The sequence below is a fragment of the Triturus cristatus genome, chromosome 6 (assembly GCF_964204655.1).
Source record: "Triturus cristatus chromosome 6, aTriCri1.1, whole genome shotgun sequence".
Lineage (NCBI taxonomy): Eukaryota > Metazoa > Chordata > Amphibia > Caudata > Salamandridae > Triturus > Triturus cristatus.
Genome location: NC_140589.1, coordinates 1231200844 through 1232354276, shown reverse-complemented (window position 1 = coordinate 1232354276; position 1153433 = coordinate 1231200844). Strand labels below are relative to the sequence as shown.

Sequence of the window (1153433 nt, the reverse complement as noted above, 5' to 3'; positions counted from 1 at the left end):
AAGAATATGCGTTAAGGTTCCCTGAGCCGCACACCCCCGCCAGCAGAGTGGGTCTCATGCGGGGTTCCCACTGTTTAATCTAGATGGTGGAACATACCAATAGGTAGTTATTTATGTGGCTGTCTCTATACCTGCTACATTTCTAGCTGTATGCCTGGCTCTATACTATATGGCCTCCCACTCGCGCATTGTAAGTTCTCGACCCAATTCTTATTCCAATCGCCGCTGCCCATCAGATTTAGTAGGTGGGAGGGGGGTCTCAGATGAATATGTAATTCCGAAATAAGGAGTGAGTCACACGAGTTGGACAACAGCCATTTCTCAAATGTTTTCAGGTGGTGTTGTGCTAGGGGGCGGATCTTTGGATGCATCACTCAATGTCTAATTTGCTGGTATCAATATCTCTCGGTTTCGGTTGAGTCCAACTGTTGACGAAAGTCCTCGAATGTCAAAGGACCAGACTTGTCAAAAAAATGCCTGATGCATCAACTGCCCTGACGTGTCCACCAGTGGTGAAAATATTTTTTAAGAGCAGACAGTGGTCCCAGGGACTACTGCCTGCCCTTAAAAAATGAAACTGAAAAGTTTCATTTTTTGTTTTTAAATGCATCCCATTTTCCTCTAAGGAAAATGGACTTCATTTAAAAGATTTAAAAAAAACTGCTTTATCTAAAAAGCAGTCCCAAACATGGTTGTCTGCTGGCCCCAGCAGGCCACCATCCCTGGGAGTGCTAGTCATTCCCAATGGGGTCGCAAAGTGCTCTTGCCCCATGAATATTGATGAGGCATGCAATTTGCGACCCCATTGGGACTCGATAACAGTGTCTGTGACACTGTTGGACATTGCATTTTGCAAGTCGCAAATTGCGAGTGCCAAAGCAATACAATTTGCGACTCTCAAAATTTAAGAGTCGTACATCTGGCCCCTAATGGTTTCAGTATTCTTTTATTTTCAGAAATCCATATATGTGAGCATATATTTATATGTGTGGACACAGCTTGTCCTAATGATAATTTTCAATGGAGGTCAAAGGGCGTTGTTATGTAGATGTTTAGTCTGTCCAAGAGAAATTTAACTCCGGTCTTCCTCAGGACTAGGTCAAAGCCATTTTGAGAGTAGCAGGCTTGGTCGAGATAAATCAAATAAAGAAAAGTGATTTTAGTAATAAAGGAAATTAGTTTGGAGGATAATTAGGGACCTCGGGAGAGGGTTTACCTTAAGGTAGCAGAAAATATTGCTTATGTATCAAAACCTGGGAAAACAATTGAGCAGGATCAATCAATACTGACATAGCTCTATAAACGCATAAACATTTTTGCGGTATAATTGCATTTACAGGCATACCCAATAAAAAAATCGAAAGCGAGCTGCCTCAATATGCAAAGCGGTACAAAAGGGGGTGGTGATGGACGGAGCATCAGAACCAATCAAACACTCACACCCAGTCAACAGATCTGGGTTTGATCCATCACCGTTCTTTAGCCCACTCTGCCCGAACTTCCAAGCCATGCCTTCCCTGGACCGGAAACAAGCTTCCTAGGACCGGTTTCTGGCATTTCAGCCATCTTCAGCCAGGCTTGCTTGAATCCTGTGGCAAAGTGAGCAAGGGACTCACGTCTGAGCATACCCTGCCAACTTATGGCGAACAAAGCGGTACAAAAGGGGGTGGTGATGGACGGAGCATCAGAACCAATCAAACACTCACACCCAGTAAACAGATCTGGGTTTGATCCATCACCGTTCTTTAGCCCACTCTGCCACCCCAGTTCAGACATGGCCATATGCAAATCAGTCTGACCCTGTGCCTCATGGGAACAGTCCAGCCTGAACTGCCAAGCCATGCCTTCCCTGGACCGGAAACAAGCTTCCTAGGACCGGTTTCTGGCATTTCAGCCGTCTTCAGCCAGGCTTGCTTGAATCCAGTGGCAAAGTGAGCAAGGGACTCACCTCTGAGCATACCCTGCCAACTTATGGCGAACAAAGCGGTACAAAAGGGGGTGGTGATGGACGGAGCATCAGAACCAATCAAACACTCACACCCAGTAAACAGATCTGGGTTTGATCCATCACCGTTCTTTAGCCCACTCTGCCACCCCAGTTCAGACATGGCCATATGCAAATCAGTCTGACCCTGTGCCTCATGGGAACAGTCCTGCCCGAACTGCCAAGCCATGCCTTCCATCAATATGCAAAGCACGATGGGAAACTGAGCAAAGAAACCTGAAAGCAAAATTAAGTGGGTTGGAATGATTTTTTTTACTCCACAACAATAGTAATACTCTATGGGTCCAAGGCATGTTGGAGCAGGTAGGACACTATACAACAGTGAAAGTGTACTAAGCCATGAGACAGAAGATACACTGCAGAGAAGACTCAAGAGAGTGGGCACAGGCTGCAATGCTGCTTTATAGCGCACAACTGACGATTTCTGTGCACGTCAGGACAAAGGCGGACAGCGGCCTTGGGTACAGTGAGAGGCAGAAATGAGGGAGGTATTGAGGAAAGAATGCATTCTGACTTGTTAGACTGTAAGATAATAAATACAAAACAGTCGGAGTAATTAATCAAAACACACAGAGGAAAAATCAATTGCATGCATTGTGTTAACCTTTTCTGTGCCAAGGACATAAAGGTTACATCCTGCGCCACAGTGGCCGTGTGCAGAGGACGTAACTGTTATGTCCTCTGTCGTCCAGGAAATTCCTCTGTGATATACAGCAGTGGGATTTCTTTTTTGGGTTTTTTTCAGTCTCAGGAGCAGGGGAAGTGCTTTGCCTGCTGTTTGTATCGGGACACCTGGGGGAATGCCGGGTGGAACGAAGTTTGTGGCTCTCTTCGGATTCCAGAACCTTCCTTCACATAAATGTGAGGAAAATGTATTTTTTATAGTCAAAGTCTGAGGTTTTCAAGGCATTCTGGGTAATAAAACATGGTGAGAGCAACACAAGTCAGCCCACCCTGGATAGCCCTAGATTGGCTAGGTTCCCCTGGGTGCTAGGGTTCAAAATCTAAGGGAACAAAATGGTAGAACAAGTGTTATTATCCTTTTTCGGGGCTCAGAGAGCCTTCACCTGCTTGGCCAAGTCTAGGAGGAGCTCCAACTGGGCTCAAGGGCCTCTGGGCTCTGGCCTGCCGCACCGCCAAAGGCCCGGACGGGGTTCCATTAGGTCCAGGGGAGGCCTCTTCTGCTTTGCCTGCGTGATAAGGTGTATGCGGGGGGACCTGGGTCGGAGCTCCGTCAGGTCCCTCCTTGCAGCTCTGTGCCTGAGGCCCAACTGGGGCTCTGAGAACCCGGGCCACAGGGTTTCCTGAGCCCGGCCATTTGGTCACATACCATGCTTTCCACTAGGGGGCTACCAGATGACCGGGCTGCCCTGAAGTTTACGATCAGGGATCATTTGCTTCCTTAAGCCTAGCCAGGGCTCCAGGAAGCCTGGTGTGTGCACGCCTTCACTCCACTCTGTCACACGGTGAGCAAGCATTATAAGATAGGTAGTTAGCCTTCCGCTGGATTATTTGAGACAGGGTAACCAGGGCCCACTTATGGTATGGCAGATCTCAGCCAGCGACCAGATGGCCTACGACAGAGCCCCGGAGGTCCCTGGGGTGGAGCCCCCCTATCCTGATCGCTGTCCTCAGGCCTGCTGCATGGCAGAGTGCATGGAATGGGGCCCCCGGTCTTGGGAAGCCTCCCCTGTGCGGGCAGGTCCAGGGGGAGGCTTTCCCTGCTTGGCCTGGTTCAGAAGCTCTAACCAGGGCCCTGGCCCGCTGCATAGCCAATCCCCAGGGAAGGGCTCCCCAGCTTGGTCGGGTTCAGGAGCTCCTGCCCTTGACTCCGCCCACCTGCCTGCTGCATTTGCAAGGGCCCAGGACGTAGGTCCATCAGGACCGGGGAGTCTTCCCTGCTTGGTTGGGTTCAGAAGCTCTTCCTGGGGCCCTCCATCCTGGGCTCCGGTCTCAGGCCTGTCGCATGGCAAAGTGACCGTGACTGGGTCCTGCGGGCCCGGGGAGGCCTCCCCTGCTCGGCTTGGATCAGTAGCTCCCAACAGGCCCCTGGGCAGGTGCTCCCACCCTGGACTCCGTCCACCGGCCTGCCTCACTCCAAGGGCCTGGGATGGGGGTCCATCACACCCAGGAAGACCTCTCCTGCTTCGTCTGCATGTTAAGGTGCCTGTGGCCCCCGGGTCGGTGCTCCATCAGGGGCCCCCATGCTGCTCGTGCATGAGGCCCAGCTGGGATTCCAAGCTCCCAGGCCGCAGAGTCCCTGTCTCCTCCAGAAACAAGTAAAAGCCCTTTTGTTGAGACATATCGCTACCAGGTTGAGTGCATTTGTGCTGGTGGTTCCCTCGGTGCACATGGAATACTAGTAAGGGTCAAAGCCTTCCTCTGGATTATTAGGGACAGGTTACTCCAGACCCTCATGGGGTCCAGGAATATATGATGTTACAACGCAAACAATTACAACACGTTTTTACAACGCGGATTTTACATCCAACTACCATTACATCGCATGATTTTACAACATATGCCATTACAACGCATTTTTAAAAAACTACCATTAAAACGCATTCCTTTACAGTGCATACCTTTACAACGCATACCGTTACAATGCATAATACTTTAAGGGCTACAGTAGGGTAAGTGTTGGATAGTGTAGGGGTAAAAATTACTATTCCCACTCCAGTGAGTGCAACAGTAGGGTAAGTGTTGGATAGTGTAGGGGTAAAAATTACTATTCCCACTCCAGTGAGTGCAACAGAAGGGAAAGTGTTGAATAGTGAAGGGGTAAAAATTCCTATTACCATCTACTCCAAAACCCTTACGCAGCCTAAAACTAAAACATCTCAATTAGTTACCTTATAATGCGTTGTAATGGCTTGCGTTGTAATGGTATGCTTTGTGATGGCATGCATTGTAGTGACATGCGTTGTAATGGCATGCGTTGTAATGGCATGCGATGTAAAGGCAGTTGCGTTGTGACAGTTACGTTTTAAAAGCAGTGCGATGTAATGACTGCGTTGTAATGGATGTTTCCGGTGGTCCAGAGATTTCCAGGGGCCCGAGTGGATGCCTACCTCCCAGACCTGCCCGATAGGCCTTTCCACTGAGCCTGCCTTTCCCGAGAGCAGGCAGGGACATGAAGCTGCCATACCAGCTGCCCTGGAAGTCCCAATAAGGGATCATTGGATTCCTTAAGCCCAGACAGACTTCTAGGAGGTTGGGTGTATTTGTGTCAGTGTTCCCCCCTTGTCCCTAAATGTGCATGGATTACGAGAAAGGTGGGTACTACAGATTACTTGGGACAGGGTACTCTGAATCACCTTGGGGTCTGGCGATTCTCAGCCAGTGACCAGCTGGCTCAGACCCAGCCAACCTTCTTCTCCGTCCTCGGACCTCCTGCGTGCCAGAGCACCCGGGACAGGGTTCTGCGGGCCCAAGGAGGCTTCCCTTGCTTGGCCCGGTCCAGGAGCTCCGACTGGGGCCCCGGCGGGCCCCGTGTGGATGAGCCCCCATCCTGGGCTTTGTCCTTGGGCCCACCAAGTGACAAAGCGTCCGCAACGGCTTCCCACTGCCTTTCCTGCGCATTCAGGCCCAGGAGCTCTGACTGGCCACCGTGGCTCCAGAAGGTCCTGGGGTGGGTGCTCCCGCATAGGGCTTCACCTTCTGGCCCACCCCACTGACAAGATCGGGGGTCCATCAGGCCTCGGGAGCCTCCCTCCTGCTCCGCCTGCGTGGTAAGGTGCCTTTGGACCCCAGGGTGGAGGTCCATAGGGGCCCTACTAGTAGCCCCCCTCGCAGCACATGCCTGAGGCCCAGGTAGGACTCCGAGCCCCTGGGCTGCTGAGCCCCGTCCCCTCCAAGGACAAGCAGAAGCCCTGTTTGTTAAGGCACAGCGCGACCAAATGGCAGTTCTTCGAGTCTTGACATCTGGTCATGTGCAATGCTTTCCAATGGCACTAGCAGATGGCCGAGCCACCCTGGAAGTCCCCATGGGGGTTCATTTGCTTCCTCAAGCCCATCCAGGGCTTCAGGATCTGGGAGCATTTGCACCTTCGGTCCCATCCTACACTCGGTGCTCATGGATGACAAGAAAGGGGGGGACCTTCCTATTGATTACTACGGACAGGGTACTCCGGACCCCCGTGGGTCTGGCCGTTCTCAGCCAGTGACCAGCTCCGTCCAGGGCTCCATCTTCAGGCCTCCTGCATGCCAGAGCACCCGGGACAGAGTTCCCCAGGCCCGGGGAGGTTTCCCCTGCTTGGCCAGGTCCAACAGCTCCCACCGTGGCCCCGGGGTCGGTGCTATCCCATCCTGGGCTCCGTCCTCTGGTCCACTATGTGGCAAAGCACCCAGGAAGGGTCCCATGGGCCCAGGAAGGCCTTCCCTGTGCCTCTGGGCCCAGTTGCTCCGACTGGGCCCTGGGGCCCCGCCGAGCACTGAGATAGGTGCTACCGCACAGGGCTCCATCCTCCAGCCTGCCCCATGGACAAGGCCTCAAGTCAGGGTCCACTGGACCTGTGGAGGCCTGACCCCCTTCGCCTGCTTGTTAAGGTGTCTTTGGCATCTGGGTCGGAGGCCCATTGGGGTCCCCCCCCACAGCCCCGTGCCTGAGGCCCAGGTGGGGCTCCAAACACCCGGGCCGCAGAGTCCGTGTCCCTTCCAAGCACAAGCTGAAGCCCTGTTCGTTAGGGCACAGTGCGACCAGATGGCCGTACTTCGAGCCCAGCCATCTGGTCACGTTAATGCTTTCCAACGGCGCTACCAGATGGCTGGGGCACCCTCAAAATCCCGCTGAGGGTTAATTTGCCTCCCTGATCCCAGCCAGGGCTCAAGGAGGTGGGGCATGATCGCACCTACGATCCCATCTGTCATTCGATGAGCAATGATTTTCTCGTCTGGATTACTAGAGAGAGAGTACCTCGGGCCCCTTGAGGTCTGGTGATTCTGAGACAGGGGAAGCAAGAGCCTAGGTAGTCTGCCTGGGCCTGGGTCTGCACCTTTCTCCAAGCCCTTCCTGATGGGCCTTTCTTACGAGCCTGTCTGCCCCAGGTGCAGGCAGGGACATGAAGCCGGTATCCCCGAGCAGGGTGGCCTGCCAGGGAGGGTCCAGCCGGTGCTGTGTATGCCGATTGGGCATGCTTAGTCCATTTAGGGATGGACTGCTTGGCTAGCCTCGGCTATTTTTTCAAGCAAAGAGCTTCCAACCCACCGGGGACTGTCTGACTCGAGGACCTGCTGCCTGGTGGAGGCCCTTCCCCTACCCAGCAGAGCAAAAGCAGAGCAGCCTCAGCAGCTTGTGCCCCCCTCCCCCAGTGGTCTGACCGAAGCGGAAGGGGGTCGGGTGGTGCCAGGTCCCAGACACTGCCGCCTGGCAGTCTGGGCTCCCGTGCACCACCACATCGTTCCACTCCTCCCAGCACATTTCTGAAGCAGCTCAGAACGACTGTTTCATGGGGTGTCACTGAACCCGGTGTCTCACGCAGGCTGTACCTTGGCCCGCCTTTCCCTTCCACAGAGACGGCTGGGCTTGCCAGTGCCCGTGTCACCACACCGGTCTCCTCAGGAAGCCCCCAAGGTGGATGTGCTTCCCTAGCAGGCTCCCGAGGGTTGTGAAGGTCAGTCGGGTGATGGCCATGCGGCTCCCAACAACCCTATCAGCAGGTGTGGCTTCCCATTTAATCCTGCCAGCAGCATATGCTTGTCTCCAACATTAAGCCATGCACGTGTAAGTATACACGGCTGATACAGTGAAACTGCGAATGGCTCATTAAATCAGTTATGGTTCCTTTGAGCACTCCATCTGTTACTTCGATAACTGTGGTAATTCTTTGGAGCTAGTACATGCCAATGAGCACTGATCAGCTGGGATGCATGCATTTATCAGACCAAGACCAATGAGGGCTCGCCTGGCCGCTTTGGTGATAACCTCGGGCCAATTGCATGTCCAGTGACGACGATGATACATTCGTATGTCTGCCCTAACAACTTTTGATGGTACTTTCTGTGCCTACCATGTTGACCACGGGTAATGGGGAATCAGGGTTCGATTCGGGAGAGGGAGACTGAGAAACGGCTACCACATCCAAAGAAGGTAACAGGCGCGCAAATGACCCACTCCGACTCAGGGAGACAGTGACCAAAAATAACAATACAGGACTCTTTCTAGGCCCTGTAATTGGAATGAGTGCACTTCAAATCCTTTAACAAGGATCCATTGAAGGGCAAGTCTGGTGCCAGCAACCACGGCAATTCCAGCTCCAATAGCTTATATTAAAGTTGCTGCCGTTAAAAAAGCTCGTAGTTGAATCTTGGGATTGAGCTGCGGTTCGTCACGAGGAAAGCTACTGCCTGTCCCAAACCGTGCCTCTCGGTGCCCCCTTGATGCTGTTGACTGAGTATCCTGGGGGTCCGAAGCGCTTACTTTGATCAAATTAGAGTGTTCAAAGCAGGCTGGTCGCCTGACTACTTCAGCTAGGAATAATGGACTAGGACTCCAGTTCTATTTTGTTGGCTTTCTTAACTGGGGCGATGATTAAGAAGGACGGCCGGGGGCATTCGTAGTGTGCCACTAGAGGTGAAATTCTTGTACTGGTGCAAGACGAACCAAAGCGAAAGCATTTGTCAAGAATGTTTTCATTAATCAAGAATGAAATTCGAAGGTTCCAAGACGATCAGATACTGTCGTAGTTCTGACCATAAACAATGTAGGCCATTAGTCCCATGACCCGCCGAACAGCTTCTGGGAAACCAAAGTCTTTGGGTTCCAGGGTGAGTATGACTGCAAAGCTGAAACTTAAAGGAATTGATGGAAGGGCACCACTAGGACGTGGAGCATGTGGCATATTTTGACTCAAATGGGAAGCCTCACATGGCCCTGACACAGAAAAGATTGACATATTGATAACTCTTTCTCGATTCTGTGGGTGGTGGTACATGTCCTTTATTAGTTAGTGGATGGATTTGTCTGGTTAATTCTGATTATAAACTAGACTCCTCCATGCTAACTAGTTACGCGACCCCCAGCGGTCACATTCACCTTCTTAGAAAGACGTGGTGTTCAGCCACATGAGATCGAGTTAAAACAGGTCTGTGATGCCCTTAGATGTCTAGGGCTGCGTGTGCGCTACTGTTGGACTTGGCCCTTTTGCACGGTTATCCTTGAACTTTTTGCCTTCATCCTAGTATTTTTCTGACCTGGTGTTTGTGGTTTTAGGACTCTGGGCACTTTTTCACTGCTGTCCAGTGTAAAGTGCATGTGATCTGTATGGTAAAACATGGTAAGATTGGTCTACACCTGTTTGGCTAATTTAATTTACCTATCAGTCCCCAGTAATGTGGTACCTCATTTACTCTGGGCCAGTAAATTAAATGCTACTGGTGGGCTGGCAGTGCTGAGTGTGCCACCCACCAAAGTAGCCTTTCAAACCTGTCTCAGGCCTCTGCCATTTCAGGGCCTGCGTGCGCAGTTTACTGCCGCTATACCGTGGCACATAAAGTGGGTGCCACGTCTGTGACTCCTCTTTTCCTACATATCAGTCACCTCTAAGGTAGGCCCTAGCTAGCCCTATGGGCAGGGTACAATGTAGGTAAAAGGTAGGAAATGTGCCTTAATTGTATGGCATGTCCTGGTAGTGACAAACAGCCATTTTGGTATCTCACTACTGTGAGGCTGCCCTCTCATAGGAATGCATTGGGGATTCCCTGATATGTTCTTCAGTGGTAATTCCTGATCTGAGAGGAGTAGAGAGGTCAACTTTGGTATGTTTGGACTAGTGGTAATAGATGCTGCGCAACGGTGTTCACAGATTTATTATCACTATTTTAGAAATACCACTTTTAGAAGTGGGCATTTCTGTGTGCTATGTGTCTTTGTGCCTGCCTGATGTGTATTGCATGTCTGGCTCTGGAGTGACAGGGACTGGGGAGGTGCAGTGGCTCCAGAGGGGCTGGGTGAGTCAGCGCTAAGCTGAATAGGCTGATCTGCATTTTGAGAAGTGGGAGGAGTAGCACCTGGGTCTGAATGGGACTGGGCCTGCACTACACAAAGCTGGCTCCGCCCCTCTGTGATGTGTCTGGGGCCAGGGCCTACACTGACAAAGGAAGATGTTGTGTACATTTGTAGGTGCCCCCAGAACTGGTTTGAACCGGGCGCAGAGCCCTGTGCAGGGGGAGAACAAATACCCTTGCAGTATAAGTATTGGGGCTGTGACCCCATGTTGGTTGTACCTACTTGGAGCTGGGGAGGGCTGCGTACTGCTTGGGAACTGAAACACTGCATGGACTGCAGTGTACCAGGAGGAACCGCCGCTGGGTAACGGCCTGCTGTCTGCTGGGGGGGAACCTAAAAGGACTTCCCCTCTGCTGAGGGACCTGGTGTGCTGGCCGGATGTATGACGTTACAACGCATACTTTTACAACGCATGCACTTACAACGCAATTTTTACAACGCAACATCCACTACAACGCATTCCATTACATCGCATGACACTACAACGCATTTTTAAAAACTACCTTTACAACGCATTCCATTACATCACATACTACCTTTACAACGCATACCATTACAACGCATAATGTTAAATTGCATTTAAGGTAAGTATTGGATAGTATAGGGGTAAAAATTACTATTCTTACTCCAGGGGGTGCAACAGTAGGGTAAGTGTTGGATAGTATGGGGGTAAAATACTATTCTAACTCCAGGGGGTGCAACAGTATGGTAAGTGTTGGATAGTATAGGGGTAAAAATTACTATTCTAACTCCAGGGGGTGCAACAGTAGGGTAAGTGTTGGATAGTATAGGGGTAAAAATTACTATTCTAACTCCAGGGGGTGCAACAGTAGGGTAAGTGTTGGATAGTATAGGGGTAAAAATTACTATTCTAACTCCAGGGGGTGCAACAGTAGGGTAAGTGTTGGATCATATAGGGGTAAAAATTACCGTTCTAACTCCAGGGGGTGCAACAGTAGGGTAAGTGTTGGATACTATAGGGGTAAAAATTACTATTCTAACTCCAGGGGGTGCAACAGTAGGGTAAGTGTTGGATAGTGTAGGGGTTAAAAATTACTATTCTAACTCCATTGGTATGCATTGTAATGGTATGCGTTGTAATGGTATGCGTTGTAATGCCTGCGTTGTAGTGACATGCGATGTAGTGGCTGCGTTGTAATGGTATGCGTTGTAATGGTATGCGTTGTAGTGTCATGCGTTGTAAAGGATGTTGCGTTGTAATGCCTGCGTTGTAAGTGTAGTGCGATGTAATAGTTGCGTTGTAAAGGTTGTTTCCCGTGCTGGCCTGTCTGTGCCTTGCTTCCTGCCTCCCCTGGAAGGGAGAGATATAGGGGGAGCGATTTCCCTGGCCATAGAGAGAAGAACGTTTTTCTGGCTCTCCTATTTGAGACCTGCGTGGTGGGTATTTTTTCTGGCCCTGGAGAGAAGAGCGCATGCTGGCTCTCCTATATGAGCAGACACGAGGTGGGGGCTGAAATTGGTACCAGAGCCCGAGGCGTGGGCTCACCGGTTGCTGGACTGCCAGGAGACGCCCCGGATAAAATCATATGGGGGGAGACTACCCTGCACTGTGGTGGAAGTCGCAGCTCGTTGCTGCTGGAACCAAAAGTCAGGCAAAGCTAGCCTGACTTTGGGCGGGGCTCCCTAAGGAGAGGGAAAGCCCTGTGTTGTTTCTACGCCTAACTGTGGGCTGGGCAGGTGGCGAGCTAGAGCCGCAGCCTTGCGGTCTCCATTCTGCCACTTTCCGCCTCCCCCCGCTGGGTAGAAGGAGAGGTGGGTCACCAGCGGAAAACAGGAAACCAGACGCCAGGCTGAGGCCGAGCCTGGTGGTGGGCGGGGCCCACAAAAGGAGATCGCGCTGGAGCCTCGCAGGCTCCGAGGATCGGGAAGAAAGAAGTCTCCCCACCCATTGGGGAAGCACGGAGCCCTGGTTGAAGTCCCTTTCAACGACACAGTGGCACCGCATGGTCACGGGCCGCTGCATCCAGTGCTTTACCATCGGGAGCCCTACGGAAGGAAAGAAGCCCTGGTGAGTGGCGCTTGCAAGGCACACTGTCAGTGCCCACTTGTTCACATTTGCCTATGTGCAGAGCAGCTGCCCCGGGTGGCAGTGGGCAACTGCCCCCCTATGAGTGTCATAGCATTAAGGACATTCGTTTGAGGAGACGAAGGTGAGTTGCATCGCTTCCCCCCTCACATTACCGGCATTGTTCTTGCTGCAACTGCACCCAAGGGGCTAGCAGAAGACATGTGAAGGGGCACGGAGTTGGAGAAGCCCTCACTTGGAAAGGGGCATTGCGGGGCGAGCCCAGGATAGGGCCTCTGCTTGAGAGTTTCCTGATTTGGGGACGACAACACTAGGTGGTAATACACCTATTGAGGGGCTGAGGCTCCCAATGGGTGCGCAGAAATGATGAGACCCTGATGTATTTATTATTTGTAGTACCTGTGTCCTACTGTAATGTGTTTGCCTAGTGTGTGCCCTTTGGGAGCGGGTACTTTGGTGCACTATGCTAATGATGAAATGCATAACGCATTATGCTGAGTACCCATGTGTTCCATGATAGTGATGCGCTGCACTACTGCTGATTATGTTCCACCTAATAAGCGGTACAGGGTGATGTTAGGATGTATGCCCAATGTGTTCATGCTAAATGCAATATTGCCAGTAGTTACTGGCTGTTCTCACTAATTGTGGTATATTGGTTATGACAGTGGCCCAATTGGCCCTGTAGTGTATATAATCCCCTGTAAAAGTGATACCTAGTGTACCGAGTGTACATGTGTGATTATGATCTGATGTGTTTTATAAATAATATAAAGGCTATTTTTGATATAACCTTATGTGGAGTTTCTTTTGTGGTGTGCCTAGTGTGTCGTTGCTGTGTGAGCGTGTTGCGCAAACGCTTTACACATTGCCTCTGGGATAAGCTTGACTGCTCGTGCCAAGCTATCAAGTGAGCAGGGGTTATCTTCAGTGTGTAACTCCCTTGCCCTGACCAGAGTGGTGGTTTCTGCCTGGCTTAGGCGCTCGCCCTAGCCAACCAGAAATCCAATTTCTAACAGCTACACTAAACGGATCAGCGTGTGTCTATCCTTCGCCAACAGATGCAAGTAACCTGCTTAAGCCTGTTTGTGATAGGAATTGGGGATTGTGATTATTTCCCATGAACAAGGAAGTCCCAGAAAGTGCAGGTGATAATCTTGTGTTAATTAAGTCCCTGCCCTTTGCACACACCGCTTGTCGCTACTACCGATTGGATGGTTTAGTGAGGTCCTCGGATGGGCCCGCTGCCATCGGCAACAGCCCTGGCGGAGCACCGAGAGGACAATCAAACTTGACTTTATAGAGGAATTAAAAGTCATAGCAAGGTTTCCGTAGGTGAACCTGCAGAAAGATCATTAATGGCAGATCCGCCAGAGTGATGGACGGTGTCAGCCTAAAACCCTTGGCCGCCTCCCAGATGGGATACACAAATTGTAGGCACAGGGTCTGGCCCTGCCCTCGCATGGTCTGGGCGGTGGAGCAGTCCACAGTCGCTGGGGGGCTTGGGTGCTGACTGGGTGAGGGGCGGGCTCCTCCGTTAGGGAGGAACTGACGGATGAACGTGCGAGGCTCTGGGGACGGGGGTGGCCCCTGCTCTTCTGGGAGGGGCACATCAGCAGGCCCTCCGAGACGAAACCCACACTCATCCAGCACGACCCTGCCATGGGGAAACTGAATGGCAGTGTGTCCCCGGGCTGGGACCACCCCTGAATGCCCTGCTGCCCCTGGCCCTCCCGTGCCCGATCCTGGCCTGACCGAGCTTTGGGTGATTGAGGAGTGGCCCTTCTCGAGTGGCAGGGCAACCTGAAAGAGAAGGAGCTGGGGCCTGTGAGGGGACCCTTGGCTCCTCTCGGTGGGAGGTGTGTGGGATGGGGAACCACCAGGCTCTTCCCTTCTGGTGGTATATATATATAATATATATATATATATATATATATATATATATATATATATATATATATATATATATATATATATATATATATGCGCTTTAGTATAAAAATGTAAGTATTTTACAGGGAAATATAAACCTATATTATATATAGAGTTTATACTTACTTGTAAAATACTTTGAATTTCAAAGAACTTTAATCACGCATATGCCTTTACCAATCATGCTATTACAACGAAATTCGTTGTAAAGACACGCGTTGTAAAGGCATGTGCGCTGTAAAAGTTTGCGTTGTAATGGTAACGCTTTGTAACAGCACTTGCATTGTTACAACTGCGTTGTGATGGCATGCGTTGTGCTGTCATATATTTGCACGAAGATTGTGCCCATAATAACTCTTTTCACTTTATAATAAAAATCATTATTGAAACAAAAGATGGTTTGGATAACACAATGTCAAGAAGAGTGCGTATTGGAGCAGGGCAAGTGTTACATTCCTGATGATAGAGAGCTTCTTTTATGTGATGTCAGTAAACAGTGACTGAATATCTGCTGTCACCAACAACTGTAATCAATGTTAAATGGAAAATCTTCAAGTAGTAGTGATGAACTCTGTGATGCTACATATGTAAATAGCAGTTAGGCGTACAATGGGATTCAGAACAATATATTGGCACAGACGCTTTAAAACAGATCCAGTATAACAGTATGTCCAGGGGTTATCTCCTGCTTTCGTGTATAGTTTTATTAAAATAAAAGTGGCAAATTAAAAAATGTATGTTCTAATTTGCTTACCAATCCTACTTGTAGTTCTAAGTCAGGGATTTATTTAATATAGTGAATGATTTCACCTGCCAGATCTTTCAGTAATTTAATTTTGTGAAATGGTACATGCTCATTAATTGTCTCAGTACTTACTGACAGCATCTATTATGACAATTCCACCTCCTTTGTCGGCAGGTTTGAAAGTGATGTCATCAAATAGTAATCAGTCTGAAGAACTATTTAATTTCTTTCAGGATCCATAAGCTCAGAAAAACAGCAGATTATTTTAGTCACACGCTATGGCAAGGTCAGAGGCAGAGCAGCGCTGTGGTTACTCAAACCAACCAGGGGAGTGGTATACCAGCCACCAAGTCTGCCACTGGTAGAGAATGGTACACCAGAGACACCGACCATGATCTCTGTTTTTAAATAACAAAATCCATCCCAATCCCTGATTTCAGTTTTAAAGATGGGGTTATTATTCGTACCCAGAATGAGACCAGACTTTTTCTCAACAATAAACTTGATTGGCAACAATTATTTCACAATGGACATTTACATTTCATTTTAAGAACATTTGAGATCTATTTCGGTGTGACACCACGGGTCTACGCCCCCAAATACTTACAGTTCCTCAGGACAAGGAGCCCCTGCAGAGATCTGGGCGTTTGAAAGGGTGATTTATTTTGCAAAGAACCAGAGATGACTTGCAAGGCACACCACTAAATAAAACGTCTGTAACATGGAAAAAGAAGCTCTTACTTGTCTTAAAAATGATGCTGAGATCATCAAATCTGCTGACAAAGGTGTTGATGCTGTCATAATACTTTCAAATATATTCAGGAATTACTCAGGGAATTAACAACCACTGCCCACAGTAAGTATATTTGGTGAAAGGGTTTGGCAGATATACATGCACTTCGAGGAGAGAAGAATGTTCCAACGCATAGGTGCATTACATCAGGTCAGTGAAAGAGAAGGGGCCATGATGCATGTCCCAGGGCCCAGATCAAGACTGTGTGGAGGTCCCAAGTTACTTTCACCTCAACAGTGACAGGCCTGCTCCACTCAGGCACCAACACACCCTTCAGTACTTTTAGCCAGCACTCCACTTTGACCAGATGGAAAGCTTCAATCCCAGTTGTGCAACGAGCGCCACCACTAATCTTCGCTTTACTGGCCTCCAATGATGCTACTCTGGAGCACGCCACTACACCCTGTAGAAAGGCCAGCCACTTGCCACCTTTCATGGAATATGATTCAACACCACAGGCCTGGATTCAAACAATTCACAAATGAGCCTTCACACCTCCTCTACACTGTCAACATCAATCTTAGCCCACATGAGGGCACAGCCAGACAGCATCTACCCCGGCCTAGGCCTTTGAGCTCCAGCCTTCTCTGCACGCTGCCTGAAGTCACGGGCACCACAAACGATGTCAGGCATCTCTCTAGGCGAAGGCAGGTTCCTCTTCGATCAAGATGACTATGTGCTGCTCACCATGCAGAGAGGCACTTGAGATGGTGCTACGGGTGTACAGCCTTCAGCGCAGATATCCTCATCCACACTGCAGCTTAGTTGGCTGCAGTCGTATGCCACAAACAACAGTGTTAAAGCAGACACAGCATCCTGCGACAGTAGCATGCAGTAGCTGCTGCTACCTGTAGGGAGTGGTGGGATGGTGCAGGCTGCGTTGGGTGGGGCAGTGCGGGCGGAATAAAATCAAATTTGTAAAAACGACTTACCTAGGCTGTCAGGCCACCACCTCTTCTCGTCCTCTTCTTCCGTCTCCGCCAGCTGCAGGAAGGAGCAGGAAGCACCCGGGCTCCCATGGTCCCCATAGCCAATCACAACGCTGCAATGCAGCGTTGTGTTTGGTCAGAGTGCTGAACCACGATGCTCAGACGGGGACTTGGAGGCTGTGCATGTTACTCACCAGGCTGTGTAAAGCAAACCTGGTGGGGAAGATGCAAAGTGCGCAGGAATCTCGAGCCGGCCACGCAGTCATGCGCACTTAAGGAGTGCAAACCACGCCTCTCCCTGCCCTCGCCAGCCCCACCCCAAGAGCCACTGACTTCAATAGGATAACTAAAATGATAATAACGATACGTCATTATCATGTTATTTTTCTTATTGAAGTCAGTGGGGCGACACTACTCCGCCTTAGCAGAGGAGCCGCCCCTGGTAGCATGATCATAAGGATTCAGGCCAGATCAGGAGCAGCCACAGAAGCACAGTCTTCACTTCTGAACGTCCGACTTCACCCCTGTAACGGGTTGGGTATTTGTTATTATGCAATCGAGGTTGTAGACTCACACCTTGTTACTTTGATTTTTGGTCACAGCAATTGACAGGGGATAGAGAATGCAAGACCTAATACCAGTGCCTTCTTCTCTGCCTCTATCCAAAGTTAGTATAGAAAACAGCTGGTCCAACTGACCAATATTTTTAAGGTATCTTTGTATGACACCCACATTCAACAAGTTAATTAAACAATGACAAGTTTTTTTGCATTTATCAAGGATTTTATAATTTAGATTCATCCATAATTTACAGTATCAATGGTTGCTCCAATAAACGTGAAGTGCAACAAGTGCTCAAGGAAGTGCTTGTGATGGGGTGGGAATGGAGGGGTATAAGTGCTGATAATTACAATATTTACAATGATGAAAAGACCTGTCTAACAATGTTTAAATGGCTAACTAGTCAAAGCCCAAGTAGCAAGACGCTGTGAATATGTTTTCCATCATCCGCATCTGGGCATAAAATAAGCGTGTAAGTCAAGGTAAGAGGAAAGTCGATGAATATGTCATACAAAGATACCTTAAAAATATTGGTCAGTTGGACCACCTGTTTTCTACTATTATTGGCCCAGGTGCGACTGAATGCTGGGTTTCCCTATTGTTGTGTAACAATCTATCCAAAGTTATGTTTGCTGGCATAGAGATTGCTAACATGTCTGAGAAGGGTCCTCTAAAACTGTTTTATTTCTTTTTACTACCTACGAATGGACAGACCAGGTCCAATGTGGTCAGTTCTGAGCGGGCCTCTGTGATTTCACCATTATCTGATGCTGAAACATACATAATCACAAATGGGCATGATAAATCTTTAGAGAGGAATTCCTTAGACTGGGTTCCATCGCAGATGGTTGAGAAACTTTTGGTACAAGAGCACATATATGGCATTAATTTGGAGCATCTGTCTGTGGTTGTCACGCAGTGGTGTTCCACTGCAACATCCACTTTGAAGCCCACTAGGCCTTCGGTTGGGGAATGGTACGCATAGCAGTTGTTGATGAACAACAGCTGATTCTTCCCAGCTTTGTACAAAGTGCTTTGTCTTCTTGGTCTAGTGGATTCATATTTATCGTGTGATGCCTCAGGCCTGGGAAGTGGGGGAGTAACAACCTTGCGCCCATTTAACAGATTTCACAGGGAAGGGCCTTGAGCCGGAGAAGCACCACTTTGTCTTTACTCGCCCCACTGACCATTTGCACACCAGGATCATACCCAACTTTGATGAGGCAGCTCCAATATTGCCGTGGGAGCCCTGCAGCATCTCTTGGTTGCTGGTGACGTACTTGCTCATCTTCTCCCCTATCCACTACTGGCTGTTCCTGATGTCTCTCGCTGACCTCTGTTTCCATAGAGCTGCCCCACAATGGTGACAGCCAGAGGCGCAACTAGAGCCAAATTTAGGGGGGTGGGGTACTAAAAATTTCAGGAGGAGGGGTAATTCTTCCAGCAATAGGCAGAGTGGAGATGCATGGGCTCTAAGAAGGGGTGAAAACAACAAAGCTTTGTTAACAAGTAAATGGTCTTTTAAAGACCTGTGAAGAACTCAGGTGCGGCTGCAATAAGACGGACACCAGACCAGCCAGCCTACAGCAGCTCAAAAACGCTGTGTGTGCCTGGGAAGCTGTCTCAGCTCTGGCTGACACACACGACGGGGGTGGGAGGGGCTGAAGCCCTATGAGCCCAATGGGCGTTGCGCACCTGGACTGAGAGCTTCTGTGCAGTGATGCCGTGCTTCGGTGTTCTCAATGTGGGTAACAGATTTTGCAGCGTGATGTGTAGCTGTCGAGCCTTTACATACTTTAACCTGACTACAGCGCTGTGTAATTACGCAGACCCTATGCATGCAGCAGCAGTGGAGAGGCTCTGCTCAGATTAAGGGAGCACCACAGTTTCTGTTAAATACTTTTCTGTGTGCCTTAAAACATGTATAACTATCTAATACTGCTTCTTGCTCAGATTACTGAAATGGAAGGGTGTGGTGGGTCTGCAGATGGCAAGGGACGATGGCTTGCCGCTCATGAGACTCCTCAAAAGTACAAAGTTAAGTAGTATGCGCGTTATAGGCACCATCCGTAAATGGTGCAATATTTGACATGTAAATGCGCTGGAATTCTGGCGTACTTTTTATGAACATGCGGGGACGTGGGTTTTATACCTCCGCATACAAATGAGCAATAAAAAAAGACCTATTAAACATTGCACACAAAAATGTTCCGTGCTCTGCTTTGCCCCAGACCTGTAAACCATGCGCCATGCGAAGTCTCATCCGTTAAGTACAAGCTAGGTGCTCACTGGTGTGATGTCGCTGGTCTGGAGTCTGGCCTAGCACTGTGGAGCAAATGAATGGACAAAGACACGAACTTCACAGTCCTGGGTCGCAAGTCACGAGCAACCTCTGCCCGTTTATTTATACTCTCTCTGGCCACTCCTGGCCAGAGAGTGAAACAATGTGTAGGTGCTCTTCCAGGCTAAGGGTCCCTGAAATATGTATGAGCGGCAATTAGACGCTACATCCCATCCCAAGTCAGTGTTTAAATTAAACATGATGGTCAACACATGAAGTCTGTCAGCCTTCGACTTGGTCTGGATTGGGTCTCAGTTTGTACCATTGGTGACGGCCTCCACGAGTCGCCTAAAGGCTGTCAGGTGACGAAGTGGTGCCGGTGGTCGCGGTGGTCTCGGTCTCTGCGGCCATGGGTGAAGGTGGGTCCACTGCGACTTGTTCTTCATTCGGACCTGGTAGCCGGCCCTCCGCTGCAGCTTCTCCACTTTCCACATAGCCTGGAGATGCTCGATCTGCAATAGTTTCCTGACTTTGCTTGAACCAGGATATGTTACGGGTGATGATCTTGTCCCCTCTCTGAGCTGTGATGACATTCCCGTTGGTCTTCAGCGCAGTCCACACTCTGGGATCATATACCGTGCGGAACTTACCTCCGCAGCGGCGGGTCCTTACTAGGACTATGCATCCGGGCATGATGACCCTGGTCTTTGCTCGCCTCTGCTTGCCGGCTCGTTCGTTGGTTGTCGTTCTTCGTGCTTGGCGGGGTCATACGGTTCTGGGGCCGAACCATCTGAGCCAGGGATGGTATCTCGCAGGAGGCCCAGCGAGCATCAGAGACCAGGGTGACCTCTGTGTCGTGCAGTGTGGAGTACTGCGGTACTCCCGTAGGAATCTGTGCATCGCCACTTCGGGGTCGGCCTGCTCATAAACTGCAACCCGCAGGACTTTGTTGAGGGTCCGCATGAAATGTTCAGCTTCTCCATTAGCTTGTGGCCACTGGGGAGTGATGCGGTGTTGATGGACTCCCAGCAACGTCAACATGTTCTTGAACTCCGCTCCCTGGAAAGGGGGCCCATTGTCGGTCTTGACTTTGTGAGGTAGCCCGAATAGTGAGAACACCTTCTCCAAGACCGGTTGCAGGTGGGCAAGTGACGTGGATTCAATTACTTCAACTATGGGGTATTTTGAGTAGCTGTTGATGAGCACTGCAGTTACTCGGCCGGCCGGAAAACTCCCGAAGTCCAGACTAACCCTTGCTCATGGGGCTGTCGCAGGATCTTCTGTTATTACTGGAGCGGGATGTTCTTGGCTACTTATGAGCCAACACGGCCTGCAGTTTCTTATCAGCGTGTCCACGGCCGCTTCGGGTCCCGGGAACCACACCTTCTCCCTCATGTGAGACTTCATCCGCATTGTCCCTTGGTGACCTTCATGAGCTAGGGCAGTGGCTTGTTCCTGTATGCTCGCAGGGATGACTATTCGAGAGCCCCTCAGTATCACTCCACCTGCCGCAGCGCTCAGCTTGTCTTGCACTTTCCAGAGCTTGCCTAGCCGGTCTTTATCAGCCTCGCTCATCCGTTTGCTCCATGCAGAAAGTCTTCCCAGGATCCACTTTGAAGTGATTGCAGCACTCTTATCAGGACGGCGTCTATGCTGGTCTCAGTCTTGATCTCGTCCAGGGTGAGGACTCGGGGACAGGTCCACTTAGACACCATGTCCACTTACTCCTCCGACTTGAGCTCCTGGTAGCCTCCGTCTCCAGCTGCCTCTGGGGGCTGTTGTGACAAGAAATCCGCCGGATTCTGTGCCCCGGGTCGATACACCAGCTCCATTTGATAATGCTGTAGATGTATTGCCAGGCGTTCAATTCTCAGTGGAGGATTTGGAGCCATGCCCCGGAACAATGGGATTAGTGGCTGGTGGTCGGTCACCACTCAAAATGGATGCCCACTGACATATGAGTGGAAGTGGTTACAGGCCCACTTGATGGCCGACGCCTCCCTCTCGATCTGGGAATACCGAGACTCTGTTGGCGTGAGGTCCTTGCTTGCAAATGCTAGCGGAGTCCATTTCCCAGGTTTGATTTCCTGGGTCAGGAGAGCTCCTTGCCTGAAGAGGCTGGCATCCACCAAGAGTTCCGTCGTCCATGTGGTATCAAAGTATGCCATGGTGGTTTTTCCCAACGGCGCCTCTTTAATCTTCTGGAATACGTCTTCCTCTCCTTGGTCCCACTTCCAAACCGCATCTTTTTTTTGTCATGGCGCACAGAGGTTCTGCTAGCGTGGCCAGGTTCGGTATGAACCGCCCACAGTAGGTGGCCATCCCAAAGAAACTCCTGACTTCTGATGCCGTCGTCGGGGTGGGGACTCGCTGTATGGCCTGTGACTTCCTTGGATCTACTCTGACTCTATCCTAGCTGAACACATAGTCGAAAAACTCAATGGACTTCTGGAAGAACTATCACTTGTCCCGGTGAAGGGTGACTCTGTGTTCAGCAAGGCGTTTAAGCGTAGCCCGGAGATGGGGATGGTGTTCTTCCATGGTTGCGGAGTGTATCAGGAAGTCGTCGCTGACATTCAGCACTCTCTGGAGTCCTGATAGCACTTCTCGGATGGAGTTCTGGAAGATTTCTGCCTCTGACGAAATGCCGAAATTCAGACTTTTGTAGCGGTGTAGACCTATGTGGGTCGAGAATGTCGTGATGTACCGGCTCTCTTCGGCTAGCCTCAGTTGGTGGTATCCTGCGTTGAGGTCAAGCTTGGAGAACCAGCGGGACCCCTTTAGATCAGCCAGGTTGTCGTCTATGGTAGGCGTCAGGTGCCTCTTGCATTTGATTGCTTTGTTGGGTAGGCGCAGATCGATGCATAGCTGGATCTTGCCGGGCTGTTTCAGCTTCCCCTCTATCACCATGGTGGAGACCCAGGGTGTTAGTCCGGTGGCTTTATCGATGACCCCCTGCTGTTCTAGGACTTAGAGTTCTTTTTTAACGAGTGGTCTGAGGTGGAATGGTATTCGCCTATGTCTCAAGGCCATGGGTCTCACGGCTTTGTCTATGTGCAGTTTGATTGGGGCTTTCTTTAGGAATCAGAGCCCTTTGAACAGTTGCGGGAATAGTTCTAGTACATCCTCGGTTTGGAGGGTCTTGACGGCGTTAGTGAACGTGACCAGGCCAACGTCCTTGGCTGTGTGACTCCCTACGAGGATGTCGGTTTCCCTGTCGACTACATGGAAGGTGGTGGTGTTTTCATGTTCTTCCGCTTTCACTTGGACGGTCATCTTCCCCTTGAGTGGAAGAGGTGTTTGACTGCCGTATGTGAGGATCCTGACATGCGACGGGAATAACACGGGTCTCGGGTTGAGTAGCTTGTAGTGTTGACACCCCATCACATTAACGGATGCTCCTGTGTCGATCAGCGCAGTGACCTGGGACCCACTAATTTCTATGGCGCAGGTAGGCTGTGGCCGCCTCTTCCGTTTGACGTCACTCACGAACGATATGAAGTAGCACTCGCCTTCTTCGTCAGAGGATAAATCCTCAAGGTAGTGCCTTTGTCGTGTGGGTGTTCGGGCAGACTTTCGGTTTTAAGACTCATCGAGTGACAGGTGTTTGACTGCCTTTGATGGCGGCCATCGTCCTCGGGCTCCTCGATTCCGCAGGCCTCCTCTGCACACTATTGCGAAGCGGTTGGGGGTGCCACACTTCGAACATGTCCGTCCTTGCACCGGACATTCCTCCTGTGGGTGCTCATCTCTTCCTCAGTGTCCACAGCGCGATCCTTGGGTGCTTCTACCTGGCCACCTTCCACAGGCACTTCTGTTCTAGGTGCAAACTACATCCGCCCTTTCCGTTTTGACTGCGTCAGGTTTCTCTGCCTGTTGGGGTATGGCGATGTCCATTGCCGTCGCCCTGGCATCAGATAGGTCATGGGACCTGGCCATGATGAGGATATCTTCTAGGGTAATGCCTCGTTGGCGTAGGATGAGCTTACGGAGGTTCTTGTTCTGGCAACCTTGAATCACTTGGGCCCTCACCTCTTTGTTCTGGTCGTCTTCTTTAAACATGCTCGCCAGCTCTCGCAGTCGAGCATGGAATGCAGTCATCGATTCACCTTTCCTTTGGTGTGCCTGGCGCAGTTTAAATCTTTCATAATCCGGGTTCGGTTGGGGATCGAAATGCGCGTTTAGAACCCTGACCGCTGCATTGTAGTCGTTGGGTGCCCCGGTGTGGGGTAGGTGAGCAAACAGCTTATAGATTTCTTCACCCGCTAAGTGCAACAGTAAGGATCTCTTCACCGCACCATCAGTTTCCCGCGTCGCAGCAAAATAGTTGTCCAGCCTGCTGATCCAGATTGTCCATCTGGTTGATTCTGTGGCCGGGTCAATGAGCTCGCTCAACGGGGGCAATTCGTTGATCTGGGAGTGTTGCGATGCCAGTTGCACAAGTAGTGGCCCAGCTTGTTGGGGGCTGGCAGGAACTGCGGTGCCGCTTGTGCCACCTGGTCTGTCATCCCTCCTGCATGTGTTGTGTACTTTGCGCTGTGTTTCTCTTGGGCGGCGCTGGAGTGCTGCTTTAATGCCGCTTAAAGTGTGCCTCACATATCCTGTGCTGTGTCAGCCTTTGTGCCCTTGGGCTATGGCGTCAGCACTCCTCCTCTGACAGGTGCCTGAGTGTTGGGCAGCTACTGACACACAGTCTGCCTCTGTGTCTACCTCTCTGTGACTTGATGCTGGGACAGACAGCATGTGACTGAGACGGTTTTTGCCGCCACTTGGCTTGATGCCGGGGGCAGAGAGCGCAGTTGGAAGCGGCGGTGGAGCTTGGGCCACATGCACGCTGTTCCAGGTAACGCGCCAGCGGCTGGGGATCCAGAGGGCAGCCGGACGATCTGCGCATGTGCGTGTCTCCGCCCTGTAACGCAGGCTTCAACCGGGAATTTGCCGGGAGCACGCTGCTTTACCCAGAGCTTCTGCAGGTGTACGGGGCCCAGGTAGGATGGCAGGCAAACGCGAACCTTGTGCCATCGCGGCGCCGCATGACTTGAGCAGGCAGGCTTGGTATCGCTGGTGCAGAGGTGTCCTCAATGCGGTGGTGGTGCCCTTCGGCGTCTCGACACCCATTACGAGCAGCAGGGTGTCTGAGGCACGAGGTCTCACTCTGAAGCTGCGAAGGCGTCAATCCACACACCCCTGGGGCGACGGGCTGGGAGTAGACGCTCGATGGTTAGCGGGTTGTGGGTGGCTGTATGTAGAAAAGGAGGGGCCGGCATCGTACACGCCAAGAATATGGCGGTCCTGCTGGCCCCGGACGACCTGGGAGGCGGGCCTGTTGCACACAACAGTGATGCGACAGGCGTGCCTCCACCATAATTGGTCGGTGGTCATGGGTCGTAACCAGGAAGTGAAGTGAATCACTTCCGGGTCACTCAAGTGGCCAGCACCAGGCCGGCTAGAACCGGTCTGGTGTAAAGTGGCCATAAAAGGCTGGGGAGCAGAGGAATCTTCCTCTTTGCCTTCTGTGCTCCACAGCTTGTAGACCAGCCTCGCTAGGAGGCTGCTATTTAATTTTCCACACCCACCATCCCCTAAAGCAGAGGTTGTGTAGTGTATGATTTCTTTCCGTTTTAGGTTGTGTTATGTTCCAGTAACATGTTTTCCCCTTTTTAAGGTAATATATTGTCGTATTTTTAGTGTGATTCCTTGGTCAGGCGGTAAGGTGGTGATTGGTGAGCAGTAAATTTAAGGTTCGTATAGAGTGGCAACGCCATCCTTGAATGCGGTCGCCCAAGGGGGAGGGACAAGTCGTCCCTCCTAGAACTCCAGGGGCAATTACAGCCTTTTTGGCTGGATGGGTGCGGGGGAGGGGGGAGTTACGCTTTTCCTAGGCTGGTTGGCCACCCCGCACGTGCACAATGGCGCCAGTAAAGGGCGCAGAACTGCAAGGGCCCCTTATGGAGATAGTATACAGAGCGTACAGGGGTAACCGGGGGGAAGGGGGTACCCGCACGGTGAATGGGCTCTCTGCGCATGCACACTCCCGTGGGAGGGCGGGCTTAATTGATAAGGATCTGACACCAGTTATTGACCTTGCCGTAGGCTCAAATATGGATACGCAGAAAATAATTGCCATTATGATTATTGATGATGCTATGTTTAGATTCGGATAGGAATAACTTGTATTAGAGTTATGTTAAGGATAGCCATCTGACATCTGTACATATCAAATGTAATCAATGTCAATTGTATGTTTTTCTGTGTAATTTTGAAAATATTGTTATTATTAATTGTTTGTTAATAAATACGGCGGGGGGGGGGGATATCTACGTCCCCCTTTTCCAAAGAATCTCTTGTTCTTGATATTATGTGGGTATTGGTAGGACCAGGCCATTTGGACAATGGAAACGCCCACCCTCATCGCCAGTGTGATGTCGCTGGTCTGGAGTGACTGAGTCTAGCACTGTAGGGCAAATGAATAGACACAGACATGCAATTGAGTTCACAGGTCTGGTTGGAAGTCACGAGCAACCTCTGCCCGTTTAGTTATACTCTCTATGGCCACGCCTGGCCAGAGAGTGAAACAATGTGTAGGTGGTCTTCCGGGCTAAGGGTCCCTGAATATGTATGACCTGCAACTAGACCGCTACAACTGGCGCACTTTACACAGGGGTCTCGGCCACTGGTGAGCTTCGCTTACTAAATCTGACTCTAGGCAGCAACGAGGCTGTTTATACTGCTAAGGAAATACTTGATTTTCAGAAAGTAGTCAAAGAAATACAACAAAAAAAGCATAACGCTAGAAGAAAGTTTGGAAAATATGAAAACAGAAGAAGGTCCGGCAAGTTCTGTACAAGGTGAGGTGGGCTGAGAAAGTCTCAACACATTTGAACGTTCATTGCCTTACTAGAGTGGAATCTGCAGAAAGGTGTGGTCGGATAATTAAACTAGGAACCAGCAATGTACAAAATGACAAACCCTCTCCTCACACAGATGACAAAAACTGAAACCACACTTATAGACTTTGGGGGCGCGCCTGTAGAACTTCCTCTTGTGCGGTTTAAGTCACGATGGTAACAGAGACTGAAGTTGCGCCGATCTCACGTCATCCTATAATATCAAAGCCGACTCACAGGTCGCGTGCCAGTCCTTGGAGCCCGCGTGCAGCTCAGAAGGGAGGCGAGTGCAAGGGCCACGCGCGCGAAGGTGATGGAGAACTTCCAGGCAGTCGTGGGGTTGGGCGTCAAACACAAGACAGCGCTGGGCTACGGGGCCCTATCGCTCCTATCGGCCGGCGGGGGGGAGCTCTTCTCGCAGGTGGTCTTCCAGTGCCCCTGCAACGCCTGGAGCTTCAGCTACAGCCTGGTCTCCATGCTGGTGCCCGCCCTGGTGCTGCTGCTGCTCGGCTTCCTGCTCAACTCGCGCACCTGGCGGCTGCTCACCGGCTGCCGCGCCACTTTCCCGGGGCGGCGCCGCTGCAGGCTGCGGGTCCTCGTGCTGCTGACGGTCGGCGCCTCGGTGGCCCCATTCACCTGGATCGCCGTGGCCTTGCTGAACGGTGCCTACTACGAGTGTTTGGGTACCGGGGAGCCGCCGCTGGCACCCCTCTGGCTGCGGACGAGGCTGTGCCCGGACAAGAGTGAGAAATGCCTGGGTGACCTGCACCGCATGCCTTGCGAGACTTCGGGGGCGGCTAAGGAGGTGATTCGCTATCTGCGGTCCGAGTCTCAGGTAATCCGTATTTTAGTTCTTCTGTTGAGAAAGTTTGAAGTGACCACTTTTCCCACAAACAGGTGACGCTGACAGTGGCTCTGTATGTGTGGCATTTTTTCTGTCAGCTCTGGCTTTTTAGCCCCAAAACCTTTGCATTGTGAGGTTTTCATACATGCTCAAAAAACAAACTTACAAACGAAACTATAAGAAATAGAAAACAGCTATTTGTTGGTTGGAAATGCACACTTTGAAGTTATGGAGGAAGATGCCGCCCATGCGATGGGCCCACTTTGCAGTCATACTGTTGTGAGTCCTAAATCCCAACGCCTTCCCAGTGTGGCATTACTTCCACCCGCTTTCCCCAATGGGATGCCTAGCAGTGTTTTAAATGGAAATCTAGAAGTGCGGGTACTCCCTATTTAGAGTACCTGCTTGTTCCCTGGAAGTGCTAGGACCCTCCTATTATATGAATAGCAGCAGTGCTGAGAAGTGCCGGTACTCTCCCTCTCAGATCAAAGAAGTGCTATTTAAGCGGACCCCCGAGGCCCCCCTCCGTTGGGCTGATAAAATCGACAGGGCTGATTTATGTTCTCAGTCTGGCCCTGCTTCCAACATCCATCCAAACACCTACAGTCTGTGGGACTCCTAGTCGCACACATCCCACGCATACACAGAAACCGATTTGAAGGTCGGGCCTTCTCGTTCATCGCTCCTAACGCGTGGCACGACCCCCGCTCCACAACAGAGCCCCCGCCTTTCTTCTTGAGCTTGAAAATAAGCTCAAGTCCCGGCTCTTCTAAAAATCACCTCCTCCAGACTCTGCTATACTGACACACTTGGTCATTGCCAGGGTACCCTCTCAGGTGATGGCCCGCTATACAAATAAACATAACTTTTATAAAGAGAGCTTTGTTTGCATTTGTGCTTTCCCAAGTTCAGATGTATCTGCCTAGCTCCCTTGGATAATTATCTCTTTGCTTTTGGAGGGTTATATATTGGTCAGCTCCACAATCACATTAATGTGGGTAACTTTTCTGCTACAGAGTGTAAATGCAGTCACTCTGGCTGATTGATCTATTTGCAATATTGTTGAACTTGTTCACTGAGAAAGTGACAAGAATGTGCTTTTTGGGGTTTCAAAAGCGAAATTACCTTAAGGACTGACATCTTCTATCAGATGAACTATGTACAAATGGAGTGTATATCAATGAAAGTGAAATTGAAAAATCTCATTATGGTATAGTTAATTAAAACCAGGACAATATTCCAATACATAAAATTCCTTATACCGTCATGTTAAAACTTGTAAATATCCCTGTTTCTTTAAACGTAAAAAATAAAAAAGTTAAATGATAACAGCTGATACACCACCTTTTTTGGACGGTACATTAGAATTTGATTCATTGTTTCTGTTTACAATATTATGATTATTAACCCCTTCAGTGCCCATGACGAGATAGTCTCGTCATGGAGCGCGGTTGCGCTGTGCCCATGACGAGACTATCTCGTCATGAACCCCGCCCGCTAATGAAACGCCCGGCACAGGGCGTGGAAAGGGCGGGGCACAGAAGGGGTTAAAAGGCAGTGGAGGTCTGCTGGAAGACATTGTAACCATTTTTGATTGTGGCATAGATTTCTTATAACAGATGAAAAATGTTATCAAATGACAGATTAGTTGCGGGTTGTTTGCGTCCAGGATTTTTAATATAGCCGATCTACAGGTGCGGATGCCTCTTTCATTAAACTGTCTCCTCAACAGATGATGGCGGTAATAACCTAAGGCTGGGTATATACATATTAGATGTACAAAGTCCTGTGTTGATGACCCACATAGGCTGCATGCTTTCGAACCCTGGTACTTCCAGCTGGGACGGTCTGCAGTTGAGGGCAGCTTCCCCATACGTAGCTGTAAAACTTGTTTGTTAGGTAGAGGGCAAAGGCAAGACACAGATATCCTGCAGGCTCAGACCTAGTGTCGGAGTGTTATACCATCCATGCGTGGGCTCGCCGGCTTAACATTGTTTTATCGTCTTGCAGCAAGTGCATTTTTGCCGCCTTTTTTTGTGATTAGCTGGAATGATGCCAGGGGTAATTTCCGCTGCCTGAGGTCAGCCGTTCTTGCTATTTGTAGTGAAGCTTCTAAATACTTTGCATAGGCGGACTGAGGGTCACTTTGCAAGGCGTCCCAGAGTGCCTTGTTGATCTCGATACCACGATTAAGCTAAATTTTGTACCAGGTTTTGATTACCTCACACTTTCTGTATAGTTGTTGTTGTTGCAAACCAAACTCTAATCGAACCTGGGCTGGCGAGGAGTCACATGGCAGAGAGAATACCCTTTTGTACACTCGTGTTTGAATGTTGTCCAGGATTACTTGTGTATATCAATGTTCTTGTAAGGTCCTGAAATGGAAGGTGTATTGTATGGCTCTGTGCAATTGAAAAAAGATACTAGTTTAAAAATGTTTTAAATGAAGAAATATATTTGTCACCCAGTACATGGGCAGGTTAGACCAATTCTCTGAACTACTTACTTTTGTGGTTCTGGTGACCCTTATATGATAATGAACCTGAAAATAGTGATGTGCAAGGTCGAGGCACTCATGAGTATGAACTAACAATGTGTATGGTGTCATACATAATAGTAAACACTGTCATGTTGTATGTTAGGTTCTCTAGTTGTTCGTTTTCACTCTTTGATACAACCTCAGGTCAGTTTGAGAGAGAGCTAGACAGTTGCTTTTGTATACTGCACAGCATCACTTTTGGAAAGGTGTTTAGTAATTACACTCACACAGTGCTAAAAAGGCTATATCATGTGCAAAGGCTGCTGGTTGCATGAAGGGCAGACTAGCACTCATTTTTGGGGACCGACACATACTATTTCTAAACCAGCTGGCTGCTCCTCCATTAGGGTGGAGGAGTGCCGCCCCACTGCTTTCTCGCAGTGCGAGAAGCAGAAAATAAAATGGTATTTTAAATACCATTTTATTTTCTGCTTCTCGCGCTGCGAGAAAGCAGAAGGCAGGGGTATGCCTGATTGGGGGCGGGAGGGAGGATATGCTTGGTTGGGGGCGGGCGAGTGGGCGGGTCGGGGAGGAGTGGCTTGCACCACTCTGAAAACCCTGACTGCTGGTCGGCTCAGGGGCCGACCAAAGCAGTCATGCGCACTCTACATTTTCTCTATGTAGGCTGCTTGCAGCCTACATAGAGAAAATGGCCTTCCTACAGGTGCCCGGCTGGGGGCGTCATTGCAGTGTTGTGATGGGCTTACAGGAGGAGAGGGAGCATGCCTGTTCCTGTTAAGGAGCAGGAAAACGCGGACCCAACCCAGGAGCAGAGGCGGCGCGTGACTGGTCAGGTAAATTTTATTTTTATTTTAGCCCCAGACCCCTCCCCCCTCACGGTAACCCCCACGCAATAACCCCCGCGTGACCCCACCTCACCCCCGTGAGAATTGCGAGCCGCGGCTGTTCATTAGCCCTCAGCTTTTCCGTGACGACCCGCCCGTGTTTAAAAATGAAATATTCAGGCACCCCCTCCCCAGCCCGACCTACTAAGCGCATCTTTTCCGTTAATTCCTTAATCCTTTTAAAAATGTATGGGAATCTACGGTCTTCTGCTGTGGTTGACGAGGCACCCCCATGTTAAAACAAAGACTCTATGCCCCTAATTTAGACTGCATTGACCAGGTTAACACGGTGTTCCTCTGTGTTACGATATTTCCAGATTCATGCAGTGTGTTATGTTGACACATTAGCCGTGTTTTGAGTGCCGTCCCCTCTTGCCCTGGTGAATCCATTGACTGTCTCCCACATGGCGCAGTATTTCCCATTTGCTAATGTCCCTTGTTGGCCCACTGCTCCCAGCTCTTACTGCTCATACAGTCGCTTACAAGCTGTTTAATCCTATGTGTGTTGTGTGAATCCACGGGCCTCCGCTGGGCGCTGGTGTGCCTCAGAAACTGAGCGCCAGTCGAAATGTGTGTTTGTTTGTGATGCAGAAGAGCCTGGGCCGCTTCACAAACAAACACACATTGAGACAAGGCAAACTGCAGCAGGGCCTATGAAGGAGCAATAGGCAGACTGGGCATGTGTCCTTTCTTTGGGCCCAGGGCCTCTTTGGCGATGGTAGGTGTTCACTGGCGATGCGTCCTCCTCTGTCTGAATCTGAAAGCTTGGACCTCAAGTGTGAGCAAGCCAAAAGGCTCCGGAAACAACCGCTTTCCATAAACTGAGGTGTGCTGACCTCCAGATTTGAGGGCTTCTGTAAAGCCCCCTTATATTTTTATTCCATGCTCCAGCAGTGGCGCAATCAACCAAGAACACAATCATATTCCTGATCAATATACTACAGCGGCATAATCACTCCATCACCACAGCAAGTCTCCGCTCTCGCCATCATTACGTGTCATTAAGTGCAACCTCCTGAACAGAACTGCCTTGTGATCCCTCTCGTAGTTTATATGGCCTTCTTTTTCTCCAAAAGTTTGTTGTTATTATTCGCACTTGCTGTCGTCAATGTCTTAAATATTCTGTTGTTGCTGTAATGTTGTTTATATCCTGCCATTGCGTATATTAACCCCTTCTGTGCCATGCCCTTTCCCCCTCCTGTGCCGGGTGTTACATTAGTGGGTGGGGTTCATGACGAGATAGTCTCGTCATGGGCACAGCGCGACCGTGCTCCATGACGAGACTATCTCGTCATGGGCACTGAAGAGGTTAATATAGCATAAATCATTGTTTGTGCGGATGAATAAGTATGTTAATGTATAGACTGTGTTTTATAAGATTCCTTAGAAAGAAATTGCTGTACGCTGCCTTCTGGTGTGTGGTCAGATGCAAGAAATTTGGTTACTGGTTGAGGGGGTGAAACACTACTCAAGCAGGAGCCACAATCCTTGGCAGGGTGAAGTCACAGGCAAACACAAAGGAATCTGTGCTCAACCTTCTGGTTGCTTGGCATAGAGCAGTCAGGTTTAGCTTAGAGGCAATGTGTAAAGTATTTGTACAACTTTATAAACAGTACTAAAATGAAACACTACACAAAAAGGATCCCATACCAATTTGGAAAAATAGTGTAAATTGTAATCAATAAAACAAGACTAAAATAACAAAAATCCAATCAGTGGACCGGAGATGTGCAATTTTAAAGGTATACGCAAAAGTCGTGACAAAAATCCCAAAGTGGCAATCACGGCTATCTGGTCGTGCGACTCTGGGACACAGTCACAAGTTCAGGCTGACTGCGATGGAACGCGGGTCTGATACAGGGTCCAGGTTAGTACCGCTGAAAAGTTACCCTCTCAGTCCAGTGCAAAAAGTCCAGTTGGCAGTGGAGGGGGCCACGAGGAGCAGGGAAGGGCGGCGGGCAGACATTGATGTAGCGCAAAGAGGATGCAGGGAATTTTGGATAGTCGTCACTGTAGTGTGAAGATCCTGTTGTTATCACGAGCAGGCAGACCGGAGCTTCGCGTTGTTACTCCCTGCAATCAGTCGATGCTGTAGCGTTGGGTTGGCGGGCTGAGCGAGCGGCAAGGTTTTGGCTCCAACAGGCCTGTTCATGGTCACAAAGAACCCAAAAACTTCAGTTCAGTGTCTCTGAGACCACACCAAGGGTCCAGGACGTGAGGGACCCCACTTGGGTGTCAGGGGCTTACTCCAGCTGGATCTGGGTGCTGGCTCAGGTGGTTGTGAGCATGTTATATCCCTGTGACTCAGAACAGGGGGCCAGCAGACCAGCCCTTGGAGTCACTCTGGGAGTCCTGGGTTCAGGTGCAGTCCAATCCCTCAGATTCCTGCAAGAGGGCAGCAGGGCAGCAAGACCGTAGTCCATCTGGGCAGCAGTCCAGCAAAGCGGCAGTCCTTTCAGCAACACAGAAGTCCTTCTTTCTGGCAGAGTATCCAGAGGTCCAGAAGTGTACTGAAGAGTTTGTGTCTGAGTTCCAATATTTGTACCCAATTCTTCCTTTAAAGTGGGAGAAGCTTCTAGAGGTTTCCCTATGAAGGCCACACACAGGCTTCCTGCCTTCCCTGCCCTAGCTCCAGACTAACTACAGGGGATATTCAGGACCCGGCCTATTCAAGTGTAAGTAGGGCTATGCCCAGCTCCGCCCTCCCACCCTTCCAGTGATGGCCCATCCAGGCACACCTAAGCTCTCTATTGTGTGTGGCTGTCTGGGAGGAATACACAAAACCCAACTGTTGGCTACACCCAGTCATGTGACCCAGAGAGAGGCTGCAGGCAACAAGTGGCTAAGGCAGGAAAATGCCAGCAAATGCCAGCTTTCTGAAAGTGGCATTTGAAAAATTGTTATTCATGTTCCGACTTTACAATAATGGTAATGTCCTTATCCAAGCATCAGACCTGAACCTCAAGCGTTTCAATTATGCCTTTTTGAGGTTCAAGAACTCTCTGACTCCAACACCTCCACCAACAGTCAAAATTTGCCACTCACTGGCTCTGATGCCGAAGCGATTGACGGCCCCTCCTCCTCACTGCCCACACTCACTTCTGTTAACACGATACCCACAGCTCAACCCAAGTTAACAGATGCTATCCCAACCCCCCACACCACGAACTTGGAAAACCCATGTCTGTCTCGTGCCGATGAAGGTTTAACAGATCAGAGTACCTCCCACCTTGTTGCTAGCCGTACCAATGCTCCTCCTCTACCTTGCCTCACCTCCTATCCTCAATCCCTGGTCTCACACACTATTCGTTCCAATAACGGGAGTGATGACCACCCTACCAACCCTAACAATCAGACAGGATTGGATACTCACCCCTTAGGCCTTGGATCTTCCAATCTCATGGCCAGGAATCTTGTTGATGTTTCCTATACATTGAACAATAACAGCTACTCACCCTCACTATCACTACACGCTTCACCACCCTCTACTCCTCCTAAACCCACTCCGCCGCTCCCTATTCCCACTCCAAAGTCTGATCCCTAGCTCGAGTATGACCCTATCTCCCTATGTAACTGCCAATGGTCCTACCCAACCCTCTACTAACCCCACCACAGCAGAACCTATCCTACCTGCGTGAGCTACTCCTGCGAATACGTGCTTGAACAGCCAAGGTCTTGAGAAGAAGATTGATGACCTCAAACATGATATATCGGCAGTCAAAGAGTTGGTGCAAAGCATACTGCAGTTTTCCTTGAAGATGGAGAAATGTAGGGTTTCACCCCCGCGCAGAGGTATGATATCTACAATTCACAGAAGCTGTACTCTACCAAAGACATTACCTCATTCTGCTCCTATCTTAGCCCCAGCTGGAGCTCAAGGCATCTGCCTAACCACCACTCTCGGCCCCACAGACCCCTACCTCAGTTATCTGATGAAGACATTCTCGCCCTGCTTGGGACCTACACTGAATCAAAGATGGTCTCCCAACCCAACTTTACTCTCAACATCCCCTCAATCATTGCTAACACTGACAGGGAACCAAGCCTTAATCTCAGAAAGTTGAACATAGAGAACCTACTTCACATAAACACCTTGCCTCAAGAAGTGGTCACTTCCAACCGGCACATCAACGCGATGCTACTCAATTGTAAATCAGCTGTGAAAAACACAGCTGATCTTTCTGATCTCATCATTGCACATAATTTGGACCTTCTGATCATCACTGAAACCTGGCTCAAAGATACTTCCTCCCCAATTCTTGACATCTTAATCCCTCCCGACTACTCTATTCTCAGAAGTGATCGCCTGGATAAAACAGGTGGGGGCATTGCTGCATTCATCTCTCCAACCTCACAGTAAAACAATCCTCTTGCACTGTCTTATCCACTTGTGAACAGCTAGTCTCTGATATCTGGAACAAAGGCAAGACGATTTGTGTGCTGCACTCGATATATCACCCTCCTGGTGACAATCTAGTCTTCACAGAGCAAATCATGGAGGTCATCAGCTTGAGCTCGGACCAACTCAGCCACATATTCCTCGGAGACTTCAACCTTCATTGGAATGACACAAGTGATCCAATTGTCCAATCCTTTAAGACCTTACTCTCTGACCTCAATTTCTCACAGCTCTGTAAAGGCCCTACTCACAACAATGACGCCACTCTAGACCTCATCATTGCCGAAGACAACTTCATACAAATAGGAGTCCTACCCTGTGGCTGGTCTGATCACTTTCAAATTCCCTTCCTTATCTTAGACATGGGACTAGGTCGACAAGGGCAACCCCTTAGAGCGAAAGAAATGACTCGCAATATGAGGGACCTCGACATTAACATGATAACCTCAATCACCAAAACTAGACTACAGCCCCCCTCTAATTTGACCAACCTTGACGATCTTTCTGAGCACTACTTTAACACTTTTTCTAAAATTCTTTACTCTGTTGCTCCGAAACAGCTCAAAAGGATCCCAGTCAAACTCTCAAAACCATGGTTTAATGGTGCCCTAAATGATGAACGGCGCAATCTAAGACTCTCTGAGAGACTCTGGAGAAACTCGCATTCTACCACAAAGCTCTCTCAATTGAGGAAGGTGAGAAGCGTTTACAACAAACACTTTCGCTTGGCAAAAATCGAACACTTCAGATCTCAACTGGATGGAGCCACAAATAGACCAAAAAAACTCTTCAAAATCATTAAGGAACAATGTAACCAATCGAAAATAGAGCGGGAGCTATTACCCACCACCCCAACTTTGTTGTCCAAAATACCACCCGCAGGATTAGGGGAGGGGGCAGAATCCATGACAATATACCACCGGCCTTTGAGCAACTCTCTCAAAAACAGCACCTCTTGGAGCAGTTTTCTCCTACCAGACTGCACTGAGATATTTTGCAACATGGCATCCATCAAACCCTCCAACCACTTTGGTGATCCTCTACTCGCCAAGCTCTATAAAGACTTAATCTCAGCCGTTCTCCCTCTTTGGTCCAAGATCATTCATGAATCCCTCTTACAAGGAAAGATTCCGGACTGCCTAAAAGTTGGGCAAGTTACTCCCATACCTAAAAAAGCCCAATGCGGACCTATCAGATCCTAACAACTTCCGACCTATCACCAGCAGCATGACTCTAGCGAAATTGCTTGAAAAATGCGATCATTCGCAGATCTGCAAACATATTGAGAAATATCAACTCCTGGATCCACACCAGTCAGGATTCAGAGCAGGACACAGCCCTGAAACGGCACTAGCTCACATCGTTGATGACTCTGTGAGAGCCCTTGACCAAAATGTCCCTTGTCTCCTGATCCTTCTAGACCTGTCCTCAGCCTTCGATACCATCAAACATGAAAACTTGATTGATCTCCTACAACATAGGATGGGATTGTCAAGCCCGGTCCTCATTTGGTTTGCCTCCTTCCTTCACAACCGCACGCAAAGGATCAAAGTTAATCATGCCATAGCTTCCAGTACCCCTGTCCTGATTGGAGTCCCCCAAGGTTCTACGCTCTCGCCCACTCTCTTCAATCTATTTATGGAGCCTCTTGCAGTCATTCTGAACAGAGCCAATATTCAATACCACATGTATGCGGATGACACGCAATTGTACCTGAAGATCTCATTGCAGGAGGAAATAAAAACTTTAAATGCTGCACTTGTACAAACTCAGCAATGGCTAGCCCAGAACCATCTCTTACTAAATACTCTCAAAATGGAATTTATTTTGATCATCCCACCTAATCACTCATCTCCTACCCTTGACTGGATTAAACACCTAACTGCTCTGAACTGCACACCTCTCATTGTAGACTCTGTTAAATCTTTAGGTGTCACCTTGGATAAACACCTAAATATGCAAGCACATATCAGCGCTACTATTAGGGGAGCCAATTTCCAACTCAAGACACTGAAGAAAATCAAGCAATTCCTCCCCCCCGAAGACCTTAGGCCGGCGGTACAATCCCTGATTATTCCTAGATTGGAATATGGATTAGTGACCCTCGCAGGACTTCCCAAAGCCAGCTTGGCTCCACTCAGAGCTAACTTGAATGCTTCAGCCAGGCTTTTAACAGGCTCTAGGAAATTTTATCACATTTCTCCCAACCTTTTGCAGCTAAACTGGTTATCTATTGAAGCTAGAATCTGACTCAAGATAGTTTATCTGACTCATAAAGCCATACACCACAATACCCCATACTACCTAGCAAATAAACTTGAGCTATCGGGCTCTAGCCAGAACCTCAGAAGTACGTTCACCCTTCTCTTGAAACCGCCAAGATTCAAAAAGAAAAGATCGTACAACCGTGCGTTCACCGGTCTTGCTCCGAGAATCTGGAACACCTTGCCATCCGAGATCAGATCAAATCCTTCCACTACTTCCTTTAAAAAACTGGTCAACAGAATACTAATGAACAAACGTTAATCGCACTGATCATGCTCGTGTGTTTTGTTTATAACCAAAATCTTGACGTATTCTCACTGATGTTCCATATGTTTTTACCTTCTTTTTGCATTCTTTTTGTTCCAGTCCTCGATAGCTCCTTTAACTGCATCAACTGTTGATTTTTGCTCGACCCCCTTTTGTTAATATTCCCTGATGCTTATCGCACATCTTGGATCTTTCTATTGTATGATGTTTTACTCGGAGCGCTCTATGGTGCCTCTGATATACCCTACTCTTTACTCTTGAATGTTTTCCCACAGGTTGTACTTTCATTTACCTCCTTTATGTTTTGTATAATGGCTGAAGACAACTCTGTACAGCGCTCTGATACCCCTTTGGGTCTTGTTCGCGCTCTATAAAACTTTTCAAATAAAAATTAAAAGAAAACATAAGATGGAATTTTTGATTCCAGTTCCAAAGATACCAAACATGTTCTGGTTACCTTCTCCCATTTGGAAATGACAGCTTATTAAATATAATAAGGTAATCCCAACATTATTCTATGGAAGAGGTAGGCCTTACAGTAGTGAAAATGAATTCAATGGTTTTACTCTACCAGGTCATGTAAAATTTAAAGGTGCATGTCCAGCATTTTAAATGCCCTGCCCTCTGAGCTACCCTAAGGGTGACACATGTATTAAAAAGGAAGGTTTGAGCCTGGCAAAAGGTTTAATTTGCCAGGTTTGCCAGGTCGAAGTGGCAGTTTAAGACTGCACATACAGGCTGCAGTGGCATGTTTGAAGGGACGCTGCAGCCAGTGGGTAGCACAGTCAGTGCTGCAGGCCCTCTTGTGGCATTTAATTTACAGCCCTGAAACCGGTCCCAGGATGCTTGTTTCCGGTCCAGGGAGTACCTGGCTTGGCAGCTTGGATTGGACTGTTCCCATGAGGAACAGGTTCAAGACTGATTTGCATATGGCTGGGTCCAAACTGGGGTGGTGTGGTGAGCACAAGAACGATGGATTATACCCAGATCATTGTGACTGGGGGTGAATGTTTGCATTATTCAGCATTCCGTCCATCATTTGTTCCGGTAGCATTTCTGGACCAATTTGTGGCATTTAATTTATAGCCCCTGGGTATTCATAGTACTACTTTACTAGGGACTTATAAGTACATTAAATATGCCAATTGGGTATACGCCAATGTTACCAAGTTTTATTGAGTGAGCACATGAACTTTAGCACTGGTTAGCGGTGGTAAAGTGCAGAGTCCCAAGGCCACCGAAAAGGAGGTCTGCAAAAATGGAGGAGGAAGGCAAACAGTTGGGGGGAATTATAAATTAATTTTAATTAATTTTTGCGTTTAAGTTCTGTAGCGGGTTGTGGGTTTATAGGGGAATAGGGTGGGAAGTAATTTAATTATATGGAATTAATTATACATTTTTAGGAATTATAAATTGATTTTAATAAATGTTTGTGTTTAAGTTCTGTAGCGGGTTGTGGGTTTATAGGGGAATAGGGTGGGAAGTAATTTAATTGTAATTAATTAATAATTTATTTTCATTTCTTGGTATTGATAATTATATTATTGTTAATTAAGTATTAATTGGTAATTAATGTTTATTAATTGGCAATTAGTTTTAATTAGTTGATTAATTGATAATTATGTTAAGTGTATTATTTTATTAGTGGAGTGTGTGGTGCGTTTATAGGGGAATAGTGTTGGAAGTAATTGAAATCTAATTAAGTAATTATTAAATTAGTTGTTGGGTATTGATAATTAATTAATTGGACAATAATTATTAATTGGTAAATATTTTAAATTATAATATTTTGGTTATGAAAAATAATTAATTGTTGATTAATCATTAATTGTGAATTAAATATAATTAAATATTATGCATTGATATTTCTAATTAATATATTAATAAGTAATTATTAATTGGTAATTAATGTGTAATATTTATTATTTTGGCGTATGAAAAATATTTAATTGTTCAATATTTTTTAATTGGTAATTAATGTTTCATAATTATTATTTTGTGGTATATATTTTTTTAAATGGTTAAATATATTTTAATTGGTATTTACTTTTCAATAATTCATATGTTTTTGGTTATGAAAAATATTTTATTGTTTAATATTTATTATTTGTTTATTAATATTTATTAATTATTATTTATTGGTATTTATTATTAATGTATTGTTAATTAATTATTCTTTGGTAGTTATGTTTGTAATAATTATTTATTGGTATTTGTAAATAATTTTGAGTTATTTAATAATTAAATCACTAATTATTTTAAATAATTATTTTATTTATAACTATGTTATTTTTAACTTCTACGCTATCCAACACTTTCCCTACTGTTGCACCCTCTGGAGTTGGAATAGTAATTTTTACCCCTTCGCTATCCAACACTTTCCCTACTGTTGCACTCTGTGGAGTTGGAATAGTAATTTTTACCCCTACACTATCCAACACTTTCCCTACTGTTGCACTCTCTGGAGTGGGAATAGTAATTTTTACCCCTACGCTATCCAACACTTTCCCTACTGTTGCACTCTCTGGAGCTGGAATAGTAATTTTTACCCTTACGCTATCCAACACTTTCCCTACTGTTGCACTCTCTGGAGTTGGAATAGTAATTTGTACCCCTACGCTATCCAACACTTTCCCTACTGTTGCACTCTCTGGAGTTGGAATAGTAATTTGTACCCCTACGCTATCCAACACTTTCCCTACTGTTGCACTCTCTGGAGTGGGAATAGTAATTTTTTCCCCTTCGCTATCCAACATTTTCCCTACTGTTGCACTCTCTGGAGTTGGAATAGTAATTTTTACCCCTACACTATCCAACACTTTCCCTACTGTTGCACTCTCTGGAGTGGGAATAGTAATTTTTACCCCTACGCTATCCAACACTTTCCCTACTGTTGCACTCTGTGGAGTTGGAATAGTAATTTTTACCCCTACGCTATCCAACACTTTCCCTACTGTTGCACTCTCTGGAGTGGGAATAGTAATTTTTACCCCTACGCTATCCAACACTTTCCCTACTGTTGCACTCTCTGGAGTGGGAATAGTAATTTTTACCCCTACGCTATCCAACACTTTCCCTACTGTTGCATTCTGTGGAGTTGGAATAGTAATTTTTACCCCTACGCTATCCAACACTTTCCCTACTGTTGCACTCTCTGGAGTTGGAATAGTAATTTTTACCCCTCCGCTATCCAACACTTTCCCTACTGTTGCACTCTCTGGAGTGGGAATAGTAATTTTTACCCCTACGCTATCCAACACTTTCCCTATTGTTACACTCCCTGGAGTGGAAATAGTAATTTTTAGCTCTACGCTATCCAACATTTTCTTTACTGTTTTTTTTTGGAGCTGGAGTAGTAGTTTTATTGTCGGTGCTATTTAATATTTTTTGTATTATTTTAGCTAATGTAATATATAATTAATTTTAACAATATTCAAATTAAATGTAATTTTTTAAATGTGTTATATATAATTATTTAATTTTTATTCATGTTATTGTTTTATGTGTATGATGTATTTGTAATTTATAATAATTTTTAACAAGTTATAAGTTATTAAAATAATTATTAAAATGTATTATTAAGTAAGTATATATATTATATATTATATGTATATGTTTAATTAATATTTTATTACATTATATATATTAATTATTAATTTTAAACATTATAACATATATTTAATTATGTTTATTTTATTTATAAGTATTATTTGGTTTATTTTACATATTTTTTTTAAACTAAAAAATACCTTATATTCTTAATAACGATATTTTTGACATTCTATATTTTATTTTCGATATTTTTGTACTTACCATGTTGTAGATAGGATCTCGATATTCTTGTTATCGATCTTTTTGTGTCGATATTTTTGTAGGTCGATTTTCTGTCTGTCGATATTCTGTCAGACATTCGTATTTTAGATAGATTTGATGGGCCAAAGCTAAAGAGCAAGTATGAAAGAACAACAAGGTCAATAAACTGAAAGAAATAATTACAAACAGGAGACATTGGGTTAACTCACCCCCACTTTGCAGTGATGCTGCAACATGCAGGCCCAGCAAGAACTTCCTCTGGTGACTTATCATTTGGGTGCCCATCTACACATGTCAGGCACCACCTGTACTCACATATAACTTAAGGATATCACATCACTTAGTGGCCTTATTGCTGTGTACAGATCTGGAAGGGAAAATTGACACATATGCTTGGTACAGATGGGGTGGTATAGAGCTAAGTATACTATTAATGTTCATTTAAGTGGGTAAACACAAGGTAAGAAACTATATTGCATGAGCTAGAAACCCCAGATGAGGGACTAGAAATCTGCGACACCTGAGGCAATGCTTTTAAAGAGGGTTTGGTACTGCAAATACTTTGGACATACCTTATTTATGCAAACTTCATAGTTATGCATGACCACAATCCTCTCAAATGGATACAGTTAGTCAGACGTATGTTGTGGTGAGGATGAGTACTATTGAAGTAGCCTGCATTGTAGAGAGCTGATTTGAGGAGGCAGTGACATTATACCTATTAAAGGCTATTTTGGAACTAGCAAGCTGGTGTGGGCAATGTGAGGGCCCATTAATCTTCATTTGTTTTGTATGAGGGAGGTCCTGGGGTATTCTATATAGGTTTCTGGACTTCTAGAGCATTTAAAGGGGTTCTATAGCATGCAATAGGTGTTGTTTTCACTCTTGAGACAAATTCCAATGACATTAATAAAACACCATGTGCTCAAATCGGTATGCCCCGGAAAGGTCATAGATGAATAAGCATGTCCATCTGATGGTAGGTGAACCAGGGAGCATGCTTGAGGTTTCATGACCAATGAAATTGCTCAAGTAAACTATGTGACTAGGTATATTTAGTTTCACAGCAGTCTCTATATCTTTTTTCTTTTCTAGACTGGAAGGAGGTGGAAAGCACCCCTGGATAACACGTGGCTTTTCAAACATTGGCATTTCAGTTAACTCTCTCACGAGTGTGCTTGGTCTAGCCGACACTGCTATATGTTCTTCACTCCTTACAGAATGGGGTACTGGGCAAAGTTCAAGTCAGACTTCTGAGGACCTTAAATCAAATTCTGTTCTGATTAGTTACGGGCAAAATATATTTTTTGTGATAGCAGCATCAACAAGATGCATTACTTCTAAAGTATCAAGGGTATGTGAAGGTGTCACTGTGGGTGCTCTGGGAATGGGTAAAAGCATCAGCATTCTTATATTTTTTGATTTCTTAGTCATGGAGTTCCTGCTTATGTACGCACATCATAGAATGGGACCCAGGTGCTGTAGAGGCGTTTTTTCAGAGCGTCCACCCAATAAAAAGTGCATATAATTTAGAGTCAAAGAGTAGGTGCTACTCTACATGGGGCCACTTATAGGATAGCTGATCCTGGAGAAACTGAAGTCCTGCACAGACAGCCGGAACTGTCCCTCGTGCCATGTCTTAGCTAGAGTGTTCTCCAATTGCATCCTTGCTACAAATTCCGTTGAATCTCATCTTGAAGATGGTCCTCTTTATGGTCCGATTCAAGGGACCACTGAGCATTATCAGCGGGAGCACCCTCAGATGAGGTGTCATTGGTTTAGGATCCACACTTTATAAGGTGAGTGTTCATTGTCACTCCTCCAGTGTGTGCACAGGGAATCACCCACCGGTGTGGCTCTGCCCTGCTGATACTTAGCACTAGGAATTTATGAAAAGGAAGTCATCTGGTCTTCGGCACTGTAGACTTTCTGCATCTCCTCCGCTTAGTTTGGTCCAGTTCGCTATTAATGTATTTCATGTTTGAGATATATGCAAAGGAATTTACAATTTAATATTTGAATATGGGGAGTCTGCTCGTATATATGCATAAGAGTAAGTTTCTATGACAGCTGGTATGCGCTAGTTGCTTGTGAGTCATACTGTTACCTTCTACCGTACATGAAGCTTGTATTTTGAGGCGCGCACGGCGAGAGGTAAACTGCCATGTTGGTGAAACATAACTTCTTTGAAAGGTTTGTATTTGCGTTCGGCTAAGAATCTCTAAGTTCCTTTAAGTGTGTCGTTCTGCCCTGTCGAAATTCTGCACTTCTGTTTTTTTGTTGTGTTTATTATAAGCTCTGTTCGAAAAAAGCAAGGATGAGCAAGAGGGAATGACATTGTTTGTAGGTTTTCTTCACTAGGGTACTTTTATGTGAAAGTGTTCTGTTTTATAAGTGCAGAGTTTTGGATGTTTAATGATGCTCGATTTTTCTTTATGTGTCCGTGCTTTGGGTGTAGGCAGTTGTCTTGGTTAAATATTTTACTGGGAATGTACACTAGAGATGCTACGATGGTTCATTCAATAGTAAACCTCAATAGAGGGGTGCAGCAAGGACATCTCACTGCACACGGTTATAGTCAATTACATAAACAAGGATTTGCACTGCAATAGGTCTCGCATTTATAAGAGTTTATGCTATTGGCATTGTAAATGACAATGCCCTTTATTTATGTTTTAAAAACCAAAACATGAATAAAAGGCATTGTCATTTACAATGCCAATAGCTCATACTTGTGTAAATGTGAGACCTATTGCATTGCAAATGCTTGTTTATTAGGCATCAGGGATTAAGTAATTTGACCAGAATCATAGGATGCTGAGCCGACCCCGAGACTCGAACCTGGTTCCCCAGATTCAAAGTCTGCAGCTGTAGCCGTTACAACATCGGTAGCACTTGATGATGGTGGAAGCCATGCATCAGCCTTGCCCTTCTTAATACTCTGAAGACAGTTTCCCTCCACGTAACTGCATATTTTGTACTTCAGCTCGCTAAGCCATTGCCCACAAGTGTCCCTTGTCAGCACAGTTTATTTAGCAGAAGACACGCGTTCCTGTGTTCACCACTCTGCCTACTCGGAAGGCCACAAAGAATACAGAGTTCACCAGCCATCAAACGTTTCACCTACACCTGTATCACATCTTTCATTACAGCTCCCTAAGCACTTCACTGGCTCCTGGTGACTAAGTGCTCATCCTCTAAAGTACTATGCATTGTTCATAGGGATATTCATGAGCCTGGACCACAAAAGTTCCGTGATACATAAAAAATAGAACCCCTACTTAATGCCTCCCCTTTAAAAGGGGGCGCAGTGGTGGAACTTTGTACTCCGTCCAGAGAGGAAATTCTGTAACGTTTTCCTTACAATAATAAGACACACTGAAGACCATCTGTAATTCATGATGGCAGTAAGGATTTGGCTGTTCCCTAATAGAGGACCTCACTCGAAGCACAGTCATTCACTCCCGTATGAGGATACAGAAATAAGTCTCTCACTCATTTTTTCCTGACTCCATGGTGAAGCACACCAACAACATTGCAACACAATTAGTGCACCCTCTGTTCAACATACATGAAAATAAAACCCCGCCTTCTACTGTAAAACATACATTCTACAAACCAAACTCATCAATGGTATGTATATAAGCATCTCTATCTCAGTCTTTTTCATATCATTATACTATTCAGTGTTGCTGCACATATATCACATCAGAACAGGAGCACCTGACACCAATGTTCTTTCCGCATAGTCAAACAATGGATAGAAAGCAAGGAAATTAATAAATGCAGCCTCGGTGTGATGAGCCGGTGCGGTGGCCACAACAATAGCTGCAACTTTTACAGGAAAAATGATTTTATCTAAAGGAACAGAGCAACCTTTGCCCTAAATATAAGATACAGCGAAGTGAGCAAACTAATAATAAGCCGATCTTGAGAAGGCTGTGGGATGAATGTGCTTTGCATACTTTGGAACGTATGTGCCTGAATGCGCCTTACCTCAACAAGGAGCTTTTTGCTTACATGTGTATATATATGCTAAATATGCAGGGCACACTTTTTTTTTTTTATGTTTGAAAGCTTTATTAGAGAAAAATAAGTATTACAATAAGGTGACATCAGCAAATATGAGAAAAAAGGTATAAGATGGGACAAAGAAAATAGAAGCAGCCAATATCACAATGAAAAACAAAGCATTTTAAGTTATGGGGAGGGAAGGAGGGGGGGGAAGGGAGGAGAGAAGAAAACAAAAACATGGTATTTATCGTAGAAGATGGGTAAGCAATAATAGGAAATACAGTAAATGGCAATCAAAAAGTACAGTAAAAAACCATCATATGAGTAATTGCATGAATGAAAAAGAAGTATGAAGAAGGTCAATATAAAGCTAAATAATTACCATATTGAGACTGAAAAATATCATGAAAAACTGCAGGCAAGAGTACATGTGTTCAGGGGGGCTTGAAATTATCTGAAGATAGTGGAGAGTAACTCTTTTTGGCGGATTGATCAAGGTATAGAGTAAGAGGTAGCCAGTAAAATTCAACATTTCGGGAGGGTTTACAGGAGGAAGCAAAGGCAACATCAAGTCTGTGTGAGTGACATACAAGATTCCACCAACAATTGAGAGACAATTTGTTCAGAGATTTCCAATTAGAGACAATATGCTGTAATGCCAGAGCCAGCATAAGGTCGAAAAGACCGCGAGAATGTGGGGGGAGGTCTAAATCCTCTGAAAGGCTACCAAGAAATACTAAAGAAGGAGAAAATTGAATAGAGAGGTTGAAAATGCGAGAAAGGCGAGAGAATAGCTGAGACCAGAAAATACGAGTTGAAGGACAGAAGAAGAAGAGGTGGATAAGATCCGCAGAAGGGGCATTACAGGTCCAACAATTAGATACAGCATCAGGTTGAAAGCGAGAGATAGAAAGAGGAGAAAGGTATAGTCTGTGGTAAAAGAAAAATAGGGATTGAGTGAGAGAGGCAGTACGGGAAATCTTCAAGGATCGAGCCCATATTTTGTCCCAGAGAGAAGTCGGCCATGAAGAATGTAAGTCTGTCTCCCAGGACAATTCTAATTTTGATTTGAGACGATCTGGATTGGGGGCTGAAAAGTACCGGTAAATGATGGAAGCTTTAGGAGTTGTAGAAAGGACAGTGAGTAGAGAGGAAGATGAGGTAGGTAGATCTTCAGAGGAGAGAGAGTAATAACGATCTAGAATGGTTTCCATAAGGATAGGGAATTTCTTTGCAAAAGAAGGAGGGCAGTGGAATTGAGACCGAAATGCAGGAAATGAGCAAGGGGATGACCCATCAAAAAGATGACGTATCCAAATGATACCTTTCGCTCTCCATGAGGGCCATGCAATAGGTCGGTTGTTAATTAATAGAAGTGAATTGTACCATATAGGCAATAGTAGGAAGGATTCCTGCGTTACTGAGGAAGGTGAAACTAAAGGGCGCAGAAGAGAAGAAGTATGCTTGAATAAAAGGGGATTAAGGCATGGGGCTTTAGAGGTAAAACGAATTACTTCTTGGAAAGAGTACGGAAGCAGTAGTTCCTGTTCAACAGAAAGCCAGAGGGGAGAAAAAGGGGAGGGTTCCTGAGATAACCAGCGGGAAGCCTGTCGAAGGGAAAAGGACTTATGATAGAGGCGAAAGTCTGGAAAATTGGTACCACCATTAAGTTTAGATTTACGTAAGTTGAAAAGCGATATGCGGGCTTTTTTCTGCTTCCAAAGAAATTTGGACAACGCAGAATCAATGCGACGGAAATAGGAGTTTGGAATACGAAGTGGGAGCATGGATAATAAGTAAATCAAAATAGGGGCAATCATCATTCTGATGGAGTCAAGACGGCCCCACCAGGAAAGAAATAGTGGATTCCAAGAGGTGAGTAATGAGTCTATCCTAGATATGACTGCATTCATGTTGAGTTGAATGGAGGAGGATATAGAGCTAGAAAAAAGAACACCGAGATATTTAATTTTTGTAGAATTCCAAGCAAAGCCAGTAGCCGTGAAAAAGTGGGGGAGACAAAGTTTGGTTAAAGGAAGAATCTCTGTTTTGTCCGAGTTTATTTTGTAACCGGAGACCAAGGAGAATTTCTGAAATTCGTCTAGTAATGCGGGGACTGAGGTAGGCGGGTTAGAAATAAATAAAAGAATATCGTCAGCATATGCAGACAATTTAAGATGACGTTTACCGTACGGGAAGCCAGAGATGGATGGATTATTGCGTATGGAGGTAAGAAAAGGTTCAAGCGCTAAAATAAATAAAAGAGGTGATAAGGGACAGCCCTGACGAACACCACGTTGGAGTGTGAATGGGGAAGTGAGTTGACCATTAACGAGAACAGATGCTTTGGGCATAGAATATATCAAAGAAATATAAGATATGAATTTGGGGTTAAAGCCGTGCCATTTTAAGGAGGCCAGAAGAAAAGACCAGTCGACCCGGTCAAAGGCTTTCTCAGCATCTACTGAAATGGCTGCAAGGGGAATCGATAGTGAAGGGGCTTTACTTAAAACATTAAGGAAGAGTCTAGAATTATCCGAGGTCAAGCGGCCTTTAACAAAGCCGCATTGTTCTTTCCCTATAAGATGTGGTAGGAGCGGGTCAAGGCGAAGAGCTAATAGTTTCGCAAAAATGTTATAGTCAACATTAACTAGAGATATAGGTCGATAATTTTTACAGAACTTAGGGTCTCTACCATCTTTAGGGATAAGGCATATGGTAGCGTCCTGAAAAGAGCCTTGGGCTGATCCAGTAGAACAAAAAGACTGAAATAGAGATAGAAGGTGGGGTAAAAGAAGGTCTGAGAAATGTAGGTAAAATTCAACTGGGAAGCCGTCAGGTCCTGGGGTTTTCCCCTTAGTGAGGGAGGATAGAGCAGAGGACAGTTCCGAAATCGTAAGATCAGAATCAACGGCCGAAATATTAAGGTGGGAAGTATCTGGTTGAGGTATGTTGTCAAAGTAGGATTGAATAAGCTCTGGGGTGGGAGGGTTTTCCGGAGTATATAAAGTCTCATAAAAAGAGTGGAATTGTTCCAAAATTTCTGCATTGGTATGAAGAAGTACATTAGAGGGGGAATAAATAGAATCAATATTAGTACGTTCTTTACGAGATTTTAAATAGTTAGCTAACAGTTTACCTGATTTATTTCGACCTCCATAAAATCGCGCGCTGCTCCGGAGAAGAAAAGAGGAGGCAGAGTCTGTGGTAAGTTTGTTAAAGGCAATCTTAGCCTTAAGCAATTCAGGAGACATAATCTTATCAGAGGAAGTATAGAATTGATGTTCCAGAGATTTAATATGAGCAAGGGTGACTTTACGTTTTTTAAGGAATTTTTTCTTCTTTTTAGAGACAAAATCAATAATAAAACCTCGGGCTGTGGCCTTGAAGGAATCCCAAAGAATATGAGGTAGGGTATCAGGCGTAGAGTTAAGATGAAAAAATTCAGAAGCAAAAGCACGAAAAGAGGAGGAAAAAAGAGGATCAGTAAGAAGAGAAGGGTTGAAGCGCCAGCGAGAAGATTTAGGAGTAGGAGGAAGAAGGTCAAAAACAGTAATAATAGGAGCATGGTCAGAGATAACAATCGGTTCAATAGAAGAAGAAATAAGGTGTTGAGAAAGAGATGAAGAGAGAAAGATATAGTCTAAGCGGGAGAAGGAAGCATGAGGAGGAGAGAAGAAGGAGAAATCCATAACGTCTGGGTGAGTGAGTCTCCATGAGTCTACAAGATGAGCTTGGGTAATAGTGTCAAGGAATTGTTTATGTGGTTTATGAGGGGAGAAACGAACAGAGGATCTTCGGTCTAAAAATGGGTCAATGATCTGGTTACAATCTCCACCCAATAGAAAAGCATCATCTTTATGTTGAATACATTTTGCTGTAATGGAGGGCCAAAAAGAGGAGTCAAAACATGTGGGACCGTAAACATTGAATATCGTAAGTGGGATATTGTTAATTAGTAGTTTAGCTAAGACCCAGCGTCCCTCGTCATCCTTTTCTTCTAGAACTACTTTACACTGGAGTCGCTTATGAATCAAAATGGCTACTCCATTCTTTTTTTGAGAAGCAGGAGAAAATAAAACAGTTCCAACCCATAGTCGCTTTAGCTTTAAAGATTCGATGTCAGATAGGTGAGTTTCTTGGATAAGGACGATATCTGGATTGTAAGAGGAAAGGTGGGAGAGTACTCTTTGCCTTTTGATAGGGTGATTAAATCCTTTCACATTCCATGAAACAACTTTGAAGGTGAAAGCTTACTAAACTGATCTAAATCAAGAATTGCAAAAGCATACTGTACATGTAATAATAATTCAAACTGCATAGAAGTATTAACCATAAAACTCTTCAAAAAGGAAGAAGGAAGAACAGGTAGAAAAGGAAGAAGAAAAAGGAAAAGGGAGGAGGAGAGGGATGGGAAAAGGGAAGGGAGATCAGTGGGGAAGGAAGAAGGAAGAAAAGAGAGAATGCATAGAAGACAGTACAAATCCAGAAGGATGACTGTATTAAACATACCTGAAAGAGAAAAAATACACATAGGGAAGGTGGGGAGGTGGTGATGCTTTACAAGACGTACGGACCAGGATCAGGAGGAGAACCACATCGAGACCGCACAAAAGGAACATGGAATGGGACAAGGTGTTGAGAGGAGTAACCGATACATATCCGTCTGGGGAGGAAAAAAGGGAAAAAATGTTAACATACATAACATGTAGACGTAAAAACAAAAGTCCAGAAAGTAGAAAAAGAAAATAGAGGGATATATAGGAGATGCCAGAAACAGATAAAGGAGAGAAAAGATACGAAAAGAGAGTGTAAGAACTGAGATGAGAAGTAAGGAGAATACATGAAGTCAAAGACAAGCCATTAGGAAGACAAACAAGTTAAACAATAAAAATCCAATTTCAGCCACTGGTCGAAGCAGAAGAGGAGGCGTCCATCCCTTCTTCACTGTGTAGAAGAAGAAAGTTCCTTAATTCTCCAGGTTCCTGAAATGACCAAGTCTTTTCTCGATAGGTGACTCTGAGAGTACAAGGATGAAACAAGCCATATCTTGCTCCCAAGGCGCGCAGAGAGGGACGCATAGCCAGAAATTCTTTACGTCTGGAGGCAGTGACGTTAGAGACATCCTGAGATAGATATACTCGTTGACCTTGCCAAGACACTTGTTTTTTACTCCTCGCAGCTGAGAGAATCAATAAAAGATCTGTGTATTTCAGAAATAAAATGATGACTCCACGAGGTTTTGAGGAGGAGCCCGTTCTGGCACCTAGTCTATGGGCTCTTTGTATACTAATGGAGGTGGAAGGTGGTAGGTCCAGAAGTTTCGACAAGAAAGTGGTGAAGAAAGTTACTGGATTATCCCCCTCAAGATTTTCCGGCAGATTGTAAATACGGAGGTTATTCCTCCTATTTCGATTTTCCAAATCCTCTGTATGCTTTTGGAGTGAGAGGACCGTTTTTTCTAAAGAGTCTATACGTTGTGTGTTGGACTGAACTTCAGGAAGGTGCTGTTCAACAGTAGAAAGACGGGCATCCATATTTTCCCATTTATCCTTTAAAAGCTGCATATCTGTACTCGTTTTTTCAATAAATGGGCGCAGCGTCGTGTAGTGACAGCTCCTGTCAGCAGAGGCTCCGATGTTCGGAAGAGCTTCAAAATGGCGGCTCCGTGAGGGGCAGGGAATTCATCGCGGAGAGGGGCGAAAACGGCTCCACAAGCGGTGAAAAGCTGCTCCGCTGATTCCGTTAATGTTCCGCCAGCCAAATCCGGCGACGGTGCTCAATAGCGGTCCCGTTTACATCGGGAAAAATACGCCGTGAGGTGATCGATGCGGCGGAGCTCCGTACCTAGCCGGCCATCTTGCGCGGCATCCTAGCCACGCCCCCGCAGGGCACACTTTTAATTGCATGCATCTCTACGGAGCAAAGAAACGGTGTATGGTTTCACTAGAGGGATTAATACATATTGTTTTGCTTCTAGGCGCTATCTGAATAGAAACGTGAGTTTGGGTGGCTATCAAAACATCAGGGAATCTCAAGCATGTCAAGAGAAAAAGCCCTTTCAGGCACAATCACGATCCGGCCAGCGTGATCGATGTACGTGCATTGAATAACACATTGACAAAATAGGCATTTTACTTTTAAGAAAATATTTGCAGAGTTCATCCGATTCAGCCCTTATTACATAAACACACAACTTGCCACAAATTTCTGTAAGTATGCTCCTCAAAATGGCCCTATCATTATAACTTTGGTTAGAACATGTCGTAACAAGCCCGCGAGCAAAAGAGACGCTGTGCGGTGCGCATGCACATCTGCTGTCCGGCGCGCACATGTCCTGTCCCACTTCGCGCACTAAACCGACAACAATAGTCTCGCCAAAGCGAGCAACGCGCATGCGATGCGTCGCTAGGCGAGACCTAAAAAGGCCTTTGTTAAGCTGTTTACACACACACGTGCATGCGCACACACGTGCACGCACACACACCACCCAGATAGTTTTCCTATTATAATAATTGAGCGGATTACTTTTACAACCTCTTCATTGACTCCTTTTCACTGTTCTGGCATTCATTGAGCGCTCGGAAGCACCATAATGTAACTGCCAAATAAAAGCTTCCTCAGCGTAAGTACAGAATCCAGCTTTGATTGGTGCTAGAGGGAGACAGGAGAAGTGGGGATCACTATGGTGGGAAATGTACTTATGAAAAGTCTGAGATGCTGGAAAAGGCGTGTGACCCCAAGTCTTTCAGTGTCCTGGAATTTAGTCTGTGAGGAACTCGCTAACAGTTAATGGGTGGTATATCCTGAAGAAGAGGGGAAGTGAAATTGCCCGACTCATCAGTTCACTTCCTGATAAAGCAAGGAAACACCTGCTAAGTAAGCAATGTGGCAGAAGAAAAGTGTAATATTCTAAGTCCCGTGGCTAGGTGAATTAACATTATGCTTTAGCGAAACTAGAGACACCACTTGCTAGGAGCATATCCAATTCACCATGTCATGTTCTGCTCGTCTCATTTGTCGAGTGGATTGTCGGGATTACTTCCTCATTCGTCTGCCTCGTCACAGTCCTAGATTTATGAGGTGAATTCTTATTCAGTAGACAAGCAACTCCTTTGTTTCTCTCCAAAAAAGCCCTTCATTTAGATTGTTAAAGGATCTTTTTTTATATAAGTTTTGTCTCTGGCCCATCGTCTATTAGGATCCCTCGTTTCCTGGTTTGCCTGTCCCCACTTGGAGACAGGAATCTCACTCAAAAAAAACTGACATGTCAAGCAAGTAATAATGTCGGTTCTTAAAGGTGACATTCTGTAAGACAAGGAAAGCAGTGTGAACCCACAAAGGAGGCAGAGGCAGACAGGTGCGGCCTGTGCCAGGTCCAGTTGGACATCATGTAAGTTACTGTGCGCTACAAGGGTGCCTGCAGGAGGAGGGGGTGAGAAGCTAGAACTGAATCCTTCTGGAGAAAGGAGAGCTGGGTTTATTCCAACCAGTCTGCTCAACAGTGACACAGCTTCATAAGACCCCTTAACTCCTATCCAGATGTACTTTCAGTAACTGGTTCTAGAGCACTTTGCAAGCTTGTCCAATAGGTGTAGGCTAGGCAACGCGGAATGTTAACTGTTTAAAGGTTAATAGGGACCCTCTATTGTAATTTGTATCTTTTGAACCATATATGTGCAGTACTATGCCATGTGGGATTTACAGTAAAGTACTTTAAATAAAAAAGACTAACCAAAGCTGGGATGGTCTGATATAGACTTAATTTAGTTTGAGTTCTGACTCTAAAACCTCACACCACTTCCCTGACTAAGCCGTGGACGGCTCACCTTCGCTACCCTGAGGGTCATGTCCTAAAGGGCTGTACCTGCTCAGGTTTTGGTCCAACAGTAAGATTACATCCTAAGACGCCAGTGGTAAATGACCTCTGTTTGATACACACAACTTCCGGTGATCCCTGAGTGCCCTTGAGCTCTTGAAAAAGCTCCAACATTAGTTTTCTCAGATATTTGTTGTGTTGAATCCACATCAAGGCAGTCAGACTTGTTCTTTGTGTTTCTCAGAACTACCATAATTCGGGACACCTCCTCAAGCTGTAGTGGTGCCCTCTGCATAAGAAAATAATCTTTGCATTTATTTGCGTCAGTCACTGTGCATGCCCCTGAATGACGATGTGGCACATCAAGTTGTTATAACTTCTTGATTCTTTATTTTGATAATCACACACAAAGGGTGGTTTAAGAAAAGAAATAACATCTCTTGTTTTAATTCACACATTTTTTATCAGGCATCAGGGTTTGCAAGCAAGTATTATATTACACATCAATTCTTGATCATGTTTATGCGTCGGGTAATTGTTACAGTATAGGAGCATAATCAACTAGTAAGCATTCGCTAAAATATACGTTCTAACAGACAATGACAACTCTTGTACTTGCAAACGATCTTCTGTCCATTCATTTGTCAGCATTATATTTTTAAAGCAACTTTTGGTCCAACCCTCCTAAATTCCTCCCACATTAGTCCCCTCTCCAAAACCACTCCCTTAACTTGGCCGCTATGAACTAATCTGTCCTGTTCCACAATCTTTCCAGCCAGGGCAAGAGTCCCAACAAAAGGGGGGGGGAGGGGAAGGGGGGGGGAGAAGGAAAAGAGGGGAAGGGGAACAGGCACACAGATGTGCTCCGTGGTATAGTTAGGAATCTAGCATTTCCTGTGGAATCATGTGGTGTATCCAAACAGTCGTCGGCCTCCCCATCCATCTCAGATCTAAACTGTTCTATCAGATGAGCCCAGTCCAAGGAGATCGGCTTTCTCCTCAATCCTCTGTGGAAATAACATCTCTTGTTGAATGTCCTAATTCCCTTTTCTCACTACCCAAATAGCTTTTTCAAATGTAGTCCTGACATAGTCACTTGTCTATGTATTACATTTTTCCCACTTCCCAGAATATATTCCATCATATCATCCCCGGGCTATGATTATCCATCTAGGATCAGCTGCCCGATACTCAGGGCTTTTGTACAAGGTTCAAGATCCCTTCACATTCCTGCATTACTCTTCCTCCAGACAGTCCTTTCATTCCTGAGAGAAAATAGAACGAATAGGTTATTCCCCATGCTTTGCTGGAAGGATTCTTCAACGCCTTCCTCTTCACCCACGTTTTTTAGCCTGGTCTAGGGGTGTCGGTACCAAAGGAGTATTCTCTTCCTTGTGCTTAATCTCTTTTTCCTGTTGGGAAGGGTTGGCCTCTCCCTGGTCTTTTCCTATCAGTGCCCTTCTCTGGGTTGCTTCCTTTGACTCCACATCCCTTTGAGTTTGCCCACTTCTCTTCCAGTTGAGAGCTGGTAGCATGGCTGACAAGGGTGGTTGTATCCTTCAAGTCTGCCGGCATGAGCCGAGTTCTTTTTGGGGGAATTTTTCCTGTGGTGGTAGCAGTTGGCACACTATCTCCCCAAGTGACTCAGCACTGGGCCACCCACGAGTGATTCGGGTAGGAGCATCCTACCACACAGATTTCCCCACTGCAGGGGCGGTCCACGTAGGAGCATTCTACCACACAGATTCCCCCACTGCAGGGGCGGTCCACTATCCAGTATCGCTTATTTATTTGGTAAGAGGTTCGTATGCACCTTTCCCAGGGACTGATTTTTAGATGACTCGATCCTTTTATTCATTATTATGAGCAAAATAGGAAATCCCTTTACAGTCGCATCAGCCATCAATCTTGCTGGCCCTGCCTCCCTCCAGTCTTGCTTTATTAGAGAGGTTCACCCTTTCAACTGGACTCCGCACTTCTGAAGGTTCCTCGTGCTTGCTGTGTCCTCTGCTCCTCGCACTTCATTGTTTTCCCTTCCTCTCATAGACCATAGAGGTGATTTTATTTGTATGCAGTTTTTTTTACACAGCCCAAACTCAACCCGAAGGTATTGATGCGCTTTACATGAGCACCAGTTAAATTACCCAAGGTTTTTGTTTTAGGCACGGGGATTAATTGATTTGCCTACAATCACAGGATGTTAGAGTAGACGCTGAGACTTGAATCTGGCTTCTGCGTTCCAAAGTCGGCAGCTCTGGCCGTTACAATGCAATGTAGAGTGGCCTCCTTACCATCATCACTTGCAGGACACTTTACACTTCCAGAGACACTTTAAACATGAGGAGACACTTCACAATTCCAGAGACACTTTAAACATGAGGAGACACTTCGCATGTTGAGCCAGTAGAAAATGTTTATTTTGGGTATTGGAGAGACTTATAGTAGTTAGGGGCATTTCTGGGCTTTGATTTCACCCCCCTCTTTTACACCAGTCCTCTAGTCACTTTAGAAGCTAAAGATCTGACCAGACATTCAATTTATCGAGTGTTATTGCTGTGTGATACTGCATTAGAGAACTGCTGGTTGTGGCTACACTTCGAGAGTGAAATGTACAATCGGAAGCATAATAATTATTTTAGAATTAAATAGAATCATAGGCCCTGGGATATCAATAGTAAATGCAGTATCCACCATCAATACTGACAGTAAGTGTGTAATAAGAAAACTGATCTGGAACTCCATAAATATAGAATATTACCCCTGCGGGGCTGAGGGTTTAGTCTCACGGTCTACTCACTAAAATGTGGCCTAGTGGGAAAGTTACAGACCTTGAAACAAACAGTCCTGTGTTGCAATTTTTGTTCTACTTGGAAAAATTGTTTGACCTTGGACAAATCGTGTTCTCCTTATTCCTATACCCCATCTGCAGTTTTACTTCAAAACAAAACAGGCTGGATACAGGAAATGAGCACCACGGACATGTCACCTGGGAAGGCCACGGTGCAGTTTTCATTTATACACGATTATGATTTCATCCTATTTTCATGGTTGAATGGTTTTTAATTGATGGGTTATGACCAAGGGGACTACTACAAACTGATTAATAAAATGCAATTTAGTATCAAGTTCACTCTTCTCTTACATTAAGGTTACGATAGACATGCGGAAATATTAAACTTCCAATTGATCCCAGAGTTGTGGAAATTAGATCCAAAATATTCCTGAGGTCACCAAGGTCTATTTTCCATTTTTGGTGACAGTAAATTGTCAGTGCCTTACTCTGTTTAACAAGGGGTATTGGGATATTTATTCTCTATGGGGCTGACTGGCCATAAACTAAATCTGCCTAATATTATTCAGGTCAGTCGCTCCCCTGCTGATTCAGGGCCTCTTCTTTGAAAATCCCCCATTACTCTGTATTAGCATCTCGAAGGTAAACCTGTTGCACAAGCAGCATTGTCCAAGACATGCTCTGGCTGTAGCTCATCCCGGCCATTTACCATTTAAAGTCCTGGCCCTTCACCTGCTCCTCTGTACAGATCTTGCTCACAGTGTCGGGGCTGGAACATCCCTCTGAGCTTCTCTAGTCTGACCAGCCTGCACGTATGCTTCACATCTCCCTCATCGATGAGTCACCTTAACAGATTTCTTTGTCTTTTCTTCTTAAGACCCCCAACCTTCATCGTCCACTATAATGAGCATGGCTGGACTAGGCATTTTTGTCCACTGGGCATTTCCCCTGTGGGCTGAAGCTTTTGGAGGCCGGTTTTGAAAGCTCAATGCTGCTCCTATTTTTAGTTATTTATTTTGTGATTTATAGAGCACGAACGTGACCCATTATGGTATCGGAGCGCTTTACAGGTATAACAAGTTGTTTACAAGATTTGGAATAGGTGATATAACAAGCTATTACAAAGAGTAGGGATAAGCGATCATGAGTACACTTGGGGGGGATAAGTTATTTACTAGATTCGGAACAGGCGATCATGAGAACACTTTGCAGAGATAATAAGCTATTTACAAAGAGTAGGAATAGGCGATCATGGGTATCCTAGAGGGAGATAAAACAGACGTTAGAGGGTGCAGAGGAGGACTGTACAACACCAGCCTCTGCCCAATAAAGTCACAGTGAAATACGAATGATGCAAAATGATGCGCAAACAACCATGGTACAAGAAACGCACAGTTACAGGAATTATATCAAGACCGGCTTACATGGGTAGAGTTCAAGTAAGAAGCAAAAGCATATTACTAGGCCGCTGATCTGTATATGCACTGCGAGTGTTTATGGAAGGAATTTGCCCATTTGGAGATTCTTAGCTTCCTTTTTGAATCTTGACAAAGAAGGTATTCTTCTGATGTTAGGCGGCAATGAGTTCCAGATTCTAGGGAGCTGCCCCAGAGGAAGCTCTATTGTATGTTTTCTTTTGCCATAGAAGGGTGGTTTCAGCACAAAGTCCCTGGCAGACCGGGAGTGCCTGCCTCCTCCATATACCACGATTTTCTGGGCAAGATACGCAGGAGAATTCAAGTGTAACGCTTTGTGTGTGAAACAGGCCAATTTGAGTTGGCTTCGTATGGAAGCCAGTTCAGTGCCTTCAGTTGCGGGGAGATGTGGTTGAAGTTTTTTGAGCCTGTTAAGAGTCTAGCAGCCGCATTGAGACAAGCTTTTAGGGGGGCACGTTGAGATCTTTGGTAGGCCAGAGACAGTTGAGCATCCATATTCAATCCTTGAGATAACTAATGCCTGTACTGCCATTTTAAGTCTGATGTATCTAGGAATGGTTTTAGTTTTCTCAGGTAGCTCAGGTGAAACCTGGCATTTTTGGCCAGTGAGTTGATGTGTGCTCGCATGTTCAGGTTGGTGTCCAATGTGATTCCTAGTGTAACTTTGCTGAGTCCACTATGGTCGGAGTGCAGTTCAGCGCAGTGATCAAATAGGTCCATTCCAGTATGTCAGTGGAACTTTTAATCAATCAGGGAATTGTATGCGCCCTACTCACCCGTGAGGGTCTCAAGGCGCAGATCTGTATCACCGAAGAGCCAGTTCTTGAGGGTCTTCCTGAAGGTGTTCAGTGAGCGGGCACGTCTGATGTCAGCCGGTATCTCGTTCCAGGTCTTGGCTGCAATGTGAGAGAAGGATCTTCCGCCTGCTCTGGCTCTGTGGATGCACAGGATTTCAGCCAGTGCGAGGTTGGGTATGTGGAAGTTGATTCTGTCATTGAGGTATTTGGGTCTGTTGTTGTGTAGGTATTTGTTTTTCTCCACGAGGAGCCAGTGGATTCTTCGTAGGTGTTGGCTGATGTGTTCGTGTCAGGGGATGCTGAGGACGAGTATGGCATCGGTGTTCTGTATTGTTTGGAGTTTGCTGAGTAGGGACTTGTTGATGCCGGTGTAGAGTGCGTTTCCATAGTCCAGTCTGCTGGTGATGAGTGTGTGGGTGACTGTCTTCCTTGACTCAGGGGGGATCCACTTGAAGGTCTTGCGGAGGATGCAGAGGGTTTTGAAGCAGCTGGAGGTGACGGCGTTGACCTGTTGGTTTATGGTGAGTGATGAGTCGAGTACGATGCCGAGGTTCTTCGCGTGGTCTGTGGGGGTAGGTGGGCTTCCGAGGGCGGTCGGCCACCAGGTGCTGTCCCATGCAGAAGGGGTGGTACCGAGGACGAGGGCTTCTGTCCTCTCAGCATTGAACTTCAGGCAGCTGTTGGTCATCCAGACTGCGACGTCTTGCATTCCTTTCTGGAAGTTGAGTTTGGCAGTGGTGGGGTCTTTGGTGAGGGAGAGGATGAGCTGGCTGTCATCAGCGTATGATATGATGTTGAGGCCGTGTTGTCGGACTATGGCTTCGAGGGGAGCCATGTAGATGTTGAAGAGGGTGGGGCTCAGGGATGAACCCTGTGGGACTCCTCAGGTGATTTTCGTGGGGTCGGAGAAGAAGAGTGGGAGTCTGATCCTTTGGCTGCTTCCGGTGAGGAATGATCGGATCCAGTCCAGGGCTGTTCCTTGTATGTATGCCTGCGGCGTGTAGACTGGTGACTAGTGTGTGGTGGGAGACGGTGTCGAAGGCTGCTGATAGGTCGAGTAGGATGAGGGCTGTGGAGTGGCCTTGGTCCTGGAGGGTGCAGATGTCTGTGCCGGCGAGTAGGGCGTGCTCTGTGCGGTGGTTGCTTCGGAATCCAGATTGGGACTGGCCGAGAACGGCGTTCTTTTCAATAAATCGTGTCAGTTTCCTGTTGACTGTTGTCTCTGCAACTTTGGCTGTGAAGGAGAGGAGCGAGATGGGGCAATAATTCTTGAGGTCGGTGGGGTCAGCTGTGGGCTTCTTGAGCAGGGGTCTGACTTCTGCGCGCTTCCAGTCATCTGGGAAGGTGCCTGTTTTGAAGGTGGTGTTGATGGTGCGTTGTAGTTCAGGTGCGATGGCGGCCGCGGCTCTGTGGTAGATGTGAGGGGGGCAGGGGTCGGTGGGGGCCCCCGAGTGGATGCTTTTCATAGTTGAGGCGGTGTCTTCGGCCATGATCGGTGTCCAGTTGGAGATGGAGGGCTGGCTGGTGATTCTGGGGGACGAGGGGCCGTCTGTGGTGCCTGGTGGATGGTCGATTAAGTTGTCGTAGAGGTTTATGATCTTGAGGTGGAAATAGGTTCCAAGCTTGTCGCAGAGGTCTTGGGGTGGGGTGATGTGTGTGGCTTCGATGCGTGGGTTGGTGAGTTCTTCAATGACACTGAAAAGTTCCTTGGAGTTGTTGGAGTTGGCCAGGATTTTGTTGTGGATGAAGTTCCTCTTGGTGGCTCTGATCTGGTTGTGGTAGTCCGTCATGGCGTCCTTGTAGGTGGTGTCTTGGTGATTCTCCAGTTCTTCTCCAGGCGTCTGCCTGGAGCGGTGGTGAACCAGGCGGCTTTCCTGAGGCGTTGTGTGTCGGGGTTGCGTAGCGGGCGAGCTCATCTGTGCAGTTGGAGATCCTGGTGTGGAGTTCTCTGGCTGCGTCGTTTGCATCTGGTGCCCAGGTGTGGTTGTCTCGGTGAGGGTGGAGTTAAGTTGCTTGTCGGTAACCTTGCTCCAGTTCCTTCGAGGCGGGCGTGGGGCTGGTTTGGGTGCCTTGGGTTTGTTGATGGCGAAGTGTATGCAGTGGTGGTCGATCCATGGCGGCTGTGTTGTGTGGCTGAATTGTATGCTGTTTCCTGCTGCGAAGATGGGGTCGAGGGTGTGTCCTGCTCTGTGGGTCGAAGGGGAATTTAGTAAGAATTCAGCTTTTGCGCATTTAGTTTGAGCTGGTAGCTGGCGAGCCATTGTACAATCAGCTTTAGAGCCTAGTTCATTGATTTGATATCCTCTAGGGATGAAATTTTGATATAGATCTGTGTGTCATCAGCATACATGTGGAAAGAGATGTTGGAGATACACATTATTTCAGCTAACGGTTCCAGATAGAGGTTAAAAAGAGTTGGGGAGAGAGTTGAACCTTGGGGGATTCCGATCGTTATCGGAGAAGGAGAGGATAGATTTCAATTGACTAAGAATCTATGGGAGGGGTCCCATAGGAAGGATCTAAACCATTCGAGAAAGTCTACGCCTAATCCCATCATAGTTTGAAGCTGTTCTAGTAACTTCTCTTGGTTAACTGTTTCAAATGTCGATGATAGGTCCAAAAGAATTAAACACGTTTTGCCTTGGTCTAAAGCTTGAAGGGCGTCATCTCCTATATGGAGAATAGTTGTAGCAGTGCTATGATCTGGCCTGAAACCAGTTTGGTATTCGTCTAGCAGGTTGAATTGTGTTGGCTAAGCTGTTGTTGCACACATTTCCAAGTACTTTTGCTAGTAGAGGAATATTAGATATTGGTCTGAAACTGTCTAGTTCAGCAGGATTCCGTGTGTTTTTTTTTAAGATGGGTTTGACTGCACCAGCTTTTAGAGAGTCCGGTATGGACCCTTGCATTAGGGAAGTGTTGATTTATTGTAGTCCAGATGGGTATGATAAATTGGTTGGTTGCGACCAAGCAGTTGGAGGGGAGCGGGGCATTGAAGTGGTTGTTCGGTTTTATGGAGGATAGAATTTTCGAGATGGTATGGTCATCCTATAAATTGAAGGTAGTCCAGTGCGCTTGTGTTTTTGGGTACTGCCTGGTGGGAATGTGTAGAGAGATGTGTTGCCCAAAGAGGAGAACGGACGCTAGTGGCAGAATTCAGCTTGTTTCCCAAATAGTTGATTTGGGCTGTAAAGAAGGAGAACTCATCACAGGTTATTAGGGATTTTGTTGCTCCTTCAGTGGTGTTTTCAGTTGGTTTGATTGATGTTCTACCATTTCAAAGAGCTTATGAGGTCTGTTCTTAGCGTTCTCCAGTTCCAATCTAAAGAATTATTTTTTTAATTTGAGTATGCTCTTGTTGTACGCATTTCTGATCTCTCTGAGAAGTTTTAGTTGGGAGGCAGAGGGGTGTTGTCTCCAATTCCTTTCTGTTAGCCGAAGATTTCTCCTTTAATTGTTTATGGACCCATTAAACCAGTGATTTTTGTCTTTAACCTGAATTCTTTTTAGTTTTAGCCAGGCTAGAGAGTCAATTATATCAGACATTGTGGAGTTGCTCAGTAAATTCGCTAACATTTGATAGCTTGGGGGAGGCGGGAGATCCTTCTCGCATCGTGCTGCCAGCTTCTCAAAGTCTAGGCTTTTTGTGTCCCTGAGCCAGAGTCCTGGTTTCACTAATTGTGCAGATCTTTTCTTATGTCCGCACGGTATTAGGAAGGTAATAGCGTGGTGGTCTGACCAGTCGCAAGGAGCAATTGAGGTTAGCCTGACCGCCTCTGCCTTTAAGATGATCCAATCCAATGTGGAGCCTTTCATGTGAGTTGGTAGAGTGCAGGCTTGAGTAAGTGATTGGTCAGAGAGTGCAGGCTTGAGTAAGTGATCGTTCAGCTAGGAAATCTTTAAGGATGTTGACCTGACTGTCATTAAGGTCGTTCCATTGAAGATTAAAGTCTACTAGGAATATATCATTGGAGTGGGTGGGGGTGGGGGTAGGGATTTGCTGTAATGATTTCCACGAGGTGGTCGATGAATGGGTCATTGTTACTCGGGGTTGGTAGAAGGTGTGCAGTTTGCACAATTGGTTAGAGTCATTATTTATGAAGAGTGTGAGATATTCGCAGGAGTCAGGAGGATACGAGCGAAGTTCGGTAACAGAGAGGTCGGAGCGGAGATGCTAGCAATATTTTCCCCTTTTTTTACTTGCCTTTCAAGCCTTACGAGGTTGTAGTCTGGAAGAACCAATAAATCCAGGCAGGGCGATGATGCTTCATTGAGCCATGATTCGGTAAAGATTGCCACGTCGATTTCTTGACTCAGGATGAATGCGGCGATGTCGGAAGCATGCTTCACTGCTGATCGGCGATTAAGTAGGAGACCAGAGAGCTGTGAGGCTGAGTTCCCAGGGGTTATGTAGTGATTTGGGGTGGATAAGGGTTCCTCGCGTTAAGTTGTTACTGTTTACCCCTCTGTTTCTGAATGTGGACATTCTATTTGTGTTGATTTAGACTGTATGAATGTTGTCATTGTCTTTCTTTTCAGGGGGACTGGAAGCAGCAGTTGTTGCCTCGTAAGATAATAGAAGAGCTAGTGTTTCATCCACCGATAGATAGTTAAGTTGTTTCCAAGGGCGATAGTGTCTATTGGCCAGTGACATGGGTTGATGGAAATGCTTGATTTGGGGATAGAGTACTGATTTTTGAGTGAGCTTGATTTTAGAGAGAGAGTGTTCCGTAAGGTGTAGCATTTCAAGAATAGTGTTATGGATGCTCTGAGCTATGCTGCCTGTTCGGAGGTTCAGAGCTTCTGATGATCCTGGTGCATCTTTAACTATCCCCAGCTCCCCACGGTTTATTGCAGATGGCGCGGGGAGGCTTCAAGAGAGGGAACATAGAGAGAAAGCGACCAGAGAGGGAGTGGAGTAGAGAGAAAAATAGATGGATGGAAAGACAGATTGCAGGAGGAGACAAAGGGAGCGGGCTGGTCTGAGCATTTTTTCCAGGTTTGCTTTTGGTTCTCCAGTCTGGCCCTGATAACGAGCAAAAGGTCATTTAGCATCCCGATATAGCTCTGTGAGCAACCCAGGACAGAAGCCTCAAATACAAGAAAATCCCTTAAACTGGCACCATTTGCCACCGTAACTATAACAATACTGATGCTTTTGTACTCCTACACTTTCAAAGACTTCTGAGAGGAACCATCATGAGTAAAGTGCTTTCACATTTTAGTAGACCACGGTGGATATTGCAAAATATTTACAATGCTGCAAAAATAGCAGTGCAGTGCATTTGCTTCATTTGTGCTGCATATGCTTCTGGTATTTTCACCTGGTCAAGCATGGCACCAACTAATTTGACATTATGTTTGCTGTATTTACATACTCAGTATACAAAATATCATTACCCAGTTTTTAGGTTTAAAGTGTATAGCCTTTGCTCTATTATTGACAGGTGTATTGTATTCTATACTAGCTAGAGATAGATGATGGGAACTTAAGTCCTCTTCCCTGGCTTCGCATTTTAAAGAAGGTTTTAGCAGGAAACCAGTAATGTCACTTCCTGGGCAGATGTATGATAGGAAAATGAAGTCCTCTAGCCTGACTTCTTCCTCCACAGATGATTTAGTCAGGAAAACAATTATATAACTTCAGTGCAGAGGGATGATGGGAAAGGAAGTCCCTATGCTTGGCTTCTCATAAAGATGGTTTTAGCGGGTAACTCTGCCTGTGCTGACATGTAAGCTTGTCCTGTGCTAATGGATGATGTGAAATAAAGTCTACTTGCCTAGTTTATTCTTTCAAAGATTATTTTGCGTCAGATGGGTCATGGGTAATGAAGTCCTCTAGTTAGCTACATTTAAAGATGGTTTTGGCAGGAAATCAGTGATGTCACTGTGTGCAGTTGGGTGATGGGAAATTAAGTCCTCTTACGTGCTTCTTCTTTTATGATGTTTTGTTGGGAATCCAGCGTGTCACTTCCTATGCCGATGGATGATGTCAACTGCAGTGTTGACCGCTCTGGTGCTGATGGATGATGGAAAAGGAAGAGCTTGTCTGATTGTCTTTCAAAGTTTGTTTTGGCTGGAAGGCAGTGGTGTCACTTTCTCTTCAGATTAGGTCTGTCCCCTGGCTGGTTTTATACTGGGATCACTGGCATTTTAATGTCCCTGCTGGTACAAAAATTTTAAAAATCACCTAAAACACAGTTAACGCCATTCCTGATAAAGCAGACGGCTAAATCTAATGTAAATGGCCAACTACAGGCTATTTCACTACTCCCTTTTCCTGGAAAGTTATAGTAAGTATTCTGAAATGTCAACATTTTAAGTTCATAGAATCCTCCAGTTTATTAGATATTTATCAATGTGTCTTTCATTCTTCCATTAGAAGTGCCTCTGGGTGCAGCTCTGATCGTAAATCTTCAACATTTATCTCACTCCCTTGGCCAACCCTACACGCTCCTTTGGGATGAACTTCTATTGCTACGCCCTTGAATCACATCTCATAGTACACTTAGACGTCAGGAGAAACTCTTTCAAATCAAATTTTTAAGACTACATGTGTGCAGTAACCAGGTGGATGAACTCTTTCAGACTGAACCCTGAGAAGACTGAAAATGGGGTTTTCGGTTACCACTCTGCTTGGCTAAGGAATTGTTGGCCACTCGATGTAGATCTTCTCCCCTCCACCCACCCGGTCCTTCTTCCGATCATTTTTCTGTGGTTTGCAATCTTGGGATTATTTTTCATGCACAGCCATTTCTCAAAAAGATATGCTTTCCATTACTTGTTTTGTATTCTTTACATCATCAGAAAAAAACATTTAATTGTTCCTAATTATCACTGAAAGAGAGTTGCCCAATCATTTATTATTTTGCAATTGGACTACAGCAATTTTCCCTAATTTAGTTTAGCCGTCTATTTTACCAACAGACTACAATGTCTATAAAAAACTGCTTCCTAGTTAATCCTCAGTTTGAAACAAAAAGCCCGCATCACAGCCTATTTGTCCTCTTTACATTGCCTGCAGATCTGCAAAAGATGTCTTTTCAAGACACTATGCATCTGCCACATGGTGCTTTACGGGACTTCACTAGCCTACTTGTGCAAGATCTTCTGTCACTATATATCTGAAAAGTCTCTTAGTTCTATAGAGACTAACATTTTGGTCGTCCCTCGCATTTGCAGCATTCACACTTGGTACTCATGGCTGATGCCTGGAATTCTCTCCTTCTATTTTCACATGCCAACACTGATCTTCAGAGTATCTGGAAGCAGTTGAAAACCCATTTATTTAGACAGGTTTCTCTCTAATTGCTGTGTTGCAATGCGAGTGATTGTTGTAGACGTAGCTAGCGCCAGGTTACTCTTTCCTTTTGGTAACTGCACATTTTAAAATAGATACAATAAAAAATAAAATCTTGGCTTAATCCACGTGTGTTTTAGTCTCACAGTTTTTCTATATTCTGTTTGTGTGTGTCCTTCCACCACCGTTGGAGAACATGAGGGACTATATTGCATCATAAATCAGTCAACAAGTGGCACAAGTAAGTGAGTTCCAACAAAAGCATCCAAAAAGTGAACGAAACAGTAAGGGTTGCATTATTTTGTATAGCATCCACTTTTAGATGCTTTTTTCTGTGCTGTACTCGGTTTGACATTTGTACATCATGCACATTCTTGATCGGCACACCTTAAAAAAACATGAAACCTATTTGGCTTTGCCAGTGCTTGTTGATTAAATGGGGCTAGGTGAGGCAATATCAAGTTGTCCCTTTTTTAATCAAGTGGCAAAACGAGTAAAAAACCAGTTTGTGTGGTTTTCTTTCTATAAAGGGTTGGCCATATACTAGGTGGGGGTCTCCAACCTTTTCATGTAGTGAGAGCTACTTCTGATCGCTGAAAATCATTGCGTGCTACTAAAGGCCGTGCAACTTGTGCATTACTCCTAGAGACCCCTCCAAATCCAATTCACTGACTTTAAACCCAAGGTCTATGGATCCAAAACTGTGGTTTGAACAAAATACATTGAGTGCCCTAGAAACACTTATAAGGATGACAATGATTTGTGTTGTCACCATACTTTATAGTATGGAGAGAGAGGAGTGAGCTTGCAATTAAAGTAGCGCTGTTATGTACTCAATTGAAACTGATGAGATATAAAGGTTTTTATTTATTGAAATGCCTACATAAAACATTCATTATTCTGTGCTGTGCCATGAACAGCTCTTTTCAAACCCAATTGAAATAGATAGTATGAACAAAAAAGACGTTCTGATGGCCCCATATGCATATTATAGTAAAGCAAGACACGAAAGAGAGGTCAAGGGAACAACTGTGGTAACCTATATGTCTATTGAGGATGTTTCACATATGCCATCTAATTATCTCCTAAAACCAATAGGCCGCTGGGAGAGGGGACTCGTTTTTCGCTCAAGGGCAGACACAGTAAAATTCTTACTCAGTTTCCCCCTTGGGTACAAAGCTAATTTAGACCATCTCTGATGCCCGCGCGACGGACGGAGAGGGCAAACGATACTCCACTTTTTATTTTTCTGTAAATTCTATATAAAATATGCAAAATGGCTCTGGATACCGTTTTAAAAAAAAAAATCTTGCCTGTTCATCTTGAAGCTGCTTACATGAAAATTCTTACACAGGAAGATGATGAATTACTCCTCCGTGTAGGCTCCTTTTTGAAAGTCGCAGTACGTGCTTGTAATACGATGCGTACTTTATGAAAGGTGTTCTTATCAAATTAATATTTATACTGTTACTACGATTAACAGAAACTAATGGACACTCTCTGTAGACTTGCATTAAATCTTTTATAATGATCATGAATGGCATACACAAAGTGGGCATTAACCAGAAAACTGTTGTATCCGTTAATAATATGATGCATCTTTATGTAATGCTTTCATTGAATTTGTTTTTATATTGTTCTTATGACTAACAATAACTTGTGTATTCTCATGCTGCTATGTGCTTGTGCATGTGCTTTTATGGATATATTTTTATTGAATTGAATTGAATTAAAGGAGTGCTGTTTTGCACTCAATTGAAACTGATGAGAGAGAAACGTTTTTATTTATTGAAATGCCCACATGAAACTTCATTCTTCTGTGCTGTGCATGTCTAAGAGCTTGTAATATAATTGACAGTTGTATTGAAGTTGCCCCCAACGGGCTGGCTTTCTTTCTTGATCCAGTTTACACTTCCAGCGTGGAAAAAAGGTGAGTCAAGAAAGACAAGTCAGACCATCAAGGCAACTTCAATACAACTGTCAATTATATTACAAGCTCTTAAGATGAACAGATAGTTCACTCTTAAACATGCACGGAGAAGAAGAAGTTTCATGTTGGCATTTCAATAAATAAAAACCTTCCTATCTCATCAGCTTCTGGTGAGTTAAAAACGGAAGTACTTTTATTTGCAAACTCACTCTACTCTCTCCTTTATAGAGCAAAAGTTATTACATGCCAGAAATAAGTACATATACATTTACACTTCCTGGGAAAAAAAGCGGAAAGAAAAGAGAAAAGTCAATCTGTTCAACTAGGTCTGGTAACATCAATGAAATTCATTCACAGTTTCCCATTTAAAAAAACAAAAAACGAAAGTACCTTTTTCGCCCTAAATTGGCAGGGTATGCCCATACGTGGGTCCCTTGCTCACTTTGCCACTGAATTCAAGATAGCCTGGCTGATTAGGGTTATGAACCCTCAACCGGTCCCAGGATGCTTGTTTCCAGTCCAGGGAAGACATGGCTTGGCAGTTCGGGCTGGACTGTTCCCATGAGGCACAGGGTCAGACTGATTTGCATATGGCCATGTCTGAACTGGGGTGGTGGAGTGAGCTAAATAATGATGATGGATTAAACCCAGATTAGTTGACTGGGGGTGAGTGTTTGAATTGCTCAAACGCTCCGCCCATCATCCCCTTTGGTATCGCTTTGTTCACCCTAAATTGGCAGGGTATGCCCAGACGTGGGTCCCTTGCTCACTTTAGTAGAAACACGAGGGAGCCTCATTACGATTCCCATTAAGCTGCACTACCTATTAGAATGAATCCAATGCATTGAATCCGTAATCGACTGTATTTATTCTTCCACTTTTTAATCGGGTATAATTATCCTTTGTTTCTCTTTCATTTTCGTCAATCCATTATACTCATTCACTTTTCTTTAGCTGCTCAATAAAACGCAGGAACATCAATGTTTCCACATGTCACTCTTTTATTCAAATCACCCAATGCATTTCGGGAACAATCCCTTCTTCGGGGGTTTCTAAGATACAAGAAATAATAATAATCAGTGCCATAATGATACTCGTGATTCAATAAACAAAATGCACCGCGACCAAATTTAACATGTGTTCAAGCTGTACTAAAACCTCTTGCAAAACGAACTAAGACAGTGGTCATAACTTGTGTGTTAATACCAGCAATGTTCACACTAAATAAATCACATCGCATAACTCCACTAATACTGAGCAATTCCTCACCTACTCTAATCACTGGGGTCTTGTTTGTAACATTAAATAATACGTTGCGCGCTTACCGTGACACATGCTGTTAAGAACGCTTAAATGGGTCTCCTGTTTCATTTGATAAAATGCCTCGCATTGAAGCAACAGTGCGCTGTTCCCTTCCCCTCGGCCGTGAGGACTGCAAATGCCTAAAAGCAGCGAAGAACTCATTATTAACTGCTAACTGCAACCAGCTGAAAGATCACATGTACTGAAACTGGTACTAAAATGCGCAATGGATTGCAAAGGTATTCACTGCAAGCCATGCTGATGCAATCAGCAAACCAAACCACCTCACCCACAATGCCCCTGTGAATGTATAATTAAAACCTGACATCTGAATTACGCTCTACCGCGAATGTCCAGTGTGAATATTACAAAGAATCTTTAAATGTTTTTAAAAAAGTTCTTTCATTGTTGCAAATATTTAAGTATTAACACATATTTTCAAACTGAATCAACTCGGTCATATAGAAAAACAGTTCCATTATAAACACGATCTTGGATGACAGGGAAACATGATTCCTGGATATGCAATGTTGTTGAACGCTATTCAATGTTCTTTAGTCCTTTATTCACTCAAAAATGAATTCTGGGTGCAATCTCAACGAAGGGCAGAAAGTTCATTCAATAACACAGACATGGTGTTGAGATGCACACCGCTGTAATCTTGCTTAATTCCATTGTTAATTTCCTCCACAATTTCAACTTTGTCGGTGTGCTCGCTTATTCCGCACTCTGCCCACTTGCGCTGCAAAATAGTAGAAACACGAGGGAGCCTCATTACGATTCCCATTAAGCTGCACTACCTATTAGAATGAATCCAATGCATTGAATCCGTAATCGACTGTATTTATTCTTCCACTTTTTAATCAGGTATAATTATCCTTTGTTTCTCTTTCATTTTCGTCAATCCATTATACACATTCACTTTTCTTTAGCTGCTCAATAAAACGCAGGAACATCAATGTTTCCACATGTCACTCTTTTATTCAAATCACCCAATGCATTTCGGGAACAATCCCTTCTTCGGGGGTTTCTAAGATACAAGAAATAATAATAATCAGTGCCATAATGATACTCGTGATTCAATAAACAAAATGCACCGCGACCAAATTTAACATGTGTTCAAGCTGTACTAAAACCTCTTGCAAAACGAACTAAGGCAGTGGTCATAACTTGTGTGTTAATACCAGCAATGTTCACACTAAATAAATCACATCGCATAACTCCACTAATACTGAGCAATTCCTCACCTACTCTAATCACTGGGGTCTTGTTTGTAACATTAAATAATACGTTGCGCGCTTACCGTGACACATGCTGTTAAGAACACTTAAATGGGTCTCCTGTTTCATTTGATAAAATGCCTCGCATTGAAGCAACAGTGCGCTGTTCCCTTCCCCTCGGCCGTGAGGACTGCAAATGCCTAAAAGCAGCGAAGAACTCATTATTAACCGCTAACTGCAACCAGCTGAAAGATCACATGTACTGAAACTGGTACTAAAATGCGCAATGGATTGCAAAGGTATTCACTGCAAGCCATGCTGATGCAATCAGCAAACCAAACCACCTCACCCACAATGCCCCTGTGAATGTATAATTAAAACCTGACATCTGAATTACGCTCTACCGCGAATGTCCAGTGTGAATATTACAAAGAATCTTTAAATGTTTTTAAAAAAGTTCTTTCATTGTTGCAAATATTTAAGTATTAACACATATTTTCAAACTGAATCAACTCGGTCATATAGAAAAACAGTTCCATTATAAACACGATCTTGGATGACAGGGAAACATGATTCCTGGATATGCAATGTTGTTGAACGCTATTCAATGTTCTTTAGACCTTTATTCACTCAAAAATGAATTCTGGGTGCAATCTCAACGAAGGGCAGAAAGTTCATTCAATAACACAGACATGGTGTTGAGATGCACACCGCTGTAATCTTGCTTAATTCCATTGTTAATTTCCTCCACAATTTCAACTTTGTCGGTGTGCTCGCTTATTCCGCACTCTGCCCACTTGCGCTGCAAAATAGTAGAAACACGAGGGAGCCTCATTACGATTCCCATTAAGCTGCACTACCTATTAGAATGAATCCAATGCATTGAATCCGTAATCGACTGTATTTATTCTTCCACTTTTTAATCAGGTATAATTATCCTTTGTTTCTCTTTCATTTTCGTCAATCCATTATACTCATTCACTTTTCTTTAGCTGCTCAATAAAACGCAGGAACATCAATGTTTCCACATGTCACTCTTTTATTCAAATCACCCAATGCATTTCGGGAACAATCCCTTCTTCGGGGGTTTCTAAGATACAAGAAATAATAATAATCAGTGCCATAATGATACTCGTGATTCAATAAACAAAATGCACTGCGACCAAATTTAACATGTGTTCAAGCTGTACTAAAACCTCTTGCAAAACGAACTAAGGCAGTGGTCATAACTTGTGTGTTAATACCAGCAATGTTCACACTAAATAAATCACATCGCATAACTCCACTAATACTGAGCAATTCCTCACCTACTCTAATCACTGGGGTCTTGTTTGTAACATTAAATAATACGTTGCGCGCTTACCGTGACACATGCTGTTATGAACGCTTAAATGGGTCTCCTGTTTCATTTGATAAAATGCATCGCATTGAAGCAACAGTGCGCTGTTCCCTTCCCCTCGGCCGTGAGGACTGCAAATGCCTAAAAGCAGCGAAGAACTCATTATTAACCGCTAACTGCAACCAGCTGAAAGATCACATGTACTGAAACTGGTACTAAAATGCGCAATGGATTGCAAAGGTATTCACTGCAAGCCATGCTGATGCAATCAGCAAACCAAACCACCTCACCCACAATGCCCCTGTGAATGTATAACTAAAACCTGACATCTGAATTACGCTCTACCGCGAATGTCCAGTGTGAATATTACAAAGAATCTTTAAATGTTTTTAAAAAAGTTCTTTCATTGTTGCAAATATTTAAGTATTAACACATATTTTCAAACTGAATCAACTCGGTTATATAGAAAAACAGTTCCATTATAAACACGATCTTGGATGACAGGGAAACATGATTCCTGGATATGCAATGTTGTTGAACGCTATTCAATGTTCTTTAGTCCTTTATTCACTCAAAAATGAATTCTGGGTGCAATCTCAACGAAGGGCAGAAAGTTCATTCAATAACACAGACATGGTGTTGAGATGCACACCGCTGTAATCTTGCTTAATTCCATTGTTAATTTCCTCCACAATTTCAACTTTGTCGGTGTGCTCGCTTATTCCGCACTCTGCCCACTTGCGCTGCAAAATAGTAGAAACACGAGGGAGCCTCATTACGATTCCCATTAAGCTGCACTACCTATTAGAATGAATCCAATGCATTGAATCCGTAATCGACTGTATTTATTCTTCCACTTTTTAATCAGGTATAATTATCCTTTGTTTCTCTTTCATTTTCGTCAATCCATTATACTCATTCACTTTTCTTTAGCTGCTCAATAAAACGCAGGAACATCAATGTTTCCACATGTCACTCTTTTATTCAAATCACCCAATGCATTTCGGGAACAATCCCTTCTTCGGGGGTTTCTAAGATACAAGAAATAATAATAATCAGTGCCATAATGATACTCGTGATTCAATAAACAAAATGCACCGCGACCAAATTTAACATGTGTTCAAGCTGTACTAAAACCTCTTGCAAAACGAACTAAGGCAGTGGTCATAACTTGTGTGTTAATACCAGCAATGTTCACACTAAATAAATCACATCGCATAACTCCACTAATACTGAGCAATTCCTCACCTACTCTAATCACTGGGGTCTTGTTTGTAACATTAAATAATACGTTGCGCGCTTACCGTGACACATGCTGTTAAGAACGCGTAAATGGGTCTCCTGTTTCATTTGATAAAATGCCTCGCATTGAAGCAACAGTGCGCTGTTCCCTTCCCCTCGGCCGTGAGGACTGCAAATGCCTAAAAGCAGCGAAGAACTCATTATTAACCGCTAACTGCAACCAGCTGAAAGATCACATGTACTGAAACTGGTACTAAAATGCGCAATGGATTGCAAAGGTATTCACTGCAAGCCATGCTGATGCAATCAGCAAACCAAACCACCTCTTGCTCACTTTGCCACTGGATTTAAGATAGCCTGGCTGATGAGGGTTGTGAACCCGAAACCGGTCCCAGGATGCTTGTTTCCAGTCCAGGGAAGACATGGCTTGGCAGTTCGGGCTGGACTGTTCCCTTGAGGCACAGGGTCAGACTGATTTGCATATGGCCATGTCTAAACTGTGGTGGTGGAGTGAGCTAAAGAACGACGATGGATTAAACCCAGATCAGTTGACTGGGGGTGAGTGTTTGATTTACTCAAATGCTCCGTCCATCATCCCCTTTTATAGCAGAATTTCACTGAGTGCACTCCTGCGTCACACCACTTGCACATTATCCACCCAGAAATCCTGGGCCTTATAATAAAGCTCCAGTGTCAAGGCTGCTGCTTCGCCACACTAGCCACACAGGTGTGCACCGTGGAATCGCAGTGCCCGGCTGCAGAAGGGAGGTGCGCGATTCTAAAACTGCTCGTGCTGGGTGTCAGGCTTTCAGCAATGACGTCACATGCTTCTGCCAGCCCCGCCCCAACTAAGCTCAATTAAGAAAATCAGAGCTGCTGGTTTGAGGACGGGCAAAGGCTGCTATGAGGCCTGAAATTAAACAAAATAATAGAGACTGGCTATACGAGGGTGAAAGAAAATACAGGGTGTCTACGAGGAATAGGACATTTTACCCTGCATTTTTACTCCGAATGCCATTACCTCACATTTTTTGCTCCACAAAAAACTTTTATGACGCAGGGCTTTACAATGCAATCCATTACAACGCATTCCCCATTCCAACGCAATTACTATTCTAACTCCAGGGGGGGGCGTTACTTTGGGGAATGGGTTTTAACAGTTTTGCAGTGAAAAGCCATGCGTTGTAAAAGTTTTTGTGGAGTAAAAACAGCGGGGTAAGGGCATGTGGAGTAAAGCATGCGGGGTAAAGGATGTTTCCCGTCCGAGCTACTGGCAGATCACAATCGACCGGTAGGAGATCCCTCTTTGGGTATATATATATTTTTTAACTTTTGCACTCTCTCAATTTACATCCCTGTTTTAAAAAACGTTCTGTTATTTTGTTAACCAAATTCCGAGGTGCAAAGTAACGACAATTAGGCAAAGTTTTTTGCCATGCTTTTTTTGCCACAGTACAAACTTCTGTAATATTGTCCTTGGGTTCTTGGAGTAGGAATACACACATTTTTTTAACAATTGTATGTCTCTCACGAAATTCAAGGAAGTTCCTACTTACAATTTGATGAGCAAGTTTGATGACTAGAGATAAATGTCTATTTTAATCAAGGGTAGGGAAATAGAAGAAGCTGTGATCCATTCGGCTTCCAGCTAGTTATTGATAATCAAGGGTAATGGATCACTTGTACCTGGCACCAGGGTTCGGGTAGTTGTTTCCGATATTTGGTAAAAAACCCTCATTCACGTAAGGCAGTTCTTGGGCGGTATATCTTGATTCTCCGCCTTGATATTAAATACGTGACAGCATCTTCATAGGGTTTTTCCCATGCTTCCTCCGTCCCGGAGGCAACCACTGGGTGTTCCAGTAGTGATCAGGGAAAAAAATAAAATAAAAAAGTGAGAAGTGCTCAAGTGGTGTGACTAGTTATTTTAAAAAATTCCTCATGCTACCTGTATTCAATTTTTATTCCGTTAGGTGCAGGGGAAAAAAATGTAAAAAACAGCTAGTTGCAGAAAGGACGTTTTAGGAATCCGCTGCAGTTTTAGTCTGAGTGGTCGGTCGACATGTTTCAGCCCCTAGTTTGCCCTTGTGGGTCAGGGGGCTTTCTTCAGGACCTCAGGTGGAAGTAAAGTGTGAGAGATATGGATGGTATCCAAAATCAGGTTGTAAGTTCAAATACTACTCGTATGAACTTCATAAAGGATAATACCTTCGAGGTTCCAGTTTAGAACTCCTTGAGGGCAAACAGGATTGCGATAATACGCGGTTCCGTTGCAGCCACGACTTGTGCTGACGCTGTTTTCCTGCTCAGGAAAACAGCGTCAGCACAAGTGGCTGAAACATGTCGACCGACCACTCAGACTAAAACTGCAGCGGATTCCTAAAACGTCCTTTCTGCAACTAGCTGCTTTTTACATTTTTTTCCCCTGCACCTAACGGAATAAAAATTGAATACAGGTAGCATGAGGAATTTTTTAACATAACTAGTCACACCACTTGAGCACTTCTCACTTTTTTATTTTATTTTTTTCCCTGATCACTACTGGAACACCCAGTGGTTGCCTCAGGGATGGAGGAAGCATGGGAAAAACCCTTTGATGATGCTGTCACGTCTTTAATATCAAGGCGGAGAATCAAGATATACCGCCCAAGAACTGCCTTACGTGAATGAGGGTTTTTTACCAAATATCGGAAACAACTACCCGAACCCTGGTGCAAGGTACAAGTGATCCATTCCCCTTGATTATCAATAGAGATAAATGTCACTAGTTATCGAAGGGCGCAAGGATGGCGGAGTTACAAAGGGGATAAAGGAACATCTGAACACCGTGAAACGGATTATATTATGGGAGAGCTTTGAAAAGACCTGTCCTGCTCAATACACATTTAAAGGGTTCAGTCACTTTTAAAAAGAATTTTCTAGTCACTATTTGTCCACTGATTTTCTTTTTACTGTTGCTTTATATGTTCATTTTCTAATTTGGATGTCTTTTATTTTTTCTTAATCCTCTTTGAACCAAGGATGCCCCATCATCTATTGTTATTATGCTACCCCCCTTACTCCGGCACTCATGTTAACAAGCACATCTTACATTGCCAGGATATATATATATATTCCTTTATTCTGCTGGCCTTTGCTAGAGGCCCATATTCTTCTGCTAGCCATTGGCTGTGCAGCCCGAATCTGTGTTTCTGCTGCCTCTGTTGGGCCACACCTGAAATTGCAGATGGAGGCTCTGTGGCTCTGCTCCATTCTGCCTTGGAACACAGACTGCCGCAGCTGTGCTTGTTTGGTTAATAGAGATACAGTGGCATTTTTTTGGTGTACTGAAAGTCCATGCTAAATATGTTTTACAGAACACCAGTTCCCAGATTGAGGCATAAGGTTGCACATCCAAGGTGTAGTAATGCTTCACTGTATTCAAGAGAAGGGCTATAAAGTCCAAGCGGCATATTTATGAGGAGTTTGCGCCATGTTTGCACCATGCAAAGTGGTACATGAAAAATACAAACCTCTCAGTCATATTTATGAAGCCATGCAAAGCCACTTTGTGTGTGGCTTTGAATGGCTTCACAAATATGGAGTAACGCAACGTAGTGCATATCGCTGCGTTGCCTTATTTTGCTCAAGGGAGGCGTTCCATGGGGGTTGCGGTGGGTATTCTCACAGAACTGCCATGCTGTTTGATGCAGTCCCAGATTTGCAAGGACTTGTAATCCTACCCAGGTGAGGCGTAACGAGGAGAAATATCTTTTTTTCTCCTCGACTTTTCCCCTTTCTATTTGTGCTGCAGAATGCAGCACATATAGAAAGAGGAAAACACCTAAATTGATTGTTTTTGTGCTGAAATGTGCCCCTTCCTGCACAAGACCAATCCTGCCTGTAACGCAGACACCCGTGGACCATGGTGCAAGGGTGCCTGCGTTAACGCTAGGCTGACGAAATGGCACCAGCGCAGGGAGGAAGAACTGGAATGCATCGGATTGGATAAATACGGTGAATTCCTCCCCTTTTCCTGTGACAGAGGGCAGTGCAGCAAGGTAGCTTGTGGCGCTGCCCTGCGCCACTGTTCTGGTAAATATGCCCCCAAGATTCTAGAAGGCATGATACAATACCAGAAATAAAACACTTTAGTGCGTAACAAGATGCGAAATCAGAATAAGGAAAACTAGAGGCAAGGCTTCCACCAAGTAGCTGGTGATGCTAGCATCAGCCAGTGACATTTGAAAATAGTGGGGTACAATACTTAATGCAAACGCCAGTGAATACGCCAGGCACACACATTCCCACACACACATTTAACTTAAGAGCAATTTTACTTGCCCTCAGCTGCCTGCACATGTTCCTCCTCAGCTGCTGGTGCTCCATCTGGAGTTAACACCGAAAACAGAAAGCTGAGAGCTGTAGCTTGCACTGTATATCAGCATGGGGCTGGTATCACAAGGTCCATGCTGATGTACTGTGCAGGCTACTGTTTTCAACCTCTTGCTTTGTCACACCGCCGTTTCCTAACTCTGTGTTGGGACAGGGTGTTGTGACCTGCTGATTTATGTGTAGCCCCCGGCACTGCAGGGCTAAAGCCTAAATCACCTGATGGCCAAGGCTGGGACTTCACCAGGTCTGGATAGTCTGTCTGATGGCCGGTGCATGCACTTTCAGGGACCTGCCATAGCCAGGCACAAATGACCGTGCCTGCCTCAGACTGCTGCTTGCCTGGGTCAGCATTTTTTCTACTATTCTAATAGTAACAAATTGCTCATTATTATCTGCTTGTATAGTAGAAAAGAGAGGCAGAAATTAAGGCGAGTGGAACCCACAGTGCCCATATTAGCGAGATGCCCCAGGATGAAGCATTTTTAGGTTGGAGAAAAAAAACTGTGAAGAAACCTTTTGGGGTGCTTTGTTCAATTGACCGGTTCAAGTGGTTTATTCCATATAGGTGTGAGAGTTTCCAATAGGGTGTGTGTGAAATGAAAATTCTCCACCTTCCTTTTCTCTATAGCCTTGGGCCTGGTAGCTAGCTGCAGGTATAGATGTATTCCATGAGTCCTAAGCTGCATGCTTATATTGGCCTCCCCACATTCCATACGCTCACTCTGTTTGACAGTCTTGGTCCTAATTATTGCTGTCCTTCAGTCTAATGTCTTCATTTTGAAGGAGCCATGGCTGCTTGACAGGGAGTCACCAGCAGATTGTCCAATGACTACAATATACTCCTGGGCTGTGTATGGAACTGCAGAGTAAAACCAGCTGCTGGAAGGCTGCCTGGGAAGGGATAAAACCAAGGTGTTGGGAGGCAAGTTTAGATGCACGCGACAAGGTGTTGTTAAAATTCCAAGTGAGGGTGAGCACAGCATCTCGGCTGTGAGAAGCCAAATTGGCAAACTGAAATCCTTGCACCACAAGTCCATTCTAAAGATGGGGAGACCAGCGAGATCAAACAATAGTAGTACTGGTAAGACGTATATGTCTGTTCTGGAGAATTGGAGCTCCATGTCTGTCCACTCTTTTAGCTTGTAGTGCTATTTTGAAGCGAACTCAAAGCTTTGGGACTAGCGTGAATCTTTTGGGTAGTCTAACATTTGCCTGAAAGATTAAATCTCAGAACTGTGAATGTGTGTTGGCAAAGCCCAATATAAATATTAATTGTCTCAATGCGGCAGTGCCTAGTAAAAACAAAATGCGGCTGTCTTGGAAGTACATGATAATGTAAGTTCAATAACCTATTGATCTATCCTACAGGTGTTGGGCTGGATCCTGATCGCCAGCGTCATGTCATTTACTCTACTATGCACATGCATCAGCCATTGTCGTTCCCCAGTCAGTTTTCTGCAACTCAAGTTCTGGAAGATCTACATGGAGAAGGAGAAGGAGATATTCGAGGCCAAGGCCAAGGAACATGCTGCCAAACTGGCAGAGAGGAATGTGCAAAGTTTCTTTGAGTGCACCAAACCGGAGCCTTTCCTGACTCCAGGAAATCGGGAATGGAATCAGATCTCGTCTCTCTATGCTTATAACACCAAGGGACAATTCTACAGTACCATACACAAATATGTTGAGAGCGCTGATAAGACTGCTAGCATTAGATCCATAGAGGGAGATGTATTACCCCCAGTTCTAGTATTTGTGGATGATCTTGCAATGGGTGAGGCTGCTATTTAACCCCTTCGATGCTCATGACGGAACGGTTCCGTCATGAGCATCGGTTGAGCTGTGCTCATGACGGAACCGTTCCGTCATGACCACGCCCGCGCTAGAACCCTTCAGCACCGCGGGGGAATCCGCGCAGCGCTGAAGGGGTTAACACAAGGCTAGTTCAAGGTTAGGAGCATGAACAATAAATGAATTGATCAACACACTGCCTCAGGACTCAACATTATCTTTATGCTGTAGTAGGTCATTTAGGTATGTTGAAACATTTGGACGTGACTCATACGTGAACGGTACACTAGCAAACTTTGTTCAACTTGACTGGAAGATTCCCCAACCTGATTGCTATCTGCTTCCTTTTGTGTGCAGATCCTGTGTCAGGAATGTTTGTGCCTTTTGTTACACCCAAACCATGACAATTCTCCCTACCGATTCTTCGTTATGGGCCTCATATGTGCCTTTTATACATTACTTATTTTATAAATTGCTTATTTTAGATTGTTCTTTCATTTAGATTGTTTGGGGAATGTGTTATCATGTCCTTTAGGATAGTCCGACCGTGGACATACAAGCCACATACAGTTTGTCCCATCCACACGATAAATCACTTCTATATAGGTGACCTTTTACCTAGTAGCTCCTTCTGTCTTTTCGACAACGGGCTCTTGGCAGCCTATCTTAATCCCTGTACCTGGCGTACATGAACATGTCCTCCGGCACAGCAGATTTATTCTGTACAACGGTCACCATTTTTTCCATCCATGGCTATCAGCCAGCTGTGAATGAGTGTTTTGTTGAACCCATTCCATACGTCGGACGGCCCCTGGCCGTCCGAAGTCGCAGTGGGCGTGTGCGGAGGATGGCCGGGGGCCGTCCGAACCCTGCCCACTCAATAAATCACGAGCACCGCGGCTGAATTCACGCCGCAGTCAAGGTGTTAAGAAAAGGATTAACAAGGGATTAGTGAATGTTTTCAAAATACAGGAGAGGAGTTGGCTTAACGGCTAGGGCGCTCAACCTTGGACCTGGGGAACTGGGTTTGAGTCTCAGTAATGACGCTGAACTTCCTGTGATTCTGGGCAAATCACTTAATCTCCCCGTGCCTAACAAACAAAAAAATGAATGTGTGTCCCCATGTAACGTAACTGGTGCTATGTAAAGCGCTCTGATACCTGATTGGATTCGGGTCAAGTTCGCGCTATATAAAACTCTGCAAAAAAAAAAAATATTGATTCTCGAAAAACCATGAGTGGTCACTTTAGTATAAAAGACCCTCACTCCCCCATAGAAAGGGCAGAGGAGAATTCCTTCCAGGTTGGACCGAGACTCTGCAGGCTCATCCTCCGGACAAGCAGAGACCTCACATCCCTTGCAGGGTGCCATCCTCGACGCATAGACGGGGTCCTTTATTAAGAACCAACAGGTGAGGGGTTAGCACTTCCCCAGGGAATTCTTGGCTCCATTAGGACATAAACCTAGCATTTAAATACACATGCTTCACCAACATATCTAGGCTAGGTACATGTAGGCAGGCTACGCATCATAGGAGTACGTAAATGCTATTGTTTTATGTAATCTGGTTTTATTCATATTATTAGCAATATGATAGAAATGTATCTGCTATTTACAATATTGGTACTAGCGATCACATTCGTATGCTCCCATCTTTTGATTGTTGCAGCTAATATGTTTCACACTAGACTGACACTTAACCAGTAAAAAATGTATTGTAACCTTTCCAGTCATCATTCTATGTGTGTTCTGAGGAAAAGCAAACACGAGTGACTGTGCAAAAAGATACTGTATTGTTTCCACGATACTTGAGGAATTTAGGGTTGTCATGTTCGGTGGTTGCCAGAAACTACACACACTACTGTAGAATACAGGGGGATGGTAGTGGCACCGTAGAGCTAGCTGTTCTAATAGCTGACCCATCCTTTGGGGGTGTCCAGAGTCTGTCTGCATACCAAGCCCTCAGTTTAAGTCATCCAAAACGCCCAGGTCCTTGGGGAAACCTAGGAACTACAAAGCAGTGTGGCCTTTTAGGTGAACTAAGTGCCTTAGACTGGATCAGGCAACCTCATCTCAACTTTTAATCAATAGTTTAGACTTTCAGCTTTTTATGTTTTATATATGTTTGATTTTTAAAGTCTTTTACATTTGATACTGAACACCTTTTTGAATTTCTGATTACTTTGGTTTTATATATTTTTCTCTCTCCACATTGTTAACCACCTATTCACTGGTAATGTTAAGGCACTGATAAAATTGTTCTAGTGTAGTGAAAGTAGCGGTCAGATGTACAGAGGGTTTTTGCGGGTGCTAACCATCTGATTTAGTAAAGTACAGGGTTTGTGATCACTAGAACTCTTTTTAAATATGTACTAATCCCATATTGCGATTTCAGAATTTTCCACCGAATCGTAAACTGGTTTTAGAAATCATTACTGAATCTCAATCTGAAAAGTATGTGTAAGGGGCGCCCCTTTCAAATTGCGATTCTGTAACCTATGTCTCAATGGTTTGCGACTGTAATCCAGGTGACAAACAATTGATTCATTCCAGACTCCCAAGTTTGGGGTGATAGCTCATTTGCAGATGAGAAGAAGTCACTTTTGGACACCTTCGCCTTACCACTGCCTGCTCTCATTTGAGATTTCCAAAACAGAAAACATTTTTTTTTAAAAGCAATTGCAAATCCTTTTAGGATCTTGGACTGCCTTCAAGAAAATGTTTGGTTTTTAGCATACAATCATAGTGCTGATGGTTTGCCGCCCCTTGCAGAACACCATTCCTGTGACGGTAGCCAGTCACAGGGGGTAGCAAATTGTGACTTGCCTAATGAATATTCATTAGGAAGAAGGTTGTTATACAACCCACAGTGATTAGTTGTTTTGTGAACTAACCTAATACACCCTAGTACATAGGTTGGTTCTAAAATATAATAGTCACTCAAAGGTAGTACACATCGAATTACCTTATTATAGTACTTCTATATGCACCATTTTAGCTGCTACCACATCGCCATATTGCTGCATCGAAAAAACCTAAATACCACGATAAACATAACCTGGACTAGCCTTAACCTTTAGCATGGTTCTAGCACAAGGATTACTAACATTGGGGTTAGAAGAGTAAGTAAGTGAGGTTGCAATCATGGTCTTGTCTATTTTGTAATCAGATTTATTTAGGTTGTATACACTGTAGCACGTCAGCACAGCGGAGCCATACAGGTCGACTCCATAGTCATTTCACTATACATACATAAGATCAAGACATGAAGTGACACAAAATCGAGCTGAGAACTGGTCCCTTCACCCCCCCCCCCATCCATGAGTCAGTACCATGCAGCATGAGCGAGCCTATTTGTGGTGTTATCAGCATATTTCTCTCATATTTGAAAAGGGTTGAGCAGCCATAGACAAACGTATCTGCAGCGGGTGCCTTAAAAGAGTTAAGTATCGGGTCTAGCAAGTGAGGGAGTACGCTCTCTAGGGGGCATTCGCGGAGACCCCGGATGCGACCCCTCAGGCATGTCCTGTTCAGGCCCTCCACCGGTACCTCCCAGGCTTGGGCCACCTTTATGTTCCCCTATCCCCTCTTAGCCTCCTGCAGCACTATTCGCTCCTCATAGCCGGTCCACTTCAACAGTTCCCTCCTCCATACATGTAGGTGGGGACACCCCCCAGGGACTTCCAATTCCTCACTATCTCACGTTTTGCAAGGAAAACGCAAGGTCTTGGATTTGCTTGTGACTTTAGTCTTCAATTTATGGGGAAACCATCCCAGTAAACAGTGCTCCGGGGTATTAGGATCTCCCTCTCGATAGTCCCCTTGACTGCATTTAAGACTCCTTCCCAGAACTCATGAAGTCTCCGGCAAGCCCAAAACATATGGAGCAAGAGCACCCCTATCTCTCCGCAGAAGGGGCAGGCCGCATCAGCTATCAGAAAATATCTGCCTATGTGCTCAGGGGTCAGATAGGACCCATAGGACCCATGCAGGACGTAATAGTTAATGAGCATGAAGCGCGCATTTCTGTAAACCTTAGGAACTCAAGCTAGTATGTTGTCCCAGTCCTTTATTGTGATCGGGGTGTCCGGATCCGCCTCCCACTGACAGCGTAGCTTCTCCAATGGGTGTTGCTGGTCTGCATTCAGTGCCCTATACAGGCAAGATACTGCTTTTATGGTGCCCGCAGAGAGAGCTATGCAATGCAGCTCTGTGATGGGGGTTCAGTAGTTCCCATACACCAGTGCTTGCGTATTGCTTTCGTGAGTGCTCTATGTAGTAAGAAGTGACCTTGAGGTAGAACAAACTCCTCATTACATTTCTCAAAGGAGAGTAATTCTGTATTTCTGTAAAGATCCCTCATCTTCGTCGCCCCCAACACAACCCAAAAATCTGGATCTCTCTAAGAACCCCCATGTGGAAGTGCTCTCAACATGTCCATCAGCAAGTCAGGGGAATAAGGAGTTCTATCTCGCATTTTCTGTAACCCTCAGCACCAGCAACTAGCCTGTACTTTCAAGTCACTCAAATCCCTTCCAGTCGGTCTGCGCATCCCAAGCAAAACCTGCAAGAGATCAGGCAGCGGCGGCATGAGTGGGCCCGGGGACCCGTCTGGTTTCCGTCCCTGCGCCATCCCTCAGACCATCCACTGCAACTGGACCGTGATATAATAGGACTCAAAGTCGGGAACTGCCAGGCCACCTGCGGAGACCAGTCACTGCAAAACTGTCAGCGCTACTCTGCACCGTCCCAACTCCCATAACAATTTCCGGATCAGAGAGTCTAAAGCCCTAAAAAACGCCTTCGGAACCCACAGTTGGAGCATGCCAAAATAATACAAAAGCAGAGTGAGTGCCAACATTTTAAGGAGTGCTATCCTGCCAGCTACAGAGGGCAATAAGAACAAACCACCTGCCAATACTGATAATTTTGTCCTAAATCTTTTCCTAAATCTTCAATTTTGTAATATTGTTGTGGTGTTTTGGACATTTTTTGTACATAAAGCATTGTTTTGACAAAAAGATAAAAGTGAACTAAATGATGTTGCATAAATAAACACTATTGATTAGTGACGGTATGCATTGATTCATTGTTCTTGCGCTGGTATAATTTGGATTTATAATTAATTATCAGTATTGGCAGGTGGTTTGTTCTTATTGCTAAAAGGGATCAGCCTTACTGATTAGAGCCACACCCATTACTGTTCTATCAGCTACAGAGAGCGGCAGGGTCTGCCAGAAGGCAACGGATGCTCTCATTGATCGGAAAGCTCGCCCCAAATTTCCCTTGAAGAGGTCAGTCCAGTCGTGATCTATTCAGACCCCCAGATAGGGTAAGCACCTTGGTTCCCATTGTAATTGAGCCAGGCCACTCGGAGAAGCCCAGTTCTCATCACGGGGAAGAGCCTGGACTTCTGCCAGTTTACCTTCAATCAAGAAAAGGAACCTAACTCCTCTAGCAGGGAGCAGGCTCCTCTTGGATTCTCCTCACCATCGTTCAGGAAAAGTAGCAAATCATCAGTGTAAAGCGCAATTCGATGCCTAACATGACCGAAGCTCAGTCCCCTGTAGGATTGTCCTGAACTGGCTGCAGTCGCCAATGGCTCCATAGCAATAGCAAAGAGCAGGGGAGAGAGAGGGCATCCCTGTCTGGTTCCTTGTTCCACCACCTATCTCCCCGAGATAGCTCTCTCTGTGCGCACTCTAGAAGTAGGTCAAGCATAGAGTAACGAGGTCCATTCGATGAATTCTCCGCCCAGTCCCATACGCACCATAACTTCAAATAAATGGCCACACTCCTGGCTATCAAAGGCTTTTTCTGTGTCTACCGCAAAGACTGCTGCATCCCCCTGATCAGCCTGTCCCGCCTCCATGATGTCAAGTAATGCCAGATATTTCCCGCTGTGTTGCAGCTCAGGATAAATCCCGCCTGGTCTATGTGTATCAGTTTAGTCATGAAGAGCAAGAGGCAAGTGGCCAAACTCTTACTCAGAATTTTGTAGTCGATATTAAGCATCAACAACGGGCACTAGGCCGATCTGTCATGTGCAGGTTTACCCGATTTCAAAATGGGGACTATTACAGCCTCTCTGCTACTGTCTGGCAAAAGGCTGGCCCCCTTGGACGCTGCATGTAGGGCCACTAGCCAGGGCGTCAGCTCCGCAGTGTACGTTGCATAGAACTCTACCGGACACCCGTCCGTGCCTGGGGTTTTATTGCGCGCCATATGTTTCCTGCCTCTTTGGCTGTAATTTGCGGCAATTGCAATGTCTCTAGATATGCCCGCATCGCATGTGGGGGAGCTAGTACATAATGGTGATTTGTAACCCGCGAATATGTTATTTATCACCTCCTGCGGGTATATTCTTGTGCCCTACCCATATTCTAGTTCCACTATTGTCAAGCCATGTTTATCTGGATTAGCTAGCCACGCCAATATGGAGCCGGATTTATCCCGCTCACCATGTGTCTTGTCAGTGTACTGCTTGTAATCAAAGCATCGTAATCATTCTACCTGTGTCACCACAGCTTCTCGGACTGCCAAAAGGTCAGGCTAGAGCTCCAGGTGGCCCGGACGTCTGGTCTCAACATCTCTCAGCAGTCCCTCAGCAGCCTCAACAGTGAGTGTCAAACCCCTTTCAATTCCGCTGTACAGTATCCACGCGTCACCGCCTTAAAGGTGTCCCATTCCACCTGGGGGAGGATGCTGTGCCTGTGTTGTCAGTAAAATATTGGGTTATCTTAGTTCTAATTGTCTCACGGAAGACCTGGTCTTCCAGCGATTCCACTCATGGCCTTGTCGATGTAAAGGTCATGTTAATATAGCTCAGTTTAGGGAATAACATACAAAGGTTTTATATATTTTGATTTGGGCCTAATAGAAACTAAACTGTCTCAAACCATTGTAGCAGTCTACAAATGGGACCACTGAACATTACTTAAGAGAAACCAAATCAGTGTCAGTCAGTGTCAGTGTACTAGGAACTATATTAATAAAAGAAAGAGGAGCAAAACAAAAAAATGTATTGAACATTAAATATGAAGTACTCACTTGAATTTATTGTAGATGTATAAGGTGCTTACGTCGCATGGAATCCGCTTCACATTGCTAACTGGTATGGTAGAAGGGCGGGAGAGGGGACTGATTAAGATGGGATAGGTAAGTTGACTGAAGAAAATAAGGGAAGGGTAAGGGAAAGAAAATAAAATTATTGAAAACGGTGATAAGCAAATGAAGTCACCATAGAAAATTGTAACTTTATTCAGAACATAAATTTGAAGAGGTGGGTTTTGATGTTGACAGTTTACTAAGCTGTAAAAGTCAACAAATAAACAAGGGGAACCGAGCCAAGGGCTAGCTCAGGCTGCACGAGCCGAGCTCTGAAAATATTTGAAACGTAAATTATGCATCATACATCACGTTAGACTATGATAAGTTCTCTTCAAATCTCAAGTAAGTATCTTTCTTTAACATGAGGTAGCGTTTCACCATCAGATTATTTGAAAAGTATTTGTTAAAAGTGGGAATTTTTCAACATGAGCAGAGAATCCTTCCTTCTTCCGCCCTGATGGAAATGCTATTAGTGAGCTATGAGGGAAGCCAGTTGCCATGTATACAGTATATGTGGCCTAGATTCTTATTCTAGATGGAACAACTTTATAAGCTATTAAAAAAAACACAACATTTTTATTTTCTACAGCACACATCCTGAACTCAAGTATTTGAAGATGCTCTCTTATGTGATAGTGAACAAAAAGGATGCTGGATGAAATAAAGTATTTGACTAGGATCAGTCAATTTGGTCAAGCAGGGAACCTGAGATTGATTCCGAATTTTCCAGTTTCACACTGTGCAATTCAGTCACAAGATTGGTCTTTCTTTAAGGAATCAAAGGTTAATTGTTGGCATATGAAATTAGAGTGTGGGTGACATACTTCATTTTGGGCGGTTCTGCATAGTACAAACATTGCCCAAGGACATAACAGAGCTTCATAACAGATAAAGTCTATGTTACATGTTCCTTTTTTTTCCGGCACATGCACATTTCTTTTTTTTTTAAGGAGGTTCAAGTCAAGTTTATTTTGCAGATGGAGCTGAACAGTAACAAAAACAAACAAATTACAGCTCATGCAGTGCAGCACTACATGCTCCACATTTCCATTCAACAGTATCCCAGCTGGACATGACCAACCACTATCTTTTTTACCGAATGTGTTTCTATACATCGTAGTTGCCCATCACCAAACATTGCGCAGTGTCAGAGACTATGTTAGATCTGGATGTTCTAAAAGGTAGATTGTCAGCGGTGCCCAAATATCTTTGGGTCTGGAGGCCAGAGGCAGTTCCTCCGCAAAGATGTCCAACTATTCTTTGCAATATACAAGCTTCTTAACCCATTTTTGCCACCATGTGGACCGATCTACCACCCCAATGTTGTGCCACCATACGTTTTGCCAATAGTGTCATGACAGCCACTATCCACTTGTTACAAGATCTCCTGGGTGCATTCCACATTTTCCATTACCCTTAGTGTTAATTATCTGGGTTACACGGACCCAGAAGTCATGAACAGGCCAGATGGCAAAAATCCGCCATGTCCTCCTCACAGCGCACACATCCAACATTCTCTCGCAACCCATATTTTGAGGAAATATGAATTTTTATGGTCAATTGTGTCCCCTATCTTGACCCCAACGGCTCCATGTACATGCTACAAGTGCATGTATGTTCCCTCCACTTCAAGCTATGAAGACGCAAATACAATTGTGTCCAACGTTAATATGTCCTCTTTCAGATCTGCCATGAATGGGTCAGATATTCCGTTCCTAAGTATGCCTTGCCACCGTCTTTATATGGTATACTTTTCACGTTTTCCAGCTCTGGCAAGGTAGGCCCTGAATTCTGCCATCGAGCTTTTCCTGCTTCTGCCTCTGAATGCTCCAGCCTGGACCTGCATCTGTATCCATGAACTTTGTCTTACTTCCTGCACGGCTAACGGTGCCTAGCCCGGCCTGTTGCCTGCCAAAACTGTATTCAGCCTTCAAGTTATCTGCTCCGCTCCTCAAGAAATGCATTCCTGTCTAGTAGCTTAGGTAAACATCCCTCCAGCTGCAGAGCAAAGGGCCCGGCCTTACTGTCTCCGTGCAAGTAATTCATGACTTTCGTTACCATGGTAGGCCCATGCCCCCTCGCATCTCATGTAGACACTTAGACGCTTGTACACGCACTAGCAGTCAGTATAGAATAGACTCTGTCCGAAAAGACCTTTCCTTCCAGATAATATAGTTCCTTAAACACAAGATATTAGATATGATTTAGGATTAGGTTGTCCTGACATCCCAGACTTCTGTCTCCTCATGTAGGGCTAAATGTCAAGTTCCCTTCACCCTCTAGTTACACGTCAATCACACGTCATGCGGCTGCGCGCGCATCTCTGCCATGTATTTTTGCTGACTTTGCAGGATTCTCTTATGGATCCACCCACTTGTGTCATCATCATAATGACGTTTTTAGTATACGCCTCTATGCACGCCTATTGTAACGCCTTTTTCATTACGTATGTGTATTCTTATCAGCTGTTACGCCTCCTGCATCTGTCTTTACTGTAATGCATTTACTATATATATTATAACCTGTCAATAATGTATTGCTGATCCCTTCCTGAACCTTCGTGGTGACGGAACTCGATTGCCTGGTTCGAACCATCATCATTCCTTTGTAAGGAATAAATTCCCTATTATACCCTCGAATACCACGGATTCTGCCTCTTATTTTTACTGAGTTATTCGTATTGTATTTTACCGCATAAATTAAGTCTAGGTAATTTAAATTTACCACATAATTGGCGCCCGAATAGGGACACCTCTCACACCCCACGCGCCGGAGGTGCGTTGCAGACCCGGTCTCCTGCCACAGCCGGACGGACAATTACGCGTACCCGCAGGATTTCCTGTATCTCCCTCAGGCCAACGGGGGCGACTGAGGCTGCGATCAACACCCAGACGAGGCGGTGAGGAGTGCGGAGAATCCCGACCAGAGCCTAGCTGAGAGAGCAAGATCCGAGGTATACAGAGGCCCACCAGATTCCGAAGTTCCGAAGTATCTAAGTCACGAGCCGAGTCCAGTCCAGTTTGGTCTAGTCCAGTCCAGACTTCCGAGGCCTTCCGTTCCGTGCTTCCCGGTGAGTACCGTTGCTGGGGACGCATCTAGACGTGCACATTAGTTTGTGCCGGTCAAGACGGGTTTGGGTACACAGACCTGGTCTGCACTGTTTTAGCAGTGTATCTGTACTGTTTAGCAGTACATACAGTATATCTAGCATTATGCAGTTAACTAGTTTTATTCTAATTATTATTGTTCGTTCTTAAATGTTTTGATGTGTTTTAAATGTCGTGGTATGAGTGATTGTTTGATCTTCATTATTGTGTTTATTGTAATTATTGTGTTCAAGACCGAGTAAGAATTAAGTAGCAAGGTTCAAGATGCCGTTATTTTCAAAATTAAGACAGATAAAAACTAGAAAAGGGATACTCGAGGAAGCTGTTCCCATTCCACCTAGGGACACTCCGGGGTACTTTATGTACCATAAACATGGCCTAGATGCCATATTATATCTTGACCTATGGGTGGACTACACCAAGGATTTAGCAGAGAGTCAGAGATGGCCCGCTACTGGAACATGGGATGCAGATTGCATCATGAGAGTAGAAGAAGCACTATGGAAAAAGAAAGCCAGACAGTCACAGAAAGATGCCATTGAACTATGGCGTAAAGAATCGCATAGACGCACAGAGAAAGCGCTCAGAAAGGAAGAGAAAAGTAGGGAAGATTCAGAAAAGGCCCGAGAAAACATATTAATTGACGAAGGTACCCGAGTAAAAACAGAACAAGTAGACCGACAACGAAACACTCTTATGAATGGTATGTATCCTCTTCTGGCCGAGGGTTTGCCTAAGGCCACTTTGGAGGTACCAAAAGATCTGCCACCTCCATTACTCCCGATTAAAGTACATCCCAAGACCGCAAAGGACATTTTCCTCTCTTCCTATTTAGATGATGCAGCCCCCGAATATGCTAATGGTGCGCAGCCACGCACACCACCTGTTAATGACGCTCAACCCCAAGATCAGCTGCACCCACCTCCGCAGCAACAAAGTCCTCCTCACGTTCTAAACATTCCATCTGTTTCTACAGTCCTTTCTGCACCCACACTCTCTACCCTACACCCCACAAATCCTTTTGGACTTGGCACCTCAGGAGGTGCGACAGGAGGTTTTTCCACGCCACCACCAGCAACTAGATTGACTTATAGGGATTTAGCACACCAACGTACACCCCAAAGAGCTAATGACAATATATTAAATGAGCCTCTTACAGATTGTAGATATGATCCAGTGCCAGGTAAACACGACAGAATGTTGCTATCTTCAGTACGTTTACGACGAGCTGCAAACTATTTAATGACGTTACCAGGAATGGTTGAACATCTAGACAAAATATATCGCTTTGTCCAAACAGGGCAAGGTCCTGAAAGTATTGGCGAGGCCATGGAATACCAGAAAGTAGACATGCAAAAATTATTGTTACGCTTTTTCATAAACTGCTTGATCAGAAACAGAGATAGGCCTGAGGTAGATTCGGAGGAAATGCAAGTACTTACCAGATGGGGTCAGAATATAACAGACGGGAAACATGATAAACAGAAGTGTATAGAAGTCATGTGCCGAAGGATCAGAAAATAAGTAGAACGAATACATGAAAGAAGATTAGAAGCAGATAAAACTGAATCAGAGGAAGAGGAGGAGGAACAGTCAGAAATGAACACAGGACAATTAGAATTACCAGCTAGACAAACGATAGCTTATGTAGGAAAAGGAAGATCTTTTAATAAAACAACACGTCCGATACGTCCAGAATGTAACAGAATTTTTCAAACCGCTATATCGAATCCAAGGACTCCTGAACACTTATTCCAGGCTACTGATAAATTACTTCGAGAACGAAGGGGGTACCATGTGCTCGATTCTATGGATGAACAAGAATTAGCCAGGTCAGCAGTACAATGGGCTGACAGTCCTGAAAAATACAGTGATGATGCGCTAGCACACACGTTTCTGAATCTCGCCCCAGATGAACAGCGTTTAGCTAGTATATACATGATACAACATCTCCTTATATTATATAAAAGCCAACACTCCGATCCTGGTCCCCTACCTGATATATTGATAGAACTACTCATGAATAAATGGAGAGGTCTAGGTACCGATCTAATTAAAGTAATTCTAGAATACCGACATAGATATAGTGCCTTTTTGTGTCCAGAACATGATTCAGCTCCTTCCATGGAGAGAAAAACGTATTACATAGACAGACAGAATCCCTTACGCGAAGTGCACCCAGTCAGAAATGATGACAATACGTTTAGACGCGTGTTCGTGTACACGCCCATAACTAAAATAGAACTATTGGAAATTAAAAAATTAGTGCCCAGCCATGACAAAGATCCAGCAGGTTTTCACCGTGAACTAAAGGACATGTTACTCATGGGTGATTATACCTATCCTGACATTATGAAAATATTGAAAGTATTATTGCCTGCCGGTATTTATGAGAAACTCAAAGAAAAAGAATGGGAAGTGGGAGACCAAAAGATTGATTGGACCGCATTAGAAAACGAAGAAAATGCCCGAACTGCAGGCGTAGGGCTTGGGGACAAAACTAAAGCATTACCAGGATTATTAGTACAAGTATTGCCACGTTTGTTAACTACGAAAAAGGAAGACTGGGGAGCAATCTCAGCTTGTAAACAGAAACCCGATGAAGACACTAGTGATTTTTATTCCCGATTTGAAAAATGTTTTGGTATTAATAGCGGCCTGAAAGCAAGTAGCGAGTCATATCCACACCTTTTTGTAACAAAACTAGTCGAGAATTCCCTGCCACAGGTTAAAAACAGAGTATTGAAAGTTGAGAGCACTTGGCAAGCTAACACTCCTTCGCAAATGTTACAAATGTTACAGTATCACCAGAATAGAATTAGAGAAGAACAAGAACACGAACAAAGACGTATGAAAGACACGAAAATGAAAATGCTCGTCGCTCAGTCAGTTCCAGCTGACGGTCATAAAAAGGGTGCGACACAGTCCAATAATTCAGCGGTTCCCGTTAAAGGGACATGCAACTATTGTAAACAGCCAGGTCATTATATAAACGATTGTGCAGTTCTGAAACATAATATCTCTACGGGTAAAACCAAGGAGAGACCACGTCCGCCTAGACAGGATCAGATCCAACAACAAGCACCTCAACATGTACAGCCTATGCCGGTTCCACAACAGACCGTAGTGGTATCACAACCACAACCACAACCTATTGCCGCAACACAAAACACGACACAACAGATGTACCAGTATGCACAAAATGACTATCCAGATTATCAGCGCTACACCTGAAATAGCCTAGAGAGGGAAGTTGGCTTACCCCTTATTGAGGTTCCTGTAGATCAAGAGGGTCCTTATGTACAGAGTCAAGTATTAGGGAAAGACAGAAAGTTTTTACTTGATACAGGGGCAAGCAGAACAACTATAAGTCACGACGAAGTCCCAGGGGCACCCCTCTCAGGCTCACAAAATATTTCCCTTGGTTTCTCAGGAAAGCCTACTATTAACGAAGTATCGCAACCACTTGCATTTACAGTTGGTCCATTGACACGGACTACAGATCTATTGCTTACAAAATCATGCCCAGAAAACTTGTTAGGTATAAAAACATTGAAAGCTCTAGGAGCTATAATATGTTGTTCTCCGGACGGAGTACGACTATTTTTGCGTGACTTTAAAGGTCACTACGTGTCAAGAGACATGGATCACCGGTTACAGAATCTACCTGCACATTTATGGGCACAAGGCCCCACTGATGTAGGTTGTATGCACATTACACCATATCGAGTCACACTCAAAACAGGAGTGGTATTACCACGAATGCGACAATACAAATTACCTCCAGATGCTGTAGTGGCTTTACTGCAAATCATTGACGAGCTCATTGCACAAGGAGTGGTTGTAGAAACGGACTCCAATGTATGTAATTCTCCGATCATTCCGATTCTTAAACGAACTGATCCAAAAGCACCCCCGTATATCGATTAGTTATTGATCTGCGTGAATTGAATAAATGCATTGTACCACAATATCCCGTGGTCCCAGATATCTCTTCATTACTGACAGCTATTGATTCAGAGGCAACGTTCTTTACTGTAATTGACCTCAAGAACGCCTTCTTTAGCGTCCCAATCGATCCGGAAAGTCAATATTTGTTCGGATTTAGTTTAAATGGACGAAGTTTTAAATTCGCACGCGCACCTCAAGGATTTACAGAAAGTCCTAGCATCTACAGCCAAGCACTGAAAAGACAACTTGACAGTATCCACATGCCAGTTAACACTGCACTGCTTCAGTATGTCGATGATCTGCTGATCACCGCCCGAAGCGAACCCGAATGTGAAAAAGCATCACTGACGGTTTTACATTTTCTAGCCGACAAGGGGCACAAGGTGTCCCCTTCGAAGCTGCAATTCTGTGCCCAGCAAGTTGTGTACCTAGGGCACTTGCTGTCCAAATGGGGGAGACAGCTCACACCTGACCGCATCCAGTTAATTGTAAACATGCCACCACCCAAGACACAAAAGGAGGTACGGGCCTTCATAGGCCTCACTTCGTACTGTAGGCAGTGGATCCCCCAATATGCATTTTTAGCAAAACCACTCATTCAGTTGACAACCCAGGAGGCAGCGACATCGACTGTCCTCCCTTGGACTCCAGAACATACACAAGCTTTTGAAGACTTAAAGAAAGCTTTGTGCCAAGCACCTGTTTTAGCGACACCATGTTACAGTAAGCCTTTTACACTCTTTGTTACAGAACGTGAAGGTACTGCCTTGTCAGTACTCACTCAGGAACAAGCAGGATCACACAAGCCATGTGCTTACTTTTCTAGCACATTAGATCCCGTAGCTCAAGCTCTTCCTGCGTGTCTGAAATCAGTTGCAGCGACAGCTCTAGCGATTAGACAAAGCGATTCCATAGTATTAGGACATCAATTGACAGTACAAGTACCACACGCAGTAGAGGTTCTCTTGAACCGGACACAAACACAACACTTGACTATAGCACGACTGACAGGTTACGAACTCACATTGTTTCAGCCACACATAGAAATCAGACGTTGTAGTACATTAAATCCTGCCACACTTTTGCCATTAAGTGGAACAGACCCACTGGCACATGATTGTATTGAAGTCATTACTATTACGACGAAACCCAGACAAGACTTGACAGACGTCCCATTACCAGACCCAGACCTGACACTTTATGTGGATGGTTCATGTATGAGAACAAGTACAGGAGAGTTAGTGGCCGCTTATGCAGTCACGACAGACACCGAAGTCATTGAAACAAATTGTATTGACACATTATCAGCTCAAGCAGCAGAGCTTATTGCTCTGACACAAGCCTGCATTCAAGCCAAGAATAGAAAAGTTAACATATACACAGATTCACGTTATGCATTCGGAGTTGTACACGACTTCGGAGTCCTTTGGCGAGAGAGAGGTTATTTGACTTCTCACGGTGCCAACATTCAACACGGTCCCCTCATTCAAGCTCTGTTAGATGCAATACATCTGCCTACTTCAATATCTATCATGAAGTGTAAAGCCCATACAAAAGTCACCGATATTATTTCCCAGGGTAACGACCTAGCAGACCGAACAGCTAAGCAAACAGCACAAAATAGGACTCATGCAACTGACTTGACAAAGACAATAGTTCCGACACCGACACACTGCATGACAGTTAGGGATCCCGCCCTTGATGTAATTGACATACAGACACATGCTACACCAGAGGAAATAAAGAAATGGACGGAATTAGGAGGGATCCAAACAGATCAGGGATGGATGACGAAGGGAAAATCTATATGGTTTCTCCCCGACTCAATGGTCCAAGTTATCATTAACACAATACATAGTCCAGCACATCTAGGAGAAAAAGCTATGTTAGACAGTATTCAACACATTTGGTTTAACAAACACTTACGAGCTGCAGCCAAACAGAAAGTCCGAACTTGTATGATTTGTTGTCAGTTCAATCCAGGTAAAGGCCTACCTGTAGAGCAGGGTGGATTTCAACCTCCCGATCATCCTTTTGAAGTCCTCCAGATGGATTATATCCAGATGGAATGATGTCGAGGATTCAAATATGTCCTCGTAGTTGTATGCGCTCTTTCCCGTTGGACAGAGGCATATCCCGTCTCAGATTACACTGCCCCGACTACTGCCAAACAATTAGTTCGTGAATTCTTCCCACGGTATGGTTTGCCCCGTATCGTGTACTCAGATAATGGCCAGCCGTTCTCATCCGAGCTAATGAAACACATTTCACTCTTGTTAGGCTATCAATGGAAATTCCACTGTGTCCGACATCCCGAGGCAGCAGGTCTTGTGGAAAGTCATAATCAGACCCTGAAAATTCGACTTTCAAAAATCTGTAGAGAGAAAGGCGTCGACTGGATAGTAGCCTTACCAGTTGCACTATTTTACATGAGAATGGTAGCACATTCTCGCACAGGGCTATCCCCGTACGAGGTGGTCTTCGGTAGGCCACCAAATATGTGGGGGACGCCTATACCTCGTAAAATAACTGATGTTGATTGTAATATGCTGACAGATTACCTTGCTTCCTTGATGTCTGCACTACAATCTTGCCGTTCACAGGTAGCTGCAGCCTTTCCCGACAACACCGAGGTAAAGCCCCATGAAGTGGTTCCTGGAGACCTAGTTTTCATACGAAACTTCGACAGGAGGAGCCCGTTGGAGCCTCGCTGGCATACACCAAAACTGGTACTTCTAACGACGAGGACAGCAGTAAAGGTCGAGGGTTGCAAGGGTTGGTTACACTCGAGCCATATCAAGAAATTTCATGGACTACCGTCTGATCTGAACTCTCAGCCCTGCCCCCTTCTAGAGACTGATTCAAAACTCCCCCTGGTTGAAAAGACCGAATCTCAAAACTATAAACTGAAACTAAGGTCTAGCAAGTCAGACAATTCGATTGTTTAAGTCCTCTCCAAGGTGAATCGGTTGAATTTAGTCTTTGACATGTATCCTCTAGACCGAATTAGAGAGAGAAATAGACAGAAACAGCTCAAGAAACATGCATACTGTAAATCACTGCATAGTCACTGTATAGTGACACTGTTGATTATGTTTTTTCTAAGTCTTTTTATTATTGCTGCAAGTATACTGTTGCACATGTACTATCCTATTTTCAAGCGTGCTTATTCTGCTTACAATGTTACAGCCGAACATTCTTTTAGTGAACTACCTCCACATGAGTTGTCCTATAGATTTGCGCTGCGCAACAACACATTCATTAGTATGTTCCCATCAGACCAGCAATGCTACAAATTGTTGGATATGTGGCCGACTCCCTCCCTATCAGAAGTACAAAGGAGTTCTGCCTCTCTTTCCGTACCCGTTCACACACAATGGTTCCTGTGGAGCATGGTTTAGTTTGATTAACTCTTTAGATTCAAACACTGTAGTTTACCAGAGCAACTGGGTATGGGGAAACCTGAACTTAGTTTTGCTTAAAGCCTGTTATCCTAACAAGGAGGGATTTCCCAAAAGAACAGGAACTGATCTAGAAAATGAAGTATATGGATTAGGTAATTTTACACTTAACCTCATGATTCTGAATGTTGAATCCGAAGCTGCACTAGTCTTGCCTGCCATGTCCGTATTACCAGTCAAAGGTGAATTCTGTGTAAGAAAGAATGGTTCAGTACACCTGGGTCATAGTAAATGTACTACTGTGATCGAATTCAGTGATAAAGGCAAGTCTACATTTAGAGATTCCCGTCATTCCTACTTCATATGTGGTCACACCGCATATATACGCCTACCTCTAGATTGGGATGGTACCTGTTACATTGCATTCCTTCTGCCACCTGTTTTCCTAGCCCCTCCTGATTATCATAGAAATACCAATCTAGTACACCATAGACCCCAGAGAGATATCCCGATTGTTGACTACACTGAAACAGCATGGGAACAATATACAGACTTCAATAAAGGTCTCTTTCCTTACATAGGTGTTGTCTCAAACAGTAAACTGATACGTAGATTAACCAGAACCCTTGAAGCAGTAGTGAATGCAACTACCTCTGCCCTAGGCAACTTAACAGAGGAGCAGTCTGCGATGCGGATTGTTGTTCTCCAAAATCGTCTTGTCCTTGACGTCATCCTAGCCGATAGGGGCGGAGCTTGTAGGGTCATCGGATCAAGTTGCTGTGTTTTCATCCCAGAAAACGCGCCATCCGTATATAAAGCCATAACTCGTCTTCACAAGATTGCAAACCAGATACATCAGAATCCAGGCACCTGGACATGGTCCGGTTTGTTCTGGAGCGTGTTGTCAGCCTGGGGATGGAAAGTCCTATCCTTCCTAGGTATTGGCCTTCTCATAGTATTCAGTTGCTGCCTATGTCTACAATGTGGACCAGCGATTTGCGGCCTGTGTGCCACATCGTGTATTCCACGTTCAAGTTTTCATTCAAGATCCCGGAAGAAGAAAGAAGAGCAAATGATGTTACATGAACAGATTGATGGATTCCTGAAGATCGATATTTCATGAAGGGTCCGTATGGGACAAGGAGGGAATGAGGAAATATGAATTTTTATGGTCAATTGTGTCCCCTATCTTGACCCCAACGGCTCCATGTACATGCTACAAGTACATGTATGTTCCCTCCACTTCAAGCTATGAAGACGCAAATACAATTGTGTCCAACGTTAATATGTCCTCTTTCAGATCTGCCATGAATGGGTCAGATATTCCGTTCCTAAGTATGCCTTGCCACCGTCTTTATATGGTATACTTTTCACGTTTTCCAGCTCTGGCAAGGTAGGCCCTGAATTCTGCCATCGAGCTTTTCCTGCTTCTGCCTCTGAATGCTCCAGCCTGGACCTGCATCTGTATCCATGAACTTTGTCTTACTTCCTGCGCGGCTAACGGTGCCTAGCCCGGCCTGTTGCCTGCCAAAACTGTATTCAGCCTTCAAGTTATCTGCTCCGCTCCTCAAGAAATGCATTCCTGTCTAGTAGCTTAGGTAAACATCCCTCCAGCTGCAGAGCAAAGGGCCCGGCCTTACTGTCTCCGTGCAAGTAATTCATGACTTTCGTTACCATGGTAGGCCCATGCCCCCTCGCATCTCATGTAGACACTTAGACGCTTGTACACGCACTAGCAGTCAGTATAGAATAGACTCTGTCCGAAAAGACCTTTCCTTCCAGATAATATAGTTCCTTAAACACAAGATATTAGATATGATTTAGGATTAGGTTGTCCTGACATCCCAGACTTCTGTCTCCTCATGTAGGGCTAAATGTCAAGTTCCCTTCACCCTCTAGTTACACGTCAATCACACGTCATGCGGCTGCGCGCGCATCTCTGCCATGTATTTTTGCTGACTTTGCAGGATTCTCTTATGGATCCACCCACTTGTGTCATCATCATAATGACGTTTTTAGTATACGCCTCTATGCACGCCTATTGTAACGCCTTTTTCATTACGTATGTGTATTCTTATCAGCTGTTACGCCTCCTGCATCTGTCTTTACTGTAATGCATTTACTATATATATTATAACCTGTCAATAATGTATTGCTGATCCCTTCCTGAACCTTCGTGGTGACGGAACTCGATTGCCTGGTTCGAACCATCATCATTCCTTTGTAAGGAATAAATTCCCTATTATACCCTCGAATACCACGGATTCTGCCTCTTATTTTTACTGAGTTATTCGTATTGTATTTTACCGCATAAATTAAGTCTAGGTAATTTAAATTTACCACAATTTCTGCAAACAAACTGGTGTATGGTACACCTGGGTGCAGATTCCGATCTGTTAAAAAAAATACCGTACGACTCGTATCCGTATTTTTTTACGTACGAGTCGTACAAGTCCCGTACAAACGGCGAAGTACAATTCGTACCGTAAAAATACATACGAATTGCTTCGGGAAAAGTCTACGAGACGTCCCCGGACAGATTTACGTATGAGTCATAAAACTGAAGTCCGAGCGCACAAGTCCGATCCGTACCGGCGTCCCGAATACACAAGCGTATGGAAAACGTCCCGTACGGAGCGAACTTTGTACGACCACTACCTCGGGTACACTTGGGCCTGGGGTACGAGTCGTACGGACCCCCACCCGCACATGTACGCGCCGTACCCCAGCACCCGCGTATGTACGCGCCGGACCCCCCCACCCCAGCACCCGCGCATGTACGTGCCGTAGCCCAGCACCCACGTATGTAAGCGCTGTAACCCCCACCACAGCACCCGCGTATGTACGCGCCATATCCCCCCACCCCAGCACTCGTGCATGTATGTGCCGTACCCCCCCACCCCAGCACCCACGTATGTACGCGCCGTACCCCAGCACCCGTGTATGTCCGCGCCGTACCCCCCACCCCAGCACCCGCGTATGTTGTGCAGATCGGAGCTTCCGAATCCCCTCTACTTCCACGGACGGAGTGATCTCACAGTCACACACGCACACACACATCACACGCTGGTGGGGCCCATTACACCAACATTCATCCTAACACTCTATCCGTGCCATGTATAAGGGGAGACACTTTCGATACCTAACCAATCTGCATGTACCCTGAGGTCAATGGCATCAACTAGTTGCTATAGATCTGGTGAAACATTTTACAATAAGCAAATAAATTCAATAAACATGACAATAAAATAACCACCCCACACAGTGATTCAAACAGAATATTTGTTTATCTAAAATTGTATGAAAAGCCAATTAAATGCAAATTCATTTCTCTCATATTTACCTATTCTGGCTAAAAGTCAGATCCTAAGTCAGAACCGGTCCTCAGCAAAATAATCAAAGTTTCTAGCCGTCATGTAGAGTCACCGTCCTCTCCGTCAGCATCGGGACCTCGGATCATCAGTTCGGGAAGAAGTGGCGCTAGACCTCTCTAGTATTTATACTAAAATTACATTCCAAAATGTTGCAATCATATCGTACAAAACGGATGAATGGCGGAAATTATGTCATCTTGGTACATTGAGATACATCCGAACATTTTCACACACATTGATCGTCTCAAATAATGAATAGAAAATAAGGGGTCCATAACTAATTCGTTACTTCTAGGGATGTCTCTTTTGGATAATTTGTATCCCATTCGTGGGATCATTACAAGTTCATAAAGTCAGTATTTTGTTTAGCAACAAATATCATGTTCAGGGGCACTTGGCATCACTCCTGGATTTGTCGTCATGATCATGGCTTTTCAGTTCGTCAAGAGGGCAAGGTCACAGGCAGCGCGAAGCCTCCTTGCAAAATTTCCATCAACTCGAATGCAGGCTGCGGGTGGTAGCCATATTGTGGTAGGCCACATTGGTCAACTTAAGTAAAAGGAAACACAAAACAAAATTACTGCACGGAAATGATTATACAGTGTTATTCCCCTACTAATACCCTTATGTGTATGTATTTATCTAGCCATTTGCGACATCAAAAGTCATTAATGCATATTAATTATAAGCGCAGAACACAATAACATTACATAAGCAACATTTATTTCTGTCAGTTTGCTCACCAACTTAGTTCACTTATTATTTTAGCCATGCAATAGCATTCCCACGTGTAATTCTTCTGTTAATAAGATTGATTAGACAAGACTTGACAAATCTTTAGTAGCTATTAATTAATCAGTAGTACTTTTAATTATAACATGCGAAAATGAAACAGGTATTTGGTTTTAAAGTAAAAACCCTGCTCCATCAATCCCCCCTTTGGTGATATCTTATCACCACAAAAAATCAAAAACCCAAAAAATCAATTTAATTTCCCCTTTTGAAGAAATTCAAAATATCTTCTTGTTCATTTTTCAAACCCTTGTTTCCATCTCATCTTCTTTCTTAGTTTCTATATACATGCTTTCTCTTAGCTCTTCTAATTCTATTTCTTGTGGATCTCTTTCTGGTTTCTTTTGTCTCCTTTTAACATTTTCTTTTGTAATTTTCTTTTTATTTCTTCTATATCTACAACACATACACCCTAATCTAAGAATCAATAATGCAACAATTACACGTTAATGGAAATAATATCCTACCAAAAATGGTACCACCTATTTTAGCTACAAAATTCTTAATAGCAATCATCTTATTAGCCATTTTAGTCCAGATACTTTCAGCTTCCAGTGGTACTAATTCTTCATGCAAATCAGTAATATTTTTGATATAAACTTTTAGATCTTTGCTTTCGTCAGGAATGTAAGCGCAACAATGTTGAACTTTCAGCATTCCACAGACTCCACCCTCTTTTGCCAAAAGAATGTCAAGGGCAAGTCGATTTTGCATCGCCATAGCACGCAAAGCAACCATCTCAGTATTAACCAAAAGAAAGCCTCCAGCGGTGCTTGTTGACAAACGATCCACCACTGTTGACAGCTTCCGAATGCCAAAGGCATTTAAAGAAATTCCCACTGCTGGAATTAAAGCTCCAAAAATATCTCCTACAATTTCTGTCCATGTTTCTCTTCTATAGCGTGTTAATGGATTAGTTTGTTCAGCATCGTCTACTCTATCCATGTGAAAAATCTTTGGAAAGACCAGGCCAACATAACATGTGCCAAACCAATGGTCGGGCAAACGGTAATAAGCCTTGTTCCCACAAATATAATACACTCCCGGAAAAACTGGATCTTCTCCTCCTCTAAATCCCCATCCGGTTGCAATAAAGTATGTATCATGGCACTCACTAGTCCCTATGAAATGATAATCATACTGGGATCTCTTCCTGGTAATGCATAGTTTGCCTTTCTGTGGTGCATCTATAGCCATAGTAGGACTGGCTCCATTTTTCAAATCTTTTTCTTTCTCAATATCCCACATTGTTTCACTCATTTTATGCCCTTCTGCTTTCTTGTGCATGTTCAACCTTCTTCTCTCAACCATGTCTAGAAAATTCTTCTCTTCTCCATTCAAACTGCAAGTTAAATTGTTCCTAAAAACATATTCTAAGGTTAATTCTTTAGTTTCTAAAAAAATCTCACCTAAAGTGTTAGCTTCTTTTGCAGGATTCAGTTCTTTATTCATAGGCAATTACCCAAGAATATTATCTACATTAGACATATTATAATCTAATTTCCCTAACTGATAAAATATACTAATCAACACACTACATGAAATTCCATACGTAGCCGGAAGATGATGATGAGTCACTCCTTCCGAAACAGAGGCAGGTAATTGCATGCAAACGTAGCAATCCCTTACTTCCATTGTCTTTACATATTCATACAACAATTTAGAAAAAACATTGCTAGAAAAATCATTAATTGACCTATCCTTATGTATATGTACATTGCTAGTTCTAGTTGGTACTATCTTCTTTGAACTCTTCCCTATATTAGTCCTGTTCTCAGTATGTCCTTCTAAAGTGTCTATAGTGACTCTAAAAGAAATCAGTAGAGCAAGCACGCTCCAAAGCAGCATTAATAATCCTGTACAGCAGCAGCACATCTTGCACCATCTTTTCAGAAAGGTACATCTACTTTGATTATTCTCAGTGTTAGCCATTTTGTTAATTTGACCGTGTCTTTTGACTTAGCCTCTTCTACTCCACTACCGAACTTTTTAGGGCAGCAAGTACCCACCAGATTATTACAATCTATTAGTTCTTAATTTTACTTCCTCACTTTCTTCTTCAAGTGACTTCCTTGGATTTACTCAATTTGGATTTTCATCACTTTTCACTGTTTCTTCATCATCATCAAACTGTATCAGGTCCTGAACATCCGTCTCTTCTCCAATGTCGGACAAGATAACTCTCAGGATTCCCACAGCTTCTTCTTCAGCAACCACTTTCAGTAAAGCCTCCTCTGGACTTCCTTGACTGTCTGCCTCTTCTCCTTGTTCAGGCAGTGCCACATACGTCCATTCTGGTGACTTATACCTCTGGTTTGGTTTTCTTATTCTTTTAGTTCTCTCAGGTATCTTTGTTTCTTCTTCTTTAGTTGGATTTTGACTTGACACTTCGTTCACTTGTTCAGCTTTCGAAGAGTTAACTTGTGTCAGTCTATACCTCAGTCTCTTTATCTTATTGGGCCAAAGATCTCCTTTAGCATTTCTCTTTTGTCTTCCCTCTTTATTGTTTCTTTCTCCAAGCCAAGTTCTCTTTCTCAGAACTCGTCCTCCATGTATCTCATTGTCACTTTCATCAGACTCTGTCTCAGTTGCCTCTTGTTCATCAACAGTTTTCTTTTCTCCAACAACCTCCTTTCCTCCAACAGTCTCTTTTTCCACCAATTGAGTTTTCCCTACTTCTGTCCCTCCTCGGGTCTCCGACACGCAATCTTCTTGCTGTCTACTTGTCCCTTCACCTAGCTTGTTGTCGATGTTCCCTACACCTCCTCGGGGTTTTTCCGCAATCTGTCCCTCTCTGTCTTTTCCTGTCCCTTCTTCTTCAGGATTTATCTCAGGTGGAACTTGTTCAATTTCCTCATTTGATTCTGGTGTCACTTCTGTTGGAATGTTCTTTTATTTTCTTTCTTTCTTTTTGTATTGGTCACTGTTAGTTGAAACCTCAGGTATTTCTTCAGAATCTGAACTCGCCTCTGCGGTTTGCACTGTTCTTTTCAAAACCTCTTCTGGTGGGATGAAAATTTCCCTTGACTCACTTTCCCCACTTTCAGGATTCTTTCCCCTTCTTACTGCCTCACTGTCTGCATCATCACTGGAATCTGATTCTTCAAAGTATTCTTTTCCAGTGCAGTCTCTTGGATTTGGAACTCTCAATGTGTGACTTGCATGTATCCAATTTTTCACTCCAGCATACTTCTCAGCAGTCGTTGTGGTCAGAATCACTTGTCTTGGCCTTCCCCACCTTGGAACCAGGCAATTCCTTCTTCTGTGGACTTTTATCCTTACCCAGTCCCATGGGCTCAGATCATGGGCTGGTTTCTTTTCAAGTGTAGTGGCGTCTTCTCCAACCTGGTGAAACACAGAATGAACTGCGTCAGCCAGGCCTTTACAGTAATCCAAAATCATGTCATCAGTTATAGTCATCAGCTTGTTGACTGGTACAAATGCATGTCTCATAGCACGTCCCATGATAATTTCATGTGGACTCAAACCTGTTGTTCTGTCTGGAGTAGACCTAATGGTCATCAGGACTAGAGGCAAGACATCGGGCCTTTTCATTCCTGTGGCTAGGCACATTTTGCCAATTCTGTTTTTGATGGTACCATTCATTTGTTCAACCACACCAGAAGCCTCTGGTCGGTAAGCACAATGTAGCTTCTGCCGTACACTCAATGCTTCACAGATCAGACCCATGATTTCATTATAAAAATGTCCTCCTCTGTCTGATTCAATGGTTACTGGGCACCCGTACCTTGGGATGAACTCGCTTAACAGTAGCTTGGCCTCTGTTATCCCATCATTTCTTCTTGTTGGATATGCCTCCACCCACCTGGAGAACAAACAGACCACCACCAGGACATACCTCAATCTGTTGACTTGGGGCATTTCAATGAAATCTATCTGCATTCTTGTGAAGGGTCCTCCCTCTCTGCCTATTGTTCCTAGGCTCACCACTGTTTTCTTTCCAGGATTGAATTGCTGACATATCAGACATCTCTGACAGAGACTCTCTGCTATCAGCCTGAATTTTGGACTATACCAGGTCTGCTTAAAGGCCCTTATCATAGCATCCCTCCCCAGGTGTCCTTGGCCATGATACATCCTTGCCATTGTTGATAGCATGCTATTTGGCATGACTGGTCTTCCATCCCTATAGACCCACACATGATCTTTTTCCCTAGGTGCACAACCTGCTTTCACCCAATCTTTCATTTCCTCATCTCCTGCCTCATCCTGCAGCTGTTTCACTTCCTCCCATGTTCCCACCTCATTAGTAAACATTAAGGAACAAGAAGACATTTCTCTTTCTTTACTCCGATTAATGGAATGATTATTTCTTGCACAGTATTGTGCTATGTCATTTGCAAATTTGTTCCCAACGGTGACAAAATCATCACCTTGAGCATGAGCAGCACATTTTACAACTGCTAGTTCTTTAGGCAGCTGTATCGCCTCTAGCAATTTTACAACCACTTCAGCATTCTTTATGGGAGTTCCACTTGAGGTCAGGAAACCTCTTTGTAGCCATATCTGGCCAAAATCATGGACAACTCCGAAGCCATACTGGCTGTCAGTCATCACAGTCACTCTCACATTCCTTCCAATCTTGCAGGCTTTTGTTAGTGCCACCAATTCTGCCACCTGAGTGGATTTAACTCCTTTCAAAGGTGATGCTTCCACAACTCCTGAAACTGTACACACAGCATATGCAGCACTCAGTGTTCCTTCATCCGTTCTCAGGCAAGATCCATCCACAAACAACACATGATCACTCTCAGGCAGTGGCAGATCTCTTATGTCTGGTCTTGGTTTTGTACAGTAATCAAGCACATCCAGGCAGTCATGATCAACTTCATTTCTCACTCCCACACATTCAGCATCAGGCAACAGTGTCGCTGGATTCACATTCACACATCTCTCCAGGCTCACATTGGTTGCACCAAGAATGACTTTCTCATATTTAGTCAGCCGACTATGGGACATGAACTGTGTCCGGCTCCTTGTTAAAAGGATTGCCACATCATGAGGTACGAATAACCGTACAGGATATCCCATTATGATTCCCTCACTTTGTTCCAGACTTCTACATGTAGCAGCTACTGCTTTCAGGCAACCTGGTAAACCCACAGCTACTGGGTCAAGTGTTGATGAGAAGTATGCAATTGACCTTCTCAGACGTCCATGTTTCTGGATTAACACTGAAAGTGCACATCCATTTCTCTCACTACAGTACAGCTCAAATTCTTTTTCGTAATCTGGCATTCCTAGGGCAGGAGCTTCACATAGTCTGTTCTTTAACTCTTTAAATGCAGCCATTTCTTCTGGGTTTAGTTCCAATAGGTCTTTCACCTCACTTTTGGTCAATTTAATCAATGGCCTGGCAATCAAGGAAAAGTTACTTATCCACTGACGACAGTAACCCACCATTCCCAGGAACATTCTCACCTCTCTTTGTGTCATTGGGGCTCTCATCCCTCTAATGATTTTAATCCTGTCAATGGTCACTTTCCTCAGGCCTTTCTCAATGTTATGTCCCAAATACTGGACTTCTTTCTTGCAGAATTGCAATTTGGCTGGAGATACTTTTAATCCTCCATCTGCCAAGTGATTCAGTAGAGCAATGGTGTCTACTTCACAAGCTTCACGTGTTTTTGATGCCACAAGCAGGTCATCAATGTATTGGGCCAAAACTGAATTTTCAGGCATTGTTAGACTCTCCAGAGATTTCTTCAGCAATTGATTAAATATCGAAGGGCTCTCTGTATACCCCTGTGGAATTCGGCACCATGCCAAAATCCGCTCTCCAAATCTAAAAGAAAATATTGGCTGGCTGTCATGATGCAATGGGATTGAAAAGAAAGCATGACACAAATCGATTACGGTATACCATTCTGCATCATGGGGAATCTGATACAAAATCACTGATGGATTTGGCACAATGGGACAGCATGACACAACAATCTTGTTAATTTTTCTCAAATCCTGTACTATTCTGAACTTTCCATTAGGTTTCTTCAGTCCCATTATTGGTGAATTACATGGGCTGCTCAATATTTCTCTTAACACCCCCTGCTGAATCATTTTCTCTATTATGGGTGTTATTCCTTCAATTATTTCAGGTGTCAGTCTGTATTGTGGAATGTTTGGGTAAACCACTCCCTCTTTTACAGTAATCTTTACTGGATCTACATTTCTCATCAGGCCCACATCTTCTCCAGTAAAATCCCAAACTGCTGCTTTCACTGTTTGTTTCAATTCTGGGGGTAATGCATCTGGATTAAATACAGCATATGTCCCCAAAGCCTCACATTCCCTGTTATCCATGGTCATTCTGTATAGGACATCCTCAGCTGGTGTTTCAAAGGTTATTCCATCTGGAGTACAGAAAATAGTGCAATTCATCTTGCACAGCAGGTCCCTGCCTAGCAAGTTCGCAGGACTAGTGTCACACACCACAAATCGGTGCATGTCTGAGAATTTCCCTATACTAACCCTTACTGGTTCAGTAAGATAAGTTTTATTCTGTGTGTTGGACACACCAACTACTTGAATTGCTTCATCCGAGAGAGGAAGATTCTTTATATCAGCTGACCTGACAGTTGATCTCGTAGCTCCTGTGTCAACTAGAAAAGTAACACTTTCACCATTGATTTTTCCATCTACAAAAGGTCCTGCCTGGTCTATTTCTAGAGTTGCGCCAAGTACGCACTCCTCCTCCTCTCTTCGGCACCGTCAGAAGTCTCCCTCAGAATCACTTCCCTCATTTTTCAGCCAATATTGAGATACAGCGCTTGCGCGTTTTGGCTTGATTACCTGCTCTTCATCGTAGAACCCCGACTCTTGACTGTACTTCTGGGATCCTCTTCTCTGTGGCAAGGGTGGTTTTGGCACCTGATTCTGCTGCTTAACAGCCTTCTGCTGTTGCTGATGCTGACCACACCCCTCACTCTGCACCTGTGAATTCAATGATGGATTGTCATCATTAGTAGACGGTGGATTCTTACACTCGGATTTCCAGTGCCCTAATTTTCCACAGTTGTGGCAAGGGAATTTCTTCTTTGCCTCCTCAATATTTCCTTTCCCTTATCCTGGACCAAACCTGGGTTCATTTCCTGGGTTATTTGCTTGTTCAACCAACTGAGCTTCCTGTCTTTCTGCAACTTTCACTTGTGCCCACATTGCCTTTTCTTTCAGTTTCCTTTGCTTTGCCTCAATCTCATCACTGAAGTATTTTGCATGTCTCAGGATCTCATCAATCTTTTTGCTCTGCCAGTCTACGGTATGCTGCCTTATCATTTCACTGATTTCAGGTCGCAAGCCATACACAAATCTATATACAAAATGGCTCAGGTCCTTGTCACCCAGATGTTCATCTCCACTGAACTGTTTGAAAGCCAGTATTAGTCTTTCATAATATGCATGGACTGATTCTTTCAATTCTTGATGTGTTCGATCTATTTTAACCCAGTCTGTTTCCTTGGGGGGTACTTTATTTTTCAAGAAGGCCCTAACCTGTTCATACTTTTTCATGACCTCCGGATCTGGAGCTCCTGTCTTTGGATCTCTTGGGTATTCCTTAGTGGGCCAGTCTATGACTATTTTACATTCTGCCCACAGGTCTGCTGGTACAATTATATCAAACAGACTATTTAGGTCGATCCACAGCACTTTTGACAACTTCACAAATCTGTCGACCTGTCTATACCACTTGACGGGTTTCTCCCTTAGTCGAGGGAAATCATTTGTAAATGATAAAATATCCTGTCTGGTCCATGGGACATGTACGTACCCACCTCCTGGAATCTCCCTCATGGGGTAAGCTGTTACTGCTTTCTCCTTTTCTTTCAGGGGGAATGTTGAGTAAGTTCTGTCTACTGCATCCTCTCGTTTTCTATACCATCTGTCTTTCCATCTCTCCACATCTCCCCATTTTCTCAGCAAAGCAATCATCTCCTTAATCTGTCCTGTTCGGCCTGCATTGTTCAGATTCTCAATGTCCTTATCTGTGAAATCCACTCGGTAAGGCTTTTGTAAAGCTTTTACCTTATCCATGTCAACCCCCATTTCACTGGCTATTCCTTTCAATCTGTCATGTATGTTCTTTGCTCTCCATGTGATACTTTTACATAAAAACAGAATCGCCCCTTCCTGATAATTTTTCAGCGTTTCTGTAGGGATTGTTCCTACAATCAGCTCCTCCATTTCCATACGTAGTCTAGCTACATCAAGTCCCTGGGATTCTTTTTCTTTCCTCTGCAAAGCCTTCAGCCAATCATTCAAATCTTCAGCAGTTATTCCCACAGATTTTTCTACGCCCCCTGGTTCTGACACTCTTTGTGGTTCTAGGATTGATCCTCTGTTCCCTTCCACACATCCAGAATTCAAACTTGAGTTAGTCTGCACACTCAATTCTCCTCCACATATGGTATGTCTCCACTGATTTTCTCCCGTTCTCCACTGTGTTTCTCCTGCTCTCATTTCTGCCTGCTCTGGAGGAACAATCAATCTATTGCCCACATATGGAACTGTCAAACCACTTTCACCAGTCCTCTACTTGTCGAAAATCGGCATAACCGGACCTATTGTCACAGGCACTGTAATTGCCTCAAGATTTTTAGTCAGTTCCCTGATTTTCTCTGTCAATTCAAATGTAGTCCTTGCTAGTTCTCTGGGGCCCGATTCACAGAACTAACTTAAGACAAAATCCTAAACTTACTACCATTTTGGTATTCACAGAAGGCACTTACTCATTTTGGTATTCACAGAAGGCACTTACTCATTTCGGTATTCACAGAAGTTAGGAGTCCTAACTTTAGGACTCCTAAATCCCTTCTGTGAATACCGAAAGTCTTAAAATTAGGATTTTTCGCAGTTTAGTAGTAGTATAGTTAGGACTCCTAACTTTAGGACTCCTAAATGCCTTCTGTGAATACCGAAATTCTTTAAATTAGGATTTTTCTCAATTAAGTAGTCCTAAGTCTAAACTTAGGACTACTAAATTGAGAAAAATCCTAATTTTAAGACTTTCGGTATTCACAGAAGGCATTTAGGAGTCCTAAAGTTAGGAGTCCTAACTATACTACTACTAAACTGAGAAAAATCCTAATTTTAAGGCTTTCGGTAGTCACAGAAGGCATTTAGGAGTCCTAAAGTTAGGAGTCCTAAATTTAGGACTACTAAATTGAGAAAAATCCTAATTTTAAGAATTTCGGTATTCACAGAAGGCATTTAGGAGTCCTAAAGTTAGGAGTCCTAACTATACTACTACTAAACTGCGAAAAATCCTAATTTTAAGACTTTCGGTATTCACAGAAGGCATTTAGGAGTCCTAAAGTTAGGACTCCTAACTTCTGTGAATACCGAAATGAGTAAGTGCGTTCTGTGAATACCAAAATGAGTAAGTGCCTTCTGTGAATACCAAAATGGTAGTAAGTTTAGGATTTTGTCTTAAGTTAGTTCTGTGAATCGGGCCCCTGGTCTTTTCATCCTCAACTTCATTCTACCTTTCTCTCTCTCTTTCTATTTCTCTCTCTCTTTCTCTCTCTCTTTCTCTTTCTCTCTCTCTCTTTCTCTCTCTCTTTCTCTCTCTCTCTCTCTTTCTGCCAGAGAACTACAGCTTTTCAATTCAGGGGTCATAACCTCTGTCTTTATGATCCGCAGGGTGTCTCTCATTGGGGTAACTGCTGTTCCTACCTCTGGTTCTCGTCTATACGGGGGTGGTCTTTTGTAGAGCATGTCCTCTAGGACATCGTCATCAGACTCATTCGCCCCATACCTCCTTGTTTCTACATTATGTTCTTTCTCTGTACACTTTCTCCCTTCCGTCTCCTCTGCTGTTCTTACAGGATATAATCCCTCGGTCATACTGGCATCACGCCATCGTCTCATCCGGTCATGATGGGTTACGCGATCATACTTTCGCCCGAACATATACCGGTAATTCCCTCCACTCCTCTGCTTTTCTCGCTCATGCATTTCATCTTCCCATTCAGTTAATGCCTCAAATTGCGTCGGCCTAGGCTGAGGCTCTAGACACATCATCCGCTCCTGTAAGTTTCTCAGTATGGCCAGATTAAATGAGCCATGTTCCGGGAAAGCTAGAACCCCATACTCTTTTGTATACTTCACCCAGTTATCTAACCAAATACAGGTATGATACCCATACTTTGCAACCATGAAGGATGCGGGGGTTCTTATCGGGGGAAGTAACTGTCCTTCCCTAGTCACAATATCCTTATCCTTGTCAAACCAGTTCTTAACCTTACTAAACAAGGATTTCTTTTTCTTTTCCTCAGCGTGGTAATACATTTTCTTATTTTCCGCAACCCTTTTGTCTCTCTACAACTGTACGATCTCCTGTCCAATTGCAGCGCGATTCACACTAACGCACCAATCCTGGAACGTCTACGTCACTAACTCAGTTCACGAATCCCAGCGCGACTCACACCAACGCACCATTCCTGGAGCGTCTACGTCACCTTGTATGTCTCTCAATCCTTGTGCGGCGTACACTAGCGCACCAATCACCGTGCTTCCACTGTTCCAACCCACTGTCCAATCACAGCGCGGTTTCCCTGACGTCAGCAGTCGCTGCAGCAGCTTCTGCTCCTGTCTCCTGTCTCTCTCGTCTACCCCTCCTTTACAAAACTACTCGGTAGACTTTGTTTCAACTTCTACGAGTCTGTTAGTTACAACATACAAACATCTCCATTGTCTGCTTCGCTAGCCACAGAACAGCAAAAGACCTTTCCCACGAGAATTCCGCCTTTCCCGAGAGCAGCGCTTACCTCTGCCCTACTACGGAATCGTTACTTCCGTTGATAAAGTAGCACATCCCTCTACTCTACCCTTCTAACAAGCACCAATTAACTGTCTTCTCCGGAATGCTCCTAAGAGTTTCACAATTAACCAGAATGCCTTCTCATTCACGCACTTTCACACCAGAAATTGTAGTACATTCATACAGAATTCTGCCTTTCCCGAGAACAGCGAACAGTCTGTCCTACTACAGAATTATATCACACGTTAAAAAAGCAGCGCTTACCTCTGCCCCGTCCTTCTAACAAGCTCAGAGAATACCAATTACCTTTCTAGTGATAAGCGTTAACGGAATACCATAAGGATCCCTGATACCTAAGACCAGAACTTCACAGATAACCTTCGCTATCATATACACTTCTCTCACACAGAAAATACGTTTCTAATGGCAACACACGGCGATGCTACCTCATCGAACCCAGACAATGCGACGCGCAACTTCAATTGTCACACCTTTTCCCCTGTCTACATACAGGGCCAACAATCCCGCCTTTTTACGAGAGCAGCACTCCTTCTGCCCTACTACGGAACTGTCACCGACTCCCTACATCCCAGAAGCCGTTCACAATACATAAAACTCAATACAACTTCGACATACAGTGTTAGTACAAATATCAATCAATAATCAACAAGCCTATATACACGCAAATTCGCCAGATCAAGACAACAGTTAACCATCATTCTGCTACCAAGAAACTGGTGCAGATCGGTGCTTCCGAATCCCCTCTACTTCCACAGACGGAGTGATCTCACAGTCACACACGCACACACACATCACACGCTGGTGGGGCCCATTACACCAACATTCATCCTACCACTCTATCCGTGCCATGTATAAGGGGAGACACTTTCGATACCTAACCAATCTGCATGTACCCTGAGGTCAATGGCATCAACTAGTTGCTATAGATCTGGTGAAACATTTTACAATAAGCAAATAAATTCAATAAACATGACAATAAAATAACCACCCAACACAGTGATTCAAACAGAATATTTCTTTATCTAAAATTGTATGAAAAGCCAATTAAATGCAAATTCATTTCTCTCATATTTACCTATTCTGGCTAAAAGTCAGATCCTAAGTCAGAACCGGTCCTCAGCAAAATAATCAAAGTTTCTAGCCGTCATGTAGAGTCACCGTCCTCTCCGTCAGCATCGGGACCTCGGATCATCAGTTCGGGAAGAAGTGGCGCTAGACCTCTCTAGTCTACTAATATTTATACTAAAATTACATTCCAAAATGTTGCAATCATATCGTACAAAACGGATGAATGGCGGAAATTATGTCGTCTTGGTACATTGAGATACATCCGAACATTTTCACACACATTGATCGTCTCAAATAATGAATAGAAAATAAGGGGTCCATAACTAATTCGTTACTTCTACGGATGTCTCTTTTGGATAATTTGTATCCCATTCGTGGGATCATTACAAGTTCATAAAGTCAGTATTTTGTTTAGCAACAAATATCATGTTCAGGGGCACTTGGCATCACTCCTGGATTTGTCGTCATGATCATGGCTTTTCAGTTCGTCAAGAGGGCAAGGTAACAGGCAGCGCGAAGCCTCCTTGCAAAATTTCCATCAACTCGAATGCAGGCTGCGGGTGGTAGCCATTTTGTGGTAGGCCACATTGGTCAACTTAAGTAAAATGAAACACAAAACAAAATTACTGCACGGAAATGATTATACAGTGTTATTCCCCTACTAATACCCTTATGTGTATGTATTTATCTAGCCATTTGCGACATCAAAAGCCATTAATGCATATTAATTAAAAGCGCAGAACACAATAACATTACATAAGCAACATTTATTTCTGTCAGTTTGCTCACCAACTTAGTTCACTTATTATTTTAGCCATGCAATAGCATTCCCACGTGTAATTCTTCTGTTAATAAGATTGATTAGACAAGACTTGACAAATCTTTAGTAGTTATTAATGAATCAGTAGTACTTTTAATTATAACATGCGAAAATGAAACAGGTATTTGGTTTTAAAGTAAAAACCCTGCTCCATCATATGTACGCGCCATACCCCAGCACATGAGTATGTCTGCGCCGTACCCCCCACCACAGCACCAGCGCATGTATGCGCCATACCCCAGCACACGCGTATGTAAGCGCCGTACCCCCCATCACAGCACCCGCGTATGTACACCCCGTACCCCCCACCCCAGCCCCGTACTTGGACGCACCGTACCCCAACATCGTACCCCAGCATCGCGTATGTACGAGTCGTACAACACCATTGCACATGTGATCACTGTACAACAACATAGCCATGGACGCACCTTACCTACGCGAAAAAGACTCATACTGAACCAGGACACTGTAAAACAGCACAAGGACCGTCAATTCGACTCGCACAACAACACAAAACACGTCTACAGGACAAAAAACAACTTAAAGACTGACCTGGCACATCCAAACAGTCAAACAGAGGCCCAAACTCACAGCCACCTCTTATAACACACCCATCAAAAGTTCAAACACAGCCACACCCACAAATGGACCAATAAAAAGGGCCCACAATCACAAACCATGAGCCTTTGCAACAGACCCACTGCTGATAGACATCACACACAAACAACTGCACCCATACACCTTAACTTACACACCTTCACACAACCTCCTTCACACAGACCCCCTCTACACATACACACACACCTACACATTCACACCCACAACCATCCACACCCACACCCCACACCATGCCCACAGACAAGAATCCAAAGTTCACAAGGGAGGAGCTGGACATCTTTGTCAACGAAATCACAGCTCTTTGGAACATTGGTCAGACAGACCAGCATATCCCAAAAAACTAGCCTGTGGCAGAGGATCGCCGATCGGGTGAATGCTGTTGCGCCCATCAGAAGGACCAGGAATGAATGTCAAACCAGGTGGTACGATCTGCGGAGGGCAGTCAAGCGCAAAATGAACGAGGAATACACCCAAAGTAACATCACAGGAGGTGGGCTGCCCCGCAGACTGGTACATTACCATCCCTGGGAGGAGAAGGTGATGGCCCTGCTTCCGCCGGTGGGAGTACACAGAGTCGAAGGAGTTTGAGAGCCTGGTGAGTACACAAACAACTCACGTAACATGGGGGAATGGCATCCACACCCCAACTACAACAAATGCATTCACCTACCCCCAAGCCCTCACCTGACACAACCACACTATAAACAACGCTCAGGCCACTAACATGAGTATGCCCCATTCACAAAGCAAGGCCATGCCATGTCCCAGCCTACACAAACCACAAACCCAAGACAGGATGTCCGGGATGCTGGGAGGGTGGGTATCACTAAACTTATTGTACAACTCAGAAACAGACACCATTGCCCTCAGCCCATATGGCCCAGGTACATACCCATGCACCATGTGCAATGCACAGGGACTGGCAAAGTACTGACAAGGTAGCTGACACTTGGCCCTGCTGTAGGCAGCACAAGGCCCTCCTGTGACAACTGCAAACTCGAACACAAACACAACAAGCTCAGAAATCTAGGGCAGGAACTCACACACACTGACATGGCAGCATGCGCCATGGTGGGACAGATCCTTCACCTGGGAAACCCACAGCCAAATCATACCACACCCACCAGCAGGCAGCGTCAATCAATCAACAATCGATCAGGGTACTTGTAAGGCGCGCAATTTACCTGTCAGGGTCTCAAGGCGCAGAGGGTGGGGGGTTCCACCAATGCCCGAAGAGGCAGGTCTTGAGGAGTCTCCTGAAGGCAAGTAGGTCTTGGTCAGTCGTAGGTGGGTTGGGAGGGTCTTCCAGGTCTTGGCGGCGAGGTAGGAGAAGGATCTGCTGCAGGCGGGCGTACGTTGGATGCGGGGGACAGCTGCGAGGGCGAGGATGCCGGCGCAGAGCTGGCAGGTGGGGGTGTAGAAGCTGAGTCTGATGTGCAGGTAGGCTTGTCCGGCGGTGTGGAGTGCCTTGTGTGCATGGCTGAGGAGCCTACAGGTGATCCTCTTGTCGATGTGGACCCAGTGCAGGTCTCTCAGGAGGGGGGTGATGTGGCAGTGGCGGGGGGCGTTGACGATCAGTTGTGCCGAGGCATTTCAGAAGCGTAGCCGCCGTTGGTGTGTGGATGGGAGTCTTGCGTAGAGTGCAGTGGCGTAGTCCAGTCAGCTGCTGACGAGGGCCTGTGCCACTGTTCTACTTGTTTAAGTCGGGATCCACCAGTAGATCCGGCGGAACGTGCGTAGGGTGTCGTAGCAGGAGGAGGAGACACCGTTGACCTGCTTGGACATGCTAGGGAGGATGCAAGGATCAATCCTAGGTTGCGTGCGTGAATGGTGGGTGTCGGTGATGTCCCCAGAGCGATCGGCCACCAGGAGTCGTCCCAGGGTGAGGGTGTGGGTCCCAGGATGAGGACCTCCGTCTTGTCCGAGTTCAGTATCAGCTGGCCGCTCCGCATCCAGTCGGCGATGGCCCTCAGACCCTCGTGGATGTTTGTCTTGGCGGTGTGAGGGTCCTTCGTGAGGGAGAGGATGAGCTGGGTGTCGTCGGTGTAGGAGTTGTCTTAGAGGTGGTGGCGGGCCACTTGTGTGAGGGGGGCCAAATGGATGTTGAACAGCGTTGGGCTGAGTGATGATCACTCACCCTTCACACAAGCACACACCCCCGGGGCAGCCAATGAAGTCACACACTCTCACAATGGACATGTGACACAACAAGATCAAGCCACAGCCAAAAAAGCATCCAAGGCCAAATGCGACATGTCAAAGACCCCGGATAACATTTCAATCAGTCCCCTGCAACATACCCATCCACAAGTGAACATTGATGTGAATGCTAGGCACATACAACTACCTGGAGGAACTGTGGCAACCAGAACATGTATGAAACATGGATGTCGCATGAAACAGCATTAACATTGTCTCTCTCTCACACACAGGGCAACGTCATGGATCTCCCCCCAACACTGGGGTGGAACAATCACAGGCCCAGGCTCGGCAGGAAGATGATCCCACCGGCAGCGACGACTCTCAGCACTCTGTGGATGACCTAAACCAACCTGGACCCTCTGGTGCCCCAGCCCCTGCAGCACCTGCGTCAGGTACATCTGTGCCAACCACCACCCCCATTCTTGCCACATCCCAGGAGATACCCAGGAGCCCTGCCCACACAGAACAACTGAGCCAGTCTGACCTGGAGGGACAAGGTTCTCCGGCCACCCAGGAGGAGGCAGACAACCCTGCAAATGCCATCCCTCAGGGGTCCCGTAGACCCGATGTGCCCACAACGGCAGGCCAGGCGAACCTGACCAGCCAGCTGAGGGAACTGGTATGTCACACATACGCCACATCTTGGAGACATACCGGCGTGACACCAGGGGCATCAGCCAGGTAGTGGGGACCCTCAACGAGATTAAGAACCAGCAGGCCGAGCAACACGCCAGTCAACAACAACACCAAGGATGGATGGAGGCAAGACTGGCTGAGCTCCTTGCGGTGCAAATGGACATAAGCCGTTCACTCCGTCGGATCGCCAACAACATGGCCAACCCTCCCTGTGCCACCAGGCGAAGACCAGCACCAGCCACAGGGAGGGAGGAGGAGGAGGATTCGTCCGACGGAGCGTCCCAAGCATCATCAAGACCTGCATCTGAGGGTCCCGCAAGGAACGTGGGTCGTCCATGGAAAAGACCGTGAGAGGCAGCGGACCATCCACATCTTCCAGGTCACCTGGCTTGGCACCTGGCCCTCATGCGCAACAGCAGCACCTCATCCAATGACATTCTCTGCCACATGGACTTGCTGGTCACAGTCTGACCAATGATGACCAACACTGTGGTCTGGACTCTGATGACTCCAACTGACAAGGATGCCATCTCCCCTGTGAACTTTGGATTCCATGCACACTGTATAGCACCTATTTGTCCACACTAAACAGGCACCCCACTGAGAATAAATCTCATTTTCTACAATTACATGTTGCATTCATTTTGCATGAGTACACAACCTACGTGTGGGTAAATGTCAAACTATGCATGAGTGTTGAACTAACTCCAGCCATCCATACCCTGGAATCTGAGTCTGGGACAGGACACACATGGGTCACAATGTATCATACTATACACACATGGAGCACAATACTCAGCCGTGATGGCCTCAAGCTGCTGAGGGGGTGCATGCATTACTGTGCGGACAGACCAATTGGGAAGAGTATCCTGAAGGCGTAGAGGTCATGGCTCATGTGCATGTTGCCGGGGAGGGAGTAGCAGGTATGTCTTGCCAGGTGGGAGAACTATGTCCTGCATGCTGGAGTACGGTGGATGTGAAGAATGGTGGACAGGGCAAGGTTGGATGCACGGAGTTGGCACAACGGGGTCTCGGATGACAGATGGCCAAGGTTGGTGTGGGGTCTGGGGTTGTGGCCTGCCTCCTGAGTGTGGGTGAGGAGTCTCAAGGTCATCCTGAAGCACACAGTGATCCATTGCAGCTATCTCTGGTGGACGGTGATGTGGCTGGGGCGCAGGATGTTGAAGCTGAGGTGTGCACATGCAGCTTGGATGTGGACTGGTTTCCCGGGAGTTAGGAAGTAGTTGCTCCGTAGAGGGCGGGGCAGTAGTTGACACTGCTGGTGTCGTGGGCCTGGGGCATGGTCTGTCTTTCCCTGGAGTGGATCTATCTGTGGATCATGTGCATCATGCAGAGGGTGTTGCACCCTGAGGTACAAATGCTGGTGATTAGCATGGCAAATGTGAGTGACAAATCCATGATGCATACCATCTTGTGTGTGTGGCCACTGGGTGCATGTGCAGGGCTCTTGCGGGTGGGACACAAGCAGTTGACCCACCTGTAAGGGGACAATCCTCAGATGATTACCTCAGCCCTGTACAAGTCCAGCCTCAGGTGGCTGATGTTTAGCCATTCATCAATGGATCTCATGCCTTCTTGAATGTTGGAACTGCCAATGGCTGCGTCTTTGGTGAGGGTGAGGAGCACCTGGCTGTCAATGGCATACGAGCTGATGATGAGGTGCTGTGTGCATGTGATGCCGGTGAGGGGAACCTGGACACATTGAAGATTGACACGCTGAGAGATGATACCTGGGCCATGTGCCAGATGATGCCACTATACTACATGCTGAAGGCTTGAGTCCCACTCCCATGGCCTTGCTGGTGTACGGAGCCGGTGGGGAGTAGGAGGGACATTACCTGGTTGGTGTGACGGCCTGGAAGGTGGGGCAGCGCAGTGTAGGCAGTTGGAGTTGCACACTCATCATGCAAAGGTGTCGTGTGTGCGCCTAGGGTATGCCTGAGAGCAGGCGGTAGCTCCTTGTATGGACAATGCTTGGAGGGTGGCTGCAAGATCAGACTGTAGTGTGATGTGGGTCATGTAAGGACATGAGGGTCGTGCAATGTGCACGTTGCATGCGCTGACGGCCCAGCCTTTGGCACCGCGTGGGCGCAACAGTGGCACAGACAAGCCGATGCCAGCCAAATGAATGGGTGGAGGGAGGAAGGGAGGAGCATCTTTGAGGTGTGTGTGTTGCAGAATCTGTAAACTTTCTGTGCCCTTGCTGCAGGGGCCGCAGCAGCAGACGGCATGTCCTGGAAACTATGCCACTAGTTGCACACAAAGACAAGGATGTCAGAAAGGACTACTGCAACAGGCGTATGTAAAGGAAGGAGTGTCCGGTTCCCCATGGCACACCCAGAGACAATGGATGCACAATCACCAAAGATGACTGACACCGGATCATGAAACTGAAGGACGAGCTGCGCACAGAATACACACCCTCAGCAGGTGTTGACGGTCTGTTGTGGTCACCAACATGCCCAAATACATACACAACCATGGACATCATGCACAATGGATATTCAAATCCCTGAAGAACTGCATGCATGTTGCTAAACTACACATAGACTCATATGCACAATCTTTGACAACTATGCCAGAGATGCCGCATGCAAAGTGGCAAGAGACCAGCATTGACAGAGATGAGGCACCTTGGAGGGTGAGGAACACCTTTATTACTCAGGTTCACACCTAGGGAAATGCATCAATATGAACAGACTCACAGGTCATTTGGCAGAACATGTGGGACCTACACTGGACACCCCCTTCACAACACAGATGCTGTAAATCCATAGAACTGGCACACAAGTGAAGGGTGTGAGCCAAACACCCCCTGCTGCACACGGAGGGGCTGCAATTCCCCATTTATCCTCTCATGGGGAAGTCCCACACTATGTCCACCCGTAGCATCCCGTATGTTTCAGAGGGAAGTTGTACACACATTGATGCCTTCATCAGAATCCACAGTCCCATCACAGATGACTGTTACGAAGGGTGACTATCAATACATGGGAGTCATGGACCATGTCATGTGCCCCATGGTGAGTCAACATGTATGTATAGTAACACAACATGCACAGGAGCAGTGCCCACACATTCCAAACACCTACCAACACCAAAATGCCATGCAGCAATCCTTAACCAAAAAGACTTTTCACCATGTCCGTGCATGGGACGCTGATTCAGCACACGTTGCAATACTCATGAGGAATAGCAGGAGGCCAACGATGACACGAGCAGACAGTATGCAAAACTACCTGGGGATGACAGACACACAAGAAGTCAGGGAAATGATTGTCATCCGCATGCATGGTCATTTACTCTACAGGAATAAGTGCGTCACCATGCAATATTAAAATTGAGTGTCTAAGCTAAAATGTGTGGAAGGACATCATCACTCGAGTGACACATCTGAACACACATCTAAGTCACTTAGCATACAGTCAGCTGGACACACACATTGCAACACATGCCACACAAGGCTCCAGGCGTGCACACTCAGACCCATGGACTCACCATTATGAGAAGAAGTTGCGTATGAGCTGACTCCGGATGTCGTCCTTCTCCTCATCCTCACTTGCCTCGTGACCAAGCCCTTCATCCTCCACGGGTGGATGTTCCTGCTCATCCGGATCCAGGATGAGTGGCACAGCCTTCTCCACTGCCATGTTGTGCAGCATGCAGCACATGAGGAAGATCTTGCAGGCCTTCACCGGTGCATATGGGAGGGACCCGCCTGTCTTGTGAAGGCACCGGAATCTGCTCTTCAGGAGGCCAACGTCCTCTCAATCACTCGCCTGGTCTTCCCATGTACGTTGTTGTAACGGTGATCTGCAGCTGTTCTGGGGTTGCGGTGGGGCGTCATCAGCCATGGCATGTTGGGATAGCCAGAGTCCCCTACATGGAAACATCATGTAAAGAAGTGGGTCAGGAGATGCCCTAAGATACAAAAATTGCGCTAAACAAAGGACAAACAGAGTATACCCACCAACAAGACATGCTCGTTCGTTGTGCAGCCCTAGCATCATTTCTGGCACCCTGCTACGCCTCATGATGTAGGCATCGTGTGCTGACCCTGGAAAACGTGCACAGACATGGGAAATCAGCATGTTAGCAAGACACACCACAAGGGCATTTATAGAGTGGTAATGTTTACGGTTGCGATAGGCCACCTCCTGTGCCTGTGGTGGTACCAAAGCCACATGTGTCCCATCAATAGACCCAATTACATGGAGCATCCCTCCCAGGGCATAGAACTCACCCTTGACACCTGTCAACTGCTCACAAGTTGGAAAATGGATGAATTCATCCAGGTGCTCCAACATGGCTTCTAAAAAATCATGCAGGACATGGCTGAACATGGTCTGTGACATGCCACCCACTATGGTGAATTGAAACGTACCGGTGGCAAAAAAATGTAGGGCTGCCATCACCTTCATCTTGGGGGTCAGCGCAGTAGGATACCTGTGTCGCGGTTGGAGGTGTTGTTCAAGCTTTGCGGTCAAGTTCTCAATCAACTGTTGCGAGAAGCGGTAACGTCTTATGCAGCCACGTTCCCTCATGGCACCCAAGTCTGGCATTGGTCGGGGGAGAGGCGGTGTCCTGCAGAAAATTGGAAGGAATAACGAAGAGATAGTACATAACAACATCAATGTCAATGAACTGAGCACATGCTCAACTGCTACTACACATCTGCTAAATACAGAGTCAGGTCTGGGTAATACATCCAGGACACGTATGCCAGCCAGGTGATACTCCTACGACAAGCCAGCTACACCCGTTGATAGTCCAGTTCTACATGACATGGCCCGAAACTAGCTGTGGGCCAGTGTAAGTGAACAGCCAGAGACATCACAGGAGTGACATACATCCACATATCTGCATTTGAAGGATGTCATCTCATACAGACTACTGGTGGCAAGCTAGATGCACAGATCACATGTCATTGGAAATGTACAGATCATACACATAGCGATGAAGGGGTACACGTGAAAAACGAAAACACAGACATGGATATGGCGCAGATATGTCCTCATGTCATAAAATCATCTTTGAAGCATCCAGACACACGTAACGTGTGAATCCACATGTGGCATGGTGTGCGTATATGTGTGCCATGCCCATCTACACACAGACACATGTTGGATGCAGCAACAGCAGATGCAGTTGACGGAACACCAACAGCAAGCTCATGGGAACACATGACACACACAGGACATAGTCACATCGGGGCACGCTGGTACTTAGATGTCAGGTGTAAGTGTCCCTGTCCCTGGCATCAGTGGACATTTGCGGGTGTTGGTGACTGTGCCATACCAGTGATGCAGTGCTTGACAAGTTTGTACTACATGCACACATGTGCAAAGTGGGAAGGGGAAGTGTGCCACATACTGCCCCATCACACATGACATGTGTACACAGGTCATCACACTTCTATTGTGCTAAAACATGAGGAGACATGTGCCATATCACTGCCTGAAACACCTAGGCCCTGCACATGAAGGACTGCAATGACTATGACTTGATGTACAGCCGTGCACGAGTCTGACACCTCCATTCCATTTGTGTGCGCCTCCTATCACCTGTGTAAGCTGTGAAACGCACCGTACACACGCTCTGAGGGCGTGTGAACGGTCCGTATCATTACATTGGTGTTCCCGCCGGAGTACGGGTGTGTGTACGGACCGTACACACGTACGTGTACTACCAGTGTGTACACGTACGTGTACTACTAGTGTGTACACGTACGTGTACGACCAGTGTGTACACGTACGTGTACTATGGTCGTACATGTACGTGTACGATAAGTGTGTACACCTACATGTACTACGGCAGTGTACACACTGGTTGTACATGTACGTGTCCACACTGGTCGTACACGTACGTGTACACACTGGTCGTACACGTACATGTACAAGCAGTGTGTACACGTACGTGTACGAGCTGTGTGTACATGTACGTGTACTACCAGTGTGTACACGTACGTGTACGACCAGTGTGTACACTGCCGTAGTACACGTAGGTGTACACACTGCTCGTACACGTATGTGTACACACTGGCCGTACATGTATGTGTACACACTGGTAGTACACGTACATGTACACACTGCTCGTACACGTACGTGTACACACTGCTCGTACACGTACACGACCAGTGATGCAGTGCTTGACACGTTTGTACTACATGCACACATGTGCAAAGTGGGAAAGGGAAGTGTGCCACATACTGCCCCATCACACATGACATGTGTACACAGGTCATCACACATCTATTGTGCTAAAACATAAGGAGACATGTGCCATATCACTGCCTGAAACACCTAGGCCCTGCACATGAAGGACTGCAATAACTATGACTTGATGTACAGCCGTGCACGAGTCTGACACCTCCATTCCATTCATGTGCGCCTCCTATCACCTGTGTAAGCTGTGAAACACACCGTACACACGCTCTGAGGGCGTGTGAACGGTCTGTATCATTACATTGGTGTTCTCGCCGGAGTACGGGTGTGTGTACGGACCGTACACATGTACGTGTACTACCAGTGTGTACACGTACATGTACTACCAGTGTGTACACGTACATGTACGACCAGTGTGTACACGTACGTGTACTACGGTCGTACATGTACGTGTACGACAAGTGTGCACACCTACGTGTACTACGGCAGTGTACACACTGGTCGCACATGTACGTGTTCACACTGGTCGTACACGTACGTGTACACACTAGGGGCGGGCGGAATTTGCGTAATCGCGTTACGCAAATCTCCGCGAAACGGTAAAAAATCTCCGCGAACACGCAGAAATTCCGCGAACACGCGGAATTGCTTGTTCGCGATACTTTTTTCCTGTTCGCGATCGCTGTTTGCGTGCTCGGGGTGAAATATCTCGCAAACACGCATATTGAGAACGCGAACAAGCAACAAATTTCGCGAAGTCGCGGAATACAGATTTTTGGGCAATTTCGCGTTCTCCGTGGAACGCGAAATTACCCAAATTCCGCAAATTCCGCGAACGGAACGGAATTTACCGCCCAGGCCTAGTACACACTGGTCATACACGTACGTGTACAAGCAGTGTGTACACGTACGTGTACTACCAGTGTGTACACGTACGTGTACGACCAGTGTGTACACTGCCGTAGTAGATGTAGGTGTACACACTGCTCGTACACGTACGTGTACACACTGGTCGCACACGTACGTGTACACACTGGTAGTACACGTACATGTACACACTGCTCGTACACATACGTGTACACACTGCTCGTACACGTACATGTACACACTGCTCGTACACGTACGTGTACGACCAGTGTGTACACCTACGTGTACTACGGCAGTGTACACACTGGTCGTACACGTACGTGTACACACTGGTTGTACACGTACGTGTACGAGCAGTGTGTACACGTAACTGTACGAGCAGTGTGTACACGTACGTGTACGAGCAGTGTGTACACATACGTGTACGACCAGTGTGGACACGTACGTGTACGACCAGTGTGTACACTGCCGTAGTACATGTAGGTGTACACACTGCTCGTACACGTATGTGTACACACTGCTCGTACACGTACGTGTACACACTGCTCGTACACGTACGTGTACACACTGCTCGTACACGTACGTGTACATTGGTCATGCACGTACGTGTCCACACTGGTCGTACATGTACGTGTACACACTGCTCGTACACGTACGGGTATGAGTAGTGTGTACACGTACGTGTACGACCAGCATGGACACGTACGTGTACGACCAGTGTGTACACTGCCGTAGTACACGTACGTGTCCACACTGGTCATACACGTACGTGTACACACTGCTCGTACACATACGTGTCAAACGCACTGTGCAACTGGTGCGGAAGGGGTACGTGTGAAACACACCGTACCTGTGTGTGGATGGCTAAATTATATAGGGACACATGAGGGACAAGTATTAGGGCCTAAATGCATGCTGGTTGTCATGGATACCGATTTTCAAGTTCAAATTTTCAATCATGTGGCCTGGAAAAGGCAGTTGGCAACTATATACAATGTTGCAAAGTGGTTGTTGACTTCACATTATGCTCAAATTTTGAACCATGCAAAGGCACTCACTGGTGTATGTTTAAAGGGATTGGAGGAAACGTAGGATGCAAATGAGACTGACCAATCACTCTGTACTCCTGTAAATGAAACAGCCCAGCAAGGCAGATATAAGTCAGCCAGAACCCATGAGAGGGCACTTGCCTGCACTACCTTTCACTCGACACCACTGCTGCTGCTTGTGCTTCCTCTGGCACCATGTCAAGGTCTGTGGAGAGGGCCCAGCCTTTCCCCCATGAGGAGAATGAGGCATTGCTTGATGTCATCCTCCCACAGTACCCCAGCCTGTTTGGGAGACCAGGGGAGCAGGTGAGTGCTGACTCCACTAGCTTTGACTGTGCACCTTTTTTGTGAGTGTCACTTCTGGCATTGTGTCCAGGTGTGACAGACATGCAATGTTGTTTAGAGTGGGTCCCAGGGGGGGAATGGCTTATGTCTCATATGCAGAGCATGATGTAGTTCCTGTGTGCACTCCTCACTTGCATTGTGCTTACTGTGACATTCACTGCATAGTGCATGGCACATTCAGCCTGCCCATTCCTTTGGGCAATTTTTGTCCTATAGTCCTGAGGTGATTCCCTGGCCACACCCGGTGTGACAGGTGACTGTACCCACAGATGTGTGTGAGTTGAATGGAGCTGTGGTGAGAGTGTCCAAATGATGTGTACGCCCCCTGGACATTGATGTGTGTGAATGTTCCTTGTCATGTGGGTGAGTGTCTTTGTGGAGTGTTGCACCACAGCTGCATGGAGGAGGCAACAGCTCCACCCATCTGATGTGAGAAGTAAACCGTGCGGAGTGTCTGACTTGCTGAGCTAGCACCACACCTGTGACACCCCACAGGCAAGTGGCACATGTGCAGAGTGAGGTTTGTATCCGCTGTTGCCAATGGCAGGTGATTGATCTGTGCCTGTGTGTGTCTGTGTACTCTGCTGAGGTTGCGTCAGTGGCCTGGGGCATGTGACTGCTTGGAGGTGCTGTCCATCAGCCTGGTGTTGCATGTGATGCACAGCGTGTGCTATGATCCGGGAGTGTGTTGCACCCCTCATGCCACCTGTGTACTTTCAATGCCATGTTGTGCATTGGGGCTTCCACAGAGGCTAATGTCCCTATGACAAAGGTGCTATTTGTTGCCAGCATACTATGCCCTGTTAAACATATCAAAGTTGTTCAAATGTGTGTCTCTGTGACATGGAGCAGGTGTAGTGATGTTGTCTCACTTTGTCATCCTCACAGGTAACTGCCTACGCCAAGGGGGAGATATGGAAGAGGGCCGTGAGTTCGGTGGAGGGTCGCAGTCGGCGCCTAGCCCAGGTGAGGAAATGCTGGCAGGACATCCGGTGCTGGACCCGGAGGATCGCCCGGTGGCAGCTGAAGGACTCACCTCTACGCAAGCATGGCGGGGGCCGACGCCTGACCCACCAGATGAAGCGTGTCCTGGCGGTGGTCTTCCCTGACTTGGATAGGCGGTTACAGGAGTTGCAGCAGCAGGAAGTGCTCAGTCGCCTGGATACACTGCGAGGGTTAATTTGTGCAGTGCATATCCTGTTCCCCAAAGTCAAACGGTGCTGTTCTTCCTCCCTTCTCCTCCTTGACATGTGTTCCCTGGTCTGTGTGTAATCACTATTGCAAATGGTCATCTAGGCTGTTAGTTAATCCAAGTGCACATTGCTTTCTGCATCATGTGGGGGGGGGTCTGAGACATGTGTTGTTAACTTGCCTGTGCCCTGTCCTGTTCAGTCATTTGGGGGTCCATATTAGTTGGCACTGATGCTGAGTCTCAACATAGGAGTGCGAGTTTTCAAATGAACAGACTTGCAGCATGCATGACCGATGTTGTGGCCTCAGACATGATGTGCATGAGTGGGAGATATGCATAGTGCCGGGACCATGGAGCAGTGTTCCCACTACAGTTCCCTAAGACACCTTTGCCTCGGAATCATGTGTGTCATCCAACACTGTGCCCATTCTCTGTGTGTTCAGCATAGTTTGGCCTCTGTGGCATTGTTCCCTGCCCTCATTTGTATTTATCTAAAGAGTGCTACATGTGCCCATTGTACAGGCTGACCCCATTTTGCTTGTGCATCCTCACACTGGGCAGTGCCTGTGTGTCTATGTACAACTATCTGTTGATGGTTGTTTGTCACAAATATGTGTTGGCAGCCTCACAAGGTGATGTGGAGTACATTTAGGAATTCTTGATGCACATTTGAGTAAACCCAGATTAAGAGGTGTAACTTCTTGATCTGTCTCAATAACCTTGTCTCAGGTATGGGGGGTTTGTGCGAGCAAGGCCTACATGTCCAAACCTTATGTCTGACCTGTGTGTGATAATTGTCTGGACAGACACTCAACATGCAGTGAGCCAGTCATGAGCCAGTCATGTTGTGCTGGGTTTAATGTTTGTGCTTTGCAGCATGTGTCAAAAATGCAAATACATGGCTCATGCTCATCCATTTTTGCCACCAGTGTGTGGTCGAGATGCTACGTAGTTTGGTCTGTGTGTTCTGACATCTGTGTGGACATTCTTGCTTGCCATGAGGGTGTCTCCTCAGTGCAGGTGCTCCTTATCCCGACACATTGCAGGCCCATTAGCTAATGCATTGTCCTGTGTTGGGACATGTGTGCCACTCCACATGACAGGCAGTGGGTCAGATGTGTTGCCAACTGTGTCATCATGGTACGGATGGCCATGTGACAGGTGGCATGATTCAAGTTTTTAGTCAAGAAGTATTGTACCTTAGCACTCACTACACTTGTCAACGTGTCTCAATTTTTTATATGCTTCATTTTGCTAGTTGGTTGTGAAGAACAATAATGTGCCTGCATGACAGATGTCTCCCAGGGAAGTGCAAAAGAAAGTACTTTTACACTTTCCGTGGACACGCTGGCACATTTTACTGAAAGGCACAGTTTGATTACCACTTGTTTTCTGATTATACATATCCATGTTAACACAGTGTGTTTGCATGTGTGTAAGTCCTTGGTTGTTGCTGATACCAACTTACGAGTGTCAAGTCATCCAGACCACCGTGGTGCCATGAATATGTACTTACTGATACCCCATTTCTTCTTTACAGTGGCTTATTAGAATTCGGCTGGCAGCTCATACAATGACTGTGTAAATGTATTTTTGTGTGCACCTCATTGTGTGACTTCTGTCATACAGGCAGATGTGTCTTCTGTTTACAAAGTGGTACATTCACACATTCTAAACATGTACATTGTGTAAAGTGTTGTGAGTCCCAAGGGATCGCAATGTTTTTGGCTATGGTTTCCAAAGTACTCACAGGTCTCAGAGTGTGGGGACACCTTCAGCATTGAGATGTGTTATTTGGCCTTGGGTGCACCAATACTGTTTCGTTCACAGTGAACAAGAGGTGGCATGCCTTCATAGTCTTGCGGTGCTCAACTGTCCCCAGACACTAGCTTCTCAGTATAATTCGAAATCAAGTTATTTGCTGTTGTGTCATAATCTCCATTGTTTCCAAGTGGCACGGTGGGTCAACCAACTGGGGAGTGCAGGGTTACATATGTGCGGACTATTCTAGATGTTACTCATGATGCATTTCCTGATATGCACTGTGACTTTTTTGTTTGGACTCATGTGTCTGTTTTATACAGGTGACTGATTATTTTCTGTCTCTTCACCTTGCCCACAGCATCATCGGAGGACACCGAGGGAGACACCTACACGGACGTGGAGGAGGGATCCAGCACCGCTGCCACCACTGCTGTCGAGTCTGCGGGAGCAAGTGGCACGGAGGGCGAGGGGAGTCACGCGGAGGACCTGTCTAGTGACAACACTGACTACGACGCTGGCAGGTCCGAGGCTGAACTCCTCGAGGGGGCGGAGGCTGCTACGACACCTAGCAGCAGCACTACATCTGTCACTGCCCCCTCCATTCCCATCACCGCCCTCCCAGTTGCTCCGGTCCCTTCTGTCCGTGCTAGGCAACACCGTGTCTCCTTCGTGCCAGGCACCGCACCCCCTGCCCCTGTCCCCCCTGCTGCTCTTACTGCAGAGTCTGTGGACATTCTGCGGCAGTTGCAGGTTGGGCAGACATCAATGCTGAATGTCCTCCATGGCCACACCCGAATGATGACACAGATGGTGTCGTACATGGAGGGCATGTCATCAGCGATGTCTGACCAACGGATGTTGCTGAGGTCCATGGACTCTTCACTGACGGCATCAGTGAGTCTCCTGCAGCTCTTCGTCCCCCCCTACTCCTGCACCATCCACACTTCCCACTCCCATACCTGTCCCAAGCACACACAGACATTCCCAAGCACGCACCCCACCAGACACAGGCAGCACACCACCACGTAAGGGCAAGCGCACTCCTCCTGGCACGCACACTCAGGGGGATGAAGGCACACCCACTGGGTCTGGGGCACACAGACATACACGCAGCCACAGTCCGAGGCCGCATGCCTCACTACCCAGTTCCTCTAAAGGCACTCCCCTCGGCTCCCCTACCACACAACCTGACAAGGAGGCCTACTTGGCTGTGCTGGGCTGGGCTGGGCTGTTTGTGCCGCAAACGGGAACGGCACTCCACAGGTAGGGGAGTTGAGTCCCCCCCTCCCCCAGTAGCGATGCACCCCATCACCCGACCCCCCCCTCCTTTGAGCCTGTGTTTTCTTCGGGTGAAAGGGAGACGCTGGACGACCTGGCAGCAGTGTGCAGTGCCGAGCTGACCTCCACCTTTGGCGCTGCCCCACCCCCTGTGGTGGAGCCGTCCGTCCCTGCACCCACCACACCTACCCTTACACCTCCTGTCCCTGCGGTGCCTGGTCCTTCCCCACATGATGCCCCCCCCAGTCGACGAACCTGAGGGTTCTAATGTGCAGGCAAGCTAGGGGAGACGCGTGGCCATGTGTCCCCCCCAAGGACTTCTGATCTGGACTGGCCATGTGCCTTTGTAAATAGTGTCCTTTTATACATTTTCATTTAATGCTGAATAAAGCATTTTCTTTTCACTTTGAACACAATTGCATTTCAGGTATTGATGTGGGTGCTGATGGTCCCGGAGTTGGGGTTGTGGTAATGTGTTATGTTTCAGGAAGAAGTTGTAGTCGGATGCTCATGGGGTGGACCATGATATCTGCGTGCCATCACAATGTCTATGCAAAGTATCTTTGCTCATGTGTGCTATTTGTGTTTGGAGACATTGTCCCAAGGCGTGTTCCTTCCTCTGTGGCACCTGACATCTACCCTGCAGGGAGTAGCACTTTTGTTGTGCTGACCTGGGTCTACATTTCCTTTGTTGGTGACGGATCCCTTCAACTATGGCCATGCCTGCTCAGCAATGTCTCCGGCTGCATCGTCTGTGCCATCCTTGCTAGTCACTGTACTTGTGTATTGAGTAACCCTGGGCGTAGTTCGCGAAGTAGCACTTTGCGAAGCTACGCAAAGTGCAGTTCGCACTACGCGAGCTACGCGTAGCACTTCGCAAACTGCGTAGTACCTTGTTCGCACTGTGCCAGATGTCGTTTTCAATGATTGCACAGTGCGGACAAGCAACCGGCACTGTGCAATCATTGAAAATGGCATCTTGCACAGTGCGAGCTGTAGTTTTCTGCTGCTCGAGTAGATTTTAACTCGAGCGGCAGCTTTCTCAACGCGAACTGGTAGTTTCACATCGCGAGCGGTCACGAGCATACGCGACCACTCGCAATGAGAAACCTGACCTCCTCGCGTTGGGAATCTCGCCGGGAGGTTTATTTTCCATGAGGGCGTGGGTACGGCCCGTACCACCATTGTAGTGGTGATGTAGGGGTACGTGTGGTACCGCCCGTACCCACGCCCTGAGGGCGTAGGTACGGCCTGTACCACCATTGGAGTGGTGATGTAGGGGTACGCGTGGTATGGGCCGTACCCACGCTCTGAGGGCGTGGGTACGGCGCGTACTCCTACTTCACCACTACAATGGTGGTGCGGGCTGTACCCACGCTCTGAGGGCATGGGTACGGCCCGTACCACCATTGTAGTGGTGATGTAGGAGTACGTGCCGTACCCACACCCTCCGAGCGTGGGTACGGCCCGTACCTCCATTGTAGTGGTGATGTAGGGGTACGTGTGGTACGGCCCGTACCACCATTGTAGTGGTGATGTAGGAGTACGTGCCGTACCCACGCCCTCCGAGCGTGGGTACGGCCCGTACCTCCATTGTAGTGGTGATGTACGGGTACGCGTGGTACGGGCCGTACCCACGCTCTGAGGGCGTGGGTACGGCCCGTACCACCATTGTAGTGGTGATGTAGGAGTATGCGCTGTACCCACGCCCTCCGAGCGTGGGTACGGCCCGTACCACCATTGTAATGGTTATGTAGGGGTACGCGTGGTACGGGCCGTACCCACGCCCTGAGGGCGTGGGTACGGCCCGTACCACCATTGTAGTGGTGATGTAGGGGTACGCGTGGTACGGGCCGTACCCACGCTCTGAGGTCGTGGGTATGGTGCCTACTCCTACATCACCACTACAATCGTGGTACGGGCCGTACCCACACCCTCAGAGCGTGGGTACGGCCCGTACCACGCGTACCCCTACATCACCACTACAATGGTGGTACGGGCCATACCCACGCTCGGAGGGCGTGGTTACGGGCCGTACCACCATTGTAGTGGTGACGGGTACGCGTACGCAGGGATTGGTGGACACGCCCCCCGAAGTGACCAGACCCTGGGGGTAACGTATGGGCATTATATGGTATTTTTAGTTCTCGCCTGGCTATCGCGTAAGCGATCACCCAGCGAGACTTATGTAGGGGCTTCCGAAAATGCTCCCAAAGGCTTCCCAGGCGGATCGGGTGGCGGTTACGTGCACAACCACACCATTCCATTTGCCACCAGCTACTTCCTGCGCGTGCGCCGCCTCACACATTCAGAGAGATTTAGTAAGGGGCACAAGACCTTAGGAATGCAGTTTATGGCCAGAGCATGTGAGGCATTCAAGCGCAAAGCTGGCATCTGGTATCGGACTTGAAAGCAGCAGACTGCTTTCGCCAGAACTTTCGTTATAACACACACCCCATATGCTCGTTCCCTCCCACCCTTCCTTTGATGTCCGCTTTTCTTGTTGTTTACAAACCACGCCACACACTGCTGCACGCCACACACTGCTGTACGCCACACACTGCTGCACACCACACACTGCTGCACGCCGCACACTACCGCATGCCACACACTGCTGCATTACACACTGCTGCATTACACACTGCTGCACGCCGCACACTGCTGCACGCCTCACACTGCTACACGAAACACTGCTACATGAAACACTGCTGCACGCCTCACACTGCTGCACGCCTCACACTGCTGCACGCCACACACTGCTGCACGCCACACACTGCTTCACGCCACACACTGCTGCATGACTCATACTGCTGCATGCCTCACACTGCTGCACGCCGCACACTGCTGCACGCCTCACACTGCTGCACGCTGCACACTGCTGCAAACTGCACACTGCAGCACGCCGCACACTGCTGCACGCCACTCACTGCTGCACGCCACACACTGCTGCATGCCGGCGCATGCCACACAGTGCTGCATGCCTCACACTGCTACACGAAACACTGCTACAAGCCACACACTGCTGCATGCCGCACACTGCTGCATGCCACACACTGCTGCACGCCGCACACTGCTGCAAGCCGCACACTGCTGCAGCCTCACACTGCTGCACGCCTCACACTGCTGCACGCCGCAAGCTACCGCACGCCACACACTGCTGCGCACACTGCTGCATTACACACTGCTGCATGCCGCACACTGCTGCATGCCGCACACTGCTGCACACCTCACACTGTTACACGAAACACTGCTGCACGCCTCACACTGTTGCACGCCACACACTGCTGCACGCCACACACTGCTGCATGCCACACACTGCTGCACGCCTCACACTGCTGCACGCCGCACACTGCTGCATGCCGCACACTGCAGCACACCGCACACTGCTGCACGCCACACACTGCTACACAAAACACTGCTGCACACCACACACTGCAGCACGCCGCACACTGCTGCACGCCACTCACTGCTGCACGCCACACACTGCTGCACGCCACACACTGCTGCATGCCGCACACTGCTGCATGCCGCACACTGCTACACGAAACACTGCTGCACACCACACACTGCTGCATTACTCACTGCTGCATGCTGCACGACACTGCTGCACACAGCACACTGCTGCACGCCGCACACTGCTGCACGCCATACAGTGCTGCAAGCCTCACACTGCTGCACGCCGCAGACTGCTGCACGCCGCACACTACTGCACGCCACACACTGCTGCGCACACTGCTGCATTACACACTGCTGCATTACACACTGCTGTATGCCACACACTGCTGCATGCCACACACTGCTGCATGCCGCTGCACGCCACACACTGCTGCATGCCACACACTGCTGCACGCCACACACTGCTGCACGCCACACACTGCTGCACGCCGCACACTGCTGCACGCCACACACTGCTGCGCACACTGCTGCATTACACACTGCTGCATGCCGCACACTGCTGCATGCCGCACACTGCTGCACACCTCACACTGTTACACGAAACACTGCTGCACGCCACACACTGCTGCATGCCACACACTGCTGCACGCCTCACACTGCTGCACGCCGCACACTGCTGCATGCCGCACACTGCAGCACACCGCACACTGCTGCACGCCACACACTGCTACACAAAACACTGCTGCACGCCACACACTGCAGCACGCCGCACACTGCTGCACGCCACTCACTGCTGCACGCCACACACTGCTGCACGCCACACACTGCTGCATGCCGCACACTGCTGCATGCCGCACACTGCTACACGAAACACTGCTGCACACCACACACTGCTGCATTACTCACTGCTGCATGCTGCACGACACTGCTGCACACAGCACACTGCTGCACGCCGCACACTGCTGCACGCCACACAGTGCTGCAAGCCTCACACTGCTGCACGCCGCACACTGCTGCACGCCGCACACTACTGCACGCCACACACTGCTGCGCACACTGCTGCATTACACACTGCTGCATTACACACTGCTGTATGCCACACACTGCTGCATGCCACACACTGCTGCATGCCGCTGCACGCCACACACTGCTGCATGCCACACACTGCTGCACGCCACACACTGCTGCACGCCACACACTGCTGCACGCCGCACACTGCTGCATGCCACACACTGCTGCACGCCGCACACTGCTACACTCTGCACAATGCTACACGAAACACTGCTGCACGCCACACACTGCTGCACGGCACACACTGCTGCACACCGCACACTGCTGCACACCACACACTGCTGCACACTGCTGCATTACTCACTGCTGCATGCTGCACGACACTGCTGCTCGCAGCACACTGCTGCACGCCGCTCACTGCTGCATGCCGGCGCATGCCACACAGTGCTGCATGCCTCACACTGCTACACGAAACACTGCTACAAGCCACACACTGCTGCATACCGCACACTGCTGCATGCCACACACTGCTGCATGCCGCACACTGCTGCAAGCCACACAATGCTGCAGCCTCACACTGCTGCACGCCTCACACTGCTGCACGCTGCAAGCTACCGCACGCCACACACTGCTGCGCACACTGCTGCATTACACACTGCTGCATGCCGCACACTGCTGCACGCCGCACACTGCTGCACACCTCACACTGTTACACGAAACACTGCTGCACGCCTCACACTGCTGCACGCCACACACTGCTGCACGCCACACACTGCTGCACGCCTCACACTGCTGCACGCCACACACTGCTGCATGCCGCACACTGCAGCACACCGCACACTGCTGCACGCCGCACACTGCTACACAAAACACTGCTGCACGCCACACACTGCTGCACGCCACACACTGCTGCACGCCACACGCTGCTGCACACCACACACTGCTGCACGCCACACACTGCTGCATGCCGCACAATGCTACACAAAACACTGCTGCATGCCACACACTGCTGCACGGCACACACTACTGCACGCCGCACACTGCTGCACGCCACACACTGCTGCACACTGCTGCATTACTCACTGCTGCATGCTGCACGACACTGCTGCACGCAGCACACTGCTGCACGCCGCACACTGCTGCACGCCACAGTGCTGCATGTCTCACACTGCTACACGAAACACTGCTGCACGCCACACACTGCTGCACGCCGCACACTGCTGCACGCCACACACTGCTGTATGCCGCACACTGCTGCACACCGCACACTGCTGCACGCCTCACACTGCTACACGAAACACTGCTGCATGCCTCACACTGCTGCACGCCTCACACTGCTGCACACCACACACTGCTGCACACCACACACTGCTGCACGCCTCACACTGCTGCATGCCTCACACTGCTGCATGCCGCACACTGCTGCACGCCGCACACTGCTGCACGCCACACACTGCTACACGCCACACACTGCTGCACGCCACACACTGCTGCATGCCACACACTGCTGCATGCCACACACTGCTGCACGCCTCACACTGCAGCACGCCTCACACTTCTGCATGCCTCACACTGCTGCATGCCGCACACTGCTGCATGCCACACACTGCTGCACGCCGCACACTGCTGCACGCCGCACACTGCTGCACGCCACACACTACTGCATGCCGCTGCACGCCGCACACTGCTGCACACCACACACTGCTGCATGCCACACACTGCTGCATGCCGCACACTGCTGCACGCCGCACACTGCTGCACGCCACACACTGCTGCATGCCACACACTGCTGCACAGCGCACACTGCTGCACGCCACACACTGCTGCACGCCACACACTGCTGCACACTGCTGCATTACTCACTGCTGCATGCCACACACTGCTGCAGTGTAAACTCACTGCTGCATGCCACACACTGCTGCACGCCACACACTGCTGCACGCCACACACTGCTGCACGGCGCACACTGCTGCACGCCACACACTGCTGCACGCCACACACTGCTGCACACTGCTGCGTTACTCACTGCTGCATGCTGCACGACACTGCTGCACGCAGCACACTGCTGCATGCCGCACACTGCTGCACACCGCACACTGCTGCACGCTACACAGTGCTGCATGCCTCACACTGCTACACGAAACACTGCTGCACACCACACACTGCTGCACACCGCACACTGCTGCATGCCACACACTGCTGCACGCAACACACTGCTGCATGCCGCACACTGCTGCACGCCGCACACTGCTGCATGCCTCACACTGCTGGACACCTCACACTGCTGCATGCCGCACACTGCTTCATGCCGCACACTGCTGCACTCCACACACTGCTTTTATGCGAGTTTATGCTACTGACATTGTAAATGACAATGCCTTTTATTTGTTTTAAAACCAAAACATAAATAAAAGGCATTGTAATTTTACAATGCCAATAGCTCAAACTCTTATAAATGCGAGACCTATTGCATTGCAAATGCTTGTTTAAAATTAGGTAGAGGTTATGTTTCCGGCCCCTCGCCCCCCCCTTTGCCCCTGGGAGTTGTGCTGAACTTCTGCGGCGTGCGCGGCGGTTTCGGTGCACCAGGTCGTAGGCTAGGAGGGCCGGGATGACACGTAGGATGGGGTCCATGGCTGTCCGTCGCATACGGCTGCTCCTTCTTCGCGTCATCCTCAATTTCCCGGGAGTTTTTTGCTGCCGTAAAAAATGGTCCGTGCGGAGTGACTTAGGCACGAATCGTACTTGCTGGTCTGTAGAACGCTGCCTGACTCCGTCCGGACGTCATGTACGCTATGTCCCGGATCGGAATTGTGGGTATTTTTTCGGCGCACGTAGTTTTTTAAGATTCATACTGAAATGGTATTTCTGTATGAATCGTACCTGCTGGTTTGTAAGGTGCATTTCCTGGGTACAAGTCGTACGGAGAATACGCTCCGTACGACCATTCGTACCCGGGTTTTACAGGATCGGAACCGGCACCTTGGAGTAGAAAATTAAAATGTATTATTCGAAGGTTACATTTGGCAGTGAGGCGCCCAGTCAGTGCACAGCATGCTTCCCAGTCCTCCCAAGCTAGCGGCGCCCCAAGTTTACTGTTCCATTTATCTAGGGAAGCAGAGTTTGTCAATGAGTTTTCTTTTAGGTATGTGTTATATACCCTGGTGATTAACACTTTACTTTCCTCTACTGTTAATACTATCTGCAGTGCTTTTAGCATCCTTGGCTCATAGAGAAACTCTGGATAAAACGTTCTAGCGGCACAACGTAAGCTGGTATAGATGGACCCTTGCATCGCCGTGTAGGGTTGCCCAGGGGTGCATGCATCTAGAGACAGAAACTGTCCGTTCATGTACAGATCCCTTAATTTGGTGACCCCTGCAGTAGATAGGATTTCCATCACCCTGTGCTCATGTGCTACAGAGATTCCTGGATGCCCAGCAAGTGGCATAGCCGGTGCATATAGACAATCCCTTCCTACACTGGCGCCAAGGACCCTCCAGGCTTTATTAGTGCTTTTAACCTTATTAATCTCTTTCCTGTTCGTCTCTGACCTGTAGTATAACACCATAGCAGTCAGTGGAACTGGGTGTGCATTATCAGTCTCCGTTGCCAAGTGTGGAAGCTAACACTGGGGGAGGTGCCAATAGTGTACAAATTGGGCTTGCGCACAAAGGTAATACAGTGTTAGATTCGGGGCTTCAAAGCCATACCTTTCATATGCTTGTGTAAGGGTCTCCCAGTTGCATCTCGGTTGTTTGTCTGCTAACACCAGAGACAGCAAACACATTTTGGGGGCCGTTAATAGAACTGTATTAAATACTATTGGAATGTTCACAAATAGATGAAGAAGTTTGGGGAGAATTGTCATCTTTGCTATTCTGTCCACTAGGGACAATGGGAGGCATATCCATCTGGCTACTTGATCATTTAATTTAGCAATCACACGCCTGTAATTCATGTTGATCACTATTCCGGGACTCTATCTGTGCACCCAGACACCCAGGTAATGTACAGGCTCACTTGTCCAGGCCAGTGGAACTCTCGTTCATTCCTAAGGGTACACTGTGTGAGGGGACAGACAGTGGATTTATTCCAGTTTATGCAGAGTCCCTAATATCCCTCGAACCAAACATATTCCTGCAGCAGGGATGCCAAGTGTGTCGCAGGCTCTCTAACATATGATAACATATCATCTGCGTATAGTGATATGGCCAAAGGTCGTTGTCTGAATCCCAGCACGGCGCTGTTGTGGCCCTGTCTGATCTTACATGCCAAAGGTTCCAGCACCAAGGACAACAACATCGGGGAGAGAGGGCACCCCTGCCTAGTTCCTCTACAGATCTCTATTGTGGCCGAGACCTCTTTTTATTAATACGTATCCTGGCCACCGGATTCATGCAGAGGAGACACACCCACTTCAAAGAAACAGGTGTTATCCCCATGTGCTGCAGGACCACAAACATATATCCCAATTTTATTGAATCAAATGCTTTGGCCGCATCGTACTGCCGCGGCTTGAAGCTCAGGGTTTAACTGATGCAGCACAGAAAATGTAGTGCGGAGGTTATGTGTGGTAGATCTTTGAGGTACAAATCCTGATTGATCCAGTAAGTCCAGGCTTGGGATCAGGGGTTGCAATCTGTTCGCAATGATTTTCACCAGTATTTTAGTATCTATGTTTATCAACCAGAGCGGCATATATGATTCACACCTGTTTGCCTCCTTATCTGGCTTCTGCAACGTTACTATGAGCGCTTGACGCAGGGTAGGAGGCAGGGCACCTTTAGCATATGCCTCAGTGAACACCTCCAATAGTCTTGGGGCAAGAGTGTCAGCAAAAGCTTTGTAGCACTCCACTGGCAGGCCATCCAACCCTGCTGCTCTGCCATTTGGGAGTGACAGTATAGTTTCCTTCACATCTTCTATTGTCCAGGGCTGAGTTAGGTTCTCTTGCTGGCCAGGGTAAACCAGCACAGCGCAACATCCTCAAGACACCTTGAAAACCCACTATAATTAGCAGCAGGCCTATACCCATACAAGCTGGAGAAGAACTTTACAAACACTTGACTTATCTCTGGCATGGTGTAATACGTTTCGGAATCGTTGTCGACTATTTCTACAATGTGTTCCTGTTCCCTTGGCATTGCCAGTTTGTTTTCCACAGATCGACCCGGTCTGCCCCTCTCCCCATACGCTTGTGCTCGTCACCTCCTGGACCTGTGGCGTACCTCCTGCTCAGGAATGTCAGTATGCTCTGATATTAAGTCTCTCACTTGGGCCAGCAGTGCATGCATGGGGCTCTGTTCATATATGCGTTCCAGTGCGTGTATCCTAACTTCAATGTCCTGCAGCCATTTCCTAAGCGATTTTAAGATATCTGCCTGCAGCCCCATACATTCTCCTCGGATGGTGATCTTGAAGGCCTCATCTACTGTGCCTTTATTTTCTAAGAAAATTTTTTTCACGGCGGCCCAATTTTAGTGCGAAATACTTGATCCAGCAGAGACGACGGTTGCAATCTCCACTGGAATGGTGGCTTGGGGCATTGAGGTATTGCTAATGCCAAAAGCACCGGAGCATGGTCCGACAGAGTTTTGGCAAGGTGCTTTAATTCCACAGTCCATGTGCTCACTTCCTTCGTGACTAACCAGTAGTCCAGCCTGGACCATGAGCCATGTGCTGACGACACATGTGTTCCCTCCCTAAATGTAGGGTTGCAGCCTCTGCATACATCTACAAGTCCCTCTGCCTCAATTATTTCCCCTATCACTGACGCTGTCTGTTTCCCATGCCATGTCGTGTTGGCTGAGCAATGCAGCTGTGGATCCAGATATACATTCAGAACTCCACCCCATATCACTGCAGACAAGGGCAGTGCAGTCATACGCCTCCAACTATCACTATATAAGGCAGGATTGTCTAAATTGGGATCATATGTGTTTACAAATAATATCTTTGTGCCACCCAAGCATCCCTGTATCGACAACACCCTACCCTGTTCGTCTCCTTCAGAACGGATTAGTGTGAAAGCAGTTCCCCTTTTCACCATCACTAGTACACCCCTAGAGTATGCGGAATACGAAACTGACACTCTGACAGAAGCCCAGCGTGTCCCCACATTGTGCTCTGTGTGCTTTGTAAGATGTGTCTCTTGCATTCTGTCTATCTAAGTATGCCAAAACATGTCAGTTTTTTCGGAGGATGCTAAGGCCTCGCATGTTCCATGTTAGCAATTTAATTGAACCACCTGAACACTTCGTTAACTACTCCTGAATTTTCAGATCCACTGCTGCGTGTGAATCCCACCATTTAACAGCGCTTGACTCTTTACTACATGTATTCTGCACTGCATCTGCAACAGAAAGCAAACACCCATCCCACACTTCACCCATTTCAGCACCCCCAACTTGCTAAAGCCATCCCCATAGAACTCTAACTTGCCTACCCTTGAAAAGATTTCCCATATGTGTTGCCGGGGTAAACCCATAGGGGAGCACTAGTGCACAAACATCCACCCCAATGAACAGGGAGGTGGCGGAACATGTATCTTGAGTTGGCATGCCACACATACATTTTACCTGGTAGTTTCTAGTCCGCTTAAGTTCTCAGTTTCCACCTGCATTGAGGCGATACTCACAAACTATTGTTCAATCGTCTTTGTGCTATCCGTCCTGAAGCTGTCCTGTAATTGGTCCGCTTCCGACCTCAGGTCGCCACCAACACCCTCCATCTGCTGCTACTACCAGGATGCCTCAGCGAGGAACTAGATATTACAGGGTCTGCCATATTACAATGTTCTCTATTGCTCCTCTTCATCTGGGTCATCTGCTTTGTCTCACCGGCTTTTCTTCATGGATTTCACATATACCAAGGCTGACTAGGGGTTGGTGAATATTTTAGTTTTTCCTTCTATTCCGATGCGAGTATGGGCAGGGTATAACATTGCGTATGGAATGCTCACCGCCAGCAACTGTTTCTGACTGGTTGGAATTCCCAGCTCACTGCCTGGACCGAGGCAGTGAAGTCTGGATAGAATGTCAGATCATTTCCTTGATAGTTGACGTTTCTCCCGTGCCAGGCGCAGAACTGCGTCACGATCCCTATAATTAAGCAGTCGTGCTATAATCGGCCGTGGCGGGGCACCTGGGACTGGGCGTACTGCTAGTGACCAATGAGCCCTTTCTACAATTAGCATCCAAAGATGTCTTAAAGCATTCCTTCCACATAGAGCTTGAGCTTGCCTGTATTGGTTGATTCCGGTAGACTTGCCATTCTAAGGTTATTACATCTTGACCTAGCTTCTAGATCCTCGTTCTTAGCCTGAATTACTGCTAGGGCCTTCTCTATGTTTAGGCACTTTGTTGAGACACTTTGTAGGCAATCCTCCGCGTCAGAAATGCGTCTTTCTGCTTCGCCTAGACTGGCGCCCTGTTTATCTAGCTTCGCTGACATGTGATCCATCCGTAGATTCAGAGCGTTGATTTTCCCATTGATGAATTGCAGACTGTTCTGCATTGCGAGGAGCGTTGTTTCCAGCAATGAGGCCCCTTCCACCTGGGTGTCCTGCTTGGAGTCTGAGAGCGCCCGCTGCTGAGACCTGCCAGGTTTCTGCATTTCAAATGTGAGGCGGGTTTGGTTCTTGTCCGTCTTTCCCATGTTGGTCAACCGGCTGTTTGTGCCTTAGGTAATCCCCTGATCACCCAGCCGCTGATATGATCATTCGCTTTCTGGACCTGGGAGAGTTGACTCTGCGCCTGGGGCTTCTTATTTGGTACAGAGCTTCGATCTGCCACCTATTGTAACTCCCCGGGCCGTCTGCGCCAACATATCCCAGTGCAGCAGCTTCTTCAGCAAACGTTCTGGCCCTGTCCACCCGTAATAGTACAGCCGGGCCCGTTCTGTTCCTCTTGCAATGCCTTTTCTGGTGTCCGGCTACTCAGCACCACTTCAATCACATATGGGATCTGTGGTTATGTAAATCTGTGCTGCCTTTCCGCACATTTCCTCCCAAGCAGGCAGCACCCAACCTCAGGCCTCACCAGTCTGTCAGCGCTCCTAGGCCTACAGTTCTCCCGGCGCCACCACTGAAGCATTCTCTGCCTCACCGCACAGAAAATTAAAATATATTATTCGAATGTTACATTTGGCAGTGAGGCGCCCAGTCAGTGCACAGCATGCTTCCCAGTCCTCCCAAGCCAGCGGCGCCCCAAGTTTACTGTTCCATTTATCTAGGGAAGCAGAGTTTGTCAATGAGTTTTCTTTTAGGTATGTGTTATATACCCTGGTGATTAACACTTTACTTTCCTCTACTGTTAATACTATCTGCAGTGCTTTTAGCATCCTTGGCTCATAGAGAAACTCTGGATAAAACGTTCTGGCGGCACAACGTAAGCTGGTATAGATGGACCCTTGCATCGCCGTGTATGGTTGCCCAGGGGTGAATGCATCTAGAGACAGAAACTGTCCGTTCATGTACAGATCCCTTAATTTGGTGACCCCTGCAGTAGATAGGATTTCCATCACCCTGTGCTCATGTGCTACAGAGATTCCAGGATGCCCAGCAAGTGGCATAGCCGGTGCATATAGACAATCCCTTCCTACACTGGCGCCAAGGACCCTCCAGGATTTATTAGTGCTTTTAACCTTATTAATCTCTTTCCTGTTCGTCTCTGACCTGTAGTATAACACCATAGCAGTCAGTGGAACTGGGTGTGCATTATCAGTCTCCGTTGCCAAGTGTGGAAGCTAACGCTGGGGGAGGTGCCAATAGTGTGCAAATTGGGCTTGCGCACAAAGGTAATACAGTGTTAGATTCAGGGCTTCAAAGCCATACCTTTCATATGCTTGTGTAAGGGTCTCCCAGTTGCATCTCGGTTGTTTGCCTGCTCACACCAGAGACAGCAAACACATTTTGGGGGCCGTGAATAGAAGTGTATTTAATACTATTGGAATGTTCACAAATAGATGAAGAAGTTTGGGGAGAATTGTCATCTTTGCTATTCTGTCCACTAGGGACAATGGGAGGCATATCCATCTGGCTACTTGATCATTTAATTTAGCAATCACACGCCTGTAATTCATGTTGATCACTATTCCGGGACTCTATCTGTGCACCCAGACACCCAGGTAATGTACAGGCTCACTTGTCCAGGCCAGTGGAACTCTCGTTCATTCCTAAGGGTACACTGTGTGAGCGGACAGACAGTGGATTTATTCCAGTTTATGCAGAGTCCCTAATATCCCTCGAACCAAACATATTCCTGCAGCAGGGATGCCAAGTGTGTCGCAGGCTCTCTAACATATGATAACATATCATCTGCGTATAGTGATATGGCCAAAGGTCGTTGTCTGAATCCCAGCACGGCGCTGTTGTGGCCCTGTCTGATCTTACATGCCAAAGGTTCCAGCACCAAGGACAACAACATCGGGGAGAGAGGGCACCCCTGCCTAGTTCCTCTACAGATCTCTATTGTGGCCGAGACCTCTTTTTATTAATACGTATCCTGGCCACCGGATTCATGCAGAGGAGACACACCCACTTCAAAGAAACAGGTGTTATCCCCATGTGCTGCAGGACCACAAACATATATCCCAATTGTATTGAATCAAATGCTTTGGCCGCATCGTACTGCTGCGGCTTGAAGCTCAGGGTTTAACTGATGCAGCACAGAAAATGTAGTGCGGAGGTTATGTTTGGTAGATCTTTGAGGTACAAATCCTGATTGATCCAGTAAGTCCAGGCTTGGGATCAGGGGTTGCAATCTGTTAGCAATGATTTTCACCAGTATTTTAGTATCTATGTTTATCAACCAGAGCGGCATATATGATTCACACCTGTTTGCCTCCTTATCTGGCTTCTGCAACGTTACTATGAGCGCTTGACGCAGGGTAGGAGGCAGGGCACCTTTAGCATATGCCTCAGTGAACACCTCCAATAGTCTTGGGGCAAGAGTGTCAGCAAAAGCTTTGTAGCACTCCACTGGCAGGCCATCCAACCCTGCTGCTCTGCCATTTGGGAGTGACAGTATAGTTTCCTTCACATCTTCTATTGTCCAGGGCTGAGTTAGGTTCTCTTGCTGGCCAGGGTAAACCAGCACAGCGCAACATCCTCAAGACACCTTGAAAACCCACTATAATTAGCAGCAGGCCTATACCCATACAAGCTGGAGAAGAACTTTACAAACACTTGACTAATCTCTGGCATGGTGTAATACGTTTCGGAATCTTTGTCGACTATTTCTACAATGTGTTCCTGTTCCCTTGGCATTGCCAGTTTGTTTTCCACAGATCGACCCGGTCTGCCCCTCTCCCCATACGCTCGTGCTCTCCACCTCCTGGACCTGTGGCGTACCTCCTGCTCAGCAATGTCAGTATGCTCTGATATTAAGTCTCTCACTTGGGCCAGCAGTGCATGCATGGGGGTCTGTTCATATATGCGTTCCGGTGCGTGTATCCTAACTTCAATGTCCTGCAGCCATTTCCTAAGCGATTTTAAGATATCTGCCTGCAGCCCCATACATTCTCCTCGGATGGTGATCTTGAAGGCCTCCCATAATGTTCCAGCCTCATCTACTGTGCCTTTATTTTCTAAGAACATTTTTTTCACGGCGGCCCAATTGTAGTGCGAAATACTTGATCCAGCAGAGACGACGGTTGCAATCTCCACTGGAATGGTGGCTTGGTGTAGTGAGGTATTGCTAACGCCAAAAGCATCGGAGCATGGTCCGACAGAGTTTTGGCAAGGTGCTTTAATTCCACAGTCCATGTGCTCACTTCCTTCGAGACTAACCAGTAGTCCAGCCTGGACCATGAGCCATGTGCTGACGACACATGTGTTCCCTCCCTAAATGTAGGGTTGTAGCCTCTGCATACATCTACAAGTCCCTCTGCCTCAATTATTTCCCCTATCACTGACGCTGTCTGTTTCCCATGCCATGTCGTGTTGGCTGAGCAATGCAGCTGTGGATCCAGATATACATTCAGAACTCCACCCCATATCACTGCAGACAAGGGCAGTGCAGTCATACGCCTCCAACTATCACTATATAAGGCAGGATTGTCTAAGTTGGGATCATATGTGTTTACAAATAATATCTAATACCCAAGCATCCCTGTATCGACAACACCCTACCCTGTTCGTCTGCTTCAGAACGGATTAGTGTGAAAGCAGTTCCCCTTTTCACCAGCACTAGTACACCCCTAGAGTATGCGGAATACGAAACTGACACTCTGACAGAAGCCTAGCGTGTCCCCACATTGTGCTCTGTGTGCTTTGTAAGATGTGTCTCTTGCATTCTGTCTATCTAAGTATGCCAAAACATGTCAGTTTTTTCAGAGGATGCTAAGGCCTCGCATGTTCCATGTTAGCAATTTAATTGAACCACCGGAACACTTCGTTAACTACTCCTGAATTTTCAGATCCACTGCTGCGTGTGAATCCCTCCATTTAACAGCGCTTGACTCTTTACTACATGTATTCTGCACTGCATCCGCAACAGAAAGCAAACACCCATCCCGCACTTCACCCATTTCAGCACCCCCAACTTGCTAAAGCCATCCCCATAGAACTCTAACTTGCCTACCCTTGAAAAGATTTCCCATATGTGTTGCTGGGGTACACCCATAGGGGAGCACTAGTGCACAAACATCCACCCCAATGAACAGGGAGGTGGCGGAACATGTATCTTGAGTTGGCATGCCACACATACATTTTACCTGGTAGTTTCTAGTCCGCTTAAGTTCTCAGTTTCCACCTGCATTGAGGCGATACTCACAAACTATTGTTCAATCGTCTTTGTGCTATCCGTCCTGAAGCTGTCCTGTAATTGGTCCGCTTCCGACCTCAGGTCGCCACCAACACCCTCCATCTGCTGCTACTACCAGGATGCCTCAGCGAGGAACTAGATATTACAGGGTCTGCCATATTACAATGTTCTCTATTGCTCCTCTTCATCTGGGTCATCTGCTTTGTCTCACCGGCTTTTCTTCATGGATTTCACATATACCAAGGCTGACTTGGGGTTGGTGAATATTTTAGTTTTTCCTTCTATTCCGATGCGAGTATGGGCAGGGTATAACATTGCGTATGGAATGCTCACCGCCAGCAACTGTTTCTGACTGGTTGGAATTCCCAGCTCACTGCCTGGACCGAGGCAGTGAAGTCTGGATAGAATGTCAGATCATTTCCTTGATAGTTGACGTTTCTCCCGTGCCAGGCGCAGAACTGCGTCACGATCCCTATAATTAAGCAGTCGTGCTATAATCGGCCATGGCGGGGCACCTGGGACTGGGCGTACTGCTAGTGACCAATGAGCCCTTTCTACAATTAGCATCCAAAGATGTCTTAAAGCATTCCTTCCACATAGAGCTTGAGCTTGCCTGTATTGGTTGATTCCGGTAGACTCGCCATTCTAAGGTTATTACATCTTGACCTAGCTTCTAGATCCTCGTTCTTAGCCTGAATTACTGCTAGGGCCTTCTCTATGTTTAGGCACTTTGTTGAGACACTTTGTAGGCAATCCTCCGCGTCAGAAATGCGTCTTTCTGCTTCGCCCAGACTGGCGCCCTGTTTATCTAGCTTCGCTGACATGTGATCCATCCGTAGATTCAGAGTGTTGATTTTCCCATTGATGAATTGCAGACTGTTCTGCATTGTGAGGAGCGTTGTTTCCAGCAATGAGGCCCCTTCCACCTGGGTGTCCTGCTCGGAGTCCGAGAGCGCCCGCTGCTGAGACCTGCCAGGTTTCTGCATTTCAAATGTGAGGCGGGTTTGGTTCTTGTCCGTCTTTCCCATGTTGGTCAACCGGCTGTTTGTGCCTTAGGTAATCCCCTGATCACCCAGCCGCTGATATGATCATTCGCTTTCTGGACCTGGGAGAGTTGACTCTGCGCCTGGGGGTTCTTATTTGATACAGAGCTTCGATCTGCCACCTATTGTAACTCCCCGGGTCGTCTGCGCCAACATATCCCAGTGCAGCAGCTTCTTCAGCAAACGTTCTGGCCCTGTCCACCCGTAATAGTACAGCCGGGCCCGTTCTGTTCCTCTTGCAATGCCTTTTCCGGTGTCCGGCTACACAGCACCACTTCAATCACACATGGGATCTGTGGTTATGTAAATCTGTGCTGCCTTTCCGCACATTTCCTCCCAAGAAGGCAGCACCCAACATCAGGCCTCACCAGTCTGTCAGCGCTCCTAGCCCTACAGTTCTCCCGGCGCCACCACTGAAGCATTCTCTGCCTCACCGCACTTCACCCTGTTGACTGTCACAGTTCCTCAGCACATTCCCATGTTAGTCCAACATGCCACTGGGCTAGCTTATAGGTTACCTGCGCTTGTAGCTCCCGGTCCAGAGCCCTCCGCCTTTGACTTCTTACACGTATGTGCCGGTCCGCCATGCTGTCCCAACTGTTTGCGCCGGCCACCCAAGGATGTTCTCTTCTCGTCGCATGCGCCACTGCTCCACCACTCGCTCTTGTAACAGCGGGCTTTTCCCGGCTCACGGCAGCGTTAGGCAACGCGGCACAATCATTTCCGTTGGATTGCAGCACAGCTCTGCCCCATCTCAGCAGGCACCTCGGCCCAGCACCAGCGTATATGTTGCTTCTCACCTCTGTCTGGAGCTCTCGGACCAACTACTGTGATCCTGACCTGGCATTTTTATTGCCTGCAGGGCAGCTCCTTGTGTCTCCGGCCCTCGGTCATCCACTCCTGAGCACTGGTCAGCAGCAGCATTGCAGCAGCATGTCTCGACTCTGCCCGTCACTGTCCAAACGCCACAGACGCTGCCGCTTCACCGCAGTCCAGCTGCTGAATTTCAGATGCAGACGGCGGTCACCACTTTTTTCCCTTGGGTACCTCAGCCGCGCCGGGGCGCTGTCTCTGCGTTGCTCACCCTCTGCACCAATTCTGTGCCACGATATTTCACCACCGCATCTGCAGTACTAGTAGGCAGCTACTTGGTGAGCGGGATGTCATGCCTTAACCTGGATTATGCATTAGACCGGAAAAGGTACACCAAGGTGCAGCCATCTTGCTATGCGCCCTCTAGTGCCGCCTGGCATATGGAGATTTGCCAGGATTCACAGGATGCTGAGCTAAGGTCAAAATTTTAACCCAGCTTCTGCCGACACATTGTCAGCAGCTGTATCCATCAGGCCGCATCACTGGCAGAAGCTTGGCTTGTTTTGGGCTCGAGGTTCCCAAGGTGAGCCAGGCATTTGGTTTGAGCTTTCAGTGGCTCTCCCATCCCCACAGTTTACTGACGTGTAAGCCAAAAGAACGTTGCCAGAACTTAGCATTACTGAGTTTGAAGGCTGTTATAATTAATTTCTTTTTCTATTGTTTAGGGTGGAAGATGTAATTCATGTATATTTGTTCTTTATGTACATAATGCTTTATTTCGTATGCTCCTGTTCCCTTCCCCCTCCTGTCTTGCCTACTTGTATCTCCCTTCTGTCTCAGGGAGGCTACCTTAGAATGTTCATTGTGTGGCAGTTGCTGTATTCTTGGTGGAGAGAGGAGAACGGTAATAAAGAGTTCCAACTTACCTTGCTTATGATTCATCACTGGCAACGATCTGTGGAAGGGGACAGACAACTCTGGCTCCTCCCCTTTTGATGTCCACTCCACCAGCTCTTCTGCAAGTTTATTATTCCACAATTTCCTCATTGTGGACCAAAGTACTGTTTAATTTTTCTTTATTGAATTCCTGTGGGCACCATTTGGACCTCATCATCGGATACTTGTTGTGCCTTGTCGACATTGACTGCCTTTGCCTTTTGAGCCATCGTTCAGCCCGCCTCACTGGTGAACGACCAAAATATAGAATCCAAAATATAGACAGGACAGAATATCGACTCTAAAATATAGATAGGACAGAATTTCGAATTATCAAAATATAGATAGGTCAGAATATCGAAATTGGGGTATGAAATATCGATTCCCATAATATCGAATTTAAAAATATAGATTAGCATAATATCGAATTTAAAAATATAGATTTCCATAATATCGTTTTTTTTTTAGTGTTATGTATGGTAGTATATGTGTTAAAATTAAGGGTGGGCGTAGTGGGCGTAGTGGGGCTACGTGAAGCAGCACGTAGTGTGCCCAAATCTACGCACACTACACGCTTCGCGTAGCCCCACTACGTGCCACCCACCTCCCGCCCGCCCTTCTTTTAAATAATATCAGCAATATAAAATAAATTAAAGTAAAGCGACTTACCGTAAGCGCTGCGTCTCCGGGGCTCCCTCTTCTTCGTTTCTAATTTCTTCTGACAAATGCGCATGCGCGGACGCCCGCGCATGCGCATTTCTCGCGAGAAATGCGCATGCGCGGGTGTCCGCGCATGCGCATTTGCCAGAAGAAATTAGAAACAGAAAGAGGGAGCCCCGGAGACGCCGCGCTTACGGTAAGTCGACTTACTTTAATTTATTTTTCATTGCTTATATTATTAAAAGGAGGGCAGGCGGGAGGTGGGTGGCGGGTGGCAAGCAGCTACGCTTCGCCCTCGGCGTGTGCGTAGCGCTGCCCTGCTTCGCCTACTTCGGAAAGTGCGAAGCAGGCAGCACTACGTACACTACGTGGGCGAAGCGTAGTGCTACGCCCGGGGTTAGTTAAAATTATGTATTATTTGTGTAATGTATGTTTAATTTTTTTAAACTAATGAATGTTATGTAATTTAATTTTTGCGTAATTTAATTCCGTAACAGGTTGTGGGTTTATAGGGGAATAGGGTGGGAAGTAATTTAATTATGGTAAATTAAATATTAATTATATTTATATGTTTTGATAATTAATTGATTGATAATTAATTATTAATTGGTAATTAATTTTTATTAATTGGTAATTAATTTGTATTCATTGATTATTGATAATTATGTTAATTGTATTTTTTATTATTAGGAGAGGGTTGTGGGCTTATAGGGGAATTGGGTGTGAAGTAATTTAATTGTAATAAAGTCAATATATATTTTTTAATTTATGTGTATTGATAATTAATTGATAATTAATTATTAATTGGTAATTAATTTGTATTAATTGGTAATTAATTTGTATGAATTGCTAATTAATTTTTATTAATTAGTAAATAATTTTTATTAATTGATTAATTGATAATGTTAATTGAATTTTTTATTATTGGGAGTGGGTTGTGGGTTTATAGGGGAATTGGGTGGGATGTAAATTAATTGTAATAAAGAAAATAATTTTTTTATTTATGTGTATTGATAATTAATTGATGATTAATTATTAATTGGTAATTAATTTGTATGAATTGCTAATTAATTTGTATTAATTGCTAAATAATTTGTATTAATTGATAATAATGTTAATTGTATTTTTTATTATTGGGAATGGGTTGTGGGTTTATAGGGGAATTGGGTGGGAAGTAAATTAATTGCAATAAAGTAAATATAAATTTTTATTTATATGTATTGATAATTAATTGATAATTATTTTTAATTGGTAATTAATTTGTATTAATTGGTAATTAATTTTTTTCAATGGTAATTATTTTTTATTATTTGGTAATAATTTTTAATTAACTTTTATTGGTATTGATAATTAATGTAATCTTATTTTAATATTAAATCATTACTTTCCCTACTGTTGCACTCTCAGGAGTGGGAATAGTATTTTTTACCCTCCCGCTATCCAACTCTTTCCCTACTGTTGCACTCACTGGAGTGGGAATAGTAATTTTTACCCTCCCGCTATCCAACTCTTTCCCTACTGTTGTACTCACTGGAGTGAGAATAGTAATTGTTACCTTCCCGCTATCCAATGCTTTCCCTACTGTTGCACTCTCTGGAGTGGGAATAGTAACTTTTACCCTCCCGCTATCCAACACTTTCCCTACTGTTACACTCTTTGGAGTGGGAATAGTAATTTTTACCCCTACACTATCCAACGTTTTCCCTACTGTTGCACTCACTGGAGTGGGAATAGTAATTTTTACCCTCCCGCTATCCAACTCTTTCCCTACTGTTGCACTCACTGGAGTGAGAATAGTAATTTTTACCTTCCCGCTATCCAATGCTTTCCCTACTGTTGCACTCTCTGGAGTGGGAATAGTAATTTTTACCCCTATGCTATCCAATGCTTTCCTACTGTTGGAGTCACTGGAGTGGGTATAGTAATTTTTCCCTTCCCGCTATCCAATGCTTTCCCTACTGTTGCACTCTCTGGAGTGGGAATAGTAATTTTTACTCTCCCGCTATCGAATCCTTTCCCTACTGTTGCACTCTTTGGATTGGGAATAGTAATTTTTACCCCTACGCTATCCAACGTTTTCCCTACTGTTGCACTCACTGGAGTGGGAATAGTAATTTTTACACCTACGCTATCCAACGCTTTCCCTACTGTTGCACTCACTGGAGTGGGAATAGTAATTTTTCCCTTCCCGCTATCCAACGCTTTCCCTACTGTTGCAGTCTCTGGAGTGGGAATAGTAATTTTTACCTTCCCGCTATCCAACGTTTTCCCTACTGTTGCACTCACTGGAGTGGGAATAGTAATTTTTACGCTCTCACTATTCAACAAAATCTCTACTTTTTTTACATTACTTTTATTATTTTTACATTTTAAGCTTTTTTATATTATATTATGAATGTTTTATTTAATTGTTTTTAATATTTAATTACTTTTATATTATTTTTAACCCCTTCGATGCTCATGACGGAACGGTTCCGTCATGAGCATCGGTTGAGCTGTGCTCATGACGGAACCGCTCCGTCATGAGCACAGCCCCTGGGGGAAGCGCTGGCGCTCCCCCCCTGGGGCATCGATCGTGCCCCCACAGAGGGGGATGGCAGCGGAAGAGTTTCCGCTGCCACCCCCGAGCCCCCCCACGCTTCCTGATGACGTCAGCGCGCACAGCGCGCGCCGGCGTCATCAGGAAGCGTTGGACGCGCTGGAATTCATTTCTTCCAGCGCGTCCAACGGGGAGGGTAAGTGTTTTGGTGCTGTGTTGCGGGGGGGGGGGCGGAATTCCAGGGCCTTGAGGCATCGGGGGAGAGGATAGAGTATTTCCTCTCCCCTGATGTCTCAATGCTGGGCATTCCTGTCCCACGATCGCGCACAGCGTCGCGATCGTGGGACAGGAATTCCCCCACTAGACCCCAGGGATGTTGTTTTTGGCCATTTTGGAAGCGACCCCTTGGGCAAGGGTCGCTTCCCTGGGGGAGAATTTGTGGAAGACTTTTCTGTCCCCCCTGGGGGCAGATCGGTCCACTTTCGGTCCGTTTCTGCCCCCAGGGGGGGCAGAAAAGCCCACTAGACACCAGGGAATTTTGTTATATCGTTATGGGAAGCGACCCCTTGGGCAAGGGTCGCTTCCCTGGGGGAGAATTTGAGCACAGACTTTTCTGCCCCCCCCTGGGGGCAGATCGGTCCACTTTTGGTCCGTTTCTGCCCCCGGGGGGGCAGAAAAGCCCACTAGACACCAGGGAATTTTGTTATATCGTTATGGGAAGCGACCCCTTGGGCAAGGGTCGCTTCCCTGGGGGAGAATTTGAGCACAGACTTTTCTGCCCCCCCTGGGGGCAGATCGGTCCACTTTCGGTCCGTTTCTGCTCCCAGGGGGGCAGAAAAGCCCACTAGACACCAGGGAATTTTGTAATATCGTTATGGGAAGCGACCCCTTGGGCAAGGGTCGCTTCCCTGGGGGAGAATTTGAGCACAGACTTTTCTGCCCCCCCTGGGGGCAGATCGGTCCACTTTTGGTCCGTTTCTGCCCCCAGGGGGGGCAAAAAAGCCCACTAGACACCAGGGAATTTTGTCATTTTGTTATGGGAAGCGACCCCTTGGGCAAGGGTCGCTTCCCTGGGGGAGAATTTGTGCACAGACTTTTCTGCCCCCCCTGGGGGCAGATCGGTCCACTTCGGGCCGTTTCTGCCCCCAGGGGGGGCAGAAAAGCCCACTAGACACCAGGGAATTTCTTAATATTGTTATGGGAAGCGACCACTTGGGCAAGGGTCGCTTCCCTGGGGGATAATTACTGCACAGACTTTTCTGCCCCCCCCTGGGGGCAGATCGGTCCACTTTCGCTCCGTGTCTGGCCCCAGGGGGGGGGCAGAAAAGCCCACTAGACACCAGGGAATTAGTGTAAATAAAAACGGAAGTGACCCCTTTGGCAAGTGTCGCTTCCAGGGGGCAATTTTTATAATATGTATTTGGCCCACCCGCCCCGGGACAGAGTAGCCTTTTTTTTCCCTGCTGTTTTCTGCCCCACCTGGAACATAACCCGATTGACCATTTGGGTAGTAATATAGCATGTTGTAATGTTTATTGTTTTATTTTTTGTGAATCGCAATAGTAATGTTTTTTTTTTTTACTTTTTTGTTCTAGGTGAAGGCTTTTGCTCTTTTCAGTTTGCCGTGTTGTTTCTGGCGGTTCTGCTGTTTGTGTAGTTTGATAAGAGACTCTTTTTTGTACAATGTAAATGTGTTTGATTTCTCTGCATGAATTTGTTTTGCAAATGGTGTAATAATAGCAGTATGTTTGTTTTTTGAGTGTCAAAAACTTTTTGAATTGGTGCTCGATGTGTATTTTGTTGTCTTGTGAGTATTTTTTTTTTTTCTTCTTTCTAGTTTGATATCGTTGGTTTTTGCTGTGTCACAGCAGAGTTGGTTTCTGGTGAGTGCAGCTGTCTCTTGTAATTGGATTGTATAGTTTTTGAGTACATTGATCTTTGTGATAAAGGTACACATTTCTTTACTTACTTGGTTTGCACATTGTTGGTTGTTGTTGACTTGTTTGTGCCGTCTTCTATCTTAGTAAGTATAATGGCTAGCCGCAGGATGACTGCTCAGCAGGTTGTTGGTTTGCTGTTTGAGTCTTCCTCTGATATTGGTTCAGAGACTGACTCTGCATCTGAGGGAGAGGAGGCAGGGGACGATTCTGGCAGTGAGTTGTCTCTCCGTATGGAGTCATCGGATGATGAAGATACTCTTAGTGCGGATGAAGTGCCTGTGTTAGAGGCGGAGACTGATGTGCCGATAGTGCGGCAAGAGGCATCTGGGCTGCAGCCTGGGTCTGCAAGGTTTCCCGTTGGTGTAGTGCGGCAAGAGGCATCTGGGTTGCAGGCTGGGGCTGCAAGGCTTCCCGTTGGTGTAGTGCGGCAAGAGGCTTCTGGGCTGCAGGCTGGGGCTGCAAGGCTTCCCTTTGAAAGTGATGACCTCTGGGTTGCCCCTGGCATGGTGCAGCCGGCATTGCCAGAGTTTACTGGTGTTCCAGGGTCTAGAGTGAATACTGAAAACTTTTTGCCGGTCAATTTTTTTCAGTTGTTTATGGACGATGTGTTTTTTGCAGAGATTGTTGAGCAGACTAATTTGTATGCCGAACAGTTTTTGAGGGACAACTGTGCCAGTCTTAAGCCACACTCTAGAGCTACCCGGTGGACTCCTACAAATGTTGAAGAGATGAAGAAGTTCTTGGGTTTAACTTTTTTGATGGGCTTGCTAAGGAAGCCATCAATGTCTTCATATTGGTCTAGCAGTCCCTTGATGGCAACGTCTATTTTTCCGGCAGTCATGAGTCGTGACAGGTATTTGCTACTGCTTCGGATGATGCATTTTGTTGATAATGGTTTGGCGTTGCCACGAGATCACCCTGACTGTGACCGTCTTTTTAAGATTAGGCCTGTCCTTGATCACTTTGTTGATCGATTTCCTGAGATCTATGCTCCTGGGAAACAAATTGCAGTGGATGAGTCTTTGGTGTTGTTCAAGGGCCGCTTGGTTTTTAGGCAATACATTCCTAGTAAGAGGGCACGCTATGGAATAAAGCTGTATATGCTGTGTGACAGTAGGACTGGATATGTCTCTAATTTCAGGGTGTACACCGGTAAGGAATCTAGGTTTAACCTCCCTGGTTGTCCGTCCACTTTTGGAGTGACTGAGAAAATTGTTTGGGAACTTGGAAGAGGATTCTTTAACAAAGGCCACCATTTATATGTAGATAACTTCTACACTGGTGTGCGGTTGTTCAGGGAATTGGCCAAAGTGGACACTCTTGCTTGTGGCACAATCCGCTCTATGTGGCACAATCCGCTCTAACCGTAAAGGTTTCCCGAAAGAACTTGTTTGTCAAAAGCTTGTGCGGGGACAGTGCAGTGCGTTGCGTTGCCAGGAGCTTCTTGCTGTGAAGTTTACAGACAGGAGAGATGTCTACATGCTGACTACCATCCATGATGAAAGCACTGCACCTGTGACTGTTTAGGGTCAGGTCGCTGAAGCGCGCAAACCTGTGTGCATTTTAGACTATAATAGGCACATGGGTGGTGTTGACAGAGTAGATCAGAGGTTGGAACCTTACACTGCTCTTCGTAAGGCTTACATTTGGTACAAGAAGTTGGCTATCCATCTTTTCCACTTGGCAATGTTTAATGCTTTTGTTGTGTTCCAGGATTCTTGCCCTGAGTCAAAGATGACTTTTGCTAAGTTTCAGGAGTCTGTAATAGGCAGCCTTGTTGTAGTGGAACAGGCAAGTGTTCCTAGAGTTGGACTGGTGGAGGATGTTGCTAGATTGAAAGAACGCCACTTTCCAGATCACATTCCTCCCACACCCGCAAAAGATTTTCCCAGTAGGAGATGTAGAGTCTGTTGGCGAAAAGGTTTGCGGAAGGGGAGTCGTATGTACTGCCCCAACTGTCCTTCTCATCCTGCACTGTGTCTCTCTGCTTGTTTTAGAGCGTACCACACACGAAATAATTTTTGGGAGGATTCTTGAGTGGTAAAGTGACCTGCCTGGTCTGTATTCTTTGGATAATTTGATTCTGTTTCAAGGTTGGTGTTAGTGCAATGTATTTAGTTGCTGATTTTCTGTTAGAAGATTTGTATCTATTTGCAATTTGTTTGTGTTTTTATATTTTTCTAAAAAAAATCCTAAATGTGATGGCGGTGTGTGTAGGCTTGCGCTTGGCTGTTGGTGTGTGTGGACTGGCACTTGGTTGGTGGTGTGCGTGGAATGGTGCTTGGCTGGCAGTGTGCATGGACTGGCGGAGTGCGTGGACTGGTGCGTGGCTGGTGGTGTGCGTGGACTGGAGCTTGGCTGGCAGTGTGCGTGGAATGGTGGTTGGCAGGCGGTGTGCGTGGACTGGTACTTGGCTGGCGGTGTGCGTGGACTGGTGGTGTGTGCGGACTGGTGCTTGGCTGGTGGTGTCCGTGGACTGGCGCTTGGCTAGCGGTGTGCGTGGACTGGTGTTTGGCTAGCGGTGTGTGTGGACTGGTGCTCTGCTGGCTGTGTGTGAGTAGTGACTTTCTGCTGGTCACTACACACACTGCTAGCTGAGTGCCACTCCACGCAATCCATCAGCCTGTGTAGTTGCTGTGTCTGGATTGTGGGCGTGTGAAAGTGATGGGCCCTTGAATGGCGCTGTTTGCTGGTGTGAGTTTTGTTATGTGATGGGCCCGCGGCTGGCGGTGTGAATGGTTTTGTATGTCTCACACGTATGAAAGGTGTATGAATGGCCTGTAAAGAGGTTGGTGCCTTGTCGTGGCTTTACAGCTCACGAGCTGTGAGTCAATGGTTCAGTTTCTCGCCCTTTCAATTATTACCAGTGCATTTCATTTCTGTGAAATCACTTGCTAATACAATTGTATCTACTGAACCATCACTCACCCTCGTGCCAAATCCAACCAGTATGTGTGTGTGCTTGCGGATTAGATGGCTGTGCAGTAATATTTGTCTTTCTGAAGCAGGGTGTACCTTGTCCCTTTTTGGTGAATTTTGTAATGTGTTGCTTTTGTGCCTGGTGGTGCGAATGGTCTTGTTTGTATCACGTATGAAAGGTGTGTGAATGGCCTGTAAAGTGGTTGGTGCCTTGACGTGGCTTTACAGCTCACGAGCTGTGAGTCATTGGTTTGGTTTTTTGTGAATTTAATTATTGACAGTGCATTTCATTTTTGTGAAATCTCTTGTTAATAAAATTTAATACACTGAACCATGACTCGCCCTCGTGCCAAATCCAACCAGTATGTGTGTGTGTTTGAGGAATAGATGGTTGTGCAGGAATCTTTGTCTTTAGTTTCTCTGCCAAGGTACACTTTCCATGCAAGAATAACCCACCAACTGTAGATATTGTCGGAAACCCATGGGAATTCATGGTGATGTCTCTCTTGTGAATTCAAAAAACTTTTTTTATCCCCAATGTCCTGCAAACCTCAAAATGTCTGCCACATTTTCTTTGCAATATTATTCCAAAATTCTCACGCTGTAGGAACAATAGATAATCTGGTTTTGCAAGGGGGGTCACTTTGGTTTTTGGCCCGCTGCTCGGCGGCCATCTAGGGAAACCTACCAAACCCACACATTTCTGAAAACTAGACACCTGGCGGCTTCCAAGGAAGTATGGCTTGCGTGGATCCCCCAACGTTTCCTTACCCAGAATCCCCTGCAAACCTCAATTTTTGCTGAAAAAATCACTTTTTTCACACATTTTGGGGTGGGAAAGTAGTGGCATCACCGGGCTCACACAAATTTACCACCACCCAGCGTTCCCCCAGGTCTCCCGGTAAAAATGGTGCCTCACTTGTGTGGGAGGCCCAAGTACCCGCGGCAGGCAAGGGCCCAAAACGTAGTGAGGCGACATCTAAATGGCCTATCGCAAAACCACCTGGTTTTGCAAGGGGGGTCACTTTGGTTTTTGGCCCGGTGCTCGGCGGCCATCTAGGGAAACCTACCAAACCCATGCATTTCTGAAAACTAGACACCCAGCGGCTTCCAGGGAGGTATGGCTTGCGTGGATCCCCCAACGTTTCCTTACCCAGAATCCCCTGCAAACCTCAATTTTTGCTGAAACAATCACTTTTTTCACACATTTCGGGGTGGGAAAGTAGTGGCATCACCGGGCTCACACAAATTTACCACCACCCAGCGTTCCCCCAGGTCTCCCGGTAAAAATGGTGCCTCACTTGTGTGGGAGGCCCAAGTACCCGCAGCAGGCAAGGGCCCAAAACGTAGTGAGGCGACATCAAAATGGACTATGGCAAAACCACCTGGTTTTGCAAGGGGGGTCACTTTGGTTTTTGGCCCGGTGCTCGGCGGCCATCTAGGGAAACCTACCAAACCCATGCATTTCTGAAAACTAGACACCCGGCGGCTTCCAGGGAGGTATGGCTTGTGTGGATCCCCCAACGTTTACTTACCCAGAATCCCCTGCAAACCTCAATTTTTGCTGAAAAAATCACTTTTTTCACACATTTTGGGGTGGGAAAGTAATGGCATCACCGGGCTCACACAAATTTACCACCACCCAGCGTTCCCCCAGGTCTCCCGGTAAAAATGGTGCCTCACTTGTGTGGGAGGCCCAAGTACCCGCGGCAGGCAAGGGCCCAAAACGTAGTGATGGGACATTTGGGATAGGCAATGTTGATGTCGCCTCACTACGTTTTGGGCCCTTGCCTGCCGCCGGTACTTGGGCCTCCCACACAAGTGAGGCACCATTTTTACCGTGAGACCTGGGGGAACGCTGGGTGGTGGTAAATTTGTGTGAGCCCGGTGATGCCACTACTTTCCCACCCCAAAATGTGTGAAAAAAGTGATTTTTTCAGCAAAAATTGAGGTTTGCAGGGAATTCTGGGTAAGGAAACGTTGGAGGATCCACGCAAGCCATACCTCCCTGGAAGCCGCCGGGTGTCTAGTTTTCAGAAATGTGTGGGTTTGGTAGGTTTCCCTAGATGGCCGCCGAGCACCGGGCCAAAAACCAAAGTGACCCCCCTTGCAAAACCAAGTGGTTTTGCGATAGGCCATTTTGATGTCGCCTCACTACGTTTTGGGCCCTTGCCTGCCGCGGGTACTTGGGCCTCCCACACAAGTGAGGCACCATTTTTACCGGGAGACCTGGGGGAACGCTGGGTGGTGGTAAATTTGTGTGAGCCCGGTGATGCCACTACTTTCCCACCCCAAAATGTGTGAAAAAAGTGATTTTTTCAGCAAAAATTGAGGTTTGCAGGGGATTCTGGGTAAGGAAACGTTGGGGGATCCACGCAAGCCATACCTCCCTGGAAGCCGCCGGGTGTCTAGTTTTCAGAAATGCGTGGGTTTGGTAGGTTTCCCTAGATGGCCGCCGAGCACCGGGCCAAAAACCAAAGTGACCCCCCTTGCAAAACCAGGTGGTTTTGCCATAGGCCATTTTGATGTCGCCTCACTACGTTTTGGGCCCTTGCCTGCCGCGGGTACTTGGGCCTCCCACACAAGTGAGGCACCATTTTTACCGGGAGACCTGGGGGAACGCTGGGTGGTGGTAAATTTGTGTGAGCCCGGTGATGCCACTACTTTCCCACCCCAAAATGTGTGAAAAAAGTGATTTTTTCAGCAAAAATTGAGGTTTGCATGGGATTCTGGGTAAGGAAACGTTGGGGGATCCACGCAAGCCATACCTCCCTGGAAGCCGCCGGGTGTCTAGTTTTCAGAAATGTGTGGGTTTGGTAGGTTTCCCTAGATTGCCGCCGAGCACCGGGCCAAAAACCAAAGTGACCCCCCTTGCAAAACCAGGTGGTTTTGCGATAGGCCATTTTGATGTCGCCTCACTACGTTTTGGGCCCTTGCCTGCCGCGGGTACTTGGGCCTCCCACACAAGTGAGGCACCATTTTTACCGGGAGACCTGGGGGAACGCTGGGTGGTGGTAAATTTGTGTGAGCCCGGTGATGCCACTACTTTCCCACACCAAAATGTGTGAAAAAAGTGATTTTTTCAGCAAAAATTGAGGTTTGCAGGGGATTCTGGGTAAGGAAACGTTGGGGGATCCACGCAAGCCATACCTCCCTGGAAGCCGCCGGGTGTCAAGTTTTCAGAAATGCGTGGGTTTGGTAGGTTTCCCTAGATGGCCGCCGAGCACCGGGCCAAAAACCAAAGTGACCCCCCTTGCAAAACCAGGTGGTTTTGCGATAGGCCATTTTGATGTCGCCTCACAACGTTTTGGGCCCTTGCCTGCCGCGGGTGCTTGGGCCTCCCACACAAGTGAGGCACCATTTTTACCGGGAGACCTGGGGGAACGCTGGGTGGTGGTAAATTTGTGTGAGCCCGGTGATGCCACTACTTTCCCACCCCAAAATGTGTGAAAAAAGTGATTTTTTCAGCAAAAATTGAGGTTTGCAGGGAATACTGGGTAAGGAAACGTTGGGGGATCCACGCAAGCCATACTTCCTTGGAAGCCGCCGGGTGTCTAGTTTTCAGAAATGTCTGGGTTTGGTAGGTTTCCCTAGGTGCCGGCAGGGCTAGAGTTCAAAAACTACAGCTAGTCACTTAGCCAAAAAAGGGTCATTTTTCACTGCAAAATTGAGGTGTGACCACCTTGCGTTTTGCGCCGTTTCCTGTCGCAGGCACCAGGCCGACCCACACAAGTGAGGTACCATTTTTCTCGTATGACTTTGGGGAATGTGGGGTGGGTGGAAATTTGTGGATCCACGCAGATTCTAGAACTTTCCATCCCAGAAATGTGGGGAAAATGTGTTTTTTTTGTCATTTTTTTACGTTTGCAAGGGATTCTGGGTAACAGACCATGGTGGGAGGCAGTCAAGTCACCCCATCCTGGATTCCCCTGGGTGTCTAGTTTTCAAAAATGTATAGGTTTGCTAGGTTTCCCTAAGTGCCGGCAGGGCTAGGGTTCAAAAACTACAGCTAGTCACTTTGCCAAAAAAGGGTCATTTTTCACTGCAAAATTGAGGTGTGACCACGTTGCGTTTTGCGCCGTTTCCTGTCGCGGGCACTAGGCCGACCCGCACAAGTGAGGTACCATTTTTCTCGTAGGACTTTGGGGAACGCGGGGTGGGTGGAAATTTGTGTATCCACGCAGATTCCAGAACTTTCCATCCCAGAAATGTGGGGAAAATGTGTTTTTTTGTCATTCTTTTACGTTTGCAAGGGATTCTGGGTAACAGACCATGGTGGGAGGCAGTCAAGTCACCCCATACTGGATTCCCCTGGGTGTCTAGTTTTCAAAAATGTATAGGTTTGCTAGGTTTCCCTAGGTGCCGGCAGGGCTAGGGTTCAAAAACTACAGCTAGTCACTTTGCCAAAAAGGGTCATTTTTCACTGCAAAATTGAGGTGTGACCACGTTGCGTTTTGCGCCGTTTCCTGTCGCGGGCACTAGGCCGACCCGCACAAGTGAGGTACCATTTTTCTCGTATGACTTTGGGGAACGCGGGGTGGGTGGAAATTTGTGGATCCACGCAGATTCCAGAACTTTCCATCCCAGAAATGTGGGGAAAATGTGTTTTTTTTGTCATTTTTTTACGTTTGCAAGGGATTCTGGGTAACAGACCATGGTGGGAGGCAGTCAAGTCACCCCATCCTGGATTCCCCTGGGTGTCTAGTTTTCAGAAATGTATAGGTTTGCTAGGTTTCCCTAGGTGCCGGCAGGGCTAGGGTTAAAAAACTACAGCTAGTCACTTTGCCAAAAAAGGGTCATTTTTCACTGCAAAATTGAGGTGTGACCACGTTGCGTTTTGCGCCGTTTCCTGTCGCGGGCACTAGGCCGACCCGCACAAGTGAGGTACCATTTTTCTCGTAGGACTTAGGGGAACGCGGGGTGGGTGGAAATTTGTGGATCCACGCAGATTCCAGAACTTTCCATCCCAGAAATGTGGGGAAAATGTGTTTTTTTGTCTTTTTTTTACGTTTGCAAGGGATTCTGGGTAACAGACCATGGTGGGAGGCAGTCAAGTCACCCCATCCTGGATTCCCCTGGGTGTCTAGTTTTCAAAAATGTATAGGTTTGCTAGGTTTCCCTAAGTGCCGGCAGGGCTAGGGTTAAAAAACTACAGCTAGTCACTTTGCCAAAAAAGGGTCATTTTTCACTGCAAAATTGAGGTGTGACCACGTTGCGTTTTGCGCCGTTTCCTGTCGCGGGCACTAGGCCGACCCGCACAAGTGAGGTACCATTTTTCTCGTAGGACTTTGGGGAACGCGGGGTGGGTGGAAATTTGTGGATCCACGCAGATTCCAGAACTTTCCATCTCAGAAATATGGGGAAAATGTGTTTGTTTTGTCATTTTTTTACGTTTGCAAGGGATTCTGGGTAACAGACCATGGTGGGAGGCAGTCAAATCACCCCATCCTGGATTCTCCTGGGTGTCTAGTTTTCAAAAATGTAAAGGTTTGCTAGGTTTCCCTAGGTGCCGGCAGGGCTAGGGTTCAAAAAGTACAGCTAGTCACTTTGCCAAAAAAGGGTCATTTTTCACTGCAAAATTGAGGTGTGACCACGTTGCGTTTTGCACCATTTCCTGTCGCGGGCACTAGGCCGACCCGCACAAGTGAGGTACCATTTTTCTCGTAGGACTTTGGGGAACGCGGGGTGGGTGGAAATTTGTGGATCCACGCAGATTCCAGAACTTTCCATCCCAGAAATGTGGGGAAAATGTGTTTTTTTGTCATTTTTTTATGTTTGCAAGGGGTTCTGGGTAACAGACCATGGTGGGAGGCAGTCAAGTCACCCCATCCTGGATTCCCCTGGGTGTCTAGTTTTCAAAAATGTATAGGTTTGCTAGGTTTCCCTAAGTGCCGGCAGGGCTAGGGTTCAAAAACTACAGCTAGTCACTTTGCCAAAAAAGGGTCATTTTTCACTGCAAAATTGAGGTGTGACCATGTTGCATTTTGCGCCGTTTCCTGTCGCGGGCACTAGGCCGACCCACACAAGTGAGGTACCATTTTTCTCGTAGGACTTTGGGGAACGCGGGGTGGGTGGAAATTTGTGAATCCACGCAGATTACAGAACTTTCCATCCCAGAAATGTGGGGAAAATGTGTTTTTTTTGTCATTTTTTTACGTTTGCAAGGGATTCTGGGTAACAGACCATGGTGGGAGGCAGTCAAGTCACCCCATCCTGGATTCCCCTGGGTGTCTAGTTTTCAAAAATTTATAGGTTTGCTAGGTTTCCCTAGGTGCCGGCAGGGCTAGGGTTAAAAAACTACAGCTAGTCACTTTGCCAAAAAAGGGTCATTTTTCACTGCAAAATTGAGGTGTGACCACGTTGCGTTTTGCACCATTTCCTGTCGCGGGCACTAGGCCGACCCGCACAAGTGAGGTACCATTTTTCTCGTAGGACTTTGGGGAACGCGGGGTGGGTGGAAATTTGTGGATCCACGCAGATTCCAGAACTTTCCATCCCAGAAATATGGGGAAAATGTGTTTTTTTGTCATTTTTTTATGTTTGCAAGGGGTTCTGGGTAACAGACCATGGTGGGAGGCAGTCAAGTCACCCCATCCTGGATTCCCCTGGGTGTCTAGTTTTCAAAAATGTATAGGTTTTCTAGGTTTCCCTAAGTGCCGGCAGGGCTAGGGTTCAAAAACTACAGCTAGTCACTTTGCCAAAAAAGGGTCATTTTTCACTGCAAAATTGAGGTGTGACCATGTTGCATTTTGCGCCGTTTCCTGTCGCGGGCACTAGGCCGACCCACACAAGTGAGGTACCATTTTTCACGTAGGATTTTGGGGAACGCGGGGTGGGTGGAAATTTGTGAATCCACGCAGATTACACAACTTTCCATCCCAGAAATGTGGGGAAAATGTGTTTTTTTTGTCATTTTTTTACGTTTGCAAGGGATTCTGGGTAACAGACCATGGTGGGAGGCAGTCAAGTCACCCCATCCTGGATTCCCCTGGGTGTCTAGTTTTCAAAAATTTATAGGTTTGCTAGGTTTCCCTAGGTGCCGGCAGGGCTAGGGTTAAAAAACTACAGCTAGTCACTTTGCCAAAAAAGGGTAATTTTTCACTGCAAAATTGAGGTGTGACCACGTTGCGTTTTGCGCCATTTCCTGTCGCGGGCACTAGGCCGACCCGCATAAGTGAGGTACCATTTTTCTCGTAGGACTTTGGGGAACGCGGGGTGGGTGGAAATTTGTGGATCCACGCAGATTCCAGAACTTTCCATCCCAGAAATGTGGGGAAAATGTGTTTTTTTTGTCATTTTTGTTAAGTTTGCAAGGGATTCTGGGTAACAGACCATAGTGGGAGGCAGTCAAGTCACCCCAACCTGGATTCCCCTGGGTGTCTACTTTTCAAAAATGTATAGGTTTGCTAAGTTTCCCTAGGTGCCGGCAGGGCTAGGGTTCAAAAACTACAGCTAGTCACTTTGCCAAAAAGGGGTCATTTTTCACTGCAAAATTGAGGTGTGACCACCTTGCGTTTTGCACCGTTTCCTGTCGCGGGCACTAGGCCGACCTGCACAAGTGAGGTACCATTTTTCTCGTAGGACTTTGGGGAACGCGGGGTGGGTGGAAATGTGTGGATCCACGCAGATTCCAGAACTTTCCATCCCAGAAATGTGGGGAAAATGTGTTTTTTTTAGGGTTCAAAAACTACAGCTAGACTCTTCGCAAAAAAAGTGTAAATTTTCAGTGTGAAAATGTGGTGTGTTCAGCTTAGGTTTTGAGCCACTTCCTGTCGTGGGCACTATGCCTACCCACACAAGTGAGGTACCATTTTTATCGGGAGACTTAGGGTAGTTCAGATTTGTAAAGCAACTGTTATTACCTATTGATTTTGGATGCATTTCTCCCTTCCAAATGAAAGACATTGTGTAAAAAAAAAGTCACTTTGAAAAATGACCAATAATTGTCATGCAAGTATGAGTATTCCCAATTTCGAAAATGTGCAAATATGCACTGTTTCTAAACTCTGTAGTTTGTTCCCATTTCAGAAATACATAGGTGTCTTTCATACCGATTTTTCCATGTATACATTTTCCCACAATAATTGCTATAGACCCGGAACAAAAAAAAAAAACAATTCCAAAATACTGCTCAGTTTTTTACTCTGGGTTCGTTGGGCTCTTGGTGAACCTACAAGTCCTATATATCCCCACAACCAGGAAGGTCCAGTGGATGTAACGGTACATTGCTTTCTAAGAGATGTGATAATTAGAAGAAGTTACAGGTGAAAACGTTGACTCAAAAGGCTGCTTTTTTCAACTAATTTTTAATTTTTTCTATATTTAACTGTTAGTTTCTATAAAGAAACCTTGATGGATCTACACAAATGACCCCTTGCTGAATTCAGAATTTTGTCTACTTTTCAAAAACGTATAGCTTTCCAGGGTCCATTATTGTTTTTGTACCCATTTCTACCATTAACTGGAAGGAGGTTGAAAGCACAAAAAATAGCAAAAAGAGGGTATGTCCCAGAAAAATGCCAAAACTGTGTAAGAAATGTTGGTTTTCTGACAAAATTCTGTCATTCCCTAAAAGCTGGAGAAATGGTGATTTCAGCCCCACAAACCCTTTTTTGATACCATTTGCAGAGAAAAACCCAGAAGCTTTCATTTGCAGCCCGGTTTTCCCATTTTTCACAAAAAAACCAAAATTTTGCTGTATTTTGACTAATTTCTGGGAACCCTCTAGGAGAATCCATAAACCCTGGGTACCTTTAGAATCCCCATGATATTGGAAGAAAAGGACGCAAATTTGGCGTGGATACCTAATGTGGTCAAAAAGTTACAGGGGCCTAAGCGCGCACTACCCCAAATAGCCCAAAAAATGCTTAGCACAGGAGGGGAAAAGGCCTAGCAGCGAAGGGGTTAATACATTTAAAAAATTCGATATTTTAGTTAACTATATCTTAACATTCTATATTTTGGAATCGATATTTTAGTACTTACCTGTTTGTAGATAGGGAGTCTATATTCTGTCCTTCTATAGTTTGGAGTCGATATTTTGGGCATTCTATATTATGTCCCTCGATATTTAGTCACTGAACCCGCCTCACTGAGCTATATCCGATTAACGTTGGATCGCTCAGCTGCTCACTTTTCCCTCAGTGTTTCCGTCAGCCACTGTGTCACTTCTGGGAAACGTCCTCAGGGTGGTGTATTTCGATCCTGTAAAACCCGGGTACAAATGGAGCGTTTTCTCCGTCCGACTCGTGCCCGGGAAAAACACCTTACAAACTCGCAAGTACGATTCGCACAGAAATACCATTTCCGTACGAGTCGTACAAAAGACCGACCGTCAAAAAAATACATGGAAATCTGAATCTGGACGGCGCATACCCGACGTCCGGACGGAGTCAGGCAGCGTTTTACGGACCAGCAAGTAAGATTCATGCCTATGTCACTCCGCACGTAGCATTTTTTACGGGAGCCAAAAACTGCCGGGAAATTGAGGACGACGCGAAGAAGGAGCACCGGTACGCGACGGACAGCTTCATCCCAGCGTGTTCAGAAACCGACGCAGACGCCGTAGAAGGTCAGAACAACTCCCAGGGGCAAAGGGGGGTGGGGTGCAAGGGGCAGGAAACATAACCCACACCCCACAAAAAACAAATATATCCTGCACATTAATTACCTCCATGGTCTGGTCACTTCGGGGGGCGTGTCCACCAATCCCGCGTCCCGCCACAACGGAAGTGGACGTGGACGCGTACCCGTCACCACCACAATGGTGGTACGGGACGTACCCACGCCCCTCAGAGCGTGGGTACGGTCCGTACCACCATTGCAGTGGTGATGTAGGGTTACGCGTGTACAGACCGTACCCACGCCCCCAGAGCGTGGGTACGGTCCGTACACGTGTACCCCTACATCACCACTTCAATGGTGGTAAGGACCGTACCCACGCCCCCCAGAGCGTGGGTACGGGCCGTACCACGCATACCCCTATGTCACCGCCACAATGGTGGTACGGCCCGTACCCACGCCCCCCAGAGCGTGGGTACGGGCCGTACCACACGAACCCCTACATCACCGCCACAATGGTGGTACGGCCCGTACCCACGCTCTGGGGGGCGTGGGTATGGGCCATTCCACGCGTACCCCTACGTCACCACCACAATGGTGGTACAGCCCGTACCCACGCCCCCCAGAGCGTGGGTACGGGCCGTACCACGTGTACCCCTACGTCACTGCCACAATGGTGGTACGGCCCGTACCCACACTCCCCAGAGCGTGGGTACGGGCCATACCAGGCGTACCCCTACGTCACCACCACAATGGTGGTACTGCCCGTACCCACGCTCTGGGGGGCGTGGGTATGGGCCGTACCATGCTTACCCCTACGTCACCGCCACAATGGTGGTACAGCCCGTACCCACGCCCCCAGAGCATGGGTAAGGGCCGTACCACGCGTACCCCTACGGCACCGCCACAATGGTGGTACGGCCCGTACCCACGCCCCCAGAGCATGTGTACGGGCTGTACCACCCGTACCCCTACAGCCCCATTACATGATGGATACAAGGCGTACACACGCCACGGATGTAGGTGTACGGCTTGGTGCAGCACATCATCTGTAAATTAGGGGTGGTGTATGCCCAGGACAGCAGTGTACCACAGCAAGGGCGCAAGTGGGTGGGTGGGTGGGTGCAGAGGAATACCAGCAGTGGACAGGGACATGGGGGTGGGTGCAGAGGACTCCCAGCAGTGGACAAAGACATGGGGGTGGGTGCAGAGGACACCCAGCAGTGGACAGAGACATGGGGGTGGGTGCAGAGTAATACCAGCAGTGGACAGGGACATGTGAGGGGTGGGTGCCCATCACTCCCAGCAGTGGACAGAGACATGGGGGTGGGTGCAGAGGAATACCAGCAGTGGACAGGGACATGTGAGGGGTGGGTGCCCATCACTCCTAGCAGTGGACAGAGACATGGGGGTGGGTGCAGAGGAATACCAGCAGTGGACAGGGACATGTGAGGGGTGGGTGCCCATCACTCCCAGCAGTGGACAGAAACATGGGGGTGGGTGCAGAGGACTCCCAGCAGTGGACAGAGACATGGGGGTGGGTGCAGAGGACTCCCAGCAGTGGACAGAGACATGGGGGTAGGTGCAGAGGACTCCCAGCAGTGGACAGAGACATGGGGGTGGGTGCATATCAACTCCAGCAGTGGACAGAGACATGGGGGTGGGTGCAGAGGAATACCAGCAGTGGACAGGGACATGTGAGGGGCGGGTGCCCATCACTCCCAGCAGTGGACAGAGACATGGGGGTGGGTGCAGAGCAATACCAGCAGTGGACACAGACATGGGGGTGGGTGCAGAGGACTCCCAGCAGTGGACAGAGACATGGGGGTGGGTGCATATCAACTCCAGCAGTGGACAGAGACATGGGGGTGGGTGCAGAGGACTCCCACCAGTGGACAGAGACATGGGGGTGGGTGCAGAGGAATACCAGCAGTGGACAGGGACATGTGAGGGGTTGGTCCCTATCACTCCCAGCAGTAGACAGAGACATGGGGGTGGGTGCAGAGGAATACCAGCAGTGGACACAGACATGGGGGTGGGTGCAGAGGAATACCAGCAGTGGACAGAGACATGGGGGTGGGTGCAGAGGAATACCAGCAGTGGACAGAGACATGGAGGTGGGTGCAGAGGACTCCCAGCAGTGGAAAGAGACATGGGGTGGGTGCAGAGGACTCCCAGCAGTGGACAGAGACATGGGGGTGGGTGCAGAGGACTCCCAGCAGTGGACAGAGACATGGGTGGGTGGGTGCAGAGGACTCCCAGCAGTGGACAGAGACATGGGGGGTGTACATCATTATCAGATGACCACAACTCTATGGGTGTATGTACGCATCCCTAACTTTGGACAATGATGATAGTGCCATAACAACACATCACTGACAGCAGTGTCCCTCTCCCAGAAGGATGGATGTCTTTCCCCCACTGCATGACACACCACATGTGGGTGTGAGGACAAATAACAAATGCATATCCACCCCTGGCAGATGCAGCACAATACACACACTGAGATCATGCCACAAGACTGTATAGTCATGTCACTGCCTAATAAACTAAGAGAGCCAAAGAGAACACACACTGTCACGCACATCCCAGGACTGATAGGAATGTTCAGGTGCTGGGCCAGCCACCAAGATGTTGTCTGTCATGGAAGGAATAGGGTGGAGTTCCCACAGATACAATGGCCACAATTGTGAGTCAGGTGTTCAAATACCCAGCAGAACAAGTACCATATGTGTACTAGGCTGGGATTACACACATGCATTGTGCGGAAAAGGGACAGTTTCTCCATGAAGGCATGGCAAAATACTCTATACACAAGTACAGTGAGTACCAAGGATGGCACAGACGATGCAGCCGGAGACATTGCTGAGCAGGCATGGCCAGAGTTGAAGGGATCCATCACCAACAAAGGAAATGTAGACACAGGGCAACACAACAATTGTGCAACCCTCTGCAGGGGAGATGTCAGGTGCCACAGAGGAAGGAACACTCCTAGGGACAATGTCTCCAAACACAAAGAGCAGACACGACCAAAGATTCTTTGCAGAGACCTTGTGAGGGCACGCAGATACCAGGTTCCACCCCATGAGATGCAGACTACAACATGTCCATGAAACATAACACATTCCCACAACCCCAACTCCTGGAGCCTCAGCATCAACATCAATACATGAAATGCAAGACTTTTCAAAACGGAAAACAAAATGCTTTATTCAGCATGAAATAATAAGATGTAGTTCAGCGACTGGGGGGGGGGGCATCATGTGGGGAAGGACCAGGCACCGTAGGGACAGAAGGGGGAAGGGTAGGTGTGGTGGGTGCAGGGACGGACGACTCCACCACAGGGGGTGGGGCAGCGCCAAAGGCGGAGGTGAGCTCGGCGCTGCACACTTCTGCCAGTTCTTCAAGCGTCTCCCCTGCACCTGGAGAAACAACAGGCCCCAAGGAGGGGGGGGGGGGTCGGAGGGATGGGTTGCAGCGCTACTGGGGGAGGTGGTGGACAGGCTGGGGGACTTAACTCCTCTACCCGTGGAGTGCCTTGACCGTTTCCGGTCAGGTGAACTAGTGGGGCTGAGGCCCAGCCCAGCAAAGTAGGCCTCCTTCTCCGAATCTGGGGCAGGGGAGCCAAGGGGAGTGACATCGGAGGGACTGGGGAGTGAGTCATGTGGACGAGGATTGTGGCTGCATGCCTGCCTGTGTGCCCCAGACCCAGTGCGTGTGCCTGCTTCCCCCTGAGTGTGCGTGTCAGGAGGTGTGCGTTTGCCCTTACGTGGTGGTGTGCTGCTTGTGTCTGGTGGGGTGCGTGTGTGTGGATGTCTTGGTGTGCTTGGGACAGGCATGGGTGTGGGACTTGTGGATGGGGCAGGGGTGGGGGGGACGCAGCGCTGCAGGTGACTCACTACTGCCGTCAGTGACGAGTCCAGGGATCTCAGCAACATCCGTTGGTCAGACATCGCTGATGACATGCCCTCCATGTACGACACCATCTGGGTCAGCAGTCTGGTGCGGCCATGGAGGACAGTCAGGATCGATGTCTATCCAACTTGCAACTGCCGCTGAATGTCCACAGACTCGGTAGTGAGGGCAGCAGGGGGGACAGGTGCAGGGGGTGCGGTGCCTGGCACGAAGGAGACACGGTGTGGCCTAGCACGGACAGAAGGGACCCGAGCAAGTGGGAGGGTGGTGATGGGAATGGAGGGGGCGGCGAGAGATGTACAGCTGCTTTCAGCTGTGGGAGCAGCCTCCGCCCCCTCTGGGAGCTCAGCCTCGGACCCGTCTGCCTCGTAGTCAGTGTTGGTACTGGGCAGGTCCTCTGCCTCACTTCCCTCGCCCTCCGTGCCACTAGATTCCACCGACTCCTCAGCAGTGGTGGCACCACTGCTCGATCCCTCCTCCACGTCCGTGCCGGTGTCTCCCTCGGTGTCCTCCGATGATGCTGTGGGTAAGGTGAAGAGACAGGAAAAAAATCAGTCACCTGTATACATCTGACACATGAGTCCAAACTAAATAGGCAACAGTGCATATCAGGAAATGCATCATGAGTAACATCTAGGATACTCCCCACATATGTAAGCCCTGCACTCCCAAGTTGGTTGACCCACCATGCCACTTGGAAACAATGAAAATTAGGACACAACAGCAAATAACTTGAAATCACAAGATCATGAGAAGCTAGTGTCTGGGATCAGTTGAGCACAGCAAGACTATGAAGGCATGCCACCTCTTGTTCACTGTGAACCAAACAGTATTGTCGCACCCAAGGCCAAATACCACATGCCAATGCAGAAGGTGTCCCCACACTCAGAGATCTGTGAGTACTTTCGACACCCCAAAGAAATACATTGTGACTCCTGGAGAATCACAACCCTTTACACAATGGACATGTCTAGAATGTGTGAATGTGGCATTCTGTGAACACAACACACATGTGTCTGTATAGCAGAAGTCACACAAGGAGGTGCACACCAAACTACATGTACACAGTCATTGTCTGAGCTGCCAGACTCATTCAAATCAGCCACTGTTAGGCTGAAATGGCGTATCAGTAAGTGCATATACATGGCACCATGGTGGTCTGGATGACTTGAAACTTGTAAGTTGGTATCAGCAACAACCAAGGACTAACCCAAATGCTACCACACTGTGGGAACATGTATATGTGTGAACTCCAAACAAGTTTTGTTCAAACTGTGCCTTACTTTAAAATGTGCCAGCGTGTCCCTGGAAAGTGGGTGGTGTCTTGTGCACTTCCTTGGGAGACATCTGCCATGCAGGCACATCATTGTCCTTCACAACAAAACAACAAGGTCAAGCATATGAAACATTGAGACATGTTGACAGGTGTAGTGAGTGCCAATGGACATTTTCTCTGAGTACCAACTTGAATAATGTAATTTGTTGCATGGCTATCTGTCACCTGATCACACAGTTGGCTACACATATGACCTACTGACTGTCATCTGGAGTGGCACACATGTCCACACCCAGGACAATGCATAAGCTAATGGGCCTGCAATTGTTTAGCAAAAAAGCCTAGCTGTACTGTGGGTTCCCCCTCATGGCAAGCCAGAATGTACCCACAGATGTCAGCACACAAAGTCACAACTGTGTAGCATCTGAACCACACACAGGTGCAAAAAATGTACAAGCAGGATACATGATTGTCAAAAACTGACACAAGCTATGAAGCACGAACATTAAGCACTGGCCAACATCACGGGGGCACTGCACGATAACTTTCTGTACTGCGAATCATCACACACAAGTCAGAACTGGCAATGAAACATCAGGGTTGAACATGTACGCCCCTCTCGCACACACCCACCCATACCTGAGTCAATGTGACTGATACCTATCAAGAAGTGACACCTCTTATTCAGGGTTACAATAACTGTGCTTGAAAACTAGCTTCATTAACACGACATCACCTTGGAGGGCTGCCAAAACATATTGCTCACAAACAAACATCAACAGATTGTTGTGAATAGCCACACAGGCATTGGCCAGTGTGAGTATGCACAAGCAAACTGGTGTATCCCTGTCCAGTGGACAAATGTATCACACATGTGAAAAATACTACCTAGGGCAGGGAAAAATGCCAGAGGCAGAGCCATGCTGAACCCACAGTGAATGTGCACAGTGTTGGATGACACACATGAGTAGGAGGGCAGGCTGTGTCAGGGGACTGTAGTGGGCACACTGCTCCATGGTCCTGGAATGAGCTGACTGTTACAGGAGCAACCGTCCCGGCACTATGCATATATCCCTTATGCACATCATGTCTGAGGCCACAACATTGGTAATGCATGCTGCAAGTCTGTTCATTTGAACCCTCACACTCCTATGTTGAGACTCAGCATCAGTGCCAACAATTATACACCCCCAAATGACTGAACAGGACAGGGCACAGGCAGACCACCCCCACACATGATTCTGAAAGCAGTGTGCACCTTGATAAACTGGCAGCCTAGATGACCATGTGCAATAGTGATAACACACAGACCAGGTAACACATGTCAAGGAAGGGAGGAAGAACAGCACAGGTTGACTTGGGGGAACAGGATATGCACTGCACATATATAGCCTGGCAGTGTATCCAGGCGACTGAGCAGCAACAAAAGCTGGCGACACACAACAAACACACATGTACCTACCTTCCTGCTGCTGTAACTCCTGTATCCGCATATCCAGGTCAGGGAAGACCACCGCCAGGACACGCTTCATCTGGTGGGTCAGGCGCCGGCACCCGCCATGCTTGCGAGGAGCCTCCTCCTTCAGCATGACCCGGGTGATCCTCCGGGTCCAGCACCGGATGTCCTGCCATCACTTCCTCACTTGTGGCAGGCGCCGACTGCGACCCTCCACCGATTGCACGGCCTTAACGGCATCCTTCCAGATCTTCCCCTTGTGGTAGGCGGTTACCTGTGTGGATGACAAAGTGGGACAACATCACTACACCTGCACCATGTACAGAGACACACATTTGAACATCTTTGATTTGTTGAACAGGGCATAGTATGCTGGCAAGTAATAGCACCTTAGTCATAGGGACTTTTTCCACTGGGGACGCACCAATGCACTACATGGCATAGTAAGTACACAGGTGGCATGAGGGGTGCGAAACAATCCCTGATCATGGCACACACTGTGTATCCCAAGCAACACAAGGCTGATGGGCAGCACCGCAAAGCAGTCACATGCCCCAGGCCACTGACGAAACCTCAGCAGAGTACACAGACACACACAGGCACACAACAATCACCTGCCATTGGCAACAGCGGATGCAAACCTCACTCTGCACATGTGCCACTTGCCAGGGGGGGGGTTACAGGTGTGGGGCTAGCTCAGCAAGTCAGACACACAGCACGGCTTACTTCACACATCAGATGGATTGAGCAGTTGCCTCCTCCATGCAGCTGTGGTGCAACACTCCACATAGACACTCACCCACATGACAAGAAACATTCACACACATCAATGTCCAGGGGGCGTACACATCATTTGGACACTCTCACCACTCTCACCACAGCTCCACTCAACTCTCACACACATCTGTGGGTGCAGTCACCTGTCACATCGGGGTGACCACTGAATCACCGCAGGACAATAGAACAAGAATGCCCAAGAGGATTAGGCTGGCTGAATGTGCCATGCACTATGCAGTGAATGTCACAGTAAGCACAATGCAAGTGAGGAGTGCACACATGAACTACATCAAGCCCTGCATGAGAGACATAAGCCATCCACCCCCCCCCCCGGGACCCACTCCAACCAACATTGCATGTCTGTCACACCTGGACACAATGCCAGAAGTGACAGACACAATAAAGGTGCACAGGCAAAGGTAGTGGAGTCAGCACTCACCTGCTCCCCTGGTCGACCATACAGCACGGGGTACCGTGGGAGGATCACATCCAGCAAGGCCTCGTTCTCCTCCTGGGTGAAAGGCTGGGCCCTCTCCACAGTCCTTGACATGGTGCCAGAGGGAGACAATACAGCAGCAGTGGTATCGACTGACATGTTGTGCAGGCAAGTGCCCTCTCATGGGTTCTGCCTGCCTTATATCTGCCTTGCTGCCTATTTCAGGAGTACAGAGTGATTGGTCAGACTCATTTGCATCCTACGTTTCCTCCAATCCCTTTAAACATACACCAGTGACAGCCTTAGCATATTTCGATTTTGCAGCATCATGTCAAGTCAACAACCACTTTGCAACAATGTATAATGTGGCCAATTGCTTTTTCCAGACCACATGATGTTACATTTTGAACTTGAAACTCGGTATCCATGACAACCAGCATGCATTTAGGCCCTAATACTTGTCCCTCATGTGTCCCCATTGTAATTCTTAAATCCCCACACAGGTACGGCGCGTTTCACACGTACCCCTAGGGCACCATCACTACAGTGATACGGGCCGTACTCACGCGTGTACGGCCCGTACACGCGTGCGTACGTGCCTATCACTATAGTTGGGGGTACCGTAGGCCCTAGTGATACGGCACGTACTCACGCGTGTACGGCTCGTACACGCGTGAGTATGTGCCTATCACTATAGTTGGGGGTACCGTAGGCCCTATTACGTGCCTATCACTCCGACCTACAGTAACACAACTATAGTGATAGGCACGTACTCACGCGTGTACGGCAGGTACTCACGCGTGAGTACGGCCCGTACACACGCCCTCAGAGCGTGTGCACTGCGTTTCACAGCTTACACTAGTGATAGGAGGCGCACACGAAAGGAATGGAGGTGTCAGACTCGCACAAGGCTGGACATCAAGTCATTGTCAGTGCAGTCCTTCATGTGCAGGGCCTACGTGTGTCAGGCAGTGATGTGGCACATGTCTCCTCATGTTGTGGCACAATAGATGTGTGATGAGCTGTTTACACATGTCATGTGTGATGGGGCACTACGTGGCACACTTCCCCTTCACACTTTGCACATGTGTGCATGTAGGACACACGTGTCAAGCACTGCATCACTGGTATGGCACAGTCAGCAACACCCGCAACTGTCCCCTGATGCCAGGTACACGGATAATTACACCTGACATGTGACTACCAGTGTGCCACGATGTGACTATGTCATGTGTGTGTCATGTGTTACCATGAGCTTGCCGTTGGTGTTCCGTCAACTCCATCTGCTGTTGCAGCATCCAACATGTGTCTGTGTGCATATGTGCATGACACACATATACGCACACCATGCCACATGTGGACTCACACGTTACATGTGTCATGATGGTTCGAAGATGACTTCCTGACATGAGGCAATATCTGCGTTCTCTCAATGTCTGTGTCATCAGTTTTTGACATGTACCCCTTCATGGACATGTGTGTTATCTGTCCTTTTTCAGATGACATGTGACCTGTGCATCTAGACTCCCGCCAGCTGTCTGTATGAGATGACAGCCTTCAAATGCTGATATGTGGATGTCTGTCACTCATGTAATGTGTCTGGCTTGTCACTTACACTGGCCCACAGCTATTTTAATGGCATGTCACGTCAACATTGCCATGCAACTATTGTGGCTGGTTCTTCGTAGGAGTATCACCTGGCTGGCCTACGTGTCCTGGATGTATTGCACAGCCCAGACTCTGTATTAAGCAGATGTGTATTAGCTGTTGAACATGTGCTCACCTCAGTGACATTGGTGTGGTAATGTACTCACTCTTTGTTATTCCTTCCAAATCTCTACAGGGCACCGCCTCTCCCCAGACGAATGCCAGACCTGGATGCCATGCGTGAATATGACTGCATACACAGATACCGCTTCTCGCAAGAGTTGATAGAGGACTTGACCCGCCGGCTTGCACCACACCTCCAACCACAACACAGGTATCCTACAGCTCTGACCCCCAAGATGAAGGTGATGGCAGCCCTACATTTTTTTCCCACCGGCACTTTTCAATTGACCATAGCTGATGTTGGTGGCATGTCCCAGACTATGTTCAGCCGTGTCCTGCATGATGTTTTAGAAGCCATGTTGGTGCACCTGGATGAATTCATCCATTTTCCCACTCGTGAGCAGTTGACAGGTGTCAAGGGTGAGTTCTATGCCCTGGGAGGGATGCCTCATGTAATTGGGGCAATTGATGGGACACATGTGGCTTTGGTACCACCACAGGCACAGGAGGTAGCCTGTAGAAACAGAAAACATTATCACTCCATTAATGCCCTTGTGGTGTGTCTTGCTAACATGCTGATTTCCCATGTCTGTTCCCGTTTTCTAGGGTCCGCACACGATGCATACATCATGAGACGTAACAGGGTGCCAGAAATGATGCTGCAGCTGCACGCGGAACGAGCATGTCTTGTTGGTGGGTATACTCTGTTAGTCCTGTGTTTAGTGCTATCTTTGTATCTTACGGCATCTCCTGACCCACTTCTTCACATGATGTTTCCATGTAGGGGACTCTGGCTATCCCAACATGCCATGGCTGATGACGCCTCTCCGCAACCCCAGAACAGCCGCAGAACACCGGTACAACGACACCCATGGGCAGACGAGGCGCGTGACTGAGAGGACGTTTGGACTCCTGAAGAGCAGATTCCGGTGCCTCCACAAGACCGGCGGTGCCCTCCCATATGCCCCGGTGAAGGTCTGTAAAATCTTCATTGTGTGCTGCATGCTGCACAACATGGCAGTGGAGAAGGCCGTGCCACTCATCCTTGATCCGGATGAGCAGGATCATTGTTGGAAGGGGCGATCTCAGGGGGGGTTACAGAACACGTTCCTGACCACTCCGTGAGCCACCTCTCCCAGAACCAGGCTGAGCACCGGCGGGGAGGCCCTTCCAGAAAGGGGTCTCGTACTTTAGGATCGCACTCGCTGAGCTTGCACTACTTAACAAAGGGACACCACACAGTAGGATTCAATAAACGGAGATCTTTATCTGAGATTCTTTGGATCTTTATGATCCGCAAGGTAGTCGTTGGTCAATACCACACGCTTGGTAATTCCTTGACAAAGGAGATTGGGGTAGCGGGACAATTCTAGTTCAGAGTCAATGCTGAGTATCCTTCGCACAGCTCTCAATCCTCGAGCTTGGGGACACGGTACAGTCTTGGGTCCAGCCGGACCAGTGTATTCTCAAGCCGCGACCACGTCCGCAGGACTCCGGTAGGAAGGAACTGTCAATCGGGAGATCTTCGGGGAGCCGCGATTCACTCGGCAGGCTCAGCTGCTCTTTAGAGTTGGGGGGAGCCGCGAGTCTCTCAGCGGGCTCCGATGGTCTTAGAGTCAGGAGGAGCCGCGAGACTCTCAGCAGGCCCCGATAGTCTTAGGGTCAGGGGGAGCCGCGAGTCTCTCAGTAGGCCCCGGGGTTCGTAGTGTTCTCGGGAGCCGCAACGACGTCAGCAGGGCTCAGATGGTTTCCAAGGATCAGGTAGCGTCCTTCTTTGCAGTTTCGTCGAGCTGTGACCAGGTCCGCAGGGCGCTTCTTAGTTCCAGGTCTCTCTGCCCCAGTCCCCTCGGCACCCCCTGTTATACGCCTCATTCTCTTTGAAGTCCGGCGTCCACATAGAGAGGGGTCTTGCCTTCTGGGGGCGGTGTTGGGATTTCCTGCCGCTTGGCTCTTTGATGCTTTCAGGTTGGCCTGGGAGGGACTCCAGACACCCAGCATGCGGGGAGCCAGCTCCCTGGGGGTCCGGAGGGCGATCGAAACCCTCTGTTGAGAGTTGGTCAGAGGTGTGACAGAGACTACTCCTCCCTGTCTTGCTTGGGGGGGGTTCCCCCTCCCTTGGCCGGGCATGGCGCGTTCAGGGTCTAGGTTTCGCTGTGGCCCCGGGCCGGCCATCGGGACAGGGTGGCAAGGATGGGCGGCTACAACCAGGGACCCGGGGTGGTGTATGGGTTGGGTCGGGGGCTAGTGGTCAAGGAGGCCCACACCACGAGGCCGGGCCCCACAATCATCAACCCATGGAGGATGAAGGGCTTGGGCACGGGGCAAGTGAGGATGAGGATGAGGATGAGGACATCCGGAGTCAGCTTATCCGCAACTTCTTCTCATGATGGTGAGTCCCTGTGTCTGAGTGTGCACACTTTGAGCCTTGTGTGGCATGTGTTGCAATGTGTGTGTCCAGCTGACTGTGTGCTAAGTGAATTGGAGGTGTGTTCTGATGTGTCATTCAAGTGATGATGTCATTCCACACATTTTAGCTGGGACACTAAATTTATTAAGAGCATGGTGACAACATCATTCCTGTAGAGTACATGTACATGTCTGCGGATTACTAGCTCTTCGCTGACTTGTTGTGTGTCTGTCCTCCCCAGGATCTTGCGGCTGTCGTCTGCTCATGTCATTATTGCCCTCCTGCTATTCCTCATGAGTATTGCAACGTGTGCTGGATCAGAGTTACATGCACAGACATGGTGAAAAGTCATTTTGGGTAAGGAGTGCAGCAAGGCATTTTGTGGGTGGTACGTGTTTGTGATATGTGGGGACTGCTCCTGTGCATTTTGTGTTACCATGCATACATGTCGAATCACCATGGGCCACATGTCGTGTTGCATGGCTCCCATGAATTGATAGTCACCCTTCCTGACAGTCATCTGTAATGGTTTGTGGATTCTGATGAAGGCATCAATGTGTGTATAACGTCCCTCAGGAACATACGGGATGCTAATGATGGACATAGTGTGGGACATCCCCATATGAGGCTCAATGGGGAATTGCAGACTCTCCGTGTGCAGCAAGGGGTGTTAGGCTCAACCCCTTCACTTGTGTGCCAGCTCAGTAGGATTTACCACATCTGTGTGTTGAAGGGGGTGTCCAGTGTAGGTCACACATGGTCAGCCAAATGACCTGTGAGTCTGTTCCAATTGATGCATTTCCTTTAGTGTGAGGATGAGTAATAAAGGTGTTTGTCACACTCCAAGGTGCCTCATCTCTGTCAATGCAGGTCTCTTGCCACTTTGCATGCGGCATATCTGGCATAGTTGTGGAAGATTATGCATAGGAGTCCATGTGTAGTTTAGCAACATGCATGCAGTTGCTCATGGATTAGGCTCCCTATTGGGCATGAAGTACATGGTCGTGTATGTTTTTTGGCATGTTGGTCCACACAATGGGCCATCAACAGCTGCTGAGGGTGTGTCTCCTGTGCGCAGGTCGGCCTTCAGTTTCCTGATCCGGTGTCATGCTTCTTTGGTGATTGTGCATGCATTGTCTCTGGGTGTGCCATGTGACACTGGACACTCCTTACTGTACACACACACCTGTTGCAGTTGTTCTTCTGACATCCTAGTCTTTGTGTGCAAATTCTGGCATTTTGCAAGGAGATGCCGCCTGCTGCTCCGGCCCCTGCAGCAAGGGCCCACAGAGTATCCAGATTTGGCAACACACACGCCTCCAAGATGCTCCTCACTTCCTCCCTCCACCCATTCATTTGGCTGTCCTCAGCTTGTCTATGCCACTGTTGCCACCACGCGGTGCCAAAGGCTGGACCATCAGCACATGCAAGGTGCACATTGCACCACCATCCTGTCCTTGCATAACCCACATCACCCTACAGTCTGATGTAGCAGCCACACTCCGAGCTATGTCCATCCGCACATCTAACGCCTGCTGTCAGACATACCCTGGGCACACACACGACATCTTTGCATGCTGAGTGTGCAACTCCAACTGCCTACACTGCGCTGCCCCGCCTTCCAGGCCCTGTCACACCAACCAGGTCACGTCCCTAATACTCCCCACCAGCTCTGTAGCCCAGCAAGGGCATGGGAGGGGGACTCATGGCTTCAGCATGTAGTTTGGTGTCATCGTCTGGGACATGGCACAGGTATCATCTCTCAGCATGTCAATCTACAGAGTGTCCAGGACCCCCCTCTCCACCATCACATGCGCACAGCACCTCATCATCAGCTCGTATGCCATTGACAGCCAGGTGCTCTTCACCCTCAACAAAGACACAGACATTGGCAGTTCCATCATTCAAGTATGCATGAGATCCATTGATGAATGGCTGAACACGAGCCACCTGAGGCTGGACTTGTACAGGACTGAGGTGATCATCTGAGGATTGTCCCCTTCCAGCTGGGTCAAGTTCTTGTGTCCCACCCGCAAGAGCCCTGCACAAGCACCCAGTGGCCACGCACACAAGATGGTGTGCATCATGTTTGGCTCGCTCACATTTTCCATGCTAGTCCACAGCATCTGTACCTCATGCTGCAACGCCCTCTGCATTATTTTATTTATTTATTTATTTTAGCAACTTGTAGAGCGCCTGGTGACCCGAGGGCATCCCCGCGCTGTGAAGATTAAAACCTGCTGAGGGGGATAAGGGCGAAGGGTTTATTTAGGAAACAGGAGGGTTTTAAGTTTTTTCCTGAACGTCAGGTAGTTGGGCTCCAGTCTGAGGGAGCGTGGGAGGGAGTTCCAACCAGTGGACGCTTTTACAGAGAAACGTCAGCCTCCGGTACGTGTTCTCTTGAATTTGGGGATGTTGGCCAGGTGCTCGTTCTCAGACCGTAGAGCTCTCGGTGCTATGTAGGGGGTGACCAAGCCGCTGAGAATCGCAGGTCCCGATCCATTGATTAGTTTATGGGCCGTGCACATGGCTTTAAATTCCACCCTTTGGCGGACTGGGAGCCAGTGCAGAGCCTTAATAGCGGGTTTGGCGGATACTCTGGGAGGTACGCTCATGATTAGGCGAGCTGCTGCGTTCTGGGCTCTTTGCAGTCTCGCTAAGGTAGCTTCCGGCGCACCTAGGTAGACCATATTGCTGTAGTCTAACCGCGACATTATGAGGCCCTGACCTAGTAGTTTCCTGGACACGGGCGGTAGGAGGGGGAAGATTTTGCGGATAGTCCGCAGAAGCCCAAGACAGGTCCCGGCCGTTTTGGCCGCTTGGGTCTTCATTGAAAGGTCGGGTTCTAGCCAGACTCCGAGGGTCTTGATTTCGTGTTTCGGGGAGGGGATTTCCCCGAACACGTCTGGCCAGATCGCCGGGGGGATGGTCGCCCATTGTTTGCCCATGAGCATCACTTCGGTTTTGGAACCGTTGAGTTTCAATGACGATTCGCACATCCACCCGTGAATTTCGGTGAGACAGTTTGGTAATTTGTCTGGGTGGTCGTCTAGTTGGGATAGGGAGACGACCAATTGTGTGTCGTCAGCGTAGCTCACGATTTTTATCCCGAATGGTGATACCACATCTTCCAAAGGGGCCATATACACATTAAAAAGTGTGGGGCTCAGGGAGGAGCCCTGAGGAACCCCGCTGGTAAGTGGAAGTGTGGACGAGTGGAATTCCCCGTCCCAGACCTGGAACGTGCGTCCAGTAAGAAAGGACTCTATCCAGCTGAGTGCCATCCCGGTGAGCCCTGCTGTCGCCAATCGATGAAGAAGGACACGGTGGTTGACCGTGTCGAAGGCGGCACTCAGATCCAGAAGGATCACTGCCACTGATCCTCCTGAGTCTAGAATGCGCCTTGCTTCCTCGATGACGGCAAGCAGGGCGGTGTCTGTACCGTGTCCCGGACGGAACCCGGTTTGGGATTGCCGTAGGATGTTATTTGTCTCGAGAAATCGGGAGAGTTGACTATTCACCAGTTTCTCGGTGATCTTGCTAATCCCCGGGAGGAGGGATATGGGTCGGTAGTTTGCCATATCAGTTGGATCGAGCTGGGGTTTTTTAAGGAGTGCCTTCACCACTGCACTTTTCCAGCTGTCGGGAACTGATCCTTGTGCAAGTGAGCAGTTGATAAGCTCCGTGAGTGTAGGGGTGATAGCGGGGGCCACGTTTTTGAGAAATCTCAAGGGTGCAGGGTCTAAAGGAGATCCGCTTTTTATTTTATTCAGGGTAGCGTCCACCTCGTTATGCGTTACTGGCCTGAATGTCTCGAGTTGGGGACGTATTCCCGTCTGATCGGGGGGCTGAGTAATGTTTCTGCGGGTGGGGAGGCTAGGGGGAGGGAGGGATGTGAGGATACGGGCGATTTTATTGTTGAAATATGCGGCTAGGTCATTGCTTCTGTCTACCTGGGGGGTGGTGGGCAAGGGAGAGATGGGAACTTTTAATAGCTCCTTCACGATGAGGTAGGATTCCCTAGAGGAATTTGAGGCTTCCTTTATCCGGGTGTCATAGTGGGAGGCTTTGGAGAGCTTAATTGCAGTTTTATAGATTTTGACTGAGGAGTGGTAGGCCTCTTTGCTGGCATTATGCCAGTCTTTTCTCCAAAGCCGTTCGGCTCTTTTACAGTTTTTGCGGAGCTGACGAAGTTCTGGGGTGTACCACGGTGCAGAGCCCGTGTTGTTGGTTTTGTCTTCGCGCATTCTGAGTGGGAGCACAGAGTCAAGGGAGGTCGTGATCCAATTTCTGAAGTTGCTATCGGCGTTGTCCGGGATATCTTCATGAGTCGGGGTAGTAGATATCAGGGTATTGGCCCATTCTTCAATGGGGAGTTTGGACCAAGTCCTGCCTCTAGTGAAGGTGGGCAGTTTCTGAGGTTTCCTAAGGGATCCTGGAAGTTGGAATAGGACCAAGAAGTGGTCCGTCCAAGGAAGGGGGATGGAGTCTATTGCTTGCATCGCGGGGGTGCTGGTGAACACTGGGTCTAGCAGGTGGCCTTTGATGTGAGTGGCTCCTGAGTCAAGGAGACGGAGGTCCGAGGTCGCTAGTTCAGTGATCAGGTCGACTATTCCAGAATCTGAAGTGTCTTCGAAGTGGAAGTTCAAGTCTCCCACTAAGATAAAATTCGTGACGGAGTGAGCCTGTGTTGCTACAGTGTCTAGGAGGGCATTGGGAAAGGAGCCGGGGTGGCCGGGGGGACGGTAGACTAGAATCCCTGCACATGATCCACAGATAGATCCACTCCAAGAAAATACAGACCATCCCCCAGGTCCATGACAACATCCATGTCAAATACTGCCCTGCCCTGTACGGAGCAAGTACATCCAAACACCCAGGTAACTTGTCCACATCCAGGGTGCATCTGCACACCTCAGCTTCAACACCCTGCGCCCCAGCCACCTCACCGTCCACCATAGATAGCTGCAATGGATCACTGTCTGCTGCAGGATGACCTCCACACTCCCCACCCACACTCAGGAGGCAGTCCACAACCCCAACCGCAAACCAACCTTGTACATCTGTCATCCTAGATCCCGTTGGGCCATCTCCGTGCATCCAACCTTGCCCTGGCCGCCGTTCTTCACATCCACCGTACTCCAGCATACAGGACATTGTTCTCCCACCTGGCCACACATACCTGGGACTCCCTCCCCGGGAACCTCCACATGAGCCATGACCTCTACGCCTTGATGATAATCTCCCAAATAGGTCTGTCCGCACAGTTTAGCAAGCACCCCCTCAGCAGCCAGAGGCCATCACAGGTGAGTGTTGTGCTCCATGCCTACATTGAATGATACCTTGTGACCCATGTGTGTCCTGTACCAGACTCTGATCCCAGGGTATGGATGGCTGGAGTTAGTTCAACACTCAGGCATAGTTTGACAGTTCCACACACATATGTCGTTGAATAATGCAAAATGACAGGAACGTCTCCTGACCAAAGTAATATATTTATTTGCGGTGGGGTACGTGTTTTGGTAGATGAAATTAGGTGCTCTACCGGGGGAATAGAATCCAAAGTTCACAGGGGGAGATGGTATCCTTGGCATTGGAAGTCATCAGAGTCCAGGGCACAGTGTTGGTCATCATTGGTCAGACTGTGACCAGCAAGTCCATGTGGCAGAGAATGTCATTGGATGAGGTGCTGCTGTTGCGTCAGAGGGCCAGGTGCCAGGCCAGGTGACCTGGGAGATGTGGATGGTCCGCTGACTCTCACGGTCTTTTCCGTGGACGACCCACCTTCCTCCGGAGACCCTCAGATGCAGGCCTTGACGATGCTTGGGACGCTCTGTCAGACGAATCCTCCTCCTCCCACCCTGTGTCTGGTGCTGGTCTACGCCTGGTGGCACAGGGAGGGTTGCCCATGCTTTGGGCGATCTGACGGAGTGATTAGCTCATGTCCCTGTGCACCGCCAGGAGCTCAGCCAGTCTTGCCTCCATCCGTCCTTGGTGTTGTTGATGACTTGCATGATGCTCGACCTGCAGGTTCTTTATCTCATCCAGGGTCCCCTGCATCTCTGAGAGTCTCGACACGACCTGGTTGATGCCTCTGGTGTCACGCCGGTATGAGTCCAGGATGTTGCGTATGTGTGACATACCAGTGTCCTGAGTTGGCTGGTCAGGTTCGCGCCTCCGCCTGCCTCCACTCCCACCACCCCTGCCCACTTGAGCCTGGCCTGCCCTTGTGGGCACATCGGGTCTACAGGACCCCTGAGGAATGGCATTTGCAGGGTTGCCTGCCTCCTCCTGGGTGCCCGGAGAACCTTGTCCCTCCTGGTCAGACTGGCTCTGTTGTTCAGTGCGAGCAGGGCTCCTGGGTGTGTCCTGGGATGTGGCAGGAATGGGGGGGGGGGTGGTTGGCACAGATGTACCTGACGCAGATGCTGCAGGGGCTTGGGCACCAGAGGGTCCATGTTGGTCGGGGTCATCCACGGAGTGGTGAGAGTCGTCGCTGCCGGTGGGATCATCTTCACGCGGAGCCTGGGACTGTGATTCTTCCCCCCCCAGTGTTGGGGGGAGATCAATGACGTTGCCCTGTGTGTGAGAGAGAGACAATGTTAATGGTGTTTCATGCGACATCTATGTTTCATACATATTCAAGTTGACACAGTTCCTCCAGGTAGTTGGTTGTGCCTAGCATTCCTCTCAATGTCCACTTGGGGATGGGTATGTTGCAGGGGACAGATTGGGATGTTCTCCTGAGTGTTTGACCTGTAGATTGTTGGCTCTGATGCTTATTTGGCTATGGATTGGTCTTGTTGTGTCACATGTCCATTGTGGGAGTGTGTAAATCCGTTGCCTGCCCCGGGGGTGTGTGCTTGTGTTAGGGGGGGGGGGTTGTGACCGGGCCTGCTATTGTGTGTAGTGTGAGTTGTCAGTGGGTCTCCCAGGTGATGTGTCTGTCCCCTCATGGTGCATGCTGGCATGACAGTGAGTGTGAGTTCCTGTGCTAGATACCTGTGCTTGTGGAGTTGGTGTTTGAGTGTACAGTGGTCCCAGGAGGGCCTTGTGCTGCATACAGCAGGACCAAGTGTCAGCTACCTTGTCAGTACTTTGCCAGTCCCTGTGCATTGTGCATGGGTATGTACCTATGCCATATGGGCTGAGGGCATTGGTGTCTGCATCTCATTTTCACAATGTGTTGTGTGGGGCCCACCCTCCGAGCCCCCCGGACATCCAGTCTTGTGTTTGTGGTTGTTGTAGCCTTGAACATGGCCTTGCCTTGATTTGTGAAGGGTACATGGAGACGTTAGTGGCATGAGCGTGGTTTTTGAGTGTGGTTGTGTGCGGTGAGTGCTTGGGGGAAGTTGCATGCATTTGGTGTATATGTGGTGTGGACCCCATTACCCCCATGTCACGTAAGTTGTTTGTGTACTCACCAGGCTCTGCGACTCCTTCGACTCCGTGTACTCCCAGCGGCGGTAGCAGGGCCATCACCTTCTCCTCCCAGGGATGGTAGTGTACGGGTCTGCGGGCGACCCACCTCCAGTGATGTTTCTCTGGGCATATTCTTCGTTCATTTTCCTCTCGACCGCCCTGCGCAGATCGTACCACCTGGCTTGGCATTCATGCCTGGTCCTTCGGATGGGTGCAACAGCATTCACCTTATCGACGACAATCCTCTGCCACATGGCAGATTTTTCAGCTATGCTGGTCTGTCTGACCAATGTTCCAAACAGCTGTGGCTCGACTCTGATGACTTCGTTGACAAGGAGGTCCAGCTCTGCCGTTGTGAACTTTGGATTCTTGTCTGTGGGCATGGTGTGGGGTGTGGGTGTGGGTGTGGATGGTTGTGGGTGTGAATGTGACGGTGTGTGTGTGAATGTGAAGAGGGGGATGTTTGTGAAGGAGGTTGTGTGAAGGTGTGTGAGTGAAGGTGTAGTGAAGGTATGAGTAATATAGAGTTGTTTCTCTGTGGGGTCTGGCAGCAGTGGGTCTGTTGCAAAGGCTCATGGGTTGTGTGTGTGGGCCCTTTTTATTGGTCCATTTTTGGGTGTGGCTGTGTTTGAATTTTGGTGGGTGTGTTATAAGAGGTGGTTGTGATTTAGGGCCTCTGTTTGACTGTTTGGATGTGCCAGGTCAGTCATTGAGATGTATTTTGTCATGTAGACGTGTTTTGTGGTGTTGTGGGAGTCGAATTGAACCTCCTTGTGCTGTTTTACAGTGTCCTGGTTCTGTAAGAGTCTTTTTCGCGTAGGTACGATCCATACCTACGCGATGCTGGGTGAGGGTGCTGGGGTACGGTGTTGGAGTGCGGCGCGTACATGCGTTGGGGGTACGGTGCGTACATGTACGGCCCTGGGGTACGGCGCGTACATGCGGAGGTACGGTGCGTACATGGGGGGTAAGGCACGTACATGTGGTGGAGGTACGGTGCGTACACGTGCGGGCCTGGGGTACGGCGCGTACATGCGGAGGTACGGCGCATACATGCGGGGGGTGTAAGGCGCGTATATGGGGGGTACGGCGCGTACAGGTGCAGGCCTAGGGTACGGCACGTACATGCGGGGGTACGGCACGTACATGGGGGTAAGGCACGTACATGGGGGGTACAGCGCGTACAGGTGCGGGGCTGTGGTACAGTGCGGACAGGGGGGTAAGGTGCGTATATGGGGGGTACGGTGCGTACATGGGGGGTACGGCGCGTACAGTTGCGGGGCTGGGGTACAGTGCGGACAGGGTGGTGTACGGTGCTGACATATTTGGGGTGGGGGGGCTGTACGGCTCGTACACAGGCATAAGTTTACCTGTGTACATGTGTGCTACTGCGTTGGCTCTGTACGGGCCATTTTACGTGCGATTGTGTATTCGGACGGACGGTCGGGATCGTACTTGCGCGCTCGGACTTGTGTTTTACGATTTGCACATAAAAATGTCCGGCTCACTCTCGTACACTTTTCCCGACGATATTTGGACGTAAAAACTTTCCGACGCACTCTCGTACACTTTTCCTGATGCTATTTGTAGTTATTTTTCACGTACGAATCGTACTTGCCCATTTGTACGGTACTTGTACGACTCGTACGTAAAAAAATACGGATACGGGTCGTACGCAAATTATTTTTGACAGATCGGAATCGGCACCAGAGTGTTGCGCACACTTTGAGGCATTTATTTTTTCCTCGTGTCTTATCAGTGATATGCACACCTTGGGCAAACTTACTAGGTAGGCAACATCAAAGAGAATTGGGCATCAAACTCGATCCTAACAATCCAGAACAGGTTTTAGCCATTAGTCAATCAGGCAATAGTGAGCACATTACTGACAAATTTGCAACATTTTTTTCTGAAAAATTGGGCATTCTTAAAGATTTCCAGCAAAAATTCAATTGAAATCTGATGCCAAACCAGTAATACACATAACTAGACCTATACCCCACCTTATGTGGGAACCATTAAGGAAAGAGTTGTCTAGATTAGAAAAGTTAGGTATTGATTGCTCAGACTGGGTTGCTCCCATTGTCATCACAAAGAAAAACCACAGTGAAGACATTAGGCTATGCATTGACCTACGAGACTTGAACAATAACATCTCTGCCTCCCATCCATGAGATATTAAGCATGATGGGTGAATCTACATGTTCAGCATCCTCAATCTCTCCATGGATTATCACCAGGTCAAATTACACCCAGATTCCAGACGTCTTACTGTATTCACTACTCTCATGGGCACGTTTATGTTCCGTCGCATTCCTTTTGGGCTGGCCTCTGCGCCAGCAGTTTTTCAAAAGATTATGCAACATATTTTAAAAGATGCCCCTAAGACATTATGCTTCCATAATGATGTATTAATTTACGGGGCCTCCATTGAGGAACACTATAAGATTTTGAGGGACGTCCTTTCCAAATTCAAGAATGCTAGACTCACTCTCAGAGAAACACACAGAACAAACGGTGGGGACGTTTTCAATAAGCATTTATTGAACCAGTGTCATTCTAGTGTAAAAGGTGTTTGCTGCGACAATCATTAGACAGACACCAATGTAAAAGATTATAAGCACCAACAGAGTAAATGAAAGGTAGAGTTCTACCATGGTGCTAAAACAGTGAATATATGCAGGCATATAAAGATGACAGTAATCAGGCGTAATCCTAAAATGCTAACCCTACCTAAGCTTACTTAGCATGTATATGGATGTAAGCCAAGAATCCTCTAGGACAGAGCCAACCCCATTACCTGATGGGAGAAAATGAAGGACCCTGTCTTGGTCTCAAGTTGGACAACCCGGAAGGAATATACCAATAACCGAGAGGTGCACCACATGAAAGGCTTGAGAACAAAGGAATGCTTTGTAATTATAAAATTTCTTCAAAGATCATTCCTTATATTCATTTTATTTTCATTTATATAATAATTCCAAAAGACATAAAAATCAGTTCATGTAACTCTACAAATAGACCAACCGACGCGTTTCATCCTGAAACAGGACTTCTTCAGGGCTGTCAAACAGTAAACAGAAAAGTACATATAAATAACACACATATAAAAATACATATACATACATAAAAACACTTATACATAGATATAAGCACCATAAAACACCAAAAAGACAGAACGACATTGTGTACTGGGAGAAAGAAGAGATAATTCCCAGTTCTGGAATGCATTTACACCTAATAGTAATTTTATTCCTATGTTGAGAGTTCACACTAAACATTCCAAGCAGTGCATTGTATTTAATACAATTCCAAAATCCTTTTAGGGGCCAAACAAAAGAAAAACGACTTACATTAATTGTTAATTGAGAAGATAAGAACAGATAAGATTTATGAAAAAGAGACAAAAAGGGAAGTGAAATGAAATAACAGGAAAAACAAAGGAGGAGAAACCTAACCTACCACTAAATCGTAGCGGAGATCATAGAGGGAAGTATCCTCATGAGTGTTCCCCAATCTTTTAAATGTTCATATTGAAAGGCAGAGTTCCATCCAATCAGCTCTAAAATAAAGACACAGATAAAAGGGCACCTAGAGTCAATAGTGAGCCTAAGGTTACAGAAGTAGTAGAGGAAAGTGCTGACGCAACAACGTATATGCACCAGACATCTTATCTTCTCAATTAACAATTAATGTAAGTCGTTTTTCTTTTGTTTGGTCCCTAAAAGGATTTTGGATTTGTATTAAATACAATGCACTGCTTGGAATGTTGAGTGTAAACTCTCAACATAGGAATACAATTACTATTAGGTGTAAATGCATTCCAGAACTGGGAATTATCTCTTCTTTCTCCCAGTACACAATGTCGTTCTGTCTTTTTGGTGTTTTTATGGTGCTTATATCTATGTATAAGTGTTTTTATATATGTATATGTATTTTTATATGTGTGTTATTTATATGTACTTTTCTGTTTACTGTTTGACAGCCCTGAAGAAGTCCTGTTTCAGGACGAAACGCGTCGGCTGGTCTATTTGTAGAGTTACATGAACTGATTTTTATGTCTTTTGGAATTATTATATAAATGAAAATAAAATGAATATAAGGAATGATCTTTGAAGAAATTTTATAATTACAAAGGATTCCTTTGTTCTCAAGCCTTTCATGTGGTGCACCTCTCGGTTATTGGTATATACTCTGATTCCTAAGGGAATAGGCATTGTAACAGTGGGTGCCACTGAGTGTGCACACAATTTTCCCTCATACAAAGGGTTATTACAGGGAGAGCTACACAAGGTTAGGTGCTGGCCAAGTGAAGGTTCCACTGCTAGTGTTTTTTTCTTTAAACCCGGAAGGAATGTCAGACCACTGTGTGCTGGAACTACGTGCAGGACCTCAGCGTCTAGTGTCAGCATGGAAGCTTTTCTCCTCTGCCTATCTAGTCTTGATATGATTCTTTTATACCAAAAAGATGGCCTCAGGTTACCTTACATAATCGATGTATTGTGAATATGATTATGCAAATCAGCCTAGAACAATAACTGCAATTAAGCAAAGCTGTTCTTTCGCCCTAGGATGAAGACGACTTTGACATTTAAACAGAGTATGTTCATGCTGTTGTGTGTGTTATGTGCAGGGACTTTTTCCAAGAAAGCTCATGAACAATAAATGAGGATTATTTCCAAAAATCTGATCAAATTTTATTCAGCATAGAACTGGGTGAAAGGTCACTGTTAGAACCGTTATGCAGAGCAAGGTAGGGTAATGTGGGTTTTAGGCAGTATAGCTACCTAGGCCTAGATTGGGGTACATTGGGGTTTATAACAAAAGTAACGTAAGCATTAGGTTGCATAAAGATAAGACTTTGAGGGATTCAAAGTATGTTTTTTTCTTTTGGGTTTACCTTGATTTGTTGGTAGGACTCTGAGACGTGGATGGTGAAGAGGTCTGTCCAGGAGCATAGGGGGTTTGCATTAGATTATAGGTGAGAAGACAAGGTTGAGGATGTGGCTTTTGGGTGGGTTGGTGATGTGGCATTTTTAATTTATTTATTTATCAAAAGTTTTATATAGCGCTAGCTAGACCCGGGGGTATCAGAGTGCTTTACATAATCAGGAGCCAGGTAATAATCAGGACACTTAGGTGCCGATTCCGATCCTGTAAAATCCGGGTACGAATGGTCGTACAGAGCGTATTCTCCGTCCGACTCGTACCCGGGAAAACCACCTTACAAACCCGCAAGTACGATTCGTACAGAAATACCATTTCCGTATGAGTCGTACAAAACACCGACCTGCTAAAAAATACCCACAATTCCGATCCGGGACATCGCGTACGTGACGTCCGGACGGAGTCAGGCAGCGTTTTACGGACCAGCAAGTACGATCCGTGCCCACGTCACTCCGCACTGCTCATTTTTTACGGCAGCCAAAAACTCCCAGGAAATTGAGGACGACGCGAAGAAGGAGCACCGGTACGCGACGGACAGCCATGGACCCCATCCTACGTGTCATCCCGGCCCTCCTAGCCTACGACCTGGTGCACAGAAACCGACGCAGACGCCGCAGTAGGTCAGAACAACACCCAGGGGCAAAGGGGGGGGGGGGCGAGGGGCAGGAAACATAACCCCCACCCAATGTAAAACACATATATCCTGCACATAAATTACCTCCATGATCTGGTCACTTCGGGGAGCGTGTCCACCAATCCCACGTACCGCCACAACGGAAGTGGACGTGGACGCATACACGTCACCACGACAATGGTGGTACGGACCGTACCCATGCTCAGGGGGTGTGGGTATGGTCCGTACCACCATTGGAGTGGTGACGTAGGGGTACGCGTGGCACGGACCGTACCCACGCCCCCCAGAGCGTGGGTACGGTCCGTACCACCATTGTTGTGGTGAGGTAGGGGTACGCGTGGTACGGCACATACCCATGCCCTCAGAGCGTGGATACGGCCGTACCACACGTACCCCTACCTCACCACGACAATGGTGGTACGGACCGTACCCACGCTCTGACGGCATGGGTACGGGCCGTACCACGCGTACCCCTACCTCACCATGACAATGGTGGTATGGACCATACCCACGCTCTGAGGGCATGGGTACGGACCGTACCACGCGTACCCCTACCTCACCACGACAATGGTGGTACGGATCGTACCCACGCTCTGAGGGCATGGGTACGGACCGTACCACGCGTACCCCTACCTCACCACTCCAATGGTGGTACGGACCGTACCCACGCCCCCCAGAGTGTGGGTACGGTCCGTACCACCATTGGAGTGGTGAGGTAGGGGTACGCGTGGTACGGCCCGTACCCATGCCCTCAGAACGTGGGTACGGTCTGTACCACGCGTACCCCTACGTCAACACTCCAATGGTGGTACGGACCGTACCCACACCACCCAGAGCGTGGGTACGGTCCGTACCACCATTGGAGTGGTGACATAGGGGTACGCGTGGCATGGACCGTACCCACGCCCCCAGAGCGTGGGTACGATCCGTACCACCATTGTCGTGGAGATGTAGGGGCACCGTGGTACGGACCGTACACATCCTATGAATGCAGGGGTATGGTCCATCTCACCCGTACCCCTACGGCACCAGTACATTATGGATACACGGCATACACATGCCACAAATGTCAGACTACGGCCTGGTGCAGCATATGAGCAGTAAATTTGGGGGGGGTGTATGGCCAGGACAGCAGTGTACTGCACCAAGGGGGTGGGTGGGTGGGTGGGTGGCTGCAGAGGACTCCCAGCAGTGTCCAGAGGTATGAGGGGTGGGTGCATATCACTCCCAGCAGTGCCCAGACATATGAGGGGTGGGTGCATATCACTCCCAGCAGTGCCCAGACATATGAGGGGAGGGTGCATATCACTCCCAGCAGTGCCCAGACATATGAGGGGTGGGTGCATATCACTACCAGCAGTGCCCAGACATATGAGGGGGGGTGCAGAGGACTCCCATCAGTGTCCAGACATATGAGGGGTGGGTGCATATCACTCCCAGCAGTGCCCAGACATATGAGGGGTGGGTGCAGAGGACTACCAGCAGTGTCCAGACATATGAGGGGTGGGTGCAGAGAACTCCCAGCAGTGTCCAGACATATGAGGGGTGGGTGCAGAGAACTACCAGCAGTGTCCAGACATATAAGTGGTGGGTGCATATCACTACCAGCAGTGGACAGAGACATAGGGGTGTGTACATCATCCTCAGATGACCACAACTCCATGGGTGCATGAACGCATCCCCAATGTGCGACAATGTTGAGAGTGCCATAACAACACATCACTGACAGCAGTGTCCCACTTCCATGAGGATGGATGTCTTCCCCCCACTGCATGACACACCACATGTGGGTGTGAGGACAAATTACACATGCATACCCACCCCTGGCGGATGCAGCACAATACACACACTGAGATCATGTCACTAGACTGTATAGTCATGTTAAAGCCTACTAAACTAAGAGAGCCAAAGGGAACACACACTGTCACGCACATTCCAGGACTGATAGGACTGTACAGGTGCTGGGACAGCCACCAAGTTGTTGTCTCCCATGGAAGGAATAGGGAGGACTTCCCACAGATACAATGCCCACAATTGTGAGTCAGGTGAACAAATACCCTGCTGAACAAGTACCATATGTGTGCCAGGCTGGGAGTACAGACATGCATAGTGCGACAAAGGGACAATTGCTACATGAAGGCATGGCAACATACTCCATACACAAGTACAGTGACTACCAAGGATGGCACAGACGATGCAGCAGGAGACATTGATGAGCAGGCATGGCCATAGTTGAAGGGATCCGTCACTCACAAAGGAAATGTAGACACAGGTTCAGCACAACAATTGTGCAACTCCCTGCAGGGAAGATGTCAGGTGCCACAGAGGAAGGAACACTCCTTGGGACAATGTCTCCAACTACAAAGAGCAGACACAACCAAATATTATTTTCTGATACCTTGTGACACCCAACACATGATCACCACCCCAACTCATGGAGCATCAGCACCAACATCAATACCTGAAAACCAATCCTGGTCAAAGGAAAAACAAAATGCTTTATTCAGCATTAAATGAAAAGGTATAAAAGGAAAATATTTACAAAGGCCATAGGCCAGTCCAGATGCGAAGTCCTGGGGGGGGGGGGACACATGTCCACACGTCTCCCCGAGCTTGCCTGCACATACTAAACCTGTGGTTCAGCGACTGGGGGGGCATCATGTGGGGAAGGACCAGGCACCGCAGGGACAGGAGGGGAAAGGGTAGGTGTTGTGGGTGCAGGGACGGACAACTCCACCACAGGGGGTGGGTCAGCGCCAAAGGTGGCGGTTAGCATGGCGCTGCACACGTCCGCAAGCTCGGCCAGCGTCTCCCCTGCACTCGAAGGAACCACAGGCCCCAAGGAGGGGGGGGTCGGAGGGATGGGTTGCAGCGCTACTGGTGGAGGTGGTGGACGGGGGGGGACTCAACTCTCCTACCCGTGGAGTGCCTTGCCCGTTTGCGTGATGGTGAACCAGTGGAGCTGAGGCCCAGCACAGCCAAGTATGTCTCCTTCTCAGACTGTGGGGCAGGGGAGCCGAGGGGAGTGACATTGGAGGGACTGGGGAGTGAGGCATGCAGACTTGGACTGTGGCTGCGTGTCTGCCTGTGTGCCCTAGACCCAGTGGGTGTGCCTTCTTCCCCCTGAGTGTGGGTGACAGGAGGTGTGCGCTTGCCCTTCCTTGTTGGTGTGCTGCCTGTGTCTGGTGGGGTGCGTGGCTGGGAATGTCTGGGTGTGCTTGGGACAGGCATGGGAGTGGGATGTGTGGATGGTGCAGGGGTAGGGGGGGATGAAGCGCTGCAGGAGACTCCCTGCTGCCGTCTGTGACGAGTCCATGGACCTTAGCAACATCCGTTGGTCAGACATCGCTGATGACATGCCCTCCATGTACGACACCATCTGTGTCAGCAGCCTGGTGTGGCCATGGAGGACAGTCAGGATCGATGTCTGCCTAACCTGCAACTGCCGCTGAATGTCCACAGACTCGGCAGTGAGGGCAGCACGGGAGACAGGGGCAGGGGGTGCGTTGCCTGGCACGAAGGAGACACGTTGTTGCCCTACACGGACAGAAGGGACCCGAGCAAGTGGGAGGGCGGTGATGGGAATGGAGGGGGCGGTGACAGTTGTAGTGCTGCTGCCAGCTGTTGGAGCAGCCTCCGCCCCCTCAGGGTGCTCAGCCTTGGACCCGTCAGCGTCGTAGTCGGTGTTGGTACTAGACAGGTCCTCCGCCTGACTCCCCTCGCCATCCGTGCCACTTGATTCTGCCGACTCCCCAGCAGTGGTGGCACCGGTGCTCGATCCCTCCTCCTGGTCAGTGCAGGTGTCTCCCTCGGTGTCCCCCGATGATGCTGTGTGCAAGGTGAAGAGATATGAAATAATCAGTCACCTGTGTACATCTGACACATGAGTCCAAACAAAATAGGTCACAGTGCATATCAGGAAATGCATCATGAGTAACATCTAGAATACTCCGCACATATGTAAGCCATGCGCTCCCCAGTTGGTTCAGCCACCATGCCACCTGATAAAATGAACATCAGTACACAACTGCAAATAACTCGATATCCAATTATATAGAGAAGCTAGTGTCTGTGAACAGTGGAGCACAGCCATACTATGAAGGCATGCCACCTCTTGTTCACTGTGAAAGAAACAGTATTGGTGCACCCAAGGCCAAATAACAGACGCCAATGCTGAAGGTGTCCCCACACTCAGAGACCTGTGAGTACTTTGTAAATCCTAAAGAAATACATTGTGATCCTTTGGAAATCACAACACTTTACACAATCGACATGTTTGGAATGTGTGAATGTGCCATTTTTGGAACAGAACACACATGTGCCTGGATAACAGAAGTCACACAAGGAGGTGCACTCAAAGCTACTTTTACACAGTCATTGTATGAGCTGCCAGCCTAATGCAAATAAGCCACTGTTAAGAAGAAATGTGGTTTCAGGAAGTACATATACATGGCACCACGGCGGTCTGGATGACTTGACACCCGTAAGTTGGTATCAGCAATAACCGAGGACTAACCCAAATGCAACCACACTGTGGGAACATTTATATGGATAATCTCTAATCAATTTCATTACAGAACTGTACCTTTGTTTTAAATGTGCCAGCGTGTCCCCTAAAAATATAAAGGTGGTTTCTTGTGCACTTCCTTGGGAGACATCTGTCATGCAGGCACATGATTGCCCTTCACAACAAAATATCAAAGTCAACCATATAAACTATTGGGACATGTTGACAAGTGTAGTCAGTGCCAAGGTACAAGACATCTTGACTAACAACTTGAATCATGCCACCTGTCACATGGCCATCCGTACCATGATGACACAGTTGGCAACACATCTGACCCAGTACCTGTCATGTGGAGTGGCACACATGTCCAGAGACAGGACAATGCATTAGCTAATGGCCCTGCAATTGTGTCGGAATAAGGAGCACCTGCACTGAGGAGACACCCTCATGGGAACCAAGAATGTCCACACAGATGTCAGCACACACATACCAAACTATGTAGCATCTGGAGCACACACCGGTGCCAAAAATGGATGAGCAGGAAACATGTCTTTTAACTTTTGACACATGCTGCAAAGCCCATACATTACCCCCTGCACAACATGCCTGGGTCACTGCACGTAGAGTGTCTGTCCAGACAATTATCACACACAGGTCAGACCTGGCAAGGAGACATAAGGTTTGGACATGTAGGCCTTGCCTGCACAAACCCCCCTTACCTAAGACAATGTGATTGAGACAGAGCACGTACTTACACCTCTTAATCTGGGATTAACAAAATGTGCATCAAGAACTCCTATATGTACTCAACATCACCTCGTGAGGCTGACCACACATACTTGTGACAAACAACCATCAACAGATAGTTTTACATAGACACACAGGCACTGCCCAGTGTGAGGATGCACAAGCCTAATGGGGTCAGCATGGACAGTGGAGACATGTAGCACACTTCACGTAAATACAAAGGAGGCCATGGAACAATGCCACAGAGGCCAACCTATGCTGAACACACAGTGAATGGGCACAGTGTTTGATGCCACACATGATTCCTAGGAAAAGGTGTCTCAGGGGACTGGAGTGGACACACTGCTCCAGGGTCCTGGAATGATCTGACTGTAACAGGAGCAACTGTCCCGGCACTATGCATATCTCCCACTCATGCACATAATGTCTGAGGCCACTACATCGGTCGTGCATGCTGCAAGTCTGTTTATTTGAAACCTCACAATCCTATGTTGAGACTCAGGACAGTGCCAACAATTATGGACCCCCAAATGAGTGAACAGGACAGGGCACAGGCAAGGTACCAACACATGTCACAGACCACCCCCACCCATGATGCTGAAAGCAGTGTGCACCTTGAATAACTTGCAGCCTAGATGACCATGTGCAATAGTGATTACACACAGACCAGGGAACACATGTCAAGGAGGGGAAGGGAGGAAGAACAGCACCGATTGACTTGGGGGAACAGGATATGCACTGCACAGATAAACCCTGGCACTGTATCCAGGCGAATGAGCACTTCCAAAAGCTGGTGACACACAACAAACACACATGTACCTACCCCCTTCCTGCTGCTGTCTCTCCTGTAACCGCCTATCCATCTCAGGGAAGACCACCGCCAGGACACGCTTCATTTGGTGGGTCAGGCGCCGGCGCCCGCCATGTGGGCGTGGTGGTGAGTCCCCCAGCAGGACCCGGGCGATCCTCCTGGTCCAGCACCGGATGTCCTGCCAGCGTTTCCTCACTTGGGGCAGGCGCCGACTGCGACCCTCCACCGTATTCACAGCCCTGACGGCCCTCTTCCAAATTCTCCCCTTCTGGTAGGCGGTTACCTGTGAGGATGACAAAGTGAGACTACATCACTACACCTGCTCCATGTCACAGAGACTCACATTTTAACATCATTGATTTGTTGAACAGGGCATAGTATGCTGCCAACTAATAGCACCTTTGTCATAGGGACATTCGCCTCTGTGTAAGCGCCAATGCACTACATGGCATTGAAAGTACACAGGTGGCATGAGGGGTTCGACACACTCCCTGATCATGGCACACACTGTGCATCACAAGCAACACAAGGCTGATGGACAGCACTGCAAAGCAGTCACATGCCCCAGGCCACTGACGAAACCTCAGCAGAGTACACAGACACACACAGGCACAGATCTTTCACCTGCCATTGGCAACAGCGGATACAAACCTCACTCTGCACATGTGCCACTTTCCTGGGGGGTGTCACAGGTGTGGGGCTAGCCCAGCAAGTCAGACACACAGCACGGCTTCCTTCTCACATCAGATGGGTAGAGCATATGCCTCCTCCATGCAGCTGTGGTGCAACACTCCACATAGACATTCACCCACATGACAAGGAACATTCACACACATCAATGTCCAGGGGGCGTACACATCATTTGGACACTCTCACCACACCTCCACTCAACTCACACACATCTGTGGGTGCATTCACCTGTCACACCCGGGGGACCACAGAATCACATCAGGACAATAGAACAAAAATGCACAAAAGGATTAGCCAGGCTGAATGTGCCATGCACCATGCAGTGATTGTCACAGTAAGCACAATGCAAGTGAGGAGTGCAGACATGAACTACATCATGCTCTGCATGGGAGAGATAAGGCATTCCGCCCCCCTGGGACCCACTCTAAACAACATTGCATGTCTGTCACACCTGGACACAATGCCAGAAGTGACAGTCACAAAAAAGGGGCACAGTGAAAGCTAGTGGAGTCAGCACTCATCTGCTCCCCTGGTCTCCCATACAGGCTGGGGTACTGTGGGAGGATGACGTCCAGCAACGCCTCCTTCTCCTCCTGGGTGAATGGCTGGGCCCTCTCAAACTGCTTTTTCCAGCCCACGTGATGGAAAATTTTGATCTTGGAACTCAGTATCCATGACAACCAGCATGCATTGAGGCCCTAATACTTGTCCCTTATGTGTCCCCATTGTAATTTTTAAATCCCCACACAGGTACGGTGCGTTTCACACGTACCCCTAAAGCACCACTACTATAGTGATACGGCCCGTACATGTGTGTGTACGTGTCGTATCCCTATAGTAGTGTTGCCGTAGGTGTACGCCATAGTGATACGACCCGTACACACGCGTGTACAGGTCGTATCACTATGTCGTACACCTACCCCAACACTACTCTAGGGATACGACCAGTGTGTACACGTACGTGTACTACGGTAGTACACGTACGTGTACGACCAGTGTGTACACCTAGGTGTACACACTGGTCGTACACGTACGTGTACACACTGGTCGTATCCCTAGAGTAGTGTTGGCGTAGGTGTACGCCATAGTGATAAGACCCGTACACGCGCGTGTACGGGTCGTATCACTAAGCCGTACACCTACCCCAACACTACTCTAGGGATACGACCAGTGTGTACACGTACGTGTACTACGGTAGTACACGTACGTGTACACACTGGTCGTATCCCTAGAGTAGTGTTGGCGTAGGTGTACGCCATAGTGATATGACCCGTACACGCGCGTGTATGGGTCGTATCACTATGGCGTACACCTACCCCAACACTACACTAGGGATACGAGCAGTGTGTACACGTACGTGTACTACTGTAGTACACATACGTGTGCGACCAGTGTGTACACCTAGGTGTACACACTGGTCATACACGCGCGTGTACGGGCTGTATCACTATGGCGTACACCTACGGCAACACTACTATAGGGATACGACCATTGTGTACACGTACGTGAACGACCAGTGTGTACACCTAGGTGTACACACTGGTCGTACACATACGTGTCCTACGTAGCACACGTACGTGTACACACTGGTCGTACACGTACGTGTGTACGGTCCGTACACACACCGTACTCCTACCCAAACCCAATATAGTGATACGACCCTACACACGCCCTCAGAGCGTGTGTACGGTGCGTTTCACAGCTTACACTGGTGATAGGAGGCGCACAGGGAAGGAATGGAGGTGTCAGACTCACACAAGGCTGTACATCAAGTCATTGTCAGTGCAGTCCTTCATGTGCAGGGCCTAGGTGTGTCAGGCAGTGATGTGGCACATGTCTCCTCATGATTTTGCACAATAGATGTGTGGTGACCTGTGTACACATGCCATGTGTGATGGGGCACTATGTTGCACACTTCCCCTTCACACTTTTCACATGTCTGCAAGTAGTACAAACATGTCAAGCAGTGTATCACTGGTATGGCACAGTCCCCAACACCCGCAACTGTCCCCTGATGCCAGGTACACGGATAATTACACCTGACATCTAACTACCATCGTGCCACTATGTGACTATGTCATGTGTGTGTCATGTGTTCCCATGAGCTTGCTGTTGGTGTTCCGTCAACTGCATCTGCTGTTGCTGCATCCAACATGTGTCTGTGTGTAGATGGGCATGGCACACAATCACGCTCACCATACCACATGTGGAATCCCACGTAACGTGTGTCTGTATGCATCGAACATGGTATTTCGACCTGAGGACATATCTGCGTTGTCTCAATGTCTGTGTTATGAGTTTTGACATGTACCCCTTCATGGCAATGTGTGTGATCTGTACTTTTTAAATGACATGTGACCTGTGCGTCTAGCTTGCCGCAAGCTGTCTGAATGAGATAACATCCTTCTAATGCAGATATGTGGATGTATGTCACTCCTGTAATGTGGCTGGCTGTTCACTTGCACTGTGCCACAGCTAGTTTAATGGCATGTCATGTAGACCTTGACAATCAATGTTTGCAGCTGCCTCTTAGTAGGAGTATCACCTGGCTGGCATATGTGTCCTGGATGTATTGCACAGACCAGTATTTAGCAGATGTGTATTCGCTGTTTAACATGTGCTCAGTTCATTGACATTGGTGTTGTAATGTACTCAATCTTCGTGATTCCTTCCAAATTTCTGCAGGGCACCGCCTCTCCCCCGACCAATGCCAGACTTGGGTGCCATGAGGGAACGTGGCTGCATACGCCGTTACAGATTCACCCAACAGTTAATTGAGACCTGACAAACAGGCTGGCACCACACCTCCAACCGCGACACAGTTATCCTACTGCGCTGACCCCCAAGATGAAGGTGATGGCAGCCCTACATTTTTTTGCCACCGGTACGTTTCAATTCACCATAGCTGATGTGGGTTGCATGTCCCCGACCATGTTCAGCCGTGTCCTGCATGATGTTTTAGAAGCCATGTTGGAGCACCTGGAAGAATCCATCCATTTTCCAACTCGTGAGCAGTTGACAGGTATCAAGGGTGAGTTCTATGCCCTGGGAGGGATGCCCCATGTAATTAGGTCCATTGATGGGACACATGTGGCTTTGGTACCACCACAGGCACAGGAGGTAGCCTATCGAAACCGAAAACATTATCACTCCATCAATGCCCTTGTGATGTGTCTTGCTAACATGCTGATTTCCCATGTCTGTGCACGTTTTCCAGGGTCAGCACACAATGCCTACATCATGAGGCGCAGCAGGGTGCCAGAAATTATGCTGCGGCTGCACAACGAACGAGCATGTCTTGTTGGTGGGTATACTCTGTTTGTCCTGTATTTAGCGGTATCTTTGTATGTTACGGCATCTCCTGACCCACTTCTTTACATGATGTTTCCATGTGGGGGACTCTGGTTATTCCAACATGCCATGGCTGGTGACGCCTCTCCGCAACCCCAGAACAGCTGCAGATCTCCGTTACAACAACGCCCATGGGCAGACCAGGCGAGTGATTGAGAGGACGTTTGGCCTCCTGAAGAGCCGATTCCGGTGCCTCCACAAGACAGGCGGGTCCCTCCCATATGCACCGGTGAAGGTCTGCAAAATCTTCCTCGTGTGCTGCATGCTGCACAACATGGCAGTGGAGAAAGCTCTGCCACTCATCCTGGATCCCGATGAGCAGGAACATCCACCCGTGGAGGATGAAGGCCTTGGTCACGAGGCAAGTGAGGAGGAGGAGGAGGAGGAGGACATCCGGAGTCAGCTCATACACAACTTTTTCTCATAATGGTGAGTCCCTGGGTCTGAGTGTGCACGCTTGGAGCCTTGTGTGGCATGTGTTGCAATGTGTGTGTCCAGCTGACTGTATGCTAAGTGACTTAGAGGTGTGTTCTGATGTGTCACTCGAGTGATGATGTCATTCCACACATTTTAGCTGACACACTCAGTTTCAACTAGCATGGTGTCAACCTTATTCATGTAGAGTACATGACCATGCATGCGGATGACTATCTTTTTCCTGACTTCTTGTGTGTCTGTCATCCCCAGGTAGTTGCGCATGCTGTCTGCTCGTGGCATCATAGTGCTCCTGCTATTCCACATGAGTATTGCAACGTGTGCTGAATCAGCGTTACATGCACGGACATGTTGAGATGTCTCCTTTGGGTAAGGATTGCAGCAAGCCATTGTGGGTGTGGTAGTTGTTTGGAATGTGTGGGCACTGCTTTGTTACTATGCATACATGTCGACTCACCATGGGGCACATGACATGTAGCATGACTCACATGAATTGATAGTCACACTTCGTGACAGTCATCTGTAATGGGATTGTGGATTGTGATGAAGCCATCAATGTGTGTAAAACTTCCCTTTGAAACATACGGGATGCTACGGGTGGACATAGTGTGGGACATCCCCATAAGAGGCTCAATGGGGAATTGCAGCCTCTCCGTGTGCAGCAGGGGATGTTTGGCTCACCCCCTTCACTTGTGTGCCAGTCCAATGGATTTACAGCATCTGTGGTGCGAAGGGGGTGTCCAGTGTAGGTCCCACATGTTCATCCAAAAGACCTGTGTGTCTGTTCATATTGATGCATTTCCATAGGTGTGAGCCTGAGTAATAAAGGTGTTCCTCACCCTCCAAGGTGCCTCATCTCTGTCAATGCAGGTCTCTTGCCACTGTGCATGCGGCATCTCTGGCATAGTTGTCAAAGATTGTGCAGATGAGTCTATGTGTAGATTAGCAACCTGCATGCTGTTCTTCATGTATTTGATTCTCTATTGTGCATGGAGTCCATGGCTGTGTATGTGTTTTGGCATGGTGGTCCCCACAACGGGCCGTCAACACCTGCTGAGGGTGTGTTTCCTGTGCGCAGCTCGGCTTTCAGTTTCATGATCCGGTGTCAGTCATCTTTGGTGATTGTGCATCCTTTGTCTCTGGGTGTGCCATGGAAAACCGGACACTCCTTCCTTTACATACACCTGTTGCAGTAGTCCTTTCTGACATCCTAGTCTTTGGGTGGAACTTGTGGCATAGTTTCCAGGACATGCCGCCTGCTGTTGCTGCCCCTGCAGCAAGGGCACACGAAGTTTCTGGATTTGGCAACACACATACATCTAAGATGCTCCTCCCTTCCTCCCCCAACCCATTCTTTTGGCTGTCATCAGCTTGTCTGTGCCACAGTTGCGGCCACGCGGTGCCAAAGGCTGGACCGTCTGCACATGCAACGTGCACATTGCACGACCCTCAGGTCCTTGCATGACCCACATCACACTACAGTCTGATGTTGCAGACACCCTCCAAGCAATGTCCATCCACAAATCTCCCGCCTGCTCTCAGGCATACACTAAGCGCACACACAACACCTTTGCATGATGAGTGTGCAACTCCGACTGCCTACACAGCGCTGCCACGCCTTCCAGTCCCTGTCACACCAACCAGGTCATGTCCCTCCTATTCCCCACCGGCTCTGTACCCCAGCAAGGCCATGGGAGTGGGACTCAAGGCTTCTGCATGTAGTATGGTGTCGTTGTCAGGCACATGGCACAGGTATCATCTCTCAGTGTGCCAATCTACAATTTGTCCAGGACGCCCCTCTCCACCATCACATGCGCACGGCACCTCATCATCAACTCGTATGCCATTCACAGCCAGGTGCTCCTCACCCTCACTAAGGACGCAGACATTGCCAGTTCCAATATTCAAGATTGCATGACATCCATTGATGAATGGCTGAACATCAGCCACCTGAGGCAGGACTTGTACAGGACTGAGGTCAACATCTGAGGATTGTCCCCTTACAGCTGGGTCAACTGCTTGTGTCCCACCCGCAAGAGCCCTGCACAAGCACCCAGTGTCCACGCTCACAAGATGGTGTGCATCATGGATTGCTTGCTCACATTTGCCATGGTAATCACCAGCATCTGTGCCTCAGACTGCAACACCCTCTGCATTATGCACATGATCCCCAGATAGATCCACTCCAAGGAAAGACGGACCATCCCCCAGGTCCACGACAACATCCGTGTCAAATACTGCCCTGCCCTCTACGGAGCAGCCACATCCAAACTCCTGGGAAACTTGTCCACATCCAGGGTGCATCTGCACACCTCAGCTTCAACATCCCGCGCCCCAGCCACATCACCGTCCAGCAGAGATAGCTGCAATGGATCACTGTGTGCTGCAGGATGACCTTCAGACTCCCCACCCACACTCAGGAGGCAGACCACAATCCCGACCCAAAACCAACCTTGTACCACTGTCATCCGTGACCCCGTAGTGCCATCTCCGTGCATCCAACCTTGACCTGGCCAACATTCTTCACATCCACCGTACTCCAGCATGCAGGACATAGTTCTTCCACCTGGGAACACATACCTGGGACTCCCTCCCCGGGAACCTCCGAATGAGGCATGACCTCTACACCTTAATGATACTCTTCCAAATAGGTCTGTCCGCACAGTATTGCAAGCCCCCCCTCAGCAGCTTGAGGCCATCACAGGTGAGTATTGTGCTCCATGTCTGCATTGAATGATACATTGTGACCCATGTGTGTCCTGTACCAGACTCAGATCCCAGGGTATGGATGGGTGGAGTTAGTTCAACACTCAGGCATAGTTTGACATTTACACCCACATATGTTGTGGACTAATGCAAAATGACAGCAACATCTCATGACAAAATAAAGTTTTTATTTATGGTGGGGTACGTGTTTTGGTAGATGAACTAAGGTGCTCTACCGGGTGCATAGAATCCAAAGTTCACAGGGGGAGATGGTATCCTTTGCTTTGGAAGTCATCAGAGTCCAGAACACAGTGTTGGTCATCATTGGTCAGACTGTGACCAGCAAGTCCATGTGGCAGAGAATGTCATTGGATGAGGTGCTGCTGTTGCGCCAGAGGGCCAGGTGACCTGGGAGATGTGGATGGTCCGCTGACTCTCACGGTCTTTTCCGTGGACGACCCACCTTCCTGGGGGGACCCTCAGATGCAGGCCTTGACGATGTCTGTGATGCTCCGTCGGACGAATCCTCCTCCTCCTCCCTCCCTGTGGCTGGTGGTGGTCTTCGCCTAGTGGCAAGGGAGGGTTGCCCATGTTGTCGGCGATCCGATGGAGTGAACAGCTCATATCCGTTTGCACCGCCAGGAGATCAGCCAGTCTTGCCTCCATCCGTCCTTGGTGTTGTTGTTGACTGGCATGTTGCTCGGCCTGCAGGTTCTTCATCTCGTCAAGGGTCCCCTTCATCTCTGTGAGGCTCGACACTACCTGGCTGATACCCCTGGTGTCTCGCCGGTATGTGTCCAGGATGTGGCGTATGTGTGACATACCGGCTCCCTCAGCTGGCTGGTCAGGTTCGCGCCTCCGCCTGCCTCCACTCCCACCACCCCTGCCCACACGAGCCTGGCCTGCCGTTGTGGGCACATCGGGTCTACAGGACCCCTGAGGGATGGCATTTGCGGGGTTGTCTGCCTCCTCCTGGGTGCCTGGAGAACCATGTCCCTCCTGGTCAGACTGGCTGTGTTGTTCAGTGCGAGCAGGGCTCCTGGGTGTCTCCTGGGATGTGGCAGGAATGGGGGTTTGGGTTGGCACAGATGTACCGGACGCAGGTGCTGCAGGGGCTTGGGCACAAGAGGGGCCAGGTTGGTCGGGGTCAACCACGGAGTGGTGAGAGTCGTCGCTGACGGTGGGATCATCTTCACGCTGAGCCTGGGACTGTGATTGTTTCCCCCCATTGTTAGGGGGAGGTCCATGACATTGCCCTGTGTGTGAGTGGGAGACAATGTTAATGCTGTTTCATGCCACAACCATGTTTTATACATACTCAAGTTGTCACAGTTCCTCCTCCAGGTAGTTGGATGTGCCTAGCAGTCCTCTCAATGCCCACTTGGGGATGGGTATGTTGCGGGGGACAGATTGATATGTTCTCCTGAGTGTTTGACCTGTTGAATTTTGGCCAGGATGCTTATTGATTGAGTGTTGTGTCACATGTCCATTGTGAGTGTGGGTAAATCCGTTGCCTGCCCCGGGGGTGTGTGCTTGTGTAAGGGGGGGTGTGTGACCGGGCCTGCTGTTGGGTGTAGTGTGATTTGTCATTGGGTCTCCCAGGTGATGTGTCTGTCCCCTCATAGTGCATGCTATGTCAGTGAGAGTGAGTTCCTGTGCTAGATATCTGAGCTTGTGGAGTTGGTGTTTGAGTGTACAGTGGTCACAGGAGGGCCTTGTGCTGCATACAGCAGGGCCAAGTGTCAGCTACCTTGTCAGTACTTTGCCAGTCCCTGTGCATTGGGCATGGTGCATGGGTATGTACCTAGGCCATATGGGCTGAGGGCATTGATGTCTGCTTCTGAGTTGCACAATGTGTTGTGTGAGCCCCACCCTCCCAGCATCCCGGACATCCAGTGGGGCTGGGGTACATGCCTGGGGTGCGGTGTGTACAGGTACGGGGCTGGGGTACGGCCATGGGGTGCGGTGCATACAGGTACGGGGCGTACAGGTCCTGGGGTGCGGCACGTACAGATGCGGGGCTGGGGTACGGGCCTGGGGTACAGTGCGTACAGGTGCGTGGCTGGGGTACGGCCATGGGGTGCGGTTCGTACAGGTACGGGGCTGGGGTACGGGCCTGGGGTATGGTGCGTACAGGTATGGGGCTAGGGTACAGTGCGGACGGGGGGTACGGTGCTGACATACGGGGGTACGGTGCTGACATATGCAGGGGAGGGGGGGGCTGTACGACTCGTATCCGCCCACAAGTTTACCCGTGTACATGTGTGCTACTGCGTTTGCTCCGTACGGGGCCTTTTACATGCGGTTATGTATTCGGTCGGGCGGTACGGATCGTACTTGCGCGCTCGGACTTCTGTTTTACGATTTGCACGTAAAAATGCCCGGCTCCCTATCGTACACTTTTCCCGACACTATTCGGACGTCAAAATTTCCGTCTCCCTCTCGTACCCTTTTCCCGACGCAATTCATATGTATTTTTCACGTACGAATCGTACTTCGCAGTTTGTACGGTACTTGTACGATTCCTACGTGAAAATATACAGATACGAGTTGTACGCAAATTTATTTTGCCGGATCGGAATCGGCACCCAAGTAACTGACATACAAATAATCTTAAGCTAATGTACAAACAGCAATAAATACACGTGGAAAAATTAGGCAATGCGGGTTGAATACACTATGTACACAGACAGCTGCCAGGCCCTGAAGGCGGTTAATGGTTAATGGCAAGTCGCCACTTAAGAGTCCAGTAAAAGAACGAACATTGAAGGTAAAAAGGCGCAAACAGAAGTAAACAGTCATCTGTTCAACGTGTCAGATAGAGAGACTGATAGGACCAAGGTTAAGAATTGTTCAAGTGTTCCGGTATTTCTTGAGGAGCAGGCGTTTAAGGTCTCTTTTGAAGCCAGAGAAGGAAGGCATGCTGTAGGTCGAGTGTGACAATCAGACTGAGGGGCAGTCTCTGGTGTTTTTCAGCTTCAGTTGTCTGGGAGGTTGCAGTCAATCATCAGGGTGATATGGGTATGTCGGATGGATGAGGCAGTGAGGAGATCTGAGAATTCATCAGGTAAGTGTTTGTTCTGCCTGGGAGGCCTGAAGATGAGATGGATGGTGATGATCAGGGACATAGCTACTACCATTGGTACAGCCGGTGCAATGCACTGATCCCAGTCTTCCTTGAACACAGTGCTTACAATGCAAAATGCACTCTTCTTTGTGGCTCAGGTTTACCCTGTTACATGAGGCCAGTGTCCCGACATAAACCCTTCTACAGTAAATAAATGCACAATATACTATAATCGCAGATTAACCATGGCCTCACTTATAGCACTTCAGAAGATTATTAAACATGGCCTAGTCTCAGGTAATCCTGCATGTTCCCATGGAAGAGGGGTGAACCCAGAGATTAGAGGGAGCAACCCATTGGCATTGTGCAGCACACACAATGCACTGCACAGAAGCAGGCCGGCACGCCTTCACCTGTCTGTTTAAATAAATAGTAATATATCAAGACACCATGCGTCCTGCTTGGGCTGCTGTTGCAGGACAGCTCTGCAAACAGTCACAAGTCACCTCATTCCCTCAATAGGCTGGCTTGACAGGTTCATTTTTTCCCACTTTTGCTGTCTTTGGAGATGTTTTGGGTATGCGTGAAATCACGTTGACAAAACTGTCTTATTGTGTTTAACAAAATCATGGTGATGGTGCCTCACTTTTCGTTTCTCTACTGCTTTCACAGGGTTCAGGTATTTGAGGACGTGTTGACGAGGGTCTCTCCATGTTTTGTTGCTCCTTTTAGAAAAAAAAAATACTACTACGTTAATATGTTTATAGAAATACACAACATGTAGCTTTTCCTGCCCAAGCACAGTGAGCTTTCGTGCCGTATTTTCAGAACCAAGAGAGCTTCAGAGGGTGACCAACTGATGTTATTTCAGAGGCTACCTGTTGTGCATCATGCTAGGGGCTTGGCTACATTTACGTTTCAGGAGGAGGGGAACAGTGGGAGTAGAGGATAAGAGAACATAAAGAAGAGAAAGAAAAAGGATAAAGAAAAGGAGAGGGTGAAAAACGGGAAGGAGGGCAGGAAAAGGAACAGAATAGAAGGAGGAAATAGGGTTGAAAGCGAAACGAGATAAGGATGAGAAATTGAGCGAGGAAGAGAAGTGAACCAGAATTACGGGAAGAAGGGAGGAAGGAATGAGGATGAACGAGATAGAAGAGGGGGGAAGAGATGGAGGAAGGGAACAGTGTTTACTGCTATCCATATGCAGTGCTGATCTGCATGGAGGTAGAGAAATTCTCTGCTGCTGATGGCAAGATTCAAAACAACCCCCCATCTCTGGGTCAAAACCGGCTTTGTGTCTGAGCTTTCCCTGTACATAGAACGTCAAGGGCTCTATATTCAATGCAAACAGCAAGGTAGACAATGACCAGCCCTTCCATGTGCCCTGTTGAACCTGCTGGCCAGAACAGTTATCTAACCATGGAGCAGCCTAATCCGTTGTCACAGAGGCCCAGGTGGCATAGCTCAGAGGAGGGCATAGAGAGAAAGAGAGAATCCCAGTCTAAAATATCAAAGGCCTTTTCAATGTCGATTGATGCCATCACTGACACACTAGTTCCTCAAGAAAGGCCATTCATAATATGGAACAATCTCCTGAGTTACAAAATGTGCTACATTTAAAAAAAAAAAAATGTCTGTGTTGGGAATACAACCACCATACAAGCTGCTAGAATCCTAGCCAATATCTCATAGCCTAAGTTCATCATTGTTAGGGGGCGGAAGGATGAATTGTCCACCAGATTCCACCGAGCTTGGGAACCACTGCAATTAACGCTTCCCTGGTCGATGGAAGTAATCTACCCAAAGTCAATGAGGAACTATTCAATTCTAATAAGCCTGAAGCTTGCAAGAACTCAAACAATGAAGATAATTCCATGATTTAGCTATCAGTGCCCAGGTCCCTTAGCCAGGCCACATCCTTATGACATTATCTACATCCGCTTGAGTGAGTGATATATCAAATTCTTCCCTCAACTCGGAAGTAAGGACCGGTAAGGGCTCTGCCCCCAGATAGGTGGCCAGAGCCGGTGGTGTCTGATGCAAGTATAGATAGGAATATTAACCCCCAATAATTGAATTAATGTCATACTCCCATACAGATGTCATCAATAATGTGGACAGCAATTGCCCATCACCTTCCACGCTTGTCAATTGTGCCAACATATGGCTGGATCTGTCTGCATCATTATGCATCCTAGCAACATATTCCAAACAAGCATTTACAATGCAACGGTCTCGGCATTGTTAAAGTTAGAGCTATTAACATTGCTCATGACAATGCCGTTTCTTTAAATGTTTTAAAAACAAAAACATAAACAAAAATAATGTCATGAGCAATGCCAATAGCTCTAACTTTACCAATGCCGAGACCATTGCATTGTAAATGCTTGTTTTCTTCTCCTTTGGTGCTATCAATATTTTCAACAGCTTGGTACCTCCTGAACACGCTTTATTATTGAATCCTAATTACAATTGACACATGTACGATTTTAATCTGCGTGCTCTGCACAGAGGCCACGAATTGGATGGGCATGTAGTCCAAACATATTCATGAGCCACTAACAAGAACTCTGAGAAACTCGCACAGCCTTGAGCTTCAACTCCAAATCTGTCAATCATACCCCATTGGGAGCAGCTACCCCTAACTGGTGCACGCCCAAGCACCTAAGGGCACTGCGTTCACAGTAGGCGCTTCACAAAAGCCACACGAGGCCAGAAAAAAGAACTACAGAAAGATCTGGTAAAAGAAAATGCTCTTGGGAGACAGGGACACATACACCATGCAGCAGGAAGTAATCCCTGTGGAATCTAACTAGGAATGCATCACTGAATTAGATTCAGAAGGAATTCTGCACACATTGTCTAGAAAGAGTCACTCTTTCAGTTATGAATATAAATCCAGGGCCCAATCGGGTCCGGTTTCAATGTCCGTGTCTAGTTACTGTCGGTGCTGAGCACTGGCAGGACCCGCCCCAATTAAAGCCCCAGGCCATACCTTCCTATTTTTGAAAGAAGCGGTGTATGAACTGAACGGGGTTTAACCCCACGTGAACACTCTCTTTCAGCCGTTTAACCCCTTCGATGCTGCGCAGATTCCGCCGCTGTGCTGACGGAATCTTGCGCGGGTGTGCTCATGACGGAATGGTTCCGTCATGAGCACAGCTCAACCGTGGGTCATGACGGAACCATTCCGTCATGAGCACCGAAGGGGTTAAAGAAATATATACCGCAGGAACACGAAGACAGAAACGTCACTCGCACTAACTGTCTACCAGAGAACTGAAAAATCCCATTTTGGGCAAGCAAGTTTTCTGTCTCCGAGTGAGGTATGCAGAATTTGTTGACATCCATCACCACTGACTGACCCTAGGCGCAGGTCTTCCGAGATTGTTGTAACATTCGGTGGGGGGTGGAGGGGGGGTTGCTTATTCGGTCTTCAACTGACAAAGACACATTAAAAAAAGACACTGTTTTTATTTTGGGCTTTTCGTTTCTCTGCTTTGTCCCCGTTCTTACAGCCGCCATTTTGTGCCAGACTCTGACAGAAGGGGGCCCACAGGGGACCAGGTTGCGTATTTTGTGTGTGTGTGTCTGTGTGCGCAGAGAGAGAGAAAATCCGCATCCACAATAAAATACATCTGCCCGAGCCGCCTCCCCCTCTCTCCAGATAAAAGCCTGTCAGCGTTATTTTCCAATTCCGAGGCAGTTTGATTAATGGTGAAAAGCCACCGCGAGATGGACTTCTGGGTTTTACAAGTGCCGTCAGATGGCCCAGGGTTATACGAAATACACTCATACAAAAAAAGACACAATGAGGAAAGGTTGGGCAAAGAGAGGGGGCGAGAAACCGCGAGAGGAGGGAGGGAGTTGTGTGTATTCAGATCTCACGAGGCTCATGACTAAAAGCACACCACCGCCTTTCTCCGAGGCAGAGCAGAAATGCCTCGGAGAAACGCAGCGTCCTTTTCGGATTCGGGGGCGTGTTTTGCTGTTATCTCCTCCTTGAGACTTCTTGCAATAAACACGCCCCCCGATCCGAAAAGGACGGGGCCTAATCTGAATGACTGACCTCTTCTCCAGTGGCTGGCCAGCATTCAAGAGGCCAGCCAATGGAGAACAGGGGAGAAGAGGGGCGGGTTCAAGCCCCTCTTCTCCAAGTCATTAAATCTCTCGACTTCCGGTTCTGCCTTCGGCAGACCGGATGGTCCCGAGACCTAAAAAGGGAGGGAGCACACTGCAAATCAGCACACATTTCACCTAGATGCATTGTGGTAAATGAAGTGCATAATGACAATTTTAGTTGAAAATCTTTAGTATTCTCCATTTTTAAAACATTTTTATGAGGCATTTCTGTTACAAGCTTTATAATCAATATCCATGCAGTTTTTAAAGCGTCTTACACAGTGAATAAGCATCAATTGCAGAGACACTGAAAATGAACACATCACTGTATGCAGAGAACATTAGTAATGTTTTACTATATAAAATAACCTTAGGAAACAAAATCAGAGGTGAAATAAACTAGGGTGAACAAATTGGCTTGACATAGGCACTAGAAGACGGGCAAGTAGAAGGCTACTGCTAATGGGGGCGTTAGGGGGCGACATGGGAACGGAGGAGCAGTACGTGCAGTGCAGTATGGTCTGAGCGAATTAGAAGATCTGAGGGCAAATGCTGGTTGGGAGCCAGAGTGTGGCACCAGGGTGCTGGAGACCAGTATGGGGTTGCCAGGAGAACCCACCAGGGCTGTGTCAAGTTCCAAGAGAAGGTTCCAAGTTCCAAGAGAAGGTGCAAAGAATCTATAACGATTTCCCAAGTACTCCTAGACCTCAGGACATGACAGTGTCCGTGATACGCCCCCAATACTGGCTGACTTGTTTTTAGCCAATGAACAATGGGGAGGTCCACAAACTTCTACACTCTATAAAATCTGGTGCACCTATTGATCCCTGTACCCCTTTCATCATGCATCAAGCAGCACATAAGATCTGCAAAAATCTTACCCCTATCCTGAACCAAGTCTTAGCCTCTGGTTGCTATCCTAAAACCTGGAAAATGGCATCAATTACACCTCTTCTAAAGAAACCAAGCTTAGACCCTAGCGATCCCAAGGACTATCACCCCATTGCTGATCGCCCAATTGCGGCCAAAGTTCTAGGGAATCAACTAACTAGAGTGCTGACCGATTATCTCGATGTAAACAACTTGCTGGACACCTCTCAACATGGCTTTCGCCCACGCCACTCTACTGAGTCTGCTTTAATCCTTGCAGCTGAAGAGATCCGCAGGATAGTGGATGATGTGGGGAAGGCGGTCCTCGTGCTCCTTGACCTATCAGCCGCATTTGACACCGTAAACCACACTGTTTTGGTGTAGCGGCTGAGGGATATACGGGTAGGGGGGACCACCCTGATCCTGTTGTCCTCCTTTTTGGAGGCAAGGGAGCAGAAGCTGTTTTGGGACGGCATGAAGTCGGACTGTTTTCATCTTCCCTGTGGAGTTCCAAAGGGGTCCGCCCTATCCCCGACCCTGTTTAATCTGTACGTCACCCCGTTGGCCAATCTCGTTAGAAGACATGGCTTTGCTCTGGTCTCGTACGCTGATGACTCTCAACTTGTCATTTCCATCACTAATCAGCCAGAGACCACAGCAGCCAGGTTCCATGTCTGTCTCACCGAGATTATGGCCTGGATGTGTCAGAGCTATCTGAAAATAAATGCAGATAAGACAGAGGTGATGGAGTTTGGGCCAGGCCAGCCCCTGTGGAACCGGTCTTGGTGGCCGACCGAGGCCGGAGAGTGTCCACGCCCAGTGGAGAAGGTCAGAAATTTAGGGATAATTTTTTATAACAAACTAAATTTTGGTGCCCAGGTGAACAGCCTCATTTCATCATGTTTTTTTCTCTTAAAAATCTTGAGAAAATGTTTTTCTTGTATACCTCAAGAGCTACAAAAAACAGTGATGGACTATTCCAATGCATTGTTCCTGGGAATTGACAAATTCCAATTGCAAAAACTGCAGTCCCTACAAAACGCTGCAGCTAGACTTCTACTGGGCTTACATAGAGGACAGCCAACCTCAGCTGGAATTAGATCACGTCACTGGCTGCCCATCAAACAGCGTATAGAAATCAAATCTTTAACTCTGGTGCATAAGGTAATCTATGGGGGCGGTACTGAGGACCTTCAAAAAAATTTCATACCGAATGTTCCTTCGCACGTTCTTAGATCGGCCAGTCAAGGTCTCATTGAAACCACGAAGATAAGACGGGCAAGATGGGGGTGAGCAATAACACACTGTGCGGCCAAGCTTTGAATCAACCTGCCTCTCCCCATGAGGCTTCAACCCAATCTCCAGCTCTTCAGGAAGAGTTAGAAAACCCGGCTTTTTACAGCCACATAGGCCTTCCTTTATATATGTATCTTTCTGCCCTTACACCCTAGCGCCAATACGCCTCGGCATTCGAGTGCTATACAAGCACTAAACATACACATAAGTTGTTGGGCATCATCCTTGATAATGCTTTGAAGCAAGATTATCCTTTCATTGATATAGGATGTTTGTGGAGGCCTCTTGCCTTCTCTCATCGGATTTCTGTGCCTTTGGCTGCTTCCATCCAACAGCCCAGCGCATTCCACCACAAGGACACCAGAAGGAGCAGCTGTGCACACCATTTCATGGTTATTTCTCTTTTAGCTAAAAGGAGCACCAGGTCAGCGAACCAAGATGGCACTCTATTGATCTTAGGATGCTTGTATATGCTAAGGGCACCATCCTCCCAGCGATCCAATCCTTTGCAGTGGATAACTTCAATTCTAGTGTCTGGGATTGCTTGCCCATATTGAGCTAAGGTTTAGCAGGACCATGGGAGGAGGTGAAGATCTGCATTGTTAGTATTCACCATTGTTGGTTGTGCCAATGCTGCGAATCTCTAGACGTGTTTCAGGCTATTTGTCCTTCTTCAGTAGAGAGTAACACCTTACATTTGGGATGCTAGCAATGCTTCTCACAGTCTTGTCAGGTTTCTGTACCATTCCCAGAGCACAGGTGCATATCAATGAGCTTGTCAGATCGAAGCAACATATTCAGTATAATCTAAACAAAGCCCTACTCCAGCAATATGGCATGTTTTTCTTTGAGATAACAGGGCAGGCATATTGGTGCGGTCACTACACACATCTTGCCTAATTGCCACATCTGGTTACAGCTTTAAAGATCTCCCACTCCACTCCAATCTCACCCACTAATCCACTAATATTATATGAGGTTATTTGTAAAGCACAAGCGTACACTCATTAGAGTTTTGGCGCTACAGGAAGACATAACAAGAAACTAAAGTGCAGAGGAGTTAAACATGACTATCCTGATTAACATAGATGGGTTCGAAATGTTTCCATCAGAAATAACTATGTTTCAGTTGTTTTCTAAATCTCAACAGATTCAGTTATTTCCTTAATTCAAAGAGGATGGAATTTCAAATCATTGCTCTTTGAATTTCGATGCTTTGAGACCTCCTCTATTTTGCTTGACTTTTCGGACACAGAACTTTAGTGAGTCTGAAGAGCGCAAACTCAGATCAGTGGCATATTTTCAAAAGGTGGTGGTAATTTACTTTATTCGATAAAAAAATCATCATAAAAGTATACAGTTTTTACAGTACAGTGAACTAAAAACGAAAACCCACCAATCCTTATTACAACGTCAAAACATGTTCATTTTTCCGCTTACTAATTTATACATTTAAAACATTGTCACATATTTGGGGGAGCGTCTACAGGGTACCTGGAGCAATTAAGTGGGATAGGACAGTGCCTTGGTACTCCTCATACGTGTCGACCAAGCACTGGCCAGGTATTTGGCTACCCCACAAACCATGGCGGTAGAGGACGTATCAGTGCAAAGAACCCGCAGGGCCATTTTATGACATCTAAGGCCCAACCCCCTACATAAAGGCTTTAACCAAGTGCTCCTAGCTACCCTGTATGCGGGACAGGCAAAGAAGAAATGCGCCAGAGACTCGTTAGGAGCTACACATCCCGGGCAAGATTTCGTCAATCCACCCTGGTTATTCCACCTAGAGATAAAATCATTCACCGGGAGAATCCCAAACCTAACCTTTAGATAAAGCGCTCTATCCAGGGGTTTTTCTATAAAGTCCAAAAATGGTTCGAATTTCCTTGACCATTTGAACGTCAAGAACCGCTCGGTTAGGGATCCCCCTGTATCTCTACAAAAAATCTCCTGCTGAACCCAATCCCAATACAACTTCTTAATCATTTGCTTGGGGGGCGGAGATTGGCTCAGCCACGATTCGTTCAGACCGAGTAAAACAACCAGGTGCTTCAAATTACTCAGCCACTTAATCTTATTGCCTGTATTAAGCAAAATCAGTTCGTCTAAGACTGCTGCATAGTTGTGAAGCTCCTTGGTCCTTCGCAGGCGGACCCAAAAAAGTAATGGGCGCAAGCGCGCTAGATCTTTAAGGGAACGCCTGCCCAAGTCTAACCGTAATGGGGTTAACGGAGTGAAAGGAGGAAGGGCTACCAAATCTCTAAAAAATTATTTTCAGATATACCCAACTCCGTTAAGTTCTCAAACCCCCATAATTCAGAGCCGTATAGGGCGGATGGTAATGCTTGACCCTCATAAATTGCAAGAACTGGTGCTACAGGTTTACTCGTGGACTCCCGGTGTTCTCTCAGAACCGCCCCAGAAACTCTTTTATGATTCAACAACATTTTGGCCAAATGATCTTTCCAGCTCATCCGACTATTAACCCTAACACCCAAATAATCAAAGGAGTCTACCAGCTCCAGAGGCTCACCATTGAGCAAGAGATTGTTCCTAAATCTATTCAAGGGTGATAAGGCCATGAGCTTTGTTTTAGAGGTATTGATGGTAAGACCTCTATTGGTACAAAATGCACTAAAACGATTCAGGAGCATTTGGAGACCTGCGGGGGTTTTTGAGATCAAAATGGTATCATCCGCGAAGAGTAGGGTAGGTGTTTTTTCCCCTGCCAGTGATGGCGCATCTGCCGAGTCCTCTCTCAGATGATCCACCACTCCATTCACAAAGAGAGAGAACAGGGTTGGTGCCATCACACATCCCTGGCGTACACCCCTCTTCACGGGTATCCTCTCTGTCAGTTGACCTTGGGTACCCCATCTGATCCTCGCATAATTCCCCTCATGGAGTTTCACAATGAAACCCAAAAGCAGTCCTGGGACACCCATCTTCTCTAGGATTTCCCACAGCCTTGCACGAGGGACCAGGTCGAACGCCATCCTGAGGTCTATGAAAGCCAGGTATAAACTACCTTTATTGATGGTAACCGTCTTCCAATAGATCGCAAAGAAGCGAAACACCTGGTCCATCGTGCCCACCTTTTGGCGAAATCCAGCTTGAAAATGCGAGAGAACACGCTCCTCTTCCATCCAGACACCTACCCTCATGATGATGACCCTACCAACTACCTTCTGGATCACATCAATCAGACTGATCGGTCTGTAGTTGGCAGGGTCATCTCTGGCACCCTTTTTGAACACGGTTATCACCTCTGCTCCCTTCCATGAGTCTGGCACGGGGTATCCCCTAGAAATCAAGTTCATTAATATGGCAATAAATTTAGCCCAAGCTTCGGGTTCTTCCAGAAGAAGGTCCCCTGGAATCCCATCAGCGCCAGCGGCCTTCTTCGGGGTCAGGTGTCTAATAGCCAATACCACCTCTGAAGCCAAAAATGGATCTTCAAACATCATACTAGGGGGGACCCTACACACCGGGTCAGAAGGGGGGGAGGAAGTCCCTTCCAAACCACCAAACAGAGCAGAAAAATGGCTGTACCATTGTTGGCTTGTAATATGATTAACTATTGAGGGCATGGTACGCTGCCTAGCCTTATTAATCATTTCCCAAAACAACGAAGAGTTCTTCATTTTGGAGGAACATTTGAGATCCTGCCAAAATTTTTCCTCCCATTCGCGTTTGGCCAGCATCAAAGCTCTTGCATAGTCCTTCCTGGCTACTCTAACTAAGGGTTGACTCTTTTTACGTAGGGCCAGAGTTAACTCTTTCCTTTTTTCCTTACACATGTCTGAATACCAGGGGTTAGTGGTTTTTGGCGTTTTTTTCCCCTTGCTGGCATTCTTACCCTGGATTACAAAGTACTTCCCTACTTCCTCAACTGTGTGTTTATAGGCCAGTGCAAAAAATGACCCCTGGGCACTATCTGTTGCCAATTCAAGATCCATCAGCTCCCTGGTCAGGTCTGCTACATACGCCCGAATCCTTGCCAGATTTTCAACCTGAAGTTGAACCTTGTCCCATTTCAACCTACGATTACCATTGAATGGGACAACCTCATTGGTTGACCTCAGGGGGGGGTTCTTCCCACGACCTTTTTGTTTGCCCCACCTCAACTTCATACACAGGGGGTTATGATCGCTATCCTGTGAGGGTACCACCACCATATCTATTAGATCACACCACAAGGTGACATCCAATAGAATATAATCAATTCTGGACGGGCCACTAAGCCTATTAAAAGTCATTGCTCCCGCACGGTCAGAGAGTGTCCTACCATTTACTGCTCTTAGATTGTATTCCGCTGTGAGGGCGTTGATCTGAATTGCCTTTGATGACCATTTTTTAATTGGGGCGAGTGTCAGTGCCGGGATGGACCATCTAGAGTCCTCTTCCTCAATGCCCAAGGGGTCATCCCCACCGAGGGGTTCAAATGTGCAATTAAAATCCCCACCCACAATGGTTTTAGAGCCTGAGGGACAGCTAGCTAGTGCCTGGTCCAAAATTGTTACTGTGCTTGAGGTTGTATTCCCACAGGTCCCTCTGGAATAGATGTTAAATAGATCTATCCTACTACCTTTTTTTGGTTCTACAAGTGAAAGGTGTTGAATGTCCATACTCGCTAAATCATAGGTAGAAACATCCCAGTTCAGTTCTATTTTAACCCAGACATGTAAACCCCCTGCTGGTCTGCCCTTCCCACAACTTTGAGCAGGCAGAAAAAAGGTTGTATAACCAAGTTTGTGTACAGGAAGCAAGCTCCATGTCTCTTGGAACATGCATACATCGAACTTCTCGATGAAGATGTTCCATTCTGGGAGAAGCAACTTTTTTTGTAATCCCGCCACGTTCCAAGATACAATATGGATAGCCTCACTGCCTGTTACAAACGGGTCAATAACAACCCCCTGTTTCCCACCCAGCACCCCTGGAATAGAATCATTCGTAATTTCTAATGGGCATATTAGTTTTGGCAATGGGCAGCCATCAGCACTGCACACCGACGACTGGGGATAAGTAGTGGTTACAATCCCTCCAGTAGCAGATCTATTAGCCACTGTTGATGCCTTAATCCCAATGACAGATCTGATGGACTCGCTATGGATCTCACAATCACTACCCGATGGACTGGTGGCGCCTGGGCTGCCCTCCCTGCCCGGCGTTGACTGTAATCTTCAATCACATTCTTCCATACCAGAGAACACATCAAATCTGTTCTCTACCTCCAAGGGAGTGAAGGGTCTCAGGTGGTCCAGTCTCATGTTGACGTTTCTGTTACCTCTCGAAGGTACAGTATTCCACCCTGTAATGTCAACAGCAGGGGCTGAGTGTAGACCATATGCCACGTACCTACTGGTGGGTACTCTAGGTATATTTGTAGAACTTAGTGGCTGTTTACTTATATAGGATAGAGGGAACACCAGAGATCTAGGGTAGAAATAGGACAAAGCATGTGGGGTAATGCAGTTGTTACCATTTCCCCTAGGCCAGTTCAGTATGTAATCAACTGCACATGGGTCTCTAAAGTTAACTACCACTATGTCTCCCTCAATGTCTTTACATCTACCACCCAACCAAGGGAGACGTCTAATATGCAATATCTCACCATTAATGTTCTTGGTGAGTGGTCTGTGTAAACTGAGCCAATGCATAGTTTTGTTTTTCAACTGGGTGAACCCTTCTCTATTGTTATCAACCAGAGGAGGCACCCCCGTTAGGACAACCACTAAGGGCTCAGCTTCTGGTGGTAGATTGACCTGTGGCCCGTTGTTGACCAGAGCCCTATAATCATTATCGATTCCCCATTTTCCTCCCATATTCCCAGGGAGTTCCGATGTTCTTCCCCCGGGGGGGATTTTAGCTAATTTCTCAACCAAGGTATTTACAATCTTAGGGGGCGATGAACCTTGGTGGTTTAGAGCTGTCTGGTTAGTAGGTTGGGGTATAGCATTAATACAATGGGGTGTGACATTAGGTGCAATAAAAGTAGGTAATGGGTCTATGAGGGTAGAGGTAAGGGGCACATTCACCTGGCCTTTGACCAAATCTACCTTCCTGCTTAAAATAGATTCTATATCTGTAAGTCGTTTCTCCACCCTCTTCAAACTCTCAATGATGGGGAGAATAAGAGACCTAATCAGATGGTCGAGATTATCATGTAGAACAACAGAGGGGGCTGACAACAACAGTGGATCAATGGCAACAGAGGGTGCCATCGATAATGATTCAACGGGAGTAGAGAATAATTCGGAACTGTTTGCATCCAGATCATGGCCTTCAGTGGGAGTAAAGGGAGCCAAGATAGGCGTAGTTAATGATTCAACCACTTTCCCCGGTGTGGTTCTGACAGTCAATTTTATTTGCTTCCCAAACTCAGAGTGGCTAATCTTAGGCATGACCGGCCCCGCACCCTTCCTGCGTCTTATTTTACTTGGAGGGGGGCCATGAGGCTTAACCAGTTCAGCTTTCTTAGCGTTCTTCCTAACCGGTTTGCCACAACTAGGAGTGAGTGTTTTTAAGGTGACGGATAAACCATTCAAACTGTGGAGGGGAGTGCCACTAACATCCGGGTCGGTAGGGGTACACTGAATAAGGGAACAGTCCCGAAACAAATATGGGACACTATCCTGCGGGGATGGATCATTATCATTGTTACAACCACCTCCATCCAGAGAGGGAGACTGGGATGAGAGAGTTTCTTGGGCCCTAAGTTTTACACTTTCGACAGAGCGACGACGCTCCAACCTACGCTCAGCCAATGGTTTTTCCCTACCCTCGTCCAACAGAACCCTAGAAAAATATTTGTCTATGGAACCATTTATCACACCCCCCGGTTTTTCCGAAGTAAATTTATCCGTCACCTGGGCCATTGCAACAATGACGATCTAAGGGACAGGGCCCGGCCCGGCCTCCCTCGGCCTCTGAGGGCCTTAGAGGGCCCGCCCTTTGCCCGGGCTTCGCCCCGGCCTGCGTCCCGCTGTCGCGGGATTTGGAGAGACTTAAATAAGTAGGGGAGGGATCAGGAAGAGGTCGCCAGGTGTAGGTGATAGTGTTCGCGCTATGCGCCCTGGGCCTCGCAGTCCTGAGTAATGGAAACCCAAAGTCCGTAGCACACGATTGTGCGGTAAAATCCCAACTGATCCACAGCCTGGTCACAAGAACAACTTAACTCCAGCAGCAAAGATCAGAGCCTGCGAGCGGCTCCCGCGAAGCGGGGGCCGCGAGGCGTGAAGATCCTTGGGGGGGAGGAGTCAGGAAGAGGTCGCCAGGTGTAGGTGGTAGTGTTCGCGCTATGCGCCCTGGGCCTCGCAGTCCTGAGTAATGAAACCCCAGAGTCCGTAGCACACGATTGTGCGATAAAATCCCAACTGATCCACAGCCTGGTCACAAGAACAACTTAACTCCAGCAGCAAAGATCAAAGCCTGCGAGCGGCTCCCGCGAAGCGGGTGTCGCGAGGCGTGAAGATCCTTGGGGGGGAGGAGTCAGGAAGAGGTCGCCAGGTGTAGGTGATAGTGTTCGCGCTATGCGCCCTGGGCCTCGCAGTCTTTAGTAATGAAACCCCAAAGTCCGTAGCACACGATTGTGCGGTAAAATCCCAACTGATCCACAGCCTGGTCTCAAGAACAACTTAACTCCAGCAGCAAAGATCAAAGCCTGCGATGGGATATTTTAAACTACACAACCCAGAATGCATAGCGCCACTCAAAAGGCAATTAAGGCTGAACTCGTCCCAAATCATGAGATAAGAGGTGACTTGACAGTCATGGACGGCGTAAATTAAAGCAAGGATAAGACATATCGACAGTACATTTGAGAATGAAAAAAACAGTCTTCAAAACTGTGGAAACCTCAGAGTCGAGTAGAGAACGTGTTTTGGCGCTTTTCTGACTGAACTCACGCCCCCTTCGCTATGGCAATGCGCTCGGCGCTCCAACTCTTACTCCAACTCTTACAACTCTTACAAGCAGCGAGAGACGTGAAAAGATTAAACAGGAAAGTTTCCTCGCTTTACCCACACAGTGGCGCCATTCATCTCTTCTTGGATTTCTTCCAGGCGGGAAGAAAGGATGCGGTCCCTTTCCCAGATGACAAGAGGAGTGCTTCCGAGGGCGGAGGGGTGCCGGGCTGTTCCTGCGGGTCTGGGTGCACCACGAGGGCTCCGCGCACTTCCCACCGCGGGCAGCTCCTCCCAACGAGAAACGGCCTCTCCAGAATACAATTTTAGAACTCCTCTCCGCTGGAGGGGCCGATAGAAGGCGCTCTGCTAGCAATCAAGAGGATCCACGGGGGCTGTGCCGTCCAAAGGTAAGGTGAGTAAGTCCGATAGCGATCTTTTCTTTTCAAAAGGTAAAGACATAAAGGTCTGTTATAATAATAAACTTTACACATATCAAATGCTGATTTGTTATCAAGGTGTTATGTTACAGCATATCGATCCCAAATTTGAAAATCTGGTCTTGAAAAGTGGTAGCTTGGAGAATCTAGTAAGGTGCACAAGTCTGTAGCTGACCTCGCGCTGTACGCTGCTAACAAGGGGCAACTCAGTATCCATAAGAACCTGGGCACATACAAATATTCAAAACCAGTGCTTCCCTCTGGGTATTTAACCCCTTGCATGCTTCTGACGGAACCACGCCACGGAGTGGTTCCGTCATGCTGCGGCCGTTGCCGGCCGCTCCGCCCACGCGGCGCTGATTCCCCGCCTGTGCGGGCGATTAGCGCAAGTGGGTGGAGTCATGACAGAACCACGCAGTCATGAGCACAGCTCGCCCGTGACTCATGACGGCGTGGTTCCGTCATGAGCATAGCGGCGCCGCAAACCCCCCAAACCCTCCCAGCGCTGCGGCGGAATTCGCGCCGCAGCGAATATTTTCACGATGCAGTAGCAAATAATTCTCTAAGTGGACTTGTCAATGGACGTAATTTAAAGCTAAATGCACTCTAGAAATAGTTGTGAACGTTAAAACAGAGGACCCAACAATGAAGTGTTATAATGGATCATGCAACAATTTTGAACGCGGTGCAAAAAAAACACTAGTGAACAGAGTCAGTGCTCAAGTGGGCAACTGTGCAATTTGTGCGAAGCCAAAGAGGAAGACGCAAGATAAGACACCCAATGGTTTCAGTATTCCTTTATTTCCAGAAATCCATATACGAATATATATGAGCATACATATATATATGTGTGGACATATCATGGTCTAATTATAATTATTTTTTATTTTTTCGTACTTTTATTTATTGATTTTCTATTAACTAAATTTGACAAGGAAATAATAACGGTACAGTTGTGCAATGACTATGATTGATAATGCTTTCAGATCCATGTACACACATACATTAGTCAAAAAGGAAGAAGAACAAAAAAAGAAAACAATCGTTGATGACGATAATCCTGGATGTCAGGGTGAAACGAAGACGCAAAACCCATCGCTATCATATCAATGTCCACCCAACGATGGTTGTGTTCCCTCGTGTGCCCAAGAACTGTGAGGGGAGTGCTGCTGCTGGGGCTGCATGTCTCTTGAATTCCGTACAGCTAACAAATAGGAATGAAATGGCTGCCATATATTGAGCGGCCTGGATGCAGGCGTTTGCATCAGTGCCTATGTATCGCTATTTGTGTTGCAGTATGTCATACCACGTAGCCATGTTTTTATTGTGGGTGAGATTTTGCTAACCCAGTTAACAGCCACTTCCCTTTTGGCAATGACGTGTGCAATTGTGAAAAAACGTCTCTTAGATTTAGGGAGGTCATGTGTATGCCCCATCAGGGCCTGTAGCCGCGTCGGTGTGAGCTCCATATCAAACATATGGGAGAGCTCAGTAAAGACTGCCTTCCTTTATCTAATGATCCTGTCACAGGTCCATGCCATGTGTGCAAAGTCTGCCTCTGAGGAGTGACATCTAGGACGTGTGTGTGGGCAAGAAGGGTCCTTACAGTGTAACTTGAAGTGTAACAACTTGTGCCTATGATTAGGAGATACTCGCCGTATTTGTACACAGCAGTGACGCCACTGTGAGTCAGAGATGGGATGGCCCAAGTCCCGCTTCCAGGTTGCCCGCACCCCAGCCTCCCGACTTGGGAGTAGGGAAATGGCGGCTTTATGCAGTTTGGACGTGAGATGAAGTCCACTTGTTTTTTTTATTTTAATTTTATTTTCTAAGAGTTTTATATAGCGTGAACTTGACCCGAAGATATCAGGTATCAGAGCGCTTTACATGAGCACCAGTTTTGTTAGAGATGGACACATTAATTTTTGTTGGGCACGGGGAGATTAAGCGATTTGCCCACAATCAAAGGATGTTGAGCGCCGTTGCCGAGACTTGAACCCGGTTCCCCAGCTTAGAAGTCTACCGCTCCAGCCACAAGGATACATCCTCTCCCCTGTCCTTGATAACACCTGTCAGTAGGGAAAATTCAGGGGGCTCGAGCAGGTAACTAAGAATTTTGACCCTCAGTGCCCCCTGCAGCCATCCCAATATAAATGGTCCATGACTTTGGTATCACCAAAACGGGGGTCTTCCATGCGTGAGAATATGTGACATTGGGAAACAAGTCACCGAATGCTGCCAAATGGAACTTTGTCAACGTGAGCCTCACCAGTGTCGCCTGCAAGATGGGGACCCAGCCATTGCCCACCAGTGGCAATGAGGGGGAATAGAGGAGACGTGACCCAGTCACTCTGATCAAGCATCTCCAGGCCCAGCTCATTGTGGATAGCGTCTGAATGTCCTGTGGGCCGAGTGGTACACCCGCCGGCAGGAGTGTATTCAAGGATGCAAGATGTACAAGGTCCGCTTCTGGCCTAAGGGGATCCTGGCATCAGCATGGTACCAATGCTGCGCAAAGCTGGCCTGCGTGACCAGGTACTATATGCGGAAATCTGGAACCTCGAAATCTCCCCGCTCATACGGCAAGGTCAGGGTATCCCAGCCAATCCTGGGTTGTCTGCCTCCCACACTAGCCAAAGAAGGTGCAATCGAACGCTGGCAAACAAACTGTTATATAATGGAATGGAAATGTTTTGAAATAAATACAGAATATGAGGTAGGATGACCATTTTAATAATAGCAATCCGCCCACCATCGTCAGGGGTAACTTTAGCCAGCGCTCCACGTTGCGTCCCAGCTTCTCAACCACAGGACCGCAGTTGAGCTGCAGGATACGGTTAGTATCCCTATGAATGTGGATACCGAGATACTTGACGGAGTCTTCACACCACGCCAGGGGATATTCCACGGATCTGTCACAGGGCGCATCAGTAAGCGGGAAGACCTTCGGCTTACCCCAGTTGATATGGAGGCCCGAGAGCGCACCTTACCTTGTAATTTCGCGAACAATCGGCACAAGATTGTCGTTGGGGTGCCGCACATAAAGTATAATATTATCGGCATACAGAGTGAAGAGCAGAGGGCCCGTTTCAAACTGTAAACCACAGTGTAGATGTTTCTCCTGCAGGTGCCGTACCAAGGGGTCCAACGCCATTACAAACAAGACAGGCGAGAGCGGGCAGCCCTGTCGTGTTCCACTCGTAAGCGGGAATGAGGACATTAATGTGCCGTTCAGGCGGATTTGCACTGTCGGCTGCGTATATAACAGCTTAATTACTGCCATGAACTGTTCCAGGATCCCAAATTGATCCAGCGTGGCTATTCTCTGCAGGGTGGCAAATAAGGTACAGAGGTTTAAGGCCGTCGACTTGTGCGGGATAAACCCAGGCTGTGCGGGAGAGATCATTTGATCAATAATTAGCGCGAGCCGAGTGGCCAATATCTTGGCTAAAATCTTGTTTTCGAAGTTCAACAGGGAGAGTGGTCTATAGGACCCACTTTTCAAAGGGTCTTTTCCAGGCTTGGGAATGAGTATTATAATCACCTCCCGTGGCGTGGGGGGTGCTCTCCCGATTCCACCGCTTCCTGATATACATCTATGAGGTGTGGTGCCAAAATAATCTTATACTTTTTATAAAATTGCCAGTAAACCCATCAAGCCCCGGAGCCTTGGAACAGTCCAGTGCAAATATAGCCTCTGTAACTTCGTGTGCTGTGAAAGGTTCTGCCAAAAAGTCATGATGCGCCCTGTCAAGCCAGACCAATGCGATCTCATCCAGATATTCCCTATGGACCGTCGTGTCCACTGTGGTTCTGGATGTATATAAGTCTGTGTAATAAGTGAGGACCTGCTTGAGTAAGCCTACATTGCGAGTTATGCCCGAGCCATCCTGCCCCTATAACTCAGCAATATTAGTCTGCTTACGAGTTTGTTGCATTAACCTAGCGAGAGTCCTGCCCGGCCTCCCCCCCTCCTCATATCACTTGGCTACCGCATACTTTCCCAAATATTGTGCCTCACGCTCTGCAGCCTCACGAAATTCCGCCATTAAGGCGGCGCGCAGTTGTAGGTTAAGCAGCCGTTGTGTAGTCGCATCGCTGCTATCAATCTCTGCCAGCTGTGCTTTCAACTGTGATAATGTACGCTGTAGAACTCTAAGCACCCCAGCGCTCTTTGAAATGCATACCCCCTGGTGTAGGTTTTGAAAGCCTCCCATATTGTAGCCTTGGTGGCCACAGTGCCATTGTTGAGTGCAAAGTATTCTATGATTGCATCCCGCAGCTCTGCCTCAAACAGTGTGTCACGCCGTGCCATGTCAGGGAATCTCCATTGCCGTTCCTCCTCCCTGGCCCGAGGGAGCCGCAGCAGAACCGGGGAATGGTCGGATAGTGTACGTGGAAGGTGTCAAAACCAAACTGCCCACAATGTCACTCCCAGGATCAGGGGCCAGCACTCTAATCGGGCCCAGGTGTTGTGCGGGGTGGAGTAATAGGTTTACTCAGTCTGGCTGGGGCTGTGGTGAACCCATGCGTCTAGCAGACTATATGCTTCTATTAGATCAAACAATGAGCGCCTAGCCCTGGCTTTGTGTCCACGGTGGATGCAGTACTGTCCCTATCAAGGTCGAGAAGTATGTTAAGATCACCGCCCAAGCAAATCTGGTGCACCCCCATGCACTGCCCATGCACTCCCTGCCCCCATGATTTGTGTAAAAATGTCACCATAGAAGCCGGGATCGTCAATATTTGGTGCCTACACATTAACTAGGAGTACCGATTGCTCCAACAGAAACCCCTCAACCACCAAAAAGCGCCCGCAGCATCCCTGTAGACCACCTCCTCACGAAAGGGAATTCGCCTTTGAATCAATAGGACGAACCTCTAGCGTATCAACTGTAACCTTCATAATATCTGTGTGTTCCCCAACTAGTAGCCAGGTTGGATTTGACAGAGGATGACAAATGTGTCTCCTGCAGGAAAGTGATGTCTACCTGGTGCCGTTGCAAATAATGAATTACTTGCTTATATCAATGTTTGTTATTAAGGCCACAAACATTCCAAGACATCAATGTAATATTCGATTGTATCCTATTAACCATTATCTATGCGGAAGGTGAGTAAAGCACAAGGACCCAAACGGAGTTTGCTGTACCGTAATAAACAAAATTGAATGCACAATATTCCCAAAACCCGTAGACCCCCCCACCCCCCAAAACCCCACTGCAAACTTCGGGTGAAAAGCCCAATACCCCAACTGTGAGAATCTCACATGAGAGAGTAATAATCAGTATACAATGCAATGTAAAAACGAAAAGTGTGAAAACACACTGGGGAGGTGGTTCTATCGGATCAGTGTTACTTGTGAAAGTTAGATGCAAACAGCCACAGGTGTCAAAAATCCCTGGAAAGGCATGGGAGAAGGGGAGATAAAAGCAATGAGATCAACAGAGTTGTCAATAGGACACAAGCCAGCAAACTATTGGAATGGCAATGATGTTCTTGTAGCTGGCCGAGAAAAGGTCAGCGCTAGCACCAGAGTCCGGGACATTCGGAGAGCAATGTGGAGAGGGGGGTCCCCTCTGTCTTCCGACTTGGAGAAAATAAGGCAGAACTCTTGAGCGGCATGTGGAGAGTCAAATATGCGTGAGCTTCCATCAACATTCATCTTTAAGCGGGCAGGGTAGAGCATCCTATAGAGTAGTCCTAATTTGCAAATGTTCGCCTTGACTCCCACGTATTTCCGTCTGGCCTCCTGTACCATTGCAGTGAAATCCCGGTAGAGATAAATGGATGACCCCTGCCTTTCTCAAGAGCCATTCGGCAGCAGGCTCTCTCGGGTCAGAAGTACTGACGGATAGAGCGGTGCTCCCTTCCTGAGCGGTTACCAGGTAGAGGTGAGGTCCTGTACCCAGCTGTAGCAGGTATCAGCACATTGTGATAGTGACGGACCTAAGATTTTGTACTGGTCTGATATCCTTTTTAGGTCTCGGCTAGCGATGGCTGCGCTTGCGCAGTCTCGCTCGCGAGACATAATGACTTGGGTGAAGAGGGGCTTGAACCCGCCCCTCTTCTTCCCTGTTCTCCATTGGCTGGCCTAGTAAATGCTGGCCAGCCATTGGAGAAGAGGTCCCGTCACTCTAATCCTGCCCCGTCCTTTTCGGATCGGGGGGCGTGTTTTTTGCGAGAAGTCTCAGGGAGGAGACAACAGCAAAACACGCCCCCCAATCCGAAAAGGACACTCCCTTTCTCCGAGGCATTTTCTGCTGTGCCTCGGAGAAAGGCGGTGGTGTCCCGGCGTTGCTCCCTCACCTGATCTCCTTGTTTTAAGTATATAAATCGTTCATGGTCTTCGTTCGCCACAATTTGTAACCCGTTCATTTCGTTTCACGTCATTGGTTTGACTAACGCATTATTTTGCATTGTTTATTCCCTTGTATTCAACGATTGTGTTTCACTGGACGGCGCCGTCTAATTCTCATCTCTCTTTCGTTTGCCCGTCTTGAACTAGCGATGCTCTTTCCGCAGCTTTATATTTTTTCTCCCGGCATCCTTTGCCCTCTTCTACCAGCATCGTCCAACATGGTGGGTCTTATACTGATACCTCTCCGGTCTATAATCCGCTTCCATCCAACGCGGGCGAACGAGGCTGTGGCCCGAGAAGCGGCGAAGAGTCTAGTCTACGGTGCTAACGATTTACTGCCTCGGTTTGGGCTGGATAGTCAGCGGAGGATGGGTCGATGTGTGGTTGGGAAAAGACCCGAGCTGGAGGCCGCTCTTGTTACATTTCTGGTGCCTGCCTGAATTACAGCGAGGTTGCTGGCATTTCTTTTATTTGCCCTGTCAAGATTACAAACTGTGTTTTTTTTCTTTTTGTGAGCTTTTTTTTTTCTTTTAGAGCTATAATCTTAGCTCCCCTCCCTAAAATGAGTCGACTGCGCTCCGATGTGTTATTTGTACATTAGTTTGCAGACGCCTTTTCTTCTTTTACTGCGCACGTTTCGCCGTCTCCTTTCAGTGCCCCGGTGCACTGCTGGGAAATGCCCGGCACAGGCTCGGCCCTCCGAGGGGGAAGAGCCCTTTTCATTGCTCCGTAATTGCAAAGCAGGAAATATTAGGGAGGCACAGATAGAAAGAAGAGAATAGATTCTGATCTCATATGCTGGGGCGAGAAAGCGTCCTTTGTGCGCAGGTTGGAAGCCACAAGGGGACGCATTATGTGCCTGCATTCTATTTACAGTGCAAAAAGCTGCGCATATATATATAAATATATATGTAGGACAAAAAAGCTTATCAGCTGTGCAAATATGTGTTCACTTCGTGCATTGTGTTTTCGGTTATGGATTACATCAAATAACAAAATGGTCAGCAAATACCTTCCGCCAGTGGCTGGAATTATTCAGGGGAAGCCAGAAAATAAACTATTGTGAAACGTGACTAGTAACATCCTAGAACGGAAGGTTTGAGGCCATATTAATGGCGTTGTCAGGCCTGGACCACAAGACTGCACACACTGTGACCGTGTGTGCATACCCCAGTGAGTAGCTTTGCCCATACATGCGTGGGTGGACATGCTCATATGTGGCCTTGTATGTGTGCGCGTATACCAGAGTGTGTGTGCACACCTTAGCAGGTGTGTGCTTACCTCTGTGTGTGTTTGTGTACCATGGAGTGTGCGTGTGAGCCTCTGTGTCCATACTCCAATAAGAGTCCATGCCCGAGTGGTTTTTTGATCGTATTTCTTTGAATGTCGGTGTGTGTATGTAATATTTTTTTCTGTACAGTAAATTGGAGTTGAAGTAATGTTTGACATTATCTTACATTTGCAATTAATATATAAGACATTTATATTGCTACTATATGTAGCGCAAATACACACACACATATATCACATAAAACAATAGAGGCCCAATAAATCATGTCATTTGGTGCCACTGTGCAATGCATATGACAAATCGGGATGGCATAGACAGACCATACATATACGCCCACTCCCACATGCTATGTATTACCTCTGTTGAGGGAGAGATCTCGAGGCTTGCCTCTCACAGGCCACGGACCTCCACAACCAGCAAGGGCAGTACATTACTATGTTTTTTCCACTCTGTGCATCTTTTACTTATGTGTTCGTGTGTGTAAAGCCTGTGTACATCTACAGTACACAGGCTGCAGCCCGAAACATAAGTACTTTTATGTACATATACATATGAAATCAATATACCCCTAAACGCTGTCATCTTTGGTTCTATAAAATAACGCTGTATGTGTATTATTTTCATAAACCTAGACAAGGTGACTTTTGTGCGCAGATATTAGCAGTAAGGCCGGGCCTTGCACGCACTCACACACAAGCACGTGCCATGGAAAGTTTCCGTACCAGTCGGATATGAAAGTGAAAAGTGAACCCGAGAACAATAACCCCAGAAAATGAATCTAAGGAGTCTGCTAAGAGACATTTGCAGAACGAACCATTTTTTATAAGTTCAATTTCTAAAAAGGAAAATTAGAAGCGACACTATGCCGGCAAGTGAACACGTCTGTCGTCATTTATAGAAATGAAAACACATTCTAGAGGACTCTTTACATGAAAGTAATCTCGAGCTGTAACATATTGCAGCAGTAACTGTACTTTATATGTATTTGAGGATATGTTGTGTGGTTCGCACGTGAGTGCACAGACGTCCAGTAAAGTTCGTGCGTGTGTGTAAGAGAGATGTAAGCGTGCTTATACGAGCAAACACGCAATCACTGAGATTGTCCTGCAAGGAAAGTCTTGCGCTCTGTATGCTCTGTATTGATATGTGTATATGTGTGTGTTTGTGTATATATATATATATATATATATATATATATATATATATATATATATATATATATATATATATATATATAGCGAACTGGAGCGCTTTACATGAGCACGTTGTACAAGGACACATTGGCATGGACATGTCTGCGGTATGTTTAGGTCTGCTCATGAGTGTGTGCACACGTCCTTACTGTGTTCCCTTCACAGGCAATGAGGAGCGTGTGGTTGCAGGGCTCCCCCCCCCCTTCAGTGAGCGGCCTCTGAAGTGCTATGAAGCCCTTGGCCTGCTCGGGACGCCGTGCAAACCCTCTGCTCCCTAGATTATTTTCGGGAGCAGACTTTTTTGGCTTAAACTTCCACGTCCTGGGCTGCAGCCAGCATCCCTGTGTTTCGAGGGGGGTGGGGGGACAGGAAGTGCCCCACACAAGTGCTTGTGTTTGGGGCACATGGCGCACAGAACTCAAGCCGTCATCTTCACAGCTCAGACATGAGGCTGGGGTGTCGCCAGTGAAACAATTAGAGGGCCAGTGTGAATACCCCGCCTCCCGCAGCCCTGGGCTCCCCTGATGGGCAGGGACTGCAGGGGGTCTCCCCAGACCCCCTCTCCTTTGCTAACAGGTCTGTTGTGGATTTGTGTGGTGTGAGGAGGCCAGCCTGGTGGTGCTCGGTCCTGAGTTGTGGCACTTTACTAACAAGCACAGAACATTCATGAATAAGCGCCATGATGGAGGCTCCGCCCCTTCCTTATCTACCCAGAGCTCTGTCCTGGGGAGTGGAAAGGGGGGGCTGTCCGAGGTAGGGGGAGGGGAAAGTGCATCAACTGACCAAGTTTAACAGGGCTTATGGAGAGCATTCGTCGGCCTTTAGCGAGATCTTTTTTCAACAAAATATGCGCGTCTAGTTCATCGCCAGCCCTGAATAAATAATTACAGAAATGTAATTTTACAGCTTAAATTTACAACCTCAGTCCTCCAAATTTGGAGTATTCTGTAAATTCAAGAAGTGTTTAGCAAATATTGACAACTGAACCACGATTTCTCTGAAAACACTGCTGTTGTTATTGTTGTCTAAACACACGGGTGTTTTTATGTTACGAGCTCACCCTGCAGAAAAAAAGGTCACTTAAAAAAAAAAAACAGCCACCAGCCTTAATTGAGGAAGTCTCTGATTAGTGTATAATTATTTCTGCAAAAAAAAAAAATCTCTGACATCGGTGCAGCAGACGCTTGCCCTGGTGTGTGCATGAATATTGGTAACAGTTCGACCACGTTATGTTTTATTTAGTTTCAAGGCACAAAGAGAGCGCGTGTAGAGGTGCTTATGCAAGATTTCACATTTTCGCGCAATTTGAATAAGAAAATAAGCTCCTTTGAGTTCCTTTAATGAGTTCCTTTATTTTTACCAAAACAGAAGTGTGTGTATCAGTTGGATGACTGCAGTCGGTGTTTCGGCTCGAGGGTATACAGCGAACGGAACGGTGTGTGTGTTTATGAGTAAGGGGGACCCACCGGCTAATTTAAGATAGTCACGTTACAATCGATACGGTGCAAGAATGGATGGCTTTACCCCCACGCCCACATTGCTTGAAGGGGGAGGGCTGGACGACAGACGTCGTGTGCACGGCGCTTTTCGGTTGCCTCTGCGGATGCAACAGCTCATCTGTGAACATTTCACACCAGAACACCACACACACGTGTGCACGGTTGTAATGTCGCGATACCAGGCCCTGACGTGACACGCGATGGTGTGCGCGTCAGGGCACGTTGCAGGACGTAATAGAATAAATGTGACGTCACGCGGACGCGGCGGCAGTCAAGCCCCGTGCTGCGGAGACGGCAGCATAACCAGCACCAGTGTCCCCGAGTCTTTGTGCGCCACGCGCGTTGCAGACCCCGCGCGCCTCGCCCGACGCGGGCACAGGGACACTACAATTTGGCGACGAGGGTGCGATCGTGCCCCTGCTCAGCCTCGGCGCGCCCGGTTGGAGTGGCGGCCGCTAACGGTCCTCGTTGCGGTGCTCGTGCCCCGCCGGAGCGCGCTGGAGGCCCCCTATACTGTGAGCCCACACAGAAAGCGTCTCGGTGTGCCTGCCTGCTCGCGCTGGGGCCGGCTCTGTAATCGGCACCCAGCGCGCCTCAACAACGTCGCGTGCCCTGACCTCCTGACCTCCTGACCCGGAGAGCACGCCGCAGCCTCGGTGCCCCGCCTCTCTGCCACGCGGCCACCCAAGGAAAGCACACGGTGTCATCGGGACCACCGGAGGCCTGTGAAGGTAGGGTCAAGCACCCCTGGAATCCCATAGACTCTCCAAAATCAGACGGCAAAAGGGAGGGGCTGGCCCACTCACACACACGGATCCCTGGGGACCCTGGGAACAAAGGACAGGCCAAGGGAGAAGAGGTCTCGCCTAAAGTTAGCCACACACAGGCCAAAAGGTCTCGCCCAGGGGAGCCTGAACGGCCCAAAGGAAGCAAGGTCTCGCATCGCGCCGCACACACACGCGCGTCAGAAGGTCTCGCCCAGCGGGCCGGCGCCTGAAAGAAGGAGGTTCAAGCCCGCGCAAGCCACGTGCACGCACCATGGCGACAATCCCGCCAATAGAGCCGTTCTCCATCGAGGGGGCCCCATCGACGGTAGCGGCCCGGTGGAGAGACTGGGAGGACCGAGTGCGCATCTTCTTCGAGGCCACGAAGGTCCACAGAGATCAAAAGCGCGCCATGATAATTCACCTTGGCGGGAAAGAAATTCATAACATAGTGAAGACTCTCACGGAGGCCACTCCCAAGACGCACACGACGCTCATAGCCGCTCTCAATGAGCACTTTGAACCGATGGCAAATCGCGACTATGAACGTTTCATATTTCGCCAGGCGCGCCAGGCGCCGGAGGAGTCGCTCGACAAGTTCCACGCTCGTCTCAAGAACTTAGCGGCCACCTGTGGGTTTCGAGACGAGGCGGAAGAGATACGAGGCCAGATAATTCAAGGATGTGCGTCCGCCAAGCTAAGGGAGAGGATCTTGGAGGAATCCGGGAAATCTCTAGCGGACATCCTGACGATGGGCCGAACGAAAGAGCTATCCAAGGCGCGCGCCGCGCACATGGAAGCGGCGCTGCAAGTGCCAGTGAAGGCCGAGCCGGTCAATGCCGTGGCGGTCAAGCCGAAACAGCGGTGGCCCCGACGAAAGCAAGCCCCGGCTGCTCAAGAACAACAGAAGTCCTGTGGGTACTGTGGCGGCTCACCCCATGCCCCGGCAGAGTGCCCAGCGAGAGGGACCAAATGCAGAGGGTGTGGACGCTTCAATCACTTTGAGAAAGTGTGCCGTTCGAAGGGTTTTCGGAAGCCCCGCCAGGCTGTGCACACGGTCGAGGAAGGAGGCCCAGGGGCCAGTGACATGGACGACGACGAAGAGGAGGAAAAGGTCATACACCGGGTGCACATGATAGGCACGGCAGCCCGCCGAACCAGGAGACTGCCGCAGTGCAGCATCCGGATAGGGTCAGAAGAAGTCACAACAGTGGTAGACACAGGAGCCAGCATCAACATCATGGCCGCTGCCATGCACAAGTCCATGTGCCCTCAGCCCCCATTACAGCCCTCGACCATCACAGTATTCGCCTATGGACAGGAAGAACCATTGAAGGTGCGAGGAAAGTTTAGAACGGTAATATCCCATGGGACCCGATCTATCACATCGAACGTCTATGTCACCGAAGACGGACAAGGCATGCTCCTGGGCTGTCGAGCGGCGGAAGACCTGGGAGTGGTGACCTTCGCGTTTGGGGTACACCAGGAGTCAGTACAGCGCACGCTGGAGGAATTCGAGGACATCTTTCAGGGAATAGGCAAGTTCCGGGGGAAAGAAGTCCACCTACACATCGATCCCACAGTCCAGCCGATAGCCCTCCGACATCGCCGCATAGCCTTCCACCTCAGGCCACTCGTGGAAGCGGAACTGAAGAAGCTAGAGGCGGCGGGGATCATCGAGAAGGTGTCCGGACCGACCCCGTGGGTGTCACCGATCGTTGTGGCGAAGAAACCCAAGCAGCCAGGCGCTGTCCGGATATGTGTGGACATGAGACTCCCGAACGTGGCCATCAAAAGGGAGCGACACATCACCCCCACTATCGATGATATCGTTGGTGAAATGGCAGGCGCCAAGTGGTTCTCAAAGTTGGACCTCCGCTCAGGGTATCATCAACTGGTCCTGGATGAGGCGTCCCGGAACATAACGACATTCTCCACGCACGTCGGTCTGAGGCGATACACGAGGTTGAGCTTCGGAGTCTCAAGCGCTGCGGAGGTGTTCCAAAATGTGATCCAGGAACTGATCGCGGGGATCCCAGGGGCGCTCAATGTCAGCGATGACATCATGATACATGCCACGACGGTAGCGGAACACAACGAGAGACTGGTGCAAGTGCTACGACGCATACGAGACGCAGGCCTCACGCTGCACCGGGAGAAGTGTGAGTTCTTATGCCGAAAGATCCAGTTCTTCGGCTACACATTCTCAGCTGATGGGGTAAACCCCGACCCGGACAAGGTCAGAGACATCAAGGAAGCAGCTGCTCCCGCCAATGTCACAGAGGTGAGAAGCTTTCTAGGCATGGTGAATTACTGTGGCAGGTTCATCAAGGATCTAGCAAACCTCACAGCGCCGCTGAGAGAGCTCACAAAAGACTCAACCCCGTGGACGTGGAACACGGACCAGAGCAGAGCATTTGAGGAAGTCAAACATGCACTCTCAGAAGCTACGACGCTGGCCTTCTTCGACCCGGCCAAGCTGACACAAATTGCCGTTGATGCTGGTCCGGTCGGGCTAGGAGCAGTCCTGCTGCAGCGGAAGACGGACGCTGAGGAGTGGGCCCCGGTGGCCTTCGCAAGCCGATCACTCACTGAGACGGAGCAGAGGTATTCTCAAATAGAAAAGGAGGCGATCGCCATTCACTGGGGGTGTCGTCACTTCCACTTGTATGTCTATGGCAAACCGTTCGTCGTGACCACCGACCATAAGCCACTGGTATCCCTGTTTGCAGGCACATCAACGAAGCCGCCGCCACGCATAGAAAAGTGGATGTTGCAACTGCAGGACTACAACTGCAAGATTGAGTACCAACCGGGTGCGCGCAACCCGGCAGACTACCTATCTCGTCACCCCCGAACAGCCACTCCAAGAGAAGCACAAGAGGCGGCAGAAACGGAGGAGTACGTCCGGTGCGTCACGGCGCGGTCGTGCCCCCGGCCAGTGTCCATGACCAGCCTGTCCCAGGCCACCCGCGAAGACGAGTGCTTGCAGAGGGCGAGAATGGCGGTCCGGGACAACAGCTGGACCCGCGCCCGAGAGGAGTGGAAGAGTCTGACGCCTCAGGCCAAGCAGATCATGGAAAGCCTATACCACGTGAGGACAGAATTAACGGAAGACGAGACTGGTTGCCTGCTGAGAGGCCACCGGCTGGTAATCCCGACGTCCCTCACTCAGAGAGTGGTGGATCTCGCCCACATCGGTCACCAGGGCATGGTCAAGACCAAGTCACGGCTCCGAACCAAAGTATGGTTCCCTCTCATGGACGACCTCGTGGAGGCGACAGTTCGCGAGTGCCAGGCGTGTCAACTGTCTGGTGAAGTGCCACGGCCTGCCCCGGTAGTGATGGAGCCTCGCCCAAGGAGGCCCTGGTCGAAGATAAGCGTTGATTTCGGCAGCCTGCCTGACGGAAAGCACACCTTGGTGGCCATAGACGATCACTCCAAGTACCCCGAGGTTGAGATACTGACCGCTCTGAGTGCCCAGGAAGTAATCCCGAAGCTCGAAAAGATCATGGCCACACATGGCATTGTCAAGGAAATCAGGACCGACAATGGGTCACCATTTCAGAGTCAAGACTTCGCGGCATACCTCCAGGCTCTCGGAATTCACCATCGGCGGATCACTCCACGATGGCCTCAAGCGAATGGAGAAGCAGAACGCTTCATGAGGACTCTCAACAAAGTCATTCGAATAGCCCACGAAAAGAGCCAGTCTGTAGAGCTGGCCATTTTCACGTTCCTCCGGAGCTATCGTCAAACGCCCCACTCCATCACGGGAGTGGCTCCCGCGCATTTGCTTATGGGGCGGGTTGTCACCGATTCTATACCCCATCACCCAGATTGGCAGCCCGAAACCCCCAATGACAGTGCCATTGATGCGCATCGACGCGGAGCGTTTGCCCAAACCGACGCCCGGAGGAGGGCTGTGTCCTCACCAATAGCCCCAGGTGACTATGTACTGATCCGAAACAGGGTGCCAGGGGGCAAGTTTCGTTTGAACTTTGAACGTCAGCCCTGGAGGGTGGAGAAAGTGAGAGGCACTTGTGTGACGGCCCGGAAGGGCGCTGAAAGGATAACGCGGAACGTCTCCTTCTTCAAGCGGATTCCTGTACCCTCCGGAGGTGAGGAACAACGACAGGACAGGGAGGTGCAGCGACAAGGCAGAGGCCTAAGAGACATGCCGCGAGAAGAAGGGTTTTCAGGACCCGAGAGCCCCGTGAGTGAGAGGGTAGAGCTCACCAGTCAAGGGCATGTCACCATGCCGCCCAGGCCAGAGACCCTGCCGCCTGGAGTCGCAGGCGTACCTGAGGCCGGAGAGACCGGAGCCGAGGGTGACTTTGTGAGCGGAGACCAAGACGCTGCCGGTGAGCGTGGTGGAATGCGATACGACCTGAGGCCGCACCCAGCGCCTTCCTGCCGGCTGCGAGACTACGTAAAGTAAGACTGTTCATGTTTGTGTATGAGCCTGTTGAACTGCTAAGAAGTGGACAAGGCGTGACCTGCCGTCCATGTTGAAGAGTATAATTACGGACTGTTTCGGGGAATACTGTAATTTTGTTTTGTGTGTTGGGGAGGAATGTAATGTCGCGATACCAGGCCCTGACGTGACACGCGATGGTGTGCGCGTCAGGGCACGTTGCAGGACGTAATAGAATAAATGTGACGTCACGCGGACGCGGCGGCAGTCAAGCCCCGTGCTGCGGAGACGGCAGCATAACCAGCACCAGTGTCCCCGAGTCTTTGTGCGCCACGCGCGTTGCAGACCCCGCGCGCCTCGCCCGACGCGGGCACAGGGACACTACACACGGTTACAACACATGGTCTAACCAGTGTCCCTGTTTTGCTCTCCACTGCACTTAGTAATCCAGCGTCTGGGTTAGTTCTGACATCTCTAATTATTCATCCACGGGTGACCCTTGTTCGCGTGACCACCAAACAGACTTAAGCGTACGGCGACCCGGCCTGGAAAACATCTCCGTGTTGTGGGCACACGGGGGAGGCGAAGCGACTGTAACATGATCCAGAGGTGTTCCGATAATCATGTAACAATGCAAAGAATGACACGGGCCGACTCGGAGGAGGGTGCCCTCGAGTTGCAGGGACACCGGTGAACCCTGTATCTGTGTGCATGGAGTGAGGGTGCTCCCGGGGGCACAGCCGCAGCAGGACATCGAGGGTGACATGCTATATATCATACATAGAATAATTGCTCGGTACATATATAAATGAGCGCATGGTCATGACCATTGGTACCTAGGTAGGTACTTAGATAGATTGACACTTCTCTATCATGTCTAATGTTACCGCTGTGTCTTTTATCGAGTTACATATTGAGTTGATGTAATGCAGGTGTCACTGACATGTACGGACTTTTATTATTCACACACTTAGTGTTGTGTTCGCCTAAATGAGATGCACACATTGTCTAAACGCAACATTGAGGTATACGTATTTTTCCCGTTTAGGCTTTGAGTGTCTATGAGGCATTACATTCCACTCAAATATTTTCCAGTGTAACCTTTACATGCGTTTGTCAAACATTCATACCAACCCCAGGCACTCTTGTATGTCACGGCACGCATGCATCTGAGGGAGACATTTTAACACATACATTGCAGATTGCCCCGCCCTCTCTTTATATGTAGAAGCTAACACATGCACGTATACAGACGTAGAGGCATTCATATACACTGACGCAAACACGTGAATGTATTAATACACTCGCCAACACACACATATATACACTCTCACACATGTCCCTTTGTTTATACATTCGCGCAGACATGTGTGTGTAAACACGCACACAAATTTATGTATACAAACACTGACGTGTATACATATATATATAAATATAAACTCGCCCGCACACTTGTATGTATATATTGGTCATGCACAAGGAGGGGCCGGTCGCAGAGGTCTCGCGCCCCCCACGTAGCGCAGGCCTCGGTGTACGGCCGCTGCGTCACTCCGCAGACGCACGCGCGTGTGAAATAGCCGCACATGTATTTATTTAGCCGTTCACAGAGCGGCGCTGCGCAGCGCGCGGGGACGGCAGCTGAGGGCACGCATTCTGATACACGATACAAATCAGGGATAATGCGATGTTAACAGTGCAGATTATCAGCGAGATTAGAGCGGGGGCTGCTTTTAGCACACACGGTGTGGTGAAGCGCTCTCTCCCGGCGCCCACCGCCTCTAGCCGCTGTGCCTGTCTGTGTGACCGTCAGCACCCTATGTCAAGGCCTCTCTCTGTGGGGGGGGGGCTCTGCTTGTACTTGTGCCTTTCTGTGTTCGCCCATTGGTCTCCTGCTTTCTATGACTTTAGCTGTTTATCTGTCTCGCGCAATGCCCCCCCCCCCCCCCAAAAACAAGCATTTACAATGCAACGGTCTCGGCATTCTTAAAGTTAGAGCTATTGGCATTGCTCATGACAATGCCGTTTCTTTAACCCCTTCAGTGCCCGCCCCTTTCCCCGCCCTGTGCCGGCCGTTTCATTAGCGGGCGGGGTTTGTGACGAGCTGGTCTCGTCATGGGCACAGCGCAACCGCGGCCCATGACGAGACCAGCTCGTCACGGGCATTGAAGAGGTTAAATGTTTTAAAAACAAAAACATAAACAAAAATAATGTCATGAGCAATGCCAATAGCTCTAACTTTACCAATGCCGAGACCATTGCATTGTAAATGCTTGTTTGTTTATTCCACTGTATTATAGCAGCAGCATCTATTTTTAAGGTCCTGACGAAAGCATGGTCCGAATATGGACCCTTAGGGCTGAAACATGTTGACCACTAATCATCACACCATAGCGGTTTAAATCCATACTGCTGGTGCACTGCTTTTTTAATCCTGACAGTAATCATATCTTTATTAAATTGTTGTTCTATGCCTTCTAGCCAGTTTTAGATTTCACACATTTCTCACATTTGTTCTTCACAATTCTCTTTTTTTATGCTGCTACCTCACTCATGCGTTTTGGCTCATCATATGTGGGTTTAGAAAACCCTTTATACTCCAACAAAACATCCCTGAGCTCCTCCCTCTCAGTGAGGGGGTTGAAGCCCTCAAAGGAACTAGGCATTTCCTTTGGGAGGAGAATCCCTATGATGAAGCATGCCACCTTTGGTGAGTGAGGGATTACATCCTAAAAAGGGATCTACCCTTGAAAGATTTCACAAATATTAATTAAGAGATCTATGTCTATCTCATTCACTCTCTGAAATTCTTTTGAGGTAGTGTTATCCTTTCACGGTTACTTTTGTTACATGTTTAGACCCTAGGATTTCTATGTTTGGTAATAGTTATTTGGGGATACAATCCTTAGTGGTCTTCAAACTTTTTCCCTTGGACCCTCCTCTTTGAACTGTATTGTTTTTCACTTAAAGTTAAGAAGACAGGCAAATATCGGTTATGGGGGCAGCCAGGGTTGGGGCGCGGCCCAAGCGTGCTATGTGCACGTTCCACTACAAAGGTGGGGGTGAAGAAAAACCACCCGAGCAGATCAGTTAACAATGACTCCATGAACCCGTCCAGCCACCCAGTGTTGGTGGATTTGGGGATAACCAATACATGGATATTATTGCGCCGCCCCCGCGCCTCCCAATCCTCATTCTTGATGGCATTTACTTTAAGTAGTTTCTCCGTGCGTTCAACCTTTTTAGTAGTTTGGGCGGCGCCATCCTCCAATTCGGAAATCCTGCCCTCTGCAGTTGTCAAGTGCCTCTCCTGTTGGTCAAGCCCGATGCCCATGGTGTCCAGGCGTTTGTCCAGGGAGTCAAAGCGAGTATCCAGGGCTTTGAAGCTCGCCCTGAGTTCCACCATCATGGTCTCTGTCCCTGCCGCAGCGGTTGCAGGCACTCTGTCTCCTTCCGCCATGCTGGGTCCCGGGGGGTCTGCGCCGTGGCCGGGCTTCTTAAATGTAAGCTTCTGTTGTTTCATGTCACCCCGGACCACGCCTAGGCCCGTGGAGCCGGGTCACGACCCAGGAGTGATGTGTCAGCGGCACACAGTGCAATGCCAGTAAGAGTGAGCTGATTCGCGTGCCAGTGTCTAACAGTAGCCCAGCCTGACTATTGTGGGGGGCAATGAAGGTGCCTTTGTTCTTATGGCAGTTTCATGGAGGTCCACTTAAGGAGTGGGGGAGGTGGAGGAGAACACCAGCTGTGTAATAGCTAGCCCCCTGCCCGGGGCCGCTGCAGCATAGGAATCAGGAGGCGCCAAAGATGACCGTGGCAGCCAGGCCCGAAGGCTGGCCCCCAGGCTCACCCGTGGACCCTGCCTCCACAAGGCCTCTGGGAGAGTCCCAGCGGGTCTCACAAGATCCAAGTGGGGAGGTAAGAAGACTCCTCTGCCGCCGCTCACTCCCTCGACACCGCGTCCCCTTCCTTACTTGGTTATCCGGCTTTTCAGTTCCTCCTCCATTACATTGTGCGCTGGAGCCAGACTATGCAAGCTCCCGGCTCCATGTGCGCCAGCAGGCCTTGTTGCGTCTTTGCCCGCAGGACATAAAATCCGTCCCCAACGGCAAATCTCCAGGGGGAAAAACGGTGCTGGTCGATTCCGTCACCATCCCTGCAACTCCGCTGTGATCTCTGCTGCCAGAACTGCCGCCCGGGCGGGAGGATCTCAGAGATATTGGCGGAGATCCAGGCTCACACGGTCATCACGATCGGCAGCTCGGCCACGCCCCGTCTAATTATAATTTTCAATGTGGGTAAAAAGGCATCGTTATGTTGATGTTTTGTCTGGCCGGCAGAAATTTAACTGGGGACTTAATCAGGACTAGTTCAAAGCTATTTTGAAAGTAGCAATCCTGATCGAGACAAATCAAAAAAAGGAACATGATTTTAGTAATAAAGGAAATGAGATTGGAGGATAATTACGGATTGTTGGACTTGGCCTTTTTTGCAGGGTCATCCCAGAACTTCTTGCCTTACTCCTAGTCTGTTTTCTGACCTGGTGTTTGTAATTTTAGGACTCTTGGCACTTTAGCACTGCTGTTCAGTGTAAAGTGTGTGTGCTCTTTGTGGTAAACATGGTAAGATTGGTCTACACCTGTTTTGCGTATTTAATTTACCTGTCAGTCTCTTGTAAAGTGGTATCTCAGATACCCAGGGCCAGTAAACTAAATGCTACTGGTGGGCTTGCAGCGCTGCTTGCGCCACCCACCAAAGTAGCCTTTCAAACCTGCCATTGCAGGGCCTGTGCACACAGTTTACTGCCGCTGTGACATGGCACATAAAGTGGGTGCCATGTCTGTGACTCCCCTCTTACTACATATCAGTCACCCCTAAGGTAGGCCCTAGCTAGCCCTATGGGCAGGGTGCAATGTAGGTAAAAGGTAGGACATGTACCTTAACTGTGTGGCATGTCCTGGTAGTGACAAACAGCCATTTTGGTTTCTCACTACTATGAGGCTGCCCTCTCATGCATTTGGGACTCCCTGATAAATGCGTCAGTGGTAATTCCTGATTTGAGAGGAGTAGCAGGATCAAGTTTGGTATGTTTGGAATCGTGGTAATAAATGCTGCATAATGGTGTGCACAGATTTATTATCACTATTTTAGAAATGCCACTATTGGAAGTGGGCATTTCTGTGTGCTGTGTGTCTTTGTGCCTGCCTGAAGTGTATTGCATGTCCGGCTCTAGAGTGACAGGGACTGAGGAGGTGCTGTGGCTCCAGAGGGGCTGGGTGAGTAAGCGCTAGGGTGAATAGGCAGATCTGTATTTGGAGTACTGGGAGGAGTAACCCCTGACCCTGAATAGGTCTGTGCCAGACTTATACAATGCTGGCTCTGCCCCCCTGTGGTGTGTCGGGCCAGGACCTGCAATGTCAAAGGGGACTGTTTTGCACTGTAAATAGAGTATTGAGTGCCCCCCAGAACTGGTCTTGACTAGATCCCCAAGCCCTGTTCCAGGGCAGAACAAAGACCTGGCTGATATAAATATTAGGACTGTGACCCCATGTGGGTGTGCTGCTTTTTGGTGCTGACTTGGTTGCTGCAGGACTGCCCGGCAAGGAGAAACTGCTGTGGGACCCAGCTGCTGTCACCTGAGGGTCCCTATGTGCTGGCCTACCTATGACCAGCTCTGCCTTCTGAACTTTGGTGGATACTGCCCTGCAGGCTTAGCGCTAAGAGAGTGCTGGATTCATTAGGGGGTGCCTCCTCTCTGATGAACTTGGTGGCGAAGAGCACTGTCCTCAGGAGGGAGACAGGCTGCACCCTCATGGATTATGCCCTCTGAGATTAAGGGTGAGAGGAGAGCTTTTGGCTTCACCATTTTTAATACGCGTGCTAAGAGAACGCTGAAAAATCTCCCGCTCACAGGAGCTAGCCCCCGCTGCGGTGGAGTGCATGGGGCACCTCAGGATTCCTTTAGTGCCCCCCTAGAATGTGAGCCTCTGGCGGGGCTCGTGTTGCTGCACCGCCGCAACGTGAAGCGGAAGCCAGGCAGAAGTCTGTGCCTGGTTGCGGGCAGAGCTTGCGGCGAGGGGAGGACTGCAAAACAGAGGTCAGGCAAAGTCAGCCTGTCTGGTGGGTGGAGCTGCCCCCACAGGCCGAAGTTGTGCCGGAGGTAGGCGGGGGCAAGCAAAGGAGATCGCCCCGGAGCCTTGCGGGCTCCGAGGATCGGGGAGAAAGAAGTCACCCCCATAAGTGAGGAAACACGGAGCCGTCTTCAATGAGGTAGCAGAGCCGCATGGTCATGGACCGCTGCATCCAATGCTTCACCATCGGGAGCCACAGGGAGTTCCAGAACCCGGCCCGGTTGGCCTGGCAAGGAGGAGAAGGCCCGGTGAGTGGGGCTCCCCAAGCCATGCTGTTGGTGCAGATGGCACACAAGAAGCCCCAGTGAGTGGGGCTTGGGAGGCAACCTGTGGGCTCCTATCTTGTGACTAAATGCACCACCAGATCGCGGGCACCTGCGACGTGATGGCCATGATTAGGGAGGACCAGGGTGAGTTGCACCCCCTCCCCTCCTGTGAGGATTTTGCCCAGGAGTAAGGGCCACATTAGCAGCTCGGAGAGCCCTGACTCTTGGGGACAAAGGGTATCTGAGACAGCCCCAGACAGGCCCCTGAGGAAGGCTAGTCGGCTTGGGGTCCACCCACGGTTTTGGTGAGGCGTAAGGATCTAACGTGAATTGTGGTAATGTGTTCATGCACAGTATTTTGGCATAATGTGTTTATGCCCAGGGTTTAGGCCTAATGTGTTTATGCCTAAATGTGATTAATGCATGATATGGGTGATGCCCAATTTGACTGAGGCATAATGTATTTATGCTAAGTGCCACTGAAGTGCACTGCTACTGTAGGATATATGCCTGTGGTGGTTTATAACTAATGAGTTTTATGCATAATGTGTTTATGCCTAATGTGAATGCCTAAGGTGCTTAATGCCAAATGCTAATACCAGTAGTTACTGGTTGTTTCATTTTTCACTATTTGTGATTGTCATGGTGCTGACAGTGGCCCGATTGGCCCTGTCATGTATATAATCCCCTGTAAAGTAATGCCTAGTGACAGATGGCACAGTGTACATTTGTGATTGTGTTCTAAAGTGTTTGTGGATAATACAAAGGCTATTTTTAATATAACCTTATGTGGAGTTTCTTTTGTGGTGTGCCTAGTGTGTCACTGCTGTGTGAGCGTGTTACGCAAACGCTTTACACATTGCCTCTGGGATAAGCCTGATTGCTCGTGCCAAGCTACCAAGGGGGTGAGAAGGGGTTATCTTCGGTGTGTAACTCTCTTACCCTGACTAGAGTGGTGGTTTCTGCCTGGCTTAGGTGCTTGTCCTAGCCAACCAGAAATCCCATTTCTAACAGGGACCTTGGTAGAAGGTTTACTTAAAGGTATCAGAGGTTATGGCCTATGTATCAAAACCTGGGGAAACAATTGAGCAGGATTAATCATTACCGACACAGCACTATAAACACATAAAAAAGTTATGCGGTGTAATTGCATTTACAGGCATACCAAATACGAAAATCGAAAGGGAGCTGCCTCAATATGCAAGGCACGATGGGAATCTGAGGAAAGAACCCTGAACGCATAATAAAGTGGGTTGGACTGATTTTTACCCCCAAAACAATAGTAATACTATCTGGGTCTAAGGTACCTACTAACAACATGTTGGAGCAGGGAGCACACTGTACTAGAGTGAAAGTGTACCAAGCCACGAGACAGAAGACACACTGCAGAGCAGACTCAAGAGGGTGAGCACAGGCGACTCCAAATAACACAGATGTTTATGTTGAATACAAAGAGTAAGCAACCTTATCGTTATTGTGCCATTGCACTAACCAGAATGGTCATTTCTTCTAATTATTTTAGGCCATGTTCCACAGAACATTCACCTGCATGCATGAAGTGGCAGCGCTCAGGTAAAGACTCCACTCCTAGGGCCCTGTAGAACATTTGCCACAGGTTGCCATCTTAGAGCTCCATCGGTACAGCCTTGTGCCAAAAAAACGTTGTGCAAAGGGAGCATTCCATATAGCAGGGTATACATCTCTTGTGCTGTAGAATTCTCAATTTGATCTTCTCGGTTGTCTGCCCAAGATAGTTCAGCTGGCAAGGACACCATCCCACATGCACCGCAGTTGCTTTGTTGAAATTTGAACAGATTTTTTGTGTGAAGGTCATGTTGCAAATGTACAATGATTTTGGTGTTAAAAGTGTTTGCATATGTACGACGGGAGCTGCATTTGAAGTAGGCAACAACCCCATAGTGGAAGAATGGAGGCAGGATTCATAGATTTAGCTTGGGCTTTTACGATGTCCTCCTTAATATTTCCTCTGAAAGGAAAAATAAGCTTCTTTAGGGAGCTATCAAGATTAGACAGTATATCTCAACGTTTCATGAGAGTAAAACCCCAGTCCTTTCTGGTCCTTTTTAAGTCTCTCTCTAACCCTGTCAATCAGGGTAGCAGATTCATTAAAATATCCTCAGTAAGAGAAACTTGCGTCTAAGATGCAAAAACTAAAGTGAAGGTAAACTGTCTCAAACTACATGGATGAAAATCGCATTAAGAGAGTGCAGGGTTCGTATCTGTAGGTTTCCCATTTAAGGAAGTACATAAATATTCAGAAGTACACTTAAAAGTCAAGTCCATGAAATTGATGGATTTTGTATCATACATCATGGTGTTTTCTATTCATGGGCTACAACTATTCAGTGATGTAAGAAAGTCTTGTAGTGTCCTAAGGGTCTCCCGATCAAATCATGAAACATCCTCAATGTAACAATGCCAGAGGGTAATGTGTTGTTTCAAAGAGACATGGATGGCGAAGATGTGTTGGTTTTCCTAATGGTCCAAATACAAATTCACTAGGTTGGGCATGAAGATCCGGCCCATTGTAACTCTTTTCACTTGATAATAAAAATCATTATTGAAACAAAAGATATTTTGAACAACGCAATGTCAAGATGTGTGCGATAAAGTAAGTAAGTACCCGTATTGGAGCAGGACAAGTGTTACATTACTGATGTCAGTAAATTGTGACGGAAGATCTGTTGTCACCAATAGGGGTGGGCGGGATTTGCGAAAGTGACTTTCGCAAATTATCGCAAAAATGTTAAAAATCTCCGCAAACACGCAGAAATATCGCGAAGATGCGGAAGTTTTTTTCCCGCCCGTTCGCGGTATTTTCTGCGTGGTCGCGGCTCGCCAACTTACCCATGCGTTTGCTCGCGGGCGCGGCCATCTTTTTTTCACTCTTCTCGCGTTGCATGATCGCGAGAAGAAAGACGTGATCGCACGACCAATGACATTACTGCGGGCGCGAACTGTCGCGACACAGCGCAAATAGCTACCAACAATCCAACATCTCGTGGAGAACGCGACCGGATCGGGAAAACTTGTCGGCGAACGTGGGGATTCAGGCAAGGCGATCGCGCGCGCGCAAGAATGTATTATTTTACAGCGCGAGCAAGAAACAAGTTATCGCTAAGCTGCGGAATGCGGAAATTTTGACATTTTCGCGCTCTCCGCGGACCGCGAAAATGTCAAATTATCGCAATTTCCGCGAGCGGAACGGAATTTTCACCCAGGCCTAGTCACCAACAACTGGAATCAATAGTGAATGGAAAATCTTCAATTAGTAGTGATGAAATCCGTGATGCTACATATGTAAGTAGCAGTTAGGTGTACAATGGGCTTCAGGATAATATATTGACATAGAGGCTTTAAAACAAATCCAAACCCAGGAATAACAGTTTGTCCAGGGGATATCTTCTGCTTTCTTGTAAAGTTTTGATTATATAAAGCTGGCAGGAATGTGGTCAATTCAAAGATTGATGTTCTAGTTTGCTTACAAACCCTGCTTGTAATTCTAAATCAGTGGTTTGTTTAATATGTTGAATGATTTCACCTGTTAGATCTTTCAGTAATTTATTTTTGTGAAATGGTGCATGTATGTTAATTGTCTCAGTACTTACTGGTTGTATTTGCAAGCATCTATTATGACAATTCCACCTCCTTTATGAGCAGGTTTGAAAGTGATGTCCTCAAATAGTAAGCAGTCTCAAGAACTTTTTTTATTTCCAGCAGGATCCATAAGCTCAGAAAAACAGTGGAAGTTTTTAGTCGAATGCTGTAGGAGGCTGGCTTAGTATATGGTGCTCACTTATGTAAGTGTAGAACCCTGCACTAATCCAGACAACTTTTATACTTTTATTGGGATTTTAGTGGTCTTAGACAACATTAGAAAGCTCTCTAAGTGATAGCTGTGGAGAGCAGCATTCAGGCATAGTCCAGAAGGAGTGAAAAGCAGCTTGTTTTACCAGAACTTAATCTTATTGGTATGGGTTAAGTGAAAAAGAACCACACAGTGCATTTATAAAAATAGGTATTTATTATAAAACTCTCACTAACACATAAATATATCTCTTACACAGAGATATAACACAATGCACATAATACTTTGCAAATAAAACAGGTAAGTAGCACAAATACACAATGGACTCCAGGGGGAGACCAAACCATACACTAAAATATTGGAATGCGAACCAGGAATCAAGACCAGGGTGGACCCAGGAGACATAGAAGAGCTGGGTACCCAAGGAACCACCCAAGGTGAGTATCTAGGAACCCCACGGAGGTCGTGTGCAGAGTGGGAACATGACCACGTACTCAATTCAAGTCAATGGGTAAATCACGGTTGCAATTTTAAAGAAGAAGTACCCTTCCCAGCGGACCCCCAAAAAAACCATGGGAGACAGAGGGTTTGAGAGTCACCCCATCAGTGATACCCTAGGAACCAGGATACCTACACCAGGGAAGCCTGGTGCATACGTGTGAAATGACGTCGGAAACCGCTGTCAAACCCAACGGAGGACTTCAGGAAGATGCCGCTGGCGAAGAAGGTGAAAGTGTACGGTGGAACTCAAAGGTGGATTCAAGATGAGAAGTACATGCAAGCAGAGAGGACTGAGTCTATGCCACTCAGGAGTGACCAGGAGGCATAGAAGACGAATGCCCACCGATGTCGGGAGATGCAGGAGAGTTGACATTGTCCTTGTAGCTGTAGCTGTGTGGACCAGGCGACACTGAGGAAGACCAGGAGCCATTCACGAGCTGTCCCACATCAGATGATGAGAGCTGAGGTATCGATGTCCGTCGGGAGCACCAACAAGCCTTGGCAACTGCAAACAAAGTGGAAGGCGAAAAATGTGCAGTGTTGGGACCAGCAAAGTCCAAGTGACTTACCACGAACAGGGGAGTTGTAGTAAGCCCTGAGCAATAAGGGGAGCCCACTGGAGTCAAGAAGGACCCTCAAGAGGACCCACAGGACGGAGGCACAGGAGTCGCAAAAGGACCTTGAGCAGCTCACCAACGATGCAGGCCCATGGTGTAAAGGATGCAGTGATGATAAAGATCTTGGCTTCAGGAGATGTTGGAAACTGGAGATTCTTAGAGCCCGACGATCTCTGGTGAAGACAGTCAGCAAGCCTTGAAAATGGCAAGTCAATGCATTGCACAGGGGTTCGGTTCCTGCGGTCCCGACGAAGGATACTGGCCTCAAACTCAGTGAGAAGACAGTGCAGGCCTCAAGGGAGTTGTAGAGCTAACATCTGTGTTGCTGAGACTTTCGGAGTTTGTGGGAGCCCAGGATCAGCAGACCGGTCAGCTGTGTGTGGTGCCTGCAGATGCAAAGAAGTGACTCCCTCACTTCAAGGGAGGTTCCTTCAGGTGTCTTGGATGTCCACAGGCCCGAGGAGGATCCTGTATGGACCACGGGCACAGACGTTGCAGCAAACTTGCAGGACGCCAGGAGCAGCAGGAGTCTTCCCAGTTCCAGTCTCAGTGTCCAATGTGAATTACAGCGAAATCCAGAGTGCCCAGATTGTTGAAGATGAAGTGATTTCAGATCTGAATCTTGTCCCACGACGAATCTAGGGACCCATCCACAGGTAAGCCCTTAAGTACCCTAAAGAAAGAGCCAAAGGCACCCTGAACTCATTTGAACTGCAGTATGCAAGGAGGGCACCAAACGTGCCCTTCAAGCAGTCTCAGTGGCGCTGGCAAGCGCCCCAAAACACTAAACCCTGTTTGGGAGGTGGTCACACCTCCCTGTGACTGGATATCTATTGTTCTGCCTTACCCTGCATGAGCTTGGCTTAGCAGCAGAAGGGCAGAAACATGTCTCTGGTCGGCAGCAGCCCTAGCTTGCTGTCTGGCTCTGGAAGACTGGTACTGGGAGCACTGAAGACCTCCAGGAGGAGTTTTACAGTGCATGGAATCATACCTCCCACACAGATTCCAACATGTTTGATAGCAAACATGGCAGGGTTTGTTACAACAGGTTTAGATATGGTCATCGCGTAATGAAGCATGGCCACTCCTTATGTCATGATGCCTGATGCACTTACAACCCAGGAGAATGGATTCAGAAGGTTGTAGGGGTGCTACACTCATGCAGGGGCACCCTCACACTTAGAACCAAGCACCCTGCCTCAGAATTGAAAGGCCTGCCTTAGGGGTGACATAGGTTTTAAGTGCAGTGACCTCAAATATGAGGAATTGATATCTGTTGTAAATGTAAATGGGGCTGGCGCCAGCTTACACAGGCTGCTTTGGCAGCCTGTAGTCACAATTCGAGTGGTCTCTCATGGGCGGCATGATACATGCTTCAGACCATGGGAGACCCCTGGAGTACCTATGCCCTGGGTACCTGGGTACCATATACTAGGGACTTAGAAGGATAGACCAGTAGCCAACCTTGAGTGTACCTAAGTACTCACCATGTCCAATTTAGGGGAGAAAGTGCAGAGGCTGGGGTCCTGGTTAGCAGGGAAAAAGAGGGGGTAACCATAAAAGTAGATCCTACTTTCCTACAAACACTATGGCAAGGTAAGAGGCAGAGGTTGAGCTGTGGTCACTTAAACCAACCAGGGGAATGGTAAACCAGCCACCAAGTCTACCAGTGGTAGAGCATAACTCTACAGCAGAGTCACCGACCATGATCTCTGTTTTTAAATAACAAAATACAAACGCCATCCCTGATTCCTGTTTTAAGGATGGGGTTAATATTTGTACCCACAATGAGACCGGACATTTTTTCAACAATAAACTTGATTGGCAAAAATTATTTTACAATGTATATTTCCATTTCGGTTTAAGAACAATTGAGATCTATTTCGGCGTGACTCCACTGGTCTACGTCCCCAAATACTTCGAGTTCTCCAGCACAAGGAGCCCCTGCAGAGATCTGGGCCTTTGAAAGGGTTATTTGCAAAGAACCAGACATGACTTGCAAGGCATACCACTAAATAAAACATCTGTAACATGGAAAAAAAAGCTCTTACTAGTCTTAAAAACAATGCTGACATCATCAAATCTCCCAACAAAGATGTTGATACTGTCATATTTCTTTCAAATACAATCAGGAAGTACTCAGAGAATTAACAACCACAGCCCACAGCAAGTATAGTTGGTGACAGGGTTTGGCAGATGTACATGCACTCCGAGGAGAGAAAAGTACAAACATGCACTATGTTCCAATGCATGGGTGCTTTACGTCAGGTCAGTTAAAGAGAAGGAGACATGATGCATGTCCCTGAGCCGAGATAAAGACTCTATGCGGAGGTCCCCAAGTTACTTTCACCTCAACAGTGACAGGCCTGCTCCACTCAGGCACCAACACACCCTTCAGTACTTTCGGACAGCACTCACCTTTGACCAGATGCAAAGCTTCAATCCCAGTTGTGCAACTAGTGCCACCACTAATCTTCAGGGGCTCTGTTGCATGGTTTCAAGTATATGGCGTAGGTGTCCACCTAGTTCCGTGCCAGAGATCCCATGTGCCCCCAGCTCCACGTCTGTATCTTCCTCTCTGAGCCTGGAGGATTTGCGCTGGTTGAACTGCAGTTTCGACTGTGTCTTGTCTGGCTTCCCCATGCTGGTGTCATAGGCGCACCACAGCAGTCACTAGAATGCCCGGGGTGTGCGATACTGAAAGTTATGTCTAAATCCTGAATTCCCACCGAACGAGCATAAGAGTACTAGGGGAGCAGCAAGCCCTTGGAAATGCAGATATTGGTGCTCCACACGTGTTACTCTCCGAGCAGCCAACCTTAGAGCCGTTATATATGGCACAACCTACTCGGTGCACACCTGCACCGGAGGCCCCCTGCGGTGCCGTGCCATGTTGTCTTCACAGCTGCACTTTAGTGTCCCCATAGCCACCGTTAGACCCCCTGAAAGACAGGGTGTTCCGGAGCACCTGAGGTCGTCTGCAGCAAGGCATGGGATAGCCTCAGGCTCGCAATTGTCTCAGACAAACTGACCAGGCAAGCCTCAGGCCACAGCAATCACTTATCAGTCGGCGGGGAAAACCACATCATCACTTGTCCCTGGCATTCAGTCTATGTGTTGTGGAACCCCCGGCAGGCAGGCTCTCCCACGCCCATTCAGTGCACACCAACCTTATGTGCAGGCCTCAGGCCCAACGAGGTCAGTCCCTGGAGTCACCGCGCTGTCGCCGCATGCCCGCTGGCCCACGCGCACCAGGTCATCACTCAAATATGGGGGCCCTCTTGCAGATCAAGTCAAACTTCCCGCAACCCAGCACCTGGGAGCACCCAGGATCCCAGTGGGCGTCCATGACCTCCGAATGCCGCGCCTGCCTAGTGATGCAAGCCGGAGCCGAGGAGGCACGCCAGGCCGCGCGGCCGCTCCCGCGCCAAAGCGAAAATTTCTGCCTCTCGTGTGCTCACGGCGGGCTGCACGGTATGAATTTGTAGCACTTGTCTGGAGCTCTTCATTACGGCAATTTGGACCTTCCTATGGCCATGGACTGTGCAGATTTCTGCAGAATAGCTGCAATGTTATCGGGAGCCTGATTACAGTGCGGCCATTTTGAGGCCTGGCAACCTCTGCCCTCAACCTCCTTAAAGTTAGAGGTACAAATGGGTGTGAAAGCAATAATGGATCCCGGAAAGCTATACATTTCTAAAAAGTATAAAAAAATCTTAATTTAGCAAGGGGTCATTTGTGTAGATCCTTTAAGGTTTTTTTATAGAAACTAAAAGTTGAAAATAAGAAATATTGAAAATGTTTTGAAATAAACAGCCATTTGTGTCCACGTTTTCACCTGTAACTTCTTCTAAGTATGACAAATTTTCTAAAGCAATATACGGTTACATCCGCTGGTCCCTTCTGGTTGTGGGGATATATAGTAATTGTAGGTTCCCCAAGAACCCGAGGAACCCAGAGCCAATAACTGAGCTGCATCTTGCAATGGTTTTTCATTGTGTACTTGGTATATAGCAATTCGTTTGGTAAAATAGAACGAGTGGAAAATAGGTCTCAAGGACACCTATGTACTTCCGAAATGGGAACAAAATATAGAGTTTTGAAGCAGTAGTTATTTGCACATCTCCGAAATTGTGGGTACCCATACTAGCATGTGAATTATAGGACATTTTTCAAACTTCTTTTTTACACATTGTCTCACATTTAGAAGGCAGACATGAATAGAAAGTCAATAGGTAATAACAGTTGCTCTATGATTCTGTGTTCCCTTAAGTCTCCCAATAAAAATGGTATCTCACTTGTGTGGATAGGCCTAGTGCCCGCGACAGGAAACGGCCCAAAACGCAACGTGGACACACCACATTTTTACATTGAAAAAAGACCCTTTTTTTTCGAAGTGCTTAGCTGTGGATTTTGAACCCTAGCTCAACCAGCCCCTAGGGAAACCTAGCAAACCTATACATTTTTTAAAACAAGATACCCAGGAGAATCCAGGATGGGGTGACTTGTGTGTCTCTCACCAGGTTCTGTTACCCAGAATCCCTTGCAAACCTCAAACTTTTTTAAACAAAAAACACATTTTCCTCACATTTCTGTGATGGAAAGATCTGGAATCTGCGTGAATCCACTAAATTCCACACACCCCGCTTTCCCCAAAGTCTACCGATAAAAATGGTACCTCACTTGTGTGCCTGGTGCCTGTGACAGGAAACGGGCCAAAACCCAATGTGGGCACACCACATTTTTTCAGTGAAACCTGACCGTTTTTTTGCAAATTGCCTAGCTGTAGCTTTTGAACCCTATCTCTGTCGACACCTAGGAAAACCTAGAACACCTGTACATTTTTGAAAAGTAGACAGCCAGGGGAATCCAGCATGGGGTGACTTGTGTGGCTTTCACCAGGTACTGTTACCCAGAATCGCTTGTAAACCTCAAACTTTGTCAAAAGAATAAATTACTTCAAATTTCTGTGATGGAAACTTCTGGAATCTGTATGGATCCACACAATTCCACCCACCTTGCATTCCCCAAAGTCTCCTGATAAAAATGATACCTCACTTGTGTGGGTAGTATTAGTGCCCGCGACAGGAAACAGGCCAAAACGCAATGTGGACACACCACATTTTTACAGTGAAAACTGGCCCTGTTTTGGCAAAGTGCCTAGCTGTGGATTTTGAACGCTAGCTCAGCTGGCACCTAGGGAAAGCTAGCAAACCTATATATGTTTTAAAACTAGACACCCAGGGGAATCCAGGATGGGGTGACTTGTGTGGCTGTCACTAGGTCCAGTTACCCAGAATCCCTTGCAAACCTGGAACTTTGTCAAAAAAACACATTTTCCTCACATTTCTGTGATGAAAAGTTCTGGAATCCACGTGGATCTACAAAATTCCACCCACCCTGCATTCCCCAAAGTCTTCTGATGAAAATAGTACCTCACTTGTGTGGGTAGGCCTAATGCTCACGACAGGAAACGGGCTAAAACGCAACATGACCACACCACAATTTTTACAGTGAAAACTGACTCTTTTTTGGCAAAGTGCCTAGCTGTAGAGTTTGAACCCTAGCTCAGCCGGGACCTAGGGAAAACTAGCAAACCTATACATATTTGAAAACAAGACACCCAGGGGAATCCAGGAGGGGGTGACTTGTGTGGCTTTCACCAGGTTCTATTACCCAGAATCCCTTGCAAACCTCAACCTTTGTCCAAAAAAACATTTTCCTCGCATTTCTGTGATGGAAAGTGCTGGAATCTGTGTGGATCTACGAAATTCTACCCACCCCGCATTCCCCAAAGTCTTCTGATAAAAATGGTACCTCACTTGTGTGGGTAGGCCTAATGCTCGCGACAGGAAACTGGCCAAACCACAATGTGGACACACCACATTTTTACAGTGAAACTGACCCTTTTTTGGCAAAGTGCCTAGCTGTGGATTTTGAACCCTAGCTCTGCAGGCACCTAGAGAAACCTAGCAAACCTATAACTTTTTGAAGACTAGACACCCAGGGTAATCGGGGATGGGGTGACTTGTGTGGCTCTCACCAGGTTCTGTTACTCACAATCCCCTGCAAACTTCAAACTTTCTAAAAATAAAACACATTTTCCTCACATTTCTGTGATGGGAAGTTCTGGAATCTGCATGGATCCAAAAGCTTCCACCTAGCCCGCATTTCCGAAAGTTTCCCGATAAAAATGGTACCTCACGTGTGTGAATAGGCCTAGTGCCCGTGACAGGAAACAGCCCACAACACAATGTGGACACATCACATTTTTTACCTTGAAAACTGACCCTTTTTTTGCAAAGTGCCTAGCTGTGGATGTTGAACCCTATCTCTGCTGACACCCAGGGAAACCTAGCAAACCTATACATTTTTGAAAAGTAGACACCCAGGGGAATCCAGGATGGGGTGACTTGTGTGGCTTTCACCAGGTACAACTACCCAGAATCCCTTGCAAACCTCAAACTTTGTCACAAAAAAATGAATCTGCGTGGATCTATAAAATTCCACCAACCCCGCATTCCCCAAAGTCTTCTGATAAAAATAGTACCTCACTTGTGTGGGTAGGCTTAGTGCCCGCGACAGGAAACAGGCCAAACGCAACATGGACACATTTTTACAGTGAAAACTGACCCTATTTTGGCAAAGTGCCTAGCTGTGGATTTTGAACCCTAGCTCAGCCGGCACCTAGGGAAACGTAGAAAACCTATAAATGTTTGAAAACTAGACACCCAGGGGAATCTAGGATGGGGTGACTTGTGTGGCTCTCACCAGGTTCAGTTTCCCAGAATCCCTTGCAAACTTCAAACTTTCTAAAATAAAACACATTTTCCTACCAATCCCACATGTCTGAAAAGTAGACACCATGGGGAGTCCAGGGAGGTTTTCCTGCCCAGAATCCCCTGCAAACTGCACATTTAGCTGAAAAAAATCAATTTTTTCTCACATTTATGTGTGGGAACGTTATGGGATCACTGTGAGAAAATAAATTTCCTACCCCCCAGCGTTCCCCCAGGTCTCCTGTTAAAAATGGTACCTCACTTGTGTGGGTGGGCTAAGTGCCCACAACAGGCAAAGGCCCAATACGTATTGTGGAGAACATCAAAATTACTTATCACAAAACAACCTGGATTTGCATGGGGGGGCACCTGGATTTTTGGCCCCGGGCTTGACGGCTATCTAGGGAAACCTACCAAACCCACACATTTCCAAAAATGAGACACCCTGGTGAGTCCAGGGAGGTATGGGTTGCGTAAATACCCGAATGTTTTCCTACACAGAATGCCATGCAAACCTCAAATTTAGCTGAAAAAATCATTTTTTTTAAAATTTCTGTGTGGGAAAGTTGTGGGATCACCGAGCTGACACAAGTTTCCTTTCACCCAGCGTTCCCCAGGTCTCCCTATAAAAATGGTGCCTCACTTGTGTGGGTTGGTCAAGTACCGGCGACAACCAAGGGCCCAAAACGTTTTGTGGAAACAACGAAATTACCTATTACAAAACGACCTGGTTTTGCAAGGGGGGGCACCTGTTTTTTTTGCCACGGTGGCCATCTAGGGAAACCTACCAATCCCAAACACTTCAGAAAACTAGATACCCTGGGGGAGTCCAGGGAGATATGATTTGCGTGGATCCCCCAGCCTGTTCCTACCCAGAATTCCCTGCAAACCTCAAATTTAGCTGAAAAAAGTCACATTTTCCGCACATTTCTGTGTGGGATCCATGCCGGCACAAATTTCCTACCACACAGCGTTCCCCTCAGTCTACCGAGTTATGCCCCCATCTGCCTCCCAGGGGAAGCAGATAGGCTGTGGAAATCTTTTTTGGGAGGTGGGGGCATTGGCATGGCCATTCTTGGCAGCCCCCACCCCTACGTATAAATAGGAAACAAATTCCGTTGTCCCTAGTAGGCTTTCTGCCACCCCGGGGCAGATCAGTGCTATTGCCCCCATCTGCCTCCTGGGGGGGGCAGAAAGACTGTAGAATTAGGCAGGGTGGGGGCATTGGCATGCCCATCTCAAGAATGGGAACATTTTCGCGGGTTTCCACCGTGAAATGGAATCAAATAGAGTGAAAAACAAGTGGATACAATTTATTTAAAATGTTTCGCTCGGGGACTTCTCAATACATGTCACGGTAAGTATGTTGCAGAGAATATTAATATTGAAGATTTAACACAGGGTGTAGGTTTGAATTAGGCGCCTTAAAATAGTTAGAATAAACTCCATGCTTAGATTCTAAAAGTGTGAGTTGGCCATTAGGGGCATCAAAATACCGAGTAATAATCATTCTGATGGTAGTTAATACGATATACAGCATGAATGAAGAATTTCCTAGCTAACGTAACGGAAAGTTTCAATTCTTTTAAGGACTCGGAGGCGACGATTATGCCAATCTTTCTCCACTTTATTGGCAATAGCAGCCTTAGGATTAAAAAAGAGACTACCTTTCCCATGAACCAAAGGGAAAGTAGTCAAGAAAAACAACACATAGTAACATCCAATCTGTGACAGGGAGACCGTGACCAATCATGGCATCTCAGTCCAATACATAGTCCATTGTTAGTGTCCCCTCTTCCTCTTTCGGAGCGCGAAGGCAGCCCATTCCATGTCTTCATGCATCCTGCTTGTGAGTGTCGGACCCTGCAAATGATATGAGCAACATTACCAGAGAAATTGGCCTGACAAAGCCTGCAAAGAAAACTCGTAAAATCAAATGTCCTGAAGCAAACAGAACAACCATATGAACTGAAGGAACTACTTACTGCAGTACGCGGAGGGTCGTTCTCCTTGAATATCGGGCGGGATAATCCTCGCCTCCGAGTCCTTAATAGAATTGAAACTTTCCGTTACGTTAGCTAGGATATGTTTCATTCTATGTCAGGACTGGAGGCGAGGATTATGCTTGTTTAAAGCTTGCCCACAAACAACTGAGCCATATTAAGCACATGCTTGAAGTAGAACCACTTAAAGGTGGAGTCCGAAGACTAGTCCGCCGCATTGAGAATATCTTCCAAATTGGCACCCAAACCAAATGCTTTTGAAGCCATGGCACCCCTCGCAGATTGGGCTCCAAACTGTCTGAGGTTGATACCTGCCTCCTGCATCACCCAACGAACCCATCTAGCGATGGTAGGGGAGGAAACTGCCATAAAGGGCCTCCTAAGGGAAATGAGCAGTTGAAGTTCCCCAGGCGGGTGAAACTCCTCAGTCATCTGCTCATAAGCTTTGAGGCAACGAACCACACAGAGTTTGGGAGAGTCAGGAAACTCAGGGTAGGAAATCACCCTGGTGTGACACTTAGTACGCCTGAGCAAGGTAAAAGTTACTCCATCCGATGTAAATTTCCGTTCCATAATATCAAGGGCCCTCACATTGGAGACTCTCCTGCAGGAAACCAGGCATAGAAGCATAGCCAGCTTTGCCAACAGTTGCTTCCGAGAGAGGTACATATTAGGTTGCCAAGATAAGAAAAGGTTAAGGACCTGGTTAACGTCCCATAACGCCGAATATCGCGGTTCCGGGGGAAGTGAAAGCCGGATACCACGCAACAGCCTGCAAACTATGGGATGTTCGCCAACCGGCGCCCCTTCCACCTGGATGTGACCAGAAGAGATGGCTGACCGAAAGGTGTTGACAGAACAGTAGACCAAACTATCAGCGGCCAGTTGCGCCAAGAAATTCACCACGTGGATCACCCCCGCAACCAAGGGATCGAAACCCCATTGCAAACACCAATGGGACCATTTGCCCCACGCGGATCGGTAACTCTTGACTGTACTGTTCGCCCCAAGCCTTGGAGATGAACATCTCAGCTGCTCGGGAAAGGCCTGGGGTTTCCCATCTGCTCCTGAAATCCGCCACGCCATGAGCTGCAGTGAGTTTGTTACCACGAGAAGATGCGGAGTCCCATCCGGACTCGTGAGAAGAGACTGAAACCGGGGGAGTATGATTTGAAAATCCCAAGAGTGTTCCAGAAGAACTGGAAAGCAAACTTGAGACCTCCAAAGAGGGGTAATCATGGCCAGATCCGCCCTCTGCCTGCGGATTTGCGCCAATGACCTCGTGATAATCGCGAACGGAGGGAACGCGTAACCCTGTTCCGCTCTCCAGTCCTGGAGAAAAGCATCCGTGGCCACAGCCAAGGGGTCGGGCCTCCAACTGAAAAACCTCTGAACTTGATGGTCCAATCGAGAGGCAAAGAGGTCCACGAGAAGGGGCCCCAGTGGTTTTGGAGCATCGCAAAGACCGTCGGGTCCAACTTCCAGAGGCTGGAATCCCTGAAGTGGCGAGAATGGAAGTCCGCCTCCAAGTTGCCGCGACCCGGAAGATACTCCGCGGTCACCGAGACATGGCTGTCTAGGCAATACTGCCAAAAGCTTGCCGCCAAATCCGATAGAGCTTTCGACCTGGTGCCCCCCAAATGGTTCCCGAACCGCCGAGACATTGTCCATTTTCAGGAGCACGCAAGACTGCACTGAGTCTCTCATCCAGCACCTCACTGCGAAGGACCCCGCCAGAAGTTCCAGGCAATTGATATGTAACTTCTGTTCTCCGGGTGACCACAACCCTCCTGTAAAGAGATCTCCGCATCTGGCTCCCCAGCCGAGACGGCTGGCGTCGGACTCAATCACACGATCCAAGGCTGACCTGAAAATTGCCCTACCGTTCCAGGCCTCCATATGATTTAGCCACCAGTGGATTTCCTCCCTTGCTTCTATTGACAAGGAGACCCTGTGGGAGTACGGGAAACCCTTGCGGAGGAAGTAAGCCTTGAGGCGTTGGAGAGCTCTGCAGTGAAGTGGGCCCAGGAAGATGGATTGTATTGAAGCAGAGAGAAGGCCTACTAGCTGGGCCAGCTGCCAGAGACACTTGCTGTTTGGCCAGAACCCAGCGCAACTCGTGACAAACTTTTGTGATCTTTCTGGCCGAAAGGCTGAGAGAAGACGTGGTGGAGTCGATGACGAACCCCAAGAACGTAACGGCACGGGCTGGCTGTAACTTCTGCTTGTTTATTTTGAAGCCGAGACCCTGAAGCAGAGTCACCTTCATCCGAAGATGTTCTGTCAGTTGACGGGGACAGGCGGCCATCAGGAGAAGGTCGTTGAGATAGACAATCATCCTGACTCCCCGGGCCCGCAGAAACTCCACCACTGGCTTCAAGACCTTGGTAAAGCACCAGGGAGCCGAGGAGAGCCCGAAAGGGAGGGCTGTGAACTCGTAGACGTGGTGACATCAGACAAACTGCAGGAACCGCCGATGGGGGGGGGGAAATGGGAACCACCAAATAGGCGTCATTGAGATCCAAGCGGACCATCCAGTCGAGGGGGCGAAGCACATCCCGCAGGAGGTGTGTTCCTCAATTTTGAAATGGCGGTAAACCAGCCATTCGTTGAACTTGCTCAGGTTTATGTCCGGGCGTTTGCCCCCGTCGGTTTTGTCGACCAAGAAAACGTTGCTCAAGAACCCTCTGGGATGAAGAGTAGTAAGGGAGATGGCGCCTTTGTGGAGGAGGGACGCGACCTCCTCGTCCACCAAGGCCACATCTTGAGCTGAAAACTGGATAGGACGGGGAGGGGCCCTTTGCACTGGGTTTCCCACGAACTCTATATGAAACCCCCTCACAGTCTGAAGCACCCAGGCATCCTGCGTGATGGCCAACCAAGCTTGGTAAAAGTTTGCCAACCACCCCCCTATATCTTGTAGGGAAAAAGGGGTAACATTCACCAGGACTAGCGGTGGACGCTCCTCCTCTATAGCCTCTGCCTTTCCCATGGCGTCCTCGTGTGGGATAGAAGTTCCCAAACTTGGCAGGATCCTGGTACTGTCCGGAGCCTCTTTGGTTGGTCTGGGTTTGGCGACCGGCCGAGCGGCCCCTGCCTCGGCCGGCCCCTCGAAAAACACGGGGAAAAACCTTTTTAATCATGGATTGGGCCCTGTCCAACGAAGTAAAACTATTTACAAATTTCCCGAGCTCTTTTATAAAAGGCTCGCAAAACAGGCCTCCCTGAGCGACGGCACCTGCCTCTGAGTCCGCCAGGTCCCCTATCTTTGGGTCGATCTTAATAAGGAGGGACCGGCGACGTTCAGTGGAAAGGGCGCAATTGGCATTGCCCAAGAAAATAACCGTTCGTTGCGCCCAACCAGACAAAACTTCAGGGGAAATGATGAAGCCCGATTCCTTGGCCTCCTCGGCCATATCCAGAATCTTCGTGACAGGGCCCTGAACGTCCAGGAACTTGTCCTGGCACGCACTCCAGGAACAATCGATCCCTTTTTAGGATCCCGGATAAACTTCTGGAGGAAAGTAGACATACGGGCATCAATCTCCGGCGTCAGAGCTACCTTCCCCTCCAAAGATGGGCGGGGCACTCTGCCCGAAGGCAATTAGGGGCCTCTTTTTCGAGAGGGCGCCGTATGTGTCCTGCTACATAGGAGGCTACCTTGTCGGCCGGAGTCCACTCCGAAGAGCGTGGGTGCACAGTCATTGGGGTCCAGCATGTCCGTGGGGGGAAGGGGGACTTGCGAAGGGTGGGCAGGGAGCCAGGGTCTCGATGGGCCGGGGTCAGAGTCGGGGTCACCCTGGGCATCAGGGTCAGCAGGTTGTGGGGACGGGTAAGGGGGAGTGGAGTTCCCCACGGGTAACACAGGTTGGCTATCGATAAATGCCTGCTTCAGGCGCTCGAAAGCGTCCATGTCAACACCAGGCTCCCGGGGACGTTTAGGTGGCGGAGGGCCAAGGGAATCTGGAGATCTGCAGATTTGGTGCCACGTGATGTTCTAGGCACGCAAACGCCTGCTCTATTTGTCGGGAGAGGCGATCATCCAAGGGCGAGATAGCCTGATCCACCGCCTTGTAAATAGAGGTATCAACTGCCTCGTAAAAGGCATCCCCCCACGGGACGTCGGCAAGAGGGTCTTCCTCCTCCTGGTATTCCTCATATTACTCCATGGCTGGGAAGCAAAGAGGTACGCAAGGAATAAAAGTGTTGTACAATATATACTTGCAATAGTGGGTGGGAACCACCGGGCCCTAGATATGGCCTCAAACCAGGCTGGGCAATCTTATAGGGTGGCAAGGAGACCACAATTTATTGGGGTTTGAGCCCCAGGGGACAACTGCTGGCCAAACGATATTAGAAGCACAGGCACCCCAACAAGGGGCAGCAGAACTAGTCTGGGACGAGTCCCCAGCAAGACCAGATGGCCGGTACAAGACCTCGCAGAGGTGCTCAAAATTAGGGATACTGACTCGGATTCCCGTCAGGATCAGGCAGGGAACCGAACTGATGAGAAGCGGAAAAACTAGGTCCGCTGCCGTCTACAGACCAACAAAGGCGTTCTCCTCAGACCAGAAGGCTCCGGCGAATGGCGCACGTCAGTTGAAATTCCTGAGGAGGATTTTCAAGAACGCGACGCTCTAAACACCGCCTCCCACGCCCTCTAGTAATGGGAGGAATGCAGAGCGCCATGTAGGGACGGACGAACCGTCCCCGCGGCTCGAAGAAACAGGCAAAGTAAGCACAGCCCACGCGCACAAGCAAATGAAAGAAACACCACAGCGTGCATACGGTAGAGCATTTACAGAGTAAAATCAAGAACAAACATTTCAAATTGAAAGCGCAACAATGCAACAACATTGAAAGTTATTTCGAAATGCAGCACAGTCATGCTATGAAATGCCTAAACATGAGATCAAATACAACAATCTAAGCACTTAACATTTAAAAGTAAACTGAAGAGCAGTTATCTGGGTGCGTAGCAGCAGGGAAAGAGGAAGAGGGGACACTAACAATGGACTATGTATTGGACTGAGATGCCATGATTGGTCACTGTCTCCCTGTCACTGATTGGATGTTACTATGTGTTGCTTTTCTTGACTACTTTCCCTTTGGTTCATGGGCAAGGTAGTCTCTTTGTTAATCCTAAGGCTGCTATTGCCAATAAAGTGGAGAAAAATTGGCATAATCCTCTCCTCGAGTCCTGACATAGGATAAAATTCATTAGTGTTCTCTTTAAAAAAATTCAAATGGCATGGTAGAAATTGAGCGCATTTTAGCATGTTTATTGTAATTGTTGTATTATTATTGAATTGATGGTGATGAAAATATTTCTTTTTACTACAGATTCCCCTGAGGAAGGGTTTTTCCCGAAATGCATTGGGTGTTTGTTCAATAAAGCGTGACGTGGAAACATTCTACACTCCTGTGTTTATATGAATACACTTGAACTGAGATGATAGTGAGTAAAATGAATTGAAGAAAACGGAAGAAACAGGTTGATTAAAAATGGAAAAAGTTGAAGAGTTTATCATGAATTTAATTCATTGGACTCGTTGTGAGACTGGCTGTGCAGCTTCATGGGGATCGAAAGGTTGTTCCCTTGTGTTCCTACTATATTGCGGCTCAATTGGACGGAGCGCAAAGTAAGCTAGCACACCCATCAGGTTTAAATTACTAAGTACATGAAAAGAGTAAAGCGATGAGAAAATGGTGTGCATCTCACCACCTTATCTGAATGAACTTTCCGTCCAAAACTGGAGAGATCGCACCCAAGGAGAAGAGGAAGGTTGAATTTGTTTAAAATTTACGGGACATCAACATCAACATAGTGTTAAAGACTTCACCTACGCAGGAGTGTTGTTTCTGTGTCATGCACAAATTTCACCACGAAATAGAATCTATACAGCAATGGACTTTTCGCACTGATAATTTGGCAATGTGGATGTACTCACAAATATTTGATTCACTGTAAAACATCGCTGCTTTCAGTATTGTCAGTTTTATCCTGTTACTGCCTTGGTCAGCATGTCATGAGTATGTAGTTTATAGGGGGGACTGTGAGTTTGAGTTTGGGGTTTTGTGGGTAATTGAGTTAAATTCACTAGCAACATCAGAACGCGTGCGTGAGTTAGTTTGATCCGGCGCTGAGTTTAGCGCGTACGGGCAGGCACGTGACTAGTCACCTGAGGGGAGTTGGGGTGATAAATGAGAGGTTAAGTTGGCGACAGCTCAAGCTACTTTATTGATAAGAAGAATGGGAACATTTGTGCTGGTTTCCACCGCGAAATGGAATGGAATAGATTGAAACGTGAGTGGATACAATTTATTTAAAATGTTTCGCTTTGGGACTACTCGATACATGTCACGGTAAGCATGTTGTAGAGAATATTAATATTGAAGATTTAACACAGGGTGGAGGTTTGAATTAGGCGCCTTGAATAAACTCCATGCTTAGATTCTAAAAGTGTGAGTTGGCCATTAGGAACATCAAAATACAGAGTAATAATCATTCTGATGGTAGTTAATACGATATAAAGCATGAATTGAATTCATTAGTGTTTTCTTTAAAAAAAAAATCAAATGGCGTGGTAGAAATTGAGTGCATTTTATCATGTTTATTGTAATTGTTGTATTATTATTGAATTGATGGTGATGAAAATATTTCTTTGTACTACAGATACCTCTGAGGAAGGGTTTTTTTCCGAAATGCATTGGGTGTTTGTTAAATAAAGCGTGACTTGGAAGCATTCTACACTCCTGTGTTTATATGAATACACTTGAACTGAGATGATAATGAGTAAAATTAATTGAAGAAAACGGAAGAAACAGGTTGATTAAAAATGGAAAAAGTTGAAGAGTTTATCATGAGTTTAATTCATTGGACTCGTTGTGAGACTGGCTGTGCAGCTTCATGGGGATCGAAAGGTTGTTCCCTTGTGTTCCTACAACATCTCAGGCAGCCCCCACCCCAGAATGTACTGAAAAAAAATACCTGGTGGCTAGTGCGCTTTCAGATCAGAGGCTGTTGCCCCCATCTGCCTCCCAGGAATGGCAGAAAGACTGTGGAATTAGGCGGGGTGGGGGCATTACCATGCCCATCTCTGGCAACCCCCACCACTAAGTATAAATAAAAAACAATCTCAGGTGCCTAGAGCAGTGTTTCCCAAACTGTGGTCCGCGGACCCCCAGGGGTCCGTGACACATTCCCAGGGGGTCCGCAGAGAGCAGTTTTAAAAGCACTGTAAAGTATCTTGTATAATTAGCAGTTTTCAAACAACAATAAAAGTGTCAAGATAACACCAGTGATTAATGCACCTGCTGGAGAGAGATAAGAGTTTTGTCCAGTGGCAGCTTTGAATGATCAAATGTAGCACAGAGGGTTAATATGCCTACTGCAAAGAACATGTATAAAAGATTTTAAAAAACAGATTATTTTGTTACTGTGCAGTTCATAAGTGACAATCGTAATCTAGCACAGTGACCTATAAACTGTCATCAATGAGCTGCTTGCAAACTGCAAGGTACAAGTTAGTGACATGTTTTTCCAAGTCTTTCATTATCCTGATGCTGCTAAAAAAGTTTATTTGGGTGGAAATACATTTTTATTGTTAAAGTCAATGCTAACCACTGTGCTATGTTCTGAATCCTGAGTTTGTGCTTTTTCAGACCAAGCACTATTTAAAAATGCCTACCAGTATGAATGACGTGAATTCTACACCTTGAAGTCCCCTTTGCCTTATGTGACATTTTCTATACACTGATTTAAATGTATGATTCACTGTCTCTATATGTGTGTGATGTAAAGTGCTCTGACATCCTACAATGGTATGAGAGATGCTATAAAAATGTAATAAATGTGACAGAGGGGCTATGGAAAGATGAGAGGCACTGTTGGAGGGTGATAGTGGGGAAATCATTTAAGAACCCCAAAAAAGGTTGTCGTATTCTGGTGCATAGTAAGGACTTAATTTACTATTCTTTAAAAGCTAATACAATTCAATATGTAATGATAACTGTGTTGTAGACTGCACCATTGTTTCCTAAATGTTTTAGGGGGGAGCATCCCAAAGCCCCCTTTGTAGTGGTCAGGCTCACTCACTGCACTTGGTGTGCACCGTATGGGGACTGGTCTGAAAACATTTGCCAGGGCTGCTTTGGGTTTCTAATCTGGCCCTGGCAGGAGCAGGAGCCTCATACTGCGAAATAAAACCAACCATTTAAAAGCTAGTCACGGAGATGCAGCACCAACCTTCCCATTAATTTTCTTCATTTTTTGCAAATTCTTTCAATATAAAATACAACAGAAGTGGCAGAGAGTGTTGTTAGCCTCCTTGGCTTAACGACACGCTCCGCCACTTCAGAAACGCAGGGCTGCACCTATATTTACAAGAATATGATGCAGCCCTGCGTTTCCCCTGCGCTCGCGCTACACTTAACTTTGTGGCGCCAATGCAGTCACCCTTGCACCATGGTGCAAGGGTGTCTGCATGCAGGGGAAGATTGTTTATGTACAGTAAGGTCCCCCTTCCTGCATATAAACAATTTTGAAATGCCGTTTTGTCACTTCTATATGTGCTGCTTAATGCAGCACACATGGAAGTTACAAAATGTCATTCTTTTAAAAGATTGTTAATGTGCAGGAAGGGTCACCTTCCTGAACATAAACAATAAAAGGCGTTTCGCAAAACGAGGAGAATTAAAGCATTTCTCCTTGTTTCGCCAAGTTTAGACCAGGTTTTCCCTGGTCTTAATTTTGGTAATGCCTCCCATTTACGCTGCCCTTGTTAATAGGGTGCAGTGTCAAAATCAATGGGTGTTGCAGTGGAACGCCCACCGCAACACCCACTGCCCACCCCTTTCACGCTAAGCATTGGGTAAAAGGGGGTGTTATTTACAAGCCAGCGTTAAGCCATGTTAAGTGGCTTAACGCTGCCTTCTAAATAAAGCAAAGCCCCTCTCGCCATGAGAACATCGCAAAAAGTGACGTTCTCATGGTGATAGGGGCTTGTAAATATGCCCCTAAAATACTTACTAATTTGAGTATTTGTTTTGTATGCACGCGTGTGTTTATTTTTTTCGAATTACTGTTATAATGTTTGAATTATAAATCCTACAAATTGCTTGGGGGTCCCCGGCTTCCAGTGGTGACTCAATGGGGGTCCGCAGTAGTCAAAAGTTTGGGAACCACTGGCCTAGAGGACTATCTGTCCCCCGGGGGTCAGATCGGGGGCTATTGTCCCCAGCTGCCTCCCAGGTGGGGCAGAAAGACTGTGGAATTAGGCAGGGTGGGGGCATTGGCACGCCCATCTTGGTCAGCCCCCACCCCAAAATTCCCAACAAAAAAATCCCTGGTGGCTGGTGTGCTTTCCTCCCCCGGGGAGCAGATGGGGGGCTATCACCCCCATCTGCCTCCTAGGGGAGGCAGGAAGTCTGTGGGAATCTTTTTTGAGGGGTGGGGGCATTGGCATGCCCATTTTTGGCATCCCCCACCCCTACGTATAAATAAAAAACAATCCCTGGTGCCTAGAGGGCTTTCTGCCCGCCTGGGGGCAGATCGGTGGCTATTGTCCCCATCTGCCTCTCAGGGGGCAGATAGACAGTGGAATTAGGTGGGGGTTAGGGGCATTAGCATGCCCATCTCGGGCAGCCACCACCCCAAAATTCACACAATTTGGTGGCTAGTGCGCTTTCTTGCCCCTATCTGCCCCCCCAGTGGGATCAGAAAGACTGTGGAATTAGGCGGGGCTTGGCATGCCCGTCTTGGGCAGCCCCCACCCCAAAATATGATAAAAACAAAAAATCCCTGGTGGCTAGTGCTCTTTCTCCCCCCCCTCCCATGAGGGTCAAAAAGTTTAAATATACCAAAAAAATTTGGGCAGAGCAAAGGCCTTTTCCCAAGGGACCGCTCCTCCCTCCCTGGCGACCAATGGGTGGATCCCTGCTTGGGGATCGCCCTCTTGGGGTGATCTCCAAGCAGGGATCCACTAGTGAGGGATAACAATAGAAAGGGGAGATTCTCCCCTTTTCAACAATGCATCTCCTGACTTTCAACATGAAATAGCCCCCTGAGCATGTAGAAAGTGAAAATTAAATGAGCCTATCTGTTTCTCTGAAATGACTTCAGCGCGACATGTGCGCTGATCGTCATTTCAGAGAAACCAAAGATACAGCCTTTCCCCAGCTCATGAGGCTGTTGGGGTTGGGAGGAAATGTCTCTGGTGCCCGCACCAGAGGGATTTACACTGCAATGTGCGCAGACGACCGGGAGCCGTCTGACGCACATGAGCACTGGTGCGTCGGATGGCTCCCGACCGTCTGATGCACCGAAGGGGTTACAGCAGACACAGCATACTGCGGCAGCAGCATGACCATAAGGATTAAGGCCAGATCAGGAGACCACAGAAGCACATTCTTCACTTCTGAATGGCTGATTTAACCCCTCTAACGGGTCTGTAATCAATGGCGGCTGCTACTGGGCAGTAGTAGTAAGGCAGGAAGAGTGGTTAAAAAAAAAAGAAAAGAATAAAAGAAAATATCACTTACCTGCTGGCCGGCCACCGCCTCTCCTCCGTCCTCTTCTGTCAACCGAAAGCACCCAGGCTCCCAGACTCCCCTTGCCAATCATGACGCTGATGTCACAAGCATGACAGCAGCGTCTTAATTGGTCTGAGTGGCCTGGTTCGGCAATAAGACAGGGAGTGGGAGCCTCTGTATGTTCTCCACTCAAGGTGTGCAATACAGCCGGGTGGAGAACATGCTAAGCGTGCATGACTGTTTGGCCAGTCCAAGATGACCGGCCAAACAATCATGCATACTTAATTGCACCAACCAATCCTTCTCGTGCTGGCTGTGACGACAGCAAAGCCCCGCCACACCCCAAGACTGGCTTCCGCATGGAAAAATAAAATAACATAGTGTTACTATCATTTTATTTTTCCTTTTTTTCACTGCTGAAAAGCAGAAGGGCGATGCTGCTCCGCCTTAGCGAAGGAGCCGCCGATGGGTCTTTTATTTGTTATTATGCAATCAAGGTTGTAGATTCTCACCTCATTATTTGAGTTTTGGTCACAGCAGTTGACAGGTGATAGAGAATGCACGACCAAATGTCAATGCCTTCTTCTCTGCCTCTATTCAAATTTATGCTTGCTGGCACAGGGTGTGCAAGCATGCCTGAGATCGGTCCTCTAAAACAGTTTTATCTCTTTTCACTACCTACGAATGGGCAGACCAGGTCCAATGTGGCCAGTTCTTAGTGAGCTTCTATGATTTCACAGTTATCTGAATCTGAAACATACATACATCACAAACGGGCATGAAACATCTTTAGAGAGGAATTCCTTAGAATAGGTTCCATCACAGATTGCTAAACCACTTCTGGTACAAGAGCACATATATACCAATAATTTGGGGTACTATCTGGGGTTGCCATGTGGTGGTGTTCCACTGGAACGTTCACTTTAGGGCCCATTGGGCCTTTTTTTGTTAATGGTACTCCTAGCAATTGTTGATGAACACAGGATTTTTGGCAACTGCTTCTGCTCCCGATCTTCACTGGCTTCAAAGAGGAGTTGTTCTGATGTCGTGATGAGCCCAGTCTGTTCACCAGTGACTGTGAGCAATTGTGATTGCAGTTATATAGCGCTTCCTATCCCTGACGAGGCGTCGAAAGGCTTTTCGGTGAGTAGCACGCTACTCCCTCACCTAAATAGGATTAGTGGTGAATTAGTGAGGGAGATATGCAAATTGATTTGAGCCGTGGACAAATTAGTTTGTTATTTGGTTTGAAAAAGGATAGTGGAAGGATAGAAGAGGAACGGGCTTGCATTTATAAAGCGCTTGCTACCCCTGCTGAGGTGTTGAAGTGCTTTTCAGCGAGTAGCACTCTACTCCGGAACCCAAACAGGATTAGTGGGGAATTAGTATATGGAAATATAAAAACAATTTGAGCAGTGGACATGCGAGTCTGTTAGTTGGGTTCAAAGCTACTTCCCCACACTTTAAATTAAAGTGGAGCACTCTCATCTACCTAAGCACAATATTTTAGTGGCTTTTGTCTGCTAAACCCTAGGTTACCTTTGAATCTCTCATGGCCATGTGTGGACGGCACTTTCTCTTGGTGTCCGGGGTTAAGAAGAGGGGACACTCTTTAGAGCATCCATGAGCTGCTGATGCTTCCCAGCCCTGTAAGAAGTGCTTTGTCCTCTTGGTCTAGTGCAGTGTTTCCCAAACTGTGGTCCGCGGACCCCCAGGGGTCCGTGACACATTCCCAGGGGGTCCGCAGAGAGCAGTTTTAAAAGCACTGTAAAGTATCTTGTATAATTAGCAGTTTTCAAACAACAATAAAAGTGTCAAGATAACACCAGTGATTAATGCACCTGCTGGAGAGAGATAAGAGTTTTGTCCAGTGGCAGCTTTGAATGATCAAATGTAGCACAGAGGGTTAATATGCCTACTGCAAAGAACATGTATAAAAGATTTTAAAAAACAGATTATTTTGTTACTGTGCAGTTCATAAGTGACAATCGTAATCTAGCACAGTGACCTATAAACTGTCATCAATGAGCTGCTTGCAAACTGCAAGGTACAAGTTAGTGACATGTTTTTCCAAGTCTTTCATTATCCTGATGCTGCTAAAAAAGTTTATTTGGGTGGAAATACATTTTTATTGTTAAAGTCAATGCTAACCACTGTGCTATGTTCTGAATCCTGAGTTTGTGCTTTTTCAGACCAAGCACTATTTAAAAATGCCTACCAGTATGAATGACGTGAATTCTACACCTTGAAGTCCCCTTTGCCTTATGTGACATTTTCTATACACTGATTTAAATGTATGATTCACTGTCTCTATATGTGTGTGATGTAAAGTGCTCTGACATCCTACAATGGTATGAGAGATGCTATAAAAAATGTAATAAATGTGACAGAGGGGCTATGGAAAGATGAGAGGCACTGTTGGAGGGTGATAGTGGGGAAATCATTTAAGAACCCCAAAAAAGGTTGTCGTATTCTGGTGCATAGTAAGGACTTAATTTACTATTCTTTAAAAGCTAATACAATTCAATATGTAATGATAACTGTGTTGTAGACTGCACCATTGTTTCCTAAATGTTTTTGGGGGGAGCATCCCAAAGCCCCCTTTGTAGTGGTCAGGCTCACTCACTGCACTTGGTGTGCACCGTATGGGGACTGGTCTGAAAACATTTGCCAGGGCTGCTTTGGGTTTCTAATCTGGCCCTGGCAGGAGCAGGAGCCTCATACTGCGAAATAAAACCAACCATTTAAAAGCTAGTCACGGAGATGCAGCACCAACCTTCCCATTAATTTTCTTCATTTTTTGCAAATTCTTTCAATATAAAATACAACAGAAGTGGCAGAGAGTGTTGTTAGCCTCCTTGGCTTAACGACACGCTCCGCCACTTCAGAAACGCAGGGCTGCACCTATATTTACAAGAATATGATGCAGCCCTGCGTTTCCCCTGCGCTCGCGCTACACTTAACTTTGTGGCGCCAATGCAGGCACCCTTGCACCATGGTGCAAGGGTGTCTGCATGCAGGGGAAGATTGTTTATGTACAGTAAGGTCCCCCTTCCTGCATATAAACAATTTTGAAATGCCGTTTTGTCACTTCTATATGTGCTGCTTAATGCAGCACACATGGAAGTTACAAAATGTCATTCTTTTAAAAGATTGTTAATGTGCAGGAAGGGTCACCTTCCTGAACATAAACAATAAAAGGCGTTTCGCAAAACGAGGAGAATTAAAGCATTTCTCCTTGTTTCGCCAAGTTTAGACCAGGTTTTCCCTGGTCTTAATTTTGGTAATGCCTCCCATTTACGCTGCCCTTGTTAATAGGGTGCAGTGTCAAAATCAATGGGTGTTGCAGTGGAACGCCCACCGCAACACCCACTGCCCACCCCTTTCACGCTAAGCATTGGGTAAAAGGGGGTGTTATTTACAAGCCAGCGTTAAGCCATGTTAAGTGGCTTAACGCTGCCTTCTAAATAAAGCAAAGCCCCTCTCGCCATGAGAACATCGCAAAAAGTGACGTTCTCATGGTGATAGGGGCTTGTAAATATGCCCCTAAAATACTTACTAATTTGAGTATTTGTTTTGTATGCACGCGTGTGTTTATTTTTTTCGAATTACTGTTATAATGTTTGAATTATAAATCCTACAAATTGCTTGGGGGTCCCCGGCTTCCAGTGGTGACTCAATGGGGGTCCGCAGTAGTCAAAAGTTTGGGAACCACTGGTCTAGTGGATTCATATTCATTGTGTGATGTCTCAGGCCGTGGAAGTAGGCAGTGTAACAAGCCTGCGCCCATTTACCAGATTTCAGAGGCAAGGACCTTGAGCCGAAGAAGCACCACTTGGCCTTTAAGCGCCCCACTGACCACTTGCACCACGTGGATCATACCCAACTTTGATGAGGCAGTTCCATTATTGCCGTGGGAGCACTGCAGCATGACTTGGTTGCTGGTGACATACTTGGCCATCTCCCCTGCTGGATCTTCATGTCTCTTGCTGACCTTCTGCTCCCATAGAGCTGTCCCAGAATGGTGAGAGCTTCTGTGCAGTGGTGTCTTGGTCGAGCCTTTACATCCTTTAATCTGACTGCAGCGCTGTGGACCTACGCAGGCACCATGCAGCAGCAGTGGAGTGGCACTGCTCAGATAAAGAGAGCACCACAATTTATGTTAAATACTTTACTGTGCGCCTTGAAACATGTATTACGGTGTAATACTGCTTCTTGCTAAGAGTACGGGAATGGGAATACGGGGTCTGTAGATGTCGAAGAACGATGGCTTGCGGCTCCCGAGACTCCTCAAAAGTACAAAGATAAGTAAAGATTAGAAGTTTGTACCTCTGCACGCTATTTATAAATGTTGCAACATTTGAGATTTCAATGCCCTGGAATTCTGGCATACTTTTTATGAACATGCGGGACATGGGTTTCGTACCTCTATATACAAATGAGCAAGAAAAAACGACATATTAAACACTGCACGCAAAAATATTTTGTGCTCTGCCGTGCCACAGACCTGCGGACCATGCAAAGTCTTCCTCCGTTAAGTACAAGCTAGGTTCTCACTGGTGCACTTTAGACACACGGGTCTCGGCCACCAGTGAGCTTTGCTTATTAAATCTGACTCTAAGCCAGGGGCTTTAAGTGGGATGGAAAACTGGGGGTTCTTTTAAAGGGGCGTGGTTAAATTAGGTCATGGTTTAAAAAGTAAGGTAGAATGCGGCCCCCGGGGGAAGAAAGGTCGGCAGACTAGTCTTCCCCCGGGGATTTCGCGCAAGGGAGGGACCGGGAAGGAAGGGGTGGGATAAGGGGTGGGGTTAGTTAGGTGAGGATAAAGGGGGCTGGAAGAGGAAGTCCTTCCTCTTCCTTTCCCCAGCGCCTCAGGGTGGGAGTTAGCTTTGTTTGGCCGCCCACCCACCCTACATTTCGTAGGACTCGATTGAGGAAACTAAATGTTCCTATAAAGCGTGCCAGTTTAGGACGGGTTGTGAGTGAGTGGGGCGGATTTGGGAGGGGGAGGAGTCCATGACGGGCATACTCACCCTTCCGGGGAGGGGGATACTGGTGAAAGGTGGGGGTGCGTCATACCAGGTTACGATGGATGGAAATGATGGAGGAGGTTGGAAGAGAAGTGAGGAAGCGAATGGGATAAGCAAGGAGGTTGCTGTGTGAAGTGGGATGGAATAGTTGGAGTATGGGAGAGAATGGAAGGATGAGAGTTATGTGGTTGGGGGGTTTGTTTGATGTTTGGTTATGGTTGTCCAACTCTGTCCTAATAAATGGCCTTTTACGCTAATACCTTGCGTGGAGTGATTATTGCGCGAAATCTGTGCTTAGCACAGTGTGTCGCACGACCGGTAATTTGCTGCTTTTATCATTGCATGCAGATATATAATACAACAAGGAAAATTACACCTACAACAAGCCAGGACTATTGGCTTTGCCAATGGTTGTTAATTGCATAAGATAAATAAGCAACAACTATGGCTTCGTTGTATAGAATATTGAAAATGCTTCAGTTCTGGAATGATGAGACTGAAAGAACTATACCGAGTCTCTTTGAAGTAACATCAAAAAAAGTGAAGGGTGGGACCGCTGCAGAGTTTAGATTTATTATTCGCCTGAGGGCAAAAACGGACAGCCCCAACGGGACGTCTCGGCACCTGCTTTTTAGAACGGCCGGTGATGGGCACCGGCAGGGCACGGACCACTTAAAGCCCTGCTCTAAGCATCAACGAGCTTATCATTCAGCCAGTGGGGTTGCTAAGGTATTACATTGGATTTTCAGAAAGTAGTCGAAGAAATACCAAAAAAAAGCATTACGCTAGAAAGAAGTTCAGAGAACTATGAAAACAGGAAGGTCAGGCAAGTTCTGTAAACTAAAGGTGAGGTAGCAGTAGCACGAGAAATTCTCGATACATGTGAATGTTCATTGCCTTATGAGGGTGGAACTTGGAGAAAGGTGTGGTCAAATAATTAAACTATGAACCAGCAAGGCACACAATAACAAACGCTCTCTTCACACAGATGACAAAAACTGAAACCACACTTCTACACTTAGCAGGCGCGCCTGTAGAACTTCCTCTTGCGCGGTTTCAGTCACGGAGGTAAACAGAGTCTGACGTTGCGCCGATCTCACATCATCCTACTGAAGAAAATCAAAGCCGACGCACAGGTCGTGTGCCAGTCTTTGGGAACCCGCGTGCAGCAAAGAAGGGTGGAACGTGGAAGGGCCAAGCACGCGAAGGTGATGAAGAACTTCCAGGCAGTCGTGGGGTTGTGTGTCAACCACAAGACAGCGCTGGGCTACGGGGCCCTATCGCTCCTGTCGGCCGGCGGGGAACAACTCTTCTCGCAGGTGGTCTTCCAGTGTCCCTGCAACGCCTGGAGCTTCAGCTACAGCCTGGTCTCCATGCTGGTGCCCGCCCTGGTGCTGCTGCTGCTCGGCTTCCTGCTCAACTCGCGCACCTGGCGGCTGCTCACCGGCTGCCGCGCCCCATTCCCGGGGCGGCGCTCGCGCCGCTGCAGGCTGCGGGTCCTCGTGCTGCTGACGGTCGGCGCCTCGGTGGCCCCATTCACCTGGATCGCCGTGGCCTTGCTGAACGGTGCCTACTACGAGTGTTTGGTTACCGGGGAGCCGCCGCTGCCCCCACCCTGGCTGCGGACCCGGCTGTGCCTGGACAGGGGTGTAGACTGCCTGGGGGACCTGCACCGTATGCCTTGCGAGACTTCGGGGGAAGCGGCTGAGGAGGTGATTCGCTATCTGCGGGCGGAGTCTCAGGTAATCCGAACTTTAGTTCCGGCCACCAAGGAGGCTGCGGTAGACTGTAGAGCATGTTTGAAGTGACAAGTTTTCCCACAGACAAGTGAGTCTGCCAGTGGCTCTGTATGTGCGGCATTTTTAGCCACATAAACTTTGCATTGTGAGTTTTTCAGACATGCTTAAAAACGAAACGAAACTACAAGCCCTTGAAAATAGCTATTTGTTGCCTGGAAAGCCCCTTCTGGATGAAGATGTCGCACACTTTGCAGTTATGGAGAAAGATGCCGCCCATGCGATTGGCCCGCTTTGCAGTCACGCTGCTGTGAGTCCTAACTCCCAACGCTTTCCCAGCCCGGCATTACTTCCACCCGCTTTCCCCAATGCGGTGTCTAGCAGTGTTTTAAATAGAAATCTAGAAGTGCAGGTACTCCCTACTTAGAGTACCTGCTTGCTCCTGAGAAGTGCCAGTACCCTCCTATTAAATGAATAGCAGCAGTGCTGGCACTCTCCCTCTCAGTTCAAAGAAGTGCAAATGTATCATACACCCTCTCCTCCCCGCCGGTCTGATAAAATCGACAGGGCTGATTTATGTTCTCAGTGTGGCCCTTCTTCCAACATCCATCCAAGCACCTCCCGTGAGACTCCTACTCGCACACTTCCCACGCATACACAGAAACCAATTTGAAGGCCGGGCCTTCTCGTTCATCGCTCCTAACGCGTGGCACGACCCCCACTCCACAACAGAGCCCCCTCCTTTCTTCTTGAGGACCTCCTCCAGACTCTGCTATACTGACACACTTGGTCATTGCCAGGGTACCCTCTCAGGTGATGGCCCGCTATACAAATAAACATAACTTTTATAAAGAGAGCTTTGTTGACATTTGTGCTTTCCCAAGTTCAGCTGTATCTGCCTAGCTCCCTAGGATAATTATGTGTTTGCTTTTGGAGGATTATGTATTGGTCAACTCCACAATCGCATTAATGTGGGTAACTTTTCTGCTATAGAGTGTAAATGCAGTCACTCTGGCCGATTGAACTATTTGCAGTATTGTTGAACTTGTTCACTGAGAAAGTGACAAAAATGTGCTTTTTGGGGTTTCAAAAGACAAATTACCTTAAGGATCGACATTCTTCTATCCGATGAACTATGTTCAAATGGAGTTTATATTAATTTGCTTGTAAGGCCCCAAAATGGAGGGTGTATTGTATTGCTCTTTGCAATTGAAAAAAGATACTAGTTTAAAAATGTTTTAAATCAAGAAATATATTTGGCACCCAGTACATGGGTGGGTAAGATCAATTCTCTGAACTACTTACTTTTGTGGTTCTCCGGTCACCCTTATATGACCCTGAAAATAGTGATGTGCACGGTCGAGGCACACATGAGTATGAACTAAGGATGTGCGTGGTGTCCTACATAATAGTAAACACTGTCATGGTGTATATTATTTTCCCTAGTTGGTTGTTTTCTCTCTTTGATACAACCTCAGGTCAGTTTGTGAGAGAGCTGGACAGTTGTATTTGTATACTATACAGCATCACGTTTGGAAAAGTGTTTAGTAATTACACTCCCATAGTGCAAAAAAGCTTTATCATGTGCAAAGGCTGTTGGTTGCACGTGGGGCTGACTGGTACTCATTTTTGGGGACCAACACATTGTATTTCTAAACGAGCTTTGACCTAGAGCAAGAGAGGGAAAAACACAAAAGGAGGTGGAAGAGAAAGATAAAAAAAAATTGATAAAGGAAGAAAACCTGAATAAAAGCGATCCTGCAGGAGGAAAATAAAGGGACAGGGAGTGTATGGTGTTGGAAGAAAGAGGCATGAAGTGGAATCAAGACTGTTCAGCCTTGGTATTTGATATTCGTCAGCACCAGCTGCTGTACTTCCGAGAAAATCTTTGGGCACCGGCGTAAGTTAGAACTGTCCTCTGAAAGTCTACAGGTGCCACCTATTTAGTTGTGTGGGCTAAGCTTGGCTAGAGGTTTACTTGAAGTGAGTTTAGTTATGGGCCAGGTAGTGGCTAGCTACCTAGGTAAGCTTGGTTGCTGCACCCTGTGATACTGGATGGGAAATGGAAGGAAAGAACAAGAAACAGTGGTGTCTTGAGTGTGTGGCAGGGCTGGCCAGCTCTGGGCGATCAGATTTTGTATCATACCATACCAGTCACATTCAAAGTAATCCCACTTTTATATTAATACTGTAGGCCACACATGAGGGCTAACATCTGAAGAAATCTGCTCCAGCATATTAATTCTTTGCATTCGTCACCCATATATTTTCTTACATTGCTGCAATATTGAGTTTACTGCCTCCTTTGCTGTATCAAATTCTTTTATCAATATCCCTAAAAGCTGGCATGAAAAACGGAGTCTTACTTTAAACTTTGAATGGTCGCCTCTTTTTTTTTTTTAATCTTTCAAATGGCCCCCTCTCTCCTTACATCCTCTGCATTTCTCCTTTCTTTGAGCACACCCCACTCTGTCACTTGCTTGTTTGCCTTAATGTCTATTATTCTATTCATGCAAACTGCCAACAACTCATTTACAAGATCACACCCTCTCCTCTGAAAGTTGGACCCATGTAGCGTAACAATACACAACCTCCTCCAGCTCATCTATTATTCCCGCCAATCATGTGCATGTGTCACAACCACCCCCCACTAATGATCACTATTACTTTAATGGACACAAAGAAACAGGAGTGAATGCATAGAAATATTTGCTTGGACACAGAAAACAAATTCCAGTGGCCAACAATAACAAATTACAGTGGGTTACCCACCAACCTTGGTTTCTGGAGCAGCATGCTGCTCAGCGTAGATCGCTTCAATGCCTCGCCAGGGGTTTGCAAGTGGTATATAAATGCAATTAATATTACAATATGTTATTTTAGAAATTAAGGACTGAAGGAAAGGGATGCTAAATGTGTTCTTCAGAAGAGGTTGACATGGAGGGCTGGTGTCTCAAGAGCGGGTAATGAGTCTCTTTCAGAGACAGAAAGACAGCTATACACTTGTTGGAAGAGAAAGAAAGACTCAATGCCCTGTAATCCCTAGCAGCTCTGGAGCAGCTAGGGATTACATTCAAGAATTGGGCAGAGATGGTGAGGTTTTGGCCCATCTTTGAGCTGTTTACTGCCTAATTCTCACTCCCTTACCTCAAGCTGCTGTCCCTGAGGTCTGAGTGTAAGGGGGATATTATATCCAGTGGTGAGCAGTACCTAACTTTGCCAGACTGCATTGGGAAGAAGCCATCGGGTTTCATTTCCATCACTCCATTGCTCACTTGTTGTTTTCTTCTTATAGAGCGAGGAAGGGGGCCGTTTGGACTTTCTAAATCAGAAGAGCCCCATCTGGATTTGCCTTGAACTGTGAGACGTAAAATAAATAATACCATATTACAACCTCAACTCTGAAGAAAAGAGTTTGCATATTGTATGGGTGTTTACCCAAGAGTTGGCCACCTCCCCTACCCCCTCATGTGGGTTTAGGCCATGATATAGTTAAACCTGGCCATATGCTGACTTTTAGAGAGAGAAAAGGAGTGGCTCGTGGGAAAACAAGTACGACTGAAAAACAATTATGATGGATATAGTTATTATACACACATGGACATCCTTGCTTATTTTTGACTACATCAAAGCTTTATAAGATGTTCATCCTTGTGGTCCCAAGGGCATTGAAGTATATATTATAGCATAAATCACTGTTAATGTATAGACTGTGTTTATTATTCTTTTTGTGTCATAACTCTTTATTGGGTATTGAAAAAGGAACGTAGCAGTACGACAGGCACACATCATAGTACATAAATAAGATCATATGTTGGATACATCCGTACCGCACTGAGTGGGGGGGGGGAGTTCAGGGAAGGAAAAAGAGTCAGAGGGGTGGGGGGAGAGAGGCGGGAACATAACAATATAATATACAGGAAAATATCAAATATATCAGCATCATAAACATTGCAAGCAATCAGACATCTTAGTATGAAGTACTCTGACTCAGTGCAGTGGACAGCAGTGATGGTGCCCCAGTCTTTACCCTCATTGCTAGCTATTCAATGGCCGCTAATAACTGATCCTCTGAACGGGGGAGGGTATGGAGGCCACGAGGTGGTAAGGGCCTCCGAACTGAGGTGGAAATGAGAGCGAGAGAGAGGAGGGCGGAAGGAGAGGGGGGAGTGGGCACCCCCTTGGCAGATCTGGATTGAAGGAGTACTATAGGTCACAGACATTGATGACAGGTAATGGGGGGCGGGGGTGGTTCTGGGGGTCGTTGTAATCTAAAGCTGGGTACTGCAGAGGGGGTGGAGCGGGGTTACGTCCCTAAGGAGAGGGTTGGTTAATTGTGTGTCTGGTTGCATTGTGGAGACAGCCTGTGTCGGATGGGGGAAGGAGCAGGTGCTTGCCAATACGTCCTGTGGTGGAATAAAGGAAGGGGTGGGGGGCAAGGATTGGAGGGGAGGGGGGAAAGGGAGGGGTGGAGGGGTGAGGGCAGGGTGGGCGGTAGGAATGGTGGAGGGAGGGGTTGGACAGAGGGGAGGAAAGGGATGGGCATGGGAAAATATGCATGAAGGGAATGGCAGAGAGAGGGATGTATGGGAGAATAACGGAGGGTAGTTAGGAATATCAGTGGGGTATGAGGAGGAAGAGGGAAGGGGTATGGGGATCATGTGTAACCATGTTGACCGGCCATTGTCGCCATCGGTCAGATGATCCGGCGGAGTCTGGATAGAAAGTTAGCGTTTGGTCTCCCGAAGAAAGGGGACCCACGTTGGCATGAACACATCCGCCTGGTCCTGCATGCCGTAGATAACTCGTTCATGGGATGCTCTTTGGACTATCGCCACCACCCAGTCCTCTTGCAAGGGGGGAGTGGGTGACCTCCATTGTCGAAGGATGCAGAGCTTAGCTGTGGACAGTACCATGTGTAATAGGTTGGTTTGCGGCCTGGTAATATCAGGGGCAAAGAGGTACCCCCAGTCGATGCGATGAAATGCCTTTTCTGCATCTAAGGAGAGGGCCACCGCATCTTCTGGTAGGTTTTTGGCTGTCAAAAGAGTGTGGGCCAGGGTACGAAGATGGTTTCTGGAGGATTTGCCCAGGACAAAGCCATCCTGTGTATGATGGATAAGGGATGGTATGACCTTACTCAGTCGTACAGCTAGAATGCTGGCTAATATTTTAATGTCCCTATTTAGGAGAGTGGGTCTCTTCCCGGTTTGGGAAGGACCGCCATCACCACTCTGTTAGTGAGAGGACCTATGAAGGCAGTTTTCAGCCTCTTGTAAGGCGGCATGTAGAGTATCAATTGCCTTCTCCCCGGACCATTTTTAATATTCGGCAGGGAATCTGTACTCATCTGGGGACTTATGGTAGGGCAATTTGGCAATGGCTGCTGCTATTTCCTCTCTACTGATATCTCCTTCTAGTAGCTCTCAACCTTCATCCATCAAATGCTGATGATCAACTCCTCATTTTCGCGGATTGCCCCCCTCCGCTATGGTCAACACCGTCACGCTGCTATGGATCACTCTACACACCCAGTCGTGGTGCAGTTTATCGCACTCCAAGGCTTCCAGATGTGTCTCCTGTAGGAGAGCACTTTCTTTTGTATAATATAGTGCATGAGTTCGTTAACATTCCACAAAAGGATGTGCAGTGCCTGGGAAGGGTAGGGGGCGGGCCCTGCCATGAGCGATCCGGGGGACTCTGAAGGTATATGGTCACTTGTGAGGAGGAGGAGGGAGAAGGGTGAATACTTGAGTGCACTAGGAGGTGAGGTTGGGAGGGCACGCAATATGAGATGAGCTGGTCAGGCAGGTGCACAGTATAGGCAAGCACAGAGAGGGGCAAGGGTAGGGCTGGTGAAAGGATGGGTGGGGAGAGGTGGATGTGGATAAATGTGGGGCGGAGTGAAGGGCTGGGAGCAGGTAAGGGGTGTGTAGGAGCAAAGGAGAGGAAGGAAAGAAGGGGAGATATGAGTGGTGCGTGAGTAGGGGGAGGCAGGAGGAAAGGATGGACGAGAGGGGAACAGGGAGCGAGCGGGTCAGGAGAATGGTCACATGGGTAGAGCGACCACCAAATGGCACCTGATTATACGAGGAATTGGGTGGTCATGAATCACCAAGCACTCGTTAAAGGGGAAGGGTAGGATTATAAGGAGGGGGGAGAGGGGTAGGTTGCGCATAAGGGATGTGCCTCTGAGGATGTAGGAATGTTTGCTGCGGGTCCAAGCTTGTGGGATGTAGCGTGCCGGGGGGGGGCCTTTGTGCGGCAGGGCTGGCTAGAGAATATTCCAATGTGGCAGTGCAGTATTTGCCGAGGTAGTGTACCGTCGGGCGTGCGGAGGAGGGAGAAGTCGGGCTCCAGGGTCCTGTGCAGTAAATGGTGGTGAGGTACCACCGGTTGTACGGCTGGAAAGGATGGGAGGGGAGGGGGAATAGGTCAGTCTTGCGGGTAGCCAGAGACCCTGGGTGTCTCCTATGGGGTCCTGAATCCCTCATTTGTTGTAACAGGCACCCATGCCAGTGTAATGCAGTTGACAGAGGAGGGCTAAAGAGGGAATTGTGGAAGGTAGGGGAAGTCCTTCACCCAGGAGGCAAGGCGTAGGGGCAAGTGGCCCATAGCTGTGTCCCAGTAAGCCCTCTGTTGGAGGGTAGCTATTGACATAACTGTTCACAGAGGGCAAGGGTGGGCCCGGGGCTCGGACCTGAGAAAGCGAGGAGGTGGCGTGGTTTCTCTGTGATCGATCACAAATTGGGTCAGGGAAGGAGAGAAGAGAGATGCACTACCCGGATCTACTATGTCTGGAGAATGTGTTATCAGTGGGGTGCAGTGTCGAGGCCGCTGTCAATGCTCTGGAGGTGGGGTGGGATGGTTGGCGCAGGACCGTGAAGGGCACTGATGTGTACAGCAATGGAGTGGTGGTAGCGCAGGGCAGCTCTGATCGCTTAGTTCCTAATGCTGCACACTAGTGTCGGGCAGGTACCAGGGGCATCACATGAGAGGTGGGCTGGGCAAGGGGGACTCACAAGATTAGTCTTGCCTATAGTACAGAAAGCACAAAGCAGATATGATGAATGCAAATAACATTCAAACTTTGAGGAAAGAAACATAAAAGTATGCAAAGAAACAGTCTATAATAAAGTAATCTGGTACTCCGCCCCCTTCGTCGGGCCTCAATGCGGCGATCCTTGCCCCTCTGACAGGTCATGGGGGACACAGTTCACCAGTTCTCAGGATGCACCCTCCTTGGCGAAAGCGGGCTTTAGAGGAGAGCACAACTTGTCTCTGTTGTGCTCCTGCGTGTGTACCACCATCGCTTGTAGACCCTGTGATCTGTCTCTTAAGGAGTGAGCAACTCTATTGGGGTATTCATCACAAAAGAGCTGCTCCTAGTGTGATAACCCAAACGAGTTACAAGAACGTCGTAAGTGTGGGCATCTCACAAAAAGATACGGACTGGTCTCACACACCACCTGGTGTCATGCTTCATCATTGACCAGTCCTCGCCCTCCAAAACCTTCGTTTGATGGAGGGCGGGCATACACTTGACGACAAGGATGCACTTCTAAGTGATTGAGTGGGGGCCCGTGACTATGTGAGTGAGGTTAAAAATCATTATAGTAATCAGTAGCAATTCTTTAATGTGAAATGAAAACTATATGATATTAAAAACAAGTGTGACGGTGATTGGGACGGTTATTGTTCCCAACCGTCTAGTGAATGGTCTAGTGGATGGTCGACATGTTTCTGCCTGGATGGCCCCGAAGGGTCCGTGGCATTCATCAGGACCTAGAAAAGAAGAATAAAGGGCTCCGTTCTTACCAAATTTGGTAATGTGTAACCACTGCGGGAGTGTGGCAAAAGTCACACTTCACCGTCTTAGAACTGCTTCCAATAGTGAAGCCCTAGTAATTTGGACAACTTGTCCCACATTCGGGAGGACCGGGAGCGGACGTATAGGTTTCGGGATGCAGTGACCACAAGTTACAAGGAAACACAACTGTGGTTTCTCCCCCGCCCCTTCCCCCATGGGACAAGTTGTCCAAATTACTAGGGCTTCACTATTGGAAGCAGTTCTAAGACGGTGAAGTGTGACTTTTGCCACACTCCCGCAGTGGTTACACATTACCAAATTTGGTAAGAACGGAGCCCTTTATTCTTCTTTTCTAGGTCCTGATGAATGCCACGGACCCTTCGGGGCCATCCAGGCAGAAACATGTCGACCATCCACTAGACCATTCACTAGACGGTTGGGAACAATAACCGTCCCAATCACCGTCACACTTGTTTTTAATATCATATAGTTTTCATTTCACATTAAAGAATTGCTACTGATTACTATAATGATTTTTAACCTCACTCACATAGTCACGGGCCCCCACTCAATCACTTAGAAGTGCATCCTTGTCGTCAAGTGTATGCCCGCCCTCCATCAAACGAAGGTTTTGGAGGGCGAGGACTGGTCAATGATGAAGCATGACACCAGGTGGTGTGTGAGACCAGTCCGTATCTTTTTGTGAGATGCCCACACTTACGACGTTCTTGTAACTCGTTTGGGTTATCACACTAGGAGCAGCTCTTTTGTGATGAATATTTAGTATTGGAGGCTGCTGCTCCTAGAACCCCATGCCTCTTGTTCCCTCCTCCACACATCCAGTGGAGTTCTTTTGTGATTCAACTCTATTGGGGTCCCTGCCTCTGTAACGGGAGCCTCCCAAGTTTTGCTGGAGCCTGTTGGAGGGTGCAGGAAGAGTTGCCGATGGCAAAGTGGAGCTGGCTTCAGGGGCATAGGCAACAGTGTCCATTTCCTGAGGGTAAGATCGTCCAACAAATGATGGAGGCCTTCTGGTTTGAAGAATTCCTTTGAGATGCCGTTCCTAGTGATCCTCGCTGTGCGGGTTCGAAGAGGCCATATTTAATGCCCAGTTGCATCTCGGTGGCTAGGGAGGAGATGGATGTCTCCATAGCCTCCAGCCACCGGCCCACGGCTGAGATTTCCATAGTGGGAGGAGTTGGTCATGATTCTGAGGAGGTGACAGTATGAGTGGTGGAGCGGCCCTGATTTAGTGCTTTTGGAAAGAGTGTTGCTCAGGCTTCCCCGTTGTCTTGCTCGGAGACATCCATAGACCACACACATGATCCGCAGTGTGGGTAGGCAAGCCTCCGTTGCCTCTGTTGCTGTCCTGGCCCTGGGGGTCAGTGGAGGGGTGTAACCTATCCTAAGGAGTGATAGGCGTGTGAATTTGGCCGGTCCACATGTATCATATGTTATTTAGGAGTACCCAACGCCATGCAGGTTGTGAGGAGCAGGAGCGGTGCCTATGACAGGCTTGCACATGTAGAATGGGAGGTTTTGGGGAATACGGTTGTCTGTGCCGTCAGGCAGGCTGCCGGGGTGCAGTGCGATTACAGTCAAACTGGATAGAGTCCTCTGTCTGAGGGCCTCAGTTGCCCTGAGGTCCGTGCATAGGCCCTGGTGGGTGTTCAAGCTTTCAACATACAGCTTGCCGGTTCACAGCTGTTGGAGTCTGTATCTGGATCCTGCGGCAAGTGGTGATAAGTGTAATGGGCAGGGCCCGTGCCACCTCCGGTAATAAAGGGCAGTGTGGAAGGGGTACCTTCTGGTATGTCGTCCCGGTGGGGTCATGTTCCGCTTAGTGTGCTCCGTTCCGCCTGGGACTGTATCTCATCAATTGCAGTAATTATAGGGTCCATCCGGGCTCGTGGGAATTGGCACCATAGTAGGTAAGGTAGTAATAATGGAGGGCTTAGTCGGAGGACACCCTGCGTTGATGGAGCTGGCTCGTGTAGTGCGTACTATAAGTAAAAATGGTGCCAAAAGTCCCAAAGTAGCAGTCACTGCTATCTGGTTGTGCAAGATGGGGAGAAAGTCACAATTTCAGGCCGACCGCGATGGAGTGCCAGTCTGATACAGGGACCAGGTTAGTACAGTTGAACAGTTACTCCAGCCAAGTGCAAAAGGTGCTGTTGGCGGTGGACGGGGTGCCACGAAGAGAAGGGAAGGGTGGCACGTGGTAGTTGATGTAGCCAAAGAGCACGCCTGGCCTTGCAGTCAGTCGTTGCTGTTGCAGGAAGATCCTATTGTCATCACGAACAGGCAGACTGGTGTTTTGCTGTGGCGCTCCCTGCGAGCGGTCGATGCTGTTGCGCGACAAAGTTTTGGCTCCAACAGCCCGCTCATGGTCATGAGGAACTGAAAAACCTCAGTTCAGGCTTTCTGAGGCCACACCAAGGGGCCAAGACCTGAGGGCACCACTTGAGGGTGGGGGGTCAGGGGCTTATTCAAGCTGGATCTGGGTGCTGGCTCATGTGGTTGTGAGCCTGTTATATCCCTGTGGCTCTGAACAGGAGGCCAGCCGACTAGCCCTTGGAGTCACTCTGGGAGTCCTGGGATCAGGTGCAGGTCTGATCTCTCTGACTCCGGCAGGAGAGCAGCAATCCAGCCGGGCATCAGTCCAGCAAAGTGGCAGTCCTTTCAGCAACACAGGAGTCCTTCTTTCTGGCAGAGTATCCAGAGATCAAGAAGTGTACTTAAGAGTTGATGCCTGAGGTCCAATACTTATACCTGGTTCTTTCTTTGAAGTGGGATAAGCTTCTAGAGGTTTCTCTTTAAAGGCCACGGGCTTCCTGTGTTCCCTGCCCTAGCTCCAGACTAACTACAGGTGGTATGCAGGACCCAGACTATCCAAGTGTAATTAGGGCTATGCCCAACTCTTCACTCCCATCCTACCAGTGAAGGCCCAGCCAGGCACACCTAAGCTCTCTGTTGTGTGTGGCTGTCTGAGAGGAATACACACAACCCAACTGTCAGCTACACACAGTCATGTGACCCAGAGACACCCTGCAGGCACCAAGTGGCTAAGGCAGAAAAATGGCAACTTTCTAACAGTCGAAAATAGAGAACAAGGGGATCCTACTCACTAAGGAACCAGGGTGATTGATCAATATAAGAAACAGCGGTTCCTGTGGAATGGTATAGTCCTATATTGGTGCTATAATGCGCGATCGCGATAAAAGGGTTAAAGGGATGTCAGAAGGAAGGAACCATACACACCAATGGTCTCATTAAACACATATGTATGTATCACTCAAATAATATACTGAAATAAACAATAGCGCGAAGTGTCCCAAGTGAAACAAGAACCTAAAATATACGTGACACAATGTGACAATATTTACAAGGTTTCAACATTTCTTTGTACAGAAAGCGACCATTTGTAAGTATATGAAAAATGTACAGCAACTATATACAATAATAAGTGCTGAATTAGTGGTTTGCTTTCATCTTTACTGTCGACGGCGTTTCGACTCTTTATAGAGTGTAGGGTCTCATCAGGACCAATGAATGTAGGGACATCGGGGAAAGGAAGAATAAAAAAAAAGTCAGCATATGGCCCATTTACTGGCACAAATGCGACAGAATGGAACATGTGGGCAAAAAGGATATTATAAGGGGTACCTGAATTTTCGATTGCGCAGCTGAATAAAGAGTGTGTGCCAACAGCGGGTGATAGTTATAGAAGAGAATACTCACAGGGAAACCCAGCCGGGCTCTGGTAATGTGAGAAATAGGAAGAGAAACGAAGAAAAGTAAGGTTAAAAGATATTTGAGCGTGATGTTCCACGTCAGACGGTTCATGATTAGAAACAATGCGGATCTTGCCCAATTTAGAGACTTACCCCTGGTGAGGGTGTAGGCTTGCAATCGATGGATAGTGCAGCGCTGATGCAGGTGATACACCTGGGCCTGTATAGGCTGGTGTGGGGGTTGGAACTCTGGGGAAAATGGTAAAAAGTCAGGACCCGTGTGGCAGGGGGTGCAGGTGATAATGCAGAAATAAATGATAATCCCTTGCAGTTAGGCGCATAAGGGAAAACAGGTTGGGCGATAAATCAAAATGTGGCTTCTGGTCCGCAAACGTGGTATTTGTGCTAACGGATCTGCGACAGGCTGTCCGCTTCCGTTTAGGCTGATACGAAGATTCCTGTATAATAAGGAATCGGATTGTTAGCTTAGAGCTTGAATGTGACGTTCAAGGTATGTGGGTTCTCCATGCGCAAGGCAGGTTCCTTACCTTAATGTAGATAAAGTTCCACGGGGCATGTGACAGTGCTACGTGCTCACAGCAAGACTGCATCTGTCTGCTTGCTGTAGGTCAGTGACCTTCCTTCTGACATCCCTTTAACCCTTTTATCGCGATTGCGCATTATAGCACCAATATATGACTATACCATTCCACAGGAACCGCTGTTTCTTATATTGAACGTTCTAAAAGTGGCATTTGAAAAATTGTAATTCAAATTCCGACTTTACCATAAGATGGGATTTTTTTATTCCAGTTCCGAAGATACCAACCATGATCTGGTTGCCTGCTTCCATTTGGAAATGACAGCTTATTAAAGTTAATAAGGTAATCCCAATATTATTATATGGGAAAGGTAGGCCTTACAGTAGTGAAAAACAAATTCAAGGGTTATACTTTACCCTGTCATGTAAAACGTAAAGGTACAGGTCCAGCTTTTTAAATACCCTGCCCTCTGAGCTTTCCTTGGCCTACCCTAAGGGTTACCTATGTATTAAAAAGCTAGGTTTGAGCCTGGCAAAAGGTTTAATGTGCCAGGTCGAAGGGACAGTTTAAGACTGCACACACAGGCTGCAGTGACATGTATAAAGGGTTTCTTAATTGGATGACACAATCAGTGTTGCAGGCTCACTTGTGGCATTTAAGTTACAGCCACTGGGTACAAGTAGCACTACTTTACTAGGGATGTATACGTAAATTAAATATGCAAATTGGGTATAAGCCAATACTACCATGTTTTAACGAGTGAGCGCATGCACTTTAGCATTGGTTAGAAGTGGTAAAGTACAGAGTTCCAAGGCCAGCGAAAAGATGGTCTGCAAAAATGGAGGAGGAAGGAAAACAGTTGCGGCAAAACCACCCTAAGGCTGACAGGTCTAATATCCAATATTTTATTTTAGATGGCTTTGATGGCCCAAAGATAAAGAGCAAGTATGAACAGTGGATACACTGAAATAAATAATTAAAAATATGAGACATTGGGTTAAACCACCCCCCACTTTGCAGTGATGCTGCAACATGCAGACCCAGCAAGAACTTACTCTGGTCACTTATCATTTGGGTACACATCTGCACATGTCAGCCACTGCTCTCACTCACATATAAATTATGGCTATCACATCACTAAGCAGCCTTTGTGCCGTGTACAGTTCTGGAAATGGACACATCTGCTTGGTGCAGATGGAGGTATAGAGCTAAGTATACTATCAGTGTGTGTTCATTTAAATGGGTAAAGACAAGGTACAATACCATGCATGAGTTAGAAACCCTGGATGAGAGAACAGAAATCTACGACACCTGAGACAATGCTTTTACAGAGGGTTTGGTACTGCAGATACTTTGCACATACCTTATGTATGCAAACTTCATTGTTGAACATGACCACAAGCCTCTCAAATGGCTACAGTTAGGCATATGTTGTGGTGGGGATGAGTAACATTGAAGTAGCTTGCATTGTAGAGAGTGGATTTGAGGAGGCAGTGGCATTATACCTACTTAAGGCTATTTTAAAACTAGCAAGCTGGTGTGGGCATTGTGAGGGTCCATTTATCAGTGGCAGCTGGTAGGGCGGGGGAGGGTGAAGGTGGGGTTTAGGAAATACAAAAAAAAACCATACCTGTTACTAGCGATTGCCGTTGCCGCCGTCAGACGCCTCCTCTCCTCGCAGTAACGGGAAGCACCCAGGCTTCGATACTCCCCTGACCAATCACCACGTTGCTGATAGCAGCGTTGGGATTGGTCTGAGTGCCATGGTTAGGTGCTCGGAGAGGGAAAGGGATCCTGGGCATGTTCTCCACCCAGGCTGTAATGCACCCTGGGTGGAGAACATGCAAAGTGTGCATGACTGTTTGGCCGGTCTGAGACGGCCGGCCGAACAGTCATATGCACTTTAGGTGCAGCACCAGTCCTTCCTCCCCAACATCACGGGACCACAGCCACATCCCGCCCTAACCTGGGGAAACTGGAATACAAAAAATAAAATGATAATAACAGAAGTTATTACCATTGACATTTTTTGCATTGCTTTAAAGCAGTGCCGCGACCTTCCTCCGCCTTAGCGGAGCAGCTGCCACTGCCATTAATCTTCATTCTTTTTGTGTGAGGGAGGTCAAGGGGTATCCTTTAAAGGTTTCTGGGCTTCTAGAGCATTTAGAGGGGTTCTATAGCATGCAATATCTATTGTTTTCCTTCTTAAGACAAACTCCAATGGTGTTCATCAGACACCATGTGCTTAACACGGTATGCCTGGAAAGGTAGTAGCTAAATAAGCATGTACGTCTGATGGTAAGTGAACCAGGGAACATGCTTCAGGTTTCATAACCAATGAATTTGCTCAAGTAAACAACGTAACTAGGTGTACTTAGTCTCACAGCAGTCTTCACGTCTCTTTACTTTGCCAAACTATAAGGAGTTGGAAGGCACCCTTGGATAAGACTTCCGCTTTTCGAACATTAACAGTTTAGTTAACTCGCTCACGTGTGCTTGGTCTAACCAACACTATTTTATGTCCTTCACTCCTTACAGAGTGGGGAACCTGGCATGGATCTAGTCTGTCTTCTGAGGACCTTAGATCAATTTCTGTTCTGATAAGTTACGGACAAAATATAGTTTTTGCGATAGTAGCATCAAAAAGATGCCCTACTTCTAAAATATCAAGGGCATGTGAAGGTGGCACCGTGGGTGCTCTGGGAGAGGGTAAAAGCATCATCATTCTCAAATTTTTTGATTTCTTAGTCATGGAGTTCCTGCATAGGTATGCGCATAATAGTTTAGAAGGTGTTGTAGAGGCGTTTTGTCAGCGCATTCCCCCAATATAAAGTACATAATTTAGAGTGTCAAAGAGTAGGTGCTACTCTACATGCCACTTATAGGATAGCTGATCCTGAGAGAAACTGAAGTCCTGCACAGACAGCCGGAACTATCCCTAGTGCCATGTCTTAGCAAGAGTGTTCTCCAATTGCATCCTTGCTACAAGTTCAGTTGAATCTCATCTTGAAGATTGACCTCTTTATGATGAGATTCAAGGGACCACTGAGCATGATCAGCGGGAGCACGCTCAGATGAGGTGTCATTGGTTTAGGATCCACACTTTAGAAGGCGAGTGTTCATCGTCACTCCTCCAGTGTGAGCACCGGGAATCACCTTATGGTGTGGCTGAGGCCTGCTGATACTTAGCACCAGGACTATATTATCTACTGGCGGTCGCCAGTAGATAGTTATAGTTAGGACCGAGTTCCCATAGGAAATCTGAAAATTCTATTTTGAATAACTTTAACGCCGGTTGACGAATCCTCGCGAAATTTTCAAAACTAATGGGGCGCTCTGCTCAGCTCCTACCCTGAAAGTCTCGGGGTGATTCGTCAAGCGTGGGCTGAAAATAAAAGGGGGGTCCCAAAACGCGTTTTCCCCATGCATTTTCCCATAGGACCTTTAGTCGAAGGTACAGCCCGAACGGCTGAACAGAATTACTTGAAATTTGGCAAAGAGGTAGTCCTGAGGTCAGGAATGTGCCTTTTGCATATATGGTGTCAATCTGTTCAGTAGTTTCTGAGAAAATTGCAGTTAAAAGTACATAAATATCTATAGGCGCGCACCGTGCGCGCACCGTGCCGTGCACGAGCGTAATTCTGATTGGTGGTTACATGTCAGTCAACATTCGAATCGGTCGAAATCAGGAAGTGTCGGCGCCATTTTGTGTGTGGCAGTGAAAAACAAAGGTGGAGAATGTGAAAAGGGGGCAGGGTAGAGAGTTCCTGACCCCCTAGCCTTTGTCAGGGGGTCCCTGAAGGACCCCGAAGGGTGAAAAAAACATTTTTTTTTTTTCAAAAAATCGCGGGGTGCGCATGGTGAAAAACCCTTAAAAAAAAAAAAACATTTTAAACGAGCCATTCCATATTACAGGATACAGTCAATCTATAACTATATACATAGGTAGTTTATTGTAAAATAAATGTATAAAAAATATAATAATACATACATAAATTATCATTTAAAAAACCTTACAAATTCACTAAAAAAACCATAGGTTTCACACACGTTATAGTTAGAAATTAGCATTTAAAAAACCTTGCAAATTCACTGAAAAAACCATAGGTTTTACACATGTTATAGTTAGCTGACCATTTCACTCGTAAAAAACCATTGAAATTCCCCCGTTATAGTTAGTTCAGCTAAATATAACTCGCGCGACCGCAATCCACTGCTGATGTCACATATTACATCACTGTATTCACTAAGATAATGTTAATAAGTCAGTTATACAATTAATTTTACAAAAAAAACATCCATTTAGACACTTATTTACCCATTTATTCTTCCATTAACCTTTAGATGTACATATATAAAAAATATTTATTTTTCAGAAAGACACATATTCACTGGATGATGGCATCAGTGATGTCATCAGTGATGTCATTTGAGATGTCATCAGTGATGTCACTGACCATGTCATGAGTGATGTAATATGTGACGTCATCAGCAGTGGATTGCGGTCGCGCGAGTTATATTTAGCTGAACTAACTATAACGGGGGAATTTCAATGGTTTTTTACGAGTGAAATGCCCAGCTAACTATAACATGTGTGACACCTATGGTTTTTTCAGTCAATTTGCAAGGTTTTTAAAATGCTAATTCCTAACTATAACGTGTGTGAAACCTATGGTTTTTTAAGTGAATATAGATATATATATATATATATATATAGTCATCTGGTCTTCGGCACTGTAGACGCTCTGCATCTCCTCCGCTTAGTTGGTCCTGTTCGCAATTAATGTATTTCATGTTTGAGATTTATGCAAATGAATTTACAATTTACTGCACAATTTAATATTTGAATGTGGGGAGTCTGATCGTATGTATGCATAAGAGTTAGTTTCTATGACTGCTGGCAAGTGTTAGTTGCTTGTACCTTCTACTATACATGAAGCTTATATCTTGAGGTGTGTAACGCGAGAGGTAAACAACTGGGTTGGTGAAACATAACTTTCTTGAAAGGTTTGTAATTGGGTTTAGCAAAGAATCCCCAAGTTCTTTCTTAAATACGTAGTTCTGCCCTGTTGAAATTTCTGCACTTATGGTTTTTTTTTGTTACCCTCATTATAAGCGCTGTTCGACCAAAAGAAGACTGTGAAAGGGTGAATGACATTGTTTGAAGGTTTTCTTTACTAGGGTGCATTTCTGTGAAAGTTTTCAGTTGTAGAAAAGCAGAGTTTGGGATGTTTAATAATGCTCGATTTTTCTTGGGTGTGTAATGTGTTTGTGCTTTGGGTTTAGGCAGTTGTCTTGGTTAGATATTTTCTGGTAGTGAGGCCTAGAAATGCTACGGTGGTTCATTAAAAAGAGGGGTGCAGTAAGGACAACTCACTGCACACAGTTATAGTCAAGTACATAAAAATGGCCCTGTGCTAAGCTCTGTACACACACACACTCACTCACTCCCCACTACACCCAGTTGATCTCCCTATTATAATAATCCTGCAGATTACTTTTACAACCTTTTTATTGACTATTTTTCACTGTCTGGTATTGAGCGCTCGGAAGCACCATAGAGTAGCTGAAAAATAAAAGCTTCTTCAGCGTAAGTACAGAATCCAGCTTTGGTTGGGGCTGGAGGGAGACAAAGGAGAAGTGGTTATCACCATGGTGGGAAAGGTCTGAGACGCTGGAAAAGGCCAGTGACCCCAAGTCTTTCAGTGTACTGGAATTTAGTCTGTGAGGGACTCGCTTATGGTTAATGGGTGGTGTATCCTGAAGTAGAGTGGAAGGGAAATTGCCAGACTCATCAGTTCACTTTGTGATAAAGCAAGAAAACCTCTGCTTAGCAAGCCAGGTGGCAGAAAAAAAGTGTGATATTCAGCATCCCGTGGCTAGGTGAACTAACATTATGCTTTAAAGAAACTAGAGACGCATGAAAAGCTAGTTTCCAAATGCAAGGTCCAAGTCTCTCCCCCTGGCAACCAATGCCCCTTTTGTTTTTTGTAGGAGGAACGCTACTCGAGGTTTGGACCTTCCATGCCCCAATGTTTAAGGGATTGTGAAAAAAATTAGTGCGTCCTCTTGTGCATTTGAGATTTTATCTTGTTCCTTTGTTCAAGAATTTCTGTTATAAAGATTATGAGTGATGCTTCTTGTATATTAACTCGCTTTTTATTATTCGCCATTGGAGATGTTCATAATTTGCGACATGTATGGAATGTTTCACAGAATATCAAATGCAGACACAGCCAACATGTTTTTCACCCCCTTATTGGCCAGTTAGCCCGGGGCTTTTATATTTAAATGAACATCATGATCAGAACAGTCCTTGTGATCAATATCCCATCAGACACATATGTAGCGATGTGCTTGGGTCGAGAATATATCAGGCTCTGATATAACCTATTCCAATTTGTTGTTTTATGTCTTTTATCTCTGTATTTCTCCATGGTGCTTGTTTTCTTTTGTTCTGTTGTGAGTTGTATTAGGATATCAAAAGATTCCTGTAGTCACTCCTATAGTTTTTTAACAGAATTTATTGTTTCCAGATCTGTACTGGATGTTAGTTGTGTTTCTAAGTGTTTCAAATTGAGTTTGTTCCTTGTTCGATAGCTGGATGTACGTAAGGTGGTTTTAGGTGAGTTGCTTAGTGTTGTTTAATGTTGGAAAGCAAGCAAATGGTGGTCTGACCATGTGACTGGAGTTATAGTTTGAAAGGTAAGTAGTTCAGTATTAGCAAAAATGACATCTAGGATGTGTCCAGCAATGTGAATGGGTTTGTGGACAATCTGATGCGGGTTCAGTGTGTCTAGGCCAGCGATGATTGTTTTCGATGGGGCATATTTGGTTTGTCAAACCAAATGTTGAGGTCACCCAGAACACATAGGTTGGAGTGTATGGTTATCAGGTTTGAAACTGTGTCTAGAAGTGTGTATGGGAATGTCCCCTTGATAGGTGGAGGTCTGTAAAGGAGCAGGAAGTTACAGGAGGAAGACTATGTAGGATTGCATCTGGTGAGAAGAGCATCACAATTCTTTATGGACATGTCGTCAACTTTAGTGAAATGTAATGTTTGCTTGAACATAACAGCTAGGCCACCTCCTTTTTTTGCCTAAACGATTTTGGGTGATGGTTTGATAGCCTGGAGTAACAGCTTCATGCAGGACTAGAGCCATATCCACTCCCAACCATGATTCAGTAATGAATAGTATGCCTGGTTTTGTGTCAGTGAGAAGGTTGTAGATATGATGTTTTTGTTTTTAGAGAGCCATTGAGCATTTATTAGTAGACACTTTAGAGAATGTGCTTTGGCGACAGTGAGACTTTGTTTTGTAGGACAGTGATCAATATTGTGTGGGTTTGCAGCAGGTGTATTCTTAGTGCAAGTATTAGCTGTATTAGGATAGCAATCGTGTAGCTGTTCTGTAACGTGTTCCTAGTCCAGCAGGCTAAGAAGGCATTTTGATTGGTCTGCATGTGTTGGTGGTGGAGATGGTGTTTAAGAGTGAGTTGGTGTGCTGTGTATTTGTGGTGTAACCATGTTGTGCAGTATACATGGAGAAACAAAGTTGTGATGTGTGGCACGTTGCTTTTATTGTTTGCGTGTGTTTAGGGCAGGAGGTGTATAAGTTTAAGGTGGTGGTGCAGCATGTGGGTCATGTAGTAAGGTTCTAAACTGTCCAATGGATGAGAGGCGGTTAGAAGGGTTGCTGTGTTGCTGTATGTGTGTTAGGTGTGGTGAAAGAGAGCAAGCTTGGCATTGTAGTTTGTTCATTTGTGAAGTTTGATAGGTGGATGTATGATTGTATTTTGTGACTGTGAGTATTATGAGGTGTTGCACTTGAGAGATTTTGCTGTGCTGGTGTGCGTGAAATCTTTTGTTTTGAGGAATAGTGAAAAGAGGTGCTGACGTATTTGTTTTATGAGATGGATATGTTTGTATAGTTTTGTTTGCGAGTGTATGTTGTGTGTAGGAGGTGAGGAACTAGTGTTAAGAGTCTTTGTCTTTGAATTGTTTTCTGCAAGAGTTAAAATGTGTGGTGGTGTGGAGTGTAAGTATTGTGTTATTGGGGTAGAAAGAAGAGGAGGGTGTTGGTTGGACAAATGATGGAAGGCTGAGTATAGGTTTGTTAGTGATGAAAGTGGGTCTCTTAGGAGTAATTAGAGTGGGGAGTGTGTGTCTGGATGGGTTGTAGTTAAGTATGGTATGGATTCTGGTTGTGTTAGTGATGAGTGGATTGGTAAGTGGTATAGGATAGAGTTGTGTACTATATGTAGCTGATGGCGGACATGTTTGGTAGCTGGGATAGAAGGGTATACAGGTGTGGTTTGTGTGGTTTTTTAGTGTGTTCTCGTACATAGATTTGTGCTTAGGGTTGGTGTGTAGTAAATATGTGGAGTACACTTGGTGTGATTGTGTTACTCTGTTTGTGGATGGTGTAGGGTGGGTATTAGTGTGTGAGAAATGGGCAGCATTTCTGGCCCTGGTCCCGACTAGTCTTGAACAGGCTCAAACAGGCACCCTTGTCCTCTCCTCCCTTATCCTCTAAGCCCGGGCTGAGACAACCTAAACCTTGGCCTTTTATAGCTCTAGTAATCAGGTGACCCCTTCAGCAAATGGGAACCCTAGCCCTAACCAATCACAGCTAAACTTTAGAAACCAATAGGAGACCAAGACCTTACAGCCAATCAAAGCGCTAGTCCAAGCACTCAATCGGGCACAAAACCCTAATCCCTACGTCCAATAGAAGGCCCAACCCTAGTCCCAGAAACCAATCGTACAGGAAACCCTAATGCCTACTTCCAATAGAAAGCCTAACCCTAGCCCTAGTCTCAACCCCAGTCCTGCAACCAATCACACAGAAAACCCTAATCCCTACTTCCAATAGAAAGACTAATCCTAGTCCCAACCCTACATAAATTGAATCACTGACCCAGGAATCTAAGCAGAACCCTCAAAAACCCAACCAATGAGAACACTAACCCCAATCCAATAGAAACACCAGATACAACCACCAATCAGTGCACACATGTACCATCCAATAGCAGATTATATAAGGTCCCAGAGACTTCGGGCAAGTTTTGCTGGCCAGGGAGTTGGAAGCTGCTACTCTATTCAGAATCTTCTAGAAGACAAAAAGGCTCAATCCACACTTTGGATTTCTGTAGGTAAGGGCCTAACAAACTTTGTCCTCTAACAATACTGTCTGTATGAAACTGTATTCACTCTCTCAGCCAGACAATGAGTGCACAATCCCTATAAAACACATCTTAAACACCTCACAGCAGATTACTGCTCTCTCAGAGCACCCTCTGTTCACTCTCAGATGTAGAATATCCCTGTTCCTGTGTGGGGGGAAGGGAGGCTACAACTATTCAGCTAAGATCAGCTGCCCGGAACTCAGGACTTCTGTATAAGGTTGAAGATTCCCTCACGTTCCTGCATTACATATCCTCCAGACGGCTCTTCCGTTCCTGAGAGACTAGAGAACAAATGGGTTATTCCCAGTCCTTTGCTGAAAAGATTCTTCAAAGTCTTCCTCTTCACCCACTGTTATTTAGCCTGGTCTAGGGGCGTGGGTACCAACAGACTCTCCTCTTCCTGGTGCATAGTCTCTTTTTAGGTCTTGCGCTGCATGCCTTGGTGAGACTATTGTTGTTGGTTTGGTGCGCGAAGTGGGACAGGACATGTGCGCGCCCGGACAGGCGATGTGCACGTGCATGGCGTCTCCTCTCTGCCTCACACGCTCCCACCGCGCGCTTGATTTAGCTTTCAGTTCCTGTGCGCGCCCAGACAGGCGATGTGCACGCGTAAGGCGCGTGATCATCAGCCGCGTCAGTTTACTCTTCGAATTCGCTACTCCCCACAGGCTGCGGCGTCTCTCCGTGCTGGCATGGGAGGCGGGAGAGCATGCACCGGGGTTTCCCGGTGAGGATGAGCTCCACCCTCAAGCTGAGAACGGGACGGAACCCACAAAATCTCTTCCACCCCCCTTCTAGTTGAGTCGTGGAACTGGGGCATCAGCGCTGGCTCTGATGGGGTAAGTAGGGCGCTACCTGCAGAAGCTGTGCGTGAATCTGTGAGTTACGCCAAACACGCGCCTCAATAGCTGCAGGCTGGGACCCGTTCAGAGAACACACACCCCCATTTCTCACAACCCTTACTTTATACTTCAAGCCCCTCTCTAAAATCTACCCATGGCATTTTGAGAAACATAAATAAAGAAAACTGCTGCAAAGTGAAACTTTTCTTTGCGACACTGCAAGTCTTACCCTGCCTTTCCCTTGGCATGCGGAGTGTCGATTTAAGGCATCAGGGTAGGGGTGAGTGAGGTGCGTCCTGGTTGGTAATTTTGTGTCCATCACACGACATTGCTACCTGTGGCTGGCAGCCTTTCTCGCCACCTTGTATCTAGGGAGTCTCTCTACAAACACCCAGTCACAAGGAGTGAGTGCTCCAAGGCACAGAACGGCTGTGTACACGGTCAGCCTACACCCTGCTGTATTTATTAATCTCATCATCGGCCTCGTCATCATTATTAATACTATTATAGATATATCGTGGTTGTATTTGGAATTTACATTAGGGCAAAATATTAAATAATGATCATATTTGTGGGTATTTGTTTCCAATGTCTATCTAGTTCCTTGGGTCACGCTGAGAGATAAAAACACACTTCCCGTTTTTGTAAATCAAGGGGTCTTTTGCAATCCGTTTCACCCATTTAGGACACTACCCATCCCCGCATAACCTAATTCTGTGCTTCAGAGGGACGGTCCAGACTCCTGCTGGAACTGAACATCCTACTGTAAACCCCCGGGGAGTCACGGATCGGTAATTGCCCCAACCGCGCCCTTCCACCCCAAGCATTTTCCACCCAAGCTTTTTTTAAACTATAGTGTGGGTGTGTATATGCATGATCGTGTGCGTGCTTAGTCAGTGCACCATGGGCGCTAGTGCAAGAAAGGAAGTGGGCCTTGTGGCTGATGTTTACAGCAATATTCAGGATTTGGTGGGCCGCTTAAGCCTCTGGGCCCCGGTGCTACTGCACCTGCTGCACCAATTGAAGCTTTGCGCACGCGTGTGTGTATGTGTGTGCAGGATACCCGGTTTCACTAGTTTTCACGGAGAGATGTGTGTTTGTTTCGCTCCGTAAATGAACCTTCTAAATATGAGATTAATGAGGCTACCGGGTATGTTTGTGTGCACGTGCTGTGCGTCCAAATTGAACGTCCCAGGTTCAGATTCTCTCTGCGGAAGACCCGGCCTTTCACATTTTGGGGTCGACGGGATGAGTACCATTGAGGGGGGTAACCTGTTCAGCCGGTATTTTCAACAACAGATCATAATGCAGCAAATACAATGTGTGAGTTTTGATACATTTATTTCTTTGATCACGAATCCATGTTGTCACCTTAAAATGAAGCAGTGCCAGGGAGACGAGCGCCTTATGAGGCTGGGCTGCCTGGCAAGGGCAAACTCCCCTCTGCAATTAACTCGTCAGCAGGGCCTGGGCAACCCTCGTTGCTGTAGCAGGTGCAGTGGCACCGAGGCCCATGGGGTGAGTGGCCTACCCTTATTATGACTCTTATTTGACTAGGGGGCAGAGAAGCCCGTTATCCTCGGCAGTGGTGTTGCCTGTGACACCATTGCTGCCTCATTGCCCCTCTGCTACAAATAAACAAAGTAAGAAACATCAGCCAGTGAATCCTCACGGAAACCCTAAGATAAGAGAGCAGGGCGCCCCCCCCCCCCCCCCCCCCCCCAGCACACGCTACACCCTGCATCTGGCCCCAGAAGCAAGCAGCGAAGTAATCGTGGATGGGTAACACAGCGTCTGCTGCTAGCCGCGCGGCTTCGAAGCACTATAAAACAAGCATTTACAATGCAATGGTCTCGGCATTGGTAAAGTTAGAGCTATTGGCATTGCTCATGACATTATTTTTGTTTATGTTTTTAAGACATTTAAAAAAACGCCATTGTTATTTGCAATGTCAATAGCTTAATCACTCTCAAATGCGAGACCTATTTCATTTGCACCCACACACAGAGCCACCTACACACACACTGATTAAGCTATTGACATTGTAAATAACAATGACGTTTCTCTACATGTTTTAATAACAAAAACATAAACAAAATCAATGTCATGAGCAATGCCAATAGCTCTAACTTTAACAATCCCGAGACCGTTGCATTGTAAATGCTTGTTCTTTTTAAGGTAGGTTACTGCCTAGTGCTGAACAAATGCAGCCTATTACCAAGGAAGTGGAAAAGCTTGCGCCTGAGCAGTAACTAAGGGATTTTGCAACGTCCCAGATTCCACCTATTCTGCAGGGTTGAGGAAAGTAGAATTTTGAACGGGGGTTCATGTCCCACGTCCCAGTCTGGTTATGGCTCGGACCCAAGCCAGTCTGCCACCTTCCATATGCGAGGGCGAGCGTAAAGCACTTGGTAGTTGGTGCCCTGACAGTGCAAGAGTGAATCAGTCTGCCTCGTGTTTCCCTTATGTTCTCACACCTCCATGTCAGCCCAAAACTTTCTTTTAGATACCAGGGACCCTTTTGTTTTTTTGCTCAGTTTTTTTTTATAGCGCGAACTTGACCCGAATCCAATCAGGTATCAGAGCGCCTTACATAGCACCTGTTACGTTACATTAGGACACACAATCATTCTTTGTTAGGCACGGGGAAGATTAAGTGAACGTACACATCTAATTATTACAACTCAAGAAAAAGGACAAAGCAATACATATTATATACAAAATGCATATATATTCTAAGCTACGCTTTATCACGTTCATTTAATTGCCTTGTGATGAAGAGGATGTCAGAAACTAGAGCCTCCCAATACTCATCTATGAGAGTCAATGACACGTAACCCAGTCTGCTGGTGCACCCCTCTTCTCCTGCCATGCACCCCCTGGCACGGCCAGCACTCACCCCCGCAGCAGACCCTGCTTCAGCCTTTCCTCCCCGATTCAAGAAGCTTCACATGGCTCCCTGGAAGGCGGGGCTACAGCTGCTTCCCCCGGGCTGCTCGCTCTGCTGCCGGTTGCCGGTGATACCGTTGTGCCTGGCGGCGGCGGCGGCGCTTGCTCGCCCCCACCGCTGGAAGAACCGGGCTAACGGCAACCCAGCACTGCGCATGCGCCCAGACCTTCGCCGCTCAGTACCAGGAGTAGGGGGCGTGGCAAGACTGCCCGACCGGGGTTGGGGGGAGGCGGGGTGAATAACTGTCTCTGTTTCTAAAGATAAATAAATCAGCGTTTAAAAATCTGCGCTCTGAGGCGGACGTGTTGCTGTTCTCTTGGCGCCGCTTCTATTTTGAGCATCCCCAGTTTATGAAATTTCGTGTTTGATGACGGTAAAGTCGTTGTTCCTTCGCCTTCTATGAATAATTACTTGCACCCCTCCACCCGCCACTGGTATATAAGCGCGCGCCTCACGTTAGGGAGCGGCATTCAGCAGTAGGGTGTCGCCTGGGCTTGGAGGCCACAGAGCATGCTAGAAGAGAGCCAAAACGTTTTCACCGCCAGGCCTGCTTCGAAACTCCGCTGCTCGTTCTGCTTCTCGCAGGCACCACTGATGTAACGTCTTGGGTTGCTGATCACATGATGGTTCAAGTTCTCAACAAGCCAAAGTTGCAGAAGGTCCACGGATACGGACACCGAAATGCACTCCCAGAGCGAACTAGTAATTGGAATGCCCCAGCTTGGATTCATTTTCTTTAAACCGGAAGACACCACCGCCTTTCTCCGTGGCAGAGAAAAAATGCCTCGGAGAAACGCCACGTCGTTTTCGGATTCGGGGGCGTGTTTTGCTGTTGTCTCCTCCCTGAGACTTCTCGCAAAAAACACGCCCCCCGATCCGAAAAGGACGGGGCATAATCGGAGTGACTGGACCTCTTCTCCAGTGGCTGGCCAGCATTTAAGAGGCCAGCCAATGGAGAACAGGAGAGAAGAGGGGCGGGTGCAAGCCCCTCTTCTCAATGTCATTAAATCTCGCGAGCGAGACTGCGCAAGCGCAGCCATCGCTAGCCGAGACCTAAAAACAGGTGGATTTTAGCTTCTTTTATCGATATCCTAACCATGAAAGCTGTCTACCCCACCCACAGAGATGTAGCCGTGACTCGTAGTTCACACACACATCTTTGCAGCAAGTGCCTTCACACACCGAGTTATCTTTGATTTCCAGTAGTTACTTGGAGTTAGCTATGGAAATGTTTTACATTTCGCGCCCCCCACCCCCTCAAAAAAAGAATCTTCGCCTAGATAATTATTCTGATGACGTCAGGAAAATATAGGTTGCAAGAAGAGCCAGTAAGACGGGGACCTCCCACATTGTTCATGTATTTTGCGGTCACTCGGTGGATATCGGCCTCTTTAGTAGGTAGCGTTTGCTGCCACCCCCATAGGATTCATGTTATCGACCCTGAAAGGATAAAAACCCCGAGCCACAGGAGCGTTGATGCTGCGGTCTACAGGCTGCGCACACATCTCTGCAGTAAAAACCACCGACAAAGCCCACTGAGCTGTCTCCGGGAGCTGTCATTCTGGTTAACTCAAAGTAAAGTGTACATGATCATTTCTATGGTAGGGAAACAGCTTGTTGACTCTGGGAAATCGTGTGTGTGCTGCGATGAATTATGAGTATTATTATTATTATTATTTTGGCACTGATAACATGGATAATAAGGATACTACAACTACTAATAATAATCATAATAATTATAGTAATAATAATACTTACAACAATGATACTGCCACTAAAACTAACATGAATAAGACTATCTATTATTATGTTGTTGCTGATGAAGTATGGTCAGGATGGTTTTTACTTTAATGTGGTAGTGTCTCCTCTCATGCGGTTTAGCCACGAGTGTCATTTCCACCAATCACACCCGCGTTCTAAAACCGGGCCACTTTAACTCACTGCCGGCTTCTTCATCAGCCTCTGACATCTGTGCCTAGGCTGCCCACAGCAGGCGGAGAGGACACTTATATGTAAATGGAGAGACTTTCCTCTCGACTGGATTTCCTCTGATTTATTGGCGTGAGGCGGGAACTCGAAAGTGCGGCATGGGAGTTTTGACAACAAGAAGAAATATGTGCAATGCAACAGGTCTCGCATTTGTGAAAGTTTGAGCTATTGGCATTAACAGAGTCATTAGCTCAAACTCTCCTAAATGCGAGACCTATTGCATTGCAAATGCTTGTTCCTGTCGGGATGGGTTGACTTCTCCCTGGTATGTTCCTATTGGTGCCCTTCTCTGGGTTGCGCCCTTGACTCCACACCCCTTTTAAGCTTGCCCACCTCTTTCAGTTCAGAGCTGGTAGCATGGCTGATGGGAGCGGCTTTATCCTTCAAGTTTGCTGACATGGTCCGAGTCCTTCTTTGGGGAATTGTTCCTGTGGTGGTAGCAGTTTGTACCGTATCTCCCCAAGTGAATCAGCACTGGGCCACCCACAAGTGGTTCGGATAGGCGCATCCTACCACACAGATTCCCCCACTGCACGGGCGGTCTACTATCCAGTCTCTTTATTTCTTTGGTAGGAGGTTTGTATACACCTTTTACACTGATTGAGATGACTTGATCCTTTTGTTTAATATTATGAGTAAAATAGGAAATCTCTTGACAGTCAAAGCCATTTATCTTGCTGGCCCTGCCTCCCTCCAGTCTTGGTTTATTCGAGGTTCACCCTTACTAGAAATTTTCACTTGGACTCCACACTTCTTCTGAAGGTTCCTCGTGCTTGCTGTTTCCTCTGTTCCGTTCCTTGCACTTCGTTGTTTTCTCTTCTTCTCATAGGCCATAGAGGTTTTTTTATTTGTATGCAGTTTTTTTTTTATTTTTTAAACACAGCGCAAACTCGACCCTAAGGTTTTGATGCGCTTTACATGAGCACCAGTTAAATTATCCAAGGATTTTTGTAAAAAAAAAAAAATGTAAGGCACGTGGAGTTTGTGATTTGCCTACAATCGCAGGATGTTTGTCGATGCTGAGACTTGAATCTGGCATCCCAGTTCCAAAGTCGGCAGCTCTGGCATTGAAGTACAATGTAACTAGAGTGGCCTCCTGCCCATCATCACTTTGCATAGCACTTTACACTTCCGTAGACACTTTAAACACGACGAGACACTTTGCATATTAAGTCAGCAGAAAATGTTTATTTTAGGTATTAAAGAGACTTTTAGTAGTTGGGGCATTTTTGGGCTTTGTTCATACCCCCCCCCCCCCCCCTCCTCTAAACCAGTCCCCTAGACACTCAAAAAGATTTAGATCTGACCAGACATTCAGTTTAGCGGGTGTCATTACTGTGTAATACTGCATTAGAGCTGTAATCGGTCCACCATCTCCTGTTGGTCCTAACTGCTCGCCGTCGCTAGACTTAGAGATTGAAATGTACATAGGCCTAGGGACTCCAATAGTAAATGCAGTATCCACCATCAATACTGGCCAGTAACCAACGACTGTATGGCCCCCAGGACCCAGAGAAAAGGCCTAACAATCTCTTCATTTCCTCATCCCATTAACTGCAAACATCCGGGCCTTCCTAAACACGCAAAGTGTGTGCTCTTGGGCATCCACAGTTTGAATACATTCCTTTGCTCCCCTTTTTTTGCCAAGTGGGGAGGTTCGTGAAATCAGGCTGAATACTGAAAGTAAGTGTGTGATAAAACTGATGTGGAACCCCATAAATATAGAATATTACCCCTCGGGGCTGAGGGTTTAGTCTCACAGTCTACTCACTAAAATGTGGCCTAGTGGGAAAGTTACAGACCTTGAAACAAACAGTCCTGTGTTGCAATTTTTGTTCTACTTGACAAAATTGTTTGATCTTGGACAAATCGTGTTCTTCTTATTCCTATACCCCCCATCTGCAGTTTTACTTCAAAACAAAACTGTCGCGATACAAGAAATGAGCACCGGGGACCTGTCCCCCCAGGAAGGCCACGGTGCAGTTTATATTTATACAGGATTATAATTTCATCATATTTTCGTGGTTGAATGGTTTTTAATTTTTGGGTTATGACCAACACGACCACCACGCCCGAAAATAATCAAATGCAATGTAGTATCAAGTGCACTCTTTTCTTTTGCATTATGGTAACGATAGAGACATGCGGAAATATTAAACTTCCAACTGATCCCAGAGTGGTGGAAATTAGATCCAAAATATACCTGTGGTCTCCAAGTTCTGTTTTCAATTTGTGGGGACAGTAACTTGCAAATGCCGTACTCAATTTAACAAGGCGTCTTGGGATATTTATTCTCCAAGGGGCTGACTGGCCATAAACTAAAACTGCCTAATATTATTTAGGTCCGCCTCTCCCCTTCTGGTTCATGGCCTCTTTGAAAATCCCACCATTACTCTGTATTAGCATCTTAGAAGAAAACCTGTTGCACAAGCAGCATTGTCCAAGACATGCCCGGGCTGTAGCTCATCCATTTAGGGTCCTGGCCCTTCACATGCTTCTCTGTACAGCTCTTGCTGACCGTGTCAGCGCTGGAATATCCATCTGAGCTTCTCTAGTCTTCCCAGCCTGCACGTATGATTCTCATCTCCCTTGTCGATGAGGCACCTCAACAGACTTCTCTGGCTTGTCTTGTCATCTAAAGACCCTCAACCTTCATCGTCCACTATAATGAGCAGGGCCGGACAAGGCATTTAATCCAGAGGGCATTTCCCAGGTGGGCTGAAGCTTTTGGAGACCGGTTTTGAAAGCTCAGGGCCACTCCTGGTGCATTTTTCACTATTCCCCAGCTCCCCACGGTTATTTACAGAAGGCGCGGGGAGGCTTCAAGAGGGTGTGCAAGAAAGGGGACATAGAGAGAAAGCGATCAGAGAGGGAGTGGCGGAGAGAGGAAAATAGATGGATGAAAAGACAGGCTGCAGGAGGAGACAAAGGGAGCGGGGTTGGTCAGATCATTTTTTCCAGGGCTGCTATTGGTTCCCCAGTCTGGCCCTAATAACGAGCAAAAGGTCATTTAGCATCCTGATTTTACTCATTGAGGAACCCAGGACAGAAGCCTCAAATACAAGAAAATTATTCAAACTGGAACCCTTTGCCACTGTGACTATAACAATACTGATGCTTTTGTACTCCTACTCTTTTCAGACTTCTTAGAGGAACTGTCATGAGTACTGCTTTAACATTTTAGGAGACCAGGGTCGGTACTACAAAATATTTACAATGTTGAAAAATAGCAGTGCAGGTGACTCGCTTCATTTGTGCTGCTTACACTTCTGGTATTTGCACCAGGTCAAGCATGGCACCAACTAAATTGACATTATGCTTGCTGTATTTACATACTCAGTAGACAAAATACCTTTACTCCACTTTTTAGGTTTGAAGTGTATGGCCTTTGCTCTATTATTGACAGGTGTGTTGTATTCTATACTAGCTTGAGGAGTTTTGGCTCCGTCTCCTAAAGCTAGTGTTTAATTTTACATTTCAGACCTCTCCAGCTATTTGTTTGAGACTTTATTGCTCGCCTCTTGTGCTGGAGTGCTACTTATTTTAGTTACCTTTTTGTTTATTGCTTTTAATGTTTGTATGTATGTGATATTTCTATACCAGGGGCCTAGCTGTACAGGGTCATAGACCAGCATAAAGTCAACAAGTGATGGGAGAGGTTGCTGGTTTGTAAAATATGCATTCACTATCGCCTTGTGATGTAGTGTTCTTTAAAGAAGTGCATCTTCAGCTATTTCCTAAGTTAGAGCAGCCTCAGTGTAGGCCTGATGGACACAAGGTTATTGTTCCAGACCCTGTGTGCATGGACAGAAATGGCCTGCAGCCTTTTTTTTTTTCTTTTTTACTCTTCTTAGTCTTCAGTCTGATGGTGTACTTAGAACCACTACAGATGGCGAGCTTGCCTGCCAGATAAGCAGGGGTGCTGGTCATGACGAATTTGTAAATTATGCAGCTGTTTTTGAAGATGTGGGCTGGCAGAGGGAGCCAGTGGATTTTCATAAGGATGGTGGTGGTCTGATTATATTTATTCAGGCTCTAGATGAGATGTGATGGCGTGTGTAGGGTGCCATTACGAGGTACAGGTTTGGAGTCTGTGGTAGACCATTGACCAGGGCATCGCCACATTCCAGATGCAAGAGTATGCGGATTTTAACAGCATTTCGGGAGTTGCTTTGTGGAAGAAATATTTTTTTCTTTCTTTAGAAGAGAGAGCTAGTACCACGTTTTTGCCTATATATTCCATAAGGGTGAGTTTGGTGTCCACGGTGAGTCCAAGGGATTTGGCATTCAGTGCAAGTTGGGATTTGAAGCTGTCAGGGTACATGTCATTGAGCCAGGTTTGTACTTTTTCTTGTTTGTTTGTTCTTGGCAAATAAGAGAAATTCAGTCTTGATTGGTTGAGTTACATGCAGGCACTGGTCATCCAGGTCCTTTAGATATGCAGGCAGTGTGTGAGGTGCTGAATTTATGAAGCATAAGAGCCTTTCAGGTAGGGCTGGATAACATCAACATATTGATTAACCTTGATGCTGTTTTCTGTGAGTAGAGAACCAAGCAGCTCAATGTAGAGTTTGAAGTTGACATGGAAAAGTATGGAATTCTAGGGACTTCGTAAATTATAGGGATCTTTTGTGACCCTGGGTTGCCTATGTGAACAAACTGGTGTTGATTGGAAAGGTAGGAGAAGAACCAATTAAGGACATTGCCTGTGAGTCCCATTGATACGCAAGATGGAGGAATGATTGATTATGTCAAAGGCAACTGAGAGGTCCAACAATATCAGAAGGCAGGACTTATATTCATCTATGGTCAGGAGGGCATTGTATGTGATGTGTGAGGGAGGGTTCTCCATGCTGCAGCATGATATGAAGCCAGACTGATTGATTTTGTGGAGGCAATGGTTAGCATTAATATGATTTTTCAATGATCTTGCTGATGAATGGTATGTTCAGGATGGGCCAGGAGTTATCTAGGTCATCAGGGTCCAGGGGGTGTGGGTGGTTTGCATTGTTTGCTGGTGATGTTAAGAAATCAAGGTTGAGGATGTGGCCTATGGATTGTGTTAGTTGTGTGAATGCTGTACTACGCTGAGTATGTCAGTGAAGTTTTTAGGCCTCGCGACCTGCTTTGCACTGCGTAGCAGTGCTCGCGCAGGCGAGAGTCCTTTTGACCTGGGTTCAGAAATAGACCCTGGAATCGCACACGCTCGTGCGTGTGTTTTCTGTTTTGGGGTCTGTAATTGGGCTTTGAGTGCGTGTTTTGTTTCAACAGAGCACGCAATAGGCCAAAGGCGGGCGCATTGCTCCGCCCACGGCCTATTGGTATCTGTTACGCGCACCAAAGCCCATATGTTTTCAATTATCGAGCCCAGACACGGGCGCGATAATTGAAAACATATGCCTCGCAGTGGCGCGCGCGCACCACTCGCGGGCGTGTGTTTTTTTACAATAGCGATCGCTCAGTGCCGCTTGTTATTTGCTTGTATTAGTGTAGGCTTCTATAAAAAAAGAAAGTGAAAACAGACCGTGTTCACTCATTTATATCGTGCAGGCATTCCTACACTGCAAACTTACAATTGGACGTAAATTTCAAGAACACACTCAAGTGGAACACATACAAGATGGACAGTTATAACCATCTCTGGGTCCCCAAACTAATTCAAAACAGGCTTACAATTTCTTCCAAAATGTCTAGTTTACAGACTCGCACTATAATTATTGTGTGTGTAAATTCACATAGACTGTAAAGTTTCAAGTTGAGGAAAAGAAGAGATGGTGAGCTGGGAGATGCAGGATCTGTGTACCTGCACCCCTCCCTCTTGAAAGAGCCCTCTATGCATAAGGGTCCACATGACCAGGGCCTGGGTTAGCAACATCTGTTCTGTACAACAGGGGTGTGGGCTACAGGGTGTGTGGGTTCCTTAGTTCCCACAGCACTCTAGTTACCTGTGGCACATTATTGATGTCTGTACTTTATGTGGGACTTAAAGCGTAAGGCACAGACGCAGACATTTTCCAACAAAACACTGAAATGTAAACAGACCTTTGTGCTCTTGGCCTGGCTCACATTTGCTGTTCAGAAGCGCAGTTCCTCTGTGGTAGGAGCGAGTCTTGTGAAAGCAGGGCTGGACGGATGGCAAACCAAAACAAACTCGTCAAGCTCAAGGAATTGGGTCCCTCATGACGCAAGTTTAATGCAAACACGTCTCTCCACGCGCAACACCGATATGAAAAAAAATCACACCAAGGGCCTACCATTGTGCGTTCTATTGTCCCTAGCATTAGCAGTAACTACGCAGTTAGGGTTATCGTTCAGAGACTGGAGCGCAGAAAGATATAACCTAAAAATGACACACTCTGAAATTCGAGCATAAAATAGTGTTTCACTGCAACAAAGCAGGCTCGACGTATGAGTGTGTGAACTTTAAGCCGTTACAAAACGGCGCATGTGCAGCCTGCCCTACAAAACTCTGGTCTGAAAGGAGGCTGGGCATCAAACTAGTCTCTGTCTCTCCCTCATCCCGATGCCATGGCTTCCAATCTGTGCAAATCAATGAGGGCAGCACCAGAAGGCGGCTTTTGCAAGCGAGTGGCTGTGCAAATATTTCATAGCCAGCTATCGTTTCGGACAGAAACGTTTTAAGTAACTGGCAATTGCCAAGTGCCACCACCTTCCAAGGGCCCCCCTGGAAAGCGAACTTTCCTCTTGCTCACTTCTGTGTATTTTTTTTTTATTAAACTTTAACGGATCATTTATTTTGTTAGGCAACATAGAGCTTGAATTGGCAACAAATGGGAAATGAAATTCAAAATAGTTCTAAACAGGAGCCCCCTAAACATTTCTTGTACTGGGCCCCTAAAATCTTTAGGGTGACACTGGTTTCGGTAAAATCTTGTAATATGATGCTTACCTTAGTCCTCCCTTTCCTGCCAAAAACTAGCAGTGGCAGGTTTAAGGCAAATAGCCTCATAGGCAATATTGCATTCTCTTTTGTGATTGCTCTATTTTTCTTTACTTCCTGGGCCTGGTTATGAGTATTGCATTCTCTGTCTCCTTTCATGTGGCGAGGTTAGTGTGCTTCTATTTCTTTTCTTGTCACTTCTTTGTAATAGCTCCTGTTTTTTTCTGCACTTTATTTTATTTCTTTTCCTTCACTATTCTTTTATCTCAGTCTTTGCTTGCTTGCTCTTTCACTTATCTCCTTTGCTGTCCCTTTTCACCGTGGCCCTTTTAACAACCCTTTTCATTTCCTTTCTCCTCTCCTCCTTGCATGCCAAAAGTACTGCTGAAGGGATCGTGTGGATGTGCCTTCTTCATGTGCATGAGTGGCTGCATCAGCTCTTGAGGTGCCCAGGAATAAGCAATGAGTCGCAGGGTCAGCCGGGAAGCCTGTGCAGATGTTATCCAATTGAAAGTCCACCACTGAACTTTAGAAAACATGGCTTCATATAAGAGGTGCAGTGGGTTGGAACCTCCTAAACTCTATGATCAGAGGGTAGTCTTGAGTGGACAACCCATCCACGTCTGAAACAAGGATGTTTGCAGCTCCAGGAAAAGTGATAGCTTGCTTTTTTCCTACGTCTCTCTTGACACATACATAACATCTGCAGCTCAGAAACACAAGCTGGCCCAACCATCTAATGCCACCATTGCCATACCAAAGTCCAGTTTGAATTTTGTTTGGCAAAGCTGGGGAACCAGGTTCGAGCCTCGGCTCAGCTTCCTGTGATTCTGGGAAAATCACTTAATCTCCCCGTGACTTCCCCAAAAATAATGTGTCCTTGTGTAATGTAACTTGTGCTCATGTAAAGCGCTCCAATACCTTCGGGTCGAGTTTGCGCTATATAAATCTGTAAAAAAAAAAAAAAAAAAAAGAGTACGAACTGGACACAGAACAGACAAAGCCTCACAGAGACTTCAGGATAACAAGAATTTGGCAAGGCCAGTAGGTCTCACCTTAGGGAACTATGGGCTTTGTTAACGGTTTTAGTCAGTATCCTGGATGCTGAGCCCCATATCTAAAGAATTGAAAAAAGAAAAGTTTTTGAGGCAGGCACTTTTTCCCTTTTTCGGTAGCAATCCAAGTTGGATCGGTAATAAAAAGAAAACAGTGTGGCTGGAAACAACATGGGGTGGTGTGAGTGGGGGCAAAGGCAACAGGGGATGTGGGCAGAAGCAACACACGGGGCACTGTTTTTAAAGCAGGTGGTGGAAGCAACACAGGGCTGAAGTGACACAGGGTATGCAGGTGTGGAGCAAAAGCAACACGCTGGGCATGAAACAAGTGGGGGAGAATGTACACGGATGAGAAGTCAACATGGGAGGAATGGTGCTCTCAAGTGCATGTACAGGGTCTAGGTCTGGGCTCTGCCTGGACAGAAACCTTGTTTTGGATGGCCAACGACTTCCACCTGCAAATCCTCAGCACACTAGCATATCAGTTTTCAAGCAATCCTGTGCACACATATAAGTAAAAGTCAGTAAAGACAACAGTAGGAACAACAAAATATACACAATTATTAGGATGAAACAGATTTTCTTTAATCCTTAGAGAAGCGTAACCAGCCGACACGTGTTTCGTCGGGGAAAGATGAACCCACGACTCTTCAGGGCTGGGAATGATACAAATATAATGTATAAACATGAATAGTGGAGTAACACTAACCAGAGGGAACACCCCTCTCTGTTATCAACTTATAATTGAAGAGACACCAACGTGGAAACACCAACACCAGATCACCAAAAAGAAGAAGATGTGAACGGTTCAAACAATTCAAGTGAATACATACAAGGTGAAGATTAGAGATGAACACAATATAGGAATTGAAAAGGCATAGAATGTATACACCTCAGTCGTAAGGAAAATTCAGGGTGAGAACATAACCGCATCGTATATGATCAAAAGAATCACACAAATAGAAAGTGATATTCCCACTTGAAGCAGTGCTTAATTTGAGCCGGTGCTTTCCGGTGCTCAGCACCGGCACCTAATCCTCGGCACCGGAGCTTATACACCAATTAAGGGCAAACTCATTTGGAATGCAGGGAATATTCCCCATAATTACAGAATGTTGAGCTATGCCGAGACTCGAACCCTGTTCCCCAGCTTCGGAATCGGCAGCTCTAGACATCAGGCCAAGTCCTCTCCAGACTAATGAGTGCTGGGGCTCTAGTCATGAGGCAGTTTGTACCAGCACATTTCTCCTGTAAGCGCTGCCTCCTAAGGACAGCCCGGCACTTTTTATATTACAAATTAACCACTGACTTGAAGTGAAAAAATGAACAGAAGGAAGCATAAGAGAGAGTGAAAGAGGAGAGAGCCTAGAGAGAGATGAAGAAAGCATATAAAGGATTAGTGATAAGAGATTAATATGGTCTTTGAAATACCTGACAGAAGTTGCATGAACGTAGTGGTTGCTACACAGAAAGTGGTAAAAAGAGGGGAAAAGGAACGGAAAGATAAGTCATATGAAAAAATCGGATAGAATATAGTAAAAAAATGTTTTAAGAGATCAAACCACTCTTACCCCACAGCCGGTGATAATTCCAACCCGGCTGGGTACACGAATCACAAGTGGAAAAGAAAGGAGGGATGAATCAGTCAAGGTTTACGATATGAAAGATAATCTGCAAGATTATATTTGCAGGGTATTGGGTTTCTCTGGTTTATGTGTTTACTCACGTTATAATATCAATATTATCTCTTATCACTAATCCTTTATATGCTTTCTTCATCTCTCTCTAGGCTCTCTCCTCTTTCACTCTCTCTTATGCTTCCTTCTGTTCATTTTTTTACTTCAAGTGGGAATATCACTTTCTATTTTTGTGATTCTTTTGATCATATACAATGCTGTTATGTTCTCACCCTGAATTTTCCTTACGACTAAGGTGTATACATTCTATGCCTTTTCAATTCCTATATTGTGTTCATCTCTAATCTTCACCTTGTATGTATTCACTTGAATTGTTTGAACCGTTCACATCTTCTTTTTGGTGATCTGGTGTTGGTGTTTCCACGTTGGTGTCTCTTCAATTATAAGTTGATAACAGAGAGGGGTGTTCCCTCTGGTTAGTGTTACTCCACTATTCATGTTTATACATTATATTTGTATCATTCCCAGCCCTGAAGAGTCGTGGGTTCATCTTTCCCCGACGAAACACGTGTCGGCTGGTTACGCTTCTCTAAGGATTAAAGAAAATCTGTTTCATCCTAATAATTGTGTATATTTTGTTGTTCCAACTGTTGTCTTTACTGACTTTTACTTATATGTGTGCACAGGATTGCTTGAAAATTGTTTTGTTGTAGGGTCTTCCCTACACACATTAAGGGGTTATAAGGGTTTCCCCTTCCTGTTTAGCACCGTATTCACTTGTACATTCACATACTCTATACGCGAATTTGCGGAGCGCCATTTCTTCCTATATACCAATACCCTTTTCCAGTACTTTGTTATCACTAGCATATCAGTGTTTGTTTTGTCCTTTTAACATCCCAAACATTAAGCTTCCAGAATAAGAAGGAAGCCGTTCGGCCTCACCTGAAAGGACATAGTCAAGCGTTCACCAATAATGTAACCAGTATACATGGTGCAAGTTAATTATCAAATACAATGTGTGTGTTTTTGTGTATACATTGGGCTACTTGTTCTTGATGTTCCTGTTACTGAAGGGTCCTAGGATGTCTGACTCAGCCTTGAAGTAGTCACAAGGATTTCTATTAGAACTAAGAAATAACAAGCATTGAAAATGCAATAGGTCACGCCTTTGATTAAGTTAAAGCAATTTGCTTTGCTAATGGTATTGTATAGCAAAGCAAATGGCTTTAACTTAATGAAAGGCGAGACCTATTGCATTTTTACTGCTTGTTTAGTTTGTGTTGGCCCGGAGGCTAAAGTCACCCTTTACCCTACAAAACCCCAAACAGGTGATGCACTTGTCTCTGTCCGCCCTTCGCTGGGGCTGGGAGTCCCTGAATATTTGATTGAAGTAGGGATGAAGCAGGAAGTGATATCACTTCCTCTGCAAATGGATAATGGAAAATTGAGTCCTCTTGCCTCCTTTCTCCTTTTAAAGAGGCTGTGATGTCTCTTCTTATGCAGACGGATGATCGGAAATGAATTTCCCTTGCCTGGCTTCTTCATTTAAAAGACTGGGTTGGCAGGAAACCAGTGATGCCCCTTCCTGTGCAGATGGATCATGGGTAAAACAGTGATGTCAGTTCCTGTAGATGTGGATGATAGGAATGTAAGACCTCTTCCCTGGATTCTTATTTTAAAGATAGTTTTAGCAGGAAACCAGTACAACCACGTAGTGAGCAGATGGATGATAGGAAAAGGAAGTCCTCTTGCCTGACCTCCTCCTCCACAGATGATCTTGTCAGGAAAACAATGATATAACTTCAGTGCAGAGGGATGATAGGAAAGGAAGTCCTTATGCCTGGCTTCTTATAAAGATGGTTTTAGTGAGTACCTCTGCATGTGTTGATGTTATGTCTTGTCCTTTTCTAATGGATGATGTGAAACAAAGTCTACTTGCCTAGTTTCTTCTTTTTAAGATGATTTGGCATCAGATTGGTAATGAAGTCCTCTAGTTAGCTTCATGTAAAGATGGGTTTGGCAGGAAACCAGTGATGTTACTTTGTGTGCAGTTGGGTTATGGGAAATTAAGTCTTCTTACATGCTTCTTCTTTTAATGAAGTTTTGTTAGGAATCCAGTGTGTTACTTCCTATGCGGTTTGGTGATGTCAACTGCAGCGATGACAGCTCCGGTGCAGATGGATAATGGAAAATGAAGAGCTTCTCTGATTCTTCTTTTAAAGTTGGTTTTGGCTGGAAGGAAGTGGTGTCGCTCTTTGTGCAGATTAGGGTTGCCACCTGGCTGGTTTTATACTAGCATCACCAGTATTTCAATGTCCATGCCGGTACAAACATTTGAAAATCTCCTAAAACACAGTTAATACCATTCCTGATAATACCGCTGAATCTAATATCAATGGCCAACTACAGGCTATTTCACTACTCCCTTTTCCTGGGAAGTTATAGTAAGTATTGTAGAATTTCAAAGTTCATAGAATCCTCCAGTTTGTTAGATATTCATCAATGTGACTTTCATCCATCCTACAGTACTGAAACAGTGTTAGTCTCAGCCACTAATGGCATCAGTACAATTCTAAATAAAGGATGCCAAGCCTCAGTGGTGTCCTTGGATCTTTCGTCAACATTTGACATGGTATCACACTCAATCCTATTAAACTATCTTGCTTTCATTGGAGAGAGAGATACAGTGCTCAGCTGGTTGTTTTTTTTCTAGGAAGATGGTATGCAATCAGTTGCTCTAGTTCCCTGCTAATCTGACTTCAGACATGCTTTCTATGAGTGCCTTCACCCTTTATCTTACTCCCTTGGCCAACACTATACGCTCCTTTGGGATGAACTTCTATTGCTACGCCCATGAATCACATCTCATAATACACTTAGAAGTCAGGAGAAACTCTTTCAAATTAAACTTTAAAGACTACATGTTTGCAGCAGCCAGTTGGATGAACTCTTTCAGACTAAACCCTGATGAGTCTGAAAATGGGGTTTTCGGAAACCACTTGGCTTGTTTAACCAGTTGATTTTGACCTTCTCTCCACCATTCCACCCGGTCCTTCTTCCGATCATTCTTCCATGGTCTACAATCTTGGGATTAGGTTTTTATGTACAGCTGTTTCTCAAATAGATACGCTTTCCATGGCTCGATTTTTATGCTTCACATCATCAGAAACAAACATTCCATAGTTCCCAGTTATCATGGAAAGACAGTTGCACAATCGCCTATTTTGCTATTGAACTACAGCAATTCTCCCTATTTCAGTTTAGGTGTCTATTTTACCAACAGACTACAGTGTCTAGAGAAAGCTGCTGCCTGCTTAATCCTCAGTTTGAAACAAAAGGCCTGCATCACAGACTGTTTGTGCTCTTTACAGTGACTGCTAATCTGCAAAATATGTCTTTTCAAGACACTATACATCTGCCACATGGTGCATTATGGGACTTCACAAGCCTACCTGTGCAATATCTTCTGTCACTATATGTCTGAAAAAGTCTCTTAGTTCTGTGCAGGCTAACATTTTGGTCGTCCCTCGCTTTTGTAGCATTTACACTTGGTACTCACAGCTGAAGCCTGGAATTTCCTTCTATTTTTACAAGCCAACACTGATCCTCTGAGCTTTTGGAAACATTTGAAAACGTATTTATTGGGACAGGTTTTTAGGTCTCGCCTAGCTATTGCGTTTACACAATCGCTATGCGAGACTCTAGTAAGTGGGGCATTTCAAAGTGCTCCCAAAAGTGGATTGCATGGCGAGCACACGCACAATCACGTGCATCATGCCGCCATGCAATCCGTTTGGGGAAGCGCTTCAGCCCACTGACGCGTGCACGTGTAGGCACAGCCTCGGCATCATACTTCAAAGGGTCCGGTCCCCCGCCAGGAATGCGCTCCCCAGCCCCCGCCACAGCATGCCGAGAGATGGTTTCCTCATGGCGCCTCTCACAACTGTCCCTCCCCCACCACAGGGCTAGTCTCACGGACGCATTGCAGTACCTTACTTTTTATTAAATGCATTTTAAGCCCTTTCACTGCCCTCCATAATTTCTAATGCACTAGCTAATACATCTTTAGCTAACTACAAACTTCTATATAGCAGACTTATGCCCTGCAGCACTGTTTACTGTCTGCGAGAAACATTCCTTTTCCTAATCTATCACATCATCTATTGTGTGTTCTCAATTAGCCACTAAAACAAGCTTGCTCGAGTTCGTATACCTCAAGCTGCGCCTTTACCCCTCCCCGTAAAAGCTTCCTATACAATTACAAACAACCAGGCTGAAAGGCGCCTTTGGCGCATCTGCCAGTTACATTTTTTTTGGTAGGCACAGGGGAGATCAAGTGATTTTCCCAGAATCGAGCCAAAGCTGGAACCTGGTGACTCAGCTCTGGCCGTTAGCCCACATCCTCTTTACCATCTGCCTTTGGACATTATCTCTAGCGTTGCAGTACAAATCAAGGGCTGATTTTAAATCAGATTTAGAGACAATAAACCATAGCATATTTCATTGGATTAATACTGTTGTGGTGGCGATGTGTATAATCTATCGATCTCAAGTCCGAATCTTGGTACACAAAGGCAACTCCTTATTTGTTTTAAACTGTTTGCACCCTGACTGATTTCTACGAATCACCCCTTACATAATAATGTTAATCGTTTTATAAAGCGCTTTACACTTCACATCTGCCATTTCTAAGCGCCGTACCTCTAAAAGATGCTATTATTATTCAACTTAATAGCCGTCACTGGTCTTAAATATGCACACTCTCGAAGGCAGTTTATAATGAAAAATGTATGTGCACTATCTGCTTCGGTGATTGCATTTTATTTTTTATTTTCATATAGCGGTGTCCTCATCCCGTGTCTACTTCATGGTGTTTACTTTTTATTTTTGTATAGTGCCAACCCTCACTCTCCATTACTCCGTCACCCTCCTCTCCAGCACACACGGCGCTGCCTCTCCTCCTGGTCTAGTCAGTGCTCCTCTGCTGCCCAAGAGCCACCTTCTTCCACTCTGAGCCAGTTGCAGGCAGAGGCAGAACCCGCAAACTTCCTCCCTCGCAGGCAGGCCATAGACGAGGCAGAGGCAGGACCCGTGAGCTTCCCCCCTCGCAGGCAGGCCATGGACGAGGCAGAGGCAGGACCCGTGAGCTTCCCCCCTCGCAGGCAGGCCATGGACGAGGCAGAGGCAGGACCCGTGAGCTTCCACCCTCGCAGGCAGGCTATGGACGAGGCCGAGGCAGGAACCGTGAACTCCCCCGGGACGCAGGTAAGGAAAGCAGCAAGTTAGTGGGCATATTGAACCAGATTTGGGTAGAAAGCAGTTTTTAAACAACCATGTGTCTTTTCATCCGATCCTAGTGTACTTTGCAAGCGCTTGTGTTTTCAGCTGATCCTCGTTAGTCGCTTGCAAACAAACTAGGATCAGCTGAAAACACAAGCACTTGTTTAATTAAGCCGCTGCCCTTGCAGGGTCTCCTCTCTGTATTGTGACGTCATTTCTTTCTCTTCCGCCTTCTCTCTTAGCGTGTGCACTTGTGAACCTCACACACATCACTTTATCTACTGCCCTCTACTGTTGTCATTGCTGCACATCTCGGCCTGATCCCTCCACTGCCAAGGACTCTGCTTTCCCGCAGCTCACGGGATGTCTGATTATATACACCTAATCTCCCTGCACACAACAGAAAGGCTCACGCATCTGACCCCCATTCCCTTGTGAGGGACATATGTTCCCTCCCTTTGCTCTCCCTGCTGCCCCACGAGCTCCCAGGTTTCTGCCCCTGTCTCTTATTCTTCTCACCTCTCCCTTTTTCCTACCCCTTCTGCCTCCACTCCCTAATGTCTCCTTTAGCCCATGCTGCAACGCCCGTTCCCTGTCTCAGCTGTCTCTCCTAGATACTCGTGGTCTTTTGTGTTTTTCCTAATCTTTCTCGCCTTCCTCCTTTTTTTCTGTCACTTTTACCTCCCACTTCTCTAACCTCCTCTCCCTCTTTCTCTACTCTCTCTTACCCCCTCGTTCTTACCGTCTCAAACACCCCTCTGCGTTTTGCTGTCTCTTAGCTCTGCCTCTTTTACCCCCTCTGTCTATGCTGTTTGTGCTAACTCCCTGTCCCTTACCACTTCCTCCATCCCAACCCCCCCAACATGCACGGGTTTAAAATATCTTAAAAGTTTACATAGATTCCGTCTAGGATATTTCCAAAGCAATAGGTCTCACATTTTCAAAACTTTGACCTGTTGGTATTATAAATGACAATTCCTTTTATTATTGAAGGTTTTTTGAAACACATAATTAGAAGGTATTGTCATTTACAATGCCAATAGCTCAAAATCTCCCAAAGGCGAGACCTATTGCATTGGAAATGCTTGTTCTAGAGTAAATGTTGTGGACTTAGCGCCCGGTTACTCGTTCCTTCCGATAATTACACCTTTTGAAAATAAATACATAAAAAAAAAACATTTCTTGGATCAACCCACGTGTGTTTTAGTCTCACAGTTATTCCATATCCTGTTTGTGTGTGTCTTTCCACCTCCATTGGAGAACATGAGGGACTATTTTGCATCCTTAATCAGCCAGCAAGCGGTACAGTGGCACTTGTGAGTGAGTTCTAACTAAAGCACCCAAAAAGTGAACGAAACAGAAAGGGTTGCATTATTTTCTGTAGCTTCTGTGGTGTTGCAGTCTAGTCGTCAGGCACCCTGCGTGGTGCCCGACAGGATAGCGCACTGTGACGCGCCATTAGGAATTCGGCATAGCGGAGATTGGACGTGCCTCCTGCTCCTTGAATAAAGAAGTACTTCACCTGCCACAAACGTTGTCCCTGTGGTTTATGTGGCAGGGGACATACATTACAAAGTGGCGACAAGCGGAAATTGATCCCGCTGCTGCCCGACGTGCCACATCGTCACTATCTGCATTCACGGCGAGAGGTATTCTTTGGGCACGGCGCTCAGGAGAGGGAGAGGGGCGTCCTTGCACCTACAGTCCCGTGTGCAACCGGCCACACCCCTGGCCTCCACCAGCAGCCTACAGGCCAGCAAAAGCGAGGTGAGAAACCTGCGCCAAGGCCCCAGCAGGCTCCTGCAGCCACTTCCCGAAGCCTGCACCTCCTTGGTTGGGACTCCAGAGATCCTGATGAGTGCCCTTCCCGTACCCGCTAAAGAGCCTCACCACGCGTCCTGCTCACGTACGTGGGCCATGCAGCAGCACTGACAATCCAACACAGCACTAAGTTCAGCTGCCCGCTGCCCAATCCTGAAACTGACCTCCCTTACTGAGTGTGCAGCGCACATGCTCATAATCACACACTCAGTGGCCCCTGCATGTGATCACCCTCCGCGCATTGCTACATTGCGAGTATCCTCGCCCAGCGACCCAAGGACGCTAATTGTAGCAGGTCTGAGGAACTCCGCACCAGACTCGGACGCTGCGCCACAGGCACTGCCATTCTGTCTGCAGCAGACACCGAGCTGGTTTTGGTTGCGGATACCTTCCAGCAGGTGAGACCCTCATACCACGATGTGTGCCCAGACCTTCTCCCTCACAAATTCAGTGCCCGTCCTCCCAAAACCAGGTGAACAGGCCATGAAGTGGGCCGATTGGAAGGGGTACTTCCTCAACTGTCTGCCCTGGAAGATGAAGGGGAAGAAGTGTTCTCCAGCAAGCACAGAAAGAAAATACTGCTGCACTACCTAGGGCCTGAAGGGTTAAGGGTCTACGAAAATATAGTTAAGAAACCGAGAGCCGCGACGGATGAAGACGTGTTCCAGCACGTATTGGTAGACTTAGACAGCCACTAACAGCCAATCATTTGTACGGCCATAGATAGGTTTATGTGGCAGGGACATACATTACAGCATCCACTTTCATATACTTTTTTCTGTGCTATGCTCGGTTTGACGTTTGTGCAGTATGTACATTCCCGATTGGCACAGCTTAAAAAATATGAAACCGGCTGGCTTTGCCAGCGCTTGTTGAGTAAATGGGGCTAGGTGAGGCAATACCAATGTGTCCCTTTTTTTAAATCAAGTAAGTGGCAAAAAGGAGTAAAAAAACACAGTTTGTGTTTTTTCTTTATATATATAGGGTTGTCCATAGGGGTCTCCAACCTTTTCTGTAATAAGAGCTACTTCTGAGCGCTGAAAATCATTGCATGCTGCTAAAGGCCGAGCAACTTGTGCATTGTTCTTAGAGACCACCCCCACCACATCCAGCATCGCCTACTTAAACCAAAATTCTATGGAGCCAGTACTGTGGTTTGAACAAAATGTATTGAGTGCCCCAGAAACACTGATAAGAATGGCTTCGGATGTGTGTTGTCACCGTACTTTATAATATGGAGAGAGAGGAGTGAGTTTGTAATAAAAGTAGTGCTGTTTTGAATTCTATTAAAGCTGATGAAATAGAAGTTTTTATTTATTGAAATGCCCACATGAACCTTAGTTCTTTTGTGCTGTGCATGTTTAAGAGTGAACTCCCTGTTTAACTTCAGAGCTTCTAATATAATTCACAGTTGTATTGAAGTCTCCTTGAACGGGCTGACTTCTTGAAATAGCTTATACTTCCAGCGTGGAAAAAAGGTGAGTCAAGAAAGAAAAGTCAGGCCCCTCAAGTCAACTTCAATACAACTGTGAATTATTTTACAAGCTCTGAAGTTGAACAGGGAGTTCTCTTAAACATGCACCGAAAAGAAGAATTAAGTTTCATGTTGGCATTTTAATAAATAAAAACGTTCCTATCTCATCAGCTTCCGGTGAGTTAAAAACAGAAGTACTTTTATTTGCAAACTCACTCCTCTCTCTCCTTTAGAGAGCAAAAATTAACACATGCCAGAAATAAACACATATCCATTTACACTTCCTGCATGGGGACAAAAAGCGGAAACAAAAGAGAAAAGTCAGTCTGTTCAACTGGGTCTGGTAACGTATGAAATTAATTAACAGTTTCGCATTCTTTTTAAACTAAAGTACCTTTTGATTTGTCCAACAGCCTACCTTTAAAGTTGTCAATTATAACAGCCGTGGGCATTTCACTACACAGTATCCAACCAGTAAAACCTGGGCCTCAGGGCTTTAAGTGGGATGAAAAAACTAGGGGGGGGGTTCTCTCAGAGGGGTGTGGCCAATGCAATTTGGGCATGGCTTAAAAACACTTGAGCTAAAATAGTGTGCCGCCCGACTTGGATTGTGCTGTTTCTGTCATTGCATCCAGATGTATGATACAACAAGTAACATCATACCTACAACAAATCACAACTATTGCCTTTGTCAATGGATGTTAGTTGCATTAGATAAATAAGCAGCAACTATGGCTTGGATATAATATTGAAAAAGCTTCGACTTAAAGCCCTGGTGACACCACAACAATGTTGCTGCTCCTGAGTTTCAAAAAGAGAAGGGAAATCCAGACAGAAAATGACTCTCTTTAAAATGTGAAGGATTTTGCTTCCCCTACAGCACTCACCGGGCATGACATCATGTCGTAACTTCTCCACTGGTGTGAAGTGATCAGTGTCAGCACGCTCATATTGATGTGCCTGCTGTCACTGCAGTCTGGGAAACAATGGACCGCTTGTGCTAGGGCACTATAACACTTCTAGTTCAATGTAAAATCTTCACACGTTGTTCTGAAAAGTTCATATTCTTTATTTCAAATTATTCTGGTAGTATCTCCACAGCTCATCGTAGTCTAGTACTTCACAAAATTGGCCCTGTAGTACAATTCTTCACACAAAGCAGCCAACACGTGTTTCGTCATGTGCAAATATGCACCATTGACTTCTTCAGGGCTGCAAACCCCCCAAAAAAGGTATAACATGATTAATATATATTTTTTACCATGTCTTACAAACTACGTGAAGCCATCATCAGTAGTAAGGATTTACAGACTCAATCACCAAGTGAATGAATCGAGTTAGTACATGAAAGAGATAGCAGAAACACTGTATGCCCAAAAAGAAAATGAAGGTCAATAGCTGTGTGACCAAGAACTAGAATTAGTGAACTGAACTAAAGTAAAAATAGGTTAATCACCAAAACTTCCTACAGTGAATAGAATTAACGTCACCTGATAGAAAATTATAGAGCTTCACGAGTAATGCTCCATAGAAGATAATCGTTCATCAGTACCTGAGGGCAAAAGCATAACCCGTTATCTTTAACTGAAATTATTAGTGACAAATCCTGAACTACATAAAAGTTATTTATTATATACCCTCACACTTGCTAAGTCAATCTTTGCAAGTGAAGACTTGCCTAATTGAATCAGACTCCGTAATCCACTTCCAAAACTGTAATAAAATACACACAGAGAGTTGCAAAGAATAATTATACTACAATCTCTTAAAACAACTGTGCATGAACTATAAGAGTTCCCATGATAATGTAAATAAATACCTTCACACTTGCTGATTCAAGCTTTGTAAGTGAAGATATATTAAATTAAATCAGGCTCCTTAATCCACTTCCAAAACTGAAATAAAATACACATAGAGAGTTTAAAAAGAGAATAGTATTTATTACGATCTCTAAAACTACCGTAAATAAACTGTCGAAGTTCACCTGATGACGTAGAGTAACGTTTTCGGGTCGATCCACCTCTATTTCTATTATAGAGTAACCAGTATGTATGAATAGTCATCAAGTCACAAGTTCATCACCTAAAAGAAAATGCATGGGGTTGCTATAACAGTATAATAGGGCAACCAACCGCACATTTGTATCTAGATTCCCGCACCCAGCATTATAAGGGGAAGTTCACCCACAACCGGATATACTGTTTACTAACGGTAAATAAACTAAACCCATAACAGAAAAAGGGGGAGGAGAGTGGGAGAGGGGGAGGACTCGTTGCCCAGTTACGGATGTCTCCTATGTTTACCCATTCTCAATTATACCATACGTGATCGGTAAAATAACTGCTAGTGTATAAAACCGAAGAGTCTGGTAACTAATGATTCCTAAGTAATAAATATCCCTGTGATTAGGATTAAAATCACAGCATATGGCCCACTTCCCCAAGCAATTCCTTACCACAAAATACGGAGTACTCCGTCCGAGACTCCGCGAAGTTGGCGTTCACCGTAAGTGCCATTTTGTGAACAACCTATATCGTGTTGCCCCATGTCACATGGTTCACGTCACATGACAAGTACCCATAACATACTCCGCCATCTTAGAGAGGTGAAATTAAATGTATTACCTGTGGATGTAATATTTAATAGCTATTACAGCCAGTAGAGTAACTGCATGTATAATAAACAAAGAAACTCCCCACTGCACTCAACGGAGTACTCAAGCCGAGACTCCTAAACATTGGCGTACATCGTAGTCGCCAAATAGTAAACAAACTAGGTTTTGTATGACCCTTGTCACATGATTCGGTTCCTGGTCACATGACAGGTACCAAGATATGTTCCTCCATCTTGAAGGGGTAAATATTTGATGGCTGTTACAGCCAGTAAGTAACTGCGCGTATAATAAACTGAGAAACTCCCTACGGCACTCAACCCGAAACTCCTAAACGTTGGCGAGCATCGTAGTCGCCATATAGTAAACAACCCTAGTTCTAATGACCCGTGTCACATGTTTTGGTTCCTGCTCACATGACAAGTACCAAAAATGTGTTCTGCCATCTTGGAAGGATCTCTTATATCCATAATTGTATCTAGGTTGCAAAGCGCCCATTTATTATCATGTTAGCTTATGATTATGAAAGAAACTGAAGAAGAGTAAGCGATAACAATTATTGGTGCTATTGGAATTCAACATTGACCCTACCGATGTTGGACCGATGAAATCGTCACTGTGAATATTGCAGTTCGCTATCAATATTCAAACCAAGTTCAACCGCTTTCAAATTCATGATCCAAAGGGCTTCCCTACGTCACATTCATAATTACCTATTGCCTCCTCGTGGCTCACATTTGACATGATCAATTCCATGAAACTGGAAGACGTTGGGATGTAGGAAGACAAGGAGAGGAGCAAGGGGAAAAGGAACAAATAAACGAAAAACGGGGAATGAGGACCCGTTCTTGGAAGAACCAATAAACCAGAGCAGTCCCAGTGAATCTAATGAAATCAGTGTTATCAATTTGTCAAATATTGTACCAACAGAAGATATGATTACAGTTCTGAAAAAAAAGGATTAGGATTTTGTCCAGTGACGTCTGTTTAAATTTGTAAGAATGCTTAAATAAAAAATAAAAAAATTGCAACTAATCCTATTCCTACTAGTTGTTGTGAGAATATACCAGAACTAAGTAACTTAACGATACAGGATGTTTATGATACACAGACCTTGTTGTCGCTGACAGAAAATGAGGATGATCCTTTGACAATGACCAGATTACTTAAGGATTTGGAATTGAATACTGATCTAAGTTCTGAGAGTGGCTCAAAATTGAAGTCAAAATGGACACCCCAATTGATACCAGGCAATAGTGTTGATGTTTTCTATAAAGCCGTAAACTTTGAAATAGATTAGATTGATACTAAGAATAGAACAAAGGGGATTTATCAAGGATTCGATATTCTGGCAAAAGGAGAAAGAAAGGCTCTTAACGAACTCAAAAACAATAAAGACATAATCGTATGCATGGCTGATAAAGGCAGAAATATTGTTTTTATGAATAGGAAAGATTACAATGACAAGATTTATTCTCAATTAAATGATGGACATTACTATGAAAAACTAGAGAATAATCCAATTCAAGAACTGATGATGAAGATTAACCGGGGATCTTAAAATATGGTATCATAGAGGTTTAATCAGCCACAATGAATATATTTTCTTGTTAGTGGACCACCCAAGGTACCCATGTATGTATTCTTTACCTAAGATTCACAAGAATCCTACTAGACCACCAGAGAGACCGATAATCTCGGGCATTAGGGGCCCAACGGAGAAATTATCACAATTTGACACATTCCTTAGACCATATGTGACAAATTTACCATCGTACATACAAGATACAAAGCAAGTTTTAAATGTGATGAATGACATTACCTAGGAACCAGGGATGATTATGGCAACCCTTGACGTTGTATCTTTGTATACAAATATCAATCATGACCTAGGAATTAAGGCTTTAGGAACATTCCTTAATAAAAGACCGTGGAATATTTTGAGCATACTGAAATGCTGTTGGTATCGACAGTTACTCGGGACAGCCATGGGCTCTGGATTTGCTCCATCCTTTGCCAATCTGTTCATGGGTTGGTTTGAGGTGGAGCAGATCTGGGGCTTGATGGGTAAACACTGGATTGATAAGATCTGGTACTGGGGCAGGTTCATTGATGACTGCTTACTGTTAAGGACTGGTACAGTAGCTGAGTTGGAAGACTTTTTTTATGTACTTGAATAACAATGATTTCAATTTAAAGTTTACTACCCACTATGACCTACATCATATTGTGTTTCTGGATGTTGACATCTATACTTTTGGGGACAAGATCTGCAGCAAAATGTATCGTAAAAAAAACAGCTGCAATGCGTTACTACATGCAGACTGTTGTCACCCGAAATGCCAAATAAATTCTATCCCATACGGTGAGATGGTTAGAGCCCGTAGGAACTGCTCTGAACAAAAGGAATTTTTAGATACTGTCAATGATATGAAGAACAGATTTCTAGCTAGAGGCTACAATTATAATGTAGTAGATCAAGCAGCAAGAAAAGTGTGTAAACTTGGGAGAACGAAAACACTGCATTCAAAACTTAAAATGAATACCTCCCTTGAGGAGACTAAGATCAGATTGGTTACCAATTATAGTACTGAGAGTAACAAACTATATAAGGCACTAAATAGACATTGGTATATACTAATAGCGGACACAAGTCTTCAACCCTACATCACAGACAAGCCAAGTTTGACATTTAGAAAAGACTTGACACTTGCCAATATTGTTAGTCCTAGTTATCCGAGACCAGATACAAGGACATGGCTGAGTGAGCATTTAAAGGGCTTTCACAAATGTGGACGATGCAGCACATGTAGATGGGCTGTGGATAAGACCACCAAGTTTAATTACAATAATACTGGTGATCATACAATAAGAATGTTTATTAATTGTGAAACCAGGTTTGTTGTTTGTTATCAGATGTACTTGTAAAAAAAACTATATTGGCAGCACAATTCGAAGATTGCGTGAAATAATGGTGGAACACTTTCGGGCACTGAAAAATGGCGATACGAGAGATCCAATTGTATCACATATAACTCAAAATGAAAATCAACCACAGGAACATAAATTCCAGTTTCATTGAATTGATCATGTCAAATGTGAGCCATGAGATGGCAATAGCGAATTATGCTTGAGACGTAGGGAAGCCCTTTGGATCATGAAATTGAAAGCAGTTGAACTTGGTTTTAATATTGATAATGAACTGCAATATTTCTTGGGTAGGTGAATCATTCATATAACACTGTATGAGGCAGCAGTTTACTAACGCGAGAATGGTATATATAATGGTTCTTGTGAATATAGAACGACTGTAGCTATCATGAGGTGTACATTATGCCTAGTGGATTGGGATTTTGTATTTCCATATGATTGATTGAAATATATAAGAATTATTGAAATTGTATATACACATTGCGTTCATTTAATGCAAACTATTTATTTTTTCTTTTGGAGAATGTATCCCGTCAATTATATGTCAATTATAATGAGCTACATGTAGGTGCACTGACTTTTAGATTACATTGATTTGGTGTGTTCTCCATCTATTACTTTCTTTTTTCTTCTGCTTGTTAGATATTGAGTAAAGCCTATACTCCACATCTTTTTAATTGGTTTCTGGGGTTATATAACCCCACCCCCCCACCACCCCTCCTCCTTCTCCTTTTTTAGCACGTTCTTGAAATTATTACTTTCGTTTTTAGAGTTCTTTGACTACCAGGTCAAATTTATATCATTGTGCAAATAGTTACCTAGCACAGTGATGTTTTAATCCACGGGTACTCATAGTACGGCCCGAGGGCCGCCAGTGGCCCGGCAAGCCTTTCTTGGCGGCCCGCGGACCTTGCAGACATCGTTTTTTGTAAAAAAAAATTTACAGTGTCAGCAAACACAGACTCTGCTCTGTGGGGGCCGGGCGATTCAAGTGATAGTCCAAGTGGAGCTGCAGGGGCGCTAAGAAGAGGTGAAAAACAACAGTCTCGTTATCATGCAAATGGTCTCTTAAAGACCTGTGAAGTACTGGGGTGGGGCTGTGTGTGTGCACGGGAAGGGAAGCTGCCTCAGCTGCCACACAAATGGGGGGTGAGGTGACAAAGAATGACAGAGGACAGCAGGGTGTGAGAGTCAGGTGAGGTGACAGAGGGTGACAGAGGGCAGTAGGGAGAGACAGAAACAGACAGACAGATAGAGAAAGACAGGGACAGACTGACAGATAAAGACAGAAACAGATAGATGCAGAGACAGATAGAGACAGAGACAGATAGAGACAGAGCCAGATAGAGGCAGAAAGAGACAGATAGAGGTGAAGACAGGGACGGGGCAGACAGATAGAGACTTAGACAGACAGAGACAGAAAGGGAGACAGAGGGAGGGAGACAGGGACAGACCGAGACCGAGACAGATAGAGGCAGAGACAGGGACAGACAGATAGAGGCAGAGACAGACAGAGAGGCAGAGAGACAGAGATGGAGAGGGAGACAGAGGGAGGGAGAGGGTGGGAGGGAGACAGACAGAGGGAGACAGAGAGGGAGGGACAGAGAGGGAGGGACAGAGAGGGAGGGACAGAGAGGGAGGGACACAGAGGGAGGGACACAGAGGGAGGGACACAGAGGGAGGGACGCAGAGGGAGGGAGGCAGAGGGAGAGAGTCAGGGGGAGACAGAGGGAGACAGACAGGCAAGGAGACAGAGGGAGACAGAGAGGGAAGAAGACAGAGGGAGACAGAGAGGGAGGAAGACCGAGAGAGAGGGAGACGGAGAGAGAGGAAGACAGAGGGAGGAAGACAGAGAGAGGAAGACAGAGGGAGAGACAGAGGGAGAAACAGAGGGAGGGAGACAGAGACAGAGAGAGGGAGACAGAGAGAGGGAGACAGAGAGAGGGAGACAGACGGAGGGAGACAGAGGGAGAAAGACAGAGGGAGAAAGACAGAGGGAGAAAGACAGAGGGAGAAAGACAGAGGGAGAAAGACAGAGGGAGAAAGACAGAGGGAGAAAGACGGGGGGAGATAGAGAGAGACAGAGGGAGGGAGACAGGGGGAGAAAGACAGGGGGAGAAAGACAGGGGGAGAAAGACAGGGGGAGGGAGACAGGGGGAGGGAGACAGAGGGAGGGAGACAGAGGGAGGGAGACAGAGGGAGGGAGACAGACAGAGGGAGAGAGAGGGAGGGAGAGGGAGAGGGAGAGAGAGAGATGTTGAATCCCAATAGCACCAATAATTGTTATCGCTTACTCTTCTTCGGTTTCTTTCATAATCATAAGCTAACATGATAATAAATAGGCGCTTTGCAACCTAGATACAAATATGGATATAAGAGATCCTGCCAAGATGGTGGAACACATTTTTTGGTACTTGTCATGTGACCATTAACCGAAACATGTGACACGGGTCATTAGAACTAGGTTTGTTTACTATATGGCGACTACGATGCACGCCAACGTTTAGGAGTCTCGGGTTGAGTGCCGTAGGGAGTTTCTCAGTTTATTATACGCGCAGTTACTTACTGGCTGTAACAGCCATAAAATATTTACCCCTCCAAGATGGCGGAACACATTTTGGTACCTATCATGTGACCAGGAGCCGAATCATGTGACAAGGGTCATACAAAACCTAGTTTGTTTACTATTTGGCGACTACGATGTACGCCAATGTTTAGGAGTCTCGGGTTGAGTACTCCGTTGAGTGCGGTGGGGAGTTTCTTTGTTTATTATACATGCAGTTACTTACTGGCTGTATTAGCTATTACATATTACATCCAAGGGTAATACATTTAATTTCACCTCTTTAAGATGGCGGAGTATGTTATGGGTACTCGTCATGTGACGTGAACCATGTGACATTGGGCAACAGGATATAGGTTGTTCACAAAATACTGCTTACGGTGAACGCCAACTTTGCGGAGTCTCGGACGGAGTACTCCGTATTTTGCGGTAAGGAATTGCTTGGGGAAGTGGGCCGTATGTTGTGATTTTAATCCTAATCACAGGGATATTTATTACTTATGAATCATTAGTTACCAGACTCTCCGGTGTTATACATTAGCAGTTATTTTACCGATCATGTATGGTATAATTGAGAGTGGGTAAACATAGGAGACATTCGTAACTGGGCAGCGAGCCCTCCCCCTCTCCCCTCTTCTATTATGCGTTTAGTTTATTTACCGTTAGTATACAGTATATCCGATTGTGGGTGAACTTCCCCTTATAATGCTGGATGCGGGAATCTAGATACAAATGTGTGGTTGGTTGCCCTATTATACTGTTATAGCAACCCCATGCATTTTCTTTTAGGTCATGAACTCGTAACTTGATGACTATTCATACATACTGGTTACTCTATAATAGAAATAGAGGAGGATCGACCCGAAAACGTTACTCTACGTCATCAGGTGAACTTCGACAGTTTATTTACGCTAGTTTTAGTGATCGTAATAAATACTATTCTCTTTTTTAACTCTCTACGTGTATTTTATTTCAGTTTTGGAAGTGGATTACGGAGCCTGATTTAATTTAATATATCTTCACTTGCAAAGCTTGAATCCGCAAGTGTGAAGGTATTTAAGTTATCATGTGAACTCTTATAGTTCATGCACAGTAGTTTTAAGAGATCGTAGTATAATTATTCTTTGCAACTCTGTGTGTATTTTATTACAGTTTTGGAAGTGGATTACGGAGTCTGATTCAATTAGACAAGTCTTCACTTGCAAAGATTGACTTAGCAAGTGTGAAGGTATATAATAATTACTTTTACGTAGTTCACGATTTGTCACTAATAATTTCAGTTAAAGATAACGGGTTATGCTTTTGCCCCCTGGTACTGATGAACGATTTATCTTTTATGGAGCATTACTCATGAAGCTCTATAATCTTCTATCAGGTGACGTTAATTATATTCACTATAGGAAATTTTGGTGATTAACCTATTTTTACTTCAGTTCAGTTCAGTTCACTAATTCTAGTTCTTGGTCACACAGCTATTGACCTTCATTTTCTTTTTGGGCATACAGTGTTTCTGCAATCTCTTTCATGTACTAACTCGATTCCTTCACTTGGTGATTGAGTCTGTGAATCCTTACTACTGGTGATGGCTTCACGTAGTTTGTAAGACATGGTAAAAATATATATTAATCATGTTATACCTTTTTTTGGGGTTTTGCAGCCCTGAAGAAGTCAATGGTGCGTATTTGCACATGACGAAACACATGTTGGCTTCTTTGTGTGAAGAATTGTACTACCGGGCCAATTTTGTGAAGCACTATACTACGATGAGCTGTGGAGATACTACCAGAATAATTTGAAATAAAGAATATGAACTTTTCAGAACAACGTGTGAAGATTTTACATTGAACTACAAGTGTTAGAGTGTGCTCAGGGTAGACCCTTTTTAGGTCTCGCTGAGACAGCAAAAGCTGTCTCTTTGAGATATTTTGTAAGTGGGTTTTCAAAAGTGCTACCTACATGGTTTTGCTGGTCTAGAGCTTGCGTGCACGATGGTATGCACGTGCACAGCTGCTCCTCTGCTTCTTGCATTCCCCCCTCCCTTCTCACCCAGCCCTTTGATGCTCTGCTTGCATCTCCCTTCTCCTCCTCTTTTTTCGTCACTTGTATTCAGGCTCCTCGCATTCCCCCCTCCCTTCTAGCCCAGCCCTTCTTGTTTTTACTGCACTTCGACCTCTGGGTAAACATCACAAATCATTTAACGCAGTGTGTGAGGCGGCAGGAGTGGCTCGCTGCACTGACCAAGGTAACTCCTTCACAGGTTTATAAAATGCCATGTATATGTTAACAAGGCTGAATTGTGGCTGTTAACTACAAGGCTTGCTTTTCAGCTGTGTTTCTCCATTGCTTTTTTTTTAATAGAGCGAAACCTTGTAAATGGATGTGTAGTTAAAATGTGCATTATAGCCATTTTATCGCGAAGAATTACTTTGTGTCGCCGTTTTTGTCACCGAGACATTGCCTAACACTTGCGCCCGCGGGTGTTGTGCTCAGTTTTTCCATGCCATTAAAAGCACTGACTGGGTAAGAGCTGAAGGCACTGCGGAGCCTCTCCTCTTGCAGGCCCTGGCTGCTGTGCCCACCCCCCGTTGGGCCGGAGCTCTGCGTATCCTGATGCCCGCATTGGCACTGCCTCCTCCGGCCCATCTTATTTTTCACCAGCGCTGCCTTTGGGACCGGAAGCGTGTCATTTTTGACACAGTATCGGGTGGAATCTTCACAGTCCAGCGATTAAATGTAATGACCTCAGTTTCTTTGCCACGGGGCCTGTTGGCTGAAGCAGCAGACAGGCAGCCCACGCGCTACGCCCCTTCTCACTCCCCCTTAAACCTTTTAAGAGTTTTTCACGATTATACCTCATTACTTTTGCAATGAACAGCACAGTCAGTGCGTTTTTCGCTGAGACTCCTGCTACCTTTTCAACTGGCCACACATCCCACGGGCTCGGAAGTTAAAGGTTAATAGGGCTTGGATCTTTCTGAACATAATTTGACCTACAAAGGCTCTGAAGAACCCTTCCCAAGCAGAAGAATACATAACAATGCAGGCATTCCCGATATCTATGCCCTCGCACAAAGAGGACCCATTGGGACGGGTGTGAAGGGTCATACTGTCACGTTTGCTTCCTTCATCCAATGTCTGGACGCACAAACGACTTATTTTCCCTTTTACTTTTTTAAAGTTATTTTTTATTTAATTAGTGTGAAAGACTTTAAACTGATGTATGATCACCAATGCATGTCACCTCAAACAGTGTAAGTATCTCACAGAACGAACTGTTCACAGAAGTACAAAAGAGAGAAAAAGAATGACCCACCTATCCATCCACCCACCCTACCCTCAAACCGGCACAATGCCACCCACCCTCGTGCAGCACCAGTCCAGTAATAATTACGACTCGCACAACTGTGCTTCATCCAACAAGGCTCAAGATTATTATGCGAACCCCACTTTGCTTTCATGCAGTGCGCCATGTGTAGTGGGACGGAGGACACGGAGCAGTGTAATCAAACCGAGCTGACGCTTGTAGACTAACGGCTTGCCAGACTATCCAACATACAGGCCATCACTGGCTTCCAGGTGGTGTTCCATTTCCAATGTTCGCTCTCCACACTCTCAAGGAGATTTTCTAATGCCTTGGTGTTCCAGATACTTGCATGCCATGTTGACATAGGTGGCCCTTCTTTCTTTTTCCACCTTGCTGCAGTGTAAGTGTTTATGTAGTCCTTTGTAAGTCTTCTGGTCTTAAGTGTAGCTTATAGAAGGGATGCCTCCTAAAGGGACCCATAAACCTAGTGGTCTTAGCCAAAGCAGCCTCTCACGTTTTTGCTTCTCTGCCCTTAAGTACCTCAGAGTTACCACATGGGCTGCTCCATGCACGTTCTGTGAGCTTTTTGCTTTCTACTTTACTTTAGTCTACAATTAAACAAACCTTTCTTGGGTTACTTTCAGCTGCTTGCTTACTCTTTGACAACCAGATGAAGGTGTGCCTGAGATGTGCAGAGAGCGTTCTGTTTTTGCAAGAGATTACCGTCACTTCAGCAGTTCCACATATGTGTGAAAGTGCACATGGTCCTGTCTTCGTTGTTTTGTAGAGCCTGCTCTCAGCCGTGCGAGTCGTTTTCCACTGTTTGAAAGTGCTGTAGGAATGATGTCCTTCTGGTCTGTCAGGAGGAGGAAGAGCCTGATGGTGCCTATCCATTTTAGCAAACAGAGACTTACCGGTTGTAGTGTGCTCTGGAAGTGTAAATAATGAATACATTTGAAGCATTTCATGTCTCACCACACTCATCTGTATTTTCTTTTGTAAGCAAGTGTTCACGTTGCTTTGGTAAGCCTACTTTTCTCTGCTGGAGCTCAGTCCCCTGCATTAAGGAAGAGTACGATTGTCCTCATTATACATCGAAATAGGATGCTTACACCTTACTTTTGCCAGGAAGTTTTAATGCAGTGCAGACGGAGTTGTCCGTTTCGATGGCAAATAGCTGCCCATCCGGAAAGCACATGTACCACCAGATTGTCTCATAAACCTCAATAAAGACCACTCTGAAGGTCTCTAATGGCAAATGCAAAGGTTGCAATAAAACAATATAAACTATTGTACTTGCTAATTAAGTTTCCATTTAAATTTTAATCTAGGTCATGGCGCATTATGGACAGATGCTGCACATTGACACTGTGTGGTCATTGGGTTATGGGCAATGCAGTAACAACTTTGATTTCTGCAAAATAAATGTTTTCACCCCAAGTGTTTCCTGCGTTTCACCAAGGATTGTGTTAATAGATTCCATTCTGTTGGACATGATTGCCAGGAATGCATTAAAGGCTCACTTAAATTTATATATGGGAGGAAAACCCAAAAGGTGACGCCATCTCTAAACAGCGTAGAATTCCCCGTGGAGCTAAATAAGTCTTTTGCTTAATATGCTAGTTGTTGCCAAACCAAGCCCACATTGTTATGGGTGCTCAGTCAAAAAGCTTGCTTAATATCCTTGAAGATTCCCAGACTTTTCTCTTCAAGACCCTGCTGATTTATAGGTTTGTATGAATGCAACATGGTCCGTGACTGGCTACCCTCCCCTCCCAGCTTCCCACACCACCTTGAAGGATTGACATAGGCAAGTTGTCTTTGGAAGGCGGGGGGTCAGGGACCCCCCGGCCGTATTTATTATACAAAACAATAAAGGATGAATATCAACATTACCTCAATTATGTTAAGAAACGCAAAATTCATGACATTAGATCTACAGTATTGAAGACAAATATCAAAGTCTAACCTTAACAAAAGTCTAATACAGCGTGTTTCCTATCCGAATCTACCATCCTGCCTGAATTTTGCATTCTAACATTTCTGGCCCGACGGCAAGGTCGCTAACCGGTGTCAAGTCCTACTAACCACGCCCTTACTCACAGGTGCGCCTGCGTGACAGGGGATCGCCTACCCCGTCGGCATCGTGAACTCCATTTAACCAACAAGGAGGCCCCTTACACTCTGCGTCATTTGCTGACGTCATGATGTATGTGCGGGGGGCTACCAGCCTAAGGAAAGCGTGACTCCCTTCCCCCTCATCTTTAGCAGCTAGCGGATATTCCTGCCCCTGAAGTTCTAGGAGGGACCAGTGGCCCCTCCCCCTGGGCCGCCCCCTCCGTGGATGGTGACACCCCCTAGAACCTTAAATTGCTGCTCACCAATCATGACCTTACCGCCACAGGCCAGCATTGTTTCCCGACGATCTGGCCCCCCCCCACAACTCCCGCCTGAAGGTCATCCCTACCTCACAAAGCCCTTCAACCAAGCTAGGATATTATCACACCATATTGTATTCCCTGCCTCAGTCAAATGGACCCCATCCTGTAAGTACAATTCATCCCCCCAAATAGTCCCATGTGGGATGGTCTGTAAGTGCGTGGTTCGGAAAAGTTTTTCTAACTTGGTATTGATCCTCTTTACCGAGTGATTCAATGCCCTGACGGAATCACCCCCACTCCACTGCAGCCGCGGTATCAGCTGGGACCATACTACAGTGCAGTCAGGGCACACCCTCCTTACCCAACCCGCTGCTGAGATGATCTCTTCCAGGAGGACCCTCCTACCCAGTCTAGCAAGGTCATTCCCCCCCAGATGAAGAATCACCACCGCCGGTGGTGCTGCATGTTGGGCGACCAACCCTGCAAAGAATCCCCGAAACTGACTGAGGCAGAGACCCCCCCTCCCAAAGAAGGAGATGGACAAACCTTTGTGCTCTAGCTCCCTTCTACCCTTGCCTGTAAAAAAGACATGTTTAGCACGATTAACATATAAATGACCAACAATCCAAATCCTGCCTGACCGCGTCCTGTGTTCGTGACTGTTCACGCCGCGATGAGTCGCCGATAAATCTTGATGATGACCCGACACGAGTTCTCCGCCTGCGTCACAGAGCGAAGAAACTGCAAAACCAGAAGAAACAACCCAACGTCAGAAAACTGTAGGTACTTTACAACATGTGTACCTGCACATACCGTTTGTAGCAATTGGAATTGGGTGACCATCTCCCAATTCTTTTAACACTGTTCACATGCAGACCCCTTGTGATTGCCTCAGTGGCTGCGCCTATCCTAAAGGAGTGTGTGCCAAATTCCTTAGGGTCAAGGCCCACCCTGGTAATAGTCAACTCCATGACTCTTCTGAACTGGTATTTGGTTAAAGGGGTGCCGTCAGCGTGTAATAAGAGCGACCCACCCAACAATCCACCTCTCTGCCTGATAAGTCTCCACATGGTGTACCGGGCAGCAAGGATTGGCCCTCACCCTGTGCAGTACCACAGTCTCCCCCGCGCCTCCTGATCCGTTTTTGATCTCAAAATTGTCACCCACAATGTGTCTCCCTGTATTGTTGTGTTCAGGAATTGGATACCTCCCTGCCTATCTTCCTTGGAGGCTGCAACCAACTCGCTCAGCCTCAAAGCTCCGTAAAAGGCTAATGTGAAAGCTGCTTTAAACAATTATATCTCCCAGTCTGAACTACAGACGTCATGCAATGCAGGCAATAATGCCGTCAGCCTCCCCAAGCCTATTGGTTTCCTAGTGTCAGCCGTGCTGCCCTGTAAGCGGCGCCAACCCCTCAGACCCTTCCGCACCACAAAGCTGTTAGTTGGGTCTTTTACTCCCTTTGCCTGTGCGTAGAAGGAGACAGCTGCCCTATGCCTCTTAGCTGTTGCCACTGAGCGACCCTCCTGATGCAATTTACCCAGATAATCTGTAAAACTATTCTCTAGAGCCCATTTGGATTCCCAGTCTCGCCCCAAGAAAGTGCAATATGAACCAAACGCCCCTTCATACGCTGTCCTTGTCTTGGGGGCTAAGCTAGCAGCCACGAGGTCCTGTAATTTGGGGCACCAATCTGCCAGAGCGCTGACGGGAAGTGTGTCAGTGTAGGCTCTGCTGATGGAAGATGTTCCCTGAATACCTGCATTTTTTGGCGAGAGAGTGCCTCAGCTGCATTATTAAGGACACCTGGTACATGTTTTGCCCTGAATATAACATTCAATTTCAAGCATCTCAACACAATCTCCTTCAAGAGGCGGAGTATGAACCTACAGCGTGCCGCTTGCTGATTGATGCACTCCACCACCGTCATGTTGTCTGACCAGAATATCACTGATTTGTTACGCAGAAGTTCTGGCCAGACCATTAATGCAACCCATATGGGGAACAGCTCCAGAAAACCAATGTTGGTTGTCAACTCACTGTACACCCATTCGTCCGGCCACCTGTGGGTGACCCACTTGTTTCCAAGGATGGCACCAAACCCAACACTCCCAGCAGCGTCAGTCCATAAACCTAACTCTGCTGAAGTAGTGGGGGGGCCGGACCACACAACCCTGCCATTGAAGTCCTCCAGGAATGCCATCCATATCTGCATGTCCTGGCGTACCTCAAGCGACAGTCTAGTGCGGTGGTGTTTTTCTCGCAGACCCTTCATAGCCTGCGCAATTGAGCGAGAAAAGGGGCGAGCCATTGGTATCACCCTCAACGCGAAATTCAACTGGCCCACTGTTTCCTGAAGCTGTTGTAAAGAGACCTTCTCTTTGGCCAGGCACGCGCGTAGTGCCGCCTTGAATTTAGACACCTTCTCCTTTGGGAGCCTGAAACAACCCTCCACAGAGTCTATTTCAAGGCCCAGAAATTCTAAGCAAGTAGCTGGCCCCACTGTCTTCCCCTGCGCCAGCGGGACCCCAAGAGCCCGCATGAGCACGCAAAATTCCTGCAATGCCCGCGCACACTTCTGAGACCCAGCCGCGCCCAGGAAGAGAAAGTCATCCAGGTAGTGCATGACCTGCTGATGCCCGGTTGCCTGCCTCATTACCCATTCCAAGAAGGAACTGAACGTCTCGAAATAGGCACAGGAGATCGAACAACCCATGGGCATTCATTTGTCCATGTAATACTTCCCATCAAACTTGAACCCCAAAAGGTGGTGATCCCCCTGATGCACAGGGAGAAGACGAAATGCAGACTCTATGTCAGACTTGGCCATCAATACCCCTGAACCCAGGCCCCTAAGCAACACCACCGCTTGGTCAAAAGAGGCATATTTTACACTGCAGACATTCTCATCTATAGCATCATTCAAGGATGCCCCCCTTGGGGCTGAGAGATTATGAATGAGTCTATATTCGCCTCTCTCTTTTTTAGGGACAACACCAAGTGGGGAACAAACAAAGTTGGGCACTGGCACCTCTTCAAATGGTCCTGCTATCCTACCCAGGCGTAATTCTTTTTTAATTTTTGCAGCCACTACCCCTGGGTTATGCTTTACAGACAGTTGGTTCCTGCACTCAGTCTTACCTGTGTATCCTCCTGCCGGTATCCTGAAACCCCAAGAAAATCACTCCTGAAGTAATTTAGCCGCTGCGTGATCTGGGTATCTGTTCAGCCAGGGAATCATTGCCATGACATCAATGGGAGTGTGTGATACTAAACCCTCCTCTTGTCTATTCAGGTTTCCTTCTCCCCCTGGAGCCCTGGTTGCCACCCTTAAATCTGCAGGAGGTCTCTGGGTGTGAGGGGTGCCCACACAGGGAACAGGCGTGTTTGAACTTACATGTGACCGCTGCCCTAGTGCAGGACCGTTTGTTGAAATCCCAACATACGCCCTTTTTATCCCCCCAACCCTTACCCTTTCCTGGTACCTCACTTCCTTGCGCATGCCGAAAGGGCTGTTGGGGCTTGGCCGGGTATATTTTCTGTGCACAAGTTGCCCCCATCGCTGCTGCCCCCCCAGTTATCTGATTGTACCATGACAGGGAATCCACCATATCCCATGCTAAAGAGGGATTGAATTCTTTAGCTTTCCTGAATGAAATGTCATATTCCTTCCACCCGTTCCCCACTTGTGTCTCGCTCCACATGGCAATCCTGCTCTGGTAGCAGGCCATTTCTGCTTGTAAATTGGGCGACCTTTCAGCTGTAATGGCACTGAACACGGAAAAGGCCCTCATCCAGTTAACAAATGTCTCCTCAACTCTGAACTTAACCAACTCTATTCTCCATTCACTGGGCAACATCCATTCCTTTTGTGACTTGGCATATTCAAGTTCCCTATTATCAATCAGCAAGGAGAATATGTTGATATATTTGCCCGCCCAGATCATCTCTTTCACAGCCTGAGACACATGTTGCCCCAAATTCTCCTTCCTGGAGGGCATAGCACCATCTTTAAGTAAAGGCAAAGCCACCTCCTTACCACTGTCAATGCCTTGCGACGTCGCCCCATCCTTCTTTGCCGTCTGCTCGCTGGCGGAACCTGTTAGGGGAGTAATTGGTGCCAATGGTGCCCCTTCCCCCACCCTGGCCAACTTAATCATCTCAACCAGTTTCAAGGCTTCTGCTGAATGATCTTGAGAAGATGGCAATACCCCCCCTAACTGTAACCAGGGTAAAACGGCGGCTATCTGGGATGCCAATTCCACCGGGACAACGTTATTCGGGGGGGTTAGGACCCCGACGGGGGCAATGTTCACGGGGGCAATGACCCAGAGTGGGGCAACCGGCAATGCTGGCGTAGGAGGAGCTGGCCCAGCCGGTGCCATTGGGGGCATCACGGGAGTATCCTTAGGCACTCCCACTGGCATTCCCTCCCCCTCAGCTGTATTCTTAGGCGTTGCGCTTGCAGTTTTCTTGGACTTGCCCCTCTTAGGAGGGGTGACAAAATCACCTCTAGGCTGTGGTGGGTAGATTATCCTTCTTGGCCTGCCTTGTGGTCCAGGAGGCCCATCCAACCTCTGATTAATTTCTGCCACACTCCTACCTAACTCATCCACCTTACCCAAGTGCCTATCAATTGCGGTCATCCTGCGCATCATAGTCTGCATCATTTGTTCCATGCGGGCACTCTTATTAACTCGTGCCCCCGGCATTCTCCACAATACTCAATGCAAACTAATCCTAGCCAACCCAAGCAATTGTACCTTCTTTCAGATGGAGGATGTGAAGATGGCCGTAAGCACCATGCAACTGTGACTGCAAAAACACACCAAGCTAGTCTTAGCGTGTGGGCGAGCGCCAACCCCTTGTAGGAAGGTCTCAAGCCCGGTGGCCCCCCAGAAGCAATGAAGTGCAGGCCCGCCTCACTCCCCTTACCACCGATGACCCGTGTGTCCTCAGCCCGTTGCTGTGCTCTGCGCCCGTGATCTGTTGTCTGCCACTGGAAAAAACACCTGTGGGTAAACAACTTCAACGTGAAGCCTCAATGTGCCAGCTGCCCTCTTAGTTCCCAACCTCACCGAAGGAAATACCACTGCCCCCACTTTAACTTGATAACCAACAGTGCCTACAGACTGCTGTGCAAACATGAGGCGCAAACTCACGACCTACTGATTAAAAGTCTGAAGCTGTACCAACCGAACTATCACAGGCACTAAAACAAACACTGTTCAAAGTTCCATTGAAAATGACCGAGAGCCCAAGGAGATAGGACTTTCTATTTGTATACCCAAATCTTCATGCATGTAGCTTTTTTATAGCTTGCGCTCGACCCGAAGGTTCACTTGCCATAGGAGCGCTTCCCACGCGCACCTGTTATGCTGCACAATATCCGAAGCACTAAGGAGACCGCCCGTCAACACTTACAACCGAGTCTGGCTCATCCCCGTGCCCTGCGAACCCAACAGGAATTGAGCCGCCACGAAAGCCCAGCCGGTTAGCCGCGCCCACGAACGCTTTAAATCCCCAACCGCCTCACCGCTTACCGCACTCTTACGGGGGGGGGGGGGTCAGCCAGCGATCCCGGGCGAGCTTGGAAATCCGCCTGTGGCCCGCGCAAAAACCACGCCGGTACCGTTGCCTCGTCCCTCACGATTCCCGGCAGTGGCGGCTTGCCAAACAGGAAGATTGAACCGGCGGCGCTCCTTCGTGGTCCCGCTGTACAGGCGTCTTCTCTCCTCCGCTTCCCTCGACGATTCCCACCTGGAGAAAAGAAAAAAGAAAATTACACGCACCAAGCGTGGGGCACACGAGGTATGCAGGGAGCGAGCCAGGGGCAAGAGGGTGCCCAGCTCGCTCCCCGGGCCTTTTAAGGGCGTTGTTACACCAGGGGGTCGCCGGCCCAGACGGCCCGCCCCCCGCCCGACCCGCCCCCCTGCCCCGGAAGCTGTACTGCTGCTACCGGTTCACGGGGGAGGCATCAGCCTATCGGCGGTGGGGGCGCGCCGCGCGCGTCATTGACCCGCGACGCACCCCCACCACCGAGAGGCCGGGGGAGGGGGGGGCGCCGCACCGCCATGTGGGCAGAAGGGCCGAGCGGCCCCCCCTTTACAAGAAACAGGGTCTTCTGGGTGCACCCTTGTGATGGCCAACACTAAGCGCAATCCTGCTCTTGACACACTTTGGTTGGATGCACTTGGAGTAACCAAAGTCAACATGTGTAGGGTCCATGCCACAGTTTCAGTATGGCCACTGACTGTAGGGCTATCTATTCCATTTGCAATAACTGTAGGTAAGTATTTTATGTGGCTATCTTGAAAAACGGGCATGGATCCGCCCTTCTCATTCCACTCAAAGCTTTCCCTGGTGTCATTGTATGTGCTCAGTATATTTGGGTATGATCTGAATTGAGTATCTTGTAATGCATAGCATGGTAACTTCAAAAGTTAATAAATTCGTTGTCATTATGATAAACTTGGGAATTGATTGATCTTCACTGCGTATCCGCAGGGTCATTAGTAGTAATGGCCTAGGGTTCAGGTAGCCATGTTTGTTCTCTAGTGTTGGCAATATTGTGTGAAAAGCGTTATTCCTGCACCTGTAAATTGGGCGCATGGATACTTCTTGAAGATCACTCATGCACGTACGTATTCATTTCCCATTTGTCTATTAATGTTTGATGCTTTGCCACTTTACAGTAATAAATGATTATACTGTGTATTTCATGTCCTGTTTGGTGTAAGTCAGAACTTTTTTTTAATCTTTCACTCAACAAAAAGTCTGTTTCAACTGTTAGAGGTTTAATATTTTTAGACCCCAGTACTAGTGGTGCGCGAAATGCAGTGCAACTTGGAAATAATGTCAGGTTAATTTGATTACCTGGTCTGTGCACAAACGATAAAAATGTATTTCCAGTTTCATTACCAGGTGATTACGACTTCATAAGGATTTTTTTTTTAAAGTTCTATTGTCCACACTATTGCTCCTGTATTTTTAAGCCAAGATGCACATTTTTCCTTTGTAGTCTTTTTCGGGGTTTAGTTCCTGGTCTTAATTCTTTGCAAAGATTTCTTGAAACACCATCCTTTCATCGCAGCTGAGAGTCTCTAAACTGTAATCTTTGCATGTGAAGTCCAGTATTTCTGTTGGGAGGCAACCACGAGGGTTATTTGTCGGACATTCTTTTTATATCTGTATGTAGCACGTGCTACAATGACTGCATGTTTTTGTAACGCATAAATAACTAATACAACTGTTGCTCTTCTCAGTAGTACTTAAGTTAGCAACCCTGTAAGGATGAACCTGTAATTCGACCTTGCTCAGTGTGTGATCTGTAGTTTACATACAGTTCTCAGCCAGTCTCCACAACTAACTGGGCTATCAAATTAAGGACTTTGTGTTTAAGTTAAGTTACTCTACTGTAATTTAAAAAACTTTTTTTTTGTGGTTTTTTTGTTGTTAGTTGTCTAGACGTTTTTAGGTCTCGCCTGAGCCAGCGCATGCGCTGCACTGGCGAGACATTTAGTAAGGGATTTTTGAAGTGCCACCTGTCTTGAGCGGAAGGGGTGAAGGTCACCTACTTCACTGCTCTTAGCAGCTCGAGTTCCAAGGAAATGAGAAAGGGGCTGAGACAGTAAACACAATACCAGTGCTACCAATGTCCTTCCACTCGTGTATATTCGGTTTATCTGTGCCAGACAGATCTCAGCTGGTGGCAGTGGAGTCTGGCGCACATATGCTTTCATCTACAAGCTGGTTTCAGTCAGCAACATTCCTTCCAGCCTACACTTCCGGTCTCTTTACCTCATTCTCGCACGTTACCTTTCATCGCTGCGGTCTGTCTCCCTTTGTCACTGTCTTCTTGCCACTTCTTTTCTCTCTTGTCGTCATTTCTCTCTTTTTGACCCTCTGTAGGAGTTGTTTTATATACTTATTATGCTTCAAATGGAAAAATAGAAGTGCAGGTACTCTGTACCAGAGTGCCTACTTGTTTCTGGGAAGTGCCGGTACTCTCCAATTGAAAGTATTACATTTCTTTTGAGAAGTGCCAGTACGCGCACTCCGAAAAAAAAAAAAGCATTGGCATTTGCTTTTGGGACCTTATAAGTATTTCGTTATGCAGCACAATATGCTTGGTGCAACAACATCAACTGTTGGATGGCTAAACACTTATAAGGTCCCAAAGGCGAGACCTATTGGCTATGCCAATGCTTGCTGGCCTAGAGCTTGCGTGCACGATGGCGTGCACGTGCACAGCTGCTCCTCTGCTCCTTGCATTCCCCCCTCCCTTCTCACCCAGCCCTTTGATGCTCTGCTCGCATCTCCCTTCTCCTCCTCTTTTTTTCGTCACTTGTATTCAGGCTCCTCGCATTCCCCCCTCCTCCCCCCCTCCTTTCTCGCCCAGCCCTTCTTGTTTTTACTGCACTTCGACCTCTGGGTAAACATCACAAATCATTTAACGCGGTGTGTGAGGCGGCAGGAGTGGCTCGCTGCACCGACCAAGGTAACTCCTTCACAGGTTTATAAAATGCCACGTATATGTTAACAAGGCTGAATTGTGGCTGTTAACTACAAGGCTTGCTTTTCCGCTGTGTTTCTCCCTTGCCAATTATGTGCCTACAAGGCACAAATTTATGTCAAATGCGCGAACAACCGTCATTTTAAATTTTAGTTTATTTGACAGGTTGACCACTAGTACTGCTCCCCCTATCTCCTCCTTTACAGTGCTATAAGCCGTGCGGTCTCTGCGTAAGCAAACGCAGCATTTCCATCACTTGGTGCGCTTAACAGAAAAGGCAAAGAGTTAATATGCAAATAGTCAGAACCCCTTTACAGTCCGGATTACTTCATACGCTCAGCAAGGAGGCAAAAAGTTTACTGTTTTAACATTAAACACGTGATGCTTATTAAGTGACAAACGTTTTAGCCAGTGACGATTGTGTGCCTTTGAGTACAATATTCGTTATTTAAAATGTTGGCAACACTAATACTGCGCCCCCTCTCCCTATAAATGCTATATTTAGCCCGGTCTTAGCGTAAGCTAAGAGTCCTCATCTTTTCGTGTGCTCAGCACAAAGGCCAATATGTTCATGAGCAAATATTTTGAACACCTACACTCCGCATCACTTGGTGCACTCAGCAAAGAGGCCAAAGTGTTAGGGAGCAGGTATTCTAATCAGCTATATGGATATCCCACGGCGCCCCTCTTTACAGTGTTGTACTCAATCTGTTGTCACTGTCAGCAAACAAAACAGTCTGCATCACTTGGTGCACTCAGCAGAGAGGCCAAAGAGTTAATAAGCAAGTAGTAATTGCCCATGTACAGTCCAGCTCATTGCGTACATTGAGCAAATATGCCAAGGAGTACATAAGCTGGTATTTTTAACACTGACCGCAACAACCTATAGGCACTGCTTCACCAATGCACCATAACAATGTACACACTTTATGCTGCTAAATTGTTTATAAAGTGTAAAATGTTTCACCATTGCCGTTTGTGTGTCTCCAAGGCACAAATTTATGTCAAATGCGCTATCAACGGTTATTTAAAATTTTTAATTAATTGGACAGTTTGGTTATTAGTACTGCCTCCCCCCCAACCCTCTCCCCCTATACACTGGTATATGCAGTATGGTCTCTGCGTGAGCAAACCGAGCATTTTGCATCACTTGGTGCGATCAGCAGAGAGGCCAAAGAGTGAATGAGCAGGTATTGTAACCAGCTATATGGACATGTGACTGCACCCCCTTTTACAGTGTTATACTCAATTTGGTGTCAGCGCAATAAAAAAAAAACAGGCCGCATTACTTGGTTCGCTCAGCAGAGAGACAACAAAGTTAACGAGCAAATAGTCTGAACATCTTTACAGTCTGGATTACTTGGTACACTCAGCAAAAAGGCCAAACAATTAATGAGCAGTATTGTACACATGTATGTCACCATCCAATAGGCACTACTTCACCTATGCAGCATAACAATGTACATACTTTATGCTGCTAACTTGTTTATAAAGTGGCAAACGTTTAAGCTTTAGTTAATTGTATGGCTACAAGGCATTCATTTATAACAAATTAACGTGTTCTTTGCCAAATGTATACACATATTAAACTAGAGCCAGGCAAATACCCTAAACTGCAGCTTCTAAACACTTTAATTTACAGCATGCTAAAACACGTTGGTTTTATTTTTGTGCTAAGTTAGTGCCTGCCTTAGCGTCCTTCTTTAAAATATTATCACTGATTACATTTTTTTTTCTAACAAGATTTTTAGTTCAACGTTTGATGTTTATAAAATGTACAAGGTTACAGCCCCTGCTGATCGTATGCCTTCTAGACAGAAACACACGTCTTTATTAGCAGCTGCTTACAGTATTTCTGTGTTTTTTGAGATTACATTTTATTGTACTCTGGTGTTGTTTTATGGCTTAGCGTGTGAAGTTGATAAAGTACAAAGGTTTCAGCCTTTGATCATTATCTTCCTTCCAGGCACAGACACGGGTATTTTTTTAGCTGGCGTGATTTTTATACAGTTCAAAGGTTACAACCCCTGCTGATCCTGTGCCTTTTAAGCACAAACATACAGTTGTTCAATAGCAGCTGATTGGTGTTTGTCAATGTTTTTTAAGGTTCCATTTTAGCGTACTGAGTTGTTGTTTTTTAAGCCAAACAACTCATTTTAATAAAGTAAAAACGGTTTCAGCCTTTGATCATTGTGTGCTTCCTAGGTACATACATATATAGTTTTGAACTAAATTCCTAATTATTGTTCTACTGTGTACCTTTTGAGCCAAGCACAAAATGTAAGAAAAAGTACAAAACCTTTCGGCTTCTGCCCAATGTGTGCTTCCCAGGCACACAAAAACACGTTTTTTTACTAATTTGTTACTGCATAGCCTGCCAATCATATGCCTCTAATGTCCATACATACATTTTTTGTAGGTGCTGCTTCATTTAGGTCCGTGCTGCATAAATACATATAGTTTTGCAGCATGTAACTACATTTATAAATAAGTCTTGTTAATATTCGACTCCTTCTAAGTATTGCTTTCTGCTATTTTCATTTTTACCCCTTCCAACAGTATAAAAACACTACCCTTCCACACCATTCTCCCCCCCCCTTACAGTATTATACTCAGCCCGGTCTTGGTGGAAGCAGCCAGAATCAATAAAACTGTCGGCTAACCATAAAAAAATGCATCTTTCTTTTATTTTCGCCATTACTCTAATTATCCTGCTTATAGGCTGCACACTTATACCACCACTTTGTTACTCAAGGGAAAGTCCAAGGAGGTAACGAACACGTTTGCAGTCCCCTAAGTTCTGTTCTCGTAGCAAAAACGCCAAACAATTTACGTGCAAATTGTCTAAATACTTTAACATCTGCATCATGTGGTGCACTCAGCAGAGACACCAAGCAGCTAATAAACAGGTATTTAAAACACCTATATAGACATGCAATGGCCACTGCCTCACCGATTTAGCACAGCAGTGTACACAGTTTATACTGTTTAATTTTTAATAGGGAGACATAATATTACAAACAAATCAAACACCGTGGATGAGAAATTTGGAGGCAAAAAAGGGGGGAAAAGCAGATCACGTAAGCCATACCACACAGCAGCGTTACAATGCAAAAGCATATACACTTGTGCTCTCTTTGTCAGCTATGGTGCTTTCAGTCCCAAAAAAACTTTAGGGAATAATTCCCCTAACTTTCACAAAGGTTAGGTGTTTTAAAGTGTCTGCTGTTTGCTAACTTCCAGCAAAAGCTGTAGTGTCTTCTGAGCGTCTAGTGAGTAAAGATAAAAGCCAAAACAACCTGAAGTAGGTCGTTTAGGATATACTTTATACACCGGCAACTGATTAATAGTAAACAAGCAACTGCATAGCTCCCCAGCCAATATTAGCACACATAGGTACATCTTATTAACTTTAATGATTAGCACATTTGCTCTTATGTACTTGGTGTGGCATCTATGTTTGCATTATTGCTATAAATTGCACTTTTGTTATTACTGTGCTGTTTTAATAGGAAGCGTGATGTTATGGAAATACAAAATGTCTCATACACAGCTAATTGTATATCTCTATAGTAGAAACGCTTACATTTTTTAGCTACTGCGTACTTTGGGTCTACATTAGCCAACTACATATAGTTTTGTAGCATGTGCCTAGAAATCTGGAGCAGTGTTGGTCTGATTAGTATCCCTGTAAGTACAACATCCGCGAGTTTTTACTTCTGTCCTATTGAACAATATTCACACCAGTACTGCTTCCTCTCTCCTGCCCCCCCCCCCCACTGCCCCTTTTAAATTATTTTACTCAGCCCCGTTTTAACACAAACAGCCGGAATCAGTAGCAGTCTTAAGGAACCATAATAAATGCATCTTCCTTCCATCGACACCGTTACTCCAAATATCCTGCTTATTTGCTGCACACACCTCCACTATCACTCTGTATACTTAAAACAAAGGCTAGAGATACAAGGAAAAGATAATATTACAAACTAATTTAAAAAAAAAAACACAGACGATAAATTTAAAGGCACAATATGAGCTCAAGCATTTGCGGTGAGGCACAGCAGCGTCACTATGCACAAGCATATCCACATATACTCTTTTTATAAGCTGTGGTGCTTTGGGTCAAAAATAAACTTTAAGGAATAATTTTGATAGCTTTCATTAAGTAAAGGTATTTTAAAGAGTCTGCTGTTTAGTAACCTCAAACAAAAGCTGTAGTGTTGTGTTTGGAGCGCCTAACAAGTAGCTTAGGCATGCAACGGTTGATATTGTTGCACCAAGGATATTGTGCTGCAGAACTAAATACTTATAAGGTCCCAAAAGCGAGACCTATTGGCTATGCCAATGCTTGTTCTCATTACTGGTGAGACCCAGCCCACTTAAATTTCTGCCGGGCCTTATAATAAAGCTCCAGTGTCAAAGCTGTTGCTTTGCCCCAGTGGCCACACAGGTTGTGCAGCGGAGAAGCGCAGGTCCCAGCTGCAGAAGGCAGGTGTGCCATTCCCGTTGGGCAGTCTAATACTGCTCATGCCGGGAGTCTGGCTTTCAGCAATGTCGTCACATGCTTGTACGAGTCCAGTCCCAGCTAAGCTTAATTAAGAAAATCAGACCTCCTGGTTTGAGGATGTGCAAAGGCCACTAAGAGGCCTTAAATTAAACAAAATAATTGAGACTGGGTATACTAGGGTGAATAAAGATACAGGGTGTGTACGAGTTACCGGCAGCTCGCTATCGACAGGTTAGAGACCACTATTTGGTTATTTTTTTATTTTTTTATTTTGTTTTGTCAATTTACATCCCTGTTTTAAAAATCTTTCTGTAATTTTGTTTGACAAATTCCGAGGTGCAAATCATCAACAATTGGGCAAATTGTTTTGCCATGCTTTTTAACAATTTTATGGCTCTCACGAAGCTCGAGGAAGTTCCTAATATAATTTGATGTGCAAGTTTGATGACTAGAGATAAATGTCACTAGTAATTGAAGGGCCCAAAGATGGCGGAGTTACAAAGGGGACACATGAACAGCGGGACACCGTGAAACGTATTTTATTATGGGAGGGCTTTGAAAGGACCTGTCCTGCTCAATACACATTTAAAGGATTCAGTTACTTTTTAAAACAATTTTCTAGTCACCATTTGTCCACTGATTTTCTTCTTACTGTTGCTTTATATGTCAATTTTTTAATTTTGATGTCTTTTGTTTTTTCACATTCCTCTTTGAATCAAGGGATGCCACATCACCTATATTATTGTGCTACTTCCCCTTACTCTGGAACGCATGTAAACAAACAAATCTTACATTGCCAGGATATACATATATTCCTTTATTCTGCTAGCCTTTGCTAGAGGCCCATATTCTTCTGCTAGCCATTGGCTGTGCAGCCCGAATCTGTTTCTGCTGCCTCTGTTGGGCCACACCTGAAATTGAGGCTGGAGGCTCTGTGGCTCTGCCCCATTCTGCCTTGGAACATTGACTGCCGCAGCTGTGCTTGTTTGTTTAATAGCGATGGAGTGACATTATTATGGTGTACTGAAAGTCAATGCTAAATATGTTTTACAGAACACCACTTCCCAGATTGAGGCATTAGGTTGCACGCCCAATGTGTAGTAATGCTTCACTGTATTCAAGAGAAGGCCTATAAAGTCCAGGTGGCATATTTATGAGGAGTTTTCGTAATGCTTGCGCCACCCAAAGTTGGTCATGAACAACACAAACCTCTCCGTCATATTTATAAAGCCATGCAAATCCACTAGCTTTGAATGGCTTCACAAATATGGAGTGATGCAACGCTTCACAAATCGCTACGTTGCCGTACTTTGTGCAAAGGAGGCGTTCCATGGGGGTTGCGGTGGGTGTTACAACGCAACTCCCATGGTGTTTGATGCATTCCCACATTTGCAAGGACTTGTAAACCTGGGAATGCATCAGAATCGTACGCCTCCCCCAAAACAATCCTGCCTGTAACGCAGGTACCCTTGCACCATGGTGCAAGGGTGCCTGCGTAAGCGCTAGGCTGACGAAAACGCAGCAGCGCAGGGGGAAAGGACAGGAATGCATCATATTGGGTAAATACGGTGCATTCCGGCCCTTTCCATGTGACAGATGGCAGTGCAGCAAGGTAGCTTGCTGCGCTGGCCTGCGCGTCTATTCTGGCAAATATGCCCCCAAAATTCTAGAAGGCATGATACAATACCAAAAATAAAACACTTTAGTAAGAGACAAAATGCTAAATCAGAATGAGAAACTAGAGGCAAGGCTTCCACTAAGTAGCTGGTGATGCTGGCATCAGCCAGTGGTATTTTAAAATAGTGGAGTGGAATACTTGATGCAAACGCCAATGATTAAGCCAGACACACACATTCCCACACACCCATTTAACTTGAGAGCAATTTTGCTTACCCTCAGCTACCTGCACATGTCCCTCCTCGGCTGCTGGAACTCCATCTGGAGTTCTTGCCCAAAACAGAAAGCTGAGAGCTGTAGCTTACACTGTGTATCAGCATGGGGCTGTTATCACAAGGTCCATGCTGATGTACTCTGCAGGTTCCTGTTTTCAGCCTCTTACTTTGTCATGCCACCCTTGCCTAACTCTGTGTGAGCTGTGTTAGGGGGTTGTGACCTGCTGATTTATGTGTAGACCCCGGCACTGGAGCGCTAAAGCCTAAATCACCTGATGGCCAAGGCTGGGACTTCACCAGGTCTGGACAGTCTGTCTGCTGACCGTTGCATGCACTTTCAGGGACCTGCCATAGCCAGGCACAAATGACCGTGCCTGCCTCAGACTGCTGCTCGACTCCCTCAGCTTTTTTCTACTATACTAATAGCGACACATTGCTCATTAATATATGCTTGTATTGTAGAAAAGAGAGGCAGGAAATATAGGAGGGTGGAACTGCCAATGCCTATATGAGCGAGATGCCCCAGGATGAAGCTTTTGTAGGTGGGAGAAACATAAATTGTGAAGACACCTTTCAGGGGTCTTTGGTCATTTGACAGGTTCAAGTGGGTTATGCCATACATGTGAGAGTCTTCAATAGGTTGTGTGTAAAAAGAAAATTCTCTACCTTCCTTTTCTCTGTAGCCTTGGGCCTGGTGCTGTGGTATAGGTTGAGATGTATACCATGAACCCTACAATGCATGTCTAACTTGGCCTCCCCTCCTTCCATCCACTCACTCTGTTTGACTGTCTTGGTCCTAAACGCAGCTGTCCTTCAGTCTAACGTCTTCATTTTGGAGGAGCCATGGCAGCTAGGCGGGGAGTCACTGGCAGATTGTGTAAAGACCACAATATACTTCTGGGCTGTGGGTGGAAGTACAGAGGAAAACCAGCTAATCAAATGCTGCCTGCGAAGGGATAAAACCAAGGTGTTGGGAGACAAGTTTAGATACACGTGACAAGGTGTTAAGATCCAAGTGAGGCTGAGCACAGCATCTCAGCTGTGAGAAGCCGAGTTTGCAAACCGAAATCCTTGCACCACAAGTCCATTCTAAAGATGGGGAGACCAGCGAGATTAAACAATAGTGGTACTGGTAAAGGCGTATGTCTGTTCTGGAGAATTGTAGCTCCATGTCTGCTCCACTCTTTTAGCTTGTAGTGCTATTTTGAAGCGAACTCGAAGATTTGGGACTAGCGTGAATCTTTTGGGTAGTCTAACATTTGCCTGAAAGATGAAATCTCAGAACTGTGAATGTGTGTTGGCAAAGCCCGGTATAAGTATTTATTGTGGCAGTGCCTAGTAAAAAAAAATGCTGCTGTCTTGGAAGTACATGATAATGTAAGTTCAATAATCTATTGATCTATCCTACAGGTGTTGGGCTGGATCCTGATCGCCAGCGTCATGTCATTTACTCTAGTATGCACATGCATCAGCCATTGCCGTTCCCCAGTCAGTTTTCTGCAACTCAAGTTCTGGAAAATCTACATGGAGAAGGAGAGGGAGATATTCGAGGCCAAGGCCAAGGAACATGCTGCCAAACTGGCAGAGAGGAATGTGCAAAGTTTCTTTGAGTGCACCAAACCGGAGCCTTTCCTGACTCCAGGAAATCGGGAATGGCATCAGATCTCGTCTCTCTATGCTTATAACACCAAGGGACAATTCTACAGTACCATACACAAATATGTTGAGAGCGCTGATAAGACTGCTAGCATCAGGTCCATAGAGGGAGATGTATTACCCCCAGTTCTAGTATTTGTGGATGATCTTGCAATGGGTGAGGCTGCTATTTAACACAAGGCGAGTTCAAGGTTAGGAGCATGAACAAGACATGAATGGATCAACACACTGCCTCAGGACTCAACATTATCTTTTTGCTGTAGTAATTCATTGAGGTATGTTGAAACATTTGGATGTGCCACCTACATGAACAATACACGGGCAAGCTATCCCATGAACCTTCTTCATCTTGACTGGACGATTCTCCAACTTGATTGCTACCTGCTTTCTTTTTGTGTGCAGATCCTCTGTCAGGAATGTTGTTGCCTTTTGTCACACTCAAACCATGACAAGTCCCCTTACGGATTCTTCGTTATGGACCTCATATGTGCCTTTTATACATCGCTTATTTGATAAATTGCTTATTTTAGATTGCTCTATCATTTAGATTGTATGGGGAATGTGCGGCCTTTTAGGTGCACAATGGCCAATAAGTGCCGTAGCCTGGACCAGGCAAACTCATCTTAACTTTTATTCACCAGTTTAGACTTACGGGTGCTAAGTCTCAGACTCAGGAAAAATAGTGTTAGGATTTAGCCTTTCGGCTTTTTATGTTTTTATTTATTTTTGATTTGTAAAGTCTGTAACATTTGATACCAAACACATTTTTAGGTCTCACCTGAGCCAGCACTTATAGCGCTGCTCTGGCGAGAGTTTTAGAAAGCGGGCTTTGGAAGTGCTAACCTAGTGGCTTTTTTTAGGCCTCCAGCTTGCGTTCGTGATGTCGTGCACGCGCACAGCTGCTAACCTGGTTTCTAGCATTCCTTTCCTCGCATGGCCGGCTTTCCTCCCCCTCTCTCACCCGCTCCTCCCCCTCCCTTACTGCATGGAAGATCGGTTGTGTTTCTAATCTTAGACCGCTTTCATTCTCTGCCTCTGCTAATTACTTCCACTTTCGCGGTGCCGCAGTGTAATGCTGCTCTGGTCTGTCTCATTCTCTCACGCTATCTCGTTCTGCCTCAGATCAGACTCTTCTCTTTGAGGTCTGTCCCGTGAAGTCCCTGGTGTAACTCGCTCACATCTGTCTCACTTGTTTATTTAATTGCGCGCCACACAACTCCCGGCCGGGTCGCGCTTGTTTTTTTTTTATCCAAAGTGTCGCGCTATCAGTTCTAAATGCGCTCCCTTCCCCACCACTCCATCCCACGCTTCACTGACGTGAGTCGGGCGCTGTCTTAATTGAAGGAATCCGGTCTCATATAGTTAACGGCAGCCGCGCAGCTCAACCATCTCATTTTTTAAATCACTTACATATATTACAGTTCCTCCTTTGTTCCCCCCAAGTCCCCCATCCATGCCCTGTGTGTGGCTTTGTATTAATCGGAGCGTCGCACTATCACTTTTAAATGCGCTCTGTATCTCTCCTTCCCCCACTGCAGGGACGCCCGCAAGGCAGGCGCTGTCTTAATTAAAGTCATATGGTCACATGCCCGCCCTCCCCACCGCCTTCTGTAGAGTATCAAGCCCACTATCAGAGGGACTCTGAACATTTACAACCTGTGCTGTTAACATTTCCTCTCTAAATCGAAGGGCAAACATGAACCTGTTTACCAGACGCATGGGAGGGTCGAGCAGCACTTTAGTGCTGGTATATTACAATGTGAAGTGAAGGAACAAACACCTCCGTTGTCACTTGTGTGAAGGCTGCATTGAAGCTGTCTGCAAACAAAAAGTGATGTGTGCTTTCCCTGCAGCCACTGACTAGGCTAGACGTGATTGTTGAAAGGTCAATGTAAAGTTGTGCACACACCCGGTAAAGTTAACCCCGCCAACTCTTAAAGTAAATCTTGTAGGGCAGAACAGCCTAAAGTAGGCACTTTAGCCTGTACAGTGGGCGGTTCGACTAGAATTCCCAGATATAGTCCACAGTACTTTCCTTTTCAAACCGAGGGTAGGGCCAAAAGATCGAAGCTGTGAGTAGAAGTAGTTCGACCTTCCTTAGCTCCCCTTTTAAGCCTCCCTCACCATTCTCTAATCTCCAGTGCCAGCTTATGTGCCTTTAAAAATGTATTTTGTTGATTCGGAATTGTGGCATCCTCACAGCCCGCAAAACCTCATTCTGCCCGCCCTCCCCACCTTTAGAGACAGAAATTGCAGTCCGATTAAGGTCTGAACACTTTCAGTATGCAAAGCGGGAGATGCTCACTTCGTTCTATGCGTGCAAAACTTTTCACATGGAAGGAAAAGCTGCTTATTTTTGCCTTGATTTTTGTCATTTCCTGATTTAGCAAGGGTTCTGCTAAGTAGAGTTGCAGATCACCATTCCGTTGTACAGCTCATCTACTGCCCCGTGACTTCAGGTTACACTGTAGTTGGTCAACCCACTTTATTCACTGGCTATCCGCCCTATGAGTGAGAGCATTTTGTTTGATCGCATGTGCACAGGAGCATGAGAAGGAGTACACTTCAGTGCATGTGCTGGCATGTTGTAGCTCTGGCCTGCTCCTTTATTTTGTATATGTTCCCACTCTTTTTCCACATTGCAGGTTTGCAAAATAAGCAAACACAAGCATTGGCATAGCCAATAGGTCTCGCCTTTGTGACCTTATAAGTGTTTAGACATGCAACAGTTGATGTTGTTGCACCAAGCAGATTGTACTGCATAACTAATATTTATAAGGTTCCAAAGGTGAGACCTATTGGCTATGCCAATGCTTGTTGAATTTCTGATTACTTTGGCCTTGTTCTTTTTTTTCCCCACACATTGTTGCTCACCTCTTTGCTGATAATGTTCAGGCACTGATACAATTTGTTCTAGTGGAGTGAAAGTAAGGGTCAGATGTACAAAGGGTTTTTTCGGGCACTAACCATCTGTTTAAGTAAAATACAGGGTTTGTGACCATTAGAACTCTTATATGTACTTATCTCATATTGCAATTTCAGAATTTTCTACTGAACTGCTAACTAGTTTTAAAAAACATTACTGAATCTCAATTTGAAAAGGATGTGTTAGGGGCCCCCCTTTCAAACTGCGATTCACTAACCTATATCTTAATGGTTTGCGACTGTAATCCTGGTGGCAAACCATAGATAAATCCATTCTAGACTCCCTAGTTGGGGTGATGGCTCATTTGCAGAGGGGAAGGAGTCACTTTTGGACGCCTTCACCTTACCACTGCCACCTCTCATTGAAATTTTCCGAAACTGAAAACTATTTTTTTTAAGCAACCACAATTCTATTTAGGATCCAGGCCTGCTTTCAAGAAAGTGTTCATTTCGGAATACAATCATCGGGCTGGGGGTTTGCTGTCCCTTGCAGACCACCATTCTTGTGATTGTAGCCAGTCACAGGGGATACCAAATTGGGACTAGCCTAATGAATATTCGTTAGGGAGGTTGTTCTACAACCCACAGTGATTAGTTCTTTTGTGAACTAACCGAGCACAAAGGTTGGTTCTAAACTAGAATAGTCACACAAAGGTGTTACACAGCTTACAACCATTAGTACACTACTCCAATATGCACCTTTTTAGCTGCTACTACATCGCCATATGGCTGCATCGAGAAAACCTTAATAGCACCATAAATATAGCCTGGACTAGCCTTTATCTTAGTAGGGCTCTAACACCCAGATTACTAGCATTGGAGTTAGAATAGTAAGTGAGGTTGCACTCCGGGCCTTTTCCATGTAAAGGTCATGTTAATGTAGCTCAGTTTAGGGAACAATATTATATATTTTGATTTGGGCCTAATGCAAACTAAACTGTCTCAAACCACTGCAGACAGTCTACAAACGGGACCGCTGAACATTACTTCAGAACAACAAAATCAGGGTCAGTGTACTAGGAACTATATTTGTAAAAAAGAGATGAGCAAAACTACCATTTTTATTGAACAATAAATATGAAGCACTCACTTTAATTTATTGTAGATGTATAAGGTGCTTACTGTCGCATGGAGTCTGCTTTACATTGCTAACTGGTGTGGGAAAGGGTAGTTTTTAGGATGGGAGAGGAAAGTTAACTGAAGCAAATAAGGGGAGGGTCAAGCAAAGAAAATAAAAGTACTGAAAACGGTGATAAGCAAGAGAAGTCACCATATAACATTAAAATTTTATTCATAACATAAACTTTAAGAGATGAGTTATTATGTTGACAATTTATTAAGGTGGACAAGTAAACAAGGAGAACCGAGCCAGTGCTGAGCCAACGGTCGGCTCAGGCTGCACGAGCCGAGCTCTGAAACGATTTGACATGTAAATTATGCATCTTACGTCACGTTAGACTATAAGTTTTCTTCAAAACTCAAAGTGCATTTCTTTCACATGAGGTAGCATTTCACCTTAGTACATCAGATTATTTGACAAGTATTTGTTAAAAGTGGGAGTTTTTAAACATGAGCAGAGAATCCTTCCTTCCTCCGCCCTGATGGAAATGCTATTAGTTAGCCAAGGGGCTAGCCAGTTGTCATGTATACTGTATATGTGGCCTAGATTCTTATTATAGATGGCTACTAAAACGCACACAACAGGTTTTTGTCTACAGCACACATCCTGAACTCAAGTATTTGAAGATTCTCTCTTATCTGATAGTGAACAAAAAGGATGCTCAATGAAATAAAGCATTTGCGTAGGATCATACAGTTTGGTCAAGCAGGGCGCCTGGGATTGATCCCTAATTTTCAAGTTTCACACTGTGCAATTTAGCTACAAGATTGGCCTTTCTTTCTTGCATCACAGGTTAATGCGCTATGGTTAATTGTTGGCATTTCAAATTAGAGAGTGGGTAACTGGTAGAATCCATACTTTATTTTGGGCAGTTCAGCATAGTGCAAACATTGCCCAAGGACATAACGGAGCTTCATAACAGATAAATACTATGTTACTAGTTCTTTTTTTTTCGGCACAGATATTTGCCGGGATTCACAGGATGCTGAGCAAAGGCCAGCATTTGAAGCCGGCTCATGCTGATACATGGTCAGCAGCTGTATCCACCAGGCAACATCGACTGCAGAAGCTTGGCTTGTTTTGGTCTCTGCGTTCCTAGGGACCTCGAGGTAAGCCAGACATTTGGCTCAAGCTTGGCTCGAGATTTCAGTGGCTCTCCCACCACTACAGTTTACAGACGTGCAATGCTTAATTTTAGCTGGTGGTTTCTGGTGCTCAGCACAAGCACTTAACTCAGCACCGGCACTTGTGACAGTCTGCCACAAGGTGGTGCTGTCTGGCTAATTGAGAGGTGACCAAAACAACAGTTAATTATTAACTCAATGTATATTAAAAATTACTATTACCTGCCGCCCAAGTCCATCTTATACCTTTGGGGACCTGGAATAGTCCAAATTGTCACACTTGTAGGAGTGTGATGGTTAGTAGGTGTGTTGTTACTATCATTAGCAGCATGGTAGGGGCAATCTGTGGTGCAAGCTGCAGTGGCAAGAGCTCTGGCACTAATTGTTTTACAAATTAAGCACTGCAGCCATGTGAGCCAAAAGAACGTTGGCAGAACTTTGCATTATTGAGTTTGAAGGCGTTGCTTGACAATTCTTGAAATGAGTTGCAAGGAATTCACTGAAGGATTATGCTTTCATAGGTTTTTTGTTTTTTTTTGTCATCTTACCTTATTTTAAATAAACATATGGACACCCCTGGTCCGGTCCATCCATGCCCCAAGTGTGTGGTGTCCTTAGTTTTTTTCTTCCTTGGGGACTCCCATATTAACCAAGATTTCAGGATTTGTTTTTTACTCCTGCATTTTTAAACTGTCCAGTTCACCTTTATATCTTTTATTGCACTTTGTCATGTGAATGTTGGTCGTTGTTAGAGTGGGTGTTTCTGCAACAGTTTGATCAGGAACCCCAGTTAAATTTGTGAGTTACCTCAAGAAGTCTAGCGTAAACTGTGAGACATTACATTTGTGAAGTGGAGGATTACGGCTTAAAGGACAATAGCCGGGGGCTGGCCTATAAAGTGGAGTAAGTTGGGTAGCTGTGGGCACCTGAAAGGACTGGCACTGTGTGCAGAATAGATGGGAAGAGTGTAGCTGTTAAACCTGAGTGGTTTGGATAGGAAACTGTAGTGAAAAGAAAGGTAGACAACAAAAGGCACTGTTTGAGAAGGGAAATAAACGGGGAGTGGGTTAAACATTGCGTAGAAACAAATGTTTTTTTATTATTTTTTTGAGTTTTATATAGCGCAAACTAAACCCCGAGACATCTGGTATCAGAGCGCTTTACACTAGCACCAGTGACATTACAGAAGGACACATTCATTTATTGTTAGGCACTGGGCAATTACGTGATTTGTCCAGAATCACAGGATGTTAAGTGTCGTTGCTGCGACTCGAACCTGGTTCCCCAGCTTCCAAGTCGACCGCTCTAACCGTAAGGCTACATCCTCTCTCCTTAAATGTTAACATTGCTTTGTAAGAAGAATATTTTCTGACCAATAACGCCAATGATTGAGTGTGCAGATGTAACCCTCCAAAGCTTAAAGGGCTAGATATTTGTTTAATTATCACTGTATGGATGAGGTGAAATCTTTACACCATACCCTGTATTCTTACTTTTAATTAGTTCTGTTTATGTATTATGATCGGCTTTGAATGTTCACCTATGGAGAGTGCTTTTAACCAGAGGTTTATTTTTTCTGAATGACAGCATGTGTAAATGTAAATCCTTTGTCAGAATGTTCTTTTGACAGTCATAGCTCGAGCATCATGCACTGTCTCAGTAGAATGTGGGAGCCTAGTGCTGACTGCAAGAAAAGCGTATCAGCTGCGAGGCCAGAGTTAGAATATTTATTACCACAGAGGTATAGAGGCCACATGCAAATTTTCTTCAGTTCACCCAAACATGCCGTGTTCTGGATATTCTCTCTGGTGCTTTTAGGTCGAGCCTAGCGCAGCGCGCATGCGCTACTCTGCGAGACTTTATGTAAGGGCTTCAAAAATCTGACCACACTCTTGTGCGTGTGGTTTTGTTTTTGTCACAGGCTATTGGCCTTTGGGTGCGTCTTTCTAAGAAAGACAGCGCGCAATTAGGCAATAGCCGATGCATGTCCCACCTTTCTCAAAAATGTAACCGCCCATGGCCTATTGCTTGCGGTTACCCGCATGGGCGCCATCTGTTTTGAATTATCGTGCCCAGACACGATAATTCAAAACAGATGGGCTGCTGCTTGCTCTCGTGCGCCCTCTTTGGTTTCCCTCTCGCATGCGCACACCACTCGCGGGCTTGGTTAATTTTCGTTCTCCTGCTGGCTTCCCTAGGCTGGAGCTGCCTCCTCCTCCCTCCTGCTTTTTTTTAGGTCGAGGTATCGAGAGGGTCTCGAGCTGAGCCAGGAATATAGTTATGAGCTCGCTCTCCCACTTCTAAATGTGAAACTGCGTGCCAGATCTCACATAGTGTGCTGTGTGAGCTCCGCATATTCGCACATAGTTCTGAACATGTTCACCTCCTAAACAAAATGCCCTGTATGTCTGGCAACAAGCTGCAGCGTGTGACCCTGTGTAAACTTTCACAGTTCACGGGCTGGTGATGGGTTTCACTATGCATGATCTTGCATGCGCTTGATAAAACACAAAAGGTTTCTTATTGTGTATGCACTAATTTTCTCAATCAGTCTGCCGCGGAGCCAGATCAGAGGTCTGTCTCTCCGCTCCCGTTGGGTGGTGTGAACGAAGCAGTTTCTCTTCCCTTGCTCGCAGAGCAGCCTCTACCCCTGACATTCACAGCGTGTTCGCACAGTGTTTGCCGGCAGCAGAGAACCAACAGGAGGGCCGCCCCCTCCCCCCGTCCCTCCTCCCGTGGCATCCGTTTCAGTGACGCACTGCCCTGTCATGGATACAGGCGCTCTCTGCCAGGGGCGCGCTCCTAACGCTGTGAATTACTGTCAACAAATTGTGTCGCTTCTTTCCCAACGGACAACTTCCTAGTGGACTAGTCACATTGAAACCATTTTCAGCTACATATCTGTGATCGGCAAACGTACATCCCCGCTGCCTAAGCCTGGGGTTGTGGACATGGTCGTCATACACAAGGGTTTTTAGGAAAAGCACTTTAGATATGACAGCACTTCACCCAAATCAAACGGAGGCCCAGTCAAGCCAAGCGGAATTTGTGATTGTCGAGCGTGTGTGAGATGCAGATCCGACTGCCTGTCCTCGTCTCCTGCTTATGTTTAAACTTGCCTCGCATGTTGTACTGCGTGCTTTATGGAGTCACTGAAATGCCACAGGGGCCGACTTTGAAGCTGGGGAACCAGGTTCAAATCTTGCGGGAGGCTCGAGCACCCTGTGGTTCTTGACACATCACTTAATTTCCCCGTGCCCCAAAATGAATGTGTCCATCTGTAATGCAACTGGTGCTCATGTAAAGCGCTCTGATACCTTCGGGTCGAGTTTGCGCTATCCACTTCCGAAGCCTTTCTCGCAAGGGGTGAATAACTCACACACCACGTTGGTGCCTCTGAGAGGCCCGGAGAGCACGTGCAGTCGGTTATTTGTGTGGCAGTGTCTATGAAATGCCAGGAGGGCACCTGTCAGGCTGCAGCATCTGTAAGGTCAGTAGGACAATCAGTCACCTTGTCAGGCCAGTAGATTTAGGTGGGCAGGGTCCGTCGGTGTTTAGCCTCAGTAGTAATTAAAAACGCACATTGAAATGGATTCTCCTTCTGACAAATGAACTGATCAACTTCTGCACAAGGAGCATTGAAAACGGTATATTACTAATCAGTTCCAGTTTTAAACTACACCTTTTTTTTGCATTCCTTTAGAGTGTTGTGTTTCTGTATTTTTTCACACAGCTCATCATTCTTGTATAGCACATACCTTGAATTGAGTCGCCTCTAGGCGTTTCTCACAGTGCCTGTCGGTGGGACAAAAAAGACGTTCAGACTACATAGCCATCCAATCCTTGGCCTCTCTGCAGAGCGCACAGAGCAATGGCCATCTGTTTCAGTCGCAATTGTGATTCAGTGTAAATGTGTGTGATGGAGGTACACAGTTGTCAACATATTGACAAGGTGAATGTAAAAGACCGGCAAGTGGGCGTGTTGCAGGTAAGGAAGCGATAAATATCATGGCTGAACAATGGTTGCCCAGGGTGCTCGGTGACAGTTCTACAACAAGAGTCCAAGAGAAGATGGCTTGCCGTAACCGGAGCAGGCGCTGTGACTCCCCTTGTGCTGGATTGCACATGTAGCGCTTGAGCAGTGGTGGCAAAAGAGCGCTGTAACCTGCTTATCTGGATACCCTTACTGGTGACAGCGGAGCAAACTCATCCTCAAGGTAAGATGGCAGCAGTACGCGCCATGAAAGTTCTAAGCGCTTTAAATGATGTTTGTGAATTGCTCCAGGGTGTACACTGGAGGAGACTGAACTTGGCCTCCTTCTGCTGTGTTTACGCAAAAGTAAAGAGAGCTATGGCAGTCTGTGGCAGAATCAGTTTGCTCTATGTCTTGTTACCAGGCAACATTAACGGTGCAAGATGAGTTTGTTTATTGCTTATTGCTTCATTCTTTTTAAGTCTTGTTGTGAATAGTACTTAGGGTCTTGCCTATACTTTGAAAAATAAAAAACCCTGTGCTACTCAGATTAGCCAGGAGAGGTTGACCGAGGAGGAACTGAACCACAACATACGTTTCTTTCTGCTTTACTCAGTATAACCACAGAGCTCCTGATAAAATTCAGAGGGGGGCCCCTCCATGCACCTTGCAGGGGGCCCCCCTCTCAAATTTCGTTACGCCACTGAGAGGAATACAACAATTTGTACATCGTCCACCACCCTTGCTTCCTCTTGCGCTCCTCACAGCCTGCCACCACTGCACAAGAGCTCTACGGTGGCCGGGAAGTAACAGACAGACAGGACAGGAGAAGGGGCTGCAAGATGACCTCATTCATTGTCCAAAGAGAAGTATGTTGGTGTGGAAGTGTGTCTGCAGACTTGTGTACAGCACAGCTTAAAGACATAGGCAAAGTTAATATCTCTGGCTAAACACTTATAAAGTCCCAAAAGCGAGACCTATTGGCTATGCCAATGCTTGTTTTTTATCTGAGCACTAACCACGGAATCTCGATCTTGTACAGAGAGACATCCTAATCTCCAGAACAAATGGTTTGTGGAAGCCGCGGACTCTGTGGTTATTAGCACCAGCTGAACAATCAGGATTTTAGTGGCAGTGTGGTATGGTTGTGATCCCTAGACTTGACTGAACAAGAGAATGAAGGGCTCAAATGAGTGAGTGTGTGTGTGTGTGTGTGTGTGTGTGTGAGAGAGAGAGAGAGAGAGAGAGAGAGACACACACAAGATTACGTGTGTGTCACTAAATAGATGGTGAGGAAGGGTTCTGATCACTGGTGAAATGTTGAAGTCGATAGTCCTTGTGTGTTTCAAACACAATTACAGTTCGCCAAAGTCCAACTGGGATTTAAAATAAGTTTCCTATGGGGTATCTGAGAGAGCCGTGCTTAGACCAGGGGTCTCCATCCAGTTCTGTAATAAAAGCTAGTTATGGTCGATGAACAACACCCCGAACTACTAATAGTACTAGTGTTGTAATAGTCTCCAGATCGGACAAGATTGCAGTAGTAGCCATCCCATTCGAGATTGCTAGCCATGATCATCCCAATGCATCCCGCAGACTAGCAGGCAGTAATGGAAAAAGGCTTTGTCATTTTGGAATGCCTTTCCATAAGTAATGCGTAATGGCTATAGCTTGAATGCCCCTGACACCAAGGTAATATTATTAGTACGCTTTAAATGTAATTTGGGAACTCAATTAATTTTCTCCAAGGTTTGTGGAAGCCGCGGACTCTGTGGTTATGAGCACCAGCTGAACAATCAGGATTTTAGTGGCAGTGTGGTATGGTTGTGATCCCTAGACTTGACTGAACAAGAGAATGAAGGGCTCAAATGAGTGAGTGTGTGTGTGTGTGTGTGTGTGTGAGAGAGAGAGAGAGAGAGAGACAAACACACAAGATTACGTGTGTGTCACTAAATAGATGGTGAGGAAGGGTTCTGATCACTGGTGAAATGTTGAAGTCGATAGTCCTTGTGTGTTTCAAACACAATTACAGTTCGCCAAAGTCCAACTGGGATTTAAAATAAGTTTCCTATGGGGTATCTGAGAGAGCCGTGCTTAGACCAGGGGTCTCCATCCAGTTCTGTAATAAAAGCTAGTTATGGTCGAGGAACAACACCCCGAACTACTAATAGTACTAGTGTTGTAATAGTCTCCAGATCGGACAAGATTGCAGTAGTAGCCATCCCATTCGAGATTGCTAGCCATGATCATCCCAATGCATCCCGCAGACTAGCAGGCAGTAATGGAAAAAGGCTTTGTCATTTTGGAATGCCTTTCCATAAGTAATGCGTAATGGCTATAGCTTGAATGCCCCTGGCACCAAGGTAATATTATTAGTACGCTTTAAATGTAATTTGGGAACTCAATTAATTTTCTCCAAACATCAGCTTATGAGTTCAGGAAATACATTTTGGTTTAGAATGCACAATTTTCAATTTTGGTGTACATATATTAATTCAGTTGAGCAAACGTTTCTGATTTAGTAGGCTAGGCTGGACGTAGGAAAGCTACTTTCAGGTAGCTGGATAGCTACCAGCAGCTCACGAGCTACGTGTTGGAGAAGCCTGGCTTAGACGGTGTACTCATAGCTTCTTTATTAACACTTTAGTTGACCAAGACACATTGAATGCCCAAAAGGGGATCTCAACTTATTTAAAGCTTAAGGTCAAAAAACGATTCAAATTGTCTACAAGGCTGTCAGCCATATATTCCAATCTTTAGTAAAGAGATTATTCTAGGAGTGGTGCCTGGGCCTTGTTGAGATTTTTTGAGTCTTCCATTGGACCCTGCCAATTACAGAGTGCTGCTGTTTCCTGAATGTAAGTTAGTATCAAGTGGTCCTTGATGGGGCTGATCAGGAGGACCCTTTTCTATTACTTAAAGGCATTTAATAAGGATGATAAAAGGCAACACTAACAAAAACATGTAAATCTGTGTAGAATATGCAGAAAATGGAACCGTGCACAATCTCCAGAAACAGAGATGTCATGTTGGCCCATAATGACATTTAAAGGATATGTTGTCACCATAAACCAGGAAGCCAAATGCTGAGTTGCTTGGCAATATTACCAGAACCCCACTATGACAATATAGGGTCATATTACATGTTACACATTTCATATTTTGATGTGTTCATTTTAGAATAGTTTGATTGAAAGAAAAGGAAGCTACAACATACTGCATTATGCTGTCTGGTTATCTGCCAAATATCAGATGAAAAAAATTGTAATTTTGTCATTAAGAGGGTTGAGATTGACGAAAAAAGTGCACTTCGTTAAAAACATTCTGTAAGCAGCAGATACAGATTATTGAAGCTGTTCTCTGCAAGGTACAGCTAACCAAGAGAATTGGCTGGAATTAGAATATTCAGGCTTTCGCCAATAGATGCTGATTTAATAATGGATGTTGGCAAAGCTTTGTGTTTGAGCTGTCATAATGATGATGTAAAAATCCCTATTTAGGAGGGACCCATTAACCATTTTCCTTATTTCACAGGGACAAGTGAAATAATTTTGATATTTCACAAGAGTGTGAAATATGTATTTATTCCCCTGCATTCTGTGCAATTAAAGCACCCAAATGTGTAGTCTATCATATGATGCACATCAAAACTTTTAGCAAATGAATTAGATCGAATCCTAAACACCCAATATGTAAAAAGTATTTGATGCTGTTTACTCTGTAAATTACATTAGGGAGTGGTGATGTCTTCACCCACCATTATTTTCTCAAGTTTTTATCCGTTTGTAAGACTCTGCTAGCTAGATGTACTAAGGCTGTTTGTGGTTTCAAAAGGTACGATTCGCAAAATCAGACCGTTTGCAACTGCAAAATGGCCTTTTGGTATGGACCAAACACAAATTATGATTCGGTAACATGTTTGAAGGCGCTTGTTTAGGGCGTCCCTTTCAAATAGTGATTCAGAATAGGAGGTAGTAATGTTTTGCTTCTAAAATCCGGTTGCAAAATATTAATACCTTACCAACTACATAAATAAAGCGATAACCCATTTGCAAACAGGGAGGAACCCCCAAGGGACCCCTTCCCCTTTGTTAATGTCGAGAAATACATATTTTAAGAGTAGGCAGTGGTCTTAGGGACCATTGCCTACTCTTAAAAAATGTTTGTAAAACTTTTCATTTTTGTTTTTTAAACAAATTCGGTTTTCCTTTAAGGAAAACAGGATGTTTGGAAGAAAAAAAAGATTGCTTTATTTAAAAGCAAACACACATATGGTAGCCTGCTGACCCCAGCAGGCCACCATCCCTGTGATGGCAGCAAAGCATACTGGGTTGCAATTGCGGTCTATGTCATTAATATTCATGAGGTAAGTCAAATTGTGAGCCACTACGATTTAGTATTTTGTGATCCCACCTATTATTACATAGGTCAGGTTGCAAAATACCACACTAGTCACAAATTGTGACCAGTGTTTAGTACATCTGGTCCTATGTTAATTAAATGTAAGTGTAAAAAACTAAAAGTATACCCTTATTAAAAATTACAGACACTGATATTAGTTTTACTTAAAGGTATTCCAATGGGAGCCCAGTAATGCTTGGCCTTAGGGCTCTGAGTGCTTCTCCCTTCTCTATTTTACTAGACCGCATTTTTTCGAGTGAAATTAGAAATCTAGGCACACTTGCTGAGCTTCACTCACTGGCAACCTGGGTGTTGCACAGAGCTCTAAATTTAAAGGTAGTCACCAAAAAGATAAGAATAGTTCACTTGCAGTTTATTGGCCATTTTTATTGAATTCGGTGCAGCGTGCTGGTGCTTTGATAAAGCAGCCTCCTAGCATAACCTAGTGGCGCTGGTGTCAAAATACTACAAAATAGCTCAACTTAAGTAGATAAAATGTTTTTGGGCTTCGGATGCTGAAAATGCTTGCTCTGTTTTTGTGGCATGTGCATGCTACTTGTCTCCAACTATATTACACCTGTATTTATCACGCCCCAATGCAAAAAGGGGACTCCGGACATATCCCTGCACTACGTGGCAGGCACTGCATGGTGCCTGCCACGTAGTGCAGGGATCTGTCCGGAGCCCCCAACACCTAAAACTAAGGGCCAGGGGAGAAGGGGGGCCTGCTATGGGTCCCCAATGTCCCTTTCAACCAGCCTTTTCATGACAGGTAAACCGCCATGAAACGGCTGGCAGAGAGGGACATCATAATCCCTACGGCAGTGCCTGGTAGGCATCATCACCGTTGTAGAGATAAGATTCCCCTCCGACGCACCGGTGGGCTCAAGGAGCTCATCTGATTCATGTGGCGGTCGGTCTTTCCGACCGCCAACTATCCGCCCGTCATGGTAATGTGGTGGGCGGATAACATGGTCTCGATTGCAGTGGGACCGCCACCAACTGGCTGTTGGTGGCGGTGCCATCGTCATCATAATCGGTCCCTAAGGTTCTGAACAGAAAATGCACTGTCAGATCTGGAAGTGGATTCGTCAATTTTCCTTAGATTAGAATGACGCTGTATCTTTGAACTGAGCAAAGCTGATGCGGGGTTCCCCATTTCATACTTTGTATTATACCTTAAATGCTGCTTGTTCTGTATTTCATGTACTTCACATATCACTGTTTTACTGTGATTTTTTTATTTTTATTGTCTTTTAGACTAAAAGGCTTGTGTCAAAAGCTGATAAATCTGTTCTTTAAAAAAGCATCGGCGGAAAGAAACCCCACAAAACCTAAATCACTTTCCTGGATTAGAGTACGTCTCTCTAGACCATTGAGTTTCGAATGAGCATGTGTGAAGTTACAATCTGAATTGTTGCACCTGAGCAAAACTTTATCTGCAGTTGAAATGTCCAACAATAAACGTATTTAATGGGATTTGTTTTGTGAAAACCAGCAACTGTGGTCAATTACATGAAGAAAGGGTAGCAAGAGACTTCACAACTATCATTAACATTTGCAGTAGTAGGTGTTAGCTTACTTGCTGAGCATGTCAGAAAGGTTCCCTTCATAGAGGTTACATTAAACACCATGGGCCATATTTATGACCCAGTTTGCGTTGCCCTTGCACCACGCAACGTACTGCAAGAGCGACGCAAACCTTAAGTCAGATTTTTTAAGCCACTTTGCTTTGCCTTGAGTGGCTCCAAAAATCTATAGTAACGCAGCTCAAATTGCTGCGTTGTATTACTTTGCCCTGGGAAGGCATTCCATAAACATTGTATGGGTGTTCCCACGCAACTCTCATGGAGTTTGATGCATTCTCAGATTTACAAAACCTTATAAACTTGGTAATGCGCCAAAACATAAGCCTCCCCTGCAGAGGCGTAACAAGAAGAAATATCTTTATTTCTCTTTGTTACTTCCTCTTTCTATGTGTGCTGCAGAAGATAGAGGAATATGTCTCTCAGGATTGTTTTTGACTTACGCTGTGCCACTTTTGATAAATATACACCCAGTATGTCGATTGACTTACACCCCTCTACAGCTTGCTGACCAAGAACCATTCACAACCTTACCATTGGAGAGACACACTCATTGATGAACTAGATGCGGTCTGTTTCATATACAATCCATTCTTTTAAAGAGTAACAATTCTAGCTGAAATATAGATTACAGGGAAACTTCCCTAGCCCCTTCAGACCATACAGCCAACCATATACCTCCACTCCGGCCAATTAGGTAGTGATTACAATTTTGTGTCACATATACATTGATCTTCCAGATAAAATATGCTGTATACTTAAGGCAATATTTGGAAAACGACTCCTTCAATACTCATTCAGCAGTGTTGTCTCTTGCCGTAGTGCCGGTACACTCGCTGAGTAGCTGTTTGCTGTACAGAACCAGTCATTCATTCACTCATTTTTTCCTTTTTTTCAAAAAGTTTTCTCGAGTAAAATATGTTTGCTGGGACATCTCCAAATGGTGAAACTGCAACTGTATTGTTTTCAAATTCACATATAAATTGCCAAAGCTTTGTAGCCCCCTGAAGACCCTAAATTGGGAAGAACCCCAAAATTTGACTGATTTAAACATAGAAGTATCATAATTCTATAATTACGGCTAGCCTTTATGCATGCTCTCTCGAACTCTAGTTTTGTGAGGTGCACAGATTTTATAAAGAGCAAACGTAAACCAGGAAAACAAAGTTTCAGATTTTTCTTAGAAATGCATAGTGAATCAGACTTATTGTTTTTCTTTCCTTTAGCCTATTTTCATTGTCCTGTTGACTGTGGGAATAACACTTTGGAGTGATGCTCTCTCACCACAGTACCTAACTGCTTACTATTGCATTTGAAGGAACTTAGGAATTATCTAGAGTTTGGCGAATAAATACTGCATCACAAACATGACGCATCTCCTGCCTGCCTTATTACAGGTGCATTATAACCTAATGCACTTATAATACGGCGGACAAAATATCTGTCACGTTTGTGATGCAGTACCCCGCCGCCCCCACCCCCCACACACACACTAAATCAGGCCTTTAGCTTTCTGCACCACAGTGAGAAAGTGAATCAAGTTAAAATATTGGGTGGCCTAAATGATAATTATGTACCGGGTGACTTGAATTGTGTGGCACTGGATGGCAAAGTTATACAGTAGGGTTGAATACATTATACATTATATGTAGCTTAATGCAACGCATTCTGTAGCAGTATTTAAATATTTTATGGACACATATTTCATCCCTTATTACCAGTGTCATACCTGAATACAGCAATCAGTAATTGAAAGGTAACCATTCAACATTTGCAAAGTGAGTCGTGTGGCACTAAATAAGGGCTATTGTTTGGTGTTTTGTTCGTTTCTGTTTTTTAGTAACATTTGATCTATATAAGCTAGTAAACAACAAACTATTTGTTGTAAAAACTACAAATTTTGCTGCAGATTGTGGATGTAGCAAATTCATAATTAAGAGGATAACGCAGCAGCTGCAGGCTTGCATTGTTCCAGTGACGCCGATTAATTAGGCCGAATGAACTCGATGCAGAAAGTGTTGTCTTTCTGTGACAGCCAGCTATGATCAAATGAAAGTGTGTCGAAGCTCGTTGCGCCGCTGTTACACCATCTTTGTTTGCTTTCTCCTTGTGCCCTTCGCCTGAGCTTGCTGATACTATGATGGAACATAAATTCCACCCTGAGCATAGATGGCAAGTAAATTATGATGTTGCTAAAACCACACACACATGAATGTTATACGAATAAACATCATAATCTTGATTGTCTGCTAACTTTCACATTAAAAATGGCTTCCTATAAACCCAATTATTTATCACATTACTTTACTGTAAGTTCAAACCAGGAGAAATTATGTTTTTGAAAATGTACTATTTACTAGGTCAACTGTAGTTCTCTTCAATCTGGAATCTAATACCGGGCCTGAGCAGTGAACACTGTACATAAATTATTATTAATAATACATTGATCTATTAATTCCATCTGCTGTACTATCAAAACAGCGAGCGCATTCCAAAGGTTCTGAATTTGGTTCCTTCTGTCCCTGTGTTAGTTATTTCCCGACTTCATTTGTTTTTTTTGGGCTTTTTGTCTTCAATCTTTCGCAGGAAGAGTATTCCGATTTCTGTCACTTCGTCACCTTTCAGTCTGTCTTGGATGAACCTTACATCAGCTGGCAAATGAATCTGGAAAAGAAAAAGGGACAATCAATACATTGTCAGTTTATGAGTTGAAGTTTTGTTGTAAATCCTCATTGATGCATTTTTTTTGTACATTGGCCACCCTTCACACCATGTAAGATAATATTACTACTGGACTCCCTCTATGAACGTTTATGAACAGTACATGAATGTTTTGATTTGTTACCAATCATCTGAACTGTGTTTACCCTCTAGGTGTAGAGGAGCAATCTAAAATAAAAATGCACGTTTATTTCAGAACAGCCTTTAAGATGGTGTTTAATTAAATGATAAAATAATCAAAAGTGGTCCACATAGTATTAAACAAAGGCCCCAAAAGTTCAGTCGTAACAGATATTACCATACCGTCACTTTCCGCCGCCAGACCTACAGCCCCATACACTGGAGGAGGTCCTGACTGACCTGAAAGCCGATAAAACATATAGGGCCAGATGTATCAAAGGGTTTTACCCATTCTGTGTCTATGGGAAAATGTGTTCATACATATGGCACCTAGTCCGGGCGGTTTTCCCACTGAATACTCTCGCAAGTTCAGAGAAACACTCATTCCTTGCTTATGGGACTTACACGGAAAAGCTGAAGCTAAGGGAAGGTTCCCTGCAGCGCTTGATCTTGCTATGATCGTCGTCATTCATAAAACAGGACGCCCACTGGATCAATGCTCCTCAAACTGACCCATTTCTCTGCTTAACGCAGAACTCAAGATCTACGCTAAAGCACTGGCCCATTGGCTTCTTAAAGTGCTTCTCTCTCTAATCCACACTTATCAATGTGGCTTTATACTTCTCTGCAGCACTAGTCACTGCATCAGACGTCTTTAGGTCACTTATCAACGTGGCTTTATCCCTGACTGCTGCATGAGCCGCTGCATTCAACAGTTCCAGGTGGCCCTAGTTCATCTGAGAGACATGAGGGGCCTGTGTGCCCTTCTCCGTGTAGACTTTGAAAAGGTATTTGATGCCATGGACTGGTCATACTTGGATAAAGTCATGTAACAGATGGGTTTTGGTCCCTGTTTACGATAAGTGGGTCTACAGTATTTGTCCACAACTGCCCGGGTGCGTGTCAATAGGACACACTCTGACCCAATTTGCAGAGGCACCAGGCAAGGATGCCCTCTTTCACTTCTTCTATTTGTGTGGCCATAATACTCTTGCGCGGCTGATCAAATTTGACGCGCAGATACAAGGCTGGTGTTGGGGGAAGGGGAGGAAAAGATAGAATAGCGCTGTATGCTGATGATGAAATGTTTTACTTAACTGACCTCCAAGTCACACGGCTGCGTGTATTGCATGTCCTGGACCTATATGAAGAAGCGTAAGGCCTCTACATCAACTGGTCTGAATCCTTATTGATACCCCTGAAAGCTGACTTGGACAATTACACCAGATAAAAAGTCCATCCCAATCCCAAGGCTCAGCTTTAAATGGGAAACAGCAATTACAACGCCCCCACTCCAACGCACTACCTTTACAACGTGACCATTACAGTCGCTAACGCCTTTACCACACGTGTTTATTTACCACACATATCCCTTTACTGCGCATGCCTCCATGCCTTTACAATGAAAATGGAAGTATAACACAGGTGTGTGTGTACATGTGTCTATATAGACATATATATTAGGGTAAAGGCATTTCTTAAGGTTTGGGGTGGGTGAGGGTATTGGGTGGATTAGGTATTTTTAGGGTTTAGGGTGGGTAAGGGTATTTGGGTGACTAGGGTATTTTTAGGGTGGTTGCAGGTATTTGGGTGGCAAGGCTTACTTTTAGGGTTTAGGGTGGATAGGGTTTTTGAGTGGCAAGGGTATTTTTAAGGTGGGTTAGGGTATTTGTTTGGCAAGGGTATTTTTAGGGTTTAGGGATGGTTGAGTTTAGGGGTGATAAAGTAACATATAATGTGCGTGTGTGTATATTTTTGTTTGACGAATTTTCGCGAAATTTTCAAAACTAATGGGCACTCACTTCAACTGCTGTGTTGAAAGTTTCGGAGAGATTCGTCAAGCACGGGCAGAGAAAAAGGAGAGGGAGTCCCAAAACGCTTTTTCTCCATGTTAATTTCCATAGGAAACTTTAAATACGACTCCAGCCCGATCTGCTGAATGGAATGACACCAAATTTGGCAAAAAGGTAGCTCTTGGTCCAGAAAGCACTCTTTTTGTTAAATGGTGTAAATCTGTTCAGTATTAGTTCCTGAGACATTTAAAGAATTCTAAGATCTGCAATTGTGGCCGCGGTGGATCCGCAAACCTTCCCAATCTCATGCCTGAGATCTGTTTGGCTGGCAACACTTTAAACCATGAAGTGTTGGCAGCCATCTTGTGCCTTGGTTAAACAGGGTCACAAGCAAAAACAAGAAAAGAAAAGGGGGAAGGGTAGAAACACCCTGAGCCTGTTCAGGGGGTCCCACAGGGCCAAAAAAATGCATTTAAAAAAAAAAAACTTTCAGCAGGATTTGCGGTGGATCCGCGAATCCTGCCGCAAGTTTTTAGAAAACAAAACGGGCTCCCACACTTCGTTTACTTTAGGCCCCCGGGTGGGCCAGGTCCTAGGGGCAATAACTAATAAAGATTCAGGGGCCCGCACGTGCCCCAATAGTACCGGGGACCACCTACTCCTCCTCAAGGATAATACTTTGAAGTGCGGGGGGCCTCACAGACCCCCCCGTGGACCACCACCTTCCAGGGGCTCTTTTGAATTAGAATGAAGCCCCCCCACGCAGCCCTGGGGCCCGCCACCTCCCTAGGTCTAATTATTTGGAATGAAGGGGGCCCACGAGACCCCCCCCTGCAGCCCCAGGGACCGCCACCTCCCCATGGATATATTTACATCGATGCATGTGGGGTTCCAGCCCCCCATGCACACCTGGGGACCGCCATCTCCCCTGGGCTAATTATCTGAAATGCGGGGGGCCATGCGCCCCAGCCCCGGGGACTGCCCCCTCCGGAAAGCTATACTGAAATAAGGAGCGTAGAGGGGCTCCTGCCCCGTCATGTAGCCCGGGGGCTGCCACCTCCCTAGGATTAGTATTCAAAAAGGCAGGGGCGCCACACGCCCCCGCTGCCCCAGGGACCACTACCACACTGGAGCGATTTCAAAAATGGAAGGGGGGGCCACCAGGCCCCCCTTGAGCCGTAAATGGGTTTGGGGACCACCACCCCTTAGGGCTGGCTCCACCAATGTCCCGGGGTGCCCATCCCTGAGACATTGCACTGTGCTATGGCTTGGCGGGAGCACTGCTCCCGACAAGCCTTTGCAAACACTGCTACGCTTCATGGAAGCGAGAGCATTGCAAAATGCTCTTGCTTCCGTGAAGCAGAGCAGAATTGCTTTTGGGCAGAGGGAGCTGTATGTCTGCAGCCCCTTCTGCCCAAAAGCAATGCCGTCTCCCGGAGCCAGCAGGGACTGCGGGCCTTGAGGCTCTCCAGTGGTCCCCAACGACGTGGCCATGTTCGGGGGATGGGCTCCCCATGGCAATATCAGCCCAGGTAGGACCCCTTTTTTTGTGTAAATAAAGGTTCAGGCCTGGCGCTGAGAGATGGGGTCCCCGGGGCCAGAACTGGCCCAGGGAAGGGGAGCTACGTGATCAAGACTCTTTAGTCAAAACGCATTGGTGGTGTGAATAAATAAACTTGGATACTAAACTCATGAAGTGTGGCATATATCTTTTGGTGATGTAAATATTTTATATATGTAGATTGATCGTTTCTGAAGGGGAAGGATTTTGGTGTCTAATGTTTGGTGCGGCCACAAGCACTGAAGCCCCCATCCTCAAGAAGTTTGGCGGTAGAAGTAGCAAATATTGGATCTCTCAAGGCTCTTGGGAAATGCCGAATCGCCGTATCCCACAACGGTACTGCGCTGATATTCAGGACTGTGACTACAAGGTATATGTGTATACTTACTAAAGGATTGTGTTTTCCGGGACCGGAGGGGACATTAACGGCTGGATGAGGGTCCAGGAAACCCGCATTTTCCCCCACAGTGAAACATCCAGGCATTAAAGGTGGCGCTGCAGGCACCGCCCTCTGGGGCAGTACTTACGATGGTATGCCTGCCGTAGTCGAACACGAAGCACCGAGTTTGAAACATCCTCCCCCTTTTTTTACATATTAGAGTGTCTCCACCAGTAAGAAGGGAGGCGTTCTGAATTTAAATGTGGACGCTGAGAAACAAAGATGGTAGAGGCATTTGAAAAAGGAATTTAATCCGAAACGCGTCCTGCCAGAATCGCCAGGCTGGAATAAAGAGTTTTCCTATGAACCCATGTGGGCTTTGATCTTTTCTCAAGAGGAAGGATTTTGGTGTCTGATATAGATATATATTTACTGAACAACCAAAGGTTACAGGGACATTATAGTTAGGCTCTGATTTCACTCGTACAACACCGTAGAAGTCCTGCAGTCATAGTTACCTGAGCTAACAATAAATTACGCCCCTGCAATGCACTTCTTATGACCTCACATATTACATCACTCATGAAACAGTAGGTGACATCACTGATGACATCTCAAATCACATAACAGATGACATCTTCTAGTGAGTGTAAGTAATTTCTCACTCTTTTTCTAACGGCTCAATCAAACCCTCCATAATAAACTCATAACATAGGTTTCAACTTCAGCAACATGATGTGCTTCATTAAACTCATCAGAGTTTGTGTCACTTCAGCCCTTGTCAACCTACTCAACATCAAGTGCCCTACCATTCTGCAAAAATGATCACTGCACTGTTGATCAGAAGGCATGACTGTGTGGCTATCTAGTCCTGGACTTGTTTACATCTTGCTTCCACTTGACAAAGTCCTCAGTTCAAACTTCTGCACCCTTTCCTATCTCCTTCGGTCCTTGCCTACCTCTGCCAAATGCGAGCAGACCATTGGCATACTACCAGCCTCACTAGAGCTTTCTCAACCTAGTGTTCATATCCATTTATAATCTTGCCCCCATACAATATCTAACAGGAACCATCTGTCTCACTCTCCTTGTACCCCATGGCACTTCTTCAATGCCATTCCAAATACCATCTCGCAATCCCCAAGACCCTTTCCTACTCACCCTGATCCTGCCCATTCAATCACCAAAGCTAGTCCTGATAAATTCTGCCTTGCTCTTTCAAATTCAATGTTGGCATTGGTCCCTGGAACTAATCCAGTCCTTGTTTTGGACATCATTTCTGTAGGCATGCCCATCTTGCTGCTAAAACCTTTTTTTTTAATTATTAAAATAAATGAAGGCAAATCTGCACAATAACATAACATTGTGCTCGAGTGCGGCAAAAGCAGTGTTTTTGCTTTTCATTATGTTAGAATGCAGAAACGTAATTCGTTTTTGTATGGGACGTATTGTAGACATGTAATAGTTGATTATACAGTGGCTCGATTGCTTATATTATAGTGACTTTCTCCTTTCACAAGCGCTTGGAAAATCACCATTTATCACGAAGTAGACTAATGATTCAACAAGCAATGCATTCAAGCAAGTCTCTCCTGCACAGAGATAATCTGTCTGAAGCACCATTGAGGACGGGCACTCTCAAGGTCAATAGGTATTGCTTTGGCAAGTTAGTATGTTGGTTAAGTTTCTTTTCGGCATACACCATAAAACATGTAAAATAAATAAAACATGTCACCTCCTAAATGTGGTGGCTATATGCTTGAAATAAAACTGTTACATAAAAAATACAGTGAATATAATTTTTTAATGACAGTATGGATGTTCCCAAGTGAGCTTAGAACCGGTATATAAACCATGTTGGCCTTAATTCACATAATTGGATAATATGAGTCGCCTTGACACAAAGAAAATATACTGTTGGATTTGATTTCTTGTAACCCAAACCCAGAGTTTAAACACAAAGGAATGATTCTTAAACATATATACTAACCTACTACAAAAGTATACTAGGTGCACTACTCAGTGATGCTATTTCTAACATATATTCTGTGAGTGGCTGTGTGACTGTATCAGTGTCTGAGTGGGTGGCTGTATGGGTGTTTGAGTGGCTGGATGGGTATATAAGTGGGTGCATGGGTGTATAAGTGGGTGCATGAGTAGCTGGGTGAGTGAGTGGCTGTATTGGCGAGTGGGTGTATTAGTGGCTATATGAGTAGCTCTATGGGTGGTTAGGTGGTTGTATGGGTGAGTGATTGGGTGTCTGAATGTATGTATGTATGAGTGAGTGACTGGGTATATAAGTGGCTGTATGGGTGAGTGGGTGGCTGTTTCAGTAGGTGTTGTAAGTGAGTTGGTGTGTGAGTGGCTGTATTGGAGAGTGAGTGTCTGTGAATGGCTGTATGGGTGAGTGAGCGGATATGTGAGTGCTTGTAAGGATGTGTGAATGGATATGTAAGTAGGTGTGCGAGTGCTTGTATGGGTGAGTGGCTGTTGAGAGGCTGTATGGGTGGGTGAGTGAGTGGCTGTATAAGTAAATAAGTGGGTGTGTAAGTAGCTGTATCAGTGGGTGTGTGGCCATGTGACTGGCTGTACGGGTGAGTGACTGGTTGTATGAGTAGTTGTATTGGTGATTGAGGGGTTATGTGAGTGGCTGTATGAGTGAGTGGGTGTAGGAGTGAATTTATGGATGAGAGAGTTGTGACAGTACTTGTATGGGTATTTGGGTGGTTGTGGGTAATGAGTGGATGTATGAAGTTGAATATGGGTGTGAGTGGTTCTGTGGATGATGCCATCAGCGATGACACTGACCATTTCATGAGTGATGTAGTAAGTGAGGTTATAAGCAGTGCATTGTGGGGGCATAAGTTATAGTTAGATCAGGTATCTATAACTGCTGAATTTCTCTGGTTTTGTATGAGTGAAATCTGTGCCCAACTATAATGCCCCTGTAACCTTTGGTTTGTTTCAGTGAATTTCTATGATTTTTTAAAATTGTATTTCCTAACTATACCATCCCTGTTACCTTTGTTTTTATCCAGTGAATTTCTAAGGGTTTTAAAAATGCTTATTTCCTAATTGTAAACTGTGAACTTTGAGAGAGGGTGTGTGAGTTGCTGTACAGGTCGCTGCCTGGGTGTGTACGTTCACTGTATGGGTCTGTGAGTTGTTGTATGGGTCTGTGTGGGTGTGTGAGTGGCTATATGGTATTGAGTGGGTGTGTGAGTGGCTGTATGGATGTGTGAGTGGATGTATGAGTCTGAGTGGGTGTGTGAGTGCCTGTGTGGGTCTGCTCGTACCTGTGTGGGTCTGCAACTGGGTGTGTGAGTGGCTGTATGGGTCTCTAACTGGGTGTGTGGTTATGTGAATGCCTCGAGTGGGCATGTGAGTGGGTTTGTGAGTAGCTGTACAGGCTGTGGATGGGTTTGTGAGTAGCTGTGTGAGTGGGTTTGTGAGTGTCATTGTGGGCCTGTCAGTGGGTGTGTAAGTGGCTATATGAGCCTATACAGGTGGTGAATAAAGGGTGCAGGGCCCTTCGATGAACTCTCAGCAATCCAGCTGTGTGGGGCTTACTGGTGGAAACAGGAGGGATTCTTGGCCCCAGTGATTCTCAGCATCCGCAGGAACTTCATCCCCCTACTAGTAGTGCACCAGGAGGCGTGTTTGCAGAGTGCTGTACAAAGAGGGCGAGGCCTCTGGCAAGCTCTCAGCAATTATGCTGTGTGGAACTTACTGGAGGAAACAGGAGGGATTCTTGGCCCCCAAGGATCCTAAGCATCAATGGACTTTATCCTCAAACCATTAGTGCACCAGGAGGTGCGTTTGCAGAGTGGTGGAGAAAGGAGGAAGGCTTCCGACAAGCTTTCAGCAATCCTGCTGTTTGGAACTTACTGGAGGTACAGGAGGTGTTCTGGTTTCCCAAGGACCCTCAGCATCCAAGGGAACTTCATCTCCCAACCAGTAGTGCACCAGAAGAGGTGTTTGCATAGTGCTGGACAAGGAGGGCAGGGCTTCCAACAACCTCTCAGCAATCCCGCTGTGTGGGACTTACTGGTGGTAACTAGGGGCATCCCACACGTTTTTTGTTATTTGTCTCTGGGGACATGGTGGTTTCCGGTGGGGAGGGGAGGGTCAGTTTGGCCCCCTCGCACTTTTTTGGTGTAAAGCCCTGGGAAGGTGTTGATCCCCAGGGCTCTAAAAGCCCATGGAGGGAGGTTTGCGCAGCCCCCCTCCACTATTGTAACAAAAGTCCAAGGGAAGTGGTGGTCCACGGGGCTCAAAACAGCTCATAAAGGGGGGTCCACACAGCCCCCATGCAATATGTAAATTAAGCCCCATGGTGGCAGTCCCTAGGGCTCAAATAGCCTTCGGAGCCATAAGCCCCACATCTTTTTTTTATAAATGGCCCCGGGACCTGGCCCACCAGGGAGCAGTTTTAAAATAAGCGCAGGCGTCTGCACTTTTTTTTTAAACTTTATTTTGCATTTTACAATTAAATCAAAACATCATGAGTACAGCATATAGTATGACATCTTCCTTTTTTTAAGCTTAGGTTGCGGCATTGAAGGTCGAACGAGAACAGCAGGGGTACAGAATCATTCTTACATATGGCACATTATGGAACGGAGCATGGTTTAGGTCATATAAGCATTAGTCCTACACTTAGCATTTATTCTCCTTGGCCTGCGCTTCCTCGTCTGTTTTCCTCCTCTGTCCCGCCCTCCCCAGTTTCTGATGCACTGTGTTCGGACTCACTCCCCATTGTTAGCCCAGTATTCCACAATTCCCGCCATTTCATCAAATTTGCTTGTAATTTTTCATCTTTACGTGTGAGCTTTATGTGTGCCTCCTCTGCTAATGCCCATTTCCGAAAGTCCTTGAGCCAGACTGATACCTCCGGGCCCCTCTGCCCTATCCATGTAATGGCCACTCTACGTCTGGCAAGTACTAGCATTAATTGCAGTAATTTGTAGGGTAATTTGTGTTTTTTGGGCTTCCGTACGTGGGCTAGTAGGCATTGCAATGGTTCTTTCCTAAGCGGAAGGCCTGTAACCTCTCTTACCCGATGAACCACTCCTGTTGTGGTAAATAATTTAATTACCGGGACTTAATTTGATACAGAAACATAATAAAAATAGCTCAGTAAATAAGAGGCAGAATCCGTGGTATTAGAGGTTCGGAATGGGCTTTATTCCAATGGACGATTCGAATCGGTGACTCCAAGTTCCATCACCACGGAGGTTCAGGAAGTGAAGTACATACTTTATTGATAAGTAATTACTTTTATACAATAGGCATTACAATGAAGCGAATGCAGGAGGCGTAACAATTCATAATGTAGATAAAACATGCATGCGTAGCAAAAAGTAGGCGTAACTGGGTGTGACTAAAGAACGTCATCAGGTGTGATGTCATAATAGGGTGGTTCCATGAAAGAATTTCGCAATGTCAGCAGAAATACTTGGCAGAAATGCGCGCGCAGCAGCATGACGTGTGATTGACGTGCAACTAGGGGGTGAAGGGGACTTGACATTTAGCTCTACATGTGGCGACAGAAGTCTGGAGGGTCAAGTCAACCTAATCCCAAATCATATCTAACATCCTATGTTTAAAGAACTATGTTATCCAAAAGAGAGGTCTCTTAGAGTAGAATCTTATTCTATACTGACTATACTGACTGTTAGTGCGTGTACAAGCGTCTAAGTGTCTACACTAGATGCGAGGGCAGAAGTCTTCCATAATAATAGGGCTATGAATTACTTGCATAAAGACAGAGGAGCCGGGCCTTTGCTCGGTAACTGGAAGAATGTTTACTTAAACTACTAGACAGGAATGCATTGGGCAGGGAGCGGAGCAGATAATTTCGAAGGTGAAATACAGTTTTTGGCAGGCAGCAGGCTGATGTCAGGCTTCGTGAGCCGCGCAGGGAATGAGACAAAGTTCATGGTCACAGATGCAGGCTCAGACTGGAGCTCTCAGAGGCAGAAGGCAAGAAAAGCTTGATGACAGAATCAGGGCCTACTTGCCTGGACTGTAAAATGGCATAAGTGAACCATATAAAGCCGGTGGCCTTTCATACTTAGGAATGGAATATCCGGCCTATTCATGGCGGATCTGAAAGAGGACATGTTGACGGTGGACGCACATGTGTTTGCGTCTTCATAACTGGAACTGGAGGGAACATACATGTACTTGTGATTCATACATGAAACCGTTGGGGTCCAAGATAGGGGACATAACTGATCGGAAAAATCCATATTTCCACATTCCCTCCTTGTCCCCTACTTGCCCGTTAAGAGATATCAATCTTCATCAATCCGTTGATCTGTTCATATAGCATCATTTGTTCTTCTTTTTTCTTCTGGGATGAATGAAATCTTGGTGGTGGAATACACGATGTGGCACACAGACCACAGATCGCTGGTCCACATTGTAGACATAGACAGCAACTGAATAGTATGAGAAGGCCAATACCTAGGAAAGATAGGACCTTCCATCCAAAGGTAGATAATACACTCCAAAACCAACCGGACCAAGTCCAGGTGCCTGGATTCTGGTGTATCTGGCTTACAATCTTATGAAGGCGAGTTATGGCTTTATATACAGATGGCGAATTTTCTGGTATGAAAATGCAACAACTTGATCCGTTGACCCTACAAGCTCCGCCCCTATCGGCAAGGATGACGTCAAGGACAAGACGATTTTGAAGCACAACAATCCGCATAGCAGACTGCTCTTCTGTTAAATTGCCTAAGGCGGAAATAGTTTCGTTCACTACTGCTTCAAGGGTTCTAGTTAATCTACGTATCAGCTTACTATTAGTAACGGTACCTATATAGGGAAAGAGACCTTTATTGAAATCTGTGTATTTTTCCCATGCTGTTTCAGTGTAGTCGACTATTGGGAGATCTCTCCTTTCTCTATTGTGTACTAAATGAGTATTTCTGTGATAATCAGGAGGAGCTAGGAAAACAGGTGGCAAAAGGAATCCAATGTAGCAGGTACCATCCCAATCTAGAGGCAAACGTACATATGCCGTCTGACCACATATGAAATAGGAATGGCGGGAAGCTCTAAATGTAGACTTGCCTTGATCACTAAATTCTACTACAGTGGTGCATCTACTATGGCCCATATGTATGGAACCATTCTTTCTTACACATAATTCACCTTTTACTGGAAATATTGACATAGCGGGCAAAATTGGAGTAGCTTCGGATTCGACATTTAGGATCATAAGATTAAGCGTAAAATTACCTAATCCATACACTTCATTTTTTAGATCAGTTCCTGTTCTCTTGGGAAGTCCCTCCTTGTTAGGGTAGCAGACTTTAAGTAAAACTAAGTTCAAATTTCCCCATACCCAGTTATCTTGATAAACTGCAGAATTCGAATCTAGGGAATTAATTAAACTAAACCATGCTCCACAGGAGCCGTTGTGTGTGAACGGGTATGGAAAAAGAGGTAGAATTCCTTTATAATTCTGATAGGGAGGGAGTCGGCCACATATCCAACAATTTGTAGCATTGCTAACCTGAAGGGAAGGATGTAACATACTAATAAACGTGTTATTGCGCAGCGCAAATCTATAAGACAACTCATGCGGAGGTAATTCACTAAAAGAATGTTCAGCAGTAACATTATAAACATGTCTAGAAATAGGATAATATATGTGCAACAATATACTTGCAGTAATTATTAAAAGACTTAAGAAAAACAAAATTAATAACGTCACTGTGCAATGACTACGCAGTGATTTACAGTACGCATGTCGTTTCAACATTTTTCGGGTGTTTTCTCTATTCAGGTCTAAGGGATACATGTCAGAGACAAATTCAACCGCTTCACCTTGGAGAGGACTTAAACAATCAAATTGCCTGACTGGTTAGACCTGAGTTTTAGTTTATATTGTTCGTGATTACTCATTTCAACCAAAGGAAGTTTTGAGTCAATGGGTGGAGACACACGAGGTGTGGTATTTACATCCGATGGTAGTCCATGAAATTTCTTGATATGACTTGAATGTATCCAGCCTTTCCTGCCTTCGATCTTCACGGCTGTCCTTGTGGTGAGCAAGACCAGTTGCGGCGACTTCCACCTAGGATCCAGCTGAGTTTTCCGATCAAAGTTCCTCACTAAGACCAGGTCCCCCGGGACTACGTCATGGGGTTTCACCTCAGTGTTGTCAGGAAAAGCTGCAGCTACCTGTGAACGACAAGATTGTAGTGCAGACATCAAGGAAGCCAAGTAATCTGTCAGCATATTACAGTCAATATCAGTTATTTTGCGTGGTATAGGCGTCCCCCACATATTCGGTGGTCTGCCAAAGATCACCTCATACGGGGATAGCCCTGTTCGAGAGTGTGCTACCATTCTCATGTAAAAGAGTGCAACTGGTAACGCTACTACCCAGTCGACACCTTTCTCTCTGCATATTTTGGACAATCTAATTTTCAGGGTCTGATTATGTCTTTCCACGAGACCTGCTGCCTCGGGGTGTCGGACACAGTGGAATTTCCACTGATAGCCTAACAAAAGTGAAACGTGTTTCATTAGTTCGGATGAAAACGGCTGGCCGTTATCTGAGTAGACAACACGTGGTAAACCGTATCGTGGGAAGAATTCTCGAACCAACTGTTTGGCAGTAGTCGGGGCAGTGTAATCTGAAACCGGGTATGCCTCTGTCCAACGGGAAAGGGCACAGACAACTACGAGAACATATTTGAATCCTCGACATCGTTCCATCTGGATATAATCCATCTGGAGGACTTCAAAAGGGTGATCAGGAGGCTGAAATCCACCCTGTTCTACGGGAATGCTTTTTCCTGGGTTGAACTGACAACAGATCATACAGGTACGAACTTTTTGTTTGGCTGCTGCTCGTAAATGTTTGTTGAACCAAATGTGTTGAATGCTGTCTAGCATAGCTTTTTCTCCTAGATGCGCTGGACTATGTATAGTGTTAATAATGACTTGGACCATTGAATCAGGAAGGAACCACACAGATTTGTCCTTCGTCATCCATCCTTGATCCGTTTGAATCCCTCCTAATTCAGTCCATTTCCTTATTTCGTCTGGTGTAGCATGTGTCTGTATGTCAATTACGTCAAGAGTGGGATCTTTAACAGTCATACAATGTGTTGGTGTCGGGACTATTGTCTTTGTCATGTCGGATGTTTGAGTTTGAGCAGTCTGTTTAGCTGTTCTGTCAGCTAGATCATTGCCTTGAGAAATGATATCAGTAACTTTCGTATGAGCTTTACATTTCATAATTGATATTGCAGTGGGTAGATGTATTGCATCTAATAAGGCATGAATGAGGGGTCCGTGCTGAATGTGGGCACCGTGAGAAGTTAAATAACCTCTCTCTCGCCACAGCACGCCGAAGTCATGTACAACTCCGAATGCATAACGTGAATCAGTATATATGTTGACTTTTTTATTTGTGGCTTGAATACAGGCTTGTGTCAGAGCGATGAGCTCTGCGGCTTGAGCTGACAAGGTATTTATGCAATTTGTTTCGATGACTTCAGTGTCTGTTGTGACTGCGTAAGCGGCCACTAACTCTCCTGTACTTGTTCTCATACATGAACCATCTACATACAACGTCAGGTCTGGGTCTGACAATGGGACATCTGTCAAGTCTTGTCTGGGTTTCGTCGTGATTCTAATAACTTCAATACAATCATGAGCTAGTGGGTCTGTTCCGATTACAGGTAAAAGTGTGGCAGGATTCAATGTGTTACAACGTCTGATTTCTATATGTGGTTGGAACAATGTTAATTCATACCCTGTAAGTCGCGCTATAGTCAAGTGTTGTGTTTGCGTTCGATTCACAAGAACCTCTACTGCATGTGGTACTTGAACTGTCAATGGATGTCCTAACACTATGGCATCGCTTTGTCTGATTGCTAAAGCTGTTGCTGCCACTGATTTTAGGCATGCAGGCAAAGCCTGAGCTACGGGATCTAATGTACTAGAAAAATAAGCACATGGTTTGCGTGATCCTGCTTGTTCCTGTGTGAGTACTGACAAGGCAGTACCTTCGCGTTCTGTAACAAAGAGTGTAAACTGTTTATTGTAACATGGTGTTGCTAAAACAGGTGCTTGGCATAAGGCTTTCTTTAGGCTTTCAAAAGCTTGTGTATGTTCCTGAATCCAAGGTAGAACAGTCGATGTGGCTGCCTCCTGTGTTGTCAATTGAATGAGTGGTTTTGCTAGAAATGCATACTGAGGGATCCACTGCCTACAATATGAAGTGAGACCTATGAAAGCCCGCACCTCCTTTTGTGTCTTGGGTATTGGCATGTTAGCTATTAACTGAATGCGGTCGGGTGTAAGCTGCCTTCCCTCCTTGGACAGCGAGTGTCCAAGATAAACAACTCGCTGGACACAGAATTGCAGCTTAGAAGGGGACACCTTGTGCCCCTTTTCGGCTAGAAATTGTAAAACTGTCAGTGATGCTTTCTCACATTCAGGTTCGCTTCTAGCGGTGATCAGCAGATCATCGACATATTGAAGCAGGGCAGTGTTAACTGGCATGTGGATACTGTCGAGTTCTCGTTTCAGTGCTTGACTATAGATGCTGGGGCTTTCTGTAAATCCTTGAGGTGCGCGTGTGAATTTAAAGCTACGTCCATTTAAACTAAATCCGAACAAGTATTGGCTTTCCGGATCTATTGGGACGCTGAAAAAGGCATTCTTGAGATCAATTACAGTAAAGAATGTTGCTTCGGAATCAATAGCTGTCAGTAATGACGAGATATCTGGGACCACAGGGAATTGTGGCACAATGCATTTGTTCAATTCGCGCAGATCAATAACCAATCGATATACTGGCGGGGCCTTTGGATCTGTTCGTTTAAGAATCGGAATTATCGGTGAATTACATACATTGGAGTCTGTTTCCACAACCACTCCTTGGGCAATGAGCTCGTCAATGATTTGCAGTAACGCCACTACAGCATCTGGTGGTAACTTGTATTGTCGCATTCGTGGTAGTACCACTCCTGCCTTTAGTGTAACTCGATATGGTGTAATATTCATGCAACCAACATCAGTAGGGCCTTGTGCCCATAAAGGTGTAGGTAAAGTCTGCAATCGGGGATCCATGTCTCTAGACACATAGTGACCTTTAAAATCACGTAAAAACAATCTTACTCCTTCCGGAGAACAACATATTATAGCTCCTAGAGCTTTCAGTGTTTTTATACCTAACAAGTTTTCTGGACATGATTTAGTAAGCAATAAATCTGTAGTTCGGGTCAAAGGTCCTATCGTAAGCGGAAGAGGCTGTGATACTTCATTAACAATAGGTTTTCCTGAAAAACCAAGGGAAATATTCTGTGAGCCTGAGAGGGGTGCCCCTGGAACTTCACTACGTTTTATGGTTGTTCGACTTGCCCCTGTATCAAGTAAAAATTTTCTATCTTGGCCTAATAATTCACTATGTACATAAGGTCCTTCTTGGTCTACAGGGACCTCGATAAGGGGTAAGTCAACTTCCCTCTCTAGGCTAGTTCATGCGTATCGTTGATAATCAGGATAGTCGTACTGTGCGGTCTGGTACAGCTGTCGTGTCGTGGTTTGTGTGGCAGCAACAGGCAGCGCTGGTGCAGCTGGCACAAACTGTATAGACTGTTGTGGAGCTGGCATGGACTGTGCATGCTGCGGGGCTCCTTGTTCATTCTGATCCTGTCTAGGTGGCCGTGGTCTTTCCTGTGTTTTACCTGTGGCGATATTACGCTTCAGGACTGGACAATCGTGTATGTAATGTCCTGGCTGTTTACAATAGTTGCATGTCCCTTTTACAGGTCCTGCTGAATCACCGGAATGTGTCGTACCCTTTTTATGTCCTTCAGCTGGAACTGTCTGAGAGACTAGCATTTTCATTTTCGTGTCTTTCATGCGTCTTTGTTCATGTTCTTGTTCCTCTCTAATTCTATTGTGATGATACTGTAACATTTGTAACATTTGTGATGGGGTGTTACCTTGCCAGGTACTCTCGAATTTTAATACTCTATTCTTCACTTGGGGCAAGGAATTTTCAACTAATTTTGTCACAAACAGATGTGGGTATGATTCGCTACTTGCTTTTATGCCACTATTTATACCAAAACATTTTTCAAATCGGGCATAGAAATCACTAGTGTCTTCATCTTGCTTTTGTTTACAGGCTGAGATTGCACCCCAGTCTTCTTTTTTCGTAGTTAATAAACGTGGCAGTACCTGTACTATTAAACCTGGTAGTGCTTAGTTTTATCCCCAAGCCCTGCTCCTGCAGTTCGGGCCTTTTCTTCTGCTTCTAATGCTGTCCAGTCTATCTTTTGGTCTCCCACCTCCCACTCTTTTTCCTTGAGTTTTTCATAAATGCCAGCAGGCATTAATACCTTTAATATAGTCATAATGTCGGGATAAGTATACTCTCCCATGAGTAACATGTCTTTAATTTCTCGGTGGAAACCCGCTGGGTCTTTATCATGACTGGGTACCACTTTCTTCATTTGTAACAATTCTATTTTCGATATGGGCGTATATACAAATACACGTTTAAACTGATCGTCCTCGCCTTTTATTGGGTGTACTTCTCGTAAGGGATTCTGTCTGTCCATGTAATACGTCGTTCTTTCCTTGATGGGCAGTGAGACACGTTCTGGGCATACAAAAAGAATGTACTGCTTTCTTGATTCTAGTATTTCTCTAATTAACTTAGTACCTGAACCTCTCCATCTATTCGTGAGTAGTTCAGTCAATATATCAGGTAAGGGACCAGGATCTGAATGCTGACTTTTATATAGTATAAGGAGTTGTTGAATCATATAAATCCCAGCTAAACGCTGTTCATCTGGGGTGAGGTTCAAAAATGTGTGTGCTACTGTATCATCACCATACTTTCCGGGACTGTCAACCCAATGAACGGCTGACCTGGCTAATTCTTGTTCATCCATAGAATCGAGTAAATTGTGGAAATGTGGATTTTCCTGGTCAGTTATGTCCCCTATCTTGGACCCCAACGGTTCTATATGCATGTTACAAGTACATGTATGTTCCCTCCAGTTCCAGTTTCTAAGACGCAAACATATGTGTGTCTACCGTCAACATGTTCTCTGTCAGATCCGCCATCAATGGGCTGGATATTCGATTCCTAAGTATGAAAGGCCACCGACTTTATATGGCTAAGTTACTCCATTTTTACAGTTCAGGCGAGTAGGCCCGATTCTGTCCTCAAAGCCTTTCCCTGCTCTCTGTCTCTGACAGCTTCAGCTTGAGCTCGCATCTGTATCCATGAACTTTGTCCTACTCCCTGTGCAGCTAACGGTGCCTGCCTCGGCTAGTTTTCGCCTGTCTGCCAAGAAGTTGTATTTCACCTTCGAATTATCTATTTTGCTCTTCAGCCGATGCATTCCTGCCTAGTGATTTAGGTAAACATTTCCTTTAGCTCACAAGCAAAGGACTCAGCCTTTCCGTCCTCCTGCAAGTGATTCATAGCCCTGTTGCCATGGAAAGTTTTCTGCCCCTCGCATCTCATATAGACACTTAGACGCTTGTACACGCACACAGTCAGTATAGAATAGATTCTGTCCGAGAGTCTCTTCCTTGTGGATAACATAGTTCTTTAAACATAGGATGTTAGATATGATTTGGGATTAGGATGACTTGACCCCAGACTTCTCGTCTCCACATGTAGAGCTAAATGTCAAGTCCCCTTCACCCCCTAGTTACACGTCAATTACACGTCATGCTGCCGCGCGCGCATCTATGCCAAGTATTATCTTATAGATCCACCTATGTCTGATAATTCTAACCAATCATGTTTCTTTTATTCTTTATTACGCCTAGTTTCGATTATGTCACTGTCACGTCATTTTTCTTATCAAATGTTACGCCTTCTACATTCGTTTCATTGTAATGTACTTATTATAAAAATACATGTCTGTTAATAAATTATTGTACTTCACTTCCTGAACCTTCGTGGTGACGGAACCTGAGGGCCGCGACTCGAGTCGGCCATTTTGAATGGAATAAAGCCCATTAGAAACCTCTTATACCACGGATTCTGCCTCTTGTTATTTTGAGCTATTTACTTTAATTTAAGATTCCGCATGAAATTCAGTCCGGTAATATTTATTTTATTTACCACATAATGGCGCCCGAATAGGGACACTTTCTCATCTCACGCGCCGGCGGTGCGTTGCAGGCCCGGTCTCCTGCCACAGCTGGACGGACCATAAACGCGTACCAGCAGGATTTCCTGTAAGCTCCCTCCGGTCAAGCGGGGGCGACTGAGGCTGCGATCAACCCAGACGAGGCGGTGAGAAGTGCGAAGTATCCCGACCAGAGCCTAGCTGAGAGAGCAAGATCCGAGGTATACAGAGGCCCACCAGGTTTTCCGAAATTCCGACGTCCAGAGGGTCCGATGTCCGCAGTTATCGAGTCCTGTCCATTCTCTGAGGCCTTCCGTTTCAAGGAGCTACTCGGTGAGTACCATCGCCGGGGAGGCGTGTTGACGCGCACATAGGTTGTGCCGGTCAAGACGGATTTGGGTACACAAATCCGGTCTGCACTGTTTAGCAGTGTATATGTACTGTTTAGCAGTATATCAAGTATTCCGAAGTATTCAGTTATTGTCAAGAATTCAGCGTGGTGATTAGTTAGGCAGACTGTCATCATTGTCGATCATTGTTATAATGTTTAATGTTTAATGTTTAAAGTATTCAGAAAATGTCTTGCATATTGTGGTATGAATGACTGTTCATTGTTCACTGTTCATTATTGTGTTTCTCGTATTAAGTAAGTTCAAGAGTAAGTATCAGATCAGTTGTTAATATGCCGCTCTTCTCGAAGTTAAGACAGATTACTACCAGAAAAGGGGTGCTTGAAGAAGCAGTTCCTATTCCTCCTAGAGACACTCCAGGACATTTCATGTACCATAAACATGGCTTAGATGCCATATTGTTTCTTGATCTATGGGTAGATTATACCAAGGGATTACCGGAAAGTCAAAGGTGGCCCGCAACGGGAACCTGGGATGCAGAGTGCATCATGAAAGTGGAGGAAGAGTTATGGAAAAGAAAGGTCAGACAGTCACAGAAAGACGCTATCGAGTTATGGCGTAAAGAATCTCATAGACGAACAGAAAAAGCACGTAGACAAGAAGAGAGGAGTAAAGAAAGTTCAAATAAAGTTCAAGAAAATCTATTAACTGAGGAAGGTATCCGAGTGAAATCAGAACAAGTAAATAGACAAAGAAATGCTCTTATGAATGGTATGTATCCCTTGCTAGCCGAAGGATTACCTAAGGCTGCTCCAGAGATACCAAAAGACTTGCCACCCCCATTATTTCCAATTAAGGTACATCCAAAAGGGCATCCCAGAACCGCAGAAGATGTTTTCCTTTCCTCATATCTAGATGATGCAGCCCCCGAGTATGCTAACGCCACACCACATAGACCGCCTGGCGGAGGGGTTCAACGTCAGGATCAGGTATCTGTCCCCGTGCAACAGCAAGTCCCGATACAAGCATCGGCAAGCACATCTGTTTCCGCATCTGTTTCCGCAGTCGACTCTACAGGGGTATCGACACCCATAGTTGCTGTATCACGTTCGACGAACCCTTTCACACCCGACGCCCCAGATGGGGCCACGGGAGGTGCTAGCAGTATTTTTACACCACCTAGAATAAATAAACTTGTTTTTCAAGAGTCAGCACATTCACGTACACCTAAGTTCGTAAATGAACGTACGCTTAAGGAACTTCTTGTAAATTGTAGATATGACCCGGTGGTTGGTAAAGAGGACGAAATGGTCCTGGCATCATTACGTATCAGACGAGCCGCAGAGTATTTAGCAAGGTTACCAGGGATGGCTACGCATCTAGATAACATATATCATTTTGTTCAAACAGGACGAGATCCAGGATGTATTAACAGAGCTATGGAATTCCAGAAAGTAGAGATACAGGGGGAACTGTTGCGTTTTCTCATAAACTGTGTGATCAGAAATCAAGATCGTCCGGGGGTAGACCCGAATGCAATGCTTACTCTTACAAGATGGAGTCAGAATATATCAGAAGGGAGACACGATAAGCAAAATTGTATAATAGCCATGTGCCGAAAAATACGTAAAGAAATAGAGCGTATTCATGAAGAGAGATTGGGAACAGACGAGTTTGAGCAAGATGAAGTGTCCGAATCAGGGGACTCTGCAAGACAGTCAGAGACCATAGCCTATGTAGGCAGAGGAAGATCTTGTGAAAATACTAGATGTTTTTCTGATCCAATACACTCTGTATGTCCAAATAATAGCAGAACGTATCCGACGCCTGTAATGAATCTGAAGTCTCCTGAACATTCGTTTCAAGCCGCAGATAAAATACTACGAGAACGAAGAGGTTACCACCTCCTCGATTCCATGGATGAGCAAGAATTAGCCAGATCAGCCGTTCACTGGATTGTTAGTCCTGAAAAATACGGTGATGAGACCGTAGCACACACGTTTCTCAACCTCAGTACAGATGAACAACGTTTAGCTGGAATCTATATGATTCAGCAACTCCTCATATTATATAAGAGCCAACATGCTGACCCTGGTCCTTTACCTGATATATTAACGGAACTACTTACGTACAGATGGAGAGGTTCTAGTAACAAGCTAATTAAAGAGATATTAGTGTCACGTAAGCAGTACGTCCTTTTTGTAAATCCAGATTCTCTCTCCCTGCCCCCCAGAGAAAGAGCACCGTACTACATGGATAGACAAAATCCTCTACGAGAAGTGCACCCAATAAAAGGCGAAGACAATGAGTTTCACCGTGTATTTGTTTACACACCCATATCAAAAATGGAATTATTAGAAATGAAAAAAGTAGTACCTAGTCATGACAAAGACCCAGCGGGTTTCCACCGAGAAATTAAAGACATGTTACTGATGGGAGAGTACACCTTTCCTGATATTATGACGATTTTAAAAGTGCTTTTGCCTGCTGGCATATATGAAAAACTGAAAGAAAAAGAGTGGGAAGTGGGAGACCAAAAGATAGACTGGACAGCATTAGCAGAGGAAGAAAGGGGCCGAGCCGCAGGTTCAGGGCTCGGGGATAAAGTTAAACTATTACCAGGTTTACTAGTACAGGTACTGCCACGTTTATTAACTACAAAAAAGGAAGATTGGGGTGCAATCACAGCCTGCAAACAAAAGCAAGATGAAGACACAAGCGATTATTATGCTCGATTTGAAAAATGTTTTGGTATAAATAGTGGTATAAAAGCAAGTAGTGACTCATATCCACATTTATTTGTGACAAAATTAGTGGAAAATGCATTGCCTCCAGTGAAGAATAGAATATTGAAATTCGAGAGTACCTGGCAAAGTAACACTCCGTCGCAAATGCTACAAATGTTACAGTATCATCACAATAGAATTAGGGATGAACAAGAACACGAGCATAGACGCATGAAGGATACAAAAATGAAAATGCTAGTTTCTCAGACAGTACCAGCAGATGGTCACAAAAAGGGTGTGACACATTCTGGTGATTCTGCAGTTCCTGTAAAGGGAACCTGCAATTACTGTAAACAACTAGGCCATTATGTACATGATTGTCAAGTCCTGAAACGAAATATAGCTACAGGCATTACAAAGGAGAGACCACGATTAGTTAGACAAGATCAGAATGAACAAGGAGCTATGCAGCATGGACAGTCCGTGCCAGTTCAGCAACAGTCTATGCCAGCCTCACAGCAACCCATACAGTTTGTGCCAGCTGCACCACCGTTGCCTACTACTGCCACACAAACCACAACACAACAAATGTATCAGACTGCACAGTATGAATACCCTGAGTATCAGCGTTACGCATGAAGCAGCCTAGAGAGGGAAGTTGACTTACCACATAATGGCGCCCGAAGAGGGAAGTTGACTTACCACTTATCGAGATTCCTGTAGATCAAGAAGGACCTTATGTACATAGTGAATTATTAGGTCATGACAGAAAATTTTTACTCGATACAGGGGCAAGTCGAACAACCATAAAAAGTAGTGAAGTTCCAGGGGCACCCCTCTCAGGCTCTAAAAATGTTTCCCTTGGTTTTTCAGGAAAGCCTATTGTTAATGAAGTAACACAGCCACTTCCACTTACGATAGGTCCCTTGACACGAACTACAGACTTATTACTTACCAAATCATGTCCGGAAAATTTGTTAGGCATAAAGACATTGAAAGCCCTAGGGGCTATTATTTGTTGTTCTCCGGAAGGAGTAAGGTTGTTTTTGCGTGATTTTAAAGGTCACTATGTGTCTAGAGACATGGATCCCCGACTACAGATTTTACCAGTACATCTATGGGCACAAGGCCCTACGGATGTTGGCTGCATGAACATTACACCCTATCGAGTCACACTGAAAGCAGGAGTGGTACTACCACGAATGCGACAATACAAGTTACCGCATGATGCTGTAGTGGCTTTGTTGAAAATCATTGATGAACTAATTGCCCAGGGAGTAGTTGTAGAAACAGACTCCAATGTATGTAATTCACCGATAATTCCGATTCTTAAACGAACTGATCCTACTGCTCCGCCAGTATACCGATTGGTTATTGATTTGCGTGAACTAAACAAGTGTATTGTACCACAATTCCCTGTGGTCCCTGATATATCATCATTGTTGACAGCAATTGATTCCGAAGCAACATTCTTTACTGTAATTGATCTCAAGAATGCCTTTTTCAGCGTCCCAATAGATCCGGAAAGCCAATACTTGTTCGGATTCAGTTTAAATGGGCGCAGCTTTAAATTCTCACGCGCTCCCCAAGGATTTACAGAAAGCCCCAGCATCTATAGCCAAGCACTGAAACGAGAACTTGACAGTATACACATGCCCGTTAACACCGCATTGCTTCAATACGTCGATGATCTGCTGATCACCGCACGAAGCGAACACGAATGTGAAAAAGCCTCATTGACAGTCTTACATTTTCTAGCAGACAAAGGACACAAGGTGTCCCCTTCTAAGCTGCAATTCTGTGTTCAGCGAGTTATTTATCTTGGTCACTCGCTGTCCAAGGAGGGAAGGCAGCTTACACCTGATCGCATTCAGTTAATTGCAAACATGCCAATACCGCAGACGCAAAAGGAAGTGCGGGCTTTTATAGGCCTCACTTCATACTGTAGACAGTGGATTCCCCAATATGCATTTCTAGCGAAGCCACTCATTCAGTTAACCACACAGGAGGCAGCCACATCGACTGTTCTCCCTTGGACTCAGGAACATACACAAGCTTTTGAAAGCCTAAAGGAAGCTTTATGTCAAGCACCTGTTTTAGCAACACCATGTTATAGCAAACATTTTACACTCTTTGTTACAGAACGCGAAGGTACTGCCTTGTCAGTACTCACTCAGGATCAAGCAGGATCACGCAAGCCATGTGCTTATTTTTCCAGTACATTAGATCCCGTAGCTCAGGCTTTGCCTGCGTGTCTGAAATCAGTAGCAGCGACAGCTTTAGCAATCAGACAAAGCGATGCCATAGTATTAGGACATCCATTGACAGTACAAGTACCACATGCAGTAGAGGTTCTTGTGAACCGAACGCAAACACAACACTTGACCATAGCAAGACTTACTGGTTACGAACTGACATTGTTTCAGCCACACATAGAAATCAGACGTTGTAATACACTGAATCCTGCTACACTCTTACCAGTAATTGGAACCGACCCACTAGCTCATGATTGTATTAAAGTCATTGAAATAAAGACAAAACCCAGACAAGACTTAACAGACGTTCCATTGCTAGATCCAGACCTGACGTTATATGTAGATGGTTCGTGTATGAGGACAAGTACAGGAAATTTAGTTGCCGCATACGCAGTCACCACAGACACTGAAGTTATTGAAACAAACTGTATAGATACTCTGTCAGCCCAAGCAGCAGAACTTGTTGCTCTAACACAAGCCTGTATTCAAGCCACGGACAAGAAAGTCAACATATATACTGATTCACGTTATGCATTTGGAGTCGTACATGACTTCGGAGTGCTTTGGCGGGAGAGGGGTTATTTAACTTCTCATGGAACACATATTCAACACGGGTCCCTCATTCATGCTCTGTTAGACGCGATTCATTTACCGACTGCAATATCGATTATGAAATGCAAAGCACACACGAAGGTTACTGATATCATTTCTCAAGGCAATGATTTAGCTGACAGAACAGCCAAACAGACTGCTCAGACTCGTACATCCGACATGACAAAGCCAATAGTTCAGACACCAACACAGTGTATGACAATTAAGGATCCCACACTTGATGTAATTGACATACAGACACATGCCACAGCAGAAGAAATAAAGAAGTGGACTGAACTAGGAGGGATCCAGACAGATCAAGGATGGATGACGAAAGAGAAATCCGTGTGGTTTCTCCCTGATTCCATGGTTCAAGTCATTATAGCTACAGTTCACAGTCCCGCACATTTAGGAGAGAAGGCTATGTTAGACAGCATTCAGCACATTTGGTTTAACAAACATTTGCGAGCAGCTGCTAAACAAAAAGTTCGTACCTGTATGATATGTTGTCAGTTTAATCCAGGAAAGAGTGTTCCCGTAGAGCAGGGTGGATTTCAGCCTCCTGACCATCCTTTTGAAGTCCTCCAGATGGATTATATTCAGATGGAACGTTGTCGAGGATTCAAATATGTCCTCGTAGTTGTCTGCGCTCTCTCCCGTTGGACAGAGGCGTATCCCGTATCAGATTACACTGCCTCGACTACTGCCAAGCAGCTAGTTCGAGAATTCTTCCCACGGTACGGTTTACCACGTGTTGTATATTCAGATAACGGTCAGCCTTTCTCATCCGAATTAATGAAACATGTCTCACTCTTGTTGGGATATCAGTGGAAATTCCACTGTGTCCGACACCCCGAAGCAGCAGGTCTCGTAGAAAGACATAACCAGACACTGAAAATCAGACTGTCCAAAATATGTAGAGAGAAAGGTGTCGACTGGATAGTAGCATTACCAGTTGCACTCTTTTACATGAGAATGGTAGCACACTCTAGAACAGGGCTATCCCCGTATGAGGTGATCTTTGGTAGACCGCCGAATATGTGGGGGACGCCTATACCACGTAAAATAACTGATGTTGACTGTAATATGCTGACAGATTACCTGGCTTCCTTGATGTCTGCACTACAATCTTCTCGTTCACAGGTAGCTGCAGCCTTTCCCGACAACACTGAGGCGAAACCCCATGACGTTGTTCCGGGTAATCTTGTCTTTGTGAGAAATTTCGACAGGAAGAGTCAATTGGAGCCCAGGTGGAAAGCACCCAAGTTGGTCCTGTTGACCACAAGAACAGCCGTGAAGATCGAGGGACGAAAAGGGTGGATTCATTCCAGTCACGTAAAAAAATTTCATGGACTACCTTCAGATATAGACACTGTGCCCTGCACTCCCTCACAGACTGATTCAAAACTTCCTTTTGTTGAACTGAATGACTCTCAGTGCTATAAACAGAAACTCAGGTCCAGATCTAAACTGTCGGACGATTTGATTGTTTAAGTCCTCTCCAAGGTGAAGCGGTTGAATCTGTCCCGACATGTATCCCTTAGGTCTGAATCATGTAGAGTCCAGAATCATAATGAAACGACATGCTTATTGTAAATTACTGCGTAACCACTGTATTATGACATTATTAATTTTGTTTTTATTGAGTATTTTAGTAATTATTACGAGTATGATTTTGCATATGTATCATCCTGTTTCTAAACGTGTTTTCAATATAACTGATGAACATTCTTTTAGTGACCTACCGCCACATGAATTATCCTATAGACTTGCGCTGCGCAATAACACATTCATTAGTATGTTACATCATTCCCATCAGACTAGTAATGCGACCAATTGTTGGGTGTGTGGCCGACTCCCTCCCTATCAGAATAACAAAGGAGTTCTGCCTTTCTTTCCACATCCGTTCACACACAATGGCTCCTGTGGAGCATGGTTTAGTTTATTAAATTCCATAGACCCAGACACAGCAGTTTATCAACAACATTGGATATGGGGAAATCTGAATCTAGTTTTATTCAAAGTCTGTCACCCTAATAAGGAGGGTCACCCCAGTAGAACAGGAACTGATTTAGAAAATGAAGTGTATAAATTAGGTAATTTTACGCCTAATCTTATGATTTTGAATGTCAAATCCGAAGTTGAACTAATTCTGCCCACTATGTCAGTATTTCCAGTTAAGGGTGAATTATGTGTTAGAAAAGTTGGTTCCAAACACATGGGCCATAGCCAATGCGTTACTACAGTAGAATATAGTGATCAAGGTAAATCTTCATTTAGAGCTTCTCGCCATTCCTACTTCATATGTGGTCAGACTGCATATATGCGTCTGCCTCTAGATTGGGATGGTACCTGTTACATAGCATTCCTTTTGCCACCTGTTTTCCTAGCTCCCCCTGATTATTATCGAAATGTTCATTTAGTACACAATAGAGAGCAAAGAGATCTCCCAGTTGTCGATTATACTGAGACATCATGGGACAAGTATGTAGATTTCAATAAAGGTATCTTTCCCTATATAGGTACTATATCAAATAGTAAGCTGATACGCAGACTCACCAAGACTCTTGAAGCTGTAGTAAACGAGACTATAGCCGCCCTAGGCAATCTGACAGAGGAACAATCAGTGATGAGAATTGTTGTTCTCCAGAATCGTCTTGTCCTTGACGTCATCCTGGCCGATAGGGGCGGAGCTTGCAGGGTCATCGGATCCAGCTGCTGCATATTCATACCAGAAAATTCGCCATCTGTATATAAAGCTATAACACGCCTTCATAAGATTGTAAGCCAGATACACGAGAATTCAGGCACTTGGACGTGGTCCGGGTGGTTTTGGAATGTGATATCAGCCTGGGGATGGAGAGTTCTATCTTTCCTAGGTATTGGCCTTCTTATGCTCTTCAGTTGTTGTCTATGCCTGCAATGTGGACCAGCGATTTGTGGTCTGTGTGCCACATCGTGTATTCCACATCAAGGTTTTGGCTCAAGATCCCGGAAGAAGAAGGAAGAAGAAATGATGCTCCATGAGCAAATCGATGGAATGATGAAGATTGATGTCTCGTGAAGGGCAAGAAGGGGACAAGGAGGGAATGTGGAAATGTGGATTTTCCTGGTCAGTTATGTCCCCTATCTTGGACCCCAACGGTTCTATATGCATGTTACAAGTACATGTATGTTCCCTCCAGTTCCAGTTTCTAAGACGCAAACATATGTGTGTCTACCGTCAACATGTTCTCTGTCAGATCCGCCATCAATGGGCTGGATATTCGATTCCTAAGTATGAAAGGCCACCGACTTTATATGGCTAAGTTACTCCATTTTTACAGTTCAGGCGAGTAGGCCCGATTCTGTCCTCAAAGCCTTTCCCTGCTCTCTGTCTCTGACAGCTTCAGCTTGAGCTCGCATCTGTATCCATGAACTTTGTCCTACTCCCTGTGCAGCTAACGGTGCCTGCCTCGGCTAGTTTTCGCCTGTCTGCCAAGAAGTTGTATTTCACCTTCGAATTATCTATTTTGCTCTTCAGCCGATGCATTCCTGCCTAGTGATTTAGGTAAACATTTCCTTTAGCTCACAAGCAAAGGACTCAGCCTTTCCGTCCTCCTGCAAGTGATTCATAGCCCTGTTGCCATGGAAAGTTTTCTGCCCCTCGCATCTCATATAGACACTTAGACGCTTGTACACGCACACAGTCAGTATAGAATAGATTCTGTCCGAGAGTCTCTTCCTTGTGGATAACATAGTTCTTTAAACATAGGATGTTAGATATGATTTGGGATTAGGATGACTTGACCCCAGACTTCTCGTCTCCACATGTAGAGCTAAATGTCAAGTCCCCTTCACCCCCTAGTTACACGTCAATTACACGTCATGCTGCCGCGCGCGCATCTATGCCAAGTATTATCTTATAGATCCACCTATGTCTGATAATTCTAACCAATCATGTTTCTTTTATTCTTTATTACGCCTAGTTTCGATTATGTCACTGTCACGTCATTTTTCTTATCAAATGTTACGCCTTCTACATTCGTTTCATTGTAATGTACTTATTATAAAAATACATGTCTGTTAATAAATTATTGTACTTCACTTCCTGAACCTTCGTGGTGACGGAACCTGAGGGCCGCGACTCGAGTCGGCCATTTTGAATGGAATAAAGCCCATTAGAAACCTCTTATACCACGGATTCTGCCTCTTGTTATTTTGAGCTATTTACTTTAATTTAAGATTCCGCATGAAATTCAGTCCGGTAATATTTATTTTATTTACCACAAAATGATAACCCCTTCGTTCTCGGAGTAATTTGTCAGCGGCTTGGAACGAATGCTCGGGGGACCTTATATTTATTATAGGTGTTTGGAAATTCCTGTTATTATCTGGACATACCGGGCGTATCGGGTCAATAAAACATCTAGTACTATTACAAGATCTTCCTCTACCTACATAGGCTATGGTGTCTGACTGTCCTGTGGGCAGTCCTGATCCTTCCTCCTCGCTTTGTTCGAACTGGTCTACCGCTAATCTCTCTTCGTGTAGGCGTTCTATTTCTCTACGGATCTTTCGGCACATGGCTATTATACAATTTTGCTTATCATGTCTCCCTTCTGATATATTCTGGCTCCATCTGGTAAGAGTTTGCATTGCTTCCGGATCTACCCCCGGTCGGTCTTGATTTCTGATCACACAATTTATGAGGAAACGTAACAGTTCCCCCTGTATCTCCACTTTCTGGTATTCCATAGCTCTGTTAATACATTCAGAATCTCGCCCTGTTTGGACAAAATGGTATATATTATCTAGATGCACAGTCATTCCTGGTAACTTCCCTAAATACACCGCGGCTCGTCTGATACGTAATGATGCCATGATCATTTCGTCCTCTTTGCCGGGCACAGGGTCATATCTACAATCTATAAGAAGTTCCTTAAGCGTGCGGGCATTTATGAGTTTGGGGGTACGTGGATGTGCTGATTCTTGAAAGGTAAGTTTATTTACTCTGGGTGGCGTAGAAAAAATGTTGGTAGCACCTCCGGTAGCCCCATCTGGGGTATCGGGCGTGAAAGGATTCGTTGAACGCGATACAGCAACTATAGGTGTGGACACAGCTATAGAAGCAGCTGTAGGAACCGATGTGGAAACAGATGTGCTTGCCGGAACTTGTGTCTGGGTTTGTTGCTGTAGAGATACAGATACTGGATCTTGGCGTTGAACCTCCCTGGCAGGCGGTCTATGCGGGGCAGGGTTAGCATACTCGGGAGCTGCGTCATCTAAATATGAGGAAAGAAAAACATCTTCTGCTGTTCTAGGATGCCCTTTAGGATGCATTTTTATTGGAAACAATGGGGGTGGCAAGTCTTTTGGTATTTCCGGAGTAGCCTTAGGTAATCCCTCGGCCAGGAGGGGATACATACCATTCATAAGGGCATTTCTTTGTCTGTCTACTTGTTCTGATTTCACTCGTGTACCTTCTTCAATTAATAGACTTTCTCGGACTTTATTTGAACTCTCTTTATTTTTCTCTTCCTGTCGGAGTGCTTTTTCTGTACGTCTATGAGATTCTTTACGCCATAACTCAACGGCGTCTTTCTGTGACTGTCTGGCTTTCCTTTTCCATAACTCTTCCTCTACTTTCATGATGCACTCTGCATCCCAGGTCCCAGCTGCGGGCCACCTCTGACTTTCTGGTAATTCCTTGGTGTAGTCTACCCACAAATCAAGAAATAATATAGCGTCTAAGCCGTGTTTATGATACATGAAGTACCCTGGAGTGTCCCTAGGAGGAATAGGAACAGCTTCTTCGAGTACCCCTTTTCTAGTTGTGATCTGTCTTAATTTCGAAAAGAGCGGCATATTGAGAACTGATCTGATACTTGATCTTGAACAAACTTAATACAATAGACACAATAATGAACAGTCATTCACACCACAATATGCAGAACGTATTAAAAACATTTAACATTTAACATTTAACTGAGCAACGATGATGATGACGATCTAAGGAAAACTTAATCACTTAAACATAATACTTGGCATTAACTGAATTATTCTGAATTTATATACTTGATATACTAGATATACTGCTAAACAGTACAGATACACTGCTAAAACAGTGCAGACCGGATTTGTGTACCCAAACCCGTCTTGACCGGCACAACCTATGTGCACGTCAGAACGCCTCCCCAGTAATGGTACTCACCGGGTAGCTCGGAACGGAAGGCCTCGGAACGGAACTGAACTGGACCGGACTGGACTCGACTCGAAAACTTCGGACACTTCGGAACTTGGTGGGCCTCTGTATACCTCGGATCTTGCTCTCTCAGCTAGGCTCTGGTCGGGATACTTCGCACTTCTCACCGCCTCGTCTGGGTGTTGATCGCAGCCTCAGTCGCCCCCGCTTGACCGGAGGGAGATACAGGAAATCCTGCTGGTACGCGTTGTTGTCCGTCCAGCTGTGGCAGGAGACCGGGCCTGCAACGCACCGCCGGCGCGTGAGATGAGAAAGTGTCCCTGTTCGGGCGCCATTCATGTGGTAAATAATTTAATTACCGGGACTTAATTTGATACAGAAACATAATAAAAATAGCTCAGTAAATAAGAGGCAGAATCCGTGGTATTAGAGGTTCGGAATGGGCTTTATTCCAATGGACGATTCGAATCGGTGACTCCAAGTTCCATCACCACGGAGGTTCAGGAAGTGAAGTACATACTTTATTGTTGATAAGTAATTACTTTTATACAATAGGCATTACAATGAAGCGAATGCAGGAGGCGTAACAATTCATAATGTAGATAAAACATGCATGCGTAGCAAAAAGTAGGCGTAACTGGGTGTGACTAAAGAACGTCATCAGGTGTGATGTCATAATAGGGTGGTTCCATGAAAGAATTTCGCAATGTCAGCAGAAATACTTGGCAGAAATGCGCGCGCAGCAGCATGACGTGTGATTGACGTGCAACTAGGGGGTGAAGGGGACTTGACATTTAGCTCTACATGTGGCGACAGAAGTCTGGAGGGTCAAGTCAACCTAATCCCAAATCATATCTAACATCCTATGTTTAAAGAACTATGTTATCCAAAAGAGAGGTCTCTTAGAGTAGAATCTTATTCTATACTGACTATACTGACTGTTAGTGCGTGTACAAGCGTCTAAGTGTCTACACTAGATGCGAGGGCAGAAGTCTTCCATAATAATAGGGCTATGAATTACTTGCATAAAGACAGAGAAGCCGGGCCTTTGCTCGGTAACTGGAAGAATGTTTACTTAAAACTACTAGACAGGAATGCATTGGGCAGGGAGCGGAGCAGATAATTTCGAAGGTGAAATACAGTTTTTGGCAGGCAGCAGGCTGATGTCAGGCTTCGTGAGCCGCGCAGGGAATGAGACAAAGTTCATGGTCACAGATGCAGGCTCAGACTGGAGCTCTCAGAGGCAGAAGGCAAGAAAAGCTTGATGACAGAATCAGGGCCTACTTGCCTGGACTGTAAAATGGCATAAGTGAACCATATAAAGCCGGTGGCCTTTCATACTTAGGAATGGAATATCCGGCCTATTCATGGCGGATCTGAAAGAGGACATGTTGACGGTGGACGCACATGTGTTTGCGTCTTCATAACTGGAACTGGAGGGAACATACATGTACTTGTGATTCATACATGAAACCGTTGGGGTCCAAGATAGGGGACATAACTGATCGGAAAAATCCATATTTCCACACTGTCCAGAACTGACTCACTACCAAACAGTCTCATGCAAGATGTATAAAGTCTGCTTTTTCCATGGCGCACCTCGGACATCTGCTATCTGTCGTGGGGAATGCGTTTTAACTTTGCCGGCGTCCGGTACGTGCGGTGTAAAGAATTATAATGTTAGTTTAAATCTGGCATTCCAGGAGACAGTGCGTGTTAGAGCGCCGATAGACGCCCACTGCTATTCTTCTATCTGTGTACTGAGGTCTCTCCCTCCTAGGCTGCCCTGGAGGGCGGCATTGGGGGCGTGTAGTCTTGCTTCATGGCTTTCTAGAGGAGGGAGACCATTCTACGACCAGCGCCACATGTGAGTAGGATATCTAAAGCATGTGTGGGTTGGGGAATGTCTGGATATTGTGGCCAGGTGATTTTAACTACCTCCTGTATTCCTCTGTAGTGCAGGTAATGTCCCTGCCCTTGACTAAAACACTCCCTGGCCTGTTCATAGGATATGAAGGTTTCATTCGGGTCGGCAAGGACCTCACAGCCGCCATCTCTCCACGTCTGAAAAGACATGTGGGTTCCCATTTCTCTGAAGGGGCTAGGATTCAGATCGGCAACTCTCTATGGAATGGTGCCCGCCCTACCACTCTTTCAATAACTCGCTGCCAAATGCCTGCCGTGTGTCTTACTACGTATGGGTGAGTTCCCTCCATGCCCTGTCCCTTCATCAGTATCTGCCCTTCCTGCCAGTAATCGTTTTTGCCAATTGTCTTCTTCTGCAAGCCATCGGGCCGCATGCTGCAGTTGAGCTGCATAATAGTATAAGTCAAATTGTGGGGCTTCCAGACCTCCCTCTTCATAGCTGCGTATGATAGTGTTAAGGGCAACTCTACTCCTCCTTCCGGCCCAGAGTAGTGAAGTCAGGATCATATTTAGTTTTTCTTTAATGCATGTCGGTAGCGGGCATAGTGAGTTCTGGAGCACATAGAGGGTCTTCGGGAGCATGACCATCTTTGAGATGGCTAGTCTGCTCATTAATGACAGTGGAAGGGTATTCCAGAATGCCACTGAATGTTGAAGAGCTGTAAGTGTCCGATCTATGTTCATGGCCACTGCCTGTGTGTCTGTCAGTGTGACCTGGACCCCTAGATACCGGAAACCCACTCGTTCCCATCTAAGTCCCAGGTCCGGGACTTCCCCCATGGGCTCCCTGGCCAGTACCGCCAATGGGAAGATCAGCGACTTATTGCGATTAAGTCTTAACCCAGAGACCTCCCCAAATCTATCCAGCTGGTGTAGCAGTTCTGGTACTGCTTCCAGAGGAGAGGCCAGATAAAAAAGTGCATCATCGGTGTATAGGGAGATGATCTGGTTTGTATCTCCTACTCTAAGTCCCCATTGGCCTAAGTCAGCTCTTACCTGGACTGCGAATGGCTCTATGGCCAGGGCGAACAAGAGGGGTGAAAGTGGGCACCCCTGGCAAGTGCCTCGTCCCAACTGCCATTCTTCCGATCGCGTGCCCCCCAATTTGACCCTTGCATGAAGGTCCGTATACAGTATTCGGATCCAACGGCGGAATCGGGGACCCTGCCCCACGACCCTGAGTACCTCCAAGAGGTAACCCCAATCCACCATATCAAACGCCTTGGCCAGGTCTATAGAAACCAATACCATCTGCTCCACCCGACCACTCACTTCGTGCATGATATGATTGAGGCGGCGTAAATTTATGGCTGTGTTCCGACCAGGAATAAGCCCACATTGGTCCTCGTGGACAAGCTGTGGCATGTATGGTCCTAGGCGGATTGCCAACAGTTTGCACAGAATTTATTTTGTCCGTCTTTATCATGGTAATTGGACGGTATATGTAGGCTCATGGGCATCTCCACCTGGCTTCAGGATCATACATATTTCCCCCTGCCTCATGCTAGGCGGGAGGGCACCCTGCTCAAAGGCCTCCAGGTACACCTGCAGGAGGAGTCTGGGTAGCTTACCCGCAAAGGCCCTGTAAAACTCGGGGGGGGGGGGGGATACCCATCTTACCCCGGGGACTTAGCTCTCGGTAGCTGTTGCAATGCGGACTGTATTTCATCCAGTGTTAATGGTGCTTCTAGCTCTTTCCTTGCCGATTCAGGAATGGACTTTATGGCCAGCGTCTGGAAGTAGGGGCAATAAGTTGCCTCGGTGATCACTGGGTCTGCAGCATATACCATCTGCAGGTGAGACTTCAGCACCCATAGTATTCCAACCTCAGAGTGAACCAGCTCGCCAGTAGATTCACGCAGTGCCACTAAGGGGGCAGGGTTTTGTTCATGGTGGAGGAGCAACGCTAGCAAGCGGCCTGATTTGTCCCCCTCCCTATGTAAGCGTTGGTTGTATTGTGTGAGAGTGTATTTATCGAGTCTGTCCCAAATATCTTGGATGCGTTGTCGAACTTCCCACTCCTCTGCCCTCCCCGCTACGTCCGAGCATTCCCGGCTCTGTAGCTCCAATAGGACTGGTTCCTCGGTTTGCAATTCCCGCTGTAGCTGTTTGCGAACCCCTCAGGTTAGACTGAGGCAAGCACCCCTCACTACCGCCTTCAAGGCCTCCCATTTCGTAGCTCTCGACAGGTTCGGCCCCTCCCAGTTCAGCTCAATGTAATCAGTTATTGTGGTCTCTATATGTCGTTTCCCTATGGGATCCTCGAGGACCTCTGCCGATAGCCTCCAGGTCAGAGGACATCTAGCCTGGGGCCCTCAGCATATCGTGTAGGTCACTGGGGAGTGGTCGGACAGGAATCAATCCTGGTGTGTCACCTCCAAGGACATGTCAGCATCTGGGTTTGCCAATATTATTCTATCTAGCCTGCTGTAAGTATTGTGCATGGGATAGAAGCAAGTGTACAGTTTTTGGGTGGGGTGTCTCTGACGCCATATATCCTGAACCCCTATATTCCCCATGACCTCTCGGAGCTTCTCTGTCATCCATGGTTTTGTCCCCGTGCAGGGGGGGGGGCGGGGAGTCTGTCCAGCTCTGAGTCCAGTACACAATTAAAATCTCCCACCCAGATGAGGGGCACCTCTAGCTCTGACACCAGGACCTCCCGAATGGCTTGGAAAAAGTCTGGGTCGTCCGTGTTGGGGGCATAGGTATTCAAGATAGCAATGTCTCGTCCGTTTAGCTTGACTCTTAAAAGTATATATCTCCCATGGACGTCCGCTTCCATAAATTGCAAGGCGAACGGGGTCCCCTGGTCCACCAATACAAGTACCCCTCTACCACAGGTAGAATATGAGGAATGGAAAATCTGCCCCCGCCATTTTTTCACTAACCTTTGGGCACCCTCTTGGTCGAGGTGGGTTTCCTGAAGGCATGTTATCGATACGCGGTGCCTCCGGAGTAATGAGAGAACTCTGTATCTTTTAGTGTATATACCCAACCCTCTCATGATCCAACTCATAATTTTAGTCCCCTTTGTCCTTATAACAGCCTGCCTCCTTGTGTCTGTTCCTTGTCCACCTCAATCAACCTGCCCTCTGCCTGCGGCATCATGAATAACGCAATAAACAAAATCGAGAACTCACAAAAATCCCTCCACCCGCCCATGGGCAAATATGCTGCAACCATATATGTGTTAATGCCCTTCCCATGCTGGTGTCAGGATGTGCACAGCTGTCCCATCAGCCCAACAGAGTCTTTAAAACTTCCCTTAACAACAAGGACTGACTCCCAACCCACCTCAGTCGCCATAAATAGGATGTAAGAGCCCGGGGCTAGGTTCCTTGCCTTTCGAGTCCAGCCCGCATCACATATCCTCTGGTGTTTTCAGAATATCAGGTAGACAGCTTATTCCTTTCCACCCTCCCCTCGGGGCACCTCCGAAGATCCCCGCTTCTTACATATCAGTGCGAGGTACATGGGAATGCAGGTTCTGCCGGGCCAACAAACGTGTCCCCATATCTCAAAAACATTACCCACATTCCAGTTCTGGAGGTGTTGTAAGAGGGTCCATATCTGTCTCTGGGATCATATTTCTCGTAGGAATCAGGGTCTCAGGTACCAGTTCCATTGCTGGAGGGTCCGTTGAGGTCTGTGGTAGGGAGTCCCCCGAGCCCAGGGACTCCACCCGCATGGCGCGTCGTCCCCCACTGTAATTTGCGGACTCTCCATACGATCACGGTCTGTAGAATGGTTCCTGCGCCTGCCCCTCCGATTCCTCGGGGGTCTGATCCCCATTCTTTCCGAGATAATCTCCGCTCCCGGTCAGGAAGTGCGTCTCCTCGGATTTCTAGCCATTCCCAGACCTCTTTTGGGGTCTCGAAGAAGTGGGCTTTCCCCTGTGAAATCACCTTACATTTGGCGTGATAGAGCAACATGTATTGGAGGTGCAGCTCCCGAAGTGTTTGCTTTACTCCCAGAAAGGACATTCTCTGCTCCTGTACTTGCCGGGTATATAGAGATTTGTACATTATCATATGTGAGGTCTGGAGCCTCTCTCGCAGCCTTCAGTATGCAGTCCCTGTCCCTGTAATTCAGGATTTTGGCTATTAGGGCCCTGGGAGATGCCCCCGACGATGGCGGAGGGAACATTGCCCTGTGTGATGCCCCTGGCGGTGGGACCAGTGCCCTGTGTGCTCTTTCCACTACGAAGACATCCGAGAGTCCATTGGGGCAGAGTTTGGTGCGTATCCATCGTTTCAGGAACCGTTGAGCATTACTCTCTTCTGCGCGTTCCGGAATCCCCACGACCCGAATGTTGCTGCGGCGGGCCATCCACTCTGCCTCCTGCGCCCAGCGCTCCAGCACCCCGGTGGTGTTAGTCAATTGGGAAACCTGGATGGAACCTCTCCTTGGAGTTGCACGATGTCCCCTTACTGCCGTGGACACTTTGTCTGCCACCTTTCGTAGGTCTGCCCTTAGGAGGTTTACATCAATGCGGACCGTCTCAATCTGCTTTTCCAGGGTGGTCCCTGATCCTTGGATAGCTGCCAAGATCTCCGCCCGGGACGGTTCGCTGCCAGCTGAGCCATCTGCTTCAGGGCCCGATTGTCTTGTGATCCGTTGCGTAGGGAGACGTTGTGTGGTGTATTGTGTGATAGTGTTGGGGGTGGACACACGACCCGGCTGGTCCTTCCCCATCTTTCCTTTAGTGAGGGCACAGGCACCTCTGCTTCACATCAATGCCCGTAAGAGTCCACTACCCAGATTCAGCAATGCGTTAGCGCTGGGGTAGAGTCCGATCCCCACCTTCAGCTCCGACTCGTCCCGTGGTAGATTTGCCTCATTCACGGCCCTGCAGACCTCCAGGCTGCCCCTCTTCCAGGGGTTCTCCTCAGTGCCCCTGCGCCCGTCAGGCGGGACCCTCTTTTACTCCGCTTTCGGATGCAGGATAGTCGCCGCTCAACATGGCACCGTCAGTAGGGCGGTCTTATGGGTGTGAGGTGACAAACCTCAGTGTGCAGCTCTCTCAGGATTCCCAGCAAAGTCCCATCAGTAGCCCACTTCATGCACCCTGCTCCAGGGGTCTTTCTCTTCCTGGCCTCGGTTCGGTGTCCTCCCTGCTGCTTCACTGGCCCCCTTATAAGACACAAAACGGTAGCATGCGTAGTAGCTGGGGGTCATTAGCTGCGGCCTTAATCTGCGCTCGCTCCCACGTCACCACCTGGCTTCGGGCTCCCTCATTCCTGGTACCTGCGCCCAGCCGTAGCACGAAGCCTCACGCCATTTTATTCTGAGTGCCCCAGCTGGTCATCTGTGGCGGAGCACCTCCGTCGAGCTCCCAGGCCAGGCCCTCACCACATCGTGGGCTCCCGCCAGAGGTGCAGCTCCAGGAAATAGCGGTCCAGCTGCACCAAGCGGGCTCTGTCCAAAGGATCTCTGCCGGTGCAAGGTCACCCTCAGGGGCCACCAGGCCACCCCAGGCACTTGGGGATGTCCTCAAGCTCTTCCAGCGTGCCCCAGAACACGGCCTCTGCTTGCTGCCTGCGGCGCCACAGGGCTCAGGGTATACACCCACTGGCACTTCCTTCAGGGGCACCTGCACTCTTTCGTGGTCTTCGGGTAGAGTCCACTAGCAGATCCCCATCAGAAGTAGGCCACCTACACCGCCGGGTGTTGGAGTTCCCTGCCAGAGGGCCCCCGGGATCCCACAGGGGCCCCCCACTAGCTCACCTCGCCTGCAGAGAACTCAGGGGTCAGGGCACGGATCCCCCGGCGGCGGTCAGCCTCATCTGGGCAGCCTTGTGATCCCTCCTCCACTGGTTGTTGAAGCCCTGCCCGATCCGCGGGCCTGCAAGGTCTCTGATGGCCGAACCTCCTCCCTCCGTGACGCAGAGTGGCCCCAGCAGAGATGGACCGCAGACCGGCCCCCGCACTTCAGTGGTCTCGCCGCGGGTTCACCAGCACCAGTCTCACGCCGGAGCCCCACCGAGCAGCTCCCAGGATCCGTGAAGCAGTTTCACAGCGGGTCGGCAATTGGCGTGGTGATCGCACCCGATCCAGGCCGCTCCCGCCTCCCGATAGGCCCCGGGCTCTCGCCGAGAGTTCTCGGCCTCAGTGGTTCCTTCTAGGTGCGGCGCAGTTCCGAACTCGGGAGCTTACTCAAAGGGCTCCCAGCCCTGCAAGGGCCCCCCAGACATCAGCAGATGCCCTCAGGCACCCAGATACAGGATTTTATTAGGATTTCTGCAACTGGCCAGCCAGGAGGCGAAGGAGCCTACGTCCTGTCGGCCATGTTGCTTGGCCAGCAGCACTTTTTGTTTTAAAAGTTTCGCCAGATCCGCCACATTGTGCTCTTTGGCACTGTCTAGGTCCAGGGAAACCACAGGACCAGGTCTATGGAGTTAGGGTATTCCTATCCTGACCCCTTTTCTTTTTAACATTTTTTCTGGGACGCAGCTGAAGCAGAGTCCTAAGAGGGCTGCCAACATTTCCTCGTTGAAGTGTTGGTAGCCAATCAGATTTCAGCACGAGATCGGGAGAGTTTGCGGAGCTTCCATGTCCCTATATATACAAATTTGGTGTTTCTTTAATATCTCCTAAACTACTAAAATGATTGACACCAATTTACAAAAAGGTCACTTTCTGGACCAACAGCTACCTTTCTGCCAAATGTGATGTAATTCTGTTCAGTGGTCTGGGCTGTAGCTGGGTCTGAAATACCTATGGGAAATTGCATGGAGAAAACTCGTTCTGGTCTCCCCCTTTTTTGTCAGCGCCCAGCTTGGTGGATCACCCCGAAACTTTCAAGACAGCAGCTGAAGTGAGTGGCAAACTAGTTTTTAAAATTTCACAAAGATTCATCATTGAAAATTTCACAAAGATTCGTCAAACGTCGCCAAAGTTATTGGCAAAACTAAACACTCTCTGTCTCTGCTAACTAGGTCCTAACTATAAATACCTACTGGCGCCCGCAGATATATATATATATATATACATATATATATTACCTACTGGCAGTCGCCAGTAGGTAGTTATAGTTAGGACCTATTTTCCATAGGAAATCCGCAACATTCTATTCCTAATAAGTCTGGCGCTGTTGACGAATCTTCGCAAAATTTTCCAAACTTTTGGCCAGCTCCGGTCTGCTCCTATCCTGAAAGTTTCGTGGTGATTCGTCAAGCGGGGGCTGAGAAAAAAGGGGGGTCCCAAAATGCTTTTTCCCCCATGCAATTTCCCATAGGACCTGTTGACGCAGCTACAGCCCGAACTGCTGAATGGAATTACACCAAATTTGGCAGAAAGGTAGACCTTGGTTCAGAGTCGTGCCTTTTGCATAAATGGTGTAAATCCGTTCAGTAGTTCCTGAGAAAATCAAAAGTAAAATCACATATATATTTAGGCAGAGCCTAACCACACATCTCATCGTGAGATCTGATTGGCTGTCAGCACTTCATCCAAGAAGTGTTGGCAGCCATCTTGGGACCAATATACATGATAGCACCTCATTAAAAAGCATTGCAGTTAATAGAAGGTTTTAAGACTTTAGTTACATTATAAATCATTTTTTGATGGTACCATACTCATTTTAGGAATTGTGGTATGTTCTAAGGTGATTTTACCATGTGAAAAAGCCTTCTGCTGGGATATCATGAATCATGTTTGAGAGAAAACTATTTTCACATGCTTTTCCCAAAGAGGTTTGGAAGGTGATCTATAAGCTAAACTGAGAGCATCTTTTCTGTAAATTCATATTATCTTTCTTAGTCATGTGAGAATGAAGTCTGACATTTTCAGTAAAACATGTACATCCAACAAGGGCAGAGACTGTCAGTTGATTCCTTTGTCTTCTACTGTAGCTTCCCACAGTGTTCCAAAGAACAACTAGAGCGCCACCACTCCTACTTATGATAAACGTATGGCACACCTGAAGCCATCTTGATTGAAATAAAGTGGTAACTCTTAAAACATTTAATTTAAAAAGAGGGGGTTCAGTTTGCCATAGAATGTATGATTAGTGCTGCAGAAAGAACAATTAGGGCACATTTTGAGAGACTTCTCAAATCCTCTTCTATTTCATTAGAAAATTCTGACATGCAGACTGAAACATGCACTTTCAATACCAGCAGCAGACTTCTGGCAAATGTGTGACACATCTGAATGCCTTCTTCATTGAATCAAAGTAAAAAACTGACAGTATGCCTACTGAGGAGACTGTAGTAAATGAGGAAATTAGGAAACTTCATAACAAGTCTCCCAAGATGGCCACCAGAGACAAAAGAGCCCAAATGTAGCACAAATATCACCGAGATGTAGCCCAAGTATAGCCCAATGACAGAATGTCCCAGAGTGTTCTTAAGAACAACTAGAGCGCTAACAGTCTTACTTATGACAAAAGTATGGCACACCTGAAGCCATCTTGATTGGAATAAAGTGGTAACACTTAAAACATTTAATTTGCAAAGGAACAAAATGAGGGGGTTCATTTTGCCATAGAAATTATGATTAGTGCTGCAGAAAGAAAAATTAGGGCACATTTTGACTTCTCAAATCCTCTACTATTTCATTAAAAAGTTCTGACATGCAGACTGAAATTTTCACTTTGAATACCAGCAGCAGACTTCCCTGGTGAGCAGTAGCTTTACTACAGTGATCTAATGAGGAACTAGAGTGCTACCATTCAGAATTTATGGCAAATGTGTCACATCTGAATGCCTTCTTGATGGAACCAAAGTAAACAAGCATTGAAAATGCAATAGGTCTCGCCCTCGTTTAAGTTAAAGCAATTCTGTTTGTAATTAGGTGGCTTTTTAGCTTTGCTTTTATTGGTGTTTTTCAAAATTTCATGTACATAACATGCATATATGTATATGTATGCATGCATTTATATTTGTATTTATATAGATATGCAGATTATATATATGTTTATATATGTATGTATATATATATATATATATATATATATATACATATTCACTGAAAAAACCATAGGTTTCACACACGTTATAGTTAGGAAAAAACCTTGCAAATTCACTGAAAAAACTATAGGTTTCACACGTTATAGTTAGCTGGACATTTTACTCGTAAAAAACCAATGAAATTCCCCCGTTATAGTTAGTTCAGCTAACTATAACTCGCGCGCCCGCAATCCACTGCTGATGACGTCACATATTACATCACTCATGACATGGTCAGTGACATCACTCATGACATCACTGATGACATCTCAAATGACATCACTGATGACATCACTGATGACGTCATCCATTGAGTATGTGTTTCTGAACAATTTTAATATGTTTAATATATATAGGGAAAGGCCTGTTGAAGAATGAGTGGCTGTACAAGTGTGTAAATGGATTATTTTCTGTGGTGCGTAATATGATTCTATAAGTGAGTCATTAAATGTATCTTACTGCAGACTAGTGACTAAACTGTGTAAATGTCTGTATGTGTATGTATGTTGGTGTATAAGTGGCTGCATGGTTTTGTGAATAGCTATATGAGTGTCTATATGAGTTATTGATTTCTTGTCTCAGTATCTGTATAGGTTCCTGAGTGTTTGTGTGGGTAGGGTGTGTGTGACTCTATGCATAAATGTGTGAATGGGTGATTCTATGGGTGCCTGGTGTTAAGAGTGCATCTGTGATGAACTGTATGGTTGAGTGAGTGTATGTATGGGTGTGTTAGGGATTGAATGTATATCTCAGTGGTACATTTGTGACTAACTACATATGTGAAAGGCAGTATATATGCGTGTAAGAGTATATAAGTGGGTAGATGTGAGAGTGTGTGATTGTGAGAGTGACTGTATGGATGAGTGTGTGCTTGTATCAATGATTCTATAAGAGCGTAAAAATGTGGTACTATTTTTATGACTAAGTGAACTTGAGTGTGTATAACCGCATAGGTGAGTAAATGGGAGTGTGATTATTTGCATGACTGACTAGGTGTGAGAGTACCTCTATGGATAATTGGTGGTGTGTGAGTGTCTATATAGGTATATAAATGCATATGATAGTTTTGTATGGAGTGACTGTAAGTATTAGTGACTGTACAGCTGAATGATTGGAGTGTATGTAGACCTAAGAGTTATTAAGTGGGTATGTAGTTATTGGTATTGCAGTATGTATGGTTTTGAGAATGGAACTCTTAAATTTTGAGTTAGTGTATCAAAGGTTATATTAGGGTGTGAGAAGATGCGCTAATTTATTACATGGATGACATCATCAGTGATGTCATCAGTGATGTCATTTGAGATGTCATCAGTGATGTCATGAGTGATGTCACTGACCATATCATGAGTGATGTAATATGTGACGTCATCAGCAGTGGATTGCGGGCGCGCGAGTTATAGTTAGCTGAACTAACTATAACGGGGGAATTTCATTGGTTTTTTACGAGTAAAATGTCCAGCTAACTATAACATGTGTGAAACCTATGGTTTTTTCAGTGAATTTGCAAGGTTTTTTAAATGCTATTTCCTAACTATAACGTGTGAGAAACCTATGTTTTTTTCAGTGAATTTGCAAGGTTTTTTAAATGCTAATTCCAAACTATAAAGTGTGTGAAACCTATGGTTTTTACAGTGAATTTCAAAGGTTTTTTAAATGCTAATTTTAGAATTTTTTTATACATTTTTTATATATTTCTTTTACAAAAATGTCTCTATATATACATTTATAAATTATCTGTATACTTTAATTTGGTGTGGCTCATTTTTTTTTTACTTTGAATTTGGATAAAGTTGAACAGCATTGTTAATATGTTCTATTAACTTATGTCCACTTTATTTCTTTTTTTTTTTTCTATAAATTTTTAGGGTGAGCACACACCTAGTACGTTTGCGTACGTTTTTTATGTACGCATGCGTACGTTATCTACGTACGCATACATACGTTTTAGTGCGCGCTCGCAGCACGCACCTAGTACGCATGCGTACGTTTTTTGTGTATGTATGCGTACGTTGTATATGTACGCATACGTACGTTTTAGTACGCGCTCGCAGCGCGCACCCAGTACGCATGCGTACGTATGCATGCGTGCGTCGTACGTGCTCCCCGCGCTACACTCGCGCATACGCGCGGAGTACGCGCGCTGACGTTCGCGCATGCGCGCGTGCTGCGTATGCACGTTACGTACGCGCATAATACTTATGCGCATGCGCGCGTACACGTTGCGCATGCGTAATTGCACCGTGCGCGCTCTGAGCTTGCTCCGTGCGCGCACCTCGAGTTATGTGATTAATAAAACAACACTTTTAATTGGTTTTCATTACTTTCAGTTTCAGATTGTTTCAACACCACACCCAATCCCCTCATGGCAAGTCATATGATCAAGAAACATCCCTTTTTATTGGTTCAAAGTACTTTCAGTTCCAGATTCTTCCAAAACCACACCCACTCCCCTCATTGTTAGTTCTGATTCCCTTGGAGAAGGAGCTACTCTGTTTTTGTGAGACAATGGCAGAGCACCAGCCACCTTCTGAGAGTGAACAGGACACTCTTGAGAGACAGAGGCAGAAGAAGCAGAAAGACTCCTTTATATGGCAGTTTTTCACTTTTCCTGAGGGACAAAAGAAGGTGAATGCACCAAAAGTCACCTGCATACTTTGTCAGCGCACCTTATCACGTGGGAATGCTAATAAGAAGTACTCTTTTATTTTCACACAATGTTGAGGCACGTTGAGAAAATGCATCCTGTGACTTTTCATCAAGCTTCTGGAGCAAACCCTCCACCTGCTCAGCCGACGACATCTGCAGCAGCTCAGCCGAGCACATCTTTGGCAGCTCAGCCGAGCACTTCTTCTGCGATGGTGCCTTCACCTTCTTACACACCTCTGGATATTCGTCCTTGTTTTGGGAGGATGACTACAAGCTGCATGGATTGTGGTACTCTTATTACTATGGGTGAGAGCAGTGTTGATCTCATTCAGAGAAAATTTGAGGAGCACTTTTGCAGTAGGCCATAGTTTTGTTATTTTTTTTTTCGTTTTTCTCTTCCTCTGTCCCTACATTAACTCAAGGGCTCTTTTTAGAGCCACCTAAAATCTAAACACAAAAACTTGTTTTTTTAAATCTATTTGTCAATTTTTTTTTGTGGTGCGCGCACCCAATGTTGTTTTTTAAAAAAAATAATCATTTTTTTCACCTTTAGTAAACCTTCAGGGACTCCCTGACAAAGAGAGGGGAGTGGCAAAGTAATTAAAAAAGAGATGGTGTACATTTCACAGATGAAGGGAAGAGAGTCTTCCTATTAAACTTTAAACTCTGCATCAGTACTTACGTATAGGTACCCTAAACCTATCAAAAAAGATAATAGCTCATTTTAGTGCTGCGTTTGAATTGGCTGTATTTACAAGGAGAGGAAAAGACACACAGAGTGGCTTATCCTCTCCTTGTAAATATGGAAAAGCACCCTGCGCCACTAGTACGTCAAGAAAAGTGACGTAGTGGTGGCGCAGGTGGCTTGTAAATCTGCCCCAGAGATGTTAAGGAAATTAAGGGTAAAACAGACAAACAGAGAGTGACAGATACAGAGACAGAGAGCAAACAACTGAGAAGGAGTAAGGCAGTTAAAAAGACTAAGACATATGGATACAGAGAAAGAAACATGGATGAAAAGTTAGTGATGGAGGTAGTAAAGGTAGGGGAGTAGTAGAGAAGGAGTGAGGGAGTTACAAAAGAGTAGTAAAGCAGGAAGAGAGAGTGAGAAGAGAAATGAGAAAAGCAGAGTAAGGAGAGGTGAAGAAAAGGAAGCATGAAACGAAAGCAGTGACACATACAGATATTTTAAACTTACCTGCCCATCAAAGTAACTTATTTAGAAATAAATGTTTTTATTTAATTGCAAGGAAACTGAATTACATTTTCTAAATTTTCTTTCTAGTTCTGAAAAAAGGTATTAATATTCAACAATACATTTTATTAAACAGTACATGTTTTTTCATATTTAGCAAAGCAATTTTTTGCCCTTTTTTTGCTGTTTTCAGAATGTTTTGATTTTCACTGAAAATAGTGAAATCAATTGTATCCATCATTTAACAGCGGGCAAAAAAAAAAACAATCTGAAAGATTGTTTAAAAAAGCCCCAAATGTATCCTCACTAAAACATACCTTAATAGAAATGTCAACAATACCTTTTAAATACAATAACAATTTTCAAGAAATAACGTCTGTAAACCTTGTTGCAAAAGAACATTTTCCAAAATAATATCTGTCAAAGAAGTCCACAATTGTTTGTTTTACCTTTCCTTGAGGCCAAATGGTAAGTTTGAGTGAAATATTCAATTTTAATCCTTTAAAAGTTAAATAATGCTTTCTTCAGATGCTGAATTTAGTATTTAAAATTTGGGTTTCAGAAAAATTAAGTAACAATTGGGTAAATCATAAGGCAAACGTTGCTTGAAAATCAATTGAGAATCATTACACAGTGTCCATCCTTTTTCACATTTAAGATAAACTGTGTAATGACCAGAAGTTATAGAAGGACCGTCATGAAAAATTATTACAACTGCTACAAAAGTTTTTCCAGATATAGATAATTGATTACCAACAAACTTCTTTAGTAAAGTTTCCAATTTTGTTCCATCAGCTCTACAACGTTGTACCATTAAAATTACATACTGTCCATATTTCTTTAAAAATAACGTTGACAACATTTCAGATTGACATTCAGAACATTCCATGTTGTGATTAGCATCTTTAACTAATTTACTAAAAGTCACTGTTTTACTTTCTGTTAATGGTAAATATTTGAACCTTTCAGAATCAACATTAGTACTGCTTGTGTTCATACAGTTATCACAACAATGTTCCCATTTATAAGAGACACCAAATAAATGTTCTACTTCTACCCCTTCATCTTCCAGTACCATCAGGATATACATCAGTCAGTCAGTCAACAGCTTTATTTCGATTGTTACATCATAAAAGCAACAGATAAAAAAAGCACAATCGTTTAAAATTTTGTATCTAAAAACAAGGAAAACAAATACAGGTTTTTATGCAAAAAAGGAAAAGTGAGTTATCAAACAAATAAACAATTAAAAGTCATCAATTAAACAGTGATTAACAGCCGTTTTGCCCTGATTGACCAAGCCCATGACAGAAATTTCGAGAGGCTAAAAACATACAAGGGCCGGGTATCTGATATTAAAATTCGAAGTGCCACAGATGAATGCCTAGTGCCCAAGGCCCTACACACGGGCTTAAGCCACGTTTGCCTTGGGCTAACATAGGCCGGGCACGCAAAAAGAAAATGTTCAATTGTCTCTTTGGGAGTGCTACAGGAGGGACAAGATGCAACTGTCTGGTAGGGCGGTTTCCAGCAAGATGTTAAGGCACGCACAGGGAGGGACCCCACTCTAAATCTAAAATAAAGGGCCCGATCATATGGCTTCCAGACCAAATCCAGGTAGAGCTCCAAACAGGGTGAGTCCTTATGCACTAAAAATTCTTCTGTGAGCCTACCATGAGAAGGATCCGTGGAAATTCTGCTTCTAACCCAATTCTAATATAAGGTTTTCAAGGCTGCTTTCGGAGGGGAAGACCTGTTTTCCCAAGCTTCACTAAGGCCTAGTTTGCCAAGCATAGACTTGACATCAGTAAGCCATCTGATCCTACACCAGCCTACCATCGACATCACCTCTGCTAGGCCTTTAGCATACTTGGCGAGTTCGGGGACGCGCCATAGCCTAGCCCATAAAAGCAGTGGACGCAGTTTTACTACGTCACTAATTTGCTGGCAACCAAGGTCCAAAAAGAGGGGTAGCGTGGGTGTACTCTGCGGGAGAGACATAATACATTTTAAAAACTTATTCTCAGACCTAGTTAGGACGCTGATGTTAGAGGTACCCCAAAGTTCAGCGCCATACAAAGCGGAACTAACTCCCTTTGCCCTGTAGATATCCAGAACAGGGGCAATGGGCTTGGTTGAAGAGGATCTCTGCTCTCTAACAAGTGCCCCTATAACCCTTTTATGGTTAAGAGACATTTTTAATAAATGAGGGGTCCACTGCATGGAATCTGTAATACGGATCCCTAGATAGTCAAAAACAGTGACCCTTTCCAGAGGGGTTTCACTAAGAACAGGGGGTCGGCCTAATTTTTTGGGGGGGTTTAATACCAGTTACTTAGTTTTATTTGTATTTATTACTAGGCCCCGTTGGTCACAGAAGGTCTGAAAGTTGTTTAAAAGTCTCTGTAGACCCGCCGAGCTTTTTGAGATTAGAAGCGTATCATCGACAAAGAGAAGGGTGGGAATTCTCTCCCCTGCCAATGATGGTGCGTCCGAAGGTTGTTTGTGTAGATGGTCCACAACCCCATTCACATAACGTGAAAAAAGGGTTGGAGCCAGGACACAGCCCTGACGCACCCCTTTTGCCACTGGGATCCTGCTAGTTTTCTGGCCATCGGTACCCCAACGTACCTGCGCATAATTGCCATCATGCAGGCGCACTAAGATGGAGAGAATGTTTAGTGGAATCCCCATTTCAGCTAACACGCCCCATAACTGTTCTCTGGGCACAAGGTCGAAGGCAGTCTTCAGGTCGATGAATGCCAAATAAAGACTGCCTCCGCCTATCACTACCACCTTCCAATATAGTAGAAAGAGCCTGAAGGCCTGCTCTATCGTGCCCGTTCCAGCCCTGAAACCAGCCTGATAGTCCGACAGAATCTCTTCGTCCTTAATCCATTGGAGGATTCTTTCTAGGAGCACCTTTCCCACAACCTTCTGGGTTGAATCCAATAGACTTATTGGTCGGTAGTTGGCAGGGTCGTCCCTCCGGCCTTTCTTAAAGATAGGGACAACCTCTGCCCCCTTCCAAGAGTCGGGAATGGCTGCTCCTTTGTCGATTGCACTAATCAGAAGGTGACTAAGCTTCCCCCACCTCTGCAGGTTTGAACGCAGCAGATCCCCCGGAACTCCGTCTGGTCCCGCTGCTTTCTGTGGCACAATACACCGAATTGCGTGTTCTACTTCTTTCATTGTAAATGGGGAAACCATTTCATTTCTCGTGGGTACCAAGGGTCCGTAGGATGCGGGGGGGGCAAATGCCTCTTGAAGATTCGAATACAAGTTAGTGAAATGTTCGAACCAGGCCTGACCAGTTATGTTGCACGTTATAAGGTTACTATCGGGTCTGTTCCTTTCCCTAATAGTATTCCAAAAACGGGCTGCATCCCGCCCAGTGCTTGCTTCTCTTAGAGTTTGCCAGTATTCGTCTTCCCATTCCTTTTTTGCAATCCCAATCACTCGTTTGTATTCTGCTCTAGCCTGCAGCACAAGGGGCTGCGATTTTGTCCTAACAGCTTGAATAAGGCACGCCTTCAATTCTCTGCATTTTGACGTATACCACCCCTGCTTATCTTTTGACCTGGGGTGGCCATCCGGCCTACCTACACGTACTTGCGCCTTGAAAAGATTACCAATCGAATTGATGGTCTCCTGGAACATCAGCGTAATCCTGGGTATAGCAGAATGATCTAAGGAGATTGTTGCCACCTCACTTAGTGTAGCTTCCAAAAATTGATCTATGGCCTGTAATTTTGGTGCGTCAGAGGCTACTTTCCGCCATTTGAGACGCCTACCGCAATTAGACAGAGTGACATCCGATGTTGACCTTTTGGCTGGTGATAAGGTTGGGGTACTATGATTTAACCATAGGTGCCTTAGGGAAAGCGAAAGGAAATTATGATCACTATCTATGGTAGGTACTACAGCCATATCCACAACAGACTGCCAAAGGTCAAAATCAAGCAAGATGTAGTCGATCCGGGAAGAATGGTTAGCCCTGTTGTATGTATGACTGCCCAATGGGTCAGAGGTGGTTCTTCCATTAACAGCTCGCAGGCCGTGCTCCAGGGTCATAGAATTTAACTGGATCGCCCTCTCTGTCCATCTCTTTATCGGCTCAACAGATAATGCTGGGATACCCCTCCTCACATCATCCTCTACCACACCCAGAATATCTTCTGCGGCAAGTGGTTCGAACGTGCAATTCAAGTCTCCTGCAATCATAACTTGGGCATCCTCACCACACTCATCTAAGACTTTCTCCAGTAATACTATAGTGGGGGAAAAAGAGCTACCTCTAGTACCTCTGGCATACACATTCAGAATCTCTAGGTGCCCCCTAAATCCTGGGCCTTTCAGTGAGATTCTAAGGATGTCCATTGAGCCACTATACTTCTGAGTAATACTACACCCCAAAGAGATATCCACCCAGATGAGGAGTCCCCCCGAAGGCCGGCCCCTCCCAGAAGGTGACTGAAGGGCAGGCAGATAATATGTGGAATATCCAACTTTGTAAACAGGTTCAAGGCTCCAAGTTTCCTGGAAGATGCAGATACAATGCTGTTCTACCTATGAGTGCCATTCGGGGAGGTCCAGATTCCTACAAATGCCCGCTATATTCCAACACATAACCCCCATCATCGGTTCATTGCCATCGGACCCTCCCTGTACATGTGCAGAATTCTTTATACAAGAAGCACTAGTGTCGTCTGAATTCACAACCTCCGCTACCACTATTGGATTGCTTAGTGTGGATCGATTAGGAGAATGGATGGCCACTGGAGAGTACAATCCCTGGTCGGGTATCAGCGTTTTAGGGGTGTTACCACAGTCAGCCAATCCCTCCACTTCCATGGAGGCAGGTATAGAATACCCTAAGGGCCCTGACTGTCAATCACAATCGCTCATACCCGAGAGGGCATTAAATCTATTTGACACATCCAAGGGGGTCAGTGGGGTCAGTGGGCCTGTTATACCTCTCCATCTAGGACCACAATGACTCTGTGGAATATTATGCCACCCAACAGATCTGTTAGGAGCCAAGGGGTACAATACATGGGGCACAGGCCAGTTGCTTCGGGGTGCGGGATGATGACTAGGTCTATCACAAGCTAAGATCCCAGGATTTGCTGGGGGACCTACCAAGGGTCTTGGATAGAAATACGTTAGGTCGTAGGGAGTGATAAGATTACTTCCACTCCCCGGGAACCAGTTTAATATATGCCTAACAACTCCCTGCTCTCTGAAGTTAACAATAAAAATATCCCCCTGTAGGTCCTTAACCCTGCGACCTAGCCACGGGAGGCGCCGAACATGCAAGATCTCGCCATCGATATTACAGGGGAGAGGTCTCTTCAGGGCCAACCAATGCATAACTTTGTGCTTTAGCTGGAAGAAACCCTCTCTTGTACCTTCTGCTAGCGCGGGAACTCCAGTAAGGACTACCACATATGGTACTGATTCAGGGGGTAGCTCAACTGTACGCCCATTATACTCTGTGGTCACTGCTTGCGCATTACATACCCCTCTATTGCTATCAGGTTTTGGGTGGAGAATACTATGCCCCCCCCACAGCTACTCTATCGTCATTCTGTGCAGGCTGCTCAATAGTTTTAGGCGGAGCCTTCTGCTTAACACTAATGGTGGATTTGGTGGTTTTATTTGCCTCTTTGCTGCGAGTAGTACTAATAGCAGCAAGTACTGCGGGAGCTGGAGAGGGCAGTACCGATTTCTCAAAAGTTGTTAACAACCCAGTATTAGCAGCAATGGTTTGCTCTAGGGTCCCTAACCTTTGTTCCAACCTGTCTAGTATTTGTTTGATAGGGAACATGAGGGATTTGATTAGCTGTTCTATGCCACCTAGGAGAGCAGGAGATACTACCTCATTCCCCGTAGGTTGTGCCTGTAGGGATGTGGTTGCTGGCTTATCTAAGGACAATACAAGAGATTTAGACGGTTTACCAAAGTCTGAGTGACTAATTTTGGCTTTAGGTTGCTCACCCCCCCTCTTTCTCCTTTTACTAAGAGGGGGCCCCAGCACCTTAGAAGTCGCTTTTTTCCTAGCTCTATTCACATGTGCGGTCCCTACAACTATAGGACGTGGCTCAGGATGAATCTCCACCACTGTAGTTGGGCCTCTAACAGGGAGTACAGGAATAAGAGACAAAGGAGCAGTTATGTCAGGTGCAGGAGATTTTTCGCGAAAGAGTACGGGAGTGCTGTCTAATTGAGACGCATCAGGGCCTTCGGATAAGCTAAGGATACTCAGAGGAGGTGAAACAATCAATTGTAGGGGGTCTAAAGATGGGCGTCTACCCTTCATGGATTCAATCGAGCGACGACGCTCGATTCGTCGCTCAACCAGTGCTTGCTCCCTATCAGCTTCTAGTAAAGTCCTAGTAAAATAACCATCTAGGGTCCCTTGGTTCAGTCCCCCTGCTAACAGTGATATACCAACAGTGGGACTTGAAGCCATGATACTCCCTGACAGCTGTAATGACCACCAACAAACAATCCTGCTCGGGCGAAAGAGACACGGCCCAGCCCAGCCTCCCTCAGCCTCTGACGGCCTCAGACGGCCCGCCCTTTGCCCGGGCTTCGCCCCGGGCGCTCCCACGCGCTCCCGCGCAGCGGGAACATAGACCAGTAATAAGGTAAGTGGTGAGGAAGGGGCGGGGCAGGCAGGGAGAGTGACCCAGGTGTTGCGGGTCTCGACCTCACGCAGGGACTCCTGGTACTTTGAGTTCCTGCAGGTCAGCTCGCAGCCCTGGAGTTCCCCACACACACACCAACAACAGCAATGATGCCCCAGAGGTCCTCACAGCACGCAGAGTCACCGCAAGAGGGAAGAACGAAGCGGGACCCGCGCAGCGGGTCCGGCGAGGAGCAGCGTTGGAAGCAGGTAAAATCCCAGTTCTGGTGGTCCAAGACAGCAGCGAAGACAGTTCTCTGGTCCCAAGCGAAACAAACGGTCCCAATGGTGCTACACAGCTGCAGGAACTTATTTGCTGAGGAAGGGGTGGGGCAGGCAGGGAGAGCGACCCAGGTGTTGCGGGCCTCGACCTCACGCAGGGACTCCTGGTACTTTGAGTCCCTGCAGGTCAGCTCGCAGCCCTGGAGTTCCCCACACACACACCAACAACAGCAATGATGCCCCAGAGGTCCTCACATCACGCAGAGTCACCGCAAGAGGAAAGAACGAAGCGGGTCCCGCGCAGCGGGTCCGGCGAGGAGCAGCGTTGGAAGCAGGTAAAATCCCAGTTCTGGTGGTCCAAGACAGCAGCGAAGACAGTTCTCTGGTCCCAAGCAAAACAAACGGTCCCAATGGTGCTACACAGCTGCAGGAACTTATTTGCTGAGGAAAGGGTGGGGCAGGCAGGGAGAGCGACCCAGGTGTTGCGGGTCTCGACCTCACGCAGGGACTACTGGTACTTTGAGTCCCTGCAGGTCAGCTCGCAGCCCTGGAGTTCCCCACACACACACCAACAACAGCAATGATGCCCCAGAGGTCCTCACAGCACGCAGAGTCACCGCAAGAGGGAAGAACGAAGCGGGAGCCGCGCAGCGGGTCCGGCGAGGAGCAGCGTTGGAAGCAGGTAAAATCCCAGTTCTGGTGGTCCAAGACAGCAGCGAAGACAGTTCTCTGGTCCCAAGCGAAACAAACGGTCAAGAATTCCTGTGCATCTTGCTGGACATTTTGTGTAAACTGTGTACATCGAGAACATTAATCTAAAAGATTTCTAACATCAGAAGCACTTTCTATTTTATTTTTATCATTACTCAGCTTCTCATAAAGGAGACTCAGCAAAGAACAGAATCTTTTTTCATGATTTAGTATTATCTGCTCTTGCAAACGTTCAAGATAAAATACAACATTCAGCACTACATTTGCGTAGCAGTTGACACCAGAGCTATTTTCAAAATGACAACCAACAACCTCTTCCACACTGTCCTTTTTCTTTTTGTTTGCAGTCACATCACTGTCTTTTTGTTTTCTCTTCTGTACATCCTCATTACAGATATTCTCAAATCTCCTTTTCCGACAAACAACACGTTTTTCAAACACAGGATACTGACCTAAATGAGGAGCATAGCTTCTTCTTAATCTATTATACTCCTTTACACAGTTTGCATCAGCACTTACTTTTGAGTCATCAAAGTCTATCATGAATAAACCAGATAATTTTTTCACGCGTGACAAAGCAACATATGCCATACCTTCTTTAAACACAGTAGATCCAATGTTTACAAAAGCACTATCAACAGTTAATCCTTGAGACTTGTGAATAGTTACAGCATATGCTAGAGAAATCGGAAACTGCTTCCTACGTACATATAAGTCTTTCATTAGCAAAAAACGAACTGAACAACGACTAATGACTTTAACCTCTTCAATCTGATCAAATTTTATTTTTAAGAATTCAATTCCATCTTTTTTCTGGTACTTTACAAAACCCACAACTTTACCCATAGCTCAATTCACTAAACCTTTTTCTACATCCAAATTACGTCTTAAAATTACTCTACAGTTCATACACACATAAAGATTCTTTTCCAAACCAGCTGTTTTTGAAATGTTTTTCTCCAGAGAATCCAATTTAGTAGCCAATTTGCCTGTCAATATAATAGTTATTCGTTCATGTTGAATTTTATCCCCAGCTTCCAGTTTTATGATCTCTTCATTTTCCAATTTCAAAAGTTCTTGATTGAATACAGAGCATTCATGTAGTGTTGGCATTAAGCAGATTACAATATTTTTTTCAGCAATTTTCTTGTATATTTTCTCTGGAACTATTTCTTCTGTTGTAAACAAATTACTCAGCAATCGACTCTGTAATACTTTTCTGCCATGTTCTGTGAGTAGTCCAATTCGTATATCTTTCAGAATACTTGCATAGTCCTCATCATTGGCTTGCCTCATATTGGTAATGAGTTCCTTATACTCAAAATATGTCCAAATATTTACATTGCCTATATACTTCCTAACAACTTTTTTGTGTCTTCATGTGTAAGTGTATGGAATACCGGTTGTCCTTTAACTGGAGTAAGTTGCAAAAGATCCCCAAAAACTATGACGTGTTTTCCTCCAAATAACACGTCATAGTCTGTCTTCAGAATTTGCTGCATTCTTAAATGCACAAAGGCAAGCATTAAGTTTGATACCATGCTTACCTCATCAATAATGAGTACTTTCATTTTCTTCAATACTCTTGAAACTTCCAAGCATGCTTCTCCTGCTAGTTTGTGGTACTGGATTTTGTTCTCATGCTCTACTGGTAACATTAGCAAACGATGTAAGGTAACTCCTTTTATGTTATACGCTGCTAACCCAGTTGAAGCAGTAACAACACAAGACAAAATGGAATCCATTTTCTTCTGTAGGTAGCTTCTAATTACATTAATTAAGAAACTTTTTCCAGTTCCTGCTTGTCCACTTACATACATTCTCATTGGTTCAAAAGATGTGCATGAGCACTCTTTATTTTCATGTAGTAATCCGTGATCAATTTTTTTCCTGACTTCTTCATAAATTTGTTTTTGTTCTTCATTCAGTTGCTGCTCCAAATATGTTAAGTCTACTAAATCTTCCTGAGCTTGATTCATAGCTGTTTCCACTTCATTCATGGCTATTGCTGCTTCATTTTCTACGATTGCTTGTCCTAGAGGATCTTGACTGAATGTCCCAGAACTTTGACTGTCTTCAGAACTGTCTCTAGCTACTTTAGCTGCAATAGTTGCTTCTTGTTCAATTTCTTCATTTAGCATTTGAACATAAGTTGTGAAAGTACTGCATTCTATGCTGTCTTTCCTAGCATTGAAGGAATCTTCATAACTCTGGAATTCTCCAAGTAGTTCGTCCTCTGAACGCCATGGTTTAAACAGCTGCAAAAGTGCCATGAAGTAAAATTCCTTTTTGTCAGGAGAGTCGCAACTCAGCTTCCGGTGATTTATCAAACTTCCTTTTGTTTGCTTCACCAAACATCCTTCCTCACCACTGACTTTATATTTTCCATTGTTGATATCTTCTGTGGCATTCCGTTTAAAAATGAAGTTCTGCAGCACTTCATAGAGACACATGTTCTCAAGGTGATGACTTCTTTGTGGGTAATATGTGTCCAACATGTTTGTTCTTAAAATGTCTGTACTTTCTGGTTCGAACTCTACTAAATATTCAATTTCTCGAAAAGATTTCAGTACCCGATTTCGCATTCCTGCAAGGCCTAAACTTACCCAAATTATTCTTCTAGATTTCGAGCACAGACTTGCAGATGATAACCTATCTGAGCATTCGTAGGATCCAATTTCTCGATGCGATAACATCTTTAAACTGAAACTGTATAGCTTCTTACTGACAGTCTTCTCGTGAGAAATCTCTTCCCACATTTCCTTCAATTCCGTTTTCTCAGATTTAGTGATGTAAGATGTGACATACCGAGCAACAGCAATAGAATTGTCAGCCACATACTGTATATCCATGTTAGCATTCCACATTGATAAAATGACTGGGTTGTAGTCATTTATATATTTTGACTCTTCTTTTCTTCTTAGGTTGTAGGTATTCTTAGGCGATTTTCTTGTAATAGTATGTCGCACAGCTGACATAAAACTGTCTACTCTTCATTTTGAAAGAACAGGTCGTGGAAATCCAAATCGACATTTTGTGTAGAATTTATCTTTACTCTTGTACTTTCACCGACAGTATTTTCCACACCGATGACTTTGGAAACGTAAAACTTTCTCTTTTAAGTTTTTATTTTCTGTGCTTTTAGGTATAGCACATGTTGCATATCCTTCAATGAAAGATAAAACTGCTTCATCAGCATCTGTTCCAAATTTTGGGGCATCCTTGATCCACAACAGCATATGAATGTGAGGAGCACCTCTTGCTTGGTACTCTTTTCTCCAAAAGAAATCCATAACTTTTTATTGCAGATGAAGGACATCATAGCCTCAAATCTATGATTAAAATATCTGCAAACATTAACCGGATCCAATGAGCACAATTCTCCTGCTGTCTTGTATTGTATGTTTTTAATGTTTGAATTTGCCTCTCGAAGAAAATCTAGAAGATCATCCCAAGCGTACACAGCACAGCTTAGGGCAGGGGTCTTCAAACTGTGGGGCACGACCCCCAGGGGGGCCGTGGAGTGATGCAAAGGGGGTCGCGCCTTCCCAGTCACACTTCTGCCCAGGCCCAAGGGCTTCAGCCCCCCCCCCACACTTCCCCCGTCCTGTGTCTCAGCCCGGGCTGCTTCAGTGAAACTTGAGCTGCTGGGGGCTCAGCTGGGTCTGGATTCCTATCTCCGGCACCCCGTGTTTTTTTCACAGGTCTTTAAAGACCATTTGCATTTTAACATGCCTTTGTAAACTGGTTACAGAGGCTTAGGTTTTTTTGCTGGTTCCAGTACCCCCTGGGTCCCCACTGTGCCTATTCCTTACATTTGGATTTTACATTCACTGCCGTAGTGTGAGAATGCATTTCATGGAAAGGAATACAAAGTTGGCTTCCTGGGGGCGCCGTGTGTGAAAGTTTATTGTGCTTTTGAAGCACCTGCTGCAGCGTTTCTTTCCATGCCAATTGCAAGGCCTCACATAAATGTCAAGATAACTCGTGTGATTAATTATCTTCCTGGAGAGAGATCAGAATTTTGTATAGTTGAGGTTTTGACTTAGGTGTAGTTAGTGCAGTGGGTTAATATGCCTGCTGCAAAGAACGAGTACCAAGTAGATTAGAGTGCGTATGATGTGAAGAGATCAGCAGGTTACTGCTTTCAAAAGAGACATCCTTTTGTTACTTGCAATTTTCATCCTAGAACTGCATACACACCGCAAAGTATACATTATTAGAACATTGATTAATGTTGCAAAAAGGGTTAATTTGGCTAGAAATCAATTCTTATTATTAAAGGAAACTCCCAACTATGCTGTTTCTTTTTTTGACTCTGAGTTTGTGCTTCTCCACACCAAGCACTCTTGAACTATACTGCCTACCAGTATGGATGACATGTGACTCCTATACTTTTAGTCCTTTGGCTTATGTAACATTTCCTATACACTGATTTACACACTTATGATTGATTGTCTCTGTGTAATGTGTGTGTGATGCAAAGTGCTCGGACACCCTACACTGGTATGAGTGGCACTATATAACTAATTCAATGCATCTGAGAGTGTGGGGTTATGGAGACTTGGTCACTGTTAAAGGGTGCTAGTGAAAGAATCCGTGGTGGGGGTGGTCATTGGGGGGGCACCAACAAACATTGTCGCATAGGGCACCACCAGCACTAAAGCCGGCCCTGGGAAGTATGCACAGATAAGCGCTGAAAATACCGCTTTAGGTGACTGCTTTTTTTTGTACCGACTGGGCCATCAAAATAGTCTGCTGGTAACCCTAACCATAGGACTGGAAGTTTGTTGCAGGATCAGCACATTATTTATTTCCTTCACCCTCGATCCCCGATTAATGCCGCAATAGTTTAACTTGGATCTTAAAGTCTACGCCCCGTCAATAACATGCTGAGTTACTTCATGGGTCTGGGAATGCACCCTGCATTCAGACAACTCATTCCTCATTCTCGCCCTTTATTGTCACGCTCACCTTGCACTCACAGTGATCACAATGCACTCACACTGATCACCATGCACTTGCACCATTCACCCGCTCACCTTGCACTCACAGCGATCACTCTGCACTCAAAATGCACTTGTCCTGCTCACACTATACCTCAACCTGCATTCACACGAGTACACTACTCATCCTGCACTCATGTGACACTTCACTCACCTGTCCCCCTCACTACTCAATATGCAACTCACTCAAACAAGCCCATCAGTAATCATACATTCATTCATCCCATTCTGAACTTGCATCCGCACCCAAAATGAGAGAGGACAGCAAGGGAGTGAGAGAATTTCATTGAAGAGGTCAGGGATGAGGAGAAATGTGAATTGCCGAAGAGAAGTGTGGACACGCAAGAAGTGAGTGTGATCCAAAGGTGAGGGCTTCTGTTAGAACAAAGGGGAGATATGAAAGAGGAATGGGGGGACTGGAGAGGTGTAAGATACAAATAGACAAAAATTTGAATGAAGAGACGAGGTGAATGAGAAGTGCTGAGGGGCACGGGAGGTGACAGGGCCAGAGAGGCCATGAGATAAATGTGAGAGACTGTTAGAGATGAGGGCAGTGAAAGGACAGAATGGCAAGAGGTTATTAAAGGTGAAGTGAGAGGTTGAATGGGGAGAGTTCAGAAGTTGTAAAAAGGGGTAAAAGAAAATGACCTGCAAAGTGAGAGAGGGATCCGGGGTTAGGAGAGGAGAGAGGGATGGAAGGGAGGGGGTGAGAGGAAAGCTGCATGGGTAAACGGCTTAACTCTACACAAAACCGCCAGGGTTTTAAGGGACCCCTGCTTCTCCCGGTCAGGGCCAGGTATGCTTCTAATGTGGCAGCACGTATTGCTGCAGAGTAGAAGGCCCTTAACAAAGGTTGACTTGAAATCTTTCTGATGATAATTGCTGTATTTTGGTTATAAATGGGTACTGATTGGGTGAAATCTTTCCTCAGCGTTACGTGTGTAACAAATATCAAACTAATGAAGCAATGCTATCCCAAAATACGCGGCATCACATAACCTCATTTACATTTTCATCCCACGCAATTTAGTCAACAGGTTTAGACATTTTTGTCAGGAGGGGGTCCTTGCGCCTCAAAATGTTGACAGGGGGGTCTCGGCATCCAAAAGTTTGAAGACCTCTGGCTTAGGGTAAGGAACCATGTAGGAGTTCCTAAATTCCGTAACATACACTTCAATTCTCCATGGCGTCGGTACCAATATTCCTTAGTCTCACGCTGACAAGCCATCAAATTGATCAATTGAGATTCCAAATGATCATCTCGCTGTTGCACTTTGTTGATAAAGTCCTTTGCTGACACATTATGTAGATGTACTCCAGTTTTCAAAATGTGATTTACTGCATAAGATAGTGCAGACAAGTCACTTTCAAATAAAAGATGGAACAAATAAGGAATACTTTGACGAAATCTGGGATCTTCTGCATATAATCTTGTAGTCCGATACTCCGAAGCAGGAATCTGTACTGGACTTTCATCATATCGTCCACCTTCTCCTGTAGGAAACAGTTGGGGAAATCAACGAGTTTTCAAGCTCTCCTCCCATACACTCACAGGAGTTCCTTTTGCTTTCTTCATCTGAAACAGATCAATAGCGTTTCCCATAACTTCTTTAGAATGAAGAGGATGTATGCTGAAATGTTCATAAATTTCTTCTTCTTTTGACTTATCCACTTTTTCAATTTGCCCAGTTGGTATTCCTGTGTCTTCTAGTATTTCTTCTTCATCTTCATCCATATAAATGGCTTCATACCATTTATTATTTTTTTTCAAATACAAATTTGCTTTTTGTACTTTTCGTACATCCACCAGCTCCTGCCAAATTTTCTTATTCTTTGTAGGTACACCATTAACCAGAATAACTAATGGTTCAGTTTCCAAAGTATCTGCATCAATTGTTTCCATATTTTTTTTCAAATCCAATGGCAAATAGACAACTCTTCCTTTTAAACCTCTTTGTAAATCCGAAGGAGGTAATTTATCTGTTTTTGGCTCCATACGCACTATGGTCTGAAACGGATGGACACATTGAATGAGTATAGACTCATACGTTTTTAAATCAGAAAGTTCTGGAGGAATATCAACCAATTCTAATTTATTATGTACAGCTCTTGCTGGCATTCTATTTTCTTCTAACTTGTTATAACAGTATTTACAAATACGCTGATCTTCACCCAATTCAAAACAATTTTCCAGAAATATATATGTTGCAAAATCTTTCCACTTATAATTATCTTCATTTTCACTTTTTTTATACAGATCAACATTCCTTGTTTGAATTTTATAATGGCTTCTCCGGCAACAAATACAAGTCATATTTGGTCTTTCATTAGAGATGATAGTAAATTTTGTCATTTCATCTTAAAATTTTTTACTAACAGTAAGTTCTACATTCTCTTCCACATTTTCATCAATAACTGTGTCATTTGCACTTTCTTGTTCTGGGCCAAAGTAACAAAACTGAATCTCATCAGTAACCTTCACTACATCTGATACAGATCCACGGAACAGAGCATTATTCAACTCATTTAACTTTAGTGCTGGACTTTTAGCAAAATACAATGTTCTCACAAACTTTCTCATTTCAGTATGATGAACAGCCAGCATCCTAAAATGGTGAAAAACACTTTGACACACTTTCCTAGATAGACAAGCCAGAGAATGTCCTTGCAAACCAGTATTCTCTCTCACTCTGCATGGATCTAGTCTTTGAAGCACCTTAATCTTCTGTTTAACACTCTTTTTACTATATTCTCTTAGAAAGTCACGTAATTTATCAATAGATTCCTGATGCACAGTACAAATACTACTACAATTCCAAGTGTACACTGGGGCTTTAGGACGTCTCCCCATAACCTCATCAGCCATCACTTCTTCCTCATTTCTTGGAACCATTTTCTCCTTTTCCATTACACAACCATCCTTAACTTCATATGCTCTACCATTGGTGTCAACTGCATGCAACAAACTATTACTTTGAAGATAACTCTCTTCATTAAAAAATGGTTCAGTACTTGAACTATGCTTCCATTCTCCTAAGAACACTTTACAAAAGGTATTTTTTTTCACTTCTCTTTTCCTTTTGCTTTGTGACTTCATTGCATTGACTAATTTATCTAATCTACGCATCCTGTTCAAAATTAAAATGAATAGTTTTTTTTTATTTCTAAAGCCTTCGTAACAATACTTTCAATAAATTTCTTTTTCTTATAAAATTTGGTTTTCTTCTTATATTTTTACACATCCTTTAGCAAATTTAACATCACTCTTCTCTGAAACATTTTTCTACGAATGTTTTTAAAATCTATTTTTCGTGTTAAGTCACTCTTTCTTACTTCTGAGTCTACATTAGCATGTTGTTTTTGCTGTTGACTCTGTTGTTGTTTTGTACTTGAAACACTGTTTGAATTTATCTTTCGATCATTTTTTTTAAAGATATTTTTTAAAAATTCTTTAGTCTGCTTACCAGAAGACTTTTTCTGTTTTCCAACACGAGCTTCTCCTCCTATTTTTTTTTTACCAGTTGTCTTCAAATATAGTTGTTGTTGTTGCTTTTCTTTTCTCTTTCTTGACTTTATAGGCATCTTTAAACTTTTTCACTGTTGCTCAGCAATACCTGCAAGAAACAAAAAAAAAAATACCTTTATGTAATTTTAATTCATTACAATTTTTTTTGAGCTTTTCAAATCCTATCACATGAGCTGACCCTTTCCTACGAGTCCAAGTCTTACAAAACAAAAGAAACATGAATTAAATCTCTGACAACAATTCCTGTGTGCACACAGACTCATGGTGTGATTCTAGGCAGAAAACGATATTTGATGGGCAATTTGAAAGCACATTTACTACTGTGGAGGAGCAAGTGATAATTACTGTGACAGCCTGACACATTTTTCTTATATTTTAGAGAAGCAGAAAAGAGCACATGTCCTTACAGCTATTTGAGACCATGACCATGTGTTACAGGGTGAGTGATTAGACTAGAGCAAAGGAAATGAGCCTTGGTGACATTGAATCTGTTTGCGTTACACACTGCTATCTGAAACACCACATACAGCTGAGTAGTATGCACGGGAGTGTACAAGAAGCTGCGTGCGTGCGTGCAAAAAGTGTGTTTCTGGAGACTGTGTATTGTCAGTTGCAAGAGAGATCTGCATGGAGACTTGCACAACTGCATGAACACTGCAGATATGTGTGTAAGAGTACATGTGTGGGAAGGGTTAATTGGAGTTTTGAACATGTAGGAACTACCTCACCCATTACAAGATTGGAAGGAAAATCTACCTTGTTGATTTGAAATGTGTTAGCATTTGCCTCTCATTTTTGAGATAGTGATTTCTGCTGAGTGCTAACCAACACATTTGAAGAAAACAAGCTGGCCCTTTCCTGAAAGTGCAAGTTTTACAAAACAACAGCAACACAAATTAAATCTCTGACAACAATTCCTGTGTGCACACAGACTCATGGTGTGATTTTAGGCAGAAAGCGATATTTTCTTTGGCAATTTGAAAGCACATTTAGTACTGTGGTGGAGTAAGTGATAATTACTGTGACAGCCTGACACATTTTTCTTATATTTTAGACAAGCAGAAAAGAGCACATGTCCTAACAGCTCCTTGAGACCATGACCATGTGTTACAAAAAACAAGCTGCCCCTTTCCTGCGAGTGCAAGGATAATAGAGCAAGACCAACACAAATTAAATCTCTGATAACAATTCCTGTGTGCACACTGTCTCATGGTGTGATTCTAGGCAGAAAACAGTATTCCTGGGTGATACCAGTACACCTTAACTTATAGTGAAGACATACTCCATAATATCTAACATGTTCAAGGCACTTAAATATCTTCCTTAACATAAAATGTAAAACACAACTTTTAAAGTGGTAGGAAAATGTACCATGCTATTTTCAAATGTGTTTGCATTTGCCTCTCATTTGTGAGTAACTGATTTCTGCTGAATGCTAACCATCACACTTTAAGAAAACAAACTGCCCCTTTTCTGCGAGTGCAAGGCTAACAGAACAAGAGCAACACAAATTAAATCTCTGACAACAAATCCTGTGTGCAGACAGACTCATGATGTGATTCTAGGCACAAAACAGTATTCCTCAGTGATACCACTACACCTTAACTTACAGTGAAGACATACTCCATAATATCTTACAAGTTCAAGACAGTTAAATATCTCCTAAAACACAAAATGTAAAACACAACTTTAAAAGAAGAATGACAATTCTAATATTTATATAAAAAATCACCACATACATCCCCTCTCAAACTCATAACTCACCTTTAAAATTAGTTAGTTGAGAAAGAAATGTGGCACTCAAACAGCAGATTATCAGAGCCAGAATCTCAGAGCTGTACACTTCTCTCCTCTCACCACAACCAGTAAATGGCAATGTGTCCCTCTCTTTTTTCACACATATACATGTTAATGTAAAATCACAGTCCTTCCCACATTTTTTCAAATGGAATCACACATTTCTATTGGTTGCAACTTTCAACCCCTTTCCAAATCATCCCTTCCCCCAACATGACTTCTGCCTGCTACCATAGCAACAGGTCATGGAACACTGGTGTGAGCAGAGAGGTCAGAAGTTCAGCACACAATGTTTCAAATCCAAAGAGCAAGAGTGCTTAACTTTTCAAACCTAACAGCAAATCCAAAGTAATGTTCAGTGGGAACATTTTTCTGTACCAATCCAAAACATGCTTTTAAAAATGTAAACATACAGCCTAGTTTTAACTGTAAAATGGTTTGAATCAGCCAATGAGTTCTTTTTTATAAAAAAAAAGTATGTATGCCTCCATTTTTCAACTGTCTTTCTTTTCATATTGCCATTCTACTGAAAGACACCTCCTGAGTGCATCATGTTCTCCTTGAAAGATGTTCACAGTGTGGATTGTAGGTCATAGCTATGTCTTCTGGAGTGAAAAATTTGCAGAAAAAAGAGGTATTGTAAAAGACCTTGCTTTGCCAAATGTAGACATTAAATGGATTGGTCAGAGAGGATTAAAGTGGCACCAATTAATGCCTTTGGTGAAAACCTTTCTACATCTCCCACAGCTTAACCTTATTATTGTGCACTGTGGTGGAAATGACCTAGGCACTTTAACTGGGGTAGATCTGGAAATGCTTATTAAGGACACCTTTCTGCAATTGATGTCACTTTTTCCACAAACTGCCTATGTATATTCTAATATATGCCAAAGGCAAAAGTGGAACTGGTCCAACCAATTTTGTCCGCAGATTGACAAAGCAAGAAAGCACGTCAATAAGTCTGTTTCTGCTTTCCTCAGAGACTATGGTATGGGTTCTATATACCACAACAACTTGTGTTACAACATGCAAGACATTTATAGAGGAGACGGTGTACATTTCAATGATGAAGGGAACAGAGTCTTCCTCTTGGACTTTAGACTCTGCATCAGTACTTACTTGTAGGTACCGAAAAACACTCAATAAACACAAGGGCTCTTTTTAGAGCCACCTAATATCTAAACACTTAAACTTGATTTTTATTTCTATTTTTTTCAATGTTTTTTTTCGGGTGCGCGCAGAGAGCGCACACCTCGCGATGTTTTTAAAAAAAATAAAAATCTTTTTTTTTTGCCCTTCGTGGTCCTACTGTGGCCCCCTGACAATGGCTAGGGGCTCAAGAACTCCCTACTCTGCCCCCTATTCACGTTCTCCACCTTTCCTTTTCAGTGCGACAGACAAAATGGCGGCCGACACTTCCTGATTTGGACCGATTCAAATGTTTACTGACATCTAACAACCAATCAGAATTACGCTCGCGCACGGCAGGGTGCGCGCACAGGGCTTGCACAGTGCGCGCACCCTGCGCGCGTATAGATATTGATATGCTTTTAAATGCTATTTTCTCAGGAAATACTGAACAGATTTACACCAGACCTGTGAAAGGCACTTCCTTGACCTTATGGCTACCTCTCTGCCAAATTTCAACTAATTCTGTTCAGCCGTTCGGGCTGTAGCTGCGACTAAAGGTCCTATGGAAAAATACATGGGGAAAACGCTTTTTGGGACCCCCCCTTTTTCTCAGCCCCCGCTTGACGAATCACCCCGAGACTTTCAGGGTAGGAGCTGAGCGGAGCGCCCCATCAGTTTTGAAAATTTCGCGAGGATTCGTCAACCGGCGCCAAAGTTATTCAAAATAGAATTTTGAGATTTCCTATGGAAACTCGGTCCTAACTATAACTATCTACTGGCGACCGCCAGTAGATAATACATATATATATTTGCATATGTGTGCGTGTAGAGAGAGGTAGAGAGAGGTAGAGAGGTAGAGGTGTAGTGGTAGAGACGTAGAGGTAGAGAGGTAGAGGTAGAGAGGTAGAGAGTAGTAGAGAGAGAGGTAGAGAGGTCGAGAGTAGAGGATGAGTAATAGAGTGTAGAGAGTAGAGAGAGAGTAGTAGAGAGTAGCAGAGAGTGAGTAGCAGAGAGTGAGTAGGAGAGAGTAGTAGAGTGAGTAGTAGAGAGTGAGAAGTAGAGAGTAGTAAAGAGTGAGTAGTAGAGTGAGTAGTAGAGAGTAGTAGAGAGTGAGTAGTAGAGAGTAGTAGAGAGTGAGTAGTAGAGAGTGAGTAGTAGAGAGTACTAGAGAGTGAGTAGTGGAGACTGAGAAGCAGAGAGAGAGTAGTAGAGAATGAGTAGTAGAGTGAGTAGTAGAGTGTAGTAGAGAGAGTAGTAGAGAGTGAGTAGTAGAGAGTGAGTAGTAGAGAGTAGTAGAGAGTGAGTAGTAGAGAGTAGTAGAGAGTGAGTAGTAGAGAGTAGTGGAGTAGTAGAGAGTGAGTAGTAGAGAGTAGTAGAGAGTGAGTAGTAGAGTGAGTAGTAGGGAGTAGTAGAGAGTGAGTAGTAGAGTGAGTAGTAGAGAGCAAATAGTAGAGAGTGTGTAGTAGAGAGAGAGTAGTAGAGAGTGAGTAGTAGAGAGTAGTAGAGTAGTAGAGAGTGAGTAGTAGAGACTGAGTAGTAGAGAGTAGTAGAGTAGTGGAGAGTGAGTAGTAGAGAGAGTAGTAGAGAGTGAGTAGTAGAGAGTGAGTAGTAGAGAGTGAGTAGTAGAGAGTGAGTAGTAGAGAGTAGTAGAGAGTGAGTAGTAGAGAGTAGTAGAGAGTGAGTAGTAGAGAGTAGTGGAGTAGTAGAGAGTGAGTAGTAGAGAGTAATACAGAGTGAGTAGTAGAGTGAGTAGTAGGGAGTAGTAGAGAGTGAGTAGTAGAGTGAGTAGTAGAGAGCAAATAGTAGAGAGTGTGTAGTAGAGAGAGAGTAGTAGAGAGTAGTAGAGAGTGAGTAGTAGAGAGTAGTAGAGTAGTAGAGAGTGAGTAGTAGAGACTGAGTAGTAGAGAGTAGTAGAGTAGTGGAGAGTGAGTAGTAGAGAGAGTAGTAGAGAGTGAGTAGTAGAGAGAGTAGTAGAGAGTGAGTAGTAGAGAGTGAGTAGTAGAGAGTAGTAGAGAGTGAGTAGTAGAGAATGAGTAGTAGAGTAGTAGAGAGTGAGTAGCAGAGAGTAGTAGAGAGTAGTAGAGAGTGAGTAGCAGAGAGTAGTAGAGAGTAGTAGAGAGTGAGTAGCAGAGAGAGTAGTAGAGAGTAGTAGAGAGCGAGTAGTAGAGAGTAGTAGAGTGAGTGGTAGAGAGTGAGTGGTAGAGAGTAGTAGAGTGAGTGGTAGAGAGTGAGTAGTAGAGAGTAGTATAGAGTGAGTAGTAGAGTAGTAGTGAGTGAGTGGTAGAGAGTAGTAGAGAGTAGTAGAGTGAGTAGTAGAGTGAGTAGTAGAGAGTGAGTAGTAGAGAGAGTAGTTGAGTGAGTAGTAGAGAGTGAGTAGTAGAGAGTAGTAGAGAGGGAGTAGTAGAGAGAGAGTAGTAGAGAGTAGTAGAGTGTAGTAGAGAGTAGTAAAGAGTGAGTAGTAGAGTGAGTAGTAGAGAGTGAGTAGTAGAGAGTGAGTAGTAGAGAGTAGTAGAGAGTGAGTAGTAGAGAGTAGTAGAGAGTGAGTAGTAGAGAGTAGTGAAGTAGTAGAGAGTGAGTAGTAGGGAGTAGTAGAGAGTGAGTAGTAGAGAGCAAATAGTAGAGAGTGTGTAGTAGAGAGAGAGTAGTAGTGAGTAGTAGAGAGTGAGTAGCAGATAGAGTAGTAGAGAGTAGTAGAGAGAGAGTACTAGAGATTAGTGGAGAGCGAGTAGTAGAGAGTGAGTAGTGGAGAGTGAGTAGTAGAGTAGTAGAGAGTGAGTAGTAGAGAGTGAGTAGTAGAGAGAGAGTAGTAGAGAGAGAGTAGTAGAGTGAGTAGTAGAGAGTAGTAGAGAGTGAGTAGTAGAGTAGTAGAGAGTGAGTGGTAGAGAGTAGTAGAGTGAGTAGTAGAGAGTGAGTAGTAGAGAGAGTAGTAGAGAGTGAGTAGTTGAGAGTGAGTAGTTGAGAGTGAGTAGTAGAGAGTGAGTAGTAGAGAGTAGTAGAGTGAGTAGTAGAGTAGTAGAGAGGGAGTAGTAGAGTAGTAGAGAGTGAGTGGTAGAGAGCAGTAGAGTGAGTAGGAGAGAATAGTAGAGAGTGAGTAGTAGAGAGTGAGTAGTAGAGAGGAGTAGTAGAGAGTAGTAGAGAGTGAGTAGTAGAAAGTAGTAGAGAGTGAGTAGTTTAATTTAAAAGGAACGCAATGAGGAGGTTCATTTTGCCATAGAAATTATGATTAGTGCGGAAAAAAGAAAATTAGGGCACATTTTGAGTGACTTCTCAAATCCTCTTCTATTTCATTAAAAAATTCTGACATGCAGACTGAAACATGCACTTTCAATACCAGCAGCAGACTTCCCTGGTGAGCAGTACCTTACTACAGTGATCAAATAAGCAACTAGAGTGCTAACATTACCAATTTATGGCAAATGTGTGACACATCTGAATGCCTTCTTGATGGAATGAAAGTAAAAAACCTGAAAGTATTTCCTACTGAGGAGACTGTTGTAAATGAGGAAATTAGGAAACTTCAAAACAAATAAGTCTCACAAGATGGCCACCAGAGACAAAAGAGCCCAAATGTAGCACAAATATCACCGAGATGTAGCCCAATTATAGCCCAATGACAGAATGTCCCAGAGTGTTTTAAAGAACAACTAGAGCGCTAACAGTCTTACTTATGACAAAAGTATGGCACACCTGATGCCACCTTGATTGGAATAAAGTGGTAACACTTAAAACATTTAATTTGCAAAGGAACAAAATGAGGGGGTTCATTTTGCCATAGAAATTATGATTAGTGCTGCAGAAAGAAAGATTAGGGCACATTTTGACTTCTCAAATCCTCTTCCATTTCATTAAAAAATTCTGAAATGCAGACTGAAACATGCACTTTGAATTATTATTATTATTATTAAATTTATAAGGCGCGCAGCTACCCTAACAGGGTTTCCCGGCGCCGGTGTGTCCATAAGCAAGGTGTTAAGGTCTCGTCGAAACTTAAGGTAAGAGGATTCCTGTTTCATGAGGTTGGGGAGGGAGTTCCAAAGTCTGGGTGCAAGACAAGCAAAGGAACGCCCACCCAGTCTGGTCAATTTGAATCTCGGGAGTACTAAATTACCCAGAGTGGAAGAACGCAGAGCTCGGTGAGGAGTATAAGGGCGAATGAGTTCCTGTAGGTATGCCGGAGATGAACCTTGCTTGATTTGAAAATGTGACATAGGGCCTTAAATTTAATGCGGCTTTCAATGCGAAGCCAGTGCAGGTTATGAAGAAAAGGTGAGATGGAAGCTTTTCTGGGAACGTGGCAGAGAAGGCGCGCCGCCGAATTTTGAACCACCTGCAGCTTATTCAGAAGTTCCTTACTGCTTCCCAAATAGAGTACATTACCGTAGTCCAGGCGAGAGATGACAAGGGCCTGGACCACAGTTCTTTGGGTGGAGGCAGGAAGCATCCAGATGATCTTCCGTAACCATCTGAGTATAGGGAAACGGGTGCTGGCGGTGCTAACCGCTTGTTGCCGCATGGATAATTGATTGTCAATAATAAACCCTAAGTTGCGGACCTGAGCAACAGGCTGGGGGAACGGACCCATTTCCTGGGGCCAATGGAGAGGACTCCAGAGATGTTTATCTTTGCCCAGGATAACAACCTCCGTTTTATCCCCGTTCAATTTCAGAAAATTGGCATTCATCCACTCTGATACTTGACGTAATCCGCTCTGCAGAGAGGATACTGGAACTTATTTTGAAGAGGATAAAGAAAAAATAATTTGTGTGTCATCGGCGTAGGAGTACAAAAAGAGGCCAGCGTCCTCGACGATGGTCGCAAGGGGTCTCACATAGATGTTAAAGAGCAAAGGGCTCAAGGTCGACCCCTGGGGGACTCCATACGCAGATGAACGAGAAGTGGATGAAGAACCGGAAGAAAAAACCTGAAAAGTGCCATCACTGAGAAAGGAGGACAGCCACAAAAGTGCTGAACCTTCCACTCCTGCTGACTGAAGAGATTTTAACAAAATAGAGTGAGACACAGTGTCAAATGCTGCACTCAGATCTAATAAAATGAGTGCCATAGTCTCACCTTGGCCAAGGCAGGAGCGCAGTTTTTCAGTTACCCCCAGTAAGGTGGTTTCTGTAGAAAAATGTGTCCTAAAACCTGATTGGGATGGATGTAAAAAACCTGAATTTTCAATATGTGCGGTGAGCTGAAAATTAACGTGTTTTTCAAGAATTTTAGAAAACACAGGCAAAAGTGAAATAGGGCGGTAGTTGGATAGGACAGATGGATCAGCATTGGTCTTTTTTAACAGAGGAACTACCATCGCATGTTTCCAGTCTGAGGGAACAAAGGACTCCCGAAAAGAAGAATTAAGGAGCCCCTTAAAAATTCCTAAAACATCTGGAGAAAGTTGTTTCAACATGCTGGCCGGTAAAGGATCAAGAGGAGAACCTGATTTTACCCTAGCTAAGCAGTCAAGAAAGGCACCATCTTCAAGGAGGGGCCACTGTGACATTTTTGATATGGCAGGGGGTAAATCCATATGGATAATATCTGAACAAGATTTATCAGAGTTAGAGGGAACAGAGGGAATTAAATTGCTGTACCAGCAGCAGACTTCCCTGGTGAGCAGTAGCTTTACTACAGTGATCTAATGAGCAACTAGAGTGCTACCATTCAGAATTTATGGAAAATGTGTGACACATCTGAATGCCTTCTTGATGGAATCAAAGTAAACAAGCATTGAAAATGCAATAGGTCTCGCCCTCGTTTAAGTTAAAGCAATTCGGTTTGTAATTAGGTGGCTTTTTAGCTTTGCTTGTATTAGAGTTTTTCAAACTTTCATGTACATACCATGCATATGTATGCGTATATGTATATGTTTGCATGCATTTATATTTATATAGATATGCAGATTATATTGATATGTTTATATATGTATATATATACACATACATATATATGCATATATATGCAAATATATATGTGTATATGTGTGCATGTACAGAGGTAGAGAGGTAGAGGTAGAGAGGTAGAGGTGTAGAGGTAGAGGTGTAGAGGTAGAGAGGTAGAGGTAGAGAGGTAGAGAGTAGTAGAGAGAGAGGTAGAGAGGTACAGAGTAGAGAGTGAGTAATAGAGAGTGAGTAGTAGAGAGTAGTAAAGTATCAGATAGTGAGTAGTAGAGAGTAGTAGAGTGAGTAGTAGAGAGTAGTAGAGAGTAGTAGAGAGTAGTAGAGAGTAGTAGAGAGTGAGTAGTAGAGAGTTGTAGAGAGTGAGTAGTAGAGAGTAGTAGAGAGTGAGTGGTAGAGAGTATTAGAGAGTGAGTAGTAGAGAGAGATAAGTAGAGAGGGAGTAGTAGAGAATAGTAGAGAGTGAGTAGTAGAGAGAGAGTAGTAAAGAGTAGTAGAGTAGTAGAGAGTGAGTAGTAGAGAGTGAGTAGTAGAGAGTAGTGGTGTAGTAGAGAGTGAGTAGTAGAGAGAGTACTAGAGAGTAGTAGAGAGCGAGTAGCAGAGAGCAAGTAGTAGAGAGTGTGTAGTAGAGAGTGAGCAGTAGAGAGTGAGCAGTAGAGAGAGAGTAGTAGAGAGTGAGAAGTAGAGAGAGTAGTGGAGTAGTAGAGAGTGAGTAGTAGAGTGATTAGTAGAGAGTAGTTGAGAGTGAGTAGTAGAGAGTAGTAGAGAGTGAGTAGTAGAGAGTGAGTAGTAGAGAGAGAGTAGTAGAGAGAGAGTAGTAGAGAGTGAGTAGTAGAGATTAGTACAGAGTGAGTAGTAGAGAGTGATTAGTAGAGAGTAGTGGAGTAGTAGAGAGTGAGTAGTAGAGAGTAGTAGAGTGAGTAGTAGGGAGTAGTAGAGAGTGAGTAGTATAGAGTGTAGTAGAGAGTGAGTAGTAGAGAGTGAGTAGTAGAGAGTAGTAGAGTAGTAGAGAGGGAGTAGTAGAGTAGTAGAGAGTGAGTAGCAGAGAGAGTAGTAGAGTAGTAAAGAGTGAGTAGTAGAGAGTAGTAGGGAGTGAGTAGTAGAGAGTGAGGAGTGGAGAGTGAGTAGTAGAGTAGTAGAGAGAGAGTAGTAGAGAGTAGTAGAGTGAGTAATAGAGAGTGAGTAGTAGAGAGAGAGTAGTAGAGAGTAGTAGAGAGTGAGTAGAAGAGTAGTAGAGAGTGAGTAGTAGAGAGTGAGGAGTGGAGAGTGAGTAGTAGAGTAGTAGAGAGTGAGTAGTAGAGAGTAGTAGAGTGAGTAGTAAAGAGTGAGTAGTAGAGTGAGTAGTAGAGTGAGTAGTAGAGTGTAGTAGAGAGCGAGTAGTAGAGAATAAGTAGTGGAGAGTGAGCAGTAGAGAGTAGTAGAGAGTGAGTAGTAGAGAGTGAGTAGTACAGAGCGAGTAGTAGGGAGTAGTAGAGAGTGAGTAGTAGAGAGTGAGTGGTAGAGAGTGAGTAGTAGAGAGTGAGTGGTAGAGAGTAGGAGAGAGTAGTAGAGTGAGTAGTAGAGAGTGAGTAGTAGAGCGAGTAGTAGACAGTAGTAGAGAGTGAGTAGTAGAGCAAGTAGTAGAGAGTAGTAGAGTAGTAGAGAGTGAGTAGCAGAGAGAGTAGTAGAGATTGAGTAGTAGAGAGTGAGTAGTAGAGAGTAGTAGAGAGCGAGTAGTGGAGAGTGAGTAGTGGAGAGCGAGTAGTAGAGAGCGAGTAGTAGAGAGTGAATAGTAGAGAGTGAGTAGTAGAGAGAGAGAGTAGTAGAGTGAGTAATAGAGAGTGAGTAGTAGAGAGAGAGTAGTAGAGAGTAGTAGAGAGTGAGTAGAAGAGTAGTAGAGAGTGAGTGGTAGAGAGTAGTAGAGTTGGTAGTAGATAGTAGTAGAGAGTGAGTAGTAGAGAGAGTAGTAGAGAGTGAGTAGTAGTGAGTAGTAGAGAGTGAGTAGTAGAGTAGCAGAGAGTGAGTGGTAGAGAGCAGCAGAAAGTAGTAGAGTGAGTAGTAGAGAGTAGTAGAGTGAGTAGTAGAGAGTAGTAGAGGGAGTAGTAGAGAGTGAATAGTAGAGAGTAGTAGAGAGAGAGAGTAGTAGAGTGTAGTAGAGAGTGTAGTAGAGAGTAGTAGAGTGAGTAGTAGAGAGTAGTAGCGAGTGAGTAGTAGAGAGTAAGTAGTTGAGAGCGAGTAGTAGAGAGTGAGTAGTAGAGAGAGTAGAGAGTAGTCAGTCAGTGTCAGTCAGTGTCAGTCAGTCAGTGTCAGTCAATCAGTGTCAGTCAGTGTCAGTCAATCAGTGTCAGTCAGTGTCAATCAGTGTCAGTCAGTGTCAGTCAGTCAGTCAGTCAGTGTCAGCTAGAGCAGCTCTGCTGACCTGGTTCTCTGGCTCTAAAGCAGCTCTGATGACCTGGTTCTTTCTCTCTAAAGCAGCTCTGCTGACCTGGTTTCTCTGGCTCTGCAGCAGCTCTGCAGACCTGGTTCTCTGGCTCTAGAGCAGCTCTGTTGACCTAGTTCTTCTGCTACAGAGCAGCTCTGCTGATCTAGTTCTCTGGCTCTACAACAGCTCTGCTGACCTGGTTCTCTGGCTCTAAAGCAGCTCCGCTGACCCAGTTCTATGGCTCTGAAGCAGTTCTGCTGACATGGTTCTCTGGCTCTAGAGCAGCTCTGCTGACCTGGTTCTCTCTTTCTAAAGCAGCTCTACTGACCTGGTTTCTCTGGCTCTGCAGCAGCTCTGCAGACCTGGTTCTCTGGCTCTAGTGCAGCTCTGTTGACCTGGTTCTTAGGCTCTAGAGCAGCTCTACTGACCTGGTTCTCTGGCTCTAAAGCAGCTCTGCTGATCTGGTTCTATGGCTCTAAAGCAGCTCTGCTGATTTGGTTCTCTGGCTCTAGAGTAGCTCTGCTGACCTGGTTCTCTGGCTCTAAAGCAGCTCTGCTAACCTGGTTCTCAGGCTCTAAAGCAGCTCTGCTGGCCTAGTTCTCTGGCTCTAAAGCAGCTCTGCTGACCTGGTTCTCTCCCTCTAAAGCAGCTCTGCTGACCTGGTTCTCTGGCTCTAGAGCAGCTCTGCTACCCTAGTTCTTAGGCTCTAGAGCAGCTCTGCTGACCTGGTTCTCTGGCTCTACAGCAGCTCTGCTGACCTGGTTTTCTGCACTCACGATGCACGCACCCAACTTCGCGAAAATATATTTAAAAATAATATAAGTTTATTATAAGTACAAATATATTATTTTGATGAATATCGTACATAATCTCTTGCCTTGATATGTATATTAAAGACACATACATATCATTTTGGAACATAATTTTTTTTTGCGGGAGTTGCGCACCCAGCGCGCCCCAGCACGTATATGATGTCACGCGGGACCCACAACCGCGCCAACATCTCGTACCGTAATGCGCATGTGTCGCAAATGCGCGGGAGCAGGAGTCGCAGACTGGTCGCATACCAATCGCGCATATCACGTGATATTAAATGTATATGATGAAACTGAAAAACACGCAGCCGTCGCACACCATACGCGGATCCTTCATGACTTTTCTAAAATGGCGGCTAGAATGCGCGCACCCACCGTGATGTGTACACTTTGAGTGCGCGGCTCCGAAAAAAATTGGATTTTTTTTTTTAAGAAAATAAACTAAATATATTAAAATAAAAAATGAAAACAAGAAAATTAATCAATATTTCAGTTTTAATTAAAAATATATTTTTTGTTGCAATTTTCAGAAAAATATGTTATTTAATGAATAAAATATTTATAAATAAACAGTTAAAAACTGTAGAAAATCAGTACAAAAAAATAGATGTAACTACTATGACACTTAAAAGTTAGCATTTAAAAAACCTTTGAAATTCACTGGAAAAAAAACATAGGTTTCAGCGACGTGAGTAATTAAAAGTGTCTCACTTAATACATGGATCAGTAACAAAACTATGTGAATGTGTGCAGCACTGTCTCTGTTGTTGTATAACATGCTGCATCAGTTGGTCACTAACTACATGTGTGTGTATATTAGTTATTGATTAGTTGGGTGAGTATTTGTATGGGACACTGAGTTTGTGTGTTGTTGGATGGGGTGTGTGTAACTCTATGAATAGATGTGTGAATGGTTGATTGACTAGGTGTATGGGTTTAAGAGTGCTTGTGGAAACAGTTGTTTGGGTGACTGAGTGTATTTTTGTGTGTGTTGGTGAGCGAATATATGTTTTAGTTGTACATTTTCAACAAAGTAAAACAATAAAATGCATTGTATGTGAGAGTTGGTGTATATAAATAAGTATGTGTGAGAGTCGGTGATTGTGAGAGTAACTATATGAATGAGTGTATAATTGTAATGGTGCTTTTTTAACATATTAACAATGAGTTACTACGTGTTTGAATAAATGAGGTGTTGTTGGATAATTGTGTAAGTGAGTAAATTTAAGTGCGATACATTTTTTCATGAGTGAGTAGGATGACTGCATAACCGACTAAGATGACTGCTGATGTGTCAATGTCTATATATGTGTATAAGTATATTTGATAGTGTTCTATTAATTAATGACTGCATGTATAGATGATTCTGTTGTTGAATGGGTAGTTGTGTGTGTAGACTTAGGAATCAGTGAGTGGTTATGTAGTAACTGGTATTGGTGGGTCAATGGTTTCAAATATGGTACTCTGTATTTTACAGTGAGTGATGAAAGGTTATACTAGTGTATGATGAGGTGTATCAGATTGTCAAGTGGATGATGTCATCAGTGATGTCATTTGAGATGTCATTAGTGATGTCATCAGTGATGTCACTGACCATGTCATGAATGATGCAATATGTGACATCATCAGCAGTGCATTGCGGGCGCCTGAGTTATAGTTAGCAGAACTAACTATAACAGAGGAATTTCTATGGTTTTGTATGAGTGAAATGGGCAGCTAACTATCACACCCCTGAAACCTATGTTTTTTTCTGTGAATTTCTAAGGTTTTTTAAATGCTAATTTCTAACTATAACGTCTCTGAAACCTATGTTTTCAGTGAATATATATATATAGATAGATATATCTCTGGGTAATACTTAAGTTTCATTGTAATGGCATGTGCGGTAAAGGTATATGTGTGGTAAAGACGTGTTGTAAAGGCATTTGAGTTGTAATGGTCACATTGTAAATGCTTTAAATACCTCGGCATTCATATTTCAACTGCACCAGGTGAACCAAAACCTTAACTAACATGAAATGAGACAGATGTCCGATGCTCGGGCACCCTCCCACTGAACATTCACTATAGGGTGGATTTATTCAAAATAATGTTTCTCGCCCGCTTTATAGTACATTTTTCAAAACTTCCCACTAATAATTACGCCCATTTGGCTCCAAGATCTCACCACTGTGATTTCATTGTTTCCCTGGGCTAACCAATGCCCTCAGATATCCCTAGATAAGTGCTCTCACTTAATGTATTATGGCCTTGGCAGACATTAACCTCTATTAATGACCCACAACTCCCGGTGAACAATAATTGGTTGAGTGTGGATGGGGTGACCCGCATATGCTGCAGAGCTGTTCCTCCTAGCACTTGATAGTTCAAATATCATTCCTACTCCTATTAACCTTTGCTATCTGTAACTTAATCTACTCTTCTAGTTTTCCTTCTCATCTACTCTCTGGCATTGCAATCATTTTCTCTTTCCCCTCCCTCAACCATTTCCCACATGCCCCATTTTGAGATTGTCTCGCAGACATTGGTTATTGGTGTCCCTGGATATCTCCCAGCGGGAGATACCCCAATGCACATTTTCTGCCAGCTAATCTTCAACCGTGAAATGCCTTTTTGCAAGTTTTCTCTTGTACATGTGGTTTTTTTTTTAAGGCGGGGGAGGTTTTGCAGGGTCATTCGCCCCCAGCTCCCACAATGTTTTTTTTCCAATCTGCTACATGTGTGCAGTAAAGGGCAGGTGGGGAGTTATCCCTCCTGGTCAGGGTATCTGCTCTCCCCTCATGTAGCTCCGTCATTAAGGCATTGCCCCCAGCGCCTTCTGGTGTCCCAGGTAGGTGTTTGAGGCCCTCCTCCACCCACAGGCTCCTGCCTGCGCCTCATCCCTGGTGGTCCAGTGGAAAAGCCTGCTCTTCTACTGGTCCGCTCTGTCAGCCCTTTTCGGACTTTTTCTGTTTTGCTGTTTTTGCCTTTATATTCTGCCTTTCTCTGTTTGCCTCTGTTTTTCTTGCCTTTCCTTCTTGCCGATGCTGCCCCCGTGGCCTCTCCCCAAGCATGTTCCCGCCTCCCAGGTGCTAACCCTCCCCCGGACCCCTACTTAATGGCGGCCACTGGCGCACCAAAGGCAAGCCTGTCTGTGCCTGTCCACAACCTGACCGCGACCAGAGTCAGGGACACTGGTCCCCCAACCCCCTATTGCCACAACTCCAGCACCCTCCATGCACTCAACCCTGGACTCAACAACATCTGCTAGCTCTCAACGCCAAGCAACTCTCAAGGACTGTCCTCCTGCTGACACTGCTGCTGCACTTTCACCCCCCCCCCTCCGGACCCAGACACCTATCCCCATCCCACCAGACACCAGCACTCACAAACCCCTGTGTTGCATCCTCCACAACGTGCACTCCCTGCACAGACACTCAGTAGAAGTTTGAGACCTCCTCAACACTCACTCGCCTGACGTCGCCTTCCTCAAAGAGACCTGGACCAATGCCAGCTCCGCACACGACATCGTAACTGCCTTCCCCGAACGATACAAGATCCTGAGGAAAGACTGCCTCAAGGGAAGCCTCGCCATTGTCCACAAAAGCTCCCTCTGACTGACAATCTCCTAATCGGACGATGCCTCGCCCCCCCACTCCCCATGGAACACACCAACTTCCAGATCCAGCCCAACCCCAGAATGACACTTCGCAGAACCCTCGCCTACAGACCGCCCGGTCCCTGTGCCCCGTTCACCGACACCATCGCAGACTACATTGCTCCCCATGCCCTCAGCTCCACAGACTACAAACTGCTTGGAGATCTGAATTCCCACCAAGACAACATCAGCAAGCCCAACACCACTGCCCTCCTAGAGAATCTTACCAACATTGGACTGAAGCAACTCGTCTCCACCCCCATCCACACGGCAGGACACACTATCAATCCCCTCTTCGCTGGAGGAAACAACATTTGCTTCAGCCACACCACGGAACCGCTCTGGACGGACCACCACTGCGTCCACTTCTCCTTCTCAAAACCCACCACACACAAGCTCATGCTCTGCCTCCCATGCAGAAACTGGAGCAAAATCACAGCAGAACACCTCCCCGCCACCCTCCTCTCCCTACCTCAACAGACACCAACACAGCAGCAATCTACCTTCACCTATGGTTCGCCAACTGTGCCAACAATCTCGCACCCCTTCAGAACTCCACCAGACTACACAACGCCAAAGCCACCTGGTTCACCACGGACCTCCGAGAAACCTAGCGGTCTTTCCGACGACAAGAGAAAACATGGAGAAACAGTAAAATCCCAGAAGCTTGCTCCGCCTACAAAGCTGTAACCACTGCACGCACCAACTCATCTAATCAACTAAGAGAAACTTCATCCAGGACAGAATCATCTCCAACACCCACAACTCTAAGGAACTCTTCGCCATCATATAAGAACTCACCAGACCCTACAGCGAAACTACCGATATCCCTCCCTCCCAAAACTTCTGCAACAAACTCAGCTCCTTCTTCCACCACAAGATCAGGACGCTCGACGACAACTTCGACGACCAATACCACGGAACTGACCCAACACCCCCCACCAGCGACGCCACCCAGCCGCCCCTCCTCACCTGAACCCCGGTCACCACAGAAGACACTGAAAAGACTATGAAAAGCATCCACTCCAGAGCACCCATTGACCTCTGCCTGTCGCACATCTTCAACAGAGCCGTCTCTGCCATCGCACCCAATCTATGACTAACAATCAACTTCGCCCTCGAAACAGCCACGTACCTCGATGACTGGAAACGAGCTGAAGTCAAACCCCTCCTCAAAAAACCATCCACAGAGCTCAAGAACTACAGGTTCATCTCTCTTCTCCCCTTTGCCGCCAAAGTCTCAGAGAAAGTCGTCAACACCCAGGTAAAGCACTTCATAGAAACCAACAATATCCTCGACTCCTCTCAATCCGGATTCTGCAGCAACCCAAGCCCCGAAACTGCCCTCATTGCCGCCGCAGACAACATCTGCACTCTCCTCCATCAAGACCACACTGCAACCCTCATCCTACTAGATCTCTCAGCAGCCTTCAACACCGTCTCCCACCACACACTAGCCACCAGACCTCACATCGCCGGCATCCAGGGAACTGCCTTAGACTGGATCCAATCTTTTTTTCTGAGGCAGAACACAAAGTATTAGACTCGCGCCCTTCCTCTCCGAACCCACAGAGATGAGATGCGGAGTACCCCAAGGATTGTCCCTCAGCCCTTCAGCTCTTTAACATCTACATGGCCCCCCTCGCAACCATTGTCAGAAAACACTGACTCAACAGTCTCATACATCGACAACACCCAGCTCATCCTCTCCCTCACCAGGAAACCCAACTTCACCAGGCACAGTTTCCAAGAAGGAATGTAGGACGTGGCATCCTGGATGAGCGGCAGTTGCCTGAAGCTCAACTCTGAGAAAACGGAAGTCCTCATCCTCTGGTCCACCCCCTCCGCATGGGACAACACCTGGTGGCCCCCGCTCTCGGAAACCCTCACAGACCACACCCGTTACCTCTGCATCATACTCGACTCCTCACTGACCAAGAACCGCCAGATCAACACTGTGTCCTCCATATGCTTCAACACCCTCCACATACTCTGCAAGACCTTCAAATGGATCCCCCCTACTCCAAGAAGACCGTCACCCACGCACTCATCACCAGCAGACTGGAATATGGAGGAGCACTCTACGCCAGAATCAAGAAATCACTCCTCTGCAATCTCCAGACCATCCAGAATGCCATAGCCAGACTCTTAACCAGCATTCCACGATATGACCACATCCCCAGGCACCTCAGCAACCTCCACTGGCTCCCAGTTGAAAAAAGAATAACCTTCAAACTTCTTACACACCTACAAAGCCCTCCATAACACCGGACCCCAATACCTCAACAAAAGAATCTCCTTCCACGCCCCCAAGAGAAACATCCTCTCCGCCGACCTAGCTCTAGCAACGGTCCCTCCGCTACCACAGACCAGAAAGGGTGGCAGATCCTTCTCCTACATTGCAGCCAAGACTTGTAACAAACTCCTGTCCTCACATCAAACGAAGCCTGAAACTTCACCTTTTCAGAAAAGACCTCAAGACCTGGCTCTTCGGGTAACCACGGAGCTTCCCCCACCCCCCAGCGCCTTGAGACCCTCACGGGTGAGTAGTGCACTCTATAAATTCCCGATTGATTGATTGAGTGTTCATATCCATTTATAAACTTGCACCCATGCAATTTCTAATAGGAACCATCTAGCTCTCTTTGTACCCCATGGCAACATCTTCAATGGCAGTTCAACTACCATCTCGCATTCCCCAGGTCCCTTTCCTACTCACCCTGATCCTGCACATTCAATCTCCAAAGCTAGTCCCGATAAATTCTGCCTTGTTCCTTCAAAATGTAATGTTGGTATTGGTCACTAGAACTAATCCATGCCTTGTTTTTTGTACATCATTTCTGTGGGAATGCTCATCCTGCTGCTAAAACCTTTTATTATTAAAATTATTTAATGCAAATCTGCAAGATAACATAACATTGTGCTCAAGAGTGTGCCGTGCAAGCAGTGTTTTTGCTTTTCATCATGTTAGAATGCAGAAACTTAATTTGGTTTTGTATGGGACGTATTGTAGTCAAGTCATAGTTGATTATACCGTGGCTCGATTGTTTATCTTATAGTGACTCTCTCCTTGTACAAGCTTGGAAAATCACCAATTATCACTAAGTAGACCAATGATTCAACAAGCAATACATTCAAGCAAGTCTCCCCTGCACCAGAGGTAATCTGTCTGAAGCACCATTGAGGAAAGGCACTCTCAAGGTCAATAGGTATTGCCTTGGAAAGTTGGTATGTTGGTTACGTTTCTTTTTATTGCAAGCATACACCATAAAAACAATGTGGGACATGCATCAAGCAAAAGACTTGCCATTCCTTAATAGCGATTATTAAGAAATCGCTATTCCTTATGCATGTAGGTTTCGCTGAATAAATAGAGATTCCTACACATTCCCTATTAGCGAATCGCAAATTGCGCTTCGCTATTAGGGAATGCTTTCCCATTCATTCCTATGGGCGTAGAGGTCCGTAGGAATCAATGGGAAAGCATAAGCAATTTGCAATTACCAAATAGATAATCGCAAATTGCGAATGTAATTCAAGGGTGCAAGGGGGCCAAAAGGCCACCCCGATGCACCCCCTAAATTAGTATTAGTGCACATGTTGTGCTCACACATGCCCTTAGGGCATTTGTATGCGCCACATGGCACTTAGAAAAATGCAATTTTGTTCATTTTTCTAATGAATTGCAAATTAAAATCATCTTGAAGTTTATGGTAATTTGCGATTCCTTAATGCTAAGTCACATTCTGAGAATTCTTCGTGCATTGCATTTAGCTAACCTGCATGCGCAAAATAGGTAATCGCGAAAATTTCGATTACCTATTTTGCAAATGCCTTTGGGGTTGATGCATCCCAAAAGGCTATTTACCGGATGCATGTGCCCCAATATGTAAAAAAAAAAACATGGCACCTCTTAAATGTGGTGGCCATATGCTTGAAATAAAAATGTTACATTAAGAATACATTGAATATAATTTTTATGACAGTAGGGATGTTCCCAGATGCTAGGTGTGCTTAGAACAGGTATATAAACCATTTTGGCCTTAATTCACATCATTTGATAATATGATTCCTCTTAGCACAAAGAAATACACTAGCAGCCTCATGCATCAACCCAAAATCCAGTCGGTAAAATACCGATTCGGTAATAGCTCCCGGTATTAAGTAAAAAATACCCAATCCCAATGCATCAACCCAAAAGCAGAAATCGCTATTTAAGGAATCCTTAAATAGCGATTCTTTAAATAGGGATTCCTTAAATACCGATTCCTTAAATAGCGATTGCATTTAAGGAATCCCAAAGTGAGATTCCTTAAATGCAATGCATCAAAGTTAAAAAATTAGCGATTTCGCTAATAGGGGGAGCAAATTACCATGAAGATGAACTGCATGGTAATTTGCAAAAACTTTGAAAAATGCACTTTTGTGCATTTTTCAAAGTTTCATGTTGCGCACACACATGCCCTTAGAGCATGTGTGTGTGCAACATATGTGCACATATCATTTCAGGGGTGCAACAGGGTGTCCTTTTGACACCCTGGCACCCTTGAAAGTGCTCCCGCTATTAGCGATTCGGTAATACCGAATCGCTAATACAGACTGGCTTTACATTCATTCCTATGGGCCTCCAAGCCCATAGGAATGAATGGGTAGGTATTCCTTATTACCGATTCGGTATTAACGATTCGGTAATAAGGAATATGAAGGAATCGCTATTTGAATAGCGATTCCTACATGCATAGCCTTTTGCTATTCCTTATTAGCGATTCCTTATTATTCGCTAATAAGGAATCGCAAATGGCATTGTTGATGCATAGGCCCCTAGGAGATTTGATTTCCTGTAACCCGAACCCAAAGTTTAAACACACAGATATGATTTTAAAGAATCAAGAAAAAAGATAGAGAATGGAAAGAAAAAAACATTGGCAAAGTAAAATACTGACTCACAAGTCACGGTTCTGAAGAGCATTTCTTTTAAGAGGGGTGAGTAGATGGGATCAGCAAAGAAGGCATTATTCAGGGTGTAAGAGAGACAACTGCTTAAGTGGGTCAACCCTGTTGCCACATGCAGTATCCTGAGCAGGTGTAAATAAAATATGAATGACAGTTGTACAGACCAATGACTGAAGAGGTGTAGCCCAAAGTCCCTCTAGTATGCACTAAAGCATGTATTTATTTATTCTTTTTTTGTTAACCCTTTGCGTGTGTCGGACGGCCGGGAGCTGTCTGACGTCACTGTGGGCGGACGGCTCTCAGCCGACCTAGCACCCACACACGGGGGAAGAGCTGGCGTTACCCCCGTGGGCCGGCCTTTAAGGTGCCCCCACTGGGGATGGCAGGGGAAGCCCTTCCCTTGCCTCCCCCTGCCCCCCACCTCCTCATTTAATGACTTGCGCGCTGACGTCATTAGAGGATTCCCAACACGCTGGAAGCCATTTGGTTCCAGCGCGCCGGCAGGAGAACAGGTAAGTTTCTCCTCTGGGTGGGGGCCATTTAAACAATAGAGGCATCGGGGGAAAGGAAAGATTTTTCCTTTCCCCTGATGCCTCCTATGAGCATTCCTGCTGCACAATCGTGCAGCAGGAATGCCCACTAGACACCAGGGATTTTTTTTTATTTAAAAATCGGCTCCACTGTTTGCGGGGAATGGCCCCTTAGGCAAGGGTTGTTCACCTTTTGGGGGCAATATGTTTTGGCTGTCTGCGCCCCCCCCCCCCCCTAGGGAGGCAGATATCGCCTTTTTTTTATTTAGTGACCCACTAGACCGCCAGGGATTAATTTGTGGAGAGTGGTCTCTTGGGCAAGGGTCGCTCCCCCTTGGGGGCAATGTTTTTGGCAGTCTGTGCCCCCCTAGGGGGGCAGATTTCACACTTTTTTTTGTAAGTGGTCCACTAGACTACCAGGGATTAATTTGTGGGGAGTGGCCCTTGGGCAAGGGTCGCTCCCCTTTGGGGGCAATGATTTTTGCTGATCTCGCCATTTCTTTAAAAAAAATCGGGCCCACTAGACCACCAGGGATTTATTTGTGTGGAGTGGTCCCTTGGGCAAGGGTCGCTCCCCTTTGGGGGCAATATTTTTTGCTGATCTCGCCACTTCTTTAAAAAAATCGGGCCCACTAGACCACCAGGGATATATTTGTGTGGAGTGGCCCCTTGGGCAAGGGTCGCTCCCCTTTAGGGAGTATTAATTTGGGATTTTTTTTTACATGGCCACTAGGCCACCAGGGATTGTTTTTATGTTTGGGAGCGGCCCCTTGGACAAGGGTTGCCCCCCCTTTATGGGAGGATGATTGTGGCCATTTCTGCCCTCTTTGGGTGGCAGATCAGCAGTATGTTTTTAGGCCCATCTGCCCCCAAGAAGCCACTAGACACCAGGGTTTTTTAAATGTTGGTGTTGGTGAGTGGGCTCTTGGGCAAGGGTTGCTCCCCTTTTACGAGGGTGAATATTTTATTTATACTCTTAGGCCCACCTACCCTTTAGCTTGGTTGGTGGATTGTGTATGGACTGGTGCATTATTTGCATATGTGATTGTAATGTTTTTTTCTCCTTTTTATTCTAGTGAAAGCTTTTGATTTTGTTTGCGGTTTTGGCAGTGGTTGTTATAAAGTTTTGCGTAATTGCATTTATTTGGTAAGAAAAACATTTTAGTTGTGTTTACTCCAAATGAGTATCCTTGACATGCATGAATGAATTTTTTTGTAAGTGGTGTCATAATGGCAGCATATTTAGTTAGTGTTTTGAGCATGAAATTCTTTGCGATGTGTTTTGCATTGTCTTATGTGTAATTTTCTTTTTCTTTTTTAGTGGGATATTGTTGCTCCTTTCTGTGCAGAGTAGGAGGTGGTGAGTTTAGCTGCTTCTGGAAAGTGGTATAGTTTTGGAGTTTATAGATCTTTGTTATAAAGACACATTTTGTTTATTGCTTATTTTACAAAGTGTTTGTTGTTGTTGACTTGTTTGACAAGTTTGTAAAGAACAATGGGAGAGCTAGGGAAAGGAGGGGGTTTTGTCCGTATCCCCTGGATGTAAATAAATTTTGTCAAAGGTGGACAGACCCAATGTAGTGTGGTACGGTCAAAATGAAGCAGTGTTTGGGAACCCACAAGGTGGGTTAAAAGGCCCCTCACACACCAACCTGGTTGGTGTCATGCTTCATCATTGGGGCCCCAACCGGGTGGCCGAATGCCCCCCGGTTGTGCTGCAACGCCTGACTACAGCGGAGCTGGTGTGGTGCAAGAATGTGATGTGGTGATGATTAAAAACATATATCTCTGAGAATCCTTGCCATTAGACGATTTATTATTGGCGGCTCAGGATATAGACTAAAAAGATATGTGATGCAACTAATGAAGAAATAATTATCTGCTAGTTGGCTGTGTTGTGGGTCTACATGTTTCAGCTCACGTATAAAAATAATAAGGAGCTTTCGTCAGGACCAGTGTAAAGTGAGTGGCAAAAAGTGAAGTGCCACGTGGTGAAAAAATATTTAAAAAGGTTATTTACCTACACACTCGCTAAGGTGTGTGGACACAGTGTCGACACAATTGCAGACACTGCGGCGCAAACCTGTGGAAGAAAACAAGACAGCACACAAGACACATATGAGAATTACATTTGGTGCCCTGGAATGTAGGCAACAATCAAATATAGTTTTAAATAGATTTTACAGTGCTGTGATTAATCAAACCTGTCTTCAGAGAACGTACCGTTGGTGACACACACACTATTGGGGTGTATCATGCTGCTAAGCGAAAAGGCGGAGGCAAGACCATTAGAGATGCTAGGTAAGACGCTAAGCGCTCTGTGAACTAGGGGTGCCAGGTGGTAAATAACACAGCAATACTACAATGAGCAAATGGTGAAATGTACACGAATAGCGCCAGTTGATTATACCGGCAATGGTCGTGAGACCTCATCACGAGGTGTGTACATAGTGAGAGGCCCACTGTGCGCTAGTGAGAAGAGGCTAAATGGAGCCCGTAAGCGCTAGAGGTATGGGGTGGGCACAGTCTAAAGAGGAGGAACACAATGCGCAAAACAGGGGAGGGGAAAAGGATAATTACACTATGGCTGAGTGAGAGCGCTGAGCGGGAAGCGGGAGGGGGGCGCTCCTTACGACAATTCTGTGGACAAAAGAAATAACAAGTTAAAAAGCGAGGTAGGAATGGAAGTAATGGTATCCAGGGTGAGCGAGTAAGAGACACCTTACTTGATTGTGAAGCTACCATCGCCTGGCACCTACTGAGGTCTCCCGAAGTCCCGGATGCTGAGGGACCCAAGGGAAAATGAGATCAAATAGGGAAGTACTCCATTGTGTACGTGCGTGTTTGCTGGTAAACTCGGGCGGGGCCGAGTGGACCACGCATGCGTGTAGGGGTAGGCGCGTGGCTGGTGCGCATGTGCGAATGATACCCGGGGGTTAGGAGCAAGAGCGCCTGCTCAAGGGAGCGATGTGAGTTCTGCGCGCATGCGTAGGAGAAGAAAGCCTTGGTGGGTGTTAAACTGAACCCGTGCATGCGCGGAGGCTGGGGATAATTCGAACTCATTGGTAGGACGGAAATTACACAAGAAACTGGTGCCCACTAGGTGGTTAAAGCCTGTACTTGGGAAAGTCAGGAAAAATTCAAAATAATGAATGAGATGGGGATGCTAGATATAATCAAAGCTGGTATTGTGGAAAAGCCACAGGAGTGTACATAAACATCTGAGACCAGTTGAGTAGTTGAAGCCAAGGCCTGCACTGTGGTGGAAATATCAGATGGCAAGATAGGCTGGTACTGAATAGGAGGATGTACCTGGCAAGGTTGAGGGTAAAGAATGGATTGAGCATAAACCTGTGGTTACAGATCAAAATGTTTGAGCCTATTAAGAAGATACTGTCAGGACTTTCTCAAGCAGTTCCAGGGGATATTATCGTTCAAACCAATGATGTGGCTCGAAAGGCGATATATCCATCTTTGTTCCTGTTCCAGGAGGCGGGTCTGAATGTTGGGAAGGTTGTGGTCTAGGGCTTCGATTATGACCCATCTCATATCGTTGGTCGTGTGGCCTTTTTCCAAGAAATGATTGGTCATTTTTGTAGTGTTTTTCTTGCAGCGTATTGTGCTGCGGTGCTCACAAATGCGGGTTTTGACTTTACGGGTGGTCATACCAATGTAGGTCAGATTGCACGGACATATGATCCGGTATACAACATTCTCTGTGTTACAATTGGTATGTTTGCGTAACTCCCATGTCCTTCCAGGTTCCAGGTTCAGGTATTTGGTTGTCTCCGTGATATGGCATACGCTGCAATTACCGCAAGGGTAGTGCCCTTTGATGTTGGGGAGGCCCCAGGCGTTGAGCACCGTGTTGGAAGGTCTGGCGGGGACACCCGGTCTGGTAGATACTATGGTGTCCTTGATGGATCTAGCTCTTTTGGTTGAGAGGAGGGGAGGTTCCCATTTCAGGTGGCCTGTGTTGAGGATCTTCCAGTTCTTTTTAATGATCTGGGAAACTTTGTTGGTCACCGTGTTGTAAGTGGTAACACATGTGAGTGGAGGAGGGGTGGGTTCTTTGGGGTAGGTTTCCAGTAGACCTTCACGGTTTTGATTTCTGGCCCTCTTACTGGCGGTCTTAGTTATGTGTTTCGGGTAGCCGCGTTGATGCAGCTTATGGCAAAGGTCTTGGGCTTGTATTTTATAGTCTCTAGGGTCACTGCAGTTTCTGCGAAGTCGCAGAAATTGACCATACGGGAGGTTTTCACGGAGGGCTCGGGGGTGAAAACTGGAAAAGTGCAGGAGGGAGTTGCGGGCAGTGGGTTTGAAATGTGTTTTACTCATGAGTCCTCCTGAAACTGCTTGGATGTCAAGATCTAGAAAGGTGGTTTGGTGTCTGTCAGAACTATGTGTGAAACGTAAGTTTGGGTCACACGTGTTTAGCCAGTCACAGAAGGTGGTGAGTGATTCGCTCGATCCTTCCCAGATGAGGAGGATATCATCAATATAGCGCTTGTAGAACTTGATTTGTGGGATACGTGGCTGGTTATTACTGAGCAGATGTTTCGTCTCGAAGTTGAAGACGTACAGGCCCGCTATGCTGGGAGCGAAAACACTCCCCATTGATGTACCATACTTCTGTAGATAAAGCTTGCCCTCATATTCGAAGTAATTCTGTTTGAGTGCGAGGGTGGCGCACTTCAGTACGAATGAGGGAGGCGTGTGGTATTGCCAATCAGCCTCATTGAGGGCTTCTTCTAATACTCGTAGGGTGTCATCTTGTGGGAGGCTGGTGTACAGACTTTCCACGTCCAGTGATACCAGAAAGGAGCTGTTAGGGTCGTAGTGTATGTTAGCTAGGAGTCCTAGAAGATCTTTGGTATCTTTGAGATACGTGCTGGTAGACTGGACCAGGGGTTGTAAGAAGTGGTCGCAGAAACGTGAAAGGGGTTCCAACAGGGACCCGATGCCTGAAACGATCGGGCGACCAGGGGGAGGGATCTTATTCTTATGAATTTTAGGAACAGTATAAAAGTATGGTATTTTCCCTTTTGTAGTGGTGAGGAATTTGGCCTCGCTTTTTGAAATCTGCCCATTCAGTTCCGCTTCTCCCACTAGGGTTTGGATGTTCGTTTTGAGTGAGATGCTGGGGTCATGTGTGAGCAGTTCATAGTTCTTAGTGTCATTGAGTAGACGCTGACATTCTTGGTGATAGTCCTCTTTGTTGAGGATTACCGTGCCTCCCCCTTTGTCGGCTGGTTTGATGATTATATCAGGGTTGTTCTTCAATGATTGTAGGGCAAGCCGTTCTTGTCTGCTAGTGTTTTGGAATGTATGGGGTTCTTTGAGAGCTTCGATTTCCTTAAACACTGCTTGCTCGTAGACCAAGATTTCTGGTGGAATGGAGCTGGGGGGGGGGCATGAAGGTAGATTTTACCCATAGGGTGGTGTCCCCCTGATCACTAGGGTCAGGGAGAGTTGGAGTGTTCTCAAAGAATGCCTTAAGTTTTAGTTTGCGAAAGAATTCAGCTAGTTCGCAATGTAGTTTGAATTTATCAAGTTTGGTCGTGGGGGCATAGCCAAGGCCTTTCTCAAGGATGGCTTCCTCTATGGGTGTTAGAATGTATTGAGAGAGGTTGGTAATGAGACTTAGCGTGTGCTCGGGCCTGGTTGTTGGTCTCTGGTTTGGCTCCTCGTCTGTGCTCCCTGTGGAGGGTCGTCTTGCCAGTGTACTGTGTTCCCTCTGCGTCTCCTTCCGCGACCTCTTCGGCCTCTTCCTAAAAAAGACTGTGGTTGGTTTTGATTCATGTATGGTGGTGGTGGACCAAATGGTGGGTTCCAGCCATATCCAAATTGTGGGTGTATAGGGGGGATACATGGATGGGTATAGTACGTTGGGTCCCCGGGGCCCCGGGGTCCATGGTTGTTGCCATCCTATGGGGCCCCCTCTGCCTTGCTGACGTCGGCGGTAGCTGCTGTTACTGGAGCCGCTGCTTCCGGATGAGTCTTCATCTGATGATGTCCCTGACATGTCCGCCTTCCAACACGGTGCTCAACGCCTGGGGCCTCCCCAACATCAAAGGGCACTACCCTTGCGGTAATTGCAGCGTATGCCATATCACGGAGACAACCAAATACCTGAACCTGGAACCTGGAAGGACATGGGAGTTACGCAAACATACCAATTGTAACACAGAGAATGTTGTATACCGGATCATATGTCCGTGCAATCTGACCTACATTGGTATGACCACCCTTAAAGTCAAAACCCGCATTTGTGAGCACCGCAGCACAATACGCTGCAAGAAAAACACTACAAAAATGACCAATCATTTCTTGGAAAAAGGCCACACGACCAACGATATGAGATGGGTCATAATCGAAGCCCTAGACCACAACCTTCCCAACATTCAGACCCGCCTCCTGGAACAGGAACAAAGATGGATATATCGCCTTTCGAGCCACATCATTGGTTTGAACGATAATATCCCCTGCAACTGCTTGAGAAAGTCCTGACAGTATCTTCTTAATAGGCTCAAACATTTTGATCTGTAACCACAGGTTTATGCTCAATCCATTCTTTACGCTCAACCTTGCCAGGTACATCCTCCTATTCAGTACCAGCCTATCTTGCCATCTGATATTTCCACCACAGTGCAGGCCTTGGCTTCAACTACTCAACTGGTCTCAGATGTTTATGTACACTCCTGTGGCTTTTCCACAATACCAGCTTTGATTATATCTAGCATCCCCATCTCATTCCTTATTTTGAATTTTTCCTGACTTTCTCAAGTACAGGCTTTAACCACCTAGTGGGCACCAGTTTCTTGTGTAATTTCCGTCCTACCAATGAGTTCGAATTATCCCCAGCCTCCGCGCATGCACGGGTTCAGTTTAACACCCACCAAGGCTTTCTTCTCCTACGCATGCGTGCAGAACTCACATCGCTCCCTTGAGCAGGCGCTCTTGCTCCTAACCCCCGGGTATCATTCGCGCATGCGCACCAGCCACGCGCCTACCCCTACACGCATGCGTGGTCCACTCGGCCCCGCCCGAGTTTACCAGCAAACACGCACGTACACAATGGAGTACTTCCCTATTTGATCTCATTTTCCCTTGGGTCCCTCAGCATCCGGGACTTCGGGAGACCTCAGTAGGTGCCAGGCGATGGTAGCTTCACAATCAAGTAAGGTGTCTCTTACTCGCTCACCCTGGATACCATTACTTCCATTCCTACCTCGCTTTTTAACTTGTTATTTCTTTTGTCCACAGAATTGTTGTAAGGAGCGCCCCCCTCCGCTTCCCGCTCAGCGCTCTCACTCAGCCATAGTGTAATTATCCTTTTCCCCTCCCCTGTTTTGCGCATTGTGTTCCTCCTCTTTAGACTGTGCCCACCCCATACCTCTAGCGCTTACGGGCTCCATTTAGCCTCTTCTCACTAGCGCACAGTGGGCCTCTCACTATGTACACACCTCGTGATGAGGTCTCACGACCATTGCCGGTATAATCACCTGGCGCTATTCGTGTACATTTCACCATTTGCTCATTGTAGTATTGCCGTGTTATTTACCACCTGGCACCCCTAGTTCACAGAGCGCTTCGCGTCTTACCTAGCATCTCTAATGGTCTTGCCTCCGCCTTTTCGCTTAGCAGCATGATACACCCCAATAGTGTGTGTGTCACCAACGGTACGTTCTCTGAAGACAGGTTTGATTAATCACAGCACTCTAAAATCTATTTAAAACTATATTTGATTGTTGCCTACATTCCAGGGCACCAAATGTAATTCTCATATGTGTCTTGTGTGCTGTCTTGTTTTCTTCCACAGGTTTGCGCCGCAGTGTCTGCAATTGTGTCGACACTGTGTCCACACACCTTAGCGAGTGTGTAGGTAAATAACCTTTTTAAATATTTTTTCACCACGTGGCACTTCACTTTTTGCCACTCACTATACACTGGTCCTGACGAAAGCTCCTTATTATTTTTATACGTGAGCTGAAACATGTAGACCCACAACACAGCCAACTAGCAGATAATTATTTCTTCATTAGTTGCATCACATATCTTTTTAGTCTATATCCTGAGCCGCCAATAATAAATCGTCTAATGGCAAGGATTCTCAGAGATATATGTTTTTAATCATCACCACATCACATTCTTGCACCACACCAGCTCCGCTGTAGTCAGGCGTTGCAGCACAACCGGGGGGCATTCGGCCACCCGGTTGGGGCCCCAATGATGAAGCATGAAACCAACCAGGTTGGTGTGTGAGGGGCCTTTTAACCCACCTTGTGGGTTCCCAAACACTGCTTCATTTTGACCGTACCACACTACATTGGGTCTGTCCACCTTTGACAAAATTTGTTTGACAAGTTACCTTTATTAGTAAGGATTACGGCTAGCCGTAGAATTACATCTCAGCAGGTGGCTGGTATGCTGTTTGAATCTTACTCTGAGCAGGATTATGAGACTGACAGTGCATCCGAGGGAGAGGAGGGAGTGCAAGATTCTGGAATTGCGTTTTCTGTCCATGAGGAATCATCTGATGATGAAGCTACTCTCAGTTCAGATGAAGCTACTCTCAGTGCGGATGAAGTGTCTGTTTTAGAGGAGAACACTGATGTGTCGATGGTGCAGCAAGAGACATCTGGATTGCAGCCTGAGGCTGCAAGGCTTCCTACTGGAAGTGCTGGACTCTGGGTTGATCCAAACATGGTGCAGCTGGTGTTGCCTGCCTTTAGTGGTGATGCAGGGTGTAGAGTGGATTGTATGTATGTATGTATTTGGTATTTGTTAAGCGCGTATATCACCCGTAGGTCTCACAGCACCAGCAGATACTCAGAGAAACCAGGAGAGGTGTCTCGGCAGAGCTAGAAAGCCATGTTTTAAGAGTTTTGCGGAACCTCTTATGAACTGGTTCCAATCGGAGATATAGAGGCAAGGTATTCCATGTTTCAGGGGCAATTTTGGAGAAAGATCTGCCCCCATTCCTTACTGTACGCACTTTTGGTACTGTTAGGAATTGTTTACTGGTGGAGCGAAGGGTTCTGGCTGGTTGGTATTTTATCCGTTTTTTAGCTAGATATTTTGGCCCTTTGCCATTAAGGGTTTTATGGACCATACAGCATAGTTTGAATTTGATCCTCTTTTTGATGGGGAGCCAGTGGAGGGTCTTCAAACTGGGCGCGGAGGGGGTGCGTGGAGGGAGGTTTAAGACTAGCCTGGTCGCAGTGTTCTGCAAGACCTGAAGTATTGTCAGATGCTCTTCATTTATAGAGGCAAGTAGTGCATTTCCGTAGTCTAGACGGCTAAAGATTAGTCCCTGAACTAGGGGCATGCAAGATGATAAAGGAATCCATTTGAAGATTTTCCTGAGATTACGCATTAGACCATAGCTGGTATGTACTACATTGTTAATGTGGTCCGCCATGGAGAGTTTATTGTCTATTATTATACCCAGATTTCGGGCTGCTGACTTAGGCGGGGGGGCAGGATCCCAAAGAAGGCGGCCACCAGTCATCTGTCCACAGTTTCTGTGCATCACCGAAGAGCATGATTTCAGTTTTGCTTGCATTGAGTAATAGGTGGTTGTTTGTCATCCAATCATTTATGGCCATCATGCACTGTTTGAACCTAAGTTTAGTGTCAGTGGGATCTGGTCCAAGGGTGATTAGCAGCTGCGTGTCATCGGCGTATGACACTGTTTCGAACCCATATGCTCTGATTATTTTTGCCTATGAGGACACATATAGGTTGAAAAGTGTGGGGCTTAATATGGATCCCTGGGGTACTCCCTTGTCAATTATCTGGCTCTTAGATGAAAAATCTCCTATTTGGACCTTGGAGGATCGATCCAACAGGTAGCTCTTGATTCAGTTTAACGCTAGGCCCTCGACATCAAACTCCGATAGGTGCTCCAAGAGGATGCCATGTGAGATGGTGTCGAAGGCAGCCGACAAGTCAAGTAAAATCAAGATGGCGGATTGTCTTGCGTCAAGAGAAAGCCTTATGTTGTCAACCATCTTGAGTAAGGCCGTTTCAGTGCTATGAAAGGCCCGGATCCCTGATTGAGATGGGTCCAACAGATTAGTGCTTTCTAGATGTTTATATAGTTGATTGTTGACCAACAATTCCATGACTTTTCCAAATAGGGACAAGAGAGAGATGGGTCGGTAGTTAGCAAGCTGTTTAGGGTCAGCTGTCGGCTTTTTTAGGCTTGGTCTGATTATGGCCTCCTTCCAGTGTGAAGGTACGGTGGATTGCGATAGTGAGAGATTGAAAATGTTGGTCAGATTGGGGAGAAGAGTGGGTGCGATTTTGGATAGAATCTGGGAAGAGGCCGGGTCGGCTGGTGATCCGGAATTAATCTTGTTTATAAGAGTGAGGGCTACTTCTTCCTCTGTGACAGTATGGATTTCAATGAGGGCGGCTGTGTGCAAGGGAAAAAACTTATTAGCTGTCTGTTTAGGTGGTGTGTCGGTTGGTTGAATTGTGAATTTCTTTTGCCTATACAGTTTTTTCATTTGTTCATGGATGATGTATTTTTGGCTGAGATTGTTGAGAAGACTACTTTGAACAGTTTTTGAGGGACAACAGTGCCAGACTTAGGCCACGCTCTAGAACTACCTGGTGGACCCCCACAAATCTGGATGAGATGAAGTATTTGGGTTTGACTTTTTTGATGGGCTTGATAAGGAAGCTGTCCATGGCTTCATATTGGTCTACCAGTCCCTTGATGGCAACAGCCATATTTCCTGCAATTATGTTGTGATCGGTATTTACTTTTGCTTCGAATGCTGCATTTTGTTGATAATGCTTTGGCGGTGCCACAAGATCACCCTGACTGTGACCGTCTTTTTAAGATTCGGCCTGTTCTTGATCACTTTGTGGATCGATTTTCAGAGATCTATACTCCAGGGAAAGAAATAGCTGTTGATGAGTCTTTGGTCCTGTTCAAGGGCCGTTTGGTTTTTAGGCAGTACATTCCTAGCAAGAGGGCACGTTATTGAATTAATATGTATATGTTGTCTGAGAGTAGGACAGGATATGTCTATAATTTCCGGGTGTACACTGGTAGGGATTCCACTATTGATCCCCACTGGTTGTCCGTCCACTTTTGGATTTTCAGAGAAAATTGTGTGGGATCTTGCTAGAGGACTATTTAACAGAGGCCACCATTTGTACCTTAATAACTTCTACACTGCTGTGCAAATGTTTAAGGAATTGTTTAAAGTGGACCCTTTTGCTTGTGGTACAATCCGCTCTAACTGTAAAGGTTACCCAAAAGAGCTTGTCTGCAAAAAGCTTCAGAGGGGACAGTGCCCACATGTTTCCGATTGTATCACACTCAAAAGTGTTTTTGGGAGCAACCGTGAGTCTAATAGTGTACTGCCTGGTCTGTATGGTTTTATTTAGTTGTTGTTCTATTTCACGTTTGGCAATAGAATGATGTCTTTAGTTACTGCTGTTTTTGTAGTTATAGTTTTGTATCTAGTTGCAATTGGTTTGTGTTTTCTTTCGTGTTAAAAAACTTATGAATGTGTGCGTGGACTGGTGCTTGGCTGGCGGTGTGCGTGGACTGCCGCTTGGCTGGCGGTGTTCGTGGACTGGTGCTTGGCTGGTGATGTGCGTGGACTGGCGCTTGACAGGCAATGTGGGTGGGATGGTGCTTGGCTGGCGGTGTGCTTGGGCTGGCATTTGGCTGGCAGTGTGTGAGTAGTGACTTGCTGCTGGTCATTACACACTCTGCTAGTCAAAAGCCACTGCAGACACTATGTCAACAACCAGCCGATGTGATTGCTGTATCAGTCATGTGGGCATATGAAAGTGATGGGCCCTTGAATGGCGCTGTCTGTTGATGTGAATGTTGTAATGTGCTGGGTCCGCGGCTGGTGTTGTGAAAGGTGTGTGAATGGCCTGTAAAGAGGTTGGTGCCTTGCCGTGGCTTTACAGCTCATGAGCTGTCAGTCATTGGTTCAGGTTTTTAACCTTTTAAATAATAAAAGTACATTTTTGTGAAATCTCTTGTTAATAGAATTTTATGCTCTGAACCTTCACTCACCCTCGTGCCAAATCCAACCAGTATGTGAGAATACTTAAGGAATTGTTCATTTTGAAGGAATATTTGTCTTTTCGGTCTCTCTCTGCCAGGGTGTACATTGTCTCCACATTGTCTGTGGATGTGAGTGTTGTAATGTGCTGGGGCTGCAGCTGGTGGTGTGAAAGTGTGTGTCAAGTATGAAAGGCGAGTGAATGGCCTGTCAAGAGATTGGTGCCTTGTCGTGGCTTTACAGCTCACGAGCTGTGAGTCATTGTTTCAGGTTTTTAACCTTTAATTATCATTAATTATTAACAGTGCATTTTCTTTTTGTGAAATCTCTTGTTAATAAAATATACATTTTGAACCTTTCACTCACCCTCGTGCCAAATCCTACCAGTATATGTGTGTACTTGAAACAGGTGGAGAGGCAGTCATATTTGTCTCATTTGTCTTTCTGTGCTAAGGTGTAGTCTGTCTCTAGGGAAAATTTACCAACTTTAGATATTTCTGTAAATTAAAAAAAAAATTGGGAGTGCTGGGTGGTGTGCCTCTCATGGACCCTAACAAGTTTATTTACTCACAATGCCATGCAAACCTCAAAATGTGACTATAGTCACGCATTTTCCCTGTATTACTGTGTCATAATATTCTGTTGTCAGAAAAAACACAAATTTCCTCCCACCCAGCGTTCCCCCAGGTCTCCCGATTAAAATGGTACCTCACTCACGTGGGTGGGTCAAGTACCCGGGGCAGGCAAGGGCCCAAAACTTATCACAAAACAACCTGGTTTTGCAAGGGGGGTCCCATAAGTTTTTGGGCCCGGGCTCGGCGGCCATCTAGGGAAACATACCAAACCCACACATTTCTGAAAACTAGTCACCCCGGAGAGTCTAGCGAGGTATGGCTTGCGTAGCTCCCCCAACATTTTCCTACCCAGAATCCCTTGCAAACCTCAAATTTAGCTAATAAAATCACTTTTTTTCTCAAATTTTGGTGTGGGAAAGTTCTGGAATCTGGTAAACTTTTTTAGCAGGAGACCTGGGGGAACGCTGGTTGGGAGGAAATTTGTGGAGCCACGCAGATTCCAGAACTTTCCCACACTGAAGTTTGAGAAAAAAGGTGATTTTGTCCCAGCTAAATTTGAGGTTTGCAGGAGATTCTGGTTAGAAAAATGTTGGGGGACCCATGCAAGCCATACCTCGCTGGACTCCCCCCGGTGTGTAGTTTTTAGAAATGTGTGGGTTTGGTAAGTTTCCCTAGATGGCCTCTGAGCCCGGGGCCAAAAACTCATGGGACCCCCCTTGCAAAACCAGGTTGTCTTGTGATAGGTCATTTTGATTTGTCTCAATAGGTTTTGGGCCCTTGCCTGTCGCGGGTACTTGACACACCCACCCAAGTGAGGTACCATTTTTCTCGGAAGACTTTGGGGAATGCGAGTTTGGTGGAATTTTGTGGATCCACGCAGATTCCAGAACTTTCCGCCACAGAAATGTGAGGAAAATGTGTTTTAAAAAAAATATATTAGGTTTGCAAGGGATTCTGGGTAACAGAACCTGGTAAGAGCCAGTCAAGTCACCCCATCCTGGATTCCCCTGGGTGTCTAGGTTTCAAAATTGTATATATTGTATACAAGCTTTATTCAATTTTTGTCATAAAATCATAAAAGCATACAATTATAAGGACGTTTCATAAAAAGAGGTTACATAAGATTACATTTACAAAATGATTTACATAGTAAAAAGAATGCGTTTAGGTTTAGTCACAATTATTTCAAGTTTCATTCCAATTTGGATTAGATTAAATACAATGTTCGAATTAAAATTATTTGTCTGCGTTTCGCTATACCTTGTAAAAAGTCATAACTAATTTGTACTCTGTATGTCACAGCCTAAGTTCTTTTTCCTGGCATAAAACACTGCCCATAAAAAAGACGTCATTCTACACCACATCTCCTCTGACGATAATGATTGTAAATACAGATATGCAGAGCGACATTGAGAAAAAGACATGTGTTTAATAGGCGGTAGAACATACCACTTTCTACATTTTGTATAAAATTAACAAAATAGCAAGCACATGCATTGTATTCTGGGGCATGTTGTCATTCAGGGGCAATTAATCAAGTTTGAAGACCGATTATTCATAGTGGCAAAAGTAATTAGTCTGTGAAATATATCTAATCTTAGGCGGGTCAGAACGAATTTGTGGCGAACATTTAAGACAAGTTTAAGGTATGGCTAGATAGTAAATGTAGTTAAAATCAGTTGGTTTTTCAGGACACTGGGTTTAGAAAGTTCAGTAGTAATTTTAAGAGCTTCCAGGTGTGCCGTTGCTTCCTTCTTAAGCGATTTTCTACTGATACTCCCCATTGTTTCCGGTTTCTCAAAATACTCGGGGTGAGCCATGTCACCAAAGAACCTTTCAACATATACCAGCCATGGAATACGTGAATAAAGTGATGATTTTAAACAGTCGCAAATTATTGCTTTGTTGAAGTCTGTATGGTCAGAAGTCCAGATTGTATGCCATAACAGTATTGGTTCTATCTTAATCATATCTTCAACAAAGGGCATACCAAGTTCAGAGTGGGATACATACACTGAGGTGCTTTTAAGGATTGCTAGAAGGTATCTAATAAGTAGTTTTCTTCTCCTTGTAAACCCTCCGCACTGCTTATATCCCCATATGCCCGCCCCATATAATGCTATGCTAAGGCACTTTGCTTAATATATTGTCAGCATAGTATCTGGGGGGTTTGAACCCAGTTGTATGGCAAAACGTATGAGGGCCCAACATGCCTTACTGAATTGGTTCTGTCTGTTTTCGATTGCGTTATTCCATGTACTGGCTTTGTCGAATAGGACTCCTAAGAAAGTGTCAGTGAACCCAATTTCTTCCCCTGTTATTACTATATCCCTACATTTTATGTTTTTTCCCCACATTTCATAATGTAGGTTTTTGATTAGTTCACATGGAGCCACAGATCCTTCATTTAATCAACAAAACCAGTCAACAGGGACTGTAAGGCCAATGGGGTGCGGGCCATTAGTTCTGCTTCGTCAGCATAGAGGAGGGCTGGGACAGGGCGAGTACCTATCTGTGGAAGATCTTTTGCCACAGCCACTAAAGTTTCCCCACACCGTTAAAGTATAGTGTAAACAAGAAGGGGGCTAGGACGCCGCCCTGCCTGACACCTCTCTCTACCCTGAATGATTTCGTACATTCCCCTTTGGCACCAATCCTAACCTTTGACCTGTACCCTGTGTATAGGTCTCTCAGGGAACTGATGATCGGGGTGTCTACCCCCATGTCTTTCAATTTTGACCACAATTTTTCATGCAACCCACAATCAAAAGCTGATGAGAGATCTACAAAAGCGAAGTAAAGCATCCCCTTTCTCATCTTAACGTACTTCCTGATAAACATATTTAAAATTAAAACTCTGTTCAATTGTGCCTATCCCGCTACGGAAGCCATATTGGAGATCTGATAATTTCTGATTTTCTTCTGCCCAGTTCTGTAGCCTTTCTAAGATTATGAATCCTGCTATTTTGGCAATCAAAGAGATTGGCCTGTAACATGCCGGATTTAGATGGTCTCCTTTTTTATAGATGGGAACAATAATTGACTCTCTACTTGATGGCAGGAGGCCTACAGTGCATATGGCCCTTAGCTATAGTCAGTAGTGGTCCCCATAGTTGATGTTACTTTTATACAGATCTACAGGGATGGCATCAGGACCAGGAGCTTTGCTGCATTTACTTGATTGTATCCCGTTGATGACCTCATCCAGTGAAAACAGGGAGATAGGGGCAGTTTGACAGATTATCATTATCAAGGTGGCCTTGGGGCTGTGAGTTTGTCGGGGAGGGTAAACAGAAGATGTTTGAGAAGTGCTAAATCCATTCATCTACTAAGATTGCGAGTTCGATTTTGGGGGTCACGTCTGTACTCCACTGGGATGAGTTGATTATCTTCCAGCAGGTTCTTTCATATTTACAGATGCTTGCCTGCTGCAATGTATCCCAGGCATCCTCTCTTAACTGGATTTTCCTTTTCTTCAATGCCTGTTTATACAGGGCTCTGCAATGCTGGACCTCATCAGTGATACTCGGTGTTCTATGCAGTGCCTTCCTCAAGAGCTTGTGAGCTTTTATACATAGTGCGTCAAACCAGCCCTTCACCCTCCTTTCTCTGGTTCTGCTGCTGTTAACAAACATGATCTCCCTCGCGCCCTGAGTTATATTCAGAAAGGCAGCAATAACTTCAGCAGGGGGTGTGGTGTCCTTTAGGTATAGATCAAAAGCCTCTTGATTATTACTTATTAGGTGATTGAGGAAATATTACGGAATGACCTGAGTCCAACGTAGGGTATAATCATTGGGTTGGGTAATTCTATTCTTTCTGTCTGATGAGAGGTATGGTCGGATCCCTTTTTTTTTTAAAGAACGGGTCAGATGATAACTGGACACTCAAGGGGAGGTGGTCTCTGAGCGAGATTGAATGAGTTAAAAAATTAAACACTGAACCGGCCGATCGTTTTGTCATTAAAATATGATCTATAATACTATTACTAGAACACTCATTAAAAGTTTTCTTCCTGAAAACATGAGGGATTGCAATCTCGTTGGCAAATGTTAAATCAAATTTAAGCAGCAGTTCATTAATCTTATTGCCATATAGACTGTGCATAAAATGAGTGGTCCTCGCCCTCAATCTCTAACATACCACACTGTTTGTACGAGCATGCCATACATTGGCGCTTATTAAAATTTCCTCCCCACAGGATCGTCAGATGTTTTTTACTAGTATTGCCTATACCCCCTAAATCGTTATTTAGGTCCTGGATAACGTTCATTATTTGTTTTGTGGTGGCGTTATAATAAAAATTAATTATTACCATTATTGCATCACCTTTTGTCTCAAAGACTATTATTTGATAAAAACAATTCTTTACGTTGGGGATATTGGGGATAATTTTTATGAATTGCAGAGTATTAGCTATATAAGTACACAGACCCCCTTTCGCCCTGCCATGTCTTGATGGGACAGCTGAGGTAAAATAGGTTCTATTTATGTGGATATGTTCTGTGAGCCATGTCTCTTGTACGCATATAATCGGATAATCCACTATGAAGTCTAGCCACTCTGGAGTCTGTATTTTGTTCCAGAGGCCGGCCGCGTTCCAGAATAGACAGCCCAGACGTTGTGGCGTTGTACTATTTGCCGTAATATTTTGCGTATCTGTTAGATTCAATGGGGGGGTTATCCTCTATCAGTTCCGGGGATATTACGTTTCTGCGATTCCTGTGATATGACCCCTGGGTTATTATCTAGATAATTGGCTAGGTTACTAACTTAAGCTGAGCAGAAGTCTGTGCCCTGCATTGGCCCTGAGTTCTGAGGGATTATCATAAAGGCGTTTCCATCATCAGTTGAGCTAAGATTGCCATGTCTTCTTTCTTCGCCAGCTAGTTGGGCCTCCCTTTTGAGCCAATCTAATCCTTCCAGTGTGGAACAGGCAGTGAAATCTGTTTGATGTTTGTATATTATAAATGGGGGACCTCGGTCTCTGGTCAGTACCACTGAGAGGTCTTAAGTTGTTCTTTGGGTGAGGAGAACGGTAAAAATAGCCGAGAGGTCGAACAGTGATCACATTACCGTCATTATTAATGTACCCCGTTCTATGTAAAACCGCCTCAACCAACTCCAGTGTACCAAAAGACAGTACCACACAGTCACCAGCCTGTTCTTTCTTGCCCTTCCATACCCATTTCACTCTTGTTGCCATCTTGAAGTTATGAAATAGATGGTCGGTTAGGCCCGATCTCGTGCCCAGCCAGTTAAGAGATTTATTTCTTAAGGAGGACCAACTTTCTTTACTATTTGGGGTTAATGAGGGAACATTTGTCGGACTACCACGTAAGGGGCCGCTGGTGGTGGAAGATTCAAACGGTCTGATATTTGTTCTGTATATTCTCTAGGGTCTAGGAGCCGTTCTTGGAAATCTAATGGTGCACCAGTGGGGTCTGATCCGTTCTGGTTGTCTCCAGAGTGTGCCCCATTCATTTTCATACCTGTGACCTTTTTACTTGCTATATGGCGGTAGGGGCGTAGGCTAGAACCAGTTGATTCAGTATACTCTATAGTTCTCTTGCTTAGTGGTTCTATTACAGGTTCTGAAGGAAGGTTAGGGACAGTATCATGTACTAAATTCATCTTTTGTCCGGAAGAAAAGATTGTCAGGAGTTCCAGACATGAACTGGTTTTTTGTCTCTACTTTTAATAGCCTGAATTGTATTGCCCCTAGTATTTTATATCCATGTTGGTCAAGATTTTTAAGTGCTTCTACCAAAGAATCAGTTTGTTGATAATGCTATTTTGATTGGAATCTGGGAGGATTTTATTGGGGGCAGTTTAGTTTTGGGCCAAGCCCTGTACATAGGGAGTTCCCTTTTTGTTCCTTGTTGTCTTATTGCCTTGTTTAGAGACTGCACCCTATGATCTAGGTTTTTTTGCAATTTTGAGTGGTGGTGAATTAGACCTGGTGGGTGACAAAGACTCAGAAATGAGTTGTGCGCACCCATTTCCCTTGTTTGCTCCCGCCTCTTCTATCATCCTGCTTGAATCTCTCCCCTCTATCCTGTTTCCAGGGGTTTTTGAGTCATTAACCAGTACCTGAACTGACGTGGTCTTAGTGGCCTCACCTAAGGATTCTTCCACTGTGAGTATCTGCTTTTCTATGGCCCCCCCATTGCTCCTGGGCTGTATCTTAGTAATGGCAGTTGGGATTTGTCAGGGGAGTGAGTATTTCCTAACGTAGCTGTATGCTTTCTTTTGCCCATATTTAGCTTGCCTGTTCTGTTGGGGCGCCTTGCGCTTGTAGAAACAATAGAAATTTACTCAGTTGGTTTGGTGCGATTGAATAAAGGCACAGTGAAGGGACAAAAGGTTATAGTAATAAACCGAGCTACGTTGTTAATTAGAACTTTAACTAACCTTATCACTCCTCCCCTCTCCCCAATCAATTGGTATAGTTTCCAACGCAATGGAAAGATACCTTTGTGTCCTCAGGCTACTGCTGTTCAGTCAAGATGATGCTACTAAGCCGTCCAGGGTTCCCTGCAATTCCGTTGTTAGGGGGGTGGCCCCACCCTGCCTCCTCCTATCACCGACGGGTGCAGGACGGGCCCTCCCTTGGCCCAGGCTTCGCCCGAGCGCATCCCGCGCCGCAGGGGGAGAGGCAGAGCTTTAAGCGCAATTAGTAGCGCCTCCCCCTCATTAGCGGTATCAGGGCGGTGATGCGGTGCACACTGGGGCCTGCAGTCCTGCCCAGGCTGTTGTTGCGGGCAGAAATGAGGAGATATGCGGCCTGGTTAGCAGCGGTGAGTTTTTCTGCTCTGGGATAACGATCCCACCAGAGTACTTCCACCTGGATGCCTCCCCAGCAGAAAGAAACAAGAATGCACGATTCACTGCAGGTCAGAACAGCGTCAGAAAATGTATGTTTGCTAGGTTTCTCTAGGTGCCGGCAGAGCTAGGGTACAAAGTCTACAGCTAGGGTCCGTTTTCACTGTGAAAATGTGGTGTGTCCACGTTGCATTTTGGGTCGTTTCCTGTCGCAGGCACTAGGCCGACCCACACAAGTGAGACACCATTTTTCTCGGAAGACTTTGGGGGAGGCGGTGTGGGTGGAATTTTGTGGATCCACGCAGATTCCAGAACTTTCCACCACAGAAATGTGAGGAAAATGTGTTTTTTTGACAAATTTTTAGGTTTGCAAGGGATTCTGGGTACCAGAACCTGGTGGGAGCCAGTCAATTCACCCCATCGTGGATTCCCCTGGGTGTCTAGTTTTCAAAAATGTATAGGTTTGCTAGGATTTCCTAGGTGCAGGAAGAGCTAGGGTTCAAAATCTACAGCTAGGCACTTTGCAAAAAAAGGGTCAGTTTTCACTGTGAAAATGTGGTGTGTCCACGTTGCGTTTTGGGTTGTTTCCTGTCGCAGGCACTAGGCCTACTCACACAAGTGAGGTACCATTTTTTTTGGAAGACTTTGGGGAACGCGGGGTGGGTGGGATTTTGTGTATCCACGCAGATTGCAGAACTTTCCACCACAGAAATGTGAGGGAAATGTTTTTTTGGGACACATTTTTAGGTTTGCAAAGGATTCTGGGTAACAGAACCTGGTGAGAGCCAGTCAAGTCACCCCCTCCTGTATTCCCCTGGGTGTTTAGTTTTTAAAAATGTATAGGTTTGCTAGGTTTCCCTAGGTGCTAGGGATCAAAATCTACAGCTAGGGTCAGTTTTCACTGTAAAAATAAAGTGTCCACACGTTGCGTTTTGGGCCAATTTGTGCCGCGGGCACTAGGCCTACCCACACAAATGAGGTATAATTTTTATCGGGAGATTTAGGGTAACACAGAAATGTAGAGCCACTGTTATTACCTATTGACTTTTGATGCATTTCTGTCTTCCAAATGATAGACAATGTGTAAAAAAAAATATTTTGAAAAATGACCTATAATTCTCATGCTGGTATGGGTCCTCACAATTTCGGAAATGTGCAAATATCTACTGTTTCTAAACTCTATATTTTGTTCCAATTTCAGAAATGCATAGGTGTCTTTCATACCGATTTTTCCATGTATATATTTTCCCAAATATAATTGCAATATACCCGGTACATAATGAAAAACCATTGCCAGACGCTGCTCAGTTATTGGCTCTGGGTTCGTCGGGTTGTTGGTGAACCTACAAGTCCTATATATCCCCACAACCAGAAAGGTCCAGCGGATGTAACAGTATATTGCTTTCAAACAGCTTTCACAATTAGAAGAAGTGACAGGTGAAAACGTTGGCATAAATGGCTGTTTTTTATCAACTACTTTTCAATTTTTCCTATATTTAACTGTTAGTTTCTATACAGAAACCTTGAAGTTTCTGTATATATATGACCCCTTGATGAATTCAGAATGCTGTCTACTTTTCTAAAATGTACAGCTTTCCAGGATCCATAATTGCTTTCATACCCATTTCTACCATTAACTGGAAGAAGGTTAAAAGCACAAAAAATAGCAATAATAGGCTATATCCCAGTAAAATGCCAAAACTGTGTAAAACATATGTTGGTTTTCTGGCAAAGGTCTGTCAGTCCCTAAAAGCTGGGAAAATTGGGATTTCAGCTTCACAAACCCTTTGTTGACACCATTTGCAGGGGAAAAACCAGACGCTTTCATTTGAAGCACTTTTTCCCATTTTCCCCCCCAAAACCGAAATGTAGCTGTATTTTGGCTAATTTAGGGTCCACTCCCGGGGAATCCACAAACCCTGGGTACCCTTAGAATGCCCATGATGTTGGAAGAAAAGGACGCAAATTTGGCGTGGATACCTTATGTGGTCAAAAAGTTACAGGGGCCTAAGCGCAAATTACCCCAAGCAACCCAAAAAAGGCCTAGCAGCGAACGGGTTAATTACATGAGACTGGCAAAATCTCTAAAGCTGTTTCTAGGTCAGACCGAAAAACAAGATGAAAAAGGGATGCTTGAAATTGAATTGCCTTCAGTGTCACAAGAGTTTACAGTATTTTGTGGCCTCATCATTTATAATATTGCTGAAATTGATAGATAAAATAATTTGTTATGCAATTGAGGCTAGGTACAACAAGTTGTTTCTAAACTCATTTTTGTGCACATAGCAATGCTAGTATTGTAGATTGACAGCACTGATAAATGCAGGTCATGCTTGAAGTTCTAGATTTTTTTTAAAGAAAATCTAACACTTTATTTTAAGATTTACGTTCATGCTCAACTTTTGTACAATCGAAACACATTATCAGTAGAAAAGAATAAATTGGAGGCTACTTTACCATTTCCAAGGCACCACGGATGACACCACAGAGAAGATTACAGAAACATAGTGAAGATCTCCCTGCTGGAAGCTCTTCTACAAAGTCCACAAGAGGATTCTTTTCCAAAATTAAGGAAAACTCGTTCTTTGACCGATTATTGCAGGTGACACTCGGGGTAATGCCAAGATACATCTTAAAGGCAACCTGAAAATTAAAAAGATCAGTGTTACAATGTGAAGCTTTCCGTAGACAGAAAATGAAGGAGAAAATGTGAATGCTTCATTAATTAAACTCCATGTAACCTCCTAGTAGTTTCTTTAATATAGGTAAGGCTTTTTGCAGGAAAGAAAGCCAATAACATAGCACCTCTTAGTGAAACAACAGCCCTACCCTTAGCCAAGGCAAGTATATAGAAAATATATATGCCCGTCATTGAGCAAGTAGGGGGCCAACCCACAGCACTCTCACTTTTCTTCAAGGTAGGCAAGTAAGGCCAGCTGCTCTGTCCGAAAATATGCAACAGTGAACACTACACTAGGGCAGGCATCACCTGGCTAAGGCTTCCTTTTTCCCTCACTAGTTTCACAATGAAGTCTGGGCAGGTGACTGCTGACCCCGGGCCATGTTCTCAGTTCTGAGGTGGATGCCTTCTTAATCTAAAAAACAATTAGGGTAAAGGAGGCTGAGCACAGCTGACCTAGGTACCGCTTCACTTCCAACATTAAAAAGCCATGCATCTAAAAACACAAAGAAAGCGTTGTGGTTGATCGGATGTGATATTGGTTGCAGCACAAACCCTAAACAGAGTATGCAAAGTACCCTGTACACTTAGTCCTAGGTGGAATTCCAGTTTTTTTCAGTGACCTCAATGCTGATGCTCCTAATGAGTTGTATTTGTTACCCTCACTTACCTTATGGTGGCATGCTTCATCATCGGGCCTCATCCTGGTCCCTGTAAACCTAGATGGGCTCTGACATATTTCAGGGAGCACTTTTGGGATTACCACCGATGAGGATCTGGTTACTAGAAGATAAATAATACTTAGGATGCACCCTGGTGCCCCTTTCGTTTAGGGAGTTCCTGGTTTTGGTAAAAGTTATGCAGGAGATCTAAAAATAATTTAATGTTCTTGATATTTAGATTCTTCCTTTTGCTGGCTTTTGTGCACCATCGACACTCTGGCTCCACTAACAAGAGATAGCCTCTTCCTAGTTGTTAGTTTTAGATCTGGTTCCAAAAGGCCTCTTGTGGACCATACCAAAAATCTTACAGTGGGCTTCGAGCCTGCCCATTGCTTACCACTGGTTAACTTTAGTGTCACTCTTATTTGATGGCTTCCTTTTTCCTTCCTGCGTTAGTCCCATCCCTGGTGCACTGAGTCTTTTGATATCCCTTTGATTGACTGACGGGAATCATTTCACTGATCACATTCAGTGAACAATTTTGTTTCTTTTTCTTTCAGCACTCAATAAAAGTGCATGTTTTTTAGTTCTCCCACATGTGCTTCTGCCCCCACCACACACATTACGTTTTGCTCCCTCATTTCCCCCCAGGCTCCCAAGGTTCGTCGACTGCACCGCACCCCGCCTTCAATTTTCTTTTTTGATTTATATATTTTGTTTCTTCCCAGTCACAGCCTCCCTGTTGCTTTCCCCCAACCACTCACCGCACCTTCTATCCAACCAGCCTAGTGCTCGCACTCCCAGCTTGCAAAACCAGACGTGAATGGCACATTAAAAAATAATTGTTTTGAGGAGAGGATGATCTTTTGAGAGATTTTACCAAGTGGAGATATTTAGGATCACAAAATATAGCTGTACCGGTAGACATTGACAGAAATCATCATAACTTAAATGCAAACTTTTTAACAAATTGTGCATCCAATAACACGCTTTACAAGCAAATGGTGTGCCTATAAAATACCTCAATAAAATGATAATCTAAAAAGCTGGTGTACAACGGTGCTGAATTGATGAAAAAGTTTCAATTTTTTTATTCTCCAACCATTCTAGTGTATGCTATTCTTCAGCGAGCGAGAGCTTTATTGTAAGACTGCTGTTTTGTTGGTGGGTGTTGTGAGAAGTTGGCCTGGTATATGCTGTCCACTGGTTCTAGTGGGCACCTTGCACCAGTCCAAACTACCCTTATTGATGATTGGGTTAAAGACAACCTTTATTGAAAGCTATCCTAGTGGTAGCTATGGAGAGCAGCCTTCAGGCTAAGTCTCGAAGGAATGTAAAGAAGCTTGGTTACCAGATTAAATCCTCCTGAATGACCAAATGAAAGGAGAACCACACAAGGTATATATAAAATATATGTATTTATTACTAAACACTCTCTACTAACCACTTTATGAGATTAGGGAACAAGATACACAATATTAAAGCACTAGAACAACAGTAAATAGCACAATACACAGTGGGCTCCAGGGGGAGACCAAACCATATATTAAGAAAGTGGAATAACAACCACTACTTGACTAGACACTGTGCCAGAGCATGTAGAATCGCTGGGACCCCAAGGAACCACCAAAGGTAGTGGCACAGGGTACCCACAGGGGATGCGTGCAGTGTGAGAACACAGACGCGAGCTCTGTACAATCCTATGGGAAAGTCGCGGTTGGAATTTTTAAGATTAAGGATACCTAGGAGAGGACTTTAAGCAAACCCTTTGGAACATAGAGGGTTCTAAGGCCAGCACCCTTGAGAGTACCATGGCATCCGAGTTACCTATCCCAGGAGAGCCGGGTGCATAGGGGTCAAGTGGTGTCGGAAACGCTCATTGATTTCAATGGCATGTTGCGAAGAAGTGCTGCTGCCGGGAAGATGAGAAGTGTCTGGTGTGATCCAAGCCTGGATCGAAGCAGAGAATAACCTGAAAGCAGAGGGGACAGAGTCTGGGTCACTTCACAGGTGTTTCAGTTGAGATGAGGTGAAACTTGACTCTGCAGCCACGGGGACCAGGAGACGGAGACGACAAACAAAGTCTGCAGGCGAGCTGTCCCACGAAGGATGTCGAGTGCTGGGGGGTCAGTGTCTGGATTGGAAACCAACAAGCCTTGACAACTGCAACCCACGCGGTCAGAGAAAGGATGTTTCGGTGTGGACCAGCAAGGTCCTGGGGACTCCCCAAGCAATGGAGAGTCAGGGCACGTCTGGAGCAACCAGGAAGGCCCACTGAAAGTTAAAGTTGCCTTCACAGGGACCCACAGGTCGACTGACCAGTGATCACGCGGGGACCTCAAGAGGAATCACAAAATACCAGCCCTCGGAACACTTGTGGAGTGTAGGCTTGTAATCTTCAGTGGAAACGCTGCTCGGGGTCAGGACTACAAGTAGCCCAAAGCACAGCCTGAGGGATCGCCAAAAAGCATATGCTGCTGCAAATGTGCATGGTGTCCAGGGGTACGAGTTGCACGGTCCCCACGAGGGCTGCGGGTCTCGGGTTTGCTGAGAGCACTAGTCGACCTCGGGGAAGCTTGGGAACCCACCTCCTGTGTTGCAAAATCTTCTGAGTCCTTCAGGAGCTACGTAGATGCAAACCGGTCAGATGCGTTTCAGGTGCCTGCTTTGCAGGGAAGTAACTCCTTTACTCCAAGGGAGATTCTTCGGTCATCCAGCGTAGTATAGATAGTCGAAGTACTTGGTTTCTGTAGCAGAGTTTTGTCCAGGTAAATCCAAAATCCTGTAGCCAGGGGTTCCTACTTTATACCCAAGGAAGGGATGGGCAAAATCTGGGGACCCACCTGTGGGAGGGTGAGGACAGAGGGGTGGCTACACCCATGTCCTTTGTCCAGTTTCACACCAGAGCAGGGGCTGATAGCCGGTTTGAGCTGGACTATGCACAGGGACACCAAATGTGCCCCCAGTGCAGACATCAAAGCACTCTCAGAGTGCACCCACCCAGCCCCAATACACTAAAGCCTGTCTGGGAGGTGATCACACCTCCCTGTGACAGGAATCCTATTGTCCAGCCTTCCCCTGCCGGTGTTTCATCCAGCAGCAGGAGGGCAGATTTGTGTCTGTGGCTGGCAGCATCCATTTTGTGATGCCAGGGTCTGTGAAGTTGGTACCGTGTGTACTGGTGCTGTCATATTTCTTCCTCTAGTAGGGTGGAATCATACCTCCCACATCAGTTACTGGTGTGGAGGTATGATTCCAAGGTGTTTGACACCAAACACGGCATGTTTCCATGCAGCCGTTTTAAAGTTAGCATTTACGGCGAGGTTATAATGCACTTAAGTATATATGGTTGGCTGCCTCACAAACAACCCCGGAATAGAGGTTCTGAAGCCTGCAGAGGTGCTCTGCTCATGCATGGGCACCCTCTTGCATAAAACCCAGCACCCGGCCTTCAGGATTGATAAGGCCTGCCATAGGGGTGACGGATATATATAGTGAACCTATATCTAAGTAAGGGGTGCATGCACCACCTTACACAGGCTTCTGTAGCAGACCTGTTGTGTCATTTTGAATGGTCTCCCAGGGCGGCATAATACATGCTGCAGCCCCTGAGAGGCCTCTGGGGTACCTATGCCCTAAGTACATAGTATACCATATACTATGGACTTATAAGGGTACCCCAGAATCCAATCTGGAGTGTACCTAAAGTACATGAACAACCAATTTAGGGAGAAAGCCGATAGACTGGGGTCCTGAATAGCAGGATCCCAATCACACTAGTCAAAAACCAGCAAAACACCAGGAAAAAGGTGGGGGTAACCATGCAGTCAGATTGCATTCTCCTACAAGAGTCCGATGTCACCATTCAGAGCCTGGTCTGTTTTCTATGTCTTTGCGGAAGTGTGCAGCTAGTAGCACCTTGCTGCTGGAAAGGGTAGAGCTCGTGGGACGAGCAGTCACTGCCAACAGAGGGGCCAGGGCAAAGCTGTTACTACCAAGCTCTATTGGTTGGTGACATTTATATTTGGCGAATGTCTGGCCCTGCCACTCAATCACTGGCACAAGTTCAGATGTTTTTGTTACTTCAAGAGTGGCAAGCGAAAGAAGTGCTGCTAGTGTGGTTCTCTTTAGCATGCTGTACATTACAGATGGTCACCACGATAAATTCCACTTGTTTGTGCAGTCTTAGGACAACTGGGGTCATATAATGGTAAGAGTGCTATGCCGCCCTCTGTGCAGTGGTGCATTTTAAACAATGTACACCTGGCGCAGACTTGGGCATTGTGCCATATTACCATCAATTTGCGGCTCTCAAGGTCAGCCGCAAACTCGGAGCTGTCCTGGGGGAAGTACATAAGGGAAAGATGGAGTAACTGCTTCAAGCAGCCACTCCTTCTCTCACAGTGTAGGTGCCACACAGCTGCACTGCAAAGGTGTACAGAGCTCCCCTTGCAGGCTAGTGCGGTGAGTTATTGCACCACCTGCTAGGGATGTCTGGCATCCCTTCTGAGGACTGTCTTCAGGGGGCGTACGGATTGTGGGACACTTTTTTGTGGAGCTCAGTCGATGAGCCTCCTGATTGCCTCTTTGCCTCTGCTCCTGCATCCATAATATGGTGTGGTGCAGAGGCAAAATATTGTGCCTCAGGGAATACCCTCTGAGGATAGTACTGGCACTTTATATGCATTTGTGTTATCCGTATTACAGAAATCAATCAATCGGGGGGGTTTGTAAAGCGCGCTACTCACCCCGTGAGGGTCTCAAAGCTCCGGGGGGGGGGGGGGGTGCAGCTCTGCTCAGCGGAAGAACCAGGTCTTGAGTGTCTTCCTGAAGATGTTCAGAGCAGGGGCGCGTCTGATGTTGATTGGGAGCTCATTCCAGGTCTTGGCTGCGATGTAGGAGAAGGCTCTTCTGCCTGTTCTGGCTCTGCGGGGTGTCGGCGAGGGCGGCGAATCAGAGGTTTCTCTTGGGTACGTGGAAGGAGATTCTCTCGTTGAGGTATTGGGGTCTTGAAAGTTAGTCTCTTCTCAATGGGGAGCCAGTGTAGGTTCCGCAGGTGAAAGGGGTGCAAAAGCAACAGTGGCCCCTTCTGTAATACAACAGTGCCCCCACAGCACAAAAAACGGATGCACATGTCCTTATTCCTTCCCTCCTTCTGGGCACTGACTGTAATGCGGCCCCTAGTCAGTGCCCTCCTGCTCCTAGGATAAACAAAAGTGTGATATGACATGTTTTGTTCATCAAGACATAACAAAGATTTCATTGAAGATTTTGTCCGTTTCTATGGCAATTGCAATCCTCTTTTTTTAGATTATTTGTAATTGGCAGATACAGAAATGCAATGGGCCTGTCTGTACAGGGTGAAACGTGAAACCAAGCCAAGCAAGTATGATAAAAGTGTAGCAGGTTGTTGGAGGGCAGGCTTTTCACACAAGAGTCTGGAGCTCCAGGGGAAGGAGGTAAGCTCTTTGTTCCATGCGAGGCCTGTAGAAATAACGAAACACAAGTATATCCTGAGAAGGAAGTTTATTCTCCTCTTCAACACAACCTCAATCCAGTCAACTGTAGGGGTGGGCGGAATTTGCGGAATTAACCTTCGCAAATTATCGCGAGAATGTTTAAAATTATCGCAAACAAGCAGAAATATCGCGAAGATGCGGAAGTTTTTTTCCGGCATGTTCGCGCGATTTTCTGCATGGTTGCGGGTCGCCAACTTACCCATGTGGCTGCTTGCGGGCGCGGCCATCTTGTTTTGAGTTGTTCTCGCGGTGCATGATCGCGAGAAGAAAGACGTGATCGCGCGACGCATGACGTCACTGCGGGCGCGAACTGTCGCGAGACAGCGCAAATGGCTAAAAACAATACAACATCTCATGGAGAACGCGACCGGATCAAGAAAACTTGTCGGCGAACGCAGGGATTCAGGTAAGGCGATCGCGCGCGCGCGAGAATGTATCATTTTACAGCGCGAGCAAGAAACAAATTATCGCCAAGCTGCGGAAACCGGAATTTTTGACATTTTCGCGCTCTCCGCGGAACGCAAAAATGTCAAATTATCGCAATTTCCGCGAACGGAACGAAATTTTTGCCCAGGCCTAGTCAACTGTCAAACCTGTCAAGCAGCCAGGAGAATGATCATGGAATGTTCCACTTACACAAGGATGCAGGGGGAAGGTGAGGCTAGGCCAATACATATAATAACATCAATTAGATGTTATTTGTCAATTGAAGATACTTATACACTTAACAATAATAGCTGGTAATTACAAGGTGCATAAGAAGCATAGGGGAATCACAACAAGGCCCTTCGTTTACAGTCTTGTTTGGGCTCCATCCTCCCTGCACCTGTAATCCACCCCAGTCTCTACCAAGCACACAGACACAAACATTCTAAGCAAGTTCGCATTCCCACAGCATTCACGTGCCACATTCCACAGCATGACCACTCAGCCCATACATACACAGACACATCACATCTCTACAAACCTCTTATGTGTGACTCAGTTCAATGTGAAGAAAATTAAGCTTCAAGCGCAGTTCAGGGCGAGTCTCATTGGTCAAGGGGGTTTTCTAATCCCAGACCGCAACAGTTGTTGAAAGAGAGTCAGTAGCAGCCAGTGCACTCATTATAGCAATAATCCCTTTGTGAGTAATTAAACAAATACTATTGTGAAAATAGGTTCAATTTGGAGGATGACAAATACACTGAGGAGTTCGTCAAATTAGGTAGCAGGGATAATTTTCACTGTAATCCGGACTCCTGTGACAGAACTACGCAGGCAGCCTGTCTGGCAGTTCAGTCGAACAGGTCAATCATTGCATATAAATGCTCCACCGTAAATTGCAATGCATTTGCATACGTGAAAAATGCTAGCAAAAACGGTGAAAATACTGATGCACAAGGTCCTTCACTCTTTCCCCAGGGTGCTCAACATTCCCCACCACCTGCCATCCCCTTTCTTTTATTACATTTATTGTGCTAATGCTCCACCCTGACCTACTGGCTTTGCCAGCGCAGCTTTCTTTTTCTTTCAGCACTCCATGTGAATTCACGTTTTCTAGCACTCCTCCTCGTGTGTTGCTTCCCCCACCAACACCAGCCCTCTCCCACAGTTGTTCCATGTATCTACCTCATCCTCCCCCCACACAAACACAGTTCATCCATTGCTCCGCAACGCCACCCCCCCTCATGGCTTTTCTTCTTCTGGTTTTTTTTCTGTGACAGGAAAAAAAGAATCATTGGCAACGCCAATACATCTCAGCAATCCCCAAACTAATGGCCTTGTTACTGTGAATGTCTTTTAGCCCTGTTTTCCAGCAGCACATCTGATGTTAAGCATGACTGATAGCCCAGAATCACAGGATGTTGAGCCGACGCAGAGTCTTTTCACCTCTCATGTTAAGTTTATTGTCCTGCCCCGCCTAACACAAAAAAGCGCTATGGCGTGGCCTGAGCTGGCCACATCTTGGCACTTTTTTTTGGTGACTTTCACTCATGCTGAAGAGCAGATGTGTTGCTCGACAAAATGCCAAAAGTCATTCACATTGACCAGGCCAAAAGATCGGGCATTGCTGAGATCTGTTGGCTTTGCCATTGCTTGTTTGGTATTGACAGGGTCTTACTGAACAAATGTGGAAGTGATAGTGAGAAACAGTTGAGGAGCTCTGAAGCGAATCCAGTATGTGATGTAAAGGTCAGAGCTGCCGACAGGGGAATTGGGGAACCAGGTGTGAATCTCAGGGTCGGCTGAACTGTTTGTAATTCTGGGTAAATCACTTGTGCTACCCCCTGCCTACAACAATTAAAGTGTCATTGTGCAATGTAACTGGAGAGCACTTAAAGTGCTCCAAAACCATTGAATGCTGTTAGCACTATAGCAAGATGGATAACTGAACAAGCACTCCAAAACGATTGGATCGTGCAAAAATTAAAATAAAGCAGCAGCGACAAGGGAGGTAGTGGGGGGGACGGTTTAAACAGGGAAGCAGGAGGGGATGGGACAATGGGCACGCATAGATGGGAGAGGGAAGAAACAAGCAACAATGAATGGGAAAGGAATACCTTAATTGAAGCAGAATCAGCGTCAAAAATGAATGTGTCATTGTGGAATGTAACTGGTGAGAACTTAGCACTCCAATACCATAAGCTCGTGTTCGCGATACGTCAAGACGGAGGACAGAGTGAATGCTCCAATATCATCAGATCATGCAAAAAAAATAAAAAAAGGTGCTGTTCATGTTTTAACAACTTTATAAAAAATGTATTTGTGCATGCATTTTTGTGGCATATGTGTGTATACAAGGGAAACTGCCTGGAAGCAGAAGTACTTCTATGGACAAAGAAAGAAAAATAGCTGCCCTAACCGGTAGCAGTGTAAGAAAAGATGTACTTGGTCCATGCAGTATATGATGGCCAAATACAAGAAGAGGTCATGATGCCCTTATACCGTGATGAATGCAATCAAAGAGAACGAGAGTGACGCAGAAGTTTAGAAATAGTAGAAGATTGGTGGTGTGTAAACCCACAGATAAAACACAACACATCTCTTTGAGGCAGTGCATGCACTCTCTAGCCATGACGTAAAAACAATAGATTACGCACCGATGAAACCTATTGGCTTTGCCAATGCTGGTTGTATTTAGAAACGGGGAGATTAAGTGATTTATCCATAATCACAAAATTGGAAACAGGCCGAGGCTAGAAAGATAATATGGCGTCCTTTTGGGAGAGGGTGTGGCGTAGGGGCCAGAGCTGTCGACTACGACACTGGTAAACTGAGTTAGAGTTTTGCCGTCAGCTTAACAACCTTGATTTTGAGCAAATAACTTAATCTCGCCATTTCTACAGAAATGAATGTGTCCTTGTGTAAAGGAACTGGTGCTAATGTAAAGCACTCCTCTACCTTCGTCTGGTGTTGGCAGTATATAAAACTGCACAAAAAAACAGAAAGAATCACAGTGTTAAGCTGGCTTCCAGTAGTGAACATGAGGAAATGCATCACATCACCAACCACATTAAAAGGACTACTTTTGCCATTGACACTGAGGGACAGGCAGACCTTGATGTCATCAAGACTCAGCCAGACTCAATTTAATTCAAGTTAAGCAACAATGGTGCATATAAACTCTTCAGTGGTAAATACAGAAAAAGTAAGGAGGGTTCCTGAAATGAGAAATTTGAAGAGATAAGAGTCCCACCCGATGACATGAGAAGCAACAAGGAGCGACACGAACAGTTTAATCATTTCACACAGGAGAAACGTGGCTATGCAATTACAGCAGAAGACAGGTACTTTAGAAGCTCTGACATGCCTGGTAATAATTCATACCTGATTCACTTGACGTCTGCTTTTCCAGCTATAAGCACTATTGCCAAATGACCACTTATGGTGTAAACATACACACCTAGTACCACCACGCATAGGAAAATACACAGAGACTACACATGTGTCAAGTAATAGAAGCCGTGCACCCATGCTCCAGCCGTGCACACATGCTCCAATCAGCACATCAGCTGTACACTAATAGGACATTAAAAGACAAAACACCAACACTCACTAGAACAAAACGGACTACGATGGGGGTTTAAAGCTGTGACAGGGGAGGGTGGTGATTTGTGTATGGGGCAAGCACTGGGCAGTGCGAGAGTGCAAGCAGAGACGGGAAGGAGGAGGTGGGAAAACTGAAAGCAGCAATGCAGGGAAAAACAGTGACGGGGTCATCTGTGGATGGGCATGAGGGCAGAGACAGAGCTGCTAAAAGCATAGGCACTGTGTAGAGTGCTGACAAAGAAAGAAAAATGTAGGTCCTAAAATGGTATTAAAACTGGAAGCAGTGGGAGTTTACAAGTGCATTGCCCATGCTTTGAGGAGAGGGCTATACACAAGAAAAGGCATGACCATGCATTCTAGGGAAAAATGGTGACAAAGAATATGAGACAGAAAATGGAGTGAGCAAATGGGAAGCCTGTGGGTGGGCTGAAGCCCAAACATTAAACACAACATGTCTCTTCGAGACAGTGTGTCTGCTGTCTAACTGAGAACTAAAAAAGAGAGAAAAAAGTGCAAGCATCATTCCGTAGACACGTGCATGCTGATGTGGATTTGCATACATGTGAACGACCACAGAATGGCGTGGCCACCAGCATCATCATCATGCCTTTCTTCGTAGATGCAACACAAGTCAATTGGTCAATAAAGGTGTGAGCCCTTTTGGCTTTTCTAATGCTTGTTGAGCTGTGCAATGCTTCTGATATTAGGGGGTGGGTTTGCTGTCCAGTAGGTGGTCTTGCTCAAGGAAAAATACCTCTGCAACCTAGGTTTAGACAGTAGGGCCCGGCTTACTGCCTAACCCTACGTCATGCCTCATGGATGATTTTTTACAAAACGTGTGTCCCATATTTAATTTCTGAATCCAGTCAAACACACGTCCCACGCATTTCAGGAATAGGCAAAGTGGATGTTCTTACCCCCAAGCTAGTGGAGGCCCAAGAGCATCGGGATACGGTTGGGTAAGTGTAGGTTGACATTTTTCGTGGTGAGATATTTATGGTTGAAGTTTTGATAGTTACATTTTGGAGTCTATGGTTTAAAAAAAAAATATATTATTTAAATCTAATTAATCTTATATATGTTCATGCTGATCACTTCCACCTGAAATGTTATATGTGGGTAAAAGTGCAATTGTTTCAAATGTAGCCTGGTTGAACTCATTAAAGAGATTAAAGTTTTGAAGTAGGAAATGTTTAGTGATAATATACCTCCGAATTCTGTTTAAAACATGCTGCTGCTAGAAATGCTACAGTCTCTAAAATCAAAACTATGATCATCAGAAAACGTTTGTAATGGAGATGTTCTTCCAGAAAATAGCCGTTAGGTGGCAGTGTTGTATGGCAGAAATATAACAAAATTAATCAAGTGAATGATTTAAAGCCGGCTAAGCTGTCAGGCTGCAATGAAATCTATAAATGGTAACGCGGCATTCCTGCTTGTGTGTTGTCCCTTACATACGAGCAATTTCTCAATTCACATATGATAGAGCGCCATGTGATTCTGAGATTTGTAGGGGTGCATCATATTCACCGTTAGTCGGCACCCACATATAATCGATGTATGTCTAGGAGCGCCATAGAAATGTATTTGCTATAATCATTTAACATAGAAGTGTTAGACATGTAATAACGTTTTGCGAAGTTTAACGTTGCAAGTTATTATGAATGTATTTGGAATAATGTAGATGATTAGGTTTCACAATTCATGTAATGGATTAAATGTGTGCCACGTTAGAATTAAAAAGTAGGTTGCTTATTTACGAGATGATTATGTTGAATTAATGCTTGAAATGTGATTTCTTAGCGTGTTTAAATTTGTTAGGCCTAATTGCATATGTAGAAGAGAAGGCCTGTTCATTTCTTATTTTAGCTATATTTTACAGGTTGACAGGGATTTCTTGGTTAAGGCTTGAGTTGCCGTGAAATGTAAAACTTCAGGATGCGAAGAGCTTTCCTTTTCGTTCCCATGTTTCTGTTGCAGGTGCAAGGACATTTAGCTCGTTAGTGAGAATAAGTCTTTGTTTTAGGAGTTGAGATACGGCGAGAAGCCTACAGGGGAGTGCATTGGAATGTGCAACTGTAACTCTTAGTATGGAAGGTGCCTGGGACCCAAGGTCAAGCTAATGGACGATGGAAGATGGACAGCTCTGGATGGAAATTCACCAGAGGAAGACCTGGCTGAAGAGGTGTGCCGAAGGGCGTGTTCTGCAATTTTGGGGTTTTGTATTAGGGACATACTGCCGTGGGTTGAGCAGATGAGGTTTAGGCGGGAAGCTAGAAGGAGCATCCAAGATCGAGCTCTCACTAAGTGAAGACTTCTTAGGAAGTTTCACTCCTGACACCTTTTACATGATTCTCTGATTTGGGAGGGAATGCTAAGTAGGGATGCCACTTTAGAATAGAGTAGGGACAGAAATGTTTTAACTAATGATTCCAAAAATTGATATCAGCATATCGATTCTTTATTTGATGCTTTTAGAATCTGTAATTCTTTTTATTTTTAGTCAAATGCGAATTCTTCGTAGGCTAGCTTTTGTATTAGTGCCCATTTATCTTCTGTGCCTTGTATTGAGGTGCCTTTATGTTCAGATGTTTTTGCTCATAATAAAATCTCGGAAATTTTAGATCCTGAGTCCTCTATCCTTAATGATGTCAACTTGCGGTAGTTATATTCTGATAGTTGTGTTTACTCCCTCTACGCTATTTGGCAAGTAAAAAGATCCTGGCGACCTGAGAGGGTTCTTGCAGATAATTGGTTAAACAAGAATCCGGCCCTAGCAATTGGTAGCAGAGACGGATGGTTATTTCCGATAGCGAGGGAAGATTTAGATTAGGATAAGTGATCCTTGAGGCCATAGACGCTAAGTAATGGTGAATCATCAGATGGTGAGCAGCAGACGACGGCGGCTGATGGACATCGACGGAGAGTAGCAGTGCGGCAGAAAGCAGCAGTTCGAGGAGTGAGTATGAATAGGGTGAGATGTTGTAGATTGTGGTGTGAATGTTGAGTGATTGTGAGATCAGGCTGTGAGCGCGCGCAGCCCGGGAAAATCTTAGGCTCGACGAGTAGCTTAAGCGATTGGGTGTAGAAGACACCCGCGGTAGATTTTGTTAACCACCCGAAGGAGATCGTGAGGCGCCATCCATCACCTGGACCGAGATAGTGGGAGCGAATGTGTGAGTGCATGGCAACCCGACGCTGGTCGTGGGTTGTTGTATGTGGATTTGAGTATTTGTAACCTATCAGAGGCGATCTGTGAGACCGGCCTCGTGGCGTGGGCCCTCCCAACCAGCAAGCCACCCTGCAACCGCACCGATCCTCAATGTCACAGACTTCCGGCCACCATGGCCCAACATCCCGATGGCCGGCCAGGCCCCCAACACGCATGCCCGGCCGAGGGAGAGGGAAACCCCCCCAAGCCAGACCGAGAGGCGCCGATCCTGTCACACCTCTAGTCTCTTCCCCAAGGGAGGTTTCGATCGACCACCAGGCGCCCCCGGTGAGCGGCCGCCTCGCCTGCTGGGTGTCTGGAGTCCCTCCCGGACCCACCTGAATAGATCAAAGGGCCGAACGACAGGAAGCTCCGACACACCGCCCCCCCAGGCACCAAGACCCCTCTCGGCGAGGTCCCCGGACTTCTATCAGAAGAGAGTAAGCGCAGCGTGTGCGATCCTAGGTACGAGACCCTTCCAGGAAGGGCCTCCCCGCTCTTGCTGGGAAAGGTGGGTCTCCGGGTGGTCAGGAACGCATTCCGCAGCCTTCCCGGGGAACGCTTTCCAACATTTGGTGGCAGGCGACGGGATCCGAGCCAACACCGAGAGATCGTGCAGTAAATGGCTGACGCACTACCAAGAAGAAATGGAAGGAGAAACCTCCCTAGGTGCCGCGGGTACCGGCACGAGCACGATATTCCGAGAGGACCAGTTGGAATCTTATACGCACCGAGAACTGAAACAATTTTGCAAAGACCTTGGAATCGCTACCACCGGACTAAGCACGAAAGAGGACTTCCAGGGAGCATTAAAAACCTGGGTCGGGGCAGGAGCCCCCCGGACACAAACAGAAGGAGAGCCGCCAAACGAACCACGAAGCACCCTGGGGAGGAACGGCGCCCCCGAGGTGGGCCTATCCCCAGAGGAGCTAGCGGACCGAGAAAGAGGTCGCAACCACGAACTAGAACTAGCAAAATAAAAAATCGAGGGAGAGCTAAAACTGGCCGAAAAGAAGCTGGCGGTAGAACAGTTACGCCTACAAGGAGAACTCGAGGAAAAGAAACGACAGAGAGAACACGAAGAAAGAAAACTCCAACTAGAGCACGAACGTAGCCTGAAAGAGATCGAGCTCAAGGCTAAGAATACAGAGGCCAGACCTTCGGAAACCCAACCCCTCTCCTCCGCCGTGGAACCAAAGGTCCACATCCCCAAGGATGTGGTGAAGGAATACTATAAGAACGACGACATCCAGCAATGGTTCAAGGCCTACGAAGTCGCCATGACCTCCCACCGAGTCCAGCAGAAAGACTGGGGGGCCGGGCTGTGGGGCCGGTTCCTGAGCGAGGGGAGAGATACCCTGCTGGACCTGCCCTCCACGGTGCTGAACTCCTACAGTCACATGAAAGAGGCCCTAGTAGCCAGATATGGGCTCACCCCTGAGATGTACCGGCAACGATTTAGAGACTGCAAGAAGATACCCGGTACCACCTGGGTGGAGTACGTGAACTTTTACAGCCGGGCCTTGGACGGGTGGATCAAGGGCAGCAAGGTCTCCACCTTTGAGGAGCTGTTCGACCTAATCGCATGGGAACACTTGTCCGCCAATTGCTTTGTGGAGTTGCGCCAGCACCTCCTGGACAGCAAACTCACGGACCCTCGAAAACTGGCCGTCGACGCTGACCGATGGGTAAACACCCGGGCCTCCCGGGGTCCCGTGGGAGACTACGATCGCCACAGTCAGGGACCCCCCCGCCAGAGGGGCGGAGAGAATCAAGGCCGACCAAGAGAACTCCCGGGGGGACCCCAGCTCAGTCCCCCCCAGAGGACAACCTCCGCCCTTTCCAGCTCCACCTCCGACCAGCACCGGGCCACCGGGGAGGTCGGGGCCCCAAGTAAGGATCACCTGTTTCCGCTGCCAACAGACCGGACACTATGCCAGCGACCCTCAATGTCCCATGTACCAACGACCCGCAACGACCACCCCGCCGGCTCGACAAATGGCCTCCGTAGCCCTGGGGAAGAGATGGAAGACTCCGAAGAATGGGAACCAGCCGCCATGGCCTTGGTCTCCCTAGGGGACCGAGAGATGGTCCCCGGAACGTCCCTGCCCGCCAACACGAAGAAGTACCGATAGCAGGTGACGGTCAACGGTCACCGCGTCGAGGGCCTCCGGGACACGGGGGCGAGTGTCACGGCGGTTCACTGTCATCTGGTCTCCGAAGATCAGATCCTGCCCGACGCCTTTTGTCCAGTCATATCGTCAGACAATTCCGAGAGCCTCTGCCGGATGGCCCTAGTTCCCTTCGAATGGGGGGAGTCACCGGCAAGTTGAAGGTGGCAGTCCGAACCTCCCAGCCCGTAGACTGCCTCCTGGGCAACGACCTTGAGAATTCCCCGTGGGGACAAGTGGAACGAAGAGCCCATCTCGAGATGATGGGCCTACCCGAATGGGTATGCGTCACCACGTGCTCGATGACTCTCAGATTGCCTTCCTCCGAGGGAGGGGAGGCCAGGCCGCTGAACACCGCCACCATCCCCGAGGTCCGGGATGCACCACTCAAGCCCGACGACCCCCTTCCGGACGAAGCGACCGTTCCCGATGAGGGGTCCGTGCCTCCAGACCCCGAACACCTGACCGAGCTCGGGGACCTGCCCGAAATGGCCCAGTGGCACTGCGAGGGAGGCCCCTCCCGAGAAGAATTCTGCCAAGAACAATCCACCTGCCCTTCTCTCATTGGACCCCGACAGCAGGCCGAGGCCCAGGCAGCAGGCGACTGGACCGGCACCCACTGGGTATACTGGGAAAACGGCCTTCTGTACAGCGAACAGAAGTCGGCCGAGTTGGGCTCGGCCCGAGTACTGGTGGTACCCCTGCGCTTCCGAAGTCTCCTCCTGGGCCTAGCCCATGCTGTACCCCTGGCCGGACACTTAGGTCAAGACAAGACCTACCAGCGACTCGTCACCCACTTCTATTGGCCCAAGATGCGAGCGAATGTGGAGGCCCACTGTAAGTCCTGCCTCACGTGCCAGGCCAGCGGAAAGAGTGGGGGGAAGCGCAAGGCTCCACTACAACCCTTCCCCGTCGTCAGTACCCCTTTTGAGCGGGTAGGAATCGACATCGTGGGACCCCTGGACCCCAAGACCGCCCAGGGCCACCGGTTCATCCTCGTCCTGGTGGACCATGCCACCCGCTACCCCGAAGCCATCCCCCTCCGCACCGTGACAGCCCCCGTGGTGGGCCGGGCCTTGATGGGGATCTTCTCCCGCGTGGGGTTCCCCCGCGAAGTTGTGAGTGATCGGGGCACGAACTTTATCTCCAAATACATGAGGTCCCTATGGCAGCAGTGAGGAGTATCGTACAAGTTCACCACCCCATACCACCCCCAAGGGAATGGCCTAGTCGAGCGATTTAACAGGACACTGAAAGGAATGATCATGGGCCTCGAAGAACCTCTACGCCGGAGATGGGACGTCCTCCTTCCATGCCTCCTGTTCGCCTACCGAGAGGTCCCACAAAAATCCCTGGGGTTCAGCCCATTCGAACTGCTATACGGACACCCCGTCCGGGGACCCCTGAGCCTGGTCAAGGAGGGTTGGGAAACGACTCTCCAGGGGACCCCTCCGGATGTGTTCCGATACATCTTGGCGCTCCGCACCCAGACCCGGAAATTCCGAGAACTCGCAGAGGCGAACCTTGAGGCGAGCCAGGAAGAGATGAGGCGCTGGTATGACCAGAACGCTACACTGGTCGAGTTTCAGCCAGGCCAACAAGTCTGGGTCATGGCCCCGGTGAGACCCTGCGCCCTCCAAGATAAATGGACTGGACCCTTCAAAGTGGTCGAGCAGAAGAGCCAAGTCACCTATCTCGTCGATGTACAGTCCCCGCGGAACCCCCTCCGGGTCTTCCACGTGAACCGCCTCAAACCCCACTTTGTGAGGACGGAGTTGAGCGTACTCCTGGCCACCGACGATGGGGCCGAAGAAGACACCGAGCCCCTCCCAGACCCCCTGGGGGCGAAAGAGACCGATGGTTCCGTGGAGGGGGTGAGACTGTCAACCGCCCTCACAGCCCAGCAGTCCGACGACTGCCGCCAGCTACTAAGGCAGTTCGCGGACCTCTTCTCCCTAACCCCTGGGGTCACTGACTGGTGTGTCCACGACGTGAACACCGGCGACAGCCCGCCAGTAAGACACCGGGCCTACCGGGTCCCTGATCGGGTCCGAACCTGCATCCAGACCGAGGTAGCGAAGATGTTGGCCCTCGGGGTGATTGAACCCTCCGACAGCCCCTGGGCCAGCCCGGTAGTCCTGGTTCTGAAAGCGGCTGCCCCTGGTGTCGCCCCCGAGCTGAGGTTTTGCGTAGACTACCGAGGGCTCAATGCGGTCACCCGAGCGGACGCTCACCCTATCCCCCGCGCAGACGAGCTCATCGACCGCCTCGGGCCGCTCGCTACCTCAGCACCTTCGACCTAACTTGTGGACACTGGCAGATTGCCCTCACCGAGGGAGCCAAGGAGCGCTCCGCCTTCTCCACCCCGGATGGGCACTACCGCTTTAGGGTGATGACGTTTGGAATGAAGAATGCCCCGGCCACCTTCCAGCGGCTGGTGAACAGGGTCCTGTCCGGACTAGAGGGGTTCAGCGCGGCGTACCTCGACGATATAGCGGTATTCAGCTCCCAATGGACCGAGCACCTCCAGCACCTCGGACAAGTCCTGCTGGCTCTGCGCCAGGCCGGACTCACCATCAAAGCCAGCAAATGTCAAATTGGGCACGGCTCCGTGACCTATCTGGGGCACCAGGTGGGAAGCGGACAGGTCGCCCCCCTCCAGCCAAAGATCGACGCCATCTTGTCCTGGGAACCCCCAACGACCCAAGGCCTCCTCACTGAGCTAACCTCCAAAAAACACCCGAAGAAAATACAATAGACTCCCCCATGCCAGGACGCGTTCGACGCCCTAAAAACCGCTGTATGTACTGCTCCGGTGCTTAAGGCCCCTGACTACGCCCAGGAGTTTGTGGTCCAGACGGACGCCTCAGAACACGGCATCGGGGCAGTCCTCTCATAGTTCAACGACAAGGGTGAAGATCAGCCCGTAGTCTTCATCAGCCGAAGGTTGCTGCCCCAAGAACAGCGGTGGAGCACAATTGAAAGAGAGACCTTCGCAGTAGTCTGGGCCCTCAAAAAGCTACGGCCCTACCTGTTCGGAACACACTTCCGAGTGAAAACCGACCACCGACCCTTGCGGTGGTTGATGCAGATGCGAGGGGAAAACCCCAAACTGCTACGCTCGTCCATCTCCCTCCAGGGGATGGACTTCACTGTGGAACATCGCTCCGGGACGGACCACGCCAACGCGGACGGACTGTCCCGATTCTTCCGCTTCAGCGAGGAGAACCCCCAAGTGGATGGGTAGTTCTCCCCGCCTTTCAGCTGGGGGGGGCGCGTGTGAGACCGGCCTCGTGGCGTGGGCCCTCCCAACCAGCAAGCCACCCTGCAACCACACCGATCCTCCATGTCACAGACTTCCGGCCACCATGGCCCAACATCCCAATGGCCGGCCAGGCCCCCAACACGCATGCCCGGCCAAGGGAGAGGGAAACCCCCCCAAGCCAGACCGAGAGGCGCCGATCCTGTCACACCTCTAGTCTCTTCCCCAAGGGAGGTTTCGATCGACCACCAGGCCCCCGGTGAGCGGCCGCCTCGCCTGCTGGGTGTCTGGAGTCCCTCCCGGACCCACCTGAATAGATCAAAGGGCCGAACGACAGGAAGCTCCGACACACCGCCCCCCAGGCACCAAGACCCCTCTCGGCGAGGTCAACGAACTTCAAAGAGGAGGGGAAGTATAACAAGGGGTGTGGAGGGGACGGGAAAGAAGAGACGACCTGGACTGATGAGAGCCTGCTGACCTGGTCGCGGCTCGATCGCTCCCCGAACCAAAGAATGCTACCCGAACTCTGAACCATCTGAGCCCTGCTGACGCTGTCGCGGCTCCCCGAACTCTGAACCATCTGAGCCCTGCTGACGCTGTCGCGGCTCCCCGAACTCTGAACCATCTGAGCCCTGCTGACGCTGTCGCGGCTCCCCGAACTCTGAACCATCTGAGCCCTGCTGACGCTGTCGCGGCTCCACGAACCCCGAACCATCTGAGCCCTGCTGACACTGTCGCGGCTCCCTGAACTCCGAACCACCTGTGCCTGCTGAGTGACTCGCGGCCCCCTCCTCCATGAGAATCGGCAGAGACTGCCAAGAGAAGCAACATCCCCTCAGCTCGAGGATTGAGAGCTGTGCGCCGGATACTCCGCAGAGACACTGACTCAAAGACTGTCCCGCTACCCCGAGATCACCGCCGTTTGTGACACTAATTCTGTACCTGCCTGCTGGATCATAAAGATCCCCTACAACTAACGATAAAGTATACTGTCTTACGAAGAACTACTGTGTGGTGTCCCTCTATCAGAAGAGAGTAAGCGCAGCGTGTGCGATCCTAGGTACGAGACCCTTCCAGGAAGGGCCTCCCCGCTCTTGCTCGGCCTAACTCTGGGAAAGGTGGGTCTCCGGGTGGTCAGGAGCGCATTCCGCAGCCTTCCCGGGGAACGCTTTCCAACACGATCTGTCTGGCCGGACGGGGACGGACAGTTGCCAACCGAGGTCGACAACTTCGAGAGACTGTGGACGTACAGTCAGAGAAGTAACTTGTTTGGGACAAACGGTTATTTCAGCGTATGAATGGGACGGAATGCAAGGGTGAGACGTGAGTTGTGAAGGAGGGGAATTGCTGCGAGTGGAGGAAAAGTGACGTCAGAGGGTGTTGCACTGCGATAGGTCGGTTGGTGTGAGTCGCGTTGTCATTGGTGGATTGATATCAGGAAGTAACGAAAATTGTGTGCGTTCAGAATTTGGTCATTATGAAATGCTTTAAAGTTTTCCGAGAATTGTGTAGAGGTGACAAACATGTGGTTACACGTGGGGGAGAAGAAGCCCCTCCCGAGGATACTCCGGCACATTACATGGCAAGAAATGTGGGGTTGCATACTATAATTTGGCTTGAAAATTGGCATAAAATGACCCAAGGTGAAGGAAAATTAGCTTTCCCGAGATATGGTTCATTCAGGTTGGAAGTGTTGTACCAGTTGAAGTCTGTGATGGCGGCGTTACGACCTCTGCCAAGGCCAACACAATTTGAAGCATTGCATATGTGGATTAGAGCAGCGCATGATAGGAACAGAGATAGAAACCAGGAAAGGATGAAAAAGTCGATTAAGGCGTTCCAGGATGCCAGATGGGATGCAGAAGAGAAAATATGGAGAGTACAGGCAATAGAAGGACACATGTTGTATCCCTTACTAGTAAAGACTGATAATTCAAAGGAAAAGAGAGCGGATGATGAGGATGACAGTGATACTGATGATAGCCTATTAGAGAGGTTATTATCTGAGAGACCACCTCCATACAACCCAGATGTCCCGGAAGGGAGGTCAGCCCAGATGGAAGGGACTGGAGGAGTACAAACCCAGTCAGATGTGAGAGTAGAAGGAAAGATCTCGACAGGAGTTGAAGGTACGAGGAATCAGTCTGTAGCTAGCGCAGAGGTTGGGAGAGGTGCGAGGTTACCGGATGCTCTAAAGGTACCGGTCACTATTGGACCCATTGTTTCTGTTTACGACCCAGATCAAGAGAAGGTTGGAAGCTCAGTACAGTCAGCTGTAGGAGTGAGGAGTGTGACCGAGGGTAGTGGGTCAGTGAGTGGAATGGAGCAGACTCCGAAGCCTATAGAATGGAGTACGCCATTGCCAGACTCCTCTAGGGAACAGGGAGAGCCGAGACCAGTGAGACCGAGGTCTTTAGCCGAGTCAAGATCAGATCTGCGAATGTGGACACCACCAGTGAGAAACCAGAACCAGAGTGTGTTAACAGCAGAAAGTGAACGAGGCACAATAGTGAATCGTTCTGTTCCTATGGGTATGTCAGAAGACAGTAGGTCACAGGAACGAGAATGTGAGTACAATGAAAGGGATGGTGTAGGTTGTCGAGAAGTACTGAAGGGAGCCCTGAAAGGGAGAATGTTAGATGTTGTAAGATTGAAGGCAGAGGTGGATGAGATAATAAGTGGAAACTTACCTCTTGAAAGAATCTTAATGTACGAACAAGATGAATTACTCTTTGTAGCGAAGGATGTGACTCGCAAAGCACAAACTGCTCATGAGAAATTGTCGGAATTGGCCAAGCGGTATGATGTGGATTTGTCTAAAACTAAATCATTGCAAGGAAGTCATAGGTTGCAGTACAGTGATCAGGAACCAGAAGAGAAAAGAGTCATGGGATTGAGAACCCATATCAAAGATTTAATCATAGCAATGCGTGCATGGATTATGCTTGACAAGTGGGAAGAAAGATGGTCCAAGAAGAAAAGCTCTAAGAAAACAATAGGAGAGACACCACCTCCGGGTGGAGGGATGACGGAGATAGGGAATTACCCTTTACGAGAAGTGCAGAATGGAGGATATGTACATGTACCCTGGAGTAGGGGTGATTTGGCTGCCTTCACAAATGATTTTCCCCGATTTAGGGAGAAACCTGTGGAGTGGTATAAGCAAGTCGATCGCTTTGTCAAAATTTCAAAGGTATTGTGGATTGATCTGAACACCTTATTTGACATTGTGGTTCCAAGTGATTTGTGGTCAGCATGTAAAATTGCTGTTGAGTGGCCGACTTCGGAGCCTGACAGGGACCCAATTTCGAATGGTCCGCCGCCTACAGTGATGAAAAAGTTCGAACAAGTGATTACTTGGTTGAAGTCGAAAATCTCGCCTCAGGTCATCGATTGGGTGAAGATAGATAGGACAGTGCAAGAGCCTAAGGAGACGGTGCATGAGTTTTATGAGAGACTTTTGCAGGCTTTTAAACAGTACAGTGGTCTAGATGTGTTGGATACGAAAGACATGGGACAGTTTGTTTCTAAGTTTGTATTGGGATTGAGGCCAGAGGTTAGTCTCATGATACAGCAGCATTTGATTTGTTGGCAGAACAAGCTGGTAGATGAGATCTTACGGTATGCTAGATACTGTAGTGATGATAGAATCCAAGCATAGGAAGTTGAAGGATAAACTGATGCTTGTGCAGATGCAAACAGCCCAGGGACAGCCTAATGGGGGAACGTTGGGAAGGAAACAGGGAAACAATCAAGGAGGAATTCAGAATGCCCAGGGTCAGGAAAGGCCAACGTCAATAGACCCTAAGACAGGAATGGATGTGGCGACATTGAAAAAGACTACAGCATGTCATCTTTGTCACCAGATTGGACACTGGAGACGCGAGCGTCCTTTTAACCCGTTGAACCATTTACAGCAGGAAGGAGAGATAGACGAGGTTCCTGTGGCGGACGTGGTCCCTACAGTGACTCGACCTAAGATGGTTAAAGAGGGGACGGGTATTCCACAGATGCAGGTTCCCCAACCACCCAAGATACAGAATATACAACAGGGAGCTCGGACATATTTGCAGATGCTCATGTTTTAAGGGAGTGGGGAAAATGATCTAGACCCGTTGGCACGACCATGCTAGAGCGGAGAAGAGGACTGTGTGCTTGGAGCTGTCTTAGAGGTAGATCAGAAGGGACCCTTTGTGGAAGCAGATATTGACGGTCACCCTACGACCTTTTTGGTTGATACGGGCGCTACTCGATCGACTGTAAGATCTGCAGTGGTCCCAGACCTACCCCTTTCTGGACAATCAATCCAAGTCGTTGGCGTGGCAAATAAGAAACTGACTAGTCCATTGACGGAGCCAATCCCAGTCAAGATAGGGAATTTCAGCGATCTACATCAGTTTGTGGTGTGTGATTCTAGTCCAGTTTGCCTGTTAGGTAGAGATCTATTGTGTAAGCTTAACTGCACTATCTATTGTACCCCGAAGGGAGTGGAAGTACAGGCAAGGGATGACGATGCGACCTTTAAGGTTGCGAATCAGCGTGTGTGTGTGGAAATGTACCCCAGCATTGACGGTGGAGGAACTTCCACTTGATCTGAGGGACTCAGTGTCAATTGACGTATGGGACCTCAGTGGAGAGGAGATTGGATTAGTCAAGGGAGAAGACCCAGTGAAAATCCAGATTCAGCCAAATGTAGAGTTCCCGAGGACGCCCCAGTATTAGTTGTCACCTGAAACTATTGCAGGGATTAAACCTGTAATGAGTCTATGATCAAGCAGGGAATTCTGAGGGAGATCATGGGTAGCCCATGCAATCCGCCTATTATGGGACTTTAGAAGCCGAGTGGGAAATTCAGGATTGTACAAGACTTGCGAAAAATCAATGAGATAGTTGTTCCATGTTGTCCAGTGGTACCGAATCCGTCTGTGATCCTGTTCCAGATCCCATGTGAAGCTGAATGGTTCACAGTGATTGACTTGAGTCGAGCATTTTTCTCGATTCCTCTGCATGAGGAAAGCCAATTTCTTTTTGCTTTTCGGCTGGAAAATCGTGTGTTAACGTGGTGTTGTATCCCACAGGGGTATACAGAGAGCCCGTCTATCTTTAATCAGATCTTGAAGAAAAATCTTGTAGGTCTTGTGTTGCCACAGAACTCTGTTCTAGTGCAGTACATTGACGATCTGCTTGTTGCGTCAGAAACAGAAGACGCTTGCAGGATCGATACCGTTGCTCTGTTGAATTATTTAGCGGAGAATGGGCATAGAGTGTCTCCGAACAAATTGCAGTACTGTTTGAGTGAAGTACAGTATTTGGGCCACAGAATTGAGAAAGGCAAGAGAAAGGTGTCACCAGATCGCATTGAGGCTATTCTGAAAATGCCTGTTCCCACTACTCAGAGAGAAGTCCGAATGTTCTTGGGAATGGTTGGTGATTGTCGCCAATGGATCCCAAACTTTACCTTTGAAGCGAAGCCTTTACAACGGCTGACGCGTAAGGATGTGAGTGATCCGGTACCATGGGACGAAGACTGTTTAAGGTCATTATTGAGGCTGAGAGAAGCTTTGTGTTGCGCTCCAGCTTTGGGAATGCCTGATTACAACAAGGCATTTGCCTTATTCTGCTGCGAAAGGGAAGGTTGTGCATTGGCGGTTCTAACTCAGACTCATGGAAATGTCCGTAGACCAGTTGCCTACTTTTCAGCTACTTTAGATCCAGTAGCTTATGCGTTGCCCGGATGTCTCAAATCCGTTGCCGCAACGGGTGTTAGTATCGAAAGATGTGAGAGCATTGTAATGGGTCATCCGCTTACTGTTTATGTACCACATTCTGTTGAACTGTTGATGACCAGGACTAAAACACAGCACCTCACGAATAATAGATTGACACGTTATGAACAAGGCATCCTTGCTGCAGATAACGTGACGCTGAAGAGGTGTTCTGTTTTAAATCCTGCCACACTGTTGCCTATTGCAAATGTAGACGATGAAGACTGTGAGGACCATGATTGTCTTGATGTGACTGAATTGTGCACCAAACCGAGACCTGACATTGTCGATGATCCGCTTCCAGAGTCGGATGAAATTTTCTTTGTGGACGGTTCATGCTTAAGAGACAGTGCTGGTTGACTGAAAGCAGCGTTTGCTGTATGTACCCTCACTGGAGTGGTTGAAGCCGCTTATTTAGAAGTATACTCCGCACAAGTGGCTGAACTTATTGCTTTGACCCGTGCCTGTTTGGCTGCTGACAAGATCCGTATAACGAATTATACAGATAGTCAGTATGGGTTTGGTGTCGTTCATTACTTCGGACAGCTATGGTCACAGAGAGGGTTTATGACATCTTCTGGTTCACCCATTAGAAATGGGGATTATGTGAGGCAATTGTTGGAAGCATTGCAAAGTTCAGAGGAAATTTCAGTTGTTAAGTGTTCTGCACACTCCAAGGGGAATGACTTTGTGTCATTAGGTAATAACTATGCAGATGAAGTTGCTCGATTTTGTGCATAACAGGGATGCACATTCACTGAAAGGCATGTCGGGGGAAGCCAAGAAAGAGCCAATTTCAAAGTGATGTTAGCCATGGCTGATACATGGGAAGAACTGAAAAATGGTTGCAGGATGAAGTTTCCGATCAAGAATGGGATAGTTGGGTGCGAGCTGGATGTGAGAAGGGAAATGTGGATGTATGGATTTCGAGTGATGGAAGAGCTGTGTTACCGGAATGTCTGTTGAATCCAATAGTAAGATTGATACATGGTGCTGTACATCTTGGCAGAGATGCGATGGTGCGAGTTTTTCGCCAAACGTGGTACAATCCAAAGTTTCATGCAGTAGCCGAAGCTATGTGTCAGAGATGTGTTACGTGTCAACAAATGAATGTAGGGAAAAGGACGGCTGTGACGCTGAGTCATATTGGGAGGTCAGGTGGGCCTTTCAACAGAATGCAGTTGGATTTCATTGAAATGCCAAGGTGCAATGGGTTGAGGTACATATTAGTTGTAGTATGTGTCTTTTCTAGATGCGTGGGGGCTTACCCAACACGTAGGTGTGACACACTCACCGTAGCCAAGTTACTACTGAGAGAGCTTATCCCGAGGTTCGGTTTCCCGACCTCTTTTGAGTCATGTGGAAATATGGATTTTTCTGATCAGTTATGTCCCCTATCTTGGACCCCAACGGTTCCATGTATAAATCACAAGTACATGTATGTTCCCTCCAGTTCCAGTTATGAAGACGCAAATACATGTGCGTCCACCGTTAACATGTCCTCTTTCAGATCCGCCATGAATGGGCCGGATATTCCATTCCTAAGTACGAAAGGCCACCGGCTTTATATGGTTCACTTATGCCTTTTTACAGTTCAGGCGAGTAGGCCCTGATTCTGCCATCAAGCTTTCCCTGCCTTCTGCCTCTGAGAGCTCCAGTCTGAGCCTGCATCTGTATCCATGAACTTTGTCCTCATTCTCTGCGCGGCTCACGGTGCCTGACATCAGCTTGCTGCCTGCCAAAAACTGTATTTCACCTTCGAAATTATCTGCTCCGCTCCCTGCCCAATGCATTCCTGTCTAGTAGTTTAAGTAAACAGTCTTCCAGCTACCGAGCAAAGGCCCGGCTTCTCTGTCTTTATGCAAGTAATTCATAGCCCTATTATTATGGAAGACTTTCGCCCTCGCATCTAGTGTAGACACTTAGACGCTTGTACACGCACTAACAGTCAGTATAGTCAGTAAAGAATAAGATTCTACTCTAAGAGACCTCTCTTTTGGATAACATAGTTCTTTAAACATAGGATGTTAGATATGATTTGGGATAAGGTTGACTTGACCCACCAGACATCTGTCGCCACATGTAGAGTTAAATGTCAAATCCCCTTCACCCCCTAGTCGCACGTCAATCATGCGTCATGCTGCTGCGCGCGCATTTCTGCCAAGTATTTCTGCTGACATTGCGAAATTCTTTCATGGAACCACCCTATTATGACATCATACCTGATGACGTTCTTTAGTTACACCCAGTTACGCCCACTTTGGCTACGCATGTATGTTTTATCCCTATTATGAATTGTTACGCCTCCTGCATTTGCTTCACTGTAATGCCTATTGTATAAAAGTAATTACTTATCAATAAAGTATGTACTTCACTTCCTGAACCTCCGTGGTGATGGAACCTGGAGTCAACGATTCGAATCATCCATTGGAATAAAGCCCATTCCGAACCTCTAATGTCACGGATTTTGCCTCTTATTTTACTGAGCTATATTTATTATTTTTCTGTATCAAATTAAGTCCCGGTAATTAAATTATTTACCACATGAATGGCGCCCGAACAGGGACACTTTCTCATCTCACGCGCCGGCGGTGCGTTGCAGGCCCGGTCTCCTGCCACAGCTGGACGGACAACAACGCGTACCAGCAGGATTTCCTGTATCTCCCTCCGGTCAAGTGGGGGCGACTGAGGCTGCGATCAACACCCAGACGAGGCGGTGAGAAGTGCGAAGTATCCCGACCAGAGCCTAGCTGAGAGAGCAAGATCCGAGGTATACAGAGGCCCACCAAGTTCCGAAGTTCCGAAGTTCCGAGGTTTCCGATGTTCCGAAGTTTCCGAAGTTTTCGAGTCGAGTCCAGTCCAGTTCAGTTCAGTTCCGTTCCGAGGCCTTCCGTTCCGAGCTACCCGGTGAGTACCATTACTGGGGAGGCGTTCTGGCGTGCACATAAGTTGTGCCGGTCCAGACGGGTTTGGGTACACAAATCCGGTCTGCACTGTTTTAGCGGTGTATCTGTACTGTTTAGCAGTATATCTAGTATATCAAGTATATAAATTCAGAATAATTCAGTTAAAATGCCGAGGATTATGTCTTGTGATAAAGTTTTCTTAGATCGTCATCATCATTGTTGCTCATTTAAAACGTCAAATGTTAAATGTGTTAAATACGTCCTGCATATTGTGGTGTGAATGACTGTTCATTATTGTGTTTATTGTATTAAGTTTGTTCAAGACCAAGTATCAGATCAGTTCTCAGTATGCCGCTCTTTTCGAAACTAAGACAGATCACAACTAGAAAAGGGGTACTCGAAGAAGCTGTTCCCATTCCTCCTAGGGACACTCCAGGGTACTTCATGTATCATAAACATGGCCTAGACGCCATATTATTTCTTGATCTATGGGTAGACTACACTAAGGAATTACCAGAAAGTCAGAGGTGGCCCGCAGCTGGGACCTGGGATGCAGATTGCATCGTGAAAGTAGAGGAAGAATTATGGAAAAGGAAAGCTAGACAATCACAGAAAGACGCCATTGAATTATGGCGTAAAGAATCGTATAGACGTACAGAAAAAGCACGTAGACAGGAAGAGAAGAGTAAGGAAAATTCAAATAAAGTCCGAGAAAATCTATTAATTGAAGAAGGTACACGAGTGACATCAGAACAAGTAGACAGACAAAGAAATGCCCTTATGAATGGTATGTATCCCCTTCTGGCCGAGGGATTACCTAAGGCTACTCCGGAGATACCAAAAGACTTGCCACCCCCATTGTTCCCAATAAAAATGCATCCTAAAGGGCATCCTAGAACAGCAGAAGATGCTTCTACAGCTGTGCCCACACCTATAGTTGCTGTATCGCGTTCAACGAATCCTTTCACGCCCGATACCCCAGACGGGGCTACCGGAGGTGCTACCAACATTTTTTTTACGCCACCCAGAATAAATAAACTTACTTTTCAAGAATCAGCACATCCACGTACCCCCAAACTCATAAATTCCCGCACGTTTAAGGAACTTCTTGTAGATTGTAGATATGACCCTGTGCCCGGAAAAGAGGACGAAATGATCATGGCATCACTACGTATCAGACGAGCTGCGGTGTATTTAGGAAAGCTACCAGGAATGACTATGCATCTAGATAATATATATCATTTTGTCCAAACAGGGCGAGATTCTGAATGTATTAACAGAGCTATGGAATACCAGAAAGTGGAGATACAGGGGGAACTGTTACGTTTCCTCATAAATTGTGTAATCAGAAATCAAGACCGACCGGGGGTAGATCCGGAAATAATGCAAACCCTTACCAGATGGAGCCAGAATATATCAGAGGGGAGACATGATAGGCAAAAATGTATAATAGCCATGTGCCGAAAGATCCGTAAAGAAATAGAACGCCTACACGAAGAGAGATTAGCGGTAGACCAGTTTGAACAAGATGAGGAGGAGGAAGGATTAGGACTGCCCACAGGACAGTCAGAAACCATAGCCTATGTAGGTAGAGGAAGATCTTGTAATAGTACTAGATGTTTCACTGACCCGATACGTCCGATATGTCCAGATAATAACAGGAATTTCCAAACACCTACAATAAATCTAAGGTCCCCCGAGCATTCGTTCCAAGCCGCTGACAAATTACTCCGAGAACGAAGGGGTTATCATTTACTCGATTCTATGGATGAACAAGAATTAGCCAGGTCAGCCGTTCATTGGGCTGACAGTCCCGGAAAATATGGTGATGATACAGTAGCACACACATTTTTGAACCTCACCCCAGATGAACAGCGTTTAGCTGGGATTTATATGATTCAACAACTTCTTATACTTTATCAAAGTCAACATTCCGATCCTGGTCCGTTACCTGATATATTGACTGAATTACTCACGAATAGATGGAGAGGTTCAGGTACTAAGTTAATTAGAGAAATACTAGAATCAAGAAAGCAGTACATTCTTTTTGTATGCCCAGAACATGTCTCACTGCCCATCAAGGAAAGAACGACGTATTACATGGACAGACAGAATCCCTTACGAGAAGTACACCCAATAAAGGGCGAGGACAATCAGTTTAAACGTGTATATGTATATACGCCCATATCGAAAATAGAATTGTTAGAAATGAAGAAAGTGGTACCCAGTCATGACAAAGACCCAGCGGGTTTTCACCGAGAAATTAAAGACATGTTACTCATGGGAGAGTATACCTATCCCGACATTATGACAATATTAAAGGTATTAATGCCTGCTGGCATTTATGAAAAACTCAAGGAAAAAGAGTGGGAGGTAGGAGACCAAAAGATAGACTGGACAGCATTAGAAAATGAAGAAAGGGCCCGAGGTCCAGGTTCGGGGCTTGGGGATAAAACTAAAGCACTACCAGGTTTACTAGTACAGGTACTGCCACGTTTATTAACCACGAAAAAGGAAGACTGGGGTGCAATCTCAGCCTGTAAACAAAAGCAAGATGAAGACACTAGTGATTTCTATGCCCGATTCGAAAAATGTTTTGGTATAAATAGTGGTATAAAAGCAAGTAGCGAGTCATACCCACATCTGTTTGTGACAAAATTAGTTGAAAATTCCTTGCCCCAGGTGAAGAATCGAGTATTAAAATTCGAGAGTACCTGGCAAGGTAATACCCCATCACAAATGTTACAAATGTTACAGTACCATTACAATAGAATTAGAGAGGAACAAGAACATGAACAGAAACGCATGAAAGACACAAAAATGAAAATGCTAGTCTCCCAGACAGTTCCAGCTGAAGGTCATAAAAAGGGTACGACACAGTCCGGTGATTCAGCAGGACCTGTAAAAGGGACATGCAACTATTGTAAACAACCAGGTCATTACATACACGATTGCCCAGTCTTGAAGCGTAATATCGCCACAGGTAAAACACAAGAAAGACCACGGCCACCTAGACAGGATCAGAATGAACAAGGAGCACTGCAGCATGCACAGTCCATGCCAACTCCACAACAGTCTATACAGTTTGTGCCAGCTGCACCAGCGCTGCCTGTTGCTGCCACACAAACCACGACACGACAGCTGTACCAGACCGCACAGTATGATTATCCTGATTATCAACGATACGCATGAACCAGCCTAGAGAGGGAAGTTGACTTACCCCTTATCGAGGTCCCTGTAGACCAAGAAGGACCTTATGTACATAGTGAACTATTAGGCCAAGATAGAAAATTTTTACTTGATACAGGGGCAAGTCGAACAACTATAAAACGTAGTGAAGTTCCAGGGGCACCCCTCTCAGGCTCACAGAATATTTCCCTTGGTTTTTCAGGAAAACCTATTGTTAATGAAGTATCACAGCCTCTTCCACTTACGATAGGACCCTTAACCCGAACTACAGATTTATTGCTTACTAAATCATGTCCAGAAAACCTGTTAGGTATAAAAACACTGAAAGCTCTAGGAGCTATAATATGTTGTTCTCCGGAAGGAGTAAGATTGTTTTTACGTGATTTCAAAGGTCACTATGTGTCTCGAGACATGGATCCCCGACTGCAGACTTTACCTACACATTTATGGGCACAAGGCCCTACTGATGTGGGTTGCATGAATATTACACCATATCGGGTTACATTAAAGGCAGGAGTGGTACTACCACGAATGCGACAATACAAGTTACCACCAGATGCTGTAGTGGCTTTACTGCAAATTATTGACGAGCTCATTGTCCAAGGAGTAGTTGTGGAAACAGACTCCAATGTATGTAATTCCCCGATAATTCCGATTCTTAAACGAACAGATCCAAAGGCTCCGCCAGTATATCGATTGGTTATTGATCTGCGCGAATTGAACAAATGCATTGTGCCACAATTCCCTGTGGTCCCAGATATCTCGTCATTACTGACAGCTATTGATTCCGAAGCAACATTCTTTACTGTAATTGATCTCAAGAATGCCTTTTTCAGCGTCCCAATAGATCCGGAAAGCCAATACTTGTTCGGATTTAGTTTAAATGGACGTAGCTTTAAATTCACACGCGCACCTCAAGGATTTACAGAAAGCCCCAGCATCTATAGCCAAGCACTGAAACGAGAACTTGACAGTATTCACATGCCAGTCAACACTGCCCTGCTTCAATATGTCGATGATCTGCTGATCACCGCTAGAAACGAACCTGAATGTGAGAAAGCATCACTGACGGTATTACAATTTTTGGCCGAAAGGGGGCACAAGGTGTCCCCTTCTAAGCTGCAATTCTGTGTCCAGCGAGTTGTTTACCTTGGTCACTCGCTGTCCAAGGAGGGAAGGCAGCTTACACCAGATCGCATCCAGCTAATTGCAAATATGCCGATACCCAAGACACAAAAGGAGGTGCGGGCTTTCATAGGCCTCACTTCATATTGTAGGCAGTGGATCCCTCAGTATGCATTTCTAGCAAAACCACTCATTCAATTGACAACACAGGAGGCAGCCACATTGACTGTCCTCCCTTGGACTCAGGAACATACACACGTTTTTGAAAGTTTAAAGAAAGCTTTATGTCAAGCACCTGTCCTAGCAACACCATGTTACAATAAACAGTTTACACTCTTTGTTACAGAACGCGAAGGTACTGCCTTGTCAGTACTCACACAGGAACAAGCAGGATCACACAAACCATGTGCCTATTTTTCTAGTACATTAGATCCCGTAGCTCAGGCTTTGCCTGCATGCCTAAAATCAGTGGCAGCAACAGCCTTAGCAATCAGACAAAGCGATGCCATAGTATTAGGACATCCATTAACAGTACAAGTACCACATGCAGTAGAGGTTCTTTTGAACCGCACACAAACACAACACTTGACTATAGCACGACTCACCGGTTACGAATTAACATTGTTTCAGCCACATATAGAAATCAGACGTTGTAGTACATTGAATCCTGCCACACTGTTACCTGTAAATGGAACAGATCCACTTGCACATGATTGTATTGAAGTTATCACTATCACGACGAAACCCAGACAAGATTTAACAGACGTTCCATTATCAGACCCAGACCTGACGTTGTATGTAGATGGTTCATGTATGAGAACAGGTACAGGAGAGTTAGTGGCCGCTTATGCAGTCACAACAGACGCTGAAATCATTGAAACAAATTGTATAAATACCTTGTCCGCTCAAGCAGCAGAGCTCATCGCTCTGACACAAGCCTGTATTCAAGCCACAAATAAAAAAGTCAACATATACACTGATTCACGTTATGCATTCGGAGTTGTACATGACTTCGGCGTGCTGTGGCGAGAGAGAGGTTATTTAACTTCTCACGGTGCCCACATTCAGCACGGACCCCTCATTCATGCCTTATTAGATGCAATACATCTACCCACTGCAATATCAATTATGAAATGTAAAGCTCATACGAAAGTTACTGATATCATTTCTCAAGGCAATGATCTAGCTGACAGAACAGCTAAACAGACTGCTCAAACTCAAACATCCGACATGACAAAGACAATAGTCCCGACGCCAACACATTGCATGATGGTTAAGGATCCCGCTCTTGACGTAATTGACATACAGACACATGCTACTCCAGACGAAATAAAGAAATGGACTGAATTAGGAGGGATCCAAACGGATCAAGGATGGATGACAAAGGAAAAATCTGTGTGGTTCCTTCCTGATTCAATGGTCCAAGTCGTTATTAACACTGTACATAGTCCAGCACATCTAGGAGAAAAAGCTATGCTAGACAGCATTCAACACATTTGGTTCAACAAACATTTACGAGCAGCAGCTAAACAAAAAGTCCGTACCTGTATGATCTGTTGTCAGTTTAACCCAGGAAAAAGCATTCCCGTAGAACAGGGTGGATTTCAGCCTCCTGATCACCCTTTTGAAATCCTCCAGATGGATTATATCCAGATGGAACGATGTCGAGGATTCAAATATGTTCTCGTAGTTGTCTGTGCTCTTTCCCGTTGGACAGAGGCATACCCGGTTTCAGATTACACTGCCCCGACTACTGCCAAACAGTTAGTTCGAGAATTCTTCCCACGGTACGGTTTACCACGTGTTGTCTACTCAGATAACGGCCAGCCGTTCTCATCCGAACTAATGAAACACGTTTCACTTTTGTTAGGTTATCAGTGGAAGTTTCACTGTGTCCGACACCCCGAGGCAGCAGGCCTCGTGGAAAGACATAATCAGACCTTGAAAATTAGATTGTCCAAAATTTGTAGAGAAAAAGGTGTCGACTGGGTAGTAGCTTTACCCGTTGCACTCTTTTACATGAGAATGGTAGCACACTCTCGAACAGGGCTATCCCCTTATGAAGTGATCTTCGGTAGACCACCAAATATGTGGGGGACGCCTATACCACGCAAAATAACTGATATTGACTGTAATATGCTGACAGATTACTTGGCTTCCTTGATGTCTGCACTACAATCTTGTCGTTCACAGGTAGCTGCAGCTTTTCCCGACAACACTGAGGTGAAACCCCATGACGTAATTCCAGGAGACTTGGTCTTAGTGAGGAACTTTGATCGGAAGTCTCAGCTGGACCCTAGGTGGAGGTCGCCTCAGCTCGTGTTATTAACGACGAGGACAGCCGTGAAGATCGAGGGTCGAAAAGGCTGGATACATTCAAGTCATATCAAGAAATTTCATGGACTACCATCAGATGTAAACGACACACCTTGCGTGTCTTCCCCGAGTGACTCTAAACTTCCTTTGGTTGAATTAAATAGTCGTGAACTATATAAACTAAAACTCAGGTCTAACCAGTCAGGCAATTTGATTGTTTAAGTCCTCTCCAAGGTGAAGCGGTCGAATTTGTCTCTGACATGTATCCCTTAGACCTGTACAGAGAAAGAAACAAAAGGATAAAACTGAAACGACATGCGTACTGTAAATCACTGCGTAGTCATTGCACAGTGACGTTATTAATTCTGTTTTTCCTAAGTCTTTTAATAATTACTGCAAGTATATTGTTGCACATATGTTATCCCATTTCTAGACATGTTTATAATGTTACTGCTGAACATTCTTTTAGTGAATTACCTCCGCATGAATTGTCATATAGATTTGCGCTGCGCAATAACACTTTTATTAGTATGTTACATCAGTCCCATCAGGTTAGCAATGCTACAAATTGTTGGATATGTGGCCGACTCCCTCCCTATCAGAATTATAAAGGAATTCTACCTCTCTTTCCATACCCGTTCACACACAACGGCTCCTGTGGAGCATGGTTTAGTTTAATTAATTCCCAAGATTCGAATTCTGCAGTTTATCAAGACAACTGGGTATGGGGAAATTTGAACTTAGTTTTACTTAAAGTCTGCCACCCCAACAAGGAGGGACTTCCCAAAAGAACAGGAACTGATCTAGAAAATGAAGTATATGGATTAGGTAATTTTACGCTTAATCTTATGATCCTAAATGTCGAATCCGAAGCTACTCCAATTTTATCCGCCATGTCAGTATTTCGAGTAAAAGGTGAATTATGTGTAAGAAAGAATGGTTCCATACATATGGGCCATAGTAGATGCACCACTGTAATAGAATTTAGTGATCAAGGCAAGTCGACATTTAGGGCTTACCGCCATTCCTATTTTATATGTGGTCAGACCGCATATATACGCCTACCTCTAGATTGGGATGGTACCTGTTATATAGCATTCCTTTTGCCACCTGTTTTCCTAGCTCCTCCTGATTATCACAGAAATACTCAGTTAGTACACAATAGAGAAAGGAGAGATCTCCCAATAGTCGATTACACTGAAACAGCATGGGAAAAATACACAGATTTCAATAAAGGTCTCTTTCCCTATATAGGTACCGTTACTAATAGTAAGCTGATACGTAGATTAACTAGAACCCTTGAAGCAGTAGTGAATGAAACTATTTCCGCCTTAGGCAATTTAACAGAAGAGCAGTCTGCTATGCGGATTGTTGTGCTTCAAAATCGTCTTGTCCTTGACGTCATCCTGGCCGATAGGGGCGGAGCTTGTAGGGTCATCGGATCAAGTTGTTGCATTTTCATACCAGAAAATTCGCCATCTGTATATAAAGCCATAACCCGCCTTCATAAGATTGTAAGCCAGATACACCAGAATCCAGGCACCTGGACTTGGTCCGGTTGGTTTTGGAGTGTATTATCTACCTTTGGATGGAAGGTCCTATCCTTCCTAGGTATTGGCTTTCTCATACTATTCAGTTGCTGTCTATGTCTACAATGTGGACCAGCGATCTGTGGTCTGTGTGCCACATCGTGTATTCCACCACCAAGATTTCGTTCGTCCCAGAAGAAAAAAGAAGAACAAATGATGCTATATGAACAGATCAATGGATTGATGAAGATTGATATCTCTTGACGGGCAAGTAGGGGACAAGGGGGGAATGTGGAAATATGGATTTTTCTGATCAGTTATGTCCCCTATCTTGGACCCCAACGGTTCCATGTATAAATCACAAGTACATGTATGTTCCCTCCAGTTCCAGTTATGAAGACGCAAATACATGTGCGTCCACCGTTAACATGTCCTCTTTCAGATCCGCCATGAATGGGCCGGATATTCCATTCCTAAGTACGAAAGGCCACCGGCTTTATATGGTTCACTTATGCCTTTTTACAGTTCAGGCGAGTAGGCCCTGATTCTGCCATCAAGCTTTCCCTGCCTTCTGCCTCTGAGAGCTCCAGTCTGAGCCTGCATCTGTATCCATGAACTTTGTCCTCATTCTCTGCGCGGCTCACGGTGCCTGACATCAGCTTGCTGCCTGCCAAAAACTGTATTTCACCTTCGAAATTATCTGCTCCGCTCCCTGCCCAATGCATTCCTGTCTAGTAGTTTAAGTAAACAGTCTTCCAGCTACCGAGCAAAGGCCCGGCTTCTCTGTCTTTATGCAAGTAATTCATAGCCCTATTATTATGGAAGACTTTCGCCCTCGCATCTAGTGTAGACACTTAGACGCTTGTACACGCACTAACAGTCAGTATAGTCAGTATAGAATAAGATTCTACTCTAAGAGACCTCTCTTTTGGATAACATAGTTCTTTAAACATAGGATGTTAGATATGATTTGGGATAAGGTTGACTTGACCCACCAGACATCTGTCGCCACATGTAGAGTTAAATGTCAAATCCCCTTCACCCCCTAGTCGCACGTCAATCATGCGTCATGCTGCTGCGCGCGCATTTCTGCCAAGTATTTCTGCTGACATTGCGAAATTCTTTCATGGAACCACCCTATTATGACATCATACCTGATGACGTTCTTTAGTTACACCCAGTTACGCCCACTTTGGCTACGCATGTATGTTTTATCCCTATTATGAATTGTTACGCCTCCTGCATTTGCTTCACTGTAATGCCTATTGTATAAAAGTAATTACTTATCAATAAAGTATGTACTTCACTTCCTGAACCTCCGTGGTGATGGAACCTGGAGTCAACGATTCGAATCGTCCATTGGAATAAAGCCCATTCCGAACCTCTAATGTCACGGATTTTGCCTCTCATTTTACTGAGCTATATTTATTATTTTTCTGTATCAAATTAAGTCCCGGTAATTAAATTATTTACCACAGTCAGACGGAGGAACGCATTTCCATAGTGAGATCATGCAATTGCTTTGTGCTGCCCTGAATGTAGACCAAAGGTTGCATTACAGTTATCGACCAGAGGCTTCTGGGATTGTGGAACAAGTTAATGGGACTTTGAAAGCCCGGATGGCAAAAGTGTGTTCTTCGACATCTTTGAAATGGCCAGACGCATTACCCTTAGTTCTCATGAGTCTCCGTAGTGTGCCTGAGAGGAGGACTGGATTGTCACCTCATGAGATCCTCATGGGGAGAGCGATGCGTTTGCCAGCGATACCTGCCACTGCTTTGATTAACATCACTAATGATTTGATTCTCGACTACTGTAAAGGCCTGGCTGACGTAGTCCGTTCTGTGTCTCAGCAGGTGCAAGCAGCAGCAGTTCCAGCCGCAAGTGACCTGTGCCACGACTTGTGCCCAGGGGGTTGGGTACTTGTGCGTAAACACATGTGGAAGAGTTGCCTGGGTGCTCATGGGCATGGGCCGTACCAGATAATCTTGGTTACGAATACAGCAGTGAAGTGTGGGGGATTGCCGAACTGGGTGCATGCCTCCCACACCCACAGAGTTCCAGCACCCTTGGAAGATACAGCCCCTCGTGAATGAAAATCCAGCTGAGGTGGCAGAGCCATCTGAGAGGGCAAGCCAAGCTGTGAGGGTTGCTGACGCAGTTGGTGGTGCACTAGACCGAGCTGATAAGGGATGCGCAAGTCGAAGTCCCGAATTTGACTCAGACGAAGAAAGTGTTGCTGTGGGTGGAGTAGAGTCAAATTCTGCTGAAGAAGGAAGTAGTGCACAGGTTACTCAAAGGGAGAGTAGAAGTGCCACAGAAGCAGAAAAGGTTTGGCCTGTGAGTCAGAGACGGGTAAACTTGCGAGTGGCACCAGGAAGAGATCTTGCCCCAGTCTCCGAAGCGTCCGAATCGGAGCAGAGTGATGAAGAGCAAGCTCAAGGTGGTCTGAGAAAGCCGAGGAGAGCAAGATTGCCGTGTCGAAGGTACGCCTCACCAGAGTGGACATACGCTGTGACTGATGCCAGGCATACCGAGCACGGGGAGGCTGAAATCCTTGACACTGGTCAGCAGTTCTCCGAACCTGAAGATAGAAGCGTTGCTGAAAATCCCAGGATTGGAGATCGATGGGATATTGACCCTCAACATTCCGAGTCCACTGCTTCTGAGTAAAGTTCGTGAACTGATTTTGGAAACCTTAGTCTTTCCGACTTTTGTTGTTGTACCAGCACCTCAGGAGTTGATGACACTTCAAATTGAAATCTTGCAGGGGGTCCTAGAGCAGTTGGGACCAAATATTGTTCTGGACTGATGGTGAACTTGTGTTGTATATAAGTCTGAAAGAAGATAACCTAGGCCCGAGTGGAAGAAGAATAAATTTAGGGATTTTCCGTTGGAGAAAACGAAAGAGGGCTAGGGAAGTCTTTTTCTGGACTGTGTAAATAAGGAACTGAAAATTGCTAGGGGTTTTCCAGCTTCAAAGTGGTGACTGAACTGAGTAGACAAGAAATTTTGGATGAGAAGGAGACTTTAATCTGTTGTCATTGAACTGAACTCTGAGAACTTTACGAAGATGGCAGAAGCTGGAAATACTCACCGTAGGGCTAAACTAGTGATAGGTACACTTTTAGGGGTGGTGATAGCTGCTATAGTTGCGATAGATGTAGCCTCATATATAGTGTCACATGAGCAGGAGGGGGAGGTACATGGGACACCTACACCTACCACTTCCAGCCAAAAAGGGGTTACTATAGGAGCTCAAAGAGCTTTCACACTTGAAAAGAGTCGTAGACTTCATGTAGACCTGTCTAGAGGTGATTTCAAGATTAATGCTTATGCAAAGCTGTTGTATGAGTATGTTGACGCGATGGATGCGAAGGATTGTTATGTGTGCATGCAGTTGCCTTCTTCTGTAGACGAGGGTATTAGATACCATCACCTTCCACTAACATATGGGATTTCTTGCAGCTTATTGCTTAGCCTGTTCTATGAGAGGAAACAGTTCGAGTATTTCTTCTCAAACTATGATGCAGTACTTCCTGAAGTTCCGGCATATATGCATTTGAATAAGTATGATTATTATAAGTCAGAAGATAGACTTCGGACTTATTTCATACCGACTATGAGTATAGATACAGCTTATGCCCATTGACATAATGTGACGTGCTTATTGTCGGAAACTGAAAAGAAGTTTATTGGCCAGATTGAGGATAGATATAGAAAACTAACCCAGAAACGAAACACAGGAGAGAGTCCAGTAGATTGGATTGAGGAGGAGAGATTACACAGATCCAAGGGAAGCTATGGACCTATAGCATTAGACCAAGTCCAGAAGGGGAATTTGTGCGTAGGAGGTCCTCAGACCTATTATAATAAGGTTCCAGTGGGACATAGTACATGTGACCATACTATTACTATGGAAGATTCTGCTAAGAACTTTTTGCAGGGTCCGGTGCAAGTGATTCCAACGGTGTATTTTGTATGCGGAAAGAATGCTTACGTGAGATTGCCTGTGAATTGGTATGGTACATGCTACTTGACTATAATTTTTCCGAAGATTTACCATACAGAAGATTTAAATTTGTTAGAGACAGGACATCATTCTAAAGTGCGAAGAGCTGCGAGTGCAGATGCAGTGATTGGTGATATCTTTGGTGCAATAATACCCGGTTTGGGCGTGGTCTTGAATGACGTGAAGATAAGAAAGCTGGCGACTGTGGTTGATGAATTGTCAATGAACACGGCGAGGTCATTGCTGTTGGTTGATGGAGAGATGTTATCGATAAGAACGATGGTTTTGCAAAATCGCCTTGCTTTAGATGTGCTATTGGCAAAAGAGGGCGGAGTCTGTAAATTGTTGAAGATCCAGGAATGCTGTACGTATATTCCAGACAATAGCAAGAATCTGGAGAAATATATAGACAACATTACAACGATTCACCAGGAGATTGCGGAGTTGACTGAAGAGAATGTGTGGGAAAAGATTGGTAAAGGATTTGGTCGTATTGGAAGTCGGTTTGCAGACCTGGGAAAAGGGTTCCTCGGATTTGTGCTGAAGCCGCTGGTTATCGTTGTGGTTTGTGTGATCTGTTTGTGGGGACTTATTAGAGCCTGTAAATGGTACAAGGGAAATAAGGTTGAGAGAGTTTCAGAGCGAATGAGAGAAGAATGGCGAGACTGCAGGACAGTCAATATCAGAACCTTAAAAGGATGGAGGGGAAGGATGGCAACAAGCACTGTTTAGATCAGTTCATTCTCCAAAGGGAATGAAGTTGTGATGGTGTGATGACAATTATCATAAAAGGGGGGAACTGATAGAGCGCCATGTGATTCTGAGATTTGTAGGGGTGCATCATATTCTCCATTAGTCGGCACCCGCATATAATCGATGTATGTCTAGGAGCGTCATAGAAATGTATTTGCTATAATCATTTAACATAGAAGTGTTAGACATGTAATAACGTTTTGCGAAGTTTAACGTTGCAAGTTATTATGAATGTATTTGGAATAATGTAGATGATTACGTTTCACAATTCATGTAATGGATTAAATGTGTGCCATGTTAGAATTAAAAAGTAGGTTGCTATAAATTTGTTAGGCCTAACTGCATATGTAGAAGAGAAGGCCTGTTCATTTCTTATTTTAGCTATATTTTACAGGTTGACAGGGATTTCTTGGTTAAGGCTTGAGTTGCCGTGAAATGTAAAACTTCAGGATGCGAAGAGCTTTCCTTTTCGTTCCCATGTTTCTGTTGCAGGTGCCAGGACATTTAGCTTGTTAGTGAGAATAAGTCTTTGTTTTAGGAGTTGAGATACGGCGAGAAGCCTACAGGGGAGTGCATTGGAATGTGCAACTGTAACTCTTAGTATGGAAGGTGCCTGGGACCCAAGGTCAAGCTAACGGACGATGGAAGATGGACAGCTCTGGATGGAAATTCACCGGAGGAAGACCTGGCTGAAGAGGTGTGCCGAAGGGCGTGTTCTGCGATTTCGGGGTTTTGTATTAGGGACAGACTCCCGTGGGTTGAGCAGATGAGGTTTAGGCGGGAAGCTAGAAGGAGCATCCAAGATCGAGCTCTCACTAAGTGAAGACTTCTTAGGAAGTTTCACTCCTGACACCTTTTACATGATTCTCTGATTTGGGAGGGAATGCTAAGTAGGGATGCCACTTTAGAATAGAGTAGGGACAGAAATGTTTTGACTAATGATTCCAAAAATTGATATCAGCATAACGATTCTTTATTTGATGCTTTTAGAATCTGTAATTCTTTTTATTTTTAGTCGACTGCGAATTCTTCGTAGGCTAGCTTTTGTATTAGTGCCCATTTATCTTTTGTGCCTTGTATTGAGGTGCCTTTATGTTCAGATGTTTTTGCTCATAATAAAATCTCGGAAATTTTAGATCCTGAGTCCTCTATCCTTAATGATGTCAACTTGCGGTAGTTATATTCTGATAATTGTGTTTACTCCCTCTACGCTATTTGGCAAGTAAAAAGATCCTGGCGACCTGAGAGGGTTCTTGCAGATAATTGGTTAAACAAGAATCCGGCCCTAGCACATATAACGGTTGCTGTAACTAAGCTCCAAGCTGAGTTATCCTTTACTAATGTCTTTTTCGCAAAATACTGGTTTTTGTTTTTAGCATCTTCCCTGTGCTTGAAACAAGAGCACCTGTGCCCGACACGGGTACACCCTAAAATACCTATTTGCTACATGTGTTACATTAACTGACACAGGTTACTTAAATTATTTTTATTACTAAAGTATGGTTTACTAAAGCCAGGGCTTTAAGTGGGATGAAAAAAGTGCGTGTGAGGGGGCGGGTTCTCTAAAAGGGACATGGCCTATGTAATTAGGGGCTTGGCTTAAACACATACACTACATTCCTGTGATTCCCATAGTGTGCCATCCGACCATTACTTTGGTTCAATTATACCTGCCAACTTAAACAATCTCACTGTGTGAGGAGGGAGTGGGCCTTGAAGGAGTCAGCTCCGCGAGCCGAGACTTAACTATGAGGCACTTTTGAACGCTACCCAGGGCCCCTCCTCCTGCAAAACGCTGTCGGAGGGTGGTACTGATGTCCTGGGGTGGTTTGATTTCACACCACTTAATGGACATTAGCAGTTCAAAGCCTTGGAAAACGTGCTGGAAAACCACTATTTACAGTGGTTTTCTTCTCGTTTTCCCTGTCAACGTGTGATATCGGCTCCTCAAAGGGAGAGCGTGTTATGGGAGACAATATTGTGTGGCACATGGTGGCAGTGTGTGAGTTGGCAGGTATGTCAATCTTAGCTTTCTGATATCACATCCACATGTGTAGCATAACAGCTTACATACTCTGAAAACCAACTAGGACTATTGGCTTTGTCAAAGGATGTTACCTGTTCAACATAAGAGTAATAACAATAATTTAGTTGTAAATAATATTGAAAAAATGTTAATATGCAGAAATTGTGAGACTGTGAATTCAAAATTGTTGAGGCCTGTGGAAGGGGTAGCGGTCTTCAGAGTGTCGCAATCACACATTCACTCTCTGTTAGACATGTACACTCTCTTTCTCTCCATATCTGATACCTAATTTTTCCTCTTTAGCACCCTCTTTTCAGTCTCTCCTGAATGCACATTCCTTGTATTTCCTATGAGCTGTGCATTTTCTTTTACTTTCGCCTTGTCAAGATTTTGAAAACTGTGCACCTCCTTAACACACATTTGCACAGAATCACGATTACAACTGGAATACATGATCATTGTCCTGTGTGCTCTGCAAAGAGGCCAAGCCTTGCATGCCCATGCATTCTTAATAGCAAAATCAACTGGTCCCACAATGCTTGTTTCCGCCCGGTCCAAGGAGGACTTGGCCTGGAAATTCTGGCTGGACTGAACCCTGACTAAAGCATCTATACGCTATATGTCAGGGATGAGCATGACTAAGTGTATTTGTAAACTCCTGTTTACCAAAAAGGGCATTTTGGAACTTAAATACAGATGTTTATTGATACATACAGTGATGTAATATCTGACATCATCAGCAGAGGATTGCGGTCGCATGAGTTATAGTTGCCTGCACTAACTATAACGGGGGAATTTCATTGGTTTTTTACGAGTGAAATGTCCAGCTAAGGTTTTGTAAGTGAATTTGAAAGGTTTTTTAAATGCTAATTCGTAACTATAACGTGTGTGAAACCTATGGTTTTTTCAGCGAATTTGTACGGTTTTTTAAATGCTAAGTTATGTATTTATTAATATTTTTTTTCAGGTTTTTCACCGTGCGCGCACCGTGCAATGTTTTTTTTTTTAAAATCGCGAGGTGCGCGCACTGTGGGCGCTCGGTGGGCTTCGCGCACTGAGCACCCACGGTTCACAGTGCGTGCCGTGCGCGCACCTCGCGATTTAGAAAAAAAAATGTTTTTTTCTCCCTTGGGGGTCCTTCTGTGACCCCCTGACCAAGGCTAGAGGGTCAGGACCTGTCCACTCTGCCCCCTTTTCAAGTTCTCCACCTTTTTTTTCACCCCCTCAGACTGCGAGAGACAAAATGGTGGCCGACACTTCCTGGTTTCGACCGATTCGAATGTTTACCGACATCTAACAACCAATCAGAATTGCGCTCGCGCACGGCAGGGTGCGCGCACAGTGCGCGCAAGGTGCGCGCGTATAGATATTGATATGCTTTTAAATGCTATTTTCTCAGGAAATACTGAACAGATTTACACCAGACCTGCAAAAGGCACTTCCTTGACCTTATGGCTACCTCTCTGCCAAATTTCAAGTAATTCTGTTCAGCCGTTCGGGCTGTAGCTGCGACTAAAGGTCCTATGGAAAAATGCATGGGGAAAACGCGTTTTGGGACCCCCCCTTTTTCTCATCCCCCGCTTGACGAATCACGCCGAGACTTTCAGGGTAGGAGCTGAGCGGAGCGCCCCATTAGTTTTGAAAATTTCGCGAGGATTCGTCAACCGGCCCCAAAGTTATTCACAATAGAATTTTGAGATTTCCTATGGAAACTAGGTTGTAACTATAACTATCTACTGGCGACTGCCAGTAGATTATATATATATATATATATAGAGTGCTGGTGGTCCCCAGTAGGTAGTTATAGTTTGGACCTAGTTTCCACCCTTCCAAAGGGACATATGTGGGTCACCGGTCTACCCGGTTCCAGCTTTCTCAACCTGGGCAGCACAAAATGGATGCAGCCAGCCACAGACACGATTCTGCTCTCCTGCTGCTGAGCCAAGCTCGAGCAGAGGAAGGCATGACAATGACCTTCCAGACAGGGTTTAGTGTATTAGGGCTGGGTGGGTGCACTCTGAATGTGCCAGAAAGTCTGCACTGGGGGCCATTTGGTGTCCCTGTGCATAGTCCAGCTCAACCAGTTCTGGGAGCCATTTGCTCCTGATCAGGCGTGAAACTGGACAAAGGACATGGGTGTAGCCACCCCTCCGTCCTGCCCCTCCCCTAAGAGGGACCCTAGAATCTTTCCAACCTCTTCCCATGGGTTTAAAGTGGGTTACCTGGCTACAGGACTTTAGACTTTACCTGGACAAGATTCTGCTAAGAAGAAACCAAGTACCTCGACTGCCTGCATGACCCTGGAAGACTGAAGAATCTCCCTTGGAGTAAAGGAGTTACTCCCCTGCAGAAGCAAGCACCTAAATGCATCTGACCGGTTTGCTTCTCCCGAGCTCCTGAGGACTCTGTAGATTTCAGCAACACAGGAGGTGGGTTTGCGAAGGTCCCGGAGGTAGATCTGACCTCTCAGTGATTGTGAGACCAGTATCCCTCATGGGGGCCGTGCAACCCGAACCCCTGTGCACTGTTTACATTTACAAGGGCATATGCTTGTTGACAATTCCCGAGCTGGTGCATTGGACTCCATGTAGTCCTGACTCCGAGCAGTAATTGCACTGAAGATATCCGGCCTCCACTCACCGAGTGTCCTGTGGGCTGGTACTTTGCAAACTAGCTTGAGGTCTCCTCAAGATCCCTGGTCCGTTGGCCTGTGGGTCCTGGCTAGGGTCACATTGATTGTTCTTGGGCTTATGTGGTTGCTCTGGATGTGCCCTGACTCTCCATTGCTTGGGGGGTCCGCTGGAACTGGCTGGTCCACTCTGTAACCTGTTTACCCTGACCGCGTGGGTTGCATTTGCCAATGCTTGTTGGTGCTCCAGCCGGACATCGACCCCTCAGCTCTCGACATCCTTTGTGGGAGAGCTCACCTTTGGATCCTGGTCATTCTCGACATCTCTTGGCTCCCGTGGCTGCAGATTGAAGCAAACCTTCTTCGGACCTGAAGTATCCGACATCGGTGGGCATTCGACTGCCAAGCCCCTGGTCACCTGAAGTGACTCAGACTCTGTCCCCTCTGCTTTCAGGTTCTTCTCACCTAGAATCCAGGCTTGGATTTCACCGGACACTCTTCGCCTTCCTGGCAGCAGTACTTCTATGCAACTCTCCATTGAAAACAAAGAAGGTTTCCGACACCACTTGACCCCTATGCACCCGGCTCCTCTAGGATAGGTAACACGGGTACCTCAGTACTCACTGGTGGGTTGGCCTTAGAACCTCCTATCTTCCAAAGGGTCTGCTCGAAGTCGTCGTAGAAGTGTCCTTAAACTGTAACTTTGCAACCGCAACTTTCCCATAGAGTTGTATGAAGCACGCGGTTGTGTTTCCTCACTGCACCCGTCCTCCCTGTGTCCCTCCTCTGGGTGGTTCCTTGGGGTCCCAGCGATTCTATGTGCTCTAGGCACTGTGTCTAGTCAAGTCGTGATTGTTATACCATTTTTTTGGTATATGGTTCGGTTTCCCCCTGGAACCAGCTCTGTATTTTGCTACTTACTAATGTTCTTTTGATTCAGTATTGTGCACTTTGTGCCATAGTCTCGTATAGAGACTAGTAGAGAGTCTTATATTAATAAATATATATTTTTATGTAACTACTGTGTGGTTCTCCTTTCATTTAGTCATTTAAGAGGTGATATTCTGGTAAAACAAGCTGCTTTACATTCCTTCAAGATTAAGCCTGACGGCTGCTCTCCACACCTACCACTAGGATAGCTTTCTGAAGGTTATCTTTGACCTCATACATCATAAGGGTTGTGTGGACTGGTACAGGCTGCCCACTTTAATTAGTGGACATCAGATACCGGGCCACCTTCTCACAGCTGCTAACTATAACTGGTGAATTTCTGTGTTTTTTTTTGTTCAAAATGTTGATGTTTCTATTGACAAATTAACCTAACTATAACGTTACTTGAACTTTTGTTTTTTTCAGTGCATTTCTTTTTTTTAACGTAAACCAATACTTAATTACCATATGTAAATGCAACCAGCTGCCGTGCGCAGCCTGCAACCACTCCCTGCATCCAACCACCCACCATACGGCCAGGCCGTGCGCAGTGCGGGGGTTGGCCATAGGGCCTGTGGACCCATTCTTCCAAGGAAGTTTGGTTTTTTTAATTAAAGAGGTGGATGGCTGCACAGCCCCACTCTCTGAGCCTTGTTAGGCCCTGGGGACCCCAACCCCTAGGGTCATGTATTTTATTATTTGTGGTGGGGGGCAGCATGGCTCCCATTCACAAGCCATTATTGGCCCTGGGGACCCCATCCCGGGGTCCCTTATTTAAATGTAAGGAAGGGGACCTTGTGGCCCCCCTCCCCAAGCTTTGCTGGGCCCTGAGGACCCCACTTCCCATGGCAACTCATTTAAATAATGGGGAGGGGGTGTACGCAGTCCCCTTCCCGGGCTGTTTTTGGCCCTAGGGACTCCATCCCTTGAGCCAGGTGTAATTTTTAGAGGGAAGGGGGGATGTGGCCCCCTCCCAGGTTAAATTTGGCCCCCTAGTACACTATCCGCCAGGGCCAGTTGACATGTTGCAGAGGAAGAGGGTCATGCAGCCCAACTCCCTGGGTCGATTTCAGCCTCTGGGACCCCATCCCACAGGTCACCCAAACTTAAAGGCATCCACCGTAGTCTTGTTTGGGGGCCAAAGGGAGAGCCCCAAGGCCCCTGCGGCTTCCTCCATACATCAGGAGCTAGCATTGCTCCTGCCTGCATGTCAGGATGCATCGTACTTGTGCACACTGACTGCCATCTATCATGAGTTTCTGCCACAAAGACCACAACTCCCAGCATGCCTGACGGCCGTGACGCCCCATGTGATCAGACGTCACGGTTGGTAATCGGATATAGGATAGGCAGCGCTGTTGGAAGCTGCCGATTAGTCTGAAGTCTCTACGCTGATGGCGTCCCGTATTTCTTGGAGGCGGTAAGGGTGCCTTGGCACCAATATTCTCGTTCCTTTGTTGCTGTGGTTGGTCTCCCTTGTGTCCTTAGCAGAAGCTCCTTTTCGCGTCTCCTCTCTGTTGGCGAGACCGCGTTTTCGGTGGTTTCTTGCGGAGGAGGACCTTTGAGCTGCTTTGGGGCATCTGAGAAATAGTTTCCCTGTTGGCGGGACTTGCGCCTTGCAGTCTCATGCAGAGAAACGTCCCAGGCGAACCACATGTTCAAGACTATAGTTAAGTGAGCAGCTGGGTGTAGGTGCTCGCTCATTTTTCTCTGAAGTAAGAGCCTGAGACTCTGTTCACTGGAACCTTTGTTATCTCTTGGAATAATTTGCTTTGGTATTTGTTTGCTACGATCCAACAATTCATTCAAGTGATAGTACAAGGTTGTTATTGTACTACAGATTTATCCCTGATATGGTGTTGTCGTATATTTATATGTTAGGAGAGGTAGAGAGAGGCTGTTATAGCGGATTCCAGCCTGATGCATATCAGAGTACTCCACAACCAAGTGGGGGTAGGTGAATGTCTTACATACCCCTTTCTTTTTTCCTTCCTCTGTATATATGATTCTAGTTACATGAAACAATGTTGTTGATATTGTTTCCACACAATAGTGCCTGTGTTAGAAGACTGAAATAGGCATCCTCCTCTCTCTCCTGGTGCCACTCCTTCTCTTCCTTTACAGATAGTGTGCCAGTCAGCCTTCCTATCCTGTTTATTCATAGTCAACAAACTGTGAGTTTTATGTTTGCAGGGATAGTGTATTTATTGCATTCTTCTTGTGTCACCCTCAGATCTCCCTCCCTGCAGTTCCCATCCTTTCCTTCCCTCGCTTGACTATCTCACCAGTCCGTGTTTATATAATTTCTGGACTTGGGGCAGTCGAGAGGTGGACCCCTTTAAGCATCAGCACGATCCTAAGGACTCTGGAGAAAGCGGGACCTGACACCGCTGGAAGCAAGCCCCTAATGCTGCTCCCTTCGGGCGGGAGCAATACTTTGATCTGTTTCGCCTGCATCACTGCAGGCACGGATGATATCAAAAGCGTAAGTGTTCAGGTTTCTGTTTGGGACTTTGTTTGTTTATTAATACGTGGTGTGACTGCTGGAGTGGGGTTTTCTTTTAAAATCGTATACCCTCTCCATTTTGCATGTTTAGATTAATAAGATTAATTAATTAATAGTAATTATACTAATGGTTTGCTGTGTGAATTGATCAACATTACTAATATAAGAAATACACGTGGGGATTGCAGTGGCATGGCCTAATTAATGACGTAAACTAAATTTGTATGCATTTTAATAATATATATTCAGAAATTGCATGATTATATGTTGCTTTTGTGATGTATCTGTGATTTGTGCTTTATTAATGTGAATATAACCCGCATTAAGTGTTGCTTCTGCTAGATAAATACATACACATATGGGTATTAGTAAGGGGATAACAGATTATTAGTCATTTCTATGTATTAATTACATTTTTGTGTTTCTTAACTTAAGTTGACCATTTGGTGGCCACAAAATGGCCGCCGTCCCTTTTACATGAGAACAACTCCATTATGAGCATCTCTGGGTGAAGTACGCATGCGTCGCCATCAGCTGCCGCGGCCTTTACATGACCCCGACTCAACTGTGACAACCAAGGCTATTCCCCGGGCTTTCGGCCAGCTGCTCTGAAAGAAACAATGAAAAGATACTAATGCGTGGATTGAAACTATATCTAAAGGCACATTATATGTATGGGAAAGAAGTCGAACTTTCCCCAACGGACCAATCAAATTTGTTCAAAATATCAATCGTTACACTTTGGAATGTAAATTTACTATAAAAATGGTAGACTAGAGAGGTTAGGAGAGTTTTTTTCGGTCGAGACCCTTCAGAAGATTTGCGATTTCCTGACGTTATGCTGACGGAGAGGACGGTGACACTGCAGGACAGCTGTTTTCCAAAGACTCTGACAGTATGAACTGATGACCAAGATTTTGACTTAGAGGGCGACTTTTGGCCAGAATAGGTAACTATGATGATCTATTTTGCTTGATTGAAACCCAGAGAATCGAATTTCAATTACTTAGATAAAATTTAATATTCATAACAAGAACTGTGTTGGGTCATTATTGTTTGAGAAAATGTATGTATGTAAATGATGTTATAGATTTCGTTATCACTTCAACCTGCAGCTAGTAGATCCATGGCCTATACATGGGAGGAGTACTAAAGGTGAAGCTTGGATCTTTATGAATAGGGTTATGTGAGTTGGGTGTATGTTGGTGTTATGGGCCCCACCAGCATATGTAGTATTGTGTGTGATCTATGATCTGTGACGAAGGGAGGGATTTTGCATTCCGTGCTGCATCAGTTTTTTCTTGGTAGCAGAGATATGGTTTATTACTGTTTTGGTTTAGTGATCATTGCTTGTAAATAGCTTATTGATTGGTATTGATTTATGTACTAACACTAAGGGCCATATGTAGGTAAATAATTTTTATCGATTCTTAAATACCGAATTTTACCGAATCGGTATTTAAGAATCGGTAAGTTATATGTAGGTCAACAATCGGTAAACATTACCGATTCGGTAAAATTCGGTAAACATGAATCGGAATTTACCGAATCGGTAAATACCAAAGTGGTATTTTCCGATTCGGTAAATACCGAATCGGTAAATACCGAATCGGTAGTTCAAAAACACATGACTTGAATCAGCCAATCCTGTGCTACCTAAACCCCACCCAACCAGGGAGTGGCCACACCCAGGCAGGTGCACACAATCAGCAGACTCTGGAGAGGCTGGAAGTGCTGAGGAGAGGAAGAGAGCAACTGCCTGATTAAGCCCTGGAGACTGCAAGAATGGCCAGCCAGGACACAGAGAGGGAAGGAGGGGAGAGGAAGCGAAAGCTGAAATTCAGCCAAAAGGAGCTGCAAGTACTGGTGGAGGAGGTCGTGAAGCAGCACCAGAAGCTTTTTGGAAAACAGTCACAGCAAGTGCCTGAGTCAGAGAAACGCAAGATCTGGCTTGGAATCCAGGCACAGGTGAATGCCATGGGAGTGACCCCCCGGGACATCGATGTCCTCAAGAAGCGGTGGTACGACATCCGTATCATCACGAAGAGGAAGGTGGCAGAATTAAAAAAAGAGGCCAGCCAGACAGGAGGTGGACGCAACAGGGCACCAGCCCTGACGGAACTGGAGGAGCTAGTGGAGACAACCATTGAGCCAGAAAGCATCGTGGGGATTGGGGACGCTGACAGCTCCGCCAGAGGCACCTCCAAACAAGGTAAGACGCTTGCACAGCAATGTGCCCCCCCCTACCCCTATCCCAACTCCCCAAATGTGCTATGAGAATCACACTTAAGTACAGGAATTAGTGCATGCCTGCAATGCATCATGGGAGATGTAGTCCCTGAAAGCCCAAACATGATACGATTAGCACAGAATAACAGGGCATGTGACACACAGTAGCGAGAAGCAGGCAGAGGACATAGAGATACTGTACAGAAAATGTATTGTCATGTCATCAACACAATGCTTCAGGTACACTTAGCTGATGTCGCTTTTCTGTCCACAGGCACTACTGCGCACAGAACTGGCCATGACAAGGGAGAGAGGGCACACCACAAACCCAGCGCAGAGAAGGCCACCACCAGCACTGCCCAGGGAACGGCACCACACGCAGTCACACCACCCCAGCCAGCATCGCCGCTCCTGCCAGCATCCCCACTCCTGCAGGTGTCACCACCATCTTCACCACCTGCATTGCACAGGTTGAGGAGGCGTCCTGCAGCCAGGTTGGATGTGACCGACTCATCGTCCGAGGACTCGAGGGGGCCGGAAACGTCCACTGTACCCCAGGATGTAACCCATGCCAGTGTGCCTTCCGACTCTGAGGGTGAACACACAGTTGGCAGACGGCGCCGCAGGGCTCGGCCGCAGAGTCCACCTCCCCTTGGGCAGGGCCATGGAGTGTTCTCAGGGCTTGAGGGCACCATGGTGAAAATACAACGCATCCAGGCAAGGGCAATGGTGTCCGTACAGCGACAAATGCGTGGCCTCAACAATACCTTTGGAAACATTGAAAAGGGCATCAGCACCATGGCAGGGGGCATGGCTGAGATGGCAGCGGGCATGCGGGACATGTCCCAATCCATCATGCTGCTGTGCTCAAAGTACGATGAGGACAGGGCAGCACGGCGCAGGGGACATCAGAGAAAGGATCTGACCTCGAGGGCAGTGAACCGGCTGGCGACTGCCACATCGCTGCTCTGCAGGCGCTCTGTGGCGATGCAGGAGGGCCTTGCACACTGCAGCACAGATGTGTCCAGGGGAATGGTTAGGGTCACGAGTGCACTAGAAGTTCTGCTCACCAGCCAGTCTGCAACAACTGGCGCTTTGGATGCTGGTGACACAGAAGACACGACCAGCAGGAGCAGCATAACCCCCCCTGTCCCAGACACTCGTCGGAGCAACAGGCGTCAACGTGGTGCCACTGGTACCCCAGCCAGTGAGGACGCTCCCTCAATTCCATCCCGCACTGGTGCACGTGGGCGCAAACATTAAAGCGTCAGGCAAAACAATGACACAATTGGGTGAAGTAACCCTTAACTGACAAAATTTTATTTTTCATTGTTGTTGGAATACGTTTTCCTTTGTTTCGTGGCGTAGTGCTGCCTGATTAAACTACGTTATGGCATCCAACTACAGGCTGTGTCCCCTTACTCATTCAGAAATAGTTGAATGTGATCTCTGCCCGTCTCACTCTTCCATCTGTTGCTGTTTGTACTCCTGCTGCGTTGGCCTCTGCATGCGCAGTCTCATCATCATTGTCCTCAATATATGTCATTTCGACCTCTGTGCCTCTCTTTGTGGCAAGGTTGTGCAGCATTGCACAAGTCGCAATAATCTTGCAGCAGAGGATGGGTGTGTACTGGCGTGCACCTCCACTCTTATGGAGGCAGCGAAACCTGCTCTTCAGTAGTCCAAACGTGCGCTCCACCACATTGCGAGTAGATTTGTGTGCCACATTATATTGTCTCTCGCTCTGGGTTGATGGGTGTAGGTAGGGAGTGAGGATGAATGACCGCATGGCATATGCACTGTCCCCTAGGTGAGTAAAAGGGAGACATCAGTCACATGTCTCAATAAATTATGTTTGGCACTGAGTACTATGTAGCTTCACTGTTACTTACCTAGCAGGTATCCTTCTCCAAATTCTCCCGCAAGCAGTCGTGTGTAGATCCCACTGTTCTGGAAGATGTAGGAGTCATGGGTGCTCCCAGGGAATTTGGCAACGATATCAGTGATGATGCTCCCTGCATCGCAGATTACCTGCACATTGATGGAGTGGGTGGACTTTCGGTTTCTGTAGATGTGCTCAGTGGCAGCTGGTGGGCAGATTGGGATGTGTGTGCCATCTATACAGCCAATGACATGGGGGAACTGTGCCATGTGATAAAAGTCAGTTTTAGTTTTCTGCAGTTCAGCCTGTGTGTTTGGAAAGCTGATGAAGTGGTGCATTCTCTGCATCATGGCATCCAGGAACTTCCTGAAGAAACGGGACAGGCAACTCTGGGATACACCGCCCACCGCAGCTATCACCCCCTGGTAACTGCCAGATGCAAGTAGGTGTAGGCTGCAGAGAACCTGCACATGTGGTGGTATGGCTTGCGCCCTTCTTGTTGGCTGGTCCAGGAGTGGGTGCAGGTCCCTTATCAGGTCCATGATGGTTTGGGGGTGTAGCCTGTACCTTTCATGTATCTCTGCGTCAGTCAGTTGGAAGAGTGTGATGCGCTGTCTGTAGATGCGTTCCTCCCGTCTCCATATCCTCAGTCCTGCTGCCTGTAGACGTAGCCGCCTTGCAATGACATACAGAGCGGCCATGGTGTCCACGCTGTTGCATTTTGGGATTGCTTATATGCACTGTTGATGATTACCACCTGCTTTTTATCAGTGTTAATTACCGACTCTTATTTACCGATTTTCAAGGATTTCTTAATTACCGAATTTACCTACATATCTTTTTCCGTTTTACCACTTCATATTTACCACTTCATATTTACCACTTCATATTTACCACTTCATATTTACCGACTCGGAAAATATGTATTCGGTAAATTTGAAGCGGTATTTTAGAATTCGGTAAATATGAATCGGTATTTACCGATTCATATTTACCGAATATGGGTTTTTGGCCTCCTACATCTCAACTATCTAAATACCGGTCGGTAACGTGTTTTTTACCGAATTTCGGCCGTTACCAACCGGTATTTAGCTACCTACATGAGGCCCTAAATGTTGAGTTGCGTTGAGTTATATGTTGTTAGCACGCCTTCTGGGATGTAGGAAGGCGGAAGTTTGTAACAGTTCCGTAGCAGAGCAGAGGTAAGTGCTGCTCTCAGGAAAGACGGAATTGTTGTTGCCCTGTAGGTACACAGGGGAAACGTGTGACAAGTGAAGTTGCACGGCGCATTGTCTGGGTTCGATTCAGCGGCATCGTCGTGTGTTGCCATTAGAAATATTCTCGGTGTGAGAGAAGTGTGTATGAAAGCGAAGGTTACCTGTGAAATTTTGGTCTTTAAGTACCAGGAAACCAATCGGCATACCGATAACGCTTACCACTGAAAAGGTAGCAGGTGTTCTCTGAGCTTGTTAGAAGGACAAAGTAGAGGGAAGTACTGCTTTGTTAACGTATGTCACAATTCTGTAGTAGGACAGACTGTTCGCTGTTCTCGGAAAAGACAGGATTCTGTGCGTATGTACTACATTTTTCTTGTATGAATGAGTGTGAATGTAAGGCATTTGGGTTGATTGTGAAACTCTAGGTTTATTTTTCAAAATACCAAGAGAAACAATTAGCTAATGCTTGCTAGAAGGGTGAAGTAGAGGGATGTGCTACTTTATCAACGGAAGTAACGATTCCGTAGTAGGGCAGAGGTAAGCGCTGCTCTCGGGAAAGACGGAATTCTCGTGAGAAAGGCCTATTGCTATTCTTTGGTTAGCGAAGCGGACAATGGAGATGTTTCAGTGTTGTTACTAATATAATTGTTAAAGTTGCAGTAAGAGTTCACGGAGCGATCTTGTAAAGGAGGGGTAGACAGGAGCAGAGCTGCCGCAGCGGCTGCTGACGTCAAACCACTGCGCTGGGATTGGACAGTTGGTCAGAAGTGTAGAACGCTCCGGATTGGTGCGTTAGTGTAAAGCCGCGCTGGTATTGGAGAAGTACAGGGTAACGTAAACGCTCTTCATTGGTGCGTTAGTGTAAGTCGCGCTGGGATTAGAGGACTGTGACAGTGACGTAGACGCTCTTGATTGGTGCATTAGCGTGAAGTCGTGCTGTGAGTGGACAGAATAGCGATACAGTTGTAAAAGACTAGCGATACACAGAAACCAAGAAAATGTATTACCAGCCACCAGATAGAGAAAAGAAATCCTGGTTTGGTAAAGTTAAAAAGTGGTTCAGGAAAGATAAACAGGTCAAAACTAGGGAAGGACATTTAATTCCTCCACCGAAAACCCCCGCAGCTTTAATGATTGCAAAGTATGGTTATCATACTTGTATTTGGTTAGATAATTGGGTAAAATATACCAAGGACGATGGAGTCCTGGCACTTCCAGAACATGGTTCCTTTAATTTGGCTGTTTTAAGTAACTTGCGCCAGAAGATGATGTACTTAGAACCAATACCTAGACCGACGCAGTTTGAGGCATTGACAGAATGGGAAGACGAAGCGCATGAGCGAGAAAAGCAAAGAAATGGTAGAGGTTACAGATATTTGTTTGGCAGGTCATATGGACATGAAACACATGATGATCGAATGAAAAGATGGAGGAATGCAAGTATGACTGAGGGTTTGTTTCCTGTAAGAGCGGTAGGAGAGAATGAAGGTAGAAAATGTGTGGAAAAAAGGAATAATGTGGAATCAAGAGGTTACAGAGCAAATGATTTGGATGATGATGTGTTGGATGATGTGTTTTATAAAAATCCACCACCGTGCCGACCAGAACCAGAAATGTTGACACCAAATGCCCCAATGAGAGAAACATTACGAATTATCAAGACAGAGACTATGTCACCAGATTTAGAAAAAAGAAACTCCATCAGAGAGGTAGAAAAGAGATCGGAGAATAAAATGGACAACGAAAATTCTGCAGAATTAGCCAAAACCGCTCTAGAATTAACAGAGAAAATAAGAGAATTAACTAAGAATCTAGAAGCTGTAACAGTTCCAGTGACTATAGGTCCGGTAATGCCCACTTTTGAAAAGCAAAAAGATAGCGAACATTGTTTAACGGTACCATACCGGAACAATAATGTGATTGAAAATCCAGAACGGAGTCAAATTGAGAATCCATGGGGACCGACAGTAAATATGTTTGAACCACACGTTTCAAATAATCCTTTTATAAATCAGAATTATGCTGAAAGGAGTAGAATGACAGTAGAAACTTTGTTAGAACCCCAGAGAAATCCAGAACAGAGTAGTGTAGAGAACCTGGTAGGACCATCTGTGGAAGAACTGAGTGAATGGTTAAAAGGGTTGCAGAGACCAGATAAAGATTCCCAGTCAATAGATGTGGCTAAATTACGGATGGTATTGGAAGAATTGATTGTAGGGACTATTCCGGTTGAAAAATTTAAGTTTTATCGGGATGAGGAGCTGTTATTCCTGTGTAAAAGTGTGACATGGAGAGCGAGGAATCTGCATGAAAGACTAGGAGAAGTTGCGAATGAAATGGGTATAGACATTGATAAGGTAAAAGCCTTACAGAAACCCTATCGAGTTGATTTTACTGAAAAAGACATTGAAAATCTGAACACCACAGGACAGATAGGTCAGATTAAGGACATAATCATTGTATTGAGAAAATGGGGAGATGTGGATAAATGGAGAAGTAAATGGTATAGAAAACGTAATGATGCCTCAGACAGGACAGTTTCAGCATTCCCTGTTAGAGAAAAAGAAAAAGTAGTGACTGAATACCCAATGAGGTAGATCCCAGGAGGGGGATATGTACATGTCCCATGGACAAGACAGGACATTTTGTCATTTATGAATCATTTCCCTCGACTACGCGAAAAGCCCGTCGAGTGGTACAGGCAGGTAGACAGATTTGTAAAATTGTCAAAGGTACTGTGGATAGATTTGAATAGTCTGTTCGACATAATAGTACCAGCAGATTTGTGGTCTGAGTGCAAGTTGATGATCAACTGGCCAACCCAGGAGTACCCTAGGGATCCTAAGACAGGAGCCCCAGACCCTGAAGTAATGAAGAAGTATGAACAGGTTATGGTATTTTTGAAAAACAAAGTGCCCCCTAAAGAGACAGATTAGGTAAAGATTGATTGAAGGCATCAGGAAGCAAAGGAATCAGTACATGCATACTATGAGAGACTAATTCAAGCTTTTAAGCAGTTCAGTGGAGATGAGAACCTGAGTGATAAGGATTTGAGTCATTTCGTATACAGATTTGTATAAGGTTTACAACCAGAAATTGGTGACATGATAAAGCAGCATACAGTTGATTGGCAGAATAAGAAAATAGATGAAGTACTGAGACATGCTAAATATGTCAGTGACGAAATTGAGGCTAAACAGCGAAAATTTAAGGAAAAGGCAATGTGGGCACAAGTAAAGGTAGCTGAAAGGCAAGAAGCTCAGTTGGTCGAACAAGCAAATAACCCAGGAACTAAACCGAGATTTGGCCCAGGAAAAGGGAAAGGTAATATAGAAGAAGCTAAAAAGAAATTCCCATGCCATAATTGCGGTAGGTTAGGGCATTGGAAATCCGAGTGTAAATACCTCCAAATACTAATATTGAAAATGCATCATTGAATCCCCAGGTGCAGAATGAGGAGTGGTCAACGGCAGCAACAGCAGCAGGTGGTTACTTCACAGAATCAGGTACCAAAACCACCTTTTCTGCAGAGCAGGAACACCCAGAAGTATAGTAGTGAATCGGGATTCTACAATGAAGAACAGGTAAATAAACCGCCGCACGCTCGCGCTGTTTCACAGTATTGGCTGCAACATGATGAGAGTGACTCAGAGGAAAGCTATTGACGGTGCCGAAAAGAGGAAGAAGAGTGCGTACTTGGCACAACTCTAGAAGTAGACCAGACAGGACCATTTGTAGATGGGAAGGTTAATGATGAAAATATTACTTTCCTAGTGGACACTGGTGCTACTCGATCAACTGTTAGATCAGCTGATGTTATGAATCTTCCTCTTTCGGATGAAACAATCCAAGTGGTTGGTGTGTCCAACAGACAGAACCAGTGAAAGTTAGTATAGGGAAATTCACAGAAATGCACCGCTTTGTTGTGTGTGACACCAGTCCGGTGAATTTATTAGGCAGGTACCTCTTGTGCAAGATGAATTGCACTATGTTCTGTACTCCAGATGGAATAGCATTTGAAACACCAGATGAGGATGTGCTCTATAAAATGACTATAGCTAACAGAGAAAATGAGGTAACTGAGACTTATGCAATATTCAACCCTGATGAATTACCAAATGAACTAAGACAGTCAGTGAAGGCAGAAGTGTGGGATTTTACTGGAGAAGATGTAGGGTTAATGAGAAACGTAGATCCAGTCAGAATAACTGTGAAGGAAGGAATAAGTTATCCAAATGTCCCTCAGTACAGATTGACACCGGAGATAATTGAAGGGGTTACTCCAATAATTGAGAAAATGATCAAGCAAGGAATTTTGAGAGAGATTATGAGTAGTCCATGTAATTCACCGATAATGGGACTGAAAAAGCCTAATGGGAAATTCAGGATAGTGCAAGATTTGAGAAAAGTAAACAAAATTGTGGTATCATGCTGCCCTATTGTGCCAAACCCATCAGTAATTATGTACCAGATTCCCCATGATGCAGAATGGTATACAGTAATTGATCTATGTCATGCATTCTTCTCTATCCCATTACACCACGACAGTCAGACAACATTTGCATTTCGTTTTGGAGAGCAGATTTTGGCATGGTGCCGAATCCCACAGGGGTATACAGAGAGCCCCTCAATATTCAATCAATTGTTGAAGAAATATTTGGAAAGTCTGCAAATGCCTGAAAGTTCAGTACTAGTGCAGTATATCGACGACCTTTTGGTGGTGTCAAAAACACGTGAAGCTTGCGAGGTAGACACAATAGCACTACTGAATCATTTGGCAGACGGAGGATTGAAAGTGTCACCAGCAAAATTACAGTATTGCAAGAAAGAAGTGCAATATTTGGGACATAAAATTGAGAAAGGACTGAGAAAAATACCAATAGACAGAATCAGAATTATAAAAGGAATGAGAGCCCCCATGACCCAAAGAGAGGTGAGAATGTTTCTGGGAATGGTGGGGTATTGCCGTCAGTGGATTTGTAACTTTTCCCTGATTGCAATGCCCTTGGTGCGATTAACAAGGAGTGATGTAAAAGATCCCCTTGAATTGAACAAGGAAGAATTGGCAGCATTCAAAAAATTAAAAGAGGGATTGTGTGAAGCACCAGCACTGGGCATGCCTGACTATGAGAAAGAGTTTCAGTTGTACTGCAGTGAGAGAAATGGATGTGCACTCTCTGTGTTGATCCAGAAGCATGGAAGATTGAGGAGACCAATTGCATATTTTTCCTCAATGCTTGACCCAGTGGCTGCAGCTTTACCTGGGTGTCTGAAAGCAGTGGCCGCAACATGTTGAAGTTTGGAGCAGAGTGAAGGTATTGTGATGGGGTATCCTTTGAAAATGTTTGTACCTCATGATGTGGCGATTCTTTTAACAAGGAGTCGTACACAGTATATGACACATAGTCGGCTGACTAAGTATGAGAAGGTCATATTAGGTGCAACGAATGTGAGCCTTGCGAGATGTGTGAATGTGAATCCTGCAACGTTGTTACCTGATGCTGAGAATGTGGAAGTGGAAGTGAGAGATGAAGCAGATCATGATTGTTTGGATGTGTTTGAGCACTGCACAAAGCCACGACCAGATATAAAGGATGTACCTCTGCCAGAAAGTGATTTTGTGTTGTTTGTTGAAGGATCATGTTTGAGAACAGATGAAGGAGTGCTAAGCGCAGCATATGCAGTATGCACGGTTGCAGCAGTGATGGAAGCATCTTATTTGAAAGGAGTGAGGTTAGCCCAAGTAGCTGAACTCGTTGCCTTGACCAAAGCATGTAAAATTGGGAAAAGTGTGAGAGTGACTGTGATAACTGACAGCCAGTATGGCTTCGGGGTCGTCCATGATTTTGGCCAGCTTTGGCTGCAAAGAGGTTTCCTGACCTCAAGTGGAACCCCTATAAAGAATACAGAAGTGGTTGGAAAATTGATTGAGGCGATACAGCTGCCTAAACAATTGGCTGTGGTAAAATGTGCTGCCCATAGTCAAGGAAGTGATTACATCACTACTGGGAATAGGTACGCTAATGACATGGCACAGTATTGTGCACGGAACCAGAATTCAGTCAATCGGGCCAAGGAGAGAGAAATGTCTTCTTGCTCAGTAATGTTTACTAGCACAGTAGGAACCTGGGAAGAAGTGAGACAATTGCAGGAAGAGTCAGGATATGAGGAAATGAAACAATGGATAAAAGCAGGGTGTGCACCAAGAGAGAAGGACCGTGTGTGAGCCTATCGAGATGGAAGACCAGTAATGCCTGATAGCATGATGTCTACCATGGCACGGATGTATCACGGCCAGGGATACATAGGGAGAGACGCCATGATAAAGTCTTTTAAGCAGACCTGGTACAATCCAAAATTCAGACTTGTAGCAGAAAGCCAGTGTCAGAGATGCCTGATATGTCAGCAATACAATCCTGGAAGAAAGACAGCGGTGAGTCTAGGAACCATAGGCCGGGAAGGTGGACCTTTTACCAGAATGCAGGTTGACTTCATTGAAATGCCTCCGTGTAACAGACTGAGGTATGTTCTGGTTGTGGTTTGCCTGTTCTCCAGGTGGGTGGAAGCATTCCCAACAAGAAGAAATGATGGGATGACGGTGGCAAAGCTACTTTTGAGAGAATTCATCCCTAGGTTTGGGTTTCCAGTGACTCTTGAATCATACAGAGGAGGGCATTTTCATAACGAGATTGTAAAATTGATTTGTGAAGCATTGAATGTACAACAGAAACTACACTGTGCCTACCGACCAGAGGCTTCTGGTGTGGTTGAACAGATGAATGGTACAATCAAAAACAGAATTGGGAAAATATGTTTAGCCACTGGTATGAAATGGCCTCTTGTTTTAATGACCATTAGAGCAACACCAGACAGAACCACAGGGTTAAGTCACCATGAAATAGTCATGGGACGAGCGATGAGGCATGTTTACATTCCAGTCAACAAGCTGATGACAATAACTGATGACATGGTGTTGGAGTACTGTAAAGGCCTGGCTGACGCAGTTCATTCTGTGTTTCATCAGGCTGGAGCGGATGCCACCACCCTTGAAAGGAAGCCAGCCCATGATCTGAGCCCAGGAGACTGGGTAAGGATAAAAGTCCACAGAAGAAGAAATAGTTTGGTTCCAAGGTGGGGAAAACCAAGACAAGTCTTTCTGACCACAACAACAGCTGTGAAGTGTGCTGGAGTGAAAAACTGGATCCATGCCAGCCAGACTTTGAGGATACCGATTCCAGTTGACAGCAAAGGAAAAGAGTACTATGACGAATCAGAGTCAAGTACTGAATCAGATAACGAAGAGCCAAGAACACAAGAAAATCCTGAAAGTTGGGAAAAAGAACCTGATCAAATATTAGTCCCCAGAAGTATCTCTCTGAGAAGACGATTGCAGATTTCTGATATCAGTTCAGATTCTGAAGACGAACAGGGAAGACAAGGTCCCAGAAAAGAACACAGAAAGAAAAAAGGAGAAGACAACGAAGGAGCAGTAAAAGAAATTCGAGAGAAGGAAGTTTCAGATGAAAGACCAAGAGAAATTCCACCCGAAATTAAAGATCAAAGTGAAACAGGGACAGGTACAGAGAGAGAGGGACAGATTGCGGAAGACCCCCGAGGAGGCGTAGGGACCTGCAACATTCAACTAGGTGAAGGGACAAGTAGCCAGCAGGAAGATTGCGTGTCGGAGACCCGAGGAGGGACAGAAGTAGGGAAAACAGTGGTGGAAAAAGAAGTTGATGAAAAGAAAAAGCAAGTTGAGACAGAATCCGAAGAGAGTGAAAATGAGATACCAGAAGGACGAGTTCTAAGGAAAAGAGCTTGGAGAGAGGAAAAGAACAATAAAGAAAGTAAACAGAAAAGAGTCAAAAAGGACTAAGTGTGGCCAAACAAAATAAAGAGATTGAGATATCGGCTGACACGAGTGAAATCACCAAGAGCAGATCAGGTAAATGAAGTGACAAGCCAAGACAAATCAAAAGAAGAAGAGACTAATCAAGAAGAGGGAAAAAGTACAAGGAAACCCAACCAGAACTATAAGTCACCAGAATGGACGTACGTGGCATTGCCTGAAATGGAGGAAGAGGCAGATAGTCAACGAAATCCAGAGGAGGCTGTAATAAAAGTGGTTGAAGAAGAGGAAGAAGCAGGAATCCTGAGAGTTATCTTATCCGACATCGGAGAAGAAGAAACGGAAGATCAGGAAATTCTGTATTTGGATGAACTGAAAGAAGTGAAAAATGATGAAATGCCAAACTGAGAAAATCTAGAAAACTACTGATGAAGAAGTAATATTTGAATCAAAAGATAGATACTGGGAGAATTAAGTAGGGCCTTAGAGGCCTAATATTAGAGAACTAGTTGCGAAATAAAAGAGGCTAAGTCAAAAGACACAGTCCAAATTAACAAGATGGCTAACATAGATAGTAGCAAAAGTAGATGTACATTCATGAAGAGATGGTGTAAAATGTTGCTCTGCTGATTTCTTTTAAGTTCACTATAGATACACTAGAAGGACACACTGAAAACATTACTAACATAAAGAAGATTCCAAAAGTAGTTCCGACTAGAATAGATAATAACTATTTACATAAGGATAGGTCTATTAATGATTTTTCAAATAATGTGTTTTCGAACTTATTGTACGAATATGTAAAGACCATGGACGTAAGGGATTGCTACGTATGTATGCAGTTACCTGCTTCTGTATCAGAGGGAGTGACATATCATCACTTTCCAGCAACGTATGGAATACCATGTAGTGTGATAGCAAGCTTATTTTATGAGACAGGAAAATTAGAATATTATTTTTCAGATGTAGATAACATTTTTTCGCAAGTACCTGCTAATAATAAACTAAACAAAGTGAGACCTGCTAAGGAATTAGGTGAATTTTTCTTAGTAACTAAGGAACTAACATTAGAATATATATTTAAAAATAATTTGACATGCAGTTTGAAGAATGAAGAAAAGACATTTCTGGATATGGTTGAAGAAAGGAGATTGAAAATGAGAAGAAAGGGATCTGAAGGAAAAGGGGAGAAAACAGTCTGGGATGTAGAAATGGAAAAACATATGAAGGGAGAGTCTAATCCAACTTTGGCTCTAGATTGGCCCCAGAAAGGGAAACTGTGTATAAGAAGGAATCAAACGGCGTATGATAATCATTTTGTAGGGAATAGTGAGTGCCATGATACATACCGAATCATAGGTGGATGGGGATTTAAAGGTGGAAGAGATCCAGTCTTTCCTGGACTTTATTTTATCTGTGGGAACAGGGCATATTATCGTTTGCCAGACCATTGGTATGGCACATGTTATGTAGGCCTGTTCTTTCCAAAAATCTTTCACATGGACAGAGATAAAGATGGTGTACATAGGTTAGGTAATCAATTGACACGTAGTAAAAGAGAAACTTGGGCAGAAATTGTAGGTGACATTTTTGGAGCATTGATACCAGCAGTGGGAATATCTCTGAATGCGAATAATATTAGAAGATTATCAACAGTAGTGGATCGCTTGTCAACAAGCACCGCTGGAGGATTTTTATTGGTCAATACTGGAATGGTTGCCATGCGTGCTATGGTAATGCAAAATCGACTTGCCCTTGACATCTTATTGGCAAAAGAGGGTGGAGTCTGTGGAATGCTGAAAGTTCAACATTGTTGCTCTTACATTTGTAGTATTCTCTTAATCAGTAAATCCCACAAAGTGCATTACAAATTAGAAAGATGTTTATTCCAGTAACAGGACTCACGACCATCCGCCTCTAGCACAACAGCTGGTCTTCAAATAATGCCACATCAACATTCAGTGGAAAAGAACTCTACAACATAAACATTCCTACCCAAGATTCCTTAAAGCAATATACAAAACTAAAGACTACATTACCACATATTACACACCCCCCTTTCCTTAATAAAATAAAATACAATAAAATAAATACATATACATCAATAACACTTGATCAATAGTACACATAGTCTCTGGAGTGAATGGGAGCAGATCTCACTCTTGAACTGCTTCTGATTGAATTGTCTCCACCCCCCCCCAAGATTTGTACTAGATGATGGTACAACACTTTCCGCATTGTTTTGAAAATCACCTCTGTCCAAGTTATCACAACTCCTATTAATGTACGTTAAAGCATCCAAATCAAACCAATCCTGTCTTTCCCCTTTTTTAGAAAAATCCGTTCTTTGTAAAATGATTTTTGCTTGTTCCTTCGTCACCTTCACCAAAGCATTACTATTCCACCATCCCCTGTCCTGTAACAAGACGGCCGTCCTATTGATTTCCACAACTTTTACAGGTTCAGAGAATTTGGAATATCCTTTACCGACCTTCTTTGGTTTTTTAATTAAAACCCAATCTCCAACATACAATGTCCCTTCTTTCACATGCATTCTGCTATCATAATTTTTTTTATAACTATTCTGTTTTTCTTTAACATGTTCCCTTACTACATGTAAGTCAATATTGTGATAGCGATCAGCTTTGTCTAACAACCAAGTTGGGCTAATTGCAGAGATGGGTTTTCGTCCTTTTAACAAAACAAAAGGAGCAACACCAGTGGTGCTTTGTGGAGTAATATTATAATTCCAAACCTTAAAATGTAAATAATCCACCACATCCAATTTATTGGCCACTGCTGTTTGCACACCTTCTTTAATTAGTCTATTCGCCCTTTCCACTAGTCCATTAGAAGCCGGACTATACACAGGTACTCTAATATGTTTCACATCATGTTTACTGAGGAAATTAGTAAATTCCTCAGAAACAAAATGGGACCCATTGTCAGTAACCACTTCTTTAACTCTACCTTCAAGGCCGAATAACTGTTTCAGAAATATAATCACTGAAGAAGAATCTGCACATCGTACCAAAGAAAAATACAACCACTTTGAATAATAATCGATAGCTACAACTAGATATCTTTTATCACCACCTAAAACATTAAATGGACCTGTAAAATCCAATCCAATTTTTTCCCATGCATTGTTAGGCCATATAACTGGACACAAAGGTGCTGTAGAAGTTTTCCAGTGTTTGTCTGAAAATAAGCACTCTGCACACGTTTCTACAAATCTCTTCACCTGTCCATCAATACCTGGCCACCAATAGATTTGTTTGATTTTTTTCACTGTAGCCGTTATACCTAAATGTCCCTCATGAGCTAACGAAATGATCCTGGACCTGAGACCAACAGGAGGAACAAACAAATCTTGTCTTAGCAAGATATCATTAACCAATGACAATTCCGATGCCACCTGAGCAAAACACCTCAAATCTGTGGACATGCCCCTATCACATGGCCACCCATCAACGAGACACTTCTTTACTTGAATCATGCAATCATCCTTTCCACAGCACTCAAACCAATCCTTTTCAGATATCTTAAGTTGTACATTAATATCATTAACAGTAAAGACATACTCCACATCTTCCCATTCCTCCTTTCCACTGTCATCATCTTCTGTTACCGGCAACCTCGACAAACAATCAGCCCTTACATTTCTCCCACCAGGAATGTACTTAATGTCAAAATTGAACTCCTGTAATCTAGATAAAATCCTTATTAATCTTGAAGAAGCCTTATTAGAACAACTATCACCCAGCATGTAAATTAAAGGTTTGTGATCCGTGTGTAACTCAAATTTTGTTCCCCAAATATACATTTTAAATTTCTCTGAAGCCCAAGAGCATGCTAGTGCTTCTCGCTCAATAGTGCTATAGTTCTTTTCGGCACCATTTAATGTACGTGAAGCAAAAGCGATTGTGCACTCCCTACCATCCAACATTTGGCTAAGAACCGCCCCCAAACCTTTAGCACTTGCATCTACCGTAATCATGCACTTGGCTCCCTGTGTAAATGGCTTAATCGCAGGAGCTGAAATAATCAGTTTTTTTACAGATTCAAAAACCTGTTGACATTCATCAGACCAAATATATTTCACATTCTTCTTTAAAAGATCTCTCAAAGGTTGTACGATGACAGCATATCCCTGAACAAACCTTGCGTAATATTCACTTAACCCCAAAAAGGACCTAAGTGCATCTTTATCCTTAGGAACACTAGCATCATTGATACCTTTCAATAAGGATACCTTTGGTTTTATACCTTCCGCCGAAATGTTATGTCCTAAATAATTAACTTCCTGTGTTAAAAATTTACATTTGCTAATACTCACTGTCATCCCATGCAAATTTAACTTTCTCAAAACACTCTCCAACAACGTAACAAGTTGTTCCAAACTTTCAGTATGCACTAAAATATCATCCTGGAAAGTTTGTATACCCTCCAGATTCCCAAAAATTTCATCCATTAACCGTTGAAATACACTAGCTGCGGATGCCAATCCAAACGGCATCCGCTTGTACATGTATACACCAAAAGGTGTTACAAACGTTGTAAGATGTTGAGAACTTTCAGCTAAAGGTATCTGATGATACGCAGAGCGTAAGTCAATGGTAGAAAAGAACTTACTTCCACCTATTCTGGCCAACATTTCATGTATTCTAGGGAGGGGATGGCAATCCACCAAGATGTTCCGATTAAGTACTCTTAAATCCGCACACAAACGTATGTCACCAGAGCTCTTTCGTGCGACCACCGCAGCCGAAATCCATTCAGAGGACTCAACTTGCTTAATAATACCTTGAGAACACATCTCCTTTAACAATTTCCTAAGATCTTCTCTAGCTGAAAGAGGTACAGGTCTAACTTTCTGTATCACAGGAATAGCGCTACTTTTCAACTTAATAGTGTGTTCGAAATTTTTAATCAGGCCAACCTTATTTGAAAATACATCAGGAAACTTCTCTAACATTTTCTGTGCAAAACTATCCAATATAGTGTTCTGAACTGCAAGAACCGGCATTTCGCCAATAGTGACCGGTTCATCATGTCCTGGTTTTAACATAATCCCTAACAGAGCCTGATCTTGCCATCCTAAAATGTCGCGACCATTGACTGCCACATACATTTTTGTGTAAATATTCCTCCCTTTGAATAAGATGCTATCATCAAAATAACCTTTCATAATAATGTTGTATTCACCAAATGCTTTTGGATAAATAGTGGTAGCCTTTAACAACTTTCCTGACCAGAATTTATGAAAAGTTTTTTCTGCAAGAATTGTTATAGGAGACCCTGAGTCAGCCATGACATCTAAGTTGATAGCTCCTATCTTCACATCACACAAAGGACCCTTGCAACGTTTCTCCGTATTCCCTAACGCATTGATTTCAATTGATGCTATAGATACATTGCTAACAGCATCAGCCAAAATATCATTCTCCACCTCAAGTTGACTGACTTTAACCTTTGTTTTGCTAGCATGGCAAACGTTATAAAAATGTCCTACTCTTTTGCAGTTGTTACATCGCCTGCCTTGAGCCGGACAATTAGGAGAATTGCCCAAATGAAACTTAGAACCACACCTATAACAGGCCCCACCAACCCTCTTATCATAGCTTTTCTTTACAACATTCTTATGTGAGACTAAATGTACATTTGTTTCATTAATATCTACAGCATTCACATTAGAAGTAGAAGTATTTGTGGTAGTCGTAGATTCCGATAACATTTTTGAAGAAACCACTGAACGTTCAATACTTCTGGCAATGTCCATTACTTCATCTAAAGACGGATCCTTGCATGTCAAAATGCGTTCCTGAATTTTCTTGTTGAAACAGTTAAAAACCAACTGATCACGAAGAGCAGTATCTAAATAATTCCCAAAACCGCATTTAGCTGCAAAAACACGCAACACAGCAAGATAGTCTTCAATAGATTCCTCAAAGGACTGTTTCCTTTTGAAAAAGTTATGTCTCTCAACCATAACCGACGGTTCATCCACATATTGTCTGCCCATACGTGCTAAGGCCTCTTTGTATATATCCCAAGTATCATCTCGTGAAGGTGCAGGAAATATGGGTAAATTATCAAAAACTTCCTGACCAGCGTTGCCCAAATGGTTAAACAACAATGCTTTTTTACGTGCTGCAGGATATTTGATAGCATCTATAGCCTCGAGTTAATTTTCAAAAATTCTCAACCATTTGTGCCAAGGTTTGATGGGCTTGCCAGGTACTTCTAAAAACGGGGGTGGCTGCATAACATTATTGCTATTACTGGAAGCCATGTTGCTATTAAAATGTTAAAATGGCTAATAAATCAACCAATTCTGATGTTTCAGTGTATTACTGTAGCTCTGCCAATGTTTGTGTAAAGAATTTCCAGCAAATGAAACAAACAAAACGATATGCCGGCAATCAAACGCGTAAACGCGTTAAGAACGAAGCTTTTTGCTGTTGCTAGGATACCAATCCAAAATGGAGACACGTTGGGTCACGTTGCGTGACCTTGCGTGTGATTTTCACACGTCACGAACACTTCTCAAATGACGGCGCTCATGCCAGAAACGCCCAGCACGTTTCCAAGGCAGCATGAAAAATTCCGCCGCCGCTCGAATAATGCGGCCGAAACTGCCGTCAACGGTGAACTCGAGGTACTCGAGGTACTCGAGGTGAACGTGAGTGTCACGTACCTCGAGGTACTCGAGGTACGTGACACTCACGATACCTTCAAATTCACCTTAATCGTCCGAAACTCCTCTTTCCTTCTTAAATCGGAACACGGTCATCGACCGGTTCACTAACGCGTAGAGTAGAAGCCAATGTTCTAGTGAAACCCTTCACTTTCGGCAGAGTACACCACCATCGTAGGTTAACCACGTACACGGCTCCACATCAAACAAAGTACATTACGTAGGAAATCTTGTTCTTTGCGAATTTCGTTAGAATAATAAAAAAAAAATATATAAAATCCACTTTTCGTCACTTGCGGTCTTGTTTTTTCAATGTCGGTGAGTCCATCATCAATCCCAGATCGTCGCCAAAATTTGTAGTATTCTCTTAATCAGTAAATCCCACAAAGGGCATTACAAATTAGAAAGATGTTTATTCCAGTAACAGGACTCACGACCATCCGCTTCTAGCACAACAGCTGGTCTTCAAATAATGCCACATCAACATTCAGTGGAAAAGAACTCTACAACATAAACATTCCTACCCAAGATTCCTTAAAGCAATATACAAAACTAAAGACTACATTACCACATATTACAACATTCCAGACGAAAGCAAAGATTTGAAGGTTTACATTAAAAATATTACTGAATTGCATGACAAAATTGTACCACTGGAGGTTGAAGGTGTTTGGGAAAAGATTGGGAAGAAAATTGCTGCTATTAAAAATTTCTTAGTGAAAATAGGTAGTACAGTTATAGGTAAAATATTATTTCCATTAACTAGTGTGATTTTCGTCTTACTAATATTAAGATTAGGATGTATGTGTTGTAAAAACAAGAAAACAAAGAATAAAATAAAAAGAGAAAAACTAAAAAGAAAGAAGGATCCAGATGGAGACTTAACAGAAATATCTTTAGAAGAGTGGAAAGAAAGTTTGTATGAAAAGGCAAAAAGAGATGAAGAAGAAACTAAACTATAATTAAGAGCAAGAATACATTTAAATCTTCCGTAAAAGGGTGAATCAATTTAGTGTTGTGGTGGTGATAAAATCACCAAAGGGGGGATTGCTGGAGTGGGGTTTTCTTTTAAAATCGTATACCCTCTCCATTTTGCATGTTTAGATTAATAAGATTAATTAATTAATAGTAATTATACAAATGGTTTGCTGTGTTAATTGATCAACATTACTAATATAAGAAATACACGTGGGAATTGCAGTGGCATGGCCTAATTAATGACGTAAACTAAATTAGTATGCATTTTAATAATATATATTCAGAAATTGCATGATTATATGTTTCTTTCGTGATGTATCTGTGATTTGTGCTTTATTAATGTGAATATAACCCGCATTAAGTGTTGCTTCTGCTAGATAAATACATACACATATGGGTATTAGTAAGGGGATAACAGATTATTAGTCATTTCTTTGTATTAATTACATTTTTGTGTTTCTTTGCTTAAGTTGACCATTTGGTGGCCACAAAATGGCCGACGTCCCTGTTAGATGCGAATAACTCCATTATGAGCATCTCTGGGTGAAGTGCGCATGCGTCGCCATCAGCTGCCGCGGCCTTTACACGACCCCGACTCAACTGTGACAACCAAGGCTATTCCCCGGGCTTTCGGCCAGCTGCTCTGAAAGAAACAATGAAAAGATACTAATGCGTGGATTGGAACTATATCTATAGACCCATTATATGTATGGGAAAGAAGTCGAACTTTCCCCAACGGACCAATCAAATTTGTTCGGAAGATTTGCGATTTCCTGACGTTATGCTGACGGAGAGGACGGTGACACTGCAGGACAGCTGTTTTCCAAAGACTCTGACAGTATGAACTGATGACCAAGACTTAGAGGGCGACTTTTAGCTAGAATAGGTAACTATGATGATCTAGTTTGCTTGATTAAAACCCAGAGAATCGAATTTCAATTACTTAGATAAAATGTAATATTCATTACAAGAACTGTGTTGGGTCATTATTATTATTATTATTATTTTTTTTCTTTCTTTACTACACTTTTAATGATTCTTTCTAAAATGCACACCTTTGCACCAGGCCTAGGTACTCATGTCATTTGAGGAAGAAGGTGTTATAACAAACATCTCCCAATGAGATTCTGGTTGTAGCTGTTTGAATTTTATTCAAGGAAATTAGCACAAGAGGATGTTGTAAAAAATATACAGTTCCTCACTGAAATTAGAATCCCCAGTCAATACAGATTTGTGACATCAAAAAATTATTTATAAAAACAAATCCTACAAAGTGTAAATATTTGAGGTGCAAATGATTTCAGTAAAAAATAATTGCTTAGCTCTACCGTTAATATAACAGCATATGAAAATGTTTCAGAAACATTCCACCTTTAGTAGATAAGTGTTAACAAATTTCTTTTTTTTTTTTTTTTTAAACCTTTATTGAGCATGCAAAGTCCATACACAGCATAATGCCCACAACCATCCGTGGCCGGCAGCGTGCTACAATATGAAAAGGAATAAAAACATCATTGTACACAGCGTGGTGCCAACAACCCAAGAGGGCCGGCCGCGTCAGGAACCAAATACAGGGCCCGCTGGCCAGAGGAGTAAGGGAGTGCAGTCCCCCACCATCAGAAAGAAACAATAAATTGAACACACTAGCATCTAACACCAGAGGGAGAGCGGCATGGAGAATTTTCAGACGGGGCGGTGGCCCAGAGAGCTCCAGCACAATCAGACCACCACCCCAAGTGCGTAGGCACCGCAGGGGACACCCCCCTCGCACAGTCGTTCACCCCCGCCTCAACCACAGGCACACCACGGCATGCAGCGAGTTATGCTACCCTCCCCGCACATCACCATTCCCAACAGGCTCCCACCGGCATCAGACCCTCACAGGGGAACAGATTGAGCCGCCGGCCCACCCGCCCACCGCCCGTGCCCCAGGGGGTCCCCAGACCCTTGCACTCCCAGTCTGGTGTGGCCCGGTCGTCTAACTGTGTGGGGAGGGAGGGGGAGCCGCGTCGGAAACCAAAGGGGTGCGCAGCAAGTAACTCTTCAGTGGGCCCCATATGTCTCGAGGTCGGGAAGCAGTCGGAAGGAGGTCAGAATACAGGGCTAGCTGATCCTGCCAAAAAATCATTGTTTCTAGCCAGTCCTTGAACTTAGGTGCCCTCCCCCTACCCCATCTACAAGCCACCTTCCATTTAGCCAGGAGAAAACAGATTTACGCGAGTCGGCTGCAGCGAAGTATCTAGCATTTTCCCGACCGCTTCAAATATGTGTCCCCAATAGTCCTGAAGGGCCGGACAGCCCCAGGCCAAATGTAGCACATCAGCCCCATCGGCCCGGCATCTATCGCATCTGGCGTCCCCTCTCAGGCCATACCGATGCAGGCGGGCAGGAGTATAGTAGTAGCGCTGTAAATACTTGTAGTGCGTTATGCGCAGTCTGCTACTAGCAGACACTTTCTCTGTCTGCGTGCAGCAATAGAGCCACTCCCAATCTGAGATCTCCTGCCCCAGTTCACACGACCATTTAACTCGGGCGTCGCTCTGCGATGGGCTTATTTCCCCATAGAGGGACCGATAAAGGACGGACACCATGTGGGACGCAGTCCCTGCCCTCAGCAGCGTGTGCATCTGGGGGAGCACTTGCGGCTCCTGCGGGTATTCCGGGGTGCAAGCCCGTATTCCCGCTCGCAGACGGGCATAGAGGAATGTTTCCATACCAGTTGGCGGTGGGCCGTCGTATAGCTGCTGCAGCGTACCAAATTTCCCGTGTTGATATAGATCCCCCCACGTTTGTATTCCCCGCTGTCGTTTGAATTTTTGGAAAACGCCCTCCTGCAAGAGGGTCAGTTGGGGATGATACACAAGTGGCAAGCGGGGGGAGTAGATCATCGGAGCCTGCATTTGTCTTGCAATCCATCGCCATGCGCGCACCGTGCAGTCCACCGTTGTGGGAGCCCTATCTTGCTGCGGTGCCTGCTGCAAAACTGCGCCCTCTATCGGAATGGGGTCTGCCAGCCAATGTTCCGTGGCCAGATGAGCAGTGTATTTCGGGCCTCTAAACCAATAGTGCGCATAGTGCGCCTGTGCGCACATGTAGTATAGTTCAAAGTTGGGCAGCTCAAGCCCTCCCATCGCGTTCGGCCTGGCCAGCGTCTCCCATTTTATTCTCGGCTGCTTGCCACCCCAAACAAGTCGCAGTAGCTCTGTCCGCAAGGCAGCGAAGAAGTATCGCCCTGGATGGTAGGGGATGTTTAAAAAGAAATACAAAAACTTAGGTAGTACTACCATCTTGACTAGGGAAATCCTGTCAGCAATGGACAGTGGCATTGCTATCCATCTCGTTATTGTATCGCGTAGCGTGTCGATGGCGCGCCCATAATTGTCGCGAATCAATTCCTCCCTGTCAAGTGTAACGGTCACGCCCAAGTATTGGACCGAAGTGTCGCACCACTCCAACGGGTAGTCAACCACAAAGGGGGCTGCAGCCGATGTGAGGGGGAGTATTTGAGATTTCAACCAATTGATCTGTATTCCAGAGAGCCCCCCAAACCTCACAAACTCCCGTAAGAGCGGGTTGAGGTTGTGCTTCGGGTCCTTGACATACAAGGTGACATCATCCGCGTACAGCGAGATCAGGATGGGGCGCTGCAGACATCTCAAGGCCTTCTCCTGATGGTACTGGCGCACCTTAGCCGCCAGCGGCTCCATCGCCAGCGCGAATAGCAGTGGCGATAGCAGGCACCCCTGTCTGGTGCCCCGAGACAGTGGTATAGCCTTAGACGTTTGACCATTAATTTGCACGCAGGCCACCGGAGCAGTGTAGATCAGTTGGATCCAGGCAGAAAATCCCACCGGGAACCCCATACAGCGGAGCACCGTGTGCAAATATTCCCACTCCACCGAGTCGAACGCCTTGGTGGCATCCAAAAAAATAGCCGCTAATGGTATCTGCGGATCCACCTGCTGTATAATCGAAAAGAGGGTGCGGAGGTTGTGCGACGTGGACCTTCCGGGGATGAAACCCGCCTGGTCTGGCAAGATTAACTTGTCCATAAGAAGATTCAGTCGATTAGCCAACAGCTTAGTGAGGATTTTACTATCCACATTTATGAGGGACAAGGGTCGGTACGAGTCACACCTGTCAGCCGGCTTTCCCAGCTTCTGAATGGAAATGATGAGGGCTTCTCTCATTGTGGGAGGCAAAGACTGCGTATACCTCCTGCAAATCGGGAGCGAGCGGATCTATGTATAATTTATAAATGTCGCTTGGGAGTCCGTCCGGCCCCGGCGCCTTTCCAGACTGCAACTGAAAGACCGCCTCCCGGAGTTCGTCATTTGAGAAGGGCTCACATAGGAACTCCCTCTGCCTGTCTCCCAGGTACCCAAGTGTAATGTCCCCAAAAAAACATGGAAGGTCCGCTGCATTGATCCCCTTGGACCTGTACAGCTCAGCGTAGAATTCAGAAAAGGTCTGTAGTATCCGGGCACTATCTTTTTGTCATTGACCTCCCGCGTCCTCAACTTCAAGGATATCAAATTAGCGTACCGGGGCATTCTGATGTCCTGAGCCAATGCTTTCCCAGGCCTGCCCCCTTCTCCGTAGCATCGCGCCTGGGCGTATTTCCCTCTGAATTTCGCCTCCCTGTCCGCCGTTTCTGTGTACTAGGTCAACACTTCTCTCAATTTGGCTCTCCTTTCCCTGGTCTCTGTCTGCCCGACGCTCGCCTCTAGCTCCTTAAGTTCCTCCTCAAGCCGTCGAAGGTGCCGACGGATGTCCCTCAACACCTCGAAACTCTTGGAGATGCACACCCCTCACATGGTCACCTTGAACGCCTCCCACAACGTCCCCACCCACTCAACCGAACCTCTATTTCGCTAAAAAAATTCTGTTATGGCCTCCCCAAGCTCGGTCTTAAACACTTCATCCAGCAGCGCCTCAGGTGCCAGCCTCCATCCCCTGGTGTCAGCGCGCAAGCTGGGGACCTCCATGGAGAGGCACACAGGGGAATGGTCAGACAGCGTTCGAGCAAGGTGCTCCACGTCTCGCACCCACAGGCAGATCCCCCGGGACCCAAGCCAGTAATCTAGTCTCAACCAGGACTCATGTATCGAAGAGTGGAAGGTGCCCTCCCACCTCTCTGAATGCCAGTGTCTCCAGATGTCTACTAGCCCTAACAATCTAACAATCCCCTCAATGTCCCCTGGCTGCGTGTATAGTGATGGGGCAGGTGAGAAGACCTGTCTTTAGCAGGATCGCAGACCGTATTGAAGCCCCCGGCCCAGAGCACGTGAGTGGCCCCTATGTCCAGGATCTATCCCCAAAGTGCAGTCAGTGTGTCAGGGTTATCAATGTTGGGGCCATAGTAGCTAACGATGACAATCGAGTGCGTTCCAAGAGTGCCCCACATCCTGCAAAATCTGCCCTCTCCGTCGCTCCGCGTTCCTCCACAGCGGAAGGGGGTACACCTTTTGATCAGGATGGTCGTGCCCCGAGCATATGTGGAGCATGCTGAAAACACCCTGCTGGAAGCCCACCTGCTGCCGAAGGTCGGGTCACATCTAGGGTCAGGTTGTGTCTCCTGCAGCGCCACTATGCTGATATCGTGTCTGTCGAGGTAAGAGAGAATCTGTCTTTTCTTCCTAGGGTCCCGCAACCCCCGCACATTCCAGGATAGAAGCTTCACCGTATGCGGTCATGTCCCCTCCATGTGTGCGATACAGTGATAGATGGGTTTGTGCGGGCGTGTCTGGTATCCCCCGCATTTCCCTCTTGTGGCGTGTCGCGTAGTGTGTTGTCCCCTATCCCCCAAGATTGTTGCAATGCCCTCAAAGCGCATCGCGATCTATTCAAATAGGGACCTGCTCTCTCTAGTTCATAAGGCTCTCCCACAACTGTTCCCCCACCCCTCCCACCCACATCAGCGCCCCAAATGCAAAGGGAAAGAAAAAAACAAACAAAAAGGCTTGTTAAGGCTGTCTGTCTTTAAACAGTGGGGACCACCCGCTGTGGGGCGCTGGCGTGCCTCTGAAACCCTCGCTTCCCGTCAAGCAGCGGGACTCCCTGTTCCCTCCTCAGCGGATCTGAGGTGGAGGAGGGTCAGGGTGGAGGGCGCCCAACCCCGTGTCGATAGTCCCCTTCATACCCGTTCTATTCAAGCACTTCTATAAGGCCCATGTAAGGCGGATCATAACAGATTCCCCAGCACAGGATATTCGCACGCCATTAATTTATCAAAGCAGTACTTCCCACGCCCAGGTACTCATCTGTCCGTAACTGCGTGAAGTCTCGGCAGCAACATCCCCAGTTCCTTCTGCACGACCTCCTGCACTTAGCCGCCGCGGCCAAGTCGATCAGGACTCGCCCCCACCGCCGGGCATAACCTAGTCGTCTCCGCAGTCCGCGATGCAATGATGTGTTACCGTGTCACAGAAAGTCTTGGTTCGGACTATCCATTCCACACCGTTCCACGCTCATTCTGTGTCTCTCGGCGACTGGGAACCAGATCTCCTGCCATCTCCGTCGTGTGCCGGGGGGGACCGTCGCAGTGATTTGAGGAACTCCTCCGCCTGTTGCGGGTTGACGCAGATGATCGTGCGGTCTCGATGGCAAATCCTCAGCTTGGCTGGATAGAGGAGGGCATATTCGACGTTAGCCTTGCGTAATTTCTGCTTCACCTGGACGTATTTCTTCCTTGCTTCCTGGACGGCCAATGTAAAGTCCGGGTATATGGAGAACGAGTTCCCCTCATACTGCAAGTTCGGTTTGTCCCGCGCTCTCCGCAAGGCGATGTCGCGAACTCGGTAATTGAGCAGTCTTGCCACTATGGGTCTCGGTGGCGCTCCAGCCGGAGGTCGCGGGCCTAGTGATCTGTGCGCTCGCTCGACTGTCAAGTGTGCTGAGAAGGAATCCGCCCCAAGCGAGGAGGTTAGCAGGTGCTCCACATAGTCCTCCATTCGCCCCGTGGCTGTGGTCTCCGGAATCCCTATCAGGCGGATGTTATTCCTCCGGCTGCGCGCCTCCAAATCCTCGTTTTTGGCCACTATCACCTTGAGCAGCTTGTCCATTTGTGACATTTTCTTGGCCATGGTCGAGGTGGTGTCTTCTGTGTCGGAGATCCTCTTCTCGGCCTCCTTCAGCTGCTCCTCATGTTTATCAACTTTCAGCACCAGGAAGTTCAGGCGAGTATTCATGGTGTCCATTTTCCCTGAGAGGGCGTTTATGCTCTGCTGCATTGCCATGAGCATGACCTTCAGTTCCTCATTAGGGGAAGCATCCAAAGGGGTCTGCTGCGCCACAACAGGTGCACTCGAATCCTCGGTGGCGGAGCGCGTAGCCGACTTTTTACCCTCAAACGGCAGCTTGGATTGGCGCGCCTCCGCCTTCCCCATGGTGCTCCCCCCACGGCCGTCCACACTACAAGGCTCCTCAGCTGGCCAGATCGCGGCGCCGTGCCTCTTCAAGCCCGCAATGTTCAGGCCGCAGCGCACTCAGCCCACTCCTCCGTGCGAAAAGCCAGCTCCGCTTCCTCGGTCTACTGTGCTTTTTGTGGTTTGGGTTATAAAGCCCCACCTGGGTCAGCTGCGGTCCCCACTCCCGGGGGGGGGGGGGGGGGGGGTCGGGGACCTCTCTCCGCCTTCAATCCTCTGTGGTTCTGGTCGGGCGGACTCAGCCCAGTAGGAGGCCCTCTCGCGTCCGCCCTGTAGGATTCTCCCCGGCCGCCAAGGTCGAGCCCGGCCGCCACACAGCGATCTTCGGCCCACGCCGCAAGGTAGCAGGGCCGTCCTCCGCACCGCTGCCCTCCAGCCGCGCCGCTCTCACCGCCACGTCAGGGCAAGCCGCGAGCGGAGCGGCTCCCCGTCTTGCAGTGTTCGGGTGCCAGTCCGGGCCTCTTCAGCATCAGCTGCCCGCTCCACTTCTCCGTGCTCCGCACCGGAGGGCCGCAGCCGCCCTCCCGTCAGGGAGGGGCCCCAGCAACCCAGCGTAGGCCACGATCGGCACCTGTCAGTCCTCACCCACGGGCGGCGCCGTCCAGGGGGTCGCGCCGCTCTCACCGCAATCTTGGGCCATGCGCCGCGTGGCCGCACCGGTCCCAGCGTAGGTGCGGCAGCCGCCGCTCACCTCCAGCAGCAGCGGGCGCGTCTCCCCCGGCCTCACAGCAAGCTGGATATCTTCGGGCCGTAGCTCGGAATGACTACAAACTTTCAGCGAGTCCGCCGCTCCGTTTTGGGCGCATATCCCCGTTGTTCTGGTTACGGGCGAGGGGTACTTCAGCACATAACTGTTGAATCGGCGGGTCGGGCGGCCAGAGCCTCACGTAAGTGCGGCCACCTTGGTCCGGCGCCACCTAGCGCCCCTGTGTTGGGTCATTATTATTTGAGAAAATGTATGTATGTAAATGATGTTATAGATTTCGTTATCACTTCAACCTGCAGCTAGTAGATCCATGGCCTATACATGGGAGGAGTACTAAAGGTGAAGCTTAGATCTCTATGAATAGGGTTATGTGAGTACTCTCTTCCATTACAGCGAGTGGAACAATCACCTCTTTAAACAGGTTATTAGATGGGTGTATGTTGGTGTTATGGGCCCCACCAGCGTATGTAGTATTGTGTGTGATCTATGATCTGTGACGAAGGGAGGGATTTTTTATTCCGTGCTGCATCATGACCACTGCTACGACGGAGGCACCCATTCAATAGTGTTTGGCAGTGAGTGGAAATTTGTCGGAAATTTTTAATACTGCCAGAACTGCCTCAGCCCAGGTAGAGTGAGCCGGCTGAGAAGGAACATTATTTAATGTAGAGACATGCGCTACAAAGTGTATGTCTCCTGAAACTCCTCATGTAATGATTTTGTGGTAACAAGGGTAATCTGCATGAAAATCAACATTAATGGTAGCCAGCATTACCTGATTGAACTATCCTTGCGGGGGGTGGCCATTATGGCTGAAATATCAGCTGGTGAGAAATACGTGCTCACGGAGTTTGTCATCGAGATTAATTTAGAACTGTTTGGTGTTTACAGCAATGACGAGATGCTGGCTGGACACGCCATGGAGGCAGAGAGATTTGGGCGTGCCGTCCATGACATATCATCCAATAGGAATGCTCCAGTCCAGTTAAATAAAGCGTCAACATCATGTTAGAAATGGGATTTCTGGTTGGCAAGGGCATGCGCCTAAGCCAGGCAGAAACCACCACTCTAGTCAAGGCAAGGGAGTTACACACTGATAACCCCTGCTCACCCCCATGGCAGCTAGACACGAGCAGTCAGGCCAATCCCAGAGGCAATGTGTAAAGCGTTTGCGCAACACACACACGCACAGCAGCGACACACTAGGCGCACAACAAAAGAAACTCCACACAAGGTTATGTACAAATAGCCTTTGTATTACTCATAAACTACATTAGAACGTAATCACAAATATACACTGTGCCCCTGGCAATAGGTACTACTTTAGAGGGGATTATATACATTACCGGGCCACTGAAATAACCATTAGAACATGCAAGTAATAGAACAACCAGTAACTACTGGTAAACACTGTACCTTGCAAAAACACATTAGGCATAAACCATATCAGGCATTCATCCTACATTACCAGTGCACCACAGTAACACTACTAAGGTGCACACATCCACTCGGGCCTTACTCCCAACCAAAACATGGAGACGATTTCCAGTCCATCTGGCCTCACCCTTGGGGGCCCATCTTGGGCATATCTGCAATGCCCTTTGTCCAAAAGTCAGGGCTCTCCCTATTATGTGCTCCTCAAGCAGCTGCCCCCGATCTGGCGGTGCAGCTGCGAACAAATCCTTGCCCCCAAACTCAGAGCAACAGAAAAGCGACCCCGGGCAATCTCGGACCCTGAGGGGGGTGGGAAGCCGACACCCTCCTCTGCCCTGGCCCAGAATGGGTAATGCTCCCGCCCTCATGGCAATCGGAGCTCAAATGCTAGAAAGCTCAAATGCGCAGAAACTCAGCCCCACTCACCATTCTTGGGGGATGAGTGAGTTATGTGGCAGTCATCCAGCCACCGTCGGCTCAGGTTCCCGTGCTCCTCTGTCATCCGGTCTGGAGCACGAGCCTGCTTCGCCTGCCTTCAACGAGGCCCCGCCTGGCTTCCGTCTGCTTCCTCAGCAACGCGAAGGTCGTTCAACTACGGAGCAAAGTCTCCGTCAACTCCGTCTCCTTCTCTGGGCAACACGCGGGGCTTTCACTGGCAACACAGGAGCCCCGCCCACTTCCTTACAGAAGCTTGCCTGACTTCCTCTGAAAACCACATCCAGCCCTTGGCGTGTGCTCTCACCGCACGGCCCCGCCCACAGTCAAGCCGAGTCTCCGCTTGACTTCCGGCCCACAAGCAACTCATGGAGCAAGGTCGCCGTCTGTTCTTTGGGAACGGCGCGACTTCTTGACCTATGCCTGCCGGGCAATTGGACGAGCCCCCGTTAGGGCTTCAAACCAACAATTCTGGAGTGCTCTCCACGCCGCTACCTCTCCGTTTACAGAGGAGAGAGGCTGCACTTCTCCACACCGCTACGGGTGACCCCAGCAGCATACAGCTAGCCTACAGCATAAAAGACCTGGCAGTGCTCTTCTCAGGGAAAGGGTGCTTAGCCCTCTCCATGCAGCTCAATCAGCCCAGACAGGCCAGCACACAAGGGCTCTTCAGCAGGGCAGCAGCTTCACTCCCACAAGTAGGGAGCCCCAGATGGCGGTTCCTCCTGGCAGTCCAGCAGCCTGCCAGCCATCAGTTCCAAATCAGCACACAGCACCTCCCCAGCCCCTGTCACTCCGGAGCCAGACATGCAGTACACATCAGGCAACCACAAACACACATAGCACGTGGAAAGGCCCATTTCTAAAAGTGGCATTTCTAAAATGGTGACAATAAATCTGCGAACACCATTACGCAGCATTTATTACCATTATTCCAAACATACAAAACTTGATCACGCTACTCCTCTCAGACCAGGAATTACCACTGAAATACTTATCAGGGAAACCCCAATGCATTCCTATGAGAGGGCAGCCTCACAGTAGTGAGAAACCAAAATGGCTGTTTGTCACTTGCCACACAGTTAAGGCACCTGTCCTACCTTTTACGTACATTGCACCCTGTCAATAGGGCTAGCTAGGACCTACCTTAGGGGTGACTGATATGTAGTAAAAGGGGAGTAACAGACGTAGCAACCACTTTATGTGCCACGTAACAGCGGCAGTAAACCTCCCCGCGCAGGCCCTGCAATGGCAGAGGCCTGAAAGGCTACTTTGGTGGATGCGCAAACAGCGCTGCAATCCCACCAGAAGCATTTAATTTCCTGGCCCAGGGTATATACACCTAACAGGTGTAGACCAATCTTACCACGTTTACCAGAGAGTGCACATGCACTTTACACTGGACAGCAGTGATAAAGTGCCGAAAGTCCTAAAACTACCGACATCATGTCAGAAGACCTACTAGGAGGGAGGCAAAAAGTTCTGGGATAACCCTGCAAAAAGGGCCAAGTCTAACACATGTGATTTTCTACGTGCCTCACCGCCCTTCGAGAAATGAAGTTCCTGCTGAAACGCATCAGGCTGATGTGATGAACTATTAGAATTAAATCAAGAAATTTACTGATCGGTGACTGCTCCGGTCTCTGTTTGGGACTTTGTTTGTGTATATGTATATATATATCTATCTATATATATATGTATATCTTCACTGAAAAAAACATAGGTTTCAGAGACGTTATAGTTAGAAATTAGCATTTAAAAAACCTTAGAAATTCACAGAAAAGGGGTGTTATAGTTAGCTGGCCATTTCACTCGTACAAAACCATAGAAATTCCTCCGTTCTAGTTAGTTCTGCTAACTATAACTCGCGCGCCCGCAATGCACTGCTGATGATGTCACCTATTACATCATTCATGACATGGTCAGTGACATCACTGATGAAATCACTGATGACATCTCAAATGGCATCACTGATGACATCATCCAGTGAATGTGGTTTAGTTTGAAATTTAAATATGTATTATATATATATATATATATATATATATATATATATATATATATATATATATATATATATACACCAATCTGTATTGAAGATTGAGTGGATATATAACTGTCTGGATGGAGAATTTAATAGCTGTCTGACTGTCTGTTTAAATGAGTAATTAAAAGTGTCTCACTTAATACATGGATTAGTAACTAAACTATGTGAATGTGTGCATCACTGTCTCTGTTGTTGTATAACATGCTGCATCAGTTGGTCACTAACTACATGAGTGTGTATATTAGTTATTAATTAGTTGGGTGAGTATTTGTATGGGACACTGAGTTTGTGTGTGGTTGGATGGGGTGTGTCTAACTCTATGCATAGATGTGTGAATGGTTGATTGACTAGGTGTATAGGTTTAAGAGTGCATGTGGTAACAGTTGTTTGGGTGACTGAGTGTATTTATTTGTGTGTTGGTGAGCGAATATATGTTTTAGTTGTACATCTTCAACAAAGTAAAACAATAAAAGGCATTGTATGTGAGAGTTGGTGTATATAAATAAGTATGTGTAAGAGTCAGTGATTGTGAGAGTAACTATATGACTGAGTGTATAATTGGAATGGTGATTTTTTAACATATTAACTATGAGTTTCTATGTGTTTGAATAAATGAGGTGTTGGTGGATAATTGTCTAAGTGAGTAAATGTAAGTGTGATTAATTTTTTTTATGAGTGAGTAGGATGACTGCATAACCGACTAAGACAACTGCTGATGTGTCAATGTCTATATATGTGTATAAGTGCATTTGATAGTGTGTTATTAATTACTGACTGCATGTATAAATGATTCTGTTGTTGAATGGGTAGTTGTGTGTGTAGAATTAGGAATCAGTGAGTGGGTATGTAGTAACTGGTATTGGTGTGTCAATAGTTTCAAATATGGTACTCTGTATTTTACAGTGAGTGATGAAAGGTTATACTAGTGTATGATGAGGTATATCATGTCATTTGAGATGTCATCAGTGATGTCATCAGTGACGTCACTGACCATATCATGAATGATGCAATATATGACATCATCAGCAGTGCACTGCGAGCGCACGAGTTATAGTTAGCAGAACTAACTACAACGGAGGAATTTCTATGGTTTTGAACGAGTGAAATGGCCAGCTAACTATAATACCCCTGAAACCTATATTTTTTTCTGTGAATTTCTAAGGTTTTTTAAATGCTAATTTCTAACTATAACGTCTCTGAAACCTATGGTTTTTTCAGTGAATTTAAAAGATTTTTTAAATGCTAATTTTTAAGTGTGATAGTAGTTATACCTATTTTTTTGTACTGATTTTCTACCTTTTTTTAACTGTTTATTTATAAGTTTTGTATTCATTAAATAACATTATATATTTTTCTGAAAATGGCAAAAAAAAAAAAAAAATCAAACTGAAATGTTGATAAATTTCCCTGTTTTCATTTTTTATTTTAATATATTTATATTATTTTCTTTTAAAAAAAAAAAGTACTTTTTTTTTTCAGAGTCGCGCACTCAAAGCGTACACATCACGGGGGTGCGCGCATTCTAGGTGCCATTTTAGAAATGTCGTGAAGGATCTGCGTACGGTGTGCGATGGCTGCGTGTTTTTCAGTTACATAATATACATTTAATATTACGTGATGTGCGCGATTGGTATGCGACTAGTCCGCAACTCCTGCTACAGCGCATTCGCAACACATGCGCATTACGGTACGAGATGCTTGTGCGGTTGCGGGTCCCGCGTGACGTCCTATACGTGCTGGGGCGCGCTGGGTGCGCGACTCCTGCAAAAAAAAATGATGTTCCAAAATGATATGTATGAGTCTTTAGAATACATATTAGGGCAAGAGATTATCTAAGATATTCATAAAAATAATATATTTGTACTTATAATAAACATATTATTTTTAAATATATTTTCGCGAAGTCGGGTGCGTGCATCGTGAGTGCAGAGAACCAGGTCAGCAGAGCTGCTGTAGAGCCAGAGAACCAGGTCAGCAGAGCTGCTCTAGAGCCTAAGAAGCAGGTCAGCAGAGCTGCTCTAGAACCAGAGACCCAGGTCAGAAGAGTTGCTCTAGAGCCAGAGACCCAGGTCAGCAGAGCTGCTCTAGAGGCCGAGAACCAGGTCAGCAGAGCTGCTGTAGAGCCATAGAAACCAGGTCAGCAGAACTGCTTTAGAGCCATAGAACCAGTTCAGCAGAGCTGCTTTAGAGCCAGAGAAACCAGGTCAGTAGAGCTGATTTAGAGGGCGAGAACCAGGTCAGTAGAGCTGCTTTGGAGCCAGAGAACCAGGTCAGCAGAGCTGCTCTAGAGCCAGAGAACCAGGTCAGCAGAGCTACTTTAGAGCCATAGAACCAGGTCAGCAGAGCTTCTCTAGAGGCAGAGAACCAGGTCAGTAGAGCTGATTTAGAGGGAGAGAACAAGGTCAGCAGAGCTGCTTTAGAGCCATAGAACCAGGTCAGCCGAGCTGCTCTAGAGCCAGAGAAACCAGGTCAGTAGAGCTGCTTTTAAGCGAGAGAACCAGGTCAGCAGAGCTGCTTTAGAGGGAGAGAACCAGGTCAGCAGAGCTGCTTTAGAGCCAAGGGACCAGGTCAGCAGAGCTGCTCTAGAGCCAGAGAACCAGGTCAGCAGAACTGCTTTAGAGCCATAGAACCGGGTCAGCAGAGCTGCTTTAGAGCCAGAGAACCAGGTCAGCAGAGCTGTGAGAATACTTTATTGTTTGATTAAAAAAAATCATTACAATGGTGAACATGCTACCATAATAAAAACGTGTATCAAGAATAGTTATTAAGATATTTACATTTGTACCATCACAACAAGTAAGAATTCATCATAAAATAATTTAAAATCCTAGAAACCTGTTTTTTATAATGATCAAAAGTATTAACTCATCTAAACGGTACGACCCTTTTTTAAAAAGAGTGATTAAAAAACAGTTAAGGGCCATGATCGTCCATTCTAATTTTATCATCTACTAGGGCCACAGGCAGACATTAGTTATTAAAAGGCAATAATTAATAACACTGTAATATGAGTCCGTGTTTGTGGTAAAGAGCCTAGTGGTGCAAGTCCATTTATATTGTAAAGTCCCTGCTTACAATATTTGGAGGTTCCAAGATTACACGGGAAAGCAAGATGGTCCATACGCCGAAGGCCGTGTTCTGCTGTTCTTGGGTTGCGCGGACGAGTGTGCAAATCAAGTGAAACAGCTGCTCTAGAGCCAGAGAACCAGGTAAGCAGAGCTGCTCTAGAGCCTAAGAACCAGGTCAGCAGAGCTGCTCTAGAGCCAGAGAACCAGGTCAGCAGAGCTGCTGTAGAGCCAGAGAAACCAGTTCAGTAGAGCTGCTTTAGAGGGAGAGAACCAGGTCAGCAGAGCTGCTTTAGAGAGAGAGAACCAGGTCAGCAGAGCTGCTCTAGAGCCAGAGAACCATGCCAGCAGAACTGATTTGGAGCCATAGAACCAGGTCAGCAGAGCTGCTGTAGAGCCAGAGAACCAGGTCAGCAGAGCTGCTCTAGAGCCTAAGAAGCAGGTCAGCAGAGCTGCTCTAGAACCAGAGACCCAGGTCAGAAGAGTTGCTCTAGAGCCAGAGACCCAGGTCAGTAGAGCTGATTTAGAGGGAGAGAACAAGGTCAGCAGAGCTGCTTTAGAGCCATAGAACCAGGTCAGCCGAGCTGCTCTAGAGCCAGAGAAACCAGGTCAGTAGAGCTGCTTTTAAGCGAGAGAACCAGGTCAGCAGAGCTGCTTTAGAGGGAGAGAACCAGGTCAGCAGAGCTGCTTTAGAGCCAAGGGACCAGGTCAGCAGAGCTGCTCTAGAGCCAGAGAACCAGGTCAGCAGAACTGCTTTAGAGCCATAGAACCGGGTCAGCAGAGCTGCTTTAGAGCCAGAGAACCAGGTCAGCAGAGCTGTGAGAATACTTTATTGTTTGATTAAAAAAAATCATTACAATGGTGAACATGCTACCATAATAAAAACGTGTATCAAGAATAGTTATTAAGATATTTACATTTGTACCATCACAACAAGTAAGAATTCATCATAAAATAATTTAAAATCCTAGAAACCTGTTTTTTATAATGATCAAAAGTATTAACTCATCTAAACGGTATGACCCTTTTTTAAAAAGAGTGATTAAAAAACAGTTAAGGGCCATGATCGTCCATTCTAATTTTATCATCTACTAGGGCCACAGGCAGACATTAGTTATTAAAAGGCAATAATTAATAACACTGTAATATGAGTCCGTGTTTGTGGTAAAGAGCCTAGTGGTGCAAGTCCATTTATATTGTAAAGTCCCTGCTTACAATATTTGGAGGTTCCAAGATTACACGGGAAAGCAAGATGGTCCATACGCCGAAGGCCGTGTTCTGCTGTTCTTGGGTTGCGAGGACGAGTGTGCAAATCAAGTGAAACAGCTGCTCTAGAGCCAGAGAACCAGGTAAGCAGAGCTGCTCTAGAGCCTAAGAACCAGGTCAGCAGAGCTGCTCTAGAGCCAGAGAACCAGGTCAGCAGAGCTGCTGTAGAGCCAGAGAAACCAGTTCAGTAGAGCTGCTTTAGAGGGAGAGAACCAGGTCAGCAGAGCTGCTTTAGAGAGAGAGAACCAGGTCGGCAGAGCTGCTCTAGAGCCAGAGAACCATGCCAGCAGAACTGATTTGGAGCCATAGAACCAGGTCAGCAGAGCTGCTGTAGAGCCAGAGAACCAGGTCAGCAGAGCTGCTCTAGAGCCTAAGAAGCAGGTCAGCAGAGCTGCTCTAGAACCAGAGACCCAGGTCAGAAGAGTTGCTCTAGAGCCAGAGACCCAGGTCAGTAGAGCTGATTTAGAGGGAGAGAACAAGGTCAGCAGAGCTGCTTTAGAGCCATAGAACCAGGTCAGCCGAGCTGCTCTAGAGCCAGAGAAACCAGGTCAGTAGAGCTGCTTTTAAGCGAGAGAACCAGGTCAGCAGAGCTGCTTTAGAGGGAGAGAACCAGGTCAGCAGAGCTGCTTTAGAGCCAAGGGACCAGGTCAGCAGAGCTGCTCTAGAGCCAGAGAACCAGGTCAGCAGAACTGCTTTAGAGCCATAGAACCGGGTCAGCAGAGCTGCTTTAGAGCCAGAGAACCAGGTCAGCAGAGCTGTGAGAATACTTTATTGTTTGATTAAAAAAAATCATTACAATGGTGAACATGCTACCATAATATAAACGTGTATCAAGAATAGTTATTAAGATATTTACATTTGTACCATCACAACAAGTAAGAATTCATCATAAAATAATTTAAAATCCTAGAAACCTGTTTTTTATAATGATCAAAAGTATTAACTCATCTAAACGGTACGACCCTTTTTTAAAAAGAGTGATTAAAAAACAGTTAAGGGCCATGATCGTCCATTCTAATTTTATCATCTACTAGGGCCACAGGCAGACATTAGTTATTAAAAGGCAATAATTAATAACACTGTAATATGAGTCCGTGTTTGTGGTAAAGAGCCTAGTGGTGCAAGTCCATTTATATTGTAAAGTCCCTGCTTACAATATTTGGAGGTTCCAAGATTACACGGGAAAGCAAGATGGTCCATACGCCGAAGGCCGTGTTCTGCTGTTCTTGGGTTGCGCGGACGAGTGTGCAAATCAAGTGAAACAGCTGCTCTAGAGCCAGAGAACCAGGTAAGCAGAGCTGCTCTAGAGCCTAAGAACCAGGTCAGCAGAGCTGCTCTAGAGCCAGAGAACCAGGTCAGCAGAGCTGCTGTAGAGCCAGAGAAACCAGTTCAGTAGAGCTGCTTTAGAGGGAGAGAACCAGGTCAGCAGAGGTGCTTTAGAGAGAGAGAACCAGGTCGGCAGAGCTGCTCTAGAGCCAGAGAACCATGCCAGCAGAACTGATTTGGAGCCATAGAACCAGGTCAGCAGAGCTGCTGTAGAGCCAGAGAACCAGGTCAGCAGAGCTGCTCTAGAGCCTAAGAAGCAGGTCAGCAGAGCTGCTCTAGAACCAGAGACCCAGGTCAGAAGAGTTGCTCTAGAGCCAGAGACCCAGGTCAGTAGAGCTGATTTAGAGGGAGAGAACAAGGTCAGCAGAGCTGCTTTAGAGCCATAGAACCAGGTCAGCCGAGCTGCTCTAGAGCCAGAGAAACCAGGTCAGTAGAGCTGCTTTTAAGCGAGAGAACCAGGTCAGCAGAGCTGCTTTAGAGGGAGAGAACCAGGTCAGCAGAGCTGCTTTAGAGCCAAGGGACCAGGTCAGCAGAGCTGCTCTAGAGCCAGAGAACCAGGTCAGCAGAACTGCTTTAGAGCCATAGAACCGGGTCAGCAGAGCTGCTTTAGAGCCAGAGAACCAGGTCAGCAGAGCTGTGAGAATACTTTATTGTTTGATTAAAAAAAATCATTACAATGGTGAACATGCTACCATAATAAAAACGTGTATCAAGAATAGTTATTAAGATATTTACATTTGTACCATCACAACAAGTAAGAATTCATCATAAAATAATTTAAAATCCTAGAAACCTGTTTTTTATAATGATCAAAAGTATTAACTCATCTAAACGGTACGACCCTTTTTTAAAAAGAGTGATTAAAAAACAGTTAAGGGCCATGATCGTCCATTCTAATTTTATCATCTACTAGGGCCACAGGCAGACATTAGTTATTAAAAGGCAATAATTAATAACACTGTAATATGAGTCCGTGTTTGTGGTAAAGAGCCTAGTGGTGCAAGTCCATTTATATTGTAAAGTCCCTGCTTACAATATTTGGAGGTTCCAAGATTACACGGGAAAGCAAGATGGTCCATACGCCGAAGGCCGTGTTCTGCTGTTCTTGGGTTGCGCGGACGAGTGTGCAAATCAAGTGAAACAGCTGCTCTAGAGCCATAGAACCAGGTAAGCAGAGGTGCTGTAGAGCCAGAGAAATCAGGTCAGTAGAGTTGCTTTAGAGCGAGAGAACCAGGTCAGCGGAGCTGCTTTAGAGGGAGAGAACCAGGTCAGCAGAGCTGCTTTAGAGCCAGAGAACCAGGTCAGCAGACCTGCTGTAGAGCCTGAGAAACCAGGTCAGGAGAGCTGCTTTAGAGGGAGAGAACCAGGTCAGCAGAGCTGCTTTAGAGCCAGAAAACCAGGCCAGCAGAGCTGCTCTAGTTGAAACACTGATTGACTGACTGACACTGACTGATTGACACTGACTGACACTGATTGATTGACACTGACACTGATTGACTGACACTGACCGACTGACGGACACTGATTGACTGACACTGACTGACTGACGGACACTGATTGACTGACACTGACTGACTGACACTGACTGACTACTCTCTACTACTCTACTACTCACTCTCTACTACTCACTCTACTACTGTCTACTACTCTCTACTACTCACTCTCTCTCTACTACTCTCTCTCTACTACTCTCTCTCTAGTACTCTCTACTATTCACTCTCTACTATTCACTTTCTACTACTCTCTACTATTCACTCTCTACTACTCACTCTACTACTCTCTACTGCTCTCTACCACTCGCTCTCTACTAATCTACTATCACTCTCTACTACTCTCTACTACTCACTCTCTACTACTCTCTACTACTCACTCTCTACTACTCACTCCCTACTACTCTCTACTACTCACGCTCTACTACTCACTCTCTATTACTGTCTACTACTCTCTCTCTACTACTCTCTACTAATCACTCTCTACTACTCACTCTCTACTACTCTCTACTACTCACTCTGCTACTCTCTACCACTCACTCTCTACTACTCTACTACTCACTCTCTACTACTCTCTCTCTACTATTCACTAGCTACTACTCTCTCTACTACTCACTCTCTACTACTCTCTCTCTACTACTCACTCTCTACTATTCACTCTACTACTCACTCTCTACTACTCACTCTCTACTCTCTACTACTCACTCTCCACTACTCACTCTCTACTACTTGCTCTCCACTACTCACTCTGTACTACTTACTCTCTACTACTCTGCTACTCTCTATTACTCTCTCTACTACTCACTCTCTACTACTCACTCTCTACTACTCTCTACTACTCTTTCTACTACTCACTCTCTACTATTCTCTACTACTCACTCTACAACTCTCTACCACTCACTCTACAACTCTCTACTACTCTCTACCACTCACTCTCTACTACTCTCTACTGCTCACTCTCCACTACTCACTCTCTACTACTCACTCTCAACTACTCTCTACTACTCACTCTACTACTCACTCTCTACTACTCTGCTACTCTCTCTCACTCTCTCTACTTCTCACTCTCTATTACCCTCTCTACTACTCACTCTCTACTACTCACTCTCTACTACACACTCTACTACTTGCTCTCTACTACTCGCTCTCTACCATTCTCTAGTACTCACTCTACCACTCACTCTCTACTACTCTCTGCTACTCACTCTACTACTCACTCTCTACTACTCTCTACTACTCACTCTCTTCTACTCCACTACTCTCTACTACTCACTCTCTACTACTCACGCTCTACTGCTCTACTACTCTCTACTACTCATTCTCTACTACTCTCTACTACTCTCTCTCTACTACTCTCTACTACTCACTCTCTACTACTCTCTACTACTCACTCTCTACTACTCTCTCTCCTCACTCTGTACTACTCACTCTACTACTCACTCTCTACTACGCTCTCCTATTCTCTACTACTCACACTCTACTACTCACTCTACTACTCACTCTCTACTACTCACCCTACTAATCACTACTACTCTCTAATACTCTCTCTCTGCTACTCACTCTCTACTACTCTCTACTACTCACTCTCTACTACTCACTCTACTACTCACTCTCTACTACTCACTCTCTACTACTCACTCTCTACTACTCACTCTCTACTACTACCTCTCTCTACCTCTTCTCTACTACTCTCTACCTCTACCTCTCTACCTCTAACTCTCTACCTCTACACCTCTACCTCTACACCTCTCTCTACCTCTCTCTACACCAGAGGTCTTCAAACTTTTGTTGGCCGAGCCCCCCATCTAAACCTTTTTACATGTCGAGCCCCCCCACCTCCACCTGATAAAAAAGTTCTGGAAGCTGGTACTCTGCATCATTGATGGCCATTCCCTCCTGCAGAGCCCAGTTTGTATAGGGCAAATAATATTAAATAAAGTAAGAGTGTTTAGCAAACTGAAGTTTTTGTAGTACATGTGCTTATTCTAAAGTTCAAATAAAAAGAAAACAATTAGCACAAAAAATTTCATTGGTGCTTTATTTTTCACATAAAACACCAAATTTAGGATAGATTAGCAAAAACACTCCCAAAACTCAGGTGTGGGAGTGCATGTTTTTCTCCACAGAGACAATGTGTGGATGGATTCTTGCTTCTGCCATCCTTAGGTTGTGCTCCACTTCCAGTCTTGAGCAGTGCCTGGAAGCGGGAGTGCTCACAAAGTGTTGTAATATTTTTTTTTCAGTTTTATATAGCGTGAACATGACCCAAAGGTATTGGAGCACTTTGCTGGAGCATCTTTTACATTACACAAGCACACATTCATTTTTTGTAAGCACAGGGAGATTTAGTGATTTGCCCAAAATCACAGGATGTTGAGCAGACATCAAGAATTGAACCTGGCTCCCCAATTCCACAGTCTTCAGCTCTGGCTGTTGCGCCACAGCCTTGCCCCTATTCAATATATCAGAAAAAGAAATTCCACAAAACATGCTTTCTGACACAATTAAAAAATCCATGATTATGTGGAGTATGGCCAGGTGTTGCCATGTCAGTAGGAGGCCAGCCACAGTTTTCCAAGAAGGCCTAGGGGACATTTACATCATACACATGTGATATAAGTGATTCAAAAGGATATATACATCTATCTTCTCTAGCAGCATCAAGAGTCAATCTGTTCGCATAGTTGGCTTATAAAAAGATCGCCTTACAAAGCTTCAGAAATAACTGCACAAGAAAACATTTAAATTTGGTTTATGAAAGAAGCGAGGACAGATGGTAGGCATACTTGACAATATTTGTTATATTCGGCTTGTGGACTCCGCTCTAGGGATTGGAACATGTTAAACAAGCACCAATGACTTTAATCACGGTCAAATTCATTTTTCATAAGTCACGGGTAAATTAAGTGATTTTGCCCAGGATCACAAGATGTTGAGCTGATACCAGGACTCGAACCCAGGTCCCCAGAACCAAAGTCAGCACCTATGGCATTAATGCCAAATCCGCTCCTTCTTGAAACATCCAAAGTTCCCACTAGTATTGGGACGAAGGGGAACGGAGCGAGGCTTTAAAAAAATAATACAAAAAGCTCTTCACTCTTACCTGCCAGAGAATGGAATCTTCAGGAAGGTTACAGCCGTTGTAAACTCCTTGCAGTGAAACGTACTTCCGACATGGGAAGCAACATGAGGCGCAACTAGACCTGAACTTCGGGGGGGTGGGGGGGGGGGGGGAAAGACTCCCAGCCAGGGCTGACCCTAACACTGATCGTTTCAGCACATGTTGCAGCGGAAAGCCACGCTTCCGGATTTAGATGTCACATGGATCGAGGAGAGCTCCAGTGGGCAGTCTCTCCTGTGAGCTGTCCCATTTCAATCTCTGCCCTCCCTGCAATGATTCAACACTCACCTCCACACAGACATAGCTGAAGAGCATGGGTACGTGAGGCAGGACACCACAGTAAGATATGTTATAGACACGGATTTTATCTTGTGCGCAGTTCGGACACACCCTGTGGGTACAGGCGGGTCCCCAAAGTGTGGATCAGAGTTAAGAGAAATACGGAACAAAGGCATACTCTATTGACAAGTTGCAGTTGTGAAGACCAGAGGGATGAGGTAGCTGCTGGGCCCAGTGGTGTATTTTGACCAGAGAAGGGGTGCCGCCCATAAAGGGGCTTCTGCAGTGGTCGAAGTGGGGGGGAAAAAAGTAGGGGAACTGTGGGCAGAGAATCAGAGGGCGAGAATAACCCAAGGATTGAATCAGTGGGCGGAGCTGGAGGTGTGGCCAGAATGTGCAAACATCCCAATTTTTAATATTTGTTTGGCATTTCACTGCCCAGTTTAATCAATCAATGGATACACATGATTATTTAGGGTTATAATGAGTTATTGACATTAAAACACATTCACAAAGTGGGATATGCTTCTAATCACAGAATGTCCCAAATACGAGAAAATGTGGAAGCACAAGCCATTTATCGCCGAGCCATGGAGTTTGTCATCAGCACAACAGCAGTTGAAACATAAATGGTAAAATATCCTTGTTTGCAAATGTTTTCTATATAATTATGGCTCTGCCATATTTGCCTCATAATGCAAGATCTGCTGCATGATCTGACCATTTAAACTAATAAATTGTTTTTAGCTCAAACGTATCAAAAGTTAATAAAAAATGTGACTTATGTTGCTGCGGAGTAGATGGCTTGTTGACTGATCACCTTTCTCACTGTTGCATTTGTATGTTACACTGGTACTAATAAGGCAACATCTTTCCAAAGACTGTTAGCATGTGTACACATGTCAAAATAATAAAGTGTCAGAAAATATACTGCATTATGCGGCAGCCTTTTTTAAAATGCATAATTTAGTCAACACTGCGGCATAATTTTGTCCTCCTTTGCTGCATAATTGATTCCAGTGGCCCCACAGCAAGCAGCATGTGTTAAAAGTGCTTGTGAATGAAGCAGAGAGACTGTGAAGTTTGCAAACTTAGTTTGGTGTGCGTGCAAATCCTGCATTGCCAATCCCTGGTGAGTTGCAGCTACTACTACTGAAACAAGGCCAATGGAGGTACCTATGGGTGAGGCAGACTAGCCTCAAGGGCAGGGCCGGCCTTAGCACTGGTGGTGCCCTGTGCATTAATGTTTTTAATTGCCCCCTTAATGACCACATCTGCCATGGATTCCCTCACTACCACCGTTTAACAGTGCCCCTCAAGTCTCCATAACCACACTCTCTCTGATGCATTTAATTTGATTTACAGCGCCGCTCATACCAGCGTAGGGTGTCAGAGCAGTTTACATCCCACACATTACTCAGAGACAATCAATATGTGTGTAAATCACTGTATAGAAAATGTTACATAAGACTAAGGACTACAAGTTGTAGGAGTCACACGACAACCATACTAGTAGGCCATATAGGTTAATAGTGATTGGTCTGGAGAAACACAAGCTAAGAATTTAAAACGTAATACCGTGGTTGGGGGTTCTCTTTAATAATCAGAATTGATTTCTGTCCAAAAGAACACTTTTTGCAACATTGGGATAACCAAAGACTGGGGGGGGGGACACAATGCTCTAATTTATATCTTGCAGTTTGTATGCAGCTCTTAGATGACAGTTAATAGCACACTGTTCTATGTTAGGATTTTAACTTATAAACTGCAAGCAACAAAAGGATTTCTCTGACAAAAGCAGTAGCCCACTGACCTATTTACATTATGTGCACTTTGTGATCTGCATGGTACATGTTCTTTGCAGCAGGCACATTAACCCTCTGTGCTACCTATCCATGAGTCAAAACTTCCACTAGACAAAACTCTGATCTCTCTCTAGGAAAAACATTAAACACCAGAGTCATCATGACATTTTTATTGTTGCCGAAAATTGCTGGAGGCCAGGAAGGAGGCAGCAAGCACTTTTAAAACCTTAATATACGTGCAAACATAATGCCTCCACCCAAAGTCAGCGCCCGGTCACACCGTTTGCACTGCCCTAGAGCTGGCCCTTCTCAAGGGTCCTGTGACCTCAGTGACAGAGTCACTGTTGTTCTTGGCTGTGCTGCTTCATAGGCCTACCCGCAATACTGGAGGTGAACTTCAGTATGGATTGTGGTGGACAAACCTTGAAGGTTAACCCACACTTGCCACTGCTAGGGTCCACCTGCTGGTGCTAAGACATCAGCGCTTCTAAGGTCTTGCAAAGCCTTCTAAGGTCTAGCAAGGGATTGTGCTCCCTCTGGAGAGTCGTCTGGTGGACTGGTTATTAAGGCTGAACCTGGTTCCCCAGTTCCAAATTCAGCAGCTCTGGCCATAGTGCCACATCCTCTCCCCCACTGAACACCATACTGCCCCACTGAGAAAAACTCACACTGCCTTCAACTACTACCCAATTGCTGCCAACTATAAAAAAATGACGCAATAGACAAGAGCAATATGCGGCCTACAGAAAAAAGTAACATCATCCTGGAAAAAGCAAACACTCATAGGGGGATGCAACATTTAGCAAACCATGTGAAATGTAAGCAGGAACAACATGGTTACCTTAACGCTTTTACACCCACTATTCAGAAATCAGTGAGTACTTTGCCTGAAAAATTAAGGACATGACTACAGGGCCCTGAATGAACCCATTTCAATGTCCATTGCTTATATCCTTACAAAACGTAAGCAGTATGGTAAAAAGACCACATCCCTGGACGCAGAGTACACATTTTGTTTTCCAATCCACACTTTGCAGTACCTCCAGGATTGGTGCACTAGTTGCAAGCCCATGGAAAACAAAGACAAGAAAACAAAAATAGCGCTTCACTGGCAAACTCTGTAAAAGTGGCGCTAATGAGCTTGGGTGTGAATAAAATCAATCTGGCCAGTTTGCTATCACTCTGTCTTACTTTATTTAGTTATTTTTCATATTTTTCACCTTTTATTCCAGATGCTGTACTTTGGAATTAAAATACGACATTTCCAGCATAAATGTTTTTCTTTTTTGGAACCATTTCACAGGGGAGCAAATAAAAGAAAGGAGAGGAAAGAGAGTGAGAACCCCATCTTGAAGTCACGTTTTCAGTAAGAGAAGAACTGCTAGACAGAAAGAGAGGGAAGAAGGAAAGAGTGTGGGGGGGGCCGTTGAAGCGTCAGAGCAGAAGTGGACACTGTATTTTTCTTCTCTGAGCAAGAAGGAAAATACAGAGTCCTGTTACTTCTCTGCCGCCCGTCCTCGACCGCCAGGAAAGGCTGAGCGTTATTTAAAGGCGATGGTGATTTCTTGTCCTGGGATGCATTTCAGAATAAAAAAGTAGGGGAACAGAATCCTTGGAATTGAAAAAGTAGGGGCACGCTGTGCCCTTCCGATCCCACCCACTTCGACCGCTGGGCTTCTGACTAAGACCTGGGGATCCAATTGCCTTCACATCAGGTGCGCAACGCCCATAGGGCTCAAAGGGCTTCAGCAACTGAAGTACTGGGTATTTTAGACCCAGCGGTGCAGGGGCACACACCCTATGACTTCTGGGTTTCACCCTGTTCCGGACCTACAGAAACACAGAGTCTTCTGGGTGAAGTCAAAGAATCGTTTATTGGCTGCAGACCAATGACAGGTATCCTAGAAGTACAACAGCGTGTATGTTCTCAGGAGACTGCTGCAAATCATAGGAACGGACTTCTCCTTAAGTACAAAATATCATGCTCCAGGCACACATTCCTTGGTTTACGATATGGCCATTATAAGTATTCATTACAAATGAAAAAGCAGAGTCATGATGACCATCCCACATTCCAGTTCGGCCAGCCCACAATGATTTACACAGTAAGGTTCAGATCCCACGTTTGATGTAAATAGACCCCCCAATAAACACGAGCATCTCCTGTTTTGGGAAACAAGTCATAAAGCAGGAACAAGCAGGTGTGGAAGAGATTAGCCGGGGGATTGTGTAGAATGAAAGGACTTTATGACGGGTCAAGCCCTGATGCTAATCACAGGTGGACGGAGGAAGGGGAGCTTGTGAGACCGGTTTGGCCTGGGGCAGCAGAGCCAGCTGCCCAGGTCACAGAGAAGTCAGAGGGAAAGCCCATGTACTGTAAGGCCCGTATTTACTCCATTATAGCCTATGTGAGGGCAATGACAAGATGGCCACTGCTTCCAAAATGGAACCCGCGTAGTGGAGCAGAATAACGTGTACACAGTGCATTCATAGCTAGAACGATATATAAAGCACTCGTACATGCCGCATTTACCATTTGCGGTTCGCTAATACCAAGATAGACAGGGGTAGGGCCCTGTCCCCTACGCGGTCCCGAATATTAAAGTACGACAGACCCTCCTTTTGCCCTTACATAGGCAATCACTATACTCATCTTAATCCGAGTCTAGGTCAATGTTCACGAAGTCATGGAGATGTTGCTGTAGCATCATCCTATTACTTAGCTCGTCCCTCGATACAGGTTTCCTTACACATAAGGTAGCACAGAGGCCACATATCGCAGGAGCACACTGTATACACAGACAGAACAGGAAAAGAATGGCTAAGATCATTCCAATGACCATTAGAACTTTCCAACCCCAGGCAGATGTCAATTCCCAGAACCACCCCACTAGTGACCAATCTCCCTTATCCACGTGTATGGCTTCAGATATTTTATGGAGTTTGGAGATGGCTTGATACACTGTTGGAGCATTATCTGGTATGAAAATGCAGCAACTGGATTGGATGACCTTGCATACCCCACCGCGGTCTGCAAGAATAACGTCTAGAACCATGCGGTTCTGCAGAGTCATAAGGCGATCCGCTTGGAGCTCAGCTGTCAGATTACTAAGGGCACCAGCCGTTATATTGACAGTGGATTCAACCACACGAGTCAGCTGTCTCAAGTTCCTACTATTGACCATAGGTCCCCAAAACGGCAGGAAACCCAAGAAGAAGTCTCCTGCTTCCTGACCGGCAGTATCTTCCTTACTAATCACACCTCTCACAACTCTGGTCTTGTGATAGTCAGAGGCGGCAGTAAATGTCGGCGGTAGCAAGTTCGCAATATAACATGTGCCCGAGAAATCAGGGGGCAGCCATGTATATGCTCGGTCATGACAGATGAAATATGTGCCCTTAGCAGCCAAAAACGCAGGGGAAAACTGTGACGGGAAGGTGTACGTTTCGGTACAGTCACTTCTTCCCAGTTGAGCTCTAGGATTCTGACCATTACCCTGTAAGCAGAACCGACCCATGTGGGGTACGACCCAGATTGGAGATGAGATTTTTCGCTGTCTTTCGCCCAGACTAATACTATACCCCGTCGCGTTCCATCCTACATAAGGTCTCAGCTCTTCTTTGGGAATGGATGAGTATGCATTGATATCCCTACTCATATCGGCAACTCCTTTCATCAAAGCCTTATTATTGGTGATAGGTCTGATGGAACGCGGTTGGCGAGGGGAGTATGTATCTAGGGCATAGAGAAACATGGTTTGGAATGCCCATGACGATCCATTGTAACTGTACGGTAGCACCAGGTAGGGAATACCCTTGTTAATGGTATGTGGCATTAACCCACACACCCAGCAATTGGTCGTATTCATTACTAGTTGGTGCTGGTGCAAGAGTTGGATAAACGAGTTATTTACAAACTCTGATCGTCTGGTCTGTTCGTGCTCAGGCAAAGGGTGAAAAGAGTGAGAGGAGGCAGTAGAAAGAGATATAGGCTGTTGAGTGGGTGCAATGGGCTTTTGAGCGGAGAAAAACACAAATCCTACAATAAACATTATGATACTACACAGTGTAAAAAGGCACAAAAAGACAAAACATTTACTTTTTACAATTCTACACATCCTTGCGTTAAAGTTCATTTCCTCAATCGGTCTCTCCATCTTAAAAAACTCCATCCTCTACTCGGGCCGCTCGCGGCGGATGAGTTTCTTCTGCTAAAGAGTACGCCTGTCAGTCCAGGGAAACGCCCTAGACCAACCAGAACCGTCGACCTAGCGTCTTCGGCCTGTACCCCAAAGTCTTGGCACCGCGACCCTGCGGCGGAACCCGGATGGTGGTTCGAAAAACAAAAATCAAGAAAGTCCTTCAGATGGGAGAGCAAAAAATGTCAGAAGGGAAATAATGAGGAAATCTTTATTTGTCCATGGGCCTAGGTCTCAAATTATAGCGGAGACGGCCAGGTGCTGTTTGGTCTTGAAACAAAAGTTCAGGCTCAGTGGTGTCCAGTCGACTTGATGGTGGCACAGCTTCCTGCAGAATATTGTCACTCTCTTGGTCTGAAACTGTGCCTTTTAAGCATGCGTCACTGAATGGTACAAAGCGAGGTACAATGTCTGTCTCTGAATCGGCGATACCCTCCTTGACCCACTGGTCATATGGCAGAGGCAAGGGGACTACTTTGCAGTGGGTACCATGAATCCAGTGCTTCTTTCCTTTCACTCGCACTGCTGATCTTGTTGAAAGAAGAACAAGATGAGGGCCGATCCAGCGAGGCTCGTCGTTGCTCTTGCGCTGGAAATTTCGGACCAGGACCCACGAGCCAGGGTTGATAGGGTGTCCAGGAGGTTCAGAAGCTTGGGGAAGGGTATCATGTACCTGTTGGTGCAAAACACGCAGTTTAACAGTCAAATCATACAAGTAATCGAGCAGTACTGGATGTTCTATTTCGCTAAATTTCGCCGGTCTTGGCACGCCCCATACATTAGCCGGGCGGCCAAAGACGACCTCATAAGGGCTAAGTCCCACTCGTGAGTGTATGGTCATTCTGGTGGACAGGAGTGCTAAAGGCAGAGCGTCAGGCCATTTAAGACCGGTGCTCGCCTGGATTTTGGCCAGCTTGAGCTTTAAGGCTCCATTGTAGCGTTCTACTAATCCAGCTGATTGGGGGTGATTTGCAGCGTGGAACTTCTGCTTTATCCCTAGCCCTTCACATACATTCTTCATCACTTTACCCACAAACTCACTTCCGTTATCACACCACACCATTCTTGGCATCCCAAACCTAGGGAAAAACTCCTTCACAAGGGCTTTGGCTGTGGATAGGGCAGTGTTATCTTTCAGAGGATAAGCCTCAATCCATTTTGAGAAAGCACAAACAACCACCAGTACATATTTCAGGTTGTTGCATCTTTCCATGTGAATAAAGTCCAGCTGCAGAACTTCAAATGGACATGATGGGGGTGAAAAGTGACCAGCCGGAGTTGGGGTTCCCCTACCAGGGTTGTACTTCAAGCATACTATGCAATTCTTGACCACGTTCTCTGCACACTTGGGAATCCCAGCATTCTGCCATACTGGAGCTAACAACTTGCACATACCTTTCGTACTGATATGTGCCATTCCATGTGCCATAGTAACCACTGGAAGCACATATGCATCAGGCAACAACCATCGCTTATGTTCTGTCAGATCAATCCAACAACCATTCTCATCCAACTTACCCATACTTTCTCTCCACTTGCTTAACTCTTCCTCTGTGGCTTCAGCTTGAAGCGACTTCACACTCTCTATTGTGTTCTCACACATTCCAACATCATTAACCCATCTGGCGGGACCTGCAACATACATTCTAGTCTTCACATTCTGTGCTGTTTCTCTCGCGGTCTCATCAGCAAACGCATTCCCACGTCCAACATCATCTGTGACTTTCCTGTGCGCACTGCATTTCATGATCGCAACTTGCAACGGTAGGGTCAGTGACTCAAGGAGATCATTTACCAACTTGCCATTCTGAATTTTAGCTCCATGCGACGTCAGGAACCCACGCTCTTTCCACAGTCGCCCAAAATTATGAGCCACGCCAAAGGCGTACTGGCTATCTGTGTATATGTTCACTCTCATTCCTTCAGACAACACACATGCTCTCGTGAGGGCGATTAATTCTGCTGCTTGGGCCGAATTATGAGGCACTCGTGCAGTTTCCACGACTGTGTGCAAAGTCGTGATAGCATATGCAGCAGTCGTGTCACCATTAGGGAGCTTGAAACAGGACCCATCTACCCATAAAGTGCCATCACACTCAGTCAGGGGAGTATCTTTTAGATCTACTCTTCCTTTCGTCTCTTCTTCTGTCCTGAACAGACAGTCATGTTGCTCAATCTCATCTGAGTCTGCTGGAATTGGCAACAATGTGGCTGGATTCAACGTATTGCATCTCTTTATGTGTATGTGATTAGCTAACAGTGTAAGTTCGTAGCCCGATAATCGTGCACTAGTCAAGTGTTGTGTCTTCGTTCTATTTAATAATGTGTCTACAGCATGTGGAACCATGACAATCAATGTGTTGTCCATTACCAAACCAGCAGATTGTCGGATGGACATCGCTGCAGCAGCTGTCGCTCTCAGACAGCTTGGCAATGCCCTCGCTACAGGGTCCAAGGTAGATGAAAAATATGCGCATGGGCGCGGTCTGTCACCGAAAGGCTGTGTTAACACTGACAACGCACATCCATCTTTCTCGTGAACATACAATGTAAAAGGTTTGCTGTAGTCAGGAGTACCCAACACAGGTGCTGAACACAATGCATTACGCAATTCCACAAAACTTTTCTGGCACTCTTCAGACCATGGGATAGGATTCGGTGTGTCTTTGCACGTTAAGGCTAACAAAGGTTTTGCCAACAAAGAAAAACTAGGGATCCAATGCCTACAGTATGAAGTGATGCCCAAGAAAGCACGCACTTCTCTCTGTGTTTTTGGCACACTCAACTGTGCAATGGCTTGAATTCTTTCTGGGGTCAGTTTCCTTCCCTCCTTCGATAAGAGATGACCTAAGTAGGTCACTTCTTGTCGACAATATTGCAGCTTAGAGAGAGACACTTTGTGATGGAAAGCGGATAAATGGCGCAACAGTGACAATGTGGCTTCTTTACAGATGTTTTCAGTATCCGCGGTGATCAGTAAATCATCCTCGTACTGAATCAGGATAGCGCCACTAGGTAAAACAAGTGCATCGAGCTGCGCTTTCAAAGCCTGACTATATATGGATGGACTCTCACAGTAGCCCTGGGGAGCGCGTTTGAAGCGGAAGCTTCGGCCTCCCAAACTAAAACCGAAAATATCTCTGCTCTCTTCTGCAATTGGGATACTAAAGAAAGCATTCTTTAAATCGATCACCGAAAACCATGCAGCAGAGGCTGGAATCATCGTTAACAAGGCAGTTATATCGGGGACAACCGGAAACTGTGGCACAACAATCTTATTAACCTCTCTAAGATCAATCACAAATCTGTAAACAGGTGGCTGTGAAGGATCCGTTCGTTTTAAGACAGGTAAAATCGGACTATTGCAAACGTTGCCTCTTGTCTCCTCAATCACACCCTTATTAATCAAGTCGCTGACAATGTCTAACAATGCTTTCTGTCCTTCATTAGAGATCTTGTACTGGGGAATACGTGGCAGTCTGACATTAGCCTTTAAAGTCACCACATATGGCGGTATCTCCAAGAGGCCCACATCATTGGGACCAGTAGCCCAAAGGGCATCCGGAAGGGATGACAATTCAGGTGGCATCGTGTTTTTAGACAAGTACATTGGGGAAATCACTTTCTTACCTAATGTAAGTTGTACTCCTGAAGGAGAACAATACAGTGTAGCGTGCAATCTTTTCAACAAATCTAATCCCAGCAAATTCTCACCACAACCTGTTGTTAGGATCAGGGGTGCTTTCAGCTTGCAAGGTCCAACAGAAAGTGACATGGGACTAGAAATCGGGTTCCTAACTGGGGCGCCAGAAAAACCTACTGAAACATTTATATCGCCAGACAAAGGTGCGCCAGGGAGTTTTGAATGCATGATTGAACTCTTTGCTGCACCAGTGTCTAGCAGAAAAGGCTCCGTTACATTTGCTGTCGTCACCTCAACATACGGTCCACTCTGATCCACTGGCACTGAAACAACTCCCTCTCTCTGTCTATGGCTGTCCTAGTAATCATTACTTTCTGCATCACCGTCCTCTGCATAATAATCATTATTATAATACTGGGCCGTATTACTAATCGCGTTAGCTTGCTGATCAAAGCTATTGATGGCACTTTGAGGCGGCAGAGGACGCGCGTTCTGGGGAGCATTTCCACGCCCTCTGCCTCTAGGAGCTTGCTGACCACCCCTACCTCTTGCGCCATACATATTACCGTTCCGCTGCATTAATTTAGGGCAACTATATTTAAAATGACCTTCCTCTTTGCAGTATGAACATTGGTTGGGACCTACAGGGACACGTGGTTGATAATACCCATTCATTTGCTGGTTGTTCTGAAACTGTTGGGGTTGGTGATAGACACCTTGTGGTTGTCTATAATTATTCTGACCTCCACGTGGCGGATAGGCCTGCTGTAAAAGGACCTTTGTCTTTAGTTCCTTCGTTTTCTTCTCTGTTCTATCTTTCTCGTCCTTATCTCTATTTTCATAATACTGTGCAGTAGCCAGTATTTGCGCGGAAGAAGAAACAGCCCAAGAACTTTCCGAATCTTTTAACTTTTTACACAAGTCAGGAAGTAAATTCTGCACAAACTTGTCCACAAACAACCGTTGGCCACCCTCAGTACTCATATCCTGCCCACTGTGGTCAATAAACGTTTCTTCAAACCTAGTAAAGAAGTCTGACACTGTCTCATCTTTCTTCTGCTTGCATGCGGATAACTTGTCCCAATTTACGCGCATCGCAGGCATTATTGTCTTCATATACGTGATGATTCTACCAGGCAATTCAGCTACTAAAGGTTCTGGTTTCGCACCACCAGTTTGTCTAGCATCAGCAGCAACAATGTTAGTCCATGTATCCCCTAGTTCTGCATTATGATCTACATTACGAATTGATCCCCATAGAGGCTGTGGAACAACATTACCAAACAACATGTCTATGTCGGCCAGATTCATAATGCATGACCCTGCCGTCTGTGACAACTCTTTATAATAACCTGCTGGGTTCTTACGGGGATCAGGTAAGGACTGCTTAAGCGCTAACACTTCAGAGCGCTTCCATGGAACATGCACCCAAACACACTGGAAATGTGCTGGAGCAGCAGCAATACCTCGAGCGGCATCAGCCGCAACTGCTTCCTTCCATACCGGGGGAACTTCTCTCATGGGGTATTGTCGCGCTTTTGCCTTTTTCCCCACAAGGACCTCTTGTTCAAACAATGACTGTTGGCAATCGTCATTCCTAAAGGACAATACGACCGCAACTGCTTTATCTACTTCGCGGTCCACAATTATACCAGTTCCAAAATCGAACCTCACTCTACACAACTCCTGCGGGTTCGGATTTTTACCACTATCCTCCAATTCTTCACAGAGAATTTCGCACATTTTCTCGAACACATATCTCTGTTTAGGGGCATCCCATTGATGGAAAGTGTTGACAACTGATTCCACATCATACAGTGAAGGGAAAACGATCCATCTACGCGCCATGTGATCTATTACCTTTTTCTCATCGGGGTTAGGCAATTGGCTACGCAATTGCTTACGCTGCAAACCAGGAGTTGCACCAGATGACCCAAAGAGAGGAGACATTAATGTAGTAACCACGTTAGCTAAGCGCTGTCGCGCTGAAGGAGAAGCTGAGGCGAGAACAGGGGGAAAAACAGAGGGAAGAAAAGAGGATGTAGAGACAGGTACTGGAGTGGTGGAAGGAAGAGTGTTAGGGGAGGCAGTTACTGGATTAGGCAAAGTCGCAGGAAGTGCCGGGGCAGTTGGAAGCACAACTGGCGGCGCTTGAGAGGGCTGCGCTACAGGAATAGGAACTGGCTGCAAAGCAACTAACGGTTGCGGCAAGGCTTGCAGTATATGCACTGGAGGTGGCATATTTACAAGCTGGGGAGGCGCCGTGGCAGTTTGAGCATACGGGGGTGGCGAACTCAACAAATGTGACATCAGGGGATCTTTCTCCTTTTCTTCTGACTCATTCTGCTTAGAATGTGGCAAAGCTGGGTAACATTTGTCAATCCCTAACTTACGCTGCCTGTGCAATTGCTCATTCATTTGCTCCTCTTCATTGTCTTTAAATTGTACAGCTGCTTGCATTACTGACATACCTCTCTCTCTTTTATTCTTTTTCGCTAACTTAATTTCCTTCTGTTTGGCTTCCTTTCGCCATAAGCGGAAAGAGTCAAACATCGCCGGCCGGGCTTTCTTCTTAAACAATTTAATTTCCAAATTATCTAAAATATCGGTATCAAAAATACCATTTTGGGGCCATTTTAAAACACCATCTTTCCTGGTGTAGTGGATCCACACTTCGTTATATGCAATGGGGCCTACGCCATGTTTTACATAGAGCTCATAAGTTGGAGTTCCAACCGGAGGAACCGGACATGATTCCTCTAGCTGGAAATCTTTTCCACAACCCAAACAGAATAATCTACCAAATAGTCCAGAACCAGGCATCTTTGCTCACTAGTCTAGATCCAAACGTCAAAGGATTATCGAATACGATATTCTCGTGAATACACGAGTCCTCTGGTTTTGGCGTTTGCAAACTCCAAAGTACCAATTCAAATGATCCCGAAGGATACCAAAAACAAATAGGAGACGCTCCACTTATACTTAACTGAATATTGCTGATCGATGGCGTCACCAGAAGACTCTCTCGATTGTTTCGCTCTCTCAAAACTCGTCAAGGGTCCAAAACAGGTCGATTAATCAGGGCAGCAGTCCTTCGTAGCCGTCGGGACGCGGAGAACCTCGCAGAAAAGACTTTCGGACCACGTCGACATGCAGGGGTCGATGAAGTGGCGGCCTTCCTCCGGAATTTCCACACGAAGCTCCTCACGAACCTCTGGCTTGGACTGGTACCGCTGAAATCGTCCCGAGTTGGCCGCCAAACTGAAGTACTGGGTATTTTAGACCCAGCGGTGCAGGGGCACACACCCTATGACTTCTGGGTTTCACCCTGTTCCGGACCTACAGAAACACAGAGTCTTCTGGGTGAAGTCAAAGAATCGTTTATTGGCTGCAGACCAATGACAGGTATCCTAGAAGTACAACAGCGTGTATGTTCTCAGGAGACTGCTGCAAATCATAGGAACGGACTTCTCCTTAAGTACAAAATATCATGCTCCAGGCACACATTCCTTGGTTTACGATATGGCCATTATAAGTATTCATTACAAATGAAAAAGCAGAGTCATGATGACCATCCCACATTCCAGTTCGGCCAGCCCACAATGATTTACACAGTAAGGTTCAGATCCCACGTTTGATGTAAATAGACCCCCCAATAAACACGAGCATCTACTGTTTTGGGAAACAAGTCATAAAGCAGGAACAAGCAGGTGTGGAAGAGATTAGCCGGGGGATTGTGTAGAATGAAAGGACTTTATGACGGGTCAAGCCCTGATGCTAATCACAGGTGGACGGAGGAAGGGGAGCTCGTGAGACCGGTTTGGCCTGGGGCAGCAGAGCCAGCTGCCCAGGTCACAGAGAAGTCAGAGGGAAAGCCCATGTACTGTAAGGCCCGTATTTACTCCATTATAGCCTATGTGAGGGCAATGACAAGATGGCCACTGCTTCCAAAATGGAACCCGCGTAGTGGAGCAGAATAACGTGTACACAGTGCATTCATAGCTAGAACGATATATAAAGCACTCGTACATGCCGCATTTACCATTTGCGGTTCGCTAATACCAAGATAGACAGGGGTAGGGCCCTGTCCCCTACGCGGTCCCGAATATTAAAGTACGACACGCCCTCACCCCCCTGGCCCCCAAACCCACCCGTTGTGTGCGTCAGCCACGGCTGAGACAGCTTCCGGGCACACACACACAGTTTTGGAGCTGCCAGCCGCACCCGAGTACTTCACAGGACTTTAAAAGACCATTTACGCATTAATGAGGCTTTGTCTTTTTCCCCCCCTTCTTAGAGCCCCTGCATCTCCATTCTTCCTATTGCTGGAAGAATTAACCTCCGTTCCACTCCCCACCACCTCCGAAATAGCTGCGTCTCTGGCCTTTAAAGACCTGTGACTCCAGACACTCTCAGCCGAGCCCCCAGCAGCTGGAGCTGCAGCGCCCGGGCTGAGATACAGGACTGGCGCCTGAAAGCAACAATAGAAGGTGAAGTGCGCGCCCCCCTGGAGGGATGCTGCCACCCCCAGGGGGGCACGCCCCACAGTTTGAAGACCTATGCTCTACACGCACACATAGGCACATATATATATATATGCATATGCATTTATATATATGTATGTGTCTATATACAAACATATAAAAACAGATATTTAATCTGCATATCTATATAAACACAAATATAAATGCATGCATACATATACATATACATATATATGCATGTTATGTACATGAAAGTTTGAAAAACAATAATACAAGCAAAGCTAAAAAGCCACCTAATTACAAACAGAATTGCTTTAACTTTAGAGAGGGCGAGATCTATTGCATTTTCAATGCTTGTTTACTTTGGTTCCATCAAGAAGGCATTCAGATGTGTCACACATTTGCCATAAATTCTGAATGGTAGCACTATAGTTGCTCATTAGATCACTGTAGTAAAGCTACTGCTCACCAGGGAAGTCTGCTGCTGGTATTGAAAGTGCATGTTTCAGTCTGCATGTCAGAATGTTTTAATGAAATAGAAGAGGATTTGAGAAGTCACTCAAAATGTGCCCTAATTTTTCTTTTTTCAGCACTAATCATAATTTCTATGGCACAATGAACCCCCTCATTGTGTTCCTTTTAAATTAAACTACTCGCTCTCTACTACTCACTCGCTACTACTCTCTACTACTCACTCTCTACTACTCTCTCTCTACTACTCACTGTCTACTACACTCTACTACTCTCTACTACTACTCTCTACTACTCACTCTCTACTACTCTCCACAACTCCCTCTCTACTACTCCCTCTCTACTACTCACTCTACTACTCTCTACTACTCTCTCTCTACTACTCTCTACTACTCACTCTCCACTACTCACTCTCTACTACTCTCTACTACTCACTCTCTACTACTCACTACTACTCTGCTACTCTCTACTACTCACTCTCTACTACTCTACTACTCACTCTCTACTACTCTACTACTCACTCTCTACTACTCTCTCTACTACTCACTCTCTACTACACTCTCTACTACACACTCTCTACTACTTGTTCTCTACTACTCGCTCTCTACTACTCACTCTACTACTCACTCTCTACTACTCCCTACTACTCACTCTACTACTCACTCTCTACTAATCACTCTTTACTACTCCCTACTACTCTCTCTCTACTACTCACTCTACTACTCTCTACTACTCACTCTCTACTACTCACTCTCTACTACTCTCTCTCTACTACTCACTCTCCACTACTCACTCTACTACTCACTCTCTACTACTCACTCTCTACTACTCTCTCTACTACTCTCTGCTACTTTCTCTACTCACTCTCTACTACTCACTCTCTACTACTCACTCTCTACTACTCCCTACTACTCTCTCTCTACCACTCACTCTACTACTCTCTACTATTCACTCTCTACTACTCACTCTCTACTACTCACTCTACTACTCACTCTCTACTACTCACTCTCTACTACTCTCTCTACTACTCTCTGCTACTTGCTCTACTTTTCACTCTCTACTACTCCCTCTCTACTACTCACTCTCTACTACTCTCTACTACTCACTCTCTACTACTCACTCTCTACTACTCACTCTCTACTACTCTCTGCTACTTTCTCTACTTCTCTGTTAGACCTGGCACCTTGGCGTGAGTCTCCCTTCCTCTTTTTGTCGCTGTGCCTCATGTGTTTTTATGGTGTTGGCCGCTCAGCGCGCTGTGCCACTGCCAACCAGTGTCGCGGTGCGAGTGCTCCCTATGTAAATTGTATATGTTGGTTGGATTCCATGATTGGATTGTTTGATTTACTGTCAGACCCCCGTAAAGTGCGCCAGGGGCGCCAGGGCATGTAAATGCGAAAACCGCTGGTGGGCTTGCAGCACTGGTTGTGCCACCCACAGAAGCGGCCGGTAAAATATGTCTGAGGTCTGCCACCGCAGAACCTGCGTGCAGTCTGGTACTGACATGCTGACCGGCAAGTGCCCACACTTGCCAGTCCCTAAAACCTTCCCTTAGCTGCATGTTAGTCACCCCTCTGGTAGGCCCACGGGCAGGGTGCGTTGTAAGCCTAAGGTAGGACAAGCCCGGATGCGTGGCATGTCCTAGTAGTGAATTACCGCCATCTTGTTGTTCACTACTGCAAGGCTACCCTGTTCTCATAGGCCAGTATGGGCGGCCTGGATTATTACACCCTATGATCCTAACCGACCCAGGGAACATGGTAGAAGATCGAGTTTAGTATGCCTGAACTCGGAATAATAAGGTACATCTTTTCGCAAGGTTTATTTTAATATTCCGGGTTTGCAAATGCCGCTTTTAGAAAGTCGGCCTTTGCTTGCCTAAACATTTCAGCCGCCTCTGCGTGATGTGTATCTGATGTCTGGCTGGTGTGAGTGACAGGGCTGGGGGAACCCAGATGGGCAGGGCTAGGTAGCCTGGTATGAATAGGACGATCGACAGGTAGATGGGTGGGAGGAGTGCTCCTAGGTTCTGAATAGGACAGTGCTCCGCTACCTCGATGCCGGCTCCACCCCCTGTGGAGCGTCTGATGACTCTGCCCTGCACTCTGAAAGAAGAAGCCTGCATCACGTAAACAAAGTGCTCAGAAACCGGACTGAACTAGGCAAGGGCCCCCCTGGCCTGGGAGAACAAAAGATTTGTGGTATAAATGGAGGAGCCCTGCTCCTAAGAAACCAGATCCGCTTTTGACCAAGAAGAATCTCTGCCTGAGGAGGAGGCACCGGGAAAGCTGTAGGAGGAAGACTGTCCCTATCCTGGGGGATTGGCCTGCAGTGGTGACCTTGCTGCCAAAGGAGAGAAGAGAAACTGTTGCTGAAGACTTTTACTTTACTTTTACTTTCAAGACTTGTGCTTTTCCAAAACGATCTCCAAGGGCTTGGAACTGAGCTTGCCCCCTGAAATGAGCCCCAGGACCATTGGGCTCTACCTGATCTTCACTCGCCTACTGCTGGACTGTGGTGTCCTTTCCCTCGCCGGAGCTGTGACCCTCGTGCCCAGTCCCTCCCTGAGCCGTGACCAGGACTGCTTAGCCGCCCCCGCCCTGGGAAGAGCCTCGCTCGATCGGAGCCGCTCCCCCTACGCTGTGCTGGGCTGCCCCGTCACCTCGCTCGTGGAGGCTCGCTGTGCACCTTCACCCTCCCGCCGGAATCGGCGTTGTGAGCATCTCCAAGCCTCGGACAGCCCGGACGCATCTGCGTGCCCGGCTGCCCCGCTTTGTTCACCCGCCACCTGCAACACCCCGCTCTTGTCGTGAGCCTGAAGATCAGACACCCTCGTGAAGTGTGGGAGCCCCGGACGCCGCCTCGCTCTTCTGTCGAAGAGCCGCTGAAATCCCGCACCCGCCTTTGCGTCAAGAAACAAGGTACTGTACTTACGAACTCGACCGCGAGCTCGCATCGGATCCAGGGTCCGCAACGTTCTTATTTCCCTGTCATCTGCTGTGTGCTTCCGGGGCGCTGCCTCAGCACAAAGTACGCTGAGGCCTACAGTTACCTTGTGCCCGCCTAAAGAACTTTACGTAAAACAACGAGAACTTTACCGTATTTCCAAGAATTGTGGCCCCATCAGTTCAACGTTACTGGGCCTTGTATTTGAATCTGCTGAATCTACATAAAAGCTTATTTTTATATACTTCCTGATTGGTGTCCATTTGTGGTGCATGTAAGGGGTTTACTGTATGTGTAATTGCATTTGCTTAACCGTGTACGCCTGAGACTTAGCCTAGACTGCTCGCGCCACGCACCTAGAGGGTGAGCAGGGGTTATTCTGGGGAGTCATCCTTCGCCCTGACAAGAAGTAAAGGGTCCCTGCTTGTTGTGGGTTCACACCTGCGTCAACCAGAGCCCCCTCATTTCTAACATTCTCACTCTCTACTACTCACTCTCTACTACTCCCTACTACTCTCTCTCTACTACTCACTCTACTACTCTCTACTACTCACTCTCTACTACTCACTCTCTACTACTCTCTCTCTACTACTCACTACTACTCACTCTACTACTCACTCTCTACTACTCACTCTCTACTACTCTCTCTACTACTCTCTGCTACTTGCTCTACTACCCACTCTCTACTACTCACTCTCTACTACTCACTCTCTACTACTCTTTACTACTCACTCCCTACTACTCTCTACTACTCACTCTACTACTCACTCTCTACTACTCTCTACTACTCTCTACTACTCACTCTCTACTACTCACTCTCTACTACCTACTCTCTACTACTCACTCTCTACTACTCACTCTCTACTACTCACTCTCTGCGACTCTCTCTCCTACTCTATACTACTCTCTCTGCTACTCTCTCTAGCACTCTCTACTACTCTCTCTCTACTCTCTATTACTCATCCTCTACTCTCTACGTCTCAACCTCTCTCTACTACTCTCTACCTCTCTACCTCTACCTCTCTACCTCTACCTCTACCTCTCTACACCTCTCTCTACACGCACACATATGCACATATATATATGCATATATATGCATATGCATTTATATATATGTATGTGTATATATATATATATACATATATACATACATATGTAAACATATATAATCTGCATATCTATTGAAATACAAATATAAATGCATGCATATACATATACATATATGCATGCATATGCATGTTATGTACATGAAAGTTTGAAAAACACTAATAAAAGCAAAGCTAAAAAGCCACCTAATTACAAACAGATTTGCTTTAACTTAAACAAGGGCGAGACCTATTGCAATTTCAATGCTTGTTTACTTTGGTTCCATCAAGAATGCATTCAGATGTGTCACACATTTGCCATACATTATGAATGGTAGCACTCTAGTTGCTCATTAGATCACTGTAGTAAAGCTACTGCTCACCAGGGAAGTCTGCTGCTGGTATTCAAAGTGCATGTTTTAGTCTGCATGTCAGAATTCTTTAATGAAATAGAAGAGGATTTGAGAAGTCAAAATGTGCCCTAATTTTTCTTTCTGCAGCACTAATCATAATTTCTATGGCTAAATGAACCCCCTCATTTTGTTCCTTTGCAAATTAAATGTTTTAAGTGTTACCACTTTATTCCAATCAAGATGGCTTCAGGTGTGCCATACTTTTGTCATAAGTAAGACTGTTAGCGCTTTAGTTGTTCTATAGAACACTCTGGGACATTCTGTCATTGGGCTATACTTGGGCTACATCTGGGTGATATTTGTATTACATTTGGGCTCTTTTGTCTCTAGTGGCCATCTTGGGAGACTTATTTGTTATGAAGTTTCCAAATTTCCTCATTTACTACAGTCTCCTCAGTAGGAATACTTTCAGTTTTTTAATTTGATTCCATCAAGAAGGCATTCAGATGTGTCACACAGTTGCCATAAATTCAGAATGTTAGCACTCTAGTTGCTCATTAGATCACTGTAGTAAAGCTACTGCTCACCAGGGAAGTCTGCTGCTGGTATTGAAAGTGCATGTTTCAGTCTGCATGTCAGAATTTTTTAATGGAACAGAAGAGGATTTGAGAAGTCACTCAAAATGGGCCCTCATTTTTCTTTCTGCAGCACTAATCATACTTTCTATGGCAAAATGAACCCCCTCATTTTGTTCCTTTTTAAATTAAATGTTTTAAGAGTTACCACTTTATTCCAATCAAGATGGCTTCATGTGTGCCATACGTTTATCATAAGTAGGACTGTTAGCGTTCTAGTTGTTCTTTGGAACACTCTGGGAAGCTGCAGTAGAAAACAAAGGAATCAACTGACAGTCTCTGCCCTTGTTGGATGTACATGTTTTACTGAGAATGTCAGACTTCATTCTCACATGACTGAGAAAGATAATGTGAATTTGCAGAAAATATGCTATCAGTTTAGCTTATAGATCACCTTCCAAACCTCTGTGGGAAAAGCATGAGAAAATAGTTTTCTCTCAAACATGATTCATGATATCCCAGCAGAAGGCTTTTTCACATGGTAAAATCACCTTAGAACATACGACAATTCCTAAAATGAGTATGGTACCATCAACAAATGATTTTTAATGTAACTAAAGTCTTAAAACCTCTATTAACTGCAATGCTTTTAAATGAGGTGCTATCATGTATATTGGTCTCAAGATGGCTGCCAACACTTCTTGGATGAAGTGCTGACAGCCAATCACATCTCACGATGAGATGTGTGGTTAGGCTCCGCCCAGATATATATGTGATTTTACTTTTGATTTTTTCAGGAACTACCGAACGGATTTACACCATTTAAGCAAAAGGCACGAGTCTGAGCTGAGGACTACCTTTCTGCCAAGTTTGGTGTAATTCCATTCAGCAGCTCGGGCTGTAGCTGCGGCTAAAGGTCCTATGGGAAATTGCATGGGGAAAACACGTTTTGGGACCCCCCTTTTTTCTCGGCCCCCGCTATACAAATCATTCCGAGACTTTCAGGTTAGGAGCGGAGCGGAGCTGGCCAAAAGTTTTGTAAATTTCGCGAAGATTCGTCAATCGGAGCCAAAGTTTTTGGGAATAGAATGTTGCGGATTTCCTATGGAAAATTGGTCCTAACTATAACTACCAACTGGCGACCGCCAGTAGGTAATATACACATACATATATATAAATGCATATGCATATATATGCATATATATATGTGCATATGTGTGCAGGTAGAGAGGTAGAGGTAGAGAGGTAGAGGTAGAGATTAGTAGAGAGAGGTAGAGAGTAGAGAGTGAGTAATAGAGAGTAGAGAGTAGTAGAAAGTAATAGAGAAAGTAGCAGAGAGTGAGTAGTAGAGAGTAGTAGAGTGAGTAGCAGAGAGTGAGTAATAGAGAGTGAGTAGTAGAGAGTGAGTAGTAGAGAGTAGTAGAGAGTGAGTAGTAGAGAGTAGTAGAGCGTGAGTATAAGAGAGTAGTAGAGAGTGAGTAGTAGAGAGAGAGTAGTAGAGAGTGAGTAGCAGAGAGTGAGTAGCAGAGAGTAGTAGAGAGGGAGTACTAGAGTGAATAGTAGAGAGTAGAGTGAGTAGTAGAGAGTAGTAGAGAGTAATAGAGAGTAGCAGAGAGTGAGTAGTAGAGAGTAGTAGAGTGAGTAGTAGAGAGTGAGTAGTAGAGTGAGTAGTAGAGAGTAGTAGAGCGTGAGTAGTAGAGAGTAGTAGAGAGTGAGTAGTAGAGAGTGAGTAGTAGAGAGTGAGTAGCAGAGAGTGAGTAGCAGAGAGTAGTAGAGAGTGAGTACTAGAGTGAGTAGTAGAGAGCAGAGTGAGTAGTAGAGAGAGTAGTAGAGAGCGAGTAGTAGAGAACAAGTAGTAGAGAGTGTGTAGTAGAGAGTGAGTAGTAGAGAGAGTAGTAGAGAGTGAGAAGTAGAGAGAGTAGTAGAGAGTAGTAGAGAGTGAGTAGTAGAGTGAGTAGTAGTGAGTAGTAGAGAGTAGTAGAGAGTGAGTAGGTAGTAGAGAGAGTAGTAGAGAGAGTAGTAGAGAGTGAGTAAGTAGAGAGTAGTAGAGTAGTAGAGAGTGAGTTGTAGAGAGTGAGCAGTAGAGAGTAGTAAAGAGTGAGTTGTAGAGAGTGAGTAGTAGAGAGTGAGAAGTAGAGAGTGAGTAGTAGAGAGAGAGTAGTAGAGAGTGAGTAGTAGAGTAGTAGAGAGTGAGTGGTAGAGTAGTAGAGAGTGAGTAGTAGAGTGAGTAGAAGAGAGTAGTAGAGAGTGAGTAGTAGAGAGTGAGTAATAGAAAGTAGTATTAGAGAGTAGTAGAGAGTGAGTGGTATAGAGTAGTTGCGAGTGAGTAGTAGAGAGAGAGTACTAGAGAGTAGTAGAGAGTGAGTAGTAGAGAGTAGTAGTGAAGTACCGGGTTTTTAAAACCCAGCGGTGCAGGGGAGCACACCCTAAGACTTCGGATTCTTCCTGTTTCAGACCCACAGAAACACAGAGTCTTCTAGATGAAATCAAAGATTGTATTTATTGGCTGCAGACCAATCACAGGTATCCGAGAAGTACACCATGATGTATGTTCTCAGGAGACTGCTCCCGAACCAAAAACCAGTCTTTACTTATATACACAAAATTACGCTTCGGGGGCAACACCGCCCCTGTTTTACAAGTGGTCATTCACATATTTTAGTTTCAAAGGAACAGCAGAGCCATAATGACAATCCCACATTTCAGTTCATGAAGCATACAGTCATTTTACCCCGCAAGGCTCAGAACCCTCATCAGATAACAGCGGACCCCAATAAAACGGGCACCTCCTGCTCATAAAACAAGCCATAAAGTAGGAAACAGAGTCAGGTGTGAAATAGCTTAGTCAGAGATCGTGTGCGAACAAGGACTTTATGATGGGTCGAGCCCTGATGCTAATCACATTAGGCCGCGAGAAAAGGAACCGGCCGGACAGGATTGACCTCGGGCAGCGGAGTCAGTTTGCACAGGTCAGAGAGAAGTCAAAGAAGGTGTACGTGTCCTTTTAGGCCTAGGCAGGGCCTTAGTGCGCAGCCTATGTGAGGGCAACCACAAAATGGCTACTGTTCTAAAATGGAACCCATAGGGTTCAGTATGTGGTATTGTATGCACGATGAATTCATTAGTGAAACATGTCAAAAACACTCATACATACCACGTTACTCATTTGCGGTTCGCTAATACCAAAATTGGCATGGTGGGACCATGCCACCTACACGGTTCCGAATTTTACAGTACCACAGACCCTCCTTTTGCCCTTACATAGGCAAGAACTATACTAATCTGAGTCCAAGTCTATGTTCAGAAAGTCATGGAGATGTTGCTGTAGCATCATCCTATTGCTTAGCTCGTCCCTTGATATAGGTTTCCTTACACATGACGTAACACAGAGGCTACACATTACAGGAGCACACTGTATACATAAACAGAACAGGAAAAGAATGGCTAAGGTCATCCCAACGACTATTAGAATCTTCCATCCCCAAGCTGATATCAGTCCCCAGAACCACCCCATCATTGACCAATCTCCTTTATCTACGTGAATGGATTCGGAAATCTTATGCAGTTTGGAAATGGCCTGGTAGACTGTTGGAGCGTTATCTGGTATGAAAATACAACAGCTCGATTGGATAACCTTGCATACCCCACCACGGTCTGCAAGTATGACATCTAGAACCATACGGTTCTGTAATGTCATGAGGCGGTCCGCCTGAAGCTCAGCTGTCAAGTTACCAAGGGCACCGGCCGTTACATTAACCGTGGATTCAACCATACGAGTCAGTTGTCTCAGGTTCCGACTATTGACCATTGGTCCCCAAAACGGCAGGAAACCCAGGAAAAAGTCTCCTGCTTCCTGACCGGCAGTATCCTCCTGACTAACAACGCCTCTCACAACTCTGGTCTTGTGATAATCAGAGGCAGCCGTAAATGTTGGCGGTAGCAAATTCGCAACATAACACGTGCCCAAGAAATCAGGGGGCAACCATGTATATACTCGATCATTGCAAACAAAGTATGTACCCTTGGCAGCCAAAAACGCAGGGGAGAACTGTGATGGGAAAGTGTACGTTTCAGTACAGTTACTCTTCCCTAGTTGAGCTCTTGGATTCTGACCATTGCCTTGTAGACAGAACCGACCTATGTGGGGTACGACCCAAATCGGAGATGAACTTTTGCGCTCTTTCTCGCCCAGACTAATACTATACCCCATCGCGTTCCAACCTACATAAGCTCGCAACTCATCCTTTGGAATAGATGTATATGCATCGATATCTCTACTCATATCTGCAACTCCTCTCATCAAGGCTTTATTGTTCGAGTTAGGTCTAGTGGAACGCGGTGGTCGCGGGGAGTAGGTTTCAAGCGCAAAACGAAACATGGTCTGGAATGCCCATGATGAACCATTATAGCTAAACGGTAGCACTAGATATGGGATACCCTTATTAATGGTGAGCGGCATCAAACCACACACCCAGCAGTTCGTTGTATTCATAACTAGTTGGTGCTGGTGTAGGAGTTGAATGAACGAATTGTTCACAAATTCAGCACGTCTAGCTTGTTCGTGTTCAGGCAGAGGATGAAAAGAGTGTGGAAAAACAGTAGGAAGAGGTGTGGGCTGTACAGTGGGTGCAAATGGTACTTGGAAAGACAATAATACACAACCTACAGAAAGCATCATTATGCTAGATAGCACAAACAGACATAATACTACAAAACATTTGCTATTCATTATATTACATATTCTGCTCTTGAAACTTATTTCCTCGGTGGGTCTCTTCATCCTGAAAAACTCCATCCTCTAGTCGTGCTGCTCGCGGCGGATGAGTATCTTCTGCTAAGGAGTACGCCTGTCGGTCCAGGGAACGCCCTAGACCAACCAGAACCGTTGACCTAACGTCTTCGGCTTGTACCCCAAAGTCTTGGCACCGCGACCCTGCAGCTGAACCCGGATGGTGGTTCAAAAACAAAAAGTCAAAAAGTTTCTCAGATGAGAGAGCTGTACCTTTGGAAAAAGAAAAAGAATTTTTATTTGTCCATAGTTCTCGGCCTCAAATTATAGCGACTTCTGCCAGGTACTGTCTGGTCTTGAAACAAGAGTTCAGGCTCTGTGGTGTCCAATCGAATTGATGGCGATGTGGCTTCTTGCAGAATGTCGTCACTCTCTTGCTCTGTGATTGTTCCCTTTACACGTGCATCGCTAAAAGGCACAAAACGAGGCACAGTCTCAGCCTCAGAGTCAGCGATCCCATCCTGGACCCACTGATCATACGGTAGGGGCAAAGGGATCCTTCGGCAATGTATTCCGTGTATCCAATTCTTTTTCCCTTTCACTCGAACCGCTGATCTTGTCGATAGCAGGACTAGGTGGGGGCCGATCCAACGGGGCTCATCATTCTTTTTTCGTTGAAAATTCTTAATTAGCACCCACGTTCCAGGATTAATAGGGTGTCCTGAAGCTTCAGAGGCCTGGGGCAGAGTATCGTGAACCTGTTGGTGTAAGACACGCAATTTAGCCGTCAATTCATACAGGTAATTTCACTGAATTTTGTCGGCCTTGGCACTCCCCATACATTGGCCGGACGGCCAAACACTATTTCATACGGACTAAGTCCCACTCGTGAATGCACAGTCATTCTTGTTGATAGGAGTGCTAAGGGCAGAGCGTCAGGCCATTTAAGACCGGAGCTCGCCTGAATTTTGGCCAACTTAAGTTTCAAGGTGCCATTATAGCACTCTACTAATCCAGCTGATTGGGGGTGATTTGCAGCGTGGAACTTCTGCTTAATGCCTAGTCCCTCACACACATCCTTCATCACTCGACCCACAAATTCACTCCCGTTATCACTCCATACCATCCTTGGCATTCCGAACCTAGGGAAAAATTCTTTGACTAGGGCTTTAGCTGTGGATAAGGCTGTATTGTCTTTTAGGGGATATGCTTCAATCCATCTTGAAAAAGCGCAAACAACAACCAGTACATATTTCAAATTGTTGCTTCTTTCCATGTGGATGAAGTCTAGTTGCAGAACTTCAAAAGGAAATGATGGGGGTGCAAAATGACCAGGTGGAGTTGGGGTTCCCCTACCAGGATTATATTTCAAACATACCATGCAATTTTTGACCACGTTCTCTGCACATTTAGGGATTCCAGCATTCTGCCATACTGGAGCCAACAACTTACAAATCCCTTTCACACTGATATGTGCCATTCCATGTGCCATCGTAACCACTGGAAGCACATATGCATCAGGTAACAACCATCGCCGGTGTTCTGACAAATCAACCCAACAACCATTTTCATCCAATTTACCCTTACTCTCTTTCCACATACTCAATTATTTCTCTGTAGCTTCAGCTTGAAGGGACTTCACACTCTCTATCGTGTCTTCACACATTCCAACATCACCAACCCATCTTGCAGGGCCTGCAACATACATTCGGGTTGTCACATCTTTTGCTGTTTCTTTCGTGGTTTCGTCAGCAAATGCATTACCACGACCAACATCATCGGTAACCTTCTTGTGTGCGCTGCATTTCACAATCGCGACTTGTAGCAGCAAGGTCAGTGACTCAAGGAGATCATTCACTAACTGACCATTCTGAATCTTAGCTCCATGCGAGGTCAAGAAACCACGTTCTTTCCACAAACGCCCAAAACTATGGGCCACACCAAAAGCATACTGACTGTCAGTATATATGTTCACTTTCATTCCTTTCGACAACACGCATGCTCTTGTAAGCGCAATTAATTCTGCTGCTTGGGCTGAATTATGTGGTACGCGTGCAGCTTCAACAATCGTGTGCAAAGTCGTGACAGCATACGCGGCAGTCGTATCACCATTCGGAAGCTTGAAGCATGAACCATCCACCCATAAAGTACCATCACATTCAACCAGGGGAGTGTCCTTAAGATCCACTCTCCCTTTTGTTTCTTCTTCTGTTCTGAACAGACAATCATGCTGTTCAACCTCGTCTGTGTCTGCCGGAATTGGCAATAATCTGGCTGGATTCAACATATTGCACCTCTTTATGTGCACATGACTCGCTAGTAGCGTCAACTCGTAATTTGACAATCGAGCATTAGTTAAATGCTGTGTCTTGGTCCTGTTTAACAATGTGTCAACTGCATGAGGAACCATTACAATCAATGTGTTATTCATCACTAATCCAGCAGACTGTCGAATAGACGCAGCTGCTGCGGCTCTTAAACAACTTGGCAATGCCCTCGCTACAGGGTCCAAAGTCGATGAAAAATACGCGCAATGGGCGCGGTCTGTCTCCAAAAGGCTGTGTTAGCACTGACAGTGCACAACCGTCCTTTTCATAAACATACAAGGTAAAAGGCTTACTATAGTCGGGGGTACCCAACACAGGAGCTGAACATAATGCCTCGCGTAATTCTAAAAAACTTTTCTGACACTCTTCAGACCATGGGACAGGATTCGGTATATCTTTATATGTTTTTGCCAGCAATGGTTTTGCCAGCAAAGAAAAACTCGGGATCCAGTGCCTACAGTAGGAAGTAATGCCCAGAAAGGCACGCACTTCTCTCTTTGTCCTTGGCACACTTAATTGTGCAATGGCTTGGATTCTTTCTGGGGTCAACTTCCTTCCCTCCTTCGAGAAGAGATGACCTAAATAGGTCACTTCTTGTCGACAATATTGCAGCTTAGAGAGAGACACTTTGTGATGAAAGGCAGACAAATGACGCAACAATGACGATGTAGCTCCTTTACAAATCTCCTCAGTATCTGCGGCGATTAGTAAATCGTCAACATACTGGATAAGGGTAGCACCACTAGGTAAAACAAGGGCATCAAGCTGTGCTTTTAAAGCCTGACTGTATATTGATGGACTTTCACAGTAGCCCTGTGGAGCGCGTTTAAAACGGAGGCTTCGACCTCCTAAACAAAAGCCAAAAATATCCCTGCTCTCCTCTGCAATCGGAATACTAAAGAAAGCATTCTTTAAATCAATCACTGAGAACCAAGCAGCGGAAGCTGGGATCATAGTCAACAAGGCAGTTATATCGGGGACGACTGGAAACTGTGGCACAACTACCTTATTGACCTCTCTAAGATCGATCACAAATCTGTAAACAGGTGGCTGAGAAGGGTCAGTACGTTTTAAAACAGGCAAAACCGGACTATTACAAATGTTGCCTCTTGTCTCTTCAATTACATCCTTTTCAATTAAATCATAGATAATTGCTAACAACGCCTTTTCACCTTCCTTAGAGATCTTGTACTGGGGAATGCGTGGCAATTTAACGTTGGCTTTCAAAGAGACAACATACGGCGGTATTTCCAGAAGGCCCACATCATTAGGGCCAGTGGCCCAAAGGGCATCAGGAAGAGACGACAATTCAGCTGGTAGTTTATTCTTTGACAAATACATGGGAGAAATCACTTCCTTACCCAGCGTAAGTTGTACTCCCGAGGGGGAACAATATAATGTCGCATGTAATCTCTTTAACAGATCCAATCCTAACAGGTTTTCACCACATCCTGTCGTTAGGATAAGGGGTGCTTTCAGCTCGCAAGGTCCAACAGAAAGGGGCATAGGACTTGAGATCGGGTTCCTAACCGGGGCACCAGAAAAACATACTGAAACATTCATTTCGCCAGACAGAGGCGCGCCGGGGAGTTTTGAGCGTATAATAGAACTCTTTGCAGCACCAGTGTCCAGCAGAAAGGGCTCTGTTACACCCGCTGTAGTCACATTAACATACGGTCCGCTCTGATCCACTGGCACTGAAACAACTCCCTCTCTCTGTCTATGGCTGTCCTAGTAATCATTACCTTCCGTATTATCATCCTCTGCATAATAGTCATTATAATAGTACTGAGCTGTCTTGCCAGTTGCATTGGCTTGCTGATCAAAACTATTCATCATATTTTGAGGCGGAAGAGGACGCGCGTTCTGGGGAACATTTCCACGCCCTCTACCTCTTGGGGCTTGCTGGCCACCACTACCTCTTGCGCCATAAGCATTATTCGTGCGCTGCAACAATCTAAGACAATTATTTTTAAAATGACCTTCCTCCTTGCAATAGGAACGCTGATTGGGACCGATAGGGACACGTGGTTGATAATACCCATACATTTGCTGATTATTCTGGAACTGTTGGGGTTGCTGATAGATACCCTGGGTTTGTCTATAATTATTCTGACCTTTACGTGGCGGATAAGCCTGCTGTAAAAGAACCTTCGTTTTTAATTCTTTTGTTTTCTTCTCTGTTCTATCCTTCTCATCTTTATCCCTAATTTCGTAATACTGTGCAGTAGCCAGTATTTGCGCTGAAGAGGAAACGGCCCAAGAACTCTCCGAATCTTTTAATTTTTTACACAATTCTGGAAGCAAATTATGCACAAATTTATCAACAAATAACCGTTGGCCACCTTCTGTACTCATGTCTTGACCACTGTGGTCGATAAATGTTTCTTCAAACCTGGTGAAGAAATCGGACACTGGATGTATGACGTTACAACGCACACTTTTACAACGCATGCACTTACAACGCATTTTTTACAACGCATAATCCATTACAACGCATGACATTACAACGCATGACACTACAACGCATTTTTAAAAACTACCTTTACAACGCATTTCCATTACAACGCATACTACCTTTACAACGCATACCATTACAACGCATAATATTAAATTGCATTTAAGGTAAGTATTAGATAGTATAGGGGTAAAAGTTACTTTTCTAACTCCAGGGGGTGCAACAGTAGGGTAAATGTTGGATAGTATAGGGGTAAAAATTACTATTCTAACTCCAGGGGGTTCAACAGTGGGGTAAGTGTTGGATAGTATAGGGGTAAAAATTACTATTCTAACTCCAGGGGGTGCAACAGTAGGGTAAGTGTTGGATAGTATAGGGGTAAAAATTACTATTCTAACTCCAGGGGGTGCAACAGTAGGGTAAGTGTTGGATAGTATAGGGGTAAAAATTACTATTCTAACTCCAGGGGGTGCAACAGTTGGGTAAGTGTTGGATAGTATAGGGGTAAAAATTACTATTCTAACTCCAGGGGGTGCAACAGTAGGGTAAGTGTTGGATAGAATAGGGGTAAAAATTACTATTCTAACTCCAGGGGGTGCAACAGTAGGGTAAGTGTTGGATAGTATAGGGGTAAAAATTACTATTCTAACTCCAGGGGGTGCAACAGTAGGGTAAGTGTTGGATAGTATAGGGGTAAAAATTACTATTCTAACTCCAGGGGGTGCAACAGTAGGGTAAGTGTTGGATAGTATAGGGGTAAAAATTACTATTCTAACTCCAGGGGGTGCATCAGTAGGGTAAGTGTTGGATAGTATAGGGGTAAAAATTACTATTCTAACTCCAGGGGGTGCAACAGTAGGGTAAGTGTTGGATAGTGTAGTGTAATATTATGCGTTGTAATGGTATGCGTTGTAATGGTAGTATGCGTTGTAATGGAATGCGTTGTAAAGGTAGTTTTTAAAAATGCGTTGTAGTGTCATGCGTTGTAATGTCATGCGTTGTAATGGATTATGCGTTGTAAAAAATGCGTTGTAAAGGTAGTGCGTTGTAAAAGTTGCGTTGTAAAGGTTGTTCCCCTCGGACACTGTTTCATCTTTCTTCTGTTTGCATGCGGATAATTTATCCCAATTTACACGTATTGCAGGCATTAAAGTTTTCATATAGTTAATTATTCTACCAGGGAGTTCTGCTACCACGGGCTCAGGCTTGGCACCACCAACCTGTCTATTGTCCGCATTAATGATATTAGCCCATGTGTCACCTAGGTCTGCGGCATGATCTGCATTATGAATCAATCCCCACAAAGGCTGTGGAACAACATTCCCGAACAACATATCTATGTCAGCTAGGTTCATGACACATGATTCTGCAGTCTGTGATAACTCCTTATAATATCCTGCAGGATTCTTACGGGGGTCGGGCAGAGTCTGCTTAAGGGCTAAAACTTCAGATCGTTTCCAGGGAACATGTACCCAAACACGCTGAAAATGTGGCAGAACAGGTGGAACAGCATTCGCATCACCAGGTCTCCAAACTGGAGGAACCTCACGCATCGGGTATTGTCGCGCTTTTACCTGTTTCCCTTCAGGGAATTCCCGTTCAAACAACGACTGCTGACAATCCCCATTCCTGAAAGACAGCAGTGTCGCAACTGCTTTCTCAACATCAGAACCCACAATTGTACCTTTTTCAAATTCAAATCGCACTTGACACAGCTCTTGCGGACTTGAGTCTAAATCATTATCTTCCAATTCCTCACATAGAATCTCACACATCTTCTCAAAAACGTATCTCTGTTGTGGTGCTTCCCACTGTTGAAAAACATTCACAACAGACTCTACATCATATCTAGAAGGATAAACAATCCATCTACGTGCCATGCGGTCCAGTTCTTCTTTCTCCCTAGAACCAGGTATTTGACTACGTAACTGTTTACGTTGTGGACCAGGGGTCGTACTAGATGACCCAAAGAGAGGCGAGATAAGACTTGTGACTGCACTAGCTATTCGTTGTCGTGCAGAAGGAGAAGTTGAGGCAAGAACCGGGGGAAAAACAGCAGGAAGAAAAACGGGTGTAGATACAGATACAGGAGTAGTAACAGGTAGGGCACCAAGAGAGGCAGCTGATGTGGTAGGGAAAGTCGCAGGGAGTGCAAAAGAGGTAGGTAGCAAAATCGGCGTCCCCTGATAAGGCTGCGCTACCGGGACAGGAGCCGGCTGAGGAGGAGCTGGCGGCTGCAGGAAGCTTGCGGTGCATTAGCTGGAGGCTGTACATTTAAGGGTTGCGGAGGTGCTGTAGCATTTTGCGCATACGGGGGTGGCGAGCTTAGCAAGTGTGACATTAGGGAATCTTTCTCTTTCTCTTTTGACTCATCTTGTTGAAGGGGTGGCAAAACCGGGTAACATTTACCAATGACTCGTTTGCGTTGCCTATGCAACTGCTCATTCATTTGGTCCTCTTCATTATCCTTAAACTGCACAGCTGCTTGCATTATCGACATACCTCTCTCTCTTTTATTCTTCTTTGCTAATTTAATTTCCTTTTGTTTGGCTTCCTTTCGCCATAGGCGGAAAGAATCAAACATCGCCGGCCGGGCTTTCTTCTTGAACAATTTAACTTCTAAATTATCTAGGATCTCTGTGTCGAAACTACCATTTTGGGGCCATTTTAAAACACCATCCTTCCTGGTGTATCGGACCCATACCTCATTATACGCTTTGGGGCCATCGCCATGTTTCACATAAAGCTCATAAGTAGGAGTTCCAATTGGAGGAACCGGACACGAATCCTCCAATAGGGAATCCCTTTTACAACCAAAACAAAACAAATTTCCAAAAATACTAGAACCAGGCATCTTCGCTCACTAGTCTAGTTTCAAACTTCAAAGGATTATCAAATATGATAGTCTCGTGAATACACGAGTCCTCTGGCTTTGGCACTTGCAAGACCCAAATCAAAGTGATCCCGAAGGATACCAAAATCCCGAAGGATACCAAACAAACTGGGAGACGCTCCACTTATACTTAACTGAGGTATCGATGACTTCACCAGAAGACTCTCTCAATTGTTTCGCTCTACAAAATCGTCAAGGGTCCAAAACAGGGCGATTAATCAGGGCAGCAGTCCTTCGTAGCCGTCAGGACGCGGAGAACCTCGCAGAAAAGACTTTCGGACCACGTCGACATGCAGGGGTCGATGAAGTGGCGGCCTTCCTCCGGAATTTCCACACGAAGCTCCTCACGAACCTCTGGCTGGACCGGTACCACTGAAATCGCCCCGAGTTGGGCACCAACTTAAGTACCGGGTTTTTAAAACCCAGCGGTGCAGGGGAACACACCCTAAGACTTCGGATTCTTCCTGTTTCAGACCCACAGAAACACAGAGTCTTCTAGATGAAATCAAAGATTGTATTTATTGGCTGCAGACCAATCACAGGTATCCGAGAAGTACACCACGATGTATGTTCTCAGGAGACTGCTCCCGAACCAAAAACCAGTCTTCACTTATATACACAAAATTACGCTTCGGGGGCAACACCGCCCCTGTTTTACAAGTGGTCATTCACATATTTTAGTTTCAAAGGAACAGCAGAGCCATAATGACAATCCCACATTTCAGTTCATGAAGCATACAGTCATTTTACCCCGCAAGGCTCAGAACCCTCATCAGATAACAGCGGACCCCAATAAAACGGGCACCTCCTGCTCTTAAAACAAGCCATAAAGTAGGAAACAGAGTCAGGTGTGAAATAGCTTAGTCAGAGATCGTGTGCGAACAAGGACTTTATGATGGGTCGAGCCCTGATGCTAATCACATTAGGCCGCGAGAAAAGGAACCGGCCGGACAGGATTGACCTCGGGCAGCGGAGTAAGTTTGCACAGGTCAGAGAGAAGTCAAAGAAGGTGTACGTGTCCTTTTAGGCCTAGGCAGGGCCTTAGTGCGCAGCCTATGTGAGGGCAACCACAAAATGGCTACTGTTCTAAAATGGAACCCATAGGGTTCAGTATGTGGTATTGTATGCACGATGAATTCATTAGTGAAACATGCCAAAAACACTCATACATACCGCGTTACTCATTTGCGGTTCGCTAATACCAAAATTGGCATGGTAGGACCATGCCACATACACGGTTCCGAATTTTACAGTACCACAGTAGAGAGTGAGTAGTAGAGAGTGAGTAGTAGAGAGTGAGTAGTAGTGAGTAGTAGAGAGAGAGAGTAGTAGAGAATGAGTAGTAGAGAGTAGTCAGTCAGTGCCAGTCAGTGTCAGTCTGTGTCAGTCAGTCAGTGTCAGTCAATCAGTGTCAGTCAATCAGTGTCAGTCATTGTCAGTCAGTCAGTGTCAGTCAATCATTGTCAGTCAGTGTCAGTAAATCAGTGTTAGTCAGTGTCAATCAGTCGGTGTCAGTCAGTCAGTGTCAGCTAGAGGAGCTCTGTTGACCTGGTTCTCTGGCTCTAAAGCAGCTCTTCTGACCTGGTTCTCTCCCTCTAAAGCAGCTCTGGTGACCTGGTTTCTCTGGCCCTATAGCAGGTCTGCTGACCTGGTTCTCTGGCTCTAGAGCAGCTCTGCTGACCTAGTTCTTAGGCTACAGAGCAGCTCTGCTGATCTGGTTCTCTAGCTCTAAAGCAGCTCTGCTGACCTGGTTCTCTGGCTATAAAGCAGCTCTGCTGACCCGGTTCTATGGCTCCAAAGCAGTTCTGCTGGCATGGTTCTCTGGCTCTAGAGCAGCTCTGCCTACCTGGTTCTCTCCCTCTAGAGCAGCTCTGCTGACCTGTTTCTCTCCCTCTAAAGCAGCTCTACTGACCTGGTTTCTCTGGCTCTACAGCAGCTCTGCTGACCTGGTTCTCTGGCTCTAGAGCAGCTCTGCTGACCTGGTTCTATGGCTCCAAATCAGTTCTGCTGGCATGGTTCTCTGGCTCTAGAGCAGCTCTGCCGACCTGGTTCTCTCTCTCTAAAGCAGCTCTGCTGACCTGGTTCTCTCCCTCTAAAGCAGCTCTACTGAACTGGTTTCTCTGGCTCTACAGCAGCTCTGCTGACCTGGTTCTCTGGCTCTAGAGCAGCTCTGCTGACCTGGTTCTTAGGCTCTAGAGCAGCTCTGCTGACCTGGTTCTCTGGCTCTAAAGCATCTCTGCTGACCTAGTTCTATAGCTCTAAAGCAGCTCTGCTGACTTGCTTCTCTGGCTCTAGAGCAGCTCTGCTGACCTGGTTCTCTGGCTCTAAAGCAGCTCTGCTGACCTGGTTTCTCTGGCTCCACAGCAGCTCTGTTGACCTGGATCTCTGGCTCTAGAGCAGCTCTGCTGACCTAGTTCTTAGGCTCTAGAGCAGCTCTGCTGACCTGGTTATCTGGCTCTACAACAGCTTTGCTGACCTGGTTCTCTGGCTCTAAAGCAGCTCTGCTGACCCAGTTCTATGGCTCTAAAGCAGTTCTGCTGACCTGGTTCTCTGGCTCTAGAGCAGCTCTGCTGACCTGGTCCCTTGGCTCTAAAGCAGCTCTGCTGACCTGGTTCTCTCCCTCTAAAGCTGCTCTGCTGACCTGGTTCTCTCGCTCTAAAGCAGCTCTACTGACCTGTTTTCTCTGGCTCTAAAGCAGCTCTGCTGGCCTGGTTCTCTGGCTCTAAAGCAGCTCTGCTGACCTGGTTCTCTCCCTCTAAATCAGCTCTGCTGACCTGGTTATATGGCTCTAAAGCAGCTCTGCTGACCTGGTTCTCTGGCTCTAGAGCAGCTCTGCTGACCTGGTTCTCTGGCTCTAAAGCACCTCTGCTGACCTGGTTCTCTCCCTCTAAAGCAGCTCTGCTGACCCGGTTTCTCTGGCTCTAGAGACCTGGTTCTCTCGCTCTAAAGCTGCTCTACTGACCTGGTTTCTCTGGCTCTAAAGCAGCTCTGCTGACCTGGTTCTCTGGCTCTAAAGCAGCTCTGCTGACCTGGTTCTCTCCCTCTAAAGCAGCTCTGCTGAACTGGTTCTCTGCCTCTAGAGCAGCTCTGCTGACCTGGTTCTCTGGCTCTAAAGCACCTCTGCTGACCTGGTACTATGGCTCTAAAGCACCGCTGCTGACCTGGTTATATGGCTCTAAAGCAGGTGGTTCTCTGGCTCTAGAGCAGCTCTGCTGACATGGTTCTCTGGCTCTAAAGCAGCTCTGCTGACCTGGTTCTCTCCCTCTAAAGAGCTCTGCTGAGATGGTTCTCTGGCTCTAAAGCAGTTCTGCTGACCAGGTTCTCTGCCTCTAGAGCAGCTCTGCTGACCTGGTTCTATGGTTCTAAAGCAGCTCTGCTGACCTGGTTCTCTGGCTCTAGAGCAGCTCTGCTGACCTGGTTCTCTGGCTCTAAAGCAGTTCTCCTGACCTGGTTCTCTTCTTCTAAAGCAGCTCTTCTGACCTGGTTTCTCTGGCTCTACAGCAGCTCTGCTGACCTGGTTCTCGGCCTCTAGAGCAGCTCTGCTGACCTGGGTCTCTGGTTCTAGAGCAGCTCTGCTGACCTGCTTCTTAGGCTCTAGAGCAGCTCTGCTGACCTGGTTCTCTGGCTCTACCGCAGCTCTCCTGACCTGGTTCTCTGCACTCACGAAGCATGCACCCGACTTCGCGAAAATATATTTAAAAATAATATAAGTTTATTATAAGTACAAATATATTATTTTTATGAATATCTTCGATAATCTCTTGCCCTAATATGTATATTAAAGACACATATATATCATTTTGGAACATAATTTTTTTTTGCGGGAGTCGTGCACCCAGCGCGCCCCAGCACGTATATGATGGGACGTAATATTAAATGTATATGATGTATCTGAAAAACACGCCGCCGTCGCACACCGTACGCGGATCCTTTACGACTTTTATAAAATGGCGGCTAGAATCCACGCACCCACTGTGATGTGTACGCTTTGAGTGCGCGACTTAAAATTTCAAAAGAAAATTATATAAATATATTAAAATAAAAAATGAAAACAAAAAAATTTATCACTATTTCAGTTTGATTTTTTTTTTAAATAGTTTTTTTGCAATTTTCTGAAAAATATATACTGTTATTTAATTAATAACATATTTATAAATAAACAGTTAAAAAACTGTAGAAAATCTGTACAAAAAAAGGTATAACTACTATCACACTTAGAAATTAGCATTTAATAAACCTTTGAAATTCATTGAAAAAAACATAGGTTTTCAGAGACGTCATAGTTAGAAATTAGCATTTAAAAAAGCTTTGATATTCACTGAAAAAACCATAGGTTTCAGAGACGTTATAGTTAGAAATTAGCATTTAAAAAACCTTAGAAATTCACAGAAAAAAACATAGGTTTCAGGGATGTTATAGTTAGATGGCCATTTTACTCGTACAAAAACATAGAAATTCCTCCGTTATAGTTAGTTCTGCTAACTATAACCCACACGCCCGCCATGCACTGCTGATGATGTCTGAAACCTATGTTTTTTTCTGTGAATTTCTAAGGTTTTTTAAATGCTAATTTCTAACTACAACGTCTCTGAAACCTATGTTTTTTTCAGAGAATATATATATATACATACATATATAAACATATATATAATCTGCATATCTATATAAATACAAATATACATGCATGCATACATATACATATACATATATGCATACATATGCATGTTATGTATATGAAAGTTTGATAAACACTAATAAAAGCATAGCTAAAAAGCCCACTAATTACAAACAGAATTGCTTTAATTTAAACGAGGGCGAGACCTAATGCATTTTCAATGCTTGTTTACTTTGGTTCCATCAATAAGGCATTCAGATGTGTCACACATTTGCCATAAATTCTGAATGTTAGCACTCTAGTTGCTCAATAGATCACTGTAGTAAAGATACTGCTCACCAGGGAAGTCTGTTGCTGGTATTGAAAGTGCATGTTTCAGTCTGTATGTCAGAATGTTTTAATGAAATATAAGAGGATTTCAGAAGTCACTCAAAATGTGTCCAAATTTTTCTTTCTGCAGCAGTAATCATACTTTCTATGGCAACATGAACCCCCTCATTTTGTTCTTTTTTAAATTAAATGTTTTAAGAGTTACCACTTTATTCCAATCAAGATGGCTTCAGGTGTGCCATACGTTTGTCATAAGTAGGACTGTTAGCGCTCTAGTTGTTCTTTAGAACACTCTAGGAAGCTGCAGTAGAACACAAAGGAATCAACTGACAGTCTCTGCCCTTTTTGGATGTACATGTTTTACTGAGAATGTCAAACTTCATTCAGTGACTCAAGGAGATCATTCACTGACTGACCATTCTGAATCTTAGCTCCATGCGAGGTCAAGAAACCACGTTCTTTCCACAAACGCCCAAAACTATGGGCCACACCAAAAGCATACTGACTGTCAGTATATATGTTCACTTTCATTCCTTTCGACAACACGCATGCTCTTGTAAGCGCAATTAATTCTGCTGCTTGGGCTGAATTATGTGGTACGCGTGCAGCTTCAACAATCGTGTGCAAAGTCGTGACAGCATACACGGCAGTCGTATCACCATTCGGAAGCTTGAAGCATGAACCATCCACCCATAAAGTACCATCACATTCAACCAGGGGAGTGTCCTTAAGATCCACTCTCCCTTTTGTTTCTTCTTCTGTTCTGAACAGACAATCATGCTGTTCAACCTCGTCTGTGTCTGCCGGAATTGGCAATAATGTGGCTGGATTCAACATATTGCACCTCTTTATGTGCACATGACTCGCTAGCAGCGTCAACTCGTAATTTGACAATCGAGCATTAGTTAAATGCTGTGTCTTGGTCCTGTTTAACAATGTGTCAACTGCATGAGGAACCATTACAATCAATGTGTTATTCATCACTAATCCAGCAGACTGTCGAATAGACGCAGCTGCTGCGGCTCTTAAACAACTTGGCAATGCCCTCGCTACAGGGTCCAAAGTCGATGAAAAATACGCGCATGGGCGCTGTCTGTCTCCAAAAGGCTGTGTTAGCACTGACAGTGCACAACCGTCCTTTTCATAAACATACAAGGTAAAAGGCTTACTATAGTCGGGGGTACCCAACACAGGAGCTGAACATAATGCCTCGCGTAATTCTAAAAAACTTTTCTGACACTCTTCAGACCATGGGACAGGATTCGGTATATCTTTATATGTTATTGCCAGCAATGGTTTTGCCAGCAAAGAAAAACTCGGGATCCAGTGCCTACAGTAGGAAGTAATGCCCAGAAAGGCACGCACTTCTCTCTTTGTCCTTGGCACACTTAATTGTGCAATGGCTTGGATTCTTTCTGGGGTCAACTTCCTTCCCTCCTTCGAGAAGAGATGACCTAAATAGGTCACTTCTTGTCGACAATATTGCAGCTTAGAGAGAGACACTTTGTGATGAAAGGCAGACAAATGACGCAACAAGGACGATGTAGCTCCTTTACAAATCTCCTCAGTATCTGCGGCGATTAGTAAATCGTCAACATACTGGATAAGGGTAGCACCACTAGGTAAAACAAGGGCATCAAGCTGTGCTTTTAAAGCCTGACTGTATATTGATGGACTTTCACAGTAGCCCTGTGGAGGGCGTTTAAAACGGAAGCTTCGACTTCCTAAACAAAAGCCAAAAATATCCCTGCTCTCCACTGCAATCGGAATACTAAAGAAAGCATTCTTTAAATCAATCACTGAGAACCAAGCAGCGGAAGCTGGGATCATAGTCAACAAGGCAGTTATATCGGGGACGACTGGAAACTGTGGCACAACTACCTTATTGACTTCTCTAAGATCGATCACAAATCTGTAAACAGGTGGCTGAGAAGGGTCAGTACGTTTTAAAACAGGCAAAACCGGACTATTACAAATGTTGCCTCTTGTCTCTTCAATTACATCCTTTTCAATTAAATCATAGATAATTGCTAACAACGCTTTTTCACCTTCCTTAGAGAGCTTGTACTGGGGAATGCGTGGCAATTTAACGTTGGCTTTCAAAGTGACAACATACGGCGGTATTTCCAGAAGGCCCACATCATTAGGGCCAGTGGCCCAAAGGGCATCAGGAAGAGACGACAATTCAGCTGGTAGTTTATTCTTTGACAAATACATGGGAGAAATCACTTCCTTACCCAGAGTAAGTTGTACTCCCGAGGGGGAACAATATAATGTCGCATGTAATCTCTTTAACAGATCCAATCCTAACAGGTTTTCACCACATCCTGTCGTTAGGATAAGGGGTGCTTTCAGCTCGCAAGGTCCAACAGAAAGGGGCATAGGACTTGAGATCGGGTTCCTAACCGGGGCGCCAGAAAAACATACTAAAAACATTCATTTCGCCAGACAAAGGCGCGCCAGGGAGTTTTGAGCGTATAATAGAACTCTTTGCAGCACCAGTGTCCAGCAGAAAGGGCTCTGTTACACCCGCTGTAGTCACATTAACATACGGTCCGCTCTGATCCACTGGCACTGAAACAACTCCCTCTCTCTGTCTATGGCTGTCCTAGTAATCATTACCTTCCGTATTATCATCCTCTGCATAATAGTCATTATAATAGTACTGAGCTGTCTTGCCAGTTGCATTGGCTTGCTGATCAAAACTATTCATCGTATTTTGAGGCGGAAGAGGACGCGCGTTCTGGGGAACATTTCCACGCCCTCTACCTCTTGGGGCTTGCTGGCCACCACTACCTCTTGCGCCATAAGCATTATTCGTGCGCTGCAACAATCTAAGACAATTATTTTTAAAATGACCTTCCTACTTGCAATAGGAACACTGATTGGGACCGATAGGGACACGTGGTTGATAATACCCATACATTTGCTGATTATTCTGGAACTGTTGGGGTTGCTGATAGATACCCTGGGTTTGTCTATAATTATTCTGACCTTTACGTGGCGGATAAGCCTGCTGTAAAAGAACCTTCGTTTTTAATTCTTTCGTTTTCTTCTCTGTTCTATCCTTCTCATCTTTATCCCTATTTTCGTAATACTGTGCAGTAGTCAGTATTTGCGCTGAAGAGGAAACGGCCCAAGAACTCTCCGAATCTTTTAATTTTTTACACAATTCTGGAAGCAAATTATGCACAAATTTATCAACAAATAACCGTTGGCCACCTTCTGTACTCATGTCTTGACCACTGTGGTCGATAAATGTTTCTTCAAACCTGGTGAAGAAATCGGACACTGTTTCATCTTTCTTCTGTTTGCATGCGGATAATTTATCCCAATTTACACGTATTGCAGGCATTAAAGTTTTCATATAGTTAATTATTCTACCAGGGAGTTCTGCTACCACGGGCTCAGGCTTGGCACCACCAACCTATCTATTGTCCGCATTAATGATATTAGCCCATGTGTCACCTAGGTCTGCAGCATGATCTGCATTATGAATCAATCCCCACAAAGGCTGTGGAACAACATTCCCGAACAACATATCTATGTCAGCTAAGTTCATGACACATGATTCTGCAGTCTGTGATAACTCCTTATAATATCCTGCAGGATTCTTACGGGGGTCGGGCAGAGTCTGCTTAAGGGCTAAAACTTCAGATCGTTTCCAGGGAACATGTACCCAAACACGCTGAAAATGTGGCAGAACAGGTGGAATAGCATTCGCATCACCAGGTCTCCAAACTGGAGGAACCTCACGCATCGGGTATTGTCGCGCTTTTACCTGTTTCCCTTCAGGGAATTCCCGTTCAAACAACGACTGCTGACAATCCCCATTCCTGAAAGACAGCAGTGTCGCAACTGCTTTCTCAACATCAGAACCCACAACTGTACCTTTTCCAAATTCAAATCGCACTTGACACAGCTCTTGCGGACTTGAGTCTAGATCATTATCTTCCAATTCCTCCCATAGAATCTCACACATCTTCTCAAAAACGTATCTCTGTTTTGGTGCTTCCCACTGTTGAAAAACATTCACAACAGACTCTACATCATATCTAGAAGGATAAACAATCCATCTACGTGCCATGCGGTCCAGTTCTTCTTTCTCCCTAGAACCAGGTATTTGACTACGTAACTGTTTACGTTGTGGACCAGGGGTCGTACTAGATGACCCAAAGAGAGGCGAGATAAGACTTGTGACTGCACTAGCTATTCGTTGTCGTGCAGAAGGAGAAGTTGAAGCAAGAACCGGGGGAAAAACAGCAGGAAGAAAAACGGGTGTAGATACAGATACAGGAGTAGTAACAGGTAGGGCACCAAGAGAGGCAGCTGATGTGGTAGGGAAAGTCGCAGGGAGTGCAAAAGAGGTAGGTAGCAAAATCGGCGTCCCCTGATAAGGCTGCGCTACCGGGACAGGAGCCGGCTGAGGAGGAGCTGGCGGCTGCAGGAAGCTTGCGGTGCATTAGCTGGAGGCTGTACATTTAAGGGTTGCGGAGGTGCTGTAGCATTTTGCGCATACGGGGGTGGCGAACTTAGCAAGTGTGACATTAGGGAATCTTTCTCTTTTGACTCATCTTGTTGAAGGGGTGGCAAAACCGGGTAACATTTATCAATGACTAGTTTGCGTTGCCTATGCAAATGCTCATTCATTTGGTCCTCTTCATTATCCTTAAACTGCACAGCTACTTGCATTATCGACATACCTCTCTCTCTTTTATTCTTCTTTGCTAATTTAATTTCCTTTTGTTTGGCTTCCTTTCGCCATAGGCGGAAAGAATCAAACATCGCCGGCCGGGCTTTCTTCTTGAACAATTTAACTTCTAAATTATCTAGGATCTCTGTGTCGAAACTACCATTTTGGGGCCATTTTAAAACACCATCCTTCCTGGTGTATCGGACCCATACCTCATTATACGTTATGGGGCCAACGCCATGTTTCACATAAAGCTCATAAGTAGGAGTTCCAATTGGAGGAACCGGACACGAATCCTCCAATAGGGAATCCCTTTTACAACCAAAACAAAACAAATTTCCAAAAATACTAGAACCAGGCATCTTCGCTCACTAGTCTAGTTTCAAACTTCAAAGGATTATCAAATATGATAGTCTTGTGAATACACGAGTCCTCTGGCTTTGGCACTTGCAAGACCCAAATCAAAGTGATCCCGAAGGATACCAAAATCCCGAAGGATACCAAACAAACTGGGAGACGCTCCACTTATACTTAACTGAGGTATCGATGACTTCACCAGAAGACTCTCTCAATTGTTTCGCTCTACAAAATCGTCAAGGGTCCAAAACAGGGCGATTAATCAGGGCAGCAGTCCTTCGTAGCCGTCGGGACGCGGAGAACCTCGCAGAAAAGACTTTCGGACCACGTTGACATGCAGGGGTCGATGAAGTGGCGGCCTTCCTCCGGAATTTCCACACGAAGCTCCTCACGAACCTCTGGCTGGACCGGTACCACTGAAATCGCCCCGAGTTGGGGGCCAACTTAAGTACCGGGTTTTTAAAACCCAGTGGTGCAGGGGAACACACCCTAAGACTTCGGATTCTTCCTGTTTCAGACCCACAGAAACACAGAGTCTTCTAGATGAAATCAAAGATTGTATTTATTGGCTGCAGACCAATCACAGGTATCCGAGAAGTACACCACGATGTATGTTCTCAGGAGACTGCTCCCGAACCAAAAACCAGTCTTTACTTATATACACAAAATTACGCTTCGGGGGCAACACCGCCCCTGTTTTACAAGTGGTCATTCACATATTGTAGTTTCAAAGGAACAGCAGAGCCATAATGACAATCCCACATTTCAGTTCATGAAGCATACAGTCATTTTACCCCGCAAGGCTCAGAACCCTCATCAGATAACAGCGGACCCCAATAAAACGGGCACCTCCTGCTCTTAAAACAAGCCATAAAGTAGGAAACAGAGTCAGGTGTGAAATAGCTTAGTCAGAGATCGTGTGCGAACAAGGACTTTATGATGGGTCGAGCCCTGATGCTAATCACATTAGGCCGCGAGAAAAGGAACCGGCCGGACAGGATTGACCTCGGGCAGCGGAGTCAGTTTGCACAGGTCAGAGAGAAGTCAAAGAAGGTGTACGTGTCCTTTTAGGCCTAGGCAGGGCCTTAGTGCGCAGCCTATGTGAGGGCAACCACAAAATGGCTACTGTTCTAAAATGGAACCCATAGGGTTCAGTATGTGGTATTGTATGCACGATGAATTCATTAGTGAAACATGCCAAAAACACTCATACATACCGCGTTACTCATTTGCGGTTCGCTAATACCAAAAATGGCATGGTAGGACCATGCCACCTACACGGTTCCGAATTTTACAGTACCACAGTAGAGAGTGAGTAGTAGAGAGTGAGTAGTAGAGAGTGAGTAGTAGTGAGTAGTAGAGAGAGAGAGTAGTAGAGAATGAGTAGTAGAGAGTAGTCAGTCTGTCAGTGTCAGTCTGTGTCAGTCAGTCAGTGTCAGTCAATCAGTGTCAGTCAATCAGTGTCAGTCATTGTCAGTCAGTCAGTGTCAGTCAATCATTGTCAGTCAGTGTCAGTAAATCAGTGTTAGTCAGTGTCAATCAGTCGGTGTCAGTCAGTCAGTGTCAGCTAGAGCAGCTCTGTTGACCTGGTTCTCTGGCTCTAAAGCAGCTCTTCTGACCTGGTTCTCTCCCTCTAAAGCAGCTCTGGTGACCTGGTTTCTCTGGCCCTATAGCAGGTCTGCTGACCTGGTTCTCTGGCTCTAGAGCAGCTCTGCTGACCTAGTTCTTAGGCTACAGAGCAGCTCTGCTGATCTGGTTCTCTAGCTCTAAAGCAGCTCTGCTGACCTGGTTCTCTGGCTCTAAAGCAGCTCTGCTGACCCAGTCCTATGGCTCCAAAGCAGTTCTGCTGGCATGGTTCACTGGCTCTAGAGCAGCTCTGCCTACCTGGTTCTCTCCCTCTAGAGCAGCTCTGCTGACCTGTTTCTCTCCCTCTAAAGCAGCTCTACTGACCTGGTTTCTCTGGCTCTAAATCAGCTCTGCTGACCTGGTTATATGGCTCTAAAGCAGCTCTACTGACCTGGTTCTATGGCTCTAGAGCAGCTCTGCTGACCTGGTTCTCTGGCTCTAAAGCACCTCTGCTGACCTGGTTCTCTCCCTCTAAAGCAGCTCTGCTGACCTGGTTTCTCTGGCTCTAGAGACCTGGTTCTCTCGCTCTAAAGCTGCTCTACTGACCTGGTTTCTCTGGCTCTAAAGCAGCTCTGCTGACCTGGTTCTCTGGCTCTAAAGCAGCTCTGCTGACCTGGTTCTCTTCCTCTAAAGCAGCTCTGCTGAACTGGTTCTCTGCCTCTAGAGCAGCTCTGCTGACCTGGTTCTCTGGCTCTAAAGCACCTCTGCTGACCTGGTACTATGGCTCTAAAGCACCACTGCTGACCTGGTTATATGGCTCTAAAGCAGATGGTTCTCTGGCTCTAGAGCAGCTCTGCTGACCTGGTTCTCTGGCTCTAAAGCAGCTCTGCTGACCTGGTTCTCTCCCTCTAAAGAGCTCTGCTGAGATGGTTCTCTGGCTCTAAAGCAGTTCTGCTGACCAGGTTCTCTGCCTCTAGAGCAGCTCTGCTGACCTGGTTCTATGGCTCTAAAGCAGCTCTGCTGACCTGGTTCTCTGGCTCTAGAGCAGCTCTGCTGACCTGGTTCTTAGGCTCTAGAGCAGCTCTGCTGACCTGGTTCTCTGGCTCTAAAGCAGCTCTGCTGACCTGGTTTCTCTGGCTCCACAGCAGCTCTGTTGACCTGGATCTCTGGCTCTAGAGCACCTCTGCTGACCTAGTTCTTAGGCTCTAGAGCAGCTCTGCTGACCTGGTTATCTGGCTCTACAACAGCTTTGCTGACCTGGTTCTCTGGCTCTAAAGCAGCTCTGCTGACCCAGTTCTATGGCTCTAAAGCAGTTCTGCTGACCTGGTTCTCTGGCTCTAGAGCAGCTCTGCTGACCTGGTCCCTTGGCTCTAAAGCAGCTCTGCTGACCTGGTTCTCTCCCTCTAAAGCTGCTCTGCTGACCTGGTTCTCTCGCTCTAAAGCAGCTCTACTGACCTGGTTTCTCTGGCTCTAAAGCAGCTCTGCTGGCCTGGTTCTCTGGCTCTAAAGCAGCTCTGCTGACCTGGTTCTCTCCCTCTAAATCAGCTCTGCTGACCTGGTTATATGGCTCTAAAGCAGCTCTGCTGACCTGGTTCTCTGGCTCTAGAGCAGCTCTGCTGACCTGGTTCTCTGGCTCTAAAGCACCTCTGCTGACCTGGTTCTCTCCCTCTAAAGCAGCTCTGCTGACCTGGTTTCTCTGGCTCTAGAGACCTGGTTCTCTCGCTCTAAAGCTGCTCTACTGACCTGGTTTCTCTGGCTCTAAAGCAGCTCTGCTGACCTGGTTCTCTGGCTCTAAAGCAGCTCTGCTGACCTGGTTCTCTCCCTCTAAAGCAGCTCTGCTGAACTGGTTCTCTGCCTCTAGAGCAGCTCTGCTGACCTGGTTCTCTGGCTCTAAAGCACCTCTGCTGACCTGGTACTATGGCTCTAAAGCACCGCTGCTGACCTGGTTATATGGCTCTAAAGCAGGTGGTTCTCTGGCTCTAGAGCAGCTCTGCTGACCTGGTTCTCTGGCTCTAAAGCAGCTCTGCTGACCTGGTTCTCTCCCTCTAAAGAGCTCTGCTGAGATGGTTCTCTGGCTCTAAAGCAGTTCTGCTGACCAGGTTCTCTGCCTCTAGAGCAGCTCTGCTGACCTGGTTCTATGGCTCTAAAGCAGCTCTGCTGACCTGGTTCTCTGGCTCTAGAGCAGCTCTGCTGACCTGGTTCTCTGGCTCTAAAGCAGTTCTCCTGACCTGGTTCTCTTCCTCTAAAGCAGCTCTTCTGACCTGGTTTCTCTGGCTCTACAGCAGCTCTGCTGACCTGGTTCTCGGCCTCTAGAGCAGCTCTGCTGACCTGGGTCTCTGGTTCTAGAGCAGCTCTGCTGACCTGCTTCTTAGGCTCTAGAGCAGCTCTGCTGACCTGGTTCTCTGGCTCTACAGCAGCTCTTCTGACCTGGTTCTCTGCACTCACGAAGCATGCACCCGACTTCGCGAAAATATATTTAAAAATAATATAAGTTTATTATAAGTACAAATATATTATTTTTATGAATATCTTCGATAATCTCTTGCCCTAATATGTATATTAAAGACACATATATATCATTTTGGAACATAATTTTTTTTTGCAGGAGTCGCGCACCCAGCGCGCCCCAGCACGTATATGATGGGACGTAATAATAAATGTATATGATGTATCTGAAAAACACGCCGCCGTCGCACACCGTACGCGGATCCTTTACGACTTTTATAAAATGGCGGCTAGAATCCACGCACCCACTGTGATGTGTACGCTTTGAGTGCGCCACTTAAAATTTCAAAAGAAAATTATATAAATATATTAAAATAAAAAATGAAAACAAAAAAATTTATCACTATTTCAGTTTGATTTTTTTTTTAAATAGTTTTTTTGCAATTTTCTGAAAAATATATACTGTTATTTAATTAATAAAATATTTATAAATAAACAGTTAAAAACTGTAGAAATCTGTACAAAAAAAAGGTATAACTACTATCACACTTAGAAATTAGCATTTAATAAACCTTTGAAATTCATTGAAAAAAACATAGGTTTTCAGAGACGTCATAGTTAGAAATTAGCATTTAAAAAAGCTTTGATATTCACTGAAAAAACCATAGGTTTCAGAGACGTTATAGTTAGAAATTAGCATTTAAAAAACCTTAGAAATTCACAGAAAAAAACATAGGTTTCAGGGGTGTTATAGTTAGATGGCCATTTTACTCGTACAAAAACATAGAAATTCCTCCGTTATAGTTAGTTCTGCTAACTATAACCCACACGCCCGCCATGCACTGCTGATGATGTCTGAAACCTATGTTTTTTTCTGTGAATTTCTAAGGTTTTTTAAATGCTAATTTCTAACTACAACGTCTCTGAAACCTATGTTTTTTTCAGAGAATATATATATATACATACATATATAAACATATATATAATCTGCATATCTATATAAATACAAATATAAATGCATGCATACATATACATATACATATATGCATACGTATGCATGTTATGTATATGAAAGTTTGATAAACACTAATAAAAGCATAGCTTAAAAGCCCACTAATTACAAACAGAATTGCTTTAATTTAAACGAGGGCGAGACCTAATGCATTTTCAATGCTTGTTTACTTTGGTTCCATCAATAAGGCATTCAGATGTGTCACACATTTGCCATAAATTCTGAATGTTAGCACTCTAGTTGCTCAATAGATCACTGTAGTAAAGCTACTGCTCACCAGGGAAGTCTGTTGCTGGAATTGAAAGTGCATGTTTCAGTCTGTATGTCAGAATGTTTTAATGAAATATAAGAGGATTTCAGAAGTCACTCAAAATGTGTCCAAATTTTTCTTTCTGCAGCAGTAATCATACTTTCTATGGCAACATGAACCCCCTCATTTTGTTCTTTTTTAAATTAAATGTTTTAAGAGTTACCACTTTATTTTAATCAAGATGGCTTCAGGTGTGCCATACGTTTGTCATAAGTAGGACTGTTAGCGCTCTAGTTGTTCTTTAGAACACTCTAGGAAGCTGCAGTAGAACACAAAGGAATCAACTGACAGTCTCTGCCCTTTTTGGATGTACATGTTTTACTGAGAATGTCAAACTTCATTCAGTGACTCAAGGAGATCATTCACTAACTGACCATTCTGAATCTTAGCTCCATGCGAGGTCAAGAAACTACGTTCTTTCCACAAACACCCAAAACTATGGGCCACACCAAAAGCATACTGACTGTCAGTATATATGTTCACTTTCATTCCTTTCGACAACACGCATGCTCTTGTAAGCGCAATTAATTCTGCTGCTTGGGCTGAATTATGTGGTACGCGTGCAGCTTCAACAATCGTGTGCAAAGTCGTGACAGCATACGCGGCAGTCGTATCACCATTCGGAAGCTTGAAGCATGAACCATCCACCCATAAAGTACCATCACATTCAACCAGGGGAGTGTCCTTAAGATCCACTCTCCCTTTTGTTTCTTCTTCTGTTCTGAACAGACAATCATGCTGTTCAACCTCGTCTGTGTCTGCCGGAATTGGCAATAATGTGGCTGGATTCAACATATTGCACCTCTTTATGTGCACATGACTCGCTAGCAGCGTCAACTCGTAATTTGACAATCGAGCATTAGTTAAATGCTGTGTCTTGGTCCTGTTTAACAATGTGTCAACTGCATGAGGAACCATTACAATCAATGTGTTATTCATCACTAATCCAGCAGACTGTCGAATAGACGCAGCTGCTGCGGCTCTTAAACAACTTGGCAATGCCCTCGCTACAGGGTCCAAAGTCGATGAAAAATACGCGCATGGGCGCGGTCTGTCTCCAAAAGGCTGTGTTAGCACTGACAGTGCACAACCGTCCTTTTCATAAACATACAAGGTAAAAGGCTTACTATAGTCGGGGGTACCCAACACAGGAGCTGAACATAATGCCTCGCGTAATTCAAAAAAAAATTTTCTGACACTCTTCAGACCATGGGACAGGATTCGGTATATCTTTATATGTTATTGCCAGCAATGGTTTTGCCAGCAAAGAAAAACTCGGGATCCAGTGCCTACAGTAGGAAGTAATGCCCAGAAAGGCACGCACTTCTCTCTTTGTCCTTGGCACACTTAATTGTGCAATGGCTTGGATTCTTTCTGGGGTCAACTTCCTTCCCTCCTTCGAGAAGAGATGACCTAAATAGGTCACTTCTTGTCGACAATATTGCAGCTTAGAGAGAGACACTTTGTGATGAAAGGCAGACAAATGACGCAACAATGACGATGTAGCTCCTTTACAAATCTCCTCAGTATCTGCGGCGATTAGTAAATCGTCAACATACTGGATAAGGGTAGCACCACTAGGTAAAACAAGGGCATCAAGCTGTGCTTTTAAAGCCTGACTGTATATTGATGGACTTTCACAGTAGCCCTGTGGAGCGCGTTTAAAATGGAAGCTTCGACCTCCTAAACAAAAGCCAAAAATATCCCTGCTCTCCTCTGCAATCGGAATACTAAAGAAAGCATTCTTTAAATCAATCACTGAGAACCAAGCAGCGGAAGCTGGGATCATAGTCAACAAGGCAGTTATATCGGGGACGACTGGAAACTGTGGCACAACTACCTTATTGACCTCTCTAAGATCGATCACAAATCTGTAAACAGGTGGCTGAGAAGGGTCAGTACGTTTTAAAACAGGCAAAACCGGACTATTACAAATGTTGCCTCTTGTCTCTTCAATTACATCCTTTTCAATTAAATCATAGATAATTGCTAACAACGCTTTTTCACCTTCCTTAGAGAGCTTGTACTGGGGAATGCGTGGCAATTTAACGTTGGCTTTCAAAGTGACAACATACGGCGGTATTTCCAGAAGGCCCACATCATTAGGGCCAGTGGCCCAAAGGGCATCAGGAAGAGACGACAATTCAGCTGGTAGTTTATTCTTTGACAAATACATGGGAGAAATCACTTCCTTACCCAGCGTAAGTTGTACTCCCGAGGGGGAACAATATAATGTCGCATGTAATCTCTTTAACAGATCCAATCCTAACAGGTTTTCACCACATCCTGTCGTTAGGATAAGGGGTGCTTTCAGCTCGCAAGGTCCAACAGAAAGGGGCATAGGACTTGAGATCGGGTTCCTAACCGGGGCGCCAGAAAAACATACTGAAACATTCATTTCGCCAGACAAAGGCGCGCCAGGGAGTTTTGAGCGTATAATAGAACTCTTTGCAGCACCAGTGTCCAGCAGAAGGGGCTCTGTTACACCCGCTGTAGTCACATTAACATACGGTCCGCTCTGATCCACTGGCACTTAAACAACTCCCTCTCTCTGTCTATGGCTGTCCTAGTAATCATTACCTTCCGTATTATCATCCTCTGCATAATAGTCATTATAATAGTACTGAGCTGTCTTGCCAGTTGCATTGGCTTGCTGATCAAAACTATTCATCGTATTTTGAGGCGGAAGAGGACGCGCGTTCTGGGGAACATTTCCACGCCCTCTACCTCTTGGGGCTTGCTGGCCACCACTACCTCTTGCGCCATAAGCATTATTCGTGCGCTGCAACAATCTAAGACAATTATTTTTAAAATGACCTTCCTCCTTGCAATAGGAACACTGATTTGGACCGATAGGGACACGTGGTTGATAATACCCATACATTTGCTGATTATTCTGGAACTATTGGGGTTGCTGATAGATACCCTGGGTTTGTCTATAATTATTCTGACCTTTACGTGGCGGATAAGCCTGCTGTAAAAGAACCTTCGTTTTTAATTCTTTCGTTTTCTTCTCTGTTCTATCCTTCTCATCTTTATCCCTATTTTCGTAATACTGTGCAGTAGCCAGTATTTGCGCTGAAGAGGAAACGGCCCAAGAACTCTTCGAATCTTTTAATTTTTTACACAATTCTGGAAGCAAATTATGCACAAATTTATCAACAAATAACCGTTGGCCACCTTCTGTACTCATGTCTTGACCACTGTGGTCGATAAATGTTTCTTCAAACCTGGTGAAGAAATCGGACACTGTTTCATCTTTCTTCTGTTTGCATGCGGCTAATTTATCCCAATTTACACGTATTGCAGGCATTAAAGTTTTCATATAGTTAATTATTCTACCAGGGAGTTCTGCTACCACGGGCTCAGGCTTGGCACCACCAACCTGCCTATTGTCCGCATTAATGATATTAGCCCATGTGTCACCTAGGTCTGCGGCATGATCTGCATTATGAATCAATCCCCACAAAGGCTGTGGAACAACATTCCCGAACAACATATCTATGTCAGCTAGGTTCATGACACATGATTCTGCAGTCTGTGATAACTCCTTATAATATCCTGCAGGATTCTTACGGGGGTCGGGCAGAGTCTGCTTAAGGGCTAAAACTTCAGATCGTTTCCAGGGAACATGTACCCAAACACGCTGAAAATGTGGCAGAACAGGTGGAACAGCATTCGCATCACCAGGTCTCCAAACTGGAGGAACCTCACGCATCGGGTATTGTCGCGCTTTTACCTGTTTCCCTTCAGGGAATTCCCGTTCAAACAACGACTGCTGACAATCCCCATTCCTGAAAGACAGCAGTGTCGCAACTGCTTTCTCAACATCAGAACCCACAATTGTACCTTTTCCAAATTCAAATCGCACTTGACACAGCTCTTGCGGACTTGAGTCTAGATCATTATCTTCCAATTCCTCCCATAGAATCTCACACATCTTCTCAAAAACGTATCTCTGTTTTGGTGCTTCCCACTGTTGAAAAACATTCACAACAGACTCTACATCATATCTAGAAGGATAAACAATCCATCTACGTGCCATGCGGTCCAGTTCTTCTTTCTCCCTAGAACCAGGTATTTGACTACGTAACTGTTTACGTTGTGGACCAGGGGTCGTACTAGATGACCCAAAGAGAGGCGAGATAAGACTTGTGACTGCACTAGCTATTCGTTGTCGTGCAGAAGGAGAAGTTGAAGCAAGAACCGGGGGAAAAACAGCAGGAAGAAAAACGGGTGTAGATACAGATACAGGAGTAGTAACAGGTAGGGCACCAAGAGAGGCAGCTGATGTGGTAGGGAAAGTCGCAGGGAGTGCAAAAGAGGTAGGTAGCAAAATCGGCGTCCCCTGATAAGGCTGCGCTACCGGGACAGGAGCCGGCTGAGGAGGAGCTGGCGGCTGCAGGAAGCTTGCGGTGCATTAGCTGGAGGCTGTACATTTAAGGGTTGCGGAGGTGCTGTAGCATTTTGCGCATACGGGGGTGGCGAACTTAGCAAGTGTGACATTAGGGAATCTTTCTCTTTTGACTCATCTTGTTGAAGGGGTGGCAAAACCGGGTAACATTTATCAATGACTAGTTTGCGTTGCCTATGCAAATGCTCATTCATTTGGTCCTCTTCATTATCCTTAAACTGCACAGCTACTTGCATTATCGACATACCTCTCTCTCTTTTATTCTTCTTTGCTAATTTAATTTCCTTTTGTTTGGCTTCCTTTCGCCATAGGCGGAAAGAATCAAACATCGCCGGCCGGGCTTTCTTCTTGAACAATTTAACTTCTAAATTATCTAGGATCTCTGTGTCGAAACTACCATTTTGGGGCCATTTTAAAACACCATCCTTCCTGGTGTATCGGACCCATACCTCATTATACGTTATGGGGCCAACGCCATGTTTCACATAAAGCTCATAAGTAGGAGTTCCAATTGGAGGAACCGGACACGAATCCTCCAATAGGGAATCCCTTTTACAACCAAAACAAAACAAATTTCCAAAAATACTAGAACCAGGCATCTTCGCTCACTAGTCTAGTTTCAAACTTCAAAGGATTATCAAATATGATAGTCTTGTGAATACACGAGTCCTCTGGCTTTGGCACTTGCAAGACCCAAATCAAAGTGATCCCGAAGGATACCAAAATCCCGAAGGATACCAAACAAACTGGGAGACGCTCCACTTATACTTAACTGAGGTATCGATGACTTCACCAGAAGACTCTCTCAATTGTTTCGCTCTACAAAATCGTCAAGGGTCCAAAACAGGGCGATTAATCAGGGCAGCAGTCCTTCGTAGCCGTCGGGACGCGGAGAACCTCGCAGAAAAGACTTTCGGACCACGTTGACATGCAGGGGTCGATGAAGTGGCGGCCTTCCTCCGGAATTTCCACACGAAGCTCCTCACGAACCTCTGGCTGGACCGGTACCACTGAAATCGCCCCGAGTTGGGGGCCAACTTAAGTACCGGGTTTTTAAAACCCAGTGGTGCAGGGGAACACACCCTAAGACTTCGGATTCTTCCTGTTTCAGACCCACAGAAACACAGAGTCTTCTAGATGAAATCAAAGATTGTATTTATTGGCTGCAGACCAATCACAGGTATCCGAGAAGTACACCACGATGTATGTTCTCAGGAGACTGCTCCCGAACCAAAAACCAGTCTTTACTTATATACACAAAATTACGCTTCGGGGGCAACACCGCCCCTGTTTTACAAGTGGTCATTCACATATTGTAGTTTCAAAGGAACAGCAGAGCCATAATGACAATCCCACATTTCAGTTCATGAAGCATACAGTCATTTTACCCCGCAAGGCTCAGAACCCTCATCAGATAACAGCGGACCCCAATAAAACGGGCACCTCCTGCTCTTAAAACAAGCCATAAAGTAGGAAACAGAGTCAGGTGTGAAATAGCTTAGTCAGAGATCGTGTGCGAACAAGGACTTTATGATGGGTCGAGCCCTGATGCTAATCACATTAGGCCGCGAGAAAAGGAACCGGCCGGACAGGATTGACCTCGGGCAGCGGAGTCAGTTTGCACAGGTCAGAGAGAAGTCAAAGAAGGTGTACGTGTCCTTTTAGGCCTAGGCAGGGCCTTAGTGCGCAGCCTATGTGAGGGCAACCACAAAATGGCTACTGTTCTAAAATGGAACCCATAGGGTTCAGTATGTGGTATTGTATGCACGATGAATTCATTAGTGAAACATGCCAAAAACACTCATACATACCGCGTTACTCATTTGCGGTTCGCTAATACCAAAAATGGCATGGTAGGACCATGCCACCTACACGGTTCCGAATTTTACAGTACCACAGTAGAGAGTGAGTAGTAGAGAGTGAGTAGTAGAGAGTGAGTAGTAGTGAGTAGTAGAGAGAGAGAGTAGTAGAGAATGAGTAGTAGAGAGTAGTCAGTCTGTCAGTGTCAGTCTGTGTCAGTCAGTCAGTGTCAGTCAATCAGTGTCAGTCAATCAGTGTCAGTCATTGTCAGTCAGTCAGTGTCAGTCAATCATTGTCAGTCAGTGTCAGTAAATCAGTGTTAGTCAGTGTCAATCAGTCGGTGTCAGTCAGTCAGTGTCAGCTAGAGCAGCTCTGTTGACCTGGTTCTCTGGCTCTAAAGCAGCTCTTCTGACCTGGTTCTCTCCCTCTAAAGCAGCTCTGGTGACCTGGTTTCTCTGGCCCTATAGCAGGTCTGCTGACCTGGTTCTCTGGCTCTAGAGCAGCTCTGCTGACCTAGTTCTTAGGCTACAGAGCAGCTCTGCTGATCTGGTTCTCTAGCTCTAAAGCAGCTCTGCTGACCTGGTTCTCTGGCTCTAAAGCAGCTCTGCTGACCCGGTCCTATGGCTCCAAAGCAGTTCTGCTGGCATGGTTCACTGGCTCTAGAGCAGCTCTGCCTACCTGGTTCTCTCCCTCTAGAGCAGCTCTGCTGACCTGTTTCTCTCCCTCTAAAGCAGCTCTACTGACCTGGTTTCTCTGGCTCTAAATCAGCTCTGCTGACCTGGTTATATGGCTCTAAAGCAGCTCTACTGACCTGGTTCTATGGCTCTAGAGCAGCTCTGCTGACCTGGTTCTCTGGCTCTAAAGCACCTCTGCTGACCTGGTTCTCTCCCTCTAAAGCAGCTCTGCTGACCTGGTTTCTCTGGCTCTAGAGACCTGGTTCTCTCGCTCTAAAGCTGCTCTACTGACCTGGTTTCTCTGGCTCTAAAGCAGCTCTGCTGACCTGGTTCTCTGGCTCTAAAGCAGCTCTGCTGACCTGGTTCTCTTCCTCTAAAGCAGCTCTGCTGAACTGGTTCTCTGCCTCTAGAGCAGCTCTGCTGACCTGGTTCTCTGGCTCTAAAGCACCTCTGCTGACCTGGTACTATGGCTCTAAAGCACCACTGCTGACCTGGTTATATGGCTCTAAAGCAGATGGTTCTCTGGCTCTAGAGCAGCTCTGCTGACCTGGTTCTCTGGCTCTAAAGCAGCTCTGCTGACCTGGTTCTCTCCCTCTAAAGAGCTCTGCTGAGATGGTTCTCTGGCTCTAAAGCAGTTCTGCTGACCAGGTTCTCTGCCTCTAGAGCAGCTCTGCTGACCTGGTTCTATGGCTCTAAAGCAGCTCTGCTGACCTGGTTCTCTGGCTCTAGAGCAGCTCTGCTGACCTGGTTCTTAGGCTCTAGAGCAGCTCTGCTGACCTGGTTCTCTGGCTCTAAAGCAGCTCTGCTGACCTGGTTTCTCTGGCTCCACAGCAGCTCTGTTGACCTGGATCTCTGGCTCTAGAGCACCTCTGCTGACCTAGTTCTTAGGCTCTAGAGCAGCTCTGCTGACCTGGTTATCTGGCTCTACAACAGCTTTGCTGACCTGGTTCTCTGGCTCTAAAGCAGCTCTGCTGACCCAGTTCTATGGCTCTAAAGCAGTTCTGCTGACCTGGTTCTCTGGCTCTAGAGCAGCTCTGCTGACCTGGTCCCTTGGCTCTAAAGCAGCTCTGCTGACCTGGTTCTCTCCCTCTAAAGCTGCTCTGCTGACCTGGTTCTCTCGCTCTAAAGCAGCTCTACTGACCTGGTTTCTCTGGCTCTAAAGCAGCTCTGCTGGCCTGGTTCTCTGGCTCTAAAGCAGCTCTGCTGACCTGGTTCTCTCCCTCTAAATCAGCTCTGCTGACCTGGTTATATGGCTCTAAAGCAGCTCTGCTGACCTGGTTCTCTGGCTCTAGAGCAGCTCTGCTGACCTGGTTCTCTGGCTCTAAAGCACCTCTGCTGACCTGGTTCTCTCCCTCTAAAGCAGCTCTGCTGACCTGGTTTCTCTGGCTCTAGAGACCTGGTTCTCTCGCTCTAAAGCTGCTCTACTGACCTGGTTTCTCTGGCTCTAAAGCAGCTCTGCTGACCTGGTTCTCTGGCTCTAAAGCAGCTCTGCTGACCTGGTTCTCTCCCTCTAAAGCAGCTCTGCTGAACTGGTTCTCTGCCTCTAGAGCAGCTCTGCTGACCTGGTTCTCTGGCTCTAAAGCACCTCTGCTGACCTGGTACTATGGCTCTAAAGCACCGCTGCTGACCTGGTTATATGGCTCTAAAGCAGGTGGTTCTCTGGCTCTAGAGCAGCTCTGCTGACCTGGTTCTCTGGCTCTAAAGCAGCTCTGCTGACCTGGTTCTCTCCCTCTAAAGAGCTCTGCTGAGATGGTTCTCTGGCTCTAAAGCAGTTCTGCTGACCAGGTTCTCTGCCTCTAGAGCAGCTCTGCTGACCTGGTTCTATGGCTCTAAAGCAGCTCTGCTGACCTGGTTCTCTGGCTCTAGAGCAGCTCTGCTGACCTGGTTCTCTGGCTCTAAAGCAGTTCTCCTGACCTGGTTCTCTTCCTCTAAAGCAGCTCTTCTGACCTGGTTTCTCTGGCTCTACAGCAGCTCTGCTGACCTGGTTCTCGGCCTCTAGAGCAGCTCTGCTGACCTGGGTCTCTGGTTCTAGAGCAGCTCTGCTGACCTGCTTCTTAGGCTCTAGAGCAGCTCTGCTGACCTGGTTCTCTGGCTCTACAGCAGCTCTTCTGACCTGGTTCTCTGCACTCACGAAGCATGCACCCGACTTCGCGAAAATATATTTAAAAATAATATAAGTTTATTATAAGTACAAATATATTATTTTTATGAATATCTTCGATAATCTCTTGCCCTAATATGTATATTAAAGACACATATATATCATTTTGGAACATAATTTTTTTTTGCAGGAGTCGCGCACCCAGCGCGCCCCAGCACGTATATGATGGGACGTAATAATAAATGTATATGATGTATCTGAAAAACACGCCGCCGTCGCACACCGTACGCGGATCCTTTACGACTTTTATAAAATGGCGGCTAGAATCCACGCACCCACTGTGATGTGTACGCTTTGAGTGCGCCACTTAAAATTTCAAAAGAAAATTATATAAATATATTAAAATAAAAAATGAAAACAAAAAAATTTATCACTATTTCAGTTTGATTTTTTTTTTAAATAGTTTTTTTGCAATTTTCTGAAAAATATATACTGTTATTTAATTAATAAAATATTTATAAATAAACAGTTAAAAACTGTAGAAATCTGTACAAAAAAAAGGTATAACTACTATCACACTTAGAAATTAGCATTTAATAAACCTTTGAAATTCATTGAAAAAAACATAGGTTTTCAGAGACGTCATAGTTAGAAATTAGCATTTAAAAAAGCTTTGATATTCACTGAAAAAACCATAGGTTTCAGAGACGTTATAGTTAGAAATTAGCATTTAAAAAACCTTAGAAATTCACAGAAAAAAACATAGGTTTCAGGGGTGTTATAGTTAGATGGCCATTTTACTCGTACAAAAACATAGAAATTCCTCCGTTATAGTTAGTTCTGCTAACTATAACCCACACGCCCGCCATGCACTGCTGATGATGTCTGAAACCTATGTTTTTTTCTGTGAATTTCTAAGGTTTTTTAAATGCTAATTTCTAACTACAACGTCTCTGAAACCTATGTTTTTTTCAGAGAATATATATATATACATACATATATAAACATATATATAATCTGCATATCTATATAAATACAAATATAAATGCATGCATACATATACATATACATATATGCATACGTATGCATGTTATGTATATGAAAGTTTGATAAACACTAATAAAAGCATAGCTTAAAAGCCCACTAATTACAAACAGAATTGCTTTAATTTAAACGAGGGCGAGACCTAATGCATTTTCAATGCTTGTTTACTTTGGTTCCATCAATAAGGCATTCAGATGTGTCACACATTTGCCATAAATTCTGAATGTTAGCACTCTAGTTGCTCAATAGATCACTGTAGTAAAGCTACTGCTCACCAGGGAAGTCTGTTGCTGGAATTGAAAGTGCATGTTTCAGTCTGTATGTCAGAATGTTTTAATGAAATATAAGAGGATTTCAGAAGTCACTCAAAATGTGTCCAAATTTTTCTTTCTGCAGCAGTAATCATACTTTCTATGGCAACATGAACCCCCTCATTTTGTTCTTTTTTAAATTAAATGTTTTAAGAGTTACCACTTTATTTTAATCAAGATGGCTTCAGGTGTGCCATACGTTTGTCATAAGTAGGACTGTTAGCGCTCTAGTTGTTCTTTAGAACACTCTAGGAAGCTGCAGTAGAACACAAAGGAATCAACTGACAGTCTCTGCCCTTTTTGGATGTACATGTTTTACTGAGAATGTCAAACTTCATTCAGTGACTCAAGGAGATCATTCACTAACTGACCATTCTGAATCTTAGCTCCATGCGAGGTCAAGAAACTACGTTCTTTCCACAAACACCCAAAACTATGGGCCACACCAAAAGCATACTGACTGTCAGTATATATGTTCACTTTCATTCCTTTCGACAACACGCATGCTCTTGTAAGCGCAATTAATTCTGCTGCTTGGGCTGAATTATGTGGTACGCGTGCAGCTTCAACAATCGTGTGCAAAGTCGTGACAGCATACGCGGCAGTCGTATCACCATTCGGAAGCTTGAAGCATGAACCATCCACCCATAAAGTACCATCACATTCAACCAGGGGAGTGTCCTTAAGATCCACTCTCCCTTTTGTTTCTTCTTCTGTTCTGAACAGACAATCATGCTGTTCAACCTCGTCTGTGTCTGCCGGAATTGGCAATAATGTGGCTGGATTCAACATATTGCACCTCTTTATGTGCACATGACTCGCTAGCAGCGTCAACTCGTAATTTGACAATCGAGCATTAGTTAAATGCTGTGTCTTGGTCCTGTTTAACAATGTGTCAACTGCATGAGGAACCATTACAATCAATGTGTTATTCATCACTAATCCAGCAGACTGTCGAATAGACGCAGCTGCTGCGGCTCTTAAACAACTTGGCAATGCCCTCGCTACAGGGTCCAAAGTCGATGAAAAATACGCGCATGGGCGCGGTCTGTCTCCAAAAGGCTGTGTTAGCACTGACAGTGCACAACCGTCCTTTTCATAAACATACAAGGTAAAAGGCTTACTATAGTCGGGGGTACCCAACACAGGAGCTGAACATAATGCCTCGCGTAATTCAAAAAAAAATTTTCTGACACTCTTCAGACCATGGGACAGGATTCGGTATATCTTTATATGTTATTGCCAGCAATGGTTTTGCCAGCAAAGAAAAACTCGGGATCCAGTGCCTACAGTAGGAAGTAATGCCCAGAAAGGCACGCACTTCTCTCTTTGTCCTTGGCACACTTAATTGTGCAATGGCTTGGATTCTTTCTGGGGTCAACTTCCTTCCCTCCTTCGAGAAGAGATGACCTAAATAGGTCACTTCTTGTCGACAATATTGCAGCTTAGAGAGAGACACTTTGTGATGAAAGGCAGACAAATGACGCAACAATGACGATGTAGCTCCTTTACAAATCTCCTCAGTATCTGCGGCGATTAGTAAATCGTCAACATACTGGATAAGGGTAGCACCACTAGGTAAAACAAGGGCATCAAGCTGTGCTTTTAAAGCCTGACTGTATATTGATGGACTTTCACAGTAGCCCTGTGGAGCGCGTTTAAAATGGAAGCTTCGACCTCCTAAACAAAAGCCAAAAATATCCCTGCTCTCCTCTGCAATCGGAATACTAAAGAAAGCATTCTTTAAATCAATCACTGAGAACCAAGCAGCGGAAGCTGGGATCATAGTCAACAAGGCAGTTATATCGGGGACGACTGGAAACTGTGGCACAACTACCTTATTGACCTCTCTAAGATCGATCACAAATCTGTAAACAGGTGGCTGAGAAGGGTCAGTACGTTTTAAAACAGGCAAAACCGGACTATTACAAATGTTGCCTCTTGTCTCTTCAATTACATCCTTTTCAATTAAATCATAGATAATTGCTAACAACGCTTTTTCACCTTCCTTAGAGAGCTTGTACTGGGGAATGCGTGGCAATTTAACGTTGGCTTTCAAAGTGACAACATACGGCGGTATTTCCAGAAGGCCCACATCATTAGGGCCAGTGGCCCAAAGGGCATCAGGAAGAGACGACAATTCAGCTGGTAGTTTATTCTTTGACAAATACATGGGAGAAATCACTTCCTTACCCAGCGTAAGTTGTACTCCCGAGGGGGAACAATATAATGTCGCATGTAATCTCTTTAACAGATCCAATCCTAACAGGTTTTCACCACATCCTGTCGTTAGGATAAGGGGTGCTTTCAGCTCGCAAGGTCCAACAGAAAGGGGCATAGGACTTGAGATCGGGTTCCTAACCGGGGCGCCAGAAAAACATACTGAAACATTCATTTCGCCAGACAAAGGCGCGCCAGGGAGTTTTGAGCGTATAATAGAACTCTTTGCAGCACCAGTGTCCAGCAGAAGGGGCTCTGTTACACCCGCTGTAGTCACATTAACATACGGTCCGCTCTGATCCACTGGCACTTAAACAACTCCCTCTCTCTGTCTATGGCTGTCCTAGTAATCATTACCTTCCGTATTATCATCCTCTGCATAATAGTCATTATAATAGTACTGAGCTGTCTTGCCAGTTGCATTGGCTTGCTGATCAAAACTATTCATCGTATTTTGAGGCGGAAGAGGACGCGCGTTCTGGGGAACATTTCCACGCCCTCTACCTCTTGGGGCTTGCTGGCCACCACTACCTCTTGCGCCATAAGCATTATTCGTGCGCTGCAACAATCTAAGACAATTATTTTTAAAATGACCTTCCTCCTTGCAATAGGAACACTGATTTGGACCGATAGGGACACGTGGTTGATAATACCCATACATTTGCTGATTATTCTGGAACTATTGGGGTTGCTGATAGATACCCTGGGTTTGTCTATAATTATTCTGACCTTTACGTGGCGGATAAGCCTGCTGTAAAAGAACCTTCGTTTTTAATTCTTTCGTTTTCTTCTCTGTTCTATCCTTCTCATCTTTATCCCTATTTTCGTAATACTGTGCAGTAGCCAGTATTTGCGCTGAAGAGGAAACGGCCCAAGAACTCTTCGAATCTTTTAATTTTTTACACAATTCTGGAAGCAAATTATGCACAAATTTATCAACAAATAACCGTTGGCCACCTTCTGTACTCATGTCTTGACCACTGTGGTCGATAAATGTTTCTTCAAACCTGGTGAAGAAATCGGACACTGTTTCATCTTTCTTCTGTTTGCATGCGGCTAATTTATCCCAATTTACACGTATTGCAGGCATTAAAGTTTTCATATAGTTAATTATTCTACCAGGGAGTTCTGCTACCACGGGCTCAGGCTTGGCACCACCAACCTGCCTATTGTCCGCATTAATGATATTAGCCCATGTGTCACCTAGGTCTGCGGCATGATCTGCATTATGAATCAATCCCCACAAAGGCTGTGGAACAACATTCCCGAACAACATATCTATGTCAGCTAGGTTCATGACACATGATTCTGCAGTCTGTGATAACTCCTTATAATATCCTGCAGGATTCTTACGGGGGTCGGGCAGAGTCTGCTTAAGGGCTAAAACTTCAGATCGTTTCCAGGGAACATGTACCCAAACACGCTGAAAATGTGGCAGAACAGGTGGAACAGCATTCGCATCACCAGGTCTCCAAACTGGAGGAACCTCACGCATCGGGTATTGTCGCGCTTTTACCTGTTTCCCTTCAGGGAATTCCCGTTCAAACAACGACTGCTGACAATCCCCATTCCTGAAAGACAGCAGTGTCGCAACTGCTTTCTCAACATCAGAACCCACAATTGTACCTTTTCCAAATTCAAATCGCACTTGACACAGCTCTTGCGGACTTGAGTCTAGATCATTATCTTCCAATTCCTCCCATAGAATCTCACACATCTTCTCAAAAACGTATCTCTGTTTTGGTGCTTCCCACTGTTGAAAAACATTCACAACAGACTCTACATCATATCTAGAAGGATAAACAATCCATCTACGTGCCATGCGGTCCAGTTCTTCTTTCTCCCTAGAACCAGGTATTTGACTACGTAACTGTTTACGTTGTGGACCAGGGGTCGTACTAGATGACCCAAAGAGAGGCGAGATAAGACTTGTGACTGCACTAGCTATTCGTTGTCGTGCAGAAGGAGAAGTTGAAGCAAGAACCGGGGGAAAAACAGCAGGAAGAAAAACGGGTGTAGATACAGATACAGGAGTAGTAACAGGTAGGGCACCAAGAGAGGCAGCTGATGTGGTAGGGAAAGTCGCAGGGAGTGCAAAAGAGGTAGGTAGCAAAATCGGCGTCCCCTGATAAGGCTGCGCTACCGGGACAGGAGCCGGCTGAGGAGGAGCTGGCGGCTGCAGGAAGCTTGCGGTGCATTAGCTGGAGGCTGTACATTTAAGGGTTGCGGAGGTGCTGTAGCATTTTGCGCATACGGGGATGGCGAACTTAGCAAGTGTGACATTAGGGAATCTTTCTCTTTCTCTTTTGACTCATCTTGTTGAAGGGGTGGCAAAACCGGGTAACATTTATCAATGACTAGTTTGCGTTGCCTATGCAACTGCTCATTCATTTGGTCCTCTTCATTATCCTTAAACTGCACAGCTGCTTGCATTATCGACATACCTCTCTCTCTTTTATTCTTCTTTGCTAATTTAATTTCCTTTTGTTTGGCTTCCTTTCGCCATAGGCGGAAAGAATCAAACATCGCCGGCCGGGCTTTCTTCTTGAACAATTTAACTTCTAAATTATCTAGGATCTCTGTGTCGAAACTACCATTTTGGGGCCATTTTAAAACACCATCCTTCCTGGTGTATCGGACCCATACCTCATTATACGTTATGGGGCCAACGCCATGTTTCACATAAAGCTCATAAGTAGGAGTTCCAATTGGAGGAACCGGACACGAATCCTCCAATAGGGAATCCCTTTTACAACCAAAACAAAACAAATTTCCAAAAATACTAGAACCAGGCATCTTCGCTCACTAGTCTAGTTTCAAACTTCAAAGGATTATCAAATATGATAGTCTCGTGAATACACGAGTCCTCTGGCTTTGGCACTTGCAAGACCCAAATCAAAGTGATCCCGAAGGATACCAAAATCCCGAAGGATACCAAACAAACTGGGAGACGCTCCACTTATACTTAACTGAGGTATCGATGACTTCACCAGAAGACTCTCTCAATTGTTTCGCTCTACAAAATCGTCAAGGGTCCAAAACAGGGCGATTAATCAGGGCAGCAGTCCTTCGTAGCCGTCGGGACGCGGAGAACCTCGCAGAAAAGACTTTCGGACCACGTCGACATGCAGGGGTCGATGAAGTGGCGGCCTTCCTCCGGAATTTCCACACGAAGCTCCTCACGAACCTCTGGCTGGACCGGTACCACTGAAATCGCCCCGAGTTGGGCGCCAACTTAAGTACCGGGTTTTTAAAACCCAGCAGTGCAGGGGAACACACCCTAAGACTTCGGATTCTTCCTGTTTCAGACCTACAGAAACACAGAGTCTTCTAGATGAAATCAAAGATTGTATTTATTGGCTGCAGACCAATCACAGGTATCCGAGAAGTACACCACGATGTATGTTCTCAGGAGACTGCTCCCGAACCAAAAACCAGTCTTTACTTATATACACAAAATTACGCTTCGGGGGCAACACCGCCCCTGTTTTACAAGTGGTCATTCACATATTTTAGTTTCAAAGGAACAGCAGAGCCATAATGACAATCCCACATTTCAGTTCATGAAGCATACAGTCATTTTACCCCGCAAGGCTCAGAACCCTCATCAGATAACAGCGGACCCCAATAAAACGGGCACCTCCTGCTCTTAAAACAAGCCATAAAGTAGGAAACAGAGTCAGGTGTGAAATAGCTTAGTCAGAGATCGTGTGCGAACAAGGACTTTATGATGGGTCGAGCCCTGATGCTAATCACATTAGGCCGCGAGAAAAGGAACCGGCCGGACATGATTGACCTCGGGCAGCGGAGTCAGTTTGCACAGGTCAGAGAGAAGTCAAAGAAGGTGTACGTGTCCTTTTAGGCCTAGGCAGGGCCTTAGTGCGCAGCCTATGTGAGGGCAACCACAAAATGGCTACTGTTCTAAAATGGAACCCATAGGGTTCAGTATGTGGTATTGTATGCACGATGAATTCATTAGTGAAACATGCCAAAAACACTCATACATACCGCGTTACTCATTTGCGGTTCGCTAATACCAAAAATGGCATGGTAGGACCATGCCACCTACACGGTTCCGAATTTTACAGTACCACAGTAGAGAGTGAGTAGTAGAGAGTGAGTAGTAGAGAGTGAGTAGTAGTGAGTAGTAGAGAGAGAGAGTAGTAGAGAATGAGTAGTAGAGAGTAGTCAGTCAGTGCCAGTCAGTGTCAGTCTGTGTCAGTCAGTCAGTGTCAGTCAATCAGTGTCAGTCAATCAGTGTCAGTCATTGTCAGTCAGTCAGTGTCAGTCAATCATTGTCAGTCAGTGTCAGTAAATCAGTGTTAGTCAGTGTCAATCAGTCGGTGTCAGTCAGTCAGTGTCAGCTAGAGCAGCTCTGTTGACCTGGTTCTCTGGCTCTAAAGCAGCTCTTCTGATCTGGTTCTCTCCCTCTAAAGCAGCTCTGGTGACCTGGTTTCTCTGGCCCTATAGCAGGTCTGCTGACCTGGTTCTCTGGCTCTAGAGCAGCTCTGCTGACCTAGTTCTTAGGCTACAGAGCAGCTCTGCTGATCTGGTTCTCTAGCTCTAAAGCAGCTCTGCTGACCTGGTTCTCTGGCTCTAAAGCAGCTCTGCTGACCCGGTTCTATGGCTCCAAAGCAGTTCTGCTGGCATGGTTCTCTGGCTCTAGAGCAGCTATGCCTACCTGGTTCTCTCCCTCTAGAGCAGCTCTGCTGACCTGTTTCTCTCCCTCTAAAGCCGCTCTACTGACCTGGTTTCTCTGGCTCTACAGCAGCTCTGCTGACCTGGTTCTCTGGCTCTAGAGCAGCTCTGCTGACCTGGTTCTATGGCTCCAAATCAGTTCTGCTGGCATGGTTCTCTGGCTCTAGAGCAGCTCTGCCGACCTGGTTCTCTCTCTCTAAAGCAGCTCTGCTGACCTGGTTCTCTCCCTCTAAAGCAGCTCTACTGAACTGGTTTCTCTGGCTCTACAGCAGCTCTGCTGACCTGGTTCTCTGGCTCTAGAGCAGCTCTGCTGACCTGGTTCTTAGGCTCTAGAGCAGCTCTGCTGACCTGGTTCTCTGACTCTAAAGCATCTCTGCTGACCTAGTTCTATAGCTCTAAAGCAGCTCTGCTGACTTGCTTCTCTGGCTCTAGAGCAGCTCTGCTGACCTGGTTCTCTGGCTCTAAAGCAGCTCTGCTAACCTGGTTTCTCTGGCTCCACAGCAGCTCTGCTGACCTGGATCTCTGGCTCTAGAGCAGCTCTGCTGACCTAGTTCTTAGGCTCTAGAGCAGCTCTGCTGATCTGGTTATCTGGCTCTACAACAGCTTTGCTGACCTGGTTCTCTGGCTCTAAAGCAGCTCTGCTGACCCAGTTCTATGGCTCTAAAGCAGTTCTGCTGACCTGGTTCTCTGGCTCTAGAGCAGCTCTGCTGACCTGGTCCCTTGGCTCTAAAGCAGCTCTGCTGACCTGGTTCTCTCCCTCTAAAGCTGCTCTGCTGACCTGGTTCTCTCGCTCTAAAGCAGCTCTACTGACCTGGTTTCTCTGGCTCTAAAGCAGCTCTGCTGGCCTGGTTCTCTGGCTCTAAAGCAGCTCTGCTGACCTGGTTCTCTCCCTCTAAATCAGCTCTGCTGACCTGGTTATATGGCTCTAAAGCAGCTCTACTGACCTGGTTCTCTGGCTCTAGAGCAGCTCTGCTGACCTGGTTCTCTGGCTCTAAAGCACCTCTGCTGACCTGGTTCTCTCCCTCTAAAGCAGCTCTGCTGACCTGGTTTCTCTGGCTCTAGAGACCTGGTTCTCTCGCTCTAAAGCTGCTCTACTGACCTGGTTTCTCTGGCTCTAAAGCAGCTCTGCTGACCTGGTTCTCTGGCTCTAAAGCAGCTCTGCTGACCTGGTTCTCTTCCTCTAAAGCAGTTCTGCTGAACTGGTTCTCTGCCTCTAGAGCAGCTCTGCTGACCTGGTTCTCTGGCTCTAAAGCACCTCTGCTGACCTGGTACTATGGCTCTAAAGCACCGCTGCTGACCTGGTTATATGGCTCTAAAGCAGATGGTTCTCTGGCTCTAGAGCAGCTCTGCTGACCTGGTTCTCTGGCTCTAAAGCAGCTCTGCTGACCTGGTTCTCTCCCTCTAAAGAGCTCTGCTGAGATGGTTCTCTGGCTCTAAAGCAGTTCTGCTGACCAGGTTCTCTGCCTCTAGAGCAGCTCTGCTGACCTGGTTCTATGGCTCTAAAGCAGCTCTGCTGACCTGGTTCTCTGGCTCTAGAGCAGCTCTGCTGACCTGGTTCTCTGGCTCTAGAGCAGCTCTGCTGACCTGGGTCTCTGGTTCTAGAGCAGCTCTGCTGACCTGCTTCTTAGGCTCTAGAGCAGCTCTGCTGACCTGGTTCTCTGGCTCTACTGCAGCTCTGCTGACCTGGTTCTCTGCACTCACGAAGCATGCACCCGACTTCGCGAAAATATATTTAAAAATAATATAAGTTTATTATAAGTACAAATATATTATTTTTATGAATATCTTCGATAATCTCTTGCCCTAATATGTATATTAAAGACACATATATATCATTTTGGAACATAATTTTTTTTTGCGGGAGTCGCGCACCCAGCGCGCCCCAGCACGTATATGATGGGACGTAATATTAAATGTATATGATGTATCTGAAAAACACGCCGCCGTCGCACACCGTACGCGGATCCTTTACGACTTTTATGAAATGCCGGCTAGAATCCACGCACCCACTGTGATGTGTACGCTTTGAGTGCGCGACTTAAAATTTCAAAAGAAAATTATATAAATATATTAAAATAAAAAATGAAAACAAAAAAATGTATCACTATTTCAGTTTGATTTTTTTTTTAAATAGTTTTTTTGCAATTTTCTGAAAAATATATACTGTTATTTAATTAATAAAATATTTATAAATAAACAGTTAAAAAACTGTAGAAATCTGTACAAAAAAAAGGTATAACTACTATCACACTTAGAAATTAGCATTTAATAAACCTTTGAAATTCATTGAAAAAAACATAGGTTTTCAGAGACGTCATAGTTAGAAATTAGCATTTAAAAAAGCTTTGATATTCACTGAAAAAACCATAGGTTTCAGAGACGTTATAGTTAGAAATTAGCATTTAAAAAACCTTAGAAATTCACAGAAAAAAACATAGGTTTCAGGGGTGTTATAGTTAGATGGCCATTTTACTCGTACAAAAACATAGAAATTCCTCCGTTATAGTTAGTTCTGCTAACTATAACCCACACGCCCGCCATGCACTGCTGATGATGTCTGAAACCTATGGTTTTTTCTGTGAATTTCTAAGGTTTTTTAAATGCTAATTTCTAACTACAATGTCTCTGAAACCTATGTTTTTTTCAGAGAATATATACATACATATATAAACATATATATAATCTGCATATCTATATAAATACAAATATAAATGCATGCATACATATACATATACATATATGCATACATATGCATGTTATGTATATGAAAGTTTGATAAACACTAATAAAAGCATAGCTAAAAAGCCCACTAATTACAAACAGAATTGCTTTAATTTAAACGAGGGCGAGACCTAATGCATTTTCAATGCTTGTTTACTTTGGTTCCATCAATAAGGCATTCAGATGTGTCACACATTTGCCATAAATTCTGAATGTTAGCACTCTAGTTGCTCAATAGATCACTGTAGTAAAGCTACTGCTCACCAGGGAAGTCTGTTGCTGGTATTGAAAGTGCATGTTTTAGTCTGTATGTCAGAATGTTTTAATGAAATATAAGAGGATTTCAGAAGTCACTCAAAATGTGTCCAAATTTTTCTTTCTGCAGCAGTAATCATACTTTCTATGGCAACATGAACCCCCTCATTTTGTTCTTTTTTAAATTAAATGTTTTAAGAGTTACCACTTTATTCCAATCAAGATGGCTTCAGGTGTGCCATACGTTTGTCATAAGTAGGACTGTTAGCGCTCTAGTTGTTCTTTAGAACACTCTAGGAAGCTGCAGTAGAACACAAAGGAATCAACTGACAGTCTCTGCCCTTTTGGATGTACATGTTTTACTGAGAATGTCAAACTTCATTCTCACATGACTGATAAAGATAATGTGAATTTACAGAAAATATGCTCTCAGTTTAGCTTATAGATCACCTTCCAAACCTCTGTGGGAAAAGCATGAGAAAATAGTTTTCTCTCAAACATGATTCACGATATCCCAGCAGAAGGCTTTTTTACATGGTAAAATCACCTTGGAACACACCACAATTCCTAAAATGAGTATGGTACCATCAACAAATGATTTATAATGTAACTAAAGTCTTAAAACCTTCTATTAACTGCAATGCTTTTTAATGAGGTGCTATCATGTATATTGGTCCCAAGATGGCTGCCAACACTTCTTGGATGAAGTGCTAACAGCCAATCAGATCTCACGATGAGATGTGTGGTTAGGCTCCCCCCAGATATATATGTGATTTTGATTTTCTCTGGAACTACTCAACGGATTTACACCATTTAAGCAAAAGGCACGACTCTGATCCAAGGTCTACCTTTCTCCCAAATTTGGTGTAATTCCGTTCAGCAGTTCGGGCTGTAGCTGCGACTAATGGTCCCTATGTAAAATTGCATGGTGAAAACACGTTTTGGGACCCCCTTTTTTCTTGGCTCCCGCTTGACGAATCACCCCGACACTTTCAGGATAGGAGCGGACCGGAGCGGACCATTTCGCGAAGATTCGTCAACCGGCACCAACGTTATTCCAAATAGAATGTTGTGGATTTCCGATGGATAATAGGTCCTAACTATAACTACCTACTGGCGACCGCCAGTACGTAATATATTTACCTACTGGCAGTCGCCAGTAGGTAGTTATAGTTAGGACCTATTATCCATATGAAATTCATAACATTCTTTTCCCAATAACTTTAGCGCCGGGTGACGAATCTTCGCCAACTTTTCAAAACTGGTGGGGCGCTCCAAGCAGCTCCTATTCTGAAAGTTTGGGAGTGATTTGTCAAGCGGGGGCCGAGAAAAAAGGGGGGTCCCAAAACGTGTTTTCTCCATGGATATTTCCCATATGAAATTTTGGAACAAGCTACAACCCGAACTGCTGAACGGAATTACACCAAATTTTGCAAAAAGGTAGTCCTTGACTCAGAAAGAGACCTTTTTTTTTAAATGGTGTAAATCTGTTCAGTAGTTCCTGAGAAAATCAAACAATAGAGGTCAAAAAATCAATTTCCCATAGGAAAGTTTAGACACAGTTATAGCAAAAACTGCTGAACAGAATTACACCAAATTTGGCAAAAAGGTAGTGCTTGGGTCAGAAAGCGACCTTTTTCAAATGGTGTAAATACGTTCAGTAGTTTTTGAGAAATTAAGAAATAAAGATAGTGATATCTATGGCCACGGTGGATCCGCGCACCCTCCGGATCACGAGCTTCTTGCTAATTGGCTGTCAACACTCCAAACCAGGAAGTGTTAGCAGCCATCTTGTGCCTCGGTAGAACCGAGGCACAAGAAAACAGAAAAGCAAATGCACAAAACAGGAAAAGTGGGCAGGTTAGAAACACCCTGACCCCCTTGGCCTGCTCAGGGGGTCCCACAAGAACCCCCAGGGCCCAAAAGAGCATATTAAAAAACAAAAATCGTCAAGATTTGTGCACCAGTGCAAATTTCGGCCCAAAATTTAAAAAAAACAAAGCGCGGGCTCCTGCGCTTCGTTTAATTGTAGCCCCCGGTTGGGGCAAGTCCCGGGGGCAATGCTTATTATGTAAGGGGGGCCCCCAGCCCCGGGGACCGCCACCCCCAGGGCTTTTCTCTTAAATGGGTGGGGGGCCTACAAGGTCTCCCAAGCCCCGGGGACCGCCACCGTAAAAAGGGCCGTGGCCTGGTACACCCCTCTGCAACGCAGCCCTGTGGCGCTTACTGGAGGTATGTGGTGGGCTAGTTGGACCCCAGGGACCCTCAGGATTGAAGAGGAATTAATTCCCCAACTTAAAACGCGCCACAGGGCGTGTTTGCACACGTCACCTCAGGCCTGCCCCCTCCCTTCACCACTGTGCAAACGCGCCTCCTGAGGTGACGTGTGCAAACACGCCCTGTGGCACGTTTTAAGTTGGGGAATTAATTCCTCTTCAATCCTGAGGGTCCCTGGGGGCCAACTAGCCCATTAGATGCATCCGGTAAGTGCCACTGTGCTGCGTTGCAGAGAGGTGGTCCAGGCCACGCCCCTTTTTACACCTCTCTGCAGCGTAGGTTTGTGGCGCTTACTGGAGGTACCTGGTAGGCTAGTGGCCCCCAGGGGCCCTCAGGATTGAAGGGGACTTTATCCCTCAACTTAAAATGCGCCACGGGGAACGTTTGCACAGTGGTGAAGGGAGGTGGCGGGACTGAGGTGCCATGTGTGCAAACACGCCCTGTGGCACATTTAAAGTTGGGGAATTATTTCCGTTTCAATCCTGAGGGACCCTGGGGGCCAACTAGCCCACTAGGTGTTTCCAGTAAGCACCATTGCGCTGCGTTGCAGAGAGGGGGTCCAGGTCATGCCCTTTTTACACCTCTCTGCAACGCAGCTCTGTGGCGATTACTGGAGGTACCTGGTGGGCTAGTTGGATCTCATGGACCCTCAGGATTGAAGGGGACTTTATCCCCCAACTTAAAACACGCCACGGGCGTGTTTGCACACGTCACCTCAGGCCCACCCCCTCCCTTCACCACTGTGCAAACGCGCCTTCTGGCGCGTTGTAAGTTGGGGAATTAATTCCCCTTGAATACTGAGGGTCCCTGGGGGCCAACTAGCCCACCAGGTACCTCCAGTATGTGCCAGGGAGCTGCGTTGCAGAGAGATGTTAAGAGGCTACGCTCCTTTTTACACCTCTCTGCAACGCAGCTCTGTAGCGCTTACTGGAGGTACCTGGTAGGCTAGTTGGCCCCCAGGATCCCTCAGGATGGAAGGGGACTTTATCACTCAACTTAAAACGCGCCACAGGGCACGTTTGCACAGTGGTAAAGGAAGGGGGCGGGGCCTGAGGTGCCATGTGTGCAAACGCGCCCCGTAGCGCATTTTAAGCGGTAGTTTTAATCCCCTGCCCTATTATGTACTAGGGACTTACAGAGGAGGTCATGCTAATCACAGGGGTACCCCAACGCATAGTGTTCCCTAGTGTATGTTGGTGTTTTCACTGTATTTTAAGTGTCTTTTAGCATAGCACTGGCTCTAAGCTTGGTTTGTCAGAGTCAGTTACCACCAGTAGCCGTCTGAAAAAGTTGTGGGCACAGGATGATTTTGCAAGAAGGACTCTTTCTGCTCCTCTGTTGGATCTTTATGCACATGTTTTGCTTCTTCCTGAACTTTTCTTCATCTTTGTGGACTTCTGTTGCCTCTTTCTGCATTTCTTTTGCTTCTTTCTGTGCGTTTTTTCTTCTTTCTTCAGATGTCCAACCTCTGTAGGCATAGTTAGAAACTAGCATTTAAAAAACCTTAGAAATTCACTTTAAAAAAACATAGGTTTCAGGCACGTTAGAGTTAGAAAATAGCATTTAAAAAACCTTTGAAATTTACTGAAAAAACCAAAGGTTTCAGGCATGTTATAGTTAGAAATTAGCATTTAAAACACCTTAGAAATTCACTGAAAAAAACCATAGGTTTTAGAGAAAGTTATAGTTAGCAGGACATTTCACTCGTACAAAACCAGTGAAATTCCCCCGTTATAGTTAGTTCAGCTAACTATAACTTGCGCCCCCGTAATGCACTGCTGATGACGTCACATATTACATCACTCATGACATGGTCAGTGACATCACTCATTACATCACTGATGGCATCTCAAATGACATCACTGATGACATCATCCTTGTGATAGAGTGGCAGACCTCCTCTCCCCCTAATATAACCTTTGATACACACATTCAAAAATAGAAACTAAAATTTTCAAAACAATGGACATACCAATATCAGTTACAACAACCTATTCAGTAATTCTAAGATCCACATACACATCCACTCATTCACCAACAGTCCTATACAGTCACTCATACATTTACTCATACACCTATACATCCTGTTACACAACGCCACTCATCCATAGAGTTACTCACACACATAGTCACTCATGCTAATAAAGAATCAAACATCCATTTACTTGCATATACAGTTATACACACACCACCACACTTACTTCTACAGAAACTTACACATACTTAGTCTTTTAAACAATCACTTATAGAAACACATACTTATTCATACAGGAACTCTTTCAATCTTTCACTCATACAAAACCAGTGAAATTCCCCCGTTATAGTTAGTTCAGCTAACTATAACTCGCGCCCCCATAATGCACTGCTGATGATGTCACATAATACATCACTCATGACACGATCAGTGACATCACTCATGACATCACTGTTTACATCTCAAATGGCATCACTGATGACATCATCCATGTGATAAATTGATGCATCTTCTCACACCCTAATATAACTTTTGATACACCCACTCTGAATTAGACTGCCATTCTCAAAACCATAGAAACTCCAACACCAATAACTACATACCCACTCACTGATTCTGAGGTTTACACACACATTCACTCACTCACCCGTACAGTCACTCATACTTATGGTCACTCAGTACAGGACTATCATAGGCACTCATACACCTATATAGACACTCACACACCACCACTCTTCCATAGAGGTACTCAGACACCTAGTCAGTCATGCAAATAATTAATCACACTGCCACTTACTCACCTACTCAGTTTTACACACAGCAGCTCAATTACTCATACAAATACTAGCACATTCTTACGCTCTTATACAATCACTGATACAAGCACACACTCATTCATACAGCCACTCTCACAATCACACAATCTCACTTATAGCCATTTATGTACTCCAACACACATATATACTGCCTTTCACATATGTAGTTACTCACACATGTACCACTGATATGTACATTCACTCACTAACACACCTATACACACACTCACCCACCCATACAGTCCATCACAGATACGCTCTTGAAACCATGCACCCAGTGAATCACCCACTCACACATCTATGCACAGAGGCACACATACCCCACCCACACAAACACTCAGGAACCCATACAGATACTCAGAGAACCTATCAATAACGCATAGGCACTCATGTAGCTATTCACAAACCCATGCAGCCGCTTACACACCAACAGATAGACGGATACAGACATTCACACAGTTTAGTCACTAACCCATGCATTCAGTTAGATACATTTAATCACTCACTTATAGTCAGTCACGCACCTAGTAAATCATCCATTCAGACACTTATACACCCACTCATTCTTCAATACGCCTTTCTCTATATATATTAAACATATTTAAACTTTACAGAAACACACAGTCACTGGATGATGTCATCAGTGATGTCATTTGAGATGTCATTAGTGATCTCATCAGTAGTCACTGACCATGTCATGAGTGATGTAATATGTGACGTCATCAGCAGTGCACCTCAGGCCCCGCCCCCTTCCTTCACCAGTGTGCAAATGCGCCCATGGCGATTTGTAAGTTGGGGAATTAATTTTCCTTGAATACTGAGGGTCCCTGAGGGCCAACTAGCCCACCAGGTATCTCCAGTATGCGCCAGGGAGCTGCGTTGCAGACAGGTGTTCTGAGGCCACGCCCCTTTTTACACCTCTCTGCAACGCAGCTCTGTGGTGCTTACTGGAGGTACCTAGTGGGCTAGTTGGACCCTAGGGATCCTTAGGATTCAAGGGGACTTAATCTCTCAACTTAGAACGGCCACAGTTTTAAGTTGGGGAAATAGTTCTCCTTCAATCTTGAGGGACCCTGGGGGCCAACTAGCCCACCAGGTGCTTCCAGTAAGTGCCACTGCGCTGCATTGCAGAGAGGTGGTGCAGGCCGTGCCCCTTTTTACACCTCTCTGCAATGGTGCTTACTGGACGTACCTAGTGGGCTAATTTGCCCCTAGGGACCCTCAGGATTCAAGGGGACTTAATCTCCCAATTTAAAACGGCCACAGGGCATGTTTACACAGTGCGGAAGGGAGGGGGCGGGCCCTGAGGTGACGTGTACAAACACGCCCTATGGCGCGTTTTAAGTTGGGGAAATAATTCCCCTTCAATCCTGAGGAACCCTGGGGGCGAACTAGCCCACCAGGTGCTTCCAGTAAGCACCACTGCACTGCGTTGCAGAGAGGTGGTCCAGGCCGTTCCAATTTTTACATCTCTCTGCAATGCAGCTCTGTGGCACTTACTGGGCTAGTTGGACCCTAGGGACCCTCAGGATTCAAATGAACTTAATCTCCCAACTGACAATGGCCACAGGACGTGTTTACACAGTGGTGAAGGGAGGGGACAGGGCCTGAGGTGACATGTGCAAACATGTCCTGTGGCGCATTTTAAGAGGTAGTTTTAATCCCCCTGCCCTATTATAAACTAGGGGCTTACAGAGGAGGTCTTGCTAATCACAGGGAGACCCCAACACATAGTGTTCTCTAGTGTATGTAGGTGTTTTTACTGTATTCTAAGTGTCTTTTAACATAGCACTGGCTCTAGGACTGGTTGGTCAGACGCAGTTACCACCAGTATCCATCTGAAAAAGTTGAGGGTAAAGGATGATTTTGGAACAAGGCTTCTCTCTGCTCTTCTGTTTGTTCTTTCTGTACGTTTTCTTTCTTCCTGCACTTTTCTTCGTCTTTGAGGACTTCTGTTGCTTCTTTCTGCATTTCTTTTTTTCTTTCTGTGCGTTTTTTATTCTTTCTTCACATGTCCTATCTCTGTAGGCATAGTTAGAAATTAGCTTTAAAAAAGAACTTTGAAATTCAGTGAAAAAACCATAGGTTTCAGGCACGTTATAGTTAGGAATTAGCATTTAAAAAACCATAGAAATTCACTGGAAAAAAACATAGGTTTCAGGGTCGTTATAGTTAGCTGGACATTTCATTCGTACAAAACCATTGAAATTCCCCCGTTATAGTTAGTTCAGCTAACTATAACTCGCGCGTCCGCAATGCTCTGCTGATGACGTCACATATTACATCACTCATGACATGGTCAGTGACATCACTCATGACATCACTGTTGACATCTCAAATGACATCACTGATGACATCATCCTTGTGATAGAGTGGCAGACCTCCTCTCACCCTAATATAACCTTTGATACACACATACAAAAATAGAAACTAAAAATGTCAAAACAATGGACATACTGATACCAGTTACAACAAACTAATCAGTAAATCTAAGATCTACAGACACATCCACTCATTCACCAACAGTCCTATATAGTCACTCATACATGTACTCACTCATCATATGTACTCATACACCTATACATCCTGTTACACAACGCCACTCATCCATAAAGTTACTCACACACATAGTCACTCATGCTAATAAAGAATCAAACATCTGTTTACCTGCATATACAGTTATACACACACCACCACACTTACTTCTACAGAAACTTACACATACTTAGTCTTTTTAACAATCACTTATAGAAACACATACTTATTCATACAGGAACTCTTCCAATCTCTTACTCTCACATATACTCACTTATATACACCAATACTCACATATAATAGTTTAAAATATATGTAGTTACTTCTGAAGACACTATTGAGACAGTCATTCACTTACTAACACACCCATAGACATACTCATCCACCCATATAGTCCTGCACACATACTGTCTTCAAAACATACAAATAGTGACTCACTCATTCATGCATATATGCACTAAGTAATACCCCCCACTGAACCATACAGACGCTCATACTGATACTAAAAAAAACTAATAACCTATATAGACACTCATGTAGCTACTCACCAACCCATGCAGCCACTTATACACAAAGTGAGAGACTGATACAGATATGTACATATTTAAACATTACTTGCTAACCCATGTATTCACTAAGATACACTTAATCAGTCCGTTAAACAATCAATTTTCCGAAAAAATCAAATCATCCATTTAGACACTTACATACCCATTTATTCTACCATCGACCTTGATATATACTTATATAAAACATATTTAATTTTCAGAAAAACACACATTCACTGGATGATGTCATCAGTGATGTCATCGGTGATGTCATCAGTGATGTCACTGACCATGTCATGAGTGATGTAATATATGACATCATCAGCAGTGCATTGCGGGCTCGAGTTATAGTTAACTGAACTAACTATAATGGGGGAATTTGAATGGTTTTGTACGAGTGAAATGTCCAGCTAACTATAACGCCCCTGAAACCTATGGTTTTTTCAGTGAATATATATATACAAATATTTTATCTACTGGCGGTCGCCAGTAGATAGTTATAGTTAGGACCTATTTTCCATAGGAAATCCGCAACATTCTATTCCCAATAAGTCTGGCGCCGGTTGACAAATCCTCATGAAATTTTCCAAACTTTTGGCCAGCTCCGCTCCGCTCCTACCCTGAAAGTTTCCTGGTGATTCGTCAAGCGGGGGCCGAGAAAAAAGGGGGGTCCCAAAACACGTTTTCCCCATGCAATTTTCCATAGGACCTGTTGTCGCAGCTACAGCCCGAACCGCTGAACGGAATGACACCAAATTTGGCAAAGAGGTAGTCCTCAGTTCAGACTCGTGCCTCTTGTGGTGTGAATCCGTTCAGTAGTTCCTGAGAAAATTAGAGTCAAAAGAACATAAATATCTATGGCCGGGGAGGACCCGCGGACCCTACCCGCACCGTAAGCGCACCCTCCCCGAACCGAGCGCGCACCCTCCCGATCGCGCGCTGAATGCTAATTGGCTGTTGAGTGTCTGTCTACATTTGAAACCAGGAAATGTTGGCGGCCATTTTCTGCCTCGGTAGAAGCGAGGCTGAAGAAGCAAGGGGAATAAGTGTGTAAAACATATGAAGGGGGCAGAGTGGAAATACTCTGACCCTCTAGAGGTGCTTAGGGGGTCCCAGAAGGACCCCCTGGGCCCCCCCTTTTTTTATTTTTTAAACGGAAAAATGCGTGCGCACGGTGCGTGCATCCTATCGCGTTGGGTGCGAGGATCCACAGATTTTTGTTTTTTTTAAAAAGACAAGAAATCATTGGTTGTATGACTACTTTGTACACTGAAAGGTAGGGTGTATATTTCTGTTTTTTAAAGGCATGATTCTTATTGGTTAACAAAAAAAGATTGTAAGGAACATTATATATGATTAGCTGATATGTTGAAAAGTGAAGCACACTTCCTCTCTTGTTTAGCAACATTGTGTGCTGAACTTCTGACCTGTGTGCTCAGTGCAGTGTTCCATGACCTGTTTCTATGGTAACAGGCAGAAGGCAGATTGGGGGAAGGGTTGAAATGTATTTCAGTTGAAAAGGGTTGAAATGTTTAACCAATAAAAATGTGTGTTTGCTTTTGAGTTTATGTGTGAAGGATTGTGATTTGATGTTTACATGTATATGTGTGGAGAATGAAAGGGAAACTTTTCCATTCTTTGTTTTTGCTGAGAGGTGCACAGTGCAGAGATTCTGTAAAAGAAAATATGGTGAGTGACTGATATACTTCTTAATCTACAAAAGAACTTGAAAGATGAGTTATTTAATTGTGAGAGGATGTATGTAGACTATTTTGATCTTAATCAGACTAATGTATTTCTCCTGCTAAAGTGTAGGGAGTACTTTTTTTTCTCTACAATCTTATTGACAGTGTGTGTGCATGTAGAAACCATTCTGTGATAAGCATTTGTGTTTTTCATGTGTTTGCAGACAGATAATTGTGCTATTTTTATATTTTGGTAGAATTAGAAACCAGTCATTGTTTATGAATTTGTGAAATGAGTTATGTTATGTTTCTATACTTAAATATAGTACTTCTAGATGAAGAAATGGCTTTGACAGAAAAGTGCAGTCCTAAAATATGTAGATTGTGTGCAGTTCCCTTACCACTTGCACTGTAGTGAATGAGTTTTGGTAAACTCCTAGGGATAGTGGTGCTTGACTAAAATCACACTGTGAGTCTGTGTGCATTTGGGTAAGGAATGTGAGAGAATCATTTGGTAACATTGTGTATTTGCTGACAGATAACTGTTTTAAAACCGGTCATGTTGTCAAGTTTTAGTAGCATTAGAATCCAGTCTTTGCTTATGCTTTGATTAAATGAGTCAGGCTTTGACACAAAAGTGCAGTCCTGAAATATGTAGATTGTGTGCAGTTCCCTTACCACTTCCACAGTAGTGAATGAGTTTTGGAAAAGTTCTAGGGATAGTGGTTGTTGTCTACAATCCCAAAGTGAGTCTGTGCGCATTTGGGAACCACTGTGAGAGAAGCATTTGGTAACATCATGTATTTGGTGACAGATAACTGTTTTAAAACCTGTCATGTTGTTAAGTTTTAGTAGCATTAGAAGCCAGTGTTTGCTTATGCTTTGATTAAATGAGTCAGGCTTTGACACAAAAGTGCAGTCCTGAAATATGAAGATTGTGTGCAGTTCCCTTACCACTTCCACAGTAGTGAATGATTTTTGGTAAACTCCTAGGTATAGTGGTTGTTGTCTAGAATCACACTGTGAGTCTGTGTGAATTTGGGAACCACTGTGAGAGAAGCATTTGGTAAAATCGTGTATTTTTTAGCAGATAACTCTTTTAAAACCTGTCATGTTGTCAAGTTTTAGTAGCATTAGAAGCTAGTCTTTGCTTATGCATTGATAAAATGAGTCAGGGTTTGACACTAAGGTGCAGTACCATATACTATTCTCTTCACTGTGGCAGAACTGAAAATTTAAAAGTTTTACCCATGCACTGTCCTAGAAGTAGTCTGATGATTTAGTCAGTTTCTAAGTACCAAATAGACTGCTTCAAATGTCTATGCAGTATGCATGTAGTGTTCTAACATACTATACACTTGTCTTTTTCACCTTCAATTCCCTAGTCAGTATCCATACACTTCCAGGAAACACCCTGTCACTCTCTTTGCAGTCCTCTAGTGACCCATTCAACACCATGTACTAATCCATTCACTGTGCCAAAACCCAAACACTTATAAATTCACCAAGACACTCTCTTTCCAGTACTCTAATGATTCAGTCACTGCCTAAGTATTCATGCACTGAGCCAGGCCTTAGCACATGGACTTCTTCAACACCCTATCCACTATGCATGCAGTCCTCTAACCACCTACACACTTGTCTTTCACACCTTCAATTCCCCAGTCAGTATCCATACACTTCCAGCAAACACCCTGTCACTCCCCTTGCACTCCTCTAGTGACCTATTAAGCATCATGTACTAATCCATTCACTGCGCCAAAACCCAAACCCTAATAAATTCACCCAGGCACTCTCCTTGCAGTACTCTAATCATTCAGTCAGTACCCAAGTACTCCTCCAGTGATCCAGGCCTTAGCATATGGACTGCTTCAAACCCCTATCCGCTATGCATGCAGTCCTCTAACCACCTACACAATTGTCTTTCACACCTTCAATTCCCTAGTCAGTATCCATACACTTCCAGGAAACACCCTGTCACTCCCTTTGCAGTCCTCTAGTGACCCATTCAGCATCATGTACTAATCCATTCACTGTGCAAAAACTCAAACACTTATAAATTCACCAAGATACTATCTTTGCAGTACTCTAATCATTCAGTCAGTGCCTAAGTATTCATGCACTGAGCCAGGCCTTAGCACATGGACTGCTCAAACCCCTATCCACTATGTATGCAGTCTTCTAACCACTTAGACACTTGTCTGTCACACTTTCAATTTCCTAGTCAGTATCCATACGGTCCAGCAAACATCTTGTCACTGCCTTTGCAATCTTCTAGTGACCCATTCAGTACCAAGTACTAATCCATTCCCTGTCCAAAAAGCCTACCACTTATAAATTCACCTAGGCACTCTCCTTGCTGTACTCTAATCATTCAGTCAGTACCCAAGTAGTCATGCAGTGAGCCAGGCCTTAGCACATGGACTGCTTTAAATGCCTATGCAGTATGGATGTAGTCCTCTAATCACCTACACAGTTGTGTTTCACACCTTCAATTCCCTAGGTAGTATTCATACACTTCTAGCAAACACCCTGTCACTCACCCAGTGTGTCTCCTTATAGTACTGTAATCATTTAGTCAGTTAGCATGTAGTGTTTTAGTGAGGTAGGCTTTAGGGCATGAACTGCTTCAAAGTAGTATGCACTATGCATGTAGTGTTTTAACCATCATCACACTTGTGGTTCAGGGCTATAGTTTCTTAGTCAGTATTTATATAAAATGTGTTTGTACAGTAATGGAATAGTATAAATTTGAAAGTTATTAATATACATTTATTTGTGATTCTTTTTTACAGATACAGAACAGGAGTGTTTCTCATCTGTTTGCACTCTTCTCGTGCAAGATTGTTTGGATGAAGGGTCCTTAGGTGTTTCATCATACTTGCTGTGACGCACGAGTATTTTTTGTTAGGATCCCCTCGTAACAGAACTCTTTTGAAAATCTTGCGCGTGAGAAAGGTGGCATTGGTCTTTGTTTGCCCCTCGAGAAAAGTAGAACATTTCCACATCACTGAAGGAAAACGTTGTGAGCGTGGTGCATCCTCCAAAAATTCTTCTTTACATTCGGTGAATATTTTAAAGCAACATCATTTACAGTTTTTGTAAGTTAAAGTTAAAAAATTTTGTTAGCTGTGTGCATTTTATATATCTGTGATTTGTATCTTTTTTTTTTTGAGAATGGAATGTTGTTTTTTTTTAACAATCTTTGAGATTGTGTTTTTTTTGCCCGCTGTTAAGTGATGAGTATGATTGAAATCACTATTTTAAGTGAAATTTAATATATTCTGAGAACAGCAAAAAAGGCAAAATAATTACTTTGTGGAAATTATGCTGTGTTGTAAAAAATTTCTTATTACATGCTAGAATTTTTTTTTTCCTTTTCTTTCACTGATCCAAATTTTAAAATAAGCAATTTATATGAATTTATATTGGAATGAAAAACAGAAAAAAATGAATACCATTTTTTATTCCTATTACTGTGAAGGTAAGTTTAACTAAGTCTCAATATGCAGAATGAAGAGGTCTGCAAGAAGCTACAAAGTTGAAACACGTTTCTAAAAACACTCTGTTTACGTAGTTTTGAGATCTGACCATAATCAGATATCATGTGACCTGCAAAAAAAGAGATTTGAGGGGTTCATAATATTTCCCATTTTATCTATTGAAGGACCGCAATTATTTCAATCATTCTTCTTTGAACATCTTTGCAGACAAAACTATGTGCTTACCTTATATCATTCGCAAGGAAATTTAAAAACGGAAATATGTCACTTTTTGTAACATAGTTATTGTGCAAGATACTCTTTCATATTTACAAAGAGAGGAAAAGGCACTCTGCACTTTTTATACTCCATGTAAATACAACATCATCATGCACACCACTTTGTGTTGAAAGGGTGTTCTATAAGTGTTGTTGTGCATGATTGCACTTAATACTCATAGAACAAGACACATGTCTAGATTTATCAGAAATCATAAATCTTGATATGTGTGTGAATGCTGCACCATTCTAAAATTGGTGTAGGAAAGCACAAGAAGGAAAATTGTTTTAATTTCTCCACATTTTTATATCTTCAATGCATGCTGAAATGTTCAGCATACATTGAAGGAGAAAAATGCATTTTCTCATTGTTTTTGTGCCGGAAGGTGTGTCTTCCTGTAGAAAAACAACCAGCACATGACACAGATATCCTTGCACTATGGTGCAAGGGTGCCTGTGTCACCACATGGCTGCAGTTTAAGCAGCCGTGAAGAGAGAAGCATAGATTTGCAACATATTTATGTACATATGTTGCATCCCTGTGCTTCGGAAGTACTACAGCACACTGCAGGTAAAGAGGTTACTGTGTGATGCTGCAGCACTTCCTCATAGTTCTGCACTTATACATTCACCATACGCTACTAATGCATTCATTCAGTCAATTACGTACTACACATACATTCATCTAAACTTTCACACACTAACAAAGTAATTTAGCTCTTTTTTTAAACCAGGAAAGTTAGTTCTTAGAAGAACTTTTTTTTTTCTTCTTTTTTGTTTTTTAATTTTTTTGTACTTTTTGAAACAATTTTGAATTTTTTTGTTTTTTTGAAAAGGAAAAAAAGACAACAGGAGGAACAAAACAGTCAACTTCTGCAAAAAAATAAATAAACACAAGTTTAGCACTTGTGGTTTTGCTGCGCTCGGCAGATTAGTTCAATTGACTGCTCGCCGTAGCATAGTAGTTTGTTGCATTTAATGCAACAAATTTTTAGTTTTCCAAATTCTGAACGTATGTCCGGGTGAGTGCTTGATTGTGATGCTGCAGAAGTGCTTGCCACTGCTGGCTGAGGCTGCTGTCGGAGTCTTCTGCATTCCTGCTTGGCCAGGTTCACGGGATGCAGAGTCTTCAGGTGTTTTAACATACTTGCAGTCCCACAAGAGTATTTTTTTGATGGATCTCCTCTGGAAAGCACTCTTTGACATATTTTACATGTCACTTTAGTTGAATTCGTTTTATTTTGTCCTTCTGGGAAGGAAAAAAAATTCCACACCACAGAGGTGTATCTTTCTGGGCGTGGAGGTTCCACAACAAATTCCTCATCGGACGAATGGTCTGATTCTGATGGTGGCTGCTGTGCAGAAGCCATTGTCTTCAGAAAAATTGCAGCTGCGGAAATCTTCCCCAAAAAGTTTCTTCTAGTTCTAAGGTGTGAGATGTTCCTCCAAAGAAGCTCTAAGAATGATTGAAATGGGTGGAGTCTTTCAATAGTTAGAATAGGAAGTGTAATGAACCAATCAAATATCTTTTTTTGCAGGTCACATGGGATCCGCGCACCGTGCGCTTACGCAGCACGCAGCCAGCGCGCATCCGCGAAATTGAATAAAAAAATAAATAAATAGGATTAGATGTAAAAATATATTAGTTTTAAGACTAGTTTAGAGTTTGTCTTCAATTAATATTCACATGAAATAGATATATATATATGTTTTTTTAAATGTTAACTATTTCGCGGAATCCACGCACCTACGGCATCATAGACGCAGATGACGCATCGCGGAAGCGCGTAAACGTCGTGTTACGTACATCGAACGTGTCGCGTATACGCTGGGAGTCGCGTACCGGTCGCATTGCGATCGCGCACTGAACACATACCCAACGCATACCATGCGCGGATGCTGTCGCGTAGGGATCGGGAACGGTGCGCTTAGTGTGCGCGGATCCAAAAACATTGAAAAATATATATAAAATAAAGTTTTGCACATATAGTTAAAACAATATTTTGAAAAATATAAAAAAATATGTTTGAAAAACCCATTAAGTTCAAATAATATGTTTTAATGTTTAAAAGAATTAATTGAAATAAATACATTTAAAAAATGGTGATTAAAAAGTATTTTTAAAAAAATTTAATTAATGAAATTGACACACTGAATTTGAAAAATATACAAATCCAATCAAAATCATTAAACATGATATCTTCAGAGATAAGTTATAGATAGGAATTAGCATTTAAAAAACCTTTGAAATTCACTGAAAAAACCATAGGTTTCATGCACGTTATAGTTAGGAATTGGCATTTAAGAAACCTTTGAAATTCACTGAAAAAACCGTAGGTTTCAGGGGTGTTATAGTTAGCTGGACATTTCCCTCAAACAAAACCCGAGAAATTCCCCTGTTATAGTTAGTTCAGCTAACTATAACTCGCGCCCCCGCAATGCAATGCTGATGACATCACATATTACATCACTCATGACATGGTCAGTGACATCACTGATGACATCACTGATGACATCTCAAATGACATCACTGATGACATCACTGATGACATCACTGATGACATCATCCAGTGACTGTGTGTTTCTGTAAAGTTTAAATATGTTTTATATATTTATAGTGAAAGGCCTGTTGAAGAATGAGTGGGTGTACAAGTGTGTGAATGGATGATTTTGTAGGTGTGTAACTGACTCTATAATTGAGTCATTAAATGTATCTTACTGCAGACTAGTGACTAAACTGTGTGAATGTCTGTATGTGTCTGTGTGTTTGTGTATAAGTGGCTGCTTGGTTTTGTGAATAGCTATATGAGTGTCTATATGGGTTATTTATTGGTTGTCTGAGTATCTGTATGGGTGCCTGAGTGTTTGTGTGTGTAGGCTGTGTGTGACTGTGCATAGATGTGTGAGTGGGTGATTCTATGGGTGCATGGTTTTAAGAGTGCATCTGTGATGAACTGTATGGTTGAGTGAGTGTATGTATGGGTGGTGTGTTAGGGATTGAATGTATATCTCAGTGGTACATTTGTGACTAACTACATATGTGAAAGGCAGTATATATGCGTGTAAGAGTATATAAGTGGGTATATGTGAGAGTGTGTGATTGTGAGAGTGGCTGTATGGATGAGTGTGTGCTTGTATCAATGATTGTATAAGAGCGTAAGACTGTGGTACTATTTTTATGAGTAAGTGAACTTGAGTGTGTATAACTGCATAGGTGAGTAAATGGGAGTGTAATTAATTATTTGCATGACTGACTAGGTGTGAGAGAACCTCTATGGATGATTGGTGGTGTGTAAGTGTCTTTGTAGGTGTATAAATGCATATGATAGTTTTGTACGGAGTGACTGTAAGTATGAGTGACTGTACAGGTGAATGAGTGGGGGTGTATGTAGACCTAAGAGTTAATAAGTGGGTATGTAGTTATTGGTATTGGAGTATCTATGGTTTTGAGAATGGACTTCTGAAATTTTGAGTTGGTGTATCAACGGTTAAATTAGGGTGTGAGAACATGCAGTAATTTATCACATGGATGACGTCATCAGTGATGTCATTTGAGATGTCATCAGTGATGTCACTGACCATGTCATGAGTGATGTAATATGTGACGTCATCAGCAGTGCATTGCGGGGGCGCGAGTTATAGTTAGCTAACAGGGGAACTTCTAGGGTTTTGTACAAGGGTAATGTCCAGCTAACTATAACACCCCTGAAACCTATGTTTTTTTCAGTGAATATATATATATATATATATATATATATATATATATATATATATACACAGCTAGGTGAAAATGTCAGTTAAAACACACCATTCTAAACTGACAAAACCACAGAAATTCACCAGTTATAGTTATTTCAATTAACGTCGACTGGTGCCTGCAAGTGGGGGAAGTGGCTAGGGTGCCAGCTAGACCCTGGGGCAGAGGAAGCGGTCGACAGGCCCCGGGAAACAAGAGCCGCTAGCGGATACCCAGGATCGGGAAGTGGGGACAAGTGCAGAGGCGCCCGTTGGACCGCCGGAAGATTGCAGGAGACCCCGTCCCCCACACAGTGAGGGGGGCGCAAGTTGAAACTGCACGGCCTGTGGGGATTAAGGACTGCACGGAGGAGTCCAGAAACCCGCATATGAAGCTAAGCCCCCAAACCTGTCAGCGCGAATACGGGTGGCACCTAACACTCCGGAGGAGAGACGAGTGGGGGTTTTGAACGAGGGGACCCCCCACAGAGTGAGGAGAGCTGAGCGGGGAGCAAGTCACCGGGAAGGGAGGGCCTGATATTTACCCGGTGGCCGGTTGACCTATGCGCTGGTACAAGCAGTGGGCCTACAATGCATCAGTGGTAGCCGAACTAGAGCCAGAGCGGCAGCCCGGGAACTTAAGAGCTTCCTAAGGACAATCTGGGGACAGAGGAGGCCCGGGAACACAGGAGGCCCGTAGCCTACGCAATCCAACGGGACTGAGCAGGATGGGGCCGTGGCCTGTAGTATAGAAGTTGGGCAACGAACTTTCCTCAGCATGAGACGATCGCTTGTTCCTATAGTCTGGTATACTGCAACCTCACTTCCAGATGCAGTGGGCCCACCAGGTAAATCAGGAGGGGAGCCAACTGTGGAGGATTACAGGGGCTGGCAGGGGTGGAGCAGGAGAGAACACCGCTGAAGGGAGGGACCCGATCCACCCACAAGCTTACCATATCCCCCATCGCTCGGCTGGGGTCCCAGACACAACAACGACAAGGAGGTAATTAACGCTACAGGCATGTCCTTGGTGCGAGGGAAGAATGACAGAATGCTCAAAGTCATGCTAACCAAAGGCCCACAAGCCGATAGCGGAGAAGGCCGGACATCCTCACACACGCAGATGCACACTGAGCCAGAGAGAGCAGAAGCCACCAGGTCATTTCTAGAGGCTATATTCCACACTCTACAGGAAGATTTCCAGACACTTAAAGGAGAAGTCGCAGGAGAGGTGAAAGAGATTTAACGCAACATGGACGCGATCGGGGAGAGGGTGGCAAACTTAGGAGACCAGGGGCAGGCCAGAGATGAGTAGGTGGAGCAGCTCCAACAGGAGGTGATCTGGCTGAGGGCTCAACAGATCGACCTCCAAGCACACACGGAGAACCTCGAAAATCACTCTAGGTGGAATAATATCCATGTGAAGGGAGTCCCATCAGATGAGGAGGGCTCGGACATGGTTCAGTACCTACAGGGGCTGTTTCGGGACATTTTAGGGGTCCCCAAGGAATTTGCGATCCGAATCGATACGCCACACCGAGTGGGGCTAAAAAGAAGGGCTCCTGTGCCCCCACAGGATATCCTGGCCTTCCTACCGGACTATCCTCTCAAAGAACGCATCCTGCAGGAGGCCAGGGTGAAACAGCCGCTCACGTACCAAAGCTATCCAATAGCTCTTTATCAGGACCTGGCTTCCATCACCTTACAGAAGAGGCAAGAGTTCCGAGCAGTGACCACGCACCTGGGGGAAAAGGGGGTGGCTTAATCATGGGGCCTCCCATTCAGATTGATCTTCAAGTGGAACGGTAAGCTCTACCAACTGAAATCCCTACAGGAAGCATGTAAGATCCTCGACCTGGAACAGCACAGCCCTGAAGAAGTACCCGGCCCAGACCGCAGGCCTCCTCGAGAGCGATGGCAGAGAGTCTGCGGGAGGCACCTCTCTAACTGCACGGTGGGCCAGACCCCACAGCCACGGTGCAAGAAAGGCAATCGGCTTTAGAGACAGTGCTCAGGGACACCACCTCGCAGGACAGCTCATGACCTTGGTTGGAGGCAGCGCAAACAGCAGAGATAAGCAGGGCCGGGGCGGCCGACGGGAGCGGGGGGACTGGGAACCTTGGGTCACACACTGCTCCTTATACTTCTTTTTTCCAGGTACATGCAACTATGCCCTGCGGGCGCTGGACAATATGGGGGGTTAGGGGGTTCTAGGTTGCGGTTTGGGATGGGGGAGAGAACTGGTGTGCTGAAAATGGGGCATATAGCAAGTGGGTACAAATCACGGGGACTAGAGCAGGAGAGGCTGAAAGTTTATGGCAGGACAACGGGATCAAAGACCTATGGGAGCTGAGGCGACGTTCAACCCTACAGCATGACACACTCTCAACTGCATGTAGTTACCTTAATGTGAAGGGCCTTAACAATCCTATTAAAATGAAATCCATTCTGTATTATCTAGAGAACCTGGAGGCCGATGTATGTCTCCTACAGGAGACTCATCTCCTCTCCAGAGATTGGCACCGGATGCGGTCCATGGCATTCCCCCAACAATTCTACTCTTCCACTAATGATAAAAAAGCTGGAGTGGCCATACTTATCACTAAGCACTTTGTGGTGAGGGTGGGAGATAAAATAGCTGAAGTTAAAGGCCGTCTCCTAGCCTACAAACTCTAGATAGGGGGATTCTCCCTCGTGGTGGAGTCAGTATATGCACCCAACTCAGGTCAAGAGAAATTTTTGAGGGCGTCCTTCTCCGAGGTGTTAAGCGCACAGGAGCAGTGGTTGGTGGTGGGGGGATCTTAATTTGGTTATGGATGCCACCCTAGACAGATCAGGCCACCGCTATACCCAGACCGGGGAATGGTCACAGGAAGGGAAAAGCTGGCTTCAAACTAGAGGACTGGTGGATATATGGCAGATGGCTCACCCGCAGACCTCTCAATTCTCTTTCTATTCACATACACACCACACTTATGCCCAACTCGATCACTTGATAGGCTCGACAGAACTAAGTGACTTTGTGGTGGAAGTAGACATCAAGCCGACAGCACTCTTGGACCATAACGCCGTGACAATGTCCCTACAGGTGCGTCAGACATGCAGACAAACCAGGACCTGGCGACTGCAGGAAAGCCTGCTCCATAGAGAGGCAGTGATGGAACAGATACACAAATGCATTACAGATTACTTGGAGCTGAATGACTCACCACACATCACCTTGTCTACACTGTGGGGGGCCCTTAAGGCGGTGGTACGCAGGGAGCTGATAACTATCTCTGCAGCTGAGAATAGGGAGCACAAAGAACAAATGGGACCACCTCATGGCCCAGGTGGTAGAGTTGGAACGGGTGCACAGCAGGACTGGGGCTCCAAGGGTATGGCGCCAACTGAAGGCAGCGAGGGCGCAACTTGCGGGGCTAGACATTGACAGGGCCGAATATGCAGCACTCCGCCTTCGGCACTCCTACTATATCGGAGGCAACAAGACGGGTCGCATGCTGGCAAGCAAACTTAGGGCCCGCACCCAGCTGACAAAGATCCAGTCGATCAAGAATGCTAAGGGGAAGGTAGTGTAGGGAGACGAGGAGATCGCCAGGGTCTTTTAGGAATTCTACTTGAACCTTTATCGGCGAGAGACTCCCCCAGAGTCGCATATAACATCAAACCTGCAGGGGGCGAATACGACGGCACTAGCTCAGGGCAGAGTTGCTAGAGGCTCCGATCCGGGTAAACGAAGTTATAGGGGCAATATCGCGCTTCAAGCTCATGAAATCGCTGGGACCGGATGGCTTCTCGGCAGGTTTCTATAAATCTTTCTGCCATATCTTAGCCCCGCTCTTGATGCGGCTTTTTAATTCCTTTACAGGGCCAATAACGACCTCATCAGAGATGATGGCAGCGTCGATCGTGGTACTTCCCAAATCCAGGAAGGATAAATCCCTCTGCTGCTCCTACCGCCCGATGTCCCTTCTCAACATTGACTTGAAGCTGTTCACTAGCATTTTAGCGGCAAAACTGGGCCCCTTGATGCAGGGCATAATCGAGCCCTACCAGTCGGGGTTCATCCAAACCCACCAGAACAGCGATAACACCAAACACATTTTTCACCAGATAGACAAGGCTCACCACACGCATATGGAAACCCTACTGTTGTCAGTGGACGCTGAGAAGGCTTTTGATCAGGTGGACTGGGCCTTTTTAGACAAAACTCTGGTCCGATTTGGTGTGGGGGACAGATTCCGGGCGTGGGTGTCAAGCTGCTACAGTAGGCCCACAGCAACTATCAGAGTGAATGGGCTTTCGTCCAGCTCCTTTGAGATCCCAAGAGGGACGAGGCAGGGGTGCCTGCTGTCGCCCCTCCTCTTTGCCTTATACATTGAGCCGCTGGCACAGAGTGTACGGGATAACCCCAACATTCTTGGCATCCCCTTCTGAGGGGAGAAACATAGCCTCAACGCAGACAATATCATAGCAGCCCTATAATCCCCAGCTCATTCGGTCCCTGCTTTCCTACAAGAGTTGGAAGCCTTCAGCCAGGTTTCGGGTTTCCGGATCAACATCGGGAAATCAATGATCCTCTGTTTGGGCCGGCCGGGGGGGGCCAGGAAACGGGCAATGACACCTATGCGGGGATACAGGACTAGAACTGGCGCCCTCTGTGGCGCAGACGGTCACATTGAACTGCTCCAAACTAGTCGATCAGGTCAACTGGGAGCTTCAAAATTGGAAACATCACCAACTATCCTTGCTTGGCAGGGTGTCAGCGGTTAAAATGTCTTTCCTTCCTAAGGCGTTATACCTCTTTCAGACGATCCCGGTCTGGCCCCCATCCAGGACAAATCGCAAACTGCAATAGGTGATACACCAATTCGTTTGGGCATGAGCACGGACCCGTATGTGGAGGGAGTTGAGCTACTTAAGGCTGGACGAGGGAGGTCTGGGAATCCCTAGCGTTCTGGAATACTGTAAGGTGGCGCAGCTGTGGTACTTGTTGAAGTGGAGTAGACCGGAGTCATAAAAGACATGGTTATTCCAGGACAGGGCACTAGCGAAACTCCCCTTATGGAAAGTCCCTTTCCTCAAACGGGCGCATAGACCTATAAATCTCCAGGTCTCACCCATAACAAACACAACGCTACGGGTCTGGGATGGGGTGGCCACTAGACTGGGGCTGACCTCCTTCCCGTCCCCCATGACTCCTCTGTTCGATAATAGGGAGTTCACGCCAGGGCACGATGAGAGGACTTTTCCGGTGTGGCGGGCATCAGAGTGTAAGGCAGCAGGGCACTTATTTGATATGGAAGAGATTCTCCCGTTTCCCGATCTGCGACGGAAATATGCTCTCCCAGAAACTGAGAGGTTCCACTATCTTCAGATTTGGCACTGGCTCCTCCACTTGGAGGTGCAACTACATGTGAACCGAAAACTGACAAAATATGAAAAGTGGCTGGTGACGAAGGACATGAATAGGAAAATGATCTCTGAATTAAATGGTATGTTGTGATCACCAGCTCTGAAATAGCCCACTCCTAGTCGGAAACGCTGGACAAATTAGTTGGAACGGGATATCACAGAGAAAGAGTGGAGGGACATTTACTATAGGGCCAACCACACGGTGCGTACCACCGCCAGTAGGGAAATCGCCGTCAAGATTGCAACATACTGGTACTTAACGCCGGTATGACTTAACAAAGGGAACCCGGACTGAAGCCCAACTTGCTGGAGGGGGTGTGAGAAGAGGGCACACTAGTGCATCTGCTATGGGGCTGCAGGGAATTGACGGAATACTGGCCCAGAATTTTGGACGACATGGATAGACAATTTGAGACACAAATCCAGAGATTCCCGGCCTATGTGGTGCTAGAACTCCCCAACCCACTCAGTTATCCCCTAAAGTCCAGGCGGGGGAGGCAGATGGGTTTGGCCTTAGGGGCAGCTCTCCAAAACTTCTTATCGCACTGGGGGACGCAAACACTCCCGACGTATACGGGGCGGTTACATAGACTATGGAACATCTTAGGGATGGAGCTGATACGGGCTTCCCTTACTAATTCCACAAAAGGGTTCAGAGAAGTTTGGCAGCCTATATTGTCGCTTTTAGCCACCAAGCTGAACAAAATCACATGCCCAAAGTACCTCCGTCTCCTTCGACTCACTGCTCCAGAGGAAACTGACACTGAATCCTGAATCGATCTTTTGTCTTGACTATGCACACTGTTCTACAGCCGGAACGGGCCTGCAGCACACCAGTTTGGGGGAGGGATGGAGGGGTGGTGGGGGTTTTGATTATCCTTTTGACGTTGCATAGTTCTTAAGATTTTGATTCTTACGGTAACACAGACCCTCACGAAGAAGCGCCTCACAAAATTGGAGGGACTATATCGGACTGCGCCCGCACAGAGGATGCGCCATGTTGTAAAGCGGCTGTTGGGGCGGGGGGTAGACACGCGATCAGGAAAGGGGTTAATAGAGATGTATGTCTTCTCTTTGCTGCAGAATGTCATTAAAAACAAAGTTAACCTAAAAGATATGGTAAACTCTTGTGGGATCATAGATTTAATCACCCAGGATACCTATTGTGCTTTTTTATGTTGCTGGAGGCCTGCTGTGCACCCTGTAGCACTTCAGAACATTACAGAATTCTTAGTGGTGCCACTGCCCCCACAAGGGCCGTTACCTAGATTAAAATGCATGACAAAAAAGCCCATGGCCCTTGCAGGGCATTATGGGGGGTCCTTGCCTGCCTGAGCAGTGAATAATAAATGAGTGCATCATATGTATCTTTCTTGTGGGAGGTCATGGTCTGGTTATTGGTGTGCGGCCACGCAGCACTTCGAGCGCCCATCCTACAAGTAGTGCGGCAGACAGAGTGGCATTTTGGTGGACTTTCAATGTTCTTGGAGAACTGCCGCACCGCCGCAGCCCGTGGTGAGACACTGCACCAAACACTTGTTGGGACTGAGTCCAGTCCGGAATTTACAAGGGATAGAGAAGCGGCAGGATGTTGGGCATGTGAGCGTGGGGAACAGTGAGCGCCACCCACTCAAGGGAAGAGGTACTCACCTGAGGCGCCCGCACCCACGAACCCGGAGTGCTGGGATCGAGGATTCTGCCACGCCTACCTTTGGGCCTCCGCCTATCACAGCGAAGCCAGTGCTGTTTAAAAGAGTGAACACTTGCAACACTAGTCGTTTTCGAGCATTTGACAAAGGCATTTACGCCGAAACGCGTTATGCACGTTCATTAAAGTCGCCGGTCTCCCATGCCTGTGTGAGCTCGGATCTTTTTTGTGGGAGGTCATGGTCTGGAGATATATATATATATATCTCTATATATATCCTACTGGCGGTCTCCTGTAGGTAGTTATAGGTAGGACCAAAGTTTCCATAGGAAAAGTGATTTTTTGCTTTGCCAATAATTTTGGAGCCACTTGGTGAATCTCCACAACATTTTCACATAACTTCCCCTTTTTGGTTCAGCTGCTGTGTTGAAAGTTTTGGGGTGATCCGTCAAGTGGGTCCCAAAACGCTCTTTCCCCATGTTAAATCAATGGGGATTTTTCATTTTTTGAACATGACTACAACCCAAACTGCTGAACGGTATTACACCAAATTTGGCAGAAAGCTAGATGTTGGCCCAGAAAGTGTGTTTTGTGATTTGGTGGAAATCCGTTCAGTACTTTTTTGAGATATCTATCTTTAAAAAATATTGATATCTGTGGACGTGAGTCCTTGCAGTGGACTTGCCAATCCTACTAAAATTTCATTGGCTGCCAACACATCAACCAGGAAGTGTTAGCAGCCATTAGAAAAAAAGTAAAAAAAGAAAAGGGGCAGGGGCAGCGTAGGAATACCCTGACCGCCCCCCCAGATATGGTGGGGGTCCCTGTCGGGGGTAAAAAGCACTTTTGACAAGGACTCTCTGTAGAGCCACAAAACCATCTCAATTTTTTTTGAGCAAGCGTGGGCTCCTGCGCTTTCTTTGAAATAACCCCTGGGTGAGTCAGGTCCCAGGGGCATTGTGGAAATGTAGGAGGGGGCATATGGGGTTCCCCTCCTAGAACTATTCAAAGTCCTGCGGACCGCTACCTCCCTGGGGCAGTAACAATATATGCAGAGGAGCCTTGCAGCTTCCCTGATGCCCAGGGGATCACCACCTCCCTGGGGCACAAATGTATTGTAAAAATAATACGGGGGAGGCAATATATACCTTCCCCGCAGCCTTGGGGACCACCACCTCCCAGGGGCAGTAACTTAATCATACGCGGGGAACCTTGCAGTTCCAACGCTGCCTCAGGGACTGCCACCTCCCCTGGGCACTGTTCTATACAAATACGTGGGGAGGCTCTCTCGGCCACCCCACTGCCCCAGGGACTGCCACCTCACCGGGGCACACAGAATAAATATTTTTCTTTTTAAAGCAATGCGGGGGAGACCCTAAGGCCTACCCCGCAGTCCCGGGGACCAGTACCTCCCTGGGGCTCACATTCAATCATCAAGGGGGTCCGTTGTGGACTCCCGGGGACCAGCACTGACTGGGGCTTACTTAAGAATGGAGGGGGGCGTGCTGCCCCCCTCATGGAGCCCTATATGGCCCTGGGGACTGCCACCCCCCACGGCCGTCTCTAGCAATGTCCTGGGGTGCTCGTCCCGGGACATTGCAATTTGCTATGGCTTGGCGAGAGCCGAAGTCATGGCAAATCTCTTCTGCTTTCAGTAAGCAAGAGCAAAAATGCTCTCACTTGCTGTAAGCAGGTCAGTGTCGGTTTCCCTGCTTGCTGTGAAGCGAGCAGGGAAACAGACACTTTGCTTTGGGACCCAGGCAGCTGCAGGTCAGCAGCTCCCTGGATCCCAAAGCAATGCCTGCTCCCGCAGGAGGCGGCAAGGCGGCAGAATCGCGGGGCCTTCAGGTTCCCCCCACTGTCCCCAGCGGAGAGGCCAGCCAATGAGGGATGGGGTCCCCGGTTATGAAGTTGGACCAGGGAGAGAGGCCCCATGGGCCCCCCTCCTTATTTAAAAAAACAAGGCCTGGCCCCTGGGGAGTAGGGTTCCTGGGGCCGAAATCATCCTGAGGAGGGGGTCCATGCGGCCCACTTCCCTTTCTATTATAAAAAAAATCATAAAGGCTTGGCCCCGGAGGATGGGGTCCCTGAGCCAAAATCCCTCTTGGAAGGGGATCACGCGGCCCCTCACCCTTTTCATTTAAAAAAATAATACATTTTAAAAAGAGGCAGGCCCGATGGGATCCTCTGGCCAAAAAATGGCCAGAGTGGGTGGGGGGCTCACCCCCTCCCTTTCTATTACAAAAGAAGTAAATAAAAGCCAGGCCCCAGGGATGGGATCCCTGGGGCCGAAATCTAGCTCCGGAGGGAGGGCCGTGCAGCCCCCTTCCCATTTTTTTTTAAATTACAGAATTAAAAAAGGGTCAGGCCCCGGGGATTGGTCCAGGTAAGGGGGGGGGGGGTCACGCGGACCCCCTCCTTAAAAATGTTTTTTTTTTAAACTGGCAATTCGCTGGAGGCTCCGCCCCTCCCTCCCTATTCCACTACTCTGCAAACACGCCTCCTGGTTGGGGAATGAAGTCCCCGTTGCTGCTGAGGGTCCTTAGGGGCCAACAAGACCTCCTGTTACCTCCAGTAAGCACCAGACAGCGGGATTGCTTAAAGGTGGTCGGAGGCCACGCCCTCTTTCTCCACCACACCACAAATGTGCCTCTCAGTTCACTGCTGGTGGGAAATTAGGTCCCCTTTCCTCCTGAGGCCTCCTGACCAAATTGGACTTCTTCCAGCAACGAGAAGTGTGTCATGAGGCATGTTTGCAGAGTGGTGAAGAAAGGGGACGTGGCATTTGACGACCTCTCAGCAGTCTACCTGTGTGGGTCTTACTGGAGGTAACAGGAGGGCTAGTTGGTCCCCAAGGACCCTCAAGAGCCAAAGGGACTTAATCCTTCAACTAGTAGTGTGCCAATAGCCACGTTTGCAGAGTGGTGGAGAAAAGGGGTGTGGCCACTAAAAACCTTTCAGCAAACCTACTGTTGGGACTTGCTGGAGGTAACAGGAGGAATAGTTGGCCCCCAAGGACCCTCAACATCCAAGGGGACTTCATATCCCCACTAGTAGTGCGCCAGGAGGCACTTTGTGGAGTGGTAGAGGAAAGAGGCATGGCCTCTTATCAGTTCTCAGCAATCCTGTTGTGTGGACTTACTGGAGGTAAAAGGGTAGTTGACCCCAAGGACGTCCTTAGGGGCCAACTACCCTTCCTGTTATGTCCAATCAATCCTACCCAGCGTGATTGCTAAGAGGTCTTCAGAAGCCATGCCCGCTTTTTACACCACTCTGCAAACGTGGCTTGTGGTGCACTACTGGTTGGGGTAGGAAGTCCACTTTACCTCTGAGGGACCTTGGTGGCAAAGAAGCACAACTGGTAACTCCTGTAAGTCCTACAGAGCGGGATTCGTGAGAGCTGGTCGGATGCCAAGCCCTCTTTCTCCACCACTCTGCAAATGCGACTACTAGTTGAAAAACTTAGAAATTCACTGAAAAAACTAAAGGTTACAGAGACGTTATAGTTAGGCTCAGGTTTCACTCATACAAAACCAGAGAAATTCAGTAGCTATAGTGAGCTAACTATAACTCGGGGCCCTGCAACGTACTGCTCATGACCTCACATATTACATCATTCATGACATGGTCTGTGACATCACTGATGACATCTCATATGACCGTTATGTGAAGCAGCACTTATCGTGCTCAGCTGCTCCAAGGAGTGTCCCTGCACGTGCCCTGCAGGTGATTAGACGAGACACAGAGAACTATTTAAAACAAGCATTTGCAATGCAATAGGTCTCGCACTATTAAAGTCTGAGCTATTGGCATTGCTAATAATAATGCAACACCAATAGCTCAACCATTCAGTAATGCGAGACCTATTGCATTGCAAATGCTTGTTTTCTTAAGACATGGTATGGGGCAGAGTCAGAAAGGGGGTAACAAAAACGAGCAACAACATCCTTCCAAACACAGCAGTTTGTTATTACAGTCTGGCTCCAAGGAAACATCTGAGACGTACCAATGAAAAAGCCCTCAGCTGAGGAAAAACATTAACACCTAGACAAGGTTTGTCCACTTATTGTCCGGGTGGAGGGCTCCAATCACCGCCCAAACCTGCCGCGAAGGCGACTTCTACGAGCCGCAGCCTCTCCGAGGGGCTCCACGCGACAAGTTTATTGTCTTTAAAACCCAGGGTGTGTTTTATTCGCATCAGATGCTGACATAAGTGAGTGCATTAACGAGCTCCCTGACGGCATCGTCCGCAGATTAACGACATAATCTGTTTTTACTTTCAGGAAACTTTGATTTTTAATCTACCGCATGTTACTGTTCACAGCGATGCAACAATTTTTGTGACGCACTTTGTGAGGCCAGGACTGGAAGAAATATGTAGCCAAGAAACTTTTACTGTTTTTAATTAGATTTTAATAAGGGACAACAGATAGCGGACAGGCTTCATCACTACGTAGTAATTTATACGTAGTGGATAAAATAAATTGTATTTAAGTCAGTCGTCATTTTAAGAAGATAATACAAATACTAGCTTAATTAAAACTACAATAAAAATAAAACATAAGTTGAATGAGGGCAATGATGTTATACACAACAACGAAAAGAAAACTAGAACTTTAGAGCGGACCAGATGTTCATACGCAATAATTTAAAAGACGTTGATACACGCCCGTGACATCATAGTACAAAAGGGGTACAAATGCTAGAAGTTGAAATTGCACTATGTTGTCATATGCAATAATGTAAAATAGAAGCTGACTGAGGACTATGACGTCATTGACAATAAAGCTACAAATATATCAGAAGCAGAAAGAGGACCAGGCCAGCACATATGATAGAAAAAGAACAGAAAGGGAAAATGGACTATGTTTTAATAAGCATCACAGCTGGAAACAATGTAAGTTGAAGTAGGCTAGGTCGTCATATAAAATTATATCAAATAAGACTAATAGTTAATGATGCCATAGACAATACAGCTAAGCATACTTGAGACTGAGAGAGGACTTTATAAATGCTGTATGTCTTTACATACGAAAGATAAAAGGATTTGAAATGCTCCCCGCGCACCCTCTGCCCCTTCTCACCTCTCATACTCTCTCACGTTGCCTCCTCATTCATCCTCTGGAGCTCATCTTGGCTCAGCCGCTTCAGCGGGAAGGACCCGAGGCTCCCTCCTGTTCCGGAATGCCGTTGCGCACACTTCCGGGGCACGCACAGGGAGATCTACCAGAAATGTTTCTCGCAGCCAGCGAAGTATACTAAATGCGAGCATGCGGTGAGAGAACTGATGCAGTAGCAACAGCGCCAGCTTCCTTGTGGTTTCTGGAAAGACAGAGCTTCCTAAAGCGAAGGTGGCGAAATGGAGAAGAGAGAAAGAAGTAGAAGAGATAAAGCAGCTTTATGTAGTCGACTTTGAGATAGGAAATGGGTAGGGCCTAGTCCTAAGGTGTCGAATAAAAATGATGTGTTTTGGGTTTCGGAGTGTATCAGTGCATCAATGGCTGCAACAATGTCGTACATGAGGTTTGCCCCCACGGTCGTCCCGGACACGGATGGGAGCGGTGGTGGGGGAAGCGGAGGGCACAGGGGTGTGGGGGTTTGGAGCAGGAGCACATGGTGGTTGTGTGGTGTATGGAGGGGGGAGGGGGGGGGGGAGGCGGAGGACTTGGGGGGGGTTCGCGTTGGGGCAGGGGCGCATCTCTACTTTTGGCTGCGGGACTGGGCGGCGCGGTGGCCGGGCAGCGCTTCAGCAGGGGTTATGGCAGACAATCGGCAGACTCGCGCACGGTGGGGTAGATTGGCGAGGCTGCCGCATGCGGTGATCCTGGACAGATGAGGGGTTTGGGCTGGATATATTACAGCCATCTCACCGATGTGTCTCGGAGAGCGCGGCCGCCAGCGCATCACTGATACTAAGAGGGAGAGAAAGTTAAAGCGCGCCATGCGCGCGCTGCGTTCACGCGGGGACAGAGCAGCAGAAACGCGCTTGCGAAAGTGAAAGGGGGAGCGCGAGAAGAGACGCTGCGGGTGCACATGGGATGTCTGGGGGACAGGATATGTGCACACCGCGTGGCTGTACGTGCGCGTACACCAACTCAGATCCGCCAAAGCCTGCGCGTGCCCATCTCCTGTCCCACTTCCGAGGCAAGTCAGCAACAATAGATCTCGCTGGCGACACTCAATGGGACACCATGGCAATAGAACATTTGGCACGTCCAGTGTGTCACCTATGCCAAACTTCATTGGAGCAGGCTATTTGTCACCGCTAGGGATGCCCCGTGTTGGCAGGAGGTACCCCCCCGCCGCCCCCATATCGGGGAGTATTCTAGGATGGGGGAAGTGGGAGGTAGTCAATCCTTGGTGTTTGGAACATACTGTAGACAGTGTGCACTGTTCAAATCAGACAGACTCTCTAAGCTGGCATGCCTTGGGGGTTTTCACCACAGAGGGAACTGAACGAGCATACTTCCCATAGGGAGAAGGGATACATGGCAAGGGCAGGAGGGCCCCTCGCCCATTGTCACGCACGTCTAGTCATGAGCACTCTTTTGCGCCAGGATTTAGCAAACTAAGGGACTGTTCAAAGGTTATGTATAATCCTCTCTCCTTAATAGCCAAAGTAGGCAGGCGGGTGGGGGAGTCGTCACCTAGCAAGTGGGCTGCTGTCCCATAGATGGGGCACACAGGTGTGCAGGCACACATAGTGCTAAAAAGACGGCAGCTAGGTGAGATCAGCAAATAGATGGGGCAATGTGAGCCTTGGCAAATGCATTCGCCCCACCCACAGCTGGCACGGGGCAGAGGCATGTGATGCAGGGAACGTTCCCGCTTGAGTGTGAATAGTTCCTGGCACAACTTCTCAGGCTTAACGGGCCTTTGGTTTCATCAGACACTATCTGACCCAGGCTAGCGTCAAGGGCTTTGGGATATAGATGGGGCCATCTATAACCAGTAGGGATGGTTCTCTGTCATCTAGAATTGCAGGAACCTTTAGACAGGAGAGGCTGCAGGTAAGACTATAGCTGTTCTGGTGGGGGGCTCTGGCTGCGACGGTGGCCGCCTCCAGAGCTGTGGCGGAGTTACAGGGCGATCTGGAAGCAGGCCGGTACAAAGGGTACCTCTGCGCTGCACCATAGGGGGTGCCTGAGCCAAAACCGAGGAGCCTCATGGGAGGGTCCCGGAAGCCGTGTCGGCGCCCCACTAGTCCTGCGGGCGGTTGTGGGCCTGAACAACCGGGGGTTTGCTATGCGACGCTCCGCCCCGAGAGGGGGGGCGTGAGTAGAAGTTACCAACGGCACATGATCGTAGAAAGAATCACCCTGATGGCAGCAAAGACGGGGTTCGCTCCCGCGCTGCCCGGCTCATCAGGCGGGCAGGCGGCCCAGTTGGTTGCCTGCCCTGGGATCGCCCGTAAGATAACCCACCCATTACATATCTGGATTATGTAATAAACCTGCAGCAATTTTACCCAACTCAACAGTCTGTGTGTGTGTTATTTGGGTATGCATTTTGGGGGGGGGAACAGAGGGGTGCCCCTGGTGGTACTATGCCGCCGAATGCGGCCCCCGCAGGGGGCCACTACAGTGGTCGGCGCCCTAGTGCCACCGGGGCACCGGTCACCCCTCCCCACCCCCTCCCAAGGGGAGGGGGCGGGGACGCCGACCGGTGTCCCCCCCTCTCCTCATGTTGGCCGGATGGGACGCATAAGCGCGTCACTTCCTGGCCCCTGTGGGGAAGGGGAGGCTATTTAGCCTTCCCCCACCCTCCTGGTGACCTCTTTGTCGCTCGCCACGCCGCATCCCTCCCTACCGCTTACCCAGCGTAGGCTTTGGGTGGGGGGGTTTTCAGAGCGTTGTAATGTTTCTTTTTTCGTTGCAGGCGGAGTTACAGGGCGATCTGGAAGCAGGCGGGTACAAAGGGTACCTCTGCGCGGCACCATATGGGGTGCCTGAGCCAAAACCAAGGAGCCTCATGGGAGGGTCCCGGAAGCCGTGTCGGCGCCCCACTAGTCCTGCGGGCGGTTGTGGGCCTGAACAACCGGGGGTTTGCTATGCGACGCTCCGCCCCGAGAGGATGGGCGTGAGTAGAAGTTACCAACGGCACGTGCTCGTAGAAAGAATCACCTGGATGGCAGCAAAGACGGGGTTCGCTCCCACGCTGCCCGGCTCATCAGGCGGGCAGGCGGCCCAGTTGGTTGCCTGCCCTGGGATCGCCCGTAAGATAACCCACCCATTACATATCTGGATTATGTAATAAACCTGCAGCAATTTTACCCAACTCAACAGTCTGTGTGTGTGTTATTTGGGTATGCATTTTGGAGGAGGGGGGGACAGAGGGGTGCCCCTGGTGGTACTATGCGCTGCGTTCGCCAGGCGAGACCTAAAAGAGGGTCTTCAGTCTCTTTCTGAAAGCCTTAATGTCAATCAGAGCACGCAACTCCACTGGGAGTTGGTTCCTGGCTACGGCCCCCATCCGTGAGAGGGAGCTGCCACTGGTCCTCTGCCTGCAAAACCTGGAGACATATGCCTTAATCTTGGTAGATGAACGTAGCTGCCTAGCTGGAGCATAGAAGCTGAATCTTGCTCTCAGATTGGCCGGACTGCACCCCAGGTTTCAATCCTGTGGCTCGCCTGTTACGCAGATAGCCTGTACTATGCAGTGCATTAACTAATAGAAGGTTCATACTATACAACAGTGCATTATGTTATATGTAATTACATGAAGTTGAAAGACTGAACAAAGTATCAGAATATTTTGTTTTTTTAGCCACGCCTGTGACCCCGCCCCCACTGCGCAAGCATCCCAGCTTCCATAAATTTGTAATGAACTTCGACCCCTGGAGATATGGGACATGCATAGCAGTGCTTTGTACTCATAGTAACCTTGCTCTGTACGGCTTTAAAACCAGAAATACTACTTTGTGTGCGCTATTCCTACAGCCTCCACGCCTTTGTTTCACCGCCAGCAGTCAGACTTTCTGTTTACCTGGTTTCACTTTGAGAGTTGATTCACGGTTTCTGCAGCTTCAAACATGGACGGTCTTAAAAAGGTATTTGAATTAGTCGTTGAGAGAAAAACTGCAATTGGTTATGGCATCATGGGGCTGATGACGATTGGGGGTCAACAGATGTTCTCTCTAATTGCCTTTAAATGTCCATGTAGCCACCAGAATTTCGCCTATGGAGTGGTGTTTCTTTTTGTCCCAGCCCTGGTGCTGCTTATCGCGGGGTACTTCCTGAACAGCAAAACGTGGAAACTCTTTACAGGCTGCTGTCTGAATCCATCACAAATATTCCCCAGGGGCAACCGGTGCCGGGGCCTTCACGTTTTTTGTCAGATTACGTCGAAAGCGTTGTTTGCACCAGTGATTTGGCTAGCCATGGCGCTGCTCAATGCGACGTTTTATGAGTGCGCCATGAGTGGCTGTCAGGTCGCGAGCTACGTGGAGAGCATGTGCGCAGGGAAGTCGGAGAAGTGCCCGGATGAACTCCACAGAGTGGTGTGCGGGAAAACAACCATGCCCGGGTCTGAAAACGAAGACATTCTGCTTATGCTTCAAGCCCAGTCTCAGGTACGTAATGTCGTGTTGAATGTAATGCCCCAGGGAAGGAGAGTCGGTGACTATGGGCTGGATTTGCATTATTTTCCAGGAAGGGAAAGTGCTTGTTTAGCAAAGGTTCTTTGGGGGGAAACACGTGCTACCATTTGTGTGTATTGTGATGCAGTGTGTAATGATCAACCAAACACCCTGATGAATGAGAAATTAATTGCAGAGTCGGACTGGCCCATAGGTCAATCTGGCAGTGCCTGAAGGAGCCTTGTAAGTTAGTGTGTGGGTCCATTTTATGGCCTGGTCAGCCGGTGTTTTCCGTTGTGTTCTCTGATATTACCACAGACATTGACTCCGGCAAGTACAATTGCGTGCATTCTCCCATTCCATGGTAAACATCTATGCAGTGTGTCTTTGCAAGTTAAAAACTGCCCCGATATGCAGATGTGGGCAATTTTTCTTTAGCTATCTGGTTCCCTAATGGGCGGTACTTTTATTGCGTTGCCATGGCCTATTTTAGGGCCCTGCCCGGCCCTTAATGAATGAATGGTGAACTGGCTGATTAAACCATTCCTGTAAATAACTATAGCTGCTTTAGCTAACCACACTACCAAACCAGCAGTTCATGGAACATTTCGCACTTCCAAATCAGTGTCTAGCTGGAAAGGGAACTGCTGCCATCACGCAGAAACACAATTAGATTTAGGAGCTGGATTGCACTTGATAGAAATGAAGTATACAAAAGTTCAAGGCTTGAGTCCGAATTTGATTTTCAAACTCCTTATTCTTCATTCCATCGTATTTGCAGCAAAACACATTTTTAATTCCTTTTTTGCAAAAAAGCCTTTCTTTACTGTAGAACCACATGAGCCAATAACAATTGTTTCCCAAAAGTCACTCAACATATACACAAGTATTGAGCCACAGGGTGTTGTATGATACCTCTGACTTCTTCCACTATTACATGGATAAAATACTGAGGAATATATATTTACACACAAAGAATTCATATCGAATGAATCCGTGAAGAAGCTCCTTATTGTGAGAGTTACTAGTATCGTATGAGATTAGCCCTGAAGAAGTTCCCCTATGGAAAAGGAACGAAACACATTGACTGCTTTTTATTGGAAAAATAATGGAAAGAGGAATACAAAGTTTTGAAATCTATTTGGGACTTAAGTCATGAACTTTGTATACCACATATCTATTAAGTGCACTTCAGCTCAATAGCACATATTGCATCAGAGTTCGGTATTGGAAATGTGAGCGGTTCATGAAAACAACCAACGAATCGAATATTGATGAGCATCAGGAAGTCTATTGTGGCAACAGTGCATGTGGAGTGCATAATGCATGTTTTCACATTTGCTCAAGTTTACTTTTGTGGCAACTGGAGACGCAGGCACAGTGAATCACTAAAATGCATGTGATAGCAGACGTGACATTGCCACACATAGAGCCCTGATGACATCAAATAGTTGTCACCTTGACCCATCCCTAACAGCTAACATATATCTCTTACTTGCTTCTGAGGCGAACAAGGAAAAGCAAGGACTAGAAATTATAAAAACAGTTAAAGGGCTCTTCTTAATCACCAGAGCCAAAGTCAGAGGCCTATATATTGCCGAGTCTTACAACTAAACCTGATCCATAGAAGCCCTAGGAATGTTTGCAATTTGTGAACTTCCATGGAATACAATGGTATTGCTAGCCCTGCAGCAAATATGCCTGAGTTGGGTTAAAATAAATATGACCCTTTGCAAATATATATTTTTTCCTTTTTTCTTTTACTTGAAATACATTTTGTTTATCATGTGAAGTCCACACATCCTTGCACATTTGAACAAGCATTGACAACATCAATATTTTTTTGTTTACTAAATATATGTGTGTTGCAAGGTTGTGTAATACATAGATGATGGGTAGGAGTAGCATAGAGCGTGGGCATCAGGCCATCGTTGACTTCAGCTAAGACACAGAAGGTATATGAAAAGGCAGTGGTAGTTTTCAGTTACAAAACAGGCATTGATAATTACATATTGAGAACTAAAATACAATAAAATGCTGATACAAAATAGTTATGAGTATTAGAATAATATATTCCATTATATAAATAGTTACTCGAAAAACGATGCTGTTCGTAACGTAAGCATGACATTCAGGGAGGGCACAATTAAGATCAACGAGGTAATTTACTGTTGGTGAGTAGAGGTGAAACAAACTGAAATGTCTGATTTATGGAGGCAAAAGATTTGCCCTGTGGCAATAAGGAGAAAAAAAGGAACGCTGACCATCCAGGATGACTAGAATGACCATTATCAATAAACTGTGTGACAGAGATGTGGAACGGTAAGTTTCTCGATAACAAGAATCATTACTAACATTACTGAAATGTATTGTTATGTTACTCTTGTTTGTAGGAATCAGTCAATATTTTACTCCTGGTGAAGGATAATGTGTGATAAACGAAACATGTTGAACTAGATAAGTAAGTGAGATGAATTATTTGAAAAATAAATTGGAATATGATGTGGAAGAAACATTTATTTCAGAAGAATACAGAAATGGAGTAACAACCTCATTGAATGTTTTTACCATAATGAATTCCCTTACTAATGTTTTTGGATCAATCTTGATTTTTGTTAGATTTTTTAGTGGCCCAATAACATTTGTCAACCCATACGAGACCAAATTACAGGAGTGTGAAGGCGTATCTCCCCATTACCTGAAAATTCATGGTATATGATGCATTTATTTTAGTTATTACTACTGGTCACTTACACCAGTTTTGACCTCCCCACCCACAAAGATAGCGTGCTTCCAACATGTACAGTAGTAGATACTGCCAGGTCCCATATGCCCAGCAGTATATGCAGCATCCACATAGTCAATAAAAGACATAACCAACTTCCATATGCCCAGTAGGTATGATGGAGGGAGTAGAGGAATCTTTGGTGATGAGGGGCCTGATGAAAATGTACAGTATCTCTACTCAGGTACACTTCTGAGTAGGGACATGATTGTACGGGGGCAGTGAACTTGATAGGGCATAGAGAAAGAGGGAGGCTGGGGACAGATCAGAGATGGCTGATAACCAGACTGATGGAAGGAGCACTGTGGAGATGCTGCAAGAGGGTGGGAGAGAGGAAGAGAGAGTCTAACTGTGGGTTGCTGGAAATTAAATCACGTCACTAAGGCCAAAGTGGCCACAGCAGGCAGCTGCCTCGCTGTACCCCCATACTTGTCCACAAGATGATGCCAGATTGGAACAAATGGCATAAGATGTTGAACTGCTATAGGACAGCAAGCAGCTGAATGGTAAAATGAAATTTTGCCTTGGAGTTCGAAATTACTTGCAGAAGACCAGCGCTTGAGAGTTGCAACAGGATAAAAGCATCAACAGCCCACCACATGCCCCACAATAATATCAGTAATAAATTACATTTTTTCTATATAGCTAACTCAGCTTGGTTTTAAGCACTGCTGAAACACATTACAACTATGAAATGTTTCCTTATTAAAACAAAGTAAGACAAAAAGTTGTAGAGGAATAAAAATGTGGCTGGATGGAATGCTTGATCTCAGCCACCAGCAATCGCTCGGGCCGCATACCAATCCATTGTTATTCGCCCACCATGCCACCTTAGTTTTGACTTAGCCATATGCAAATCAGTCTTGACCCTGCTCTTCATGGGAGCACTCCAGCCCGAACTGCCAGGTCAGGTCTTTCCTCAACAGGAACACAAGCAGCCTAGGACCAGTTTCACCCTAGTTAGGGCTCTTCAGCTAGGTATAGCCATGCATTGCTTGGTTCCAGTGGCACAGTGAGCCCAGGACCCACGTGGGCATATACGGCTCACTTAAGGCATCAAATGCAAAAACAACTAGATGATGGATGGGCATTGTGAGAAAACTTAACAGGATATGATAGTATTCTTTCTAACTCTTTGTAGGGAGGGCCTGGCCAAGCTCTGTTTACCATTTATTGCAGAGGCGAGTAATACAAGTCTCTGTATGTTCCCCAATTACCTTCACAAGCCAGGTTATCAAGCGCCGACCAGTGCCCAACACATGAAGGTACTCCATCACAAAGTATGTTGGCAACTCTGATATTGCAGCATTCCATCAGGTATTTAGGGTGTGGGTCAGTGCGTGGTACATCAAAAACTGCCCTCTGTGAATGTGATGCTGGGTTACTAATATGTCAAATTGTTTGTACCTGCCATACACTGGTGAGACCTCTTATTCCAGCGTCTCCTCTGGCCTCCTTCTTAGGATGTATTCATTGTTGTTTGCTGATCCAGCCAGTCCTATGCTTCTGCTGGGTTATCAAAGGAGTGTGGCATATGCACATACACTACAAGAAGCCTGGCAGGGAAGACACCCAATTACGTGAGACCCAGTTCGTAAAGGTTGTGGAAAGAGGTGAGCTATTGCTACATCACCAGAGTATAATTAGGAAATAGCATGACTCGATTGTGCTCAAGTAGAGAAAAGTGGTGCGCCTCTCACAGGGTGGTATTGCAGTCTCTGTAATGGAGGACCTTCACAAACATTTGATTGGGAAGGCCCCAGAGGAGGGTGCTACGCTAGGATATGATGTGCTACTCTATTGAACAAAATGCAGATAGCTTAGCGGAAAGACTCTGATCCAGTTCTCAAGGTAGGCTGCAGCATCTTGTCCCTCTGTCTCTCCAGCCAGCCCTAACGTATGAATATTATTTCTGCGATTTCTGCCCTCGGCATCCTCCATATGACCTTCAAGGGATCGCATCCTGTTGATCAGTTCATCTAAGTGTTTCTGGGAATCCACCAATTGTGGCTTCATATCTTTAGTCATCCTTTGGAAGGCTGAAGCTGGTAGCAACCGAGTTGATTTTCTGTTCCAGGAAAGTCCTGGAGGGTTCAATCATGCCAAAAATGTTGTCTATCTTACCAATGTCTTCCGCTGAGGTGATGGAGGCACACAATGAAGCCTTCGATGTAGAGCATGCTGTCTGCTCTCCTGATGCTTGGGACACAGAGCTTGACCTAAGTTTCCCCATGACTCTGGCGGCAACACAAGAAAATAAATGGTTGCTTCATGAAGGTGAGTCCAGGCCTGCTTGTACATTGCGCCCAGACCGGCAGGGCCACGTTTCCAGCTTAAGCAGTCTAGCCGCCAGGAGTGCAGGTCTCAGGTTGTCGAGCAACGGAAGGAGACCAATTTCTAGAAGGAGGCTATTGCTTTCTCAGCAGGAAGAGTTGTGGTTGTAATGCTTATCTGATGGGTCTTGCAACAGATCAATTCAGCAGTCTTGTAGCGCTCAATTTGGTGCATCTCACACCCCCTCTCCAAGGTGCGTTGGCACAGGCTTGCCAATGGGACTGAGATGGAGGAAGGGCAGTAACCAGAAGGCCTCTAGGTAGAGTCAATAGGGTGCAGAAGGGGGAGACGTTGTTGCCCCAGTCAGGTGGAATAGCTCTGTTTGTGGGTCAAGTAAACCCTGCAAGTCTGTATTGGCCCGGAAAGTTCCCTCTCAGATCAGTGCAGTGTCACCCAAAGCAGCGGGCTCAAGTTGTGGGGGAATCAAATCCATCCCTGGCATTGCCTCTCACAGCAGTGTCCCAGGTAGTTCCTTCACCTCTGTCTGGGGTGGACTCAACTGGGCCCTGTCAAAGATCCCATCCAGAGTCAATATTGTGGGGGTCCAGAACAGTCTCCAGCGCTTCAGTGCTTCACCGACAAGAGCAATATAAAAAATGTGTTGGGTGGATACATGCACTCCTCAGAGATCTGTATGCCTGCTCTAACCAACCCTCGGAGTCTAGTCTTATCTCCCGCCACCAGGCAGGACCAGCGGCACCCTACATACAGATGCTCCTCTGCAGCAACAGAAGCAGAGCCGCAGCGGCTCTCACAGAGGAGGCCTTCCAAGTATGCACGGGTGCATGGGCTCTCAAAAGAGTCACCAATGTCTTTCCCTTGTATGGAAGCCAGACTCCTCCAGCTGTCGACACGTGCGCCTGCAGTGGGCTTCAGCCACCCAGCTTAAGACATCCAGGCCGGAGTGCCTGCGGTCACGAGACCAGGACAGAACCCAACAATGCCGGCTTCCCTCGCCATGCTCAACTTCGCTCCATGTATGGCAGTGTCTCAGGAATGCAGTGCAGTCTCGAGGATTAATCAGTGGTCCTCTCAAAGCATGCTAAATGCTCTGAGTTGGCTGCTGAGTTATGCGCCCTCATGTAGGCTGGCTTAGCCATGCCGCCCCACCAAATACTAATGCATGTGTGAATTTGGTGGGATGAGCACTGACTTCTGCATGCTTTCCTCCATTTCTCACATCTGGTAAATACCTGACCCTGTGGTGTCGGTATTTACCAGGTGTTGTAAATACGAAGCCCCCCATCTTCCCCACTTGTGATCATCATCTAAATGGTACTACGTTAGACCATTATGTTTACAGGAGACAAAGTGGGGACGGCCAGGATCAAGGCAAGGGGCTCGGGAGAGTGGAGATCGATAACAGGTGGCACTTCAATGTGATGGTGGCCACTGGTGTGGTCTGGAGGGTGTTTACACAGAATATCGGAACCAAAAATATTGTGGGACAAAATATCATGTCAATAATTTCGAGGACAAATATATTGTGAAAGTAAGTTTCTATTTGTATGTAAAGTTTAAAACACATAACTCTACATATAGGTATCTTGACGATATATAAATCTTCAAGGTACTTTGATGTTACTTGCTACTTGAAGAATAATTTTGCTGTGTGAGGAGGGAGCGGGCCTTTTGCCGAAAAGTATCTACAAGGCAATTTTGAACCCCACCCTGCCCCCAAACCTAATCCTCCTCCCTCAAATTAAAAAGCTTGCTGAGGCTGGTGCCGATGTCCTGAGGTGTTTTCACACCACTTAATGGAGGTCGTCAGTTTAAAGCCTCGGAAAACTATCTGGAAAACCACTATTTACAGTGGTTTTCAGCTTGTTTTCCCTGCCACAGTGTGATATTGGCTCCTCACTCGGAGACCGTGTGATGGGAGCCAATATCATGTGTCACACAGTGCCAGTGTGTGAGTTGGCAGGTATGTGATGTGGAGTTAAGAACAGCAAATCTATACTTACCTATTTGCACTCACCTTCTTTCTTGTTATTCTTGTCCTGATATTCTTGTCACAATATTCTGGCAACACAATATTTTTGGCTTCAATATTCTGTCAGTGATCCACACAGTGGGCTGAAGGGGGCACAAGAAAAGGAGTGGGGAGGAGGGACATGGTCGCAGTAATCTGCAGCCTAACCTGCACATTGTGCCTGTGTGTGGACAGAGGTCTACGTGTAGCATGACTTCCGGTCACAGCAACATCCACGTTTCTTTGTTAGCCTATGCACTGACTACCATTGCAAAATGTCAATTTCCACAAAGGGGATTAATGCACTTCCACTCTTCTAAAGGGATACTTCCCATGCTTTGCATAGAAAGCCCTTTTATTTATTTATCTATGGAAGAACATGCAATGAAATTAAAGGGATTTCGTAATTAATCAACCAGCTACTCCCTGTTTAGTATTCAATTTCTTGAAAGATGTACATGGATTGCTTTCTTTCGTGGCTCTGAATTGTGGCTATGCCAAAACTTAAAAGCAACGGTGTTCTGTGCTTTTTCTCACACATATTTTGCACATATGCATGCACACCTGTTTCTCTGACATTTTACATGCTATGTTTGACTACAAAATTAGAAAGCTCTGCGAAAAGAGCCAATGAGGTGCCTTTCACAATCATTTATATTATTGTTCATATTCGAAATTTTTTCGCATTTGTTCAGTTTGTTGGTGGCAATTGTACCCATATTTTTAGCTCTGAAAAAGAGTGTCGCTGTCTCAGCGCATAAGGCTTCAAAAAATCATTGATTACACGGAGGGGGCACGAAGATGACTTTTTAAATGCATTATTGAGAATTGCTATTAAGAAGGAATAGGTTTACAATCAGGCCCAGAGAAAAGGCAAGCTAATGGCAATCCTAAAAAAGCATTAGCAATGCAATAGGTCTTGCATTTGCGAGAGTTTAAGCGATTGACATTTTAATTGACAATGCCTTTTATTTATCTGTTTTGATAATTAACACATAAATTAAATGCATAGTCATTTACAATGCAACTAGCTCAAACTCTTATAAATGCCAGACCCATTTCACTTCCAAGAACCGGCCGCCATTGTCCCGGGCTGCTTGGAAAATGAAAGCGCGCATGCAGCGCTGAATGTTGCAGGGAAGCATGTCGTGCCTGTAGTAGGAGAAACTTATTAAAGAAAATAGTGCTTACGGACTAAATAAGACATACCGTGTAACAACAGAAGTAAAAGGGCCAGTCCTCATGGGAGGTTACAAATGAAGACAAGGCGGTACTAAGGAGGGATTAACAAGCCTATTAATGAATCATAAACCAGCATTTACGAAGGACAATAACACAAGCCAGTGACAAATATGGAGAGAGGAAGATTAAGGAAGCAACGTTGTTTCTACTGAGTGTCAGTGGCCAGATGTGACTGTACAAGTTTACTGCTTATTAGAAAAAGCAGGCAGACTGAGAGACAAATGGATGGTCCCGTAATCCTGGAAGGGAGGGCTAGAACAGGGGTGCTCTGGGGTCCTCGAATGTTTTGAAAATTAAATATTAGCAGATTAATAAGGTAGATATTTAAAAAATGGAAATTAAATGTTTTAAAACGCTCTGTAAATGTGAAGAAATTTAAAATTGGAAGCAAAAAATTACATTGTTGTCCTGATTTGTGGGAGCAGCACGAGTACAGCAAACACAATCCAATATGGACGATTAGTGACCTCAATTGAAGCAGCACTAGTGTGTGATGGCAAACAAATGACAAAGTATCCATCAGGAGCAAAAAGGAAAGTGATATGCTAGAATCTAGGATACTGCAGTTTGAAAAGTTCCAACTTCCCTATGAAAATTTCAGTTTCCATGTATTTTTTTGTTTGTGGATTAAATAAAAAATATCATATGTTTGTCTTTGTTTCATTGCACTTGTTTCTGTATGTTTAATGTTTAGTGGTTCAAATTGTAGAAATTGCTTAAGCAGTAGTCTCCGGCTTTTAGTAGAGATCCAATGAGGTTCCACAGAAGTCTGAAGGTTAAGACTCGCTGGGCTATAAAGCAGACAGAGATACATGGGAATGAGTAAAAAGCAGGGATACAAGTACCTCACAAAGAGCTACTCCCATCCCTCTGTGCAATATACTTAAGTGGACCTCCTTAAAAAAGTTAAAAAAATTCATCCTCATAAACACCTCGTTAACATTTTAAATCCATCGCCTATGGGGACAACATTTTCCCATACATCAAATTTAAACTCCTCTTAAGAGAAGGACACCCGTAAATCAACTATACAAATAAATCCTTGGCAGAAGAATTATTTCCACAATGCAAAGTATACTGGAAAGACCCACCGCTACAGAAAAAAAGGTAACTTCAACCAAGAAGATCATGACAGTAACTTAACGTTCACAAACCGACCATGCTCGAAAATACATAATTATGGTAACAGCTGCTACTGAAGCCAACAAATGTTAAAATCACTCCCATCCTACAACATTATCAATATATCTTTCCAGGCCACCCTGAAGCGCAGCACTGAAAAGTAAGCATACAAGTTATGGATGGCACTGTTCTCATCATTCAGTGGCCTCAGAGTGTGGTCATTGGACCATCTTAATGTTTAGGGTACATCAGATTCCACTGATCCCTGATCCTAGATGAATATCCTCTTATCACACATGAAACTGAATATCTGAGCACTACTGTGGTTCTTTCACAACCAACTTCAATATATTCAGATGGCATCTCCATATCCCCTAGGTGACCGGTCACATGAGGAGTACCCCAATAGTGCTAGCAGTGTTATCTTTGAACCCACACAGAAGAGGCACAGCAAAGGTAGCCACAGCGCAATCTTCCTTGAGACACACGGAACAGGCCCCTTACATCGATAAGCCTACTGTGAAGTAACTAATCCAGATGCTGCATGTTTGCGTCTAATTTTAGTAATCACCGACATCTTGGCACAAGGTAGCCATAGGGATACTGTAGCCATTTAAGGCATATGGTGGGCCTGGCCTGAGACATCCACACAATAATATATAATATGGCTTTCTAGCCATTATGGTGAACTTTGCATAAGTTGTCACTAACTGATGTATCATGATCATTCTCACCATCATGGAGGCCACCTCTGGAATAATGAGGACATTGTCATATGGAGGCTATCCTTGCTTTACTGTCAGGATCGTTTACTTTATCGGGGACCACCCAGATATATTGGTGGACATCCCTGACAAAAATGACTACCAATGACTTCTGTTATTCATCCTGTCAAAAGGTGGGGTTCAGTGACATCTGCAGGGTACCAAAAACATAATGATTGGTATTGCTGGTAATGAATTGTGCTTATACTTTTTCCTTCAAACCAGAGAACACTTGCTGCTATAGCTGTTGTTTCACGATTTATGTGGAGGCAAAATATCCTCGTCATAAATCATTTTAATGATATTATCATCAGCACCGCTGTAGAACGAGCCTGAATATTAGAGTAACATTAAGGACATGTCTGGTGTTTGAACCAGTAACGTCTTTGTAATCTCCCGTAGCGCATATTTCTGAGATTGGCATATCTGTCTAACTTGAGAGATAACCCGGCTATCTAATGATTTGGTGTAACCTTTTATTTTTTACACCCTTCCTTCTGCAAGTAGATTCACAGAGCAGATGGGAAATGGAAAGGAGATGGAAATGAAGAAAAATGAATATATATTAACTTGAAAATCATCTTAAAAATGGAAAGGAGCAATGTCAAACCACATACCAGAGTATTTGTTACACCTTTAGAGATATTGGACTAAAAATGCTCAATTTTCCAAGAGTTGTCTCCATAGAGAGGACTTTTCTGGAAGATGATAAAAAATATTGGAATATTTCACAATGGCTCCTTTGTACCTGCCTGTAAAATCTATGACTTTTTAAAACTAATTTGAAAATGGTGCTGTAAAATGCACAATGCTGTCATTTTGTTTTATTTTCTTGAAAGTTGTGATGTTGCTAATCCCTTGGGAAGGCAGTTCTTGATGAATTAGATTATTTAATTAATCTTCTCATATCACTTAATAGAAAACTGCCTTCTGATGGCTATTCCTTCCCACAGATTACTCACCTTATAAATATTCTCCAGGTGCCAGACTGGATCCAGAAACCTTACCCCTAGTAATAGCACTTCGGTACCGCCAGGTAGCTCCATACAACTCCAGTTGTGGCTCTGCCAACCCAGGATGCATCAGCATCTGGCTCTATATGGTGATAACTAGGGCACTAGTGTCCGTTTCTATTCTTCCATGTCTTGTCGATAAGGATCTGAAGCTTTCCCGTGCTCATGCTTTTGCCATGGTCCAGCTTCCGAAAAGGAACACAACTGATAAGGCACTGCACCATGTGCCTTTAGGGCCACATACAATGCCATCACTGGTGCCACCCTCAAAGACAATTTCTCCACTACTAGCTCCAAAAACCTTGAAGTTGACAGACCTCATCTGAGTGGCAAAAGAAAAAGCTTGGAGCGGTTTTGATGACAAACCTTTGGAATATCCCCACCCTAGAGCAAAGAGGTTCCTGTTAATACGAATTCTTTGGATCAAATTTTGATGCTTTCGGGAGGCCGAAAAGGGATTACTTGTGGATGGACATTTCTTATGAACTTCAGTGTCTGCTTGTGCACCTGTATTTGTCTATGACCTAAGTTTATATTCAGTGTTGTGTATTCTGAAATTTACCTCATAGTATGGAGTGTCCCTCAGCATCCAAGCAAATCTTGCTTTTTATAAAGTTTTAAATAAATTAAGTGAGAAAACAAATATTTTGGCATGCACATAGTGGGTGAAAAGTTGCCTTCCTTAATGCAGTCTGCTCAAAAAATTAGAATGTATTTCATAGTCTGAATTGAGTACAGTGGTGCTGGAAAAAAAATCAGGGGTTGGAGTTCCCACAATGTTTCATCACTGTAGTGTTAAAGATTGTGATACATTCAATTGTCACACGTAGAACAAGTGCAGCAAATGCATTTAGCAGAGAGTGGTAAGGGTGTAGTTTGTAGCAAGGTCTGTTAGTGCACCGTCATTTACAAACATGTGTTCCACTGAAATGATCACTAAATTTGCACAGACATACAGTTTTACAGTTAGAACGGTACAACACACAAATGATAATGTGAGGACATCTGGTTTGAGTGAATATTTTAAATGGGCACCATCAAGTGTATTTATTTGTTTTGATCCTATTTAGCTTTTTGTATCCATTACACTTACAAATAATGTGCTTCATTTGTATTTCCTAACTGCTGATATATCCTGAAATATTTGCATAGGTGGTTTACAAGCCTTTACATTTTGTTGTGTGTTAGAAAAAAATGACATCCTACAGCCTTTCCTTTCACACTCACTGTACCAAACATAGTTCACTTTTCAAAATCCTCTAAGGTTGCAATCAGAGAAAGAACCTCCCTTTTAAAAGAAGAAGCAGCGATTTGTCAGAAGACATAGCTTGACATCGATCTCGGTACTTGGAACACACAGCAAATGTGAGAAGACAAAAACAAAATTTGAAGGCATCTTTATTGCTCATTCACCTTCTGAACTCCAGCATGGTAATTTTGAGGATCCTGCAGCAACCCTGTCACCGGTACATCGAGTGCCTATGCTTGAGTAATTACCCTTAATATGATTTCTTGTGTTATGAACCCTCCATAGCGACACTGGGGTGGGAGTGGGGACTGCCCTTTGCTGGATTATGAGACCTTGTTGAGCAGGTGGGCCTTCTCAATAGGCCACCCTACTGCCTCCACTCATTTCAACCTAACCAGGTGAAACATTGGAAGGAACACTAGTTACTCTTTGCCCTCCTCTCAGGACTGTGAACTGAGGCAAGCACTCCTCTTCTAGAGTAGCACGCTGCTTCCACACAAGCTCAAGTAGCTTCTTACGTCCCTTTCCGTGTCTCTGTTCTGCTCCACACGAAGCTTCTTCATCGATCTTCTGAAGGTGGTTTTTGGCTCGTGGAGTGGCTTTGACTACTTTCTCACAATAAAACAAGGAAGGACTCTATTCTTCTATGTTTTGTAGACACGAAAGACATCAGCAGATGTTCGTAGATCCTGTTTTACCGAAGTCACAAGTTGTGTTTAAAAATTCATCTATGATTCCCTAAATTAAGGTAGCAAAAAAAGCACTTTCAGGTGATCATGGAAATGACTATCCATGAAGACTGTTTTAGGCAAGAATATAGTAATCACTCCAAACGGAAGGTAGAAGAACATCTCCTTTTTTCAATGGCAACCCACACACACAAGTCACAGCTCCCACAACAGTTTTGCACCTTCTCCTGCTCTCCACCCTCCTATTCTGAACCCTTACATGTCATACTAGAATGTGGAATATCACCAACAGAACATTATACAGTAACACCTTACACTATAAGAATTACCTGGAGCGGGAAGTTTGAACCTGGAGTCCAGATATCGCCGTGAGCCTGGTCCGCGACGGGGAAGTTGCTGGTGTCCTGCCCTCCCTCGCTCACCTAGGAGTTCCGTTGGTGTTCCGTTGTGTCAAAACCTGCCGTTGCTGTTGCCGCTGTGCCATCTTGCGGCCCCGGTGAGAGGAGACTACAGCTCCCAAGCGCCCTAGCGCCCCATCGACGTCACCGAAGCGCCCGGAGGCGCTCAAAAGAACGCCGCTCCCTCGGTGGAGCAGGAAGTTTGAACCTGGAGTCCAGATATCGCCGTGAGCCTGGTCCGCGACGGGGAAGTTGCTGGTGTCCTGCCCTCCCTCGCTCACCTAGGAGTTCCGTTGGTGTTCCGTTGTGTCAAAACCTGCCGTTGCTGTTGCCGCTGTGCCATCTTGCGGCCCCGGTGAGAGGAGACTACAAGCTCCCAAGCGCCCTAGCGCCCCATCGACGTCACCGAAGCGCCCGGAGGCGCTCAAAAGAACGCCACTCCCTCGGTGGAGCGGGAAGTTTGAACCTGGAGTCCAGATATCGCCGTGAGCCTGGTCCGCGACGGGGAAGTTGCTGGTGTCCTGCCCTCCCTCGCTCACCTAGGAGTTCCGTTGGTGTTCCGTTGTGTCAAAACCTGCCGTTGCTGTTGCCGCTGTGCCATCTTGCGGCCCCGGTGAGAGGAGACTACAGCTCCCAAGCGCCCTAGCGCCCCATCGACGTCACCGAAGCGCCCGGAGGCGCTCAAAAGAACGCCGCTCCCTCGGTGGAGCGGGAAGTTTGAACCTGGAGTCCAGATATCGCCGTGAGCCTGGTCCGCGACGGGGAAGTTGCTGGTGTCCTGCCCTCCCTCGCTCACCTAGGAGTTCCGTTGGTGTTCCGTTGTGTCAAAACCCGCCGTTGCTGTTGCCACTGTGCCATCTTGCGGCCCCGGTGAGAGGAGACTACAGCTCCCAAGCGCCCTAGCGCCCCATCGACGTCACCGAAGCGCCCGGAGGCGCTCAAAAGAACGCCGCTCCCTCGGTGGAGCGGGAAGTTTGAACCTGGAGTCCAGATATCGCCATGAGCCTGGTCCGCGACGGGGAAGTTGCTGGTGTCCTGCCCTCCCTCGCTCACCTAGGAGTTCCGTTGGTGTTCCGTTGTGTCAAAACCTGCCGTTGCTGTTGCCGCTGTGCCATCTTGCGGCCTCGGTGAGAGGAGACTACAGCTCCCAAGCGCCCTAGCGCCCCATCGACGTCACCGAAGCGCCCAGAGGCGCTCAAAAGAACGCCGTTCCCTCCACGTCGCGGGACGCGTGCGGGCGGGCGCCGGACGAAGCCCGGACAAAGGGCGGGCCGTCTGAGGCCAAAGGAGGCCGGGCTGGGCTACCCCTCTTGCCTCTACATCATACCGCTGACTGGTACGTTAACTTTGCTGCTTGATTGACTCGGTGTAGTGCTCTACATCAGACTGTTTGATTATATTTCATGCTGTGACTATCTCGTTCCCTTAGTAGCTATGGCAATGTCCACACGCTCGGGCAGGGGAAGCACATTGGGAGGGGGTTCCGTAAGTGGCACTCTTGACCACTTTATAATTCGTGCCTGCTCTGTATTAGAAAAAGAAATTGCAATTACAGAGCGGCGCCTCTCCCTGGACGCTTTAAAAGATAAACGCTCCTCAATGGGCGCATTTGCGCTAGTTGCTTCACCCGCCCAAGCCAACACCCAAGTGGTTGACACTTCAACAGGGAACTTACCACGCCTACCGATGAGTGTGGATACACATTCTCCTGGTCCTAGTGACCCTGCCCCCGTGACATTGCTGGACCTTTCATACTCTCCCCTGTTAGTTGCTTCCCAAGTTACACCTAATACTGCTAATACTGTCACTTCATCTCTTGTAACCCTTGTGACTACTGAGCCATCCACTGTAGTGGACCCAAAAATCGTTCCAAACAAAAGGAAAAGAGTGGGTAGTGGTAACAGGGAGGATCAGGCAAAAGCTCCAAAAAAAAGCAAAAGTAAATCACGTATTGGCATGGGTAAGAAAGTGGGTCAAACAGCTCCACCTACACCCCATCAGCTTAGGATAAGATCATCCCCTGTTCATCCGGTCAACTCAGCCACTGATACTTTTGCAGAGCAACTTTTCCAACAATCTGCATCCCAAAATGACCTTGACCCTCAACTTGTATTGATTGGTCAACTTGAAAAAACTATTAAATCTTTGCTACTTCCTATGATGGAAAGAGTAAAATTATTGTCTGAGAGGCTCGAGAGATTTGAGCAGGCCTCTCTTGACAACTTCTTTTCTCTTAAGTCCCTAATCAAGTTGTATTCAAAGTTAGGTCAGGACCACGATACCATTGTTGACCCTTCTTTAATTACCTCTAATGAATCTATACCTCAAGTCGCCTTGTCGAAACCAAATGTCGCCTCTAATTTAGGCCCAAAGAATGGAGTTATCCCACCAGATTTAAGGCCTTCAATACCCACATCATCTTCGGGTAGCTCTCCTTCAAATAATAAACCAGCCTCTGGCTCGACTGGTAGCCGTCCAATTTCCGGGGCATTGGGATACCTTGCTGAATCTGCTCAGAATCCCTCAAAATCATCCATCAATGAACCCATACAAATTCAATCTAAAGTCCCCCCTACTGGCTCTGAACAGTCCTTACCTTGTGTTAATCTTCCACCTGAGTGCCTACCCTATGTTGCCATTTTGACTGGAGTTCCGCACCCTAAAGCTGCCAAGCCAGAATCTTACATCGAACTACATAACAAAATAATACACTGGCTGAATATTAATAGGCCACTCCCAAAACACTTGGATGGGCAGGTTCTTCATGTCAGAAGGGTAGCCTGGGTGGGCAACAAACCGAAAAATACTCCTGGCGATTGTGTCATCATAAATTTCAGGGACCCCCGGATCACAAGATTAATTTGTAATTACCAACAACCCACTATGAGTGGCATAAGATGTCTAGATTTAAACCACTTCTACTCTGATACTGTTTACCCTCATTATTTGCACTCTTCTTTTTTCCAATCATCTTACGATGGTTATTTCAAGGGAGTTGTAAACACCAATGAAAAGGCTTTCCCTACTTTTGCCCCCAGCAGATATCATGATACTTATAGCTGCTACGAGCATTATTGACATGGAATCCCAACAGTGGTAGATATTCCTCCTGCCGTTGAAATTAATACCAACTCAAAAGATCTTGAAGTAGTTATTGACCTTGATAGGGATCCCCTCCAAACCGACTCAAGTCCTCATGCTCAGCAGCACTGTTCCCAACATACTTTAATATCTCAGGATACTAACCACCTCCTATTGCCTTCTTCTCTTACCCCAACCCTGGCTACTCCTAATTATTCCAACTCACCTGCACTGCAAGACACAACTACTACTTTTCCCTCTCTTAGGATCATAAATTGGAATGTAGCTGGCCTTGCCAACAAATTAGACCTCCCATATTGGAACTCCTTCATAACGACTTATAGTATCTGTATTTTCCAGGAGACTTGGGCAACAGAGCCGCATCATATGATTGGCTATACCACCTTTTGCATACCGGCTATCCCACCCTTGACAGGAAGAGGACGTCCCTCGGGCGGCCTGTTGATTTGGGTTAGTACTTCACTTGGGTGCACCATTAGGCAGGCCCATATTGCCTCCCCTGATATATTAAGACTTACTCTCAAGGGAGCCCAGGGAAACAAGTCTCTTGATATATTTAATGTTTATGCAAGGGGCCTCAATGGAGGAGCTTTGTCACCTACACTTGTACTCCTGGAGGGCGAACTACGAAAGTGCCATCATGCATCTTACGTCCTGGTAGCAGGAGACTTTAATTGCTCCTTCGAGCCCCTAGCCTCAGTAGATCTTCCCGATCTGCTTGAGGATGACGCTAAACGTGGCATTCCGTCATTAACGTTGCCTCCTATCAAGAGATGGACTAAGTCTGTTGTATTCCTGAACACCATGACCTTGGAGTTTGGCTTAAGGGCGGCCAATGGTAGAACACCCTCTGACCCCCAGGGTGCGCACACCTACAACAGGCCTAATCACACCTCAAGGATCGATTATATATTTCTCGACCTTAAACTTTGGATATTCATGGTGGACATGGAAATAATTCCCTCTCACAATAGCGACCACAACCAGCTATCTCTTTGTATTAAACCACCATGGGTAGATCCACATGGGTCCTTGTTCCTTCCAGCAGTTAGTTCTCTACAAACCTCTGAGGTTTATCCTGCCAACTGTGAGAGGCGTCTTAAATGGCGCAAAGTCATGCTGGATGATGGTAAGGTTGAACTAATAAGGTCAATCTTACATGCTTCACAAGTCGAGTTGGCCCAATCAAATATCCATCAGGTTGCCCTTGACAGGGCTCCCTCTGTCTTTCAAGACACCATTCTCAAACGGGGAAACATATTTCGAATATACAACAAGGGTGGTCCATCGAAGGGAGGGCTTAAACCTATCCCTAAGAATGGCTGGTATACGCAAAGTTGCAGAATTAAGAAATCTGCTTTAATAGTGGCCCTAAAAAGTGGGATTGTATCTGCAATTCAGAAAGCTAGGAAAGATTATAAGACTTCTGTCTCTAACGCCAAAAAGTCCTGGGAGGAGCAGTACTGGCAGACCCTGAGGGAGGCTTCCCTTAAGCGCAACCCTGGTGCCTTTTGGGACACAATTAGATTAAAGAATAGACCAGTCCATGAACTTTTGACATACAATATCACTGGTATAGCATGGTACGAGCATTTTTATAAATTATATTCCACCGGTCCTGAGAATGTGGAGAAGCTTTTTCCCGAGGGGACATTCCCCCTCGTGGACGTCCTGAATATTGACCCCTTCTCGGAAAGAGAGGTTCATAGTGCTATCCAGTCCATTATCCCGCAGAAAGCAGCTGGCCCGGACGGCATTCCCGGTGATGTTCTTAAGCTTGATCCATCTAACTGGGGGAAGTTACTTTCTACCCTCATTAATGCCATCATAAATGGCGCCCCGGTCCCCGAATCTTGGAAGGGGGCCGAGGTCGTTCCCATTTTCAAAAAGGGTGCTTGTGACGATCCATCTAATTACCGGCCAATTAGCCTGATCGACTCCTCCCAGAAGGTCATCGGGAAAGTGATATTGGAGAGGATACTAACTTGGGTGGAGGATAATGGCATCCTCTCTGATTATCAAGCAGGCTTTAGGGCCGGAACAGGCACTATAGAACAGGTCTTTAGATTGTTTCTTATCTATTGGAAGGTCGTCCTCCTTGGAAAGGGCAGTCTCTATCTAGCCTTCATAGATTTAAAAACAGCATTTGACCTTGTTCCCCGAGATACTCTTTGGCGGGTCCTGACCAATATGAACATCCCTTCTTATCTGTTGGCCCTGCTAGTAAAACTTCATGATGGTAATTATGCCCAAGTACGTTGGGGTCCCCAGGGTCAGAAAACTGAGAGAATCCCAGTAAACAGGGGCGTCCGCCAGGGATGTGTTCTTGCTCCCACCCTTTTTTCACTTTATGTGAATGGGGTGGTGGATCACCTGCGGGAAGTTCCTGCTGATGCACCTTCCCTGGCGGGCGAACGTGTTCCAACTCTCCTGTTTGCTGACGATACTCTCCTTTTGTCTAAGACACCCATGGGCTTGCAAACTCTTCTTGACAGCTTCCAATCTTTCTGCAACGACAGAGGCCTTATTATTAATACCATCAAAACAAAATACCTAATTTTGAATCCCCCGAAAAAATTAGGTCGGCCTCCAGTCTTAAATGCAGTCTCTCTCGAAAGGGTCAAAGAATTTGATTATTTGGGCATCCGCATCACAGATACTATGCGCTGGAAATCTCATTTACAAAAGATGCTCTTAACCCATAAGAGGGTCACTGGTGCCCTTCTCAGAGAACATCGTTCCTCCTCAACTAGGCCAATAGCTCCAGCACTGGATATATACAAGGCAAAGGGCGTGAGCTCGGCACTTTACGGTGCCGAACTATGGGGCTCAAATAATATTGAGGAACTTGCCAAGTCCGATTCCAGTTTCTATAGGGAACTGATGGCACTTCCACAGAGTACACCTATAGTGCCTTTATTGTCGGACTTAGGATGCCATGCGCTGATAGACCTGGCAAAAGTACGCCCTTTACTTCTCTGGGCACGGCTCTGGCGGACCCCGGAACTAACTAAGTATGCGGAGGGCTTGTCCGAAATACTTTCCATGCCTTCTTGGAATAAAATTAAATGGCTGAAAGATATAAAGACCCTTCTCTACGACCTTGGTCTTAAAGATGCTTGGATAAACAGAACTTCACCCCCGAAAGCTGAGTTGAAGAAAATCTACTGGAGTTGGGTTATAGGTAAAAGGAATTCTAGTTCCCAATTCGGTAGATGTACCACTGAGTTCCTTCTTCTCAAAGATGTAGTTCGCTTTGAGCCTTATCTCGATATTATTCAGAAGCCATATGACCGAGCCCTTTATTTTAAATTTAGGGTTGGCACCCTCCCGGTGCGCGAGCTGACCGCTCGCTGGTAATCTTCCTCTCAAACTTCACCTTTTTGTCCTTTCTGTGAAACCAAAATCGAATCTATTGCACACGTGCTTTTTGCATGCCCAGAATATAAATTCCCAAGATCATACTGGCTCAAACCCCTATGCAGAAGCCTGGGCACACGTGACCACCTTATAGCGCTGCGCATTCTTAAATCAGACACGCGATCTATGTACGCTTGCGCTTTATCAAAATTTCTAAGGTGGGCCTGGCTCTTAAGAACTAAAGCTCTTGCAGTTCTTGGCTAAGTAGCCTGACTGTTTCTTTTACTTGCCCGTGTATGTATTTTATATTGTCTTATTTATAATGTTTACATGTTTTTTATAGAAAATTTTGTAGATCCTGGGAATACGATGAGTTTATATGATTCTTATATTGGTGCCACATGTTTGTACATTTTATATTTGTATGTGCTTTTTAAGATATTTTTTAATCGAAATAAAGCTTATTTCAATTCAATATAAGAATTACCTTTATCACAAAGTACTTTGAATCTCCCTTGCAATGCTTGAGTGTACTCTGCCTTTGCCACGCTCTATATCCATTTTCAAAACATTCCCCTGTTTCTCTCAGTTCTGTATTAGTGTATTCCTCCTTATTTTCTATTGTGTTTATTCCTTCAGAGGAATTTTGGCCGTTGTGTTTTTCTTTATGTAGGAGCCCTCAGCCTTCCTCCATTTTGGTTGTCTCCAGTCTTCCACTTCGTTGGCCTCCATGCTTCCCCTCCTTATTTTGTCACTTTGATTTGCATCCTTTTGTTACTTCCTATTCCCATTTAAGAAGGATATGGTGGCTTAGGAAAGGATCGCCCTTCCCTCAAGAAAGGAGCAAATAAAAAAGGAGGAGGTAAGGCCTGCTATTGAAAGTTTGGTCCAAAATATAATAGCTGGATATGATAATAATTTCAAATGTATCGGTCGCTCACATCAAACATCTTTCATTCACAACCTATTATTAGCGCTAGCAAACCCATAGTTTCAACTGCAATCGTTTGCTTGTAGCATTACATATACCACAAATACAAATTAAAGTGTAACCCAGTGCTGCCTTTAGATGTTTTTTTAAATATAAAGTCTATTCGACTTCAGATATAGATCAAAAATGTTTATTACTATTACGTGAATTAACTTACAGTAGGCACGATACCAGATTTTCTACTCACATATCGATTTTAAATACTTTTGAAACACAAGGAAAGTTGAACAAACCATAATATAACAAAAGCTTGTCTCTGAACGAAAACATTTTTATAATATATCAACAAATGAATCAAAAAGATGAAGTAGGATATATGTTCAGTGATATACTGATGTGATTTACACGACTCTACCCAAAACAATAGAGATTTCAAAATGTGTGCATGTATTCAGAACAAGCAGTCCAGCTGGGCTTGTGTAATAAATGAAGGTGGCATTTAGAGAGTTAATTCAGCAATAAAAGGAGCGAAGTGAAAGAGAGGAGGATTGACAACCTCTCCTACTGAGAAAAATACACATCCTCTAGTGGTCATGTGCATCTATTGAAGGTACCTAACTCGCAAAAGATACTCTGTGAGCTCTCTTATTTTGTGTGCCATGGCAGTGCAATATGAATTTATTTAGGAGAACATATGTATGGGTAATGTGTTGTACATGTGCAGTAGGAAGGTACTCATTCCATGATTTTCAGAATATATGTATAACTTAGTTCTATAAAGGTTTCAGTCCAGAATTTGAAATAGTAATGCACCATAGAACTTCAACTTACCCATGGCTATAAACTTAAATGACTTACTTGTCAGATAAGCCGCGCTTAATTTGAGCTGGTGGTTGCCAGTGGGGGCACTCATTTGTGGGGACTGGCACTTATTTTTGCTGTCAGATATTTCCCGAGAGCGAGAGAGTGGAAAAAGAAAGAAAGAAGGAAGGAGGAAAAGAAACACAGGAAAAAGTCACAAAGGGATAAAGTAGGAACCTGCAAGAGTGAGATAAAGGGGTGTGTCTTGTAGTGAATTAAAGAGGCCTGAGGTGGATTGAACATTACGCAGCCTTAGTATTCACACTAAATAGCGTCGGCCACGTGGTTCTGAGCTCCGCTTTGGGCACCAGGATTCATACTTTTACAAATTAAGCTCTGTAATACAGGGAAAGATTCACATAGCCTCTACGCCTCAAATAAGAGTTTAATCCATAATCCTGCTACTATATAAACTGATAATTCATTTCCTCTACATGATTCACAGTCCTGTCTCTGCACCACTTTGAGGTCCCGAGACATGATCCATCTTGGCCACTATCTGCCTTGTAGCAAGGGACTTACCTGTCAGGCTCATTCGACATGTGCTACATCTGTTGCAGCAATGTTTTCACTTTGAAACTCAATCTTCTGTTGCTTGCATCTGATCCCTTCTCCTACCTATCTCATCTGGTTCTTTAAGTTGCAGCCCCTATTTCTCGTATGTCTGCCTTTTGAGAAGTGGCCAATCATACGTTGGGAACAAGCTGCTGTTCTCGTGGACCTTTTTTCACAAAAAGCTGGTTCTACACAATCATGAGTCGTGAAATCATAATTCCATTTCTGGTACTCATACACAACATGATCTAGTGCTAACAAAGCCGTGACACTATCGTTCTTTACCCCTAAAACAAAATGGGAATGCCAACATTTAGAAATCTACTCGCTATCTATAATCCTTGCTTCCTAGATCTTCCTTAAAGATCCTTGCAGGGATCCTTAAAATGACTTAATAATGTAAATTAATTCATTAGGAGGAAATGAACACTACAAACACCCCTGCTCATACCTCCCTTTATTTGTTTTACAGTTGCTTGGATGGGCCCTGATTGTAACCACTCTCTTACTGTCTCTGTTGGGTACCTGCTACGCCAGCTGCCGTTCTAAGGTGAGCTACCTCCAGTTGACTTTCTGGAGGACCTACATTGAAAAGGAAAAGGAACACTTCGAAAAGCTATCAAAAGAATATGCGAGCAAGCTTGCAGAACGGAACCTTACAAGTTTTTTTGAGAATAAGGATCCCGAAGCATTTGACATGCCATCCAACAAGGCCTGGGAAGAGGTATCCTCTCTGTATTCCTTCAGCCGGGAGCAGCAGTATTACAGCACCATGCATCGATATGTAGAACACGGCGTAAAATGTATTGATGCAGAAAAAGAAAACGGTATTGCAGAAAAAGATAAGCATGTTGATGGCGAGCAAGAGATAATGCTAGACTTTGTAGATGGACAGAATGCACAAGTTTAGCACACAAATCACCAAGGTCTACATGCACTTTTTATATGTGTCAAAGAACATTTTTATACAATGCATCTATCTTTGTAAGTACATCTGTTTATTTCTGGATTCATTTTATTTGCCCATTGTGATAGCTTTAACCTTTCCAAAATATTTCCACTAAGAAGGGCCACCCTGCCATGAGTGCTCTACCACAAACCATTCATTCCTACTCCCCCTTGACAAAATGACTTCTACTGCATTATGGTTTAAGAGGAGAAAGTTTCAAAACACTCCTAAAGTTTAGAGAGAATTATTGATAACTCCTCTGGACACATTATAATGAAAGGTCCATGTAAAAGTCTCAAGTTCCTCACATAAACTGGGGAACAGAAGGCCTGAAACGGTGCCCCTCCCCTAGGATATATTCCAATTGAGTGAATATAAATATATCATAGAGATTCCTGGGTAACTAAGCATCCTATGCCACCTCTCTGTAGATGTGGCCATCTTCCTGAAACTGGCTAAAGAAGTCTCTCAGAACCTGTTCCCTCATCAGTGGTACAAACCCAGGAGCATCCTGACTCTCTAAAAATTCATCAATATCCAGTATGTTAGTGGATGTATCAGCAAAGAACCCACTCCGTTAGATCTGACAATCACATAAAAGAAGCCACATTAGAACAATACAGCAATAAAATGTGGCCATCAAATATCTTAACGATACTCAAATTCTCCTAAGATTAGAAGAAGACACACATCAGACTGAAGATATAGCTAATCAATCGATCACTGATTTAACAGAAATATGTGAAAATGGGCTCAAGCCGAAATCTACTTTCATTCTCCATTAGACCAAAACAACATTGATGTGCTGTATAAATGAGTAACAAGAGAATTTAAAAAAATTACTTTAGAAATCACAGCCTCTAGAAGATTACAAAACTTGTCAAAATCAATAGACAACCTAGCAGTTTTTGAAACAGTTGAGTGCCCCCCCAAAATACCCCACTAACTTTAAAGTACCCCGCTTTAAAGTACCCCACTGATTTGACCAATCTTGTACCAGATCTCAACTGCAAATGACCGCACATAATGTATGAATTTATTATTTTCACAGCTTGTGCATAACGTGAACTCTAATATTAAATAAAATGAGAATGGTATTTAAATCCAGTTCAGAATCAAGCTATTGGCATTCTTTACAGGTACAAGTGCATCTTTACTATCTTTCATATATCAATTTGGATAAATGTAATGCTGACATGAAACTATCCCCTGATGCAGTGGCCAGTACAAAGTAGGAAATGCAGATTGAAACATAAAACAGTCAGTAAGTGATTGAATGGACAACTGACTTGTATGAGGAGAAAGGGAAGGATGTTGGCACATCAATGGCAGGAAGCAGGTCTAGACCAAATAAAGGCGCCTACAAGATAAAGATAAGGGAATATCATAAAGTAGTAATGGACAAAATAAATCGCAGTGTAATACCCAGTTAAATGACCACACATAAAAGTGGCAAATATTTTAAAACATTACATTAAATCGCTGAACTAGTCTACGTGGTGGATATGATTGCCCCATCCCAAAGACTAGGAGAAAGTGCTTTCATATTATTTCCCAACAAAAAAAGTGATAACCATCACCTGACAATGACCCCCATTGTCATATCACTCAGTCTTCAGAACATTCACCCCAGCTTCCACTGAATCCCTGACCTGATCAGGCTAGAACACCCAGTCCTCATCTCACTCAACAAAGCCATGTCAAGCAAGCTGCCTCAAAGAACAACTTCACGGCAGCACTGAAGAACATCATTACCTTGTCTCTGTGCTGCTGAAAAGTACTGCTTAAAACAGCCTTAATCAATCTATTACCAAAGAAACCCAACACAAACAGACCTGTCAAACACTAAAACTATATCAACGTCCAGATAAAAGCAAAAATCTCAGAATGGCCCCGGCATTGTTGGCTTCTTCTATATTCTACACTTCAAATAAAGTTATGTCTTTTGATCTTGAAATCCTGTAAATTTAGCTACAGGATTCCACCAAGATAAGCTCTCTCTCCTGTTGATTGTCTAACCACCCACTTGTCAGCTGAATTAAACCATGCTTTTGCGGATGAAAAAAAGATAACAGGCCACTCATGATTGGCAGGAGAAAAGAAACACCACACATCCATCTTCTTAACAGAGGCATCTGAATAGATGCCACTGAAGAAACTGTTCTTCAGATGGCTCCAAGATGGAAGTGTTACTGTTAGATAAAGTCAGGCCAGAACAACACTGTAAACAAACTCAGCAACTGGGGGTCCATGGCACTCTTTGTTATCATTCCTTCCACGAGTGAACGCAGCAATAGTTGGCGCAATTACAAAGAATATTTTATTTATTTTATATTGGAATTCCAGTGTTGGTCATGAAAGGCCACGGCTTCGCCAGATTTTGTGAGGCTGATTCTATGACAGAACATTCACATAAGATAATTTTACAAATAATAATTCTAAACAGAATTATTTTACATAGTCGGCGGTTATTCTGAAAATCTGAAATTGATCCTGCCCATCCAAACATATAATGGACACTCACATTATATGGTTATTAAATATGTGAGGACACTGAATAACATAACATAACACAGACTCATGTAAACGCAGGTAAAAGGAGATACTAAAAATAGTAAAACATTAGTCTGTGCTGCGTGTATTCATTAGCTATCAGCTACTATCCAGGACTACTATAATCTGAAAACATATCTAAATCATGTTAATCACTGCGTGTTGAGGTATTTGGTAGCATAGAGGATGTCTAATATGTCTAGTATGGTGAATTTATCAAAATTCATCTCCATGATTGCAAAGAGCCTTAAGCCAAGGAACACCCACGAGAGCCCGTCAACATATCAACACAAGGAAGCGCACCCTATGCATTTGTTTCATGCGGTCCACTTACACAAATGAGAGAAAGCTATACATCAAATTTAGAGCAAAGACCTGCGGTTGTCAGCACTTCACTGTTGCAACCATTATAAAATAATTGTGATAAAGTCTTGCAGCATTGGGAAAAATGATGGACGGGTTTAAGGACTGTGTTGTGTGTATGTCTTCCATGAGTCCTAATGCTTGTGAATGCAGAGTCAGCAGTGGAAACAAAAGTCCACTTTCATCCATAAATAATGAACCCTTGTGGAGAAGCAGGGCTAAACCTGGCTTTACATCTTAGCATGTTACCGGTATCGCTAGAACTATCCAAGAGTTCCTCTCTTGCTACAGGCTGGCACCTGTGTCACACTCTGAGCTCCACTAGATGCTGCGTCACATCCTTAGTACTGGGAGAGTCCGAATAAGCGGGGACCCACACAAGGTCATTTATAAGGAATGATAACAGAGTCTATTACAACATTTTTGCTGTCTGTGGCGACTTCCTAACTCCAGGTCATTGTCTCCAGTCCTGAACATTTCATCTACAAATTATTGATTTTAGGTGTGTTAATCAAATTAATTCAGTGGAAGGAAAGCACAACTACAATACCCAGAATGCATTATGCTATCACAGAAAAGTCCAGAACTGGGGAGACTGTTCATAATGATCAGGAGGGAGATGGTTGACAGTGATGTGACAATTAAACTGTTGATGATGAACACCGCACTGGTTTGTATCTGATTAGGTCCATTTGTGCGTGATTGGCTCTTGAGTGTGTCCATGTTTACTTAATGTTCTATTTCAAAGAGTAATGCATGCACAGAACAGCACAGGAACAAGGGGAGGGGGGCATTCCCCACAGCATCCACGCTCCCTTTCTGGGATCTTCTATCCCCCTCAGGGAGAGGGGTGCTAGTAGCGTGTAGCCAGATACTTACAACACCTCCCACTGTGATGTCACTATCTGTGCAGGGGCACACCCATCTTGAGTGCTTAATTTGCGGGGGGGAAAGTGCATGGGATCAAAAAATTTTTAGACGCCCTCCACCTAATTCTACTGTTGCCAATAACCAAAGTTATCTATGATTGATTCATCCTCCTGGCTGTGTGTTCTACCACCCTAAACATCTATCTCTTCCGCTCACTCTTGTAAGCTCTTACAAGCTTCTTTTTCTCCCTGCTTTATCTCCTTATCACCGTTTTCTTAACTTTCTTTTCCTCCTTCTATCTCCCTTTTCTGCTTTCTCTCTTTTTCTGGGTCAAAATCGGATGATAAAAAATATGTTCCAGTCCCCCAAAAAAAGTACTTGTGCGAACCCAGCAACCACCACCACAAATTGAGCACTGTCTGTTCTGCCTTTGCACGGGTCCAGGAATTCCTCCATTTGTTGGGGGAATTCATTCTGTGACTGCTTTCCCTCGTGGGCGATCGTTTGGACAGCCTTGCTTTTTTTGGAATAGAAAAGTGACTGCTGCACGCCCATGGCACTTTTATCAACTTCAAGCCTTCTGTGTCTTTCTATGTTTCAGCAGAATGAAGAATTCTGCACCCCCACCCCCTTAGCAGTGTCTCCTTCAGCTAAATGCCTCTTAGAAACAGGAAACAGCCTTTACAACGAGGTAAATACATTGCATGCATTTGCCTCCCATTTATTTTAGCACACATTTTTTACTGCAATTATGCATTCAAATAGCATACCAATACCACGATTTTAAGGTAAGTTGGGGGTGTGGGGGGTCTCCCCACACAAATACATTGTTTTTAAATATAAAAACAACGTGTGGTATTGGAATGCGATGTAAATGCATAATCGCGGTAAAAACATGCATGCCTAAAAATGCAAGGAAAATGCATGCAATGTATTTACCAGCATTGTACCATCATACAACCCTTAGAAACTTCCATGACAGCTATACATCTGCAGATAAACATCTAAGAATTTTAGTAAAGAACCTGGGCCTGATTCACAAACTCATTTTCTGACTTAGTCATATCGTTATGGTCAAAATACTTCCATTTATACCAACCAAGTATCCATAAGGGTTTTATGTGATATCATAGAAAAATAATTTCATGGAATAACATTAATGGGAAAACATTTCATCTAAACTGTTTAATGGAAATTTGTTTCAGACTGAATATAGAAACCAATTCATAGAATGTCTTTTGAATGCTTATTTTTTAAGAGTAAATACAATTTTTTCACGTCTTACTTTCAGAGTCAGTTTTGTAGGAGATTTTTATTTCAGTGCTTTAATTCAGGAGGTCTGATTTCATATGTATTTCTTTTACATTATCAAACAATTACTTTGGATGCTTTTAATTCACAGATTAATCACCATCCGTAAACACCATGCATCGCTGACCCCTCCAGCACCTTAACACCATCAAACCCTGCCCCTTAAAACCTCTCACCACACAAACTACGTTCACCCCTAGAGCCTTTTCTACCCCAAAAATCCACCATCCCTGAACCATAAAATCACTCACAACCCCTAACTCCACCAATCCCTGAACCCTAAAAAACCCTCTTTGCCCTTGGACACCAACCATCCTTGACCCATAAAAACTCCTCTTCACCCTAAACCACCAATACCTGTACCCTAAAAAGCCCTTTCTACTTCTAAATTCTACCCTTCTCAGAATCTAAAACCCCTCCCCAACACTAAACTCCACCCCATCATGACCCTAAAAACTCTTCACCATCCCAGTCGCTACCCATAATTGAACCTGAAATTGAATCGGCAAAAAAAGCCCTCAGAGAAGCTCAGAAGGTGTACTACCAGGCCATTAGAAAGGCTAAAAGTCTTTATTACGCTGACCGGATTGAGTTGGCCCATAATAACTCAAGCGAAATCTTCTCTATCGTTCAGAGCTTCATGGCCCCTAAGGCTATGGCGTCTAAACTTCCGACTTCTGCCACTTGGTGTGAAACACTGTCTAATTTTTTTATTGATAAAATACGGACCATACAAAGGTCATTTGTTGGCCAGAACCAGGATGTGGATGTGGCCCCTAGTGCTGGCCCTACGCTTTGCCTCTGTCGACCCATCGGAAACCCTGAGAATTTTGAAATCCATGAAATCGGGGTCGCCGGCGGATCCTTGTTCAGCTAGACTTCTGGCCTCTACCGCTGAGGTAGTGAATAATGAGGTTAACGTGCTTATTAACCTCTCCCTTCAAGAGGCAGTTGTTCCCTTAGAGTGGAAAGAAGCCAAAATCCTCCCATTGCTGAAAAAACCCTCATTGGACCCGGGAGTTCCAGGGAATTATCGTCCTATCTCTCTACTTCCCTGTCTCGCAAAAATCTGTGAAAAAGCGGTTAATAAACAGCTTACTGATTTTGTTGAAGGCTTCAGTCTCTTGCATCCTGCCCAGTCGGGCTTCAGAGCTGCCTACAGTACTGAATCTGCCTTGTTAGAGGTCTCGGAAGCTATTCGCGAGTGTTTAGACTCGGGAGGGAGGGCAGCCCTCATAATGTTGGACCTGTCGGCAGCATTTGACACCGTCCCTCATGCTCTGCTCTCGACTTGGCTTGCCAATATAGGTGTCACCGGTAGAGCCCTGAAGTGGCTGGAGTCTTTTTTAGAGGGACGGTCTCAACAGGTCTGGCTGCCGCCGTTTTCATCTCTTCCGCAGACAGTTACCACGGGTGTTCCACAGGGGTCCTCTTTGAGTCCCCTGTTGTTTAATATTTATGTCACCCCTCTGGTTCTTTTAGCAGAGGCGTGGGGCGCAAAGGTTGTGGCATATGCCGACGACACCCAGTTTTTGTTTACCTGGAGTAAATCGGATTTTTCCACCACAAAGGTGCAGGACTGCTTGAGAGCTGTTTTTCATTGGCTTATGGCGGCTCAACTTAAATGCAATGAGGAAAAGACCGAGATCCTTCTTTACGGTAACTTTCCCCCTCGCTTTCGGGAATCCCTCTGGCCTTCTGATTTTCCCCTACCCCTGTGTTCAGGACTCCCAGCAAAAAATGTAGGGGTCTGGTTCGATGAGCAGCTGTCTTTTTCATCCCAGATTAAAAGACTGACGGGGAGCTGCTTTGGGATTCTTAAGTCCCTTAAGAAGTTTCTTCCTCTGCTGCCAAGACCAGCTAAGGAATCAGTGGTGCGGGCGCTGATCCTCTCCCGGGTGGATTATGCCAATGGGCTGTATCTGGGCCTCCCTGAATATATTTTTAAAAAACTGCAGGTAGTCCAGAATGCGGAGCCCGTTTGGTTTTGAACATCCCGTTGAGGTCAAGCATGGCTCATCATCTACGCACGCTTCATTGGCTCCCGGTTAGGAAGCGCGTGGAGTTTAAGGCTTTGGTGATAACCCATCGCGCCTTATATGCTGGTGGTCCGCCATATCTCAGGAAACGTTTTGCTTTTTATGTGCCAACCCGTCTTCTAAGATCATCTTCTCTGCTGCTTGCAAGGATTCCTCGGGTGCGCCTTCAGAGAATGGGGGGCAGATCCTTTGCGGTTAAGGCAGCGTTGGCTTGGAACTCACTCCCCGTCTCTCTACGGGCCATCAAAGAGATTAATCAGTTTAAAAAGCAGCTTAAAACCTTCCTATTTTAACTCCTCTCCTCTTTTGGATCCTCACAGGCTCGCGCCGGGACACTCCCAGGAGTAGCTGTGCGCGCTACAAAAACCCATTAACATAACATGACATAACAAAAACCCTCACCAGACCTAAACTCCACCCATCAATGAACCCTAAATCCCCTCAACACCCTTAAATGCCACCTATTCCTGAGAACTTAAAAGAACTCAAACTCTTAAACATCACTCATCCGTGAACCATAAAAACCGTTCACCACTCCTTCACTCCATCCATCTCTGAACCCTAAAAACTCTTGTCAATGCCCGAACTCCAATTATTCCTGATCCCTAAAAACCCATCACCCCCCTAAACATTACCCATCTCTGAACCCAAGAACCCCACAGTAGTTCTAAACTCAACCCCAGCTTAATGTAATTTTGGACTTTTCCTAAATGATCTTTCCTTTAAAATGTTTAGTTTAATTTTTGGTTTGTTTTGTGTTTCCATTAATTGTCTTTCCTTAAAATAGGTTTTTCAAGATTTGGTTTCCTCCAATGTGGTTTTTAAGTTTTCGTTTTCCATTAATTCACACACATCAATCAACTAGCAGATATCTAACAAACGTAAATGCTTTTACTACTGCATAATTGAACACCTTGACTACATACAATCTTATGCAGTGGCTGAGGAGTGGGCAGATTGTCTGTCCGACCCTTCCCACTATAGAAACGGCAGTAAATTTCCTGCAGTAAAAAACTGGCACAAATCCCTTCAAGAATAGGAATGGAAATAGAAAAAACCCTACATAATTTGGTGTGAGAGCAGTGAAGGAGTTTCTCCACAGAGAAAAATATTTTCTGTGTAGAATATGAAAAATAAATCCCAAAAATGTGCATTTGCCCAGCGGGCTGCCTACCTGTTCCCAAAATACCCAGGAGATATCAACTCCGAAAAATAGAAAATACTTTCCAGTTGTACACCTGGAAATCTGAATCTCATCAGACATCTATACAGGCATGTACTGGAATTGTACCTGAATACTCAAAACTCATAAATCTACAGCCTTGCATAGGAGTATCTCTACGGGTGTAGATTTATTAGTTTCTTTGTAAATCAGGCCTGCAAAATACATTTAAAAACCATGGGTCTTTGAGATCTCAATAGTAAATGTATTGTTCTAAGGCCTGCAAACCTGCAGGGTGTCGCCATGACACCCAGGCCCAGATTTTTCAAAGGATTGCGTTGCCCTTGCATCACACATGGGCACACAAGGAGAACACAATCTTTAAGAGAGATTTACCAAGCCACGCTAAGCCACCTTGTGTGGCCCTATGTTTGCCTTTTAATTCTGGATTAACAAAAGGCAGGGCAAGTCGTTGCCTTGCATTACTCTGCGTAGAGAAGGCTTTATATAGGCAGAGTGAGGGTGTTCCCAGATTTACCAAGACAAGTAAACCTGGGAATGTGTCAGAATTGTACGCCTTCCTGATAAATGTGCAATGAGGAGAAATATTTTTATTTCTCCCTGTTTTTACCTTTTTTTAAGTGTACTGCATTCCTGCTCTCTCCCCTCGTCACAGTACAGTGAAGCAAGCTGTCTTGCTGTGTTGTACTGCTTCAAAGAATGATAAAAGCGGCCCATTGTTTCATCCATCATCACAAGGAGAACGGGTGACAAGCCACTATCTCACACTAAGCAGGAAACTCATGCACAAAATAGCATGAACGCTCTGCATAGCTGGGCTCCAATTAAAACCACTCCAGATCATGTGAGTTGGCTCCAGATAATTTCATGGTTGCTCCTGGGTGAGACTGTGTGTGACTGTTTGGACAGTGCATAGTGTTCAATGCCCCACTCTCCAAGGCACTGCCCCGTCTCCCAGTACGATCACATGGTGAAAGTTATTCTAAAGCTGGCAAGTCTGTGTACCACCTTGGATTTTTTTTCGTTAGTTCAATAAAAGATTTCAGTTCTCTGAGTCTTTGGATTTTTTCCATATTTTTTTCATTTATCGCTTCACATCAAATTTCCACAGCTTCCTAGTACTGCAAGTAATAGATGTTATTTTGGGCCAGTGTATGGTACTCAATTTACCGACCTTTGAAGTACTGAAAATTGAGTCTACTTTTCTGGACTTTGGAATCGTGACATTCATACCACTGCAAATGGTCACATGAAACGTTAAATCACCGAATCACTTTGCTGACTTTAGACTTGACTAACAATGTTCATCATTTCCTTTCATACACTTACATAGAGAAGTATGTGTTGCATGAGAACTTGACATGACTCAAAAGAAATCTAACACCAATTTATAGAAAAATAATGCAGGTTTTTATATAAATCTAGACACCAACATTAAGTCAGTCAGATAAGTACAAACAGAGTTATGGATATTAGAGAGAAAATAAATCAGTGCAGTTCAACACTGCAAAACTTTAGCATTGCGGTCAATGGTAAAACACACTATTGACAATCGGTTACTTGCAGGTTGAGTTGTGTGGCTCCCACTGGGTGTTAAAGTGATGCGGGTCCCAGGACCAAGCCACGACAAGTGAGTTTGATTTTACCTGGCTCGAGAATCCCGGATGCAGAGTTGTCCTGGCTGACCTTGGTGCTGAAGTCGGAGCCAAGTGGAAGCTGATTTTACCGCTTACAGAGTGCTGGTGAGGAAACAGGTGCATAAGTTGGCAACAGAGCCTCGGCTGTGGTCAGCTGAAGGAGCTGCGGAGTTCCTTCGAGCTGCAGCATCGAGTAAAGGTGGTAGATACTGGACTGGCCACCAACCAGCTTCAGCAGCGGTATGGTCAGCAAGAAGTTATTTTGATGTCTGGCAGTCCTGGGGAAAGCAGTAGCTACCTGAAACTTGCTAGCTTTCCCACAGAGCACTGGACCATCTACTTTTGGGTGATCTCTCGGAGGGCCTGATAGCCAGTGATTCTTTTGTTTGGGTACATTGTTTTTACCTGCGGACTGCAGGGGACTCGTGCCACTAGTCCATGGTAGTCTGGAGTTGCCTTTGGCTCTCAAAGGGGTCCCTCCGTCTGGGAGAGTCAGTCTTTGATCCAGGACGAGTTACAGTCGTGCACTTTCAGGATGGTTGCCACAGGTGCAGAGTATCATGTCTTTGGTTTGGGCAGCTCCTGTTGTCGCAGACTTGGGTCTCTTCTGTGTCCTTTGTTGTAAATCAAAGCAGAACTGAGGTTCTGGTGCCAGGGGTACCCTTAACATCTAGATATGGGGGTGCTAGGGGTGTGATTGCCATAGGCCAATGAGCTACTAGTCCCAGCGGCTAATGCTCCCCTGAGGTGACGACATCCGGGGGGGAAAGTAGGGTGAGACTCCTTTTCTACTCAGAACCTTCTCTTTTGAATCTTTTAAAAATGGTAGAAACCTTTCTTAACTGTACAAATGAGGTAGCCCACCCTAGGTGTGTGGCTAGCCTTTTGGGGTGTACAACCTCCTGACTACATGATCTTTCTACCTGCCTGGGTGCAAATGTGCCTGGGGGCAGGGGAGGGGCTGTTTCCTCCTTTGGGAGGCAGCCTGGTTGCATATGACAGCGGGTGTAAGCTTTGAAGCTCACCGCCTCGATGTGCCACTTCACAAGCCATCCTGTCAGGGAGGATGGTGTGGCCTCCTTCCTGTCAGGGCATTGTTTCTGACACCTGGGAGAGTTCACACCTCCTGGCAGGGGGTCAGATTCCAGTCACGGCGGCAGCAGCTGCTGGCTGACAGCTAGAGCACAGGAAAGGCTGGGGCAACCAGGTAGGCAACCTCTAAGGTAGCCTTCTGGGTGCATGCCACATCGACCTAGACATAATGAGAATTGTTGCTGGGTACCAAACATGCTATATGTTGGCAGTACCATAATGGAGCACTCAATCTCAAAGGTGCCTGGGTGTCAGCCTATGTTATCCGATGGGCCGCAGTCATCTGTTTACCTGGGTCACTCAGGGTGGCACAAATGTGCTTTAGACCCTGGTCACTCCTTTAACTCCCATTCCCTCGGCACCACTGGTACCACTTTCCAGGGACTAATAAGAGGGTTAGTGTCCTTGCCAATTGGGGTTGCCAAATCACATGCATCAGTTTTAGGGAGAGAGCACTGGGGTCTGGTTAGCAAGCTTCACTGCACTGACAGAGGCGATCACCAGCATCTAGTAGTCCAAATGGGGGCAAAAAGTGGGGGGACACCTGCAAACAGGCATGTTTTCTTACACACACTTTCTTAGGAATATATATAGTTTATTTTTAAGTAATATGGCGTAGTTGTGTACAAATACAGTTTCCAATTAACTAACATTTTGTAAAAATTCAGAAACTAACAGATGGTAGATTAGTAATTTGCCATGGGTTTTCATGAATTCTTCACCTCCTCTAAATTTATGCCTCTATATTGGTACTCCTGACTTTCGTGGGGCTACAAGTGTGTGAAACAGCCTCCAATATTGTTTTTGAAGTCCAATAAACTTATCAACATCTGAAATGTTTGCTTCTGCAGAAATAGCCATTGAACACAAACAAAATGTATATCACAATACTAAAAACATCAAAACAATAACATTAGCACAAAAAACATATCAACTAAAAAGAAAAACACCAACCCTATCAATATAAAGAAGGAAAAACATTCCTTATAGGGACAAATGTATTCTATGGACTATATCTCTCACCATAAGCATGCTGTTAAATTAACAATATTGTTTATTGGCACATTTTTATAAAATTAAACAAAAAAACCTCCAGCTCATAAATTAAAATCTGAAAGGATAAAGAAATTCCTATCCAATACAATAACCAAAACGAGGCACAATATTAAACATTTTATATGTTAAGCAACAAGTAACATGCATAAAGTATGGTTTATGGAGGGGCGTGGCTTAGGAGCTCTGAGGAGCTCCAGGCAGGAGAGCGTAGAGCGACGGGCCCCCTTCGGGCTCCCAACGAAAAGATATGGATCGCGAGACTGCATCCCCGAGCAACGGAGTTTTGTGTCCACAGCCTGAATGCATTGCGGAGGCATGGGGTGAGCGTCTTTGATGTTTTTCGGCGTTTGGTTGCGGCCGCGGCTCTCTTCCGAGTCGCGGCGGCCATTTTCTACATATTTAACGCTCCCCGCGCTTCCCGCTGATTTCTACCTGCCGCTCTCTGCCAGAGTCTCCATATCTTAACACCAGCTGCCTAAATGGTAAATGCGCCATTTTTCTGGACTGCTTCACATGTTTTCACTCTTCTGAGGTCTGGAATACCTATCTCCTCAGAGTCTGCTTATCTCCTCAGAGACTGCTACACTCTTGGACGCCATTTTCTATTTTTCCCATGAGTTTCAGTGCCCAGTCATTCTTCTACCTTGTTCACTGGATCAATGCAACATTGTTTTTTCTTCCTCTTACTCACTGAGCTTATCTTTCGCATGTATTTGATGGCTATCTTACCACTCCTCAACGTAATTTCAATACTCTGTTGAATACCATTTGCAGTCTGGCTTACAGGCACCAGTTTATTTCCGTTGCTTATAATTTTTGATATAATGGCGCGCTCCATTCGCAGTAATGCGCAACAATTGAACTCTAACTGCGGCTCGCTTGAGGACAGTGTGTTACAGGATAACATGGATGAATCACTTACTGACTCAGCGGGAGTAAAAGGATCCTCTTCTAACGTCACACGTCCAGGTTCCAAACCTAACTCTAAAATATCTTCCACTTCAGGAAAGCGAGTTAAGGCAAACCCTCCCTCCCCCACTAACTCCCCTTCTTCCATCTCTATGAAACTTCTCCTAGAGGAGATTCGCTCGCTTAAACCATTTCTGGCCGAAACAAATGCACGCCTTCAAAGTCTTGAAGATAACTGATCTCACACCGAGCAACAAGTTGCAGAACTTGAAGGAAAAATTACCTCAGTGCAGGCGGTTTCAGACCACGTTCCAGCCATACATAGAGAAATACAGAATCTTAAGCAACAAGTTGAAAATTTGGAGAACCGCAACAGGCGCAACAATCTACGAATTTATGGTCTGGCAGAAAATCTCGAGTCTCCTGACCCTAAACATTTCTTTCAATCCCTTTTTACCAACTCTTCTTGGCCTACCCAGTTCTCCTCCATTGAATATTCAACAAGCTCATCATTTGGGCCCGCCTTCTCGCTTATCCAACGCCTCTTCACTATCTGCGAAACCTAGAGGTGTCATCCTTTATTTCCTTGAATACACGGACCTGCTTAAAGTTATCCAGGCAGCCAAACAGAAGGGGAAACTTACCTGGAATGGTTCAAATCTCTTTTTTGCGCAAGATTACGCTAAAGCCACTGTGGATCGCCAGAAACAGTTTTTGGACATGAGACCTGCTCTTCGTGCTCTGAATGCACGTTACGGTTCATCCTTGTCTCTTCAAAGTCACCTACAATAATAAAATTACCAACTATGAACATCCCGCACTTCTTCAACACTTCCTGAACTCTTGTTGAAGTGATTCTATGGACATTCCCCGTTTATAATTATCTTGTTTGTCCCCTCCCTTTGTGCCATTAATTGTTTTTATCTCCTTTCTCTGTTGTATCTGGTTGCGATTTAAGAATCTCTCCTAATGTTTTTTCATTTCTTTTTATCAGGTGCGGTCCTGTGATCCTCTGTTGTATGACTTTGTTCCGTTTTATGCCCGGAGGCGGTTCTCCCTTTGCTGCGCCCCCTTGGAGTCTTCCGTGCAGTGTGTTACTTTCCCTATGTGGTTCCTCCTTCCCCATCTTCATTGTTTTTTTGTGGTATGTCTTTTTGACTTTTTTATTCATCATCACATGTTGTTTGATTTGTTCTTCTTCCCCTTTCTGTGCTCTCTTTCTCCCTATACTTCTTTCTTTTCCTTTCTTCTCTTTGTCTCTTTTTTCTCTCTCTTCTTCTTTTTTCCTTTTTCCTCTTTATATTTGGTGATCGTTTTTTCATCTCTCTCTCTAACTTTTTCTCATTCTGGATCCTCTTCTATTTCTCTCATTATCTTCCTATTCTTTACCCTTCTCTAAATAATGAATTTTGTTTTTTCAGCATATGCATAACAATATGTTATCTTACAGTTATTCGGTTATATTCTCTTTTTACTTTGTTCCGCTTGTTCAATAATGTGTTTAGTATACTCATTGTTTGCATACTAACTGTTCAATTTTATTTTGATTGGTTATTTTCAGAGTAGTTACATCGAATGTTAAAGGATTAAACAATCCTATAAAAAGGCAACGGGTACTATCCCATTTAGTTAAATTGAAAACTGATATAGCATTAATTCAGGAAACACACTTATCTGACGCTGAATCGTCTAAATTAAAGTGATGTTGGATAGGAAATGTTTTTTCTTCCCAGGCTTTAGGTACGAAAAATGGAGTCTCTATTCTATGTCATAAAAAATACCAGGTGTCAGTCTCCCATCAGGAGTGTGACTCAGAAGGTCGTTGGTTAATAGTTAGGCTCCTTGTAAATCAAATACCTTTAGTATTATTCAATGTCTATGCTCCAGTTACAGTTGATAATGTTTTTTGGACTCATATTTCTGACAAACTTCTTTGACTTGAAGATGAGTATATTATTTTTGGTGGTGATTGCAACCAGGCCTTTGATCCCATTTTAGACAGGTGCTCCTCAGTTCCATTTTCTAACACTAAGATGCATTCCCAATTCACTTCCACCATAAGCAGTACATCTCTAGTTGATATTTGGAGGCTTTGTAACCCTGATGCCCGAGAATATAGTTTTTGTTTTCCCTCCCATCACTCACAATCTCAAATAGATTACTTCTTTTTTAGTAAGTCCCTGTCTCAACAGGTTGCTCACTCCGAGATTGGATCTATTTTTATTTCAGATCATGCTCCAATTTCTGTTGATTTTGATTTATTACCCTTTACTTCTCATCCAAGAAGGTGGCGTTTCAACAATTCCTTACTATCGGATCCAAAGTTCTCAAGCCAATTCTCCTCCTTCGCTTCCGAATTCTTCTCCTTTAACTCTACTCCAGATTCTTCTCCTGTTATGATCTGGGACTCCTTTAAAGCTGCTGCTAGGGGCTTTGTTATAAATTATGTTTCTCAAAAGAAGAAACTTTTTGAAGCTCAAACTTCTCAATTACTTGCTGAAATCAAACATCTTGAATATACTTATTATCACTCAAATTCGGAATCTTCATTAAAAAATCTTATCGACCGAAATTCAAATTTAATAATTTTTCCAATGAAGCTGCTTCTTCATATCTTTTAAGGAGCAGTGCACGTTATTATGGGGGTCAAAATAAAATGGGGAAATTATTTGCAAATTATTTAAAAATACGACGTGATCGAACCAAGATTGAGTCTATACGAAATTCTGCGGGTATTTCTTTAATCAAAGACAATGATATTTTAAACAAATTTGTTTCTTTTTTATAACACCTTATATACTCCCGAATCCCTCCCGCCTTTAATTGACCTCTCTACTTTCTTTCAATCAATTGACAAACCTCCATCTCATAATACTGATTTCATGTCTTTGGACACAGATATTACTCTCTCCGAAATCCTTCAAGCGGTCTCTACTCTAAAGAAATGAAAAGCACCTGGTCCAGACGGTTTTACTGTTGAATTTTATGCACATTTTGCTAATCTCCTTCTCCCGCTTCTTCTATTACTTTTTAATTCTTTTATTACAGCTTGCGCCTCTTCTGGTACCTTTCAAGAAGCCATGATTTGTTTAATACCCAAAGATAATAAGGACCCATCGCTTTGCAAAAACCACCGTCCAATTTCCTTAGTCAATCTTGATTATAAGATTTTTGCAAAAATTCTCGCCCTTCGTATTGATCCTATTCTACCTAATCTCATTGGTCCAGAGCAATCCGGTTTTGTTAAAGGTCGCTTGGCATCAGATAATTCCAGAGTCTTTTTTAATATCCTCAGTAAAACTTCTTCTCTTGATTATCCTATTGCTGCTTTTGCGCTGGGCGCTGAAAAAGCATTTGATAGAATTGGTTGGGATTTTATGTTCCAGGCATTAAATTGGATAGGGTTTCCTCCTAAATTAATATCTCTTATTTCACTATTATATTCTGGTCCTAAAGCTTCCATTTTTGTTAATGGGAACATTTCTGATTATTTTCCGCTTTTAAGGGGAGTACGTCAGGGATGCCCCTTCTCCTCTTTTATTTATAATAGCATTGGAACCCTTTTTAACTAGAATTAGACAAGATGATCAAATTACTGGTTTTCGTCTCGATTCTTCCCATGTTAAAATGTCTGTTTATGCAGATGATATTCTTTTATACTGTTCCAATCCTTCTATATCCATTCCTGCTTTTATGAAACAGGTTGATACTTTTTCTCAATTATCCGGTTATCGTCTTAATTCTGATAAATGTGAAGTTCTTCCTCTTAATGTACTTTGTCTCAAACATGATTTCATTTCTACTGGTTTTTCTTGGAACACTTCTAAGATAAAATATCTCGGATTGTGGTTCTCTTCTTATATTCCCGAAACACTAAAACTCAATTTTGCTTATATAACCAAAACTCAATCTGACTCTATTGATCGTTGGCACCCACTTTTTCTCTCCTGGTGGGGACGTTTAGATTCTATCAAGATGATGCTTTCCCCCTTAATCTTATATGTTCTTTCCATGATCACTGTAAGTATTCCTCAATTATATTTTTAAAAAATTGAGTCTCTTTAAACAAAATTTCTTTGGAAAAATAAATCTCCCAGAATAGCTCTGTCTACTCTGAAAGCAGATAAAACCGCAAGCGGTCTTAAATTTCCTTACTTTAAAAAATATCACTATGCCTTTTATCTAAAACAATCTTCCCGTTGGCTCTTTCCTGATCAATTTATTTACCCTCCAATCTAGTTGACTATGGAGGAAAACTTTATGTCACCTTTCAATTTTCAAGAATCTCTTGCTTTTACTAATAATCTTTCTTCTTTTCGAACTCCAATCATCTCTCGTACTCGTAAAATTCTTGCTTCATTGCTACCCTCTACTTATCCAGCACTGTCTTCTTTAGATCATCAGCCTATATGGCATAATGGATTATTGCGCATTAAGAATCGCACCATCTACTGGAAGTCTTGGAGGAGTAGGGGATTACTTTGGATCTCACAATTAATCCGTGACAATACTCCTTTACCCTTTTCGGATATTCAAGTTCATTTTGCTTTACAATCTTCTTATAAATCTCAATATGACCTTTTATTCCCTTCACTCTCCCGATACCTTCGTTCACTACCATCAGTGTCTTCCCCGTCTCCCAGCAGTTCCCTATTATTTCCCTTGCTCTCTACTTCCTCCTCAGCTTCCTCTTTTTATAAATCCTTATTTCTCTCTCCTGATCGAAATAAGACAAAAACTGAATTGGCTTGGGAAAAAGATCTTGAGGTATGTTGGTCATCTCTTTTCTGGGATAAGATATGGCTTAAAATTCATAAGACTTTCAGAGCTGCTAATACCTCTCAAACCCTTTATTTTGTTTACCAACGTGTTTTATTTACTCCCGCAAAATTAGCCTCCTTGTCTTAAAGTTCCACATCTACATGCTGGTCCTGCCCTTGCACTAATGCTGATCTCAAACATATGTTGTTTTATTGTACTCCTATTCACCATTTCTGGCAGTTGGTTTGGACTCAGATTAATAAAATTTTTAAAACAAGAATTCCCTTTTCACCTTCCAAAGTCTTTCTATGCTCTTTATCACCTGAGTGGCCTCAATCTTCCCCTAATTAAAGAATAGTAGACTTGCTACTGGCAATAGCTTTTCACTTAATAACCTCTAATTGGAAACAAGCCGACAAAGTCACTTTTAAAGCTTGGTGGAATGCCGTATGTTTTCATCACAGACTTGATACAAGTTACATTTCCCCTCTTTCATTGTCTATTTAAAGAGACCTTTTATGGCTCCCTATTTCCTCGTACCTAACCCATATTGCCTCACATTATACTTCATTAGTCCAAACTTCTGATGAGGTTCGAAAACCCCATTGATTTCATGGATGCCTTAATTTTCTTACGTTAAATAAGGTTTACTCCTTAATCTCTCAATATAATTGTTGCTTCTTATTTCTCATAATTGAATGTATGCATACAGACATTAACTTCATATGTTTATTTTATTACCCTCTCCAGAATATTATTGTGTTATGGATATAACAATGTTTATTCCTTCCCCCCCTTTCCCACTCCCCCTTACTTTCCCACAGCTTGTTATTGATGCATTAGTTACCTTAATGTACGTACTTTTGTACATGTTATTTCTATTTTGTATATTATTCGTTCATGATAAATAAACTTATACTTAAAAAAAGTATGGTTTATGTGCCCTTTGTTGGACCGCCTACAGGATACAGTGGTCAATAATTAGATCTCTGGGGGGGCGCTAGAAGGCATAGTAGCAAGTTGGCCAAGCAATAGCCAGCCTCTGCCGGCCATGACAACAATCCATCACATATTCGCACTGTCAGAGGACATCCCAAGGCAACGCTAAGCCTCTGGGGTACAACAACATTCCCCAAACTGAAATATGCCCACAGGCTGCTGGAGGGCTAAGTAGAGAGAGAGAGCTCCATGGTGAGAGAGCTGTGGTGCCAACGAGGTGGTGAGTAGTGTTGGCCCGACTAAGTTGCTGCCACCGCACACTTCCTGTTACTAGGACACTTGAGTATGGAGACGCCAGGGCAGCACAGACAACGGCTCCCAACCCCTGAGGAAGAGCGAGACCGTGGAGAGGACTTAAAGAGTTGGCAGGTTGCAGTTTGTTCCTCGGTAGGGCCTGCTGAGTCAGGAATGAGGTCTGATACAGGTGACACGCCCTTTGTTTACAGAGACAATGATGGCTGCCATGTACAAGTGAGGCTCTGGCTGCTGTGATGGTCAAGCCAAAGGTGAAACCGCGGATCACCACAAAGTACCGGGTCTACTTATGCGCAATGGTAATTACTGAGGCCGTAACTGATAAGTCAATAACTGTCACGAAAATGGAGCCACACCTGAAACATCAGCTCCTAGAAATGAAGCAAAGTCTAGTGAAAATCAACTTGAAGATTGACACCCTTACAGAAAGCCTGGACCGCATCAAGGAACAGGTTGACGTGTTTGGCAACCGCATTAGATAGTTAGAACAATTCACATCAGATGCCGGGGACATGGCAGAGATCACAGCGAGAAATCTCTTCACAGGGAATTTTTTGAGGATGTGATCAAAGCCAAAAATGAAGACCTAAAGGAGAGCTCCTGTTGGAACATCCTTCGCATTATCAAAGGAGGTTGTGGACAGAATGCTGATGCCGCTATTCAGGTCAACCGCCTTTACACCGCTGTTCTTGGTTAAGAGAGTACATCACTCCCAGCCCCCCCCCCCCCTCCATCTGGGGCACTGGCCCATCATTGCACAGCTGTTCAGTTACAAAGTTCACGACATAGCACTCTGACTGGCCAGAGAGGAGGGGTCTCTCTAATTTGAAGCTAACCAGTTTTCTCTATATATAGATTTAGCATTCACAGTCCAATTGGCGAGGAGAGACGGCCTTTCAGTGAGGCAATCACTCCAGAAGTTGTGATAACTCTGCAGGATGTTCTTTCCAGCTAAACTAAAGATCATGCTTGAAAGTCAGCCGCAACTCTTCCAGGGGCGTAACATAGGCCCCCATAGTGCCAGCGTTGCAGGGGGCGGGGGGGTCCTGCACGCCAGGGGCCCCCTCCACGGCCATGCAGCCAGTAAGCACTACACATGTCCATCTGGGATGTGTATTGTGGTTACTTTACGCTCGCTGTTTTTGCTTCTGACCCTGCTGGATCCTCGGATGCGTTAGCATCTGCGTGGTGGTCTTTTCGCTTAGGGTGGGGCTGCGCTCGGTGGCATTGCTATGCGCAATTAAAACAGTGCACGTGAAGTGAGGTGTCCGAGGCAGTTGAAAGGGACCGTCCAACCATAATTGCTGGCGAGCCTCGCCCGGTCTTCTACCGCCCACACCTGCCACCAAAGCTGCAGTGCAGGCCTCAGGTGAGTCCATCGGAGTTTCAATCAGAGGATGGGGTGGGCAGGCATACTGGACTTGTCACAGTAACATTATGGGCAGCGTAAAAGAAATCATAGGCCCGCAGCCCCCGTGCTCCAGCCTCCAGGGGCCCCCTCAGCCATACTGCGTGCAGCAGCTGTAGCACACACAGCACTAGACTGTCTCGCCGGTGGCAGACACAGCACTAGACTGTCACACCGGTGTTGCACCAGTTCAGTAATTGCCTCATAAATTAAAGGGTGCGTGCAGTGGGTGCAGGTGACCTGAGCTCCCAGCAGCAAGGGGGTTGAAGGCAACTGCCTCGAGGCCAGCCAGAGAGCTCTACTCCTCAAAGAGGTCAGTGTAAATATGGCAAATCAGGTTTAAAGTGAGGGTGTGCTCTGCACGCTGGTGCATGATGTTAGAGCTAGCCTGGAACAATGAAGCATTTTTGTGCAGAGGTGTTTGGTCTCATCAGTGAAAAGAACATGGAGAATATTCTGAAAGTGGTCTCCTACCATGAGTTTCATGTGTTTTGTGAAACCTCGACTGCCAAATGTAAGCCTGCTCTGTGCTTGGTGTCATGAGTTTCACTTAAAAATGAAAGTCTTACTTGCAGTTTCTTCATTGGTCGTTCTAAAGCATACATTCCCATGCATAAGTATGTCAGCTGGAGTTTACATTTGCTCTGAAAGTTTAAGAATAGAATCCAGTAAGTTGAAGCATGCTGTACTGTTTTACTGAAGGGTGACCTGGCATGGAAATAATGGAAATAGAGACATATATTTGTATGTTGTTCAGTCATAAAATCGCTCAGTCTAATGTATTTCCATTTGTATTTTTTATGGTGTTTCCAATGCAAAGAGAACATTTACAGTACTTTGGATTTGCCTTTTTCCATTGCCCTTCAGATATTTTTTTTAATGAAGTAAAAACTTTTTTTCTTAACCCATTCGGTGCGTCGGATAGCCGGGGGCGGTCCGACGCACATGAGCACTGGTGTGTCCGACGGCCCCCGGCAGACCGATCACATGGCACAGGTATCCCTCTGGTGTGGGCACCAGAGGGATTCCCTTTCACTCCCAACAGCCTTGGGAGCTGGGAAAGAGCTTCCCCAGCTCCTGAGGCTGCCCCTCTGGTTTCCCTGAAATGACAATCAGCGTGCACGTGGCGCTGACGTCATTTCAGTGAAAACGGAACTGAAATGAGCAGATAGGCTCATTTCAGTTTCACTTTCTATGTGCTCAGGGGGCTATCTCAGCCCCCCAAGCACATAGAAAGACAGTAGAGGTATCATTGGAAAGAGGAGAATATCCCCTTTCCAATGGTACCCCTAGTGGATCCCTGCTTGGGGATCGCCCCATGAGGGTGATCCGCAAGATGGGATCCACCCACTAGACACCAGGGAGGGGGGAGCGGCCCCTTGGGCAAGGGCCTTTGCTCCCCCCTCATTTTTTTGGGCAATACAGTCTTTGGGGTAGAAAGCCCACTAGAATCCAGGATTTTGTTTTATTGATGTTGGTGTGTGGGCTGCCCAAATGGGTATGGCAATGCCCCCAACCCCCAGAGAAATTACTGTCTTTCTGCCCCCCTGGTGCAGACAGGGGCAGCATCCCCCAATCTGACCCCTGGGGGGGCAGAAAGCCCACTAGAAACAAGGGATTATTTTTGTAGTGATGTAGGGGTGGGGGCTGCTCAAAATGGGCATGACAATGCCCCACCCCCCCAACCCCCAGAGAAATTCTAGTCTTTCTACCCCCCCGGGGGGCCGATGAGGGCAGTAGTCGCCAATCTGCCCCCCAGGGGGACATAAAGCCCACTAGAAACCAGGGATTTTGTTTATTGATGTATGGGTGGGGCTGTCCAAAATGGGCATGGCAATGCCCCCCTGAAAAATTCCAGTCTTTCTGCCCCCCGGGAGGCAGCCGGCACAGTAGCCCGCAAACTATGCCCGGGTGGGGCAGAAAGCCCACTAGAAACCAGGGAATATTTTTTGTAGTGATGTAGGGGTGGGGCTGCCCAAAATGGGCATGACAGTGCCCCCACCCCCCCAGAGAAATTCTAGTCTTTCTGCCACCACGGGGGGCAGATGGCGGAAGTAGCCCCCAATCTGACCGGGGGGGGCAGAAAGCCCACTAGAAGCCAGGGATTTTTTACATTTGATTCAGGGGTGGGGGCTGCCCGAGATGGGAAGGCTAAACCCCCACCCCTTAAAAAAAATTCAGCAGTCTTTCTGCCCCCCCCCACGGGGCAGATGGGGGCAGTAGACCATTTTCTTCCCCTGCGGGGTAAAAAGCCCACTAGGCACCAGGGATTTTTCTTTTTATACGTAGGCGTGGGGGCTGCCCAGATGGAGCATGCCAATGCCCCCACCCCAAAAACAATTGCCACAGTCTTTCTGCCCCCACTGGGAGGCAGTTAGGGGCAAAAGCCCCTTCCCTTCCTCCCGGGGGGGGCAGAATGACCAATAGGCATCAGGGAATATATTTTTTATTATTCAGGGGTGTGGGCTGCCCAGAATGGGCGTGCCAATACCCCCACCACCCCCCAAATAATGTCACAGTCCTTTTGCCCCCCAGCAGACAGATGGGAGCGGTAACCCCTGATCTGCCCCCCAGGGGGTGTCAGAGAGCCCACTAGGCACCAGCAATTAAGCTGGATTTTTTATGCATGGGTGTGTTGCCCAGAATGGGTATAACAAGGCCCCCACCCCCCAAAAAATAGCCACAATCTTTACGCCCCCCTAGGAGCCATATAAGGGCAACCCCCCCTCCCCGTGCCCCCCCCCCCCAACTTAGGGCGGCAGAAAGCCCACTAGGCACAGACTTTTTTTAGCAGTGTTCCTACCTGTGGATTTTGGGCCCTAGCGGAGCTGTCACATAGGGAAACCACACAAACCTGTACATTATTTAAAACTAGACACCAAGGGGAATCTAGGATGGGGTGACTTGTGTGCCTCTCACCAGGTTTTGTTACCCAGAATCCCTTGCAAACCTCAAACTTAGTTTTAAAAAAAACACATTTTCCTCACAATTCTGTGATGTAAAGTTGTGGAATCTGTGTGGATCCACAAAATTCCTCCCTCCCTGCATTCCCCAAAGTCTTCCAATAATAATGGTACTTCAAGTGTGTGGGTAGGCCTGGTGCCCGCAACAGGAAACGGCCCAAAACACAATGTGGACACACCACATTTTTACCGTGAAACCTGGCCCTTTTTAGGTCTCGGCTGCGAAGGCTGCGCTTGCGCAGTCTCGCTCCGAGATTTAATGACTTTGAGTGACTTTGAGAAGAGGGGCTTGCACCCGCCCCTTTTCTCTCCTGTTCTCCATTGGCTGGCCTCTTAAATGCTGGCCAGCCACTGGAGAAGAGGTCCAGTCACTCCGTTGAAGCCCCGTCCTTTTCGGATCGGGGGGCGTGTTTTTTCGTTGCTTTTCGCAGGGCGTGTTTTTCTCTCCTCCAGCCAATGGCAAGAGGAGAGAAAAAGAAACACGCCCCCGAATCCGAAACCGAGGCTGCGTTTCTCCGAGGCAGTTCTTCTCTGCCTCGGAGAAAGGCGGTGGTGTCCCGGCATTGCTCCCTCACCTGCTTCTTAGCCACCTTGGATTGTTTGACAAACATTTACACATAAATAGGCGTGAAAGCTAAGACGTGCGTGGTTCTGTTGGTTGTTTAATTTTCACCCCTCAAGAGCGACTAAAAATATACCTGCTTTTTAACCAAACAAAAAAATCTGTGGGGTTCATTGTCTCTGTTGTTTCAACCGCTCAACGCATGGAACTCTGGGACCTGTGGTTTCCGATTGTCGATTGTGTGATTGGCAAGGCCATCTCTTCGTACAGGGTTCAAACTGCAGTTCCCATGGACACTTGCGGTTGTTTCGGGCAGACGGGGCCTCTGCCGTTTGTTCACTGGGAGTGTTTTCTCTTATTTGAATAAACAGCGAAAGGAAAATGGCGGCGAGTTTGGCGAGAAAATAAAGGGAGGAGAAGGAGCTGCTGCTGCGCTCGGGACATCGCACTACCCGTGAGTTGATTTATAGGACTCAAAAAAAACTCTCCCTTTGCATTTAAGAAAGTTTGGTATTGAATATGTTTACGGCAGTTAAACTTGTATTTTTTGTTTGTTATGCCTAGCCTCCCGTTAAGGGTGGGAAACGGCAGTATCTTAAACCGCAACTCAGTCAGTGCCTTATGAGAACGGCACCATCCTATTGAAATATCAGCTAGTGTCTGTGTTTTAAACGCAGTTTGTATGTACAAGGCTGAACATGTTATTCGCAGAGGTGGGAAGGTCGTAGTCTGGACTGTGGGGTGTGTAAATGGTGCATTCACTGAAGATGGTAAATATTGTCAGTAACTATCTGCCAGGCACCATGTTGGTCTCTCCATGATCTCTGCCCTTGCTGTACTATCTATTTTTGTTGTGCAAAAGATGTTGCAGTTATCTTGCCGTTTTTCTTTAAAACGAGCAGCTCTGCAGTAGCGGGCTGGAGTGGGGAGTCTGAGCAGGTTGCCTCATCCGGACCCACCACCATGTCCCCGAATTGAACCCTGCTGGTGTTGGCAGCTAAGCTTCTTTGCATTCCTTTGAGAGGGAAAAAAAAAACTGAACGACAGGCCTTTAAAATAAAATGGAATACACTCCAGTTCTCGCGGCGGCTTTAATGCGTGATCCCGTGCCTGCTGAAAGGCGAACGATAACTTGGATGGCCGGGCAGTTCGCTTCGATGGAGCCGCCGAATTTCTGGCAGCTTGCACAGGAGGCGACCTGGAAGAAGCCGAGGCCATGCTACAGGGCAAAGGCGGGAGCGACCTACTCAACGGCACCAACGTCGATGGCATCAGCGCACTTCATCAGGTGAGGGGCGTCATGGGTTGTATGATGTCACAGTGACGTCAGTTACTGGACGTGGTATTGTTGTAGTGACGTGTTTTTGAATTGACATTTTGGCCGCAGACGTTTAATTTGCAGGCGGCCCCCATCCCGTTTTGATTTGTAGGAGCCCCTCTCCCCCACTACAGCCCGTTTTCTCAGACGTCCTCCCATTTGGCGTGCTTGTTTTCCCAGGCAGGCCCCCTGGTGGTCCCTGCTCGGGGGGGGGTTGGAAAGCAGCCCCTTGCGGGTCAGACCCGGTGCATGGTGTATGGGTGTGTTTTCCTCGGAAGGGGTGGGGTGGTGCAGCGTGATCTCTGCGGAGATATGGGGGGCACCTGGGCTGCTGGTGACTCTGCTCTCACTTTGGCCTTTCCTAACCCCCGCCCCCTCCGCCGCGCTCTCCCTCCCGAGTCACTTTTGTTTGTGAAAGGCCCCTAAGTGCGCGCCCATTCACACCCCCCCCCGCCCCCCCCCGGACCTTGGTGTCTGGGACAGCCCTGGGCAGAGGATAGGCTTCATTGGGCTGTGGAGAGAGCGCTGCTGCTGAGCTGCAGGTCCGGGCACTCGGGGGCAGGGCACGAGGAGCAAGGGCAGAAACAGGGCAGAGGTAAAGGGCAGGCGGCGAGGACAGTGAGGGCAAACGGGGTGGAAAGTGATTAAAGGTAGCGGACAGGCGTCAGAGAGGGGCAGAAGCAGGAAGAGACAGAAGTGTAGGCCTTATTGTGGAATATATCGGTGAACTCGCGCTGATGGGATTATTGTTGGCAGGACTCCCACGTCAAAGGCTGGTGGCTGGATGTACTGCAGGCGGGCGGTGGACCTGGAGGTTGTAGACTGTCTACCATAAGCCCCAAAACGCTGGAGAATAGTGCACTGAAGATGCTGCCAGTGAACTGTGGGCCTGAAAGAAGGAATGCAAGTGTGGGTGAGTGTAGAATTTCTACCTTAGCACTTCAGCTCTCTTGCACGTTTTCTTACTACATTGTAACAAGTGTCTTTTATGAGATTTTCCCCAAGTTTCACAGTAGATGACGGCATGGGTTCTTTTGCATCAGTGTCGCTTTGATTCCTTAATGCACTTGGTGTAATTGACACTGATGTCCAGCACCCATACTCGTAAAAACCATAGTCTGTGAAAATGTGTCCTCCTTTCTTGGACCAGAAATAGCTTTCTCTTTGACTCTCTCTCCCTTCCTTTCTAAATTACCTTTCTTTTCCCCTTTTCCCATTTCTGTTTCTTCCTTCCCCTTCTGGGTACTCCAGGCAGCCAACTGTGCTTCAGGGCCCTCCTCTCTTTGGGTAATGACGCTCTGGTGATTGTGCCAATCAGTGCCTTCAGGATGTCTTAAGGTCTAACAATGTCCATTCCCCGCCTTGCAGGGGGATGACGGAAGCATTAGCCGCTGCTCTCTACTCCCCACTTGCTTGCCCAGTACGAGAGGAATGAGAGAACTCCTTCAGCTCTGCATCATTTCGACTCGTAAAAACAGCTAGCCAGCATAGTAACAAGCATTTACAATGCAACGGTCTCGGCATTGTTAAAGTTAGAGCTATTGGCATTGCTCATGACAATGCCGTTTCTTTAAATGTTTTAAAAACAAAAAACATAAACAAAAATAATGTCATGAGCAATGCCAATAGCTCTAACTTTAACAATGCCGAGACCATTGCATTGTAAATGCTTGTTTTGTAAAGTGCCTAGCTGTAGATTTTGAACCCTAGCTCTGCCGGCACCAAGGGAAACGTAGCAAACCTATTCATTTTTGAAAACTAGACACCCAGGGAAATCCAGGAGGGGGTGACTTGTCTGGCTCGCACCAGGTTGTGTTACCCAGAATCCCATGCAAACCTCAAACTTTGCAACAAAAAAAACATGTATTCCTCACATTTCTGTGATGGAAAGTTCTGGAATCTGCGTGGATCCACAAAATTCCACCCACCCCACATTCCCCAAAGTCTTTTGCTAAAAATCATACCTCACTTGTGTGGGTAGGCCTAGTGCCGTGACAGAAAACGGCCCAAAACGCCACGTGGACACACCACATTTTTACAGTGAAAACTGACCCTTTGTTGGCAATGTGCCTAGCTATAGGTTTTGAACCCTAGAACTGCCGGCACCTAGGGAAACCTAGCAAACCTTTACATTTTTGAATACTAGGCACCCTGAGGAATCCAGGATGGAGTGACTTGTGTGGTTCTCACCAGGTCCTCTTACCTAGAATCAAACCTCAAACTTTGTTAAAAAAAAAATCACATTTTCCTCACATTTCTGTGATGGAAAGCTCTGGAATCTGTGTGGATCCACAAAATTCCACCCTCTTCGCAGACCTAAGCAGGTGGAAAGATTTGTATGGCAGAGGGTACGAAGAGCATGTTCTACTTGTGAGAAGGACCAAGAAGTAGAGGATGATCCAAGGGATTCCAATGACTAACAGCTAAATTGATGACAAACACGTCCTTTAAGTTACGGCCACAGCTACAAATGTACAAAACCATCGGACTGCTTGCTAGCAGGGTGCTCATCGGACCTGCCAGACCACGTGTTTTATTTCCTGTACTGCGGCACTAGTCCTGGCGAGCCTCCAGGTACTGAGTACTCACCACCACATTGTTAAAGTTCTGGCCACAAGTCGTGGAGTGGGGTACGCAGTGCCCTCAGCTCACACATATTGGGAGATCCCTTTATTAGTAGTTGTTAAGCTGCAGACCGTACCAACGGCGGCTGCAATGAGCTTTCTACAATACTGTTGTATATCGTCACAGTGAGCGGGTTGGCCACCCAGTTCAGCTGTTGTGAGTGTGATATTGGAGGGGTGGAGGGAGGGCATTATGCTTTTCTTTGGCTGGTTGGGGGTGCTGGAGTGTGAGAGGGGTTGGGGAATGGCTATGCCGTGCATCAATAAGGCTCAAGACACTACCAAAGCTCGCGGCCTGAGACCACCTTGGCATGCAACACATCACCATTGTTCCTTTGGTGCAGAGCCATGCCCCCGTATAAAAGGAGGACATTTCCTAGATGGTTGAAGAGATGCAGGGGATCAGGTTTACAACTTGGAATGTGCGGGGACTGGATGACCCACACAAAAAAAGACAGAGCCCAGCATACCTGCAGCGGCAAAACATTGACATGTGGCTTGTGCAGGAAAAGCACTTGTATGCACACACAACACCGCGGCCATACCAGGTGGAAAGAACATAAATACACATTAACATGTTTGTCTTATGCATGAGGTGTCACAATCTTAATCCTCAGGTGAGTGCCAGTCCACCTGATGGGGCTATCCCTAGATTCAGACAGCACTATATTCTCCTCAATGTGCTACTGCACATGCACCCTGTTCTTATAATTTGCACATCTGGCCCCAATACAGACATTCCCTCCTTCTTTAGAGTGGTGTGACACAAGGCACACGCCTACTGCACAGATACAGTGATATAGGGAGGCATTTTTGACATCATTTAGGACGCCAGGTTGGAGAGGTCAGAGCCCGGGTAGCTTGACAGTTCCGAAACATAACAGAGTCAGTGGGTGGACACATGGCGAGTCAGGGCCCCAGACAAAAGAGAGGGCATTAACTCTCAAACCATATGGTCCAGAGTAGACTACTGGCTACTTAAAGAAGATGCTAGTATATGGGCTTGTGTCGTGCAGCACCTCCCCAGAACTTACTCAGATCATGATCTGGTGATCCTGGAGGTAGAGGTTCCGGGGCAGTTACACAGGCCATTCGGATGGAGACTCCTCTGCTGCGCCCTGCAGGATGCAGTCTTCAGGGTAGAGATATGTTGCTAGACAGAGCTCTTCTTCGCTACACATGAAAATGTGGTTGACAACCCATCTACACTCTGGGAGTCCTACAGAGTAGTCATTAGAGGTATTTGCAATTCAACACAGGCCAGAATCCTCAAGGATATAAGATCCCGGATGCTGAGACCTGATAGGAAACTGAAGGACTTAGAAGAGGAGCTAGACAGAGACACTACCCCGTTACTCCTGGCAGTTGCGAGATCTATCCGTGGTGACTACCACGCGACTGCACAGAGTATGGAAAGTGTGTCAGACCTGCTAAAACCCTGGCCACCATACTAAGAAAGAATCGACCCGACTTAGTCATTACAGAGATAGTGACCGAAAGCAATAACGCATTGCACAATACCCACGAGATCCTAGATGCATGGGTGTGTGAGTGACTGTACATGTAGATGGGTGAATGTGAGTGTGTGTGTGTGGCCACCACTCTTGTTCCAATTATCAGCCCCCTATAGCATGTCTGTTAGGGCATATCTGTTTGTGTTTGAATGAATGTCTGTCTGTGTGAGGGTGAGGAGTAAATGCTTTGCTCTTTGCTCCTGCCTGTGAAATGCTGGACGCTGCACAGTGGTGATAATTCCTGGCAGTCTGCTAGCCTTAGCGGTACAAAAGGGAGTGGTGATGGACGGAGCATCAGAACCAATCAAACACTCACACCCAGTCAACAGATCTGGGTTTGATCCATCACCGTTCTTTAGCCCACTCTGCCACCCCAGTTCAGACATGGCCATATGCAAATCAGTCTGACCCTGTGCCTCATGGGAACAGTCCAGCCCGAACTGTCAAGCTATGCCTTCCCTGGACCGGAAACAAGCTTCCTAGGACCGGTTTCTGGCATTTCAGCCATCTTCAGCCAGGCTTGCTTGAATCCAGTGGCAAAGTGAGCAAGGGACTCACGTCTAAGCATACCCTGCCAACTTATGGCGAACAAAGCGGTACAAAAGGGGGTGGTGGTGATGGACGGAGCATCAGAACCAATAAAACACTCACACCCAGTCAACAGATCTGGGTTTGATCCATCACCGTTCTTTAGCCCACTCTGCCACCACAGTTCAGACATGGCCATATGCAAATCAGTCTGACCCTGTGCCTCATGGGAACAGTCCAGCCCGAACTGCCAAGCCATGCCTTCCCTGGACCGGAAACAAGCTTCCTAGGACCGGTTTCTGGCATTTCAGCCGTCTTCAGCCAGGCTTGCTTGAATCCAGTGGCAAAGTGAGCAAGGGAGTCACGTCTGAGCATACCCTGCCAACTTATGGCGAACAAAGCGGTACAAAAGGGGGTGGTGATGGACAGAGCATCAGAACCAATCAAACACTCACACCCAGTCAACAGATCTGGGTTTGATCCATCACCATTCTTTAGCCCACTCTGCCACCCCAGTTCAGACATGGCCATATGCAAATCAGTCTGACCCTGTGCCTCATGGGAACAGTCCAGCCCGAACTGCCAAGCCATGCCTTCCCTGGACCGGAAACAAGCTTCCTAGGACCGGTTTCTGGCATTTCAGCCGTCTTCAGCCAGGCTTGCTTGAATCCAGTGGCAAAGCGAGCAAGGGACTCACGTCTGAGCATACCCTGTCAACTTATGGCGAACAAAGCGGTACAAAAGGGGGTGGTGATGGACGGAGCATCAGAACCAATCAAACACTCACACCCAGTCAACAGATCTGGGTTTGATCCATCACCATTCTTTAGCCCACTCTGCCACCTCAGTTCAGACATGGCCATATGCAAATCAGTCTGACCCTGTGCCTCATGGGAACAGTCCAGCCCGAACTGCCAAGCCATGCCTTCCCTGGACCGGAAACAAGCTTCCTAGGACCGGTTTCTGGCATTTCAGCCGTCTTCAGCCAGGCTTGCTTGAATCCAGTGGCAAAGTGAGCAAGGGACTCAAGTCTGAGCATACCCTGCCAACTTATGGCGAACAAAGCGGTACAAAAGGGGGTGGTGATGGACGGAGCATAAGAACCAATCAAACACTCACACCCAGTCAACAGATCTGGGTTTGATCCATCACCGTTCTTTAGCCCACTCTGCCACCCCAGTTCAGATATGGCCATATGCAAATCAGTCTGACCCTGTGCCTCATGGGAACAGTCCAGCCCGAACTGCCAAGCCATGCCTTCCCTGGACCGGAAACATGTTTCCTAGGACCGGTTTCTGGCATTTCAGCCGTCTTCAGCCAGGCTTGCTTGAATCCAGTGGCAAAGTGAGCAAGGGACTCACGTCTGAGCATACCCTGCCAACTTATGGCGAACAAAGCGGTACAAAAGGAGGTGGTGGTGATGGACGGAGCATCAGAACCAATCAAACACTCACACCCAGTAAACAGATCTGGGTTTGATCCATCATGTTCTTTAGCCCACTCCGCCACCCCAGTTCAGACATGGCCATATGCAAATCAGTCTGACCCTGTGCCTCATGGGAACAGTCCAGCCCTAACTGCCAAGCCATGCCTTCCCTGGACCGGAAACATGCTTCCTAGGACCGGTTTCTGGCATTTCAGCCGTCTTCAGCCAGGCTTGCTTGAATCCAGTGGCAAAGTGAGCAAGGGACTCACGTCTGAGCATACCCTGCAAACTTATGGCGAACAAAGCGGTACAAAAGGGGGTGGTGATGGACAGAGCATTAGAACCAATCAAACACTCACACCCAGTCAACAGATCTGGGTTTGATCCATCACCGTTCTTTAGCCCACTCTGCCACCCCAGTTCAGACATGGCCATATGCAAATCAGTCTGACCCTGTGCCTCATGGGAACAGTCCAGCCCGAACTGCCAAGCCATGCCTTCCCTGGACCGGAAAGAAGCTTCCTAGGACCGGTTTCTGGAATTTCAGCCGTCTTCAGCCAGGCTTGCTTGAATCCAGTGGCAAAGTGAGCAAGGGACTCACGTCTGAGCATACCCTGCCAACTTATGGCGAACAAAGCGGTACAAAAGGGGGTGGTGATGGACGGAGCATCAGAACCAATCAAACACTCACACCCAGTCAACAGATCTGGGTTTGATCCATCACCGTTCTTTAGCCCACTCTGCCACCCCAGTTCAGACATGGCCATATGCAAATCAGTCTGACCCTGTGCCTCATGGGAACAGTCCAGCCCGAACTGCCAAGCCATGCCTTCCCTGGACCGTAAACAAGCTTCCTAGGACCGGTTTCTGGCATTTCAGCCGTCTTCAGCCAGGCTTGCTTTAATCCAGTGGCAAAGTGAGCAAGGGACTCACGTCTGAGCATACCCTGCCAACTTATGGCGAACAAAGCGGTACAAAGGGGGTGGTGATGGACGGAGCATCAGAACCAATCAAACACTCACACCCAGTCAACACACCTGGGTTTGATCCATCACCGTTCTTTAGCCCAATCTGCCACCACAGTTCAGACATGGCCATATGCAAATCAGTCTGACCCTGTGCCTCATGGGAACAGTCCAGCCCGAACTGCCAAGCCATGCCTTCCCTGGACCGGAAATAAGCTTCCTAGGACCGGTTTCTGGCATTTCAGCCGTCTTCAGCCAGGCTTGCTTGAATCCAGTGGCAAAGTGAGCAAGGGACTCACGTCTGAGCATACCCTGCCAACTTATGGCGAACAAAGCGGTACAAAAGGGGGTGGTGATGGACGGAGCATCAGAACCAATCAAACACTCACACCCAGTCAACAGATCTGGGTTTGATCCATCACCATTCTTTAGCCCACTCTGCCACCTCAGTTCAGACATGGCCATATGCAAATCAGTCTGACCCTGTGCCTCATGGGAACAGTCCAGCCCGAACTGCCAAGCCATGCCTTCCCTGGACCGGAAACAAGCTTCCTAGGACCGGTTTCTGGCATTTCAGCCGTCTTCAGCCAGGCTTGCTTGAATCCAGTGGCAAAGTGAGCAAGGGACTCAAGTCTGAGCATACCCTGCCAACTTATGGCGAACAAAGCGGTACAAAAGGGGGTGGTGATGGACGGAGCATAAGAACCAATCAAACACTCACACCCAGTCAACAGATCTGGGTTTGATCCATCACCGTTCTTTAGCCCACTCTGCCACCCCAGTTCAGATATGGCCATATGCAAATCAGTCTGACCCTGTGCCTCATGGGAACAGTCCAGCCCGAACTGCCAAGCCATGCCTTCCCTGGACCGGAAACATGTTTCCTAGGACCGGTTTCTGGCATTTCAGCCGTCTTCAGCCAGGCTTGCTTGAATCCAGTGGCAAAGTGAGCAAGGGACTCACGTCTGAGCATACCCTGCCAACTTATGGCGAACAAAGCGGTACAAAAGGAGGTGGTGGTGATGGACGGAGCATCAGAACCAATCAAACACTCACACCCAGTCAACAGATCTGGGTTTGATCCATCATGTTCTTTAGCCCACTCCGCCACCCCAGTTCAGACATGGCCATATGCAAATCAGTCTGACCCTGTGCCTCATGGGAACAGTCCAGCCCGAACTGCCAAGCCATGCCTTCCCTGGACCGGAAACATGCTTCCTAGGACCGGTTTCTGGCATTTCAGCCGTCTTCAGCCAGGCTTGCTTGAATCCAGTGGCAAAGTGAGCAAGGGACTCACGTCTGAGCATACCCTGCAAACTTATGGCGAACAAAGCGGTACAAAAGGGGGTGGTGATGGACAGAGCATCAGAACCAATCAAACACTCACACCCAGTCAACAGATCTGGGTTTGATCCATCACCGTTCTTTAGCCCACTCTGCCACCCCAGTTCAGACATGGCCATATGCAAATCAGTCTGACCCTGTGCCTCATGGGAACAGTCCAGCCCGAACTGCCAAGCCATGCCTTCCCTGGACCGGAAAGAAGCTTCCTAGGACCGGTTTCTGGAATTTCAGCCGTCTTCAGCCAGGCTTGCTTGAATCCAGTGGCAAAGTGAGCAAGGGACTCACGTCTGAGCATACCCTGCCAACTTATGGCGAACAAAGCGGTACAAAAGGGGGTGGTGATGGACGGAGCATCAGAACCAATCAAACACTCACACCCAGTCAACAGATCTGGGTTTGATCCATCACCGTTCTTTAGCCCACTCTGCCACCCCAGTTCAGACATGACCATATGCAAATCGGTCTGACCCTGTGCCTCATGGGAACAGTCCAGCCCGAACTGCCAAGCCATGCCTTCCCTGGACCGTAAACAAGCTTCCTAGGACCGGTTTCTGGCATTTCAGCCGTCTTCAGCCAGGCTTGCTTTAATCCAGTGGCAAAGTGAGCAAGGGACTCACGTCTGAGCATACCCTGCCAACTTATGGCGAACAAAGCGGTACAAAGGGGGTGGTGATGGACGGAGCATCAGAACCAATCAAACACTCACACCCAGTCAACACACCTGGGTTTGATCCATCACCGTTCTTTAGCCCAATCTGCCACCACAGTTCAGACATGGCCATATGCAAATCAGTCTGACCCTGTGCCTCATGGGAACAGTCCAGCCCGAACTGCCAAGCCATGCCTTCCCTGGACCGGAAATAAGCTTCCTAGGACCGGTTTCTGGCATTTCAGCCGTCTTCAGCCAGGCTTGCTTGAATCCAGTGGCAAAGTGAGCAAGGGACTCACGTCTGAGCATACCCTGCCAACTTATGGCGAACAAAGCGGTACAAAAGGGGGTGGTGATGGACGGAGCATTAGAACCAATCAAACACTCACACCCAGTCAACAGATCTGGGTTTGATCCATCACCGTTCTTTATCCCACTCTGCCACCCCAGTTCAGACATGGCCATATGCAAATCAGTCTGACCCTGTGCCTCATGGGAACAGTCCAGCCCGAACTGCCAAGCCATGCCTTCCCTGGACCGGAAACAAGCTTCCTAGGACCGGTTTCTGGCATTTCAGCCGTCTTCAGCCAGGCTTGCTTGAATCCAGTGGCAAAGTGAGCAAGGGACTCACGTCTGAGCATACCCTGCCAACTTATGGTGAACAAAGCGGTACAAAAGGGGGTGGTGATGGACGGAGCATCAGAACCAATCAAACACTCACACCCAGTCAACAGATCTGGGTTTGATCCATCACCGTTCTTTAGCCCACTCTGCCACCCCAGTTCAGACATGGCCATATGCAAATCAGTCTGACCCTGTGCCTCATGGGAACAATCCAGCCCGAACTGCCAAGCCATGCCTTCCCTGGACCGGAAACAAGCTTCCTAGGACCGGTTTCTGGCATTTCAGCCGTCTTCAGCCAGGCTTGCTTGAATCCAGTGGCAAAGTGAGCAAGGGACTCACGTCTGAGCATACCCTGCCAACTTATGGCTAACAAAGCGGTACAAAAGGGGGTGGTGATGGACGGAGCATCAGAACCAATCAAACACTCACACCCAGTCAACAGATCTGGGTTTGATCCATCACCGTTCTTTAGCCCACTCTGCCACCCCAGTTCAGACATGGCCATATGCAAATCAGTCTGACCCTGTGCCTCATGGGAACAATCCAGCCCGAACTGCCAAGCCATGCCTTCCCTGGACCGGAAACAAGCTTCCTAGGACCGGTTTCTGGCATTTCAGCCGTCTTCAGCCAGGCTTGCTTGAATCCAGTGGCAAAGTGAGCAAGGGACTCACGTCTGAGCATACCCTGCCAACTTATGGCAAACAAAGCGGTACAAAAGGTGGTGGTGATGGACGGAGCATCAGAACCAATCAAACACTCACACCCAGTCAACAGATCTGGGTTTGATCCATCACCGTTCTTTAGCCCACTCTGCCACCCCAGTTCAGGCATGGCCATATGCAAATCAGTCTGACCCTGTGCCTTATGGGAACAGTCCAGCCCGAACTGCCAAGCCATGCCTTCCCTGGACCGGAAACAAGCTTCCTAGGACCGGTTTCTGGCATTTCAGCCGTCTTCAGCCAGGCTTGCTTGAATCCAGTGGCAAAGTGAGCAAGGGACTTACGTCTGAGCATACCCTGCCAACTTATGGCGAACAAAGCGGTACAAAAGGGGGTGGTGATGGACGGAGCATCAGAACCAATCAAACACTCACACCCAGTCAACAGATGTGGGTTTGATCCATCACCGTTCTTTAGCCCACTCTGCCACCCAAGTTCAGACATGGCCATATGCAAATCAGTCTGACCCTGTGCCTCATGGGAACAGTTCAGCCCGAACTGCCAAGCCATGCCTTCCCTGGACCGGAAACAAGCTTCCTAGGACCGGTTTCTGGCATTTCAGCAATCTTCAGCCAGGCTTGCTTGAATCCAGTGGCAAAGTGAGCAAGGGAGTCACGTCTGAGCATACCCTGCCAACTTATGGCGAACAAAGCGGTACAAAAGGGGGTGGTGATGGACGGAGCATCAGAACCAATCAAACACTCACACCCAGTCAACAGATCTGGGTTTGATCCATCACCCTTCTTTAGCCCACTCTGCCACCCCAGTTCAGACATGGCCATATGCAAATCAGTCTGACCCTGTGCCTCATGGGAACAGTCCAGCCCGAACTGCCAAGCCATGCCTTCCCTGGACCGGAAACAAGCGTCCTAGGACCGGTTTCTGGCATTTCAGCCGTCTTCTGCCAGGCTTGCTTTAATCCAGTGGCAAAGTGAGCAAGGGACTCACGTCTGAGCATACCCTGCCAACTTATGGCGAACAAAGCGGTACAAAAGGGGGTGGTGATGGACGGAGCATCACAACCAATCAAACACTCACACCCAGTCAACAGATCTGGGTTTGATCCATCACCGTTCTTTAGCCCACTCTGCCACCCGAGTTCAGACATGGCCATTTGCAAATTCGTTCTGACCCTGTGCCTCATGGGAACAGTCCAGCCCGAACTGCCAAGCCATGCCTTCCCTGGACCGGAAACAAGCTTCCTAGGACCGGTTTCTGGCATTTCAGCCGTCTTCAGCCAGGCTTGCTTGAATCCAGTGGCAAAGTGAGCAAGGGAGTCACGTCTGAGCATACCCTGCCAACTTATGGCGAACAAAGCGGTACAAAAGGGGGTGGTGATGGACGGAGCATCAGAACCAATCAAACACTCACACCCAGTCAACAGATCTGGGTTTGATCCATCACCGTTCTTTAGCCCACTCTGCCACCCCAGTTCAGACATGGCCATATGCAAATCAGTCTGACCCTGTGCCTCATGGGAACAGTCCAGCCCGAACTGCCAAGCCATGCCTTCCCTGGACCGGAAACAAGCTTCCTAGGACCGTTTTCTGGCATTTCAGCCGTCTTCTGCCAGGCTTGCTTTAATCCAGTGGCAAAGTGAGCAAGGGACTCACGTCTGCGCATACCCTGCCAACTTATGGCGAACAAAGCGGTACAAAAGGGGGTGGTGATGGACGGAGCATCAGAACCAATCAAACACTCACACCCAGTCAACAGATCTGGGTTTGATCCATCACCGTTCTTTAGCCCACTCTGCCACCCCAGTTCAGACATGGCCATATGCAAATCAGTCTGACCCTGTGCCTCATGGGAACAGTCCAGCCCGAACTGCCAAGCCATGCCTTCCCTGGACCGAAAATAAGCTTCCTAGGACCGGTTTCTGGCATTTCAGCCGTCTTCAGCCAGGCTTGCTTGAATCCAGTGGCAAAGTGAGCAAGGGACTCACGTCTGAGCATACCCTGCCAACTTATGGCGAACAAAGCGGTACAAAAGGGGGTGGTGTTGGACGGAGCATCAGAACCAATCAAACACTCACACCCAGTCAACAGATCTGGGTTTGATCCATCACCGTTCTTTATCCCACTCTGCCACCCCAGTTCAGACATGGCCATATGCAAATCAGTCTGACCCTGTGCCTCATGGGAACAGTCCAGCCCGAACTGCCAAGCCATGCCTTCCCTGGACCGGAAACAAGCTTCCTAGGACTGGTTTCTGGCATTTCAGCCAGGCTTGCTTGAATCCAGTGGCAAAGTGAGCAAGGGACTCACGTCTGAGCATAACCTGCCAACTTATGACGAACAAAGCGGTACAAAAGGGGGTGGTGATGGACGGAGCATCAGAACTAATCAAACACTCACACCCAGTCAACAGTTCTGGGTTTGATCCATCACCGTTCTTTAGCCCACTCTGCCACCCCAGTTCAGACATGGCCATATGCAAATCAGTCTGACCCTGTGCCTCATGGGAACAGGCCAGCCCGAACTGCCAAGCCATGCCTTCCCTGGACCGGAAACAAGCTTCCTAGGACCGGTTTCTGGCATTTCAGCCGTCTTCAGCCAGGCTTGCTTGAATCCAGTGGCAAAGTGAGCAAGGGACTCACGTCTGAGCATACCCTGCCAACTTATGGCGAACAAAGCGGTACAAAAGGGGGTGGTGATGGACGGAGCATCAGAACCAATCAAACACTCACACCCAGTCAACAGATCTGGGTTTGATCCATCACCGTTCTTTAGCCCACTCTGCCACCCCAGTTCAGACATGGCCATATGCAAATCAGTCTGACCCTGTGCCTCATGGGAACAATCCAGCCGGAACTGCCAAGCCATGCCTTCCCTGGACCGGAAACAAGCTTCCTAGGACCGGTTTCTGGCATTTCAGCCGTCTTCAGCCAGGCTTGCTTGAATCCAGTGGCAAAGTGAGCAAGGGACTCACGTCTGAGCATACCCTGCCAACTTATGGCGAACAAAGTGGTACAAAAGGGGGTGGTGATGGACGGAGCATTAGAATCAATCAAACACTCACACCCAGTCAACAGATCTGGGTTTGATCCATCACCGTTCTTTAGCCCACTCTGCCACCCCAGTTCAGACATGGCCATATGCAAATCAGTCTGACCCTGTGCCTCATGGGAACAGTCCAGCCCGAACTGCCAAGCCATGCCTTCCCTGGACCGGAAACAAGCTTCCTAGGACTGGTTTCTGGCATTTCAGACGTCTTCAGCCAGGCTTGCTTGAATCCAGTGGGAAAGTGAGCAAGGGACTCACGTCTGAGCATACCCTGCCAACTTATGGCGAACAAAGCGGTACAAAAGGGGGTGGTGATGGACGGAGCATCAGAACCAATGAAACACTCACACCCAGTCAACAGATCTGGGTTTGATCCATCACCGTTCTTTAGCCCACTCTGCCACCCCAGTTCAGACATGGCCATATGCAAATCAGTCTGACCCTGTGCCTCATGGGAACAGTCCAGCCCGAACTGCCAAGCCATGCCTTCCCTGGACCGGAAACAAACTTCCTAGGACCGGTTTCTGGCATTTCAGCCGTCTTCAGCCAGGATTAGCCTTAGTTCATTGATGTTATTCCATGGCAAAATGCAGGCGCTAGCACAGTAATGGTAATTCCTGGTAAAATGAAGGCCTTAACACACTGGTGGTGATCCCGAACAACAAGTTTGCGGTGGCACAATGGTGGTCATTCCTGGAAAATGCTAGGCCAAGAACAATGGTTGTAATCCCTGGCATATTGTGGACAGCCATGCAATGATAGTACAAAGACTCAAATGTAAATAATTTTGAGTGTATTAAAGTTCAGGCAGTGTCAGAGAAGAACCAGTGAACATAAGGAATGGGTATGTAGGAGTGCATTCAGGTGCAATTTGCACATCAGTGGTACCAATCAGTACAGCACACTCTTCATGTAGCTGTTGAATCGGACAGCGCAACCCCATGCCCCCTAAATACTGTTATGCAGTGCCAAATAAGCTTCTCAGACACCGTGCAATGCAGTGCGAATGCGAAGGATGGACTGCTCCGCACAGCCCACCTCCCCTTCTCTACTCAACTGGGCTGCCGCTAGCAACAAAAAAAAACATTTATCTCCCCCTTGCAGGACAGCTGAGCCTGCCAGCAACTGCAATGCTTATGAATGACAGAAATGGGCGACCTCCCCCCGGATGGCAGTACTTTTGTTCAGCTACAAAATCTTCAGGCGACTGTGGACTGCACGCCCCTTGATGTCTTTCTGTATTATAGGCTATGAGGTGCCTGCAAACAGGTACACCTATCCTTTCCCCGTGGCCCTGTAGGCCTTCCAGCTTTAACCCTATTCCTGACATTGTTCCCTCCTAAGAGACTCATTACATGACTATACAGCACCATGCAAACCGTGGCCCTGCTCGCCACCCCCAGGCGTTGGTGGTCTGGCAGCGCGAGCTTGGTGCAGACATCTCCGTGATATTACTGCTTTCACACTAGCACTCTCAACCCTATCGGCTCCCTCTCATACACACAAAATTCCTTTGTCGGCTCTAAATCACCCCTATCTGACTACACAGAATGGGCTTCATAGAGAACTTTTATTGCAATGCAGGGAGAAAGAAGTAAGCTTCTTGCACTTAGCGTGGCACTACCCATCCATAGCGAATTACAGTATCAAATATTGAGGGAATTTGAGGCAATAACGGCCACTGTGATTCCATGACAGCTTGTGGTGACGCTCCTGAGGCGCTGCCTTCCTGGTCACTAAGAGCTGTGTTCAAGGCTCGCCAGGACGCTATTTTTTCTTTAAAAAAGCATTTTATAAACTGATTTTATTCATTTGTTACTGCTGCTAGCATAATTATTACTCTGTTCATTTTACTGTTGTTCTGGTTGTTTAATGCATGGGTCACTTTAACGGCTGCTGCCACTCTCAGGGGATTGCTCTGTTCCAGAGGGAACAGGAAGCAGCCTTCAAGAGGTCAGCGGGCTAATTGTTTTTAGCCGCTACCCATAAATAGGCATGCTGACGCGACCACGCTGCAGACGCGCGCAGCGGGCAAGCCTAAGCCTAAGCCTAAGCTCAGGGCCTGTCCCCATGGCTCTCCGAGGCCAGACGCTCTGTCCTACTCTAGAGACTTTCTCATGGGGTTGGATCCAGAGGGTGGATATGCGAGCTGCCCAAGGATCTCGCTTAAAGCAACCCTGAAAGATCTGGCAGGCATGTGCCCAAAATGCCAGACATGCGGAGACAAAAAAGTTAGCTGACCCTGCCCCCCTTAAATGCTTACTTCTCAATGCTAGGTCACTAATTAAGCACAGCACGAAATGCACACTGCTCACTGAGGAACACAATATTAAGCTGGCCTTCATATCCGAGTCCTGGTCAGATAAAGCTTCAGGTCCTGACCTCACTAAAGCTACACCCCCAGCCTTTTTTAGCTATTCGCTAGATAGACCAATTAGGAGGGGTGGTGGGCTGGCGGTTATTTATCATAACACCCTGAAGCCCTCCTTCCCACAGCCTCCAATCTGGCCTGCGAAGCACTGTCGCTAAGTGTACGCTTGTCCTGCCATGATACATTCAAGGCGATCCTCCTCTACCGCCCCCCGGGCCCCAGAGGTGCGTTTTAGAGTCCATTGGAACGCTCTTAGAGGAGGGGCTCTGCGCCAAATCCTTTACAATAATGGGGGACTTTAATTTTCATTTTGTGGATCTTAATGATCCTGATAATATGAGGCTGCAACAAGTTATGAGTGGAGGGGATCTGAAGCAGCTTGTAGAAGGTCCTACACATGCAGCAGGACATACGCTAGACGTAATTTATTCCAATAATTCCAGCCTCATTTGCACGGAGCTATTGCCACTCCCTTGGACCGATCATGCCGCTATCCTATTTGAACTATCATGGTCCACTTACCTTCAACACAAATTAGAGTCCAAGGAAAAGATTGCAACAAGGTCCTGGAAAGACATCAAAAGCCTAGATTTAGGTAATCTCTTGAAAACAACAGCCCACAATTTCCCTCCGAGAGTTGAAGCCACGGCTGCCTGCACGGAATGGGTAGATGCAGCATGCAGCAAATTATCCCCTGTAAAAGTGAGGACCCCCAAGCGGACCCTTCCATCAACCCCTTGGTAAAAGTTTTAAAAGTGTAAACTCGACTGTAAACGACTAGAGCGAGCTTGGAGAAGAGGTTATAATAAAACCGATAAAGAGGCATATAAAGCAAGTCTTACACTTTTACTTCTTGACACCAAAAGGACATATTTTTCGGAGCAGATCAATCAGGCCAAATCCTCCTCGAAAGAACTTTTCAAAACCATAACTAAACTCACAGCCCCTAATATGCCCAAAATACATAGGAGCCCGAACTATGTGAAACACTTGCCTCCTTCTTTCAGCAGAAGGTGGTAGCCATCTTCTCCTCATTCACGCATATGAAGACGGAGGATAAAAAAGTTTCAGACAGATTGGCGCCCATTGGTTCCAAAATAACACCTATACTAGATGGCTTTAAGCCACTAGAGAAACAAGAATCCATCAAACTTCTGATGTCGATCCAATCTGGATCCCCCTTGGACCCTTGCCCGGCGTCCGTGATTAAACAAATCCCTAACATCATTGGGTCAGCCCTTACCCCCCTCTTTAATACTATTCTTAACTTGGGCCAGTTCCCCAAATCTTGGAAAATAGCATCTATTCTCCCTTTGCTTTAAAAAACGAACCTGGATCCCAAGGACCCGAATAATTTTAGACCCATCTTGCGTCTCCCATTAGCGGCAAAAATGTTGGAGAAAGCTATGAACGCCCAACTTAGCATGTTTCTCCAGACCAACAGTCTACTGGATCCTACTCAATATGGCTTTTGTGCTGAACATAGCACAGAGCTGGCCTTGATTAAATCTACGGAAGAGGTAAGAGAGGCCTTAGATTACGGAGGCGCCGCCATATTGATCATATCGGATCTCTCTGCGGCCTTTGATAGGGTCCATCAAGAGGTTTTGATGGACCGTTTATCAGAAGGGGGTGTTCAAGGCAATGCCTGGAATCTCCTGAAATCCTTTCTCACCAATAGAATCCAAACGGTGGATTTGGATAAAGATAGGTCAAGGCCTTTTTCCCTTCCTTGTGGGGTCCCACAGGGGTCATCCCTCAGCCCTACATTTTTTAATGTGTATGTGTCCCCTCTGGCAGCCCTGATAAGATATTTCGGGTTTCAACTGACATCTTATGCAGATGACACGCAAATCGTGCTGTCCCTCCAGCGCGGCCAAGAAGCTGAAACTGGAATAAGATGTCATGATTGTATGAAAGCCATCTCAGGATGAATGTCATCTAATTGCCTGAAACTCAATGCGGGGAAAACAAATGTCATCATATTCGGCAACAACTTAAATCTTTGGATGCCTGACTGGTGGCTGGCAGAAATTGGGGACGCTCCCGGTTCCGACAAAAAAAGTGACGAACTTGGGGGTGATCGTGGACAACTGACTCATTTTTTGTGATCAGATAAGTGGGGTTGTCTCTGCAAGCTTCTTCCTCCTCAGAATTCTGAGGAAAATAAAGTTCCTTCTTCCGGTAGACAGCCTGAGGACAGTGGCCACAGCGCTCTTTCTGTCTTGATTGGACTACTGTAATGGTCTCTACTTGAACATCCACAAAAGACCTATGAACAGACTCCAGATCCTGCAGAATACTGCAGCCAGGCTGCTGACGGGCACACCTAGGTTTGTCTTGGTTAGGAAGGGACTTATACATCGTCACTGGCTCCCAGTAAAACAACTGGCACAATTTAAAGCCCTCTGCACGGTCTATAAGGCCCTTAAGGGGCGCAAACCCCAAAAACTTTAAACCTTGTCTACAATGGTACGTTCCCAGAAAAACTCTGCGTTCTACGGAAGCAAAACAAGTGATTGTCTCCCCTGTCAAAAAAGCTAGCTGGGATGGCGGGAGCTTCCTCACATGTGCCGCAAAGGATTGGAACGGCCTACCTCTGCATTTCAGAAATTCAACCGAGCTCCTTTCCTTCAGGAAAGTGTTGAAAACCTGGCTTTATACTGTATAGTCACTTCATCACAAGGAAACAATTAGGCAGTGCTCAGCACCAGGACACCCTAGGGTAACAGTTGCGCTTTAGAAGCTTTATTAACATAACATAATGTATGTAGCAGTGGGGGGTCCTTCGCAACAGCAGAGGAGCGTTGTCCCACTGGCTCAGAACAAGGAGCTGGAAAATAAAAGTATTTTTTATTATCGTTTAATTTTTTAGCTACTGGCAGAGCCAAGCGTTTGCAGGGAGGTTGCGGGACAAGGCCATGTGAGGGAGAAGGAGTAGAGTGGAGTGCACTTATAAGTGCATATTGGCCAGCCTTATTAGGCTGGCCAAACAGACATACGTAGTTAGGTTTCTCCAACCCGGCTGTATTTCAGAGCTGGGTGTAGAAATGGCACAGACTCCCTGTGCTTGAGCGAGCATTAAACCAGCCCTCTCAGGCTAATCCCCGCGCTGCTCTCATGCAGCATGAGAGCAGAGCAGGAATTGGATAGGGATTCTCTGATGGTGTCCCAGCGCCTGCTGGGAGCAGGAAGCAGAGAAGCACCAAGGTGGCCGGCAGCATCAGGTACATCTTTTTTTATTATTAACCTCCCCCTTTCGCTACTGCCCCGCCGCCCACCACTTTTTATTGCCAGCAACCGCGACTGGTAAATAATGTTCTCATTGGCGTCTGCAGGCTTAGTGCGATGCTCCTATTACTAACTCTGTGGTGGGGGTTATGCACTGCGGGCGTTCCTCTGTACCCACTGTCCATATGTGGAAATGTGCCTTTTAATGAGCACACCGGTGCAGGGGTCACCCTTCTCTGTCCACGGGTCCTTAGACCAACAAAATAGAGATTGGCACTTAAGATGGAATTCAAATAACAAGTTTTTTAATCACTCATGAGTGGGACTACGTCCACACAGCACTCTCAAGTGCTGCCGGTGGTAGTACATTGAAGTCACAGAAAACAGGCCTTATATTCAGCTTTTTCTTCACTGGTAAGCATGTGGATACAAATAGAAGGTACAGGCCTACACAGCAATAGTTACCGACAAACATGGGCAGATGGGAGATCACTTAGTCAGCAAAGTGGGAGGGGGAGCAGGAGTGCTTATGGCAGCAGTAAGAGATTGACAGTTGAGTCTGAGACCAGGTGTTCTGGCAGCTACAAACTCTTAGCATGCATATTGCTTTTAGCTGAGTCAGGAAGTCAAATAAAATAGACAGCACAGGCAGGGAAAAAGACGAGCAGCAGAGGATGGGAGAATTACAAAGCCAACGAAATGGATGCCACAACCAAGATGGCTTCAGCTTATGCTAACATTAATTATTCCAGATTTCCACACATAGATCGTTAGCTGATGCTACCTTTTGTCAAAAACTGATACTGATGGAAAGTGCTGCAATGGAGAATTATGCCCAGCCCGACTGTGAGACAGGGTGAGATGACTGTATGCACCCAAGTATGGAGGGACCACCTATACACCTATGGACTCTGACACTTAAGTCTCCGCCCCTCCTCCCCCTCCATAAAATAAATTGCGTTCGGGATCTGACTTATGCGCAAATGTTTGTATGTTGCAGCTTTTAAATGTATTGAAAATGTCAATAAAAAGAACTTTTAAAAAAGGAGGCAGGTTGTGTTCACTAGACCTAGATCTAATAATATTTTTTTCCCCACTACAAAAGGGCTGTCATTGGCCTTTAAAAGCACATTTGCATACACAGAGTACCAGCCAAGCAGATGGCATGCTAGGAGAGTTTGACTGTTCCTGGCAGTACTGGAAGGTAGACAGTGGCCAAGAGGGGGCATTTCAACCCTGAGTGCCCCCCTCCCCCTTACAAAGGGCAGAAGGAGAAACCCTGGTGTTAAATGGGCAAATATACAACATATGTGCAGAGCTTCAGACTTATAAAGTGCAGTAGCAACTTGAAGCAGCCTGGGTAAAGTTAAAACCTACTGAGAGAGGCCCGTGGTCCTTTCGTGCTATCGACTCCACGATAAATGTTGGTAAATCAGGATGACCACAGAATTTTGGTGCAATACGTGTCTACTACAAACCACCCTTGTTACATACTTTGAGGTGCGACATCCAATCTCTTTTATTGCCACTTTCCAGTTTGTTATTTATCATTGCTTAGCCTGATCATTCATTTTGTGGACTCTGACTTATTTTTCATCTTCAGACTGACAGAAGAAAGGAGAGAGGAAAGCATAAAAAGGACAAAATGTGTGAAAAAATGACATGGGGGAAAACAAGGATAAAAGGAACTTGCAATTGTGAGATAAAGCAACGGGACGTAAAGGGTGGTAGGAGAGAGGAAAGTAATCATGGCTAGGCATACTCTGTAGTTCTAGTGGCAATCTCCTAAGAAAAACTCTTGACACCTGCACTTATTTTTTCTTGTTTTAGAACGAAGCACAGTTTTTTCCACCACTACTGTCATTCAGGCATGGCTTGACAGTGGAGCTGTTGACAGACGTGTGCGATCAATAGAAAAATAGCTTTGAGAAGAACTTCTGAGAAAGGGGCGTTGGCTCCTCTCACATGTTGACTGCCCTAAGCACAGCATTTGCTTTGGAAGACGGCGTATGTTCCAGTTAGAATACAATGCTTGTATTGCAAGTTAGGTCTTTTGGGAAAGTTTATGCAATAGGTATGGCGACACGCCAATGATATAAATAAATAATAAAATGCACACTTAGTTTTAGTCAAGGTTCGACACTTTTGAAAATGCTCAAAGGCAAAGATTTGGCATGCAGGCTTGACTCGTGCTCTGCCCCAGTAGAACGGATATTGAATTTCAAAATTAAACTGTTGCGCCGTCGCGCCCAACCTCAAGCCACACAGCCACAAATGCACATACTTGTAGAATCAAACGTCGAGAATCCAATTTACTCCAAGTAATCCATTGTAATCCATATTTATTTTTCAGAAATTTCAAAGTTCACAACAGAGGCGGCGTGATTCGCAACTTTTAATGCTGAAGAAATGCCTATCCAGGCTTTTTTCAGCGGCACGTTAGAATTCACGTCTCATCCTGGGTCACAGTGTAAATGTCCATCCAATGTATTTCGTGCAATAAGCCCTTCTTCAGGGGTAACTGCAGTAAGCCAATGATGCAATATGTCAGTTCCTGTTGGTCTTCTCTGTTTAGTATGAAAAGTTACAACAAATGCAGAGAGTCTGTATTATGTATTGTGAAAAGCACATTTCATAGCCAGAAAACCTTAGGGTTTCACTGTTATGCTACACACTACAGATAGGTATTTTGTGACAAGGAATCTTAGAGATTTCCATATAGGCAAGGGTTTTGGTGATGGTTACACCTCTGACAAATCTGGGTATACATGATTTGCAATATGTTAATCCTCATTGAGCCTTTTTAGGAGGAGTTGTATTGTTCTGCAAAATTTTATTTTGGTGCATACTTATAATTTTAGGACTGTACGCCTTGTGCTTACCTATATCTATAGTGTAAGCTTGAACTGGTTATGGTGACAAACCAGAGAAAACATGTATAGGTCTGGCTTGTTAATTACGAAACATTATGTAAAATGCCATTGGTCTGATCTGTTTTTTTGTTGTAATGACAAAAGCTGCAAAGCCCCTAATTTTCTGTGAAAAGCATATGTCAAAGCCAATATTCCTTTACGGTTAGGTTGTTATTATACTATTGATGGGCATTTTGTTACAAGAAATGTCACAGAAAACAAGGCAAGGGCTTTGGCATTGGTTACCCCCTCTGTCAAACCCCAGGGTAGAAGATTTGCAATACTATAATCCAAGTTAGGACATTTTAGGATGGGTTGCATACTGTTTTGTCACCAGTAATTTTGTACATATTTATAACTTTATGACTGCATGCCCAATGACTGCTTTGTGAAATAGCTAATCCTCAATAAGGTAGGCCAGAATTGGTTATGGTGACACAGCAAAAATATATAGGTACTCAGAGGGGCTTTGGGCCAACCGTTATCAGCCAATGGTCTTTTCAAGTGTCATTGACAGTCGGTTTCCACCAAGAACATGGAGCTATGGGCCAGCCCAATTCCCTTATGGCACTAATGCAATGTGATTGCATTTCACCTTCACTTCTGCATAGCCACCTGAAACTGAGTATGCTTCAGTGCTAGAGCTGGTGTGGTATTTTTCTATTGTCTTCTTTAGTAGACCCCTTTTATTTATTTCATTTTCTATTTGTATTCATTTATTTATTGGAACACCCAGCAGCATCCCAGACAATGCTTCTGGACACTAACTTGCTACTCATCTCATGTGAAGAGCAAAATATATCCAGCAGCCACAGCTTCTAAACTTGGCAACCATCCTAGTATGATACTACATGACCAAGAAGCCCACTAAGGGGCCGATTCCAATCCGGGTCGGAAGGGCACCGAACGCGATCCGGCTGGCAAAACTACGAGCCGTACGCGTGTTTTCCGGCCGACTCGTACAGCTGTATGAGCAAGTACGATGCAAGCTACATGAGAATCACCGACCGAGTCGTTTCCGGGTCCGAACCACTCCGTACGTCTCGGTCAGAAGCTAACCGTGGCGTGCAATGGATGCGATTTACAACTGAGCCAATACGATGCACGCGTCGAACAGCCTGTGCGAGCCGGAGTGTCCGGCTCACAAAAGCTTCCGGAGTCGGACTTCGGGGGTCCGCGTCAGACCCCCTGACACCCGCAGCCCTACGACACGGACTCAGGGGGAGACCTATGGGTCTCCCCAACACAAGCATGTACGGTGCGGATGGCACCGACGCGTACCCACTGTAGGGGGCGCACTTGTTCGAGACGTACCCATTCAGTCAATGGAAGCGCATGTACGCGTCGTACAACTGGCTCCCATTGACTTCTAGGGGAGTCCGACTGAACCGAGTCCGACAGCATACGTGCGCATCGTACTCGCTCGGTCAGACTGTAGGGGTCTGGCTCGATCAGAAAACACTCCGGATCCGACTCGGTCGGAGTGCTTCCCGACCCGGATCGGAATCGGCCCCTAAGTGTAGATGCAGCATATCAGTCATCCTTGATGTGTGTATTATGATCCACTAGGCGCTCCATGATGGCCGCCCAGTACGATGTTTACTATGTAACCTTCTTGGAATGGTATTATGCACAGTATAACTTTGATTTACAATTCCAAGATGATTTACACTTTGTTTCAAAGCAATGATACACAATATAGAATAGCACTCTAAGTTGGCCAACAACCGCTATGCTTCATTGTTTACTTTTTTTTATTACGAGCGAATGCCTGCCACGTTTATGCAGGAGCATTTATTTTTTGTTTGTATATTTATTTCTTTAAATTGTCTTGCATATGCTCCATCAGTTTCTGTGCATCATATTGTGGATATGTGAGTGGGTGACTGCAAGAATTAGTCAGTGGGTGAATGAATGGATGCATGAAGAATGAGTTATATAGTGTATGAGTATTGAATTACTGGGTGTCTAAAGTCACCAGAGGCTAAGATGCACTCCCAGGTGTAAGTCAGATATATTGGCATTGCCAGTGCTTCTTTTTTGGGTGGTGTGTATTCGATATATTTATAGTATCCCAAAGGCCACTGAAGCAGCTACGGGGTGGGGGTGGGAATGGGTGGGGGGTGCTAGGGCATGCTGTGCAAAAAGGTCAACAAACAACCAAACTTCAATCATTTGCAAAAGCAGCAGCTGAGTCAAAGGCTTTAAAATGTCTTGAGTCATATGTCACATTAGAAATGCAACAGGATGAGATGTAAAGAAAACTGCCAGCTGCCCTAATTGAAGAGTATACCAAGAAAGCAGGCTGCTGTAAGTGTTCCAGGGTCATTAGAATCGAAATGGAAAGGTAATTTAGATACTAAATGCTAGCCTCATCCTGTTTGGCTGATGCTGCAGTCTGGAACAAATAAACATTTGGGGAGTATGCTCATAAAACTGAAGCTACCCCAGCCTTACTAAAGAGGTCGTTACTGTTTAATGTCTATGGCGTGCCATTATTCCTTATGGCTGAAGCATCCTCTGTGGCGTCCCCTAAGAGAGCCTAATGTAGTCTGAAGGCCACTGGGTGTAGTTTAAGAAATATATGTGACAGCACTGGTCAAAAACGTGTGCGGTGTCCTTAACATGCAGGCAGCAGAAGGGCGTCTAAGGTGAAAACGATCCATACAAAAATGTAAAAATAAACACTGCAGGAAGGGCAGAGGGCAACAAAGTCATCCACTGTGGTGACTTTGGATCATTAAAGAAAGGGAGACAGAAAACAAACACATAAATGCCAAGGTGAAGATAATTATGAACCCAAAAGGTAAGGTAAAAAAAATCTTACAGCCGTTGCTCTCAGAGAGGAATAGTGATTAGCACTCAGATGTCAGTTAAAAATAAATATATATATATATATATCACTGAAAAAACCATAGGTTTCTGGGGCGTTATAGTTAGCTGGACTTTTCACTCATACAAAACCATTGAAATCCCCCCGTTAGTTAGCTCAGCTAACTATAACTTGCGCGCCCGCAATGCACTGCTGATGACGTCACATATTACATCACTCATGACATGGTCAGTGACATCACTGATGACATCTCAAATGACATCACTGATTACATCACTGATTACATCATCCAGTGAATGTGTGTTTTTCTGAAAATTAAATATGTTTTATATATGTATATCTCAAGGTCGATGGAAGAATAAATGGGTATATAAGTGTCTAAATGGATGATTTGTTTTTGAAAGATTGATTGTATAACTGACTGATTAAGTGTATCTTAGTGAATACATGGCTTAGTGAGTAATGTTTAAATATGTAAATATCTGTATCAGTCTCTCACTTTGTGTATAAGTGGCTGCATGGGTTGGTGGGTAGCTACATGAGTGTCTATACAGGTTATTAGTTGTTTTTTTGACTATCAGTATGAGTGTCTGAGTGTCTGTATGATTCGGTGGGGGGTATTACGTAGTGCATAGGTGCATGAATTAGTGACTCACTGTTTGTATGTGTTGAAGACAGCATGTGTGCAGGACTGTATGGGTGGATGAGTATGTGCATGGGTGTGTTAGTGAGTGAATGGCTGTCTCAATAGTGTCTTTATGAGTAACTACATATGTTTTAAACTAGTATATGTGACTATTGGTGTATATAAGTGAGTATATGTGAGAGTGAGAGATTGGAAGAGTTCCTGTATGAATAAGTATGTGTTTCTATAAGTGATTGTTTAAAAGACTAAGTATGTGTAAGTTTCTGTAGAAGTAAGTGTGGTGGTGTGTGTATAACTGTATATGCAAGTAAATGGATGTTTGAATTTTTATTAGCACGAGTGACTATGTGTGTGAGTAAATCTATGGATGAGTGGCGTTGTACAACAGGATGTATAGGAGTGCATATGATGAGTGAGTACATGTATGAGTGACTGTATAGGACTGTTGGTGAATGAGTGGATGTGTATGTGGATCTTAGAATTACTGAATAGGTTGTTGTAAATGGTATTGGTATGACCATTGTTTTAAAAATTTTAGTTTCTATTTTTGAATGTGTGTATCAAAGGTTATATTAGGGTGAGAGGAGGTCTGCCACTCTATCACAAGGATGATGTCATCAGTGATGTCATGAGTGATGTCATGAGTGATGGCATTAGTGATGTCATGAGTGATGTCACTGACCATGTCATGAGTGATGTAATATGTGACGTCATCAGCAGTGCACTGCGGGCGCACGAGTTATAGTTAGCTGATCTAACTATAACGGGGGAATTTCAATGGTTTTGTACGAGTGAAAAGTCCAGCTAACTATAACGCCCCTGAAACCTATGGTTTTTTCAGTGAATTTCTAAGGTTTTTTAAATGCTAATACCTAACTATAAAGTGCCTGAAACCTATGGTTTTTTCAGTGAATTTCAAAGGTTTTTTAAATGCTAATTTCTAACTATGCCTACAGAGATAGGACATGTGAAGAAAGAAGAAAAAACGCACAGAAAGAAAAAAGAAATGCAGAAAGAAGCAACAGAAGTCCTCAAAGACGAAGAAAAGTGCAGGAAGAAGGATAACGTGCAGAAAGAACAAACAGAAGCCTTGTACCCTCAACTTTTTCAGACGTATTCTGGTGGTAACTGAGTCTGACTAACCAGTCTTAGAGCCAGTGCTATGCTAAAAGACACTCAGAATATAGTGGAAACACCTACATACACTAGGGAACACTATGCGTTGGGGTCCCCCTGTGATTAGCATGACCTCCTCTGTAAGCCCCTAGTATATAATAGGGCAGGGGGATTAAAACTATCTCTTAAAATGCGCCACAGGGCGTGTTTTCACACGTCACCTCAGGCCCCGTTCCCTCCCTTCCCCACTGTGTAAACACGCCCTGTGGCCGTTTTAAGTTGGGAGATTAAGTCCCCTTGAATCCTGAGGGTCCCTAGGGTCCAACTTGACCACTAGGTACCTCCGGTAAGCGCCACAGAGCTGCGTTGCAGAGAGGTGTAAAAAGGGGCACGGCCTAGACCACCTCTGTGCAACTCAGCGCAGTGGCGCTTACTGGAAGCACCTGGTGGGCTAGTTGACGCCCAGGGTCCCTCAGGATTGAAGGTGAATTATTTCCCCAACTTAAAACGCGCCACAGGGCGTGTTTGCACACGTTAACTCAGGCCCCGTCCCCTCCCTTCACCACTGTGTGAACACGCCCTGTGGGCGTTTTAAGTTGGGAGATTAAGCCCCCTTGAATCCTGAGGGTCCCTAGGGGCAAAATAGCCCATTAGGTACCTCCAGTAAGCGCCACAGAGCTGCGTTGCAGAGAGGTGTAGAAAGGGGCGTGGCCTCAGAACACCTGTCTGCAACGCAGCTCCCTGGCATATACTGGAGATACCTGTTGGGCTAGTTGGCCCTCAGGGACCCTCAGTATTGAAGAGGAATTAATTCCCCAACTTACAAATGGCCAGGGGGCGCATTTGCAGAGTGCTGCAAGGAGAGGGCGTGGCCTCCGGCACGATGCCGGTCTTTTATTTATTTTATTTTTTTAAGAAGGGGGGCTGTGTGGCCCCCCTCCTTTTTCTAATTTATTGGCCCTGGGGACCCCATCCCCCAGGTCCTGTCCCCTAATTTTTTTCTTTTCTTTGAAGAAAAAAAATTTGGAAGGGGGCCGTGTGGTCCCGCTCCCAAGGCTTTAATCGGCCCTGGGGACCCCAACCCCCGGGGCATTACCTTTTTTTTTTTTATTCTTTAGGAGGGGGGCTGCGTTGCCCCCCTCCTCAGGCCACTTATGGCCCCGGGGACCACATCCCCCAGGGCAGGCCTTTGTTTTTTATTATTTAAAAAAATATATATATTTATAGAAACACCTAGGATATGCTGGACAAACCGTATGTACCTATCACCATGACGATTTGCGTGATATTCATTAAAAGGCGACTATGCATACAATTAATCCATGTCGAATGTATATACACCACTAGTGAAGCTCTGATGTGTCTGACGCCCTACCGTGCCTAATCCCGGCACCCCCGCTGGTGGGTACTCTCCAAGTAGACACCCTTGTCGTTTATTTATACAAACATGGGTAGCTATTGACGGGCACATTTAATACACACGCACACCAAGCCATTCAAAGGGGATTCGACAAAAATTCGACCAAAACTATGCAAGAAACCGCCCTCACGGTTAATAAAACACACATCCACCGCCGGATGTGTAATACTTTTTATTTTACTCTCTGGAAAGGAGACAAACCTCACTTGAGAGTCACAGCGCGCTCCTGGCTGAGCCCAATGCTGTTTTACACCCACCAGTGCCCGCCGAGTGCCACGCACCTCTGTATTGTATTCCACCAGCTAGTGTGTATGCTATGACACTCTCTAGCCCATGTGCACTGTAACACCACCCTGTGAATATGTAATGCCACACTTACCTTTGCACTGGTTATATTGCCCCATCTAACGTGCCTTCCTCGATGCCTATGTTATAACGCACAGCGCTATGCCATACATATTACAATCTGGGATCCATATCTTTGTCACAGTGCATATGCAACGTTACACTCCCCAGCACATATTTTATATTACAACTTTAGAGACTAGTTAGGTTACAGAACACTGCCATGTGCATATGTTGCGCTCTGCAATGAATCTGTCATTGCGCACAATGTATTGCATATTATATTTCATACCCCGGTTCATCTTATATCACACTTTTTGGTGCATAGTTTATACCATACACTATATCTAGTTTTCATTTTCAATCGTGCTCTCAGGACTATGCTCTATATAACACTGGGTTCACCTACCCTTTTCACGGGCATTACATTTTGCGATGGGGGTGGAGGGTCAGGGGGTGTTTCTGCCAAGTGAGCCCGGAGTTACAGTCACAAACGTCGTCTTCTTCCTGAATAAAAGTGAGATTATGCTGCATACTTGTTCATATTTTAAGTAGTTCGCACAGACACACATTTTAAAAACAAGTTCCTAATACCCACCTTCTCTGAACAGTTAATTTGCTGCCCCATCCACCTCCTCCTTATCCTCTGTTGTCTTAATCCATGGACTAGCCTCCTCCCTCCTGCCATGCATGGTCTGATGTGCTGCCACTGCCCTCCATTTAGCATGATGTACCTGTCCCCTCCTCCTGCCCTCCATTGCCCAATTCTATGCCCCATCATTGACCTCCTGCTTTGCCTCTGTGCTTAGCTTGCTGCCCCTATTCTCCTTCACCTGCCCTCCGACGTCTTTGTGCATGCCCCTGCTCCATCCTTTTTGCCCACCATGTTCCATGGACCTGCCACTCCTATCTACTTTGAGTGTTCTGTTGAGCTGCCACTCCCCTCCCACCTGCTTAGCATTGTCAGATGACTGTAACCTGCCCCTGCCACCTTCACCCTGCCTGTTCACATGACATGCCCCTATCCCCTTCCTCCTGTCCTCCATGGTCCATTTTACTGCCACACCCTTCTGCCCTCCCTGGTCTGTTGTGCTGCAACTGCTCTTCCTGCCTGCCCCGCGCGGTCTGTTGTGAGGCCCCTTCCCCTGAACTCTCTTGTCTGTGCCCAGGTCCTGACCCTCCCTTCTATCCTTCATGGTCCTTTGTATATGCCCCTGCACCCTTCTTCTTGCCCATCATAGCCATTGTGCTGCCACTAACCCTCCCACTTGCCATGCATGGTCTTCTGTGCTGCCACGGCCCCTCCCACCTTCCCTGTGTGGTCAGCTAGCTGCCCCTGACTCCCTCCCACCTTCCCTCCATGGTCTGTGTGTATGCCATCATAGTCTCACTGATGCTCTCCATGGTGTGTCTTGTTTCTAGTGCCCATCCTGCCTGACCTCCATGGTCATCTTGCTGCTCCTGCCCTGTCCCTCTGCCCCCAGCCCTCTGTTTCCATGTGCAGACCCCTATTCCCTCCCTCCTGACTTGTCTGTTCCATTGTAATGCCCCTGATCCATCCCTCCTGTCCTTTAAGGTCTGTTATGCTGCAGCTTTCTCTCCTGTCTGTCCATTATGGTCAGCTAGCTACCATTGCCTCTTTCCCCTCTGTTCTCTGTTGTCCATGTGCATGGTCCTGTCCCCTCCCTATTGCTTTCTATGGATTGTTGTGCTGCACTCGCGTCCGCATGCCCTGTGTGTTGTATTGTCCTGCTGCAAACCCTGATGACTGCCCTGTAGGGTCAGTTTGGTGCACCTCTCCATGTCCCTCCTGTCCTCTGTTATCCGAGTCCATGTCCCTACCCCAATTCCTCCTGCCTTCCATGATCCAATGTACCATACTTGCGAACATTTTGAACTTGGTAAGAGGGATATTTTGAAAAAAAACTGGGGTATTGATTTTCCCCTTTGAGTTACATTGAAAAAGAGGAGATTGTAGATAGGAGACAGATCAAATAAAGCCCATTTCAGTTTAAAAACATTGGACGTTTCCTGGCTGAATCGGATCTGTTGGCATGTATGGTTGTACTACCACTGCCTCTTCCTTCTGCCCACAATGGTCTATTATATTGCCACAGCCTCTCTTGCCAGTCCTGTATTGTTGGTGTGTTGCCCCTGCCCCCCTTTCCACTGCCCTACATAGTCGGTTGTGCTGCCACTGCCCTTCCTGCCTGCCCAGTGTGGTCAAATTGTTGCCTCTGCACTCTCCTACCTGCCTTCAATTTTCAGAGTCCGTGCCCCTGGCCTCTGCCTCTCAACAGTATCCTAATGAACAACTAGATTGCTAACATTCTATATTTATTACAAAAGTGTGGAACGCCTGACGTCATCCTGATGTAATCAAAACTGTAATACCTAGAGCATTTCCTTTAGAAATTCCTTATATGAGAGGGTCTTATATGCATCAAAATTATGGTTAGTGCTCTAAAAAACTAAAATGGGGACATATTTTCTGAGTTTTCAAATAGCGACAAAGCACTTTTAAATTATTTGTTATCTTTATGTTTTTTTATCCAGTTGACCACTTGATTAAATGTTGCACTTAGGGGAGAGGATGTGGTGTGACTTCCAGAGCTGCAGGCTTTGCAACTGGGGAACCAGGTTGGAGTTTCTGCTTCAGCTCAACATTCTGTGTTCTGGTCAAATCACTTAATCTCCCCATGTCTACAACCAAAATGAATTTGATCTTGTGTGATGTAACCAATGCTCATGTAAAGCACTCCAATACCGGACAAGTTTGCACTATATAAAAGTGCAAAAACACAAAAAAGAAGTGTTTTGCACACTTCTGTCATTGGGCTACATGTGGGCTGCATCTGGGTGATATTTGTGCTTCATTTGGGCTCTTTTGTCTCTGGTGGCCATCTTGGGAGATTTATTTGTTATGAAGTTTCCTAATTTCCTCATTTACTGCAGTCTCCTCAGAAGGAAATGCTTTCAGTTTTTTACTTTGATTCCATCAAGAAGGTATTCAGATATGTCACACATTTGCCATAAATTTTGAATGTTAGCACTCTAGTTGTTCATTAGATCACTGTAGTAAAGCTACTGCTCACCACGGAAGTCTGCTGCTGGTATTAAAAGTGCATGTTTCAGTCTGCATGTCAGAATGTTTTAATGAAATAGAAGAGGATTTGAGAAGTCACTCAAAAAGTGCCCTAATTTTTCTTTCTTCAGCACTAATCATAATTTCTATGGCAAAATTAACCACCTCATTGTGCTCCTTTTTAAATTAAATGTTTTAAGTGTTACCACTTTATTCCAATCAAGATGGCTTCAAGTGTGCCATACTTTTGTCATAAGTAAGACAGTAAGCGCTCTAGTTGTTCTTAAGAACGCTCTGGGACATTCTGTCATTGGGCTATACTTGGACTACATCTGGGTGATATTTGGGCTACATTTTGGCTCTTTTATCTCTGGTGGCCATCTTGGGAGACTTATTTGTTATGAAGTTTCCTAATTTCCTCCTTTACTGCAGTCTCCTCAGTAGGAAATACTTTCAGTTTTTTACTTTTGGTTCCATCAAGAAAGCATTCAGATTTGTCACACATTTGCCATAAATTCTGAATGTTAGCACTCTAGTTGCTCATTAGATCACTGTAGTAAAGCTACTGCTCACCAGGGAAGTCTGCTTCAAAATGCATGTTTCAGTCTGCATGTCAGAATTCTTTTATGAAATAGAAGAGGATTTGAGAAGTCAAAATGTGCCCTAATTTTTCTTTCTGCAGCACTAATCATAATTTCTATGGCAAAATGAACCCCCTCATTTTGTTGCTTTTTAAATTAAATGTTTTAAGAGTTACCACTTTAGTCCAATCAAGATGGCTTCAGGTGTGCAAAACGTTTGTCATAAGTAGGACTGTTAGCGCTCTAGTTGTTCTTTAGAACACTCTGGGAAGCTGCAGTAGAACACAAAGGAATCAACTGACAGTCTCTGCCCTGGTTGGATGTACATGTTTTACTGAGAATGTCATACTTCATTCGCACATGACTGAGAAAGATAATGTGAATTTACAGAAAATATGCTCTCAGTTTAGCTTATAGATCTCCTTCCAAACCTCTGTGGAAAAAGCATCAGAAAATAGATTTCTCTCAAACATGATTCATGATATCACAGCAGAAGGCTTTTTCACATGGTAAAATCACCTTAGAACACACCACAATTCCTAAAATGAGTATGGTACCATCAACAAATGATTTATAATGTAACTAAAGTCTTAAAACCTTCTATTAACTGCAATGCTTTTTAGTGAGGTGCTATCATGTATATTGGTCCCAAGATGGCTGCCAACACTTCTTGGATGACAGCCAATCAGATCTCACAATGAGATGTGTGGTTAGGCTCCGCCCAGATATATATGTGATTTTGATTTTCTCAGGAACTATAGAACGGATTTACACCATTTAAGCAAAAGGCACGACTCTGAACCAAGGTCTACCTTTCTGCTAAATTTGGTGTAATTCCGTTCAGCAGTTCGGGCTGTAGCTGTGGCTAAAGGTCCTATGGGAAATTGCATGGGGAAAACACGTTTTGGGACCCCCCTTTTTTCTCAGCCCCGCTACACGAATCATCCTGAGACTTTCAGGATAGAAGCGGTAAAAAGCCATGCATGGCTGAGGGCGTCAGTTGTTTGATGCGGTGGGTGCTAGTTAGCTGCAGAATCAAAGTACATTTCTAATAAATGAAAAATGATGCAAATACATCTCTTGCTCACATGGATACTGAGTGACGCTGTAAAGAGCAGCTTTTAAAAGGCACTATAAAATACCACACACTTCATGCTCGCAACCACAACACCTCGAAGAACGAAACTTAACCTCGGGTTTTTATCCTCCTCTACGGAAAAGAAGGCAGCGTTCCAGTTGATGGATTCATCGCGCGCTGCTAATGTAGTCACGCATCAAACCCAACCGATAAAACGTTGTCCTACAAGTCACTGGGCACGTCTAACAAGCCTGAGTTTGATTTCTGTCGATGTATCATCACTGACATTTTGCTGCAATGCTCCTTTGGGGAGCGACCGACAGTCAAAGCGCGCCGCGCCTCCTGAGGTGAATAAACGTGACCACGGAATACAAAATGACAACTTTATAGCTGAGGTAATAAGATGAAGCTTTCCCGGAAGTGACCAATACTTTGTTTGCTTTACCTTTGCAATGATATCAGCTGTTTCATTGTAACTGCGACACTTCCTAATGCCACTGTGAGCCAGGAAATCTTCCACGAGCCGTATTCCAATGTTGTATCCCCTGTGAACAATTAAAAGAGTTGTTTTAAACAAAGTTTTAATTTAATATTCAAAACCGTGACTTAGTTACAAAATGTCTAAACGTGGTCTCATTGAGTAGGCCCTGAATGTTCAGTAGGAGTTTATCCCTTCGGATAATTATCAGGGCAATAAAGTCTGGATCATTCTTCATATTTCAGCAAGTCAAACCTGCTGTATTGTAGGTAAAGAGCGCGGTAATTATTGTGAACATGCAGAGTTTGGTGCAGTAAGTAGTGGGTTTAGAAATGGAAAATAATAGAGAAGATTAGTATTTAGATATTTTAGTAACCATGACTCCAGGAACCTCCTAAATGATCACATGGCATATCCTGTCGATATAATTCACAGAATCAGGATTTATAAGTAGAATCAAATTTTTTCAGGCGTGGGATGGTGGACCATTCTGTTACAGTACATGCCGGGAAAGAGGTGAGGGCAGAATAGAAGAAGGAAAACAGCAAGGCATGCAAAGGTTTTCATCACACCCTTCAAAGCAAAATTTGTAGGTACTCACAAAACAATTGCAGGTAGTTTTTCACACAAAATGCACATAAGTCCTTAAACTTACTAAATATGTGTCTTAGGATCCGATTACAAGATGGGTGAAATAAAATAGGATATGGTATTTACCACACTCGGTAAATACTTTTCCCCATTACCAGGTGTGATTCTGAGTTTGAGGCAGAGCATGTGGACTGAGTATTTAGTGCAACAAAACCCCTTGTTAATAATGGTAGGCTGTACGCGGCCTAGTATTTCAGGCAAAACATCAGGGGGTTTATAACCATGGCACAACGCGATCTGATCACTATGCAAATTCTTAGTTGCTCAGGGAGGAGAAATTTTCAGCGGCGGTGCCTCCATGAGAGCGGAGGAGTGTTGCTCCTGTGCTGGAGAGCAGGAAACTTGAAAAATAAAATGGCAATATAACACATATATTACCATTTAATTTTTTGTCAGCAGCAGGGAGGAGCAGTGTGCCCTTCAGTTTAAACTGCGCATGTCACTTTGGTTGACTGCCTTGGAATTGCCAGCCTGACATGCTCAATTTAAACACTCCAACCCAAGCTCTCTTAGACAGCTGGGTGGAGAGAATACACAGATATTATTATAATATTATTATTATTATTTGCTCACTTGTATAGCACAAATGAATCATCCTAGCAGGGATCTCTCGGCGCTTAAAGAAATGAGCACTCATAGTCAAAGTCTCCTAGAACAACCACGTCTTCAAAAGTTTCTTAAAACAAGATATCTCGGTGCAAGACCGGATGTTTTCTGGTAAGGAGTTCCAGTGACTGGGGGCCAGATATAAAAAGGCACGGCCCCTCATTTTCACTCTGTTAATTCTATGAAGGCACAGAAAATTACAATTACTAGATCTTTAGTGCCGCACAGGGTTATATAAGGTAATTTTCTTGTTAAGGTAGGCAGGGCCCCTCCCCTGTAAGGCCTTGAAAACCACACATAGCATCTTAAATATGGCTCGTTTCCTGATGGGAAGCCAATGAAGTTGGCTCAAAAGGGGAGCAGAGGGAGTAAGGGCTGGTTTATTGAGGGCAAGACGTGCTGCCGTATTCTGCACCACCTGTAATCTGGATGATAGGTCTTCCCTTATTCCGACAAGCAAAGCATTGCCATAATCCAGTTGACTCACCAAGAGTGACTGGATAAGGGAGATTCTAGCCGAGAGTGGGATCCCAAAATAATCTTCCTTAGCATCCTCATAATTCCAATATCCAGTGTTTTTAGGAGTGTTGCACCAGCTCGCTCCAGCCAATCCCGGTTCTTCTCTCATGCTACCTGAGCAGCATGAGACAAGTGTCTGGATTGGTAGAGGGGAGTTGCTTGCTGGAGCTCTGGGATCCTTTGCTGTCGAGATGAAGACTAGCACCCAGCGCGAGGCAGTAGGTAAGTAAATCTTTTTTTATTTTTTTAAATATCATGTTGGTTTACACTGAGAAACTCGCATGGCCTTCAGTCTCCACACAGGGCCTTCAGTCTCAACTCCATGGCTCTCATTCGTAGCTCATTATAAACACGGTTTAAAGTGGACCACGATTGAGAGCTCTGGCTTTGAGCCTAAGGGCACATTTGGTTTTTATAAGTACCCGCAAGTGTGCCCATTAAATTGCTGCTGACTGCCACTGCTAAATACCCAATGCATTTCGAACCTCAGGGAGTCTGATTTTGAGTGTGGTAAATAGCACTTACCTCTCTGGAGCACTCTTAATCAGGGCCATACTGAATTCCCAAAAGATGCAAACTATGTGTTGCTCCTTGTTGGTCATGTCTTTAACTACAAATACACGGATGTTGCAATTATTTAGTAGTAACTTCAAAACTGCAGAGTTTTGGAATTGCCCCCTGCAATAAATGAAGGGTAACACTTTCAGTGTGTGGAGGCATGATTCCAATAAGAGAACCATTATGCCAAGCAGCGAGGGTCCATTTCGTATCCGTGATGCTCTGGAAAATGGGAAGCGAGCGATCCTGCAACCCCAGAGAGTGAGAGAGTGCGTGAGAGAGTGAGTGAGTGAGTGTGTGTGTGTGTGTGTAACAGCAGTCCTGTCCCACTCTCTGCAATGAGGGGGATCCAAAGCAGGTACGGACCTCAAAAAACGCCTCCACAAAATCCGATGTATTTCGCAGTTCTTATTTTATTTTCTTGAACACCACACAGTGAAACAGACAAGTGTACGCCCTGACGCGTTTTGATCGCTCCACGGCGATCTTGATCATATATATATATTTTTCTCTTCTTTTCACAAAAAATAAAGAGCTTACAATGATGTTATAGTTAGCAAATAGAATTTTTAAAACCTTAGAAATTCACTAAAAAAAACAAAGGTTACAGGGACATTGTAGTTAGGGTTAGATTCTACTCATACATCGGTGATGTCATTTGAGATGTCATCCGTGATGTCACTGACCATGTTATGAGTGATGTAATATGTAAAGTCATAAGCAGTGCATTGCGGGGGTGTAAGTTATAGTTAGCTCAGCTAACTATAACGGCTGAATTTCTCTGGTTTTGTATGAGTAAAATCTGATCCTAACGATAACATGCCTGTAACCTGTGGTTTTTTAGTGAATTTCTAAGGATTTTTAAATTCTATTTGCTAAGTATAACGCCATTGTAACCTTTGTTTTTTTAATGAATTTCTAAGGTTTTTAAAATTCTATTTGCTAACTATACCATCATTGTAACATTTGCTTTTTTTAGTGAATTTCTAAGGTTTTTTTAATGAGCTGTCACATTTGCAGAGTGCTGGAGAAAGAGGTCTGGGACCCCAGCGAGCTATGAGGAATTCCACTGCGTAAAACTTACAGGAGGTACCAGGATGGCTTCTTGGCCCCCAAGGTCCCTCAGGAGTAAAGTGGACGTCATCCCCCAACCAGTAATGCACCAGGAGGCGCGTTTGCAGAGTGGTGGAGAAAGGGGGGCGTGGCCTCCAAAGACCTCTTGGCAATCCCGATGTGTTTGACTTACTGGAGGTAACAGGAGGGGTAGTTGGTCCCCAAGGACGTCCTTGGGGGCCAACTAGCCCTCCAATTGCCTCCAGTAAATCCAACACAGCAGGATTGCTGATTTCTGATAGCAGGCCACGCCCCCTTTCTCCACCACTCTACAAACGCGCCTCATGGCACGCTCTTGGTTGGGGGATGAAGTCCCCTTCGCTGCTGAGGGTCCTTAGGAACCAACTAGCCCACCTGTTACCTCCAGTGAGCCCCACACTACTAGACTGCTGAGAGGTGGTCAGAGCCATGCCCCCTTTCTCCACCACTCTGCAAACGCACCTCCTGGCGTGCTGCTGCTTGGTGGATGTAGTCCACTTTAGTCCCGAGGCCCTCAGCATGCAAGGGGACCTCATTGATCCACCAGCAGTGTGTCAAGAGGCGCATTTGCAGAATAGTGGGAAAAGGGGCGTGGCCTCCGACCACCTTTTAGCAATCTCACTGTGTGGGGCTGACTGGAGGTAACAGGTGGGCTAGTTGGCCCCTAAGAACTCTCAGGAGCGCGCCAGGAAGCACGTGTGCAGAGTAGTGGAGGAAGGGGGCAGGGCTTTGGTGAGTTGCCGGCTTTGTTTATTTATCTTTTTATCTTAGGGAGGGGGGCTAAGTGGCCCCCCTTCCCTTGACCCTTTTGGGTGCCAGGGACCCCATCCTCCAGGGCCTCACCCATTTTGATTTTTTTATTATTAAAATAAAAAGGGAGGGGGGCTGTGCGGCCCACTCTCCTGAGGCTGATTTTGGCCCCGGGGACCCCATTCCCCATAGTCCGGCCAATTAGAATTTTTTTTTAAGGGAAGGGGTGCGAGCAGCCCCCTCCCCAGACCGATTTCAGCCCAGGGACCCCATCCCCTGGGGCCCAGCCATTTATTTTAAAGTAAAAAATAAAGGGAGGGGGCCAAGCAGCCCCCTCCCGAGCCATTTTTGGCCCTGGCGACCCCATCCCCCAGTGCTTGGTCATGTCGTTGGGGACCACGGGGGAGTCTCAAGGCCCACACGGTCGCTGCCTGCTCCCTGCCACCTGTGGAAGCAGGCATTGCTTTGGGGCAGAGAGAGTTGCAAACATGCAGCTCCCTCTGTCCAAAAGCAATGCTGCTTTGCTTCATGGAAGCGAGAGCATTTTTCCTGCTCTCGCCTCCATGAAGCGAAGCAGAGTTTGCTATGGCTTGGCGGGAGCAGTGCTCCTGCCAAGCCATAACAAACTGCAATGTCATGAGGGTGGACACCCCGGGACATTGCTGGAGCCGGCCCTGGGGGTTGCGGTCCCCAGTGCCATTTACGTCTCCAGGACAGAAGTGTGCGACCATTTGGATTTATTAATTTAGTGGCTCCTTGAGCCGGGAGAGCCGACGGGCTCTAGGTTACGCACCTGCGTTGCTACGAGAGGTACTTTACCTGATAATGATTTTAGCAGCTTACACAGCAACCCCACATTCTTTCCTACTCCCTGCTGACGAGAGGCAACTACCTCGAAACACGTGTCCAGGGATGGCTAACGCTATTCACACTTGCACTCATGACACGAGCATAGGTGTATCCGCCGACGCTGACTACAGGGACCACAGTTCTTTGGGGTAACACGCAGGTAGGTCAGCAGTGTGCGACCATTTGGATTTACGTCTCCAGGACAGGACCGCGCAGCCCCTCTCCCATCTTTGAAATAGCCCCGAGGAGGAGGTGGTCCCCGAGGCTGTGTGGGGTGTTGGACCCACCCGCACATTATTACAAACAGAGTACCAGGTAGGTGACGGTCCCTGGGGCTGCGGGAGAGCTGTGCTGCCCCCCCACAGTTCACATAATTAGCCCTGGAAGTGGTGGTCCTCCTGGATGCGTGGGGGGCCACATAACCCCCGCATTTCCAAAAATTAGCCATGGGGAGGTTTCCAGGGCTGCAGGGGCCTGCATGGGCCCCCACATCACTATTTCTGATTGTCCTCGGACCTGCCTCACCCAGGGGTCTAAAGGAGACAAAGTGCGGGAGTCCGCGCTTTGTTTTTTGAAAATTTTCAGCCGGATTTGCGGATCCACCCTGCCCCATTTCATGCTTTTTAACCTTTTTGTTCTTGTGACTTGGTTCAACCGAGTCACAAGATGGCTGCCAACACTTCCTGGTCTGAAGTATTGGCAGCTAATCTGTTCTCAGGCATGATATCGGAAGGGTTTGCGGATCCACCATTGGCCAGAATTGGATATCTGAAAAATCTTTGAATTTCTCAGGAACTACTGAACGAATTTACACCATTTAACAAAAAGAGTGCTTTCTGAACCAAGAGCTACCATTTTGCCAAATTTGGTGTAATTCTATTCAGCAGTTTGAGCTGTAGACGTGTCTAACGTTTGCAATGGAAACTAACATTGAGAAAAAGCATTTTGGAACCCCCCCTTTTTCTCGGCCCCCGCTTGACGGATCACTCCGAAATTTTAAGAGAACAGCTGACGTGACTGCATGGGTTTTGAAAATGTCGCGAAGATTCGGCAAACGGCACCAAAGTTATTGGCAAATCAAATAACGGTTTTCCTATGGAAAGGAGGTCCTAACTATAACTACCTACTGGCACACGCCAGTAGGTAATATATATATGTGTGTGTATATATATATATATATATACGTTCTTCATCACCAAAAAATTATTTTGTTTGTTATGTAGACCAATTTATTTTTTCTATGTCTATCGTCACAAGCATCACGAGATTATAGAGTGCTCTCAAAATATAAAAGCTAATGAATCGGCAGTTACTTCATGTGATCAAGGCCATCTGGTGGCCGAAACGCGTAATGGCGTGCTGTGTGGGTGCTGATTGTCATTAAAAACCTGTGAAGCACGAGTTTGTGTCCGTGTGCTTCTTCCTCGCCGTTTGGAGGTGGGAGACAGCCTGTTGGATTTCATAGCAATCACTCGGTAGTGGGTCTGCTACCGTTCATGGATCCCCTCGAAGTGTGTGGGCCGCCGCTCTCAGCCGCTCTACGTCTCATATTCCTGATAAGGAAAAACGCGGTGGCTCCCCCGTGCGGACTACATATCCCAGAGTGCCCTTGGAGAAGTATTGCCGGACGCGATTCTCTGACGTATTCGTTGGGGATTCCAGGCATTTTCTCTGAACTTGGGCCACAAGGATTTCAGACGTGCACGGGTTTCGAGGCAGTGCTTCATCATTCATCCGATCCAGGTACACCCCCGGATCTCGACAAAAAGACAGCATCACCACCCCACAAGCATGTCAAGTAACGCCCAGCGGGACCGCGAGGCGGAGGCTGAGGAGCTCTTTAAAGACTTGATGGCAGTATCCACGAAACGTTCAGATGCAGGCATCGACCCGACTACGGATTCCAACCTTGATCTCAAGACACTACTGAAATCACTCGAAAAATGCCAACGGAGTGAAATGACAAAGTGGTGGGAGGAGATATCATTGACCAAGTACGTGGAAGCAGGTCGGATTCCACGAGGCTTAAGGATTATGCTGGCACCCAATTTCGACAACATCCACCCAGAAATGTTGGTGGAATGGGCGGATAACAACCTTAATGCGTCCATGAATGCAGTGAAAATCCTTATTAAATATGCCCGAATCGATCGTGATGCACTCATCAAAAAGATAGAGGAAATCAACGAGCAACTCAATAATCGATCAGAAAAGGAAGAAATTCTCAAGCAAAGAAAAGAAATCGAGGACAGGATTAAGATACAACAAGAGAAAATTAAACTGAGGAAATTACGCAAGTTCGCCAGGGATAAAGAGGACTATGAGCTTGGGCAGATTTTCACTTTTGCCCGCCGCTATGACAGTGCAAGGAAGAGACGCTCGGACAAACTGGCTACCACCACGCGTGAAATATCCAACAGTAGCGAACAATGCACGCCAATAGAATCTGACACAGGTGACTCTGTTTCCTTGACCAGTGGAAGCGGCAACGAAGGCGAGGAAACGGTCCGGGGCAGCCTCATGTCCGGCATATTACAACCTGGCGAAGAGCTGAATTTTTTAGCCGAGGACCGCCGTCAAACCCTGAGGCCGCGGAATCCACAAGTATCCGCAGGGCAAAACAGAACAAAAAACGCAATGCCAGAAGAAAGGCCCGCCGCGCAAAGAGGCAGAAAACCGCAATGGCGACGACGTTAGGTGATGGTCAAACCAACAACAACACCATAGTGAATCTTTCCAAGCTTGTGCTCACCGCTAAAGAGGACAATATTCTTTCCTTAGGCCTTTCATATTGCGCTGGCAATAATTTCAACTACTGCAAAACCAGAGCGGATTTATTTAATTTTACAAGAAAGTTGAAATTAAAGAAGTTTTTCACCATAAAATCTGGCAGCAAAACGAACACGGGTCCTCAGGACAACAGCGCAACTTCCAATGAACACAATTTGGAATCTGCCGATGCACAGTTACTTCTCACCCTGGCGGATTTGAATAAAATGAACCATGATTCCCTTAGCCAGTCAGTCGACACACGGCCCTCCCAAGACAGACTTGCCTACATCATTGGCACAGAATCATGTGCCGGGCTAAGTCCTTTTAGAGGCAAATCTAACTTCATCCCCATGATGCCCAAGGACGCGATTGATATTTTTCAAGAGATGGTAACTAATGATTTAAAGAATCTCTATCGGGCCACAAGTTCTAACAGCAGGAGAATAAAGCAACAAGATTTACAATACAAGAACTTGATCCATAAATTGAACAGCAACCCTGGCCTAATAATTTGTATATCTGACAAGGGGGGCAATGTGGTCATCTGGCCCAAGGAGGAATACAGAACTGAAGTAAAAAGGCAGCTTTCGGACATTGAGTGTTATGAAAAAATCAGCTTAAAAATCTACAATACATCTAAGGAATCCCTGAAGAAAATGTTACATGCTTACAAAAGGCAGGGATTAATTTCAAGCCAAGAATTCGATTTTTTGTTTAATGAGTTTCCGATCATCCCAACGCTCCGCCTGATACCAAAAATCCATAAAGGCGTGAGGCCGGTACCAGGCAGACCCATCATTTCATCTATTGGGAGCATCAGTGAAAATGCGAGTAAGTATGTGGATTACTTTTTACAGCCACTAGTCCGTGCTTTACCAACGTACATTAAGGACACTGGTGACTTTATCAGGAAACTAGCCAGAATTCAATGGCATGAGGATTTCTTGTTGGTCACTCTTGACATAGAGTCCTTGTATACAAGCATAGAACACAATACAGGGATTGCCGCCACCAAACACTATCTGGACTGCAGACCAATCAAATTTTACAATCACAACATTATGCTTTTAGAACTTATTCACTGGGCATTGAACAATAACTATTTTATGTTTGAAAATGAACTGTACTCTCAAAAGAGGGGAGTCGCCATGGGAGCTTGCTTCTCCCCCAGCTATGCCTGCTTGCATGTTGGCTGGTGGGAGGAGCAGGTTCTCATGGGAACCCATGCTAAGGTGTTTGGATCCAAGATAGTAGAGTGGTACAGATACATTGACGATGTTTTTATGGTTTGGAAAGGCGATCGTGAAAGTGTGATTGATTTTATTGAGGTTTTAAATAACAACGTTTTTAATCTCAAATTCACTTTTAAGTTGGACAACACATCAGTTGAATTTTTAGACACTAAAGTCACGATTGTTGAGAACCATGTAGAAACATGTCTGTATAGGAAATCCACCGCTGGCAACTCTATCTTACACGCCAGCAGCGCCCATCCACCACACCTCATAAAAAGCATCCCCTATGGGGAACTCCTCCGTATTAAACGTATTTGTAGTATACCGGAGGAGAGGGTTCAATGTTCAGAAGAAGCAATGAACAGGATGAGGCAAAGGGGTTACTCTGAGGGGATCCTTAGGGAAGCCTACAACAAAGTGGAATCCACTCCCAGGAACTCCCTACTCATAGACAAATCGGTCAATACGAGTGAACATAGCTCAGTGGATACATCTGACAATGCAAACTCCAATGTACCACGTTTGATCACAACATTTAACAAACAGCACCGTAAAATCAGAGCCATGGTAAATAAAAACTGGCCAATTGTATTGACTGATGGTGTCCTGGCCCCCATGTTACCTTCCAAACCTGTACTGACGTTTAGAAGGGCCAGAACCATGAGAGAGGAGCTCATGAGACCAAATATTCCAATACCGGCTAGCAGTTCGTGGCTAAAACCTAAAAGAGGTTTTTTCAAATGCACCAATTGCAGAGCATGTAAATTTGGTCAAAATACCACTCAGTATTCAGTCCCGTTCAGTGACAACCCCAGACAAATTAAGGGCCATTTTACATGTAGATCTGAATTTGTGGTGTATGTCCTTTCCTGTACATGTGATTTGAATTACATTGGGAGCACCAAGTTACAAGCCCATGTCAGAATTTTACAACATTAAAGGGCAATTGTGAATAATGACTCCAGCTACCCCGTAGCACGTCACTTCAGAAAACTACATAATAATGAACTCAGTTGCCTGAAATACTTTATTGTCGACGGTGTCCCCGCACAGCGAAGAGGGGGCAACAGGGAAAAAGCCCTTAGACAACTCGAAACCAAATATATACTCGAGTTCGATAGCAAAGCACCCACAGGCTTAAACACCACTGAAGACCTACACAATTTTATTTGAGTATTGACAGGCTACACGGGATTGATCATGCTCTCTTTAGACTCGCTTTTTACTTACTTGACTGACATCTGCAGCGTATATAGTGTCAAATTCTTATGTCCGAAGCTATCTTACTGATCAATTTATCTGTTCACTTACCTGTTTTACCTGTATCCTCATCAATTTTATAAATACTATTTTCTAATTGCATTGAGAGTAGAACTGTTAGCCAGTCGTTTGGACTAATCTGTTCCTTCTATATCTTTCCTATTTTTGTCTTTTGATTCTAAAGGGGTAAGGCCAAAGACAAGAAAATAATGAAAATCAAACGCTTTCTCCATATAACGGTGTGTTCCAGTTCTCCATATATGAGGAATCTCTCAGCTAAGCTCCTTTTACCCTTAGGTGTAATACAATTTAGGTGCAAGCAGCTTTGGGGACACGCTCCAACTTTGGACCTACTTTCGCCAAAGATCAGGTGTTTGGTTGTTTTCAATATGTATTTGTTAATATGGAACCCCATACATTTGATTAGCATTTTAGAGTGTTCCTCCTATCCTCTTCCTTGCTTGACCCCCGCCGTATTTTATCATTATTTTACTATTTGCACTTTTCTCACTTCTTGATTAGCTTTAGGATCTTTTACATAGGCTATTGGCTTTAACAGCAATGTCGGGTCTTACATATAGGTTTTATCGTTAGATACTATTTTATCATCTGTTGAAATGTTGCAATGAATTCTGATTGTGCACTATTTAAGGACATCAATTATGGTCTGTAACACAATTACCATATGTATACATATGCATTTGCTTGCACTTTGCACTATTATTGCGTATTTTGCACATTTGCATTTTGTTGCACCTTGGTGGCACTATTTGCACTTTATATATCAGGATTTGCACCTACAATTTGCGTATTTGCACAATCTACAATTGCACCTTAAACCTTTGAAAACCACCATGTATTTACAAGGTTGGGATTTTTCCGTGAACAAGGAAAGGTAGTTATAATCAGGTATATCTAATGATATAACTATGAAATGTCCCAGACCCATGCTGTTACAATTACTAATGTATTTGTATATGTTATATGTTCTTCATAACCAAAAAATTATTTTGTTTGTTATGTAGACCAATTTATTTTTTCTATGTCTATCGTCACAAGCATCACGAGATTATAGAGTGCTCTCAAAATATAAAAGCTAATGAATCGGCAGTTACTTCATGTGATCAAGGCCATCTGGTGGCCGAAACGCGTAATGGCGTGCTGTGTGGGTGCTGATTGTCATTAAAAACCTGTGAAGCACGAGTTGGTGTCCGTGTGCTTCTTCCTCGCCGTTTGGAGGTGGGAGACAGCCTGTTGGATTTCATATATATATATATATATATATATTACCTACTGGCGGTCGATTCGATGGCAACTTTTATCATCAAGTACAGGGAGTCAGCATGGGTGCCGCCTGTGCACCTAGTGTTGCTTGTTTGTATATGGGAAACTTTGAAGAACGTAACATCTACAATGAACTGGCCCCTTTTTACGAAAACATATTTCATCGGTCTCGTTTTATCGACTATATCTTCTTTGTTTAGAGGGGTGATCAAGAGATGCTCAATGAATTAATTTCATGGATTAATCTAGCAGATTCCAATTTAAGATTTACGGCTCAAATAAGTAATCTCAAACTTGAATTTCTGGATGTTATTGTGGAACACCAAGAGCTCCAGTTAAAAGTCTCTCGTTTTACGAAACCCACATCCAGAAATACCCTTCTACACTTTGACAGCTTTCATCCTACTAGTCAAAAGGACATCATCCCCTTTAGTAAATTTCTACGACTTCGTAGAAATTGTACATCCATTAGGGATTACCTATATTACTCTGAAATAATTCAACAGAAATGTATTCAGAGAGGTTACCCTAACAGACTTGTTAGAAATGCCCTCAAAAGAGCCCGTTTCTACAATCGTGACACCCTCTTCATACCCAAGGAAGGAAAACAAACAGAACAACTAGTTTGTGTCATTAAACATAGTTCCATTGACCACAAAATTCGTCAAATAGTGAACTCACAGTGGCACCTACTAAATCTGGACAACCAAACACCTAGGATCCCTAAACCCCTGTTTGCGTTTAGAAGAAACAAAAATCTGAGTAACCTATTAGTCAGGGCCAGCTTATCGAAACAAACCAGTTTGGTTCAAAGATCTATCAATGGAAATCTTCCGAAAAGCGGACATCACAAATGTGGGAAGTCCCACGCAATGCCCAACGCCATAGTAAGTGAAAGCCTAAAGATCAACAATCGGACAATTGATGTTCATGAAATGACCAACTGTAGAACCTCCAACTGTGTCTATGTGATCATTTGCCCATGCAACATCCCCTATGTCGGTGAGACTGCTAGGAAGGCAGGATCCGAATAGGGGAACATAAATCTAACATCAGACGAAGCAACGTTACTGCCCCACTAGTAACACACTGGAAGGAGGTCAACCATACCGAAAACGAACTTCGTTGGTCCATTTTGGAAAAAATCCGCCCACAAAAGGGGTCGGATAGCAACAACATTCGAAAAAAACGTGAGGTGTTTTGGATCTTCTTTTTGGACTCAAAGGAAAACGGTCTCAATGAATCCCTCCAATGGGAAAATGCTATCATGTAAATTTTGTCATCTCGCGTTGAGTATCTATGATGATAGAATCTCTGTCGCAAAAAGTGAATACACTTAGACCCTTTTTTTTCACCTTCTGGTAATCATTACGAAATATAATATTTTATTTTTATATATCTTTGTCCATCATCCGTCCCCCTCTTCATTCATTCCATCGATCTTACCTGGAATACCAGGGTCATTTGCTCATTTATCATGACTACTAGTTATGATCCAGCTTTTTAAGCCTATAGCATTCTTATCCCCTTCTTTACTATTGTTTCTTTTAAAGTTTCAGGGAATTCTCCCCTGGAGTCTGCTTTAGTGCCATGTTCAATGGCTATTTCACATGTTGTTACCATTAGTTGAATACTGCTCCTTTAAGTGTCTCTGTTTGCCTGGCAGTCTCTAATCCCCGCTTTTGAATCACATGATGATTCGTCCATTAACCATGGACCATTCATCAGACTAAATTTAAATCACCGTCTATTCACCAGTCCACTGCGGGCGTTCGCGTATCACCGCTTGCTGCCGATTAATGCATTGATATTCATTATTCTGATCTTGCGGTGAGTTTATTAAACAAACTTTTGTCTTTCTGAATGGCCCTCCGTTAATAGTATGTGTCTCCTGTCTCCTTCAGGAGCATTTGAATCGACCACATAGACTGTATCGGATCGTCCCTCCATTTCCTTAAAGACTAAACATTATAAACCACCGCGTAATACGAGACGCCAGCTCGGTCAACTCCTTGTTTTAACATCTTTGCATTACGTCGATCATTTACCGGGAAGTCTGTTCCCTGCTTATTTCCAAGTAGATCTTTAAGGTCCTTATCTATCCTCAATCAGCCTTTCAAACACTGCATCATCTGTATAGATATGTCTGTGTATCGATCAGCTTGTTGCTTTTTGAGTTACGATATATGGTTCAGCCAACACTAGGATTATTTTAAATTAGGCAAACATTGCCGATGTATCTTTATGACAGTGAATCCATGTTTAACATAAAAATTACTTCTGAACAACTGTTTTTTGTCTATTTTTTTAACCAAACTCGTACCAAATCCACCGTGCTTAGTTCCTCTATATATTCGAGTTCGATCAAAATTTTCGCTTTCTTTTACAGGTTGACCACGCCATCTGGTGGATAAAGCCTGAATCCCAATTCTTTAATGTTATTCTGAACACTGTTGTTTCCTATTATCCTGTAGATAATCATTTCCATATAGGTAAGTAACCTAAAGGCCATTCAACGCCCCAAGTCTATATATTATCAGACAGCATCTCCGTTTAGGCTGACATATGGATTATCCTCTTTCCATCGTCTGCAGATCCTTCCATCGAACGCCTTATACAGCTTCCACTTTCCCAGTAGATTCAGTTACTTTGTTTGATCATCTTTAGTGTGTCAGGTAAGTAACCGATATAGTAATTGTTCGACTATTCTTCAGACGAAGAGATATTGACCTTTATGATATTCTACTTGTAGTCTTTTCCCCCATTTAGACGGCCATTGAAATATATACTGTCTTTGATTTTGTTCAACCTTATTATTGCTACTTTTATCACGTTCTGGTGGTGGATGACATTCTCCATTTCACCCTATCTTATCATATCTTTGCAATCTTTTTCTTCATTTATTAATGTGTGCTTAGTCATTGGTATAGACATTATTATTTTATTATCATTCCTCCCTCCTTAGCTAGACCATGTGCCATACAAATATACATTAATTTGTAAATTATATGAAAGATAAATGTTTACAAAAATCGATTATCGGCAATAAAACAATATATACTTCTAATAAATAATACACATTTTTTCACTACTTTATAGACCCCCATGGACTCCTGTTCCGATTTCTCAGCTATGCCCTGAAGAAGGTGACACCCAGATTTTGGGAGTGGCAACACCGAAACGTGCATCGGCATGTCTCTGGGAAGTAATAAGCCTTTGTTCCCTATGCATTGTATTGTTTAAATCAAGTATTATATATTCATATTAATTTATTCACTTTTTCCTTTACTAATCGATTCCAGCATTTTTGTCACATCTAGTGTCAGCATACACCAATGGTGGATCCTGAACTTGAAATCCAATTGATTGACGAAAGCATATATTTAGATATACCTTAAAGTTTTTGCTATGTTATCTCTGTATAGGGAATTGATATCAAGTTTCGGCATTACGTTTGATGAATGTTAAATGTACTTTCACAGTGAGAATGGGTTATGTAAGTGTTAGTATGTATGAATGAATGGTATGTAAGGTAGTCCATGGGAATTTTCATTTTCATTTTCTCGAGTCAATGCTACTTTGTTGTATATATTTTATGATGAGAATAGTAAAACCAAAATAAAATGTTTTGATTAAACAATTATCCTTTTTTTCTCTCGGTTTGAGCACATGATATAGCGGGAGTGTTATATCTGACGACTTAATTGCGTTCTTTTGAAAACTGACGACTTAATTGCGTTCTTTTGAAAACTGACAGGTAGTGCATTCTTGTTTCTTGATACCCTTGAATTTCCCCCATTGCACTACCTATATCACCTTAGGGGTACCCCCTCATTTTAGTAGTTGTTCCTTCCCAGCCTGGTTACTGTGGGGTAGTTAGTTACTCCTTAAAAATCCTTTGCTCCATTTTTTGACTATTGCACTCATTCTTCTTGTGGCATTATTGCCCTAGGTTTTCTTCGTTATTATTGTCTTATCTTTTGTTTCTTATTATCAACTTTGTCATTTTTGTTGTTCTATCTTTAGGAACATTCATGGACAGTATTAAAACCTTTGGGTTTTCCTATGAAGACTATGCTCGCCTCTTAGGTCAAACAACAGATTCAGACAGACCCTTTTCACTCTCTAAGGGACCCAATGAAGAGTGGTCCGAACTCTTCAACCCAAAGAAAAAAGCAAAGCGTACAGAATCACACGCAAACTTTATCTTGGAATACCTCAAGGCGGGAACTATTCCAATTGGTCTCCGCGTTGGGAATATACCAGGACTCTTTGGGGTGATTAGGCAATTCCTTGAGAAGTGGGCCCTGATATCCAATAGATGTTCCAGAGACTGGATGATCCTCATTATAGAAACAGCTATGGAGGTCATCCAGTTACTCAACAAAGAGATCCTAGAGTTGGAAGAAAAATTGAAACTATCTAGCGGCCTTGAAGATGGAAAGAAAAAACTTGAAGAACTTGCGATTGAACTAGATTCATTTAGTGAGTATCTTCTAAAAAGGAAAACCGATAAGCTTAGAAAAGACATCAGACTTTTCTCCCAAGAATGGGCTTACCCCTATCTCTCTGAGAACTTTTATACCCCCACAAGCGAAAACATCGCCGGTAACATCATTCCTGATTGGGGTAATAAACGTATAATCACATTCACAGACACCACTGATTCAGATAGTGAGGGCTCCCCCCATCATAATCCACCATCTAGACTAGCACCCGAGAGAAACCAAGGTAAAACCGTTTTTTAGGGAACCGAAGGGGCGGTTTGCGCCCGAGGTACCCAAACCAATATTCAAACCAATATTCGAATCAATACCAGAATTCACACCAAAGGGATCAATATCAGGAATCAGAACAACAACAGAGGTACCAGGAACTAGCTCAGCCCCAGAGATACATTCGAACTCAACTGAATCAAAGCTGGCGAACATAACCAAAATTCCAGTATTTAATCTATCTTCTGATCAGATGGATGATTCTACCAAGACACTGCTTACCAAGGGACTATCCTTTGTACCATCTGTAACTATGAACAAATTTGAACTCATGAAAGACCTTCATGCGTTCTTCCGCAAAGTTAGGCATAAAAAATTCTTCTAAAATAGAGACCAAATCAACATTGAGGAAAATCTATCAGGTTTGAAACCGCCCTCCAACTTCGTGCCCAACATTGAACTTGTTGGCAAAGAGGTGGACCTCTTCGAGAAAGCTGTTTTAAACAAGTTGCAAAAAACTTTAAAATTTGTGCCCTATCCGCCTTATAATATCTCCAGGGAAGAAAAAACAGCCTTGACAATCCTCAAAGACAACAAAGATCTCACAGTAAAGCCATGCGATAAAGGGGGAGGGATTGTTATATTCAACACCAGTGACTACAAAAGTAGGATGGAAGTACTCCTTGGGTCCCCTGAACATTATACCAAGATTACCACCAATCCAGAACCCAGACTCAAACGTAGAATTCTCCATATTGTGGAGACAGCCATAGAAAGGGGAGAAATCTCCCATAAGGAGGCGGAATACCACACACCTATGTACACCCGGTTTCCCATCATTTACGGGGTACCCAAAACACACAAAAATCAAAACAATCCTCCAATGAGACTTATCGTTTCGACGATTGGATCAGCTACGGAACCCCTCTCAAAATATCTTGATAGGTTTTTACAACCTTTGGTTACCACACTTAAGTCATATGTGAAAGATACAGGGCATTTCATATCTAAAATTGAAGGACTTCAATTTAATAAGGACCAAGAAATCTTGGTCACCATGGATATTAAATCCCTTTATTCGAACATTCCACAAAGAGAGGCCCTTAGAGTGGTGAACGATATAATTGAGAATGAGACATCATTACATAATAACACGTTTTTGATCCACTGTCTAGAAATCATCCTGGAAGAGAACTTTTTTGAATTTGACGGCAACTTTTATCATCAAGTACAGGGAGACAGCATGGGTGCCACCTGTGCACCTAGTGTTGCTTGTTTGTATATGAGAAACTTTGAAGAACGTAACATCTACAATGAACTGGCCCCATTTTACGAAAACATCTTTCATTGGTCTCGTTTTATCGACGATATTTTTTTGTTTGGAGGGGTGATCAAGAGATGCTCAATGAATTCATTTCGTGGATTAATCTAGAAGATTCCAATTTAAGATTTACGGCTCAAATAAGTTCTCTCAAACTTGAATTTCTGGATGTTATTGTGGAACACCAAGACCTCCAGTTAAAAGTCTCTCTTTTTACGAAACCCACATCCAGAAATACCCTTCTACACTTTGATAGCTTTCATCCTACTAGTCAAAAGGACAGCATCCCCTTTAGTCAATTTCTACGACTTCGTAGAAGTTGTACATCCATTAGGGATTACCTATATCACTCTGAAATAATGAAACAAACATTTATTCAGAGAGGTTACCCTAACGGACTTGTTAGAAATGCCCTCAAAAGAGCCAGTTTCTACAATCGTGACACCCTCTTCATACCCAAGGAAAGAAAACAAACAGAACAACTAGTTTGTGTCATTAAACATAGTTCCATTGACCACAAAATTCGTCAAATAATGAACTGACAGTGGCACCTACTAAATCTGGACAACTAAACACCTGGGATCCCTAAACCCATGTTTGAGTTTAGAAGAAACAAAAATCTGAGTAACCTATTAGTCAGGGCCATTTATCGAAACAAACCAGTTTGGTTCAAAGATCTATCACTGGAAATCTTCCGATACGTGGACATCACAAATGTGGGACGTGCCACGCATGCCCCAACGCCATAGTAAGTGAAAGCCTAAAGATCAACAATCGGACAATTGGTCTTCATGAAATGACCAACTGTAGAACCTCCAACTGTGTCTATGTGATCATTTGCCCATGCAACATCCCCTATGTCGGTGAGACTGCTAGAGAAGGCAGGATCCGAATAGGGGAACATAAATCTAACATCAGACGAAGCAACCTTACTGCCCCACTAGTAACACACTGGAAGGAGGCCAACCATACCGAAAACGGATTTCGTTGGTCCATTTTGGAAAAAATCCGCACACAAAAGGGGTCGGATAGCAACAACATTCGAAAAAAACGTGAGGTGTTTTAGATCTTCTTTTTGGACTCAAAGGAAAACGGTCTCAATGAATCCCTCCAATGGGAAAATGCTATCATGTACATTTTGTCATCTCGCGTTGAGTATCTATGATGATATAATCTCCGTCGCAAAAAGTGAATACACTTAGACCCTTTTTTTCACCTTCTGGTAATCATTACGAAATATATTATTTTATTTTTATATATCTTTGTCCATCATCCGTCCCCCTCTTCATTCATTCCATCGATCTTACCTGGAATACCAGGGTCATTTGCACATTTATCATGACTACTAGTTATGATCCAGCTTTTTAAACCTATAGCATTGTTATCCCCTTCTTTACTATCGTTTCTTTTAAACTTTCAGGGAATTCTCATTAGTTCCGCACCCCTGGTGTCTGCTTTAGTGCCATGTTCAATGGCTATTTCTCATGTTGTTACCATTAGTTGAACACTGCTCCTTTAAGTGTCCCTGTTTACCTGGCAGTTCTAGTCCCCGCCTTTGAATCACATGATGATTCGTCCATTAACCATGGACCATTCATCAGACTACATTTAAATCACCGGCTTTTCCCACGTTTTCTATTCACCAGTCCACTGCGGGCGTTCGCGTATCGCCGCTTGCTGCCGATTGATGCATTGATATTCATTATTCTGATCTTGTGGTGAGTTTATTAAACAAACTTTTGTCTTTCTGAATGGCTCTCCATTTATAGTATGTGTATTTTAATACAGTCTCCTGTCTCCTTCTGGAGCATGTGAATCGACCACATAGACAGCATCAGATCGTCCCTCCATTTCCTTAAAGACTAAACATTATAAACCACCGCGTAATACGAGACGCCAGCTCGGTCAACTCCTTGTTTTAACATCTTTGCATTACGTCGATCATTTACCGGGAAGTCCGTTTCCTGCTTATTTCCAGGTAGATCTTTAAGGTCCTTATCTATCCTCAATCAGCCTTTCAAACACTGCATCATCTGTATAGCTATGTCCGTGTATCGATCAGCTTGTTGCTTTTTGAGTTACGATATATGGTTCAGCCAACACTAGGATTATTTTAAATTAGGCAAACATTGCCGATGTATCTTTATGACAGTAAATCCATGTTTAACATAAAAATTACTTCTGAACAACTGTTTTTCGTCTATTTTTTAACCAAACTCGTACCAAATCCTACGTGCTTAGGTCTTCTATATATTCGAGTTCGATCAAAATTTTTGCTTTCTTTTTCAGGTTGACCGCGCCATATGGTGGATAAAGCCTGAATCCCAATTCTTTAATGTTATTCTGAACACTGTTGTTTCCTATTATCCCGTAGATAATCATTTCCATATAGGTAAGGCCATTCATCGCCCCAAGTCTATATATTATCAGACAGCATCTCTGTTTAGGCTGACATATGGATTATCCTCTTTCCATCATCTGCAGATCCTTCCATCGAACGCCTTATACAGCTTCCACTTTCCCAGTAGATTCATTTACTTTGTTTGATCATCTTTAGTTTGTCAGGCAAGTAACCGGTATAGCCATTGTTCCACTATTCTGCAGACAAAGAGATATTGACCTTTATGATATTCTACTTTTAGTCTTTTCCCCCATTAAGACTGCCATTGAAATATATACTGTCTTTGATTTAGTTCAACCTTCTTATTTCTACTTTTATCACGTTCTGGTGGTGGATCACATTCTCCATTTCACCTTATTTTATCATATCTTTGCAATCTTTTTCTTCATTTATTAATGTGTGCTTAGTCATTGGTATAGACATTATTATTTTATTATCATTCCTCCCTCCTTAGCTAGACCATGTGCCATACCAATATACATTAATTTGTAAATTATATGCAAGATAAATGTTTACAAAAATCGATTATCGGCAATAAAACAATATATACTTTTAATAAATAATACACATTTTTTCACTACTTCATAGACCCCCATGGACTCCTGTTCTGATTTCTCAGCTATGCCCTGAAGAAGGTGACACCCCGATTTTGGGGGTGGCAACACCGAAATGCGCGTCAGCGTGTCTCTGGGAAATAATAAGCCTTTGTTCCCTATGCATTGTATTGTTTAAATCAAGTATTATATATTCATATTAATTTGTTCACTTTTTCCTTTACCAATCAATTCCAGCCTTTTTGTCACATCTGATGTCAGCATACACCAATGATGGATCCTGAACCTGAAATCCAATTGATTGACGAAAGCATATATTTAGATATACCTTAAAGTTTTTGCTATGTTATCTCTGTATAGGGAATTGATATCAAGTTTGGGCATTACGTTTGATGAATGTTAAATGTACTTTCACAGTGAGAATGGGTTATGTAAGTGTTAGTATGTATGAATGAATGGTATGTAAGGTAGTCCATGGGAATTTTCATTTTCATTTTCTAGAGTCAATGCTACTTTGTTGTATATATTTTATGATGACAATAGTAAAACCAAAATAAAATGTTTTGATTAAACAATTATCCTTTTTTTCTCTCGGTTTGAGCACATGGTATAGCGGGAGTGTTATACCTGACGACTTAATTGCGTTCTTTTGAAAACTGTCGACTTAATTGCGTTCTTTTGAAAACTGACAGGTAGTACATTCTTGTTTCTTGGTCACCAGTAGGTAGTTATAGTTAGGACCTATTATCCATAGGAAATCCACAACATTCTATTTGGAATAACTTTGGTGCCGGGTGACGAATGTTCGTGAAATTTTTAAAACTGGTGAGGCACTCCGGTCCCCTCCTATCCTGAAAGTCTCAGGGTGATTCATCAAGCGGGGGCTGAGAAAAAAGGGGGGGTCCCAAAATGTGTTTTCCCAATGCAATTTTCCATAGGGACCTTTAATTGCAGCTACAGCCCGAACTGCTGAACGGAATTACACCAAATTTGGCAAAAAAGGTAGACCTTGGTTCAGAGTCGTGCCTTTTGGTTAAATGGTGTAAATCCGTTCAGTAGTTCTTGAGAAAATCAAAATTGAAATCACATATATATCTATGGCCGCGGTGGATCCGCGCACCCTGCTGAACACAAGCTGTATGTTAATTGGCTGTCAATACTCCAAACCAGGAAGTGTTGGCAGCCATCCTGTGCCTCGGTAGATGTGTGTGTAGATCTAGGAATCACTGAGTGGGTTTTTAGAAACTTGTATTGGTGTGTCAATGGATTCAAATATGGTACTCTGTATTTTACAGTGAGTGATGAAAGGTTATACTGTATGATGAGGTGTATCTGATTGTCACGTGGATAATGTCATTAGTGATGTCATTTGAGATGTCATCAGTGATATCATCAGTGACTTCACTGACCATGTCGTGAATGATGTAATATGTGACATCATAAGCAGTGGATTGCAGGTGCGCGAGTTATAGTTAGCAGAACTAACTATAACGGAGGAATTTCGATGGTTTTGTACGAGTGAAATGTCCAGCTAACTATAACAGCCCTGAAACCTATTTTTTCTTTCAGTGAATATATATATATATATATATATATATATATATATATATATATATTACCTACTGGCGGTCGCCAGTAGGTAGTTATAGTTAGGACCCCTTTTCCATAGGAAATCCGCAACATTCTATTTTGAATAACTTTGGCGCCGGTCGACGAATCCTCGCGAATTTCTCAAAATAGGTGGGGCGCTACGCTCCGCTCCTACCCTGAAAGTCTCGGGGGGATTCGTCAAGCAGGGGCCGAGAAAAAAGGGGGGTCCCAAAACGCGTTTTCCCCATGCATTTTTCCATAGGACCTTTAGACACAGCTACAGCCCGAACGGCTGAACAGAATTACTTGAAATTTGGCAGAGAGGTAGCCATAAGGTCAAGGAAGTGCCTTTTGCAGGTCTGGTGTAAATCTGTTCAGTATTTCCTGAGAAAATAGCATTTAAAAGCATATATATATGTGGGCGGAGCCTAACCACACATCTCATCCTGAGATCTGATTGGCTGTCAGCACTTCATCCAAGAAGTGTTGGCAGCCATCTTGGGACCAATATACATGATAGCACCTCATTAAAAAGCATTGCAGTTAATAGAAGGTTTTAAGACTTTAGTTACATTATAAATCATTTGTTGATGGTACCATACTCATTTTAGGAATTGTGGTATGTTCTAAGGTGATTTCACCATGTGAAAAAGCCTTCTGCTGGGATATCATGATTGAGAGAAAAATATTTTCTCATGCTTTTACCACAGAGGTTTGGAAGGTGATCTATAGGCTAAACTGAGAGCTTATTTTCTGTAAATTCACATTATCTTTCTCAGTCATGTGAGAATGAAGTCTGACATTCTCAGTAAAACATGTACATCCAACAAGGGCAGAGACTGTCAGTTGATTCCTTTGTGTTCTACTGCAGCTTCCCAGAGTGTTCCAAAGAACTACTAGAGCGCTAACAGTCCTACTTATGATAAACGTATGGCACACCTGAAGCCATCTTGCTTGGATTAAAGTGGTAACTCTTAAAACATTTAATTTAAAAAGGAACAAAATGAGGGGGTTCATTTTTCCATAAAAAGTATGATTAGTGCTGCAGAAAGAAAAATTAGGGCACATTTTGAGTGACTTCTCAAATCCTATTCTATTTCATTAAAAAATTCTGACATGCAGACCGAAACATGCACTTTCAATACCAGCAGCAGTTTTCCCTGGTGAGCAGTAGCTTTACTACAGTGATCTAATGAGCAAAAAGAGTGCTAACATTCTGAATTTATGGCAAATGTGTGACACATCTGAATGCCTTCTTGATGGAATCAAAGTAAAAAACTGAAAGTATTTCCTACTGAGGAGACTGCAGTAAATGAGGAAATTAGGAAATTTCATAACAAATACGTCTCCCAAGATGGCCACCAGAGACAAAAGAGCCCAAATGTAGCCCAAATATCACCCAGATGTAGCCCAAGTATAGCCCAATGACAGAATGTCCCAGAATGTTCTTAAAAACAACTAGAGCGCTTACTGTCGTCATTATGACAAAAGTATGGCACACCTGAAGCCATCTTGATTGGAATAAACTGGTAAAACTTAAAACATTTAATTTAAAAAGGAACACAATGAGGAGGTTCATTTTGCCATAGAAATTATGATTAATGCTGAAGAAAGAAAATGAGGGCACATTTTGAGTGACTTCTCAAATCCTCTTCTATTTCATTAAAAAATTCTGACATGCAGACTGAAACATGCACTTTTAATACCAGGAGCAGACTTCCATGGTGCAGTAGTTTTACTACAGTGATCTAATGAGCAACTAGAGTGCTAACATTCAGAATTTATGGCAAATGTGTGACATACCTGAATACCTTCATGATGGAATCAAAGTAAAAAACTGAAAGCATTTCCTACTGAGGAGACTGCAGTACATGAGGAAATTAGGAAACTTCATAACAAATAAATCTCCCAAGATGGCCACCGGAGACAAAAGAGCCCAAATGTAGCCCAAAATCACCCAGATGTAGCCCAAATATAGCCCAATGACAGAAGTGTGCAAAACACTTATTATTTTGTGTTTTTGCAGTGTTATATAGTGAAGACTTGTCAGGTATTGGAGTGCTTTACATGAGCATTGGTTACATCACACAAGAACAAATTCATTTTGGTTGTAGACATGGGGAGACTAAGTGATTTGACCAGAATCACAGAATGTCGAGCTGAAGCAGAAACTTCAACCTGGTTCCCCAGTTGCAAAGTCTGCAGTTCTGGAAGTAACACCACATCCTCTCCCCTAAGTGCAACATTTAATCAAGTGGTCAACTGGATAAAAAAACATAAAGATAACAAATAATTTAAAAGTGCTTTGTCGCTATTTGAAAACTCAGAAAATATGTCCTTATTTTAGTCTTTTAGAGCATTAACCATAATTTTGATGCCAATAAGACCCTCTCATATATGTAATTTCTAAAGGAAATGCTCTAGGTATTACAGTTTTGATTACATCAAGATGATGTCAGGCGTTCCACACTTTTGTAATAAATATAGAATGTTAGCAATCTAGTTGTTCATTAGGATACTGTTGAGAGGCAGAGGCCAGGGGCACGGACTCTGAAAATTGAAGGCAGGTAGGAGGGTGCAAAGGCAACAATTTAACCACACTGAGCAGGCAGGAAGGGCCGTGGAAGCACAACAGACTATGGAGGGCAGTGGAAAGGGGGGCAGGGGCAACAAACCAACAATACAGGACTTGCAAGAGAGGCTGTTGGAGGGAAGATCTATTACGGGTCAAGGAAGCTAGGGGCGGTCCCCAGATCCCCGGGAGCCACCACAGAACTGAGCAGGAGAGTGAGTCAGGGACAAAAGGGGCACCTTAATTTGAGCCGGGGTGCCTAGGAACGCTTGCTCCAAAAATGAAGAAAACAGACATATGAGACATGGAATTGGAGGCAGAATACAATGGCAGTTTAATGAGAAGATGCAACTTCAAAGAAACCGCAGAATAGAGACATAAAGTACAAAATACAGAATCCAGATAATCATACAGCTGTCATAATATTCTCTGTATCTCAATTAATGTACTGACAGAGAGAGAGAGAAAACACATCTATAAATGCATCATGAGAAACAAGTTACACCAAGGAAAATGTTACCTAGGAACACTCACGTTTACTCTTAGAGCAAGCATTCCTGCAATTACAATACAAAATCTTTTAAATGCAAAAGTAAAGAGAACAATGGTTAAACATAACATGACATTTCATATAGGTAAAATAGAATAAGATACTTCAAGCAAAGCAGAGCAAGACATTTTAAGCAAAGGAAGACAAGAGCTCCCAGCTCTTGGGGAAAACCTGCACTGCCTGTTAACCTACATACAGACGGCGAGGTAGTCCGTCGATATCTGTGGGTGCTCCCTTTTTATATCATTTTGTGGGCTCCTTTGCACGCTACATCTACCTACGTATGCTACCCAAAAGCTTCGTCTGCAGATTTTACCAGACATTTCGTCATTTACCCACTTAATGCTGACAATGGACTGGGTGAAAAGGTCAGTCTCTCAGGCCAATCGCTTATCGTAAGTTCCATAGAGCAAGCAGAAAATAATGGGTATTGTACGGGAATTCAATATATTCATGTATAAAATCTCCTCAGTTCTCCTAACTTGACGCTCTGCGGTTGCCACTTCCTTAAAAGCGGGAAACCTGCCCAGGAAGCAAGTACCAGTCCAGGATGCAGCCTACTGTATGTCGACAGCTTCAGGGGGATGTTGAACTTTGATACCGAGCACGGAGCACTCGGGTAGGGTGGGGGCTACTAGTTTGGATCAGAAGGCCTCGCAGACCTGCCTTCAGACTGCTATACACTAAAATTGCAGAGCTATGGTCAATTTAACAAAGAGGCCTACATATTGAACAGAAGGGCCTACACAGGGGTTTTATGCTGGCTGAGTGGTAAGGATGTCTCAGGATAATTATATAGCAACACAGGACCCGCTGGTCAATTTAATACGGCCTACAAATGCAGCTGGCAGGGCAAGGACAAGGGTCTCATACTTCAGGTGTGGACAGAACGGGCCAGGGGCCCCCTGTGATACAAAATCTACCCTCCTTCAAGGCTGTGGCAATGTAATAGACCATTGTGGGCAGAAGGAAGAGGCAATGGTAGTACAACCATACATGCCAACAGACCCGATTCAGCCAGGAAACGTCCAATGTTTTTAAGCTCAAATGGGCTTTATTTGATCTGTCTCCTGTCTACAATATCCTCTTTTTCAATGTAACTCAAAGGGGAAAATCAATACCCCAGTTTTGTTTCAAAATCTCCCTCTTACCAAGTTCAAAATGTTCGCAAGTATGGTACATTGGATCATGGAAGGAAATGGGATAGGGACATGGACTTGGATAACAGAGGACAGGAGGGACATGGAGAGGTGCACCAAACTGACCCTGCAGGGCAGGCATCAGGGTTTGCAGCAGCACAATACACCACACAGGGCATGCAGGACGGGAGTGCAGCACAACAATCCATAGAAAGCAAGAGGGAGGGGACAGGACCATGCACATGGACAACAGAGAACAGAGGGGCAAGAGGCAATGGTAGCTAGCTGACCATAATGGACAGACAGGAGAGAAAGCTGCAGCATAACAGACCATAAAGGGCAGGAGGGACGGATCAGGGGCATTGCAATGGAACAGACAAGCCAGGAGGGAGGGAGTAGGGCTGGGGGCAAGGGGGCAGGGCAGGAGCAGCAAGATAGCCATGGAGGTCAGGCAGGATGGGCACTAGAAGCAAGACACACCATGAAGAGCAACAGTGAGACTGTGATGGCATACACACAGACCATGGAGGGAAGGTGGGAGGGGGTCAGGGGCAGCTAACTGACCACACAGGGAAGGTGGGAGGGGCCATGGCAGCACAGAAGACCATGCATGGCAAGTGGGAGGGTTAGTGGCAGCACAATGGCTATGATGGGCAAGAAGGAGGGTGGAGGGGCATGCACAAAGGACGATGGAGGATAGAAGGGAGGGTCAGGACCTGTGCACAGACAAGAAAGTTCAGGGGAAGGGACCTCACAACAGACCACACGGGGCAGGCAGGAGGAGCAGTTGCAGCACAACAGACCAGGGAGGGCAGAAGGGTGTGGCAGTACAATGGACCATGTAGGACAGGAGGAAGAGGATAGGGGCATGGCATGTGGACAGGCAGGGTGGAGGTGGCAGGGACAGGTTACAGTCATCTGACAATGCTAGGCAGGTGGGAGGGGAGTGGCAGCTCAACAGAACACTCAGAGTAGATAGGAGTGGCAGGTCCATGGGACATGGTGGGCAAAAAGGATGGAGCAGGGGCATGCACAAAGACATCGGAGGGCAGGGGGAAGGAGAATAGGGGCAGCAAGCTAAGCACAGAGTTTAAGCAGGAGGTCAATGATGGGGCATAGAATTGGGCAATGGAGGGCAGGAGGAGTGGACTGGTACATCATACTAAATTGAGGGCAGTGGCAGCACATCAGACCATGCATGGCAGGAGGGAGGAGGCTAGTCCATGGATTCACACAACAGAGGATAGGGAGGAAGGGGATGGGGCAGCAAGCTAACTGTTCAGAGAAGGCGGGTATTAGGAACTTTATTGTTTTTAAAACATTGTGTCTGTGCAAACTACTTAAAATATGAACAAGTATGCAGCATAATCTCACTTTTATTCAGGAAGAAGAGGACGTTTGTGACTGTGACTCCGGGCTCACTTGGCAGAAACACCCCCTGACCCTCCACCCCCTATCGCAAAATGTAATGCCCGTGAAAAGGGTAGGTGAACACAGTGTTATATAGAACATAGTCCTGAGAGCACGATTGAAAATGAAAACTAGATATAGTGTATGGTATAAACTATGCACCAAAAAGTGTGATATAAGATGAACCGGGCATGAAATATAATATGCAATACATTGTGCGCATTGACAGATTCATTGGAGAGCGCGAGATAGCACAGGCACTAGCGCGTGCTATGCGATATGCGCCTTGGAGTGTAATATGCACAGGGCAGTGTTGTGTAACCTAACTAGTCTCTAAAGTTGTAATATAAAATATGTGCTGGGGAGTGTAACGTTGCATATGCACTGTGACAAAGATATGGATCCCAGATTGTAATATGTATGGCATAGCACTGTGCGTTATAACATAGGCATCGAGAAAGGCACGTTAGATGGGGCAATATAACCCGTGCGAAGACAAGTGTGGCATGACATATTCACGGGGTGGTGTTACAGTGCACATGGGCTAGAGAGTGTCATAGCATATGCACTAGCTAGTGGAATACAACACAGAGGTGTGTGGCACTCGGCAGGCAATGGTGGGTGTAACACAGCATTGGGCTCTGTCAGGAGCACGCTGTGACTCTCAAGTGATGTTCGTCCCCTTTCCAGAGAGTAAAATAAAAAGTATTACACATCCGGCAGTGGATGTGTGTTTTATTAACCGTGAGGGGGGTTTCTTGCATAGTTTTGGTCGAATTTTTGTGGAATCCCCTTTGAATGGCTTGGTGTGCATGTGTATTAAATGTGCCCGTCAATAGCTACCCATGTTTGTATAAATAAACGACAAGGGTGTCTACCAGGATTAGGCACGGTAGAGCATCAGACATGTCAGAGCTTCACTAGTGGTGTAAATACATTCCACGTGGATTCATTGCATGCATAGTCGCCTTTTAATGAATATCACGCAAATCGTCATGGTGATAGGTACGTACGGTTTGTCCAGCATGTCCTAGGTGTGTAAATATATATTTTTTAAAAATAATAAAAAACAGTGGCCGGCCCTGGGGATTGGGGTCAAAAAAATATAATTAGGAGACTGGCCCTGGGGGATGGGGTCATCAGGGCCAATAAATTAGAAAAAGAAGGGGAACCAAACAGCCCCCCTTCTTAAAAAACTAAAATAAATAAAAGACTGGCATCGTGCCGGAGGCCATGCCCCCTCCGTGCAGCACTCTGCAAACGCGCCCCCAACAGGCATCTCCAGTATGCGCCAGGGAGCTGCGCTGCAGCCAGGTGTTCTGAGGCCAAGCCCCTTTTTACACCTCTCTGCAACGCAGCTCTGTGGCGCTTACTGGAGGTACCTAGTGGTCTAGGTTGACCCTAGGGACCCTTAGGATTCAGGGGGACTTAATCTCTCAACTTAGAACAGCCACAGGGCGCGTTTACACAGTGGTGAAGGGAGGGGACGGGGCCTGAGGTGACGTGTGCAAACACGCACTATGGCACGTTTTAAATTGGGGATATAATTTCCCTTCAATACTGAGGGCCCCTGGGGGCTAACTAGCCCACCAAGTGCTTCCAGTAAGCGCCACTGAGCTGCATTGCAGAGAGGTGGTCCAGGCCGTGCCACTTTTTACACCTCTCTGCAACGCAGCTCTGTGGCACTTACTGGAGGTACCTAGTGGGCTAGTTGGACCCTAGGGACCCTCAGGATTCAAATGAACTTAATCTCCCAACTAAAAATGGACACAGGGCGTGTTTACACAGTGGTGAAGGGAGGGGACGGGGCCTGAGTTAACGTGTGCAAAAACGCCCTGTGGCCTGTTTTAAGAGGTAGTTTTAATCCCCATGCCCTATTATACACTAGGGGCTTACAGAGGAGGTCATGCTAATCACAGGGGGACCCCAACGCATAATGTTCCCTAGTGTATGTAGGTGTTTTCACTGTATTCTAAGTGTCTTTTAACATAGCACTGGCTCTAGGACTGGTTAGTCAGACTCAGTTACCACCAGTATCCGTCTGAAAAAGTTGAGGGTACAGGATGATTTTGCAACAAGGCTTCTTTCTGCTCTTCTTTTTGTTCTTTCTGCACGTTATCCTTCTTCCTGCACTTATCTTCGTATTTGAGGACTTCTGTTGCTTCTTTCTGCACTTCTTTTGTTTCTTTCTGTGCATTTTTTCTTCTTTCTTCACATGTCCTATCTCTGTAGGCATAGTTAGAAATTAGCATTTAAAAAACCTTTGAAATTCACTGAAAAAACCATAGGTTTCAGGCACGTTATAGTTAGGAATTAGCATTTAAAAAACCTCAGAAATTCACTGAAAAAACCATAGGTTTCAGGGGTGTTATAGTTAGCTGGACTTTTCACTTGTACAAAACCATTGAAATTCCCCCGTTATAGTTAGTTCAGCTAACTATAACTCGCGCGCCCGCAATGCACTGCTGATGACGTCACATATTACATCACTCATGACATGGTCAGTGACATCACTCATGACATCACTGATGACATCTCAAATGACATCACTGATGACATCACTGATGACATCATCCTTGTGATAGAGTGGCAGACCTCCTCTCACCCTAATATAACCTTTGATACACACATTCAAAAATAGAGACTAAAATTTTCAAAACAATGGACATACCAATACCAGTTACAACAACCTCTTCAGTAATTCTAAGATCCACATACACATCCACTCATTCACCAACAATCCTATACAGTCACTCATACATGTACTCACTCATCATATGTACTCATACACCTATACATCCTGTTACACAATGCCACTCATCCATAGAGTTACTCACACACATAGTCACTCATGCTAATAAAGAATCAAACATACATTTACTTGCATATACAGTTATACACACACCACCATACTTACTTCTACGGAAACTTACACATACTTAGTCTTTTAAACAATCACTTATAGAAACACATACTTATTCATACAGGAACTCTTTCAATCTCTCACTCTCACATATACTCACATATATACACCAATAGTCACATATACTAGTTTAAAACATATGTAGTTACTCATAAAGACACTATTGAGACAGTCATTCACTCACTAACACACCCATACACACACTCATCCACCCATACAGTCCTGCACACATGCTGTGTTCAACACATACAAACAGTGAGTCACTCATTCATGCACCTATGCACTACGTAATACCCCCCACCGAACCATGCAGACACTCAGACTGATACTCAAAAAACCAACTAATAACCTATATAGACACCCATGTAGCTACTCACCAACCCATGCAGCCACTTATACACAAAGTGAGAGACTGATACAGATATTTACATATTTAAACATTACTCACTAAGCCATGTATTCACTATGATACACTTAATCAGTCAGTTACACAATCAATTTTTCAAAAACAAATCATCCATTTAGACACTTATATACCCATTTATTCTTCCATCGACCTTGAGATATACATATATAAAACATATTTAATTTTCAGAAAAACACACATTCACTGGATGATGTCATCAGTGATGTCATCAGTGATGTCATTTGAGATGTCATCAGTGATGTCATGAGTGATGTCACTGACCATGTCATGAGTGATGTAATATGTGACGTCATCAGCAGTGCATTGCGGGCGCGCGAGTTATAGTTAGCTGAACTAACTATAACGGGGGAATTTCAATGGTTTTGTACAAGTGAAAAGTCCAGCTAACTATAACACCCCTGAAACCTATGGTTTTTTCAGTGAATATATATATATATATATATATATATATATATTCACTGAAAAAACCATAGGTTTCAGGGGTGTTATAGTTAGCTGGACTTTTCACTTGTACAAAACCATTGAAATTCCCCCGTTATAGTTAGTTCAGCTAACTATAACTCGCGCGCCCGCAATGCACTGCTGATGACGTCACATATTACATCACTCATGACATGGTCAGTGACATCACTCATGACATCACTGATGACATCTCAAATGACATCACTGATGACATCATCCAGTGAATGTGTGTTATTCTGAAAATTAAATATGTTTCATATATGTATATCTCAAGGTCGATGGAAGAATAAATGGGTATATAAGTGTCTAAATGGATGATTTGTTTTTGAAAAATTGATTGTGTAACTGACTGATTAAGTGTATCATAGTGAATACATGGCTTAGTGAGTAATGTTTAAATATGTAAATATCTGTATCAGTCTCTCACTTTGTGTATAAGTGGCTGCATGGGTTGGTGAGTAGCTACATGGGTGTCTATATAGGTTATTAGTTGGTTTTTTGAGTATCAGTCTGAGTGTCTGCATGGTTCGGTGGGGGTATTACGTAGTGCATAGGTGCATGAATGAGTGACTCACTGTTTGTATGTGTTGAACACAGTATGTGTGCAGGACTGTATGGGTGGATGAGTGTGTGTATGGGTGTGTTAGTGAGTGAATGACTGTCTCAATAGTGTCTTTATGAGTAACTACATATGTTTTAAACTAGTATATGTGACTATTGGTGTATATATGTGAGTATATGTGAGAGTGAGAGATTGAAAGAGTTCCTGTATGAATAAGTATGTGTTTCTATAAGTGATTGTTTAAAAGACTAAGTATGTGTAAGTTTCCGTAGAAGTAAGTGTGGTGGTGTGTGTATAACTGTATATGCAAGTAAATGTATGTTTGATTCTTTATTAGCATGAGTGACTATGTGTGTGAGTAACTATGGATGAGTGGCATTGTGTAACAGGATGTATAGGTGTATGAGTACATATGATGAGTGAGTACATGTATGAGTGACTGTATTGGACTGTTGGTGAATGAGTGGATGTGTATGTGGATCTTAGAATTACTGAAGAGGTTGTTGTAACTGGTATTGGTATGTCCATTGTTTTGAAAATTTTAGTCTCTATTTTTGAATGTGTGTATCAAAGGTTATATTAGGGTGAGAGGAGGTCTGCCACTCTATCACAAGGATGATGTCATCAGTGACGTCATCAGTGATGTCATTTGAGATGTCATCAGTGATGTCATGAGTGATGTCACTGACCATGTCATGAGTGATGTAATATGTGACGTCATCAGCAGTGCATTGCGGGCGCGCGAGTTATAGTTAGCTGAACTAACTATAACGGGGGAATTTCAATGGTTTTGTACAAGTGAAAAGTCCAGCTAACTATAACACCCCTGAAACCTATGGTTTTTTCAGTGAATTTCTGAGGTTTTTTAAATGCTAATTCCTAACTATAACGTGCCTGAAACCTATGGTTTTTTCAGTGAATTTCAAAGGTTTTTTAAATGCTAATTTCTAACTATGCCTACAGAGATAGGACATGTGAAGAAAGAAGAAAAAATGCACAGAAAGAAACAAAAGAAGTGCAGAAAGAAGCAACAGAAGTCCTCAAATACGAAGATAAGTGCAGGAAGAAGGATAACGTGCAGAAAGAACAAAAAGAAGAGCAGAAAGAAGCCTTGTTGCAAAATCATCCTGTACCCTCAACTTTTTCAGACGGATACTGGTGGTAACTGAGTCTGACTAACCAGTCCTAGAGCCAGTGCTATGTTAAAAGACACTTAGAATACAGTGAAAACACCTACATACACTAGGGAACATTATGCGTTGGGGTCCCCCTGTGATTAGCCTTACCTCCTCTATAAGCCCCTAGTATATAATAGGGCATGGGGATTAAAACTACCTCTTAAAACAGGCCACAGGGCGTTTTTGCACACGTTAACTCAGGCCCCGTCCCCTCCTTTCACCATTGTGTAAACACGCCCTGTGTCCGTTTTTAGTTGGGAGATTAAGTTCATTTGAGTCCTGAGGGTCCCTAGGGTCCAACTAGCCCACTAGGTACCTCCAGTAAGTGCCACAGAGCTGCGTTGCAGAGAGGTGTAAAAAGTGGCACGGCCTGGACCACCTCTCTGCAATGCAGCTCAGTGGCGCTTACTGGAAGCACTTGGTGGGCTAGTTAGCCCCCAGGGGCCCTCAGTATTGAAGGGAAATTATATCCCCAATTTAAAACGTGCCATGGTGCGTGTTTGCACACGTCACCTCAGGCCCCGTCCCCTCCCTTCACCACTGTGTAAACGCGCCCTGTGGCTGTTCTAAATTGAGAGATTAAGTCCCCTTGAATCCTAAGGGTCCCTAGGGTCACACTAGACCACTAGGTACCTCCAGTAAGCGCCACAGAGCTGCGTTGCAGAGAGGTGTAAAAAGGGGCTTGGCCTCAGAACACCTGTCTGCAGCGCAGCTCCCTGGCGCATACTGGAGATGCCTGTTGGGGGCGCGTTTGCAGAGTGCTGCATGGAGGGGGCATGGCCTCCGGCACGATGCCAGTCTTTTATTTATTTTATTTTTTTAAGAAGGGGGGCTGTGTGGTTCCCCTTCTTATTCTAATTTATTGGCCCTGATGACCCCATCCCCCAGGGCCTGTCTCCTAATTATATTTTTTTGACCCCAATCCCCAGGGCCGGCCACTGTTTTTTATTATTTTAAAAAAATATATATTTATAGACACACCTAGGACATGCTGGACAAACCGTACGTACCTATCACCATGACGATTTGCGTGATATTCATTAAAAGGCGACTATGCATGCAATTAATCCACGTGGAATGTATTTACACCACTAGTGAAGCTCTGACATGTCTGATGCTCTACCGTGCCTAATCCCGGTAGACACCCTTGTCGTTTATTTATACAAACATGGGTAGCTATTGACGGGCACATTTAATACACATGCACACCAAGCCATTCAAAGGGGATTCGACAAAAATTCGACCAAAACTATGCAAGAAACCCCCCTCACAGTTAATAAAACACACATCCACTGCCGGATGTGTAATACTTTTTATTTTACTCTCTGGAAAGGGGACGAACATCACTTGCGAGTCACAGCGCGCTCCTGACAGAGCCCAATGCTGTGTTACACCCACCATTGCCTGCCGAGTGCCACACACCTCTCTGTATTGTATTCCACTAGCTAGTGCATATGCTATGACACTCTCTAGCCCATGTGCACTGTAACACCACCCCGTGAAAATGTCATGCCACACTTGTCTTCGCACGGGTTATATTGCCCCATCTAACGTGCCTTCCTCGATGCCTATGTTATAACGCACAGTGCTATGCCATATATATTACAATTTGGGATCCATATCTTTGTCACAGTGCATATGCAACGTTACACTCCCCAGCACATATTTTATATTACAACTTTAGAGACTAGTTAGGTTACACAACACTGCCCTGTGCATATTACACTCCAAGGCGCATATCGCATAGCACACGCTAGTGCCTGTGCTATCTCGCGCTCTCCAATGAATCTGTCATTGCGCACAATGTATTGCATATTATATTTCACGCCTGGTTCATCTTATATCACACTTTTTGGTGCATAGTTTATACCATACACTATATCTAGTTTTCATTTTCAATCGTGCTCTCAGGACTATGTTCTATATAACACTGTGTTCACCTACCCTTTTCACGGGCATTACATTTTGCGATAGGGGGTGGAGGGTCAGGGGGTGTTTTTGCCAAGTGAGCCCGGAGTCACAGTCACTAACGTCTTCTTCTTCCTGAATAAAAGTGAGATTATGCTGCATACTTGTTCATATTTTAAGTAGTTTGCACAGACAAAATGTTTTAAAAACAATAAAGTTTCTAATACCCGCCTTCTCTGAACAGTTAGCTTGCTGCCCCACCCCCCTCCTCCCTATCCTCTGTTGTGTGAATCCATGGACTAGCCTCCTCCCTCCTGCCATGCATGGTCTGATGTGCTGCCACTGCCCTCAATTTAGTATGATGTACCAGTCCACTCCTCCTGCCCTCCATTGCCCAATTCTATGCCCCATCATTGACCTCCTGCTTAAACTCTGTGCTTAGCTTGCTGCCCCTATTCTCCTTCCCCCTGCCCTCCGATGTCTTTGTGCATGCCCCTGCTCCATCCTTTTTGCCCACCATGTCCCATGGACCTGCCACTCCTATCTACTCTGAGTGTTCTGTTGAGCTGCCACTCCCCTCCCACCTGCCTAGCATTGTCAGATGACTGTAACCTGTCCCTGCCACCTCCACCCTGCCTGTCCACATGCCATGCCTCTATCCTCTTCCTCCTGTCCTACATGGTCCATTGTACTGCCACACCCTTCTGCCCTCCCTGGTCTGTTGTGCTGCAACTGCTCCTCCTGCCTGCCCCGTGTGGTCTGTTGTGAGGCCCCTTCCCCTGAACTTTCTTGTCTGTGCACAGGTCCTGACCCTCCCTTCTATCCTCCATCGTCCTTTGTGCATGCCCCTGCACCCTCCTTCTTGCCCATCATAGCCATTGTGCTGCCACTAACCCTCCCACTTGCCATGCATGGTCTTCTGTGCTGCCATGGCCCCTCCCACCTTCCCTGTGTGGTCAGTTAGCTGCCCCTGACCCCCTCCCACCTTCCCTCCATGGTCTGTGTGTATGCCATCACAGTCTCACTGTTGCTCTTCATGTTGTGTCTTGCTTCTAGTGCCCATCCTGCCTGACCTCCATGGCCATCTTGCTGCTCCTGCCCTGCCCCCTTGCCCCCAGCCCTCTGTTTACATGTGCAGACCCCTACTCCCTCCCTCCTGGCTTGTCTGTTCCATTGTAATGCCCCTGATCCGTCCCTCCTGCCCTTTATGGTCTGTTATGCTGCAGCCTTCTCTCCTGTCTGTCCATTATGGTCAGCTAGCTACCATTGCCTCTTGCCCCTCTGTTCTCTGTTGTCCATGTGCATGGTCCTGTCCCCTCCCTCTTGCTTTCTATGGATTGTTGTGCTGCACTCTCGTCCTGCATGCCCTGTGTGGTGTATTGTGCTGCTGCAAACCCTGATGCCTGCCCTGCAGGGTCAGTTTGGTGCACCTCTCCATGTCTCTCCTGTCCTCTGTTATCCAAGTCCATGTCCCTATCCCATTTCCTTCCATGATCCAATGTACCATACTTGCGAACATTTTGAACTTGGTAAAAGGGAGATTTTGAAAAAAAACTGGGGTATTGATTTTCCCCTTTGAGTTACATTGAAAAAGAGGATATTGTAGACAGGAGACAGATCAAATAAAGCCCATTTGAGCTTAAAAACATTGGACGTTTCCTGGCTGAATCGGGTCTGTTGGCATGTATGGTTGTACTACCATTGCCTCTTCCTTCTGCCCACAATGGTCTATTACATTGCCACAGCCTTGAAGGAGGGTAGATTTTGTATCACAGGGGGCCCCTGGCCCGTTCTGTCCACACCTGAAGTATGAGACCCTTGTCCTTGCCCTGCCAGCCGCATTTGTAGGCCGTATTAAATTGACCAGCGGGTCCTGTGTTGCTATATAATTATCCTGAGACATCCTTACCACTCAGCCAGCATAAAACCCCTGTGTAGGCCCTTCTGTTCAATATGTAGGCCTCTTTGTTAAATTGACCATAGCTCTGCAATTTTAGTGTATAGCAGTCTGAAGGCAGGTCTGCGAGGCCTTCTGCTCCAAACTAGTAGCCCCCACCCTACCCGAGTGCTCCGTGCTCGGTATCAAAGTTCAACATCCCCCTGAAGCTGTCGACATACAGTAGGCTGCATCCTGGACTGGTACTTGCTTCCTGGGCAGGTTTTCCGCTTTTAAGGAAGTGGCAACCGCAGAGCGTCAAGTTAGGAGAACTGAGGAGATTTTATACATGAATATATTGAATTCCTGTACAATACCCATTATTTTCTGCTTGCTCTATGGAACTTACGATAAGCGATTGGCCTGAGAGACTGACCTTTTCACCCAGTCCATTGTCAGCATTAAGTGGGTAAATGACGAAATGTCTGGTAAAATCTGCAGACGAAGCTTTTGGGTAGCATACGTAGGTAGATGTAGCGTGCAAAGGAGCCCACAAAATGATATAAAAAGGGAGCACCCACAGATATCGACGGACAACCTCGCCGTCTGTATGTAGGTTAACAGGCTGTGCAGGTTTTCCCCAAGAACTGGGAGCTCTTGTCTTCCTTTGCTTAAAATGTCTTGCTCGGCTTTGCTTGAAGTATCTTATTCTATTTTACCTATATGAAATGTCATGTTATGTTTAACCATTGTTCTCTTTACTTTTGCATTTAAAAGATGTTGTATTGTAATTGCAGGAATGCTTGCTCTAAGAGTAAATGTGAGTGTCCCTAGGTAACATTTTCCTTGGTGTAACTTGTTTCTCATGATGCATTTATAGATGTGTTTTCTCTCTCTCTCTGTCAGTCCATTAATTGAGATACAGAGAATATCATGACAGCTGTTTGATTATCTGGATTCTGTATTTTGTACTTTAGGTCTCTATTCTGCGGTTTCTTTGAAGTTGCATCTTCTCATTAAACTGCCATTGTATTCTGCCTCCAATTCCATGTCTCATATGTTTGTTTTCTTCAATTTTCGAGCAAGCGTTCCTAGGCACCCCGGCTCAAATTAAGGTGCCCCTTTTGTCCCTGACTCACTCTCCTGCTCAGTTCTGTGGTGGTTCCCGGGGCTCTGGGGACCGCCCCTAGCTTCCTTGACCCGTAATAGATCTTCCCTCCAACAGCCTCTCTTGCAAGTCCTGTATTGTTGGTTTGTTGCCCCTGCCCCCCTTTCCACTGCCCTCCATAGTCTGTTGTGCTTCCACGGCCCTTCCTGCCTGCTCAGTGTGGTTAAATTGTTGCCTTTGCACCCTCCTACCTGCCTTCAATTTTCAGAGTCCGTGCCCCTGGCCTCTGCCTCTCAACAGTATCCTAATGAACAACTAGATTGCTAACATTCTATATTTATTACAAAAGTGTGGAGCGCCTGACATCATCTTGATGTAATCAAAACTGTAATACCTAGAGCATTCCTTTAGAAATTACATATATGAGAGGGTCTTATTGGCATCAAAATTATGGTTAGTGCTCTAAAAGACTAAAATAAGGACATATTTTCTGAGTTTTCAAATAGCGACAAAGCACTTTTAAATTATTTGTTATCTTTATGTTTTTTTATCTAGTTGACAACTTGATTAAATGTTGCACTTAGGGGAGAGGATGTGGTGTTACTTCCAGAACTGCAGACTTTGCAACTGGGGAACCAGGTTGAAGTTTCTGCTTCAGCTCGACATTCTGTGATTCTGGTCAAATCACTTAGTCTCCCCATGTCTACAACCAAAATGAATTTGTTCTTGTGTGATGTAACCAATGCTCATGTAAAGCACTCCAATACCTGACAAGTCTGCACTATATAACACTGCAAAAACACAAAATAATAAGTGTTTTGCACACTTCTGTCATTGGGCTATATTTGGGCTATATCTGGGTGATTTTGGGCTACATTTGGGCTCTTTTGTCTCCGGTGGCCATCTTGGGAGATTTATTTGTTATTAAGTTTCCTAATTTCCTCATGTACTGCAGTCTCCTCAGTCGGAAATGCTTTCAGTTTTTTACTTTGATTCCATCATGAAGGTATTCAGATATGTCACACATTTGCCATGAATTCTGAATGTTAGCACTCTAGTTGCTCATTAGATCACTGTAGTAAAACTACTCCTCACCATGGAAGTCTGCTCCTGGTATTAAAAGTGCATGTTTCAGTCTGCATGTCAGAATTTTTTAATGAAATAGAAGAGGATTTGAGAAGTCACTCAAAATGTGCCCTCATTTTCTTTCTTCAGCATTAATCATAATTTCTAAGGCAAAATGAACCCCCTCATTGTGTTCCTTTTTAAATTAAATGTTTTAAGTGTTACCAGTTTATTCCAATCAAGATGGCTTCAGGTGTGCCATACTTTTGTCATAATGAAGACAGTAAGTGCTCTAGTTGTTTTTAAGAACATTCTTGGACATTCTGTCATTGGGCTATACTTGGGCTACATCTGGGTGATATTTGGGCTACATTTGGGCTCTTTTGTCTCTGGTGGCCATCTTGGGAGACTTATTTGTTATGAAGTTTCCTAATTTCCTCATTTACTGCAGTCTCCTCAGTAGGAAATACTTTCAGTTTTTTACTTTGATTCCATCAAGAAGGCATTCATATGTGTCACACATTTGCCATAAAATCAGAATGTTAGCACTCTTTTTGCTCATTAGATCACTGTAGTAAAGCTACTGCTCACCAGGGAAAACTGCTGCTGGTATTGAAAGTGCATGTTTCAGTCTGCATGCCAGGATTTGAGAAGTCACTCAAAATGTGCCCTAATTTTTCTTTCTGCAGCACTAATCATACTTTTTATGGAAAAATGAACCACCTCATTTTGTTCCTTTTTAAATTAAATGTTTTAAGAGTTAGCACTTTAATCCAAGCAAGATGGCTTCAGGTGTGCCATACATTTATCATAAGTAGGACGGTTAGCGCTCTAGTAGTTCTTTGGAACACTCTGGAAAGCTGCAGTAGAACACAAAGGAATCAACTGACAGTCTCTGCCCTTGTTGGATAGACATGTTTTACTGAGAATGTCAGACTTCATTCTCACATGACTGAGAAAGATAATGTGAATTTACAGAAAATAAGCTCTCAGTTTAGCTTATAGATCACCTTCCAAACCTCTGTGGTAAAAGCATGAGAAAATATTTTTCTCTCAATCATGATATCCCAGCAGAAGGCTTTTTCACATGGTGAAATCACCTTAGAACATACCACAATTCCTAAAATGAGTATGGTACCATCAACAAAAGATTTATAATGTAACTAAAGTCTTAAAATCTTCTATTAACTGCAATGCTTTTTAATGAGGTGCTATCATGTATATTGGTCCCAAGATGGCTGCCAACACTTCTTGGATGAAGTGCTGACAGCCAATCAGATCTCAGGATGAGATGTGTGGTTAGGCTCCGCCCACATATATATATTGATTTAAATGCTATTTTCTCAGGAACTACTGAACAGATTTACACCAGACCTACAAAAGGCACTTCCTTGACCTGAGGACTACCTCTCTGCCAAATTTCAAGTAACTCTGTTCAGCCGTTCGGGCTGTAGCTGTGTCTAAAGGTCCTATGGAAAAATGCATGGGAAAAACGCGTTTTGGGACCCCCCTTTTTTCTCAGCCCCCGCTTGACGAATCCCCCCGAGACTTTCAGGGTAGGAGCGGAGCGTAGCGCCCCACCTATTTTGAAAATTTCGCGAGGATTCATCGACCGGCGCCAAAGTTATTCCAAATAGAATGTTGCGGATTTCCTATGGAAACAGGGTCCTAACTATAACTATCTACTGGCGACCGCCAGTAGATAATATATATATATATCTATATATATATCTACTGGCGGTCGCCAGTAGATAGTTATAGTTAGGACCGTGTTTCCGTAGGAAATCTCAGAATTCTATTTTGAATAACTTTGGCGCCGGTTGACGAATCCTCGCGAAATTTTCAAAACTAATGGGGCGCTCCGCTCAGCTCCTACCCTGAAAGTCTCGGGGTGATTCGTCAAGCGGGGGCCGAGAAAAAAGGGGGGTCCCAAAACGCGTTTTCCCCATGCAATTTCCCATAGGACCTTTAGTCGAAGGTACAGCCCGAACGGCTGAACAGATTTACCTGAAATTTGGCAAAGAAGTAGTCCTCAGGTCAGGGATGTGCCTTTTGCATATATGGTGTCAATCTGTTCAGTAGTTCCTGAGAAAATTGCAGTTAAAAGCACATACATATCTATAACCGTGCACGGTGCGCGCACGATACGCGCACGTGCGCGAGCGTAATTCTGATTGGTGGATTCATGACAGTCAACATTCGAATTGGTCGAAATCAGGAAGTGTCGACCGCCATTTTGTGTGTTGTGTGTGTGACAGGGAAAAAGAAAGGTGGAGAACGTGAAAAGGGGGCGGGGTACAGAGTTCCTGACCCTCTAGCCTTTGTCAGGGGGTCCCTGAAGGACCCCGAAGGGTGAAAAAAAATTAAAAAATATCGCGGGGTGCGCGCACGGTGCGCGTACGGTGCGCGCACGGCGGCAAAAAAAACATAGAAAAATAGAATTAACAATCAAGTTTAAGTGTTTAGATGTTGGTTGGCTCTAAAAAGAGCCGTTGTGTTCATTGAGTGTTTTTTTGTACCTACAAGTAAGTACCGATGCAGAGTCTAAAGTTCAAGAGGAAGACTATGTTGCCTTCATCTGTGAAATGAACACCATCTCCTCTATAAATGCCTTGCATGTTGTAACGCAAGTTGTTGTGGTATATAGAACCCATACCATAGTCTCTGAGGAAAGCAGAAACAGACTTATTGACGTGCTCTCTTGCTTTGTCAATCTGCGGACAATATTGGTTGGACCAGTTCCACTTTTGCCTTTGGCATATATTAGAATATACAAAGGTAGTTTGTGGAAAAAGTGACATCAATTGCACAAAGGTGTCCTTAACAAGCATTTCCAGACCTACCCCAGTTAAAGTGCCTAGGTCATTTCCACCACAGTGCACAATTATAAGGTCAGGCTGTGGGAGATGTAGAAAGGATTTCACCAAAGGCATTAATCGGTGCCACTTTAACCCTCTCTGACCAATCCATTTAATGTCTACATTTGGCAAAGCAAGGTCTTTCAAAATACCTCTTTTTTCTGCATACTTTTCACTCCAGAAGACATAGCTATGACCTACAATCCACACTGTGAACATCTTTCAAGGAGATCTGGATGCACTCAGAAGGTGTCTTTCAGTAGAATGACAATATGAAAAGAAAGGTAGTTGTAAAATGGAGGCTTATATACTTTTATTTTTTTTTAAAAAGAACTCATTGGCTGTTTCAGACCATTTTACAATAAAAACTAGGCTGTATGTTTACATTTTTAAAAGCATGTTTTGTATTGGTCCAGAAAAATGTGTTCCCACAGAACATTACTTTGGATTTGCTGTTAGGTTTGAAAAGTTAAGCAATTTTGCTCTTTGGATTAGAAACATTATGTGCTGAACTCCTGACGTCTCTGCACACACCAATGTTCCGTGATCTAATGCTATGCTAGCAGGCAGAAGTCATGTTGGGGGTAGAAATCATTTGGAAAGGGTTAAAATATGCAAAAAAAAGAAATGTGTGTTTCCATTTAAAAGAAAGGTGGAGAACGTGAAAAGGGGGTAGGGTACAGAGTTCCTGACCCCCTAGCTTTCATTGTTTTTTTACGAGTGAAATGTCCAGCTAACTGTAACATGTGTGAAACCTATGGTTTTATCAGTGAATTTGCAAGGTTTTTTAAATGCTAATTCCTAACTATAACGTGTGTGAAACCTATGGTTTTTTTCAGTGAATATATATATATATATATGTCATGTGATCAAGGCCCGAGTGGGGGCTGAAACGCGTCATGTCGGACAGGCTCGATTTAATTCTAATAAACTAATTTTGATCTTGGCACTGATCCATGGGTCCGTTCCTCGTCTTTTCTACAGAGACAGCAACTTAGACGACTTTACCTTCATATGTATATATATATATATATCCCGCTCAACTGCACCTGAGAAGCGCGGCACGCTAAAGGCGGGTGCTTCAAATGCGGAGGTGCCCCGCAATCTCTATTCACGCTCCATGACTCCTTCAGGTTTACAAGAAAGGATCGAGCACTCACGGGTAAGTAGTATGGCAGCTTCGTTTAATTCGGAGGAGTAAACAACAGACGCGTTTCGGAACTAGTCCTTCCTCAGTGTTGTTACTAAGTTCATTACAAGCTACTTCTTATATACATCATTCAAAATTAAACATAGAAGAGGTCGGAGGGGACAGCGGTCCGGAATTTTCGGGCGCCATCTTTGAAGGGTCAAATATTGATTGTTCAAATACAAAGTATATGGGTGTAAGATTACGGATTAACCGTGAAATTTAACAATTAATGTTATTCGAAACATATAGACATTTCATCGATTTAAATGCAAAACAATATTATCACATTGGATATATTTCACAGTACAATCTCTTAGTTATGAAGCCGTGGATCGGCAGTCCGCCTAAATTAGGCGATTTGTGACCCCGTAAACGGTGCCAACCAAAATTGTCCATTTGACCATAGTCATGCAATTATTTGTATTTGCCGTGTATCGGCTTGATGTTGACTAGTAAATCAAATGGTAAAGGGCAATCAGTTTAAAGAAAGGAGGAAAGGTGTAAGGAAAGAAAAAAGGGTAAGGAAAAGGGAAAAGTTAGGAACAGAAGAAAGATGATGTGACACATATTTCGAGAGTCAATGCTAAACAGCATATTCAAAAGGTACACATTGGGTCACAATCAAAATTACAAATGATGATTGGTAGGTCAAGTATTTCTGAGTGGCAATGACTCCTGGAGTATCTACTATCTAGGTCCCTAGATGTACTATCAGCTCTTCTCCTGAGTTCAACCCATATGGGGTCTTAGTTTGGAGATCGATTATATATCTTGACTCCAGTCGTCTTAATCTTGCTACTCTGTCACCTCCTCTGGCATGTGCCAAGACACAGTCAATCGCAAAAAACTGCAACAGATCCCTGTCGCTGTTATGTTTTATAGCGAAGTGTCTGGCTACGGGATAGGTAAAGTCTTTTTTCGCTATCGCCCGCATGTGTTCCAGGATTCTGAATTTGACACTGTTCACTGTGCTTCCCACATACATGAGTCCGCATGGGCATTTTAAACAATATACCACATATGGTGTTTGGCAGGTCAGAAATTTTGAAATGACTCTTCCTTTTGGTAGGCCCTTAACATTGTAGTGATAAACTCTTTTGCTAAAGGCGCAGGCTTTGCACTTCCCACAGGGAAAAAAGCCCTTCATTTCTTTTAAAGTGCCCTGTTTGCGGGGAATGGGGTCTAGATGGCTGTGTACCAGGTTATCTTTCAACGATCGAGCTTTTCTGTATGTGATTTGGGGGGTCAGTGAAACATCAGATCCAATGATGGGATCAGTTTTTAATACATGCCAGTGTTTTCTGAGGATAGACCTCAACCTCAATGTGTCGCTGGAGTAAGTTGTGATAAGCCGAAATTGGCCCTCCGTAACTTTTTCAGATTGTTTAGGTTGTAAGATTTGTTCCCTGGGTATTTTTCTGACTCGTTCAAGAGTGTTCTCTAGAAGATTCGTGTTATAGCCTCTCATCTCGAATCGTCTGAGACTGCTCTCTGCTGCTAATTCAAAATCGCACTGTCTTGAGCAATTTCGTTTCAGTCTCAGGAGCTCGCCGTATGGAATGCTATTTTTTAGTTTTTCAGGATGGGCACTAGAGGCATGGAGGATACTGTTCCCTGCTGTGGGTTTGCGATAAAGGTCAGTTGTTAGTTTCCCTGCTTTGACTTCCACCTTCAAATCTAGATAGTTTACTGCCACTAAACTAATCTCCCCTGAAAAGTGTAGATTCAGGGTATTCTCATTAAGGTGTTGGATGAAATCATTTGCTTTATCCATGGAACCTCTCCAGATTATAAAAAGGTCATCGATGTATCGATGCCAGGATACTATCTCCTTTGTCCATTCTGAATTTTCCGCGCTCCAGACCACCTGCTCCTCCCACCAGCCTACGAACAGATTCGCATAGCTGGGGGCGAAGCAGGTGCCCATCGCGGTTCCGGAGATGTGTCTAAAATATTCTCCTTGAAAGAGAAAAATATTATTATAGAGACAGAATTCAATGAGTTCCAATAACATTTTGTTATGGGTTGCAAATTTCAAAGCTCTTTTCCTGAGAAAATGTTCAATAGCCTTTAACCCTTGGTTATGGTTAATGCATGTATAAAGACTGGTAATGTCTAATACAATCATACAAAATGACGAGTCCCACTCAATTTTTGCAAGTTGGTGAATGAAATCAGTCGTGTCTTTTATATAAGATGGCAATCTCAGTACAAATTCGAAGAGAAAGTGATCCAAAAATCTAGACAAATTTTCCGTTAGACTTCCCATGGACGAAACAATTGGTCTTCCTGGTGGTAATGTTGCATTCTTATGGATTTTGGGTAGTAGGTAAAAAGTAGGCGTGACAGGATTTGTTGTTCTCAAGAACAGATATTCTTCCAAGTCCAACATTGTTGTGTCGTGCCATTTCTTAATGATGGAATGCAGTTTCTTGATGCTCTCTAGGTAGTTTTCCTTAGTAGTTGGTTCATAACAATTAGCATCTTGTAATTGTCGTAGGGCTTCATTTATGTACTGGTCACGAGGTATTAGTACAATGTTGCCCCCTTTATCTGAGGGTTTGATAATCATGGCAGTGTCCTCTTGTAGATTTTTTACAGCTTCTTTCTGTTTTACATACAGAAAAGCTCGATCGTTGAAAGATAACCTGGTACACAGCCATCTAGACCCCATTCCCCGCAAACAGGGCACTTTAAAAGAAATGAAGGGCTTTTTTCCCTGTGGGAAGTGCAAAGCCTGCGCCTTTAGCAAAAGAGTTTATCACTACAATGTTAAGGGCCTACCAAAAGGAAGAGTCATTTCAAAATTTCTGACCTGCCAAACACCATATGTGGTATATTGTTTAAAATGCCCATGCGGACTCATGTATGTGGGTAGCACAGTGAACAGTGTCAAATTCAGAATCCTGGAACACATGCGGGCGATAGCGAAAAAAGACTTTACCTATCCCGTAGCCAGACACTTCGCTATAAAACATAACAGCGACAGGGATCTGTTGCAGTTTTTTGCGATTGACTGTGTCTTGGCACATGCCAGAGGAGGTGACAGAGTAGCAAGATTAAGACGACTGGAGTCAAGATATATAATCGATCTCCAAACTAAGACCCCATATGGGTTGAACTCAGGAGAAGAGCTGATAGTACATCTAGGGACCTAGATAGTAGATACTCCAGGAGTCATTGCCACTCAGAAATACTTGACCTACCAATCATCATTTGTAATTTTGATTGTGACCCAATGTGTACCTTTTGAATATGCTGTTTAGCATTGACTCTCGAAATATGTGTCACATCATCTTTCTTCTGTTCCTAACTTTTCCCTTTTCCTTACCCTTTTTTCTTTCCTTACACCTTTCCTCCTTTCTTTAAACTGATTGCCCTTTACCATTTGATTTACTAGTCAACATCAAGCCGATACACGGCAAATACAAATAATTGCATGACTATGGTCAAATGGACAATTTTGGTTGGCACCGTTTACGGGGTCACAAATTGCCTAATTTAGGCGGACTGCCGATCCACGGCTTCATAACTAAGAGATTGTACTGTGAAATATATCCAATGTGATAATATTGTTTTGCATTTAAATTGATGAAATGTCTATATGTTTCGAATAACATTAATTGTTAAATTTCACGGTTAATCCGTAATCTTACACCCATATACTTTGTATTTGAACAATCAATATTTGACGCTTCAAAGATGGCGCCCGAAAATTCCGGACCGCTGTCCCCTCCGACCTCTTCTATGTTTAATTTTGAATGATGTATATAAGAAGTAGCTTGTAATGAACTTAGTAACAACACTGAGGAAGGACTAGTTCCGAAACGCGTCTGTTGTTTACTCCTCCGAATTAAACGAAGCTGCCATACTACTTACCCGTGAGTGCTCGATCCTTTCTTGTAAACCTGAAGGAGTCATGGAGCGTGAATATATATATATATATATATATATATATATATATATATATATATTACCTACTGGCGGTCGCCAGTAGGTAGTTATAGTTAGGACCACGTTTCCATAGGAAAACCTCAACATTCTATTTTGAATAACTTTGGCGCCGGTCGACGAATCCTCGCGAATTTCTCAAAATAGGTGGGGCGCTACGCTCCGCTCCTACCCTGAAAGTCTCGGGGGGATTCGTCAAGCGGGGGCTGAGATAAAAGGGGGGTCCCAAAACGCGTTTTTCCCATGCATTTTTTCATAGGACCTTTAGAACGAGCTACAGCCCGAACGGCTGAACAGAATTACTTGAAATTTGGCAGAGAGGTAGTCCTCAGGTCAAGGAAGTGCCTTTTGTAGGTTTGGTGTAAATCTGTTCAGTAGATTCTGAGAAAATAGCCTTTAAATCAATATATATATCTGAGCCCGCTTACGGTACGCTTACCGTACGCTTACGGTAAGCGTACGGCGGCGTGCGCGAGCGCGATTCTGATTGGCTCTTAGATCTTAGTAAACATTCGAATCGGTCGAAACCAGGAAGCGGCGGCCGCCATTTTGTGTATTTCACTCTGAAAAAAAAGAGTGAAAACAAGGAAAGGGGGCAATGAGGAGAGTTACAGACCCCCTAACATTTGTAAGGGGGTCAAAGAAGGACAGAAAAGTACAAAAAAAACATTTATTGATTTAAAAAAAAATCACGGGGTACGCGTACGGTAAGCTTACGGTAAGCGTACGGTAAAAAAAAAAAAAAAAAGATAAATGAAAAGCAGATTTAAGAGTTTAGAAATTAGGGAGCTCTAAAAAGAGCTGTTGTGTTTATGAAGTCATTTTTTTAGTGGTACCTACAAGTAAGTACCGATGCAGAGTCTAAGGTTCAAGAGGAAGACTCTGTTCCCTTCATCATTGAAGTGCACACCATCTCCTCTATAAATGTCTTGCATGTCATAACGCAAGTTGTTGTGGTAAATGGCACCCATACCATAGTCACGGAGGAAAGCAGAAACAGATTTGTTGACGTGCTTTCTTGCTTTGTCAATCTGTGGACAGAAATGATTGGACCAGTTCCATTTTTGCCTTTGGCATATGTTGGAAAACACAAAGGCAGTTTTAGGGAAAAGTGTAAACAGTTGTGCAAAGGTGTCCTTCATAAGCATTTCCAGACCTACCCCAGTCAAAGTGCCTAGGTCATTGCCACCACAGTGCACTATTATGAGGTCAGGGTGTTGGATTTGAATGAAGGATTTCACCAATGGCATCAATTGGTGCCACTTTAACCCTCTCTGACCAATCCATTTAATGTCTACATTTGGCAAAGCAAGGTCTCTCACCATATCTGTTTTCTCTGCAAACTTTTCACTCCAGAAGACATAGCTGTGCCCTACAATCCACACTGTGAACATCTTCAAAGGAGAACTGGATGCACTCAGGAGGTGTCTCTCAGTAGAATGGCAATAAGAAAAGAAAGACAGTTTGGAAATGGAGGCATACATATTTTTTTAAAACAAAAAGAACTGATTGGCTGTTTCATACCATTCTAGAATAAAAACTAGGCTGTATGTGAAAATTAATAGAAGCATGTTTTGTATTGGTACAAAAAAATGTGTAACCAAAGAACAGTACTATGGATTTGCTGTAAGGTTTAAAAAGTCAAGCACTCTTGCTCTGTGGAATTGAAACATTGTGTGTCGAACTTCTGACCTAACTGCACACAGCAGTGTTCCATGAGCTGTTGCTATGGTAGCAGGCAGAAGTCAAGTTGGGGGAAGGGTACTAGGCAGAAGTCAAGTTGGGGGCAGGGTACTTTTGGAAAAGGGTTGGTTTTCAACCAATAGAAATGTGTGAATACATGTGAAAAAAAGGGGGAAGCACTGAGATTTGAAACTTACATGTATATGTGTGGAAAAATAGAGGGAAAGTTTGCCATTATCTGGTTCTGCTGAGAGGAGAGAGGTGAACAGAACAGAGATCCTGGCTCTGATAATCTGCTGTTTGAGTGTCACATTTCTTTCACAACTAACTAATTTTAAAGGTGAGTTTACAGTTTGAGAGGGGATGTATGTGGTAACTTAAGAAATGAATAATAGAAATGGGAATTGTTTTTGTTGTAGTTACACATGGTGGTTTCATAATGTGTCAGTGTGTAAAAGTGATTTACACTTGCCCCGAAAAAAAAAAAGAGCAGTAAGTGTGCTTTCAAATTGGCAAAGAAATTTCGTTTTGGCACTAATGTGAAAACATGACTCTGTGTGCATAGAAGAATTATAGGCAGAGATTTATTGCGTCTTGCTCTGGTGATTTCACAGTTGCATTAGATGGAAAGGGGGAGCGAATTTTTGGGGGAAGAAGCAGACTCTTAGCACACACCCATGTAAATATGTGTACTGTATTATAAAATGTTTTAAAAATATTAATACTTTTTTCTTTTTTTCCAGATAGATATAGAAAATTTTCGAAAACTACAAACATTTTTAAAACTATTTTTAAAAAAAACAAATGAATAAATATTTTTTCAGTGAGTATGGTAAGTCAATAATAATAATTGTAGTCTCTCAAGGACCTTGTAATGTGTTTATTGATTTTTAGTGTTTTTAAAAAAAAAAAAAAAAAAAGGTACGCTTACCGTACGCGTACGGTAAAAAAAAAAAAAAAAAAGTTTTTAAAAACAAGTAAAAAAAAGATGGAAGATAAGGTTGGCTCTTAAAAGAACCGTTGTGTTCATGCAGGGACAGAGGAAAGGAAGCATGGGAAAATCATTCAAAGCTACAAATGTGCTGATCTATTTTGTTGTTTACTAGGGAAACACTGGTCTCCCTATGACAAATTAGACCTTTACAAAATGTGCAATGAATATCAACCTTCCGAAATCGAAGGTTCATTTCCAGAGGGCCAGCAAAAGGAGATTCTCCCCCCACAGATGAAGGGCTCACCTGACCTGCAGAAGAAGGAGTAAGCCCTGCAGGTGATGGTCCAGGCTGAGCTGCTGTGGATGTACTGGCTCGTCTTTCTGAAGAGTTACCTCCAAAAAGATGACCATGTGTCCTTCTGTGTACATCCTGGAGGTGTCTCTTCATGGTGTGATTCCCAAAGGAATACTTCCTGTTAGGATTACCTCTAGAAAGTACACGCTTACACAGCTTGCAAGTAACTAAGGGTGCATTCACCTTTTGCTGGCCTTCTGGAAAAGTAAAATAATCCCAAACATAAGAAGGCTTTACTTTCCTCGCTCTCTGCCTCAAGACAGTGCTGCTGGTGCTAGCCTCACTCTCAGAAGAGCTCTGCTGTTCTGCCATCGTATCCCAAAGACAAACCAGCTCCTTCTCCCAAGGGATCACAAGCAGAAATGAGGGGAATGGGTGTGGTGTAGGAGAGTTCTAGAACTGAAAGTACTTTCAACCAATCAAAAGTTGTGTTTCATGATCACATGACCTACCGTACGCTTACGGTACGCTTACGGTGCGCTTACGGTGCGCTTACGGCAAAAAGTACGCATGCGCGTAAAAAAGACACGCGCTTGCGCGCATGCGCATAACAGTCACTCCCCGGCACTTCCGCGTAACGTGCGCGTGTGGCGTAAGCGCGCACGCGACCCACGCGCAGTACGCGCGGCTACGCAAAGTACGTAACTATACGCAAGCAGCGTAGATAGATTACGGGCGTTGCGTAAACCGTACGCTTACCGTGAGCTTACGGTACGCGTACTATAAAAAAAAAAAAAAAAAAAAAAAAAAAAAACTGGAAATAAATTTTACATGTTTATTTTAAAAATTTTATAAAAAATAAATATTTAATGATTTTAAAAATTTAAGCATAGTCTTTATAAAAGGTAAGAAAATTAAATTAAAAATATGTTTGAAAAAAATGAAGAATAAAAATAAAAAATTGCATTTAAAAAACCTTGCAAATTCACTGAAAAAACCATGGGTTTCACACACGTTATAGTTAGGAATTAGCATTTAAAAAACCTTAGAAATTCACTGAAAAAACCATAGGTTTCACACACGTTATAGTTAGGAATTAGCATTTAAAAAACCTTAGAAATTCAGTGAAAAAACCATAGGTTTCACACATGTTATAGTTAGCTGGACATTTTACTCGTAAAAAACCAATGAAATTGCCCCGTTATAGTTAGTTCAGCTAACTATAACTCGCGCGCCCGCAATGCACTGCTGATGACGTCACATATTACATCACTCATGACATGGTCAGTGACATCACTCATGACATCACTGATGACATCTCAAATGACATCACTGATTACATCACTGATGACATCATCCTTGTGATAGAGTGGCAGACCTCCTCTCACCCTAATATAACCTTTGATACACACATTCAAAAATAGAGACTAAAATTTTCAAAACAATGGACATACCAATACCAGTTACAACAACCTCTTCAGTAATTCTAAGATCAACATACACATCCACTCATTCACCAACAGTCCTATACAGTCACTCATACATGTACTCACTCATCATATGTACTCATACACCTATACATCCTGTTACATAATGCCACTCATCCATAGAGTTACTCACACACATAGTCACTCATGCTAGTAAAGAATCAAACATACATTCACCTGCATATACAGTTATACACACACCACCACACTTACTTCTACGGAAACTTACACATACTTAGTCTTTTAAACAATCACTTATAGAAACACATACTTATTCATACAGGAACTCTTTCAATCTCTCCCTCTCACATATACTCACATATATACACCAATAGTCACATATACTAGTTTAAAACATATGTAGTTACTCATAAAGACACTATTGAGACAGTCATTCACTCACTAACACACCAATACACACACGCATCCACCCATGCAGTCCTGCACACATGCTCTGTTCAACACATACAAACAGTGAGTCACTCATTCATGCACCTATGCACTACGTCATACCCCCCACCGAACCATGCAGACACTCAGACTAATACTCAAAAAAACCAACTAATAACCTATATAGACACCCATGTAGCTACTCACCAACCCATGCAGCCACTTATACACAAAGTGAAAAAATGATACAGATATTTACATATTTAAATATTACTCACTAAGCCATGTATTCACTATGATACACTTAATCAGTCAGTTACACAATCAATTTTTCAAAAAGAAATCATCCATTTAGACAGTAATATACCCATTTATTCTTCTATCAACCTTGAGATATACATATATAAAACATATTTAATTATCAGAAAAACACACATTCACTGGATGATGTCATCAGTGATGTCATCAGTGATGTCATTTGAGATGTCATCAGTGATGTCATGAGTGATGTCACTGACCATGTCATGAGTGATGTAATATGTGACGTCATCAGCAGTGCATTGCGGGCGCGCGAGTTATAGTTAGCTGAACTAACTATAACGGGGCAATTTCATTGGTTTTTTACGAGTAAAATGTCCAGCTAACTATAACATGTGTGAAACCTATGGTTTTTTCACTGAATTTCTAAGGTTTTTTAAATGCTAATTCCTAACTATAACGTGTGTGAAACCTATGGTTTTTTCAGTGAATTTCTAAGGTTTTTTAAATGCTAATTCCTAACTATAACGTGTGTGAAACCCATGGTTTTTTCAGTGAATATATATATATATATATATATATATATATATATATATCACAAAACAAAGTTTGCCTGTTGTAGAAGACGCCACCACCACAGGAAAGAGTATGCCATCTTAGTTTATTCAAAGAGACAGCAGCGGCAAGACTACCTTGTAATCCACAAACATCAAAGTCCCAACCCGACGCGTTTCATTAATACTTCATCTGGGGCATTGGGTTTGAATACTGCAGCAGAGCAATTTCTGGCGGCACTTTGATAAGTTCCAACACCCGCATCAATGGGCGTGGCCCAAACAACGGCCTCCTGGGTCTTGTAGTGCAAGCCTTTGTTCTCAGGTGAGTAGCCTGCTGTAGAATCAAAAATGAAATAAAACTGTATTATCCAAGTGGATCGTGGCACGCAATTGTAGAACCCAGTCACTGCATTAAAGTAATTGATAAACGGCTCCCGTGCCATATGCAAATACGCCGGTTGACGGATTCGCTGGAGTGCTGCACCAGCACCGGAGCGTCTTCAGCCACTCAGGCAAGCCGCATAACACCACAAAACAAAGTTTGCCTGTTGTAGAAGACGCCACCACCACAGGAAAGAGTATGCCATCTTAGTTTATTCAAGGAGACAGCAGCGGCAAGACTACCTCGTAATCCACAAACATCAAAGTCCCAACCCGACGCGTTTCATTAATACTTCATCAGGGGCATTGGGTTTGAATACTGCAGCAGAGCAATTTCTGTCGGCACTTTGATATATATATATATATATATATATATATATATATATATAGTATAGACATAATAAAATATCAGATACAAACATAAAAGTGGTTTAAACCTTCAGCAATTCCAAGAATAGACTTAAGGTGCCATAGATAACCTAGCATTTACAATGCAATAGGTCTCGCAATGACATTGTTTTGAGCTATTGGCATTGAAAATGTTATTGTTTTGTTTTTTCCACTTCGTGAAGCATTAATCAAGTAATGGCGTTGTAAATGACAATGTCTTTTACCCCCTGTTGACAATGTTCAATTGTACATCCAATCAGACTACCTACCACTGACTTCGGTCTGGAGACCACTACATTTTACTAGCTAGTTTGGGTGCTGTTTGCCCCGGCAATGATGCCATATTGTTGTCGCAGGAGTCCTCATGTGGGTGGTGGGTTAGGGCAACTGTTTGCATTGTGTTATTTTGACGGCTGCTGCATATAGATAGCCCAAACGCGAGTACATTGTTGGGTGTAAATTGTAATGCTTTCTGCATTGAGGGCATTTATCAGTTTTCCTTTATCAATGCCCCATTCGCACTGATAGTGGATGAGCCAGTTCAGTGGCGCGCAGCTGGAGGCTCCCGAGACCCCTCTATAAGATGTCTGCGACACAACCATCGACAGGTGATGGCACTGTTAATTAACGAGATAATCACAGACACAATACACTAACATGTATTGTCATGGATGTGGTTACTGGTAGCTTGACACTGCTAAGAAGGCAGGTTCTGGTCTGCACGTCAAATCGCCGTGTGCGACGGCCGAGAGTGTGCCGCTCATAGAGCCTTTCGGCGCTGTTCCGGGGTGCCCCTCACATATGGATGGAGCATAGAAATGAGACTTTTAAATAGTGAAAGTTGGTGCATAATCTCCTAAGGTCAGAGGATTCATACTGTCTGGGAGTCTTCAGATTGTGTGTGGGCCAAACTCCACATGCTGGACGTTCACTTGGCTGAGCGCCTGCTGCGTAGATATGTCTGGGCACTTCGGCGATTCGAGACGCCGTCAAGGTGTCGTTTGCCTTACGGCCTATATAATATGAGAGCCTCCTGCTTCTTCAGCCACCCTTCCTCCATTATAATACTTATTATGCAGCCGCATGCACCTGTTATGCCCTCAAATAACTCCCTCAGAGGCCCCATATCACCGTTCCGGATTCACTCTGCCCTTCACCTCCACCAATGCTGGCTGTCTGGGCAGTCCACTCCTGCCGACAGCTCGTCAGGCGCCAACACGCGCTCTTGACCACCGACGCAGTGCCACTGGTGCCCACCCTGGCACATCGCTCGCGGTCAGTCACGGTGCTCGGCGGCGGAAGAAAGAGCGAAGGACGCCCGTTGCCCGGGCAGCCATAGGAGGCTTGGGTTGCGGGACTGATTGCCGGTGGATAGGTCGTGGGCCGCATCGAGTTACGCTGGTGAGGAAGGAGCTTATAGTCTGTGTATGGTTTTGAGGGAAGGGCTCAAGGGCGGCAAGTAACCTGATCCGTTTGTCATCTACGCCCCACAACTATTGAAAACATTACACTTAGAAAGAAATCATCATCTCATGCTATACACACAGAAGAGGTGTCCCGCTCTCCTCTCGCCCAATTAATAAACAAGCTCTATGAAACATTTCCTGCAAAGATATCTACACCCTACACCAAGCACCCCTGAAGTCACAACCAGCAACCCTTTGAGCTCCGTCCAAAATACACAAGTACAGAAATGCAGCCACCACTACTGTCAACCCATATCAGAAGTTACCCGCCCTGAAGTGTCCCTGTCCCATCCCAACCTTGGATTCACGATGGAAGAAATTGTTTCACAGTATTTGATTTTCCACCATTGTAAGTGCACTGTACTATTGTGAGATTCCATAGATCCCGACCTTTTGAGACAGGATGTCGACTGCACAACGAACTAGTCCCAGACAGGCCTTTTATTCTACTGTGCATTTCCCTGGTGGGACAGAGCACCTGGAGGCCGGTTTTGAAAGCCCAGGGACGCTTTTCATGGGTCTGTCACATTTTTCAACTCCCAGAGGTTAACTGCAGGAGACAGGAAAGAGAGAGAGTGGGGGGTAAATGTAAATTTAAATGTAAATTTGATACTTGTATAGCGCACTACTCACCCGCAAGGGTCTCAAGGCGCTTGTACGAATACCGCTGTGGAACCCATCCTGGCTTTCCCTGTGAGGCGTCCACTCCTGGGCACCCCCAAGGTGGAGGCCAGGCATCCTTAGCGTTGTGGGGGCCGTTGTGGAGATTAAGCAAGCTATTGCCCAGAGTGGCAGAGTGGGACTCCATGATTGGAATAGGCACCGAGGCGAGAATTATCAGGTCCGTGGAATTTTTGAGCCCAAGACCCGCTGAGGCGGGGAATTGAGCCCTGGTCCCGGGCTAGACCTCTGCATCAGGGTCTGCCGCTCTAATCATTGAGCCACACTTGGAATCAGAGACGGAGAACAGAAAAGGAGTGAGAGAGAGTGGACGGATGGAAAGAGAGCGAATGAGTTAGGAGACAAGTAGAGAGTGGGGTAAGGGCTGCTTTTGATTTCCAGTCCAGCCCTGCATCTAAATACCACTTACGCGAAAAGCTAAATTGGACGTGCAGGAGACAGACACAATACCTGTCAACAATAGTGTTTTTTTTAAAAAAAATACATATTCCTACCCCTTTAGATAGTTGGAAAACATGGCAACTTACTGAAAGATTAAAAGAGCCGAGAATGTGATGTCTGTCTGCATCAGGGTAACAAGTAATAGCATTTGCTTATAACCCTAAATAAACAGTAATCAGAGAAACAATGGAAGGCATAGAACTTATTCACGACTAATTAATAAAAGGGAATAACTTAACTGAAGATCATAAGGTAAACTTGATAGAACTTCTTTTATTTTTGGTATTCACAGCCTATAGGTCATGGATTGGATAAACTAACCCTAGACCAGATGGAGCTATGGCAGCGAAAAGTCTGCCAGTTTATAGTTTAGTAAAAAGTGTGATGCTTTTCAATTTTACTTCCCAGGAAAAATATTTTCTTGTTAGACAATAGTCTTTCTTCTACAACCTTCTCTAATGAGAAAGATTGGGGCATTTTTCTCACACTAACCATTATGAGACATGGGAAAATTCGAGGGGCAGCTGGTAACCTCTGAAAGTGGTGAGGAGAGCAAAGTGCCCCACTGCTTCCCAAAAAACACAACAAAACACATCCTTCTTCCAAAAGCCCAAAATGATACTACACTAACATTTAAAATAAATAAAAATAAAATAAATGGTACTTACCCACTACTGCGCGTCCTCCTTGGTTTTCTGAAACTGCAGTCTGCTGTGGAGATCTCCTAACCAATCCAGATGCTGCTCTTGTGCTATTAACCAGCATGAGAGAAGCGCCAGGATTGGATGGAGCAGGGTTGGCGGGTTTCTGCTTCAAGGCCTGGAGGCCTGTGCTTGCTCATCACCCAGCTGTGTAAGATAGCTCTGGATGGAGAGCTTTAAAGTGTGCATGGTAGGCTTGCCGTCGTAAGACAATCGGCCAAACTGACATCCGCACTTTGGAGCAAACGGTTAGCCACTGCTCCAGTCCTCCATTCTGCTGATAGGCAGCAGAGGACACACCTCACATGTCTCTTTGCTTGGGGGCACTGTGGCATGCACATCTGTAAAAAATAAAATGGCAATGAAATAATTTATTTGTCCTTTTATTTTTTCACGCGTGGGTCACAGTGAGCGTTGGGGAAGGTCTGGCCTGGGAACCGAAAGCAGCCCAGGCAAGTTTGTAGGACTAGCCCCCCAGGGGGATAGGGGGGCTGGGCGGAGGGGTGAAAGTGTGAAGCACTGCTGCTTTTGTTACTGGGACCTGATTTTGCAGCACTGCTGCAAAACCGGCCCCCAGTAACAAAAAACGCCCCCCTCCCCGCTGCTGCAAAACCGCCCCCACCCCTCCAGCCTCCCGGGAAAATGCCCAATGCCAGTCCTGCTCTGCCGTGGGGCGACGCTCCCCCACCCTCGTGAAGAAACTGTTGCTGCTAGTAGCATGGCAGAAGGGACCTCAGCAGTGATTTAAAACCTAGACAAACTACTGTAATTTGTGTCAGTGGGATGTCCAATCAATTGTATTACTGAATATCAACCCCCAGAATATTGTCGTTTAAGAATATTGAGGAAAGAAATATCAAAAGGTAAGAGCAAATTGAGAAGCATAGTTTTCCTATACCTAACTAAACACATCCCCTATCTATGTACCTTGAAGATATATGTACCAAATAGGTACATATATGTGGAGTTAGGTATAGAAAATCTAGACTTACGTGCCTGTCGATATTTTTTCTCTCGATATTCTGTCCTCTCTATTCTGTCCCCTCATATTCAGGGGTCAATATTCAGGGTGCACACAGCCCAATCTGGTGGGAAACTGGGATTAGTAGTTGACCCCCACTGATGATCATGTGCAAGAGAAAGGATAGTATGTATGTTGCATCACTATCACTTGCACAGCTTTAACAAATTTTACCAAGGTTACCTCAGAATTGGAAAAGATTGAAGTGGCATCTGAAAGAATCGTGCAATACAAGTGGGGCATATAGAAAGAGGCAAACTTTAATTGACTAACTGCAGAGAAGATGGTCCCTGATGTCACGCAGACAATATTTCAAAGCTAAGCACCCTTGACAAGTAAGACGTCCGTCTCCTTTGGACATCGTTTTGAAAGGGATTGTAAGAAAATTATAAAAAGAAGAATGTAGTATGTATGCTGAGACACCAGAGAAATTTTTCGTTGAGGAAAGGAAGGCCCAGATGATGGTTGTTACAAAGTACAAAACAGAACTCTTAAAATAACTGGTTCACTAACCTGGCAAATGGAGCAGATATCTCAGGAGGGATTAACTGTTCAAATTTCAGTTTGGGAATCAGAACTTATGCCGCTGTGTTAGAATCCGGGGTCTCTGTTTGGCGCAGGTATGCACTTGCGACAAGCAGGGACCCTTTCCTCTAAGTCAGGGCAAAGGATTACTCTAAGAAAATAACCCCTGCTCACCCTCTAGGTAACGTGGCGCGAGCAGTCAGACTAGATTCCAGAGGGCATTAGGTTAAGCATTTAAGGCGTCCCACAATAACCACCAACCCACCACACAGGGACACAAGACTGTATTTATAAAAATAAAGTTCTTTATGTAAAGTTCTTTAAGCAGGCTTCAGAATACAGTGTTTCACTTTAAAATGAGGGTCCAGTTACTTTTCTCAATGTTTTATGAGGCCACAGTTCTTAAAATGGTCACTTTTGGTGCAATCTGCACCTTCTGGGGGCCTGTGCGCCTCTTAGGGCCTTCTGTACGCTTCGTACCAGCTTTTGGACGCGTCGTGCCATTCCTCACGCTTCCCGCATGAGCACGCGTACTAGGACTCAAGCAGTACGGACCGTACCTTCGTAGGTACGCGTCGTACGAGTCCGGTACGCCTCTTGCCACACCTCACGCTTCCCGCATGAGCAACGTGTATATATTTAACGCTGGACAGACCGTACAGGCGCCGGGACGCACCGTACAAGCTGGGGATGAACCGCACAAAGCCTCACGCTTCCTGCGTGAGTGGCGTAGCGGTACGATAGAGGGTACGGGCCGTACACAGGAAAGTACGGTTCGTACGACGGCGCTCGGGCTCACAGTACCTTATTTCTTGGGGGCAATGTTCTTGGCGGCCTCAGAAGTCCGTAGAGGGGCGTCCCACGTCGCGTTGCAGTCCCGCTTGGGCAGTGGACGACGATGCTTCGTGGGGCGCTTCAGGACGTCGCAGCACACCTCGGGGGTAAGAAGCAGGAGGGGCAGCTCGGGGGTGATCTCTCAGCGCGCAGCGCTGTCGCATCGGCCAGGATCGGCGAACCAGGGTGCCGTCGGTCCTTACAGTGATCTCCACGGCCAAGGGGTCGCAGAGGCTCGGCGCTTGGACGCAGGCAGTCTCTTCTCTACGTTGCGAGCTACGGCTCGAGGGGTCACCTGTTTACTTTGTTTAGGCCAAGCAGGGCAGGCCTTCACGGTGCTCACAGCAGCACAGGCGGGCAGAAGTCGCGTTGCTCAGCGAGATGGGGGCACACAGGTTCTCTGGGGTCAGGGGGGGCAAGTTCACAAGAAAGCCCTTGGAGATTGTTTTAAAAGCACAAGTTGAATTCAAAGTCTTTCTCGGTCTTTTCCTCCTCTCCTTCAGCAGCAAGGCACCCACCACAGGCCAGTCTCTCAGGCTTAGAGACAGTATTCCTCCATGCAGCTTTCCCAGGTCCTTCTCTTCGGGCAGAGGTTCTTCTTGGCGCAAACAGGATCTGATTTCTTAGGAGCAGGGCTCCTTCTTTTATACACAGTTTCTTTTGTTCTTTGTCGCCAGGGGGCCTGTGCCTGGCTCAGTCCGGTTTTGGAGCACTTTGTTGTGGTGACTCTGCTCTTTCCTTTCAGTGCACAGGGCAGAGACATCAGCCGCTCCACAGGGGGCGGAGCCAGCATTGTGGTGGCAGAGCACAGGTCTATTCAGAGTCAAGGTGTACTCCTCCCACCCATCCTGGTGTAATCTCTCTACCCACCACCTGTCAGCCAGCCTGTCTCCTGGAATTCCCCAGCCCTGCCCCTCACTGAAACTAGGCAGCACACACACACAAAGCAGAGGCGGACTGACATGGCTAAGCAAGTAAATACTAACTTTCTAAAAGTAGTATTTACAAACACAGGATATTAAAATAAACTTTACTAAAAGAAGTATTTTATTATTCCGAGTTCAGGCATACTAAACTTGACTTTTTACCATGCTCTCTGAGTCCGCTGCGATTATAGAGTGTAATAATTCCAGCAGCCCATTCTGGCCTATGGAGAGCAGGTAGCCTTCAATAGTGAAAAACGAAAATGGCTGTAATTCACTATTAGGACATGCCACACACATCAGGGCATGTCCTACCTTCTGCCTACAATGCACCCTGCCCTTGGGCCTACCATAGGGGTGACTAATATGTAGTTAAGGGAAGGTTTAGGGACTGGCAAGTAGGTGCACTTGCGCAGTCAGCATGACAGTACCAGACTGCACGTAGGTTCTGCAATGGCAGACCTTAGACTCATTTTACTAGGCCGCTTCTGTGGGTGGCACAACCAGTGCTGCAAGCCCACCAGCAGCATTTGTATTTACAAGCCCTGGCACTCCTGGTGCACTTTACTAGGGGCTGATAGTAAACCAAATAAGCCAAACATGGAAACCAATCAATATCAACATTTTACCATAGGGAGAGCATATGCACCTTAGCACTGATCAGCAGCGGTAAGGTGCCCAGAGTCATAAAACAGCCAACAACAGGTCAGAAAAAATACAGGAGGAAGGCAAAAAGTTTAGGGATGACCCTGCAAAAAGGGCCAAGTCCAATACGCTGTATTTGGAATTTTCCAGCTTTTAAATAAATGTCAGCCTACACTGCCAAGATAAAAGCTATATGAAATCTGAACCTCTAATTAAAACAGAATTAACTCCTGAAACCTAATATGGGAAAGACAAAACAATTATGTTTTCAAGTGGCCAAGAACTAACTCACTTTTTCTGCCCATATTGGAAGTGGTAAGCCACGAGTTAAACACCCATCTAAGCAGTAGGCACTCAACGGAGTGGAGTATTGCCATTTGCTGAAACAATTGTTTGAAAGGTTGGTTTGTACTAGTAGGAAAGCAGGTTCTATTGGGCACTAATTTGATCTCTTTAACAAAAGCTACAATTACAACCTTTCACTCTGATTGTTACAGATGAACATTATTCAGAGCTCTAGATTCATAGTTCACTACAAATCTTAAACAGTTTCTAAATTGCAAACACATTTTTTGAACTGTTCTTCCAATAATTGACAAAAGTCCACTAATCACAAATGTCCTGAGTATTAATTTAATGCAGAGTTTTTTCTAATGCATCTAGCCAAAAAGAGGTGCTTGTACTTTCCCTGGATCTGAAATGTTGTATGTATAGCCCTGACAATTCTTAAGCTATTCACCGACATGTTGTTAATACTTGTAACCAAATTAATAAACTTCGCACTGTTGATGATAATTCAGAGTTACAGGATCTTTGGTCAAGACCAACAAGTCTGTTTGCTGATTTAGGAATTAACCTATCAAAATGTGACCTTATGATTCTTGCTGTGCGTCTTTTCTTTTACTTTATGTAGCAGGCCCCATCTGTTCTACAACTATCCCTTTATATTCTTTAAAAGGTGAAGCTGTAAGTTTATGTATTGAACTACAGGAGTGTGACTAACACATTTTAAGTGGGGCGAGGTCAACTTTATTCACTCTAACATGTAACATAACAATGTTTTAAGTTCTGGGAATTTACAATGCACCTTTCAAACAGACCTACAGCAAACAATACACAAGGTGGGCTTCGGGGTCCGCCACTTTCAGGCATTGACTTTCTACAACCAGCCTTTTTCAGCTACTAGATTGAGACTTGGTCAATCGTATCTTGGCTCAGCTGAGAGGATAATTCATCTCTCACCTAGTGCTATTGGCTGCTTGAAGGTATTATTCTGGCTCCTCCCAACTGTATGAGGGACTACTTTACAACCGTAACTCAACCTATCCACTCATGCTGGCTCCATCCCATTTGTCTCACCCTTAGGTGGTAATGTTGCATGTGTCAACACATTAAACCCAGACCTATTGGCATTGCCAGTGCTTATACTATATTTCCTGATAATGTTGAAAGCTCGTATGAGCAGCTGCATACTTACAAGTTTGGTATAGAGCTACTTGGCTAACGGCTGCTGGTAAATATTGCTTGATAGCCTTCCACTGGTCACTTGTCCATGCTAAAAATGTCCAATTTCTTTACCATTAAAACTGTAGGAGGTCCATTTACGTGACAAGATAATGCAAGCTGAAGTTAATTTGTAATATTATTTAAACATGAGCCATTAGGAGTCATCGTCCACAAATACCTATCATGTAAATCCAAATGAAACAAAAGCCCTAACAGGCAACATTTGTCCTAGTAGTGGTTTAGAGGCAAGCTTCGATTGGGTCTACTTCTGCTCCTGAATCCTTCAGCACCTGTAAGACTGCTTGTGAGAAGGTGGGTTAGTATATACTGTCCACTGGTTAAAGTGGGCACCTTTTACCAGGCCACACGACCCTCATGATGTATGAGGTCAAAGATAACCTTATTGAAAGCTATCCTAGTGGTAGCTATGGAGAGCAGCCTTCAGGCTTAATCTTGAAGGAATGTAAAGCAGCTTGTTTTACGAGAATATCACCTCCTAAATGATTAAATGAAGGGAGAACCACACAGTGTTAATATAACAATATGTATTTATTAATATAACACTTTCTACTAGTCTCTACACGGAGACTAGAGCATAAAGCACTCAATACTAAATCAATAGAATATTCGTATATAGCGAAATACACAGCGGGCTCCAGGGGGGGACCGAACCATATACTAAAAAAATGGTATAACAACAACAACTTCAATAGACACAGTGCCTAGAGCACATAGACTCGCTGGGACCCCAAGGAACCACCCAGAGGAGTGACACAGGGAGACCACGGAGGACGGGTGCAGTTAGGAAACACAGACACGTGCTCTGTACAACTCTATGGGAAAGTTGGAAAATTACAAGTTAAGGACACTCCTAAGAGGACTTCAAGCAAACCCTTTGGAACTTAGGAGGTTCTAAGGCCAACCCACCAGTGAGTACCAAAGTACCCGTGTTACCTATCCCATAGGAGCCAGGTGCATAGGGGTCAAGTGGTGTCGGAAACCTTTGTCGTTTTCAATGGAGAGTTGCAAAGAAGTACTGCTGCCAGGAGGGCAAAGAGTGTCTGGTGGAATCCAAGCCTGGATTCAAGGTTAGAGGAACCTGAAAGCAGAGGGGACAGAGTCTGGATCCCTTCAGGTGACCAGGGGCTCGGTAGTCGAATGCCCACCGATGTCGGGTGCTTCAGGAGTGAAGAAGGCTTGCTTGACTCTGCAGGCACGGGGACCAGGAGATGTCGAGGATGACTAAAGTCCGGAGGTGAGCTGTCCCACAAAGGATGTTGAGAGCTGAGGGGTCGATGTCTGGCTGGAGCACCAACAAGCCTTGGCAACTGCAACCCATGTGGTCAGAGGAAACAGGTTACGGTGTAGACCAGCAAGGTCCAGGGGCCTCTCCAAGCAATGGAGAGTCAGAGCACATCTGGAGCAACCGGGTAAGCCCAAGAATTAGCAAGGTGACCCTCACCAGGACCCACAGGCCAAAGGACCAGGGATCGCGAGGAGACCTCAAGCAAGTTTGCAAAGCACCAGCCCACATGACACTCGTGGAGTGGAGGCTGGAAATCTTCATTGCAAATACTGCTCGAGGTCAGGACTACACAGAGTCCAAAGCACAGGCTCAGGAATCGTCACCAAGCATATACAACTGCGAATGGACGCGGTGCACAGGGGTTCAGGTTGCACAGTCCCCACGAGGGATACTGGTCTCAGAATCACTGAGAGGGCAGATCGACCTCAGGGACCTTCGGAAACCAACCTCCTGTGTTGCTAAAATCTTCAGAGTCCTCAGGAGTTTGGGAGAAGTAAACCAGTCAGATGCATTTAGGTGTCTGCCTTTGCAGGGGGGTAACTCCTTTACACCAAGGAAGATTCTTCAGTCGTCCAGCGTCGTGCAGGCAGTCAAAGTACTTGGTTTCTTCTTAGCAGAATCTTGTCCAGGTAAAATCTAAAGTCCTGTAATCAGGTAACCCACTTTATACTCATGGGGAGGGGTTGTAAAGATTCTGTGGACCCTCCTAGGGGAGGCGTAGGACAGAGGGGTGGCTACACTCATGTCCTTTGTCCAGTTTCACGCCAGAGCAGGAGCAAATGGCTCCTGGAACTGGTTTGAGCTGGACTATGCACAGGGACACCAAATGTGCCCCCAGTGCAGACTTTCTGGCACTCTAAGAGTGCACCCACCCATCTCCAATACACTAAATCCTGTCTGGGAGGTGGTTACACCTCCTTGTGACAGGATGCCTATTGTCATGCCTACCTCTGTGCGAGCTTGGCTCAGCAGCAGGAGAGCAGAATCGTGTCTGTGGCTGGCAGCATCCATTTTGTGCTGCCCAGGTCAAGAAAGCTGGTACCGGGTATACCGGTGACCCACATATGTCCCTTTAGAAGGGTGGAATCATACCTCCCTCACCAGTTGCTGGTGGGGAGGTATGATTCCAAGGTGTTTGACACCAAACACGACATGTTTCTAAGCAGCCATTTTAAAGTTAGCATTTACAACAAGGTTATAATGCACTTAAACATATATGTCTGGCTGCATCACAGACAACCCTGGAGAATGATCTCCGAAGGCTGCACAGGGGCTCTGCTCATGCAGGGGCACCCTCTCACATAAAACCCAGCACCCTGCCTTCAGGATTGTTAAGGCCTGCCATAGGGGTCACTGATAGGTATTTAAGTGTAGTGATTTAGATAGATATAGTGAACCTATATCTTAAGTAAGTTGTGCAAGCACCAGATTACACAGTCTGCTGTAGCAGGCTGGTCGTGTCAATTTGGATGGCCTCTCAGAAGTGGCACTATACTTGCTTCAGCCCATGGGAGGCCTCTGGGGTACCTATGCCCTGGGTACATGGGGTACCATGTACTAGGGACTGATAAGGGTACCCCAGAATCCAATCTGAAGTGTTCCTAAAGTACATGCATTGCAATTTAAGGGAGAAAGCAGATGGACTGGAGTCCTGGATAGCAGGATCACAGTCAGACTAGGCCCAAAACAGTGTGACATCAGCAAATAAAGTGGGGGTAACCATAAGAAGCAGATACTACTTTCCTACACTGCTCACTAGTGAAAAATTCACATGATACTCTTCATCCTCTTCGCATACCAGCATACACCCTCAATTCTCTTCCTCACCCATGGAACTGGTATATTTAAGCCAATAGAGTGAGGGCCAAAGAAGCAAAAGGGAATCACCTTTGTCGGATTTGGTCTTAATGCTTGCTTCCTCAAGAACTGTTTTTTTAAGTTCCGTGCAATGGTACATCTGAACCCCAAAGTTTAGCCTACAGCTTTTTCTAAATGTGCATACATAAAAAAGAGCCTATAAAACCCATTCCTCAATGAATTGGAAGTTTTCATCTTTAAGATGTGCTGATCACTCATTTCAAAAGTATGTCCTCTCTATGTCAACATGGTGTAGTAGGTTAAAGCAGAGCTGACAATGGGTTAGAATGCTCCAGAGCTCTGTTCCAGCCATCATCTTCTGGCTGAGATAGAGAAATACATAGGACCAAACCCTCATGCCCCAAATCAGAACCAGGGTATACCATAGAACCAAAGCAATGGTTCAGTGGGTCTCTTTCTACAAACTACCATGAAGTTATCCTAAAATAAACTCTGAACATTGTCAATAACTTCTCGTCTTTTATTCTCCAAATAGGTGTTTTATTGAACATATGATTTTCAGTGGTGCAGATGGTGCATATAGGTGCAGTGATGTGAAATTGAAAATGATACGTATATACAGTCAGGATGTCACAACATTTATGGCAGTTCACAGTTTAGTATGTATTCTGATTACTGCCTTAAAACCATTGGACAATCCCTATTACACTGTTGATGTTTTGACCCACCCTGAAGTTTATATGGACGCTGACAGCCATGGAGGGCCAGGAATGTGCATGCGCGGGAGCCCGCGCATGCACATTCCTGCCGAGGAATGCGCATGCGCGGGCTCCCGTGCATGCGCAGTTCCCAGAAGAAGACGCACTACAGAAGGATCAGAGCCCGGGGACGCCGCCGATAAGGTAAGGTTACTCTTAACAATTGTTATTCTAATGTATTTAAGGCGGACGGACAACTTCTGTTATGCCCCAGAGTGTGCGGAACGGAGTTGTCCGCCCACCCTTATTATCAAGCCCATTATCGCCAGTTTTCTGCGGCTAAAGCGGCGATGATTTTAACGCCTTTTCTTGATAATATGCCCCTTAGTCCTTCTGGACTTTGCCCATCACAATTCATGCTACTATTAGACCTTACCTTTTCCAGTACAAAGCATCATTTTAGATAATATCGACACAAATGCGCATGAGGGGACATGATTTGCAATATATAGGTGCAGTTTTTTTAAGTCCTGCACCTATGTTTAAGATTCAAGGGACTGGTGCCTCTAAATGTTGTACTTTAGGGCTCAGATTTTCTGTCATTGTTCAAATGTCCAGAACTGAAATCCACCCCTTTGACCCGTTGTAAGCACTGCCCGCAGCACACACATGGACGCTTGAGGGTTTTCCTCACTTTTAGCAACCACTGCAGTGCCAGAGAATCAATATAAAAGCTAGGGCGTGCATAATGGTCCAGGGGTCAGCAACAAATCTGTAAAGCAGGTCAGGCATGCAAATCCAAAACTTAGTCAGTAGCCATGATCTGTGAGAAAATTCAGAACCTAACAGTCACTGATAAGTCGTTTGAGGATTCCCGTATACAGCCGACAAGCAATGTAGCAAGTGAGCTATTTCCACACTGAGACGATATTCCTTTTTTAGCGTCGGCATGCAGCAATCCATTAATGAGCCGACGCTTACCGATATGTTCGAAAATTCAATTTGATGGCGGAGCAAAATTGGCCTTATCGTGGACTGTGGGTGTTGTGATTGCCCACTGAAAAAAGAAGATTACTTTGATACTGTCCAGACCACTGATTTGATGCTCAAGCACTGAAGAAGCAATGAACTCCGTAAAGTACATAAGCTGTTCCTCATGCTAAACAAAAGTGATTCAAAAGAATGACTGTGGCTACTTACCTTTATAAATAAAACAAGTTGGTTCTGAATGGAAGAACTAAACAGTTCATAAGAATAAATAAAACAACAGTGACAACACTAAGAATCATGTTTTAAATTTTAATTGGGAGACCCCAGAGAGGTTCATGAAGAGGAATGCATGTGATAGAGTGGATGAAAGTGTGTTTATGTAGAGTGGTTTCCCTTTTAATCTGTAGCATTATGCTTTCTATGCCTGATGATTAATATTCTGCATGGTGTTGATTGTACAGAGTATGGATTACACAGTTTTATCATACCACAGGCGTTCAAAGGGAGATTGAGGCAAAGAGGGTCTCTGTGGTGCGGTGTACACTCTCAATAATGTTGGTTTTGGGAAGTGGGGCGGATTGCAGCAAAACGGAAGCCACGTGAAAGAAGTAACATTGGGACAGTATTAATTTCAGAAGGGGTGTTGATCAAGGATAGGGCATGATCCCCAAGACGTGTCGACTGACGAAGGGCGATAGCCGAGAAGTGACCTGGCATGGTGAGGGGTAGAGCAAAAGGAGAAACGGGTGTGAAACAATGCTTGACCATGTTACCTGCACTGACTATTCTTTGAAGAACACTAAATCTCATCTTTGCTGTTGTAGGATGCATGAATCATACAATTAAAGGATATTGGAGGTCTTTCTTAATAGGGCCATCAAAAGTATAGAAAATAACTATTCTCCTTTCCCAATCCTACATCTCTAACAATCACCAACACTGAGCATTCTAGAATGTTGCTTTTTTTGATGATGTCAGTTTTGGTTATGAGAGCTATTGTGACAGCACTCACTGGATGGCTCCTTTAATTGGAAGCTTGCCAACAAAGGCTAAAGACAACCATTTATTTTTCATATCTTATTTTATACGGAAAATAGTTTATCTTACATAAGTTTTACTGTGCTATCAGTTCTGCACTGTATTTTACTTGAATATTTGTTACACTCTTAACTAACATTTAAAACAATTGTTACTTGTTTTGTTTGTGTTGACGACATATATACTCATTTACTCAAAATCATCTAACGGAAAAGCCTAAAGAGATATTGGTATGAAGAAACATTTAACAAGACATGGCTATGGAACACTAAAGCTACAGTTGAAGTGTTTCTGAAAAACTGCTAAAATCTATAACTGTTTTAGAAAATATGGTTTAACACAACTCTTTGAAATAGGTATGGCTGGGTAACAGGACAAAAAGCTGAGTAACTAATTAAACATTGTGGCTTTTTCACAGATTAGCGTTCTGATAAGGAACACCTTTCCTTTGCTAAAAGTTTGACATGTTACATTCTTCCAAAGTAGCAAGAGATGCAAAATGGTAGTGTGGTATCCTGCTGCTCAGCCAGATTGGATGCGTGATAGATTGTTGGTGTTTGGAATGTTTGCGTGGGTGAATCAGTTGGTGGATGAGCTGAGCAGCAGGGAAGCTGCTCCTGGTGGGGCTCTCACTTACTTTCTTGCTTACTCTCTGACTTAAGGATTAATCACTCTGCTATGTATCCTCCTACTCAATAAACCTACATTGGAAAAGCTACCTGGCTTGGAGTGTCTTTCAATATACTACAGGTAGGTACAGCAGCAGTTTCCAGCCAGGCTCAGATTACTTTGACATTCTAAATCACTGGCTCTGGGTAACTGTACCATGAAATGTTAATTTCCTTCTGAAATACATTTCTCATATTTCTTGCCAGAAATTGTCTTCTTCCAGCTAAGGGTTGCAAGCCATTGTCAAACTCTTCAGATTATATTTAGTTTCTATGCCTTTGATCAGAATGTATATTCTGTAAAATTTATATTTTTCTAAAAAATATTTAAAAACGGAAGGGTGATTCAGTGACTGCTCTTATGCGAACATGTTTCTGGTATCAATCTGTCAGGTAGCAAGTGTAAATTAAAGCATGATTATTTGACACTACTCAAGTTAAAAACAAACCGCTTTGCCTCTAAACTTATTACATCCAAGACAAGGGCCCATCCTTCATCAAAGTAAGAATGGGTTTTAAGAGAAGAGAACCTAGATTAGCAAACCAGCTGACCAGTCTCCGTACAAGCTGGAATTGTCTTCATGTGCACACTGCCAGTGCAGGGCAGATGGGAGGAGGCGCTGGGGGAACAGATTACAGACTAGGAGTGAGAGAGCATACACCCAGGGGTACGGACAGCCACTGCCAATTCGAGGTTTAAATGAATCCACTATAATGTTATTGGGGCAAAATGAGAATCCATGCACAAACAGGTGCCAAAGAAGACCAAGGTTTATTGGGATAAATAAGAACACAATGCCTCAGTCACAGCTTGTACCGGATTCTCTCACACACAGAGCCAGGAGCTTCACTTAGAATCTTGATGCTCAACATTCTAGAGACATCACAAGCCCACAGGAGAACAGGGGGAGGGACCACGTGAAGTGGGGAGGATAGGGAGCAAACAACAAAGGAGAGATACACCCCTCCCCACGATGGGAGATACTACACATCCCCCTCTTTTACAATAAGCGTACATCAAGGGAGAAGAGGAAACCAAAGAATTAGTTAAATGTAGTGGTATTGGTCGTAGGTACGTCTGGCGCTACAAGGGAAATTCACATTCATATGTTGATATACATTTATCTGACGGTGCTGTAAGGTGTAGAGAAACCACCAACTCTACCTAGAAGAGCAAGAGCTCCGCGTAACAGTTTAGCAAATCCCCAGCACTCGTAATTATTACAATTTCAAAGCGTTTATGATGTGTAAATCAGAACAACATTAACAACAAAATTCATATGCGAGGTTTGTCTTCCTTGTTCTTTATTTTCCAATGGAACATCCTAGTCACAGCCAACACGTGTTTCGTCGTGTGGGGACAATAATCCCACGACTTCCTCAAGGCTGTGTGAATTAAAAGACAATAAATACCATGTGGCATTATAAACTTCTAAAAGAGGGGTCGTGTAGGTTAACATTGCAAATTCAAATTAACTCGTAAGTAAGTACAAAGGGGTTTCACATGCAGTGAAACAGTATACAAAGATATATGAACAGGAATCAATTTAAAATCCGAAGTGAAGAGATGCACATTGCAGGTACATACAAATAATCATTTAGAAAGAAGTGTACCAAAGTGAAAGAGATCAAAAATTTTCGTAGGTATCTAATAGAACTAGCGACCAAAAGAAGATGGAGAGAGACGGAGGGCGTGCAGACAACAACGTGAACCGGTCCCGCCTAGTAAGAGACTCAGTTACTAGGATGCTGGGTCGTGATTAACGTGATGAAAGTGACGAAGTGAGTGACACGACATCATGCCAATCATAGTGAATCCACTAATAACGAGGACAATGGCCAAGCATATTTACCTATTTTCTATTCAATAGGATCTCTATTGTAAGGAAACACAATCAAGGGGCAAGTAAGTTAGTGCTCTAGTCCATAAGGTATAATCGATTCACTAAGGCGAGTGTTTACAAACCAAACCTACTTGTTATGTGGTTAAACTTCCAGACCACATGGGGGTCAAATCCAAGATGGGAACAGTCAAATTCTATGGTTCCTTAAACAACGAAGCGTGCGTATCGCGCTGAGCTGTAAGTAGTAAATGCGCCGGTCAGTATTAATGACTAGAGATATATTGGCGGGTATACATGTGATCATCTAATATTGTTATATGACAATTGATTATCAAGGCTGTCATAATGTGTATCAGTTACTTAATATCGAGAATCTTTTAGCTATCATCAGCTCACAACTATATTTGCTGGCTGCAGTCAAAGGTCACCAGATCCCGACCATAATGAGCGCTTCCTATACTACATTCAAACAGAAAAAATCTCACTTAGATTCTTAAACTCTATCTCGTTATCTACGTTTCTTACACTCGCCAAATAAAATCACAATTAACCAATCCCTAACTCAATAGACGTTGAACACGCTACGGTCAAATAATGAATAACCTTACCCAACTTTTCAGTCGGTATCACGTTGTCTAAAACTTCCCATCCAAACCGTAACGGGTGAGCCGAGTGCAGCTATCCGTGAATACAGATCTCTCTGATGTGACGAGCGAACCCAGGCAATATACTTCCGGGTCGCGTGCAGGGTCTTGCGCCAAGACGATGGACATAGAAATAAGACTGTGCCGAGTCATGTAGTTCAAATGACTAACCCTCCGTGAATATCTAAAATAGAATATATCCGGTCACCAATTGATAGGGTTATAATATACGTTTAGTATTCAGTAGTTCTAGAAAAAACTATGTCTTTTTTTATTTATATTTGAATGAACTATGTAAGCGTCAGGACTCCTATTATCATATTCGCAATACGATACGGTGTATCTCAATAGTTCCAAATTACCGCCGAAAACCGAAATACATAAACATACCATTCCAGTGTGCATTCGATTATTGTGTGTCATGAATATGCCATTTTCTAAGTGAGAAGGACAGCATGCTTAATGTCCTTTGCATTCCTGTTGTCCTAAGACCGGGCTCTGTGTGCTGAGTCTCCAAGTCTGTGGAACCAATTAAATGAAAGGCTCATTCTTGAGCTGTTGCATTCAGATTTATGTATCAACTGTGTCTCCTCCATTCTCTCCATCAGTTGTGGTCTTACAACAAAGGTGTCTTTGTTTCATAAATTATGAAACGGGTTGTATAGTCGAATGGTTGTACATTCCTAAAGACATAGACATCATAACTCAGATCATAATTGATCTATATGGTTATTTCATCTTATTTTGAACAAACTTGCGATCATTATGTTCATCAATACACATTATTAGTGTTCTCATTTAGTCATAGTATCTGATACATCCTGTCTACATAAGAAACACAAGGAAATGAACATGAGAGGGCATGCATATTACCTGCCCAAGAAGTAATGTAGCTCATGATCAATATTTAAGCCACATTCCGTGCTCCTCAATTTTAAAATCCATAATGCTTCCTTGCGTCTAAGTGTCAGTTCCCGGTTCCCACCCCTCGGGTGTTTGGGTATATGGTCAATGCCATAGAATTCAAAGCTCTTATTCACTGTTTGTTCTGAGCAGATAGATGTATGTGCTGCTATGGGGTATCTCATATCTCCATTTTTTACCGCTCGTATATGTTCCCCAATTCTGTTTCTTAAGGGTCTGATAGTGCTACCAATGTATCTCTTCCCACATTTGCATTTAATGGCATAGATCACAAATTTGGTCAGACATGTAATATTGTATCTGATTTTAAATGTTTTCCCACCTGGTCCTTGAAATTCAGTGATTCTTGGAAGCGCCCATTTGCATGCCATGCAATGGCCGCAGCCAGAAAAACCAATAGAGTGTTGTGACAACCAGTTGTCCACATGCTTTGGTATTGGGTAGCTGGGGCTCAGAATATTTCTGAGTGTGAAGCCTCGTCTGTATGTGATATCTGGTCTGTTTGTGACTACCTCGTTTAGGGATTTGTCTGCCTTCAGTAGATGCCAATGTTTATTGAGGCTTTTTTTGAGGATCCTTGACCAATTGTTGAAGCTAGTGACCAGACGTATTTTGTTGTCATCTTTGTTGGTCACTGATCGGTCTTTCAAAGTATCTATTCTTGTGACTGTCTCAATTCTCTTCTCTGCCCTTCTTAGGGTCTCATGGTCATAGCCTCTATTCTTGAATCTAGTTATGGTTCCCCTTTTGTGTAGTTCAAAATCAGTGTCTGTGCTGCAATTTCGTCTCACCCTCACCAATTCGCCATAAGGGATGGACCTAATTTGATGTGGTGGGTGTGAGCTAGATGCGTGGAGTAAGGAGTTGCAGGCTGTTTGTTTTCTGAACAGTCTACTTTGTAAGCATTTATTTTCTACATAAAACTCTACGTCTAAAAATGAGATCTTCTCTTTGCTTTGTTCAGTTGTGAAATGAATATTAAGGTCGTTTGAATTGAGATGTCCGATAAAATCGATAAGTTTAGTCTGGGATCCTCTCCATATCATAAAACAATCATCTATGTATCTCCCCCAGTATAGTATCGAATCATTCCATTGTGTACCCGATGGGCCCCAGATCCTCGTCGCCTCAAACCATCCCATGAAGAGATTGGCATACGAGGGAGAGAATCTGGAACCCATTGCCACACCCTGCTTTTGTCTGTACCATCTGTCCTGAAATAGAAATACATTATCGTTATTAGTGGATTCACTATGATTGGCATGATGTCTTGTCACTCACTTCGTCACTTTCATCACGTTAATCACGACCCAGCATCCTAGTAACTGAGTCTCTTACTAGGCGGGACCGGTTCACGTTGTTGTCTGCACGCCCTCCGTCTCTCTCCATCTTCTTTTGGTCGCTAGTTCTATTAGATACCTACGAAAAAATTTGATCTCTTTCACTTTGGTACACTTCTTTCTAAATGATTATTTGTATGTACCTGCAATGTGCATCTCTTCACTTCGGATTTTAAATTGATTCCTGTTCATATATCTTTGTATACTGTTTCACTGCATGTGAAACCCCTTTGTACTTACTTACGAGTTAATTTGAATTTGCAATGTTAACCTACACGACCCCTCTTTTAGAAGTTTATAATGCCACATGGTATTTATTGTCTTTTAATTCACACAGCCTTGAGGAAGTCGTGGGATTATTGTCCCCACACGACGAAACACGTGTTGGCTGTGACTAGGATGTTCCATTGGAAAATAAAGAACAAGGAAGACAAACCTCGCATATGAATTTTGTTGTTAATGTTGTTCTGATTTACACATCATAAACGCTTTGAAATTGTAATAATTACGAGTGCTGGGGATTTGCTAAAGAGGAAACCAAAGAATACAAACATGAAGATATGTATACAATAAACATTCTTGTAAAACTTGTAAAGAGAAAATAAACAAGCATTTACAATGCAATGGTCTCGGCATTGTTAAAGTTAGAGCTATTGGCATTGCTCATGACATTATTTTTGTTTATGTTTTTAAAACATTTAAAGAAACGGCATTGTTATTTACAATGTCAATAGCTTAATCTCTCTCAAATGCGAGACCTATTTTTGTGCAGGTTTCCTTCCTGCACAAAAATATTCATCCCCTCAACGCAGGCACCCTTGCACCATGGTACAAAGGTACCTGTGTTGGCACACGGCAGCCCATCATGCGCCAGTGCAGGGGAAAGGACAGGAATGCGTCGTATCTGATAGATATAGTGCATTCCTGCCCTTTTCGTTTGCCATAGGGCAGAGCAGCAAAAGCAGATAACAGCAAAGCACATTGGTAAGACCTCACGTTGCTGAGTCTGGCCATCAGGGAAGCAAGCACGCGTTGTGTGGTCATTCTCCGCTTGCGATATTGTCCATCAACATCTATGCGATACTGACGGCATAGAAAGAGATGTCAGACTAATTGAGAGAATGTTACAATTCAAAAAAATGGGTGCAAGTACGGGCTTAACCATAAAATTGCTCCAATCCAAGATGGCCGCTATCAGTATTCTAATGTGGAAGTATTCCGGTCGAATTAGCAGAAATTTTTATTTTGGGCAAAATTTGACCTGCTATAAACAACTGGATGCGACTCAATTCAAATTACGCACTAGGCAAGAGCAATATGCTGTCTAAAAGAAAAAGAAACAACATCCTGGAAAAAGCAAACACTCATAGGGAATGAAAGATTAAATAAAGCATGTAAAATGTAAGCAGAAACAACATGGTGAACTTAACGCCTTTACAGTCATAATGCAGAAATCAACGAGTATTTTTCCCTGAAAACTACAGGGCCCAGAAAGGACCCATTTCAATGTCCACTGCTTATATGCTTACAAAACGTAAGCAGCCTGGTTTAAAAAGACCACATTCGTGAACACAAAGCCGCCGTATACATTTTGTTTTCCAATCCACCCATCAACCAGGTATTGCAGTACCTCCAGGTTTGGCGCACTTCCCCACCAGGGAAAAAACAGAACTTCACTGCAAACTCAGTAAAGTGACGCTAATGTTTTTGGGGTTTGAATAAAACCAATATGGCCACTTTAAGAACACTCCGTCTTGTTTTTTTTATTGATTTTTCATATTATGAACGTTTTATTTCTGAGGCTGCACTTTGCAATAGAAAAATGTACAAACGGCATTTCCAGAAAAAGTTTTTTTTTGCATCCATTTCACAGAGGAACAAATGAACGACAGGAAGAAAGAGAGGGTGAGAACCATTTCTTGAGTCATGGTTTTCGGTAAGTGAGGAGGAGTTAGAGAGGGAATAAGAGTAAGAAAGGGTGGGGGGGCAGCTGCCAGCGGCAGAGCAGAAGCTGATATTACAATTTCTAGTGGTGTTGACTCATTCCGCCGAGTGGACGACATCTCACACATCTGCCATTGCTTGGTAGTGAATACATAGGGTTTTGGTACAGTTCCTACGAGGGAAACTCGATATAAGGCTCCACTGTGAAGAGGACACCACATAATGTATGGCTTTTTTCACTTCTACTAGCGGGTTATTATTCACGCTTTGTAGGTCGGATTATGAGCATCTGTTTCCAAAGTATGTACCCAAAAGTATGATGGCAAGCATTCTAAACTCTCCACAAGACAGCATGTTTATGTAAAGACAAGTTTAACTGAACTAGACCTGTATTATCTTTTCAAACTCTCACGCTTTTCACCCAACAGTCCACATCCGCGTCAAACTACAACCAACACCAATTTCGACCACACACACACACACAAAGGAAACCCAGGAACCAGATGACCATCGGATCGCAGCGGAACCTAGTCCTGCCGATAAACGTTCATTTAACGATACAAGTGAAGTAAACTTACATGGCAACCCAAAAAGCCCTTACAACGCAATATACCCCCGCTCCCAAGCAGTCAGTAGTATGTTTACACACAATGGTGTTTTAACAAAATACACGCAGGATCTGTGATGGTTATAGTATGTAGTTTCCGTATAAGAAATACTGTATTTAGGATCGTACAGTCTGCAGACTTCTTTAGCATCCGCAAAACATACAAGGTGGTTCCATCCGAGCACACCGCGTCCTGGCACGAGATGGACCTCCCCACAGCCCGACCAGAGTCAAACATACGGCACTTCCTGCAGAGTCACTAATCAGACCGGAAGACCTTCGCTGCATGTCCCTTCCCACTACTTCTTTTTGCATATTTATAAAGCGTGAACTAAACCCGAAGGTATTGGAGCGATTTACATAGCACCGCATTTACATTACACATTCAGGCACGGGGAGATTAAGTGATTTGCCCAGAATCACAGCATGTGGACGCGACCTCGAGGCTCGAACTCTAGTTTCCAGCACCAAAGTCGGCAGTTTAAGCCGACGGACCACATCCTCGCCACTACCCGATGAAGCGATGCCTGTACCTCCGATGACCGCCTCTCCCTCAACGAGAGCGTGATGCCCACCCCGAGTGTACCCTGCAGCCCTTGAATGTTTGGCCCTCGGTCCCGCAGAGTAACGAAAGCATCACAACCATGTCGGTGGACCCTGAAAGCCCTGGACGCGGGCCCCGTGGGCTCACCCCGCAGTCCCTCGTCCCGCGACACAATGATGCTGCTCTACACCCCGCCTACTGTCCTCACCGCCAGATCCGGTACTCGCCTACTACACCCAGTCGCCCCTAGGACCCTCCGACATGGCACAACAGTTTTTTTTTTTTGTTTTTTTTTCAAATGTAGAACAGAACTTTAACCAAAACCCATTTTCATTCATATCTTTGCGATGGTTCAGGACACTCAACTTTTACCATTGTATCATTTTTATTGGAATACAATTCTAACATTTATTAGCATTTTTCTTTTTCATGTAGCAGCCCTGTTTAGAGATGACCATTTACTGTGTGTGATCACTCAGTTACAACACATGTGGCTTAAGCTTCACACCACAGACCTCGAGTTGGGCCTTCGCTGCTCAGACAAATTACTCAGGAAGTGCAAATGTGAAAGGTATGGCAACACCTGTGCGCAGATTCCATTTAATCGCTTAACGATTTCAGCCTGCTTGTGCATTTCAATGTTTAGCCCGTATGACATCTCATAGTACATAACATAGTGACGCTGCATTTCGGACTTCTCGCTGGCCAGTTTATCACACTCCAACTTCAAGCTGTGATATTGTGCTTGGAGAAGTTGGAACTCATCTTTAATCCGGTCACAGGAGTCGGAGGTGGTGAACTTCAGCTGCTGTGGCAGGTGAGACGAGCCCGAGTGCCGGCTTTGTGAAAACATCATGTCCGTCGGGCGGTGTCCGGGAGGGGGGTCGGCGTCTCCCCGCGGCTCCCCTGGCGCTCTCCCTGGCTGGCCTCGTTCGCTGTCCCCCGCCTCCGCTCTCCGCCTCTCACTGCGGCGCAGGTTCCCGTAATGGCGGCTCAGGAAGGGCACAACAGTTTTAAATAACGAATTTCGAACTCTGACTTAAGAAGAAGATCCTGTATTGTTTGTCAGACAGAATGTGGAAAGGGCTGGGGGGCGCAACAACGGCCGGATGCTGTGGAATAGCAACGAGACCTCTCTCCACCACCGCTCCCACCCCCTGCACGATCTCAGCTTCCCCTCCACCAGCCATTTAATAATAAAAAAAGAACAAAACTAACCTTTAAACATCTACGACGAGGGCACCGGAAGACACGACCGCCTTTCTCCGAGGCACAGCAGAAAATGCCTCGGAGAAACGCCACGTCCTTTTCGGATTTGGGGGCGTGTTTTGCTGTTGTCTCCTCCCTGAGACTTCTCGCAAAAAACACGCCCCCCGATCCGAAAAGGACGGGGCTTCAACGGAGTGACTGGACCTCTTCTCCAGTGGCTGGCCAGCATTTAAGAGGCCAGCCAATGGAGAACAGGAGAGAAGAGGGGCGGGTGCAAGCCCCTCTTCTCAAAGTCACTCAAACTCATTAAATCTCGGAGCGAGACTGCGCAAGCGCAGCCTTTCGCAGCCGAGACCTAAAAAGGAAAGTGTTAGAAATAACAGGAGGAGACAATTCAAATTGCGCTCGTTACATAGTCTTTGAGAAATTGTGGGAGACATGTTCTCCTCCCACTAGACCCGACAGGAGCCCTGACGTTCTCAGTGGCTGGTGTAGTGGGAGTCCTATCCTCCCCTGATTCTTTCTCCTATGGTGCAGACTCCTTCTCTTAGGGGGTCAAAATATTTTGCTACTCTTCCCACATTCCAAATCCTGCCACCATGGGTTTTCACTGCATTTCTGAACAGTTTTACTACTCTCATGGGTTCTGTGAAACCAGACCACATTGCTCTACCTGTGGGTGCCTTGACTTTAAGCAGGTCTCCCATTTCAAATTGAGTGTCCTTGGCACCATGTATTTTGTCATAGCGTGCTTTCCTTTCAGCTTAGACCCTCTGTTCCCTCTGTCTATGCCATTCAACCTTAGTAAAGTCCAACCAACCCTTATGCCACTTCATCCAACCTGGCACTAGTGTCAAGTTCGGCTTCCTAGCCTTCATGAGCTCAAATGGTGTGGCATTAGTGGTTTGTTGTGGAGTTAGCCAATATGCTTCTTGTCATTTCATGACTTTCTCTCTCCAACACAGCCCGCTGGCTCTAGCCAACTGAATTCCCTCCTTGATAGTCCTATTCAACCTCTCCACCATCCCATTAGGTCCGGGATGGTATAATGCACTTAATCTATGTCTGATACCATTGCAATGTAAGAACTCTCATTTCTTGGCAGCAGAACTGTACCCCATTGTCTATCCATATGTAGCTAGGCAACCCCTCCCTAAGGAATACTTCTAGCATGAAATCAATTACAGTTTTGGTGCTGATGTCCGATACAAATTTTTGTTCTGGCCAATGTGAGAAAAGATCCACTAACACAGTGATGTAGGGAACAGCTTCCCTCCTGTCAGTGGGCCTACAATGTCTAAAGTGATATCTACCCATGGTCCCTAAGGTGGCGGTCTGCAGTGCATGGGCAGTGAGTGTAGTTTAAGTATTTTGTCACTGGTAGAGCAAGGTATGCACTCCTGTACCTTCCTTTCAATGTCTAAGTCTATTCTGCACCACCAGAAGTCTAAACATAGTCTCTGTTTGGTCTTTGTGATCCCAGATGTCCCTCATGGGTCAAGTTGATTAACTTGTCTCTTATGACCTTGGGTGGTATTAGTTTTGTGCCCCGGAAACGACACGCATCTGATACTGGCAATTCCTCTCGCACCATCCACTATGGCTTGAGAATTTCCTCATGTCTGCCTTGGTTTGCCCACCCCTCTTGTGTTTTCCTACAAACCCTTTGTAAAAGAGAGTTGTTTCTCAGTTCTTCTTTCCACTGAGTTTTCTCAACTGTTCCCTGTGTTTTGGCACAAACACTCTCATCTAGCAATTCTGCGTTGTCTTCCACTTGTGAGTTGGTAATACTTTCTCCCTTGGCTCCTCTAAGAGATGTGAAAGACAATCCGCAGCATAGTTCCTTACACCCGGCACATACTCTAACCCAAATGTATATTCCTGCAGGCTTGCAAACCACCTCCTGATCCTGGAGATAGAATACAGCCATTTCTTAGTGAAAACATCAACAAGGGGTTTGTGATCTGTCTTCAATCCGAATCTTGTTCCCCTTACAAAAATTCTGAACTTGTTGATTGCCCCGCGTGTCGCCAGTGCCTCCTTCTCTTTCACTGAGTAATTGGTTTCTGCCTGCCGCAATGAGCGAGTGGTGAATGCGATTGTCTCTACACCATTTTCTCCCTCTTGTGTTAAGACTGCACCTAAGCCTTTTGAGCTAGCATCTGTGTTTATCACAGTATTTCTCCCTGGAATGAAAGCCTTCAGATTGGGTGCCCTTGCTAATGCCGACTTAACATCATCAAATTTCTTCTGACAGTCTTCCGACCATACAAATTGTACCCCATCCTTTAGTAAGGAGCTAATGTGAAATGTTCGCCTGGAAGATTGTCAACAAATTTGCTATAAAATTCAAGCATACCCATATAACACTTTACCTCGTCCTTGTTTGTAGGTGATGTCAAGTTCACAATAGTGTTCTGGAGTTCGGGTTTGGGCAAGATACCATGCGCTGTGATCCTGTGTCCTAGAAATTCTGTCTCTGAACAACCCCAATTACACTTTTCGCGTCTTACAGGGAGGCCCTGCTCTTAAAATTTCTGCAAAACCTCTCTAAGTCTTAGATCGTGATGGTCCTCACCAAATATTAGAACAACATCTTGATAACAGAATACACCTGCTAAACCTTGCAGCATGTTTTTCATGACCCTCTGGAACACCGAAGTCGCAGAGACAAGCCCGAACGACATGCGTTTAAACCGGTATGCCCCCATGGGCGTGATAAACGCCGTTAGATCCTGGGGGTCAGGATGGAGCTTGACTTGATAATACACGGATACCAGATCTAAAGTCGAAAACACTCTGGCTCCTGCCACCGTACACATCATGTGCGTGATGCTTGGCAAAGGATACTTGTCCACTACCACCTCTTTATTGAGAGCTCTCAGGTCTATGCACAAGCGAATTGATCCATCCCCTTTTTTAGCTACAACAATTGGGGGCCAGCCACTCTGTGGCCTCGACAGGCTCAATGACATCCATGCTGCAAAGCCTTTCCAGTTCCTTTTGTGCTGCCTCTTGTACAGACAAAGGCAGATTCCTCATTTTGCTTGTTACAGGTGTCGAATTCTCTTTTAGTTTTATTCAGTGTTCATAATGCTTTAAGCATCCTAGATCATCAGTAAATACCTATGGGAACTCTTTTTCAATAGTGGTTAGGGTTTGATCCACACTCTGAACTAGGATCTGAGAATCTGTGTTGGGGTTGAGATATATTCCTAGGTCCTTTTGTACCGGCCATCACAAAATGTTGTCCCCTTTTTGAGAAACATACACTTTTGAGACTCTGTACCTGCCATTGTAGGCTAACGTTCCCCAAAATAACCCAGCATGTGTATAGGTTGTCCCCCATAACCTCCAGGTTTAACACCTATCTTGTGCAATCGTCTCCCCTTTCCAAACTTCATATTAAAGACATTCTTTGAAATTATAGTCAATTATGAGCATGAGTCAAACATAGCTTCAATACTCTGCTCCTTAATATTAATGACATCCCTTGGGTTGCCTACCACCCCTCCATCCACTTGAAAAACCATTTTGTCACACATGGTGTTTGCATCATTCTTGCTACTCCTGTTATATTTTCCATTTCAGCGGTAATTCATTCCACTTCTACAACATACTCTGAAGTGGCCTTTCTTCCCACACCTATTGCACAGTTATTTCAAAGCCGGGCAGTCCTTGCTGTTGGGTAGAAGTCCTGCCTTGCCACATCTATAGCAATTACCTTTAAATCCTCCTGCACCCTTATTTTCTTTCACTTATGTTTTTTACACCTTTGACCACCATGACTCACTTATTTCCTCTGTGATCTCACTAACTGCGGTTTTTCTCTCTATATCCTGTTTTATCTCCCAAACGCGATGCATCATATGTTCTACCTGTTTTGCCACAATCAGCAGTTCCCCCAGAGGCGGATCATCCTTCAACCACAACTCCTCACGTATTCTTTCTATCTTACATGTTAACAAAAATCGATCCCTAATGCGCTCCTCACACGCACTTCCAAATTTGTAACTGGCAGCTAGTTTCCTCAAATCTGACACAAATTCTTCTACTGTTTTCCCCTCCTTCTGTCCCCTTTTTTCAAAATGATATAGTTCTATAATAGTGCTGATCTTGGGTAAGAAGTAATTATCCAGTTTTTCAAACTAATTTCATAATCATTTAGCCCTCTTGCTTCCTTTGCCTCTAATTCTGGCAGGTGTTTGCATATTTCTTGCCCTCCGCACTCAGATAATGCTGTAGTAATGCTACCTTTCTTTCTAACCCTAGGTTTGACCCACATACAATGGCTTAGTTCTGAAAAAAACCTTTTTCCACTTGTTCCATTTTAATGGTGGATCACCTGGAGTTGACATAAAAAACGGTGGCGGAGTAACATTCTACATAATGTAATTCTCTAGCATACATTTGATCTTCTGTCTACATCCCCACCTAAAAAAATCTGCTTTAGTAAGATTGGTGCTGAATAGAACTCTAATCCTCTGTGCACAAGTCTACCCTTTTTAAATGATACAAGACTATACTTATTTGCTCTAACCTAGCATCAATTTTTGAAGTACCTTGTGAGATACCACAGTTAAAATTACCAAAGGTGAAGAAGAAACTCGGAAAATGGAACAGATGAGCAGAAAAAGAATGAAAAGTAAAATAAAAAGTTGTAGACAGTCACCAAGACTACTTAGAATGTCTACCAGATGCTGATTTCATACTTCCGCCACCCTGCACGCTATTTACCTGTGAACGGCATCTACCTTTCCCAGGTGTTTAGTTGAGGGCGCAGACTTTCTGCACATGCTGTGGGGATGCCCTGAGCTTGACACATATTGGCAGACCATACTTGACTTGTTAAACACAGCCACGGAGTGGGAGGGTCCTTTGGGAACCCAGACAACGCCTTTTGGGGCTGATACTGACAAGTAAAAAGAAAGGCTTTAGTAGGAGGTTTCTTTTGTTGGGGTTGATCCTTGCCAAATGCAGAGAGGCTATTCATTGGTTGTCCCAGACACCTCCAGAAGTGTGAGAATGGGTGAGAAAGTGAACAGTGGCTTAAGAGTGACTATCCCTCTCTCTCTTGTTGTTTTCTATATAGTGGCTTAAGAGAGCCATATGAGTAAATGCCAGAGGGATAAAAAATTAGCTGATGACTCGCGGGCTTGGGCTGTGATACTTGCAGACCTACTTGAGCCCCCCTGATGCTAGGCACCCCTTAGGCACGCTGGCTGGTTAGGTCGAATGAGACTTTGAGCTGTGCTTCCACAAGAGGGAAGGAGGAGATGAAGGTTTTTTTGTTGATTTAATGCCATGGCACATGTTCCTCAATTGCCTATGCAAACGTGATACCCGTGTTGGGCTGGGTACCTTATATGTATTTCAATAATTCCTTCATTTCCACCCTGCTTCCAACTCCATGAGTGATCTTAAGCAATTGCTGTAGTAGAGCAAACGGAGTGGAGTTATGGGGTTCTGAGTTATTTTTGATGTACAACAATAGGTTTGTACCATTCTGTATTGTATGCCAATATGCCAATAATAATTATACCAAAAAAGGTTGCAATTTTCTTTGGGTAAAGATCAAAATCATTGAAGCCTACTTATACTTATAATTCAGTCAAAGAATGTAAACCCTGGCTCTTCAAAAGATAATCCCACTAAAAGCCTACGATTTCGGGCTGTTTTTTGTCTATTTGTGTGCCTGTTTATGGTCTGGTGGGGAGATTTTTACTGTTGATTTATCTTATAGTACACAAACATCACCTGCAAGAAGTTAAAAACGGATGCCCAGTTTACAAATGTGGGTCCCTTTATAGTTATGTGATCGCTAATGGGGTTCACTTCTATTTTTTTTTTTTTTTTTAAAAGGTTTTATATAGTGCTGACTAGACCCAAGGGTATCAGAGCACTTTACAATGGTTGGGTGAAGAAAAAAATTGCAATATAACATTTGTGCAACAAGGTAAAAAGCAGGACAATTAGAGCAAAATACAAAATACAGTAATAACATGTGACTATAGATAAGGAATACCATTGGACCCTAGTCAATATTGAAAAGTAAGATTAGCGTGGATGGTAAGGGATGAGGGGGGTGGGAGTAAAAAGTAGGGGGGAACTGAGGAGGGAGATGGGAAGGGAGATAGCATGCAGGAGTAGAGGTAGTTACAAGAGAACTAGAGGGGGAGGGTAGAAGTAAATGCAGCAGTGGTAAGAGGGGGGAAGTGAGTCAGGTATAATGTAGCAGGAACCTAGTATCGTAAGGGACAGGATGTGAAACTGTAAAAAGGTGGCAATGATTAAGGACCCCAGTATTTGTTGAGAAGGTGCTGCTTGAGGTCTTTTTTTAAGCTGAGGTAGGAGGTGTTACAACGTAGGTCTTTAGGGAGTGAGTTCCAGATAGTAGGTGCAATTCCAGTGAAAGAACGTGTTTGTGTAGATTTCTTTTTTAACAAGGGAGGGGCTAGCATAAGAGTATTAGAGCTCCTCATTTCTCTAGAGCAGCCCGCTGTGTGGAGTTTATCTGAAAGATACACTGGGGTGTGTTGATAAAGGGCTTTATGCGTAATGCAAGCGGTCTTGTAGGAGGATCTGCTTTCGATGGGAAGCCATTTGAGGCCTTAGAGGGTGGGGGAGATGTGGTTGAACCGTTTACAATCAGTGATAAGCCTGGCCGCAAGGTTGAAGACTGATTTGATTGGGGCTAAGTGGACATTCGGGGTTCCCAAGAGAATTGCATTTCCATAGTCCAATCTGGACAGTACCAGTGATTGAACAACTAATTTAAAGTCATCCACGGGAATGAAGGGTTTGATTTTCTTAAGGTGATGGAGAGTGAAGAGAGCTCCTTTGGCTGCATTTATTATGTGGGGGGTAAGACTGAGGTTCTGGTCGATGCTTATACCAAGGGATTTAACTGCGTTAGAAGTGGAAAGAGTGCAGTTAAGAGCTTTAAGGTCAGAGATCCAGTGTTGAATGGGAAGCCGGTTGCCTTTAGGAGCGAAGAGAATGATTTCCGTTTTTTTAGGGTTGAGTTTAAGGTGATTGTGATGGAACCAGTGTTGAATCTTGGTCAAGGCATCAATAAGGTGCAGAATGTCGGCGTGGGATTTGATCTTATAGTAGAGTTGGGTATCATCAGCATAGAGGTGGTAGTTTATTCCTGTTTGCTTAAGAATGAGGGTGAGGGGTTCCATGAAGAGGTTGAATAGAGCAGGAGAGAGAATGGAACCCTGGGGGACACCCAAGGAGACAGGTATAGGTTTAGAGAGGCAGTCGTTGATTTTAATGTGTTGGGTTCTGTGCTGAAAGAAGGAGGAGAACCATTTGAGGACAGGACTATTGAAGCCGAAACGATCTTTGAGGGTGTTGAGTAAGGCGGAGTGGTTAACAGTATCAAAAGCGGCAGAGAGGTCAAGGAGAATGAGAAGAGAGGCCTCCCCCTTGTCGAGGGAGTGATGGATGTCGTCAATGATGTTGAGCATGGCAGTTTCAGTACTACAGCCCTTTCTAAAGCCTGATTGAAATGTGTTCAAAAGGTTGACAGCATCAATGTGCTTGTCCAATTGGAGCTGGGCAAATTTTTCGATGGCCTTGGATAGAAGAGGGAGATTAGAGATAGGTCAGAGATTGTTGAGGTCATTGGGATCGGCTGTCACGTTCTTGAGTGTGGGTGTGATTTGGCCCAGCTGGAGGGAAACAGGGACACAACCTGAGGCCAAGGAGGAGTTGATAATGGTGGTCCAATATGGTGCAATAATATGTTTTAAATCTTGAACAAGGTTAGCCGGAAGAGGATCCATGTTATGAGAGGAAGGTTTAAGCTTGGTGATGATGTTGAGGACTTCCAGCTCTGTAACTGGGCTGAAGTTAAGCCACAATGCATTATTTTTTAGCTGGGGGTTGGTGAAGTAGAGTACCGGCGGGGTGACAGCGAGAGGGAGATAAGCAGAGTCAGGAGAGGGTGAAGGTGTGAAAGGGGACTTGGAGGGAAAGTCTGAGGGGGGTGATGTGCAATGTGGAGGGGGGGGTTAAGGCAAAGGATTGATCAATCTTGGAGATTTTTTCGGAAAATAAGTTCACAATTTCTTCACATCATTCGACAGAGGCCATCAATTGAGGGGGGGCAGAAGCTGTTTGTTTATTGACAATGGTAAATAGTTCCCTGGGTCTATTTTTAGCCCGGTCGAATTGTATGTGGAAGTAAGAGGCTATTTCATTGAGGATGTGTTTTATGTAATTAGCCCTTGCAACTCTGAGGAGTGCAAGATTTGAGGGGAAAGGGTGTTGTCTCCACGTGCGTTCGCTCAGTCTAAGAGAGCGTCTCTCATTGTTGAGATCAGCATTGAACCATGATTTGGCGGGTATGTTTTTTTGCAGTTTTAATTTGGCTGAGGCAATTTGGTGAAGGACCTCTAAGATGGATTTGTTGTAGTATTCGGCCAGGTCATTTGCATTTTTAGTTGTGCTTTGATCTTAGTCTCCAGTTTGCCAGGAGGAATAAGGTGAAGATTTCTGGTTCCTTTCCTATGTTTGATGATTTTAGGGGAAGGGGGAGGCACGGCGGTGGTAATCGTGAAGAGGATGAGGCGATGGTCAGACCAGTCAATGGGGACAATGTGGGAAAGGGAAGCCAGATCTTTGCTTGTGTGATGATTGCATCAAGAGTAGCCCCTTTGGAATGTGTTGGTGAATGGCAAAGTTATTTCAAGTCATTATTGTCGAATAGATCGTGGAGGAGGATAACCGAGGGATCATCCTTTTTGTTCCAGTGGATATTAAAGTCTCCGAGGAAGAGGTTTTTGGAGTTAGAAATAGATGATTGAGAAAGAAGGTCGGACAGTTCCTCCACAAGGGGCAAAGGATCACCGGGGGGATGGTAGAAATTATGTATCCGAATAGGAGGGGAACCATGAGCTCTAAGTTCCGCTCCAATGTATTAAAAAGTAGCATGGTCGGAGTTCTGAAAAAGGGACAGTTGTAGTTCATTTTCCTAGATTATGGCAACGCCTCCTCCAATTTTGTCAAGCCTGTCTTTTCTGAGGATGGAGTAACCCGGGGGAGAGAGCAGGTCCAGAATGGATGAAGAGTGGGCATTGAGCCAGGTTTCCGTAAGAAATGCAATGTCAATGGCTTCACTAAGGATGGTTTCTGAGATATCTGTTGCATGTCGGGCAGCCGATCGGCAATTGACCAACATGCAGTTGAGGGGTTTAGGATTGATTTTGGGGGGGCAAGAAAGGATAGCAGTGAGTTGCGGAGGAGGTCTGGGCGAGCCGGGGGAGGTGGGGATACGGCTTCTCCCCAGGATCACAGGAATAGTGGAGTGAAGTGAAGGAGGGACTATAGTCGTGGAGTTAGGGGGGGTAGGAGATATTTAGGTCCGGGCGGTCAGGAGAGGAGAGATGGCTCAAGGCTTGGGGCGGTCTAAGAGAAGAGTTACCGGGAGGTAATCCAACTGATGAGATACCGCTAGAGGTAGTACCCCCTTGTTGAGGGAAAGTATTGTTATTTTGTACAGAACCCATGGTAAGGGTATGATTGGCGAGATTGGTAGAGGAGAGGGCATTAAATTCTTTCCTGAGAGATGAAACTTCCAACGTCAGGATTGAGATGTGGAGTTCTATGTTGAGAAGCGACTGGGATAAGAGCGAGGAGGATAAGGAGGAAAGGAGGTCGGGGGGGAGAGGGGCAGCTTCAAAGTTAGACGGGGAGGAAGGACTAGGCGAAGGATGTGAAGGGAACCTGTAAGATTCCATTAATAAACAGTTCTCAGACAGATTAGTTGAATTGAAGCAGGTTTAATCCTTAGAGATCCCATCCATCCAGACTCCATGTAACAACTCCAGTTAGACTATGAATCATCACATGGAATCCAGTGACATCAATAGTGACACAGTGACATTCTGTAACTTAGACCCAATGACAGTGGAAGACACTTCGTATGCCATATCTATGACATACTACACACCTCCCTTCGTCACATTAAAATTAAAATACTAAAGAATCATTCTACAATAGAACAAAACATTAATTAACATCAAAATGAATAACACATATTCACTACACATAGTCAAGTAAATAAGAAGGTTTCTTACAGACCCTGGTTGAAACACGACTCCTAACATTATCTGCAGAATTAGAATCAACATTATCATCCTTACCATGACACCCATCTAACCTGCCTTTTACCACTACAACCCTATTCAAGTTCCAAATCCTATGATCTTGCGTCTTTATTGCATTTTTAAAAACCTTTATAACTCTCATAGGTTTCATGAACTTGGAAGTAGAATTTCCCATCAACCCAGGACGTTTAATCATCACCAAGTCACCCACCATAACCTTAGTCACCTTAACACTTTTTTTTTAATCAAAGTAAACCTTCCTTGAATTGCTTTTCTCTTCTTCTCTCATCTGAATTAAGTTCTTATCACACTCCTTTTCTTTACCTCTTTCCAATTCATAATTGTTGACCCATGTTGGTTCGACATTAGTATTGGGAACTCACCCACGGAACAGCAAAAAGGGGGTTTTACCCGTAGTTGAATGAGGAGACAATCTATACTCCTCTATTTTTTTTAAAACCTCATCTTTCCAATTTAATGACATGGATTTTGACAACGCAATGGTCTCCTTGATTACCCTGTTAAATCTCTCCACCATTCCGTTAGTCTCGGGATGATAAAGAGAGCATAACTTGTGAGAGATGCCCTTGGACGCTAAGAATCTTTTCATGTCATTGGACACAAATTGCACCCCATTGTCTGTTAATATTGAATTGGGAATACCCTCTTTCGAGAATAAATTTTTCAAACAATTAATTATATGAGATGAGTCAACACTTGACAAAAAGAAAACTTCTGGCCACCGAGAAAACATATCAATCACCACCAACACGAATGATTGAGATCCATTATAGTGGATAGGACCCAGAATATCCATGGCAATGTCTTGCCACGGATTCAAAGGACGTTTCCTTACCACCATGGGCTGAACGCGCGTACACTTAGACTTTTCACTTAATGTACAAGGTACGCAATCTCGAATAGCACGTTCCACTTCTAAATCCATGCCCGGCCACCAATAAGACATCCTCAAGCGCTCTTTTGACTTAGAAATGCCTGCATGGGAAGAATGTACCAAGTCTATAAGTTCTTTCCTAAGACTAGATGGAGGAATCAACCTAGTTCCCCTAAACAAGAGATTATTATCAGTGGATAATTCATTGTGAACTGCCCAAAATTTCCTAGAATCAGACGAACCAGATTTGTTACTGATCCAGCCCTTCCTAACTAGACCCATGACTTCATTCAACACACTATCCATAGACATTTCTTTAGACCATCTCTCCTCACTAATGATACCCTGATCTACAACACACACTAATTCCTCAGAATCTTCCCAATCATCCTCCTCAGCCGTTTTACTAGACGTGAGACGTGACAACACATCAGCCACCTTGTTCTCAACACCTGGTATGTACTTTATGTCGAAATTAAACTCTTGCAATCCTATCACCCATCTAGTGATTCTGCTGGATATCAAATCTAGACCCTTTTTGCTGAACATCTCAAACAATGGCTTGTGATCTGTCCTGACCTCAAAGTCAATACCCCAAAGAAACTTCTTCAACTTCTTAACCGCCCAGTACACCGCAAGAGATTCACGTTCCACCACGGAATACCTTGTTTCCGGATCTTTGAGGCTACGAGACAAACACATGACCGTGTATGTGCCACCCTCACCTCGTTGTTGCAAAACCGCGCCTAAACCCTTCTCACTCGCATCTGTGATAAGAATAGGTTTGATTTTAGGATTAAAGCTTGCAAGTGAAGGAGCAGCCTTAAGTTTACTTTTTATATTTAGAAATTCAAGCTCACAGTCTTCCGTCCACAGAAAATCCACACCTTTCTTAAGTAGATGTCTCATGTTCACTGTGTGACTAGCAAAATTCTTCACAAATTTCGAGTAGTATTCAACCACCCCTAGGAATTTCATGAGTTCACATTTATCGGAAGGAGAACACATCTCTTGAATCGTGTTTATCAAGTTCTCTTTTGGTTTCACTCCCTCACTCGTTATATTATGACCTAAATAGTCAATAGAGTTGGTTCTGAATTTACACTTTTCCGCCTTTATAGTTAAGTTGTGTTCAGATAATCTTCTCAAAACCGACTTCAGGCGAACATCGTGTTGACTAAAATCTTGCCCAAAAACTAAGATATCATCCTGATATACATAAATGCCAGGTAAACCTTGTAGCAAGTTCTCCATAACCCTCTGAAACACAGAAGAGGCCGATACCAGCCCAAATGGCATCCGTTTGAATCTAAAAGTGCCAAACGGCGTTATGAAGGCAGTATAATCCCTACACGATTCTTCCAGTTCTATTTGGTGATACGCCGAAGTCAAGTCAATTGTGCTAAATACCCTAGCTCCCCCCAACAGAGACATTAATTCATTAATGTTGGGTAGGGGGTATTTATCAATAATCACACATTTATTAAGCTGTCTCAAGTCTATGCAAAGTCTCAGATCCCCATTAGGTTTGCGAGCTGCCACCACCGGGGCCAACCATTCGGTTCCTTCGACCTCCTCTATGATGCCTCCCTTCTTTAATTTTCCAATCTCTTCATGCATGTCGTCCCTAACCGAAAGAGGTACATTCCTCACCTTACAACATACAGGTATGGCATCCCTTTTAAGTAATATTTTGTGTTTGTAACCCTTGAGGCAACCTAATTCTTTTCTGAACACATTAGGAAACTCTTTTTTTAGATTATCAACTAAATCAATGTCCACCTTAACATGCTCCACCCTTCCGACAGAGTTTACATCCCCTTTTAATTGAATGGGAGGGACACCATTAGGATCTAGAATGACCCCAAGGTCCCCTTGATGAATCCAGCTTATGATGCTGTCCCCCTTTTTTGACACATAAATCTTGCCTGAAATTAGCCTATCTTTGTTTTCTATTAAACCTACAAAGTAGCCATGTAATTTGATGGGCTCACCACCATAAGCCAATGGCCTTATGTCTGGCTTTAAAAGATTAACCTTGGTTTTTAAGTTATTCATAAAGAAATCACTAGATATAATTGTGATTTTCGCCCCTGAATCAAATAAGACTTTGGTCTTTTTTCCCTCTACCAAAATCTCATCGATGGGAGAATTTCCATTCTTCTCCCCGGTTACCACTTGCACAACAATTTGACCACACTCATATCCCCCAGGACCACACTCGTCACAGTTGCTTTCCCTCACATGAACCTCTTTCACATTTGGTGCATTCCTACTGTTGCACAATGCAGTAAAATGGCCTTTCTTTTTACATTTTGAACATATTGATGCAAGAGCCGGACACTTGGGATTATTTGCTAAATGCCCCATCTTTCCACATCTAAAGCACTTGCTATTAATCCACTTCTCATTCGTCTTTCCTTTTGCCGATAGAAACTCTTTCTGAATCTTGTCTTTCTCTTTCACCTCCACTTTGTTCTTACTCCTAACCTCTTGCACTTTACAATCGCTAGACAAGTCTTTCTTTAAAACTGCGACACATTTGATAGAGTGCTCGATCCTCTTGGCGACGACTAGAACTTCATCTAAGGTAGGTTCATCACGCGACCACAGCTCTTCTCTTACTTTCTCTATATTGCAACCAAACATAAACTGGTCACGTATGCGTTCGTCAGTCATGCCATCAAATTTACACGACGATGCAAGTTTTCTCAACACTGTTATGTAACTTTCTACAGTTTCCTCCTCTGCCTGCATCCTTTTTGCAAAAGTATACCTTTCAAGAATGGTACTTACTTTGGGCAAATAATGTTTATCAAGTTTTTTTATGCAGATTTCATAATCATTAAGACCATTTGCTTCTTCCTGCGATAAAACAGGAAGATGGTCATAGACATCCTGTCCTTCTGACCCCAAACAATGTAGGAGCAAAGCAGATCTCCTCTCCGCACTAAGCGAGGGACCACATACTCTTGCATACCGTTCAAACACTACCTTCCATTTTTTCCACTTTATGTTAGGCTCACCAGGTTCTGACAGAAAAAATGGAGCTGCCGTGACGTTCTGCATACTGCCAACTAATACAACAGACTTGTCTGATTCAGTTATCACAGTACCCTGCTAAAAAAAAAATTCATATAAGTGGCTCACCATACAACTTCAATTGTAATGCCCCAATTAGTTATGCTAAACTGGGATTCCTCGTGTACAAAACTAACTCTCTCTATGTAAAATGCAAGATGAAACATAGGCTCACTCCGTGAATGTTCAATGAAGATCAGCCGTGCGTATCGGCGAGAGATGAAACATTGGCTCACTCCGTGAATGTTCAATGAAGATCAGCCGTGCGTATCGGCGAGAGTTTTCTCCCCTTTTTCGTATGCCATATCTATGACATACTACAGAACCCCAGTGGGGGGTAGTGAGGGGTGTTCCAGTTGCTAGAGTGAGGGTGCAAAGTAGGGTGAGAGCCAGCAAACCCAGGGGCCTGATGGGTGTTATGAGAAGATGAAGGGGAATAGGGAGAGTGAGGAGGGTTGCCATCTGGTCTATGTGGATAGGGGTCATTAAAAAAACAAGAGATTGGAGTTATCAGTGGAGCAGTAGGGTGAGGGGGCTCGGTGCGAAGGGGGGACAGTGTAGGTGGATCAGATTCAGGGGGCTGGGAGGAATGATAGGGAAGAAGAGAGTGACTAGGGTTGAGTAGGGAGAAGTCCAAAGGAGGAGAGAGGATTTGGGTGGCAGAGTAGGTTGTGGGAATATCGTAGGAAGGAGCAGACGAGACGATGAGAGAGAGGGTTAGGGTAGCTGAGGATGATGTGGGAAAGTCAAATGGCGGAGAGTGTGCTGAGGGGGCGGGTGGAAAGAAATTCTGGGATTGGGAGACTTCCCAGGTAGTTGCAGGATCAGGGAGCTGGGGGGTTGGCGACCTAAGGAGCGAGGCCGAAATGTCTTCCTGTGATTGAGAGGCTGACGTGTTATGGGAAGGTGTAGCTAGTAGGAAGGATAAGTTGATGAAGTGGTGCTCAAAGATGGTGAGATGGTTTTCAGAGGCTTGTATGAGGATATTACCAGATTTGAAAATGGAGATGTCGATTTCGCCTAGAAAAGTGGGGGAAGGGGTGGTGGACAGTTTCAAACCATATGGGATTTTGCAGGATTTAGAAATGGGTAGATGGGGGCGGAAGATATTTTTTCTTTTAGAGGGACGTTTGGAGTAAAAGATGTAGTTGGTTTTAATAATGGAGGTGAGGCTAAGGTAGTTATCAACAGATAAGGTTTCTTGGTGCTGTATTAGTAGTTTGTGTTTAAAGTTCTTCTTAGGATTTTTAGAGAGGTTGGGTGGGTAAAGGATAGTCCAAGAATTGGGGCCATGTCTAGTGATGAGTGAATCCGGTGCTGCAAGGGTATGATTGAGGGGAGGCATGGTAATTCAGCTAGGATGATCAAGGTGAGTGAGCAGGTTGTGAGGGAGTGAGATAGGAAGGCGGCACAGGGAGGGGGGAAAATGGAAGTGGGGGGGCGGGAGAGAAGTCAGTAAAAGGGAAAATTAGTCCCAAAACAAGGGCGAGGGACTCATTTTGCGGTAGCTAGAGATGGGGAGGCGTTGGGGAGAAGGTAGATGGGAAACAGGGGGGGAATCTAGAAGTTGAGACTGTTCAATAGGACTGCACAATGAGGTAGGGAAGAAAGAAATGGTGGTCAATCAGTTGTGGAGGACAAACAATAGAGCTAAATGGGAGGAGGAAGAGAAAAGTAGGAGGGAGGAAACTATGATAGAAAAACAGATCAGATTAGTACTAAGAGGCAAAGTGCTGTATGCTATTGTATGGCTAAATAAGTAGGCGGCACAGCAACATTGAAGGCAATTAAAAGATCAAGACGAGGGAGATCAGTTTGAGAGCATGCAGCACATTGGGCTAAAACATCAAGTTGCAATTCCGAATAAACAACAGATTGACTCATAACCGGTTAAAAAACATTTCAAATAAAAAGCATCCAAATGAGGAAGAAACAATTTGGGTGCATGTAGCGCATAAGGTTAAAAATACCAATGGCTTATCAGTAGGCAGTGAAACATTAGAAATAAAAGCATCAAAGTGAGGTAAATCAATTTGGAAGCACATAGCGCATTAGGTTAAAACATTTGGAAGCACATAATGCATTAGGTTAAATTAGGTTAAAACAACTAGTGACAATTCAGAAGAAAAATTACAGTTTGTCAAGCAGCAGGTAAGGAAAAACATTAAAAATGTAAAAGCGTCGAAATGAGGTAGGTCAATTTGGAATCACGTAGCGTATTAGGATAAAACATTTGGAAGCACATAGCGCATTAGGGTCAAACAACTAGAGGCAATTAGGAAGAACGAAAAAAGAAAATTACGGATTGTCAAGCAGCAGGTAAGGAAAACATTTAAAATGTAAAAGCGTCAGAATGAGGTAGATCGTTTGGGGAGCACAAAGCACATTAAGTTAAAAACATCATGGACCTATTCCGAATTAAAATACAGATTGTTTGGCGGCCGGATCAGTTGGGTGCGCGTAGCACCTTAGGTTGCAAACATCTAATTTCTGTTCAGAGTAAAAAACAGATTGTCAAGTAGTTGGTGGAAAAAGCCTTAACATGTAAGATAGAATGTAAAATTTGGGCGCGCGTAATGTATTAAGTGGGGATAGATACATTTGGGTACCTAAATGGGAGAGTACAAAAGTTTGTCCCAAAGATACTGTGTGGGTATCATGGACAACAGGAATGTCATGAAAACAGGGAGAAGTGGGATGGCTAGGATGGTCACGATGAGCGCAGATTAGAGTTTCAAGTCGCAATTCGGACTCACATAGAAGGGGCGGGCATTTAGAGTGGAGAAGGGCTAGGTTAATAGCTAATACAGCTTGAGAACCCGGGGCGTTGATACAAAACCCAGTCGCAATTGCGCCTTAGGGCACGCCACCAACTAAGTGATCGAAGTTAGGGAATCCAGTGACAGCTGTAATGTGAGCGAGTTAGGAATACCGATTACCATTACCAATACAGATAAAAAGCAGTGAAACTCGAGTTGAAGTCTGGGAGGTAATGAAAAGGTAACTCCTAGGGAACAAGACGTTTTAGTTTTAAACTCTAACAGGCTGTAGGTTGCAGAGTGAGCAGCTCCACTCCAAGATGGCCTCCAAAGGTGTGGGGCGAAGAATGTCCTTTTTTGGTGCCTAGGCCTATTTTTTTTGTCACACTACTACTTTGACCAAACTTCGGGCCTACCATAAGGATGAACAGAGAATTCAAAACTCAGCATCATACCAACCCAAATTAACCCTAACGCAGATCATGCTGTTTTGCTGAATCCATGCATAATAGCAGTTACACGTTTCAAGCAACACAATAGGTGCCACGGTCGTACTCTTATAATATCAATACCCTTTCCACAGGGACCATACTTCATTCAATCATTGATACTTTGATCCATACAGTAGAAAGTTATCAACCTATGGGTAGTATCTCTCACTCCTTTCACTTTAGTATAAGCCAAGGTGCAGCATCCTTGCACGCAACATGAAAGCATGCGGTTTCGGTGATGGAGTAGGACGCAGCTAACGGAGCTCCCAGCGGGGCTCTCAGTTCTGGCCCCATCCTGGCATCTACATATGCCCCTGTCGCTTAAGGGGATCATAGCAGCACCTGACCCCATTCCTTGTGCCGCCCGCCCGCCTGGCTGTGGGGAGTGAGATCGCAGTTCCCTGCCCGTATTGTCAGCTATACAATGATTACGTTGGTGACTGCCAAGATGGCGGCACCCAGGCTTCGGAGCCTGGTAATGTGTGGTCCACAATACTGGAGCCTGAGGGGTGTGGGCTTTCTGAAGTGCCCTTGTAGTGAGGTGAAGGTGGCGAGTTTGCGGATTCCCGGCAGGTGCTGGACAGGGCCATAGCGAAAGACCTGTGGCGAGGCCTGGAGCGCCCGACTGTTGCAGGTGAATGGAACGCCAATTTTAGGGGCTCCGCACGCGCTTACTTGTTCCTGGTTTTGCCTGGTACTCGCATTGGACTGTATGGGAGCGGCCAGTGAATCTAGAGGAGTGCCTCAGTGGCCTAAATAGTAGGACCCTCAGCCGATGCCTGGTGCAGTGCCAGGGGACCAACCAGGAAGTTGGTCCCGCCTGGAGCACGTTAACTACAGCTTGGCTTGTTCCCCCCTATGTATGCGAGGAGGACATCTGGCCATCACCAGCTCAGGGATCCATCCAGGCCCAAGATCACCGCCCGTGAGTGCAACAACACCCTGAAGGCCAGGCTAAAAGCAAGACCCCAGCAATAGCAAGAAGATCATGCTGTGTAAATATGTAATATATGTTTGTCCAACCCTAATCGCTTCAACTTTTCTCAAAAATGTAACGTAGATTGAATTTGCAACTTGTATATAGGTAACTCTAACCACTAGTATCCGTAGTAGGCTAATGTACTTACTACTGTTCTTATGTTTATTTAGAGTTTATCTGTTTGTATTTTTTTTGTAATTCATGTACTATGAAGTCCTTATGTAATGTATTTGGTTGTATTGTAAAGCGCTCTCACACCTTCGGGTAAAGTTTGCACTATATATAAACACAAATAGGAATAATAAGAAAATACAAGCCAAATAGACCCCATGCTTGACACACACTTCATCCTCCCACGACCGCCTCCACCAATGTACTGCTAGGGAATAGCCTGCTAACCATCTGCAAATGCACTTCAGTATGATGTGTTACAAAAGTGCAACTACATGCAGTATAAAGTGAACTCAATACATGCAGAAAATCTGAATGGTAAAGAAATAAAATGACCAAGTGGCAAAAAAAGAGTATCAGGAATGAATAACTCAGAATAAACCTACTACTTGCATTTTGTCAAGGGATTTGTTGACTTCGTCATCCGTTTCGTAGTCTTTGCACAGCTGGGCTACCAAAGCTCCATAGGTGAGCACAAATAATTCTCTGCTCTGCAAAATAAACACACAGCATTAAGTGATACAATGATTTTAACACACACACTATATGTAAATATGAAAATATATCAGAGTATCATTTAGGTTCACATAAATGTCCATCAAATCAAGCGATGCTCTTGTTAGATTGAACAATTATATTATTCCAAATTAATGCACAGCACGCATATTAAAAATCCTGTATAACTGGAAAAAACGGGATGGATGTGTGTAAAGTATGAGAGCCCTATTTATGAAGGAGTTTACCAGACCTTAAGACTGTCTTAGACCAGGTAGGAGGGCCTAATTTACGAATTTGTCCTTGCTTTAACCCCTTCAGTGCCCATGACGAGATGGTCTCGTCATGGAGCGCGGTTGCGCTGTGCCCATGACGAGACTATCGCGTCATGAACCCCGCCCGCTAATGCAACGCCCGGCACAGGGCGGGGAAAGGGCGGGGCACTGAAGAGGTTAAGAAAATTCTTAGGACTGCTGGGCCAGAGTTACTATATGTTTTACTGGCAATAGGCAGATTGAGGACTTCCAGACCCTTCAAAAATCAGGACCTCTGACCTGGTTTAAGTCAGTTTTAAGTCTGGAAACTGAGTCATAAAAGGGACCTTAAATTCTGGTCTGAATCTGGAATAATTTTCTTAGTTTAGTTATTCTTTAAGAGGATTTGGTGTTCTGCAGCATCCAATGCATCCACAAATTGGTTCAAAACAAAATGATTACGTACATCAAAGTTGCATTAATGTACTAATAATATTATCAGGCGTGCTTATATGTAATCAAAATTCTTTTTAATTAACAGTCCAAATATATATCTATATACTCAGGGTCAAGCTGACATCACAAGCCCTCTGGCACACATTGATTACAGAAATGACATAATCACCCAAAAGTGATCTGAGACAGATGAGGCAGCCACTCATCAATTATCCATTAAAGTTCTTTCTTTTAAAGAAGTATTGTCTAGCAAGTCCGTTTGTTGGCAATTGTGGTGGTTAATCCATCAACCTTTGGGCCTCCTTGTGTCTAAAAGGTACTCGGGACCACTTTCGGGACAATGTGTCTTTTAAATACATTATAGATCCCTTATTTGTAATAATACAAGAAATAAATCCCAAAAAGCGGAGATGTTATGTCCCAACTCAACACAATGGTTATCAATTGAAATCCATAAATCAATTTAATCAATATTTAAAATCGAAACTGCCTAGATAATAGCACCTGCATCAAGTAAATCCACTAGGAGCCAGGAAATAAATTCAGCTGCCGTCATTACAACTAAGCTTTGCGGATTCAGTTTGATAGTTTTAAAGATTTAACTAAATGAAGAAAAAAAAACTTTTCTCCTTCATTGGGAAATTTGTGTAGACATATAGCTGTACCCAGTTCCCTGGAGGATTAGTGGGTTGCCCTAGTGTATGGTACAGAGTCTGGAAATATAACCCGTTGCCTGCCCAAAATTCATTCTGATGCACATCCCTGAGACCATTTGTGGCTTCAAATCTTTCACTCTGCTGAGGACACTCGGCAAAAAGAAGAGACACCATTTTGGTAGTCCGGCTGGCCTCTCCCGTGGGACACACACTCCTTTGACTAAAACAGTGGCTTCTGCATCCCCTCTTCTGTGGAAATGTCTGGAAATATGTATCCAAAACTAATTCACCAAAGTGAGAGATTTTGAACCTAAAACAACCTTTGGCTGGCCCTGGATTCCCATCAGTGACCCCAGAGCTTAAGTAGAACTTGGCCTCAACGACCACATCCTGGTGTTAGTCTGGCCTACAAAAGAGGCTCCCTCGGACCCCTTTGGAAAGATGTCTGACCAAGACAACAACTCCTTGCTAGCTGTGACCAAATCCAAGACAGCTGCTTCATCTGGTGTAGTGGTTGAGATTTAGGGTTATGCTAAAGTGCAGAAAATATACACCTCTGCCAGGCAAAATTTATCATGTTAATCTATTCCTGAGTAAACCTTTATAAAAAAAAAATAAAGGAGAAGAAAACTCAATAGGCTCATAAACGGCTATGAAAAAACAAAGAGCAGGCCTTGTAATGAAACCCCTTAAGAGTGAAGCCCAGGATTTGTGGGGTTCTCAAAACTCAGCCATATAAGCTCCATGCAATTTGCTGCATACGCAAGAAGTGGTTGCCTTGAGTAAAAATAGGCTACATCTGCATCATGGATGACGTGATTTTTTCCATTGCTAAAATGAAAAGAAATTACTATAGCAGCCATGAATGTGAATGAATTGTTTGGCTGATAGTAATAAAGAATTGATCAATAGGCGTCAGTCAGTCCGTATATTTTATTGGATTAAAAAACGTAATCATAAAAGCACAAATTACATAACTACATAAAAACATTAACAATGATGAAAAATAAATACATAGATTTTCAACAACGTATAATACTTTTTAATAAGATTTCAACTGAAAAACAAATGTTTTGGTCCTTAAGAGACGGTAAGAAAGTAAGCGCTGGCCTACGTAGCCTAAAACTGTATGCATTTACAATTGGTAACAAACACATTCTAGTTTACTTTATATAAAATTTACAAAAAAAAGGTCAAGTGCATCAGAGTTTGTTTGCAAAGCTGGGCACAAGGGCAAACTGGGAGACTGTCCCTCCCAAAACATCCTAATGGGAAACATATCAGGCTACATATGGAGGCAGTTCTGGACCTCAACGACAGAGACCTCTCCCACTGGCTTGAGGTGTACACAAATAGGTTCCAACACCAGTATTAGTCTGTAAAATAAGCAGTTTATTTGTTATCTTAGAAGTTTTACTGAGGTCTCTCTGGAGGTGCTAGCATTCATAAAGGCATGCTTTAGCCATGGTCTGTTGCATAAGCCATGGAATGTTTATTCCACAATCACCACTCAGGCAGTCCCTAATCACTTGTTGATTAAAGGTTATTCTGGGATTTCTCCATATCCACAACCACAGCAATAGTGGTGTAAGCTTGAGAAGTTCTTCGATATAAGCAAGTCCAGGTTTCTCATGGCAAACGAAATGGGGACAACTTGGAGGTTAAGATAAAAGTCTCCTACAGAAGTGAATTTCTTCAATCTGAATACTATCTACGATAGCAAAGCCCTAAACTCCCGCACCATACATAGCTACTGGAACACATTGTGTTTTATAAATATCTTATCACCTATTATGGGGATCAAGGTGTAAAGCGCACAAGCTGATTGAATGTATTTAATCCGTCTAGCAGAGTATTGTAATGCCCCAAACCTGCTGAATCAAATCTAACCCCCCAAATATGTGATACATAGCACAGTGGATAGCATGTTGGAATATTCCTTATTTTTATTTTCGACATTTATAAAACGCACGTACACCAAACGGGTTCTTGGCGCTGGAATAACAGAACCACCACACAATGCCCACAGTTTTAGTCGTATGCCTGTTTCAGTAGCCATGTTTTAAGAGCTGCCTAAATCTGATATAACAAGGTGCCATCCTAATTTCTAATGGCAGACAGTTCCATATTCGGGGGGCGAGTATGGAAAACCTAGAGCCACAGAGTCTCTTCTTTTTAAAGGAGGGGATGCTAAGAAGATTCAGATGAGAGGATCTTAAATTGCAGCTAGGTGTGTATTTTTGGAAATGTGCCAAGATGAACGCAGGACTGTTGCAATGCAGGAATTAAAAAATGATGCAACCAGTCTTGAATACTGTGTGCTGTTTCACCGTTAGCCAGTGCAAATCCCTAATCAAGGGAGTGATGTGGCATTTCCTAGATTGATGAAAGATCAGCCTGGCTGCATGTTTTTGTGCCAGTTGTTGGCTATGACTGAGACCCTCAGGGAGACCCAGGTAAAGAGAGTTTGCATGATCTAGCCTAGAGATCACTAATGCAATGATAACTTGGACGTGGCCTTCAAAAGTGAGAAATGTACCTATTTTTCTTATTTTACGCAATTGTAGGAAGAAGGATGATATTACGGCCCCTACTTGGGGTTTCACAGACAACTTATTGTCAATGAGGGTCTCTAGGCTCTTCACTGAACTCTTCGGCTGTGGTGGTATGCCATTAGCTACTGGACATAAACTAGGATTCCACAAGTCAGGCTTGGTGCTGGTAATGAGGATTTCCGTCCTGTCAGAATTCAGTTTAAGCTGATTACTATTCATCCAAATCCCGGATGAATAGTGGTGTATTTTGAAAGGCAGCTTTCGATATTCGGCGAGTTGTCGATATCAAATAGCAATTGCATTCTGTCTGCATAGTTGTAGATCTTCACCTTCATCCTTACCTGAGCATGCACCAGGGGGTGTATGTAAAGATTATAGAGGTGGGTGGACAGAGAGGACTCCCTGGGGTACTCCACAGGAGAGTTGGACCATGGGGGATCTGAAAGGGGGTAGGCCCACAAACTGATGATGGTCTTTCGAGAAAGAGGCGATCCAGTCTAATGCTGAGCCCTGTAGGCCTGCAGCACAGGCACGGTCAATTAGAGGTTCATGGTCAACCAACCGTGTTGAAAGCTGCTGAAGGGTCAAGGAGTACCAGCGCCTGAGGGTTGTCCCTGTCCGCTTCTTCCCATATATAGGGCTCAGTCTCTACCTCTTGGGACCGCAGACCATCATGTGGGATTTGGACTCATTGATATCATATCTAAGTCCTTCATAAATCTTAAGACACCTTGGAGAAAGTGCAATAGTTTATTTGGCGTATGGGTCACCAGTATAGCATCATCAGCCTATAACAGCGCTGGTACCTGTAGGTTGTCAATCTGCAGAACATCTTGTCCACAAGAGGTCAAATATTGATAGAGATCGTTGATGTATAGGATAAATAAGTAATCAAGCAGAGACCATAGCAGATTCAATTGAGCATAACTTAGACCTATTAACATGATCAAAAGCACTGGACTGGTCTATAAACGGCAGGTAAAATGCGTTCAGCATTTACCAATAATCAATTCAAGGTTTAAACACTGCTCCACTGTACCAAGGGACTCCCTAAGCCAATACAGACAAAACATTAGGATGCTCTGGTCATTACCCCATGCTCTGATCCGGCTAAAAATCACTCTCCTCAGTACTTTAGCTGTAGAATCAAAAAGGGGGATCTGTAGGTAGCACATTGGTTGGGCTTCTTAAAAATGGGTGCGATTATAGAAGATGACCATGAGTCTGGGAGGGAGGCGCAGTTCATTCAGTTAGAAATATTAGTTAATAATGGCACCCAAATGTTTATGTTACACTTTACTAAATCATTAACCCCTTCGACGCTTATGACGGAACGGTTCCGTCATGCACGTCGGTTGGGCTGTGCTTATGACGGAACCGTTCCGTCATGGCCCCGCCCGCGCTCAGAACCTTCAGCACTGCGCGGAAATCCGCGCAGCGCTGAAGGGGTTAAGGACCCCATCTGATCCAGGAGCTTTATTGGAAGGACATTCCCTAAGGGCAGTCAACACTTGATCCAGGTCAATCTTCAAGCAGCTTGTAAGTTCTCCACCAGCCTCCAGAATAACCAGAGTAGTCTCACTACAACTTAGTCGATACACACTGGAAAAATGCTTAACCCAGGCACTAGCTGTTATGTGTGTACTAAGTGGCATCATTTTCCTGTTGCTATCTCATAGGCGACTGATTGTTGACCAAAAAGATCTATTGTCTTTCCACCTGTTAGCTTCCATTATAATCTCAAGATTTCCTTTTCTAACTTAATTCATTCTTATCTTTAGGGTAGATTTATAGTGCCGCCTACATCTCCTTATAAATTCGATTTTGATCCCAGGGCTGATCTCGGATTACAATCCCCACAGAAAATCATGTTTACACAAAGCAGCCCTCCACCCCATTGCTTCATTACAAAAACTACTACCCTGAATATATTTTTCTGGTTAACATTATAACATTATTGAGTAAGAAAACTCATCATTATGGAAATGAATTAGACAAAGTATAACAAAATATTTACATTTGCTAACCATGGCCTGAATCATGCGACTGCCTACAGGGACAGAAATAGCCTCGAAATCACAGATAACCTCACCCAGATTGAAAGTCCTCCTGCAGCTCTCCCCAATCCTGGCAGCTGGACAAGAACAGAATAACAACTGTATCCGTTTCACTCAATATTAGACACTTACCATGTTTCTTGTAGCAGCACTATTTCATAACTTTCAATAAAGGATGACCGCACACTACACTCTGCCCTGGCTGCATAGCCTGCAATATTTCAGCTTTTTTTTTTAAACCAGATTTTATTGGCATTTCAAATCCGTCACAGTTCATACAAACCAATCTGTATGACATACATATATCTTAATGTATTGCTGGCATTCTATACTCAAACTTTTCAACTTGTATTCCGCTCCCTCCATCTTGGGTCGCCTTCGCTTATTGTTCTCTCTCTCCTCAAGTGATTGACGACTAGTATATTCTTACAGTAGGATCTTTTGACTGTATGTGTCATGTGTCTTATGTCAGTGTAGGGGTTTCCTGGGGAGGACCTGTTTCTTCTCTATCTGGTCAGCTCTGCCTCTACTGTCTGGTTTCGTGTTGGGGAGCTGTCGGGAGTTGGCTACTCCTGTTCCTGCTCGGGTGCCATCAGTTTGTCTACTAATTGTCCCCATGCCCTGGCTTGGTCAACGGTGCCTATGCCCCGTCCTGCCTCTGCCAACTGTATCTTCCCTTCTGCACTTGCCCATTCAGCTTACAATCTTGATGGCTCAAGGGCATCCACAATTTGAATTCGATTTGCAGTCATTGAAGTTAATTTCTGTGCCATTTCTAATGAAAGGGGCAGGGTGTGATTGTCAGTCAATGTCCGTAACATCTTCTAAATGTAAAAAGCGATTCTGTAATAAGATGTTGTTATCAGGCTATAATTATTGGGTAGCTTGGATTCGAGGATGTCTTAGGGCGGAGAAATATTGGTTTCTAATAATTACCCATGGGGAACTACCAGAATATCAGCATTTGTGCAGTAGAGATTGCCAACACGAGAAAGCATCCAGCTCACACTATGGGAGCCACTAAAGTTTATTACAACCATATCTCCCGCAGCTGATTTTTTAGGTGACCCAATCCACAATACTCTCACAAAAAAGATTTGTTTAGATAGCGCAGGACTATAACCAAGATATTTGCTAAACCAGTGTAAAACCTTGTTCTTAAGTTGTGTATGGTTTTCTGTTACTCCCTCTTTAAGTGAGGGGGCAGTGGCTAGGGTGACCATATATGGGCAAGCATCTGGGCAAGATTGATTATGGGCAATTGTTGATGAGCAGTCCTACTATCAGGCGGAACACTGCCTGTAGTACCTTCCAGGTTTGTTAGTGAATGGGTGGTCTTAGTTGCGCGTCTTGGAGGTGCAGGTGGAGAGAAAAGCTCTCCAACAGCTTCACCAAGGCTGCAAAAACTCCCCTCTCTCATTTGCACTGGCCTCATGGCAGCTGACAAGATTAGAAGACAAGGTTTGATTCACAGGTACCTGTTTCCTTGCGACAAATTGTGGTGTCCCTAACGAATGGAGAAAAGAATCCGGGAGAGGCGTTTAGCGCCTGTATGAAGAACGTGAGCAATTGGATGGACGAAAATTGCCTGAAGATAAATGCATCAATAACCGAGGTCATTATCTTCGGCAATAAACCCTCCCTCTGGACGCCAGATTGGTGGCCACCAGAATTGGATGCATTGTCTACTCCCTCTACTAAAGTAAGGGATTTAGGTATTACCATAGATAAGGAATTCAAATTCAAAGCACAAATCAGCAAAATCACCTCTGATTCATTCTGTTCTATAAGGCTTATCAATAAAATTAAAAAATATATACCAGCTGAACTGCTGAAAACAGTCATCTTGGCAATGGTCATCGCATGGATGGCAACAGCCTTTATCTCACCCTTAATTCAGGCTTGGTGAATAGACTCCAGATCATACAAAATGCATCAGCTCGTCTAATTTTTAAAATTCCAAAAATTGTATCTGCGAGAGAAGCTTTAAAACATCTGCACTGGCTACCAGTCAGACAGAGATGTAAGTTTAAAGCCCTCTGCCTAGCTTTCACATCACTGCATGGTTTGGGACCACCACAGTTTAGGAACAAACTGAAGTGGTACGTTCCAAACAGATCCTTGCGGTCAGGTCTGGCCAAGAACATGGTAGTTACCCCTTTTAAGAAAGCTAACTGGGGAGGTAGGAGCTTTTTCAGATCAACAGCACTGCTTTGGAATGACTAGCCTATCACCTTAAAATCAGCCCCTTCCCTGCTGAGCTTTAGAAAAAGCCTAAAAACTTGGCTATTTACACAAACGGCATAAAATAGGAAAAATCCTTTCCCCCCGCTCTGTTTCCAGTACTGGTTATCCCTTCTGTCTTATCTGTTCTTTGTTTCGATAGTGCCAAGACGCCTTCGGGCAATCGTTGCGATCTATAAATTTTATTTACATTATATTACTTCCAACCCTTCAAGGGACGACTCTATATGGGCTAGTCTTTCTGTTAGAGGCTTAGAAGTTCCCTCACAAAGATGCCTAATCTTCCACACAATAAATCTACCGTCCCCTTTCCATCAGAGTAGGACTAAAGTCCTCTCCTTTCATATTTATGTGGTAGGCAATTTTTTCCCCTTCTCCTTCTCTTTACCACTGGCTCGATTAGTTGAGAACTGTGGTTACTGGGTTTCCATGGGGGGAGAGTAGGAATGACTCTGCTGGTGTTCTCACAAGAAGAGACAACGTTTATAAGGGTTGGTGATTCGATAGGCCCCTTTTAATTACGCCCCTCAGTTGTGAGTCTCCTCTCAGCTAATTCAATTTCCTTGTTCAACACCCCCACCACTCGCAGTATAAATTTGTCAATTGTGCTGTTTCTGGTTTTACACTTAAGAGGTCAACATGTATTACTCATTGTTTTTCTCGAACCATTTCATCCAGATGCCGGGGAAATTCCCAAGGGGATTTTTCTTAGTTGAAATAGGGCGGCCCGGCCTTAAATAGGCACAGACAGATTGGCCCGATCTCCGCCCAGGCATGTCCTGTGCTGCAGGAGAAACCTTGTGCTTTTGAAGCGCTTTGTTGGAGCCCCTCCTCCTAGGATCACTGGACTCAATTGATTGTGGGCAGTGTAGTCCACCAAAGCCTGCCAGGCAGCGTTTAAGTACCGTGCCGTGGGAGCAATCTTGCGCTTTTGAAGCACGTCGTTGAAGCCCATCCTCCTAAGCAATGAATGTATACCCTTCTTGTTCCGTGAAACAAATCTGTGGCAGCCAGCTGAGACACTACCTAGGGTTTCAGGAATCCTCAAGTCCACTATGGACTCTATTACTGTGACAACCTCTTTCCAATACCCACATAAATGTGCATACTCAGACAACACATGGGATGTCTTACCTGCCAGACCAAAGTGCATTGAGCAGCAAGTCAACTTCTTATCATCTATTACCTGAAGGTGCTGTTGAGTAAATGCCAATGAAGCAGTTTTTCCCTGTCCGATTCTCGACCCCGAGTGTGTATGATCCCTTTATAAACATGGGTAATTAATTTTGCCATTGTTTGATTGAGGACAACTGGTCTAATTTCTCCTCCCATCTAAACTGAAATGTTCTCTGTAAGGGGATCCCTCTCCTCAAGGAGATGTCATATCCTGAAAATGAAGCAGGAGTAATATCTATTTTAAAGTAATTTCTTAACTGGAGTAAGCTTACATATTGCAGTTGCCTTAATCGTTAGGTACAGAAGCCAGTGCCTGATTTGTATGTAAAGAGATTGTATAGTGCCTTCATCATATAAGCCACCTATCTTTTATGCAATGTGCTTTTTGCCAGTTTCCGGGATACATCCCTACGAATTCCCGGTTTAAGGCTCAATTTTCACAGTAATGGTATATATTGCGAAGGGAAGCTAAAGAGTCCATATCAGACACTTGTTCAGTACCAAAAATCCGGTCACCGGAGATCTTTGCATATTGATCGATCAGTCCTTAGGAGACATCCAAAAGAACATAAGCCGGGAGACGCGGAGAGAAACTAGGATAATAGCCCTGGCAGGACCCTTGAGGAAAGTGTGACTACAGGGCGCCTCACTTCCGCTCCTGAGATACACAACACCCAACAATTGTGGGCGATTCTTCACAAAGACCGCATGTGGGCAAGTATTATCACTGCCCGATTTCACCTGTTGGGCACAAACTAGCCACTTATCAAGTTTACCAATAACCCATGGAGGTACCACACCGTAGTCCTGATGAAAGCCATGGACCTTTTTGGGCCTTAGAGTAGGGCTGAAACTTGTCGGTTTGAAACAGGGTCATAGGACCATAACAGTCCACACTACCCACTATATATTGTTTTTACTTTCCCCACTGTCTCCGCCAATAAAGGGATACCTTGGAGAAGGTGAGGGACTTTTAATCTCTAGTTAAGCACCCTGGTCACCCTTCTCAGAAGTGCCCCCTTGAAAACAGTTGAGCCCACCCTGATCTTTAGGAGTCACGGTGAACCCAGTGATGAAGCATGACACTACTTAAGTGTGTGAGGGTTAAATATATATATATTAAAAAATGATTTTTTTCCTTCCCTGCACTAGTCATGCTACTGTACCCACTTGGGGTTACCTTCCCCTTTATCCTCTGTCCCTCTGTTTTGTAAAGGACCACCTCTGTGGTCTTAGGTGGGATACTTGTTTGTTAAAACAGATATACTAGGGAGGACATATCCCCTCACACCCCCTTCAATTGCGAAGGGCCCTCTCAACCCTCCAAAGCTGGGAAGGACCCTCTTGTGGATTTTTAGTTTATGACATCCAAAAGAGGCCAGTTCACCGCTGTCTGGTCTAATAAACACCAGTGTTTCTCGATAAAAAATCTCATGTGTGTGCTTGGTAATACTGTTTTATTCTGGGGATTCCCTAGACTCCTACACAGGCCATCATTTTGGCTTTTATCAATGCCTCTATGAAAACTGAGCAAGTCCTTTAAAGCTGCTCTTAATATTTGGGTTCAACTCTATGCAGCAAGACCTGAAACAAAATCAAACTTTAGAGAGTATCATCATCTTAACCGTTGGTATTTGGCTTGGCCATGAAAGGGAATAGTTATGCCAGTATTGTAGGTTGCTCTTAATTATTTGCATCAACATTGTAAAGTTGGCCGAATAAAAAAGTAGCACTAGCTGTATCTCCAAATATCTAATGAAAGATGTACATCATTTGAAGGATGAGTGATCCAAGAGCTAGTCCAAGTCATCTTTCGAGATGGTAATACCAAGTTCTTGGATCTCTGCACATTAATAATTTAAAACACAACACTACACAGATGTTCTGTAGTTTCCTAATCAGCGGCTGCAGGGAGCATTCCAGATTTCATAAGAATACCAGGACGTCATCTGCAAAGAGTGCTAGCTTGAACTTGTCTGGCACTAGTTTTACCCAAGGTGTGACTCCAGTTTTTCGTACCTTATTTCCAAGAGGTTCCAGCTATCGTGTCAATAATAGAGGAGATAGTGGGTACCTCTGTCTCGTTTCCCACTCTGCTGACCCTCTTTGAGCCTCTGCCATATTTAGTAAATGAGGGCCAAAACCCCTTGCCAGGAGTGTCTGACTGAGAAAGCTCCAATCCTTTGTGTCAAATGGTGTATTAGCATTCAATGATAAGACCATGGCAGTCTTCTTCTGTTTGTACGCTACACCTAGGAGGTGGATTAATTTTTTCATGTTGCTTTCTGCTTGTCTTTTCATTATGAAGCTCATTTGATCAGGGCGGATCACCTGAGGCATAGTTCTTTTTCAGCGCAGAGCCAGGATCTTCACAAAAATGTTAGTTCCACAATTCAAAGGGAAATGGGAAGATATGAGCTGCAATCTTCTAGATTCTTGTCTTGTTTTCACAATATGGACAGCCTTTCCTCTACCATTGAAGGGATCACCTTGCCTGTATCTGCGAAGATGTTGAACAAATTTCAGATTCTTTACAGCCTGATCTTTCGCAGTGTGTGTTCCATGTGTTCCATGGAGCATCATCTCGCCATGTGCATTACGCACTCAACATGGGGTTCAATACCAAACACAGGCAGTGCGAATTTGAGATAACTATCTAATTGCTCCGGGATTATAAATATAAACTATATCACTACAAAAATGGTAACTAAAGAATCACTACATGAAATATGTGATAGGACTGTATATTGGCAACATACAGTTCCTTTGAGACCATTTGTTTACAAATGTATTGAACTGTTGTATTAGAGCGCCTCTCCCAATTAAAACAAGCATTGGCATAGCCAATAGGTCTCGCCTTTGGGACCTTATAAGTGTTTAGCCATGCAACAGGTGATGTTGTTGCACCACGGATATTGTGCTGCATAACTAAATACTTATAAGGTCCTAAAAGCGAGACCTATTGGCCATGCCAATGCTTGTTTTATTTAACCCTCCAGTAACCAATCAAAATAAAGTGTTAGCATTCCTCGAAATCTCTATTTTCCTTCCCTTCATCAAAGATCTGATTCTCCCAGGTGTGTTCATCAGTAGCACATCCAATTCAGGAATATGTTCGGAATTGTGGGACTTGTAGTCCTCACTTTCATATTAGATCAACAGGAACACAGATCCCAGAATCCAAACAAAAAACCTGGACCTGTAGTGTGCGCTGGGACTCTCGAGTTCTGAAGAGCCTTGAGTTTGTTTATTTTCAAGGGTTTGTTTGCAACCGGTTATCCATGCGAGTAGATTTATTTGTGAATATCATGTATATGTTATATTAAACTATAACCATCTTCTTCTGATAGAAAGTCACTTATATAGAGGTAAACTTGGGTGCGACCCAGGCCCGGTGTCTGCGGCTGTACCGAGCATTGACATTGACAGACACCAATTACTTCAGAGGAGCTCCCATGATGCACCGCTCCGGATACAGCCCTGTATTATGCATAATTGATTGATTGCGATAATAATGCAGCAGGAATGTGGTGGGTTCTAAGGTTGGGAGTTATGAGCGTGCAATTATGTGCTTATTTTTTATTATTGTGGATTACAAGGGGCATCAATACACATTACCAGAAATAATTGAATGAGGATAAACCATGGACCAGAGCCATGCGGGGACATGATCCTGGGCGGGCTCGCGCGGGAGACAGGGCTTACAGAGGACGAGCCAGTGTGCTGGGAGTAAGCGTATAGCGCACTTTGGGAGCTGGGCAGCTCCTAGGCGCCAGAGTGCACAGAACACCAAAGCGATCGCTTGCGGCCTTCTTCATGTACAAGGGTCTGCAGGCCTCTGGTTGGTCTTGGCAGGCCTACCCTCTGCCAAGACCCCCCCCACCCCCGGGGATCATCACAGAACAAGACATATGGGAGACACAGGATACAGCGACTCCCCCCGGGGAGGGTGTTTACATATTGTTAATAATAGTGCGATTGAGTAAAAGCAAGCCCCCCACGGGCCACCTCGCCCCCCTGAGCTTTAGTGCACTATGTTTCACAGCGGTAGGGGCCCCCTGGTGATCCAAGTTGCGACCTTTGTAGAAAGTGTATCATCCTTGAGAAATTAGGTGTGTGATTGCAGTTTGGGCCTCCGTAAGGCGTAGTGCACGGAAGGCTCTGGCAGCAGCCGGGCCTATGGCCTTCGCTACTGACCTTGGAACTGGGGAACCAGGTCCGAGTCCCGGCCTCGGCTCGACCCCCAGTGATTCTGGGCAAAACACTTATTCTCCCCACTGGAATGTAATCTCGTTCTCGGGTAAAGTGCTCTAATGACATTTGGATAAATTTGCGGTATATAAAAATGCAATAGTGATCGCAGGGACGCGCTCTGTGGTGGGGAGGGGCAGAGCGAGGCGCTTGGGAGAGCGCCGTAAGGCTTTATGAAAGTAACAACAGAATTACCAATACTGAGAAAGACTTTGTTGTCCGCCTTTCTTTAGCGGAGGATTATATTGAATGAAACAACATAAACCTTTAAACTATTTGTATCACCTGTATATTTATTTCTTCAATTATTTCATGCGAAATTTTATTTTTCAGTTTTTTAAATGGTTTTTTTTAAGAGAATAAATTGAAAACATATAACTCAAGACAAACATTAGCTGTGAACATATAAAACGTTATCACTTCAGACACACACAATTTTTTCAGATCTATTGTAACATACATTCATTCACATACCATACTGCGCAGTTTCACACATACACATTACCACACACCGATCGACAATTGTTTTAAATTCTTCTAAGAAATATTTTCATAAGGGCCATAGAGATATTTTCAACATTAAACAAAAAGATGCGAATTTTGAAAGGATTATTTTAAACTCTTTTGGCCCGTAAAGCTATGGTCTGGGACTCTCATCAGGACCTAGGAGCTAAAAAGACAAGGAGAAACTTAGTACTACTAAACACCTCTGCACTTGAATGCAACTTTGCAACATGCCTATTTTTTACCTTTTCTCAAAAAGGAGGGAACATAACATCCAGGGTAGTCTTAAGACCTATGACGAAAAAGGAACCAATTACAATGAGCACGGCTAGAACACTATTCGTGCAGTCATGCATTCAGTTGGATTATATCACACGCACATGCTTACTTTTTTGTGTGTCTTGTCTCGTCTTGGAGGTATGAATATTTGTCTGTGAAGAACGGTAATAAGGGGATTAGTTTGAATCCAATCGCCTGTTGTTTGAGAGTTAGAAAGCTGCATTTAGTCACTTACTGATTGCTGCTCAAAAATCTCCTCGCTGGGAGCGGCGTGTCATAGGAGAATGTTTCTACGGTGCTGAAACAAAGAAATTACGAAATAAACACCCACTTGCATGATCAGATTTCTTATGGTGGTTTATAGAGTGGAGTCGAAAGTACCTTCGTGTTTCCAGCGGTCGTGACGCTTAAATGTCCGTGTCCTCGTTTAGTATCTACAACTTCGTTTCACTCTGTTAAATGCAAAAGGAAGTGGGGATACTTAGTAACAACCCGCGTACTGTTAGATTGTTCTATATTCAGCTAAAAAAGAGAGAAAGATGAGGGAGGGATCCAGCTTGTTTACCTTAGAGTCTTAAACACTTCTTTCCGCGGTGGAGACAAATCCTTCTGTGTTCCGCATTTGGACAGGAAGTCTCGTGAGATTTAATCCAGCTCAATAGTCCAAGGATTCTTGGGACTTGTAGTTCTAGTCTCGCGGACTCACATTTTCTCTTGTGCAATTTATAGTTGAGGGCGCATTTTCATTTGCACGAGTGAGAAAGGATCATAGTGAATATCTTCGAGGGGGATGACCATAGGAGTAGCGGCGTTGGCAGGAACTATCTTTATCTTAAGTTGTATATTTCGGAAAGTTCGTTCAAGCCATTTACAGCCATATTGAATTTTATAATTAACATGGCTTCTCTCCTTGACAATTTTATGTCAATATCTCCTCCTCTTGAATCCTGTTCTACTTTCGAGATCACCGTCCATTTGAGATCTTTAATCTGATGGTTGTGTGTTTTCCAGTGATTGACTAGTGGTGCGTTCGGTACATTCTTGTTAATTCTTGATTTGTGCTGGGAGATCCGGGCTCTGATTTCTTGACTTGTTTTTCCGATGTACAGTAAGTTACATGGACATCTTACTCCATAGATTACGGATCTACTTTTACAATTTGTAAAGGATTCGTGTTTCCAATGGATTGAATTATGAGTAAACAATGTCCCTTCTTCCGTCGAATCACAACATAAGCAGGTCCCACATCTATGGTGTCCTGCTATTGGTGGAAGTCCTACATAATCTCTTAACGAGATTTGTTTGGTCGTTGGCATTGCTGCTCTTATAACTTGGTTCGCGATACTACGATCTTTTTTGAATGCAAAAAGTGGATTTTCATTCAATGACTGATCCAGGTATTTAATCAAATGCCAGTTTTGATTGATTGCTTTTTTTAGGTTGTTAGAATTAGGACAGAAAGTGGAGACACACACTATCCTTTCAGAGGGAGCCTTGATTTTCTTTTCCAACAGAGTTTCGCGTGGGGTCCACCATGCTCTTTTCATTGACTTTTTTAGTAGTTTTTTGGGGTAGCCTCTTTTCTTTAAGTTGTCTAATAGCTTCCCAGCGTGATGTATATATTCATCTTTATAAAAACAATTCCGTCTAATTCTAAGGAATTGGCCGAAAGGAAGATTCTCTTTTAGATTCCTTGGGTGGCTACTTGAAAAGTGTAATGCTTTATTGCGATCGGTTGGTTTTTTGAATAGTGTGGTGACCAGTCTATTTTCAGCAGGATAGACCTCCACATCTAGAAATGGAATTTTTATCTGGGAGTGGTTCATGCTGAATTTTATTTCTTGTGTTTGATTATTAAGCCAGTTGAAGAATTGTTTTAAATTATTTCCGTACTTGTCCAAGTCATAAAGACGTCGTCAATATAGCGCATCCAATTGCCAATCCAGGTGGAAAATGGATTGGCACTATAGACGAATTTCTCTTCATACTTAGCCATGAACAATATGGCTAATTCTGGGGCGAAAGGACAGGCCATCGCGACTCCTCGAATTTGGAAATAAAAATCGCCATTAAAGTTGAAATAATTTTTCTTTAGGGCGAAACTAGCTAGTTCCATAATAAATTCTGTTGGCACTCTTGTTGGTCTTGGTCTGCTTTCCAGGAATTGGTTAATCACTGCTAGGCCTTCATCCTGGGGTATTTGTGTATAGAGGGAAACTACGTCTAGTGTCACTAGATAGTTGGTCTCCGCATTGAAAGAAAGTGGCTCCAATTTATTGATAAAATCTGTCGTGTCTTGTAAAAATGAGGGTACTTCCTGAATGAATGGTTTGAGGAAGTAGTCTACAAATTTAGAGATGGGTTCTAACAATGAATCGCAGCCTGAGACTATAGGTCTACCTGGAGGTGCAGACTCATTTTTGTGAATCTTTGGAAGGACATAAAACAATGGGGTCCGTGGATTTTTATTCTGTAGGAATTCGAGTTCTTTATGAGCCATGACGGCCAGACGGAGGAAAGACAGATGGCGGCTACGCGTGTGCACGCACTCTTGAACGCAAGCTTGAGGCCAGGAAAATTCTCTGGTAGCACTTTAAAAATCCACTAACTAAATGTCTCGCAGAGCAGTGCATGCGCTGGCTCAGTGAGACCTAAAAATTATTTAGGAATATATGCATTTTCGCATAATACCCATTTGAGTTTATTGGCAGCTGGTTCAGGGAAGAGAGCACCCTAAAAGATATTCAGTGGACAACATAGGGGATGTGATGTAATTTTATGGTATGACACAGAGGTTAACATTATGCAAATCTCCTTTATTGCGCAGCTCACAGCAGCAACAATTGAAAAGATCTAGAACTTCAAAAACATTCTAACAGTGTATAAAGTCCCTCCACATGTAGTCTTCTCCCTTCTTTGTTGCTGCTGCTCACAAGATAAGTACACATCTCATACTTTGTGTGTATGATGTATGCCTGTTTGAGCATGATTGAATGATTAAGTGAATAAACCCCACCCCCCCACCCACCTATAACTGTATACTGTATATTTTATATTACGCATTTTATTGGTTTCTGTTTTCTCTTATAGGGGGACTCTCTATCTTAGTAGTACCTCAAGATTCCTGACCAGAAGCTTCCTGCCTTCGTTTCCCTTTGGTAATGCCTATCTGCATATAATCGAGCGGAGACTTCCTATTTCTGAACCTTTCGTCTTTTCAATTAAATTGTTTACTTCAACTTGTTCTCCACGTTGGAATTGGGCGGGAGCTCTATGCCTCCACCCAGACTCATTTCTCTACTTTTCTCGTCTTCTTAAGGCAGAGGGCAGCGGTTGCTACATGGGACCTGCATCTTTTAAAGACCAATCCCGTGCTAAGCAGCACCTTCATGACTGGTGCCGTCCCGCTCCCATGGCAACCCTACAGCCTGAGCAGGAGCTCTAGCAAGGCCGCGCAGGGTTGCCATGACTGCGGGAAAGGAACGAGCACACTTGTGTGCCCGGATCAAGAGACCGGCTCACAGAGGGGCTCGCACTTGTTTAATTCGAAGGGGAGAACACATTCCTCTGTAGACACGAGTGTTAGAGGTGACCTCTTCCTCTCAGTGCCGGTTAACCCTCGAGGACAGTGGTTACCAGTTTAACTGACAAAGTTGATTTTAAAAAAAGAGAGAGAAGGGAAAGAGGTCACACGGACCACTAAAATAGAAGGACACACTCCACCGACCCAACGGTACGGTATGAGAGGAACCTGGTCCCTCCGCTGGCGCGCTTGCGGCGAGATGTAGCGGGCTGGCGGCGGCTGCCGCTTTCCCTCCTTGGCCGCGCTGTGCTATTCAAAATGATGTCTCTTCCCCGTTTTCTCTATGTCCTGCAGAACACCCAGGAGCTGGTTCCGGCCAGCTACTTTCGGGAGGTCGAGAGTCTCCAGCGCTCGCTGCTGTGGGACGGCCGTCCGCGTATAGCGATAGCAAAACTAACTCTTCCTTGGTACGATGGGGGTATCGCGCTTCCCGACATCAGAAGATACTATTGGGCCTCCCAGCTGAGTGCGATCAACCATGGAGTCTACGGCCCGGCGCTTAGCCCCGGCTTTGCTATGGACCGGTGGTTGCTGCGTGGGGGTGGCTACTATAGAGCACTTTACTCGAGGCCCCCGGCTGGGTCCCTCACGGGGCCGACCGGGGTGGCGGTGAATGTGTGGAAGACAGTCACGAACTCGTTGGGCTGGAAGGATAGGCTCACCCTCGCCACTCCGTTGTATGACTCAGATATGCTGGGGAAACTTTGGCACTCTAAGGGATTCGAGAAATGGGATCTGATTGGCATCTCCAGGGTGGGCGACCTGCTGGCCAAGGGGCAGATTAAGTCGTTTGACGAACTACGGACGGAATATGCGCTGGAGGGCACGGAATATTTCCGGTATGCGCAGGTGCGCCATGCGCTGCGGTCGGTGCTCGTTGAGGGGGAAAAGGTGCCTGAGTCCTCTCCCTTGGAGGACCGGATCCTGGACGGCCATATGCCGGAGAGCACAATCTCCCTAATTTACAAAAAGCTTGTGAATGTCCGGACCGACCTCCTCATGGGGGTTCGGGATCAGTGGACTAGGGACGGCCTTGAGCTGGACGATGAAGATTGGCAATACGCCGTCTCCTCTCCTAAGGAGGTCGCGATCCCCGCCAGACTACGGCTGGTCCAGCTTAAGATACTGCACAGAGTCTACGTCACTGGGCCCCGGCTGGTTCATATGGGCTTTTCCGAGGATGGGTTATGCAAGAGGGGCTGCGGGATGGTGGGCACCTTTCTACATATCATATGGGAGTGTGGTGTGATTGCGGACTTTTGGAAGCGGATTCACGTGGTGATGCAGGAGGTCACGGGTATAGTACTGCACCCAGAGGCGCGGCGCTGTCTTTTGAATGTGTGGGGTCCTACAGATTATGACGCAGCGCAGACTCAATGGGCGACCCTAGGCAATATGGTGGCTAAGCGAGATATAGCACGACTGTGGGGATCTCATAGCCCGCCCACCCTGGATGCATGGAAGGACAACATGGACTGGAGCATGTTTCGGGAGAAAACGGTGTATAGTGCACGGGGGAGGCCTAAGAAATGGCATAAGGTATGGGGAAGTTGGAACCAATATAGGGGAGGCATATGTCTGCCTCCTGCCATTGAACCGCCAGAGGAGCAACTTTCCCCCTAGCCTCACTTCCGACTTGGGTCTTTCTGATGCACCTCCGTTAGAATGTTAGTGCCTCTGCTCTCCCTCATCCTCCCGATCGGTGGCTTTGATTTGATGTTGGAAATAGGGCCGCGCCCCCGCTGGAAACTGGCACGACTTTGTGGTGTATACTGCCTTGCTTGTTGTGTTTATTGTAGGTAGTTTTCAAAAATGAAACCTTTGTCATTCTCCTGCATTAGAGCTATGGAGGACTTCACGTGTTGACTGTTTAGCTGCCGAACCTCCGGGATGTCGGCTGAATAGCTGTGTATCTGATTTATGCGAATAAAGGTTTAAAAAAAAAAAAAAAAAAGATTGGCCTCTAAAAAAAAAAAAAAAAAAAAAAAAAAAATAGAAGGACACTGACAACAAGCCCAAATCTAAGGAAAAGCCCTTAGAAACGAAATGAACAGACGCTGCCAGTAAGTCCTTTCGTAGGGGCTACTCACACAATCAATTGATAAAGCCATTCAACACAAAAGAAAAAGTAGAAAAAGAAAAAAATAGAACAGCGAACGGTGTTGGCCCCCACATTGGAATGACCAGAGCTCATCCAACTTGTATATAAAAACGAAGCTTCCGAAATTGAAATAAATAGGATGCGCTCAGAATTATGTACTAGTTTTTGACAGCCGATGCCCCGAATGACTCCCTAGGACTTAGGGGTTACTAATACTCCGACTGGAGTATTCTGATACTACAACAATAAATAACAGATTCCCCACAGTTTTCGTATAAGGAAAAAAGAGATAACAAAAGAACTGATAGGTCCTGATGAAGATGGAGTTAATGTTTTATACCCATTGAAACGTACATCGACCTGAGAGTGTGATGCCCCAGCCATCAGAATAGCATTCGAGGGTCATTGATCTTACCCTGAGTATTTTTTCATCTGTGTTTGCGATGCTGAACTGGGCAGGATGAGTGTGTGTAGTATGAATCAGTGATACGAATTTTTACTATGTGAATGAGGTGTAAATGTGGGGTTAGTATTTTTGGACAGTAAAATTGATGTTTTGTTTCTTCAAAAGATTTAAAGATTTTGTGTACAAATCATGAGTGTTTCTTTCTTTGCATAGACTGATCATTATTATTTATGGGGGAAAAAATTTATTATTGAAACTTGTTGAGATATGGTCAAGAAACAGCATTGTTTAAAGAAAATATGACAATATGAATTAAGATTGCTATTTGATTGCTTTTTGTATAAAAGTGAATAATGAAATAAAAAATAAATAATTTTTTTTTTAGGAAACTTAGACCTGTGTGTGGAGAAATCATGAGACAATGACCCGTTCCTATGCTATATAGTAGCAAGCAGTAAAGTAAGTTAGGTCATGTGGGAGGTTATTTATTATTTTTGGTTTATTTCCCCGTCACTCCCAGACCTTAAGAGTTTAGCTCTTTAGGGGGGTGCTTTTTCCAAATAGAATGACAAACTGTGCCTCCAGGTGATTAATAATGTCGCTTTCCTGCTGCAAGAATATTGTAAATGAAAGCTGGTGCCTTAAGATTATATTGGTAAGTGAGGTGAGGTATGGGAGCCTAATAGAATGATTTTTCCCACAACAACATTTAAATTATCAGCAGAAATTAAAATTACTGTCAGTACCCTAATAGTTGTGTTTAATGTCTTTTTATTGAAAACAAAGCGAGAAATAAAACAGAGGTCAAGCAAATAGAAAGTACATGTCGCAGTAAGAACAGCGGTGAGATGGCATCATATGCTAAGCTGGACATTGAAATATCAATACAAAATCAACCCATCAAATGCAGAGGTTGGACTGTGAAGAAAAAAGAAAAAGAAAAAAAAAAGGGCAAACATCCCCATGAAATATGCTAGACTGGGGTGATATAGAGCTTGGAGTACCCTATAGTTTTAGATGTGGAGAAGGTGTGCATTGGATTGCCCAGAGAATTGGTTATGTACCTAACAGGTAATCTTATAACTTGTTCTTGGTGGTTTAAGTTCAATTTGTGGATAGCCCCTTTCATGTTTGCAAGACAGTTGGTTGGTTAAGAAATTTAATATGGCTAACTCTGTGGTTTCATCTGTAAGCCCTAGCTATCTTACTTAGTTCAACATTCAAGTGGAACTGTAGACATCTTTATCTTAATTGAAGCGATGTATTGGCTACAAAACTCACTATGATTTAATCTATGATTTAAGATTGATGTATTTTGTATTTAATCCTTATGTTTCTCTTGGGTCTTGCTAACAGACTTTCTTTGACAAGGTAATCATTAGAACAACAAGTCCAGATTATTCATCCGCATAGCATGAGTTACATACTTCTGGATGTTAAAGTGGGTATCACCACTAGGGGTGGGCGGAATTTGCGTAGTCGCGCTACGCAAAGCTCTGCGAAACTGTAAAAAAATCGCGAGCACGCAGAGTTCCACGAACACACGGAATTGCTTGTTCCGCCTGTTCGCGATACTATTTTCCTGTTCGCGAACGCTGTTTGCATGCTCGGGAGGAAATATCTCCTGAACACACATTTTGAAAGCGCGAACAAGCAAAAAATTCCGCGGAATTGCCTAAAATTCCGCGTTCTCCGCAGAATGCGAAATTATCCAAATTCCGCAAGCAGAATGGAATTAACTGCTCAGGCCTAATGACCACCAGATGTGGACAAGCCAACACATTAAAAAGGTAGAGCTAAGTCAGAGCTGAGCCATGGTTGTGCGTTGGCTGTAAGAGCTGGGATATGCGCCGAGCCATGAAAATATTTGGCATGTAAATCGTGCAACAAACATCCTACTGATATAAAAAAAAGTCCCTTTCAAACGTTCAAAAAGTATTTCTTCGAAATGTAGAAGCGTAAATTAGCATTGAGAGGTATGAAATGTCAAAGTGCGCTGCCCGCTATTAGTGAGATGAGGCATGTCAGTTGTCAGATACACCCGAAATGTGAACTAGATTCTGATTATAGATGGTCCTATCAAAAACAAGAGTGTTTTGTACAGCACACATCCTGAACTCGTGTATTTCAATGTTTAAATAAAATAACAAATATTCAAACAGTGAATGATTCAATGTGAGCACGTTTCTTTCAAGGAGAGTTAAAAAGGAGAAAAGATTTGGGGTTTCCACGCCCATATTGTTATACAGGTTTAAACTTCCTAAGTCTTTGCTTATCTCATTACAATGCAATAATACCTTGGAATACTCATACCAAACGTATTACTTTAGAAAAAATAAACGTTACGTGCAGTGGTTTCCAGGGCCGTTTCTAGGTGTTTTGCCACCCTAGGCGAGAATTGAAAAATGCCCCCCCCCACTCTCACTTTTACTACCATCACTCTCTCCCCCTGTCATCCAGGCTAGAAAAATGAATGCATTAGATATAAAATAACTTGTATTCAACACATTCTTTTCCCCCTTTTGCCGCCCTAGGCAGCTGCCTAGTCTTGCCTAATGGTAGAAACAGCCTTGCTGGTTTCATTATCGATGAGGAAGCCCTACAATTAGTGACACCAATACCATACAACAAAACTGTCTTTTTCAGAGTAGTTTCCTTCCTTCTACGATCAAGTACACTTTTAGTACTCATTACAATTCACAAACATGTCTAGTAGCACCACTGGAAAGATGCACTAGTTACAGATTTCCAGACATGCTAACATGCTACAGGGAGTGTCATGTGACAGAGTTGGCCATTGGTAGGCTCACCACGCGGAATTGTAGAAACACTACAAGTTGGTACCTAACTGAAATTGCATTTTTATTTTATTTTTTCTTACAAGGAAAATGTTTTCCCTGTTTAGAAAGCCTTTCCCCTACACCGCTACAAAGTCTATATGTGTTCTGTTCCACATCCCATCCTGGAAGGAATCTGAATACTACCTACCCCATGCACAGTCATAACTCTTGCATACTTTTTCTGCAGTTGTGGCATACAATTACACAGGAGGGAATCCTATTATGCCTGCTTAGTATTCTTTTGTGTATATCATGTAGGCATGAATCTTTCAGTTTTCTGCCGTAAATCTAGCTTTGTGGCTGAAAATAGCTTTGTGAATTTGGATTAGAGTGTACAAATAAATACAAAGTGTTAGAAATGTCGTAGGCCAGGACATTAGAGAACAGAGCTGTGCTCAGGTTACATATTATACCATTTTAAACAGTCTATCGGGTTACATTGATCCTGATATGGCTCAAACGTCACCCAGAACCTCTCCTCTTGTTAGCACACATCTTAGAAGCTCAGGCAAGAATCCATCAAGTGAGAGTGAGTTTATAAATTCAGGCTTATAGAGAGGGCGCAGTTTTGGACTACAAAGCAATACAATGTCGCTCAGATTTTACAGGCTCAGACATTGGAAAGCATATTTAAATCTTAGGTTATATGTAAAGAACAATAATATTAATAAGAATATTTTGTATAGTATTATGTACATCTGTTTGCCATATATATGTGATGTAAACACCAGGCTTAATTATAGCCCACGTTTAAGCAAATCCCTTTATCAACCTCATGAGCCACAAATTTGGCAGATAGCAATGATACTTAACTAAATGAGCTATTTTGCCATCTAACATCTTAGAGATTTAGACAGGAATCTTTCAAGGTACAGAGACTGTGTATCCTCTGCCCTCCAGAGCTATACATCGATAGCGTACGGGATTAGATGGCAGACCCTAGAGATATCAGTCAAGTTATGCACAACTCTCTCGCATGAAGCAACTCTTCTGTCTTGTTCGTTGTTGGCTCTACTCAGACGAGTCTTCCTTCTGAAGGACTATCATATTCCCTATCACTCTCACTGTTGTCTCCACTTGGCATCCAGACAGTTCCTAGTTGTTGCTCACTTCTATAACAGCCATCTTACAGGCTAAGGCTTTGGGCAGAAGAACTATCCATCGGGATACAAACATCCCAAGTTTCAGGCAGTGAAGGGTTCACTCAAGTTAAATAAATCAGACATCTAACAGCCACGTTGTTCTGAGGTTACTCATATTTTACAGCATTACAGTGCAGGTCTGCCCCTCTGTAACACAGTTCTTTAAAGGCTTGGGAACTGAGAGCAAAGGAATCCATAAAAAAAGAAAATCTTATATATCCTGTAGACTTTGTATTGACAGCAAATCAATCTGTTAAATTACACGAAAATCACAGATCTGTCCTTCATGATGCTAATCTGGGAAAATACCTAGCCCTAATTTATGGATGTCCTAAATAACTGTCGGGAGACTGGGTTGTGGTGCGTAGTTATGGATGGCAAGATTTTTAAATCAACAAACAGAATCTTGACATAATGCAACTGTTCTCCTCCAAAAACACACTAAGAAATACATGTAAAAGCAAAGAAATTGGCATATAAAAAGACTCCAAATAAACTATAAATTGGGTATGTATATCCATCTTCAAAACCCTTCAATGCCAAATGATCACGACCACTGTCTTTCAATAGAATAGCCCAGCTAAGGCAGAAGTCATTTTTATTTAAGTAAAATTTTGTACAAATGTATATAATTACTTGAAGAGTAGCCTATAGATTATGGCACAGCAATTCACATTTCCCACACCCAGAAAAATACCAGGCTGAGCACTGAGCATTTCTGGAAGTTCCATTCACACACAAAACTCGTACAGTACAGGCAGCAGCAGATATCTAGTCATCCTTAGCAGATGGCCCCCGGGGCCCTGGGCCAAAACCCCTTCTTCCCATTTATTTACAGTTGCGATTCTTCTGGGGGTATGTGCAGGGGCGGCGCCTAGATAATAGCGGAGGAGTGTCGCCCTACTGAGTCAGTCGATTAAGATAACAATGGGGTAACCCAGTATCCCTCAGAACCTGGGCAGTCATGTACAAAAATAACAATTGGTTCTGTCGGGTATAAATTATTTCTTAAACCATTAAACCAGTCATTGGTTTATTCACAGAAAAGACAATTAATCTTAAGTAGCACATATCCCCTGGACCAGTTGAAAGATTCTGCATAAAGACCTATTCAATCAGTCTGCAGACCAATTCAAATATCTGTTTTTCTGGCCTTTGAAAACGTCAATACTTTCACAAGTCACTTTGTATATATTACGCACTTTCACTACAGCACTGAGCACCACAAGTCACCTTGTCACAAATTATAATTCACTCTTATGTCTTGACAGCCATGCAATTTAATGTGGGTAATCATAAATGACGCAATTTATAAAAAATGTGAATACCTTTTTGGTCTCTATGTGTGTTACTTAAGATTAATTGTCTTTTCTGTGAATAAACCAATGACTGGTTTAATGGTTTAAGAAATAATTTATACCCGACAGAACCAATTGTTATTTTTGTACACTACTGAGTCAGTCAGCAAACAATAAAATGATAATAAAACATATTATAATTTTTTTTTCTGCTGACTGACTGAGCCAGGGATTCGGGGGCGAGGCCAGGCCGTGGCAGGTCGGAAAAACAGACATGCGCACTTAGGTTTCTTCAACCCAGCTGTGTTGCACAGCCGTGTTGGAGAAACAGAACAGACTCCCAGTCACTGTCTGAGAAGTAAACCAGGCCGCTCAGACAAATCCTGGCTAGGTATAGCATGAGAGCTGCGCCAAAATTGGGTGGGGAGCCTGAACTGATGTCCCAGGAACTGCTGGGACACCATCAAGAGCAGGAATGAAGAGGAGCACCGAGGTGGCCGGCAGCAAGGAAATGGTACTTTAAAAAATATATATTATGACCATAATCCCCTGCTCCCCCCATTTGAGTTTTGTGGCGGCCGCCACTGGGTATGTGCGGTGTCCAACCCACTAATATATGCAATCCCGAGTTACTGCTTGGTTCTGGACTCTCTTAAGGAGTAGGATGTGCAGTGTCTGCCTCAGCAGCACTCGTAGCAGAGGCAAGCATTCCTCTCAACCTTTAATTAAGCCCACAGCCGCCCACACACCACTGGGCAGGAAAAACAAAGGGAGTAATTAGGAGCTCAATGAAAAGCAGAAGTGCAGAAACCTTTAACATTTTAAAATATGCTTCTTGACCTTCCTGTAATAAAGACGTTGTTTTCTCTAGTATTCGCTAGTATTTTTTTAATTAGCTCCTTCAAGGAAGGCTCAGAGAAAAAGTGTCAAAGTACCTTTTCTGTGATGAGAGGGATGTGAAGGAAAACAACAAAGATCCTTGGTCGGGATCTCTTCTGTTTTTATGGGGCTGGGGAGTGAGGCGAACTGGTGGACGGTGGAGTGAAAGAGCAGGACAAAAATGCGCAGGTAAATGACCCGGAAGGATTACTGTTTCCCGACACAAGAGCATGAAACGTCTCCACTCAGGATCACAGGGTTTTTGAGCTCCCCGGCCCGTTCCCGCACACGGGTGCTAGCGGGAGCAGGCCATCTCCGTAGTTCGCCGGTTGTGCGGGACCGGCAATCGTGACACAAGCAAGCAACTGTATCATATTTAGCAGCTCATTATTGATGACTTCTGAGATTTTACTCAGTATCTCTTACAAGAATAGGGATAAAGCAGACCACCCTGAAATCAGAAGCAGGGCCGTAACAAAGACCCCTGCAGCCCAACGTTGCAGGGGGTGAACCCCAAATCTTTAGGGATCCCCTAACTCTTCATAGGAGCTCCATTCTGCTCAAGGACAATAAATATCTATGAGATATGGAAGATTCTGGGGCCTCTCTTTAAATTCTGCAGGAGGGCCCATCCTTTTACGTTACGTCACTGATCAGGAGCCAAGTTTCTTAGCTGCATATACTTAATACACCCACCACCACTATATTTTCTTTTAGCTTAAATCTATCAAATTAACCCTTTACTATATCAAATATTGAGATTGTAACAACATAGCAGGAATGAGATTGTTGTACATACGTTTAGTACTATGTGCTGAAATAAGGTAGCCCTGTCTAGTCATAGGTCTTGAAACCACTTATTGCATAAACGTCATACTCCTGCAAGTGTACTACCCACAGCCGAAGATAACTGGTTGAAATCTTTAAATGCTCCTTTGCTTTGAGATATCTATTGCACAAACTGGATGTTTCCATATGCAGTGTAAATTAATGTCCAAATTCCAATAGATAGTATCTACGAGGACATGTAGTCTAATGAAACAACCCACACAACCAGGAAATGTCTTTGCTAGGTGTATGAGCAGCTGATGACATCAAATAACTCAAAATCTGCGCTTCAGCCTTGTTACTATGACTTCATCCTATGCTGAATTCCAAAGCCTGGATGTTGAGGTTGTTTTAGAGTGGGGAAGCATTTCCTAATTTGTGAATACAAGCTTCACTTGATGTCAAATTTAATAATAAAAGGATCTTGTCATAAAACTAATTTAAAAAACATCTGGTCGGAAATACTTAAACAGTGAAGATGCTCCTATTAATGGAAATAACATTGCATCATACAGTCTAAGTATTGTGGCCTATGCTGGATTATAACATAATATGTCTTATGTGATATTGGGTACAACAGTCAACGATTACTCCAGGAATCATTCATCACCATCATTTTTTGACTTGTCAATTTCCTTCAAGTAAAATGAAGTGCTTTATACCGCATATAAACCAGTGGATTACAATCTACATGGACAAATTTCCTATGCAGTTAGCTAAAATGTTATTGCCTGGAATATGAACAAAGGTTGGAGCACACCAATAGCTTTAATGTAGCCTTATAGCCTGCCGTAGCAGGCTATAACGGCTATTAAAGGGCCGCTCCAGCGTTAAAGACCCGAGCCGAAGACGAGGGCCCATCAACAAGGGAGCGGGACTTTAATAGCCGGTATAGCCCAGCTACGAAGGGCTATAAGGCTATTAGAACTTTCTGCCACTAGAGGGCAGAATGTTCTAACAAATAAAACAAAGGCCTCTCGGAGCCTGAGGGGGTTTAAATCCCCTCGGGCTCCAAGAGGCTTTTGTGAAAACAACATTGGAATGTTGCTTTGCGGTCCTTTACAGGCCCGTAGAAGCACGGAGCACTCCATTGTCTTCAATGGAGTGCTCCACATTAAAATGTTCTAATAAGCTCATACACCAAAGTAAAGGACATTCAACCTAGTCCCAACAATTTAGTTTTTTTTTAATTGGCTTATAAAGGTTTTCAAGTTCTGGGACAATATTTGCTTAATTTGCTGAGGTATCAGGATTTCCACTTTCCAAATTGTAAATTCTCACATTGGACAGAATAGTGTAAAAACATTCTAGAATACAAATGAACATAGGTTAGTCTATGTCACACCATGGAGTAAAGAGTATTAAGTCATTTGTATAGGCCAATACTTTCGGAGGGACAGATCTAAAGGTCAATCCACAAATCTACTGAATTAATTATAGGAATCAATGAATCCATAAGCAATGTGAATATTATTACAAGAGAGGACACACCAGGCTGGTGCTACATATATTTTTTAACTAAGTATGTAACGATTTTGAAAAATCTGTGCTAGAGGGGTTGATAAACAACTTGGAGGGCTCTAATCAAATTTGGACCAATTTACAGATTACAGTCCAGAGAAAGACCCATTCTATGTAATTAAACGCTTTCTCTGCATTTGGCTAATGATTGATTGTGGGGCTACCTCTGGAACTGTTCAGTCCATTGATATCAAAAGGTGGTGTGTCCAGTGGGTCTTTCAGAGACAACCCTCATTGATCGCCTGCACTACCGAAGGAGTCACCAAAGATAAGTGATTCACAACAATTTTGGCTATAATTTGCTGTCTGCATTAACCAAAGATGCCATTTTATAAATTTCAACTTTTGTGGATGTTTCCCATTCTTCAGTAACTCTACAAATGTGACTTCTGCCCATGGGAGTGGGACTTCCACAGTTGAAAATATATAAGTCAATAGGACTTGTATATGATCTGCTAAATGGGCATTCTAAGAAAATTGTTTTCCTATTGCAACTGTTCTGACTTACCGTCTCAGTTTACCCAGAGGACACGCCGCCCCTCAGTACCATCTTTCATTCTAATATGCCATCATGAACTGTAATCTAACCGATTGCAGCTGGTCTTCATGCAGATGCTCAGACACTTTCCCCAATTCAAATATTTACAGATGCTGTAAAATCCCAGGAACATTTCATCATTCTATTTCATTCCCTCTCCCAACTCCCTCTTCTGGAAGTGTTTGTGCATTTTTTTTGTACATTTTTAACAATGTGCACAAAATGGATTTACTTTCAAATTTACATGTACACACTAACACGGTACTATTGCATTCGTCACAAATTTACAGTGACTTGTTAAAGTATGTTTTGCTTGCTTTAGTTAACTAGGCCTCAATGCCATCTTGTTTAAAATGGATGTCTCCTCTTGCATATTTACTGTTCATTATTTTAGCAGCACGCTGCCAAGCTGAGCCTTGTTTTTTTTGCATTGACGTTGTTCTTGCTGTTCTCAAAGAAACCTTTCCAATATGGATACAGTAATGTTGCATTTTTGCAAGCTCACTGCACTGTATTAATTTACAATAGTTTGCTGTTGTTCTTGTAACAAGTTTGTTCTGCCATCTCTGGTTGACAACAAAGAGAGAGCAGAATCACTATTCTTGTAATAGGATACTGCTTGGATGGTAAGGCAATGTGATGTTTAATAGATATGTGCTCTGATTTACTAACAGTATAAGTATTTTGTTCACATCATGATGAGTTTGCAGAAATTGATGCTTTCTTTGTATATAAACCTTCAAATTTGGGTGAGAGCAGGAAGACTTCCTGATGCTTTTATGGGTGCTGCCCAATTTCTTATTGATTTTGCTGCTCATTTGGGAATTTTTCTAGTATCGCCCCTTATGCTGTTTTGTTGCATTTGCTGAAAGCATTTATGCCAATGATTTTATGCATTTGAGTTTATAATTTCTGTACCACACCTTTGAATTTTTGTAATAAATATATTCCTGCCCTAGAATACAATTATTGAGTCAGCCCTTACTAAACTGACTGCATTTTTTTATATGCTGTAAGTTGCCTCATCTCTGGGACATATTGTCTCATGAAACTGAGGTTGAATACTGTTAGACTTGGCATCTTTTGGCATGTTTCCCCCTGAGTTTTTGCTTTCTGACCTCCAGGATTTGACTCTGTTTTTGCTGGCTTAGTGTCTCTGCGCACTTTCTCACTGCTGATCAGTGTTAAAGTGCAAGTGCTCCTGTTGTAAATCGTGTTATGGATTGGTGTTTCCATTGTTGGCATATTTGATTTATGTATCAGTCCCTACTAAACTGCACTGAGTGTGCCAGGGCCTGTAAATCAAATGCTGTTAGCGGGCTGCAGCACTGGATTGTGCCACCCAGATAAACAGCCCGTAAACATAACTCTGGCCTGCCATTGAAGAGCCTATGTGTAGTCTGGGACTACCATGTCTACTTGGCAAGTGCAACCACTTGCCAGGCCCTGAGCTTCCCTTTTCTTACATGTGTGTCACCCCTAAGGTAGGCCCAAGGTACCACTGTGGGTAGGGTGCAGTGTATGTGAAAGGTAGGACATGCCCTGGTGTGTGTGTGGCATGTCCTGATAGTGAATTACTGCAAATTTTGTTTTTTCACTGTTGCAAGGCTACCTGTTCCCATAGGACAGACTGGGGAGGTTGTTTATAAAATCTTATAAACATAATTGGCCCTTCGAACTAGGTAGAAAAATAAAGTTTAGTATGCCTGAACTCAGAATCTAAAGATGCGTCTTTTAGTGAAGGTGATTTTTACATTCTGTGTTTGAAAATACCACTTTTAGAAAGTAGGTATTTTCTTGCTCAGCCATCCAGTAGGCCTCTGCTGGGGTTGTGGATTGACTGTCTGGGTTTTGGATGATAGGGACAGGGGAGGAGCAGTGGCTTTAGATAGTCTAGGTGGGTCAGGAAAGGGCTGAATAGACGTGGGCTGCATTTAGAGTAGGGGGAGGAGATTTCCTTTCACCTGAATAGACCTGGTCTGCCTCTGACAATGCCGTCTCTACCTCCTGCCAGAAAGCCACAAAAAAGTGGGGCCCACACCCCTGAATTTTAGAACTCTTTTGGACCAAGAAGACTGCCAAGAAGAAGACCTGAAGAAGCTGTGAGGAGGAACTACCACTTTGCTGAGTGCTTTGATGTGCTGGCCTGCAGTGAAAGGACTGGACTGGACTTTCTGCAATCTATTCTTGTGATGACCAGTGCTGGAGGGACCTTTCCGCTGGCCCACAGAGGAGAGGACCGAGGCATTATTGAAGATCTGAGGGGCCTGGGCCCCTGGGTAAAGAGCTCTGGGGTTGTGGGGGACCCCCGTACACCACTATATGAACTTCTCATGGAGGTGCGGCTGTCTGGCAATGGCAGGTGTGTGTCGTGGAGCTGCACCCAATGGCACTGCCCCCTGACTGCCTACAGTGGATCAGGGTGAATCCTCTTGGGGTGCCGGAGAACCCTGATCAGTGCAAGGCACTGTTGCTTCTATAAACCCCCAAAGAGTGGCGTGACCTAGAAGGTCTGCCTGCCATTGGATGCTACAAGAGCAGTGGTGACCTGCATGGTGGTGGGCTCCTGAGGGGGTTGCAACTGGGGAGTACAACTACCCCTGAGCAACTGTGGGCACAGTTTGCCGTCATAGGGAAGGACAAAGCACCTAAAGGGCACCAGCGCAACACAATTATGCAGTACATTATGTCTTAGGCCCTATCGCAGTGGACCACGTGTCACACGGAGTCGCAGAAGAAGCTGGATGCACTGCAGGAGGATCTCTCTAGAATGGAGCTGCTCCCGGCCATCCAAGGCAGTCATGCAGCTCTGGAGGGGAAGAGCGAAACGCCTCCCTTGATGTAAACCTTCTGCGGGTGGACCTGTGGAAGGTGTTTGAGAGTGCAAACAGTATAGGGCACGGCCAAGATGCTGCAGGAGGAGATAAAAGCTCTAAAGGGACAGGTGGCCGATCTCACCAGGGCCATAGCCATGCTGCAGGATCCTCCAGAGGATTCCGAGAAATGCTCTGGGAGAAATAACCTATGCTACCTGGGGTTCTTGGAGCTGGCGGAGGGAGCCAATGCGGAAGCATTCCCGGAGGACTGGATATAACGGGAGTTTCTCCCAGAAACACCATTTTGTTCAACATGAATTTCAGTTTCTCACATTGAATATCGTAGTTAGTGTTCTAGAGGGACGGAATATTACAAGGCTCTCCAGCCTACAAGGGAGTTCAAGATACACCTGGGCAAACTGTCAGTTGGGAAGATATGTTTGCTCGATGGGGGGGGGGGTTGCAGAATGGTTTGGGTGGACCTGTTAAACAAGCATAGTGTTTTGCGATGAATGCGGTGGGTGAGGCAAAACCTCAGAGATGAGTGGGGAAGACTGTCATAATTCACACATATCTGACATGAAGTGCGTACTTATGTTCTGGAATGTTGGGGGCATGAATGGCTGCCCCAGGCACTACATAATACATTTATATCCAAAGCGATACAGCGTTCATATTTTTATGCTGTAGGAAACACCTGCTGGGTGTGGAGGTGACTAAGGTGCGGAAGAAATGAAGTGGGTCACTGTATGCTTCTACGCATTCGCCTAATGCCAGGGGTGTGTTAACATGGATTGCTTATGTGGTTCCCTTTGTGGAGAGAGATGGTTAAGGATCCTGGTGGATACAATTTGCTGTTGGCAGAGGTGTCTGCGTGTTTATATTTTTATGTAATGAATTGTTCATTTTTCTGTAGAATAGGTTAAGTGAGAAAACAAACAATCCCACGCTCCCCCTTCCTTTTTATGTTGTGAGGGGGTATACCAGGGATACTCAAAGTACGGCCCAGGGGACGCATGATGCCCTCCTGACCTTTACCTGCGCTCCCCCCCACCCCTCGTGAACTGCAGCACTGGGCTGCTGCTCACTTGACAGAGCAGGAACATTATAAAAGCTGAGAAAAAAACGGTCAAACTTTATTTCCATGTTAACTAAAGCAATGGTGAAGAAGAAAAGAAGGAGCACTAGAAAAGTTATCTTTATGAACACCTTTAATTTTAAAGACATCTTGCACTAAACACATAACATGATACCGTTATTTTAAGGTTGCAGAGTTTATTTTTTAACGTGCACGAGCTTACCTTAGTAGATCAGTTTGTATCACTGAGAGGCATTTATTAGCAATAATAATTTTCAAACATTATCTTGTAAACATTCATGCCATGCCATTCTGAAAACAATGCCATTAGTGGACCAGGAGGCAAGTCATTTATAAGGATGCACCTTGTGTGTAGTCTTGGCTGTTACATAATTGGACAACATTATAGTTTAATAAATAAAACACAAGTGAATGTTTTGTACAGTGCACATCCTGAACTCGTATATTTTAAGGGGCTCCCATATGTGGCAATAAAGAAATAGGAGGCAAAGTGAAATTAACCAATTGCCTAGAATCACACAATTTCATCAAGTGGGTAAGCCAGGACTGATACCAGGTTTTCTGGTTTCACAGTTTGCAGTTCAGCCACCAGTTGAGTATCACTTTCGCTCTCACTTTTTACATTAGAAGTTAATGGTTTGACTTTAATTCTAGGTGCATGTGAAGAGGGTTGGTGGCAGACAGATGTCACATGAAGGCTCGGTTTGTTGTCCACATCATGCATCTTCTTTGGGTTGCCCAATGCCCACCTTTCATCACCCTGCCTCTTGCATTGCTGGTGTTAGTGCGGCCCTCGGACATGTTACAGATAGTACTTTGCGGCCCTCGGGCAAATATTTGCGAGTACCCATGGGGTATACCATGTTGGATTTTTAATTGTTTTTATGTTATTTTAATAATTATGGTCTTGGTACCATACTGTTTTGGCACCTAGATACGATTACATTATTGTATTTTAGAATAGACTTGAGGATTAGTATAAAAATAAAGTGTTTGTTTTTAACATACAGCTGTGGTGTGTGAACCTTAATGCCATTGGGGTTGCATATGATGTGAGGAATGAAACTAGTCAGAGTGCAGAGTGTGCCTGAGATCTAAACGTACAAGCCAAAAGCAAGTTTTCTTTCACTTTACAATATACAGTTAGCATCAGGCTTGAACTTTGAGGATGCATTTATGAAGCTCCCATCTTCCCAAGAGGGAAATCAAGCTTATACCCAATTGGAAAAAAATCAAATAAATCCCAGTTAGCGCAGGTTTGTTCGGGCATGTTAAAATAATTAATTGCTCTTTAAGTAAATTTAGTAATATCCACTGTACATAGGAATGGGGGTGATGGTCTTGTCTCTCAGGGTCCAATCTTGGAAGCCGCCTATGAATCCTCCTTTTTTTCTCCATCTCAATTGACTAAAGCACAAAATCACTTCTACAGAACTCAGTTGACTGATCCCTTTGGGTCCAGCCTTTTAGCTCCTTCTACAAAGCCATACAGTTGAAAATGTGAATGAAAATACATTTTTTTGAAATCCCCTTGTTAATTCTGAAGACAATCTATTACATTTTATGCTTCATGCAAGATATCAGAATGAGAGGTGACAGTATCTTCCAGATCAGGTGTGTATGACAATGCCTCCCCCATCTGGAAAGTAAATGAGGTTAACTTAGTTTGAATGTTAGGCACAACAATCCCTGATGATCACACAGCTTGATCTACAGCTTACTCCACTGGCGATTATCCTCATGCATGGCTATGAAGAGTAAAAAGACCTGTGGCAGAGTTGGTTCTCATTGCATATGCACTGTTGTCACTCTCTACTGTAAACCTGTTTTACTCTTTCCTATATTGCCCTTATTTACCATATTTCCAATGGGCAGGTACTCTGTAGTAGATAGTAATAAAAAGTTACAAGAATGTTTTTTATTTTTTTAAAGTCCTATATAGCAAAAACCATGTAAATCATGACAAGTGAGTGCTTTACAAATAAGAGGGCAGATACAGTCCACAATTAATATCTATTAGCAGGTACATAAACAAGAACACAAATATATACATAAACAGAGAGTATTTTCAAACCATAGCTGGAAGGTCTGAAGTGATGGCGCCAAATGATAGGAAGCGGATTTGCAAATATGTGATTTTTAAACTTTTATTTGATAACATATGACTTCACGATAACGAAAATAAACGTAGTCTTCTGAACTAGTTAAGTGAGGGTGCGATCATGACAGGAAAAGGCTCCTTTTGTTGTTAAATGCACTTGTAAGCATTCTTCATACCGTTCTTAAATTCCCTGTAAGGATGTTCTTCATATTGCTGATGGAATGGCATTGCAAATTTTTGGTTTTTGCTCACAAATAAAATTGGTTGAGGGTTATTTGTTTCTTGAATTTCAGTGATTCTAAACTGAGCATTTCTGTTTTTTGCTGGAATTTCAATTTGTCATAGATTGTTTCCAAGACAGATTTTATAGGGTGAAAGGCAGAGGGATTTTCAGTTAAGTGGGACCAATTAAGACAGCACTAGGGTCTTACAGTCTTTCTGCTGGATTACATATTTTTCCGAATGGTGCACAGTTGCCATCGAGCATTCTTGGTTGTGTGTCTTATTTAAGAGCGTTTGCTGTCCAGAATGATACCTAGATATTTTATTTGATTAACAATAATCAGCCTAGTTCCAAGATGGTTTGAGCCCAAGAATAATTTAGAAGCAAGGGAGCAGTTGTTATTGGAAGCAAAGAGCAGTAGTTTTGTTCTGTTCAGGTTTTGCTTTAAAAGTGATTGGAGGCCCAAAATTAAGTCCTCACAAGGTCCAATTTAAATGCATTTGTGTCCAGCCTGCAGAGATTATAAAGTGTGCAAGGCACAATGGAACTAAACCAGTGTAAACTAATTCAAGACAGTGCAATTGATTCCCATTCTGTTTTGTAGCGTATTTAGGAGGATAGTATGGCCCACTGTGTCTAAAGTTTCATAAAGGTCTAGAAGGACTAGGATGTAGGTTTTCTGGTTTATCTTGATATTCAGGGTGTCATCTAGCACTGTTAAGTTGGCTTTCTCGATGCTACAATCTTCCTTAAAGCCCTCTCTCCAGAAGGCTGTTCTTTTTATACACTCTTTCAGGTGAATGCTCACAACATTTTCAAATGTTTTGCACATGAAGGGAAGTTCCATCACTGGTCTGAAGTTGCGTGGTTGATCAATGTCTGCAGAGGGTTTCTTTAGTGAGGGCTTGACTCACTTTTTGTCAAACACTTAAAGATAGAATTAGACTTGAATGTGCAAATAGTAATGTGCTGACAAAAAGAGTAAATATGGTTCACTACAGATGTGGTTAAGGAGGTATGCAGAAAAGCCACCTTTTCTACAAGTTCACCACGGATTTTTCACACTTTTCTGGACCCTATACTGTTGCTGGCTTTAGAACTCTGGGAACATTACCCCTGGTAACCAGTAGTAAGGTGCCCATGCTCCCTCTTTAAACATGGTTGAATTGGCATATTCCTGTTTGGTATATTTAATTTACCTATCAGTCCTTAGTGTACGGTTCAAGGTGTGCCATCCACTACTTAGGAAGTGCAAACATGGCTTCAGGTCTACCCTGTGAAGCCTGACTGTAGCAATGTAAAAACTGCAATTCGACCTGCCAATATAAACCTCTTTGACAGGCAAAAGCATTATATTTAAATATGAATAAGTCACCCCTATGTAGGTCTTGTGGCCCACAAGGCAGAGTACATAGTATTTAAAAGTAGGACTGTAGAAATTGTAAGTTAACAAGTCCTTACAGGGACTAGCACCTCAAAGCTATTTTTACTGTAGGAAAGCTAGCTGGCCCATAGAGAAACACTGGGAATCAAAATTAAAGACTCTGGAACTGGAAGAGCTAGAAAAATAATTATACCAGTCTTTTAATAATTATTAATTATCGATTCCAAAATTGAAGTCAGATTTTTAATACATTTTAAGGGAAAGTAACTTTTAAAATGTTACCTTTTCCCTGCCTAAAGTTCACGGAGGCTATTTTGCATTTATTCTGCAGCTTCTCCTAGCCTCTACTTGGTCTGAATAAGGTGTGAATGGTATGAAATTCATCCCTGAAGTTATGCAGTACATCACTCAGCAGAAAGGTGGGGTTTGTGGGCATCCTTTTTGAAACTACTCTGTCAAATTCTGCCTGAGTATCAAATCCTGCTTTACAGGTCTGCTGGGCTCACCTATAACACTTGGGGAACACTTGAAAGAGGAGCAAGCAGGATACCAAGACAATTCTTCGGGAACCACTGTCTGGTTGCTGAAAGGCTTTGCATTTGTACGACCAGACATCTGTCTTTGGGTTTACATACAATCCTGGGGGCACACTTGAAGAGGGAAAAAACAGGATAGATCAGGATGCCAAGATAATTCTTGACAACTGTATATCTAAAGGACAACTGTGATGGAGCATGATTATTTGAAAATGATTTTGCTTGATCAATTCTGCTCAAGTGTGAACTAAGAATTATTTAATAAATATAACTAACAGTGTGTTCTTGTGAAAAGACATGAGTGCTTAAGATTGCATCATAAAAGCATGCAGGAGTGACATAACACGTCAAGGATTTAAAACTGCATCGTAAAAGCATGCAGAAGGGTTGCTGGTGAAACAAGGTCATTTGGGACATGAAACAGTAATTTACTGAATTGCATTTTTAAATATCAGTGTGAAAAGTAAAGTTGTGGGTATATTATGGAAAATAAGAGTATGGAAAATGTTTTAAGTAAAATGATTACAGCTTGTAGTTTCATGCTTATAGGATTATTGAAATAATGCTCATTTATATTGTTTTTTATGTTTTTCTCTATTTCTTAAACATTTTTTAATTAATAGTGATTATTCCTTAAGAAAATGATGAAATATGTAGGCCTCAAAACTTGCTAGTGTATTTTCTAAAATGTAGGTTTCAGCATATTCAATTTGTGCTTCATTATTTCTAAAATGCTGATCTAATTGTTTTAGTTACGAAAGTTTATCACTAGAATTTCCTTTCTACGGTTAGAGTATTTCTTTTCATTGAAATATTGTGTTAACTTTGTTGCAAGCTAGCTCAGAAGTGAGTGCTTGGAAATGAAGAGTTACATGTATGCTTCCTATTTCCGAGGTAACTAGATATTGTATTCTTAGAGAAACTATGGACAAAGATCAAAAGTATTACTTTAAAGTTCCGGATGGTTTTGGACTGGAGAATGATCATACCACGATCACACCATGGATCCCAACCAATAGAATCATGTAAAACTGAGAAAAAGTTACATTTGGGTGATGAAGTCATGAACATTTTGAGGTATAACTACCCCGTGGGAAAAGGACAAGGGCTGGCTATGTTTCCTTGCAAATCTTGGGCGTGACATGCTGTTAGTCCGAACTCTGAACTTACCTAAACCGCACTTTTCCTGAAATTACTTCTGCATTTCATCGCCTGGTGAATTTGCATACGCTAATATCTTTCAACTGAAAAGTTGGATAAATAATGACTATTGCACGCTGTGCTTTAGCTCATTGAATCTAGGTTTGTATGAAATTGCGAATTGCATAATAACATTGTAATATGTATCTTTCTTCTCTCTCGCTCTCTCCCCCCAACGCCAGTTATTGATTTATGATGTATTAATGCTTTAAACTGTTTAACTATGATTTGAACTGTATTAATAAGAAATAACCAAAGTATTGCTAATTCTAATGTGTTTTTGTGCATTGACTATTCATCTTGAAGTTTAGATAAAGGTACCATTGATAAATATACAGAATTTTGTTTTCCTTTATTTGAATAAATTATTGACATTACATGTTTTGACTCTTGTTGTTAGACAGGTATTTTTTCAATATAGGTCCTCATGAAGGAAATGCTTTCTGCCTCTAATTATCTGAATCCCTATTAGCTCTTACAAAGATCTATTGGAGGACCTCATGAATTGTATGTGGTTGTAGAGTTTCTGTGGGTCCAACCTCTTGGTTATAATAAATGATTATGTTCATGGTATATTGGATAATTCACTAAAATGTTAGCACAGCTTCCACTGTTTCACCTGCTTTAACACCTCTATCCATTCACTAAACTTGAAATTTCTCAGAGTCTCATTTAATTCGTTACATAAACCAAGGTGCAGATGTCTCTGTTTTTTCCCTTTTAAACTGTAAGGAGGCCAAACTATCTAGTGCGTTTCCGGCTGTGGTATTTTAAGTAATTGTTAGACTATTAAATCATTGTTAGAGACATTGGATAAGAAGGAAAATAGAGAGACTGCATTGTTTTCACCTACAGCAGTCACATCAGTGTCTGGGGTAAATAGCTTACATATTGGTGACTAGCACTTGACTGGATACTGCCTCTTTCAAACTGTTTTTCAGATTGCCAATGCCACATAAATGGTCATTCTAAATTTGTTTTTCAGATACAGATTTATTTTTGAATAATAGTGATTGAGAGCCAGGTGGACTAATTGCCACTATTCACCCGTCAAGCCCGCAACGAGTTGCAGAAAGTACTATCTTGATTGTTCTAGTGAGCAGCTCCAATATAGTACTCATGTTAACATTCAGCTCTGATCTCATCTTCGCAGGCTGCTTATGAATATTGGTCAGTATTTGAGTTTGCTGTTGTGCCCCAGAGCAACTACTTGACACTTCAACAACATTCAGTTCTTCATCAGGATTTCCAGGTTGTCTGTGTTGAGAATTACTTCGACAAATACTTCAGGACAGCTATTTTTTGCCACTTCCCCTGTCATCTCCGCTGCAGGTAGTTCTGAGGTAATTTTGCTCCCTCCTGCTCATCATGCACCATTATGTCTCTTGACAATAAGGCTTTTTCTGAAGCCAAGTCATCCAAAGGAGGTGATGACTCAATGTTGTGTTCTCATCTCTCTGCTATTTCCTCTACAATGTTATTACAGAATCATTTCCAGCCCCCACCCCAGCTGCGATTGTAGCGCATCTTTTGGAGATTCAGTTTCTCTTACTGATAAAGGCGATCCTTGAGAGTCACCAGTCAGACCTGTAGCAACGCTGGGTGTAACTTCTCTAAATCTAGGGTGACCATATTTTGAGAAGCAAACACCGGGACAGGTCAGACATAAAGGCAAGACTAAAGACTCTAGTCTCACGACTATATCTGGCCTGTCCCAGTTTTTGTGTGGCTTTGTAAATATGTACATATATATGTACATATATATATATATATTCACTGAAAAAACCATAGGTTTCAGGCACGTTATAGTTAGGAATTAGCATTTAAAAAACCTTAGAAATTCACTGAAAAAACCATAGGTTTCAGGGGCGTTATAGTTAGCTGGACATTTCCCTCGTACAAAACCCTAGAAATTCCCCTGTTATAGTTAGTTCAGCTAACTATAACTCGCGCCTCCGCAATGCACTGCTGATGACGTCACATATTACATCACTCATGACATGGTCAGTGACATCACTGATGACATCACTGATGACATCTCAAATGAATTTGTGAAATGAGTTATGTTATGTTTCTATACTAAAATGTAGTACTACTTCTAGATGAAGAAATGTGTTTTGGTATAGTGCAAGGGATAGTGTTGTTTGTCTAAATCACACAGTGAGTCTGTGTGCATTTGGGAACAAACTGTGAGAGAAGCATTTGGTAACCTCGTGTATTTGCTGACAGATATTTATTTTAAAACCTGTCATGTTGTCAAGTTTTAGTAGCATTAGAATCCAGTCATTGCTTATGCGTTGATTAAATGAGTCAGGCATTGACACTAAAGTGCAGTCGTGAAATATGTAGATTGTGTGCAGTTCCCTTACCACTTCCACTGTAGTGAATGAGTTTTGGTAAACTCCTAGGGATAGTGGTGCTTGTCTAGATTCACACTGTGAGTCTGTGTGCATTTGGGAACCACTGTGAGATAAGCGTTTGGTAACATCGTGTATTTGCTGACAGATAACTGTTTTAAAACCTGTCATGTTGTCAAGTTTTAGTAGCATTAGAAGCCAGTCTTTGCTTATGCGTTGATAAAATGAGTCAGGCTTTGACACAAAAGTGCACTTTTGAAATAAGCACATTGTGTGCAGTTCCCTTACCACTTCCACTGTAGTGAATGAGTTTTGGTAAACTCCTAGGGATAGTGGTGCTTGTCTAGAATCACACTGTGAGTCTGTGTACATTTGGGAACCACTGTGAGAGAAGCGTTTGGTAACATCGTGTATTTGCTGACAGATAACTGTTTTAAAACATGTCATGTTGTGAAGTTTTAGTAGCATTAGAAGACAGTTATGGCTTATGCTTTCATTAAATGAGTTAGGTATTGACAGTAAAGTGTAGTCGTGAAATATGTAGATTGTGTGCAGTTCCCTTACCACTTCCACTCTAGTGAATGAGTTTTGATAAACTCCTAGGGATAGTGGTGTTTGTGTAGAATCACACTGTGAGTCTGTGTGCATTTGGGAACCACTGTGAGAGAAGTATTTGGTAACATCGTGTATTTGCTGACAGATAACTGTTTTAAAACCTGTCATGTTGTCAAGTTTTAGTAGCATTAGAAGCCAGTCATTGCTTATGCATTGATTAAATGAGTCAGGCATTGACACTAAAGTACAGTCGTGAAATATGTAGATTGTGTGCAGTTCCCTTACCACTTCCACTGTAGTGAATGAGTTTTGGTAAATTCCTAGGGATAGTGGTGCTTGTCTAGAATCACACTGTGAGTCTGTGTGCATTTGGGAACCACTGTGAGAGAAGCGTTTGGTAAAATTTTGTATTTGCTGACAGATAACTGTTTTAAAACATGTCATGTTGTCAAGTTTTAGTAGCATTAGAAGCCAGTCATTGCTTATGCATTGATTAAATGAGTCAGGCATTGACACTAAAGTGCAGTCGTGAAAAATGTAGATTGTGTGCAGTTCCCTTACCACTTCCACTGTAGTGAATGAGTTTTGGTAAACTCCTAGCGATAGTGGTGTTTGTCTAGAATCAAACTGTGAGTCTGTGTGCATTTGGGAACCATTGTGAGATAAGCGTTTGGTAACATCGTGTATTTGCTGACAGATAACTGTTTTAAAACCTGTCATGTTGTCAAGTTTTAGTAGCATTAGAAGCCAGTCTTTGCTTATGCGTTGATAAAATGAGTCAGGCTTTGACACAAAAGTGCACTTTTGAAATATGCACATTGTGTGCAGTTCCCTTACCACTTCCACTGTAGTGAATGAGTTTTGGTAAACTCCTAGGGATAGTGGTGCTTGTCTAGAATCACACTGTGAGTCTGTGTACATTTGGTAACCACTGTGAGAGAAGCGTTTGGTAACATCGTGTATTTGCTGACAGATAACTGTTTTAAAACATGTCATGTTGTGAAGTTTTAGTAGCATTAGAAGACAGTTATGGCTTATGCTTTCATTAAATGAGTTAGGTATTGACAGTAACGTGTAGTCGTGAAATATGTAGATTGTGTGCAGTTCCCTTACCACTTCCACTCTAGTGAATGAGTTTTGATAAACTCCTAGGGATAGTGGTGTTTGTGTAGAATCACACTGTGAGTCTGTGTGCATTTGGGAACCACTGTGAGAGAAGTATTTGGTAACATCGTGTATTTGCTGACAGATAACTGTTTTAAAACCTGTCATGTTGTCAAGTTTTAGTAGCATTAGAAGCCATTCATTGCTTATGCGTTGATTAAATGAGTCAGGCATTGACACTAAAGTGCAGTCGTGAAATATGTAGATTGTGTGCAGTTCCCTTACCACTTCCACTGTAGTGAATGAGTTTTGGTAAACTCCTAGCGATAGTGGTGTTTGTCTAGAATCACACTGTGAGTCTGTGTGCATTTGGGAACCACTGTGAGATAAGCGTTTGGTAACATCGTGTATTTGCTGACAGATAACTGTTTTAAAACCTGTCATGTTGTCAAGTTTTAGTAGCATTAGAAGCCAGTCTTTGCTTATGCGTTGATAAAATGAGTCAGGCTTTGACACAAAAGTGCACTTTTGAAATATGCACATTGTGTGCAGTTCCCTTACCACTTCCACTGTAGTGAATGAGTTTTGGTAAACTCCTAGGGATAGTGGTGCTTGTCTAGAATCACACTGTGAGTCTGTGTACATTTGGAAACCACTGTGAGAGAAGCGTCTGGTAACATCGTGTATTTGCTGACAGATAACTGTTTTAAAACATGTCATGGTGTGAAGTTTTAGTAGCATTAGAAGACAGTTATGGCTTATGCTTTCATTAAATGAGTTAGGTATTGACAGTAAAGTGTAGTCGTGAAATATGTAGATTGTGTGCAGTTCCCTTACCACTTCCACTCTAGTGAATGAGTTTTGATAAACTCCTAGGGATAGTGGTGTTTGTGTAGAATCACACTGTGAGTCTGTGTGCATTTGGGAACCACTGTGAGAGAAGTATTTGGTAACATCGTGTATTTGCTGACAGATAACTGTTTTAAAACCTGTCATGTTGTCAAGTTTTAGTAGCATTAGAAGCCAGTCATTGCTTATGCGTTGATTAAATGAGTCAGGCATTGACACTAAAGTGCAGTCGTGAAATATGTAGATTGTGTGCAGTTCCCTTACCACTTCCACTGTAGTGAATGAGTTTTGGTAAATTCCTAGGGATAGTGGTGCTTGTCTAGAATCACACTGTGAGTCTGTGTGCATTTGGGAACCACTGTGAGAGAAGCGTTTGGTAAAATTTTGTATTTGCTGACAGATAACTGTTTCAAAACATGTCATGTTGTCAAGTTTTAGTAGCATTAGAAGCCAGTCATTGCTTATGCATTGATTAAATGAGTCAGGCATTGACACTAAAGTGCAGTCGTGAAAAATGTAGATTGTGTGCAGTTCCCTTACCACTTCCACTGTAGTGAATGAGTTTTGGTAAACTCCTAGCGATAGTGGTGTTTGTCTAGAATCAAACTGTGAGTCTGTGTGCATTTGGGAACCACTGTGAGATAAGCGTTTGGTAACATCGTGTATTTGCTGACAGATAACTGTTTTAAAACCTGTCATGTTGTCAAGTTTTAGTAGCATTAGAAGATAGTTATGGCTTATGCTTTCATTAAATGAGTCAGGTATTGACACTAAAGTGTAGTCGTGAAATATGTAGATTGTGTGCAGTTCCCTTACCACTTCCACTGTAGTGAATGAGTTTTGGTAAACTCCTAGGGATAGTGGTGCTTGTCTAGAATCACACTGTGAGTCTGTGTGCATTTGGGAACCACTGTGAGAGAAGCGTTTGGTTACATTGTGTATTTGCTGACAGATAACTGTTTTAAAACATGTCATGTTGTCAAGTTTTAGTAGCATTAGGAGATAGTTATGGCTTATGCTTTCATTAAATGAGTCAGGTATTGACACTAAAGTGTAGTCGTGAAATATGTAGATGGTGTGCAGTTCCCTTACCTCTTCCACTGTAGTGTATGAGTTTTGGTAAACTCCTAGGGATAGTGGTGTTTGTATAGAATCACACTGTGAGTCTGTGTGCATTTGGGAACCACTGTGAGAGAAGCGTTTGGTAACATCGTGTATTTGCTGACAGATAACTGTTTTAAAACCTGTCATGTTGTCAGGTTTTAGTAGCATTAGAAGCCAGTCATTGCTTATGCGTTGATTAAATGAGTCAGGCATTGACACTAAAGTGCAGTCGTGAAATATGTAGATTGTGTGCAGTTCCCTTGCCACTTCCACTGTAGAGAATGAGTTTTGGTAAACTCCTAGGGATAGTGGTGCTTGTTTAGAATCACACTGTGAGTGTGTGTGCATTTGAGAACCACTGTGAGAGAAGCGTTTGGTAACTTCGTGTATTTGCTGACAGATAACTGTTTTAAAACCTGTCATGTTGTCAAGTTTTAGTAGCATTAGAAGCCAGTCTTTGCTTATGCGTTGATTAAATTAGTCAGGCATTGACATTAAAGTGCAGTCGAGAAATATGTAGATTGTGTGCAGTTCCCTTACCACTTCCACTGTAGTGAATGAGTTTTGGTAAACTCCTAGGGATAGTGGTGCTTGTCTAGAATCACACTGTGAGTCTGTGTACATTTGGGAACCACTGTGAGAGAAGCGTTTGGTAACATTGTGTATTTGCTGACAGATAACTGTTTTAAAACATGTCATGTTCTCAAGTTTTATTGTATGCAGTTGACACCAGTGGTAGAGGTTATGAGGTTAGTGATGGTTGTCCAATGGAGAAAGAGAAAATGGTTGAAAGAAATGCAGAAGAAGTGATAGCTGATGAAGTTTTAGGGAGACGTGCTAAAAACCCTGTGTACACTTGGGATTGCAGTAGTGTTTGTGGTGTACGACAGGAATCTATTGAAAAATTGTGTAGTTCTTTAAGATTCTATACTAAAAAAAGTGTCAAACAAAAGATTAAGCTGTTGCAAGGACTAGACCCTTGCAGAGTGAGAAAACATACTGGTTTGCAAGGTCATTCTCTGGCTTGTCTTTCTAGGAAAGTTTGCGAAAGTGTTTTTCACCATTTCAGAATGCTGGCAGTACATCCTACTCAAATGCGGAAGTTAGTGAGAAGGTTGTATTATGCAAAAAGTCCAGCACTAAAGTTAAGTGAGTTGAACAGTGCTCTTTTACGTGGGTCAGTTTCAGATGTGAAGCAGGTCTGTGAGGATATTGAGTTTTGTTACTTTGGGCCTCAGCAAGAGAGTGAAGAAACTGACACATTAGTAGAACAAAATGTTGAAGACAATGTAGAACCTGTAATTACAGAAAAATTTGAGGATGAAATCACAAAGTTTAAGGTAATTTCAGGTGAAAGACCAAATGTTTCTTGTATTTGTTGTCGGCGAAATCACTATAAAAATCAGACTAGGGGTGTCAATCTGTATTTAAAAAGTGAAATAGAAGATAATGATGAGTGGATGGAATTTGCAACTTATTTGTTGGTAGAGGGTTGTTTTGATTTGGGATGTGAGCAGCGTATTTGCAAATATTGTTATAATAAATTAGATGAGAATAAAATGCCTGCTAGAGCTGTTCATAATATTCTAGAGTTGGTTGCTATTCCTCCAGAGCTGATTGATTTAAATATGTATGAGTCTATTCTGATACAATGTGTTCACCCGTTTCAGGCTATTGTTCGTATGGAGCCCAAAACAAGTAAATTACCTCCATCAGAGTTGCAAAGAGGATTGAAAGGAAGAGTTGTGTATTTACTATTAGATTTAAGGAAAAATGTTGAAACTATTGGTGTAGATCATGCAGAAAATGAGCCACTAGTCATTCTAGTTAATGGTGTTCCTACTAAGAATAAGAAAATCTGGCAAGAGTTAGTGGATGTTAGAAAAGTGCAAAAGGCATCATTGTATCTGTTAAAAAATAATGAGTACTATAGAAATGTGTTTGTTGGAGAAGAAGAAATAGATTTAGCAGAAGATAGTGAAACATTAAGTGGACAAATTGGACATGTCCAGATGTGAAGAGATCTATGAACATTACAGTGTACATCCACTTCATTCCAAAGAGGTGATGGGGAATACAATTGAGTTGTTTCAAATGAAAAAAGCAACAGGAAGTCCCTTGAGTGTATGGGAAGAGAGCTTGGAAGCTCGTTGTTTCCTGCAGTTGTTTCCAACAGGAAAAGGTGGACGATATGATGAACAGCCTGTGCAGATTCCTGCATCTGAATATCGGACAACAAGATTATATGCAGAGGATCCAAGATTTCGACAATGTATCCCTTATATGTTTCATCTTCTGTTTGAAAGTGACTTGTCTGGACTGTCATATGCAGTAAATCACATTTTAAAAACTGGAATACATCTTCAAAATGTAACTGCAAAGGATTTTATGGATAAAGTGCATCAGAGAGATGATCATTTAGAATCTCAGTTGATTAATCTGATGGCATGTCAGCGTGGGACTAATGGATATTGGTACCGTCGACATGGAGAACTGAAATGTATGCTACGGAACTTGGGAACTCCTACATGGTTTGTTACACTAAGCTGTGCTGAGTATGCTTGGGATGATTTACTTGAATTTCTTTGAGAGGCAAATTCCAATATAAAAAATATTGAATACAAGACACCTGGAGAGTTGTGCACTTTGGATCCTGTCAATGTATGCAGATATTTCAATCATAGATTTGAAGCTATAATGTCTTTCATCTGCAATAAAAAGAATCCTCCTCTTGGAGAAGTTTTGGATTTCTTTTGGAGAAAGGAGTATCAAGCAAGAGGTACTCCTCACATACATATGTTGTTATGGGTCAAGGACGCCCCCAAATTTGGAACAGATTCAGATGAAACTGTTTTGTCTTTCATTGAAGATTATGCTACATGTGCTTTTCCAAATAGCAGAGAAGAGAAAAACTTAAAACAACAAGTCTTATGATTTCAAAGCCACAGGTGTGGAAAATACTGTCGACGAAAGTACAAGTCAAAGGATAAATTCTATACCAAATGTCGTTTTGGATTTCCACGTCCTGTATTATCCAAAGGAAGAGTGAACAGTTTTATGTCAGCTGTACGACATACCATCAGAAGAAAGTCTCCGAAAAACACCTACAACTTAAGAAGAAGCGAAGAATCAAAATACATAAATGACTACAACCCAGTTATTTTATCCATGTGGAACGCTAACATGGATATTCAGTATGTTGCGGACAATTCCATTGCTGTTGCTCGATATGTAACGTCTTACATTACTAAATTAGAAAAGACTGAATTGAAAGAAATGTGGGAAGAGATTTCTCACAAGAAGACTCTAAGTAAGAAATTATACAGTTTCAGTTTGAAGATGTTATCGCATTGTGAAATTGGAGCATATGAATGTTCAGATCGGTTATCATCTGCAAGTCTATATTCCAAAAGTAGAAGAATCATTTGGGTGAGTCTAGGTCTTGCAGGAATGCGAAATCGGGTACTGAAATCTGTTCAAGAAATTGAATATTTAGCAGAAAAGGACCCTGAAAGTACAGATATTTTGAAAACCAATATGTTGGACTCATACTATCCAAAGAGGAGTCATCATCTTGAGAACATGTGTCTCTATGAAGTGCTGCAAAACTACACTTTTAAACGGAATATTACAGAGAACATCAACGATGGAAAATATGGAGTGATTGGTTCTGAAGGATGTCTGGTGAAACAAAGGAAAGGAAATTTATTATTCACAGCAAACTGAGTTGCGACACTGGTGACAAAAGGGAATTTTACTATTTAGCCCTTTTGCAAATGTTCAAACCATGGCGTTCTGAACTGGAATTACTTGGAGATTTTCCCAGCTATGAAGATTCATTTAATGCTTGTAAAGACAGCATACAATGCAGTGCTTTCGCAAATTATGTCAAAATGTTGAATGATGAAATTGATCAAGAAGCTACAATTGCAGCTGAGATTGCTAGAGACAGTTCTCAAGACAGTCAAAGTTCTGCTGCACTGAGTCAAGATCCACTAGGACAACCAATTGTTGAAAATGAAGCAGCGATTGCAATGAATGAGGTGGGAACAGCAATGTATCAAGCACAAGAAGATGCAATACAGTTAGGAAACTTGGAAGAGCAACTAAATGTTGAACAGAAACAAATATATCAGCAAGTGAAAGAGCAGATTGACCATGGATTACTTCATGAAAAGAGAGTGCGCTCATGTACATCATTTCAACCTATCCGAATGTATGTGAGTGGTCAAGCTGGAACAGGAAAGAGTTTCTTAATTAAAGTAATTACAAGTTATCTGCAAAAAACAACTGAGTCGCATTTGTCTTGTGTTGTCACTGCTCCAACTGGGTTGGCAGCACATTACATTAAAGGAATTACTTTACATCGTTTACTAATGCTGCCAGTAGAGCATGAGAATAAATTGGAATACCACAAGCTATCTGGAGAAGCTTGTTGTGAAGTTTCAAGAGTGCTGAAGAAAATGAAACTTCTCATTATTGATGAGGTGAGCATGGTTTCAAACTTGATGCTTGCCTTTGTGCATTTAAGAATGCAACAAATTCTTAAAACAGAGTATGACATGTTATTTGGAGGAAAACACGTCCTAGTTTTTGGAGATCTACTGCAACTGACACCAGTAAAAGGACAACCGGTATTTAAAACACTTGCCCATGAAGATACCAGAAAGTCTCTTGGCAGTGTTGGTAATGTGAACATTTGGAGTAATTTTGAATACAAAGAACTGACAACAAATATGCGACAGGCAAATGATGCTGAATATGGAAGTATTCTTCAAGATATAAGAATTGGAATTCTTTCAAAAAAAGGGAAAGAAGATTTGGAGAGTCGATTACTTTGCAATGTCTTTCCAAATGAAAATGCAGTTCCTGCAAAAGTGTACGTGGAAATTGCTAAAAATAAGTCAGTGATTTGCTTAATGCCAACACTGCGTGAGTGTTCAATATTTAACGAAGAATTATTAAAATTGGAAGATGAAGAAATTGTAAAAATGGAAGCCACCGATAAAATACTACATGAAGGAATCACTATTATTTTGACGGGTAAGTTGAGATCAAAACTAGATTGTTTCGAAAAAAAAATATCTTAAACTGCTGGTTTGGAAAAGACACTGTATGCGTGTGTAAACTGTTGGGTAATTTTAAGGCGTAATTTGGATGTAGAGGAAGGTTTAGTTAATGGTGCAATGGGCAAAGTGGTGGATTTTGTGAATTATCAGAAAAAAGAAGGAATTTAATTTTTAAAAATTAAATTTGATCAGATTGATGAAGTTAAAAAAATTGGTCGTTGTTGAGTTCGTTTTTTGCTTGTTAAAGATGTATATGTCCGTAGGAAAAATTTCCATTTTCTCTGGCATATGCAGTGACTATTCATAAATCTCAAGGATTAAGTGTAGACAGTGCATTGGTGAACATTGGATCTACTGTATTTAAAGAGGGTATGGCATATGTTGCTTTGTCGCTAGTCAGAACATTATCTGGTTTGTTTTTGATTGATTTTGATGAGACAAAGGTTACTGCAGATGCAAACTGTGTAAAAGAGTATAATAGGTTAAGAAGGGTGTATGCTCCAGATTTAGGTCAATATCCTGTATTTGAAAAGCGTATGGTTGGTCGAAAAAGAAGGTTAGAGAATATCTGTTCTGAAGGTATCAAGAAAAGAAAAGAACAGGATAATGTTGTGATTGCAGGTAAAAAGAAATTGGACACTGTTGAAGAGATTGTTGGTTATCAGTTTGAAAATAGTTCTGGTGTCAACTGCTATGCTAATGTAGTGGTCAACGTTGTTCTTTATCTGGAAGGTTTGCAAGAACAAATTATGCTGAATCGGGGAAAAAGATTTTGTTCTCTGTTGCATTCTGTTTGTGAAAAATTGACAACAGATAGAAGTAAAATACAATTTGTTTCAGATGTTCGTAATCTTGTGGATGTGTGTTCTGGTTCTACACAATTTCCACAAAATATCCAACAAGATGCTCAGGAATTTTTAATGTATATGCTTACCATTTTTGAAAATGAAGGTGTAGAAATAGAAAATATTTTTGACCTTTCTTACAAATGGGAACATGATTGTGAAAATTGCATGTATACATGTAGCACCAATGTAGACACTGAGAGATTTCTGTATTTAACATTACCAGACTGTAAATCAGTGTCTTTCAATAAATTAGTTAAAGGTGCAAATCAAAACATGGAGTGTAGCCAATGTAAATCAGAAATGTTATCCACATTATTCTTAACAAAATATGGAAAATACATAATTTTAATGATGCAACGTTGTACAGCTAACGGAAGAAAATTGGATACTTTAATAAAACAATTTGTAGCAGCACAACTATCAATATCAGGAAGGACTTTTGTAGCAATTGCTATAATTTTTCATGATGGTCCTTCCACCACATCTGGACATTACACTGCCTATCTAAAATGTGACAAAGGCTGGACACTTTGTAATGATGCCCAATTGGTTTTCAAACAACGTTTGCCTAGTGAATTACCAAATTCCTACCTAATATTTTTAAAGCCAAAGTTTCAGGAAGATAATTCACTCTCTGAGGAATTTATTATTATGATTTAATAGGACTACCATTGGACAATTTACATTAAGAAGAAGTGCAAAAATACTATTTGGCCTCAAGGAAAGGTATATTTTTGAATTATGGACTTTTTGGTGGTCATTTATTCGGTGATTATTTTAATGCGGCAACATTTACAGTTTTTATAAGTTAAAGTTATAACATTTTGTAATCTGTAAGCATTTCATATATGTATGATTTGTATTTTCTGGTATTTTACTGAGAATAGTATGTTGGGTTTTTTTTAACAATCTTTCTGATTGGTTTTTTTTTCCCGCTGTTAAGTGATGAGTACGATTGAAATCACTATTTCTAGTGAAATTCAATATATTCTGAGAACAGCAAAAAAGGCAAACAAATTACTTTGTGGAAATTATGTTGTGTTGTAAAAAATGTATTATTACATGTTATAATTTTTTTTTCTTTTCTTTCACAGATCCAAATTTTAAAATAAGCAATTTTTAAGAATTTATATTTGAATGAAAAACAGAAAAAAATGTATACCATTTTTTATTCCTATTACTGTGAAGGTAAGTTTAACTAAGTCTCAATATGCAGAATGAAGAGGCCTGCAAGAAGCTACAAAGTTGAAACATGTTTCTAAAAACACTCTGTTTATGTAGTTTTGAAATCTGACCATAATCAGATATCATGTGACCTGCAAAAAAAGAGATTTGAGGGGTTCATAATATTTCACCTTTTTAGCTGTTGAAGGACCGCAATCATTTCAATCATTCTTCATTGAACATCTTTGCAGACAAAACTATGTGCTTACTTTTATCATTCACAAGGAATTTTAAAAACGGAAATATGTCACTTTTTGTAACATAGTTATTATGTAAGATACTGTTTCATATTGAGAAAGAGAGGAAAAGGCAATCTGTGCACTTTTTATACTCCATGTAAATACAACCTCATCATGCAGACCACTTTGCGTTGATAGGGTGCTTACCTTCTATAATTCGCAAGGAATTTTAAAACTGGAAATATGTCACTTTTTGTGACATAGTTATTGCGCAAGACACTCTTTCATATTTACAAAGAGAGGAAAAGGCACTCTGTGCACTTTTTATACTCCATGTAAATACAACCTCATTATGCACACCAGTTTGCGTTGAAAGGGTGTTCTATAAGTGTTGTTGTGCATGATTGCACTGAATACTCATAGAACAAGACACATGTCAAGATTTATCAGAAATCATAAATCTTGATATGTGTGTGAATGGTGCACCATTCTAAAATTGGTGTAGGAAAGCACAAGAAGGAGAATTATTTTCATTTCTCCACATTTTTATATATTCAATGCATGCTGAAATGTTCAGCATACATTGAAGGAGAAAAATGCATTTGCTCATTGTTTTTGTGCAGGAAGGTGTGTCTTCCTGTAGAAAAACAAACAGCACATGACACAGATATCCTTGCACTATGGTGCAAGGGTGCCTGTGTCACCACATGGCTGCAGTTTAAGCAGCCGTGCAGAGAGAAGCATAGATTTGCAACATATTTATGTACATATGTTGCATCCCTGTGCTTCGGAATTACTACAGCACACTGCAGTTAAAGAGGTTACTGTGTGATGCTGCAGCACTTCCTCATTGTTCTGCACTTATACATTCACCATACGCTACTAATACATTCATTCAGTCAATTACGTACTACACATACATTAATCTAAACTTTCACACACTAACAAAGAAATTTAGCTCTTTTTTTAAACCAGGAAAGTTAGTTCTTACAAGAACTTTTTTTTTTCTTCTTTTTTGTTTTTTAATTTTTTTGTACTTTTTGGAACAATTATGTTCTTTTTTTGTTTTTTCAAAAGGAAAAAAAGACAACAGGTGGAACAAAACAGTTAATTTCTGCAAAAAAAAACATAAACACAAGTTTAGCACTTGTGGTTTTGCTGCGCTCGGCAGATAAGTTCAATTGACTGCTCGCCGTAACATAGCAGTTTGTTGCATTTAATGCAACTAATTTTTAGTTTTCCAAATTCTGGACGTATGTCCGGGTGACTGCTTGATGGTGATGCTGCAGAAGTGCTTGCCACTGCTGGCTCAGGCTGCTGTCGGAGTCTTCTGCATTCCTGCTTGGCCAGGTTCACAGGATGCAGAGTCTTCAGGTGTTTTAACATACTCGACGTCCCACAAGAGTATTTTTTTGATGGATCTCGTCTGGAAAGCACTCTGACATATTTTACATGTCACTTTAGTTGAATTAGTTTTATTTTGTCCTTCTGGGAAGGAAAAAAAATTCCACACCACAGAGGTGTATCTTTCTGGGCGTGGAGGTTCCACAACAAATTCCTCATCGGACGAATGGTCTGATTCTGATGGTGGCTGCTGTGCAGAAGCCATTGTCTTCAGAAAAATTGCAGCTGTGGAAATCTTCCCCAAAAAGTTTCTTCTAGTTCTAAGGTGTGATGTTCCTCCAAAAAAGCTCAAAGAAGAATGATTGAAATGGGTGGGGTCTCTCAATAGTTAGAAGAGGAAGTGTAATGAACCAATCAAATCTCTTTTTTTGCAGGTCACATGGGATCTGCGCACCCTGCGCTTACGCAGCACGCACCCAGCGCACATCCACGAAATTGAATTAAAAAAAATTATATGATTAGATGTAAAAATATATTAGTTTTAAGACTAGTTTAGAGTTTGTCTTCAATTAATATTCACATGAAATACATATATATATGTTTTTTAAAATGTTTAATATTCCGCGGGATCCGCGCACCCACCGCGTCATAGACGTAGATGACGCATCGCGGAAGCGCGTAAACGTCGCGTTACGTACATCGAACGTGTCGCGTATAGGCTGGGAGTCGCGTACCAGACGCATTGCGATCACGCACTAAACACGTACCCAACTCGTACCATGCGTGGATGCTATCGCTTGGGATCGGAAACGGTGCGCTTAGGGTGCGCGGATCCATAAACATTGAAAAAAATATATAAAATAAAGTTTTGCACATATAGTTAAAAAAATATTTTGAAAAATATAAAAAAATATTTTGAAAAACCCATTAAGTTCAAATAATATTTTTTTATTTTTAAAAGAATTAATTGAAAAAATAAGTTGAAAAAATGGTGGTAAAAAAGTATTTTAAAAAAAATGTAATTAATGAAATTGACACACTGAATTTGAAAAATATACAAATCCAATCAAAATCATTAAACATGATATCTTCAGAGATAAGTTATAGATGGGAATTAGCATTTAAAAAACCTTTGAAATTCACTGAAAAAACCATAGGTTTCATGCACGTTATAGTTAGGAATTGGCATTTAAAAAACCTTTGAAATTCACTGAAAAAACCAAAGGTTTCAGGGGTGTTATAGTTAGGAATTGGCATTTAAAAAACCTTAGAAATTCACTGAAAAAACCATAGGTTTCAGGGGTGTTATAGTTAGCTGGACATTTTCCTCGTACAAAACCCTAGAAATTCCCCTGTTATAGTTAGTTCAGCTAACTATAACTTGCGCCCCCGCAATGCACTGCTGATGACGTCACATATTACATCACTCATGACATGGTCAGTGACATCACTGATGACATCTCAAATGACATCACTGATGACATCACTGATGACGTCATCCATGTGATAAATTAGTGCATCTTCTCACACCCTAATATAACCTTTGATACACCGACTCAAAATTTCAGACGGCCATTTTGAAAACCATAGATACTCCAATACGAATAACTACATACCCACTCATTAACTCTTAGGTCTACATACACCTCCACTCACTCACCTGTACAGTCACTCATTCTTACTGTCACTCCATACAAGACTATCATATGCATTTATACACCTACATAGACACTCACACACCACCAATCATGCATAGAGGTACTCTCACACCTAGTCAGTCATGCAAATAATTAATCACACTCCCATTTACTCACCTACGCAGTTATAACATAGGTTTCAGGGGCGCTATAGTTAGCTGGACATTTCCCTCGTACAAAACCCTAGAAATTCCCCTGCTATAGTTAGTTAAGCTAACTATAACTCATGCCCCCGCAATGCACTGCTGATGATGTCACATATTACATCACTCATGACATGGTCAGTGACATCACTGATGACATCACTGATGACATCTCAAATGACATCACTGATGACATCACTGATGACTTCATCCAGTGAATGTGTGTTTTTCTGAAAAGTTTAAATATGTTTGATATATTTATAGTGAAAGGCCTATGGAAGAATGAGTGGGTGCATAAGTGTGTGAATGGGTGATTTTCTAGGTGCGTAACTGACTCTATAAGTGAGTCATTAAATGTATCTTACTGCAGACTAGTGACTAAACTGTGTGAATGTCTGTATGTGTCTGTGTGTTGGTGTATAAGAGGCTGCATGGTTTTGTGAATAGCTATATGAGTGTCTATATGGGTTATTGATTGGTTGTCTGAGTATTTGTATGGGTGCTTGAGTGTTTATGTGGGTAGGGTGTGTGTGACTCTGTGCATAGATGTGTGATTGGGTGATTCAGTGGGTGCATGGTTTTAAGAGTGCATGTGTGATGGACTGTATGGTTGGGTGACTGTATGTAAGGGTGTGTTGGTGATTGAATGTATATCTCAGTTGTACATATGTCAGTAACTACATATGTGAAACACAGTGTATATGTGTGTAAGAGTATATAACTATGTATATGTGAGAGTGTGTGATTTTGGGAGTGGCTGTATGGCTGAGTGTGTGCTTGTATCAGTAATTGTATAAGAGCGTCTGAATTTGTTAGTATTTATATGAGTAAGTGAACTTGAGTGTATTTAACTGTATAGGTGAGTAAATTGGACTGTAATTAATTATTTGCATGACTGACTAGGTGTGTCAGTACCTCAATGGATGATTGGCGGTGTGTGAGTGTCTATATAGGTGTATAAATGCATATGATTGTCCTGTACTGAGTAACTGTAAGTATGGGGGACTGTACAGGTGAGTGAGTGGAGGTGTATGTAGACCTAAGAGTCAATGAGTGGGTATGTAGTTATTGGTATTGGAGTATCTATGGTTTTCAAAATGGCCATCTGAAATTTTGAGTCGGTGTATCAAAGGTTATATTAGGGTATGAGAAGATGCACTAATTTATCACATGGATGACGTCATCAGTGATGCCATCAGTGATGTCATTTGAGATGTCATCAGTGATGTCATCAGTGATGTCACTGACCATGTCATGAGTGATGTAATATGTGACGTCATCAGCAGTGCATTGCGGGGGCGCGAGTTATAGTTAGCTGAACTAACTATAACAGGGGAATTTCTAGGGTTTGGTACGAGGGAAATGTCCAGCTAACTATAACGCCCCTGAAACCGATGGTTTTTTAGTGAATTTCTAATGTTTTTTAAATGGCAATTCCTAACTATACTGCCCCTGAAACCTTTGGTTTTTTCAGTGAATTTCAAAGGTTTTTTAAATGCCAATTCCTAACTATAACGTGCATGAAACCTATGGTTTTTTCAGTGAATTTCAAATGTTTTTTAAATGCTAATTCCTATCTATAACTTATCTCTAAAGATATCATGTTTAATGATTTTCATTGGATTTCTATATTTTTCAAATTCAGTGTGTCAATTTCATTAATTATTTTTTTTTAATTCTTTTTTATCACCATTTTTTAAATTTATTTTTTTAATTAATTCTTTTAAAAATTAAAAAAAATATTTGTTTTTATTGGGTTTTTCAAACATATTTTTTATATTTTTAAAAATATTTGTTTAACTATATTTTCAAAACTTTATTTTATATATATTTTTTGCCATGTTTTTGGATCCCCGCACCCTATGTGCACCGTTCTCGATCCCTACGCGTTAGCATTCGCGCATGGTATGCGTTGGGTACGTGTTTAGTGCGCGATCGCAATGCGACCGGTACCCGACTCCCAGCCTATATGCGACACGTTCGATGTACGTAACACGACGTTTACGCGCTTCCGCGATGCGTCATCTGCGTCAATGACGCGGAAGGTGCGCGGATCCCGCGAAATATTTAACATTTAAAAAAACATATATATATATATATGTATTTCATGTGAATATTAATTGAAGACAAACTCTAAACTAGTCTTAAAACTAATATATTTTTACATCAATGTATGGAAGGAGTGGGTAAGTACTCTGTCAACAATAAATTATTGTAGTCCAAAGAAATTATTTTCTGAAGTCCAAGAAATTTCTTCCAAAAAGATTCTTTTATTCTTTCAAATTATTTTCAAGTTGGTGCTCCAACACATTCTTAGAAGTCCAAACACAATCTTAGTTACATATAAACACAGCCATCGCGTTTCGTCCCCCTTGGGACATCATCAGGGCTGCAAGAATAAAAAAGAAATTATCACTAATGAGTAAATCATACGTCTCTATAACCCAACTCCTGCTTACAGCAAATTAATGTTATCAAGTACATCTATAACCTATACATCCTGCCTATATGACAATCTTAAATTTGAAGAATTTACCTCTACATCCTGCCTAAATGACAATCTTATTTTTGAAGAATTTACCCAAAACCATAATCACATAATATTGAAAAGAATAACATGTTAATTTGTCATGCTGAGATTTAGATCACACAAAATAAGATTGTCATTTAGGCAGGATGTAGAGGTAAATTCTTCAAATTTAAATTGTCATATAGGCAGGATGTATAGGTTATAGATGTACTTGATAACATTAATTTGACTGTAAGCAGGAATTGGGTTATAGAGACGTATGATTTACTCATTAGTGATAATTTCTTTTTTATTCTTGCAGCCCTGATGAGGTCCCAAGGGGGACGAAACGCGTTGGCTGTGTTTATATGTAACTAAGATTGTGTTTGGACTTCTAAGAATGTGTTGGAGCACCAACTTGAAAATAATTTGAAAGAATAAAAGAATCTTTTTGGAAGAAATTTCTTGGACTTCAGAAAATAATTTCTTTGGACTACAATAATTTATTGCTGACAGAGTACTTGCCCACTCCTTCCATACATTGATATATTGTTTGTTCCAGAGTGTTTTTTTTACGGTGGGCCACTGGAGGTGGAGTGGAATATATACGTTCAGTATTATTGTATCAATTTTATATTCTTCAGTGCACACATATTGGACCCTCATCGTTTTGGATGTTAAATATATTTTTACATCTAATCCTATAATTTTTTTTAATTCAATTTCGCGTATGCGCGTTGGGTGCGTGCTGCGTATGCGCAGGGTGCGCGGATCCCATGTGACCTGCAAAAAAAGAGATTTGATTGGTTCATTACACTTCCTCTTCTAACTATTGAAAGACCACACCCAATTCAATCATTCTTCTTTGACCTTCTTTGGAGGAGCATCTCTTTGCAGAGAAGAAGATTTTTTTAGACTAAGTTTACACTTAGCTCTAACTTTTTTCAACTAATAATGGCTTCAGGGCAGCAGGCATCACCTGCATCTCCTCATACATCTGAGGATGAATTTTTGGAGGAGGCACCACGCAAAGAACGTTTTCATTCAGTGGTGTGGACATTTTTTACTTTTCGCGAGGGGCAGAATAAGACCAATGCCACCTTGGTCAGATGCAAGATTTGCAAAAAAGTGCTGTCGCAAGGGAATCCTAACAAGAAATACTCGTGCGGCACGGCTAGTATGATGAAGCACCTAAGGACCCTTCAACCAAACAATCTTGCACAAGAAGAATGCCGAAGGATGGGAGACACTCCTGCTCCTGCGCCTTCCACCTCATCGCAGCCGAGCACTTCAAGAGTGCATCCATCAGCCCAAAATTGTAACATCCGTCCTCAATTTCAATATTTAAAAGTGTTCTGCACTAAGTGCAATGTGACTTTGTGCTACGGTGAGCAGTCGATCGATCTGATCTGCCACCGGCATGAAAGTCACATTTGCTATTATTTTTTTTTTTATTGTTCCCTGAAGTTCATTGTTTGGTTCCTACTGTTTTGTTTTTGGGGTTTGTTTTGCGGAAAAACCCCCAAAAATTAAAAATTGTTCAGAAAACCCCCCAAAAAATATAAAAGAAGAAAAAAAGTTCTTGTAAGAACTAACTTTCCTGGTTTAAAAAAAGAGCTAAATTTCTTTGTTGGTGTGTGAAAGTTTAGATGAATGTATGTGTAGTACGTAATTGACTGAATGAATGCATTAGTAACGTATGGTGAATGTATAAGTGCAGAACTATGAGGAAGTGCTGCAGCATCACACAGTAACCTCTTGAACTACAGTGTGCTGTAGTACTTCCGAAGCACAGGGATGCAACATATGTACATAAATATGTTGCAAATCTATGCTTCTCTCTGCACGGCTGCTTAAACTGCAGCCATGTGGGGACACAGGCACCCTTGCACCATAGTGCAAGGATATCTGTGTCATGTGCTGTTTGTTTTTGTGCAGGAAGACACACCTTCCTGCACAAAAACAATCAGTAAAGGCATTTTTCTGCTTCAATGTATGCTGAGCATTGTAGCATGCGTTGAAGATATAAAAATGTGGAGAAATGAAAACAATCCTCCTTGTTGTGCTTTCCTACACCAATTTTAGAATGGTGCAGCATTCACACACATATCGAGATTTATGATTTCTGACAAATCTAGACATGTGTCTTGTTCTATGAGTATTCAGTGCAATCATGCACAACAACACTTATAGAACACCCTTTCAACGCAAACTGGTGTGCATAATGAGGTTGTATTTACATGGAGTATAAAAAGTGCACAGAGTGCCTTTTCCTCTCTTTGTAAATATGAAAGAGTGTCTTGTGCAATAACTATGTCACAAAAAGTGACATATTTCCAGTTTTAAAATTCCTTGCGAATTATAGAAGGTAAGCACAGAGTTTTTTCTGCAAAGATGTTCAAAGAAGAATGATTGAAATGATTGCGGTCCTTCAATACCTACAATGGGAAATATTATGAACCCCTCAAATCTCTTTTTTTTGCAGGTCACATGATATCTGATTACGGTCAGATTTCAAAACTACATGGGTATAAACAGAGTGTTTTTAGAAACGTGTTTCAACTTTGTAGCTTCTTCCAGACCTCCTCATTCTGCATATTGAGACTTAGTTAAACTTACCTTCACAATAATAGCAATAAAAAATGGTATACATTTTTTTCAGATTTTCATTGCAATCTAAATTCATATAAACTGCTTATTTTTAAATTTGGATCTGTGAAAGAAAAGGAAAAAAAAATTATAACATATAATAATAAGTTTTTTACAACACAGCATAATTTCCACAAAGTAATTTGTTTGCCTTTTTTGCTGTTCTCAGAATATATTGAATTTCACTAAAAATAGTGATTTCAATCGTACTCATCACTTAACAGCGGGCAAAAAAAAACAATCAGAAAGATTGTTAAAAAAAACAACATGCTATTCTCAGCAAAATACCACAAGAAACAAATCACAGATATATAAAATGCTTACGGCTAACAACATTTTATAAGTTTAACTTACAAAAACTGTAAATGTTGTCGCTTTAAAATATTCATCGAATCTAAGGATGAATTTTTAGAGGAGGCACCACGTCCACAACGTTTTTCTTCAGTGGTGTGGAAATTTTTTACTTTTCCCGAGGGGCAAACAAAGATCAATGCCACCTTGGTCACGTGCAAGATTTGCAAAAGAGTTCTGTTGCGAAGGGATTCTAACAAGAAATACTCGTACGGCACAGCAAGTATGATGAAACACCTAGGGACCCTTCATCCAAACAATCTTGCACGAGAAGAGTGCAAACGGATGAGAAACACTCCTGTTCTGTATCTGTAAAAAAGAATCACAAATAAATGTATATTATTAACTTTCAAATGTATACTATTCCATTACTGTACAAACACATTTTATATAAAAACTGACTAAGAAACTATAGCCCTGAACCACAAGTGGGACAATGGTTAAAGCACTACATGCATAGTGCATACTACTTTGAAGCAGTTCATGCCCTAAAGCCTACCTCACTAACAGACTGCATGCTAACTGACTGAATGATTACAGTACTATAAGGAGACACACTGGGTGAGTAACAGGGTGTTTGCTAGAAGTGTATGAATACTGACTGGGGAATTGAAGGTATGAAAGACAACTGTGTAGGTGGTTAGAGGCCTGCATGCATAGTGAATAGGCATTTGAAGCAGTCTATGTGCTAAGGCCTGGCTCACTGCATGAGTGCTTGGAAACTGACGGAATGATTAGAGTACAGCAAAGAGAGTGCCTGGGTGAATTTATAAGTGGTTGGCTTTTGACACAGTGAATGGATTAGTACTTGGTACTGAATGGGTCACTAGAGGAGTGCAAAGGGAGTGACAGGATGTTTGCTAGACTGTATGGATGCTGACTAGGGAATTGAAGATGTGAAAGACAAGTGTATAGTATGTTAGAAGACTGCATGCATACTGCATAGACATTTGAAGAAGTCTATGTGGTAATGTATGGTTCACAACATGAGTACTTGGAAACTGACTAAATCATCAGACTACTGCTAGGACAGTGCCTGGGTAAAACTTTTAAATTACCAGTTCTGGCACAGTGAAGAGAATAGTACATGGTACTGCACTTTAGTGTCAAACCCTGACTCATGTTATCAATGCATAAGCAAAGAATAACTTCTAAAGCTACTAAAACTTGACAACATGACCGATTTTAAAACAGTTATCTGTCAGCAAATACACCATGTTACCAAATGCTTCTATCACAATCCTTACCCAAATGTACACAGACTCACAGTGTGATTTTAGACAAGCAACACTATCCCTAGCAGTTTACCAAAATTCATTCACTAGTCTAAAAGAGGTAAGGGTACTGCACACAATCTACATATTTAAGTACAGCACATTAGTGTCAAAGCATGACTCATTTAATCAACGCATAAGCAAAGACTGGCTTCTAATGCTACTAAAACTTGACAAAATGACAGGTTTTAAAAGAGTTGTCTGCCAGAAAATACACGATGTTACCAAATGTTTCTCTCACATTGGTTCCCAAATGCACACAGACTCACTGTGTGATTCTAGACAACAACCACTATACCTAGGAGTTTACCAAAAATCATTCACTACTGTGGAAGTGATAAGGGAACTGCACACAATCTACTTATTTCAGGACTGCACTTTTGTGTCAAAGCCTGACTCATTTAATCAAACCATAAGCAAAAACTGGCTTCTAATGCTACTAAAACTTGACAACAAGACAGGTTTGAAAACAATTATCTGTCAGCAAATACATGATGTTGCCAAATGCTTCTCTCACAGTGGTTCCCAAATGCACACAGACTCACAGTGTGATTCTAGACAAGCAACACTATCCCTAGCAGCTTACAAAAACTCATTCACTACTGTGCAAGGGGTAAGGAGACTACACACAATCTACATATTAAAGTACAGCACATTAGTGTCAAAGCATGAATCATTTTATCAATGCATAAGCAAAGACTGGCTTCTAATGCTACTAAAACTTGACAACATGACAGGTTTTACAACAGTTATCTGTCACCAAATACACGATGTTACCAAATGCTTCTCTCACAGTGGTTCCCAAATGCACACAGACTCACAGTGTGATTCTAGACAACAGCCACTATACCTAGGAGTTTACCAAAAATCATTCACTACTGTGGAAGTAGTAAGGGAACTGCACACAATCTACATATTTCAGGACTGCACTTTTGTGTCAAAGCCTGAACTCATTTAATCAACGCATAAGCAAAGACTGGCTTCTAATGCTACTAAAACTTGACAACATGACAGGTTTTAAAAAAGTTATCTGTCAGAAAATACACGATGTTACCAAATGCTTCTCTCACAGTGGTTCCCAAATGCACACAGACTCACAGTGTGATTCTAGACAAGCACCACTATCCCTAGGAGTTTACCAAACCTCAATTACTACAGTGGAAGTGGTAAGGGAACTGCACACAATCTACATATTTCAGGACTGCACTTTTGTGTCAAAGCCTGACTCATTTAATCAAAGCATAAGCAAAAACTGCCTTCCAATGCTACTAAAACTTGACAACAAGACAGGTTTTAAAACAGTTATCTGTCAGCAAATACACAATGGTACCAAATACTTCTCTCACAGTGGTTCCCAAATGCACACAGACTCACAGTGTGATTCTAGACAAGCAACACTATCCCTAGCAGCTTACAAAAACTCATTCACTACTGTGCAAGGGGTACGGAGACTACACACAATCTACATATTAAAGTACAGCACATTAGTGTCAAAGCATGACTCATTTTATCAATGCATAAGCAAAGACTGGCTTCTAATGCTACTAAAACTTGACAACATGACAGGTTTTAAAAGTTATCTGTCAGCAAATACACGATGTTACCAAATGCTTCTCTCACAGTGGTTCCCAAATGCACACATACCCACTGTGTGATTCTAGACAACCAACACTAGCCCTTGCACTATACCAAAACACATTTCTTCATCTAGAAGGAGTACTACATTTTAGTATAGAAACATAACTCATTTCACAAATTCATAAACAATGTCTGGTTTCTAATTCTACCAAAATATAATAACAGCACAGTTATCGGTCTGCAAACACATGAAAAACACAAATGCTTATCACAGAATGGTTTCTACATGCACACACACTGTCAACAAGATTGTAGAGAAAAAAAGTACTCCCTACACTTTAGGAGAAATACATTAGTCTGATTAAAATCTAAATAGTCTACATACATCCCCTCACAATTAAATAACTCACCTTTCAAGTTGTTTTGTAGATTAAGAAGTATATCAGTCGCACACCAGATATCAGTCACACACCAGCAAAAACAAAGAATGGAAAAGTTTCCCTTTCATTTTCCACACATATACATGTAAACATCAAATCACAATCCTTCACACATAAATTCAAAAGCAAACACACATTTCTATTGGTTAAACATTTCAACCCTTTCCAAATGAAATACATTTCAACCCTTCCCCCAATCTGCCTTCTGCCTGTTACCATAGAAACAGGTCATGGAACACTGCACTGAGCACACAGGTCACAAGTTCAGCACACAATGTTGCTAAACAAGACAGCAAGTGTGCTTGACTTTTCAACATATCAGCTTATCATATATAATGTTCCTTACAATCAGTTTTTGTTAACCAATAAGAATCATGCCTTTAAAAAAACAGAAATATACACCCTACCTTTCAGTGTAGAAAGTTGTCATACAACTAATGATTGCTTGTCTTTTTTCAATTTTCTTTTCCTTGGATCCGTGCACCCAACGCGAGAGGATCCGTGCACCAAACGCGATAGGATGCGCGCACCCTGCACGCATTTTGCCATTTTTTTTTAAAGGGGGCCCCAGGGGGTCCGAGCACCTCTAGAGAGTATTTCCACTCTGCCCCCATTATATGTTTTACACACTTATTCCCCTTGCTTCATCAGCCTCGCTTCTACCGAGGCAGAAAATGGCCGCCAACAGTTCCTAGTTTCGAATGTAGACAGACACTCGACAGCCAATTAGAATTCAGCACGCGATCGGGAGGGTGCGCGCTCAATTCGGGGAGGGTTGCGCTTACGGTGCGGGTAGGGTCCGCGGATCCTCCCTGGCCATAGATATCACTAACTTTTTTACCCTAATTTTCTCAGGAACTACTGAACAGATTCACACCATTTATGCAAAAGGCACGAGTCTGAACTGAGGACTACCTCTTTGCCGTTTAGCGGTTCGGGCTGTAGCTGCGACAACAGATCCTATGGGAAATTGCATAGGGAAAACGCGTTTTGGGACCCCCCTTTTTCTCGGCCCTCGCTTGACGGATCACCGCGAAACTTTCAGGGTAGGAGCGGAGCGGAGCTGGGCAAAAGTTTGGAAAATTTTGCGAGGATTCATCAACCGGCGCCAGACTTATTGGGAATAGAATGTTGCGGATTTCCTATGGAAAATAGGTCCTAACTATAACTATCTACTGGCGACCGCCAGTAGATAATATATATATATATATATATATATATATATATATATATATATATATATATATATATATATATATATATATATATATATATATATATATATATATATATATATATTACCTACTGGCGGTCGCCAGTAGGTAGTTATAGTTAGGACCCCTTTTCCATAGGAAATCCGCAACATTCTATTCCCAATAAGTCTGGCGCCGGTTGATGAATCCTCGCAAAATTTTCAAAATAGGTGGGGCGCTACGCTCCGCTCCTACCCTGAAAGTCTCGGGGGGATTCGTCAAGCGGGGGCTGAGATAAAAGGGGGGTCCCAAAACGCGTTTTTCCCATGCATTTTTCCATAGGACCTTTAGACAGGGCTACAGCCCGAACGGCTGAACAGATTTACTTGAAATTTGGCAGAGAGGTAGTCCTCAGGTCAAGGAAGTGCCTTTTGTAGGTTTGGTGTAAATCTGTTCAGTATTTCCTGAGAAAATAGCATTTAAAAGCATATATATATGTGGGCGGAGCCTAACCACACATCTCATCCTGAGATCTGATTGGCTGTCAGCACTTCATCCAAGAAGTGTTGGCAGCCATCTTGGGACCAATATACATGATAGCACCTCATTAAAAAGCATTGCAGTTAATAGAAGGTTTTAAGACTTTAGTTACATTATAAATCATTTGTTGATGGTACCATACTCATTTTAGGAATTGTGGTATGTTCTAAGGTGATTTCACCATGTGAAAAAGCCTTCTGCTGGGATATCATGATTGAGAGAAAAATATTTTCTCATGCTTTTACCACAGAGGTTTGGAAGGTGATCTATAAGCTAAACTGAGAGCTTATTTTCTGTAAATTCACATTATCTTTCTCAGTCATGTGAGAATGAAGTCTGACATTCTCAGTAAAACATGTACATCCAACAAGGGCAGAGACTGTCAGTTGATTCCTTTGTGTTCTACTGCAGCTTCCCAGAGTGTTCCAAAGAACTACTAGAGCGCTAACAGTCCTACCTATGATAAACGTATGGCACACCTGAAGCCATCTTGCTTGGAATAAAGTGGTAACTCTTAAAACATTTAATTTCAAAAGGAACAAAATGCGGGGGTTCATTTTTCCATAAAAAGTATGATTAGTGCTGCAGAAAGAAAAATTAGGGCACATTTTGAGTGACTTCTCAAATCCTCTTCTATTTCATTAAAAAATTCTGACATGCAGACTGAAACATGAACTTTCAATACCAGCAGCAGTTTTCCCTGGTGAGCAGTAGCTTTACTACAGTGATCTAATGAGCAAAAAGAGTGCTAACATTCTGAATTTATGGCAAATGTGTGACACATCTGAATGCCTTCTTGATGGAATCAAAGTAAAAAACTGAAAGTATTTCCTACTGAGGAGACTGCAGTAAATGAGGAAATTAGGAAACTTCATAACAAATAAGTCTCCCAAGATGGCCACCAGAGACAAAAGAGCCCAAATGTAGCCCAAATATCACCCAGATGTAGCCCAAGTATAGCCCAATGACAGAATGTCCCAGAATGTTCTTAAAAACAACTAGAGCGCTTACTGTCTTCATTATGACAAAAGTATGGCACACCTGAAGCCATCTTGATTGGAATAAACTGGTAACACTTAAAACATTTAATTTAAAAAGGAACACAATGAGGGGGTTCATTTTGCCATAGAAATTATCATTAATGCTGAAGAAAGAAAATGAGGGCACATTTTGAGTGACTTCTCAAATCCTCTTCTATTTCATTAAAAAATTCTGACATGCAGACTGAAACATGCACTTTTAATACCAGGAGCAGACTTCCATGGTGAACAGTAGTTTTACTACAGTGATCTAATGAGCAACTAGAGTGCTAACATTCAGAATTTATGGCAAATGTGTGACATATCTGAATACCTTCATGATGGAATCAACGTAAAAAACTGAAAGCATTTCCTACTGAGGAGACTGCAGTACATGAGGAAATTAGGAAACTTCATAACAAATAAATCTCCCAAGATGGCCACCGGAGACAAAAGAGCCCAAATGTAGCCCAAAATCACCCAGATGTAGCCCAAATATAGCCCAATGACAGAAGTGTGCAAAACACTTATTATTTAGTGTTTTTGCAGTGTTATATAGTGCAGACTTGTCAGGTATTGGAGTGCTTTACATGAGCATTGGTTACATCACACAAGCACATATTCATTTTGGTTGTAGACATGGGGAGACTAAGTGATTTGACCAGAATCACAGAATGTCGAGCTGAAGCAGAAACTTCAACCTGGTTCCCCAGTTGCAAAGTCTGCAGTTCTGGAAGTAACACCACATCCTCTCCCCTAAGTGCAACATTTAATCAAGTGGTCAACTGGATAAAAAAACATAAAGATAACAAATAATTTAAAAGTGCTTTGTCGCTATTTGAAAACTCAGACAAAATGTCCTTATTTTAGTCTTTTAGAGCACTAACCATAATTTTGATGCCAATAAGACCCTCTCATATATGTAATTTCTAAAGGAAATGCTCTAGGTATTACAGTTTTGATTACATCAAGATGATGTCAGGCGTTCCACACTTTTGTAATAAATATAGAATGTTAGCAATCTAGTTGTTCATTGGGATACTGTTGAGAGGCAAAGGCCAGGGGCACGGACTCTGAAAATTGAAGGCAGGTAGGAGAGTGCAAAGGCAACAATTTAACCACACTGAGCAGGCAGGAAGGGCCGTGGAAGCACAACAGACTATGGAGGGCAGTGGAAAGGGGGGCAGGGGCAACAAACCAACAATACAGGACTTGCAAGAGAGGCTGTTGGAGGGAAGATCTATTACGGGTCAAGGAAGCTAGATGCGGTCCCCAGAGCCCCGGGAGCCACCACAGAACTGAGCAGGAGAGTGAGTCAGGGACAAAAGGGGCACCTTAATTTGAGCCGGGGTGCCTAGGAACGCTTGCTCCAAAAATGAAGAAAACAGACATATGAGACATGGAATTGGTGGCAGAATACAATGGCAGTTTAATGAGAAGATACAACTTCAAAGAAACCGCAGAATAGAGACATAAAGTACAAAATACAGAATCCAGATAATCATACAGCTGTCATGATATTCTCTGTATCTCAATTAATGTACTGACAGAGAGAGAGAGAAAACACATCTATAAATGCATCATGAGAAACAAGTTACACCAAGGAAAATGTTACCTAGGAACACTCACGTTTACTCTTAGAGCAAGCATTCCTGCAATTACAATACAACATCTTTTAAATGCAAAAGTAAAGAGAACAATGGTTAAACATAACATGACATTTCATATAGGTAAAATAGAATAAGATACTTCAAGCAAAGCAGAGCAAGACATTTTAAGCAAAGGAAGACAAGAGCTCCCAGCTCTTGGTGAAAACCTGCACAGCCTGTTAACCTACATACAGACGGCGAGGTAGTCCGTCGATATCTGTGGGTGCTCCCTTTTTATATCATTTTGTGGGCTCCTTTGCACGCTACATCTACCTACGTATGCTACCCAAAAGCTTCGTCTGCAGATTTTACCAGACATTTCGTCATTTACCCACTTAATGCTGACAATGGACTGGGTGAAAAGGTCAGTCTCTCAGGCCAATCGCTTATCGTAAGTTCCATAGAGCAAGCAGAAAATAATGGGTATTGTACGGGAATTCAATATATTCATGTACAAAATCTCCTCAGTTCTCCTAACTTGACGCTCTGCGGTTGCCACTTCCTTAAAAGCGGGAAACCTGCCCAGGAAGCAAGTACCAGTCCAGGATGCAGCCTACTGTATGTCGACAGCTTCAGTGGGATGTTGAACTTTGATACCGAGCACGGAGCACTCGGGTAGGGTGGGGGCTACTAGTTTGGAGCAGAAGGCCTCGCAGACCTGCCTTCAGACTGCTATACACTAAAATTGCAGAGCTATGGTCAATTTAACAAAGAGGCCTACATATTGAACAGAAGGGCCTACACAGGGGTTTTATGCTGGCTGAGTGGTAAGGATGTCTCAGGATAATTATATAGCAACACAGGACCCGCTGGTCAATTTAATACGGCCTACAAATGCGGCTGGCAGGGCAAGGACAAGGGTCTCATACTTCAGGTGTGGACAGAACGGACCAGGGGCCCCCTGTGATACAAAATCTACCCTCCTTCAAGGCTGTGGCAATGTAATAGACCATTGTGGGCAGAAGGAAGAGGCAATGGTAGTACAACCATACATGCCAACAGACCCGATTCAGCCAGGAAACGTCCAATGTTTTTAAGCTCAAATGGGCTTTATTTGATCTGTCTCCTGTCTACAATATCCTCTTTTTCAATGTAACTCAAAGGGGAAAATCAATACCCCAGTTTTTTTTCAAAATCTCCCTCTTACCAAGTTCAAAATGTTCGCAAGTATGGTACATTGGATCATGGAAGGAAATGGGATAGGGACATGGACTTGGATAACAGAGGACAAGAGGGACATGGAGAGGTGCACCAAACTGACCCTGCAGGGCAGGCATCAGGGTTTGCAGCAGCACAATACACCACACAGGGCATGCAGGACGGGAGTGCAGCACAACAATCCATAGAAAGCAAGAGGGAGGGGACAGGACCATGCACATGGACAACAGAGAACAGAGGGGCAAGAGGCAATGGTAGCTAGCTGACCATAATGGACAGACAGGAGAGAAAGCTGCAGCATTACAGACCATAAAGGGCAGTAGGGACGGATAAGGGGCATTACAATGGAACAGACAAGCCAGGAGGGAGGGAGTAGGGGTCTTCACATGTAAACAGAGGGCTGGGGGCAAGGGGGCAGGGCAGGAGCAGCAAGATAGCCATGGAGGTCAGGCAGGATGGGCACTAGAAGCAAGACACACCATGAAGAGCAACAGTGAGACTGTGATGGCATACACACAGACCATGGAGGGAAGGTGGGAGGGGGTCAGGGGCAGCTAACTGACCACACAGGGAAGGTGGGAGGGGCCATGGCAGCACAGAAGACCAATGGCTATGATGGGCAAGAAGGAGGGTGCAGGGGCATGCACAAAGGACGATGGAGGATAGAAGGGAGGGTCAGGACCTGTGCACAGACAAGAAAGTTCAGGGGAAGGGACCTCACAACAGACCACACGGGGCAGGCAGGAGGAGCAGTTGCAGCACAACAGACCAGGGAGGGCAGAAGGGTGTGGCAGTACAATGGACCATGTAGGACAGGAGGAAGAGGATAGGGGCATGGCATGTGGACAGGCAGGGTGGAGGTGGCAGGGACAGGTTACAGTCATCTGACAATGCTAGGCAGGTGGGAGGGGAGTGGCAGCTCAACAGAACACTCAGAGTAGATAGGAGTGGCAGGTCCATGGGACATGGTGGGCAAAAAGGATGGAGCAGGGGCATGCACAAAGACATCGGAGGGCAGGGGGAAGGAGAATAGGGGCAGCAAGCTAAGCACAGAGTTTAAGCAGGAGGTCAATGATGGGGCATAGAATTGGGCAATGGAGGGCAGGAGGAGTGGACTGGTACATCATACTAAATTGAGGGCAGTGGCAGCACATCAGACCATGCATGGCAGGAGGGAGGAGGCTATTCCATGGATTCACACAACAGAGGATACGGAGGAGGGGGATGGGGCAGCAAGCTAACTGTTCAGAGAAGGCGGGTATTAGGAACTTTATTGTTTTTAAAACATTGAGTCTGTGCGAACTACTTAAAATATGAACAAGTATGCAGCATAATCTCACTTTTATTCAGGAAGAAGAGGACGTTTGTGACTGTGACTCCGGGCTCACTTGGCAGAAACACCCCCTGACCCTCCACCCCCTATCGCAAAATGTAATGCCCGTGAAAAGGGTAGGTGAACACAGTGTTATATAGAACATAGTCCTGAGAGCACGATTGAAAATGAAAACTAGATATAGTGTATGGTATAAACTATGCACCAAAAAGTGTGATATAAGATGAACCGGGCGTGAAATATAATATGCAATACATTGTGCGCAATGACAGATTCATTGGAGAGCGTGAGATAGCACAGGCACTAGCGCGTGCTATGCGATATGCGCCTTGGAGTGTAATATGCACAGGGCAGTGTTGTGTAACCTAACTAGTCTCTAAAGTTGTAATATAAAATATGTGCTGGGGAGTGTAACGTTGCATATGCACTGTGACACAGATATGGATCGCAGATTGTAATATGTATGGCATAGCACTGTGCGTTATAACATAGGCATCGAGGAAGGCACGTTAGATGGGGCAATATAACCCGTGCGAAGACAAGTGTGGCATGACATATTCACGGGGTGGTGTTACAGTGCACATGGGCTAGAGAGTGTCATAGCATATGCACTAGCTAGTGGAATACAACACAGAGGTGTGTGGCACTCGGCAGGCAATGGTGGGTGTAACACAGCATTGGGCTCTGTCAGGAGCGCGCTGTGACTCTCAAGTGATGTTCGTCCCCTTTCCAGAGAGTAAAATAAAAAGTATTACACATCCGGCAGTGGATGTGTGTTTTATTAACCGTGAGGGGGGTTTCTTGCATAGTTTTGGTCGAATTTTTGTCGAATCCCCTTTGAATGGCTTGGTGTGCATGTGTATTAAATGTGCCCGTCAATAGCTACCCATGTTTGTATAAATAAACGACAAGGGTGTCTACCGGGATTAGGCACGGTAGGGCATCAGACATGTCAGAGCTTCACTAGTAGTGTAAATACATTCCACGTGGATTCATTGCATGCAGTCGCCTTTTAATGAATATCCCGCAAATCGTCATGGTGATAGGTACGTACGGTTTGTCCAGCATGTCCTAGGTGTGTCTATAAATAAATATTTTTTTAAAATAATAAAAAACAGTGGCCGGCCCTAGGGATTGGGGTCAAAAAAATATAATTAGGAGACAGGCCCTGGGGGATGGGGTCATCAGGGCCAATAAATTAGAATAAGAAGGGGAACCACACAGCCCCCCTTCTTAAAAAATTAAAATAAATAAAAGACTGGCATCGTGCCGGAGGCCATGCCCCCTCCGTGCAGCACTCTGCAAACGCGCCCCCAACAGGCATCTCCAGTATGCGCCAGGGAGCTGCGCTGCAGACAGGTGTTCTGAGGCCAAGCCCCTTTTTACACCTCTCTGCAACGCAGCTCTGTGGCGCTTACTGGAGGTACCTAGTGGTCTAGTTTGACCCTAGGGACCCTTAGGATTCAAGGGGACTTAATCTCTCAACTTAGAACAGCCACAGGGCGCGTTTACACAGTGGTGAAGGGAGGGGACGGGGCCTGAGGTGACGTGTGCAAACACGCACTATGGCACGTTTTAAATTGGGGATATAATTTCCCTTCAATACTGAGGGCCCCTGGGGGCTAACTAGCCCACCAAGTGCTTCCAGTAAGCGCCACTGAGCTGCATTGCAAGGAGGTGGTCCAGGCCGTGCCACTTTTTACACCTCTCTGCAACACAGCTCTGTGGCATTTACTGGAGGTACCTAGTGGGCTAGTTGGACCCTAGGGACCCTCAGGATTCAAATGAACTTAATCTCCCAACTAAAAATGAAAACAGGGCGTGTTTACACAGTGGTGAAGGGAGGGGACGGGGCCTGAGTTAACGTGTGCAAAAACGCCCTGTGGCCTGTTTTAAGAGGTAGTTTTAATCCCCATGCCCTATTATGTACTAGGGGCTTACAGAGGAGGTCATGCTAATCACAGGGGGACCCCAACGCATAATGTTCCCTTGTGTATGTAGGTGTTTTCACTGTATTCTAAGTGTCTTTTAACATAGCACTGGCTCTAGGACTGGCTAGTCAGACTCAGTTACCACCAGTATCCGTCTGAAAAAGTTGAGGGTACAGGATGATTTTGCAACAAGGCTTCTTTCTGCTCTTCTTTTTGTTCTTTCTGCACGTTATCCTTCTTCCTGCACCTATCTTCGTATTTGAGGACTTCTGTTGCTTCTTTCTGCACTTCTTTTGTTTCTTTCTGTGCATTTTTTCTTCTTTCTTCACATGTCCTATCTCTGTAGGCATAGTTAGAAATTAGCATTTAAAAAACCTTTGAAATTCACAGAAAAAACCATAGGTTTCAGGCACGTTATAGTTAGGAATTAGCATTTAAAAAACCTCAGAAATTCACTGAAAAAACCATAGGTTTCAGGGGTGTTATAGTTAGCTGGACTTTTCACTTGTACAAAACCATTGAAATTCCCCCGTTATAGTTAGTTCAGCTAACTATAACTCGCGCGCCCGCAATGCACTGCTGATGACGTCACATATTACATCACTCATGACATGGTCAGTGACATCACTCATGACATCACTGATGACATCTCAAATGACATCACTGATGACATCACTGATGACATCATCCTTGTGATAGAGTGGCAGACCTCCTCTCACCCTAATATAACCTTTGATACACACATTCAAAAATAGAGACTAAAATTTTCAAAACAATGGACATACCAATACCAGTTACAACAACCTCTTCAGTAATTCTAAGATCCACATACACATCCACTCATTCACCAACAGTCCTATACAGTCACTCATACATGTACTCACTCATCATATGTACTCATGCACCTATACATCCTGTTACACAATGCCACTCATCCATAGAGTTACTCACACACATAGTCACTCATGCTAATAAAGAATCAAACATACATTTACTTGCATATACAGTTATATACACACACCACCACACTTACTTCTACGGAAACTTACACATACTTAGTCTTTTAAACAATCACTTATAGAAACACATACTTATTCATACAGGAACTCTTTCAATCTCTCACATATACTCACATATATACACCAATAGTCACATATACTAGTTTAAAACATATGTAGTTACTCATAAAGACACTATTGAGACAGTCATTCACTCACTAACACACCCATACACACACTCATCCACCCATACAGTCCTGCACACATGCTGTGTTCAACACATACAAACAGTGAGTCACTCATTCATGCACCTATGCACTACGTAATACCCCCCACCGAACCATGCAGACACTCAGACTGATACTTAAAAAACCAACTAATAACCTATATAGACACCCATGTAGCTACTCACCAACCCATGCAGCCACTTATACACAAAGTGAGAGACTGATACAGATATTTACATATTTAAACATTACTCACTAAGCCATGTATTCACTATGATACACTTAATCAGTCAGTTACACAATCAATTTTTCAAAAACAAATCATCCATTTAGACACTTATATACCCATTTATTCTTCCATCGACCTTGAGATATACATATATAAAACATATTTAATTTTCAGAAAAACACACATTCACTGGATGATGTCATCAGTGATGTCATCAGTGATGTCATTTGAGATGTCATCAGTGATGTCATGAGTGATGTCACTGACCATGTCATGAGTGATGTAATATGTGACGTCATCAGCAGTGCATTGCGGGCGCGCGAGTTATAGTTAGCTGAACTAACTATAACGGGGGAATTTCAATGGTTTTGTACAAGTGAAAAGTCCAGCTAACTATAACACCCCTGAAACCTATGGTTTTTTCAGTGAATATATATATATATAGATATATATAGATATATATATATATATATATAGATATATATGTGTATAGATATATTACCTACTGGCGGTCGCCAGTAGGTAGTTATAGTTAGGACCCCTTTTCCATAGGAAAACCTCAACATTCTATTTTGAATAACTTTGGCGCCGGTCGATGAATCCTCGCGAATTTCTCAAAATAGGTGGGGCGCTACGCTCCGCTCCTACCCTGAAAGTCTCGGGGGGATCCGTCAAGCGGGGGCTGAGATAAAAGGGGGGTCCCAAAACGCGTTTTTCCCATGCATTTTTCCATAGGACCTTTAGAACGAGCTACAGCCCGAACGGCTGAACAGAATTACTCGAAATTTGGCAGAGAGGTAGTCCCTAGGTCAAGGAAGTGCCTTTTGTAGGTTTGGTGTAAATCTGTTCAGTAGATTCTGAGAAAATAGCCTTTAAATCAATATATATATCTTAGCCCGCTTACGGTACGCTTACCGTACGCTTACCGTAAGCGTACGGTGGCGTGCGCGAGCGCGATTCTGATTGGCTCTTAGATCTTAGTAAACATTCGAATCGGCCGAAACCAGGAAGCGGCGGCCGCCATTTTGTGTATTTCACTCTGAAAAAAAAGAGTGAAAACAAGAAAAGGGGGCAATGAGGAGAGTTACAGACCCCCTAACATTTGTAAGGGGGTCAAAGAAGGACAGAAAAGTACAAAAAAAACATTTATTGATTTTTAAAAAAAATCACGGGGTACGCGTACGGTAAGCTCACCGTAAGCGTACGGTAAAAAAAATAAAAAAAAATAAATGAAAAGCAGATTTAAGAGTTTAGATATTAGGGAGCTCTAAAAAGAGCTGTTGTGTTTATGAAGTCATTTTTTTAGTGGTACCTACAAGTAAGTACCGATGCAGAGTCTAAGGTTCAAAAGGAAGACTCTGTTCCCTTCATCATTGAAGTGCACACCATCTCCTCTATAAATGTCTTGCATGTCATAACGCAAGTTGTTGTGGTAAATGGCACCCATACCATAGTCACGGAGGAAAGCAGAAACAGATTTGTTGACGTGCTTTCTTGCTTTGTCAATCTGTGGACAGAAATGATTGGACCAGTTCCATTTTTGCCTTTGGCATATGTTGGAAAACACAAAGGCAGTTTTAGGGAAAAGTGAAAACAGTTGTGCAAAGGTGTCCTTCATAAGCATTTCCAGACCTACCCCAGTCAAAGTGCCTAGGTCATTGCCACCACAGTGCACTATTATGAGGTCAGGGTGTTGGATTTGCATGAAGGATTTCACCAATGGCATCAATTGGTGCCACTTTAACCCTCTCTGACCAATCCATTTAATGTCTACATTTGGCAAAGCAAGGTCTCTCACCATATCTGTTTTCTCTGCAAACTTTTCACTCCAGAAGACATAGCTGTGCCCTACAATCCACACTGTGAACATCTTCAAAGGAGATCTGGATGCACTCAGGAGGTGTCTTTCAGTAGAATGGCAATATGAAAAGAAAGACAGTTTGGAAATGGAGGCATACATATTTTTTTCAAAACAAAAAGAACTGATTGGCTGTTTCATACCATTCTAGAATAAAAACTAGGCTGTATGTGTAAATTAATAGAAGCATGTTTTGTATTGGTACAAAAAAATGTGTAACCAAAGAACAGTACTATGGATTTGCTGTTAGGTTTGAAAAGTCAAGCACTCTTGCTCTGTGGAATTGAAACATTGTTTGGCGAACTTCTGACCTAACTCAACACAGCAGTGTTCCATGAGCTGTTGCTATGGTAGCAGGCAGAAGTCAAGTTGGGGGAAGGGTACTAGGCAGAAGTCAAGTTGGGGGAAGGGTACTTTTGGAAAAGGGTTGGTTTTCAACCAATAGAAATGTGTGATTACATTTGAAAAAAAGGGGGAAGCACTGAGATTTGAAACTTACATGTATATGTGTGGAAAAATAGAGGGAAAGTTTGCCATTATCTGGTTCTGCTGAGAGGAGAGAGGTGAACACAACAGAGATCCTGGCTCTGATAATCTGCTGTTTGAGTGTCACATTTCTTTCACAACTAACTAATTTTAAAGGTGAGTTTACAGTTTGAGAGGGGATGTATTTGGTAACTTAAGAAATGAATAATAGAAATGGAAATTGTTTTTGTTGTAGTTGCGTTTATCATTTTCTGTTTTGGGAGAAATTTAAATGTGAGGAACATGTAAAATAATATGGAGTATGTTTTCACAATAAATTAAGGTGTACTGGAAAAAAAAAGAATAGTTTAAGGGTTTGAGGTTGGACTCAGTAATGCAAATACATTCAGCATCACTAAGGCTGGTTGCCCTTGCTGGAGTGTAGGCAGTCACCGAGAATACACATGGTGGTGGTCTGAAAAAACAGTTTGGACATGTGCATTTAAATAAATCAAAAAAAGTGGTTTCATAATGTGTCAGTCTGTAAAAGTGATTTTCACTTGCCCCGAAAAAAAAGAGCAGTAAGTGTGCTTTCAAATTGGCAAAGAAATTTCGTTTTGGGACTAATGTGAAAACATGACTCTGTGTGCTGAGAGGAATTATAGGCAGAGATTTATTGCGTATTGCTCTGGTGATTTCACAGTTGCATTAGATGGAAAGGGGGAGCCATTTTTTGGTGGAGAAGCAGACTCTTAGCACACACCCAGCTGCATATCCTCTGGAATCATGCACAGTATTCACAACCGAGTGGGGTTTAGAGATTATCGGTAACTTCTGCACATTTTAAATTTTGGAATGTTATTGGACTGCCATTGGAAATTTTTTCAAAAATGATTTAAAAAATTACTATTTGGCCATGCGGAAAAGTAACCAATTCTATTGTGGACTTAATAAATTATTCAAAAAATTTTCGTGAACCAAAATGTTACAGAGAATCGGTGAGATCTGGACAAATTAAACTTTAGAATTTTATTGGATTACCGTTGGAAATTTATTCCAAAAAAAAATTTAAAATTACTATTTGGTCTAAAGGAAATGAAATCAGATGTATTTTGGAGTTATTTGAGATATAATATTGTGATTATACTTCTGAAACAAACATATCAGACGGTATTTTAAAGAAATAAGTATTGGTATTAGATGATATTTTTTTAGAATATTATGCATTTCTATAATGTTAAGTTTAAGTAAAAAAAGAATCAGGGCTTTTTTAATACAATCTTTGTGATTGTTATTTTTTTTTGCCCGCTGTAAAATGATGAATGCAATTGCTTTCACAATTTATAGTGAAATGCAATATATTCTGAAAACAGCAAAAATAAGGCAAAAATATTTTTTGGAAAAAAATGTAAATATGTGTACTGTATTATAAAATGTTTTAAAAATATTAATACTTTTTTCTTTTTTTCCAGATAGATATAGAAAATTTTCGAAAACTACAAACATTTTTAAAACTATTTTTTAAAAAAACAAATGAATAAATATTTTTTCAGTGAGTATGGTAAGTCAATAATAATAATTGTAGTCTCTCAAGGACCTTGTAATGTGTTTATTGATTTTTAGTGTTTTTAAAAAAAAAAAAAAAAAAAAGTACGCGCACCGTACGCGTACGGTAAAAAAAAATAAAAAAAAGTTTTTAAAAACATATGTAAAAAAAAGATGAAAGATAAGGTTGGCTCTTAAAAGAACCGTTGTGTTCATGCAGGGACAGAGGAAAGGAAGCATGGGAAAATTATTCAAAGCGACAAATGTGCTGATCTATTTTGTTGTTCACTAGGGAAACACTGGTCTCCCTATAGCAAATTAGATCTTGACAAAATGTGCATCGAATATCAACCTTCCGAAATCGAGGGTTGATTTCCAGAGGGCCAGCAAAAGGAGATTCTCCCCCCACAGATGAAGGGCTCACCTGACCTGCAGAAGAAGGAGTCAGCCCTGCAGATGATGGTCCAGGCTGAGCTGCTGTGGATGTACTGGCTTGTCTTTCTGAAGAGTTACCTCCAAAAAGATGACCATGTGTCCTTCTGTGTACATCCTGGAGGTGTCTCTTCATGGTGTGATTCCCAAAGGAATACTTCCTGTTAGGATTACCTCTAGAAAGTACACGCTTACACAGCTTACAAGTCACTAAGGGTGCATTTACCTTTTGCTGGCCTTCAGGAAAAGTAAAATAATCCCATACATAGGAGGGCTTTTGTTTCCTCGATCTCTGCCTCAAGACAGTGCTGCTAGTGCTAGCCTCACTCTCAGAAGAGCTCTGCTGTTCTGCCATCGTATCCCAAAGACAAACCAGCTCCTTCTCCCAAGGGATCACAAGCAGAAATGAGGGGAATGGGTGTGGTGTAGGAGAGTTCTAGAACTGAAAGTAGTTTCAACCAATCAAAAGTTGTGTTTCATGATCACATGACCTACCGTACGCTTACGGTACGCTTACGGTACGCTTACGGCAAAAGTGCGCATGCGCGTAAAAAAGACACGCGCTTGCGCGCATGCGCATAACAGTCACTCCCGGCACTTCCGCGTAACGTGCGCGTGTAGCGTACACGCGTACGCGTCCCACGCGGAGTACGCGCGGCTACGCAAATTGCGTAACTATACGCAAGCAGCGTAGGAAAATTACGGACGTTGCGTAAACCGTACGCTTACCGTGAGCTTACGGTACGCGTACTAAAAAAATTTAAAAAAAAATAGAAAAAAAGTACTGCAAATAAATTTTACATGTTTATTTTAAAAAATATATATAAAAAAACATATTAAAGAATTTTAAAAATTTAATCATAGTCTTTATAAAAGGTAAGAAAATTAAAATAAAAATATGTTAGAAAAAATAGAAGAAAAAAAAAAAATTAGCATTTAAAAAACCTTGCAAATTCACTGAAAAAACCATGGGTTTCACACACGTTATAGTTAGGAATTAGCATTTAAAAAACCTTGCAAATTCACTGAAAAAACCATGGGTTTCACACACGTTATAGTTAGGAATTAGCATTTAAAAAACCTTAGAAATTCAGTGAAAAAACCATAGGTTTCACACATGTTATAGTTAGGAATTAGCATTTAAAAAACCTTAGAAATTCAGTGAAAAAACCATAGGTTTCACACATGTTATAGTTAGCTGGACATTTTACTCGTAAAAAACCAATGAAATTCCCCCGTTATAGTTAGTTCAGCTAACTATAACTCGCGCGCCCGCAATGCACTGCTGATGACGTCACATATTACATCACTCATGACATGGTCAGTGACATCACTCATGACATCACTGATGACATCTCAAATGACATCACTGATGACCTCACTGATGACATCATCCTTGTGATAGAGTGGCAGACCTCCTCTTCCCCTAATAAAACCTTTGATACACACATTCAAAAATAGAGACTAAAATTTACAAAACAATGGACATACCAATAACAGTTACAACAACCTCTTCAGTAATTCTAAGATCCACATACACATCCACTCATTCACCAACAGTCCAATACAGTCACTCATACATGTACTCACTTATCATATGTACTCATACACCTATACATCCTGTTACACAATGCCACTCATCCATAGAGCTACTCACACACATAGTCACTCATGCTAATAAAGAATCAAACATACATTTACTTGCATATACAGTTATACACACACCACCACACTTACTTCTACGGAAACTTACACATACTTAGTCTTTTAAACAATTACTTATAGAAATACATACTTATTCATACAGGAACTCTTTCAATCTCTCACTCTCACATATACTCACATATATAAACCAATAGTCACATATACTAGTTTTAAACATATGTAGTTACTCATAAAGACACTATTGAGACAGTCATTCACTCACTAACACACCCATACACACACTCATCCACCCATGCAGTCCTGCACACATGCTCTGTTCAACACATACAAACAGTGAGTCACTCATTCATGCACCTATGCACTACGTCATACCCCCCACCGAACCATGCAGACACTCATACTGATACTCAAAAAACCAACTAATAACCTATATAGACACCCATGTAGCTACTCTCCAACCCATGCAGCCACTTATACACAAAGTGAGAGACTGATACAGATATTTATATATTTAAACATTACTCACTAAGCCATGTATTCACTATGATACACTTAATCAGTCAGTTACACAATCAATTTTTCAAAAAGAAATCATCCATTTAGACAGTAATATACCCATTTATTCTTCCATCGACCTTGAGATATACATATATAAAACATATTTAATTTTCAGAAAAACACACATTCACTGGATGATGTCATCAGTGAGGTCATGAGTGATGTCACTGACCATGTCATGAGTGATGTAATATGTGACGTCATCAGCAGTGCATTGCGGGCGCGCGAGTTATAGTTAGCTGAACTAACTATAACGGGGGAATTTCATTGGTTTTTTACGAGTAAAATGTCCAGCTAACTATAACATGTGTGAAACCTATGGTTTTTTCACTGAATATATATATATATATATTCACTGAAAAAACCATAGGTTTTAGAGGTGTTATAGTTAGCTTGACATTTCCCTCGTGCAAAACCCTACAAATTCCCCCGTTATAGTTAGTTCAGCTAACTATAACTCACACCCCCGCAATGCACTGCTGATGACGTCACATATTACATCACTCATGACATGGTCAGTGACATCACTGATGACATCTCAAATGACATCACTGATGACATCACTGATGACGTCATCCATGTGATAAATTAGTGCATCTTCTCACACCCTTTGATATACTCAATCAAAATTTCAGACGCCCATTCTCAAAACCATAGATACTCCAATACCAATAACTACAAACCCACTCATTGACTCTTAGGTCTACACACACATCCAGTCACTCACCTGTACAGTCACTCATACTTACAGTCACTCAGTACAGGACTATCATATGCATTTATACACCTACATAGATACTCACACACCACCAATCATCCATAGAGGTACTCTCACACCTAGTCAGTCATGCAAATAATTAATCACACTCCCATTTACTCACCTATGCAGTAATACACACACAAGTTCACTTACTCATAAAAATAGTACCACATTCTTACGCTCTTATACAATCACTGATACAAGCACACACTCATCCATACAGCCACTCTCACAATCACACACTCTCACATATACCCACTTATATACTCTTACACACAAATATACTGCCTTTCACATATGTAGTTAGTCACACATGTACCACTGAGATATACATTCAATCACTAACACACCCATACATACACTCACCCAACCATACAGTCCATCACAGATGCACTCTTAAAACCATGCACCCATAGAATCACCCACTCACACATGTATGCACAGAGTCACCCACACCCCACCCACACAAACACTCAGGCACCCATACAGATACTCAGACAACCAATCAATAACCCATAGAGACACTCATATAGCTATTCACAAAACCATGCAGCTGCTTATACACCAACAGACAGACAGATACAGACATTCACACAGTTTACTCACTAGTCTGCAGTAAGATACGTTTAATGACTCACTTATAGAGTCAGTCACGCACCTACTAAATCATCCATTCACACACTTATACACCCACTCATTCTTCCATAGGTTTTTCCCTATATATATATTAAACATATTTAAAATGTACAGAAACACACACTCACTGGATGACGTCATCAGTGATGTCATCAGTGATGTCATTTGAGATGTCATCAGTGATGTCATCAGTGATGTCACTGACCATGTCATGAGTGATGTAATATGTGACGTCATCAGCAGTGCATTGCGGGGGCGCGAGTTATAGTTACCTGAACTAACTATAACGGGGGAATTTCTAGGGCTTTGTATGAGGAAAATGTCCAGCTAACTATAACGCCCCTAAAACCTATGGTTTTTTCAGTGAATTTCTAAGGTTTTTTAAATGCCAAAACCTAACTATAATGCCCCTGAAACCTATGTTTTTTTCAGTGAATTTCAACGGTTTTTTAAATGCCAATTCCTAACTATAACGGGCATGAAACCTATAGTTTTTTCAGTCAATTTCAAAGGTTTTGTAAATGCTAATTCCTATCTATAACTTATCTCTAAAGATATCATGTTTAATGATTTTCAATGGATTTCTATATTTTTCAATTTCAGTGTGTCAATTTCATTAATTATGTTTTTTTGAACTACTATTTTATCACCATTTTTTTAACTTCTTTTTTCAATTAATTCTTTTAAAAATTAAAAAATAGTATTTGTTTTTATTGGGTTTTTTAAAAATATTTTTAAACTATATTTTCAAAACGTTATGTTTTATTTTTTTTCCATTTTTTTGGGATTCGCGCACCCTATGCGCACCGTTCTTGATCCCTGCACGGAAGCATGCGCGCATGGTATGCGTTGGCTACGTGTCTGCAATGCGACCGGTACGCGACTCCAAGCCCATACGCGACACGTACGATGTACGTAACACAACGCGTGCGTGCTTCCGCGATGCGTCATATGCGTGTATGACGCGACGGGTGCGCGGATCTGGCGAAATATTTAACATTAAAAAAACATATATATATATGTATTTCATGTGAATATTAATTGAAGACAAACTCTAAACTAGTCTTAAAAGTAATATATTTTTACATCTAATCCTATATTTCTTTTTAATTGAATTTCGCGGATGCGCGCTGGGTGCGTGATGCGTAAGCGCAGGGTGCGCAGAACCCATGTGACCTGCAAAAAAAGAGATTTGATTGGTTCATTACACTTCCTATTCTAACTATTGAAAGACCCCACCCATTTCAATCATTCTTCTTTGAGCTTCTTTGGAGGAACATCTCACACCTTAGAACTAGAAGAAACTTTTTGGGGAAGATTTCCACAGCTGCAAGACAATGGCTTCTGCACAGCAGCCACCATCAGAATCAGACCATTCATCCGATGAGGAATTTGTTGTGGAACCTCCACGCACAGACGATACCCCTCTGTGGTGTGGAATTTTTTTACCTTCCCAGAAGGACAAAACAAAACGAATTCAACTAAAGTGACATGTAAAATATGTCAAAGAGTGCTTTCCAGAGGAGATCCATCAAAAAAATACTCTTGTGGGACTGCGAGTATGTTAAAACACCTGAAGACTCTGCATCCCGTGAACCTGGCCAAGCAAGAATGCAGAAGACTCCGACAGCAGCCTCAGCCAGCAGTGGCAAGCACTTCTGCAGCATCACCATCGAGCACTGACCCGGACATACGTCCAGAATTTGGAAAACTAAACATTAGTTGCATTAAATGCAATAAACTACTATGTTACGGCGAGCAGTCAATTGAACTAATCTGCCAAGCGCAGCAAAACCACAAGTGCTAAGCTTGTGTTTATTTTTATTTTTTTGCAGAAGTTGACTGTTTTGTTCCTCCTGTTGCCTTTTTCTCCTTTTGAAAAAAACAAAAAAATAACCAAAAATTAAAAAAAAAAAAAAGAAGAAAAAAAAAAGTTCTTCTAAGAACTAACTTTCCTGGTTTAAAAACAGAGCTATATTGTTTTGTTTGTCTGTGAAAGTTTAGATGAATGTATGTGTAGTACGTAATTGACTGAACAAATGCATTAGTAGCGTATGGTGAATGTATGAGTGCAGAACTATGAGGAAGTGCTGCAGCATCACACAGTGACCTCATTAACTACAGTGAGCTGTAGTAGTTCCGAAGCACAGAGATGCAACATATGTACAGAAATATGTTGCAAATCTATGCTTCTCTCTGCACGGCTGCTTAAACTGCAGCCATGTGGTGACACAGGCACCCTTGCAAGGTTATCTGTGTCATGTGCTGTTTGGTTTTGTGCAGGAAGACACACCTTCCTGCACAAAAACAATCAGTAAAGGCATTTTTCTCCTTCAATGTATGCTGAGCATTTTAGCATGCATTGAAGATGTAAAAATGTGGAGAAATGAAAACAATTCTCCTTGTTGTGCTTTCCTATACCAATTTTAGAATGGTGCAGCATTCACACACAAATCGAGATTTATGATTTCTGACAAATCTAGACATGTGTCTTGTTCTATGAGTATTCAGTGCAATCATGCACAACAACACTTATAGAACACCCTTTCAACGCAAACTGGTGTGCATAATGAGGTTGTATTTACATGGAGTATAAAAAGTGCACAGAGTGCCTTTTCCTCTCTTTGTAAATATGAAAGAGTGTCTTGCGCAATAACTATGTTCCAAAAAGTGACATATTTCCAGTTTGAAAATTCCTTGCGAATGATAGAAGGTAAGCACAGAGTTTGTCTGCAAAGATGTTCAAAGAAGAATGATTGAAATAATTGCGGTCCTTCAATAGCTACAATGGGAAATATTATGAACCCCTCAAATCTCTTTTTTTGCAGGTCACATGATATCTGATTATGGTCAGATTTCAAAACTACATAGGTATAAACAGAGTGTATTTAGAAACGGGTTTCAACTTTGTAGCTTCTTGCAGACCTCCTCATTCTGCATATTGAGACTTAGTTAAACTTACCTTCACAGTAGTAGCAATAAAAAATGGTATACATCTTTTTCAGATTTTCATTGCAATCTAAATTCATATAAATTGCTTATTTTTAAATTTGGATCTGTGAAAGAAAAGGGAAAAAAAAATTATAACATGTAATAATACATTTTTTACAACACAGCATAATTTCCACAAAGTAATTTGTTTGCCTTTTTTGCTGTTCTCAGAATATATATAATTTCACTAAAAATAGTGATTTCAATCGTACTCATCACTTAACAGCGGGCAAAAAAAAACAATCAAAAAGATTGTTAAAAAAAACCCAACATGCTATTCTCAGCAAAATACCACAAGATACAAATCACAGATATATAAAATGCTTACAGCTAACAAAATTTTATAAGTTTAACTTACAAAAACTGTAAATGTTGTCGCTTTAAAATATTCACCGAATCTAAGGATGAATTTTTGGAGGACGCACCACGCCCACAACTTTTTCCTTCAGTGGTGTGGAAAGTTTTTTACTTTTCCCGAGGGGCAAACAAAGATCAATGCCACGTTGGTCACGTGCAAGATTTGAAAAGAGTTCTGTTACAAGGGGATCCTAACAAGAAATACTCGTACGGCACGGCAAGTATGATGAAACACCGAAGGACCCTTCATCCAAACAATCTTGCACGAGAAGAGTGCAAACAGATGAGAAACACTCCTGTTCTGTATATGTAAAAATGAATCACAAATAAATGTATATTAATAACTTTCAAATGTATACTATTCCATTACTGTACAAACACATTTTATATAAAAACTGACTAAGAAACTATAGCCCTGAACCACAAGTGTGACAATGGTTAAAGCACTACATGCCTAGTGCATACTACTTTGAAGCAGTTCATGCCCTAAACCCTACCTCACTAAAAGTCTACATGCTAACTGACTGAATGATTACAGTACTATAAGGAGACACACTGGGTGAGTGACAGGGTGTTTGCTAGAAGTGTATGAATACTGACTGGGAAATTGAAGGTGTGAAAGACATCTGTGTAGGTGGTTAGAGGCCTGCATGCATAGTGAATAGGCATTTGAAGCAGTCTATGTGCTAAGGCCTGGCTCACTGCATGAGTACTTGGGAACTGACGGAATGATTAGAGTACAGCAAAGAGGGTGCCTGGGTGAATTTATAAGTGGTTGGCTTTTGACACAGTGAATGGATTAGTACTTGGTACTGAATGGGTCACTAGAGGAGTGCAAAGGGAGTGACAGGATGTTTGCTAGACTGTGTGGATACTGACTAGGGAATTGACGATGTGAAAGACAAGTGTATAGTATGTTAGAAGACTGCATGCATACTGCATAGACATTTGAAGAAGTCTATGTGGTAATGTATGGTTCACAACATGAGTACTTGGAAACTGACTAAATCATCAGACTACTGCTAGAACAGTGCCTGGGTAAAACTTTTAAATTACCAGTTCTGGCACAGTGAAGAGAATAGTACAATTCAATTCAAAAACTTTATTCGATCAAAAATTAATGATCATAAAAGTACATACATACATAGGTATAAAAACATGAGGATTCAGCAAATTTTAGATTAATCATATGTCATAAAAATGGTGCTTTTCCTCAAACATATCGATTTTAAAATATATACAGCAGTAAAATAGCAGATGTCCTGTGAATTAAGTCCAAATAAAAGCCCCATGGCTGAAACAATATTGAATACATTGTATTTTTTAAAAAGTGGTTTCAGGTATATTTTTCGAAGATAGTGATAAAGAGGGCACAACAATAAAAAATGCTCCGTACTTTGTTTAGTAGTCCCGTCACACGGACAAGGGGCAGTTGTATAAATCTTCATTACAGGATACGCAACAAGCAAGTGAACAGTCCCCATCCGAAGTCTTGTCAACACAAATTGGTGAGAACGAATAGTAACCAGTTTAAGGTATCCTGGGGGCCCCATTTCTTCTTTATTATATTTGTCATAAAGGACATGTGAGGAGAACTGGACAGTAGCTGCATTACGCTTCATCATGCTAGCCCTCAAAAATTCATGTTTAATCTCAGTCTTCGTGATATCTAAAACACAAGAAGGGTTATCACAAACCCTAAGATTAAAAAGAACATCAAATGTTCGAATAATATAGTTAAGCCATGGGATGCGGGAACATTTATCCAAGTGAAGACAATCAGTGATTATCATTCTTGTAAAACCGGTCTGTTCCTTCGACCAAATAGATCTCCATACTAACAGAGGTCTTAGTCTGATCAGGTCAGATAGATGTTCTAGACCAGACTCTTGATGGATCAACTTTGTTGAAGAGGAAGATGGCAAACAAAGGAGTTTTTTGATGAATTTGTTCTCCTCTACCTGGAGCATGTTGTTATTACAATGGCCCCACACTCCTGAACCATATAGGGCAAGAGCAACACATTTATGTCGATATAAATACAACATGTCTAATATCCGTCTTGAGCCTAGTTTGGATGCAAACCTAAATAAGCCATTTGTACATGACATGAATGAATGTCGACAGTTAATCTTTCAGGAAATGGAATTGCAGCAGAGACGATTCTTGTCTTTTTTTGATCCTTTATTCAGAAATTTTCTTTCAACAAATTAAAACAGACCATAGCCAACGCGTTTCATCCTCACGGACTTCTTCAGGGCTATAAATAATACATATATATACATAAAATTAATATACATTATTTACACAAAATTTCTCATTTTATATTACACTATGTACAGTTTAGAAAATCATTGCTCATGATTAGAACATTTATAACTATAACAGTTCTTTTGGCATGAAAGAATAATGCAAAAGTACTCATAAAAAGTTATTTCCTTCTGCCCATTTCACAGTACATCCCCTATGGGATCCTAATCACTCTGCTGAATTCCAAATTACAAAAGAGAAACAGTTATGTATGTAATATTCCTAAAATGTTTAAAATTCCATGGACATTTCACATCAACACATAATCTCATATTTGAGCATCTCAACAACCTTGGCTAGAATCGTGAAAAGGTGCTATCAATTCCCTCAAGCTTACCATAAAATAGTGGCTTTGTTTTTCTCTGGTCTGGGCTCTTTCCTTACGGTTGTAGGTAGTCTATTTGCTGTATGCGTTTTATAATATCTAACAAAAAAAGATTATTATTGGTTGTTTACCATTTTATATAAAAGAATTTCTTTAAATCTTTTTAGACACAAAAGTATATATACACAGGCTTCGTGGTGTTATCCACCAACAGATGATAAAGTTAGGATACGCGGATTTTATATTATTTTCTAGTTTTCAAATTTCCAATTTCAATTACTTTGAGTATTCCTACCTGACAGAGTGCTCAGGCGATAGAAAACCAGTTCCTTTTATTTTTCCAGTTTGTTAGATTAATCAGTATCCGCCATTCCTCAGTCAGGGATTATCTATCCAAGGATAAATAACAAAGGTAATTTGCTATCCCATCCATGATAACCATATGCATAGATTACACATTTATCATTTCGTTTCTCCCTAGTTATCCACTTCTTTTTATTACGTCTCTTTTCTATTTAATATAAAAAGAAAAGAGACGTAATAAAAAGAAGTGGATAACTAGGGAGAAACGATAAATGTAAGAGCCAAAATGGCCAGGTGTTCTTTTGGCTTATTTAGGTTTGTTTAGAAAAGGAGAGGATTTGGGGCAAAGCACAACCGCACCTATCCCTAGTGAGATTATTTAAATAAATGGTGCTAGTGACCGGAGATCCAAAGCCTCTAAATCTCCTGAAGCTACACACTTCAAACAACCAAAGCAAATTTTAAAGGTCCAGCACCCAAGAAGCAACAAATATTAAACATTTGTACATGACATGAATGAATGTCGACAGTTAATCTTTCAGGAAATGGAATTGCAGCAGAGACGATTCTTGTCTTTTTTTGATCCTTTATTCAGAAATTTTCTTTCAACAAATTAAAACAGACCATAGCCAACGCGTTTCATCCTCACGGACTTCTTCAGGGCTATAAATAATACATATATATACATAAAATTAATATACATTATTTACACAAAATTTCTCATTTTATATTACACTATGTACAGTTTAGAAAATCATTGCTCATGATTAGAACATTTATAACTATAACAGTTCTTTTGGCATGAAAGAATAATGCAAAAGTACTCATAAAAAGTTATTTCCTTCTGCCCATTTCACAGTACATCCCCTATGGGATCCTAATCACTCTTCTGAATTCCAAATTACAAAAGAGAAACAGTTATGTATGTAATATTCCTAAAATGTTTAAAATTCCATGGACATTTCACATCAACACATTTCGTTTCTCCCTAGTTATCCACTTCTTTTTATTACGTCTCTTTTCTTTTTATATTAAATAGAAAAGAGACGTAATAAAAAGAAGTGGATAACTAGGGAGAAACGAAATGATAAATGTGTAATCTATGCATATGGTTATCATGGATGGGATAGCAAATTACCTTTGTTATTTATCCTTGGATAGATAATCCCTGACTGAGGAATGGCGGATACTGATTAATCTAACAAACTGGAAAAATAAAAGGAACTGGTTTTCTATCGCCTGAGCACTCTGTCAGGTAGGAATACTCAAAGTAATTGAAATTGGAAATTTGAAAACTAGAAAATAATATAAAATCCGCGTATCCTAACTTTATCATCTGTTGGTGGATAACACCACGAAGCCTGTGTATATATACTTTTGTGTCTAAAAAGATTTAAAGAAATTCTTTTATATAAAATGGTAAACAACCAATAATAATCTTTTTTTGTTAGATATTATAAAACGCATACAGCAAATAGACTACCTACAACCGTAAGGAAAGAGCCCAGACCAGAGAAAAACAAAGCCACTATTTTATGGTAAGCTTGAGGGAATTGATAGCACCTTTTCACGATTCTAGCCAAGGTTGTTGAGATGCTCAAATATGAGATTATGTGTTGATGTGAAATGTCCATGGAATTTTAAACATTTTAGGAATATTACATACATAACTGTTTCTCTTTTGTAATTTGGAATTCAGCAGAGTGATTAGGATCCCATAGGGGATGTACTGTGAAATGGGCAGAAGGAAATAACTTTTTATGAGTACTTTTGCATTATTCTTTCATGCCAAAAGAACTGTTATAGTTATAAATGTTCTAATCATGAGCAATGATTTTCTAAACTGTACATAGTGTAATATAAAATGAGAAATTTTGTGTAAATAATGTATATTAATTTTATGTATATATATGTATTATTTATAGCCCTGAAGAAGTCCGTGAGGATGAAACGCGTTGGCTATGGTCTGTTTTAATTTGTTGAAAGAAAATTTCTGAATAAAGGATCAAAAAAAGACAAGAATCGTCTCTGCTGCAATTCCATTTCCTGAAAGATTAACTGTCGACATTCATTCATGTCATGTACAAATGTTTAATATTTGTTGCTTCTTGGGTGCTGGACCTTTAAAATTTGCTTTGGTTGTTTGAAGTGTGTAGCTTCAGGAGATTTAGAGGCTTTGGATCTCCGGTCACTAGCACCATTTATTTAAATAATCTCACTAGGGATAGGTGCGGTTGTGCTTTGCCCCAAATCCTCTCCTTTTCTAAACAAACCTAAATAAGCCAAAAGAACACCTGGCCATTTTGGCTCTTACATTTATCATTTCGGAGGTCCACATCCCCCCTCTATCAAAAGTGATACCCAAATAACAAAATTTGTCCACCACTGTTATAGTTTGGTCTATTACTGTAAAAGGCCTTAGATTCTTAATTTTCTTCCCACAGGGCATTATAAAAGTTTTTGAATTATTAATTTTTAATTTTCTCCCCTTAATAAAATCTGAAAATTTATTCATTAGTTTTTGCAACCCTAAAGGGGTTTGTGAGAGCAGAACCGCGTCATCCGCATAAAGCAAAATTGGGATGGACAAGCCACCAGCAGTCGGTGCATCTGCACTTGTGGACCGTAGTTCCGACTCTATTGCATTAATAAAAAGGGAGAAAAGGAGAGGTGCAAGGACGCATCCCTGCCTAATACCGGATCCAATTTTAACACTGGGTGTGCACTCCCCCGATTGCCCATATCGTATCTTAGCTGTCAGATTCCCATAAAGTTGGGCCAGGAAATAAATAATATCTTGAGGGGCACCCATGTCCAACAAGGTTGACCACAGAAGACCATGGTCAACCAAGTCGAAGGCACTGGACAGGTCGGCAAAACAAAGAAACAGCGAGCCTTGTTTGGCTCGTGTATATTTACATATAATAAGGTCTAGGTTAATGCACTGTTCTATAGTGCCCCACCCCTTGCGAAATCCATACTGTGAATCTGCAAGGATCCCTTTATCTTCTACCCATTCCTCCAGACGGCTCAATAATACTCTGCTCATAATTTTTAGGGAAGCAGTAAGGAGGGAGACCGGGCGATAGTTTTTTGCCTCACCCCTCTCCCCTTTTTTATATACCGGAATGATAATCGATTCCCCCCAGGTCTGTGGAGCCGCGGTCGTCGCAGCTGCATTAAAAACCTTTGTTAACAATGGGCTCCAAATGGAAATCTCGGCTTTATAAAGGTCGACGGGTACCCCGTCCGGGCCCGGCGCCTTTCCCCCCTTACTAGCCCGAATGGCTGCATCTACCTCTAAGACTGTGATATTGAGAGGGAAGGGGATTAGAGCCATGATTTCATTTTCCCCTCCTACAGCTAGTCCTTCGGGGTTAAAAATACTATTAAAATGAGACACCCATTGTTCCTCAGATACCTGGGCTGACATTACCGGTGCTTCTACATTTTGGAGGAAGGGACTATTTACCGTGGACCAGAAAAGCTTGGTATCCTTAAGGTCCACTGCCTTAGTCAAGTTGTTCCAAGCCTCTTCCCTTAATTCCTGTTTCCTATCCCTCAGATGATTTGTGTATTCCCTTCTGAGGGTATTAACTGCTTCCTTGTCTCTGGGTTTTCCCTTGAGAGCAGCTTTGAGTCTTTGTAAGGATTTGGTACATTCTCTGTTAAACCAGCCCCCATTAATCCTAGGACTCTTTTTTTTCCTTCCAGTTAAAATTCCAGCAACATTTTTATTAATAATGTCAAAACTAGCTAGAATATCAACATTATTCTTTCCGGGTTCAAGACAGCATTCCACCTCATCTATACAAGCAGACACGATAGTACAAAGTAATTGTTCCTCGTTTTGCCTACCCCATTTAATTCTAGGGCCATTAGGTCTATGTGGGACTAAATCTGTCACTACTCCATGTAACACCTTTTCTTTGTCCCCCCAGAGGGAAAGGTACATTGTTAAACAATTATGATCACTTAGGGCCGGATCTACTATTACAGGTAAGGTACACAAAGCTGCAATACTGGTAGAGACAATGAGGTAATCGATAACCGTGGCACAGTTCCTACCAGTAAAGGTTGGTATCGAATTACCCTCGCTGTCTACCCTAGGTGTCATAATACATAAATCCATCTTAAGCAAAAAAGTGTTAAGGGAATCCCCATAAACCGAATGCATAAAGTGGGTCTGATCTTCCCCCACGTCGACCCCATGCCCACACACCCTATTGCCACCGAATGGGCACATGTAAATGTTAAAATCTCCACCCCATAAAATATCAAAATGCACATCACTGCACCCATATAATCTTTCCACCTCCGCTTCAAGTTCATCAACCATATCTGTATTTGAGTGGTTAAAGGCATTGTTGTAGTGATTTATAACTAAAACATTTCGCCCATTCCTATTTTGTAACCACAACAACTGAGAGTGTAGACCAACTGTCCGGTAGATTTTTACTCGAACCGGTAGCCTCACAGAAAGCAGTATCACCATTCCTCCGCTGGCTCTCCCCATGTTGGATGGTTGGGCATGGCAATTATAGGCAACATACCCATCAAGATAGACATCTTCGGTCGCCCAAGTCTCCTGGAGACACAGGATATCAAATTGGGTTATAAATTCTGACCATCCTAGACATTCTAACTTGTTATTCCATCCAGCAATATTCCAGCTCGCCATCTTGTATCCCCGTTCCATTAAACTAACAACCTCAGTGGGTGGTGGGGATAAGATGTGGACATGGATTAATTCCCCTGACACGGGATCTACAGATAGTGAGGTCTGACTTGTGCTTCCATTGGCCGGGGTAGAAGCAACAAAATTACAGTGAGGCTGGGCGAAGTTACATGTGCTGCCCCCAGAACTACACGTAGCATTATATCCATTGGGTATATTAATATCTATTGAACCTTTTTCCCCCGTACCTCCATCCGTGTCTCCCCCTATATCACCACGGAATGCCGTCTCCCCCTTCCCTGTGGCTCGATGGCATCAATCGCAGTCTTCCAGACCACTAAACACCTCAAACCTATTGGTGGTATCTAGGGGTGTAAAGGGTTTGAGATGGTCCATTCTCCTATGTGTTAGGGGGTTATATCTTGGGCCTATAGTATTCCACCCATACAAATCTACAGCTAATGGTAATTGCCTATCGCTAAATATAGGACCATTATTGTAGACAGGTGGACAATATGGGTTTGGAAGCATTTGCCTCAATAATGGTGGGGGGGGAGCTCGCTGTGATTGATGATTTGGTGGGAACACCACTGAGCGAGGGTAAAAATATGTTAGGGGGCGGGGGGTAATAGGTTTGCTACCGTGATCTGTCGGCCAATTAAGTATAAAATGGACGGCATTCTGATCTCTAAAATTAATGACCACTATGTCTCCCTCAATATCTTTGGGTCTTCCCCCCAGCCAAGGAAGACGGCGGACATGTATAATTTCTCCATTAATATTATTTACAATAGGTCTGTGTAGACTTAACCAGTGTGATATTTTATTTTTCAACTGGGTAAAGCTCTCCCGTTTATCCTTCTCCAGCTCTGGTACCCCAGTAAGGACTACTACAAGGGGTACTGCTTCTGGTGGAAGTTCTGGAAGGGGACCCTTGTTATAATTGTCTCGGGCCGGTTGCTCGTTACCTCTCTCTCTATTGAAGTTCCCTAGGGCTTGACCAGAGTTATTCCGCTGTCCGTTGGACGTTTCAGCCTGTACTGATGTAAGTTTACTGTTAGGTCCAACAGGATTACTCCCTGATATACTTCCCCTCATACTAATTGAGGGTTGAGGCTGAATAGTAATCTGGTCAGGGGTAGGTAGCGTTATTGTAGCGGATGTACCTGATGAAGGCGGTACCATTGGGACTTGTATAGAGGGGTTAAACGACACTTTATTAGTAACAAGCTTTTTCTCCAGTTCTTGTTCTATCTTCCCAAGTCTGACTTCTAATTCATTAAGTCTTTCTATGATAGCCAGGGAATAGGTCCTCAATATGGATTCTATGCTCTCAATCAAAACCCTGTCTGAGGATTCCTGTAATTTCCCCACCGCTGGGGGGCTATCGGTGATGGAAATAACAGGGTCAGTAAGGGGAGTTACACATGAATACATAGGAGATAATACTTTCCTTCCTTCGTCTGTTACTTTAACCAGTCCTCCACTAGTGGTACTAATACCCTTTTTCGTACCGAAGTCTACATGATTAAGTTTCCTCTTGGAAAGATTATTTTTACGCCGTTTAGCCGGAGGGGGGCCATGAATTTTAACTTTCGTAACTTTTTTAACTCTACTGTTTCCTTCTTTTATTTGTTTAGGGATTGGGGTAATTTGTGCTTTAGTTATAACAATGGATTTAGTGGTACTGGGAGTGGTGACTGTGGTTACCTGGTCCCTAATAGTGGCTAAGGGTTCGGATTCTCTCGTAGATGTACCTTCTCTAAATATTAGAGGGATACTGTCCTGCGAGGTAGTGCAAATATCACCCCTAGTACTCATTAGCGCCGGTGACAGCGGCAATGGTCTATTCTTTAGACTATCAATCGACCGCCGTCGTTCAGCCCGAAGTTCATCAAGGGTAGGGGGATTTGGGGAATCTAAGAGGGTTTTCTTAAAATACTTATCCAATTTCCCGTCTACCAGACCCATCGACTTCGCAGGGCCAGGTAGCTCTGGGGTTAACATTTCAATGGACATAATGTTCATACAATAAACCCCACAGACACTTACACAATGGGTCTATGTTGATCGGTATTCGGGCAGGGGTTCTGGCCCAGTCCAGTCTCTGATGGTCTATGAGGGTCTTAGAGGGTCCGCCCTTAGTCCGGGCTTTGTCCCGGGCGATGTCCCGCACACGCGTCCCGCTGCCGCGTAGTGGCCTCAGGTCTTATGCCAATTGTGAAAAGAGGGGGCGGAGACACGGGAAGAGGCGGCAGGTGTGCTCGATGCAACACGCACAGCCTGCTGGACCTCGCAGTCCCGTCCTCCTCCACCGCACTCCCCCAATCTATTCGCAAAATCCACAATTCCAGTGTAACTAGTGCACAGCAGGGCTCCTCACGGCTTCAGTCCAAAGGGCTTGAACAGGGCAAGGACTCCTCGGCGAGCATAGTACATGGTACTGCACTTTAGTGTCAAACCCTGACTCATTTTATCAATGCATAAGCAAAGAATAACTTCTAAAGCTACTAAAACTTGACAACATGACCGATTATAAAACAGTTATCTGTCAGCAAATACACCGTGTTACCAAATGCTTCTATCACAATCCTTACCCAAATGTACACAGACTCACAGTGTGATTTTAGACAAGCAACACTATCCCTAGCAGTTTACCAAAACTCATTCACTAGTCTAGAAGAGGTAAGGGTACTGCACACAATCTACATATTTAAGTACAGGACATTAGTGTCAAAGCATGACTCATTTAATCAACGCATAAGCAAAGACTGGCTTCTAATGCTACTAAAACTTGACAACATGACAGGTTTTAAAAGAGTTGTCTGCCAGAAAATACACGATGTTACCAAATGCTTCTCTCACATTGGTTCCCAAATGCACACAGACTCAATGTGTGATTCTAGACAACAACCACTATACCTAGGAGTTTACCAAAAATCATTCACTACTGTGGAAGTGATAAGGGAACTGCACACAATCTACATATTTCAGGACTGCACTATTGTGTCAAAGCCTGACTCATTTAATCAAAGCATACGCAAAAACTGGCTTCTAATGCTACTAAAACATGACAACAAGACAGGTTTTAAAACAATTATCTGTCAGCAAATACACGATGTTACCAAATGCTTCTCTCACAGTGGTTCCCAAATGCACACAGACTCGCAGTGTGATTCTAGACAAGCAACACTATCCCTAGCAGCTTACCAAAACTCATTCACTACTGTGCAAGGGGTAAGGAGACTACGCACAATCTACATATTAAAATACAGCACATTAGTGTCAAAGCATGAATCATTTTATCAATGCATAAGCAAAGACTGGCTTCTAATGCTACTAAAACTTGACAACATGACAGGTTTTAAAAGAGTTAACTGTCACCAAATACACAATGTTACCAAATGCTTCTCTCACAGTGGTTCCCAAATGCACACAGACTCACAGTGTAATTCTAGACAACAACCACTATACCGAGGAGTTTACCAAAAATCATTCACTACTGTGGAAGTGATAAGGGAACTGCACACAATCTACATATTACAGGACTGCACTTTTGTGTCAAAGCCTAACTCATTTAGTCAACGCCTCAGCAAAGACTGGCTTCTAATGCTACTAAAACTTGACAACATGACAGGTTTTAAAACAGTTATCTGTCAGCAAATACACGATGTTACCAAATGATTCTCTCACAGTGGTTCCCAAATGCACACATACTCACTGTGTGATTCTAGACAAACAACACTATCCCTTGCACTATACCAAAACACATTTCTTCATCTAGAAGGAGTACTACATTTTAATATAGAAACATAACTCATTTCACAAATTCATAAACAATGACTGGTTTCTAATTCTACCAAAATATAAAAACAGCACAGTTTATCTGTCTGCAAACACATGAAAAACACAAATACTTATCACAGAATGGTTTCTACATGCACACACACTGTCAATAAGATTGTAGAGAAAAAAAGTACTCCCTACACTTTAGCAGGAGAAATACATTAGTCTGATTAAAATCAAAATAGTCTACATACATCCCCTCACAATTAAATAACTCACCTTTCAAGTTGTTTTGTAGATTAAGAAGTATATCAGTCTCACACCAGATTTTCTTTTACAGAATCTCTGCACTGTGCACCTCTCAGCAAAAACAAAGAATGGAAAAGTTTCCCTTTCATTTTCCACACATATACATGTAAACATCAAATCACAATCCTTCACACATAAATTCAAAAGCAAACACACATTTCTATTGGTTAAACATTTCAACCCTTTCCAAATGAAATACATTTCAACCCCTCCCCCAATCTGCCTTCTGCCTGTTACCATAGAAACAGGTCATGGAACACTGTACTGAGCACACAGGTCACAAGTTCAGCACACAATGTTGCTAAACAAGACAGCAAGTGTGCTTGACTTTTCAACATACCAGCTTATCATATATAATGTTCCTTACAATCAGTTTTTGTTAACCAATAAGAATCATGCCTTTAAAAAACAGAAATATACACCCTACCTTTCAGTGTAGAAAGTTGTCATACAACCAATGATTTCTTGTCTTGTTTCCCAAAAAAATTCCTTGGATCCGCGCACCCAACGCGAGAGGATCCATGCACCAAACGCGATAGGATGCACGCACCGTGTGCACATTTCGCCGTTTAAAAAAAAAAAAGGTGGGCCCCAGGGGGTCCTTCTGGGACCCCCTAAGCACCTCTACAGGGTTAGAGTATTTCCACTCTGCCCCCTTTATATGTTTTACACACTTATTCCCCTTGCTTCTTCAGCCTCGCTTCTACCGAGGCAGAAAATGGCCGCCAACAGTTCCTGGTTTCGAATGTAGACAGACACTCGACAGCCAATTAGCATTCAGCACGCGATCAGAAGGGTGCGCGCTCGCTTCGGGGAGGGTGCGCATACGGTGCAGGTAGGGTCCACAGATCCTCCCCGGCCATAGATATATATGTACGTTTAACTCTAATTTTCTCAGGAACTACTGAACGGATTCACACCATATATGTAAAAGGCACGAGTCTGAACTGAGGACTACCTCTTTGCCAAATTTGGTGTAATTCCATTCAGCGGTTCGGGCTGTAGCTGCGACAACAGATCCTATGGGAAATTGCATGGGGAAAACGCGTTTTGGGACCCCCCTTTTTTCTCGTCCCCCGCGTGACGAATCACCACGAAACTTTCAGGGTAGGAGCGGAGCGGAGCTGGCCAAAAGTTTGGAAACTTTCGCGAAGATTCATCAACCGGCCACAGTACCGATGATGGAAGTGGTGCCAAGGGAGCAGCGCTTTTTATTGGCGGAGGTATAGGAAGCAGAATGCAAGCGGGACATGGTTTTTGCTAACCCATTGGGGTAAAATACCTTTGTGAGAGGGATGAAAGGTGACTTCCATTATGGATTCAAAAGTGTGACTCAAGAAACCAGAATGCACCTATCTAACACGCCCACTGAGGCAGGACTTAAAGACACGCTGTTAGTACAGCGCTACTGATTGCTCACCTGACTTCCCTCCTCAGCTCAGCCAGTGAACAAGGGACGTTGGTCCAGAAACACGTATGGCAAAGCATTACAGAGCGGATGAATTGCTGAAACTTACCTACGTGTGCTTCTGCAGTCTGCCAATAAAGAATTTTAACACGCAGCGTGTGGCACTTCCAATTAGGAGTCTTTACATGTGGAGTATAGAGCGGCCGGCTCTGGTCGTGGAAACGCCCCCCCCCCACGAACCAAGCGGGTCCACAGCACCGATGATGGAAGTGGTGCCAAGGGAGCAGTGCGTTTTATTGGCGGAGGTATAGGAAGCAGAATGCAAGCGGGACATGGTTTTTGCTAACCCATTGGGGTAAAATAACTTTGTGAGAGGGATGAAAGGTGACTTCCATTATGGATTCAAAAGTGTGACTCAAGAAACCAGAATGCACCTATCTAACACGCCCACTGAGGCAGGACTTAAAGACACGCTGTTAGTACAGCGCTTCTGATTGCTCACCTGAATTCCCTCCTCAGCTCAGCCAGTGAACAAGGGACGTTGGTCCAGAAACGCGTATCGCAAAGCATTACAGAGCAGATGAATTGCTGAAACTTACCTACTTGTGCTTCTGCAGTCTGCCAATAAAGAATTTCAACACGCAGCGTGTGGCGCTTCCAATTAGGAGTCTTTGCATATGGAGTATAGAGCGGCCAGCTCTGGTCGTGGAAACGCCCCCCCGCGAACCAAGCGGGTCCACAGCACCGATGATGGAAGTGGTGCCAAGGGAGCAGTGCGTTTTATTGGCGGAGGTATAGGAAGCAGAATGCAAGCGGGACATGGTTTTTGCTAACCCATTGGGGTAAAATAACTTTGTGAGAGGGATGAAAGGTGACTTCCATTATGGATTCAAAAGTGTGACTCAAGAAACCAGAATGCACCTATCTAACACGCCCACTGAGGCAGGACTTAAAGACACGCTGTTAGTACAGCGCTACTGATTGCTCACCTGACTTCCCTCCTCAGCTCAGCCAGTGAACAAGGGACGTTGGTCCAGAAACGCGTATGGCAAAGCATTACAGAGCGGATGAATTGCTGAAACTTACCTACTTGTGCTTCTGCAGTCTGCCAATAAAGAATTTCAACACGCAGCGTGTGGCACTTCCAATTAGGAGTCTTTGCATATGGAGTATAGAGCGGCCGGCTCTGGTCGCAGAAACGCCCCCCGCGAACCAAGCGGGTCCACAGCACCGATGATGGAAGTGGTGCCAAGGGAGCAGCGCGTTTTATTGGCAGAGGTATAGGAAGCAGAATGCAAGCGGGACATGGTTTTTGCTAACCCATTGGGGTAAAATAACTTTGTGAGAGGGATGAAAGGTGACTTCCATTATGGATTCAAAAGTGTGACTCAAGAAACCAGAATGCACCTATCTAACACACCCACTGAGGCAGGACTTAAAGACACGCTGTTAGTACAGCGCTTCTGATTGCTCACCTGAATTCCCTCCTCAGCTCAGCCAGTGAACAAGGGACGTTGGTCCAGAAACGCGTATCGCAAAGCATTACAGAGCAGATGAATTGCTGAAACTTACCTACTTGTGCTTCTGCAGTCTGCCAATAAAGAATTTCAACACGCAGCGTGTGGCGCTTCCAATTAGGAGTCTTTGCATATGGAGTATAGAGCGGCCGGCTCTGGTCGTGGAAACGCCCCCCCCGCGAACAAAGCGGGTCCACAGCACCGATGATGAAAGTGGTGCCAAGGGAACAGTGCGTTTTATTGGCGGAGGTATAGGAAGCAGAATGCAAGCGGGACATGGTTTTTGCTAACCCATTGGGGTAAAATAACTTTGTGAGAGGGATGAAAGGTGACTTCCATTATGGATTCAAAAGTGTGACTCAAGAAACCATAATGCACCTATCTAACACGCCCACTGAGGCAGGACTTAAAGACACGCTGTTAGTACAGCGCTACTGATTGCTCACCTGACTTCCCTCCTCAGCTCAGCCAGTGAACAAGGGACGTTGGTCCAGAAACGCGTATGGCAAAGCATTACAGAGCGGATGAATTGCTGAAACTTACCTACTTGTGCTTCTGCAGTCTGCCAATAAAGAATTTCAACACGCAGCGTGTGGCACTTCCAATTAGGAGTCTTTGCATATGGAGTATAGAGCGGCCGGCTCTGGTCGCGGAAACGCCCCCCGCGAACCAAGCGGATCCACAGCACCGATGATGGAAGTGGTGCCAAGGGAGCAGCACGTTTTATTGGCAGAGGTATAGGAAGCAGAATGCAAGCAGGACATGATTTTTGCTAACCCATTGGGGTAAAATAACTTTGTGAGAGGGATGAAAGGTGACTTCCATTATGGATTCAAAAGTGTGACTCAAGGGGGAGGAGCCTAGCGCGCAACCAAGATGGCCGCGTAGGCTTACGGCTCTCGAGGGCCTCCGCAACCTCCCACGTCTATCCTGACTTAATCCTGGTTTACTTGACGGGCTTTTGCAGATGAACTTGCGCTGAGGTGCCACCCGTTTTCTAAATTCAGATCGGACGCCGGGACCCGGAATGGTTGGACTCTAAAGTTTGCGGCCTGCTCTTGCCTTGGTTCCGATCTCGAGCTGGTGATGTGCCCGGGCACGAAGTGAACAACAGCGGCTGGCTGGGCTTGACCTGTCACGGACCCCGCACTTTCACTTTCGTTTTCAAGCTTGCTCTTTGATATCGGCCGCGCGACTCTGGTGTTTCCGAGGGGCGCGGATGGCGAAGTGTCTGGCCTGACTCTCGGATTATACATGGGTTGACTGTCGGCGACGGCTGTGCTCAACTGACTTAGCTACCTGGTCCCTTTTTTCCTGGTGCGGGCGGGTGCCGGCCTTGGTGGCCTCCGGATGATGGCGGCGAAACTAGACGGAGACAAGTCGAAACCCAAGTCAACCCGAAGGGGTGCCTATACCCAGGTCAATAACATGGATCGTTATGCGCTGGCAAAGGGATCCCCTGGTGGCTCGCATAAATCGCCTGAGAGGTCTAAGGAGGTCTCCGGCCCATCGTCGGAATTGACCCTGCTGGACGTCATGGGCGCCATTGAGGAGATGAAGACCACTGTGGGTCAGCAGTTTGATACCCTGGCTCATAAACTGGACGCGGTCCTGATCGATGTGAATTTGGTCAGGGCAGACCTGTCCAAAACTAACGAGCGGGTCGACTCCTTGAGTCAAGCAGCGTCGAGTCTAACTGTGGACGTGGCCGCCCTGCAGACGGAGGTCCGTAGGTTGCGGCTAGCCAGTGATCTGACGGACCGTCGACTCGAGGACTCCGAAAGCAGGGCTAGACGGAATAATGTCCATATCATTGGAGTGCCGGAAAGATCGGAGGAATCTGCTGCAGATCTTTTTGTCGAGGATCTGGTGACCAATCAACTCGCGCCCAGGGGACTGAGTAAGTTCTTTGCAGTGGAGCGGGCCCACAGGATTCCGGGTGGTGCGCCCAAGGTGGGTGCTCCCCCGCGGCCTATAATCGCCCGGCTCTTTAACTTTCGGGATAGGGATGCTATCCTTCAGGCGTCGAGGGTCGCCGGGCCGCTGAAGTTTGAGAACTCTAACGTCAGCTTTTACCCGGACTTCACGCAAGCGGTCCAGAAACAACGGCTGGGATTTTCGGGTGTCAAACGGCGCTTGAGGGACATGGAGCTGAAATATGCGATGCTATTCCCGGCGAGGCTGCGGGTTGAGTTCTAGGGTCGTTCTCACTTTTTCGACCGGCCGGAGGTGGCTGGAGACTGGTTGGATGCCCTGCCACGGGGACAGGATCGAGACAGTCGGACAGCGGAGAGCGGACGGGATTTGGTGACGCAGGACTAGAACTTGGTTCCTGGTGATGGACTGAACTGGTGGTGTTTTGTACCTTGGCTCAACTTGACCCTAGATTGACACTTTCTGCCCTTCAAATGTTTGGGGGTTGTAGGGAGCTTATTGGGGCCTTTTCCTCCTTCTGGGGTTCTTTTTGTGGTATATGTTAGGGCGACAGGCACACTGCGAGTTGGGGGGGCTGTTTGGGCTCAAGCAGGGGTGCAGGGAGGGGGGAGTTATGGTTTTGGGATTGTGGGGGAGGGGGGTTGTTGGGGATTGTTTGTTTGTTTCGCAAGGCAATGTGCAGTTCTCTGTCGGGTTGTGCTTTCCGGGATGTGGGTATCATGCGTGGAGGTGGGATGGGGGGTAGGGGATTGAGAATCCTTTCGTGGAATGTGAATGGACTTGGGGACAGGATCAAGCGCGGGGTGGTGTTGCAGTTTTTGAAGCGGGTTTCGCCCGACATTGTTTTCCTGCAGGAGACACACGTGATCAGGAACTCCTACCATGCCCTAAATAGGAGGGGTTATCGCCTTGCCGCTCACTCTGGTTTCACTTCTGGCTCTAGGGGAGTGGGCATTTTGGTTAGGGCCTCTCTCCCATTGGAAGTTGATGAGGTGCTTCACGATGATAGGGGGCGCTATGTGGCATTGGTGGGGAGATGGGAGGGCAGGATTATCTCGCTTGTTGCTGTGTATGTAACCCCGGGGTTACAGACGGCTACATTTGCTGATTTGGGGCGTTTGGTCCTGGGACTCCCTGGGGGGGCTCTGGTGTTGGGGGGTGACTTTAACGCCGTTGTCTCCGGGTTGGAGGACCGTCACCCCCCCAGGGATCTCCCTAGGGCTCAGGCCTGGTTGAGTGGCTTTTTGGACACGTTGGGACTTGTAGATTGCTGAAGATTGATACACCCGGGTCAGGCGCAATACACCTTTCACTCGGGGGCCCATGGGAGTCTCTCGAGACTTGATTACATGCTTATGCCGGCGATCCAGGCTGGGATGATTGGGGAGGTGCGTCATTTAGCTCGCGGTATTTCTGATCATTCCCCTATATGGTTGCAACTGAGGGTTGTCCCTGGGGCGGAGGGGAGAGTTGCGCCTATTAGCCCCTGGTATCTACGTTACCCTAAGATCCGCGCGGAACTGGTCAAGTCCACTGATCACTACTTTAATGATAATGTGGGGTCGGTGCCATCGGCCGTCTCCCTATGGGAGGCTTATAAGGTGGTGGTCAGGGGGCAGGCCTTGTCCCTTATCTCCCATGCTAAGAGGTGCGAGAGAGCGGAGGTGGTTCGCCTGGAAACTGAAATAGCTGAAATGGAGGAGGACTTGGAGCGGGGAGTTACTAATGAGAAAGTGCATGTTCTCAGCCTCAAACAATCAGATTATAGGGCGCTGGTTACGGAAGCCGCTAAAGGGATGAGTAGAGAGCAGCAAGGACGACTGTATGATGTGGGGGATAAGGCCGGAAAGTTGATTGCTTGGTTGGATAAGAAGGAGAGAGCGAGCAGGGTGGTGCCCGTTGTGGAGAGAATGGATGGAGTGCGTGTGACTGACCCGGTGGAGATCGTTGACTGCTTTGCGGCCCATTTCCGCGGGGTATACTCTCCGGTCTCTGTGCGATCGGAGGAGGATTCTCATCTTTTGCTTAGAGACATTACATTGCCAACCCTATCGGAGGCTGATGCAGTATTGATGGAGGCGAATTTGTCGTCAGATGAGATCGCTCTGGCCACCCGCTCGATCGCATCGGGTAAAGCTGTGGGTCCTAATGGTCTTCCCATCGAACTATATAAGTTGCGTCCCGATAAAATAGCGCCGCATCTTCGGGACATGTTTCTCGCGGCACGTGCGGTGGGCTTCCTCCCCCCCCGACCAACGCCTCGCCAACATAGTTGTGATACACAAAGAGGGGAAGCCGCGAGATCGCTGCGCCTCCTATAGGCCCATTTCGCTGTTGAATGCGGAACCCAAAATTCTGGCCAAGGTATTGGCTAATCGGCTGGTTCGGGTCGTGGGCGACTTGATTCATCAGGATCAGTCCGGTTTCATACCTCATCGGAATACCGCTCTAAATTTGAGGCGGTTGCACGGCGTGCTTGCTAGAGCGGAATCTATACGTGAGCCGGCCATCTTGGCATCTTTAGATGCTACTATGGCGTTCGACACTTTGGAGTGGCCATATATTTGGGCCGTGTTGGCGAAATTTGGGTTCGGCCCTGAGTTCATTGGTTGGGTAAAATTACTATCTGCTGATCCTCTGGCTCAGGTGGTGGTGAATGGTAGGGTATCGGCTCCCTTCGCACTGGGGAGAGGTACGCGGCAGGGATGTCCGTTATCACCCCTTCTCTTTGCACTTTCTTTGGAGCCGCTCGCCGCCTGATTGCGTTGGGAGCCGTCGCTGCGAGGCATTAGATGGACGCCAGAGTTTGAAGACCGTGTCTCCCTCTACGCGGACGACATCCTTCTGTATCTCACCTCTCCTCGACAGTCGCTAATTGTATTGGTGGACGTACTGAATTCTTTTGGTCGTAACTCCGGCCTGGTCATCAACTGGGCCAAGTCGTGTGTTTACGCCCTCTCGGGTGAGGCCCCCCTCCTGCCACGGGATTGCCCTATCCAGATTGCTACCCTGGGGTTCATATATTTGGGAATCTTTATCTCACTTGATCCCGCGGTCCGCTATGAGCGAAACCTTCTCCCTCCCCTCCAGCGATTGAATGCCGACGTCGCGAGGTGGCGCCGACTTCCGCTCTCGCCACTCGGACGGGCGGCATTGTTTGAAATGATGTCGCTACCTCGCTTTTTATACGCTTTGCAAAATACTCTAGATGTCGTGCCAGCCCGTTATTTCCGGGAGGTGGAGGGTCTTCAGCGCCAACTGTTTTGGGACGGGCGGCCGCGGATTGCTCTCGCCAAGTTGACGCTCCCCTGGTACGATGGGGGGGTCGCCCTCCCAGATATTAAACGATACTATTGGGCGTCTCAGTTGGCGTCGGTGAATCACGGGATATACGGTCCTGCCTTGAATCCGGCCTTCGAGATGGATACATTTCTGCTCCCGGGCGGAGACTATAATAGAGCGCTGTACTCGGTGACCCCGTACACGCGGTTGACAGGACCCACGCAGGTTGCGGTACGTGTGTGGCACGCGGCGAATGCTGCGATGGGGTGGAGGGATCGCTTAACTCAGGCGACGCCGTTGTATGCCTCTGCGCGGTTGGGCTGTTTGTGGAGATCGAAAGGCTTTGAGAAATGGGATATGATTGGTATATGTAAGGTGGGTGATCTTTGGGCGAAGGGGTCTTTCAAAACGTTTGAAATGCTTAAAACTGAATATAAATTAAACGATAGAGAGAACTTCAGGTATGCTCAAGTCTACCATGCTCTATGTTCGGCTTTTCCAGACGTTGCTGCTATCCCTGAGTCCTCCCCACTGGAGGATAGAGTGTTGGATGGCTACGTGCCCGACAGCACCATCTCTCTGATTTATAAGAAACTTATTAACGATCGCGCGGACTTGCTGCTCCGTCTGCGGGAGGCATGGACGGGCGATGGCTTGGAACTGGACGATGAGGACTGGGTTTCGGCGGTGGCCTCCCCGAAAGAGGTGGCGATCCCGGCCCGCTTACGATTCGTACAGCTAAAGATCCTTCATAGAGTGTATGTCACTGGGCCCGGTTTGCTGCGCATGGGTTACTCGATGGATGGACTGTGTAAGCGGGGATGTGGCCTGTCGGGTACCTTTCTCCATATCTTATGGGAATGTTCGGAGGTTGTGCGATTTTGGAACGGTATTCACACTGTAATGGAGGAGGTCACGCACGTTGCTCTGTTGCCAGAGGCTAGGAGGTGTTTGTTGAATGTCTGGGAACCGAATGATTGTAATGCGGCACAGACGCAGTGGGTGACCTTGGGGTACATGGTGGCTAAGCGTAACATTGCACAGCTGTGGGGCTCCCCGAGGCCGCCCACGATCGAGGTCTGGAAGGAGAATATGGACTGGTGTATGTTCAGGGAAAAGACGGTATATGTGGCGAGAGGCAAACCAGGGAAGTGGACTAAGGTATGGGGTCCATGGAATTTATATCGAGGACGTATCTGCACCCCGCCTCTGCCATTAGAGATTGATATTGCTTTGTCCCCCTAGCCATGCATTCTGCGGGATGGTGTGAGGTGTGTTCCATGCTTTGCTCTCCCGTTGCCCCCCTCTACCGCTTCCAGACAAGCACTGCTCTGGACACTGTACGTTGTTCCCCGTCCTGGGAAGAGCACGCTGCTATTTCGGACTCTCATTGCCTTGAGTGTGTTTTATATTTAATAAAAAATGAAACTGTTTATTCCGATTGCTATTGGCCTATGGCCGCGGCCTGTTACATGTGCTTACGAACTGCCGGGGGCTTTGCCTCTGGTTCAGTCGAATGTGTGGTGTCGCACTGCGGGCCCTCGGGCTCCATAGCGGCCGGCCCTGGTGGTTGTAGGCCCTTGTCTGTATTTTATTGTGTACCAACGGTTTCTAATAAAAATTTTAACAAAAAAAAAAAGTGTGACTCAAGAAACCAGAATGCACCTATCTAACACGCCCACTGAGGCAGGACTTAAAGACACGCTGTTAGTACAGCGCTACTGATTGCTCACCTGACTTCCCTCCTCAGCTCAGCCAGTGAACAAGGGACGTTGGTCCAGAAACGCGTATGGCAAAGCATTACAGAGCGGATGAATTGCTGAAACTTACCTACTTGTGCGTCTGCAGTCTGCCAATAAAGAATTTCAACACGCAGCGTGTGGCACTTCCAATTAGGAGTCTTTGCATATGGAGTATAGAGCGGCCGGCTCTGGTCGCAGAAACGCCCCCCGCGAACCAAGCGGGTCCACAGCACCGATGATGGAAGTGGTGCCAAGGGAGCAGCGCGTTTTATTGGCAGAGGTATAGGAAGCAGAATGCAAGCGGGACATGGTTTTTGCTAACCCATTGGGGTAAAATAACTTTGTGAGAGGGATGAAAGGTGACTTCCATTATGGATTCAAAAGTGTGACTCAAGAACCCAGAATGCACCTATCTAACACGCCCACTGAGGCAGGACTTAAAGACACGCTGTTAGTACAACGCTACTGATTGCTCACCTGACTTCCCTCCTCAGCTCAGCCAGTGAACAAGGGACGTTGGTCCAGAAACGCGTATGGCAAAGCATTACAGAGCGGATGAATTGCTGAAACTTACCTACTTGTGCTTCTGCAGTCTGCCAATAAAGAATTTCAACACGCAGCGTGTGGCACTTCCAATTAGGAGTCTTTGCATATGGAGTATAGAGCGGCCGGCTCTGGTCGCAGAAACGCCCCCCGCGAACCAAGCGGGTCCACAGCACCGATGATGGAAGTGGTGCCAAGGGAGCAGCGCGTTTTATTGGCAGAGGTATAGGAAGCAGAATGCAAGCGGGACATGGTTTTTGCTAACCCATTGGGGTAAAATAACTTTGTGAGAGGGATGAAAGGTGACTTCCATTATGGATTCAAAAGTGTGACTCAAGAAACCATAATGCACCTATCTAACACGCCCACTGAGGCAGGACTTAAAGACACGCTGTTAGTACAGCGCTTCTGATTGCTCACCTGAATTCCCTCCTCAGCTCAGCCAGTGAACAAGGGACGTTGGTCCAGAAACGCGTATCGCAAAGCATTACAGAGCAGATGAATTGCTGAAACTTACCTACTTGTGCTTCTGCAGTCTGCCAATAAAGAATTTCAACACGCAGCGTGTGGCGCTTCCAATTAGGAGTCTTTGCATATGGAGTATAGAGCGGCCGGCTCTGGTCGTGGAAACGCCCCCCCGCGAACAAAGCGGGCCCACAGCACCGATGATGAAAGTGGTGCCAAGGGAACAGTGCGTTTTATTGGCGGAGGTATAGGAAGCAGAATGCAAGCGGGACATGGTTTTTGCTAACCCATTGGGGTAAAATAACTTTGTGAGAGGGATGAAAGGTGACTTCCATTATGGATTCAAAAGTGTGACTCAAGAAACCATAATGCACCTATCTAACACGCCCACTGAGGCAGGACTTAAAGACACGCTGTTAGTACAGCGCTACTGATTGCTCACATGACTTCCCTCCTCAGCTCAGCCAGTGAACAAGGGACGTTGGTCCAGAAACGCGTATGGCAAAGCATTACAGAGCGGATGAATTGCTGAAACTTACCTACTTGTGCTTCTGCAGTCTGCCAATAAAGAATTTCAACACGCAGCGTGTGGCACTTCCAATTAGGAGTCTTTGCATATGGAGTATAGAGCGGCCGGCTCTGGTCGCGGAAACGCCCCCCGCGAACCAAGCGGGTCCACAGCACCGATGATGGAAGTGGTGCCAAGGGAGCAGCGCGTTTTATTGGTGGAGGTATAGGAAGCAGAATGCAAGCGGGACATGGTTTTTGCTAACCCATTGGGGTAAAATAACTTTGTGAGAGGGATGAAAGGTGACTTCCATTATGGATTCAAAAGTGTGACTCAAGAAACCAGAATGCACCTATCTAACACGCCCACTGAGGCAGGACTTAAAGACACGCTGTTAGTACAGCGCTACTGATTGCTCACCTGACTTCCCTCCTCAGCTCAGCCAGTGAACAAGGGACGTTGGTCCAGAAACGCGTATGGCAAATCATTACAGAGCAGATGAATTGCGGAAACTTACCTACTTGTGCTTCTGCAGTCTGCCAATAAAGAATTTCAACACGCAGCGTGTGGCGCTTCCAATTAGGAGTCTTTGCATATGGAGTATAGAGCGGCCGGCTCTGGTCGCGGAAACGCCCCCCCGCGAACCAAGCGGGTCCACAGCACCGATGATGGAAGTGGTGCCAAGGGAGCAGCGCGTTTTATTGGTGGAGGTATAGGAAGCAGAATACAAGCGGGACATGGTTTTTGCTAACCCATTGGGGTAAAATAACTTTGTGAGAGGGTGAAAGGTGACTTCCATTATGGATTCAAAAGTGTGACTCAAGAAACCAGAATGCACCTATCTAACACGCCCACTGAGGCAGGACTTAAAGACACGCTGTTAGTACAGCGCTACTGATTGCTCACCTGACTTCCCTCCTCAGCTCAGCCAGTGAACAAGGGACGTTGGTCCAGAAACGCGTATGGCAAAGCATTACAGAGCGGATGAATTGCTGAAACTTACCTACTTGTGCTTCTGCAATCTGCCAATAAAGAATTTCAACATGCAGCGTGTGGCGCTTCCAATTAGGAGTCTTTGCATATGGAATATATATATATATATATATATATATATAGATATATAGATATATATCTCACACAAAAAGGATTGCCCCCATTTAAAAAGCGCACTCCCGAAAGCAGCCGAGTCACCACTCTGTACCAGCAGCGCCTCTTTATTCGCAGCATTCAGCAGGTAACATTCCGATCATTTCAAGCCCTACGCGTTTCGGAACTTCTTGATCCTTGTTCATGGGCACATTCAATGTTATGAGGCAGATTAAAAGCAAAGGTAAGAGTTAACTGATTTTATAATCCTCTAGTGGCCAGGCTTCCATTGGGCGTAATTTGCAAGCCAGCATTCTGGGACATGTATTTCCTTTGCCTTTCAATTATCCCCTTCAGTGGATTCCGCCCCATTAACATCTCTTTAAACATCTATTTAACAGCTCTCAGTCGACTCTTACCTTTGCTTGTAATCTGCCACACAAACATTGAAGGTACCCGTGAACAAGGAACAAGAAGTAGGACTTGAAATAATCGGGATGTAACCTGCTGAATGCTGCGAATAAAGAAACTCTACTGGAACAGAGTGGTGACTCGGCTGCTTTCGGGAGTGCTCTTTCAAATGGGGGCAATCCTTTTTGTGTGATATATATACATATATATATAATCCAACAAGTTGGTCCCAAGATGAAGGGCACACACATTCTCTGGTGCTTGCATCAAGGCTGGACCAGTCCTCGAATAATTATTTTCCACCAAAGATTAATCACGCATATCTGAGGGTGGAGTAAGGGTGGCTCATTAAAACAAAAGTTAAAAACCTCTAGAGTGCTGCGTGATTAATCTTTAGTACTTCCAGAATTGCATTTAAGAAATCGCAATTTGCAATTCCTTAATTGCATTCGCAAAATAGAGAATCGCAAATTTTGCGATTCTCTATTTTGCGATGGCCTTTTGGGATGATACATCTCAAAAAGGCTTTTTCCCATTCACAAATGGGCAGATTCTGAGAATTGGCCCATTTGTGAACGGGAAAAAGGCTTGATATATATGTCCCTTAGATCCCTGAAATAAAAAGTATATTTCTCCATCCTCCCACAACTGCAGCATCAAGGATGCAAACCCAGAGGCTCACAGTGCAATAACCGCAGGTGCTTCAAGGCTGCACTTCAAACTGTACAGTTCTGTAGTATAAATACTAAAAGTATACTGCCACCATGTATAGTCTTGAATTAAGACAGGACAAGCCCAGCTGGGAAGCAACAGAGGACTGTGTATAAAAGGGGTTGTTAAGAGATGATACAGGATCATGTACATCAAGTGTGGATTTACATCTTTGAGTCGCATAGTTACATTTGACAGATTTACCTTTTAGGCAGCAGTGGCTCCTCCGCTATGGCTTGTTTATTACCGTTTTATTTTTGCTCTGGAGCTGAGGCTTGGGGCGGGGCCAGGTGGATGGCAGGCTGGTGGAGTGTCTTGCACTGCTATTCAGTTCGCATGACCATATGGCCAGCCATCTCAGGTGATCCAAACCGCCATGTACACTGAAGCTCTCTTCATCCCGAGCTGCGCTGCCGGGTAGGATAGAACAGCACATGCTCCGAGTCGCACTGGGAGGGCAAGTCCTCGGCGCTCTGGCCAATCCTGACACTGCTTTCAGCAACATGAAAGCAGCATCAGGGTTGGCCGCAGTGCACTCTGGGAGCCTGGGCCTGCAGAAGAGAGGGCGCTATGCAGGTAAGTCTTTTAAAAATGTTTTTCATATGTTTCAACCGTTCACTCCACCCCCACCACCGCCCTTCCACTCTATCCACACACCGGCCGCGTCTGCTTTTAGGGCCATGGAGATGAAGTAAATTGAGCAGACTCACCTGATTTCCAAGTGCCAGTGCTAGAACATATGTCCACACATTCCCTGTTCTTAAGCTTAGCCACTAGACCATCTCTCCTGTGCAGTCCCTTACTAACCTTCCGGTTGATTTCTTTTCGTTAGTCAATAGCCCTCCTCTGGTCCCCAACAGCATTGTGTAGCTTCCACACTTCCATTGTAGCAACATTTAAGGGACTCTTACCACATGAACAAATACACAACTACAACGACCATGGTGCTTTGGGACTTGAGCGTGTTGGAAATTAAGGTGAGGACTGCATGCTGTTGTGAAATAGCAGATTTAACTGCAACATATATAGCTATAAAGTTCACAACGCAATGAGGGCACTGCACCTCAAGATTATTAAGGTGTAATTGATGGGGTGCAATGCATTTAGTATTTTGGATATTACAAGACCAAGCTGCTATCCCTCACCTTCCAATCAGATTGTTTTTGAAGGATATTTAAGCTGGCCCAATGAACACTGTACGGTTCTGTGCACAACACCTCTAATTTCAGATGTTGCTACACATATAGAAATATCCTCTCTAAGGCCCTTTATTGGACTTAGGTTAATGCTAAATAGATAACATAAAAACAAATAATACTGAGGACACAAACATGAACACACACAAACACACACCCTCGTGCAGCCAAGGTTATACACTTCAATTGTCATACTGCAGAAGATTTATCATCCTGAGATATCTCACTGGAACCGAGACTTCAAGCAGGTGATGCATTTGCCATGGTATTTGTTAAACACGATTCTCTATTTATCACCAGTTTTTAAGCTCTTTTTATGCAGCACAAAGAGACCTCATTGCTTGAAGAGAGTTACATTTCAGAATATCGTTGACCCTTCCACTGGCACACCAATTTAAAAACAACCCTCTACTTTCACAATACCACTAAATCCCCCCTGCTCCCCGTCGTATCCCCTCCCCCAACCACCCACAAGTAGCATAGCAAGGATACAGAGCGCCCTGGCGCAACCAAGGAAAATAGCTGTTAGGGTAGTAAAACACAGCAATTATCATGGTTCAATGGGGCCCACAGGGCTCTTGGCCCAGGTGCCACTGCACCTGGTGCACCATTGGTAGCTACCCCCCACCACACCCCTCTGAAGCAAAGTTCCTAAATTGGCTACATTGCAGTGCTTGTTGGGAAATCTTAGATGCACACCCCATTAAGATATGCCCCCGTTTACAGTGTAAATAATTTGATTTTTACGTACCATATGATGTGCAGAAGCAGAAGATGAAACGGCGGGCAAACGCCAATCCTACAAAAAATACATATTGTTTGTTTACATCAACCGTTGTGAGTTTATGAAACAACTTTTCCTGATGAAGGCCTCTCAAGAGACTTGTATGGTTAACAATCATCCATTCATTAATTGTCAGTGGATATTGGACTAAATTTTGACAAAGTGTACTTAATTCAAAGAACAACAACAACCCAAAAAAAAATACATTCAAGGAACACATCAATAGAACGCGAGGATTCCAGTTGAGGAATTTTTTTATTCTTCCGATGGTAATTATTTGACCCTTTGTCATGGTTGGTGACACACTGTTTTTTTCTTTAATTATGTTCTGAATACAGCCCACATGTTTCGCCCCTCAATGTCATGCAAGCATCGGTCTTTTTCAAGGCTTATTGTCATGTCAGATTTCTAAGACTCAGATAGTTGTTAGGGTAGGATGCAGTCTTATTTTGCACCTGTTGGCATAGTCCTTTTGATGTCTGGTGGCCACCAGGCCTCTGTCCACGTTGGGTCTGCTTGAATTGTGTATTTTTTGAATATTTATTAATATTAATGTATTGTAATGTTAACCTTAATTCTCTAACAGTGTATAACATTGCAATGGGGAAGAAACCAGAGTCACTTGTTTAGAATGTAGGCATAATGAAAGGCACCTGTTCTACCTGTGTACATGGTTTGAGATCCTAGAGCTTGGCTCTGATGATTGAGGGGGAATGCCTAGTGTACCCCTATTTTCCAGAGAGTGAATATTGCCCTCTCTACCCAGGCTGTGGGAGACTGACAGTAGTGGCAGCAATTAAACTATAGTCAGGAAGGGTGGGTTACTAGCCACCCTCCTGATCAAGGATGTGCAGTCTCTCCCCTGCCTCAGGCCCTGTTGCCTTTGTCTTCTACCTGATGTGTGTTTGAGGGCCCGTGGGTGTACTGGGGAAGGATGGTGAGTTGTACCATTGTGTGTAATGCAAAATGTTCTGCTGGAGAACCCAGCTCCCCCATGCCCCTCCCAATTCATTGGACAGGCCTGAAGGACTGTGGTAGACATTCCACTCTTATCTGGGTTTAGCTGCACTAACTCTGCTAAGAGGACCGTCACCCCTGATCAGTGCCTCCTGGTCTAGAGTTAATTAAAATTCCTCTTTAGGGAATAGCAAGGGCTGTTACAAGGGAAGACAGTGGGTCATCCTTTGCATGCTTTGGTCATGCAGTGAACACCCTTAATATGCCTTGTGTGTGGAATGGTAACCAGAATTTAAAAGTAGTAGACCCTCTGATTGAATCAGCCGATTAATCAAAGGTGATAAAAGTCTGGCCTTAGCGGTCAGTTGTTGTTCAAGACTGGTCTATGATTCTGAAGAGGTGGCTCACACCGGGACTGTCCTAGGAAGCCAACTGTGACCCGCGGTGTGAAGACAAGATAAGAAGCTTTCTTACTGCGTCTTAAACTTGAAGAAGTTTTCTCTGTGACTGATGGATTCTTCTGCAAAGCAATGTGCCAGTGTCAGGGCATCATCAGCATTGGGGAGAGAATGCGCTTTTTTTATGTGCTAATGCGTGTGGAAGAGATACTAGAAAGTTGCCAACCCTGTGAGTAAACCCTAGGGTTCATTGTATGGCAGTAGTAATATGCTAGCTATAATTTCTGTGGATTGCAATATGTATTTCTAGACATTATTCTAAATCTATTAAAACTGGAACTGTACAAGAAACCCACAGGTATAGGTTTTGGGATTTTACAAGATTCCTTAGGAATCTGCCCCACATACAACAATGGGCTCTTTCTGCCACTCAATAATATTTCTACAATTACGAGATATAGAAGGGATTATAGGTTTTTGGGGATTAACATGCAGGGATCGATTTATTTATTTATTTATTTATTTACTTGAGTTTTATATAGCGCTGGCTAGACCCGGAGGTATCAGAGCTCTTTACATGAGGAGAGTTACATAGGTTACAAGTTACACATTGTTATAAAAGGTACATCAGTAACAAGATTATATCAGTTGGTTCATGGCGTGTAGAAGGGTAAGGGGGTAATGTAAAAGGGTAACGGGGAGGTAGAATAAGCTGAGCATAGGCAACAGGATAAACAAACCATGCGGGGGAGAGAAATTCAGGGAAGAGAGGAAAGGAATAGGGGAGGTGGACAAAGAATGCAGGAGGGAACAGGTGGGGAGGGGGTAGGAGACACAGCGTGGAGACGAGGAAGTAACTGTGTCTGAAGTCCGGCTGGTTGGGGGACAGCTCCCTGCGGTAAGGGATCATTCTAAGTCCCCCGTTATGCGTGATTCACTTGTCGCGGTGGACTCTTTCAACTGGGTCGCTGAGACTCCAGGGCATAGATGCTGGATCCCTCACGAACAAGGGGAGAGAAGTGCTTTGGCCACGGGCACATTCTGAAGAATGAGGGAGGGGGTAGGAAACCCATCGGGAACACAATGTCCGACTTCGGGTAGGGTAGGAGACAGTTCTCAGCGGTGAGGATATCTATCCCAGTCCTCCGCTATGTGTGACTCCCATTGTCACTGTGGGCTCTCTCAGAGGGGTCTCTGAGACTCCAGGGCAAAAAAGCTGGATCCATTCCCAACAAGGGAAGTGGGAGTGCTTTGGACAAGGGCATATTTATGGAGGCCATTTTAGGGAATCATGCTGGTAGGGAAAGGCACTCATTGTAGAAGGGGAAATGCTATGCGTTGATTATAGGGATCTATAGATCCTGGTGACTTTGAGGCTGGACTTACTGGTGCTGTGTAGGCTTGCATCTTGTGAGTAGGCCTGTGAGGAGGATTGTGAGGAGGACAGCCTCCTTGGCAGCGAAACAAGTCTGGTTTGCAGGGGCCCCTTCGGGGGCGGCCGCCATCTTAAGGTCAGGCCGCAGGGAGGCACTGTCCACAACGGGTGCCATTTTGGAGTCAGGCATTCCGCTCCGGCGGTATCTCTTGCCTCTGGGGACCGTACAAGGGCTAAAGTGCCCCGTCCACTCTGTTGATATATCCTCCTCCGCGCATCCTCTCGCTTTAGGTTGCGGGCCTTTTGTTGTTCTCTGCCCTGGCCCCTCACCTGGTTGGGCGATTCCCGCAAGGATTCCGCGATAAATCCGGTTCTCCACGGTGAAGTGCCGAAGGGGCATACGTGAAGGCTTCTGGAGCGGAGACACGTCCTCGGGTCAGCGGAATCCACTTCCCATCAGCAGAGCAGAAGAACTCAACGTTTCCACAGTAGGTGTGGCTCAGCCTCTCTCGCATCCAGCAGCATCAGAGGTTAGTTTCTCAGCAAGCTTTTAATATTCTCTTCGTGCCAGTTTGGGGAAATTAATACTGCAGGTTTGGCTTGGTGTGGGACCGTTTTCGGGTGCAGTCTTACTGTCTGTGGAGTGAGTTGCGATGGGGCACGGAGAGTTACTTTCTCTCCGCCTCGCCGACATCTTGGTCAGAAGGTCTAGATGCTCACTCCCGTACGGAGGCTCCGCAGGTCATATCACGGTTGATCAGGGTCGCAGACAGGCGTTTTTTTGATCAATGAGAACAGCTAGGATTCCGATTGCAGGAATTGTGCGTCCGGTGGGATTTGATCGCGGTAAAGCGCCGCTCCGGATGTTGGGGAGTGGGTCCACCACGGAACTTCAATTCAGAGCGGCCATCATGGTCGCAGGCTCCTTGCTTTTTGCTTGCTTTTCCTGCATGTGTTAACCCGTTGTTTCACACAGAGATTTTGATTGTTTGCAGCAACCGAATCTTTGGCTTGTGTCGCATTGTGATGCATGTTTGTGATATTACTCATGTACATATTTGAGGTACTTCTACTACAAAAGGTGTTACTAACACTAAATCTTGTACCAGTTTTAAATACATGAGACTTCTGGATTCTTAGCATAATATCAGGGCCATTATAATTTTGCAGCAAGGGAGCACCAAATTATGCTACAGGACAGCCTAAATTATGCGGTATGTAATGGCAAATTATGCTGCATAATGTAGTACATATGTTGATATTATTTCATTTGTTTGTAATTTTTAGACATGGCAATACTGTTTGAATAAATATTTCATCTCATTAGTAATAGTTTACCGAACAAATGCAGACCAACTGAAAGATGACCAGTTCACCTTTGCAAAGGGCCTTCCACTGCACATAACCACACAGTCACATTTTTAGTAACTTTTTATCCGTTTAAATAAGAAATAACATTTATGGGTAAAATCTGCAAACTATGCACCAGGCAAATAATTATGTGACAAGTGTAGCAAATCCATTTTTATGTGAGAAAAGCAGCGCCTGCAGAATCGCATAATTAAAGTAGCCCTGGATATTATACACCCAATATATATTCTTTATACCCTCTCCCCGTTTTACTGAGACGCTCTGAAACAGCCATTTGACGTAATATAATGTTTGAAGGTGAGATGGTAAAAGTAGGTGTGGATTCGTCACAATAATATTGAATTAAGAGTGCTTGGGTTACAACAGGTGATAACATTTTCAGCAGTTTTACACCAAATCCTCTTTTATTCCCAATTCTTGGTAAGAAACAGCAAACTGTGAACAGCTGTAGCATAAATACAGCTAGGCCAGTCCATGAACAGGGCAAATAGTTCATCTAGGTCTGCCTTACAAAACAAAGCGATTGTATGAAGCTAGAACCAAAAGACTGGTGTTCACTCAAAGCAAGAGTGGCCTATTTTGCTGCCCTAATAAAATAGGTCAGGTATATATCTTTGGAAACTATTTGGAACTACTTGGATTGCTCGTAAACGGTTTCATTGAGCATAGCCTATTGGAGCTCATTTTGAACTTGTGATACAAGGCACCATCCTAACACCAATAAGAGGTGAGCAATCACTTAACAAATAGTACAGTACATTACTATGCACTCCAATGTGTGGCTATCAACTTTTGGTACATAAATTAGACTTTAAAAATGTAAAAAACAAAAAATAGCAACGGCGGACCTCCTATGCTGCACCTCATACCAGTTCCTATGTGTGGAGGCGCTGTGCAACCAACCCCTTCGCCAGCCGTTGAGTGGCGTCGCTGTGCTCCAGATCAGAGATTCTTAAACAAAGTGGGGGTGCGCCGCTCGAAAAGTCCAACAGACCGGTGTAGATGGAAAAGTAACTTCTTTATTTGAAAATATCTCTCTTAAAAAACATTAATTTTAGACAACGCGTTTCATACCCATATAGGGAACTTCTTCAGGGCAAACAAAGTATCATACGTAAAGGTACAGATCGAAGAGTATATCTGCAAAGGTTGAAAGATTTTGTTGTCTAAAAACGGTAGCCGTTCACAATGAACGATATGCTCCTATTTGATCCTGTTTAGGATAGAAGGGAATATCCAACCCGCAACTCAGGAAAACACAGGGATCCAACTATAATAGGTTGAACCAACCAGCATAAGTCAATAGTCTGGAGGTAGCTCTTATAGTATCATCTAGTCATCATTGCATTGTCCCAAGATGGTGAATTTAATTCAGACCAAGTGTATTGCATCCTGGCTCAAAAAATATAACAACTAAGTACGCAGGGTTCCTGTCAAGCTCTCCATCTGGAAACGTTCCGTCTGTCTTCATCCTATTCCTTTTAGACTTTAAAAATGTGTCTCAGTCTCTTTTCCTATGAAGAATTAAATATCAAAATTCCCTCCTGTTATGTATCTGTAAAACAACCAAGCATTAGCAAAGCCAATAGGTCTTGCCTTTCAGACTATTAGCTCTGACATTGCCTTTTTGTTCATGCTGTACAGCATGGGTATTGCCGGAAATCTAAACTGTTTTCACTAGGGATGTTAATTGGGATCCCTCTGGAGGAGCTACTGAAGGTGGGATTTCCTTGGACGGCGGACTTGGGTATTCATATAACACATTTGGCCCCAACTCATCTAGCTCTAAATATAGGCAGGGTGATTGAGGGGCTTCGAGCATCCGTACACTTCTGGAGGGATTTACCGCTTTCCCTCAGGATTAGCCAATACTAAGTTGATCATTTTACCGCGATGCCTCTATGCACTCCAAAGTATCCTATATGCTATTCCCAGACATTATTTCAGTACATTGAATAGTCTCCTCGTGGACCTCCTCTGGGGCCCTAGACGTAAGCGTGTCAAATTAACCACGCTCTAGAAACGATGGAATCATGGGGGCCTCATGGTCCCAAACTCAGAACTATATTATATGGCCGCACACCTACAGCACACGATACATTGGCTTGTCCCGGATGACAACAGGGAGAAACGCCTTTTACAGGGCACACAAGGTAAAACCTCTACCGATGTTGCTAATGAGTGGTTCACAGGTTCCTTCTGCCTTACCCTACAGTATTTGATTGGTGGTGGTGTGTGGGAGGGAGTGGTTTGTAAGGTGCTTCATCATGCCGTTTTTGCCCCAGATATGTCACTATGGGTACTACAACTTTTCCTACAAATTACTGATTCATTGTCGATACAGAAATGGAGTGATGGAGGCTGTGCTACTATGGGCGACCTTTATTCCGAGGAGCAGTTCCTCACTAGGGAAGATGCCATGGATTCCTTCTTTGTTGGTACAGGACAATATCTACAATACATCAAAATTTCGACCTTGGCCCCCACTCTCTGGCCGACATTCCCAGAGGCACCACCCCAATATCACACCCTAGCAATGCTAATGGAGATGGTAAATGGCAGCAGACTAATCACCCATATCTATAGGGCCCTTTGGAATGATCTGCCACTCACATCACTTCCTGTACAATTTAAATGGGAGTAGATTGTGGGAGGACTATTGTCAACTAAGGAATGGACTAAAATACATTAAGGAGTGAAGACAGTTAGTTCTAATGCACGTTTCCAACTCCTGCAATATAACTTTATACATCAAACATACCTCACCCAACAGACCTTACATTCTATATATCCCACCCGATGTGACTGCTGTCCACGCTGTAGGACCACGGCTGCAGACTTTATCCATATGGTATGGTCCTGGCCCTCTCTCTCCTCTTTCTGGCAGGAGGTTATATGCAATCTGAATGTGGCTTTGGTTTGGACTGTGCCACTTGAAATCTGTCAGGTGCTCCTAGGACTGCTTCCTTCTCCTGTAAAACTAAGCAGGAAATTAGCGATAAGTTGGCTTAGCCGGACTCCGCCCACCTATTTGGGATGGTTGAGAGATGTCTGCGAGTGGGCAATTGCTGAGGAGGTGTGCATGAGACATGTATGTAAAGATGAGACTTGCGGATGACCCAACAGCTTGGCCCTCCATGTTACATAATTTGAAGGTGTCACAAGATCTGACCGCTCCAGAAGACGGGGCCACTTAAGGCACCACATACAGTCCCCTATGGTTGCGATAAATACTGGGAACGCTCTGGTTGATGGTCCTACAACATGCACAGATGCTATTAGAGATGATGGAGATTTACCGTAAAGAAAACATCTTCATATTCAATAACACACTCTACAGACAAGTACAGGGTACTGCCATGGGGACATACTTCGCCCCAAGCTACGCCAACCTTTTTGTGGGCTGGTGGGAGGAGCAGGTCCTTTGGGGTAATGACCTTAGTGAGTGGACAAATCAGATAAGTGTATGGCTACGATACCTTGACAATATTTTCTTTGTCTGGGAGGGAAGTGAGAAAGATCTACTGATCCTCCTTGGCAAACTTCATGCCAGCAACCTGAATCTAAGATTCACCCAACAACACAGTAGGGAACAAATAGACTTACTAGACATAAGGCCAACTCTTAAAGATGGCACCCTACACAAAGAACTATTTAGAAAGGACACAGCTGGCAACTCAATTTTACATGCTGACAGCTGCCATCCGCCCAGTTTTCGCTGGAATATACCTTACAGTGAACTATTCAGAGCCAAAAGAAACAGCAGTACAGTTAACAGTTACATCAGAACCAAAAGTGAGATGATCAGCCGCTTGGAGGCAAGAAAGTATCTCAGAAAGACCCTAACCAAAGCTATTAAAAGGGCAGATCTAAAAACCAGAGAGGAAACACTAACACAGAAACCCAAGAGGGAACAAGATTCATTACCAAGTTATCTAATCAGGCCACTAAATTGACAAAAGTTCTGAAAAATAGGTGGGCCATCCTTACACAAGACATTACCCTAAGGGCCAAAATAGGTGAAACACCAAACATCACCTTCCAACGCAACCTCTCAATTAGAGACATGCTGGTCCATAGCCACCTAGCACCTAAGGGCTTCACTTGGCTGCAACAAAGCAAGGGTTTCAGAAAATGCGCCCATTGCAAGGCTTGTAAGCATAGTACCAAGGTCTCAAAGATCATCCTCAAAAGAGTGAAAAAGAAAGTATGTATAACCAAACTGATCACATGCAAAACAGACTTTGTGATCTATGGCATTGTGTGTCCGTGTGACATTTGGTACATAGGGTCCACAACTTTCCCAGTACAAAAACGGATTCTAGAACACTGAAGGGCAATCACAAAACAAGACTTGAGTTACAACACAGCAAAACACTTCCATGAACCTCACAAAGGGGATTGGACTAAGGCTAAATACGTTGGGATTGATACTGTAGCCAAACACCCGAGGGGTGGTGACAGGATCACTGCGTTAAGCAGACTAGAATCCAGATATATTGTGCAAGCTAGGTGCCTGTTCCCCTTCGGTATGAACAATGATGAAGAATTACATACACATTTAGGGAAGTAGGATGTTTCCCGGAAACCCTGAAATCTGTATCCCCTATAGTTCTAATTAGAGCTATCATTTTAAACTGTAATTATTGGTTGAGTTGGATGTTTTGTTATGATCGTGTTAGCACAGTAAAACAAAGCGCATACTGTGAGCCATGATATGTGTCCATCAATAATTGTTTGGCGTGTCCCCCCCTTTAATTTTACAGAAACAAAGGAACTCACATGAGAGCAGCATGTCGATGCCTATCACTTATAGAGAGTTAAAAGCATGAAGAAGGCTATCCTCATGTGGAAACACCTTGACTTCATAGTAGCAGGTCATCTGACCCAGCCAATGCAAACCAGTTGACCGGATCTCACTATGTTGATCTCCGATTTGATTGGTGTACAGTAAAATACATATAGAATATTATCTTTTATATCGTTTTACAGATATATCCGCATTGCTAAATACTGGCCGGGCACTAGACACGGGAAATACCTGAGATACAATTATAATCACGCCGATCAATAATTGCTTATATACATAGATACGGGAGTTTGTCAGATTGTGAGCAAAGATTGACAGGAATTGAATATAGATATAGGGTACTATACCTTGATTGGATGGAACACACTTTATTCCAACAGACAAACAACCTAATGACACCCCATTATCAGTGGTGTTTGCAGCTAATGACGACATAGTATGTGCACTGAGAGGATTTTATCCTCATAACTACAAATATAGCCAACATTTGGACCTTTGGTTTGAATCCCGAGGCATAAGCACTAATTTTTGGACCTTGTGTGTTTATTGTGTTTATAAATGTCACTTAACGAACATGCATAAAGAGTTGTTGATTTTGATTTTGAATTGGACGAAAGGTGCATTTATCCTCTTCCAGAAAGATTTCTTTTATGTTCATTGTACGTCGCAAGCGACGTTGTATAAATGTCACAATGATTTCATGGCCATGTGACCAAGACCGAAGCAGGTTGAAACGCATCTTTCTTTGTTTGCCAAAATAAACTGCTAATTGATCTAAATACGAGCCTGTTGGTGAGGCTGGAATAATTTCACGAAGGGGGAAAGATTACTACTGATTTATATATATATATAGGACTTAGAGGACAAAAACCTATTGATGATCCGTTTTGACATTGTTTTCAAGAAAATGTATGTCTTATCCCAAAAAGAGAATGTTAAAAATGTAAAATGTCAAGTACCACTATAAGATCTGATTGACAAAAGAGCCTTACTAATAGTCAGCAATGCACTTTTTGCCAGTGGTTGCCGGTGGTGGGCAACATATACATTTTTAGGGAATTATTGTTCATTATCAGACAAAGAGAGAAAAGGGTAGAAAAGAGAGAAAGAAAGATAGAAAATCAGTGATAACAGAAGAATGCAGGGATGAAAACAAACATGCGGGATGACAATACCGACATACAGCAGCACCATGGCAGTCTCCTAAAAAAAAAACAAATAATCAGCCCTTCAAGTTATCTATTTATTCTTACAAATGAAGAACTGCTTGTATCTTTATGTTGAGCAAAGTTCTGACTTTCATGGATTGCTTAAAGAATTCAAAGAAATGTATGACTCGCACAGATTCCCAGAAGTACTCACATGCATATTAATGTAAGCATACCAAAATGAACAGGTTTAAACTGATGAATAAGAAATGTTAGCCATGAGGTGGCCAGCAGTGCCAAGACTAGGTGATTTTCTAGGCAGATTTGGAAGGATGTCAAAGATCGGTCAAGTCAACATTCAAAAAGGATGAGGTGTGTGTGGAAGATTTGCTGCAAAGCAGTGTTTCCAGTTGGAGATTTGTAACACGATAACGGTGTCTTCTGCTGTACGAGATTTCTCATTTATTTGACATATATAAGGGAACGTTTTGTTTCAGAGCCTTTAACGTGATGCATGCAGTACACAGACCTGGAGCAGCGTCTTTTCCCATTAGGCATTTCACCTGTGCGCGGGAGTCTTTGACTGAGGGTTTTTAGGGCTGGGCCTCTGCTTGCGGCTCTGTCACTTTCCCCTGATTTCCCAGGTAATTGCAGGAGTGGGTAAAGGGGGAGGAGCTTCAGGAGAGAGAGAGGAGGGAGACAGAAGAGAGAGGACGAAGGGAGCAGTGGGGGTTTGACCAATTTTCTCAGGAATGCTTTTGGGTCCTAGTCCAGCCCTGGGTACACTTGTGGTAGAGGGGAAGCGATATGAGATCAATAATGCAACTGTAATTTGGCATAATGTTTTCATGTATATAATCAATCTTGCAGTGCTGTCTGGATAGCTGGGGCTAATGAGGTTACAAATCCCTTATCCCATACTCAGGAAAAGCAGTGCTTAAAGCAAAGACATCCTTCTTTGTGGTGTATATGTCATATTTTTGCTGTATTGTTTATTAATTCAGATATAACATATCTGTGTGTTCTGCATGTTGATGGTGAGGGAGGTCCATAGAACCTAGGAAGTCCCCAAAAGACTGAAGATGTGAGTTAAATAGGATGGGGGCCCTTACTGGTATTTGTGGGAAAGGAGTGAGTGGGTTGTGAGAGACATCTGTTGGTGAATGCGCGAAGGGTGCTATCGGCTGGTGGATGAATGGAAGTTTTGTGGTGGTGTGTGTGAGGTAATTATGGATTTAATCGAGAAGTAAGAAGGGTAATGTTTGTGGACGAGTGTGTGGGCATGTCTGTGTGTCTGTGTGTGGTGTGTGTGAGTGAGGAATATGTGGGGTTGGTGTGTGTGATGGGAGCAGGGTAGGTGGAGGTGTATGTGTGCAGAATATGTGGCTGGGTGTGTGTGTGATACTTGTGGTTAGACTTTTGGATGGGTAATATGTATGTGTGGGAGCTTGTGTTGTATGTGAGTGTTTTGCAAACCTACTTATTATACTGAGTGCATGATGTGCCTGAAGTGATTTTGTGGGTGTTGTTTAAAAGTTGAATATGGACACAATATGTTTGGACCTTGTTATTGGACAGTCAGAACATTTGAGAAATTTCTCAGCATCTGAATGATATGCCGTTGATTGTGTGTTTTATTCAGGGAACAACTGCCACAGAAATGTGAGGTGCCAGTTAGACCCTCCCGAGCCTTAGGATTCAGGCATCTGCCACAGGATTCCTGAACCACGAAAAAATGAAAAATATAATTTAGTGTATTATGGTGCATGTGGCAAAGGGCCACAAGAGAAGTTGGCCACATGCAGGAACTTGGGAGCTGGGTCTGGCTGCAGGTCAGGCTCTGAGTCAACCCCCACTCAGCAAAGTCCATGTGCCGTGGGGATTTGCCATGCATGGAGGGTTGGATGTACTTTAGTAAGGCTCTGAGGGAAGGCCCCAATGCACACGCCAAACCCCATGTGGCTCCAGACGGCTTGTGCTCTGAAGTCAACTGCTGCTGTGCACAGTCGAAGGCCTTGCACAGGGGAGGATGGCTATTCGCTGTGAGTTGGTCACAGGGCCTTGCCACAGACTAGACATGGCCACAGGCCATATACAGAGGGATTTTGCCTCCTACAGAAGGTTGTCGCCAAACTCTGATGAGCACAGGCTACCCAAAGTGGGTTGAACACAGGGCCTGGCTGCCAACATGTCTCTGCAGCACGAACGTCATTTAGTGGTCACAAGGGTACGAAGCTGCGACCCCTCACTTGCGCTCAGCTACCCCTGGCACTTCCTTTGCGACCCTTGGGCTCAAAGGTCGCCAAAGCAGTCCCATGAAAGAAGACAGGATCTAACTCTCAAAAAGAAGTAGATTCAGCAGAGGAATGCCCCTCACCTGCATAGACAAAAAAGTTAAATAAAAACAAATTGTTGAACAACTTATCATATTTGCCTATTGTGACTACATGAAAAATATTGTTAGAACCATATGTTCATCTTTGCCGTTAGAACAGTGAGCAAGCGATCATAAATAAAAACATTTTAGCAATCTTAGGAATACTGTAACCCAATATTCTCTTTGTTTTGTAGCACAATTGCTTCCAGTTATAAAGAAATGTGTTATGATTCTCTGGCATATCATGTTAGCATCCTATTTAGAATTCAGCTATATATATAAAATATACATGTATTTGTGTTAGTAACTGCTGTGTTATACTAAGTGTGCACTTATTTTGAGGTTCTTCACTTCAGCCAAAAAAGGTCATATGATGTCACTTTCTATGAAGTTACTGGGGTTAAAGGATGTGTGATCTCACTTTCGCTATCCCTAGCATTTTGGGAAATCAACGCCCATGCCCTGCAGCCAACCTCCACTGTGCACAGGTTGGGCGCAGGTAACTACTGCATGTAGTATATGATGAAAAGGAGCCCCAAACTTTACTGACAAAACCGGTGAAGTTATGGTTAGCTTTGGTTATACCATATTTATAAATGCTAAAAAAGAAATTCATTAAAAAAAAACACAGCTTAAGTTGAGTTATTATTGCAAATTAAAACCAAAAGACCAATACAATTCGCAAGTTGCTAGTAGGACCACCATTTATAACTCGTTCAACAGATATGTAAACCATAACTCACACCCCAAATGCAATGCTTATGATCTCACAATATTTTTAGGTTGAGCATTCGAGACCTCTTGTATATACTTATTATATACTTATATGTGTGTCATTTGTGGGCTCTGGAGATCAGCTCTAGGACTTGTCTGCTTCGGCTTAGGGACTTTTTCTGTTCAACTGCCTCTATTTAACTGTCTTGATAGAAAACGACCAGCAGAGGTCAGTAAAATACCAGAATACCTTTCTGCTGAAGGACTTTCTTCTTTTTATTTTTCTGGAAACTGCCTCTATTTAACTTTCTTGATAGAAAACGGCCAGCAGAGGTCAGTAAAATACCAGAATCCCTTTAGCATTCTCTAGATTCCAGTCCATAGAAATTGTCTTCCACGAGCACCCGTAGACAATACTATTGTTTTCAAATCTTGTATTGTCAGTGATATGACCACCGAAGGCCCTGATTTTATATTAAAAACAGAGCCTTGGACTATACCATTTCACGCTGAAAGGCAATATTTCTCTCCATGTGTTCCCATACCTGGTGTGTCACGCAGTTTGGTGCTTACTTTCCCTACATGTTAAAGAACAGTAGATGTTTCAGCACCCAGGCTAATGTGCCTACATAGCTAAATACATATAAGGTCCCAAAGGCGAGACCGATTGCATTGCAAATGCTTGTTCATAATAAGTAACAACACCTAAAAGCAAACCTAATTAAATAATATGTACTCATACCAATAAATAATACTACATTCACACTTGTCTCTTTTATAGTGTTAAGGGTAATATGATATATCATTTCATCTATAAGGTTATTTACGGCATTTGAAATTGCATTTATCACATGAAAGTTGGGGGTCACCAGCATTGCATTTTGGTGTGCAGGTTATGATTTGCATGTCTGTGTGCGAGTTATGGATTGCTTCTTAAACACAACCTGCGAGACTGTGATTTGGTTCGACTATTATTCTTTAAGCAATCCTTTAGCAGGGATTCTTAGTGTTAAACCTCTCAAATTACATCCACTGAAGAACTGAAGGCCCCATTATTAAGTATTTTTATAGTATTTCCGCTCGAACAGTCTAATTGGATTTGGGGTCATAAAGCAGGCTAGGTAGGGGATAGAGAGCTCTAGTGTTTTCTTTGCAGCATCTTGTAGCTTGCTATTTTTTATATAGTTTAAAGTAAGCTTATTTTCTAAAATAAAGCATTGTCTTTTGACTTAAAAGGTAGAATTATTAACTGATATTATTACATTAACTATGTTTTGAATGTCCCAACCTACATCACCTCTTTGAGTAAGCTTTGGACTGCCTGCCCACACTATCTTGAAAGTCAGGTGCTAAAAGGTAATAATAGGTCATTCAGCCTGGAATCCAGTGGTGGCTCCTCCGCAATGGCGGAGGAGCATCGTCCCACTGCTTTAAAGCAGTGCAAATAAGGGAATATTTGTTCCTGCTGCTGCAGTGCGGCAACTTAGCGGGGCGGGCGAACGGGGCTGCTCTGCTCTCAGAGCAGGGGAGGAGTAGTGGGCACACCGTAAAGTGCACACAAATGTTTGCTGGCTGGCCAAACATTCATGCGCACTTTGCATGTTCTCCACCCGGCTGCAATACAGCGGGAGAGATGAGGCGAGAAGGAGAAATGCTGCAAAGAGGTAAGGAGGTAAGTGGCATTTACTTTTTCTTTCCCCCGTCATGCCACCCCCCCTCTGCCCCCCCCCCCCCCAGCCACACCACCCCCGATCCATGCCTGCCACCGCTGCTGAAATCAAACATTCTATAGCCTTTGGACGCTAGTTCTAAATAGTCACCATTGGTGCCCAGTAACCCATGACTGCTCTGGAATCCCAAAATAATGTTCTCATGATGCACAAAATGTTTTTAAGCACTTGTGAAAGATAGTGTCTTGTTTTCACATCAGCTTTAAGCTGATGTTAACACCAAACACAAAATCAACAAGAATACAATGGAAGTGCACATGATTAGGGCATTCTTTGAAAATCCCTACCCCACAACCAAAACATCCCTGATCTCAGGAAAATTACCACTAAAACAATAATCATAATATATTTATGGGGGAAGGACCATGATATACCCCACATACATATCTGTTGGGTATGAGGACATGAGGAGGTGTCCTTCCAAAACAGCAGAATTAATGGCAACAATCCAAACATGATAAAAATTATTGTGGTAATTGTTTCTTGCTAATATGGGTAGAGGTAATTAGCAGATCGCAGTTGTCTCATTGACGATTACAAGCTTTATATGAATACTGCTGCATAGTGGATTACCTTGTAACCTTCAGTGAATACTTGGAATCACTCTTTGAGTGTCTGGTATAGAATACTTCAGTGGCACTCTATGGGCTTTGCAGGCTTTCTGCCATTCATGGAGGGTCTTCCATTCTAGACCATTTAAGGGCTCCGAAGGACAAAATGCTCCCCATCATTTTTCTGAGAATCTCGACAATCCTGTTTTCCGCCTGTAACAGTAATGTCCAGAATTGGGATTTCAAGAAGGGCAATAATTCTGCATCTTCTAGATTTAAGGATTCACACTTCACCAAGTAAAACCTGACAGAAAATGTATGCAGAAAAAAAAACTAGAATGTGTGCAAAATCTGCAGATATCATTGAAGAAATAATGATTTCCACTCACTGCAATTCACGATCCCTCAGGGGACGTATTGGAATAGTGCACACATTTCTTATGACCGACTTACCTGACCTTGCTGTTTCTGTAATTCTAGGTGCACAGTTAGAAATGTACACTTATATTTTGAATGAGGGACTTAATTTTGGATGAGAAAAGGAAGGAAAATTCATCGTAATGGAAGAAGATACATTTTCATTTTCGGTAGGTCGTTCCCCTTTGGTACAGGACTCCATATGTGGTAACTGAGAACAATTTTGGATTGTCGTGTTTCATCCAGAAAGCTTTGTTTTCAATTATAGGTTCTGCAACAATAAAATTAGTACTACAAAGGGTTCTTTAGCGTCTTACTTAATGAATTTGTCAGCACAAAATGTAATGTTACCCTGAAAACATGCTTCTCGAAATATCCCCATGGTATTAAACCAGACTGATGATGATCTAAGCCTGTCTCATTTTGGACTGGTCTCATACGTCCCCAAGAATAAACACCATAAGATATGTACATTAATGAAGACTTAATGTTCATAGCTGGAATTTCGGGGCATATTAACAACGGCCAGCGATAATTATCGCTGGCCGTGCTTAGCGATAATTATATTATCGCAGGCTATCTCTGGTATTTATCACCCTGGTAGCGCGTTATTAACAACGCGTTACTCCAGGGTGATAAAAATTCCTGAGATAGCGAGGTTATCGCCCTTTTGCAGGGAACATCGCTGGTTTTCCAGCGATGTTCCCTGCAAAAGGGCGATAACCCTGCTGATACGACCCACAGGGTGGTATCAGCATAATCCACCCCCTATGTTGGGGATGGCTAAGTCAGGATTTTAGCAGACGTTAGGTTTTGGCGAAAACAGCCGTTTTCGCCAAAATCTAATGTGTGCTAAAATCATGTGGGCTGCCTTGTAAATATAGCGATGTAAACATCAGCGATATTTGCAAGGTAGTCCATCTTGGGTACGCCCAGTAACGCCCACTTTGCATCTCATTGGAGATGCAAAGTGAGGCGTTGGGAGAAAGGGTGCTAACATGCGATTATGCATGTTAGCACCCTCTTGTAAATAGGGCGCTGGTTTTATCTCCGCTTTTTTGGCTTTGTAAGCCAAAAAAGCGGAGATAGAGCCCTTGTAAATATGCCCATAGTCCTTTGTAGCAAGAGATCCTTTACAGGCGTGCAGATGGAGTGAGAGAATAGTCAAGGGTTTTTGCATGGAAAGAGAGTCTGTCTTCATGAATCAACTAATGAAGACATCAGCAAGCTGCCCTCCTTGCCTGGAGCTCCAACAGTGTGAGGAGAAGCAGCCACAACCTGCTAAGGCCTCTACAGGTCCATCAGCAGGTGAGCACCTTCTGCCCGGCTGCTGTAGTGAACACTTCTGACAAACATCCGCCATGTTTGTTTGTGCTGTTGATTTCCTACTAAAAGGTGACCGGCACCTTTCATACAAAGGCTTCAGTCACTTTTGTGGGCTCCTTGTTGACTTGTCTAATGTGTATTGTATTGTAATTGAATTTATATTGCGCTTACTACATCTGACGAGGCGTCGAAGCGCTTTTCGGCGAGTAGCACTGAATCAAGGCATAAGTATTCTAGGTCAGCCTTCCTCTTCGATCCTCCAGGACTGTTTCAAAACTTACAGCCTATAGTTCAAGTTCAGTTCAATGTGTGCTTAACTTTTGTTTCACCATCTTTGAAAACAAGCATTGGCAAAGCCTGCCTATGGGTATTGTCTATGTACATTTTTTTAGTTGTACATTAATGCCGTTGCTGCGTCGAATGGCTGAAAGTTAAAAAATATTTTTCAAAGGGCACTATGAGATGGCTAACACTAGCCACGATGTAGCGTTGTTTTTCTTACTTTCAATCATGCTGCACAGCAGCCACGCTACTGTAGAACATGGCAAAACAAAAACAAAAAAACATTGACAAAGCCAACTAGACTTCATGTCTTTTGGGAATTTACTATAGTGAAGTGTAACAGGCACTTTTCACTATAGTTATTGCAGGTAATGCAGTTGACACTAGCCCTGGCATATGCCAGGCTATTAAAGGCACATTTTGTTTTAGTGATAAATTTATTGCGGCACCAGACACACTTGCTTTGAATTAAGCTGGCTGTGACGAATAAAAAATAAAAAACATTATTAGGCACAGAGAGTCAAGCCTTTCTATGCACCCAGCAATCCGATGCCAGGCTCCTTGCTATATAAAGATGGGAAAAAACGTTACGGGGAGCCTGCTCCTCCCGGAATGCCTTTAAGCACATCCTCCTCAATAGTGTCATTGAGAATCATTATTTAAATGCACTATATTCTCTTTTCGGGGTTTGATACGCTGCTTAACACAGGGGATCATTTCAATCCCCCCTAAATGGGCTACGTTAAGCGTCATGTGATATGTAGCACTGTACCACTCACTCACTTATAGATTGTAATTGCATTTATATAGCACTGACTACCTCTGGCAAGGTGTCGAAGCGCTTTATGGTGAGTAGCATTCTACTCCAGTACCCAAGGCATAGGTGTGCAGTTGTGTACTCAATTTCGAGCCACAACGCGGAATCAATGACCTGTAGAACATGCTGCAACGTGTTACTTAAATTAATAAGGGGGTTGGTATATGGCTCAAAAAGAACATCCCGAAAGAAGCGGTATATTGGCAAAGTGAATTTTTGTACATTTTCGAGCAGCTTCTCAGCTCAAAAAGGACTGGCACACAGTATTGGTCTTGCCAATGCTTCTTTGTATTTTGTATAGCTCTTAGAGAGCAAATAAATGCTTCAAAGCAGGGGAGGATTGTTGGAGTAGCTTACATTCACAGTTTCTCTGGCTTGGTCACGCATTTAGGGTTTCTATGAAATATTTGAATCCTAGAAGGGTGGTATAGTGCTGTCTTAATTTTGCGCTATCCCTGTCCTGCACATTGGAAGCAGCTGGTGTTTTTTGGTATTAATCCAAGGAAACTCACTGCACTCCTTCCAACGCTTGGCCATGAAGTGACAACCTTTAGGCACACTAGCTGGGAGGGTTCTGAAGTAAGGAGACAAAGGGAAAGCGTATTCCCTTGTTTTCCCACACACAATCCGCTGGGGTCACAAACCTGCAGTGTTGATTTACAAGCGCCTTTTCAGCACTGAAAGGATTGGCACACAGAAACAGCTGAAGCCACATCTCATGAAAACACAGTAATCTTCCCAAAAAACTTTTCCCAATTGCCCCCACACATTTAAAAAGTGTTTTGTAAACTATAACGATTTATTTTTAGGTCTCACATAATAGGGTGCATGTACTGTTGCTGCAAAGGGTATTGTGTATAGAAAAGGGCTTGGTACCTGCCCATTACTTACCATTGGACGGAATGCTTAACAATGTCATACCTTCACCCCAGCACAGAGATCTCGGTCTAAATCCATCGTTTTTTTGCCCACCATGCCATTCCACTTTGAACCCAGCCATATGCAAATCAGTCTTGACCCTGCTCCCTATGGGAACAATCCAGCCCGAACTGCCAGGCCAGGTCTTCCCTGGACTGGAGACAAGCAACCTGGGACCGGTTTCGGGGTATCACCCCCCATCGGCCAGGCTAGCTTGACTTCAATGGCATGGTGAGCATGGGACCCACCGATGGGCATACACAACCCACTCGGGTTGATAAATGCAACAGGAACAATTGATAGATGGAATGCTGAACAATGTCAAACATACATCCCAGTACAGAGATCTGAGCCTAAATCCAACAATTTTTGCTCACCATGCCAATCCAGTTTGAAACATTTGTCACCTTAAGTGGGACGGGTATGCCCAGATATGAATCTTTGTGACTCGGGGTGAATGTTTGCATTGTTTAGCATTTCATCCATCATCTGTTTTTTTGCCTTTTAAATGGGCATCACAAAGCCATGCGTCAGTTCTGTTCCTTTAGTGGAGCATGGACAAAAAACGATTCAACGTAATTTAGTGCCCGTCCACGGCTCGCACTGTGATTCAGGTACTATTTTGTTCTTTGTCGTCACCTGGTTTCTTATCACTTTCTGCGCTCGCTCCCACTCCTGTTTTGCTTTTACCCATCTCTACCCTCCTACCCGCCCCCCGTTTCCTCTGCCAATGCTCCCCTGATGCAACTTTTTTTTTAAGCACAAGTTAAATAAACGTTAAACAAATTGCGCGTTACCACAAGATGTTGCTGCCGAAGCAGGGAATCGAACACAGGCAACCTGGTTCTAACATCCACAGCACTAGCCACTACACCTCATACCCACACAGCACAAGAGCTAATCACGTGTGTGATATTGGGAGACATAGCATGCAATTTGTCTACCGTGTCTTTCTTATGTCCGAACAAAGCCTGCTGAAGGGCAACCTTCACAAGAGGCAAGTACTTTGGTGTTTCTGGTGTTGGCTTACTATAGACCATCCTCCGCATCTGCACCTTGGCTCTTCGGGTTCACCCATTCATTGAGCTTATATACATAGATACGGGAGTTTGTCAGATTGTGAGCAAAGATTGACCGGAATTGAATATAGATATAGGGTACTATACCTTGATAGGATGGAACACACTTTATTCCAACAGACAAACAACCTAATGACACCCCATTATCAGTGGTGTTTGCAGCTAATGGCGACATAGTATGTGTACTGAGAGGATTTTATCCTCATAACTACAAATATAGCCAACATTTGGACCTTTGGTTTGAATCCCGAGGCATAAGCACTAATTTTTGGACCTTGTGTGTTTATAAATGTCACTTAACGAACATGCATAAAGAGTTGTTGATTTTGATTTTGAATTGGACGAAAGGTGCATTTATCCTCTTCCAGAAAGATTTCTTTTATGTTCATTGTACGTCGCAAGCGACGTTGTATAAATGTCACAATGATTTCATGGCCATGTGACCAAGACCGAAGCAGGTTGAAAAGCACCTTTCTTTGTTTGCCAAAATAAACTGCTAATTGATCTAAATACGAGCCTGTTGGTGAGGCTGGAACAATTTCATGAAGGGGGAAAGATAACTACTGATTTATATATATATATATAGGACTTAGAGGAAAAACCTATTGATGATCCGTTTTGACATTGTTTTCAAGAAAATGTATGTCTTATCCCAAAAAGAGAATGTTAAAAATGTAAAATGTCAAGTACCACTATAAGATCTGATTGACAAAAGAGCCTTACTAATAGTCAGCAATGCACTGATGTAGTCTTCCAGTGCTTACTTTTTGCCAGTGGTTGCGGGTGGTGGGCAACATATACATTTTTAGGGAATTATTGTTCATTATCAGAGCAAGAGAGAAAAGGGTAGAAAAGAGAGAAAGAAAGATAGAAAATCAGTGATAACAGGAGAAAGCAGGGATGAAAACAAACATGGGGGATGACAATACCGACATACAGCAGCACCATGGCAGGGTCCTAAAAAAAAAAATCAGCCCTTCAAGTTATATATTTATTCTTACAAATGAAGAACTGCTTGTATCTTTATGTTGAGCAAATTTCTGACTTTCATGGATTGCTTAAAGAATTGAAAGAAATGTATGACTCGCACAGATTCCCAGAAGTACTCACATGCATATTAATGTAAGCATACCAAAATGTACAGGTTTAAACTGATGAATAAGAAATGTTAGCCATGAGGTGGCCAGCAGTGCCAAGACTAGGTGATTTTCTAGGCAGATATGGAAGGATGTCAAAGATCGGTCAAGTCAACATTCAAAAAGGATGAGGTGTGTGTGGAAGATTTGCTGCAAAGCAGTGTTTCCAGTTGGAGATTTGTAACACGATAACGGTGTCTTCTGCTGTACGAGATTTCTCATTTATTTTACATATATAAGGGGAAGTTTTGTTTCAGAGCTTTTAACGTGATGCATGCAGTACACAGACTTGGAGCAGCGCCTTTTCCCATTAGGCATTTCACCTGTGCGCGGGAGTCTTTGACTGAGGGTTTTTAGGGCTGGGCCTCTGCTTGCGGCTCTGTCACTTTCCCCCGCTTTCCCAGGTAATTGCAGGAGGGGGTAAAGGGGGAGGAGCTTCAGGAGAGAGAGAGGAGGGAGACAGAAGAGAGAGGACGAAGGGAGCAGTGGGGGTTTGACCAATTTTCTCAGGAATGCTTTTGGGTCCTAGTCCAGCCCTGGGTACACTTGTGGTAGAGGGGAAGCGATATGAGATCAATAATGCAACTGTAATTTGGCATAATGTTTTCATGTATATAATCAATCTTGCAGTGCTGTTTGGATAGCTGGGGCTAATGAGGTTACAAATCCCTTATCCCATACTCAGGAAAAGCAGTGCTTAAAGCAAAGACATCCTTCTTTGTGGTATATATGTCATATTTTTGCTGTATTGTTTATTAATTCAGATATAACATATCTGTGTGTTCTGCATGTTGATGGTGAGGGAGGTCCATAGAACCTAGGAAGTCCCCAAAAGACTGAAGATGTGAGTTAAATAGGATGGGGGCCCTTACTGGTATTTGTGGGAAAGGAGTGAGTGGGTTGTGAGAGACATCTGTTGGTGAATGCGCGAAGGGTGCTATCGGCTGGTGGATGAATGGAAGTTGTGTGGTGGTGTGTGTGAGGTAATTATGGATTTAATCGAGAAGTAAGAAGGGTAATGTTTGTGGACGAGTGTGTGGGCATGTCTGTGTGTCTGTGTGTGGTGTGTGCGAGTGAGGAATATGTGGGGTTGGTGTGTGTGATGGGAGCAGGGTAGGTGGAGGTGTATGTGTGCAGAATATGTGGCTGGGTGTGTGTGTGATACTTGTGGTTAGACTTTTGGATGGGTAATATGTATGTGTGGGAGCTTGTGTTGTATGTGAGTGTTTTGCAAACCTACTTATTATACTGAGTGCACAATGTGCCTGAAGTGATTTTGTGGGAGTTGTTGAATATGGACACAATATGTTTGGACCTTGTTATTGGACAGTCAGAACATTTGAGAAATTTCTCAGCATCTGAATGATATGCCGTTGATTGTGTGTTTTATTCAGGGAACAACTGCCACAGAAATGTGAGGTGCCAGTTAGACCCTCCCGAGCCTCAGGATTCAGGCATCTGCCACAGAATTCCTGAACCACGAAAAAATGAAAAATATAATTTAGTGTATTATGGTGCATGTGGCAAAGGGCCACAAGAGAAGTTGGCCACATGCAGGAACTTGGGAGCTGGGTCTGGCTGCAGGTCAGGCTCTGAGACAACCCCCACTCAGCAAAGTCCATGTGCCGTGGGGATTTGCCATGCATGGAGGGTTGGATGTACTTTAGTAAGGCTCTGAGGGAAGGCCCCAATGCACACGCCAAACCCCATGTGGCTCCAGACGGCTTGTGCTCTGAAGTCAACTGCTGCTGTGCTGTGTCGAAGGCCTTGCACAGGGGAGGATGGCTATTTGCTGTGAGTTGGTCACAGGGCCTTGCTACAGACTAGACATGGCCACAGGCCATATACAGAGGGATTTTGCCTCCTACAGAAGGTTGTGGCCAAACTCTGATGAGCACAGGCTACCCAAAGTGGGTTGAACACAGGGCCTGGCTGCCAACATGTCTCTGCAGCACGAACGTCATTTAGTGGTCACAAGGGTATGAAGCTGCGACCCCTCACTTGCGCTCTGCTACCCCTGGCACTTCCTTTGCGACCCCTGGGCTCAAAGATCGCCAAAGCAGTCCCATGAAAGAAGACAGGATCTAACTCTCAAAAAGAAGTAGATTCAGCAGAGGAATGCCCCTCACCTGCATAGACAAAAAAGTTAAATAAAAACAAATTGTTGAACAACTTATCATATTTGCCTATTGTGACTACATGAAAAATATTGTTAGAACCATATCTTCATCTTTGTCGTTAGAACAGTGAGCAAGCGATCATAAATAAAAACATTTTAGCAATCTTAGGAATACTGTAACCCAATATTCTCTTTGTTTTGTAGCACAATTGCTTCCAGTTATAAAGAAATGTGTTATGATTCTCTGGCATATCATGTTAGCATCCTATTTAGAATTCAGCTATATATATAAAATATACATGTATTTGTGTTAGTAACTGCTGTGTTATACTAAGTGTGCACTTATTTTGAGGTTCTTAACTTCAGCCAAAAAAGGTCATATGATGTCACTTTCTATGAAGTTACTGGGGTTAAAGGATGTGTGATCTCACTTTCGCTACCCCTAGCATTTTGGGAAATCAACGCCCATGCCCTGCAGCCAACCTCCACTGTGCACAGGTTGGGCGCAGGTAACTACTGCATGTAGTATATGATGAAAAGGAGCCCCAAACTTTACTGACAAAACCGGTGAAGTTATGGTTAGCTTTGGTTATACCAGATTTATAAATGCTAAAAAAGAAATTCATAAAAAAAAAAAAAACACAGCTTAAGTTGAGTTATTGTTGCAAATTAAAACCAAAAGACCAATACAATTCGCAAGTTGCTAGTAGGACCACCATTTATAACTCGTTCAACAGATATGTAAACCATAACTCACACCCCAAATGCAATGCTTATGATCTCACAATATTTTTAGGTTGAGCATTCAAGACCTCTTGTATATACTTAATATATACTTATATGTGTGTCATTTGTGGGCTCTGGAGATCAGCTCTAGGACTTGTCTGCTTCAGCTTAGGGACTTTTTTTCTGTTCAACTGCCTCTATTTAACTGTCTTGATAGAAAACGACCAGCAGAGGTCAGTAAAATACCAGAATACCTTTCTGCTGAGGGACTTTCTTCTTTTTATTTTTCTGGAAACTGCCTCTATTTAACTTTCTTGATAGAAAACGGCCAGCAGAGGTCAGTAAAATACCAGAATCACTTTAGCATTTTCTAGATTCCAGTCCATAGAAATTGTCTTCCACGAGCACCCGTAGACAATACCATTGTTTTCAAATCTTGTATTGTCAGGTATATGACCACCGAAGGCCCTGATTTTCTATTAAAAACAGAGCTTTGGACTATACCATTTCACGCTGAAAGGCAATATTTCTCTCCATGTGTTCCCATACCTGGTGTGTCACGCAGTTTGGTGCTTACTTTCCCTACATGTTAAAGAACAGTAGATGTTTCAGCACCCAGGCTAATGTGCCTAAATAGCTAAATACATATAAGGTCCCAAAGGCGAGACCGATTGCATTGCAAATGCTTGTTCATAATAAGTAACAACACGTAAAAGCAAACCTAATTAAATAATATGTACTCATACCAATAAATAATACTACATTCACACTTGTCTCTTTTATAGTGTTAAGGGTAATATGATATATAATTTCATCTATAAGGTTATTTACGGCGTTTGAAATTGCATTTATCACATGAAAGTTGGGGTCACCAGCATTGCATTTGGTGTGCAGGTTATGATTTGCATGTCTGTGTGCGAGTTATGGATTGCTTCTTAAACACAACCTGCGAGACTGTGATTTGGTTCGACTATTATTCTTTAAGCAATCCTTTAGCAGGGATTCTTAGTGTTAAACCTCTCAAATTACATCCACTGAAGAACTGAAGGCCCCATTATTAAGTATTTTTATAGTATTTCCGCTCCAACAGTCTAATTGGATTTGGGGTCATAAAGCAGGCTAGCTAGGGGATAGAGAGCTCTAGTGTTTTCTTTGCAGCATCTTGTAGCTTGCTATTTTTTATATAGTTTAAAGTAAGCTTATTTTCTAAAATAAAGCATTGTCTTTTGACTTAAAAGGTAGAATTATTAACTGATATTATTACATTAACTATGTTTTGAATGTCCCAACCTACATCACCTCTTTGAGTAAGCTTTGGACTGCCTGCCCACACTATCTTGAAAGTCAGGTGCTAAAAGGTAATAATAGGTCATTCAGCCTGGAATCCAGTGGTGGCTCCTCCGCAATGGCGGAGGAGCATCGTCCCACTGCTTTAAAGCAGTGCAAATAAGGGAATATTTGTTCCTGCTGCTGCAGTGCGGCAACTTAGCGGGGCGGGCGAACGGGGCTGCTCTGCTCTCAGAGCAGGGGAGGAGTAGTGGGCACACCGTAAAGTGCACACAAATGTTTGCTGGCTGGCCAAACATTCATGCGCACTTTGCATGTTCTCCACCCGGCTGCAATACAGCGGGAGAGATGAGGCGAGAAGGAGAAATGCTGCAAAGAGGTAAGGAGGTAAGTGGCATTTACTTTTTCTTTCCCCCGTCATGCCACCCCCCCTCTGCCCCCCCCCCCCCCAGCCACACCACCCCCGATCCATGCCTGCCACCGCTGCTGAAATCAAACATTCTATAGCCTTTGGACGCTAGTTCTAAATAGTCACCATTGGTGCCCAGTAACCCATGACTGCTCTGGAATCCCAAAATAATGTTCTCATGATGCACAAAATGTTTTTAAGCACTTGTGAAAGATAGTGTCTTGTTTTCACATCAGCTTTAAGCTGATGTTAACACCAAACACAAAATCAACAAGAATACAATGGAAGTGCACATGATTAGGGCATTCTTTGAAAATCCCTACCCCACAACCAAAACATCCCTGATCTCAGGAAAATTACCACTAAAACAATAATCATAATATATTTATGGGGGAAGGACCATGATATACCCCACATACATATCTGTTGGGTATGAGGACATGAGGAGGTGTCCTTCCAAAACAGCAGAATTAATGGCAACAATCCAAACATGATAAAAATTATTGTGGTAATTGTTTCTTGCTAATATGGGTAGAGGTAATTAGCAGATCGCAGTTGTCTCATTGACGATTACAAGCTTTATATGAATACTGCTGCATAGTGGATTACCTTGTAACCTTCAGTGAATACTTGGAATCACTCTTTGAGTGTCTGGTATAGAATACTTCAGTGGCACTCTATGGGCTTTGCAGGCTTTCTGCCATTCATGGAGGGTCTTCCATTCTAGACCATTTAAGGGCTCCGAAGGACAAAATGCTCCCCATCATTTTTCTGAGAATCTCGACAATCCTGTTTTCCGCCTGTAACAGTAATGTCCAGAATTGGGATTTCAAGAAGGGCAATAATTCTGCATCTTCTAGATTTAAGGATTCACACTTCACCAAGTAAAACCTGACAGAAAATGTATGCAGAAAAAAAAACTAGAATGTGTGCAAAATCTGCAGATATCATTGAAGAAATAATGATTTCCACTCACTGCAATTCACGATCCCTCAGGGGACGTATTGGAATAGTGCACACATTTCTTATGACCGACTTACCTGACCTTGCTGTTTCTGTAATTCTAGGTGCACAGTTAGAAATGTACACTTATATTTTGAATGAGGGACTTAATTTTGGATGAGAAAAGGAAGGAAAATTCATCGTAATGGAAGAAGATACATTTTCATTTTCGGTAGGTCGTTCCCCTTTGGTACAGGACTCCATATGTGGTAACTGAGAACAATTTTGGATTGTCGTGTTTCATCCAGAAAGCTTTGTTTTCAATTATAGGTTCTGCAACAATAAAATTAGTACTACAAAGGGCTCTTTAGCGTCTTACTTAATGAATCTGTCAGCACAAAATGTAATGTTACCCTGAAAACATGCTTCTCGAAATATCCCCATGGTATTAAACCAGACTAATGATGATCTAAGCCTGTCTCATTTTGGACTGGTCTCATACGTCCCCAAGAATAAACACCATAAGATATGTACATTAATGAAGACTTAATGATCATAGCTGGAATTTCGGGGCATATTAAGAACGGCCAGCGATCATTATCGCTGGCCGTTCTTAGCGATAACTATATTATCGCAGGCTATCTCTGGTATTTATCACCCTGGTAGCGCGTTATTAAGAACGCGTTACTCCAGGGTGATAACAATTCCAGAGATAGCGAGGTTTTCGCCCTTTTGCAGGGAACATCGCTGGTTTTCCAGCGATGTTCCCTGCAAAAGGGCGATAACCCTGCTGATACGACCCACAGGGTGGTATCAGCATAATCCACCCCCTATGTTGGGGATGGCTAAGTCAGGATTTTAGCAGACGTTAGGTTTTGGCGAAAACAGCCGTTTTCGCCAAAATCTAATGTGTGCTAAAATCATGTGGGCTGCCTTGTAAATATAGCGATGTAAACATCAGCGATATTTGCAAGGTAGTCCATCATGGGTACGCCCAGTAACGTCCACTTTGCATCTCATTGGAGATGCAAAGTGAGGCGTTGGGAAAAAGGGTGCTAACATGCGATTATAAATAGGGCGCTGGTTTTATCTCCGCTTTTTTGGCTTTGTAAGCCAAAAAAGCGGAGTTAGAGCCCTTGTAAATATGCCCATAGTTCTTTGTAGCAAGAGATCCTTTACAGGCGTGCAGATGGAGTGAGAGAATAGTCAAGGGTTTTTGCATGGAAAGAGAGTCTGTCTTCATGAATCAACTAATGAAGACATCAGCAAGCTGCCCTCCTTGCCTGGAGCTCCAACAGTGTGAGGAGAAGCAGCCACAACCTGCTAAGGCCTCTACAGGTCCATCAGCAGGTGAGCACCTTCTGCCCGGCTGCTGTAGTGAACACTTCTGACAAACAAGAGATCAGGTAACCTGCTCTATTGCTACCCCTCTGATGTCTGCGAGTTCTCCTACAAGAATGCATCTCACTCAATAAGTTGTCAGGGCCCTGTCAGACAGACTCATACAAGTTGACAACTCTCATTGTGCTGATTTCAGCACTTCTTATTTTATCAGAAGATTACAATATGTCTCTTCTTGTAGGACAGAACATCTAGTGCCCCTTTTCGTATTGAAACTAGTTGTTATTTTGATCCAGACAATGTGTACATCACATTTGTTTTCCTAACCATCTGCCATGTTTGCTTGTGCTGTTGATTTCCTACTAAAAGGTGACCGGCACCTTTCATACAAAGGCCTCAGTCACTTTTGTGGGCTCCTTGTTGACTTGTCTAATGTGTATTGTATTGTAATTGAATATTGTGCTTACTACCTCTGACGAGGCGTCGAAGCGCTTTTCGGCGGGTAGCACTGAATCTAGCCATAAGTATTCTTGGTCAGCCTTCCTCTTCGATCCTCCAGGACTGTTTCAAAACTTACAGCATATAGTTCAAGTTCAGTTCAATGTGTGCTTAACTTTTGTTTCACCATCTTTGAAAACAAGCATTGGCAAAGCCTGCCTATGGGCGACCTATTGTCTATGTACATTTTTTTAGTTGTACATTAATGCCGTTGCTGCGTCGAATGGCTGAAAGTTAAAAAATATTTTTAAAAGAGCACTATGAGATGGCTAACACTAGCCACGATGTAGCGTTGTTTTTCTTACTTTCCATCATGCTGCACAGCAGCCACGCTACTGTAGAACATGGCAAAACAAAAACAAAAAAACATTGACAAAACCAACTAGACTTCATGTCTTTTGGGAATTTACTATAGTGGAGTGTAACAGGCACTTTTCACTTTAGTTATTGCAGGTAATGCAGTTGACACTAGCCCTGGCATATGCCAGGCTATTAAAGGCACATTTTGTTTTAGTGATAAATTTATTGCGGCACCAGACACACTTGCTTTGAATTAAGCTGGCTGTGACGAATAAAAAATAAAAAACATTATTAGGCACAGAGAGTCAAGCCTTTCTATGCACCCAGCAATCCGATGCCAACCTCCTTGCTATATAAAGATGGGGAAAAAACGTTACGGGGAGCCTGCTCCTCCCGGAATGCCTTTAAGCACATCCTCCACAATAGTGTCATTGAGAATCATTATTTAAATGCACTATATTCTCTTTTCGGGGTTTGATACGCTGCTTAACACAGGGGATCATTTCAATCCCCCCTAAATGGGCTCCGTTAAGCGTCATGTGATATGTAGCACTGTACCACTCACTCACTTATAGATTGTAATTGCATTTATATAGCACTGACTACCTCTGGCAAGGTGTTGAAGCGCTTTATGGTGAGTAGCATTCTACTCCAGTACCCAAGGCATAGGTGTGCAGTTGTGCACTCAATTTCGAGCCACAACCCGGAATCAATCACCTGTAGAACATGCTGCAACATGTTACTTAAATTAATAAGGGGGGTTGGTATATGGCTCAAAAAGAACATCCCGAAAGAAGCGGAATATTGGCAAAGTGAATTTTTTTTGTACATTTTCGAGCAGCTTCTCAGCTCAAAAAGGACTGGAACACAGTATTGGTCTTGCCAATGCTTCTTTGTATTTTGTATAGCTCTTAGAGAGCAAATAAATGCTTCAAAGCAGGGGAGGATTGTTGGAGTAGCTTACATTCACAGTTTCTCTGGCTTGGTCACGCATTTAGGGTTTCTATGAAATATTTGAATCCTAGAAGGGTGGTATAGTGCTGTCTTAATTTTGCGCTATCCCTGTCCTGCACATTGGAAGCAGCTGGTGTTTTTTGGTATTAATCCAAGAAAACTCACTGCACTCCTTCCAACGCTTGGCCATGAAGTGACAACCTTTAGGCACACTAGCTGGGAGGGTCCTGAAGTAAGGAGACAAAGGGAAAGCGTATTCCCTTGTTTTCTCACATACAATCCGCTGGGGTCACAAACCTGCAGTGTTGATTTACAAGTGCCTTTTCAGCACTGAAAGGATTGGCACACAGAAGCAGCTGAAGCCACATCTCATGAAAACACAGTAATCTTCAAAAAAAACTTTTTCCAATTGCCCCCACACATTTAAAAAGTGTTTTTGTAAACTATAACGATTTACTTTTAGGTCTCACATAATAGGGTGCATGTGCTGTTGCTGCAAAGGGTATTGTGTATAGAAAAGGGCTTGGTACCTGCCCATTACTTACCATTGGACGGAATGCTTAACAATGTCATACCTTCACCCCAGCACAGAGATCTCGGTCTAAATCCATCGTTTTTTTGCCCACCATGCCATTCCACTTTGAACCCAGCCATATGCAAATCAGTTTTGACCCTGTTTCCTATGGGAACAGTCCAGCCTGAACTGCCATGCCAAGTCTTCCCTTGACTGGAGACAAGCAACCTGGGACTGGTTTCGGGGTATCACCCCTCATCGGCCAGGCTAGCTTGACTTCAATGGCATGGCGAGCATGGGACCAACCGATGAGCATACACAACCCACTCGGGTTGATAAATGCAACAGGAACAATTGATAGATGGAATGCTGAACAATGTCAAACATACATCCCAGTACAGAGATCTGAGCCTAAATCCAACACTTTTTGCTCACCATGCCAATCCAGTTTGAAACATTTGTCACCTTAAGTGGGACGGGTATGCCCAGATATGAATCTTTGTGACTCGGGGTGAATGTTTGCATTGTTTAGCATTTCATCCATCATCTGTTTTTTTGCCTTTTAAATGGGCATCACAAAGCCATGCGTCAGTTCTGTTCCTTTAGTGGAGCATGGACAAAAAACGATTCAACGTAATTTAGTGCCCGTCCACGTCTCGCACTGTGATTCAGGCACTATTTTGTTCTTTGTCGCCACCTGGTTTCTTATCACTTTCTGCGCTCGCTCCCACTCCTGTTTTGCTTTTACCCATCTCTACCCTCCTACCCGCCCCCCGTTTCCTCTGCCAATGCTCCCCTGATGCAACTTTTTTTTAAGCACAAGTTAAATAAACGTTAAACGAATTGCGCGTTACCACAAGATGTTGCTGCCGAAGCAGGGATTGGAACACAGGCAACCTGGTTTTAACATCCACAGCACTAGCCACTACACCTCATACCCACACAGCACAAGAGCTAATCACGTGTGTGTTATTGGGAGACATTAGCATGCAATTTGTCTACCATGTCTTTCTTATGTCCGAACAAAGCCTTCACAAGAGGCAAGTACTTTGGTGTTTCTGGTGTTGGCTTACTATAGACCATCCTCCGCATCTGCACCTTGGCTCTTCGGGTTCACCCTTTCATTGAGCTTACAATACCGTACTTCTGGTAAAGATACAGACAGAATTCAGCAGCTAGAGGGACTCCAGCCAAGCAATGTCCTATCTTTGCATTTATTTTTCCACTGGCAAAATGCATCTCGTCTGTGGTTTTACCTTTCACACTCTGTATCTTGAAAAATGGGAACCATTAGCGCTTTTCATTGACTGTGTATGAGCAGCCCGAGACCATGCATTGACTTAAGGACATAGGGCCATATGTAGGTAGCTAAATACCGGTCGGTAACGGCCGAAATTCGGTAAATATACCGTTACCGACCGGTATTTAGCTAATTGAGATGTAGGGGGCATATTTCAGGATTCGGTAATTTACCGAATCGGTAAAATTACCGAATCGTTAATATTACCGATTCGGTAAATACCGAATCCTGAAATGATATGTAGGAAACACTCTAATGAGTGATGAGTAGGAATTAGGATTCGGTATTTACCACAAAATATAGGTTGGTGATAAATACCGGATACCTTGCAAAACGTGATATTTTGCTGCTGTACAAGTGCCATGTGGCAGACATACATGCCCTTAGGGCATGTATGTGCGCCACATGTGCACACATGGACGAATCAGGGGTGCAACAGGGTGTCAATGTGACACCCTGCCACCCATGATACTGCCTCCCCCATTACCGATTCGGTATTCACCGAATCGGTAATGGTAACTGGCTTCCCATTCATTCCTATGGGCCTCCTGGCCCATAGGAATCAATGGGAAGGTATGCCTCATTACCGAATCGGTAAATACGATTCAAAATTACCGACTTTTTCCGAATCGGTAAATTTTACCGAATTAATATCTACATCTCATTTAACGATTCATAAATACCGAATCGGTAAAATTCGGTATTTATGAGTCGGTAAATGTGAAGCTACCTACATATGGCCCATAGTATTTTTATTGCAAAACCAAGCCATGTCATCAATGATGTCAGTGCTATCATCTACAAAGCCCTCTGTGGCGTCAAGGGTGCGGTAAACTGAGTGAGGAGTTGACCTGGCAAGCACAGCTTCTGCATATGTAAATGTCTCATTTGTTTGAATGTTTGTGACCCCAACCCTCACACTCTACACGGTGCCACGTTCCCAGTGTCAACTAAAGCTCTGTCTGGACCACGATCAACCTTTATGAAATGGTGCTGACAAAAGCATCACCAAGCTGTACTTAGGAATCTTTTACTATTGTTGCCATACAGTATTTTCAACATACATTTTTGCCTCATTATAATATTTATTTATTTTCGTTTCTTGCTCATAATATCGCTCCTTTCTCCCTCTCCATAGAGCAGATGTATTCCTGCTGTAAGTCTAAGCTTTCAACAGTAGATAATGTGTTATTGTGAGTAATGCTTTGCAGCTGCTGACCAAAGTAGAAAGCACAAGCTACCACGAAAATCTGACTGCCACTCAGCAACACTGGGGAAAATCCAGCAATTTATTACAAGCTTCCACAGCATTCCGTTGAGCATAATAGTTCATGGTGCCACTGCACTTGCTGCACTAAAGCTAGCTACTCCCATGGTTTGCTACTGTGTCATGTGATTTCTTAGTTGTTTCTATGCTTCCCTCTTACACGCTCAGTTCAGTTTAATACAGGTACCACTTCTTTGTGATATTTTAAACACACTACTTAGCGTCGCCATTATTTGTAGACGATAAAACAAAAAAAATCACATTTTAATGTACATCACTAATTTCAAAGGTCAGTCAGGAATAAAAAGTCGGCTTAATTGCATTTGCTTGTTTGGTTTTTAGGTCTCGCCTAGCGTTGCAGCGCATGCGCTGCCCGCCCGGAGAGACATATAGTGAGAGAGGAGAATTCAGAAGGGGACTTGAAGCCCCGCCCATCATTTTCATTGAGTCGCGTCAGCGTTTATGCTAAACGCTGGCTTCCCATTGAAAATGATGCTTTTTGGCCACTGCCCTTTCTCCCTTTTGTCCAGCCCATCCCGACTGGCTTGTCTGCTTCACGGCTGTCGTGAAGCTATTTCTTATCTGAACATCAGCAGCGTGTTTATTTTTGCATCGCGTTTTCATTGAAAGTGAAAGTGAAAGCGCAATGCAAATATAAACAAGCGGCTGCCTTCCCGCAATGGCGAGCGCGTGTTCTGGAAAGTTACTGACAGCAAAACCTTTCAGTTTTTGTCTGTATGTCTTTAATTCTAAGAAGAGAAAACCACCTTTTGCGTCTCCTGTTAATGAATCTTGTTGGACGTGCTTAATGTTTTATCTAGCCTCCTTGGTGACCTTTGAACCTACTGATCACATGGTGCAGGCTCTCGGAAGAAAGTCCAAAGTGTGGGACGAGGCCAGGAGACAACGCCGGGGATGCTGAGCTCTGTGCGGCCGCTGAGAATGGAGCCCGCGCGGCATCTGCTCCTGCTGCAGCTTTTGAGTAAGTAGCAAGGAAGCTGCGGATATGTGATGAGAAGAGTAAAATGTTCTGGCAGTCCAAATCCTGCGAGCATCGCCATGAAGCACCACTGAATTCTCGTTTCATTTCAGCGTTGGAGATGAAAAGCTGCAGAAATAGTTATCCCCTGCGGAAGGTGCCCTGGGTGTCCTTTGGAGAGTATGAACACAAGGAGGTTGTATTCAGACCCTGGAGAGCGTCACTTCAGAACCAACCTCTAAAGAGCAGCCTCGAGTCTGAGCCCGGATCAGCAGAGCCCATCTGCAGATCCGTGCACCGCGGGGTCTGCCATCAGTACCGGAGTCCGCATGACTGGTGGGTTGGAGGGTTGCAGGAGCCTGTCTGGCACAGAGGAGCGGGGACACTTGAGGAGACCCTGAACCAGCAGGAGCTTCACTCGCCCCAGGTAAGTGCTCTGACCATGTATGACCTGTAGCCCCAGGGGCTCCCGCACAGCAGTTGCTCCAACACCCAACTGGCTGACCGACCCTCACAGGGTATGTGCTCTCCTTCCTGTAGGGTTGTTGTGGGGTAAAGCCAGACACCACACGGACTACCGGGCATCAGTTGTGGTGCGAAGTGACGGGTGAAGCCAGAGACCATCTGAACAAAAAGCAAGAGGAGGTTTCATTTGTGCCTGTCGCTCCTCTGTTGTATAGTTCTCATGGCACCGTGTGAGTTGGCAGGTATGAGTTCTGTCGAATAAGGGGTACATCTGGAGACCAGGTGGTACTATTGACAGCGGCCTGGGTGGACCCAGCACTCCTCTGTGTTCTATAAACCTGAAAAGTAAAGCTAGAGACAAACAAGAAAAGGCGATGGAAGGGGATATACCCAATGCTGCAGGGCTACTTTGTAGTAAGAAGAGGGGGATAAAACTGGCGTGTACGTGCCTGTTTGAAACATTGCTTCTCTACTCTAAATCGAGTCTGTCACACAGAGGTAAGCGAGTGTTGTCTATAACAGTGAACTCTGTGGTCTCTCTGCGCTTCCGCGAGTGTGCGTGTTTGGTGTATGTTAAACTTGTCCTAGATATTCCCTGCACTGTGAGGTTTTCACGCCGCCCCGGTGTTCTCACTGCTGTGCTGGTGCTTTAGAAGTTAGTTCAGACTGTGTCCAGCCTGTCTTTAGCTTTTAGGTTGCGAGACTGCCCTCTTGAGTGTTCAGTATGATGAGGGCTGTTGTTGAAAAACAGCTGAGGATTTACAACATGCGTTTCATTTACGGCACTTGACGTTTACAGGTGGATGCTGAAAAAGCATAATGGAAAGTGACATCATTGTCTGTGCAGGGGTGTCAAGCTTTGAAATTTCCAGAAGAGGGACTAATACTGATGGTCTGAGCAGAGGGAGCACAGGAAGGCAGCTTTAGGAGACATCTAGTGCATGGATAGTGACCGGAGTAGAGAGGCCATGTGGGGACAAGCACTGCCAGGTGATGCCCGGTACGGGGTGGGTGGAGGAGTTAAGTGCCTCCATAATTTCTGGCCACCTTATGGGACTACAGGGCAGCTGCCAGGACCGGTGCCCTCACAGTTTCTCTTTTGCAGGATGAGTGGGTGAATAAATACCGGAGTCTGCACTAAGCTACTGCTTCGGTCCTGCCACTGACTGCTGACGATAAAGCGCCTCGGGCAGCAGAAGATGCCCTTAGCGCCTCCTGTGCGTCGGCTCCTCTCACTGAACAATATCAGCTTATTTTAACACTTTGCTAGCCCTCCATCATAGCGCCGCGAGATGCTGCGAACCAGAGGCACTAATATCGACCTCAGTAAGATGAACAGCAGAGTGACAGACATGTGACAAGCACGTTCGGCATTGGCACTGCCGAGCTGGGCGCAGCACTCAAGGCGCTCTCCAGTGAGTCACCACATGGCTCTGCCCCCCAACACACTCTTTTTTTTTTTTTTTTTTTACTTTAATAAGCGCAGCTCCATCTTCACGGACACCGAGCTATGCAATGCAATAGGTGTTGCTTTTGGCATTGTAAATAACAATGCCTTTTAATTTTTTTAAAGGCATTGCCATTTACAATTCCAGTAGCTCAAAATAATGTCATTGCGAGACCTATTACATTGTAAATGCTTGTTGTTGCTTCTGTTTGCTATTTCATTTTCTATCTTTTATGAGTGATGTTTTTCATGTTAAGTAATTGTCACCATTAGAATGATGAAAGGTTGACTCGACCCTGCTGGAAGTCCAATTTCTGTTTTATGCTATATTTTTCGGCTTTGTTATCCTATCAAATATAAAACAGCTAACCACACAAAATAAATGTGGAACCACAAGAAACATTGTTTGCTAAAAATGCATATTGTGTAGCAAAAACATCAAAGTGATGCAACATGTTTAAATTGCTCCATAAGGAGTAGAAGAGAAAGAGGTTAAAAATGTATGTTTTGGAAACTATAGCTATGCTACTGAATGTTTGCAATGAGTTGACTATTACCCCAAAGAAATTCCTACTGAATAAGTCAAAATAAAACCATCAGAGAAGTACCTCACGCTCCATGGTATTTACAAGAGCTTAAAGCAAGTTCCCCACTGTAACAAAAACTCCACCATACGCAACTCCCTCCACGCAGCTCCATACCTGTTTACTCCACTCTACATTACTCCACTTTATACACTTTATGCCACTCCATTCTACTCTACTCCACGACACTCTATTCCACTCTATGCCCTTCCACTCTACGCCCTTCCACTCTACGCCCTTCCACTCTACGTCACTCCCCTCAACGTCACTCCCCTCAACGTCACTCCCCTCTACACCACAACACTCTATGCCACTGCATAACATTCCATTCTACGCCACTCCACGACACTCCACAACACTCCCTTTTTGCCTTGCTGAAAAGCAGCCAAGCTGGTGTTCAACCTGCCTGAAACACATTCGCAAAGCTAATAGCATTTGTATAGGGAGACCTATTGGCTTTACCAAAGCTTGTCAGTATCTAGCAGTGATCTGAGCACACATCCAAGCCCTATGTGCAGTCCAGTATAGAGAGAAGGGAATGCGACCAACACACAAAAAAGCTACAGTAAGTGAATGATGCAACATGCTATGTTAAATTTTAAAAAAAAGTTGCACAAAAATGAACATGCTAAAACAGATTGCTTGCAAAATAACGTTTGTAACATTCAGGATAGCAAACTACAAGAGGGTGGAAATAGGTGAAAGCAGCAACAGGGAGCGCGACCAAAATGTAAAAACACTACAAACATAGGCAGTGGTAGTGAATGCTACAAGTACAAGATAAAACACAGAAAGCGCACGCAGCGACCAAACTCTACAAAAACAAAGGAAGCATACTGCAACATGCTTACTTTAAAAAGTTGTTTTTGTAGGTGCCTTAAAAAAGAACATTGATAAAAGTAAAGTTGGTTATATCCAGGAAAGGAAGGAAGAAAGTAGATTACTGCAAACATGAAGTTTTTCTCATTCTGGCACAACGCAGGGTACGAAAAGAAGTACCTCAGTCCAAGCGTGAGAGGTGGAAAGGACACCAATACAGTCATTAATCAGTACTTGGTCCATGCTCCATCAAAAGAATGAACACATGAAGAGGAAGTGAACTGGAAGTGAATACACCAGGCACTGACCAATGAGAAGCAAGGAAAGGAGAGTGACTATGAAGCGAACCAACGGAAAATAATGGGTGAGATCTAAAAATGAGGCAATTTGGTTGGTCTCTTTTTAAGAGTCTGATGACGTTTAGAATGAAGGGCCTTGCACACACAGTAAGGGCAAAATTGGATCAGACTAAGACTTGATAGATCACAGAGTCCAAGCATATTGAGAAACTCACACCCCTGTTTCAAAACCCATAGATCATGCTGCATGAGATCTTGCTCATGATGCCAGAATCCACAAGGAGCCAGAGGTGATTTAAATGTGGACTTGATGCAGTACTTTTTCAGGTTTGGGATTATTTTTCTCCCTAGTTTGTCATTCTCTGCAACCAATGTATGAGCAGCCTGCATACACATTTCAGTATTCCAGTTATGCTATCACAAAGGATCTGGTCAGTTCCACCCAATAGCTTGTTCCACGTAGCCGAGGGATATTAAGAGCATGGACAACTGGACATTGGAATGTTTTGATTTGGGGACACAATTATCAATTGTTAAACTGCCTAGATTTCAGATAGTATGTGTAAAAAGTTGGCTGTCCCAAGGGAGTTTAATTTAAAGGACCTTTTCATATTTTTGTGTGGGCTACCACTTTTTCATCTGAAGATAGATATGATCCTGACACTGGCTGGTGTTTGCCTGATTCCTCCCTTTATAAGAAGATGAATTTACTTATTATCTACATACATCAAAAATTCCAGCTGATCATAAACAATTAACTGGGCCACACGGAGTTTGTAGATCTTAAACAGGGGATAGTAGTGCAGAAGCAAATCGGTTTCTTCAAAAACACAGTGGAGCAGAGCAGGTTGATATGGTGCAACAGGCAAAAAGTTGTGAAAGAGATTATGGTTTCAATAGAGAGCAAATGAAAGGAAGGTAAGAGACGAGTGGAACAACAGAACATAGGGGTGCCCAGAGTGGTTCTGGTGGCAGCATTTTATATGCATTTATGTAAAAATGTAAGAAGCCCCAGATACAAGGAGTTATTATAAACTAATAGATAATAGAAGAGACAACAACACTTTTGCCATCTTGAATAAGAGACAAAAGAATCGTTCTTATATGCTCAGTATGAAAAAAGCAGGACTAACACTCATTTGAGACTACCTGGCTTTTAGAGTCAAATGTAATCCCTACATTTTTAATGATGAAGACAGGGATAGGACATGGCCTCTCACACTGGGTCAGTAATCCGAGGATCATCTGCTGACATCGCCTCCAACAATTTAAAACGTCTTTTCTGAGGCTTAGCCAGTGAGAAGCCATCCACTCACTGGTCTCTGTCGTGCACCACCGAAGTGAAGTGGCTTGGTCTTCCTGCCTATCAAGACGATGGAGGACGTGGATGACATCAGCATATATTTAAAAAGGCAGCCATGGGAAAGGAGGAGTGTGGTGTCTCTTTACTGTGACATCAGAGTATTGGAACTTCATGTGGTCATTTGTTCTAGTAGTTTGTTCTGATATATTGGAATCTTATATATGTCATGTGAACTTGTTATGACTTGAGATGTGGCAGTTTAAGCTCTAACTTGCATCCTGATGGATGAGATCTTTTAATGGGAATAAACTCACTTCAGCATCCTTCCTGTGTCCTGCTGTTTACTACAGGAATGCTTCACTGGCGTAGTCGGCAGGATCCAAATGAAAGATATCAACACAGAGAAGTTGGTGAGAGCTAATTTATGATTTTGAAGATTTCCCCTTCTTGGGAAAATCGGGACTATTGAAAACATTCAGAGGGATTGGGAGTTTTGCCGCATACTCACCCCTTTGCTAGTGTACATGTGGGTTGGGAGAAAATAATTTCGATCTGGGTTCTTCCCTCACGTGAAAATGGACTTGTGAGAACCTGGAATTGTATGCTCCCTTTGGGGTTGTGAGCTCTTATCTTTTAACAGTGATTAATGTCCCTGGCGGTGTGTGGAAGCGAAGATGTGGTCATCTTAAAAGCACAGGAATGTGTTATACCGACTTTAATCTGAGTACGACTTGTAGCTTCGTGCATCACAACTTTCCAGATTTAAAGATAATCATATCTTTAGCAGGAGGGGACAGGAGTGCGTTGCAGATGTTGAACTGTGTACAACTTGTGGCTTCGTTTTGTATACCAACGCTGATCTGCACATAACTTGTGATTTCGCGCACTACAACTTTCAAGATTTAAAGATAATCATACCTTCAGCAAATAACGGCAATCACTATCTCGAGCATTCCGCGAGCCTGCTTTCCATTGACTCGTTTTGCGTTGAAGAATCAACACACACATGACGTGTGTTGGGAGATGACGGCTGAAGTTTTCACGTAACGTGAAAATACGTGGCGGCCATTATTTATTTTGCCTTTCTGCAATGTGGTGTGTTACAGGTTTCCTAGCAACCATTTCACCGTGAGCAGCAGTACGAAGGCTTTCTTGCTATACTTGAGGCATTTATGCAAGGTATGAGCGTGTCTTATCGGTGACACGCACACTATTGAGTGAACTTATCTTTGGATTATTGTTGTTATTTTAAAATCATAAGCAAAGGTTGAGCATGTCCTTTCAGTGACACGCACAGTATAAGTTGGATTTGAACTTCCTTATGGATTGTTTTTTTATTTTCTTCACTTAACGTGTTTCAATATTTTCATGCAAGTTACAAATTTTAATTATGTTCATAATTTTGGGGTAATGGTTACATCTTTCCTTCATTATTTACAATCTAATTTACAATAATTATTTTCTAAGTTTTTCAATTTTAGTGATACAATTCAAACATGCAAAACATCACAGCTGCACCCTTCTTTCTTTCCAGTCCATGTCTACCTACCATTCAATGGAAAAAATGGAAGGTAGTGTTTGAGAGATATGCTAGGGTTTGTGGTCCTTCTCTTAGTGCTGAGAGAAAGTCGTCTCTACTGCTTCATTGTCCAGACTCTGAAGGTCAGGATGTTTTTGATCACCTTCCTTATCTTCCACCTTCAGAAGCAAGGGATTTGAACGACTATGAGATTTGTATAAAAAAAATTAGATAAGCACTATTTACCGAAGGTTAGTACAATTTTAGAAAGATATCACTTTGCGAAAAGAACCCAGAGGGAAGAAAAAACGATTGAATATTATGTCACTGATTTGCGAAAACTTGCCTCTTCATGTAAATTTGAAAACCTAACTGATGAACGTATTCAAGATCAATTTATCTTCGGTTGCGCATGGAGAAGGTTAGGGAATAACTATGGTTACGTGATGAACTTACATTAGATTAAGTTCTTACTGTTGCCAAAAGAATTGGACATTCCCTGAAATGTGTTGAGGTTATAAAGAAAGACTGTGAGAAAGGTCTAAAAGTTCAAGAAATTAAAGATAAAAATCAAAAGAGTATGGAGAAATACAAAGGTAAAAGTACATTGGATAAGGATGAGAATAAAGGAAAAAATATTGAACTACGAAGATGTTACAGATGTGGTAGAGTGGGCCATCTTGCAAACAATAAAATATGTCCTGCTTTAAGTCAAATCTGCCCTCAGTGTAATAGAAAAGGTCATGCTGCATCAATGTGTAAAAGTAAGTCTACACCAAAAGTTAAAAATGTAGAGATTTATGAGCCTAACAATAGTGAAATGGATTCTGAGGATTTTGAATGTGGACAGATAGTGATTCAAGTCCATAGTGAAACTAACAAAAAGGCATGTCCTTTTGACGATATCAGTGTTGAAGGGGAAAACACTCAGGTCTTATTTGACTCATGTGCAAAGATTACTATAGTTTCTAATGACTTTTATAATTCCAGATTAAAAGGGAAAATCTCACTTATGAGGCCTGATATTACACCTTTAGCCTATGGTGGCGAGCCTATAAAATTGCATGGGCATTTTATTCGTCTTATTGAATTTAGAAACAGATTTGTGTCAGGTAAGATTTATGTATCAAAGAAAGGGGATAGTATCATCAGTTGGATACATCAAGGAGACTTAGGTGTGTTTTTAGATCCTAATGCTGACCCTCCCATCCAAATTAAGGATAGAGTGTGTTCTGTGACGAAACCGAGAGATAATGAGTTTGTACAAAAGCTTAAAACAGAATATTCTGGTGTTTTTAAACATGAGTTGGGATGCTTAAAAGGTTACCAACATATAATAAAACTGAAAGAAGGTTCAGTACCGGTAAGTTGCAAGGTGAGAAATGTGCCTCTATCCGTGAAAGATGACATGCAAAAAGAAATTGCCAAACTTAAAGCATCTGGGATTATAGAAGAGGTCGAGGGAACAGAATGGTTGGCCCCAGTGGTCGCTGCACGAAAACCTAATGGGGATTTACGTCTCTGCATCGATTTGAGACAACTCAATAAGTGTGTAATGGTTGATTGATATCCTTTACCAAATATCACTGAGTTGTTAGTACTTTTAGGTGGAGCGAAGGTTTTCAGCAAGATTGATCTCGCATCTGCTTACCATCAGGTGGATCTTGTAGAATCGTGTAGGGATTTTACCTCTTTCATAACTCCTTTTGGTACGTTCAGATTTGTAAGAATGCCATTTGGTTTAGTATCCGCTTCATCTGTATTCCAACGAGCAATGGAAAATGTTCTTAAGGAGTTAAAAGGGGTATGTATTTATCAAGATGACATCCTTGTTTTGGGTGATGATGTGAAACAACATGATTATAGATTAAGGATGGTGTTAGAGAGATTGTGTGAATGCAACCTTACAATTAAAATGGATAAATGTAGATTCAAGTCGGAATCTATAAATTATCTAGGACACAATATATCCGGTGATGTGTGAAACCCAAGAGTGATTGAATTGGCATAATTCGCAGAATGAGTTCTCCTACAAACAAGAATGAATTGATGAAATTTTATTTCTGGTTGAATATTATGCAAAATTTGTAAGAAAGTTTGCTGATTCTACTGTCAACATGACATCTTTATTGCGTAAAGGTGTTGATTTTGAATGGTCAGAATTGTGTGAAGGTGAATTTAATAGCGTCAAGGAAAAACTTAATAATGTTCCATCTCTTAAGAGTTTTGACCCTTAAATTAAACCCATCCTTGTTACTGATGCGAGTGAAAAGAGGTTAGGAGCTGTTTTGCAGCAAAATGGTCCATGTGGTGTGCAGACGGTCATGTTACTTTCTAGAAGTTTAAGAGATCCTGAAACATGTTATTCCGTGATTGAGAGAGAATCTCTTGCTGTCTTCTGGGCAATTAAAAAATGTAAGAAATTATTGTGGGGTGTAAACTTTGAAGTTGGCACTGATCACAAGCCCTTAGTGGAGGTATTCAATAAAAAGGGTCTGGATATGATTTCAGTCACGATCACTAGGTGGATTATTGGTTTACAGGAATACAGTTTTTCTCTTAAAATATATTCTTAAATATATTCCTGGAATTGATAACAGTGTTGCTGATGTCTTGTCGTGCCTTGTACCTAAAGAATCCTTGGTGAGTGAGGAGTTTGATGACTCAAAGGAATGGGTATGTGTGGTTGATCATAACATAATTTCGGGGGGAAAATGGATGGAGGAGATAGCCATTGACTCGACTTTGAATGATGTAATATCATTTGTGCCGAAAGGTTGGACAGATAGGAAACCTTGTTCTGATCTTATGAAACCATTTTGAATTATACTTAATGAGTTGTCTGTGGAGAATGGATTGTTGTTTTGAGGGACAAGATTGATTCCTCCAAGTAGTCTTAGGAATGAATTGGTGGATTTGGTACATGCAAATCGTGTAGGTCTTACCAAGAGTAAAGAATGGTTGCGTATGTCATACTGGTGGCCTGGGATGGATACATTTGTGGAATGTGTGGTACGTGATTGTGTTTTTTACAAGAAATAGTTTATGCCATTCCTGCAAAGGGGCAGCCGTGATCTCTTCTTCTTTTACTCTGCACTACTACCTTTTTATTCTAGAGAACGGCATAAACTATTTCTTGTAAAAGATTCTACTGGGCCCTTTGTTTATGCTGGACCTTCCACCCTGACGCGAGTGGAAAAAGGCCCCCCACGTCCCCTCCTCTTTTGGTTACAGTACGTGATTGTGTCCCTTGCATATTGAGTGACAAGTCTAAGTGTCCATGGGTACAACCAATGGTTATAAGGAGGCGTCTGTTTCATCCTTGGCAGGATATTGCTTTAGATATACTTGGCCCTGTTCATCATGGTGGAGTGCAAACCTTTTTGTTGGTGATAATGGACATGTATTCTCGTTGGCCTGAGGTGTTTTTTTTGTCTTTGATAGATTCGGCTCATATTATCAAATGCATGAAAGAATTGTTTTTGAGAGAATGTATGCCTGAATCTATTTTGACGGATAATGGTGTCCAGTTGATTTCAAGAGAAATGGTGGACTTTTTATCCTCAGGAGGTATTGTTCACAAAACTTACTCTTTATATCATCCAGAAGGTAACAGAATGATTGAGAGATTTAATAGCGTTCTCAAGGAATCTATTACTTTGGCGAAATCATTATCCTTGGATTGGAAAGGTGAAGTTATGAAGAAAGTGGAGAAGTACAGAATGTCTCCTCATGGTACTACAGGGAAAACTCCTTTTATGTTATTCCGTGGTAGAGTGCCTAATACTTTTGTTGAACCTTGTTGGGTCAATAAATATGAATTGGCCAAGGGAAAAGAATGTGAGTGTGATGGTAAAGAAATACAAAAAAGGGATCAAAAGAAAGCCATTGAAAGGTAAAAATATTTTGATGCAAAAAATACTGCTAAAAGAACTGTAGCAAAAGTTGGTGATTGGGTCATGATTAAGCGACCTGGTCTTAGTGGCAAATCTAATACTAAGTTTGGTAAACCTCTTATGGTCATCAAAGTTTTCAATAATGCTATCAAAACGCAAGACCATCGCATTTGGAATTTAAAAAGAGTGGCAGTGATCAAGAGGAAGGTGGATGAAAATTAATTCTCCACTCATGAAAGAAATGATAAAATAAGCAGTGGTTTGGGAAACACTCGCTGTTCTTCTAAGACAATCAAACGTCCTTCTTATCTTTCAGAATATGTTTAATCTTTCATTTATGTTTTTGTTGTTATTAAGGAAGGGAGGTGTGTGGTGTCTCTTTAATGAGACATCAGAGTATTGGAACTTCATGTGGTCATTTGTTCTAGTAATTTGTTCTGATGTATAGGAATCGTATATATGTCATGGGAACTTGTTATTACTTGAGATGCGGCAGTTTAAGATCTAACTTGTATCCTGATGGATGAGATCTTTTAATGGGAATAAACTCACTTCAGCATCCTTCCTGTGTCCAGCTATTTACTACAGAAATGCTTCACTGAGTCTAGTCAAAAGCACATAAGGCAAAGAGAGCTGCCACCTCTGGAACCTGGGGACCCAGGTTCAAATCCCTGCCATGGCACTTGACTCAACATCCTGTGATTCTGGATAAATCACTTAGGGTCTCATTTAGATCTAGGCAAAGGTCAATACTCTGTCACAAACGTGACAGAGATCCCATCTGCCGTAATACGATCCCATTATATCCTATGGAGATCATAATATGGCGGACGGGATATCCATCATGGTTGTGACTAAGTATTCCATCCTCTGAGATCTAAATAAGGCCCTTAATCTCCCTGTACCAAAATATGTGAAAGCTAAATGCTCTAATCTGCAGTTTAAGGTCATGATTTCCTGGCTACTGTTCACAATGTTACAGTACCCGGACTACATGGATCAAGACAATGATTGGTACTATTTCATAAACACCTCCATTCTTTGGTGTTAGGAAGAGCCCGGATGGGAACCCAGTATCGCATGCCCGGGTGTTCGGCCCTTGCCTGTGGAGGCAAAAGGGTCCGGCATCCACAGGGTTAACGAATTCCTCACACCGTCTCCTCTACAGGATGACGCAGAGATCGCCTATGGAGAGGACCAATCAGAGCCGGTAGAGGCGTGGAAAAGGAACCTCTCGCGAGAGAGAAAGAGAAAGGCGGAAGCAGACGAGGACGGAGACGGTGCATCCGAAGACACCAAGGAGGAAGAGCGGGAGGAACCCTGGAAGCCGAAAGAGTCAGGAGAGCTGGAAACGGGGTCCACGAGGATGAACGACACCGCTGCCGGGGGAGAACCGGAGACATAGCGCGAAGAATGGTGGATACCCCCAGGAGACGCGACTTCGCTGCCATAACTCAGGAGAGTTACAGCATTGGCGATGAGTAGATAGAGATGGGGAGCTCAGGTGGGAGGAGTGGAACCGTTGTTGGAGCCGGGGCAGACATCTGCTCGCTGCAGGACAGTCCCGTTTCATTCTTTTTGTTTGTTATCATCACTTCCTTTTGAATTTTCTTGTTTATTATTTTCCTTTGTATTGGGCCTAGAATTCCCTCTTCACCTTAGAGAGACTAAGGCCGTAGGAGAGGGCAAATACGTTTACCCTGATGGTGACAAATAGAGCAAATCCTTCTCATATCCTCCCTTGTATGATCTGAGGAAGCTAGATTTCTTTAACTTTCATTGCCTACGACCCCCCCTAAACCCTTCACGCCCCGTCCCTCATGTACCACACCGTTGTTTTCTTCTGTAAAGCACTGTCTCCACTGGGAAAGGCGAAGGGTACCATAGAAGCAAGAGTGTCCGATACTTAGAAACTTACCACCACTTTATTTCTCTTCGTCTCTCTATAGTATCCTGGGAACCACCACCAAGAGGGAAGAACCAAAGACGCAGGAGGTGGAAGTTCCTTGCTTTCAGACAGCAAATCAACCTTCCCGTACTGTCGACAACTGTACATTGAACTTGAGACTCACACGGCGAATCAACCATTTCACACTACCCGTCATCCTATACTGAGATGAAAATAAAACCTTTATCACCATTGATCAACCTATACGGCCTCCTAGCTTTAATTTCCGACCATCCCTCCGACATTTGGAGTCAGAAGTGGAATCGCCGGAAATGGAGGCCGCTTTAAAGGAAATGGCTGAAAATCAGGAAAAATTGGGTCAAGTCATGGAAAAGTTCCTCGCAATGGCAGAAGAGGATCGTGAAAAACTCCACAGGTCTCCCACAGAGCAGAGTCAGACCCAGGAGACTGTGATTACTAGACTGGCTGAAACCCTAAACCAACAGCGAGGACAGCCTGCCCTTCCCTCGGTTGTATTGCAGAAGTACGTTAGTGGGGAGGAACCAGATTTCTTCTTCGCTAACTTTAAGTGGATGGCCAGAGTAGCTGCATGGCCAGAGGATAAATGGGGTCAGTACTTGGGACCACTCCTCTCAAGGGACCTCCAAGCCGCCTATCAGGCCACAAACCCCCTGGGAGTCCCCTCATATACTGATATCAAAAGAACTATCCTAGAAAGTATGGGTCTAGATCAGTAGACCTATGTGATTCATCTGCGCCAGATCCGAGAAGGAGCCCAAGAGATTCCTCTGGCGCTATATTACAGGGTACGGGACATGCCGGACCGATGTTTGAAACCAGAACAGTCTACGAAAGAGGAAATCATGGAAAAAGTGAACCTCAAACAATATTTGACATCCCTCCACCCCCCTATGCAACGGTGGGTTAGACAGAATACCAACCTCACCTTAGAGAAGGCTGTGGAGATAGCGAGTGTGTACAATTGAGCACAGGAAATTCAAAAAGGGAGGGAGGAAGTACATTGGAAATCCGGTGGTGGAAATCCCAACCCTCGTGCGCACAGACCGTCTCCTGTGGGGAAGCAAGTAACCGTGACTTTGTTGCCTGGGCCTCCACTACCCTCCTTTCGACAACCAGCTCCCCTAAGTCCTCAATGTTTCCACTGTGGTGCACATGGACACATCGCACATGTCTGTCCTCAAAAGGAAGAACCTATGGAGGTCGGGCTCACTCGGTCTTTTGTTTGCAACCCGGTTCCCTTTGGGTCTCTCCCCTACCATAGACCGGTAAAAGTGAAAGGTGAACAAAGGAAAGCTCTCGTAGACACGGGGTACCTTCAGAGCGTCACCCAACCACAGATCATTCCAGGGGGGGGGGGGGGTTAGACCTGGGAAAGGCACAGTGGCCATCCAGTTCATGCATGGGGACCAGAAGCCTTACAACACCACCGAGGTATATATCCAACATGATCCTGAAATAAATCATGTTTGTCTTAAGGTGTGGCTAATCCCTCAGTTGCCGGTACCTCTTGTATTATGGACAGACTATCCCCACATAAATCAGCTGATTCTAGAAACAGTACCAGAGGAAAAAGAGTGGAGGCAAACTGCACCCTTTTCATGAGTGCCTGATCATGAACTATGCCCAGGGAACTCACGAAAAAGCAAGAAACAGAGAAGAACAGAGAAGCAACAATGGGCCCCAGTGTCTCTAACGCAAACCGCCACAACCAAAGTGTGGGAACATGATCAGGGATTTCGGGTGGCTCAAAGAGATGATCCCACATTGCTTGAAGCCTGGAATAGGTCATCAGAGCAAGAAGACCCAGATCTAGTAGGTCCAAAATTTTTCCAAAACAAGGGTCTGCTGTATAGGAAAGGAGGGAAAGACTTGAATCCCCAGTTGTTGGTTCCACAGACACACCGAGAGAAAGTTCTGTATCTGGCCCATAGCCACCTCTTAGGCGGCCATTTCGGGGGAGACGAAACTGAAAAATAAATCCTTGAAAACTTCTATTGGCCGGGGTTGTATCATCAGGTTCGTAAATATTGCAGAGAATGCACCATCTGTCAAAAAAACAGCAGGGCTATGCCTATGAGAGTTCCTTTATGTTCCCTCCCGGTGATAGAAGAACCGTTCTCCAGGATAGGGATGGATATCATTGGTCCCCTCCTCCCCTCCCGTAGTGGGTGTAAATATGCCCTAGATTTAGTTGACTATGCCACCCGATTCCCGGAAGCCGTAGCCTTAAGACAACCAAACACTACCCAGATAGCAAAAGCAATGATTAATATATTCTCCAGGGTCTGGTTCCCCAAAGAAATCATAACTGACCAAGGTACCCTCTTCGTGTCGAACCTAATGAAACAAGTCTGCCAGCAATTGAACATAAAACATATCAGAACAGCCGCATATCATCCCCAGACAGATGGCCTTTGCGAAAGGTATAATGCAACATTAAAAACCACCTTAAAACAATTATTGGAGTTAGAGGCACGACAATGGGAGGAAATGTTACCCCTAGCTCTTTTCACTCTCAGCAGAAGATCACTGGATACTCCCCATTCAAATTAATGTACGGGAGACAGCCACGTACACTTCTAGATATGTTGAAGGAGGAAAGGGAGGAGGAACCAGAGGGGGCGAAACCTCTACCTGACTAAGTCCTGAGATTAAAAACCAGACTATATAAAATTAGAAACATAGTGAAAACTCATCTGGAACAAGCCCAAGAACAGCAGAAAAAGCAGTATGATAAAAAAACAAAGGAACGAAAGTTGAGTATAAACAATTTGGTTCTGGTTATGAGACCAACGTCAGGGCATAAAATGTTAGGACAGTGGCAGGGCCCATTCAGGGTTCTTGAACAAATAACTCCGGTGACATACCGATTGGAACTAGACCCCAAGGAGAAGAGAAACACCCAGATCTACCACATAAATCTTTTGAAAAAATGGGAGGGACCCAGATCAGCCTTAATGGGTAAACCGGGAAATAGTGATCCCCTGTTTGCACAGAGTATAGACCACGACCTACCCTTCCCCCAACAACGAGAACTGAGAAACAGGCTGAATCCCCTTCAAAAGGTGTTTTCCCTAACCCCAGGAAAAACAACCCTAATAAACCATGCCATCCACACTGAACCACGGAAGACGATACAATTGAGACCATATCAAATACCAGAGGCTAGAAGGGGGGGCTATTGAGGCTGAGGTCCAACAAATGTTAAACATGGGCATTATTGAGCCTTCCAAAAGCGAATGGAATCCCCCAATATTCAACTTGCCTAAACCCAATGGTTCCATTCGTTTTTGTATTGATTTTAGGAAAATTAATAAGATCTTTTGATTCAACGCTTATCCATTGCTACAAGATGATAGAGAAGCTAGGAAAGGCAAAATATATCAGTACCCTAGACTTGTGTAAGGGGTACTGGCAGGTCCCCCTTCGAGAATGTGATAAAGAAAAAAACGCCTTCTCTACCCCTGGAGGGTTGTTCCATTTTAAAATGTTGCCATTCGGCCTGCATGGGGCCCCGGCCACATTTCAACACCTTATGAATTTAATCCTCAAACCCCATCAGCAATACGCCTCAGCGTATCTAGATTACATCATCATCTACAGTGATACCTGGGACCTTCACTTAACCCATCTAGAGAGAACCATACAGGCTCTAGAGAAAGGGGGTCTCACCATAAACCCTGCCAAAAGTCATCTGCCCGCCCGTTCAGTAAAGTACCTGGGTTATGTGCTAGGGGAAGGGTTTATCAAACCACAGGAAGATAAAATAGCAGCAATATCCCAACTGCCATTCCCAAAAACACGACGGGATCCCCTGGCCTTCTTGGGTATACTGGGATACTACAGGAGATTCATTCCTGACTTCTCCGAAGTAGCAGCCCCCTTGACCGATCTCCTAAAAAATGATGTACATACAGAGATAAACCTGAAGTATCCCTTCCCTGGTGTCCTACGAGCTTTTGAATACCTACAAAACCTCCTCACCACTAAGCCGGTCCTCTTAAGCACAGATTACAACAGACCAATCATTTTACAAACTGACGCCTCGGAGAAAGGCCTCAGGGCGGTTTTGTCACAGAAGGACTCAAAAGGCCAAGAGAAGCCAGTTATCTACATCAGCAGGAAGCTATTCCCTAGAGAAAGCAAATATGCGGTTATTGAAAAAGAAGCCCTTGCTATTAAATGGGCCGTGGAATCACTGAAATACTATCTAGAGGGTAAAGAATTAATTCTATATACAGATCACGCTCCTCTGGAATGGCTTGCCAGAAACAAAAGACACAATGACCGCATCTTGCGATGGTTTCTGGCCCTACAACCTTTTCACTTTACCACTCAACACAGAAAAGGCAAAGACCAAACTAATGCGGATTACCTCTCTAGGTATCCCCTTGAACGCTATCCTGCCAGCCGGAAAGTTAGGATAGGGGAATGTCAGGAAGAGCCCAGATGGGAACCCAGTATCGCATGCCCGGGTGTTCAGCCCTTGCCTGTGGAGGCAAAAGGGTCCGGCATCCACAGGGTTACCAATTTCCTCACACCCTCTCCTCTACAGGATGACACACAGATCGCGTACGGGGAGGACCAATCATAGCCGGTAGAGGCGCGGAAAAGGAACCTCTTGTGAGAGAGAAAGAGGGTGGCGGAAGCAGACGAGGACGGAGACGATGCATCCGAAGACGCCAAGAAGGGAGAGCGGGAGGAACCCTGGAAGCCGAAAGTCAAGAGTGCTGGTAACGGGGTCCACGAGGATGGCCGACGACGCTGCCGAGGGAGAACCGGAGAAATGGAGCGAAGATTGGTGGATACCCCTGGGAGACGCGAGTTTGCCGCCATAACTCAGGAGAGTTACGGCATTGGCGGTGAGTAGATAGAGACGGGGAGCTCGGGTGGGAAGAGTGGAACCGTTGTTGGAGCCGGGGCGGACGTCTGCAACCTGCAGGACAGTCCTGTTTTGTTCTTTTTGTTTGTTATCTTTGCTTCCTTTTGAATTTTCATGTTTATTATTTTCCTTTGTATTGGGCCTAGAATTACCTCTTTACCTTAGAGTGACTAAGGCCGTAGGAGAGGGCAAATACATTTACCCTGATGGTAACAAACAGAGCAGATCCTTCTCATAGCCTTGATCAAAGCTGCTGCATCTGAACTACCATTCTTTTAAGGGCCTCCAACAATGAAATTCTCGGTCCAAAACACCAAACACCTTAGTCACACTACAAACATCTCATGCATGCTTTATCTGTATCACACCGCCTTGGGAAACATCTTTTTCCATTATAGCTCGCCATTAGACTGCAGGCCGTGCAGAATATGCTTTTTGGAGAGATGATGCATTCCCTCTCCTGTCATAACTTGGCATTGCCGAACACAGCAAAGTAGCAAATAGGAGCAGTACAGCATGCTCTGCTTGCACATTTCTTAAACCTACTGCCTATTTATTTATTCATAACATTTACACTGCACATACCAAATCCACAGGGATCAGAGCGCTTCACAGGAAAACAGGTAGGATTAATGCAGAGGCTACCAAATAGAAGCCACATCTAAAATAAAAGGCATATAGCTACTACTCACTGAAAAACAACAAAGGTTAAAGTGATGTTATTATTTGGCCTTGTAATAATGTAAAAACTATCTTTTTAAAACAAATAAAACATTGATGTCATCAATAATGCCATTTAACATGTCATGAGTGATGCAACATGTGGGGTCGTATAAGGTGCATTGCGGGGTGCAAGTTATAGTAAGCTCAGTACTATAATTGGTGACTTTTCAGTGCTTTTTTTGTTTTAAAGCAATAGTTTTTATATTATTACAAGGCTTAACTATATGGTCACTTTAACCTTTGATTTATTTTTCAATTACTTTGTAGGGTTTTTTAATGTAAGGTAAAATCGTAGAGCTTTACCTAGCTATAACATCCCTTTAACCTTTGTTTTTTTCAGCACATTTCTAGCCCTTTTTAATACAATATTATTATCATACCGAACTATAAAATCACTTTAATCTTTGGGTTTGTTTCAGTAAATGTCTGGAGTTTTTGATAATATTTACCCAAGTCCATCACTGAGCATAGCTTTTGATCATGGCAACTAGCGAGTTGGACACATGGCCTGGCTTGTGGCCAGGTTCTGCACTAAAACCCAAGCGGGCCAAAGGGCCAGCAGCCAGGTCCTCTGCCCAAATGCCACAAGTAGCGAAAGGCCTTGCACAACATGCGTTGGCCAAAGCGCTTGGCCTGCAGGTCCTGTGCTCAACCCCTCCATGGGCGGCCAACCCCCAATGTAGCCCCCCCCCACATTTTCCATTTTTAAAAAATGAATACATTTGGGGCTTTACAGTACTCCTTCGGTACCATTGCGCAAGCGGCACATCTTGGTACATTGGACAGTGCAAGGTTTACCTTTAAAACATGTACGGTCCTGCAGTACCCCTCGGTTCTCCAGCAGAACCTCATGGGGGTGCACCAAGTCCTTGAGCACCCCTGCGGGTTCTCACCAGAGGCCTCACTAGGTCCCGCAGATGTACCGCGGTACCTGCAACACTAATTTATTTTTTATTTTGGCCCCATGGGCTTCCCTCTGGGATACCACACAAAGCCCAGGGGGCAGAGTACCCTTCCTCAGTCCTATTGTGCATTACTCTTTACCTCAGGATAGAGGGACTGAGTCCCTGAGTCCTAAAATAGGGCCTGCAACATTTCTGTTGATGTTGCAGCCAGACAATCAGACTGCTTGGTACTGTGGGATTGGTACCAGTCTTGCTGTACTGAAAGGGCCAATGGGGAAAATGCCCTCTCAGACAATAAAATGCTAGATTTTCTTTTAATTTGCAGTACTGCTAGAGTACCACTTTACCCCTGCAGAACCAGCCATCCAGATATAACTATATTTTAAAGTTTAAGATCCCAAAAATGGCTAAACAGATTTACACTAAATCACAAGGGCCCACTTATTGAGTAATGATCCAGTTTTCTGCTACATTTGTTGTAATTCTGTTCAGCGGGTCCCAAAATTCTTATGGAAAATTACATGGAAAAAATGTGTTTAGGAACCTCCATTTCACTTGGTCCCCCTCGACGGTCTACCCAAACACTTTCCATGAAGAAGCTAAAGTGAATGAACTTTGGGGGAGAAAGTTGTGTGATGACTTGCCAAACGTTTTCAAAGATATTATCAAAACAAAAATGATCTTCTTATGGAAACACCTGCCTAACTATAACTACTCAATGGTGACTCCTACTGTGTAATTTAAGTTGAGAGACATTCCTGACAAGAAATGTATACGGTTCAAGCAAGCCCAAAGTAGTCTTTCTACTTTTACTGTATGAGAGATAACTAACAGCCACACATGATCAGCAGTAGGGCACTCATCACTTTCAACTAAAGAGGACTTAGTATCCTAGGGGGCCATGCTGTGTGATGTGTTCACTCTACACTGTAAATGAAGTAGGTGTTAGAGAGGCACAGAGATGAGCAGGCACCTTTAGCTGGAGCTACAGGCAGCTTGGAAATGGCAATGGAAATATGATTTATCCCTAACCCCAGGTGACCGCACTGTTTTGAATTTTATTCATTCAGTCATATGTCGTCTTTCTGTGCTGCAGGTGCAAACTGTGTGCCTGATATGTGCCGATTGTGCAGGGTTTGGGGTTTACCAGGTGAGCAGTCTGAGCTGGATTCCTTCCTTGCCACCACTCGCTGAAAATTCCCCTGAGAATGAAACTTACAACCCTCATAGACCATATGCAAACTGCGCCAAAAAATGTTTATATACAAAAGGACCACAGTCATATAAAACAATATTACTTATTAAAATTTAATCACATAACTCAGAAATGTATGTATCCCTCCTTTGACTCATCCCAAACCTCATCTTACTACTATGATCTCCAAGATAACACTTTCTAGACTCTTCCCTCTTCTATCCATTCCATTATCCTATTCAATCCAACTAGCAGACTCACGTGTTCACTGCTCAAATTAACTCAAATTTCCCTATAGTAATTCACCACTAATACTTTTGGGTTCTGGAGAAGCATGCTGCTCACCGAAAAGCGCTTTGACGCCTCGTCAAGGGTATTAAGCGCTACTAAATGCAATTACCATCAGAGAAGAAAAATTAAGATTTCCTAAAACACATATGGAAAAACATTCTCTCTCAATTACAAATTGTATAGTATTGAATTCCCAATTGTATTCATATTTCGAAGTCCAAATGTAACAAGAAATGATTCTATATGTGTGTTGACGCTTTTCGGAGGGTTAGAATGCTTGAAACCACCTTCTTCAGGACTTAAAAAATTACATTTTTCAAATCTTCCAGTATAAAATTCATAAACAATTACCATTACATAAATTGGAAGGGCCAATTGCCTTCTCCAAAAACAACCACTTAGGAACATAGACATCAATGAGAGCCTCCCGTGTTCTTCCAATTACACTGCTCCTGTGGTCAGAACCCCTTACAACGGTGAGTTACTACATAGTGCACTTATCGAATGAAGACAGCTCATGATTCAAAGGCAATTTCAGGCTCCAATCTCTTGTTCAAAGGCACGAGGTCCCAGTGTATCAAATGCCCCAACAAATGTACTGCCACTTTTGAAAGCCCTTTGATGAACAGGTCCTGAAAACACCGATACAGATTCCTCAATACAACAAGTTCATAGGATTCCTTTTTTTTGCAGTTTTATATAGAGTGAACTCTACCCAGAGGTACTATCAGAGGCTTTACATGAGTAACAGTTACATTACACAAGAACACATTCATTTTTGGTATGCATGGGGAGATTAAGTGATTTGCCCAGAATCACAGGATGTTTAGCTGACGAAGACTCGAACCTGGTTCCCCAGTTCCAAAGTCGGCAGCTCTGGCCGTTACGCCATATCCTCTCCACTTCTTTATATATACTAGAATTATCGGGTTTGCAAGACACCTTCTGCATCTATCCCCACCTGTTCTCCCTCTCTGCATAACAGCAAATGCTCCCCCTCATCTGATCTGCCCTCTCCCCACCGTACGCTGCCTACAGAATGGCCTTAACAGATTGTTCTCATATTAAAGAGCTGGATACCTGCCACTGAATTGCTTTTCAGGCATCAACTGGAAATAGGCAACTGTTTATCTTCATCCAGTCATGCAGCCGCTGATGCCCTGCCTGCAGCTCTCCACAGTGAATGGATAGCAATTGGGTTCTTACACCTATCTATCGCTTTTGGAAAACACATTGACAAATCAGAGGCAGGCGCTGGGGAACAAAGACATTTTTTCTTTATTTGAATAGTTCACCTTCCAAATTTTTAAGCTGCTGCTCATTAATACTTTGTAGCCAGCTTCCTTCTGCGCAGGAGAAAATATTCCACCACGCGGCAGTTGGCGGAATTTGGACAGAACTCCGCATTACATGCATAACGCAGAGTGATGAAAACTCTGCCAACTCTGCTGGCGGAGCGGAATTTATCTCCCATACCTAGTAAATTGATTCATTGTTTTTAGTTGTTTTAATACATACATATACATATATATATAAGAGGCATTGAAACAGCTTAACAATCGGGATTGCTACATGCGCATCGTCAAATCATCTTGGAACGATTTTTACTTTAGTCTTCTGGCATGGAAAAGTGCAGGACTGTTGATATCAGACGAGTTTAAGTATTTGAAAAATGACCACCCCATTATGCCTGTGATATATTTCATCCCAAAAATCCATAAAGATGTGAACAAGCCACCAGATAGGCCAATAATATCTGCCTGCAACAGCATAACGGAGAATGCGTCAAAATATGGGGACTACTATCTACAAGAACATGTTAAGAAGCTCCCGTCCTTTGTGCAAGACACCAGTGGCCTGTTAAGAAAATTAACTGACATTCAGTGGCACCCTGATTATCTTCTCATCTCGCTTGATGTTTCGTCTCTATACACGAGCATCAACCATAGAGATGGGATCAAGGCGATTGAACATTATCTTGATACCCAACATGTTTATTTTTTCCAACACAATAGGATGTTACTGGCTATGATTACAACTTGCTTAGAAAATAATTATTTTCTTTTCCAGAACCAGGTGTTCCAGCAGCTGTGAGGCGTAGCTATGGGGGCTTGTTTTTCCCCTAGCTATGTCTGTTTGTACATGGGAATGTGGGAAGAACAAGTCCTTAGGGTGGCACATGCTGAAGCAATGTCTAATAATGTTGTGTGCTGGTATCGATACATCGATGATCTGCTCATAATATGGAAGGGCACAGATGAGAGTGCCCTCCATTTTATACAAATCAACGATAACAATTTGAATTTACAGTTTACTAGTCAACTGAGCAGAAATTCCATCTTTTTTCTAGATGTTGAAATCATGATTGTCCATGACAAGTTAGAAACCAGATTGTTTAGAAAACCGACAGCTGGTAATACTTTGCTACATGCGTCAAGTCATAACCCTGAGCACCTAGTCCGCAGCATTCCATATGGTGAAATGCTGCGGATCCGCAGAATCTGTAGCACTGACTCTGAATGTGAAATAGCGTAAAATGACAGCCGTAAGAGATTTCTGGCTAGGGGCTATTCAGTTGTTGAGATCAACAAAGCCATTGATAAAACTAGCAAAATGGATAGATCTCAGACCCTACCCTGCAAAGCAGATAATATAACAGGACCACATACTCCTACTGAACAACCATCTAGGCTGATCCTGACGTACAGTAGCCAACATAAAGCCATACGCAGGCTAGTCAATAAAAATTGGGTCCTGGTAAAAAATGATCCGGTATTGGGGGCTAATCTTACTAAATAACCCAATATAACATTCAGGAACGCGCGCTCGATGAGTGACTCATTGGTAAAGAGCAGTCCAGAGATCAGAACTAACATCTCCTGGCTAGAAACCAGAAAAGGATTCCCTATATGTGCTACTTGTAAGGCCTGTAAGCATGGGATGAGTGAAACTGAATATGCTACTCCGTTTAGGAAAGAGCCCGTACATATCAACAAGAAACTGACCTGCAAAACTGAGTTTGCGGTTTATGTGCTGGAGTGTCCGTGTGGCCTGCAGTACGTAGGGAGTACGAAGCTGCAGGTTCACAAGAGGATACTCCAGCACATAGGGGCCATCAATAATGGTGATCAGTCTTACCCAGTTGCAAGGCATTTTGGAGAGTTACGTGAGAAAAATGCAGGCGTTCTCAAGTATTTTGTTCTGGACACAATCCCCCCCTTGAGAAGGGGTGGTGACCGGGAGGCCCTCCTAAGGAAGTTAGAGACAAGGTACATACTAGAGTTGGATTGCAAAACTCCACAGGGTCTTAACTCTAGCGAAGACTTTTATACCTGTCTGTAGGTCTGTAGCTCCATGCATATGTGTATATTTATATCAGACTTTTTTACCTGTTGCCTCAGCATTGTTTTTATCTTTTAATTATTGTATATTTGTACATTAAGAACTATTGGTGGCAATTTTTCGTAAATAGCACTTGCACTTTGTTGATGATTAGACATGGAGGGTAGTCATGGCCCACTTGGACTCAATTGTTCAACTATCATGCATGATTTAAATCTTGAGATTTCTAATTATGATTGGGAGATTTTTTACATAAAAAAGATTTTTATTTGATCAACTTGTTTTAAAAAAGAATGTATTTTACTCAGCATTTCATTTTTCGGATGCTCTCCTTGCATTTAAAGCATTTGTTCTATTTATACAATGTCTTTTAACAAATATGTGCCTATTTAAAATATTTCTTTTTTATGGTTGCATATTTACTGATATTTATTATTATCAAATTGTTGAAGACTATTGGAATTTCAGCTAATATATTATGAATGCATTTAGTTCTTTTGTTGATCATGCAAAAGACTCTTCTATGTCTATAGTAGTTTGTGGTCACTAGTATGTTGCACTTTCACTTTAAATAGGTGAAAACTTTCAACCAGCGCGTCATGTGATCAAGGCCTCTGGAAGGCCGAAACGCGTTATGGCGGTTGGTGCAGGGCACAAAATAAATTAACAGCACCAGCATTTTGGGTCTGCATCGTCTTTTCCTTGTTTATGGGAGTGTACAAGACGAGTAACAGGATATATATATATATATATATATATATATATCTTACCTACTGGTCGCCAGTTGGTAGTTATAGTTAGGACCTAATATCCATAGGAAAAGCGTTTTTTTATTTGCCAATATCTTTGGTGCCGTTTGACGAATCTTTAAAAGACTGGCCGTGCCCCCGGAGATGGGGTCCCCGGGACCGAAATTGGCCACGCGGCCCCCTTCCTGTTTTTTTTTTTAGGTCGAGTCTAGAGCAGCACATGCGCTTCTTGTTCCATTTTTAGTAAGGGGGTTTTCAAAGTGCTACCCACAAGCTTTTCCTGGCCTATAGCTTGCGTGAATGTGTGGGTGAACGCACGCAGCCGCCATCTGCCTTTCTTATCTCATGAAGCCTTGTTTTACAGTTACGAACCGTCATGGCTCATTAAGTGTTTTCGTGCGCAGCACGCGCGCACACAACTCCCTCCGCCTCTCTCTCCCGCTGCAGCCCCCATCTATGCATTCCGCGCGGCCAATGCTTGTTTTTTAAAGACTGCTGTTTCCCCAATGCGTAATTTTACAGAATGTACGATTGCACGCTGTGGAATGGCAGCTCGAAGTTAAAATGCACATTTCTTCATATTGCTTTTTTTTATCCATGAGGAAAACATTTCCTCGTCCTCGGCTCCCCCGCACATCTTAAAAAGAAATTTACGCCAGCCAGGAGCTGGAGTAAAACTCCAACCATTTCCAAGGTGAGAAGGAGTTGTATAGGAGTTAATGGCCTCAAATGCACCGGTTTGTGGGAGTTGATAAACTTATAAGGCACATCAGTCCTTGATCGCTCATTCCCCACTCTTCGGTGGAGTTCATGACTGCGCAATTCAACTCACTTCTGGCAGTGAATTAAACAGTAGTAAAACCATATGCCCTGGCAATTATTCTTTTGTGGAATGTTGCCAGGCATAAAGAATTCATTTATGTTCATGAACATATGTTTACGGCTGGATTCGCTTTGTGAAGCAGCCCACTATGTGTACAATTGGTAGCATGGTGTGTTTCGGCCCTGGGCCACCTGCATTCTTCAGCTTATCGTTTTCCCTTTCTTCTGCACCCTTTCTAGTGGGTTCATCTGCACCAATGTGGCCGTGGGCTGCATGTAGTCCGTAAAGCAGCCATTCCAAGCCAAGGCTCTGATGTATTTGCTTTGTCTGCACTCCAAATGTCTTCAGAGTCGAGTGATTGTGGTCCTTTCAGCGCTGCCCTGCTGCATACCTTTTAATCACCTCCAGCATCTTGGCAAGCAGGATTTTGAAGTGGACTGTACTCCGTGCCAACATCACTTTAGCGAGAGAGTTCCGTTTAAAAAAAAAAAGATGACATTATTTTTCATTTCTGAATATATTTAAAGGCTTGTGTTCAGTGTAGAGCAGCGCTAAATGTTTTTTTCAGACATTGCTGGTTTGCTTATCTTTGTGAGGGAAGTCCCTTTTTAGGTCTCGCCTACGCAGCGCGCATGTACCACCACAGCATCACTCAGCTTCACCACAGCATCACTCAGCACCACCACAGCATCACTCAGCACCACCACATCATCATTCAGCACCACCACAGCATCACTCTGCACCACCACAGCATCACTCAGCACCCCCACAGCATCACTCAGCGCCACCACAGCATCACTCAGCGCCTCCACAGCATCACTCAGCGCCTCCACAGCATCACTCAGCACCACCACAGCATCACTCAGCACCACCACAGCATCACCACAGCATCACTCAGTGCCACAACAATATCACTCAGCACCACCACAGCATCACTCAGCACCACCACAGCATCATTCAGCACCACCACAGCATCACTCATCACGACCACAGCATCACTCAGCACCACCACAGCATCACTCAGCACCACCACAGCACCACTCAGCGCCACCACAGCACCACTCAGCGCCACCACAGCACCACTCAGCGCCACCACAGCATCACTCAGGGCCACCACAGCATCACTCAGCACCACCACAGCATCACTCAGCACCACCACAGCATCACTCATCACGACCACAGCATCACTCAGCACCACCACAGTATCACTCAGCACCACCACAGCACCACTCAGCGCCACAACAGCACCACTCAGCGCCACCACAGCACCACTCAGCGCCACCACAGCACCACTCAGCGCCACCACAGCATCACTCCGCACCACCACAGCATCACACAGGGCCACCACAGCATCACTCAGCACCACCACAGCATCACTCAGCACCACAATGGCATCACTCAGTGCCACCACAGAATCACTCAACGCCAAGACAATATCACTCAGCACCACCGCAGCATCACTCAGCACCACATCAGTATCACTCAGCATCGCCCTTGTACTAGTGCACCACCACATCATCATCACGCAGCAAGACCTGAGTATCATTCAGCATCACCTCAGCATCGTCTCCGCACCAGTCACCACCACCACCACCACTACCACCTCAGCATCACTCAGCACCACTTCAGCCAGCTCTTGGAATCTGGCATCTGTTGATTCTGCCCAAGCGTCTTGCCGCTGCTAGTGTTATCATACAGGTACTAGTACCCAACCTTCACCCTCCGATTGTTTATGCCCCCTCAAAAAAAAAGCTTTAACAAACAACCATTGGAATAGGCAGAAACAAGTTGCCAGCATTGCAAGAACAAAAGAAAACTGAGGACATTTTTTATTGTAAATACTTTTTTTAACATGGTCGTTCAGTTGTACATAATGCCTTCTTGGTCATATATAAGGTAACAAAAATGCTTCCGACACTTTTTTATTATAACTTTTCAGCATGCTGCACAGCGGCCACACTTCTCTACAGCACAGCTTGAAGACATTGGCAACGTCAATAGCTTTGGCTAAACACTTATAAGGCCCCAAAGGTGAGACCTATTGGCTATGCCAATGCTCGTTATAAAAAGGGGTCAGGCTCTGGGGGATGGGGTCCCCAGGGCCCCAAAAATGGTAAAAAAAGGGGGGCTACACAGCCCCTCTTCTAAAAAATAAAATAAAAAGCCGGCATCTTGCCGGAGGCCCCGCCCCCTCCCTGCACCACTCTGCAAACGCGTTGTAAGTTGGGGAATTAATTCCCCTTGAATACTAACTAGCCCACCATGTACTTCCAATATGTGCCACAGAGCTGCGTTGCAGAGAGGTGGTCCGTGGCCACGCCCCTTTTTACACCACTCTGCAAACACGCCTCTTGGCACACTGCTGCTAGGACGATGAGGTCCTCTTCTCAGGACACAAGTGGACTTCATCCTCCGAGCAGCAGTGTGCCAGGAGCCGCGTTTGCAGAGTGGTGTAAAAAGGGACCCTCAGGATTCAAGGGGACTTAATCCCCCAACCCAGAACACGCCAGGAGGTGCATCTGTTGAGTGGTGGAGAAACGGAGCGTGGCTTGTGTCCACCTCTCAGCAATCCTACTGTGTTGGGCTTACTGGAGGTAAGAGGTAGGCTAGTTGCCCCTAATGGACCCCCAGCAGCGAAGGGGACTTCAATCTCCATCCAAGAGCGCGCCAGGGAGCGCGTTTGCACAGTGGTGAGCAAAGGGGTCGTGGCCTGATATAATAACTTAGCAATCCTGCTGTGTATGACTTACTGGAGGTAATGGGAGGGGTAGCTGGCCCCCAGGGATGTCCTTGGGGGCCAACTATCCCTCTTGTTACCGCCAGTAAGTCTCACACAGTGGGATTGCTAAGACGTCTTCGGGCCATGCCTCTTTTTCTCCACCACTCTGCAAACGCGCCTCCTGGCAGACTACGGGATGGAAAGGAGACAGTCTGAGACTGAGACAGTCAGAGCGTTCCAAGTTGAAAGGACAGCGAGTGCGCACAACTTACTTATTTTATAATGGTCCCAAGGCAGTTCACAATCTAGTAGGTTTTATGTACCCGTCCTCCGCCCTTGCTGGCTCGCCTTAGTTCCACGGTAGCAGTATTTACCCTACCTGTCTTACTGTTCCCTTTTTTAGATTCTGCCCTCGTGCTCAATACTGGGTCTCCCCCCATGTTATTTAACTGGGACCATTATAAAATAAGTAACTTGTGCGCACTCGCCGTCCTTTCAACTTGGAACACTCTGACTGTCTCAGTTCTGACAACAGTACTTACCCTTCCTTTCACTATTTTTTCAGACTCTGCTTTTGCGCCTCATTGGCCCCTCTCACACTCTGGTCGGCCGACCAGTGTGCGTCCCCTTTTCCCTGGACCCCGGTAAATTCTTGTTTTTACCGTCCTTTCGGACTCTTGCCGTCTGTTTTACTTACCCTTGAAATCTCCTTCATACACGTTGTGTTTTCTCCTTCTATTCACAGAATCCTTGAATTATACAGCGTCCACTCAGTTATCTAATTATTTATGCGATGCTTTATTTCTATCAGGTAACACTTACCACGCTATCGACCTTCCTCGTACTATTTTCTCTTTCCCTGGACCTCTCTTGATTTCCTCTCTTTCCTCTGGTTTTAGAAGCATTACTCCTTAATCTATGACCTCTGTCCTGATGATGACCTGAAATTATCCAGGTTGAAACGCCGTCGACGACACAGCCTAGAACTCAGGCCCTCCTGTGGTCAACTAAAACCATCTAAATAATTTTTTGTACCTAATTGTATATAATTACTTTGTCTGTTGACCTATCTACTTCTTTTCTATTTGCGCTGTTCATGCTGTTTCCCACACTTCTGTGTCACTGCGTCGTTCACCATTCACCAGCACGTTCAGTTTTCACTTTGTGTGTTATGGTCATTGTACAAGTAGATGTACTGTAGTGCTTCTTAACTACTTGCAGAATTGTATATAAACCTCCTTTTTCTACCTATTGGCTTACGCTGTGGTTTCCCTCCCTGCCCCCCGTTCTCTTGTGATTTACCTTTGTTGAATTGTTCCCTTCTAAAATACCCTCCAGTTGAGACATTGTTTTTTGTTGCATATTACGCCCGGTCTCCTCTGGGTTAACGGGCTATACTCCTGTGTATTGTTACTATTATATACTAGGGCCTTACAGGGTAGGTCATGCCAATCACAGGGGTACCCCAACCCATAATATACTCTAGTGTATGTAGGTATTTTCATTGTATTCTAAGTGTCTTTTAGCATAGCACTGGCTCCGGGCCTGGTTAGTCAGAGTCAGTTACCACCAGTACCAGTCAGCAAAAAGTTGGGGGCACAGGATGACTTTGCAACAAGGCCTCTTTCTGCACCTCTGTTGGTTCTTTCTGGATATCTCTTGCTTCTTTCTGACCCTTTCTTCCTCTTTCTGCACATGTCCAACCTCTGTAGGCATAGTTAGAAATTAGCATTTAACAAAACCTTTGAAATTCAAAAAACAAAACCCATAGGTTTCAGGGACGTTATAGTTAGAAATTAGCATTTTAAAAACCTTTGAAGTTCACTAAAAAAACATAGGTTTCAGGGACGTTATAGTTAGAAATTAGCATTTAAAAAACCTTTGAAATTCACTGAAAAAAACCACAGGTTTCAGGGACGTTATAGTTAGTTGGACATTTCACTCGTACAAAACCAGTGAAATTCAGCCGCTATAGTTAGTTCAGCTAACTATAACTCGCGCCCCGCACTGCTGATGATGTCACATATTACATCATTCATGACATGGTCAGTGACATCACTGAAGACATCACTGATGACATCTCAAATGACATCACTGATGACATCACTGATTACATCATCCAGTAAATGTCTGTTTTATATATCTATATGCCAAGGTGTATTGGAGAATATCATCGTCCCACTCCTAACCCTCTTTATAAAACTGTGGAAAATTCACAAGAGTGATGAAATTTCCATTCTCATAAGTGAAATTTACAATCATAAAATTACACAAATCCTAATTTTGAAAATGAGATTGTGGAATTTACTATTCAAAATTGTTTTTTTGCCATGCTCAATCAAGACCTAGGTGTGCTTTTTTTATGAATCCGGACCCTAATGTCTCCTTCAACAAGACTTTATGAGGGCTATTTTAGTTATATGTAGGTGCTCACGTGGCAGAAATAGACGCAAAGCATTGCGTTGATTTACCTACTAATAAAAAGGTACCCTGGGTGCAGTTGCCTGTCTCTAGCTCATATGGGCCTTCGAGCCAAAAAAATGAGCCGAGCTTTAATGTGGCTTCTGCCTGCCACCCAAACTCTATCATCATGCACCAAGAATTAAAAACAAAACATAAAACTTTGGTGTCAAATAGGAGAGAAAGAGGTAGCCATCTAATGGCTGAATTATATAGTGTGAAAACAAAAAACCTTGGACAAGTCCAGGCTTCCAACTTGACCAAATTGTGTGATCCTAGGCAAATATTTTATTTAACAAAGTCTTCTTTTTCTTGGTATCATGAGTTCAGAGTGTGCAATGTACAAAAATAATCTGATATATTAAGGTGAAAGGCCTTTGCATGTTAAAGAATTACTTTTTTGAATTTAAAAGAGACTATTATATTGAAAGATGTCTGTTGCATGATTTAGATGCCAACTATTTTCAGGGCTCAGCTCGTGTACGGGCTCTTAGAGCCAAACCAGACCCGTGGCTCTGTTCTGGCTCAGCTCTCCTCGTTACTTTGTTGGCTTGCCCACGTCTACTGTCAGTTCAATCTTTTTTTTTTAACCATTCTTCAATTTGCAATCTGTTCTACAAATACAGTAGCCTGCAACACCCCGCCACTCTCTCATCAATTTGTGATAGATGTCCTTGGATTTACCAGAATTTCCTCCAGGGAGAGCAGATTGGCTTTCTTGCACTAATGCTTACTTCAACATCATAAACTATGCCATAGTCCTGACGCCTTCTGGCACGGTTACTCAACAAGAGTCAGAAGCTCTTTTATGGATACACTAACAGGTCTGCTTTCAAATTATCTAAAAATAGAAGACGCTAATAAAGTGGTCTAGGGTTCAGAAATCTATAAACATCAAATATAAAAAGAAAAGGTCTTCCAAGACTGTACTGAAAGGCCTAACTTCAAGTCATATTGAAATACAATTTAGATTTTCCTTTACATAAACAAAACACATGTACTTTACCAAAATGCACAACAACCCCCATGCATTTTTCAATGCAAGCAAAAGATACCCAAAGTAAAAACAAGAGTTGTAAATGCCAATATGTCTTGCATGAATGTGATACTGGAGGCAGGCTGTTTTTTGTGCATGGCTGTGTTTCCATTCGTAAGCACATTAATGCCAGACCTCTTATCTTGGCCAATGCTTGCTTATAGTTGTAAAGTTCAGGAAGTAAAACAGAAGGGTTTTTTTAACAGCATTATGCTACATTTCACATGCCTGCTTCCTTTTCCATCCAAACCCATTAAGTACTACATTGTGTTTCTGAGCTGTATCGGCTACGGTAAGCGCGCAACAATTGTCTCTTGTTACTTGCCGCATACAGTCTAGGACTCGCCATCCAGTGGTGAAAAAATAACTGCTGGGCTCTCGTCAGAAGGCAGCGTGCACCAGCCCATTTCTCATGTTAGCGCCACCTTTAAACAGAACCAACTACTAACCATGAAAGTGAAGAGAGAATGTGGTGTAATGGCCAGAGCTGCCGAATTCGAAGCTGGAGAACCAGATTCGAGTCTCGGTGTCGGCTCAACATCCTGTGACTCTGGGCAGATCACTTAATCTCCCTGTAAATGAATGTGTCCTTAACTGATGATCATGAAAAGTGCTGGTGTTGATGATTAAGTGCTGGTGCTGAGCACCGGAAACCACCGGCTCAAATTAAGCACTGCATCATTCTCTAGAACTCAGTCCTAATTCCTGTCAATTACAGTCAAATTTTAGGACATACACAAATTAGCTAGACATTTCTCTCCAGACAAACATTTGGAGTACAGACTACCTTCTGCATTACGTTTTTCTTGTTTCTTCTCCCTTTTTCTCCTACAGCACTTAGAAGCAATCTTGGGACAGTGTGAGTACCGTACAAAAGCAATAATATAGCCTCATAGCCCACAGCTGAGGGATATCCAGGTTGCTAAAGTACCTGAACCAGAGATTATCTATAACGAGGGAGAGGCCCTTCAACACCTGGTATACCCTGATGCACAAGGGCTATAAGGCTATTAGAATATGCCACCCACTGAAGGTAAAATGCTCTAAAATAGCCACTCATTTTTTTCAGTGGAGCTCTCAACATTTCAATGTTTTAAAATACATTTCAATCCCAAGGGAAAAGTATGCTAGTTGAATACCAGCCAAACCCATAAAATACGCATTTAACATTCTACTGTTCAGGTTATTGTTTGATAATAAGATACATCCACTGCACAAGTCCACTAATAGCAGGCCTAAAAGTCACAATTATTGCAGCAAATGGACTTGCTCAGAGAGAAGTTTGTGCAACGTTTATACTTGGGAAAGCAAATAATGGGCTCGGTACGCATTGCAAACTAGGGATGGAGTAAGCAAAGAAGCAAAGTAAACATTTTCTTAAAGATTTCTGTAGTGTCTACTCTGATCTTAAACACACATGGACCGTTAAATACCTATTCTTCATATGTGCAACCACTAACAACAACTTTCACCCTGTCATCACCACCTTACCAGTAGCGGCTGGCATCTACAGGGAGTGATGAGGCGGTCAAATGGGTAGAGAGTAATTGTGCGCGCGACGCAAATAAAATAATAAAAAATTAAATCCACTTACCTTAGACGGCCTCCTACTGGCAGCACGCCCTTCTCCTGCTGTAGTCCGATGTTCAGCACAGGCCCCAGCCAACTGCCTTAGCCAATCCTGGCGCTTCTCTCACCAGCATGAGAGAAGCACCAGGATTGGAAGGAGCGTCCTCTTGCGCCATTCGGGAGGACATTGGAACCCTGCACTTGCTCTAACCCAACTGTCTTCCAGCTTTCCAAGTGCGCATGTCTGGCTGGCCGTCGCAAGACGGCCAGCAAAAAGGACATGTGCGCTTTGAAAATTGCCTAGGCAACCCACCCTACTCCCTACTGCTACCAGGAAACAAACCCCGCCCCATCCTGACATTCGGTTCGGGGCAGAAGGATGAAAAATAAAATGGTAATTCATTTACTTTATAACCATTTTATTTTTTATCTAGGGGCTTTTGAGAGCCTTTTGCTTGGTGGGGCTACGCTCCTCCGCTCTAACAGAGGAGCCGCCTCCGAGTTTACTCCTTGAAGACAAATGCGTCTGTGATCCTGTGATGCCCCTATTCCAGTAACAAAAGATGCTGCCAATAAGTCAAAGATCCTAAAGATGTCAGGCCGATACATCTAAAGCATGTCGCACTCTGACCCATTAGCACCGGCTCCGTGCGAGTAGGTCCACATGGATTTACACACAATAAATGCAAATGAGAATATTTGAACAGTGTTTATCCAGAAATTCTGAGAAGAATTCGCACTCTTGAGCCCATATCATCCATATGAATGAACAGTTGAGGGATCTTTGCAAACAGCTATCACCCAAACGTGGGATTGGACCGCGCTGGGACAGATGCTTAAAAATGCCTTTTGTAGATGGTATTCAAAAGAAACTTTTGGTACCTTTGCACATTCCAAATAAGTTACATTTTGGCAGGATATTTGGAAGAGCAGTATGGTTTAGCATATTTGCAGGCACAAAAACGAAATCCCTTAAAAAAAAATGGAACAAAACTTATGTATTTACAACAGATAGTGTGCGAGTTCCAAAGCCAAATTCGCTGGGTGGAGCCCAAGTAGACAACAGTAATCACATTGAGCTCCTGAAGGGCAGATCCCATTGCTGTGGACACATTCAATGGGATGGGAAGCAGGTTTCCTTGGTGATCAACTCACCTCTGGATTACTGTGCAAGATGTGTATTTAAATATCATTGGCAGTGGTGGTACTAGACGTGGTGGTGTGATGGTACTGGTGATGGTGATATTGGTGTTCGTGATACTGTTGGCGGTACTGATAATGGTGTTGGTGTTACTGGTGGTAAGGGTAATACTAGTAGTGGTACTGATGGTGAAGTATTGGTACTGATGACAGTACTGGTGGTACCACTATTAGTGGTGGTACGGATGGCAGTGTTAATGGTGGTGGTGCTATTGATGGTGTGGTTTTGGGAATGGTGGAGTTACTAGTGGGGGTAATCTTGACACTGGACCATGGTGCACTTGGTAGTATGAGTGGTGGTGTGAGTGGTGATGGTTGCGATGTTACTATGGAGGTGGTACTGCTGGTTGTGATGGCACTACTGGAGATGGTACTATGCTGGTGGTGCGGTGGAAATAGTGCTGGTAGTACTGATGGTAGCAATACTGGTGGTGGTGGTACTGGTACTGTTGGGGATATGTCTAGTGATGGTACTGTAGTGGTATTCTGGTGGTCCAATTGTGGTACTGGTGGTAGTAAGGTGGTTCTGGTAGTGATGGCACAGGTGGTGGTAAAGGTGGTAATTGTAGGGTTGCTACTGGTGTTGCTGTGGGGGCGGTGATGGGAATAACGGAACTGGTGGTGGCACTGATACGAGAAGGGGCAAAGTTTGTGCCAGTGCTGGTGGTAGTTCTTGTGTTGTAGGTACTGTTAGTATGGTACAGGTGGTGGCGGTTCTGGTAACAATGGTGGTGGTACTGATGTTGTGCTACTTCTTGAGGTGGTACGGTGGCTGTGGTGGCACAGCAATGAAGCCAGAGAGACAGACTAAATGAGCCCTGTTGACAGTGGGACATAGGGCTGGGGCGCAGAGCACAAAGAAATGAAACTGATGAGGGAACATCTAGTCACCTCCATGCAGGTGTACCATACCAATTTAGAACCTTTCTTCACTATGATAGAGGAGGGCTACTCGCAGCGCCCCCGTGCCCTGGCAGTACATAAAAACACATACACAGACGTCAATTCACCTAAATGCCAGTGGTAGCCGAAGATCACACGCCCTTTGACATCCACTTTCACTCTCATACATATATTTTATTTATTCACTATTAGTGCAATAAAACATTGATAGAAAATAAAGAGAGAGTGACGCCCCATCTGCCCCTGTGTTTCTGGCACTGAATTAGCCACCTCTGATGCTAAGGGTCGCAAAGGGAGTGCTAGGGGTAGCAAAGGGCAAGACAGCTGCGACCCCTGGCGACCCCCAAATGATGCCCATGCACTCTGTCTATCACCTGGTAGTGTGTGTGGAGTTTTCTTGGCAACTTTCATGCAAATGAAAACCGTGATGGAGCTGCCAGGTGGCTTGTGCCAGCTTTGTCTGGAGCCAGTTAGTTTTGCTTCGTTTTCGCACAACGCATGAGTGTTTCCTGTACTGTTAGAGAGCTGCTCTTCTCTTCAGCTTTAATTTGATTTGTGAGACTTACCTGCAAGAGATTGTAGGTAGACAGGCACACTTACAAACCTGGATGAAATGTGCTCTTTCTTACTCCATTTCCAAGGAATACTTTTTATAGATGCCTTTTATTTTGACAAATATGGCCATCTTAAATATACCATATCACTGTCATAAAGAGAAAAACATTATCACAAACACCCTAAAGAGGCACCCTCTTCCCTCAACATATATTATACAGTCAGCTATTCCCGTATTACTCCAAGGGCGCTCGCTTCGCCACAACTCTCCTAAGTCCATACACAAACACAAGTCAAGCACAGGCTTCAACATACTTCGATACACAAATCCCAACACACCGGCATCATGTATTAGGTGGCGTTCATTTAGCATTTTGTATATGATTTTTTTTTTCCAACATTTATATTTTTTCCTTAGCATAAATATTATTTATCCTAAATTTTATTATTATAGGTATTATGTTAGGCGCCTTGATGCCCTTGGGGCTGAGTTCTGCGCGTTATAAATTTAATTTCATTCGTTATAAATTTAATTTCATTCAAATGTGTTTTGTCTTGGTCTAAACACCGCTGCAGGTCATTGGATCATTACGTAACGCAGCAATAGCCAAATACAGACCTCCTATGAACATAGCACTCCAATGACACATTTTCCAGCTGGGAGTTGCATTTACAATGTAAATATACTAGAGGCGGTGTCTATTGTAATCAGAGGCAGCGAGCAACGATTAAGAGATACAACGCACATTTATTACCATGGTGAAGCAGTTGCAAGCGATGCTTTAGTGCGTAATAACTTGTTTAATATTGAAATGCAATGTAACCATGCTCTCAGAAATACTGATATCTTATTGTGCTAATATGTGATTCATGTTTGTATTAAAAAATTCAATAAAACAGATTTTAAAAAAATAAAGAGAAAAACATTATTAGCCTGTGCTGCAATAACCAGCAGATCTCTGTCCTCGTTCACAGGTTTATTTAATTTATTTATTTAAAAAGTTTCATATAGCGCAAACTTAACCCTTGCGGGTGTCAGAGGTGCCAGAACAACATGTGACACACAACCCTATAGCAGAGGGAATGGAACTACTTTGTAAGTGGACTAAAATAATTTCTCCTGTATCGAATGCTGTAATCAATATGTGAGTGGAGCCAAAGTTCTTCTCTTAGTTGCGCTTCTTAAAGCTTTTTTTTCTGATGAGGACAGAAATCTGCAGCCAGTGGTATCTAATGTGGGTCCATAATGGACAGATCCGTCAGCTTTTATTGATATCAACCAGTAGTTAATTTGTTAAAAAAAATAAGTGCCAGGGCTCTTGTGAGAATGCAGCTTGCCCCCTGACAAGAGCCCCAGCTCTCCTGTTAGCGCCGCTGGAGCCAGCACCAACTATCATCCATGAAAAAGAGTGAGGATGTGGCTTAATGGCCAGAGCCACTGACTTCAGAGCTAGAGAACCGGCTCAATATCCTGTGCTCTCCCCATGCCTCATAAATTATTGTGAATGTGTCCTGAACTGGTGCTTGTGCAAAGCACCAGTGTTGATTAAGTACTGGTGCTGAGTACCGGAAACCACCAGCTCAAATTAAGCATTGATATCAACGGACTATGGAAATGGTTCCCATCTTGCTTTATTGTAACTAAATATATCAGAGGTATCTAGTAAATCTGCACTGATTTGCTCCTTGTTGCTCCATGCCAAAACAGCTTGTGCTACGTCTAGAGCCTGCAACGCAGGGCTATCCAAACTTTCCATTGATGGGACTGCATTTTCCTTTTCAATCAAGAAGCATTTGTATAGCGTTACTTGTCAACCGCAAGGGTATCCAGGTGCTTGCTGCCTGTCTCATTCGAAAAGCCAGGTCTTGAGTCCCTTCTTGAAGACGGAGAGCGATAGTGTCGTGCAGAGGTGTAGTGGGAGGGTGTTCCAGGCTTTGGCGGGCGAGATGGGTGTAAGATATTCCTCCGGTGCGGCGAATGCGGGGGGGGGTTTCTGCGAGGTGTGAGGAACTGAGTTTTTTGGGCGGTTGAGGGAAGTGGAGGCAGTGGTTACACAAGTTCAAAAGTGTTACGAGTCGGCCTCCACCATTTACATTTATGTTCGGTTCAACTTTCCACACCCAGTGACCCCCTCACATTTGACAATTGTGACATTCCCGGCTTGGGTCCAAGCTCAAGCACTGCTCTAAAACAGCAGTGGCTGAACCTGGTCAGTGTCCCAGTGGTTGCAGGTGGTTGGCACAGGCCCTGATTTGGTAACCAGGACTTATTTTCCACCAACATACTTTGACCTACAGCAAGACGCGGAAAGGGGAGAAAGGAGGAAGAGAAAGAGAAAGAAAAGAACCTGCAAGACTGAGATAAAAGAGAAAGGAAGCGTAGGATGAAGAAGAGGTGGAATGAAGATTGGACAGCCTTAGTATTCAGCAATAGTGGCGTTCAGCAACACCCACGTCAGGCTCTTAAGCACACCTTTGGGTCTTTATTACATAGCAGACAGTGGCCCTTTCCTGGAGGACACCCTCCCATGGCGCATACACTAATCCACTAACCTCTGTGCGTTCGGGGAATGTTCAGCAGGGCACGAAATACAAAAATACTCCTACAATCTACCAATACCTCAGCTCATCGCGGCTCCTACTAGTGATACCACCTAGCCCCTCTTAGTTTACTCTAACAGGAGTAATGGTTTCCCTGAGTGTCCGAGCTCAAAACGAATCCCAAAAACCAAAAATAACCAATAACCACTGACTTTGGGCTCCAGGGCGGCGTGGTGCCGGGAGCAAAGTGCTTCCACACCTCCTCAGGGGTACAAAGCGCTATATGAAAGCAATTACGATACAATACAAGAAGTATAAAATAAAATAAAAACGGCATCTACCACATATTGCCCTTAAATGAAATTACTAACACATCTCCGGCTGTACATCCCTGGTCTGTATGATTTCAATCGTAGAGAATTATTTTAATATGTGCGTTGGTTCGTATAGACTTACTAGTTTGTGGTTCTCTTGCCTCCGGCTGTTGGGTTGAGACATGGTGACCCGGCGGGTGGAGGGCGAGATCCCCACCCTGTTTGCGTGGTCCTGGGGAGAGGGCGGCTTCCCGCTGTGGCGCGCGAGCCTCCTGCCTCCCTCGGGCTCGCCTCGGGTCTTTTGTTGCTGTAACTGTCGGCCGCTGCTCTCCGGGCTGTCTCTGCCCCTCCTTCTATTTGCATGCATTAAGCACTCCATGATGGATTGACTGGCAACAGAAGTGCTTCAGCCGACAAAAAGCGCCCGCGGATCAGATGGCGTAGCTGTTAACATGAACTGTAAGGCATTAGGTTCCATTGTTACAAAAACAACTTGTCCCCTGAGGTGTTTGCGTTTTTTTTTCTCTTAGCTGGTGAAAAACTACAAAATCAATTTAGTCAGCTGTTGTCCATTATCTCTCCCATTTTGGCATATTTGAAAAGGCGCTCAAAGTGCGTTTTTCTCAGATATTGCGTAATGTATTTCCTAACTCAGTCAGCCTTTTCTACTGTGCACAGAACAAAGGCAGTTGTCAGGGTCGCGGGTTCAACTGAGGCGCACTCACGCACTTAGTTAGTCAAGGTGTGGGGAAAGTGTTTTCCTCTACTGTGTTTCTGAACACACTTTCTGCAGGGCTTAATTTGTAGAAAAAATAAATGCCAGGGTCCCCGTCTGGTGAGCACTGCAGCGTGCACCACCCATTGCCCCTGCCAATAACAGTAGAAACATAATTACGAACCATCACACACCTACAAGCTTGACAATATAGGCCATTCAACGCCTCAAAAGCTATGAGAATGGCTTGGGCGACAGGTATGATGAATGTTTTAATGTATGTTGAATTAATAAACATGTGTTGTGCTCATCTCTAAATTAGACAAACAGCGCCACCATGCGGCAGACTGCCATAAGTGACTGTGTAGACAATTAAGTACCAGTACTGAGCGCCAGAAAACACCAGCTCAAATTAAGTACTGAGTTACTGTAACAAGCATCAGTTCACATCCTTCATATCTACATTAAAACCCACTCGGTTGCGTCAGAAATGGAGGACTGAGGCCAGAAGGGAGTATTTTAAGGACACAGCATAAGGGTCTGGGCCTCTTTTGTGGTTGGTGTTCCCCAGCCACCGACTCAAACTGGATGCATGAGAAGCAAAAGGACAATTAATGTGATGGTTTCCTTCAGCATCTCGTGGCAGAGTTATAGGGTGAGTCTAAAGCTTCAAACAACTACAAGGGCCTCTAGATGGTGGATCTTGGAGCCGAAAGGGAATTCCTCAGGTCACTGGGAGTCACTACAACTGGGCCTGGGATGACGTGAGAGTGCTTGTTAATCCCTCAAGGCACAGTGAAATCGTGAGTAACAGTGGAGAGTGGCCAAGGGCTATGAATTGTCATGACCAAACAGGAAAGAGTAGGGTGGCAACCTACTCTTGAGTGAATGAGCTGTAAACAATCTAAGCGCATTGGTGCTGATACCACCAACAGGGCAGATATAGGTTTCTTAGGATGGGTATCAATTGTTTGATGAATTGACTGTGAAGGCACTGGTCCCACCTGTGTCGCTCGTAAGCTAACCCAACCTATGTCATAAATAAACATGAAATATCTTTTATCCACAAACCAGTTGTCAGTGTCATTTATTGCACCACATGCATGGTATTATTATGAGTTCTCGATTGTCCTTGCATCCTCGACATAAGGGGGTTGCAAAGCTATGTCGTGTGTCCAAGGCACGCATTGCAATAAACAAAACAGAGGGTTACTGAAGAGAACTGAAGTGATGGTAAGTGGTAACTCGAGGGAGGGCACATTCTCCCAGCAGCACTTTTATCAACCAGGACAGCTACTGGAGGTACCTGTGAAGGGGTGGGTGTTGGGAAGTGTAGGATAGCCCTCTCAGGAGAGGGGAGTTCCACAGTAGAATGTCCTCTGGACATTACAGTGAGAATGCAACGCAAACACTGCCCAGTATCATAGTTTTGCCTTCTGCGTAGACTGACAACATGTTCACACTGTGTGTTACCCAGTGCTTGAAATGGAAAAATATAAGTGCAGGTACTCAGTATCAGAGTACCTGCTTGTTTCTGAGAAGTGCCGGTACTCTCCAATTAATAGTATAGCATTTCTCTTGAAAAGTGCTGGTACTCTCCCAGTCAAAATAAAAAAGTGCCGGTACTCCGTACCAGACAGTACCGGCCCATTTAAAGCACTGGTGTTACCAAGAGATTTGTCGCACTTGAGGTATCTGATGCTTCCTCAGTTAGCTCTGTTGTAAGTCCCTAGAGGGGTTTGTAGTCTAAAAGATCAGGGTATGGAACTCTAGGGTGTTTAAGTGTTGTGGCTGTTTGTACTCACCAGTCTCAGTGCCTGGCTATTCTCAAAGTGTATTCCAGGCACTAAAAGAATTTTGAATCATGGCGCTATTCAAAGGGGGTTCTGCCTACTTTTTGTGATCCTGGTCAACAGCTGTTTTTTTTATTTTTTTGTGGGATGTCTTTCTCTTGGGCCAACCTGTCTCCAGCTTGTGGATTAAGGGAAAAGCCACCTGAGCGGCAACTAGAACTCCTGTACTACAGGCTTTTGAAGAGGTATTTCAGTAATTGGCATATTATTAATTCCTCTGTCTGTCTTCTCTGGATTTGCCTCTGGTCCTTGAGGGTTTTCAATTGGAGCCTTTGAGCCAATAGAGGCAGTTGATTTAAATCTGCTTTCCTACAGGTTGTTATTTTAGTAGCAATTTCTTCTGCTCACTGAAATGGTGAGCTGGTGCCTTAATATCCACAGAGCCTTAGCTTAAATTCCATTATGACCTATATGATCATAGTTGTCCTGCAACCTTCCTCCTGAAGGTTTCTTCTGTGTTTCACTGGCCACTGTACTTCATCCATCCTGTGTTCATTTCTGGTTCCTTCCTCGACTGAAGAGGCAAGCTGGAAGTACAAAGGCCTCTCTCCATCTACGAAGCCAGGACTGCCTCTTTTCAGCAGCTTAGTTTTGTTTTTCTTACTTTTGAGTCACTGGTAAGGAGAAAGTTCCTCTTTGGCAACCCTCAGCTGTTGGATTTGGTTGGCTACTTCCCTTGCTTATCAGGCAGGACAGGCCCGTGATGGCCCGGTTCAGGATCCCTACCTCTTGTGCAATTTTCCAGGGGGTTGCCCTGCCGAATGAAATTTGTGCAACTTTTATATTTGGAAAAGCAAATTATGGGGTTGGTACAAATGGCAAACAAGGAATTGAGTAAACAAAGAAGCAAAGTAGACATTTTCTTAAAGATTTCTGTAGTGACTACTTTGACCCTTAAACAGCAATGGACCCTTAAATAACTAGTCACTAAATATTTCCACACACCTTCATCTCCCTATAGATTTTGGAGGTGGGTGGTTGTTGGGATCTGGCTGGAATGGGTGGGTTGGAGCTTGTGCGAGCTTGTGGGGGTTCCACTGTAGAATGTGGTGTTCCGTGGTAGTTCAGTTGCTGCCAGGACCTGAAGGACGTCAGACCGAATAAACTTGGTTCCTACCTTTTTGGTGGTGTCTTCCTTTCAGTGGCGACGAGTTGGTCTGGCGCCTTCAGTTTCCTATCTGTGGCATACCTGAGGCTGTGCCACGCTGCGTCCTGCTGTTTGGATTCCTCCAACAGTCTTGTCTGGATTTTCCTGGTTTTTCGTGCAGCCTGGAGTCTTCTCACCGCACCTTGGTGTGTTTTCCGGTTGGTGCTGCACGTGAGTGTGTTTCCCTGAGGCCCATTGGATATTTTGGAGAGTGTAGCTATTTCTCTATAGCCAGTTTCAGTTGGTGTCCTCGCAGTGCTGTGAGAGTTTGCGCACGGTTGCCTGGACACGGATTCCTGTCTCCAATCTTGTGACAGCATCCTGTTCTACCATGGCTGTGTCCTTACGTCTACGACGTCCGACGTTTGCAAATACGTCTGACGTGTCAGCGGCCATTTTGGATTGTGCCATTTCAAGTTTAATGCTGCAGATCAATGTTGCCAGATTGGGCTATTTCCCGCACAATTGGGTGACATTTTTCCCAATTGTGCGGGAAAATGCCATACCTGGCGGGGGGCTACTTTTTGGGCTGATTTAAGGCCAGTGTGCGCAAAATACTGGCTTGGGCGGCACCGACTACGAGCCGGTGGTGTGCGCCTATCACAGTAGCTCATCTGTGTTGCAAGGTCCATCATGGCGAATGAGCGCGCAGCGCGCTGACATGGTGACTCTGATTGGAGGAAAACCCCCACATGGTCAGCCTGTGCGCACCTGGTCGGGACAGCTGGCGAGGGGGGAGAGCTGACATTGGTGAAGCTAGGCTTTGCTCCTCTTTCCTGCAGGGTCTTAGCGCCAGGTCCCTCAGTACTTTGCACCCTGGAGCAAGTAAGGAGTTGTAGTTCGTAAAAATACAAATCCTATTCATATGATAAAACTGATACCCACGTTTTTGCAACTTTATTTTCTTCAACGGGTGATTTTATGGGAACGTTTAGCCACTGCAAGCTACTCCTATTCCACAATTTTGAACAATGTTTCTGTGAATTCGTTTGACAAATATTTCTCCATTTATAAGGAAGGCCTCATAATAAAACAACACTTTATTACACGACGGACATCGGGTGAGTGACTGCACAATTATAAATTTGTACAATCGTGTCACAGTCATACTGTTACTGTCTCGTCGTCATGGAAAAGACTGAGACAAAATGAGTGACTGAGTGTGACCACCAACGCTGCAACGGACATCAAGAGTCCCACTCCAGACCGGGGCCAGCCTGTGACTTCTCTCTGAGTCCTCATTGCTGCCATAAGCGGCCCGTTATGAATTGCCACACTCGCCAGCTTTGAATTGCAGCAAATAGAAAGTGAAGTAATATATTCTCTGCTTTTGTTTTGTAAATCAGTCACTGTTATGCGGCTGGTAATTGTTGGCAGGGCAAGCTCCTTTCAGTGTTTTCATGACTCTGCACGTGTCGAACACCAGACAGGATCAGTCATTTTGTTTTTTACAAGTCCTGCCGGATCTTAGGATGTCATTGCTGCGATCCTTTTAGGGAGGGCATAGGCAAAATAAACAAATCGACTTGTTTCCTATCATGGTGAGGCACACATAGCACACTGTGTAAACTGAAGTTCTACTGCTACTAACATTTGCCCTTTGTGACCCAGTCATGGTTTGGCAATTTTACACTGTCAGTGCAATTTCTCGGTGGTTCTGAAAGCAGCAGTGGTGATCACAAGTGTAAAATCATGTAGGATTAGATTGTGGGTATACAATCGTTTGTCAGTAGGATCAGGTGATTTGTATCAGTTTCATTTTCTTTTCATAGCTTGCCCTTGCTTAACCCCTTCGCTGCTGCGGACATTCCGCTGCAGCGCTGGGGGGGGCAGGGGGGCAGCGCGGTGGGCCTGTGCTCATGACGGAGCTGCTCCGTCATGAGCCACGGTTGAGCTGTGCTCATGACGGAACGGTTCCGTCATGACTCCGCCCATTTGCGTTGTCCCCCCGCACAGGCGGGGACACAGCGCCGCGTAGGCGGAGCGGCCGCCAACGGTCGTGTCATGACGGAACCGTTCCGTCATGAGCACACGGCAACCGTGGCTCATGACGGAACGGTTCCATCATGAGCGGGGAAGGGGTTAAATGAGTGTCATTTCTTATGTTTATCTGTTTACATGAACTTAATTTCTTGATTTTGCTCGCAAAAAAGTGTCACTCTTAGTGTCATCCATTTAACAGTTGAATGTCATTCATAAGTACTCTGAAACCTTGAAAATGTCACACATAAGCACTCTTAAAACGTGGCAACTATGCAGTCTGGTTTCATGTTGAATAGTGCCCTTCCATTTCTGGTGCTTTGCAATAGTTTTAAGATCTTCGTAGGGTTTCTCGTTGCTGAAATGGCTGTAATTTGTTATATATGTTTCCCTCATCTTCGTTGCTTGATTTTTGCTCGCAAGAAAGTGTCACTCATAGTCGTTGAATGTCACTCATAATTACACTGAAATTATGAAAATGTCACACAGAAGCAATCTGAAACCTTGGCAGCTATGCACTGTGTCACTTTTCTCTCGGTCTCAGATTGTCAGACCCGGCCTGGTGGTGCAGCCCTGTCCTGCTGTGGCCGTCGACTCGTGGGGCCTGGCCGCAGCATATAGAAGCAAGCACAAATTGAAGTAAGTTCATTTATAGTAAGAGTAGGAATGAGTGCTATATTATAAGTAAAGCACTCTGAATCAGATGTTCTGTATAGACTTTTTATCTTTCATGTGAACATTTGCTGTTCTAAAGTGTTCTGATAACTTTGAATCTAGCTATTGCTATATAATAATCTCAAATAAATAAGTGAAGGTTGCTGTGCTACTGTCTGTGTGTTACCTGTTCTGTGTGAGGTAAGCGCACACTGCTGCTGCCTCCAACACATAGCTGTGGCCGTAACGCCACATCCTCTCCCATAGGTGGTACTATTATTCAATTTAGGCGGAAGACTGCTCGTTTTGGAAGCTAAAAAGTGTACTATTTTGCGTAATTACCTCTTAAAGTACCCCCAAAAAACAAAATAAAAGTTAAAGGAGTGATTATTTTAAAAAGGGTTTGTCTCTGAATCTTCCTCTTATTTGTTTCCAAATGTTGACAAATATGCTGTAGATGAAATAGAAGTGGAGGGTTGTCAGACTCCATTCGGGAAGGAGGGAGGGGGCTTGAGGGCTATGGGGTAAACGGGGGCTACTAGGCATTACCTTTGGGAGCTGCTTAAAATACAAATTAGAGGAAGCAGTAATTAGCACATAATACTATTTCTGCCTTTCTCAATCTCTGTGTTTTCTACTATTGTAGCTTTAGCAGTGCCTGTTACAAGTTGCAATGTCACAGTGGTGACGGGTCATGAAAATGAGTAGCATTAACACAGGTGCCCAGTTAACCCCCTTCCACTATCTGTATATTGAGTAGAATTTAGATTCATCCTTTCAGTGGTTTCTGATTACTATTTCTGCATAATTTGAGAGTTGCGAGTTTGGGCTGGTTTTTGGGCTGAAACTGGTCTGGTTGGGCTTATCTTGGGCTTATATTTGAGCGGCTTTGGGCTTGGGACGGGTCTAAAAATCTGGCAACACTGCTGCAGATTCGTTGATATGCACTCTGTATCCGTCAATTGGGCCACTTTGAAATTTCCGAGCTGGGCATCCGGTGATGCGCACACCATTTCTCCCCTTTTCCTGCATTTTTGCCACATCGGAGTTTCAATGCTGCGCATCCGGTGATGCGCACACCGTTGTTCTTCTTTTCCAGTGCTTCATGTGTTTTCAGTGATGCTCACACTCTCAATACATTCTTTGGTGATGCGCTCACTCTTTGTCCATGTTCCTGAGCAATACTTTGTTTGCGCACGCGGTGATGCGCACACCATTTGGTAATATAATTTGTTTCAACCATTGTCTTGCTTAACATCTTTCTCTGGTACATTTAGTTGTCATTTTAATTGATTTGCCTTTAGAACTCATTAAGTGAGGTAGGTGTTGGGCAGCAACTCACCCACGTTTGGCCATGGATCATGTTTCGGCACCTGCACCTTTTCTACAATCTGCAGGTACTCTACCTCTTCAGTGGGAGCAGTAGAAATACATGTTTGATGCATACTTGGAGGCCATAGACGGTGAAACTGTCACTTCTAAGAAGAAGAAAGCTTTATTAATTTACAATCTTGGTTCTGAGGGTAATACTATTCTGAAAACGTTACCTTTGGATATAGTAAGCACTCGTGTAAGTGGTGGTGACAATGGTGATTCACTTATTGTCGATGACTATGCTTCCATTGTCAAAACTTTAGACAAAAGATTTAATCCCAAAAGAAACGTTGTTCTTGAGCATCACACGTTTCTTCAACGCGCTCAAACTCCTGGTGAGTCCATTGATGACTTTGTTGCTGCTCTTAGAATTCTAGCGGATACTTGCAACTACAGGGAGTTTAGAGATGAAGTTATTTGCGATCAATTATTTGAAAGGACGTCTAACAAAAAGATCCAAGAGAAGTTATTGTCCTCTGATGATCCTGATTTAGAGACTGCACTCACATTGGCTAGGAGTATTGAACACTCTCAATTTTGTGTAAAAGAAATGAGTAGTACTGCCTCATCTAGCGAAGTCAAACTTTTAAATGCTAAACCCAACTCTAAACCGTTGAAGGGGTCCAACACCAGTGTTGTGCGTCCTAATACACTGTGCTTCCATTGTGGGAGCAAATCTCATTTAGGGAATGTCAAGTTTTGTTTTGACTTGAATCAAACTTGTTATAAATGTGGAAAAAAAGGTCATTATTCTCGAATGCGTAACCATTGAAAAGGAAGCTTTAGCCTTGTGGTGGGGTGTCCAGCACTTCAGGAATTTTTTGTGGGGTAACAAATTAATTTTGAGGACTGATCATAAGCCCTTAGTTGATCTTTTTACCACTAAAGGTGGTGGTAGAGCAATGCCACGTATTTCTAAATAATTATTCCAAACAAAAGGTTCAGAGTATACAATTCAAAAGGAAATATCCAAGCACAATAAAAGGATAAATTTATATAAACAAAAAGAAAAAGAAAAAGAAAAAAAGAAAGAAGAAGGCCCTAATAGAAAAAACATACAAAATGTATTCAATAAAACAGCTCAGTGTGTTAAGCTGGTACATATAACATTAAAAACATATACATGACCAGACAAGTGGCAGACAAGGAGAAAAGTACATAACATGGGAGTTTACACTATTTTTCATAAAACTCCAGTAGACAAAAAAGAGTGTCCTCCAATAGTTGCGGCCACAATGCCGTCGACGGCGTTTCGACCTTTGGTGTTAATCCATGGTCATCTTCAGGACGATAAATATACTGAGCATCCTAAACAAGTAATCTAAAATTACAAAAATTGCATTACATCATAAACATTTAAGAAAGGGCCAAAAAACAGTATTATTTTACAAAAGAGAGAAAAAGGGGGAGAAGAAGAGAAGGAAAGTAAGGAATTAGGAATTTTTTTTTTAAAGAGATCCAACCAAGCCAGGTGCCAAAATTAACAATAAAGAATAAAGAACCACCGGTGCAGTAGAAATGATTCCGTTAGCCGTGCAAAAAGTGTATAGTATCCGACTTGGAACCAATGTGCAGTCAAATCCTGCCACCCATTAATATCAGAATTTAAAAAAAGGACTTACTTCTGTGTTAGACAGATTAGATACCACTGTTATTTTATTTCAGCGGTCAAAATATCAGAAGCCACATGAAGAAATATCGAACCGTCAAGGAGACTACGACAACCTCAATTTGGGGAGCTGATCGTGAACGGTTATAAATTCAGGGAATAATGGGGCGAACAAATCGTCCTCAACTTCACCCTATTTGATCCATGCTAAACAGCACGAGAAAAAAGAGAGGGGGGGGAAGGGGGGGGAGGGGGGGAAAGGGTGGGGGGAGGGGGGGGGGAGGGGGGAAAGGGATAAAATTATTTAGTATTAGAGCTCATTAAATGTACAGCTTTAAGTACGTAGTCAAGGGGGAAAAGGGGTGGGTAGGGGGTGTCATCCTAATATTAGGAATGACAAAGTAGATTATGACCGGCAACGCAAGGCAAAAAATGCCTAGAGTGCGAATATTTAATCAATCATACTCCAATACTTCGTGCCAATTATGTTTCAAATATACTTATACAATACTACGCGCCCAACTCACAGCAATTCTTCCTCAACTTTAAAGGCAAGCAAGCACGAGTGCTTCCCGGAACTTGAATGGCACAATTCACAACCCAACATATGTAAAATTACGCGTTCATATCAATTTGAAAAAAATTATTGAAAAACGTTTCGAACAAACAAACAGACACGGGCGCTTACCGGGACTTAAACACCGCACGATATAACGAGACCAGTGGTAGCAGTTTCTGTACGGCAAACTGTCTCCGCCAGGTATAAAGACGCCGCGGAGGGCTATAACAATGGAAAAAGGACTTCACGTTGTCCATAGTTAAAAGACAGCGCCATTTTGGAACGGTTAAAACTAGTTAAACATAACTGATATCATAGTACTAGATATCCGTAATTATGCAACCTTCGATCCCATTTTAGATTTTTAAACGCACTGATACAGGGGCAGTTTATTATAAATGAATAGAGCCTCAATTCATGTTATTCAATTTTCAAAGCTGCTAAAGTATCATCTTACAGCAGCTAAAGACTCACATTGAAAGATACAGCGACCACCACTACAGAGAGGCAGTTTATCGAAAATAGCCATATTGGGAAAAAGAAAGTAGAATATACTGAAAAAATTCCAGCAAATACTTTAAGAGCCCCAACACCAGACAGAAATAAAGGACTGGTTATTAGTGCCACCATAAAAAATATATAGGAAGAAAGATTAAAGATAAAGTCATCCTCCCAGCAATTTCCCAAATTATTGTCATTTATAATACAGCCAAGCGATAATAACTAATCACAGAGTTATGATTATAAATGCAACATTACATATTAACTCAAAGATGTTTATCTTTCTTAAAAAATACAATCTTATATAATGGCATGGCAAAGCATTATGGGCTCAGTAGTGCAACATGGTTTCATTACATTTTGATGCATATACTTTTACCGATGACAATATGTTGTTACAATATCATGAATGATTGCAATAATTGAAAGAATCCCAACAGTATGGTTTCATGGGAAAAACGAAAAAAGAGAGGAAAAGAAAACATCTAGCATTTACACAGTATCATAGTCAGCAGTATCTAGGCAGGGAAAGCTGATGTACCACCTACCCTATAATAAGAGAATGGCATTCCTCTAGAGTATTCAGACCCTGATTTATACTGTTGCAACGGAAAATCCAACGACATTCGCTTTTATTTAAGATGTTAGTAATACTACCTCCTCTCAAGGGCGCATGTATTACCTCAATAACCTGCCAACGAATGTCAGTAGGGGCGTGATTAAATTCCAGAAAATGTGCTACCAAAGGTGCATTCTCAGTTTTACATTTTATTCTACTCTTATGCTGACCCAGGCGTATCTTTATCTTCTGGGTCGTTTGGCCAATATAGACAAGGTCGCAGGGACACCACAGTGCATATATTACATTCTGAGTATTACAATTTGAATGTTCTCGTAAGTCATGACAGATATTGCCATGAATGAACTGTTTTGTGGTCAAGCTGGAATCGCACATGACACAGCCACCGCACTTGTAGTGTCCAACAATTTTGTCTAGACCCCACATGGTAGTTGAACTGGGAATTTTTTCCGAGGGCAAAGCTGCCCTAACCAAATGGTCCCGTAAATTCTTTCCTTTTTTAAAAGAAAAAAGGGGGTCCTCATTGGTAATGCCAGTCGATTTAATTAACGGCCAATGTTTGCGAATAATCGCCGAAATGTGATTGCTCTGAGTGCCGAAGGTAGTAACACAAGGAATTCGATTCATCTGTTTTCTAGTTTTGGGGATCAACAAGAATTCACGTTGATTATACCACGCTCTTTTCATTGAACGCTTTACCAATTTACGTGGATAACCACGTTGTCGCAATTTCTCTGCAAGTTTGCCTGCTTCTATAAAGTAATCACTTTTAAATGAACAATTTCGACGTATTCGAAGAAATTGACCGAAGGGCAAACCATCCCTCAAACCTCTAGGATGGTGACTTGAGTATTCAAGCAAAGTGTTGCGAGCCGTGGATTTAGTAAAGAGTCTGGTTGACAAACCTCCTTCATGAGGAAAAATAGTAAGATCCAGAAAATCAATGTGAGTCTTACTGGATTGAGAAGTGAATTTAAGATCAGAAGAGCAAGAATTTAACCAACTCAAAAAAGCAGTCAAGTCCGTACAAGTCCCAGTCCAAACAAAAAAAATATCATCAATATAGCGTCGCCAATGGCGAACGCTACTACGAAAAGGGTTGTGTCTACAGTCATAAACAAAACGTTGTTCAAAATCGTCAACAAATAAAATGGCAAAATTGGGGGCATAAGAATCCCCCATAGAAGTACCTTTAATCTGTAAATAAAAACGTCCGTCAAACTCAAAATAGTTCTTAGTCAAGGAAATAGTCAACAGATCAATAATAAATTCAGTAGGTACTCCCATCGGTGCGGGGCGTGTTTCAAGAATCTTCCTAATTACCTCAATTCCCTGTATCTCAGGAATGTTGGTGTATAAGGACTCTATGTCCAAACACACCAACATCTCAGACTCCGGGCAGAAAGTCATTGTTTCAAGTTGTGTGATAATATCGCTGCTATCGCGCACATAGCTAGTAGTTTTCATTGCCAATTCCTTGATGAAGACATCAATATATTTACAAAGAGGCTCCAAAGCCGACCCACAGCCGGAGACTATGGGTCGGCCCGGAGGACTTTCCAAACTCTTGTGCACTTTCGGTAGAGTATACAATAGAGGAGTCCGAGGATTCTTTGAATTTAGAAAAAGAAATTCTTTATTGCTAAGATACCCAGCCGATTTGGCATCAGTGGTCACGTTTAAAATTAATTTCTGGATCTCAGCAAGAGGATTATTTCTAAGTATCCGATAATGATCAGCATTATCAAGTTGTCTTTTGATCTCACATTTGTATTTATCAACGGACTGAACGACAATACCCCCACCCTTATCCGCACTTTTTATAATAAGATCCTGATTTTGTTTCAATGTCTTGAGTGCTTGGCGTTCAGACAAGGAGATGTTGTAAGGTATATATTCAAAATTTTTATACAAATCGGTAACCTCTTGTAATACCATAGTTTCAAAGGCCAACAATTGCACAGGCATTTTGTTTGTAGGGGGACTAAAAGTTGACAACAGTCTCAATCCGGAGGGGTTAAAACAGTCCTTGATTGTGTTATTCAGGAAAAAGCTCTTCAGGCGCAGTTTCCAAAAAAATTGTAAGAGTTCCATTTGAACTTCAAAAAGACAAGATTTCTCTGTTGGCACAAAACTGAGTCCCTCCCTTAAAAGGGAAATCTCATCGCTAGACAAAAGATGATTTGATAAATTGAAAATAGGAATAGATACAGTGTTCTCAGAGGAGTTTAATGAAGAGGCGTCCGCAAAATCAGAGACGACCTGACTGTTAATTACTGGGGAGGACTCCATTGATAAAATTTGCGACGGGTCTGTCGTTCCCCTGGCTGGAAATTCCAGCGAGATTGAGGGGGTGGCATCCCCCTCCCTCGAGCCCTCCCTCCTCTCCCACGTTGTTCTAAAAAAGAGGGAATGTAACCTCCAGTTGATGGGCCTGGTCTTGAATTGGTTTCTGCCTCAACATCATCACCAGAACTTGCTGATGATTCAGAGAACGTAACTGCCTTCCTATTTTTGAAACGACACCAAGTGGGGTAATTTTCACTATATTGTGGTTTTGACTGAGAGTAAAACTCGTCCTGTAAGTAAGGATGGGCTTTAAGTTGACTAAAGTTCATTATATCTCTTTGGATTTTTTTTTTTTTTTTTATTTCTCTCAAATTTTTCAAAGTCAGCAATGGTTTTATTAACTTTTTCAAGAGCAATTTTAGCATCATTAACAATGTCACTTTCCTTTATTCTTCTTTCTAAATCTGCGATGATTTCCAATTCTTTCTTGCTATGTTCAAGAGCAGTGTCAATACCATGAACAAGCCAATGTCGGGAGCAAGTAATCCCAATGTGACTGAACCCTTTTCGAAATTTCGGGTCATTAGTAAAGATTACAGGAACATTACAAACCTGTAATCCTACAGGTATTACATCTTTTTTCAAATACTCAGTCATCATAAGGGCATGTAAGGTAGTTCGTACATGCTTTTTTCTACACTGTTCCAATTCATCAAGCAGTGCCTGTGTTTCACTAACAGCTGGTTGCGGTACCACTGTTGATCCCAACAGTGAAGGACCATTCTTAATCCTAGATATATACTCCTCAGAATATGTAGGTACTTCTAGATTGGCCATAATATACTCAGGCCAAAACACGGGACCAAAACGAGGAGCCCTCACAGTTAAACAACTGTACTTAAATCATTAACCACCACAAGGGCAGCCCAAACCACCTGAACCAGGGGCATTCAATAATTATTCCAAACAAAAGGTTCAGAGTATACAATTCAAAAGGAAATATCCAAGCACAATAAAAGGATAAATTTATATAAACAAAAAGAAAAAGAAAAAGAAAAAAAGAAAGAAGAAGGCCCTAATAGAAAAAACATACAAAATGTATTCAATAAAACAGCTCAGTGTGTTAAGCTGGTACGTATAACATTAAAAACATATACATGACCAGACAAGTGGCAGACAAGGAGAAAGTACATAACATGGGAGTGTACACTATTTTTCATAAAACTCCAGTAGACAAAAAAGTGTGTCCTCCAATAGTTGCGGCCACAATAGCATCGACGGCGTTTCGACCTTTGGTGTTAATCCATGGTCATCTTCAGGACGATAAATATACTGAGCATCCTAAACAAGTAATCTAAAATTACAAAAATTGCATTACATCATAAACATTTAGGAAAGGGCCAAAAAACAGTATTATTTTACAAAAGAGAGAAAAAGGGGGAAAAGAAGAGAAGGAAAGTAAGGAATTAGGAAACAATTATTTTAAAGAGATCCAACCAAGCCAGGTGCCAAAATTAACAATAAAGAATAAAGAACCACCGGTGCAGTAGAAATGATTCCGTTAGCCGTGCAAAAAGTGTATAGTATCCGACTTGGAACCAATGTGCAGTCAAATCCTGCCACCCATTAATATCAGAATTTAAAAAAAGGACTTACTTCTGTGTTAGACAGATTAGATACCACTGTTATTTTATTTCAGCGGTCAAAATATCAGAAGCCACATGAAGAAATATCGAACCGTCAAGGAGACTACGACAACCTCAATTTGGGGAGCCGATCGTGAACGGTTATAAATTCAGGGAATAATGGAGCTAACAAATCGTCCTCAACTTCACCCTATTTGATCCATGCTAAACAGCACGAGAAAAAAGAGAGGGTGGGGGAAAGGGGGGGGGGAGGGGGGGGAAAGAGGGGAAAGGGATAAACGTATTTAGTATTAGAGCTCATTAAATGTACAGCTTTAAATACGTAGTCAAGGGGGAAAAGGGGTGGGTAGGGGGTGTCATCCTAATATTAGGAAGGACAAAGTAGATTATGACCGGCAACGCAAGGCAAAAAATGCCTAGAGTGCGAATATTTAATCAATCATACTCCAATACTTCGTGCCAATTATGTTTCAAATATACTTATACAATACTACGCGCCCAACTCACAGCAATTCTTCCTCAACTTTAAAGGCAAGCAAGCACGAGTGCTTCCCGGAACTTGAATGGCACAATTCACAACCCAACATATGTAAAATTACGCGTTCATATCAATTAGAAAAAAATTATTGAAAAACGTTACGAACAAACAAACAGACACGGGCGCTTACCGGGACTTAAACACCGCACGATATAACGAGACCAGTGGTAGCAGTTTCTGTACGGCAAACTGTCTCTGCCAGGTATAAAGACGCCGCGGAGGGCTATAACAATGGAAAAAGGACTTCACGTTGTCCATAGTTAAAATACAGCGCCATTTTGGAACGGTTAAAACTAGTTAAACATAACTGATATCATAGTACTAGATATCCGTAATTATGCAACCTTCGATCCCATATAAGATTTTTAAACGCACTGATACAGGGGCAATTTATTATAAATGAATAGAGCCTCAATTCATGTTATTAAATTTTCAAAGCTGCTAAAGTATCATCTTACCGCAGCTAAAGACTCACACTGAAAGATACAGCGACCACCACTACAGAGAGGCAGTTTATCGAAAATAGCCATATTGGGAAAAAGAAAGTAGAATATACTGAAAAAATTCCAGCAAATACTTTAAGAGCCCCAACACCAGACAGAAATGAAGGACTGGTTATTAGTGCCACCATAAAAAATATATAGGAAGAAAGATTAAAGATAAAGTCATCCTCCCAGCAATTTCCCAAATTATTGTCATTTATAATACAGCCAAGCGATAATAACTAATCACAGAGTTATGATTATAAATGCAACATTACATATTAACTCAAAGATGTTTATCTTTCTTAAAAAATACAATCTTATATAATGGCATGGCAAAGCATTATGGGCTCAGTAGTGCAACATGGTTTCATTACATTTTGATGCATATACTTTTACCGATGACAATATGTTGTTACAATATCATGAATGATTGCAATAATTGAAAGAATCCCAACAGTATGGTTTCATGGGAAATACTAAAAAAGAGAGGAAAAGAAAACATCTAGCATTTACACAGTATCATAGTCAGCAGTATCTAGGCAGGGAAAGCTTATGTACCACCTACCCTATAATAAGAGAATGGCATTCCTCTAGAGTATTCAGACCCTGATTTATACTGTTGCAACGGAAAATCCAACGACATTCGCTTTTATTTAAGATGTTAGTAATACTACCTCCTCTCAAGGGCGCATGTATTACCTCAATAACCTGCCAACGAATGTCAGTAGGGGCGTGATTAAATTCCAGAAAATGTGCTACCAAAGGTGCATTCTCGGTTTTACATTTTATTCTACTCTTATGCTGACCCAGGCGTATCTTTATCTTCTGGGTCGTTTGGCCAATATAGACAAGGTCGCAGGGACACCACAGTGCATATATTACATTCTGAGTATTACAATTTGAATGTTCTCGTAAGTCATGACAGATATTGCCATGAATGAACTGTTTTGTGGTCAAGCTGGAATCGCACATGACACAGCCACCGCACTTGTAGTGTCCAACAATTTTGTCTAGACCCCACATGGTAGTCAAACTGGGAATTTTTTCCGAGGGCAAAGCTGTCCTAACCAAATGGTCCCGTAAATTCTTTCCTTTTTTAAAAGAAAAAAGGGGGTCCTCATTGGTAATGCCAGTCGATTTAATTAACGGACAATGTTTGCGAATAATCGCCGAAATGTGATTGCTCTGAGTGCGGAAGGTAGTAACACAGGGAATTCGATTCATCTGTTTTCTAGTTTTGGGGATCAACAAGAATTCACGTTGATTATACCACGCTCTTTTCATTGAACGCTTTACCAATTTACGTGGATAACCACGTTGTCGCAATTTCTCTGCAAGTTTGCCTGCTTCTATAAAGTAATCACTTTTAAATGAACAATTTCGACGTATGCGAAGAAATTGCCCGAAGGGCAAACCATCCCTCAAACCTCGAGGATGGTGACTTGAGTATTCAAGCAAAGTGTTGCGAGCCGTGGATTTAGTAAAGAGTCTGGTTGACAAACCTCCTTCATGAGGAAAAATAGTAAGATCCAGAAAATCAATGTGAGTCTTACTGGATTGAGAAGTGAATTTAAGATCAGAAGAGCAAGAATTTAACCAACTCAAAAAAACAGTCAAGTCCGTACAAGTCCCAGTCCAAACAAAAAAAATATCATCAATATAGCGTCGCCAATGGCGAACGCTACTATGAAAAGGGTTGTGTCTACAGTCATAAACAAAACGTTGTTCAAAATCGTCAACAAATAAAATGGCAAAATTGGGGGCATAAGCAGCCCCCATAGAAGTACCTTTAATCTGTAAATAAAAACGTCCGTCAAACTCAAAATAGTTCTTAGTCAAAGAAATAGTCAACAGATCAATAATAAATTCAGTAGGTACTACCATCGGTGCGGGGCGTGTTTCAAGAATCTTCCTAATTACCTCAATTCCCTGTATCTGAGGAATGTTGGTGTATAAGGACTCTATGTCCAAACACACCAACATCTCAGACTCCGAGCAGAAAGTCATTGTTTCAAGTTGTGTGATAATATCGCTGCTATCGCGCACATAGCTAGTAGTTTTCATTGCCAATTCCTTGATGAAGACATCAATATATTTACAAAGAGGCTCCAAAGCCGACCCACAGCCGGAGACTATGGGTCAGCCCGGAGGACTTTCCAAACTCTTGTGCACTTTCGGTAGAGTATACAATAGAGGAGTCCGAGGATTCTTTGAATTTAGAAAAAGAAATTCTTTATTGCTAAGATACCCAGCCGATTTGGCATCAGTGGTCACTTTTAAAATTAATTTCTGGATCTCAGCAAGAGGATTATTTCTAAGTATCCGATAATGATCAGCATTATCAAGTTGTCTTTTGATCTCACATTTGTATTTATCAACGGACTGAACGACAATACCCCCACCCTTATCCGCACTTTTTATAATAAGATCCTGATTTTGTTTCAATGTCTTGAGTGCTTGGCGTTCAGACAAGGAGATGTTGTAAGGTATATATTCAAAATTTTTATACAAATCGGTAACCTCTTGTAATACCATAGTTTCGAAGGCCAACAATTGCACAGGCATTATGTTTTTAGGGGGACTAAAAGTTGACAACGGTCTCAATCCGGAGGGGTTAAACTAACTATTTTGAGTTTGACGGACGTTTTTATTTACAGATTAAAGGTACTTTTATGGGGGCTTCTTATGCCCTTAATTTTGCCATTTTATTTGTTGGCGATTTTGAACAACGTTTTGTTTATGACTGTAGACACAACCCTTTTCATAGTAGCGTTCGCCATTGGCGACGCTATATTGATGATATTTTTTTTGTTTGGACTGGGACTTGTACGGACTTGACTGTTTTTTTGAGTTGGTTAAATTCTTGCTCTTCTGATCTTAAATTCACTTCTCAATCCAGTAAGACTCACATTGATTTTCTGGATCTTACTATTTTTCCTCATGAAGGAGGTTTTTCAACCAGACTCTTTACTAAATCCACGGCTCGCAACACTTTGCTTGAATACTCAAGTCACCATCCTCGAGGTTTGAGGGATGGTTTGCCCTTCGGGCAATTTCTTCGAATACGTCGAAATTGTTCATTTAAAAGTGATTACTTTATAGAAGCAGGCAAACTTGCAGAGAAATTGCGACAACGTGGTTATCCACGTAGATTGGTAAAGCGTTCAATGAAAAGAGCGTGGTATAATCAACGTGAATTCTTGTTGATCCCCAAAACGAGAAAACAGATGAATCGAATTCCTTGTGTTACTACCTTCGGCACTCAGAGCAATCACATTTCGGCGATTATTCGCAAACATTGGCCGTTAATTAAATCGACTGGCATTACCAATGAGGACCCACTTTTTTCTTTTAAAAAAGGAAAGAATTTACGGGACCATTTGGTTAGGACAGCTTTGCCCTCGGAAAAAATTCCCAGTTTGACTACCATGTGGGGTCTAGACAAAATTGTTGGACACTACAAGTGCGGTGGCTGTGTCATGTGCGATTCCAGCTTGACCACAAAACAGTTCATTCATGGCAATATCTGTCATGACTTACGAGAACATTCAAATTGTAATACTCAGAATGTAATATATGCACTGTGGTGTCCCTGCGACCTTGTCTATATTGGCCAAACGATCCAGAAGATAAAGATACGCCTGGGTCAGCATAAGAGTAGAATAAAATGTAAAACTGAGAATGCACCTTTGGTAGCACATTTTCTGGAATTTAATCATGTCCCTACTGACATTCGTTGGCAGGTTATTGAGGTAATACATGCGCCCTTGAGAGGAGGTAGTATTACTAACATCTTAAATAAAAGCGAATGTCGTTGGATTTTCCGTTGCAACAGTATAAATCAGGGTCTGAATACTCTAGAGGAATGCCATTCTCTTATTATAGGGTAGGTGGTACATAAGCTTTCCCTGCCTAGATACTGCTGACTATGATACTGTGTAAATGCTAGATGTTTTCTTTTCCTCTCTTTTTTCGTTTTTCCCATGAAACCATACTGTTGGGATTCTTTCAATTATTGCAATCATTCATGATATTGTAACAACATATTGTCATCGGTAAAAGTATATGCATCAAAATGTAATGAAACCATGTTGCACTACTGAGCCCATAATGCTTTGCCATGCCATTATATAAGATTGTATTTTTTAAGAAAGATAAACAACTTTGAGTTAATATGTAATGTTGCATTTATAATCATAACTCTGTGATTAGTTATTATCGCTTGGCTGTATTATAAATGACAATAATTTGGGAAATTGCTGGGAGGATGACTTTATCTTTAATCTTTCTTCCTATATATTGTTTATGGTGGCACTAATAACCAGTCCTTTATTTCTGTCTGGTGTTGGGGCTCTTAAAGTATTTGCTGGAATTTTTTCAGTATATTCTACTTTCTTTTTCCCAATATGGCTATTTTCGATAAACTGCCTCTCTGTAGTGGTGGTCGCTGTATCTTTCAGTGTGAGTCTTTAGCTGCTGTAAGATGATACTTTAGCAGCTTTGAAAATTGAATAACATGAATTGAGGCTCTATTCATTTATAATAAACTGCCCCTGTATCAGTGCGTTTAAAAATCTAAAATGGGATCGAAGGTTGCATAATTACGGATATCTAGTACTTTGATATCAGTTATGTTTAACTAGTTTTAACCGTTCCAAAATGGGGCTGTATTTTAACTATGGACAACGTGAAGTCCTTTTCCCATTGTTATAGCCCTCCGCGGCGTCTTTATACCTGGCGGAGACAGTTTGCCGTACAGAAACTGCTACCACTGGTCTCGTTATATCGTGCGGTGTTTAAGTCCCGGTAAGCGCCCGTATCTGTTTGTTTGTTCGTAACGTTTTTCAATAATTTTTTTCAAATTGATATGAACGCGTAATTTTACATATGTTGGGTTGTGAATTGTGCCATTCAAGTTCCGGGAAGCACTCGTGCTTGCTTGCCTTTAAAGTTGAGGAAGAATTGCTGTGAGTTGGGCGCGTATTATTGTATAAGTATATTTGAAACATAATTGGCACGAAGTATTGGAGTATGATTGATTAAATATTCGCACTCTAGGCATTTTTTGCCTTGCGTTGCCGGTCATAATCTACTTTGTCATTCCTAATATTAGGATGACACCCCCTACCCACCCCTTTTCCCCCTTGACTACGTATTTAAAGCTGTACATTTAATGAGCTCTAATACTAAATAAGTTTATCCCTTTCCCCTCTTCCCCCCCCCTTTCCCCCCCTCTCTTTTTCCTCGTGCTGTTTAGCATGGATCAAATAGGGTGAAGTTGAGGAGGATTTGTTCGCTCCATTATTCCCTGAATTTATAACCGTTCACGATCGGCTCCCCAAATTGAGGTTGTCGTAGTCTCCTTGACGGTTCGATATTTCTTCATGTGGCTTCTGATATTTTGACTGCTGAAATAAAATAACAGTGGTATCTAATCTGTCTAACACAGAAGTAAGTCCTTTTTTTAAATTCTGATATTAATGGGTGGCAGGATTTGACTGCACATTGGTTCCAAGTCGGATACTATACACTTTTTGCACGGCTAACGGAATCATTTCTACTGCACCGGTGGTTCTTTATTCTTTATTGTTAATTTTGGCACCTGGCTTGGTTGGATCTCTTTAAAATAATTTTTTCCTAATTCCTTACTTTCCTTCTCTTCTTTTCCCCCTTTTTCTCTCTTTTGTAAAATAATACTGTTTTTTGACCCTTTCTTAAATGTTTATGATGTAATGCAATTTTTGTAATTTTAGATTACTTGTTTAGGATGCTCCGTATATTTATCGTCCTGAAGATGACCATGGATTAACACCAAAGGTCGAAACGCCGTCGACGCTAATGTGGCTGCAACTATTGGAGGACACACTTTTTTGTCTACTGGAGTTTTATGAAAAATAGTGTAAACTCCCATGTTATGTACTTTTCTCCTTGTCTGCCACTTGTCTGGTCATGTATATGTTTTTAATGTTATATGTACCAGCTTAACACACTGAGCTGTTTTATTGAATACATTTTGTATGTTTTTTCTATTAGGGCCTTCTTCTTTCTTTTTTCTTTTTCTTTTTCTTTTTCTTTTTGTTTATATAAATTTATCCTTTTATTGTGCTTGGATATTTCCTTTTGAATTGTATACTCTGAACCTTTTGTTTGGAATAATTATTGAATGCCCCTGGTTCAGGTGGTTTGGGCTGCCCTTGTGGTGGTTAATGACGTATTTCTAAATGGCAGTATAGATTGCATGAGTTCCGCTATCGTCTTGAATATGTAGCTGATTGCTTGTCCAGGTTACTCCTTACATGTGATGAAGATGTGTTGGCGTATGATGATTTGGAAATAGTTTGTGCGGTCTGCTCTTTGGAGAACACTGTTGGCGGCACACTTTCTGAACAAGAGTGGCTGGATGGTACATCTAGTGATGTGGAGGTCATGAAAGTTATCTCCCTTTAGCCAGTGTGTGGCCCAGCTACAAAGATTGTCCCTCCTAGTTAGTTCCCTACAAAAGGGTTATAGAAGAGTTAACCGTGGTTGATGCGGTGTTGATGAGAGGTGGATTGTTGGTGGTTCCGGTGTCTATGCGCAAAAGGATTTTGGATTTGGCCCATGAAGGTCATCCGGGAATTCGAGCCATGAAACGCAGAGTCAGATAAGATTTTTGGTGGCCTGGGTTAGATAAAGATGTAGAACATTTTGTTTGTGACTGCTGTGTTTGTGTTGCGAAGTGATAAATCCCAAGTGACCCATCCTTCCCCAGTTGAACCAGTGGTGGTGAAGAACACCATTGGTCTAAATTGGCTTTCGATATTGCGGGTCCTTTTGGGCTCATTGGGAGATCTCCCAAATATGCCTTGGTTCTAATTAACTACATGTCAAAATGGCTTGAGGTCAGATTCGTGGATAATGTGAACTCTCTGTCTATTATCAATTTTTTTCAGGATGTATTTCTCAGGGAGGGTTTCCCTGAGGAATTGGTTTTGGACAATGGAAACCAGTTGGTTTCCAATGAAATGCAGAACTTTTTCAAGGTCATTGGTGTGAGACACATTCTCACGTCTCTTTATCTCCCCTGCAGCAAAGCTTTAGTTGAGCGCTTCAACCGTGTCATTAAAGAACACTTGCAACTGGCTTTAGTCAATGGTTTGCATTGGCGTCAAGCTCTTAGCGACATGTTTTGGGCTGTGAGGACTACAGCTAATGTTAGCACTGGCATTGCTCCTTTTACTTTACTAAGAGGGAGAGTTGCGGGTTCCAAATTGCACAAAAAATGTATGTACGGGAGAGTGGTTAACAAGAAGAGGTTGTCGGATGTGGTAGACATCAGGGCTGCCACTCAGACTAAGAATGACACTAGGTCTAGAGTTCGTAGCACCTTGTTTGTTAAGGTGGGTGACTGGATGAGAGTCAAGAGGCCTGGTTTTATTCGCAAAGGTGAGTCTCGTTTTTCGGCTCCCAAAAGAGTGTCTGCGGTGTGAGATCATGTAGTGGTGTTGAAGAATGGGAAAGTTTGGAATAAGAGTGTTGTTTCTGTGGTACCCGAGTCCATGCTTGGTTATGTCAACAAGAAATTCCGTGTTCATTCCTCCTCTGTGGTTGTTCCCACTGGGGTTCACGGGAGGGAGGGTGTTCATTCTGGCTGTGTTCCTACTAGGAGTGTATCCACCAGATTGAAATGTTTTCCTTTTAAGTTTCAAGATTACAAAATGTTGTGATGTCTTACCATACTGACATCTTTCGCTTTGTGATGTATTATTACTATGTTATATGCTTGCATTGTTTTCTTGCTATCTGCTCATTATTCTCATTTTTTTACATTGTTTTTATGTTTCTGTACTTTATGCTTTTCTTTTATTGTTGTGAAGGAAGGGGGGTGTTTTGGGATCTGGCTGCAATGTGTGGGTTGGGGCTTGTGTGAGCTTGAGGCAGTTCCACTCTAGAATGTGGTGTTCCGTGGATGTTCAGTTGCTGCCGGGACCTTAAGGATGTCAGACTGAATAAACTTGGTTCCTACCTTTTTGGTGGTGTCTTCCTTTCAGTAGTGCTTTTCCAGCAGAGTGTGGCTCCCATGTGTTGGCCTGAGTCCTACTGATTTAGTTTTCTGCTCAATAAATCTTACTGGTTGCTTCGGGGGCTGCCTTCTGTGACTTTCGTCCTTGTGTTTGTAGTGCAATTGTTTTTATGCTTTGGCACATTCTTAATTTATTTGGACTAGGGTGAGAAAGGCAATGAGGTAAAGCTCTAATTACCAATACTATGCATTACTCCAGGTCTTAGTCTTCCTTGTCTCAGTTCTGGTTGCCATAACTCCCTCCCTTTCTTAGGATGGAACATATCAATTGTGGGTTTGCTTGTTAGTTTAGGATGTTTACCTGCTCTGGTCCATTCATTTTTAACAAGAAGGGGTAGACTCATGGCTATGGACCAGGTGTTTGTGTTTGACTTTCTTTTATTTGTGAATTACGGTAGGCAACTCCTGTGTGAATGACGAGGCAAACCTTAGATTGGGACAAGTAAGGCTAGAAATCGGAGTAATTAAGATAATTGGAAAGCAATTAGGTTATGTTTCTCCTCCCTTTTGCAAATGTGTGGGGACCTGTGGGCTGTTTCTGTGGGATGACGTCTTATATCTGTGCGGCATGAGAGGGGACCCTACACTGCTTACAAATGCTCCATATTACACATAGGCTTGGCTGTAGATGCTGTCCATGTTCTATGCATGCAAGACAAGCTGGAATTGTTTCTGGCCAGATCGATATATGTTGTATGGGTGTGAGGGAAGCATATACTCTTGCCTGGTGATGTACTTTTTTTGCGTGTGTAAATATTGCTGTGCGTGAGTCAAATTTGCATTCATACACACCAGTGCTGTTCCTTAAACTTGTCCAAATCTGAAATGCTGCTTGTTAGTTGTATCTAAGGGAGGCTTTAAATAATGCTACCCAATGCCACACTTGTTCTATGTCTTTGGCGGAAGCTTGCAATGGTCCTGCAATACAACACTTACTCCATTTCTTTGAAGGAAACTTGCAAGGACAGTCCCTGCAGTACCACATATATTCAGTGTCTTTGAGGGAGGCTTGCACTGACTGGCTCTGCAGAAGTATACTTGTTCCATGTCATTGTAGAGAGTGTTGTACGGCTTCTACTTCCTCAGTAGGAACTTTGCTTATTTTGGACAACATAAACATTGGGATGGTGCCAGACTGATTCCATGCACACTCTCAGGATACGTTGGCCTACAGTCCTGCTAGCTCACAGTGCCTCCATAAGTACCCTTAAACCTAAGAGAGTAATAAATGGATTGAGCAACTTCAGAACATGACAACCCTGACTCCCCAAAGAATCATGTTAACAGACCTAGAACCTTTTTGCTCAGTTACTCGTGCATACCCAGAGATACACAAGAAATACACTAAGGGATGTTATAATACTTATTGAACCATTGTGATTCTTGTATAAAATATATGCTCTGCAATGATTAATAGACAGAAGTAAATAAAAGTGATTAGCAGTTTGAGAACAGTGAAAAGGATAAACAATCCCACCATTGTGCTAAAACAGTGGATATGTGCTGGCGTATAAGTACTGTGTATAGTATACTCCTACTATGCGCTCCCTAACCTAGTTACAGAGGGTGGGTTATCTGCCAAAATCCCCTTCTGGATTATCTAACTCCCCATTACCTGTGGGTAAAGGGGTTCAGGTCCCGTCTTAGTCACAAGTTGGACATCCCTTCTCACAGGGGGTAAACAGGAATCAGTTGGGCTGAGACTGTGACAAACAGTAACCTTGCAGTGAGAGAGTGCTCCTCTGATTTGAAAATGAAAATGCATGTGTATATATAATAATAGTAGCCACGCTTCCGTGTCGAGGCTTTAGCCAAGCTAACATTGGTTATCCTCTTGTGATAGCTATGTCGCCTTACGGACAAATAACAAACAACATGAATGTGTAAGGCTTGTACTAAATGTTCACGGTCTCGTGATAGTTTACTTAGGAAGTGGAAATGTAAGCAATGTGGTTTCAGAGAAACCAATTCTGCACTGTCACGCAAGCAAATGTGTGCCAAAAGTCATTGTGTAGAAAAGATGGCCACTTAAGAAATGTGTGCATGTAAAATGGCAGTGTTTCATCCTGGGCCTAACTCAGCCACATGACAAAAGCTTACACTGGCTGTCACTGCAGTACCACTGGTCTTTAGAATGTCAGGTAGTCTGAGTGACAGTATTTTGTCTGCTTACTCTGTGTTACTCAGCATCTAGAGAAGTATGGCCTCAGGAGATATTTCCTTTAGTTCATCCCCCATCACCTGCAAATGTAGTGCTAATTGAGTAATGAGAGAACCAACAGCCCCGCTACTGGACCACAACTTTCTTATGCAGAGTGCCAGACATCACTGCTGCATGCTTCAAATCCATACCACCACCTTGAAACAGAATTTGAAATACTCTATCATTTCATTTTTTACTGTTTATTGAAGTGCATACCCTCAACATTCAGTTACATATTATTTTAAATTTTAAAAAAAATATTTCTTTATTAATATTAGTGTACTTATGTTTTTAGAAGGCAACTGGGGCTTTTTTTATGCCAAGACTCTTCCTCGCACAACTCTGCAATAATTAATCTCACATTGTATCGAGTGCGGTCCAAATGTGATTTATGGGAGATTAGATGATCTCAGTGGACATTCAGGCTTCACTTTAGCTTACTTTAAGAGATTTGAATGGACTGATGCACCAGACACTGAATCTGTGCCTCCTATGCCACCATCTATCCAAACTCTGCTTGTTCCTAGTGAGCGGTGTACCTGTGTGTGTGCAGTGTGCTTGTGTGAGTGCAGGATAGCCACCATGTTTTGTGAGACCATTGGGAGGGATGTGCCTTTGCGAATGCTAGATTAGCATTGCCTTTCATGAGTCCCCAAAAGACAATGCTAATACTGTAAGTGGTCTACAGGTGGAGCAGCGTGAGGTATGCACTTCTGTGAGGCCAGCAGTGTGAGTGGGGGATCCTTGCATGTTATGTCTTTGTGTGCATGCACTGTACAATGGCCAAACCTATTAGCTTTGCTAATGCGTTTTAGGGTTATGGCTTTGACTTATAAAAATGCAATGTAAGGACTGGAAATACAATAGTGTGTGTACAAGAATAGAAGTGAGTTTTGATATGGCAGATGCAGGCTCTATTGAAGAAGGTTGAGGAGTGTAGGTGGCAACTGACAGACTGAGATGTCATCCTTGTTAGGGGCCCCTAGTGCAGGTTTGCTTTCATCAGGGCCCAGAGCAACCTAGCTACTCCACTGCTGCAGCTGACTCAAGCCTAAATGTATTTAGGAATGCTTAAGCTTTCAGAACAAACAAAACATCCATGCTATACCTTTTTATCCATTATGGTATTCAGATTTCAGTCTTTCAGATGGTGAGGCATTTGTGGTGTTCGTATGCTGTGAGAAATCACGGATAAAGATTGACTTATCGCCCAAGGCAAACACTGACAACAAATCACCAACAGACGCATCCAACAGAGCATTAGACAGACCACCTTACACATACATCACAACTATTATATGCTATATTAGAAGCTATTTAGTTCTATCTAGTAGCACTACCACCATGAAATGACACATACGACTATCCAACATATTAGATAGTACACCTCTCATGCATCCTACACAGCTGAACTTGGTTATCACAGTGATCCCAGAAAAAAACAGGTACTAATGTATAACACAGAGATATCCAGGAGAACATGTTTGGCATACACCCAAACACACCATGAAGGCGGCTGCATGTCATTAATCAACAGCACTAATCACCAAAATATACCATACAGAAGCCTCCAACGAGACATGTTACCCACCTAAGAGATGTGTAAGCAAATGGTAAAATTCCTAAAGCACATCTTCTGACACCAAAACATTTCATGCACAAATCACTTACTAAGACATCACCACCCAACTGAGAGACCAGCTACAACATCATGCCAATAGCGCATAATCAGCATCTGACTCTTGTGTGCAATGAGAACTGTGAGACCATTCAGAGGGGCAAGCCAAGACATCCAACAGCGCTACTGGGCCATGCTTTTGTTGGACTGTCCTAAACTAGACCTCCAGGGGAGGATTGTGGTCATGGCGAAAACACTTGGGTGTTGCCCGGGGGTTAGTGCAGCATCTTCAGGTGACATGGCAAGGCTGGGATCCTGTGATTAGGTGCTCTTTTTGATCATTTGATGTGGAGCTGCGCAGTGTGGTTGTGAATGATGATATGACTGTATGGGACTGTGTTGTATTGTCCAGGTGCACTCTCCATTGTGTATCTATGCTGCAGCCCCAGGGTGCTTGGCGTGGTACTTGTCCTATGTCACCTGCTGTTATTTATTGTAGTACATGTGATCTTGACTGCCACCATTGCCAATCCTTGCGCCCGCAGTGCTTTAAGTGGGCCTGGTCCTGCCGGTGTCCAGCACAGGCAGTTCTAAAAAGCAGAGGCTGAGACGGGTCCCTATCGGGCTCTCCTTGTTTGCCCTCACCCTCAGGGTAGGAAAAACAATCTTAACTCTGTAGTAGTACCACCCTTCACTGCCTTTGATGTAACTTCAAAGAGACTCTCTTTAGTTCATTCAGTCTCGATCATTTCAGAACGGAAGCATTTTCAATACTTTATAAGGAAGTGATAGTTGTTGCTTATTAATCTTATGCAACTAAGAACCATTGACAAAGCCAATAGTCCTGGCTTGTTGTAGGTGTAATGTTACTTGTTGTATTACATACCTGGATGCAATGACAGAGGCAGCAAAATACCAGTGGGGGCACACTATGCTAAGAGCTGATTTGTAGCTTAGGCGTTTTAAGCCACGCCCTTAATTACATCGACCACGCCCCTTTTCAGAGACCCCACCACCTGCCCTCCCGTCCCCTGTTTCTTTTATCCCACTTAAACCTCTGTGCGCCCAGTTACACTGAATGTTTTCTTTTTGGTAATGTATTAGTTTACGATCTTGTTTTGAAAACAATAAAAATGTGTTAAAAAACATTAAATGAGGAATTGGAAGTATGATGTAATGTGCAGTGTGTGTGAGTGTATTCTGAAGAATAAATTAATGGTTAACCACAGCTCCCACATAACGTAATATATTTGCTGTCTCCTGAGCTGTGGAACGAGTAGAGGATACATGCCTGAGGAAAACAAAACTGCTCTCCCTGAGAGTTTGCAACAGTACAGCAAACTGCCTGTGCATGCCACCTGTGCCCAGAATCGATGCAAAGCTGTCTGCGACCAGCACATGGGGAGTCAAAGCTCTGCTCCAACCCATACATGGCCACAGAAGCAATCAAAGGCCCTGCAGAGGAGCACATTCACAATTTATGACAAAACTGCCAGTGTGGTGGTTGACAGAGACGCTGCGCTACGAAAACAGAGCCATTAGTCAGACGAAGCAAGAAATAACAATAACATCAACAAGGTACAAGAAACAGAGAACTTACTCACCGTCAAGGATGACTGAAGCATACCACAGCACATGCTTCACCAGTGAATTCTGTTTGCAGAAGTTGTCGGTGCCAGCCTGCAATGCATTCACCTGAACAGCACCTGCTAACAAAATGGCGCAAAAGGGAACGTGAAATACAATGTAGCCATGTTCCTAAAGCTGCCACCACTTTTCGACACTTCTAAGAAGCAGAACATTGGGGGCCAGGTGGGCTGAGTGGATCGAAATATTCAATGACTTCACAGATGCGCTTGAAGATGACAATGACAAGAAGATCATCAAATACTCAAAAACCTTGCAGAGTGAAAGAAGTGGTAAAGAAAGTTTCACAGAATGATGAAAAATCGCACCAAAAGGTTAAAGAAGCATTGTAGGCCAAGTTCAATCCAATTCTGAATGTTGATTATGAAAGGTATGTCTTCAACCAAGCATGACAGCAGGTTGGTGAGACAAAGGATTCATTTGTGGAAAGACTTGATGCACGTTGCAACTTCCGTGACTTCACTGATGAAGCCATGTGCCTCAGAGTCATTGATGGCTGCCTTTCCGATTTGTTTAGAAGGAGCATGTTGAGAGAAACACACTGGAGCATTACTTCATTCTTCAGCATACACTCACACATACTTCTCGTTACATCCTACTTCCCATTAACCACACTCTAACACCTTCCAGATTTACATATTCCCTGATTAGAGTCCACCCAGAACCAAGAGGTTCCTAGTGAGTATAACATGAATAGGCTACAAACCATAGATAACATTTTGGTTTGTTTGTTTTTTCACTGCAACCACTCCTCTTTTCCATCGCGCCTCTCTTTCATTCCATTTTGTCATTTCAATGCATATGCCACTGAGTTAGGGAACTTATGAATGTGCCACGGTCATTATACTACTACAAGATGAGTTAAAATCACCAGGTGTTGGTACATAATATCGTTGAAGGCTTTTCTCACTGTGACAAGAGATTCAATTTTTACTGTTGACAACCTATATGAAAGTAGTTTTGGGCCTGGTTGCGGTAATTAATCTTTTGGGTACTGTGAGAATTTGGGCTATGGGTTGAGTGGGGTGTTAACCCAGCTCAAGCAAAAGCCACAATCCCGGTCAGGGTGAATCACAAAATTCATTAAATTAACCTGTGCTAACACCTTTGGTAGCTGGCACAAACGCAGTCAGGCTTAACTTAGAGGCAATGCAGCACAGAACAGGAATAAAGTGAAAACAGAACGTATGAAAAATTTCACACCATTTCAGAAAAATAGAGTATATTTCAATAAATTAATTGACACCAAAACCACAAAAATCCAATCAGTTAGAACCTGAGTTAGGGAATTTTTAAAGTTTAATGTGAAAAATAGTCCCTAAAAGATCGAAGCACCAACCATGGACATCTATATTATTATTATTATATTAGCGCAAAACCTGGTCAAAGTTGAAAAATATGTCCGACCACAATAGAAAGTGAGTTGGATAAAAAAGTCGATTGGGCCCGGTCGACGCTTATCTTCGGAATTTATGGAAATTTCGACAGAGTGTCTTTGAGAAGGTAGAAGTTCAGTGAGTCAAGGCTGCAGGAGGTATCCGAGGAGGAGACTGCCTTGTCGGGGAGCTGCAGGACGAAGTTGTGGTGAAGATTTCTTCGTTTGGACTTAGTCTCTTTTTTTGGAAGTCGAAAATCTCCAGTAGGCTGTAGGTCAGATACCCCTTTGGCAAAGGCCCACTGAACAGGATTTGCTGCAGCAGAGAAGAAAGTAGCGGGAGCTGCCGCTAAGTCAGGCTCACCTTTGTTGCACCTTGGGCAGGTAGAGAAGCAGGTTGGTGTCGTCTTCCCTCGGTTCTCAGAGTGGTTCTTAGCCAAAAATTGTTTACGTCCCAAGCTTTTACTATTGGCTATCTGGGCACCTTTAGCACCAGCAGGAAGGGTCCAGGATTGGAGTGGCACCACTTGGGGGATTAGTACTCAATCAGGCTCACTCCAGGTGCGGGTTTCAAGATGCTTGGAGCCTTTTCTGTTCCTGAGTCTCTGATCAGAAGGCCAGCCAACTAGCCCTTGGAGTCACTCTGGTAGTCCTGGGTTCAAGCAGTGGAACAGGGCGCAAGCAGCAGGGCAGGCCTCTGAGAGTTCAAGGCAGGCGTCAGGCAGTAAAGCAGTCCTTCCAGGTGCAGCAAAGCAGTCTTGTGGAGTACACAGCAGGCCACAACAGCAAGCAATCCTCTGAGAATCCTTCCACAGGTTCAGAAAGTGAAATGAAGAGTGGTCTTCTTATGTGGTTGGCAAATAAGTGCTGCAGGCCAACTAGTAATATTTAATTTACAGGCCCTGGGTATATGGTATACAACTTTACTAGGGAGGCCCTGGGTAAATTGTATACCACTTTACTAGGGACTTATAAGTAAATTAAATATGTCAATCAGGTGTTGGTCAATTTCACCATGTTTTAGGGAGTGAGCACTAACACTTTAGCACTGGCTAGCAGTTGTAAAGTGCACAGATTCCTAAAACCACCAAAAACAAATTTTAGCAAAAATAGGAGTGTAAAGGCAAAAGGTTTGGGGGAAGACTACCCTAAGGCTGACAAGTCTAACAGGTACCAGTTACTGGACATAGTGAGTTTGAGAACACCTATCTGGAAATGATGTGACAGGTGATTAGATAGATGCAAGGGTTGTGATTGGGTCTTGAATGTGAGTTAACATGAAGCATGATTGGGTAGAATGGCTATAGGCGTGAGAGGGCACTTCTTCTGAGACCCTCAGTTAATTGTGGTTGTTAGCGGAATGAAGAGACGGTGGGCTGCAGCTCAGAGGCTGACTCCAGGACTCCGAATGCTCCTGGGGGACCCCAAAGAACGTATTCTCCTCCCTGATTCCTGGATTCTAATGTCAAGAGCCACACCCACCAAAAGTCTGAATGCAGAAAAGCATTCTCCTCTCTGAGCCACTAGCTGAATGGGATCCCTCCCAACATTGTGGAGGAGTGTGAAATATATGGAAAATTTCAGTTTCAAAATCAGAAACTAATGGAAGAGCAGTGCTTTTATTTTGTCTTGACATGTAAAGAGGTCTCTCCCATGCTGGAAAGCATGCCCCCTGAAGTCTAATTTTCCTAAAATCAGGAGGTGGACATAAAATGTTTGTCCATATAATTAGGTGGTGCTTTGGGATAGGATTTTCATTCTGGCAGTCATGGGGTGATAGGGTGCCCCAGACTAATAGGGAAGCTTCTTTTCTGCCTGCAAAAGCAAAAATTAAGGTGAGATTTCCCAGTGCAGAATTGTGAAGTGACCCTCACAGATATACAACATGCAGAAGCAGGATGTAGTCCACACTTCATGTAGGTGAGTTTACTCAGTAAGTAAAGACTCTTCGCCAGGAATAATAATGTTAAGAGCTTTGTTTCTGCCTTCATCTGCCTCTATATGCACACAGAATAGTCATGCATCATAACATTCAACAGTGATAAGAGTCACACAGTCAGACCCAGTGAAAGACTCACAAAGCACAAGACCACTCATCTTTCGCCTGACCGAAAGGACATCCAAGTCAAAATAACTTGATACCACATCAGACCACATCACCAGATGCACATATTATTTAAGTGAAACACTAACACATTGCACTTAAAGCATGTGCACAAAACACTTAACCTATTTGCACTATGCATAATCTCAACTCAAAATACCACACATTTACATTTTACCAACACATAACAAATAGCAACTCCACACCTCACACCGCCTACCAGCACAGAACCACACATGCCAGCCACATAGGGGAACACCATTGCTGAATATCTTCACTCTTATCACTTAACAACTTCACACCACACCATACATCCCCCACAAAGGGATAAACAGAAACAAGAAGGAAAATAGCTGTCCCTGTGTATAGAAACAGCCACACAGTAGGGACCAATACGAAAGCAAGCTGCATAAACGGGTATTCTACTCTGTGGAGTAAACACTCTTTACTCAACACAACACTGCATATTGTACCTGACACACAGAAACAGGCTACACCCAGTGAAGTGTGCACCTTCAATGTAACACAACACCACTGTATCACTAAGTGGAATCTGTACTCTCCACTCAGCACATCACAATCTGCTTTATCCAGTGCACCTCATACAGTCACAAAACAAATCTGTCCTCCTCAAACACGTTGTTACTTTAATTTTGTTTATGATACAATCATCAAACAAAGCGGTATGATGCTAAAGCAGTGAACTGCTGTGAAGGCCACTACCAATCCAAATCAATACAAGGTTGTAGGAGAAACAACAGTTTTGGTTGCCAATACCTTTATGTCGCAACACGGGCAGTGCTTCATAAGTCAAGGCTACAGCAGAACCAACAGACCCAGAGGAGATGATAACATTTAGAAGAAAAGTTGTTTGTTTCCGGACAAAGGTAGGTCCATTTTTGTCTGTCTTCAGTGTTCTCTTTACAGTAGAAACTGACAAAATTGGGTACTAATAGCACCCCATCCAAGTTCTTTATTGATATCCTATAACAAAATGCATTAAATCATGATCTGTAGCAGATTATAAGTGCTGAGAACTTTGGTTTGTTCTTTGTTAATATTTCCACAGAGTTCATAATCATAATTATTATAATCTGTGAAGGCGGAGGTCTTTTACCACTGCTGTCTCGGGACCTGCCCTACTTTGACTCTGCAAACTGGGCCAAGAACAACCTTTTCTGCACTTGACTCTCAGTAGTCATGGGGTCAGGCAGTCACAGGCTTCTCGTCGAGATTATTGTGGGGATTACTCAGGCTCAATAGAAAAGTTGATTGTTTCAGGACAAGGGTAGGTCCATTTTTGTCTGTCTTCAGTGTTCTCTTTACAGTAGAAAATGGCAAACCTGGGTTCTAATAGCACCCCATCTAAGTTCTTTATTGATATCCTATAACAAAATGCATTAACTGAAGATCTGTAGCAGATTATAAGTGCTGCTGGGAACTTTAGATTGTTCTTTGTTAATATTTCCACAAAGTCCATAATCCTGATTATTATAATCCGTGAAGGCAGAGGCCTTTTACCACTGCTGTCTCGGGGCCTGCCCTACTATGACTCTGCAAACTGGGCCAAGAACAACCTTTTCTGCACTTGACTCTCAGTAGTCGTGGGGTCAGGCAGTCACAGGCTTCTCATCGAGATTATTGTGGGGATTACTCAGGCTCAAAAATAAATACCACCATCCTAGCAACGTAATAAGATAATTGTCTAGTCCAGTGCTTCCTTTTGTAGAAAAGACAAGTACTTTATTACACAGAAAACATAGAATTGCCCTACACAATCAATAATGCATGAATGTTCAGTTCACAGGTGAAAGTCTTTGTGCTCTAGGGGCTACTGCCGACCAGTGGCATAACAAAACCTTTGGGGGCCCGCTCAAGAAATGGTAAAACTCTCTATTTCCCGACAGGAGGGAGGACCATAAATTTTCAGCAAAGAGTGCGCTGGGGTTGACTCCAGAATAAAACTCCTTACAGTATTTAGAGCATATAGCTGTGAAATATATTGGATCCATTCTGCGTCAGATATTAAGATGGCCACTGCCTTAGTTCTAGTATCGCAGAATTCTGCGATTAGGGTCCAATATTTACGTGAATCCCCGGAGCGTGCGACCTCTCTTAGTTTAATCCATTTAGAGTCCTTTACCTCCTTACGTTCAGCAGCCTTAAGTCTAGTTCTTACCCTTTTTAACCTATTAATTTTCCTTTGCCTAGCCTAGACAAAAACTCCTGCCTAAAGTTGTCTCTTATTAAAGCATTCAATTCCTGATTTAGCTTTTTTACCTTTCGTGAAGCAACCACCGGTTTTACAATACCATTGCCTATTTTTTTACTTCTGCATAATCTAAATTGCGCCAGATGCTTCTCAAACCAGTCAATTGGATTTTCCTCACCAGGGCCAGAGCTCACATTTTTAACATACCTCCTTAGACTTATCAGATTTTTATCATTCCAAAAGGTTCACCCATATGTTCTATTAAACCTAATTGTATCATTTCTTGAATTCCAACAATCAGACAACTTGAAACTCCAAATTCACATCTACTGGTAAAATTCTGTGGTCACTCAGATCAGTGCCCAGGATTTTAAACTGAGTACATGCTCCAAAGAGTTGATATGATACCACCATATAGTCTATTAATGACTGACCCCGGGCAGCGTGGAATGTATAGGATGCAGGAGAGTCCTCTGGAAATCTCCCATTTAATATAACCAAATTGTTAGTTCTTAAATAGTCCAGCAGACTCAATTCTCTCTTATCTGATAGGGTCTGAGTGGACAACAAAATTTCAGGAATAGAACATGCGTCTTCCAGATCTTGGTTACAAAAGGCGCATGAGGAGCAATTTGAGATTTTGGCATTAAAATCGCCTACCAGAATTATCCAGGTTTTATTATTCCGCCCTCCTGGAGAGAAAGTATTGTGGTCCCATTATATAAAAAGGGCCCTAAGATTTCTCCCGCCAGTTTCAGGCAGATTTCCTTATTGGATGCAATAGGAAAATTGTTTGCTAAGAGTGTCCTTATTCATCTGCAGGATTGGGCGTTTGATAATGATCGTGTACCTGTAGAACAAGCGGGATTCCGTAAGCACGGTGGCACCATGGATGATATCTCCGTTTTACAAACTCTGATCGAAAACTATCCAATAGGTAAAGGGATGACCTTATATGCAGTCTTTAAAGAGTTCTCCACAGCGTTTGACCAGGTTGACAGGGGAGTGCTGTGGAGGAAACTGGCTGAAATGGGGATTCCGGGCCAATTACTAAGACTGATCATCGCACTACATACAGCTACATGGACACAGGTGTTAATGGGAGGTAGCGAAGGCCTGCCAAGTAAAGTGGTAACTCATAACGGGTTGAAGCAAGGATGCCTATTGGCACCTCTTCTTTTTTCTCTGCACATCAGTGATCTGCCGAGCCGGATAGGGCAGTGTAAAGGAGCCTAAATTAGGCCCATTGGAATTGGGTTGTCTTCTTTATGCGGGTGACGCTATTATTCTGGATTTGACCCCAATAGGCTTGCAAAGGTGACTTAATGAGTTAGTCCATTTTTCTGATGATCATTTCTTAAAAATTAATATTGTAAAAAGTAAAATTATGGTTTTCAGGTCTCGGGGATGCAAGGTTCTGAAAAATCTACATTAGTTTCTGAGGAAAAGTAAACTTGAGGTTGTGAAGCAGAACCCGTATTTGGGGAGAATCTTCTCGAGTAAGTGCTCTAGCAGTGACCATACTTACCAGTGCAGAAGTAAAGCAATATCCCAGGCTTCCGCACTTGGTAGGCTATATAAATGTTGTGGGCAAAGGCATTTTTCATATGTTTTATCTCTTCATAAAATTTAAATCCCGCCACCTCTGAGCTATGCTTGTGAATCGGTGGATACACAGCAGTGGGATTTATTTGAGAAGGTAGAAGGGAGCATTTGGCATCAAATATGTAATTTAAATAGTGGAGCCAGCACAGCAGCCCTTCGGCTGGAATTTGGGCTTCTCTCAACTCATGTGTTTGCCATGGCTGCATGTTTAAGATGGGGTAATGCTTTATTGGAAAATGACGCAAATCCAATTCGGGTTGCGTTAAGGCACGACATTTTTGTTAGCCTGAAAGGAAAAAGCATTGTTTTCAGGAATTATGAGAAAGCCCAAGATTTATTTGTAATTGGTCATAGTGGCACTCACTCCAACCATATATTTTATGGAATCTCCCCCATTGAGTACGTAGAACCATTTTGCTGTTAAAGATGAACCTGCTCCCATTAAGAATTATAACAGGGACATGGGAGGGACTACCTAGGGTGAAAAGACTTTGTGAACTATGTGGAAGCTGGGTGCAAGATCTAAATCATGTTTTATTTGTTTGTTCCCCAATTACAACCTTTACGTTGTCGTTTATTAAGTCCTTTATTTCTAAAGAACAACATCACTACAGCACAGGAGGCCCGTAATTGTATTTTAGACCCGCCGTCTGAAATAGTGTGTTTTAAAGTTTTTAGTTTTTTAAAACAATTTTTAAACATTTTCTAATTAATAGTATACTGTGATTTTATCTCAGTTAAATTAAATATATCTGCCAATAAAGATGGGTAGTGTATTTTACACATTACAAAACGGAGCGTAGGACAAGATGTATACTATGTAATACTTGTTTGCCCCCCACTATACTATATGTGTAGTTCTGATTATAGGTTATATTAGTAGTGTTGCACACTCTCCTGGATTATTAATGAATATAAAGGAAGATGTCACAATATTGTTTGGGATATCATATACTCTTGTTTTTAATATTTTATAAGTGATTTAGTAATGTTCTTACTTATGTGTACTTACACTTTATATATTCGGTGATGTGGTTTAATGGGCCCTCCCTTGCCTTTCCCTAAATAATGTTCCTTAATTTTATTGTATAATGAAATTGCTGTACTTTTGTTTGTATTTTATTCTGGTATTAACATGGGGATGAATTGTTATATTGAAATGTCTTCTTTTTTACTTGTATATCTTTTATGTGTAACTCATTGGAGTTCTGAATCATAAATAAAATTGAATAAAGAGAGGGGGCTCCCTATAATGCCCATACCTTCTCCATAACCAACAACTCTGTAGAAGTGCTTCCCCTTTGCTGCCTGCATCCACATGACATCAGCAGTAGTTTTTGTGATACATTTAGTGGCAAAGAGAAACAAGCATTGGCAAAGTCAATAGCTCTCACCTATGCAAGAGCTATTGACGTTGCCAAGGTGTTTAGTCATGTTGTACACAAGAATGGCCGGTGTTCAGCATGGCTAAAAGTTGGTGGCATAGAAGAAGGTGGTGTGGAGTAGAGTGGCGTGTCATAGACTGGAGTTGCGTAGAGTGGAGTGTTGTGGATCATCATAGAGTGGCATAGAGTGCTGTGGTGTGTCATAGAGTGTTGTTTGCTGGAAACTGTAAGTATTTTAGATATAGGTATTTCAAACCGTGGTGAGGAGAGACAATGAGCTAGATAGACAGACAGACAGACAGACAGACAGACAGACAGACAGAGAGAGAGATAGATAGATAGATAGATAGATAGATAGATAGATAGATAGATAGATAGATAGATAGATAGATAGATAGATAGATAGATAGATAGATAGATAGATAGATAGATAGATAGATAGATAGATAGATAGATAGATAGATAGATAGATAGATAGATAGATAGATAGATAGACAGACAGACAGACAGACAGACAGACAGACAGACAGACAGACAGACAGACAGACAGACAGACAGACAGACAGACAGACAGACAGACAGACAGATAGATAGACAGATAGACAGACATACAAATACTGGAATTTTATTGCCCCGGTGATACCAAAATTAGAAAAATCACCTAAAGTCATATTTTATGTTCTACTTCAGAATTATGTTGGGGCCTTTGCAGAATATTAAAACATGAACAGAGGGCTGGTATTTTTCTCAGGGAAAGTTTTGCAACCTTACTTACCTCCGTCCCAGGTTGTTCTGTGCTACCTCTTCCCCTCTCAAAAAAGCAGTGTTCTGTGGAGCACGCACTCAGTAAGGGGCCCCACCCACTTTTGTAAGGTGCCTGACGGGATGGCACTGAAGAGAAATAAATAAATTGGTATTTTGTTTCTCTTTACTTTTGGGTCAGAGCGAGTCAGCTCTGAGCATGCTGTACACTGCAGTTTCTATATAGAGACATGCAGCACTGCACAAACAAACTGAGGTGGCCCCCCTTCAAGTACAGAAGCCTGCTGAGTCCCCCCCACTGCACAGCGGGGTCGGCAGGGGTGCCCATTACGCCCCTGCTGCCGACTAGGACTCCACTTGAGTCTGAAAATCTCCTGGACCTAGGCCTTTTCAGTCTTTCACCAACTTTGGAATAGCAGCCCAGGACTGTGTTCGGCCTTCCCTCAGCAGCAGGAGCCTCTATGCTCTGTACAGCAGTCTTTTCTGAACTCTGCGGCAGACATCCACTCAGCGTGTCACTAGGAGGGTTGAGCATGAGGAGGCTTTTGATGGGGCCCTCCTCTAAGGGGTGGGCTGCAATCACAGCTCACTCTGGCACATTGTGGGTACTCGGTTTACGACCTGGCTCACTCCAACACTCCGTTGAGTACTTGGTGCTTTTTCTTGAGTATCGGAGCCACACACTCGCAGATGATCATTCTTTGGCACAACACACTAGATGCTATCTTCAGCAAACAGTGCCTCAAGACGCCAACCTCGATTTTTCAGTAGGCTCCCTCAGGGCTATTCTTTGGTCACTTAATCTTCCAGATTGGGTTTGACCCAATGACATTCTTGGTAGTACTGCGGTCACTCAATCCACTTGTGGTGCACACAGCCCATGAGCAGATGCTTATCCCGACTTCAGTTGAGGCTCTCAGGCGGGCACACCGCTCCAGGTGCCTTGCTGGACTGTAAGTTCTTCAGCACACTTGCTAAGTGAGTCTTTGTCAGACATACCGTATGCCAATGTCAATTACAGCAGTCCCGTCCAAACTCTACTCTTCCTGCAGGGTTGACACTTCCTTCGCTTGCTCACAGGTAAGATATCTTGGCACCCAAGACAGGTCAGTAATTCCTCCTTCAGATCAGACTCATGGTGATATTCCCTCACCTCTGGGCAGTTGGCTGTCAGTGTGACATCAACCCTTGGCTGTGTACTGGTCCCTGAGTACTCTGTGGAGTACCCCCCTTCAGTAGGAGACCACAACAACAAACATCAATAGGTCTTGAGCTCCCACCTTTATACTGGTTTTGCACATGGAGGATGTGTATTGCACGTCTGCTTTCCTGGAACCTGTTTGGGTCAGTCCCCTTTCATGTGTCCTGGCCAGGCCACCTTTCAGGCCTGGCCTCTGTCTGCAAGGATGCTCTGCTGAGCTGGGCAGTCTCCAGTTAGAGGGCCAACCACATAAGTACAAACAAGTGTGAGCATGCTGCAAGCACCTATTTAAGACACTTCCTCACAGAGATCAGGAAGAGAGGCAAGAAGCTGTGCCTCTCCAAAGGGCTCCTTTCCCTTTCAACAGATACGGAAGGCCTCACCTTGTACCCCTGCAATCTACCTAATGGCAGCTGCTGTCAGAATCATTTACAGCTCAATGTATTAGGAAGGGCCCTGGCACTTCTAAGGAAGCCTGTTCCCTATTTGCTCACCATAGCATCTGTTTCTCCCCCTCCCATCTAGAAGAGGCCACCAATACACATGTGCTGTCAGGAGAAAGCAACCTCTCCTCCATCTTGTACTCTGGCCCAGGCTGTGCCCTTCCAAAATGAAACCTGCATGTCTGTATTACTTGTGCACTGCACGCTATCACGCATAGCACACACGTGAACATACAATGCAAGGGATGGCATGTTCAGAATTTGGGGTTCATCGTGAACAGAAGACCTTTATATGAATCGACCTGTAAGCGTGCATTTATGTCTCACAGGTACAAGCCTGTCACTATAATTCACAGACCACGATAGGGCAACCATGCTACACACATGAAACCCGCGACATGGACAGTACTCCGCTGTCACAATGAGGGTGCACTTGGTGCATCCCTCCTGTTCGGGACTATATATCATTGTCAAAAGACCAGACCTAGGTCAATGCACTCACACAGGATTAGTGTGTGGAGGGACCAAAAATTAAAAAGTCATAATCTCAGGTATGCACTTCATGCATGCACAGTAGCGCACACAACTGTACATTATGCAGCGACATTCCTGTCCAACACTCACACATCACATGTGTATTTGCAAAGCACGTGCTCATCACTCGATCTCTTGGATATGAAATAAGAGATGTTTTTTGTCACCCAACTCAATGGTACTCATTTTATCGACCTCAGAAAGATGACAAGCTGAGTGGATCCACCAGGATTCAAATCTGTGACGAGAAAGTCAAACACAAGTGTTTGCACTGAATGCATTACTCATCTGAGCCCCTGGATCTGGCATAGAGCCATCACGAATTCCCAACCTAATTAATACGCCTCATCCGGTCTCTAAAATAAGAGAACAAAGTATATCTGCAAATGTAAAAAATATAACAGCTGTTATAGGAAATAGATTCAGATCTGTTCATCAAGACTAAGTTAAATCATCCCCTGCGTTCTTCGTACATCAAGCGAAACATATATACTTAAAGGGTAACAGAACATACATTCTAATGGATGAGAACATTAAATGAATCAGGCTACACAAAATAAATAAATCTCGTTGAGAGGAGAAGAGCTGGGCAAGTCCTCCTCAGCAAAGGATGCGGCTTTGTTTCGTTCCACCTGCAGGTGTGGTATGCACATTGCACATTCTAGGAATCCAAAAACTGGGAGTTCTGCCAATGACAAGCTGGTAGGGTGGCCCAGAAATAAGTTATCTGCAATCCTTCTGACTGTACAATTAACCAATATCTGCTCTGCCACTTCCTTCTTGGACCCAGATGAAAAAAGCTATTCTGCTCGTGGGCATACACATAATTATATTTATGTATTGGTTCTTGGCACGAGAACCACGACTTGTGAGCCACAGCACTTCATCAAAGCCAACCAACGTTTGTGGTTAATACTGAACGTTTTGCTTCTAAAAGCTATTAAGTGTAATAAAGGGCTCCTGGCAGCATCCTTACCTCCTTGTAGATGTCTGGTCCAGAGTGTTAGCAGACTTGCAGACTACATTAGCACAAGCAAGAAAGAAATGGGGGAGGGCGCTTGACCTGGCAGACACCAAGGAGGGAGGCACAGTAGACATTCCAGTCTACTTGGCTCCATTGATGCAATGGACAGGTTTGAAGGGCTGTAGTCCTTTGAGGGGTGGAAGTCTTTCGTTGACACCAAACTTCTCGCACTTGCATCATTCGTGCCACGTGTAAGTGTTCACTTCTTGCCAATAACAATGCAGGTATTTCTTGGATGATGTACTTTGAATACTTTAGATGAAATCTCTCATTCCCTGAATGACTAATCTTCTTTGTAGCCCATCATAATGCTCCTGAGAGGTCTCTTTGTGCTCAAAAGGCTGTTTTTGCTTATGTTATTATTTGGGGCAAGTGTAATGACAAATGCAGATGTATTACTACAGTGGAAAGTTCAAACGCCATGTTATTACCACAGTGCAGGGGATATGGATCTGGAGCAGGCGGGCAACTAGAGCCAAATTTCGGGGGGGGGGGGCTGAAGAAGATTTCGGGGGGGGGCTAAGTCTTCCAGCCATAGGCAGAGTGGCTGTAAAAAAGGGTGAAACACAACAAAAGCCTCATTAACGAATAATTGGTCTTTTAAAGACCTGTGAAGTACTCGGGTCCGGCTGCAATTAGACGGACACCAGCCCGCGAGGCTGTCTCAGCCGGGCTGACACACATGACGGGGGGGGGCTGAAGCCCGGTGAGCCCAATGGGTGTTGCGCGCCTGATCTGGAGGACCATACTCTGGATCTTCACTCAGTGACAGCTGACACACATAAAAGGTGGAGGGGCGGGTGGAGAGGGAGGGGGGAGGGGAGAGCGCAGGCAGGTTAACAATAAATAAATAAAACTTACCTGATGCTGCCGGCTGCCTCGTGCCTTGGTACTTCTTTGCTTCCTGCTTCCAGCTGTCCCGAGGACAGCATAAGTGACTCCCCCATCAAATCCCCGCTCTGCTCTCAAGCTATTACCAAGCATGATGAGAGCAGCGCGAGGATTGGCCTGAGTGGGCTGGTTTAACGCTCGCTCAGGCACAGGGAGTTTGAGCTGTTTCTCCTGCCCGGCTGTTCAATACAGCTGGGCTGGAGAAACCAAACTGCGCATGTCTGTTTGGCCGGCCTAAGACGGACTGGAAACCGACATGGGCACTTAGCAGTGCACATCACTTCACCCCATTGCCATGCTGACTCAGCCAGCAGCTGAAGAATAAAACAATAATAAAATATAGTATTATTTTTGAGCTGCCGGCTCTGAGACAGTGGGGCAACGTTCCACCACCATTGCGTAGGAGCCACCACTGTCTTCACTGCTCTATACTATGGGCCTATGCAACAAGCTTGCCTCTGATCCTTCATAAATACATTGCGTATAACTAATGTACAATAAGGAACAGCTTGGCGTAAACGTATAAACACACATGAACTGACAGTAACATGACATTTACTACCATTGTCGCTGAACGGGAGAGGCAGCTTTCAATCTTGTGAGTCTTGGCGCGTCCCAAACTCAACAATTGTAATAAATGAAATATTAAATAGCATATTTCACTCTGCTCATCTGCCTGTGTGGTTTATAACATGTTATATATGTATAGATCATGCATCATTGACAAGAGAACCACCACTCGTGTCGCAGTGCACATCAAAACAAAGAATGTACAATGGTTTCCTCGGGGAAAGTACACTGGCATATGCTTTCTTGGCAGTGTGTGAAACCAAAAAATACATATACTTAATTATATTTATATAAATGTATTCTCCTATTTTCACTCCAGTGATAAGATAATGACACAGGAAAAAAATACATCTAGGTAGGAGCTCGAAAGAACGAAACGGTGCACGTGAAATAGTGACTACGGTGAACATTCGTGCACTTTGGGATATGCAACCAACCAAATACTACTGACTGCTTAGCAAAATCATGTAAATAAAATAATAGTTCTTTATCGCAAGTTTTAGAGTTCTGGCTCCACACTGAATGGCAGTCACCGGGACAAATCATCTATATTTTTTATCTCACATACTACCAAGAAAGTATACAACAAAATGCTTTGCCCGAGGGAACCATTGTAAACTCTTTGTTTAGATTCTGTACCCAGATTCCTATGAATACAGTGTTACCCCTTAATTGTACAGTGCTCGTCAAAGCTGACCCAAATGTTTTGTTTCGCAATGCTTTGGTATGTTTTATGTTCCTATTAGAAACTAAAGGTGGAAGAGTGGTGAACGTGTTAGATGCATCTTATTACACTTAACTGCTTATATCACCTATAGCATGTATTTTTTTTAATATAAATCTTTATATGAAACAAGCGTCGACACATAAGCAATTTCAAAGTTTCACAATATCAATCAAGGCGTGACAATAATCAATTATGTTACACACAGTAGGGATCATTCAGGGAGAGATCAGATCATCTAATTCAATACTCTGTGGAGGGTGCAAATATCTCCACGGTGTGAGTTCCATTGTGTCCAAATGCGGGACCACTTTGTAGGACAACCACGGGAAGCATATACAGTCTTTTCCCTGAACATACACCAGTCTATACTCTTTTCCCATGCCTCCAACGTAGGGGGAATCATCGCTTCCCAGGCCTGAGCGATGTTTCTTTTTGCTATTGTGAACCCAAGGGTGGCCCACTGCGTTTGATGGGTATTTAAGTCAGTTGGTTCCCATATGTTAAACAGGCATCTGTAGCATGTGTTTTTTTGTTTGTTTTTTATATAGCACGAACTCGACCTGAAGGTATTGGAGCGCTTGACATGAGCACTAGTTATATTACATAAGGACACATCCATTTTTGGTAGGCATGGGGAGATTACGTGATTTTCCCAGAATCACAGGCTGTTGAGCCGACACTGAGACTCGAACCTGGTTCCACAACGCCAAGGTCGCCAGCTCTGGCCATTACGCCTCATCCTCTGGTTAATGAGTTGTTATTATCGTACCAATGATCAATAAGAGATGTTAGAGATTGGATGGGTATTACTGGTTGAAAATGAGCACAGAGAAGACAGACAATCTGATCATGGGCAGCAGGAATTTCCTCTGGCAACCTCCTTCGGCCGCTGCCCCAGCCCATCTCACTCTCTGAAGACCCTAGGGCCTAGAGGATGAAATTGACCCCTATCCAAAAATTGATATCCAGGCTGCAGCGCTCCTTTTTGCTGTACTTTTGACAAAATGAAAATCTGCCCTATTCTTCCTTTCCTCGCAGCTGTTAGTCGCCATGAGGTCATCGAGTCATTCACGGGCGTCAGACTGGATTGCCCGTCTTCAGCCCATTCAAACCCAACTGCTCACTTGGTAATGGCCGCTCATCAGACATCCATTATATATCAACCGGATATAAAACTATACCCAGAGATCGGAACTTATTGGTATAAATAATTAACTTATGTAAAGAGTTTCCCCATCCAAATGCATTTGGCACCCAAATCTGTAATTCTAAATGTAAATCCAGGGAACGGGCTTTGTTGGGGCAGGACTGTCCCCTGCATGGTATACCGCCATGCACCGCCTCCCTCATACCAGAGCGCTGTGGATTAGGTATTCTGATTTCATATAGTCCCTGGCATCAGTCCAATCAAGCATATGCACTGAGGCCCAGAACGCTCCCTGACAATGCAAGGTCTAAGAGCTGTCCTATGATCTGTAGGGCACACCAAGCAAGCCCTCATAGTGGACAGAGGACTACTGTGGCTGTTTTGAGTTTAGCCCATTAAATGGTGGTGGCTCATACCAGTTTATGTGATCTCAAAGTTGACCAGACCTTTTTATCTGTGCCAGTGTGAGTGGCCTCCTTACCGCTCTTGTGTAAAGGTCCACTATTGTGTGAAATCCAGAACCTTGTGCTGGCATCCTGTGGGTATGTTGAGTGCTTGTGAGTGTATAGTAAGTCTGTAATACATGTGTGGTAGTAAGACTCTGTGTATGAGCATGAGTACTGAAGTCAGTGGGATCCATTTTGGCTGCCAGTGGCTTATGGTGGAACACGATGGAGGATGAGGACAGCTTCTGCACACACTGGAAGTGTACAGCCTGCATTCTTGTGGCTGAAGGGTGGAGAGTCAGACACTGAAGTGAAGAGAATAGAAACAGGGCTAGCTTTAGAAATTCCACAAACACTTTGTTAGGAAGGGGTTGCTGGATTAGGTCTTCCTGAGCACTGCTATTTGGTTGATGGCAGGGTTGAGGGGTGGGAATGCAGTTGCTGTTGTTAAAGGTGTAGAAGTTTCAATGTCAATCAACCCTGCTATTTTGTCTGTCCCTGGTTACTGCTCAGAAAGGAAACCTCATATATCATTGGGCCCATGTTGTGACTTCTCCAGTTTGGAGACAGCCACAGGGCTACCTGCTGTAAGGAGCATCACTTGACACTAAGGATGTGTCTAGAGAACCACCCCTAACTGGTTCTGAATTTTGAGACAGTGGATCCACATCTCTTGTCTATAAAAATGTGTATTTAAGTGGGATCCAAAATACTCCACTTTGTCCAGTTCCAAGTTCTACATGACAAAGGAAGGGAGTGCTCCACACAGTTCATGAAAAGAACTGTTGTGTGACCGGTGCTGCTCTCTGCCAGAAGAAAACAAAGAAATATTGGGCGGATAGCCTGAGTTTATCTCAGCCATGGGTAAGTACTCTAGCCCACAATCCAATCCATAGTTTTTTGGCCTCCGATGTCACCTCAAAAAGGAACCAGTCATATGCAAATCAGCCTTGGTTGTGCTCCAATAGGTCATTCAAGCTGCAGCGAGTCATCCTCTGTGGCAGAGGAGTGTTTCCCCCCCCCCCCCTCCGCCAGCACCCTCAAAAGTTGAAAAATAAAACAGGTTTATTATCATTTTATTTTTCAAGTTCTAAGGACCAAGTCTCGAGGCGGGGCCATGGAGATGACAGTATGGAGGGGGAGTGGTTGCACTGCTGTCAGTGGGCATGTGGGTTTGGCCAGCCATCTTAGCATGGCCAAACCAACATATGCACTGATCTGTCTCCAACCTAAGCTGAGTTGCCGGGTTGGCGACAGCAGGCACAGGCTCCCAGTCTCTCTGGCAGTGTACATCCAGGCCACTCAGGCCAATCCAAACGCTGCTCTCATGCTGCCAGAAGCATGAGAGCAGAGTCGGGATTGGCCATAGGAGAGTCTGGGAGCCTGTGTGGAGCAAGAGAGGAGCAGAAGAGGCGTTGTGGCGGGAAGCAGGTAAGCTATTTTTTTTCTTCTTTTTTTATGTGTGCTCATCGTCGTCGTATTTTCTCCCCCTTTGCACCCCGCCCCACCACTCTGGCATGACACCAGCCACTACTGAATTCACGGCCAAACTGTATTGCCAGATACTCTCTGAATAGGCATGCAAGCAATACCAGATCGTTTAAGCCTAATCAGCTTGAGTCCTATGACACAATACGAATCGAACCCATATCTGAGAATCCTCCTCGCACTTAGGGGGTTACACTTAAGAAAACTAAAAAGTGATGGCTGGATTGCTTGAATTACTCTCAGCCACGGTCAATTATTCTGGGCAGCAAACTAGTCTAGGATATTTTTTTTCAGCACGCGGCCTCAGACAGGGACGAGCCATGTGTCATGAGTAAATCTGCCTTGTTCCTGCTCCGACAGGGATAGTACTGCTCATCTGCCAGGCCAGGTCCCATCTGAACGAATCCAGGAGCGATCCATGTTGCAGTAGGTCTCTCGGCCTCTTTCCAATTTTCCCATCGAGGACTGACTCTAAAAAACTGCTTCACTTTTTACACTCTGTGTGCCATTCTGGCTGCTGCTGCGGGTCACGATTTGGTGTTGCTGCAGCCGACAGTGTGAGAAGCCATGGGATAGTTGATAGTCCTCGGAAGACTGCAATTGCCAGGAATACACAATCATCTGCACTGGCCCAGAAGTGGGCTACAACTTCCCTACAGAGGGGGAGTTCTAACTGCCTTCCTGTGGGATCCATCTGCATCGGCCTAGAGGTGGGCTGCATATGACCTTGCGGTGAGTTTCATCTGCATTGGCCCAAAAGTGGGCCACAACTACTAAAGACACTGGTATTGCTGCAGCAAGACCTGTCAAGCACATTCATCTGTACGCCAGTGAGGCCACACATGCTAAATACTGAGGCTGCACCTGACCTCCCATGCGATCGCTACAGGAACAACATGTGAGTATTGCAGGTCTCTGCCTTCAATTGGAACCAAGAAGCTGCAACACGCTAAAGCAAGGGAGTTGCCAGAAAATTAAAATATCCCCTACTTTGAACCATAGCTCTTAGACACTAAGCAAGTCATCACCACCCTCCTCAGAAGAGCTTGCCTGTCTCTTCCATCCAAGCATCTATCCATTCATCTTTTCAACTTTAATTCACCTGCTGATAATCACCATTTCACCTTTACATTCTGTCATCCATTCAGTCTTCATCCAACATTCAGTCTGTCACCATTCCATCCATTTGTCTGCCAATCCATATCAAAACCTATCCATCTAGATTCAAACATATCCATGCTTTCACTCAGTATACGATCCTTTCAGTTATCCATCCCCCTTTCATCCATTCACCATCATCTATCCTTTCAGTCATCCATCCATCCTTTCGCTCATCCATCCATCCACACTTTCACTCATCCATCCTTTCACTCCATACATCCACCCATCCTCCCTTTGACTCATCCATCCTTTCAGTCATCCATCCACCTTTCGACCCATCCATCCAGTCATCATTCATTTACCTTTTCACCCATCCATCCATTCTTTCACTCACTTGTTCATCCATTCACCTTTTCACTCATTTGTCCATCTCGTCACTCTTTTACTTATCCATCACCCCTTTCTTCTAGCCATCCATCTACCCTCCCTCACACTCATCCATTCATTCTTTCCCTCATCCATTCTTACATCCATCCTTTCACACATCCATCCATCCACCCTTTTACTCAGTTGATACATCCATCCATCCTTTCATCCACTCATTCATCCAGCCTTTTACCCTTTTACTCAACGATCCATCCTTTCACTCACTCATCCATCCTTTCTCTCATCCTCCATCCATCCACCCTTTCACTCATCCTTCCATTCATCCTTTTATTCATCCATCCTTCCTCTCTTTGAGTCATCCATTCTTACATCCACCCTTTCTTTCAAGCATCCATACATCTTTCCACCCACCTTTTCACTCACCCATCCATTCACCATTTCACTCACGCATTCATCCATCCATCCATTCACCCTTTCACTCATCCACCCTTTCATCCAGCCATCCATGCATCCTCCCTTTCACTCATTCATTCATTCATTCATTCATTCTTTCACTCATCCACCCTTACATCCATCCTTTTCCTCGCCCATCCATCCACCCTTTCACCCAGTCAATCAATCCCTTTCATACACTCATTGATCCATCCATTCACTCACTCATCCATCCTTTCATCAGCCATCCACCCTTTCACACATCCATCTATCATACCTCCCTTTCACTCATTCATACTTACATCCACCATTTCACTCATTCATCCAAGCATCTAGCCATCCACCCTTTCAATCAGCTAACTTAACTTTGCAACACCTCCACTTACAAGTAAAAATAAATATTAAACTGCCTCTGACACGACACACTGCCCTCTCCTTCTGAAATGTCATTTTTTGTCTGATTAGCCTATGGTTAGATATTGAACATGTGTGTTAAATACTTCTTATTCCGAGTTTTCAATGTGGACATTAGGCATAACATGCAAAGCATGTATTTATTTAAAAGAACAAGTTCCACCTTTTTGGGTTTTTTCTTCCCAAGCCTTTTCCGCTGATTGGCTGGTTTTATGGGCAAGATGAGTGGGGGGTAACCATTGTTTGTGCAGCAGGTGCAGTGGCACCAGTGCATAGTGCCCTGAAGGGCCCATTGAAGCCTGATATTTGCTGTATGTACTACCCCAACAGCAATCAAAGGGGCCATTTTCCTTGTTTGCAATAGGGCCACTGGAATCCTTGCTACTCTACTCGTGAGCGTCTTCTTAGTAGTTAGCACATGACTACAGAAACAGCTGAAGTATTCTGAGCAGTGCAGTTCCCGAGGCTGAAGATACAGGTAAATCTAGTTGTAGGCATACATACATACGTATTAATGCACGCACACACCCTCCCCCCACTTTACCCTCATGCCTTCACCCAGACACTAGTAAAACAGTGTAGTAAAAAGTCTTGAAAGCATGTTTACATTTAGCACGCAGGCCTGTTTTTGTCCCTGTTTGACCATAGAGAAAACTGCAATAGTTCTCCAGAAGGAGTTGGCCTCTGAACTCATATTCTCTGTTGAAACCATAATAAATAACATCTACAGATGTACTCTGTTCTCTCTCAGGGTGTCCACACCAGAGGGAGGCACAAAGCAGCAGAGGCCATCAGTGGAAACTAGGAGTCACCAAGGGCAGCTGGAGCTTGCCTTTAGATCCACCTGGCACTGACACTGCTGCAGCTGCTGGCATGATAAAGTAAAGACATTTTCAAACAAGCGATGTGGGTGCTGAAGGCCCATACACCAGATACAGCATGTCTCGAGAGACAGCACACGCGCTGCCTAGGCGAGACCTAAAAAGCACTGGCTGGCTTCACGATTTAAAAACAGCACACGAAGCAGCAAGTTGGGCTTTACTAATACATTAAAATTCAACCACTTCATCAAAAAATAACTTTGCTGATTTAGCTTTAAAGTGTTTTATGTGCAAAGCGGGGAAATTGAAGAATGACACCCTGTCAATTTTCTTTCCTTAAGCCTGGCGAGCTCAGCAGCAGTTTAATAATGCAGTGTCTGGCAGGCAAGGGTTGCACAGGACAGTGGCTGGCATGCCACCTTGGCCTTTCAGAAACTTGATGGATCAGGCCATCCTCCTCTGAGGGACAAGAAACAAACAGGTCGTGCAGAAATGTACTGCACTTTTATATTTGTTCACAATTTTCAGTATAAAATACATAATTGACTTGTAAAATCATTTACAAAAATCCAAAACTCCTTTGCATATATTCATCATACAATAAAAAAACACTCATGGGGGCATGTGGATGGATGATATGAGTGTGCATGGGTCGGTAAGAATGGTGTGTAAGAGAGGTATCAAAGTTGATTAGGGTTTATAATGGCTGAGCAGTGTTTTTTTATTGTACAATTAATATATGTAAACAAGTTTTGTGTTTTGTAAATGAAATTAAATGGTTTATACAAGAAATTGATGTTTTATATTGAAAGTTGTGTAAAAATATAAACATAATGAGAAATTAAATAAGTTTCTATAAAATTGTAGATGGGTCAGTAATTATTTTTTGACTAAATCTGGGACTTTTGTTGATTATTCAATGTCTTATTTCCCCCTTTCCCGAAACTAAAATATATTTTTGGGGTTGCCATTTATGTTGTGTTCAATACCAGACGCATTTGTCATGTAAAGCTGTGTCTGGCGGTGATCTGTCCTTTTCAGCAACCCTAGAAGCCACTACTTCCCTCTCCACTCGCTCATCCCGAGGTTTCCTGAAAGTTTTGGTAGGAGCCCATTTAAGCCTATCAGTAGGAAGGGCAAGCCAGTGACAATCCCATTCAAAGGTAACTGGAAGACGGACTGGTACACTCATCCCAAGCCCATAACATAATCTTTAATACATAAAAAGGCCCAATGCTCAGAATAGGGCCTCTTTATAGGTTGTGTAGTGGTACGGTACCATGAATTACCAATACCACAGGTTACAGTACTCACCAGAAGAGGTACTACCGCACCATTACCACAATGGGAGACTACAGAGGGAACTGACATTTGCTCGCCAAATTTGGAAGGTTTTACCCATATTATGGGCACTTGGCCCTGAATAAATTCTGCCTGATTTTCTCGAGTGAAATGTGTTCACGGAAGAACCCAAAATTGCAGTTTTTGCTCACAACTCATATTCTTGATTTGGGTGGAAACTCCTGTTTCTACCATCCTGTTTCTACCAGTCATTGTGCGTGTCAGGTCTGAAGTCCCGATTCAGTGACCAAGCGCCAACCTGCCCCTCATTTTAACATCCTGGCAGACACAATGGGCCTGATCCACAAAGTGCACTTTGTAGATGATTTTGCAGCACTATAAAATGTTCTACAAATTTCAGTTCACAAATTACGTGTAGAGCTTCATGACTCCTACCTATACTTATATGTGGGGCCTTACCGGCCCGACTATGGGGTGTTCTCACACGTAAGTATGCATTTTAGTTGTAAATGAGGAAGGGACTGGAGGAAGTGGGTGAAAAAAAGGGTAGATTTACTCCTAAAGGAGATGGGATTAGCGAGGATTAAAAGGGGTTTAGGGAGGGAAATCAACAACCCACATGAGTAATCCAACTGCATTATTTTGGGAGAAGAGACATGTAACTCACACTTTTGTAGTAAGTTTATACTCGTAGTTTGTGAATACCGAAAGTAGTAAATTTACTACAAAGTGTAGACTTACTCAACAGTGTCACAACAAACACAGGTGTTGGAAAGGCGTTCGCCGGAGGGGGGTTCGGTACACGTCTTGCCCACCCCTTTGACCCACCTTTCCCAAGTAGGCCGAACCAGGCGCGCATACCCTGAACTGACACTACGAACAGAGAGACACCACACGTATTCTTCGTAGGACGATAGTTTCTTTTATCGAAGGGTTCAAGGGATCTTTATGATCCAAGGAGTAAGTAGTACATCAGCGGCACAAGATACTACAAATCGGTGGTAGGGGAATGGGGGTAGCGGGACAGTCTTTGAAGGTAGTGTCTCTGCAAAGTACCCTGCGGATAGCTCACAATCCTCGAGCTGGAGGGTGTCGTTTCTCTGGGCGATCTCTTGCCAATTCGTCCTCGAGGGGAGCGCCGCGAGTCACTCAGCAGGCACAGATAGTCGGAGTTCGGGAGCCGCGATCTCGTCAGCAGGGCTCAGATGGTTCAATGGCTGGGGGCCGCGAGTCACTCAGCAGGCCCAGGTGGTTCGGAGTTCGGGAGCCGCGATCTCGTCAGCAGGGCTCAGATGGTTCAATGGCTGGGGGCCGCGAGTCACTCAGCAGGCCCAGGTGGTTCGGAGTTCGGGAGCCGCGATCTCGTCAGCAGGGCTCAGATGGTTCAATGGCTGGGGGCCGCGAGTCACTCAGCAGGCCTAGGTGGTTCAGTATTCGGGGGCCGCGACAGCGTCAGCAGGCTTCGATAGTTCCAGATCTTCTCTGCTATTCGTCCCTCCGGCACCCCCTATTATACTCCCCCTGCCCTTTGAAGTCCGGAGTCCTCGCAGAGAGGGGTCTTTGGTGACTGAGGGGGTTCGGCGGGATTTCCTGCCGCTCGTTTCTTTGGTCTTTTCAGGTGGGTCTGGGAGGGTCCCCAGACGCTCGGCAGGCGAGGCGCCTGCTCCCCAGGGGCCTGGTGGCCGATCGAGCCTTCCCGGGGGAAGGCGATCCGAGGTGCGACTGGGCTGGCGCCCCTTGGTCTGGCTCGGGGGTTCCCGCTCCCTCGGTCGGACATGCGTGGTAGGGTGTCGAGTCTGTCGGGGACTCGGGCCGGCCCTCGGATCTGTGTGGCTGGGGCGGCCGGAGTCGGAGATGCCGTGTCTTGGGGGTGGTTGCAGGTTGGCGGGATGATCGGGAGGGCATACGCCGTGAGGCCGGTCTCACACGCGTCCCCCCCAGCTGAAAGGCGTGGAGAACTACCCATCCACTGGGGGGTTCTCCTCGCCGAAGCGGAAGAACCGGGACAGGCCGTCGGCATTGGCATGATCCGTCCCGGGGCGATGCTCGACAGTGAAGTCCATCCCTTGGAGGGAGATTGACCATCGTAATAGCTTGGGGTTCTCTCCCCGGATCTGCATCAGCCACCCCAAGGGCCGGTGGTCCGTCTGCACTCGGAAGTGGGTTCCGAACAGATAGGGTCGTAGTTTCTTAAGGGCCCAGACTACAGCGAAGGTCTCTCGTTCTATGGTACTCCAACGTTGTTCTCGAGGCAGCAGCCTTCGGCTGATGAAGGCTATGGGCTGATCTATGCCCTTGTCGTTGAACTGCGAGAGGACGGCTCCGATGCCGTGTTCAGACGCGTCGGTCTGGACCACAAACTCCTGGGAGTAGTCGGGGGCCTTGAGTACTGGGGCGGTGCACATGGCGGTTTTCAAGGCGTCGAACGCCTGCTGGCACGGGGGGTCCACTGCACCTTTTTCGGGAGTTTTTTGGAGGTCAACTCTGTGAGAGGCCCCGCGAGGCTACCATAGTTTTTAATGAACCGCCGGTAGTATCCTGTGAGGCCCAGGAAGGCCCGGACTTCCGTCTGAGTGGTGGGGGGCTCCCAGGACTTGATGGCGTCGATTTTTGGTTGGAGGGGGGCGACCTGCCCGCTGCCCACCTGATGCCCCAGGTAGACCACAGAGCCTTGCCCGAGCTGGCATTTGCTGGCCTTCACTGTTAGGCCGGCTCGGCGCAGGGCCAGCAGTACTTGTCGGAGGTGCTGGAGATGCTCGTGCCATTGAGAGCTGAATACGGCTATGTCGTCAAGGTACGCTGCGCTGAACTCCTCGAGTCCGGCCAGGACCTTGTTTACCAACCGCTGGAAAGTGGCCGGGGCATTTTTCATCCCGAACGGCATGACCCTGAAACGGTAGTGTCCATCGGGTGTGGAGAAGGCGGAGCGTTCTTTCGCCCCCTCCGTGAGCGCAATCTGCCAGTAACCGCAGGTCAGGTCGAAGGTGCTGAGGAAACGTGCGGCCCCAAGGCGGTCGATGAGCTCGTCAGCGCGGGGAATAGGGTGAGCGTCCGCCCGGGTGACCGCATTGAGCCCCCGGTAGTCCACACAGAATCTTAGTTTGGGGGCGACCCCAGGGGCGGCCGCTTTCGGGACCAGGACTACCGGACTGGCCCAGGGGCTATCGGAGGGTTCGATCACTCCAAGGGTTAACATCTTCTGTACCTCGGTCTTGATACAGGTGCGGACCCGGTCAGGCACCCGGTAGGCTCGGTGTCTCACAGGTGGGCTGTCGCCGGTGTCTACGTCGTGGACACACCAGTCGGTGACTCTTGGGATGAGGGAGAAGAGGTCTGCGAATTGTCTGAGCAGCTGGCGACAGTCGTCGGACTGTTGGGGAGTGAGGGTGGTTGACAGCTTCACTCCCTCCACGGAACCATCCAGTTCTTTCGCGCACAGGGGGTCGGGCAGGGGTTCAGTGTCTTCTTCCGCCCCGTCATCGGTGGCCAGTAACAAACTAAACTCCGTTCTCACAAAGTGGGGCTTGAGACGGTTCACGTGGAGAACCCGGAGGGGGTTCCGCGGGGACTGTACATCGATCAGGTACGTGACCTGACTCTTCCGCTCGATCACCTTGAAGGGGCCAGTCCATTTGTCCTGTAGGGCGCAGGGCTTCACCGGGGCCATGACCCAAACCTGCTGGCCCGGCTGGAACTCGACCAGAGTTGCGTTCTGGTCATACCAGCGCTTCATCTCTTCTTGGCTGGCCTCGAGGTTAGCCTCAGCGAGTTCGATGAACTTCCGGGTCTGGTTGCGGAGAGCCAGGATGTAGCGGAACACATCAGGGGGGGTCCCCCGGGGGCTTGTCTCCCAGCCCTCTTTGACCAGGCTCAGGGGCCCCCGGACGGGGTGTCCGTATAGAAGTTCGAATGGGCTGAACCCCAGGGACTTTTGGGGGACTTCCCGGTACGCGAACAGGAGGCAAGGGAGGAGGACGTCCCATCTTCGGCGTAGGGGCTCCTCGAGGCCCAGGATCATCCCCTTCAGGGTTCGGTTGAAGCGTTCCACCAGGCCGTTGCCCTGGGGGTGGTAGGGGGTTGTGAATTTATATGTTACTCCGCACTGCTGCCACAGGGACTTCATGTAGCGGGATATGAAGTTAGTGCCGCGATCACTCACAACCTCGCGAGGGAATCCGACACGGGAGAAGATCCCCATGAGAGCCCGGCCCACCACGGGAGCCGTCACAGTGCGGAGGGGAATGGCCTCGGGGTAGCGGGTGGCATGGTCCACCAGGACGAGGATGAATCTGTGGCCCTGGGCGGTCTTCAGATCCAGGGGTCCCACGATGTCGATGCCGACCCGCTCAAACGGGGTACTCACAACGGGGAAGGGTTGTAATGGAGCCTTGCGCTTTCCGCCACTTTTCCCACTGCCCTGGCACGTGAGGCAGGATTTACAGTGGACTTCTACATTTGCTCGCATCTTGGGCCAATAGAAGTGTGTAACTAATCGCTGATATGTTTTGTCTTGGCCCAGGTGTCCTGCCAAGGGTACATCGTGGGCCAGGCCCAGGAGGAGGCTTCTGAAGCGCAGGGGTACCACCAGTACTCGGGCTGCGCCTAGCTCGGGTGACTTTTGTTCACTATATAGGAGGCCATTGTCCCAATAGACCCAGTGGGTCCCGGTTCGGTCACCGGCGGTCTGGGCTTCTGCTTGTTGTCGGAGTCCCACGAGGGAAGGGCAGGTGGCCTGTTCCTGGCAGAACTCTTCACGGGAGGGCCCTCCCTCACAGCGCCACTGGGCCATCTCGGGCAGTTCTCCGAGCTCAGTCAGTGTCTCAGGGGCGGAAGGCTCCGGCCCTTCTCCTGGGGTAGGGTCTTCTTCTCCCTCCGAAGGAGGGTTGTCCGTTTCCGGTAGGGTGTCCCGGTTCTCGGGGACAGTGTTCGGTGGGAGGGCCTCACCGCCCTCAGAGGGAGGCAGTCGCGCGGTCATGGAGCGCGTGGTGGCGCAGACCCATTCGGGTAGGCCCATCATCCCGAGATGGGCTCTTCGTTCCACTTGCCCCCATGGGGAACTCTCAAGGTCGTTGCCCAGGAGGCAGTCTACGGGCTGTGATGTTCGGACGGCTACCTTCAATTCTCCGGAGACTCCTCCCCACTCGAAGGGCACCAGAGCCATCTGGCAGAGGCTCTCAGAATTGTCGGAGGATATGACCGGACAGAGGGCACCAGGTAGGATCTGGTCTTCAGAGATTAGGTTGCGGTGGACCGCGGTGACACTTGCTCCGGTATCGCGGAGGCCCTCGACTCGGTGGCCGTTGATGGTCACCTGCTGTCGGTACTTCTTCGTGTTGGCGGGCAAGGGTGTCCCGGGGACCATCTCTCGATCACCAAGGGAAACCAGGGCCATGGCAGCTGGTTCCCACTCTTCAGAGTCCTCTATCTCTTCCCCTAGGGCCACGGAGGCCATCTGCCGGGCCGGGGGGTTGGTCGTTGCGGTTCGTTGATACTGGGGACACTGGGGGTCATTGGCGTAGTGTCCGGGCTGTTGGCAGCGGAAGCAGGTGATCCTGGTTCGGGGCCCTAGCCGCCCCGGGGCTCCGGTGCTGGCTGGGGACGGAGCTGGACCTGCCACTGGCGGGCTGCTGGGAGGGCCGTGCGGGGGCCCCCCTGGGAAGTCTCTTGGTCGGCCGTGGTTTCCTCCGCCCCTCTGGCGGGGGGGTCCTTGACTGTGGCGACCGTAGTCTCCCACGGGGCCTCGGGTGGCCCGGGTGTTCACCCAACGGTCAGCCTCAGCGGCCAGCTTTCGAGGGTCGGTGAGTTTACTGTCCAAGAGATGTTGGCGCAGTTCTACAAAGCAATTGGCTGCTAAATGTTCCCAGGCGATCAAATCAAACAGCTCTTCGAAGGTGGAGACCTTGCTACCCTTGATCCACCCGTCCAAGGCCCGGCTGTAAAAGTTCACGTATTCTACCCATGTGGTGCCCGGTATCTTTTTGCAATCTCGGAACCGTTGCCGGTACATCTCGGGAGTGAGTCCATACCGGCCCACGAGGGCTTCCTTCATGTGGCTGTAGGAGTTCATGACCGTGGAGGGCAGATCCAGCAGGGTATCTCTTCCTTCGCTTAAGAACCGGCCCCACAGGCCAGCCCCCCAATCCTTCTGCGGGACTCGGTGAGAGGTCATGGCGACTTCGTAGGCCTTAAACCACTGCTGGATATCGTCGTTCTTGTAATACTCCTTTACCACATCCTTGGGGATGTGGACTTTGGCTTCTACGGTGGAAGCGGATGGTAGATTCCCGGAAGGTCGGGACTCTTCGCTTTTAGCCCTCAACTCGATCTCTTTCAGGCTGCGTTCATGTTCCAGCTGGAGTTTCTTTTCGTCGTGCTCTCTTTGGCGTCTCTTCTCCTCGAGTTCCCCCTGTAGCCGTAACTGCTCGACGGCTAACTTTTTCTCGGCCAGTTTTATTTCTCCCTCGATTTTCAGCTTGGCCAGTTCAAGTTCGTGGTTGCGGTTTCTCTCTCGGTCTGCTAGTTCCTCGGGGGACAGGTTCCCCTCTGGCCCGTTGTTTCTCACCGGGATGCTCTGTGGTTCATGGGCGGAGTCTCCTTCCGTTTGGGTCGGGGGCGCCCCCGTCTCGACCCAGGTCTTCAATACTTTCTGGAAGTCTTCCTTTGTGCTTAATCCGGTGGTAGCGATTCCAAGGTCTTTGCAAAATTGCTTTAATTCTCTATGCGTATAATAGTCCAATTGATCCTCTCGGAACGGTGAGCTCATTTCGGTACCTGCGGCACCCAGGGAGGTTTCTCCTTCCATCTCTGTTTGGTAGTGCGTCAGTCGTTCTCTGCACGCTCTCTTTCGGTGTCGGCTCGTATCCCGTCGTCTGCCACCAAATGTTGGAAAGGCGTTCGCCGGAGGGGGGTTCGGTACACGTCTTGCCCACCCCTTTGACCCACCTTTCCTAAGTAGGCCGAACCAGGCGCGCACACCCTGAACTGACACTACGAACAGAGAGACACCACACGTATTCTTCGTAGGACGATAGTTTCTTTTATCGAAGGGTTCAAGGGATCTTTATGATCCAAGGAGTAAGTAGTACATCAGCGGCACAAGATACTACAAATCGGTGGTAGGGGAATGGGGGTAGCGGGACAGTCTTTGAAGGTAGTGTCTCTGCAAAGTACCCTGCGGATAGCTCACAATCCTCGAGCTGGAGGGTGTCGTTTCTCTGGGCGATCTCTTGCCAAGTCGTCCTCGAGGGGAGCGCCGCGAGTCACTCAGCAGGCACAGATAGTCGGAGTTCGGGAGCCGCGATCTCGTCAGCAGGGCTCAGATGGTTCAATGGCTGGGGGCCGCGAGTCACTCAGCAGGCCCAGGTGGTTCGGAGTTCGGGAGCCGTGATCTCGTCAGCAGGGCTCAGATGGTTCAATGGCTGGGGGCCGCGAGTCACTCAGCAGGCCCAGGTGGTTCGGAGTTCGGGAGCCGCGATCTCGTCAGCAGGGCTCAGATGGTTCAATGGCTGGGGGCCGCGAGTCACTCAGCAGGCCTAGGTGGTTCGGTATTCAGGGGCCGCGACAGCGTCAGCAGGCTTCGATAGTTCCAGATCTTCTCTGCTATTCGTCCCTCCGGCACCCCCTATTATACTCCCCCTGCCCTTTAAAGTCCGGAGTCCTCGCAGAGAGGGGTCTTTGGTGACTGAGGGGGTTCGGCGGGATTTCCTGCCGCTCGTTTCTTTGGTCTTTTCAGGTGGGTCTGGGAGGGTCCCCAGACGCTCGGCAGGCGAGGCGCCTGCTCCCCAGGGGCCTGGTGGCCGATCGAGCCTTCCCGGGGGAAGGCGATCCGAGGTGTGACTGGGCTGGCGCCCCTTGGTCTGGCTCGGGGGTTCCCGCTCCCTCGGTCGGACATGCGTGGTAGGGTGTCGAGTCTGTCGGGGACTCGGGCCGGCCCTCGGATCTGTGTGGCTGGGGCGGCCGGAGTCGGAGATGCCGTGTCTTGGGGGTGGTTGCAGGTTGGCGGGATGATCGGGAGGGCATACGCCGTGAGGCCGGTCTCACAACAGGCATATACAGCACACCGTTAACTGTTATTGAGATTCTTATGAAGTATATAATTCTTCGTCACAGACAAACACAGTTCAATGAGATCATTCGAGACAAGGCTCCAGAAGAATCACACGATCCTCTTGCTATTCAGCAGTCTTTATTTGAGTCATAGATGAATAAAAAATTTCCAGCATACAACTTGCCAGCCGACACGTGTTTCATCTTTTTCTACGACTTTTCAAGGCTGGAATGTCAAGAACATTGCATAAAAAAACTACTATATACACTAAAAATAATCATAGTCACAACAAAATAAACCACGTAATCAAAATAAAGATACTATTAATGTCGCCATTATCATGGCTTATGCGACCAACAAGTAAAAGACAATCAATATAAAGAAACAATTTTATAAGAAATATTGTAGCAAACAAGAATAGTCTACAGACCCAGAACACCATAGTGTGACACAACCAAGTGAGTACACCTCAAGTGCATAATGGACAAATGACACCCGAAATCTGTGATACTCTATAGAATAGTGATAAATAATAGTAATCATTGAAAACACAATTAAAAATACACCATAGCTAAAACCAGTGAAGATACCTAGAATCCATAGTTATGGAAAACAGTTAAAAAGAGAGAACAACGAAACCCACCATAAACATTGAATCGAGCACCAGAAAGACAACTGGGCCCAAATAGACAACCGTCAGGTTTCGCAGTATATCACTCGACGCGCTCAAAAATCAGTTCTACGAAGAAAAAGAGGTTCTTTATATACAATGATACATGATATGAACTACTGGGCCAAAGGTCATAATTAATGTAAGACAGCCTTAATGTCATCCTACTGATGTTCCCTATAAAGTTGGAAAAAGTTGGACTCAGATCTAAAGGAATCTGACAGAGATTAAATACCACCTATGTATCAGGCACACAATAAAATAAATCTCATAAATACCACCATCCATAAGTGGAATAGCAAAACCATGATGAAACTGTATATATATCCCTTATCAAATAAGAACATCATGTTTGGAAGATTAACAAGGGATCCAATAATTATATTTATTCCAGTTAATCCCACTGACTTCATATTCAATACAATAGTTCTCCCTGTGTATTCTGTGGAGATTGTAAAAACATCACTGGCCAATGTCAATAAACATCTTCAATTAAAATCTCACATGGTCCAACCATTGTATGTTAGGACCTAAAGAAAAAGGCATCAACCAATCAGCACCTGAATTAAATATCAGGTATCACCTTAAATATAGCACAATCCCAATGTATAACTCCTCTTTCCATCACCAAATGTCCATTAATAGAACCTTGAGATTTAGCACAGATGCATTAGCTTCCAAGCATTGTTACATATTGAAAACCCAAAGGAAAATGTATTAGCCCCTCAGCACCTAAAACATACCCTTTTTACGTCTTAGATGGTACAACCATTGAACCTCATGTCTTTATGCAAACGCATTAACTATCAAACACCGTGATCACAAGAGTCTGTTTCATATCATCCTTGACATTAACAATAAATAATTGAAATTCTAGATGCCCTCACCTTCCTTTATAATGTATATATGTATATATTGTGTGTCACCCTTAGCATGGTACAATTGTAATATATGACACCTTTTCTTCGCCTAATTACGTCAAGCCAGTGACCTAGAGACCTCTCAAAAAAGTATTAGCTATCCCGTAGCGTTAAAACAAGCATTGGCTCTCCAGTAGCGTTGTAATAACAAGTACCATGGGGTTACCACTACCGCCAAATTCCAAATATACTGCTCGATTTCCCTTACCTTCTCTGTATGTACCATATGGCCGATCCGCCAACTATGTAATAAACAAACAAACAAGCGAGTACGGCTTGAGGCACTCTATTTAACATGCGCAAGCCTCGCCCAGATTGCGTGTCACATGACTATTCCCCTCAATTAACTGGCAACATCGAAAGAGGAATACGTATATACCTGAACCTAAGTCGGAGAAAAGAGCGGTCATTTTGACCTTCCTATACTGCATGTTGCCATTCTTAAAACCATGATAACAAATATTGTATAAGATAATTGTTGAAGTAAAGGGCGATAGTAAAAGGCGAAAATAGATTATTCACATCCCCAATAACTAGATAAATTGCTAGTTGATGTACCGTTTGATTGCCAAGTTTGAACGATGATAACAACATGATCACGTAATACGTATGCAGTCGGGCAATGGTATAGCTCAGACCAAGGACCTCAAAAAGACGTAAATAAAGGTCAAACGCGGTTATTTCAGGTAATTTCCAGCAGGTGAAACCTAAACTCCGACCACATTTTAAACAAGAAAAGTGCCACATGCCAAGTAACAGACTAATGAATTGGTGGAGGAAAAGCAGTGCCAGAATAGATTGAAGGAGCAAAAAGAATCCCCGGAGCAATGGGGATATTGTTGTAGGCAAGTTGCACGCATTTCCGCCAGCTGCAGATTACGGATTATCAATTTTCGGTACATCCACCGTATCTATTTTACACCCGTAAAATTATACCGAATCAAGTTGCGTGACAATGACAGCTGCGACCGTTGTGGTAGCCCGGGGGCTGGTTTTATGCCCTTGGCATGGTAATGCCCCAGTGTCTTAGAATACTGGTTAAAATTTTTTGAAGCACTCACACAAATGACGTCGGGTGTCGTTGAATGTAGTCCACTTGTGGCTCTGCTGGGATATACTGAGCAGCTTCCGCAAGCGTATCGCCATTACGTTACACTTGCGCTCTTATTGGCGAAGCGAAGGGTGGCGTGCAGATAGGGTAGGGGACGAGCCCTCAAATTTAAGGAATGGCTCGAAGATATGATCTACAGTCAGGATCAGAGCTCCATTTATGCAGAAACGTTGCCCCGCAGCTCGAGACCCAAGGACATATGGGGACCACTTAAACAATATCTCCTGCTACACACTCCTGAGGCTTCCACGTAGATTGCAGTGTTGAACATGGTATAATACTGGATGATTTTAGACTCAGAGCCCTTTAATCTCGTGCACAGAATGGGAGTGTGGTGCTGTGGAGTGGCTATAGTCCTCTTGGGTTATTGATATTCGCTGTACTCTATGTATGTGGGCATGGGGGGAGACCGGGGATGGGGGTGGCTTGATGTAACCTCTCTCCTGAACTAGATTAATGTCTAATCTTATGTGACTCGCTGACCGATCCATGTCTGTGGCGTGGACTGCCGGCCTCTGGACTTTTATGCAGACTGCGGTCTGTGTTGAGACGAGCAGGAATTACATGTACTTTACTGTGCACCTCGATGATGAGTGTTGACGTGTTGTGTACCACTGCTGAAAATGCTGTATTTGCTTTGTGCAGTTTTGTTTTGAATAACCTGGCTGTGTATAAGCAAAACTTAATAAATAAAGTTTTAAAAAAAAATAACAAAAAAAAAGGAGCAAAAAGACATGGACAGTAATGTGAGCTCTAATTGCCAATATACAATGTTACATATTTGTATTGACAAAAATTCTGGATATGTCATTTGCTCAAAATATATCTACAATCATTCCATTGTTGATCTAAATATCTTGAATTTACTTATTATAAGCAACATTGGAAACATATTCTATTTATAATGGTTACACAAAATAGGCATATTGAATGTAGTGCCCACTTGAACATTTTCTATACCAGATGTAAAACAGATCATTTTCATCTGATGTCAGTAGATGATCTTATCATGACATAGGTTATCATGGTCATTATAGCCAATAATTGTCCCCCATCGATGTCATAGTTGTCAACAGTCCCAACCAAAATCAGATAATAAATACCAATTGTACCTACGGAAAGCAACATTATACGATCATATCAGTCATGCAAAAACTCATGGAGCTCACGGTCAACATTGAGCCCCTTATCAACCGCTCGCAGTTTGATCAACCATTTGGATTCAAGTTTCCTAAGGGCTGCTGTCCTATCCCCGCCTCGTGGATTCATTTCTGCCATAGCAATCCCATGAAAACTTAGTGACAGGATTTCCGAGTCGGTATGCACATTTTTATAATGTACTGCTAGGGGATAGTTCTCGTTTTGATTGCGAATAGCTCTAATGTGTTCTTGTATTCTCTCCTTGAGCGGTCTTATTGTGCTGCCAACATATATTAGGTTGCATTTGCAGATTATACAATACACCAAGTACTTAGTATTACAGTTCATGAACTGCTGTATGTAATGAGTTAGTTTGGTGTTATAGCAAAATGACTTCTTTTTATTTTCTGCAAATTGGCAGACACTGCACATTGTGCATTTGTAAAAGCCTTTTGGTCTTTCAGGCAGCCACATGTTGGTATTAATATTAGGGGGACTTTTAATGACCGAGGGACTTAGTATATTTCTTAGCGTTCTACCTCTTTTGTAGACTATCTGTGGTTTATTTGACACATATGCAAAAGTGTAACTAGCCCTTGTGAATCAGGCCCAATTATGTTTTTCTAGTGCAAGAGACCTGTGTCTTCTTTCTCTGTGCATATGTTCTAAATGTTTGTGGTACATTGCTACACAAAAGAGTGACAAACTCTGTTGAGGGACATGAGAACCACCTAAAGTGGTACTCCTTTTATCATGTGTGGCTACTGCCCCATGACCAGGCTATGACACTACTAGCAGTTGGTGGTGTCTTATTGTGCAATTCACAAGTCACCAATAGGGGGACTTCTTACTGACTCTCTCTGGTAAATCTATACAGTAATTTATAACTGGACCCCCTTATTCCTACTCACCTGTATGTGTAGAATGTGTAAGAGTGTTTATAAACTATGCAAGGTGGTGTGACTTTTTTGGGGTCCAGACTAAAGTATGGACTTATGGATGCAACTTCTAGCGTTTTTAAGATGCTCTGTGTGGTTAAGTGATATTAAGAGCTTTCTGTCCTCCTTCTTCCTTTCCCCGTGCTGCTCATCAGAGTACCCCCATCTCTTTAAAATGTTTTTGTAATTTCAACTCTGTGACTTCTAATCTTGTACCAAGCACTGTAATCCCTCCGTCCTGAATCCCGAAATCTGAACAACCTTTCATCTTTCAGGAAGCATTCAAGGCTTGGCTGCTCCAGCTCACATAGGTACAGTGTTTCATTTGAGCTTGTGGCTGCATGTGGGGCCCATTGGCACTCATTTTGGGGGGACCAAGACTAATTTTTAGGTCTCGCCTGACCCAGCGCATGCGTTGGTCTGGCGAGACTTTTTGAGAGGGCTCCAAAAAGTGCTACCAGGCCAGCCTAGAGCTACAGTGCATATGCGCGGGCGCGCGCGCCGCGCTTGACCGCTATTACTTTCACTTTCGCGGCCGCTTTGATGTTTGATCGCGATCACTTTCGCGGCCTCACGGCCGCTTGGCATGACCAATAAGTCTCGCTTTTGGGACCTTATAAGTATTTAGCTATGCAACTGTTGCATTGCTAAACACTTATAAGGTCCCAAAGGTGAGACCTATTGGCTATGCCAATGCTTGTTATATATATAAAATAACCAGCAAGAGTTAATGGGGCCAAGAAAGTAAGGTAGGAGATGAAAGAGGGATGAAGTAGAATCAAGAATAGTATTGGCTTGGTTTTCCGAAACCCTGACATTCTGTAGAACCGGAAGCTGGCTTCTGAGGAAAACTTTGGGGCCAGTATTTATTCCTCTGTCTCCGTCTGCAGCCTGATCCCTTTCAGCACCAGGGTGCCCCTAAAGGTAACAGTCCACACTCTACGAAAACATTTTCATTCATTAAGTTCAATTCAATTCTTAATTAGTTTTTAAATGAGTTTAACATAGTCACATAAGATAGTATAAAACAGGCATCTGGTATTCCATAAAATAGTACTATATAATACGAGGTGAGCACCCTGACTATCAACCCCAGATTATCGATGGGACACAATATCGAGGACGAAAAATTGAGGGGAAAAATATCGATAGATAAGTATAGATTTTCAATACTGATCTCCACATATATATTCCTGTGCCGTACATATATCTTCAAGGTATGTAGATGTGGAGTTATGGAAAGTAAATCTATACTTCCCTATATGCACCAACCTTTTGATATTTTGTTTCTACATATTCAGTCCTCGATATCCTTATTCCACAATATTATTGGGGTTGAGATTTAGTGATACAATCAAATACAAACTATCCCATACTACATTTGTCTTGCTTCCAATACACCCCTTGAAGGATGGAGGAGAGCATTTGTTGTTCAGTGGTCCAGGCTACCCCAGCCTTTGGCCTGGCTGGAGCAAGGGGTGTCGGAGTTGAAATACACAAAATCCAGAAGATAGTTTCCACTAAAACTGGTTGCCAAGGACATGCTGTACCATAAATAGAAACAACACTATAAGTTGATTGGGTCAGGCCCTTTTTAGAATGTGAAAGGTCAATTGGATTTGACCAGCTGTCTCAATATAAGGATATAAGCTGACCCCAGCAGTGCAGCTAGGTTTCACTTTTTATTCTCAGAGTTTTGCATTCACATCTAAAGAAAGGCAATGACCAAAGACCTTAATCCCGAAGACTGAAGAAGAAGCTGTGTGCTTCTGCCGGAAGAACTGGGAGGTGGACAGCCCAGCAGGGACGTGAACTTTCTTATTCAGCGAGAGCCCACGTTCAAGGTCCAGTAACCTGCAGTCTGAAGCCATAACATAACTTAACATAACATAACATAACATACGTATTTGAAAAGAGCGCGTTCACCCGTAGGCTTCTTGGCGCTGAATAACAGGTGTTTATTGTTACCCTACTCAATGGTACTCATTTGATGAGAAAGCCAAGAATGGGAGCCTGTAACTACAGAGTAACTTGCCTGGTGTATCTTTCAGGTGTGGCACTTGCAAAGCCAGTGTTATTGTCTGCCATAATAAAGTCAATTCATGTGGCTCTGATGAATCTGCGGTGCATGTGTGTCTGCACCTTGCTTCTTCATGTGGCTCTGATGAATCTGCGGTGCATGTGTGTCTGCACCTTGCTTCCTCATGTGGCTCTGATGAATCTGCGGTGCATGTGTGTCTGCACCTTGCTTCTTCATGTGGCTCTGATGAATCTGCGGTGCATGTGTGTCTGCACCTTGCTTCTTCATGTGGCTCTGATGAATCTGCGGTGCATGTGTGTCTGCACCTTGCTTCTTCATGTGGCTCTGATGAATCTGCGGTGCATGTGTGTCTGCACCTTGCTTCTTCATGTGGTCCTGATGATTTTGTGAGGGTCATATGCCAGCCCCCAATACTTGCAACGCAACTTCTCAGTGTGATGACTCTCAGAAGGCCACATGCCTGCACTGTAATTTCCCACAACACCTTTCTACAACCTGCAGTGAGGATAATGTGCAGCCCATGTGCCTACACCCTGCATTGCCACTCTTAATTCAAGCAGTGTAAATTTCCTGCCATATTGGTGTGCATGTGGCCTATATCCTCAGTGCTACATTCTTACGAGTAACCTCCCAAGAGCCCTATCAGGGCACTGCTGCCTGCTGACTTCCAATCCTTCATGCAGTGGCCCCAGACTGTGATCCAGTGGTTAATTAAAAAAACCTAAGAGCAGGGGCTCTCGTCAGGAGGCAGCTGGCACCAGCCCATTTCTCCTCTTAGCAGCACCTAAAACAGAACCAAGTAGTACCTATGAAAGTGGGGAGAGGATGTGGCGGAATGACCAGAGCTGCAAACTTCGAAGCTGGGGAATAACAGGTTCGAATCTCGGCATTGGCTCAACATCCTGTGATTCTGGAAAAATCACTTAATCTTTCCTACAAAATGAATGTGTCCTTAACTGGTGCTTATGATAAGTGTTGGTGCTGATGTTTAAGTGCCGGTGCTGAGCACTGGAAACCACAGGCTCCAATTAAGCACTACTGTGATACCAATTCTAGCAAAGTGTTACCTTATGGAGATAATCAACAGAAACTGAGAGCAGGTAGTAAACTGTGCCCGAAGAACGCTCTCAGAGCAGAATTTGGCTATTAAATGGTATTGGCCATGTTGAATGTGATAGTGAATAAAACATAGATACTGAAAGTTACAGAGTAACAGACATACTGTTTCAGAAGAATAACGCCATATAAAACTAACGTTATGGAACAATACAAATTCTATATCTTTACTTAATAAGAACATTGCTTAGCCACTATGGGGCTGATTTAGAACTTAGCATGTAGCCCGTTGCCTGCCAGGGTAGCAGAGATCACTCTGCTGCAGTGGTGTAGCGTGGGGGGGTCAACAGGGGAAGTTGCTCCAGGCGCAAAATTCTTAGGGGCGCAAAGTTTTAAAAGAAGGTATTGCACACCCTAATCCGTGGACCGTTAGCACTTTCTGGAGCTAACAGTCCACGGCTTACGGTGCGCCATACTTTCTTTTTTTTGCCCTGGGCGCTAGTAACCCATGCTATGCCGCTGCAACGCCCCACGGCCAAATTAGGAGATCACCACCACTCTTGCGGTGGTCTCTGTGCCGTCACAGGAGCCACCGCCAGGCACTGAAAGTGTGGTGCGCTGATGTCATTAGGTCTCGCCTGACCCAGCGCATGCGCTGGTCTGGCGAGACTTATTGAGAGGGCTCCAAAAAGTGCTACCAGGCAGCCTACAGTGCATGTGCGCGGGTACGCGCGCCGCGCTTTACCGCGATTACTTTCATTTTCACGGCCGCTTTGATGTTTGATCGTGATCACGCCCGCTTTAATGTTTGATCGCGGTTGCAATCAATTTCGCGGCCGCACGGCCGCTTGGCATAGTCAGTAGGTCTCGCTTTTGGGACCTTATAAGTATTTAGTTATGCAACTGTTGCATGGCTAAACACTTATAAGGTCCCAAAGGCGAGACCTATTGACTATGCCAATGCTTGTTTCTAGGTAGAGCCTAGAGTCTGCGCGCATGCGCTGCTCTGCGAGGCATGGTGTTTTCCGTCTGTGGAGTTTGGTCATGTCCACCGCCTTTCATAGGTTCCTTCCTGTGCCGTTCAAGGTGTCTTTCTTTTGTGTGGATCATTGGTGCCATTTGTCCCTCCTTTTATCTACACACATCGCTTCAGGCCATGTCTTACTTGCAATGCACTTTTTTTGAACATTTGTTTTTGACCGGAACAATAGTGCTCGTGTTTTGAGTCACTGTTATAACTTTATTTTTACATCTCCCCGCAATGCGCTCACCACTCAATGTAGCATTTGGGGAGACTGCTCAATATTACTTAAGATTGCACTCCCTAAATATTGCTTCTATTAACAATAAATATACAACATAAAAGACGCCACAGTGGAAAAGAAAATGCAAGATACATTTACCATTCAAGTCTCTTGTAGAAGCTCGGAGCAGAACAGACGCACAATCTTTCCGCAGTGTGTTGCAGTATACTCAGTGGTCGAAGCGGGCAGGATCGGCGGGGCACCGCGTACCCCTACTTCTTTAATTCCAAGGATTCCATTCCCCTACATTTTTATTTTGAAAATGCGTCCCATGGCGCAAGAAATCGCCATCGCCTATAAATAAAGCTCAGCGTTCCTGGCGTTCATGACGGGCGGGGCGGCAGAGAAGTAACAGGACTCTGTCTTTTATTCTTGCCCAGAGAAGACAAAGACAGTGTCCACTTCTGCTCTGCCGCTTCAGCTCCCCCCAACTCTTTCCTTCTTCCCTCTCTGTCTAGCAGTTCTCCTCTTACTGAAAACCGTGACTTCAAGACGGGGTTCGCACTCTCTTTCCTCTCCTTTCTTTTATTCGCTCCCCTGTGAAAGGATCCAAAAAAGAAAAACACTTTTGCAGGAAATGTATTTTTCTGACAATATACTTTCAAAGTGCACCATCGGTAATAAAAAGTTACAAATATGAAAAATAACTAAATAAAGTAAGACAGAGTGGTAGCAAACTGGCCAGACTGATTTTATTCTTTTTTTTTTTTTTTAATTTTTTTATTTGTGCTTGTGGTTACAACAGAGAGAAAAGAAAAAGAAGAAAAGAAAAAACAATGAGTAAAAAGAAAAGAAAAAACAAGAAAAGAACAGGCCTTAATTCAGGACAATGAGAGAGTACACAATAACTGTAAGCATAAGCGATACTAGCAAAAACTTACTAAACAGTACTCGGCACAGTATAAATGAGCGAAAGAAAAAAAAAAAAAAAAACAGAGAGAAGCACATAAATAAGGATTCTTCCATCATTAATCATTACATTACAGTTGGTCATTAGGGGGCATTATATAACATCTTGCAATACTATTAAAAGACTTACTACTTAACCTAGGTAGGGCAGCAGAACCAATGTTATTGACCTATCCATGCCTCGAGTGAAGCCCAGATCTTTCTACCAAAATCACGCCTGGATCTACCCCACCTAGCCCAGACTCCGGACTCCAGGTTATATAGTGCAAGAATCCTCCTTCTCCAGTCAAGGAAGGTAGGTGACCCGGAGCTTATCCACTCTGAGGTGATACAAAGGCGAACCATAGCCATAGCTATTAACAGGAAGGCTGACGAATATCGGGGCCGAGTATGCTCGGGCAGGATCGGCGGGGCACCGCGTACCCCTACTTCTTTAATTCCAAGGATTCCATTCCCCTACATTTTTATTTTGAAAATGCGTCCCATGGCGCAAGAAATCGCCATCGCCTATAAATAAAGCTCAGCGTTCCTGGCGTTCATGACGGGCGGGGCGGCAGAGAAGTAACAGGACTCTGTCTTTTATTCTTGCCCAGAGAAGACAAAGACAGTGTCCACTTCTGCTCTGCCGCTTCAGCTCCCCCCAACTCTTTCCTTCTTCCCTCTCTGTCTAGCAGTTCTCCTCTTACTGAAAACCGTGACTTCAAGACGGGGTTCGCACTCTCTTTCCTCTCCTTTCTTTTATTCGCTCCCCTGTGAAAGGATCCAAAAAAGAAAAACACTTTTGCAGGAAATGTATTTTTCTGACAATATACTTTCAAAGTGCACCATCGGTAATAAAAAGTTACAAATATGAAAAATAACTAAATAAAGTAAGACAGAGTGGTAGCAAACTGGCCAGACTGATTTTATTCACACCCAAACATATTAGCGCCACTTTTACAGAGTTTGCCAGTGAAGCGCTATTTTTGTTGTCTTGTCTTTGTTTTCCCTAGACTTGCAAATAGTGCGCCAATCCTGGAGAGAGGCGCGCAACGCCCATTGAGCTGAAAGGGCTTCAGCCTCCCCCCCCCCTCCCGTCGTGTGTGGCAGCCCGAGCTGAGACAGCTTCCAGGGCACACACACAGCCTCACCGAGTACTTCTCAGGTCTTTAAAAGCCCCTCCCCCCCCCCGGAAATTTGGCTCTGGTTGCGCCCCTGCCTGGAGGTACTGCAATGTGTGGATTGGAAAACAAAATGTGTACTGCAGCTCTGCGTCCAGGGATGTGGTCTTTTTACCATACTGCTTACGTTTTGTAAGGATTTAAGCAACGCACATTGAAATGGGTCCAGTCAGGGCCCTGTAGTCATGTCCTTAACTTTTCTGGCAAAAGCACTCACTGATTTCTGAATAGTGAGTGTAAAAGCGTTAAGGTAACCATGTTGTTTCTGCTTACATTTCACATGGTTTGCTAAATTTTGCATTACCTATGATTTTTTGCTTTTTCCAGGATGTTGTTACGTTTTTTTTTGTAGTCCGCTTATTGCTCTTGTCTAGTGCGTAATTTTAAATCGAGCCTCATCCAGGTGTTTATAGCCAGCAACAATTTGGGTTGTAGTTTAAGGCAGTGTGAGTTTTTCTCAGTGGGGCAGTATGGTGTTCAGTGGGGGAGAGGATGCGGCACTATGACTAGAGCTGCTTAATTGGAACTGGGGAACCAGGTTCAGCCTTAATGACCAGTCCACCAGACCACTCTCCTGTGAGAGCATAATCCCATGCTAGACCTTAAAAGGCTTCGCAAGACCTTAGAAGCCCTGGTGTCTTAGCACCAGCAGGTGGACCCTAGCATGACAAGTGTAGGTTAACCTTCAAGGCTTGTCCACCACAATCCATACTGAAGTTCACCTCCAGTCTTGCGGGCAGGCCTATGAAGCAGCACACCCTAGAACAACAGTGACTCTGTCACTGAGGTCACAGGACCCTTGAGAAGGGCCAGCTATAGGGCGGTGCAACCGGTGTGACCGCACCGGGAGCTGACTTTGGGTGGAGGCATTATGTTTGTAAGTATATTATGGATTTAAAAATGCTTGCTGCCTCTTTCCTGGCCTCCAACAATTTTCGGCAACAATAAAAATGTCATGATGACTCTAGTGATTACTGTTCTTCCTAGAGAGAGATCGGAATTTTGTCTAGTGGAAGTTTTGACTAATTGAAAGGTAGCTCAGAGGGTTAATGTGCCTGCTGCAAAGAACATGTGCCATGCAGATCACAAAGTGCACATAATGTAAATAGGTCAGTGGGTTACTGCTTTTGTCATAGAGATCCTTTTGTTACTTGCAGTTTATAAGTTAAAATCCTAACATAGAACAGTGAGCTATTAACTGTCATCTAAGAGCTGCATACAAACTGTAAGGTATAAATTAGTGCGTTATGTTTTTTCCCCCAGTCTTAAATTATCCTATTGTTGCAAAAAGTGTTCTTTTGGACAGATATCAATTGTGATTATTAAAGAGAACCCCCAACCATGGTATTACGTTTTAAATTCTGAGTTTGCGTTTCTCCAGACCAATCACTATTAAACTATCTGGCCTACTAGTATGGTTGTCATGTGACTCCTACACCTTGTAGTCCTTAGTCTTATGTAACATTTTCTATACAGTGATTTACACACATATTGATTGTCTCTGTGTAATGTGTGTGCTGTAAAGTGCTCTAACACCCTACAATGGTATGAGTGGCACTGTAAATCAAATTAAATGCATCTGAGAGAGAGTGTGGTTATGGAGACTTGAGAGGGTACTGTTAAAGAGTGGTAGTGAGGGAATCCATGGCAGAGGTGGTCATTGGAGCGCACTAACAAACATTAATGCACAGGGCACCACCAGCGCTAAGGCCAGCCCTGCCCTTGTGGCCAGTCTGCCTCACCCATGGGTACCTCCATTGGCCTTGTTTCAGCAGTAGTAGCTGCAACTCACCAGGGATTGGCAATGCAGGATTTGCACGCACACCAAACTAAGTTCGCAAACTTTGCAGTCTTTCTGCTTCATTCACAAGCACTTTTAACATGTGCTGCCTGCTGTAGGACCACTGTAATTAATTATGCAGCAAAGGAGGACAGCATTATGCCGTAGTGTTAACTAAATTATGCATTAATAAAAAGGCTGCAGGGCAATGCAGTACGTTTTCTAGTATTTTATTATTTTGACATGTGTACACATGCTAACAGTCTCTGGAAAGATTTTGCCTTATTTGTATCAGTGTAACATACAAGTGCAGCAGTGAGAAAGGTGATCAGTCAACCTGTGCAATAGGCCATCCACTCTGCAGCAACACAAGTCAAATTTTTTATTAACTTTTGAGCTCCAAATAATGTATTAGTTTAAATGGTCAGATCATGCAGCAGATCTTGCATTATGAGGCAAATATGGCAGAACCATAATTATATAGAAAACATTTGCAAACTAGGATATTTTTCCATTCAGGTTTGAACCGCTGTTGTGGAAAAAGGGAGAAGTGCTGATGACAGAAACTCCATGGCTTGGAGACAAATGGCTTGTGCTTCCACATTTTATCGTTTTTGGGACATTCTGTGATTAGAAGCATATCCCACTTTGTGAATGTATTTTTATGTCAATAACTCATTATAATCTTAAATAATCATGTGTATCCATTGGTTGATTAAACTGGGCAGTGAAATACCAAACAGATACTCAAAATTGAGATGTTTGCACATTCTGGCCACACCTCTGGCTCCGCCCACTGATCCAATCCTTGGGTTATTCCCGCCCTCTGATTCTTTACCCACAATTCCCTTACATTTTTTCCTCAACTTCGACCACTGAGTACACTGTGCAGTTGTGAGCTTCCCTGTGCGTTAACACTGTTACAGTACACATGTTTAGTTTTGAGCTTGTATTACAGCACGCCGTGTGTTACAGTACACTTGTGCAGTTCCGAGCTTGGCAGTGCTTAATTTGTGCCGGTGCTTTCCGGTGCTTAGCACCGGCACTTATTTGACAGGGCCGGGGCTATTGAATTATGCTCCCGTATGCGATGGGCCCTGAAATTATTCAAACGATTGTACCTACCTGTTCTGCTTCGGCTGCATGTCTGCCTGGGTGTCTAGAGAGTGGCCCGCCCAGGTCCAGGCACAATCGAGGGTGTAACGCAGTCATGCGCAGTCAATGTAAACGGCATGTGCGTCGTACAGAGGATAGGACCAATTTGCTAGCGCCTGCGCTGCCCCACGTGGTGAAATCAGCCGCCACGCCGGAGATTTCTTGTCAGAGGTTGCTCTGCTTTGTAATGCCCAGGACATGAAGTGGGCAAGATCGTCTATGCCAGCTGGAGAGAGAGGGAGAGGATCGCTCGATGACGTCATGGCCCATTATCGAAAGATGTTTCCGCAGAACTGAAGCTGTCTTCACCACTTTTGCCCATGTAATCCTCGAGTTCACCCAAGCCTTTCTAAAGTGAGGCTTTGTGTCCTATCTGCACCAATGCTGCCATCTGTTCAAAAACCGAAAATAATCTAAATCAACATTTCCTTTCGTCCTGCTGCAGCCGTCATCAGTACAGCTGAAAGGGTAGGAGAATATCGTTTTTTTTTGCAGATTTAAGTAGCACAAACTCGACGACCCGAAGGTAACGTTTATGCAAGGACACGTTCATTCTTTGTTAAGTAAGGGGAGATTAAGTGATTTGCCCAGATTCACAGGTTGTTGAGCCCACACCAAGACCTGGTTCCACAGCTCAAAAGACGGCAGCACTACCTGTTAGGCTACATTCACTCCACAGTTAGTTATCAACCGAGGCGTACCTAAAAAGGAAGATATTATCACAAAATTTAAGGGAAAACGAGAATATCATTTCTTCCAACAACATACACCCATTGTGAACATTTTTACCGTTCACATACCTTTAAAAAAGGCTATGAACACTGTTAGAAATGGGATTTCTGGTTGGCTAGGGCTTGCGCCAAAGCCAGGCAGAAACCACCACTCTAGTCAGGGCTGGGGAGTTACACGCCAAAGATAACCCCTGCTCACCCCCTTGGTAGCTTGGCACGAGCAGTCAGGCTTATCCCGGAGGCAATGTGTAAAGCGTTTGCGCGCGCACCCAGCAACAACACCCAAGGCCCACCACAAAAGAAACTCCACACAAGGTATTATATGAAAATAGCCTTTGTATTATACCAAAACACATTAGATAATATTCACACAATTTACACTGTGCCAACTGGCACGGGCAGAATTTACAGGGGGATTATCTACATGGGACAGGGCCTCATGGACCACTGTCAGGAATAAGCACTTTTAGAACTAACACTTGGTAGGAATACACTTTAGAACATAGCACATACAATCTCTGTAGCACCAATTGGAAAATGTAGCGCACAACCAGTAACCACTGGTAACAGGAAAATACCACCTACGCAACCCTAACCACCTTAGGAAAATATTACGCAGGGAACCATGGACTTACTAGTTGTAACCTATACTAGGAAAAACTCTCTCCTCCGCATAGGCACAGTTAGCAATAAACATAGGATAAAGGAAAGGCACATTGCGCAAAAGTACATATATAAAAATCACCAGGTACCCTAGGGGAGGGCACAACACAGGGAAACTGTCCCCAGGCCAACTTGGCCTCTCAGGGGCTCAACCGCCCTTTGTCCAGCAGAGTCAGGGCAAGACTGCGCAGGCTGCGCAAGCCAAAGCGTAAAGGCCACAATCTAAACGTTGCAGCTGCCCACTAAGTGCTGGGCAGCTGGGAAAATGCTGGGGCACCACTGTGCCTTCTCAAAACAATATACAGCACTGGAGCCACCTAGGCTCTAAAAGAAGAATGCCCCCAAAACGGCGTGGGAGCCTTCTAGGCTCTTGAACACAAATATGTCCCAGTCACGTTGGTGCGCACTAGCGCTCTAAACCAAACAATGCGGGGGACGTTGGAGCCCTCTAGGCTCTTAAAGCAATGTGCCCTGTTGGAGCCTCTCTGGCTCTTTAACACTCTGCCCCCGTCGTTGAAGCGTACTCGCGCTCTTAAGAAACACTGCCCCTTCGTTGGAGCCTTCTAGGCTCTTAAAGAATGCCCCCTCACATTGGAGCCTCGCAGGCTCTACACAATAGTGTGCCCCGCGTTGGAGCGACCCCGCCTATCAGGCGGGGGCCGCTCAAGGAGTAGGCCGGTCTGGGACCGGCACCCACAGCACACGCACGGAGTCCCCCAGCCCTTCACAACTTACCGGGCTGCTCTCTGGGGACTCCCGCGGTGTCCCCGCTCTCTCGCTGTTGCCGGTAGCAGTATTCGCGGGGCTCTCTGCAAGCCTGGGAGCCCCGCACCGCACTCGCATCTGGCTTCACCCGGTCCCTGTCCTCGGGACTGGGACTTCGTTCAGTGCTTGCCTTCTGTCTCCTCTTTCACCACCGGAGCGCGGGGTAGGTTCCCGTCTGCTTCCGGGTTAAGGGACGAGGCCCCGCCCACGTCCCAGTAGGAACTGCCTGACTTCCTGTGAGCCCGGCCGCGGCGGTGATTCTCCGGCAGTAAGAGGGGTAGGCTCCCTCGTAATAAAAAATATACAGCGGGGTGGGCACCCGCGGTGAAATAAAAACAAATAAGCGGGGTGGGCACCCGCCAACGAGCACCAAAATGCGGGGGGGGCACCCGCCACGAAACACGGCAAAAGCGGGGGAATCCCTACGTCGGGGTTCCCGTGCCGATCGTCGTAGCGCCTCGCTGCTGGCCACAAATGCAGGCGCTTCTTCAGTAAATCAAGGTTTCAGCACTTCCCTGGTCCAGGGAAAAGCCTTTCAGGCAAGGTCTTTAGAAGCAGGGGGGCAAAGACTGGGCCCAGGGGCCAGCTCACAGGGCCCTCCAGCAGGGAGGCAGTCCCCAGTGGCGGTCTCTCCTGGCGCCCAGCAGCAGCAGGCCCCCCTCAAGTGAGGATCAGAAAGAGAACATTTTGTAAGGGGACACAGCCCCTTTTTATACACATAATACCTTTGTTTCAAGGTGCAGGGGAGGGGCGAACCAGATGCAACTGGTTCTTGAGCACTTTGTTTTGCTCAGCCCCTCTCCCTATTCAGAGAGCAGGCCAGGGTCATCAGTCGCACCACAGGGGGCGGAGCCAGCATTGTGTGGGGAAAGCCCAGCCCTATTCAGGTCCTAGGTGTACTCCTCCCACCCATCTGGCTGCTGATCTCCCCATTCACCACTGGGTGACTCATCCTGACTCTGGGGATTCCCTAGCCCATCACATGACCTCAGCCAGCCAATCACGCGCCAGGCAGTCACTGCACATTTATGCCAGCGTCCAGAAGTGGCACTTCCACACTAGCTACAGTAACGCCGCACACATCATCGCGCAGCATTTAATCACATGAGTCCACACATACCAAACTCGCACCTGCACTCCCCACGCATCAGGAACTACCAGGGACACATAAATTCCCCCATGCATTCCTATGGGAGGGTAGGCCAACCTCACTACACGCACGCACTTTACCCTGGGACACAGTGGTAAAGTGCACAGAAGCCAAAAATCACTAACACCAGGTCATAATTAAAAGCAAAAAGTTTCAGGGGTGAACCTGCCAGAAGGGCCAAGTCCAACAAACACCATAATTCTTTCCTGTATATAATCTGTATGTGGCCCCAATCTACCACTGATTTTTTTAAAAGGCAGTATATATTATTTCTTTTTCATGACTAGTGCATTTTAATGTCAAAACTGTTTTCATTTGTAACATTAAAATGTGACAAAACGCTGTGCATATGTTATATTAATAAGCATCTGAGTTGTAAATGTGATCAGTTTAACAGACAACATGTGTATTTTTTACGCAGTTCCATGGTTGCTATGTGCTGCTTTTGTATGAACTCCGGGTTACCTAAATGACAAAAGTCAGCATATCCTCTTGGTTTAAGGCGTGTGGTAGGTGTTATGAAGACTTGGAGGTAGGTGGCAAGCTGCAGCTTCAGGCAATACTAATTTTGCAATCAGCATGCCTTTTTATGTTGTTTTTTAAAGCCCATGTGTGTTGCACAAAACTAGAAGCCCCGTGATACAAAGTGATGTTGTGAACAAAGTCAGGAGTGATTGAACGTGTCAGACGAAACGCCGAGCCTACCAGCTGCATTGAACTTGACACTCATCCTTAATACTTCTACAAATGATGGGAGAAGGCTTGAGTTTGAGGAAGGACAGATCAGGGACATCTTAAGGATTTTGTGATCCCCGGGCCAAACTTTTTTTGTGGGATACTGTTGAGAACAGATTTGAATTTATGATCCAGTTTCAGCTCTTTCATGCCCTCATTGGCCAAGTCACAGACAGTGCACAGGCATACTCTCCAAATTATAAATGTGTTTTTATCAAATATTCAGTGATAGTGACGTGTGTTTTCAATATTGTAATATAGCAGCTGACTAAAAGTATTGTAAATAATCTCTGTGACCATTTCCTGTTTTGAATATGTGAGGTCTTGTTTCAATCTAAAAGAAGCTTTATGAATGTTACATGGTGTGCATGATCAAAGTCCCACAGGGCCAAGAACTGTATGATTAATTCTTCTGTTAAAGGTCTTGTGGTAAGACACACACGTGTGGGAAAAGCTGACAAATGCCAGTGTGGTAAAGTTCCCAATGAAGGATTCAGTTCCGTACGTGTGGTAAAGAGGCTGACGTGTAGCAAATGTCTGTGTGGTAAAGTAACTCACTGGGTTAAGATGATCCTGCGTCGTGATTGTGTGTTAAACAGCCGAGTACAGTGTATTAAAAATGTATTGTGTGATGCATGGTTCCTTCCATGTGATAAATGTTCATTTGGATAAAAGATCTCCCTTGTGCTGCAGGATCCCACTGGGTAAAAGTGTGTTTAGAGTGTTGGGAACTATTACTTACTGTTCATCAGGCAGACTGACGTCGAACCACTACATGGGCCTTGAGGCCCTGGGACCCACTGTATCCGTGCGGTGGTATTACATCTGGCTTTTAGCAGAGCTAGTTGAGGGTGTGTGAAGCCAATAGAGTAAGTGGATGGGGCCAGTAGATGGAGTCGAGGGAAGAGGGTGTGCCTTCCTAAAAATTTTCAGCACCTAGACTTAATATTTTACTAATTAACCACTGGAGCTTGGGCTCTCACACAGTGTATCATTACGTTCTGTACTACCTACTGTAAACGGTGGCGGACATGGACTGCCTTATTTCCCAGCCGTCTGATGTGTCTCTGTGCGAGGCCCATGGATAAGACACATTACATTACCCACTTTCTTCACAGACATTTGTGTATTAGGTAACAGTATTTCAACTACATCTTATATTAAACCTCTCAGCTTCCCCTGATTCCAGTTCTTCGCTGTACTTTGAACGCCTCATTATAGCATTTGAAATGTCACCGAAGCAGTCAAAGAGCCTTTAAGATCCAAAAGACCGCATTAACTAAAGAAAATGAGGATATGACTTCAATTTCCAGTGTTTATTCACCCACTTGATGCAGTGTGTGATCTTGCCCAAATCAGTTTATCTTCCAATGCCTCGCTTCTTTTAATTGCAAATGGGAATTATTTAGCTAGTAGGTTGTCAGCAATAAAGAGCCATCTCCTTTGGAAATGAAATTTCCTAAAGAGGGAAGCAGGTGCAGAGCTACACAAACTGTCCAACTCGCAGGGGACAAACTTGATTAGGGTCTGACAGGCATCTCCCACACCCCTAGACCTCTCGCCTCACAAAATAATGGAGGAGATATGGTAATCTCAATGATGAGCACACTGAAATCAGCTACAGAGGCTCAAAAGTGACACCAGGGTGGCCGTCAATAAATACTGGTAGTAGCTTTTTAGGTCAAGTCTAAAGTCAGCGCGCATGCGCTGCTCTGCAAGGCATAGTGTATTCGTCTGTGGAGTTTGGCTATGCCCATCGCCTTTCATAGGTTCCTTCCTGTGCTGTTTGAGGTGTCTTTCGTGTGGTGCATTGGTGCCATTTGTCCCTCCTTTTGGTGTGCTTGCTATGCCCATGGTGACTGGCCCTGTTACAGGGGTCTTTTAGCTTAAGGCCATGTCTCTTACTTGCAGCACACTTTTTTAAACATTTTGTTTTGACCGAAACATGAGCGCTCGTGTTTTGAGTCACTATTATAACTTCATTTTTACATCTCCCTACAATGCATCCACTACTTAATGTAGTATGTGGGGAGACTGCTCACTACTACTGAACGAAGCACTCCCTAAATATAGCTTCCAATAACAATAAATATACCACATAAAAGACGCCACAGTAGAAACGAAAATGTAAGATACATTTACCATACATTTCTTGTAGAAGTTAGGAGCAGAACGTATGTGCAATCTGTGGTGAAGGTAAATTTGTCACCCAAACCAAAGTGCAAATGCTGTGCATATAGTCCAAAGTTGAAAACACAGCATTACATTGGATTGTTTTTTAATGGTAATTATGTGTGTGTGTGTATATGTATATATACATATATATATATATATATTCACTAAAAAAAACATAGGTTTCACACACGTTATAGTTAGGAATTAGCATTTAAAAAACCTTGCAAATTCACTTAAAAAAACCATAGGTTTCACACAGGTTATAGTTAGGTGGATATTTCACTCGTAAAAAACCAATGAAATTCCCCTGTTATAGTTAGTTCAGATAACTATAACTCGCGCGCCCGCAATCCACTGCTCATGACGTCACATATTACATCACTCATGACATGGTCAGTGGCATCACTGATGACATCATCCTTGTGATAGAGTGGCGGTTGCGCGAGTTATAGTTATCTGAACTAACTATAACGGGGGAATTTCATTGGTTTTTTTACGAGTGAAATATCCACCTAACTATAACCTGTGTGAAACCTATGGTTTTTCAAGTGAATTTGCAAGGTTTTTTAAATGCTAATTCCTAACTATAACGTGTGTTCAACCTATGGTTTTTTAAGTGAATTTGTACGTTTTTTTAAATGCTAAGTTATGTATTTATTAATTTATTTATTTTCAAGGTTTTTCACCGTGCGCGCACCCCGCAATTTTTTACGAAAAAATTTAAATGTTTTTTTCCCCTTGGGGGTCCTTCTGTGACCCCCTGACAAAGGCTAGGGGGTCAGGAACTCTCTTCCCTGCCCCCTTTTCACGTTTTCCACCTTTTTTCCCCCTTTCCTTTTCAGTGCGAGAGACAAAATGGCGGCCGACACTTCCTGATTTCGACTGATTCGAATGTTTACCGACATCTAACAACCAATCAGAATTTCGCTCGCGCACGGTACCGGGCGCGCACGTATAGATATTTATATGCTTTTAAATGCTATTTTCTCAGGAAATACTGAACAGATTGACACCAGACCTGCAAAAGGCACTTCCCTGACCTGAGGACTATCTCTCTGCCAAATTTCAAGTAATTCTGTTCAGCCGTTCGGGCTGTACCTTTGACTAAAGGTCCTATGGAAAAATGCATGGGGAAAACGCGTTTTGGGACCCCCCTTTTTCTCGGCCCCCGCTTGACGAATCACCCCGAGACTTTCAGGGTAGGAATTGAGCGGAGCGCCCCATTTGTTTTGAAACTTTTGCGAAGATTCGTCATCCGGCGCCAAAGTTATTCAAAATAGAATTTTCAGATTTCCTATGGAAACACGGTCCTAACTATAACTATCTACTGGCGACCGCCAGTAGATAATATATATATATATATATATATTCACTGAAAAAAACATAGGTTTCACATATGTTATAGTTAGCTGGAAATTTTACTGATAAAAAACCAATGAAATTCCCCCGTTATAGTTACTGTAGGCAACTATAACTCACGCGACCGTAATCCTCTGCTGATGCTAATACTGTATTTAGACACTTATTTGCCCATGTCTTCTTCCATTAAATTTTAGCTATACATATATTACAAATATTTTTTTTTCATAAAGACACATATGTCATCAGCACAGGATTACGGTCGCGTGAGTTATAGTTGCCTACAGTAACTATAACGGGGGAATTTCATTGATTTTTTATCAGTAAAATTTCCAGCTAAATATAACATGTGTGAAACCTATGGTTTTTTCAGTGAATTTGCAAGGTTTTTTAAATGCTAATTCCTAACTATAACGTGTGTGAAACCCATGGTTTTTTCAGTGAATTTGTACGGTTTTTTAAATGCAAATTTTTTTTTGACATTTTTTTGTAAACCTATGTATAAAATAATGCATTATGTAAAGGTTTTTTTTTTTAATGCTTTTTTTTCCGTGCGCGTACGGTAAGCTGACGGTACGCGCTCCGTGCGTCATAAGTACGGTGCGCGTACGTAATAGGATACGCGTACCGTAAGCTGACGCTTATAAGTACACCGCGCCTACGTGATACGTGCGTGACGTACGCGTACACGCGGAAGCAACGTCGCGGTTACGCAGGGGCGTGTAATGCGCATGCGCAAGTGCATCTTACGTACGCGCTCCGTAAGCGCTCCGTAAGCGTCACGTTTGCGCATGCGTACTTTTTTACGAGCGCGTACCGTGAGCTTACGGAGCGCGCACGGTAGGTCATGTGATCCACAAAGAACACTTTTCATTGGTCGAAATTACTTTCATTTCCAGAAACTTCCCACACCACACCCATTCCCCTCATTACTGCTTGAAAGAACATTTTTCATTGGTTGAAAGTACTTTCAGTTCCAGAAACTTCCCACACCACACCCATTCCCCTCATTACTGCTTGAAAGAACACTTTTCATTGGTTGAAAGTACTTTCAGTTCCAGAAACTTCCCACACCCCACCCATTCCCCTCATTACTGCTTGAGATCCCTTAGGAGAAGGAGCTGGATTGACATTGGGATACAATGGCAGAACAGCAGAGCTCTTCTGAGAGTGAGGCCAGCAGCACCACCATGATCCAGAGAAGGAGGAAACAAAAGACTTCTTTTGTATGGGAGTATTTTTCTTTTCCAGAGGGGGAGAAAAAGGTGAATGCTCAATTGGTCACTTGCAGACTTTGTGGCCGTGTTTTATCTAGAGGAAATCCAAGGAAGAAATATTCCTTTGGAAATCACTCTATGAAAAGACACCTGCAGGATAGACATCCCAGGACCTTTGCTCGACATACTGGAGAAAACTCTTCAGTAAGTCACCAGAGCCCAACCTCAGATGCTCAGCCGAGTACATCATCGGCAGCTCAGCTGAGCCCTTCCTCTGAGGTGGGAGCATCACCTTCTTCTTTTCCTGTGGACATTAACCCTCGATTTGGGAGGGTTGAAATGAGGTGTACAAGATGTGGTGGTCTTATTGTTTATGGGGAGATCAGTCTTCCCCTTATTAACAATAAGATAGACCAGCATGTTTGTAGACGCTTATAATATTCCCATTCTTTCTTTCCTCTAACCCTGTATTAACCCAACGGCTCTTATAAGAGCCAACCTTACCTCACAATTTTTTTTATTTTTTTTTAAGCTTTCCTTTTTGCAAATTTTTTTTTGCTGTGCGCGCACGGTACGCGTAATTCCGCGAATTTCGCGGAATTTCGCAGGTTGCACCTTGCGCGTACACTACGCGCATACGGTGATTTTTCGAAAAAAAAAAAAATCATTTTTGCCCTTGAGGGTCCTTCTGGGACCCCCTGACCAAGGCTAGGGGGTCAGGAACTGTCGAGCCTGCCCCCTTTTCACATTATCCACCTTTTTTATTCACCCCCCTGACTGTGCGAGTGAGAAAATGGCGGCCACCGCTTCCTGGTTTCGACCGATTCGAATGTTTACTAAGATCTAACAGCCAATCAGAATCGCGCTCGCGCACGGCACCGTACGCGTACGGTAAGCTTACCGTAAGCGCACCGTAAGCGCACCGTAAGCTGCCATAGATATATATATTGATTTAAATGCTATTTTCTCAGAATCTACTGAACAGATTTACACCAAACCTAGAAAAGGCACTTCCTTGACCTGGGGACTACCTCTCTGCCAAATTTCATTAAATTCTGTTCAGCCGTTCGGGCTGTAGCTCTGTCTAAAGGTCCTATGGAAAAATGCATGGGAAAAACGCGTTTTGGGACCCCCCTTTTATCTCAGCCCCCGCTTGACGAATCCCCCCGAGACTTTCAGGGTAGGAGCGGAGTGTAGCGCCCCACCTATTTTGAAAAATTCGCGAGGATTCGTCGACCGGCGCCAAAGTTATTCAAAATAGAATGTTGCGGATTTCCTATGGAAACGTGGTCCTAACTATAACTACCTACTGGCGACCGCCAGTAGGTAATATATATATATATATATATATATATATATATATATATATATAAATATATATTCGCTGAAAGAAACATAGGTACAGGGACGTTATAGTTAGGAAATAGAATTTTAAAAACCTAGGAATTCACTGAAAAAAACAAAGGTTACAGGGACGTTATAGTTAGGCCGACATTTTACTCGTATAAAACGAGAGAAATTCAGCAGTTAGCTAACTATAACTCGCGCCCCCGCAATACACTGCTTATGACCTCACATATTACATCACTTATGACACGGTCAGTGACATCACTGATGACATCATCCACAGAATCTCTGACACACCCACTCAGGCCCCCATGTAACCTTTCATACACCCACTACCATTCTCAAAACCATTGACACACCCATACCATTACTTACATACCCACTCACTGCTTCATAGCTCTACACACATATCCACTCAGTCACCCATACAGCCACTCGCACACCAACTCACTCACTAATAAAGCCACTGATATATCTACTCATACAGTCAAACAGCCACAAACACACTCTCAGTCACCCATAGAGCTACTCATACTCCTATTCATTCACCCATAGAGTCAATCACACAGCCACTTACTCGCCTATACAGTTATATACACACACAAACTCACTTATTCATAAATATACTAACACATACTTACTCACCTATACAGATGATGAAACAAGCACACACCCACCCATACAGCCACTCTCACAATTACTCACTCACACATACAGGCACTTATATACTCAACACTCACCTGCCACTGCCTCACTGCCTTTCACATATGTAGTTACTCACCCATATACAACTGACATATCATACACTCACTGACACAGCCACATGCACACTCACTCACCCATACAGCCCCTCACAGACGCACTCACTAACCCATACAGCCCCTCACAGAGGCACTCACTAACCCATACAGCCGCTGATTCACCCACTCACTCATCCATGCAGGGAGTCACACCCCCCTCACCCACCCACACACACTCTTACATACAAACATGTACTCAGATAGCCAATCAATAATCCATACAGCCAGTCATGTACCTATTCTCCAACCCATACAGCCACTTACACACCAACTGACAGACTGATTCAGATATTCACACAGTCACTCACCCATAGATTCACTGAGACGTGTATGATCACTCCCACTAAATCATCCATACAAGCACTCATACACCCACTGATTCATCAATACACCTTGGTGTATATATTTAACACTCATAAACGTTTTTGAAACAGTCACAGTCACCAGATGATGTCATCAGTGATGTCCTATGAGATGTCATCAGTGATGACAGCAGTGATATCACTGGTGACACTAAGCATATGTTTATTCTAAAGGCGATTAAATCACATAGGCCGATACACGGCGTTATGAGTATGCACAGCAGAGCTTTTGCTAGTTGCAATTACAATATAAGCGCAGGCCAATACATGGCGTGATAACGAGAACGTGATTGTTCGCCAAAACAAATAACACAAAAATAATGCAAATGGTGTCATCTCGATATGAAGAAACTCTGGTGTTGTGGATTATATGACTTAATGATGTAATCGACATGCCGATTCGGCGTTTAAGTATAACAAAGTTTGGGACAAGTAACATAATCCATAATGGAAGCTGGCTTTATGTTAAAGGTATATGTACCAATATGGCGCTTACATTTGCAAGACAATTTGTAGTCTCTGTTTCAAAAATACACTGTCCTTTTGGCACGCTATTCAAACATTAGAGTAAGGCGGATGCCGAAATGCATCACGTTTGCTCTAAAATAAAATGGATGGAGAGAAAATCCCCATGAGGGCCTCTTTCTTGGATATAGGCGAGCGAGAAAAGGGAGCGCTGATAATTTTCCCGGATGCACCTCCGCGATCAAAGCACCTGTTCGAAAGTGCGCTGGCATGGTGCAACGGAGAGGGCATTGAATTTCCAGCAGCACCGCCGTAGAGAGACTTCTGTTCATGAAGCTCGGCATTCGGCGAGTCGGAGGACGCCCGTAGCAGTGTTTTCAAGAGTGCGGGTAAGCGGCTTTAATTTAAAACTGCGAGTCTGTAATGTCGCGATACTAGGCCCTGACGTGACACGCGATGGTGTGCACGTCAGGGCACGTTGGCTGCACGTAGTTCAATAAATATGACGTCACGCGGACGCGGCGGCAGTCAAGCCCCGTGCTGCGGAGACGGCAGCAGACCCAACACCAGTGTCCCTGTGTCTCATTGCGCCACGCGCGCTGCAGGCCCCACGCGCCTCGCCAGACCACACCCCAGGGACACCACAAATTGGCGACGAGGGTGCGATCGTGCCCCCGCTTAGCCTCGGCGCGTCCGGTTGGAGTGGCGGCCGCTAACGGTCCTCGTTGCGGTGCTCGTGCCCCGCCGGAGCGCGTCGGAGGCCCCCATACTGTGAGCCCGCACAGGAAGCGCTTCAGTGTGCCTGCCTGCTCGCGCTGGGGCCGGCTCGGCGATCGGCGCCCAGCGCGCTTCAACGACATCACGTGCCCTGACCTCCTGACCTCCTGACCTCCTGGCCCGGAGAGCACGCAGTGGCCTCGGTGCCCTGCCTCTCTGCCACGCAACCAACCAAGGACAGCACACGGTGTCATCGGGACCACCGGAGGCCTGAGAAGGTAGGGTCAAGCACCCCTGGACTCCCACAAACTCTCCAAATCAGACGGCAAAAGGGAGGGGCTGGCCCACACACACACGGATCCCTGGGGACCCTGGAAACAAAGGAAAGGCCAAGGGAGAAGAGGTCTCGCCTAAAGTTAGCCACACATAGGCCAAAAGGTCTTGCCCAGGGGAGCCTGAACTGCCCAAGGGAAACGAAGTCTCGCATCGCGCCACACACACACACGCGCCAGAAGGTCTCGCCCAGTGGGCCTGCGCCTGAAAGAAGGAGGTTCAAGCCCGCGCAAGCCACGTGCGCGCAACATGGCGACAATCCCGCCAATAGAGCCGTTCTCCATCGAGGGGTCCCCATCGACGGTAGCGGCCCGGTGGAGAGACTGGGAGGACCGAGTGCGCATCTTCTTCGAGGCCACGAAGGTCCACAGAGATCAAAAACGCGCCATGATAATTCACCTAGGCGGGAAAGAAATTCACAACATAGTGAAGACTCTCACAGAGGCCACCCCCAAGACGCACACGACGCTCATAGCCGCTCTCAACGAACACTTTGAACCGATGGCAAACCGCGACTATGAACGTTTCATATTTCGCCAGGCGCGCCAGTCGCCGGAGGAGTCACTCGACAAGTTCTACGCTCGTCTCAAGAACTTAGCGGCCACCTGCGGGTTTCGAGATGAGGCGGAAGAGATAAGAGGCCAGATAATACAGGGATGTGCGTCCGCCAAGCTTAGGGAGAGGATCTTGGAGGAATCCAGGAAACCTCTGGCGGACATCCTGACGATGGGCCGAACGAAAGAACTATCTAAGGCGCGCGCCGCGCACATGGAAGCGGCGCTACAAGTGCCAGTGAAGGCCGAGCCGGTCAATGCTGTGGCGGTCAAGCCGAAACAGAGGTGGCCCCGACGAAAGCAAGCCCCGGCTGCTCAAGAACAGCAGAGGTCCTGTGGGTACTGTGGCGGCTCACCCCACGCCCCGGCAGAGTGCCCAGCGAGAGGGACCAAATGCAGAGGGTGTGGACGCTTTAATCACTTTGAGAAAGTGTGCCGTTCGAAGGGTTCTCGGAAGCCCCGCCAGGCTGTGCACACGGTCGAGGAAGGAGGCCCAGGGGCCAGCGACATGGACGACGACGATGAGGAGGAAAAGGTCATACACCGGGTGCACATGATAGGCACGGCAGCCCGCCGAACCAGGAGGCTGCCGCAATGCAGCATCCGGATAGGGTCGGAAGAAGTCACAACAGTGGTAGACACAGGAGCCAGCATCAACATCATGGCCGCTGCCATGCACAAGTCCATGCGCCCTCAGCCCCCGTTACAACCCTCGACCATCACAGTATTCGCCTATGGACAAGAAGAACCGTTGAAGGTGCGAGGAAAGTTTAGAACGGTAATATCCCATGGGACCCGATCTGTCACATCGAACGTCTATGTCACCGAAGACGGACAAGGCATGCTCCTGGGCTGTCGAGCGGCGGAAGACCTGGGAGTGGTGACCTTCGCGTTTGGGGTGCACCAGGAGTCAGTACAGCGCACTCTGGAGGAGTTCGAGGACATCTTTCAGGGAATAGGCAAGTTCCGGGGGAAAGAAGTCCACCTACACATCGATCCCACGGTCCAGCCGATAGCCCTCCGACATCGCCGCATAGCCTTCCACCTCAGGCCACTCGTGGAAGCGGAACTGAAGAAGTTAGAGGCGGCGGGGATCATCGAGAAGGTGTCCGGACCGACCCCGTGGGTGTCGCCGATTGTTGTGGCGAAGAAACCCAAGCAGCCAGGCGCTGTCCGGATATGTGTGGACATGAGACTCCCGAACGTGGCCATCAAAAGGGAGCGACACATCACCCCCACTATCGATGACATCGTTGGTGAAATGGCCGGCGCCAAGTGGTTCTCAAAGTTGGACCTCCGCTCAGGGTATCATCAACTGGTCCTGGATGAGGCGTCACGGAACATAACGACATTCTCCACGCACGTAGGTCTGAGGCGATATACGAGGTTGAGCTTCGGAGTATCGAGCGCTGCGGAGGTGTTCCAAAATGTGATCCAGGAACTGATCGCGGGGATCCCAGGGGCGCTCAATGTCAGCGATGACATCATGATACACGCCACGACGGTAGCGGAACACAACGAGAGGCTGGTGCAAGTGCTACGACGCATACGAGACGCAGGCCTCACGCTGCACCGGGAGAAGTGTGAGTTCTTAAGCCGAAAGATCCAGTTCTTCGGCTACATATTCTCAGCTGATGGGGTAAACCCCGATCCGGACAAGGTCAGAGACATCAAGGAAGCCGCTGCTCCCGCCAATGTCACAGAGGTGAGAAGTTTTCTAGGCATGGTGAATTACTGTGGCAGGTTCATCAAGGATCTAGCGAACCTCACAGCGCCGCTGAGAGAGCTCACAAAAGACTCAACCCCCTGGACGTGGAACCTGGACCAGAGCAGAGCATTTGAAGAAGTCAAACATGCACTCTCAGAAGCCACAACGCTGGCCTTCTTCGACCCTGCCAAGCTGACACAAATTGCCGTTGATGCTGGTCCGGTCGGGCTAGGAGCGGTCCTGCTGCAGCGGAAGACGGACGCTGAGGAGTGGGCCCCGGTGGCCTTCGCAAGCCGATCACTCACTGAGACGGAGCAGAGGTATTCTCAAATAGAAAAGGAGGCGATCGCCATTCACTGGGGGTGTCGTCACTTCCACTTGTATGTCTATGGCAAACCGTTCGTCGTGACCACCGACCATAAGCCACTGGTATCCCTGTTTGCAGGCACCTCAACGAAGCCGCCGCCACGGATAGAAAAGTGGATGTTGCAACTGCAGGACTACAACTGCAAGATTGAGTACCAACCGGGTGCGCGCAACCCGGCAGACTACCTCTCTCGCCACCCCCGAACAGCCACTCCAAGAGAGGCACAAGAGGCGGCAGAAACGGAGGAGTACGTCCGGTGCGTCACGGCGCGGTCGTGCCCCCGGCCAGTGTCCATGACAAGCCTGTCCCAGGCCACCAGCGAAGACGAGTGCTTACAGAGGGCGAGAATGGCGGTCCGGGACAACAGCTGGACCCGCGCCCGGGAGGAGTGGAAGAGCCTGACGCCTCAAGCAAAGCAGATCATGGAAAGCCTATACCACGTGAGGACCGAATTAACGGAAGACGAGACTGGCTGCCTGCTGAGAGGCCACCGGCTGGTAATCCCGACGTCCCTCACTCAGAGAGTGGTGGATCTCGCCCACATCGGTCACCAGGGTATGGTCAAGACCAAGTCACGGCTCCGAACCAAAGTATGGTTCCCTCTCATGGACGATCTCGTGGAGGCGACAGTTCGCGAGTGCCAGGCATGTCAACTGTCCGGTGAAGTGCCCCGGCCTGCCCCAGTAGTGATGGAGCCTCGCCCAAGGAGGCCCTGGTCGAAGATAAGCGTTGATTTCGGCAGCCTGCCTGACGGAAGGCACACCTTGGTGGCCATAGACGATCACTCCAAGTACCCCGAGGTTGAGATACTGACCGTTCTGAGTGCTCAGGAAGTAATCCCGAAGCTCGAAAAGATCATGGCAACACACGGCATCGTCAAAGAAATCAGGACCGACAATGGGTCACCATTTCAGAGTCAAGACTTCGCGGCGTACCTCCAGGCTCTCGGAATTCACCATCGGCGGATCACTCCACGATGGCCTCAAGCGAATGGGGAAGCAGAACGCTTCATGAGGACTCTCAACAAAGTAATTCGAATAGCCCACGAAAAGAGCCAGTCTGTAGAGCTTGCCATTTTCACGTTCCTCCGGAGCTATCGTCAAACGCCCCACTCCATCACGGGAGTGGCTCCCGCGCACTTGCTAATGGGGCGGGTTGTCACCGACTCCATACCACATCACCCAGATTGGCAGCCCGAAACTCCCAATGACAGTGCCATTGATGCGCATCGACGCGAAGCGTTTGCCCAAACCGACGCCCGGAGGAGGGCTGTGTCCTCACCAATAGCCCCAGGTGACTATGTACTGATCCGAAACAGGGTGCCAGGGGGCAAGTTTCGTTTGAACTTTGAACGTCAGCCCTGGATGGTGGAGAAAGTGAGTGGCACTTGTGTGACGGCCCGGAAGGGCGCTGAAAGGATAACGAGGAACGTCTCCTTCTTCAAGCGGATTCCCGTGCCCTCCGGAGGGGAGGAACAACGACAGGACAGGGAGGTGCAACGCCAAGACAGAGCCCTAAGAGACATGCCGCGAGAAGAAGGGCTTTCAGGACCTGAGGGCCCCGTGAGTGAGAGTGTAGAACCCACAAGTCAACGACATGTCACCATGCCGCCCCGGCCAGAGACCCTGCCGCCTGGAGTCGCAGGCGTACCTGAGGCCGGAGAGACCGGAGCCGAGGGTGACTTGGTGAGCGGAGATCAGGACGCGGCCGGTGAGCGCGGTGGAAGGCGATACGACCTGAGACCGCACCCAGCGCCTTCCTGCCGGCTGCGAGACTACGTAAAGTAAGACTGTTCATGTTTGTTTATGAGCCCGTTAAACTGCTAAGGGGTGGACAAGGCGTGACCGGCCGTCCTCGCTGAAGAGTGTAATTACGGACTGTTTTGGGGAATACTGTATTTTTGTTTTGTGTGTTGGGGAGGAATGTAATGTCGCGATACTAGGCCCTGACGTGACACGCGATGGTGTGCACGTCAGGGCACGTTGGCGGCACGTAGTTCAATAAATATGACGTCACGCGGACGCGGCGGCAGTCAAGCCCCGTGCTGCGGAGACGGCAGCAGACCCAACACCAGTATCCCTGTGTCTCATTGCGCCACGCGCGCTGCAGGCCCCACGCGCCTCGCCAGACCACACCCCAGTATCTGCAAAATCACGGCAGAACAAGGGGGTGAGGAGAACTATATTCACCATTGCATTAATTGACTAAAGGGAGCCTCTATATGTTTAACGTGTCGGCGTGCCGCGAAGCTGCCCAGAACTGCACCTCGCCCGTTGCACCCTCTTTAGCCAATCGAGTGCCATGATGTAAAAAAATTGGCCTCAAGAGGGTGCAACGGGCGAGGTGCAATTCCGGGCAGCAAAATAATATGTGGGCCAGCGATTTCTTTTTATAGTCGTACAGTCTGCAGCGTATAATGTTTTTTATAATTTTCCAGCCTGGGTTCAGTTCCCTTATTGGAAGTGGAACCAGTCTTGCAAATAGTATTTGAATCAGACTGCATTTGCCCAGTGCCTGGTGAAGATGTTGTGTGCATGACTGATTTGTTTGAGGTGTCATTAAGGAGTCATGTGAGTCTCTCTCTTGTAAAGCTTTGATGGCCATTTCACGTGAGAGGAGATGCAATTGCTTCTTGCTCGCAGTTTTGATGGCTGTATAATTGGTGATGTTTTGAGCCCAATTGTCTATTGCAAGCTGCAGCGTCTCCTCTGCAACATTGAGATTAGTGGACATCGGTGAGTGTTCTTGTTTATGAAGATTGTTTTTAGGACTGACTTCATAATATTCTCGGACGCAGCGGTTGTCTGATAGAAGTATTTCGCCAAGGCAGCCATGCACTTGAGTTTTTGATTGACAAAGCAAGATTCGAGTTTAATCAAGGTGTTCCTCATGTAGGAAGGCAGTTGGAACACTCTCTTAAACCCCATGCATTGGAGCTTGTCAAGTTCGGCTGCCAGCAAACCTGAAAATGCTTGCTGTGCAAAATGTACGCAGGTCAGTTTTGCCCTGATCACCCTCCTAATGGCCGTAGTTGTTAGGCTGTAAAGGGTGTTGCTTAATTTGCTGGGTGCGTGAATGATGTATGATCTTTCATTTAATCTTAACTTTTTGTAAGTGTAGGGTCAGTTATCCCGTTTCACAACACCAAGCCCCAAGATAGTTATAGCTCTGTACACAGTCAAGCCTCTGTGACTCCAGCCTCCATTTCATGATCCTTTTTTGAGATAACATCCAAAAATCAAAATGTTGGTTTTGCTTCCATTGGCAATGGGTTCATTCTGTATGTTATATTGCAGTGTTTCCCAAACTGGGGTCCGAGGACCCCCAGGGGTCCGTGGCACATTCCCAGGGGGTCCGCAGGCAGCAGTTTTAAAAGCACTGCAAAGTTCCTTGTAAAATTAGCAGTTTTAGAGCAACTATAAAAGTGTCAAGAAAATGCCAGTGATTAATGTACCTGCTGGAGAGAGATGAGAGTTTTGTCTAGTGGCAGCTTAAACTTATCTAATGTGACACAGAGGGTTAATATGCCTACTGCAAAGAACGTTTACAATGCATTTTAAAAAACAGTATTTTATGTGCATAGGTCAGTGGGCTCCTGATTTTGTCACAGAGATTCTTTTGTCACAGTGCAATTCATAAGGGACGATTGTAATCTAGCACAGTGTCCTATAAACTGTCAAAGAGCTGCTTACAAACTGCATGGTAAAAGTTAGCAACATATGTTTATTCCCAGTCTATCATTATCCTGATGCTGCTATGTTCCCACTTCCTGCACATGAACACTTTTGTAATGCCTTTTTGTCACTTCGATGTGTGCTGCCTAATGCAGCACACATGGAAGTTACAAAACGAATTTTTTATTAAAGATTGTTTGTGCAGGAAGGGTCACCATTCTGCACATAAATAATCAAAGGTGTTTTGCTTTTTCCATTGGAAAAAGCAAAAACAAGGAGAAATAAGTCATTTCTCCTCATTTCTCCAAGTTAAGACCAGGTTTTTCATGGCCTTAACCCTTTCGATGCGCACGACAGAGCGGTTCCGTCATGCGCATCGGTCGTGCTGTGCGTATGACGGAACCGCTCCGTCACGGCCCCGCCCGCGCAACGAACCTTCAGCACGGCACGGTATTCCGCGCCGCGCTGAAGGGGTTAATTCTGGTGCTGTCTCCTATTTAAGTTGACCTTGTAAATAGAGGGCAGCGTCAAAATCAATAGGTGTTGGAGTGAAACGCCCACTGCAACTCCCACTGCCCACCTTTTTCACGCTAAGCATTGCGTGAAAGGGGTCCTTATTTACAAGGCAGCGTCACTGCCTTGTAAATAAGGCAAAGCCACTATTGCCACAGGAACATCGCAAAAAGTGACGTTCCCATGGCGATAGGGACTTGTAAATATGCCCCTAAAATCCTTAGTAATTGAGTATTTGTTTTGTGTGCACACGTTTTTTTTTTTTCTTCGAATTACTGTTTTAATGTTTGAAATTTAAATCCTACAAATTGCTTGGGGGTCCCCGGCTTCCAGTGGTGACTCAATGGGGGTCCTCAGGAGTCAAAAGTTTGGGAACCACTGTTATATTGTATTGCATTGTATTGTAATTGCATTTGTATAGCGCTTACTACCCCTGACGAGGCGTCAAAGCGCTTTTCGGCGAGTAGCACGCTACTCCAGGACCCATAGAGAATTAGTGTTGAATTAGTATAGTGAAACATGCAAGTAAATTTTAAGTGGTGGATATGTTAGTCAGTTATTTGGATTTGGAAGGATAGCAGAAGGATAGAAGAGGAAAAAAAGGTTTGTATTTATATAGCGCTTCTTACCCCTGATGGGGTGTGAAGCGGTTTTTTTGGTGAGTAGCGCGCTACTCCGGAAACCCATAAAGGATTAGTGGTGAATTAGTATGGTGAAATATGAAAGTAATTTGAGTGGTGGATATTAGTCAGTTATTTGGAGTGAGAAGGGTTGGGATAAACAAGGGAGAAAGGTTTGCATTTATATAGCGTTTGTAACCCTGATGAGGTTTTGAAACACTTTGTTGGCGATTAGCACGCTACTCTGGAACCCATAAAGGATTAGTGGTGTATTAGTATAGTGGAATATGGAATTAGAGAAGTGAACATGTTAGTCTATTATTTTTATTGAAAAGGATAGTGCAGGGATAGAAGAGTGAAGGGTTTCTTTTTTTAGGTCATAGCAGTAGGAGGAGGTTTTTGGATGAGTAAAAAGGGTTTTAGGAGGTAAGAGTCAGAGGGAAGAGTTTAGAAAGGTTTGTTTTGGGGGATCGGTATAGTAAAAGAGGTGTCAGATGATGCAAGGAGGGGTAGAGTAGGTGAAAGTCAAGAAAGGGTTATTTTAGGGAACATAGTAGTGGTATGGGGTTTGGGATAAATGAGAGAGTGGGTGTAGAGGATATAATGATAGATGTATACGGTGAGAGATAGGATAGTGCATAGGAAAGAGTAGTAGAAAGAAGTTTGAGATGAGTCAGAAAGTAGGGCTAGAAGATAAATTGAGAGAAGTATAGGCTGAGAAATAGGGTAGTTCATTGGAAATGCTAAATTAGAAGAAAGTGATAAATATATAGATCCATAAGTTATGTTATGTTATGTTATGTTACATGGAGATTTATAGAAGCGCACGTTCACCAACCGGTCTCTTGGCACTGAAAATCTGAACAGAGAGAGATCAAACAGGGAGACATCTAGTTATAAGTCAAGGTGAAAAGCCATGTCTTAAGCTGTTTCCTGAAACGCACATAATCAACCTCAAGCCTGAGTGAGATAGGTAGTGAGTTCCAGAGCTTTGGACCCAGAAAGGAGAACCGAGTCCCTTCAATGCGTTTGCGTCTGAATTTGGGCACTGCCAAAAGATTCAGATGCATAGATCTCAAAGTACGCTGGGGTAGGTACTTGCTGATTCGCGAGGAAATTAAACTAGGAAAAGTTCCCTGAAAAGCTCTGAAAAGAATGCATCCAGTTTTAAACATAGCTCTGCTCCACTGGAAGCCAGGGGAGATCTTTGAGCAGCAGGCTAATATGGCATCGTCTATATCCTTAAGATAGATGATTCTCGCTGCTTGATTTTGGATCATCTGTAGACGATGTTTCTGATTTTGTGGAAGGCCAAAATAAAGCGCATTTCCATAATCAACTTTTGATAGAATGAGAGCAATCACGATTTGGATACTGGCCTCTTAGCTGAAAAAACGTCTAATCTAACGCAGCTTGCGGAGTTGAACAAAGCAGGCGGATGTAACTGAGCCAATTTGGGCCCTCATAGAAAGATCCGAGTAAATATGGAAACCCAGACTCTTTATCACTGGTTTGGGAAGTAGAGTCACACCTAACTCAGGGGGTCAGTAAGAGGGTGTCCAGTGTGTGAGTTTGTTACTGGGTTTGATTATCTCAGTCTTTTCCGAGTTTTAATTTTAATTGGTTATTGTTCATCCAATTCTTGACATACATCATAGAGTTCCTAACAAAGTCTTTGGATTCAGTTGAGTTCTCCAGGGTAAAAATCAGCTGCATGTCGTCAGCATAATTAAAAATCTTTACCCCCATCTGCCGGAGACTGGAAATAAGGGGACGTATGTATACATTAAAAAGGATCTGCGAAAGAGAAGAGCCCTGCAGGACACCACAACTCATTTCTACAGTATTGGACTTGTAGGGGGAGAGCTACATCAACTGTTTGCGGCCCTCTGAGAAAGATCTAAACCATTCCAGTGCCGATCCCCCGAGACCCGCTGCGGCGATGCGATCCAACGGAATTTTGTGGTTCACGGTGTCAAATGCCGCAGACAGGTCAAGGAGGCTTAAGGCCTGAGTACAATCAATGTCCTTCTGTCCTGTAAGGTCATCCATGACAGACAGAATCACAGATTCAGTAGAATGTGCTGGGCGAAAGCCTGCCTGATGAGTATCCAGAAACTTGGTAGTTTCCAAGAAGGAACTGAGACAGGTGGCTACATGAGCCTCCATCAGTTTGGTTGGAAACGGAAGGAGTGATATAGGCCTTTGGTTCTCCAACTTTTTAGGATCCATACCCTGCTTTTTTGTAGCGGGATAGCCACAGCTTCCTTAAAGACTGACGGTACGGTGCCAAGGGACAGGGAGAGATTGAGAAACTCAAGAACAGTGTTGGGGAAATCCCGATAAATTGCTTTAAGTACGTTCATAGGACAATCCTCCTTAGGGGAACCCGATTTTACCTTTACTACAAGATCCAAAAAGAGTTTCTTATTCAACATAGGAAAGGTGTTAAAAGAGATGGGGTTGAAATGGGCCCAGCTGTCTTCAGTACTACTATAGCTGGACTCTATGGGGTTTTGAATTTTTGGGATGTTTTCAACAAAAAAGGAATTTAGATCATTACAAAGCTCCTGGGTGGCCGTAAAAGGCGGAGCCACGCGGCTGGGATTCGATAGCTCCTTCACGATCTTAAAGATTTCTTTAGAACTGTTGTTAGAATTAAGTACTTTGTTAGTAAAGAAGACTCTCTTTGCCTCCACATTTTTGTACGCGTGTAAGTTTGCAACATATTTCATTTTATCCTCCGCTGAGTACGATTTTCGCCATTTTCGTTCAGCTTGGCGTACATAAAGTTTTAAGGTTTTCAAATCTTTAGTAAACCATTTGGATGCTTCATGTTGCCTGAAGCGGGAAATTTTAGTCTGGAGGGGGGCATGGATATTAAAGGCCTTCAATTGCCAGTTAGTAATCTCTCTTACCCAGCTGTCTAAATCTCCTTCATAGGCAGGCTGCTCGCAGGAACAAGGTATCCAAGAGTGCATTCAAATTAATTTTGTTCCAGTTTCTAAAAGTGCTTCGTAAGGGAGATGAGTGTTTCAGCAATAACAAATTGTTCAAATTAAAGCAAATAAAGAAATGATCTGACCATGCACAAGGTTGAATAGCCAGATTATGCAGAGTAATATTGGTGGACCACACTTGATCAAGTGTATGGCCTTTAATATGCATGGGAGAGTGGATGTGTTGAATGAGGTTTAGGCTGTGAAGGGACTTCGTGAGTTCCCTAGACAGCTTTCCCCCTTCTGTCTCATTGGCCCAATAATTCAGATCTCCTACGACCAAAACTTTGTCGTAGTCTGTAGTCAAGGACGCAATGTTATTTGCTAAAACTTTAGGGAAATCAGGCATCATTATTGAAGGTCTATACAGTACTACACATATCAGTGTGCTGTTGTGTAGGTCCAGTTTGACTACTAATGTATCAACTGAAGGAATTTTAAAGTGAGGCAGGATGGTGAAGGAAAAATATTTTTTAATAACAGCAGCCACTCCACTGTCTCTTTTTCCTCGGGATCTATTGGTTTGTAGGAAAGAGCAGTTGTCGGGAAGGGCTGCTAAAATCTAAGGGGAGGATTCCTCTGTGAGCCAAGTTTCAGCCAGGAATAACAAGTCTGGTGCATCAGTAACCAAGACGTTATAGATTTCTAGTTGATGTTTGACCATGAAACGTGTGTTCAAATACATAACATTGAGATCTTTAACTGTCAGTTTGTGCGCGACAGTCCTAAGCGGAGCTGACAAGCTCATAGACTGTCCACCCAATTTTGAGGTATCAGTGAAGGGTAGATGGTTGGGATTTAAAAGCTCCAAATTTTGCAATTTTTGTATCAGATGCTGTTCAAGCAATTGCACATTATTAGGTGCCATGTTTTTGAGGCTAGCTGCAGAATAGATGTATTTTTGGCCAGAGTAACATGCCCCGTGCCCCGGCCAGTACATTGAAAGTATATAGATGCATAAAGGAGGTAAGTATATGCAGATTAAAGAAATTGATAGAGGTACAGGATGAGAAATAGGGTAGTGCATGGGATATACTTTTTCAGGAGAAAAGTAACAGACACACAGATCCAAGTACATGGAGGTACATAGATGCACAATGGAAGCAGGTACATGTAGACCAAAGATGATGTTTTTGTTGTTATTTATTTTGTTTTGTTTTTATAACAACTTAATTATTCTACATGTTTATACAAAGCAATACACAAAGATAGGTACATATCTATAGTGAAATTAAATGTCGATATACAGAGGGTGGGTATTAATGAATGGGAAAAAGGGCAGCATTTCTGGCCCAGGCCCCGACCAGTCTCAAACAGGCACTCACCCTTGTCCTCTCCACCCTTGTCCTCGACGCCCAGGCTGAGATGCCCTAAGCCTTGGCCGTTTATAGCCCTAGTAGTCAGGTGACCCCTTCAGCCAATGGGGACCCTAGCCCTTACACTATCCAATCACAATACTAGCCCTAAAATCTAGATCCAATAGGAGACCAGGACCTTACAGCCAATCTTAGCCCTAGTCCAAGCACCCAATCAGTTTAAAAAACCCTGATCTCTACGTCCAATAGAGGCCCTAGGCCTACCAGTAGTCCCAACCCTAGTCCAAGCAACAAATGGCACAGGAAGCCCTAGTCCCTACTTGCAATAGAAAGCCTAACCCTACTCTTAGTCCCACACCTAGTCCAGCAACCAATAACACCAGAAGCCATAATCGCAACTTCCAATTAAAGGCCTAACCCTAGCCCTAGTCCCACCATAGTCCCAACAACCAATAACACAAGAAGCCCTAGTTCCCACTTCCAATAGAAATCCTAACCCTAGCCCTACTCCCAACCCTACATTGATTGAATCACAGACCCAGAAACCAATCAGAACCCTCAAATACCCAAATAATGAGGACACTAACCCTAATCCAATAGAAACATCAGATACAACCACCAATCAGTGTACACATGTACCAAACAATATCAGACTATATAAGGTCCCAGCTACCTCAAGACAAGATTTGCTGGCCAGGGAGTTGGAAGCTGCTCCTCTATTCAGAAATCTCCTAGGAGACAGACAGGCTCAATCCACACTTTGGACTTCTGCAGGTAAGGCCCTAACAAACTTGTCCTCTAACAACACTATTTGTATAAAGCTTTACTCCCTCTCTTGGCCGAAAAACGAAGTGCACAGTCCCTATTAAACACAGTTTAAACAGCTTACAGCCGATTACTGCTGTCTCCGGGGGCAAGGGGGGTCTGTTTCACTGACTTGTTAACACAAAATGGTTGCTGGGGGTGCACTGCTTAACATACAGGTCTTAGCACAAAAATATACTAAATGTAGGCACATATTTTTATTATTGTTCCCACAGCCTTGAGAAAGTCACTGTGGTGACGAAACGGGCGTTGGCTGTTACAAGTTCTTTGCAACAAGGACTGGATCATTATCTCCATCATAGTATAGATTTTTGACTGTGTTATCCAGACCGAAGTGTCCAAGTCCTTGCAACTTCTAGTATCATATTTTCATACACTGATATTTATCAAATAAATTAATGAATGTCTTGATAAATGTAACTTCCCGTGTTTCCTGTGTCATGAGGATTTCTCCTGTTCTCTTTTGCTAGGTTGGACAGAACTATGTCATCAATTGAACTTAAAATATCTTGAGAGCCAGGGTTTCTCTTGTTGTAAACATTTAAGACACAAAAGGACCCACAAAAGTTAGTATTATGGCATTAAGCATCCCAGTGTCCAGTCAGAAAGTCATTGATGGATCTACTGATTCCCAACAGCGACCCAGAAAGGAATACCTGGCAGATGTAAATATTTTGACACTGTATATTTCCAGTCATATAAGCACAGAATTACACACACATGGTTTGCTTTGTCAGTTTCTATGTGTAGAACTCCAATTTGAACATTTCACAACTCGAAAAACTTTATATTTTACTTCAGCAGAATGCTGGGTACTCTCCTACCATGATGGGAAGGCAAATGGATCACCTACCAAACATTGTGGTGTGTACAAGGGTGTCTCAAAAGGAAACTGGGCAAATGATAATACGCACTGGGAAAATGGCAGTCGCCAAAATGTGATATATTTCCACTATACACGTTTACACTTTTATTTTTACAGATTGGGCGCTCTGTGTTCAGTTTATCAAGGCCTTGTGCTTGGTATCAAGTCATGACGTAGTGCACGGTTAGACTAATTAAGACGTCAACTGGTCTGGTAGTTGCAAGGCACTCAAATGGAGATAAAGGCAGTGCTAAGTCAGTGCCCTCTATGGAGTCCCCTGGAATAGGATTCTGCTGCCGCGTCTTGAAAGCTTCCAGTTGCAGTCGTTGTTTTTAGCGGAGGAGGAAGTTTAAGGTCGGAGTTCAATCTGTAAACTGCTTTAGAGACTGTCAAACACTTGCTTTTGGTCGAATATCCCTCGATGGAAGGCACTGCAGGCAGACTTTCCAATCGTTCTGCTTCTTTCAGTGTGGGGCTTCTCAGTACGTTGCTCTTCCGCTCACTAATACAACTCAGCAACTCAAGGGCTATGCTACCTCACCCTTTCTCTTTAATCTTTATGTGGGAGCACTGAGGGGTAAGTCCACTCCTTTGGTTTGAAAGTGTAAGCCTATGCCGATGACACACAGCTCTTCCTTGCACTGGACCAGGATTCTGATAATTCCATCAGTCATCTGGGGGTCTGCTTGACAGTCATTCATGTCCTGATGCCTACTAAATATATTCAGATGAACAAAGACAAAACAGAAGTTCTTGTCATTGATGGAACTACCTCAGCTGGGAAGTTGGACCACTTGCCCATGCCAGTTGTAGCTGAAATGATTAAGAACCTGGTCACCACATTTAACTTTCCATCCTTAAATTAAACATGTTTGCTCTTCTTGCATTTTATAACTGTGGATCATGATATGATATTGCCATTGCTCCACAGGTCTAAACAAGCGGAGGAGGTAAGAGCCTTTATTTTCTACCTCGGCTTGCTGGAAACTGCATTGGAAAGACTACAGTGTAGTCACAATATACCAATAATGCTAGAGTTAGGGATGCAGACATTTCATCCAGTTTCTTCAATGGCTTACAGGCAAAAAAACGATCCACTTTAAAATTCTCTGTCTTACTCACCAGGTCTTTTACAGAGTGCAAAGGCGGTCCAAACTCGTTGGCTGACGTGTTGGTGCCCCACACTCCTATGTCGCTTCTGCGATCTAGGGCCCGGGTTCTGCGTCATATACTTTCCTTCCATAGAGCTAGATGTGAGTGTGGGACCTTCTGTGAACTTAGGCAGTGCATACAAATTGAACTATCTTTGGCCCCTCAACTCATTCCTTCCCATTGTAAAGTCATAATTATTTCAGGAGAGCTGTGACAATATGTTTTATCCTGCTACCATGCAGTCCTGATGGCTTGTGCTTTGTCTGTCTGTTTCACATCTATCAGTCTGTTCTTGGTTCCCTAGTGCCATGACACCTGTGGTCACAGAACTCCCAACAGAAAATGTGTTTGTACAGCACCATTGCCCTGGATGATGCTTGTTGTTGCTCTGAGGCCAGCTGGGCTGGAAGGAGTCTGTGGTTTGTGGTGACTCACCGGTTTGAGGCCACCTCCAGGCAGGATGTGCCTCGTCCAGATGTTCCACAGCTTTCTTCCAGTCAGGTGTTGCTCCTTTCTGGGCTGAGTCAGAGCTGCTCTAGGTCAATTCTTCTTAATTAGCGTTTGACTGATAAAGTCACAGAGCTCAAATTGTCAGAAAAAAAGGAAGCTGGATGTCACCGAGCTCAGAGGAAAACTGCTCCTACAATGGAAGGGATGCCAAAAACTCCCTCCCCTCCCAACTCCTCCCACCTCCACCACCTACTTCCAGTATCAGGTAGGGGAGCCAAAGCAATAGAAATAGTCAGGTTGTCAGGCACATCAGGGACACAGGACAACCAGCATGTAACAGCAAAGAGCCAGACAGACACATACCTGCTCTCCCCACCCTCAGCCAGCACTATTCCCCTAAGGGGTGCAAGTGAACACAGTGGTACCCTGACAAATAATCTGCTGCCACCACAGCCATTCACATTATAGCATTGTTAGAAGGGGAACTATCCGCCCTCAGTGTGCCTGAGGTACACTTTGGCAGTTTTTAGTCTCTTGGTAAAGAGTATGGGATCACAGGAGAATGGATGTGTAGTCCACATAGTATTCCAGACATCAAGTAATTAACCAGAGAGGATACAACAGTTGCTATCTGAAGAAGGTGACCTTCACAGGGACCGAACCCCGTGTGGGGAAACCACCAATTTCTTTTTCGCCTCAGGTGTTCAGAAACTAAATGAGGTTCTCATTGGGTCAGATAAAAGCCAGAAGTCCCAAAGTAAAATACAGAAGAAAAATGGGAAAAGGCTTCTTTTGACTTTGATAATATAGAGATATACAGGCACATGCATCAATGTAAAAACCGGTCGCAAACGGGCAGATTCTCAGAATCTGCCCCTTTGCGACCAGTATTTTTGCATTTGGGATGCATCATCCCAAATGCAAAAATCGCAATTTAAGGAATCTCTAAATTGTGATTCCTTAAATTGCGATTGCATTTAAGGAATCTCAAATTGAGATTCCTTAAATGCAATGCATGAAAGTGAAAAAATTAGCGATTTCGCTAATAGGGGGAGCAAATTACCATGAAGTTCAACTTCATGGTAATTTGCAAAAACTTTGAAAAATGCACTTTTGTGCATTTTTCAAAGTTTCATGTTGCGCACACACATGCCCTTAGAGCATGTGTGTGTGCAACATATGTGCACAGATCAATATCAGGGGTCATTTTGACACCCTTGCACCCTTGAAATTGCATGAGCAATTTGCGAGTACCTACTGGTACTCGCAAATTGCTCATGCAATCTCCAATTCATTCCTATGGGCCTGGAGGCCCATAGGAATGAATGGGACGGCATTCCTTAATTGCGACTCGCAATTTGCGAGTCGCAATTAAGGAATTTGTAGGAATCGCTATTTTTATAGCGATTCCTACATGCATAGGCTTGTGCAATTCCTTAATTGCGATTCCTTAAAAATCGCAATTAAGGAATCGCAAAAGTCTTTGTTGATGCATGTGCCAGATACTTCTGTGTAACAGAATGAACGGAAATTGGAATGAATTTAGTTCTGATATTACCATCAACTCCAGAATTTTCATCCTCATTTGAGACCCAAACTTTCACCTAGAGGACCGTAATGACTAAAATTCAAATACCCTCCTCAAAAGCCTTACGAACCTCAACTGTACTCAGCACATCACCAGACCCACCCACACCACCAAACACTTCCTGGACCCTCTCCTTTCCACACTAAACAACATAAGAGTCTACAAACTAAAGCCTATCACCTGAAATGACCACACCCTTTTGAGTTTCAAGCTCACCATCATGGATCTCAGGAGATCCACCACCTCTGGACAGGCTGCCGCTGCTGGAAGATCATCTCAGAGAAGGACTTGGCTTCTGCCCTCTCCATGCGCCTCTCAAAGCACACTAGCAACCTAGTGGAAGACATCCAAAACTTCAATAAATGGATCACCACCTGCACCAACAAAATGGCCCCACTAATGCACAGAAAAAAAAATCAAGATCACCAAAGCAAGCCAGCTGGTAAACGGGAGAACTCAGGATGGCAATGCAGCACTGTAAGCACATGGAAAGCAAGTGGAGAATGATCCAAGCACAGCAGACAAGGACGTCTTCTAATCCGCCCTGACATGCTTCCACCAGCATGTCTGAAATGCCAAGTGAACAGCCCACATCCAATGCATCAAAGCTAGCAACAACAGCACCAAATAAATCTTCTTTATAGTCAAAAAATTCACGGTGCTGCAGCCACCACCAGCAACATCTCCCCTTACAGGACCCATTGCAACAATCTCTGTAACTTCAACTTCAACCTTCAACCTGACTCCAGCAACCTCGCAGCCAGTCTTCCAATCCCAGCTGAAGAATTGACCTTGACCATGTAGAACGCCATCTCCAGAAAATAGACTGCCACAACCATGAAGACCATCCACTCCGGGGCACATTAGACCCATGCCCCCACCACACTTTTAACAAAGGTCTAACCACCATCAGTGAAGTCCTCACTCCCATCCTGAATGACTCCATCAATGCGGCCCTCTTCCCAGAAACTTGGAAGCAGGCAGCTGCCATAGCCCTGCTGAGGAAACCCTCTGAGGACCTCACCATACTCTCCAACTACTGACTAATCACCCTTCTATCATACATAGCCAATGTCCAAGAGAAAACCATCAAGAAGTGTCTGACCAGCTACCTTGTCAATCACCAGCTCTTCAAGGCCACCCAGTCTGGATGCAGGCCAAACCAGAGCACGGAAACAAAGCTCATTGAACCTACCTACGCCATTCACATGATCCTAGACAGAGGAGAGAGTAAGGCAGTCATCCTATTGAACCTTTTGGAGGTGTGTCACATGGTACCACATCTCATCCTCATCAGGCTCCTTCACAAGATCGAGATTCAAGAACCTGCATGCAATTGATCTGCTCCTTCCAGATAAAAAGAACTACGACAGTCAACCTGACATCATTCTCCTAGGGAACTGGAAATCTCATCTGCAGAGCACCTCAAGGTTCACTCCTCAGCAGAACACTATTCAACACTTAAATAACCCCACCGGCCAACGCTATGCAGACCCACTACATCAATATCCTCTCCTACACTGACGACACACAACTAATACTGTCCCTCTCTGACAAAATCCACAACACAAGGAGCAAGTTCACTGCCTGCATGATGGAAGTAGCCACTAGGATGAAGTTTAACTGTCTCAAACTCAACACTGACAAGATAGAAGTGTTGATCTTTGGAAACATCACCTGTCCATGGGACTCCACCTGATGGCCATCCAACCTACGACCTACTCCCACCTCCAGCTCGCACGTCAGCAACCTAGGGATCATCATCAACAAAAAGGTAGACATGTCCATCCAGGTCAATGTTGTCACTTCTTCCACAACCTAAAGAACATTTTCAAATGGCTCGCAAGAATCACCAAAAGACCGTCATCCACGCACTCATCTACAGTAGTTTGGACTATGGGAACTCTCTCTATGCAGAAATCATCATCAAACAGCTCACCAGAAGGCTGCAAACCACCCAAAATGCAGCAGCCAGACGTATCCTCAACCTCCCACTCAGAACACATATCACAGCTCCCTGGCTCCAGATACACAAGCGCCAACAGTTAAAACTCCTCACCCACACATTCAAGGCACTACCCAACAAGTAATATCACAAAAGAGAGAAATAAGGGAAAAATTGAGCCTTCTCTGACTCCCCTAGCTAACGTTTAATACTCACTAAACAGAGAAACGCTCCACAAACTTAAATCCTCACAGTTAAATATGATAGTGAAAGGCACAATACTATCCCTATTATCACATAAACCTAGAGTATAGTTTAGAAGGAAAAAACATTATTCTTAAAATACTGCCCTCACACACTTTGCAGTGTCATGCTTCATCATTGGGCCGCGTCGAACGCCCCCGTGCAGACCAACACAGTGGGCGGAGCGCAATGTTTTTTGTAAGATGAAGAATAAAGTGGTGAGGAAACGGAACAGAAAAGGGGTTTGACAAAATAGAACAAATAGTGTCTAAAGAAAACAGAACAAGGACAATATTCCCTAAAGGAGGGACCACAAAAGTGCAGACATATATATTAAAACTGTCTAGGAGGGGACTTATTTAATTTTTATTCCTGTCACCCCCTGGCAGGGTTAAAAATAACTGGTCGGGATTTTATTAGGGGAGGTAAAAGCCCCTAAATCCCTGCTGCTATTACCAACATGTTTCTGCCCAAATCAAACGCTCATAAGAGTCGTGCAGGCATTCATCAGGGTGTTGGTCCCTTGGTTATTTATCTGGGTCTACCCCCAACTAGGGGATTCGTTACCTTCTATTGAGAAGCGGCCAGTCGCCTTTACTACTTCAGTACTCTGAATGGTTTCCGAGAGTGAACAATTATCTGAAAGAGAGTAGAACATATTTTATCGTTCCACTCATCTACACCCCCTTGCATTACTTTAAAAATAAGAATTACCCTCACATCTCTAATGCCACAGATCGTCATGTCTTCCCAAAAGTGTTCACCACATAACACCCCCCCGTGAGAACTGTTATTCATCACACAGGTCAAAGACCCCACGAATTCATTGTACACGTAACGTGATGGAAAACGATGTGAAGCCCCACACCACAACACCACGAGTGTACAAGTCTTTGTACACATTCAGTCCCCAACATCATGCTGTTAATTATTCGTACATGCTGGTTCTGCTAGATACGAACCAAAATAAAGAAGGACTTACAAGGGTTTATTGGAAAGTCTCCAAACCCGGGACCGGTGAGAGGCCGTGGTCCTATAGTCACACTCTATATACAAAGGAAGGAAGTCAAACTGCATGATATCATCAATTCCCTCGCATTAAGTCAAAAACGCTTCTCTTTCCTGCTCAGACCACTCGTCTCACTTACTACTCCAAGGACGCACGGCACTAATCGTCCCCACAACGGTCCTCCGTCGCCGAAGACAGAGACGAATTCTCTTCCATTTAAAGACATGATTATTCATTCCGGTGGGAGGGCTCTGAGTCCACGTGATACCGCATAGTTCAGGTCATCTGACACTACGCGAATGAAAAGAGAAGACGGACCAAATACGGACGGGAGTCTATTGAGTGAAAAAACCACCCGCCGACATCTTGGAGGTCCTGTATCACTCGTGAAATGTCGGGGCTCCTACATGGGTATCTGTATTCCCAATTGTGGGAGTAACCTCTCGATGATATCTTTCTTTAATAATGATATTCAGGCAACCTAAACCCATAATAAGTTACCTCACAAACGAAAAAATGAGAGGCCATAATTCGTGTATTACACACGCGTTAAGTGTCAAAAGTGACCAGAAAACGCTCTCGCATCCAAGCACAGTGGTAGTTGAATGAAGAGGACAATAAACGAAACCAACCTGCAGGTGCAAATCCCTTTCAAGATGATATTATTTACTCAGGTGATGAGCCACACTGTGTCAACCATACTCTCAATACAAACTGACTCCACTGAGAAAAATCATTTCTTACCCAACCCATATAAATGGAACCATGGGATGGAATCATTCAAACCCACTATACTGCTTTTGAGTCTGTCTACCCAACGTTGTTCCCTACAAAACAGGAAGTTAGCAATATCTACTGTATTGGGTGGTATAAAGGGTTTGTCCAGCACCGTCCACCTCAAGTCATGTTCACTATGTTTTTGTTGGTGAAAATGTGCAGTAAGTTTTGTGTTTGTTTTCCCGCATCGTATCGTACTCAGATGTTCAAGGATGCGTGTTTTTACTCTACGCGTAGTCATTCCCACATACAAAAGATTACACGGACAACGGATTAAGTAAATCACGTTCTCAGTGTTGCATGTGGTATGTTTTCTCTGCTCCCACGGTTTGGACGTCCCAATGTCAGCCTTTTTTCCATTTAAAGACAGAGGGCATGCCCTACAGGAGCCACAAGCATAGTGTCCCATCACAGGGGGCAGAAAGTGTTCCGGTTGGGGACCACTATTGCCAGACATGATAGCTCTCGGACGTGTATTGACAATAGTATCTTTTATACTTGCACTCTTTTTGAAAGAGAATAGTGGTTGAGGTTGTTCTAATCCATTAGAGTTCAAAATCCTCCAGTTCTTTTGGATTATCTTTTTTATATGGTTAGATGCTGTATTGAATGTCGTGACGCAAATGCTGCTCTCCACTCTTTCTTTTTCTTGTGTTTGTAGGAGCGTTTCCCTATTGCAGTTTCTCGCTCTTTTTTGTGCCTTGGATATGACTTTTACAGGGTAGTCTCTATGTTTAAGTTTCTCACTCAAAACATTGGCCTCATTTTTGTAATCCCCAATGTCGGAGCAGTTCCTGCGAAGACGCAAGAACTGACCGTAAGGCAAATTCTCTTTCAATGAACGGGGATGAAAACTCTGAAAGGAAAGCAGGTTATTCCTATCGGTAGGTTTGTGAAAAACACTACTCGCCAACCCTCCGTTTTCTGCCTTAATCCAGAGGTCCAAGAATGGTAACGCTTTATTGGTGATTGTACTGGTGAAAAACAAAAATGGGTTTTGATGGTTAAGCCAACCCAGGAAAGAGTTCGCCTGGTCACTATTGCCTCTCCAAATGATAAGTACATCGTCGATGTACCTACGCCATACCCTAATGTGTTCTAGAAAGGGGTTGGCTGCTGTGAACACTGTCTCATTCTCAAAATTCGAGACATAGAGGCATGCCAGGCTGGGGGCACAGGAACTGCCCATTGAAGTTCCATGGGTTTGTAGGTAGAAGCAGTCTTCAAACTTAAAAAAGTTTCTGGTTAGGGCCAGTTCTAAAAGGCTCAAGATAAATGCCCGTGGAGTATTATAACCCCATTCCTCAGCAAAGAGTATGTTCTCAATCACTCTTAGTGTTTCTTGCTGAGGAATGTTCGTATATAGCGATTCAATATCCAGTCCCATCATAAGGTCTTTTTCAGGGTCAAACTCCAAGTCTTTTATTAGGTTCAAAACCTCTCTCGTGTCCTTCAGATAGGCAGGCATCTTTTGAACAAGTGGACGAAGAAACACATCGCAAAATTTTGACAGGGGTTCTAGTATCGAGTTGGTACCTGATACTATCGGCCGTCCAGGAGGGGGCCGTGTGGGTTTGTGCACCTTAGGTAAGATGTAGAAGTAGGGCACAATAGGGTGTGCATTGCAGAGGAAAGCCGCCTCTTTTTGGCTAATCCAATCATTTCCAACTGCTTCTTCTACATATGTGTTAATCAAAACTCGTAGTTCCTCTGTTGGGTCTGCAGGCAAGATCGTGTAGTTTCTTCTATCACCCAGCAGACGGAGACATTCCGAGTTATACACATTTTTATCCAAAACTACAATTGCTCCCCCCTTATCGGCCGGTTTTATTGTCAATGTAGGGTCATCTCTCAATTCATTCAGGGCTTCTCTTTCAATTCTCGAGAGGTTATGGAATGATTTTATCTTTTCGGAATTTTCCAACAATTCCACCTCCCTAAGTACCGCTTGTTCGAACACAACCACCTCTGGGGGTAGTTGTCCTACACTGGGTACAAAAGTCGAGTGATTTCTAAGCCCTGTGTCGTCCCCTTTGTCCTGGACCTCCTTGTCTTCAAAAAAAATCTTCAAACGTACACTCCGAAAAAAGCCAGCCAGTTCACATTTTAATTTGAAAGAATCTAACTGGTTGGTAGGAACAAAGCCTAGTCCCTTTGAAAGGACCGCTTCTTGTGTTTGAGTAAGTGACCTACTGCTTAGATTCATCACTAAGTGTGTTCCCTGCTGGTGCTCGGTTCCGCCTCCCGTGCCATGCTGCGTGTTATTCGTTGGTTCATGTCCTCCCATTGCACCCGTTGGGTTTTCTGCTGCCTCTGTCTCCCTCTCCCCCTCCCCCTGCCTCTCTCTAAAAAAGGTGGGTATTCATTTGGGAAGAATTGAGGTGGGCCCATGTGGGGGTACATAGGGGGCCATCCGAATCCCATCTGTGGTGGTTGGTGGTAAGGACGCGAGAAACCCCTTGACCAGCCCCTACCTCTAAATCTTGGTCGGTAATCCGCATCACTGCTTTCACTCCCAGAGCTAGATGTATCTGTCTGATTCTTTGTAGATTTCTTTTGCATGTTTTGATTTTCCTTCTGTTTAATGTATTCATCTCTTATATAAGGATACACTTTCTCTCTTGAGAATTTTTTAAGGTCTTTCTGTAACTTGTGCACCTTTGAATTCATAAGATAATCTTTATACTCATTTACTGTTTTATTGGTCTCTTCTAATTTCTTCTTAAACACAGAGATCTGTACAAAAGTCTTTAAATTATCTTCACTTATTTGTATTTGTATCAAAAGGTCGTCAGAGATTTTTTTCGCCGTTTCTATGATTAAGATGAGCCAATCTCTGGAGCATCTCCAAGCGATCAACGACCAATCCTTTCTAAATGAGGCGTTGTCTAGAAAGATAAGGGGTTCATTGACAACCAGTAGACCTCCTGGGGCAGCATTCGACCTGAGATATTCCGTGAGGATTGCACCATGCAGGATGGTCTTGACCTGTGTCCTCTTCAGTTCAGTAAGTGTATCCCAACCTTCTACTTGTGTTAGGGCCTGGGTGAGTGTGGCGTCCCCCAACAGGGAAGGACATGATAAGATCCTAGTGGCGGCTTCGTCCCCATAGGCGAGGCCTGTTTCCTCCATCAGTAGTGTAAAGTATGACTACCTTGTTTTTTAATATTATAAGAGGTTAAGAGGAAGTCCCTCAAGAATCTCTACGGCTCAGCGGCCGTGCTAACTAATAATATCACAAAAGAGAGAAATAAGGGAAAAATTGAGCCTTCTCTGACTCCCCTAGCTAACGTTTAATACTCACTAAACAGAGAAACGCTCCACAAACTTAAATCCTCACAGTTAAATATGATAGTGAAAGGCACAATACTATCCCTATTATCACATAAACCTAGAGTATAGTTTAGAAGGAAAAAACATTATTCTTAAAATACTGCCCTCACACACTTTGCAGTGTCATGCTTCATCATTGGGCCGCGTCGAACGCCCCCGTGCAGACCAACACAGTGGGCGGAGCGCAATGTTTTTTGTAAGATGAAGAATAAAGTGGTGAGGAAACGGAACAGAAAAGGGGTTTGACAAAATAGAACAAATAGTGTCTAAAGAAAACAGAACAAGGACAATATTCCCTAAAGGAGGGACCACAAAAGTGCAGACATATATATTAAAACTGTCTAGGAGGGGACTTATTTAATTTTTATTCCTGTCACCCCCTGGCAGGGTTAAAAATAACTGGTCGGGATTTTATTAGGGGAGGTAAAAGCCCCTAAATCCCTGCTGCTATTACCAACATGTTTCTGCCCAAATCAAACGCTCATAAGAGTCGTGCAGGCATTCATCAGGGTGTTGGTCCCTTGGTTATTTATCTGGGTCTACCCCCAACTAGGGGATTCGTTACCTTCTATTGAGAAGCGGCCAGTCGCCTTTACTACTTCAGTACTCTGAATGGTTTCCGAGAGTGAACAATTATCTGAAAGAGAGTAGAACATATTTTATCGTTCCACTCATCTACACCCCCTTGCATTACTTTAAAAATAAGAATTACCCTCACATCTCTAATGCCACAGATCGTCATGTCTTCCCAAAAGTGTTCACCACATAACACCCCCCCGTGAGAACTGTTATTCATCACACAGGTCAAAGACCCCACGAATTCATTGTACACGTAACGTGATGGAAAACGATGTGAAGCCCCACACCACAACACCACGAGTGTACAAGTCTTTGTACACATTCAGTCCCCAACATCATGCTGTTAATTATTCGTACATGCTGGTTCTGCTAGATACGAACCAAAATAAAGAAGGACTTACAAGGGTTTATTGGAAAGTCTCCAAACCCGGGACCGGTGAGAGGCCGTGGTCCTATAGTCACACTCTATATACAAAGGAAGGAAGTCAAACTGCATGATATCATCAATTCCCTCGCATTAAGTCAAAAACGCTTCTCTTTCCTGCTCAGACCACTCGTCTCACTTACTACTCCAAGGACGCACGGCACTAATCGTCCCCACAACGGTCCTCCGTCGCCGAAGACAGAGACGAATTCTCTTCCATTTAAAGACATGATTATTCATTCCGGTGGGAGGGCTCTGAGTCCACGTGATACCGCATAGTTCAGGTCATCTGACACTACGCGAATGAAAAGAGAAGACGGACCAAATACGGACGGGAGTCTATTGAAAAAACCACCCGCCGACATCTTGGAGGTCCTGTATCACTCGTGAAATGTCGGGGCTCCTACATGGGTATCTGTATTCCCAATTGTGGGAGTAACCTCTCGATGATATCTTTCTTTAATAATGATATTCAGGCAACCTAAACCCATAATAAGTTACCTCACAAACGAAAAAATGAGAGGCCATAATTCGTGTATTACACACGCGTTAAGTGTCAAAAGTGACCAGAAAACGCTCTCGCATCCAAGCACAGTGGTAGTTGAATGAAGAGGACAATAAACGAAACCAACCTGCAGGTGCAAATCCCTTTCAAGATGATATTATTTACTCAGGTGATGAGCCACACTGTGTCAACCATACTCTCAATACAAACTGACTCCACTGAGAAAAATCATTTCTTACCCAACCCATATAAATGGAACCATGGGATGGAATCATTCAAACCCACTATACTGCTTTTGAGTCTGTCTACCCAACGTTGTTCCCTACAAAACAGGAAGTTAGCAATATCTACTGTATTGGGTGGTATAAAGGGTTTGTCCAGCACCGTCCACCTCAAGTCATGTTCACTATGTTTTTGTTGGTGAAAATGTGCAGTAAGTTTTGTGTTTGTTTTCCCGCATCGTATCGTACTCAGATGTTCAAGGATGCGTGTTTTTACTCTACGCGTAGTCATTCCCACATACAAAAGATTACACGGACAACGGATTAAGTAAATCACGTTCTCAGTGTTGCATGTGGTATGTTTTCTCTGCTCCCACGGTTTGGACGTCCCAATGTCAGCCTTTTTTCCATTTAAAGACAGAGGGCATGCCCTACAGGAGCCACAAGCATAGTGTCCCATCACAGGGGGCAGAAAGTGTTCCGGTTGGGGACCACTATTGCCAGACATGATAGCTCTCGGACGTGTATTGACAATAGTATCTTTTATACTTGCACTCTTTTTGAAAGAGAATAGTGGTTGAGGTTGTTCTAATCCATTAGAGTTCAAAATCCTCCAGTTCTTTTGGATTATCTTTTTTATATGGTTAGATGCTGTATTGAATGTCGTGACGCAAATGCTGCTCTCCACTCTTTCTTTTTCTTGTGTTTGTAGGAGCGTTTCCCTATTGCAGTTTCTCGCTCTTTTTTGTGCCTTGGATATGACTTTTACAGGGTAGTCTCTATGTTTAAGTTTCTCACTCAAAACATTGGCCTCATTTTTGTAATCCCCAATGTCGGAGCAGTTCCTGCGAAGACGCAAGAACTGACCGTAAGGCAAATTCTCTTTCAATGAACGGGGATGAAAACTCTGAAAGGAAAGCAGGTTATTCCTATCGGTAGGTTTGTGAAAAACACTACTCGCCAACCCTCCGTTTTCTGCCTTAATCCAGAGGTCCAAGAATGGTAACGCTTTATTGGTGATTGTACTGGTGAAAAACAAAAATGGGTTTTGATGGTTAAGCCAACCCAGGAAAGAGTTCGCCTGGTCACTATTGCCTCTCCAAATGATAAGTACATCGTCGATGTACCTACGCCATACCCTAATGTGTTCTAGAAAGGGGTTGGCTGCTGTGAACACTGTCTCATTCTCAAAATTCGAGACATAGAGGCATGCCAGGCTGGGGGCACAGGAACTGCCCATTGAAGTTCCATGGGTTTGTAGGTAGAAGCAGTCTTCAAACTTAAAAAAGTTTCTGGTTAGGGCCAGTTCTAAAAGGCTCAAGATAAATGCCCGTGGAGTATTATAACCCCATTCCTCAGCAAAGAGTATGTTCTCAATCACTCTTAGTGTTTCTTGCTGAGGAATGTTCGTATATAGCGATTCAATATCCAGTCCCATCATAAGGTCTTTTTCAGGGTCAAACTCCAAGTCTTTTATTAGGTTCAAAACCTCTCTCGTGTCCTTCAGATAGGCAGGCATCTTTTGAACGGAGGGTTGGCGAGTAGTGTTTTTCACAAACCTACCGATAGGAATAACCTGCTTTCCTTTCAGAGTTTTCATCCCCGTTCATTGAAAGAGAATTTGCCTTACGGTCAGTTCTTGCGTCTTCGCAGGAACTGCTCCGACATTGGGGATTACAAAAATGAGGCCAATGTTTTGAGTGAGAAACTTAAACATAGAGACTACCCTGTAAAAGTCATATCCAAGGCACAAAAAAGAGCGAGAAACTGCAATAGGGAAACGCTCCTACAAACACAAGAAAAAGAAAGAGTGGAGAGCAGCATTTGCGTCACGACATTCAATACAGCATCTAACCATATAAAAAAGATAATCCAAAAGAACTGGAGGATTTTGAACTCTAATGGATTAGAACAACCTCAACCACTATTCTCTTTCAAAAAGAGTGCAAGTATAAAAGATACTATTGTCAATACACGTCCGAGAGCTATCATGTCTGGCAATAGTGGTCCCCAACCGGAACACTTTCTGCCCCCTGTGATGGGACACTATGCTTGTGGCTCCTGTAGGGCATGCCCTCTGTCTTTAAATGGAAAAAAGGCTGACATTGGGACGTCCAAACCGTGGGAGCAGAGAAAACATACCACATGCAACACTGAGAACGTGATTTACTTAATCCGTTGTCCGTGTAATCTTTTGTATGTGGGAATGACTACGCGTAGAGTAAAAACACGCATCCTTGAACATCTGAGTACGATACGATGCGGGAAAACAAACACAAAACTTACTGCACATTTTCACCAACAAAAACATAGTGAACATGACTTGAGGTGGACGGTGCTGGACAAACCCTTTATACCACCCAATACAGTAGATATTGCTAACTTCCTGTTTTGTAGGGAACAACGTTGGGTAGACAGACTCAAAAGCAGTATAGTGGGTTTGAATGATTCCATCCCATGGTTCCATTTATATGGGTTGGGTAAGAAATGATTTTTCTCAGTGGAGTCAGTTTGTATTGAGAGTATGGTTGACACAGTGTGGCTCATCACCTGAGTAAATAATATCATCTTGAAAGGGATTTGCACCTGCAGGTTGGTTTCGTTTATTGTCCTCTTCATTCAACTACCACTGTGCTTGGATGCGAGAGCGTTTTCTGGTCACTTTTGACACTTAACGCGTGTGTAATACACGAATTATGGCCTCTCATTTTTTCGTTTGTGAGGTAACTTATTATGGGTTTAGGTTGCCTGAATATCATTATTAAAGAAAGATATCATCGAGAGGTTACTCCCACAATTGGGAATACAGATACCCATGTAGGAGCCCCGACATTTCACGAGTGATACAGGACCTCCAAGATGTCGGCGGGTGGTTTTTTCACTCAATAGACTCCCGTCCGTATTTGGTCCGTCTTCTCTTTTCATTCGCGTAGTGTCAGATGACCTGAACTATGCGGTATCACGTGGACTCAGAGCCCTCCCACCGGAATGAATAATCATGTCTTTAAATGGAAGAGAATTCGTCTCTGTCTTCGGCGACGGAGGACCGTTGTGGGGACGATTAGTGCCGTGCGTCCTTGGAGTAGTAAGTGAGACGAGTGGTCTGAGCAGGAAAGAGAAGCGTTTTTGACTTAATGCGAGGGAATTGATGATATCATGCAGTTTGACTTCCTTCCTTTGTATATAGAGTGTGACTATAGGACCACGGCCTCTCACCGGTCCCGGGTTTGGAGACTTTCCAATAAACCCTTGTAAGTCCTTCTTTATTTTGGTTCGTATCTAGCAGAACCAGCATGTACGAATAATTAACAGCATGATGTTGGGGACTGAATGTGTACAAAGACTTGTACACTCGTGGTGTTGTGGTGTGGGGCTTCACATCGTTTTCCATCACGTTACGTGTACAATGAATTCGTGGGGTCTTTGACCTGTGTGATGAATAACAGTTCTCACGGGGGGGTGTTATGTGGTGAACACTTTTGGGAAGACATGACGATCTGTGGCATTAGAGATGTGAGGGTAATTCTTATTTTTAAAGTAATGCAAGGGGGTGTAGATGAGTGGAACGATAAAATATGTTCTACTCTCTTTCAGATAATTGTTCACTCTCGGAAACCATTCAGAGTACTGAAGTAGTAAAGGCGACTGGCCGCTTCTCAATAGAAGGTAACGAATCCCCTAGTTGGGGGTAGACCCAGATAAATAACCAAGGGACCAACACCCTGATGAATGCCTGCACGACTCTTATGAGCGTTTGATTTGGGCAGAAACATGTTGGTAATAGCAGCAGGGATTTAGGGGCTTTTACCTCCCCTAATAAAATCCCGACCAGTTATTTTTAACCCTGCCAGGGGGTGACAGGAATAAAAATTAAATAAGTCCCCTCCTAGACAGTTTTAATATATATGTCTGCACTTTTGTGGTCCCTCCTTTAGGGAATATTGTCCTTGTTCTGTTTTCTTTAGACACTATTTGTTCTATTTTGTCAAACCCCTTTTCTGTTCCGTTTCCTCACCACTTTATTCTTCATCTTACAAAAAACATTGCGCTCCGCCCACTGTGTTGGTCTGCACGGGGGCGTTCGACGCGGCCCAATGATGAAGCATGACACTACCCAACAAGTTCCTGCCTACATTAACAACTGCATCTCCTTCCATCAACCCCCTAGACACCTCTGTTCAGCCAGACTCATAATGAGACACATCCCACGCCTACACAGAAACAGATCCGGAGGCCAACCCTTCTCATACATCACTCCTAAAGCGTAGACCTACTTCCTGCTCTCTGCCCCTGCAGCTCCGCTGTTGTGCTGCTGCCACCTACACCTCTCCTGGTAGGTGTTCGAGGCCCGCTGTTGTCTGCCTGCATGTTGTGTCCATTTACCGTCTTTCTGTCTATCTTTTTATTGTTGTGTCAGCGCATTCAGGGCCCTCTGGAGGTTGACTTTCGTGTGATTCTAAGAGTACGAAGTAATCTGCATATTGCATGGGGTGAATTTACCTTTCTCCAATCCTCTGGAAGACTAAGTTTGCCTCGGATAGTACCGGGTCTATGTCAGCTATGTATAATTTGAATAAAGTTTGGGGCAAGCACGCAGCCCTGTTTTAACCCTTGGCTGGCAATGATTTTTGCTGTTGCTATAACTCCAGAGCGCTTGATGCTTACCCATGACCTGGTGTAAAGGGACATGATGGCTCTCAGTAGTTTGGGACAGATGTTCCACCGCTCCAGTTTCTGACAGAGTAAGTTCCGGACTACTCTGTCAAAGGCTGCAGAGTAGTCATTAAAGCAGGCAAAGAAGGGCAGAGTGTTGTGTGTGATGGTTTGATGGGCTATATTAGAGAGGGCCACTAAGTTACCCACAGTTGATCCTCCCGCTCAGAATCCTGTTTGGGAAAAAGGCAGCAGGCCCTCAACGGATGCCCATTTAGCTAACTCTTGAAATAGTATGCTGGTATAGGCTTCCTCTCAACATTCAGCAGTGCAATTAACCTGAAATTTCTGGGGTTGGTGTAGTCACCCTTCTTAAATATAACCTGCAGTAGAGGGCCCTTCCATGAGTTTGGGACATCTTCGTATAGTCTACAATCAGCATACAACGGGCCATGAACTGAGGCCCAGAACTGCGGATCTTCTCTAAATAATGACCCAGGTAAGCGGTTTAGTCTGGGGCTCCATTCTTTCTGATCGTTTTCAGGACTTTGCGGACCACCTGGTCATTCGGCGCTGGAAGTTCCGTTATTACATCTTTTGTGGCGACATCTGCTTCCTCTGCCTTATGTGTGGAAGGTGGCTTGTCTGGGGGAGGCTTGTCTGGGAGCCTGGCATAGAGGGTCATAACATGAGTTACCTATCTTCCTGCTTGAACAGTTTCCCCCTTTACTCCTCCCATGGCATAAGATGTTGACATACTGCTAAAATTGTTGGTGTTTATTCACTGTTATTAGGTTGAAGATTTTAATGCACTCGGCCTCAAGGATTTTTCTCTTGTTCTCCCGTACAAGTTGCTTATGCTTCTTTGCTGCCATAGTTATGTGTGGGAGGAAACTTGTCTGGGGTAGGCTTGTCTGGGGCCCTGGTATAGAAGGTTGTAACATGAGTTATCCATTTTCTGCTGGAACACAGTTTTTCCTTTTGCTTCTCCCTTGGCATAAGGTGTTGATAAACTTTAAAAATTGTTTGTGTTTGTTTGCTGCTTTGAAGATTTTCATCCACTCAGACTCAAGGATTTTTCTCTTGTTCTCCCATACAAGTTGCTTTTGCTTCTTTGCTGCTTTAGTTGATTCCTGCCTTGAAATGGTGGTTTGGAGGTTGCTGTTTGCCCTCTGTGTCGACCTTAGTTTCTGAGTGTTTTTTTATCTCTGGCACCAATCCCAGGGAGTAGTTTGATGACTTTTTGATTCTATTTTGGATGTTCTCTTGCAGGAGCATGTACACAACTCCAAAACCAGAGGGTGTCAGCCCTTGATAATGTCTGACTTTTGACACACTATACACCAGGCCTTTTCATTTGCTCTTCCATCCCTATATCATTGCTACAGATACAGGTGATCATTTGATCATGCGCAGGAGTTTAAAGTGTTCTTCACGTTTTGTTTTTCCTAGTACGGATAATTTTTTGTGGTTCCCACATAATAAAGGTCAGCTGCACCATCAGAGCAGCGTGATCGCTCTCTGTCCATTGGCACACAAGTTTGTGATGGCTTCACTTAGTCCCTGATTCATGAATACGTAATCAATTATGGTTTGGTAATTGAAGGAGCGAGGATAATTAAGTCTGAGTTTGTTCTTTTTTGCTGTAATCTGTGCTGATTCCAGATTGTACATCTGCAGGAAGGCATTGAATCTCTGAGTTGTTTCACTGGGTCCCCCAATACGTATGTGGTCTTCTCCCAGATAGTGCATATTGAAGCCTCCCAATAGGATCATTTCTGAACTCATGTGTGTTTATTAGTTTTTCCAGGTGACCAACTCTTCTAGTTTTTCCGGTATGTTTTGCTAGCATGGGCTTTTAAATAGGAGTTGATGATTCGTAATGTCTCCTTACTCCAAAAATGCAAGTGTCGCCTCACTCTCTAGAATCTAGGTGATTCCTGCCACATTCCAGGTCACTATATTGGTTGTTTTTTCCCCGGCTTTTGCTCTTCTTGCCTCCAAATGTTTTGTGCTAGGGGTGTTGGACTTGTCCCTTTTTGGCTAAAGTTCCCTAAACTTTTTGCCTTCCCCCGGAACTTTTTTCGGACATAGTGTTACCAACTTAGATGCTTTGGGCACTTTGCCACTGCTGATCAGTCTCAAAGTGCAAGTGCTCCCTGTATAAAGTGTTATGATAATTGGTTGTCTATAATTGGTATATTTGATTTACTAGTAAAGTGCACTTTGTGTGCCAGGGCTAGTAACACAAATGCTACTCGTGGGTCTTCAGCACTAATTGTGCCACCCACACAAATATCCCTAAAGAGAGAACTCAGGCCTGTCATTGCAGTGCCTGCGCGCAGTTTCCTAACTGCCATGTTGTCCTGACAAGTGCACCCACTTACCAAGCCTTACCCTTCCCTTTCCATGCACATGAGACACCCGTATGGTAGGCCCAGCGTACCCCCCTAGGCAGGGTGCAGTGTCTGTGAAGGGTAGGACATGTACTGAGATGTGTACCATGTCTTAACAGTGAAAAACTCTCCATTTCATTTTTCACTGTTGCAAGGCCATCTTACCCATAGGACAGAATGGGGAAGGCTGTGTAATTGGCTTCCAGCCTATCTTCCCATAGGCTTAAGATGGAGAGGTGAAGTTTAGTGTGCCTGAACTCGAAACCCAACAGAGTCTCAGCGACGCTTTGTGCGTGTGCAGCCTGAGACTGCTGTGGGAGTCTGTGGTGCTGGTTGGAAAGTGCCCCGTGACTGCAGTGCTCCAGCAGCGTGAATCATCGTCCACGCTGCTGTGTAGCCGTTTGTGGTCCGAACCGTCATCGTAACGGAGGCTGCGGATCATGATCGTCGCCGCCGGCCCAAGACGCAACATGCTGAAGGATTTCGTCAAGCTAAGGAAGTTGTGAGGTAATCGTGATCGTTGTTCGCAAGAGGAATCTGCCCAAGATCGTCAGCAATGGAGAAGGCAGCACCGTAACCTGTCCGGCTACAGCTTCGCCTGCATCGGAGCTGCGTCGACATCGGAAGCGCCCAGCAGGACGTCCGACGAGCGGGGAGAGAGAGAGCGAGGCAGCGCATCTCCCATGTAAGGCTTGGACTCCGGTCGGAAGCCGCAAGTGTGTGTGGCCTGGGGAGGCGCAGGAGGAGTACCAGAGTGCTCCCGTCTCTCTCCTGCTGCATTGCGTTAGCCGCACTGAGTCCTCGAGCAACTCGGACCTGCCCGGAAGTGCCGGGCCGCCCTCGGAAGTTCAGGACTGTTGTCTGTGGTTGTGGCCTAGCGGCGCCCGCGCTAATCACGTCGACTGGCCTGGTATTATTCCTGCATTACGAACTGCCTTATTACTGGAATTAGGGCCTGGTATTATTTAGGCCTTACGAACTGCCTGATTACTTGCATTGAGGATTGTATTATTCCTGCATGACGAACTGCCTGATTACGTGCATTGAAGATTGATTCTCGAATTACGAACTGCCTTATTACGTGCATTAAGGAGTGAGTTATACTTGCATTACAAACTGCCGTATTACTTGCACCGGGGATTGCATTATTCCTGTATGACAAACTGCCTGATTACGTGCATCAAGGATTGAATTATTCACGCATTACAAACTGCCTTATTACTTGCATTAAGGAGTGCGTTATACTTGCATTACGAACGGCTTGATTACATGCATTGAGGATTGCATTATTCTTGCATTACGAACTGCCTGATTACATGCATTGAGGATTGCATTATTCTTGCATTACGAACTGCATCAATCTGATGATACCAGCTGCATTACGAACTGCATAACATTGCATTAGGACTGCATTTGAACATCATGAACTGCTCATTAATACAGCAAGAACCTACAAGTGTTTGGTGGCCTAATAACCGGCAAAGTGAAAAATTACGATTACGCATATGTTGTATTTTTATCGTGTGGTCTTACCGTATTTTTCTTCTTGGTAAAGATACCGCTATTTTCATACATCAGTGTGGTGTCCATTTGTGGTGTTATCACTGTGTCACTGGGAGTGTAGTTGCAAATACTTTACACATTGCCTTGAATATAAGCCTGGCTGCTCGTGCCAAGCTACCAGGGGGTGAGCGGGGGTTATCAAAGAGGGTGTACCTCCTTTCCCTGACTAGAAGCAAAGGTCCCTATTTGGACTAAGGCCACTGCCTCAGCCAACTAGAGACCCCCAGTTCTAACAAGGGGTGTCTCGGTTTCTTTTGGACTAGGTTGGTGGCAATCCAGCCCCAGTCATTAGAGTCGGCTGTATAATCTGAAGTAGTGCTCCGGTGGTAATTACTCCTTGAGCTCCTGCCGGGCCTTCTGGCCGGTACTAAATATTGAAGTTTGTGTAGCATAGATTGGTTTCAACGTTCCTTGTTCCCATTAGGATCCTTTTCTTTGGGCTATTTTTGGGATGTTGTTATAGGATGTGTGGGTATTTTTTTCTCTCCATCATGTGACCTAGAATCCCCCCGGTAGCAAACTGCGGGTGTAAGGATGGTATTAAAACACTTTCCAGGGCTGATTTTAGCGCAGGGTCCAGACTGCCCCATCCAGACTCTTTGCTGAGGGGTGCAATCGGATTATATCCAGGCCAATTTTGAAGACTCCTTCCCCTATGTATGGTGCACATACCCAGATCCCCAGGGGGATCAAAACCATTTTTGGCCAGGCAGAACTTTGCTCCATGCTCCTACACCAGACATCGACCTCCAACCATGAACTGGATTAGGGGACAATGAAGAACACTTCAAAGTGAATCTCCATTAAGCACTCCCAATAAGATATTAATAGAGGAACTGAGGTACAGGGAGACTGCATGATCTGCCGAGGATCACACTGTTTGATAAAGTGAGAAGGCCAGAAGTCAAAGATCTCTTAAGACAGAAGACTGAAACTGTGCTGCAAGACCACATACATTTCTCTTTCCGCTCTCCTCACATTACTTCACATGATGGGTGGTCAAAAGAGAATTAACAAATTTTGTGGGGCGAGTTTCCCAGCAACTTTTTGGGTGAAAGTAGTTTGGCCTGGGGACATTATTCCTTGAGGCACTGGCTCTACGACCACAATATTTATACCCATGAAGGATTTTTTAAAAAAAATATTTATTTTTGCCACATCAATCTCGCTGGCTCGGTGACATAAGCAAACATATTCAGCACATTAGTGTCCTTACTAATGCAGCTGAATAACCACAATAGAGTTATCTGCGCTTTTACATGACGCAGCTCTTTCTTCCTCACCGACAAAATGACTGTGAGATAAAATATGGTAACCAGCCCATTAAGGATAGGGGTGCAGCTATCAATGGTGCACCAAGGCCCAGCGTTGTAAGGAACGCACTTAATCCCCTAATCAAGATTGTCTTCAGGGCCGGCTCTAGCGTGGTTCGATCGGTGCCACCCCACTGGGCGCTGACTTGTGGTGGGAGTTACATTTTTTAAAGTATATTATCATTTTAAAAGCACCTGCTGCTGTGTTCCTGCCCTCCAGCATTTTCAAGCATCAATTAAAATGTCACGATAACGCCTGTGATTAATCGTCTTCATGGAAAGAGACCACAGGTTTGTCTAGTGGAAGTTATGACTCCTCCTAAGGTAGCGCAGAGGGTTTAAGTGCCTGCTGCTGAAAATGTGTACCATTCAGAGCACAAAGTGCATATAATGTAAATAGGTCAGTGGGTTACTGCTTCTGTAAGAGAGCTCCTTTTGTTACTTGTCGCTTATAAGTCAAAATCGTTATATAAAACATTGAGCTATTAACTGTCATCAA

At 45.0% G+C, this 1153433-nt stretch overlaps 4 protein-coding genes, 1 long non-coding RNA gene and 1 pseudogene across 6 annotated transcripts; 5 read left to right on the top strand and 1 right to left on the bottom strand.

The window, feature by feature from the left end:
* The first annotated feature begins 7673 nt into the window (after positions 1 to 7673).
* Positions 7674 to 8768, top strand: LOC146821230 (18S ribosomal RNA; annotated as a pseudogene).
* A 17657-nt stretch (positions 8769 to 26425) lies between these two features.
* On the top strand, positions 26426 to 80234 carry CALHM6 (calcium homeostasis modulator family member 6). The gene is made up of 2 exons (XM_085612169.1): positions 26426 to 27020; positions 78090 to 80234. Exons 1-2 carry the CDS (start codon positions 26499 to 26501, stop codon positions 78507 to 78509), a joined length of 942 nt encoding a protein of 313 aa, XP_085468295.1. The 5' UTR covers positions 26426 to 26498; the 3' UTR covers positions 78510 to 80234.
* A 193676-nt stretch (positions 80235 to 273910) lies between these two features.
* On the top strand, positions 273911 to 367589 carry LOC146821228 (calcium homeostasis modulator protein 6-like). Its single transcript, XM_085612166.1, has 2 exons — positions 273911 to 274597; positions 349933 to 367589. Exons 1-2 carry the CDS (start codon positions 274067 to 274069, stop codon positions 350350 to 350352), a joined length of 951 nt encoding a protein of 316 aa, XP_085468292.1. The 5' UTR covers positions 273911 to 274066; the 3' UTR covers positions 350353 to 367589.
* Positions 367590 to 367637: 48 nt separating this feature from the next.
* On the bottom strand, positions 367638 to 1031006 carry TRAPPC3L (trafficking protein particle complex subunit 3L). 2 transcript variants are annotated; one of them, XR_014963137.1, is made up of 7 exons: positions 1030604 to 1031006; positions 957918 to 957965; positions 844805 to 844902; positions 747855 to 747954; positions 690404 to 690474; positions 472068 to 472253; positions 367638 to 367971 (listed from the first exon to the last, which is right to left on the bottom strand). XR_014963137.1 is itself a non-coding variant. In XM_085612167.1 (6 exons), the coding sequence occupies exons 1-6, from the start codon at positions 1030838 to 1030840 to the stop codon at positions 367852 to 367854; spliced, it is 789 nt and encodes a 262-aa protein (XP_085468293.1). In that variant the 5' UTR covers positions 1030841 to 1031001; the 3' UTR covers positions 367638 to 367851. The 2 variants fall into 2 exon arrangements, 1 of the variants encoding a protein (XP_085468293.1); XM_085612167.1 differs by lacking the exon at positions 690404 to 690474 and having other exon boundaries at positions 1030604 to 1031001.
* CALHM5 (calcium homeostasis modulator family member 5) lies at positions 665047 to 690229 on the top strand. Its single transcript, XM_085612168.1, has 2 exons — positions 665047 to 665782; positions 688638 to 690229. Exons 1-2 carry the CDS (start codon positions 665243 to 665245, stop codon positions 689073 to 689075), a joined length of 978 nt encoding a protein of 325 aa, XP_085468294.1. The 5' UTR covers positions 665047 to 665242; the 3' UTR covers positions 689076 to 690229.
* Positions 702769 to 769026, top strand: LOC146821226 (uncharacterized). Its single transcript, XR_014963138.1, has 2 exons — positions 702769 to 703271; positions 762563 to 769026. It is a non-coding gene; the product is annotated as an uncharacterized LOC146821226 (long non-coding RNA).
* Positions 1031007 to 1153433: the final 122427 nt, after the last annotated feature.

What these genes read in the sequence shown, in the direction of transcription:
- LOC146821228 (XM_085612166.1), top strand. Translation starts at nt 274,067, where the DNA reads ATGAAGAACTTCCAGGCAGTCGTGGGGTTGTGTGTCAACCACAAGACA. An exon ending in ATCTGCGGGCGGAGTCTCAG is followed by an intron (nt 274,598 to 349,932) that starts GTAATCCGAACT and finishes TCTATCCTACAG; the next exon opens with GTGTTGGGCTGGATCCTGAT.
- CALHM6 (XM_085612169.1), top strand. Translation starts at nt 26,499, where the DNA reads ATGGAGAACTTCCAGGCAGTCGTGGGGTTGGGCGTCAAACACAAGACA. An exon ending in ATCTGCGGTCCGAGTCTCAG is followed by an intron (nt 27,021 to 78,089) that starts GTAATCCGTATT and finishes TCTATCCTACAG; the next exon opens with GTGTTGGGCTGGATCCTGAT.
- CALHM5 (XM_085612168.1), top strand. Translation starts at nt 665,243, where the DNA reads ATGGACGGTCTTAAAAAGGTATTTGAATTAGTCGTTGAGAGAAAAACT. An exon ending in TGCTTCAAGCCCAGTCTCAG is followed by an intron (nt 665,783 to 688,637) that starts GTACGTAATGTC and finishes TTTGTTTTACAG; the next exon opens with TTGCTTGGATGGGCCCTGAT.
- TRAPPC3L (XM_085612167.1), bottom strand. Translation starts at nt 1,030,840, where the DNA reads ATGGAGTGCTTAATGCATGCAAATAGAAGGAGGGGCAGAGACAGCCCG. An exon ending in CTGCTTCTGCACATCATATG is followed by an intron (nt 844,903 to 957,917) that starts GTACGTAAAAAT and finishes TTTATTTTGCAG; the next exon opens with AGCAGAGAATTATTTGTGCT. An exon ending in AACAAATCCCTTGACAAAAT is followed by an intron (nt 747,955 to 844,804) that starts GCAAGTAGTAGG and finishes AATTGTTCACAG; the next exon opens with GGGATACAACATTGGAATAC.